Genomic DNA, 1153433 nt, shown 5'->3' on the forward strand with positions numbered 1-1153433 from the left:
ATTATGATTTTAGGCAGCCTCTCTGCTAATGGGTGGGGTTGTGTTCCTGTCTTGCCAGTCATTTGGCATAGGGTGTCCAGCACTGGAGCTTGCTGGTTGTTGAGTGGAGCCGGATCTTGGCATTGAGATGGAGATCTCTGGGAGATCTTTTGCCATTAGATATACGTGGAACCAGGAGGTCTCTGGTGAACCAATGTCCTGAACTCGGCTCTCCCACCTCAGGGGCACAGGCCTGACACCTGGCCAGAGCACCAAGACACTGTTAGCCCCACGGCCACCCTGATCAGAAGAGAAACTATAAGCTTCATTCAGAGTTTTTGGGTAGGAATCTCCATAGATCTTAGCAACAATGTCATACGATTTCTGTTTCCTTATTATGTCACCTTTTCACTTAAAGGAAGCACTTTACAACTTCTTTTTGATAATATTCGAATTACCAGGATCACTATTCTAGCATTTTGCTGCTGTTATTAAGTAAATGAGGGTCATTTGAACACAAGTGCTATGATACTGTGACAGCCAATCTGATAACCATCTTGGCTGCTGACTCTACCTATCTTCTTTATCTATTCATGCATTGATGGACACATAGGTGGCTTCCATATCTTGGCAATTGTGAATAATGCTGCAATGAACATGGAGTGCAGTTAACTTGTTTTCATTTCTTTACGATATATAGCCAGAGTGGAATTGCTGGATGGTATGGTAGTTCTATTTTTAATATTTTGAAGAATCTCCATATTATTTTCCAGATAGGCTGAACCAATTTACATTCTCACCAACAGTGTACAAGGGTTCCCTTTTCTCATCTTCACCAACACGTGTTACAGGTTTCAGTGAGGTGATATCTCATTGTGTCTTTTTTCTTTTTTTTTGTGGTACACGGGCCTCTCACTGCTGTGGCCTCTCCTGCTGCGGAGCACAGGCTCCGGACGTGCAGGCTTAGCAGCCATGGCTCATGGGCCCAGCCGCTCCATGGCATGTGGGATCTTCCCAGACCGGGGCATGAACCCGTGTCCCCTTCATCGGCAGGCGGACTCTCAACCACTGCACCACCAGGGAAGCCCTCATTGTGGTTTTGATTTGTGTTTTCCTGGTGATTAGTGATATTGGGCACATTTTCATGTACCTATTGGCCATTCATGTCTTTTTTGGAAAAAAAAATGCCTATTCAAATCATTTGCCCATTTTTTAATTGGATTGTCTGTTTTTATTTTGTTTTTCTATTGAACTGCATTAATTCTTTATATATTTTGGATATTAACCCCTTATCACTTACATGTTTGCTGACATTTTTCTCCCATTCAGTAGCCTTTTTATTTTGTTGTTTGTTTTCTTTGCTATGCAGAAGTTTTTTTTAGTTTGATATAGTCTTACTTGTTTATTTTTGTTGTCTTTGCTTTTGGTGTCAAATCAAAAACTCATTGCTAAGGCTAATGACAAGGAACTTACCCTCTATGCTTTCTTCTAGGAATTTTATGGTTTGAGGTCTTACATTCAAATCTTTAATCCATTTTGAGTTGTTTCTTGTGTGTGGTGGAAGATAGGGGTCTAGTTTCATTCTTTTGCATGTGGATTTTCAGTTTTTCCAATATTATTTATTGAAGAGATTATCTTTTCCCCATTTTATATTCTTGGTGCCTTTGTCATAAATTTATTGACAGTTTATGTGTGGGCTTATTTCTGGATTCTCTAGTCTATTACATTGATCTATGTACCTGTTTTTATACCAATACCATATTGCTTTGATTACTATAGCTTTGTAGTGTAGTTTGAAATTAAGGAGTATGATGCCTCTAGCTTTGTTCTTCTTTCTCAAGATTGTGTTTGCTATTTGGGGTCTTTTGTGGTTCCATGTAAATTTTAGAATTGTTTGTTCTATTTCTGTGAAAAATGCCATTGGAATTTTGATTGGGATTGTTATCCTCATCTATGTTTGAATCTGTAGATTGTTTTGGGTAGTGTGGATGTTTTAACAATATTAATTCTAATCCACGAGCATGCAATATCTTTACATTAATTTGAGTCTTTTTCGATTTCTTCATCAATGTCTTACAGTTTTCAGTAAACAGGTTTTTCACCACCTTCGTTAAATTTATTCCTAGGTATTTTATTCTTTTTGCTGCAATTATAAATGAGATTGTTTTCTTAATTTCTCTTTCTGATAATTTATTATTGGTGTATAGAAATACAACTGATTTTTATATATTGATCTTGTCTCCTTCAACTTTACTGAATTTGTTGATTAGTTCTACTCTTTTTTTTTTTTTTTTTGTGGAGGCTTTAGTGTTTTCTCTACATGCAGTATTATGTCATCTGCAAATAGAAACAGTTTTAGTTCTTCCTTTCCAATTTAGATTTCTTTTGTTTCTTTGTGTTGCCTAATTGCTCTGGCTCATAATTCCAGTACTATGTTGAATAAAAGTGGCAAGAATGTACATCCTTTCTTTTTCCTTATCTTGGAGGAAAAGCTTCCAGCTTTTCACCATTGAAAATGATATTAACTGCAGGCTTGTCATATGGGTTTTATTATGTTGAAGTATTCACTCTATACTCAGTTTGGTATAGAGAGGTATGTTCTACACTTTTTTTTTCTGACAGTGCAGAAATGTTTAAGAAGAATAAAAAGATCTGCTTAGAGCCAAGACTCAAAACCAACCCTTTGTCACATACCAAATACAGAAAATAATTTTCTATAAAGTTAACATTTTTAGCAAGAAGTAGTAGAAATAACATTGAAGTTCCTGAGACTAGCCCAGTGAATGATTAATGTGCTCCTCTTGGCCAGCCAGGTCTGGAATAACCTCCTGTGTTCTCTTCTCACAGAAAGATGTCACAGCTACCTCCTTTTAGGTGGGAAGTGTCTTCAACAGTCAAACCTATATCAGAGGACAATCACAGCAGTGCAATGGGTTTCTCTACAAGCAGAGACAAGTGACTTAAAACGTCACAATGGTAGTGTCACCCCCAAAGATTTCTTAGTAGAACCCATGAGGGCAGCCCAGGCCTTCAAGATAATACTTACCTGTGAAGGAGAGTTATGGCCATATGGAAATTGCCCATTGTTTTTCTTCATCAAACATGAGGTTATGTTACTTTCTTTCTTTTTGTGCATTTGGTGCAGCCCCTGCCAAACTAGCTCCCTAGAATGGGGGCTGAGTCAGATGGGGGGCCCTTTCCCCAGGCAGAGCCTCCTCTCTGCTTCTGTATGACTTCTTCTTCATCCAAATACAGGGAAGTTGCCTGGCAAAAGATGGAGTTTTGCCACCTGCTGTAGAAGGAGATCTCCAGGCTCAGCTTGTCCAAGAGAGCTGCATGATGTCATCACATTTCCCATGGAGATTCAGGGCAGCCCAGTCATCCTTCAGGGTCCACTGAAAGTTCACAATATAGAGCAATGACCTCCAGCTAGGAGGCTTAGTCATACCCTAGAGGCAAGGATATATTTTTAGAATCTTTAAGCTGGAACCTAAGCACAGGATTGTGTCTGCCTTGCTGCAGTGTTGGTTGCCAACACCAAGTTTGGAGTCTTCCCCAGGGCCCCCTATTCCCAAAGTGCACAGTTGTGTCCCAGAGCTGGGAATCACACTTGTGGCAGACCCAGACTGTCTGGTATCAATGGAGGGCAGTGACAAACTGGGTGTAGAGGGAATGTACCTCAACATAATACAAGAAGAAATCTACTTCCAGACTATGACATAGAAATCCTGCATGACTTTCTGTCCATAGCAGTCTTTCTCAAACTCTTTCAGAAATAGAAGAGGAGGGAACATTTCCAAACTCATTTAGCAAGGCCAGCATTTCCCTGATCCAAATCCAGACAAGTACATGACAAGAAAATTATAGGCTAATATCCCTGCTGAACATAGATGCTAAAATCCTCAACAAAATATTACCAAAAAATTTCAACAATACATTAAAACGATCATTCACCATGACCAAGTGAAATTTATTACAGGGATACAAGGATGGTTCAACATCTACAAATCAATCAATACGATATACCACATTAATAAAATAAAGGATAAAATGATACGATAATCTCAATAGATGCAGGAAAAGCATTTGACAGAATTCAACACTGATTCATGAAAAAACTCTCAAAAAACTGAATTCTTTTTTGATAGGCCACTCCCATGGCCTTCTGGTCTGGTGACCTTATTTGAAGTTCTGAGGAAAACAGTTAATACTTAAAATGGAAAGCAATTAAACAGGCTGTAGATTTTACTAAATATGGTTATGAAGTTACAGTATCAAGCAAGTTGGAGGCTAGTGATTATTCCTATCATCCTGTTTTTTTTTTAACTTTTTATTTTATATTGGAGTATAATTGATTAACAATATTGTGATAGTTTCACGTGTACAGCAAAGTGATTTAGTTATACATTTAGTATAAATTTAGTTATACATATACATGTATCTATTCTTTCTCAAATTATTTTCCCATTTAGGTTGTTACGTAATATTGAGCAGAATTCCCTGTGCTATATGGTAGGTCCTTGTTGGTTATTCATTTTAAATATAGCAGTATGTACATGTCAATCCCAAACTCCCAATCTGTCCCTCCCTGCCCTTCCCCTCCTATCATCCTGCTTTAAGGAAATCTTGCCATTTGCTCAGCAAAATTATATTTACTTGAGAAATTGAATGAATGCATTTATATTTGTATTTTTCACACAATTACTCTAGGCTTTTACTCATATCAGTTGTTAGAAAGATATAAACATTTTCAAATTATGCAGGTCCCATGTCAGTGCTTTGGGATAATATGAGAGGGCTTTGCACTATTCCAGTATCTTTCATCTGTTCCTGTAAACATGTAAAATCGACTTTTAAAACTGCTCTCTTATGATCGTACAACTCATTAGAATTCCTGTTGAATTTCTACTCATTTCTGAGACAACAGTTCACCATTAAGCCCTCATGCATAGAATGTGGAACTATTACTCTTTGTACCCCCATTCTCCTCCACAAGTATGTTTTATTAATTCATTCAATGAGTGAATCATGAATACTGTGTTATAAAGTGTCAACTATATGCCTGGCTCTTAGCTAATCACTAAGGACAGAGTGATCAGGAAGATACAGTCATGGTCTTTCAGAGAAGGCTGATATTAATTGCAACTGAGAATGTTAAGTATTCAGCAGCGCAAGGTGCTAGGTAAGAAATTGTCATGAGCACCTGCCTTTGAGTATGTTTGTATGCTGTGTGTGTGTGTTTGTCCTCTCCAGGGAAGGCTTCTACCAGAAGTAGTGCTTAAATGGATATTTGAGGGATGAATGGAAGTTTGGTAAAGATTAGAGGAAGAGATACTTGTAGAAGCTACAGTTAGTACAAGCAGTAACTGATGATGTCCTAGAGTGACATAAAGAAGGTGGAGTAAAGAAGTGAATGAGAAAAGGTGTAAGGCCTTCAAAGAATGTCGATTATGTCCTTATAGCCACAGTCTAAATGAGCTTTCTGAGGCAATTACTTTTTCTACGCTTACCTTCCTTCCTTTTCTATCTCTATACTCATAATCTTATGCTGGAAAACAATTTGGGTCATTCAGGTAAGAGGCATGGCAAACAGGCTGTTTGCTTGGTTTGCTGAGGGGAGAAATGTCTTCTCTTCAGTCTGGAGTATTGGGTGGGAAACAGCAAACTTATTGACCAATAAAATTCCCTTACCACCATTTAGTATCTCTAAAAGAAAACAGTGTGCATTTAGTAGGACAAACTCTTGTTATTAAAAAAAAATTATGTTGAAAACCAACTTTTAATTTTAATATGGGCTATATTGATTTCATTTAGAATCATACTCAATATTTCATTATTCATTAGGAAAGAAGATGTCCAGTACAAAATGATAAATAGATTGAGAGATTGCAATGAAGCAACCTCTGGATGCTGAAAGTGCAAGATAAATATGCCAGTATGGTTGCTTTCTGGTGAAAGTTCTCTTCCTGGCTTCTTGTAGTCTTTCTTATTGTTCTCTCCTCACATGGTGGAGAGAGAGAGAGGAAGGACTCTCTCTCTGGTGTGTTTTTTATAGAATCACTATTCTAAGGGATCTAATTCTAAGGGATCAGGGCCCCACCCTAATGACCTCATTTAATCTGTTACTTCCTTATACTGCTTATAGGCCTGTGTCCAAATACAGTCACATTAAGGGGTTAGGGCTTCAGCATATGACTACTGGGGAGGGAGAGGCCAATTTGGTCCATAGCACCAATAATAAGTGAGAAAGTCAGAGTTTCAACAAGTTGTTATAATAACAGCTGTACTCTCTGAACCTTTAGTTTCTACTGCATTCCTAAAAGTAAGTGGGAAAAAAGTACTTGCTATAGAATATTGGGGAAATATCATAAAACACTCTTTTCTCTAAGGTAGCAGGAAAAATAAAAGTTATAATACATTTTGGGAAAATATATATAGAGTAGCCATTTTCATAATGACTTTGTAACAGTTTCTTTTGATATCAAAGAAATAGCATATGCACACTAAGATGAAATATGTAATATGCATTTAAAAATGGTTATGTTTAATATCTCAACATACAGTCTGTATTGTTATTAAATAAGGAAAATTTTCATATGCAGAAAACACAGAGAATCCATCTAAGTTGAACATTTCAAGTGTCTGTGACAACAATTTTATTTTCATAGAAAAGATTATGAATCGTCATGTAAAGAAATTATGGGGTCAGAAAGTCTCCAGTATAGCACAGATGCTATTAAAGTTAAGAAGATGGAAACATCTAAAATGCTTATTGTATGTTCTGATATACATGTGGATTTAAATTTAGTCCAATAAAATACATCAGGAGAGTGTTTTTCTGAGTTAAAAATTATTTTGAAACTCTACTTCCATAGTTTCCTTAAAGTATAAAAGAATGAAAATGAATAAAGTTCCTTAAACTATATATTTAGATACTTCCTGTTCATCTAATTAAGAAATTATGATACAGAAAAATACATATATATATATATATATATATATATATAGTTTTTTCCCTTTAGATAAGCAGTTATCAGCATGTAATGCCAGAAGTGTTGCTCAGAGTGATGCAACTGTTACTGGCATATTTTGGCAGTTTCTGTTTAAGATGTCTATCTCCTTCCCTGATAAACTCAGTAAGCAGTAAAGCTCACCTTCTTAGTGTTTTGAATTCTCACTGCCTCCATCCATCCAATAACACTGTCAAGATCTCCATATGAAATCCATGTTTCTCATGTTGCATTTCAAGACTAATGAAGTGTCTTCCTTATCATCATTATTCCTTTCCTCTTCTTCTAAATCTCAATTGTATCCTATTCCAGTATAAGCTCTTGCCTTAGCCATTTTTATATATTTCAAAATTTGTCTCTCCTTTTCCAGGTCTCTTTTCTTCTATGAAATCTTTCTCCAAGATAATTAAGCATATTATATAATATGTTATAGTAGTATGTACCAAGGAGAAAAACCAATGAGAGAGTATCCTGGAATTTTAAATAAGGTGTTACGTGGAAGGCTTCACTGAAAAAGTGACTTTTGAATGAAAGCCTAAAGAAAGAGAAGGAATTAGCCTTGTAGATATAAGAGGGAAGCACAATCCAGGCAGAGGGAACAGTGGATGGAGATGCTAAGTCAGAAACATGCCTGGCATGTACAAGAGACTCATCTTTAACCAGTTCTTTTTTTCTGTTTTCAAGCTTTGTAAATATTCTTTAAATAAGGGGGATATAGACCGTAAGAGAAGAGATCATATAGCATAAAATAAGCAAATATTTAAATCCTTTCAGGACTTCCCTGGTGGCACAGTGGTTAAGAATCCGCCTGCCAATGCAGGGGACATGGGTTCGAACCCTGGTCCGGGAAGATCCCACATGCCGCGGAGCAACTAAGCCCGTGCACCACAACTACTAAGCCTGAGCTCTAGAGCCCACAAACCACAACTACTGAGCGCATGTGCCACAACTACTGAAGCCCGCGCGCCTAGAGCCCGTGCTCCACAAGAGAAGCCACCGCAATGAGAAGCCTGTGCACTGCAACGAAGAGTAGCTCCCACTCGCCACAACGAGACAAAGCCTGCGTGCAACAACGGAGACCCACCAAAGCCAAAAATAAATAAATAAATAAATCCTTTCATCAAGTAGCTACTTTTTTGCAATATTGTTTGCAATAATATATATTAACCTCTGCAACTCAATTTTAAAGAAGTGTATGCTTTTGATTAGTACAGTCTGATTTAATCTTTCACCTAATTGTTTAAATTTCAAAAAAAGGTAAAACTATTCATAAAGTCATATACATTCTAGAAAAGAATGGCAGGATGAAAGAAAGGAACTTACACTTCCTTATATGATACAAAGTTAGGTTCTAGTCTATACTCTTTGAGTAGATGACCTCCTCTGTTAGATAAAATTCTGTCTCCTTTAAGCAGGTAAAATTCTATTCATTTTATAGATGAGATTAGATGTAAAAAGTTCAAGTAACTTGTCCAGATCAGAAAAGTAATAAATTGCAAGACTCAATCTGTCGTATTACAAAGTCTATGCTGTTTTATAACTATGTAATTTGTTTATGACATTATATATAAGCAGTCTTATCCCAAAGAATCCCTAAAAAATGTTTCAGGTCTTAAACTTGTTCTTGTTATCCTATATTTAATATAGCATGAATAACATTAACAAACTTAGATCTGATTCCACTTCAGTTGAAATAATGTTTCATGCTTCTTTGAGTTCATAACTAATATGTTTTATAGCACATGGTTAAAGACAAATTAATTTCCCTTCTTTCATATATTATCATATGAGAACAGATGCTACTGTTTCAAGTACATAGCATTGTTCACTGGAAAACAAACAGATTATTCCATTAATTGAAAAAGTCTTTTTAATATAAATCATGATCTACTATCATTGTTCAAATTGACTCCACTGTCTTTTATCTCTTTAATGTGACTGAATCGGCTACATTTCTCTTATTCTAGCTCTTATCACAAGGATTTTTATGGCAATCTTTTATTCTTGACAAAAGTTTTATTATACCATCACTGATCATTTTAATAGGAAGAGAATGAAAGAATTTGAAGAGATTACTTTTCTAGAATATGTTTATACCCAATTCCATTTTAGAAACTCTTGCAGAATAGGCATTTATAAATATCACTGTACTTAATTGTACTTATGAAAACCTTATTAAAGAGTTTTTTTCAGTACTTGTCAGAAAAAAAAGGATGGTGAATTGCAAACCATAGTATGCATGATCATGCTACTTATGATACCTTAAAACTGTAATAAAGAACTTTCAAGAACAGAACATAGAGATAGTTCATCATGCATGTGGGTGAAAGTATGTGGCATTAGGTATAAGCCATCATCAGCTATTTGTTTCCTTTTTAATATTTAATGTATAACATAAAAAGTTCACTGCCAAATACATGTAGTGCCTCATTTAATCCCGTTCAATAATTACAAACATAAAACCATTTTATAACTGTATCTAAGTAATTTGCTTAAGGACACAGAGTCAGAAGGGCAATCCTAGCATGTGAACCCAGACACTTTGACTTTAGTGGTATCCCTCTCTTAAGCATTATTTGACTACCGCCAATTACCTTTCTCCCTGGCTTGTGTCAGATCCTGTGCTAGGTGCTGGGGTTGCAGTGGTATATACGATAGCTGTGCAATAACTGGCCAGGGTTACATTGACAGCCTGTTACCGTAAAATGGGTCTGTGGAAACAGGACCATATGAAAAATAAATGAATTTACAAATCATTAGTTCAGTGCTGTAACCAACAAACTTATGAGAAGTCAGAACCACTGATTATAAAAATATGAATAAAATTATCATGGGTATGGTAGGAACTCACAAGAGGAAATTCTCTCCCATACATTAGGAGTCTTGAAGAAGTTAGAACAGTCTTTCTTTTGGGCTTTAGGAGTAGTATTCATGAAACTCTTTAACAATGGCATTTGACATCAGATTAAAATGTTATATAACCAACTCAGTTTCAAAAAAATTCTAACCACATATTTTGATTTTAAAAAGTGGTTATTGATGTCTTATGAATAAATGTCTATTCTAACTTTTTGATTCATGTTGCTATCAAATTGGTTTTTTTTAATAAGAGAAAACAATGCCATTTGTTATTACTGACATATAATGAGGCTTATGACAAATAAAAACTATGGTATTTGATAACTGAATGGAGTTAGTCTGCAGGCATTGGTTTAAATTTCAACATTTGAGGATTTTTTTGAATTCAGAAGGTAAATGGCACAGTTTTAACTAACAAGATAAAAAATGATAATTTAAAATTAGAACTTGCTTAAAATAATTTATATTTGCATTAAAAAGTGATTTCCTGTTGTTGACTGAGAAAGAAATTTCAAAAACCTATAGTTTTTTTCTGCTTTGGCTAGAAATAAAGGTAGAAATACAAATATGGAGACCTGATTTGTGTAAAATTTTACAAATAAATGATATTCTGGGAGAGACAGAAAGTTTTAGAATTGTGTAACCATTGGTTGCTGATGTTACCTCTGGAAGCCAATCATAGATACTTATAGTCAAGGGAGACTTTGATTCACATTTCTTTACCCAAGCACAGCCAAATGGAAAAATCATATATTTGGTTTAGAAACAAAACAGTTAACATTTTGTAAAAAAAAAAAAAAAAATTAGAAAGAAAAAAATGATAGAGTCTTTTGCTTCATTTGGAGGACAATTTCTAATTATTAATGTAAAAAAGTAATTAACTTTACCAGTAATAGAATCCTTAGTAATTAGAAGGCAAAATACTCCAAAGATGAGATATCATTGTTTGTAAAATCAGTTACTAACTTATTTTGTAAAAATAGAAAAAAAATAGATCTGAATAGATTTTATAGATTGCTTAATTTATGCAAGTTTTAAAACATTAAAACTTGACGTTTTCTGTTGATAATCATTATCATTTTAGAGATTTATGTTTGGCTAACCTTTGATAAATCAGATAATATTTAACTATCCAAAAGGATGAATAATAAAACAAATAATCTTTCAATAATGTGACTGGCCTTTTGAATTTCACTGGTCATTTATTTAGAAAGAATTTCTTACTTTCCCCAAACTAGTTTTTCCATTTCCTGATAGTAGGCAGGATTGGAGATCAAGATAATGATATCTTTCTGTGACCTGAGTGACATATAAAGTTCAGAAATATCCAGCTGGTTCATGAGTGATTTATTACCTTCTTCCAAACAGTTATGAAGTGGACGGAGACTAGATTGAATTAATAACGTGTTTAGGCTATGAGATTTCAGGAAGGATTTTAATTACTAGAGTGTTGTTTTCATGGGTGCCAATGTGGTCTGTGATGTCAAAATGTGCACAATGTTTTCATATTTTCCAAAGTAACAGAGTGGTTTGTTAAAAGTTGTTTAGATCATGTCATTCCTCTTTTCAAAACTTTCCTAGTGCCTTCCATCTCATACACAAAGTCAAAATCTTTGCAAAGGTCTCCAAGTTCCTATGACACCCACACTCCATTATGTTTTTGAGTTCTCTTATTGCCTTTCCTCCTCCTTCACTCACCTTCAGCTGTAGCAGCCTAATCATTGACTTTTGAATGAACCAACCTTGTTTCTGCCTGAAGGTCTTTACTTGCTGCTCCCTTGGTGTGGATTCTGCTTCTCTCTCACACCTGTAAGAATAATTTGCCTCTTGCTTTAGGTTTTTACTCAAATGCTACTTTCCCAGTGAGGCCTTCCCTATGCCACCCTATTTAAAATTTCAACCCATATTCCTCTTCTCTCATTTTTCCTCCTTAGTATATATTACTATATCATACTGTATAATGTGTGGATTTATCTTTTATTTTCACCTATCTCCCTAGATGTAAGCTTCTTAAGATCAGGGATTTCTGACTTGCTTGTTTACTTTTGTATCCTCTGTGTCTGGCACATTGGTAGATGCTCAGTTAATAATTTATATAAAATTATTTATATAGATAATTTATATAATGAAATAAAATGAATTTCTGTGAATAATTGATATAAAATTAGTGTTTTATTGTTATTAATATAATATTATTAGTATAATTAGCTGGTATACATAAAAAGAGTTTACCAGAAATTAGTCTACATAAAACCAATAATTTTAACTGATATTTTACTTAACTGATCATTCATCTTGTTTTAAAAAATATGCCTGCTCCATGTTTAAGAATCATATTTGTGATATAGATCTAGCCTATAGTGAAATTAGCCTTATTACTATTACCTTATTACATTGATTTATATGGTATTGTTAAGATGAACTTGATTCATATATTTAAATATTTCAGTATCAAAATATATCCTCAGTGCCTAGTATGTGTTTAGTATATAGCATAGTATATAGCAGGTCCTGAATACATATTTATTGACTCAATGAATGGATGAATGTAGAAATGATACATGTGAACTTTTGATAAACCAAAGAAAATTAATACCGCCGATAAAAGCACCACCATTTTACATAAAATTACATGCTCATTTAAATGAAGAGAGGTATAATGAAGTATTTGTTTAAATGAGTTTACCACATTTCAAAGGCAATTTATAGTACAATTCTAACTTTGGAACCAAATTAATATTCATTTGACAAACATTTCTTGAGTGTTGCTATCATTGTCTAGAAAATAGGATGAATAAGGTTGAGTCTTTCCCCATGATCTTTCTCTTCTCAGTCCTCCGCTTTCTTTCTCTCATACACACACATAAACGCACATATGCAAACATACTCACACATGATAAGTGTCAACAAAACAAAAAGATAATAGGAATGTGTAATAAGGTTATATGATTGTTAACATATGGTACACATGAGAGTTTCACAGAAGAGGCAGACACTCAAATAAACCATTGCTTTCTGGACAGCAAGCCAAAATATTGGGGGGTACTGTAGGCTGTTCTAGCATAGTGTCAGTGTCATTCCCTTTAGATGAATTTTAAAATATAGAACGTGCTTCGGAAACTCTGATTTACTTTTTTAATGAAGGAAATATTTTGACATAGTTATCTTCAGAATGAAGCAATACTATTATAAAAATATTAGGAATAAAAAGCCAATTTTAGCTAGTTAAAAGTCTTACATGTTTCTCATCATTTCTGAAAATATTTATTGATTAAATCAATAATGAAAAAATCCAACCTGGATACACCTTATTACAACAATCCAGAATGCCATACAGAGAGGCACAGGCTCCACTTAACATGTTCAGTAAGCCCAAGCTGTGTTAGAATTGGGGCTAAAATAAACACTCCTAAAATGTGTTAAAATATTGTAATATATTTAGAGCAGATTTCATGTAAAGAGGAAAACAGCATGCTCCACTGATTTTTATGTGTTTTTAAAGGTAATTTAACATCGTTATGGTTTCATGCTAATATGTTCATAGGAAAGACAGAAAATAATCAACAAGTATGGGGTAATTAATCATAAGGGTAAGTTATAAAAGAAGGAAAACTTGGATAATTAAATTTTAAATGAACTTCCTCAATATCTAATTGATGAATTCTGAGAAAAGAGAAACGTATGTGTAAGCATCTGAATTTTTGTTAGTTTTCCTTCCAGCTTGAATTCAAAAGAGTTGACATTTTTGCAAATTCTTCCTGGAAATGTATTTGACAAGTGCTACTTTCAAACTCAGAAACAAATACTACCCTACTGACTGATTGATTCCTTGGTCCAGGTTTATAAAATCACTCTGGAACAGACTATATTTAACATGAATCGTAGGTTTGTGCGATGCTAATTAATTAGTCATATGATAATAATTAGTTAGCACCCCTCAATTGCTCAAGTGAACATATTTCTTTTTGGATCTTCCTGCAGAGGAAATGCACTATTCTCTTTTTGGAAGAGCATATCAGTAATTCAAAATTAATTTTGAATTTGTTTGCTTCTAACAACAAATTCTTTTTGACCTACAAGTATTGCAAAGTTGATAGCCAGTGGTCTGATTAGCGCTATTATTATATTTATTAGGCAAACACTTTTAAGCCAGACAATGTTCCAAACTCTTCTAAAGATACATTTAGAACCAAATACTAGGGAAGACTTTAGCAGTTTACATATATGACTTTTCCTATTTGTCTACATATTCCTTTTCCCTTATGTCCCTTAAAGAGATTGGTTGATTTGCCACTGAGTGTATCTGTGCAGGTTAATCTCCCCAAGATGGTATGAAATTAAATAGATCTTTTCTATTTTGTGTAGTGTAGAAGAAAGGAGGCTTTGTTAAACTAAGACCATCATCAGTGTCTGTGGTGAAATTATTGTTCTATAATTATTAGCTACCATGACCTTCTGAAGAATTTTAAACAAGGAAAGTCCAGATAACTGAGCATCTTTAATAAACTTTTTGTTTTGTTAAAAATTCTTCACTTCCAGTCTTCTATTACCTTAACATGTCTGCAAATAGTTTAACTACATGAATTACTATTTGACTCTGTCCTGATGTCAACTAATATTTTTTTTCTTATTTCACTGGACTGACTATGCTAGGGACATAGCTCAGACTGGCATTCTGTGAATTCTGACCAGTTTTTTGGCCGTCCCTAGAGTCTCTTGGACCAGAAGATCAGTAAATATTCCATATTTTTTTGGTATAAGAAAATCTGAGTTGGTTAGTGCTAATTGCTCATCCCTAATAATTTAAAAATTGGAAGTTTCTGGTTGGCACTTTCATGAGCAGCCTTGAGGAACCCTACAAGTCTGAAGTATATCTGATAATTCAGATAAAACTTGTTTTAAAAGGTAGGCCAGGCTCTCTATAATGCTTTATGGTCTTAGAACTTATCTGCATGTACTGGCAGGTAGCTTAAGAAAGCTATGTAGTCTGATTTAGGTGGTCTCTCCTCTGTGACCCTAAGAACAAGGCTTATAAGCACGAGAGAATCCAAAGTTTGTTATGTACCCATGTCAAATCTCATTAAATAATTATGTTCTTGGATTTGGGTAACTTACATAGGCCTGTCAGTATATATATTAAATCTCTAATAAGGTTCATTCATTCATTCAAATTTTAATGTAATATATACTGTGCAATATACTAGAGGTTAAAAAATAATAGAACAATGTGTAGAAAAATAAACAGAAAATTAAAATACTTATTTGTGATTAGTAATGAGTTAATAGCTGTAAGTAGTTTGGGGTCACTGGGTAAGGTAAAATTATACAAAAAAAATTTTTTTTCTAACACATGCTGGTGAGAATGTGGGGAAATTGGAACTCTTGTGAATTTCTGGTAGGAATGTAAAATGTTTTTAGCCATTGTGAAAAACAGTATGGTGATTCCTCAAAAAATTAAACATAGAATTACTGTGTGATCTATCAATTCCACTTCTGGGTATATACCCAAAGAAATTGAAATAAGGGATTTGAACAGATATTTTTACGTTAATGTTCATAGCAACGTTATTCACAATTGCCAGAAGAACATTGATGGATGAATGCATAAACAAAATGTGGTATATGGAGTCAATGGAATATTATTCAGTCTTAAAAAGGAATCAAATTCTGACACATGCTAAAACATAGATGAATCTTGAAGACATTATGCTGAGTGAAGTAAGCCAGTCACAAAATGACAAATATTACATGATTTGCTCATATGAGGTCCCTAGAATAGTCAAATTCAGAGGCAGAAAATAGAATGGTAGTTGCAGGGGACTGAGGGGCAGGAAGAATGGGGAGTTGGTTTTTAATTGATACATAGTGTCAGTTTGGGAAGTTGGAAAACTTCTGGAGATGGATGGTGGTGACAATTTCACAACAATGTAAATGTGCTTAACGCCACTTAACTGTACACCAAAAAAATGATTAAAATGCTAAGTTTTATGTTATGTATATTTTGACACAGTAAAATAACTTACCTATTAAAAAAATAGAACATTTTCGAAAAGGTAATAGTACTATCTTCAATCAGTCACGGTAGTAAAATGGGAATTTTTCCTTTTAATAAGGGATTTTTTTTCTATAAATTAAGCATTCTTTTATGAGTATTCCTTCTATAAGTTAGAACATATGTTATTATGATTTGGGTCTATTTGCTGAACTATCATAAGAGTCTTCTTACCAAATGTCTTAACCATTGAGCAACTTCATAGTTTGAGTCTTGAGAACACCTGTCTTAAATAGGTGAAAATAAAAATTAAAAAGTTTATCCATCAAATGTATATTTTCCCACTTAAAATTCTCTTATTATAGTTGCAAGTTTAATAAAAATTTTCAAGTTATAATTTAAAGAACTGAATATGAATTTTAGAGTGTGCTCACTTTTCTATAGACCCTTAGAAAACACTACTTAACTGTATAGTTTCAGAGACCAGTAAACATAAATTTCTAACAGCTTTTTATAAAGAGAAATAGTTTTAAACAAACAAAGCAATACAAAATCTGGAATAAAGACACAGTGGCATCTGTGAAATTGTCAGGTTTATTATGGGCAATTTCTCTAAGTACTTCTAGGCCCTATAGACAGAAAACTTAGGTTGAAATCAATGCTCTGTGTTTATGGTACTAGCCATACAATTTTTTTAACATCTTTATTGGAGTATAATTGCTTTACAATGGTGTGTTAATTTCTGCTGTATAACAAAGTGAATCAGCTATACATATACATACATCCCCATATCTCCTCCCTCTTGCTTCTCCCTCCCACAATCCCTATCCCACCCCCTAAGTCAGAAAGAGAAAAACAAATACCGTATACTAACACATATATGTGGAATCTAGCTATACAATTTTGGGTGAGATATTTAGCAGTGTTAAACCTCAGTTTCCTTGTATATAAAATAGTAATGACATTACTTTTCTCATAGGTGTGTGGTTACTTTTCTCATAGGTGTGTGAGATGACCAAGGTCCACGATCATTTATTCAAAATTCTGAAATCCATAAAGCTTTAAAACTAACAGTTTTTTTTCTTTTTTTAAGTTGGGTCCAAAATTAATTTAGCAGAAAACCTTACCTAAACTGACTTGAGACAATTTTTAGCCTTTATTGATCCCACTCATTGTGGCTTTTCATATTTTACTGTGAATTATTAAACTCGTTAAATATGGGGTGCTGCTCAACCCAGATGGGGCATGACATAAAATGGTACATGCACTTGAATTACCTAAAATCCTAAACATATCTGGCTCTAAGGAACTGGCGTGAGGGATTGTGCATTTCTATACAGAAAACACTAAATAAAATACTTTGCACATATTCAGCCCTTAACTTAGCTATTATGATTATTAATTTGGGCACTTGTAAGAACTTGAAGTTAGAAACCACACTATTTCATTTAAGATATGGTCAAAGGAGTCACTTGAATTGATGTAAAATTTGGCAGATCAGTAAACAAGTACTATTACCTAAGGATTAGTGCTTTTATGAGATTTCTGCGTCTTTCCTTACATACAATGTAAAATTGTATTGCATCATTTAAATTTTTCAGGCCAAATTATTACAAACTACTGTATTAAAATTGCTTATATTAAGAAGTCACCTTTTAAAAGTTGACTTCTATCAAAATAATTTTATTTTTGAATGCATATTTCTGGTTATGCATGATTGATTATCTTACAATTAAAAAAAAAAAAAAAACTTTCCATTTTCTTGCCCTACTCTTACTTCTCAGTTGTGGCATAAAAGAATGAACACTGTGACTAGAGGGAATCAGGCATATTCAATTCCTTAGTTCTGGTCAGTTTGTTTCCTGGGTTACTTACAAGATGGGATGTAAACATTTCTGAAATGAGCTCTTGAAATACACTTTTTTTTTTTTTTGGCGGTACGCGGGCGTCTCACTGTTGGGACCTCTCCCGTTGCGGAGCACAGGCTCCAGACGCGCAGGCTCAGCGGCCATGGCTCACGGGCCCAGCCGCTCCGCGTCATGTGGGATCTTCCCGATCCGGGGCACGAACCCGTGTTCCCTGCATCAGCAGGCGGACTCTCAACCACTGCGCCACCAGGGAAGCCCTGAAATACACTTTTTAAATATGATTTTTACAGGTGAGATATGGAGAATGTTAAGCATGCATTTGTTTATTTTTATTTTAGAAAGATAATGTTCATGAAAACAATAAGGAACTTATGAATTATGCTTGTATCATATCAAAAATTATGCCTTAGAGAATTTCTGTTATCTACTATAACCACTTATATTTTTTGCTAAATTAGGAAGCCTAAAATTATTTTATGAGAACCACAAGTATCTTTTTAAAAGCAATGTTTCATTTAATTAATTTAATATTAAAAATAGCCTTATTTAAAAATATGTAAGAAAAGTAGGACTTCTACTGATTTGTTATGTGGCAAACTATTAATAGCAGTCTAAGAAGTAAATATTTTTCAAGGCTTTTTTCTGAATCTGAGAATTTTTTTTGTTTTTCTTAGAATGTGGCACCTTTAGCAATGGTCAGCTGTCCAAGACAACTTACAAGTGATAACTATTGGTATTCAAAATCCTTTAAAATACTGACAAACTGGTATTTTTAAGGGATGGGAAAAAACAAACTTATATTACCAAATTTATAATATATTCCGACAAGTGAGGACTCTGGTAATACCTACAATGAAATAATACTTGTTACAGTTAACGGTGAATTTTATGCAGTCATTTTCTTACACTATATAAAATTTAAAAAATTTATTAGGATTTTACTGCAATGTAACATGCTGCAATATTTCAGCTTCTCAAAATAGTGTGTGGGCAATCTCTGAACTTTCTGTATTAAATTTTTAATGCATTTTCATAAATATGGCTTCTGTAAGTGAAATATAAACAGTTTTTATTTATTTTTTCATATTAATAATTTAGAGTCTTTATACCCCTAAAACCCTAAACATTTTCCTTTCCATATAGCTAAATAGATGGAAGTACACCATTTTGATAATTCTTTTTGAGAAGCATCACTTTTCTTTTAAAATCTGACTATGAAGGCATTAAAAGCCTTCAGATATGCCAGCAAGAATATAATTAAAATTTTTTTTTCTTTAATTATTACATTAATTTTGAACAGAGCTGTCTCAGAGGATCATCATTTTAATTTCCCAGCCGCATGTAACAATTAGATCTGTGCAATTATGACTTAAACAATGAACATTCTCAATAGGTTAATGTATTATTAAGCAACAGCTAACAGGTTGTATGATCCTAATGAGAAAGCGCCAGGTTGTATTGTCAGCACATATTTGACACAAATGGTATATTGTTGCAAACAGTGACATGTGACACATGTATTGTCCCTGGAACAGAATATCCTAGTTTAATGCTACAGTCATTTAAAGGACAGAAAATAGTTTCTTGGCTTTTGTGTTCATTAAAGATAAATCTTGGACTGCCTTGTAGGCCAAAATAAAACATTAGTTTTGAAAGGAAACAAAGTGTATATATATATATACATTATTTCTCTTCACCTCTTCCCTAAATTTTTTTTCCTCTTCCTAACACATATGTTTCATAATTTAACTTTGTTCTTTTAAATTGTTCAGAATTTAGCAATTCTGTGTTATATTCTGTTCATCTTATAGATATGTGCTGATAAATCTTCAACATTTTTTAGCTTTTATTGCTTTGCATGACTATAAAAAGTTAATAACAGATTTATATTTTGTTAGCATTTGTGCTGCAGATGCAGGAGACATCTTAAATTCTAATTTAATGCACCTTTAAAGTCCTTTTTATTAGCCTGTTAATTCCCAGCCGTACTGTTTTATTGAAATGTGCATTACATTTGTGCCATAGTCAAAACAGTGGTATAGATCTAGAATTGTAAGGAAAAAATATCTCTAGTAGTTGGATAAACTACACACTCAACAAAGTCTAAAGGGCCCACTGTAAACATTGTGGGCCCCTTGAAGTTGTAATAGTAATTACATATCTTTTAGTATTATAGACAAAGAATTACACATATCCATAGGTAAGAGATTTTATTGGTAGGTAAAAGTAAGACATTTAATATTTATGACAATTATTAAATTCCATTTTAAACATGAATTTTATTATATAGTTTCAGAAATATATATGCCTAGAAGTCTAGATTCACTAATATGTAATAACAATACTTCCTTAAGAACTACAATTGTAGTGTTCTAAGAGGTCAATGCATTTCACATGGATGAAAACTTTTCTATGTGGTTTAATGTAATAAGGAAATGTGCATTTGTTATGCTCAAAGGCCAACCTGATTTTAGTATTTCTCTCACCAGAGCTCCTGAACCATTTTATGACTCTTGTTAGTATTCTGTGTATGACCCAGCAGGTGTCAAGATAGAGAAGATTGGGGAAACAGATAGTCCACCTCTAATTAAATACCAGACATCTCCCCCACCATTTTTATTTGAGTTTCCCCAAATGGGAAAGCAGATGGCATCACTTGAGCCTATGTAGTGACAACCACCTTTTAAAATTTCTGCTGAAATGGATAAATGGTGACAATGCCAGTTCAGCCGTTACAGCTCATACTCATAATGGACAAGATGGCAGATTAGTTGGGAGGGCGTTAAAGCACCCTGGAGGTATAAATATAAGCCATCTTCGTTGCCACTGCATCAGTCCAGCCATATCCAAACCCAGGGAGAAAAACATGTGGGTCTTGCTTTATTTTGTACATAGCAGGAGCTGGCAGTAAAGTTACATGGTAAGATAGATTTCCAACATTTTCCCTGCCATTAATTGTAATTTTTCAAGGTTTCCTCGGTGACAGAGTTTACAAAAGGGAGCTTTAGTAAAACTATCATTTGTTTCATGGATCAATATGGTTTAGGGAATACAAAACAACTTTAGTTGTTTAAAAATAGAAACTATCAGAGGGTGTCCCCCTCCTCCCCATGGATATCAAATCATGCTATTGATCTGTCTACAGCGTAACTGTGAAAAATTTTCAGATATCAGGTGGACTAGCTGGGAATACAAATAAAGCCACTCTACTAACGAGGATAGTATATGGTTCCTGAGAGACCTCCTGAGTATCCCAGTATGAATCCTTCTCTAAAAGATGTGGCCTCTGTCTATGATAAGACCATGAAAGATAAGAAAAGGCTTAAGACCAAAAGTATTATTGTTCTATTTTTTTCCTATTTGTTCTCTTTTCTTATATCTTTCACCATTTGTCCAACAGATTTCATCAAGTAATTCTGAAAAAAAAATGTTAAAATGGAAAAACATATATGGAAAGCAACATAAAATAAACACAGACTGAAATATAATCTCCACATATATGCAATAGTAGTATGATTACAATATTTAGAGGAAAGAGAATTGAAATAAATAATTATGAAATCCAGGAATTATTGCCCTCAGTGCACAAATTAATTTGAAGGATTAACAAAGTTCTATTTCAATTTAGAATAATGCCTCACACAGCTAGTCTGTCTTGATTTTAAAGACTGAATGTTAGGGGTACTTAGAATTATGGCACGAAGGAAATGAAAAAGAACACATATACCTACAAGTAGGTTGTAAATTTTTCTGTTTCTCAGTATGCTTTTAATTTAAAAAAAAATATAGTCAAAACTCATTTGCAGTGCAGAAAAATAGGAAGATTCCTTAAACCAGTGGTTCTCAATGGATAAAGCATCATTTAGGGGAATAAGTTAGAAATGCAAATTATTGAACAGACCTACAGAATCAGAAAATGGGGGTAAGACTCAGCAATCTGTATTATAATAATTCTTCTGCATGATTCTTTTGTAGTCTAAAGTTTGAGAATCACTTCCTTAGACCTTTGTTAACTGGAGCTACATTTACTAGTGAAATTATATACTTACTGGTAAATTGGTAATTATACAGTGGTATATTTTAACTTAATTTTTAAAAAATGCATTTAGTCCTATACTGATCAATGTTCTGATCCTTAAGGAAGGGCAGTGAAATTTAAGGAAACTTGTAGTTAGCCAAATAAACCTAATTCAGATGTGTTTGGATATTTTGTACATTACTGAGCCTGCATATATTTTTTAATAGAATTCTGAAAATGCGTTCAGAATGAATGTAACCAGGTTTGGTTTCTTAATTTCTGAAACATTATTCAACTATGAATTAGATTATATTGATAAAAATATGATATACTTTATCCAAAATATCTTAAGATAAAATTTTTTTATCATTAAGATATGAAATTGGTTCATGAGATTCTTTTCACAGGTTTAAGTGTCTAAATTTTAATTGGTTAACATTGACCCTGTGGTTTGCAACATACATTGTAAAGGAACAGATGGCTGTGTGAATAATCTTCAAAATTTAACTTGACTTAAATACCCTTAAGTACCATAGGCCCCAGGTTTTTAAAGGGTAGAACCTATACAAGTAAGTTACACCATTTAAATGAATCTCCATTTTGTCTCTGGATAATAATAATAATCATATATTTGAAATTTAAAAATCTTTCTAGTTCAATAAATAAGACTTTTTACAATACATAGCTATAAATGGCTGAAAAAGAATAACATTCAAGAATTCCCACTTAGGAAGTAGTTATTCCTCTGAATATTTTATTATTTGTGTCTGTATAGACTTTACTCCCAAAAAAGAATGCTTTCATTAGTCTTACGAAGACATATTCCAATATGATGAATAATATTATAACTAAAATAGTTTTACTAGCAATAAAGATGATCTTACAATATAATTGGTTTACATCTTTTGGTTCTTATCAAGTAATATTTTTAACCTGACAATGTCAAATTTTAGTGTAGCAGGTATAGTATGAGGGTTAGAAATTGCATCTGATCTAATCACTTAGGGATATTGTAAACAAATCAATGTGAACTTTTGCACCATAATAGAAAATACTTGGATATTCAGGGTGAAAGACTTACAATGAGAGAAGAAACTGTTTTCTTCCAACTGGATTACAGTAAGACACACTTATTTTTCTTAATATTTTGTAGTATATATATCATGTGTCTATAACATATTTAGTGCACTACACTAGGTACTTCATGGAATATAAACTTGTTTATAAATTGGAACATTGGAGATTCTTATTATTGAGCCTGATATGCCACTCTTGAGAAGTAAACTTGCAAGTATTTCAAGAATGGAAAGAAAAAAGATAATAGCTTGAAGATATGCAGGGGGTTTGGAGAATTTTACAATTTTTATTTGCAATAATGAAGAAAAGAGATTGACAGAAATCTTGAAATAAAATGACACTAGGAATAGTTAAGAGTGTGGAGGATTAGCAAAAGCCATGACAGGAGTAGAGATCTGGATATACTGGGGAATAAAAGAGAACAATCATTACTCAACTGATTCTAGGAATTGTGAATTAGAAGTCACTAGTAATTTCAAATAAAATAATCAGGTTAAAGGGGGAAGGAAAAAATAATCAGAGAATAGCCACAATATCATGAATTGAGCAACATATATGGAAAATAATCTGTTTATATATCTTCAGCTCTCACTTAATACTTAACATGCATTAAATAACAACCCATATGTGAGGAACAGTGACAGGCATTGAATCTCTATCCTCATGTAGCTTATGTTGTAACAGGGAAGACAATGAACACATTGCAAGTATGAGCGTATGGGAGACTATCAGATAACATTCACCTAGTCAGAGAAGTCGTGAGGGAAGGTTACCTAAAAGAATAGTGCTTAAGCTGAGATCTGAAGGATCTAAGTAAAACAGAACAAAACACTTGTAGGTAAAAGAGGCAGCTAGACAAAATATGATTCAAACCTATTCAACAAGGGAAAAAGTGGCACTAGATGAAACTGAAGAGGTAGGCAGAAGGTAAATTGTCTTTGTGATAAAGGTCCTGTTCACTAAAACAATGAGAAGCCTTTGGAAAAGTTTATGTAGGAGAGTGACACCATTAGCTTTTCAAGTTACAGAAAGCATTCTGGCTTCAAAGAAGAGAAGAAAGAAAGGTAGAGGGCGAAATGTTCATGCTGATCGTTCAAGAGGGTGTTATAGTGCAGGCTAATGTAATAGTTTAGACTAGAGTTGAAACAGTGAGGAGGGGTGGAAAGTGAGAGAGAGAGAGAGAGAGAGAGAGAGAGAGAGAGAGAACATGCAAGAGAGCAGAGAGATATTTGCAAAGAAGAATTGACAGGATTGGGGTTTGACATGATGCATGGCTGCTCATCTCTGACCTGACAAACTGCTTTTATTGTGGCTCTTTTCACCAAGACAGGGACTTCTAGAACTGTGGGGGGACATGGTAAAGTCAGATTTGAAGATTTTTCTTTGTAGTGTCTCTGAGATATCACAAGGGTATATCACTAAAGAATATCATAACATTGAAATGCAATGTCTTATTTTGTGAGGTTGTTAACTGTCGATGAGCTAAAATTAGACTTTAATGAGTGTGAGAACATGTTGCCATATATCAGAACATTAGGAGCTCTCAGCCACATTATTTGTATTTGTAACATCATTTTTGTATTTCACCTCGAAGATCACTCATGCCTCTGAGAATAATTTGTATCTGCCTTTGCATTATTATTTGTTCTATTTTACAATACTGGCTACAGCCCTGAAACTCATGGTATTATCACAAGTTGGAGTCACTTAAATGTCCTTCTCCTTTGGAGTTGCATGGCATTAATTTAACAAAATAGTAAGAGATTGAGTATTGAATATTTTAACATCCTGTTTTTTAAAAAAATTAACAGGTGTAAGACTGATATTCAGGTTGTCAAATTTATTTATTTTGATATTTTTGGACATAAGCTACTTCAATGATTCCATGTTGTGGAATATTTATTGACAATACAAAGAAAGAACAACTTTTTTTTTTTTCTGGTTGGAATCTTTAATTGGAGAAATGACCATCTCATATGCTGGTTATTGTAATTCAGTATTTTAGAAACCAGCTTCAATATTATCAATAATAATCAAATGTTTTATACAGTTCTAAAACAGTACTATAGTGATTCTGCATTTATCTAGATGGTGTAATTTTAAACGATGTTCCTCTGCTTCCCTTATAAACATTTGGGTCAAGTAAACTCCAAGTATTTTATGATCTTAAGGTTTCAGGCTCTGAGTAATATCTAAAATCTGATCTTAGTCTAAAGAAGAGAGAATAATGCAAGTCTTACATGTTTAAATTATATTTTAAGGGAGATATGCTATTTAAAAAAATAGACAAATTTTAAACTTTTTTTCATTGCTTTCACAAGATGTGAAAAGGCAAAGACAAGTATGAAATTCTTATTTCTTGAAAGAACCACTAAGATGTAAAGAAGTAGCAAACATTTTGACGTGTGTTATTTAGCTGCATACCTCCATCATTCAGTATTGTTCTTTTGAATATGTGTTGATTTAGAAAAAAAAAAAATAGACCAAATCTCTCCTTGGATTTTCTCATAAATTTTTGTTGGCTTATTATTCTTTGACTCTTCGGTTTACTTTGCCTAAAGAAAGAGCAGGGAAGAAGGACACATTTAAGACCATTAGGAAAAGGAATATAGTAAAATTTGATTAAAATCAGTTCAGGAACAATTTAGTGAGATTAAGGAAGAACCTGATTTATAGGTTATCTCTTCACACCTACACTTGTTTGAGTGTTTTAATTGTCTTTACCAGTGAAATAAATAAAAAAATGAGCTAAGTCAGATAAACATATATGCAGTTTGACTGATTTGACTGAGGGATATTTTACTGAGTTAGACGGATTATCTGACAGTCTTGAGTAACTAAACCAGGCAGAATGATTAAGCCAGTTTGTAGGAACACACATTGTTAATGCGAGCAGCCAAGAGCTAGGTTGCTTAACGAGGATGGCACAAGGTAGTGAGCCGTATGTTTGAAATGATTTAGGTGACGCTTGCCAGAGGCAGAAATGGGCTAAATGACCTCTGGAGGCACTTCCCAGTCCTATGTTTCTCATTTAATCTCATTTTAATTTTTAAATCTATATGAAGGATACAAACATATTTTGTTTCAAAATGCCTTGGGTTCAGTTAGGTGACAGACAATTAAAAGGAATGAATTTTTTTCAAGCAAACAGTTGAATGCAATGCTAACGTAGCTGTTTTGATCAGACACCAATTACTTTAAGTTGTAAGATAATTAACTTTACTCTTTAAAACATTCATTAGACAACTGCCTAAGAAATTTTTATGTATTTATTTGCATGTTTAGAACATGAAACATAGTCATAAAATATTGAAATATGTCTTTATACTTTTATACTCACCAAGAGAAATAAAACTCTCTCAAAATATGCTTATAATTTAACTTCTTTCTTCCCCTCTCTGTCCTCGGCACCTATTCTATAGCTGAGAAACAGTTTACCTGATTTTCAGTTTCTCTTATATCCACTTTTAGCCAAATTTCTCCTCAATTCTGTCCCTGCTTGTTTTTCCTCCATCCACTCAGGAGTCAGATTAGTCTGATTTCCCCAGCAATTTAGACTGTGAATCCTGTTTAATGTCTTTTTTTCCAAAGCAGCCCTCCCTCCTGACTGTGGCCATTATGAGTTATTCTGCGCTGAGAAAGGTCTGAAGTACTTATGTGTTAGCAGGTTAAAAAAAAAATCATCTCTTTGAGGGGTATTTATATTTTAATGGAATATGATTTCCAAGTAGCCAAAAAATTGAAAACCTCAGTTAAGATTGTAGTCATCAAGTGATTTCAAGTGGTTGAGGCTATTTTTTGTCTGAGGCCTACCAAACACATTCTTGAAGAACAGGTAACTGTGATCTGATAGGTGTGGGTATTCACATACGTATGTGTCTGTGTTGTGAACAAACAATGCATACTATGGGTGAAGGTTGTCCTAGATTGGTCCTTGTAAATCCTCACGTGTGAAGCCAGGAGACTTGATGCTAAGAGAAAAAAAAATGACTGTTGGTGAAGTTAATCTAACCTATCTTTAAGGAAGGCAAATGAAACTGATTAGTGAGCCTGATATTGAATTAAGGAGACATTTGTGAAAATATTCTGGGTTTTGAATATCCCTTTTTAAAATTACAATGCTACAATTTTAATGTTACTTTCAAAACTATATAAAATTGTAAGAAAAAAATTCACTGCATGGGAATTCCCTGGCGGCCCAGTGGTTAGGACTCAGCACTTTTCACTGTGAGGGCCCAAGTTCAATCCCTGGCTGCTGAACTAAGATCCCTCAAGCCTTGTGGAGTGGCCAAAAAAAAAAAAAAAAAAAAAAATCACTTCAGTGAGATTGAGTGATTGGTAAAACAAACAGATTAAAAACAAACAAAAGAAATAAACAAAAACACCTGGTTCATTTGTACTCAATCTCTTAAGCTGTTAGTGAGCATTTACTGGGTGCTTCAAACTGTGACAGAATAGATGTTAAGTGTTTGAGCTTGAAGATTCAGGGAGGTGTTCAGGAGTAAGGAATTCAAAAAGATATATAAGGCATAATCCTTGCCTACTGGAATCCCCACTTTGTTAGTGAAATGACATTAATATAACTAAAACAAAATCAATCAATTCAAAACCTTATATGAGTAAGTATTATAGTATATGATATAGCTCTGAGTGTCTGAAGTCAGGGGTGCGAAAGTGGTAATTGATTATGGTTGAAGTAGTCAAAAAGATAGGATTTTCAACTGGGTCTTAGAAAGTGGTGAAGTTAAGATTTGATAGGGAAAAGAGGACCAGGTCATTTCAGGAAAGGATCAAAAGTTAAACAAAGTTCTGGAAATGGGAATTAGACCCAGGCAATAGCAGAGTACACCAAGAACCGTGCTCCTTGATCCAGTCCATTTCTTACTCTGTGATGCATAAAATGTTTTATTTCATTTTAAAATGTTCAGTCCACTAATGACGTAAGGCAGGAGAAAAGCAGTTATCAAAATTGCTAATGACGTGTATGGTCACTTCATAAATATGATTTAATGATTTTGGAAACAGAATAGAAACAGAGCATGCCGAAAGCAGTAATAAGGCATTTTTCAAAAGTGTCAGGTTCTTAAATCATAAATCCAAAATGAAAAAGAATGGACCTTTCTCCTATGGTTAATCTGTAAAAATATCTTTGGAAAAATAGAAGAGTAGCTTATTTTTTGATTGTTCTTGACCAGTAATAGTAAAATTATGCATAAATGAATTTTATGGTCACTTGGCATTGGGGATTTTCCTGTCAAAAGAATTTTAATTTCTGTGTCCTGAAAGAATGCTCTTTTATTCTTATATAATAGAATTTTAAAATCTTGTATAGTCTATTTTTATAAATTAACTAAAAATCTAACAAAATTTTTTTCTCCATAATACAGTATTTCAATGCATTTGAATAGAAAATATTTACATATTAAAAGTGATGACAGCAATTAAATTCCTTTAAAAACTTAAGATAGGTTTTGTTGAAGAGTGAAGTTCAAATCCAATATGTTTTTTTTTAAATTTTTATTGGAGTATAGTTGCTTTACAATGTTGTGTTAGTTTCTGCTGTACAGCAAAGTGAATCAGCTATATGTATACATATATCCCCTTTTTTATTGGATTTTCTTCCCATAGGTCACCACAGAGCATTGAGTAGAGTTCACTGTGCTATACAATAGGTTCTCATTAGTTACCTATTTTATATATAGTAGTGTATATATGTCAATCCCAATCTCCCAGTTCATCCCACCTCCTTTCCCCCTTGGTATCCATACGTTTGTTCTCTACGTCTGTGTCTGTATTTCTGCTTTGCAGATAAGTTCATCTATATAATTTTTCTAGATCCCACATATAAGCGATATCATATGATATTTGTTTTTCTCTTTCTGACTTACTTCACTCTGTATGACAGTCTCTAGGTCCATCCACGTCTCTGCCATTGGCACAATTTTGTTCCTTTTTATGACTGAGTTATATTCCATTGTATATATGTACCACATCTTCTTTATCCATTCTGCTGTTGATGGACATTTAGGTTGCTTCCATGTCCTGGCTATTGTAAATAGTGCTGCAGTGAACATTGGGATGGATGTATCTTTTTGAATTATGTTTTTTTCAGGTATATTGTTTTCTTGGATTTTCTCTGAGTGGGATTGCTGGGTCATATGCAAAGCAACTGACAAGGGATTAATCTCCAAAATATACAGACAGCTCATGCAGCTCAATATCAAGAAAACAAACAACCCAATCCCAAAATGGGCAGAAGACCTAAATAGACATTTCTCCATAGAAGACATACAGATGGCCAAGAAGCACATGAAAGGATGCTCAACATCACTAATTATTGGAGAAATGCAAATCCAAACTACAATGAGTTATCACCTCACACCAGTCAGAATGGCCATCATCAGAAAATCTACAAACAATGAATGCTGGAGAGGGTGTGGAGAAAAGGGAACGCTCTTACACTGTTGGTGGAAATGTAAATTGATACAGCCACTGTGGAGAACAGTATGAAGGTTCCTTAACAAACTAAAAATAGAACTACCAAATCCAATATGGTTTATGTCACCTAATTTAGTCATATCTCATCTTTGATTTTATAACCAAACTAGTTTTTGCTAGATATATACGTCTTCAAGAATATTATTCTAGTTATAAAACGAATAACTATGATGTTACCTGCTAGTTAAAAGTTACATAGCAAGTTATCCAGACTGTCAGTAACTCAATCCACTATTTCTAATATTGCAACCTTAGCATTAAGTCATAATCCTAGTGGAGTTTAAAGTGTTATGACAAAATTATAATCCTTTGCCTTTCATATCTTGAATATGAGTGTGTTTAAAGGAAGAACTAAAAAATAAATTGAGTCAAATGTTTTACTTCTTTTTTCTTATTACAACCTCAGGTGTCTATGCTATAGCAGAACTTTAGGGTTTCCTTACCACCTTCTATACTATAGTACTTCTAAAAGGCATATATTGTGCACATGCTTTTGTTATAAAACAATTTTAGTCAAGCCTAAACTATCATTTTAACATATGTCTAATAATCTATTTGAACTCTGTAGCAGATTCTAAATTGAAACTGATATTGTTTTTTACTTTACATTTTGTCTGTATCATTTTTGAACAAATGGCTAAGTTGTATGGCCAAGCTTTCAAATAATGGTCATCACTGTTAATAACAAAACTTTTTCCCCTTTTAATAATTTACTAGGTAGGAACATTCATTTTCCAAGTCAATAAGAAACGAACAAACACAGCAGACTTTTACCTAGATAAAGATTATGAATAGTCTATTCAAAACAAGAACACAAATGTCTATTATACACAGAGGTATACACGGAGGTGGGCTTTTAAGAGGCTCTCCAAAACCAAACAAACCTGGTTTCTATCACATGCTGATTTCCAAGGTGTAAACACTTTTATCCATGATCAATATCAAGCTACCACCTTGATGTCATTTAAGGTAGAGTTGGGAAGAGAAACTCAAAACCTGTGAAAGCGAGCTCTAGCACACCACTTAAATAAAATATGCCCAACCTCTCTAATACAAAATACAAATTAAAACAGCAGTAGAAAGCAGCACTTTTCACCTACAAGCCTGACAAAGATGAATGTGCATGCTCTTTCTTCCAGCATTTAAACCTTTATGAAGTTTATCCAAAGAAAATGATAGGACAAGTTCAAAAAAGTGTGGGTACCAGCATGCTCATTATAACGTTATTTGTAATAGTGCAGAATTAGAAATAAACTAAACTTTTATAAATAGAATCAATCAAAAAGTAGTCTAGAAAAGTGGCCAAGGATGAAAGCTTTGGAGTGACATCGCTTGCGTTCAGATATCGACCCCAGCAATTAGTGTATGACTTTGGACAAGTTATTTAACTTCTCTGTACTTACTTCCTCAGCATTAAAATGGGAACAATAATAGTATTCATTTCAGGGTGCTATTATGTGAATTAAATGAGATAATAAGTATTAGGGATTTAGAATATTCCTAGCATGTAGTGAGTATTTGGGGAATGTTAACCATTATCATTATTACGATATATCTGTTCATTTAAGGACTGTTTTAGTTATTAAGTGAATTTAATATTCAACATCAATCTATAATTATAGGCCAGACATTAAAATATGGTAAGGATACCACATAAATAATCGCTGATCTTGTACTGATAGTGTTTCTCACAGCATATTAGTTATCTGATAAAAAAATTTGTAACCCAATTTGTAGAGGGACAGATGCATTAACTATGATTTTGTTTGAAAGTAAATGCCTCTTTACAGGTAGAGGGAAATGTGAAGAAGAGCTGAATAGGTCTCTCCTTACCCTGAGGAGGCTTAAGACTCATGGATGTTGATTCTAATTGGAAATTGAGTCTCTTGCTTTTATAGGTCTTTTCATAAAACTCTCTCCTAGCTCATTAAATCATTAAATTAATCTAGCTGGTATTAGTTTTGATTTTTATTAATTGTGACTTGTTTTTCATTATGAGATCATTGTCAGTCATGAAACATAACTGCTTCATGTTGGAACAAAAGCAAATTTCTGCTGAATGAAGGTAGAACTGTGTAGCATAAGTTGAAATTCTGGGTGGTAACCATGTGTGTATTATTAGTAGTAACAGTACATGTTATTATTCAGAGTCAGTATGATTTCCATAAAATAAATTATTTACAGATTTTCAAGAGTAACTGATAAAGAGGTCTGCATTTTGCATAATACTGTATATTATTTAGTTTTGTGTATCATGTATTAACCTCTCAGAAATATATATATATATATAATATATGTCATATTTAATATCTATCACCAGCCTGACAGAAAAGAATATATATGTGGCAGCTATGTGATGTGGACAGAGCTAAACATTTGAAAAACAGAAAGGCAAATTTATATAAAACCAAGTTTTAAACTTTATCATAAATCATGTCATGTTATCAGGGAGCAGTCTAGAAGTATGGTCAAAAACAGATGATCTGGAGAAAAACTCCCTGGATTCCAATTCTGACTCTAGTACCTTGTGGCTGCATGACTTTGGGCAAGTTTGTTAACTACTCTGGATCTCAGTGTAATCTGTAGAATTGAAATAATAGTACTGCTTTCATAGGGCTATTGTGAGAATTAAATGATTTATTATATGTGAAGCACCTATGACAATATATATCATAAAGTTAACACACTTAATACACATTAGTAGGTAGTATAATGAAGTTATTAGAGGGAGTGCAGCTATAGTGGGGGTGATTATTCTGATGGCCATAAAAACTTGTCAGCAAACATACAGTAAATGCCCCTAGGAGTATGTACAAAAAAATCTTAGAAAATATTCAGTTGAATTTTCAAACGAGGCAGAAGATGTTGTAATTAGAAATACACATTTCTAAATGAATAATGTGCTGTTAGAAAATGATAAATCAGAATTGTGCCAATTGTGAGTTAAAGAATTGGTGAAGTTAGAGAAAATGTTCTAGGATAGGAGGATAGGAGTTCATCCTGTGTTTTAAGAATGTCCCAGTGAAAATATATACAGCATAATGTTTTGTTACTGGTTAATAGGGTTTTAGCAGAGAGTCAGAAATCTGTGATGGGATGATCTATGAATATAAACTGTCACGTGGAATATAATGGTTTTAAAAGCAAATGAGATGGTAGCTTACATCTGAGCTGAAAAGGGAGAGTGACTATTGCCCCTGCATATTCTTGAGTAGAATGTTTTCAGTCTAAGTGGACTTGTTTCTGAGATCATGTATCCACTATGATTATGATTTTGCGGCCCTGAGGTGATCCAGGTGTTTCATTCACCAGCCATCTGTCCAAGGAAAAATATGCTTATCTTGAATTGACAGGATATCACATGTATTTAGTGGAGTTTATCTTCACAGTTGGGCAAGAATAAATAAAAGAGCAGTGTAGCCCATGAGGATGTATTATATGCTTCAATTATTGGTCCATTAAATCACAGGGAGAAATTACATTTCAGTACCTAACAGGAAATTTTTGCTCAGTAAGACCAGTTCTTTTGGTGCCCTGGCAATTATGACCACCATTCCCTCTCAAAGGGAGCTACATGGCTTTATACTACAATTCTTCAGATATAATTTTTATAAGAATATACATAAAATAATTTTTATCCCAATGGGCCCATTTTCTAGGTGCCATTCACTGAGATTTATTTCTTATTACCTGTAATTTGCTTTCTCATCACATTTATGACATTAACATCACTTTAAGAAGAGTTTTCTCAATCTCATGAAAAATAAATATTTTAAGAAATGTGTGTAGATTTAGGAGCCCACTCTCTGTAATGCAACTGGATCAACCTAATGAAATATTTCATCAGAATGTTTGTTTGTAATTGGTGCATTTTCCATGGAGAGGAGTTTTCTAGCTCAAATATCTATCATCTTTGATTTATGGCAACTTGACTTGAAATAATTCACACTTACATCCATACTAGCACTTGTAAACGGCAGCTTGTGAATTAACATGTCATCATTCACTTTTGAGGAAATGAATCTAAGCACAAATGCAGCCCAAGGGCCAGCAACTTGATCCCTAATTCCCAATCCCATCAACCCATGGTAATCTTTTCCACTTCTATGTTAATATACTTCTTTGTTACTCCTTTCTCCTAGAATTTGTCTACCCTGTCCATTTAGCCTGTTCTTATTTTTTTCTCTTTTACTAATTTTAGAATATAATGTTCTTAAACATAAGAACTATAGCCTACTCTTAACTCTTTTGCTTTGTTTTTTGGACCACCCTCAATGCTTAGCATGTTGTGTAAAAAACAAAACAAAAAAGAGCTCTTAATGTTTGTTGTATTGCATTGTATATGCCACAGGGATTTTTTAAATGAGAAAATAAAATAACAAAAAATTACTCTTCAAAAAGTCAAGTAGCCCTATAACTCCTCCAAAATTTCCTCAGCAATGGTAAAGCAGGTTTTCTGCATTTCACAACTCTAAGATTTTCCTATTTTTAGATTTATTTGTTTCAAATGATGTCAGAACTTTATATACTATAGACTAATGATTCTAGGTCTTACCAAATATAATATGATTTTAGTTAACTTTTCATTAGTCTGAATGTAATTTAAGAAATACTGTACTAAAAAGGATGCATTATTACTTTTATATTTAATGAATTGTGGTATTTCTGATCATTTCTACAAAAAGGTGAGAGTCAAATCTTGGTTCAGAAACCTAATTCTCTCTTATATTAGGGTTTCTATGGAAAAATCAGGTTTAGTTTACAATACCATTATCTAGAGTATAATGTGTCCTAATTGAAAGAATTGCTTATAGGTTTCTTTAAAATTATTGACTTGTTTTGAAGAAGGGAAGAAGGGTTCCAACACAAAACAATGTAAAGCACCTGCTTTTATCTTCAAAGCTTTGATTATCAATAACTATACATAAATAGTGACCATAGTGAAAGGTTAAAGTTCAGTAGTCATTTTACCATACTAGAGTGTTAAACTATCACTAAGATGAATTTCATGGCATACATTTTGTTTTCATTCACATAATGCAGGAATATTTGAGTTCAGGGTTTTCAGTATCTACCTCTTTTATTTTCTCCAGTTTTACTACGATATAACTGAGGTATAACAGTATATTAGTGTAAGATGTAAAACATGATTAGATATACATATATGTTGTGAAATTATAAGGGCAATAAATTTAATTAACCTCCATCACCGCACAGTTACAACTTTTTTCTTGTGATGAAAACTTTTAAGGTTAATCTCTTTGCAACTTTCAAATATACAATACATTATTGTTAACTATAGTCACCATAGTGTACATCCCCAGAGTTTATTTATCTTCTAATTGGAATTTTGTACCTTTGACCACCTTCAGCCATTTTCCTCACCTCCCATTCCCCTTCTCTGGCAACCACCAATCTGTTCTGTTTCTATGAGTTTGTTTGTTTTAAGATAACACATATAAGTAAAATCGTGCAATATTTGTCTTTTTCTGTCTGAGTTATTTTCTTAAATTATAATACCTGCGATGTCCATCCATGTTGTCACAAATGGCAAGATTTCATTCTTTTTTATGGCTCAATAATATTCCATTGTATATATTCCACATTTTTTTAATTCATTCATCCATTGATAGACCCTTAGGTTGTTTCTATGTCTTGGCTATTGTAAATAATGTTACTATGAACATGGTGGTGCAGATAGTAATTTTGTTTCCTTTGGATATATACCCAGAAGTAGAACTCTGGGTCATATGATAGTTAATACCTACCTCTTATACGTACACATTTTAAGAGAGGGAAGCAAATTATAAAGGTCACTGAAACCAGAAACCTAGTAGTTTTGATTGACATCTCCCACTCTGATGCCCCTAATATTCAACCTATCACCTAGTCTTGTCCATTTTGCATTCTGTGGATCTTATGAGTCCCTCCACATCCTTCCTTTTCTGTGGCTCTCACCTTAGAACATTATCATCTTACTAATGTGATCTCTTGACTGGAATACTTACCTCTTAACTAGTTTTCCACCAAACCCAAATCCTCCTCCAATATGAGTTAGAGCGGTCTTTTCAAAATGCACATATTATTTTATCATATTCCCTACCACTGCTTCAAAACCTTCAGTGGCTTACCATTGTTTTTAAGGTAAGACCAAATCCTTACATAGTCTATAAGCACCAGGATGTCACAGTAACACACCCCAACCCCCATGTCTCCCAGCTTTATCTATCATCTTTAGTCCTTTTATCCTTCTTCTGGATTCTGTCATTCTTTTTTCAAGCCAGAGTGTTTGCATACTATTTCCTCTGTTTGGAACACTCTTCCATGTACAACCTCTGTCCCAGTACATGAATGCTCTGCCTTTTTAAATTTTTTTCATTCTTTAGATCTTAGCTTAAGCATTTTATCCTTAAGGACCCTCTCTTTTGAATTTATGGAGCAAAGTTGGTATTTTTTATATGTTGTTGTTGTTGTTAAACATATTCATAGAATAATTTTCTTATGAGACAAGCATTCTTTAGGGTGATTAATATATGTCCATCCTTCTAGATTGTAAGTCTGAGAGTACTTGATTTGCTTACCACTGTATCTCTAGTACCTAGCACAGTGTATGGCACATTTGGAATGAATAAAAGAGTGAATAAATGAACAGCTGGTGTATTGTGAAGTCCAGATGATTGATAAGCTTTGTAAACAATTTTTAAAAATCAGAGTGAAACTTTGACAACATCTTATATTAAGGTAAATGGGAGTAGAGGATGGCTGATATATCTTGATATGATTCATTACCTAAATTTGGCATTCAAATAGCATTGGGTAAATACAAAGAAACCTGCCATACACTGTGAAAGCTCAGATTATTTCAAAATCATTATCCTTGTATTAAATTTGCTAAGTGAATCTTGATTCAGCATTGCAACTTTTGATTTAATTATTTTAGTTTGATTCATAGTTCTTAGCAGAGTTACAGTGTGATAGGCAGAACCAGTAGGAAATTTGAAAGAAAGAAAGTTGGGAAAAAAGATATTATAATTTTTTTTCATGAAAACATCATAGGGATTTCTTATGGATATTATAATTAATGTTTTATTAGAGGTTCCTACTATAAAATTTTCATCTTACCAAAAAAGCCTACAGTTTTTACATGGTGGTTGCAAGTAGACTGACAATACAAATATGAAAATTTGAGCACGTTATGTGATTTTTACAAATGAACTATTAGTCATATTAACCATGATGCTTATGGATATCTTCATTAAATTTAAGGTGTTGCATCTCATCAGTGGAATAAAGTGAACTTCATTTATTCGACATTTATTGCCTACTTATCTGCCAAGCACTATCCTAACTGCTGGTGATAAATTAACATAAACATGAAAGAACATCGTTTCTAGGATTGAAATCGAGAAAGTGAATAATTCTGTCTGTGACATAAGGGGAAGGCTCTATGCACAATATGGTGATATTTACACTGGATCTTGAAGAAAGAGTAAGAGTCATCCAGAGAAAAAGGGACTAACATTGCTGGTACAGAAACAGCAAATGCAAAGTCATACAGCCAAAAAAAAAGAGAGAGAGAGAGATAACTTGTTTTTAGAAATTTTAGACAGGTTTGATTTAACTGTAATTTTGGATGATTTGAGTGGAATGGCAAGAGATGAACCTAGAAAAAGGTATATTTGTACCAAATTATGAAGGTCTTTGTATGCCATGCTAAGGATTTTGTAATTTATCCTTAGTCAACAGGAGAACTTTAAAATTATTTAAATAGGAGATGGAAATTTGGAGGGCCTGTTTATTCCTTTTTCCCACCCAAGTTTGGAAGCAACTGAAACATGTACTCAGGATAAAGATAAAAATTATTACTAGATTTAATGTGTGGACAAAATGACTTCCTAACACTTTACCCCAGAATTAGTCTCATTTCTCCATCAAAAGATCAGGCCTCTTCTTTCAGAATTAAAATTCAAATACTGCGTGGAAAAACTTAAAATGCTGAAGAAAGGCCCTTTCCAGAAAAATAGAAGAGGCCGAGCTGAGTTTTCTTACTTTTTTCCTTCCAAACTCCTCATCAATAAATAATCCCACCCTTGCTAGGTAGGGGACAACAATTTAACTGTTGCCCAGAGCCCTCCATGTGGAAAAACAGGGCCAGAGAATTAGGTGCCCCCTCCTAACAAATATAGAATGGATACCAGAAACAGACAAAATGGGAAAGAAATTGGTGGTTAACAATATCTTGTTGTAGAAAGTGCAAGGAGGCTGAATTCTGTAAAACATCTGGGCTGTCAGTTTAGCTTATCCATGAGAGTGAGTAACTTAAGTATTAAAGAAAAACAAAATACACACACATTGCCTTCTATCCAGGAAGAGAAATAAGTAGATGATAATATGGATTTATGAGAAAGCTTATTATAGGAATCAAACAGTATATTTTTATTCATATGATGAGCTTTTTAGGAAATCAAAATCTGTATTTGAAAACAAAAGATATTTAACTAAAAGTGTGATAAAAAAAGTCTTATTCAAGTCATCCTTTTTATTTTTTTTAATGATTTTACTGTGATATTTTGGTAACCTAGAACAACAACAAAAAAGATTGTAATCCTCATGAAATAAGTTCTTTTAATACTTTATTGCATATATATGAAATATATGAGCACATATATTTTACATTATCATATATATGTTTTTGAAAGAAAATGTTGTTAATGGAAGAACTGTAGATATATAGATGCTAAAAATGTAAAGTATAAAATAAATGAAAAAAAAGATGTTCTTACTGAATAACTTTGATTTAAAGTTATTAAGCAAGTAACATAATTCAATTAAGCAGAAATTATATATTAATATCCTTATTCCTATGACACACAGGCATCTTTACCTTTTTTTCCACTGGGAATGGGATGCCTAATCCCTGAGGACACTTCCCAACTGGTGCTGCTTGTGAAGAAAAGTATATTCAGGAGAGTATTTGGAAAGGACTCAGGGGAAAACATTGCTTTAGAAGACAGAATAGTCCCTTTGCAAAGAGTTTCTGCTGAAAGATCAGCTGTTAACCTTATGGGGATTCCCTTGTATGTTATTTGTTGCTTTTCCTTTGTTGCTTTTAATATTTTTTCTTTGTATGTAATTTTTGTTAGTTTGATTAATATGGGTCTTGGCATGTTTCTCTTTGGATTTATCCTGTATGGGACTCTGCACTTCCTGGACTTGATTGACTCTTTCCTGTCCCATATTAGGGAAGTTTTCAACTATAACTAGCAGAAATGTGCCCTGTTTCATATACAGTTGGTCCTTGGAAGTTTGACCCTGTTCTAAAATATTTATATCTATCTATCTATCTATCATCTATCTATCTATCTATCTATCTATCTTAATTTGTATGTGTTAGTCCTCATGACTATTGTTTGTAAGAGAATTTGAGAAAAGTTCTCAAAACACTGATCAGATATATTATAGAAATTAGAGACTGTATACACTTAACAACAAAAATCTTCCATAATTGACTAAAGACATGGCTACTTCATTAAACAGCAAAATATTGAGTAGACAGTATGAAAATCCAAAAGTGTCAAGTTTTAAAGTAGTCAAATCGTATAACTCCTCTTCCTCCTTTCCTCTGAAAAATTTCTCGTGAGTGTTCTTGACACACGTGTCTCCCTCTAATTTTTATCTGTACCTGCAGTTTTCTGTTAGTTCAGCTACAGCAGGAATCTGTCTAATGGCAGACCTTTACTGAGACAGACAGTTAATGGGAACAGTAGCAGCCCTGAGGTGTGTTTATACAGTCAGACTCACTGCCTCTACTCCTGTGATATATGAACTACTTCGGAAGTTTCCCAGCTGTTTCAGTGGATAAATCATGGCAGTAGGAGCTCGTATTTAACCTTCACTGTACTGGCTCAATACTTTGTAGTCCTTTTCTTTTATCTCTTTGGGTATCTGGAAGAGATTTCAAACGGGCTTGTCTGTGCGCAAAGGGCATTGTTTTCTCTCTCGGGCCACCTCCCACCTCCTTTCAACCAGACCAGGAAAACTCTGAAACTCTGCTTATGATTTGCCTTCATGCCAGTCAAAAAAATCAACTCTACTAGAGGTCAAGTGGTTTATAGATTCATTTCATGACGATAAAGCAAGATACTTCTGTGTATGTGCATTCAATGGAAGCCTCCGTTACACAGCAGCCATTGTTACATACACGATATTTTCTATTGTTTTAGGCAACTATAGCCACAATCGGTATACATTTTTGGAACTAAGGGACTGTGATTTTCTACCACCTTTGCCCTGGTTTACAGTCCCTTCACACTAACCTTCTCTTTGTTCCTGGATAGTGACTCAGAGCCTTTGCCATGGCTGTTGGCTGGGTTTGGGATAATCTACCCAAGATATTCTCCTAGCTCCAGGTTTACTTCATTCTAGTCTCAGTTAAATGTTACTTTTTCAGAGTAACCTATCTGTACACCTTATTTAACATATTACTCATTTTCTTCCTATCTTAGTCTCTGTCATCATGATTGATTCTAAATTGTAATTATCTAGTTTATTTGCTTTCTTGTCTAGAATACAAATTGTATGAACAGGGATTGGTCTGTTTTGTTTTCTGTAGTTTCACTAGCATACAGAATATTTGACATATAATAAGAGCTTAAGTGTCTTTTAAGGAAATAAATATTAATATGCATATATATATACTTATACATGTATAGAGAGAAGTATTTTGTGTTTCTTTTTACATTTTTGACAAGTGGGTCCATACAATTCTGCAACTGGCCTTTTCCATATAATAATATACCTTGACCTTGTGTATTACTAATTAAGACCTATTTTTAAAGTGTCTTAATATTATTTTATGGATGTACCAAAATTTATTAATTGGATTTATTAGTTGAATTATCTATTGATGAGTAGGCAAGATTTCCCTTCTTTTTGCTAATTACATCTTTGTCAAAATAATTTTTTTGCATATAACGTTATATATCCATGTCAGTACTTCTATAGAATAAATTCCAAAAATTGGAAATGTTGAGTAAAAGGATATACGAATTTAAAATCTTATAGTTACTGATCAATTTCCCTTCAAAATAGGTGGAGTGAATTACATATTCTCTAAGCCTTAATAAGTGTACCTGTTCCCTCACATCTTTATCATGTGAGTATTACCAAGTTTTCAATCTTTTACCTATCTTATAATAGATGCAATTATATATATATTTTTCACGAATATGACTGAATTTGACATCTAAAACCTTTAGTTACTTCCATTTGACTAAAATACAAAATCTAGTTTGACGTTTGAGTTGCCTTACAGTAAGTCTAGCCTCAACTCTATCATTCTTCACAAAAATTCTCTACTTTGGCTGTATGCCTCATTAACAGAATGGGTTCACTTTATCATTTTTATGCTTTGCAGTTTTCTTTTACTGGAAGGTAATATCTTCTTCACTCTCTGTTTCTTGAAATTCTAGCCATCCTTTCAAACCTGGCTCACGTGATTGTAGTATAAGCCTTCTCTGATAAGCCCAGTAGAAGTTAGTTTCTCTGCTTTCCTTCCGGTATTGAATTTATTATCCCTCCATATGTTACTTGTATCCTAATTTGCCTACACACCTAATTTTTCCTACCGTATTTTAAGACCATAAAGAATCTGAAATTATGACATGTCTTTCTCTCCCACAGTTCTTAGCATGGTGCCTTCCATTAGAAACTGTCTGTTTAAAGGGTGAATGCATGCATGCGTGTCCAACACTGCCTAGTGCATGCGTAAGAATCATTGAGGAAAAAGAGATGCAGTGCCAGAAGAACAATCCTAATAAAAACAAATTGATATGCATTTCATATGACATACTACATACTAAACTTATTTAAATCTATGAAAAGAAAGAATATTTTTCCTTTATTCTTGAAAGAGTCAAGCCTAAAATGATTCCAGTGCATTCCTCAGGATTTTGAGAGTGGAGAATTTCATTTATAGAAAACGAAACACACTAAGTGGCTGCTGCTTAGGGAGAATTAATCTTAAAGATTTGATTTTCACCAAGTTGTTCCAACAGTGGATATTTCAAAGAAAAATGAGACAATCTTTGTGGAAGTGTTTTGCAAATGTAAAGTATCAAACAAATAGAATATCATTGTATTCTTTTTACCAACAGTCAACCAGCCACATTTCCAAACACATTAGTTTGATATACTCCCATCTACTTCTGTAGTGATAAGAAGAATGTCCTCAAGAATTTTCAGAATGCTAAAGTAAGATTCCTTATAACATAGCTTTGAGCTTAATATCAAGGAGTGAATGATCTGATTTGATCTATAAGATGCCAAAGGGCAGAGACTGAGACTATGTTCTTTAACATGGTTAATTTAGTGCCTAACAGAGTGGCTCAGTCAATATTGAACCAAATTAAATTGTGCGCTCCACTGAACAGATTCTGAAGCTAAGAAGGTGAGAGAGTGATCTTATCAGAGAGCAACTTCCCAAAGTATAAATAAGAACTATGTAGACAAGTATGGAAATAACAGATTTATGTTAAAAAAATATATATATATATATAGTTGTAAAATAATTCTGATTTTGCAAACATTGTTCATACTTGAAGCAGAAATTAAAGTGTTATCAACAAAAATTGGGTCAAAATAATTGAGGATTTAATTTGTCCCTGTGTGTTGGTTGGGATTGTATTTGGCTTTCAGTGATAGTGAGATGGTAGGAGGGGTGCAATCACAATAAAATCAATTCCATAACTGCTGGGTGGGTGATTCACAAACTGGAGAACACTTATACCACTGAAGTCTACCCACTGGAGTGAAGGTCCTGAGCCTCACATTAGGCTTCCTAACCTGGGGGTCTGGCAACGGGAGGAGGAATTCCCAGAGAATCAGAATTTGAAGGCTAGTGGGATTTGACTGCAGGATTTCAACAGGATGGGGGAAACAGAGACTCCACTCTTGGAGGGCACACACAAAGTAGTGTGCATCAGGACCCAAGGGAAGGAGCCATGACCCCATAGGAGACTGAACCAGACCTACCTGCTAGTGTCTCCTGCAGAGCTGGTGGTGGCTGTGGAATACCATGGGGACAAGGGAATGGGCAGCAGAAGTTCTGGGAAATACTCCTTGGCACGAACCCTCCCAGAGTCCACCATTAGCTCCACTAAAGAGCCGGGTAGTCTCCAGGGCTAGGTTGCCTCAGGCCAAACAACCAACAGGGAGGGGACCCAGCCCCACCCATCAGCAGACAAGCAGATTAAAGTTTTACTGAGCTCTGCCCACCAGAGCAACACCCAGCTCTACCCACCACCAGCCCCTCCTATCTGGAAGCTTGCACAAGCTCCTTACATAGCCTCATCCACCAGAGGGCAGACAGCAGAAGCAAGAACTACAATTCTGCAGCCTGTGGAAAGAAAACCACATTAATACAAAGATAGACAAAATGAAAAGGCAGAAGGCTATATACCAGATGAAGGAACAAGATAAAACCTCAGAAAAACAACTAAATGAAGTGGAGATAGGCACCTTCCAGCAAAAGTATTCAGAATAATGATAGTGAAGATGATCCAACACCTCAGAAAAAGAATGGAGGCAAAGATCGAGAAGATGCAAGAAATGTTTAACAAAGACCTAGAAGAATTAAAGAACACCTAGAAGAATTAAAGAACAAACAAACAGAGATGAACAATACAATAACTGAAATGAAAAATACACTAGAAGGAATCAATAGCAGAATAACTGAATCAGAACGGATAAGTGACCTGGAAGACAGAATGGTGGAATTCACTGCCATTGAACAGAATAAAGAAAAAAGAATGAAAAGAAATGAAGACAGCCTAATGACCTCTGGTTCAACATTAAACGCAACAACAGTTGCATTGTAGGGGTTCCAGAAGGAGAAGAGAGGGAGAAAGGACACGAGAAAATATTTGAGGAGATTATAGGTGAAAACTTCCTTAACATGGGAAAGGAAATAGCCACCCAAGTCCAGGAAGCACAGAGAGTCCCAGGCAGGATAAACCCAAGAAGAAACATGCCAAGACACATAGTAATCAAACTGACAAAAACTAAAGACAAAGAAAAATTATTGAAAGCAACAAGGGAAAAATGACAAATGACATACAAGGGAACTCCCATAAGATTAATGGCTGATTTCTCAGCACAAACTCTACAAGCCAGAAGGGAGTGGCATGATATACTTAAAGTGATGAAAGGGAAGAAGCTACAACCAAGATTACTCTACCCAGCAAGGATCTCATTCAGACTCGATGGAGAAATCAAAAGCTTTACAGACAAGCAAAAGCTAAGAGAATTCAGCACCACCAAACCAGCTCTACAACAAATGCTAAAGGAAATTCTCTAAGTGGGAAATACAAGAGGAGAAAAGGACCTACAAAAACAAACCCAAAACAATTGAGAAAATGGTAATAAGAACATACATGTTGATAATTACCTTAAATGTGAATGGATTAAGTGCTCTGACCAAAAGACAGAGGCTCGCTAAATGGATACAAAAACAAGACCCATTTATATGCTGTCTACAAGAGACATACCTCAGACCTAGGGACACATACAGACTGAAAGTGAGGGGATGGCAAAAGATATTCCATGCAAATGGAAATCAAAAGAAAGCTGGAGTAGCTGTACTCATATCAGATAAAATAGACTTTAAAATAAAGAATGTTACAAGAGACAAGGAAGGACACTACATAATGAGCAAGGGATCAATCCAAGAAGAAGATATAACAATTATAAATATATATGTACCCAACATAGGCACACCTCAATAATAAAGCAAAGGTTAACAACTATAAAAGAGGAAATCCACAGTAACACAATAATAGCGGGGGACTTTAACATCTCACTTACACCAATGGACAGATCATCCAGACAGAAAATTAATAAGGAAAGACAAGCTTTAAATGACACAATAGACCAGACAGATTTAACTGATATTTATAGGACATTCTATCTGAAAGTAGCGGATTACACTTTCTTCTCAAGTGCGCACAGAACATTCTCCAGGTTAGATCACATTTTGGGTCACAAATCAAACCTTGGTAAGTTTAAGAAAACTGAAATTATATCTAGTATCTTTTCTGACCACAACGTTATGAGGTTAGAAGTTAATTACAGGGGAGAAATACGAAAAAACACAAACACATGGAGGCTAAACAATTTGTTACTAAATAACCAAGAGATCACTGAAGAAATAAAAGAGAAAATCAAAAGATACCTAGAGACAAATGACAATGAAAACACGACAATCCTAAACCTATGGGATGCAGCAAAACCAGTTCTAAGAGGGAAGTCTATAGCAATACAATCCTACTTCAAGAAACAAGAACAATCTCAACCAATCTAACCTTACACCTAAAGGAACTAGAGAAAAGAATAAGCAAAACCCAAAATTAATAGAAGGAAAGAAATAATAAACATCAGAGTGGAAATAAATGAAATAGAAACAAAGAAAACAATAGCAAAGATAAGTAAAATTAGAAGCTGGTTCTTTGAGAAGATAAACAAAATTGATAAACTATTAGCCAGACTCCTGAAGAAAAAGAGGGAGAGGACTCAAGTCAATAAAATTAGAAATGAAAAAGGAGAAGTTACAACAGACACTGCAGAAATACAAAACATCCTAAGAGACTACCAGAAGCAACTCTATGCCAATAAAATGGAAGAAATGGATAAATTCTTAGAAAGGTATGGCCTTCCAAGACTGAACCAGGAAGAAATAGAAAATATGAACAGACCTATCACAAGTACTGAAATTGAAATTGAAAATCTTCCAACAAACAAAAGTCCAAGACCAGATGCCTTCACAGGTGAATTTTATCAAATATTTAGAGGAGAGGTAACACTCATCCTTCTCAAACTCTTACAAAAAATTGCAGAGGAAGGAACAGTCCCCAACTCATTTTACAAGGCCACCATCACCCTGATACCAAAAGCAAACAAAGATACTACAAGAAAAGAAACTTACAGACCAATATCACTGATGAATATAGATGAAAAAATCCTCAACAAAATGCTAGCAAACAGAATCCAACAACACATTAAAAGCATCATACACCATGATCAAGTGGGATTTATCCCAGGGATGCAAGGATTTTTCAATATACACAAATTAATCAATGTGATATACCATATTAACAAATTGAAGAATAAAAACCATATGATCATCTCAATAGATGCAGAAAAAACTTCTGACAAAAGTCAACATGCATTAATGATAAAAAGTCTCCAGAAAGTGGGCATAAAGAGAACCTACCTCAACATAATAAAGGCCATATATGACAAACCCACAGCAAACATCATTCTCAATGGTGAATACTGAAAGCATTTCCTCTCAGGTCAGGACCAAGACAAGGATGTCGATCTCACCGCTGTTATTCAACATAGCTTTGTAAATCCTAGCCATGGCAATCAGAGAAGAAAAATAAACAAAAGGAATCCAAATCAGAAAAGAAGAAGTAAAGCTGTCATTGTTTTCAGATGACATGATACTATACATAGAGAATCCTAAAGATGCTACCAGAAAACTACTAGAGCTAATCAATGAATTTGGTAAAGTTGCAGGATACGAAATTTATGCACAGCAATCTCTTGCATTTCTATACACTAACAACAAAAGATCAGAAGGAGAAATGAAGGAAACAATCCCATTCACTACTGCAACAAAAAGAATAAAATACCTAGGAATAAACCTACCTAATGAGGTTAAAGACCTGTACTCAGAAAACTATAAGACAGCAATGAAAGAAATCAAAGATGACGCAAACAGATGGAGAGATATACCATGTTCTTGGATCGGAAGAATCAACATTGTGAAAATGAGTATACTACCCAAAGCAATCTACAAATTCAATGCAATCCGTATCAAACTACCAATGGCATTTTTCACAGAACTAGAACAAAAAATCTTCAAATTTGTATGCAGACACAGAAGACCCCGAAGAGCCAAAGCAATCTTGAGGGAAAAAAACGGAGCTGGAGGAATCAGACTCCCTGACTTCAGACTATACTACAAAACTACAGTAATCAAGACAATATGGTACTGGCACAAAAACAGAAATATAGATCAATATAGATCAATGGGTCAGTGGCTGGAATAGAAATCCCAGAGGTAAACCCACGGACTATGGTCAACTAAACTATGACAAAGGAGGCAAGGATAGTCAATGGAGAAAAGATTGTCTCTGAAATATGTGGTGCTGGGAAAAATGGACAGATACACATAAAAGAATGACACTAGAACACTCCCTAACACCATACACAAACATAAACTCAAAATGGATTAAAGACCTAAATATAAGACTGGACACTATAAAACTCTTAGAGGAAAACATAGGAAGAACACCCTTTGACATAAATCACAGCAAGATCTCTTTTGACCCACCTCCTAGAAAAATGGAAATAAAACCAAAAATAAACAAGTGAGACCTAATGAAACTTAAAAGCTTTTGCACAGCAAAGGAAACCATAAATAAGATGAAAAGACAACCCTTAGAATGGGGGAAAATATTTGCACATGAATCAAAGGAGAAAGGATTAATCTCCAAAATATATAAACAGCTCATGCTGCTCAATATTAAAAAACAAACAATGCAATCAAAAAATGGGCAGAAGACCTAAATAGATATTTCTCCAAAGAAGACATACAGATGGCCAAGAGGCATGTGAAAAGCTGCTCAGCATCACTAATTATTAGAGAAATGCAAATCAAAACTACAATGAGGTATCACCTCACACCAGTTAGAATGGGCATCATCAGAAAATCTACAAACAACAAATGCTGGACAGGGTGTGAAGAAAAGGGAACCCTCTTGCCCTGTTGGTGGGAATGTAAATTGATACAGCCACTATAGGACAGTATGGAGGTTCCTTAAAAAAGTAAAAATAGAATTACCATATGACCCAGCAATCCCACTACTGGGCATATACACAGAGAAAACTATAATTCAAAATGACACATGCACCCCAATGTTCATTGCAGCACTATTTACAATAACCAGGTCATGGAAGCAACCTGAATGCCCATTGACAGACGAATGGATAAAGAAGATGTGCTACATATATACAATGGAATATTACTCAGCCATAAAAAGGAATGAAATTGGGTCATTTGTAGAGACGTGGATGGACCTAGAGACTGTCATACAGAGTGAAGTAAGTCAGAAAGAGAAAAACAAATGTCGTATATTAATGCATATATGTGAAATCTAGAAAAATAATACCAATGAACTAGTCTGCAAGGCAGAAATAGAGACACAGATGTAGAGAACAAACGTATGGACAGCACAGGTGAGAAAGTGCCCAGGAGGTGGTGGTGGGATGAATTGGGTGAGTAGGATTGACATATACACAACAATATGTATAAAATAAAAATTAATAAGAACCTGCTGTATAAAAAAATAAATAAAATTAAATTTAAAAATAAAATAAAATTGAAGTTAAAATCTGTAAGTTTTATTCTTCTTTAAAGTAATTAGAAGAGATCAGCAATAGACATAAAACCGTTGTAATCATTCCTCCAATTGGTCAGGATAATGGAAGAATTATTTAACTAAAAAACAAAAACAGGAAGAATAATTGTATCAGACCCGTCTGATGGATGGATAAAAGCTTTAAATAAGGCAATTGATAGGATTGATTGATTTTGACTGTTTTTTCTCTAAGAGAAAAACTCTTATTTTCTAAGAATTAGGAAACCAGGCTCAAAACTACATATAAAATTAAATATTGATAAATATGGGTCCAGGACAATATTTTTGGTGCTTCAGTGACTCATGTTGCATCACATCTTATTTCTCTCCCCTCTTTTTTTCCTTTTACACTATTTCAATATCAAGATATTGCCTCATACCTAAATATAAAATTATTTCTGCCAAGTGCCACACCTCTACATCAGCATTTTCATGAGAAATCTTAGTCACAAATAATTTCAAATTTTACAGTAGGCATATTAAAAAAAAATAATACAGAGGTGAAAATAATTCAATAACCTACTTTATTTAATTAATATACCCCAAATAGTATCACTTCAATATACAGTCAAAGTAATTAATGAGATTTTTTTGTTTGTTTTACATATTATAGCTTCAAAATTCAGTGTGTATTTTACACTTAACAATGCATATCAAGTCAGACAAACCATGTGCCAAATACTCAGTAGTTACATGTGGCTAGTGTCTGCTGTATTGGGCAGTGCATCTCTATGTACATCCAGCTTTTACCCTTGGTGCATGTCTAATGTTAGTCTATTTGATATAAAAATTGTTCAGTTTATCATATACAAAATATTTTTCCTAAAAATATGGCATTAATACTAAGCCACATGTTCTATAAAAGCACAATGTATCTTTTTATGACTGTCTTTTAATGGTAGAAATCCAGTCAAAAAATAGGCAAGACGTTGATTCTGTGGATTTTTTTTATGAACCACGTCAAATTATATTAGCCCATATAACTCAGTTGAAACTATTATTCGTTGGGCCATCATCAGTTTATTGTAGACTGATCAGAAAAATTCTGAGTGAAAATTTTCATCGCTTGTTTTAAGATTTTTAAAAATAATATTCAGTATCTTATCCATGTAGTAGATCGAGTTGAATTCCAGACTTCTTTAGAAACACCAGCAAAAGACTCTAGGCTTTGCAGCAATTACCAAGTAAATTAGTGGAAAACGATGTCTTGTTTAGCTTTTCTCTTTTTTAATGAATAGTGCCTTTATATCATTTATCCTTTTTTCTTTGATTGTCATATAAACTGAAAAACATAGTTATGGGGTGGTGGAGTAACTAAGAGAGAAAGAGAATTAACATGAAATATTAGTATATGTACAGCATATACTAGTATATATGAAGCCTAAATTTATTTCTCAGCATGCTGATGTTAAATTTGTAGGAAAAGAGGAAGTAAAGCAGAAAACATTCCATAAAATTGGTTTTAGTTCTTTCTCGCAGATGAGAGATTCTTGTTCTGAGATTCCAGCAGAAGGAGATAAACTGAATTATAGCCTGTTTTGCAAATTGTTTACAGAAGAATGCTGATGTCAGTAAAAAGTTTTGGCATCCCTGCCCTCAAATGCTATGGCAAGGAAACACATATTTGGAGAAACCAAGGGAAATACCAAAGAGAGTTATTGTGTTGTTGTTACCATAAAAATGTTTTAACTGTAGTTTAAAAAAGTATCATTTCCTTAATGTGTTATATGATTAGAAGAGAAGTGACATTGCTATTTTTCCTAACATTTTATTATGAACATTATCAAACAGAGCAAGTTTGAAATACAGCCCCAACCTAGATTTTAGCATTAACATTTTAGTATACTTGTGTTATCATGTTTCTGTCCATTACATTTCAAAATGAATTGCAGAAATCAAGACACCTCTATCTAAACACATTAGAATATATACTTTTAATGTAGCTTAGTATTTGTTTACATTATTTTTAAAATTTTCAGTAAAATTTATATGCAATGAATTGTATAAATCTTAAGTATACACTCATTGTATTTTATCAGACACATACAGCTGTGAAATGCAAACCTCTTTCAAGATACAAACATTACCATTATTCTGAAACATTCCCTCGTGACCCTTTCCAGTGTATCCCACCTCCTACCTCCAGAGATAAGCACTGTCCTTATTTCCTTCCACCACAAATTAGTTTTGCATCTTCTAGAATTTCATTTGAATTCAAATAATGCACTATATTCTCTTGTGTAAGGCTTCTGTTCAGGATAATGTTTTTAAAAATTATTCATGTTGCTGCATGTATGAGTTAATTGCTCTTTTTCATTGCAGAGTAGTATTCTATTATATGAATACACTACTTCATTTATTGATTTTTCCTTTTGATGAAAAGCTGTGTTATTTTGAGTAAACTGCTATAAGTATACTTTATAGTCTTTTTATGAACATAGGTTTTCATTTTCTTGGTAGATACCTAGGAGTAGAATTGTTGGGTCATAGAGTAGATGTAATGTTTGAATTTTATATGAAATCGCTAGACTTTTATCTTCCAAACTGATTGTACCATATCACATTCCCACAAACAAAACTAGCAGCTCTGTATTTTCACCAACATTTAGTATTGTTATTTATGCAATGATGGAAAATGGAAGCATAAACTAATGAGAAAATCTTAAGTCATATATTAGTTACTGTGAGAACTAGGTCTAATTCATAATAGAATATTTTTACCACTAGATTGCACTGGTTATTCAGTGTTAAGGTTTAGTGGTGATTTTATTCATCTGTTATGCATTTCTAAATCATTTATGGCCATATAAATGGCCATAGAGCACTATGGCTGGATTAAAAATAAGCACTTCTTTTGTTTTTTCATTCAAAATTTACTTTAAATATATAAGGTTTTTCCTTCTTATCTAAAGATGTGTATGTTTTTCCTTTATCCGTAGATAAAACAAAAAGATTAAGAAGGTGATCCTCTAAGAACTGTAGATTTTTACCAATATGAAACCATAGAGGTAGAAATGCTCAATTACAGACACAACTCCTCATAAAAAATAGTTTAGAATTTGGCAGAACATTTTCCTAGTTTTAATTCTTTTATCATTCATATTTACATCAAACTGTGGGAGAAAAGGAGGCATTATGGTTATAGAGGAATTATCCTGATGGTATTTCACAAGGTGGCTACTCCTATTTAGAAGCAAAGATAACTGAAAATTCAGGCAGATAAGTGTGGTAGTAATTTCCGGTAAAGTTAATTATTTTAGTACAAAGATTTTTCATGGAGAAGTATTAATAAATAAAATATCATCAAAACTATCCTTTTATACTCAGTGAATAATAAATATAAAGATAGGTGAATGAAGGAGATTCTAAAGATATATTTCAATGTGATCTTGATTATATAGCAGATGAAGATTAAAGACGTTTTTAGTTATTATTTTGGTTTTTATTTTAAGCAGTATTCAATCTTTTAATGCTAAAACTCTGGTGTTACAATCTTCTGGATGTGACATATATATGAATAATTATAGGACATTAAATATTACTTTTTCTGTAATGCCTGTTTTTCCTCTTTTCAATTTTATTTCACTCTCGGCTTTGTAAGCATTTTCAGTGCCTCTTTGGAATTTTGTTACCTGTCTTTTGAGTTTGTATTTTCAAATATACACCTAGTGGCAATTGTTTTTCAAATCAAGTGCTTCTTCCTCCCCAACCGAATCCAAGTTAGAGCTAAGTTTGTGGTGATGTCTCATCAAGGTCGAGGTATCAGTTAAGAAGAGGTCAGCAGGATGTCAGAAGGTCTTAGGCTTCAGTAGAAAATACTTGAGTCACTTTTTTTTTTTTTTTTTTTGCGGTACACGGGCCTCTCACGGTTGTGGCCTCTGCCGTTGCGGAGCACAGGCTCCGGACGCACAGGCTCAGCGACCATGGCTCACGGGCCCAGCCGCGCCGCGGCATGTGGGATCTTCCCGGACCAGGGCACGAACCCGTGTCCCTGCATCGGCAGGCGGACTCTCAACCACTGCACCACCGGGGAAGCCCTTGAGTAACTTTCGATTAAGAAAATCCATGAAAAGTCTCTCTAATTCTCTGAAGAAAGAAAAATTCTTAGGCCTAGACCCATGAATTTCCAGTAGAATTTGGGATTTGATGCACATCTCTTTTCCCTTAAGAGGAAGATACAGAATGACAACGTGTAACCACACCATGATTATAATGTAACAAAATTGTGAACTTTAACACTAAAGTGGCACAGAAAAATTATTTTATCTTTCAGTTTTTTGTTCACATCCCTATACATTTATAATACTTTTTGTGTGTGATAAATACAGATTTAAAAAAATGTTTCATTTGACTGTAGGGGACTCATGTGGATAAAAAGTCTCACTTCTTTACTAGGGAATAAAAAGAGGGCACAATTATGAGCCACTTGATTATAAATCAATTTTTTTGATTATTATTAATTTTGAATAAGAGTTGGCCACCTCCATCTTCCCCAGTGCCCCCCTCCCTGGGCTTATAGCTATCACACAGGTTTGTGAAAGTATGCAGATGAGCCTTAAGCTACCAGCCTAGTGCTCATTATGCTTGGCGTGACACTAACTGGTCCTTGGCTCATTTGAATAAGTTGAACCCAAAGTGTATAAGAATTATCCACCCTGCTGAGGAAAGGGAGGTGCTAAAATCAAGAGTAGAGGTTCAGCTAGATAAAAGGATGATTACTGAAAAGAGGAGAAATGGAGAACTATGAAGACAATGCAGTTGGACCTAACATGGATTTGTTATTGGAAGCCTGTGTTAAAGGAAAGAATCTGAGTTAAAGCTTTGGACATAGAGTAACCCTAAAAATAATGCCTTTCCATTATTTAGTAAATTTTCAGTTTGCCAGTTTGATAGAATAATTTAAATTATATTAGCTAACTGTTTCTTGATTGATTGATTGATGGGCACGTTCTGTGGGATCTTAGTTCCCGGACTAGGAATCGAACCCGTGTCTCCTGCAGTAGAAGCACGGCATCCTAACCACTGGACCACCAGGGAAGACCTCTGTTCCATTTTCAATGATAAGTTTGGAAATTTGGCTCTGAGTATGTTCCATATTGAATATGGATGTACACAGCATTTCAGAGTAGTTCCAGCAATTACTGGATTGGAAAATAGTGCTAGTAAAATGATTTTAATTCCATCTACTTGTTTAAACTGGTTGCCCTGCCTTCCTTATGTAGTGATCTTTTCTTTAATTGTGCAACCTTTCATTAAAGCACCGGTGAGGATGATAGAAAGCAATTCATTGATGTAATTGTAACTAGCCTGTCATACACAACTTGGGAAAGCAGCAAATCCCACAGCATGGGGTCCACATTATGCAACTCGGCTGGCATTTAGATGAGTTCCTTTTCATTGAAAATATATTAACTCTAATCCTTTTAAAAGTATAAGTAATGCATGTGTAAATCTACGTTGTGCAAATATACATGTGTTTTCTAACCTCAGTAATTTTAGTTAAGAAGTAAATCTACGGTAGCAATCAGTTTGCCATTTTAGATATTGAGAAGAGTGTAAGGCTCAAGAATAAGGAAGTACTTGAAAGATAATGTTATAGAATTACATAATATATGGGATTCAGATCTGTGTGATTTATGTATTTTGCATAAAAAGTTACCCTAAGATTTAGCACTTTAAAAAAGCAAACACGTGTTATCTCACAGATTGAGAGATTAGGAGAGTGGTTTAGCAGTCAGTCTAACTCAGTGTCTCTGTGGAGGTGGCAGTCAAGCTCCTGGCTGGGGCTGTGGTCACCTCCAAGCTCACTCACATTGTTCACAGGCATCAGTTTCTTGTCAGCTGTTGGCTGGAGATCTATTTTTCTCATTATTTGGACATCTCCATAGGCTACCTGAGAAAAAAAAAAGCATGAGAGAGAGACAGAGAGTGCAAGAGCATCCAAAATGGGAGCCTGATGCCTCAAACCTTTTGCATTCTAACCACAGAGGTAACATATCATCATTTCTACCATATTCTGTTCATTTAAAATGAGTCACTAAGTCCAACCCACATTTAAATGGAGGGAAATCGAGCTATACCTCTTAAAGGCAGAAATGTTAAATAACTTGTGGATATATTGTTTAAACTACAACATGGACTTTGAATTTTAAAGATAGATATGCATTTCCTCCATGTATTTCACATATGAGAAACTCAAGGCCCAGTGAAAAATGATTTGTGCAAAGACGCAGAGACATTTGAGATAGAGCTAACATCCCCCAACTGCCTGCTCTTTGAAAAGTGTTTCTCTATGTGCATGTTTGCAAACAGATCTCATCTATATAAAAGTCACCAGATAATACTTAATTTTCTGGATAATTGATACTCTTAAATGACAATATTGGGTCTAATCATGTTAGAAAGGTGCATTCTTCCTTCCTGCCTCTTCAAAAATACTATATTGACCACAATTCACCAAGATTCATTGATCATGCAACGTCATCATTAGGAGCATCATTTATATCATATGAGCAAACAGTGATATAGTCCTGGTCTGTTGTTTTCTCCTACACTGATGTTCCAAGACAGTAGTATCAGGGGTGAGTATTAAGACTACAAATGTAAGCCTGGGACCAGATCATGAAGGACCTGATGTGCCATGATAAGAAGTATGACATGTTCCCTGAGATCAGTGAGATTTCATGGGTGTGTTTTTGCAGGGAAATGACATCAAGACTTGCATTTTAACACTGTTATTCTGGTGAACATATGAAGAAAAGATTAGCAACAAGAAGGGTTAAAGCCAAGGAGATCAGTTAGGAGTCGACTGTAATTGTAGTTAAAATAATGATGGTCTGGGGCTTCCCTGGTGGCACAGTGGTTGAGAGTCCGCCTGCTGATGCAGGGGACACGGGTTCGTGCCCCAGTCCGGGAAGATCCCACATGCCACGGAGTGGCTGGGCCCGTGAGCCATGGCCGCTGAGCCTGCGCGTCCGGAGCCTGTGCTCCGCAAGGGGAGAGGCCACAACCGTGAGAGGCCCGCATACCAAAAAAAAAAAAAAAAATGATCGTCTGAACTAATAACCTAGTAACAATGGGCCTAACAAAAGTGGATTAGTTTCAGAGATATTAGGGAGATAGTGGTCCACTTGGTGAAGGAAGGAAAGGATTCCTTCAAGTCTTTGTCTTGGACAATTGATTGGAGGGAGGTATCATTCATTAAGCTAAGGAATTAGAAGAGAGGCATATTTTTAGACAAAATTATCCTACTAGTGAAAAGTGATAAAATACAAAAAAACTTATTTGCTTACTTTACCAAGGAGACAATGAAAAATAAACAAATGCTGTTTTCACAATTAGATAAGCTGTACAATCAACATTGATTTTTCTTTGGTCTTATGTTGAAAATAATATTCTGTAGTTTGAACTATTTGAATACTGAATACAATAATAGGCTTGGTTGGGCATGTGTGCATTCCCTCCCTCGTGCTGACAGTTCTTGATGTCTGTGCTGACTGAGACAATTTAGAGGGATGGACTGGATTATTTTCCTATCCACCACTTCTGTTTATACAGAATTTACACTTGACTGTAGTGACGCTAATCATGGCAGAACTGATCAAATTCAGCTCCCCTGCTGGTGAACTCAGCCAATAAGCCATTCATGACTGACAGGCGTTCCTGCTTTCCTTTGCTTTTTTTTCCCCCCACTCTTAAACACATTGGAATTTATGAGACACCTTCCTTTATGCTCCCACATCTATGTCCGTTAAGAGGAAATGCCAGGGAGGGTTTGTTTGGGCTAGAGCAACAGCTTGCATTTAGCTCTCTCCACACTTTCCTCCTCCCTCTGCATAAATACGGGGCCGAGGAGAGCTAGGACCGAGCTTCTTGACTTTGTGTGTATCATGGACACTTGTGCTAGTCTTATGAAGCCTGGGCACTCTGTTCAGAAAAATGATTTTAAATACATCACGTAAAATATATAGGATTATAAAGCATACCAGTTATATTGAACTGGTTATCAAAATAGTATTTAAAATTTTACTGATATAGTAATATGTATATATATACTCATTTCATAATTCATTAAATTAAGGGTTCTAGCAGTGAGTCTAATAACTAATATAATTTCAAAGTAGTAATGTCAATAGTATTTTGAGAAATCTATAACAACTGCAATATAATAGGGCAATATCCCTGACTTTTATTGATGACAACTGACAGACACTTTAAACTATTCAATACTGTGATTTGTTGACTGCATCTGTAATTGAAGGAAATGTTAAATTTCAGTTAGAGTTCAGTGAAAATTAAGAAGCATTTTTTCTTTCCCACCACAAGTTCATGGACCCCTGAATTCTGTGGCCGACAGTTTAAAAACCTCTGGTGTAGGACAGTGTTACTCAAGTTTTAATGTGTGTGAGAATTATCTGGAGAGCTTGTTAAAACACAGATTTATGGGTCCCTTCCCAGGAGATGCTGACTTAGAATGTCTGGGGTGGGGACGAAGAACATATATTTTAAACATCTATTCAATGTGATTTTCATGTATCAGGTTCCAGAATTATCCTTCAAGAAATAAAAGCTTAAGATATAGAATAATATTTATAAAGACATTGGGATGGCATATAGCTATTGGTAGGTCATTACCCTGTGTCAACATTCCAGCTTTTGTATCTTCTCTATAATAATAATTATTATTTGCTGTTATTATAAAATTGTTATATAGAGAAACTACATATAGGATATTTTGGATATGTATAAATATATATATAAATTATTATAGAAATAATAATGATTATTATTTGTTGCATCATAATTCTGTGAACAATATGATTTTTTAAAAGACAATCTTTAGGATATCTAACAAAATAAAGCATAGCGAGGGGTAATAATCATAAATGCAATGCAGTGAAGTCCTGTGACATTGAAATCATTTCAGTAATTTTACAGTACATTTGAACTGCAGCACCATTCATCTGCTGAGTTTCCATTAACTTTGCTTAAAATCCTCTGTCCACAAAGAAGCACAAGTGTCAAGTTTCTCCTTCATGCTCAGAGACCTGGCTTGAATCACAATGCTGCAGAAGATAATTGCTATTAATTAAAACATTCCTATCAGGATGTGTTTTGTTTTAATGCATACTGAACATGTTCATAACCTCTGCCATCTCCATTATTGGAAAAGAAAAATAAGAGAGTACTGTTCTTTGACTCTCCCCATCTCTCCTGGGGTTTCCCTAGTGTCATTGAACAGCCTTTTTGATTGGCTGGTACCTTAAAAAAAAAAAAAAAGCAGTAGGGGAACAATATTACAACACGTTGCAGAATAGCCTCATTATTGTCAAATTAGATTCACTGACCTTCACTGCCATTTACCAGGAAGAAACAGGCAGCATATCAAGGATGGTTTGCAGTGAGTAAATCCACACTAAGTGTCACTCAGCTGTAACTAGCTCCCTTATGCTATTTTAACTTGTAGGCTTTTAAACAGATAGCCTATTAATACATAGGCTTATGTGAGTAATATATACAGAACTCTATGCATGTACTTTTTTTTTTTTTTTTTAAATGTTGACGCTTCTTTTGTAATTTTTATTTTTGGCTGAGTTGGGTCTTTGTTTCTGTGCAAGGGCTTTCTCTAGTTGTGGCAAGCGGGGGCCACCCTTCATCGCCGTGCGCGGGCCTCTCACTGTTGTGGCCTCTCTTGTTGCGGAGCACAAGCTCCAGACGCGCAGGCTCAGTGGTTGTGGCTCACGGGCCTAGTTGCTCCACGGCATGTGGGATCTTCCCAGACCAGGGCTCGAACCCGTGTCCCCTGCATTAGCACGCAGATTCTCAACCACTGCACCACCAGGGAAGCCCCCATTTTTATATTTGAAGTAACTTGTATTCCAAGAGACACCCCCCCACACACACACACAATCAGTACTTGTAGGTGAAATCTACAGCAGAAAGAAACCTCAAATCAAAAATTCCCAGTTTTAGGGATTTCTTTGACCAATCTCTCTACTTCTATATTGTGTGACTAATATAAGATCACTCATATTTTCTTTTGCAAAATTAAAAAAATGGCTCTATGAAAAATTAACTACATTGTCTTTTTTTTTTTTTTTACTTCCCAGTGCTTTTAGGGAATATACATTTGGGAGCCACTGTGGTCTCAGTCAACTGCATCCATCCGAATAACTTAGAGGCTACTAAATACACAAATCCCCAGATTTCTTCAAGATCCAATGAATCATTGTCTTTTCAATACACATTTGAGGTGATACTTTTGTGTACTGGTTTTGAGAACCACTTTGGAGGTAACAAAAAAGTCTCAGCTTCCTTTACTGGTAGCACAGTTTGGTTGTAAAAGTCTGGGCTTTGGATTTCACTACTTGTCATATTATAAGGACTTATTAAATATTTATCGCATAAATGTATGTGAATATATGAATGACACAAAACTTGCCTACAACACTTACTGGTAATGTGATCTATGCAAGTTACTTGAGCTCAGTTTCCTCATCTGAAAATTGGGAATAATAATAGTACTTTTCTACTTTGGGTTGTAATGATTAAATGGAATAATTTCTGTAAGGTGCTCAACAAAGAGCTGGACAACTCTAAGAACTCAACAAATGTTACCTACTGTTACCACTTAAAAAGTATGTTGACTTTTATTTTCTTTATCAGTAAACTGTTAATAGATTAATATCTGTTTATCCTACCTTTAGGAAAACTGCAAGGTTTCATATACAGCAATGGGAATGATAATGCTTTATGAACTGAAATGTACCACAAAAATATATGGTATTAGTAAAAAGGAGATGGGAGCTCTGTGTGATATAATTTAATATGAATATGTGCATAAATTATGATAGTTGAATTTAAAAGGAATAAAAATATAGCATGCTGTTGGCCATAGCACATTGTATTTTCCTTTTCATAGGATTTACGGTACTCTAAATCAGGAATTGTTTGTGTCCTACTTCTTCATAGATTCTATGCCTATCAAAGAACATGGATTTTATTGAAGGTCAGTAAGTAGCCACTGAAGGATGTTTCTGGGGTTTCTGTTCGGCAAGCTTGTGGGAGGCCTTTGTCCTACTGGCAGCCTCTATTCTTCTCTTATTTTGGGAAGCAGGTGCCTCCAACTTTTGGCAGAGGGGGTTTTGACTCTGAAAATCTAATATGGGCTTAATGTACGGAGAACCGAAGAAAGAAAAAAAATGAACTTTTGCCGAGATTTATTTTTAGAAAAGAGGCAAATGAACTTTAATAATTTCAGTAGCCTACTCAGTTAGTTAATATTTTCCACAGTAATGCTGTATAACAAACAATCTCAAAACTTAGTGGCTTAAAATAACAAAACTTTCATTCCCAATCATACGTCTGTGGATTAGCTGATCTAGTCGGAGCCTGCTTTCAAGTTGCACATTTCCCCCAAGTGTCTCTCATCCACCTTGAGAGCTGTTCTTCCCATAAGGACGATAGAAGTAAAATATGGGGCCATGGAACATGCAATGCCTCTTAATGCCCGAGCTTAGAATTAGCACACTCTTTTTTCTGCACATAGTCTGTTGGCCAGATTCTGTCACAAGGCCAAACCCAGTTTTAGTTGGGCGGGGAAGTGCACTCTACCTATATACAGTGAGAGACAGTGCAAAGTCAGTTAACAAAGGGGCATGAATCGCCCCCCACCCTGACCCCCAGGAAGGGACAGGAGACAGCTGGGTGTCAGGAGGGAGGAGTTGAGAACAAAAGTGCAATCCACAACTGCCAATAGCCTAATTTACCAAGACAAGGGGAGTCAGGAATCTGGAAGTGGGAAGTGTGGAATGTGGCTGGCTGAACTGCGCTTTCTTCACTCTCCTGGAGAGCAAAGTGCGTGACCATAAAAACCCGCAAGATCACGTGCAGGAAGGTTAGAGACTACAAATACAACATTTGTTCTAAGATTTTGGGGGCCCAAAAAGCTAAAGAAAAGAAGATGAGTTTCTTAATATCAGTGTTAGAATGTTGAAATCTCCCTTTTAATGCTTACTTTTAAGAAAAATAAACTTGGTAATAATCTACGTATTTATTATCACTGGTAGGAATGAAATTGTCACATAGAGCATATTTATACAGTTAAGATATTCCAGGGGTAGAGAAAAAATCATTTAAATTATTCATGGTTTGGGAGAAATGATAATTAAGAAGGTACCAGATGTTAGATGGAAACTTAGTTACTAGGGACAGCTCCCTAAAATATTTATCTGTTGAAGAGATAGCTGTTTTTTGTAGTTCTTACTATGATGGAGACTAAAAAATAGGCCAATGCCTGTTTTCACAAAGTGGTGTTATGTGTTGAAACATGTCATCATGCATCTCCTTTTTCAAATCAATATGTGCTTTTTTCACACCTGGTACTTTCTTCTACAAACTCTAACTTGCCAGGTAACTCTGACTTTGAAAAGATATTTATATACACACATACACATACATATATAATTCATGTGGAATGTGGACAGTGGAGCTCATTCATTCTATTGAGTTTAAAATATATCATTGTTCTTCAAAACATTTTTTCTGTGCAGCTAATTATAATGTGGCATTTAGTGTGCTCAGTGGAAGTCAGGAACTATAACAATGGATTTGCTTTTTTAAAATAATTTGATCATTAACTGAGACTTGAAGATTGAGTAAGAAGTTAGTTTAGTGAGGAAAGGTTGGAAATAATAGTGCCCCTGCAGTGAGAAGAGTGTAAAGACCTGAAGGTGAGAGAAACTGGGAGAAATTCAGGATGGCAGGAGTGAAGAGTTGGTAGGATTTGGGGGTAGGTGATGCTGAGTTGTAAGGCTGGACAGGTAGAGCGGCTAGATGATGCATGGCCTTTAAAGTCTTTCATCATCAAAGCTCAGGGAAACTATTGACAGATTTTAAGTAGAAGGTGCTGTATGATAAGATTTATGTTTTTGTTTTTAATCATGTTTTTAAAAGAAGTCTTATGGCAGTATGCAAAATGCTTTGGATGAATTCTGTTTAGATGGATGCCACAGCACAATCTGGACAATAGATGACAGGGGTATAGTCTGGGGTAGTACTATTCGAGTTGCAGAGGAATGAGGACAAGAAAAGCTATTTTAGATATGGAATCACAGTGACTTGTTAACGCATGTGCTGTGAGGCAAGGGAGAATGCTGAGGGGAAAATAACTCAGCATTCAGCCTAGAGTAGCAAAGGGCTATTAGTGGTCACTCACTGAATGAGGAATCATAAGAAGGAGAGAAGCTCATTTTGACAAAATGACACTTTTAGTTTGGGACCTTTAGGTTTTGAAGTGTCTTTAGACGTTTGAATGGAAGTGTGCATGAAGCAGTTAGATGTATGGGTAAAAGCTCAAAAGAGTGATGTGGGCTAAAGATAGAAATATGGGCACCACTAGTATATGGATAATAATGAAGGCCACAGGCATAGACGAGATTGTTCAGGGAGAGAATAGAGAGAATATAGAATAAGAGAAGAGGGTCTAAGTTCCACAGGAAACTATTTAAATGGCAGATGAAGGAAGAGTCACTTGCAAGGAAGACTGAAAGGAAAGTCCAGAGAGAAATAAGAAAACAAGGATAGTAAACAGATGAGGGCAGGAGAAAGCAATATATTCTGTAAACCTGATTAATGACAGCTACCAATTATCTGAGTCCTAGGATGTGCTAAACACTATTTATGCCAACTGTGTGGATTCTTTTATTTAATCATCATAGAAACTCTAGAGTATATTAACTCCCTTTTAGAGAGGAAACTATGCTTTATACTCTGAAACCATGTATCTTGTCATTCTGGAAAACAGATGCAAATTAGAAAGCTTAAAAATGTTGAATACAATATTTCATTTTCTTTCATATGTGATAGGTGAACTGTTTATTTTATTTAATCCAGACTTGGTTGTGCTAACCTTCCACAAGGTGGGTACCAACTTATGGAACTGATATTTCAGTTGGAGAAAGTTAGGGTTATGGTCAATATTACTGCCATTATTTTTAAGTGGCAGAGACAACCATTCTTCCTGAACAACCTGCTATGAAGGCCAAGCATGCATGAACAGAGTTTAGTGCCATAATCAAATAAAACTTACATTGAAGGTTATCTCACATGAATTTAATGATATGCATAATTGTTATTCTACTGCATGATAATTATGCATGAATGTAAGCAGCTCTTGTAAATGATGGTGATTTGTATGAGTTTAGCACAGCCAAGCACAAGCAGAATGAATCTAGCAAAATAATGGGTACTCTCAGGAGGTGAGAAGTGTGAGGGGAGTCTGTGTTCTTCAGTAGAGTCTCAAAATGAGCTCTTCTTAGAGGAAAAAGGTAGACAAAGGAGGACTGAGGAAGAAAAAGTGAAAGTGTGGAAGAGGAGAAAATTACTGTTACTAGTTGTCATGGGTAGAATTGTGTCCCCCTAAAGAGATATATTAAAGTCCTAATTCCTAATACCTCTGAATGTGACCTTATTTGAAAGTAGGTCATTACAAATGTAATAAGTTAAAATGAGGTCCTATTGGACAAATAGACAACTAAGCCAATATGAGTAGTGTCCTTATAAAAATACAGTCATGTAAAGACAGCGACACAGAAAGACCATGTGAAGATGGAGGTGGAAAGTAGAGTCATGCTGCCACAAGCCAAGGAATGCCTGGGGCAGGAAGCGGGAAGAATCAAGGAAGGATCCTTTCATAGAATCTTTCATAGGGTCTGGCCCTGCCGACACCTTGATTTTGAAATTCTAGCTTTCAGACCTGAGACGATCAGTTTCTGTTTTTCTAAGCCACTCAGTTTGAGGTACTTTATTACGGTAGCACTAGGAAACTAATTCACTAGTTTTGCAAGTTCCATCCTCACCTCTGATTATGGGCAAATTTGGGTATTTTATACATGAACACATATTAGTTGCTTTCTGCTTGGATAGTATTTCTTTAGCTACCAAAGGAAATATGGCTGAACAAGATAAACACAGTCTCTGCCATGCAAGAGTTTATTGTGTACGACTTTGATGTTCCTATTTCCATGGTACTTCATGTTATACTGGAACAGCTGTTAAATTGTATTGGAATGATTTGTTGCCATGTCTGTCTCCCCAAAACAATAGTGAAATCTTAAGGGCAGGGGCCTAATAAGTGCTAAAAAAATAAATTCTTACTGAATGAAAAAAAAAAAAGAAAGAATGAATGAATGAATGAATTCCTTTTGGGGGTAAAAGAAAATAGACATTTTATTGTTTAATGATGAAGCAGGGATAATGGAAGGGTGTGTGTGTGTGTGTGTGTGTGTGTGTGTGTGTGTGTGTACATGTTTTCTTTCTTTAAATATAAGAACATCTTGGTATCTCTGACCATTAAGAATAGGACACGTGAAATATCTTCAATGGTATATACTACTGTGCTGATGTTTCTATCTTCCTGTAAGTTAGCAAAACGTTTTTCCTCCTCTTGTAGACTTTGTTGTCTTCGAATATTATTGGATTTTATAAGTTGTTTATTGTCTCGTAAAATTTACAGCACCTTTTAACTTTTTATGACCCATTTCATTTTATGAATCCATAAAAACAATAAATATTTTTAAAAGAAAAAGAATTCATATAATGATCCTGATGGTTTGAAAGTTCTGTGTGAAGGTATGTGAAGATGATACTTCAAGCAGCTGTTAGAGGTTTTACCAACAGGTAAGGCATGAAAAGATAAATTACCCTCTCCATGTATCATTTGCATGAATTTGGCAAATCAAAAGTAAAGGTAAAATATAATAGGTTAATTGTTATTTATCAATTTGTGGTGTGTTTGATCTATAAATTCTGTTAAAAAAGCAAGTATGTTTTCTTTATCTTTGATGTCTCCTCTTTTCTTCACCTGTCCAGCCCTCCTTCATCTCCAGGACTTTGCAAAGTACATAGTAGATTATATTTCTTATGATTCCTTCTCCTGTTATCAAGAGAAAATGATACCATTTCATATGTTTTTCTCTCACATTTATTTTCAAACTGTGAGGGAATTCTGAAAATGATAATAACTTGATTGTTCTTGTACCTCACAAAGATGATACACAAATACACACACCTCTATTGAAACTTCCTCCCCTTTTGGGTTATACTAGGTGTGCTGGAGGCTCATATGCATACTCCTCTTTGTAGGTATAATTCCCTGAATCCAGCTAGGTTTAGTCTACATTCATTGCAGGGAAAAAAATGGAATAAAGCTGTGTATGCCTAAAGCTGCGACAGAGTTTGGGACCAATTATGCCACTGTAACTTTTCTTTAAGTCAAAGGAATGTTCTTTGGGAATTGTGCTGCCCCCTGGTGATGCACAGAGTAATAGAATAGAACCTTTAAATGCGTTTAATAATATGTATTCTTCATTAATAAAAGCAAATTCTGACACTGAGTCTGCAAAAAACAATGTAATTCAATAAACAAGAATAAAGACAATTGGCCTGAGATGATTAAGGATGCCACCTCCTCACCACTGCAAATGTGAAGAAACTTTGTGTCACTGCAGTTTCTCCAATTGAGGGTTACTAGTGAGCTCCAAGCAGAAGATGAGAGCAAACTTTACAACATTTTTCAAAGTAACAGGATTTTATTTTAGTGGATGTGATTTTTCTTCTGAGAAGTCTTATATCCTGAAGGAGACTTTCAGTACATAATCCCCAATTTATTTAATTCTGCTTGAGAAGATGCTTCTTTTCTTTCTTTCTCCAATGTTTACAGAGAGATTTTTAGAGTTCTGTACTTTGGAAGTTAGAGAGTAGTTTGTGGATTCTTCATTTATTTTAATCTCTGAACTGCATTCTTTGAGTTTTATCCTATGTGCTTTAGGAATATTAATTCTCATTTGATGTCCCACGGCTGAGTGCTATTTAGAGGCTCTCTAGGTGATTTTGAACATAGAATTTTAGAACTGGCAGTGACCTTAGAGATCATCTTATCTCTAACTCAAATGACTCTAGGTTGTCTAATTCCACATATTGTATTATGGAGAAAGCCAATTATTTCATAATTATAATTATTGTTTTAAAAGTGTGCAAACAACAACAAACAGGGCTCTTCTGTACCGACTAATTTTTTTTCCTAGATATCCCTTCCCTTTATCATGTGCCTGTATTAGTTTTATCCTATTTTAACCAATGTCCTCTTGACTAGGGATCCTCGGGTTTTGAGGGAGAGTTGGGGTGGAGAAGGGAAGTCTGGCACTATTCTGCAGCTGCAATTCCGAATCTATTCAGAAAGCAAATCTGGGGAAGTTCACAGACTTCACTGCACACACAGAATTGGTGTTTGTGTGTTGTTAATTAAGAAACATTAAATAGAGTGAATGCCTGCAGTAGTTAGGGACCTCTCTGCAAAAAGCCCCCTAGCTGTTCAGAGATAAATAACATAGGGGTCCTTGAGAAGTTTAAGTGTTGCTGGCATTGCTGTGGAATTTCACTGCTTCAGAGCCAACACAGTGCTTTATGCAAGTTAAAGTCCCCAGGCGACACTTGGCCCTCAAGTGTGCTGACTTTTCAAAAAGAAGAAGGAATAGTGCATATTTTCAAATGAAGAATCATTACTTAGCTAAGAATTGCTTTTTGTACTTAGTACCATATGCTTCTAGAGTTCTCTTGTCAACAATTTTTGGCACTCGTGTGTTGGCTATTTATTTAATGTTGAGGTTGAAAACAGGGAGCAACAGAAGGCAGAGAATTGAATAAAAAAGAGCAAAGCAGTTCCCAGTCCGTGACTGTTCAGGATAACTAACAGACATGGTGTGCATTAATGGTCATTAAGGAGCCCAGTCTAAAAATATAACTGGCACTAGAATGAATAATTATTTCTTTACCTCAGCTAAATTTTTAGGCTGAAAGCTGGAGATATTGGCCAGAGCTAACTCAAGCAATAATATCAAGATGCCAGGATGATGTGAAGCTACCTGAAACTGCAGGCTTCCATCAGACCTCCTTTATGAGAAAGGCAGCAGGAACGTGGCCCCCTAGTGGGGACACACTAGGAAGCACATATGGGCTACGCCTGTGGGCCATTGGAGAAACGGGGAGAACCAGACTCTCAAAAAAGCAGATTTTCTTTTTAAGTAGCTACATTTAACTCCATTTAACCAGAACTTGAAAAAAAAATAAGATATTGCTCAGGATCTACTGTCCAATTATATAATCGACTGTTTAGCCAAATGTTCTTAAGTACCTATGCCAAGTTTCACGCTATAGTTTTCTTACTGGCCACAGAGTATTATGCTTGGGAATCCTTTCCATAAAGCTAGACAGTTTCATGAAGGCTTCTATGTAACATGAGGCACTGTGCCATTTGCATATAGCCTGCGAATGGAGAGTCCTATTCTATTTCTGCTCCCGATTAGCTGTTTGATCTCTGTTGAGCACTTTGACTTACGAGTCTGTTTTCTCATCTATATGTATAAACTGGACTTGGTGATCTCTAATTATCTTTGTGGTTCTTACATTCTGGTCATTAAAAATAACATGTAGGTTACATGTAAGCTGGGAATTCGGGACAAATTTTAACACTTCAACAACCACTTATCCATTCATCTATTCATCCAATCATTAAATATTTATTGGGTGCCTACTATGGGTCAAACACTTGTAAATGCTATAAATATAGCAGTGAACAAAATACAGCCCTTGCCCTCACAGAGCTTACATTCTAGGTAAAGATACAACATGGCGGGTGGTGATAAGTGATATGAAGTGCAATGATTTAGATCAGTGCTACTCAAAGTGCCATATGTAGACCAATGCCAGTCTGTTGCTGCACCACAGGATAAATTAATAAATTGATAACAACTATTTAGAACATTTTATAGAAATGTTCAAAGACAAGTAAGATAGTCCTGGTCAGATCTTAGTGAGGAAGTGAAACATCATGAAAGACAATATCAGAAAAATGGCAGGGGTTCAAATTACATCAGGGCCTTGTAGGTCAGGATAAGGACCTTTATTCTGATTGACATGAGAAACTATTGGAGATATTTGAACACAGGAGATAAATGATCTGATTTAAAGGTTAAAAATATAAAAATCTTTTATATATGATATACAATAAACTAGATCTAAGGAGACAAGGAGAAAGGCAGGGGCATCAAATGAGAGCCTATTGCAATATTCAGATGGAGACCGCCTTTCATGAAATAGGGACAGTCAGTCAGGTGGGGCTGATAGAGTGTCAGGTGGAGCCCACAGACATTCTGCAGGTAGAGCTGACCTGAAGATGTGTGTGTATGTGTGTGTGTGTGTGTGTGTGTGTGTGTGTGTGTGTGTGTGTGTGTGTATGTGTGACTTCCTTAGTGGTTTAAGACAAGAAAGGGGTCAGCTGACTAGATTTTTACCCCAGTAACTGGGTGAAAGGAGAACCATTTATTAAGATAAGTAGATGGAGTTGAAGGAAGTTAGAGGGTGGAAGTGGATAAGCCTTCGAACCCTTTCTAGTTAAAAGAAAATAAAAGATTTGGTATTAAAAGTAAAAGTGTTAGAGTAGACTTTCAAGTAAGTGCATGTAGGCTATCACCTATAGCACCTACCATGGACTTCTAGTATAATGCATAACTAGTAATAGTAAAACTGTCATTCTAAATTTATAGAAGATAATGTGTCCTCAGCATATAAACATTTCAGCTTATTTATTGTACATTTTTGTTTGATTATAACATACTAATGCTAAATACAAATAATTTGAAACAAGTATTTATAGACATCAACTAACTAGTACTATGTTTCTGAATGATAACTACTTATGAAATTGGAACTGATTTTGACTCCTAGTTCTTCCACTAGTTAATTTTCTGTGTATATTATTTAACTTTCTGGGTCTTAGTTTCCTCTTCTGTAAAAAAAGAGATGATGATTATGACGATGATAATAATAGGTATTTAATGTGATTGTATGTGGAGTAAATGATAATGTTATATAAAGCACTTTAAATAATTTCTGGTACTACTAATATGCAGATGGAACAGACTATTAATAGTAATAATAATGTATTTCATATTAATAATTTCATAGTAATATACTTTAAAAATAATATTAGAAGAGATAAATTATCAGAAGCAATATTACAAAATTATGTATAATATCTAATTGTATGAACTAGAAAACCTAGAGCATATGTAGAAACTAGAATGAATATATATGTGTGTGTATATATATATATATAATGTACATAAATACACATGTAGATATAGCTATATACACATACATACACATGCACACTCATACACACATACACACACACACAATCATATTTCCTATTCAACTCAGGTGGAAAATTGGTTTACTATTGGACTTTCCTTTATAGATCACTAGGTAATTCTTTTTTTAAAATTAATTTTTATTCGCGTAAAGTTGATTTACAATGTTATGTTAGTTTCTGCTGTACATCAAAGTGAATCAGTTATACGCATACATATATTCACTCTTTTTTAGATTCTTTTCCCATATAGGTCATTACACAGTAATGAGTAGAGTTCCCTGTGCTATACAGTAAGTTCTTATTAGTTACCTATTTTATATATAGTAGTGTGTCTATGTCAATCCCAATCTCCCAATTTATCCCTCCTCCCCTCCCTTCCCCCTTGGCAATCATAAGTTTGATTTCTTTCTTTTTTTTAAAAATTTTTATTGGGGTATAATTGATTAAAAATGTTGTATTAGTTTCAGGTGTACAGCAAAGTGAATCTGTTATACATATACATATATCCACTCTTTTTTAGATTGTTTTCCCATATAGGCCATTACAGAGTATTAAGTAGATTTTCCTGTGCTATACAGTAGGTCCTTATTAGTTATCTATATTATATATAGTAGTGTGTATGAGTCAATCCGACTCTTCCAATTTATCCCTCCCTCCCTGCCTTGCCCTTGATAACCATAAGTTTATTTTCTACATCTGTAACTCTATTTCAGTTTTGTAGATAAGTTCATTTGTAGCCTTTTTTTAGATCCTACATATAAGCAATATGATATTTGTCTTTCTCTGTCTGACTTACTTCACTCAGTATGAGAATCTCTAGGTCCATCCATGCTGATGCAAATGGCATTATTTCATTCTTTTTTATGGCTGAATAATATTCTATTGTATATATGTACCACATCTTCTTTATCCATTCCTCTGTTGATGGACAGGTTACTTCCATGTGCTGGCTGTTGTAAACAGTGCTGCAATGAACATTGGGGTGCATGTATCTTTTCAAATTATGGTTTTCTCTGGATATATGCCCAGGAGTGGGATTGCTGGATCACATGGTAGCTCTATTTTTAGTTTTTCCAGGTAACTCTTATATTCTATCTTTAGAATAATATATTTTTCTACTTTTCTTTCAGATGATTTAAAATATAATTTCTCAAGAGTTTATATTAAAATCAAGATAATGTTTTTATATAAAATGCTAATGTTTTATAAAATTCCAAGATTATCAAAAGTGTTAATAGTAACTGGAATTAGTATACACATTCCCATAAAAAAAATGGCAAAGCATAGAGTAAATATCTTATCTTTTTAAAAATTAAATATGTATATATCCTTCCTGAAATAAAATTTGCCTTTTACATACAAAAATTCTTTATAGAATTTAGAAATTTAGAAATTACAGGTAAACAAAAAAGGAAAATAGGTGTCATCTGGGAATCTAATCAGAGAGAAAACATTTTTACCATATTTTATTTCCTTCCCAATGAATATGTTTATACACATAAGCATATACATGCTCCCATATATTCTTTTTTTTTTTTTTTTTTTTTTTTTTGCGGTAGGCGGGCCTCTCACTGTTGTGGCCTCTCCGGTTGCGGAGCACAGGCTCCGGACGCGCAGGCTCAGCGGCCATGGCTCACGGGCCCAGCCGCTCCGCGGCATGTGGGATCTTCCCGGATCGGGGCACGAACCCGTGTCTCCTGCATCGGCAGGCGGACTCTCAACCACTGCGCCACCAGGGAAGCCCACTCCCATATATTCTTAAAAAGTATCTTTGAAAGATAATTGATTTTATTGAGGGATTTTATTTTATCTTTTTGAAATCATAACAATAAAAATTATACAATTACATGAGACTGTCCGTCAAAAAAGTAATGCATTTTAAAATCAGATTCTATAGTTATTATTTGATTTGCATTGTTTTCCTTACAAGATCTAGTCAGGTGGCAAATATATTTGAAAACTGAACATTTGCAAAGAATGTAACAGAGAATCTATTCTATTTTATCCTGGCAGAAAGTGTCAGTAGAAATCTGAAGTCTGTAATAAAAGATACTTGTTTCTAAAACTTACCCTAAAATACATATTATTTTTGTGTCGGGAATTAAAAATGAATCATGTTCAGAAAAGGCATTCTTCAAATTTTAAAAATTTATCAAATTTGTGCTGTGCTGTGATAGGATTAAAAATAGTAGTATTTATTCCCATTCCACCTGTATCTCTAAGTAAACAGTAATTTAGTTTAAATTTTTAAGTTATCTTCTAGATAATTTTTTTGTACATATGAACCTTGCCAGATACGAATATAAATACTTCTATTTTTATAATATAGAGCAATTATGTTTATTTGCACAGGCTCTCAAAAATTCACATTGAACTAAAATGACAATGCAAGTATTAAATGATTTTAAACCTTTAATTCAAGTCTTTTTTTCTTGTTACCAGCCTATTTTATATTATCAAAGGAAATCATAGATTATTCTTTACTTTTAAAATTGAACCTGATGTTATAGAACTCCTATGGCTTAGTGTTGAATGTTTTGTTTTTGATACCTGTATTACTGAATTGTCTTAGGTAAAGTAAACTAAGGAACTTGTAACACATTTTGGCATTTATTCCTTCGTTATCATTACCTAAAACTTTTGACAAAACCATAACAAGGAAAAGTTCAAATATGTTACCACTATGTAGTAAATATTGTATCCTTATATATATGTATATTAAATAAATTTATTTATTTTATTTATTTAATTTTTGGCTGTGTTGGGCCTTCGTTGCTGTGCGCGGGCTTTCTCTAGTTGCGGCGAGCAGGGACTACTCTGTTGTGGTGCGCGGGCTTCTCATTGCAGTGGCTTCTCTTGTTGCGGAGCACAGGCTCTAGGTGCACAAGCTTCAGTAGTTGTGGCAGGCGGTCTCTAGAGTGCAGGCCCAGTAATTGGGGCACATGGGCTTAGTTGCTCCTCAGCATGTGGGATCTTCTCGGACCAGGGCTCGAATCTGTGTCCCCTGCGTTGACAGGTGGATTCTTAACTACTGCGCCACCAGGGAAGCCCCCTTATATGTATTTTTAAGTATTTCTCTTAAATGTAAAAGATGTTTCTAAAGTCATGTCCTTTAATAATAAAAAAGTTGTTAAACATTACCTTGGTTTTTAGATGTTATATTGAATGATGCATATTCCATTAGAAAGTTGAACTTTTACATTCAATTTCTTATTAAAGATTTTAACTGCTGCTTCATTATAATAAAGCCTCCAAATAGGATATCAGATCTTTTTAAAAACTTTTATTTTTCCAACTCTATTGAGATATAATGGCATATAATATTGGATAAATTTAAGGTGTACAATGTGTGACTTTTATACACTTATATATTGCAAAGTGATTACCACTATAATGTTAGCTAGCACCACCATCACATCACATGATTATAATTTCTTTTTGGTGGTGAGAACATTGAAGGTCTATTCTGTTAAGAACTGTCAAGTATGTAATAGAGTAGTGTTACTTATAATCATCATGCGTACATTAGATCCCCAGAATTTATTCATTTTATAACTGGAGATTTGTATCATTTTATCAACATCTCCCCATTTCTCTCACCCCTGAGACCCTGGTAACCCAGACTGTTTCAGAAAACAATATGGAAATTTCTCAAAAACTTAAAAATAGAACTACCGTGTGATCCAGCAATCCTACTTTGGGGTAAATATCCAAAGGAAATGAAAATAGGATCTCAAAGAATATCAGATCTTTAAATCCAAAGATTAGTGAAACTTTCATGGGAAAACATTCCAAATTAAATGACTGTCTACGTAGTATCTGATGCCCTGTTAACTAACCCATGAGATCATGGAATGAGTAGGGAAGTTGCTAGTAATATTAGTAGTGTAATGTCTTGGTAATATCTCAAAACTATGGTAACAAATACCTTAAATAAATAAAATGAAAGAAAAAAATTAAAAACTCACATGTTCAGTAATAGAGTAATTAAGTCATCAGGCTTAAATGGAATATATTTTAGTTATCAAAAATATGTCTATCTTGTCTGTGTCAGAACAATTACTCTTTGCCCTCTTTGACAAGTGAATGAGGACCTAGGCAGAGATATGCAGAAACCTGGCTCACTGAATAAAATATTTGTAAGGTGTGGTGTTTCTTCAGGTGTAGTTGCTACTGGGTATATTAGTAATATCATTTACTACTGTTACAGCCCTCCCAGGAAATTGTTTCTCACAAGTGATGTCCATCTTTTTTAAAATATTTCTAAGTGGAAAAAAAATCCCACGGACTGCCTCTTTAATTACAGTGAATGGTAAATGTCTCACAGTGATAAGCCATTACAAACAGACTGGTCTTTATTACATGCAAAGTGGTGGTTGAAAGCATGATAATCTAGGGAAGAAAGATGGTCGCTAATGTTTACGTACTTAGCTCCCACTGGCATTTTACCAGGTTGGAGGTTGGCACTGTCCCTCTTAATCTGAGCGAGTGCATCCAGATTCACAGCAAGACCTCAAGGAGAACCAGATGATGGGGCAGATGGCAGATGACTAATTTGGCAAGTCTTGATGAGTGGAAATTGTTTGCTTTAATTGCTTGTCAAGTCCAGTACCTACATTAAAGTTAAGGACCTAGCACTTCCACAGAAAAGGAAATACTACAAAGTAAATAAGAAGGACTCTTTGTGTGGGGAAAGGGAAGAGGGTGTGAAGAATGACAAAAAGGGCAGGGAGGGAATTATGACAAGATAGTGGTAAGGGGAATATTATTTCATCTAAGAATAGATGACAGAAATGTAATTTCTAAATCTGTAAAGTCTTTCTATTATGTTTTTCAGCTTTCAACATAGGAATTTTTTGAGATATAATTTAAGAAAATATAAAATATGTAAAGGCAGAAAAACAATAAAGAACAGGAACTAAAATTTATATTCAAGCAGTTACAAGTCAGTTTTTGATGACCCATATAATGCATTTAAAATAATTTTTAATTATTTTAATTTTACTAAGCTTATCTTTGAAATACTAAATAAACAATACAAGTATAACCTATTATATTGGGAAGACTAGATTAGAATAGACCACTCACAAAACATATCATAGATGAACAGGAGATAATCCTGTGCGATATTTACATCTATCATTTTTTGGTAGTCTACAATGATGAGCTTTTTTCCCTTTGCAATATAATTTAGCATTTAAGCATCTTTGAGGGCATTTAGGGACTGTTGTAAGTAAACAACAGAGGTAAAATACAGCTCAATTAAATTTTAGATGGAACAGCACATAGCAGTATATATATTCTATGGACTTGCCTTTCATCAGCCTGTATTATAGAATGCCTATGTCTTCCCTAGCTACAACTCTATTAGTGAAGGTCTATGATGCCAAATGCCCTTTTCATTTGGCTCAAGAATCCTTTAGAAAGTGATTTAGTTGATTTCAGCAGATTCCTGTTTTGTCACTTTGGGAGTCAATAAAAGAGTGGTAGAAGATAAAGATTCAGAGAATATACTATAGTGTCACGTATTTTTTTAAAAAAGATACTGATTTTTAGATTGAAAATATTTTATCTACAGTTTTATGTAAAGTAAATTATAAACCAAATTTCCTACTTGATGTTAAATTTTTTCTTTACTACTTTTAGAGTTAATTATATAGAGTGCAAATTTTATAAAATATAAACCCACTTCCATTATTTCTCACTTTGTGTGTGATGACATCTGGTACAAATATTTCTAAATCATTGATAGATTTTTTTTTAATATTAAAATAACAGTACAAATAAAAACAATAAATCTAGAAGTATATTAATGTTATAATGCATGATTACTAAGTGTGGTTCATTCCAGGAATATAAGAATGGTTCAGTATTTGGAACTCATTAATAATTTCAAAATTAGTGCACATTTAATTAGCATTAATTGATAGCAAAAAATAGCAACATTCAACATTCGAATCTAAAATAAAACCCTGGTAAAGCCAGACCCTGGAACATATAACATAACAAAATATATGCCGAGCCAAGGAAAACATTTCTGTAAAGATCGGAACAGAGATAGAATTGACAACTATGCTTATTAATTGAAAAAAATTATCTAGAAAGTCTAAGTAGTACCAGCCAAAAAAACAAAATAAAATAACATGATTGAAGACTAGATAAATCAAGAACCTCAATGAAGAAAACTAATTAGAAATTACAAGGATTTAGCAATGTAGCCAAGTTTTGAGGGGGAAAAAAAAATACCAGAGTCATCAAGAGTTTTAAAAATATGTAATAATAATAAGCAGTTCAAAAATGTAACTAAAATTATTCAAAGATGACAAGTATAAAATGCCTAAGAACAAATATATTAAGAATGTTTTATGATTTATATAAAGGGGCATTTTTAACTCTGTTAAACATACAAGCCAACTTGAGTGTGTGTGTGTTTTAATTTACATACAGTAAAACTGACTTTTTTTGGTGTACAGTTCTCTGAGTTTTAACCCATGTATACTATGTAATCACCACCACAGTCAGTATGCAGAAGAATTCTGCCATCTCCTAAATTCCCCTCATGATCTTTCAGTCAAACCCTCTCTCTCAGATACCCATCTTCTGGCAACCACTGATTTGTTCTCCATCCTTTGTAGTTTTGTCTTTCTCCAAAATGTCATACCAATGGAATCGTATAGTATGTAGCCTTTTGAGCCTGCTTCTTTCAGTCAGCATAATGCCTTTGGGAATTTTCCATGTTGCTATCGCAATCATCTGTCCATTTTTATTGCTGACTAGATATTCATGAAATAGATATACCATAGTTTGTTAGCATTCAGCCATTGAAGGACATTTGTGTTGTTTCCAATTTTTGGTGAATTTGAGTGGAGTTCCGTTAAACTCTCATGTACACATTTTTATGTGAACATAATTTTCATTTATCTAGGGATGTACTTATAAATGGGATTGCTGGATAATTTGATAAGTGTTTAACTTTATAACTTTATATGATGTTGCCACAGTGTGACCTCCTTAAAAGCACCCACTGAATGCAACTCATTACTTAGTGTAGAGTAGGTTTTATTTTATTTTTTATCATTTTAAAAAATTTTTATTTTATATTGGAGCACAGTTGATTAGCAATGTTGTGTTAGCTTCAGGTGTACAGCAAAATGATTCAGTTATACATATACATGTATCTATTCTTTTTCAAATTCTTTTCCCATTTAGGTTATTATAGAATATTGAGCAGCGTTCCCTGTGCTATACAGTAGGTCCTTGTTGTTTATCTATTTTAAATATAGCGATGTGTACATGTCAGTCCCAAACTCCCAATCTATCCCTCGTCCCCCACCCTTCCCCCTGATAACTATGTTTGTTTTCTAAGTCTGTGAGTCTGTTTCTGTTTTGTAAATAAGTTCATTTGCATCATTTTTTTCCTTAGATTCCACATATAAGTGATGTCATATGATATTTGTCTTTCTCTGTCTGACTTCATTTAGTATGATAATCTCCAGGTCCATCCATGTTACTGCAAATGGCATTATTTCATTTTTAATGGTTGAGTAATATTCCATTGTATATATGTACCACATCTTCTTTATCCAGTCATTCTGTCAATGGACATTTAGGTTACTTCCATGTCTTGACTATTGAAAACAGCACTGCAATGGACATTGGGGTGCCTGTATCCTTTCAGACCATGTTTTTCTCTGGCTGTATGCCCAGGACTGGGATTGCTAGTTCATATGTTAGCTCTGTTTTTAGTTTCTTAAGGAACCTCCATACTGTTCTCCATAGTGGCTGTACCAATTTACATTCCCAACAGTGTAGAGTAGGTTTTAAATAAGTATTTTAGAAATAAATTCAATCACAGAATTTTCGAGCTGGAAGGAAACATAAAAGAGAAAATTGGACCCAATGAGAAGAAAATAATTGTCCCAATTTACACAGCTAGGAAATGTTGGAGCAATGGCATCCTGACCTTCACTGCCCTTGCCCAGTGCTCATTCCACATAACTCCAAGTAACAAAGTGACTTGCTCAAGTTCATTCAGCTCTTAAAAATAGAAGGACCAGCATTTGATACTGGCTTAATTATTTCTCCAAGGTCCATTTTATTTATTCAACAGGTATTGACTGAGAGTCTGCTATGTGTCTTCTCTTTAGGTGTTGAGCAGAGAAAGGGCCTCTGACGACGGAGCTTGCATTCTAAAGTAGAGACATATAATAAACAAGTAAACAAGCAAGTGTATAATATAATTTCAGATAGCAGTAAAACAAAAATAAAGAAGGCAAAGAAGACAGAGCATGATGAATGGGAACCTGGTATCTATTTTAGATAAGATTGTCGGAGAAGGCTTTTCTGAAAGAGTGACATTTGAGCAAAGATCTGTATATACGTTCTACAGGCTATGGTAAGAAGTTTGGATTTTATAAGAAATGTGATTAGAAGCCAAGGGTTGTTTTCAGTGATGGAGTGATGTGAATGATTCATGTTTTTAAAAAGATCACTCTGGCCTCTATGCAAAGAATTAACAGGGGCAAGTAGGGAAAGTAAGAAGTTAGTTAAGAGGCTGCTTTCAAAGTCCAGGGTAGATAGCCTTGATGGCTTGGATTAAATGGCTATAGTAGAGGAAGTAGCAAATTTGGCCCCATTTCAGTATATATGTTGAACATAGAGCTGCAAAACTTCTTTGTGTAACTATAATAGCACTCAATAGTCACTGAAAATGTATGCTACTTCTGATATTCTCTTTAACTATTTTATATTTTTTAATGATTTTTAAATGCCCAACAATGTACATTAAACTAAAGCGTATTTATTATGGTAACATTTCTGAAAGAGAAAGTACTTAGTGTTAAATCAGATAAAAAAAATTAGAGAACTTTTATCAGGTTACCAAATATTTTTTATGCAGACAGTCCCTGAATGGTGCATACACAATATATACATAACTTACATACACTGCTTGCTGCTTTCCTTACTAGGTGCCATGTACAACTTCATGAGCCCTTACAAAAGACCTTGGGCATTTTAATCAATATACATTTTTTTCATGATACTAGGTCAACAGTAGATGCTAAATAAATAATTATTCATTTCTTAATATCTCACATAGGCATTTGATTCGAAAGTCAGGCAATATTTTTTTTTTTTTTTTTTTTTTTTTTGCGGTACGCGGGCCTCTCACTGTTGTGGCCCCTCCCGTTGCGGAGCACAGGCTCCAGACGCACAGGCTCAGCGGCCATGGCTCACAGGCCCAGCCACTCCGCGGCATGTGGGATCCTCCCGGACCGGGGCACGAACCCGTGTCCCCTGCATCGGCAGGCGGACTCTCAACCACTGCGCCACCAGGGAAGCCCCCAGGCAATATTTTGATTTAATTTTTTTTCCCTCTTTTCATCTTGAGTAAGCAAATGGAGTGCTGGTTTCCACAGCCGTAAGTGTGGAGGCAATAATTGATTTTTAGTATTAATATGGATATTGCTAATGTTTCTTCTTTGTGCTTCTAATATATTTGCCCCATGAATAAATGAATAATTTTGTTAACCAACCTTTTTATATTGCTACAAACTCCTAATTATAGTCTTATTTTTTTACTGAATGAGGATCATGTAGTTCACTCACTGTTGGATGTAAATCTTAAGACTAAAAAGCCCATGTTTGCAACTATAGCTGCATTTGTGATGGAATCAATACCAAATAGAATAATTGGTGATTTTATTAAGGCCTCACATATAGCTTTACTCCTGGAGTCACTGTTGAAATGAAAACTCTAGGGAGTACATGTAAATTCGGGATTTCTGAAGCTTGATTATTGTAAGCTTTTAGTTTAAGGACTTGATAATAGTGTTGGCAAAGGGGGCTGAATTTTGTTAAACTTGTTTTGGCTGGTGAAAAAGATTTTTCAATTCTGTCTGATAAACAGCTTTGTGAAATCAATGAAACTTGATGGTTTAAGCATTGTCTTGTATACATTGCCTGATTGTACAATCGATTGACAAATGGAAGTTGCGAGGCATTCAGTGAAGGCTTCATGAAGAGAAATACAAATGATTTTTATGCATCTATCAAAACTAGTTCTTTTAAAATCAAGTCCGTCTTTCAAGATGAAAGTTATGAGGAGTATTATACTCGTTATAGATAGCTTGACTCAAACATAAATATAAAGGAAAGTCTCACTGAGACAAAAATATTTCCTAACTGGAACCATGTATAGTAAAAACTCCAAAAATCAGAATGTTTGGAGAATAGAGTATTCTGATTATTTAGAATTTATTTACTGTATGATTTTTTGTTTTTACTGAAAGATATTTTTAAATATACTTATTCCAATTTTCTCTTTTCATATGGTATATAAAAATACAGCTGATCATTTATTGAACATGGGTACTTTTCTGAATTGAGGGTTATTTTCTGAATACAAATTATAATTGTTTTTATGGCAATTAACATCATTAAATAACTCATTTGGTTCTTACTACCCTTCGAGGGTAGTATTGTTACCCCACTTGAAAGATGAAGTAGCTAAGGGTTAGAGAGGGAGAGTCATCTGTCCCTGAGTACACGGTTAACCAAAAGGTGGAGACCAGATTAGAATCCGGGTCAGTCCTAATTCATAACAACTCAGCTAAGTTCCTGTGCGCACAGAACCAGTGGGAAATGCAGATACTTGCTCAAAGGTTCTGCAATGTGGAACCTCCCGGACAGGGGTCCTCTTACCCCTCTCTGGGATCTCAGGGGTCCCTATTCTTTGCCAGTTCCTGCAAACACTCAGTGTCTTCCAGAGGCGTGGCTAATCAGTTAACTCAGTCACACCCATTCACTTTATGGGGCACCTACTATACACCAGACTTTAGAGAGAAAGTCATGGTCTCTGCCCTTTAGGAGCTGCAGGCCACCTCACCACGTGACTGGAAACCACGCCCCCTCCTTGGCTACCAGCAAATGAGTACAGATGGGCCACTTACTGAGAGAACATCACTGAGTCCCATCAGTTGAAAAATTGCAGAATTCAGCGAGAAGTCCTCTGTGAAATGGGCAGTCACCTATGGGTAAAAGTTAAATTATTCACTTTGTTCAAATTTTCTTTAAGCTTTCCACATAAAAATTGAATTACCCCAAAAATGTGAAACTAAATGCATGCAATAAAATATATTTATAAATGTAAAAAAAAAAAGAAAACTTTCTTGCAAAGCACTATGCTATACAGCTCAGCAGATACAAAATAATGATTAATATATTGCATCTGTCTTCAAAGAGTTTATAGCCTTTGTAGGTCTCTTATATAACAGATTATTGTAATAATAATTAATACGAACAATTTAATATTATATATTCTTTTCATATATGCAGAATGAGAAGCATGAAAAAATGCATAGGCATTACAGTTATATTGATAGATTTTCTCCCAAAATTTGTTTAAGCTTTTATAGAAAAGGTCAGAATACACTAAATATTTTAGAAATCTTTTCATTTAGATGTTTAGATATTGATTTTTACATATTGATATTAAAGTGTGGGTTTTATTTCCGACTGAAAGAAACTTGTACAACATAAATGATACATAAATTGCAATGTGGCATTATATACATTTTAGAAATGGTGAGCAAGTTTCTTAATTGATGCTTAATTACCCCCATCAGTAGTTGCATTAAAATATAAGCTTGTCCTCCTTGGAATTTAAAATAATTGAAATCTATATTTCATAAACCCATATAATTATACCTTTTCTCAGGAGACATTTTACAAGTTATAAAGCTGCTGTGAGCAATAAAAATAAAGATTGTGGCTCAGGAGTGTTTTTTAGAGTCTCTACAGTTTATTGAAAAAAAAAAAGTGGGACTTTGATCTTGATGGAGAAGGATCATATACCAGAATCAATTGCTTCTTGTTCTCCTGCTTATGTTGAATATTACTGTACTTATCAATAGAAGTTTATTTTTTTCATAATGTTTGTTAGTTTTAGTAATAAGGGAAACTTCCACAGAACCAGTAAAATTTTCAGATGATCAAGAATGATTTGGTAGTTTTATTACGATTGGAATAAATTCAGTTAAACAACAAGACAGAATAGTTAAAATTACTTAAGGTCAGAAGCATATAACTTAATTTGAATTTAATCCTTCCTACGTATAATATTTTAGGAGCCAGGACCAATATTCACTATTATCTTTTTTTTTCACTATTATCTTGATATTAATGATAATAAACATGATTAATAAACATGTAAACAGGTTTGTTTGAAAATCCTGGTTCCTTTAGCTCATTTCTCAGCCAGTCTCTCGTGTGTGCCTCATTCTTATGCTCCAAGATGGCGGTTCAAGTTTTAACCATCACATCTCCATTCCAGGCAGCAGATTGGAGGAAGGTGTGGGAAAGAAAGGAGTCAAAGTTAGGCTCCAACCATGTTTTAAATAAAGTTCTGGGAAAGTGTCATACAATATGTTAGAACTTAGTCCCCTGCAAAGTTTACCTCCAAGAGGAGCAGAGAAATGTAATCTTTATTTGGGGTGGCCACAAGCCCAGCTAAAACTGTGCAGTCTGTTACTGTAAAGGAAGAAGAGGATGGATATTGAGGATTCTAGAAGTCTTTGTATCCATCCTTATCACTACAAAAAGTATATTCTCAAGGGCAACAAATGAGTTCCAGCATGGTGTATGAGGACTCTGACATTCAGAAGGGAGAATGGGGAGAGTAACTTCAAAGTGATAAACTAATCGAACCCTGGAGTATGGAAGTGATTTTTAATGTTTCTTTAAATGTGAGATTTCAGGTAGAAAGAGCCTGAAGATTGTATATCCTAGGGCGTCTTTAACAAAGTACCACAGTCTAGATGGCTTAAAACAATAATAATTTATTCTTTCAGAGTTCTGGAGGCCAAAAGTCTAGTATCAAGGTGTCAGTAAGGTCAAGCTCCCTCTGAGACCCATTGTAGAATCTTCCTTTGCCTCTTCCTGGCTTCTGGTGTTGGCCATCAGTTGCTAGCATCCCTTGTTTTGCAGCTGCATCACTCCCATCTTTGCCTCTGTGGTCACGTGGCTTTCCCCCTGTGCGTCTTGATGTTCACAGGGTGTTTTCCTCTTAGAAGGACATTGAATATATTGGGTTAGAGCCTATTCTAACATACTCATCCTACCTTAATTTCATAAACCATATTTCCAAACAAGGTCACATTCACAGGTGCCAGGGGTTAGGACTTCAGTATATCTCTTAGAGGGACACAATTCCACTTATAAAAGAGTATTTCTAGAAAATATACTGTTTGATGAGGTTTAGAAATCCAGACAAGAAACGTTTGTGTTTTATTTTGGTTTTTATAATGAACTTCCACTATGATTAGAGGTCTATGTTATTCTTCAAGACTTTTAGATCCAGATTTTTGTTATTTTTGATGTGTCAATAGGCAAAAACAGGCTTTATGGTGACCCTAATTATTTAGAATATACCAATCTAGATTTTTTTTTTCCTTTCTGTATTGAAACTTATCCCCTTGAGCACCACATCAAGCCTCATGTCTTCTTTGTCATTCCTGTGGAGATGACACACAAATGTATATTTGACATCATTACTAAGCTCTTTTTCTAGTGTCTTCAGTGTTTACTGCATGTATCTTGTCCTAAGTTTGGTGTATACCATGTAATGTACTCAAAGATGTTTCATTCACAATTCATTTTTTTAACTTTACACACTTATCATAATAGAGTTTTTTCAGTCTATTGAAGATTAGAATTGGTGCATTAAATGGTAGAGTTGGTGCATTAAATTGTTCAGGTAGCTATGCAAACCATGAGAAGTAATAACTAAAACTCTGACTTCTGGAGGAGAGGAAAGATACATACACACACAACCTAAAAAACACAGATGTGTGTATACTCTTGAGCTTATATATAAACATTCAAAATCCACCCCCCAAAGATGGCAGATTGAGAACATTTATTAACAAACAGTCTATTTTACCTCAGAACACTAATGAATACACAACGACACAGTTGATATGATAAAAGTTTATAATTCAGTACATATTGTTTGTAGTGTATGTTTATAAATGTTTCAGTCTAAGTTGTTTAATATTTTTATTTTAAAAGGTAGCATTTTTGAGGGCTTAAAGCATAAGTTTTAATTCTGTAGAAAATTTACTAAGATCAGATTACTTTGCAATACAAAAATATTTTTTAAATAAAATTGTTACTTTTATCATCTTTTGATTTTGATTTACTTCCATAGGTAGAAAATAGAGTAATTATAAATTTGAAAGAAAATCTTGTTTGAGTGAAATTAAATGTATTTACATGCTTTATATGCCCACAGCAAATATGATTATTTTAAGTTTATCTCCTTGCTATATGTTTCTGTGGAACCCATGCTTTCTTACTCTCTGTGGTTAGTACATACATTTTATGAATGTAAATGTATGATGTCACTTATATGTGGAATCTAAAGAAGCTGAACTCATAGAAATAAAGAGAAGAATGGTGGTTACCAGGGACTTGGGCGTGAGGAAATGAGGAGATTTTTGTCAAAAAGTACTAACGTCCAGTTATAAGATGAATAAGTTTGGATGTAACACGGTGATTATAGTTAACAATACTGTATTATATACTTGAAAGTTGCTGGGAGAGTAAATCTTAAATGTTCTCACCACACACACACACACACACACACACACACACACACACACACAACAACAACAACAATGGTAATCAGGTGACATGATGGTGATGTTCGCTAATGCTATGGTGGTAATCATTTTGCAATATATAACTGTATCAATACCGCATGTGTGCCCCTTAAACTTACATAATGTTATATGTCAATTATAATGCAGTAAAGCTGGAAAAAATAAAAGTGAAGATATTTATCAGTGTTTGGGTTATGGGTCTTAATAACATTCAAAATATTTTAATTCAGGGAATTGGAGTAGATTGTTGTGGAAGAGAGTTGAGGGAAATATTGTCATGGTGCATGTCATATAAAGTTTACATAACTTCCCATGTTTTTTCTTGTCTTGGCAGTGTGCGCAGGAACAGAGAATAAGCTGAGCTCTCTCTCTGACCTGGAACAGCAGTACCGAGCCTTGCGCAAATACTATGAGAACTGTGAGGTAGTCATGGGCAACCTGGAGATAACCAGCATCGAGCACAACCGGGACCTCTCTTTCCTGCGGGTAAAGCTGTCTCTTTCTCTTCTTTCTTTGTAAATGCACAGTGGTGTCACAATGCAAAAGACAGACCAGCTTCTTGTACCTGATGGTTATGTTCGTCTGCCCTGCCTGGCAGTGTTCATGACTGTAGACATGTAGAAGAGAAGAGATGCCAAGGCACACCCAGGAAAAGAAAAAGAGTACCAATGGCATCATGATTGACACCCTAGTTTAGAACAGTTACTGTTGCCCTAAGATTGATAGAAGATTCTGTCAGGGTGTAGGACATGACTTCTAGCAAGCGTGTCTTTTTCTGAATGGCGGGCAAGAGGAAAACTTTAGACTGTGGGCTAGGAGCATCAGAGGACCAATCAGATAAGAATTGGTAACTTTAGCTAGTAATCTCCTTTTCTGCCCCATTCTGTCACTTTGGAAATTTTAAACTATTTCATATTACCGTAATGAGAGTAATACTGTTAACTTTAGAAGAAAAATGACATCAGTTTTTGAAAACCAACAAATTATTGAGAGTCATAGGAAATCACAAGTACTTATATAAGTTGATATATGCATGCATATAAACGCACACGTGCATATATGAAGTTACCCAGAGACGAGTCCTTTTACAGACTTGTTTTTGGGGCTCTCATTTATCCTTATTCTGTTAAACCTGTTATTAGTACTTAATGCCTACAGTTTCTTAAGTTTTGCTTCATCCGGAACAGGTATAGGAAAATCTGAACTTCAAAGAGATTTTGACGAAGTGAGATGAGGATGCAGTGTTTTGTATAACTAATAATTTATTCTTCATAAAAGAATTAATAAGATTATTTTAAATAATAGCATCCCTAGAATATATTGAATCTTATTTTCAATATTATTTACAGACTTCTCAGGAGCACTGTCTTATATAAATAAAGATGTAAATAATGTTTTGAATAATGATACAGTAAACTATTTAGTAGATAGTAAATTAGAGAACTATGATACTTTTAATCATTCCATACTTAGATAAGAAGTAAGAAACAGTCATTTTTGAAATACTTTGAATGTAATAAAAACGTCTAGAAGTTATAACAACCTCAGAAAATGTACCACCTCAAAACTTAAATAACACTATGAGACATGATATCTGCTTTTAAAATGACTATCATACTAGTATTGATATAGGGAATTTCCATATCAAGGTGTTTCCATATAGTATTGTTTGGTTGATAGAACTCTAATTCTACAGGTTATGTAGCTTGTATTAGCTATGGTGTTTAATTATGACATCTTTGTTTATCAAGAGTAGATAGTAAAAATTTATCTGAAGCCTTGAGTGAGAAGACCTAAAAAGAACTTAGCACTTAGTTTTTTCTATTTTGGACTACCGTTTCAAGAAATGAACACATACAAGCTATCCTAGAACAACCTCTTCATAGCAGTGCATCTGAGTATTAGTTATTAAAATTTGTTTGCAAGATTCTAACATGTCTTGATTATTTTCAGATAGAATTTATTCTTCAAAATCAAAATAAAAACTTGATGGTATATGAGCTGATTTGTAGATTTAGTTAGAAATGCCAAGAAACTCAATGATGTTGTAGAAAAGGAAAAGTAAGAGCTGAATTCTAAAACAGAGGAAATGGGTTAAATGGTCTATTAGAACAGAATAATATGAGAAAATTTTAAAAGGCAATCTAAGATGTTAGTTTTTCTTCTTATTCTTTCCTTGCTTTGTTTGCTCTAGATTTCACTGGCTTAACAAAAAATAACATGAGTACTATGACAGTCTTTAAAATAAATAACATAAAATTGTCTTATTACATATTTTATTATTTTATCATTCTTAATCTCTTATAAGGTAACAGAATGATCAAAAATTGACTTTAGTCAATTTTAATCTTAGAAATATGAAAGTAGCATATAAATCTTTGGGCATCATGGTCTATACCATTGGATATTCTACATTTTTAGGAACTATACTGAAGTAAAAAAAAAAAATAAGTTAATAGAATGAACAGATTTGGGAAAGAATAAAATAAGGAGGACCAAGATTTGTACTTGGAGCAAGAAATAAGTTATTTCTTTAAAAAAGTAATTATTGGCTCCTAAGAAGCATCTCTAAAAATTCATATAAACTTTGTACTAACTCATGCACATATCTCAATTTTAATGTTTGTTTAATGATAACTATAATAGGTTTTGTTTTTGACTTACTAATAAGAGCTTATACTTTGTTCCTTTGGAAAATAATCATTTCTAATAGTGACATGTATTCATTTACTCAGCAAATGGTCTTAGCCCAAGGATACAATAGCAAGTAATCTATTGTTCTTGGTTTCAACAATCTTGCAGTCTTGTAGAGGGTTACAGATGTGTAATAGATAATTACTGCATGTATGAGTGTGTGTGCATGTATACATATATATGCACATACAAAATTTTTTAGTTGCCAAGACTGAAATAAGAAGCCAGAATCAGAATGAAAGCATGGTCTTGTGTTAATGGTAAGTGTGGGTGTTGGGCAAAGAAAGGAATGGGTAATTCTGAAGGATTCAGGAAAGATTTCATCAGAAACATGCTTAGATTGAGTCATGAGAAAATGAATAGAGGCTCACAAAGTGGGTGGGTGGGAGGGCATTCCAATGGGAGTAATATAAGTTAAGGCTTAGAAAGAAGGCCCTAAGTCAGAGTTAATAAATGTGTACCTAGTGTTATTGCTTTAGATACTGTACACATGCGTTCAAATGAATCAAACAGGGTTCTTCCTCTCATGGAACTTATAGTATAGTGTGGATGAAGATAAATTGGGGGATGGAATAAAATATTAAATTGGAGAGATAGAGACCCTTATAATATAGATAAATATCTAGGAAACATCAGCACCCAAATGACAAATTAGCATTTGGGGATAAGATGAAATAGCCAAGGGAGATTGACAAGTGTTAGTCCAACAAGTGGTCCTAGGACAGAACTCTCTGGATTCCCATTCTCTGTTTTTTGGTGAGTCCCTGAAAGTTAGGACTATTAGCTGAAATCTTCATTCTACTGCACTGGATGAGCCATTATTTCTAACTATACCTTAGAATATGCTAAAAGCTCTCTGTTTAATATAAAATTTAATTCCTTCTCATAACTACATTATGGTTCATTTGTGTTTTTAGTAGCTTCCTTCCAAAGTACATAATCTGTTCGATATTGACACATTGCAATAAATAGAGCCCGTATAAAGGAAATCTAGTTATGTTGCATTATGCTATCATTTATGATAAATTTTGAATTGTATGAGTGAATAGTAAACTTCCATTAACTTATCCTATGGATTACATAGCCCTCACATATATTTATAGAACTGTAATTCATTGAGCTGCTTTTTATAGAGATGTGTAATTTCCCTTCCTCTAAGAATGACCCATATCTATAAGGTGTTTAGAAAGACATCATAGATAGGGATTTTAAATTTCATTTTGGAATTTATTTCTGTCTTTAAGAAATTAAGAAAGTATTTTTGTTTTAAAAATATTTTCCATCCTTATTTTCGTCTCTACTAGCAAGGTCGTAGTGTTTTTTTGTTGTTCACTTTGTAAGAAACCACTCTAGTTTCTGTGATTCACGAGAGCAGTTTAACCATATACTCTATTTACTTTTACTATCTGAATATTCAATGTCTAGAATGGTGCCTAAAATGTAGTAGGTTTTCATTAAGTCTTTGTTTAATGGACAAATGTGTTATTCTTAATATTTAATAATAATTATAAATTGCTGTTTTATATGTGGTATGTTCCCTAGATAAATATGTGGGACCCTCCTCATGTTATTTCAGTGTGACAGCTCCACAGGTCACATGTGTGGGCATAAGACACAGGCTGGGTCAATCAGAATCCATTCCCATGAGGATTTGGAATTTTGACTAAGACCATTCAGTTTGTATATTAGTTAACTTCTTGACCACTTGGGTACCAGACACAGCTGTTTTTTCCTCATTGTTTGAGTGTCAGAGAGAGCTGTGAAAACAGCAGAATGGAGCCAACACACTGAAAATGACATAGATAGAGACCAGAGAAAGAGATCGTTCACCCCAAATTAATAATGAGGAAGCCATTCATTTCCAGGTTCCAATCTGCTTCTGAAGATTGGTTGCATTACAGCCATTGGGTCAATAGGATACTCTTGGAACTTGATAGTAGCCTTGAAGTGATTTCCCTTTTTTTTCTTAAACTAGATAGGTTTGTTTTCTTTCACTGTTACTAAAATATCTTATCTAGTATATCTCCCAAGATCTCAAGAACACAGCAGAAGTGGGCCTTTGAAATTGGATTGAAGATGTGCTTATATATAATCAAAAACACCCAACAACCCTGTAATGTTTTGTAGATACTTTCTCAATCTTTGTTAGATATAGGTTATTAAAATACTTTGAAATGCCTTCTTTCAAGATGGTTTTATTATATCAAACTTGATGCTTATCTCTGTATACACCTTTTAACCCAGCTTTGTTGTAACCTCAAGTTTTTATATTTCTTTTTTGGGAAAAAAAAAAAATCTAGTTAATGGTACTTAAATTTAGACCCCTGAGACACTGTATAGTTGGCTAGAAAAAGGCCCTAAAACTTACTTACTATGTACTTTATCACCATCACAAGGTTAAGGCTTATAATAGAAAACAGCAAGGCATAAAAATCACAGATTTTGCACTATTGTCTTACACTTTGTGAACTCTCTAAAACAAGATGAAATATAGCAAGTAATGGGAATGAACCATTGGACCTTTTACCCTCATTAAAATTCTTGAGGGTTTCTCTCCTTTGTCATCCCATTGGTCTTCATTGCTACTACTGGCATTCAGTAACTCAGAGCTTCTAACAAGGTGCCTGACCTGCTAGCTTTTGTACTTTAAATTTATTTTCTCTGTTTTATATATTCACTTTAAGCAAATAATTTTTAAGTGGCAAATAAGTATAAAGCAGTGTGATGTATAATGTAGAGTATATATAAGGAATGTTAATACCTATCTTCAACCATTGTTCTAATAGGTAATCACTTTTAATCTGTGGCTTGAATTTAGTTGTTTGCAAATTGTTTTTGAAAAAGTGTATGTTAAGAAGAGATGAAGAGATACATTTATTTAACAGTTGATCCATTGACCTGGAATACTACAATGCCAGTAATTCATTGGACTTCTGTGTGCTGCAGTCTAGAAACCTTAAATCTTAATGATTAAACATGTCTTTTATTACTGAAAAATAAATAAAATAAATTGATACATTAAGATATCTTTTCAAAGAGCAGCATTAATATTCTGTTATTGGTAGCAAAAGGCAATGACTTTGAAAGAGTCAGAAAGTATAGTTTTTTAAAGCAAAAATCTTTTAAAAGTATCTACTCTCAGGTAATGAATAACACATGTTGCAATGGGAATGCAACAAATTTTGAAAAAAACAAGTCTTCTTTTATTGTATATTTGACAGAGCTATAGGGAGTTTTTTGAGTATATGAGAAACAGTGCCATCTAACACTGTCTATTTTTGAAAAATAAAACGTGTTATTTCTTTATAGAAATCATATAAATAGTTCATTTTTTCTTTACTAAAGAAAAGTCCTATTCTTAAATTCAAATATTATCTTTGTCTTTTAGTTAATAATATTTTATAATGCTATGGACTTATAATCCTCTTTTATTTTATATATATTATATATATGTGTATATATATATATATATTTTTTTTTTTCATGTATGAGGATGTTGCTTTTTCAACCACTCTCCATAGGACATGAAATTTGCATCATTTTCCCCGTGCTGGTAATGGACCTATTATACATTACTTCATTTTCATACTTACGCATAGTTACTCTTCTAAGGACAAATATTTGCAGAAAGGCAGATAAATCTGCAAATAAGAGACTGCAAGATGCAGACTGGCTCACTGGAACCTAAGACCTTGGCTTCATCAGCATGGTTTTGTTACAGTAAATCAAGGATGATGCTTGGCAATAATGAGTTTCAGGTTGCAACAAGCAACCCTGCTTTTGCCTATTTCATAGCTGTTTCCAGTAAGAATGAACAACTAGTCATGCTCAATATAAAATCCTGAAATATTTACATTTCAGCCCACTTCTAGCTTCAAGACCTACCTTTTATTCTTCTCTGGCAGTTCAAAGCAGATGACTAAAATTAAATCCAACAGTGTATGGTGGAGGTTTGTATTTGTTTTGTGTTGTTTCAATATCCTACTCACTCACATTGAACTCTGCCTGCGCTAAACTTTCTGCTGTGTAGTATGATTTAGCAAAACCCTACACTGAAAAATTCATTCTTAAAATAGATAATTTACAAAATACTTTATTTCTTTGGGTTAGAAAATGCTTTATTGAATAGTTTGCTTAAATAGTAGCTATTGGGAATTCCCTGGTGGTCCAGTGGTTAGGACTCTGTGTTTTCACTGCCGAGGGCACAGATTCTTTTTTATAGGGTGTGGCTATAAAAAAAAGAAAAAATAGTAGCTATCACTGCCTATTCATGTTTGTTTTTAGATCATTACATACCAGATAGAATGACTTGTGTGAGATTGTGTTGGAAAGATTGATTGGAATCAAGATGAGAAAAGTAGTGATATTCTAGAATCATTAAAAATTGAAGAGGAAAACACCATTTAAGTTAAACATCTATGGCATAGTAAAGGTGGGTCCACATGTATTATATTCACATTTACCTAAAATATGAGGGCAACATTTTCTAAATCAGCATATCTATTTCAATTGTACACATATTTTAATTGGATTATATAGAAAGGGAGAACAAGCCTGAATTTAAGTTTTCCTGAATAGCTTTTTAAGATAAATAAGTGATATATTTGTAACTCCATTAAATGGTGGACAAATAAGTAAGATTCCTATATCAAGTATTTGTATCCTATAACTATTTTCTCATTTAACAAAATATTGTTTTGTTTGTTTTGTTTTGTTTTCTGTGTCCCTACTTGGGACAGAGGGCAAGAAAAAACTATGAAGCACAACATTCAGAATACTTAGAACTAACTATCATGAGGTTCAAAGAAATTGCACCTTCAAGAAATACATGTCAGCTAAACAAGCAGTGAAGTAAGATACGGTGTTATAACTTCTTAATTTCTCCTTCTGTTTGAATTTTGTGTAAAACTACATTTGTGGTAAAATATAACATATTTGCTGTCTTTAGCTGATGAAATCTTAGCTGGGTGAGATAGAGAATACTAAAAATGAAGTTGAGAGAATAGTATTTTAAGATGTTTGTTGGGCCAAAGCAGACATTCTGGGTTAAATGAAATTTTCAAATCTTTGATAGTTTCTGAAAGCTATTTCTAGGACTGTTAAACATACTACATATGCAATTTTATACGCATATATTTACAGCTGGCTCTTAAATTGAAACTTGATTTTGTACTAAATCTAATCATAGAACTTGTATTGCAATTGAAAAAGCTGTGCAATTTACACTTGGCCTGGAAAAATATATCTTTTTTCTCAGAGGTTAAATACTATTTAATCTGATTCAAAATCCTGATGCATTTCAGCAGTTCTACATGAAAAATCAAAAGATGAAATGTGTCTATATTCTCACTTTGGCAGTTATATAAGCATATTTTTGAAACTTTCTTAATCATTTAAGTGTAATATTAAATAATATATATATTTGACAGTTTTCTCTATATCTTAAAAATATTAAAAACAAAATAAATTCCATAGTATCTATAAAAAAATGTACATTTAGTAGAAACTGAATATTTGAAGGAGTATGGGAAAATAGAAATAAGAGATAGAACAGTATAATTTATAAGTTATAATTTCTGTTACATATACAAGCATATATATTATAAATATAAATTAGTGACAATTCATACATATATATAAATATTAATGAGCCATTATTTTCTAGGACTGAGTCAAATTAGTGTAAAATGCTAGCCCTATATAATGTTTCTAAGAGAATATTATTAAAAATGAAACTGCTTAATAAAAGTTTTTTTTAAAGTCCCTACATTGTAATGCATTTTCCAGGGAAAAAAATGCCCTTCTTGCAAATATACTTAAATTAAAAATGAATTTATTAAGATTCTGAGCAGATGCAGAGGTTTTTTAAATATTTTTGGAGGTTGTGGTATTTAAATTTGGCTTAAATGGTGAGTATAATTAATTTACAGGCTTGTCTCAACCTTAATTAGAGAAAAATGCAAATAACAAACCCATCTCACTCTATGATTCTTAGATACTCTTTGCTCAGGGGAATTGAGTGTATAAAGGTTATTTCTTCACCTTTTTTAATTTATAAGTAGCAAATGTCTTGGTTCAAAGAGAGAGAACAAAGGATATTTATATGAGTTTTTAAAACTAACTAGGAGCGTTTTGGCAGTGGGCTACCTTTTAATTCTAATTTCCAAACACTGGAATATAATCAAATAAAACCTTTTTAAAAGAAATTCATAATTATGTACATTTTCATTAGCTTTATTTTTCTCCAATTCTTTTTTTTTTTTTTTTTTTTTGTGGTACGCGGGCCTCTCACTGTTGTGGCTCTCCCATTGCGGAGCACAGGCTCCGGACGTGCTGGCTCAGTGGCCATGGCTCACGGGCCCAGCCTCTCCGTGGACATGTGGGATCTTCCCTGGACCGGGGCACGAACCCGTGTCCCCTGAATCGGCAGGCAGGCGGACTCTCAACCACTGCACCACGAGGAAAGCCCTTTCTCCTTTTGTAAGTGATGAAATGTAGTGACTTTTTCAGGACCGCACAGCTAAGCGAGAATTTTGACCCAGTTCTTTCACCTCAGAGTTCAGACATTTGCACCTTGTCTTGCTACTGCCCACTATTTACCAAAGCTTTTACTTAGAGAGAACAGGTTTTTAGAAAACTTGAAACAAGGGAAATAGATTTTTATAGAAAAAAAAGTTTTGTTTTAAATTTCAGAACTAGATTGATTGTGGCAGAAGGTGGGCCTTGGGAGAGCCACTGTGGTTGGGGACCCTGAACAGACCCAGTCTTACTTGGTGCAGGTAGCTGATGGAATGAGGAAAGCCCTACAAAAATGTTTTGAGACAAATTTATCTACTTCACTATTTAGATTTTATAATAAAAAAAATACTCACTTAGCACATCTTTATTGACTGCCAATTCTTACTAAGTTGTTGTACTGTGTTTTACAAAGAAGTATAGAACTATAAGTTAACAGTTCCTAGCCCAAACCTTATAAATGCTGAAAAAGTAGTACAGGTAGTAAATGTCACAGACATTCCCAGAATGGACTCTAGCCCCCATAAGATCAAGGACTACATTTTGTCCTTCTTTATGTTCCCAGCACCTAGCACCCTGCCTGGCACACACACAAAAATGCATAAGATAAATAATGGATGATTGAATATTATGTATTTAGATGTGTTTGGGGCAGGTGTCACAAAAAGATTCATAGAATTGGTTTCCTGTTCCACATGTAAGGAGCTTGGAAGTCACCACTCTGTCCTAACAATAAATAAAAATGCTGAAGAGACTGAAAAATCAACAACTCTTCAGGGGCACCCAGTCATAAGGGAGCCTCCATAATACTGTGGGATTTACCTCCAGAAGTTCAATGAATTTCCACAGTAAATGTGGGAGAAAAATCCCCTTAGGCTTCTGGCAGAGAGAGGGGAAAAGGAACTATTTTGAAATGCATGTCATTCTTCTTAAAAGGCCTGCCCTCAGGGGAAATTAGTTAACTAGAGCCTAACCTGCTAGGTATTATCAGAGCCTTACTGACCCCGGGAAGGGAAATACCCAACTCCACCCCACTCTAGCCATCCTGTCCCACGGAAAGGGGGAGATAAAAAAACTGAGAAACACTTGTGGAGTTCACAGTTCAGAGGCATAGGCTCACTAAAAGACTGAGATCTAATCATAGGACTATAGAACACTTCCTGTCTCCTCACCACATTACTAAAGGCCTACTTACACCACCTCCTTTTATATATCTAACACACCATGCCTGACTGTCAAGAAAAAATTCCAAGGCATACCAAAAGGCAAAAAACACATTTTGAAGATGCAGAACAAGCATCAGAACCAGACATGGGAAGTATTATCAGACCAGGAGTTGAAAACAACTGTGATTAATACGCTATGTGCTCTAGTAGATAAAGTAGACAGAATACAAGAACAGATGGTCACAGTAAGCAGAGAGATGGAAATATTAAGAAAGAACCAGGGACTTCCCTGGTGGTCCAGTGGATAAGACTCTGCGTTCCCAATGCAGGGGGCCTGGGTTTGATCCCTGGTCAGGGAACTAGATCCCACGTGCATGCTGCAACTAAGAGTTTGTATACCACAACTAAGAGTCCGCATGCCGCAACTGAGTACGCACGCTGCAACTAAAGATCCTGCGGGCCGCAACTAAAACCTGGCATGGCCAAAATAAATCAATATTTAAAAAAGTGAAAGAAGCAAAAAGAGATGCTAGAGATCAACAAACAGACAAACAAAAAACAATGTGACTGAACTGAAGATTGCCTTTGATGGGCTTATTAGTAGACTGGGCATGGCTGAGGAAACAATCTCTGAGTTAGAGGATATGTCAGCAGAATCCTCAAAGACTGAAAAGCAAGGAGGACAAAGACTGAAAATACAGAGCAAACTATCCAGGGACTGTGAGATGGCTATATGATTCCAACTACATGACATTTTGGAAAAGGCAAAACTGTGGAGATAATAAATAAATCAGTGGTTGCTAGTGCAACCAGGAGAGGTAGGGAGAGACGAATAGGCAGATCACAGGGGATTTTGAGGACAGTGAAAACACTCTGTATGATACTATAATGATGAGTATTGTACTTTTGTATACTTTTATAATTATGTCATTATATCTTTGTCCAAACACATGGAATATGAAACACCAACAGTCAACCCTAAGGTAAATTATGAACTTTGGAAGATTATGTAGGATGATGTAGGTTCATCCTTGGTTTAAAAAAAAAGAAAAAAAAGCATTCTGTGAGTAATATTGATAGTGGAGGAAGTTATGCATGTGTGGAGGCAAGGGATATATAAGAAATCTCTGTCTCCTGCTCATTTTTGTTGTAAACCTAAACTTCAGACAGAAAATAGTACATAGAGTCTTTTAAAAAATTCGTAGAGGAAATAAAACTTGTTAGTTGTGAAAAAATAATAAGAGTTATAAAGAGTTATAAAAGAATAGAGGAAATGGAGAAGGAATTCTAGATGTACTTTTACTTGGAAAATTTCCTCCATTTTTTAATTCAGTATACAAATGTGGAGGCTAAAAAAGACAAAAAGAAGAATTATTATGTGCATAGGGGAAGGAGTTGAGATGCAACAGAAATATGGAGGTGGTAGGACGTTAAGGTAGGAAAGGGAGACAGGACCAAATTGTGGTGAGCCTTTAAGACAAGACCAGTTGGGGCTTTCCTGGTGGCACAGTGATTGAGAGTCCGCCTAACGATTCAGGGGACATGGGTTCGTGCCCCGGTCCGGGAAGATCCCACATGCCGCGGAGCGGCTGGGCCCGTGAGCCATGGCCACTGAGTCTGTGCGTCCGGAGCCTGTGCTCCGCAACGGGAGAGGCCACAACAGTGAGAGGCCCGAAAAAAAGACAAGACAAGTTATTAACATGAAAGTATTATTTGGGGAACTCAATCTTGTGGCAGTATGGAGTTATTTCGATATCTGAAGTTTTGATTATTAGGTTGATGAGAGCCTGGAACCAGTTGGTTGCTGTGACAGTTGGAAGCATGAGATACATTCAATAATCATTGTGAAGATAGATTTCATAGGACTTAATGACTAACTGAATATAGAGGTTGTGGGTGAGAAGTATATAAAAAGACTCTGAGATCTCAAATTTAGGTACTTAGGCAAATGTATTGTCCTGGATGTAACAGGGACAAAGGAAGGAGAGCCAGTTGTTGCCAAAGATATCTGGTGGCAGCTTTCTTGAATTTCTATCAGTTTTTCAGGAAGACTTTCTCAATGGAAATGTGCTTTGCATCCCAACTAAGGTACACTGTCAGGACTCAGTCAGATGTTGACTAGGAGAATAGCCAGAGAATGGAAGTGTTAGTAAAGCATTTATCAAGAAAACTTTCATTTGCAAAGACTAGGTGACTGCTGCCTTTATTTCAAACTCTGAAATTAGGTTCAGCAAATAAGGAGTTAAGCTCACCAAATGATTAGTTGCACTTAAGCCTTTGGGGACAATAACCTAGTTGTTAAGTGCTTGGCTTAACCTTGTGTTTGTTGACTGTAATTATAACACATTTAGAATCAAGATGGGAAGCTGCATTTTTATTTCAGGAACTAATTTGAAAGCATTCCTGGTGACAAATTTCACAGATAAATCTGCTTTGGAAAAGTCCCATTTTGATTTTCCTTCTTATCAGTCAAAGGACAATCAGATGTCAATGGAGTGTGACTTAGTTGGGCATTTTGTCCTCAGTTCTTATTATGTTTCAGTGAGACAGTTGCAACAGCATCTGCTTTATTATTCCCCATGAAGCAGGATGTAGGGAAGGTGTGAGCACTCATGGGGTCAGCAATCAAATGTCCTTCCTAAGGAAGCAGAGGGAACAAGTTAACTAACGTGTGATGCAAATAGAGAGGAATATGGTAAAAGGAAAGAAGTTGTGTTCTTTACAAAGGGATAGACCATATTAAAAAGCTTAGAAGAAAAGAGGAGTAAGCAATAAATAAAAGTCTGGGGACAGGGTGGATTTTGGTGAGCTGAGAGGAAGCCAGAAGTACAGGAATATACTAATAAGCAAAGCATGTGTTAAATGGACTCCACTGTGCTTTCCAAATTGCTTAGATTTTTAATATTTTGAGTGGGAGAGCTTCACCTTAAAAAACATTGACTCCTCTATTCAAGATTTATAAGGCACTTTTTGCCTTGGTATCTTTGTGTTTATGCACAATGTGTCTTTTTAATTGAGTGATTCTCACTGCCCCTGTGAAATAGCAGGACACTTCCGCTTTACTGATGAGGGCACTGAGACACAGAAAGGTTAACTGACTTGTTCAGGTCATGCATCAGTAGCTGACAGACCTTAAACTCAGAACATTCTGAAGAGAATCACTTAAGAACTCATAAAAAAGTTTACCTTTATAGATAATTAAGCCCCATTAATGTCTTCTACATTTTCATCATAGAACTCATACTATATCTGTGGCTAACTGAAAAGGAAACTTCGAAACGAATTGTCACAATATGTTCTCCAACAAAAATAGATCTAGTCTTTATGATATTTAATTGTTTAACCATGTCATGTGTTTTAGTGCCCTCCCTCAGTATACCTGTGAGGAAAAAAAAAAGTATGTATCCTGCTAGCATAAATACTGCTAAAAGGATAGTCTAATTCATTGGTCAGTAAGCTGCTCAGCACAGATTCAACAACCTTTTTTTAAACTGCATTTGGACTATTATGTTCAGATAAAGGCCCTAAGTTTAAGGATATAATTGACTGGCTTAGATCGTGTCTATAATAGGCATTTGGGACAGTATGTTTCCAGAAAGCCATGCCTCAAAAGTAACAGTTGAAAGAAGTGGGTGTGTTGACCCTGGTGAGGAAAGGACGAAAGAAAAACATGGTAATTGTTTTCAGATATTTGAAGGGCTCTCATAGAAAAGGGAGTGGCTTAGTTTTGAGTTGTTCCAGAAGACAGAATTAGGCAGAAGTTAAAAGGAGACAGATTTTAGCTTAAAATAAAAATTTTGCTAACAATTAGAGCATTCTAACAATATAATGGGGTGCTTTGTTAGATGGGGAAAATAGACGGAACTCTTAATTGAACACCTTGTATATTCTAGGCACTGGGCCATTGGTAGCATACAGCAGCAAAAAAGAGAAGATGAATTTAAAGAGCCTGGCATATTGTAGGCACCCAGTGAATGTTATTTAATTCTCTTACCTTCCCTGAGTGTTTCTTACTTTATATTCATGATAATACAATGACATTGCCATTATTATCAACATTTTGCAGAGAAGGACAGAGTCTATCAAAGTCAAACACAGCAAAAAGGGGGATGTAGCCAAGACATGAATCCAGATCTCTGTCTCCAAATCTCACATCCATTCAACTGTAAAACACTGTCTCCATCATAAAATTCTGCCTTTTCCGTGGAGGATACTCAGTCAAGATTGTTCAGGAAAGGAGGGACAGGGTTTTGTGCATTGGGTAGGAAGTTGGTAGAAAACACGTTGTAGGCTTTCTTTTTTTTTTGAATCTTCCATTTTCTTGGAGAGTGATGCTACTTCCCCAGAAGATACTCTGTGCTGTTCAATTATACTTTGACTTCTCAAAAGGCAGATAGTAACATTTCTAACCTTCCAGTGATAGATTTAGCGCAAGGTGTTTGTGCATAGCTGATGCGATTCTAGAATCATAGCTTTATCCGAAATCGTCTTCTGATTTTCCTTTATAATTTATTTATTTTTACTTAGGTTCCAGCCAACAGGGATTTGAAGAGTGTTATAGTATGGTGTAGAAAATACTAGCATGGCCCCTGAACACACTACTTATCTTTCTCTAAAATTTCATTCCTTTGGTTTTAAATGCTTTTCACTTCTCAGAGCCTTTATTAAAATGCTAAGATGCTTGGCTTGGGTGGTTTGTCTTGGGAGGGTTAAAACTCATTAGCTACCATCTCAGCTATAGATTTCATCTTGACTAGAGTTGGTTCACATTTCATGGATCATTCTTGACTAGCAGTTTTCCTGGTTGAATGATGACTCAGAAAGCATCTAGATCTACCCCCGGAGCTGCTTTTGGATACCCTCCATGTAAGTCTCATGTCACTCTTGCTCTTGCTGGGCCTTTATTCTTTCCTGCTTAAAACTTACATATTCATGATTCACTTCTGCCACAGTGCTTATTTCAAACAGTTAATGGACAAACAGAAAACCTAGGTTCTAAACTCTCTAATGATGTAATCCAGTGCAAATTATTTAACTCTCTGAGTTTCCTATTTCTCTTTTGTAAAATGAAAATATTAGATTAAGACAGTATTTTACAGCTTTAGTCATATTAAAATGTCTTCATAATTTTTGTCCTACCCACCTGAAACTGTACTTACTTTCTTTTAATTTTTTATTGAATCATTTTTCTACATAAATATATTTTAAAATTAAGTTAAATATTACTACTAAAAATGATTCCCAGAGCTCTGGGATCATTACAATATTGTTTCCCTAGTTATAGATTGGTTATTTGTTGTGGTATGCATATTTCATTGATCATTTCATACAGCCTAATATTTTGTCCCTCAAGAAACTTGGAAATCTTTGACCCAAAAAGAAAAGAGTGGAAGATTGACAGAGACAGCTTTACTATAAAGTTGTTACTCAACATTATAGTAAAGAACGTTTTGTCTTTTCTATCTTAAAAGTAATTTGAATATAAAATTATGTTTTTATCTTGATCCAAAAGCATAATACATTTCATAGTAACATGTAAGTTTATTCTTAAATTGTTTCATTCAGTAATTGTATTTTGAGTGCCTACTATGTGTCACACACTGGGATGTACTTTTAAAAAAAGTATTTTGTGCATTGCATATCTGTTTATTAATGCCATTAGTGCGAGCTTATCAGTTAGCTCTCCGTATTTAAGTTTCGTATGTGGAAAAATGCTGATTTCCTCTACAGACTCACCAAGCAAGCCTGGTCCCTTGGCTCTACCCAAATCTAGATAAACAAATAGTCATTAAAATCTGACTAACTCATACATCTCATACACAACAACACTAAAATGTCAGCAGGTTTTGAAATAAGATGATTAGCAATGCAAATTTATCTACTTACCTGTGGCTTGCAATAAGCAGAATAAACAAAAACATAAATCTCAGGAGAACAGCAGCCCTCCAGAATTTTGCTTTAATGATGCTAAAGGACTCAGGACCTAGTTATTTAAATTCTTAAAGGTTCTTTGCATTTATCAAGACTTTTTTTTTTTTTTCCGGAAAAACCGTCCCCACACCAACTCAAGCAGAATGATTGCTTCCTCCTTTCCTTCCCACTGGTCCCAGTATCCCCTTCTTTTGTTTCATTTATCATACCATATTGCAATTGTGTATTTACTTGGCCATTCCCTTGAGGTTCAGGATGGTGATATGTGACGTATCTATTTGTGTATCCTGCGCCTAAGCATCAGGCATAGCGCATAGTGGGCATTTGTGGTTTGTAAAATTGATTTATTCTAATTGTATAAAAGGAGCACTCCTATAAAAATTTATACAGGCACACCTGTAAGAACGTAAACTATCAGTGAGAATGACAGAATTAAGGCTGAATCATCCCACCAGTTTATAACACCAATGACAAATAATATTTTCCCATAGCAGATACAGTGATAAGGGAGAATAATTTGGCTTCAAAAATTATAGCGACATCTTGGGCTCAGTACTAGGGATGTAAAACTTTTTAGCTCTCTTTCCCCTCACCCACTCTTACCTTACCCTCCACTTTTAGATGCTGTTTTCTTTTGCAGTAAATGCTGATATCTATAATTGAGGTCAAGATAAGGTCCATTGATATAACAAACCATTAGCTGAAAACAGCCATCCTGCCAATTGATCTATTGCAGGCTTTCTTTTTATCCTGGGACTGAAAAAAAAAAAAAGAGAGGAAAAAAAAAAAACAAAAGAAAACACCACCAACAACAGTATTCTAACACTTAATACTTAGTAATGACTGTAAGACTATTGATGTACAATCCCTTGCCAGCAGTTCACTTTAATATGGAAATAATCATCCAATCTCAACTGAACAGCTGTTTTAAAGCTATAGCATATCCAGCATTCAACTTCTCACCTGCATGCATAAATTTGATAGAGGTGGTTATCTGTGTAGTCAATGTTATCTTTAAAATAGAATTAGCAGGCTTCAGATATCTCAATAACTGTAGATAGCCCTTCTAATCCTCACTAGCCCCTATAGCTATGAGAAAAATAAATAAATAAATAAATAAAGGAGGAGGGGATTTAAAGAATGTAATTAGATAAAGTCATCTTGGGAGAAAAAGAAATCCCTAAATAAAGCTAAATAGAGCTGACTTCCGAAATGAACCAGTAGAACTATAAGTTGGCATTGTCCTATAGCCAAGTTAAAGCTTTCAGCTGAGGTAATGCTAGTAAGAAAGCAAAGCCAATTTGTGTTTGTTTTTTTTTTTTAAATAATACTGCTTTGTGTTGAACTTAGATTTTTTTTTAAATTTTATTTTATTTTTGGCTGCGTTGGGTCTTTGTTACTGCACGTGGGCTTTCTCTAGTTGTGGTGAGTGGTGGCTTCTCTTGTTGCGGAGCACAGGCTCTAGGTGCAAGGGCTTCAGTAGTTGTAGCATACGGGCTCAGTAGTTGTGGTATGCGGGCTCTAGTGCGCAGGCTCGGTAGTTGTGGCGTACGGGCTTAGTTGCTCCACGGCATGTGGGATCTTCCTGGACCAGAGATGGATCCCGTGTCCCCTGCATTGACAGGCAGATTCTTAACCACTGTGCCACCAGGGTAGTCGCAAGGCCAATGTGTTTTTATACCTCAAGAGAAATGATCATTTCTATCTGTGCCTGTTACATGTGGATTAGAGGTGTGTCATTAATTGTGTCTTGTTACCAAGGCCATCAAAGTAAAGCTATAGCTAGGCATGTATGGACTGTTGTAGTTCAAAAGACACATTGATCACAATGCACTGTGGCTATCATAAACAGAGGATGGTTTACTTTACTACTTAAGAGAAGGTCTTGATAGATACTTTTATTCTTAGAAATTTTCTTGTAACTAGAGAACACGTGACACTATTTAAAGTATACATTATATTCTTATATAATATAAGAATATAAGAATTCCTCAAGAGGAATTTCATGACTCAGAATTTCTTTGAGCAGTAACCCCTTCACATACATAGCCGAATGCTTCTAAGTATGTGCAGGCAGTTAAATGGGTAGCATAGTACCTAGTAGAAAATGGTTTCTCATCCCACCCCCAGTTTTTCTGCTATTTTATGTATCATTTATGCATAAACCTAAGAGTCATTAATTTGAACCATTTGTAGAGTATAAAACTTACAAGACTGTGCTTTATTTAAACTCAAAGACAAATTTTCTTATATAAATACTAACATTCAGCCTATTTTTTTGAACATCTTCTAAATGTATCTGCACATCACATTATAAAACAACATTTTACAATATTCCTAAGAGTATGGAAGGGAAAATAAAGTTTTATTTTTTCAAAGCACTGACAGTTCTTTAAAAACCAATGTCCCACTTCCAATTACCTGTTAAACAATCCACTCTCATCAAAGTGGAGGTTTCCTTTCATGTCTGTCAAAGACTGAACTGCCAGAGTCTAAGCCTGAACTGCATACTTTTATCATCCAACACATTGACCAACGCTACTTAAACATTGAGCTTCCCATTGGTGTTTCTTAAAGAAACTAGAAGGCAAAAGGCAGATTTCCTCTCAGATCTGGCCTCACTGCCTTTCCCCCTATAAATCGTTCGTATGCAAAATCTTTCTTTTCAAACAGGAAGCAGAGTCATTGCAACAGACCTGAAGTCAGTGATTCAGCTCAAGGGTCACCTCCTCATAGAGATAGTGCACGCCTTCTTAAATTGAAGTAACATCCTTTTCCTCTTTCCGTTGTGCAGCATTCTGTGTCTTCTATTAAAACAGTAATCAAATTATGACTGTTGATCCTTCTCCTTGTTTTTATACCCCAACTCCAGTCTCTAAACTGTGATTTTCTTGTGGGAACATTTGTCTTTCACCCCTGTATTTCCAGTGCTCAGCACATGCCTTAACAGTAGGCGCTAAATAAACTTTTTAAATTACTTCATCAAGCTGTGTCTAAATGGGATGCAGTTGCCCAAAACTCAACCATAATAACGTCTTGTATATTGGCTTATATTTTTCCCTTAATCATTAACTTAATAGAGGAGCAAGTAGGTATTAGACATAATATTAATGGAGAATTGGGAATAGGATCAATGTAGGAGAGAGGTTGGCAAAATGATAGATTATTTTGAATAGCAAAGTATTCAAGATTCCAGTTAAATAGAATCCTGCAAATGCCCACTGCTTGACTCTCCAATTTATCTAAGCATCTTTATCCCACATTTTCTCATCATTCTGTGGCCTATTAGTTGCCCTAGTTTTCCAAGGGCAAAGCAGATTATTCAAGCCAGAGATTCATTTTAAGTAATGCTGAAATTATGAGCAGGCAACTAAGCAATAATAAAATGTTTAATGTGAAAAGGTCACTGTATTTTAGAAACAAATGAAATGTGTACTATGTAAGTTTCAATGGCTTGCTCATACAAATAAACTTTAAGAAATCTGAAACCTAGAGTAATCCACCAGTTTTGCTTTACTTTGAAGAACAAAATAGTCCTTTAAGCTTTGTTTTCATCACTGAAATAACAACACATGCTTCCTAATAAATAACATACAAAATATTTAACATTTTCACCAAATTCTCTGAGGCTGTCCTATAGTTACTATGGCATTTTCTTTTCTTTCTTTTCTTTTCCTCTTTTTTTTTTCTTTTTTTTGGTTGTTTTTCTTGTATGTTTGTTTCCTATCTCAACTTAAGCTTATAACTTGACTTGCATAAACGTTACACTGTTACCAGTTTACTAAAGTTTTAAAATCTAGGATTTTCCTATCATTATTGTCTCAGATTTTCCCTCCTCTATACTAATTTGTTAACTGACCTCTTAAACCTCCTTTTGTCAATTCATGCCTAAACCTAAAGTTCTCTCTCTGAAGCACAATCCTCATTTTCCTTTTCTAAATTTTTTTTTTCAAAATTACAACATCATTTGCAGCTGGAGTCATCTTTTTTCTTTCTCCTTGTGTATTTCCAATTTTGTCAAAATATTAAGACATGTAGAAAATAGCTCTGCGTTCTCATGAAATTCTACCCATTGTATATCAACCTTACTTCCTTTTGAGAAATTTAGTCATAATTTCTCTGCATTCTAACTCATCGATTCAAATTAAAACTGCATTAATAATTGAGTCACAAGCCTTTTTCTCCTTTCTTTGATTTGTATCACAAAACAATTAATATTCTGTTACTTTTTATATCTTTCTAGCACTTAATTCCAAAACATTTATACAACTTGGATATTTTCTCTAGGGTTTTATGCAAACTTTGGGGATTTTATTAGAATCTAAGAACTTTCTGAAATGTACCCATGAAAAGTTATCACCTCCATTATGAATTCTTTAGAAATGGATCCCAAGAGAAAGCTTGGCATATAACAAATCATCCAGGAACAAATTTAATAAAATCAATTTTATAAGTAGGGGAGTAACACACTAGAGTTGTTTTGATAACTGCATGTCTCTGGGGCATAGAGTAACACAAAGCCAAATGCCAATTGTTTTCAGTATCTTAAAAAATAGCTCAAATTAGAACTCAGGAAATGCCACACAATTGTTTTTTCTCAGACCAATTCTTTTTTTTATAAATTTATTTATTTTTATTTATTTATTTTTGGCTGTGTTGGGCCTTTGTTGGTGCGCGTGGGCTTTTTCTAGTTGCGGCGAGCAGGGGCTACTCTTCGTTGCCGCGCGCGGGCTTCTCATTGCAGTGGCTTCTCTCATTGGGGAGCATGGGCTCTAGGCACGTGGGCTTCAGTAGTTGTGGCACGTGGGCTCAGTAGTTGTGGCTCATGGGCCCTAGAGCACAGGCTCAATAGTTGTGGCACACGGGCTTAGTTGCTCCGTGGCATGTGGGATCTTCCCGGACCTGGGATCGAACCTGTGTGCCCTGCATTGGCAAGCGGATTCTCAACCACTGCACCACCAGGGAAGCCCCAGACCAATTCTTATAATGCAGCAATCAAGGCAACGTATTCAGTGAGGTGTTGGGAGTGCTCCTGGGCAAAGGTAGTGTTTCTTCCCCAATAATATTACTTTTGATGTTTACATGCAAAAGAAACAAGATGCTTTTCAGAATCTTAGAAATTGTGCTGGAGAATTTCATATATACCTTTAACCCCTGTTTTATGACTTGTTTAATGAAAGTAAACTACATACCATGCATTCTTTCATAACCACTTAAATTTAATGATTAGTCTTTGTGATATATATGACTATAATCTCACTATTATAGAGAGTTTTATTTATGGACTAAGGTGTCTTATTTTTAAAATACTAATTTGTAATTGGACCAAGTTTTCTCACTATTATGTAACAGTGCAATAACTTACATAGTTTCTTTCTCTGGAAATACATATACTACATTTTTTTTCTGATGTATCAGTTAATTAAAGTATCTATTTTTTCTCCAGTAATCACTAATAACCACTCATTTCTTACATAAAAGTAATCAAATGACATAACAAGAGCAAACACTTATATATTTCTAATGCTATACTGACTTCTAAACGTATGACACACTTCTAAGCTCTTTACATATATTAATTCACATAATCATGACACTAACACTACATGGTAAGAATTAGCAATTTCCCCATTTTACAGAGGAGAGACTGAAAAGGTTTTGTGACTTGACTGAGATTTCATAGCTTATTAATGGCAGAGCCAAGAGTCAAACCCAGGCAGAGTGGCTTCATTGTCTTTACTTTTAACTTTTTTGCTGTTATCCTCTCCAATATAAAATTTTTGTGGAGATATACTTCTCTCACACCACTGGGTTATAGATGCAAGATGCCCATGGATTTGGTTAGGATATTCTGAGTTCCATTTCTAGGTTCTTTTCCCCACAAACTTGATGAACATTTATTCTCTCATTTTTCCCATGTATAATCAAAGGACAGTAATAATATCCATCTCATAGGTTTTCATGAAGTTTCAATGACTTTCTATATATCAAAGTACTTAGTGCAGTGATAAGTACTTAATAAGTGAAATCCAAAGTGTTATGTCTTTATTTTATTATTACATGCGACCTTTCTTGGACAGTTTCCTGTTGGGTCGCACCTTCCTCTGAGACGATCTGTTCTAAAATTATGGTGCCTACTTTCTGGAACAAAATGAAGTATGGTGGGATTTTTCATGTGGAAGAAGATAGGAGAAAGCCTACCTAACTCCATAGTTGCTCAAACTGAGCTGAACAAACACGTTAAGTAAACTAGAATTTGTCTTAATAGAGTTTACTTTTGTTTCTCAAATGAATAATTTTATTGTACACCAATATCTTAAAAATCATATCCACTAAAAAGAAAACTTCATTCAACATATATAACCTATTTGATTATGCAGTAAACATGTGTAACTTACAATGTTAGTCATGGAGGGATGCAGTAGTAAGCACATCAGATTGATATTAGTTAAATCTCTATACACTTAAATGTATTTTAAAATTCTCTTCCTGTAAACAATATAGTTTCTCTTAGCCTCATGAATTGTTACTTCCTGATCTATTAAGAGGCACATAGGTCAGAAAAATTGGAATGGCTCTTACCTCTTCAATTCCTTGCCTCACCTGCTTTTGTTAACGTGAACTTGATTGTTAACACGAGAAAGTTATAAACACTGGTATAATTCCAGTCTCCAGGGGGCAGAAAGTCTTTCTTTTTTAAGTTTCTAAAGTTTAATTTCTGAGTACTGAGCAAGAGCAGTATTAAATAAGTCAATGCAATAGCTAATATATAAATAAGACTTTAATTTTATGTGAAATGTCTCTCTGTCCTTGTTCTACAACTCAGCTATGAAGAATTCTCTAACAATGTTAAAATTGAAATATTTAACATATTTTTCACAAAATATGTAAAAATTATGTACACACAGTGATATAATCAGACAGTTTTAGGAAAAAAGAGTTGTTTCCCATTGGACATCACTAATAACTCTCCACTTGTGATCTAGAGTTGTCATCATTTTTCCAAGGTTACAGAGGTTCCTTTAACGAAATGGAACTGAAGAGGACATCACGTGTGGGACCTTCATATAGTTAGAAAAAAGAACACAGAGAAGAATGAGCCTTTGCTTGCCAATGTGCTTTTATTAAAGAGTGAGACCAATGTCCTGAGTGCCCAGTTAATCATTTAGTCAGTTTTACTTCACTTCATTAACTTTTAGAATACGCTTTAATTTTTTTCTTATTATAAAATAAATCAAGTTTATTTTAAAAACATAAGCAAACAAAAAGACAAAAATCATTTAAAAATCATGTAATCTCTGGATCTAAAATTAGCCACTGCTAACATGTTTTTTCTTTTTCTATGCATATACAAATAGACAAGGTAGTATTTTGGAATTTTAACCAATTTTTGGTGCAATATTTTCCTAAACTCCTTGTCCATTCCACCTTTCAGCTAATCTAATGGTTCACAACCTGGAACAATATCTCACCCTACAAGGGGCATGTAAAAACGTGTAGAAGCATTTAGTGGTGGTCGAAGGACAGTTGCTACAACACAGCAAGTAAATCCATCACCCATAAATTCCTGTTAGTTCCTTTAAATTCCATTAGATGAATCTCTAAGAAAAAGTCAGTGAAGTGGGGATGTGGGTAACTGCCTAACCATCTGAGATTTTAGTGTTTCTTCCTGGTAGAATAAGGGCTCAAAATGAAACTTAAGTTTAGGTTAATGTATCGATAACTACAGTTTATTGCAAAAAATGAAGTTATATGTCTTCCGTAATTGAGTTTTGGGAAGAGACTTGTACCTGTCACATCAGACTTAATCTCTCTCTCTCTACATCTTCTTTACCTCTTTCCAACTCTACTGCTTCCTCCTCCTTCTTTCTCACCCCCAAAAGAAAGGCAATTATTCTTTATATTCTGTTTTCCCTTCTTTTAGACATTTAATATTTTGGACACAGATGTCTTTGTTAGTTTTGGGGAAAGTGTTAGTTATGAACTCACACTGGGAACTGAGTAGCTGCTTTTAAAGTTAGCTTAAATAATCATATCAAGAGGGTGGGTGTGACCAAGACTATATAAGATAGACATAGAATTGATTTGGGGTGGGTGGTCAGAGAAAAGAAACATTGCACATACAGTAACATTAGTTTAATTTTAACAGCTGGAGAAAATCATCAACAATTGTGGAGAGAAGGAACAGAGGAAACAAACAAAATCCCAAGAGGCTGTGTTCCCTTATAATAAACCATTGTTTTATTATCAATCATTTGAGATTCTGGAAAAGACATTGTGCTTTCATGGGAACATTTTTGCAAAACATGTGGGGGGAACAGATATCTAAGGTTTTAAATCAGAATCTCTGGGGGGAATGGCCTGTGTATCAGTATTTTGTTTTGTGTTTAAGATACAAATATTATTACAGTGTACATCCAATATTGGGAACCAGGGAGCAAACATGTCTGGGTGAGCACTCAGGTAAAGTCCTTCAAGGACAGAGCAAGAAAGTCAGTTTTCAGGAGTCTAGGGAATGTGGACCAGCTTCCAGATTGGATGCTTCTATAGGCTAGTCCAGCTTGAACTAACTGCCACTAAAGCTCCATGTTACTACAGAGGCTGTTTAACACTGGAAACCTAGGAAAAATTAGAGCAGTGGAAGTTTCTAGCTTAGGTGTAAGGAATAAAAATATTATTAAAATTGTTGCAAGTGAAAAAGGTTTCAAGAAATATAGTACAAGTAAATAACTGATGTAATGGCAGTGATTACAAATAATGGGCTTAATATTTTCATGATATTTCTTTTAAATTACATCATATTTTGTTTAAGTTTCTTGATGGGTAGTATCTTTAATACCCTTAGAGAAGATTTCATAGTTTATTTTCAGAGGAGTAAATTAGGGTGCCACCACTTCTGGATTGAGCATGTTTTGACCAGCCATGTGTTCTAATGATGTCATTCATCTGATGCACGTTTCCAAGAGACTGACAGGTGCAAATAGAGCTAACACATCTGACCAGGACGGGCAGAGGCTCAGGGATCACACTTTATTGTGGGGATAGTTAAGGCCTTATAGAAGTTTTATAAGCAGACATCCAACTAGGTTGATCTAAGTGACTTTTCTTCTCAAGGAAACAGATTTCAGAACAATTAAAATACTAAGTAGGCACAAGCTACACAGGATTCAACTCTTATGTAATGTGGATGAAACAAACAGACAAAAACTAAAGAAGATATTCCCCAAACTTTAAAAAGTTCAATTCATCCAGGAAGACTAAAATCTAATACTAACCACCAGTGTAAAAGTTGTTTAAACATTTGTTGGAACCTTTTCTTCCCCAAAGTGTAAAGTGACATCCCCAGACATCCATTTCATTAGTATAATTTAACTTCATAATTTCAAATTCATATAATTTACATTTTATGAGGTCACTCAGAAAAGTAGGGCTACTTTAATAACATAAATGTGAAATCAAGTTGACATTCTTATACCCTCTTTTTTTCATATTTATTGAGGTATAATTGACAAGTCATTTGTATTAGTTTCTAATTTATTTTTCTATTCATTTTTCTTTGCCAACAGTTGGCAAAATTAATATTCATGTGCATTGGTAGTAGCAAATGGTAACCAGTTTTATTATTATTATTATTATATAATCCTATTTTCAATTAAAGGGTTTCAGGACTTGAAAGAATAGTTGAATTTTGTTCTTTGGCTTTTGCTTCATTTTCCTTAACTGAATCACTAGTAGTATGTAAAATAGTATGTAAACAATTGCTCTGATTGCTCATGATTATTATAAAAGTCAGATAAAAGCATCCAAACTTAAACAATACTATTATCAGAGCATTGCATCTTACATGTTTAGAACCGAATTGATTAGACCATGTACCAATCCTATGCAGTCCCTTGCATTTAAGTGAATAGTGGCAATAAACAGTTTTACTACTTTTGATTTTTTTAATATAATGAAGACCTGCAAAAGCTTTCTAATCAACCACACATCTACATTTAAAATTAAGTTACAGATTTATTAGGAAATGCTTTATTCTTTGTTTTCTTAAAAATCAGTTAACTTGGTACCACAAATACTGTTGGCATCTTGTTATTTAACATAATATTTGGTATACAACTCATTATTTTCTTTCTATTTTAAACCCAGATGTGTACTATATATATATATATATATATATATATATATATATATATAAATGAATACTATTTATTCATTGGTCTAAGCACCAGATGTTTGTTAATTAAGTACTTACTATCTATAAAGTGTGAGGTATGCTATTAGACATTGAGTTACAGCAGTGACCAAAAATGGCCAAATGTCTGCTCACAGGAAGCTCAAAGTCTAGGATATGATGAGGGGAGCCAGAAAATACAGAAACAAATACGAATACGTGAACAGGAAACATTTTTGGAACCAGAATTGCTATGCAAAGAATTAAAACGGAAGTGATAGGGGTTTAATGGGTCTAGATAATGAGATTATGGGGTCGGTAAAGGGCTCTGGGAAAAGGTGACATTTAAGATGCAACCTGAATGACTAGAAGAAGCCAGCTGTTTGAAGATCAGAAGAACATTCCGTGAAGAGAGGTGTTACCTAACGTAACAGCTCTTATGAAAGCCCCAAACCAGGTGAAGCTTGGCTGTAGAACTGTAGAGGCAGGCAAGGACAAAATTGATTTGTGTGTGGATTTTATGACACGAATGATAGAAAACCTTAGGATATTATAACAGGAAAGAAAAATAATTGGAGTTTTGCTGTAAAAAGGATAATTCTGGCTGCTATGAGTGGACCAAAGAGGGGCAGGAGGGGAGCCAGGAGATCACTGCAATAGTTGAGGAGAAGGATGGTGGTGACTCAGATGCATGAAATTATAATTATGAAAGAAATCTGTTCAAACATGTGTGGGACAACAGAAACACATTTGTAGAATGTTCTGTGAAATCCTCCTCTACTACTTTATTGTCACTGACCTTATTTGTTATATTCCCTCATATCTAGAGCTTTGGGTCAAATGAATAATTTAATAAATGTATACATAGAAGCATAGTTTTAAAAAAGCCTTGAGAAGTTTAAGCAATTAAAACATATAGTCATTTCAGTTTTCTCATATGTAAAATGAGGGTCTTATATTATTAGATGACCTTCAAGGTTATCTTCTGCTCTATTTACAGGCAAGGGCAATAAAAGTTTAAAAACAAGACAGAGAAAGATCTGTGAAGCATGGAGAAATCAGAGAAGGCTTTCTGAAAATGTGAGATTATTTGAACTTTGAAATGCTTGGATGAACCAGAATTTTTTTGTTTATGAAATAAAATACAGAAAATAAGCCTCTTCATCAACCTTCCCTGTTACCTCTTTCTAACCAAACCCATCAGAAAAAAAAAAAAAGAACAGTTTTATTATCTTGACCTTCTGATCTGATAAATTGTTTTATTAGATGGTTTGTTAAAGTCATTTACATTTGAGTTATTCATTTTGTCTAGAGAAAGGATGCACTCATTAATTTTAAGAAAACGAAGACCTCATTTGAAAACAGCATACTGTATACCTCATGATTACTACAAAAGAGAAAATCTTTTAAAGCCAAATCCATGTTCTGGTGTGGCTGACAGCTAAAGAAACTAGTTTTTAAGTGTGGAACAGTTTGCTTGCTCAGAAATTCTTCGAGGGGGTTGCTCAACTACTCTAAAAAGTTCTTTGGATATCAGACACATGAACTGACTGCACCACTGCAAAACTGTTAGGGAGCCCACAAAATACCATCTTCCTAAAAGATAATCTACAAATTTTTAAAAAGTTGAATAATTTTATTTTTGCAATATTAATTGCATTATTTTCAAACTTAGAATTCAAAAAGTTCTAAGATGTTTTTTTCTCTACCACACTGTATTTTCTAGACCTAGACATTTTCATTGGCTCTACAACCACCGAACTATTTTCTTATCATTAATTCTTAATCAGTATGTGCTAGCAATGACTGAATTTCTTGTATTGCTTTATTCAATGTATACCCTTCAGTGAAAGCTTGTAATTTGTAGAAATTAAATATTTGTTTCTGTACTTTGTTGAACATAATAGCAATGACATATTTGTTATTCTTCCAGTAATAAGTTTAAACTGGAAGTTTCATTTTAGACTTTTTACATAGCAAGTATCACACAAAATAGACATATTTGAATGATATTCAAAGTGTGTGGTATAAATTCACTAAACTCAGTGGGAAAATATTTTTAAATTATTCTTAACAATTTTCAAGGACTTTGTATTTTAAAAATCATGTTTAAATATTCTTAGATAGATGTATTTCCCTGAAAGGAGATTCCACAGGAAAGACAGGAGCTATAAAAAAGAGGATAGCCATAGATTATTTCCCCCAGAAGCTTTTTTGACAATTTTAGTTCTTTTCTGGAAGTTGTTCTAAGACTATGAGAAAAGAAAAGTCAATATGTTTTCAAATAAATATGATTGCTTAAAAATAAAGGAATGCAATGAGCTATTTTGTAATCAATCTGCTAATAATTCAGTTATTCAAAGATATTTCTGCTAGTTGTTTAGGTAATTCCTATGAACTGTGTACCTCTCATACTTTAGAAGTCAAAGTTCTTGATCATAACCACCATGTGTGTTGCTTCCTTGCTGGCAGTGGTGTTTCTTGAAGTGGAACTGTGCTAGCCAGAGAGAAGCAGGTAATTGAACCTTGAGACTCTTAGCCGTCCCTCAGGGAATTGCCAGCCAGGGTTTGCATCTCATTTCTGCCATTCATTCGTTCTGTGACATTTGCAAGTTTGCTGCACGCCCAAGTCCCGGTTCCTTCATGCAGTGATTTTGTATGATTATCAGGATTCTTGCGATAGTTAGTACCTAGGATGGGATGTAGATGAATATATCCTTTATACAATTCAACCCTCCCTCCACAATAGTTTGTTTAGTACTACTAGTTAATCTTTAAAATCCATACCTTCCTTTGATAAACATAATCATTCCAGTCCTCCTTTAATGTTATTTATTTATTTTTAGTTTAGTTTTTTTTTTTTTAATTTTTATTTATTTATTTATTGGCCGTGCCATGTGGCATGTGGGAACTTTGTTCCCTGACCAGGGATCAAACCCATGCCCTCTGCATTGGAAGTGTGGAGTCTTAACCACTGGACCGCCAGGGAAGTCCCTTCTTTAATGTGATTTATCATTTCATTTATGTCCTACTATAAAATAAGATGACACCTATAATAGAAAGCTTCTGTTTATTAAAGAGTTCAAAGACTACACAGTTCAATAACCTTTTGATGTTGTTACTTGATTTGTCCTTTATATATTAAAGCTACAGGGTTTAGTCTCCTTGATGCCCTTTTCCCACCACCTTCTAACTAGATGAAGAAATCTCCACTTCTTTCTGACTCAGAGAAGAGAGAGCAGATGTGTAGCAAAAGAAGAATAAATAAAGAGTATTAGTAAGAACAATAATCCCAAATAATGATTTTTGAGCTCTTCATGCCATGCACTGTACCTAGCACTTTATACACATTATTTCAATTGACCCTCATAACAGCTCCATGAAGTGAGTATTATTACTGTTCCTATTTAACAGAAGAAGAAACTGAAGTTTAGAGAGGTTAAATAAATTGCCCAAGGTCACTAGTAAATGGTAAAGCTAGGATTCTAACCATTTTCTGCTTTTAAAATGCATCTATAACATCTTCCTTAAAAAATGTAGACTCTTGTTAGAATTTAGCTCTTAGAAATATTTAGTGCATCAAACATGTTTTATAGATGAGGAAAGTTAATGCAAGTGTCTAGACAGATCTAAGACTAGGAACCTTGCCTCCTGGCCTCCTGTTTAGAGCTCTTTTCAGTAGAGTGCAAATTTTCACCTCTCAAGCTGTTTGGACTGTGTAGAGTGCTGAGCTGCTGGAAGTGTCACAGAGAAACCCAGCAGGGTGAGGACTGTGAATAGATTTTATTAATTCACCAAACATTTGTTAAGCACTTACTACGTGCCAGGAACCATGATGGTGTGGTATGGAAACAAAGACTGATGACAAAATTATAGCTATAAAATGTAGTTTAGAAATTGGTGACATTAGAAATGTTATTATAAGTTATATTCATTAGTGTGCATAAATTTATATATACAGTCTACTCATAGCAGTAAATTTATTTGTATTTCTGGATTTATTTGCTTTCTTTGTAGAACTGTTCTTTAGTTTCTAAGCAACATAGGAAAAATGTTGCAGACATTATTTTATGAAGTGTATTTCAATGATGGCTTTTAGAGGTTTTTGTGTATGCCTTAAAACCATAAGCAATCTTGCTTATAGACATGTTTTGCATGGAGAAGGCTCATAGCAATTGACAGATGAGCTCTTTAAGGTACCGTTGCTCAGTATCACTGATGAACGTTCCCTGGTAGATAATGTCTTTCCTGGAGGATACACATTGATGCAATTAGTTGAGACAAATGTTAGGGGTTAGGGGTAATGTCTCTGGTAGGCTATATTTGAGACTGTTGGAAACCTCCCAGTAGTCTTATCTAGAATGTTGAACAGTTTGTTTGTCTCTTGGAGTCCAGGAGTTTTATCTTTGGAAAAGGTATTCTTCTACCCATGTATGTTGCCTCAGGTTTAAAGAACCTCCTCAAATGATTTCCATGTATCATCTGGCCATGATATCTCTTATCAACATTTCTGGATTTGGAAGAGAAGGGCGAGTGGTTGCTTTAACTTTTTAGCATTGTCCCCGCTTTCTTTCCCTACCTGTCTGAAGGCAATGCAATAATGCTAATAACAGCTGTATTTATTGGCATAGTATTATATCTTAGACACTGTTCTAAATACTTTACATGTATAAGCACCCTTGGTTATCACAAGTTTATAAGGAAGGTACAACTATTATTTTCCACATAATAAGTGCTCAATAAGTATTAGACAATGATATTGGGGCTTTGGGGAATTTAAACTCATTTTTATTACTGTAGGTGTAAAATATATATGGCCATGGATATACATATATATCATACAGTGTACATATATTAATATATACTTATTATAATGATCTACTTGTCTGTTTGCGGAGAGAGAAAGGAACAAGACTGGAATGAAAAAAAGAATGAAACTATTAATACTGGTTATGTACTTTTTTCCCCTTATCTTTTCTTTATTTGCCAGATTTTGTGCCCTGAAGATGTATGCTTTTATTACTAGAGAACTAAAATCTGTTGCATTTTGTAAAGCACAATAGCATCATTCAGTTTAGCCTTTTTTGGGCTATCTTAGTAACCACTGAAACAGCAAGGTGACAAACTAAAAGATGTTAAAAATTCTTGCACACAAACACATGGCCTTGCATTATGAATAGGTTAGAAATAAGAGAGCCCTCTCTATGTCTCTATTGGGTTAAGTGCCACCTCCTTATGCTGCCATAGCCCCAAAGGCCTATCTGCCTCACTACACTGATCACATCATGTTACAATCACCTCTACAGTTTTTTCCTCCCTCAGTAGGTCAGGATATTCTGAAGGACAGGAAGTGTCTTTGGTTATCTCTGTATTTGGTATAATACCGGGAACATAGTAGGTGCTCAATAATTGTTTTCAATTCAGAAATGTTCAAGAAATACAGAGGAGGTCGCTCTTTTTCCTTCCAAAGTTCCTAGTGGTGGAAAACTCTTTGGAATTGATTCACTCTCACCCAGAACAGCCTTCCTTCCTCAACATTCATTCAGTCCTTTCAACAACATGGCTTGCATACTCCTGGGGTTGAAAACCACTGCCCTGAGAGAATCCATTCTATTATTGACCACCTATATTTATTGGAAAGGTTGTCTTTCCAGGGAGTTGAAATGTTTTCTAGTTCGAAACAGAACAGTGAGGAAAAGATTGAGTTTGGGGGGAGGGGGAGAGATGCATCTTCCTATTGTGAAGGAAGAACTTGCTGAAGAAATGGTGAAGGTATGATGGTATTTTTAAAGGACGTTAACATAATAAATTTCCTGAGAAGAGGGAATCTCAGCTCTTAAAGTTCCCAGTTTATTTTTAATATATTTATATTACTTTATAGTTTTTCCTATGAAGATGACCTACAACTGTCAAAAGTAAATATGTAAAAAAGATGACCTACGCCCAGTTGTCTATTTCTCTGCTCTTCAGTCAGATGTCAGCCTCCAGACACTAGTGCCAACATGAAAGGGTCAGAAGTGAGCAGAAAGAGGTTGAGTATATGCTTGATTGTCATCTATTATCAAAAAGCTTTTATTTATCACCCATTTATATTCAGTGCTGAACAGAATGAGCTGTATAAATACAGCTAATATTTTATTTCTGAGATTTCACAAAGCAAGACAACACACATGTAGGAATACTTAAGGTAAAAATATACAACCTTTCATTAATGTAACATCCTGACCTATGTAATTTCAAATATATTTTATTTGATAATTATTAAACTTCTAGAAGGTAGAAAAGAAAATATAGGCAGGGTGTACCCAATATTTTGTTTAGATGTTGAGACTGATGATATCACATATGCACCAAGAGGTGCATTTTATTAAGGAAAATGAAACAAACAGGTGGTAAAGGGTAGGTATTATATTTATATTATTATATACATAATATAATATATTATTATAATATAATATAATATATAATTATAATATATATTGTATAATATAATTATATAATATATAATAATATAAATATAATATAATATATTATTATATTTCTATTATATTTATCAAAAAAGATAAAGATGGGGTAAAGGAAGATAAATGTTTATTCTGTATACACTACATGCTCATTCCTATGTCTTATAATCTACTGAATTGCACAGCATTTCTGCAGCTTCAAAAATGAGGAGCATGAAACTCAGATTTTAAATAAATTACCCAAATCATATGATTTGTAAGTGGGGAAGCAGTAGTCACACTTAAGACTTCCTGAGTTCAGATATCTCTTTCTACCATCTTTCCACCCAATTAGAGAGGATAGTTTAAAAAAAAAAAAAGAAAGTTTACATTTGCAATATGGAAAATATACACATTTTTTAACATATTTCAAAACCAAATGTGACTTTTTTCATTATTTATTATTTTTACTTTCTGTGGGTCCCTACTTTCTCATTTAACACATTTGTGAATTAAGTTAGATTTATTATCTCCATTTATCAAATGAGGATATTTGACCACACCCATATATATTGTGTAAGTGGCAGAGCCAAAATTTAAACCTAGGTATATCTAATTTCAAAATCACTGTGGTTTTCACTACTATTTTCTAACTCTTAATGTATTTACCCATGGACAATCAAGAGTTGGTTCTTCATTCCTTCAGAAGTATTTCTTCAGTAAAAGTCTAAATCAAATTTGTTCACAATAATATAGGCAATAGTGTTTTCTCTAGCTTGTAATTTTCTTTATTTGAGAATCTGGATAAGAGGGAAATTGCCCTTATCCCATGAAAGTAATTTTTTTCCTCTTGCAGATTTTCAGCCTATAGCTACATGTTACCCACTGTAGCTTTCTCATGGCTCTCAGATGCATTCTATGGGTTAGCTCATTTAATTCATTCTTATAAGTGGATAACTTTATTGCCTTTTTGTTTCAGTGCTCTGAATTCCCTCTAATCTGTTGAGTTGTCCGATAGAAGGGGATAAAGTGGAGTAAAGTAATAATCTTCTCATGGAAGTCATTTGTCTTCCTATTTATCTTTCCTTATGTGTGTACAATCGACTCTCAATTATTTGCATGGATGAAGTGGGAGCATCGTAACATGGATAATCCAAAAGTCATTTACAGAAGATTTACCTTCATGATTATCTTTTGTGTAGGTGATATTCCCTACATACACTTCAACTACACTCATGAGGGAAATGAAGACCTATAAGTGTGCTCAGTGTCAAAGAACAGCCAAGTTATAGTGGAATTTTTTTCCTGCAAATGATTCATATAGAGAAAAATAGAGAATTCAATATATAAAGTCACCCTATAAAAGTACATATTATCCTATTTGGAGTACCATCTTGAAAATCAGAATTTGGATTAAACTGTAATCTCTTGACTCCTTTCTAAGTATAGATCTGTCAGTACTGAGACATGAATGAAAATCTCTATATATTTGTTTAAAGGAATTTCCCTAATGCCTCACTTATGGGATTGTAATTTATTTTGTCAGCCTGTTTTGCCAGTTTGTCTGGCTATGTTTGCTTGTAATAAATCCAAAATTCCTTTTAGTGTGGGCAGTATTTTGCGTAGTCTCTTTTACATCCCAGCTTACATCTTGACTATTTTACTGTTTCTGTGTTGATGGTGCCTTCCAATTTAATGTCATTTTCAAATTTCACTTGTGTGTTGTTTATGCCACTTTGCATGTCAGTAATGAAAATACTGAAACTCAGGACCTAAATCAACCTTAGTGGCAGCTCACTCCTCCCCCCAACTCTGTCTCTGACCATTTATCATTACCCCCTGTTTACAGCTCTTTAAATAGTTTTCAAATCATCTGAGAATAATCATCTCCAAGACAATTTGAATTAATATTACAAGTCAGAGCTTATGAAACATTGAATTAAATACTTTATGAAAATCCAAATATATTACTTGTACTGCATTCCCTTTACCCATTAATTTTCTAATTCTATCAGAAAAAACAATCAAGTTTGTCTGTCATGATTTGTTCTCTATATATCCATACTGCTCATTTATTACTCATGGCCCTTCCCTTATCTTTTTCCATGTACAGATGCTTTATCTTAATGGCTTCTATTAGTAAAAGCAAATGATACTATGTTACTTCTTGTATGGTCAATCATAGAAGTGTTAGACTTGTTCATTTGTTCATCAGTAGATGTTGAGGACTTACTCATATATGTGTTCCCAATGTAAACCTTCATGTGACAAACGAGCACACTTAAAGCTGACTGACACGTATTTGGTTGGTCAAGAACAGAGAAGTCTTCTCCATTTTTCTACTATATGACACTAATTCTGATATATATTTATAACTACATGCATATATATATATATATATATATATATATATATATATATAAAATTTAACTGGGGTTTTCACTCTTTTATTATGTTACTACTTTTCCGTAGGATACTGCTTCTTATATATTTCCCTAACATTTTAGTGACACCAACATTATTCAGAATCTTCCAAAAAGCACTGCCAAGAAAGTGGTCCCTTTCAGATTTTTAAGACTGAATGTAGTATGAATCCAGTTTATGAAAAATAGCTATTCTTATAGAAAGTCAGAAATACTTTGAAAAACTGCAGCTATTTTCTTTCATAATGATTGCCTTTAATAAAAAAGAGCCTTGTTCTAATAGCCACATACGCCATTTTACTATGCCAAAATATGCAAATGCTCTCATAAAGTATTATTTTATAGTCATTTTTATTTCTCAATTTCTTTGCTCAGAATCTGCTTTTATTACTTTAATTTTAACATCATTTTAACAATATTGCCACATTTAACAAGCAAATAAATATCTCCTTGAATGTTCTCCTTCTTTCTTAAAAATTAAACATGTAAGATATTTTAGGGGAAGTACATATTTTATACAAATGTGAGTTTATAAATACTTAACAATTTATAATTAAATGAATTAATTGCTACATATATAATTTAAGTGTAGAGGCAAAAATTGTAAACATCTGCTTTTCTACATAAATGTGAAGATGGTCTTATTACACGATAGAATTCTCCCTTTCAGATCACTGGATTTACAGCGGTTCATCCAATAGAATGTCACTTACTGAAAAATTATTTCATAAATGTGAAAAATCACTTTACTTTTTATCTTCTAGGTATTCATTCTTTAATATTATAATTGTTCTTTGGAACCTTTGCAATGCAGTTACCCAGCCAATTCTTGGCTATTGTTGAAGTCTCATAAGTAAATGACAAAATATCTTTTTAAGCCTAATGAGGGCTGAAATTTGCCAGGTGAAATGCTTCGTAATTGTTTGATGGTTGCTGCCGGTAGGAATTAATGTCACACGGAATCTCAGAGCTGACAACCCCTTAAATACATACATATATTCTTAATTTTTCACTGGTAATATAATGTTGCATTCAGCTTCGATCACACAAGGAATGCATATGTTTATAGATTCAGCTGCAGTCAATGACCATTTGAAAAGAATTATCCAAAATGATACATCCTGTTTCATTAGAAGCAGAAGAAGTAGGAAAAGTGTATGGCTTTTGGAAGAGCCTCTCCGTAAGGAATAGCATCATTTTAATCAGAAAATTAGTTCGGGCTCAAGCACAGGAGGAGCTCTCATTGGCATGCTTACCATAACACCAGTCAGAAGGTAAAAGGAGTATTGTGATTCCGCTGGACCTCCTCTGATTTGTGCCCTTGAGATAATGTGATGCTGTTACATGATCAGTCCCATTCTGTCATCCAGAAAAAGCTTTTTTATTTTTGTTGGGTTTTGTTTCATTTTTTTAAATTAATGCCCAATGGTTCATACTCTTTCTCCTTTCTGAATGGCATGCAAGCATTATAGAAGTTTCCAGAGCAGTCTAAAAAAGCATTACCCAGTAATTCATCTCTAAGATACATACCTAACAAGACATATGCATCACAAGACATATATATACTAACTTATACAAATGGAGTCATAATATACATATTGCTTTATAATTTATTTTTTTCACATCTACTCTACTCCTTTTCACTATTTCATTTTCCCTTACATGAAAAGCATAACTTATTTTAACCATATATTATTGATTGAGTTTTGTGTTCTTTCCTTTTTACGATTAAATATAATGCTATAATAAACATTCATGTATGTATATGAATATACTAAATGCATACACACAAACATAATTTTCTAGAAGCAGAAATATTAAGTCAAGAATTTGAAAATCTCATTATTAAGAGACACTGCCAAATTCCACCTTCCAAAAATTATATCTATTTTCATACCCTTTATGTTTGCCAGCAATAGCCATTATTATTTTTATTCTTAACCGCTTTCTATATATATTTTAAAGAGCCAATGGCCTCACTAATACGATTAGCATATCTAATGAATTAACTAGAGCAGCCGAAAGAACCAAGATGCATCCTACCAAAATTGTCAGTTAGGTTCCTAGGAAAGCAACTGAGGTGTTTCTGCCTTTAATAATTGAGTTTGTGCTGTATAGAATTTGCTGAATGACCAACTCTATTTTATTTCTCTTTATAACAATTCCCATAGTCTCTTAACAACCTCCATTACAGAAAGTTAATTGTAAGAATATGAACGAACTTATATGGTACCATTATTAAACATAAAACAAATAAACATCATCACAGAGACTTCAGGTTAGGCAATGTGTCTTTTTACTTGCTGAATACCTTATTACAAAGTATTATATATGTCAGAGCAAGAGTTTACAATATGACCATAACATTTTTCCTCCCCTCTCACAACTAGGTTCAGATTTCCTGAATCTTGTTTCCTTGTTAATACAAAATAAAAATAATGTAATCTAACCTAATCTAAATTAATCTATGTATCTATGTATATGTAATGTAAGCAAAAGCTAGTTTCTGTGTGTGTGTGTATATGTATATATGTACAGTTTTTTGGATAATGGAAGCTAATTCCAGACCAATAGATATGAATCTTAAGATTATATAGCAGACTTATTCTAAATCCTGTAGACTTACAAAACTATAATCACTTTCTATTCAACTCATCAGTCATAAAGAGTGCCAGCTCCTCACATAATGGCAATTTAACACAGAGCTGGTATCCTTCAACTTAAAGAAAATAGGCAAGAAAGAATAATACATTTTAGGAGGTGGCTTAATAAATCTTTTAAGGTTAAGGTCTATAATATAATTGTTTTTCAACTATATAATGGTTATTCAGTCTTAGTTTTGCCATGAATTATGAATGTGTTTCTAGTGAAGATCATGATTTTTATTTTAATTTACATGTTTTGCCTCTTAAAACCACCATAGCCTCAGAGTTCACCTAACTGAAGATCTGTTACTAAAAGGTCATTCTTTACATTCAAAAGTTATCTGAAGGTTTACATTGCAAGTTCTTACGAATTTTTTTTAACATTTCTATTTAATTTGTGAAATTATTCATAGCCTCTCCACTGGTTCCCTCCCTATCACCTCTAAAATGACAAAATGATGAAATATACTGTTTGGGAAACATCTCATCCAACATGTTTTGAAGCATCCTCTTAAATTGATTATTATTTCTAAATGTTTGTAAATGTTATTTTGCTGAAGCAAATAAAAAGGGAGGTGGTGAGGAAGGCAGGAGTCTGTTGTCAGAATGATCAACAAACTGCATTCAACATGCCGGTTATGGGAGATGGAACACAACTGAGTATCTTGTGAGTAATGCTTTTTTAGACTGCTCTGGAAACTTCTATAATGTATACATAAGTTAAATTTTAGTAGACAATGACAATTTTTCCCCAAACTTCTTGTACTAATATGCATTTACCAACATAATCATTCCCATTTTTCCATATCTTTGGTAACTTGATTTTGCAGGTCACTTCAATTTTAGACAATATAATAGGTGTGTAGTGGTATCTCATTGTGGTTTTAGTTTGCATTTCTCTGGTTTTAATTAGGTTGTACATGTTTTCATATGTTTAAGGACCATTTTTATCTCTTGCACATTTTTTATTGGATGGGGCCTCTTTTCCTTATTGAACTATAAAATTAATTTAAATAATTTGACTACAAGCCCTTTATAGGTTACATGTGTTGAAAGTATATTTCCTTTCAGTGGCTTGCATTTTTACTCCCTTAAACTGTCTTCTGATGAACAAACATTTTGAAAGTGTGCATGTTAATCTTATTTCTTAAAAACAAACAATTTTTCCACAAGCCGTTCTTCAATGGCAATTTGGCTTCTGTGCCCTTTGTACATAGGGGTTTCTTTGTCCAAAAATAACCTGGTTCTTGACCTCACTTTTCCCTTAAACTCCATCAACCTTTGAACTATCTTTATTCTCTCCAAAATCTTAGTTTTTCCTTCCATTTACTTCATTATTTTTTTTTAACATCTTTATTGGAGTATAATTGCTTTACAATGGTATGTTAGTTTCAGCTTCACAACAAAATGAATCAGTTATATATATACATATATTCCCATATCTCTTCCCGCTTGCGTCTCCCTCCCTCCCACCCTCCCTATCCCACCCCTCCAGGCGGTCACAAAGCACCGAGCTGATCTCCCTGTGCTATGCGGCTGCTTCCCACTAGCTATCTACCTTACGTTTGGTAGTGTATATATGTCCATGCCTCTTTATCGCTTTGTCACCGTTTACCCTTCCCCCTCCCCATAGCCTCAAGTCCATTCTCTAGTAAGTCTGTGTCTTTATTCCTGTTTCACCCTTAGGTTTTTCATGACTTTTTTTTTTTTCTTAAATTCCATATATATGTGTTAGCATACGGTATTTGTCTCTCTCTTTCTGACTTACTTCACACTGTATGACAGACTCTAGGTCTATCCACCGCATTACAAATAGCTCAATTTTGTCTCTTTTTATGGCTGAGTAATATTCCATTGTATATATGTGCCACATCTTCTTTATCCATTCATCCAATGATGGACACTTAGGTTGTTTCCATCTCTGGGCTATTGTAAATAGAGCTGCAATGAACATTTTGGTACATGACTCTTTTTGAATTATGGTTTTCTCAGGGTATATGCCCAGTAGTGGGATTGCTATATTTCAACTAGATCACTTATATTATATTCTAATTATTTGTTTACTTTTCTGCCTCCCTAACTAAACCACAAAGTAACTTGTGGGCAAGAAATATCACCTCATTCATTTTCTGATATGTAGCCTAGTGTAGTTATTAGTTAATGCTTAAAAACAGGCACTTAATGAACACTGTTGGATCAAATTACATCAAATTTATCTTCTTTATCATATGGTAAAATCAAATAGGGTTAAGCGTCTGTCTTATTCATTTTTATCTCTTTTATAATCTACTACTGTACTTTTTACATGAAAGATACTTGTCAAATATGTAATGAACTGTCTAAAAATTTGAAGTGATTAAAAGTCTGAAATACAGCAGATATTTTAAAGTAACTAATGTTTTGTTAATTCCAAATGTAAACTATGACTTGAGTTAGGTTAATATGGACTAATTAGATATAGCCCTTCAGAAATAGTTTTAAATATTTTAAGTAGATTAGATACCAGATTCATCATTAATAAACCAATTTCTATATGTATGTATAAAATTTTCATTCTTTCTGTGTTTGTTTTCTTTTTTTAGTCATTCTAAATTATGATTTTGCTTAAATATATTAATAGAATAAGTTTAAAACTCTGTAGTTAAAATTATGAGCAAATTAAGACATGCGCCTTGCTGCCAGATTCTAACTTGATATTATCATAAATGTGACATTCGAAGAAATCAAAATGTCTGAAACTTTAGTTTTTAGCCAAAACAGATTTATTTGTGCCCTTTTCCACTTTGAAGTGAAGTTTTCATACATAATCTTGGTAGTAAACTTCAAATATAAATGAGATCACATTGAAAATATCTTCTTACTGAACCCCATGACTGCTACATCATTATTTTGCCCTTGAATTCAGTTAACTCTGATAGACAATATATAAAACCAAATAAATAATGTATTTCTCTACATAAAGAAATTTATAAACTATATAATTGTTTAAAAATAGACAACTCAATTTCTTCTGTTATTTTTGTTCATACCTAAAATTATATGATTAATTTCTATGATTTTTTTTTCTGAATTATTGGCTCTGAGATATACCATCCAAGTTGAGATATACTACTCATAGAGATGAAGTCTAATATACAGTTCACTTCAGGTGACCCTGCCAATTCTGAGAAATGCTTAAGACTATTTAATAAAAATGTCTAACATAATTAATTCAATGGTTGTATAATTTTATTCTATTTTTAATCCAAGTTATACTGTGCCGTTAGAATACATGCATTCAGTATTATATTCCAATGTCCTAAGACAGTTACTGTATGAAGTCCTTAATAGCCTATACCAGTTAAAGCATTCTTACAAAATAAATATGGTTTGTCTTGTGAATGAAAATTGGATTAACAAAAGCCACTAATTAGTATTTCTTTTTAAAAACGCCTATCAGAGAATTTTCTAAGACATAGAACTTTAATACTTTAAGTGCTTTAATTTTAATAAAAAATCTTAACTTTTTTAATGTTTTTTTTATTATATGTGAAGAGAGTAATAGATGTATTATGGTGAAAAGAGCCCTTCAATTAAAACTAAGGCTTGGGTTTGAATCTTAGTTCTACTACAATTTAGCTATGAACTTGACCAAGTTAACATGGTCCTAAGATATGGTGGGATACCTCTAGAAATGTGCCAGTGAATTTCAAACAAGGTTTAGAGGATTATTTGATGAAAAGAAGGGAAACTAAAGAATTAGGAGGGTGGTCAGGCTAAATCCAGAATTCTGACAGTCCTCTGGAATCACCTATGAGCTGCTTAAAAAATACAAATTCCTCCACAGAACCACTAAATCAGTGTCTGAGAGAGAATGTGAACTTGAGAAACATTAACACCAAATGGATCCTAAAATATCCCTTCCAAGTCTAATGCCCTTGGATTCTATGAATACTAATCACCTTGTAAAATGGAGGTTAATTTTTACCTCCCCAGGTTGTTGGTATTTTGACAAAGTATCTAGTAACTCATTAATAGCTATGTAGATGTACGTCTTTTTAGAGTTAACTCAACTTCTAAATATATACCCGTTAACTTAATTATGTGATTAAATTCTATTTCCCCTAATAAACTCATGCTCCATGAAATTAAGTGCTTTCTTTTTCCTCATCTTTGGATCTTGGATCTCTTGTGCCTAGCCCAAGATTGGCCCTTAGAGGCACTTATTAAATATCTCTTCTCTTGTGTGGCTGAATGAATAAATCAGGCAGGGCATCAAAAGCTTAGGAATGGGGACTAAAACTGCATAGCAGTGGGAGTTTATGAAAAGCTCTGCAGTTTATTATAATGAATTTTGACTAGCAGATCTAAAACAATTCTGCAATATTCTAATAGTGTGAACAAATTCTTAGTGCCAAGCACTTTTGCTTGCTTTGGCAAGCATACATCCTTCTTCAGGGAACTCATTCCAGAAGAACTGTCCCTTCTACACTCAGAGTTCTACACTTTGCCATAGTAGATGGAGCAGTCAGCAAGAGAATACAGTACAGATTCAGAATGATTAAATTTTGAGAATTTGTGAATTTACAGTTTGGATATGAAGAATTATCATCATTCTAATGAAGTTCCTATCACCTGGCTTGCCACTGTGATATCTAGAGCAGGATACCTTGGACTGTTTCAATAAATTAATACAAAATTCACCTAAGGCAAGCATCATAAAAGTAGAAATAACAGTATCCTCTTAATCCCAGGTGAGGATGATGTTATCCATCTAATTTAGCAGAGTTAGACTGGAGTTGCCACTCTGTACTCATTCACTCATTATACTTAAGTCTAAATGCAAACATTTAGAAGTTACTATGTAGAAAAATACTACAGACAGCACAAAATTTGGAGGCAGAACAAATTTGTATTCAAGCCTTGTTATTCTGCTAGCTGTGTGACATAGGCAGGCTATTTAATTTTGTTGCACCTCAGTTCCGTCTTCTGTAAAATTGGAATAACAATACTGACTTCATGAATTGGAATAACAATACTGACTTCATGATGTTGTTGGGAGGCTTAAATATAGCAATGGACAAAGAGCCACTGTCATGGATGGCACGTAGTAAGCACCCAGTAGGTGCCTATTGTCTTCATTAACACAATGCAACCAAGTGAAATGACTTACCAAGACTAGAAAAGTGGATGTTCCTTTCCAACTATGAATCATTTAGGAAAAGACTATTTAGCCAATGTCGTAATTATTTGAAATGTCATATGTTTCATCATAATAACCTTAGAACAACAGCAAATTGCTTTCATGATAAAAGCCAAAAAAGAGCAAATTGCTTTCATGATAAAAACCAAAAAAGACAAATGACACACTTTGTGAGTCTATTGTTAAAGTATTCTTTCTCATGAATAAATATTTTGATTGAACATTATCTAAAACTACACTAATGCAGTAGTTTATAGCTTTTAATGATTTCAACAGTGATGGAAGATTATTGTCTTTTGTACTCAAAAGCTGCATTCCTGAAGCTTCTACCACCTGATTATGCAAATGTTCCTGAAAAACTTGAGACTCCATTATCTTGTAAATGTATTATCTCTTTGATTAGTGTCTATGGCCACTTCTTTTAGAATCCGCTGCTGTTTATTGCTCTTTGAATGTAGTATCCCAGAAATCAATGAATACTGATTTAAACTGTGTTTCAGACTTTTTAATTTTTTTAGTTCTTCTGTTTGCTTTGATTGGAGCTTTGATTGTTTCACGTCCATACAAAGGTCACCAGTAGCTTAGAAATACAGGTATGGATTAATTCATAGAGATTTGCCTTCAACAAATATTTTTTTTTTATCCAGTGCTTTTATATGGGCCAAAAAGTGATCAACATGATAGACAAAGTTACAGACTACCCAGGAAACTATATCTTGTTCCACATCTCTTCAGTGGTATACAGATAAGTTGAGGTAAAAGACATGCCCAAGATACACAGTTTATTAGTGTCAGAGTCAATCATCATACTGAATTCTTGTCACTTTTACTTTGTCTATCATCTCATCAAAACCAGAAATAAATGTAATTTTGTGAGGAAATTTTTAAAAACAATAATAATGAAAATAATTTGAATATAACAGTTGGAAAATTTCAACTATTCTTACATTATTAAAAATAAGAGTGAAATAGCAATCTTATTCTTAAATCTGAGAAAAGAATTATGCTTTATTACAGAGTAGACTACCAAATATAAGACTCTTGACATGATTGAATTACAAGGGAAAAAACCCCTCAAATTCAATTTAAAAATTAAGGATATTTAAAGAAAGAAACCATAGACAAACCAAAGATCATGACGATTTCCTCCTATGTTTTCTTCTAAATGTTTTATAGCTTGAATTCTTACATTTATGTCTTTGATCCATTTTGAGTTACTTTTTTTCTGTATATTCTGAGGTAGGGGTCTAGCTTCATTCTTTCAAATGTAGATATACAGTTGTCCTTTTGTCCTTTATTAGAAAGACTTTTTTTTTCCCTATTGAACTGTCTTGGCACCCTGGTCAAAAAATCAATTAACCATAAGTATATGGGTTTATTTCTGGATTCAACTCCCTTCCATTGATCCATATGTCTATTATTTTATGCCAGTACCACACTGTAGCTTCTTGTCACGTTGTGAAACCTAGAAGTATGAGTCTTCCAACTTTGTGATTTTTTTTAAAGATTGTTCTGACTATTCTGGGTCCCTTGAATTTCTATATGAATTTTAGCATCAGCTTGTCAATTTCTGCAAGAAAGCCATTTGAGATTTTGATAAGATTTGAAAAGTCTATAGATCAATTTGAGAAGTATTTCTATCTTAACAATATTAAATCTTCCCATTCAAGAACATGAGATATCTTTTTATTTATTTAGATCTTCAGTTTTTTTCAACAGTAAATTATAGTTTAATTTTCAGTGTAGAAGTCTTAAACTTCCCTTAAAAAATTTACTCCTAAGTAATTATTTTTGATGCTATTGTAAATGCAATTGTTTTCGTAATTGCATTTTTTTATTTTTTATTGCTCGTGAAAGAAATACAGTTTATTTTGGTATATTTTCTTGTGTCCTTCAATCTTGCTGAACTTATTTATTAGTTCCAATAGTTGTGTGTGTGTGTGTATGTGTGCATATTACTTAGGGTTCTCTATATGCAAAATCATATCACCTGCAAATAGAGATAGTTTTCTTTTTCATTTCAAGTCTGAATGTCTTTTTTTAAAATTATTATTGGAGTATAGTTGCTTTACAATGTGCTAGTTTCTGCTGTACAGCAAAGTGAATCAGTTATACATATACAGTACATATTTCCACTCTTTTTTAGATTTCCTTCCCTTTTAGGTCACTACAGAGCATTGAGTAGAGTTCCTTGTACTATACAGTAGGCTCTCATTAGTTATCTATTTTATATATAGCAGTGTATATATATTAATCCCAATCTTCCAATTCATCCCACCCCCTCTTCCCCCCTTGGTAACCATACGTTTGTTTTCTAATCTGTGACTTTATTTCTGCTTTGCAAATAAGTTCATCTGAACCATTTTTCTAGATTTCACATATAAGCAATATTATATGACATTTGTCTTTCTCTTTCTGACTTACTTCACTCTGTATGACAATCTCTAGGTCCATCCATGTCGCTGCAAATGACATTATTTCATTCCTTTCTATGGGTGAGTAATATTCCATTGTATATATATATACCACATCTTCTTTATCCATTCCTCTGTTGATGGACATTTCCATGCCCTGACTATTGTAAATAGTACTTCGATGAACATCGGGGTGCATGCATCCTTTTGACTTATGGTTTTCTCCAGATATATACCCAGGAGTGGGATTGCTGGGTCATATGGTAGCTCTATTTTTAGTTTTTTAAGGAACCTCTATCCTCTTCTCCATAGTGGCTGTACCAGTTTACATTCCCACCAACAGTGTAGGAGGGTTCCCTTTTCTCCACACCCTCTCTAGCATTTATCGTTTGTAGATTTTTTGATGATGGCCATTCTGACCAGTGTAAGGTGATACCTCATTGTAGTTTTGATTTGCATTTCTCTAATAATTAGTGATGTTGAACATCTTTTCATGTGCCTTTTGCCCATCTGTATGTCTTCTTTGGAGAAATGTCTATTTAGGTCTTCTGCCCATTTTTTGATTGAGTTGTTTGTTTTTTTGATATTGAGCTGCATGAGCTGTTTATATATTTTGGAGATTAATCACTTTTCAGTTGCTTCATTTGAAAATAGTTCTTCCATTCTGAGGGTTGTCTTTTCATTTTGTTTGTGGTTGCCTTTTGCTAAAGCTGAAGGAATCAAGCTCCCTGACTTCAGACTATACTACAAAGCTACAGCAATCAAAGCAGTATGGTACTGGCACAAAAACAGAAATATAGATCAATGGAACAGGATAGAGAGTCCAGAGACAAACCCACGCACCTATGGCCACCAAATCTATGACAAAGGAGACAAGAATATACAATGGAGAAAAGACAGTCTCTTCAGTAAGTGGTGCTGGGAAAATTGGACAGCTACATATAAAAGAATGAAATTAGAACACTCCTTTAACACCATAAACAAACAAACAAACAAAAAAAACCTCAAAATGGATTAAAGAAAGACCTAAATATAAGGCTGGATACTATAAAATTATTAGGGGAAAACATAGGCACAACACTCCTTGACATAAATCAAAGCTAGATCTTTTTTGGTCGACTGCCTAGAGTAATGAAAATAAAAGCAAAAATAAACAAATAGGACCCAATTAAACTGAATATCTTTGTAAAAAACCTCATTTGTCTGACTAGAATATCTTGTACAGTATTTAATAGAAGTGGCAAGAGTGGACCTATTTGACTTATTCCTGATTGTAGAGTGAAACCATTCACATTTTCATCATTAAGTATGATGTTTGCTGTGGGTTTTTCATAGAAGGCCTTTTCAGGTTGAGTTAGTTCTATTGTAATCCTAGTTTATTTAGCATTTTTATCATAACAGGATGTTGGATTTTGTCAAATACTTTTTCTGCATCAATTGAGTTGATCATATGGTTTTTGTCTTTTTTTCTATTAATATGATGTATTATGTTCATTGATTTTTGAATATTAAACTGACCTTGTATTTCTGGGATCAATTACACTTGGTTATGATTTATAATCCTATTTATAGGTTGCTGGATTTGGCTTGCTAATATTTTGTTAAGTATTTTTGTATCTATATTCAAGGGGTATTGGGCTGTAGTTTTTCTTGTGATATCTCATTTGGTTAATATTGGCCTCAAAAATAGCTGGGAAGTGTTCTCTCCTGGTTTATATTTTGGAAACGTTTGTGAATAATTATCATTAATTCTTCTGTGATAGTTGGTAGAATTACCAATGAAGCCAGCTGGGTCTGAACTTTCCTTTGTGGGAACATTTTAAATTACTTAATCAATCTTTTGTTATAGGTCTATTCAGAGTTTTTAATTTCTTCATAAGTCAGTTTCAGTAATTAGAATCTTTCTAAGACTTTGTCATTTCCATCTAAGTTATATAACTGTGAGCATATAGATCATTGTTGATAGAATTCCCTTACATTAATTTTTATTTCTGTAAGATTGGTACTAATACCTACTCTTTTTTTTTTTTTTATTTCTAGATTTTAGTAGTTTGAGTCTTCTTTGTTTATCTTGGTCAGTTTAGCTAAAGATTTGTCAATTTTATTGATCTTATCAAAGAACCAACTTTTGGTTTTGTTGATTTTCTCTATTGTTTTTCTATTCTCTGTTTTATTTATTTCCATTTTTATTGTTTCCTTCTTCCTGCTTGCTGTGGGTTTAGTTTGGTTTTATTTTTCTAGTTTCTTAAGGTGGAAAGTTAGGTCATTGACTTGATACCTTTCTTTTTTACTATAGGTGTTCACAGCTATAAATTTCTCTGAGCACTGCTTCAGTTGAACCTCTAGTTTCGGTATTTTGTGTTTTTGTTTTTACTCATCTCAAGGTATCTTCTAAATTCCTTTGTAATTTCTTCTTCTTTGAAGAACTGGTTATTTAAGAGTGTGTTATTAATGCACACATATTTGTGAATTTCCCAAATGTCCTTTTATTATTGATTGCTGATTTCATTCCATTGTGGTCAGGAAGCATACTTTGTATGATTTCAATCTTATTAAATTTATTGAGGCTTGTGTGTGGTCTATCTTGTAAAATGTACCATTTGCACTTAAAAGGAAGCTGTATTCTGCTGCTCTTGTGTGAAATGTTTTGTAGATGTATAAGTCTAGTTTTTATTTGTTTTTTTTCATGTTGTTCTATTTCTTTGTTGATCTTCTGCTAGGTCTATCTATCATTGAAAGTGGAGTATTAATATTTCCAACTATTATTGTTGAATTTTGTTTTTTTTCTCTCTGACCTTCAGAGGACTCTTCTTGGCTGTATCAGCCCGGCCCCTCTTTCAGTCTTCTAAGCTTCTGGATGTTCTGCTGTTTTGCTTGTATCAGAGCTACCAGCCTCCTTTTCATTGCACTCTACAAAGATTACCATTGTTTTCAATGATGGCCTTAGGCATGGAGTCAGTTCTCCATTCTTTTTCCAAAGGTAGAACTACAGAGCTCTTTATACTAAAGACCTGCCTTTTCTCCATGCAGAAACTCTGTGTCACCGCATAGGTGCTGGGTACAGGAATCCTCTTTTCCAGGAGGTAACTCTGCCCTCTGAGAGGGCAATGAGGGTAGGCTGCCAGATCCTAGTCTCAACTTGCCCTTCCTGTCATGGAACCTTGGCCCTAGGGGCGAGGGCAGTCTGGGTCCCAGTATTCTCAGCCTACTGCACATGGGGAGAATTTGTGTCCTATCATTGGGGGCTGGGTGGGACAAAGAGAGACTTGGTCATTTTGGCTAAGGCTGCCTGAAGCAGAGCCTCTGCAACTTGGAACAGGGTTTGTGGGATTGGAGGATGAGAATGCCAGTAGTCTGCTCCTCTGAGGATACAACTGTAACCCCAGACTGGGAGCTGGGAGGAAGGGGACCTGAACATACTTCCAGTAGAGCTTCCAAAACAAAGAGCTGGCACACAGGCAGTGAAGCCACTCAAATTCCATTAGAGATTAGGTAGATTTTCTTGAATGAATTGTTCTCCATTGTCTCTATGTCCTTAGGACAGTACCCAGACATTTTAAATGATTGTGTGTGTGTATGTTTTAATGATTTTCATCAGTTGTATTATATTGTTGTTTTGCTGGGGGAGAAGGTCTGCAGAGCTCCTTACTCCATCACTCTTGAAGTCCCACCCCCTAGAGGATTGTAGAATAATTTTTTAATATTTTGTTTTTCACTCAAAAATCGGTTTCTTTGCCAGTGCATGCAAAATAAATGAACAGTCTTTGTTTTAACATATAACTGCAGTACAATTAATTTTAGTGAAGAATTATATACTTATATAATAGTGAAGAATTATATACTTATATAATTATATATTATATATATATTATATATTATATATATGTATTATATATTACTTATATAATATAGATTATATGGGACAGATGTTAATTATCCCATAAGCAGGCAGTATCTCAGAACTCTAAGTCTTATTGTTGATATTTCAAGATTTGGAGAACTTAGAAAATAATTTAATTCATGAAACTTTAACTCTACTACAATTACCGATCTTTTTTCTTTTTCTCTTTGTAATTATCCATTATGATGTAGTGGTAAGAATATCTGATTAGAATTAGGGAACCTGAGATTGATCCCAGTTCTTCCTCTCATGAGCTTTTGACCTTTGGACAGTTGTTTTGCCTGGCTTTATTTTCTTTCTGTAAAATTCAGTAGCTCACCTAAATGATCCTAAAGCTCCATTTGGTTCTGTACTGATTCTAAGATCATGGTTCTATTTTTTCATTTCCTACATCCTTAAGTCCATACAGTTGGACTTCATTCTTAGTTACCCTCATACTGCTAATTTCTCCAATGTGAATTCACAATGCAAAAAAAAAAGGTTTCTTGGGCCTCATTTTTCCTTGGCATTTCTGTAGCTTGATAATATTGATCTACCCTAATTTAAAAATTTTTTTATTTATTTATTTATTTATTTTGGCTGCGTTGGGTCTGCATTGTTGCGCACTGGCTTTCTCTAGTTGTGGCGCGTGGGGGCTACTCTTTGTTGCAGTGTGTGGCCTTCTCATTGCACTGACTTCTCTTGTTGCAGAGCACAGGCTCTAGGCATGAGGGCTTCAGTAGTTGTGGCATACGGGCTCAGTAGTTGTGGCTTGCAAGCTCTAGAGCGCAGGCTCAGTAATTGTAGCACACGGGCTTTGTTGCTCCACAGCATGTGGGATCTTCCCAGACCAGGGATTGAACCTGTGTCCCTTGCATTGGCAGGCAGATTCTTAACCACTGTGCCACCAGGGAGGTCCTACTCTAATTTTTGAAACTGTGTCATAGAGAGTTTCAATAACTTTTCAGTGATCATGGAAAAAGTCACAGAAATGAAATTATGACATGAGTTTCTGAATACTAGACTTTTTCTATTGAAACAAAATGCCTAAGGCAAATTGACACTTTGCTGTATTTCACCTGGGTACCCTCTTGGAAATGATGAAGCTAAATATAGTGGAATCCAGTAATGCTAGAGCAGATGAAATATGTTTCTCAAAATTTTTTTGACCCATCTGTGTATTCACTTGTTCAGATTTTTGCTCAATGGTTACTGTAACCACAGAGAGAGAATTGTGATCAGAATCAGAAAATATTAAAAGGACTTTTTTCTTCATCGGAATAATTCCCTTCCTGGATAACTCTCAAGGGCATTAGATTCTTCCGAGTGCATATATTAAGATTGACAGACTGTACATTAAGGGTGTATCACATCGCTGAGGTTATGATATTTTTAGCTGGAAATCTGAGATCCACATATGTGATATTCCAAATCCACACATTCATGCTTAATCTCCTAGAGAATGACACATGCATACTTTTCCCCTTTGTATATCAAGCCAAAACTGTTTTTGTTTTTCCTGGGTAAGGCTGTTGAGGCCGAGGTTTGTTGAGTGTCTATGAAAAGCCACTAAGTCACCCTACTTCCTAGAAAACCCTCTTCATTTATATATTCTTTTTTTAAATTTTTATTGGAGTATAGTTGCTTTCCGATGTTGTATTAGCTTCTACTGCACAGCAAAATGAATCAGCCATACCTATACATATATCCCCCTCACTTTTGGATTTCCCTCCCGTTTAGGATGCCACAGTGCATTAAGTGTAGTTCCCTGTGCTATATAGCATGTTCCTATCAGTTGTCTATTTTTTTTTTTTTTTTTTTTTGCGGTACGCGGGCCTCTCACTGTTGTGGCCTCTCCCGTTGCGGAGCACAGGCTCTGGACGCGCAGGCTCAGCGGCCATGTCTCACGGGCCTAGCCGCTCCACGACATGTGGGATCTTCCCAGACCGGGGCACGAACCCGTGTCCCCTGCATCGGCAGGCGGACTCTCAACCACTGCGCCACCAGGGAAGCCCAAGTTGTCTATTTTATACATAGCATTAATATTGTATAAGTGTCAATCCCAGTCTCCCAATTCCTCCCACCCCCCCCCCCTTCCCCCTTGGTATCCATACGTTTGTTCTCTATGTTGTGTCTCTATTTCTGCTTTGCAAATAAGGTCATCTATACCATTTTTCTAGATTCCACATATATATTCTTTTGGAGGAGTTTAGGGCCCAAGTCAGAGCCAACCAAAGGTATTCAAATTTACTCTCAGTGCTCCACATCCAGAGTAAGAGTCTTTTAAGACCTAATCAAATGAGTAATAGTGGCTACTTTCATCTCGAATATATTTTTCTGGCTTTTGTTAAGGGAGAGAGAAATCTGTTCAGCAGTCACAAAGTGACTAGTCATTAGAGTTCTTTTTCTGGCATAATGTTTAACTCAAATTGAGGGAAAATTGCCTAACATTCCTTGGAGACAAATTGCTTCCAACCAGACTGGTTATTAAATAATTCCAGTTCAGACTTATGATTGTTACATGCACCTTCATACTCAATTCTCTGAGACCAAGCATGTTTTTATCTCAACTAAGCATTAAATTCTGTAAGTTAGTCTGGCTCTATAGGGTTGGGTAATAGTTCTTATAAAGTGCCCACATTCTGCTCCCTGACTTACACTGATGAGCAGTGAATACTTTCACTCATTTTGACCTTGACATCCCAGAGGGATCTTAGTGATACATAATCTGTTTAAGTCATTATAGACATTTTCACACAGTTTCCACTTTCTCACATCTTGCCAGATATTTCCAGTTGCCCTTTAAGCACAAATTTGACACTGAATTAGAGAATTATATAGAAATGAAAACAGTAATCTGTCTTTGAAAAGTAAAGTAATCTGGATATTAATCTATATAAACCTGCTTGATTAATTTATGGGAATATGCCATAACAAATATATTAGATCATTGTAAATAATATCGATTACACTAAGTATGAATAAATAAAATCATTTTCATTTCTATTAGGTTTAACCAATGAAATTGCTCTTTTTGTAGGCAGTTTTATAAGGTTCACTCTAATATCTTGAAAGATTTAGACATACAAACTGAAATTCCTTAGCTTACAAAGGAAAACATTGTTAATGAAATTAACCCCTAACGCTCACACACTGGGTATTTAAAATATTCATTCACCAAATTTACATAATTTTCTATCCATCGTAGTCATTAGTGGCAAAGTAATTTCCAGAGAGAGTCTGTCTTAGCACATCTCTTTAAATATACTCAGCAAATAGATACTTTTATCTGAAGTCTTGGTAAGGAACCACCTTCTATTGTTTGTCTAAAAGGGGGGATTAGTAAAACCATCAAGGTGATTGAGTGAACTGTCTTCTCACATGTCAAATAGAAAAAAGTAGAACAAATTAAAAGAAAAAAAGAGGTACTAGGTAGAGGGAACCTATAGTTTAAAAAAGAGTCAGACACGTTATTCAACCACAATGTTTATGTAACTTCTTTGGATCTGGATTAAAACAAACTGTTAATAACAATCACAAAAAAAAAATCAGGGAAATTTCAGTACTAACAGAATATTTGTTAAGAAATTATAGCTCCTTTTTTCTTTTTTTAAATCTCAACTCCTCTGCTTGTTCTAGTACTTCTCTCTTGCCTTTACCAAATCACTTTGTGTTCAAATCCTGCCTGTGTGTCAAGGCCTATTTCAAATGACAACTTCTTTACAGAGTGTTCTTTTGTTTTCAAGTTTGTAGAAGTAAATACATATATATAACACACTTTCATACTTTTATACTGTCTTAGAATAACTGTTTATATGCTGTATTTTACAAACAAGAAGCTCACTGGAATAGGATGTGGGCCTTATTCCTTTTTGAAACCCACAGAACCTAGACTCATGCATTATTTTAATGAACATTTTAATACTGGTTGTGTGGAAGTTTATTGTTTTGTTTTGGTTGAAAAGGTTGCTGGAGAATCTCATTTTAGTTAGGGAGCTAAAAATGCATATATGTCAGTATAGTCAATGCATAAAAAATAGAACCTACACGAAGTGCAAAGAGGGAAAGAAGGAAGTCTCGTTCTGCCAATGTAGAACCCAGAAGCTCTAGTGGAATATTTCAGCAGGATTTTGTAGAAGAGATGGGCTTTTTTAAATCTTCAAACTTTCTCTTCTTATCCATCCTTAAGCATCCACCAAGGTCCCTTTTTTATTACACCAACCTCGTGATGTTAGTCCCTCATTGTAGGATCTCCCATCGACTATAGGACAGCATCAAAATTATTTAACATGGCACACACATATTTAGCACATGGCCCATATTTTAAACTTAATTTAACACCATTAATACCCAATATAATTCAGTTATATCTAATGGCTTACAATGTGCTAGACTTCTTTCTGTGCTGTGCCTCATGGCATTGTATATATTTTATGTTGTTTCGTTTAGCCTCAGCACCCCTGTCCTTCAGGGGAATTATTGCTTATCCTTCTAATTCTTTTTTAAACTTTTCATCATCCAGCTTCCATCAGAAATACACAGCTCAGCACAGATGTAGTAGCCTGACCCCACCTGCCTCTGTATTTAGGGACACTCCCTGCCATGGCCCTCTCTTAAGCCAAGATTTCTTTGACCTTCTTGTTCTTCAGGCAGGGAGGTTTTGTTGTTGTTGTTGTTGTTCTTACTGCATCTTGTACATATCTCTTATTATAGTTAGTGATTTAACTTTGCCAAATTTTAGTTATCTTGTCTGTAAAATGCAGAGAGTAAACCAGAATAATCTCTAAAGCCACCTCCAGCTTTAATGTTCTTTAATAGCCACTGCTCCTGAGAAAGGCCATTGAAGTGCCATTCAAAGCAGTGGTACCTAATAGATGGGATTCTCTGGCAAATCATAATCGTGCCACAACTGACACTAATCTCTGAATTAATCCTTAGCTCCTATGATTATGCAAGAGTAATATATATAAATTCTCCAAGTTGGTTTCTACCTTTAACCTATTTATGGCTTTTTTTTTTTTTTGGTTTAGTTGGTTGACTTTATTAGGATTTGTTTTAATTTTGTTTGTTTTGCCATCTATGAATTTTTAATTATTATATTCTCAATTCTGTAATTTTTCCTCCTATGGTTGCTGAGTTTAATACTGTGCTTTAGGTGGTGATAAAATCTCAGGACTGTAAAAATATGCATTTACATTTTTTTCTAGTAGTTAAATGCTTTCTTTTTTTATATACCACATTATAACATCTGAAATGTATTTATGTTTAACTAGTGAAGTAGTAATCATGACTTTTCCCCAAAGGGCTAGCCAGTTATCCCAAAGTTATTTATCAAATATCCCATTTGTTCCTCAAATATTTAAAATAACATATTTTGTGGGCCTATTTAGCCTTTTATTAATAGTAATTCTTTAAAAATTTTATTGTTATTCTAAATCATATATTTTGATTCTGATGGAAAACATCGTTCTTACACTAATTTTTTACTCTTTTTGAAGGTAAATGGGAATAAATTATTATGCTTGATATCAAGCTTCCTGATTTGGATGGGAAAAAAATTCCATTTTTGCCTAGAATAGTGTATCAAAGGCGTATTATTCATCTTCTGCTATTAAATAGGTCTCCTGTATGTGCATGTGAGTACTTCCATTGTATTAGACAATTTGCTAAACAATTTATAAACTTTTATCTCATTTAATCTTCACAATAGCTCTGCAGGTGGGTACTATACTCCTGTGTTTTACGTATGAGGACACTGATGCTTATGACAGTTAACTAAGTTGACTATGTAGCGAGTAAATGGAAACCACATCATACACAGGCTGGTTTGGTTCCAAAGCCAATGTCCACTTAAACATTTCCATTATATCTTTTTTATCAACGTGATCTAGGATTCTTACAATTATACTGGACAGTTGATTCCATCTGAAACACTGAATTTCCTTACTTAAAGAATTGAGAAGACCAACAGAAAGGAAGGGAAAGCTAGAGGGAGACTATAGTCAGCAGAGTGAAGACTTCATTTACTCTAGTATATTTGGTCTCACTTTCAAATTTATTAACATATAAATATAGATCTGTAGAAAAACAGTCATTTCTACACCCTATTCAACTAATGAACACATAAGCTTTTAAGGAAAGACAGATTATGTTTTTATACTCTTCATATAAGAACAAAATCAAAATTTGTAATGTGGGGGGCTTCCCTGGTGGCACAGTGGTTGGGAGTCCGCCTGCCGATGCAGGGGACACGGGTTCGTGCCCCGGTCCGGGAAGATCCCATATGCCGCAGAGCGGCTGGGCCCGTGAGCCATGGCCACTGAGCCTGCGCATCCGGAGCCTGTGTTCTGCAACGGGAGAGGCCACAACAGTGAGAGGCCCGCGTACCGCAAAAAAAAAAAAAAAATTTGTAATGTGAAATCAGAATGGATTCTGTTTCTCATAATGAGCATATCTAAAATGAAGAAAACTAATTCACAACTTTGATAGATGGTATTCTCTTTAACAGTGTAAAGGGAACTTAATGTTCAGGGCTCATTTTTCAGGTCCACTTAATAATTTCCAGCCATACCTACTCCCAAAGCTCCCAAATTTCTTCCACGATGACTAATTTTAGGGACTGTTGTGATGGATATTGAAATGGGTGTTGAAGCGTAATGAATATTGAAAAGCACAAATCATGGCCTATAAAAAAAACAATTTTTGTTTCCCACTGTCTGTTCAACATTTATTTGGTGGCATTGTCTCCTGGCTCTGGATGGGAATTTGGTCAGAATACCCATGACTTTTCTGCTCACTCTGAGATACTTAGCAATTCTGCAGTCACCTTTAAGTGACTGTCTCCGTTAAGAGTGTCTATTCCAAGATATTCATCAATACTTTAATATTCATTCAAAGGTAAAACTTCCCCTCCCTCTCTGCCAGTTAAGACCACTGTTTGACAGCCACTGTCTTCCAGAAAGGGAATGTGGTGGCTTCTTTCTCTTTTTGCTCGCTCTGCCTCCACAGCTTGCTTACTACGGCTTTTGACCCTCTAGGACTGGCACTTGAGAGGGAAGAAGGGAAAGTGAAACATGATAGTTTCTTCCTTGGGGATGGCGTGAGCCCTGCCAGCAGATGCATCTCTATGCTGTGCTCTTAGATATTCATATCACTAGGTTCCCCTCCATTAGGAACTCTCTTGATGCTAGGGATGCTTCCCAGTCGATGGGCTGTCCAATCCTTCCAACCTTTGTTTTGGTGGCCCACTCCACCCAATCCCCTGCTCATGAGAATCATTCTCCCTCCCAAGTTGTCCTCTGGAACAGGACTTGGAATGGCTTCAGGCCTCTTCTTTATGTCCTATATGGTCAATGTCTGGTCCAGGGAAAGCATTCCCATAAAAGCAGAATGTAGAATGGTAGTTGCCAGGGGCTGGAGGGAGGGGGAAATGGGGAGATGTTGGTCATGGGATACAAGTTTCAGTTATGCAAGACGAATATGTTCTGGAGATATACAACAACCTGAATATAGTTAACAATACTGTATTATGTACTTTAAATCTGCTAAGAGAGTAAATATTAACTGTTCTCAGCACACATACACACACACACACACAAGAAAACTATGAGGTGATGGATATATTAATTAGCTTGATTGTGGTGATTATTTCACAATGTATATCAAATCATCAGTTGTAAGCCTTAAACAATATATAATTTCTAATTGTCAATTAGACTTCAGTAAAGCTGGAATAAAAGGGGTACATGAGATTTGGGATCTCTGTTTTCCAATCTGAACCTAATTCCTTGCCCAAATTATTATTATTATTTTATCTATGTATTGTTTTATAGTACTCTGATATCATGGTATTTGAATAATTATTAAACATATAATACAAGAAGGGCATCATGATTATAATAATAATAGATAATAATATTTAAAACACTAATAAAATTTAGATCAGTGTAAAACTTAACCTTGCACATAAAGAGGAAATGGTGAGTGAAAGAAAATAAAAGTCCATAGGAGAAGGAATAGGGTAGAAGTGGGGAAAGGTGACCACAGTATAGTTTAAGATAAGGTTGTTTTTGTGTTCAGATTTTCTTTAAGTTCAGTGTAATATCTTACTAAATCCTGGGCTTCTGTGATTACTGAAGGAAGGTATTTTTGTTGCCAATGCAGGAATTCAGTAGCTTTCCATTGGAGCTACTGTGAGAAATGATATTGTGTAGATAGTAAAAGCAACATCAGTTTTAAGTATTTTATAAAAATTGTTGAAAATATTATTTAAATGTATTTTTAGGAGACTTAAAAAATAAAAGCTTTAGTGAATACTATGTGACTTCATGCTATTTAAATAAAGCCTCTAGTTTGATAACAGTTTGCTCACATGCTTCACTTTTAATCCTTACATCTACAGCTCTTTTATACATTTAGTACTGAGAGCACTTAAAGGAATTACTTAAAGAACAATTTAAAGAAATTACTTTAAAATTCTTAAAGACATTAAATGATTTGTATGTCAATATGGAATCAGAAGCAGAACAAAGAAATAAAATACTAGCCTCTGACACAACCCAAATGTTGCCTTTCAAAGCTTAGAAGACCTCCCTTTTAATTCTGAGTAGGAGGTATAGGCATTCTTTCTATAAACATGTCTGTAGATTTGGGGGATGGCAAAGAGCAAACATAGACTCCTTATGGCAGTGTCTTTGTTCTCTGGGAGGCAGGTTTCTACTCCAGTTACAGTATTGATTTGCTACAGAAAGGCTGCTCTTTTACATTTCCTGGCTGTCTATCATGGAAGCTTGCAGATGTACCTTCTCTTGTTGTTATTAAGTCAAAAATACCCACTATATGGAGGTGGGTGGTAGTGGTAGTAATGGTTATTTTTGCCTGAATTATTTAAGGTTCTCATGTTTAAAGCAATAGAAAACAAATATGGGGTTCTTAGTTATCAGAGTGAAAAAAAAAATAGGCCAAAAGTGAATGAGAAAGATACAGTATTCCTAATCACCCTTATCATAATTGCAGTACATTTATTTTCCATACTAGCTCAGATAATTAAGACAGTAATAATTTTACAGTGAAACTCGGTGAAACTAGTTCCCACTCAATTGTTTACTCCAGAAGTAATATCAACAGAGCAGTATTAATGTTATTTTAAATATCCTACCTTTTTAAAAAAAATTTTAATATGATAGTATATCTAATGCTGTACCAAAAAAGATCATTTAAGTTCTAAAGAGGGAAAAATGTCAAATCAGGAGGACTATTGTGTGTGGGCAGCGGTGTTAACAAAGCATTCCATCGCTTTTGTCACTGTGCATGTCTGCAAACATGGGGGTGTGTGTGAAATTTTTCTTATTCACAAAGAAAGCTAAAATAAAGTGATTATATTAGACACATTCAGATGTGTGCATTGCAGAAAGTGGTTATGTATATAGAAATTTCCCTAGATGCCCTCAATCTAAACTTTGTGCCAGGAAGTGAGATGTGAGAGCTAGAGTTATTCAGGTAAAGGAACTTTACATTTACCTTGGTTCAGAAAGCAAATAGAGCACACACTACAAAATGCAGAGGGGGTGGGGGGTGGGGAAAGACAGCATAAAAAACATGAGGAAAAAAATTTTAAGATTTAAATACTTGAAACCTGTTACCTTATAGTAATCTATTGTCAAAAGCCTTCCTATTTTTCTCAAAAGGTGACCCTAGCTTATTTTTCTCCCCTGTTCCCTTCTAGTATTGTATTTTTCACTGTTCTTAACTGTAAGTTTTTTCAACCTTTTACCTAAATTACCACTAGTGGAAATATAAAACACATATTCTCTATTAACCAGTCAGTAAGTGATATGTGTAGATTCAGAAAGTAGTAAATAACATATCCCACAGTTCTAATTTGCAAATTGATGGACTAGTTCTGTATGAAGCCTGCACATGTTTCCCTGACTCACTAGAGTCACCTGAGGGCAAAGATGATTTGAGAACAGATAATACCTTCTATCTAGCCATTTTGCCTTATAAAGAGCTTCCAATGAAGGTAACAATTACAATTTTAAAAAATAATCTAAAATTCCAACAATCAATTGGTATTCTTATAATATTATCTCATCACATAAACATATGTCATTTTTTTTCTGGCAATTTTAAATCCTGAGAGGTAGACAGAAAAAAATGACAATTTAAGTTCAGATGTTGTTTTATCCTTGCTTATAGCTTAGTTATTCTCACTGTAGAAACAATACAAGTAAGCATGATCCTTTGGTCTTCCAACTCATAACAGACTAGAACATACAAATATACAATTGACTACCAGAGTCAGGCGTGCATACATGTAGCAACAATAACAACAAATAACAGGGGAAACAAAGCTACAAAAAATCAAGCTGAAAAAAGAAATCAAAAGTAACTCTGTAGAGGTGCAATTATTTTTGTAGGAGTAAAAAGTTTAACAAACATCAATAGCCCTTAAATATATTACATATTGTGTGTTTGATGTTCCCAAAGATGAATTTAATAGAGATGACCTAATTATGGTTTGTAGTTTGTACTTAAGAAATACTGGCAATAAAGAAAGGTTTCTAACCCAAATTCAAAACCAAGGGTATTAGTTCTCTACTGTTACATAACAAATTACCATAAACTTAGCAATTTAAAACATCTTATGGTTTCTTTTTGGACATGAGTCTGGGTACAGTTTAGCCTGGTCTTCTGCTCAGGTCCTCAAGATGTCTGCTTGGATCTCAGTCTCAAATCAGGCTCTGGGTTCTCTTCCAAGCCTCACTGATTGTTGGCAGAATTTAGTTCCTTGTGGTTGTAGGACTGAAGTCCTCATTTTCTTGCATGCTACTGCCTAGGGACTGCACTCAGGTCTTAGAGGTCACCCATAGATTCTTGTCACATAGCCCCCTCCATAGGCCATTCACAACGTGGTCATTTGCTTCTCAAGGAATGTAGAACATTTCTCTTTGACTTTAAATCTCTCTATCCTCCCTTAAGGGCTCATCTGATTAGGTTGTGCCCACCCATCCTAATCTCTATTTTGATTAATTCAGAATCAACTGATTAAGGACTTTACTTACATTTGCAAAATTTCTTCTGTTTTATGAAGTAACATAATTATGGAGTTATATCTCATCATATTCAAGTCCTGTTCATAGTCAATGAGAGGGGCTTATGCGGAGTGTGTACACAAAGAGGTGAAAATCTTAGGGCCATCTTAGAATTTTGCCTACCATAGTAGTTTTACATCTTAAAAAAATGGGCTTCACATAGCAGCATTACTCACAATAATCAAAATGTGGCAGCAACTCATGTATCCATTGATAGATGAGCAGATAAAGAAAATATATATATGTTCAATGAAATATTATTCAGCCTTTAAAAGGAAGGAAATTCTGACTTATGCAACAACATGGATAAAACTTGAGTACATTAAGCTAAATGAAATAAGCCAGTCACAAAAAGACAAATATTGTCATTCCACTTGTATGATATAACTAGAGGAGTCCAATTCACAGAGACAGAAAGTACAATGATGGTTGTCAGGGGCTGGGGTGAGAGAGGGATGGGAAGTTGTCATTTAACAGGTATAGAGTTTCAATTTTGCAAGATGAAAAGAGTTCTGCAGATTTTTTGTATAGAGATGTGAATATACTTAACACTACTGTCCTATATGCTTGAAAATGGTTAAGATGGTAAATTAGGTGTTATGTGTATTAATTAAAAAGAAAAAAGAAGCAGCAGCTTCAGTATCTAGAGAATTCAGAGATACAGCACTTCTCTCTCTTTTTGTTCTACGTTATCTGCCAAACACACACACACACACACACACACACACACACACACACACACACAAAAGCAATAAAAGAAGTCATCTGTAGTCATCCAGGGAGCCATTGTGAAGACTGTAGTTCTTGACTTACTTCTTAAAACAGTTTGTGGACACTTAGAAAAAAAGAACGAACAAGACAAACTTGCTAAGAAATGGTATTGTGCAGGAGAGTTAGTTGCTGGCCAGAGGAGTTATATGAAAGAAGGTGGATGTTTTCAAAGAAAGTTAAGGTAAACATGTAAAAGCATTAAATTTAGCAATTTTCAAATCCTAAGTTGAAGAAAATGAATTTTAGTCTATAGTTTGTGAAGAAATATTGAAAACAATATAATGTATTTTGTGATACTGTTGTCTAGGAGTCATTGCCACATGCTGTAGGTTATACATTTGTTGAGGAAGTGGAATGTGGCTGCAGAATGTGTAGTTAATAAGTTCATAATTATCATCTGTTTTCCTTATAAAAAGTTGTTTTACTGTCACCTACAGCATGCAAAACAGTTATTTTTATTCAAGGAATCTGTTGCACTAAAGAATCAATTATTGATATTGAATCATTTGTATGATTGAAACTAAAGCAAGGGATGAGTCTTAATTTATCTTTGCATTGTTCTCTGTCTTAGCCCAGTGCCTTGTACATAGTGATTGCTCACTAAAGTGTTGTGCTGCTGAATGTAAATGTCCTCCCTTGAAATTTGTGTCTCTAAACTTTGTATCTTTAATTCAGGTAAACAGCAGCAGATGAAGCTCAATTCTTGCTAGAGAGTGTAATCTCTCACAATTCTCTCCAAGGAATTTCTGCTGATAGTGACATTCAATATAGAATAATTTTAATGAAATTGACACTTTACAAAAAATAAAATAGAATTTTTATTAAAAGAGCATACATATTATTTGGAAAAAGAAAACTTAAATCTCCAAGATTTTAGGGAGAATCTTCCCAGGCATTTAAAGATACCTCAACTTTTTTGTACCATTTTTTACTCATCCACTGAGAATCAACTCAATTTTGGGTTGCTCAACAGCAGTTGAGCCTTCTCTTTTTAACTAGAGTCCAAGAATTTTCCATTTGAGGGCCCAATCGTGGTTATATTTTACTGGCTGACCTGCAAGTGTCTGCTCTATTGAAACTTTACAATATCTGGTTATGTTTTCCAGTCCCTCCCTTAGTACAAGTAAATTATATGTTGAGTTATTTCCCTAGTAAACACATATTCATACCTGGAAAAGGTGAAGGCCATCATATATCTACATTCTGCTTAAACCCAGTGGCAATTAAACTTAAATGCAGATATGGCAGTTCTTTCTCCCATTGGTTTTCAGGGAGATCTAGGTTTTGAGAGGCTTGACATTTGTACGTTATGAGTGTGTGTGTGTGTGTGTGTAGGGTACTTAATTAAAAAGAATATAAAATTATAACATAAAATTAGGTTCAGGGCCTTGCAAGGGGTCTGTGCAAATGAGAGCCCTGAAGCTTATCCTTTATTTTGCTTTATGATAAATCCACCTCTGCTTGTTTCTATGGCCCGATAGTGACTCCTGACGTTTGATTGTGATAGAAGTGTAAGGTCTTTTCCTCTTCAGGATACACCTTGTTCTTGTCTAAATCCTCTTCTCAACTAGATTTTTCCCTCTCTACCTCACTTGCCTAGTTGTGGTATTCAGTTTAATATAATACAGAATTGGAATAATTTAATTTCCCCTCTGCTTTTGCTATAACTTTCTGGCAAATACATTGACAGACAAGTTGATTCACATCTGAGTTTCAAACAGGCTAATTTCCAAAGAATTATTTTAAATTTAACACAAACTTTCATATATTGGAATGTCATTCATATATATTCTATCTACATACATGTATAAAATGAGGAAATATCGTTGATAATCATATACCTAAATATTTTACTTATTTCTTATATTATCTTTAAAAATCAAGAAAAAGATCTCATAAATTCTGAGTGTACTATTTTCCTTATTTAATAAAGGATATAACATATAACCATTCAGCATGAGATCAATAAAGTGTTTTAAGTATCAGAATAATTTATAAATATTTAATATATTGACATTTGTAATAAATTTATCCAAGGATTCACAGTCTGGTCACTTCATTCTATACCAAGAAAGTAATACTTTTGTCCAATACTTTCAATTCATTTAATCTGTTCCTCTATGAGAACTTCTCATGCTCTGATGTCTCCTGCTTCCCATCACACTGAACCCTTACCCACATTTTGGAAGCAAGTGAGATAAAAGCTTGTTTCTTATATTAAAAAAAAAAACAACATAATTATAAGCATACACATATTTGGTTTACTTCATTTTTAATTAATAGCAAAAGCTAATGTATTTGGGTCAGAAAAGCTAGGAATAATGTCATTTATTTATAAATGTTTTGTGGCTAGAATAGAATATCTTGATTTGTCAACAAGACCAATTTGGAGTCAAGGATCTTAACAGGATGTAGTGAAGTTCCTCAAATATAGATTGTTTATAGATAGAAGCTGTTTGTTCAATAAATTCTGAGAATAATCTACCCAAACAACCGTGTGTTAATATATTATTGTATTTCATGTGGAGTCTCATGTCATTTTCATATTTTTCACAATTGCTATATTCTATGTAATTACTTTGTGTCGGGGCATTTTTCCAATATTTTATTTTTCTATGTGTATTTATTTTTCCTTAAGTAATCTAACAAATGTGAAACAATATTTTTCTATAACCTCCTTTTAATATATTAAAAGTGATCAAAGATTATATGTAGGAATGGAAGTTTTACCTAGACTATAATATTTTGAATTTTCCTTTTAGTTAAGGTGGTATTTTCTTTAAAAAATATCTTCTTTAAATATGCATCCAATAGCTGCTGCTTTAAGAAAAAGAAGGAATATGTACTGAAAATTGCTGCAGCTATTTTTTAATCATATAATTCAGAGTCAAAGGTAGAGAGAGGTTTGATGATGAGGGAATACATAGAGCTGTTAAGGCCAAGTCGTCTGTATAAAGCTTACAGGTGGGCAGAACCTATTGGATGAAAGGTAATTTTGCTGGGTCATTCTTCCTGAATCTCCTTGGTAGGAAATATGAATGTGAGAGAATTTTTGAGGAAAACCCTGTAAAATGTTATGTTTCTTGAGGACAGATCCCATACTTGATTGAGTGACCTGTGTAGTAATGGCCCTTAAAAGAGTGACTTCCTTGTCCTGTATCCACATTGCTCTTCATAACCAAAGTGCATAAAAGGCCCATCCCTACTGACCTCCTCCCCCTTTCATCGCTCTGCATTTACCCTCCAACTCTATAAACTATAACTTCTGCTTTAATCACATCAATAAAATGTCCTTTTCTTTCTTGTAGCCATTTCCTTTCCTGTTGCAAAGCTATTGGGCATTTTTTTGGGCATTATCTTCCTTGACCTCCCTTGTGGAAATTTACATTGTTTTTAAAATTTTCTGTTTAGTCTGTTATTTTTCTCACTATATAATATATACTTCTTGAATTAAAATTCTAAAATATGCAAAAATCAATAAAGAAATTTATATAATACATTTGCAATTTTACTACCTAGAAAAAATTAATTGATGTAGCTCTGTTTCACACGTGTGTGCATACACACACACACACACACACACACACACACACAGACACACACACAGAAACACACACACAAAATTGAGTCAAAAGATATATTTGAAGAAGCTTGCTGATTTTCTAAATTAAGCTTTACACTACAAACATTTTCTCATGTCATTAAAACACTGAAATAGAACACCGACAATGATTGCATAATATTCCAGTCTATGGATGTAGCCTTGTTTAACATTTTACCTTTTTTTAGATTAAGAATATTTCAAAATTTCACAATTACCAATCATGTTGGGGAAATGTCCTTGGGTATAAAACTGTACCCAATGTTGAATATTTCCTAGGAGAGATTTGACAGAGTGTAATTACGAAAGCAAAAGATATCACCTTTTAAAAATTTCTTGAGACCTAAAGCTAATTTGTTTTCCAGGGAGTTGCTGAAATTTATGCTAGGACTGTGGTAATGTCCATTTTATTGCTCACTTGATAATTTTTTTTTCCAATTCAATAAAAATCTGATACTGGTTTTATTTTGCATTTGTTTAGGGTATTTGATATAGAGTGAAATCTACCTAATTACCTCAAAAACATTTTTTTAACATTTTCTTTCCAATGGATTATTTTTTCTTTAATCATTCATGATTTTTCTTAATATCTATGGAATTGCAAAGTTCTCTCCTAGATTATGGTAACTCCTGGGCGTCTTATGTTTATAGTCTAACTCCTTTATTCCCTTTAATTAGTTAATTTTACTGTATTGTCTCATCATCTCACATGGGGTTTTCTTACTCTGTATCTTGCAAACCACGTAGAAATATTCCATCAAAAGTACCAACACAAAAGATTATATGTGCAGCACACTTGATGTACACACCCCATTAAGAGATTTACATTGTTTTTACCTGACTTGGGAAAATGCAGGTCCATTGAGAATCCTGTATTATTATGCTGTTTACTTTTTATTCAGAGGACTTAGGAGGTTAGGAAGATAGGTATCTGTATGTATTTTAACGAAGTTATTTAAGAGCTATGGTTAATAATAATTTTTCTTAAAACTATTTTCATTTTTCTTCTCACACTTAAATCTTACAAAGTTGAGGAAATAATGCATATTTTATCATAAAAAAGTTAATAGAACATAATATAACAATGATTTAGTCTAACAAAAATGTATTTAATTCAGGGTAATTGGAAAAGGAGAGTTACTCTTTCAAACTTTTCCAAGTCTTAAAAGATGAAGCAAAATCATTGGTGCCATCAGTGTTCGCATTTAAATAATCAGAATGGAGTACCTGAACGTTACTGTATTACCAGATTGACAGAAATTCTAGCTGCTGGAAAATCATAATTCTCCAGGTAATTACTTTCCTGTTGGACTATCCGAAAGCTCCTTCGAATGCACAATAAAAGGCTCTGACCCAACTGTACTAGGTAAACCTACAGTGAATTGACATACTTTTCATCCTCTAACACCTAGACAAGTGGTCTAATAAAATAAAGGGCCTTCATCCCTTTAAGCACACTGATGCATTTGGTCACCCACAAGTGGGCATGGGGATGAATTTGATTACTATGTTTAGAGAGCTGAGTGAGAAGAATATAATCTTCAAGAGATGGAGAGATGTGGGTTGGATGGAGAGGATAAAGCAGAAAGATGGCAGGGATGGAGACAAAGAAAGGAGCTGGCGAGAAGGCTGGAGATCTGCTCAGATGGAAGTGGGCAGGGAAAAAATTCTCTGATGGAGAGGTTGACAGACAACCTCAAAGAACACGATTGTTTGTAGTCAGCATCGAATGATGTGTCCTTTGCCTATAAGTGTTTTACCTCTGTGTGTGGATTTAAAATAATTAATTAATTAATTTTTATGTGAATACTTGTGATACATAGCTTTACACACACATTTTTACAAATAGTCATTGAGACCTTGTATGCATAAGTATATATATGATATATTTAAATATGCATAGGATAGAGGTTTATTGCTTGTTCTATTTTTAACTGTATCATTTAAAATATATATTTATAGGGAATTCCCAGGTGGTCCAGTGGTTAGGACTCCATTCTTTCAGGGCCAAGGGTGCAGGTTCAATCCCTGGTCCAGGAACTAAGATCCCACGAACTGCTCAGAGCGGCCAACAACAACAAAAAATAAAATATATATTTATTTTCAAGTCAATATACTCACTAAATAGTCTCAGTCTTATTTACTGGACCCTTTCCCTTATTTTCTACATATTGAAGTATTTTAGAGGTATTTTTTTTCCTATCAATACACAGTATCAACCTAGGTAATCTCTTCCAGTCCCATGGTTTTAAGTACATATCAGCACCATGGTCCAAACCACAGGTGCTAATCTGTTTCCAGCTGCAACCCTTAAGTCTTTACTTTATACAACCATCTATATGGTTAAAACAGTTGAAATAAGTTACATAGTGTCATCACTCCACTACTTAATACTCCAATGTTCCCATTGACTTATAGTAAAATCAAATTTTGTACCCTTTTGTAAAATAATGAAATCCTACAGAATTTCATTCTGCACATCTTTCTGACACCATCTCTCTCACCTTCCTTAAACATGTTGCTCCAGCTACGTGACACTCTTTCTATTCCTGCCCTAGGGACTTTGTAACAGCTATTTAGTTTTTCTGAAATGTTTCTTCAATTTTACATGCATGGTTTTTCTTGTCAATTTAGGCTCACCTTAAATATCATCTCTCAAAGAGTCCTCTCATGAGCATCCGATAAAATACAATTCTCTCCACGCATCAATCTCATATCACTTTCTTTTAATTCTCTGTAGAGAACCCATGACCATTTGCTTTTTATTTCTTTATGGATATTTACTATCTGATCACTCTGAACTCTGTAAAGACAGGGACAATGTCTGTCTTAGAATCATCTCATATCAAGCATTCTATAAATGTTTGTTTCAAGAATTACTGTTGTGGAGAGTCTTTAAGCATGGGTAGATGGCAGGATGAGAAAAAGATTCATGCCTTTTCCATTCTTTTTTTTTTTTTTTTAAATAAATTTATTTATTTATTTTTGGCTGCGTTGGGTCTTCGTTGCCGCACACGGGCTTTCTCTAGTTGTGAGCGGGGACTACTCTTCCTTGTGGTGCGCAGGCTTCTCTTTGTGGAGCACGGACTCTGGGTGCACCGACTTCAGTAGTTGTGGTGCATGGGCTTAGATGCTCCCCAACATGTGGGATCTTCCTGGACGAGGGATTGAACCCATGTCCCCTGCATTGGCAGGCAGATTCTTAACCACTGTGCCACCAGGGCAGTCCTCCTTTTCCATTCTTGAAAAATCCTATTAGTTTTATGAAAATACGTCCTGTACTTTATCCTGTTCAAATCCACTTTAGATGAGTCACTGTGACTAAAGGGAATAATTTGGAACTTTTGGTTTGATTAATCAATTTATACTTATTTATTATTCAAAGTAAATAAATATTTGAGTTACTGCTGGAAAAGTATAGGTGGATTTTGATTAGAGGTAGGGAATTAAAAAGTATTTTTTTATTTTACTTCAAGACAACACTATGAAATATGTAGTTAAATTTCAATGTAAATTTTCTCTTTCCTTTAATTCATGTTCCTTTCTGGAGAAAAATTGCTGTTATATGAAACAGAGGAACAGAAAAATATCATTTTTGTATGAATTTTTTTTGTGCTCAGTTCTTTGTGCTTATAGTAGGCTTCCAAACTGGGAAAGGTAAATAGCTTATAATCGGTATATACTAAAGTATATGATCTCTTGAGAATATGCAGAATTCGGCAAGGTTAGACAAAGCAAACCTTGTACATCTTTGGAGCATTACTTTACCTTGAACTTTTGTGGGGAAAACAGTATTTTCCCATGAAAACAGGCAAATAGAAAATGTTACATGATTCTTTTAAGACAAAATATCACTCTCTGAAGAAATTTCTCCATTAGATCTTACATATTTGTGTTATGATCTGCACACCTGTGGCTGTGGAATTTGCATCTCCTTTACAGTGGCAAATAGACAATTTGGTAGAAAAATATAAAAATCACTGGCCTGTGATACAAAATTATTTTTATCCTAGAATTTCATATTAATTGATGAATATGAAGATAAATGATAAATAAATTGATACTGTTGCCAGGTATTACTAAATGCATGAAAGGGAATTTATGTAGGAGTGGGAAGTCTCAGATCTAGACCAACTTACACTATTTATTTATTTCAAAACTGCACACATTTAAATTATAAAAAGCAAAATGCTCCCTCACCACTCTTGTTATTGTAGCGGCTTTAGGATCAGAAAACTGAACTCCCAGCATCCTACCATTTACTATGTAGCAAACTTGATTAACGGCATTCACCTCTTTGGGCCTCAGTTCCCTCATCTTTAAAGGGAAAAGTTAGTTTGTATTCATAGGTCTCTTGCAGCACTGACCTGCTGTGATTCTGTTTCCTTTTGCTTTTCCATTATGTCTAATTAAAAGTACGTTTCTCCATTTTTAGATTTTCCATATCTCTATTCAAAACCATCTGTCTCAGGTTCTCGTCTCTATTTCATGCCTGAAAAATGTTAATGTGGGTTGGGTATCCTACCTTTATTCATATATCCAAATTATCTTCTTCTGAGGCAAACTATAGATGGTAAGAATTGTGATAGCTGGGATCAGAGAATCCCAGGATACCACCGAATCCACGATTATTCATTCCATAGAATATACTGATGAACAGAATAGAAGAGCTTGATATCTCAATTCTTGTGGTTAGTAACATAGCCACAAAGACTCATCTCTTCCAGAGATACACGACTCCTCATTTGTAAATGACAGAGGCAATGTGAAGTTCCTTTGGAAGCTAAGAGCTGATTGTCACTCTTGGTTATTTTCAGCAGACTACTTTGATTGTAAAAGCTATCCTTGGACACAGTAGTGGCTCATCTCTAGGGACAGGGGAGAGAAGGCTTTTTGTGTTCATCTATCAGCCCTAACTCTTACTGACCGAAAGGTTAAGTCACATTTCCAGAGATTATCTACTCTTACTTAACCCTGAGGCCAAAACATCAGTTGTAGCTGGGATCTTCTGAAGATGCTTTTTGGGGAATGGGATTTGAAAAGTGAATGAGAGTCATATTACCACACTATATTAAAAGATCAATTTGATTGTTATATAGTATATGTAACCATCAAATGGGAATCCAAGTCCCAGAGGTTAAGCTGAGGAAACATAATTAATTATAAATAATTTTATGTGAGATTCACCTAACATAATTAATTAAAGAAACATTATAGAAAGAATAAAGCATTTCAAGCTTTAGATGGCTATTATATTACTATTATCGCATGATTGGTAACAAAGTGAGGAAGGCTTATTATTAGGTCTTTGACCCCATTCCTGCCAGATACTCATGGTTCTGAATTCCTATCTGTTTTGGGATGTCCTGTCAATCTTTGTAGCTTCCCACCAAAACAGCAGGTAACAATTGGTATTGAGAAGAAAGAAAAAATAAAAAAAAGGAAAACTTTCCTCAGATTCAATTGGGGTCATCTATGTTTTCTTTTTCTATTATTAGGAGCTGGGGATATGAATTTCCCTCGACCACAAGGGTATCAGTTTTGTGGAATGTGGGAATAAAATACTCCTGATGGCATTAACAAACAACAAATATTGCATTCTTTTGAAGTATTGAATACTACCATCAAAAGTTATATGATTAGGGGTTCAAAATTTATATAGTCTTCAAGAATATGTGGGAGAGAATTTCCAAAAGCCAGTTGATGTTAAAATTCATTGTGATTGGGCTTCCCTGGTGGCGCAGTGGTTGAGAATCTGCCTGCTAATGCAGGGGTTACGGGTTCGAGCCCTGGTCTAGGAGGATCCCACATGCCACAGAGCAACTAGGCCTGTGAGCCACAGCTACTGAGCCTGCGCATCTGGAGCCTGTGCTCCGCAACAACAGAGGCCGCGATAGTGAGAGGCCCGCGCACCGCGATGAAGAGTGGCCCCCGCTTGCCACAACTAGAGAAAGCCCTCACACAGAAATGAAGACCCAACACAGCCATAAATAAATAAATTTTAAAAATTAAAAAAAAAAAAAAGGACTACTTAAAAAAAAATTCATTGTGATATAGCAGCGCTCCTGGAAGAAATGGAAGAACACTTTTGAGAAGCCGTTAGATATAATAATTCATTGTGAAAGAAATATAGTAATTCTGGTACTGTTTAAAAGAGGAAGTATTAAGTAGACTAGTAAAAACTCAATACTTCAACTGAAAGGAGGCAGAAAAATCAATATTGAAAATAGGGATTTGGTTTTCTATAGGTATATTCTATATAGAGAATAAAATAAACATGTTGGTTTTATACCTTGAATAATGCCAAGAGTTCAAACGGGCTACAGGTGATTATACAATTTAAATTTTATTTTCATGTGGTAATTTGTATATATGATTAAAATTTCATATATTTTAAAAGACTGTAGTCCAGTTATATGTATTTTACAGATCTCTTAAATAAAAAGGTATAATAGAAAGACATACTATTGGGAGTGAGCACTGCCATGTAGTGCTAACTTGGGCACTAATTAAACTTATATTCCTAGAAAATACATATGAAGTACTTAGACTAAAAAAAATAAAATAAAATAAAATCTTTTCCAGATCAAATATTTTATGAGAAATTATAGCACCTGATAATTATGAATTTTGCATGACGTGTTTTCCAGAGAACAGAAAAAAAAATTACCTTTAAGCTGATAATAGGGAATAATGAAACTATTTAATAATTAATGAGTGATCACATTATGCTAGGCACTGTGCTAAGTGCTTTATGTTAAATTTTTCCCTTTATCCTTCCAGTAACTTTACAAGATAGGTACTGCTGTTATTTTATAGCTGCAAAATAGGTTTAGGAAGATTAAATGACTTGTTCAAGGTCACACAGTAAATGTCGGAGCAGGGTTTGACTCAAGGTTCAGGCTCTTAATCTCTACACTCCTGCTTTTAACATGTGTACTAGGAACCCTATTTACAAGAGATGAAAACTGTAGGCATTTTAACTGCATATAAATAATTAAAATCAGTATAAGATTCTTATCTACAATGTATTAATAATTTGGAGTGAGAGTCTCAAGTTATTCCAGCTAACATTCTATTTAAAATCCTGATGTATTAATCTTGATTGCATTTTGATGCCTTTTGAACTTTAATATCTGTCAGCAGACCAAGTTTTATTTGAGATAAAGTATAGCCTACTTCTGTGATTCTCATTCATTAATGGTTAAACTGTTTTTTCCATAACAATTGAAAAACAAATGGCAGTGCATACAGTTTGTCAGAGGTTGAGAGATTATATTTGACCTGAGGCAAAATAAACAATGTACCCCTGTGAAAGCATGAGTCTTTTTTCAGTTTAAAAATATCAAATTATGGTTAAGGACTTTGAAAGTCACAGGATTGTAGCCAAAGTAATTGTTACTTAAGCAAGGACTTAATCATTTTCCAGTCTATCTCAAGTCAGAGGTAACTTGTTTGCCATTACTTTCCAAATATATTGTTACTAATAATCTGAAATGGCTTTTGGAAGTTGGCAGGGCCCATATTGGCTTTTCTAAAGAGGTAAGTTTCTGCATATGGGACCATCATACTCAATAGATTTTCCTCTGCCCTATAGCAAAGGAAACTAAGCTGAGACAAGTCATTTTACTGAAATAGGCCCTGCTTGTAAAGTGAATTCCACTTTTCTTTCATAGCTCATAATGTTACTCCAAAGTTATCTAAGAAAGATTAAGTTCTCATAAAATATGGACTTAACAGCAACTGGGTTAGGTTGCCACATACGTGCAGAAAGTGATTACAGTGATAAGTCATGTGGACGCCAAGTGTTTTGGAGTCATTAAAACTGTGTTTCAATTAGTTCTAAAGTTTATTTGGGCTAAAATAAGTCTTTAACCAAGGAGAGGGATCCATTTTCACACAGGAACCTTCTTAAGGGACTAAAATCTCGAAGAATGATAATGGGCACTTAAAAGAAAACATATTTAATGGTAGCTGGACAAGTCAAAAGGATAGATTGCACATTGCCATAGTTATATAGTCAGTATGTGATTTTATTTTATGTTCACAATCCTCAAAGCTTCAGAGTTTCTGTGAAAGTTTAGTTTGAATTATTTATAAAATAATCCATGAGGGCTGTATTTCAAATAGTATCTAATATAGTTTAAATAATTTTACTGTAAATTATGGAAAATTTTAATTTTTGAAACAAAAAATCAGTATTTAAAAAGAATGATCCTGCAAAGTTTTATCGTGTTATGTAGATTTGCAGTTCTTTATCATTGAAGCAAAATGAAAATCATTTAAAACTTGTCTATAGAGCCAATTTATTTCTTCGACCAACACCAACTTGAGCACTTATCCATTCTGAATTTGAAATCAAAATGCTTTGAATACAGCTTATGAGCCTCTTTGTTTTGGGGGGGAAAGAACCACTAAAGCAAACTGAAGAGAAAGAGGAGATAATAGAGCTTGGAAGCAACCTTTTGGCAAAGAGGAACAAGAGCAGTGGAATAATTTAATTGCTCATCAGCTAATTATACGGTATTATAATGTTAATGTGTCTTCATCATGACAATGTAATAGGTATAGATTGAAGCATATGAAAAAGAAAGTGTTGATGCAGTAATTATAAGTAAGAGTGGAGCTATTAGCGTAATTATAACACTTCATCGGGTAATTAACATATTGTTCAATTTGAAATGAGGAACAGTGAAAAAGTTAAATATTGAAGGACATGCCTTTGACACTCCAGAGATGTCTTTGAGCCTTTGCAGAGAAGAGGGTATTCCATGTTGATACGGTTATTTCCTGATTCCCTTTCCCATGATTTATTATTTTTCATCATCTATGCTACTAAAGAACACAGTAATTTGAGTATGAGATGCTACTGGTGGTTAATTTTTTTATGTAATATGATCCATTTTGCTGCTATTTCTTTTTCAGTTTTGTCTCATTTTGTATTCCCCTGGTCATTAAATAAGCTAAAAACTTTAAAAATTAAACTAGCCCAAAATGAAATAATGTATGTGGGCAATTCTATAAACTGAAGATGGCGATAATTATTCTTTGACATACCTGAGCAGTTTCTTCTGAGAGGTTTGGGAATTTTCCTTGTATTTTAATACCAATGGGTAACCTGAGTTTTTTTTCAAAACTGAATAGCTCAGAAATATCCATTTACTGTAAAGCCCTTTGAATGGATTATAAAGAAAAACAGCAACAAGTAAACACTGGCGACGAGTGGTAGGCAGCTACATTTATGTGACCTGTCTGCTAATTTTCTTTTAATAATAATAGCTCAGTGACCATCTATATGCAACACTGTTCTGAATATATTATGTATATTAACACATTCAATGTCTACCTTATTTCTTTTTTTATCCATACATTTTACAGAAGTGATAGCTACCAGAGCAGAGGTTAAGGAACTTGGCTGAGATCACTTATCTCTTAGTAGTAGAACTGGGATTTGAACCCAAGTGACTGGTATCAGACTTTGTCGACCCTACAGTACTACTCCCAGATCTCAATTCAGGGGCTTGTTAGAAGACTTATGTAAAGTTTCCATATTCAGATTAGAACAGGGTAGTTAAGCAAGATTTAAAGGGCTGATACTGAAGGATAAATAGAGTCTGTGTAGGTAGAGGAGAAGGAGGCAATTAAATATGCAAAAGTTGGGCTTCCCTGGTGGCGCAGTGGTTGAGCGTCCGCCTGCCGATGCAGGGACACGGGTTTGTGCCCCGGTCCGGGAAGATCCCACATGCCATGGAGCGGCTGGGCCCGTGAGCCATGGCCGCTGAGCCTGCGCGTCCGGAGCCTGTGCTCCACAATGGGAGAGGCCACAACAGTGAGAGGCCCGCGCGCGTACCGCAAAAAAACAAAACAAAACAAAAAATATGCAAAAGTTGAAGATGACAAAGAGAGATCAATTTGGTTGCAGTGGAAGGTCATGAAGAGGAGCCCCAGGAGAAACAAACAAACAAAACAAACAGAAACTACAAACTTAGATTAGAGCCTAATCATAAACAGCCTAAAGGTCAAAGTGAGAAGTCACAGAGAAGCTCATTAACTTATCCTACTCAATGTGTATGGATTTCCCAAATGCCTATGATCAACACATATACGTTACCATTGCTAGGTATGGAGATGGATGTAGGACAGTTAGTAGAGGAATTAGAAGTAGTGATGCCCTAATACTTTGTTTTCAAAATAACAAAAAAGGGCTAAATTTCTGAGACCATAATTCCTGCTGAAATTTTATTTTGTTATTTTGAGATAGCAGGCTGCAATGTCATCAATATTAACACTTTCACATATTCTTTACAAAAAGCTGTATTTTTGAATTCCGTTCTTACAAATGTTCACATCAGATTGGGTTAAGGGGTAAATACACCATGTAATTGAGAAAAATAGACAAGCAATTTCTATTTCTACTAAAATGTATTTATAAAACTGGCATGGACTTTGGCGTCTACTTTCTTATTTTAATGTTCTATTTACCGTCTTAAAATTTAGAAGAAAAGGTGAACAATAAGACAAATTAGTTAACTTAAATCTGGTAGACTGTGTACTAACAGTTTCCACAGAATAATTCTATCAGAGGTGTAAAATGGTTGGGCATGTTTTGTTGTTTAGGATGCAGCTAAAAACACAATCCGGAGGCTATGCTTGGAATGACATGGATTCTTTCTTTTAGGGGATTTGTGGGTTGGCATCTCTGTAGTAGAAGGAGGACAGGCCCTGGAGTCAGAATGATCCCAGGAACTGACTCAGTTAACCTCTCTGAACCTTATTTTCCCTATTAGGAGAGAGGTACTAATACTTTCTATCTTGCAAGGTTCTTGAGAAATTAAAAATACATATAAAATGGTTATCACAGAAGCTGGCACATGTTCATTGTTCAGTTAAAACTGGCTAAGATTATTGTTATTCAGTCTGAGAGAGTTACTGAACAATGCTTAGTACTATTTAATAAGAAGTTCTGAAAAGTTTAAAACAAATCCATGAAATTATGTTGTGACTTTCTTTTAAAGTATTAATTATAGTTCTCAATCTGTAGTGAAAGAAGTACTAAGCATTAAAAAAGCAAAATGTAGTCATGGAAAGCATCCTCTGTTCAAGACCCTTCACGAAGAGTGGAGAATTATAGTTGTCAGAGGTTAGCTACGAATGGAACTAATGCTAGTTCTAACTCTTCAAAAAAGATTTTATTTGTAATAATTCCAAGTTAATGAGTATAAGTTAGTATCCTTCACAGCAAAGTTACAGTCCACATAAAACACACACACACAGACACACACACACATGACTTATAGAACACATCACATCACAATTACTCATGTATTATCCCACAAACATATACTGAACACTCACTAATTTCCTGTGCTAGGTGTTTCCTTTGCTCGACTGTGAATATCATGAAAGCAGGTGTTATTTCTCTCATTTTTATGCCTTACAAAATCTAGCATAGCATACTTGAAGTATAATAAGTACATAATGCATATTTACCAAATAAATAAGCAAATAAATGAACTTTTACTTTGGAGATAAAGTCGGTGTTAAGAAAGATGTTGATCATTTAAATTCATTGTGATTTACAAAACACCAATTTGCCAGAAGCTTTGTTACTTTCTCTAAACAAAATTTGTATCACGATGGTAACAATGAACACAGTCATACATACATTTATATTTTGCCTAATTTTACTTTCCCCCACTTCCTCTGACCATTTCCTAGAAGAAATGTACATGGACAGTGAAATAAGGAAAAAGATTGAGAAAGAACATTTGGTCATTTTTTTTTTTTTTTGAATAACTGAGAACACAGCATATTCTTCTGTGGCTCTCATTTTTTATTTCAGTTCAGCACTTAGCTGAGCAGTATTACCCACAAATATAAAAAAAATTGACCTTTTTCTCTATAAGTTTAACATCATGGTCTCTTGATATGGTGAAACTGGCAGGAACCTTAACAATCCAATTGTTCTCTTAGTTAGAGAGGAAGAAAAATAGCCAGAAAAGTATTTCTTCTTTTCCTTATGGAGGAAGAAAAAAAAGGGGAGGGACTGCATGAGGAACTCATAATAGTTTTGAGAACTGGAACATTCAAACTGGAAGAAAAAGGAAAGTCGCAGGTAGAGGTATTTTTGAGCCTTATTCTCTTGGTTTTAGTCACATGCTTTGCTGACAGCTCTGGGGACCTGAACCCTGGGAACCTGTTAAAGGTAGGGCTCATCTGTAAAAAGCCTAAATTTAAAGAATTGTTAGACTTTTTATCACTTACTCTAATTAATCACCAAATAACTAATCAATAAGATTTACTTATAGTTTTTCTCTTGTTATATTTTTTATGAAGAAAAATAATTCCTACCAAACCAGTAATTCAAATATAATAGATCATAATCTAGGATAATGAATTTTATGTTGTGCTCATAAAAGGAAATATAAAAATTTTCTCAACATTTTTTAAGAAAGGTGTCATGAATTTCTGCATATATGAAGGAAAAGTTATCCCCAAATATTGTTAACCCCAATAGTATATTTCTTCACTATTTTGAAAATCATATATTGAATATGATGAGTACTTTAAATATATACATGAATAAAGAACAGTAATTTCCTATAAAATAATGAAATGCAAAGAAATGCAACAGCTTAAGGTTTCCAAAATCCCTGAGATTTTGAGTCATTCTCCTATTGTGGTGACCTTTGAGCCAGTGTTTTGGGAAAGATTTGATCTCATTTCCTGGTGCCCATCTGAACTTTGTCGTTTGGACTAGATGTTTTTATCCAGGTCAGAATTTCAAGGGGTTGTATCAGTTCTATGAGATTTACCATGTTCCATGGAGAAGTTTACAATTTCCACAGAATCAATCTGCATGTAAGAAGTTTATGTCAAAATATGAAGACCTAGTTGTCACAGCGAGAATGCTAATTGTTATCCAGATATTAAGCCTGTGACATTTTTCTGTATTCTTCTGCCAAGGAAAACCCAATTTGTCTCCTTTCATTCTGGTGGGACCTAAACGGACATACAAACTCTGAATATAATTAGCAGTGGAATTAGTTAATCGTTATTTGGCATTAATTAAGTACTTTTGTATATTATATAAATATTATATAAATATTATATATTTATAATACATTTACACAAGTCATGTTAAAAAAAAGTTTTGGTGGTGTTTTTGAGAGGCTATAATTACCTTTTCTTGCTAATTTTCATCCTTTTGCTGCCTTCATTAGGCCAAGGCCTCCTTTTACATCTATAGTCTCTCAGGTAAGTTCATTCTCATCTCCCATACATGTTCATTCTCTGATGTGGCAGGACTCCATGTTGTTCATAGGACTTGGAAACTTGAAGACAGAAAAGTTCCAAATTTCGTACCAACCTTTACCTCTGCATTTTGCTAATCTTTCCCCAAATGAAACAGAACCTTCTATTTAAAACAACATGAAATCTAAAACAATAACAGCAAAAAACAAACACAAAAGACATACAAGAAAAACTCTCAATATTGATACTGATCAATGGCTGATTGAAACGACTGTGAGTGAAAGTGAAAAGGAAAGGCGTGATAGCTGAATAAGTTTCTCTACTGTATCCTGTTTCCTCTGCCTGGAAATAGCCCCCAAAATTATCTTGATCATTTCTACCATGTGGCTATAAATATAACTGCATCCCTAGTGTTTATTTTTTAGTTCAGGGTAGTTTAGATGCACAATAGGAGTTGCTTTATCCCTTATCCCCAGACTTTTAGAGAATTGTAACCTTCAATCAAGGGGTAGTAGCTCATATTTTTAAAGGGATCTAAACTTGTATGTTATATAAGCATAACATAAGAAAATGTATTTTTCCATGACCTGTACTATTTCTCTAGTGTCTTTCGGGGTCTGGTTTAATGCTGTGTATATAAGGTTTGCTAACATATGCTTCCAAAACAAAGTGAGGTTAAAAAAATGTAATCTCCTTCCTCACTAGGGAAAACTATAGCTTCCATATTATCTCTAACTAGACAAGGAATTGAACTAAGATTTGGATTTAGTAGGGCTTTTTTGGTTTTTTTTCTTTTCTTTTTTTTTTTTTTTTTACATCTTTATTGGAGTATAATTGCTTTACAATGGTGTGTTAGTTTCTACTTTATAACAAAGTGAATCAGTTATACATATACATATGTTCCCATATCTCTTCCCTCTTGCGTCTCCCTCTCTCCTACCCTCCCTATCCCACCCCTCCAGGTGGTCACAAAGCACCGACCTGATCTCCTTGTGCTATGCGGCTGCTTCCCACTAGCTATCTACCTTACGTTTGGTAGTGTATATATGTCCATGCCTCTCTCTCGTTTTGTCACAGCTTACCCTTCCCCCTCCCCATATCCTCAAGTCCATTCTCTAGTAGGTCTGTGTCTTTATTCCTGTCTTACCACTAAGTTCTTCATGACATTTTTTTTCTTAAATTCCATATATATGTGTTAGCATACGGTATTTGTCTTTCTCTTTCTGACTTACTTCACTCTGTATGACAGACTCTAGGTCTATCCACCTCATTACAAATAGCTCAATTTCGTTTCTTTTTATGGCTGAGTAATATTCCATTGTATATATGTGCCACATCTTCTTTATCCATTCATCCAATGATGGACACTTAGGTTGTTTCCATCTCCGGGCTATTGTAAATAGAGCTGCAATGAACATTGTGGTACATGACTCTTTTTGAATTATGGTTTTCTCAGGGTATATGCCCAGTGGTGGGATTGCTGGGTCATATGGTAGTTCTATTTGTAGTTTTTTAAGGAAGCTCCATACTGTTCTCCATAGTGGCTGTACCAATTCACATTCCCACCAGCAGTGCAAGAGTGTTCCCTTTTCCCCACACCCTCTCCAGCGTTTATTGTTTCTAGATTTTTTGATGATGGCCATTCTGACTGGTGTGAGATGATATCTCATTGTAGTTTTGATTTGCATTTCTCTAATGATTAGTGATGTTGAGCATTCTTTCATGTGTTTGTTGGCAGTCTGTATATCTTCTTTGGAGTAATGTCTATTTAGGTCTTCTGCCCATTTTTGGATTGGGTTGTTTGTTTTTTTGTTATTGAGCTGCATGAGCTGCTTTTTTTTTGAATCAAGTTGTGACTGGGGACATTCTCACAGTTTAGGAGAAGGCTTTGAAAAGGAATTATTGGAAACTGTAGGCTAACTTTCTTCTCAACATGTACTTGAAGTAGATAGTGATGAGTTTAATATAGGGGCCTCATCCTGTATAAGTTTTGTTTGATTTTTGACTGATATGAAGATTTAGCATATTAATTCATCATTGATATATAATATATGCAAATTTTACTTAAGTAATAAATGAGGAATTGGGAATACATCCATAAAATGTTTACCCCTATGTGCCCTAGTTAGGGTACATATGTACAATCACTAAGAAATCGAAAACATACTAATAATCAAACTTCTTTTTAGATTAGTTCAATTTGTCAGCTTTTTATTATATGCCTGTTTGGGTCAGGTACTCTCCTAGGAAATGGGGATAAGGTGAACTCTTTCATTTACTCATCCAGTGAAGCATTTATTCTATTTACTGAGCATATACTTACATGTCAGGTACTACTAGTTTCTGAAGAGACAGTGGTCAGCAAAACAATGTTTTTGCCCTCAAACAGCTTATATTCTAATGAGGGGAAAGTACAATGACACATACCTGCTCTCAAAGAGTTTATGGTCTCGTAGTGAAGACTGTCAAATATACAAACAGAGACAATACAATGTGATATGGGCAATGAGTGAAATGCATTCATATCATTACAAGGCAGGAAGAAAGGTTGGTCTTATCTGGAGACATCAGAAAAGGATTTGTAAGGTGATGAACCTTAAATGGGTCCTAAAGATTGGGTATTCTTCAGGTGTAGGGGGTTAGCTGTGAGGAGGTATCTTAGACAGAAGGACGGATAGATGCAAAGCCATGGCCTTGTAATGCAACATAGTATGTGCAAGCAACACAAGCCATTTGACATTAATGCACATTAAGTGGGGGGTCAGGTGGGACAGCGGAACCAGGTAAGAACTTTTACATAGGAAGAATCAAATTATCCTAAGAAGTATGGACTTTATTCTGTAGTTACAGGGAAGCCATTCATGGTTTTAAAAAAAAGATGAACGTGGTCAGGTTTGAATTTTAGAAAAATCACTTCTTAGCAGTGTATCTCAAAGACGAGAATTGATCTAATTTATATCCTCTGTTATTAAAACTAGTAGCATCTGAATTAACATTTAGATAATGCCTTTACCTAAACTAGATATTTTTCTACTACTTTTCAGTGGGAAGTTATAAGATAGGAAAAATTTCAAGCAACCTAGTTTTTAAGGCATTATTTCTTAAAAACTTAAGCACAGAACTGAATTTTGAAAAAGTAGAAATTCACTTTGTTCAAGTAAAATTGTCCTTTTGGCTGAGCTTTTTTTTTTTTATCAGATTCCTATCTATTTCTTGGTGTCAAATGAGGGAAAAATCAATGGGTCTTTCCCAAGTTATTTATGTTCATATAAGTTCAGTCTTGATTGTGAAATAAGAGAAAAAGAGTCTCTAACATCTTGACTATGTTAATAAAAATGTTAGCATTTGATGAACTAAAACGTTTTCCCAAAATATTTTCATCTATTAGTCTCAATACCTAATTTAACTTTATTTACTTTTAAATTTATATACTCCCATTATATACTCCTCCAAATAAACATTTGCCTATACTCTTACTCGCTTAACTTCTTTCTGAAGTAAGATATAAGTAAATGAAACATTTTAGTTTCATTTCCCCATCAATCATTATCTCTAAAAAAACAGCTTTCACTTATTTAGCTGAGAATCTTAGCCATTTACTCCTTTCTTATCCCTTGTAGGATAAGAATATAGAGAAAACTATCAAAATGTCAGTTAATGAAGCCATATTTACTTACTAAATACTTTTTTCTTTATATTTTGTTCCTAAGAAAAGCCTAATAGTCAAAAGCAGACCTAATTGTCTGCCTTACTCCTGAGCCATCATAAAGTAGAAAAAACAGAATAAAAGCAAATACAGATAAAGGTAGATAAAATGCATAATGGATATTTCCTACAGAGAAGTCTCTCTGGAGGTGTATGTAAAAGTGAGAAGAAAGATTAGTAGCCTGACACAAATAGCTTCTTTAATATGTGGGTAATTATCTTTATTATGTGTACAACAAGTGGGAATCATATTATCCTCAAAGTAGGGAAATAACATGTTTGCTCATAACAACTACTGATTTTGAGACAAGACATAAGACTTTTTTTTTTTTTTTTTTTTTACATTTCATTAAATCTACAATTGTTTAAAGGGCTTTGTCTTCTTCTATAGATAAATGATGGCAAACAATGATTCATAATTGATTATGATTTACTGAGATTTCTTTTTATAATTTTTGTGGCTTTGAGTACTCTCCTTATGTTATTTCATTGCAGAATCTTCACAACCTCATTTGTTATTAATATCCCCATTTTACATGTGAGTAAACTCAGGCTCAGAGATGTTAAATAATTTACCAAAGATCAAATAGCTAATAAGTGGCAGAGATGGTATTAAACCAAACTAAAGTCTCTATGACCTTAGAAACTTTATTTTTAACTACAACCTAATATGGCTTCCATGTTACTGTTTTAGGTTATCACTGCTGATAATACTCATACTGTAAATATTATGATACAAGTTATTTTTTAAATAGGTAATTTATAAATGCTAAGAGCCATATTGTGAAGATCGCGTAACGTTCTTGTGTTTGAATATAAATCTTAGATAAAGTTTATGCTTTTAATATTTTAACATGTAGGCTCTTTGAAAAATGAATAAGGCATTTTGTTCTTGTTTGTCATCAATTTTAATACTCTGACGTGATATTGTTTTGGTTGCCTTGAGTTGCATTACTAAATTTAATAAAATATTATTTAATAATGCAAATGATTGGCTACATACCTAGCTTCTCTGAGATCCCAAGGGTCCTCCACTACCTTCATTAGAGAAGTAATCTTGATATCACTAATTTATTTCTTTTTAATTACCCATCTAAAAATGTACAAAGAATAAGTAAAAGATTTGAGAATAGAAACAGGCCCCTAACATTATCATACATTTCCAACTGGACTAAAATGAAACATTTTTATACTTTTATGAGCACCATTTCTCCCTACCATTTGTTTGGTGTTTAAACTGTTATAAATAGAGTCACCAAATGACCAGACTCAAAGTTCATCCCTCAGTATCCTTTCCCATTTTCTTATCATCTCTCAAATGGATGAAATTATTCACTCTTTCTCTGAGGGTTGTGGTTGTTTTTACGTCAGCTGTCCTTCCTCCATTTCTTCTTTGTTACTCCTTTATTTTTCAGAAAAATAAAACACACTGAACTTTCCTTCTCTCTTATTACACTTTCCATCCCATACATATATTTCTCCCTGGCATTCTTATTACAAAAACCACTTTCTAGCACATCTACTTCCTTACCTCTAAACTCATCTAGAATCAGCTCCATATAGAAATCTGTGGGAAGAGTGATAGCAACAATGTCCCCACCCCACATCATATGCTACTAAAGTACTTTGTTTCCTATCCATTTTTCATTTAAATAAATAATATGATTCTATTTTCTAAGAATCATGTCTACATCTAAAATATTCCATCTGGTAGAAAACTGATGTTTAAACACATCCTTATGAAAAGTGGCAAAGGTACTGTAATAAACTGCTCTCTGTTCATGTTTGTTTGAATATAAAGCTCTGAAGGTATGCATTTTGTAGTATCTAATGCTGATTTCAAACATATATTGGTTTATTGTCAATTTTTATTAAACTAGCTTGCTAAAATGTTCTCTTAAAGTTATGCCACTACTGAATTTGCATATTTTCATTTCTAGTTTTTAAAATAATCTATCAAAATAAACAGTCTCAGTGCTAAAGTTAGAAAAAAAAATCACTGCCTTACAATTTTCAGTTATCTCTTCTTTTCAAACTTTCAGTAAATGTGGGATAAAATAAGTTTTGTACATTAACAAGTTGTTCAAAGAGCCTGGAATTGTATAATCATAATCAGCAGAATCCATATATGGCATTTCCATATTGCTTTCTAACATCTTGAGTTTATTAGTGGGAAATTTAATTTGTGCTAATCAGCCTGAGGCACAAGGAGTGAAAAATTAACTTGATGCATATATTTGATGTTTTTTAGTAGTTCTCAGTTTTTCACTATAACGACAACATGGCAACCCAGAATAAACACATAGATCTACAGTGTCACTTCTGATTACCACATTACTGTAAATAGCTATAACTTGCTGAAAACCCAGCCACAATTCATTATCTTCCTGGTTTTATCTGAGAAGACATGCATCAACACTGCATAAGAAATGGCATGTTTGAAAATTCCAGACTTTCATTAATGGCCTGAATCTTGGTTTAGAGTCTCTTTTCTAAAATGATGTTTAGCAATATTAATATACTTAAGAATGTTCTTGTTCAGGCTCAAAGGAGGCACCAAAAGACAGCAAAGCTCCTTTCTCTTCAGTCTCTCTCTTAATTCCTACTCTATATTCACTAGGGATTGCTGCAACAGGAAACAGGTTAGTGACTTGGGAAATTGCCATAATAATCTTCATCACCACTTCTGTTTCCTTCTTTGAGTCTTCTCTGCCATATGATTTAAAATAAAGTGTCAGAGAATAACCTTTGTGATACGTACACTTAACCATCATCTTTTCTAAAGAACAGGGATCTCAAAATATGGTCCATAAATATGGTGACCTTTTAACATTTTTTTTTCCAAACTGAGACACTTCTGAAAGTAAAAGGAGTCGCTCAATAATTACAGCATGACAACAGGTGTAAATTAAGGTTCTTTCATCATACCCAGAGATCTCGTCATCTTGCCATGGACTGCCCTCCAAGAGAATCATTTAGTGTGATTCCTCACAAATCTGGATTCTTGGAGCTCAACTACTGAATCAGAATCTCTGGGTTTATAGCCTGGGGATATGTATTTTTTTAAGCTTTCCAGATGGTTCTTAAAGGTACTAAAATAATAGTAGTCACATATAATGATTGCCACGTACCAGGCACTCTTCTAATATTTCATATATACTACTGCTTTAATCCTCATGACCACTACCATAGAATGATGTATGAATCATTCAACTATAAAAAGTCACATTCCTCAGAAATGTGGCTACTTGGACATATTTGGATGATTAATTCAAAGATTTACCTTTTACCTAGACTTTTGACACCTTGAATGATACAGCTATAATTTAATAATCTGTAATCTTGGAAAGGAATTAAAAACTTGAGATAAAAGGCTTTAATGAAAAAGCAACATTTTAGCTTGTTCTTAAAATCAGAGAGTTTGGTGGGCAAAGAATGAGGCTAAAAGAATAAGATGGACATGATCACGCAATCATTAAAAAAATATCGTGTCTGAGAAAAGTGGGACAGTTCATGTGACAGGAGCTGGTGGCTGGTAAGAGCACCATTTGTATAAAGGTAGCCTTTGGTTTTAAATATGAAAGGATTACAATGCTGTTATATATGTCTTCCCATTTTTTTTCTCCCATATCTTCTCAGTGCTTAAAATTTTGTGGCTGCTGGCCAGATTTCAAACTGCCTCCTCCTGTAACTCTTTCCTAATGGTTTTGCCCCCTGGAGCCTGCTTTGCTTACAGTTGTAATCAGAAATACAGGAGAACTAATATCCCTAAGGAACAGCCCTCAACCAAATTTGGTAGATTAATACCCCAGTTCCCTCACCCACTGTGCTAAGTAACTCATATTCTAAATATGAAAATGCTAAATAACTCAATAACTCATAGGCCCCCAGAAAGTCCCAGCAGGCTTCAACAAAAGTAACTTGATTGATAAATCCCACTTGGTCACTGCTTTCTTATCCCTCTTTTGTTTTCCCATTCCCCTACCCTTCTTTCCTGAGATGACTTCACCAAAAAATTGTGCTTGAATCCTTGATTTAGAGTCAGCTTCTGGAAGAACCCAAACAAAGACAACATTGTCTCCTGAAAAAAATAATTTGGATTTGATCTAGTTACTTACTAAAAAAGACAACTAGTCACTAAAGAAATTTTTAGACAGAAGATTGATAAACTTTATATTGCAGCAAGAACACCAGCACCTAGAAGATGGAGAGACTGGAGAGCAGAGAGAATAGTAGTGAATTGACAAGCTAGTTAAAAGGCAGTTGAAGGATTATGTTACAAGGGGCTTGGACAAAGGTAGTAAAATAAGAAAGGGAGAAACAGGAAACTGCTTTAGAAGTAGGCTTGATAGGATTAAATGATTTAATGTATATGGGGTGAAGAGGGAAATCATTTATATCAAATAATGAACAAATCAAAGCTCTGAGTTTGGTGATCTGGGTATGTAGTATCCAGGGATACTACTACAACCACAATGCAAGTTGTTCTCTGTACAAGCCCAATAAGTACTATTTACATGAAATATTCACAGCTTAGTATACATGAATGCATCACTTGATAGCACAATATACAACCTGCAAAATAATATAGGACAGAGAAATGCAGATTAAGGTAGGGAATATAAGAAGCAAATGACAATGCTTGTTGGAGAAGGAATTGTAGAATTTAATCTAAAAATTTTGTCCCATCATTTCAGATATGATACAGATTAAACACTATATTATCCTGAGCATTAAATACATAGGTGAGCTTAAGAAAATGTTTAGACACATCGATATGAAGCCTCAGAAGTATGAGTACAAATAAAATACAAGATTAGAAGTAAACTTTTGGAAGACTCTACGAGAGGTGAATGCATCTGAATCAAGCCAGCATTCTTGTCTTTTAAAATCTATAACCTAGATTTGCAAACTGTAGAAAGCATGATATCATGAATATTTAGAAATCGTGTCTTTGTACGTACTGACTGCCATAGGAAGGTAAGCCTCCAAAATAATCTTGAATTATTTTTTTAAAATGTGACTCCTAGAAAATCTTATACAGATATCAATACATTTGTAATTTAAACAGTAGACATTAGTTATGTTTGGGTGTTATTCAAAACTGCTACTAAATGTGAATGTGGAAAGCTGCCAGTAAGATCCTATTCTAGAATGTCCCTCTCCCACTTACTTACTTTTTGCAATAAAATTTCACATTTAGACATAAATTCCTTTTGGCTAAGTCTGCTTGGCCTTGTATAAAAATGAATGCTCTTGGGGACTTCCCTGGCAGTCCAGTGGTTAAGACTTCACCTTCCAATGCAGGAGGTGTGAGTTTCATCCCTGGTTGGGGATCTAAGATCTCACATGCCTCAAGGACAAAAAACCAAAACAATAAAACAGAAGCAATATTGTAACAAATTCAATAAAGACTTTAAAAATGCTCCACATCAAAAAAATCTTTTAAAAAAGGTGAATGCTCTTAAAAGCGGTCACTTCCTTAAATCAAGTGTTGAAAAGAAAGTGTATAGAATTTGAGTGTGTTGTGATATTAAAGGGGAGAAAAGGGGAGAAAGGGCACAAATTGGCAAGATTGATGAAACTAAAAGGAACCATTTCCCAGTTTTGCCGATGCCATCCCTGCATGTTGCCTTTTAACTTTACGATGCAGTAGCTCTTAAAAGTAGTGGTGACCGCCCTTGAAACAAGCTGGATTCCCCTGCCTAGAATGGAAAACAAAACAAAAATAGTTTCCATAGTTTATTAAAACCAACTGAGTAGGCTTTTTGTCCAATTTCCATTGCATCATTTATGAGACAATTTGTCTTTCTGAAATTTAAAAGTCAGGGTTCTTTTCACAAAATATAGAAGGATGAAATCATAATTATCTTTCTGCCCTTTAACCATTGCCAAGCAGGGATATTTACAAAAAGGTAAAGCTGAGTATGACAATTTAACTTCCTTTAACATAGCGAGTTGGTTAGGTTGTGGACATATTTGTGAAGAGTTTGGCTTAGCCATTTCCTTAGTTCAAGGGGCTTGGAGAATTACAGAAATCAGAGGGACTAATTTGTCAGTCCCCTGGTGTGTCACAAGATTGTACTTGTCTTACTGATCTGACAGAGCATCACAGAACCCACAGAACTTGAAACTAAAAAAGAAATCAGGGACACTGCTGATTAGTTGAAGGAATTATTGGTATTCACAGAGCAATTCCAGAGTTGCTGTCTGCTAGTTGCTAGAGAGCGAGTAGCAATTGCCCTCATTTCCTATTGCTGAACTTTCCTGAGCTCCATGCAATCACAAGTTTTGAAGAAATGCAGAGATTTCCTAGATTTTGATGGCTGCAGGTTGTGCATTGAGTCCCTGTCCCTGTGTCCCTTCAAGGACAATATTCAGGATACTCCACAGTTGTGGAAGTTTCTGCTCAAACCACATGACTCAGATGCAAGAAAAATTAAAAATGAAGTGAGAGAGAGAAAGGAAATAAGAAAGACAGAGCTGCAAAGTGACTTATGTTCAGAAAGAAACAGAATCATTGCAATCCTAAGGACAATTATGCAAATCCCAGATCTATCCAGATTTTTTCTGGTTAAGGGAGCGAACTCCGGACGTTTATAATGTTATAACTATCACCACGCAAGTATATTCTCTATTCAGGCAACTGATTAAATGGAAACTGAGTGATCAAGCATGATGGAAACCAAAGCCAAAGAGTTAGAATTTATATACCAAACTCACTCCTTGTTCTCAAAAATTCTCCAGACCTCTAAGTATCCATAATCTCACTGATTTGCAAAATTGATCAATGATGAACGACATGTTTGTATCTGTTAACTTTGCCTAAAAAATATATTTATCTGTTTTTTGGATCTCTCTTGTATGTGTGAAAGTATATAATTAAATAGATAAAGGAATCAACTCTCCCACTTCCATAAAATTAAAAACAAAACCCAAAACCTAATAAGACTTCTGAATTTTTGATCATGTGACATACCACTAAAAAGCCTGAAGACTGTTATTGTATCAGTGGGTATATGCATTAATATATAACAACAGAAATTATATATAATCTTACCAACATTGTGCTTTCCATGGCTAAATTTAATGAGTTCTTAAAATGTTTGTTTACAATTAACCTCAACTTACACATGAAAAAACCAGAGGTTCAGAATATCAACTAGTGCAGATATTACCTCCCATTTTAGATGAATGAACTAGACATAATACCTGCACTGCATACCTAATGTTGGTGTGCCTTAAATGGGATGTTGCTACATGGCACAACAATTTGTAAAAACAAATATTAGGGATTATAGTTAGTATCAATTAATTTTTGTTAGTATCAATTAAATATTCTAATATTACTAACCATGTTTTTTTTATGAAAATGTAATTTTGCTTCATCATTTTAATGAACATACCTTTCTTTACCTTGTTGAAAAATTAGTTTAGAAAATGCTAGGAAGACTTGCTTATGGTTTTATTTGTGTTGAAACACAGGTTATGCTTAAAAATCATGCTTCAAGATACTACCTGAGACTGTGCAATTGAACTGAATTTCAGCCATTGGCATATGTTTCTTCTAGGAAGGGTTAATGCAAACATATAATTCAAACAACAATATTGAAAAATATATGATTCAATAATCTGAGAAGAGGATAATATTCAGTTTGGAAAGAACATATCCATCATTTAGGACCATGTACACAGTGTCACTGATTTTTAGTAATTATCACTGAGAAAGTTTTTGATACAACTTAAATGGTGTGTCTACAATAATTTAATATTAATGTGACCACTAACAAAAGAATAGGCTTAAAATTTGTTTTTCCATGTTAAGAATTTGTTCATCAGCTCATTAAATATGCTTTCCAGAAATTTTTATAAGGGGTGTGATATCTATGTATCAAAGGTCAAAGATGAATATTCTGTTTATTATTTTAAATAAAAATATCAAGACAACTTTCAATATGTAAACTTCACTATCAGAACCCATTAAGATGACTGGAAACTTATGTTTGTGACATCTTCATTCAGATATGTTTTATGCTGATTCATTTACTCACATTCATTCATTCTTTTATTCAATAAACATTTATTGAGCAGGTATTATGGCTATTTTTAAAGGCCTATTTTTTTGCATGTTCCTAATTTTTTTATCACCACATTTTACCTTAAGACTATTGATTATTCTAGTTTACATATCCACTTAGCATTAATAATAATAGTATTTGTATAGTGTTATATAGTTTTCAAAGCCTTTATACATCCACTATTTATTTTGATTCCAGTTGAATTGGTATTAAGATTGAGAAAGGTACAAATGTTTGCCCCAAGTTACACAGAAAGTGGCAAATTATTTTCTAGGGTGGCATTTCAAAATAGTATAGCTGTATATGTGTTTTGACTAAAAGAAGAGTTTCTGTGAATTTTGGCACATGAACTTAACTTAGGGATTTTTCTGTAGATGACCCATGATCTGCCCTAAAAATAGAGAGGAATATTAATATATTCACTAGTTATCAACTGGAATATTTTTCTCATGTAAGCTTTGATTGCCTAAGTTGAGACGTTCTTGATAAACTAATACTTTGACATACGATGTAATTAATGCAAAAGGAATAAAGTTGAATGAATTTGCATCAATGAGAAAAAAATCTTACATGTTCAAATGAACTGTTCACATTTTCTAGTGATAAAGTGGACAAAGGAAGTTATCTGCCTTTATCAGGAGTGTACTTGGAGGATCAGCATTTTTAAAAACAATTTCTCTTTGGACAAGATTTTCTCTACTTCTCTTTTAAATGCAGACACACACAAAGCAATATGACTGAAACCATTTTTCTGGCATTATTTCTTGGCTGTTGAGCAAAAAACAATACTTTAAAATATGCTATGCTGATACTCAGGTAGTATTCTGTAAATTAAGTTACTATCTGAACACCTTTCAGGTGCCTTTTCCTAATTGGTGTAGTATTAAAATTGAGTGATATAATTTAAGTGCACCAATTAATCTAAATGCCCATATTTTACTCTATAAATACTATTCATTCTTCAAGAATTTTATCATGCATTACTTTGTGCCAGTATGTCTATTGTAACAGCTTTAATATGGATAAATTAGATGCCATTTATTAGGTATCTATTATATCCTTACATTAATGTTACATGTTGGCCTTAGAATAACGCTTTAAAGAAAATATCAATAGTCCTTTATTATAATGAAGACAACTCAGGGAATCTTAACAATTAGTTTAATATCACATAGCAATTTAAACCTACATTGTCCTGGATCCAACAAGGTCTTAGGTTACTGTCACACCTTGATCTTTCCGCACATATTGATATTCATATTACACTGGATTCCAACTAAAATCTTGTTCTCTAGAGGGCAGATCTTAGGGCTGGTGTTAGGCCAGTAAATCCTTTTTGTCTGAATGCTTGACTCTTTTCCCTTTTTATGTGGTTGAATGTGTCACTTGATTTATCCACAGATATGAAGGCCAACTCATAAAGAGAGTTAGAGGTGAGTAGGAAGTGATAGGTGTTGTTGGAATGTCAGTAAAAGTAAAAGAAAAAAAATGATTTTGGAAACAGAAACAGAACCTTTTTGATCTAGATCCTTTTGAATGTCAAAATGACTTACAAGAAATTTGGCAAGGGATTCTAAAAAATAAGAAGATCTAAGGAACAACTTGAGCCCCCTTTCTGTCTTAGAACTTGTATGTGAACATAAGTCATGGTTAAATAAAGGATTTTCTTTGAGTTCATTGGTTATTATGATTGATTTTCTGGGAGTCCCATAAATAAGGGAGATGATATTACTGGAAATAATGTTAAATATAAAGTTAAAGTTCTCTTTGCTTTTAGGATACTTTGCAAAAAGTTATTTTGAAGAAACATAACCTATTTTGTAAATGAAAATAGTTAAATCAGAAAAGGAGAAAGAGTGTAGAAGGAAAGAGCCAGGTATACAACCAGAGAATATTCTGTTTAGAATCTCTTTGCAGGTGTTTCATTTAGGTTAAAACAATATGTTCTTGATAAAAGACTGAAATATTCTGTGTCCAGCTATGCCTGATTATGCAGTTTGAAATACAGAGTTAAATTGGCTCACACCCAAAAGATGTGTATATGTGAGAGACAAAGGGAGAAAAGATGGGGAAAAAAGACAAGGGAAAACTATCTAATTAGAATTTTAGGCATGAAAGACAAGTGACCGCTATTTGTGCTATAAGGGGAGTCACTTGTTTTATTTGATTACTTTCCAGAAATTATAATTGATGTGCTTCACCTAAAAAAAAAAAAAAACAGAATTTTCGGGTCTGGTTTTGTTGTATATTTTATATTTCTGCCCTAAAAATCATCACAAACACATCTTCATTCTCTAGGCATTGTTAAGAACCTATATGCTTCTGTCCTAATACAGGTGTCACTGCTATTCAGATACCTGTGGTGTGATTTGACTTAATTGACTTCTTATCAAAGTAATAGTATTTTTTTTTCTTTCTTTCAAAAGAAAAGTTGGAATTTGCAGAAATTTTACAATGATATTATACATTCAGTAAATTTTGTGTGCTTGTTTATTTTACTATGTTTAATAAACAGAGACTGAACGATTAATTGCATTATTTTTATTATTTTAGAGACTTTTATTGATTTGTTTATTAATTTTTGAATTAATTCTTATAAACTCTTTTATTAAACTGATCTTTAACAGATTGTTTTCTGTACTTGAGCCATCCCCATCTGTCATTTAAAGGTTCTTGGCTAGTGCATTTTTAAGAGATTAATGTCTGGAAATATTGTCTCATCCATGTGTATGTGAGAAAGAAAGAGGGGAAAAAAAAAAAGAATAATCCATCCAAGAAGATGATGGATCATAGAATTTTGGAACTGGGAAAGATATTAGTTATTAAATTTCAAAATGAAATACAATGGACTAAAATATTAAGTAGTAAAAGAATTTCGAGGTTTAGAACTTATGCTGAGATATGAATATAACTCATCTGATGGGCATAAAAGCTTGAGTTATATGATGGCCCGTATCCAGACTAGAGATCTCCAGAGTAAACAGTTCTTCCATAATTTTACATTTTCCTCTGCCCTGCCTAGGCAGATATTCCATGACAGAGATTTTCTTGTGAAAATCCCTAAGCTCTAAGTTATGTGTGAATGAGAAAATAAGTAAATAAATAGTAAAATAATAATGTAAAAAATTAAAAGGCCTCAAACTTCTATATCTCTGTATTGTTACCCCTTCATCAAGATGGCCCCACTAATATCCATATCAAGTAATTTTTAAGAACTCTCATCTAATTGTATAAATTTACACAAAGGTGAGAATATGTTAGCACAGGCAGAATTTGGCTTTCAAAAGAATGTGTTGTTAATCTGGAGAAATGAATTATTTCTTAGGTGACCATTTCAGTCATATAATAAATTTTGAGACGGGATAATACAAAATAAACAAAACACCCATTTGATCTTCCCTCAAATAAAACCATTTAGAAGGTCATTTTTGAATGCCATTGGAATTATCTATTGAGGCCTAGGCATCATTCAAATAACTATACACATACCTATGAGACAATATTTTCAGATATTTATGTCTTAAAAATATACTAGCCAAGAAACTTCAAATGATAAGCAGGGATTGTTCAAGTATAGAAAACAGTCTGTTAAAGATCAGTTTAATGAAAGGCTTTATAAAAAAAGTTAATTCAAAATTTAGTAGTCAACTCTACTCAATGTTCTGTGGTGACCTAAATGGGAAGGAAATCTAAAAAAAAAGAGGGGATATATGTATATGTATAACTGATTGACTTTTCTGTATAGCAGAAACTAACACAAAATTGTTAAGCAACTATACTTCAATAAAGATTAATAAAAAAATTAAAGTCAAGTCAATAAACACCTCTACAATGTTAAAAACCAATAAAAATGTTATTTTATTCTTTTTGTTAATTAAATATATGCACAAAATAAACACATGCAAAAATTTACTAAAATATATACTATTAATGTTAAGTTTCTGCTATTTCCAACTTTTCTTCTTCTGAAGGACTAAATAAAAACTTTATTACTCTTGTAAGGAGATTCAGTTAAGTCAAATCACTATTAAGTAAGAACTCCAAAGGTATAGTGATATTTTTCATCATATTTCTGGGTTAAAATTATAAAAAGGTGAAATTAGAAAAGTAAGCATCTCTCAGGAATGAGAGATTTCTAAAACATTTTAGAAAATGCTATATAATTATGGTGACCATATTCTAAAACTAGACCCATAGACTGGGAATCAAAATATGTGGAATCTGTGTGATCCAGGGTACCCATGAATACATTATGATTTCAGAAAAACAAAAAAATCTAATAGTATGAAATGTGAATTAAAACAGATATCTAAGTTTTCAGTCATAAGTCATAGAATAATTCTTGATTAGACAATAAAATCGCACCAAAATGGAAACTTGAAAAAAGACATTGCTTCTGTGACACAAATTGCATGTTGAATGAATGTAAATAAATAACAAGTGGAAGACAAAGATCAACAAAATAACAACAGAGACAGTAGGTAGAAAGTTGTGTTGAAAGAAATTGGTGGCACTTAAAAATGTTGTTAGTTTTAGTTACTTAAATTATAAGAAGCTATTTGAATTATAAGAACCTTGAGGATCTTGGGGTTACAGATAGAGACAACATTTTGGTAAAGTCTTCTGGTTTTGATTTGCATGAATATAAGTAATGGGAAGAGTAAAGCTATATACTTATAGGTGTATAAATTAACCTGGCTTAATTATGAAAACTGTGTTGAAAATCTCAATGAAACATTAGAAAAATTTAATAGACATATTTTCCTTATAAAATGACCTAAGATTTACTGAGTCTGGGAATTCAAACAAGTAAGAAGGCTGGTAATTCCTAGGAGTCACTCTCTCAAGTAATAAACAAATATTTATGAACCTCTACTGCATGATAGGTTTTAAGATAGTCTCAGGATATTGAAGTTAGTATTTTTCTTAGAGGGAAAAGACAGACAAAATGTAGGATTATTGACTAGTTCAAACTTCTACTGAACTTTGAAAAAAATCTTACTCCCAAAATAAGCAGAACTCCTTTGCTTTAATACAAAACAAAACAAAACAAAACAAAACAAAGCACTTTATCTTAAACCCCAAGCAACAAGCATGCATCTCATGCTCTGTGGGTATATCTGTACGATAAGGATACTGTGGATGACAATATTCATTTATTAGATAACATAGAGTTTTCTTCATGAGGACATGTGAGAATCACTTTTCTGTTGTCAGAAATTATGCTTTCCTGAACAAAGAGATGATTCTTTATAGTTTAAATTTACCTTATGAATTATATATGTGATTAAGTTACCTTTTTGCGTTGATGGCTAGAACACTTAGCATTAAACATGGGCTGTATGTCTAGCTTATTTTTAACTTCAGAATAAGAGATTCATCCATGACCCCATATCATATTATTCTTAGGAAGAAAGGTAAGAATAGAACTGATGAATATGGACCCAGAAGGTCTGGAATTAACATCTCTAGTCATGCTCAAGGAGTTCCATGAATCTTCTGAAACTACATGTAAATTTCACTGAGTACAAGAATTTCTCTGTGTCTCATATATACATGTATGTAGATTTTAATAGCTTTTCAAAGAGATCTATGAATTCAACAAAAATTAGGAAACAATGAAATAGACTTTAAGACCTAGGTCCCTAACATATACCTTAAGGTCTTCATATACTAGGTTACTATTAATACAATAAGATAGAATATTTTCTCAGTATAGAATCCTTAGGTCATATTTGGTGTGTGACCCAATGTTTTGATGTCATTAAGTTGTCTCAAAGCCAAAGATAATTGGAAAATGGAGCACTCCAGAAGATCTGCAAGGGGAATAGGATAGCTAATTAGACCCATGTATACTTTATCTCAGAGTAAAGCCAAAAATGAGAGAGTTATTCAATGTGTAAAATCCCATGTTTGGGACTAGAGACTCTGGGTCTTTAGTCACCATATTCCTTAAGTATTTAATGAAACATCTTTCATATCACTTGTTGTTCTTCCTGGGTTAGTGGTAAATCCTTCACAGCAACTTGTAGGTTAGCCATGTTTCTTTTAACCATAAATTCTATTTTCCATTCAAGGTTCTTGACTCAAGCTAAATACAATGTTAGTTAGTCTCTCATATTATTGTCCTCTTTAGTGAACCATGCAGAAGAATGCCACTAACCTTCTTCTACATTGAAAAATCCTCTTCTTCAGTCTAAATGAGATATCAAAAGTAAAAGTCTCTAATATTCATTAGCAACCAGTAGTAATAGTTATTACTAAAACTCCAGAGGAAATATTTATACTTGGACAAATTCTTTTGTTTTTAAATTAATTAATTAATTAATTTTTGGCTGCTTTGGGTCTTCGTTGCTGTGCACAGTCTTTCTCTAGTTGCGGCAAGCGGGAGCTACTCTTCGTTGTGGTGCATGGGCTTCTCCTTGCAGTAGCTACTCTTGTTACAGAGCACAGGCTCTAGGCACTGGGCTTCAGTAGTTGTGGCACGTGGGCTCAGTAGTTGTGACTCACAGGCTCTAGAGCACAGGCTCAGTAGTTGTGGTGCACGGGCTTAGTTGCTCTGCAGCATGTGGGATCCTCCCGCACCAGGGCTCAGACCCATGTCCCCTGCATTGGCAGGCGGATTCTTATCCACTGTGCCACCAGGGAAGTCTGGACAAATTCTTTTGAGATAGATTCACTGTGGGCCAGAGTGGAGGCACCATCATGCAGATTTTTATTTGGGATTTATTATTTAATATGTAATAGTCATTTCCAGGTGCTAAGAGTCTTGGCTGATGTGTAAAACTTCATGAAAGTCTTCTTGAAAATACCTGATACACAGTAGATATAGGGTAAATATTAATTTACATGTTTGTCAACATTGTTTGCTGGAAAATCCATGACCTTCACATTCAGAACTGAATTAAAATTCATCTTGCTTTGCATAGTGTCTCTAAATGAGGTATTTAACTTCTCTAAGCCTTTTCTCATTTATCAAATGGGCATAATATCTATCTTTGAGCTTGTTTTATGGATTACTATAGACAGATATGTAGCACTGGCTCAGAGCTGTCATTCTTATTACTATTATAAGGTTTGAGATGCATGGAAAACATCAATGAGGAGTGATCATCCTCTTTACATTTTTTAATGTTAATAAAGTCCCTAAAATTATTAAATATGCAGTTTATCTGAAATTTGGTTTATTTTGGGGAAAGAAAGAACCCAAACAAGTTTAAAAGCAGTCTTTCAATATTATGTAAGGAACTTAACATGTGTGGTCTTACGGGTACTATGCAGGTAATAAAATGTATTTTCTTGGACTGTACATCATTCTTAAATAATTCCTTGGGGAAATATATATTATTTCTATTCTTAACAAATAAGTGGTATGGAGCATAGTAAAATATTATTTATAAAACATATAACTACCCATTTTGCATGAGCTTCTTTGAGCCACACACACAGGCACCATCCCAGTATAACTGGGATCTTTCCACAGGCCACCAAAGATGCTAGAATGGAAAAGATTGAGAACTACTGTGGAATAAAATACAGTAAAACAAATTTTCCATGAAAAATAAGCCAAATCATTATTTTCTTGTAAATAAGAATATGTGGGTTACACTGCTGTGTAAAAATCTTATTAGCTGAAAATATAAATCATAGGCCATATTTTTCTAGGAGTCTTTCATCATGCATATGAAAGACAGACTTTCCTACCCCATCTCTAATCTTCAAATCAGACAAAAACCTATTTACTTAAAATAATTTTAAATCTGATTTAGAGGACAAAAATTAAACCATGTTAACTCATATTTGATACTAGATTTTTTAAAATTTGTGTGATATGCTATTAGATTACTCTTCATAAATTTAACAAAAACAAAACATGTGAATATGTTCCAGAATAATCAAATCTAAGAGTTTTTAATGTGAACTTATTTCCCTGTAATTAACAGTGATTATTTCGAATTGTTTCCTGTTTCCTCCTATTTTATTCTTTTAAAATTTTTGATAGTTTATTTACTTTGATTTGAGTCAGATTTTCATTGGTTATTATGGATTTGGGTCTGCTTCCCGCTGGTTATTGAGCTTTTCCTATGCTAGACCTGTTTCTATCTGATTATCCGAGGGTTCCCCTGATGTGAACTTGATGAAAACCAAGTGGGGGGTCATATAAATTGAAAAAAAAAAAAACAGTTTAAAAACATCTCAGGCCATTGTTGAAAGAACTGTTTAGCAACCACAGACATTTACATTGTATTTTCTCTAATACATTATTCATTCCTGGCAGCCAATGTATCTGGTAGCGATGCATTTTATTTATTTATTTACTTACTTCTTACTTACTTATAAGATGAAAAACTAAATCAGAAGTTCTAGGTCTTAAAAATCTAAACATAGATATTCACCTTTATTTAGGAAATACTCTATTTTGGTTAAAAAAAATTTAGAGGCAGTCGACTGCTTAAAAATGTGTTGTGTTGTCATTAGATATGTGGAATTTAGAAAGATTATCTCACATCCTTGTGACCTTGCATTCCAGAACTATTCAAGGCCAGGGAAACCAAGGTCAAAGAGCCTCAAGTAATGGCACTTGAAAGGTTATCTAGAGAGCAGGGGAATCATCCTCCCGTTGGAAATGTTAGGTACTGGAGTGGAGATAGGGAGAGAGCTGGAACGAGTTTAAGATTGATGGTTATGGGCACTACCCTCATTTGAGTTGTTGCATTGAGAGATATTCAGGGAGCTTCAAATTATGTGGGGAAGACAGATGCAGATAATTACAAAGAACTTTGAACAGTATTACTATCATGTGCCAAATGATAAATGAGGGAACTCTTGGGTATGAACTCTAGGAAAGGGATAGACCTAAGGGCAATTCAGGCACAAAGTTGTGAGTGGAAGATCTGTGTGAGAGTTGGTCATTGATCTGATTTTATAAGACCTTTCTTGCTTACCTTTAAATCCCTGGCATGGGTTCAGACTGTATCACAAGGGCAGTGGACAGTCATTGGAGACATAAAGCAAGAAACAGATTTGCATTTCAGAAAAATATCTCTCTTAGCTGTGGACTGGAAGAGGAAGGAAAATATTTAAAAGGGGAGAACAAGTTATAAGGTACAAGCTAGATATCAATAGAGAGTGAAGAATAAAATATTGTGTTTGTTTATTTACTCAACTTTTATTCATGATTTATTAACAGCCAGTCACATGTTTAAGAATTAAATTCCATGTTGATTGTGTATTTAAGAATTGAGTTTGCTATTGATTATGTATTTCAAAGCAAAAAGAATAGTTGTAGAGTATGGGATTTATTTAGTGAGGCAAAACACTATGTCTCCATGTTGAAATGAGATGTGGGTGTGAGAGGCAGTAGAAAATGATGGTAGGAGTATGAACTCTAGAGCTGTACTGCTTGTGTTCTAATCTTGGGTTTGCCACTAACTAGTAGTGTGTCCTTGGATAAATTACTTACCTCTTCTGTGACTTAGTTTCTCATTAGCCAAATGATGATAATAATAGTACTTACTGGAGTTGTTTAAAAAATTAAATGAACTAATACACATTGAATGCTCAAACTTTTTAAGACCCATATCAATTGATTTGTAAAAATATTATCCATTATTATTAATCAAGCAAGAAGTTTCCTTTAACAATATCATTCACATCTGGCGCATATTATAAGAAATGAAGGATTAGTTTTGAAAATGGATAACTCTTTTTAGATTAATCAAGAAATATTAAGGATTAAGTCCCTTATATACTGAGAACATTTTATAAATTTCTGAAGTGATTGGAAAAAGTACCATACTCATATGTCATTTAATTAGACATGTTCTCTAATCTTAACAAAGCAAAGTAAATAATAATAAATACTTATTTTATGAAGAATTTTAAAAGGTAATATATTTAAAGTCTAAAATACGTCAAGAAATACTCTCAGGGCTTCCCTGGTGACGCAGTGGTTGACAGTCCGCCTGCCTATGCAGAGGACACGGGTTCGTGCCCCAGTCCGGGAAGATCCCACATGCCGCGGAGCGGCTGGGCCCATAAGACATGGCCGCTGAGCCTGCACGTCCGGAGCCTGTGCTCCGCAGCGGGAGAGGCCACAACAGTGAGAGGCCCGTGTACCGAAAAAAAAAAAACAAAAAAAAAAAAAAAAAAAGAAATACTCTCAGTTAATTTTTCAAAATGATATAGGTTCCCATTGTTCATTTATAGAAAATGTATTATTTAACTGACGTCTGTTGAGAACCTACCAGGGATTAGAAAGACTAAGACGCTTTCTCAGACTTCTGGGAATTGACAGTTTTATGAGAGAGGAAAATATGGAAATCAATACTTGCAAGATGTGTGGCTTTAAGTAAATTACTTAACTTTCAAAATCTGATTAAATTATATATATAATTTAGATGAAATCTATTATACATAAAATTTATATTGTGCCTGTGTAGGTGTTCTATAAATTATAACATTTTTACATTAAATATTACTAATAATATAATTAGTAGAGAATGTATAATTGAATTTTTATTAGTAACACATAGTAAAAGTACGTCAACAGTATTGAAAGAGACACAAGGAATGTACACTAGTGGAAAAAAAGGTTTTGAGTATTGTCTAGAAGTGTCAGTGGATGAGAGTAAGTTCATCAGGTAAAGAAGAGAGGGAGGGGATTACCACTAAGGAACTAGAATGTGCAAAGGTATGGAAAGAAAAAGGTCAATATAATTTGTGCCTGAGTTTGAGAGATAAAATAATTTTCAATATTTATTATTAGGAAAATATATATCTTCATATCTGTCTCCTTTGTAATTTTTACGATTATGGATTATATTTTAATCAGGAAAAATAATAAAAAATAAAGATAGAAAATCTTTTCTATGACCCTTGAGCTGAGTGTTATATTTCCTCAAGTAATTTCTGTCACCTTTGAATTGTTCTGAACTGCACACACCACAATTTTCATACTCTTTTATTCTCTGGGGTGGAGGAAAGCTTCTAGTTCAGAGCTTCTAATTCAGTGAGACCAAATACTTTTCAAGAAACAATGCCCATATTTAATCAATGTAATCATACTCTAAAGATAATATATGTCTAAATATTTGTCATTGACCCTCTGTTTACAATAGCATAAAATATACATTCTCTTATTTTTTATGGCCTCTATATACAGATCTCTGCACTGCATCTTAAATAATATAAATTTAATTGTCCAATTTCAAGTCATTTTTTACATAGCCTGTTTCTATTTGAAGATGGGTATCTACACAAATACTTTTATTTTAAAGCAAGTTGTTTTGAACTTCATTCCAAGCAGGTAGGAGTAGATTCTGCAATGGATTTGTACTTAAAACTTGAGCAGCACTAGCGGGTGCCACCATAATAATAGTTTTATGATGTGTTACGTGAAAACCCAAGCTCGTTAAAATCAGTGTAGCAGGAATGGCTGCGTGCATATTCAGTGTTTTGCTGTAAGGGACCATTCTGAGGGTTTTAAACATTTCCTTGGTGTTATAGTTTGCCTGTGGGAGATGATGAAAACCTAGTTTCACAAAAGGAGCTTTTACATGGGTGAAAACTTCAAAAAGAATAGTATTTTGTATAAAAGCAAGTCTACTTATTCAGTTTCTAAATGCCCTTTGCTATTATTGAATTCATTTGTTTCTGAAAAGATTTATTTGCCTTCCGTCACTTGATGCTTCCTCTCTCACAAAAGCCATATCACATTTACTATTTAAACATATATAATATATATACAAATATATTCTTAAAAATAAAACATATCTACACTTGCCTTGATCTAGAGGGGTAGAAAAGCTTCAGAATTAGAGCCATGAATTCTATCTATTGTAATATTGTCCTTAACTAAGGATTGGAATTGCATCTTTTTTATTTTCCTAGTGAATTCTCAGTAAAGAATTCAGCAGTCTGTTTATAGGGAGAGTCATTTCTCAAGATTGAATTATGTGGTTGATGACCCAATGTTAATGTTTCCTTGTCCTTTTAGATTTCTTTCTAGAAATTGGGGATAATGAATTTAGTGAAGAACCAAATGAAATAATGCCTCCTCCATAAAGCCTCCTTGATTCTTCAATTTTTAAATACTCATTTTATTCCTAACAACTGTCCCTTTTGATTGACTAAAGTTACTTAGAGACTAATTCACCTCCTTTGAGAGAAATATATCAGGATCTTTAGATTCAGCAATTCTTATCCTCAGGATCAAGATTCTTTCTTGCTATTGCCTGAACCACGTTTTTCATCTTCATTCCTAGAGCTAGGCCCTTGACCTAGCTGTCTTACCCCCATTGATATGACCTCTCCTAGGTCCTCAATCATTTGTTGTATTCAACTGCCTACCTAAGTTTTCAGTAAAGTTTATACTATTTTGAGAGATGCAAACATGGACAAGCAAGCTTTTGCAGATTTTCTGTTCACTTTTTTTAGAGAGGTCCTGTATCAGAGACATAACATATTAGTTCTCATACCCATAATTTTAAACTAAACCTGCCTGATGTTTTCCACTCAGAATTTAGAAGGGACAGTAGGTGAGAAAGGACTATAGATCCATTAATACATATAATTTTTGTTACAGGGAAATTTGGAATGATGAAAATATTTCAATTATGAATAAGGGGCAAATAACTTTACTTAGTCTTTAACATTTTTGCCTTGATAAAATGAAATAGTATTTTAAATTTCTCTCTGCCTTTAATCCAACCTCTCACACATACTTCTGTTGAGATGACTCAAGACAGTGGAAATTCAAGGATAGCATAGATATTTTACATTCTGCATCTCTCTTTCATGAGCCCTAAACCTTAATACCACCAAAATAATGTAATATGCCATGGTTTCTCATATTTCTAGGTCATGGCGAATTCTCTTCTCATGGAAAACTCCTACATACAAAACTTTCATAAAGCAATTTACATATCACCTCTGAGAAGTTTTCCTTAGTAGTTACAGATTGTCTTTTTGACTTCCAAAGTACTTAGTGTATATCTCTAAGCAAATATGATTAACATTATTTGCTTTTGTGTCTGACTCACCAACTAGACAGTGAACCATCTGGCAAAAGAACATATTTGCTTTCTTTTTGTATTTCATAATTTCTTCCTCTTCCTCCAACACGTATTGTGAAGTAGGTTCTCACAACATATTTGTTGAATTAATCAATAGCATTCTTATCATAAAATGAAAATTTTCCTTTCAAAATAATTTCTTCCTTATGTATTAGCAACTCTCTCTTGTTATTTTTCATCATGTGAATGATGAAATAAATATTTCAACAAACACTTATTTAATGTCAGCAATGTACCAAACCAGACTTTTACTAGACTAAGAATATTAATATAGTGCCATTTCCAAAGGTGAACTATTGGTTCTTACCATGATCTGTTTAATTAGGACATACAGCTCTCCTCAAAAATATTGTCTACTTATTTTGGGAAGATCCCAGAGATGTGTCACATAGGCTATATATGATAACAGTATTCTGTAATCTTCCCCTCTGACCTTCCCTTGTTAACGTTGGCTGTTCTTAAAGCCACTTACAAATGGCATCTCACACCTGCTATTTTGGCCAGCATTCACAGTGACAATGCTGAGTCTGGATCAGAAGAATTTTTTTCTCCAGTGTTCCTAAAGGTAGAAACTCTGAAGTTCACTGGCATGAAGTCCAAGTTGTTCTTCATGTAGAAATAAGGAAAATGCTCTTCCCCGCCCTCAGTATCTTGTTTAGTTATTATATTCATTTCCTAGGGCCGCTGTAACAAAGCAACACAAACTGAGTGGGTTAAAAATAACATAAATTTATTTTCTCATGGCTCTGGAGGCCAGAAGTCTGAAATCAAGGTGTTGGCAGACCGTAGTCCTATGAAAGGCTCTAGGGAAGACTCCTTCCTTGCCTCTTCTGGCTTCTGGTGTTTGTAGGAATCCTTGGAGTTCCTTGGCTTATAGAGGCATCACTCCAATCTCTGCCTCCATCTTTACAGGGTCTTCTCTGTGTGGCTGTGTCTCTGTGTCCAAATTTCCCTCTTCTTATAAGGATGCCAGTCATACTGAATTTAGGGCCCATTCTAATCCAGTGTGACCTCGTCTTAACTTTATTATATCTGTAAAAATTCTGTTACCAAATGTCACATTGGCAGGCTCATGTGGGAATGAATTTGGAGGGGGTGGGGAAACTATTTAAGCCCCAGTACACTTACCAGGCTCTAAAATTACAACCAGTGTACTTGCCCAGGCCCAAGTATTAGAGTGGCTTATGATACATCCTTCCACTTTGTTCCTCAAACTCTTTTCCAGTTCTATATGCCTGGGCCTGGCCTAATCATCACTGTATTCCTTAGCCATTCTCAAAGATATACAGTCTTCTCCTGGAAAGTTAAAATAATAATAATTAGTAATAATACTTTTCTTTTCCTGCAAATGGACATACCTACTGAGTATTCTCAGACCCATGGAATCCTAGTTAGATTTGAGATGCCTACTGTAGTACTGGTTTCTGAGGATTAAAAGGTAAATAATACCTAATCCCTGTCCTCAAGGGAGACATAGTCTGGTAGGGGAGGCGGAGAGTTATAAGCAATGTGATAAATGCTGTAACAGAGAAGTCTCAGGATACTCCAGGAGCCCACAGGGAGGCATTTAAGCCTGCCCAGGTCAGTTCTGTTCTGACTTGGTCAGAAAAGAGGCCAGAGAGATATCTGGGACTTCACCTTTAAGAGCATTCTAGGGCAGGTAAAATTTAGCCAGTAGGCAAGGAAAATTTAGTAAGGATTTTGAAAAGGGAGTGAATGGATACAATGGAATGATTATTCTGGTGTCTGAGGGACAGGGGAATTACAATGTGAATATGACCAGAGGAAGGAGGGGGATATTCCATAGACAAAAAAGGTGTTATACTGTTTAAAGAAGTCTAATGGGGGCAGAAGTGGATGGAAGGAGCAACAGAATGTCCAAAACATGGAGATAAGAAAATATCTCAGTAAAACTCTCAAATTTCAGCTTCAGGCTGTTATTTACATGATGAAACCACTCACTGGGATGGAAAATAAAGGTGGGAGCATAAATTGGGGAGAATGATGAGTTCAACTCATTGCTACATCTTCAGGTTTAATTCTAACCCTAAACATAACCCAGTAATCTTATTTAAGTAATACTCTACCAACTTTCAACACCCTAATGTCAGTGAAAATAGACTGTTTTGAAAATGGTTTTAATTTGGCAGCTCTATTAGTTTCCTGTTGGCTGTTAAAACAGAGAACCACAACTTGGTGGCTTAAAAACAACAAACATTCTCCCATAATTCTGGATGCCAGAAGATGCAAATCAAGGTATCACTCCCTCTGGAGGAGAATCCTTTCTTGTGACTTCCAGCATCCTGTACCCCAGGTGTCCCTTGGTTTATGGCTGCATAACTCCAACCTCTGCCTCTATCTTTGCATGACTCTCTCCTCTATGTGTTTCAAATATCTCTCTGATTTTCTCTTATAGAGACTCTTGTCTTTGGATTTAGGGCCTGCCTGGATTATCCAGGATGACCTCATCTTGACATCCTTAATTTAATTACATCTGCAAAGATCCTTTCCAAATAAGGTTACATTTACAGGTTCTGGGTGGACATATCTTTTGGGAGAGCCACTGTTCAACACACTACAGTAGCTACAATAAAAAAGTTTTAATCGTTTTTTATTTTGATGAACATGTAACTACAATTTCTACTCAGGAAAACTTTTAAGTTTTTTGTTTCATAGATGCTCTCTTCCAAATCTCTAAGAAGAACCATGGTCAGTATAGACCTACTCATGTGAGCTCTGTCCCCAAGGACTAAGACAAATGTCATGCCAAGCATGGATCTTATTCTCTGAGTAAGTGGGAACAGCTGCTGATTTACGTGGTTGTGTCTGAATGACTGAATAGATGCATTCTTAGGGACCAATACAGATCTTTGAATGCCGCCAGTTTCCTAATTTTCTCATTGGAAATGATTCTTTTCACCCTCTTGACAACTTTAAAGTAATGTTCACCCCCTATGAAAGTTCTAATATTATAGATGGCACTAAATATACTCCTATGAAATTAATCGAATTTAGCCAGCAGAATCTAAGAGACTGTCTGTCATTTTAAAGTATGTGATTTCATGAATAGAGTACAGTGTCATGAACTGTTAGAATGAATGTAGTCACTGCCTTTTCACTTTTGGGTCTTGTAAATACAGTGACTGCATGTGCAGGGCTTTCTAAATATTCATATTCATTTATTCAGTCATTCAACAAACCTGTATTAAACACCTACCATGAGCTCCTCAAAAATACATTTTATTCATCTTCATATCCTCAGGCCTGCTCTAATGGAAATCAGAACACATTGAACAATGAATAATTGCTTCAGTGAATAAATAAATCTTGCCTATGTAATGGGGGAATACCAAAATAAATGACACTCTTAAACTCAAGGTGCTCCTTTTAGCATAACTTTTAATATATCATAATTTGCATTGTATAACTTTTAAAGAACTTTTTAGAAACTGGCAGAACAAAACAATGCTGATTAAAGAATAAATTAATACAATTAAATTTAGTACTATTCTTGTTTATGTAGTTGTAAAAATGAAGTTCAAGAACTCAAATATATTTCAAACATAATAATATTAACTTGATAAGTTTTTGAAAATAAGATAGATGAATGTTTATGTTTATCATTCATTTATTCATTCATCTATCTATTCATTAATCAAATATTTTTTGACTATCCCATGTATATAAGGTCCTTTTCCAGTAGTGCTAGTTATTATTGTGTTGTGAAATAGTTTGTGTTTTAGGAATAATGCCATTTTTCTTGATTAAGAAAGGCTTTTGGCTTAGTTTAATAATGGCATTTAAATTAAAAAGAAAACTTGGAAATGTTGTCTAACTATTCTTAATATCAGATAACTATAAAATTGGTCAAGTGGCTATTTTTAGTAATTATGTTCTCTATTGACATCTTTATCTGCGTGACTTCAAATTATCACAGATGTAAACATAAAAGTAATTTGTTTACAATTGTGTAGTGCTTAGAGATTAATAAGTATAAATTACGACTATGAAGAATGTTGATTTTAACAAGACTTCTATTTGTGTCCAATAATGTAAATTAATAAGCAAATTAGGAAAATATTTCTAGAAGAAAGGAATATGGGATGACTAGAACTAAATATTTTTTCTAATGCAGCATATTTTTCTCTCTATGGATTAAAAAAAGAGTTTAAAATTGATATTGGAGTATTTCCTTTGATATGTAATTATATTCAGTTATGAATTTTAAGAAGGTGGTTTACCATAAGAGCTGAGAGGATATAGTCAGTTTATGATATAGTAATGAACAATAGAGTAAGAGTTAAAGAACACATATAGATTAATATTACTTTGATGTTTTGGATAGTTTTAAGGTAGAGTACCATATTGTACAAATATCTTCCTGATTGAATTTTAAAAGACTTTTTTTTCTTTTGCAGTCAGAAAAAGGGATCTGAATTCCAGCAGGAGTAATCAAACAGATTTATTGCCAGTTCAACCACATTTTTATTAACTTCTCTCTTCATATCAAGTTTTTAAGGATTAAATTATTTAATACAAATAATATAATCAAACAGGGTCTAGTACATTAAAAGCAATCAAAAATAAATGTTAGTTGCTTACTACTTATTACCATTACCATTATTACTATTAGCAGTATTACTATTAGTAGTATAACCATATTTCAGCAAATTCGATACAGGGCTTTCTTATCATCAGTTTTAGCATGCGTCCCATTCTCCGTGAGGTTACTATGTGGAGGAATGTACAGATTAGAATTGATTAAATACAGCATTACTTCAATGAATACATTTGTAATGGAATTCTACTTTTCTCCTCTAAACTGACAAGATACATAAGACTGGAGACTTACTAGCATAAGATAGTTTTTACTTTGCCAATCAATCCGGAGAAATAGGATACACTGAACATAAGAAACCTGGCATGTTGATGTCACAAACTACATGTCAGAGACCAACCAGTGCTCTATAAATGCATTTATTGGACTAACTTTTGAGTTTTGGGATTTTTTTTCTTTTAATTTTCAGGTTAAATGTGATGTTCTTTGGCAGTATCAAGTCAAAATTTTCAAAATAATGTATGAAGATCACAAATCTCCCTAATAATTTTTGGGGGATTTGGATTGTTTTTCTAAGTGTATTTATAATAGAAGTCATGCTATTTGGAATTTTCAGTGCTGTTAAGGTTGACTATAACTAAAAAAGTAATTATCTACATGAACGTTATTTCATATTTTAGGACTTTGAGGTGAACCTTAATTTGAGATTAATAAATTTAGAATCTTTTTACTATTTGGCATTATATGGAGAAGAGGCATTTTGTAAAAAGCTTTATAGGTATAATTTAGTGATACAGATAAAACTTCTTAAATCTATTTATATTCAAAATGTTCAATTCTCTGTTTCCTAGGATGGGGTATAGTTAGAAAGATTCTGGGATTTACAACCTTCTAAATACCTCCAAGGACGAGTTTATCACAACACATTCAGGTACTATTCGCTGTGGTATCATTGGTTAGGTGATAATTTTTGATCATTTATTTTACAACTTGAATCAGTTTATAAGGCCTGTACAGGTTTAAAATAGGTTGATATTTTTCTTTCTTTTTTTTTTAGAGGCAGTTCATAGTTTTATAGGAACACTTCTTTTCTATCTTAACATGTAATTTTTAGGTTATCTTTAACATATGACAACAAATAAAAAATATATAAAATAAAATTTAGATCAGTAATCTGTAAAACTTTCATGCTTAAGAGCTACTTTTACATAATTTACTACTTAAATTCATCAGGTATTATTGCTATCCAATAAGGAGCTTTTCTGAACTTCATATGGTATTCCTACAGTAACTTCCACTTGTAGGCTTACGTATCTGCTGCTATCATGGTTTGGAACATTCTCTCAAAATTCCTTCTCTGACTAATTAGGACTCAACTTAGTTGTCATCTCCTCTAGGAAGACTTCCTTGATTCTCCAAGGCACCTCTATGTATTTCCCCATACTCAACCACTATTACAGACATTATATCACATTCTAATTTCCTTTGACAGACCTTGATCATACAGATTCTGTCTTATAACTTATGCCTAGAACTTTGCAGTAATGTCCAATAAACATGTATATGAGTGTTGAAATGAATGGTTTTAGTGCCCAGTTCTCTGTTGCTGTGGTCTAAAAGATGGTACTTTAGATGTTCCAGGTCTGCCCTCTGGAGGTCATGGCTACAGCTTTCAAATTCTGCTTTATAACTAACTCCAGGTACCCAGGATGACTTTGACTCAGATGTTCAAAAGAATTTCATGCCTTGCAAATCTTTTTCTTTTTTTTTTAATGTTAAATTAAAAGAATGATATATGTTTATGCCTCCGGTGTGGTGTATTTTTGGAGTCGAAAGCAATAGATTCTTCTGTAGTTGATAATTTAATACGTACCTATGGAAGTTAATTCAATCATAGAGCCAATTTTGAGATAGAGTATATTAGAGAAACAAAAACAAGGCAATATGCAAATGAAACACTAAGCAAGAATCTATGAGAAGTAGGGAAAAGGATAATTAGTGAAAAGATATTCCACACTTCTACTTTGCTGAAATAAGTAAATGTGAATTGGGTTAAATAATTCAATCTTAAGGGGGAAAAGTATATGTGAGGGATATCAATCAAGCTCAAAAGGGAATGGTCTTAGAATACAAGTCAAATTTTAATACAGATTTCGGAGGGTGTAGTAGCATTTAAGAAAATGTTAAATGATTAACACCTTTCTGGAGAGTGATATATAAAAGGTCTTTCTCCAGCCCATGGCTCATTTGGTCTGGTTATGGCAGGTGTTAGGAATTTACCTCAAGAGTTTCATGTTGCTTTCCTTTTAATCAAGTGCCAGATAATGGAAATCTCAAAGTCTTGGGATAAATCAGTCAAATATTAAAAATAAAAAAAAATGTAGAAGGCTGACTTGGAAATAGTTCCATAGAAATGAGTTGGTAGGATTGTTGAAAACCCAATTGGCAGGAATAGAGAATCATTTAGAGATGAGAGAGAATTTTATGGATCAAGATTTAAAGAACTTCAAATGTCAGTAGGAGTCATGATGCATAGGATGTGTAGTGTGGTTCAAGCTAATATATTTACTCACTTCAGGAGAGGCAAAAATGAGATTTATTTCTAGAATTTTATGGGTATCTTATTTGTGATGGATGGTGTATTTCTATAAGTATGATCACAGTTTGAGGGATAAGGAGTCAATTTGGTAACCCCAAATACTGCCCAAAAGGTGAAGATTCAAAATCTGCTGTCTATGAATGTATAGAAAATGTGAATAGTTTCCCCTTAGTATCCTTTTTTAGCTCTACAAATGTCTCTTTGTTATATAGTTTCCATTTTCCAAAGTGTATTTACTGTAATAACAGTACTACTACAGTTTATTTGTATCTGGATTACTAAGCAATACAATGAATAATTTTACCCCTAGTGGTCATACCACTAGTATAAGTTACCATTTATCAAAAGCACTTATAAAAGACCTACAGTGCATCACTACCTGCTCCTGCTTTACATAGATTATCTCATTTAATTTTTGCAATGACCCTAAGATGTAGACTTTCATTTACACTGGGGGAACTGAAGCTCAGAGAGTGTGTACAACCTACCAGTTACCTCGCCAGTGAGTAGAGGACTTGGAATAAGAATCCTAGTCTTTTTTTGGCTCTGAACCCTGTATATTGGACCTGTCTGCCCTATTGTGAGAGCTTTCTGGGTTGGGCTGTGCAAGAGGAAAATTAATCTTCTGGTCTTTCACATTCAGTGCTTTGAATGTATAAAACTAAATTATCAATCTTCGTAATTTATGACTGTTTGTGGTTAAGTTATTTTGAGGCTAATTTGACTTGATTTGTTAAGAATTGACCTAGATGTAGCAAGGGATCCCCCCCTCTTCCTTGTCTCCATCTTCCTTCAGCTCCTCTGATAAGATAATAAACCTAGAAACAAAGTGAGGGGAATAAGAAATCAAGTATCATAAATCTGCTAAGCATTATGGTTCATTGATTCTAATGTTCTTACTCATCACGAATTATACCTGAATTAAAAATAGAAAGACAATAAAAATACCAGTCACTGTTCACCAATGAACCAAGAATTTAAGTATCTGTTTGCTGAGATTTAAGCAATTTGATAGAAGTAAGATATGGATTTAGTCATTACTGGTTTTCACAGAATAATGGTAAAGATGCATGCTTGGATTGAATTTTAAAGTGAAAAAAATACAATGTTAATGGTACCTTGAATTTTTCATCTTTTAGTTTTTTGGATCACTTCAATTAAGTTTCATTGGATTCCTTGAATATTGTATGTAACATGTTTTGGAATTCTTTGATCCACGCTTCTAATTTCTCTCTCCTTTTATGGGATTACCATTCTCCTAGCTAATCAACATAGAAATGATATCTTTATTTATTTGATGATATCTTTATTTATTCTTCCTTGCCTTTTCACTGTCCCTCTACTCCACATCCAATTAATTACCTTCAAAAAAAATCTCACCTTTTGAGGCCTTCCCCCTCCTTCTCATTCTTGCTCTTACTGTTCTTTTCATGAATCTTTATGCTTCATGCCTGGATTCCTGTTTTGGTTTGTAAACTGTCTCTATTTTTCTGAAAATATATTCTGCAAATCCTGAATTCATTGTTCCTAAAATTATTGTTTTTGATGTCACTCCTTTTCTCGTATCCCTACACTGATTTGTCATGAATAGCATGATGATAAGGCCCAACTTTATTTAGGGCTATGTTTATTCAAAGTCCTCCACAATCTACCTCAGACCTACTTTTCCAGCTCTATGTTCTGCCAATATTTTATGGCTGAATTCCATTACTTACATTTTTTTTTTAATTAAAATTTTTCTAGACTTGTTTCAGTGCTTAACCACTGGTGGTTATCAATAACAATCATGATTATTGTTATTTTTTAAATAACAATGACTTATGAATGTATATGAGAAAAATATTTATTAATTTTATAAATTTAATACATTTTTATACAAATATTTTTATTTCCTCCCTAGCCCTTCATTTTCTTTCTTTTTATAATTTTTTCTTGTTTCTAAAGGCAGCATTATTTTTTTGAAGGAAGAATTGAATTTAAGTGGTAAATAAGGTTTATGTCGAGTATACATTTAGTTTCTCAATTAAAACAATGTATTTAATTGTCTTTCTCACATAGTGATTTATTTATTGCAAAGCATGGTTTTATTTATGGACTATCAGTTTTTGTTACTGCTTCAGTGATATGTCATTCTCCCTTAAATTTTTTTAAATTAGTTAAATCAATTCATTTTTTATTAGCTTTAAATTTTTTATCACAAAAATCCATGATAGTGGTAAAAAATATATACGTAAGAAAATAGAGGAAAAGGTGACCGTTTACTTTTCCTTTCTTATCAATCCCATTCCTCCCCCCACTTAGGACTTTAATTTTAGATTTTAACATTTGCATTAGTACTCATTTTGATAATCAAAAGTTTTGTTTCTTCTTTTTCAAAATTATATATGTGTATTTTTTCTGGAAGATGGACTTTATTACCTAACTAAAAGAGAATTGTCTAACAATGTCCTTTTTTGTTATCCATTTTGTATATTATTTTGTCTAGATTTAGGATTTGGAGTTCAAAATCATTTCTGGGTTTTGATAATATTGTTCATTTATCTTTTAGCATCTGATATGGCACTGAGAAATTTGATAGCAATCATAAACGTATTCCTTTAACAGTAACAGTACAATAGTGCTCAAGATATGGGCTTTAGAGTTAGTCTGCTTTTGTTCAAATTCCATTTTCACACCTTTTTTCTTACGACTTTGCTCAAATCAATTAGTTTCCTTGTTTTCAGTTTCTTCATCTGTAAAATAGAGTGATATGATGATACTGTAATCATTACATTAGATTAAGTATTGTACTACTTAGTACAATGCAATATACACAGTAATCTCTATAAATATTAGGTGACATGTTATTTTTTATTGTAGTTATGATTGTTTTCTTTAAGCCTTTAATTATTTCCTTACATTTAGTGTTCTGTAACTTAATTTTGTTAAATCTAACTGTAGCTCCTTTTTCTTGCATTCCATACAAGGTGAGTTGTGGCAATAAGAATCAAACACACAAACAAAACTCATGTTTTTCAGATTCTTTTGGGAGGTCTGCTAGTAATTAGGGGTCTATTCTCTGTGTCTCTTTTGTTCATATTGTTCTATTTCCTTGTTCTAGCATATTGAGTTATGGGGGAATACTTCAGCTCAGTCTTTCCAGTCACTATTTGCTTTGCAGTCACACCTTTATTATTTATTTACTTATTTGTTTGGCATTCAGCTAGTCAACTTAGATTTTTGTTTTGACAATATTTTTTTTTTAATTTCCAAGGCTTCTATTTTTTCCTTCATAACAAAATTTATTGCTTTATATAAATGTAACATTCTCTTGCCTCTCCCCAAGCTATTTACTATGTTTATTTTAAACTTTCTCTTATTTGTATTATTATCTCTATTTCTCTTATTGTCAGTTCTGTTTCTAGGTTGTCTGTCCTATAAAGGTTGCTGTTTTCAAATATTTGCCATGCTGTCTGTTGGTTTTATTTTTAGAATGTATTTTTGTTATGATTTGCCATGGGGTTTCAGCTTATCCTGGGACAAGCTTGGCTTTTGTCTTCTGCTCATCACAAGTATATAAGCCTGGGAACAGAGTGATAATAGTGAGGCTATCTGTCACTGGCTTTAAATAGAGTATAGTTAATCCCTCTGAAGAAACCTCTTGTATTAACCTCTGTTCCTTGTATAAACTGCTTCATGCTGTAGCAACCTTAAACCTATGCTCTCTTATGTATGCAGTTTAGGTTCTGGCTTCCTTTGGTCTCTTACTAGAGTTGATTCCAACTGTTTTCTAGCTTCTAGAAATTTTGGTATTTTTGTTTTGTCAATAGTAGTCTTATATTTATGTATTTATCTTATATTTATGTATTTATCTTAGCATCTGTTTTTTTGGTCATATAATGGGAGCTGGGAGTGGAACAAAGGAGACCATCGTGCCCTTCTAACTATCTTGATACAGCATTATTCTTGATCACATTTATTTTCTTTCACTAGCATCAATATAACAGTCAAATCTGTGCATTGCCTTAGAAATGATCTATAAATGACACCAAAATTATGTGTTAAATTTCAAGGTACTACCAAGTATGCATTATTTAATGCGAACACTGCAAACATGAGGCTAAATTCCCCTTACTTACTTCTTTATTGGAGCTTTTAAGTTCATTTCTTTCTGAGCCTGGATATGGAGAGTCTGTTGCCTCCTAACATATTGATAATTCTTAGATGAAGCAATTTGTACATGTTAGTTTGAATACTTCATAAAGTTTCTTTCATAACAAAAGAAAAGATGCTATTTAATCTTGTCATAGTTTTTCTTCTTGCCATTTATTCTGCTGGGCTGAGATCTGTCAGGGCAGGATAAACAAATCAATTTTATTTTTTTTTAAAATGTGGTTCTCATTTAAGTCACACTGTACATAACACATCTTCCTGTGGTAATGAGCTGTTAAGGATTGCACTAATAGCAGTTTAGTAGCTGCAGCCAAGGATTTCTCTACCAATAAATATAGTTTTCTTGGCTATTAGGCAGAAATTCTTTCATAGCTTCTTAGCACAAGTGGCACTGATTAATGGCCATGAAAAAGAAATCTTGTTCTCAGGGAATTAACATAACAACCTATGAGACAAGTCAAATCTAAGGCAGAAAATATAGCATTCTAATATATTTGGGAAAAATATAGTAATCTCAGGACATATGAGCAATAAAAAGAAATAATTGAACATGAAGAAATTAAAAAGTTTAGGGGTACATCCTATTTCTATGAAGTGAAGCAATGATACTTTCCTTCAACAACTACTACCCATATCTAGAATTTAAAATAATAGCCTAAAACAACTGTTGCTAACAGAAATAAGTTAACAACTCTTTAAATCTGGTAGATATAAATTTTTAAATTGATATTCAGAAACCTAAATTTTAAAAAGAATCAAATATTATAGAGCACACTTAAAATAAATGTTGTAAAATGTATTTAATGTAAAAAAAAAAAATAACCTAACAAGCCATCTTCAAAGTTTATATATTTGAAATAGTGTTTATTTTCTACCAGAACAAAATATAAAAATGAGAGATGCCAAAATATTCTCTCTGCCTTCAATGTGAATTGTTGCTCATTGTTGGATATATATATATATTTTTTCTTTACATTTAGGGCAGACATACATTTTTGTTTTTTGTCTAGGGTTAATACTGCATGTTTATCTCCTTGTAGTTTTACATAGTAAGTGCATGTTATAAAATATATATGTATATGTAATTCTATTTATTTATAAATTTTGGTAGATTTCTTTTTCTGATCTTGTTAACCATATTGTCATGATTGTATGAACTATTCTTAACTTAGAATTTAAGTCAATTTAAAATTCAGCTTTAGAAGGATTCTCAATGTCCCTATTTTAAATGGTAACATTCACTCTCTCTTGCTCATGGGCTCTTAATTCAGAAGTAGTTTTGCTTCTGACCGTGTTATCTGCCATGGTGTGGTTACTAAAGAGGGAAAATATAATTTCTCCCTCTTCCTTCTCTCAAGCCCACACCTGGCCTTCATTGTTTTTACTACCAGACCCGCTTCCTTGACTATCAGTAGCAGAAATCTGCTGAAGTAGCAGCCAATTAATATTGCAAAAATATTTCTGAGCTTGGAGAATATTCATCTGGCACAGGAAAAATTGTGTGATTTTTAACTCCTCATTTCTCTAAGGTCAATATTTTGGAGCTGGATGTTTAAATTAACATTAGTATAATAACTCCTGATCACTGTGCTATGCAGATCAGTCTTAGCATTCAAACATTGTCAAAGATAACATTGACAGATACCAAATAATGTCTATCTGATACTTTCCTTCTTTCTTCTGAAATGAAAGATAAATGATAGGTTAATTTTATTTATTTTAAAAAATGAGGTTTTGAAGTATTCTTTTTTAGAAAAGTAGTGTCAAGATTAGAAACTGTAACAATCTCTTTTAGAAAGGAATTATGAAATCCCTCAAATGTTCTATTAGTTGCTTATAATATAACTAGAGGTAACATATAACAAATTTATTTTTCATAGGGTCATAGTAAATACTGGTCTAATATTAAAAGAGATACATTTTTTAAAAAATGAGACAGAAATGAATCATTGATTGACCTGTTCCTGACCATCAAACTAAACGTACTAAAGCAAGATTCTATGTGGCTAGAAAAATGGTACAGATGATTTTCAAAACAGAAATAGAGACACAGATGTAGAGAACAAACGTATGGACACCAAAGCGGGAAAGAGAGGGGGTGGGATGAATTGGGAGATTGGGATTGACATATATACACTATTGATGCTATGTATAAACTAGATAACTAATGAGAGCCTGCTGTATAGCTCAGGGAACTCAGTGTTCTGTGGTAACCTAAATGGGAAGGAAATCTAAAAAAGAGGGGATATATGTATATGTATAGCGATTCACTTTGCTGTACAGTAGAAACTAACACAACATTGTAAGCAACTATACACCAAAAAAAATTAGTTATAAAAAAAGCATGTATACATATGTATAATTGAATCATTTTGCTGTACAGCAGAAACTAACACAACATTGTAAATCAACTATACTTCAATGAAATAAATTTTTAAAAAAGAAAGATTCTATAGTAAGATACACATGTAAGATGGTTCTAGCTCTAAAATATTAGCACATTAAAAAAAGGAATTTCAAACACAAAAAGAAACTATAGGTAGTTGCAGAATAAATTTATTTGAAGCAAAATAATCCACTTATAGTCACAATTATTTTAGTGTGTAAATCAACATGATTACTTCACAAAGCAGCAGTAAATCAACATGATTACTTCACAAAGCAGCAAACATTGGGAGTTTCTGTGCATATGCTGTTTTATAGGGATTTAATCCCATTCTCTTGATTCTTCTTCTGTATTCAGTTGTTTAACTTCACGATAATGAATTAACGTTACTCTTAGTTTGAGGCATCTTTAGCTAATTGAAATTAAATATAGCTCAGGAGTCTTAACTATCCCGGGACATTCTAGACTGATTCAGGAGACCACTGCTGAGTTTTAAAAACATAGGGAAAAAGAGGATATTTTGTGTAACCATCTGACCAAAAGAGAATGCATTACTGTGTTTTACATACCATGACCAAAGAGCATGAATTCTAAAAAAAGCAAAAATGAGAACTGGTAGAAAATTGATTTATGTTAAAGATCTTAAAGTTAATTAATTACACTTACTTATTTTATCATGAGATCAATTGCTAATATATTCTGTCATTTAATTAAGGCAGTCGATAAAATCAGGTAAACGGGAGGCATAGAGTTATATGGGAAAACTAATTTTCCTATGTAGTAAAGTCTGCTGTAGGTCAGAAAAGAATAAACTATCAGTTATTAAATACACAAAAAATCTAATTGTTTCTTTTGAAAGATTTATGCTAGTTTAATTAAAATAAAAATACACTAAGAAATAAAAATAATTAAAAAGGGATATGACTAAACATTTCCCCTGTAAAATATTTTTGTTAAATGCTTAAATATTAACTTGAAGAATTTTTTTTTGTTATTTTTGTCCCTCATCAAGAGAAGAAAAATAGGCATAAATGCAATCACAGTAGTGACTTATACTGCTTTCTTTGTTAATAACTAGAAAGATTACACACTACATCACAATATTATAGGTAATATAATTATATCTTGTTTAATCCTCACAACAACCTGCAGGGTATGGTCGTGCAATTATTTTCAAAAAAATTTTGCAGTTTAACTTCTAATTGTTTATAAATGGAGAGGTATTAAAGAAACCATTAACATCTGTTACAGAGAACTCACTTCAAAGGACTAGTGTCATTTCATATCCTAAGCAAGAAAACAGTCTTCTGTTACATTAAAAATGTAATTATTTATTTAACAAAGGCTATACTGATTTCAGATCATAAGTGATCTCTGATGGAAACCATATTTTCAATTTTTAGGTATATTTGGACTTCACACATTTCATTCTACTTAAGTCAGGCATTTGTGTGTGTGTATGTGTGTGTGTGTGTGTGCACATGTGTATAATAATCTCAAGGTTAGTATGATGTATGAGAGCAATCAATAATGTTTAGATTTTTAAGGTGGAAGTGGAAGGATGAATATATTTAATATTATCAATTTTATGTTATATTGAGCATCAAACAAAATAATGCAGGTAGAGCAGCAACATGGTTTTTCCTGACACTCAACAAATATATTCACTTACATTTGGTCTTCAACAGGAGAAAGTGAGAGATTGAGAGAGAGAAAGAGGAGTGGGAGGAGAGAAGGAATGGATAACTAATCTATGACAAATCATTTATGTGTGTACATGAAGAGAGTGAGATTGAGAAAACTACTGATGAATTAAGATTAAATCAACATATAATGTAATTTTGACTAAAGTTATCACTCTACCAATGGCATAGAATCTTTTAAGAAGTGTTTGATATTAATGTTCATAAATATTTCTGATAGAATTTATCATTTAATACAGATATATAGATGCCACTTAATTTGTGTCTACAACATCAACATATTTTACTATAGTATTTGTCATTAAAATTATATTTTATGTTAATTAAACTGTTGAATTATAATGTTACTATGAATTATACTGTCAGTTATTAAGATTATTTTGCTTATTTTAGAGATTATGTTTATATAAACATGTATTAGATATTTGTACTAAATATAATTATTTCTCCAGCATGAAGTCTTCTAAAAGTGACTTAACATACACAGGAATATGTTCATATGCATGTGAGTACACACTCAACACCACTACCACCACCACCATCACACATGTGGATGTTATGGACCCCCAAGAAATTATAAAATGCTTACTTGACTTATTGTATGAATGGTTCCTGACATATCTCACTTTTAATTGATCTTCTTTCTGTAATACATTGACCTGAATATTTGAAAAGGGAAAGTTTGGGACAATCCAATGGGATATGTTAGTCTAGGTTCTTCACATTGGGTCCAATATATGCATATTGTTTTATTCCATCAAGAAATATGCCAGATTTTCATGTCAAGACATAAATGTAAGCATGCTTTTATATAGCCAACTAATCAAAAAATAATTTCCAGACAGAAATAATTCTGCCAAACCTTAGAGAACAAATTCTCACTAGAACTTACATATTTGCAAATTGGTTGAAGACTGCTCACCGATGTTCAACTAGCTCACTTTGATTTTAAAATTTAGCAGTTTGCCATATATTTACCAAGGTATGTGTATCTCCTTTTGTAAACTTTTGAAGACATTGTTAATTTCAATACATTTGATTGTTTGGATTTTTTTTTTTTTTTTGAGAAGTCAGAGTATTAGATTTTGGATAGGTTCCTTGCTTCTTTATGATCCATCACATCTTTGATAGATTGAAGGACAAAGGCACTCATCTAAATTTGCAGTTAATGAAGCAAATAGGGGATTCACATGCAATAATCTAGACATATTGGCCCATACTCCTTCCCCTTGTCTCTTCAGTTGGTCAGACTGCAAGTTGCAGACCTTCCATTTCTGTTTCTGCCATCTTCTCTTGCTTCATGGCAAAAGGCAGTCCAGGGAGGTATCCAAACTTTTAGCTCTCATAAGTGTTTGGTTCTTAACTGAGAGTGATTGTCTATGTCACAAATACAGTGAAAACATCCATTTGATCTTTTCTAATATCTGGAATTCATCTTTGTTTTATCAAGGCGTTTATGTTTTATATAGTAATTGACTAAAATTGAACATGTATGATCATATAGGTGGCTTCAGAGAGACCATTCTCTTATTCATTGGCACATAAATAGAAATTATTAATGAGTGAACCAACCATGTGAAGCTCCTTTTGCTATACAAACAACTTGTACTGCAAAATGAGGAGATGAACCAAAGGCCTAAATATTCAGGAATCGTGCATAAAAGATTGTTGTCTAGGAAGTATTTTTTTCAAAACCCACAGTCTTAAACAAATATTTTTAATGTTTCCTTTTTACTGAGCAAGTATGCTCATAGCTTGGGGAAAACCTTAATTAGACTTTAGAGTGGGTGCCTTCAATTTCTAATGGGATTCCACTGGTTAAATATGTTATGGTAATCTCTCTCCTATAGGCATAACCAGAAAAAATAGGTAACTTGTTATAAATAATCTACCATCTTTCACTCTTAAATCAGGGAAGGAGAATCTATTTTTTTCATTAAATTTTGAATACTACCCAATACAGGAATGTATTCTGTTATCAGTAGTTACTAGAGGCTGATGAATAACAAAACAAGTATAATATCTAAACTTAATTGGAGGTTTTTGCCACATGAAAAAAATAAGAATAAACCAAATTTTAACTTTTTACAAAGATAATGGAATCTTACATAGAAATGACAAAAATGATAAAATTCTACCAAAAGGACCTATGCGGTAAGATTATTTAAAATTATTTTCAGAATATTAGGCAGAAATCATGATACTAACTAATGTCTACCTTGACAGTCCCCCAAGTTAAAAATGAATGTTTCTGTAAAGATAACATATCTATTAGGACAAGAAGGCAAATATCATATTGAATCTGGTGTACACTGTGTAATATAATAGACTCAAGTAAGAACTCCTTAAGATGCTATTCTCCTAGGCACCTGTTGACTTAAGTGGACCACTCTAGATATCAAATGTCTTTTTCTCTTCCTTCATTACTAATTTATTCTACAATATTTACTGAATCCCTGCTGTATATATGTGTCATCATGGATAGGATATAGGAGTACACAGTACAAAGACATTTCTCTTAGCCTGGTTTTGGCAGCTGGGAAGACTTGCTGGGTGAAGTCACATTGCAACTGAGACCTGAAGGAATTACACTTTACATAGAGGGGCTTAAGATTGTTTGGAAAAATCAGGGGGATTAGGTGTGGTATCTGAGACACAGGCAGTAATGTGCAGGGCCTAGGGAAAGTCCAACGTGTTTAGTAACTATCAGGAATTCAGTATTTCTGCATAATTGTAAGGTATTTTTTTTTCAGTTTATTAACTTTGTTTATTTCAAATTTTGTAATTGACAGAATAATAATGTCCAATCATAATTATTGAAATCTAAGTAGTTTAATGATTCATATTTGTCATAAGGGTACTGTTCTTTGCAATTATCTATAGTCTATTAGCAAAACAGAAGCAAATCCAACCAATGTCATCTATCTTTCAGAGGACTGAAATTGGGAATAGTAGTTAGAATTTTCTGTTCACTTTCTGCACCCATTTTCCTATTAGCAAACACAATTTATCTATTCCCACAATACTTCACTCTATGCCATGTAGATCAATCCATCAGCCACTCCCATTAATCTCTCATCAACCTTGGAAAGATCATTAGCACTAGGTAAGAGATGGTTTTTAATATAGTCTTATTTGGAGCATATCTATGATAAGATATTTTTCTCTCGGAATTACCTGGTTAGACGGTTACCCAAATCCTCTCATTTGCAGCTTGCTTCCAAATAAATATAATGCAAAAAATGAACAAAAACTTTGCGTCCTTCCCAGATTTCAGACTTGAAATATTTCTGAGTGTATCAATAACTCTTTTCTCAAGAGGCATACAGTTTTTAGAAATGAGGATAAAAAGGCAAAAGCCTTAAAAGCAATGTTGAGGAGCCTGAATTTTAATTGTATAGACAATAGGAAGCCACTGAGAGATTTTAGGGAAATTTGCACTTAAATGTTATTGTAATTATCACAGTTCATTCAGATTTAGATATATATTTTAAAATATCTGAGACAGTTAACTCAGGATTTCCTATAGAGAGCAGACAATTTGAATGAGAAATCAAACAATGGAGAAAATTGTATTTTACTTAAACATTATTAAACAAAGCTAATTACAAAGCATTTTTATTCTAGTCTGACAATAAATGCCTAGAAAATAACAAGAAGTTAATGAATTGCTTTAATAGGGAGTCTAAGGGAGATGACTCTGAATCCTCTTCTCAGAATTTCTGTTCTGTGTTCCATGTTGCACACTGTTCTCTGTTGGAATGATGGCTCTGGTCCATGAGAGTCTTTAATACCCACATCAGAAAACTGTCAGAATGTCAAGGCCTTGATAGCTTGAAGTTCAGTCATATTAAACTCTACTGTTTTGGGTATCTGTGTTCCTGTTTTTGTTCACAGCTTCATGAAATATTAGGAATTGAGTGTATTCTTTGCAAAATGACTCCCATCTGTTTCCTAGGAATGCCTTCTCTGTTAATTATGCTGTATTTTTGCTGTTGCTCACTCTGGTTGAATTCTATTCCTCTCTTCAGTGTGATGTCTAAGACTTTCTTTGGACTGTGCTTTGAGTTAAACAGTTTTATAGATGCAATTCATGTCTAAAAGATGATCGCTTCTAAACTGACAAGTTATACATACTTGTTCAGAATCCTTGTTTGGGGAAAAATAACTATTATTTGGTGAAAGAATGTAAGCAAAAATGAATTCCAAAGATACTAAGGAGTTAAATATACAAATCAAATCCTATACATACTACTAGAAGAAAATATAAATAAATATTTAAGGGTTTTCAGATAGGGCTTTCTAAATATGAAAATAGTGTATGGTATAAGAACATTTATATGCGTGACTATATAAAATTTTATAGTGATGTGCCTGAGACATAAGTACTATGATAACATAATGTATTGGAAAAAACCTCTAACAATGATAAAAAACAAAGTTTCATATTCTTAATTACACAGCACACTGAATCTAATTTTTTTTTCAAAGAAACACTGGTATGCAAATAGATCTATTTCTCAATGGGACCTGCCTTTTTTTTTTTTTTACAGAAACGATCTTAAACACCTTAATTAATCAAATCTGACTGTCCCTGTATAATATATGGCTAATTGTGGATAATGGAAATTATTTACTATTTTAATAATCATGTTTTATATTTCATTTAATTTATTAGGAAAAGAAATCTTATCTAAGAAGCAATACATAATGGTAATCTTAGGAAGCCTTGTGTAGTCATGGGTGATGACTTTGTTCTCCTCCCTCTCTTCCTTCTGTCCTTTCTTCTTTATAAATCAGATTATTGGATGTTTTGGGCTTCATCCAAAACTTGCTTTCTGGAGTGAGTACTCATCTGCACTCACAATTATTTCAGGGTTAATTGTGTTTATTCACTGACACACAGCTGAGCAGAGAAAATTATTATTTGGTCTATTACTGATCCTATCTTCCTTTCGAGCACCTGCCTATTGGGTTTCGGGTAAAGATTGTTGATTATTAGCTTAGGTTAAAGGTTTTGATTGCCTTCTTGTTTGGTTTGGTTTGGTCTGTTAATTAAACTGGAAGAAAGCAAAACATCCACATTAGATAATGCTTACTTTGGGCCCCATAATGTCTTCATCTCTCTCCTCTACCACAGCTTGTGGTGTCTGCTACATTGCGTGAAGGAAATTTGAATGACTTCACGGAGGCAGAGTGAAGGGTGTATGCAGTGTCCACAATATCCTCCACTCCTCCCGCCTTATAAAGTGAGGAATGGTGGGTCTAAGTCCATGGGAATGTTTGGTCAGATCCTGGTCTTGAGCTGTCTGAGGATGTTTTTCATTGATTTGTGCCTCTGATGATTTCATGGGTTTCTCTTTCTTTCCATGCATCAGATGGATAGATACATACATACACACACACACACATACATACATACATGCTATTTTTTTTTTCTGGTTAGGCATCCCAGGCCCTGTCCTTCTTTCTTGGCCTTTCACCTGTCACTGACTGTATACACTACTGGGATTTTGCAACATTCTACCTAGTCCCCTGACTCAGGTGTGCCACTGAAAACCTCTGAAGGTATGTATGCATGTGGAGGGGAGAAAGAGGTGGTCACACTGTGGCTTGCTGAGTCTCTCTTCAATTTGTGATCAGTGTAGGAAAACACTGTAATGCAAACTAGACCCCCTCTCCATTCAGCTAGTCTGGCTGTACCCCTTCTGTCTTCCGAACCTGCTAAGATTCTGCACATTGTCATGCCTCGTCACTCCCCCCACACAAACAGAGTCTCCTTTTAGAGCCTCAATGCAGCCTGTCAAGCTAATTCTCTGTCAAGTCAAGCCTGTCAACTTAATTTTCACTTTGCCGCCCATTCTACTCCTCCCCAGCACAGACACTCGCTCAGCTCATCACCTAGAGAAGACATCTAGGCACCACCAGGAATACGTGTTCATGCTTCTCTTCAGTGCCTCTGATTTTCCCCTTTTATCCAACTTCCTTTCCATTCATTTTGCTCTGTTCTCTTTCCTATTCAGGCTATGGGATAAACCTTAATGGCCAATTAAATGATCTTTTCTGTATCATGTGGTTCAAGAGTAATTAAAGGTTGATAGAACAGCCTTTCTTTCTCAAGTTTGTTTCTAAGTCTGTTATCTTGCAAAAAAATATCAGTACATATCTCTGAGACAATACGTCTGTTCATTTCAGAAGCAACAAAACATTTAAGGAGGGTATTTAAACACAGTGTTGTAATATTTAGGGTTATACTATTCCTATTACTTTGCAATCCAAATGCACACCTTTAATATTGCTGAACGACCAGATTTATTTTGTTGTTGTTCTGTTTTATTTGTATTTTAGGCCCCTCATCACATTTCTGTTTTAAAATGGTAAAGCCTTGGTTGTTGGTCAAATACAGTAAAAAAGAGGTTTTTTTAAAATAATTTTAATTGTTTAAGTTTTATCCACAGCATTCATTGCCATCTGCAGTTGTGTATTTTAATTGTTTATGGTGTATAATATGAGTTTATTAGTATTCTATCTACAGTTCTGAAACATTTTCTGGAACAGTCACAACAAAAACGTTCAATAGATATTGGTTGAGGAAATGGGGATATGAAATCAACAGCAAAATTCCTACTATGTCAGCTATAGCCATCACTAGAATTGAATTTTAATGACCTATTTAAAAATACTATTGAGTATTAACAATGCATTTGTTATATACTGAATTTTTAAAAACAATTAAAATTTCTATATGCTAGAATTTGCATGGCAAATGAATTGTGCCCATTGAAGGTTAACTATATAATCAAAATAATATTTCTATTTAAAGTATTTTTAGTATAATGTTAAGAACAATTTTTAGTTACCTAGGTTTACTAACTTCTAACCTGGCATTCCTATGGAGTCACTACCTTATTCTCATTAGTTACTTATGTTTCTATCTTCCAAATTTTGCAACATCTGACATTCTCAAGAGAGGCTGGTCCAAGTTACCACTGCATGTCCCAGGATGAACTTTTCACTTGAGCACCCAAGAAACAGAAAGAGTGACAGTGTTCTAAATATATTTGTAAGTGTCCTGCCCACTTCAAATAACATGGGTGTAACAAGCTGAGTATGTTAAATTTAACAAATTGCTAGAAGTTGAATTGTTCTAAATTGGGAACTGCCTAAATAGTGGGGCTTTTTAAATGTATTATTATTGTTGTTGTTGTTATTGTCTTCACAATCTGGTACAATGCTACACACATAGTAAGCACTCAGAAAAATCTTGTGGTATCTTGTAGAAAATGCAGTTATTTTAATATAGTCTGAAGGTTAAGGTAACCTTCTAGGAACATTTATAGTGCTTTGTTAAAAAGAGGTAGGATGACTGCAGTATGCACAAATACATTGAAGTTGCAGGAACTCCTACAGCCCTAACTATGTTAATCCCACAGACATTTTTATGGCTTTTTATTATAATAATGCAATATAAATTTCTAAAGTGTTATACAATTCACTGCCCACACAAAAGTCCACTTTCACATTTCCTGAGTAGACATCTATTCAAATGCCTAAAAATTGTTTACTGCCTGGCAGATTCATGATTGGAAATGGTCTGATAAATCCTTTCTCTTATTTTGTAAATAATTTTTTAGAGGGTTTAATGAGTATTAATACAATATGGTATCTATTTTTCTCTAAATTAATTATACTTATTTTCAGGGATTATCTTTACTTTGGGTATTACTTTTATTGATGTTACTAATTTGTATTTTAAATATGGTAGTAAATACAAGCTAAGAGATGAATGATTCTATTTTGCCCTAATTTCATACACCAAATTCCTACAAATAAAATGAATAGGAACTCTGTTTCTGAAGAAGACATTCAAATAAAACATGGGTGGAGTTAGAAAAGTGAATGCAGTGCTCTTTTAATATCATATTATTAACTGTATTTACTGAAGACTCATTTTCATGCATAAAGTAGGGAATGTCATCAAACTGCTCCTCTACCAGGATAATCAATATGCTTCATGGCATAACAAATCACCTACTGGGTAATCCCAACTTTTGGCCCCTGCTAACAGCTCAAAGGTGGATGTTTACTATAAGATGGTAGTCTTAGTAGAGGAATTTCAATGCATGGCATAATTGAATGAGGGGATAAGAAAAGTTTTTGTTTTTCTTACTATTTTAAATTGAATAAAAAGAAAATTGTACATGTATAAGAATATATTTTAGGAATATTATGAATGAACAAATAGAATTGGCACATTGGATGAATCTAATGAAACATGACAGTATTTGGTAAAATTGAGGATTTTGTTGGTTCTTACAAGAAAAAATGTAATAAAGGCTTAGAGAGACTTTAACCATGTAAACTTCTTCCTGTAGACCCATTCTAATTAAAATAGGTCATCTGGTAAATATTTGTCTTGCCTAGCTGTGGTTTTCATCATTCAAAAAGCAGAAAAGGGACCTTTAGAGATTTTTCTTATGGATATAGTTCTATTCATAAAAGAAGATATGAATGAAGATACAGTGTAAAAAGGAGCATTGGAAAATATGGCCATCTTACAATTTGTATTAATGAAAGAACACTGGCTGAATTCATGCATGGATTTTTATTTTAGAAAAGTAGATTTCAAACAGGGCAGATGAGCTTTATACATGATCATAGTGACATGGTTTTGTATGATGCACTTTGAGGTAGCTAGGATTTTTATCCCTATTTTCTAGATGAGGAGAGTGAGGCTTGGAGAGAAACCAGCTTGCTCAAGATTAGAAAACTAGTGAGTGGTGTGAACCAGAATTTAAATAGTGATAGTTTGAACTCACACTTAAACCCTATACCTTTATTTATTTACTTTTATTGAAGTATAGTTGACATACAATATTATATTCATTTCAGGCGTACAACGTAGTGATTCAACATTTATACACATTAAGAATTGATCACCAAAATAAATGTAATAACCAATTGTCAACATACAAATTTATTACAATATTATTGACTATATCTCCTGTGTTGTACTTTACATTCCATGACATGTATTTTATAACTGAAAGCTTGTACCCCTTAATCTTCTTCATCCCTTTTGCTCACGCTTCCTCCCTCTCTGTCCACCATCAGTCTCTGTTCTGTATCTATGGTTCTGTTTCAGTTTTGTTTTGTTTGTTCATTTGTTTTGTTTTTTAGATTTCACATCTAAAATCATATAGTTTCATCTTTCTCTAACTTACTTCACTTAGCATAATACCAAGTCCATCCATGTTGTAGTAAATGACAAGATGTTTTTTTCTTTCATATTGCTGAGTAATATTCCATTGTATATATATGCATATACATATATAATGTGTATATAAGTATACATATCATACATGTATAATGTATATATATATATATGTATCATATATGATGTGGTATATAAACTACATCTTCTTTATTCATTCATCAATGAATAGGTTGCTTCTATGTCTTGGTTATTGTAAATAATACTGCAGTGAACATAAGGGTGCGTATATCCTTTTGAATTAGTGTCTTTTTTTTCTTCAGATAAATACCCAGAAGCGGAATTGCCTGATTATATGGTAGTTCTATAATTTTTTGAGGAATCTTTATACTGTTTTCCATAGTGCCTACCCCACTTTATATTCCCACCAACAGTGGATGAGGGTTCCCTTTTCTCTACATCCTCACCAACACTTGTTATTTGTTGTCTTTTTGATAATAGCCATTCTGACAGGTGTGAAGTGATAGCTCATTGTGGTTTTGATTTGCATTTCCATGATGATTAGTGATGCTGAGAATCTTTTCATGTGCCTGTTGGCCGTCTGTATATCTTCCTTGGAAAAATGTCTGTTCAGGTCCTCTACCCATTTTTTAGCTGAGTTGTTTGTGGTTTGTTTGTTGATATTGAGCTGTGTGAGTTTTTATATAGTTTAAATATTAACCCCTGATCAGAATATTGTTTGAAAATATATTTTCCCATTCCGTAGGTTGCTTTTTCATTTTGTTGATGGTTTCCTTTGCTGTGCAAAAGCTTTTTAGTTTGATATAGTTCCATTTGTTTATTTGTGCTTTTGTTACCCTTGCCTTAGGAGACAGATCCAAAAAATTATTGCTAAGACCAATATCAAAGAGTGTACTACCTATGTTTTCTTCTAGGAGTTTTATGATTTCAGGTCTTACCTTTAAGTCTTTAATCCATTTTGAGTTTATTTTTTGTATATGGTATAAGAAAGTGGTCCAGTTTCTTTTCTTTTTTTTTTTTTTTTTTTTTGCATGTAGCTGTCCAGTTTTCCCAACATTATTTATTGAAGAGACTGTCTTTTTTTCTATTGTAAATTCTTGGCCCCTTTGTCATAAATTAATTGACCATATAATTGTGGATTTATTTCTGGGCTCTCGATTCTGTTCTATTCATCTATGTGTCTGTTAAAACCTGTGCCTTTAATAACAACGGCTCTGAATACTAGTTTATTGTAAGCTCATAGGTAACTAGTATTAATTAATAGTGAAAATGTTTGTACTCTAAAAAATCTTTTTCTTCTGCCTGATGAATTCTTTTTCTTTAATCATGTCTGATGATAAAAAGTCCTGATTAATATTTGCAAAGAAAATTAAAATAGTTACATTGTTATTTTTCATATCAAAAAGATTTTGAAGGTTATGAATGCCAGAAATGTGTAATTTCACTAATAATACTCCATTGAAAAAATGAAAGTATGGCCCTCAAAATTCTGAACTTACGTGGATTCTAACCTGGTTAAGTTATTTTAAGTAAAATCTCCTTTTTTTTTTGCGGTATGCGGGCCTCTCACTGTTGTGACCTCTCCCGTTGCGGAGCACAGGCTCCGGACGTGCAGGGTTAGCGGCCATGGCTCACGGGCCCAGCTGCTCCGCGGCATGTGGGATTCTCCCAGACCGGGACATGAACCCGTGTCCCCTCCATCGGCAGGCGGACTCTCAACCACTGCGCCACCAGGGAAGCCCAGTAAAATCTCCTTTTTAAATGCCCAATATATATTAAACACTTCACTTGTTTTTACTCTTTTCTCAAACCTTAAAGTTTAGTTTTGGTTGAATGCGTTATAAATCATTTGGGATTTTAAGATGTTTAAGTGATTGGCAGTATACTTTGTAACTGACAATTGTGAGGTATTAGAAATGAGAAATGAGTTTTTTTATAAATAAATGTTTTTTTTATAAATAAATGTTTTTTACCTCTCCCGATCTCATCCTCTGTACCCTAGTGATATAAAAATATGTAAGAAAAATTAGGTAATAAAAATGTGTAAAAACACGAGAAAGACGGCCTTCATCTAAATTGACCTTTTGGTGATATGAAAAACGAGGAGCAATTCAGTTCATCTGAATCTAGTTGTTATTACTACAGTTGACCCTTGAACAATGTGGAGTTAGGACACCGATCCTCCAGGAAGTTGCAAATCCTAGTATAACTTAGCCCTTTGTACTCGTGTTCCTCTGTATCCACAGTTCTGCATCCTCAGATTCAACCAACTGAGGAACATGTAGTACTACAGTATTTACTATTGAAAAAAAAAATCCACATATAAATGGACCCATACAGTATAAACTTCCGTTGTTTAAGGGACAATTGTATATGTTTTTTCAAAGATCTCACTTTACCTACTAAAGCATTTAGCCATGTAATCCCTTGATAATTAGGACAAAATAGTCATGAGTGATAGATTTATTCATATGTATGGCTGGAACTAGTATCTTGCATTCATATTTATATATAGTTTTTATATTTCAGAAAATATTGACATTGTCTTTTCTTAGTTAAAATACCTGTTTAAATGTAAAGTATCCTTTGCTTTTTATTTCACCATCATCTGTGTGATTATTATGTAAGGTTTACTTGATCCAGAATCAGTTATTTTAAATGTTTAGCTGTAGTTAGTGAATATTTTCAGAGATAAAACAGCCAACAGTAACATAACCTTAATGTGTGCCAGGCAGTATTCTAGGTGCTCTCAAATGTTATATCATTTAATCCTAACAACAACCCTATGCTTTAAATATTCTTGTTATTCCTATTTTGCTAATAGAAAATTGAGCTGGAGAGTGTCAAACTCAGGAAATCTGGTCCTAGAGTCGATGTTCTCGACCAACAGGCTATACCACCTCTCAAGCATGAAATTAAAATTATTTAACTTGAATGTGAAAGCAGTTTTGTTGTAATGCTTCCTGTAACATTGTACTTTTTTTTTTTTTTTTGCGGTACGCAGGCCTCTCACTGTTGTGGCCTCTCCCGTTGCGGAGCACAGGCTCCGGACGCGCAGGCTCAGCGGCCATGGCTCACGGGCCTAGCCGCTCCACGGCATGTGGTATCTTCCCGGACCGGGGCACGAACCCGTGTCCCCTGCAGCGGCAGGTGGACTCTCAACCACTGCGCCACCAGGGAAGCCCTAACATTGTACTTTTAGTTCAACATAATCTCGGTTGCAGTGAGTGTAATAAATCATAAATTTAGTAAAAACTGCTTGGTAGATAATGACGTCTAATTTTGATTCTAACAATAATTAGCTATATGATCTTGAATAAATAACTTATCCTCTCCAGATCCAATGTATTCATGCACACAATAAAGGCTTTTGTCAGTGTCTTTGTTTCCTAGGGCTGCTGTAACAAAGTATCACAAACTGAGTGGCTTTAAGCAACAGAAATGTAGTCTCTCACAGATCTGGAAGCTAGAAGTCCAAAATCAAGGAATCAGTAGGGTTGGTTCCTTCCGGGTGCTCTGAGGAAGAAACTGTCCCATGCCTCTCTCCCGGCTTCTGGTGGTTGCTGGCATCCTTGGTGTTTCTTGGCTGGTAGACCATTCACTCCAATCTCTGCCTTTATCTTCATATGGAGTTCTCCCAGTGTGTCTGTCTCTGTGTCTCTTTTTTCCCTTTTTATAAGGACTCAAGTCATTGGATTAGGAACTCTTCTGACCTAATTACATCTGCAAAGACCCTATTTCTAAATAAGTTCACATTTTGAGGTTCTGGTGGGACATGAATTTTGGGAGGAACCTATTCAACAAGATGATTTCAAAGATCCCTCAGTTACAACATTTTAAGGTACGATGATTTTAGAGCTTGGTTGTTAAGACTGGACTTAAGATTTAGGATTACTTCATTATTTTTAGGAGATTTTAGTTTAGATTTGGATGTCTTGGAAAAGAAGTGATAAGTTCTTAGGCAATATTTACTTCTATTTGAGATTTTTTAAACTTCAAGTATGATATTTTGTAAAATATACTGATGTAATAAATTATTATTATTTAAATTAATTATATTTTCCCCTTTCCTCCTTCTAATACACAAGAGGCACTAGTTTCATGGGACTATAGCTGTTATTTTACTGATAGCATTTAGAAAATTTAGTACTTAATAATTTATTCCATTCACATCCACTGTGGACTTTTTGTCCCCTGTGAACCCTGTTACTGCTGGCTGATTTGTTCAGTGAGGCAGTCTGTGAAGTTGTTCTGCTGGAGCTGCTCTAGAAAGTAATTTTAGACATATTCCCATGTTTATGCTTGAGTTCACTGTACTCACCAGACAGTATTACAAATACTGAAAATCTAGTGATTTAACAGTGAAATAAGAGTAAAGAAATAAATCATTTTGCTATGAATTTCTTTTCTTTCCTTTCTTCCTTTTCTCCCTCCTTCCCTTCCTCATTCTTTCTTTCCTTTTTTCCTCTCCCTCTACCCTCCCTCTGTCTCTTTCCTCCTTCCTTTCACATTCAGACAATTATCACTATCATTGTCAGTACACAAATCTAGGATTTGTAAAAAAATACATATTTTGGATTAACATTATAAATTTTTTTCTCACAATTGCTGAGAGTCTTTTTTGCCAAAATTAAAATATTATCAGTAAGCATATTAGTATGCTTGGATTATGATACAATTTTTTCGGTTTTCTGAAATATAACTATGTTACATTTTTAATGAGAACAATAATACCTTAAGGATTACATGATAAATTTTGAATATGGCTTGAGGTTGTTTTGTCCAATAATACAGAAATAGCTGTACATTATTCTTTATTTTTTTTGACTAACATTCATTGAGTGCCTTCTTTTTCCTATTGAAGTGCTCAGCATTGAGGACATAGTGTTGAATTCAAATAATACTTTCTGCCTTCAATAATCATATTCTGGTTAAAGACACTGGCACCTAAACACATGACAGCCTCAGGCATAAGGGTCATACTACTTCTGTTACTCACCAAGAGGGAATCTTAAATTTTTTACTGAACATTTGAAAATGGCTCACTATAACATCATGAATTATGACTTTTGGACAGCACATATGCTATTTTAAGGGTACTTTCTTTCATTTGTAATGATTTTTTATTATAACAATTTGAATTATAGATCAGTAACATATCGCTGTTCCTCATAATAGGAGATAGGATATTAAACATTTTATATATTATCATTAACATAAAGAATGCTATTGATAACTTCTACAGTATTCATTTTTCTAACAGATCTTGTTCTTGATTCCTTGAAATACTTTTAAATAAATGAAGCAATTAGTTGACTATGCATGACTATATTCTCTAGTGCTTGGACTTACAAGTTTAAGTAACCTACAATTCTAATACTTGAATCAATGTCAATATTTTATTTTCTTAGTCATTATTTCTAAACATAACATGTGCACTCAGTAACTTTATAGATTGGTATATAGTACAAAATAATCTAATTTTGTTTATCTTCAGTATATGCCTTTATTCTCAGTGCTGTGTGCTGGGTATATCATGGGGCTATTTTTTAAATGCATGACAAAATAAGCCAACAATAAAGAAATCTCCATTGGACACTGATTGAATAAACTCTATAGCTATGCAAAGATTCTACTAAAAATGCAGTTTTACTTTTCACCCAAGCCTGCCTTCCTCTCAGTAACTAGAACTACCATCTACTCAATTTATTGTTTCAGAAATATCAGGGTCATACCTTCCTTCACTCTTCCCTCTCCTTTATCTACCATCATCACCATAGTCTTCCTCCTAAACGTCTCTCAGACCACCCCATTTCTCTCTATTCCCACTGCTTCTGCCTTCATCTTGTACCTCTGCCATCTCATTTAGATTCCCAACAGAATTTTCTATCTTCAAAAGAGAATCTGATCTTTAAACATAGATAATAAAGAATGCTGAAATGGGGCTTCTCTGGTGGCGCAGTGGTTGAGAGTCCGCCTGCCGATGCAAAGGACACGGGTTCGTGACCCGGTCTGAAAGGATCCCACATGCCGCGGAGTAGCTAGGCCTGTGAGCCATGGCCGCTGGACCTGCGCGTCCAGAGCCTGTGCTCCGCAGCAGGAGTAGGCCACAACAGTGAGAGGCCCGCATACCAAAAAAAAAAAAAAAAGGAATGCTGAAGTGATTCTTTTAATAGATACAAAAACTGTATCCTCTAATAAAACCATAATGTTTGGAATCATCTTTTTTTATAGGGCAGAAATCAACGATGTCTTTACTGGACAAAACTATTTCCAGGGATTCCCTGGTGGCGCAGTGGTTGAGAGTCCGCCTGCCGATGCAGGGGACTCGGGTTCGTGCCCCGGCCCGGGAAGATCCCATATGCCGCGGAGCGACAGGGCCCGTGAGCCATGGCCGCTGATCCTGCGAGTCCGGAGCCTGTGTTCCGCAACGGGAGAGGCCACAACAGTGAGAGGCCCAAGTACCGCAAAAACAAACAAACAAATAAAAAAAATACTATTTGCATTTCTGTGGACAGGAATCATTTGCACTTACATTAGCTCTCCAAAAGTTAACTTAGGTCTCTACAAAGTGGCAAAATAGCCCAGCCAAGCATAAAGGCACAGAGCCTTATAGAATCAGATAACCTGGAAGGCTTCTCTAGGAATGTCCTGCATTTGACTGAACGATCTCTCAGTATTCGTTTTGTCCAAAGTTCATCACAGTTTTTGCTGACAGTGGCTTGCAGGGCACTCTTTCCTGGCCCCATGTCTCCATCTTCCCCATTTGGCAGATCCTTTTTTTCTGTACTCCAGACATCCTGCCTGGAGTTTGACTCCCAAACAGTCTTGCTCCCCATCATCTCAGGGATCTCAAATTTAGTTTCCCTTTTTCTTGGAACTTTCTTTCCTTTACTACTACTACCATTTATTATTTGTTTGTTTATTTATTTTTTACCTTTTCCTGTAGGTCTCTGTTTAAAAGGCAACTTCCTCATGGCAGCTTTATGAAACTCTGGCTTACTTAGATCTTCTTTGGTATGTTCTTATAATATCCAGGACACCCCCTTAATAACACTAATTGTTACTAACTTGTACCACCCATTAGTCTGAAAGTTATAGAAGAGCAGGGACTGTCTTTTTTTTTTTGCGGTACTTGGGCCTCTCACTGTTGTGGCCTCTCCCGTTGCGGAGCACAGGCTCCCGATGTGCAGGCTCAGCGGCCGTGGCTCACGGGCCTAGCCACTCCGCGGCATGTGGGATCTTCCCGGACCGGGGCACGAATCCGTGTCCGCTGCATCGGCAGGCGGACTCTCAACCACTGCGCCACAAGGGAAGCCCAGGGGCTGTCTCTTTTTATCCCGAATCTCTATCTAGGCATATACAAGGCACTCAATATGCATTTATTTAGTGAACTCGTATAAGAAATATTTATTTTATATATTTTTCATCTTTAAAGGTTTGCATTTCTTCGTTGTTTCCCCAACATTGTTTTAGCATTTTCAAAATTAATAATGATAAGCAGTAGTCTTTTGCCCCCGATTATATCATCAATAGTAACCATGTATTATGGTTTATTTTATACATTAATTTATTGCTATGTACAGTACAAATCTAGCTAACTAGCTTAATTTATAAAGTTTGGAAGAGAGAATGATTAGTTCTGCTCTGGTGTGTCACTAAAGTGTCATGGAAGTGACATGAGTGTTTCAAGGACAACAGGATGTACAGGAGGCTGTTCCACACTGAAGGGAGAGCGAGAACAAGAGCAAACCATGGAGGCACGCTATGTTGGGGAAGACAAAATAGTTTGTGTCATTGCAGCACAGCGTGCATTTAAGATAGAGGCCAGAGGCCTTGAAATGCATGCAAAGAGTTTGGACTTAAAACTGTAAACAAAGGCAAGACACTAAAGAGTTTTAAGTAGGGTTGGATTTTAGAAATTCACTCTGTTAGAATGTAGGACAGCAGTTTCCAAGGTGTGCTTCACTGCAAGTTCATCTGTTGGAATCTGGCTCTTTATATATCTTTTTATCTAATAAAATGTAAAAAAGCAAAGTAAGCTTTCCTAATGTGTGATTGACACTGGTGTGCTTCCTTAGTCTGTATGCTGGTCCAATGTTCCATATAAAGCACTAATGCCATGAACTCTTAGAGAAGAATGGGGGTCCCTTCATGCAGAGGGGTGGGCAGTGGTGCCCTCCCTCAGGCATTACTTTGCTTTCAGTGTATGGCTGGGGATTGCAGATTGTGTTCCTGGTTAAGTGGTTTTACAGATAATATTATTGAGTTTTAACTAAACTAACACTTCACAAATTAAAAAGTTCTTTCAAGAGGCTTGAGATGAAGAGAAATGATAATATAAGTACAAATGGGGTAAAAAAAAAAAGCAGTGCTGACACACATATACTCCTAGGTGTTCTTCAACTGCACTGCAAGGTTAAAAAAACACTGATGAGCTAATCAAGTCTGACAAGAAAGCAGCAAGAAATTCATATGATTAAGAAGACTGTATGAAATATGGATCTCCATATACTATCTTTAATGATGAACTTTGACCTACTTAAAATGAGTCTTGAGACATGAGCTAATAATAGTATGTGGCCTTCAACATTTGCATGGCATTTTTACCATACATATTTTAAAGATTTTATTTATTTATTTAGTTTTGTTTGCGTTGGGTCTTGGTTGCCGTGCGCGGGCTTTCTCTAGTTGTGGAGAGCGGGGACTACTCTTCATTGTGGTGCGCAGGCTTCTCATTGCGGCAGCTTCTCTTGTTGCGAGGCACGGGCTCTAGGCCCACCGGCTTCAGTAGTTGTGGCACGTGGGCTCAGTACTTGTGGCCCATGGGCTTAGTTGCTCTGCGGCATGTGGGATCCAACCGGACCATGGCTCGAACCCGTGTCCCCTGCATTGGCAGGAGGATTCTTAACCACTGTGCCACCAGGGAAGTCCTGCTTGGCATTTTTAAACAAAGCATCTATAATAAGACAAAACAGAATTTTTTTTTCCTGGAAATGTTTAAAGTTTTGCAATATCAAATTTAATGTTTCAGAAATGGCACTAAAATTAGTGGTGGATGTTTACAAGTTTTTCTGAGATTTCTTATTATATTAGTAAAGTAGCAATAAATGTATATAATGTATAAATAACAACATATGCACATATTAGGGAGGCATGCTCAAAAACCTCTTCGCTATAATAGATATGTGTGATTTTTAGACAGTTGAACATTGTTTACTAAATGGACCAAGGGGACAATTACAAAGGGAAGGAATCTCATTGTAATATTTTTTCTTAAGTGTTTGAGAGCACTTTGTATCTTTTGATCTATTTATGTGTCAATATATTCAGCTATGAAATTCATAAAAAATTTTCTTCACTGAAAGCAAACTTAATAAATAAGTGAAATAGCAAAAAGGTATGAACCACATATTTTATATCCAAGCTTTTATTTATTAGGAGATGAATTGATTTAGTCACATGTAGTGAGCGGTTGATGAAAAATTGCTGTTGTTTTCTCAGGCTATTTCAATGACTCAGGTTTTCTCTGCTGATATATTCATCTAAGAGGAACTTAATTATGATTGCCAAGTTAAACAAGTCTACTAGCACATGGGAAAGCATGAACTTAAATGGTATTGGAAGAGGGAATTCCCTGGTGGTCCAGTGGTTAGGACTCCAGGCTTCCACAGCAGAGGCACGGATTCAATTCCTGGTCAGGGAACTAAGATCCTGCATGCCCCGTGGTGTGGACAATACATACATACATACATACTTACATACATAAAATGTATTGGAAGAGACAGTCCTATTTAAGTTAGCATTTGTTAATGAAGGAATGAATTAGCTCCTAAAAAGTGACCATCCATCTAAATTCAATCAAGATGAGACAAGTTCTAAACTAGAGAAAGTAAAATTTATGATATAAAACTGAAGATCATCAAGTTTTGTTTTGTTTTTTTTACTAGTTCACTATTGCATTTCTTCACAGCCTTCATTCATACCACTCTCAGTCAACCTTAACTGGAAAAAAAACTCTCTCTCCAGGTTCCCACAAACCTGACCACATTGCATTTATTGTATCTATTGTCATTCATGTTTTATCTCATTTACTAGAAAGTAAATTTCCTTGAGGGCGAGGGTCACATATGCTTTCTTATGTTTTAGCTTCCAAGTAGGCTAAGATTTTATACCATAGGTGCTCAACAGAGGTATTGTGAATAAGAAATAAAATGGCTTGTTGCTAAAATATTGGACTCTCTATAGTAGAGATCTTGTAGGAATATTATGAGTTATTATAACTATTATTTATATTTATGCTACTGCACTATGAACTCTATACAAATTTTTTTTAAGAGAACGTGAAATATAATTTGTTTTGATACTCATAATTTTCTATATACTTCCAAACATATGTATATGTGTATGTTTGGAAGTATATAGAAAATATATATATTTATATTTATATTATACATATATATATATTTCTACGTGCCTCCAAAGGACAAGAATTTTGGAATTTCCAGTGGTCCACTGCATTCACCACCAAAGGGGAGTGATCAAACTATTAAGTCAGAACAGTGTGGCAGCACATCTGCTTTCAAAAGTCTTTGTATATTGTTCTTTTGTTGAGTGTAGACAAAGTTATTTTGCAAAATCAATTGAAAAGAAAAAGTGTATTGAAATAACTAGATCTTTTGGATATTGAAAACTCATACTGAGATATAGTAATGTCGAAAAAATAATTGCAAGAGTACATTTTTTGACTTAGCACAAATTCCATTTACCGATACCTCTGAATGAATTATTTGATATTTGTTAAAGAAAAGCCATTTCATTTTATTGGTATAGATACTCAAATGCAGGTATTTAAACTAGCAGCTTCTTGTTGAATTGGAAAGAAAATGTGGAATTTACTATTTCTTCTTTATGGAATGCTGTTACCCCACTCCATCTCTGTCAACAAAATCCAGAAAGAGAACACTAATTACTGCTTGGAACACTAAGAATGATCAGTTTTCATGCTGTTCTAATTTAAATGACTTGTTATTTGTGTAAATGAATTGATTAAGTAGAGAGATTTGTGATGGTAGCACTTTATTTTCCCACTTAGGAAACAGTCCCTTATACAATTATATTATTTAAAACAAATACACAAACAAACAAAAAGCCTCTTGAATAGAAGTTAGTATCTTCCCTAGGTCTTTAAGTAAATCCATATGTTAATGGAAGTGGTGCTGATTAACTGAAATACTTTGAGAAGAAAAGGTTCAATCAGACCATGAGGCACAGAAAAAATTTCAACCACTTACATCATCATCACTTCAGTCAACTCAACTGTTTCTATAGATGCACTGTAAGTCAGGCTTTGAAGAGCCTCTCAATAATTCTTAATAATTTTCTAGAATGATAATTCTAAATTTGACAGACATTTCTATTGCAAGACTTTATATCTTAATACATTTCACTAATTCTTTTGATCAGCATACAAGTAAATGATACATTAATTTTCCCCCAAGCATAGGTCTCAACTCTTTTTATTCCAGGGACAAAGTACTTGCCCAGACCTATAAGAAGTCTAATGACCTATAAGATTTCATTTAAGTTTTAAAATAACTACTGTATCCCTTAGTGTCCAGGAATCTTCAAAATAAAGTTGCCACTAAATGTCATGTTGCAGAATCCTCACTGCCAGCGTATTGACAAGTCTCCTACATCACGGTGTTTGTGGTTTTACCTAATTGGAAATATCATTAAAACATGTATTAAAGGAAACTGTAATACAGAATTGATTTGAGAGCTGTGATTAGGAAAGAAAATGGAGGATCAGTAATTACATGGTGAATTTGCTGTACACAAAGATGTCTAAATCATTTGATATTCCAGTTAATAAATATTATTGAGACAGACATAGTTGTGAGAATTGGGGGTGAACAGGTAAACAAAGTCCATTCTTTCATAGAGCGTGTATTCTTGTGAGGGGAGACATCAACTTAAAAGTAAATAAGTAATTGTATATTTCCTTGAATATAATAAAATAACATGATGTAAATTATAGCAGGGGAAGCTGGACTTTTATCAGATAACTAACTTCTACTTTTCCCCTCTTGGCTACCTAAGCCTGAGAAAGTGACCTAAAAGAAAGAAGATGGGAAAAATATGTTTTATAATAAAAAACTTTCCTTTAAAATTAACATAATCTAAAATAATTTTCAGAATTACCAAAAGAATAATTTTTTGTCAAAAGTAGGAGAACCAAAGTCTAGAATAATCCAGGAAAGAAAAGTGACAAATCATGCTTTTCAGTGCAGTTATAAAAACTTTTGAACTTATATTACACCTCAAGTAATAATGTGGGTAAAAAAGAGGTGAAACTATATAAACTTGATATACAAACTGTTTATAGGCAATTTGTTTATTTTAGCCAGAGCAAATCTGATAATTCCTTGTCATTTTTTCAGATAACCATTTTACATCTCCGTTCAGTTTTCTAAAGCCTATCTTGAATGCATATCTAATAATTTCAAAAATTCCATTATTTATAGACATTCCAGGAGAGATGTTAGATGATTTTCTGATGTTAGAAGTTGAAGTAGAGAAAAAAGTACTATTCAAAGACTAAATTGATAAGGAACATGATGTATTATTCAACCACCTTAGACCAGGTTTCCACAAAATGATGAAATGACTCCTCCGTGAAGTTAGAAAACACCTTGATCTTCAGCTTGGGAGGCTGAAGTGTCCTGAGGTCACCAGAGGTGTAGCTGGTTAGAATAGACAGTACTAAGGACAAGCAACATGAAGTGCTCTAGCAGGTCAATATTAAAATTTCAGTGATTTAGCACAAGTGTTTCTCATCCAATTCAAGTCTAAAGCAAAGTAGTTAAAGTGGTACAAATCACTTTCACTCATATTCATTCTGTTGCCCTGCATTCACCCTACAGCAAGGAAGGCTGAGAAATGCCCTGGAAGTGATTCTGCAGTCCTTATCATAGTGAGGCAAACAAGTGTTCCAGTGCCCAGGGGACATAAAGACTAAATCCCATTGCCCAAAATGCCTACTAAATTTAGTAATTTAGAACTATTGAGTAAAACGGATGAAAGAATTTTTACACAATCTGGAAGGCAGCTAGGTGCATTTATAATTGTTTTTAGAAATGTGTATATTGTAGCAATGAATGATGGATAGAAGTGTTTGGAGTAGCTTAAATTATTTAAATATGATGGTATTTTTGTCTTTGCTCTTGTCAACCTCTAACTGGATGTTCTTTCCAAGTTACCTTTTTTTTAAGGCAATACCTTAATAGAGTGAGGCCTGGGAGATAAAGTGCAAAGAGGTAAAGAAGATACTCTAAGAAGTTAGGCCAAAAGAATAGGGAAAGTTATCAAACAAACAATAGATTTGTTTTGGCAACTGGCTTGGCTACAAGTCACAAACCTAATACCTGTATGTACAAGATTACGTTGGGATCTTCTTTCTGTTATTTTCTCATTCTCTCTTACAAGAGAAAAAAAAAAAAGACATTTTGTTCTCATAACTGGAAACTTAAGGGAAAAGACTTCTCATTTGGCTCGTCTTGGTGACACAGATGATGTTATGAAGTCTCAAGTTCTCTATCCATCTCAGAAACATTGTTTCCCTATGTCAGGCAGGATGACCAGTGGCAGTTATCAGTTTTCTAACCCTAGGGGAAGCGGAGTGCTTCACTCATTTCCACCTCAGCTGAATGCTGTAGAGGGACACACATTCGAGGACCCTCCACATCCACCCACTGTACTACGCCACTTATATTTATATAAGAACTTGAGCATCTGTGGATTTTGGTAAGTGTGAGGCCTCCTGGAATCAATCCTTGCTAAATACCTGGATATCGAAGGGACAACTGCACTCCTTCCTGCATTTCCCTCTTTTTTATTGATTATACTCTTAGAGTCTAAATCATCTTTACATAAAGACATCATTAAAATTTGTAATGGGGCTTTTCTGGTGGCGCAGTGGTTGAGAGTCCGCCTGCCGATGCAGGTGACACGGGTTCGTGCCCCGGTCCGGGAAGATCCCACATGCCACTGAGCCTGCGCGTCCGGAGCCTGTGCTCCGCAACGGGAGAGGCCACAACAGTGAGAGGCCCGCGTACCGCAAAAAAAAAAAAAAAAAAAAAAAAAAAAAATTGCAATGGCATTCATGTAATCTTTAGTCACCCTAGAGTGTACAGGCATGTTTAAAAATCTTTGTGTCACAGTGGGATCGAATAAGTTGCCCAAGATCACACAGAAAGAAATTGGTATTTTTTTTACTATTTCAGTCTGTTTATTTTCTTTTTTGGAATATACAAGCCACAGATACATAACAGTTGATTTTGAGACAGTTAACTTGGTTTTATTTTGGATTTTTTTTTACAACTTAAATTTAAAATGCAAATGGTACTTGATATCATCTACCAGATGGATACCGAATAGATATAATTTTCAAATTCAAAAAAGAACAAATGCTGGATATGATCATGGATATCATTAAAGCAGATTTAATTTGATTCCCTTCTGATAAAATTTCTACAGTGAAGCTATGAATGGATCACTCAGCTCTGAATAACTGCTAGAGATCTGGATTCACCTTCCATCCCCAGTGGTGGGAACTCTGTTTCTATGATATCCTGAAGCTTCAAAACAACTAACTCACTAACTAACTAACTAAATAAATAAATAATGGCTTTTCAGCTAAGAGAATGGATGTAAAATATTTTCAATTCTGTGAATGAATAAGAAATTAGGCTAATTAATTAAAACTGCCAGGAATTCCTTTGAAGAAGTCTGTGATTAAACCCAAGGCTTTATGGTGGAACAATTAAGTAAATTTGTCCTCAGGTATCTTTGCACGTTCTCCAGGGAATGAGTGATGAAATTCTGGTTTAGAGTTAAACTTTATTAGAGTTTTATCTATTTTAATTGATTCAGCTTTGGTTATAAAACTCCAATGGAATAGCTGATGTAAATGACATATTATGTTAATATATAAACCTCCCATGAGTTATCTTTAATTTCACCAAAGATGGAAACATAACCTGTCTGACTATTCTGTACAAGTGAATGCAAAATAGTAGTGAACTATAATAGTTTATATTATCGAGAACATTTAATTATGCTACATGATTCTTAATAAAATATTCTTAAACATCCATAAGTAGGCACAGAAAAGATTTGCAGTGTAAAATTTATGTTCAATAATATTAGTAAAGAATAATTAGCCAATTGGAAGGAGACTGCTTTTCTTAATGCTTCTTTTTTTTGAGAGAATGTTTTGGTAGAAAATAAAGTATTTTAGAATGCATAAATCCCAAACATTGACTGTTTTTGAGACTAACTTGGTCACTGATAATAAATGCATTGGCATTTACAAGATGATTCTTCCTGTGAATCCTGTTACTAATGACATATTGAAAAATTGTGTACAAGAAGTAAGTGAAATGGAGGTAAATGAGGCACACATTTGAGTAAGGCATCCTAATATTCATAAATAGTCAAAGGATATCCTCTTTAGTACCAAATTAGTTTATTCTTCAAAAAATGTAACCTGAAACAAATAATATGAACTTGGTAAGCTGAGTACAAATGTGTAATTTATTTATAAGTTACCTTTCTGATAGAATTGGTACCAACTCTTCCTTTGACCGTGTGTCTTTTTCAAATGTGATTGTTCTATGAAAAGAGCAAGGTGAAGCTCCAAAATTCAGACCATGGGGCAATGAGTATTCAAAGTGTGGCTGGGTCTCTGTTTCTACCTTATGAACAGATTATTTAGTATTCTCTATAACTAAATTTAACACATTGGAATCAATGAATTCAGGGTTGATTGGACAAAATTGGAATAGGTTTTAATGGTATAATAATTTTCCCCTACTGCCAGTTATTTAAGAGTGGGTATTATCTATGTTTCTTGATATGAAACGAAGAATATGTAAGAATTTGAAATCATTGGTTATATTAGTTTCTTACGGGGAATCCCATGAATATATGCATTTCAACATAGTGATTAAATATTTATATTCTTCATGATGAAAATATTTAGAAGAATAAACATTAAATTGCTAAAGTTATTTTTCTATTATGAGAAAATGTTCTTATACTTGAGTTAAAGCTGGAAGGAATCTTGGAGATCATATAGTAGACTTCCTTCAAATTAGAGATTAAAGAAGAAGATTTAGGTAATTTACCCAAAGTTATATATCTAAATGGCACAATTTGGACCACACCTGAGAGTTCTTAGCTTAGGGCTGTTTCACCATGTTCTTTTCTTTTATTATTCCGTTTTTTCCCCCTTTCTCCTGCTTCTTTTTCTTCCCACATTCTTGGAATTTTTACTATGAGCTATATTGGGTATTGATGTTACAAAGATCAAGAGATTGGTCTGGTTGTAGCCACTGATAATAAAATGCAAGTGTGATTTGAAGGTCATTTAGACAGTAGTCTAGTTCAACAATGCTCTGTAAGACCACCCTTACAGCCACTCTGGGCAATAGGATAAGAATTGCCTTACTATTCAGTTCACATCTCCATCTTCAGCCACACAGAGAGGGCTTCCATAACTCTTAACTGAATTAATACATTAAAGCATAAATTGTATTGAGAAAGATCTAATATATACTTTGAAGAAAATAGTATATAGAGTTTAGTATATAATTAGCATAAATATCCTTACTTACAATAAACCATAAATGATATGCAGTGGTTTCAGGCTCTTGTCATTAAAGGACTTATAGATTTTTTGGTAAAGAAATATTTGTTCTAACCTAAATAGATTTCTATTTTTTCTAACATATTGCTCAAACTTCTGTATGCATCCAACTCTGCATGTAAGGGGATATCTTTAAAATTTTTTTTTGTACTGGATTTATTAGTATCCTTGGCAGTGTAGTTTTAATCACTCCCTTGCTAAAGAAGGCATGTTTTAACACACTTTTGAAATGCTTGATGTTTATTTTACTTTCTATCTGCAGTATGGCTAGACAATATAAAGCTTCTCTGCATCTCTGTTTTGGCTCAAGAATTTTGTGAGGCAGAGTGGGAAAAAGATAAGGAAGTTTGTGTCCTGCATCTGTTTCAGTGCTGCTTTTCCACTTGTGATATATACTCTACAGTGACTTAAAAAAAAAAAGGAGGCTTTAAACTCTTGTTTGGCAGAAAATGTACATTAGTAATTCGGGTTTTGCTTTTTTTTTTTCCTTTTTTATTTTATTTTTTTTAATTGAAGTATAGTTGATTTACAATATTGTATTAGTTTCAGGTGTACATAAAATGATTCAGCTACATATATATGTGTGTGTGTGTATTCTTTTTCAGATTCTTTTCCAATATAGGTTATTACAAGATATTGAATATAGTTCTCTGTGCTATAGAGTAAATCCTTGTTGTTCATCTGTTTTATATGTAATAATGTGTATCTGTTAATCCAATACTCCTAATTTATCCCTCCCACCAGCTTTCTCCTTTGATAGCCATATTTTTTTTTCTATGTCTGTAAGTCTGTTTCTGTTTTGCAAATAAGTTCATTTGTATTATTTTTTAGATTCCACATTTAAGTGATATCATATACTTGTCTTTCTCTGACTTACTTCACTTAGTATGTTAATCTCTAGGTCCATCCGTGTTGTTGTAAATGGCAATATTTCAGTCCGTTTTATGGCTGAGTAATATTCCATATATATATTTTTATGCGTATATATATTTTTTATACATAATATATATATATACACCACATCTTCTTTGTCCATTCATCTGTTGATGGACACTTAGGTTGCTTTCATGTCTTGGCTATTGTAAATAGTGCTGCTATGAGCATTGGATGTGCATGTATCTTTTTGAATTAGAATTTTCTTTGGACTATACCAAGGAGTGGGATTGCAGGATCATATGGTAGCTCTATTTTTAGTTTTTTAAGGAACCTCCATACTGTTCTCCATAGTGGCTGTATCAATTTACATTCCCACCAATAGTGTAGGAGGGTTCCCTTTTCTCCACACCCTCTCCTGCATTTATTATTTGTAGACTTTTTGATGAGGGCCATTCTGACCGGTGTGAGGTGATATCTCATTGTAGTTATTTTTGTTGTTTGTTTGTTTGCGGTACGCAGGCCTCTCACTGTTGTGGCCTCTCCCGTTGCGGAGCACAGGCTCCGGACGCGCAAGCTCAGCGGCCATGGCTCACGGGCCCAGCCGCTCCGCGGCATGTGGGATCTTCCCGGACCGGGGCACGAACCCGTGTCCCCTGCATCAGCAGGCGGACTCTCAACCACTGCGCCACCAGGGAAGCCCTCATTATAGTTTTGATTTGCAATTTTTGATAATTAGTGGTGTTGAGCATCTTTCCATGTACCTGTTGGCCATCTATATGTCTTCTTTGGAGTAATGTCTATGTAGGTCTCCTGCCCATTTTTTGATTAGGTTTGTATATTTTTCAAATTATGCCCTTGTGGGTCACATCATTTGCAAATATTTTCTCCCAGTCAGTAGGTTGTCTTTTCATTTTGTTTATGGTTTCCTGATTTGGCTTCAATTTGACTGGGTCCTCCACTGGGTAGAAATGGCATTTCTTTTTGAATTGGAGAGAGCTAGATAGGGATGAAGGGTGGAAAATAAAAAAGAAAATAGTCACTGAGTCATTGGGCAACTACTTATGTGATAAATAAGTGTAATCCCTTGCCCCCTAAAATAAAAAATCTTGAAGAAAAAAGAAGCAAATGCATAACTTAAGAAGTCCTGGTTTTCTGTACTCTCATTGGTATTGTGATCTGGAAACTTGGAAATCCCCTATGACTTTATTACTTTATCCAATCCAATGGTTATTTTCAGTTTATGATTTGAAAATATTCAACACATATGGACGGCTGACAATAGTATATTAGAACAATAAATAAAATATATCTATAACATTTTGATTAAAGAATAGTTAAAGCAATAAGAAACTTGTCAGGTGAAGAATTCTGAGACAATCTCTATTCTGTATATTTCATATTCCACTCTAATTCATTAAAAAAAAAGTCCTCATCTTAATCATGGCCTTTTTGGCCCTGACTAAAATCTGAATTAAAGCTTATGTTCTTAATATTTTTCATTGTAAACTTTTGGGGAACTGGCAAGGCGATTCTTGAAATCATGCTCCATTTGCTTCACTATCAAGGACTAGAAAAACTATTTTCATGAACTGTGCCCCCAAACCATTCACGGTAAATATTTGAGGGTGTTTTCATTGAAGCTTGTTCTGTACATCTGAAAAACCAGTGATGCCTAAAGGAGTTTAGAATCACAAGTTTGTGAGATCAAAGAAAAAGTGAAAGAATATTCAGTTTGAAGGAGAAAGGACAAGAAAATGACTTTTTAAAAGAGTTTGACTTTTTTTATTACATTACTTTAGTATGTAAGTATATATGCTATCCCTCATAGATTAGAAGAATTTTAAAATGTGTAATTACCATAGGTTAATGTGATCACTAATTATCCTATACGCAGTTACCATAAAAATTGTTTGATGCTTTATCAGACTGTAGCTTGTTTTACATAGTTAGGGTCACTACAGAAAAAATTAAAAAAAAGGAAAAAAGCGTATTTGTATTCCAGATGATTAAGCAACTGTAGCATATTATCGAATCAAGGATATAAAATGCTAAATGCTATGTGTAATGATAACCTGCAAAATTTTAACTAATGAATAAATTACCAAGATAAAAATATTCTAATTCCATGAGAAAAAATATAACTGAATTTCAGATGATGCTAGTTTGGTGTCCTCTTGACTCTTTGCTTTGATGCATTGTCTGGTTTTTATCTGCAGAACATATTCCCTTTATCTCTGTTTATCAATGAAATCTACTTTCGATCCTTTCATAGGGTGTTGTTCTCTGTTGGTTTCTTAGTAAAGCTAATTAGGCCATCATCCCATCATCCGAGAGCCTTGCTCATAAATTTTTAAGGTGTTGCTATTTCTTTGGTAATTCTCCATTTTATCTGCCATGTTTATAAATGATAATTAAAAGATTGGAAGCTGGAAATACTTGATTTTTTTCTCTGCATGATATCATAATTTGCTAATATATGTCACCTCAAAATTCTCAGAATTCATGATCTTTATCACTGTCTATCACATTTACATAACACTTTCTACATTAAGTGCAGCTATTTATGTACTTATTGCAGTTCCCTGTTACATGCCAAGCTTTTAAGGAGATTTTTGGTTTGTTTCATCTAGATAGTCCCAAACAAAGCCTAGACCTGGCATTTAGCAAGCATTCATTAAATACTTACTGAATGAAGGAATTTGGAATAAATAAGTGAATGGTCTATTCTGAACACATTCAACAAAGTTGAGATTTTGAACAATGGTCTTTCTATAGATTTAAAATACATTCAGAGAAACCATTCATGCATTTGTCCTTTTAGAACCCTAAGTGTCAGAAAGTTGAGGGCTATAAATTGAAACTTCAGCCCATTTAACTCAGTGAAATAAATATTGAATAATTACCATATTATATAAAGTATAATGCTAGGCACTGTACAGGAGATTGCTGTTTAAAAAAAAATACATATTATGCTACCTAAAGCTCATGACCTTGTTTCGAGAGGCAAACAAAATTATACAAAACTTCAGTACTAATGACCTTAAAATTCATTTTATCTCTATGAGCCTTCATTTGCTCTGTCTTTTCTATAATGGTGTGATAAAATTCAGATGAAATTGAGCAAAATGTGTTCTGAAGCCTTAATGCCCTTAGAAAGAAATAGAGGGTATTGGTTTTTCAAGTAGCATTTTCAAAATTTTAATATAATACTTAGAAAGGAATAGACTTAAAAAAACACCCAATGTTATTTAAGCACTTATGTAAAATATATTTTCTAATATTTTAAGAAACCCATCTGCCTTGTGTCATTGAGTGGTTTTATCTTTTCCATTTTAGTGTTTAAAAATAAGTTAAATATTGAAATATTTTTTATTGAAATAATTTATAAAATGTGATGAGAAATATGTTTTGCCCTTTCTTCCTTAAACATGACTTTATGTTTTTTATACATGAATAAAAGTAAATGCATTTATATAACTTTAAGTTTATAGACACGTATGAAAACCAATAGCTTTTTAAATTTTATGATATTATACTTTGTGAGAGGGATTTTCCTTTCAAGTTTCAATGTTACTTCAATTACTCAGAACCTCAATTCGGGTTTTATTTTAATCTTCTCTGAAAATAGTATCGTCTTTGATTTTCTGCTTTGAATTACCTAATCACTTATAAAAACTCATGTATATAACAATTTGGTTGATTTTAGCTGTTTTATTTTTACTTCAGTCTCTGAAGTAAAACAAAAAAGTAGAGCTGTTACTTTAGGAAATGCCTTTTAACACCAGAGCATTTATTCAAATGTGATTATTTCAGACAAATATTTTTTGAAGATAACATACTCATATCTTGATGGTAGTTTAAAAAAACTAAGAGCAATACAGATTATATTGATGATTTATGTCTATGAGTTATTAAAATTATTGTCAATTTAAACTATTTTTTCCTTTTTCAAGTGAGATATATACTTTTATAGGACTAATATAATTTTATAGGAATAATAACATCTTTATCAGACTTTTTTGGTAAAATACTGAGAATATTGGTCTAATGTCAGAACACATAACAATATTTGCAATAGAACTCTTGATGCACGAAATGTTTTCATACACTGTCCCCATTGTCTTTTCCCTTTTCATGGCATGTCAGTGTCAATAAATTATTTTGTGGTAATGCAGGAGCAATTAATTATAAAAATTAGGTAATCAGCAGTGGCCTGTGTTTGTGCAGTATAGCTGACAGTCTATGTGGTGGAATTGTGGTATAACTGAACACATCAAACTAGACATGTCTTTAAAAGAAAGGTAAGACAGGGATAATAATAATTAAAATTGATATTCTATGTAAAAGCATCAAGCACAGTGCCAGTTATATAGTAGGTGCTCATAAATGTAATCAATTATAAGAGTGGTAGTAATGGTAGTAGTTGTAGTGTTGTGAATAATAGCTGCAGAAGTGAATTTGAGCAGTAGGAAAATGTCCTTCTGTAGAAACTTAATCCCCAGGACCTAATTTGTTATATCCATCTTTTTGTACATTGACACTTTCTTCAAGGGATTTGAGGTAACTGTGTCAGCTAAACAGACCTTAGCATGAATATTTTATAAGTTTTATATCCATGTGTTAGCTAGTAGAGATTGCATCAGATATTAGGATTGGGGACTGCTTTAGGAAATTAGTGTAGGATTAAAAGATCAAGTTTTAGGAAAGGGAGGTGAAATGTTTTCCAGTGGTGTCATTTAAAAGTGTTAAATGTCACCTATGATGTAATTTTATTAATATCAGTTCCTTTCTAAGATTCTTATAGTTCATGAACTTAAAGCCTCAACACATTTTAGAGTTTAAAATAATTCTAAAAATATTTTTTGAAATTTAGTGATTTGTTTCAGAGGTTGCCGATTGAAGGTTCAATGTGATATTTATGTTGAAGGGCTTTATAAGTTCTAATGTGCATATGAAATATTAGTGCTGTGATAACGCTGGTGTATGGATAAAGAAGACAGTGATTGGAATGAGGAGTCAGTATCCACGTTCATTCTCTAAGAGATGAAAAAGATATTGACGGCTCTAGTGTTAATGAGCATATCATGCACTGGTAGCCGCACTTGCGAGTGTAATCCAGTGTTGGCCACCACTGCTCAAACCTAGTGTGATTAACAAATCTTTCCCCAAGTGGAAGGTGATGAAGTTAACTCAGAAGAGAAAAACACCATATATATTTATTTATTGGCTTAAAGGGAATAAAATAAATGAGAATAACTAAAACGATGATAATAAATATTTTGTCTGCCACACATGTAAGAAGTTAGCAGGAGACTGTTCATTTTTCATGTTTTCCTAACAAGATGACATTACTTTGTGTATATATATATATATATATATATATATATATATATATATATATATATATATGTTAGTTACTGAGTAACTGAGGGTACTGAGTATAGCCTGGAGACTACAAAATATAATTTTTGTAGCAAAAGATACCTTCTCAGAGAGAAAGGAGAATTATGTCTATTAAGAAAATAGCTGAGGGCTTCCCTGGTGGTGCAGTGGTTAGGAATCTGCCTGCCAATGCAGGGAACACGGGTTCGAGCCCTGGTCTGGGAGGATCCCACATGCCGCAGAGCACCTAAGCCCGTGAGCCACAACTACTGAGCCTGCGTGTCTGGAGCCTGTGCTCCGGAACAGGAGAGGCCGTGACAGTAAGAGGCCCACGCACTGCGAGGAAGAGTGGCCCCCGCTCGCCGCAACTGGAGAAAGCCCTCACACAGAAACGAAGACCCAACACAGCAAAAATAAATAAATAATACTTAAAAAAAAAAATAGCTGACTTTGTTTATAAATTTGCTTCTAAATATAACATCTTAGCCTTAATGTCCCTGAGTTGCATTAGGCAAGCTTTTTTAACAGTGAATTAAAAAAAATTAATATAGAAAGCTTTGCTACTGATAAATTAGGTTATGAGGTGAAAAAAGAAAGACATTTATTTTTGTACACTTTACCCATATGAATAGATATTTATTTATCCATCCATCCATCATCCATGCAGCCACCTCTGTCAGTATATCTGTAGAGCTATTATGTATCTATTTTTCTACCTGCTTGTATTTTTAGATATGTATAAAGGTAACTTTAGGTTAAGAAGATAGACATTATTATAAGAATATCCATGTAAATCTTCTTCATAATGTATATGCATTTTATGGATTAGGTTAACAGTACACTAGTGAACACTATTAATTTTCACTACTTTTAGAAAACCTACAAGCAATAAAATTAAACAGTTGCCCCAGATTAATAAATCAGTAGCAGGGTTTTTCAGTCTTAGTACTATTGACAGTTTGGATCTGAAGTTTCTTTCTTGGGAGTGGACAAGGGTTGTCCTGTGCATATATGATATTTATTAGCAACCCAGATCTCTCCCCATAGAATGCCAGCCCACTCCAAGTGTGACCTCTATTAATGTCTCCAGACATTGCCAAATGTCCCATGGGGAGCAAAAAGCTTGAGAATCACTGTTTTATATTTATACAGGAATAATAAAAACTGACAACCATAAATATATATTAAATCACAGCTGCTAACATTATTTATTTATTTATTTATTTATTTATTGCGGTAAGCGGGCCTCTCACTGTTGTGGCCTTTCCCATTGCAGAGCACAGGCTCCGGACGCGCAGGCTCAGCGGCCATGGCTCACGGGCCCAGCCGCTCTGCGGCATGTGGGATCCTCCCGGACCGCGGCATGAACCCGTGTCCCCTGCATCGGCAGACGGACTTTCAACCACTGCGCCTCCAGGGAAGCCCCCATAATTTATTTTTAAGTTAAAAAACAAACAGAAAAATATATCATATTTAATAGATATGCAAATGATAATATCATTTAAAAGAATTTTCAAAGAATATGTTTAATTTAGCTTCAGAAAACCAAACGTTCACATATTCACAAATTTGTTCTTTAACCCAGTTAATGATCACTCCATCTACTAAATCACCCAAGCTAAAAAGAACTGAAGTCATTTCCTGTTTTATTTTCTTCCTTAATCCCCATATCCAGTAAGTCACTGAAGTATTTGTTATTCCACCTCAGAAAGATGGCTGGAATCTCATCCCCAGCTATTCTGTATTCACTGCCACCATCATCTCTTGCTTGGCAAGAAGTTCCTTACTTTTCTGTCTCTACCAGCTTCTCATCATCCTGCCCCATTTTTACACTGAAACCAGGTAGATAATTCTACAAAACGAATCACAGCCTCATTCCTGTAGACAGTGCCATTAAATCCCTGCTGCCTGGAAGATAAAATTTGGAATTCCTACATTAGCTTTTTTCCAGTTGTATCTCCTGTCCTCCTGGCCTCATTTTCAGTTTGGGACTTTTAGACCTGTGAACACACCAGACGCTCTCAAGGCGCTTTGCCATAAGACATGTTATTCTTTCTGCCTAGATTGCACAACCGTGCCTTATTAACATATTTATTTCCTGAGTCTGAATAGAGAGGATTTGACAGCAGGGAATATCATGCAATCTGAAATTGCTTGATTCGTAAATTTCAGATATCAAGTGGTAAAATATGTAGACATAAAGAGACACCTTTGTGTGCTTCCTTGTGTTTACCATCAAATAACATCTTTTTATAACCGTTATGTTACAAATACAATGCAAATACTGAAAACTTCACAAAACAAAAACTAGTTTCAGGAATTTATAAAGGCATACAGTCTTGTAACTGTTAGTCTACACCAAGAAATAGAACTTTGCTAGCCACCCCCAGGAACTCAACAATGTGCCTCCTCCTAGTCTCAAACCCATTTCTCTACAAAAGTAACCACCATCCTTACTTTTATAAAATTGCTTTTTTGTGTTTCTTTATATTCACCGAAGTATGCAACCCTAGACATTTTGTTTAATTTTGTAATTTTTTTTTTTTTATTTTAAGACTTTTAAATAGAGGTTCCTCTTCCCGTCCCCATCCCTTATAATTTATCCATTCAAGCCTGGATGATTTTTTTCTGTAGAATTTTCTAGAACCTGGGTTTTCTTGTTGCTTATTCATAATAGAGTTCAACATGTTCTTCTGCCCTCTTTAGTTCCTCCAAATCAGCAGCTGGATCCAGAGACTTCATCACATTCATGTTCAATGCCTTTGGTGAAACCATAGGTGGTGGTGTGTTCAGCTAGAGGCCCAGAATGACTGGTTGTTATGAGAACTGTCAAGGGTTTTGAGGTTTTAACCTGCTTGCAAGCTAACGATTTAGCCTGGCACTCGTGTTGGCAAAGGACTTGAGACTATATGGCACAGCAGTCAGCATCAGTTCTTGTTTACATTGTTTCCCCTCTCTGCTGGGGCAGTTCCCATAGGTGTGATTGGGAAGTGGGCACAGGTAGGTATTGTACACAAAATGGGTTTGTGTCACAGTGGAGGAATGCTGACCATAGGAAATTTCAATCTGTATATACTACCACGTGTAAAATAGATAGCTAGTGGGAACCTGCTGTATAACACAGGGAGCTCAGCTCAGTGCTGTGTGGTGACTTAGATGGGTGGGATGGGGGTGGGGGAGGGAGGGAGATCAAAGAGGGAGGGCGGATATATGTATACATATAGTTGATTCACTTCATTGTACAGCAGAAACTAACACAACATTGTAAAGCAACTATACCCCAATTAAAAAATAGTAAAGAGGGCTGCTAACAAATTTGCCTTCTGCCCTGGAGGGGAAAACTATCATTATATTCCATTGCTGTTTGCTACACACATCCCTGAAAAGGTAGTCTGGAACAAAAGCTGATATACATGCAGAAGAACCATGCAGAATTGCCTCCTATTAATTTTCTCTATTACTGTGATATCATTTGCAGTGACCAGCCACTGATGTTAAATACCTAGAAACATTAATTCACGCCCCGCGCAAAAAAAAAAAAAAAAAAAAAAAAAAAAAAATCAGAGCAATAATGCTTTAATTTTTTAAATAAATTTTATTTTTAGCAGTTTTAGATGCGTAGGTAAGTTGTAAAGAAAGTACAAAGAGTTTCCATATAGATTACACTCAGTTTCCAGTATTGTTAACATCTTATATTAGTATGGTATATTTGTTACAATTAATAAACCAATACTGATTAATACTCATTTTGACTTTTTTCTTATTCATTAGTTGGAATACTTTATAAATACATGCCTTAAATCTAGTATTTGGTTACCCAGTGTTACAACTCATATATTACTGTCCAAAGGTGACTAATTAATTTAATTTAATATTATTATGATCTCATAGATTTAAATGTGTTTCATGGAACTCAATCATTTGCTATTATTATTATCATTTTTGGAATTCAAATTCCCCAGTCAGTAGCTGGGAAGGATCTCTTTCAATTGGTTCTTAAACCCTTTTGACCTGGTCATAGTAATTTGTGATAACATCCTCACTACCTGATATAATGTGATGTTTCGAGTCATCTTATAAAGTTCTTGCTCCAGATCCAGAATCTGAAATTGCTCCAAAAAATTTGAAAAGAAGGTGTATTTTTTAAAGGCTATATCTAAAATGACTGGAATTTTAGAGCTCTGGAATAAGACAAATCTTTGTTGTTGTTGTTGTTTTTAATATTTCCTTATTCACTTTTTTTGTCTATGTTCCTTTGGGCATATCATTTAACTCTAGTTTCTTCATCTGTAAAATGGAGATAATAGTACTTAAAGAGTTGATGTGACCAGGAAATGGTATAAGGCCTATAAAAATGTTTCACATACAGAAAACACTGAATAAATATGAATTAATATAATTATCAGGAATAGTTAATACCCACTTAGAAAGTTTTGACTTGCAAAAGGATACTAAACAAGAAAAACATTTTAGTACCTAGTCTCAAGACCCCTGATCTCAGTTCATATCATGTCTGTAGTCCTTACTGTACCTACAGATATCTATAGAATACCTGCTGTGTTTGTTTGAAGTGAATATTAAGAACATTGTACGTAACATAAGACCTTGTTGTCTTTGGAAGAGATGACTCCAGCAAGTATTTATTCTTTATAAATTAAGCCTTTTCTTTTCCAGCAAATATTTACACAGTTAGTAAAGTGTATATTGGCAGTCTTGTCAAATTCAAGCCTGATACTTTGGCTCTACTATTTCTGAAATTGCTAACCCTTTTCATTTAAAAATAACAACAGACCAGTCACAAAAGCAGTCACCTCTAACTTCTAAATCCTCAAAGGCTATTTCCCAGATGCTTTTCGAGAGAGCCAACTATTTTCATGTCATTTCATGAAGGCCCATATTCCTTCTTTACATTTTGAGAGGGGAAAAATCGCATTTAAAAAAGACCTCAAATGTAAAACTGTATTGTAACTCAATTGTAGATTGAAATGGTATCAAGAATTTCTCTCATCTAAACTTTGGTAATACATAGTTATTCCTTTAGAAATAGAGAAGCAGAGTTTAATATATGCTGTGCAACAGAGGCAGCATGTTAAAGAAGACAAAAGATTCTGTATTCAGAAGAAACAATGGCAGCTAATACTGAGAGCCTGCAGTAAGCCAGGCCTTTTCTTAAGCAATTTACAGGGATTTACTTCTCAAAATAATCTGGGAATTTGGGAACTTCATATCACTAGTTTACAGATAAAGAAAATGAGGCACAGAAGGATAAATCATTTACACAGTATAACACTGCTAAATGCTAGAATGTGAATTTAGGAAGTGTGTTAGTTTGCTAGAGCTGCCATAACAAAATACCACAGACAGGGTGGCTAGAACAGAAATTTATTTTTTCACTGTTCTGGGGGCTAGAAATCTGTGATCAAGTTGCCAGCCGGGCTGTTTTTTACTGGTTTTCTCGTTGGCTTATAGATGACTGTCTTCTCTTTATGTCATTTCCCATATTGTTACCTACATGTGTGTCTGTGTCCTAAATTTCTCCTCATGTAAGGATACCAGTGATTGGATTAGTGCTACCCTAATGACATCACTTTAATTTAATTACCTTTTTAAAGACCATACTCCAAGTACGATCACATTCTAATATACTGGGAGTTAGGTATTCAACATATAGAATTGAGGGGTCTTAATTCAGACCGTAACAGGCAGTCTGGCTGGAGCCCACAACTTTATGCACTGTGTAGCACCAGTTGTTTAATTAATCAACTTTAATATCAGACATATATTTGCTTGCATATTATTTGTGCACATTCCTAAACTACACAAAATATTTGTAACTTTTGTATAATTGAACTAACAATAACATGATGAGGACATTGATCATCTTTTGAAGATCTTCAACTTTGAAGCATTTAGCCGAAATTTGTCCTGTATTTCAGAAGAGAAATTAAGATTAGCTAACTTGTACAAGGTCAATAATTAATGGAGACAAGAGTCAAACTAAAATCTGTCAGACTGCAGCACCCAAATTTAAACATTGGGCTGCATGGACCTAACCAGTTTGGTTCTCTGTGGAGGAACATACACATCACACATACAATATAAATAAATATTACAGCGCTTTGATTCATGTGTAGTCTCAGATGTATGAAAGTGCTGATAAACAGTACTTTTTTAATTGAAGTATAGTTAATTTACTAATATTATATTAGTTTCATGTGTACAACATAGTGACTCAATATTTTTAATAGATTATACTCCATTTAAAGTTATTAGAAAATATTGGCTATATTCCCTGTGCTGTATTCTTGTAACGTTTATTTTATACATAGCAGCTTGTGCCTCTTAATCCTTTATTCTTATCTTTCCCCTCCCCATTTCCCACTCCCCACTGGTAACCGCTAGTTTGTTCTCTATCTGTGAGTCTGCTTCTGTCTTGTTATATTCATTCATTTGTGTTTTTTTTTTTTAGATTCTATGTATAACTGATAACATACAGTATTTGTTTTACTCTGTCTGACGTATTTCATTTAGCATAATACCCCCTAGGTCCATCCATGTTTTTGCAAATAGCAAATTGTATTCCTTTTTATGAATGAGTAATATTCCATATATACCACATGCTCTTTATCCATTCATCTGTTGATGGACACTTAGGTTGCTTCCATATCTTGGCTATTGTAAATAGTCCTGCTATGAACGTTGGGGTGCCTGTATCTTTTCAAATTAGTGTTTGTGTTTTCTTCAGGTATATACCTGGAAGTGGAACTGCTTGATCTTATGATAATTCTATTTTTACTTTTTTGAGGAACCTCCATACTGTTTTCCATAGCAGCTGTACCAATTTACATACCTACCAACAGTGTTCAAGGGTTCCCTTTTCTCCACATCCTGCCAGCATTTGTTATTTGTAGACTTTTTGATTAGAGTCATTCTGATGGTGTGAGATGATATCTCACTGTTGTTTTGATTTGCATTTCTCTGATGATTAGCAATGTTGAACATATTTTCATGTGCCTTTTGGCCATTTATATCTCTTTGGAAAAATGTCTGTTCAGGTCTTCTACCATATTGTTTTATTTTAATCGAGCTGTTTGTTTTTTAGATATTGAGTTGTATGAACTGATTAAATATTTTGGATATTAACTTCTTATCGATCATACCATTTGCAAAATTTTCTCCCATTCAACCTACATTGTCTTTTTGTTTTGTTTATGGTGTCCTTTTATTTGCAAAAGATTTTAAGTTTAATTAGGTCCCATTTGTTTATTTTTGCTTTGGTTTACTTTGCCTTAAGAGACAGACCCAAAAAATTATTGCTATAATTTATGTCAGAGATTTATATTCTGCCTATGATTTCTTCTAGGAGTTTTATGGTTTCCGGTCTTATATTTAGGTCTTTAATCCATTTTGAGTTCATTTTTGTATATGGTGTAAGAAAATTTTCTAATTTCATTATTTTACATGTAGTTCAGTTTTACAACCACCACTTATTGAAGAGGCTGTCTTTTTTCCATTTTATATTCTTGCCTCCTTTGTCATAAATTAATTGACCATAGATGTATGGGTTTATTTCTGGGCTCTCTAGTCTGTACCATAGATCTATATGTCTGTTTTTGTGCCAGAACAATATTGTTTTAATGACTGTAGATTTGTAGTATAGTCTGAAGTCAGGGACCATGATACCTTCAGCTTTGTTCTTTTTTTTTTATTATTTATTTTATTTATTTATTTATTTATTGCGGTACGCGGGCCTCTCACTGTTGTGGCCTCTCGCGTTGCGGAGCACAGGCTCCGGACGCGCAGGCTCAGCGGCCATGGCTCACGGGCCCAGCTGCTCCACGGCATGTGGGATCTTCCCGGACCAGGGCATGAACCCGCGTCCCCTGCATCGGCAGGCGGACTCTCAACCACTGCGCCACCAGGGAAGCCCAAGCCTTTTATCATTTTGTAATGCCCTTCCTCGTCTCTTGTTACAGTCTTTGTTTTAAGTTGTATTTTGTCTAATATAAATATTGTTATTCTAGCTTTATTTCTGTTTTCCTTTGCATGGAATATCTTTTTTCCATCCTTTCACTTTTAGTCTGTGTGTATGTATATTTAGATCTGAAGTGAATTTTGTATAGGCAGCACATATATGGGTACTGTTTTATTTGTTGGGGGGGGGTTGTTTGTTAGTTTTGTTCTTTTCTTCAGTCAGCCACCTATGTCTTTTGATTGGGGCATTTAGTCTGTTTGTACTTAACATAATTATTGATAAGTATACTTCTTGCCATTTTGTTAATTGTTTTCTGATTGTTTTAGTAGTTCTTCTCTGTTCCGTTCTTCTTCTCTTGTCCTATTCCTTTGTGATTTGTGGACTCTCTTTAGTGCTGTATTTGCATTTCTTTTAATTTATTTTTTGTGTATGTGTTGTAGGATTTTGGTTTTAGTTTGCCATGGTGTGTGTGTGCAATCCCTTCAAGAGTAGAGTCTCAGTTTCCCACAGCCCTCCTGCTCTTTCAGATATAAGCTCTGCTGGGTTTTAGAGCCAGATGTTATGGTGTCTTCCCAGTGCAAGCTCCACAGCCTGGGGAGCCTTATGGGCTCAGCCTCCTTGCTCCTCAGGGGGACCTTCATGGTTTTGATATCCCACTACTTGTGTGTGGCCACACCAACAGTGAGAGTTCTAATCAGACCGCATCTCTGCCCCTCATACCCATCTCAGTGTGTCCTTTTCTTTGTATCTTTAGTTGTAGAAAACCTGTTCTGCTAGCCTTCAGGTATTTTTGAGAGATAATTTTTGTGTATATATTTGTAGCTTTGGTGTGTCCATGGAAGGAGGTGAACTCAGGATTTTCCTACTTCACCATCTTGATCCAGAAACACTAAATCTTAATACTATATTTTAGATAATTATAAAGGAGTATTAAAATGCCAATTTGGAATTGAGGTTTAAAAATATAATCCAACCTGTATAAACACATGGGAAAAATATTTTTAAATTAGAGATGATGGAAATTTTAACAGTACAGATTTTCTTTTTGAAATATAGACACTTAAAATTGAGATTTGTGTGTGATTATGTAAATGGATTTACAAAAGCTCCCAATTTAATTTGTACAATCTAATTCTAGTGTAAAATGTCTATGATATGACAGTATAGCCGAGATAAGGTCAGGAGATGAAGGACCAATTGGGAATGTAGATCTGAAGGGGGATTATTAAAAACCCTCTGGCCAGCTAAGAAAGATATAGAGGACAAAAAAAAAGATGATTACTTTGAGAGAGGTGAGATAAGTAGTTCTCTTTTCAATGGAACTATGGTATTCAATGCAAGGAAGTCATGAGTTGAAAGCTGGCTAGGTGGCCAGTGATGAATGAATAGCCTGTAGATTTCTTAGAGAGTAGGGTTGGTAGCAGTACTACCACATAAGAGACTGGCTGGTAATAGCTGAAAGATTGCAGTTTTGCTGGGAAGAACTGGATTAGATTCTCTGTCCCTTGAGTGTTGTTTCATGCTGTGTAAAATGATGAATTTAAATCTACCACAGTCAGGTACCTGACATTTTGCGTTACTCTATTTTCCCAAATCTAATTAGATCAGACTTTGAGCTCCTGCTTGCCAGTGTGGTCTAATCATTGGATTTTTAAGGAAAGTGGGAAAACTGAAAGCAAGATTCTAAAGCCAAATACTCTATAATGTTTGGAGGTTTCACATGTGAGTTAGATATTTGACAGTCAATTTCTATCTCTATGCAACTGGAATATGTAATGGTTGCTATATGCTTACTAATTTTTTGTGGTAAATTTCTTAATATCTTATCATAGTTAAGAATATTCTCTGCTTTAGAAATTCCCAGGTTTGCTGTAAGGGCAGAGACAGAAATTAATTGCCTAGGGAAACTTAATGGAAAGCCCTACTGTCAGAGAGGCTACAATTTGCTACTACGTTTGTCACCGTCAGAGAACACATAAATTCTGCAGTCATTACAAGCAGAGGGGGTTTTTCTCCCAATCCCCCATTCCCATAGTTCTCTGCTCCCCACTATTCTCTGTGATACTACAGATTTATTTAATTCAAGTCTACTGATCATAAGTAATCACTATTATATTTGTGTACATCTTGACTAATGTAATATGTTAGTATTACTTGTGGATAATACCTAATTGGGTATGAGTGCATAAGGCACTGGAGTAGAAGATAGGAATTCAGAACTATTTTGACTTGCTACAGAAAGTCTTGACAAAAGTGAATAGGTATATTTTCAAAGGTGCCTATACTAAAGAAAAATAACAAGGAATTGATGTATAATTTGAGTAGGAAAAAATCTAGAAAACAGTGTTTTACACATTTAGCCAAGAATGTATTGTTGATTTTAATATGTGTAAAATTTTCCCTAAACACTGATTAAATATTCAGAAATTGTGAGGTACTGCAATCAGTTGAATCTTAAGGTACATGAAGGAACATTTAAGGAACTATTCGCTATTCCCACTAAGTACAAAATTAGAGAAAATCAACTGTAATTAAAGAATAAGAGAATTGTTTCAAATACAAAAAAAATGAACAGTGGTTATAAGAGTTGTGAAACGCAATAGAGATTTAGAAATAATAAAGACTGATTTTTCTGGAATGATCTGAAGGTAAATGGAAAGCCCAGTGCAGCAGTACAATCTCTTCAATCTTTGGTTGAACGACACCCACTGAAAATACTGGGAAGTTTATAACTGCAGATTTAACATTTTTTTCTTAAAATATTATGTGGGAAAAATGGTTATGAATTTCTGTCCTTCAGAACAAACCAGGCATTTTTTTCTAAGCTTATTGCTAATATGGTATGAGAAGTTGGTCAGATTTCTTTCATTTTTCCATTTCTTTTGATTTCCATCATCAAATGCCATGGACAACAAATTGTCCCTTGGATTAGAAGAGTTTTGAAGCATTTAAAAGTTTAATGATCGTCAATGGTATTCACTCCTTGAACAAAGTAGCTGTGGAAGCGTACATTGACAATGGCAATCAATCAGTCTTAGTCAGCAGCAGCTTGCACCACAAAGAGAAATATGTCTGTAGGTGGGTATTCAGTTTTCATTTGACAAAATAGGCAGTTTCCTGGGACTAGCCATACTGAACCAGAACCAGAGCCAGGGTTTTCTCTTTTCTGGTGTATTCTGATGATTTCTACTTACCACTGTGGTCCTTGGACACAAGTCATGATTGTGTTGTTCAAAGAATTTTTTTTTTATTATCAGAACGTTCATAAAATCATTTTCGATGGAAAACAATATCTAAGAAGAACTTAAACATTGCATTCTCCTTTTTAATTCAACAGTCATTATTGAATCTCTTTTCAGTGCCAGGGTCTGTACTAAGGGCTATAACATACACAGAAACAATATAAGGAACAAATTCAATAATTTAGGAATAAATTGCAAGTTGAAGAGGCAAAATGTAAACATACTGAAGATCACACAACAAAGAGGTTAAAAGCAATGGTTCTTATAAATATTTTTGTCTTCAACTCCGATTGTCCACAGATAGTTTGTCTGCCTTGGCTATTAACAGAGATAACAGTGTTTGTAATAGCTAGCAGTTGCTGCACTCTTACAGACATTTGTCTTATATCTTCTAATCCTTATAACACCTTTATAAGAGAGGTATTGCTATTTATTTTTTAAAGATGAAGAAACTGAGGCTCAGAGAGGATAAACATTTTGATCAACACCACAAAGTTAGAAAGCATAGCCCGGCTTTGCCTAGTAGTTGAGCCCATATTTCTTACCATTATACTTTCCACAGATAAGTCCATATGCTTAAAACTTGTTTTTATTTTTATAAAAAATTTTGAGACATTTAAAAGTCTTGTGCTGCTCACATTCTTTCTAATGGCTGAAAAGAAAGGAACAATGGATAACTAACATGATTATGTGACCTAATCAGACATTGTAAGCTTAATTGACCGTTAGGTATCTCTTGACTTTTTACCCAGATTTCTTAGTGACCTGCCGATATTAACTCATAAGCATGTTACTGACCCTTTTTCATTATTAAGAAATCCTGCCATTACTAAGTTGCTTCCTGTAATTTTATTTGCAATCAGTATGCCTGGTAGCTCATGTTATCTGCAGTGGAGTTTCCCATTGAGATGTTTCAAGATATTTGTTCCCAGAAAGGTTTTAAGAGTACCTACAAGAATGTGGCTCTGAATTCCGGAAAACAGAAAACTTAGGAGGACAAAACAAGGCATATTTGTGGCTTTTGAATATAAGAATTTTATATTCATCTCCCATAATTCTTTCAAAATTCTTTGATTCCATGAGCCCCTCCAGATATAAATCTTGGGTTGAGGGATTTGCTATAATCTTTTTCTTCTTAATATTTACATTATTTGCTGTGTAGGAGTTAGTGGTATGTGGGATGAGTGAATAGGATCTTCACCATCATTATTAGCAAATAATTCATCATGAATGAATTACATATCACCTACTCATGGGCGGCTTTGTTCAAAATGGTTTGAACATATGCTTTCTCAGCATTAACACATCATGATGCCCAGAGTTCCCACTGCAAAAGGATTATTTGTTAAGGTAATGGTTAAGTTACATGCATTATTTTGCAAGACCAGAGGGTAATAAATAAGCAGAATAGGTAATGAAAGAAACTCATTTTAGACACAAGAATCTCAATTAAAACAGTAAATCCCTCCTGTCCCAGAATCTGGACAAGGGAGTAGCTGTTGCTATTAACCTGACCTTTTATGAAGATAACAAAAATGTTTCTAAGAATACTTTAATGCACACTCTGGAATGAGGAGTACATACATTTTACAATGCAATTAATTCAAATATTTATACATTAAATACTATGTGAAAACAAAGATGCTCTTAGTTATATTTTACTTTCTCATGTAGCTAAAGGCACTTGGAGCATCCTCTTCTATGATTAGTTGATTTTTCTCTATATTTTCACCATTGTTCTTGGCTTATATCCATAACACTTTTTATACTAAAGGCTTTATTATTTGCAGGTTATTTGTAGCCTCTGCTAATGTGTGGTCCAAAAACCATGCCAAATGGTGCATCTGTATCAATTAATAGCTAAAAAGAATTTATCCCTCTAATAAACACTGCAGAATTGCCTACTGACATTGTGTCTTTGCTCATAAACCTCTTCATTTTCCTGAGTGCGCTTCACCTGTGTTTTCTCTGATAATCCCATCAATGTGACCTTCTATCCTAAGATAAGCCAATAGATTTTTACAGTTTTTGTTAAAAAGATCCACTTCTTAGGTGAAGTTAGAGCTAATGGTGAGTTTGTTAGGAAGAATGATGGATATTATAATATGTTTTTAGACAAAGGATTGATAATATATCCTCTGCCCCAACATTTATTATAGTGCTATTATTGTAACCTAGAGCAGCTGATAATAATTATATATAAGCCAAAAAAATAAATTATTTTTATAATGAATGAAATAATTTTACTTTTTAGACCAAATGATGTTAGAAATTGTTTATGATCTCTCTTTTAAGAACTCAAAGGGATAACAGCACAATCATTGGAACAGTGGTTGAAGGAGAACTTGTAGGGATCTAGGGCTCCAGGGCTCCACTATTCCAGGCAAGTGTGATTTTAAAACAAATTGTAGCATGCAAACAATGCATGCCACTGCTGATCTTTAACCCCTCTTCCCATTCCCCAGAGCATTCATCTCTTCAATCCAAAATGCTCAGTGTCTCAGGAATTCCCGTTGTGACATAGAGTTCCCAATTTGATGCCAGACATGAGTAGTTTCATGTGTCCCTTGCCTCTTTGTTGCCACCTTTGCTCTATTAGCATTCTACTCATCACGATGATGAGTGGTAGCATGTTTATCCTTAAGAATTGTGGACCTGGGGCCTTCCCTGGTGGCGCAGCAGTTAAGAATCTGCCTGCCAATGCAGGGGACATGGGTTCGAGCCCTGGTCCGGGAAGATCCCACATGCCGCGGAGCAACTAACCCCGTGCACCACAACTACTGAGCCTGCGCCCTAGAGCCCGTGAGCCAAAACTACTGAAGCCTGCGCACCTAGAGCCCATGCTCTGCAACAAGAGAAGCCACCACAATGAGAAGCCCGCGCACCGCAGTGAAGAGTAGCCCCTGCTCGCTGCAACTAGAGAAAGCCCACGTGCAGTCAAAAATATAAATAAATAAATTAATTTTAAAAAAAAAAGAATTGTGGACCTGGGACAATATACATGGAGGCCTACATACTGTGGGGCTTATTGTTTATTATAAATCAAGCAAATATTATTCAATAAAATAAGTTCTATCCTCCCATTTTGATGGATGTATCTTTATAACAACCTGGAAAGCCAAGTGAAATGTTAGAATTTTTGGACTCCTCAGGAATATGGTGGCATAGAAAGAGATGGCCTCCAGCTTCCAGCCCCTCCTTCACCTAGTTCTATCCAGTTTTGTGAGAGGTCTTGCACACAAGTGAATGGACACTCTAGTCCACACATCCAGGATCCATACACTCTCCCCTTAAACATCTGCACCTGGACCATCCATCTTTCTTAACTGTATGCAAATTGGTGGCACAGTCTGTGGTCTGGGGGACAGAACAGAACTGGGAAAGATGATATTACAGGCCCTGTACTCGGGTGTGGGGGGTGGCTTTTGAGGAATGGAATTCTGGGTTCACAGGGGTTTGGAGCATGATCTGTCTAGAAGAGGGCATTGCAGGCTGCGGGTGGGTACTCCTCTGGACTCCGTAGACTACCTAGTGGTGAAGGTATGGCCAGAGAAGAGCCAGAGTGTTCAGCAAACATTTGTTGGTTTCTTACTAAGTACTAGCACTGTTCTGGTCCCCTGGGAAACATGAGTGAACAAATTAAAATGTTTGCCCTTATAGTGCTTATATTCTGGGAAATAGAGAAAAAGACTATAAATACTAAATGTAGTAAATATATAAGCTATATATTTTGTTAGCGTGTGAGAAGTACTGTAGAAACAATAAAAATTAGAGCAAGGAAAGATGGGAGGGTTGCCATGTTAAATAGATCAGTCAGGCTTGGCCTCAACTGAGAAGGTAGATTTGAGCAAAAACTTGAAGGCAGTGAGGAAATCAGCCAAGAAGATAATAAGAGGGAGAGATGCTCAGGCCCTTAAAAGTACAGTGAGCACCTCGAGGTAGGACAATTCTCAGCATGTTGAAAGAACAACAAAGAGACCAGCAAATCTGGAAAGAGCGAGCAAGGTGTAGAGTTAAAAAGAGAAGTCAGAAAAAGAATGATGACCAGATCATACAGTGTAGCACCATCCAGTAGGAATACAATGAGAGCCATAAAAATGTAATTTAAAATTTTCATGTAGCCACAAAAAAAGATACAAAGAAACAGGTAAAAATCAACTTTAATAATGCATCTAGTAAAAATCAGTTTATCTAAAATGTTTTCATTTCAACATGCAATCTTTGAAATCCAGAGTGTATTTTACACGGACAACACATCTCAGTTCGTACGAGCTACATTTCAGTTGTTTAGTAGCCACGTATGATTAGTGGTTGCTCTACTGGACAACACAGATATAGGTTTTGACTCATCCTTGAAAGAACTTTGACTGTTACCCTGAGTGATTTGGGAGGCATTTCAGTTTTAAGAATTGAAGTGTCATGATTTGATCTATGTTTTAAAAACATCAGGGCTAGCCTTAACTGAGAATACACCAAAAGGGATCAAGCGTAGAAACATGGAGACCCGTTACAGTAATCTTGATGAAGAATGACGGTGGCTCAGAGGGTACCAGTGGATGCCCTAAGTGGTTGAATTGCTAATCCTTTTAAAGATAGAACAAATAGGATGAATTGCATTTGGTGTGGGAAAGGGAAGTAAAGAATGATCCCAAGACTTTGGCCTGAATAACAGGAAGGATGGATTGACATCAACTAAGATGACCAAGACTGTTAGGAGGATGGGGAAAGAAGATAGATGTTCAGTCTTGGGAAGGTGTATCTGAGAAGCCTATGAGGCATCCAAGTGAAGATGCAGAGTAGGCTTGGTTATGAGTCTGGAGCTTAGGAGAGAGTTTGGATGTAAAAGTTTGGAGATCATCAACCTTAAAATTGGGTAAGACAAGGGGGGGAAGAGTAGATAGAAGAGAGGACCAAGGACTGAGCATTGGGACATCTGAAATTAAGAGATCTAAAATAGCATGAAATTGACATTAAATAATATCAAATATTTGAGCACTTTTGAATTACGTTTAATTAAAAAAATAAGATGTATATCCACTGCTGTCATTATTTGCATTTTACTAAAATCTATAGCTTTAGATGAAGGCTAAAGCCTTTTTTGTGATTTTTTTTTGCTTTAAAATGTCTCACAAACCTTTAAGTAATTAACTTATATCATAGACAACTACATTTAAACAATAAACAGTCAAAATAAAAATTGTGGTTGTAATCAAATTAGAAACCATAATCAGTATCTAATGCATATTTTTATATATAAATATATGCATATATTCGCCAGAGATGTATAAGGCAATTGTTCTTTGATAACTATAGATTTAAACACTAATATAGCAGCTTGAAATCTGTCCCACAGTCTACAGTCTACAAACTAAGGCATCTTTGTTTTATTTGTGATAAGCTTACCAATTTGTTTTTATTAAATATAAAGTTTGATTGATGGTTATGTGTTCTTACCTCATTTTAGTCTGTCGGAGAATGAGATCTTTACTCCTTTCATTATATTCAGATCTCAAATATGAGGAATGCTTCATACAATAAAATTCATTCTTTTTACTATAAACACATTCATGACTTTTAAAAAAATACAACCAATTCTTCAAATGAGATTCTAACCCTTGTGTTCTTGTGTGTCAAGGCAATTATTTATAGTATAATATGGAAATTAGTGTATTCAATTAAAAGCTGAAAATTGGAATTAAATAACTCATTTTTATCTAAATGACTACATAAACATACTGAAAAACAGTTTTTAATTATTTAACACAGGCAATTGTTTGTGTCTTTTCAGTCTATAAGAGAAGTCACAGGCTACGTGTTGGTGGCTCTTAATCAGTTTCGCTATCTGCCTCTGGAGAATTTACGCATTATTCGTGGGACAAAACTTTATGAAGATCGATATGCCTTGGCAATATTTTTAAACTACAGAAAAGATGGAAACTTTGGACTTCAAGAACTTGGATTGAAGAACTTGACTGGTAAGGAAAATATATAAAATAGCAAATGTACTCTTATTATCAATATAATAGACACACACATATGGGTGTATGGTTTCTCCAGTGTATATTACATTGAGGAACATTATAAAGGCATTGAAATATATACTATTTATTCATTTTATGAGAAATGATGCCCTGCGATTCCCTTGTTTTATGTACAGATATTGTAAATGCAGTCTGACTATATCTCAGCTGAACAGAAGTACGCTCGAAGGAAATGCTCAGTGACTGAAAACTGAGATATGAAGCAGGTTTAAGAATGCTATGTTTTGTGGTCTTAGGTGAACAGTGGACCATATCATCAAATCTCTGCAATAATACCCTAACTTTCACTTTCGTTACAGCTCAGTAAATACACAAACCATTATATCTAGTTCCACTAATCTAGCTTTTTGTATAATCCCTTATTTTCGAAAAACGTATCTAATGTATTGATCCAGTTTTGATTTCTTTTATTGAGTAACTCACTAAATTCCATTAGTAATTCGTTCTCATAATGCTTTAAAAACATCAGTGATTTTTTCCCCCTAAGGTTGGAAATAGGTAATTGCTAACAACTTAAATTATCATCTTGCTACAAAAAACACTTTGAGGGAATTTGTTTTGTAAACTGGTCCTTGCAATCCCACTGATATCTTTTCAATTCATATAGTTCAGAGTTTTGGTACAGGGATTCTAATTGTGAATTTTGCCATATGTGCCTGTAACCAAAATGCACGAATTAGTAATTATATCACAGTGAGAGAAAGGAGTTTGAACTATTAATTTAATGTAAATTAATATGATCTATATATTTTGCATCAAAATATCTATTGACTTTGTGTGCGTTTGAGTCCACACAGTGTTGATGTTTCTTGATATTGGAATCTGAAATATTTTAGAAGTATTCCCTTAAAATATTAAGAAACAGATAAGATTAATATTGTCAGGTTATTAAAATTATATGCTTCTTTTATTTACAGTGGACATAAAATATATAATTTTAAGTTAGAAGTAGCTTCATAGTTATCTAGACATGAGCTAAAATTGGGATATTTTGGATGAAGAAAGGAGTGTTGATTATGTTATTTATTTTGAACATGATTGCTATAGAATTGATGACATAATGGTAAATGCAAATTGCTCAGAATTTATAGATTCCTTCATCAACATTTTTACCTTTTTTTCTTTCAAAGATAGTCTTCTTATTGAAGGGCAGGATATTTGACTAAATTGCTACTTGCATGGAAATAATGATAGGAGGAAGATTTTTGGAAATGGAACAGATAGAGAAAAATTGAATGATTGAAATTAGGAATCTAAAAATAACATGATCTAGTTAAAACTTGCCTAGGAAGCATTGTGTTTTCTTCGTGATTTTTCTCTGATTATATTAAAGAAAAATTGAATAAATTTATCTTCAAATTTTTATGATACTTAAATTATGTTATTCCAAAATATGTGCTATTTGAAGAATCTTTTCACACATAAAATTAGTCTTTAAAGAGTTCTCTTATTTATTTCCACATTAACATCAATACTATTAAAAAATTAAAAAGGAGTTATTTTGTCAAACTATGCCACATTTAAACATACCTTGTCTATTGAGTGAGCTTACACCACATCTTACTTATGATAGTGACAGTTGTTTGACTTGTTTCAATCAAAATATAACACTATTATTTAAAAAATATTACTATTCCCTAAGCTGCCAAAAAGCCTTATATTTTCCTGTGCAGCAGTAGAGATGGGTAATTAATAAATGAATAAAAGAATGATTTGAGTATTTAGAAAAAAATATGTATTTGTTCAAGAGTTATTATTAATTCATTTTTTGAATATGAGTTAATGAAAAGTACAGTAAAATAACCGGTGGAAAATTTAGACAATTTGGGAAATTTCCAGATATTTTAATATATTTATTACATAGTTGACAATTACATGCCAACGTTATTCCTAGAGATAATCTAGAATCGTTGTTCGTATTTTAGGTAATAAGATCAGGAGTGTAACTCCAATTTTGAAAATCAGAAGTTATACAGTAAGCACGACTGTGTTTGTGTGTAAGAATGTATGAGGAAGGACAGGAGACATATAACTGTTCAGCTCTTCATCAAAGAGGAATTGAAGATAAAGTTTGCTCTACAGTAATATCTTAAAGAGTTCAGTGTTCTAGGTAACCTGATTAAAGTAGCAAGCAAGCATTGGAGTTCACTTTAGGTGAGATTGTTTTCGTGTTTTGAAAAGATTTTTGTTTTATTTTGTTTGTTGATGGGCTATCCAAAGAAAATTGGTAAACTTTTTTTCCTTTTTTAATTTAATGTTATTGAAATATTAAGAGTAGGGCTACCAGGTCTGGCCTTAAGTTTAGACTTACCTTGTGGAATATGAGGGGAAATAGAAAACCTGCTGAGTAGTCACATGTCTCACCACCTAACTACAGTAGTGAATTAAATTTTTAACTCAGTTCTTTCTTTCTTTCTTTATGTTTGGCTGTGTTTGGGTCTTGTTTCTGTGCGAGGGCTTTCTCTAGTTGCGGCAAGCGGGGGCAGCTCTTCATCGAGGTGTGCTGGCTTCTCACTATCGCGGCCTCTCTTGTTGCGGAGCACAAGCTCCAGACGCACAGGCTCAGTAGTTGTGGCTCACGGGCCTAGTTGCTCCGCAGCGTGTGGGATCTTCCCAGACCAGGGCTCGAACCCGTGTCCCCTGCATTGGCAGGCAGATTCTCAACCACTTTGCCACCAGGGAAGCCCTTTAACTCAGTTCTTAAGGGGCCAGCAACATCAGCATCACCTGGGAACTTGTTCTAGATATGCAGATTCGTGGGCTTCACTTGAGCACTAATGGATGAGAAATTCTGGGGATGTGACCCACCAAATTTAAGGATCCCTCCAATGATTCTGATGACTATTAAAGTTTGAGAAACAATGTTCTAATTAATTAAAGATACCAAGAAATTGTAGCAAAATATCTAGTTAATCTCTTCACACTTACTCGATCCAAATAATTTTCATTCATTTATTATCTCCTGGAAGGAAGAGAAGGAATGGTACAGAGAACAGATAAGTTTTTGATTGAATGACAAGAAATATACTCTCGACTGGTGTGAGAATGCAAATAATACACTAGCAGCCTGGATGGAAATGTGGGTATAAAAGAATTTGGAAATAAAAAAGATGCCAGGAATAGAATTTCTTCCATATTACCGTTTTGTCTAACACCAACTTTACATAATAGTAAACCATTACAAGGACAATAATAATTTATTGAGAACTTTCCTTTTAAGCAAAATTTTCCTTTTGAGCACTTTCAGCAAGATAAATAACAAATACTAGTGTTGTAAAAAATAATTTTGAGATTGAGATTTTAAAGCTTTTTGATGTATCCATATTATGTTTCTCCTGAAATCTTTTTTTGCTGTGTTGACTTTAGACTAGTATTCCTTTATAATAGTATGTATGCCTCCTGCAAACTCTATCTTTGTGTAAAAGGGATGTTCGGTTAACATGAAGATTGTCATATATAACGGTTAATGGTTGGTTACCACTTATACATATATAAATTAACTCACCACTTTACCCATTCTAACTAACTTAACTTGATGCTCACCAAAAGCTATTCCTTGGACTATAAACATTACTACAGATCTCACTTAGATACTTTTATTTTGGATATGCCCAAAGACAAGAAACATACTTAAACATATTTTCCAGAAAGACTTGTCTTACTGCTGCCACTCACATTTCCCTGGTTCATTATGGGTGAGGTGGGGCAGAGTGGAGAAGAGGCAGGTCCCTAGACTAAGGATATGCCACACAATCCAAAAGGGAATAAGGAACTTGTCATGGCAAGCTCTAGGTGCCCTGTTAACACTGGGTCATCCTTTTCTGGTCAAGAGAGAGAACATACTTCCATCAGTGTGTCTCTTCAGGCATATAATCACCTCGAGGCCACTGGGAATGACACTGCTGCATCAGAGGACAGAGCTGGACAGAGTTCATTATTACTTCCTCTTTTAAGGTCACTTGCATGTGGCTGTTGTTCTTATTAATCATTCCCAGTGATGATGTTCTGATAATTTTTTTACCAGCTCCTTCTTAGCCAAATATTCCTCTTTGAAATTCAAGCCAACGTTTAATATAATATACTTACAACCTTAAGCTGATGAGCTCCTACTTGTTTAGTCACGTTTCTGGCCAAAATATAAAGGTTATTTCATTATATGGGACATAAAAACCACTGTTATTTTTCCCTTTTATAATTTATAAAATTACCTCATCTGTTAGTAATGGTGGACAGTATTATACAATTTCATCAATATATTGTAGATATGAAGGAACCTTTGAGAAGTATCTGTGTACTTATATATATTCTAGTATACATGTCCTATTTATAATGATGATAAGCCAGGTACAAATATTTTTATTTATTATTTATTTATTTATTTATCGCTGTGTTGGGTCTTTGTTGCTGCGCACGGGCTTTCTCTAGTTGCAGCAAGTGGAGGCTACTCTTCGTTGCAGTGCGCGGGTTTCTCATTGCAGTGGCTTCTCTTGTTGCGGAGCCAGGCTCTAGTCATGCGGGCTTCAGTAGTTGCAGCACGTGGGCTCAGTAGTTGTGGCGCACAGGCTTAGCTGCTCTGCGACATGTGGGATCTTCCCGGACCAGGGATCGAACCCATGTCCCCTGATGTTAGCAGGTGGATCTTAACCACTGCACCACCAGGGAAGTCCAGTACAAATTTAATACAGGAATATGTTCATTTTTCTTAACAAATTTCACATTGAAGAATATTTGAATTTTCACCTTATGAATTATGAGAATATATCTTTTGAATGGGTGAAATTTAGGATGATACAAATACACAGTTTATATTTGCCAAGTGTTAACCAAATGTGCTGCATATTTTTAGACCTACAGATTCATATATTAATGCCTTTAGTATATTATGGCTATTCTAATTGTTTGGTTAACTGTGTCACCTCAGATTATTATTTGAGATGTGGACACAAAAAAAGTAACCAAAATATAAAATGCTTAAGTTATTTTGAGAGCCCACAATAATAAGGGTGTATTAAATTTACTGAATTCTGACAGACTCAAAGTAAAGTTAAATGCTTAGTCTAGGAGATACAACATCTGAACTGATGTAACACTTGAACAGTGTCACATCTGAGCATTACATCTGAATGTCTGCCTTCAAGTATGCAAAGGCTATTAAGTAAAATAGTTCACCAGAGTAATGCAGCACCTTTTAATGTTTAAATTTCTTAACCCCCTTTGGCATTATTTGTAATGGTCAAATAATCTAATTTTGAAATAGACAGGCCACCTGTAACTGACTCAGTGTATATCAAAGAACATGGATGTGGAATCAGAAAAATCTCTGTTTAAATGTCATATAATCACATAAGAGTCCACGTCTCACTGAGATTTAGATTCTTCATTGTTAAAACTGAGAGGAAAATTCCACCTCACAGTGTTAGTTATAGGCACTAACAAAATAAAGCAGGGAACTTGTCAACCACAGTACCTTTCACATAGAGGATGCTTAGGAAATCTTAGTTCTCTTATTGTTTTGTTTTTAGCTTTCCTTTGTGTCAATACACTGACAAAACAATTGTACCTGTTTCTGCATATTCAAATAGGTTCCTGTTGCTTCACTGGGGCTTTGACAAGTGATTTGTTTAGACAAAAAGATGCTCCAAATTTCAGCGTTTCTTCTGATACCACTTAGAAATTACTTTAAGTATAAACTCTCTTCCTCGGTGGTGAGAAGCCTGAGGCTTTTCTCTGTCTACTTTCAGTATGATTGCTGCCTTCAGTACTTCACAGCTCTTCTCTAGTCTTTCAGTGTCTCACCCCAAGCACCTGTTGCCCTAGCCCTTCATTTCAAATTCCCATCATCATGTTTCACCCTTCATTGGCCCTGACATTTGTCTTGACCAAGACAAGAGACATATTCATTCTAAGTTCTTTTACTGACACTAGAGTCTCTAAGCATTCTTCAGCAGCTCTGTGAAAGGTCTTAGTAATGTATGAGTGGCTTCAACCAGCCTAGTTCAGGGATTGCTGTTAAATACGATGTTTGACAAAAGTACTACCAATATTTACATAAGAAGAAGCACTCAGCATATTGTGATATCTGTAGGAAAAAAAAAATGATTCCGAGAATACTCCTAGCTTAAAGTAAATTAGTTGGAAAATGATTTGATCAAAACTAACCTATAGTGAGAATGCTGTGAGTCGGATGAAATCAGCAAACAGTGGCGCATTCTTATGAAGGTGTCAATTTTTAGATCAGGTCCGCAATTTCTAAAATTGATACTCTAATCAGTATTTTTCAAAGAAGAATTGTTTGCTTGTCATATCAAACAGTGTATATTAACTAGAAAAGGAAAACGATAACAATATGTTTATGTGTATAAGTAAAACAGAAATATAGTTGAAAGAAAATGTTATAAAAATAGGATCAGATAGTGTGACCATTTCAGCAAATTTCTAGGACTCATTCTCAGCTTTAGAGAACTGATGAGTGAATTTATGAAATTGAATGAAGGTAAAATGGGAATATCTCCTGCTATACGACTGATCAGAGGGGAGATTGTTATTGGAGAAATGAGACATGGGAAGAGGGATTTTCAAGGAACAGAACCATTTTTTCTCCACTAGTCATCATGTTTTCAATCACTAGTACTAAGAAAATCTACTCAGCCCATAAAAAGCACCCCCCTTGATTTACATCCCATTCAGTTTTCCTAAAAGGTCCCATTCTGTGAGCTACATTCTTTTTCATCGCTATAGAATCCTTAGGAAAAATTTTGGGAAAAACTAGCATTATGAGAGTCTCTCAGAAAAAGTTCCTGCTTGAGTCTTTAAACCCCTGTCATTATTCTTTCTTGTCTCTAAGATACACCAAGATCTGTATATTCCCCTCCCTAAGAGAAAGCATATATATTCTAAGAAAATATGTAAGGTCAACAAATTCCCTTATTAAAGTTCATTTGTTGAGACACCATGCTTGTTTGCTTATGACATTTAGAGATGGAGGAAAATCTTTGCTCCTCGGGGTCTTAAATGTAGTAAGAGAAATTGATTTGTTATCACCATAAGTCCATGATTTCACTCTGAGAAAAAAAGCAAAGATATCAGAATAGCTACCTCATCTTTACCCCAGGACATTAGCTTTGCCAGGCGTGCAGATACTCAACTGAATAGAGTTGGCAAATTCTCTGCATCACTCCCAGTCACCAAACAACATTGGGACCAGAAGCATTGCTTCATGGCACATCAGAACTCGAGAAGCAGTGTAAGTGGTATTTGGGGATAGCCTGCAACTGTATTTGAGCGGGAATAAAGAACGTGTGGAGTCTTTGACAAGTTTAGTTAGAGGAGGCAGCCCCAAGCTTGGCAGACCCTAAAACTCTCAGCCAGAGATAAGAAATGAGGCTACATGTTGTTCTCTTCCCATGTTTACCAAAGGCATGATACTGATAATTTCCCATGTTGTCATGGAGTTTCAACTTTACAAAATGCTTTCAGGGTTCCTTTTCTTTGTTTCACACACAGCTGGAAAGTATCTTTATTGTAATTTTACATCTAGGAAACGAGGCTTAAAGTGTTGTGGCTAATAAGGGCACCTTATTCTAGAATCTAGACCTATTTTTCATCTCTTCATATTGTGCCATTGCTAAGAAATGTTTAGGACAATTTCTCTAGGTGAGGCCATAGTCAGCGAAATATTAAAATGGCTGTAAACATAAACAATCCAAACTTTAAACAGCAGACATGAAGGTTGTGTTTTAGAAAGAACTTCCTGATTTTAATTGTTGTATAATACTTTAATACATCATGAATGTATGTATGGGAAATGGTGGTAAGTTGAGAATAAAATACAAGCAAACACATAAAATGATAATACGATAAATACTGAATATGACTTTAAAGTATCAGATCTATTAACTAATTTCATAGCTACTGCCATTCTACTACAGCTTTTTTTTTTTTTTTTTTTTTTGCGGTACGCGGGCCTCTCATTGTTGTGGCGTCTCCCGTTGTGGAGCACAGGCTCCGGATGCGCAGGCTCCGGACGCGCAGGCTCAGCGGCCGTGGCTCACGGGCCCAGCTGCTCCACGGCATGTGGGATCTTCCCGGACCGGGGCACGAACCCGTGTCCCCTACATCGGCAGGCGGACTCTCAACCACTGCGCCACCAGGGAAGCCCCTCTACTACAGTTTTTTAAAACTCGAAGTTACTGAATTCAGCCATAACTCAAATGTTTATTAATAGACTCCGTTTTACTGGTAAAGTTAAGGATTCTTTTGGAAAATGATGTCAATTCAAATATTTGTTAGCTTTGTTTTCTTCCACTTTTATATTCAAGACATTGTACTGAGGCATGAACTATTCCAAATTATCTCTACCTGTCTTCTCTCAGTAAATATTATATTTCTGACAAATATTTACCCACCAACTGCAATGTGAATGTATTTTCCCCAATTATTATATTATTATTTTTTACTCAAGCATCTCTGTGGAGTTAAGTGCCTTCATTTTAATCTGTTTTACCTTCTAAAGCAGCACTGTCCAATAGAACTTTCTGTGATGATAGAAACATTCAGTCTGTGCTCCATAATTGAGTAGCCATTAGCCAAATGTAACTACTGAGAACTTGAAAGGTGGCTAGTGCGATGAAGGAAATTAATTTTTAATTTTATCTAATGTAGTTTATTTAAATTTAAATAGCCAGATGTGGTTAGTGGCAATCATATTAGATAGTGAAGCATTAAAGGACAGCATATTTTACTGAACCCAACGCAGGAGGCAATTAAATTTACAAGCCTGGAGAATCAGAGCACAGGCTCTGAATCCGGACCTCCTCCGTTGAAATCCTTTTTTGAGGCAAGTGATTCAATGTTTTAAGCCTTGATTTCCTCTTCAACTGAGTGTAATGAGAACACTTAGTTCATAAGACAGTTGTGAAAGTTGAATTATAAACTACATATAGCATTAAATGCAGTTCCTGAAATAAACGTCATTCATTATCACTTGAGAAGAAGAATGCTTTTGGTCCAAATAATAGAAACAGTCTATTTTTACAACCATTGAAAGAATGTTTGACTTATATAATCAAATTATAAATTATAAAAGGTGTCATTTGTGATTTAGGACCTAACCATATTATATTTGAGTAAGCTGGGTTCTGGATGTCGTGCTTTGCTTCTTAATATGCTTTAAACTGCTAATTATTATGACTTTAGATTTCTGTTTGTCAGAAATCTGACTTTTTATAAATGAGATTTTTATTCTCCCTTTTCAGTTCCCACAGTGTAAGCATCTAGTTATAAGTAGGTCCCTATGTCTATTTCTTAAATAAGTTCATTGAAAAAGTTAAGGACTAGGAGATTTTAATGACTTTTACAGCTAAGAAACTATATTGAAAAGTCTGCTGAGAATTATTTCTGGCACAGACAATGCCCATATCTTTAGGATGTTCCAGTTTATGTTGAAAGTTTTTCTTTGTTACATAATATTTATTTAATAACAGATAACAAAAGAAACTCTTCTATGAAACATTTTATCAAATAGGTAACTACGATATTTCATCAAATTTAAGTCATCATTAATTTTGAAAAAATAGTTTTGGCCATTGTTTGCACGCCACACTAAAAAAGAGACAAAGTAAAATCCCAGCATAAATGTAAATGATTGTATGAAAAATCGAGATCTTAGCAATATTAAATATGAAAATTGTATGCATTTTAGAATTGATAAATTAATAATATATAAAGAAAATAGAGATACAACAAACCTCTTATTATTTTCTGTATCATAGCACAATAGCTGTTCTTGTAATGGTAAAGCTACTGTGGAAGTATTTGAACCAAGTTGCAATAGAAATGGCCAATATTTCATAAATAATGAATGGTATTTTCCATTTATCTGTATCTATCAGAGAATAGGTAAAAGTGAATTTGCATGGCTTAACACCTTTTGATGTAATAAACATTACTAAACAGGAAATTTGAATTATTGGTTTTTTTGTTCCTGGATTTAATTGGCTTATTGACGGTACTGGCAAAAGAGAAGGAAATAATTTCAAAGGTAAAAAAAAAAAATCATTTATTCTAGGACTGTCCCTTAAACATTCCTCTCTTAGTAATGCATATCAGTTAGATTATTATAAGACATAAGAGAGAAAAGAAGATCTTTTCACTTGTATGTTTTTGACCAGTCTACTTGGAAGTTCAGTGCAATGCTTTTCTCTGTTATTCTACCTCTCATAGTATTTTACCCTTCTCCTACTCTTCATACTTTATGGCCCATTTTGTGAAATATATTTTATACTTTCTAACTATAATTCTATTGTAAGCTAAGTCAGATTGTTTTGGTTATTAAATCATAATAACCATAACAATTTTGAGGAATACCTGCAGGGAAAAGTGAAGAAAAATGATAACCTTTTTCTTCCTTCTAAGACCATTCAATTCACACAATTTCATTTGTGCTGTGATGCAAATTAGAGGTTTGATTTTTGTGGTATCAGTAATGTGGAAAAAAGCTGATATCAGAAAGAGCATTTTTGATTTTTCAATCTGCTATGAAATAAAGGGACTTCAAACTTTAATTAGATATTTTAACAGCATTTAATGAGCATATTCTGGCAACTATTGAGAAAATATCTATTTCAATTTTAATGGTGCCCAAATCCTCTAAACACTCTGCTTTAATATTTGGTGGGTTGGTTCTATATTATGTAGAATTATACATCTGGTGATGTCTCATCAAGAATCCTACTATAAATTCTGCTAGCTTCTAAACTATAATTTCACTAAAATTCTTTTAGTCTTTGTGTCTTTGTTTTTAACTATATCTGCCCCTTTTAGCATAATAAATCTAGGAAACAAAATATCTATATAGCATAAGAAATCCAAGGATGTATGTACTACTATTACTATTATTATTAACAATAATAATAACGATGACATCCATAATTAATAAGCATTTACTATATACGTTACTGGTTTATAAATATTGTCGCTCTTCATCCTTATGATAAAACTCCAATTAGTAGGTTACTGTGGTTATTAACATTTTGAAGATGAAGAAACTGCAGTTTTCAAATATTAAGCAACATGCCACAGAGCTCACAATAATCTATGGGGTTCAGATTTGAAGCCAGGTGGTATAATTCCAGATTTTCCTTTATCACCATGCTATAGAGATTCTGAGAAGGAAGGAGGTCATGTGACACTGAACTTTTATCATCTCCTGCTATGTGTGAATGAATGGAGAATCTGTGAAGTTACTTATATGGTCCAGGTCATACTCCTCATTCAATCTTTCTTTCTTCTATTTCCTAATGAAGCTTTGCTTAGTGTAGATACCTTACTTAAGTTAAATTATTGTAAAAAAGATGCAGACTGCATAAGTAGATTGAATTATTTCTCACAATATTGAAAAACATTTCTGCAGGCTATTTAGGTTTATTCCTACAGATGTTAGGAACGAAAATGATGGAGTGTACTAACAGAATTAAGTGAAGTGCCCTAATTGGGAAATGGCCTGATAACCTTTTCTAAAATTAACACTAGAATTAAAAACAAAAACAAAAACAGATAAACAAGTGTATTTGGTGTGTGTTTTATTTTGTTTTGATTTAGCTCTAGAAGTTGTACATTTGGTCAAGGTATGTTTTTTGATCCTTGTCTTAGTCTAGTGCTCTTTCAACTATATTATTCCAAAAATGATTTTATTTAAGGTATTAGAGAGAGGGAGTTAACAATTTTAAAGTTTTTTTAAAAATATATTTCAATCTATATGTGCTTAGGTATGAATTCTCATTCACTAAAGGGAAGAAAATTAAACAAAAGTAATTCTAGAGTTCGTTTATGACTCAGTTGTAATCCAAATTCACCACCTATCTACAAAATACTATGAAATTTGACATGTGCTTTATAGTGTCATTCAAAGAACACTGTTTAGTATGTTTTGCAAGGAAAAGATGGAAGAGATAATGAAGTAGTTAGTACTTGGCATACCTATAAATATATCTTTTACCTAACATAAGTAGAAAAGTGAAATGAAGCAGAGAAGCAGCCTATGTCACAGCTATCACTTTTCACATAGTGAATGTGTGGCTGAATTTCACACCTATGCATTACATTGTCATTTCATGTATTTAGAAATTACATATCATAATGATAAATCTTTGCAATTAAAATTGTATCATGCTTCAAATGCAGGCCTATGGTGTTCACAGAAAGGGGTGGGTCAAGAATTAGTGTCTTGGCTCAAATGCCTCTTAAAAATTAAGAAAATCTGACTATCACTTGCATAAAATAAATATATCAGAGGTCACAAAATAGGTTAGCAACTCCTTTTCATTGAAGATTATCTGCATAATTTAAGTAGCTATTCAACTGTTTTATGTATTTAATATACATATTACTATGGCAGTGACTTATATTACATTTGGTTATTATTAAATATAAAATATTTTTTTAAATGTTTAAAACTGAATAGAATTTGTTGAGCCAGTTCATTCAATTTTGATGTCTGATTTAAATTTAAATCAGGGGGAGATTTAGTGTATCTTTTCAGTTCATTTACATTTAATTCATTAAAATATGACTTAGTAAGTTATTCAATACCAGAGAATACTTTGAAACATTTTCCTTCTGAATCACAAAATCTTAGATTTTTAAAGAAGAGGTAAAGAGGAATATATAATTGTCAAATTAATAGAAATCAAAGGTTCAAAAATAGTGTATTTCTAAATTTCACATATATAGATAAACATAAAATGATGGCCCCCAAAGTGGTTTTTGTTCTGCAAAACATTTCTAATTAAAATTGCAACTAATTATTTAAGTCAACTAGTTTGTAAAGTTGAAAATGTCCTGTGAACAAGATGCAATAAAATCAGTGAAATACAGAGAACATACAAAGTTGAAAATCCATACATATCTATGATGTGTTTTATAAGAGCCAACTCTGATTGTTGCAGTTTATAGTTCTCTGATTAGCACTTCACCCATGAAAAAATGAAAAACAATCACAGAGAATTAAGTAGCTTTTGTTGTACCCAAGACATACTCTGAGATTTGGGCGTAAAGTCAGGAATAGTTTTGGGGAGGGCAAAGTATTAAAAATAGAGTTCAGAAGTAAAATGATTGAAAAATTCTTGATCCAGAAATGAAACTTTTTCCTGATAATGTTGATTTATGATCAAAATTAAAATCTAGTTTATGTCATTTAGATGAGAAGGTATGTTTCTAGATTATGAAAATGATATTTCCAACACACTCTCCTCTAGTCCCGGCAGCTTGAAATAGTAAAACAAACCTGATTTTTAAAAACTGATAAATGTGAAATTTCATACTAGCACCACAACTAACAAGGGAAACGTCAAAATCATTTAAGTCCTGTGCCTCGGTTTCCTCATCTGAAAATGAGAACTGAATGAAAGAATGCATCCAAACTGCCTAGCATAGTGATTAGCACAAAATATATGTTAGTTCCCTTCCTGTTTCCTCCTTCTTTATATAATCCTCAGTAGAGTGGTAGTATTTAAGAGTATTAACTTTTTAGTTAATCCTTTCCACATCTCTATGATGTATTCTGTATTGGTTCTTTATTGACAGATGTATTTGATTTTAGTAAAGCCTAACCTCCCTAGCAAACAGAAGATTCATATTTTCTTCCCACTTGTACCTTAGATATATCACGTAATACCTCTTGCACTGAGTTTTTAATTATGAAATAGAAGAAGAAATTTTTGGTTTGTTTTTAGTTTTCTTTCTTTTCTTTTTTTTTTTTTTTTTTTAATCACATGATGATATCTTCCTGCTGCCTACCATCCTGGAAATGTTCTAAGGCAAAGTGTGAGTCACATTTTCTTAGTGCTCAATTTCCTTTCTTAGAACAAGTGAGGGCATGACATTAACCCTCCCAAATCAGCAGAGAATGATATTGTATTTTTATTTTCTGAACACTTGGGAACTGAAGTTCAAGCTTTTAATTAAAAATGCAACTCCATGTGGGTATCTAGGGACTTTATTAGGATTTAATTGTTCATTGTCTATTTATTTCCTAGCATAGTCATAACAATGTGCTGTAGCAATAGTATCCACATGCATTTACATTTAGCTATATGTCATTAAAGGTTGACCCACTATTCTTTTAATAAATTGTTTTACTTCTCTGCTAAGTCTGTGAAACCTCAGAAAAACAACAATGACAACAACAAAATAAAAATTGTGAATGCCTTTTTGAGAGAAAAAGAAAAGAACATAAGCTGAGCAACTAAACCAATTTAGTTGATTTTTAAATACTGAGTTTAAGCCAAGGTTTCCCAGTGGTGCCAAGCAAATCCTATTCATTTTTGTTCATTTCTTAATTTCTTAGTTCCTCTCAAAGTATTCAAATGTCTCTGCTGGGTAGAGCTACCCATTCAGCTAAGAATTCTTTTCCCCAGAGATTGCTTTTATACTGTACCTGAAACACATTAATCATTGCTTCCTTTTAAATCCCATTACACAAGAAAGAATGGGATTTGAATGCCTAGATATCTCATGCTTTGTTCTAAATAAGCAGAAACAATACAAAGTATATTTTTCACTTCTCCCTACTTACTGAACTTGCAGTAAGGATATTTTGATGACTTATTTTAAAAAGCTAAGATTGATTTTAAAAGATATTTTTTGAGTTTTTAAAAAATAATTAAAACACCTACTTATTGTTTGCTTGAGAACTTGAAGGTCTAGAGAAGAGACAGGCTGGTGCTGATAGTGTTTTGGGAGCTCAATTGTTATAGCACGCCTGGGGCTCTCTGTCAGTGTGTGAAACAGAAATGAACCATGTGCTGTCAAAACAGTGGAGATGTGACAAAACTGCAGAGAGGCAGCTTGGTTTCTAGACTCAGTGACCACATGAAGCTCAAGGATTACGCTCTAAATTAGAGTCTTTACTCCAAAGATAAAGGCTTAGGAAAGCCTTCTTAAAGAGTTTCACGCGTTTGTAGATTTATATCATGTTTGTAGGTACCTTTTACCCCATAAGTAAGGCAGAGTTTCTGAGACTTAAAATTGAAAAGTGGTAGTATATAAAATATTACTCATTATGTTAGATTACAGAATCAGCTTTCTGTAAAACAATTGTAATAATACATTCATACAAGTGAACAGGTTGTATCTATGTCAAAGTCTTAAAAAGAAAAATAAACAGACACGTACCCGAAATAAGCAAAAGATAAATTAGAAGAGCAAAGAGAGGAACAGAAAAATAGGCTTATAACTAGATAACAGAAAAAGAGGATATCTATCTATCTATGTAAATAGATAGATAGATAGATAGATATAGATCACATATATCTCTCTCCAAGTAAATATAAAATACATATATGTATATGTGTATACACATTAATATGCACACATACACAGATACAGATATTCATGCATTTGTGCATGTATATTTTCTAACTATGATGCATAACCATGCATATTGTGGTGGTGTTGACACATATCCAAGGAATAGCATAATCAACTTGTTATAATCCTAGTTTTCTAATCATAGTCTGGAATAATATTTGTCTTCCAAGAACTCATTTTCATATAAAATCAATCTAATAGAAAGTAGTATGGAACTCAGTACACTGAATGGCAAATGAGTAATTCATATATGTTTATATCTATCAACATGGCACTGAAACCTTTTGTGTGTCTTGGGAAATGTGCCCACAGGCTGAAATGAATGTACAAAGGCATCACATGGGGAGAAGATGCTGGAGGGGTTTTATTTGATGTTTTCAAACTGCTCTAGGGTCTGTCTTGCAAGAACCCTTTTGGTTTTCTTTTTTGTGTTTTAAAACACATGGCTTTCTTTTGAAATATTCTGCCAAAAGAAAAAGAGTAAATTACAAATGGACTACGCAATCATATTCTCCACTCTTTCTTTCTCTCCCCTCTCTCCCTATCTCTGTCACACACACCTCTCTCTGTGTCTCTCACACCCACCCCCCCCACACACACTCATTCTGAAGATAAACATTCCACTTCTGTATGTGTATCTACAGAGATAGATGCCACAGTCAACAGTCAGGATTTGAGAAATCACATACCTAGAATCTGAGATCACAGACTGTATTAACTGAGGGCAAAGTACAGAAAGATGACACTGAGTTGAGTACCTATTACATGCACCTAAGTTTTCTTTTTGTCTGTTTATTAGTTTGTGTATTTATTTATTTAAAGCTATTAGAAGATTGACTCTTTTCTCCCACTAAAGGGGACAGTTAAAAGTGCTTTCACTCTTGTTCTCTTAAATAAAGTTTGAAACTAGGCTTCCTATAGTTTTAGGAACTATAGATTAGGAAGAAGTGTTCTGCTAAATGTATTTTCAATATGCCACGTAAAGATATTTTTTTATTTAAAAAATAAAAACTTAACCAAAAATTCAAACTTTCTCTAAGTGATTCAAGTAATTACTTCCTTGAAAGGCAACAAAACATAGGTTTGATGTCATATTAATATCATTTTCTTATCATGAGCCCTTCATTATTAACTCTTAAACTAAAGCTGACCAGTCATGGGAAGCCTCATATAACTATTCAGAATACTGAGCTTGCAAAGGATGAGTACATCTTGAAGCCTTCATGGTAAGAGGCATGCTCTTTTTCCTCCCAGGAAGAAAACATGCTACTAAACCTCTGTTTGCACAGAAAAGTTTTTTTTAAAGAAGAGTTTATGTTGCTCTGTGGTTTAGACGTCAGAGCTCTTTAACCAGGGGGAGCCCCCAGGCTGGCATTTGATAACGGTGAACAAACAGGCACAGTCCTCTGGTTTTCACATTGCGGGCTTCTCCACGTGACAATGACGGTTGTGTTCCCAGGGGTGGGTGGTAGAGGGGTTGGCTTTGCTGAGAACAAACCCACTCTTTATAAAAGGTTACAGTTATTATTCTCAGGGAAAATTCAAGAATATAATTCTACATACAGATGAAGTTCAGGGCATGAAATTTAACAAGATTTTTTTCACTCTTGAGGCCAAGGTCTCAGTGAAATTTAACAAATCATCAGCGCCCTGCCTCTGTCCTTAGTGAATCATTCTTGCTGCTATTGGGATTGTGTGAATATTCTAGGTGTGTGACCCATGTAAAATGGTGTTGTTTCTGAGCAGACCTGTTCCTGAATTTCAGGAGGATAGAAGACTTCAGTTTTCCCTTCTTCTTTGAGTGCCTTAGAATTATATGATAAACGAGTGTCACTGATGTACTACTGTATGCATTATAAAAGAAGATTGAATTATTTTTTAATAAAAGAGATTACATAGTAAATGCTAGAAATAGTAAATACTGTAAGAGAATACATGGTAAACACTGTTTTTAGTATACGTGTAAATGCTAAAGATTACAGAAGAAAATACTATTGTATTTTTCCAACAGTTATGCTGATTAAGTAGTATTTACATTCCTTATACAGATAATTAATTTACTTAATTTACAGATAAGGAAAACTAATCAACCAATCAATAAACTGAGGCACAGAGAGGAAAAATGACTTTTCAAAGGGCACAGGGTTAGAGCCATATGTGGAATCTGATTGTTTTGAACTTTGCCTAGTGGTTTTATTTTCCTCACTCTACACTGGTATTTTCCAGAATCTAAAGCTAATATGGTTGTCATGCTTTTTTGCTTGAAGGCATTTTGTTGATGTGCAGTCAGATAATTGTCTCTGTTTACTTTAGAATCTCATTATTTACATAAACGGGGCAGTAGATAAGCCATTCTCATTATTTCAGAAGCCAGAAGTAAAAACAAATGTCCTTTCCATTGCTTTGGTGGTAGTATTGTACCTCTATGTTCTGAAAAAGTGTAGTGCCTATTTCTTCTAAGTAATGAAATGAGGCTAAATATAGATAGATAGATACATAGATAGATAGTTTAATGGACAGAACATATCCACATTATATTTAAATTTTCACAGTAACAAGTCATTTGTTTTAGCTTATTAAAAACTTTGTATCTATGGCCAGGAATTTATTTTCAAAACTCTGCACAATGTGCTTTAACCAATAAGTCGCTGTTTCTACTTTGCCCACCACCATTCTGTCTTCTAGAACCTAAACCTATCAATAATTGTAGCACTTATGTTAAGAGATATAACTTAATCAAGTCCTGCTTGTAGTCATTACAATTGTATAATGAATCCCAAAATCACCACTATTAAAATTTTGTATCCCATTTAGCTTGAAGTCCATGTTCTCGTAAAGAAAGTAGCTTGACTTTCTCATGTGTGGCTTATGAAATTTTGCTCATTACATTAGAGTAACAGCCAGTATTTGTAGGTCTCATATATTAGTATACAATGTCATAGATTAATATCACATTGAACCAGTATATCTTAGGATAGAACAGCTCTTATTTTATGCATGAAACTAATAAGCAGTAACTAAAAGAGTGGGTTAGGAAATGTCTGGGACTCTGGTCAAAGAAGGCACAGCTGTGTGGATAATGATATAAGGGGCACCCATGGAACAAAAAAAGGGTATCAGTTACCTGGGCATGAATCTGGATTGAATTTAGAGAACATGTACCAAAATAAAAAAAGTATAGGTAGGGATGATATAAACACAAAAGTCAATTTTTTCCCAGTTCTTAGTTTTGTGGGTTGGGTGAGTTGAATGGTATGTGAAAGACTTGTAGTAGCAGTTGTGTAATCATACTCTTCTGTTTAGCAAGTCTTTAGGCAGTATGTATGAATCATTAGAAAAGGGAATTTTATGAAAGAACAATGGATTAAATTCATTACTGAGATGAAAGGGGTTAATGTCTGTAAAATTCCATTCATGGTACCTGGAACTCAACTGCCTGAATTCCAGATGACTCTATGAAGTAGCAGCCCCTATCTGCTATCACAAGTCTTTGCCCACCAATCAGGAATAGCCCTTACATACCCTTGACATAAGTAGTACATAAATACTTCTTAGATTTATATGAGCAAGACATTTCTAACTCTATGCGTTTGGGCCATTATGCATTTTGAGTCTTCTTATGACAGTAGCTAATGTTACCCTAACTGATTCTGAGGCTATATAAGAAAGAAAAAACTTATGTAGTAAAACTTCTGACACTAGAGCAGTGGTGTACCAAGGGTGGACTTGTGACAATTCTCCACCTTGGATACAGCATAAGGGGTACATTGTTGAGAATGTGAAACAATAATAAAAGCCAATCTTTTAAATTATTACCATAGACCGTGAATTATAACTATGTTAGTTATAAAATACACCTTAGTAAAAAAAATTCTTTTATCATTCTAAATTCTAAAAAAAAAAATGCTATGGTTACTCTTGAGTTTTTAAAATACATGTGCAAGCTTCAAATCAACACATTTTAATTGTATATCCTTTAACAAACTTTGGTTTACATGGAAGTTAATTTGGAAAATCCTAATTCTACAATTGACCCTCTCCATACAGAGACTCAGCTACACACTTTAGTTTGGAGAATAAGTTTGTTCAAAATGATTTAAAATTGTTCTGCACAGTTCATGTGACCAACTCATCTGTCATTACATATCATTGTGTTTAATCCCTGTGCATATGTGTGTATTACTTACACCTATAGTTTCAAAAAAATTACAGTAATAGCAATGGTACATGATTATAAAGGTGAAGCAATAGAACTTGAGTTATTTCAAGTCTATTATTATATGTGATTGCTTCAGGTCCTTTGTGTTTAAATTTTAAACTAGTAAAGCATTGCAAGCTATAAGATTAATACTTTGTTTAGTAACTAGCAAATTTTAGTTCACATGTGAAATAATTTTTACTGATTTTGAATAATATCTTACAAATTAAATTTTATTTTTCAATATGTATGAATTATTTTAAACCAAATAACAAATCATGAGCATAATGATTACTACATGAATATTAATGAACATAATTTTGTCATATAAAGAAGGTATTTGCTCAAGGTATGGAATACATTAGGTATGCCACTGCAATAAAATATATTCTTCCCACTTGGATGCATTCTTTAAGTTCTACTACAAAATAAATAATGACAAATAAGTAAAACACCTAAAATCAAATGCATATTACAGTAAAGTACATGCTAGTAATAGTCCACATTTGTGTCATTTGTTTCTATGGGGGACTGGATGAGAGCATGTGAGTGTAGCTTTATAACCATTGTTTTGTTGGGAAAATACATCTAAAAGCATGTTCAATTAAACACTGGCTAGTATTACCATTTTAAAATGTAAAAGCAGTAATATAAGATGTAGTTAAACAATCGTGGCTTAACATCCAGCTTGGCCGTACTTTCAGCATCATTAAATTCTAGAGCTTGACTTCCACTTTCCACAATAACCATGTTTATAGATAAGGTAGCAGTGGCTCAGAGTTAAAACTGTTTGCTGAGTCACTTAGCTTGCTCTCAAAATAATTAAATTGGTATTCCAGATTTTCTGCCTTCGAAGTACATAACCTAGCACTGCATGACTCATAATAAATTTCATAAACGTCACCTTTAAAGCATAGCTTACTTGCTTCTTCCACTCCACCTCAGGTAATCTGGGCTATTAGGCAGATCGCTTGCAATGAAACAGGTGCCCAGTAAATATTTGTTGAAAATTTATAAATTGTGATCTAAAAGAGCTAGATAAATTGGCCTGCATATTGCTCCTTTGCCATCTAGAAAAGACTATAATCCATTTCTATTGATTCTTCGCTGAGAACATTCCACAAAATCATTTGCCTTTGAAGAGAACATATTTAAGAGACAGAAGTAGGTACCTTGACATGCCCAATATTCTATTACCATATGTACATACTATTTTTTTTTTCAATTTAGGCTATTTCCCTAATACATTTTGAAGTTCCTAAACCTTCCATGATTAAGGAGAAAAGACTACAGGCCAGGGGCAGCCTAGCCATGCAGGTTTCATCAGCTTTGGTAACCAAACTGCAAAGTGTTCTCTACCCACAGGATCAGCTCGTTTTCACTTTTTGAAAATGCATTTTATTTTGTATAACAGGTTCATTCAAAACATGCTCCAAGGACTTATTTTTTTTAATTAATTTATTTTTTTTACAGCAGGTTCTTAGTTATCTATTTTATCCATATTGTATATGGATAAAATATAACGTATATACGTCAATCCCAGTCTCCCAATTCATTCCACCACCATCACGCTCCCTGCCGCCACTTCCCCCCCTTGGTGTCCATACGTTTGTTCTCTACATCTGTGTCTCTATTTCTGCCTTGCAAACCAGTTCATCTGTACCATTTTTCTAGATTCCACATATATATGCATTAATATACAAGATTTGTCTTTCTTTCTGACTTACTTCAATCTGTATGACAGTCTCTAGGTCCATCCATGTCTCTACAAATGACCCAATTTTATTCCTTTTGTTCCTGAGTAATATTCCATTGTATATATGTACCACATCTTCTTCATGCATTCGTCTGTCGATGGGCATTTAGGTTGCTTCTGTGAAGCAGAAATTGTAAATAGTGGCTATTGTAAATAGTGTTGCAATGAATATTGGGGTGCATGTGTCTTTTTGAATTATAGTTTTCTGTGGGTATATGCCCAGTAGTGAGATTGCTGGGTCATATGGTAATTCTATTTTTAGTTTTTTAAGGAACCTCCATACTGTTCTCCATAGTGGCTGTGTCAATTTACATTCCCACCAACAGTGCAAGAGGGTTCCCTTTTCTCCACACCCTCTCCAGCATTTGTTGTTTGTAGATTTTCTGATGATGCCCATTCTAACTGGTGTGAGGTGATACCTCATTGTAATTTTGATTTTCATTTCTCTAATAATTAGTGATGTTGAGCAGCATTTCATGTGCCTCTTAGCCATCTGTATGTCTTCTTTGGAGAAATGTCTATTTAGGTCTTCTGCCCATTTTTTAATTGGGTTCTTTTTTTTATTTAATATTGAGCTTCATGAGGTGTTTATATATTTTGGAGATTAATCCTTTGTCCCTTGATTCGTTTGCAAATATTTTCTCTCATTCTGAGGGTTGTCTTTTCATCTTGTTTATAGTTTCCTTTGCAGTGCAAAAGCTTTTACGTTTTAATAGGTCCCATTTTTTTATTTTTGTTTTTATTTTCATTGCTCTAGGAGGTGGGTCAAAAAAGATCTTACTGTGATTTATGTCAAAGGGTGTTCTTCCTATGTTTTCCTTTGAGAGTTTTATAGTGCCTGGTCTTACATTTAGGTCTTTAATCCATTTTGAGTTTATTTTTGTGTGTGGTGTTAAGGAGTGTTCTAATTTCATTCTTTTACATGTAGCTGCCCAGTTTTCCCAGCACAACTTATTGAAGAGACTGTCTTTTCTCCATTGTATATCCTTGCCTCCTTTGTCATAGATTGGTTGACCATAGGTGCGTGGTTTTATCTCTGGGCTTTCTATCTTGTTCCATTGATCTATATTTCTGTTTTTGTGCCAGTACCATATTGTCTTGATTACTGTAGCTTTGTAGTATAGTCTGAAGTCAGGGACTCTGATTGCTCTGATTGATCCGTTTTTTTCCTTCAAGATTACTTTGGCTATTCGGGGTCTTTTTTGTCTCCATACAAATTTTAAGATTTTTTAGTTCTGGCTCTGTAAGAAATGCCATTGGTAATTTGAAAGGGATTGCACTGAATCTGTAGATTGCTTTGGGTAATATAGTCATTTTCACAATATTGATTCTTCCAAGCCAAGAACACGGTATATCTCTCTATCTGTCTGTGTCGTCTTTGATTTCTTTCATCAGTGTCTTATAGTTTTCTGATACAGGTCTTTTACCTCCTTAGATAGGTTTATTCCAATGTATTTTATTCTTTTTGTTGCAATAGTGAATGGGATTGTTTCCTTAATTCCTCTTTCTGATCTTTTGTTGTTAGTGTATAGGAATGGAAGAGATTTCTGTGCATCAATTTTGTATCCTGCAACTTTACCAAATTCATTGATTAGCTCTAGTAGTTTTCTGGTAGCATCTTTAGAATTATCTTTGTATAGTATCATGTCATCTGCAAGAATGACAGTTTTACTTCTTCTTTTCCAATTTGAATTCCTTTTATTTCTTTTTCTTCTCTGATTGCCGCAGCAAGGACTTCCAAAACTATGTTGAATAATAGTGGCAAGAGTGGACATCCTTGTCATGTTCCTGATCTTAAGGAAATGCTTTCAGTTTTTCACCATTGAGAATGATGTTTGTTGTGGGTTTGTCATATATGGCCTTTATTATGTTGAGGTAGGTTCCCTCTATGCCCACTTTCTGGAGAGTTTTTGTCATAAATGGGTGTTGAATTTTGTCAAAATCCTTTTCTGCATCTATTGAGATGATCATATGGTTTTTATTCTTCAATTTGTTAATATGGTGTATCACAGGGATTGATTTCCGATATTGAAGAATCCTTGCATCCCTGGGATAAATCCCACTTGATCATGGTGTATGATCCTTTTAATGTGTTGTTGGATTCTGTTTGCTAGTATTTTGTTGAGGATTTTTGCATATATATTCATCAGTGATATTGGTCTGTAATTTTATTATTTTGTAGTATCTTTGTCTGGCTTTGGTATCAGGGTGATGGTGGCCTCATAGAATGAGTTTGGAAGTGTTCCTTCCTCCGCAATTTTTTGGAAGAGTTTGAGAAGAACGGGTGTTAGCTTTTCTCTAAATGTTTGATGGAATTCACCTGTGAAGCCATCTGGTCCTGGACTTTTGTTTGTTGGAAGATTTTTAATCACAGTTTCAATTTCATTACTTGTGATTAGTCTGTTCATATTGCCTATTTCTTCCTGGTTCAGTCTTTGAAGGTTATACCTTTCTAAGAATTTGTCCTTTTCTTCCAGGTTGTCCATTTTCTTGGCATAGAGTTGCTTCTAGTAGTCTCTTATGATGCTTTGTATTTCTGCAGTGTCCTTCATAACTTCTCCTTTTTCATTTCTAATTGCATTGATTTGAGTCCCCTCCCTCTTTTTCTTGATGAGTCTGGCAAAAGGTTTATCAATTTTGTTTATTTTCTCAAAGAACCTGCTTTTAGTTTTATTGATCTTTGCTATTGTTTTCTCTGTTTTGATTTCATTTATTTCTGCTCTGATTTATATGATTTCTTTCCTTCTACTAACTTTCTGTTTTGTTTGTTCTTCTTTCTCTACTTCCTTTAGGTATAAGGTTAGATTGTTTATTTGAGATTTTTCTTGTTTCTTGAGGTGGGATTGTATTGCTATAACTTCCCTCTTAGAATTGCTTTTGCTGCATCCTATAGGTTTAGGATTGTCATGTTTTCATTGTCATTTGTCTCTAGGTATTTTCTGATTTCCTCTTTGATTTCTTCAGTGATCTCTTGGTTATTTAGTAATGTATTGTTTAACCTCCACGTGTTGGTGTTTTTTACGTTTTTTTCCCTGTAATTGATTTCTACTCTTATGGCGTTGTGGTTGGAATATATGCTTGATATGATTTCAATTTTCTTAAATACCAAGGCTTGATTTGTGACACAAGATGTGACCTATCCTGGAGAATGTTCCGTGTGCACTTGAGAAGAAAGTGTAATCTGTTTTTGGATAGAATGTCCTATAAATATCAATGAAATCTATCTGGTTTATTGTGTCATTTAAAGCTTATGTTTCCTTATTAATTTTCTGTCTGGATGATTTGTCCATTGGTGTAAGTGAGGTGTTTAAGTCTCCCACTATTATTGTGTTACTTTCGACTTCCTGTTTTATAGCTGCTAGCTTTTGCCTTATGTATTGAGGTGCTCTTATGTTGGGTGCATATATATTTATAATTGTTATATCGTGTTCTTGGATTGAAACCCTGATTGTTATGTAGTGTCCTTCCTTGTCTCTTGTAACATTCTTTATTTTAAAGTCTATTTTATCTGATATGAGTTTTGCTAATCCAGCTGTCTTTTGATTTCCATTTGCATGGAATATTGTTTTCCATCCCCTCACTTTCAGTCTGTATGTGTCCCTAGGTCTGAAGTGGATCTCCTGTAGACAGCATATAAATAGGTCTTGTTTTTGTAGCCATTCATCAAGCCTGTGAGTTTTGGTTGGAGCATTTAATCCATTCACATTTAAGGTAATTATCTATATGTTCCTATTACCATTTTCTTAATTGTTTTAGGTTTGTTTATGTAGGTCCTCTTCTTCTCTTGTGTTTCCCACTTAGAGAAGTTCCTTTAGCATTTGTTGTAGAGCTGGTTTGGTGGTGCTGAATTCTCTTAGCTTTTGCTTGTCTGTAAAGCTTTTGATTTCTCCATCGAATCTCAGTGAGATCCTTGCTGGGTAGAGTAATCTTGGTTGTAGGTTCTTCCCTTTCATCACTTTAAATATATCATGCCACTCCCTTTTGGCTTGTAGAGTTTCTGCAGAGAAATCAGCTGTTAACCTTATGAGAGTTCCCTTGTATGTTATTTGTCGTTTTCTCCTTGTTGCTTTCAATAATTTTTCTTTGTCTTTAATTTTTGTCAATTTGGTTACTATGTGTCTCAGCATGTTTCTCCTTGGGTTTATCCTGCCTGGGACTCTCTGTACTTCCTGGACTTGGATGGTATTTCCTTTCCCATGTTAGGGAAGTTTTCAACTATAATCTCTTCAAATATTTTCTCTGGTCCTTTCTCTCTCTTCTTCTTCTTGGACCACTATAATGCGAATGTTATTGCGTTTAATGTTGTCCCAGAGGTCTCTTAGGCTGTCTTCAATTCTTTTCATTCTTTTTTCTTTATTCTCTTCCACAGCAGTGAATTCTACCATTTTATCTTCCAGGTCACTTATCCATTCTTCTGCCTCAGTTATTCTGCTACTGATTCCTTCTAGTGTATTTTTCATTTCAGTTATTGTATTGTTCGTCTCTGTTTGTTCTTTAATTCTTCTAGGTCTTTGTTAAACGTTTCTTGCATCTTCTCGATCTTTGCCTCCATTCTTTTTCTGAGGTTCTGGATTGTCTTCACTTTCATTATTCCAAATTCTTTTTCTGGAAGGTTGCCTATCTCCCCTTCATTTATTTGTTTTTCTGGGGTTTTACCTAGTTCCTTCAACTGGATCATAGTCCTCTGCCTTTTCATTTTGTCTACCTTTCTGTGAATGTGGTTTTCATTCCACAGCCTGCAGGCTTGTAGTTCTTCTTGCTTCTGCTGTCTGCCCTCTGGTAGGTGAGGCTATCTAAGAGGCTTGTTCAAGCTTCCTGTTGGGAGGGACTGGTGGTGGGTAGAGCTGAATATTGCTCTGGTGGACAGAGCTCAGTAAAACTTTAATATGCTTGTCTGCTGGTGGGGCGTGGGGTGAGTTTCCTCCCTGTTGGTTGTTTGACCTGAGGTGAGCCAGCACAAGAGCCCACAGGCTCCTTGCTGGTTCTAGTGGTGGACTCTGGGTGGGCTCATGAAAAGGAGTATTTCCCAGAGCTTCTGCTGCCAGTGTCCTTGTCCTCATGGTGAGCCACAGCCACCCCCCACCTCTGCAGCAGACCCTCCAACACTAACAGGTAGGTCTGTTTCAGTCTCCTCTGGGGTCACTGCTCCTTCCCCCTTTGTCCTGATGTGCACACTACTTTGTGTGTGCCCTCCAAGAGTGGAGTCTCTGTTTCCCCCATTCCTGTAGAAGTCCTGCAGTCAAATCCCACTAGCCTATAAAGTCTGATTCTCTGGGAATTCCTCCTCCCATTGCTGGACCCCCCGGTTGGCAAGTCTGACATAGGGCTCAGAACCTTCACTCCAGTGGGTGGACTTCTGTGGTATAATTGTTCTCCAGTTTGTGAGTCACCCACGCAGTGGTTATGGGATTTGTTTTTTGTGTGTGTGATTGTGCCCCTCCTGCAATTTCATTGCGGCTTCTCCTTTGTCTCTGGTTGCTGGATATCTTTTTTGGTGAGTTCCAGTGTCTTCCTATCAATGATTTTTCAGCAGTTAGTTGTGATTCTGATGCTCTCACAAGAGGGAGTGAGTGCACATCCTTCTACTCTGCCATCTTGAACCAATCTCTCCAAGGACTTATTTTTGAAGAAAAAAAAATTAAGAAACAGTTGCAAAAGAATTAGTAATCAATGTGTTAAGTTAAAAACATTAATTTCGTAATGTATGTTTGAATTAGTGGGATTTTTTAAGATCATTCAAGGAAAAAGAACAAGAACTTTTATATACAAAAAAATTTGGTGTTCATTGAAGCAAAAATTATTTCCTAATCTATATTTCAGTGATTCTAAATTCAAACTGTAGTATTTTTTTCCTTGTATATATTTATGTGCTGTGTGTGAAAATGGGTCCTTTTTAGAGGTACTTATTATGACAGACACTGCACTCTCTAGTTATGTTTAGCAGCTTATGACCATTCTTAATGTGGAATATATATATATATATATATATATATATATATATATATATAGGCATGGAGAAAGAAAAAATGTATATGTGTGTGTGTTTGTGTGTGTCCGTGTGTGTCTTTGTGTCCTGCTGACTACACAGCTATGATGTTGGCCTTGTCAAGGCTGGTACTTATGTGGCTTTCAGACATTCCTCGTCATAGCCGATTCACTTAACCACTTCCCTTAAGCAATTCTTTGTCTTTCTCGCCACAGTAGATAACAGTTTTCTTTGGCCTTTGCCTTTTCAGCTGGCTGTAGAGCTTGAAATTCCTTAGTGCTGCATTTCAGTTTTATCTGTTCCTACTTAATTGAGGCGAGGAATAGAGTTTAAGGTTAAATGCAGAATATTATAAGATCAATTCCTCCAATTAAAAATAATTTTATTATACTCTACCTTCAAAACAGTACAAGAGATAAAGAGGAAAAAAAGTATGACATGGGGCTTCCCTGGTGGTGCAGTGGTTGATTGTCTGCCTGCCAATGCAGGGGACACAGGTTCATGCCCCAGTCCGGGAAGATCCCACATGCTGCAGAGCGGCTGGGCCCGTGAGCCATGGCCGCTGAGCCTGCGCATCCAGAGCCTGTGCTCCGCAATGGGAGAGACCACAACAGTGAGAGACCCGCGTAACTCAAAAAAAAAAAAAAAGTATGACATGGAACTATCTTCCTACTTCACCCTTCTCTATTTATTGTTAAAGATTATGCATATTGCTGAGTTAAAACAAGAGTAGTATAGTCTTGGTTAATAAATATCGCTGTGTATTTATTTGTGTTATTTTAAAAAGAAGCCTTATTTTGGTTCCAATTTGACTTTATTCCATCTTTCAACAATGATAGTAGCAGAAGTAAATTGGTGATGGTTACATCTTTGACATTATAAATGACAAAACATTTATTATTTTTATAGTAAATTTTCTCTTTTTAAGGTTTCTCTGTTGACAAAATCTCACTAACATTAGTGCCATTTTAGCAAGGAAGTTTCTACAAAGAAGGAGCATTTTTCTACCAACTGGTGGCTGTTACTAGTCAGTATTTTCTTCCTGTGTGTATAGCAAATTATCTCCAACTACCCGTGAATTTCAAAGCTTTATTATTGCCTTTGACTGTAGACTCGCTGATTATGTGATGAAAAGGAAACTTTTCACAATATTTATATTTATGTCATAGAGCAGTTATCATATTTCAATTTTCTTTAACCACTCTCTCAAGCTCTTCTATTGCCAGAATAAAAAGAGTACTTCCACACAAAGATTTAGATATAATGGTATCTTGGAAAGGGAAATATATGGATAAGGATGAAGATAAGTCCTTCATCTTGGTTCTTTTTCTGTCTTTGTTAAAATCACTTTTGTCTTACTTTATTTTTCGCTTAAATATAGTTTACATGGGCTTCCCTGGTGGCACAGTGGTTGAGAGTCTGCCTTCCGATGCAGGGGACACGGGTTCATGCCCCGGTCTGGGAAGATCCCACATGCCGTGGAGCGGCTGGGCCCGTGAGCCATGCCCGCTGAGCCTGTGCGTCCGGAGCCTGTGCTCCACAACGGGAGAGGCCACAACAGTGAGAGGCCCATGTACTGCAAAAGTAACACATAAGATTATATTAGTTTCAGGTGTAAGACATAATGATTTGGTATTTGTTTATATTGCAAAATGACCATCACAATAATTCTAGTTAACATCCATTACCATATGGTTACATTTTTTTTCTTGTAATAAAAACTTTTAAGACCTACTCTCTTAGCAACTTTCAAATATGCAGTACAGTGTTATTGACTATAGTCACCATGCTATATATTATATCACCATGACATTGATTTTATAACTGGAGGTTTGTACTTTTTAACCCCCTTCACCTGTATCAATTCCTATACATTAAAAGAGATGTTTATTAGTTATTTCATTTTTTACACTACATATGTGACTCTTAGCTCTATGATTATGACCAAAGAGATATTACCAACTTATTCCTGCTCTTCTCCCTCACTGTTGTCCACAATGTTATTTTTGTTTTTCTTTTTCTCTCTCTATACCATGAGGTGTGTTATCTTTGTTTCACTTCTCTAAATGTAATCTATAGCCAATCACTATATTCATTTGATTTATTTAATATGTATGTAGCACTCATGATGAAATAAATATTAAATAGACTATTCAAGCATAACTTTTAAATTTATCTGCTTTTCTATTTTTTAGTATCTAAATTTTACTGGATAACAAATGAAAGTAGTATAACCATTTCTGGTGAAAATTCATAGTGTTCCCTGTTATCTCTATGGCTAGCCCCTGGGAAATTATCTGGTTTCATTTCATCTTTGCAAAAGCATCATTCTTCAAGTTTGGTATAAATTATAGTCCCACTACCAGCAGCCTCAAGATGCCCATAGTTCCTGGATTGTAGAGAATTCATATGAGCAAGTATTTCCAAAATATTTTAATATGAGTACAGACACAGGAACCTAGTGTGGGGTTTCCATGAGGATGGCAAACATGATATAACCTCTCCTAACTAGAAAAATACTCACTTTAAAACTCAGTTATGAGCAACCTCTTAAAAATCAGATCTAAATGGAAACTCAGGTGAGGGTATATCTCTGTACACCACTATTAACTTCACTTGAACCATTTCATTTTCTGACACTCAGCCAGGCAGTGCAAGGCATACTCTCCCCTCTCATCTCGTTAAAACCCATTGTTCTAAGTCTTGCCCAGTGTTTGCAATTTATACCTCCTTACTTTGAATGTCCCTATGGCTGTCCACTCTTACAGCCAAACTTCTTCATAGTTATCTGCACATTTTGTTACCATTTTCTCACATTTATTCAAATTTCATTTTACACCATTCAATTAAACTCTTTTATTTCAAAAATGCCAGTGACCTCTGTGTTGCCAAATCCAATGATAATGTCATATCCCATCATCTGTCAAGTTATCCATTCTTTGTTGGATGGACATCCTCTCAGGCTGTTTTATTTTCAGTCCCTTTTACAGGCTCCTCCTCCTCTACTAGACCTACAAATATTGTGGTGACTTATTTATATGTAAAACATTTCCAGTATTATATCAGAGAGTTTCTTCTGAATTCCAGACTCATAAATACAAATGTACATATAGAATTTACATAGCATGACTAATATATATTCTAGCTTAACATCTCCAAATGTAAATTCTTGAAACTTAGTTCTCACCTCCCAACCATTTTATCCATGTCTTACCATTTCAGGAATTGGTATTGTTATACATTTGAATGCTTAAATTAGAAACCCCAAGGGCATTCTTATTTCTCCTCAATCTCCATCTGATCCATCAATAAGTCCTATGACAGTCTAAACTGTATCTAGAATCCATTTCTCTCTATCTCCACTGCCACTATCCTGGTCTAAACCAGCGTTAGCTCTCACTTGTACTATTGTAGTTGCCTTCTACTGGCTCTTGAGGTTTCCATTGCCCACCTAAAATTCAGTCCTTTCAAGGCATCTATAATGATCTTTTAAAAACATAATTCTGGTGATGTCATTGCCTCTCAGCACCTTCCGTTTGCACATGGAATGAAATACAAATCCTTTAATGATGCTTGTAATGCCCTACATGTTCTCCCTAACATGCAGTTCACTCAGGTCCCAACCTTTTCATGCCAATTCTCCCTTCTTTTCTTCACTATTCACACTCTGCAAGATGTTTCTGTTTCTAGAATATACCACTTTACTTTGCATACACTTTTTCTTTTCCTTGGAGTACTTTCCTACTGTCCTTTATATGACCGACTCTTCCTTCAAGTCTTAGTTTTATATTTACATCTTCTGACAGGCTTTCTCTAACAATCCACTCCTCCTCATAATCTAAATTAGATTCACCAACCCACCCCATTCCCCCTAGACACATTTGTGTGCACTGTGCATAATTATTTTTACTGGTGTCTTTGTACTAATTATCACAACTTGTAATTACCAATTTATTTAATTTACAGTTACATTATTTCTGTTCCCCACTAGGGTGAAACCCTGTAAATGTTGGAATCATATCTGCCTCATTCACCAGTACATAGCAGAGTTTTGTGAAGAGCAGTGATCTCAGTATTTAAGACATCGTCAATTTTAAGATAAACTCTTATTTTATGTATTGTTAAGTAGAAAAAAATGTTGATGATGAAATTCTAATACAGTTCTTTTGTATCACTTAATACTTTTGCAACATATTCAAAGAGGCTTTTAATATTAAAATTTTTAGACAGGAATTTTAGCATGTCATCTTATGCATGCATAAAAGTACAAAAAAAAAGAGCAAAATAAATTGGTTATGGTATTCTTAAACTTCTTTCCATTGATAGAGTAACGCATAGCACTTTTCAACTCTTCATTTTCATTGTCTACGGGATCCATAGCATGGGTGATTTAATGGTGCAATCTAGTTCCTGGGATATTCTTCCAAACTGTTGACAATCACTCTACAAGGTTAATGCTAGTGATTATTTTTATCTTACCAGATGGTGTTAGTGTAAATTTTTTATACATATTTCTGTTAACTCCTATTTCTTCCTCAAATTGTTCATAAATGGTTTGTTAGCTTATGAAGTTTGTGCCATCATGCCATCAGAAATAACAAGTGAGTTCACAGTGTGTAGAGAGTCATTACGAAGTCACAACTGTCATCTGGCTAATCGCAATTTTAACACCCCAATTTCAGAGATGCTAATATATGAAAAATGTGCACCTTAGAAGAGATGAAATAAGATAGCAGATAGTCAATGACTGCTTTTTCTTGCCACAGTTCTCTCTATGGCTGGTTCCTTCTCATTCAGTTTTCAGTTCAAAAGTCATGACCTCAGAAGGGCCTTCCTTGACAATCCTATTTAAAGTAACTCAGCACCCCATCCCTTGCCCTGCACCAGTCACTCCCTGTAAAATTATCTGTTTAATTTCACTTATAACCCGTATCTTTAGCTGATATTTTATTGTTTGTGTATTTATGCACTTATTTTAAATTAGGAAATAACTTATTTATTTATTTATATTTGTTTAAAGAGAATAGGACCTTTTCTCTCTCATTGGAGATGTGAAGAAAATTTGTTAAATGGATAGATGGATGGATAGATGGGTGCTTTTTCTAACTTGATTTTTATACTTAAATATCAGTTGGGCAGTCTACTTGGTTTTGTTTTCACTTTTGATCCTTTCTAATTATCTTGTATTTCAAGAACAGTCTCATCCTATCTCTGCACTCAGCTCATATTCTTCAAATACCTGATCCAGCTCATGTCTTGCACCACAAGCTGTTACTCTCAGGGGATGAGGGTATCATAGTAACCAGCAAGAGAAGTTATTTTCCCAGATATAGTATGATGGTTGATGACAAGAAAGAGAGGGAAAAAGAAAGCTCTGAATAAAAAGAATTTTCGATACAACTGAATTTTCCTTTTATGATGGAAGCAAAGGAACTGATTTGGGAAATGTATATGAGAAGTGACAGTATTTATTAGGGAATTGGCTATGAGAAAATATATATCAATATGATTTTTTTAAAGTTTGGCACCAAGTTTTACTTATTTCTCATACAGGCAAAAAATATTGGTTATCTTAAAAGCATATTTATATTTGAATGTCTTATTCATTTGTCCTTAAAAATGTACATTTGTGTTGATTGTAGTGTGTCATGTAAAAAACACTTCAATATTAGAAAACACAATTCAAAATATGTATTTTCAGTAACTCCATACTCTGTGCTGTATCATACTCTGTTGTTGAAAAGGATCTGTACATGAGGTGGTAAACAAGACTCTAATTACATATCACCCAGCAAGTAGAAAAGAAAACAGAATTTTCCAGGCATATAAGAGATCCTAGGCTTGAGTCAGTTCAAAATTATAACCAGAACACTGTAAAAGAAGTCATGGCTCTCCAAGAAATGTCAAGAGCTTGCTAATAGCAGCTACTGGCTTTTTGTTTTCCAAGTGATTTAAAAGTGCTTGCCATGTACAGATGAAGGGTTTTAAGTAGTTTATTGGCAAACTCATCTTGCAATGTTCTGGTCAAGGTTTAAATGTGCCATACTCATGTATTCATGTTGAAGTTGGAGGTTCTTAAGTTCTTTGACTACAAAAAATAATTGACTCTATGTTGGGGGTAATAAACAGCTCAGAATGAATTGTACACCCTTCAGCATTTCGCCACATGAGTAGATACTCTTGTTAATACCCATGAGCTCTATCATGTCGCATAGGAAGAAGGATGATACACATTGGTTCAATTGGGGAATGAAAATGAAAATATTAAGTAAAGATAAGCCTTGACTTGCACATCTATTAAAGGTGAAAGCTATAGTATAATGTAAGAGTTTAGTAACAAATCCATTGTGCTTCCTGATGTGCAATAAACCTAAAGGGCTGGCTGCTTTGGAGCTGAACATATTTGACTACATTATTATGTAATTGCCTGTAAATTAAATTAAATGACATTTTCATGTCAATGCTCACATCAGTTACATTTTTAAAACAATAGTAATTTTTACCAGATTTGTGTCTTTAACCACAGTGGGTTAATTTAGAACTGAGCTTAAGACAAAGTTATGATTTATTACACACCCATACCCACACCCACGTGGAGAGAACTCCTTAAGAAAAATGAAATAGTGCTGAGCAATCCAAAAATATTAGTGGTTATTTACAATATTCTGTATTTTATAAGAAGATTTTGCAGAATGGATATCATTTTCTGGGATTGTGATCAATGGATTTGGCAGCGGTCATGGAAATTTTCTTTGCAGTATATGAAAGTATGTCTACATATTGAATTGCGTACCCTGGCCCTATTCCAGCTATTCTCTGGGATCTGTTTATCACCGGCCATGCATGGAAATGGAACCATAAACAACTTCTCACTTCTGAGGAGTTAGAACACTAATCACTTTTGTAGTATGCCTGCAAAAAATTGAACACTAAATGTTGTGGATTAAAAAGATTAAAAAATACTAACCCTTATTGTGGTCAGTGACAATTTTAAACTGTTCCATTCCACGAGCCCCAAAGGACAAATACCCTGAGAACTGATGGGATTAGGTAAGAACTCTTCATGTTCCTGCACGTTAACTAGTTATTTTCTATTTCTTACACTCACTCTTTTATTGTATTTAACTTTTATTTAGTGACTACTATGCCTTCCAATAACATAGACATCTATTTTCCTGGCTTTATTTTCAATTTCTCCCTCTGTAATATCATGTAGCTCTATAACTTGGGGGGATACTACTCATGTTGAATATTATATGATGTTTATGAAGCCTTATAAAATAATGTCTTCATTTAAAGTGCAAATGGTTTTAAAACTTATTTAGAAAACAAAAATAGTGAGGCATTGGGCCAAGCATATTACAAATTTTATTTCATTTAAAACTGATTTAAAAAAACCAAAAACATTAGGACATTTCAAGAAGTCACATTTTACAGTTGAGGACACTGAGATGGACAGATGATAAGTAGCATGCCCAACACTGCTACAAGTGGTAGATTCAGATTTGAAACCCATGCAGTCTGGCTCCAGAGGGGGTAACCACTTAACTTCCTATTTAAGAGAATCTGAATAATAAAATTTTTGTAAGTAATTAGATTTTGTCTTTATATTCTATGTATTGGATTTATGCAATGCAAGAGTGGGAATGGAAGATTAGTTACATGGGCAAATGGATATGAGAGGGTTTTCTTATACTTCCTCTCTTCCTTCGCAGAGGGAGGTGGTTTTAGGTAGAAGGTCAGCTGAATGTCTTAGTGTGGATAATCACATTAGCCACTTGCTCCCAAATTTAACCTTTTTCCTCAGTCGGAAGGAACTTGGAAATCTTCAGGGAGGATTTATTGCTCTCTATTGTTGACAAACTGTTAAACATGTTAATTACTTTGGAAATTGCCATATGAAAAACTGAATCTTCAAAGAAATAATTCACAGAACCAGCTGGAGTTCTTCATACTTGTTGATTCATGATTGGAAAAGGAAGAGCTTTGGGAAGAATTAAGGAATAAGATGACCTTCCATGGGAAGGGGAAAAGGATAATAACCACATTCAGATAAATCTGTAAAATCTAAGGCTTATCTAAGGAGATAAACCAATCACTAGCACCAAACCCTCTGAGAACATTTCAGCTCAATTTTATTGTTCTTATATCCTGATCTGTCCCCAAAGGGGACAGTTTTGAAGAGGGTCTTGCTTTAGGATCCTCACACCATCCTTGACAACCCCTCACCCAATCCCACCCCACCCCGCCCCACCTTAATGGTAATCTCTGGTATCAGTTTGGTAGGTTTCTTTCTATAAGTTCTACGTTTTCATTTTCATAAAAAAGTTCCTGGCAATCCTTAAATGTTAACACATATAGATCTACCTGGGTCCTTTTAGCAGTCTATATTTTGTATTTATGTATGAGTATGAGTATGAGTACATCATCAGTATTCTCATCAACAGAGTATTATATCTGAAGTCTTTCCCTAAACATTCTTAAACATGTTCCTTATACATATGTATAGACATTTCTCCAGAATAGCTGATAAAAATCATCTCATAGTCATTTTAATTTTTAGCAGATATTTTCAAACTGTCCTGCAAAATGGTTGAACAAATTCACATATATACAAGGAATAGATGAGATAACATATTTCCACTTTGACATAATTTTTTTTCTTATTATTCCAAAGCCCTTTATATCATTCACTTATCAACTTTTGTTAATATTTAATTTAGATTAGACCCTAACATTTTTAACCATTTTGTTGGATTAAGAATGACATCCTGTTTTTGTTTTTATTTTTCAGGTCTTAATTACAATTTTATATAATATATTCTAACACTTTTTAGGCATTTATTTTTCTTCTGCTTATATAAAATCTATAGATTAATATGAAATATTCACATAAACCTCACTATTTAAAAGTAATTTTACCCAATGGATAAATCTATTGGCCTAAACTTTGTTTATTTTCACTACTTGAGATGCTAGCATCCTAGATATTTTTAATTTAATGTATATTATATAAAATAATACTTAAATTTGATTATATTTGAATAGTAGAAATTATAGAAGCAAATACAGTATATATTTAGTTTACTACTAAATATATTATATATAATTTGTTTAGGGTCTTGGTTAAAAAAACCTTCAAAGCATTCAAGAATTAATAAGTTAATAATTTAAAAGTAATTAGCACAGATCCTGGAATTAAGAAGATTTCAAACACATAGTAGCAGATTGATTTTTAATGTTACTTGTTAGTTATTATCATTTTCATGATTATTACTTAAGCTAGAATTAGAATTATTAGTCAGTTTATACTATTTTAGACATATACAACTAAATTAAATTTTAGTGGTATGAATTTCATGAAAAAGAGTTGTTCTAAAAATAATGAGTGTTGGTTTAGAATATATACTTTGGCCTCTGTCGGTTTAGCTGGTATGTGCTATTTAAAAACAAAATATTTAATAATGTAGTAATGTCTATAATAAAATGTTAGTTGAATTAAAATTAAAAAAAATTAAAACAAAATATTTAAATCAGGATAAAATGTTGATGTGACATTTTAAGTAAGATCATTATTGAAGGGAGTGAATGATTACTGTGAGAAAATGGTGTAATCTGAGTTGGAAAAAAAAAATATTAGCCACCAAAAAATGCTAGGGCAGCACCACCTTCATCTAAGTACCAAAAGCCATGAATTTAGGGCTTGATAATAATATTAGAACATAAAGTATTTATATGAATAGACTTAATATATATGGCTAAGTACAGAGTACTGAAACAAATTAAGACTGGCATATTTAGACAGATACCTAGATCACAGAGGAAGCCAATGTTATTCCGTCTTCTGCTCTGAAGTCTGTTTCTACTACTACTCCACCAAAATTCTCAGAAATATTAGATATAAAGATAGATGATATCCAAGGAAACATGATTTAGATTTTAAATATTGATAGAATGTATATACCATCATGTTCTGCAGACCAGAAAAAACGCTTCCTCCTTTGTCTTGTTTTTCTTTCTATAATACATGAATAGCAATATTATCAGTCAATTATATTAGTGAGAAAAGATATTTAAAACAGTGAAACATATAAACTATAAGAAATTAAATTTGTGTTTCAAATAATCATTTTATTTGGATTATATTATGAAAAAGTATGTTACTCATAAGTATATTTGTGCAGTTTGCTTGTGAGTATTTTTCTAATTTTATAAACATTTAACTCTATACATATATTTTTCATTTCACCTATAATACTTAATTTTCCACATCTCTCTCTACTTAATTAAAACCTCCTCAAAGACAGGTCTGATTTATCTCTATCTCTGAATATTATTTCTGTGTTGTAGTTATTTTTATAAAAGTTTAAAGAATTAATAAAATTCCAAAGAGAAATTTTAAGTAAAAATAAAAGAAAAAAAATAGATGACCTGACTAATCAGGGGTCTTTCCTAGCACTATTATACAAGAATCATATATTAAAGTTTATAACTCATAGCATGATAGTAGCATTGAATCCAGGCTTTCATTTACTTCAGTTACAAAAGGACTTATATAACCCAAAGAGAAGCTGTCCTTTGTTTAAAACAGAAAAATCTTTCTATTGACATATAGAAAAATACGTCACATAATGTAATCTCTTGCTTTCCTTGTATTTCTATAATTTTTGTTTCTTATTATGCCAAGGCCTTTCGTATCATTCTTCTATCAGATTATATCTCTTGACCTTGAATATTTAACTACGTTTCCTCATTTTCTCCATTTATTATTTGATTTTAATTTTCCTTTTTGATGTCTTATTTAAATTATTTATCTTCTATTGTTTTGCTTAAGTTATTCTTTACTTATTAAAACTTTTTTCTAATTTTATATGTTTAATCTCATCTCAAAGAAAATTTGTGATATGGTTTATTTTCTAATTTATACAGTGATTTAGAAATGATCATATTCAATTTCCTCATTTTGCAAGTGAGAAAAAAGGCCCATTTGTGACAGACACTATAGCAAAAGCTAGCTGGAGTGGGAAATGAGTAGTTCCCATTCTGGTTTCACTTTTGTTATGCCATGCAATATTTTATTGCTCTTAAATATTTTTTAAAGCATGTGGTGATTATCCCCAAAAGGCCCCACATCCTATATTTAACATTTATGTAAATTCCTTATTTATTCCTCACTACAGCCTCATGAGATCATGTTGTATCTCAATTTCATAGATACCAAACTGAGAGTTAGAGCCAGAGAATGAAACAACGTCTCAAAATCTTTTCCTAGTTTCTGTATTTTTGTTTGTTTTTTTACTTTAACCATTTACGTCCATTTTCTCTTCCATGTTATTTTTTTTTTAATTTTGATTTTACATTGGATTTTGCAAGTCATTTGCACAGATATTGACATTAAAAATAGTTAATAAAATACTGATATGCTAAATTGTGAGGAGTGGCCAAATGAAGATGTTCATCCTTTCATCAGAGAAATTAAAATAACTTAAAAAAATGTCTTTGGGGTGCTTCAAATTGACATTCATTTTCAGCTAATACACACTGTAGAATATTTCTGAAATACAGACAGCAAGCTGCACATATTCCTTACTTACATAAATTATAGAGTCATTTTCTAGTGAATACAGATAGTTGGAAATCTGTAACAAAAATAAATGCATTTTGTTCTCATAAGCATTGATGCTGCAGGCCATGATATTCCCAAACAAGGATGATGGTTATTACTAAGAAATGGTTCAATTTGGTTGGCACTACGCTGTTTTGTCAAGTATAAATAAAATAAAATAACAGAATATAGTCACATTATTTTGAGTAAAAGAATTCTTTGAGAAGGATAAGAGATGTGATAATATAGACCTATTGTCCCCTTATGAGATAATTTTTAAAACATTTTAGTTACATGGGTCTAATGCTGTTACCATCTAGATAATGGGAAATGAGTTTAAACAGAATAACAACAATCCCAATATAACATTTTGTGGCAAAGCAAGAAGGGTAGAACGGTTATTAAAAAGTTCAAAAAAGCAGAATCAAACTAGAAGACAATCATTTACAAGATATAACCATTTAAATTTATTAAAGTTAATTTATATGGAGGGGTTGTCCAGACTTTGGAAAGTATATTAATTGAGAATTAAATTAAGATGTTCTTGTTAGTTTACCTTAGTTATCTTTTCTTCACATCTAGTATTTAAATTGAAAAGTCATGCGCACACATAGACACATAGACCCCATGCAGATATTTATGACCTTATGACAATCATGGAAAAACAAAAATTTTAAAGGAATTGGACACATAAATCAAATCTACACTGTTATACTTCCTCACTGCCAGGAGATATTTGTCAAAAAGAGAAGTGGAAAATGTATGATTTTCAAATAGCTTGTGGATATTTATTGCAGGGAGTATTCCTCCACTATTAATGCACTGAATACTATCACAACAAAAATGAGCATATGTGAGCATCAGTATTCAGGATAAATTGCTTGTGTACTCACAGCATTCTAATAATTTACCTAGGGTATCAACTTACATTTTAGCTAATATTTTACATGTTTGCTCAGTTTTTAAGTTACAAACAAAATAGTGAAAACAGACAATTAGAAAAATTATTAGCTTATAAATGTGTTTTTATCTAGCTTGTAAAATATATGAATTCTTTATCTGTGATATAATTATTTCAAGATATATGAGCTAAATAAAGAGGCCAGGTCTATGTTGTTCATACACTTCTGGACACTCTTACCACACAAAAAAGGAAATAGATGTCTTCATATTTGTACTGCAGTTGCCTCTGTATTTTTATCACTTATTGGTGAGAACAATTTGCTACAAAGCAATAATAAAATGGAATGTAATCAAATGTCACTATGGTCTGTTATACTGCAGTAACGTCAAATAAGAATAATAGGTTTCATAAAACGCTGAGTGAATCTGGGAACAACCTGATTCAGTTGGTGCTCAGATTCATGGCTCAATAAAATTTATTCATATACACTTGGTATACGCACATTGATACACAATAAGCTATGCTTGTGATTTTATTTAATAATACAGATTTTTTCCCACAGTGGATTATTGAAGGACTTTATTAAGTAAGATTTTGTGAGTCAATATTCCTCAATAGATTTGAAATCACAAGTATAGCAAAAATAAGGAGAAAATATACTTAATGGTTCTTAATTCCAGGGTCCCTTACTAGAGGAGAAAAAGTAACCAAGGCTACACTCTGTTCGTAGACCCAAGATATAAGGTTTTCAAAAGCTACATTAATGTCAGGGAACATGAGCTAATTATATAACATGAATTCAAAGACAAAAGTGTCACTATGACTGTGGTATCCTGAAATGCTTACGCCTACTTGGGTCCTCAACACCCAAGCCTCCCTTAACCTTTTGTGGTCCATTGAGACTTTCCCAGCTCAAGTCCTAGCTTCCAGTCTGATGAAACTCTGATCCCTTCCCTCTCTTGTACTATCTGTAGAAAGAAATATGTCATGTATGTGACGGAGATACCTAGCTATGTTTTCTCCAGGGCTTCAGTGAACGAAAGATGCATGGATTTAGGCTATAAAGTTTCACTGTGAAGTTTCAGTGGCTGAAGTAATCAGACAAAGTTTCAAGGTAAAACATGCTGTGTAACTTTTGTGTAAGGGTTCATTTCTGCCAAGAAGAATGATTTTTAGCTCAAACTTCCAGATTTGGATACCTGTCAGTACCAATTCAATTGTATCCATGTGTGGATGAGCAACGCCAGGGAGCATTGTGGGGTTTGATGGTTTCCAGAAAGATAAAACTTTACCTAAGCCACTCAAATTTAATTTAAAAATATAGATTTGTCTGATCAAACAGAACACTTCTGCCTTTTGAATTCTTCAGTATGTGACCTCTGGTAGAGAGAAGCCCATAGTATTTAGCATCAAAACAATAATCTTAAATATCCAAGTAGAAAGTTAAAAAAAAAAAAATCTGGCCTCTGTATAAAACAGTAAAATAATGAATAATAAAATAAGATGATTTGTTCTTCTTCCAAGGCCAAAGATCCCTTTTCTCCTCTGGGCTTGATGGATATATATGTCTTCTGGTATAGTATTACGAATCTGTGGAGTGGCAAAGGAAAAAATCAAGGCAAAGCCGTCCTATTCAGTGCCCATTTCATCATAGTGGAGTGGACCTATGAATGTGGAGAAAATTGATTTTTTTCTGAAGGAAATACTAGACATCAGCAGTTTGTCTCGACCCCTGGCTTCAAATACCACCTAGATACTAAAGACTCCCCTTTGCATTTCTGTATCTTTGAACTGTCCCCTGAACACAGACTCATATATAGTGGTCAGCTGCCTAGTCAATATCTTTGCTTAGATATTATATTTAATTAAGCACTAACTAAGCTGCTATAAAAAAAAAATACTAAGTCACAAAATCGTGCCAAGCTTCAAATGTGTCTAAAAATTATGCCCGGCTAAAACTTAGGAGATCTATAATTAAAGAAGAGAGAATGAATATTGATGGGTAACCAGTAGCATCTGACTGCAGATATCCCATAGGTGTCTATAAGCATAATGTGTCCAAAAATGGAGCTCTTGAATTTTCCTTCTAAACATGCTTCCCCTATAGTTTGTCCTATTTCTGTAAATGTAAGCTATATTCTTCTAGTTGCTCAGGATAAAAATCTTGGTGCTGTCTAGGATTCGTTCTTTTTTTTTTTTTTTTCCCCTTTCTGACTTAAAATTCTTTCCACTGGTAAATTTTGCCACCTTTTCCTTCTAAAAGATCCAGAATCTTACATGTTTCTTTACCTGTTCTGCTTACACCACAATCTGAGCCACTGTTATTTCTCACCTGGGTTGTTATTATAACCTCCAAACTCATCTACATGTTCCCTACCTTGCCTTACAGCAGTGGATTCTGCACACAGCAACCATGATGCTCCTTTCCCAATCATGAGACTCCTCTGTTGGAGTATGCCTCACTCCTAGGTAAATAAGTGACAAGACTCTGTGTGTTCTACCTTTCTTCACTCACACTTCAGCCCCTACCCCTCTCCCCTCTCTCACTCCATTCCAGCCAGACTGTCCTTTCCTCTTAGCTATTCCTCAAGCACACAGAATACCTTCCCTCTTCAGGACCTTTGAAGCTACTGTTCTCTCTGCTTGAAACTGTCTCTCTAATTTCTGTGTTCAATTTTTCACGTCCTTCAAGTCACTTTTCAAATACCACCTTTTCAGAGAGGTCTTTCAGATCAGGTCTGACTCTGACAATGTATAAACAATAACATACATGTCAGTCACTCTCTTTTACCTTTCCTTACTTTACTACTCTTCAAAAAATATATATGTACAGTTTTTAAGCATATATGTACATATTCAAAACATATTCAAGTATTAAGGTGTACTGAACATCGAAGTTGCTCCAAAATGATCAGTTGAGGGGTGAGTGATAGAATAATGGCCCCTCAAAGATGTCCACATTCTAATCACTGGAACCTGTTATACCATAAAGGGGAATTAAAGTTGCAGATGGAATTGTTTGCAAATCATTTGATCTTAAAATAGGAAAAATATTTTGGATTATCTCAATGGGCCCAGTGTAATCACAAGGGTGCTTAAAAGTGTAAGAGGAAGACAAAGGGAGAGAATCTGAGCAATGGCAGGATGAGAAGGACTTAGTCCATTGTGCTGGCTTTAAAGATGGATGGAGGGGCCATGAGCCAAGGAATGCAGACAACCTCTAGACTGAAAAGAGCAAGTAACCAGATTCTCCTCCAAGACTTACAGAAGAATATAGCCCAGCGAGACCGATTTCACACATGTAACCTCATTGTGGTAATTGTCACAGCAGCAATAGGAAACTAATACAAAGAGCAAGAGTTTTAAAGTTTAGTATAATTTGGATATTCTCTTAACAAAGGTAAGGTATTTGCCTGAGTTGGTGATTCTTACATCTGTGAGGATCCTTTTGTTTACAAACTTACCTTGCTTCATTCCTGTCTAACCTAAAATAGCACCTGTCTTTGCATGAATGCTGTGTATTTGTGTAAGACTGTTTTGTTTTTGGTTGGTCAGTGACTACCAGGTCTTTTAGTCTGATGTAAAAAATTAGGTTTGGGAAGTATTCTTCTTTTATTGATTCTACAGTGAAATTAATAACCACTCTGCTTAGACTTATTTAAAACTCTGTTAGTGCATATTATCTGGAATATTTGGAATGGCATTTGCTTGCTTTTGACATTAATGGTTGACCCTAATGTTCCTTTTCTCTAAACAGCCAATCTTCTTTTCAGAATTTTCTTCCTTTAGCACTATATTTAGCTAATAATTTGATGTGTTGTCATTTTGCTCTCCAACTAGTTTTAAGTTTCAGCAATTCAAAATGTGTTTGATATAATGGAACAAGTCTCTAGGATATACTAGCAGTTGTGTTTCTTTTCTTTTCTTGTTAAACCTGGACATTCATACAACCAAGAAAATGAGCTTTAAGTAAAAGTGGTATTTTCTTTTTTTCATTTTGTAAAATCAACTCTACAGAGCAAACCATAGGCATTTAGCACAAACTTTTCTTTTTTATCCTGATCAATATATTGTTTAGGAGAAACTTAAATTAGTGCCACAAAGGGATTAAATATCATGGTCCCTTGTTGAGTTCTTCTTTTGAGATGTTATTAATACAATAATCTGCTTTTCAGCAATTGATCTGTAGCAAATATTTAAAAAATATATGCAGGACAGAATTAAAGAAGAAATCAAACTCTTTCTAGAAAATTGATGTTTTCAAAAACTATTTTTTCTCTTATGTATGTATAGAACTGATAATTTAGTTTAAAATAGAATATTTAAATAATTTTTCTAATTATTATATTTCAGCTTAGATATCAATAAATACTTGTGCAGTATTATCTTGTGTGAAATAGGGACAGAAATCTCCTATCATTGTACATTACCAACAGTTAGAAATGTTTGTTATTTGTTTAAATATTTAGTGTTAGGTTAAAGACAAAATAAAACCAAACTCCTCTTAAAATGTCATTAGGTCTTTTCATTCGAAACAATTTCTACTTATTTTTTTATTTTATTATTTATTTATTTATTTATTTTGCGGTACGCGGGCCTCTCACTGTTGTGGCCTCTCCCGTTGTGGAGCACAGGCTCCGGACGCCCAGGCTCAGCGGCCGTGGCTTACGGGCCCAGCCGCTCCACGGTATGTGGGATCTTCCCGGACCGGGGCATGAACCCGTGTCCCCTGCATCGGCAGGCGGACTCTCAACTACTGGGCCACCGGGGAAGCCCTCTACTTATTTTTAATTTCATAAAAGTTTCATTGACTGCTTTTTGCAAGTTAAGGGATAAATCACTGTGGGGCTCGTGGATGAACACATTGTAATCTCTGCCCTCAAAGAAGCATATATTGTCCAATGAAGAGATCAGACATTTAAACCAATGCTACAAATGAGCAAAACAATACTGCAGCAGAGTGAGGGAGTTACTTGTATATAAATTGAGAAGATTATAAAGCTTTCTAATTAAAAACAAATCTATTTTGTAAATCCCCAAACCTAACAAAAGTTATAACAAAAAATCAAACAGAAAAGTGGGACATAATTTCTAACAAAGCCACACAATATTCTGTGCCTATGCATCCATGTCCAAAGAGTTGCATTTCTGCAAAGAGAGAAAACATTATGAATTAAGTACTCTCACTATCATGTTTATGTAAATACAAAATTTCCTTTTTTTTTTACAAATGATGCCCGTGGATATGGCATCCTTTATTTAACTTTACAAGTGCCAACGTCAACTGGCGTTTACTATTAAGGACAGTAAAATATAGAAAGAAGTTATTAGGCTACAGGAGCTGTCAGTTTCTTTGACAATTCCAAAAATGCCAGATGCGTTCATAATAATAAATACTCTAGTTATGCGTGATGCCTGCAACCTCTGAGATAACGATGCTGGAAATCACCGCAGATGGCATCTTGAAATGGGATAAACATTGTGCAAGTGGTGAGAAGGCCAGGGTGAAAAGCAGTCATATTTCCACAGGCATTGGGTGAGAAATTTCCCCAGGTGCGTAATGCTGGCAGAAGGACATTTGGAGCAGAGCACTCCTTCAGGTTGCCTCCGAGGGCTCTGATAGCACGCCACTCACTGCTCCTGCCAGGATCCATGCCCACACACAGTGTAACGCCATGTACCTGTCACGCTCTCAGAGGGAATCTGATGTGTCTACTTGCTGGATGATTTTTTCTCTATCGTAGAAAAATGCCCATTGCTGAATGTAATCTCTATAAAAAGGGAGACCACAAATCACTAGAAGTGAAGTAAATGAATTTCAGAATAGCTAAGTGACTTACCCAAGGTCATAAGGCCAACAGAGAAAAGAGCTAAAGCACATACTCTGGGCTTTTGGCATCAAGAACATGCTCCTTCCACTCTGTTAGAGTAGCCTATTATATGTTCACTATCACCACCCATTTGCTTCTCCAAATGAAAGAAAAATAGGAAAGAAATCCAAATGTATTTCAAAATAAAAAATATTTTGTAGTATATAATATGTATAAAACCAAACAGCTGTTTGATTTTTTAATAGCCAAGTTTTTTCTCACTGTATTCACAGTGGAAGGGGTAAATATGATCACATTAAACAAAAAACTTGAATATTCGTTTTTTAGCCATTCCAATTCAGATTTTAAATATTTGCTAGGAAGATAGTTTTGAATCCTAGTAATATAAAATGGCATAGTATTTGCAAATAACCTAAGCACATCCTCCCATATACTTTAAATCATCTCTAGATTACTTATTAGATTACCTAATACATGTAAATAGTTGCTGGTGCAGTGGCAAATTTAAGTTTTACTTTTTGGAATTTTTTTTCAGAATATTTTCAATTCGCTGTTGGTTAAGTCTGGTGATGCAGAACCCCAGGATACGGAGGGGCAACTGTATATAATTTTGAGATGGAGAAATCATTAGGTCTGTAAATATTGCTTAGGAAAATAGAAGAAGCCACTATATCTAGGGCAGTCTTACTGATTAAACTGCAGTAATGTGTATTTATAATGCTAGGAAGAGACATTGACAGTATCTAGTAAATATACTAGGTTACTTGTAAACAGTGGACATGTGACAAATCTTGGGGAGACACAGTTATTCTAAGTGCCCCAAGAGTTCATGTCCTCTATAGAGCCTTAGTAAGTTGCTAAATATAACATCAGGATTAGAAAATAAAATTGTCCCTCATCATGAATAATCAAGAGGTACCAAATCTTTTACTAAAGGGCAATTCCTTTAAAATAGAGTTATTGTGAAGGGCCAATGTTTTAACAGAAAATTTGAGTTTGACTAGTTGACATTATTTGTTTAAATTCCTGAAAATACCTTTTTCTCTAATTTCCTACTTTTAAAGATGAATGAGTTTGCTTTACTTCCATCTATGTTCTATTTCATTATGAGAAATGCAAAATGGAAATTGTGTGTGTGTGTGTGTGTGTGTGTGTGTGTGTGTGTGTGTGTGTGTTTAAACATAAAATAGTAATTAGACACTGACTGGGCAGCAGAAAGGTTAGATGTTCAATCTGTGCTATTTTAAGATGTGGGAACAACTGCTTTCTCTGTGTTGATGTCCTCTGAAATCCCAGCTAGTATGAGGAGAATTTCCAATTGAACATGCGAGAGCTACTAACTTTTTTGAAGCTCTCCTTCTTAAACGGGCCTTGTGTTTAGGAATCAGTTTACAGTTTCAGGATGCTCCTGGGCATTTATATTTGGAATACTGCCTTTGATGGAAAGGTGAGGCCTCCTGTTAGTGTGCACAGAGCAGCCCCTTCTGTAAGAATAGACATAGAACAGCTTGTCTGCGGATGAGAGTGGTGTTAAAATTATACTCTGGTTGTAACAGGAGGGCCCAAGAAGTTTACTTGAGGTTGACAATATAAGTTTATAAGTTGGGTAAGTTCACATTTCTGTTTACCTAATTCTAAAGAGTAATTTTTCACCAGGATTAGAGTATTTGATTGTCAATCAAGCCAAATATATTAGACTTGCCAACGACCACTTTCATTATATCATATTACTGTATTTAGGGATATAGAGATCTATAATTAACAAAAATAAATGATGATTTGAGGTAAACTCAAGTTATCAGATATATTGCCTTTTTTGTTAAGAAATCTGGTAGGTAAACTACCATTCTATTCTTGAACCTTTCTTAGAAATGTATTCTATAACATGTAAATTATGACAGCTCATGTCAGTGGAGATACAGACAATTTTTAATTCAAATTTAAATACTGTAGAACACTATTCTGTGTAATTGTACAAGTCTTTTGGGCAAGGATGTATCATTTAAAACATTCTATAAACCGCTTCTTGGTTGATTTCATAATTTCTGTTTAAGAGTCACAATCTGTTAACTTAGACAAAATATAATAAATGTCATACAAAATGTTACTGATGGATGTATTGTCTGAATTTAAATATAATTTTAGAACTGAAATAAATACGAGCTTAAGAAGGCAGGTAGATCACTAATACCATCAAGGAAATAGGTGGATGAAGTGAATGTAGCTTCAAAAATGTCAAACCATAAATTCTATAGTAATTTTAACAAGGACAGCAGGTCAAATGTGAAAGGAACTAATTGCTTATGTGGTTATATGTCATCCTAGGAAGAAAATAAAACTTCAAGTTGTAATTGCTGATCATTATGACTTCCATGAATCTCATGATTTTTGAATGAAAGTCTTGACTGTGAAAGCTTTTGCCTTCTTTTTTTTCAAATGCGTAAATTGATTCACACATTAATTTAGTAAATATTTATTGTGTTACAATATGTAAGGTACTGGGCCAACCGTGGTTACAGTTTATAAAAAGTAAAAACATAAATGCAGCACAGGAAAAGAAAATTTGAGAATAAAAGTTTGGATGGTTAAGCATGAAGATTCTATTTCACTTGTATTAATACTGTTCTATAAACGCAACTGTGAGATTTTGTAATTTAAGGTCAGGAGGCCCCGTACCTTGAACGATAAGCATATGATTCAGACACAAGTGACTGACTACAGGATGTTTCACCAGCAAAAGTAATTACTAATTCTATTCCCATTAGAAGAGAAATATAAATTAGTTAATGATTTTCTTTCCTTATCATTTTTAATTTAATGATCCTGAAAATGTTAGATAGCTGTTTGCTCTTGGAATTACAGAAAAGTCAAGGAGTGCATTTTTTCAAAAACTTTAATGGATTTTTAAGTCACTGTGTCATGAAAGGTTAGCAAATTTCTCTGGTCATTCTAATTAAAGTGCAGAAAATGCTTTTTGAATAGATGTCAGATAAATAGTTTTAGAAATACTCTTTTACAAATTACTTTTGTCAGATACATAGTAACTTAAATTTATAATGTATAGACACTTGAAGAAAATCTATTATGCCTCTGTAATATCATTTGTGACAGTGAACTCCAGGTAATTTTCCTAATTCTTCTGTGCTAAGGGCACAAATTAAATATAAAAGAAATGCCAATGAGATAGCACATTTAACCCAGTCATTAGGCATTCTCTTTATACCTTGTTTTTATCAAAATGATTAAACAACCTTAGATAAAACCTTTCATCCAGAAGACTTGGGTCAGATGATGATCAACAATATCATATTAGAAAGATAATGACATAATTTAGTTTAAAAGAAAACAGAAATAAAGTTTATAATGTTATTTTTTTAACCTTGAAAGTGACTGTATATTAAAAGACATTAATATGGCCTCTCCATTTTAAAGTTCATTATGCTTATTAGAAGAAATTCATAGATAAGAGGTATTCTTAAGGAACAAGGATGGGTCAGACAAGTAAAAGATGATTCTCCCCTCTATTTATCTTCAAGTTGAGGCAGGCACAAGGATGGAAGTCCCTCTGCATCTAAATCAGAGGAGCAGGCACAGGAAAAATAAATGGATACGAGCCAAATTTTGCAGATCTGCTTTCATATTCTTGCTTTTGATTTTTCAATTTGTGAGGACTACTTTAGTTATGGATTTTTTAAAAATTATGCTTCGTGATCTTACAGCCAGATGAAAATAGCTCTTCATATGCATCATTATAAAGATAAAATCCTATTGCCTAATTTATTTATATTCTTACTAAGCTAAATATCTATGAACCTCTAGCAGCATCTAGGAATCATTCATTTTTGGAATGGTTTTACATAAGGTAAGTATGGGCATACTTTCATTTAATTAAGTCCACATTTGATTACACAATTGTACATGGGTATGTGAATACAGGACTGGTAAAGCATACTGTTTATAGTGTATACTTAATATAATTTTTTTCTTTAAATTTTTCTTCCATTTTATTAATACAATCTTACTTATATTCATCATAATATTTGAAAGCTTTAAACTTAGATAATGTTTGTATAATATCAAGTATATTTTGTATATATATTATAATTTATGAATATTAAGTATATATAATTACGGGGTATGTAATATATATTGCTGATGATATATCAGCATGATAATTATTTAAATTATTGCTGAATCCCCAAGGTAAGTATTCTAGTAGCTTGATAGATTTGGCTAAGCAAATTACTTCTATATGTTTTGTTAACAAGGCCAAATGAATAAAACTGTAAATTATGAAGAAATTTTAACTTCAAAGAACGAATACCACTGGCATGTTGATTCATGTTAAAAAATAGCTTCTTGAAATTATTATAAGAAATAACTCAATCCATAGTTCTTTTGACCTAATGTAACATGTTAAACAGTCTTTTTCACATTTTTCAAAAGTTGATTGAATGACATATCTATGAAGTTCAGAAAAGTGATATGATCTGATTGTCATTTTAAAAGGATCATTCTGTATATTATTATTATACCATTCTTCTGAAAACTATAAATTCTTAAGTGGATTACCCAAGCTTGTGTGTAGATGACAGACTTTGGGTAAAAAAGGTAGAAATAAGGAAACCAGTTAGAAACTTACTGTAATAATAAGAGATGAGACATGAGGACAACTTGGACCAGGATGAGAGCAGTGAAAATACTAGTGAAAGTTGTTGATTTGGGGCTACATTTTGAAGGGAAGGGATTTGCTGATGAACTAGGTGTGGAGTATGGAAGATGGTAGTCCAGGATGCTCTCAAGTTTGTTTGCTTACACCTGGAAGAATAAATTTATCAATTACCAAATAGAGAAAATTGGTGCAGCTCAGATTTGGAAAGGAGAATCAGGAATTCAATTTCGGACTTGTTAAGTCTGAGATCCTATTAGACAAAATTACTTAGGGGGCAGTTGGATGCATAGATCTAATGTTCAAGTGAAAGGTGTGGGATAGACATATATTTTGTCAGTCATCTGTGTGTAGTGATTTTAAGGCATGAAACTTGGTGAGAACGTCTTAGTGAGTGCAGGCAAAGAAGGAGTCTAATGACTGACCTTAGGCATGGCAGCAGTAGGGAGGGGAGGTAAGAACACTAAAGGAGAGTAAATAAGTGACTAGTGAGGTAGTTATGAGAAGAACAAGATACAATAGTAGTGCTTTTTTTTCCTTCCAGTTTTGTTGAGATATAATTGACATATAGCACTATATAAGTTTATAGTGTATGGCATAATGACTTGACTTACATACATGGTGAACTGATTATCAAAATAAGTTTAGTGAACATTCATCAACTCACATATCTACAAAATTAAGGAAATATAAAAAGAAAGATAGTAGTATTTTTAAAACCAAAAGAATACTGAAGAAATGTGTCAATTACTTATGAGAAATCAAATAGGGTGAGCTGGAGAGAAAACATAGACAAACAAAACAATAGGCTTAGCAATGTGAAGGTCATTGTTGACCCTGACAAGAGTTGTTTTATGGCAAGGGTAAAAAGCTTGTTATATATACACAAAGACTTTTTCGTAAAATATATATTCTTGTATATATGTATATATATGTGCTTATATATGGAATATGTGTTTGTATATGTAAACAGCAGGCAATGTAATGTATTGCTACAGTGATGTTAAGTAAAAAAGGTTTGAAAATCATTGTTTGAGAGGGCTTTTATGTTCTTTTACTATCTTTTCCCGTGTTTTACTAATATTGAGCTTCCATTAGTTCTTATGAAAGCTCATTAGCCTGTGCTCTGTGCTTAGAAATATATAAAAAGGTTCATTCTCTGTGGTAGAGTGGCCAAGAGAAAAGTGTTCTGGTTGTGGAGTGACAGTAGAAGAAACTGGAAGAGTAGACTTATGCAAGTCTACAAAACACAGTTTCTTAGAAATTACCTGATTTCTAAGAGAAAAATGACCCGATCAGATTTTTGTTTCAGAAGACATTGCTAAGGAGAGGATTCATAGGCTTGGGGAAATATTAGGAATGAAATTTAGAAGACTCTTACAGTGGTCCAAGGAAATGTTAATGAGAGCCTAATTTAAAGGAGGCACTTTGAGAATGGAGAGGAAGCAATTGACTCAGGGCCATTATGAAAATATAAAATATTTGAAAATTATTTATTCATCAGTAATGTTCCAGTGCTTGTGACATATAGTGAACAAAACAGAATCAAACCTGTGCCCTCTTGGATATTATATTATATTATAGTAAATGCAGACAGACAATAAACAGTAAAGTAAATTAAGCACCATTTAAAGACCAGCTTTGCTGTATCAACATATTTGTGTAATAACTAACAGATGATTAAACAGGAAAACAACATCGGATGTATATTATAAAGTTACTGAATACCAGGCTATGAACTATTTGGGAGGAAAAGTATAAGGCATTTGAAGAGACATGCTTAAGGTAGATCTGTTTAGAAAGCAGTATTAGGAAAAATAATTGAGTAGGTGAGTTAAAATTATATCAGAGAGGACTATGAATGACACACACTTTTTATTTCTTGAGATGATTAGGGTCCTATTGGATTTTTGATTAGATGAATTAAATGATCAGTATGGCATTTGAGAGAGATAATTAAGTACTGAACAGCATAACTCAATAAAACGGTGATTCCAACATGTTAACAATACAGTCATTCAATGTCGTTATCTAGGGTTAAAAGAAGTCATTCAGTAAGTCATTCAGTAAACACTACTTGTTTTTCTTCCCATTGTTTCTCTCAGCTGTCTTGTGTGTGTGTACATAATTACCTCCCCTCCCCCGCTCCCGTTATCTTCCATCTCTAATATTCACTAATTCTAAACCAGGATTCTGCACACTGTCTCTTAATTGTCAATGCAGTAGACTTCTAAGGGTACACGGAGCTTGACTTAGGGGAGTGGTCCTATTACAAAGCAGAAGAAAATGATGCAAGCTGGGGTGCATTATGTCAGAGTCTTTTAAGGAATATTGACTTTTTTTTTTTTTTTTTCGGTACACGGGCCTCTCACTGTTGTGGCCTCTCCCGTTGCGGAGCACAGGCTCCGGATGCGCAGGCTCAGCGGCCATGGCTCACGGGCCCAGCCGCTCTGTGGCCTGTGGGATCTTCCCGGACCGGGGCACGAATCTGTGTCCCCTGCATCGGCAGGCGGACTCTCAACCACTGCGCCACCAGGGAAGCCCGACTTTTTTTTTTTTTTTAACATCTTTATTGGAGTATAATTGCTTTACCATGGTGTGTCAGTTTCGGCTTTATAACAAAGTGAATCAGCTATACATATACATATATCCCCATATCCCCTCTCTCTTGCCTCTTCCTCTCACCCTCCCTATCCCACCCCTCTAGGTGGTCACAAAGCACCGAGCTGATCTCCCTGTGCTATGCGGCTGCTTCCCACTAGCTATCTATTTTACACTTGGTAGTATATATTAGTCCACGCCACTCTCTCACTTCGTCCCATTTTACCCTTCCCCCTCGCCGTGTCCTCAAGTCCATTCTCTACATCTGCAAGGAATATTGACATTTTAAAACCAAGAAAACATGTTCAAAAAATAAGTTGAAGACTCAAAGCAAAGAATTCAGAGTTTAAAGATGCACAAAGATGGTAATGGAATTGGAAATGGTATGGAACAAGTGAAAAAGGTGTAGAGTAATTATGTAGAACACCCATAGTGCATCTCCGTTTCAAGTATGTCAGATGTAAATGAGCGACAAGCCCATCTGTCTTCTATGTACAGAGATTGGGTAGGTTTAAGCTTAAGATTCTGGCAGCATGTTGAGCCCCTAAAAGTAATGGGACAGTCTTACTGAGTAGCTGTTATGGGATTAAAATAAGAATGTGGGTTAAGACTTTTTTAATTTAATATTACAGCCCTTCTTTTGCTTATATACTATGATAAAATTTAATTACAGCAGGACCTTCTCCAAGATGCCATAACTAAACTTGTAAGATTCTTACTAACTTTTTATTTCTATTTGTTTGACTTCTATTTTTATTCTCATGCCTTTTGTATTTCTTTTAGTCTCTTTAAAAAATCGATGAGTACATGTTTATTGTTTCTTCTGAACTTGAATTTCTAGTTCGAAATATAGGCTTAACATGATTATTTTCTAGGTTTCCTTCCTCATTTGCTTTTATTTCAACAAATGCCTATGGAACGCCTTCCATGTCTACATATTATTCTTGCTGTTGAAATTATAGTAATAAACAAAAATGGAAAAAAAATACCCTGCTCTTGTGGAGCGTCTTAGTGAGAAGATAGTATAGGAGCTAAGGAAAATGTCAAGAAAAGGATGGGAACTGGTTGGGTGGGGTTTGCAATTTTAGAAACAATGAATAAGGAAAGTCAGATTAAAAGGGTATATTTGAATTAAGACCTGAAAAAGCAAGAGAGAGGGCATACAGATATCTGCAAAGAATAGGTTCCAGGCTGAGGGAACGGAAAGTATGAATGCCCACTAAGACATAATCTCAAAAGAATTCATGACCCTATGCAGAAAAATTAGAAGCATGTTTGTCTTCTATGTTTTATATAATTTGAACTAGTAAACATATTCAATTTACAGAAAAATTATTAATAGGATTTAATTCTCCCATCCTTAGATTCTTTTAACTGACACATAATTTGTTCTGTATAATTTAGATTTCTTTGTTTTTCTTCAAATTTTATTGAAATATAATTGACATACATCACTGTAAAAGTTTAAGGTGTACAGCATAATGATTTGACTTATATACATCATGAAATGATTATTACAGTAAGTTTAGTGAACATCCATCACCAAATATAGATACAAAATATAGATACTAATTCTATTTAAAGAAATTTAAAAAAAATTATTGTGATGAAACCTCTTAGGATTTATTCTCTTAACTTTCATGTACAACATATAGCAGTGTTAATTATATTTATCATGTTGTACATTACATCTGCTGTAGTACTTATTTATCTTATAATTGAAAGCCTGTACCTTTTGACTGCCTTTATCCAATTCCCCTCTCCTCATCCCTGCCTCTGGTAACCACAAATCTATTCTCCTTTTCTGTGAGTTTGTTCGTTGGTTTTTGAAGTATAATTGACCTACAATGCTATTGTATGTTAGTTCCTGTTATACAACATAGTGATTTGGTATCTCCATACATTTCAAAATGATCAGCACAATAAGTCTAGTTATGAAATGCACCATACAAAGATACTACATAGTACTGACTGTACTCCCCATGCTCTCCATTTCTTACCCGTGACATTTATTTTGCAGCTGGAAGTTTCTACCTCTTAATCTCCATTACCTATTTTTTCTTTCCTCCATCATCCTCCCCTCTTACAACCACCTCTTTGTTCTCTGTAGCTATAACTGTTTCCCTTTTGTTATGTTTGTTCATTTGTTTTTATTTTGTTTAGATTCTACATATAAGTGAAACATACAACATTTGTCTTTCTCTGTCTGACTTATTTATCTTAGAATAATACCTCCTATATTCATCTATGTTTATCACAAATGGCAAGATTTCATTTTGTTTTTAAGGCTGAGTAATATTACATTATATATATGTTATATATGTTGATATATATGTATTTATGTATATATAAATATATATAAACATCTTTATCAATTCATTTGTTGATGGGCACTTAAGTTGCTTCCGTATCTTAGCAACTGTAAATAATGCTGCAATAAACATTGGGGTGCATATATCTTTCCTAATTAGTGTTTTTGTATTCTTCGGATAAATACCTAAGAGTGGAATTGCTGGATCTTATGGTAGTTCTATTTTTAATTTTTTGAGGAATCTCCATACTGTTTTTCACATTGGCTGTATCAATTTCCATTCCCACCAACAGCGCACAAGGGGTTATTTTTTTCCACATTCTCGCCAGCATTTATTATTTTTTGTCTTTTTGATAATAGCCATCCTCACAGGTGTGCAATGATATCTCATTGTGGTTTTGATTTGCATTCTCCTGATGATTAGTGATGTTGAGCACCTTTTCATGTGCGTGTTGGGCATCTGTGTATCTTCTTTGGAAAAATGTATATTCAGATCCTCTGCCCTTTTAACAGAGTTGTTTATTTTTTGATATTGAGTTGTATGAGTTCTTTGTATATTTTGGTTATTAACCCCTTATGGATATATCATTTGCAAATATCTTCTCCCATTCCATAGGTGACCTTTCCGTTTTGCTCATAGTTTCCTTCTCTGTGCAAAAGCTTTTTAGTTTGATGTAGTTCCATTTGTTTATTTTTGCTTTTGTTTCCCTTGCCTGAGGAGACATACCCCCCAAATTATTACAAAGACCCATGTCAAAGAGCTTACTGCCTATGTTTTCTCCTAGAACTTTTATAGCTTCAGAACTTATATTTCTGGATTAAGTGTTTAATCCATTTAAATTTTTTTTTTTACATAGTGTGAGAGAGTAGTCCAGTTTAATTCTTTTGTATGTGCCTGTTTTCTTTTACAGAATTTTTTATAGAAAAAAGTATTAATACTATTTAATTCTCCCCATTATTAGATTCTTCTAACTCGCAATAGTTTGTTCTCTATAATTTACCTTTCTTAAAGACCTGAAAGATAAATTTCAATGTCAAAGTACCAACATGAACCTTAAAGACTTATTTCATCAAGAACCATTTTTGAAATAATGTTATTTCCTGTGTAAGGTTTACTGAAGATGATGAAATTCACTCTGGACATAAAAAAAAAATCATAGCAATTTATACTTTCTCTAAAGATCTTCCAAAAAAAAAATCATAGCAGTTTATTTTCTCTAAAGATCTTCCATTATTCTTTGTTCTATTTGTCTTTGTGTGTGTGTGTGTGTGTGTGTGTGTGTGTGTGTTACGTGGGCCTCTCACTGTTGTAGCCTCTCCCGTTGCGGAGCACAGGCTCCGGACGCGCAGGCTCAGTGGCCATGGCTCACGGGCCCAGCCGCTCCATGGCATGTGGGATCTTCCCGGACTGGAGTACGAACCCGTGTCCCCTGCATTGGCAGGCAGACTCTCAACCACTGCGCCACCAGGGAAGCCCTATCTGTCCTCTTTAATAGGTATAATTTCAGAATAGATTTTCTTCACTATCACTAAAGATCCAGCTTTTCTGGTGAAAGCTTCAGAGATTCTTTTATTGACTTTCAGGCCTGGGAGAGGAAATGTTAACCTTTTGGCCTCTCTCTGGTAAAATACATGAGTTTCATTTTTCTTTTATTTGTCGTAACAAATTATAATCTGTGGTATGGCTCCCCTGGAAGATTACATCCAGATTGAAATGAAGAGTTGTTTAAGGCCTCATTACCTTTGAAGGAGTTTTAATTTTAAATATCTCTTTAATAAGGAAGGTATACATGCAGTAATAGTTTTTTTAAAAGATTAATTAAAAAGAATAAAATATATGAAAATATATATTCAACTCATTATCTAAATTGATATTGATAAAGTAGAATTAATCCATTCACTTTATTCATTTTGTTTTTAGAAATAAAATAAATGTACTTTTTATTCTTTAAGAAAGGGAAATAGGATAGCACTATTGTTGTTATTATAATTTTATTATAATTTTGTTTACTTTTTCTCAGAGTTTGTCCTCCATAGTAGAAAAATAAGTAAGATATAGTGTTATGGTTATTTTTTTCAGCTTAATCCAATTGGAAAAATAAAGTCTTCACTATAACATGTATAAATATTAACTATTGGTTGTAAGACTGGGTTGATGAAATTGCACAGATCAATCATAGAGGTTGTTAATGCAAATGAAACATAGATATGAGACTAGTAAAACTCCATGCTCTTGAAAAGCAGGTATTATAGGCAGAAGCGTAGTGAAGTCCTGAAAATATTATGCATACATGGACACATTTAGAAAATTTTGGTGAGACAGACATTATAAATAGCTGGAAGTTCCTCTTGGGTGAGATGGCCATTTTGGAGAAGGTTTACAATCTTGATTTAGGGTTCAGGAACTTAGATTGGACAAAAGAGCGAAAAGGAGGAAATTCACATATGATGACAGAGTAAATGTAGAAAATAGATTCTCAGGGCACACTTTCATAGTCAGGGTTTTGAGGAAAGTTAGATGGGAATGCTAGATGTTGGAGAAACAACTAGACATGCCCAGTTTCAGAGTGTAAGTAGCTATTACAATATTAAAACTAGAGAGAAAAAGAAGAGAATTGATTAAATAAGGAAATTAACACTGGCCTCGAGTCTTAGGAATAAAGCTAAAACAGGAAGAATGTGAGAGCAGAAGAGATGAATGGGAAGGTTACATGGATCAGGTATCCAGAGTATACTGCTATTGGATGCAAGTGCTTAATAATAATAATAGAGTGAAGGGGAACTGAGAAACTTTGAATAGACTAGGCTCTAATATTGAAAAACAATTATGTTTATAGTTTGCTGTTCCCGAAAGCAGAATTTAGGGCCAATGAGTATTGATTTTAAAAAGACATAATTTAGTTCCAATTTTGAACTAATTTCCTCTATTTAAGGCTATATAAAATTTGAATTAGAACTTACCAGGGAGTGAGTCCCTCATCACTAGAGTTATGTAAATAGGTTGAATTATCACTTAAGTGATAGTATATTGAGATTTTCTATAATGTGTAGAAGTCACCAAGAAATTATATTGCAAAAACTTCTAACTTTTTAAAGAATAGTGGGCTTTTGTGGGGCAGGATGGGGAAGGGATTAGAACTCAACACAAAGATAAGATTGTGGGTAATAAATGTGGTTTAAGTGAAATTAATATAAATTGCGTATGAATTCAGTTGATTCAGCATTTTCTGTCAGTCTCTTCAGTTGTTGGAATTGGTACCTGAGTGTAGCAGTTATAAGCCCTGACCTGGAGTCAGGTTGGCTACATTTGAACAGTTTTAAGAACTTCAGATTCTCAATCTTGTTACCTTGACAAGAATTTTAGTTATGATACACTTTAAATAAAATGATTACACTACTACATTAACACTGGATACATTCCTCTAGGGCATCGTTTATCTTACAATTTTTAAATATTAAGAGCATTGCCGTACCTCTTTTTTATGTGAATAACTTTAATATCCATTTTCTCAAAGAAATGAGAATAAACCTCACTGTAGATAAATCACGTTTCAGTAATTGACAAAACAATCAGATTCATTATCATTTTATTTGAGTTATCAATTGAGCTATCTCTATAGTTAATTAACCAATTCAGTGAATATTTTGGGGGTATCAACTGTATACATGCTTGAGGGCTAGACATAGCAGAAGGATAAAAAGATATAGAAGACACTGCCAGTGAGCAGCCCAGAGGTTAATAGAGAAGACAGGCATATATATAGATTATATGCATACCATATGTGGCAAGGTTTCTAATAGTTTCTTTTTTCTTTTGAATGGAAAACAGAAGAGAAAAAGAATGTTCCACAATTTAAGTAGCATTTTGCGAATTACCTACTATTAAGGAATTTTTGATAGGTAGAATTGGAAAGAGAAACATTCCAGGAAGAGAAGAAAGCAGTCACTGTCTTGGGTATGAGTGAGGTCTTGATCCTGAAATTTGAGTGGTCTGGTGGATCTTCCTAAGAATCAGACTTAGCTACTGAGTGTAATGAATGGCAAGAGGACAGTAGAAAGATTATTATGAAATGCAAAGATTTTTAGTTGTTTTTTGAAGGTGAAAATATGTTTAGTGTTTTTTTATAATGTAAGTAATTATGCTTGCGTGAAAGCAGAACAGTATGGTCATCTGTAGGTAGAAATATAGCTCTCCTCTCTAATGTTTCTTTCCACTCTCATCCCCATCCCTTTCGTCCTACCAGACTCTGAGTCAGTCAGTGATAACACTTTCTTGTAAAATCCTCCTGACTTAAAAAAATAAACAGATAATAAACATGTATATTAACACAAATAGAATCATTCAATCCGTAATACTGTGTCACAATTTTTTTGTTTAATTAGTATACCATGGACATTTCACATATTAGTACTTATGTCTATATGTTCTCCTTTTATGTGATTGTCTGATATTCCATTGTGTAAATATACTATAATTTGATTTGACCAATCCTTAATAGATATGCATTTAACTAGTTTCCAGTTTTTCACTGTTACAAATATGACTACCACGAAGTCCCATTGTTAACTACATTTTATTTAATTAGGTTAAATTCTTAAAAGGGCAGTCTCATCATGAAGGGGTTATACACATTTTAAACCTGGATATGTATTGTATATTGCCTTTCAAAAAGTTTTATAAATCTGTGCTTCTAACACAATACATGAGAGTGCCTGTGTTGCCACACCCTGGCCAAAATCACAATAACAACCATTTCAGCACTTACCAACATAATAAATAAAAAATAGTGTATCTTAAATTTATGAATATTTGATTATCAGTGAGGTTAAACATTGTTTTATTTGGTTATTGCGTTCATTGAAAACTGCTTATTTATGTCTTTGGGGCATTTATTGTTCTATAGGGTATTCATTGTTCATCTTAGAGTTCCTTAAGATTATCAATGCCCTATATATTCTATCATATGTGTTGCAAATATATTTTTCTTGCTTCGAATATAACTTTGTTATGCTGTCTTTTATTCATACAGAAATTTGTGATATTAAGTAGTAATTTTTGTCAGTCATTTTGCATGTGGCTACAGAGGGTAAACAAAGTAGATAAGAATACAGAAACTTGAACCAGAAAGCTTGGGTTAAGATATTAGCCCTACCATGATTTAATATCCCTGTGCCTTAGGTCTGTACCGCTCATTAATAGTTCCTTTCTCATAGAGGAGTAATGGGTACACATAAATCAACAGAGGTAAAAGTACTTAAGAGAGTGCCTGTTAAAATTAAGTACTCAATGAATCTTAGTTCTTCTTGTTATTATAGTTCACATAAATATTTCTTTCCCTTAGTTTATTGGTTAAAGCATCCAGAACAGGGGAAATGGTTAGAATGAGAGTGGCAATTTTTTTTTTTTTTTTTTTACTGTCACTAATGGAAACTGTCTTTAAGTTCTAAATGTTAAGAAAAATGTGAATTTTCTGAAACCATGGATGATTTTACTTTTGTTTTTGAAAGAGTCATTTGTTTCTGTTACTACAGTGATGCATACTTTTGTCATAAATTTAGTAAATTCAGAAAATTATGATGCAAATATAAATATCACCTGTTATCATAACCCCAAATAATGAACATTTAAATTTTGGTGGTTATCTTCACGTCTTCAGTTCCTGCACAAATTAGTATTTTATTTAAAAATACAAAATCAGATTTTGCATTCTTTTTTATAACTGATTATTTAATAATAGCAATATTATTGTACCTGGAATCATAGCAATATTTCTGAATAAGAATAAGAAATTTCAATGGAGGAGGGATCATGATCAGATATATTCTTAGAAAAATTTCAGTAGTATGTTTGAATGATGGATTATAGTGAGAAGGAGTTGATAGGAAAAAAGCTTATATAGAAAGTGTATCAACTTATATTAGGCTTCTGCTAGTCATTGAAAAAGAAAAAAAAAACACCATAAATTAACTGTGGTTTAAAGAAGATAAAAATATATTTCTTCCTCAAGTAAAAGAAATCTGCAGGTTAGTCATTTTATAGCTGAGATGGCTCCCTGAGCATTATGATCCCACAGTTCTTCTATCTATAATAGTTCCTCCTCCATCCTGAGCATTTGAATTCTGCCATAGTCCAATGTGGCTGCTTGAGCTCCAGCTACCACATCCTAATTCTAGCCAACAGGAGAGAGGAACAGGAAAAAAAAAAAAATATATATATATATATATATATATATATATATATATATATATATATACTCTTCCTTAAATGTACTCTTCCTAAAAGTTGTACACACTACATCCACCTATATCCTATTGTCCAAAGTTATTCACTATGAACACATTTAGCTAAAGGGAGGTTAATAAATTTATAATCAGTGACTCCATAATTAAGAAAGAATGGGAGAACAAATTATGACTCTTGGACTAAGTAGGCTTTTCAGTGGTTAAGATTTGGAATAAATAGGACTTGAACTGGAACAGTAAAAGCAGAAAGAAGGGAATGGATACAAATTTATCAAAATTTCTTTTTCACTTAAACTCCAATATTTTTTCTTGGCACCATAGAAAAACATTTAAAAAACTGAGTTATAACTTACATAGAGGAAAGTGCATCAGTGTTCCATCTAATGCTTAATGTTGTTTATATATGTATATATGTGAAGATGTGAAATATTTCCATCACTTCCAGAAGGTTCCCTCATGCCTCTTCCCATTCAATAACTGCTTCCATACAATCCACTATTTAATTTCTATTAATATAGACATATTTTGCCTGTTATTGAACTTCATCTAAATACAATAACAATATGCACACTTTTGTGATGGGTTTCTTTCTCTGAGCACACAGATTCTGAAATTAATCCAGAAAAACAACATATTGATGAGGGAAAATATCTATTACCTGAAAAGAATAAACTTTAACTGTTTTATGTTATCTGGTAAAATTTCCAAATGAACAGGACTTCAGCATGCATGCACACATATCTGAAAAAAAAATGGTGAAAGTGTGCTTCATTTTTCTTCTCTGCCTTGCCATTCTTTCAGTGAATGTGGTATGCTAGGTGCATGACCGTATGTGAGAGAGGGTTAGAGTAAAATAAAGAATTGCTTTAACACCTAAATCTAAAATGCCTACTTGTGTACGCGAGGAATTACACAGAATCAGGAAAATTGGTATTCTTAGGGTGGGTAGAGGATTGGGCAGGTGTGAAAATTGGAATATTTTTGGCAGAATTTAACGCTATTAATTTGTTGACTACATTCCTTAGTCAAAAATGTTATGTCATTGGGGAAACTGAGCAGAAAAAGGCTAATATTGTGAATGTTAAGTGCTTGCATATTTGTCCATTCTTAAATTTATTTTAGAAGTATTTATGTACTCATTTATGTTTCCTCAAAAGTTGCTCATTATTATTCTAACAGGGCAACCAAAGGAATGCATCTAAATGGGAAATGTATAAGAAATAATTAAAATTACCAACAAAACAGAGAAAGCTAAACACCCTTTGTTATCATCAAAGCATCAGATTGTTCAGTTCTTTAGATTAAAGCAAGTGCTCAGCACTCTTAAAATTTCTAAGTAATTAAATGGGTTCCGTAGTTTGGCTACTGTGACTATAATCTTGCTGATATGGATGGTATTTTATTAATGATATCTCAAGGGGAATTAGCAGTAGGTTGAAAATTAATGAAATATTAATAACCAACAACCAAAGAAACGCAGATATGTCTGCTTTGGAAAAGACGTGACCTACATGCTCCTTACGTTAAAAGCTTTTTATTTTTTTTTATTTGTATTTGCATTTTAACCATGACAATGTATGCTATAACTTAATGAGTGGGTATTTCATTGGAAATATAGTGTGCATATTATGTGGTCTTTGAAAAACCTTTGTGCAAAACATTATTTGGGTAATTTGACATGTTTGGGTGTTAACAAAATAATTTTTTGCAGTAAAAGAAGTGGTTTGTATTTTCATATATGTAATATGTGACATACTTCTGTGATCAGAGGAAATAAGCTGAACTGCTTTGAATTCAAGTGAAAAACAGATGTTTCATCTGCAGAAGGAGGATGGCTAACCTGCTGAAGAGGATTCTCTGTGATATTATATGGCAGGGCATGAAATTACTGAGTAGTGAGAAGTCAAATTTTCACTCATAAAAGGGAAGAACTCTACCTACCCTAAGGCATCACTCTATTGTAGAGAAGATCCCTGTCCCTGAAGGGATTATACAGGTATAATGTGTTGAGAGTAGCAATACAGAGGTGATACATGGTCAAATGCTAAATTTCACCTAGTTTATTGGAGGAAATATCACCTTCACCAAGTCATTTAAAATTCTTATTTGAAGACATAGTTTTAAGCAATTACATAAGCATTAAAAATGGGCAGAAGAACTGAATAGACATTTTTCCAAAGAGGAAATGCAGATGGCCAACAGGCACATGAAAAGATGCTCAACATTGCTAATCATCAGGGAAATGTATATCAAAACCATAATGAGATATCACCTCACACCTGTCAGAATGGCTATTATCAAAAAGAACACAAATAACAAATGTCCGTGAGGATATGGAGAAAAGGGAACACTTGTACACTGTTGGTGGGAATGTAAATTGGTGCAGCCACTGTGGAAAACAGTATGGAAGTTCCTCAAAACTACCATATGACCCAGCAATTCAACTCCAGGGTATATATTCAAAACAACCGAAAGCACTAATTCAAAAAGATACATGCTGTTCTCCATCGAAGCGGCCGCATAGCACAGGGAGATCAACTCAGTGCTTTGTGACCACCTAGTGGGGTAGGATAGGGAGGGTGGGAGGGAGGGAGAGGCAAGAGGGAAGAGATATGGGGATATATGTATATGTATAGCTGATTCATTTTGTTATAAAGCAGAAACTAACACACCATTGTAAAGCAACTATACTCCAATAAAGATGTTAAAAAAAAAAGCTTGGATCAAAACAAACAAAAACAAAACAAAAACGAAAACAAAAAGATACATGCACCCCAATGTCCATAGCATGTTATTTACAATTTTCAAGATATGGATGCAACCTATGTGTCCATCAACAAATGAATGGATAAAAGAAGATGTGGTATGAATATGCAATGTAATACTATTCAGCCATAAAAAAGAACAAAGTTTTGCCATTTGCAGCAATGTAGATGGACAATGGAGGGCATTATGCTAAGTGAAATAAGTCAAAAAAGGACAAATACTGTATGATACACTTACATGCAGAATCTAAAAAATACAACAAACTAATGAATATAACAAAAAAGAAGCAGACTTACAGATATAGAGAAGAAACTAGTGGTTACTAGTGGCGGAGGTAGAGGGGCAGTATAGGAGTGGGAAAGTAGGAGGTACAAACTATTGTGTGTAAGATAGGCTCAAGGATGTATTGTACAACACGAGGAATATAGTCAATATTTCGTACTAACCATAAATGGAAAGTAACCTTTAAAAATTGTATAAAAATTTTTTATAAAATAGGGAAACTATACAAAGTAAATTATGTCTAACTTGTCTTAGGTAATTGTTGTGTGTATGTGTGTGGGGCAATTACCATAAAGTATTAACCTTTATATTGACCTGCTATTTAACATATATGACTTAGCATGACTGAATTTATTTTTCACTAAGAACGGAGAAAAATAGCTTTTTTTTTTTTTTTTTTGGCGGTACGCGGGCCTCTCACTGTTGTGGCCTCTCCCGTTGCGGAGCACAGGCTCCGGACGCGCAGGTTCAGCGGCCATGGCTCACGGGCCCAGCCACTCCACGGCATGTGGGATCTTCCCGGACCGGGGCACGAACCCGTGTCCCCTGCATCGGCAGGCAGACTCTCAACCACTGCGCCACCAGGGAAGCCCGAAAAACAGCTTTTGTGATCATTTGAGAATCTATTCTTTTTCTACAAGCTGGTGGGAATTTTTATACTCCTAACTCAGAACATCTTTACACAGGCCCAGATTTTTAGAACAATTAGTGTTCTCAAGAAAGAACAGAAGGAGAAAACCTTTTTTCTTTTTTTTAAACTGACATTTGCATAGTCTTCTATGCAAAGCCATAAATTGGTACACATATAATTCTATTATTAGGTTCACTGCAAAATAATTCATTTTCCCTGTATACATTATATCCATCCGTGAACTTGAATGTTGTAATTTGTGATGTGGAAATGTCCTAACAAACCGAGCATTAATTATAGCAAGATCAAATACAAAGACTTTACAGAAGTACTAATGATGAGAAAGGTTTTATCCTTTTCATATATAATTGTTTTTTCATTTGAGGAAATGTTATTTAGCAAACATGGAATGATATTTTTAGTCTAGAGAGTTAATTTATAATTCATTCATGAATAATCATTAAAAGCAATTATTAAAATGTATGTCTAACTTCACAAAGCACAACATTAAAATGTGTGTGCTTATTTAATCTGGTGATTTTTATTTACAGGCCTGCTTCTTGTACCCTCTGCATCTCTTAGTACCATCCTTACTTAGTAGCCTTATTAGTACCTTATCAGTACCCTTTGGACATTTTTTCTCTCCTTCTCTCTTTCTCTCCGTATATTTCTATACAGTGAACACATATAGTCTTATGAATCTGTGTTTACTAGGTTAGTGTTGCCTATAAGAAGAAAAAGTAATAGCCACAGTTGTTAATTAAATTTATGTTCACCATAATGTATTTAGACAGAATTTTAAAAGTTATTTATAACAGAAATGTATATCCTTTGCTTATAAATGTAAACACATTAGAGAGCTTTTGCTTAATTTAGATTTCCTTAATTCATTTTTGAAATAAGATTTGAAGTGTTGTCCTATACTTACTGCTCAAAATGCCATTTAATATAGATGTAGTACATGAGAATATGTATGGCTCTGTGCTCTAATATTTGCACACAATAGAGTCTGAATGACCTATTATTAAAGTTTTTCCTTGTTGTCAAGGTATTGCTTTTGTAAAAGGCCCTTTAAAAAGGATATCGTAAAGGAGTAGTGTCAAATTGATTAATCCACTGGCACAGATCAAATTATTTGATTATTTACCGGAAAACATGGGCCCAGTGAATAGGAGTTAACTCAAATATCTTTTGATATCTTAAAGTATTCTGAACTGACACCTTTTACCTCCTATGTTGTGTTTTTCTTCTCTCTCCCGATTTTATGCTCCTTGGTAGCCTGACTTTCTACAATGTTTTCAGTAGAAGTTATTTACTTCCTGTGCGATGCTACTAAAATATGCAGCCATGATGATAGCCATGATGATCGCCATGATGATGTGATATTAGACTTATGTTTCCACACTAAGCTGTGAATTCTTAAAAATTAGTTCAGGTCTTAAATAAATTTGTGTCAGGACCCAGCAACATGCAAATAAATTTGTGTCAGTACCCAGCACCATGCTTGCTACATGACAGAAACTAATGGTTGCTTGTTTTCGAATGAACGAGTAATTGAACTCCCTTCTAACTGATCCAGATAATGAGAAATCAACCTAGAGCAGGTGCTCTTCATCAAAACCTAATATTCTGTATTTCACAAGTTATAGACTCAAAGAGTCTCATTGATATCTCTGAAATTCACAGAAGTAGGGACTGAAAATATGTTTTTATCTTGTTTTGTTTTGATAAAGCAGCATTGCTTGTAATAAAAATTTACCTGTAAGTTTTAAGGTGCCCCTTTGCACCTTGTGTATTCTGATTTGGAATACCCTATTTTAGTTCCATTATTTATGTGCTTCATATATATTGTAATGTTTTATTTATGTGAAGGTTATTACAGTACCATAATAGGTGCTAGTGATTTCTAATTGGTCTATTAGTAATATCACTTGATAGATATTAGAATACTAATCTAATAGTAATTTATTTTCTAAGTCTTTAGAAATCTTCCCTTTAATTCAGCAGTATATTTTCTAATCCTATTTTTAAAATAATATGAATACCACAATAAGGGACCTAGTTTCAAAATAATAGGCCATATCAGTAGCAAAATATCACTTAAGTAGAATGTGAGTGGTTGGGACAGTGTATTTCAATATAATGTCAAAATTACGTAAAAAAAAAAAAACTTAAAAGGCATTTTATAATCTTGACATAACTTCAGGAAAGAATTGCATTTTTTATGGTCACTGGTGCTCGAGAAGTAAAAAGAAAAAAAATATTTTGTAGTTAATTGGCAGGAACAATGAAATGCATTGAGATAGTCTTTATTGAGTTTTATTTCCCAATCTATAGAACGCTAAATGGAATAATTTTTTAATTAAAATTTTAGAAATCTTATTAGAATTGTATACGTAACAATAAAATGAGTGATAGACAGGAAGAAGAAGGAAACAAGTTGGAGAAAGAAACACAAAATGATGGAATGCTACAAAAATCAGATCTCAAGAAGGACAGTGGGCTCTTATTAGTTCTCAAGAAAATTAAAACCAGCAAGCCACCCAGATAAGTCAGTTGGCATCTATAGAAATTTAAGGGTAAAATTAAACAGGATTTTGTGGGGCTACTCTTAGAAGAAACTCCTGTAGAAAGCTTCAAATCATGAAAGAAAGAGGAATACTAAATGTATTCATATAATTTATATATTAACAATATTCTAACAGAAAAATTTAATAAGTGTACTCTAACAGGATATAGAAATGTTCCTTAAATGGAGCTGAGTTTCTTTTTGTTCAATGTTGTATTTTAAGCAATGTAATTTAATTTATACATTATTTTACCTTAGTTTAACAAACATTTATTGAAAATTCTCCTATGTGCCAGGCATAATGCTAGGTACTAGTGTTACTAAAATAACAAATTGGCCTCCACAATCTAATGAATCAAGTTTGCAGTGGTAGGGAAAAAATATAAACAGACCAGAATGCTACTAGGTGATAAAATGTTGTGTAATTAAATGCAATTAATATGTAAAATGTAATTATTATATAAGATGTAATTATTATAGGATAACAACTGGAAAGATGGATGATACCATACCACGTTACATGAAGTTACATTTGAGCTAAATTTTGCCAGGATGAGGAGGCATGTGGAGAAAGGATTAATTGTACACTGGAGTAGTTATCATATCACTCTATAGTCAACCTTGTGCCAGCTATTGTTGTAAGCTTACCATATGTCTGACATACATCAGGCAAGCTGGCTTCAAGGTCTGGGCTCTTAACCACAGTGCTATACTGTGTTTCATGATAATATAGTGTGTTCTGGCAGGATTGAAGCTATTCAGTGCGACTGGATCAAAGGGTTCATGTAATGGAATGGTTACAAATCAAATGACAAATTGTTAAGACTAGATTCTAAAGTGGCTTATATACTATGACAGGGATACTTATATTTTATCTTAGAGGAAATGGTAAGTCATTGAATATTTTTATGCAGGGAGCAACATAATGTTTTTATTTTAGAAAAAAAATCAAGACAAGGATCCTGTTTAGGAGTTTATGCAATAGACTCTCTGAGAAATGAGGAAAATTGGGATTTAGACATGGTCAATGTAATGAACTTGAGACATTGTTTCAGAAACTGGTGGAAAATTGAGTCAGAAAAAAATTGAGAGGTATAGTGGAAAAGGCATGGACCATGACACCAAATAATTTTTTTAAGTATTTATTAATTCAGTCATTCAATATAATTTACATTATGAACTTCTTTCAATGTTTTACAATATTTTACAATATAGGGTTACAATTAGGGTTTCTTTCACCAAAGAACAGCCCAATAGCTGATCTAGAGAACATATAGGATCAATGAAAAGATAAAAATGATCACTTATGAATATCAGATTTTAAAGATAATTCTGTATTATTTATTCACACAACATATTCAACATCATTTGTTTCCACGGTGCCATCTAGTCTAAAATGTTCATATGAACCATTTATGCTTCATTTAAAAGGCCTAGACATATTAGAAAAGTCCTGAGAGCTAACTATAAAACCATGTTTAGCAATATCCACCCATGGGAACAAGAATGATTTGAGTTCTAAAACCTGAAGAGACACTACCAAATGTAAAATGGATGGCTAGTGGGAAGCTGCTGCATAGCACAGGGAGATCAACTCGATGCTTTGTGATGACCTAGAGGGGTGGATACGGAGGGTGGGAGGGAGACGCAAGAGGGAGGAGGTATGGGGATATATGTATACGTATAGCTGATTCACTTTGTTGTACAGCAGAAACTAACACAACATTGTAAAGTAATTATACTCCAATAAAGATATTAAAAACAAAAAACAGTGAGACACCACTTCACACCACTAGAATGTTTATAATAAAAAAGACAGATAATACCCCCCAAAAAAAACAATTAAAAAAGTAAACCCTGAAGAGAGAAGCATAGTTAGAAATCAGCAGTTTCATTAATTTTCTAATTCTTATTGCTTCAAGTCTAAATTTTCTGTGAGATTAAGAGCTACCTATTTTCTAGATACCCTTTATCTTCCTCTCTAGCTTAACCTGCCAACACTTTCCTTGACAGACCGTCCACGCTATAAGCATGTTTCACCTTCTGCTAAAACATACCAGATTCTTTTCTATCTAAAAAAGCCTGGCCTAAAATCTGCAAAGATAGTTGTTAAACAGAGGAAGAGCTGCTATCCAAGAAAACCCCTCATATATTCATATAATCCTGGATATCATAGTAGGGTCTGATAACTTTAAAGAGTAATATGGATCTTGCTCCATTCCTAAACAGAGGTCATGATTGTAAATAATGCCTTTCTTTGAAAAGCAAAGAGTGCTAGTAATTTCCAGAGCAAAGCAGTGGAATTCCTCAATCATAGAGATTGATTATTATGGGATGGAATGAGCACATATAGTACGCAGACTGGAAAACATAATTTTTATGTGAACATTTGTTATGTATAACAATAAACATATTGTTTGTTTTATATATTTTATTTATTGAATTGCACAAAGATTCAATTTACTAGCTGATTTGAAAAAAGTAAACTGCTTTATAAGAATAGGCCATATATATAATGGCATTCCATGTGGTTTTTAATATTATATTTAAAATCTTACCATTTCTGGTATGCCACTATTACAAGTTTATAAACTTTCATTTTAAAACTGTATTTTACCATTTTTAAAATTTATTTTATCTTTATCACTGGATGGTGTGTATTTATATAATTTTAAATTTTGCCCTTTGAAGATCTGTGTATTTGCAGAAATGTTCAATTCTTACAAATGATTATAAGATGATTTCACTGGAGAAAATATGAGTTTCAGGTCCATTTGCCAATTTTCTGCCTGGATTGTTGTTTTTATATAGCTGAATCAAAACCCTTAAAGAATATAGTGAAGAGCAGAGATAATAACTTATTAACTACACTGTCTCGTTCTTTATCTACATGGGACAAAATTAACAAGTTTCTGAAAAAAATATATAGACTCAATTGCCATTTTATACAAGTTATGCTCTGTGGCAGTTCAGATTAGTTGTGTTATTCAAATCACATTGGAATTTAAGAACACTAGAACAGAAAAGTAAAAGCCATAGATACTTTTAGGTCAATGTGTTTGTTGTCATAAGTCTGTTGGTATATTTTCAAATTTATATTTGCTTTTATTTGCAAGTTACTGAGGATTTTTATAAGAAGACAAGCTTAGATAATGCTGTTTAAAAACTGTGATTAACATTAGTCACAGAATCAACTAATGCTATTTTGCTGGCGCACTTTTATAATATCTATAAAAGTCTGTGCATTTGCTCCTTCACTTATGTAATTCACACTTGATTATGGAACTGAAAAGAATTTATAGTCTTTAAGTTTCGAATTCTGATCAGAACAATATCTGTATTATCACGGGACTTTATCACGGATTGTCCTACTCTCACAATCTCTCTGAAGGCCTGTGCTTATACTTTGACAGTAATATGATATTATAGAGCTCTGTCAATAGACAGGAATAAGCTAGTTATGTTCATGAAAAAGAAAGAAGTTTAAAGGAGAATAGTAAACAATAGGAATGATAGGAGATAAGGTCAGAAAAGAGTCCAGGGGAAGATCATAAAGTACCTTTTATGGGTCACGGTAAAAGTTTGCATGTAATTCTAATTACAAGAGGAATCAATAGAAGGGTTTGGGAAATAATGTAGCCATTTCATAATCTATTTTGGAGATAGATTAGTAAGACTTGTGGTTAGATTGGGTTACAAATAGAAATGACTTCTTGCTCTTTGTTCTGAATATGTGGGTGTATGATAGTGCCATTAACTGATAAAATATTAACTAATATGGGAAAGACTGATGGAGAAGTATGTTGGGAGTGGTAATTAGTTGTGCCTAATAGGCATCCAAATAGTCAGGAACAGGGTGTTCTGTGTTCTTTGAGATACCTTGTAAACTAAATCACAAAACCTAATTTTGTGGTTTGGTTTAGCATAACGCTTTCTGGTCCCAACATTGCATTTCAGTTATGCCTTATCAAAAAAATGTGTTTTCTTATGAAGTAAAGTTATTACAAACTTATTTTGCCTATGCAAAGGCTCATCATCTGAGTATTTTAAGTAGAATACATCCTTTCTTGTCAAGATACTCCACAAAAGTTGTTGGACACTAAGTAGTAAGGAGATGCCAATCCAAGATGTTAGGAACCCCCCCAAAAGTTGTGCATTCTTTAGAACCGTTTTATCTTATGGTCAAGACAGATTTTCCAAAGTCTCCTGTTGAGGAGCACAGGCTCCGGACGCACAGGCTCAGTGGCCATGGCTCACGGGCCCAGCCGCTCCACGGCATGTGGGATCTTCCCAGACTGGGGCACGAACCCGTGTCCCCTGCATCGGCAGGCGGACTCTCAACTACCGTGCCACCAGGGAAGCCCGAGAAATATTTTTGACATTTATACTTTACTTAGGTTTATTTGCAAAAATATTGAAAGGTCTTAAGACATTTTAGTAGACATCATAGCAGGAACAAAAAGGAATACCCATAATAGAGCTTTTAAATGTTGTCTACAATGGACAGTCACTAGTATAATTCTCATCAATCTTTATCACTTTAGGTAGAGATACAAAAGGATTTGCCACATGTGTAATTTTGTCCTTACTAATTCTCCTGATATATAAATGTAAAACATTTAGAATGTCTGTTCTATATTCAAAATAATAACTCCCCAATGACTGCTTATTGGGAAGCTAATCCAGTTAAATACATTCACTGTGTGCTCAAAATTAGTAGTTAGGTGCTCAATCATCACCTCCAACAAAACAACCTAAACAAAATTCAGGTTTTTAAAATCAGAAATAAGATTATTTTCTTACCTTGCACTTTCTGTTAATGTTACCACATTTTCCTATTCAGAATCAAACTGTGAGTAAAATTAGAGTCCTTTTCAATTATCTGTCATATTTGGTAACATTTCACATTTGTCCTTTTCTGTCTGTCGTATTTATTATTATAGGTTAAGCCATTGAAGTATAAATACAGGAGTACTGAATTTGTTTTCTAATTGGTTACTTTTTTTTTTTTCAAAGGAGATGTTGGGGATAGGAGTTTATTAATTAATTTATTTATTTTTGCTGTGTTGGGTCTTTGTTTCTGTGCGAGGGCTTTCTCTAGTTGTGGTAAGTGGGGGCCAGTCTTCATCGCGGTGCATGGGCCTCTCACTATCACAGCCTCTCTTGTTGCAGAGCACAGGCTCCAGACGCACAGGCTCAGTAGTTGTGGCTCACGGGCCTAGTTGCTCCAAGGCATGTGGGATCCTCCCAGACCAGGGCTCGAACCCGTGTCCCCTGCATTAGCAGGCAGATTCTCAACCACTGCGCCACCAGGGAAGCCCCTAATTGGTTACTTTGATTCTAGTATTGTTCCTCTTTAATTCAAAAGGAACATATCACTGACTCCCCATTTCTCTGTATCTGTCTCTTGGTATCTCTCTGCCTCTCTTTTTCTCTTGCCCCTCTTTGTCTTCTAGCTTGTCTCTCTTCCAACCTATACTTTATAAGTTTTTTAGTTTGGATATTTGGTTTGGATATTTGGTCAATCATGACTTAACACTATGACATAGCGTTGAGAGTGAAGAAGAAACATTGAAAGTATAATGATTATAAGACTTAAAATAAGAAAAAGAGAAGTACAGGGTAGAGAGAGATTAAAATAATGCCAATGTGTTTAAAGTGAAATTGTTGGATAAATGCAATCATCTGATTGTGAAGACAGAGAAAAATTAGTTACCTAGTCCAGGTTGGATTCTCTGTGATACCAATCTTAATGTTTTGCTTTGTGATACTGATCTCAGCACTCTGATTTGATTCACTATGTTTAAACAGTTCAATTTAGGTATTTTAATTGTGGATCTTTCATTAGCTCTTGCCCCGAAGTCTGAAATTACAATTCCTGGAAATTGAAACTTTTCATAACAAAATAAAATTCCATTAGAAATATAAATATAATATAGAAAATAATTTTAAAATTTCCCATTTATATTATCTCCCATAAAATTCTAAGCAAAGACAGGCTGTATCTAAATGTGTATGTGTTTGGTAATGAGGGGTTGGGAGGTTGAGTGAAAAAGAATTTTGATTAAATCAACATATCTAAACTTTATTTAGTGACTTACAAATGTATAGCATTCTGCATAGTTTTCAGGTAATCAAAAGACTACTTAAATTATTAGGGTTATTTAGTTTAAAAGGTGAAGTGGTAACAGAGGGACTCTGGCTCCCTGCCATGGGCCACAGGAGCAAAGCTGGGTGGGGTGGGTGGGGGCAGAAGGTGTCTTTTCTGGGAGTCCTGGGGCCGCTGTTGGGGTCCAGCTTCAAGTGTCTATGGAAACATTGGTAGCTGGGATGAGGGCAACCAGGGACCAGTGGGGGCTCTCTTGCTGGCCCTGTGGGAGCTGGTCTACTGTGACTACTTAAATTATTAGGGTTATTTAGTTTAAAAGGTGAAGTGGTAACAGAGGGACTCTGGCTCCCTGCCATGGGCCACAGGAGCAAAGCTGTGTGGCAGGGGGAGACAGAAGGTGTCTTTTCTGGGAGTCCTGGGGCCGCTGTTGGGGTCCAGCTTCAAGTGTCTATGGAAACATTGGTAGCTGAGATGAGGGCAACCAGGGACCAGTGGGGGCTCTCTTGCTGGCCCTGTGGGAGCTGGTCTACTGTGACCCTCCACCCAGCATCAGCCACAAGCTGACACGCCTGGACTTGGTGCACTGCCTGGGCCTGGGCCATGGGTCCGGTCATCTTGTGCTCAGCCCTCTGGGTGCCCAGCATATGTCCTGGCAGATAGGCAGCTGGTGACACAATCAGGTGTTCCCATCCTAGACGGTTCCTGTGTCAGACTGGAGGAGATGACATTTGGGAAGATGCTGGAGAGCCTCCTGTGGCTACTGACCCACTGAGTGGCTGCCAGCGCTGTGAACTATGGCTGACCTGCAAACTGTCTTCAGTGGAGGTTTTTGTTGCCACCTTCTGCATCCAGAGCTTTTCAGAACTTGCTGTCCTTTGGCTGCAGAAGTTTAAGTGGGGCAAGGACTTGCTGGATGTGAACCAACAGCTTCTGGGCAAGTACTTGGCTTGCAGCAGCCTGGAGTGGGTGCCCCAGGCAGGGAAGGAGCTCCTGAGTAGTGCTAAGGGGAGCCCCAGGAGGAGGAAATTGATCCCTTTGATGTGAATTCAGGGCAGGTGTTTGCAAATCCCAACAAGCCCTTGGTGACACCTGGCTGCTCAGAGACAGTGTTGACAGTGGGGATGAGTCTGAGAATCAAGGCTCTGATGCCATGGGCCAAGGACACAGCAGCAGCAGAGGAGAAGGAAAGGCAAGGGAAAGGTGCCTAAGCCAGTGCACCAACAGATGTTTAGAAAGGAATCAAGAAACAGCAAAGATATACTTTCTAGACCTAATGATTGTCCTATGTGCCATGCCATCAGAATCTTGAATGAGGTTTTGAAGAGAGATAAAGTTCTTCCTTTTACTGGTGTCTTTGAATATGTCAGTAATATTGAGGTCGATTACAATTTTATTGGGTGGCTATATGTTATATTGACTTAGATGCAACTTAAATAATTTACAACATTAAAGGTAGAATTAGAAAAGGAATTGCCTTTTTTTTAAATCACATGACATTATGCTTAAAATTGAAAAAAAATATTTTTTGTCTTCAAGAATAGTCAAAAATTTAATATGCTAATTTTATTACCCCATTAGTCAGCATTACAGATCCTCTGTTCTATTTTATTTGTTTCCTTACTGTTTATTAATTACATACACCTATTTCTTCATTTTTTATAACTATTTTAATTCTTAAAGACAACCCAAGACCTATTTTTTATTTTTCTATTCTCTTGTTTCTTTTCAAAACTTAGATCACCTTTGTCTCATTAGGGCCTCAGTGAAATAGCAGTGAGACCTACTAGCTACATCACATTGATACACTGCTGTCAATGAGATAGAGTGATCGATCCCTGCATATAACAGGTTGACAGATAATTAATTTACATCTTCTACAGAACCCAGCATAAAGCTAAACATCTAAGTGCTCCATAAATGTTTGAATTTGATATAAATAGCTTATTATATGTCTAAGGATGCTTCCTTCTAAGTATTTTGATTATATATAACTATTGTCCCCAGTATTCAAAATATAAAATATTATGTGTATTCACACACATGGCAGTATGTATATGTGTGTGTATATAGTGCAACTATCACCTGTGATAGATGAGAAAATTATAAAAACAATTTATTGTTAGTCTCTAATATTAATCTTTTTAAAAAAAATATATAGTGTTGTTAATGGTGATATTCAAATTGTTTTTTGCGTTACGTCTATATTGCCTTTACATTTGCCCTAATTCTTTTAATAATGTATTTCCTTTTATTTCAAAAATAAAGAGAATTAAGAAATAATTTATTTTATATCAAATTATTTTAGTGGTTATTTATTATAAAACCTAACCCCATGATAGTTTTAAAGTAGTCATGAATAATCCTATTTTTAATATTTAAATAATACATTGCTTGAGATTCCTACCATTTGGAAAGTCATCTCTCTGTCAGTTCCATAGCACCAAGTATTTCTATGGAAAAAAAATAGAAATTTACAATATTTACTGTCAATAAACTTTAACTGTGCCAGCAAGGGGGCAGAAATGCAGAAAATTATAGACTTTTAAATGTGTGAATTGCTTGCAAGTTAGAAGGCCTGGGTAATTATGTATCTTAGATGGGTAGTGCACAATAAAACCCAGAGACAATGATAATTGAGGTGACTTCCTCTTGCTTCAGCTCTGTTATCACATAAAAGGAGCAATCTGTTTTTAATCTAAAATTTGACATGAATAAACTTGTTTTATGAGTTTTTCGGTGCTTGCTAAAACAAAGAAAGTAGCAATTTAAGAGAGTTAGGTTTATAACAATCTTTTGAAGACCCTGTAGCTAGAAATTAATCAGAATAATGTTGAACTATTAGAAAATAACTGGAGTAATTAAAAAGCACAAATCGAGTCAAATTACAAAGAGTGAAAGGCAATATCCTTTTTTTTTTTCCTATCATACAACCATGCTAAACTTCCCTTATTATTCATGAAAGAGCTTTTTAGAGTTTATGACTTATGGGGCTTCCCTGGTGGCGCTGTGGTTGAGAGTCTGCCTGCTGATGCAGGGGACACGGGTTCGAGCCCTGGTCTGGAAAGATCCCACATGCTGCAGAGCAACTAAGCCCGTGCGCCACAACTACTGAGCCTGCGTGTCTGGAGCCTGTGCTCCGCAACAAGAGAGGCTGCGATAATGAGAGGCCCGTGCACCGCGATGAAGAGTGGCCCCCACTTGCCGCAACTAGAGAAAGCCCTCGCACAGAAACAAAGACCCAACACAGCTGTAAATTAATTAATTAATTAATTTAAAAAAAAAGAGTTTATGACTTACAATGGCAATTGATCTTTGGCTTTTCCAACACTGCCTTCCAGAATCAAACTGACTTTTGACAAATACTTAGGATGAATGCCAAGAGACTTTTTGGCATAAATAACAACCATTTATGTTTTTACACAATTATTGCAAATTGTGAGAGAAGTTTAATGATTACATCAAAAACTTTATTTTGTTTTACCATTGATACCATAAGTTTGAAATGAATTATTAATCTGTGATTTATCTACCACAAATGAAACAAGAGGTTAATAGAAATGCTTTTCATTTCTTATACTTTAGAGTTAACCGTTTCTACTTATTGCACATTGTGGAGGTGAGTCTTACAGAATTGATCACTTCCGGGTGTATAACCTACTAATTGCATGTTCCATGTTCATCATTCTGTTTTTTTTAATTTTGAAAAAAATTATTTATTTATTTATTTTTGGCTGCGTTGGGTCTTTGTTGCTGCGTGCGGGCTTTCTCTAGTTGCAGCGAGCGGGGGCTACTCTTTGTTGTGGTTGGTGCATGGTCTTCTCATTGTGGTGGTTTATCTCGTTGGGGAGTACGGGCTCTAGGCACACAGGCTCAGTCACTGTAGCTCGCAGGCTCTAGAGCGTAGTCTCAGTAGCTGTGGCGCACGGGCTTAGCTGCTCCGCAGCAAGTGGGATCTTCCCAGACCAGGACTCAAACCTGTGTCCCCTGCATTGGCAGGCGGACTCTTAACCACTGTGCCACCAGGGAAGTCCCATGTTCATCATTCTTGTCTTCAGCTTTCACATCCAATGTGAGGTCATAAGCAATTTAATTCACAAATTGAGTTACCACCCACAAAGTATTTTTATGATAAAACAAGGAAATATTTCCCTAGGAAGTCAGGGTTAATTGTGCGTGTGTGGTTGTTTTGGTGTTTTTTTGTTTTGTTTTCTTTCTTTTTTTTTTCCCCAGGAAGACATAGCTCTGTAACTGTAAATTTAAATTCACTTTGGGGAGTTTTAATATTAAATTTAAATTTTAAATTTTAAATTTAAATTCACTTTGGGGAGTTTTAATATTAAATTTAAATTTTAATATTAAATTTAAATTCACTTTGGGGAGTTTTAATATTAAAATTAATCACACACAGAGTGATTTTTTTAAAATAGACATTTACCTGAATAATTTTGTCACGTAAGTTTATAAAATAAATATGTATATGAAACTATTCATGAAATTTAGCCTACATAAAATGAATCCAAATATATTTGTAATTTGACAAAACTTAGATAATACAGGTGAACCAGACAGGGAGGTGATGATCAAGTTACAGCTCATAAATTATGGTCACTGTATATGTGTGAACTGCACCTATCAAAAGACCTTGTCTAGAGCAAGAGAGTTCAAGGGAATGTATGAGGAAACTGGATAACAACATTGCTTGTTCATTTAGATGTCATTGTTTGCTGAATAACTCAATTCATTACAGCTTTGAAGATTAAAATTGAATTAATTTTAACAATACATCTGTGAGGGAGACAGAGGGTAGGATTATCACATTGAGTTGAAGGATACATTGTCTATTTGGAATGGGAAAATCATACAACATACCAGATTGTAATAGAAAGTATATTTCTATATTCTATCTAACATCTATCTCAGAGTTTTATATCTTATATACAACTAGGTTTTTGTGAATAGCTAAGAGAGAAAATGCTAGCCAAGATTCTTATGGCTGGTAGGAAAAGTATGGCCGTTTATGAACTATAGTTTTGTTAACCTCCATTCCTTGTGTTGGTTGGTTGTGTTCCTTATTTAACTTGGTGGCGAATCTTGGTAAGCTAGCACAAAATGATCTAAATCAAATTCTATTAAGGACTTTATTTTGATTAGTCCCTAAACGTTTGTTTTGACTTTTAATTTCATAAATTCTGAATTTCACATTTAGGAAAGTAGATTTACTGAATATACTTTTATATTCTTAACAGTTCTGGAGAATCAAAGCAGATAACCTTGGTTATGCAAGTAGTCATGACATCGGAAGGGTGACGGGCAATACTCAGTCTCCTAAATTGGTTTACTGCTTTTCCTCGCTGTGTACATCAGCCAGCTCATTGCCATTGCTCATTCCTCTACCTGTTGGTCTCTGTATTACTGTGAATTCTGTCTCCTTTGCTCTCTCCATGTCTCTTTCCCACTCCCTCTGGCCCCTTCAGTCTTATTCCCCTAATGACAACACATATACATATAAACATAAATGCAGTTATGTCTATAAGTGGGTGTATGTGGGTGTTACCTTGAGAAACAGACACATGCCTTCAAATTAGAGAAATAACAGCATACTTACATTGATCATGCCTTCGTTAATTGCATCCTCTCAGATCCTAGAGGCACTCAACGTTTTCCTCAGGCAGGTGACAGAAGATTTATTGTCATTAGATTCTTACCTATGTACATTAATCCTACAGTAATAAATGCATGCATTCCCCCAAACTGGAGAGTTCAGTGGCTTCAAAATCCCTCTCTTTAGATAATCGTTTTGCCTCGTAAGCTACTTATCATAATGTGTAAAACATTAACCTTTAATCTCATATTTACCTTTGTAATAGACTTTACACTAATGAAAAAGTTTCAGGTAGATTAATTGTATTAAAATATGGTAAGTAATATGTTTGAAAATGTGCTTTTAACTTATTTCTCAGAATATGCTGAGGCTTATGAAATTGTCATTGGTTTTTATTCCAAGTTGGATTTTCTATTATTCCTTTTATTCTCTTTTTTAAAATTTGTATGTTTTGATTACAATTCAGAAGCCAAGCTAAAGAAAAACTAGACAGAAGAAAAAAGTAAATTTCAAGTTGTTCTAGGAAGATTCTATCTTATATAAAATGTAGTATAGTACAGCTGATCTTCTACTTGCTATGAGGATGTTTTAGGGTAAAGGATTTTTAGGAGCAGAAATTCAGGATATATACACAGATTAAAATGGTTCTTTATATCGAGGCTTCCCAGACTTTTAGGCTTTATGAATTAGCAATTTTTTTTTCATTTGTTTGGAGGGACTGGTGTATGGTTGCCAGCTCTCTTTTGCCAAGGAAGAAAGTTAAAAATATCAGCTAGCAATTACTATTAGAGAAGGAATATGTCACATACACACACACACAATGAAGAGAACTTAAACTCAGAATAAAATATATGGGCCTTTACGAGTAATGATACCTGGCAACCATATGCAGGATATTTTTAATATAGATGTTTTTAACATCTGAATGCTGACATGTTATAGCATAAAGTTACATTACATGTAATATCTTCATTAAACAATTTTGACAAGTCTGAGCTCTAAATTTGTTGGTAGTGCAACACCAGCTGGTGCTCTCTCATTGTTTACTCCTTTACTTTGTTTTCCATCACATTGCTGAAAATCAAGTTTCACAAGTTAATGAAAATAGAAACAATTCTATTAATAAGAGTTATATTAAATTTAAATATTCTGAGAAAAATGAGATAAGCCATAGAAATATGGCCTTCATATCTCCAGGAGTTTACTTCCTTTCCTTTGGACAAGAAAGAAATCATAACATTAGCTAAGGCTGAGAAAAGTGACTCAGTGAAGAGCCTTTCCCCAAACTACCCAGCTTTGGGTTCTAATGGTGGAAAACATTAACTGAGGATAAAGTAACCCATTCAGACTTCTTAAACTGATACCAAACTGCCAACAATTGGGAATGATGTTCCCATAGTACTTTTTGAAACAAGGTTAAAAATTCAGTAACATGGATGGACCTAGAGATTATCATACTGAGTGAAGTAAGTCAGACAAAGACAAATATTACTTATATGTGGAATGTAAAGTAATAAAAATGCAAATGAACTTATTTTCAAAAAAGAAATAGACCCACAGGCGTAGAAAACAAACTTATGGTTACCAAAGGAAAAAGGGGTGAGGAAGGGATAAGTTAGGAGGTTGGGATTAATATATACGCATTACTATATATAAAATAGATAACTGACAAGGATCTACTGTATAGCACAGGTAACTATACTCAATATTTTTAATAGCCTATAAGGGAAAATAATCTATATACTAAACTGAACTACTTTGCTTCTGTACACCTGAAACATTGTAAATCATCTATACTTCAATTAAAAAAAATTTTTTAATGTTTATTGCAATGTTACTTGGTAACAACCTAAACTTCAATCAATAGAAGTATGGAGTAATTAATTTTGTTATAGGTATACAATGGAATAATATATAGCAAATTAAAGTAAATGAATGACTGTTTTCAATATAACATGGTTGAAAGATAATGTTGAATGAAAGAGAAGAGGCACAAGAGTGTATAGTCTCTATAATTCACTTGTGTCATTTTATTGATACACAGGTAAAACTAATCTGTGCTTCTAGATGTCAGGTTGCAATTTGAAAGGTGAGAGTGTAGTGACTGTGAAGAGACACAAAGGGAACTCCTGGGCATTGACAGTGCTTTATATCTTCACCTAGGTGGTGATTACACAAGTGATTCACGTTGTGAAACTTTATTGAAGTGTATATTTATGATTAGTTCACCCTTCTATGTATATTTCAAAAATATATTTATTTAAGAATTAAGTATCCAAATACAGGGAATGTAGTATTAAAACTAGCTAAAGTGTTCTTTTTTCCTGCCCAGCAAATTGGGACTTCCAACTCAGGACTCCATGATTTTTTAGATAATAAAACTACTCTGATAATCATCTCTGTATTTTCTCACTGAGAATAGATTTGTAGTTTCATAAAATCTAGGTCTAGATTTGTTGTTGTTCTTGTTGTTAATAATTTATATTCTCAAGCTACGAATTGAGAAAATTCAGAATACCATAACATTATTCCTTTGGTTGATATGATCTACCTTTACCCCCAGGGCTATATTTTGAATTGTAGGTTGTTAAGAATAAGAACATATCTATTAAACAAGAAACTAAAGCTCCCCTTCCCAAACACACACAACCATACTCATAGAGGAATCTTGCAATGACTCCTTTTTGAGTCATTGTAACTAAAAATTCATTTATTATTGAGTCTTTGTCATATATTTACACAAATTGTGGTAAACATAACAGGATTGTTGTCTCTCATTGAGCATAAACAGTGAAAAGTCCTAAGCAGAGGAAAAAAAAACCATATTTCTGATACTTGTAAGGGAGGTTTTGGTGTGTGTGCTTGGGAATGAAGTAAGAAGAATAAATTGGGGATATTTGCTTCTGCCTGGGAGTCAATAACTATTTTTATATAAAGGCAGCAGTTCAGGGTGTTGCCTCCATGTAACTGGGGAGTCTGTACTTCTTTTTGCTAAGAAAGAAGCTAATGACCTCCAGACCTGGGCCATCAAGGAGTAATGAGTTTGCCTAGTAGAGTACTGGTCTGAATCTGCCAGGGGTCACCAGTAGATTATAAACACCCATGAGGGTTGTCTTTTTTTTTTTTTTTTAACATCTTTATTAGAGTATAATTGCTTTACAATGGTGTGTTAGTTTCTGCTTTATAACAAAGTGAATCAGCTATACATATACATATATCCCCATATCTCTTTCCCTCTTGCGTCTCCCTCCCTCTCACCCTCCCTATCCCACCGCCCTAGGTGGTCACAAAGCACCAGCTGATCACCCTGTGCTATGCGGCTGCTTCCCACTAGCTATCGGTTTTACATTTGGTAATGTCATTTTTAATGTAAGTCATACAAGTAGACTTAAGTGGTTTTCCAGAGTCATACGACTGAAGTTATCACCTTAGAATAAAGGGCTTGACCTAAAATGGATAAAGAATAGATTCCCAATTAAAAGAAAAGCAGCATAAACTGCTCACTCTGAACCTATCAACTCATTGACAGAGTACAAGTAAGTGAAGGAAAGAAAGAGCAAGATTTGTGGTTGATTCAGTCTCTTTCTCACCAATAAATCATGTAAGGATCTGGTCTGCATTTCCAGCTCAGAGCCACATATGCATTAAGAAGCTCTGTGGAGTCTCAGAGGCTGGTCTACTCAATGATATTCTTTATATCACTCTCAGAAATAAGACCTGTGTCTCCTCAAGCAGAGAAAAGGATGATAGTGGAAGAGAAGCACAAACTGACAGGACTAGACCCAATAATAAGTTGTGGTGATAAGTCTATCAGGCCAACCACAATTTCATTAAAAATTTTTGAAGTGAAGATAGTATGCCACTGGTGGTATCTTTATTTTTTATTTAATTTTATTTTATGGGGAAGATTTCTAAATTCTAGCCACCAGTAAAAGCAGCAGAGAAGGGATCATGCAACTCACTCACTTTCTTTTTAGACAGTATTCAGCTAAGAAAAGCCTAATCTCTTGGAGTGAACAGTAGGATTCCAAAGGAGAAAGAGTGAAACATCTTTTTTTTTTTTCATTTATTTAGACAAACTACTATTGCAGTAAACTAAGATAACCTCCCCCAGATAAAATATCGAAGCTTTTATGTAGGGTAGTGTTTTCTAGTTTAAGGCCAGTGTCGGTATAGACTTAGCATAATATCTATCATCTTTTCTATACAAGTCTTTCTCAACTTACAGTGGGGTTACATAACCATCATGGGTTGAAAATACCTTAATTTGAAAATGCATTCAATATACCTAACCAACTGAACATCATTAAACCTAACTTAAATGCACTAAGAATATTAGCCTACAGTTGGGCGATATCATCCAACTCAGAACCTAGTTTATAATAAAGTGTTGAATATCTCACGTAATTTATTGAATACTGCACTGAAAGTGTAAAACAGAATGATTGTGTGAGTACAGAATGGTAGTAAGTGCATCCGACGTTTAACCCCCGTGATTAGAGTGTCTGACGGGGAGCTGCGGGTTGCTGCTGCTGCCCAGCATTAGAAGAGGGTATTTTGTACCACATATGGCTAGCCCAGGAAAAGATCAAAAAACTAGGAAGTACAGTTCTTACTGAATGCATATTGCTTTTGCATCATAAAGCAGAAAAATCCATCGATCCATTATAAGTCAGGGACTGCCTGTATTAAAACATATGATACTGACCCTGAGTCATTAAAAGAAAATGTAAGTATAGTCCTCATTTACTGTTCTTTTATTGCAAGTCAGAGGGCTTTTCCATGGCTTGAGCATGGAGCGATGTGTGGAAAATACTGGTTTTGGATGATTAGTCTGCTAATGATAGATGGATTAAAATTTGAAGATATTGGAAGTGTTCAAGACCCAAAACAGACTGACATTGAATTGAATGATGAGGGCCTAGACTAGACTATAAGCAGTGGAAACTGAATGGAAGTTATAGATAATGACAGCAATAATACAATGTATGTTGAGGCTTATTAATAATTTTAATTGTTTTATGTGGCTATTTCACCAAATGTCCTTATAGCAGAGAATATCAACACAGACCTTATCGAGATTAATAAAAGCACCTAACAAGGTGGATATTATTCCGAGTGCTTCATAAAAGTAAAATGTAGAATGCTTAGCCTCTGGTCATATCTCTTCTGCTTTTGAAAAAACAAAAATTCTTAAGAAACTATTCTCAAAAAATTGGTATTGAAATTGCTGTATTCTAAACATTCAGCACATGTATTTCTTGTGTGCTTTTTCACTTACCCTCTCATCACAGTGAGACAAAAACATCTTGAAGACAAGGACCATTTTATGCCCTCTTTAATTCCTAAGGGTAATTGAAAATTTCAGTTTTTTCCTTCCTATGTTGGGGGGAAAAAAAGAACCAACAAAACAACAGTTTTCTTCTACTGTTTTTCTTTCCCCCCTGAGTCTGGTGTGAGTCTCACACAAAATACTCACATTTCTGACAATTCTGGCCACCAACTGAATGCAGGTTTTTCCCCCACACCAAGTAATTCTGTGACACCGGCTGGGTGTCCTACAATTTAATTTGTTCTAACATTATCTCCTTGAAGATAGCATCAGATTCCAAAGGTTAAGGAACAGTCCCACAGTTCTGCCTCCCCCTCCATTTCAGATTCCAGTTGTACACCCAGGTTATCACCTGTGCTTCTTACCAACCAGCTATAGATCTAATGTTCCAAAGACTTTCCTCCGTGGACTCTTATTAGTTTGCTATAGCAGCTCACAGAACTCAGAACACTCATGTTTATCAGTTTATTAAAGGATCTGATAAAGGATACCGATGAACATCTAGATGGAAAAGGTGCATTGGGCAAGGTATGCGGAGATGGGTGTGGAGCTTCCATGCCCTCTCTGCTCCCAGAACTTCCACGTGTTCACCAACCTGGAAGCTCTCTGAACGACAATTACTGGAATATTATAGAGGCTTCCTCATATGGGCATGATCGATTATTAACTGCATCTCCAACCCTTTTCCCCTCTCTGGAGGGTGAGGGGTGAGGCTGAAAATACCCAGCTTCTAACCATGGCTTAGTCTTTCTGGTGACCAGCTCACCTCTGAGGAGCCCACCCAGAGTTGCCTCATTACAACAAAAGATGCTTCTAGTCTTTTATCACTTAGGAATTTACGAGGGTTTTAGGTGCCCTGTGTCAGGGACAGGGTCAAAACCAAATATTAGAACAAGAGATGCCACTTAGTCTTCTCATCACTTAGAAAATTAACAAGGGTTTTTGGATCTCTGTGCCAGGAACTGGGGACAGATATATATATATATATAAAATAGTACTCATTGCAAGATATACCATGTGATTCTGATAAATAAGGTTCAGTTTTACAGTAACCATGTTATTCAACTCACACGTATTTCTTGTTTATCATATTTTAAAACTTTTGACAAATCATTTTTTAATATAAACATGAAAGAGAAGTAAGGGCTACTAGTCTAGCAAAGGAGGAAACTATACTGGATTCAAAATAATTGAATCCACTAGATGCTTTGCTTCTGCTGTTTTGACCTAGTGCAGATTTTAAAATTATTTTCTGGATTGAAATGTATTAAGGAAATTTAATTTCTGAACATATTTTTTGGATGTAATTTTCCATTCTGCCTTTTTTCCCTACCAAATTTATTTTCATTGGATACATTATTTTCCTTGTAGATCTTAAAATGATGATTTGCTTCATTAGTACATATTATCTGCTGGGTTTTCTCATTTGTGAATTTTCTTTTATAAAGCTTTCATTTTTTAACTGAGTCCCATTTTCTCAGGTCAGATTTTGTGCATTTTCTGTCAATTTTTATTCAAAACAAAATTTGTTGTATGCCGTTTTATCTGTTATTAGTTTTATTGCAGGTTGATTAGTTCTAAAAGTATAATTCATTTCAAATATGAGTCTCTCAAACAATTTAGATCAGCTGCAGTTCCGTAATTGTGTTGACTGTCAGGCAGAGCAGGGTCAAAACAACCTTTGAGTCAGATGGCAAGGTCCCAATGTCCCACCTTAAACTTAATACATATAATTGTGAGTACATCAGAATCTAAACTCCTCAAAATATGAAGATAATTGCTACTATTACTTAGTTTTAGATATCCTGCAGTTCTAAGAAAAAGAAAAAATAATTTTAGCTAGCACTGTCCTGTTTGTGGTGAGTATTGCAGTCTTGATTAATGAACCATGATCTAGTCCATTCATTAATTAATGTGAATTAATATGCATATTAATTCATATTTTCCAGACATATGAATTAATATCATTCTTCAAGCACATTATTCTTTGTACACTTCATCCATGACAACTCCACCATCTGAAATGACCTTTTTCACCATCTCTGCCAATTGTTAACTCATTGATAAGTCTTATCTGATTACCCCAACCTAAAAGCCTTTCTGTTTTCTGAGTACCTGTAGAAAGCTGTTCTTTCATATACTATTTAATATCTGAAGTTATCTCTAATTATCTTTCTCCTCTGCTTGATTTTATGTTTATTGAGAGTAAGAATAAGACTTATTAATAATAGTTCTTTCTGTAATCCTTGGTGCAATTTCTCACCTTTGTTGAATAAATAAATATGTGTCAGGTAAATAGATTTTTGATTGCTGCTTACATAGAGGATAAGTGAACATAAACTTGCAATGGAGGAACTCAAAACCCAACCTCAACATGTAACAGAATTTCTGCCCAGATTTAGACAAAGCATTCACAGAACTCCCAGAGGATAATTGCTAATAAAACAAGTTGCTGCTTACCACTGTAGCTTAAATGGGAAGGAGGGGTAATTAAAAATTGGCAGCTCTCAGCAAACAAGTACACAATTCTATGAGAACTGTAATGGAAGCTTAGAAACTTAAATGGAAAATAGAAATGGTAGTAGCATGAATGTCTCAGTTTCAGGCAAGGCCTCTGAGACTGTTTGGTCAACTCTAGATATATTAATGGATAACATAGCAAGAAGTTAATGAGTAACCTGAGATCCCATAGAGAAACTCTTATTAGACTAGTCTATGGCTCTCCCCTGCAGTCATTATTAAAGCCAACACATGCTATTTGTGCATAGAATATGCTGCTATTCTCCACCTTCTTTATATTTGTACTTTGCTATGTCATAGGATATTATATGTTCTTTGGTTATATGCTTTGCAGTGCCAGTGTAGAAAGTGACCTTAATAAAAATATCATTTGGAGACTATGAATGTTTTTATCTTTATAAATAAGATCTCAGTAACTCTGCATATTGAGAATATAAAAGTAAAATAAAATCTTTTTTTAAAGAATATAAAAATAATAATTATGTTGCTGCATACTTTTAAAACAATACTGAGTGGCTTTAAGTATGTTTACGAAGGGATATTTAGAAGATCTAAGAGCTAGTACCATATGTCTATCTTGAATCTTACTCAAGAAATATATCAATTTTGATAATTTAACATTGGAAAGGAAAATATACTTATTCTGTGTTATTACTATAATAATTCAGTACTTTCATTGTTTCATTGGAATTGCTTGAATCCATTGTAATGAAGTAGGAAATATATTTCAAACTTTGACTTACATACAAAAATCGTGCAAATTCTGTAGTACTTTATAAATATGATGATCATATGCCCCAGTTTGTCCAAATTACTCGCATCTGTTTCTCCAGTCTTAGCTATTATTATGTACTTTCACTATCAAAATTGTCCTGGATTAGATAATAAATAATATATACATACTATTTATAAAGCAGAAATATCTAGTCCCAGAATTTTTTCATGCTGTTATTTATGGGGAAAGTATATCAATATGTTTTCTATATTCCTGCAGAGAAAAAAATATATATTTATTGTTTACATACTACCAATTCCAATTTTTCATAGTCTAAAAATTAGCAGGGATATATAAAAATAGATAAATGTGAGAATTATTAGGCTATACAGAATATTTGAACCATTATGTGCTGAGACAAATTTTATATGTGGTTTGCTCAATGTCATACCAGTCATTTGGAAATACATTTATGTACTAAAAAACTAAAGTGTGACAAATGTCAAGCTTAGCTGAGCATCTGTTAGTAGCAATCCAGCTGATAAACTACTGATTTACTTTGATACATTTCTATTTGTTGCATATGTATTACCGTTGACTGTTCCTCATATTTGGAATCTCTAGATTTCAGAGGATATTCTATGGGGTGACTTCAGGTGCCTAACCCTGGTCCACTGGATTCTTCCAGGCAAACTTTTACGTGCCAGGATTGACCACAAAGACCAATGCATGTTCACAGTATTGCAAAACTTACATCTTTGACCAGGTTTATGATTGCTCTCCCTTCAGTTTACCTCTGAGCCAACCTAGAAGCAGAGCAATAATATACACGGATAAAAATTAATAGATATTGCTCTCCAAATGCTTATCAGTCCCTGAAGAGGCACTTCCTAAGTCAGGTAGTCAATGCAGCCGGCGGAGACTTGAGAAACTTACAAGGTCAGAAAGCACTGGTTTTGTAGCATCTTAATCCCTTAGGCTAGATTAGGATCCATATTCTGATTCAAGGTTCAGTTTCAGTCTCCATACAAGGGAGAATTCTTGTAGTACCCTACTACTTGCAAACATTTTTGTTCTATTTTTTCCTGTGTTATCCAGGCTACACCATGCCTGGCCATGGTTTATCCTGCACATGACACAAGGGGGCACATTCTCTACATAAAGAAATAGATCCACTTTAGCCAGGGTCAACGTTTCTAGATATTTTACTTCTTGAGACTAATATCAGGGAGATAACATTTCAAGCTCTATGTTTCAAAAAAATATCTTGTGACAAATAGATCCAGAAACAGAATCAATTCCAGGGTATAGGGGGATATTGGAAGGCAGCATTAGTCTAGAAAATACGAGCATGGGCGCAAGTCAGACAGCCTGGCTTTGAAGCCCAGCTCTGTCTCTTACTTGCTGTGTGTCCTTGTTCAAGGTATATAACCTTTCTAGTTCTTAGATTTCTCATCTGTAACATGAGTAATTATAATAACCATGTATATGAAAGTTAGACAAAGTGGACTAGGTGAGATGTTTATAGTACACACCGAACAACATCATGAAGCTATTACGAAGACTTAATAAGATAATGCATATTGAGCCTGGCACATAGAAAGGCTTCAAAAGTTAAGACCTATCGCTACAAGTAATAGCAGCAATCGTAGTGTAGTATCTTTGCCTGTGGCAGTTTCCTAGCCTTTAGAGAATGCACAGCCAGTTGTACATTGAGCCACTTGAAACTTTTGATTTACTTGCTGGTCTTTGTGGTGTTGTCATGTGGACTCAGTTGGAAGTATAATAAGGGGCAACTGAATTATTTATACATAATAGATTTTAATGTTATTGTAATAATCACTTGATTACTGATTAAAGGATTATGATAATGCATTGATCAATTGTTTCTATTTTTACCTAATGTGGAAAAAGTGGAATTAAAAAAGCTATTTTCTTTAATTTGCAGAATTTCACTTTGGGAAGAAAGATAGATAAATTGGATTAATGCATAATTGGGCCACTTACAAATTTTATGAACAATTCATTAAATATTAAGTGAAGCTTCAGGTCTAAGTGCCTCTGCATCTTTGAGTAAGTTTCCCTTACTCCAAGGATGGCATTTGTCAGGGGAAATCCCTGAACTCCTTCCACTGCTTCACTTAACTTCCATATGTCTTACAAAACTCAAACCACCATGTTATAGCTAGGGTGTAGACTTAGAAGAAGCACCCAGCTGTTTCAAATCATGCTGTGCTGGACAGCTCTTTATTTCAAAGCTATTGTTACAGTTGAATGCTATTAGATGTGAAATAGAGAATTGGAGAAATATAAACAAGATGGATTTTCTTTTTTTTTTTTAACTTATGAGGCTACTCTGCTTGCATAAAGAAGCCAACATTCCTTTAAACCTTGCACATACTGAATTTGGAACAATAGACTATTATTTTCAAATTTAAATTGTTGACATTTTTTATTCAATTGAGGGGTTGTGTAGGAGGATATACATTTGACATTTAAAGTAGGATGACAATCCTGTAGCTACTGTTTGAAAGCATAACTTTAGAATTCCAGATGGTCAAATTATCTGGTCATTTATCAGACAAGATTTCAGAAAAAGTCTGATTTGAACTTTTTTCATTGAAATAAGTGGAATATTTCTCCAGCTCATTTTTCATAGTGTTCTCTCTTTTTAATATTTTGCAGAGAGGACATTAGCCTAGGGATCAGATGGTTTACAGAGTGGAAAAATATTGCTTTATAATAAAAGGAGGATATTGAATAAAGCCCAGATTTAATACTCAGCCTAACAGAACACCCTGATGAATGTAATTGCATTTTAAGCATTCTGATTAAATTTTTTGATCCATATTGCATTTGTTTTGCTTGTGAATCTTTTATGAAAAAAAAAAAGTGTCTGGAGATTAAAGGATTAGTGAGTTCTTACGAAGCCGGGCAGCTGCTAAAGCATCTGAATATCCTTGCTTAAAGATGGTCGAAAAGCTGCATAAATCTCAGCTGTTACAGTGAGTGATATGGCTAAAACTAGAATGGTGAGAGGGAAATGCTCTAGGGAAAACTTATTTCTATAGTGGACAACATGAATGATATTCACTGTAAATTGAAAAAAAAAATCTATACAGTAGTGTAGTTGAAAAAGCATTTATCAGCTATACTGATTTGTTAGGAATAATGCTTTTCCTCCCTTCTCACTTCTTAGGCTAATTGACAATTCAGGGAATATATAAAGATTAAGAAATAATTTGCATGTTCTCAGATCCTAAGTGTCATTCATGTCTTTTGATAACCAGACAACAAAAGGGCTAACAAATTAGCATAGCCATTTTACCTTGGAAGAGGACAGGTTTTTGTCATTCTGACAAAATATCAGGTAAGATAGAACAAGTTTGCAATACATCAGTATGTTTGTACAATATTCAAGTTTTTAAACAAGTGATCCAACATAAAATATAGGTAGTTCCCTTTTGTGTTCAGGAAAGTGTTTCTAAATCCTTCCAAAGATACACGTGCTAAAGACAAATTGAGGTTCCCATTCACAAAGAGCTAAAAATTATATATATTTCTTAAATCTCTAATTATGGTCCCCACAGGCCTTCAACCTAGGGTCAGGGCAATCTGGTGAACTAATGAGAGCTTTATAGATCCCCTGAAAGAGATGAGGCTTTGGTAGCTGTGTTAGCTGGATGTTGGCACCCAAAACAGTGATGAAGAAACAAAAGATCTCGAAAACAAACTTATGGTTACCAAAGGGGAAAAACGTGGGGGGAAGTGATAGATTGGGACATTGGGATTAACATATACACACTACTATATATATAAGATAGGTAACTAACAGGGACCTACTGTATAGCACATGGAAATCTACTCAATGCTCTGTAGTAACCTATATGGGAAAAGAATCTGAAAAAGGATGTATATATATATATATATATGTGTGTGTGTGTGTGTGTGTGTGTGTGTGTGTGTGTATATATATGTGTGTATAACTGTATACCCAGAACTAACACAACATTGTAAATCAACTATACTCCAATAAAATTTTAAAAAAAAGGAAAAGAAGAAACTAAACTTAGAAATTCCTATTTGGGAATGATACTCTGCCAGTTCTCTATATGTGTTAATGACCTCTCATGGGCTTTTACTCACCTAAGATGGCTTTTACTGAACAGAGAAGCTCTAGACCAATGGTTCTTAACCTTGGTTGCCAATTAAAATAATCTGGGGAAGATCTGAACAAATTCTGATGAAGGACTTTTTTTTAAGAGGTAGTGGGATTAAGGGAAAAGAAGAGGGGGATGGAATTTGATTTAATTTGTCTGAAACACTGGTATCTTTGAGAACAAATATTCTAGCTTGCTGAGGAGCTGGAGTGCAGCAGAAGCTTTGGAAAGAATTTCCCCTTGACACTCACAAGGAGAGAATGGACTGGAAATGAAAAGAGAGCCCATTCTCAGTGAGGAGGGTACTGACTCTGTTTCCTTCAGTTCAGGGCAGAGCACCAACCACTGCCAATAATAAGAATTGCCTAAGAACATCATCATCACCTTTGTAGAGTCCCACCCCTTCCTCCAGTGCAGTGCCCTTTACCTGTCCCCACCATGCCTAATATGGCATTTCTGGAGGATCCTAAGAATAAACTCACTGTATGAAACATGTGTTTGTGCCCATTATTTTAGTAATATCAGGCATTGAATAGCCATGGTTCATCATTGCTCAATTTAGTCTTGAGATTCCAATAAATTGTATATGAAATCCAGTGTCTTTCCAGAATACTGAAGAAATACCTCAGTAACATACCATCCATTATTGTGAATGAACCAAACTAATCAAACAACAATTGAAAATATGTTAAACTATCATATTATTTTTATAAAAGAGTCAACTGTGATTCTTTAAGAGTTTTGAATTATAAAGTTTATTGAGAGTTTATGGAAAGTTATGAGGCCAATACATTGGCAGTATACACACAGAGTTATCTACACAATTACAGGGATTTTTAGACTCCTGGGTTAAGAATTCCTAAATCGATGTGGCAGAAATAAAGCTCTTTATCAAGAGATAAAGCTCTGATACTTATTATATTGGGGGTATTTAGCAAATAGCTTAATATCCTTAGAATTAATTTATTCATTTATTATTTTTAAATGAGATATATATTTAAATGATTATTAAAATAAATGAGAAAAAATATGTAGTGCTATGTAAATACTATGCAAATAGAAAGTAGTGTTGCTAATAGTTTAAGTGATCTAAATGTTCACTCACTTTTCAGAAGCAGCTCTTTCCTTTTGAAGACCTCTTTGCCCTTAGTATGATTTTTAGAATTCTATTGCGATTAATAAATATTATTTTACACATACCATTCATTAATACTATTGTGATTAATAAATATTATTTTACATATGCCCATTCATCTAGTAAAACATTAGTGTTTTCATGTGTCATATTAACATGGGAGTTGACATAGAGCTATTTCCAGAGTTTTATTTGACAAAATATATTACTATGTGTGAGGCACTGTAGTTTGAATACAAAACATTGGCATTGGTGATAAACTGGATTCAAATCCCACTTCAGACTCTTGCTCTCTGGGGAAAGTTGGCAATTCATTTTAAGCTTTCTGAATCTCATTTCCTCATTTATGAAATCATCATCATTATTTTAAAAGTTACTATTATTAATACATTTAATTTAATGAATGCATTAAATTTATGTGTTTCCTTAGAAATGCTGCCAATCCTGCTTAGGTTTTTATGTGTACTACATTTATCAAGTACAGTGAAATACACTATTGAATTATGGAAGGGATGTGTTCATTTGCAATATTTATACATAACAAATAGCCTTTTCTTAGTATGTAAAAAAAGTAAATCACATTAAGAATAATTTTTATGCTAGTCAAGACCTCACACATCAATGAAAGTGAAAGTAGAACAAAACTAAACTAAATAACATAAGCATAAAACTAGCTTAGAGATGTCTAAAAACAATTTTAAAAATTTCTTTTATGGCCATTGAATAACTTATTTAGAAGCATAACATATTTTAATATTTTTTCTTCAAAGTTCTATAAGGCAATAATTTAAAAAAATTAAATACTAAGTTTTTCTCATTTGGTGGTATTTGATTACCCTTGGAGCTGTTATGCAAAACTATCTTGCAGACTTTTTTGGAACATCATTTTTCTCAGCCCAAAGAAGTTGAAATTTTTAATGGATTTAGGGATACATCTGAAAATTCTAAGGGAAGATAGTGAGAATCAGAAAGGAAATATGAAAACAGAAGCATATCATTCATATTCAAAATGGCATAGATAAGAGTAATGCTATCTATTCCATGCTCTTTAAATTTTGCATAGTTCTTTCACATATATGAATTCTTATTACAACTTTTAAACATTTTACATATTTAAGGATAGGTGAAACAAGAAAAGTATGAGTTGTCCAAGATTTTGTAATTGTTAGATTTGTTTAAAAAAATAGGTTCATTCAGTCCACAAATATTTATTGAGTGCCAACTACTAGCCAAGCACCATTAGAGTCACAAGGGATATAACAATGAAAAAGACAGATATGACCCCTGTTTTTTTGAAAGAATCCAAATGTATTTTCTTTGATTTAGGCATCTTTTACATTTAGGTTATTCAAAGTGGGAAATTAGATCTTGGATATAAATAAACCTACTGTAGGGGAAAATGTATTCCTAGTTTAAAAAAGTATCCTTGAATAACTTAATAAATTAATATGTTTAGACAATGTTTATCTGTGGTTCCTTTGAATTTAAATATTATAATGTGGCATTGAAAAGACAGAGAAGATGTTCTGTGTTGTACCCATTATATCTGTAATATCACATCCATATAGATATTTTAACTGTGTAAAGCTATGCTAATTGAAACTACCTGTAATCACATACAGGAATAATTTATTTTTTAAAAAGACTTTTCTCAGAAAAGATTTTGGTGAATACATTCATCTCAACTCTCGAATGAATTTTCATATGTGTTTACCTATTTAAATCAGAAAAAAATAGAAAACTTATTTATCTGAGATGCCTAACTCACCATATTAATAAGAAAAAATGTTTGTTAATATAAACTTCATTACTTCTTGCCAGAAATGATCACAAGAAAATATTGACGATCTTGTTCCCTTTTGTGACTTATACAATATGTCAAAACTTTAAGTTATTTGTGCAGCAAACAACAATATTTGAAATAATTCAAAACACCTTGTTTAAATGATTTACCGTAAGAGCAATCTGAAGGCAGGAACCTAATACAGGAATTGATGAAGTGCTATTTTCTGCCACTACTTTTTTAATAGAGATACATTTAAGAATTTGGGGCAGGATTTTAAATAATACGTGTTTCCTTAAGGATGATAATTCTGGGACATATTTGAAATAATCATGGAAACATAAACTGTCAGATAAAAATGATCACATATAATTTTAACTGCTGACTTAGCCATGACTAACTTTTTAATATTTGTACAGATTCACTAGGCTGAATTCTCACTGTTCAACTGTTGGATACCGAGCAGGTGAAAACAAATTTTAATTCTAATCAAGTCAAACACAATTGGTAATTCTGCTTTAAAAATCACATGTAAATATATTATTGGTATTTGAGAAGTAGATGAAAGTCATGTTTCATTCAAGGAAAACATTTTTAAGGGTCTCATATAATTAAATATTTTTATAACTGTCTAATAGAATAATGAAATTAATGAAATTAATACTCAAATAATGTATAAAATAGAGTATAAATTAAAATATGAAGAACATATTTTCAAAATACCTAAATATATAACCATTGTGGTATACTTTGCCTTAATGACACATTTTATTTTCTCAGCCTTAACTTTAATATTTCAAATGATATATCTAATAATACTGTGTGTTATGGCACTAATTTTGCTTTCTTCAAAGAATTTTATCACAGTTAATCAAAGTAATTGACCATCAGGCATAATTTTTTTTTTTTTTTTTTTTGCGATACGCGGGCCTCTCACTGTTGTGGCCTCTCCCTTTGCGGAGCACAGGCTCCAGACACGCAGGCTCAGCGGCCATGGCTCACGGGCCCATGTGGGATCTTCCCGGACCAGGGCATGAACCCGTGTCCCCTGCATCGGCAGACGGACTCTCAACCACTGCACCACCAGGGAAGCCCAGGCATAATTTTTTAGAAGCATGATCAGAACCATCATGTGATGAATTTTGGTTGACATTGTTATAGTTGCAAAAGTAAATTTTGATTAATAATAACCGTTAACGTTGAAATAGCCCGATAGTCATGAAAATCACTCAGAGAAGTCCCTGCGTCTATAAACGAAAGTGAGGTGCACTAGAAACTAGTAAAAGTTGGCATTTGTCTAAACACAGTAGCAACTCATTTAGTTTGCCAGCTTTGAAAGTATTTATTGATTTGATTTTAATTTTTATTTATTACTTATTATTTTGGAGGAAATTATCTGAAATTTTCCACATAAAGTAATGTGTTGTATTATTTCAAATTCTCAATGCTCAAATTTGTATAAAACTGGCCATGAATATTTGAATTATATTATTCATTATAAAGCAATAGACCAATCCAAGCAAATACTGGTATATGCCATTAGTTTAGGGAATGTAGGAAAAATAAATTTTATTATTTAACTTTGTTAAAATGTCTAATTTAGTCTAAGGCATTTGTTCAGTTGCTCACTGGAGCAATGATTTTTAAACTTTAAACTGGATTTCCCATTGTTTTAAAAAAACAAAACAAAACCTATCTATGTGTAAATTGCATTAAAGTACAGTTCTATTATTAGCAAAAATTTCAAGCATAAAACCTTGCTGAGGCAAGATTTGTCATTAATGATAGTGGACATAAATCTATATTGCATAGTTTACTTGATATTGTTGTATTTTTTTTGCCAACTTCTTGTCAGATTTGATTAGATCATCACAGTTCCTACTGCATAATAAGGGTGAAGAGCTTGTACTAGGGGACTTACTGGCTCAGCCATTCTCTTGCTGTTTTCCTGTGCTTGCCTCATTAGTATTTTCCTCAATAGTTTTGAAGAACCTTTTTAAAGTCATATTGCTTTTCATAAGGGTTAGTTTAAATAAAAGTAGGTAATGTAATTTATAAACTCTCTTAACCATACCCATCCTTATAGACTGCAGCAAGTTAGAATGTACTAAAAGCAAAAATGTCAAGTGAGAGCAAGGTAGGACTTCATTGCCAGCCTCTACTCTCTGCCACTTCAACTCTTCCCTTGAGATTCCTCCAACTTTTGTAGAAACAGAATTTTGACATACTCACCAAATAAGGGCCCAGCACAGCAACATGGATAGAATTGGAGATTATCATACTAAATAAAATAAGTCAGACAGAGAAAGACAAATATCAGATGATATGGTTTGTATGTGGAATCTTTAAAAAAAAATGATACAATTTACAAAACAGAAACAGACTCACAGACCTAGAGAATGAAGTTATGGTTTGCGGGGGTATGGAACAGGGGGAGGGATAGATTGGGAGTTTGGGGTTGACATGTACACACTGCTATGTTTAGAATAGGTGACCAACAAGGACTGACATATAACACAGGGAACTCTGCTCAATATTCTGTAATAACCTAAATGGGAAAAGAATTTGAAGAAGAATAGATGCATGTATATGTATAACTGAATCACTTTGCTGTACACCTGAAACTAACACAATATTGTTAACCAACTATATTCCAATATAAAATAAAAAATTTTTAAAAGCTTAGCTTTATTTCTTCTTACTTTTAAGTTAAAGCAATGAATAGAAGGAGACGTTCTAACATCATATTTCTATAACCCAGTGGATCCTTTTGTGCACACTTAGGAAAGCATTGCCCCATTTTGGGGGGACTGTTGCTCTAGAGATATACAGAGAATAGGAATGTAAACCATTAGTGTTCAGTAACACTTAAATCAAGATATGTTTTTAATTTACATTAGTGTTTTAAGCATTTTATCTCTTTGTATCAATGCATAGAAATGTCTCAGTATATTTAGAGAGAGATTTGGATTGTAGAAACTCTATATCTATGATTTTGCTGCAGAAAAAGTAAAATCAAAGACATGCAGTATTATTTTTATTGTTATGCTGATAGTGATGATGAATGATGACCCATGACTATTATTGTGTGGTTTGGCTGCACTGTACTATGGAAAATATAAGCATCTGGAAAAATCTAGTCAAGAGTTGTTTGGGGACACAGCCAGAATATATTTCGAATCTTTTACCTTAATGCTTACAATATTTTCTGTTTATTCATCACATAAGTGCTATGTATCCTCTAAAGGTCAAGTTTTATTTCTTATTACACTTTGCATATCTATTCTCCACGAAAAGCTACTTTTTAAGTGAACTGCAGCTCAAGGCACAGAAAAGATAATATGAGAGTAAAAAGTGACAATTAGATTTTCCTTCCCATATTTTACTTCTGTTTGTGGGAAAGCATTATGTAAAAGCCATCTTTTACTTCAATCCAAAAGGCGGTCCATTGTTGTATTAAGCGTGAAGAATGCACACACAGTAAAACTGCCTTGGCTTATTCCATTGGTAAATCATTTTTGCTTTTCTTTTCCCTTGCTGTAGGCAAATTTCACAGTAGAATGTTTAGAAAATAACTTTTACTCTAGTGAAAAATCAGAGTTCACTAGCTTCAGTTCTGTCCAACTTATTTGAAGGTAATCCAGTTTACACCATACTAACAAGAACTATAACCTCCAATTCAGTTATAATCCAAATCGCAGACTCATTGATATGTTTCTGGGACTATCTGTCTATTTCAGTTGTGTTTTCAAACAATAAAAAGTTTATCATTAAGAAAATTTTAATAATATTATTTAATATTGTCTATACCTGATGCAGTGTTACATACTGACATTTTTAGATATTTTCACATAACCAAAAGTGCCTAGATATGGATTTTATTCATTTTTGAGGGTTGAAACAGGAAGACCAATGGGAAAAATATCTTAAATATTTCATTTTTAATGTCTCATAACAGACATTTATAACAGCTACTTTCTACAATGTACTTGTCCCTAGTAATTAGTTATAAATTATTATTAATATATGTTAAGAAGTGAAAAACTTTTCTGCATTTAAGGACAAAACTGTATTATATGTAATATTTAACACTTGTTTTCAAGTTACCACTTAAGTTAAACACTGAGAGCGAGTGGCTGAAGCAGAGGCTATGTAGAGGTGGTGATCATCAGTAGGTCTTAGATAGTTTTTAGATAGGATCAATGCCACCCTACGCACACACACGCACACACACACACACACACACACGCCTGGGAATTACCCACGTGACCAAACTTTTATAAACTCACTCAAATAGGTTGATGTAACCTATAGCAAGTTGCAGTATGCTGAAAGCAATCCCATTAAATGGGGGTGAAGCAGGTTCCACTGTTGACTTCCTCTCACTCTATCCCCACATTATCACTTACAATTCCATACCCAGTGTACATGAAACATCATGGTCTAATTCACCATCTGAATGGTGGCATCTGTCCCCTTTCAGACTGTCAGTGCTCAGGACCAGCTCCCAGATATGATTTATAGATAAGTCTGTGACTGCCTTCTGTACTAGTTCATATGTTTCTTTGTGATTCATCTCTATAACTTTGTTGCTCCACTGTCCCTCATCATTCACCACCCATATAACACATGGGCACATAGTATGTTAGCCACAGAAGGTGGCAATATTAGCTAATGGGCATCTAGCGCCTGTAGAGATGGCAGGGCCTATGCTAGTGCTTTAACATGTGTTTTCCATTCACAACAATGTGATTACTATCTCATTTTTATGGATGAGGAAACTGAGGCACAAAGAAGTTAAACACTGTGTTCAGGGTTACACACTTCATAGGAGGTAGATTCAGATGTAGGCAGTTTGGATTGATTTTAAACTCTTTGCTACATAAGCCCTCCAGTCTTAATGTTTCCAAAAGAGAATCTATGGTACATATCTGTGTTAAACTACTCTGACTGTCCATAATTTCTTCCTTTTATCTAATATAATCCTCCATGCTTCAGATCAAGCCTCTGGTGCTTTCTTTGGTGCAGAGTATATAAGTGCCCTTTATATACTTAAAGAGAGTTTTGAGTCATTCACTTGTCTACTCATTCAATAACTCAAGTACTTTTAACCTTTCCCTTTAGATCTTATGTCTGAATTTATAAGCATTTTGGGGGCACTTTGGTGAAAACTCTTCATGTTTTCTCCATTTTTCTTAGCTGTGAATTGAGCAGACTCAATGCCAAATGTATTGGGTTTAAGACTAACTATCAACAGTTTAGCGTGTGCAATATATGATATGGAATCATAGAATTTTTAACATATTTTATAGATGATCTTACAACACTTGAGGTTTAACCACCAAAAATTATTATAATTAAATGCTTTTGGAACCATAGAAGTCATAAAGGTAAATGGTATTTTTCCAGTGTTGTTTAATGGTGTTTTTCCTATGTTGCCTAAAATTGGCTTCCTTTTTAGTGAGGGGAAATTATTTTATCTTTCTCTTACTTATGTTATGTTTAACTATTTGATTCCTTTTCTTTTTTTTTTTTTTTTTTTTTGCTGTACGCGGGCCTCTTACTGATGTGGCCTCTCCTGTTGCGGAGCACAGGCTCCGGACGCGCAGGCCCAGCGGCCATGGCTCACGGGCCCGCCCGCTCCGCGGCATGTGGGATCTTCCCGGACCGGGGCAGGAACCCGCGTCCCCTGAATCGGCAGGTGGACTCTCAACCACTGCGCCACCAGGGAAGCCCCTATTTGATTCCTTTTTTGCCTTTGTTTCTTACACATTATTCCTTACTAAAACTCAAACTTTCTTATTATTTAGTGATATTTTACATAGCCTTTATTAATTTATGTTATTCCTATTTATTGTCACTTACTATTTTTATTATTTATTAATTTATATTATGAAATAATATGTGACATGCTATTTTACAACTGCTATCATACAGAAAAGAGTTAGCATAACAAGCCTAAAAGTTAGAAAGTCCTGCTCGCTAGTTTGGTCCTTGACTTCTGTTTGGAAACTTGTGTTTCTGGAGTGTTCCCACAGTTCCCCAACTGATAAGAATGGTTTTGCATACCTGCATTGTTTGTGCAAACACTGTGGCTTATGGTGCATACCTGCTTTCCTTCTGTGAGTCTGGAAGTCCTAGGCAGCAGGTACCTGCTATACAGCCAGCTTCATATAAAAACTTTGGGTACCAGACTCAAACGGGCTTCCCTTGATGAAACATTGTACACCTGTTGTTGCATGTTTATTGCTGGAAGGAGAATGCTATCTGTGTTACCCCTCATGGAAGGGAGAAAGCATAAGGAATTCTGCACATGGATTCTTCCATACTTTGCCTGTGTCTTTTTAACCTTATGATCTGGCTATATATGCTTACTATGGTTATCTCCAGTGAATCTCCAAATGTGGGGTAGTCATGGGAACCCCCAGCACAGCCATCATTTACAAAATATTTTCACATAATGAACTCACTTAATCCTTCCAGTTACTTCATAAAGCTCCATGAAGAAAGTGGAATATATATTACACAATGTATATTTTAAATAAAGAAATAGGCATAAAGATCTTCCATAATTTTGTTGACCTTATTCCATCTGTACTTAACATTTTTTTTTTGTGCTTTTAAGCAGGGCTAGACATATGCGATATTGTCAATTCTCTCTCATTTGTCTTCTGTAGTCTTCCCAATTCCAGTTCTAGGTACCTCCTTCACCAAACCTGCCAACCCCAAGGTACTTAGTGCTGTTCGTCAGATACACACTCCCACCTTCCTTGCAGGTCAAGCTTCCAAAGGCTTTGTACCTTTACTGTTGCCTCACTTAGTATTAATATTTGTTTTTTTTCTCTTTTGATATATCATGACCCACTCCATGGTACTGGATCTTCCTTAAACTGTATCTTAGCCAAGATATCCATAGACAAGTAATTTATCTTTATCAGAACATACCAAAAAATGTAAGTTCAAAGTCATACGTAAAATATGGGAACTTGAAAAAGTGAACAGGTGTGTAGGAATGATGACTTAGATTAAATGTTTTGGGATCTGCCTCAAATTAGGGATGACTCCACTCACTAAATATGAGTTCGCTTTGATCTTAAGATGAAATTTTAGGGCCATCCAAAATAGAAATGTCTTTGAAGGTCTAACATGCTCTCTTTTTCCCAGTCATCTAAAATTCTAAACTAATGTTTAAATATTCCGTGCATGACTCTTTAGTCCTCTTCCTAAACACTGAAACTTAAATACCAGAGGTTTTAGGTGAGTGACTCATGCTGGGGGCAGAAAATATCATGGCAGGGGCCTAGAGAAGCACACTGGAGCCCAGTATTTCTAGAAATTCATCTGGATGATTTATTCCATCAATCATAAAATACATATTTTGTTTAAGTCTCATAACCTTTTGAAGAGTTGAATTGTTGGAGGATGAGTGGAGACGGTTAACCTGGGGCAAACTAGGGTATTGACTAAATCCACTAAGATCCCCCTGCCATGATATAATATTCCATTGGTCTATTTTTGAAGGTTAAATGGGCTTAAAGATCTTTCCCTAAAAAGATTAAAGAGACATATTCCATATGAGGAGATTGTAGGATCTCTCAGTAAAGGGTTGGGGTTAGCATGTTTATGCATTATAGCTCAATGCTAAACTTTGGCCTATGTCAGCTTAAGGAAAAGATTTTAAAGTATATTAATAAATAAGAAAAACACCTATATGATATTACAGTTGGAGATTCAGTACCCCCCTGGAGAACTTCAGATTCTCCCTAACAGGCCAGCGTCCTTCACGATTTCAGATGTCACTTCAAGTAAGCAACTGCCTATTAGTCTATCTTTGAGATTCACCCTTCCTCTGAGCAATTGACCCTAAGATCCACTGTTTTGTGAGATTCAGGTTCATTAACAAATTTGATAAATATCTACTGAGGTTTACTATTTCCCAGGCCTTGCATGCAGCTTTTGTATTTATGACATCAAATTAGACAATATTTTGATGTTTTGAGAAAATTTTTGTTGGTCAGCTAGTTTTTTGAACAAGGTAATACATTTTTCCTGTTCTCCTAATATGGTTTCATTAAAGAATATCTATTTTTTTTCTTAAAATTACCTGTTTTCTTTTAAAAACTGACCCACTTATTGATAAAACCAAAATTCATACAGAAATTGCTTAAAAAAATACTTTGGTCCAGGTTAACCAACCGTTCAGGACCTACCCCTTACCTGTGATTAGCAGCTGCAGCTTTAATCAACTTCACTACTTTGAGAACTGCCATTAGAGTCTGTGAATTGTGGAGCAGTCTTGGTAACTTTGACACCTGCCTTTCTAGAGGATCAGAGTTCTGCACTGTCTCCCGTGTTGCTTCAGGGCAAACTTACAATGTTTTCTTTTTGTTGTTTTGGTTTCGTTTGGATTTTTCATTTTCCTTAAAACTAGCCTATTTCAATTTTGTTATATGGTCCTTTGTCTGATATCTTTGTACCAGCCCTTTGTCCTATCATAAACGTATCCGGCCCAGCAAGGACATCATGGAACAAACTGATGTGATAGCAAATTGCTGCAGGATGACGTACTGACAATTTCATAGACAAAAGTTGAAAGGCTAGAAGGAACTCTAAAGGTCTACTATAATGGTGTTCGTAATAAATGTTCTGAATAGGTGGCTCGAGGTGGCATATAGTGAGCTGGCGCACAAGAATATGCCATGCTTCATTTCAACCAGGGAAGACCTACTTTTATCTCTTAAATACACAGGTTCCTCTAGAAAATTTTACTTCAAAAATTGGTTCTTTAAAGTAATACACTGTAAAAACTACTAAGTCTAGGCTAATCCATTCATTTAGTTTGATACTAGAATGTCTCATGGTGGAAATCTGAGTACTGTCAGCCAAGAATTCTTCTTCTACTTGAATATTCTTGCTAAGAATAAAACTACTGGAAGGAAAAATTAGTGTATTTAAAGAACCCAATGTGGGTATAGCCAACTGGTTGACAAACAAAACCCATTACCTTTTCTCTCTGCTTAGCTATACAGGGTTTTTTTTTCTATCCATCCCTCAGGGAAGATGATCCTGTCTGTGGTTCAGAGCTCAATCTAGGTCTAAACAAATCACGATAGTCCATTCTCCTTGTTAGATCTTGAATAGAGCATGAAGATATACATGGAGATTGCATTGGAATTATGTCTAAGAGTTTTGAAGTGAAGTCTGCTTAGGGACTTCTAGGAAGATTTTTCCTCTACTGTAAGATGAGACCAAATGGAAAGGGATCTACTTTTTCAATTGGTCGTTGAGAATGTCAGAGCAGAAAAGTGAAGAAAACGTAAGATCTAAGACATGGTTAAGCCATTGAAGAAACCAATCATGCAAATGCCTCATTCCTGGACTACTCAATATACGAAATAATAAATTTCGTTTTTAGAAGCCATTTGGGACTTTTTTATTGCGCTTGACCCAAAGTCATCCTAACTGATAGGTTGAGATTGCCAGAGTGAAGGTAAAAGGATTCTAAGGTATACAGAGTATCTGCTGTTTGTCAGACATTGTACTAGGCACTTTTTAATATGTATTTTCATATTCTATTTTCCATATACTTGTGAGAGAAGTGTTATTTTCCTCACTTCACAAACCAAGTATCTGAGCCTCAAAAAATATTTGATACATTTCTAAAGATTTCATGACCGTTCATATGGGAAATTTGAATCCAGGGTTTTTTTTATTTCAGAAGTCAATATATGACCCATAAATATATATTCTTTAGCCAATTCAATGCATAAAATCACTTTATTTTTATTGAGATATAACTGATATATAACACTGCATAATTTTAAAGTGTATATGTTGATTTGATACACTTATATTTTTCAATATGATTGCGAACATAGTATTAGCTAAAATATCTATCATGTCACATAATTCTCATTTATTTTTTGTGGTGAGAACAATTAAGATCTAGTCTCTTAGAAACTTTTAAGTTTATAATACAGTATTATTGACTGTAATCACTATCTTGCAATCTACACTAGATCTCCAGAACTTATGTATCTACTACTTGCAAGTTGGTAGCCTTAAACAGTATCTCCCTGACTCCACCACTCCCAGCACCTGGTAACCACCATTCTACTCAATGTTTCTATGAGTTTGCTTGTTTAGATTCCACATATAAGTGATATCATAAAATATTTATCCTTCCCTATCTGATTTGACTCACTTAGTGTAATATCCTCTAGGTTAATCCATGCTGTCACAAGTGGCAGAATTTCCGTCTTTGTCATGGCTGAATAATATTTCATAGTGTGTGTGTATATGTGTATATATATGGATGTATATATATATGTGTGTATATGTATGTGTGTGTGTGTGTGTGTGTGCACATTTTCTTTCTTCATTCATCTGTTGACAGACACTTTTTCTATATCTTGGCTATTGTGAATAATGCTGTAATGAACATGGGAGTGCAGATATCTTTTTGATATTCTGTTTTCATTTCCTTTAGACATATGCCCAGAAGTGGGATTGCTGAATCATTTGGTAGTTCTAATTTAAGGTATTTTTAATTTTTTGAGGAACTTAGATGTTATCTTTCATAGTGGCTGCTCCAATTTACATTCCCACCAATAGTGCACAAGGGTTCCCTTTTCTCTACATCCTTGCCAATACTTATTTCTTATCTTTTTGATAATAGCCATTCAAAAAGGTGTGAGATGATATCTCCTTGTGTTTTGTTTTGCATTTCTCTGATGAATAGTTAAGTTGAGCATCTTCTCAAGTACCTGTTGGCCATTTGGATGTCTTCATTGGAAGAATGTCTGTCTTGTTTCTCTGCTCTTTTCTTTTGTGTGTGCGGTACGCAGGCCTCTCACTGTTGTGGTGCCTCCCGTTGCGGAGCACAGGCTCCAGACGCGCAGGCTCAGCGGCCATGGCTCACAGGCCCAGCCGCTCCACAGAATGTGGGAATCTTCCCGGACTGGGGCACGAACCCACGTCCCCTGCATCGGCAGGCGGACTCTCAACCACTACGCCACCAGGGAAACCCCCTCTGCTCATTTTTTAATCGGATTTTTTTGTTGTTATTGAGTACTGTAGGTTCTTTACATGTTTTAGGTATGAACTCCTTAACAGATATCTGGTTTGCATATATTTTCTCCCATTTTGCAGGTTGCCTTCTCATTTTTTTTTAAATTGTTTCTTTTACTGTGTGGAAAGCTTTTAGTTTGATGTAGCCCAACTTATTTATTTTTGCTTTTGTTGCTTGTGTTTTTGTGTCATCTCAAAAAAAGAAATTGCTAAGACCAATGACAAGGAGCTACTTCCCTGGTTTTTTTTGTTTTTTTTTTTGTTTTTTCCCTAGGATTTTTACAGTATCAGGTCTTATGTCTAAGTCTTTAATCCATTCTGTGTTAATTTTGTGGGTGGTGTAACATAGGGGTCCAATTCTATTTTCTGTCTGTGGTTATCCAATTTTCACAGCACTATTTGTTGAAGAGGCTGTCCTTTACTCATTGAGTATTATTGGCTCTCTTATCAAATATTAATTGACTGTATATGTGGGGGTGTCTTTCTAGACTCCCTATTCAGTATCATCAGTCTATGTGTCTGAAACTATTTTAATGTTAACACATTTAGACAGGGCATTTGTTCTTTAGCTCTTTTCAGATCTCCCCATTCCCTATTTTATCTAGGATGACTCACACATTTACTTTACACTCCCAACACCGTTTTGAAATTGCAGTCACCGGAATCTAACCCTAATACCCAAAGATGCTGGCTATTTTAAAATTATTATTATTTTTAAGAAATGAGGTTGTCTCATTTGATAAGAGAGGGTTTTTGTCATTAAGAAATACTTTATAGGGCTTCCCTGGTGGCACAGTTGTTGAGAGTCCGCCTGCCGATGCAGGGGACACGGGTTCGTGCCCTGGTCCGGGAGGATCCCCCATGCGGCGGAGCAGCTGGACCCATGATCCATGCCTGCTAAGCCTGCGTGTCCGGAGCCTGTGCTCCGCAACGGGAGAGGCCACAACAGTGAGGGGCCTGCGTACCGCACCAAAAAAAAAAAAAATTTATAAGCTAAATCTGATTATTAGAGACTAAAAGGATATTGTGAAGTAGAATCATATTATATTTAAAGAGAAATATATTTAAATTATTTATATATATATATAAAATATATTTAAATATTTTCTCTTAAAGAGAAAAATGCCTTTTTTTCATTTCAATAATGTGTTTTTGGGAAGAGTGCTATGTTACAAATATTTCTTATTAATTTGTACTATATAAATGACTATTCTCAGTATTGAAAGAATACTCAGCCATATGCATCACTTAGAATAATCAACACTCTTTTCAGATCTATGACCTATATTTCCAATCTGTGGAAATGCTTTAGTAGTGTGAGACATAATAGTTAATATTTACTGAAAACTAATTTCAGGGCTGGGACATGATAGGTATAAAAGCTACAGTAGCTACATGAATTTTTATATTCGCATATTTATTTACCTTTTGTCATTTTCAAGCACAGACAACTGAAGATGTTCTTGGGAAGAGCAAAAACGAGCATGTCACCTTAGTGTGATGCCACATTTGTCCTGTGATTGCAGAATTTCTGGTCCAGTTTCTTGTTAAAAAGAAATAGAACTGGGTGTTTTGTTTTGTTTAATACAGTGAAGACGTTACTATTACTTTAAGTAATTGTCATATTTAATTCTTTCATTAGGAAAAATGAAATTCTAATTTCTCTTAGCCTTTTTTTAGATACTGGTCCTATTGATAGAGACAATAAGAAAAGATAGTTGCTAGGATATTTGATTCTTAGACTACTCATCAGAGAAAAGTCTGTTTTATGGTATTAAATGATTGGGGAGGGGCTTCCCTGGTGGCGCAGTTGTTGAGAGTCCGCCGGCCGATGCAGGGGTCACGGGTTCGTGTCCCAGTCCGGGAAGATCCCACATGCCGCGCAGCGGCTGGGCCCGTGAGCCATGACCGCTGAGCCTGCGCGTCCGGAGCCTGTGCTCCTCAACGGGAGAGGCCACAACAGTGAGAGGCCCGCGTACCGGAAAAAAAAAAAAAAAAAAAATCTCACCTTCTAACAGTGAGAGGCAGATGGTGAACAAGTAAACGATCAATAAATTCAGATACTGGTATGTCCTATGAAGAAGTGACAAATGATAGATGAATAAATCACGCAATGGGACACTCATTAGTAACCAAAATAAATGAACTAAAGTAGCATTTGACTATATGGATGAATCTCAACAATCTAATATTAAATAAAAACAATAAGTCCTAAAAGATTGCATGCAGCCTGATACCTATTTAATAAAGTTAAAAACAACCAAAATAATGTATAGTTTGTGTGTGTATGTGTATTTGTGTATATATGTATATTTTTCTTCTTATAAATACATGTAGATGCAATGAAAGGACATAAGATGAAAGCAAAGGAATGATGAACACAGATTTCAGGTTAGGGGGGCAGAGGAGTGGCTTGGTGGAAATTATATATTGTGGATTATTGTCAAGGTTCTAGTTTTTGTTTTGTGTGGTGGGTTGACCGGCAATTAGTACATTATTTAAAATAACTAGTGAAAATAAAAAGTCAGTGCCAAGACGAGAATGTTTCAGGACCCAAAGATTAAGGTTAATCCAATTCTATGAACCTGAGTTTCTCTCAATAAAAAGGCAGAGAGTGATTGGTGGGAACAAATTTCCTGAGGAGGTGTCATGCTCCTGAAAGCTCAACAAGGTGTCATCTCCAGGCTGAGGCAACAGCCCTCCCAGCAGAGGGAATGACATATGGTGCTGGAGTATGCTTGGCAGGTGTGAACAGGTGAGACCTGGGAAAAGCAAGTGTGGGCAAGAGTGGCAAGAAATGAGTCTCATTCTAGATGTAGATCATATTAAGCATTCTGAGTCTGGCTTCCTTTTCAGTCTCTGCAAAATAGTGAAACTGAATAAGACATTTCTGTAAAACCCACCACTTCGTCTAGAAAAGCTTCCTTTTATGTATTAGTTTCTGTGTGAATTTGATGAATTTGTGATTTGTGTCTCAAAAATCTTAGAGTCCATTTCTTAAGAAAAAACAACAACAATGACTGTCTTGGATGTGTGCTAAGTATCTTGTCATCCATTTGATTAACTTACTTCTGATTTGAGCCTGTCTCTGCAAGATTACAATGACCCCTTAGAACAGGGGTCCCCAACCCTCGGGCGGCCATGGACCGGTACTGGTCCGTTGCCTGTTAGGAACTGGGCCTAGCAGGAGGTGAGCCGCAGGCAAGTGAGCAAAGCTTCATCTGTATTTACAGCTGCTCCCCATTGCTCGCATTACCACCTGAGCACCGCCTCCTGTCAGCATTATGGTGAGTAGTATAATTATTTCACCATATATTACAATGTAATAATAATAGAAATAAAGTGCATAATAAATGTAATGCGCTTGAATCATCCCAAAACCAACCCCCCAACCCCGGTCTTTGGAAAAATTGTCTTCTATGAAACCGTTCCCTGGTGCCAAAAAGGTTGAGGATCGCTGCCTTAGAAGACTTTTAAGGCCCAGACACAGATCATACTGCAGATTCTAACCTTCCTGGCAATTGCTTCCCATAGAAGCACTTACCCCCAGATAGTGTACCCCAGATTGTGGAGGTATGCCTGGGCCCTGGAAGAAAGTTTGATAGTAGTGGAAGAGTCTGTGTACCTTCGTTATTTGAGAATTGAGTTTGTTTTCTGGTGAGAAAGTGATAACTACAAAACCAACCTAGTTAATACTTAACTACAAAATCCCTAAGAAATAGTGGAGTGTTTCACAAATTCTATGAAAATACTCTGCCATGAATATAATGTTGAGGAAATGCTGATGTCCTAGATCAACTGCACATCAGTCCACTTTATATAAAATTACCAAGATTCAATATCAGTATCATTCGTGTCACTCACATTTCTTGAGAGTTTTCCAGTCTTAAACTCATTTATTTTCCGACAGAGTGGAGTTAGTATAGAATCCTGGAATGAACACAGCACAGACCAAATGTCAAAAGATGAGAATTCTAGCTTAGCACTGCGGGACAAGACTTGCTTCTTCTTTGGCCTTGCTCCCTCACCTGTAGAATGAAGGGGCTGGCTTAGAATGGTCATGAAGATATCTTATAGCTGTTAATGTATAATTAATTCTATGAAGAGACTTTTAAAGAATGAAAATGCTTCATTTTATAGTGAAAATAAAATGATTGCAAAGTGTGTAAATATCATGTGTAAAGGAATAAAATTGACACATCTAGATTTATTCTTGAGTAAGGACAGATACATTTAAGGTATTTTTAATCTTCCCAACTAAATTGAGCAAATCTAGCATATAATATTATTTTATTACCAAGTTTATGATTTTTTTTAATTAAAAAATTGTATGTCAGCAAAATAAAAAGGTATTTTTTCCTACTGGATCAATTTTTAAAAATAAAACCTCCAGGGCTTCCCTGGTGGCGCAGTGGTTGAGCGTCCGCCTGCCGATGCAGGGGACGTGGGTTCGTGCCCCGATCCGGGAGGATCCCACATGCCGCGGAGGGGCTGGGCCTTTGAGCCACGGCTGCTGGGCCTGTGCGTCTGGAGCCTCTGCTCCGTAACGGGAGAGGCCACAACGGTGAGAGGCCCGCGTACCGCAAAAAAAATAATAAAATAATAAAGTAAAATAAAATAAAACCTCAGCATGTATACTGTCAGTTCTAATAAACTAAAAACAAAGAACTTTAATTTCCCCAGAACATGTCAAATTAAATATATAAATATATTCACAAATTAATTAAGGTATGGATTACAATAATAATGAATAACAATAAAACAAAACAAACAAAAAGCCCTTCAGAAAAGAATATCTCTGATAATAACGGTTGGGCCACGGATTTAATATATTCCTTAAACTATCAGGATTGCCTTAAGTAAAATATGTTATTACTTTTTTTTTAATGAATGAAGAAACACTTGGACAGCCTAAGCATGTGCATTATTTGTGTTCTGGTATAGAATTAATCAACTTATGTTATTTTATATTGGCTTATCCTTTTATGGCTCTCAGAGTAGTGCCTGTTTGCTAAATTTGTTTCTAGTTCTCATTCTGCATAACATTGTTATTAAGCAAAGTCAGGTCCATGTATTAATTCAACAAATATTTGTTGAGTGGCAGACACTGTTCTAGGTGCTTGGGAGGCACCATGGAATAAAACAGATGGAGATCTATGTCTTTGTGAAGCTGATATGTTAGCAAAGGGAGACACACAATCATCAATAAACATAGTAAGTAAATGCTATAGTACATGAGAAGTTCTTAAGGGCTATGGATTTAAGAAATAAGGATAACAGGGATTGGTGACACAAGATTCTTTCCATAACTCATTATTAAGCAAAACTTTTGATCATCTACTATTTGAATGGTAGGTTCCATGAAGGCAGGAGCAATGTATGTGTTTGCTTATGATTATAGCCCCAGTCTATGGCACAGTGCCTGAACTACAAGAGGTGTCCATCATATGTGTTGGGAAAAAAATAATGAGGGGATATTATGCATTTTATGATTCTTGATCATAATACTGTTCTGTGCAAATCTCATTATATAAAATTAGTTCATTTCAAAATATCTCTGGAATATTAAAGTTCAGAGTTTATGTTGAATATATTTTAGTTCATTTTCTTAGATCTCAGTGGAAGCCCAAAAGCTCATCCTAAGTTGATCTTCATGTTTTCTTTGGAATAAGTTGATTCTAAGGAAATTATATATAGACAGTTAATAGCCACAATATTAGTCTGAATTGGGAGTTCTGATCTAAGAATGACCTTAGGGATCTTACATTAAATATATTTATGATGCATAACTATAAATATATTATGACAAATATATTACATTTCTACCTGGACTGTTTTAAATAATATATTTAATTCAGCCTTGTTTTATAGAAATTTTTAGAAATCTACTTTCCCTAACAGATTATAAACTCCTGGAGGTCAGGGACTGACTGTCATTAATCTCTGCATCTTCAGAGATTGCAGCACATAGCAGGTATTTAATAAAGTTGCATGAATTGCTAAATGCTCAGAATAATTAGATCATGAGCTAGAGACTAGAAGCCATTTTGTTAAATAGAAAATTTCATAATAGTGTTACAGAGAATCAAGATTTAATATGTAATTTGTTGTTGCTAAGTTATAGAAGCCAGAAGAGACAAAAAAATAAAAGATAGGATTCATTTTGCTATTTATACAATGTCATCTTTTGCTCTTTTCATTGAGCCTGTTCAGAGTTGCTCCATTAAGGAAATAATGTCTCATAAGTATGTGCTCTCAATTGTGTAGTCTCATAAAAGCTTTGGAAGTAAGTATAAGTATGTTCATTATAGTTAACTACTTACTGTCATTATGATGATGATAATAAATCTACATGTTTTAATTTTATTCAAACTATTCAGTGAAATTAATATTTTAAAACATAATTTGTTTTTCTACTAAAGTAAAAACATACAGTGATTTGTGATATGGAAAGCCCTGTCCCTTTTCTCCCTTGTGGAAAAAAAAATTATATCTGCTCTGTCATCCTGCAATAGTTTTGTTCCTCTCTTTTGATTTGCTAACTTTATTTAAATCAGTTATTCATAATGCAATTGTTATAAGCCTTAAAACAGCATTACTACATGGTAAATAAGATACAGAAGTTTTGCTATACAGTAATGTAGAATATAGAGAAATTAACAAAGGTGAAGTCAATTACATGTCTTGTAAAGAAATTTACCATTACAGAAAATTTTGGAAGTAGGAAAAATAATGTATAATTATAGTTTGGGGTTATGTGCACTCCATTTTCCTTCTTTCCTTAGGTCTTACTTAATTTTACTCATCAAATAATCATTGTCAAATTTTTATTTATTTTCCACTATAAACATATATTTTAAAATCAAATCTTTCTGGTATAATGAATTTAAAGAGCATCTGTATTCTATTTAGGAAACCAAAGTTTGTGAAAATACAAACTTTGAGTGGTTGTTTTAGGTAGTATTTTTTCTTTTCAAGGAAAATAAATTAATATTATGGATTAAATTTAACTTAAAAGGGAAGTAATTTGGCAGATCATGTGTAAATGAAATAGTTGTCTGAATGGTACAATTTGAAGCACACTACAAAGCTCTTCTTGCCTATATTGTTTCCTACCTTGGCTTTCCATACTGCCAGAGATAGCCAACAGCAGACTTTTATTCATTAGTAATGCAGCATATGCAGGTACTCTTCGCCAAATAAGAAGTATTACTGGACTAGGTATAACATGAAGTACTCTAGTCCCTGAAAGGGACTTAGTTTACTAGATGCTGTTCTTCTACAGCAATTAGCAGAAAAGAAGTGAGAATCAGGGCAGCTTAAACTTTAAAAAGGATTAAAGAAACCTATGAAGTAGAAAATATTTTTTAGCAGTAATTCTAAAATGCTTCAGTGAAGTGTTCTTGGTAGCTAGAGGGCAACATGAAAACATTGGTCATCTGAAGTAAAGTACCCGGATGGGGTGGGAGTACTCCAAACAGGAGCTTGGAGAGTCAGCAGGGCTTAAATCACCGTTCTGCAAAAAGTGGTCTTTGTCATAATAACTCTCAGCCATGTTACTCATTCTGTTGCAGACATTTTCTTTTATATCCAAGTTTACATTTTGTTTATTCCATCTCCCTTTTCTACTTTTCTATGAATGTAAATATTGAGTAACAATGACTTGGTCCTCAAATTGGGCCCTCAAAACTTAAGTGAAAAACATGGTGAAAAGTGTAGCATTAACTAGTTATTACAAAAGTGTAAAGTTATCAGAGTATGTAAATTGCATACACAAATAGAAGCCCTATCTTTGATCATTGATATTCTTAAGTTGTGAAACTATTTGGAGTTAACATACTCTGTAAAGCCTTAGAAATATGGACTTAAATTGCCACTGAGTTCACTGCAATAGTATATGAGGAAGATGTTTTAAGTTAGATAAGATTGTTTAAGGTTCCATAGATTCTTCATTTTGGACTGAAGGTAGTAAAGCTAATTCTGCTAGGAATTATTTCATATGATATAGAATTTTTAAAAGAAACAATCTACGGCAAAATAATATACCTTTATTTTTAAATGTAGATGCTCATAAAATGAGTGACTTCTTTCATATGAAAAATTAACTTTCAAGATGTTCTTATCCCTTACATTGGTTGCAGCTCAGTTACATAAAAATATCTGATTAAGCTTTCCATAAGCCTGGCATCTCACAATCCCAAAACCTAAAAACATCAACAATTTTGTAATTTCTGGTTATTTCCTTTCTGTCATTCTCTGTATGAATATCTTCACATAGTTGTTTTAGTTAACTATTGCCCCCAAAATGATGCATCAAAAGCCACCCTAATAAAAGCCAGTAACTTAAAATCATTATTTATTCTTATGAATTTATGGTTAGCTAAAGATCTGGTCTGGTGATCTATACAAGGCTTGATTGGGAAGCTCTGCTTTAAGTGTCAGGCCTAGCTGGGATGGCCTGAGGCAGTTTTGCTTCATGCAATTTTTATTCTAGGGTCCAGGTGAAGGGATCACAGCTGTAATAGTATTGGAAGCTCTTACCATGGCTATGGTACAGCCCAGAGGGAAACAAAAACCTCATGCTGCCTGTTAAGGCCTAGGCTTAGAAATGGCACATTGTCACTTCTGCCATCTCACTGGCCAAAACAAGCCATATGACGAAGCCTAAAGGCAAGTGATAGGGAAATACACTTTTCCTACTGAGAGGCCACAACAAGAGTCCGGATGTACAAAGGTATAAATAATTTGGGCTAACAATTCAATTTACTACAATTGTAGTTATGCATTATTATATTATGAATAGCTATAAAATATTCCATCAAATACTCATGCCATATTTTCTGTATTTTCTAACTACTTAGACATTTATGTGAATTTCGGTTTGTTGTGTCATTTGCATAACATATCAATGAACACCTTTTTGGATATAGTTTTCTTTGTATGTTACATTCTTTCACTAGGATAGCTCCCCAGAAAATATATTATTTGATAAAAGATGAAAGTCATTGCAACACTACCAGCTGTGAGTAACAGACACTATTTCATTCCGCTTGCGCCAGCATGGGAAGTTTCTAATTCCTGGTTGTCATTGCTGATGTTAAGTAGGAATAAACTAGCACCTCATTTTCTTTGCTATTTCATTGATTATTAAAATGTTGAGGGCTTCCCTGGTGGCGCAGTGGTTGAGAGTCCGCCTGCCGATGCAGGGGACATGGGTTTGTGCCCCGGTCTGGGAGGATCCCACATGCCGCGGAGCGGCTGGGCCCGTGAGCCATGGCCACTGAGCCTGCGCGTCCGGAGCCTGTGCTCCTCAACGGGAGAGGCCACAACAGTGAGAGGCTCGTGTACCGAAAAAAAAAAAAAAAAAAAAAAAAAGTTGAGCACTTTTTCAAATATATTTATGAATTGTAAATATCTGCTTTTGAATTGTCTGTTTATATCCCTTACTCAATTAATTATTAGAATGATGCTTAATGATTTGAATGTAAGATATTTCCCACAAGCATCCCAAACTAAACTCCATCCAACAGTCAGCTCATCATGGTCAACCCTTACCAAACTGGTTGGGCTCATCTATTCCAATGTTCAGTATTTACTCATTTATTAAAGTCAGAAATGTGGACTTTATTATTGTCTGCTTTATCACCCACATCTAAAAACAACGAAAACCTTTTTTGATTCTATTTCATATCTACTCACTATTCCCAGTGCATTAGCCTAGTTCAGACTTTCCCCCACCCCGGGCTGTTGCGATACTTTCATTACTGCTATTTTGGCCTCTAGTTTTTCCCAATCTATTCTCAGAATTGCTTCCAAAATCATTTACTAACTTAAAAAATTAGAACACGCTACTTACCTTCTCAGAATTATTTGATGTACTTCATACCTAAACTTCCCATTATACTATGCAAACAATTGAAAGCTTTGTGAAAGTTCCCCTGCCAGTCTGCTCCATTTTCTGTCCATCTGCCCTTGCCTCATTCCTGCTACACATACTCTAGAGACACAGAATTACTTTTAGTGGTTACTAGTTAGTACCACCTTTCATACCTCCATTTCCTGCAAATGCTGGGCACCTTCCCAGAATGCTCACTCCCTAGCAGTCCCTGTGCCAAATGCCTGTTTATTCTACAAACTTCAAACCAAAGCTTTCCCTAATTCCCCCTAGCAGATTTCATAGTCTTTTTTTCTCCATGCACTTTGTATATCTCCATTATAGCATGTGTCTTTACCTGTGGTAACATATTTTTGTCTTTTTCTTTATTTGAAGAAAGTTTTCCTCGTGATGAGAGACCATGTTATTTCATTTTCATATCTCTAGCTCTTAGGACAAGTTCTGTCACACAGTAGACATCATTAAATCTTTCCCCAATTTGCCAATAAATTAATAATAATTGAATTAATAAATGAAAAAATGATTTTATCTAAATAATCATTCTGGGCCACAGGTAAATAATAACAAGGGAAACTTTTAGGTAAGGCTTGAATCATATTATTTGGGTCTTATAGCATCTAGAAATAACACTTAAAATTGGGCTTTCAAAACCTAATATTATTCTTCACTTTCAAACTTGATGAAAAAGTGAGAAGAAAATAAATTTTAAATAGAAATTTTAGAAATTTAGAAATAAATTTTAGAAATTTGAAACTATATGTTATTTTAGAGCAGATATTTTATAAACACATGTGGGAAAATGTTCAACTAGAGATAAGAATTATATTCTCCACTTTTTGTTCTTAGTGGCCCTACTTACCCTCCCACCTACAAGAGAACTGAGCACATCATTTCTCACATAATTTGTCTTCATTATGGGCCTATGGAATACGTTTAAAAAATTCAGTGTTTCTTTTCATAAATCATTAGTTATTCAAGTTAATGTAAATATGTAGTTTTAGCTTTAGTGTACTTAATCCAAGAACTAATATCTGAATTCTCATTTTTTCAAAAGTCACATATATTACCTTGAATGAAAAGAAAGATTGTCTTTATTTCATGCTTATTTCAGAGTATTTAAAAAAACAGATAGTTTTTTCATCAGAGACTATTTCTAATTAGTATTTTATTGGAATATACTTCTGCCCCAATCACCAAACTTCTCTAAGTAGCAAATACTAGTAATTCAAAACTCAGCTGAGACATCTCCTGGTGTATGAAGACTGCCAGACTACAGATGGCTCTCCTCTGTGTTCTCAGACTGCCCTATTTTAGCTCTTACCGTATTGTATCTGACTTTGCCATTAGGCAGATGGTGTTTATCATATCTGTATGCATTACAACTTCTCTGCTGATAGGCCACAGATATGATTTGTCTTGCACAGTGTCTCCTAATCATCTAAAAAATTTTCCTAATAATTAGATATAGGAATTTCCCGTTTCTTGGAAGAAAAACAATTTTGAGGTTTATTCAACCTTGTGTCTACATTCCAGTAAACGTGGCTGGAACCATGAAGCAACTTCAACTTTGAAATAAAGTGTCTGGTCTCCAGTTTGTCATGGTCCCCATGCATACATTTTTCTCGTTTGCATTACCTGCCTCCCCACTGTTGTCATGTGGATTTAAGGCTCCTATAGACAGACTGTGTGAGCCTGTATCTCAGATCTGTCATTTAAGAACGTGTGGCCTTGGCCAACTTTATCTATTTATTCATCCATGAAATGGGGGTAATTATAATATCCTGCTAATGGAACAGTTGTGTGAATTAAATGAACTAATGTAAATAAAGTACTGAAACAGAGTACTGGGCATATCCTTCAAACAGTATATATTTATCCTAAGATATCAATTTTTGTTTGCTTGTGATATGAAGAACTTTGTAAAGTGAGGAAGCTAGCTATTATAAAACATTCTTTAATGGAAAAGATAGGAAGAGAAAAGATAGGAAGAGATATATAATGTGTAATGTTCTTTATTAGTTAAGATACAGATTCAACTAAGAAATAATGAACCACATTAACAATAGTAGCTGTAACAAGATAGATGTTTTTAACCCTCTCCTAAAGCAACCAAAAACGTTCATCCTACAAGAGTCTACAGCTGATATATTGTTTCCACGATGTCGGGGGAACCCAGATTCTTTCCATCTTGTGCCACCACTATCCCATTGTATGTTGTTCTCATATGTATAATTGAAAACGGCTATTAACCATGTACCCTTGGGGAAGAACAGAAGAGGAAAGATACAGGCTCATACCTTAACTTTAAAAGCAAAATCCAGAAGCGGTACACCTTACTTCTGCCCACTTCACCCCACTGATCAGGACTTTGTCATGTGGCCACACTTAGCTGCAGGGAACACTGGGAAATACAGTCTTTAGTTTGGTGAATACATGGCCAGCAAATCTCTATTACTATGGAAGAAAGGGAGGGAAGGAATTTAGGGAGACAGATAGAAATCTCTACTACAGCATCAGAAGGTGAAGTATAAATCTACAATACCTGTCCAAACTTTTGTCCTGGAAAATAAAAACTATCTATTTTTGCATGGTTAGTATATATGTATATATTGAGTAGAGTAATAATCAGATATATCACTATTATGCCTAAGGGAGGTTGACTAAATGTTTTAGAACTGCTCCCCTGAGCCCCTCACCATTGACAATGCTCTGTTGAGGTTCCAAATTAGAGAGGTTCCCCGTGTCTTCCCTGTGGTCCTGCCTAAATCTATTGATATATACAAAACTCAGTATCAGTTTAGTTCCAGGACTCTAATTATTTGAAGTCTTGAGATAGATACTAGGCAGACCCTGGGTCTTCATGTATGTTTAAAAGAAATGATCAGCCTTAAGAATTCCCCCTGTAACTTTGTGAGATGGACTTTTCAAAGAAAGACCCAACCATTACGATCAAACAAGGAAACTGCATTCTCACATTAAAACAATGTACAATTATCCAGGCAGGCTGAGTGTAATTAGTTAGTTGGAATCAAGCCAGGACATTGAGGCAAACACTGCTACTTTCCCTGAAAGGTGCCTTGGGATTTTTAATGCCACTTATGGTCAAGCTTGGAGTTTTGCATCTCATGTAGAAAATAGTACCTCTGGGAACATAGCATTTCCAGCTCCATTACTTGCTAACTACTGACCATGTTTCCACAAATAGGGGAAGTAAATGTTAAATACTGATCGCAATTATTTTTTCTGTGAAATCACAGCTTGTTTATTTTTTCAGGACAGTTCTGTGTGTTTTATGAGTGGTGGTGCTTCTTGTTGGTGATGATCGATTAGTTTTATATCATTATGTTATTCAAAACTAGTTGAGATGTGCAACTTTATTTTCCAATGTCACAAACATGTTAGATAAATTTTTTAAAGTACTATTAATTTTTTTTTAATTTTAGAAACAATGTTTCTTTATAAATGATACACATTAAGATACCTTTATATAGTAACAGTATTTTATTAAGACCAATAGGATTTTTACATTTTTATCAGCTTTATACACCATAAACAAAAATACAGAAATTTAGTAGTTTGCTACTTGCAATGAATTAAACATTTTCTGGTAGAACTTGTCACAGTAATGGAGTTTTTTGAAAATGGAATATTAGAAGAGTTGAAATTCCTGAAGGGAAAAATTCTCCTTATGTTCTGTTATTATTTCTTAACATTTTTTGACAATCTCTAGAAATTTGATTGATTGCTTTTTTACTTTACTCTCTTGAGAAGAAGCAAACTGCTGAATTTTTTTTGCAAAACAAGGAAACATAACACCTGAGGAAAGTCAAATGCTTTTCTTTCTAAGTTATTTTATGAAAAATTATATTTGGTATTATAAAATATTTTAATAATTATAGCACTTTATATTTTTCTTTACCAGAAACTTGCAGTTTTGAAATTTAAAATGTATTTAAACTTTGACTTTAACTTTACCATTTGTAAAGACCATTCATATAGAGAATGTCTTATCTTTTTTAAAATAATAAGATCACCATACAGTTTATTGTGAGGGTAAAATGAGGCACTATTTACAATTACTCTGGGACAAACAGATATTAACTGACTGTGGATATCAGATCACAGTTTATATATTCCATGTGTGTGAATATGTAATTGATAAAAGTCACATGGCGTAATGACTATGTGCACAGGTTCTAGAAACTACTATCACTGTGCTCTGACACAATAATACTGGAGCATTATTTAGAAACTTTCAGATTGATTTAGTTGTTTGTTAAATCAGACATTATAAAAGTCCAACTCAAAGACTATGATTCACCAGCTGAGTGAGCTTCTACCTGTTTTGAGGCTTTCATGTTAATGCCTCTATATTATTATACCTATTTTCTGTGTAATTACCTAGAATTTTGAAGATTTAATTTTAATGTCTTCACCTCAATATTCTGCATATGTTATATAATGATGTAATTTTAAGCTGTATATCATTATGCTTACAGTAATTTTATACACAAACACCCCTTACTCTTTAGCAGTAATTATGATATATTCATATCCATCAAACTCATTTATCCTTATATAACACTACAAAGTAGTATTATACATTTTTTCTGATGAATAAAGTGAAGCTCAAAGTTTTACTAACATCATCTAGATGATAAGTAGGGTATTTTGTTCCACTGTTGTATGTATTGTATATGTATGCATTATGAATATATATGCCTAAGGTATATTTCAAGCAAATTGCATTTAACTTGTATTCAGATTTCTGCTATTTTTAATTAATGAAATCATTCTCATATTTTAAAACTATTTTAAAACATGTTTACAATAGCTGCATAGTACTTAGCATATATACATGCACCACAGTTTATTAGTCCAGTAGTGCTAAATATTTTGCAAATCTCCAATATTTTGCATTTATGTATAATACTCTCAGAAATATTGGTTTATTATGCTTTTGGCAAATTCTCTAATTAAAAGAGAATTACTGATTTAAGATTCTTGATGCATATTGATGAATTAATTTTGAGAGTAGTTACAGCATTAGTATTATTAAATATGTCAGATTTATAAAAATAGGAGACAAATGAAAATGTTTCTCAAAGGAATTGAGACATATTTCACCATCCTTTTTTTTATTATAAATTTATTTATTTTATTTTTTTTTTAATTTTTGGCTGCATTGGGTCTTGGTTGCTTCACGCGGGCTTTCTCTAGTTGTGGCGAGTGGGGGCTACTTTTTGTTGCGGTGCGTGGGCTTCTCATTGCGGTGGCTTCTCTTGTTGTGGGGCACAAGCTCTAGGCTCGTGGACTTCAGTAGTTGTGGCACATGGGCTCAGTAGTTGTGGCTCACGAGCTCTAGAGCACAAGCTCAGTAGCTGTGGTGCTCAGTAGTGGTGGCGCTCAGTGGTTGTGGCGCACGGGCTTAGTTGCTCCACGGCATGTGGGATCTTCCCAGACCCCAGGGCTCGACCCATGTCCCCTTGCAATGGCAGGCAGATTCTTAACCACTGCACTACCAGGGAAGCCCTCACCATACTTTCTTGAAGAACTAAGTCAATTAACTTCCACATGCCTTGAATTTCACAATTTTAGTATAGGGATAGCAATATAGAGTCAATGGGAAAATGTCCCTGAAAAAAATTTTTATTTAAATATTGATGTTATTAAATCTTCACTGAATGCAAGAGTAAATGGGAAGCACACAGAATTCCTTTGAAGAAAGGCAATATGTGAAATAGGAAGAACATTAAATATTTCCTGTAACAATGATGTAAATGCACAATGTGTCGTGGAACTGATCCCTGTTGGATTTCTTTCTATTTTTTATCTTTCAAGATTCAGTATTTCAGAGGTTTCAAAGGAACGCAGTATTACAGCTCAAGAGCCACCTGCCACTATGATCTTAACAGCATATTACCCTGGCCTCAGGGATCTTCATTATATGTGGCCATTACTGAATTGTTTCAGCTTGTTTTTTCTCTATGTATTTTTCTAAAAAATAATACCTTCACACGGTTAAAATCAACAACACTCTGCTTTGCCTACTCTACCTTATTTAGCTGTCTCTTCTGATGGTTATCAATATATGTTTGAATGTCTTGAATATGATTATTTTTGTTTTGTCAGTTTTAGACATTATCCGTTGAACAGAATATGTTAACAACCTTAACAATTTTGTTCTTTAACTATTAAAAAGATACTATATTTCTTTGCTAAAAATTGAAAATATACAGTATTTACATTATTATAAAAATTATTAAAGATTTTTTTGATGTGAACCATTTATTTTTAAAGTCTTTCTTGGGGCTTCCCTGGTGGCGCAGTGGTTGAGAGTCCACCTGCCGATGCAGGGGACACGGGTTCGTGCCCCGGTCCGGGAAGATCCCACATGCCGCGGAGCGGCTGGGCCCGTCAGCCATGGCCGCTGAGCCTGCGCGTCCAGAGCTTGTGCTCCACAACGGGAAAGGCCACAACGGTGAGAGACCTGCGTACCGCAAAAAAAAAAAAAGTCTTTCTTGAATTTGTTACAATATTGCTTCTGTTTTCTGTTTTTGGCTTTTTTTGGCTGCTTAGCTCCCAGGGATTGAATCCATACCCCCTGCATTAGAAGACGAAGTCTTAAACACTGGACCGCCAGGGAAGTCCCACATTATTATAATTTTTTTAAAGATAATTTGTGGCAGAGACAAAAAATATAATTATATTCATTTTCTTGTGTAGTTTTTTTTTCTTTGTTTTTCCTCATGTTTCTATTTGGTTTCCATTATCTTGCAGTACTTGTTTTCATTATAGTCCAGTTGTTGCTAAACTCTTTATAATATCATGCATTCTATCAGTCCCCTTTTTCCTGGAGTTCACTCTTATTGAACTCTCAGTTTTACTTCACCAGAAGTATTCATTTCTCTAAGTCAGCTGCATCCTCATACTTCTCTTTACAGATTTCCTGGGCTGGGTCCTGCATCGCACATTTTCCACTACTTTCCTTTGTTCCCTTGTTTTCCTGAAGAATACCTTCATATGTGTTCCTTAGAAAAATCATAAGGAGAATTTTGCTAGGTCCTTGAATATCTAAAAATGTCTTCCTTCTATACTTATTCATTGATGGTTTCAATTGATGGTTATTTGGGTTCAAAATGCTACGCGAAAAGCAATTTCACACGGTATTTGAAGTATACCTTTTAACATATAGTCTCCCTGTTGAGAAGTCTGATGTTATTTTGCCTTTATACCTTTGATATTTTATTCTTCTATGTGTTCTTTGTTCTTTCTTTCTGGAACCCTTAATTTTGATCTGCCTAGGTATATCCTTTATTTCTTTAATTTTTTTCTCTTATTTTTCTTTCTCTGCTTTTTCTACTCTCTGGGAGAGTTCTTCAATTTTATGTTCCAATACTTCTATTAAACCTTTGTAGGAAATGATATTTGTCATTTTCAAGAACATTTGTTTCTTCCTTGGTTGTTTCTTCTTATAGGATTCTAAGTGTGTTCATTTTTTACACATTTTCCCCAAATTATCTGAGGATACTAACTATATATAATTTTGAAATTTCTACTACTTTCTGAATTATGTTTATTTGACGTCAGTTTCACCATTTTTCAAAGTCTTGGTCTTTAATATTATTAGGATTATTTTGAATGATTACATTAGCAGACTATGGTAAATTAATTGGTTAGAAGCAAGAGAATAAGGTACAAAACAATACAGTTATATAGCCAAGAGGTGATATAGTTTGGAGAAGGGGCCAGCCATCTCTTGAAACACCTAGAACAAATCAGTGTAAATAATATGTGTTGGCAAAATATTTTAAATAAACACTTACCTCCTTTCTCTATATTTGTCTACACTCATACTCTCTCATACATGTTTTCTCCTTTGACCTTGAATACTCTGTATTTTCTCCATTAAACTCCTTTCCAGAAACTATTATTGCCCTCAGGTATTTTGTTAGACAAATCTTTGTTCTTCTCCAACTCTTCTGAATAGAGTCAAGAAACAAACAAACAAACAAACATGGGTTTCAGGATCACAGACCAACTTCCAGCCTATGGCAGGTAGAGGCTGCATAGAGTCCTGTTGAAATGGCTCTAACTACTGCTCAGAGATAGAAGTAACACTCACTATTAGGGATGAAGGTTTGATGCAGAAGGACTCAATATAACCACATCCCTCCAAAATGGACAAGAGAGGGAGGCTACAGCACTGAAAAAAAAAAAAAAAAAGTAAAAAGAAAAATAATCCCTGAGATATGGAATGAGGGGAAAGAGCCCAAGTCTCTTAAGATTCTTGTGTCCTAAGTATAGAGGAGAGATCAACTTTTGGTTCACAATTTGATTCCCAGAAGTCTTCTATTACCTGGTGTTTTTTAGAGCAGAATAGAAAACAATGGGCAGCTAAAATTTCACGTATACCCTACCCCTGGCTGAAAGCATCCTAGTTTGTCTAATGTCAGTTCTTAGAATTTCTTTCTTTTGAAAGTCTAACTAATGGAATGGCTTCCTTGGAATTTTTTTTGGCCTGTTGATTTCAGTGCTAGTGGGATCTCAACGTCACCCAATTCATTTATTTCCGAAGAAGAAATTCTATATATTGCACAGGAATCATTTTTTTTTAGCAAAATCCCATTCAGAATTATGAAAAATACAGATTAAACCTTTCTTTCTCCTTTTCTACCTCTGCTCTCCAAGTATCAGGTATATATCCCCACCGGGCTGATTAATTTAGGGCCAATAAAGTCTGGGAGTATATTCCTGACTGCACCTTTTTTCTACTTTTGTCCCCTTTATCTAAATTGCAATTTAACTTTCCAGTGTCCTTTAGTCTAGTTTTCTTTGTGCTATTAAGTTACTCTTGTAAACATGACCATGCTAATAATATGACAGCCGGTTACTGGATTTAATCTTTCAGGTGACCTATAAGTCTTCACCTGTATAAAATCCACATGACTTCAGTAGTCAGAGTATGATGTGCCATGGTGATATTTCAGCAGCACACATGCCAAACCTTACTCTATAGCCAGAGGCTTATTTCACCTCTATTACAACAAATGAGGATCACAAAACGAATGAAGAGGTGGTATAGAATTCATTGCCTGCTCAACTCCATTCTTCATGAAACTGTAGGGGCTTTTTTACTTCTTTGCTCTCTCATAAATTATAGAACTGCCTCATCTTCCTTTTCCATTCTCTGTCACTAGGTAGAGGAGCTGATAAGACTTGATCAATGAGATACAATCTCAATATGGTTATTGGTATAAAGGCTTGATAATTATTGAGGAACTCTAAACTAGATGTGGTAAACTGCTAGTCAAAGAGCATAACTGGACCACCGCTGTGCTTGGCTTGTACAGCAAATGTTTAAAAATTTGGATATTTACCATTAAATTCTGGATTTCTGGCCTCCATGAAGAAAACTAAGCTCTGGCAATCCTGAGCTCCCGTTGTCTCTTGGTGACACTCTTTGAAGCTAGGTGGCCATTGCGCCCTGTAGTTGCAGGAGTGTCCTCATTTCCACCAGTCCAACCCACTCCTGTTTCTTGAGCCCTCCTCCCCTTATCCACTGAAGGCCAAGCCCAAGGAGACATTTGAGTTTAAGACAGAATTCTGCTTTTTGCAAATTAGAGCATTTACAAGAGGATGCATTGTAGAATTCATTAGCGTTTAGAGACCCTTTAATAAAAACTTAACGTAAGCTGTTTAGAAAAATTCATAGGAAATTTATTTAGGTACATTTTTAGGAAATTTGTGATTTGGGTTTTTATAATATTTTTGCTCATTTTTTTTTCTTAGAATGTAGTCTTTTTTTAATTTATTACATGAGTAATGATGCACTACTTTGGACTGACTTCTCTTTGACTACTTCTGAAAAGAAATTTTGGTTTGGATAAAAAAAAATTTAACTTGATACATTTTCCTATTATAAATATGCATTTGCCACCTGTCAGCCAAATAGACTCAAAACTGCTTATTAGCAAAGTTGAGTGAATAAATGGATAAAATGTATAAGTAAATGAACTTCTACACTTTAGGATGTCTACATTGTGTGGAAGGATTTTCCTTAAAAAGTGCCAACTTTTTTTTCAACTTGGATCCCATCTTATTATCCTAGCTGTAATTAGAAATCTTGTGAAATTAAGAACCATTCAATTCAATGAGTTTTCAGCATCGGAAATTTGCCCAGAGGCACCCAGCCGATTGGTCTGCCCAGAATTGGTTTTTCATAGACTTAGCCCTCCTCTCCTCCTGTTCACTCTAAAAGGGAGTGTCTCTTCCACTTAGCTAATTAATTACACCTGCCAACAAGCAGATGGTTCTCTAGGCTTTGAAGCAGGGAAATAGCTAGGTGCACATCAGCTAGCTTAAGCTTCCTTCAGTTGCAATTTGGATTATAACTCTTGAAGCTCCAGAGAAAAGAAAATATTAAATGATTACAAAGGGAACAACATTTAATTTTTTTTAATTTCAAAAATGTATTTTAATTATAAAGGTAATATTCTTTTTTTTATTTCTGATCTCAGCACAAACACACTTTTAAAATAATTATGTTTAGCATCTAGTTTGGAGCAATATTTGCCAGATGTTGCCATCTAATTGTTCTAAGCTCTAAAGTAAAATGAGAATAGAGGACCAGGGCCACTTAGAAAACTGTTAGGAACAGTTCTCAAAATGTGATAGCTTTTGAGTAAATAATACGTTTGTGTTGTTGTTTAATTATAAGGAAAAATGTATATGTAACAATGGTAAAAGCAGAACTGAAGGCACTAGTGGTACTCTTGCTAACATTCCCAATGGTAGTCCAGATTTTTATGCTGATCAAGTTGGTCTTCCTTTTTTTTGTCTTTCTTTTTCCCCTTGTGTCCGAGGCTAGGTAGCTTAAAATAGAGATTATCACAGGAGATTAATTTTCTATGTAATTCTATGTTATATGTGAGAAAATTTTAGTGAAGGACTTTATATTTGGAAAATAATGAAGTCTTTGAAATTAAACATATCCTTTTGTTAGAGGTAGAATAAAAATTCATCTACATATAATATATCATATTCTTATCTCTTTTCTCAGTACATTTATGAAATTAATGTAAATAATATTAATAAAATGTCCCAAACTCCCAAGTAAAATCACCTCCCTCCTTTTCCACTATTAAAATTAAAAATGTTACCTGATAGACATATCTAAAGATGAATATATTAAATCATATCGAAGAAAGGAGGATAATTTGGTTTTTTTTTTGGCGGTATGCGGGCCTCTCACTGTTGTGGCCTCTCCCTTTCCGGAGCACAGGCTCCGGACGCGCAGGCTCAGCGGCCATGGCTCACGGGCCCAGCCGCTCCGCGGCATGTGGGATCTTCCCGGACCGGGGCACGAACTCGTGTCCCCTGCATCGGCAGGCGGACTCCCAACCACTGCGCCACCAGGGAAGCCCAGGAGGATAATTTTTAAAAATTTATGCCCCAAGAAAATATTTCGGTCATCTTATAATATCGAGTGGTGTACAATTCAATTCAACAATGTTACCTGCAAAGAAGATACCTTGATAAAGCTACATTTTACCATTTGTTTTAATTTTGAATTCCTTTTCATTTCATCATGTGAGCTTTACCTCACTTGCCATTAAAATGATTAGGATTTAAACTTAGTGTTAAAATAAATTTTCATTGATTTGATTTAATTCATTTGAATACTTTGCTCTTTTGCTCTCTTTGTATTAATTGCTCAACAACAATTAATAGGAAAAAACATTATATGGAAAATGCAGATTTGTTTAGGAGAACCAGATGCCCTACACATTTAAACTACCCATTTTCATATGTTTAGAAATGCAGTTGCAAAGCACATAGAGGCAGATTCTACTCTGGCTATGATTTTGGATAAGGTAATTAAAAATCATTTTACCCTATTTATTAAAGTGGAGCTTCCAAAAACTAAGCACAGGTAGAGTTCCCACAGTACTTGAACATAATAAAATTGCCTTTCTTTTCTTTAATTCAGTCTTTTTATTGAATTGAAGGGCTTTTCCTTAAGTAGGCTGAATTCTTGAAGTTTTATTGTGCCGCATTTTCCTATTGTCTACTTTCAACAGAGGCAAAAGGAAATCACCTCCAATGACGAGGTTGGGATGTAGTCCAAACATCTAACAGAGCCAGGATGTTTTTTTTTAAATACACAGCTTTTCATGCAGAAAAGATACCTTAAAAGCATAATTTTACCTTTCAACTCATTAAAGTATTTTCAAAAAGACTTTAGGGAAATTACTGTGACTTCTTAATTATACTTAGAAGTAGATTACGTAAGCTAGAGTCGTGCTCCATCTCTACTTAAACTTTTTATTTTCCTTTAAATTTCTGTCTTTTCTTCCTATTATGGAGGGAGGATAGAATAAAAAGTTTAAAAGCAGGATCCCAACTCAGCAGTTAGAATGAGTTGGAATCATATTTCTCTAGAACACTTACCAGTTACTTACCTCTCTAAACTTGTATTCTCATCTGTAAAATTAGACTAGTAATTATGAACTCAGAGAACTTCTGTAAGAGATACAGAGATACATTGAGAGATACATTGGATTATAAATATATTCAAACAATGGCAGTATTACCAAGAGGTATTAGAGTGAGGTGATTGACAGCGGGCTTTGGAACCTGATAGGCCCTTGAATCCTTGTTTGATCCCTGTCTGTGTGTGAGGCATTTGGCACCTTGCTTTATTATTGTGTCTCCTTTGTTATGCCTTTGGGGTATATGAATCCCACCCAAAAAAAGAAAATTCTGAATTTAGAATCTTAAGTAATTTTATGAGTTTCTAGAACCTATAATATGCTCCTAAAAGGGCATCTGAAACTTATATAAGTTGAAAATAATTGTTAAAAATGAGCAAATGCAAACCCGCATATTCTAACTTGGCCTAATAATCCTGCCCCAGTTTAGCTCTCTCAAAAGTGTATTTACAAGAGGGAGCAGAGATAATTATCAAGCAGGATAGAAGAAATCAGTTTACCAGAGAACTTTTCTTATCTTCCCCTTAATAGTAATAATAGCAATAATAATAATAATACATCAGTTGAATGCTTGCCACATAACAGACACTGTGGTGAGCATTTATATGTATTAACTCATTGTCTCCTTACAATTTCCCTGTGAGGAAGGTAATATTAATATCCATATCCTCATTTTATAGATAAGGGAACTGAGACTTGGGGAGGATAACTAATGTTATCTCACAGGTGATCTATGGGGGTGTCATGGTTACCCAGTCTGACCCCATAGCCTGTGCAGATATTTACATCCCAGTAGTTTTTCCTTCTTGAATGTCAGCTTCTCAAGTTGACTGAACCATCTGACATTGTTAGGCATCTTGGCACTTGGGTCATTTCTTCATGTCCATCCTCAAAGAGCAGCCAGATACCCCAGGTAATTTTTAAATCATGCTTATTAACCCTGAAAAAATGGAAGCATCCTAGGATAAAAGTGTATCAATTTAGAAGACATGACAATACAGGTTACAGAGCTATACCATTGAATAGTGGAGCCATCTGTTATGACATCAGATGTCACAATATGAAAATAATGTGAGTGGTGTTTCTAGGAGCCATAGGATATAATGGTTCATTAAAAATGATGCAAGTTTCTGAAGAAATTTTAATGAACTTTTTTCTTCAAATATTTTAAATATATAGCTTTAATTCTTAAAATCTCTGAGCAAATATAATATTTGATTATATCTTTTCTTCATTCAAGAGTAAAGAACTTTCTTGCCCTATATCAACTAGCAGTCTTATTACAGCAGTACTTGTTACACAGCTAGTTTTTAATATACAATTTATTAGTTATTTTTTTAAAAAATTTAATAAATTTAAACAAAAGTTTGGAGGAATCCCACCTCCCTGACCAACCCGGAGCTACACAGATATGTTTAATAATGCTCTGTGTTTCCTAATGAATCCATTCTGCTTCAGCAAAAATGCCTGACTCTTGAAATGGAAGAGGACAGCTCAGTTTACTTGTCGCTGTCCTTTGGATTTTACCCTGATTTCTATGAAGCACAGTGGTGGTGGCAGCCGAGGTGAAGGTCACCTGGAAATTACCAGCAGAGACTTGATGACCTGTGAACTATGTACCAACCTGAACTGAACAGAAGGAAATCTACCAGTTCTAAGCACTGTCATGGAATATAGTTACAGAGATGACAAGAAATGACTCAAAGGATTAATCCAACTAGATATTCAGGATTACTCATTATAGGGGAAAGAGTGAGTTACAGAATTTATGATCTTGTCCTCAGGAACAGTTTATCTTATGAAATACAGATAACCCCAATTTTTATTAGTCAACTTTGGAAGTACATTTTAAAATATTTTAGCTTAATATATCTAGGTCTAAAATTATTATGCCAAGCACCAAACTTAACTTATGAAAATTTTGTATGATTCTCAGAAGTTTTTATTTGGTATTCTTTCCCCCCAAAAGATCTAATACTTTATTCAATGTGCACATATGTTTAAATACTTTGAACAAAGGAGGCTCCTGAACTACATTCAAAACATATTTTGAAATAGCTACCATTTTGTGAGGACCTAGTATGTGCCAGGTGCTTTATATACATAATTGTCATTCTCAGTGTAAACCAACAAATTAAATATTATTATTCCTATTTTCTAGATAATAGAATAGAACCTTAAACTAACTTGCCTGAAATCACACAGGTAAAAATAGCAAAGATATGCTTAAAAAATACGAACTAATCTACAAATTGTGTCATATTCATATATAGGAATAGGACACAATAAAAATGAACAAATTACTAACATAGGCAACAGCATAAATAAATGTCAAAAATACTATTTTAAGTAAAAGAAGGCAAGAGAAAAGAATACATACTGTGTTATTCCATTTGTATAAACTTATATACTGGCAAAACTAATCTGTGATGATAGAATAGTGGATTTGGGAACACATTATTAGGAAGGAACAAGGAGGAATTCCTGGAGTGATAGAGATATTCTGTGTCTTTGTCTGGGTGGTGGCAGCATGGAGACAGAGGCACAAACACCATATACATGTAAATTTAAAAAACATAGAGTTTAAGGTTTGTGCATTTTCCTGCATGTAAGGTATACTAATTTAAAACTTTATACAAACCAATCTAACTCCAAAGCTATTTCTCTTTCTATTTTGCCATGATATCTAATATTTCAGGTTTTGAAATCTGTGCTTTACAAAATGATGGCTACTCCTATTCAATCATTCTTTTTCTAATTGTCTCCAGATTAAAACTCTACTTAAAAGAAGTCAACGTAGACCTACTTGTGGGTTTTATAAATGTTCTAGAATCTGCTTCTTTGCTCTTATTTTATGACTTCTTTATTTTGTAAAAGTTTGTCTTTATTTATTATCTTCGGCATTACTTTAACATCTAGACATTTTAGCAGAGACACCCAGGCCCCCAAACCATGTATTTGTTATTTTTAAATAGCCTCTTAAAAATCTTGATGCTTAAAATCATATTATAATCATTTTACAAGATTAAATCATTCTGCTTTCTCTTGCCTTATTTTTTATTTGCAAGTCTTAGCTTGCCAGCAACAAACACATACAGCAATATTATTTGTCACTGTCATCAAGAGAAATAATACTTTTCTGAAATACTCTAAAGAAGTCGCGAAGAAATCACACATTGTGAGAAGAGTTATTAAAACTATATAAACTAATATCGTAGGTGAGATATTTGAAAGTGACCTTGTAGTTTATCCCAGGCTTATTGTATTAAAGCCTGTAAGTAAAACGGACAGATCATTTCTGGGCACTAATATGACTTTCCCCCTTATTGGTAATGAAAACATTGAACTCTATGGATTTGTTCTACTGAAGCAATTACATTTTCTGGGAAGTTAAAGCAGTTATTTAAGAGGATTGTTGTCTGTAATGAAGGCTTTCTGGTGGATAGGGGAATAAAAATATTTGATCTTTATGTAAAGGAGTGTTCTATTTTAATAAGAAAATAGTGAATTTTTCATTCTTTTTTATATACTTTTGATTGTGTTCATCTCTTTTATTGGAGAGATATTCACTTAATGTGAATTTTTTCATCCAACTTCTAGAAGCCATACTTTGCTCTTTATTTTTATAATTATTGATATAGTTTTAATGTATTTTTCTAATATATTGTAAAATATCGTTTTCAAAACATTGAGTCAGATTCCCTCCCCCCCCCCCCCCAAAATTAAAAAGTTAGGAGGGTAACATCTGGTACATTAATTACTCAATTGTTTCCTAATAACCTCAAATAGAGATCAGGTTTACCTCAGTGCTTTGTAAATGTTTCACACATAGGAAGATCCATTTTCAAGTAAATGGAAAGAAACCTCTTGACTTAAAAAATTACACTTCAAAAATAGTATGCAAGAGGCTAAACTCTTGGGAATATAAATCGGCAAAAAGCACTTTGGAAAACTGTCACTGTGGTCCAGCAATTTCACTTCTACTTATGTCTACAGCATAAATGTGCACATATGGTCACTAAAGGCATATTCTAGGATGTTCCTAGCAGCACTATTTGTGATAGCCCAAATGGAAAATACCCAAATGCCCATCAGTATAATAGACAAAACATGCAATACCATACAACAATGAAAATGAACAATATGGGTGAATTTCACAAACGTAATGTTGAGCAAAAGGGAGTCAGACAAGAAGAATGCAGACACTATTATCCCATTTATGTATAAAGTACAAAACTATGTGAAAGCAATCTAGCTCAAAGCCAGGATAAAGGTTTCAATAGGGAGTGAAATATGAGGAAGGCTTCTGTCGTGCTGGAGTGTTCTCTGTCTTGATTGAGTGCATAAGTGTATTCAGTTTGTAAAAACACATTGCATATGATATATGCACATCTGTGTATGTATATTGTACTTCAATGCAAATTTTGCAAAAAATCTTTATGCCTGTTCAATTCACAAGATTTATGTTTTATAAGCATATATAAGATGCCAAGAGATTTCTTTTGAGTCAGTATGGCAGAGACTGCTTGTTGTCTCCCAATTCCATTACACCTGTCTAAGTTTTAAATAGTATATAAAGTTTAGCTAGTCATATAACACTCAGTACAAAGACTGTGATTCCCTGCCTTTCGTGCCCAGCTGTGGCTCCATGACTGAATTCAGACCAATGAGACATAAGTATTGTATAATTGTCTTGTGGCTGTTTGCAGGGACCCTCTTTAAGAGACAACATAATCAGTGAACAGCTATTTGAGTAATTACTAAATATAAAGTGTAATATAATCAACAACTGTGTGACAGATCGTATGATTACAATATTCCCATTATAGAGTTGAACAAACTGAGTCTCAGAAATGTATACAAGGTCACACATCTGGCAAGTGAAAAACTAGATTTTGAACCTAGTTTTACCCAGTTAACTACATTTAATATTATTGTTTTCATACTCAAAGCCCTAATAGAGAAATATTAATCTATCTCTCTACCCACCCACCTACCTATAGTATAGCTATCTACATCTCTATCTTTCTTTCTATCTTTCTATATATCTAGCTATGGTATACAATATATTATGACTTTAATATGTAAGATGGATTTGTGGAGATGGTAGGTTAGAAGCAAAACGTTGAGTCTGTTATGAGATAATAGAACCTAAATTAATAAGGAGCAGGTAATATAAAAAAGAATGGGATAAATTAAAACAAACATTATGAGGATTTTATTTAGGGTGTCGTGACTGACTAAATATTGAGCTGGAAGTATTAATTACAAATCTCAAGTTTTGAGTCTAATTGACTTTTACAGCATTTTATTTTGGTTGTAATGGAAATAAGGAAATACAGGGGGAGTACAAGTTTGGGAGAAATTATTAGAAGAAAAATATCAAACATGTTGACACACACATAGAATTATATAATGAGGTAAGAGAACAATTTGAGAAGGAAATTCTGTATTTGTAATTTAAAGCCAGTTACAAGACAAAATTTATTTTTCCAGAGAATATGAATGTTTAAGTGGATTACTACTTTCCTAATGGATAGAAAGAATTGATACATTAAGATCACACAAATTGTATTCAATATTTTATGTGGTTTATAATGTAAACATCATCTAGTGCATAAGGAGAAGATATCACTATTATGTTATTAAGCAACTAAGAACTTTTTACAAATGTTAGTCATGTTCTGAAGATGTCAGTATCATTATAATCATCAAAACCATTTGAATTTCTACTATGTGCTTGACACTTTCTTTAGTACCAGGGCCGCAGAAAGATGTATGTCATGGTTCTTATCCTCTAGAGACCTACATTATGATAGGGGAGACAATATACAAAAGAATAAAGAAGATAAGGTGGCATTTGTTCTGTTAGATGAATGGTTCAGATAATCAGTGTCATAAAAGTTAGAGGCAATTCACCTCTGAAAACTAGACGGTCATAGTAGACTTCTCAGCAGAGCTAGGACTCAAGCTACAACATATTGAAAGCTGAGACTTGTTTTGGATGCTGAAGTATTAGTACATTGGAACATTATGGAGAGAATTACTAAGCTCCATTCAATTGAAATCAAGATATTTTTGCCACTATTTTCTATCTTAAGCTAACTTTCAGTCAATGAATCTAATAATTTCTTCTTGAAATTGCCTTGCTCTGTTTGAAAAACTGTCCACTGTTATTTCCTAACATTCGGTATCCAGTATCCGCAACCATGAGCTTTTGACTCTGATCATCGAGCTGAAATACAGAAGGTTACATCACTCATTTACATTATCACCCTCTCCCCACTCCCAATACAAATGTGACATTTCAATTTTGCACACTTCAACTCTCCTTAAATCATCTGTATAAAAACTTCAAAGCTTGATTGATGATGAATGAGCCATTGTCTCCTCAAGCACCCGGTTCTCATTAGCCTTTAGAGTCTCAGCTTATTAATAATGAACCTTGAGGGCTGACCCAGTGGGGTAGCAGCAATTCATTGTGCTCCCAGCTGAAAGGTCTGGGTTTGGGAAAGATACAGGAATCTCTGGCCCAAGTCCATTCCAGAGATGACGTATTAAGTATCACAGGTGGATGATGTGAGCTGTATTACTTTTGTATCATTATCTGCCAACAGACTTTCGTGGCTTAAGGTGACGACAGTGAGAAAGATACATTGCTTGATGTCTGAGAAAATCCAGTAACTGCTTCCTGCAGCTTCATCTTGAAAATGGGCTTTTGCCACTTTGGACTTTGACTTCTTGATTGTGACCTTTGGCTTGGATAAGCAATAGAATTCTGATGTATGCATTATTCAGACGTTCCCAATTAGACAAGTGCAATATTTCTAATCTTTATTTACTTTTATTATCATTTTAATTCTAAGGTTGACCTGTAAATGCACCCATGCAAAACAAGACATTTAAATAAGCAGTCAGGGATTGAGGTTAAGTATTTCATCCTTGCTTATTAGATATTTCTTATATCATTGTGCTTGTTAGCTTTGTGAGTAGAGGTAAAAAGTTTACTATTGATACTGATCACGTAAACTAAAGTGAAATATGGCTAACTGCATTTAAAATTATAATCTTTATTTTGTAAAAAGAGAAAGACATTCAGTCTTATTTATGAATTGTGCTTGGGAGTCAAAGCAATTTTGTTGACTCCTTAAACCTAGTAAGAAGATCATATTAATCTGTATTTTCAGCAGGGATGCTACATTACAATCAGGCTATTTCTTACAGGGCAGGGGCAAAAAACAGCCAAGATTTAGTATTTTATCACATTTTCTGTTGCGAGAATATATTTGCAAAATGCCAATGATTCTCTTAATGGTAACTCATCCCCCAAATTCACTATAATAACTAGCATTTGAAAAGAAATGAAAAGCACAAAATAACTATTTAAATAGCACAAACATTTCCTTCTTTATTAGACTCATGCAAATGAGAATCGAGGGAAGAAATGGTTAAATGTACAAACTTTGTGGATTGGATCTCTGAGACACAAGTACTTTACACCTACTTTAAAATGTCATATTGACACTTTACAGCTTTCTAAAAAGTAATTTAAGGAACAATGTGAGGTAGATTTATGGTTCAACATAAAAACACGCATTTAGACTTTTGTGTAGCACATGCTAGGTAATTGGTACAGGTTTGGGGGAATTTTATCTGTCTGGGATACCTCATAATCATCATTATTCACCTGATAAATGATAACTGAATTTGGTACACAAAATAGGTTTAGGGATACCGATGAATATATCTAAATGTACCTTATAAATATTTAATGTACTGCCTGCAGTAATTTTGCACATTATCAATTATCAGCATTTTATGTAATAAAAACTATTTCTCTTTCAACTTATAAAAACTCTAACCTCAAAATGTATTTCATTTTTTTATACTCCAGATATTATATTTTCTTTTATGAAGCAAACATTTATTGTGTATCTGGCTTGTGCCTTTCATGATAGACACTGGGGATACAGTTTTGAACAAAACAAAAATGACCCCTGGCTTAATGAAATGTAGGACCAATAAAAATCAACTGTAGAGCGTTTATGGAAAAAAGATAACTTTCATTCTTACTTTGATTTTGTCAGAATGTAATTTAAAATTAGGAACTATAACAGAAGTTAGTTGATCAATGTTGGTGACAAATATCAGGGTACAATTTTTTTCAGTTCAATTTAACAAATATTCATTGACTAAATATTGCTCCAAGTTTGATTATATAGATACAGCGCTGAAAAATAGCCCTTGCCTTCATGGAGTTTAGTCTAATTACTTCAGCTACAAATCATGTGCTGTATATGTTAAATTTAACACATTGGAGAGTAGTGTGAACTACAGTTTACTTACTCTGAATACAAAAAAAAGTCATGCTTTTTTTTTTCTCCTTTTTTACTTGACTTGCATGTATTAATCTAGTAGGAAGTGTTTGAGACACAAACATACTTAAGTGTTTAGTGGAGTTTTTTAAGAAATGAAATTATACTTTTTTTCATAGAAAGTTGTATTTAATATATCTTATTATATTTAATGGTGGCATTTTTAAAGGAGACATAGTTTTGTGAACTTGCTGGAAATATTTTTATATAATATGATAAGAAAATTCATAACAGATTTTTTTCTACCAATTATTTCAATGATTAAGAATCTATTTGTGTCTCTCTCTATTTACTGTGATATATTTCCTACAGGGAAAGTGAAATTCAATGTAATGAGATTACCTTGAACTTCTTAGTTATTCAACATTTTTTGAGTCCTTCCACACTTCCAGGCATCTTTGTTTGAATATCAATGAAGTCTGGGTCTCATTTGCCTATCTTCCTTAGAAATTGTCTTTTTGTCATGGTCTTAAAATATAATTATTAATCACTTTATTTCATGCTAATGGGATAGAAGCTCTTGGTGTAACAAAGGTGGTACCTTCTAATAAATCTTTAGTAAAACTGATAGAAACTAATCTGTTAGCAAAGGTAGATTTAAAGTACAGCCGGACACTTTTCTGGTATCGTCCTGGATAAATCTTACCAAGCTTTTCTCTTTCCAATCTTTGTCCCTTTTTCTAATCTAAACATATAATTTTAAAAAAGCCTTTATAGTCAGCGAAGGCAGACACATTAGCTATCCCTTTTGTCCAGCAAATAATCTGTGTCTTTTAACAACTTTCTTGCAGGTCAATACATTTCCCTAGAATTTGCTTAGTCCAGCAATAAATCTAACTGAATATTTCCCCACAGAAACATATTAAATTAATATTTTAACACTGTATAAACTTATAAAATAATGTAAACCATATAAATGAATAAGTGCAATTTTGACATTATTTTCTGACACGTTTAAGTAATCAGGTTGATCAAAAGAAAATGTAAGATGAAATGTACATAAAAACTTCTATAAATATCAATAAAATATACACTTTCTGATTGTGAGGTTATGACATTCAACTACAGATTATGGTCTAAGCCAAACATAACAGAAAAAAAGACTATTTTCAGGGAAAATATACATATACATTATTAAATGCTAAAACTTTACAAATCCCCCTTGATCCAGAATTGCTAGCAGATGCTGGGTTTTGAATTCAGAATAAAAGTCTCATCCAGATTGATCATGATTGTAGTCTTAATTTAAAATTTTAACATGTAAGATTATACTTGAATTATTATTGCCTCTTTTCTAAATCATTTTCCAAGTATAAGCCAAGCTCTTGAACAGAGTATTTCTAAGAAACAGATGTCAACATTGGTAATAGATTAATTTTTATCGAAGAACAGGATTTGATGAGATTATTATTCAGTATAATATAATCTGATTCTATTCAAATATTTTTAGATAGGAAGTTGTAGATGGATACTGTGATCCGTCAGTATGAACTATTTGAATTAAAATGTAACTCCTGAAAAATATACTCTTTCTACAATGTTTGAGCTATTACCTTTTCTCTTCACATTTTTTTTTAAGTAGAACTTTTCCAAATGTAGACTGAAAAATAACTTTCATTTCCTGGATAGGAAAAATCTCCTTTCTTTGTCACCTAATGAAGAATTATTCCTAGAGCAGAAGAGCATCACCTAATGTCTCATGAGAAAGCTATTAGTATGAGATCGTCACATTTCTTAGATAGAGACTTAATGCGAAACATTAGTGTAGAAATCCATTTTCACAATCTTTATTACATCTTACATCTCCCCTCTGCTTTGATGAAGGTTGTATTGTTAGGTCATGAAAAGGAATGAACTGGGTTTTAGAAGTAGAAACATTATCTAATTTCTTTTTGTTTCTTTTTTTTTTTTTTTCCCCTCACTTGAGGAAATGGATCCAATAGTCAGTGAAAGGATTAATGATGGAAATGGGATTGATTTTAAATGTGGAAACCCCTGAAATGTCAAAATTAATCTGAAGGATTTTATATATGCAAAGTACTAAGGCATTTTATATGTGACCACCAATCTTACTTCCACAAATACCTTTTTTATGTGTTTTTTTTTTTTTTTTTTTTTTTTTCTGCGGTACGCGGGCCTCTCACTGTTGTGGCCTCTCCTGTTGCGGAGCACAGGCTCCGGACGTGCAGGCCCAGCGGCCATGGCTCACGGGCCCAGCCGCTCCGCGGCATGTGGCATCTTCCCGGACCGGGGCATGAACACGTGTGCCCTGCATCGACAGGCGGACTCTCAACCACTGCGCCACCAGGGAAGCCCCCATTCATTCTTTTATGCCCCTTTTTGGTTTAAGGGGACTCTTAAAGGTTTAGCTTGGGATACTGCACAGGAGAGGTGATTTTCTTAAGGCCAGCACAAGATACGGAGTTAGTTGCCTTCCCAGTATCACGGACCTCTTCTTCCTCACTAACACCCCTGCACATTTGGCTTTTGTTTGAATAACAATATGTTCACCTACATACTTGCTCACTCAGCCTCTCTTGCAGTAGGAATGGCCATGGGATATTGTTCTGGCCATTGTAATGCAGACATAATCCTTGGGGAAAGCATGTCTTTCCAAATCGAAAGTCGAAGCTTCACCAGGAGGAAGTCTCCTGCTTGCTCTTCTGTCTTTACCTTGCCTTGAATTCAAACAAACACCTTTAGATGCAGCAGCCATCTTATGCCTTGAATGAATAAAGCCAACATACATAGCAGGTTGTGGGTACTGCAGAACAGCTAAACTAATATCCACACTGCCTCCGATAGGTTTCATATTATGTGAGAAAAATCATCCCTTATCTATATAAATTACTGTTAATTGGACTTTTGTTATTTGTATCTGGATGCTTTATGGACTGATATATGATTTCTCTTACCTTGTTCTTGTATTGGACAAGAAGAAAAAATGTGGTAGATATTGGGTAGGAAGATGCTATGTGTATTTCTTGCCAATTTCTTAAAATGATAAGAATAGTATTTTCAGAGGGAATATCTACATTTTTTCTGGATAATCTAAAGCTATCTGAATGAGAATCTATGTATATGATCAGCCATTGTTCAGAGAGGACAAGTTAGTTGATTAAGGCTAGAGTAGTGAAATAGAGAATCAAGTAAATCTTGGCTCTGATGCACATAATCCCACAATCTTGCCCTTATTCCAATGAACCAGAGAGTTTTTATGATATCTTGCTGTGTGTTGTTCTTAACGAATAATTGGCAATTCTGTTGACTACCTTTGGGATGAACAAAGAACACTTTTGTGATTGAAGCATTAATTTTGGCTTCCACTTTGCACTACTTACTTACCTAACTGATTCCTGTCAATGTCACATTGACTGAAACAATATTTTTAAGGGAAATTTGACAATTTGTAGCAAAAGTCTTAAAAACATTAACAATCTGTCTTAAAAATATTCACAATCTGTGAATGTTATTTATAGAAAGAATTTTAAAGAACTAATCAGAGATAAACAAGTTAAATTACCAATAAGAAGGGATTGGTTAAGTAAGTACTGTTTAAGTTATACCCTGACATATTATATGCTCCTTGGAAATAACATAGAATAATATTTAATTACCATTGAATACTCACCAGTTAGTATTAACAAAACTAGCAGATTATGAATATTATACGCAATATTATTCCAATTTCAGAGGAAATTAAAAAAGACTGATAGCATCTGTACCAAAAAGTGAAGAGTGTTTCTCTCTGAGTGCTTCAATTATGAGTGGTTGTTTTTCTTTGTATTGTTCAATGTTTTCAAATTTCTGCAACCTATATGGCTCAGGAAAAAGATATTTTTAAAGATATCTTGGCTATTAACAAAGTAACTGTAATTTAACACTGAAAATAGCTTAACAGTAAATCATTTTTATTGACTACCTTTTATCATCAAAAAGTTTGACAACAAATCTATGTTTGTTTGTTTATTTTAATACAGAAATCCTAAACGGTGGAGTCTATGTAGACCAGAACAAGTTTCTTTGTTATACAGACACAATTCATTGGCAAGATATTGTTCGGAATCCATGGCCTTCCAACCTGACTCTGGTGTCAACAAATGGTAGCTCAGGATGTGAGTAGCTTTATCCTTTTTAATGTCTCAAAAGATTCTTCTACCTCTTGTTTTCACAAGAATGGCTTATGTTTATCATGTCATTAATAGTATTTTGAATTTTGACTGCATCCATTGAAATGTTTATTTATGTATGACAGGACATTCTTTTTGCTTCTAATTAACTCTCTTTTTAGAATGATACTCCCCCTTTACAAATTCTCATTGTCTTAACCTGATCCCTTTTGCTAAATCTAAATTATTTTACCATATTTCTAATGTCTAAGCATGTGGCCCATTGTCCATAAACTTAAGGCTGGTGTGTAACTGCTACTTCAACTCTTTGTGACTCATATACCACTGAGAAAAAGGTAGTAGAACAAAAATGTACTTTCCTATTCACTGAATTTTTTAGATAAGAAATAAAAACCAGTGAAAATTTTAGAATTCCTAAGCCTTCATTTACCCCTAAAACCTTCATGGTAGTACCTTATAACAATTCTAAACACTATAAATAGAATGGAGAAATATATATTTCATACAGAAGAAATATATATTACATTCTGGTTTTAGTCATTAGCCTAATAAACTAGCCAATTTCCCATTCTTAAAGTGTATAGTATTTCTACAACAGAGGATTTATTAGATTCAAACTGTTTAATATGATTAAATGATAAGCAAGTAATATTTGAACTCTCATTAAAGCCTTTGGAAATTATTCTGCTGGGAATCTGTTTCACTTTTATACAGCAGGCTATGTTGTCCCCACATTTATTATTACTGACATATGTATGAGAACAGAATCTTTATCAAGAATTACCCTGGGTTTTATATTTCTCATCTATTATTATATGTTTCCCATCTGAAATCATAACTATCTTCATACAGTTCAATGATTATTTGCAATAGTACTGATTGTGTTATAGCACTTTTGTAGGAAATCAAATTCCAAGGGACAATTATTAAACTTCTTGATGGTCCTAATAACAAAGAAATATGAATATACTTGACAAAACTGACAACTGTGTTTCTAATAAGTGGCTAAAACTTTCTTTAAAAAGTAAAGTAACATAATTTGCTTGTCACCTTTAAGCAGAAATTTGTATGAGATATCATCTCTGTTCAACAGTGTTCAAGTTGCATACCTTGTAAAATTACATGTGAATGAAAAATTGAATCTGTCCACACTAACAAAGCAAATGATGTGCTTCAGACATGGCTTCCATTTTTCAGTCTGCCCATACCGCAGTACACTTTATATGAGGGGGGAAAGTCATAATGTTTGGATAAGAGGAAAGGCCTACTGACTTTCAGATTATTAGTTATTAGCCTATAATGCATGAATGAGATCAGGCAAGAATAAAGCCCAAGATAGAAGCCAAAGGGAATGTGTCCACCAGCCTTACAGGATGTGGAGCAGGAAAGGTGTGAGGGATTTACTGCACTTTCACAGATGGTATCTCTTTGTGTTATTCTTTTGAGGGCAAATTTGGATGTTTGTGGCTATAATTAGGCACCAGTAGCTGTATTTTTTTTGCATGCAAATAATTGCAGGTACAAAAACTATAAATGCAGAGTAGAATCATAACAAATGATTCTTTACAGATTAACCACCAATTGCTTGTTGAAGTTTTATTCTTTACATATGAGTTTTATTTGCTGACACATTATATACAGTGCATGATACCATATCTGATAATAATAAATTGGATGGCCTTGAATATTGGTTTTCCATGGCTTTATCCTGAGTCAGTTTCTTCACTTGCCTTCTCCCCATGGGTGATTACTGGCTGTTCTCATGGTTTAAAATTCAGCTTCCCCACTAAGTACCAGAACTACCCACCACCAACCAATCAAATCACCCAAGTTAAGACGTTGGTAGGCATCACTGAGTTCACCTTATCTTTGGTTCTTGACATTTATTTAATTGCTAAATCATGCTGAATTTGCCTATTTCTTCATTGTACATATTTTTTAATACCATTGCTCTAGTTCAAGACTTCGTCTGTTGCCTGAATTCTTGGAACAGTCTCTGAATTCTTAATATTTTTTGAGGACATGACCCTTGTAGCAGTCTGGTGAACCCATAGCCCCCTTCTCATAATATTTAAAATAAATAAATAGGCTCAAAATGAATATTTTATATCATCAATTAATATGTATAAAATCAATAAATTTATAAAATAAATTATAAAGGATTACAACAAAATAAATTAAATTGAAATACACCTATCAGCATACTTTATGTGATATAGTAATACACTTCTTTATTATTATATTACATAAAGTATTCTAACAGTGGGATTAATATGTAATACAGTTTGAAATAGTAATTGGCATAAATATTATTTTAAAAAGGGAAGTCACTTTAACAAATGGTGTTGGGAAAACTGGATAGCCACAGACACAAAAATGAAGTTAGATTTTTATCTTATGCTATATATAAAATTAACTCAACATGGTTTAAAGACTTAAATGTGAGACTCAAAACTAATGTAACATTTCCCCCATCAAGTTCAAGAACCTCATAAATTCTATCCACAGCCCCTTTAGGGGCCCAAGAACCCTTGGTTAAGAGCCCCTGTGTTTAACTACTCCCCTTGCCTTCAGTCCTGACAACTCCACCTGACAAAATGCCAGCAAGAGCTGTATTTAATGGAAATCTAACCATGACCTTGTCTAAAAACACTGTCACTGCAACTGACTAATGTAGGGTCAAAACCAACAACTTGGAGTTTTCAGCAGATTCCTACTTATTTTCCCCCTCTATAGAATGAGTTTTTAAAATTCCTTTGTCTTCACTGCCCTTCCTCTTTTGTTTGCTGGGCAAATTTTATTCATACTTTAAGATACTCATCAGTTGTTATCTCTTCTAAGAAGTGTTCTCTTCTATAAGCGAGATTAGGTAACTTTTCCTGTGTAACCCTATAATAAGCAGTGCTGAACCCTAGCATTGTCTCACTCTAAAATGAAAAGTCCTTGTGCACAAGGTCCAATTCATCATCCTGTCCTCTGTTCTAGCACATGATAGATGGATAACAGATATATACTGAATAAATAGATAAATAAATGAAATAGATCAGGTCATAAATAGGAAAATCAGATGAATTCAAGTTATATTTTATTCCATCCATCACTTATATTTAAGAGAATGGATGTGAAGAATAAATTATAATCCACAGACAGGTATTTTATCCATTTCAAGTCTATTTCAGGTAAAGATGGCAATACACATGTATATGCTTAATTTAATTTATACTTATATAATTATGTTACACTATTTCTATTAATTATATTTATGTTCTATTTATATTTTATTATATTTATAATAATTATAAGATAAAATATGTGTCTACTTTTCCTTTAGTGTTTGGAGACACTGATTTGTTTAATAATTGTAAATATGTTCAAATCACATAATTTTGACAAAGAATTTAAGGATAATTCATTCTTAAGTGATATTTTGCAAAGTATTTCTTAACGTATGCTTTTGGGTTTTGGTACAATACTAATTCTTTTTTTTTTTTTTTCACATCTTTATTGGAGTATAATTGCTTTACAATGTTGTGTTAGTTTCTGCTGTATAACAAAGTGAATCAGCTCTATGTATACATATATCCCCATATCCCCACCCCACCCCTCTAGGTGGTCACAAAGCACCGAGCTGATCTCCCTGAATCTAAAAAAAAAAAAAAATTCTGATGAACCTAGGGGTGGGGCAGGAATAAGGACACAGATGTAGAGAATGGACTGAGTACTAATTCTTAAAGCAGAAAAGTGCAATGTTTTCAAGAGCAACCTGGCTTTTTATTGACATACTTTTTGGCTATAATTGAAACAATGAGGAAAAGGTTTGAAGTGTGTGTAAAAACAATTTTTAAATGATACTACTTCTTTCAAAATATGTTATTTTGGAATAATTTTAACCAAATTGTATTTTTCAAAATATTTGAGATACTTCAGTCTAAACTTTAGCAGGATAAAGTAGAGACGAGTGTCTTTTTTCTTGTACAGATCCCTAGCAAGACTTCTCTAACATTCTAACATCCTTGAATAGCTATGTCAATAGGGCCTGTGCAACAAGCTGCCCTTCAGAGTGAAAAAAAATCATATAGTGAGTTATGTTTCACTTACCTGGAGCTCTATAATAACGCTCATCAACATGAGAATATCAAAATGATGGAAATTACTTGCCCTCTAATAATTAAGCAAATGGAAGTAGATCAGAACCTGAACATGGAAAAATAGACAACGATATTTTCCAAGAAGAAGATGTATAGTTAAGAGAATGGATTTAGGAGGCTAACAGGCTTGTTTGAAATCTAACATTGCCTCTTACTAGTTATGTGACCTTGGGCAAGTCACTTATGCTCTCAGCATCTCCATTTCCACGACTATAAAAGGAGAGCGTCAAGAGCTGAGCTGAGCCGCTAGATTTCATGGTGGTCAGTTAAGACAAAGAACCAAAAAGAAGGTAACACTCAAGCTTTTAATCACTTAAGGCAATAGTATAAGCAAGAAGCTGCAGTGGAAAAAGGACCAAGTCCTCCACCGTGCCATTTTTCACCATGGAACAGCTCCAGGAGAGAGTCAGATGGATCAGACTGATCAACACAAACACAGGAAATTGTCTCACTGCTGAGGGAGCCCCCAAGCAAAGGCTCCTGCCTGAAGTTTTATGGATCTGGGGGCCAGAAGGGAGAGGGGAGGGAGGGAGAGGGGAAAGGGCTGAGAGTGGGAAAGTACTGAGTAATGAGCCAGAGTGGGTTCCCCCCACCCCTCTAAGGACATTTCAGCAAAGGCACCCAAGGCAGGCACTTGAAAAAGAGGCCTCCTACTGGAAGCACCTGGGCTAGGAATGTCAACATGCTTAAAAGCATGGCTTGTCAGGGAGCCCTGAGTCCTCCTTGAAAGCAGCTCCCTTCAGGCTTCCCTGGTGGCGCAGTGGTTGAGAGCCCGCCTGCCGATGCACGGGACACAGCTTCGTGTCCCGGTCCGGGAAGATCCCACATGCCGCGGAGCGGCTGGGCCCGTGAGCCATGGCCGCTGAGCCTGCGCGTCCGGAGCCTGTGCTCCGCAACGGGAGAGGCCACAACAGTGAGAGGCCCGCGTACCGCAAAAAAAAAAAAAAAAAAAAAAAAAAATTAGTAAAACTTAAAACTATATTTTTCTTTTAATGACTCTTACATATCTTAATAATTGTCTGCTCCTAACTAATACTGCATGTTGTGTCCTATCTAGATAATTTTGTTGAACTAGAAAATAATCGGATGTCAAAATACAGTTAAACTTGATTTTCTTAGTTTATCACCTGTTGCTACTCCTTCAGTGTTAAAATAGTTACGTAAAATACATGCACTCTTCAAAGTTTAGAATTTTGTAGTAGAATAAAAAACAAAATTTGCCCACAGTGCATTTCAATACAGCTTCAGTTCCTGTGTATTATATACACACATATCCACTTCTACATAAATGCATATATAGAATCAAATTATGCATATTGTTTTTAAAAGTTTTAAGATAAAAGTTTTAATTAGGGAAATAGAAAAATGTGAAAACGCATTAGAAAGCCTAAATGAATCTGCATGAACCCAGAAGATAGTTCTTTGAAAAGATGTATAAAATAAATTCTTCATGAATCTCATCTGACAAAACAAAAGAACTAAAAATCACTTATTGAATTCAGATGCAATTTTTCTAAACAAAATATTAGCAAACAGAATAGAATCCAGGAATATATTTTAAGAAAATAAGAGCAAGTGGCAGTTCTGCCATGTTTTTTATCTGTTGGTGAGAGAGTAGGGACTTGAATCTTACCCTTATCTGAGAGGGCCTTTATCATTATATTTATAGGAAGAGGTTTTCCAGGTTGACTGAAATTCACTCCAGGATAAACTGTTACGTAAGAATGTTACAAGATACAAGCACAAAGTATCTGCTAGCTTGGTTTTCTTATTGTTTAGTTTCCTGGAATAAGAGTGCATTGTATCACTTTTTGAATAAATTTTTTATGACAAATCTTTATTTTCATCAAATGCAATAGTTTTCTTTCAATTAACTTTTTCATCAAATAGTATATGTACATAAAATTAAAGAAGTATGATCTTTGCTTTCTAGAAAGTGATAGAATATTCCTCAGGGGTACTTTACCTCAACCCCGGGTGGCAGAATGGAAGAATTCTCCCACAATAGACCTTTCCTAGCTCAGCTCAGTTCTCATATTTGTCATGCATATCATGGGGTACTTTATTTTATTGCAAATCATATATATATATGCATTTACATATAATATATACTTATAAAGTAACCATATTGTATAAATGTGTGTACACACACACATACACTTACATATACACACATTGGCCTCAATAGTTTATGATTATAAATTAGTTTTCACTTTCCTTTTACATATAAACCACCTAAAATCTGGAATAAGTTCCATAGTCTCTCCACTCTGGCTGTGTTCTCTTACTGCCAACCCCAGCTTCTGCCACAAATGACTACAGTAAACCTCACAGCTATACTGTGTCCCTCAACTGCTGTGAAGACCCACTATACCCCCAATTTCCTCAAAGCATAAATGACATTAGTTATTAACAAGATTTTGCTAATAATAATAATGTTTATTGAGGGACAGAGAGGCCCAAACTTGATTTTTGTGTTCCTGCTCTTGTGTTGTAGGTGAGGATATCCCTAACTATTGGGACCCTCTGACCATTTGTAAACCTTAAGAACCGACTCTTTTATTGTCTGCTAGGCTTTTTGCCCCTTCTCCAGATGAAGGCTCATTTCATTTTCTATTTCTGAATTAGTAGAAACATCAATTCATTGCATAAGATAATGCCCACTCCAGGCATCGAATATAATGTGGCTTCCTTAGAAAGGTTTTAGTAGTACATGTCCCCAAGCATCATTTCTTCAGTCTAAAATTATATCATGTCAGTAGCGTGCCGGTAAATGTTTAATAACCTCTCTTCACAAAATAAAGAAGAAAACACGCCAATTTGTAGAGTTTGCTGATTTTCATGGTGTAAACATTCCTGATGTTATCCCTTTTTAGCAACCAATGTGGATTTTGGAAGAGATGCCCACTTAGCATACATTTAGGTAGTATTTCCAGCATAGAGAGTCAATAGATGTGAACTAATCAGGAAATAATGAATTTTAAGTATATATTGCCTTTTTTAAATAAAATTTAAATTGTGGGTTTATATATTTTAATATTTAGTAATGGCTGCATTTAAGAACCAGCTCTCACAATTATAGAAAATCTGACAGTCAGCTAGTCGGCTAAGTACACTACTACCATGTGTGAACATCGTAGCCCTGTGTAGGTAATGCTGGGCTAAGCCCAGTACAGTGCTTATCATTTCTCCCTGTAAGGATGCAAAAGGAAAATTAAGCATACACGTCATACATGGTATGAACTGATCATGGACCCTAGTCTCCTCTGGGGCAAATGGTGAATAAACATACACACACACACACACACACTCACACACACACATGCACACATACACACAACTCAGGAAAGAATAACCTCTTTAGAGACAAGCCAGTTTAACTCAAAATTTATAGAGGAAAATATCTTCAGGGTCATATTCTGCTAACATTTTTCATTTAAATTATTGAACAGTATACTTAGCTTCTGCATTCATGTTAACTTCTTACACTCAAGATTTCCTCAAGAATAACAGATAGAAGTTACCTATCTGTTTAGCCTTTCACTAAAAGCCTTGCTTACAGAGTAAGCCTCTTTTACCCTCTCAAAGTAAACTGAGTTTCTGCCCAAAGATTGATTCCTCTGTACCCCACAAGCATACTGCTCTAGCTCTTAAAATGTTCAAATTTCTACCTTCAAATAAATCTTCATGACCATAGCTTGTTGGAAGGAAATAGCAGAGATGTTGTGTATCATGGTCTAGCATTACAAAAGGCAAGGGTTTTTATGTCCAATGATAAGTAGATTAATGTTTTCCAAACTTGGACATTTGTCAGAATCTACTCCCAGAGATTCTCACTGGGTAAGTTTGGTTTAAGGATGGGAGGCTACCTATCATCAAAGTTCTTTAATTGATTCTAGCGACAGGTTTAAGTAGCACTGATCTGGTGTAGAATTTCTATGCTAGTAAAATGATTAGCAAAGCCTATTATGATTAAGACATCTCAGACCTATGCTGATTCAAAATTGATGTAGAATATATAGGCTTGCTGCAAATGAGCGACCACCAAATACATGAGTCCCCTCTTAGAGAATATGTAGCGCTCTGTTGTCATGTGAAACTTCCTTCACTAATTTCATTGATAACTATAGCAATGCTTTAAGGGCCTGTGACCTTTTGGGCCTGATATATGACATGCATTGAAAGAACTGTATTTCTAATTCTTATAGAAAGTCTGTAAGGTAGATATTAAGAGTCCCATTTGGGGTGGCTGAGATAAATTTTTAGCAATAAGGACTCGCTTTCTTCCAGTGAATGGTGTGAAAAGATCAAAATTTTATGAAATAGCAGGTCTCTAGGTTCAAATTGTCAAGTTAAGGGCAGCCATCAAGATTTTATTGTTTGTCTGAGATTACTTTAGATTTTAACAAGTCTTTTCACTTATGGAAATTTTCATTGAAAAAATATATCATTACTTAACTAAAAGTTGCTGATATTATGAAAATGGTTTTCACACTGTTCAGAGTGGAAAAAGGCCATGCAATCAGAATAATCAGCTTTTCTTTGAAGTCTCCTAACATTTTTAGAAATGGAAAGTTTTTGGAATTAGAGATCTTTAGCAATGAATAATGTCTTTTTTATTGGAAAAAAAAAGTAATAAGAGCTACACACTTTGAATTGGGTAACAATCACAGAAAATCTAATAAAAGTAATATAATCAAAAATAAATCTTTCCCAAGTATCTTATAGATGGGTGAATGGATAGGCAAAAGGTGGTATATACATACAATGGAATGTTATTCTGCCTTGAAAAGCAGGAAATTCTGACATACACTACAACCGGGCTGAACCTTGAGGAAATTATGCTAAGTGAAATAAACCAGTCACAAGAAGACACATACCATATGATCCTTACTTATATGCAATACTTAGAGTAGTCAAAATCATAAAGACAGAAAATATAGTGGTGGTTGCAGGGGCTGGAGGTGCAGGGAGAATGGGGAGCTATTGTTTAATGAGTATATTTCAGTTTTATGAGATGGAAAGAGTTATGGGGTAGATGGTGGTAATTGTTATACAACAATGTGAGTGTATTAGTACCCCAACCTGTACACTTAAAAACAGTTAAGATGTAAAATTTATGTTATGCATATTTTTCCACAATAAAAAAAAATATTTGAAATGTAAAGCTAGGAACATTAACGTAAGTGACTGTCAGTAAGAGACCTCTGGTGATCTTCCACATTTTTTATTCTATTTTTTCTACAATTTAAAAAAATGTCCCCCTATGTAATGTTTTGAGTCATCCTGCTATAAGAGGATTTGCAAATAATTCTAAGCTTGGAAGAATTAGATGTAGGGGTTGAAATGCTAAGTTGATCAAAATTGACTTAAATTTTCAGAAAGTTTGAAACTTATCCAAACCAAATAAAATTCTATGTGGACTCAAATAACAAGTACTTGATTAATATGAAAGAGATTACAGAGCATTCCATGGTTGATTTTTTTTTAAACCTAAAGCCCTGTTTGTATACTGATGTTTAAAGCAACTATGTAGAATTGAATGAAAATTGTGCTGAATCCACTCTACTATTTTTCTCTGATTTGTTTACTCTGTAATGGGTTAAAAGTGATTATGTTTATGTCTGTGTCCTGTTCTACAACCATCATTCATGGATTTCCTTACATGCTTATTCCTGCTTACTAATGTAACTTTTTCCCTGAAACTCAATTGCACAATTAAGTAGAATTTAAAGAGCTTACATTTTCCTTTTCTTCTCTAATTTCTCATCACTTAGAGAAAGCTAGGAACTGAAAGAAAAAAGTAACTGAAAATGGTGTATTCAGGTTTTCCCTTTCATACCATTTGCAAAGAAGTTTCAGACGTCTTCCCTCTCCTATCGGTTCCACTCACTACGCCACTTTTATTTTGCAGGTTGGAGCAGAGGTGGGCGAAAGACTACTAGTTACGCTGGAGGGTTGGAGCAGGGGAGCCAGCATCCCTACAATGAGCTGGGGAAAGATGAATAAGGAGATCAAGCTGCTAACCCACTTAGCAATCTTTCAAGCCTAGATTGTTGCAAGCAACCCTATGCAACTTTTATTTAATTCTTTGCTGCCTGGCACGAACAAATTATGTTCTATTTAGAGGTGATTCTTTCGGCAATTGTAGGTGCTCTTTCTAAGCAGGGAAGAGAAAATGGAAAGGAAATTACGCAGTGACATTTCTCTTAAAGTTCTCCTTTAAGTATATGTAAGAGAAATATATAAAAGAAAAAAACCCCACCTTGATTAAAAAAATGTACAAAGGAAAAGTCATCTCAAAATTAGGTGTCCTGATAAGCCACTTTTATTCTCCTCCCTCCTCACACTTTATTAAACTAAGATTTTGATCTAAGTAGCCTTTTAAAAAATATTTTCTATAGAATCAGTTCAAACTCTGTACTCTGGAAGTAGAATACAGTGTCAGAAGAGCTATCTATACGCCCAAGTTGCTAGTTACTTTGTTGATAATTAACTATTACGAGTTAATAGTTTTATCAAAATGTGTTTTTCAGAATAAAGAAATTTGCTTTGCTAGAAATAAATACAATGATAAAACTAAAATATATTTTTTTTACATCTTTATTGGAGTATAATTGCTTTACAGTGGTGTGTTAGTTTCTGCTTTATAACAAAGTGAATCAGTTATACATATACATATGTTCCCATATCTCTTCCCTCTTGCGTCTCCCTCCCTCCCACCCTCCCTATCCCACGCCTCCAAGCGGTCACAAAGCACCGAGCTGATCTCCCTGTGCTATGCGGCTGCTTCCCACTAGCTATCTACCTTATGTTTGGTAGCGTATATATGTCTATGCCTCTCTCTCGCTTTGTTACAGCTTACCCTTCGCCCTCCCCATATCCTCAAGTCCATTCTCTAGTAGGTCTGTGTCTTTATTCCTGTCTTACCACTACGTTCTTCATGACATTTTTTTTTCTTAAATTCCATATATATGTGTTAGCATACGGTATTTGTCTTTCTGTTTCTGACTTACTTCACTCTGTATGACAGACTCTAGGTATATCCACCTCATTACAAATAGCTCAATTTCGTTTCTTTTTATGGCTGAGTAATATTCCATTGTATATATGTGCCACATCTTCTTTATCCATTCATCCAGTGATGGACACTTAGGTTGTTTCCATCTCCGGGCTATTGTAAATAGAGCTGCAATGAACATTTTGGTACATGACTCTTTTTGAATTATGGTTTTCTGAGGGTATATGTCCAGTAGTGGGATTGCTGGGTCATATGGTAGTTCTATTTGTAGTTTTATAAGGAACCTCCACACTGTTCTCCACAGTGGCTGTATCAATTTACATTCCCACCAACAGTGCAAGAGGGTTCCCTTTTCTCCACACCCTCTCCAACATTTATTGTTTCTAGATTTTTTGATGATGGCCATTCTGATTGGTGTGAGATGATATCTCATTGTAGTTCTGATTTGCATTTCTCTAATGATTAATGAAGTTGAGCATTCTTTCATGTGTTTGTTGGCAGTCTGTATATCTTCTTTGGAGAAATGTCTATTTAGGTCTTCTGCCCATTTTTGGATTGGGTTGTTTGTTTTTTTGTTATTGAGCTGCATGAGCTGCTTATAAACTTTGGAGATTAATCCTTTGTCAGTTGCTTCATTTGCAAATATTTTCTCCCATTCTGAGGGTTGTCTTTGGTCTTATTTATGGTTTCCTTTGCTGTTCAAAATCTTTGAAGTTTCATTAGGTCCCATTTGTTAATTTTTGTTTTTATTTCCATTTCTCTAGGAGGTGGGGCAAAAAGGATCTTGCTGTGATTTATGTCATAGAGTGTTCTGTCTATGTTTTCCTCTAAGAGTTTGATAGTTTCTGGCCTTACATTTAGGTCTTTAATCTATTTTGAGCTTATTTTTGTGTATGGTGTTAGGGAGTGATCTAATCTCATACTTTTACATGTACCTGTCCAGTTTTCCCAGCACCACTTATTGAAGAGGCTGTCCTTTCTCCACTGTATATTCCTGCCTCCTTTATCAAAGATAAGGTGACCATATGTGCATGGGTTTATCCCTCCATGTGTTTAGCCTCCATGTGTTTGTATTTTTTACAGATCTTTTCCCTGTAATTGATATCTAGTCTTATAACATTGTGGTCGGAAAAGATACTTGGAACAATTTCAATTTTCTTAAATTAACCAAGGCTTGACTTGTGACCCAAGATATGATCTATCCTGGAGAATGTTCCATGAGCACTTGAGAAGAATGTGTATTCTGCTGTTTTTGGATGGAATGTCCTATAAATATCAATTAAGTCCATCTTGTTTAATGTATTATTTAAAGCTTGTGTTTCCTTATTTATTTTCATTTTGGATGATCTGTCCATTGGTGAAAGTGGGGTGTTAAAGTCCCCTACTATGAATGTGTTACTGTCGATTTCCCCTTTTATGGCTGTTACCATTTGCCTTATGTATTGAGGTGCTCCTATATTGGGTGCCTAAATATTTAAAATTGTTATATCTTCTTCTTGGATCGATCCCTTGATCATTATGTAGTGTCCTTCTTTGTCTCTTCTAATAGTCTTTATTTTAAAGTCTATTTTTTCTGATATGAGAATTGCTACTCCAGCTTCTTTTGGTTTCCATTTGCATGAAATATCTTTTTCCATCCCCTTACTTTCAGTCTGTACATGTCTCTAGGTCTGAAGTGGGTCTCTTGTAGACAGCAAATATATGGGTCTTGTTTTTGTATCCATTCAGCCAATCTGTGTCTTTTGGTGGGAGCATTTAATCCATTTACATTTAAGGTAATTATCGATATGTATGTTCCTATTCCCATTTTCTTAATTGTTTTGGGTTCGTTATTGTAGGTCTTTTCCTTCTCTTGTGTTTCTTGCCTAGAGAAGTTCCTTTAGCAGTTGCTGTAAAGCTGGTTTGGTGGTGCTGAACTCTCTCAGCTTTTGCTCATCTGTGAAGGTTTTAACTTCTCCATCGAATCTGAATGAGATCCTTGCTGGGTAGTGTAATATTGGTTGCAGGTTTTTCTCCTTCATCACTTTAAATATGTCCTGCCAGTCCCTTCTGGCTTGCAGAGTTTCTGCTGAAAAATCAGCTGTTAACCTTATGGGGATTCCCTTGTGTGTTATTTGTTGTTTTTCCCTTACTGCTTTTAATATGTTTTCTTTGTATTTAATTTTTGACAGTTTGATTAATATGTGTCTTGGTGTATTTCTCCTTGCACTTATCCTGTATGGGACTCTCTGTGCTTCCTGGACTTGATTAACTATTTCCTTTCCCATATTAGGGAAGTTTTCAACTTTAATCTCTTCAAATATTTTCTCAGTCCCTTTCTTTTTCTCTTGTTATTCTGGAACTCCTATAATTTGAATGTTGGTGCGTTTAATGTTGTCCCAGAGGTCTCTGAGACTGTCCTCAGTTCTTTTCATTCTTTTTTCTTTATTCTGCTCTGCAGTAGTTATTTCCACTATTTTATCTTCCAGGTCACTTATCCGTTCTTCTGCCTCAGTTATTCTGTTATTGATCCCATCTAGAGTAGTTTTCATTTCATTTATTGTGTTGTTCATCATTGCTTGTTTCATCTTTAGTTCTTCTAGGTCCTTGTTAAATGTTTCTTGCATTTTGTCCATTCTATTTCCAAGATTTTGGATCATCTTTGCTATCATTATTCTGAATTCTTTTTCGGGTAAACTGCCTATTTCCTCTTCATTTGTTAGGTCTGGTGGGTTTTTATCTTGCTCCTTCATCTGCTGTATGTTTTTCTGTCTTCTCATTTTGCTCATCTTACTGTGTTTGGGATCTCCTTTTTTCAGGCTGCAGGTTCGTAGTTCCCATTGTTTTTGGTGTCTGTCCCCAGTGGCTAAGGTTAGTTCAGTGGGTTGTGTAGGCTTCCTGGTGGAGGGGACTAGTGCCTGTGTTCTGGTGGATGAGGCTGGATCTTGTCTTTCTGGTGGGCAGGTCCACGTCTGGTGGTGTGTTTTGGGGTATCTGTGGACTTATTATGATTTTAGGCAGCCTCTCTGCTAATGGGTGAGGTTGTGTTCCTGTCTTGCTAGTTGTTTGGCATAGGATGTCCAGCACTGTAGCTTGCTGGTCGTTGAGTGAAGCTGAGTGTTGGTGTTGAGATGGAGATCTCTGGGAGATTTTCGCCATTTGATATTATGTGGAGCTGGGAGGTCCCTTGTGGACCAGTGTCCTGAAGTTGGCTCTCCCACCTCAGAGGCACAGCACTGACTCCTGACTGCAGCACCAAGAGACTTTCATCCATACGGCTCAGAATAAAAGGGAGAAAAAGTAGAAAGAAAGAATTAGTAGAAGAAGAAAGAAAGAATGAATGAATGAAAGGAGGGAGGGAGGGAGAGAGGAAGGAAGGAAGGAGGGAAGAAAGAATAAAAAGAAAGAAGATAAAGTAAAATAAAATAAAGTCAGATAAAATATAATAAAGTTATTAAAATAAAAAAATAATTATTAAGAAAGAAAAAAATAAATAAAACGGACGGATAGAACCCTAGGAGAAATGGTGGAAGCAAAGCTATACAGACATAATCTCTCACAGAAGCATACTCTTACACACTCACAAAAAGAGGAGAAGGGGAAAAAATCATAAATCTTGCTCTCAAAGTCCACCTTCTTAATTTGGGATGATTGGTTGTCTATTCACGTATTCCACAGATGCAGGGTACATCAAGTTGATTGTGGAGCTTTAATCTGCTGCTTCTGAGGCTGCTGGGAGAGATTTCCCTTTCTCTTCTTTGTTCTCACAGCTCCCAGGGGCTCAGCTTTGGATTTGGCCCTGCCTCTGCGTGTAGGTCTCCGGACGGCGTCTGTTCTTTGCTCAGACAGGATGGGGTTAAAGGAGCCGCTGATTCGTGGGCTCTGGCTCACCCAGGCCCGGGGGGAGGGAGGGGCACGGAGTGCGGGGGCGGGCCTGCGGCGGCAGAGGCTGGCGTGACGTTGCACCAGCCTGAGGTGCGCCGTGCGTTCTCCTAGGGGAGTTGTCCCTGGATCCCGGGACCCTGGCAGTGGTGGGCTGCACAGGCTCCCCGGAAGGGGGGTGTGGATAGTGACCTGTGCTCACACACAGGCTTCTTGGTGGCGGCAGCAGCAGCCTTAGCGTCTCATGCCCGTCTCTGGGGTCGGCGCTTTTAGCCGCGGCTCGCGCCCGTCTCTGGAGCTCCTTTAAGCAGCGCTCTTAATCCCCTCTCTTCGCACACCAGGAAACAAAGAGGTAAGAAAAAGTCTCTTGCCTCTTCAGCAGGTCCAGACTTTTCCCCGGACTCCCTCCCGGCTAGCCATGGCGCACTAATCCTCTGCAGGCTGTGTTCACGCCGCCAACCCCAGGCCTCTCCCGGCGCTCCGACCGAAGCCCGAGCCTTAACTCCCAGCCCTGCCCGCCCCGGCGGGTGAGCAAACAAGCCTCTCGGGCTGGTGAGTGCCGGTTGGCCCTGATCCTCTGTGCGGGAATCTCTCCTCTTTGCCCTCCGCACCCCTGTTGCTGTTCTCTCCGCCGCGGCACCGAAGCTTTCCCCCTCCACCACCTGCAGTCTCCGCCTGCGAAGGGGCTTCCTAGTGTTTGGAAACCTTTCCTCCTTCACGGATCCCTCCCACTGGTGCAGGTCCCGTCCCTATCCTTTTGTCTCTGTTTATTCTTTTTTCTTTTGCCCTACCCAGGTTCGTGGGGGGGGGGGGGGGGTTCTTGCCTTTTGGGAGGTCTGAGGTCTTCTGCCAGCGTTCAGTAGGTGTTCTGTAGGAGTTGTTCCACGTGTAGATGTATTTCTGGTGTATCTGTGGGGAGGAAGGTGATCTCCGCGTCTTACTCTTCCGCCATCTTCCCGGAAGCCCCCTAAAAGATTTTTAAAAGCAATAAAATGTTGGATATCCAACACTTCTTCATTTCTAAATTTTATTTAGTTGCATAATTTTAAATATCAAATATTTTATTGACAAAATTTGCAGTGTATTTTTAGTGGAATAAATACACGTGTGAAGTTCCTTATGGTTGTGTAACTGACAGGGATCTTCCTGTTTGAATCCGTAGAGAAAGATAAATTAATATCATGCAGTTTTGTAACGTTCTTATGAAATAATAAATTATTTCTACTAATCCACACAGTGGACCCAGACATTTTATCTGAGGGAGAAAAAAAAAAAACACGAAACATTGTTTCATCGATAGTAACTTAATTTAGAGTAAGAATATATGTTACTTTAAAAATATTTGAATGGGGCTTCCCTGGTGGTGCAGTGGTTGAGTCCGCCTGCCGATGCAGGGGACACGGGTTTGTGCCCCGGTCTGGGAAGATCCCACATGCCGCGGAATGGCTAGGCCCATGAGCCATGGCCACTGAGCCTGTGCGTCCGCAGCCTGTGCTCCACAATGGGAGAGGCCACAACAGTGAGAGGCCCGCCGCAAAAAATATTTGAATGGATAATCGTAGAGAAAAATTAGATATTATTGTTCTTTCTCTCCCTTCTTTTCCTACCTTTTAAAAGCTTTTACCTAACCCTACTCCAGAGCAAAGCCCCCTGCATCTTCATTCTCTTTGCACAATTATTCTTCTGCTTCTTTGCCTCAGATGGTAGCCTAGTGACTGAGCTCAAGCTCTGGGTTTCTACATGAGTTTGAATCTTGACTCCAAGAGTTTCTTCTAACTGTAATTTCTTAACTGTCATTGCTTAGCTCCTTTATCCTGCATTTTTCTCACGTGATAATTAACTGAGATAATAAATGAAAATTTTTAAAGCAATGCCTGCCACATAGTAAGTGCTCAATAAATGTTAGTTGTTGTTAACATTTTTAGTGTTTATAACTGAGATTTGCTCCTCCTGTGAAGCACTGCTTATTCTGTATCCTATCCTAATGCTGGGGACTGTGAAAAGCCTTCTCTTAGCTCCCCATCACCATTTATAAGTAAATATGCCTCTGACTCTGTGGGGATGCAAAGTGGGTTGGGGAAGGACACCATTTTTAATGCTCTTCACATCCACTTGTAGTACCCCCTCCACCCTGCTCATTGAAGTCATCTGCTAAATACTGCTTGTTCCTCAGGTACCTCAAAGATTTTAGCAAGTGACCCCAAATCATCGTTTAACTCCGTGCAAGCCATTCCCTAGGTGACTTTGAATCAATATGCATTTTTTTGCACCTTTAATAGCTCTTTATTGGAGTATAATTGCTTCACAATACTGTGTTAGTCTCTGTTGTACACCAAAGTGAATCAGCCATATGCATACACATGTCCCCATATCCCCTCCCTCTTGAGCCTCCTTCCCATCCTCCCTGTCCCACCCCTCTAGGTCATCGCAAAGCACTGAGCTGATCTCCCTGTGCTATGCTGCTGCTTCCCAGTAGCTATCTGTTTTACATTCCGTCGTGTGTATATGTCAGTGCTACTCTCACTTCGCCCCATCTTAGGAAAAGACAAAAGGACAACCCTCAGAATGGGAGAAAATATTTGCAAAGGAAACAACAGACAAAAGTTTAATCTCCAAAATATACAAACAGCTAATGGAGCTCAATATCAAAAAAACAAACAATCCAATTAAAAAATGGGTGGAAGACTTAAATAGACATTTCACCAAGGAAGACATACAGATGGGCAAGAGGCACATGAAAAGATGCTCAACATCACTCATTATTAGAGAAATGCAAATCAAAACTATAAGAGATATCACCTCACACCAGTCAGAATGGCCATTATCAAAAAATCTAGAAACAGTAAATGCTGGAAAGGGTGTGATGAAAAGGGAGCCCTCCTGCACTGTTGGTGGGAATGTAAACTGATACGACCACTACACAAAACAATATGGAGTTTCCTTAAAAAACTAAAAATAGAACTACTCTATGACCCAGCAATCCCACTACTGGGCATATTCCCTGAGAAAACCATAATTCAATAAGTATGTGTTAATGATCTCATTCAACATCCTTGCCTACTGGTTTCTTGACCTCCTAAAATCCATTGAACTTACTCAGTATTTGCTCTAATCCTATCAAAACCAGGCCTTATTGGGACAAAGTTAAAGTTTGTCTTCCTATGTGTGTTTTAATCTATTTTGTGTGCTCTGTCCTCCTTTGTCCAACATGACTATTCTATTCTTGTATCTGTTAACAGAAATAAGAAACTTAATTATATTGGTTAAGGGTGTGTAATCTGGAACCTGTATTTCTGGGCTCTAATCCCAGGTCTATCACTTACTGTATGATCTTGGGCAAGTTATTAAGCTTCTCAGGACTCAGCTTCCTCATCTGTAGTAATATTTTCCTTCTAAGGTTGTCATGAGAAATAAGTAGCTTAGAATGATGCCTGCTACATGATAAAGTTGCATTATATCTAAACTATGACTAACTCTTTAATAGGCCAGCTGATGAGGACGTTGCAAAGGAAAACAATAGATATATATGCAGTAGTTTACAAATCATTTATATTTTTTTCTATAAATAATGGATCAGTTTCCAGATCTATCTAGTAGTACATCAACAAGAGACTCCACTGAAATATCTTGTTGATGGAATACTATTTTAAAAGTATATTATAAATCCATTAATCTTGAGTTGTAGTTTTTGTGTGTGAACTTCAAAGGCAACTTAATGAAAACATTTTATGCCAAGACATTTTAGGCTTATTACTTACTGTAATGCCTTTTGGGTCACTTTCTTATAACCTTCATCAATTTTCAAATCACATTTTCATTCCGTAGGCTTACAGTGGCATTTTAGAAATGTGCCTCTTTGTTAATGCGATTGTTTTGATTTTAAGTGTGAGGACTTGGGGGAGGAAAAAATATATGTGTATAAAAACAGCTAAGTCCTTTTGGCAGATGAAAGAATGGTAGGAACATAAGCTGAGACTTCTGGCTGTTATACCTCAAAGAGTTTGTTTAATATAGTGCCATGAATCTACCTAATCTTTTCCAATTTGTTACCTAGTTTTCTTTGTTATCTGTCTCAGTGATGTCTCATTTCCCCAACTGACTGCTGCAGGCTAGCAATCTGTAACAAAAACTCAGTCTCAATCTCAGATATAATAAAAAAAAAGGAGGCCACAAGATTAATGGCCCCAGCCATAATTATAAAGTCTCAAACCACAGACATTATAAGACCTTTCAAATTTTACTCAGGGTGGAAGAAGCTGGGTTATCACTATAGTGTGAAGATATTGGTCTCGTAGTAAAGAAAATGTTGGGTTATTTGATATGGGAAGCCTACTCTGTTTTGAGTACTGTTAGGAACTGTGGACACAAAATGGTTTCTTCCCTTAAGGAGCTTGTAATAATTTCATCCATTTCAGTTTTCCCTTGATAATGCCTATTTCTTGTTAATTCATAGAGGAGACAGGTCTATTCTTGGAGCTGTCAAGTAGAAGCCAGATGAAAACAGGCTGCTCTTGGAGACCATGCCACACACAGATATTGGGAATTTTGTAATGTTCATGGTGCTGTAGAACCAGTACATCGCTTCTCAAGTAATGACTACTCTGACAGGATATAAATGACAAATGTGGGAATATTTGAGGCCTTGCTTTCCCACCTGCTCAAACATTCCGTGTCTGCCAGCCTGATATTTCCAGCACACTGGACCAAACTGTCCCTCACACCTCCAGACACACACACACACACACACACACACACACACACACACACACACACACACACAAAGTCCTCCTAGAATGTTGCATTGCACACTTAGGATATAAGTGCATTAAAAAATGGGCAGAAAATCATTTAACCAGAGAGCTGGATGGGATAAAAACTATTTAGGGAGAATGGCTAAGTCAATCAATGCCATAATAATGATACAATGGCGGAGAGTAGGAAGATGAAAGTTTTGTGATGGGAAAAGGCATGGAGAGAGAGAGAGAGAGAGAACTTGAAAGATGGGGTTGTGGTGAATGAGACACTTCAGAGAGTGAGAGTTGAGAAAATATTTAGAATCGTGGCCATGGGCAATGCTTTGGATCCCATTTAAAATACCCTTTGAGAGGAGTAAAGTTCTTTTATGTGAATTTTGGCTGTTGAACCATGCTTCTCAAATGTGAGACCACTCACAAACTGAACATGTGCATGTTTATGGTTCCTCAGGGATCCATTAGAACCTCTGGCTAGAGAACTCACAGATGAGGGTTAAGGGATACAGTAATCCAAAGTATTTTGCCACCATGGGTTTCTCTTTCTGTCACATACCTTGAAATAGTCTCTGTTCTCTTTCCCTTCCTTTATGCAACTAAACGAAATATTCAAGAGTGAAATATTCAGTAGCAGAGTGAAATTTCACTGCATTTGGATTATTAGTAACATTCCTGCTGAGACTATGGCTTCTCAAACTTTGCTGAAGCATGCAGAGACCTCTGAAACCCACTGTCCCTGTCTGCCGAGCCTGTCAAAGTTCCTAAGATTTCACATCCTCCCTCTTTCCTATAGCTTGACTGTGGTACCTTAGTGATCATTTCAACTCTGCATAAATGCTTCTGTCTCCAGGTTACTTCATTTGTCTACCGTGTCACCTCTGCTGACTGTCTCCATCTCTTTGTCTCACTTTGTTTTTCTTTATGTTTTTATATACAGCGTTGTGAGGGAGGGAAAACGGAACTAACATTGATTGAAGCTTATGATGTGCCAGGCACTTTGCATATGCCATTCCACTTAATCACTCCTAACATATATAGTAAGTATTATCATCTATATTTTATAAATGAGGAAAGTCAGCTTTTAGGTACAGTTTGTTGCCTAAGGTCCCACTAATTGTAAATAACTAAAACTGAATGCAGATAAAAGTGATATCAAAGCTCATGTTTTCTGCATTTACCAGCATATATATGACTCTTAGAGCAGTAAATGACAAAATTGTAAATTGGTTGTGTATGAAAGAGCATTTTTAAATAACAGTATTTTTAAATATTTTATCTTCTCTCAACCAGGGGTATAATTTCCTATTACAATTATAACTGCCAATTGCTAAAATGTGTTTATATTTAATTGACACTTATTTTAGCCCCATTTCTAGTTGAACCTTAATTAAAAAAAATAATAGAAGCAAAGTAAATGTCAGTTAGAAATTTAAAAATGGGCAGGAACAAAGACTCTTGACAAGCAAATATGCTAAGTATAAAAAGTTCTGACATGCTGTAAAGGGAGTAGTCTCTTTTTCCATTTAAAGGCTGCTTTCTCTTTTCTTACCTATAAAATGGAACAAATAATAGTATTTATAATGTTATTGTGTAAATTAAATGAGATACTATGTGGAAAGCCCTTAGTCTACTAGTTAGAACATAGAAAGTGCTCAATAAATGGTAGATGATGTGGTAAGTTTGATGATGTTGCTGATGATGATGTCTAGATTGGATTATGCAACATAGTGTAAGCCTCCATGTATAAGATGAACACTTAAAAAAAAAAATAGAGAAGTTAACTAACCTGACTAAGGAATGACACAGTAACAGAGTGAGAATTGAAATTCTTACCTGTCCCATGCCAGATAGACTCCGTGTTATGTGTATATCTGTCTGTTGATATTCACATGAAATACTGATTTAAAACCATAAATGCAGGAATTTTACACTGATTCTTTTAAATTTCTTGCTGTTACTTTTGACTCATTTTGCCTACCAAGTGCTTTTAAAATCTGAACCGTTATCCTGTGTATGAGCAAGCACTGCTTCGTCCAGATTTGTGTCATTTTCAAAAATGGTAAGCATATTTCATTGTTTTATCCAACTCAGTGATTAAAAGGTCAAATATGATAGATATGTACAGAGGCCTTTGACACACCACTAGAACCAGTAGATCAATCTAAGCCTTCCAGGACATCAGTCTTTTTTTTTTTTTTTGCGGTACGCGGGCCTCTCACCGTTGTGGCCTCTCCCGTTGTGGAGCACAGGCTCCGGACGCGCAGGCTCAGCGGCCATGGCTCACGGGCCCAGCCGCTCCGCAGCAGGCAGGCAGACTCCCAACCGCTGCTCCACCAGGGAAGCCCCATCAATCCTTTTATCAAATGTTCTGATACATGTGCCAGTCATCTACAGATCCAAACGTCTGTTCCAGATTCCATCAATGTTTTCCAGAAGTATATAAAGAAAGACATAGTCAAGTTCCTTCTGATATCCAAATTGTCCCTCCATGACCTTTAAATCTTTAAAATATGACATGAAATTAGTGATATTTTCTTAATGTGTATTTTCATTTAAAAATATATATATTCATCTCCTGCACCTCCTAAGTATTCCATAAAGCAAAAAAGTTAATTGAATTTTAGTTTGTCTGTATGATGGGAGGTAAATCCACCCAAAAAATAATGACATTTATTTAACATCACTTGAAACTGTATAGGATAAAATATAGAGTGAAAATAGAATGTTACAAAACTATATAGATTATTATATTAACTTCAAAACAATTATATATACTTCAAAAAAATGAAAAACACCAAAGTGCAAAGTTTATGCATGATATTTATTTTCTTCTTTTACACTTTTCATTTTATAGCACTTTAATTTGAACATGTGTTAGAAATAAAATCTAGCAAATCCATCTGAAATATTTAATGCAAATAGTGTGGGTAAGAGAAGACCTCACTGAGAAGTGGCATCTAAGAAAAGCAAGAAAGCAGGTGAACCATCTGACTGCAAGCTATCAGAGAAAGAGAGGTCCAGGGAAGTAAAACAGAAGGGACCCTAAGTGGGTCATGCACCTAGTTTATGTCCTAGAAACAGCAGGAGTGAGAGTGAGAGGAGTGAGCCAGGAGGTAAGGTTATGGAGGCAAGAAGGAGAGAACCAAGTATTCTAGTGTCTTGAAGACCATTGTAATGGACTTTGACTATTAGTCTGAGAGAGACAGGAAGTTATTGGGATTTGAGCTAGTCTAAGAACATCACACTGGCTAATATATTGAGAGGAGACTGTAAAGGATCCAGAGGGGAAACTAGGACACAAGTTAGGAGGTTATTTCATTAATCCAAGCAAGAGATGACAGTGGCTTAGTGGTGGAGGTGGTGGGAAATTACTGGACACCAGATATATTTTGAAGTTAGGGTCAACTGGATATGCTAATGAATTTGGATCTGGGATGTGAGAGAAAAAGGGTTGCTGAGAATGACTTCAAACTGTCTAACATGAGCCTCTGGAAGGGTTGTGCTGCCATTGACTGAGACGGAGAAGGCTTTACAGTGATAATTTTTTTGGTGGGGTGGGAAGATCAGGGATTAATTTTTGGACATGTAAATATTTAAAGGCCTGCTAATCATACAGATATTGATATTTCATAGACAGTTCGAAGTATGAACCTGTTTGCACATGGTCTGGGCTGGACATATAAATTTTGGAGAGTATCAGCCTATTAGGGTATTTGAGTTAATATACATAAAGTTCTTAGAATGTTCCTGAAAGGGCTACCACCACATAAGGCTGAACAGGCTGTACACTGCAGACCTTCAAGGGAGTATCATCTAGATAGACTACACTCTGAAGTATGCTCTTGGCTGTTTTTGGTGGCCCTGGCTGGTTCATCATAAGTGCTCATAAATCTACCTATTCTTATCACTGTAGTTGGTTGCAGACAGCAGACAGGTCTTAATATATTAAGTCTGCTGGTAAGGTTCCCCAGTCTGTTCATACCTCTTATTCATATGTTTTAGAAATACATTTGACATTGATCGGAGATAATTATGTTCCTCAGTGGGTGGAATTCCTATATTCTACTCTGTGCTCACAGCTATGAACAGTGATAATTAATGCTTTCTAATTGCTTGATTTGAAAGAAATGTTTGACGGTATCAAATATGAAATCTTCCAGTTTTTCAGGAAAAAAATTTAATTTTTTTCTTATAATTTGAGTCAAATTGTTTTGCTGATAGTATGACTTTTACAAAAGTATTTGGCCCCTTTGTTATTCTCTTTGAAGTTTGTCTCTGTTAGCTTTCAGGAGTTTGAAGGTATGCTGGGAGAAGTATAGAAGGTATGGAATAGTAATATAGACAGCATTATATCAGATCTTTATATTCAATGAGAAATACAATTCCTTTAGTATGTTAATGTCATTTCTGTCAGTCACTCTTATGATCACATGAGGCTGTAGATGTAAGCGATAAGTAACAATTTTAAGTTTTAAATTGGTTATCATCAAATTTCTTTTTGACACTGAAATTTGTATAGATCTCGCCGTTCTCCTTGAATCTATAGGTAGAAACATCGAAACTCAGCATGTTAATAGAGTACCTGTTTACCCTTATATATGATTTAAGAGGTTTTGAAAATGGCATTCTTTTATTTAATTAATTTATTATTTTATTTTATTTTATTTTTTGTTGCGTTGAGTCTTCAGTGCTGTGCGTGGACTTTCTCTAGTTGCGGCGAGCGGGGGCTACTCTTCGTTGCAGTGCATGGGCTTCTCATTGCAGTGGCTTCTCTTGCTGCGGAGCATGGCTCTAGGCACGCGGACTTCAGTAGTCGTGGCACGCGAGCTCAGTAGCTGTGGCTTGTGGGCTCTAGAGCACAGGCTCAGTAGTTGTGGCACATGGGCTTAGTTGCTCTGCGGCATGTGGAATCTTCCTGGACCAGGGATCGAACCCGTGTCCCTACATTGGCAGGTGGATTTTTAATCACTGCACCACCAGGGAAGTCCGAAAAATGGCACTCTTATAGGTTTTGTACCTGGGGTTTCTGCTATTACCATATCTACTCTAGATTGATTTGTGTTTACAGAAGGCCTCAGAAGAAATGAAAATTTACTCAGTAGGCTCAGTACTTTCAAACTTTTGCACAATTCTGTGTGCCACATTAACTGTTAGTCTATCAGCTATTTCTCTGTAGTCCTATCTGAAGTGGTACTGGGCTTGGAGCTACTGTGTGCTCTGGCAGTCACAGATTAGTCCTAGGTTGCTGAGCCTTTGAGGAAAGGGTGGATAGAAGTGCTGCAGACTAAACTTGATATATTTGATCAAAATTAATCTTGATCACATGATCATATATGCTCCTCTCAATCCTTTGGCTTTAGATTTCTTGAAATGAATAACAATGAGGTTGATATTACTTATTTCTTTTTCAATACAGTGATTAGTAAAACATTTTAAACAACTAATTCTTGATTTAATTTACTGCTAGATGAAAAATTCCACATATATATATATATTTAATTTTTAAATTCGTCTTTCTAGTTAGTGAAAATACCTGCCCATCTTTTTTCTGAACAGCAAAATGTATTGTTAGACCTTCGCGGTCTCCTAGGAGTTTCGACTCGCCCAGGAAACAACAAGAGTCGGAAGCCGATGCAAAACGCAAGAGGTTTATTGAAGGCCGGTGCACCGGGGTTCCTTGGTCCTCACGCAGGAGGCCGAAGAAAGAACCCCCCCAGGGCGTGAACATGTATTTTTATAGGTCTCAATTTCCTGTTATGCAAAGTGTGGATTCAATTGTGATTTTTAATGATAGGTTCTTAGCCTCTGTTCGGACCAGAGAGGAAACCTGCCCCAGGCTTCCTGATTGGTTCTTTGACAGATACCTTTTTTACATTTTGTTTATCTCCCTCCTTCTCAGAAGGGGGCCGGACATCCTGGAAATTCACCCATTGTCTAAGAAGCCCCTGTTGTCTGGAGAGTTCTTAATCATTAGCTGGAACAATGTCCCTCGAGTCCCACAGTATAACAGTAAAGTTTCCATTCAATAATTCACTTTCAAATCATAGATAATATAGGAAGATTGATTAAGACTAGAAGAAAATGTAAGCTCAATTTACAGGACAAAAGTGTGAGGATGAATAAACACATAACAATGAGAACTGTCGGGTAAGAATAAGGGAAGTTTAACATCTGATAAAAAAAAACAATTCCACCTTACATTAATATTATTAACCCTACTAATATATCATTTGCTGGAATCATGTTGCGACTTTACTATCATATGGGTGATTCATAATAATTTAAAATTGAAAATAAAAACTATGTATTTTCTAGGACTCCTGGGGGAAAAGAAAATGCAAATTGATGGAAATATATTCACAAGTCAGAGTAAACACTGAGAAATGAGAGACTGCTAGATTTTTACACTGTTTAATTCTGTACGTTTGGTCAACAAGCATCTGATCAGATCTAATTGTCACAAAATATGGCCATAATGTTAATAGAGTTTGGAATTATATGCCAAACCATTATTTTTTTTAATATATGCTTTGTTGTCTTGGAAACATTATCATTAGAATCCCTGGGATTGCTTTTTATAAATATGGATTCCTATACCTCATTGCAGACTATAAAATCAGCATTTTGCACAAGGTACTCAAGTGTCAACACTAACTTTTAGGAAGCATACCCTGACACCCTCTTCTACCTTGCAGGTCAAACCACATCAATTCAAAGCTCAAAAACCTTGACCTACACCATAATACCTGTACAGAGTAAACACCAACCAAGACTTTCAAGACACTTTGTAAGCTCATACTTCAACAGCTGTTTCTGTGCAAACTGCTCAAGGAACCATAAAGTATTCATTATGGTCCCAAAGAGTTGTGCTCATCCGTGCCTCTGTGTTGTTGCTTCGGTTAATCTTTCAGCCTGGAACTTTTCTTCCCTCCCCTTCTCTACGGGGCAAACAAGATATCCAAGCCCATTTGAAATGCCCATCCCCTCTGGAGAGTGTTTTTTTTTTTTTTAATCTTTTTTCTCTACTTTACGCATACCTATGTTTTGATTATTATAATTATTTGCCTATATTTCTGCCTATTTCCTGGTCCTTGAAAGCTCCTCGAGGGCAGGACACTGACTTATTCATCTTTTTATTGTCTGGCCAAGAACAGGAGCTGGTTTAGTGTAGACTTTCAAAAATGTTCCACTTCCCTTTTTTAAAATTCGTGGTCATAAAAAAGATACTGTTCTCTCACTCTTCCCCAGTAAATGTAGTGTTAAGAGGTCAAGAATGCCAGCTTTTAAAAGAATTGAAAGAAGAATCCAGGGATGTAACTTCATCACCTTTAACTAGAGGCAGTTTGAGGATATAATCATTTATGGTTGTCAGTGACTTTATATTTTGTAACTCTTCAACTGTCCTGGCATATTACTTGCAGAAAGCAGTACAGAGGTACATATTAAATCCCATCTCTGCTGTCAGGCAGTTCCAAATAAAAGCAAAACTTCCAGCATGATTTTATGACTCTTAAAATTATCAAAGTGGCTCAGGGACTCTAGCTCCTTAAAAAAAAATACAAGAGCTACATTTTTAGTAATATCTGCTGGACAAGCATAAAAGATGAACTTAGCTATGTTTGCTAACTTCTATGATGAATAATGCATTGTCAGAGGCGATTGCCTGTGAATTGAAATAATGCAATATAATGCATATAATGCAATAATCAGCGCTTATTTTTTAAAATTAGCTGTTAAGGTGACAAATATTTGTTTAAATTTTTGTTTTATTCTATAGTTAAGATCTTCAATTGGGTCAGATTGACAGGAGGTAGAAATATTAATTTAAATAACTATGCTATCACTAAGCTGAATGGAAATGTCAGATTCTTATTTTTAAGTGGTGTATTTTCTCAAATAGTTTTAAAAGAATTATCACAATAAATAATGAAAAAAAATGATGTAGTAGATTGAAACATGGAAATAAGCAGATTTGGACAGCATTGGCAAAGTCTCAGTGCCCCAAAATGTTTCTCCCATTTACATAGGCTAGTATCTGACTAATTCCTCTTTTTCCTGTCCTCATTTTAAAAAACACTCTACTAGAGAAGTAGGTTATAAAGCTAAGTGACACTAAAAATTATTTACATATACAGTCTCTTTTCCCCGTGAAATCAGGCCTCCTGAGGTACTGCATACCCGAGAACCGAGGACCGGAAGAAAGTTCCCAGTAAGGTATCTATTGAGCCACAGTTAAAATATTTCCCTTCCTGTTAGGAGACGCACAAGGGACCCTTCAGAGGCCATGTTTATCCTCTCCACTGAAATGCTCTGGGTAGATCTCATTTTAGATGTCACATAGATAAATCACATATAAGGAATACAGTAGACTTTGGAGCTACCAGGCATTAAATTGGAAACGGTCCAGCTCAACGTGGCTTTGTCCAACTCTTCCTTCCTGAGCTAGGGGACTGTTGAAAATTCAGATTTATCACCTTCTTTCATTAAACACATGGAGGGTGAACATTATATATAGAGTAGTCAAAACCTTTTCCTTTCAGAATAATGCTGAATTAATTCTGAATTCTCTTAGAATAGTAACCATGTCTGTTTCAGCTTACCTCCGATATGTAACATAGTTCCTGATACACAGATACAGATGGTACTCAAGAAATACTTATGGATAGATGGATGGAAGGAAGGTAAGAAAGAAAGTTTGTAGAATTTTTTTTTCCAATTCGAGATTAATAATTACTAAGGAAACGCTTTTGTGCAGCAGAAATGTTGGGAACAAAACGCTAAAACCAGATTTTTAAAAATATTAAACATTGTAGCCCATTAAAACTACACTATTCAGGGCTTCCCTGGTGGCACGGTTGTTGAGAGTCTGCCTGCCGATGCAGGGGACATGGGTTCGTGCCCCGGTCCGGGAAGATCCCACGTGCCGCGGAGCGGCTGGGCCCGTGAGCCATGGCCGCTGAGTCTGCTCGTCCGGAGCCTGTGCTCCACAACGGGAGAGGCCACAACAGTGAGAGTCCCGTGTACCGCCAAAAAAACAAAAAGCAAAAAAAACTACACTATTCAATTGTCTGCAAGAATCAAACCAAGGTTGCAGGTGTGAAAGTGTGAAAAATGCATTAATTCAGAAATACATCATTGTAGGCAGAGATCTTGGTCAGATACTTTGACATTTAGTTAATTGCAACAATTCAGTGAAAATAGTGTTAGCCCAAGTGCCGTGTATCACACAGTTTTGAAGACCAAAACTGAACTGAGTGCCTGAGCAGATTCCAAAACCCTCAAAGCCCTAGAGACAGTGAAATGAAGGGCAGGCCAGAAGGAGCAGCCATTAACTGAGGCACATTCAATTCACGGTCCTCCAGCACACTTGTCATGACAGAACTCTGAAGTGTGTGGGCCAAGCAATCACCTCCTTTTGGTTTTCAAAAGGGGTGGAGGGAATATAAGTCTGAGTAAAATCCCAGAGAAGAAACAGTTGTCGGCTTCCTGTTATAGACGTAATTGATATTTCTACTTTTATATAAATGAAAAATGGAAACTAACAAATGAAATCTCTTCACAGCATTTAGACAAGGTTAAATTATTTAAGCGTTCTGTGTTTGTGCGGACACTATTTAACTTGTGCCCAACTAGGTGGGTCTCGCTATGATACTTTGGCAAGAATTGTAAACAAAATTTCTAGTAATATTTCTTTTTCTATTAGATATGAGAGTAGGTCTTGAGATGGTAAATTGAAACTGCAAGAATAAGAAGGTAAAAAAATATGTAATCCAATTAAAGGGAATCATTGAAGTTTTAAAATGTCTAATGTTACTCAGCATTTTTTTATTAACAGCTACAGATAGTTGTTTGGCAACCATAAATAAAGCTAAATATTTTATTAGGCCCAAACCCAATTAGAGAAGTCATAGATTAAATGGTAGATCGTCCTCTGCTTCAGATATCTTCAATTAACAGACTACTTAATGGGTCGATTTAAAGGATTTTAACACACCTAAAGAAACACATTAACATTAGCTACTTTCTCATAAAAAGTTTGTATTCAGAAAAAGTTTGCACTGCTTTCCATTTTGTCTCACAGTCCTTTCTAATTTCCTCTGGTATAAATCAGTTTAGATTTATTAGCTTTATACAAAAGAACTCCGGTAGGTTTTTAATAATAATTATCATTATCACTGATTAAAGTTATATTGTTCAAGCCAGATGGAGTCCTTTTCCTGTCAGCTAGAATGAGCTTGCATTATGTAGTTATAATGTGTTTGGATCTAAATAAACAGATGGCAGAGTGACAGGATATTATACGCTTGTGATGTCAGCCTCAGTGCTTCACAAACAGAATTGCTTTAAATAAACCCCATTGAGGCCAGGATCTAGATGCTTTTAAGAAGGTGGCTGGGACTGAGCTTAAGTGTTATATTAACTTGGAAATAGTACTGTTCACTTGCAGAAGAGTAGACCGGTAGGATGGTCTGAGGTTTAGCCTGAGAAAGGGTGTCTGCTGAATCTGTCCCTTAACTGTGAAAGCGTTTAACATACTAGGTTCATTCAGTCAGTCTCAGAAGGAGAGACTAAGACAAACAACAGAAAAAAGCTGCCCAAGTTGTAAGAACTTCCAAGAGGAAGAGTTAAAAACTGGGTCAAGGGGGGCTTCCCTGGTGGCGCAGTGGTTGGGGGTCCGCCTGCCGATGCAGGGGACATGGGTTCGTGCCCCAGTCCGGGAAGATCCCACATGCCGCAGAGCGGCTGGGCCCGTGAGCCATGGTCGCTGAGCCTGCGCGTCCGGAGCCCGTGCTCCACAACGGGAGAGGCCACAACAGTACCGAAAAAAAAAAAAAAAAAAAAAACTGGGTCAAGGAAAGATGGAAACTTTTGATATAACCTTATTCCATAATTTTTACAGTGAAGTTAACTATTTTAAAATAAACAACTTGAATAGGCATGTACTCGTTCACAATTTATATTAGAAAATTAACAGACAAGGTTTAATAAGAACTTTGTTATAGAAAACTTTAGTCTTTGATAGATTTTCATGTCCACTTGTCCCTAAAAATGAGCCCATTCCATATCCTTGTACTCACAAAAATTTGGAGTAAGCCTATGAAATTCAGCTGCAAACTTCAAAGAAAGTCATTAAACATTATTTCTTCTAGCTAATATTCTTTTGTTGAGATTGTAGGGAATTTCTCTGTGGGACAACTGTATTTGCTGAGGCAAATACCCATAGTAGCATCATCGTTAAAAGGAAAATGAGACTATAGGAAATAAAGGCTGATATTTGATAATGAAGGTAGTATCAGTAAAATTTTTAGAAGAGGATATAAAATAATTGAAATTAAGATTCCTAAAAAATTAGCTGTTTTAAATGCTTGAAATACTTATATAAAGATGTTGGTTTGCAAATTGGCCCCTGTACCTAAAGGACAAGGAGAGACAGAAGAAAGAGGCAGCCCACTCCAGATTAGTAGGCGACAGGTTTAATAAGCAAGGGAACTTATTTATGAGATTTGTCTTGGGCAACAGCAACGTGAGTAGATCTCAGCATCCACCTGCCAGAGTCTTAAAAGTTTGTGTAGGGGTCCTAACTAAATTCAGTCACTTATTCAGTCCAGATGGTCTCAGCAACACCTTACTCTCTCCAGGCTATGTCCTTGAAACAGCTGCTAGCATGGGATTAGTTGGAGGGACATATATTTCAAGGACAAGGGAGGGGGTGAGAAGCCTCTGATTGCCTGGGTTCAGCTCACAGGTCAACTGGCAGTCACAACCTCTTAATGACCTCCTCCTCAGGAATATAGCTAATATTATGTCATAACTATAAATGGAATATAACCTTTAAAAATTGTGAATCATTGTGATGTACACCTGAAACTTATTAATATTGTACATCAAGTATACTTCAATAAAGAAATTTTTAAAAAGACAGTGCAAACTTACGGTTACCCAAGGGGAAAGAGGGGGAGGGATAAATTAGGAGTTTGGGATTAAAATATACATACTACTGTATATAAAATAGATATCCAACAAGGACCTACTGTATAGTGCAGGGAACTATACTCAATATCTTGTAACAACCTATAATGGAAGAGAATGTAAAAAAAGAATATATATATATATATATATGTATATATATATATATACACACAGACACATACATACATATGTATATATATACATATATTTGTATAACTGAATCTCTTTGCTGTACACCTGAAACTAACATTGTCAATCAACTATATTTCAATAAAAAATTTTAAAAAGACACAATAGACCTTTGACAAAAAAAAGATAATCTAAATTATATATAAAACCTTTTTTTTCTGACGGTTTATCATGTTTGTAATATATTCTTGTTTTCATAGACTTCAATTTCTTTTTAACTATTGATTTAATCCTTAACATCTGTTGGTATCAGTAAGCCCTGAACTTTTGAAATTATATCAAGTAGGATATAGATCAATAGAATAAAAGTATTCAATAGTTGAAGTGAAACTCATTTCATGTAAATATTTACTTCTGACTATGTAGGAACATTTACAGATTCTGTATTTCCTTTTCTTATAAAATGAGATGAGAGGATTTTGAATATCAAGAGATTGTATTTCTGCTTCACATGTATTTGACATTCAGATTTTGCTACTTAAATGGGCATTTTATGAGCTATGTTTCAACTCTAGTGTGAATTAAAACTCCTCATAAAGGGGCAAGAATGTTTCCTTTGAGGTCTTAACTCCTAGTCAGAGTGAAAGATTATAATACACATGTGCTTTCTGCTGTTCTACAGGTGGACGTTGCCATAAGTCCTGCACTGGCCGATGCTGGGGACCCACAGAAAATCATTGCCAGACTTGTAAGTGTTCAACAGTGAAAAGACATAGCCTTGAAATTGTCAAGTAATTTTAATAACTGATGCTTTTCACACTTCTGGTTATCAGAAACATGAAAATGAGCTTTTGCCTCCTTGTGGTAGATTGATTCTATCTAAGTAAACTGCCTAATCTCAAAGCTTTCAAATTAAATGTAATATGTAGTTGTTTCCTATATTTCTTTGTGGATTCTGGATTAATGATAGCAACACAAATGTGTTGCTATTAACCATGACTTCAGAGTCTGTACATCAGAGGAAGTAGGAAAACCAAATGTATACAAAATGATAATTAACTGAATTTCAGGTTAACTGAATATCTCAGTACTTTTCCCAAATACTTACATCACTATTCATTCACTGAAGAAAGAAAAAAGAAAGGAAGAGTGTACTCTGTACCCACTGTGTTCCAGGTACAGAGATATAAACTATGTGAATTATAAATATAGATTCACTATTAAATCACAAAATGTATCTCACCCTTAGTGTATATTGTTTCTTGTATTAGTCATTAAAATAAGTATGAGGGATAATCACTGCTAAGACATTTAAAAACAAAGTATACTGAACATAAAGACAAATATCTAATGTTTTCAGCATTCTTAAAGTCATCTGATACTTAAATCAGCACTGAACTTTCACTAATCTTAAGGATAAATGTTTTCTTTAAAAAGGAAATACAAAATGGTCTATATAAATGGTAAAGACTTTTCTTCCTGCTATAATAACAGCTGAAATAATAAGTGGAAAACAATGTGGAGGCTATTTGAAATGTATTTCTTTTTTTAGCATAGAAGACATAGAAAATATTAAAAATTTGAACATACAAATATTAGATATTGTGGACATCTGTTATACTGTTGGATTAAAGTATAGACTTAAATTAACTTATTTAATAGAAACAATGTTTTATGGCAACAATGTTTTGACAAGAATTTTAAGCAGGATTCTAAAGTAAGATTAGATTACTGTGTGAAGCGCATTCACTATGGTATTGGAGAAAATGTGTATTAATGAGAAGCAGAAATAACCAGTCCTTCATGACACAGAAGGATAAATCAGCCATGCAGAGGCAAAGGAGAATTGGAGAGAGAGAGTAACAGTTTTTGACAGTTTTTACTTTCTGGTTCTCTGGTCTTCCTGAGAAGAAGTTCGCTGGTTCTCTTGTCTTCCTGAGGTCCCTGGTTCTTCCTGAGCTCCCTTGTCCCTGATTCTCTGGTCTTCCTGAGGTCCAAATGCATTTTTTTTTGTTAGGAACCTTAAGAAACACAATGTTTTAGTACATTGAAATTACTTTTGCTACTTGCCACCAAGTGGGGGTGGGAGGAAGTCTTGACTAAGAAAGTCATCAAGCCATAGCTCATGCTATCAAATCATCAGCCATGCAGTCATTAAATTCACCTAATTTTCCAGTGTAGAAATTAAACTTACTATAATAACATAAAATTGGCTTAATGGTTACCATGCCTATTCCACAGAGTCTAAATTCAGTAAACATTTACTTGTATCTGCTATGTGCAAATCCAAATTTTAGAGTAGTATTCATTTGCATGGATCTTTATGGTTTATAAAACATTTCCATTTTAAAATTTATTTTCACAATATTCCTGTTAGTTTACGAGGACAGTTTTCATTAGCCTCATTTCACAATTGGGGAAATGTAAGCTGAGGAAATGATTGTGGGAGCTGTTAAATTTACACAGCTGATACCTGGGATTTTAACTTAAGTGTCCTGAATCTAAGGATAGTACTGTTTCCTGTATACAATATTGCACAGCAGTTTAGTGGGCAAGGCCACTGGATTTATAATCAGCCAGATGATACAAATCTCAGCTGTTTCCACTTTCTATCATGAGAAAGTGATTTAATTTTTCTAAACCTCAGTTACCATATCTATAAAATGGAGATATTACACTTACCTCAAGGGCTGCTATTTTGTAATCAAATTCAATACAATAATGTGGTTGAAATGCTTAAAAATGTTTTGGCATATACTAAGGGCCTAATAAATAATAGCTAATGTTATAATAAGATAAAGTAGATACTCCTAGAAAACTTAATCCTACTTAAAACAATGAATGAATGTGGAAGCAAAACTCCTGCAGGCCAGTTCCACCTGTGAAGGCTAGTGACATAGATGGCTGGGGAATAAAAAAGCAAAAACCCTGGAGTGAAGTGGAGGCTGCTTGCCCTTGACATTTGCTCCTGTTCTCTCTCTCCTTGTTTGAGATACTTGAAAGGTAAATTACATATCCATATTTAAAAAGTCCAACATCCAGGGGCACATTGTATTTTGGAAGTACTCAAAGATGTACTTATTGTAAGACCTGAATTTTAGAAATATGATCAGAAATTTTGAGAATTAGACCTCATGAGAGATTCCATAGAGATATTAGACCTCCAGAGAGTCCATGGAGATGTAACATCCATGATTGAACATTTTTCCAAAGAAATGTAAAATTTCCAGGCTTCCTTTACATTGCTGATAGCCCTTCTGTTAGTTAAAATATATTACCCTTAGGCCCACTTCAGATGCACTTATCTCTGAACCCTGATTGAACTTTTTAAAAATCAGAAAACAGTCTGGGCAAGTTTTTGAAAATATTCTGCTTTTTTTGTTGACTGACCATACAAAAGTACATCTTAGGATCTGAAAGACGTGATCTTATATCATTACTTACAAATGATGTCTTTCCTTATGACTGAAATAAGTTCACTTCACTGAGGGCTTCTCTGGAGGTATTCAACTTCATGATTTGCCAAGTATTTCCTTATTTTTATGGATAATTACTCTTGAAATTTTGCATCTATTAGGGAAGAAAGGTAAAATATTTAGAAGCGCCACACCTTAGCTAAGGAAACTGACATTAAGAATACATTTCATTCACCACATTATATCAATGCTGACATCCTCCCACAGGTGTTTCCTCCTAAAAAAGCAAGTATGCCAGGAATGACCCTCTGTGTCACTAAACGGTGAGGAGTCACCATAAAGACAAATGCTTCAGGTTCTAGGAGAACAAGTCCATGATAATGAATGACTTGCTAGGGTAAAATGAAGCAAAGAGTGATGATCAGAATGAAAACATCTCTGAACAGAGATATGGGAAAGGAAAAATGCTGGTGACAACGATGGTAAGCTTGAGAGCAGGTCTGTAGGGGTCAGAAGTTTTAAAAAGAAGAAATGAGGAAGAAGTTTTGTGTTTTGTTTTTAATAGATTTCATGAAATGGAAAGAGAGCATGAATAAACTGACAGCTTACTATTGCAGGGGAACAAAATTTGACACCCTAATATGTGTCTCTTTGGCATGAGGATTAATTTAAGTTGATTATTTTTAAGGCCTGAAAGACTCAGAAGGAACCTTCCCCCTAACTGCCTAAAAGAGTGTAGTTAGAGGACCTGTTCCAGGGAGGGAACTATCACCATGGGTAACTATAGTGTGAACTAGATGTGGTAGATGAGGGGGAACTTAGCAAAGGCTGTTTGTTAATATTCCTCTCTGAGTCCCAGTGTCTTCGCATAGCCCCGCAAACATTTGTGTACCAAACCTTTGCTTTTCTCTCTCCATGTCAGTTGGCTTCCTCCCCTTTGAAGTCCCAAACACCTTTGCCCAACATCCTCTTTTGTCTTTAGCTGAAGATGGTAGTTAAGGTGAGAGTTTCAGCCATTTTGGAGAGTTATTCAGTTTTGTTGGATTTCTCCAGTGTATACAGGTTATTCAACTTTTGTTTGATTTTCTCCTTTTAATCTGATTCATGTCAATATCATTCGTAGGCCAGCCAGAAGAATCTAGAAGGGTAGAGGAAAATTTTTCTTCCCATTGCTATGGTCAACAGTTCACCATGCATAACTATAAAAACTTTATAAATTTTTAGTAAAATTTGGTAACATGTTGCAGCTTCTTCTGTGTACTGGTTGCTACAGTTAGCTTTGATTGCATGTTGAATAATGTAAGTGTATCATTTTCCTCTATAGCATTTCATAATGTTCAGACTGTAAACTCTGGAGCCAGCAGCTATTTTTAAAAAGTTTTTTTCTAAAATGATCCAAAAATTAAAATGTTTTTCTAAACAAACTCCTAAAAAAAGAAAAAAAAAAACAAACTTAGACAACCTAAAGAATTTTATAAATATTAAAGCAAGTTCATTGTGCTGGTAGAATCTAGCCAGCTGTTCCCTTCTTACTGTTTTACTCATGAGTCTGATTTTCTAAAATAACTTAAATTCATTCTTTTTAAATCCTTTTTGATGTTAGATCATCATGACCCTATAAACCTAACAGAAATATTTCTCACATAGTTGCAAAAGGTCATAATAGAACTTATGAAGGAATACTGTGGGCCTGCATTATACATGGAGCCGTGACTCAAACTTGAAAGTGCTTTTAAGCTCAGTTAAATCGTGTCCGCATTGCTCCACAGCACAGCTTAAGTAAATTGATTCAGTGGATTAATGTACTCATGTCAGGGGAGACAAACCTATCTGCTGTGTGAAGTCTGAAGCTTATAGTAGTATTATTTAGCAGGCTTACTGGTAAGAATGACAACTCTCTCTATGCATAAGAACTGAGTCCTAAGGTTTGAGCTCGTAGGTTTAGGTGTGAGAGAGACTAAGCTTTAAGAAATAAATAATAATGATTAAAGGAAAGAAGTTATCTCTGTCCCTGCAAGATATATGAAGCACACATCTCATATAAAATAGATGCTGCATATCCTTTTTTATCTTTAAGCACAATATCAGGCCAGCTTTCTCCAGCTTCCTATTATCAGCCTGGGTAGTTGTTTCATTTTACACGTTCCTTTTGTCATCTCAGTTAGGAACTGCGTTTTAGAGGATGAGGGGAGCTTGTATCAAAATATTACAGTTTGATTCCCCCAACCTTGCACATTGTGTATTAAAGTAGTTATAATTGTCTTTAACTGCTGGTTGTATAACTAAAATTTTCTCAGCTGATTACCACTCAATCTATTCTTCAGTCTTCTAGTTGCTTTATAAGTAACATTTCTTGCTTAGAAACTAATTGAAAAATAAAGTGCACTTGACAATAGGTTAAAAAATTGTTTGTCTCTTAAATCAAAGTGTCACACCAAAAAAGATAAATTAATGAGGAAATGCATGTTTCAATTACTGGAGTAAACAGATGTCTTCTGACCACTGAAATGTTCATTAAATTGATTGAAGCTAAGGCATTATTTTAACAAAAAGAAAACTTCTGGGGAATTTACCCTTTACTTCTAAAGTATTCTTCCTAGCTAGGTTATCTCAAAATCTTTTTTTTTAATTAAAAATAAAGTAGCATTGAAATTAATACAAGCAGCGTATTTGTTCTGTTGTAGATAATTGTGAATGGAGGGTACTACTATATTGGCAAAGTAAAAACTTGTTCCAAACAACGCTTTATGTTATTTACTGTTTCTATACAAACATTATAGAACATGCTAGGAAAAAAATAGAAATTATTTAGCATTTTTCTCATTAATTTATTATGCTTGTGCACACAGAAAATAACTTTCAGTAGTTGCAATATATTAAAAATTTCAGTTTCATAAAAGGAAAAAACTTGCTCTGGCTTATGGATTCTATTCAGTTCTAGAGCAAAGTTTAGAAATATCTATATATCTATATCTACTTTTATTCATTCTAAAATATATCTGGAACTTCTTTGAAGTGAATATTAAAACCTAAGAAAATAATTATATATTTTTGTTCCTCAAAATTTCAGCAAGAAAATGTAGCAACTTGAAACTAAATTATACTTTTTTCCATGAAATTTCCAAAAGTTTCCTATAGATTGCAAAACCAAAATGACAAATTATGAAAATAATATACTAATTATACTTACATACATGCTTACAGATACAGTTTGCTAAAGTGTAGTCGTATTTACAATCTTTGTGGAACAAACCCTGTTTAAAAAGAAGGTGCCAATGTAGTAAATATCCAATTAGAGCAGAGAAAAGCAAGTGGGAGCTAATGGGGAAAAGAGAAAGCGCTGAGCCAGCAGGCTCGATCAATCAGGATAACAGCAAGCCTTTGTTAAAAGCCAACATCTTTAATTAAAACCTTTGTATTTTACTAATAACTTTACATGTCCATAAGCTTTCTTATTGATTTCAATTATTTCCTTTTTTTTTTTTCCTTTTTTTGGATTTGTAGTTTCTGGAGATATTGTAAAATTAAGGGAAACACGACGATAGACTCTTTATTTGCATACATTTCTAAAATTATGCCCATCTAAAACATTTCCAAAAGTGACTCAAAAATATCCTTGTGGAAAATGAGAGAAAAATCTCTCCTAATATGCTGTTCATTTTGATATAAGTTGATAATATTTGTTGTAATTTGATGATCTTTCTCAGATTTAAAGAAAGGGATGTTCATTTTAACTATAAGAGATACAGTTATTTGAAATGCTCTGTAAAATACTGTTTAATGTGATTCAGGAAATATCATCTAATGCTATGCTAAAGGCTCAAGGGGTATAAAGAAAGTATATAAAATTGTGCCTGTTCTCTGGAAATGCTCTGGTACAAGACAAAGCCGAGGGATGTTTGAAAAGGTCAAAAAGAGTACTGAACTGAGGGCATCAAGAGAGATGTAGTCCTAGCTTTAAACTAAGTCAGTTTCAAGGACTTCAGTTTCCCTAAGTTCCCTCATCTACAAAATGAAAAGTTTGAAAAAAGATGATTTTTGTTCATGCTTTTTTGCATGGTTCGGATATTTGTGTGTGTATGCATGTGCGTGTTTATTAGCCGTAAATATAGATGATACAGGCATAGTCATAGACACAGATTTATGTACAGATAGTTTGGGAGAATTGTTTTGTGGCAGTTTTAGCCTATTGATAGTGATGCTATCTACTAGGAATGCCTGAGGCACTCACCTGGCCCCCTACTACTTGAGGGGAGTACCCACAGACATTTTCTGGACCAGAGTCAACACTGTGGCTGGATGAGTCCTTGTGGTTCTTATGATTTCAAGACACACCTCAGCAATGACCATCAGGGAACTTCGAAAAAGCAAGGGTTGTCACTCACAGGTCTTGGAGGTATGGCAGGCTCAATGGCTACACGGCGAGGTCACGGGTAGAGAGAAAGACAAAGTATGAACCTGGGGCTCTTCCTGTATTACAGTTGAGAGTGGGGTACCTAGGGTTTCACAGATTCACTCTTTATTGGCAAATTTAAAATATAAGAGCAGGAATTCAGGTGTGGGAATGGAAAAAGCGGGGTCACTTAAAACATTAGTTATCTAGGTTACTTAGAGCTTTCTGAAAGGGGAACTTCATGAGTGGGGGCAGTCTGGCTTCTTTTCTAGGTGTTATACTGGCAGCTGTGTCATACAGCTGGCAATATGTTCATCTGAGATGGATGTCTTTGAAATGGATGCCTTGACAATCAAAAGCCTAATGTCAGGCACTTACACCGCAGGAGTGCAAACTGTGGGTTGGGTAGAAGTAGGTAACCTAGCAGTGAGATCAGAGAGTGAGTACTACACATTTGAAGGATTATTGAGAGTACATTGAGAAGAAAAGTCAGAAATATCTGAAAATATTACGATTAGAAGAATTTTGTTATTATGGTAGTAATGATCATTTATTCTGAATGTTTTGCAGCAAAAGAGTTGACTGTCATTATAATACTATCTTTGACTATAGACGAGTTCAAAATTATCTACATGTGATATGAGAGTGTCATTTGATGAACAGAACACTCACTGTTTGCTACAGGAGTGGAAAAAAGAAGTGTGAGATGTCATTCTCAGAAAAGCAAGCACTTGCATACCACTCTCATGGTTAGGGAGTTGCACAAGCCTGGAGAAAAATATCCTCCTTAGAGTTCTGCTTTGCATTAATCTGAGATGTATCATCTATTTATTGACGTAATTGGTTCAGCTGGAGGAAGAATTAAGTAACTGGCATGGGGATGAGGAAGAAAAGAAGGGGATACTGGATACTCGTCAATTGTGCTTATGTCAAGTAACATTTGTACTCATTATATTAGAATAAATGTGAATTTCCTAAATATCAGACATACTCCATTTCTCAAGCCAATAGCAATTTATGCATTAAATTTAACAGTTTATAATGGTATCATGGATGCTTCTGTACATTAACATAGATATTTCCAAGAGAAATAGTCCCTATATTAATTCATCATGAAGTTATAAAAGATAAACTGGAAACATAATTTTCACATGTTACTACCTCACTGATAATGGTTATTTTTGGTTTATCCAAAGTCCTTTTGCCCATGAAGTTTTTTTTTTTTTTTTTTTTTTTTTTTTTTTTGCGGTACGTGGGCCTCTCACTGTTGTGGCCTCTCCCTTTGCGGAGCACAGGCTCTGGACACGCAGGCCCAGCGGCCATGGTTCATCGGCCCAGCCGCTCCGCGGCATGTGGGATCTTCCCGGACCGGGGCACGAACCTGTGTCCCCTGCATCGGCAGGCTGACCCTCAACCACTGTGCCACCAGGGAAGCCCTGAAGTTTGTTTTAATGGAGATGATAGAGCATTATGACTCTAAGAATAACTCAGGTTTTGTTCTGATTTGAATACTTCTTGAACTGAAATAACTGTTACCCAGGGAGATTATTTTTCTATACAGTGAGGATGTTGCATGTGTTTAAGGTGTATTTAATTTCATTGACTGGGGGGGGGGGGTGGAGGTGAGAGACAGAAAGACAGACTCTGACACTTACAGGTAATTACAGATAATTTAAAATAAAAATCAAACCACAGTATTTTACCAAGACATAACAGAAAACTTAAATGAATGAAGAATTACCACACTGCAAGATGAGAAGACTCAAATGATGAAAATGTCAGTTGTTCTAAGATTAAGCTATGCATTTAACCATCTTCAGTCAGTTCCCAATGTTTCCTTTTGTTTTTAATTGAACAAAAATAATCTAAAGTATTCCTGGAAAATACATTTAATAAAATAGCCAGACATTTAAAAGGAATAGCTATGTGGAAGGACACTCCCCAAGTCTTAAAATGTTAAAAAGTAATAAGTATTAAAGCAGTATGGTATTAGTTCAGAATGGAATTGGCTCAATGGAATGTAATAGAAAGTTTGGATAGGGTCTAAAGTCTATACGGTAATTTGGTTTTTATAAAGTTAACATTTTTTAATGCAAATGTATAGATTATTCAATAAATAGTGTTAGAACAAATGGTTCACAGTATGGAAAAAATAAAGTTAGATCCCCACCATAAAACAAAACATGAGATGAATTGTACATTAAAAGTTTAAAAGGCATCAGAAAGACTATAGATTATAGATGGATTGTAGACTAAAAGTTTAAAAAGCATGAAATAGATTGTAGACGAAAAGTTACAAAAGCATGAAATAGATTGTAGATGAAAAGTTAAAAAAGCATGAAATAACTGAAAGTACTAGAAAAATGTAGGTAAAAGCTATGACATGATGACTTTTTTTTCCCCCTTTTATCACCATTAAAGCTTGACTTGTCATTTTATTTTTTATTTTTTAAACATCTTTATTGGAGTATAATTGCTTTACAATGTTGTGTTAGTTTCTGCTGTATAACAGAGTGAATCAGCTATACATATACATATATCCCCATATCCCCTCCCTCTTGCTTCTCCCTCCCACCCTCCCTATCCCACCCCTCTAGGTGGTCACAAAGCCCAGAGCTGATCTCCCTGTGCTATGTGGCTGCTTCCCACTAGCTATCTATTTTACATTTGGTAGTGTATATATGTCAGTGCCACTCTCTCACTTCGTCCCAGCTTACCCTTCCCCCTCCCCGTATCCTCAAGTCTATTCTCTACATCTGCGTCTTTTTTTTTAAACATGACATAAAAGGTAGAAATTTTAAAAGAAGAAAAAGATTATTTTAATTATATTAGAGTGTTTTATATTTTTAAAATAAAGTATTTTAATAAAATTTAAGAGAATTAAAATTTTTCACAAGAAATTTGTAAAAAATGTTTTCTTCACTTATAAACAATTACATAATTTTTTTAAAAAACTAATTATTTTCATAATTAGATTGTCAAAGTTAAAAAGAATGATAATTCCTTGTGAAGATTAAAAATATACAGAGAGAAGCAATCGCAGTTACTGTCTTGAATTATTATTTTTTTTTGTATTTATCGCATTTTGTTTATTCGTTCATCTGCTGATGGACCTTTGGGTTGCTTCCACCTCTTGGCTATAGTGAATAGTGCTTCTGTGAACATGAATATACAAATCTCTTCTAGACCCTGCTTTCAGTTCTTTTGGATAGACACCCAGTGAATTACTTATGGATGTGTATTTTATGCTCTTTTAACTGTCACACTACCATGGAGCTATAACAGGGAGGTCAGCATATAGACACCCCAAAATTGACATTGGTTATTGATGTGGTAAGAAAATATTTTTAAAATTTTGCATATTTATAGTGACATATTTCTCTAAAAACATGTATTGCTTATGTAATTTCAGAATTTTAAAAAAGGAAGGAACAACAAAAAATTATACTCTTTTTATTATGACTCTTTTTGTAATTTTCGGAGATGTCCAAAGTTTTGTCTATATCAGAGAGATGATAATTTTTAGTGATATATTAATAATACATAAAAGCTTTAAATATCTATAGATATATCATTTTCTATAAAAATTTTACTCAAAGAGAATCCCAAATGTGTTTTATACTGGCCCACAGTTTAACACACTGCCATGTAGGACAAAATCAGACTTAACCACCCCAAATTTTCATTGTGATGATGGGAGTATAAAACACAAACTTCTGGGAATCACCAGTCTCAGTGATGCAACTCTGGAGGGAAAGCACTGTGGCAGGCACTGTTGTGCAATGATTTCCATAGCCTCTGGGATCATAAAACCTCAGAAAAAGAAAATTCATGTCCAGTGGCTTTACGTTCCTGAATTCGTTAGAAGGCCAATTTGCTGCACATATATAAAAGAAGCACTAAGATTAGTTCCCTAATTTTCTATTTTGACCTTTGTCCATACAATTGAATAGTACTCTCCAATCACTGGTTGCAACTCGTTAGTGGATTGTAAAGTCATTTCTGTGGACCCTGACAAACATTAAATTTTTATTGAAATAGAATAGATTAGTATAAAATAAACCAGATTACAATAGAATAGAAAAGACAGTATCTAAATGCTTTGCACATAATTAGGGTCAATATAATGCCTTAAAACTTTTCATCATGGATATGTGTACTGAGCCATGATGTAAAATTGTACTATAAATTGTGATGAAAAAAGAAAAAAGTTAGAAAAACACCGAAAAGGAACATCATTTAACTTTTAGGCAGGCGTGATTATCCTTTAAAAAAAAATAAACTCAAACATACATTCTATGAGAATAAAAGTAATATTTTGAAAACATTCTTCTGTATATGCTTGAAGCATGTGTTTTTGGTGTACTAAGGTAGTTCCACTTTAAAATTCTGTTATTACTGAGACATGGACTTGAATGTTGGCCCTATCTGGGCCTCAGTTTTCTCCTCTTTAAAACCAGTAGGTTAAATTCAATCATATATAAGGGTCTATAAAGTGCTAAATATAAAATAATCCTATTTCTATGGCTTTTGCTATAAATTTGAAAAATATCTTAGTCTTCATTACTCATCATTTGTAATTGTGTTGTTACTTAAAATGACTATAGAACTAATTATTTTTCAAGAGTGTAAAGCAGTTATGTGTAGATCATTTTAGTTATTCCATGTTGTATTTTTTTTTTTAGAATTTAATTTTTTTCCCAGTTGTACTGAGATATAAATGACATACAGTACTGTATAAGTTTAGGTGTCCAGCATAGTGATTGGACTTATATACATCATGAAATGATGATCATGATAAGTTTAGTGAGCATCCATCATCCCATATCAATACAAAATTAAAGAAATAAGGAAAAAAAACATTTTTTCCTTATGATGAGAACTCTTAGGATTACTCTCTTAACAATTTTCATATGTATAGTACAGAAGTGTTAATTATCTTTCTCATGTTGTACATTACATCTCTAGTACTTATTTATCTTATGGCTGAAACCTTTTTTTAAATTTATTTTTTATTTATTTTCACACACACACACACACACACACACACACACACACACATACACACAGTATTTTACTTGTACAAGAGATAACTGAACTGACACCAAGCATTGTAAATGGATGACCACAACAAAAGCAACAGTGATTGCAATTACCAAACACGAAACACACTCATACTGTGTCATAATATTGACATTCAGTCCAGGAATCCTCCACTGTAACAGCTCCTTTACTTTGCAGTGAAAATTGATTTGTATATTTTTTGCCTCTGAGTCCTTGTGGGATTTTTTTTTATTATTATTCAAACAGGAAGTCACAAAAATTATAATCATCCTCATCAGTTCACTCAGTCCCATGGAATTAATTTTTTTTATCTTGATCTTTAGTTAGCACTTTTATGAATTCATCAGTTTTCCATTAGAGTTCTGAAAATGGTTATTCATTCAGTTCAGCAGTATAGTCAGTTACCAGAAACCTGTACTTGTCAAAGTCTTTTCCATGAATTCCTTGAAGATGAAACCCTTTTATAGGAACATTTTTGCAAAAGCATCAGAGTACACCCAGAACTGTCTGTAAATGACAAAAGACTTAAAAATGACCACGGTTAAAGATTTGATGAAAGTACATAATAATGCAATTGATAAGAAAATTAAGTTATTTCTGAGATATACATTTTAAAGTAATAACTAGAATTATGACTTAAAACATTATACCAGAACATATAAGATTTTTAGAAATTTCATGTAATGTCTGAAACATTTATATTAACATATTTCATACAAATAACCCAAAGAAAGTTTAGTATTAGTTGGTTTTTCTTGTTTGTTTGTTTATACTGCACGTTTTTATTAGTTATCAATTTTATACACATCAGTGTATACATGTCAATCCCAATCGCCCAATTCAGCACACCACCATCCCCACCCCACCACGGTTTTCCCCCCTTGGTGTCCATACATTTGTTCTCTACATCTGTGTCTCAACTTCTGCCCTGCAAACTGGTTCATCTGTACGATTTTTCTAGGTTCCACATACATACGTTAATATATGATATTTGTTTTTCTCTTTCTGATTTACTTCACTCTGTATGACAGTCTCTAGATCCATCCATGTCTCAACACATGACTCAGTTTCGTTCCTTTATATGGCTGAGTAATATTCCATTGTATATATGTACCACTTCTTTATCCATTTGTCTGTCGATGGGCATTTACGTTGCTTCCATGATCTGGCTATTGTAAATAGTGCTGCAATGAACGTTGGGGTGCGTGTGTCTTTTTCAATTATGGTTTTCTCTGGGTATATGCCCAGTAGTGGGATTGCTAGATCATATGGTAATTCTATTTTTAGTTTTTTAAGGAACCTCCATACTGTTCTCCATAGTGGATACATCAGTTTACATTCCCACCAAGAGTGCAAGAGGGTTCCCTTTTCTCCACACCATCTCCAGCATTTGTTGTTTGTAGATTTTCTGATGATGCCCCTTCTAACTGGTGTGAGGTGATACCTCATTGTAGTTTTGATTTGCATTTCTCTAATAATTAGTGATGTTGAGCAGCTTTTCATGTGCTTCCTGGCCATCTGTATGTCTTCTTTGGAGAAATGTCTATTTAGGTCTTCTGCCCATTTTTTGGCTTGAGTTGTTTGTTTCTTTAATATTGAGCTACATGAGCTGTTTGTATATTTTGGAGATTAATCCTTTGTCCGTTGATTCATTTGCAAATATTTTCTCCCATTCTGAGGGTTGTCTTTTCGTCTTGTTTATGGTTTCCTTTGTTGTACAAAAGCTTTTAAGTTTCATTAGGTCCCATTTGTTTGTTTATTTATTTTTATTTCCATTACTCTAGGAGGTGGATCAAAAAAAGATCTTGCTATGATTTATGTCAAAGAGTGTTCTTCCTATGTTTTCCTCTAAGAGTTTTGTAGTGTCCGGTCTTACATATAGGTCTCTAATCCATTTTGAGTTTATTTTTGTGTATGGTGTTAGGGAGTGTTCTAATTTCATTCTTTTACATGTAGCTGTCCAGTTTTCCCAGCACCACTTATTAAAGAGACTATCTTTTCTCCATTGTATATCCTTGCCTCCTTTGTCATAGATTAGTTGACCATAGGTGTGTGGGTTTATCTCTGGGCTTTCTATCTTGTTCCATCGATCTATATTTCTGTTTTTGTGCCAGGACCATATTGTCTTGATTACTGTAGCTTTGTAGTATAGTCTGAAGTCAGGGAGTCTGATTCCTCCAGCTCTGTTTCTTTCCCTCAAGACTGCTTTGGCTATTTGGGGTCTTTTGTGTCTCCATACAAATTTTAAGATGATTTGTTCTAGATCCGTAAAAATTTCCATTGGTAATTTGATAGGGATTGCATTGAATCTGTAGATTGCTTTGGTTAGTATAGTCATTTTCACAATATTGATTCTTCCAATCCAAGAACATGGTATATCTCTCCATCTGTTGGTACCATCTTTAATTTCTTTCATCAATGTCATAGTTTTCTGCATACAGGTCTTTTGTCTCCCTAGGTAGGTTTATTCCTAGGTATTTTATTCTTTTTGTTGCAGTGGTAAATGGGAGTGTTTCCTTAATTTCTCTTTCAGATTTTTCATCATTAGTGAATAGGAATGCAAGAGATTTCTGTGCATTACTTTTGTATCCTGCAACTTTACCAAATTAATTGATTAGTTCTAGGAGTTTCCTGGTGGCATTTTTAGGATTCTCTTTGTATAGTATCATGTCATCTGCAAACAGTGACAGTTTTACTTCTTCTTTTCCAATTTGTATTCCTTTTATTTCTTTTTCTTCTCTGATTGCCATGGCTAGGACTTCCAAAACTATGTTGAATAATAGGGGTGAGAGTGGACATCCTTGTCTCCTTTTTGATCTTAGAGGAAATGCTTTCAGTTTTTCACCATTGAGAATGATGTTTGCTGTGGGTTTGTTGTATATGGCCTTTATTGTGTTGAGGTAAGTTCCCTCTATGCCCACTTTCTGGAGAGTTTTTATCATAAATGGGTGTTGAATTTTGTCAAAAGCTTTTTCTGCATCTATTGAGATGATCATATGGTTTGTATTCTTCAATTTGTTGATATGGTGTATCACATTGATTGATTTGCGTATATTGAAGAATCCTTGCATTCCTGGGATAAATCGCACTTGATCATGGTGTATGATCCTTTTAATGTGTTGTTGGATTCTGTTTGCTAGCATTTTGTTGAGGATTTTTGTATCTATATTCATCAGTGATATTAGTCTGTATATTTCTTTTTTTGAGTATCTTTGGTTTTGGTATCAGGGTGATGGTGGCCTCATAGAATGAGTTTGGGAGTGTTCCTTCCTGTGCAATTTTTTGGAAGAGTTTGAGAAGGATGGGTGTTAGCTCTTCTCTAAATGTTTGATAGAATTCACCTGTGAAGCCATCTGGTCCTGGACTTTTGTTTGTTGGAAGATTTTTAATCACAGTTTCAATTTCATTACTTGTGATTGGTCTGTTCAAATTTTCTGTTTCTTCCTGGTTCAGTCTGGAAGGTTATACCTTTCTAAGAATTTGTCCTTTTCTTCCAGGTTGTCCATTTTATTGGCATAGAGTTGCTTGTAGTAGTCTCTTAGGATGCTTTGTATTTCTGTGGTGTCTGTTGTAACTTCTCCTTTTTCATTTCTAATTTTATTGATTTGAGTGTTCTCCCTGTTTTTCTTGATGAGTCTGGCTAATGATTTATCAATTTTGTTTATCTTCTCAAATAACCAGCTTTTAGTTTTATTGATCTTTGCTATTGATTTCTTTGTTTCTATTTCTTTTATTTCTGCTCTGATATTTATGATTTCTTTCCTTCTGCTAACTTTGGTTTTTTTTTTGTTCTTCTTCTCTAGTTCCTTTAGGTGTAAGGTTAGATGGTTTACTTGAGATTTTTCTTGTTTCTTGAGGTAGGCTTGTATAGCTGTAAACTTCCCTCTTAGAACTGCTTTTTCTGAGTCCCATAGGTTTTGGATCGTCGTGTTTTCATTGTCTTTTTTGTCTAGGTATTTTTTGATTTCCTCTTTGATTTCTTCAGTGATTTCTTGGTTATTTTGTAACATATTCTTTAGCCTCCATGTGTGTGTGTTATTTACGTTTTTTATCCCTGTACTTCTTTTCTAATCTCATAGTGTTGTGGTCAGAAAAGATACTTGATTTGATTTCAGTTTTCTTAAATTTACTGAGGCTTGATTTGTGACCCAAGATGTGATCTATCCTGGAGAATGTTCCATGCGCACTTGAGAAGAAAGTCTAATCTGCTGTTTTTGGATGGAATGTCCTATAAATATCAATTAAGTCTATCTGCTGTATTGTGTCATTTAAAGCTTCTGTTTCCTTATTTATTTTCATTTTGGATGATCTGCCCATTGGTGTAAGTGAGGTGTTAAAGTCCCCCACTATTATTGTGTTACTTTCGATTTCCTCTTTTATAGCTGTTAGCAGTTGACTTATGTATTGAGGTGCTCCTATGTTGGGTGCATATATATTTAGAATTTTTATGTCTTCTTCTTGCATTGGTCCCTTGATCATTATGTACTGTCCTTCCTTGGCTCTTGTAACATTCTTTATTTTAAAGTCTATTTTATCTGATATGAGTATTGCTACTCCAGCTTTCTTTTGATTTCCATGGAATATCTTTTTCCATCCCCTCACTTTTGTATGTGTCCCTAGGCCTGAAGTGGGTCTCTTATAGACAGCATACATATGGGTCTTGTTTTTGTATCCATTCAGCAAGCCTGTGTCTTTTGTTTGGAGCATTTAATCCATTCACGCTTAAGGTAATTATCGATATGTATGTTCCTATGACCATTTTCTTAATTGTTTTGGGTTTGTTTTTGTAGGTCCTTTTCTTCTCCTGTGTTTCCCACTTAGAGAAGTTCCTTTAGCATTTGTCATAGAGCTGGTTTGGTGGTGCTGAATTCTCTGAGCTTTTGCTTGTCTGTAAAGCTTTTGATTTCTCCATCGAATCTGAATGAGATCCTTGATGGGTAGAGTAATCTTGGTTGTAGGTTCTTCCCTTTCATCACTTTAAGTATATCATGCCACTCCCTTCTGGCTTGTAGAGTTTGTGCTGAGAAATTAGCTGTTAACCATATGAGATTTCCCTTGTATGTTATTTTTCGTTTTGCCCTTGCTGCTTTCAGTAATTTTTCTTTGCCTTTAATTTTTTGCCAATTTAATTACTATGTGTCTCGGCGTGTTTCTCCTTGGGTTTTTCCTGTGTGGGACTCACTGCGCTTCCCGGATTTGGGTGGCTATTTCCTTTCCCATGTTAGGGAAGTTTTCGACTATAATCTCTTCAAATATTTTCTCGGGTCCTTTTTCTCTGTCTTCTCCCTCTGGGACCCCTATAATGCGAATGTTGTTGTGTTTAATGTTATCCCAGAAGTCTCTTAGACTGTCTTCATTTCTTTTCATTCTTCTTTCTTTATTCTGTTCCACAACAGTGAATTCCACCATTCTGTCTTCCAGGTCACTTATCTGTTCTTCTGCCTCAGTTATTCTGCTATTGATTCATTCTAGTGTAGTTTTCATTTCAGTTATTGTATTGTGCATCTCTGTTTGTTTGTTCTTTAATTATTCTAGGTGTTTGTTCTTTAATTCTTCTAGGTCTTTGTTAAACATTTCTTGCATCTTCTTGATCTTTGTCTCCATTCTTTTTCCAAGGTCCTGGATCATCTTCACTGTCATTATTCTGAATTTTTTTTCTGAAAGGTTGCCTATTTCCACTTCATTTAGTTGTGTTTCTGGGTTTTATCTTGTTTCTTCATCTGGTACATAGCCCTCTGCTTTTTCATCTTGTGTGTCTTTCTTTGAATGTGGTTTTTGTTCCACAGGCTGCAGGATTGTAGTCTTGCTTCTGCTGTCTGCCCTCTGGTGGATGAGGCTATCTAAGAGGCTTGATGGGAGTGACTGGTGGTGGGTAGAGCTGACTGTTGCTCTGGTGGGCAGAGCTCAGTAAAACTTTAGTCCACTTGACTGTTGATGAGTGGGGCTGGGTTCCCTCCCTGTTGGTTGTTTGGCCTGAGGCAACCCAACACTGGAGCCTACCTGGGCTCTTTGGCGGGGCTAATGACCGACTCTGGGAGGGCTCATGCCAAGGAGTACTTCCCAAAACTTCCGCTGCCAGTGTCCTTGTCCCCACGGTGAGCCACAGCCCCCCACCCCCCTGCCTCTACAGGAGACTCTCCAACACTAGCAGGTAGGTCTGGTTCAGTCTCCCCTGGGGTCACTGCTCCTTCCCCTGGGTCCCAATGCACCACTACTTTGTGTGTGCCCTCCAAGAGTGGAGTCTCTGTTTCCCCCAGTCCTGTCGAAGTCTTGCAATCAATTCCCACAAGCCTTCAAAATCTGATTCTCTAGGAATTCCTTCTCCCGTTTCTAGACCCCCAGGTTGGTAAGCCTGACTTGGGGCTCAGAACCTTCACTCCAGTGGGTGGACTTCTGTGTATAAGTGTTCTTCAGTCTGTGAGTCACCGACCCACCAGTTATGGGATTTGATTTTACTGTCATTGCACCCCTCCTACCATCTCACTGTGGCTTCTCTTTTGTCTTTGGTTGTGGGTTATCTTTTTTGGTGAGTTCCAGTGTCTTCCTGTTAATGATTGTCCAGCAGCTAGATGTGATTCTGGTGTTCTTGCAAGAGGGAGTGAGAGCACGTCCTTCTACTCCACCATCTTAGTTCCTTCTCCCATGTTGTATTTTAAACAGTTTTTGGAACTATGTTCCTCCCACCCTCACCCCCTTTGGTCTTTAGACACCTATTGTTTGTGGCTCTTTAATGTAAACATATTAAGGAAGATATATACAATTCTGGAAATTAATTTAAAACCCTACTTTATAATGAATCATGTGACCTAGGATAAGCTAGTTATTTTTTTGTTTGTTTTTTTTTTGTGGTACGCGGGCCTCTCACTGTTGTGGCCTCTCTCCGCTGCAGAGCACAGGCTCTGGACGCACAGGCTCAGCGACCATGGCTCACGGGCCCAGCCACTCCGTGGCATGTGGGATCTTCCTGGACTGGGGCACGAACCCATGTCCCCTGCATTGGCAGGCGGACTCTCAACCACTGTGCCACCAGGGAAGCCCTAGTTAAATATTTTTTAAATGTTAATTTCTTCATCTGTAACACTCGGATAATTAACTTGCTCTGCCAAATGCATAGATTATTTCATATTATAGTTTTCTTTAGAAAAATTTTTGTCATACTCAAATGTATAGAATTAAAAGTGAAAATGTATGCCCATCAATGAGCACCATTCCCCCCAACCTACATTTTTCCATAAAGTGATTACTTTATGGTAATGTTTGGTATATATGTGTACATTCATGTGTATATTTATTCACATAAGTGTATATAAATTCTGGGATTTTGTTTTACAAAAATGAGTACACTATATTTACTCTTCTATCACTTTCATTTCATTGTACATTATATTTTCAAAATCCTTTCATTTCAGCCGATTGAGATTAACTTCATTCTTTATTTAGTCCTGCAGGAGTTTCCCAAGTTCTGGGTGACCTGTAATTTACTTAACAAATTCCTTCTTAGTGGACATTAGATTACATTCTATTAGTCTCAATTACAACCAGTGAGCATTTTAAATACATATCTGTCCATATGTACACATTTTTCTGTGTCAGATTGCTAGAAATAAAACTGCTTGGTCACATGTGAATTTACATACACAAATTTGTTAGCAGCAAATTACTCTTCAAAACTCTTGTATCAATTTTGATACACACAAAATAGTTTGCTATTTTGATACACACAAAATAGTTTGCTCAATTTTTAACCTGCATGAAAACTAGATTTTTTTTTTCATTTAAGAATTATGTACACAACAACATTTCCCTGATTTAATTTATAGTTCCTGGATTATAGCTGAAGTCAAATGTCTTTTTTACATAATTATTGAGCATTTCTATTTTTTTCTTAAACTTTCTATTCATAGTCTTTGCTCAGTTTTTCTGTTTTAATATTTTCTTTTCCATTTTAATATTTTCTGATTATTTTCATTACAAAATTGGCATTTTTTGGGGCCAATTTCAGAAGGAAACTCATCCAGATATATACTGGGTAGGAGAGATTGTTTTTATTTCAGTCTATTGATATTCTGGATGGGGAACTAGGATAAGCAAAACAGATTGTGTGTGTGTGTGTGTGTGTGTGTGTGTGTGTGTGCACGTGTGCGTGTGTGTGTGTGTGTGTTCATTTTCATCAAGTCTGTATATAGAGACGTTTGGTCTGCTATAATGCAAGGTGATTTGGAAAAGTTGAATGTCAACCTTTCCTCATTTTTTGGTTTGTAACACATCCATGATAAGATAATTCCATTTTTTAATCACTTTATTTCTAGTATATCATTTATTTGTGTATGTAAGGTGTAGCCATCAATTCTAATGTAAAAATATATTTTTAAATACTATTTATGGTTTCATTATGCCAATTCATACACTTCCCTTATTATCTTGGAATCTATATATATAGTCTTGGAAAGATTATGCAAAAACTCACACTCACCCTCAAGAATACTTTTATAGTTCATGTAATAGGGCAATATTATTTTTGTTTTTGTTTTTTTTAATCCTGACTCATAAACTTTGCTGATGTTAATAGCCTGTTAATAAGGGAGAATTTCCCTGGTGGCCAGGAGGGTAGTTTAAAATCAGCTTTAAGGTCCCTTAATGAACCACTGAGCATGTCTTTTAAAAATAGGTTGAATAAAAATTCATTAAATAAATGAATAAAGCAGCTGTTGATGAAGAATAGATTAGACAAGATTCCTTTCCTATATGACATAACTAGCAATATTATCATGTCATAGCCCATGGGTCACCAGGGAATTAACTGGGACAAGGGTCAAACCTGATTAGTAGCTGCCAAATTTAGGCATACTTTTACTAACTGACTCTGAATGTCAGTTTCAGTAAGGGCTTTGCAGGTATCTGCCATGTTTTTCAGGTGAACTGTAGCAGTTATTGCATATAAGATTAAACCATTATAATACTTGTAGGGGTGTTCACCTTATGGTATGAATGGTCAGTTCCTTTGGAGTAGCTATCACCAGACTAATTAGAAATAAAAGATGATGTTATATTTTCTTCTGTGATGTGAAAATGGGTATAACTGTGGTAGTTTAGAAAGCCCAGATATGTTTTTATAATTCTACTTAGCCTTTTTTTCAATGCATTAGGCCTTATGCTACTGGTTAAAATAATTAATAAAATATTAAATTATTAAAATTCAAAATTCCTTCCCTGTCCAGATCAGGATATAGTCTTTATGTATCCTGAGGCTTGACTCTGTGAGGCAACAATTATTGTCAATTATTCTGTGATCTAATGTGAGATAGGAAGCAGCAGTACAGTTTAAGACCTATCTCCATCTCTGCCTTCCCGTCTAAATAAATGCTTTACCCTTCCTGCAGTAGCCACACAATAAGCAGGAGAGAGTATCTTAGAGGAGAGGTATTAAAATATTGGTTTATAAAGGCTGAAAACCTTGGGGCTCCCAATAAAAAAATGAATTTTCTGGCCCCTTCCCTAGACTTATTGAATCAGAAAGTAGGAAGAGGACCAGGTATCTTTCTATGTAATTCTTACAGTCTATCAGGCACTGGACACACAGATGTGTCCAATTATTCTCCCCTGGGAAAATTAATAGTGGTATATAGTTTAGTGTTAGTGTCATTAAACCTGATTTTCTACACATTTCAGCATGCTCTGGAAGTAATATTCTTGAATGGTCTATGAGCTTTATTTGCTTCATTTAAAGTCGATTCTGATGATAGTAGCTTTCTAGAAGCATGTTACAAAACCCAAAACGTTCATTTTGCAGGGGCGGGGGGCGGTCACAATTTCACGACTCATAGGAGTAAATATTAGATTGTAGAACTAGAGGGTACCTCTAGAGAGCATTTCATCAAGCCCGCTGTCTTTAATTTAGTGGAGGTCTAAAGCATTCAGAAGAAATTTCCCTTAAATACTGACAAATAAAGACTCAAGAAGCCCACTCAGTGGCTCATTACAGTGTTTTTATCACTCTAATAGTCAATAAATTCTTCACATCCAACCCAAATCACCTTTGCTTTAACCCAAGCATTTTTCTTCTTGCTCAAACCTCCAAGTTTGTAACTGAAAACAGCCTAACACTAAAATCATTCCACTGAAGTACCATCTATTTAATGGACACAATGTGTTTCACGGACACAGTTTGTCGAAATTTGGTCAATAAACAAATAATCTAGGCATCATAGAGGTGCAGGTCATTGAATACTAACTGAAATAGAATGAAATAAAAATAAGCATGCTTTAAAATATGCTTAGCAATGTAATTGGGGGCTGCTCAGGATACTTGTCACATAAACAGCTGCTGGGTAAGAGAAAGGAAGAGTTCTGACTGTCTCTTACTTATCTGAAAGTTTTGCCTTCAGAATTAGCCAAGCAATATTTCTGTTCCCACTTTAGGTCTTTTTCTTCCCACATTTTCCTACCTGCTTGCACATCAGTTGTGTTTGCTTAATCTCCCTATTAGTGATAGAGGGCTTAACAACACCAATAGGAAATTAAAGGAAGAGGACAGTCAGTGTGATTAAATCTCAGACAAAGAATAATTAGTTAGTCAATCAATCAAATGCTGGAAATAACCTAGAGTTTTTCCCATTTTCACTAGATAGAATAATAGTTTTCAGCTCTAGACTGCATATTGGAAATCACCTGGGGAGCTTATTAAAAGTATCAAATCCTAGAACATGGCAGGTAATTTTGATTTAATAGGAATTAGGTGATTACCAGGCATTTTTTTTTTTAAAGTACTCTATATCCTGCTACTCCAAATGAGGTCTGTGGACTAGTAGGCAGTGACATAACCTGGGAGTTCATTAGAATGGAAAATCTTGGGCACCACTGATTATCAACTGAATCAAAATTTTCACTGATGCAAGAATCCTGTTCAGTGATCTAATAGAAAGCCTGGTTCAGAGCCACTGGGTAGAGGAAGTGAAGAGAAGCAGAAGGCACTGAGGATGCGAAGATGGAGGAGATGATGAAGGAGGAATGGATGGGAAGGAGGAAAAAAGGGGCCGGGTGTAAAATGTAGGAAGAAAACGCAAAGACCTTGCCTAAATTTACGTCATTTGTTTTTTAATGGGCAGAGATCCTTTTGTTTAGTCACCGTGATGTCAATGCTCTGTTTTGCATCATTTATGAATGTTCATTTTCCTTTTGTAACTCATAAGAAGTAACAGTAAATATTTGATTAGTAAATTGCTAAAGTTCTTCAAATAAAATTAATTTCTTCTAAGGGAGTAACTTTAAGGGTAGTTACTATTATATTTTAAGAAGTAATTAAGCCCTTGTTTTTATTAGTGAAATGTTGATGTAATAAACCTACTTATAGATAATTTAGTTTTTTTGAGATGATAGATATTCTCTCAGCAGCATCCTCTTACTACTACAGAATGCTTGGTTCCTTAAATGTTAAGGACCCAATATCCATCTGATTCTCATGGATATTTTGAATGAATCCCCGTTTCCAATTTCAAATTTACTGACCCTAATATAATAAGCATTTTAATTTCCCAGGTTTTATCTTTTATGTTAAGCAATCAGAGTTAGTGATGTACCACTAAAGAACAAGCTAGTAAAAGTTCAACCCAAATATTGTAATGTACCCAATGAAGCAATTTAGAAAAGATAATAAATATAGGGAAAAAAAATTCTAATGAAATAATAGTCAAGCAAGGATGGAAATTAAAATAACCAAAGCAATTATAAGTTAATGTTCCCATGGAGGCTAAGTGAATTATCTGATTGATTTCAGGACCTGTTTTTTGTTTTGTGTTTTCATCATAATAAAATATGACTATAGTTTGATGTGTTTAATTCATATTAAGTAATGCTTATTAATCAGCAAGTGCCATTAAACAGACTGTACAAAGGGAAAGTTTTCTTTCTGGAAACAAAACTCATAACAATGTGAAGAAATGTTTCTTAACAGTATCTCATCATTATTTAGAGATTAAGCTTATTGCTTTGTCCTTTTGCTTACTTATTATCTGTCAAGCAAAGATTTCTAAATACGTTTCATGCTTACTGAACTTTAGGTGTGTGAAAACTATGATAACAAATAGTGCTTTTTTAGTGTTAAATGTATCTTACCTTTTGAAAAAAAATAATTGTAGACTGCTTTTGAAACAAATCCCAGAATTCCCTTTTAATATCGTAAATCAAAATTTTAAAAAATAATGACTTAGAAGGATGTTTCTTTGCATGTTTCTGAAATGGAATGGCATCTCTAACATCAAAATGTCCTGAGAAAATGTGAGATAGGTGAGCACTGTATGGAAGAAATTGCTATTTTGAAAAATTTATAGTTGACAACACATATGATTGAATAATTTGAATACATGTTTTAAAAGTTCACAGTATAACAATTATTGAACCTAAGGTTGTACTACGTTAGATTCTTTTTCTAACATATTGTTTTTATATTTAAATAGTGTACTCAATGAGAGAGATTATCTTATGAACATTTAATAAATAATTTATAAAAATAAAATCATGGTTATTTCTTTAAATACTATATACATTAATTTCCTCATTTGGTAGGAAAGACCAAAGTATATAAATAAAGAGAAATGGAAACATTTTGTATAGTTACCTTAAATCACCATAGAGTTAAAAAGAGAAATTAACACTTAGACATATATGTCTAGGATTAAAACATGATATGATTTATAGGATATGATTGCTCTCTCACTTCATGCTATTTTCCAGCTGAGCAAAGTCTGTCAACTAAAAGCAAATTAGTAGACTGTCCTGTGGTAACACTGATTTCAAACCTAGTAATTTGATTACTTAACATATGTCTGCCATTTCAATGAGCAACTCTTAATACATCAAAAGAGCCTCGTTGAATCTGGAAGAGAGGAATTATATTTGAATCTGTTCTTTCCAAAAGTGTCTTTAAAAGTGTTTCCTTTATATGGTATTAATTACTAATTAGGACATCTAAGTAAATATAACAATTGGTTAAAAGATAGGAACGTTAATGTAAAGCACATGTATGAATATGAAGAGTTAATGAGTAGATTTAATTCATCTGCTTACTTGCTCAGAAGCAAGTGTGTCAGATTAACTCAGGGTGGAGATGTGTCTGAAAAGGTTTCAGAGCAAATGGCACCTTAAGTGGATCTTATGAATGAGTATTTGCTAGACAGAGAAGGCAGATAGGGTTCTTTTCGTCATGAAGGAATGCATTGTGAAAAGGCAGTGAAAATTACAGTTGAGTACCATGAAAGGAACTGGGGACCACAAGTGGTATTTCTCTGTCTGGATGTGAAGATCACGATGAAAGTAGTGAGAGATGCCGGTAGAAATGATGGTCAATTGATAGAGGACTTCTATTCCTTGCTAAGGGTTTACTCCTCTAGTGCAGAGATGGGAAGTAAGCTTCATACTGTGAAACAACACTGATTTATATGCAGTTGCCCATATTTTCCAATCATTACTTTTAGAGTGGCATAGAGGATTGTGATCTGAGAAATCTTTTAGAAGGCTATGTAATAATTTAGAGCTAAGTCTCAGAACAAAGTTGGAGTAGAGAGGAGAGACAGTAATGAAAAATATCTATTGCTAGTAATTGGGATTTTTATTAGGTATGGGAAGTGAGGGTGAGGGGAAAGGAGAAATAGAAAACATGTCCCCAAATTTTAGTTGAGCTACTGGATAGATAGTACTATCATTAATTGAGGTAAGGGAACAAATAAGAGAGATATACTCGATGGTGGAGGTGGGGAAATGATACATTCCATTTTGTACATCTAAATGAGAACTTTTGTAGACACCTAGAAATACATATTGCATCTCAATAGAGAATTCAGATCTGGATCTGATGTTATCTACCTATAGGCAGTATGCAAAGCAGAGATGAATGGTTTCATCCAGGTATATGAGCCCTTAGACCAAAGATAATTGTGAAGACCAGCTCTGAGGAACACTAGAGTGTGGTGTCTTGCTATGATAGCAGTGAAGGAAGCTATGAAGAACTCAAAGAGGTGGGAAGAAACAAGGCTGAAGTGGAAATACAGAAGCAAAGAAATGATGTGCTACACATATGCTGTAAAATTCATTTCTCTAAATACTTTAAAAATATATCTTTGGAATAAGTGTGATAAGCAGAAATGTGTCCCTCAATGCTATAATTTTGATGTCCAGTGTATACCTTGACATACTGCTGTCAGCTTGGATTGAAGGATGTTATAAGAAAAAACTAATAGAAGTTTTTGTTGTGTTTGTTATGAATATATCTCCCTCCCTCTCTCTCTTCCTTTCCTCCTTCCTTCTTTCCCTCCTCCATCCTTTCCTTCCTCCTGTTGTGTTGCACTCTTCCTTACACAAGTCCCTCCTTTTTCAGAACTCTTAGAAGAAATTTCACTTAAATCTCAGGAATAGAAACAGTTGTGCTACTACAGATCCATTATCTATCTCTCTTTGTCTGCCTGCCTACCTACCTATTTATTTGTCAGTCACATATCCATTTTATCACCTATCTAGCATCGATGTATCTGATAGGAATGATATAATGTGAATCATGTAAAAGTTTCTGTTCCCCTTTCTGCATTGACTGCCAAAAATGTTGCACTCACTCCTGGGGACACCTCCCGCTGCAGGCCCTCACTGTGCACACTGTAAGTTGACTTCGCTGCTGACTCCATCCTTCACAACCTGCCAAAATGTCGCATTCAGTTGTTCTAAATTTGATTCTTTCTTGCTAAGTTGTGTGAGTTTTGTAAAGCCTTTAAGTATTTGCTGGAACAAGAAAGAATATAGAAAACAAATTCGTGTATTAATTTTGAAGCATTTTAATTTTGCAGTAATTTTGGGTTTTACAGTAATTTTGATCAATTGCAGACTTCCTTCAGTAAATGTTTGCTGAGCTGAGTCAATGACAGTTGAGTACATTGTTTCTCCAGGGCTCAACTTTTCTCAGCTACTCCAAATCCCCTTAGAAGTTTCTCTTGGTGGCTGACTTTGATGAGGACCTATCTCTGTCTTCTGCAGTGACAAGGACTGTCTGTGCAGAACAGTGTGATGGCAGGTGCTACGGACCCTACGTTAGTGACTGCTGTCACCGAGAATGTGCTGGAGGCTGCTCGGGACCTAAGGATACCGACTGCTTTGTAAGTCTGGCAGCTGTCCCTTTCACTCTCTGGTCCCCCCCTCCATCCTGGTTTGACTCAGGCACCTTGAGTCTTTAATATCTTATTAAGATAAGATCAAATTTTGCCATTTTAGGATTAAGAAAGATACTCTGACTTCCTAGAAGTCATTCCTTCACTGGGTGGCTATTAATTAACTAGGATTGTTTTGTTCTACTAAACGAATTATGTCTTTCTGATTACAATTTATATTATGAGTGAGGTTTATTGGACAACATGAAGGAGAACATATTGAGATATCTTTTAAAAAGCTAACAGCATCCTTCCAGAATTTACGGTGATTACCTATGTGTGTTGTTGCATCGTTGAGTCGAGTCTTCTGAGTGGGGGCACTTGCATTTTATTTCTCAAATATAAATTTCAAGATTAAATCACACAAATTTATGAATTTAACTGTTTTACAGTTTATATTGTTTACAAGCTAAATTATTCAAGATTTATAAGATTTACAAATGCACGTTTAAAGCAATTTATATGCTAATCTGTATGATTTTTATTTTAGAAGAGGACACTTTTATGTCCTCAAAATTAATATTTATAGCTTGTAGGGGTCACTTTTTAATTACATTTTGATATCCTTGATAAAGGTCTTTCTATTCTTTTGAATACATGCAGACGATTCTGTGAGCTATAGTTAATGAAATTTTATACACACAGAGAATTAGTTTCATTTTAAGCTAAAAATCATAAAATAATAAACTATTTTTGTTGCTAAAATTGCACACAGGAATTTATTTTTTTTTCCCCTCTCAAATATCCAGAGAATACACAGATATATTTAGAACTGAGTCTTTTTTTCAATTTGGCACTTAATTCTGGAAATAAGCAAATTATAGATTATAGCTCTTATGATGTAGATACACAGTAATTTCTTTTCTTAATGTCACAAGAAACTTAATTTGTCTATCCTAATTTTATAGTGAAACAAAAGTGTGTATTGCAGAAATGAGTAGGGAGGAAGAAGGAAAGAGAAGAAAAATGTTAAAAGTATACAGAAGATGCTCAGCAGATCTTGAACTGAGACCCTTTCCCTTGCCTATCACCAGACACGGGATTGAAGCTTGATCTGGAAGTTGCTGAACAAGTGTTTCAAAACAGTAATTTCAAAACAGTAGCAACAATAAACACCAACAATTGATGTTAACTTTCACTTAGAAGCTTCACTGCATTTTTTTCATGGTTCCATTGTCACAATAAGCAGAGTGCTGAGGGAGCTTCAGAATTCTCATTTCATTACTTTTAGGGAATAGTCCAGTGATTCCACTTTGGCATTTAGTACAGAATGTTCAAGAATGCCAGACCAAGACTTTGGTGTAAGTTATGTTGTATTGTATGCTGTCTGGAAGGTAAACTTGTTTGATTTCTCTGGCTTATGTCCCTTTGTTGCCAAGCAATCTGTGCACAACACTGTATAAAATATGTTAGTAAAGCAATTATGAGGACACATGAAGCTTTATACCCATAAATTAAAACTTACTGAGTTTCCTAGATTGGTTTTTAATAGATTCTTCCTGGAGAGTGTCATCTTAGTGAATAATGTATTATCAGTGAATCTCGTTCTGATTATGCATCTCATAGACCATCATCAGGGAATTGTCATGTTTGTAATAAAGTGCTTGCTAAAACAACAATTGATTAAGAAAATGTTTTGAGGAAACAGAATAAATTAGTGCTTATTAATAAGCATACGTACAATATATGATGATATGTAAAATATAGCTTGAGTTCACATTAGCTTGCCTTCCAAGGCCTAAATTATTCCTATGAATGTTTAAATTGTTAAATTAAGATAATTAGTTCATCCCCTATTTTGCTAATCACATGTTTTTATGTACTTATACATATGTTCTCTTTTCATATCAAATACCTAACTCTTAGGTGGTACAATTGTTTTTAATCATTCTCAAATGCATTTGAACATATTAACAAATTGAGGTCTCAATACAAATATATGTCAGCAGAAACAAATTCACTTGAACTGGTGACTTTTAGTAAATGGTATAACATTATGAAAAAGACTATATAGGAAATGGTATCATATTATTTAATTATGGGCTAAGTATAGCTACTTCTTTACATTTTGGCATTGTACCCCCTACATTTACACTTGACTAGTCACCTGCCAGAGACTTTTCTTTAAGTCCAGTTTGAATGACCATCACATTTTCTCACTATACGATGGTGATGAATGGACTTACCATATCACTTAAGGCACTGAACTCTCCAAACCAGCTTTAAGGAAATTCTAGCCTGTACAAATGGAGATTTAGTTGTCACTGCCAGACTCTAAGAATCAACATAAACCCTTTGGATAAGGGTAAGCTTAAATAAGTTTTCACTATTATCTAACTTTAATAATTTAAACCAATTCTCAGTTTAGAAATCAATGGATAGATACCAAGCAATTAGAACATCAATAACTGTAGATGGTATATTTACTGATATTAGAAAAACAGTTTTGTAAAATTGAGAAGTACAAAATAAATGCAAAGTTAAAAAATAAGCCCTTACAACTAGGAAGTTATCAGATTTTCCAGTTTTTATGAAATTGATGTACGCTGAGTAAACAATACAACCTATCACAGAACTGTTGTAGCAGTGTCCCTTTAACAAGTATTATGAAGGTTATTTTTAAAACAAAATTAATCTTTGCTGTGTTGCAGGCCTGCATGAACTTCAATGATAGTGGAGCATGTGTTACTCAGTGTCCGCAAACTTTTGTCTACAATCCAACAACCTTTCAACTGGAGCATAACTTCAATGCAAAATACACCTATGGAGCATTTTGTGTCAAGAAGTGCCCACGTAAGTAACAGGATAAGAAGAGCCAAATCAATTAGCTCATCATTTAAAAGCAGAGGAATTTCATGTAAGTTTATTGAATTTCAAAATTGTGACAATATTGTGAATTACTTGAGAATTGGTACTATTATTATCATTTCACAAATAAGAAAATTAAAATTCAAAAAATTGAAGTGATTGGTTCATAGTCTCAGCAAAGTAGTGGCATGTTTGAAGTTATAGTACAGTGTCATTCATTGACTTCTAAACTCAATATTTTCACTATATGTCAATGGTTTTGCACACGATTTTGTTCCTCAGAAAAGTGATTAGTTAAGTAGCAGCAAGCTATGTAATGAAAGAGATCTGCTCTAATAACAATGCATTTTCACCTAAAATTATTTCTTATTATTTATTTGTTATAGAATGTATAGCATTGTAGTCTTAACATCAAATCCAATGTTAAACAATAACAGTGGATATAAAGGGCATGTTAAGGGGCCTTTACCAAATTGACAATTCATCCTGGGGATACACAATGACCGATTTAGCTTTCATCAAGAATAGTATATGTCTCAATACCTGTTCAAGTCAGTTTCTTTGCTTAAAAAGACCAATGAGACAGTTCTTCAATATTTTACTTACTGGAAGGCTAAAAAAAACCACTACTTTTATCCACATACTCAATTAAAAGAAGACTTTACATTCTACAGCACACAGATACTGTGTTTTTGTTCTTGTTTTGCTTTGTCCACGTGATGAAGTATGAAGTGTAAGGGACGTGGTATTAGAGTGGCTTCGGTTATAGCTTTGCCCACTTATTAGTCGTGTGATTTTAGATAAACTATTTAGTTTTCTATTTCCTCCTCTTTAAAATGTGGATAATCATATGTACCCTCTCTCTTTCCCAGATACATTATAAAGATCAAAGGGATAGGGGATAGGGTTCAGAGCAATAGTATGTAAAAACAAGTCTTTGAAAGCAATGATGATTCCAGCCTTTATTATTAAATATTTTATATTGATTAAAAGAATAATTATGAGTGTGTGTATATATATATATATATATATATATATATATATATTTAACATGGCTCTAACTTACCATTTTAAAATCACAGACACACTAACTCTAGGATAGAAGAGATTTTTCCATCTTAAACAATTTTATATCCAAAGTTATGTTTTTGATCTAACAGCTTCTCATCTGAAGTTACCCTATATTTCCCCGTCTACTGTCTTGCAAAATAGGGGGCTTGAGAGTATTGTAGAATGTGGCTAGATGATGAATTTCTTCGGTTTCTTAGACAAATGTCCTCCTGCTCTACTACTTCATATTATGGTGGTTTGCCCCAAAGATAGTCAAAACCATGCTTTTTTGAAATTTTTGGTGCTTTCCTTTTTATTCAAGCCCTGAGGTTGAGGCCCAAGGCTTGGTCTGGAGTGCAAGACCAGAAAAACCTGAGCTAGGGAATTTTCCTTTTCTTTATTACATCCTTTGTAGTGTCTCATCTGAAGTCTCTCAACTCCTAAGTTATGACAAGGGGCTAAATACTTAGGACTGTTTTTTGAAATTAAATGCCCAGTTACCATAGATATGGTAACTCATAAACTTCCTTTCATGGATTAGTTTAGGTCTATCCAATTACAGATTAATTTAAAGAACTTCATTATTTATCTATGTAAAATTCAAATCTTTGAGGGACCTTGATTTGCTAAACTGTAGCTGTCTTAGAAAAACAAAGATGTTCAGTTTCTAAATACTGGTCTACAGTTCCTAATTCAGAATTCTGAAATTCAAAAACCCTAAACAACAAATATTTTTTGAAACTAATTTGACTGCAAAATCTGAACCTAACCGATAATGAAGATATTTGTAACCTTTTTTAAAAATTTCACTTGGCATAAATTGCTGCAAAAATGTGGAAGTTTTTAAATACGAGGTATCCCTAAAGACCTTGCAGAAAGGATGTTTACACCTGTTGCAGGTTGGGTTCCCCTGAGACAGAGACTATGGTTGTTTAAGAAGTGTTCTCAGAATCAAGACCCATGAGGGAAGGAAATGAAGCGAGATCAGGCTGTGACGGAGTCTCAGCAAAGTGTCTCTTTTGTGGTGGATGCCCTCTAGTGGATATTAACTTGGAATACAAAGATCTTCACACTTTATACCCACTCTCATGGATTCATATATATGCCTCTACCCCAGACTCCCTTCAATCCCAATTCCAGATTTTCCAGTACTTCTTCTCCTAGGGCAAGCCACTGCTCATGAGTTCATATTTATTCTAAACTCCTATTTATTCCCTACAAAGTAAAGGATCGTTTGCACTACCCAGAACTATGCCCATTGGTGGGATTTTTCCTTGCCACTATATTTCAAGTCCACTCCTGACTGAGGCTGCAGGGCAGCTGCCATCCATTTTCAGCTGCTTGCACCCACACCCCAAGCTTAGTTTTTGTCTTCCTCTGTCAGCTTGTCATACGTGCTCTCTCTTGGTCCCCATGCAGCCATGGGTATGAGCTTAGTGAAAGGTGCCAGCACAGCGGTGGATGACGTGGGGATTTGGACCACCTGCTTATGCAGTTTACTCGTGCGTCTACCCCTGCTCACATCAATCCCAAATGTACTGCTTCCATCTTACAATGGATTGCTGTTGGACCTGCTCAACATTATGATGGTTTTTAACAAAACCTTGTGTGTGATGGGCAATTCTGGCTACAAGATCAATCCGTGACTCATGGTTAGGTAGTCTATCTCTGCCAGGACCCAGAAGTATGTCAGGAGTTGTTTATTAAATGGTGTATAATTCCTAGAGGTCTCAGCTGGGATTTCCCGGTCGGGACTTGCCATAACTCCACGTGGCATATCTTCCCGCCAGAGATACTTCTAATGTCATAGAGCCTCTTGGGTTTTGTGATCCAAGTAGCAGAATTGCTTGTACCCCAGCCTGGACCTGCATCATGTGCCTTTCCTGCTCTGGGCCCCCTTCAAGGTCAGAAGCCTTCTAGACTACTGAATGTTGGGCCAGAAGCAGTTTTTCCAAACATGGAAGGATGCTGCCTTCAAAACCCAAAGCAGCCTAGCAGGTATTGTGTTTTCCCTTTATCGTGGGAGGCCCTAGATGCAAAAATTTGTCCTTATTTTTGGGAGGGAATGTTCTGGCATATTCCAGACCACTGGATTCCTAAACATTTCGCCATGTCAGGTAATTAGATGTTCCTGGTTTAGTTAATATACCTTTCCTAAAGTACTGCCCTTTCAAATTTCATTTTGTTTCTTCGTGTAAAACTATGGGACAGTTTCTACGGCACTCCAATGAAAGATGAACACATTTTAAACATTTCTTCTTGGATATGAAGTGCACTCCCTTCATCCAAGGCAGTTTAACTTCAGCTTCATTTGTGCTTCATGTAACTTGAAGTATTTTTAGACTTCAAACTTGCATGATGACGTGAAATGAAGTGGAACTACTGAAAAACACAAACTAAATGTCATGCAGTTTCCTAAGTCTATAAAAGAAATTCACTATCTTGGGGGCAATTCAGAATGTGGAGCAGTAGTCAAGCAAGTACCAGTTGTTGTTAACACACACTGCCCTTGGATTTGAATGTGGGTGTTCGTAGATGCTATTTCAGGTGGAGATATTTAGACAGAGTTGTTTTAGGGAAAGAAACATACGTACTATCATTTTCAAATGAAAATAATTTTCAAACCCTAAAATATCTTGTTTTAAAATCTTTTGCTGAACCTCAACGTTATTGTTAATTTTACCTTTTTTTTTATCAGATAACTTCGTGGTCGATTCCAGTTCCTGTGTGCGTGCCTGCCCTAGTTCCAAGATGGAAGTAGAAGAAAATGGGATTAAAATGTGTAAACCTTGTACTGACATTTGCCCAAAAGGTGATGATATTTTTTTTCATTTTATAATGAAAAAATACTGTTATTTTATAATAAAAATGCAATAATTTATTGACTAAAGAAAAATTTTCTCAGCTCTCTAATTGTGCATCTTGTTTCTACAGCTTGTGATGGCATTGGCACAGGATCATTGATGTCAGCTCAGACCGTGGATTCTAGTAACATTGACAAATTCATAAACTGCACCAAAATCAATGGGAATTTGATCTTCCTAGTCACTGGTATTCATGGGTCAGTATTACATTTTTGTGGAAAATTGTTTTACGAAGTGCAGACAAAGCTTAAGAGATTCTGTAGTTTTGTCTGTTTGATTCCTTTTGACACAGAGTTCCACTACACATTAATGCTTTCCTCCAACAAAGTCAAATGCCAGATTTCACCAGCAGTGATAGTAAAACAAATTTTGGGGGTACATCCAGATTATGAATTTGGTGACAACTTAGATTTAAAAATATCGATTTATATATAAGCTAAGATGTATTTACAGGACATTTTCCTCAAATCCATAGATTTCAGTAAGCTTGGCACATTTGTGGATATGTTTAGGGAAACAGTATCAGTGGACAAAGTGGGGAATTTCATTCAAATTCCTAACCAATTAGTTCAAAACAACATAAATTAATGCATCTCACAGAAAACAAATCAGTAAGTTGAAATTCTGAGCTTTCAGGTATTTTCTTTGCCTTGCTGCATCTTTTTCTGTTTTAGACTTGGGAAGTCAGTGATAAATCTATTAAATGTATTTCATTTTAGCAATAAAAATTGTAACATTTTCTGGGCCCCTTCATTACAGAACCACCTGCTGTTTTTAACTGGGAAAATGACCAAGTTTGCATCCTTTCAACTGTAATGAAAATATCAATATTTTTACTTTATATTTTATCTATTTGTATATATCACTACTTAATTCCTAAATATTAGTGCTATGGGCTACAGATAAAAAATATCACTCACATATTTCAATTCAAAAGATTACTCTAAACATATATCATTTCTAGAAGCAAAACAATTTAACACATTATGAATAAATACGTCAAATAGGAACAATAAGAGAAATAGAACAAAGCGTTTCTTTCCATTCACATAAATTACCGTAGGTCTTAGTACATAAAGCATTTCTTTACTTTAAAATATAGCTTTAATATGGATCTGTGCCAGAAACTGTAATAGTATGTATTCACTTTCTGTTATATTTGGTCTAAGAGGTGTTTCTTGTTGTTTTGTTTTTTAAAATAAGATCCAGATTTTTAACGTCTCTTTAAAAAAAATGTGCATGTGATTACTCTTAGTTTACATGGCAACAATCTATTGGAGATGGGTGGTACTACCATTTTGAGATGGGACACATTCAGTCGGCTCCACCATGGACAATCTGTATTGAGCTGTGTGGCTTCCATGTCAAACAACTCCAATGTAAAGTTGAGAACTGGGTTAATAATAAATACCTACATCTTCTGGTTGTTGTGGAGATTCAAAATAAAACAAAATATACATTTTTTTAAGTGTTCAGCCCAGTGCCTGGCATACAGTAAACCTTAATAAATGGTATAAAAAAGAAAGAAAAAGGTGGGGGAAGGGAAGGAGTAAAGGAGGGAAAGGGGAGAGAGAGAGAGGTAAAGAGAGAGATTGAAAAGTAACAAAAATAGAAGTTAAAAATTGCTAAACCTCCGAAACAAAAGAAAGTTAAAAAAAAGGAGAAAAAGGCACTTCAAGAGGAAAATCTCAGTGACTATATCTAGTATATAGCACAGCATACAGTGCAACAGATAATATCTCATAGACTACTGGAAACCAAATAAAGACAAAGTTATTTTCATGGCAATCCTTACTTTACGATGTCATACTTCCTAGTTCAGACGATTATTATTTGTCCTTAATTATAACACTTAAATTTAACATTATAATTAATATTATTGTGTCTTAAGCATAATATATAAGGCATTTTCCAGGACAAATATATATGTGAAATAAGATATGTTCCTCACTCCTAGTCTCATGCCAACATGAAACATATTCTGAAGCCTTTCCCTTTCATTTTAGGAAAGTATTAATATAAAGTTAATTGAGTAGGTCTCAGACACTTATGTGTAGGCATATGTGTATTCATGTCTGTAATATGTGTGTGCATATGGACAAAGAGAGAGATTTTAAAGATGAATAACATGAGGTATTATTAACAAAGCTTTCAGTAAATTAACAAAATTTTTTACTTCACTTAATTTCCATTACCCTATATCTTCTACTATCTAGTTTTTAATAGGATGTATGGTTTGATTAAAATAGCTAGAGTATTTCTTTAAACTAATAGAAGTGAAAAACCCATAATTAAGTAAGAGTGTACTTTTCAAAAACAAATTTCTGCAAAAAATAAATTTACTGTGAAGTTGTCAACTAAAATGTTAACATATAAAAGAGCTCAATGTTCAGTTTATAGCACGATACCACCATTGCTAGAAATAAACTAGGCATTCTTATTTCCTTATTTAGAATGGGAACTGCAGACAAAATTCAGCGTTCAGGGTTATCATAGGATCCCCTTTCGTGTCTTGTCATGTCTAATAATGTCCCTGTGAATATGCTTAGAGCAATAAAATGCTCACCAAATAAGCATGTTCATGCTGTGTCACAGTGTGACACAAACAAGAAAGTACTTAGATGATCGACTGTAATGATGATAGACAATGGGAAACAGATAATGAGCTTGGTGAAAAAAATAACGTGATTTCTATGGAATTGTGAAAATATGTTTCTCTCTCTTTATCCTGAGCTTTATTTTGGATCACCCAACACAATAACAGGGTGGACATAATGTTTTTTTTCATGGTCCTGAATTTAGCTAGGAAACTTCTCAATTTTAAAATCTATGGATTTCAAGTGGCTGTAGGGTGGAACGCCCTAGGGGTACTTTTAAGTTGGTAAGTGGGATTCTGTCAATTTATTTTATGAGAGTCCTGAATCTCTAAAATTAAGTATATAAAATTTCTGTGGTCCGCTGGGCTTCATGTGAACAGTCCAGAATTCATTTCATTCCTGGCAACCTGGAAGTGTTCTCAGTAAAGGTTTGGACTGACCCCATTATTGTGTGCTTGACCTGAACTTTGAGTGTTTCTCAGTAAAGCAGGAATATTTGATTATATGGCTAGAGCTATTCTAGACACTGCTTTTCATCAAAGAACAAATGTTGAAAGTTCATTCTACTACTGCAGAGCTGATATTTCATGTGCATGCAGACATCTTTGCACATTAGAAAATGATAGCAACCAGAATTTTCCCGCATGATGAACCTAATTTTGTGGCTCCATTTTCACTGAAAGCATAGATATTCATTCTATATATCTTCAGTTACAAATAGAGCAAGTTTGCTAGAATATTAATTTAGACTTTAAGCTTTTGAAAGATATTCATGTCACATTAAGGAAAATCTTAATTGTTTATGTGTGAATTATTGGGACACTCATTTATAGTGTTTCCAAGCCTTCTATAACACACCATGTTAAACTAGTAGCACAATGTATTGATTAAACATCTTAGTTTTTCTCAGTTTGAAGCAGTAATTTCATTAAGCAAGATTTTTTTTTTTCTTTTAAAAGATATGGGATGGTTCACAGTATAGAAAATATGCAGATGAATCAAGCAGAGAGAGCCAGTAAAAGGTGGTTCCAGAGATCAAGTTTGCTGAACTAATAGAGAATGTTTTCAAGGCTCTAATGCCAGGATGAATAAATGCTGGTAGATTCAGAATCAGATTCTTAGAAGAAAGGCCATATGCTTATCTGTTTGTCAGGGGACTGTGGAGCACATTGACTGATAGCCTCCAATGGATCATGTATCCTAGTGTTTATTCCCCATGTGAAAAAGAAGGTTCTCAGAGACTGGTAAAACAACAGATATCCAGTACAAGGATAAAATTCAGTTGATTGCTAAAGGTGGATACAAACTGCTAAAAGAGCCTAATTCCTTGTTTTTAGAACGTTTGATCTCTCTTGGAGAAATGACCAGTGAATGGAATTTAATTTTTCTCTGAAGAGTATATATTAATATAAGGTTTCTACTTGCCCAGAATAGCACAGAGCACCTTTTAAAGTAATAAAACCTAGAAAAACTACTAAATATTACTTAAGAAAATCTGAAAATATTGCTTGAATTACTGAGAAATGTTTAATATTATGTTTATATTTGGCTTAATATTCAAGAATGTAATTATTTTGTATGGGCAGGTTGTTATAAATGAAAAATATTTTCCTAAGATGAAAACTTCTGAAAAATTCCATTAAATATTTAATTTTAAAGGTATTTTATATTAATTTATGTAAAGACAGGGCATTTATGTATCAATAACATTAATTACAAAAAATATATTTATGCATTAGGAGATTGTATTTTTAAAAATCCCCAAAATTTACAACACATTTTGAGTATTGTTAAATTTGTGGTAAATTTTATTTTCAAATGTTAGTATGATTCATATAGAGGGAAGCAAATAGTTTCTGTCATATGAAAGTGAACATAAATAAACAGATAGGAACAAGACTGCCCTGATAGATAAATATGAAAATACAGAAAAATGAAAAAGTTTACTTCCTGTATTTGTTTTCACCTTTCTTATGAAATTACAGGTTCTGTTAGCAATTTAGTATGCTTTGAGGAACCCAAAAGGCAATTATTCTCACCATAACATAATTTATTTGCAGTGTATATTTTTCCAATTGAGAATAAACTTTTAAAGGCAAAATAAAGTGGTTAATGAATGGAATTGCTATATTTGGAGGTTTATTCAGGATAGTCAAATTGAACCGTTCCTCTGGATCTAGAATAGCCTTCAATGAAGAACTCATAATCTGTGTCATCAAAATTTCCTGAAAGTACCTTTTAATCCCCTTCCACATCTAGCATAGAAAATCTGGATAAAACACTGCTAACCTTCCTATTGCTAATTAAAATTCAATTGGAATGAAATAATTTTTGTCACATTTCTCATATTTTCACCCCTTTATCTAATTTTAAGTTCGGCTTCATTTTTTTTTTTTTTTTTCCCTAGGGACCCTTACAATGCAATTGAAGCCATAGACCCAGAGAAACTGAACGTGTTTCGGACAGTCCGAGAGATAACAGGTAATTTTTAAAGTGAGTTTGTTGTGCTATGAACTATGTGAATTTTAGTCTTTTGTTAAAAATATTACATAGTATTGGAATTTTCAAAGCAAATTCTAGTTTTGAAAACACGTATTATTTTAAATGATGGGTGTCTTAGTTACTTAGCATCTGTGCACATTTTGAAATCTGTGGAATTAAAAAAAAATCCTTGAAATTTTGATGTTACTGTTTTTGCAAATGTCAGTGGATCTTTGAATCAATGTGTTTCTATTTACTTTTCACAAGTACTATTGAGGATGGGTAGCAGGTAGGATTCATTTAGCACATGTTTATTGAGGACCTGATATGTTCAGAGCTGTCATAGTAGATGATAATGGGGCCCATAGACATGAATCAGACATGGGTTTGCTATCAAAGAATGTAAAATCAAATAAGGAGGCTTAGTTATATACATAAATGTCTTAAAATGCAAGACAGCTGATGTTGTAAATGTACAGATAAGGTGGCAAAAGATTTCAGAGAAATTAAACTCTTTGTCTAGTTAGACTAAATAATTTTTCCATTTAGAAGAATAAATCAAATTAAGAATCATTTAAATCTTTTTTTTTTCATTTAAATCTTTAAACCATACACTTATATGATTCTGTATGTATATATTCTTGGTGTTCATTATTTTGACATTCATCATCTATTGAGTATTGTAGCCCAGAAACTTTGGGTAAGACACTGAATATTGGAAGAAGAAATATGATACAGAATGGTTCAAAAATAGGAATATTTGCTGCCTTTTCCTTACCTCCCATTTTCATCATATTTTAAGAATAATTGGTATTAAACACTGTTGCTGAGACAATGATATTCTGAATTATTTTACTGCCCTTATCTTTTGTAGGTTTCTTGAACATACAATCATGGCCCCCAAACATGACTGACTTCAGTGTTTTTTCTAACCTGGTGACCATTGGTGGAAGAGTACTCTATAGGTAGGTGTATATATTCAAAGTTATAGGTCTCTGAATCATGTGTACATTATGTCATAGCCATCAGACTCATTGATTTACTGATTCTAGAAATATTGGTTTTCCACTTTAAATTTTAAAGGAAAACTCAATGAAATGATTGTGCTTTAAAGTATACAACTTGATTTATCAACTGCCTGTCACTTAAAGTAATTTTAGTGTTTGGCAGTTGTGGAGTACATGATGTGAACCATAAAACTGAACCTTCATTTTGATCATATGTTATCATAATTAAAAGATAGACTTGAATGACTTTGTAATGACTTCGGTGTATGAGATACAAATGCTGTTTTTCCAGGAGGTTCTCATTTTGTCTCTGGAGCTATCATTTGAACAAACCATCACGGCGCTGATAATTTAGAATTTGGTCCACTATGCTACATGCAGTGCTGGTTAATAATGGACAGATAATCAGGGCTCAGAAGGATACTGTTCTAAAGTTCTAAAGTCAATATTTTTATTCACATAAGAAAAATATATGTTTTAATATTTATTAAGCCACTGTTTTTATTTTACTTCAGATTTCATCTGCACAAAATTATTGTTTATGAACTGTTAAAAGTCTATTTATATAAGGAGACCTTGATAATTTTTCTACTTAAATCCGAAAGATGCCTAAAGTCAATACTGTCATTAAATATTCTATAATAATGGTTCACAGGAAGTCCATTGAATTTTGCTATTAAAACAGGTATATCTGTAAGAACTTCTAAAATGTAAAGGGGAAAAGTGCTTAATAAAAAAGGATAGTTGAGAGATATAATCTATTCAAGTGCTATATGGAACCAATTGAATAAAGTGTTATAAATCTAAGTCAAGGCATTATTATGCTCACGTTGTAATCAACAACTAAGGATGGTTATGATGGGAACAAAGATTTGAGAGAGCGAATTACATCCCACTTGGTTACACACACACGTTATATATCTGTATATTAGAGTTCTCCATGCATGTGTATATATAAAACATGAAAAAGAATCTGAGTACTAAAAGCAAAGCAAATTTAGAGGACAGCTTTGATTTCCAAAATATAAAATAATGTTCATAAGTTGATTGAAATGTGGGAAACACATTTAGTCTTTAGAAAATGGACAAAGAATTTAATTACAAAGTGGACTATGTTGAGAAAACAACATCCTTGAAATGATAATTTGTTTCTACAGTGTAGTTGTTATTTAACTTTTAGAGATGCTTTCTCACTTGTCCAAGCCTTCTGAGTATTTTTTTTTTAGTTTAATTTTATTATTCTCTTTAATTTTTAACATCTCCTATCCTTATACATTTTTCAAGTATTACAATTAATGCTTTGGTTTCTGAGGTATAAATTAAAGCTAAATACCTATGGTCATTCTCTGAGATATTTACCTTCTGAAAGTGTGTCTAAATCTATTAAGTAGTTAGAGTTGAATTAATGTCTTACTTTGGGTAGATGAACAGTCACCCCATAAACATTTATTTAATTATTTAGTCTTAATACAGGATTTAATTCTTGAGGAACTTAAGATTCAGGGGTTAGGAGGGAAGGCAGTGAGCAGATACGTCAGTGGTACATATATAGACAGAAACAGAGATATCATTGATATTCATAATTATAAAAGATGGGCTTTTTGGGGGTGTTCAAGTGATTACTTTTAAAACAGTCAGCATATAGCATGTAAAGAAATAGTATTTGTGGGCTTCCCTGGTGGCACAGTGGTTGAGAGTCCGCCTGCTAATGCAGGGGACACGGGTTCGTGACCCGGTCCGGGAGGATCCCACATGCCGCGGAGCGGCTGGGCCCGTGAGCCATGGCCGCTGGGCCTGCGCTTCCGGAGCCTGTGCTCTGCGACGGGAGAGGCCACAGCAGTGAGAGGCCCGTGTACCGAAAAAAAAAAAAAGTAGTATTTGTATCTCAGGTTTATTAATTCAATCTTTTTTGCACTCTATTAACATTCTTTTTGGAGTAAGATATGACATCCTTATTTTACTTCAAGAATGCATGTCATGGCCAGAAAACAATTAGTACTGTTCCATTTTTTTCCTCTCCCCTCTCTTTAGTGGCCTTTCCTTGCTTATCCTCAAGCAACAGGGCATCACTTCTCTGCAATTCCAATCCCTGAAGGAAATCAGTGCAGGAAACATCTATATCACTGACAACAGCAACCTGTGTTATTATCATACCATTAACTGGACAACGCTCTTCAGCACAATCAACCAGAGAATAGTGATCCGGGACAACAGGAAAGCTGAAAACTGTAGTAAGTACATTACCCAAACCTTAAAAATCTAGAAACTTTAAACATTTTTTTTCTCATTCTACATTGGACCAAACAGTTAAACATAGTGGTGGGTCAGAATTGTTGTCGTCTTTTTCTCAACCCTTAAAAAAGGTTGGTATAAAATAATCAAATGGGTAACTTTTTATAATACATTGCATGTTTTTATAATGTATTTCATGTTCTCAAATCTCGCCTAATCATAAGAACCCTCCTGTGGAGATTTAGATTCAATAGGTGTAAGTGGAGCCTGGGAATCTAAATGTTTAATAAGCATCCTGGGTAATTCCTTGGATCCAATCAATTTATGGAAATCCACTCTATTAAATTTTCTGTTTATTTTTTGCTTCAGAGAATTTGATAACATAGAATAACAAAGTATTTGCCATTTAGGAGTGGTGAAAAAAAAAAAAAGACATGTTCTTCTGAAATGTGTAAAAATGCTGTTCCAGTAGTTTGCTAAACTTCATTTTATAAATGTGTTTTTGTAGGCATGGAGTGATCTCTTTTTTCATGTATTTTACTACTTTTTAATCCATTCCATCACTTCTTTGTTACACAGAAGCAAATACTGTTTTCATGAGTATATAACTAAGTCATTCCCATCTTATACTTTGATACTCCAATGATTAATACCTAATTCTTCCCTGTTTTTCTCCTGGGTATTACTTTATTCTGCATCCTATAAGTGCTACTACTATGCATATAGTAGTGACTTACTTTTAATAAATACAAAATAAAATGACTTAGAATTCAAAGAATCTGTTTACAAATGTATATTCTTGTTGTGGTCATGATAAGTCAGTCCTTTTAAAAGTCACATTTCTTAAGAAACATTTTGCTCTTAGGAAGTCTTCTTGCTTCTTTAATCTCACCATTGGAACAATCACAAGGGTATACATACATAATGATTAAGTTCATTAAGTATGTGAATGAATAGTATAGGACTTCTTAAAAAATGTAAACTCTTAAGAGGCCAACATGATTTAAATTTACCAAGTAGTCCATGAACTAATTAATTTATACCCCACCTTGTACCAGAAAGGGTTTAAGGCAGCTCAGGCTAGCAATTTTTATAAAATATAACTTATAATTTGTGAGGAATTCACATTTTAGCTCTTTTGGATCCTGAAAAGTATTTTCCAGAGAAAAGAGACCTATTGCAACATGAGATTCGTGTTTTGAGTGAACTTAAGTTCTTATATATTCTTCTGTTCCTCATAGAATCAAGAAATATAAAATATTGTTATATATCAAAATATGCATGTCCACATTGAATGAGATTTATCCTTTCATTGAGCCTAGATTGTTTCCTTGGTTTTATACATTTCTGAAACCTGGCAGAAAGCTTGCTTTTTTTTTTTTTTCTACTTAAGCTTCTTATCCCACAATACTATATTTGTGTTTGTACATGCCCCAGACAAAGTAGATTATTCATGGAAGTAAAATAGAAACTTTCTCAACACTAACTTATAAATATTTCCCTAAGTTAGGGTTATACTCTCCTCTTCTTTCACTTCAAAAAATGAAACAAAATGAAAATAAAACAATAGTACCTCTACCTTTTAAAGGTAAGATTTAGGTATGAAGACAAAAAAAAAACAAAAAAAAAAAACTAAGAAACAATAAAAGAATGAGAGAAAAACATTCTTTTTCTTTAACTCATTTAATCATTTCACAAATCCCTTCTTTTACCTTTTGTAAACCTGAATAAAAAGCAAATGGGAAAAGAAAATGTGGAAAGAAATTAAATGTGAAAAAGCAAGATAGGAAAAATTTATGTAATTATTCCATATCTCTTTAAGACTTCTAAAATTTTGAAAAAAACAAAAGACGATAAATAATATTAATAAATTAAAAATCTAACATTTTCTTCAACTTTCAGTGTTAGGTCTCTTGGAGGTTTATCCACTTTTCAAACCATGAACATATTTTATAGTTGACTTTACAGTTTCAGGAAGAAATGAAGCAATTAGAAGAAAGCAGTTTTGTGGTGCTATAATTTAATATTAAGCATATAATTTTTCATTTTTAACATCTTAGAGTAAACAATTTTTGCATGAAATCCATTTATCAAAATTTGGGTTTTGGTCTCATAGTACATTGGATCCTGCATTTTCAGAAATGTAATTATCCTATAAACTTGACTTCAGATGTGCTGCTGATGTTTACACTGAACCTACAATGGCCGCCCACATGTGATTAAGGCCATTTTATCATCTATAGTATTATCTGCAAAGAGGAAAACAAATATTTGCTTCATTTTAAATGTACTTAAATATTGCATTTTTAGACATTCTTTCTTAATATACCACACACAAGACATATATGAGCACACACACATATTCATTATAAGACATATGGATACACAGACGTACAGCATAAGGTGTGTATTCATATGCTCACACAACACATACACATGTACACAACCCTCAGACACTTACACATGCATTCACACACATAAACGCAAACACACAGTCACCATAAAATACTCTCATCTAAATCTGTATATTGGCTTGGTAGCTTAAAAGAAAAATCAACCTTGATTTTTAAATGTTTTTTGGAGTTCAACATGATTTAAAATAGCAATGACAATAAAAGAAAAACCTCACCTCATCTATAAAGTGTGACCATAGCTTGAGCAATCTTACTCTTTTAAGTCAAAATTTTCAAAGCAGACATACAGATGTCTTTATGGTTTGAAGAGATTGAGATTGAGAGAAACTCTAGGACATGAAAAGCTGGAACATTTTCTACCCCCTTTATTTGTATGGTTGTGGTAGGGACAAAACAGTGCTGGTTGGAAGGAGTTTTATAGTAGGTTTATAAAAGTATTTGAAGTTTCTTTAAATAGTTAAGCATAAATTTTTAACACCAGAATATAAACAGTGAAGAGATAAATACAACAAACCTTCGTAATCTGAATTACATTTGAACTCAGACATCTTTATTTTTTAAGTATTTGCACATATACACTTAAAACCACATAAAAATGAGAGAAACTATATTCATAATTACCTTTCAAATTGAAATAATTTTATTTTTTAATTATAATAGTGCTTTTATCATTGTTAGAAAACAAAACAATGGACGAATTGTAAAATTTTTTGTTCTAATTCTGTGAAGAATGCCATTGGTAGTTTGATAGGGATTGCATTGAATCTGTAGATTGCTTTGGATAATATTGTCATTTTCACAATATTGATTCTTCCAATCCAAGAACATGGTATATTTCTCCATCTGTTTTTGTCATCTTTAATTTCTTTCATCAGTGTTTTATAGTTTACTGAGTACAAGTCTTTCGCCTCCTTAGGCAGGTTTATTCCTAGGTATTTTATTCTTTTTGTTGCAGTGGTAAATGGGAGTGTTTCCTTAATTTCTCTTTCTGATTTTTCACTGTTGGTGGAGGAATGCAACAGATTTCTGTGCATTAATTTTGTATCATGCAACCTTACCAAATTCATTGATTAGTTCTAGTAGTTTTCTGGTGGCATCTTTAGGATTCCCTATGTATAGTATCATGTCATATGCAAAGAGTGACTGTTTTACTTCTTCTTTTCCAATTTGTATTCCTTTAATTCTTTTTTCTTCCCTGATTGCCATGGCTAGGACTTCCAAAACTGTGTTGAATAAGAGTGGCGAGAGTGGACATCCTTGTCTTGTTCCTGATCTTAGAGGGAGTGCTTTCAGTTTTGCATCATTGAGTATGATGCTTGCTGTGGGTTTGTCATATATGGCCTTTATTTATTTTTTATTTATTTATTTTTAAATTTAATTAATTAATTTATTTTTTTGGCTGCGTTGGGTCTTTGTTGCTGCACCCGGGCTTTCTCTAGTTGTGGTGAGCAGGGGCTACTCTTCATTTTGTTGCACGGGCTCCTCATTGCAGTGGCTTCTCTTGTTGCGGGGCATGAGCTCTAGGCGCACAGGCTTCAGTAGCTGTGGCTCGCGGGCTCTAGAGCGCCGGCTCAGTAGTTGTGGCTCATGGGCTTAGTTGCTCCACAGCATGTGGGATCTTCACGGGCCAGAGCTTGAACCTGTGTCCCCTGCATTGGCAGATGGATTCTTAACCACTGTGCCACCAGGGAAGCCCTATGGCCTTTATTATGTTGAGGTAGGTTCCCTCTCTGCCCATTTTCTGGAGCGTTTTTATCATAAATGTGTGTTGAATTTTGTTGAAAGCTTTTTTTGCATCTATTGAGATGATCATATGGGTTTTATTCCTTAATTTGTTAATGTGGTGAATCACATTGATTGATTTACATATACTGAAGAATCCTTGCATCCCTGGGATAAATCCCACTTGATCATGATGTATGATCCTTTCAATGTGCTGCTGGATTCTGTTTGCTAGTATTTTGTTCGGGATTTTTGCATCTATGTTCATCAGTGATATTGGTCTCTAATTTTCTTTTTTTGTGGTATCCTTTTTCTGGTTTTGGTATCAGGGTGATGGTGGCTTCATGGAATGAATTCGGGAGTGTTTCTCCCTCTGCAATTTTTTGAAGAATTTGAGAAGAATGGGTGTTAGCTGTTTTCTAAATGTTTGATAGAATTTGCCTGTGAAGCCATCTGGTCCTAGACTTTTGATTGTTGGAAGATTTTTATTTATGGTTTCAATTTCATTGCTTGTGATAAGTCTGTTTATTTTTTCTAATTCTTTCTGGTTCAGCCTTGGAAAATTTTACCTTTCCAAGAATTTTTCCATTTCTTCGGGGTTGTCCATTTTATTGGCATATACTGGTTTGCAGTAGTCACTTATAATCCTTTGTATTCCTGCAATGTCAGTTGTGATTTCCCCTTTTTCATTTCTAATTTTATTGATTTGTGTCCTCTCCCTCTTTTTCTTGATGAGTCTGGCTAAGGATTTATCAATTTTGTTTATCTTCTCAAAGAACCAGCTTTTAGTTTTATTGATCTTTGCTATTGTTTTCCTCATTTCTATTTCAATTATTTCTGCTCTGATCTTTATGATTTCTTTGCTTTGACTGACTTTGGGTTTTCTTGTTCTTCTTTCTCTAGTGGTTTTAAGTGTAGGGTTAAAGTGTTTATTTGAGATTTTTCTTGTTTCTTGAGGTGACATTGAATTGCTATAAATTTCCCTCTTAGAACTGCCTTTTCTGTGTCCCATACGTATTGGGCGGTTGTGTTTTCATTGTCATTTTTTTCTATGTATTTTTTAAATTTCTTCTTTGATTTACTTAGTTATCTGTTGGTTATTTAGTAGTGCACTGTTTAGCCTCAATGTATTTGTGTTTTTTTACAGTTTTTTTTTCTTGTAATTGATTTTCATTCTCATAGCATTTTGGTCCTAAAAGATGCTTGATATAATTTCAAGTAAGCTGTGTATAAAAATATTTATTGAATAAGTGCCATAGTAATGGTAATTTCATTTATTTTCTGTTTTTCATATCAGTACTGCCATAATGTGAATCTTAGTTCATAAAAAATTTTGTACTATGCAATCATTTCCTTGGGCTAAACACTTAAAAGTGGAATTTCTGTGAAATTAGGTTATATATAATAAATTTTGGTATATATTGCTATGTCATCTTTCAAAAATACTAGATTAGTTTACACTTGTCCTAAACAATGTTTGATAAGGAATATTTTCCACTACTCTTTACAACACTTGATATTATCCATGGATTTAAATTTTGGTGATCAGAAATATGAAAAAGAAGTCTTTAAAATTTGTATTTTTTAGTTGATACTGAGCCTCTTTTTATGTGTTGATTGATCCTTTCTATTTATTTTTTGTATATTACATAGTTATAAGCTTTATCCATTTTTTAATTTTGGATTTGAAAACGCTCATCATAAATTAAATCCATTAAATTTTTGTGTCTTAAATATGTTGTGTATAAGTTTCCTTCTATATGCAATTTTTTAAAATTTTGTCTTTTGATAGACAAACATTTTATGTTTTTATCTAGTTAAATGGATACATCATTCTCTTTTTTATGTTTATGATCTTGGCATAGTCTATCTTTTTTATTCTAGTACTTTAAAACTATATTGAAATTTTTAATCCATCTAGAAGTTTTGGTACAGCATAATTTAAAAAAATCTTAATTTGGCTAGGATATTGACATAATTTACTGAATAATCCATTTCTTCTCACTGATTTTAGGTGTCTGCAATATTTAGCTAAGTAGAGACTCAACCTGAATAGTTTAATTTAATCATCACCACCACCCTGTAAAGTATAATTATCACCATTTTGCAGATGAATATATAGATGTCCAGAAAATTGAATAATATCCCCAATGTTTGGAAGCCATAGTAATTAAAACAGTATGGTACTGGCGTAAAAACAGGCACATAGGCCAGTGGAGCAGAATGAAGAACCCAGAAATAAATGCACAAATAAGTTCAACTAATATTTGATAAGGGAGACAAGAATATTCAATGGGGCAAGGATAGTTCTTGAAAATGATGTTGGGAAAACATGGCTATTCACATGCAAAAGAAAGAAAGTGGACCCCTGTCCTATGCCACTCATAAAATGAATGCAAAGGGATAGGGAGGGTGGGAGGGAGATGCAAGAGGGAGGAGATATGGGGATATATGTATCTGTATAGTTGATTCTGTTACAAAGCAGAAAGTAACACACCATTGTAAAACAATTATACTCCAATAAAGATGTTAAAAAAAAAAAAGAATTAAGGACTTAAACATAAGACCAAAACCACAATATTCTTAGAAGAAACATTGAAGGTGAGTTCCTTGACATTGGTCTTGGTAATGACTTTATGGATATGACACCAAAAGCAGAAGCAACAAAAATAAAAACAAGTGGGACTACATTAAGTAAAAACTTTCTGCATAGCAAAAACAACAAAAGGAAAAGCCAACCCACGGAATGGGAGAAAATATTTTCAAATCATATATCTAATAAGGCATTAATACCCAAGTTATATAAGAAACTCATGCAACTCAGTAACAAAACAAACAAACAAGCAATCTGGTTAAAAAATGGGCAGAGGATGTGAAGAGACATTTCTCTAAAGAAGAAATACAAATGCCATCAAGTACATGAAAAGGTGCTCAACATCACTAACCATCAGGGAAATACAAAATGAAACCACAATGAGATGTCACCTCACATCTGTTAGAATGGCTATTATCAAAAAGAGAAGAGATAGCAAGCGCTGGTGAGGGTATAGAGAAAAGGGACCTCTGGTGCGCTGTTGGTGGGAATGTAAATTGAAGCAGCCATGATAGAAAACAGTATGGAGGTTCCTCAAAAAATTAAAAATAGAATTACCATATGATCTAGCAATCCCACTTCTCTGCATCCTGATGTTCACTGCAGCATTATTCACAATAACCAATATATGGAAACAATGTGTCTGTCAACAGATGAATGGATAAAGAATATGTGTCATATATACACATGTGCGTCGTGTGCATGCATACACACACACTAGAATATTATTCAGCCATAAAAAAGAAGAAAATCCTGCCATATGCGGCAACATAGGTGGACCTTCAAGACATTATGCTAAGTGAGTTAAGTTAGACAGAGAATGACACATACCATATGATATCACTTTCAAGTGGAATCTAAACACATCGAACTCGTAGAAAGAGAGAGTAGAATGGTGGTTTTCAGGGTCTGAGAAGTGGGGGAAATGGGGTGATGCAGATCAGAGTGTACAAACTTTAAGTTATAGGATGAATAAGTTCTGGGCATCTAAGGTACAGCATAGCAAATATAGTTAACAAAACTCTATCTTACACTTGAACGTTGCTATGAGCGTAGAGGTTTAATGTTTTCACCACCACCACAATAACAAAATGGTAATTACATGAGGTGAAGGAGGTATTAACTGAACTTATTGTGATAAACACTTTATAATATATATGTGTTTCAAATCACATTGTATACCTTAAATTTAAACAATGTTAGAAGTAACTTTGTCTCAATAAAGTTGGAAAAAATAAAACTTGGCCATAACTGTATAAGCTTTAAGTCTTTTCATATAACAAAGAAAATAATAAGCATAATTAAAAGGCAAAAAAGAAATAGAAAATAAAAGCAAACAAGAGAGCATATCAGCTCACAGAACTGAGAATTGCAAGGGATATTCCTTCAGGCACAGATGGATCTAGGGGTTAAACAACATCACCTGGACTCAGTCCTTCGACATTGCCCGATTCTGCTTTCTTCTTAGGCCAGCTCTCTTTCTTCATTAAAAATGTTTGGCCTTGGAGAATTCACAAAGTTTATAAGTACAGGTAAAATAGCTCTACTTTCTCTCTCCCAGCATCTGTATTGTGGAAAGTTGACCCTGCTTGGGTCATATGCCTATCTCTGAACAGTTCACTATTTTCTCTCTGCCACCAACTGTTCAAACATGTTTTTAAGTCAGTCCCTTCAAAGCAATTGGAGTGATATTTTAAGAATAAGATCCTAACTCTCCTGCTTAAAATCCTTCATCAGTTTCCCACAACTCTTTGGACAAAGCAGAAAACCCTTTAAATGGTCACTAGGTCCTACATAATCTGGCCATTTTTCACCTCGCTAGTTCATCAGATATTACTTTCCCACTCAATGCTCATGTGCAGTCGGTTCTGTGAAAGCACTGATCTTATTCACTGGTCAGACTCTCTTGATTAGACTTGTAATCCCCAATTTCCCCTAGCCCTCTTTGCTTAATAATTCCTATTTATCCTTCTCATCTCACATTGTTGTCCCTCTTTCTGTGGACTGACCTAATGCTACCTACCTATTAGGTTAGGACAACTGTTATATTTTCTCTCAAAAAAATATATATTATACAATATAAATGATTATTTATCTAATGCTGTCTTCCTAACTGGACTGTAATCCCTACATAGAGACAATATGTATTTTATTTCATATTTCCATCATATCCCCATTTCTTAGCAATGTCCAGTATAAACTAAGTAGTTTCTCAACAAGTACTTCTAAAAGTAAACACATGGATATACTTGTATGTTTCCACATTTCTCTTAAGTATGTTTATTGAGGGCTTAGTTAGATGAATAACCCTGCATTGTATACTATTAATATGATGTCTAATCTTCATCATAACCCAGAAAGGTAGATTATTTACTTTACAGATAAGTAATATGTAAATAATTGCCCAAGGCTGCATGGCTAGTCATAGCGTAAGGATTTGAACCTATGTTGACCTGATCAGAAAAACTGAACTGTTACAACTAAATCATATTTTTCAGGCTTTATAGAAAAAGATTAATGGTATCTGTCCAAATACATTTCAAGTCAAACCCATGCCTCTACATATGGTAACTAATGCAAACAGCATACGTAGGTAGTCTTGTACAATGAAAGAGAAGATATTTTTTCTGCCTTTGTGCTTGTAGACAGGTACTTCATTTCAATATTTTGAGCTAATCCATTTACTTTCACACATGCAGCACAAGTAGCAAGATCCATTATTTAAGCTTGCCTCTATTTTAACGAAAGCAAGTTCAATATTCTCTGTAAAGGTCAAAATACTAAGCACATTATCACCTCTCCAAAATTTTAATAGACATAATTTAATAGGTATAATTCAGATGAGATAAAGAAAAAACAATTTTACAGCTTCCAGAAAAAAAGGGAAGTTAAAGGTTGCCTAACAACTACATTGCTAAAGTTTGTTTAGAGAGCTTTATAATGGTGTTTCAAACTGTAAGCCATTGAATAGGCCCTTCTACTCCTTCCTATGGAACTATCACTCTGGGAGGTCAGAGAGCAGTTGAATTCTTGGTACTGATTGAAAACTTCTTTTCTCTCAAGAACTTCAAAGAAGTATTTTCCTTGGCCTTTTGTGGAGACACTTCCCATGTTTTCACTCTGCAGAAAATGATCAACCAGCCTTGAATACCATCATCTAGTCATTTGGAAAGAGTGAGAAGAAAGTAATTATTATGGTTTCCTGTTTGTATTATTGCTTTCCTCCAATAGGTACTGTTTCCCTGATGCAAAACTGCTCTGAAATTGAGCATCTGAATACAGACTAAGGAAGGTAGTAGGCAGCAGAAAAGAAGGTAGGAGTTTGCGTGAAGCCAATACTCTCTTTTTCAACTAATGTCAAAGCAGATAACAGAAAATTAAGGGAGAAGGGACAAGAGTGAGAGGCTTTCACACCTGAAAAAATTAATGTGAGGTGGTGAAATAAATAGATCAAGAAGTTGATGGACTATCATGAAATGGGCAGTACAAGGGTGTACTGACGGCTTGTCAACATCCTAAAGGAAGAAACTGAAAACAAATGTGAGGGTCTTAGACAGAAGTTGATATACAAAGAATTTGAGGCATTGATTATATTTTCTACAAGGACAGGAAAGTGATGAATACAAACAGTCAGAGATTCATGATACTGTGCAGTATGATTTTGAATATACTCTACTTGCCTTTACAAGTTGCTTTTAATAATATAACTTTTGATTTTTTTCCCTCTTCAAGCTTTCTTCTGATAATTGTTTATCACATAAACAAGTATATATAAAAATTGTATATAAATGTACTAAATGTACATATGAAAATTTGATTTTACACATTATATTCAATCAGCTTGATTGAACTCTCTTTCTTACTCCTTACATCTTTATAAATTAATGGCAAGTCATTTATACATCTAGGAATCAGTGATATGAGACCTATGTTAAGATTTCATTTCTACTGACATTGATTTTGTACAGTGAGAGAACCCTCTTTCTCTGCATTATGAATGAATCAGAGGAAAGAACTCTTGCTATTAGTTCAAAATCGGTGTAACAGATAAACTGTCAGCCTTTCCCAAGTAGAACATCAAATCATTCAACTTTTGAAGAGTTTCCGCAAAAGAAGAGAAAAATAGTTATGATATATGGTATTTCAATTTAATGATTATTTAAGACATGGAGAGAATCATAATTAAGCAAAGTCCACAAACTTTATGAGTTACCTAGAATAATTAATAACATGAGAACAACAATCCTTTATACAGGAAAATGTATAGTCTGTATAGTATATGTAATGTAATGTATAGTCACTATTCCCTCAGATTCTTTTAAAATTACATTTATCTGTTATTTAGGATGATAACTATAAAGTAAATAAGCTAAAACAGAATAAAAGGAACTATAATTTTCAATGAAGTTTTGTGGGGTTCTTGGAGGCTATTTGGGGTCATTTTTGAGAAATCTTATATGAAAACATTTGTCTATAAACAAGAAACAGCAAGTAATTCCACTTTGAATTTTAAAAGTAAATATGGATGGAATAATAAGGAGTGTGTAGTTGTCATAAAAAATTTGGTTTTCCAAAATATGTCATGAAAAGAGGAAAATGGGAAGAGGACAGATTGGACAAACAGTAAGATCAATGATTTTAACCAAAATTGTCATAATAAATGTAAGTGGTTAAATACCCTAATTAAAGGCAGAGATTGTCAGATTAGATTAAAAAAGCAATACCCAACTATATGCTGCCTACAAGACACAAACTTCAACTATAAAAACACATATAGATTAAAGGTGAGAAAATATACCCGGAGAGATAAATAGATCAACACAAGAGTGGAGAACTATGAATAAACCTACAAGTATGTGGACAACTGATTTTAAACAAATATGCAAAGGAAATTTACTGGCAAAAGGATTTTTTTTTTTTTTTTTTTTTTTTTGCGGTACGCGGGCCTCTCACTGTTGTGGCCTCTCCCGTTGCAGAGCACAGGCTCTGGACGCGCAGGCTCAGTGGCCATAGCTCACAGGCCCAGCCGCTCCGCCACATGTGGGATCTTCCTGGACTGGGGCACGAACCCGTGTCCCCTGCATCAGCAGGCGGACTCTCAACCGCTGTGCCACCAGGGAAGCCCAAGGATTGTATTTTCAACAAATGGTCCTGGAAAAATTGGATATCTACATGCAAAAAAAGAAAAGAAAAAAAGGAATAGATCCTTACCTAGTACCTGTGTTGGTGAATTTTATGTGTCAACTTTACTGGGTCATGGGGAGCCCAGGTATTTGGTTAAACATTACTTGTGAATATGTCTGCAGGGTATTTCTGGATGAGATTAGCATTGGAATTGGTAGACTGAGTGAAGCAAAGTGGATAGGCATCATCTAATTCATTGAAGGCCTGAATAGAACATATTCACTCTCTCTGCCTGACTCCTGAACTGGTACATCAGTCTACTTCTGCCCTTGGACTGGGACTTAAACCATCTGTGCTCTTGGTCCTTAGGCCTTTGGACTCAGATTAAACTGTACCATGGACTTCCCTGGGTCTTCAGTTTGTAGATGGCAGACAAGGGAATTCCCAGCCTCTATAATTGTGAGCCAATTCTTTATAACAAATTATATAAAATATGTAGATATAGATACAGATAAAAATATCCTATTTATTCTGTTTTTCTGGAGAACCCTAACTAATACAGTATAATATACAAGCTAACTTAAAATAGACCATAGACCATACTCATAATACTCATAATAGACTCATACTCAAAACTCATAATGCTTCTAAAAGATAACAGCAGACAAAACTTTTGTTACCTTGGGGTTAGACAAAAGTTTCTTAGATATGATGCCCAAAGCACGATTTATAAAAGATGAAATTGATAAATTGGACTTCACCAAAATTAAAAACTTCTACTTTTCAAAAGACAGTGTTAAAGGAACAAAAAGGCAAGGCTAAGACAAGGAAACAGTACTTGCAGAATCTGTAAAGAACTCTCAATGCTTAATAGTAAGAAAACAATCAATCCAATATAAAATGGGCAGAAGATTTGGTGGCACTTCACCAAACAAGATATATGGATAGCAAATAAACACATTAAAAAATGTTCAACATCTTTAATCATTTAAATGCAAATCAAATCCACAATGAGATACCGCTACATAATATTAGGAAGGTTAAAATTAAACAGGCTGACCGTACCAAATATTGATAAAGATATGAGGAAACTTCAGCTCCTGAGTTGAGTTCATTGCTGTTGGGAATGTAAAATGGTACAACTACTTTGAAAAACAATTTGACAGTTTCTTAAAATGTTGACCCTGTACTTATCATATTATCCAGCCATTTCTTCCAAAGGAAATGAAAGTGTATGTCCATACAAAGACTTGTAAATGGATGTTCACTGTAACTTAATTTTTTTTTGTAACTTAATTTTTAATAGCCCCAAATGGGAAACAGTCTGAATGTCTAGCAATAGGTGATTGGTTTAAAAAATGTGGCATATCCATGCAATGGAATATTCTCAGTAAGAAAAATGCATGAATATTGATACAGCAACATGTATAAATCTCAAAATAATTATGCAGAGTTAAAGAAACTACATAAAAAGAAAGCACATACTGTATATTTCTACTTACATAAAATTCTAGGGAATGTAAACTAATGGGTATTGAGTAACAGAAAGCCGGCCAATGGCTGTCTGAGGGGAAGGGGCGGGGGAAGGGATTACATAGGTCATGAGGAATCATTTGGAGGTAATGGATACATTCATTGCCTGGATTGAATACATGTAACTCATGATTTCAGGCATCTGTCAAAACATCAAATTGTATACTTTACATATGAGCAGTATATGTCATGTATACTTCAATAAAACTATTAAGCATACACACACACACATACACACAAGGTTTCTCTCTTAAACTATACTGGAAGACATTATTCAATTAAGTAGTCATAAATTAAAAAGATATCTTGATAGGTCTGTGTCTGCCTTGAGAAAGAATTTTATACAGTTTAACATAGGGTCCTCCTTAAGGCTCCAGAATATAGGAGAAAGAATACACGAATTGGGAGATTTTGTTTCCTTGTTTTAAAACTAATCAGCCTCACGGATGCTGGTAATTCACTTTCTCAGGCATTTGTTAGAGAAGGTAACTTTCACAGATATGATCCCTCTTTAAATTACAATTGCATAGTTAATGCTATTCCATCCCATCTCACAAATGCTCTTACCATAACAATTTGCATCCCTTAATAAATACAGTTGGTAACTAATGGGAAGATAAACAGGATTTTGATGTTTTCATCTTCTGAGAACTTATTAATATTTTATGAAAACCACATATAATTGGGTTTCAGACATCTCAAATCACTTTTCAGACCCAGAATAACATTTGAAGTCTTTATAGGCCCTTCTTATTCAATAGCTATCTGTTCACTAAAATTATGTTTTTCAGTATAAATAATAATACACTGAATAAGTATTATTTGATATAAAAGGGAACAGAAATGGTAAACCTTAAGTGGCAGTTTTAAAACATGGCCTTAAATTCTTTGGCACTTCTCCCATCAACAAAAAATATAGAGATAAGACTAAAGACCTTTGTTACTCCTGTAATCTCTATACCTCCTCATAAATAACCACCACACTTTGTTTAAAATTATTTCAAAACTTTTTTCTTACTTGTGCCAATTTGACTCAAATATCAAGGTAATCTTAGTTGCAGTGTACCAGAGGTCTGTAAGAAACTTGTATTTTATTTCCATTTCTTTTCCCCCTTCTTACATTTCATATATTCTTCTTTTTTCTTTCTTTTCCCCTTTTGATGTTTTTTGTTTTATGACAAATATCACTTGTTCTGTTTCTGCATGAAGTTCTCACATGGAATTGACGTCAAAATGTGTGGTGTGTTAGTGGAGCGAAGGGTTGGCTTTAGAAAGGTGTGTTTTGTTCCTTACCTTAATTGGAAAGTTAATTTCTGTCACTACTTCTCCCTAGAGTTTTGATATAGGCAATTGATATTTGTTCACTTTTATGAAAAATGCAATGGTACTACACATACAGTGACTGGGGCTCTGCAATATGAAAGAAGTGGAAGGTAAAGTGGGCCATAGTGACTAAGTAGGCAAGCAAAGTCATCTGCCACAGATCTCTCTCACTCCTTCAGAAATAGCTTTACTTAGGAAGATTCATATTAAAATGGTAAGTTTGGACACAGGCTTCTGTTTTATTTCCCCTTGATTTTGGTGTGTTTTTCAGCTGCTGAAGGAATGGTGTGCAATCATCTCTGTTCAAACGATGGGTGTTGGGGACCTGGGCCAGACCAGTGCCTGTCGTGCCGTCGCTTCAGTAGGGGAAGGACCTGCATAGAGTCTTGTAACCTCTATGATGGGTAAGGCATCTTATAATGTCTCTATCTCATGAGCTTTGAGGTACTGATTGGTTCAGATATTAAAATGATAATAAAAGGGTAAAATTTCAGAATGTTTATGCTGGCCAAGATTTTTAAGGAGAGTTTTTGTTGCATAAAGGAGAAAACATATAAAAGAATTCTTTTAAGGGGAAATCATTTTATTTGAATGAACAAGATAAGTCAAAATGCATATTGACTATTATGTACATATTTAAAAATGTGTACCAAAATAGATAATTCTTAATAAATTATAGCAATTTATGCTTATGCAAAATTGAAAAATGTATTTCTGTTTTCTTTATAAAGGACATTGTGATAAGTAATATTTCCTCCTCAGTGTCTCAACCATCTTGTTTTTTGTCTCATGCTTTCCTATTAATCTTCACCTGGAATGACTGCGTAACTTTTGATTTTTTTTTTCCATTTAGGTTGCGTGTCTATTTGATTGTGTATTAGGAACAACACACATTTCTATGTCTCAGACAACTGCTTAGCCCTATAGAGAAATTACCTTTGTAGTTGCTAGTTGAAAAGGTTTTCGAAAGTGTTCTGTCACTTTCTAAAAATAACCTAAGCTATATTTTACATCAAGTATTTTAAATTTTATCTACAGTACTACAATAATCAAATTGACAACAATAAAACTTAGTATATACCTTGTTGCATGGCATTTCATATACTCCTAAAATCACTTTATCCTAACATACCATTTCATGCATCACAGTTGTTCATTAGTGTGATAATGCAGTTTTTAGTACTGTCCCTGAGTCAAATTTTCCTATATTGCTCACTGAAAGGATTTTCAACATTTTTGTAAAAGGGTAGTTTTGAAGTTCTTTCTTCTTCTGCCTCATGAATTGTCCCATTTTAATAACCGTTTCTATGATCCCAGATAACATTTTATTTTTGTATTTTACACTAAAGGATAAAAATCTATGGATCTTAATAATATAGATATGTGTCTTCTTTGAAAGATGACAAAACCAATTCCCTCCATGAATTTAGGGGGAAAAAAGATTGAAATTAAAATTAGAAGTTTAAGTATAAAAACAATATTAAATCGGAATTTAATAGTTTGAAATGGTGATGACATTTGCACAACTGTGAATATACTAAAATATGCATTAAATTGTGCACTTTCAATAGGTGAATGTCATGGTATATGAATTATCTCTAAAAGCATTACTGGAAAAAGGGTTTAATAGTTTTATCAGGAAAATTTCAACTTGAAAATTTATAAAACACATCAACTCATACATTTGATAATGAATAGCAAATTATTTGCTACTTGTCTCATTGAATTGAACTGTAGTAATGCTTGTTCACATTATTATGAAAGATATTTCCTGTACATAAAATACATCAGATCAGATATGATTCTCTGTGTGTCTGGCAATTGATGCCACTAAAATGGAACTAATAGACCTTAATTCCACTGTGTTACATTAAAAGTTTATTGAATATGTATGTGCGTTTCTAAGGAAGGAATAGATTATAGAAATCATTTTATCAAACAGAAGCATCTTATGAAGAGTGAGAAGTGGGAAAATTAAGTGTTGACCAAAGTCATAACATTGTAAAAGCACCAAACCAACGCTAGAACTCAGGATGTCTGATTTTCATCCTGTTTCTTTACAGATGCCATTGTTTTTCTTTAACATTTCAGTTTTAAACTTGTCAGAAATATGAAATTGATGTATATGTGGATGTATACACTACCCTCTGTCTCATTTTTGTGAAACAATGAAAGCTAAGCAAAGGAAAAATACTGGTCCCCTAAATAAACAACACTGATTATCCTGTTGTTTTTGAAAGCTTAATATTTTCCAAATCATTAAATCAAACATATTAAAGAAATATAAAGTTTTTAATATAGTTTTGCAGCAGTAATGCGGTCCTAGGAAATCATGCACAAGGTTTAGTTTAAAAGATAATAAATGAAAGTATCTTATAAATATCTGATGTAATTCTTGCCTACCCAATGATAGATGTCCCCACCTGCAATCTTGTGGTATTGCCAAATTACTTCCAACTTTGCCTGGCAGGTAAGACAGTCTTTGAGGAAACATGAATTCAAATTCTAACTTAATCACTTCCTACTTGAAATGTCCATCCACCGGTAAATAACCTAATTGTCCTAAACTCTGTTTTCTTACATGGAAAATGGGAATAATAATGATGTGATTATTATTATATCATATTATAGTATAATAATAATAATGATTGTGATTATCAAATGAGAAAATTCTTATTCGAATTCCTACTGTTAAAACAATTATCATCATTTCCTTTTTGTGTCTATTAATCTGAGCTCATTAAATAGTTAGGTAGAACAGTCACTTTATACACTGCTGAAAATAAATACAAATATGACATTTACCAAAATCAGGGAACTTATTTATATATAAAAATAGTTTGACTATCATTAAAGAATAAATCCTAAAAAGAGGATTTTTTGAAGGGGGAAAAAAAATCAGTTAATCCTGGCTGTTAGCACTCAAATCCAGATCATATAAGTCACTATATTTTTGCAACTCCTAACTACAATGCCCAAGTATTCAAAATGAACAAGAAAACTAATTGCAATGCAATCTTAATTTTTTTTTTCTTATCTGGCAACATGGTTAAATGCTTCTGAAACTTCAATAACAACAGAGAAACATCAGAAAGAGTGCCAGTCTAAGATCTTTGGAGGCATTTTTATGTTTAATATTCACAAGCTCTCATCGAAACACCCTTCTTTTCCTTTTTCAGAGGATATTTAGGGAATGAGGTCTAGAGAAGTTAAGGGATGTAAGACAGCAATATTCATCTTGGTGCTGGGAACACGAACCAAATCCAAAGTATTTGCTCTAGATCACAGGATTGGCTAAGGTAGCACACACACAACAAAACTGTGAGAAGTATACAGCAGCAAAAACGCAAAGCTCAGTAAGCAAAGCTCATGCTCACTAGAACGTGAATTTTTGTATCAGATTCAAGTGAAAGGGGATCTCTGGCAAAGTCACAGCAGAATCACTAGGGGACAGGGAAGAAAAAAGGCAATGATGGAGACAGTGACAATAAATAAGTTGCAAGGAGGATCTGTTCTGAGAGCAGAAAGGAAGAGAGCCAGAAACCACACAGATAGAAGTCTACTCTATAAAAGAGAAGGCAGCTAGGTTGCCTCCATGATTTTTTTTTTTTTTTTTTTTTTTTTTTTTTTTTTTTGCGGTACGCGGTCCTCTCACTGTCGCGGCCTCTCCCGTTGTGGAGCACAGGCTCCGGACGTACAGGCTCAGCGGCCATGGCTCACGGGCCCAGCCGCTCCGCGGCATGTGGGATCTTCCCGGACCGGGGCACGAACCCGTGTCCCCTGCATCGGCAGGTGGACTCTGAACCACTGCGCCACCAGGGGAGCCCGCCTCCATGACTTTTTATGACATATTCATTTTACTCCTCAACTCTGTGTATGGGGAAGGGAGTTTTGGAGAAGAGAAAGGAAAGCATGACCCATGTTTTAGTACCATAAAAATTATTACCTTCATTTAGTATCCTAACTCTTTAGTCACCCAAGAAGCTGTTTTCAGAAACAGTGCTTTGCTGATGATTGCAGGGTGTGCTGTAAATATCATATAATTTCACTTACACATAATGCTTTTTATGCTCTTTACAATTTAGCTACCACCCCATTGCCAACCCCCACCCCAATACCAGGTCATTTTGACTTTCATATTCTGAAGATTTCCTCTATTGAATACTTTATATCACTTGATGAAACACGCAAAATAAAAACTTTTTTATGTAACTAAGATGTTAAACTCAAGAAAATTCATAAAAAGTTAATCCATTGCAAACCAACACTTCACTTTGAGTGCAAAATCCATGTAACTAAATATGTACATTCATACATAAATAAACCATAGATTTATGCTATTTATTTTGAAAACCAAACCGTTATTTTACCTTGAAATATATGTAATCTTAATCTAACCAACAGAAAATATAGCCCACCCTTTGGATTTCAATCATCTGTTAAGGCTTTATAATAACCAAATAAGATAGTTCACTATGAAAAAAGAGTGATTATTTCACTCCAGGGAAAAATAAATTTGAATTTATCACCTAGTTAATCCATAATTGCCATATTTGCAATGCTCTTAGTTTGGAATGGTCACTCATGATACAAAGGCACAAAATAATGAAGTAGCTATAAATATTTAGTCATTTTGTTAATGACTCATAACTGAAATTCTAAATTGTTTATACCCAGTACCTCATCCTCTCACACGTTAGTGGAAATAGTGTGTTTTAAACATATTGTACATGACTGATACCCAATTATTGAAATGAAAACTTTTAGGTTAGATATTAATTGGAAAACTTATATACTGGTAAATTTAATATTCAAATAGCCACAAAATGTAAGGTTTGGGGAAGTGATGACCATCCTCCCACATTTTAATTAGAAAGTTTTAGAATGTTACCATTCAACTATTTTTTATTTTATATCATATAGAATTCTTCAAAAAGAATTTAAACTGAAAAAGATGTTATATTAGATCAATAATCTAAGAAAATAAAATCTACCATAAAAAAGATATTTTTTCTAATTCTCCAAGAAAGATATTTTAAAAAAAAGAAAAGAAATCAAAGTGTTTTTGAAGTTTCACTAAAAATAAATGGAAGAATCTTGGGATTTGAAGGACAAGGATGGGGAACATTCATGTAACTTAGCAACAAGAAAAATACAATAGTTCTGTCAAAGTTTAAAAACTAAGCCTTCAGCCAAGAGTAAAATTTTATATAGAGACAAACAGGCACAGACTTACTTAAAATAGCAGAAATGGTTCTGCTGTGTCATCAAAAGAGTCATCCTCTTTTTTCTTTTCCTTTTTTTTTTTTGAGACTGCTGGAATCTCTCTCACAAGAGAGAGGTTTCCTGAATGAGTCTGTCATTGAACCCAATGGAGGGCCAGGAGAGCCATCTGACTGCAGTTTATCTTTTCTCCTAATGGAGAACTTACTCATTAATGTACAGGGAAATGATTCTGATGCTCCCGGCACTTAGAGAAACAAACTCTAGAATTTACTTTGCCAACAGGACTTTTAGCAGATGTTACTTCATTTGTTAAGTTGACAGCTTGTTTGCTTACACTGCCTCATACTGCTGATGTTTTCACAGTGAATTTCGGGAGTTTGAGAATGGCTCCATCTGTGTGGAGTGTGACCCCCAGTGTGAGAAGATGGAAGATGGCATCCTCACATGCCATGGACCGGTAAGCCTGAAGACACGTACAGTTATGTTGGCTTATTTAGCTTCATGTATGAATGTCTGTCAAGTCATCGCTTTATCACTTATCCATCCATTGAATAGGTATTTACAGCATGCTATGGGGAATCACATTCAACATTCTCCCCTCAAGAGGCTTACAGCTTAGTAGTAGAGATAAAGTATTTAAAACTTCAGTTTCTTAAATATTTATGTCCCAGATAATGTATTTAAAAAGAAATATGGAGTTGTCCTTGAAGACTGCACAGGGCTGAAAAGAGGGATACACAAATAATTATTGAAGCAAAATAATTGATTAAATATGTATAAATTGTTATATGAATACATTTGAGGGAGAAACTAAATCTTTGAGATGGAAATTGAGACACCAAGGAAAGCCAAAGAAAAGTGATGTTTCAGCTATGCTTTGAAGAAGAATCTGAAATGAGGAAACATGTAAAGATACGTAAATGTGAAAGTTTATGTTGTGTTTGAGGTAAACTGTAACACGTTCGTACCTGTGTTTAATCATTTAACTATAATGGCATTATGAAGGAAAATTGAAAAAAAGGAGGAAAACAGGCACTCATAAACTAAAATCTAAAGCTGTGTGATAAGTACCATGGCCGAGAGAAAAACTGAACTATGATGATTGAAGGAGGGGCTATGGGATCAGGAAAGTCTTTATGGATAAGTTGACATTTATATAGTTTGAAGTTAGTCTTGTGGAGAAAATGATAATTATTTTCTAGACCTTCCTTTGGTTCCCATCATTCTTAATAATGAGGCTTTTTCTTAATAATGAGGTCAGTATGAGTTTGTCATTCCAAAGTGTCATATTCATCCTTCTTTAGACAAATTTCCAGTTTATTTGTGTATTGAGTCATCATTCAGTAAATAACTTGGGGACCAACATTTGGGTGTAGCCAAGAGCTCAACACTGCTCCATAAGAATTCATTTCAAATTTAAATAGTATTAATTTTTCTACCAGAGTGCTTATTCAGCACTTAATTAGCTTAGAAAAAAATTATCATTGAGCCCTCCAAACTTCCATTAGGCCCCAATGAGCTGTTCTGGAACTTCTTGTAAAGAAGGATGTGGAAAACTTGGACAGTTCAGAGGACTACCACAAAGGATGATTAAGCTTGGAAAACCAGACCTCTGAGAAAAAGAAGTGGTATGATTTGGCCTGAAGAACCAAAGTCTAAAAGACAATTTAATATGTAATGATCTCCAAGTAAGTATGCTAAGGGCATATGCAGCTATTTTCTTTTTCCACTAAGGATAGTCATTTAAAATACAATTAATCTGCAGCATGAGAAATGTGGACTCTGTAAAGAATGTCAGGAAACACAGGGAAGTAAAATTCCATAATGGGTTTGTTAAAGTAAGTTGAGCTGTCTCTCTCTATGAGACTTCTCTAAAAACCAGCATATTTAGGAACCATACATCATAGAATGAAAAACAAAAAATCTCTTTCCGAGAAAGAGACTTTGAAAATGTACAATTACAATAACCAAGAATTTGGCCATCTCCTTTGAACAAGGCAAACCACAAGAGTAGTCCCGTCTTTTTCAGTTCCTTATGCTGCCTCCTATGGTATAAAAGTATGCTAGTAAATAACTAGCTTATTGATTTCTTTGTTTTTACAGTCTATTTGATCATTCCTTTGTTCCTTAAAAGAATTGAGACAGTTTATAAAAATACACATTAAAAAGCCCTAAAAATTAATATTCTTGCAATTTTCAAAATTACTTGATAACCAAGAAAGAATGAAAAAACAGGTTTTTAGTGAAGACATTTTAATTCTGTAAGGACAACATTGTTGGGCCATATGCTTAAAATCACTATTCAGTGCTAAAATTGTAAATGAGTATGTCTAGAGATTAGAGAAGGCAATAAGTCAAAAGTAGAAAAAACTCCGCAAAGTTGAATCACTCATTTGTGGAAGATCAGAGCATGAAATCAGGAAAACTGACTTGATCAGTAAGCCTTAAAATGCTAAGCAGGTAAGAGCACAGTGTCTTTTAGGTTATGGTATCTGAAAAAACTGCCAGGATTGAGCTCAAGCAATAGCCCAAACTTTGCTCTCTCTAGGGGGTTGCTTGTTTTCAGCCTTTACAATTTATATTAGGTATATGCCTGTTTCTGGGTCTACATGTTGTTTATCAAAACTAAAGACGGAAGTGGTTTTGTGTGCCAAGTAACCGGCATATATCACTTAGGATACACAGGAGGTTCAGGAAACTTCTTCATGAGACTGATACAGTGATGAGATAGATGAAGAAGTCATAAAGCTAACTGGAATTTCCACACCTGGTCTTATGATTTATTCTGCTGAAATCTCATTTTCTTGAACTGTTAATGTTTCCCTAATGATAAGAATTGATAAATATTTATATTTGTCAAACACTATTACCTCTGAAGCATACTATCACATTCTCCATTTAAAATATAAAGAAATTGAACCCATGGTAATGATTAGAAAGTTACTCCAAAAGTCAGCAAGTCAGTAAGATGCGGAGCTGGGACTCAACTATAGAAGTTCTGACTCCAAATTTCACACTCTTTTCATTTCACTATTTTTCCCTAGGCAACAATGTCCGTAAAGTAATAAGGATAGAATGCTTTCTGGGAATATACATATGTAAAATGGATGGTATTATCCTATTTAAATGTGACAGACATTCAGGATAATCTTGAGAGGGGTGGATTTGAAATAAAGCAAGCCTCTGCTTTTATATTCTCATCTGTCTGCACTTGGTCTTCTTTACTTTATTCTTTTTTTTTCTTTTCTTTTCTATCTTTTCTGACTCACTTTCACTATTACTGTATAGTCCTATCAAGAAAGATAAGGGAGGGAATGTAAGAACAAAAGAAAAGGACATCAGACAAAGTCAAAGGAGACCAAAATACAAGCCACAGAGACAGCAAGAGAAGGGAGGGGATAGGAGAAGGGAACTGATTTTGAGGGAGCGAGGGAAACTGATTTTTGAAACACAATTTTTGTTAAAGCTAAAATAGCTGTTAAATCCAGGTTAATAGAGCTTGTGTTGCCACAACAAATAACCCCCATATTGCAGTAGCTTACAGAAAAATGTTTAAACCTTTTTCATGTAAAGTGCACTGCAGGTCTGGGGAACTTTCCAAGGCAGGACCCCCTCCCTGTGGTGGTCTGGCATTCCAGGATGCTTTGAAGTTATGGCATCTCTACATCTGCATGGGATCCCCACATCATGGCAGCTGGGAAAGAGAAGGCTGGAGAGTTTAGCACTGGCAGTCTCATAAATTGCTTTTACTTAATTTCATTGTCCAAAGCGAGACACACACCTCCCCTCTAGTGGGAGGGAATTTCCATATTCTGTGAGGCTGGAAGTGGAAGAGAATTGGATACTGGTGAATAGTGGCTTTCTCTCTTACAGCGGCTACCAGAGAAAAATACCAATTGTCACTGAGAAAAAAAAAAATGAAATGTTTCCCTCAGGATTTAGCCTATCCTTTAGTTTTCTGTCTAGATTACTGGGTCCAAGGGTAGCTTAAAATCAGAGATAAGGAAGAATGTTGCCTTCATCTCTCTTTTCTGTTGTTGCATTTATCAGTTCATTCGCTGTACCTAGCTTCTTAAAAGCTTTGGGAATATAATGATAAAAGAGTAAGTATTAGACAACATGTATTTCTTTAAATCTCTTTATTATGGAAATGAGATAGAGGATCAGACATTTCATTTCTTTTGAGATTTGTCAGGACACCTTTTAGTTGTGTCAGCTCAGGACATTTGATTTCATATCATGATAATACAATTAAATAGTTAAGAGATGCTTAAAAACAAAGAAGCACAAAAAAAATTATCCTATTAAAGTCTGCCTAAAGATTAAATGTGAATTTAATTTTAGTTTCATAAATTTTTTACATCTTCTTATTTTACCTGGACATTATTTTACATTAGAAGTATTTTATAGAAAAATAATTCCTAATTCTGACTACCACTGCCTAATTTACTCACAGTAAGTTTTATTCTTGTGTTCTGCAAGAAGACATCAGCTTGTCTCTTGTCTTGTACAATGTCATACCACTGAGCATACTTGCACAGTAAATGATTTTGTATAATAGACAGTATTATGTGCTTAAGTACCCATGAGCAGGTGTTAAAATTGGAAACATGTGAAGTATTCTTTTTTGGTAGGAAATAAGTTGCCAGCAGCAAACTCTTCAGGTTGAATAGGGATTCTCTTTCACAGAATAAATAAGTATATATATACACACATATATATGTACATACATATATATATATACACATATGTTTATATACATAAACATATATATATGAGATTTAGAAGTATGAGATTTAGATATACCTATAACTGTTTAGATAGATAGATAGATAGGTAGATAGATAGATAATAGATAGATACTCTAAATCTCACTTCAAAATAGTAAGATAGGTGTTTGATTGAACCTCACCAGTCTCAGGATTTCCAGAAATCTCTTCCTGATTACCCTTTCTTCTTTGTACTACTATTCTTCCTTAGCTGCCTTTATCTTTAAATTTTAAAGTATTATATTTCTTGATTTCCTGATGCCTTATATCACCACTTGCAATGTCTGGCTACTTTTGGATTAGCATCCGTAGAGAGATGTAACACACTCCCGTGAATAGACTGATCGCCACACGCCCTGTCTAATAAATAGCTCTGTAAAATGTTTGCTTGCTCGTCTCCCAAATACACATTGTTTATAATTATAAACTTAATAATATTAAATATTTCCCTCTATACTTAGTATATCTTATTTATCTAAATTATCTTCAATGTGACCTGTCCTAATTGTTAACCTATGTGGATATAAGCAGATTTTGGGGAGAAAAGAGTCAAGGTAAGAAGTTCCAAGAAGTAGTCAAAGAGAAGAGGAATCCTAAGACAATTTGATGTTCACAAAGGAGAACTAAAAGTAAATTTTGAGTAGGTAATATCATTATTTAAAACACCTGAATGTGTAAATATATGGGCATCTTTTAAGGAAATAGTATTTTTCACCAAAATGTTCTCAATTTGATTTGAGAATGTACTACTTATCATTTCTTGTATGCTTACTATCCCCAGCACCAAGTCCAAATCATTTTTTTGGTACAATTTTTAGATATTTAATATGAATTTAAGATTTTTACTTTTGTTATGGCATTTAAATATATTTACATGTTACTGCTTACTATAATTATACATATTAGATATTATAAACATAAATATATGAAGTGAGCTAGTTTTATGTAGATTTATCATGCTCATATTTATATCACCTTCATTCTTGAGTAAGTTTCTCCATATAATTTTCTTTTGTATGTACAAGTTTTTGCTCATCAGATTGTGCCTTTATTGTGCGCTCAGTATTGTACTGTTATTTGCTAAAATTCCTATTAATAGACATGATATGATTTTTAGCATTATCATAAGATGATATGAGTTGGAGAGTAACTTAGAAATTAACATTTATTTGCCTAAACTACCTAATTCCTGATAACTCAACTACAGAAAAAATTTAAATTCATTGTTCAAATAGTCATGGTACTACCAAAGGAAAGTTTACATCTCACTTGTATATGAAATTCAGTGTTACCTAGTTCCTATCATTTCCTTATTTTCATTAACTACTTAGTAAGAATTTTCACATATTCCCAGTGATTGTGATAAAATATTTCCAGGAATAATGTGTTGTTATCAAATATCATTGCACTGTAATCTCACTAGGAATAAATGACAGAAAGAAAATGCTGATGTCCTTCTGGAAAAATCACTGGACAGTTTTGCTGATCAGAAAGCTACAATAGCAGCATCCCCATTTGTACTTCTGAAAATGCTCTTCAGTTCGCTAGAGGAAGATTGGCCACCCACTGAAGTCTCAGTAACTAAACCAGATGAATACATTCCAGAGGAAATGGCACCCAGTTTTCTTCCTCTATTTTTTTTTTTTCACACTTCAGGGACCTGACAACTGTACAAAGTGCTCCCATTTTAAGGATGGCCCGAACTGTGTGGAAAAATGTCCAGATGGCTTACAGGGGGCAAACAGTTTCATTTTCAAGTATGCAGATCAGGATCGGGAGTGCCACCCATGCCATCCAAACTGCACCCAAGGGTAAGCAACTTTACTGGTCCAAAGCTTAATCATGTGCGTATTACTAATCAAGAGGTGCATACATGCATTTTATCCCTGACACAGTCTACTGGATACATAATATGCTCACGCAAAATTCTATTCATGTTTATATAATGTGTTGATTTTAAGAGAACTCCTTTCTATAAGAATGCTTTATGGAATCGAATTTATACCCTCTAAAATAGTTCTGTTGAACATTTTCCTGTAACTTCTATTGACACCTTCGTGAAGCTGGTATCAGGTATACCTTGTATGGAGTGTAGAAATTCTTCCAAATTTTACTGAGGATTAAAGATATCAGAAAAGACAAGTAATTGTACTTTTGAGATTCACGCTTAATAAATCTTTAACAGAGATTTTCTGTTTCTGTTTCTTTGTTGTTACAATCACTTTAAAGTGAAGGTCTCTTTTTGATAAATGCTGCCTTGTATTACTCCTTCAGCAAAATATAAGCAAAAGCAGAAAAAAGGAACCTAGTGATATGTATTTTAATAAAAATACAAGTACATTTTGTGAAAGTGATTCTATTATAGGTTAACCTACAACCTAGTGTTTCTTCAACCGATATAGGACAATTCAAAGATGGGTACACATTTTTCTACTTTTCAAAAGGATGCATTGTAAAATGAATAATAATTAGACTACTTTTGATACTGATAACAGTTGAGTAACAAAGACATATTACAGAAAGAAGAAAAGCACTGAACTATAAAAGAAATAATGTCACTTCATCGAACAAATCCCAACAACTATTTCTTTAAAAGACAGCAAATCTCTTTTAATAAGGACTTTTCCTTCTCTTTCCTGTAGAAGGGGAATAAATTTAGAATCAAGGGCAGTTTCACATGCTCTGTCCTCCTTCTGTCCAAAATACCTCTTCTCCATTGTGAGTGCCCACACACATGTGCACACACACATACAAACACACAGAGACACTTGTGGAGAATCATCTTGGGTGCTTTAGATCTGGCAGGAAAGTATGAGATTCCATAAAGAGATTTTCTGCCAGAGTAAGGGCTGGCTGTTAGGGGATATTGAAGAAGTTAATCAAGCAACATCATTTTCTGCCAAGAGGACATCAATTTGCAGAGGCTGCTACAATTTCCTGCAGGTCAAGAAATCAGCTTAATTCACTCTGTGAAGTGGCAGATCCTCAAAAGGTAAAGTAATATGCTGCCATTCAAATTCAGCTTGGAAGAGCTAATGCCACCTCACTGGTTTGAGGATACTGAAATAGTCACATAGACACTCTGCTTCAAGGAAATTAGAAAGAATAAGCTGCTCCCCTGGCGAGTTTTGGGCACACTTCAGTTAAGGGTATTTCATGAAGATACTGGTATTGCTGGAGCAGAAGGGTCAGCAACAGAAAGGGAAAACGTTGCCTGCTAAAATAATCATCCACAAGAGGGTTTTATTGTTTTGCATCTAAAATTAAACAAACATTATTCAATGTAATGTTGATGTCAACAGCTGTTGCCATTCAAAATGAGACCTTTTGCTGTTTTTGCAAATCTAATTACAACAAAGCCATTAGGGAAATGAAAGTGAGATCACAGAGCCGTACATAGTCTGGATGTGTGGCTGGTGTGTCTTCCTCTCAGTCCTTTTAAATCATGATTATATAATAAAAGAAAAGATATATAGTGGGGGGAAAGTAGAAGGAGGGACAACGAATAGATCAATTTACCACAGTAACAAAAGTTGGATGTCAACCAAAAGGGAGGATGAAGGTGTAACAGGAAACAAACCTGACCAGATCACTTGGGAACCCTAGTAAATAAAATGATGACTTTAAATTCACTGGTGCAGAATGATGGTGAGACAGAATTTGACTAGTGTACTCCCTGGCATCTTCTAAGGTAAATGGATTCTGTAATGACTGACTTAATCCCGTCAGTTTCTTGTCTTTGTTTTCATTTATCTTCCTGCCATCCTTTTTCTAACAGCATCTGCATTGTCCAGGTTCACTCACTTCCTAAGAGTTCTGTGGTCTCAGCCTCAGAATGGAATTTAGGATTTGGGCATTTCTAAATGCTTAAGCCCTCCTCTGTACACTACTGCAGTGCAACACTGTGCTTTGAGATCCTTTTAATGAAGCAATGAGGTGCTCTATGCATTCAGTCCCTTCCTTTCAAATTGAGCATGTAGAGATAGAATCTTTCCCTAGGAAGATCATAGGGGCAGTAGGGATGATGGGACAAGTGACTATTTTTATTCCTAAACATACATAATAAATGACCTATCAGTAAGCGTGAGCTCACCATGCCAACTCCACTTTGGAAAACAGCTTTTCTTTTATATGCCAATATTATGTCAGCTGGATAATTCAGGAACCAAGTTAATGGAAATAGTCTTTCAAATCATTTTTCAGAAGGAAGTTCTTACTTTGAATACTGTTTAATGATCATCTGAAAGTAAAATTATCATGTAATACCTTAAAAGCCCTTTTACCACTCTAAAAGCACATTAAATGTATTGACTCTAATAAGTTCTTTAGATGTTTTTAAAATAGGTGATCCATTTAGCTAGTACCTATCAGGAGAGTCTCACTAATATTCCTAGAGGAAAAAAAATAACATTGTCTCCTCTTGCCTTGACTAGAGAACTTTTATTTTATCAGCCTTTCTCATTTCATTCATTCTTCAAGTTTGTTATATTGAACACCTGTTGTGTATCAGATACAGTGATAGCTAAGTTCAGAAATAAGCAAGACACAGCTCTTGATCACTAGGAAGTCACAGTCCAGTGAATTTTTATTCTTACAATTTATATCCTTTCATCAGAGATCCCTCTGTATTTTGAAATGATTAGCAAGAATTTAAAACTTAGAAATGATATTCATATTTGAAATTAGCAAGGTAGAAATTTTAAAAGAGGACATGTAAACTAAATTTAGTGTGCAGTTGAGTAGTCGTAAGGGCAAAGATTATAGTTTCTTTACTAATATCACTTGCGTCCATGATGAATGTCAATTTAATTTTTGTTTGGAGACGTGAACTGGGATTTTTTTTTTTTTTTTTCTTTGCGGTAAGCGGGCCTCTCACTGCTGTGGCCTCTCCCGTTGCGGAGCACAGGCTCCGGACGCGCAGGCCCAGTGGCCATGGCTCACACGCCCAGCCGCTCCGTGGCATGTGGGATACTCCCGGACCGGGGCACGAACCCGTGTCCCCTGCATCGGCCGGCAGACTCTCAACCACTGTGTCACCAGGGAAGCCCCGGGATATTTATTTTTACTAGGGCATCTTTAAAAAGTTCATTAAAAGTTTTTAGTAATATTAGAATCATGATTTGATACTATTAAATTTTCTATATGCCTTAATATTTTTCTCATCAATTCTTTTTATATTTTTAAATGTATGTAATGAAAGAATTTCCATTGCTGGAGAGAACAAAAGAAGGGCTGCTTGTGGAATTATTGTCGATAACTTCTGTAATGAAATTTTAAAATATTTTTCCATTTTAATTTCAAAATTCAGAGAAGATTTTGTCAAAATATCTCAACTATGTTACTTGTATGGGTATATCAAGGTGTTCATAAATCAGTAAGTACAAGCAAATGTTAAACACAGCTCAATATTTGGAATTCCAGTTTTTTTAATATATTAACATGTTACAGTTTCTCTTTCCGAACTTTCTGTAAAGTTTCTACTTTAGAACACTAATTATCTAGAGAATTGTATTATTTCACATCTTTATTCAGTCTCTTATTTGGGATTTTGACTCTTCAAAAGTTTAATGTTTCCATTATTCTTTGATTTTCCTGAATCTATATAAATTGCATGTGCTAATTATTGGCTTATGTCAAGTACAAAGAGTTGAAATAGAATATACATCTTTAAATACACAGTGATTTGTATTTAGAAAAAATGGGACCACACTCTTATTCTGTCTTCCATTCTTGTTTTATCCTCTACTTATAAATACCTTTAAATCTCAAATACCCTACAAAATCTCCTAGACAAACTTTCTTGACCTCACACCCCACCCCCTCAGTAGCTCTTCCCTTTTCCCTTGCTTCTATTCTCTTATTTGCAATTTGCTTCTCAACTCACAGCAACCTAAATTCTAGTGACCTTGACTATGACAACTAACATACTCTTAGTAGTTCTTTTACTAGACCTCTCTTGCACTTGACAACGATCGATGATCATCCATTTCCTGAAGTTTTTTCATGATTTGGCTTCCATGACACTGCAATTAATTGATTTTACTCAAACATATTTTCCTATGTTTCTGGCTTATGAGCTCATCTTATGTCATTTACTAATTATTGGAGTTCCTTGAGTTTCAGTCTCAGTCTCTGCTTTTCTCACTTTATAGATCCTTCTTCAGCCATCACATCCACTTACATGATTTCAGCCTTCTCCTGTATGATGTTTCAAAACTGGATCATTGTACCTGTGCCTCCTGCTTCCCTCTCCTCCCCCCACACCGTCCCCTCCACCAGACTCATCTTTCCAGATGCTGAGGAACATTTCTACCTGGATGTAGGAAAACCACACTAAACTTTAGATACCTAAGACTGAAACTATCAACCCTGCTTCCGGAACACACACACACAGAGGAAGGTATTCCTCCTCTTGCATTCTCTCACTGATGGTACCACTATTCTCAAAGTTAGAAGTATGAGTCATCTTTAACTCCTTTGATCTTTCCTCTTCCATCATCAAATCAGCCACCAACTACTGTTTTTTTTTTTTTTTTTCCGCATACCTTTCAAGGTATTCCTTAAATCCAACTCTGCCTCTATCCTAGTTACTGTTTCCCTAGTTTAATCCTTCATCATCTCTTACAGAGACTAAAACAGTCTCTGTGCCAAAGGAATCTGTCTGGCTCCCAGCTGATTAGCCTTCAGTGGGCAAAGAGATCAATGTATAACACACATCTAGCAATTTCACAACTTCTTTAAAACCCTGCGGTGGTTTCCCATTGTTTGTTCCTAAGCAGACAGTCTTCAGTTCTGGTTCCTTTCTAGTGATCTAGCTTCTTTTTTTCCTTCTCCCTGTTGCCTCATAATGTTGTTCTCTAACTATTCAGAATTATTTGTAGCTGTTCGTATACTCTCTACCCTTCCTCAGATCGATGCTTTTGCTCCTGCTGTTTCTTACCCCTTAGAAATTATTGCCACCCCAATCCTGGTTATCAGGACTCTGAACTCTGAACTTCAGTTTTCTAACTTCTCCGAGGGTGTGACCCCAACCTTCTGAAACTCTGTGTCCCTCCTCCACACTCTCCTAAGTCACTGGTTCGTATTCCTCATTATATTTATCGTATTGTACAATACACATATGTTTATGCATCTGTCTCCTTCATTAAAGTTTGAGCTCATTAAAAATAGGAAAATGTCTAATTCATCTTTTTTCTCCCCCCAGCTCCTAGAATAGTAGGAACACTTAGTAGGCATGTGACGGAGTTTTTTTTTTTTTAATGGATGAATGAAAATCTTTCATTATTCACTCTTTAACTTTCCCCTCAAGTTAAAGCTTACTTTCAAATACATTTATCTTTCAAAGGTTATAATAAATACATATTACAAACTAACCATAGCTTTCAGATTATCATTTGGAAGTAAGAAGTAGACTATTAATTTTACAAAAATGGCACTACTGTATTTTAAGAAAGCATTTTGAAGAAGGTATAACTGGAAACTAGAAAAAAATAAGTCCTTTGGAATAGAAGAAAACCATATAAGACAATTTGCAAACTTTTATACTAATTGTTTTTTATTTTTAGAAATGGTTTTGATTATGAATTTTGGAACCAATTCAATGCTATGTGCTCTATATTTTTATTTAAATTTCTTATTTGCTTTTTTTAAAAGCTTTTTTCACAGTGTATTTCATGTATTTCTGTACATTAATATTTTTCTAAGCCACTCAAAGCCAATCCTCAAAAGAAAAATAATTTTCCACCTAGTAGGAATATTATAACTTATACTGATGAAGGAGGAAAATAGTGACTTAATTATTATTATACATAGTTATATTTATTTACGTGTTACAGAGTTTTCTAAAGATATAATGGACAGTCTGGCCTTATACAAGAGCACCTTATTACCTCATTACATAATGATTTTAACTTCAACTTCTTTTTCAGTTTTAGAAATTAGAATTTGGAAAAAATATTACCAGAAGAATTAGACAGTTCAATAAATCATAGCTGTACAAGGAATCTTGATACTGCACTGCAGCTATATGTGTTTAATGAGAGAAAAGGGAAAGAAATACAATTCAAATTTATTGGTAGATGGAAGAAATATCAAAATCAGAATTCTGTGTACTTATATAATTTTACTTAAATGTTAACCTCTGTGGATTCTTTACTTACCTGAGTCTCAAGTTATTCATTTCCTTGGGGAGTATTTACTTATTTTTTATTGTTTGAGTTAGATATTATGGCAGTTTAAAAACCTGTTTTCACTTGACTGTTATGGCACTGATTTTTTAAAAGCAAGTATCAAGATAAACTGCAGTATGGTGAAGCCAGTTATTTTGCTTGTTAAATGAATTCATGTTTAAACATAAGTATGTTTTAAAGACAGTCACAACCAAGGAATAGAATAACGTGATTGTGTAAAGTATCCATGAGAATAACGTTAAAGCACATTAACTCATTTTCTGCTAAAATCAATCTTTAATAATAAGTATTAAGTGTCAGGTTATTATATTATATTGAATAGCTCATGTTTTCTTTTTTATTGATTCTGTTTTTTACTTCAGCTTAAAGCCTTTTAGAAGAAACTGTATACCTGAAACCAATTATAGCCATTGAAATATCAAGTTATTCATCAAGACATAATATCACCAATGATTCAAATGAATGTAAAGTATTAGAAATGAGCAATATGTGCTTGGAAATTATCCACAGAAACAGAGTACAGTTTCCTTTACTGTGGACTTGTTTCTTTGTATTCCATTTGTGTAGTATTTACAATTTATTTCTGGGTATCCATCAAGTACAGTAACCTTCTCACTAGCTTTAAATCCATGATATTCAAAAATTGTCTATTAACAATAATTAAGAGTTTGACACCATCGGTATTTGTCTTATATCTTCTTTTTAAAAATGACTAATTTTTCTTTCCTTGTATTTTTAAAATTTGGATCTTCTGCAGGTGCATAGGCTCAAGTATTGAAGACTGCATCGGCCTGATGGATAGGTACTTGGTGTGCTTGCTTCCCATGTTCTTCCTCCAAGGCTCCATGTGTGAGCACTGGTGCATGTGTGTGCATGCCACTGTGAATGGAGAATGATGTTTTCTGTTCTGTAATTGCCTGCAGGTGTAGCGGTCCTACTAGTCATGACTGCATTTACTACCTTTGGACGGGCCATTCCACTTTACCACAACATGCTAGGTAACATCTACCATGTTTCCATTTTGTCACTCAAATCCTTTCCCCGTTATCATGGATAAAAAAGTACTAACCAGTTGGGTGAAATTTATAATACGTTAAATCAGGGAGTTGTGAAAGAGGCATGTAACCCTTTACTTTTCAAGCCACATTTCTTACCTCTTCTTCCTTTTTTCATTATGACTGTAGAATCCAAATTAGTAATATCATTGATTTTTAATTTTGTAAAATTTAAACAATATTTTAAATATTAATCTAGAGCTTTAATAGTATTTATATTCTTAATTATGTAGATGCTTGCAAAAAATATTTTTAAGAGTGTAATTTGCAGAATTTGCAGGTGTTTGTTACTTGATTCAATTTCTGATTTTATGTTATTTTGAACTGGTTGGTATATTCCCTAGGCATAAGCATTACTATAGACTAAAGGCAGTGTAGAAAATATTTTGTGCAGGTGAAATTACAAGTTAGAATTAAAAAACAGAATATTTCACTAATGTTTATACAAAAACCTATACATAAATGTTTGTAGTGGTTTTATTCAAAATCACCAGAACCTGGAAATTACTCAAATGTTTTTTAACTGTGGTATATCTGTACATTGTAACATTACTCAGCAACAGAAAGGAACAAACTGCTGACTTACACAAAACATGGATGGATCTCAAAAACATTAAGCTAAGTGTAGTGTTAGATTGTTTATTTGAGATTTTTCTTGTTTCTTGATGTAAGATTGTATTGCTATAAATGTCCCTCTTAGAAATGCTTTTGCTGTGTCCCATAGGTTTTGGGCCATCGTATTTTCATTGTCATTTGTTTCTGTGTATTTTTTAATTTCTTCTTTGATTTCTTCAGTGATCTCTTGGTTATTTAGTAGCACACTGTTTAGCTTCCATGTATTTGTGTTTTTTACAGTTTTTTTCCTGTAATTGGTTTCCAATCTCATAGCGTTGTGGGCAGAAAAGATGCTTGATACAATATCAATTTTCTTAAATTTTCGGAGGCTTAATTTGTGACCCAAGATGTGATCTATCCTGGAGAATGTTCCATGTGCACTTGAGAAGAAAGTGAATTCTGCCACTTTTGGGTGGAATGTTCTATAAATATCAATTAGATCTGGTCTATTGTGTCATTTAAAGCTTGTGTTTCCTTATTAATTTTCTGTTTGGATCATCTGTCCATTTGTGTAAGTGGTGTGTTAAAGTCCCCTACTATTATTGTGTTGCTGTCGATTTCTCCTTTCATGGTTGTTAGCATTTGCCTTATGTATTGAGATGCTCCTATGTTGGGTGCATAAGCATTTATAATTGTTGTATCTTCTTCTTGGATTGATCCTTTGATCATTATGTAGTGTCCCTCCTTATCTCTTGTAACAGTCTTTATTTTAAAGTCCATTTTACCTGATACAAGTATTGCTACTCCAGCTTTCTTCTGATTTCCATTTGCATGGAATATCTTTTTTCCATCCCCTCACTTTCAGTCTGTATGTGTCCCTAGGTGCGAAGTGGGTCTCTTGTAGACAGCATATATATGGGTCTTGTTTTTGTATCCATTCAGCCGGTCTGTGTCTTTTGGTTGGGGCATTTAATCCATTTATATTTAAGGTTATTATTGATATGCATGTCCCTCTTACCATTTTCTTAATTGTTCTGGGTTTGTTTTTGTGGGTCTTTTTCTTCTCTTGTGTTTCCTACCTAGAGAAGTTTCTTTAGCATTTGTTGTAAAGCTGGTTTGGTGGTGCTGAATTCTCTTAGCTTTTGCTTGTCTGATGACTTCTTCATCGAATCTGAATGAGATCCTTGCTGGTTAGAGTAATCTTGGTTGTAGGTTTTTCCCTTTCATCACTTTAATTATATCCTGCCACTCACTTCTGGCTTGCAGAGTTTCTGCTGAAAAATCAGCTGATAACCTTATGGGGATTCCTTTGTATGTTATATTTTGTTTTTCCCTCGCTGCTTTTAATATTTTTTCTTTGAATTTAATTTTTGTTAGTTTGATTAATATGTGTCTTGGTGTGTTTTTCCTAGAGTTTATCTGTATGGGACTCTCTGTGCTTCCTGGACTTGGGTGACTATTTCCTTTCCCATGTTAGGGAAATTTTCCACTATAATCTCTTCAACTATTTTCTCAGACCCTTTCTTTTTCTCTTCTTCTTCTGGGACCCCTATAATTCGAATGTTGGTGCATTTAGTGTTGTCCCAGAGGTCTCTGAGAATGTCCTCGGTTCTTTTCATTCCTTTTTCTTTATTCTGCTCCTCGGCAGTTATTTCCACCATTTTGTCTTCCAGCTCACTTATTAGTTCTTCTGCCTCAGTTATTCTGTTATTGATTCCTTCTAGTGTATTTTTCATTTCCGTTATTGTGTTGTTCATCTCTGTTTATTTATTCTGTAGTTCATCTAGATTTTTGTTAAACATTTCTTGTATTTTCTCAGTCCATGCCTCCATTCCATTTCCAAGATTCTGGGTCTTCTTTACTATCATTACTCTGAATTCTTTTTCAGGTAGACTGCCTATTTCCTCTTCATTTATTTGGTCTTGTAGGTTTTTACCTTGCTCCTTCATCTGTGACATATTTTTTTGCCATCTCATTTTTTTTTTTTTTTAATGAGTGAGATTGTGTTCCTGTCTTACTGGTTGTTTGGCCTGAGGCTTCCAACACTGGGGTTTATAGGCTGTTGGGTAGAGCTGGGTCTTGGTGCTGAGATGAGTAAATCCATGAGACCTCACTCCGATGAATATTCCCTGGGGTCTGAGGTTCTCTGTGAGGCCAGTTGTTCAGACTCGGAGCTTCCAGTGCAGGAACTTCGGCCTGACCCCGGGCTCGTGAACCAATATCCCACAAGCTGCCTGAGGCAGCAAAAGAAAAAAAAAAAAAAAGCAGTAACAAAGTAAAAAATAAAATTAGACTAGGAAACTAATAGATAGGTTAGGAAGAATATAAAAATAAGTGGGAATGTAAATTGATACAACCACTATGGGAAAAAGTATGGAGGTCCTTAAAAAACTAAAAATAGAACTACCATATGACCCAGCAATCCCACTACTGGACATATACCCTAAGAAAACCATAATTCAAAAAGAGACATGTACCACAATGTTCATTGCAGCACTATTTACAATAGCCAGGACATGGTACCAACCTAAATGTCCATCAACAGATGAATGGATAAAGAAGATGTGGCACATATATACAATGGAATATTACTGAGCCATAAAAAGAAATGAAATTGAGTTATTTGTAGTGAGGTGGATGGACTTAGAGTCTGTCATACAGAGTGAAGTAAGTCAGAAAGAGAAAAACAAGTACTGTATGCTAACACATATGTATGGAATCTAAAAAAAAAAAAAATGGTACTGATGAACCTAGTTGCAGGGCAGGAATAAAGAGGTAGACATAGAAAATGGACTTGAGGACATGGGGTGGGGTGGGAGGGCAAAGCTGGGGCGAAGTGAGAGTAGCAGTGACATATATACACTACCATGTAAAATATTTAGCTAGTGGGAAGCAGCAGCATGGCACAGGAGATCAGCTTGGTGCTTTGCCACAACCTAGAGGGGTGGGATAGGGAGGGTGGGAGGGAGGCTCAAGAGGGAAGCAATATGGGGACATGTGTATGCATATGGCTGATTCACTTTGTTATGCAACATTAACTAACACAGTGTTATGAAGCAATTATACTCCAATAAAGATCTATTAAAAAATAAAAACATTAAGCTAAATGAAAGAAGCTAGACTTAAAAGAATACATAGTATAGGATTCCATTTATAAGGCATTCTTGGAAAGGAAGAACTATGGAGACAGAAGTCGATCCGTATTGCCAGGAACTGGGAGGTGGGAGATGAGTTGGACAACAAAAGGTCATAAGGAAATTTGAGGAGATGAAGGAACTGTTCTGTATCTTGATAGTGGTGATGGTTGCACAAATGTATGGGCTTGTCAAAAATGGTCATTCAGTTTAAAAAAATGAATTGTACTGTATATAAATTATACCTCAATAAATTTGACTTTTAAAACATCTCATATTTAGGAAAATAGTAACTTTACAATGTTATGTGGAAATATTGTTAGCTTTCTTTATGAAACAAGTTAATTGTATCTTTTGGAAGAGAGAAAGTGTGCTAAATTACAATTAGCAAAGCAACTGTTTTGGATAAAGCACTGCCTTTTCATGTAAAGTTTTGATTGAAATATAACATATATAGTGTAAAAATACATAAAACATAAGTGTAAAGCTCAGTGAATTTCTCCAAATGAAACATTTATGTAATCATCAGCCAGATCAAGAAAGAGAATAGTATCAGAACGAGAAACACTTCTTGTGCTCCATTCTGAGGGTAACAACTGCCTTGAATGCTAACAACATAGGTCAGTTTGCCTGTTTTTGTACTTTGTATAAATTGAATCATACACTATGTCCTCTTTACATCTGGCTTCTTTTGCTAAATATTATATTTATGAGACTCATCTGTCATGTAATTTAGTTGTAGTTTTTGTTTCAGTTATATGGTATTTTGCCTTTAAATGTTTTTAAAACAGTCAAATGAGTGATATGTCTTATTAACAAATTATTTTAATAAAGTAGATAGAGAATTAAACTCTAAAAAAAAAAAAGGAATGTGATAGAGTTAATTGACTTATACAACAGTGGCACTTTGGCATTTGGGCATAATCAAGACCAGTTAGTACAGTCGTTCAGAGCAAGGTCAAATTATGGGAAAAAAAATCAATAAGAGAGAGACAGAGAGAGAAAGAGGGAGGGTAAGAGAACCTAAGGCCCAAACTGCAGTTTTATAAGCTAGTGTCTATTTTAGATTGTTCCTATATACATGAAATATTTTTTCCTCCTTGAGCCTTTGGTTGAGTCACTGTACTATCACTTTGAAGCATGTTTTCACATTTGTTTTGATGATTTTTTAATAATTATCACAGCCAATTAACGAGAGGCGATGTAGTATGGTGGTGAAGTGTGCTGTCTTTGGAATTCAATTTTCTGAGTTCAAAGTCAGGTTCTACCATTTTTTAGATGTGTGACCTTAGGGAAGTTCCTTATATTATCTGAGCTTCACTTTCTTCATTATACAATAGGAATATTAATATCATTCATAAATTGGCTATGAAGATTGAATGAGTCTATAAAACAGTGCCTGGTTTAAATTAATCACTCATTAAATGCTATTACTTATTATTTCTCTAGATATCAAATATTTTAAACGTTGAGGATGGAGGAACATATCCCTCTAGGGGGAGGGAAGTCTCTCAGAGTCACCCAGGGAGCTTTGATGTGTCCCTCTACCTCTTTGATAGTCCTTTGAAGGAAGGGAGGACATTTCTTTCTTCATCTTGAGAATCACTGTCATAGCGAGGGCCACTGGTACCAATGGCAGTAGGTCATAGGCAGAGGCATATGCAGACACAGAGAAAGAGTTAAAACCATAGTGATGGGTGACTTGTGGTTTTCAATGATAGTAATTGAGGTTATATAACTCAGAATCATAGTGTATCTTATAGATCTAATATTTGCAACATTTAAAAAAAGAGGTTTGGGAATTTTCAGTCCTCTTGCTTGCATAGATTCCCAGGCCATTCCATATAGTCTCAGACTAATACACGTAATTCAGATGAGTTTTGTCATAAATAGGTACCATAAAGAGCAGAGGTTCTTGAATGTAAAAGCCTGAGTTCAAGTGTTGACTCTACAATATTTTTTATCTGTAAAATGGGGACAATAATGGTAATATTTAAAATGAGAATCCTTATACCTCATAACATTGGTGTGAAGATTAAATGAGATAACGCAAAGGAGCCATTATCTAGTATATGTTCACTGGTGATATTTATTACTCTAGTTGAAATATTAGCAAAACAGTCTTTTTAAAAATCTCATGATGTTGTGTTCTATTAGTATTTTATATCAGGGCATTAATCCAATAGTTCAATGGCTATGGAATTAACATATCAAATTTTCTCAGGCTTTAAGTACTTAAACTTTATATCACACTTCTAAGTATAATGATCTCAAAGAATTGGTAGTAGGTAACTAATTGTTCCTTTCAGAAAACTCTAGATATCTTTAATTAATACCTGTTTTGAACTTAAATTTAAAGCAATGTGACTCTGTTCTTCAATTGTATTGACTTGTTAGATTTGATTGACTTGCCAGAGGCTGTTTATAAGGCAATTTGGAATTTACATGAAAGATTTAGCTTGGACACTTTGGAAAAGTATTTATGACCATAGAGCATTTTGACATGGATTGGGTGAGAAGTAAAAGTAACAGGTACCTCCTTTTTCAGGTCCTTACTATTGCAGTAAATGCTTACCTCTCTGAAATGGGGTGGGTATATATTTAATTGAAAGCAGGTGACTAGTCTAGTAATATTCAGATCATTTTCCATTTTTAAATTCCATCACAGTTTTCTTTAAGCTTCTGTCTGAATTGATTAAAATAAATGTTACATAATAGGAGGACAAAACTTTATATAAAATAATGTTTTAAGTTTCATAAACCATGCTTTAACTGGGAGATAATCCAAAGCCTAGTTTTTTTTTTAGTTACAGAAAATTACATTGAGCGTGTCAATGTGGCCATTTCAAGATATTTAGAGTTCATACTCCCTACTGCCCCATTATGCTATATTCTATTTCCTAAACCAGCAGGAAAAGAAATTGAAGATTTAAATGAAAACAGGTGAAATGTTTCCAATCTTGATCGACTTTCATTTTCTAAGCAGTGTTATTCTTTCCCGAGCCTGCAATTTGTGAATTGGTTTTCCACACTCGATTTACCTTACAGGCTGCTGCTGGAATTTCTTCTAGGAAGATTGGATAGGACAGTATAGAATTTTTTTTTTACCTGTAGCCTCCTAGAATATGCTACTTATAGTGAAAATAATACTTGATATTTTGAAACGTCTCCATTCTTTCCTTATCTGAAATAAATGCCTTAAAAATAGAATTTAGCTTTGATGCTCTTCCTTCCCAATCAAGGATCTTATGAAGAAATATGTTCAAAAAGTTTATTATTAATATTATTTTTTGTATGCGATTTATTTTAGCTTGCATATATGCTGTTTTCATATAGATTCTGATAAACAATGTATTAGATTCTATTCTATTTTAGTTTCTTTGTCAAACATATCTCCAAAGCTTTTTTAAAATCCTTACTCCATTAGAGACTAAACTTGTTCATCTCAGCAAGCAAAGTCTCTATTTGGCAAAGCATTTTTTTGTTAGCTAGCAATTCAGACTGTAAACTAATAATTTTTATTGAATTTGTGACAGAAATTATAACAACTACTAGATATATGTTCAAGCATTTTAATCTGGCTGTTTGTTTCAACTCAATTATCCTGAATGCTTCACAATATGAAATAAGGTAATTGAACTTAGTTTAACTCCCTAAATCTCATATAGCCAGATATTTGAAACGTTTTATATTCCTGTCGCATTTTAATGCCTGTGTCACACTTTTACTTTACGATATAGCGGTTATTACCTAAGAGGTCACATAACGGCTTATTCTTTAGCAGTGTGACCCATGTGTGATATATGAGAGAGATGATGTGATATTGTTGGCACCACTTTCACAAATGGCACAATCCTTTTTCTTTGTTTTGCCCCCAAGGAACTTAATTCTTATGTCCAAATCGAACGGTCAAAGCTGCCTGTAGATAGTTACCTTATTTGAGTGACAGTTGTGATATGATCCCTAAATACAATAAATAAAAGCACACAGGCTTTTTATTATAAGTCTATCCTTAGTTCACCATGTTCTAGACACTAAATTTACTTTTGAATTAAAGAGCATTCGAAGAGGTGAAGGAGAGTGTGTGAATTTCTTCTTTTCCAGCTGATTTGGGTCCCACACTTCCCAGTACGCATAAAATACCAAAATTGTCAAAGAAGCATAAGGCAAGAGTAAAACATCTCAGATCAGTTGTTGTTAATTCCTGTTCATACAGTTCAAGTGGTTATTTTAAACAAAAGTATTTAGTGGCACAAGGTTGCATGAGCGGCTTTTATAATGATACCAAAATGCCCACACATTGTTACAAAGCTTTTACAGATCCTGGAAACATTAATATTAAACTCAAAACCACTGACTGTAAAAATGTGACCAGAAGTCATAGTTAAGGTTGAAAGTCAAAAGAGATTTTAAGAGCATTGACTTTAGAACTGTAATAGAAAATCTAAAGATAGCATTATTGAACTGGGGAGATGTTTATTATACTAGTTAAGTGTCAGAGCAAAAATTCAGTGGATCGAGGGAACCATTATGAATCCTTTTTCACTCTTTCGCATAAGCATCTTGCTACAGCATAGAAATTATGGTGTTTGTAATTATTAATTTCTGAACTGGAATGATGTCAGGACTGCCTTCAGTCAGTTATCTCAAAATATCTCAAGCTTCACTGAAATTCGTTACTGACAATCCAATGTGTTTTATTAAAAATGGAAGCAATTAAATGAAAGATATTCCTGAAGCCTCGGCTCCTTTCTTTAGACAGATATTTACAGTTTTAAAAGTACTTTGCATGTGTTTTTCCAATATTCAACCCCTGGCATTGTTTTCTTATAGAGTACAATTTAGAGGTATAAGTATGTCATCGATATCACTCAGGATTTTTATTCGGGATTTTAGTAGACTAGAATATTAAATTTTATTTCATAATATTTTATTTCTAATATCTTTCAGACTAAGAGCTGTCTAAATTGCAACCAACTAAAAGTATAAACCCATTACAAACATTTCTGTAGCTGGTATATATAGAGATACATTGACAAGGTACAAAGGAAGTGAAAAAGTAAGAGATATGGCAAAATGAACAAGTAATTCCTAATAAAGAAAAATTATTTCATGTTTTCAAATGACTAAGATGTAAATATGTTAAACAACTAGTTTTATTTATACATATATATATATATATATATATATATATATATATATATATATGTTTGTATATATTGTAAAAAATGGCATTTGACCTGGCCCCTTACTAACATCTGACACAAAAGTTATCAGTAAATTTTTGGAAGTCCTAAGGTAATGCCTTCTCATCTAGTCAGCACCCAAATACTATTGTTTGAATATCTTGGAATTTAATATGCTATAGAATGATGAGAGTTACCACATATAGCATATATCTTTGATCATTTACCTACTCCTGGTATTTAATCCTTAAAATCATGCTTAGTATGTGTGAAATTATTTCAGTGTTTTATAGAAAAAACATCAGAATAATTATAGAACAGTGAATGTATTAAACTTCTCCAGTGTGAAAGTATTAGTGAATTTAGCATCTAAAACTATCAGAGTTTGCCCTCAAAACCTATTTTGAAATTCAAAATATCGTAAATGTGGATTATATATTTGATAACTAAAATGGTAAGGATTAGAAAAAAAACTTTGTGGTTAGGTAAAGTGAATGAATTGTTCAACTGCTATATAAGTTTTTTTATTACCATATAAAAAATTACCATAAACTTAGCAGCTTAAAAACAGAAATACAAACAAAAACACAGTTCTATAGGTAAAAGTACAGGCATGTCTATTTAGGTCTTCTGTCCGTTTTTGGATTGGGTTGTTTGTTTTTTTGATATTGAGCTGCATGAGCTGCTTGTATATTTTGGAGATTAATCCTTTGTCAGTTGCTTCGTTTGCAAATATTTTCTCCCATTCTGAGGGTAGTGAGGTGGATGGACCTAGAGACTGTTATACAGAGTGAAGTAAGTCAGAAAGAGGAAAACAAATACTGTATGCTAACACATATATATGGAATCCAAAAAAAAAAAAGGTTCTGAAGAACCTAGGGGTAAGACAGAAATAAAGACCCAGATGTAGAGAATGGACTTGAGGACACGGAGAGGGGGAAGGGTAAGCTGGGATGAAGTGAGAGAGTGGTATGGACATATATTCACTACCAAATATAATATAGATAGCTAGTGGGAAGCAGCTGCATAGCACAGGGAGATCAGCTCGGTGCTCTGTGACCATTTAGAGGGGTGGGATAGGGAGGGTGGGATAGGGAGGGTGGGAGGGAGACACAAGAGGGAGGAGATATGGGGATATATGTATATGTATAGCTGGTTCACTGTTATAAAGCAGAAACTAACACACCACTGTAAAGCAATTATACTCCAATAAAGATGTTAAAAAAAAAAGTATAGACATGGCTGGGTTCTCTCCTTAGGATGTCACCAGGCTGAAATAAAGGTGCTGTCTAGGCTATGTTCTCACCCAGAGGTTGGAGTCCTTTTCCAGGTTTACTCAGGTGGTTGGCAGAATCTGGGTCCTTGCAGTTATAGGACTGTGGCTCTTGTTTCATTGCTTATTCTTTGCCTTGGGCATTCCTTGTCATGCAGCCTGTTCCATCTTCAAAGATAGCAACAGTGTGCCAGTTTTCTCATTATTGAATCTTTTAATTTTTACCTCGCTGACCTCTAGACCCAAATTCAAAGGCACCTTGATTAGATCAGGCCCACCTGATTGTCTCCCAGCCTTAAGGTCAAGTAATTCGGGACCTTAATTACATCTGCAAAATCCTTTTATAGCACACCCAGAATAGTATTTGATTGAATAACTGAGTGAATGTATGTTTATACACTACAGGCTGGAATCCTGTGGGCCATCTTTGAATTCTGCCTACTTTACTACCATAGCACTTTCAGTGCTCCCTTTCTTATTTCTTCTTGTCCTGCAAGAAAAGAATTTTATTTTCTGTGTCCTATGCAACTTTGCCATATAAGAACACCTTTAAGTCTGGGAGAAATTTGTCTTGCTACTTTCAAATAATTTATTGCTTGCTTGTCTGAAAAAGAGCCAAAAGCAAGCAATTAAAGTATTGTCTTAGAACTAAAACCAGCGTTCTTTTGTACATTTAAAACCAGGGTTCTTTTGTATAATTATTTTCTATACGGTAAGGTCTCAATGTACACATTGGCTCCAGGTGTTCAATAATCCATTTGTGAACAGTAACTCATAGTATAATTAGGATCAAACTGCCCTGATGTTAACTCCAAGTTTATTGACTTTCCATTTATTTGTCAGACGGGTGAGTCTTCCCCAAGAGTGCTCTAGACCTGCCCCGTTCAATATGGTAACCATAAGCCACATGTGCTCATTGAGCACTTTAAATATGGTTAAAACAAATTGAGATGTGCTGTAATTGTAAAATGTACACCAGATTTTAAAGACATTGTATGAAGAAAGGAATGTAAAATATCTCATTAAAATTTTGCATTGATTACATGTTGAAATGCTAATAATTTTGGACATATGGGTTAAATAAAATTTTATCATAATTAATTTTATCTCTTAAGAATACGTCTACTAGAATATTTTAAATAACCATTTGCTTGCATTAGATATCTGTTGCACAACGCTACTCTAGAGCTGTTATCATAAAACTTGGGATACTCTTACCAATGAAAACCTTTCATCACACACTCATCTATGCAGTTATATAAATAGAATTTATGATAGATATTTAAAGGGATAGAATAAAAATTTAATATAAACAGAAACTAATTTTTTTTCTTACCTCCTCACCTTGGAGGTCACAGAATTTGATTCTAGAATGTGATATCTAGATGGAGAGATAGTAGGCCTTTTTTCTATGAATATTTTGGTAACAGTTTTGAGCACAATAAGAATGATGGAGGGAACGGTTTTTCATGTTCACGAAAGGGTATTTATTTTACCATCTTTGATAGGTTGCAGATGGGATGAGTCAGACAGAGCCAAGGAGAAACATCTGTTTTCCTGTACCCATTGCATATGTCTGTAGATTTATATTTGCCCACAGATCTTATAAACTTCTACAAGAGAAGACTAAAATATGATCATCTGGGTCTGCATTCAGAATTCTGAGTATTGTCTACTTTTTAAATTGAAAATCACTCCGAGACATGGAATTATATTGCAAAGACTCTCTTAACATTGCATTTTGTAGCCAATATTTCTATTAAAATATTGTTTCAATTTTTATGTCATAAATGAACAATACTTAAGCAGAAACATTTCTTAGGTATAGGTCAAAGTTTCTATTTTTATGCCTGACATATGTATATATATATATATATATATATATATATATATGTCTATTCAGAAAAGAGTCAAAATTATTCTCCCATATAACTCAGGCATACATTGGATTTAAACCCTAAGTATCTTTTCTTTTTTTACATTTCCTATTCAATTAAAGGAATCTAATTAACTGGGACCCCCTTCTGTGATGTGGTTACATAAAATGATATGTAGATATTAACTTAAATTGCTCTCTTCATGATTTTTTCTTATTAACCTCAGCACATTCCCTAATTATTCTTTCGTAAACATACAGTTATTTTTTATACTATGTATGTAGGTGGGAGCTAATTAACAGCAGTTTGATTTACCAACGAAATTCCTCACAGTGATTTCATTCTTTGCTACCATCGCCCCTCAAACCAAAAATGATATAATTTCATTTTAGTAATTTCACAGTAACTCATAACCAACGAAAGAATGATCAGGAAAGGGAAACCCACCTCTAATAAACACCAAATGCCTGTAGCCATTGCAGTTTTCATAGCATTCTGTTCCTCTGCCCAGAGTAAAGCATTCCATATGCTTGAGTCATTTATGGAATAATTATAGTTACTTTTAGGAGAATTAAAAATAAAACAGCAATAACAAAACCCCTTACCATAAAAAGTTTACTTGTTGAAGGGAAAAAAACAACACCGATTTTTTTAATGAAAAAAGCAAAATCTATTTCCAAAGTTGTTTGTTTCTTGAACCTCTGGATCCCAAATCCTAGTGTTCAAATCCCAAGTTCAAATCCCAGAGTAAATGCCACCATTGTTCTATGCAATAAGAAAGAAAGGAACAACGGACAAATCAAAACAACAGTTCTTATTTCTTTCTTAGAATAGCGTTGCTTTTTCCAAAATCTCAGACTTAGAGCTTGTTTTTTGCCATCCTTTTAAAAAAAAAAATTCTAATATATGTCTATCAGGTGCACTACACTATCACATTTAGCTTTCATGATATAAAATAGTTATCACCATTATCATTTAACAAATGAAACAGGTTCAGAGTAATTAAGCAATTTACAAAAAATCACTTGGCTGGTAAGTGGAAGCGCAAAGATTTGAGCTCAACTGTGTGTGATTGATTCTAAAAACCACATTTCCTTCTTTCTACTAGATTGGTTCCCAAGTGGTCTTTCCCTTAGTCCTGACTTTTACCTATTGAGCCTTCCTCCGATGTATAGCATTTTATGATGCTTGTCCTCACACAGCATATTTTAGTCTAACAATATACCTGGCACTGCTTGGTGAGAATATATCAATATTTCCCATGTTCTAAGCATATACTCATGTAGGATGGTAACATAATATAAATATATTTTTACTTTTTTATATATTAATACATTAGTGACAAATCTAAGACATTTATGAATAAACATAGGTGAATTTTTTTTTAATCCTTTCTATAGTGGCAGTTATTTATAAATTCTGTATGGATTTGGTAAAAGTTCTGTGGTTCCATATGAGAACTGCTTCCATCAGACCTGACACTAATTCCATTAATGCTGCCACCCCCAGACTCACTTACCAAAGGTGGAAATAAGAATCCAAGCTTTATGGACACTCAGCAATAAAATAACAGACAATATAGTGCTGGGCTTTGGCAGGCTTTTTCTTTAGATTTTCCTCTCTAGTTTATACTGTAAGATTTGTGGGATGGGGCAAAGTTGATTGAAAGTCGTAATGAGTACAAAATGTAGAGCATGAATCCCCAGATTGTGTATCATTTGATTCTGTTTGATAAGGTAAAACGTGATTTCTGCTAAGAAAAAGTCTTCCCACTGGTGATACAATCAAACATACCATATTTTATTTGTTTTTTGAAATGATAAAACAAGAAAAAAACCCACTCTTCTATATATGCTACTTAACAATAACCAGCCAGTAAATATTCATTATAATTACTACACATCAAGCACTGAGGAGAGAATGAAAAAAAAATTAACACAATCCATAATATAAAATTTACAGTGCAGTAAAAGATATAAAATATTTAATATCATTTTATAATTATTTGCATTTTTATTTACTATGAGGAAAATTGTAAATGGATTGGATGATGTTGGAATGGTAAAATAGAAAAATATTACAGATGACAGCTGGGTTTTTTATCTGAGTTAACTGGGTGAGAGGTGATGTCATAAACTGAGACAAAGACTCAAGAAGAAGTGGAACAAATTTTATGGGGAAAATAAAAAATTCTGTTTGGGGTGTGATAAGCTTGAGATGCTTACTTGAAATCTGAGTGAAGATTTTGAATGGGCAGATAGTTGTAACACTCTGGAGCTCAAGAGAGGGGTCTGAATCATCAGTAATATTTAAATCCATAACATTGGATGAGATTGCACAGGCAGACTGTGCGGATGGAAATGAAAACTTAGCAATGAGCCTTAGGATATTCCATCATTTAAGGGACAGAAGAGTGGAGAAGGATATAATATAACAAAGGAGATTAAGAGAGAGAAATTGAGGGTAGGAGGAAAACCAGGAAAAAAATGAATTCTGGAAGCCAAGTGAAGAAAGTTACTAGGTGAAGGGCAGTGAGACTAAGACTAATACTGATAGAGAAGAAGTATTGGCCATCTTATCTGACAAGATGGAGGTTATGGGTGAAACTTGAAAAGATTAAAGCAGTTTCCATTGGAGTGGTGGCAACAAAATGGATTGACTTGAAATGGCTCAAGAAGAGGCTGGGAGACAGAAATAGAGACAACTTGTACAGAGAAAGCTTTCAAAAGGTGTTTGCTGCAAATAGAGAATATGAAATCAAGATAAAGTTTTTTTTTGTTTATTTTTCTTAAGTTGGGAAACATTATAACATTTGTAAGATGATGGGAATGATTCAAAAAAATATTTCAGGAGATAATGAACAACTGCAGGCAAAATTTTCTTTAGTTATCAGAAGGGATGGAATTCAGTATGCAAGTGGAGAAGTTGGCCATAGAAAGGAGCAGGAACTGTGCATCCAGTGTAACTGGAAGGAATTTAGAGATTATAGGCAAATAGGCAGGTAGACAGTGGATTTGCTGGTAAGAAGATGGGGCAGTTCACAACCTATCATCTTTTTAAATGAAATGTAAGATGAGGCCATCATTTTAGATTAGCGTAGGGGAGGCAATATTGGAATTTTTAAGAAAGAGAAGATTTGATAGTCCACCAAAGATAGAAGGAGCTCATACTAGATGTACAGTATAAATTAGAATGATCCCTTTGCCGTGTTTTATTCAGCCATGTTATGATTGTTTACATCATGTAGGCATGGGTACTTGGAAATTTGTGTTTACCCAGGATTGGAGTTTTGCCAGGTATCTACTAGAGCCAGGAGGTAGAGACCAATGAATTAAGGCTATATGAAAAAGAAATGATAATAGCAAAGGTCATAAAAATTAAGTTGAGTAATGAGGGAAGTCGGCACATAAGGGACGCTGAATGTACAATGAAAACACATTAGGGTCAATGGCCTGAAGTTCCCAATATTATCAAATATTGTTGAAGTAGAGATAACAGCCTAGGTGAACTAAAAACAAGGGAAGCTGCTAGCCTGAAAATAGTGTACTTGAAATAAAAGTTCTGGAGGTAGTGCCATAAATATTACAATGAATGGGAGTGGGAGGTTGAAGCTATGGGATGTGAATAAGCAGGGAATTGGAAGTCAGGAAGTTGGATAAAGATGGAAAGAAGTGAGACGACTCAGCAAATATTTAGAATTTAAAATTTTTTACAGGGCTTGATAACTACCTAGATATGAAGTAATTAAGTGAAGAAACTTCATAATTATTACTAGGTTTCTGACTTGGAAAGTTGGATGGATGTTGGTAACATTAACTTATATGTTAATGGCACAGTGTGGCGGCAATAAACTGATGAATGTATTTTTGGATGGGTTGAATTTGGGGTGATTTTGGTAGATCCAAGTGATGTTAAGTAGGAAATTTAATGTGCAGCTATGGAATATACAGGTGGAATAAAAATGAATAGGAAGTGTGAAATACAGAGAACTAGTGTTGATGTATTTTGAGAAATTTACACTTGAAGAAAAGGAGAGTTAGGGAAATAGTTGGAGAGGGAATAATATCAAGAGAAGGATATATTGAAGATAGATGAAATTTGAGTCTGTTTTGGAAGGCCTTATAGAGAATGAAAGGGTAGAGACACAGGAGAGAGAGATCATCAATTATAGGAATTTCATGAAAAATCTAGAAGAATTAGGGAGCAAAGGAAATGTGAAAGGATTAGACTTGCAGACAAAAAGACACCTGTCATCATTTTATCAGGAGAGAGAAATAGAGGGTAGAGAAGATTCAGATAGATGAATAGATAAAGGCTGAGGGAGTTTCTGTTTAATGTTCTGTATTTTCTCTGAAGTTTTAGATGAAGCCATCTTACCAAGAAGGAGGAAGGGTATGTTTTAGTATGTGTGAAGGGAGTAATGGTCTGAGATTTTAAAATTCAAATATAAACTGTGCTAATTTTTGCATTTAAAATATTCTGGTGCTAAGTCACAGATCATCAATAATTTGCAATGTGTTACTCTATGTGTATCCAACTGAAGGTCACCCTTTTTTATTTTTGTATGGAAAATAACAGGTTGTGGTTTGCTATCAATGACTCCGGACTCGTTAAATTAGAAGACTGTTAAATATTTAATCAGAATCTAACAGCACCCTGTGTGTGTTCTGAAATTAACAGATTTCAATACCTGTAGTGATAATTGCAAAATGCTGATATATAACAATTACTCCAAATTACACCATTATCACAAACATCAGCAATTTTTTGTGTGCAATGGTGCAGGTAGAGAACATTTGTATATCAGGAAATCAGGAATATTTTTTCCTATTTCAGTGTCCTTGAAATGCTCTTAAGAAAGGAATTATGTTGTAAGGAACAATCCCTTACAAATAAAATATATTTGCATCTGATTGTATTGATGTAACTAAATTTATCCTCAAACCATGGTTCTTGTCTTGGCAATTTGTGCCACGTGCCTCTCTTAAATCTAAAGCCAGTAAAGGTAGAATTCACCATCCTGATGGTTAGAGCAAACTAGCTGGGATTTAGGTATTTCTTTTTCTTTTCTTCTTCCTGTTTTTTAAAGATTAATTATTATCTTCAATATATTTAAAAATGATATTTAAAATTACAAAAGTAAAACATGCTCAGTGTATTAAATATAGAGATATGTGTGTATATATGTATGTTTATCCTTCTACACTTTTACTCATATACTAATACATACATATAATAACAAAGGGTTTCATTTATTTACAGATATGGGAACACCACACGTTATTCAGCAACTTACCTTACTAACTTAATAGTACATTATGAACAGCCTTCCAGATCAATAGCTTCTTTTTACGGTTGCATTGTTTTCCCTACCATTAATGTACCACCAATCCTATATTGAAAGATAGATTGTTCCAAATTTGTGTCTTTCACAAATTATAAAATAACATATATGTGTATATCTGGCATTATAAAAAATATGTTTAGCTAGGCATAAATTAAAATACATGGAAAATACTCAATTTATCATTCATTTTGCTAATCATTATTCAAAAAATCAAATAAACAATATACTAAAAATTATAAAACTACAAATATTTGAGTTAGAAAACATTTGAGTTACAGTCTCATTTATATTTATATATAATTTAATATCATAATTTTTTATACCTATCTAAAATTAGATGAGTCCCATCAAAATATGGCTGAAAGATTTCACCAAAAGTTGCCAAGGACTGCCTGATTTAAAAATTTCTCCTAATGAATGTATTGCTTTCTTTATGGTGTCATCAATCATGTTATAGAGAGGACTTGATGGATAAATAAGCTTAATTAACCTTCTTTCAAAGTTTGTTGATTTTTTAAAAATTGGTTTTAAGTAATCCTAGATGGACAGATATACATAAATGGATCTTTAATGGTTTAAAAATTCATAAGATGACTCTGATCCTATATAGTTTTGAAATAATTTAGTAAAACTTAAAAATTAACTTAGTTCTAGCAATGCCTAAACCTTTTAAAAAAAATACTAACTCTAGATTTCTTCAAAGGGCCTCTCCCTTTATTTTCCCTCCCTCTCTCTCTCTCTACCTCTTGCTCTCTTTTAATTACTAAGACATCATTACCTGATAAAAAAGAATAACTAGAATGAATGTTACAGGTTGGTGACTGTTGCATATCATCCTAAATTTACTGTTGTAAATTTTTAAAAATAGATTGTAAATTAGATTGTTTTGTTTGTTTTTGACTATTTTGCCAAAAAACTAAAGTACTAATATATCAGTGGTCCCAAAGAGATAATGTTTTCCAGTCACCAACTCACTGCTGGGTAGTGAAGTTAAGGCCTATTAACTGCTATCTCTTGTTCTTCTATTTGCCCTAAGAAAAACTGAAATTTTGCATTAACTCAGGTGGCATGATTATAAGTAAAGGTGATCCATTTGCTTAGATAATTTCCCACATGGAAAAATAAAGATATGTAATCTGAAAAATTAAAAGACTGAGAAGAAGAAATTTTGTAGATATGCGTCAGTCAAGACATTTAAAAGGAATTAATAGTCAACTTCGTACTGCTTTTAGATTTCCTTCATGATCATTTACAAGAGAAAGAGATTTTAAAATATTCATCCCTGGATGCCTAAAACAGTATATACTATCAAATATAGCCTAATGTTAATAGTGTACATAATTTCAATAATAAAAAAATAATAGACAACATATTGAAAAATTAATATTCTAGCTGGGAAGGAAGAGAATCTGGTTCATGTAGATGTGGATTTTTTTTTCCTTAGTAGGAATGATTTCTTTTGCATGTAAATGAAATGGTTTCAGGTAAAGTGTAAAGTTGTCTTGCTATTATATTATTTCAATGTTATTTGAATTGACTTAGGTTTGATTTTTTTTTTTCTTTGTTTATGTTATCTGGTGGCTCTAAATCTGTATTCAGAACATCTGCAGAATTATAACATCTTCTAAGCAATTGCTTGAGAAAAAAATGGGTTTCCCCATAATTAGAAATGTGTTCTAATTAGGGATTGGGCATTTATATAAGTTCAAAAGGAGTTATATTGTTAAACATTGTTAGATGCTCTAAAATGTGTTCTTGTGATTTTGGTCACAATAGACCTCCCCTTAGGATATAAAAGCTATCCACTCTATGCTAAAAACATTAGTTAAAGTGGAGCGCCGTCACCAAGAGTCTCTGCAAGGAGGGTTTGTTTGTCTTTTCTCTGAGTCCTCTGCAGAGTATTTTAAAAGAGATAGACAGAAACAGCTTCACCCTATCATTTTTTTTTCCTTTGGGTTACTTCCAATCTGCTATGGGCCCAGGAATTAGAAAAATTGGATATTCATGTTTTGCCAAGTTAAATGCTAATGAAGAGCTCTGTTTTCTTCATGTTCTCTTTATTGATTTTCCAGTACAGTATTTGCTTGAGGTTCGTAAATTATGAAAACATTTTAGTACTTTTGAATTTTATCACTATTTGAAAATGGATGGCAATGAATAGGCTGTCCATTACAACATATTTAAATTCCACAACTCAGAAACTACATTCTTGAAGAAGCTTTACAAGCTTCTACTTAGTGTTACTTGTAGATGTGTAGGGCACCTCCCCACCCCACCCCTAATAAGAGTGTTCAGTCAAGGCTGATGTAGGTAAAGCCTGGTAAATAACCAAGAGACTGTGATAATTAAGCAAACATAATAGAAGCACCAGGGCTATTAACTGTTACCTGAAAAAGGGAAGAGCCATCTGTTTCATCTTTTGTTTTTAAAAATCTGATTGTCTAGAGATAATGCATTTGATAGTTCAATGCAAGAAAAGAAGTTAAACTTGGAAAATCTGGACATAGTTCCTTTTTCGGTTAGGACTTTACTTGGGCTACAAGTGAAATTAAGCCTGATGTTAGTGGCTTCAACAAATAGTTTTATGTGTTATTCTTTAAAATACAGAAGTCTAGAAGTGAGGGAGCTGTTATTGCCTTTGGTTCTATGGATCAGTAACATCGGGGTCAGAATCCATGTCATTTTCTTATCTTTCTGTTTTGGTAGTAAGATGGCTGCTGCAGCTCTAAGCATTACATCTGAGGACACAAGAGGAGGGACAAATTTCATCAGCTGTACCTTTCCTTTCCCAGAATTCCTCTAGCTGAAATTTGCTTTTCTCTCATTGGCTAGAAATTTGTTGTATATTCACATCAAGATGTAGAGAGACTGGGGAAGTTGTTGAGCTTTTTAAAAATCCCTAGATTAGGAGTTTTTAGGGAGCAGGGGATTCGGAATGACAGTTGGGTTAGTCAAGTGGAAATTTTGACACAGTATATGGTGAGGGTGAGAGATAGACTAAACTAATACAAGCAAACAAAAATAACAACTGGTCCAAGGATTATTTTCATTGCTTTTATGAGAAAATATTATTTTACTTATTACTTAAAAATCAGAAATAAGCAAATATTAAACACATATTAGCTTCAGTTCAAGAAACATGAAATAACTTTTCCCATTTTTTTTCACTAGAAATTCTTTACAATTACACTTTTGTTAAGGTTAAAAATATATAGGAAACTCTGAAATTGCTGAAATATTTATGTGCTTTTAAGGGTTGATTTAAGATGAAAAGTATCTAAATATAGAAGTAAAGTATGCATTCAGTTATTTATTTGTTTAATAATTATTTAATGATTCTTTTCATGAGACAAACTAGCCTCCAAAAAACATGAGGACATCTGTGACACAATTCCAGCACTTAAAGGGCTTATATTTGTACTTTTAAAAATAGAAATTCCATTATTTTACCTTTAAGCTCTGAATATGTACATGTCCCTAATTTTATTTTGAAATTTACATATTGGTCATGAAAATAAGACCCTTAAAATTGCAACGCTATTGTAGAATTCCTAGATGAGCTAAATTAAACCGTAAGTCAGTAGATAGCATGGGATATATTAGAACTAAATGTTATAGATTAGAAATAAAAGAATATTTGCCCCCAAAGGGATAGACTATACTTAGGTAGAGAAGAAAGGAACAGTAATGAGCAAGGATCTAATTATGTGTTTGTAAGCTTTTTCTTAGCTTAAATAGGTGTGGAATGTGAAAGAACACAGAAAGATAAAATTGCCATTTGCCAAAATAAGAGACTTAGGGAGGAGCAGGAAATACCTTTTGGGAGGAGAAGGTTGTTGGAATCAAAGTTTATTTTGGAATTTCTAAGACTGAGATATTAGCTATCTAAGTGGAGACATCAATTGAAATTGAAATTAAAATATAAATTTAGAGGAGAGGAGGTCTGGATTAAAGATATAGATTTGCTTATCACTACATAGATAAAGAGATGGAGGATATCATATCTAGGGAGTAAATGTAAGTAGAGAAGAGAAGAAATCCAATGGTTAAGTCCTGGGACCCTTCTACCTCTAGAGGTCAGGGAGATAAGGAGGAAGCAAATAACAGGACTGAAAATGACTGACCAGGTAGAGGAGAAACTCAAGGAAAGACAGTGTTTTAAGAAAGGGAAAGTGATCACTCACATGATGTGTTACTAAGTGATTGGTTAAGATTAGATCTAAGAAATGACTATTTAATTTGACAATAAGGAAACCATTAGTGACCTTGACAAGTACTGATTTCGTGGAGAAACTAAATTGTAATGGGAATTAGTTCAATAATTAATAGAGCACAAGTGAATTGAGCAATTCACAATTGTTCCAAATACTATAAAAAATCTTAAGTGAAATAATTGCATTTTTTCTTAAATATATTATCACCTAAAGTATCCTATTTGCTGTTTGATTTATTTAATGATAATTGTTGAGAATCTTCTTAGAGAATATTACTGGAGGTATAGGGCAATATAAAAATAGAAAGAATAGTCCCTAACCTTACAGGGCTTATAATTTACCTAGAAATAGAAAAGAATCTGAGAGAGAATAATTATAAACAACTAAATTAAGTTTAGTTTGGGAGTGTATAAAAGAGACACATAGTGCTAAGGGGAGATACTCTTGTAAATATGATAGCAAAATGGAATGAATTGGATCACAGAGATGGCAATAAAATTGAGGCCATTTATTAGCACTTAGCCCTTTATATATGAACATAAGGTTGTTCCTATGAAAATTACCAAATCAAAAAATAAAAAGTATGAAATGGCCTCTTTCAGAATCATTATGTTTAGCTATCTTTTTCAATTACAGAACTTTCTTTAAGTTTAATATTTAATGCCAAACTTTAAATTCTCCATAAAGGGGATGTCATTAGGACTCAAAATTAACAAAGATCTATATAGACTTAAAAAGGCACAGGGTTTCAGCATGTTACCCAATGTGAAGAGCAGCTCCATGTACCATAGTACAAATAAGATTTCTAAGTATATTAACTATTTTAGAGTTTTGTTACACTTAAAAATGAATGGTCTCAAAAGGTCAGAACAAAAATAGATTGATACAGCAGACTTCAACTTAATGAAAGAAATCAAACTGAAAAATAACAGTTCCTTAAGAAAACAAAGGGAAAGGGGGCGGAAAGAAAACAGAAATGAAAAAAAGCCCTTGAACCAAGCTTTTTCTTCTTTTGCATTTCTAGCATTCCCAGAGAAAAAAGAAAGTATTGGAAAAATTTAAAGGAAATGACATTATGTTATCCATGGCTCTCATCAATTAAAAATGAGAAGCTATTAAAATCAACACAGGTGTAAGTCTTGATATTAGAGGAGGAACAAGGAGACACAGAAATTTGAAGGCATAGTGAAAAGATAACAATATACCTGTATATTGTTCTGCACCTCAAATCCATAGACCCCAAAGAATCAGCGCTTCTCCTTCCGAATATCTTTCTCCTGATTTCTCAAGTCCATGAATGGAGTCATCAGCCTTCCACTCACGCAGGCACGGGAGCCTAGCCATCTTTGACTCTTCCTTTGTCTGTCTTCACCATAAGGTTTATACACTGAATCATTTCTGCTGTTGGAAATACTTTTCTGCCTCAGCCTCTATGCTTCCCTACTATGTCCCTCACTGCCACCAATAAGCACTATTAAAATAGCTAACCAGTCTTGAAAATATCTTCATTTCATGGCCTATTTATCTAGTATATTAGGAGAGTAATCACTCTTTTTTTTTTTTTTTTGGCCGTACGCGGGCCTCTCACTGTTGTGGCCTCTCCCGTTGCGGAGCCCAGGCTCCGGACGCACAGGCTCAGCAGCCATGGCTCACGGGCCCAGCCGCTCCGCGGCATGTGGGATCTTCCCAGACCAGGGCACGAACCCGTGTCCCCTGCATCGGCAGGCGGACTCTCAACCACTGTGCCACTAGGGAAGCCCCCCTAATATACTCTTATAGTCATATGTTAATGGAAGCAAATAAGATTTTAGAGGAAACCATGCCAAGATTCAAATCTTGACTCTCCACTTAGAATGCTTATGACCTGGGGCAAGTTATATAACCTACCTCAGATTCATCATCCATAAATAATCATGTCAGAAGAATTATTTGACATAAGACATATAAAACACCTGGTAAAAGTCACTTTTGTTTTTTAATCCTGGAAGAAATGTTCAGTGACCCCACATGGATGTCCAAAATCCTGGCATTTTCCCTGCAGCTGTACCTCTTCTCAAAGTCTCCTCCCTTCTCATTTCATCCAACTCCCCATTAACACTTGGAAGTGCCCTCAGAGGGAAATAAGGGTACCAGCAGGGCAAAATAAATAGAAAACATATCATCTGAATGAAAAGGAGTTTTTTTTTTTTTTCTTTCTTTCAAGAAGGACACTTTCTTACTGCCTTTGTGTAAGCATTTCATAAAAAAAAAAAGTTTTTAGTCTAAGGCAAGGATTGGAGTGCCTTAAAAGCATACTAAAAGAAATCAAAGATGCTTTATATACGTATTTGTATGTAAAATAAAAAAACTATTACTTAAAAAATTAGTTTGTGAATCCTCTCAAAATGGGACTGCTTGAATCTGTATTATGTAAATGTACCCAGTAAACATGACACAAATGTGTGATGTAATGACTTGATAGATAAAGGTAAATGCAATTTGCCATAGTCTATAATACCTGTTAGTAACATAGATATGTGAGATTACAGTGATTAGAATGAATGGAGATTTTGAGGTGAAGAAAATTTTTAACATAGGAGAGCAGAGAATAGTGCCTGTAATGATTTATTCCTCCCCCACTTTACTTCATAGAGAAGTATTTATGTAATATTTTCTGCTCTATTGTGAAACTAATTAATTCTTAGCATGCTGAACAATTTTGGTAGGTCACAACTGAAATTTTCAGATTTTTATCTTCAATTTTTTAATCCTTTGGCATATTGCTTCAGATTACCATCTGTGTAATGAATGGGTAATAGAATGGAGTAGTACTTAGTGGATTATATATTTTGTAATTAAATATTTACAATTTTCTGTTTCATTAAACATACTTATATATTCAATCTATAAAGATGATGTTAAAAGTGTTCTACTAATATAAACATTAATGATGTTGTATAATAGGTATAAACCACACACACACACACACACACACAAGTCTGAGGACTAAAAATTCATCTGAGCTCTTACAAAGATCTGTTAACAGAGAATTTCTTCCTTATCTAATTCCCTTTCAATATTTCATTTGTAGAAATTCATAGGTATTTGTCAATTATACCTCAGTAAAGCAGAAAAAAATTCATAAGTGTAAAATTCATAGGTGGATTATTTGTATCTTCAGGATGGTGTATTTAATCATGAGAATAGTTGCCTCAAAAATCAAATGTACAGGTTTGTATGCTTTCCCTAAAATTGTGGCAAACAAACAAAAACCCGTAGATAGGTGTAAATATTACTTATAAATAGAAGGAAGGAATTACCATGAAACTATTAGAAATTTTTCTCAGAGCTAATTCTAGACATAAAATAATCCAAATGATATTTACATATTCGTTTAATGGTAATATCTCTTCTGAAATACTTCGTAACACTGTGTTATTGAATAATATGTAACATTTTCATATTGAAAAAATATTGGGGAAAAAATATTTATTTAAACACATGAAGACAAGTCAAGAAATATTTAAATTTAGTTAGGAAGAGGGGCAGTATGTTTTGATTCATTTGCTTCAGCACTCAACACTTCTGGTCATAGTTAAGGTATAATAGAGAAATTGTGAATCCTAATCAAAGGAGAGAGACATACTGTAATACTCTAGGTCTCATCAGATAAAACCTGTAACTGTCAACTGATGTCTACCTCAGAGTCTGACCCACATCACTTTCATTTGCTCAAAAAGAAAAGATGTGTCATATTTATAGAGCAGGTGGAATTCTGGGTCAGAATAAGCAGTTTTCACGAGGGAAAAAAAAAAACATGAATGTGGCTCTCCTTGCCCTAGTCAGTAACCCTTAAAATGTCTTCTGGGGAATTTCAATATTTCCTAGTGTTTCAGGGTCTCTTGTTTCAAATCTGAGCCGCTTTGGGGAAGACTGAACAGAGTAACAATGCAGTAGGGACTATCACTAGAATGACAGATACTGCTTAATTTTGCTTTTCTTAAAGGAAATCCAGTGTTTTTTTAAGCCCCCCAAATCCTCTTAACTGTTTTCTCACTGAAAAAATAAAATGAAACTCAGTGAAGTATAAGATCACTTATAAACTTCAATAAGAGCATAAAAGATTTAATAGACTTAAATCACAGTGAACATAACAATTCAGCTAAAATGATAGTCTGATGAGAATTACAATATTAAGATATAACTAAATACAAAATCAAAGAGTTTATGAGAACCCCTGAATAAATTTATTTTGTATTCTCTACTATAGGTTTTAGGTATTAAAGAAAAATCTAATGAATTGTATTTATCTACCCTAAAAAAATTGTAATGAATCATCTTTAGAAAGACAACATATATAGCTGAAAAACTGATGGACTTGAGATTACAAGATGTAAAATGTTAGCATTACTATTTATGTTTGACCTTGTCTAAGTATCTTAACTTTTCTGAGTCTATTTCTTTATTTTTAAAACGGAGGTTATAAGCTCAACATTGCATAGTTATTGTGAAAATATGCAGTATATGTAAAAAGAAAATTTTAATTAAAATTATACAAGTATTATTAGAATCAAAAGTCCATAGTCAATCTATTTAAATTATTTGAACTTAAGTGTAGTATATAAGACCAAATAAATCTCTGGTTTACCTCTATGAAAGGGGATATTTCTATATCAGGATAGAAAGTCTTTGACATTTTCATTTCAATTAGATTATTTCCCATTGAAAATGAAGTGAATTTTTTTGTGACACTGTATGTGCCATAAAACTCATGAGTACCTAATGGCAGTCAAACCTTGTTTTCCTCTTATTTGGACAGCACTTTTGCTATGTTTAAACTGCTTACTTACATAATTAATATAATATTGAAAATGTCCCTGTTTGCAAAGTTGCATTATTTATCTCAGTTGGCAACTGATTCTAAGAATTTTTTCACTAAAGTGTCAAAATGTTTTTGATCAACTACATTTTTCTTATAGCAAGAGCAAATTAGGAAACGTGAAGTATATTACTGAGGATACATTTAACCTCTGGTTCATGATATAGTCATGCTTTTGTCTGATGGTCAGTGTAACATTTTCAGAGGGAAGATAGGGTACAAGATTATAGCCAATGTTATCTAGTTATATTTTTAAAAGAAAATATAAGATTACAGAGAATCATCACATCTGACTCTAATTTAGGAAACATCCATTTATGTTATATATAGGTTTATTACAGGCAGTAATTAATTTACCTTGCCAGGAAGTGAAACTTGTTAATACTTAGGTAGTCCTGTATGAATGTGTATGTATTTGTTTGTTTATTTATACATATATATGTAAAGACTTGTTATCTTAAGGTATCCTAGATTCTCTAACTTGGGCTAAGTGTTTATTTAAGGATAAACATTTGATTTATTGCTCACAGGGCACTTTTGAGAGTGAATTGGGTTCTACTGGTACTTAACAGTGGTACAAACTGAGACTGTCCTGGCCTACAGGAGGCATATGATTTGCCAGTGCTTAAAGGTATTTGATTTAAAAATACTACTAGGCAGGATCTAGAGGCAAGTGTATCAGATCTCAGGAATCCAAGAAAGATTAGCTGGCTCCTGCTATACTTATTTTTCATTGCCTTACATGAAGCGTGTACTTATGTGTATCTCAGCTGAGTCATCTGATAGAGGCACTGCTCACAACCAGTGGAGGCACAACATAATTGAAGCTCTGACTGGTCTGATGTGAAAACATCTTTCCAGCATGATACAGCACTATAAGGAAAAAGCATGCAGATTTGAAGGTAAACACAAAATAATAATGTTAGAGGCACTATTTTATAATTTTATTTAAACTTTCTTATACAAAAATGTCTGGTTAAAATTATCTGACTAGCCTGCAGCTTTTCTTGTTTGTTTTTACTTCTGTGTAAATTTTTAAAAAATCAGCTTAACCTTTAGTGCCCATAGATAAGCAGTGAAGCAGCCCTAAGTCTGATCCAGCAACTTCTGATGACCCATCTTCAAACTATTTACTTTAGAAGCTTCTAAAAATGGAGGTCTCTGATTTAAAGTCAATACCGTGAGTTACAAACTATGCTGTCAGTGTGTTATAGGGCTGCTGATTGATTCCTTTATCTGTAACCGAAAATTATTCTGTATTTAAGAAATGAAGAAAAATATACCTATATTACAAATTTAAAATCATTTTATTTGGTGAAATTCATATAAAGGAATCCTATAGATTTAGATTTGGTGACTATATTAGTCAAACTACCAGTTTTACCATTTACAATTTTAAAGAAAATACCACTGCATATTTTTTGTAGAATAGCCTGCCCTTGACATTAAATGAAAACTGGTATAATGGAATTGTTTTAAAACCATTTGAGTTTTAATCATAAATTATATTGACTTTACTATATTTTATTTGTCATCTGTTATCTGGAAGGGAACAGATCAATGAAAGAAAATATTTGGATGTTTGTAAAATCAGCTTCCATGATTCTCTCACATTTTATATTCTCCAGTGAGGAAAAGCATGGGTCAACAGAGTAATGAATAATAAGAATACATCTTATTATATGAGTAGTATGGTTTGGGAAGACACTACTCTTCTATATATAACTGTTTAAAATAGGTAACTGCATTCAAGGCAGTAGAGTATAATGCACTGTGTTGTCTCTGAACTTCTGAATGAAATTGTGAAAACCAAGTTACATGCTTTTATATAAATTAGTCAAGCTCATTTGTGATTCAGAACCCTTATTATATCAGTTTCTATGAGTAGACAATATCAGTTTCATTATACTATTTCTAAATCACAGAATAAGATAAAATATCACTTGATAGCATCCTTTTAGAAAAAGCTTGCACTTATCACTTGTCATGTCCTATCTTGTATACTTTAGGGGATCCCAGCGATTTTTAATGGACAGGTAAAAGATAGGAAACAAATAATAATCCTGTTACAGATAAGGGATTACAGAGTACTCGAGGTCTCTTGGTTTTGATTTCATTAATAGTGTCACATTTCAGCCTCTTGGAGGCTACTCTGACTAACATATAAGAGGAACACACTCTTTCAGGAATATAGCCTAGTTGGAAATAGTCAGCATGAGACCTAGGAGGGATATACAGTAATTTAAAAAAGCAACTTAAGTAGCTATATCCCTTTTATCCAAAGGATCCTCATAAAGAGTGAAACATTAACTCTCAGGAAAAAAAAAAAAAATGGACATCTATCCTACACCTACAAATATCTAGGAATCATCAAAACTGCAGGGGGCGTAGGAAATGTGTAAGTAGTGTAACTTCAGATTAGAGTGGTCTTATAAAACATAATGTTAATTATAAGAAACATAGTGGTAATTAAATGTCTCAGACACATTAACCTATAATGAATAGAAAATATCTGCAGAAGCACTTAGATCATAAAAGTGGACAGGGAATAGCAAAATGAATTCTTAATTGAAAAGATGCAAAGTAAACATTCAAAAAGAAAATAAAGAAAGAAAACAAGGCCATTATTGTAAAACTAAGCTTTTAGACAATGATTTATTTTTTCTGTATTTTTCTTAAATTTAATTAACTTTTATTTCAAAGGGAAAATAAATATATTGTAGAATATTAGAGAATGCCCAAAAGTAAAAATACAAAAATAAGAACACTAGAGTCATAGTGTCTTATTGTACATTCTTCCAGATCTTTTTACACACATATATGTGTATGTGTATATGAACTTTTTTCTGATTAAATCCTACTGTTTTGTAACTCAGTCTTTTCAATTTCTGGTCCACGTCTTTACATGCCAACACATTTTTATTTCGTCTACTATCTAATCCATATTCTAATTTCTCAAGTTATCTAAAAAATTTCTGTACAGTTGGCTTGTCCATGCTAGAGTCCAGGCCAGGGTTTCATTTCATGTCTGGTTTTGTGAATATTAAGTCTTCTTAATCAAGATCAGTACCTTTTATCATGATATTCACTCATTAAAGAGAGCAAGCAAGTTTTCTTATAGAACATTGTCCCTTTTCAATTTAATTGGTTGCTTCCTTGTGGTTGATGTTCTTTTTCAAGAGTAACTTTCTCTGGAATAAGAAGAGTTTGGCCTCTTAAAATGTCCAAAAAATCATTTATTTATTAGTTTTAGGTGCAGAAACTCTAGTTCTTTATTTCTTCAGGTTGGTTGTACCTTTATCATTCCTGTAGAGTGGTAAAAGAAGAAAGAAGCTAGAGGAATGCAAGTCAACCAAGGAACTGCTGAGGGAAACTATCAAAACTAAAAGCTAACTAGAAAAATCATAGAAATTACTGTCTATTGAGTTTTTGAATGTTTTATTTTCATTGCCATGACTAAACTAAGTAGTAATGATATGATAACTGATATCCATCCGAATTAGATGAAAAAAAAATAGAGTCAGGGATCTTGTTTTGTTCTATTGGAAGTGATCATTCTTAAAATGAAAAAAAAAAAGAATTTTCTTTTAATTTACAGTGACATTGACAAATATTGTCATAAATACATACCATTTATTCTTTTGAAAAATAGATAAGCAGAGGAAGTTTAGAGTTTAGTTCAAATCCACAATTAAAAAAATACTGGGGACTATTCTCAATCATACATAAATCCTTTGCAATAAAAAATTGGGCTCAGGAAACAAAAATACAGTTCTTTTCATAGTAGTGGCTTTTCAGGGATGTGTTAGGCAGTTGAGCTGAAAATTATGCCTTGGGTTGAAAACTAAAATATTTTCTGAAATACATATAACTGGCATACCAAAAATGTGATCTTACACACACCAAAACACATCACAATTATGAGTTTCTTTCCGTACTTTAGTTAAATTTTCTCAGCATAGATTTTTAAGTCTTTAGAAAATTCCATTTAGGAAAATCTAGTTGAATTATAGCAACATTTCAGTATGCTGTAGGACTTTGAGCTGTCAGGAAACAACCTTTAGGATGAACTACATTTTAAGGTTTCTTTGCAGTTTTATATGACAATAATATAACAGTTATAATGTTTAAAAGACATGACTTAATTTATAGAAGAAGTTACCCAGATTTTTTCCCAGAGCTCTTTAAAATTTAAAAATTCTATTTAGGATCATCTGCTTTCGTTATTTCCAATCTGTCTTTGAGCAAAAGTTTACCTTTCAAGAACAAGTAATTTTTTTTTTTTTCTGAAGGAGGGTAGCTGTATAGAGTAGGTTCTTCTATAAATAGGAATATAAAATATAAAACACTTTACTATGGAAAGCATGAGCATTCAGGGAGTTATTTTTTAGTTTTGATATCTATCATGACTTCATAGTCAACACCTATGTGTTTTACTCTGAACGACTTGCTATGGCATATGAAATTAATATATTTCAGGGCTCTGACTACAGAAAGCTCATAGATACTACTCTACTCTAGAACAAGAAGTTAAGACCATAAACATTACTTTTCAAGCAAGCAAAAATTTATCTTAGAAAACAAAAAGTGATCAGTTTCAAAATTATACATTAGCTAACAATATATTAGAGAAACATTTTAAGAATAAAAATCTCCAATTTCTTCCTAATCCCTTTTTAATACTATTTACATATTTTTTTTAATACTTAGTGTGTAGACATCTTTCATGGGTATATGATGCTTATTCCTGCTTTTAATAATAATGCTTACTCCAGTCATCATAACTCTGAAAACCCATCTGACCCAGTCTTCATCTTTCTCGTACCCTTTGTCCCAGCAAAGTTGCCCTTGCCAGAGTTTGAAATAGCACTTTTGTCAATGCATCTCTCTGTTGATATCTCTATATACCAGAGGTGTGGGGTTCATAGGTCCTCAGACCACTCATTTTTGGTTTAGAACAGTAGTTCTCAACTGGCAGTGATTTTGAAAGACGTTTGACAATGTCTGGAGACAGTCATGACTAGAGGATGGAGGTGTTACTGGCTTGTAGTGGATGGAGACCAAGGATGCTGCTAAACATCCTAAAATGCAAAAGACAGTCCCCAGAATGAACAAGTATCCAGCCCCAAATGTCAATAGTGCCACTGTTGAGAAAGCCTGCTTCAGAGAAAACGTTGAAAATAATATTATAAACCACAACAATACTATTTAAATGCATTTCTACTTCTTTATAGATAAAAGTAAAATTAAAATGATTTAAAATTATCCTATATCAAAAATTTGGCATACATTCTTCATCTTGTTATCAAATTTTACATTTTTTCATCAAATGGCATGTTGTGGCTGCTCATCCCCAAAGATTAGTTGTCTGTGCATGGTTTATTACTAAAAAACAAAGCAAAACAAAAAACAGGTACAGTTTTTACCATGAGAAAAGTTTTGTGAAAGCTTTAATGCATTTTTAATTTGCATTTCTTCTAATTGACTAGACTTGTGATATGTGGATAATGGCTTGTCCAACTGCTTTTTCCTCTTCCTCTGTCTTTTCTCTCTTCATACTTTTGTTTTTACTTTTCCATTCTGGTTGGCAGGACTCCTCTAATTGCAGCTGGAGTCATTGGCGGGCTCTTCATCATGGTCATCGTGGGTCTAACATTTGCAGTTTATGTTAGAAGGAAGAGCATCAAAAAGAAAAGAGCCTTAAGAAGATTCCTGGAAACAGAGGTGAGGTGTTCATTTCTTCTCTTCAAGTGTTTAGGGATTTTCATTAGGTTTAGAAGGTTTATATACTTAGTTTTTTAATCCAAGAGAAAATTCTATTCAATTTCCTGCTGAGGGTTTATATTTTATAGTATCGTATACAAAGTTGATGGAAAATCAGAGTATATAATAAGTGTAGTCAAGGCAGGCTCATGGCTTGAAGAGGGCAAATAGCAGGGGTCGAGGAAATTATCATATTGGGCCAGATCTGTTTCTTTTGGAGACAGGGGTCCATTAACAAGCTCTAGGATATACAAGTAGCAGAACTAGAAAATATCTGAGTCAGAGAATATCTCAGTAGCAGAACTAGAAAAATGTTAGAAAACAATAGAATTTTTTTGGTTTAAAATAAAGCCAGATTGGCAAGCAATTTATGCTTTAATTAGGGCCATTAAATTGCTGGCCACTGATCTCATTATAGCAGCAGTGAAAAGATGAGCTTCAGGATAAAGCTTAGTTTTGTAATCACATAGGCCTTATCACACTATTTATGAGGTACATTTAATATTATGCATGTTAGTTATTGTGAATATGTAAATTATCCATAAAATACTATAATTTCTTTTGTATTGCCACACTGAATTCTCTAGCATGCAAGTTGATCGTTTTCACCATAAAGGTTATAGAGGAAAAACAATTGCAGAAGACCATGTGTTACCATATCCTTCTCAACTCGAATCCTACCTCTTTCTCCTGATACACGTATCCATGCCTATCTGAACATTTCAGAGCAAATCTGTACTGAGACAGTCTGCCTTCTTTGCATTTGTTTTCTGTCTCACTGTCAGTGTGACATTTTGACTTTTCCTCTTAACACTGAAAGGAATGGGAATATTCATTCATTCATATGTTTCTCACACTGGTAATGAATTAAATTTTAGCTCTCTTCCCCCAAAAGTTAAATCTGGATAGAATTATTTGAAAGTTTCAGAAAGCTACTATACAGTTACATATAAGAAGATACTTCTAATGATTGAAGTTATCTGAAATTAAATGGGCTGTCTTATCAGTAGACACGTTCAAGCATAAAAATGGTAGTTATATACACAGAGTGAACATAGTAATGATTCCAACTTGAACTGGATGTTACAAAAGATCAACTTGATCACTTTCAGCCTTGTACATGTGAACATGAATAACAGTTTGGGCACAGCCCATGTGCTGTGCATATTTTCAGGTTAGCTAGGATGATGGAGACAGGTAGAATTCTCCCTTATGGACAGCTTGGAGCAGTCACTGAAAGAATTCTGAAAAGTGAAGTAAATAAACTAGAGTTGGAAAGGAATTAAAGGTTTGGAATAGCAGTGGATATTTAGGTGATTGAATAAATAGAAGACAAATTCTGTCTCTTAACTATGTGTAGGAAAAGCTCATTGCTATGAAAATAGTTGTTTTGTTTTGTGCTGTTAATATGGTGCTTTCTAATAATGCCCTCCAAATTGACATTTCATTACTAAATAAACACATACTGATTGGTTTTATAAGCATATTCTATTTTTTATAGAAAGTTATAGCTTAGGACTAAATTAGCTAATTGTTGAATTCTCATCTTTCTCTCGGTAAGAGTAAATAACCGTGATTTCCTACCATCTAAATAGAAGAGGAATTTTTAACAGGTTCAACTTAAATTCTTAAATACTGAAGCTAGAAATCTGCCTCAGATGTGAAAACTTTGTCAAAACATGATATGTTGTTGGAAGATTTTTAAAATTGATACGCTTCACAAAATCATGTTGACCCAGATTGTCTTTTTTTCTGTTGCATGCATAAAAGTAGAAAATCTTTTTTTCAATATACGCTTATTGAGGTGCACTATAAGCTTGATACTTTGATAGATGCTGTGATTTAGAAATGTATTAATGAGATATAATCCTATCCCTTGAAGAGTGACAGATTTGGTGCCTATATTATGGCAGGTAATATTCCAGAGTTTTCCACCTACGTATATACCATTTCATCCTTTAACAATCTTCTAAGATAATTATTGGTATACCAATTTCACAGATGTGAAATGAAGGGCCAGGAAAGGCAAATTGCGTTCTAAGCCTGTAAGTGGCAACAATGATATACAAACCCACAAATTTAAACTCAATTGTCTTTCTACCATACTGGGTCATAAAATAAAACTGTGCTCTTTTAATGGTATAATACTCAAATTCCTGGGGAAAAAATGTGTTTGTAGAAATAAATTGAATGATACTTAATAAAATTGCGGGTAGAATTGTAAAGTTTTCAAAATATGAAATTATTGCACAGTATATGCCTATATATAATACATGTATATACATTTTTAAGTCTATCTAGCCTAAACTGCTAAAATCCAGTCCCCAATCTTGCATATGATTTTTGTATGACTTTTATATATGATTGTAAAGTTTTATAACTTTTAAACTTTTATAAAAGTTTCTTACTGTATACATAGTATGTGTATCAAAATCTATGAAAGAAATTCTGCACAGCAGGATTCAAATGAATGCGATCCTCTGCAGGAGATTTTTTTCAGATTTGTTAAAGAATTGTGTGACTCTTTCTGAGATTTATGGGACTTGAATGCAGTTATATGCATTATTACAAGATAAATTTGAAATTGAAATAAAAGTGTATTAGTTGCCAGACTGTTAAAAAATAGCTTAAGAATATTATAATTCTTATCACCTTTCCCAAATTCTTGCTAACATCCCTAAACTTTACCTACATTCAAGATTCTGTTTAGCTAATTAAGTAGACCATGATGTTCACAGAAGCATGATAATAATAACCAAGCTGAGGACCGCAGTGCAGTTAGCCTTATAAACAGACATTTTGAAATACTGTGGTGGTTTTCAAGACAATGTGAGTAGGAGGAGTAGGCCTTAATTATTTCCTTATGCTGAGGGAGAACAAGCTATTTGTCTGTGTTTAAAGTTTAGTTCTTTTATTTAACTTAAAAATAAATTTTAAAAAAGCTCTTGTTTCTCTGACTTGCCTTTTTCCTCAAGCATAGATAAAACTCTAAAATTTTAACATACAGTATAAACTTTGTGGTACCCAGAGTCTCTCTTCTGTCTACATTTTTGTATTCACATAGTCAAGAAATTGGCACACAGTTACATATCTTTCTCCTGCTTACCCATCCTCTCTGGAAATGGCATCTAAACTATGACATCTAAAATTATCAGCCTGATTTTACCCCTTTTGGCTACCCAGCCCACTTTAGGAACTGGTATTTCCCACTCTAATCTCACCCTTCAGACCTGTCCTTCTCCCTGATACTGTGTCCAAACTGTTCTTCCTGGTGGCAGTGTCCTCCCCCATGTCCATCCATTTTTATTATCTCAAGACCAATTTTAAAGTTTTCCTCCTTTTAGGAGCCACAAAAAGCAAACCTCACTCCCCAGTGGTTATTTTATTCCTCTGCATTTCATAGAATTCATTTATGATCTAGAATCAATTCATAGCATTTTAGAATTTTTAACCTAGAAGGTGCTCTAGGGCCTTGCTACTTAAATGTGTTCAAGGACCATCATCATAAAGAGGAATCTCCTGGAGTTCTGTAAAAATGCAGATTTCAGCCTCAAATCCATATCTACTGAACCAGAATCTGCATTTTAACAAAAAACTCTGGTAATTCATATGTACATGAAAGATTTAGAAACACTGTCTTGGTATAGTGACATTGTGCTAACTTGTTTTCTTCTCTTCTGACATGTCTGTCCTGACTTCCCTGCTAGGTATTAAATGATAAGAAGGTAGTTTTTTAATTTTAAAAATTGTATTTATTTAATTTTTATGTATCGAATTTCCTGAAATGAAAAAAAACTTTGATAGAGTACACTGGCATAAGTAAAATCTCTAAGTCTTAGATGAAGTTTTCCAAAAAGAAGGAGCATGAAAAAGTAGAATTAAGAGCCCCTAATTAGTCTCTAAATTTCTATAAAAAGTGGGAAAAAAATCCCCTAGACTAGTATGCCTCAAGGTAGGTATACATTTGTTACTTGTGTTCACCCAGGTGAATAGCATGAGAAGAGAAAGGGTAGGGTCAGAAGGAATTGTGAGTGATCCATTTGACAAACATATTGTTTGTCAAGGAAAAGTGGTCTTGTGTGTGTTTTCTATGTGTGAGAAAGTGAACCAGAGAGAAAAAGAGAGGAACACTGATTGTTGGATCGAAAGTTGTGTAACCTGTACTCTTTTTGCTTTGTAGCTGGTAGAACCCTTAACACCCAGTGGTACGGCGCCTAATCAAGCTCAACTACGTATTTTGAAAGAAACTGAGCTCAAAAGAGTAAAAGTACTTGGTTCAGGTGCTTTTGGAACTGTTTATAAAGTAAGTAGAAAATAACACATACCATCAGTTATTTTCAGTTTTGTTTCAGACTTGTTTTAAATAATAGTCAAAGTTATTGTTCTAGCCAACCTAACTCCTCTTTAATATTCAGAGAGGAGAAATCTTTATAGTATTGAGAAGTTGCTGAACAAATGAATTCATTAATTTTTATTGACTAAACTGGGTTGGATACAGTTATGAGAAAGCAGGAAACAAGGATGCAAAGCCAAAATATTGTTCATTTTCTGAATGCCTTCTGAGGTCCTTTTGATATCATCTCCCTTTGGCAAATTTGTTCTTTTCCAAAATACCCAGATCCAACCCATTTACCTTTACCCCTACACAGGAGGAGATCCCCGAGAGACCTGGGCAATGTGCTTTTCTTTCTTTTCTCTAAGTTCAGGTTAGCTAGAAGGAGAGGGTGACAACATGGGTTTTTAATAAGAGAGATATTTCTGGAAAGGGAGAGCTTGAATGATGGCATTTGCATGTTTACTTATTTAACTTAATTACAAAACCAATTCAAAGGCCAGGCCCAAGGTTAATTGTGGTGAAATTTATTTTTAATGGTAAACAACAAGAATAAGAAGCTCTGTTGGGATAGTACTAAATCCTTCTTGTAATGTCCATTACTTCAATTCCCAAAATTTGCTTTAACAAGTTTCTCAAAGCTATATGCAAGCCTACATTTTTACAAATATGTTGGCTAAAATATGTAAGATCTTAAGAACTTTACATCTTAAAATGTTATTTTCTTATATTTAAGACAGATTTATTTAATGGAAATTATTAACAATTGGAATATAAACCTTAATTTTCTCTCTTGAATTTTCCAAAAATAATGTAATCTCTTTAAAATAAAACTTTTATTCTATGGTCAAAATGCAAAAGTTTCTTAATCTTTTGTTCTGCATATTTTGTTCAATTAAATTCAGAATTATTAGCTGATATTTTTTGACCCACCTCCTAGAGTAATGAGAATAAAAACAAAAATAAATGGGACCTCATTAAACTTAAAAGCTTTTGCACAGCAAAAGAAACCATAAACAAGATGAAAAAGGCAACCCTCAGAATGGGAGAAAATATTTGCAAATGAAGCAACTGACAAAGGATTAATCTCCAAAATATACAAACATCTCATGCAGCTCAATAACAAAAAAGCAAACAACCCAATCCAAAAATGGGCAGAAAACCTAAATAGACATTTCTCCAAAGAAGACATACAGATGTCCAACTAACACATGAAAAAATGCTCAACATCACTAATTATTAGAGGAATGCAAATCAAAACTACAATGTGATATCACCTCACACAGGTCAGAATGGCCATCATCAAAAAATCTACAAACAACAAATGCTGGAGAGGGTGTGGAGAAAAGGGAACCCTCATGCCCTGTTGTTGGGAATGTAAATTGATACAGCCACTGTGGAGAACAGTGTGAGGTTCCTTTAAAAACTAAAAATAGAACTGTCATGTGACCCAGCAATCCCACTACTGGGCATATACACAGAGAAAACTATAATTCAAAAAGACACATGCACCCCAATGTTCATTGCAGCACTATTTACAGTAGCCAGGACATGGAAATAACCTAAATGTCCGTCAACAGAGAAATGGATAAGGAAGATGTGGTACATATACAATGGAGAATTACTCAGCCATAAAAAGGAATGAAATTGGGTCATTTGTAGAGACGTAGATGGACCTAGAGACTGTCATACAGAATGAAGTAAGTCAGAAAGAGGAAAACATATTGTATATTAATGCATATATATGGAATCTAAAAATATTGGTGTAGACAATCTTATTTACAAAGCAGAGATAGAGACACAGACAAGACACAGATGTAGAGAATAAACGTATGAATACCAAGGGGGAAAGGAGAGTGGGATGTACTGGGAGATTGGAATTGACATATATACACTATTGATATTATGTGTAAAACAGATAACTAATGAGAACCTACTGTATAGCACAGGGAACACTACTCAGTGCTCTGTGGTGACCTAAATGGGAAGAAAGTCCAAAAAAGAGAGGATATATGTATATGTATAGCTGATTAACTTTGCTGTATGGTAGAAACTAACACAACATTGTAAAACAACTATACTCCAATAAAAATTAAAAAAAAATATATTAGCTGAGTACCTAATTTGAATATAAACTATTCTAGGCTGACTTGATACCTTCTAGTCTTCAAATCCTTTTTCTGTTTAAAGAGACACAATGTATCCTATCTGTTTCTCTATTTATATTGTGCTAGGAAAAAAATGGACTTCCATTTTAAAAATAACTCAATCTTGGCATGTACCTTGCATATAGTCATGGTTGTATTTTTCAAGATGGTACGGTCTGGAAATTGAATTTTATTTTAAATCATGAATACCATATAACTCAAGACTAAATATTATCTAGTGACCTCAGAAGGTAAAATATTAATAATATTTTATTATTATTTAATAATAAAGCTTTATTAATATTTTTAACAACACTTATTTGCCCACTGTCCAAGAGTGTTGCACATGTATTGAAATTACCTCTATTAAAAGCTTATTGAAAGTTCCATAAGTATGTTTAAATTTATGCCTACAGTGTATATTGTTGACCCTAAGTTTTAATTAATATATTAGTTCTTACAAGGACATACTGTCTTTAAAGAACTATTCTTGACCACAGAAATTCAAGTTGGCTTAGCCAATTACTTGGTTAATGCTTCCTTCTGGTTGAAGATACACTGTGTTTAAACATAAAAGATTTGAACCAATATCATGGTATCAGCATAGTTGAACTGTGGTCTGATGGAGCCTGGAAAATAATGACTATACTAATTTAAAAAGCAGTGCAAATTAATTCACACTGAATGTATATTCTTATTTCAGAAGTATACTTTAGGAATATTTTAATATTGATGCTATATCTTTATAAGGTAACCCCCTCTGTTGTTACTTTTTTAAATAACGGTAAGCCTGTTCTCCACCCTAGTACCATCAAAAAGAAAATGGGTCTTGGGCTTTTTTTTTCTCATTTTTACGTTAATAATTTACAAAAAAAAAATATACTGCAGGGAACTTGGCTTATTATTGTGCATTTGACATATAGCTTTCCCTATTCACTCTAAGAACATAACCCTTAAATTCACCTTCTAAAGGTTAAAGTCTTTTTTCTTTATTATTTTGACTTTTTAATAATTCTTGTGTTTAGGTCTTCTATTATTACTACTTTGGATAACACAAATACATATGTCTTAGCATAGAAGTACTAAGTGAAAAACTTTTAAAAATATTTTCCTTATAACTACAACCAGCTGATATTAAGAAAAACAGGAAGTGGAGGTGTTCTGCTCAGGAATAGTAGACTTTTTTTTTCTTCCTTTCATTTTAATGTTAAAACTGTCCTTAGAAGACATTTTTGATGTCAAGGCTAATAAATTAAAATTTGAGATTTTTTTTTTACATGTAACCTCATATCTGCTTCTGTGTTCCTTTGGGACGATACACTTAAAAAAATATATTCTTGTATATTCTATGCATCCCTGTATTACCAGTATCATTATCCTCATTCAGATGATTGAATTATTTACTCAGAAATGCTGTTATTTAGCTAAAGTTGTACTTTACCCAAACCCTGCCAACTTTATACTTTCCCACAATGCACAGGTCCTGTTTGAATATAATTATGTCTCTAGAGGAAGAGAGAACTTTCAGTGACTAATATAAATATTTTGTATTACTTCAGAAATAATAAAAATCCTTGAATATTAAATAATATAGACAAATTAATATGTGCTCAATACTCCCTAGTACTTGCCTTTGAAAACTATTAATTCTTTTTTTTTTTTTGTGGTACGTGGGCCTCTCACTGTTGTGGCCTCTCCCGTTGCGGAGCACAGGCTCCGGACACGCAGGCTCAGCGGCCATGGCTCACGGGCCCAGCCGCTCTGCGGCATGTGGGATCTTCCCGGACCGGGACACGAACCCGTGTTCCCTGCATCGGCAGGCGGACTCAACCACTGCGCCCCCAGGGAAGCCCTGAAAACTAATTCTTATACAATCAACCTTAGAAAATTAATTCTTAAATCAATCTGAATTTTGATACATAAGAATATGCTTTTTTATTTCATTTTATTTTTAGTTGCAGAATAATTAGATAATATTAAAGCTGAAAAGAACCTCCAACATTAATTACCCCAGTCTTCTAAACTACAAATAAGACAATTGAAGTTCAAAAATCAAAACAGCTTTCTCAAAGTTGTGAGAAGTTGATGATATCATCCAAGTCAAATATTATTATTATTTCAATGTTTTTTCTTTTTCTTCTTCTTTTTTTTTTTTTTTTTACTATTCAAAGCCTTTTTCATGTACACAAATTGAACTTGATAATAGCGTAAACACCTTGAAAGCAGAATACATATATGATCCACCTTCAGGTAATGAAAGCAGAAAACAAAGTTGCTGAGTAATTTGTAACATATAACAGGTGCTTGAAAAACATTTGTTGATTGAATGACAAAATATGGAACTTCTAAATTATTTTTTAAGGTATTAATAGGTCAAGTGTTTAATCAAATTTTGTTTCTGGTCTAAATGTTGTATGTCTTAATATAGATTTAATGTGACTTTTTTCCTCCCAAGGGTATTTGGGTCCCTGAAGGAGAAACAGTGAAGATTCCTGTGGCTATTAAGATTCTTAATGAAACAACTGGTCCCAAAGCCAATGTGGAGTTTATGGATGTAAGTACAGACAGCAGGCAATCACGTTTTTATCCATTATTAATAGACTGCTTTTAGAATTCAAAAAAAAAAAAAGACTCCAACTTCAAAGTGTCTTCTCTGGAAATGGTATAATCTTATAATTAAAGGCTTGAGCAAGGGTCAGCAAACTTTTGCTTAAAAGACCAGAGAATAAATATTCAGGCTTTTCCTGCAATGTGGTTTTTGTGACAACTACTCAACTCTCTCCTTTTAGTAGATAAGCAGCCATAGACAATTAAAAAAAAAAAAAAAAAACACAGGAATGGGCGAATGGGTATGAATGTGTTCCAGTAAAACTTTATTTACACAAGCAAGCTAAAAGCCAGATTTGGCTTGCTGACCAAATCCTGCCCTCAACGGCCATGTGTTTAACTACTATGCCAGACTGCATTTGAGAGTAGTGACGATGATTTGGAAAATCAGACTGCTTTATTTTATTGTTGTTATGATATATTACTTGAAAACATCAATCAAGATTAGTTTTGATAGTGAGTTAGTTGCTGTTAAATTTAAATTAGGAACCCACTAACTCAGATAATTACACATTGAAACTTGTTTTTTTCAATTCATATTCATAAGACAAGACCTTATAGGTAAAATACTCCAGAGTTCTGAAGAATGAAAGTACTTTATAAGGTCAACCAGAACTTTAAGATTTCCCCTAGCAATAATTGTAGATTGAGCTGCTCAGCAAATTTCAGAAGGTACAACAAGTGAAACTATGTATGTAGCATGCTGTTATTTTTTCACATTCAACACAAGATATCTTGCCAGAGGTGCTGTCAAAGACCCATATGTATTCTTTCTCTATCTTTTAGCATAATGTCTTCAGTAATAAGAATGATTTTGATTTTCAAATGACCTTCATATAAAAGAATATGCACTTTGATTTTTAAAAAGACAAATTGCTATGTTTTTCTATCCTTTTCTCTTGTACGCTCTTTTGTAAGTTTTATAGGAGCTCAGTTTGTGGCGCTGGATAATTTATTTGGGTCTAACGCTATACTCATCTTATATAGGGCTACTTTTAGTTTAACAACTTATTGGTCGTTATACAATAGGGCTGATAATTTAAGTGGGACCAACCTGTTGCTCTGATTGGTTGGTGCAGATGCCGAAAGCTCTGTCTCTGTGTACCAGTGCCGAATCGAACCTCGGAGACAGAGTTTGGGTGAAGAATAGCTTTATTGCTGTGCCTGGCAGAGGGACACAGAGCAGGCTCTTGCCCTCAAAACTGTGTGTCCCAACCCCGAGGGTTTAGTGAGTTTAGTGAGGAGTTCTATAGCAGTGGTTCAAGGGTGGGATTGCTGATAAGATTAGGGTGTGTGCAGGGCCTCCTTTCCTTTAATCTGGCCTCAGTTGGTGTCTTGAAGAGCTTTTCTGGTTCCTTTAATCTGGAATGAAGAATGCTAACAATTTCCATTTGTTGGGGGTTTTCTTTCTGTAAAGAGCACAAAGATATTGTTATTTGTATCCCAGGACCCTATTGTTTCTTGCCTGCTCCTTCCTTGTCTCTGAATCCCCTCCCTTCCCTGATTAACAACTGTTTGAACCTGCCCTTTGGAACTCAGGGAAGGTCACTGAGGCTGAACAGAAAGGCTCCAGATCCCAGGAGCCCACAGTGTCCCCCTTGGTTTCAGTGCTGTGTCTTAACAGTTACTAAATATTTTAAATATGATTCTTGCTGCATATCTATCAACACCTATCTAACAGACATTGAGTCCAATAACTAAATAATGTTCCTTCTGCCGGTCTCTAAAATTTCTGACGCTCTCTACAGCCGGTTCAAATATTAAAATGTAAAACAAGCTTTTTTCAGTGATGTCACGATCAATTTGATCTTGATCATAAGTATAAATTTGTGAAGGGAACTTTCAAAGAAGTAAAAATGATAAAGAAAAAAGACAATGAGTAGAAACAGTGTAGTTAATATGTAAAACTGATAGTAAAAGATCTTGCCCAGTCTAGACAGCAGCCAAAGCTGAAATTCACAAGAATGCTAATAATCTCTGCTGGAGGCTTGGACAGCCATTTTTGTCATATTTCCATGGAAACAGACTGGCAAAAAGGGGTTAAGAGGCTACAAAATAATCACCTAGGAGAGAAGCTTTGAAAACCTCATCATGATTTTGAATGACTATTTGAAAGCTCCTAACCCCGTCCATTTTTTCTTTTCCCTCATCTGAAGTCTATTCCCATGGAAACAGGAGTGGGGATGGCAGCTTGAAGTTACAGATTTCTGCTGAAATTTAGATGAAGCTCTGATTGAGCCATGAAGGCATCATTTTCCTAGATGGTTGATAGATCTGGTGACCAACAGACTCTAAAGAGTCTGATCTTCTTAAAAATGAAAAAAAAAATTAGGGAAAATATTTTGACTGCACCTTTCCTACCTGGTGAATAACTGCTAGAAGATTAACAGATTGATGAACTGCTGTTGGCAGAGTTTCAATAAATATCAAGCAGAAACACTTCTTACTATTTTCTCAACTTTTAAAACATTAGGATAGCTTCACAACAATTAAAATACTGCTGAACTGGAAAAATTAATGGTGAATTCAGTATTTTAAGTAGGCTGGTATAACTTTAATACAAACATATACCTACTTTTCATACCTACATTTTTACCTCATCTATTATGTGTGAAGATCATTATAAGTGCTTAAATAACATATCAAACCACAAAAGGTCTATGTTAGCAAAATTATTTGCAATTTGGACCTAAGAATTGAGTTGAAATTGCAAATATTCTCAGGGTTATTAAGTTAAAAGTCATGTTTGACATATGTCTTAGTTTGGGCTCTTCCAGAAGCAGAAGCTGACCCTGAGACAAGGATTTGAGTGAAAGTATTGATAGTTTCTTTTGGAGGTGAGGGACTCATCAGTAAGGGAATATGGAAATGAGACAGGAGAATCAGTAAAGTCATCTGCCTTCATGAGTGACTGGAGCTTCTTTCCATTGGAGAGACTCTGGCAGCCAGTGTAGGACGTACACCTCCGAGTTACTCTCCTTAAAATGTAAGGGAGATGATGAAAGGACTCCAGCTGTCAGTCATTGGTTGAGAGCAACTGGGAGAGAAAGACATTTATTCTCCTGCATATGCTACCTGCAGAGTGTGGCAAAACAGGCTTCAGTAGCAAGAGAAAGCCATTAGGCAAAGAAAGGCAGGAGGAAATCAACTAAGGTACAGCACTATGGTAGAGTGTTCCAAGGATAACTTTCAAACTAAAATAACTGCAACCATGCCACATGTCTCCTTTGCAGACTGGTTATGTGTGTATTAGTATTAATATGCATGTATGTGCCTGTGTTTCATATCATTGTATAGGAGGAAAATACAGCTTCCAAAGACAATGGAAACTGCATACTTTTATTAAGCGTTAGACCTTTTTGCTGCCCTCCCTCCCTGCAGCTTTACTCTTAGGGTAGAATATTCCAGATTTAATAACTACTACTACTAGGTTTATCAGATATAGCTGTGACTCACTTGTTACAATAATGACAAACATGCAACAACTTAATACTCAAAACTCACTACATCTACTACTTCTATTGATATCCAAGGGCAAAGGAGAGGACTTTTATATTTCCTTAGAATTTTTACCATAGGCAAAAATAAATAAGGAGCAATTTGTGTTCTATTAAATGCTACACTAAAAGCAAGAGACGGAGGATTTGGTCACAAGGCTGTTACTCAGCTCACCTAAGTATGTCTAATGGATTCATAATGATGATAATAACACACTGCTAGTGAGTGGCCAGTACATTCTTCATTCACATAAAGGAAGATCACATTGAACATTAAGAAAATGACTCTAAAGGTCCACCTTCTTAAGAAGAATGCCTACATTTATGCACTCTCCTAGTTCTTGCTTCAAATAGCACCATTTCATTGGGAAAACACGGGTGTTTTTTGTCTCTTCTTTGTTTTTAAATTCATCAAATGATGCACAACAGATACTTAAAAAATGATGCTATTGAGCAAGATCCCTGGAATTGGGGACCCTGGTCTGGTCAAATCAGACAGGCTCTTGAGTTTATCTGAGCTTCCACTACTCTGTTTTTTGTTTGTTTGTTTGTTTCCCCTGATATTTAAGCCCACTACCATTTGACATTATTTTATTTGCCAAGGAAGTGCATATATCTTTAAATGTTTTACTTAATTTATGTTTTCTTAGAAAGAACTAATCTAGGATAAAAGAAATGCCATAATTATCCTAAGTTCCAGTGACTGATCAATAATACTTCAGGTTAGAGAGAACTTGAATCTTCTTGGCTTCAGTTTCAGCTTTGCCACCAAATCAACCACATAGTTCATGAAAAGGTGCTGCAAGGAAAGGTGTTTCAGATCAGCCAACCTTATTGTGTAAATGGTAATTTTCTTATTAAAAGAAAAATAACTAGTTTCCTTCTTCCTATACAATAGGAACTTTTATCTTACACAACAGTCGTTTTATTGTTTTCTGAAGATGTGTCCATTGTTTCTGTTACTCTTCTCTGTATTGTCTTTATGATACTCAGTGTCTTAGTGAGAGCTGTTTCAACTCTTGTTGCTGCCATATTAGTGGGGTGAGACAAACAATTTTTTGGTAAGATTTACATTTTCTCCTAGATTATAGCAGATTTACAGAACGATTGGAAAAGATATTTTGTTCTATAACATTATTTTCACATTACAATATTTTCATACATATGGCTTCCCATAGTTAACAATAACTCTTAGCTAGATCCTGTATTATACTAATAGTGGATTTTTTAAAATGCATATAATTTAATTATATTATATCTTTAGGCCTAATAGATTTTGCTAATTTGCATATATGAATACAATTCATTCATTTCAGAGGTGAAAAACATAAAATTCCTTTTTATTAAAAGCCCACTACTTACATGTCACAGGATTCTATACTGCTTGCATGATTTTTTTTTTTTTTGCGGTACGCGGGCCTCTCACTGTTGTGGCCTCTCCCGTTGTGGAGTACAGGCTCTGGACGCGCAGGCTCAGCGGCCATGGCTCAGGGGCCCAGCCGCTCCGCAGCCTGTGGGATCTTCCCGGACCGGGACACGAACCCGTGCCCCCTGCATCGACAGGCGGACTCTCAACCACTGCACCACCAGGGAAGCCCTGCTTGCATGATTTTGAAAAATTGGTTAACCAATCCTTTTTACGTTAAGAAAAATTATTGCTAAAGTAATTAAGAAAAGTTTTGGATAGTTGTTTTGCTTTTAAAAATAAAGCAATAACTTCAGAAAGAGATTCCAAACTCCATTAGAAACAGAATTTAGTCTTCCAAAACTCTACTAAAAAGAAAAGAAAAAAAGTACCAGTAACTAGAGTAAATCACTTCTGTTATAGTTATTTCATTGGCCCTGGTTCATGTCCTGTTAGTTGTAGAGAACTCGGTCTGAAATGGCATCACATCTGAAATCACTCAATCAAACACCTAATTCTCCAACTATATTCTCCTTTCCCTCCAGTTCTTTTCCTATAGTAACTACTTGAGAAACATTTAACCCTTTTTGATGTCTCCCATTCATTGACTCTTCGCTGTTTCTCACTATCCCTCAGCTGCCACCTGTCCTCGCATCCCTTCATAATAATCTTGAATTTGTGGACCATCTTATAATCACATTATTTTTTTAAAATTTTTTATTGGAGTATAGTTGGTTTACAATGTTGTGTTAGCTTCAGGTGTACAGCAAAGTGAATCATTTATACATATACATATATCCAGTCTTTTTTTTCTTTTCTTTTAGATTCTTTTCCCATATAGGCCATTACAGAGCATTGAGTAATGTTCCCTGTGCTACACAGCAGGTTCTTATTAGTTATCTATTTTATAAATAGTAGTGTATATATGTCAGTCCCAATCTCCCAATTTATCCCCCGACCTTATCCCATAATCACATTCTTAAAAATCTTCAACTTTTTTGCTTCTCAGAATCATGCTGGCAAACAATCCTAGAAATACTAAAATTTCCCAGTGCTACGTTCTAGACCCCTTTTTAATATACATGTTTTGTAGAACATCTCACTAGATTCTCAAATTTCATCTCTAAGTCTATTTTATGAATCTGACCTCATCTCCATCCTTGATATCACCACACTGAAATCTCAGGGGAATCTCAAGTTTAACACACTCAGAATTTACCTTTTCATCTTCTTTTCTTAATCTCTTCTACACTTAATCTTACCCATTTAAAGAATGTGTATATTTATTTACTTTATTGTACCCATCAGAAATTTGGGATTCATCCTTAAATGTCACAACCCCTCAAACTACTCATTACAAATTCAAGAGAAAATGCTTTGATTCTATGCCAAAAACACATTTAGAGAGCATCATCTTCTTTTTATATCCCATTGCCACCCCCTGAATCCAAGCCATCAACTTCTCCAGCTTGAATTATAAAAAGAGCTTCCAGTTTGATCTCCCTGTTTTCTAATACAGTGTTTTCACTAAAGCAAAATAAAACCTTCCAGTGTTTTCATGAAAGCAAAATAAAATATTAGACCCTTGGCTTCCAGGGCTCCTAACTCTTCTCCCAGTCTTCTTTCTCTTCACTGCCTTTCTTTCCACTCCTCTTACAAGCCAAGCAAACCAGTCAGTGCTTTTCCCCAGTTTCCTTCTCCTGGTTACACCTAATGAACTTTTGGGTATCATTATTTTCTCAGCTTAAGTAGACTTCCTCAAAGATACCTTTCCTGACCCCTTAATCTAAATTATAACCTACTAATAACATTCAGAAAAAAATTATGCATTTATTGTGATTATTATAGATTTATTTGTCCTAGTAATCATTGTAGAATCCCACTCTCCATCACTAGACTACAGGATCTTTGATGACAGGGACTGTCTGTTGACCCCACGTCTCGTCTGCATCTCTAATGGCAAGTGCAATACAAGCATCTGGTTAGAAAGCAATAAGTACGTGGTTAATTGACTGAATGATTTTTCTATTTTTAAAGGTTGTTAATATTCCTCCCTGAAGCCTCTCTACTCCAGACTAATTGACTTAATATTCCCCTCCAACAGTCCTGTGTCTATTTACTTTAAATCATACTTAAATTATACTTTAATTTTCCTTACATATTTATATTGTTCATCTCTGATTTATTTCTACAAAATAAGTTTATTAAACGTTTTGAAACCAGAGCATCAACATGTCGCTGGGGAATAGTCCTTTATATTGACTCTGAAGTAGGTCTCAGTGTACCCTCTGAAAGCCCTTTGAGAAAGAAAACCCCTTATAGACTTTCTATGTGTGCAAGAGGCCAGTAACCACCCCTAATGGGGATCTTCTGAACGCTTCCCTGTGAATGTTTCCATTATATATGGGAGGCACATTGTCTACTGTACCAATATTTAAATTCAGTGAATGGAAATCAGTAGTCTGTTAAAGGCTTTGCTTTCCGTACTGTAGGCGTTTTCCAGCTCTCTAAACTCCACAATTTGGGGAGTTTCATACATGATTAGAGGATGTATTGCTGTGCCACCATACAGCTGGGAGAGAATGACGCTGATCACGTGCAGTTTCTGACTCCAATCCAAGCGGTATTTGCTAATTATGATGGTTTAGGAAGAATCCCCACTCGTTTTGACTGCATCAGTAGGAAGAGCTGTTTACAATATGAAGATTGCTCATAAAATTCAGGTAGAAAGCTTTTGCCCACAGGGCAAACATAGACCAGGAAATAGAACTTCCAGAAAATCAGCAAATTTGAAATATATCAAACCTTGACATAGATGATTTTGTTAATGCTTAATTCTCTGTTTGTAGATTCACAGATATAAAATATTGTTTCTGTAAGAGGAAAGGACCATCTGAATAAAATCCTGGTTTATATTATGTGGCATAAAGTGATTTTATTTATTCATACAACAGTGATTTTGTTCAGGAAATGAAGGCTTAATATGCTGTGATATTTGCAATAGCATACACACACATATATGTGTATCTGCATAGTGGAGTAAATAAATATAAATGTTAACTTATATATTAATATTATATATTATTATATATTATAGATATATATTACAATTATATTAATATAATATAAATATTATTATAAATTTTATATACTTATATATATTCACTCCACTGTGGTATATGGATAAATGGTAAATATACTCCATCATATTTTTTCAATGTGCTTTTGTAAATTTATTACAACACTGGGTAATCATCTATGAATGACCACATGCTTGGTATTGCTAAAATGGTTATACAGAAATTACTACTCACAAGGATATCTTGAACTCTTTTATGATCGTTTTCTCACCATGATCAAAAGAATTCCTCATTCTACCTCCCACCACTGCTGTATTAGTCACGTGTTTGTGTCACAGGTTTGTCTGCAAAGCATAGACTATCAGAAACTAAACAGATTGACAGTATGTCTGGTTGCACCCAAAGAATTTGTAATAGAAACTCTGTTGGCCTTACCTCCATCATCATCCTAGTTAATGGTTATTGTAATGGTCATAGTAAAAGTAGAAGTAGACAGAGAGCATCCCCAGATTGCTTGAGATCTTCAAGTTTCAAGATTAACCCTACATTCAGCAACAGGTTTCGGTAATCCTGGGTCACATATGGGTGATTCCCATCCAGATTAAATGAAGATATTATATTAACAAGGACAAGTTTGGGTACTGTTTTATTTGTACTAAACTGCAAGAGTTAATCTGTACAATGGAGTATGGTGGATTTGTACAAAAACTTTAACTCAATGACAGCAAAGCCAGAGTGAAAAGGGATTGGTCTAGCAAGAAGACTTAATCATGTTCCACCATGGAGCAACTATTAATAGTGGACATATTTTTAAAACGTATATTCTAGAACCTAATGTATAAAATTAAGACCAAAATTATAAATTATGAAGTAAAGAAAGAATGATTCTTTGCACCTAGATTGAGCCAAAGGAAAGCCTACAGATGGGTATTAATATGCCTATTTGTGAGGAGAATTAAGCTTTCAGATAGGATTTAAATCATTTCTCTTATTCTGAATCCAATAAGGGAAGGCAGAGCCTGGATTTGAACTGACAGCTCTCTGGTTTCAAAGTCTACTGACTTCTCATACCATTACTCTGCCTCCACCAAAAGATCACCCTATCTTAGAGAGAGATGGTGGCCATAAGCAGTAAAACAAGTGGCAGTTCCTTCACAGAGTTTTATTTCTTCTGAGTTTTTTCTTCTGAGCTCCTGAGGTGGCCCATTGCATTCATTGAATCCAAGCTTTGCTCAAGAGGTATTCTTGCTCCTCAAAGCTCTGTTGATGACCTCATCATTTTCTTTTTATTTAATATTCCTCCATATGACATTTTATGTCACTCATTCTTACCCTCAAATTAGAAAATCAAACTGAGTGTTATGAATTTCTACAAAAACTGTAGACAAATCCTCTGAATTATACAAATTAAAAAATTCTGATGTATTGCCTAAGCATTTTAACCTCATCATGACCACTTCGCATAAAATTATTACCATAGAGTCTATACTCCTTTGACCCCGTTAAAACAATAAGTTGTACTATACTTACTACATAAATAGCTCGATCTTTTTTTTTTTTCCCAGTAAAGAAAATGATATCCATATATTCTTTTGAACTTTCTAAATGCTGCTGCAGTTCCTAAGAAGCCATGTTTTTGGCACTCACAGCTTATAGTTTACATAGAGCTTGGCACCGTGTGATTAGAAATAAGAATGAATACCTCTGAGGTAGTATAACATTGTGAGACCAGTTTGTCCCAGAAAACAAGCAATCAGCGAGGGCTCTTTATCTCAAAACTAAAAAGCTTAGGGTTTTCTACAGTGATCTTTGCCACTGGAATTTTATCTAGGGTTTTGATCCACTTAACAAATTTAATCTAACCTGTCTGGACTTAAATGTTCCATTATCTGTTAGAAAATAATTAGAAGCTGTAAGCAGAAGTCTGCATACGTGGAATTCCTCAGGAGTCCCTAAGCTCATTGAAGCAAGGAGTTTGACAGATACTGGTCAGCTGATATTGGGCCGGCAGCTAATAATGGCAGGAAATGCTGCTTAGCTAGGTGAGAAAGTTAACTTGGGGAAAATGAAAATGAAACATTTGGGATTTACAGTTGGAAATAAATTTCCCTTTTTCATTTGTTTCCTGGTAAGAAAATAGCCAAGGGAGCTAGTTCTTTTTTTCTTTTCTTTTCTTTTTTTTTGGATAACTTATAATTAAGATCTAAGGGCCCACTTGATCTCAACCATATTCACTATAATTTCCTTGTATTCCCACAAAGAAATTTTAGTGAATCGGGAATATGTTTGGTATAATGCATACAAATAATAGGTGAATCTGACCAGTAAATTAAAAATTGTCAGCTCTAGCAGCATGTGGTAAATTAACGGTAGGAAGCACGTGTAAACTTTTTGGGAAGGCTGCAAACACAAGAGGTTTGAGTATAAAGGCAGAAAAGGTTTTTTCTCCGATGTTTAAAGCAATAAGCCAAGTTCCTTTAAAATGAAAAATTAATTTCAAAATGGAACACTCATTCACTTAATGAGTGTGTTACTATATTCTAACAAAAAAGTATTTTTTTCTTTTGCAGCTAGATGCTTCAAAATACAATATTTTCTATTTTTCATATAACATTGATTTAAAAAAGAGTAAATCTCAACCTACATTACTCTCTGTTCTCTTATTTTCTACTAAGTTTATAATGCATGTACTAAGGTATAACACCTGAAGCTATGTGTTATTTTTGTATCCTCAGCAAAATTGTTAATGTCTTTGGTTAAAAGCTACTTTAAACTTTGTAACTCCCACAATAGCCATTTACTGAGTAGTAAGTTTTCAGTAGATTTTTATTATTAGTTTGGAAGGATGGGTAAAATATATTTACTTCATTTGTTTTTTAATAGACTTTTGTGGAATGCCTACCATGTGCAATGTCCCGTACTATCTATGTACTCCAAAGACTGTAAAGATAACTAGCATGGCATAACCTTAACCTTAGTGAGATTTGTCTAGTAATACAGTAACTCGATAAAGCGGAATGTTTCATCAGGTTGAAACAAAGAAAGTATGATAGGAGATTAGTATAAGAAAATATTATCATTAATGGTGTGTTTAGGGATCTTTTAAACTTTTCACCAGTATAGGAATACCAAAGTTTTTTGGCATTACAATTTATTTACTTGCATTTGTCTAAAATGCATGCATTTTCTGAAATAAACTAATACTGTTTCAACTTATTTTTTCTATCCTTATATATTATATACTATATATATTTATTTTGATATATTTTATGCCATATAAAAATATATATATATATGTGTGTGTGTGGGTTTCCTTTAACCATATTGAGTATGTGTGGTTTTGTTTGTTTTTTGAATTCTGTTTTAAGTAAGGAGAGGATAAATTAATGTACAAATATTTTCTTATAATTTATTTAACACTAACTCCCTCATAGTATGATATTAGAGTTTAATATAGTTCTCAGATATAGGTGCATGATTCCTTATTTTAAACCCTGAAATTTCTCATTTCAAATATGTTTATTTTTAAAATATATATATTATATATATATATATATAATATATTATATATATTATATATATATTTTTTACTTAAAAACAAGATTTTTTCAGTTTCCTTCTTAATGGAATTATTACTTGTGGGAGTTAATTTATTAAGAATGTCTGGCTATAAATGCTCACCCAAAAGAATGCCACAAATTATCCCCTATTTTATTGAGTTATTGGTATGAACATATTTTGAAAAGACTATTCTTTTTTTCACTTTTATTCACAGTAAACTCTCAATGTTCATGCCAGTATTTTCTAGTTTGCTTTTGATAGCTATGAGTAATATCAACAGGCTCATTAAAAACAAACCAACTCTACTACTTGATAATCTAATTGTCATTGAACATAACCACCTATAGAAAAAAAAAATAGTGCTATTTCAAAACAAAATTCTCTTTTTCTCCTCAATCAGGTTATATTCTTATAATATCTCCATATCTCTTTAGTAATCTTTTTTTTTGGTACAGTAAATTTGTATTTATGTACTTCTCAGACATTTGTAACTGTTAAAGAAATGTTACTGTTTACAACTGTGTGTTAAGATGTTTATAAACAGTACGAATATAATTGTGCTGGCAGAGTTTTCTAATGGAAAATGAGTAAAGGACTTTCCTAATAAGGCATAAAGTCTTTGCAGTGCTCCTGAAGTAAACAGATTTGTTACTAACAGACTGTCATCCCTTTAATGCTTCATCAGCTGTCCAGAGGAAATTAACCACCACCATCTGCATCTAAAAGTATCCAATTTAAACTGATAGGTTAGAACTGCAGCAGGGCAGATGTTGCAGTGAGATGGGTAGTGGGTGAGAATTCTTATATTTCCCAATTTCAGATGTTCTATCTAAAATTACTATTCAGTCTGAAAAGACCCATAAGCTCAAGGTATCCTTCCAAAGTCGTCCCTCTGTATGTAGAACAACATACCATGTTCTAGTATGAACAAAGATGCAGTACAGACTGTTCCTCCAGTAAATTTAATACTTATCTTCTTATTGGGCTTATGTGTCATTGCCCATTTTTGTTTTAAATTTATTTATTTATTCATTTATTTTTGGCTGTGTTGGGTCTTTGTTGCTGCACGTGGGTTTTCTCTGGTTGTGTCAGCGGGGCTACTCTTTGTTGCAGTGCACAGGCTCTAGGCGTGCGGGCTTTAGTAGTTGCAGCACGCGGGCTCAGTAGTTGTGGCTAGCAAGCTCTAGAGCACAGGCTCAGTCGTCGTGGCGCATGGGCTTAGTTGCTCCATGGCATGTGGATCTTCCCAGACCAGGTCTCGAACCTGTGTCTCCTGCATTGGCAAGCAGATTCTTAACCACTGCACCACCAGAGAAGTCCATTATTGCCCATTTTTAATCAATAAATTATTTTATCCCTTTTAGATTTAGACTTTGATTAGCTTGAACTTCTTAAAACAATGTCAGAAAAACAAAAAAGAAACAATTTATGTAAAATCTGTTAAGTGTGATCCAGGTGTGTGGAATAAGTTTTCTTTCATTCATCATAGTAATAAAGCAACAAAGACCACCAGACTTTAAAATGTACTTTAGCACAGAGACTTGCATAATTAATGCCAACTTTTCACAGTAAGAAAGTGAAAGCCTATGTTTAGGAACTTACTATTATTTAGGGATTTTCTTAGCATGGCTCTTCTTATTCCCATTAGCAATTCAAATAGATACAGTGATGTTTCAGTTTCTGAAGAGTAATGTATATGCCAGATTGTTATTATGTGGATAGTAAATGAAGGTTTTCAGGAGTCTCTGTTAGTAATGCAAGATATTATTTTCATCACCTTAAATGAAATGCATTCCAAGCAAGTCACTGTTGGTTCAAGGTTAACAGTGAGCTAATCAAGACTTGTTGAAAGACAGTTCTGATACTTAAGTCAACCAAGCGGTCTGTTTAAAATATGTATTTGCCAGCTAAGCCATTTTTGAAGCATGATCCTATGTTATCTAACTGTCCTTTTGGTGATGAGATATTACATTATAAGGTCTCTTTGTGCCATGAGGTTGATAAGGCTGAATGTGAACACTGGCATACACCTAAACTATTTAACTTACAAATCATCATTAGAGCATAAAGTATTCAGGGACAAGGGGTCTTGGTGAATTACTAAGTGATATTTATCATTTGGATTTCTCCTTCTCAAGTGCTTAAATTTAGGAACATTTCGGCATTTGATAGGGAAGAGTGACATAATTTCAAGGTAAAATTTACCTGTAAGTAAGAACAAAATCAGTCTCATATGAAACAAAAAAGAAACGTATGAAACAAACAAAAATAGGTAGAAGCTCAATTAAGATTTGGAGAAATTCTGTGACCCACTATATTTATATAAGCTGACTCTCAAATCATGTTTCTGTCTCTCAGGGTGTTGATTACTATATAACACTTTACAGAGAGTAATTATTATTATATTTTTATATATATGAAATATATATATTATTGAAATATTATTATATTTCATTTCATCTCTGATAACTGGCATTTTTAATTTGCCATTGCACCATCAAATGACCTATGTATTAGACTATGAGGCTCCATCTGCAGTTTGTCAAGGAGAAAACAAAAATGTTATAAACTAATGGATAACTGGAGAAAGCAGAAATTGTTTCTTTTTAAATATGATATTCTGTAGTAGTTAGTTCAATCAAAAAAGTAAACTAAATCAACCCACTTGAAAAATAATGGCAGTCTGGTGGAACCCAAATGGCAGGAATACAGGTGTGCCTCAGGAATGAGCTGGAACTAGGAAATTAAAGGAAACTACAATCCCTAAGGATCCACAGAGAATTCTCTCACCTCAGTTTCTACCCAGCTTGTGGAAAGTGTCCCACTAACCTCTAGTCTAGAGAGCAGGGTTTAGGGAAAAGATTCTCACTGGCCTGTGTTGGGAGTATGCCTATGCAGGGATCAAATGAGAGGGTGGAGTGCCCTTGTTAAAGATGGCTGCTGATGGCCCAGCCGTTTTACCATATATGCTGCATAAACACTAAGACTCCTAACAGGGAGAAGAGGTCCCGGAGAGGCAACCCAACAGGTGACTGCTAAAAGCGGTTAACGCTTTTGGTTCAATCAAGGAAACCAGAAGAAATTTTTATTTTTTATTTGTTGTTTTTTTTTAATTTTATTTATTTTTTTATACAGCAGGTTCTTATTAGTTATCCGTTTTATACATATTAGTATATGTATGTCAATCCCAATCGCCCAATTCATCCCACCACCCCCACCTGGTGCTGCTTTCCGCCCTGGGTGTCCATACGTTTGTCCTCTACATCTGTTTCTCTATTTCTGCCCTGCAAATGGGTTCATCTGTACCATTTTTCTAGGTTCCACATATATGCATTAATATACGATATTTGTTTTTCTCTTTCTGACTTACTTCACTCTGTATGACAGTCTCTAGATCCACCCACGTCTCTACAAATGACCCAATTTCATTCCTTTTTATGGCTGAGTAATATTCCATTGTATATATGTACCTCATCTTCTTTATCCATTCATCTGTTGATGGGCATTTAGGTTGCTTCCATGACCTGGCTATTGTAAATAGTGCTGCAATGAACACTGGGGTGCATGTGTCTTTTTCAATTATGGGTTTCTCTTGGTATATGCCCAGTAGTGGGATTGCTGGGTCATATGGTAATTCTATTTTTAGTTTTTTAAGGAACCTCCACACTATTCTCCATAGTGGCTGTATCAATTTACATTCCCACGAACAGTGCAAGAGGGTTCCCTTTTCTCCACACCCTCTCCAGCATTTATTGTTTGTAGATTTTCTGATGATGCCCATTCTAACTGGTGTGAGGTGATACCTCATTGTGGTTTCGATTTCCATTTCTCTAATAATTAGTGATGCTGAGCACCTTTTCATGTGCTTCTTGGTCATCTGAATGTCTTCTTTGGAGAAATGTCTATTTAGATCTTCTGCCCATTTTAGGATTGGGTTGTTTGTTTTTTTACTATTGAGCTGCATGAGCTGTTTATATATTTTGGAGATTAATCTTTGTCAGTTGCTTCGTTTGCAAATATTTTCTCCCATTCTGAGGGTTGTCTTTTCAACTTGTTTGCAGTTTCCTTTGCTTTGAAAAAGCTTTTAAGTTTCATTAGGTCCCATTTGTTTATTTTTGTTTCCATTTCCATTACTCTAGGAGGTGGATCAAAAAATATCTTGCTGTGATTTATGTCAAAGCATGTTCTTCCTCTGTTTTCCTCTAAGAATTTTATAATATCAGGTGTAGTATCCGAGCCCTTACATTTAGGGCTCTAACCCATTTTGAGTTTATTGTTGTGTATGGTGTTAGGGAGTATTCTAATTTCATTTTACATGTAGCTCCAGTTTTCCCAGCACCACTTATTGAAGAGACTGTCTTTTCTCCATTGTATATCCTTGCCCCCTTTGTCATAGATTAGTTGATCATAGGTGTGTGGCTTTATCTCTGGGCTTTCTATCCTGTTTCATTGATCTATATTTCTGTTTTTGTGCCAGTACCATATTGTCTTGATTACTGTAGTTTTGTAGTATAGTCTGAAGTCAGGGAGTCTGATTCTTCCAGCTCCGTTTATTTCCCCAAGATTGCTTTGGCTATTCAGGGTCTTTTGTGTCTCCATACAAATTTTAAGATTTTTTTGATCTAGTTCTGTAAAAAATGACTTTGGTATTTTGACAGGGCTTGCATTGGATCTGTAGATTGCTTTGGGTAGTACAGTCATTTTCACAATATTGATTCCTCCAATCCAAGAACATGGTATATCTCTCCATCAGTTTGTATCGTCATTAGTATATAGGAATGCAAGAGATTTCTGTGCATTAATTTTGTAACCTGAAACTTTACCAAATTCATTGATTAGCTCTAGTAGTTTTCTGGTGGCATCTTTAGGATTCTCAATGTATAGTATCATGTCATCTGCAAACAGTGAACAGTTTTACTCCTTTTCCAATTTGTATTCCTTTTTTTCTTTTACTTCTTTGATTGCTGTGGCTAAAACTTCCAAATCTATGTTGAATAATAAGGGTGAGAGTGGACATCTTTGTCTTGTTCCTGATATTAGAGGAAATGCTTTCAATTTTCCACCATTGAGAATAATGTTTACTGTGGTTTTTCGTATATGCCCTTTATTATGTTGAGGTAGGTTCCCTCTATGCCCACTTTCTGGAGAGTTTTTATGATAAATGTGTGTTGAATTTTGTTGAAAGCTTTATCTGCATCTATTGAGATGATCATATGGATTTTATTCTTTAATTTGTTAATATGGTGTATCACATTGATTGATTTGCATATGTTGAAGAATCCTTGCATCCCAGGGATAAATCCCACTTGATCATGGTGTATGATCCTTTTAATGCGTTATTGGATTCTGTTTGCTAGTATTTTGCTGAGGATTTTTGCATCTATATTCATCAGTGATATTGGGCAGTAATTTTATATTTTGTAGTATCTGTGTCTGGTTTTGGTATCTGTGTGATGGTAGCCTCATAGAATGAGTTTGGGGGTGTTCCTTCCTCTGCAATTTTTTGGAAGAGTTTGAGAAGAATGGGTGTTAGCTCTTCTCTAAATGTTTGATAGAATTCATCTGTGAAGCCATCTGGTCCTGGACTTTTGTTTGTTGGAAGATTTTTTTTCTTTAATTTATTTATTTTATTTATTTTTATTTTTGGCTGTGTTGGGTCTTCATTGCTGAGCATGGGCTTTCTCTAGTTGTGGCAAGCACGGGTTACTCTTCGATTCAGTGTGTGGGCTTCTCATTGCGGGGCCTTCTCTTGTTGCAGAGCATGGGCTCTAGGTACGTGGACTTCAATAAATGGGGCACGTGGGCTCAGTGGTTGTGGCTCGTGGGTTCTAGAGCACAGGCTCAGTTGTTGTGGCGCACAGGCTTAGTTGCTCCGTGGCATGTGGGATCTTCCTGGATCAGGGATTGAACCCATGTCCCCTTCATTGGCAGGTGGATTGTTGACCACTGTACCACCAGGGAAGCCATGTTGGAAGATTTTTAATCACAGTTTCAATTTCCTTACTTGTGATTGGTGTGTTCATATTTTCTATTTCTTCCTGGTTCAGTCTTGGAAGATTATACCTTTCTAAGAATTTGTCCATTTCTTACAGGTTGTCCATTTTTTGACATAGAGTTTCTTTTAGTAGTCTCTTAGGATGCTTTGTATTTCTGCGGTGTCTGTTGTACCTTCTCCTCTTTCATTTCTACTTTTACTGAGTCCTCTCCCTCTTTTTCTTAATGAGTCTGGCAAATGGTTTATCAATTTTATCTTCTCAAAGAACCAGCTGTTAGTTTTATTGATCTTTGCTACTGTTTTCTTTGTTTCTATTTCATTTATTTCTGCTCTGATCTTTATGATTTCTTTCCTTCTACTAACTTTTGGTGTTGTTTGTTCTTCTTTCTCTAGTTCCTTTAGGTGTAAGGTTAGATTGTTTATTTGAGATTTTTCTTGTTTCCTGAGGTAGGCTTGTATTGCTATAAACTTCCCTCTTAGAACTGCTTTTTCTGCATCCCATCAGTTTTGGTCATCGTGTTTTCATTGTAATTTGTCTCTAGGTATTTTCCAATTTCCTCTTTGATTTCTTCAGTGATGTCTTGGTTATTTAGTACGTACGGTTTAGCTTCCATGTGTTTGTGTTTTTTACGTTAGTTTCCCTGTAATTGACTTCTAATCTCATAGCGTTGTGCTCAGAAAAGATACGTGATATGATTTCAATTTTCTTAAATTTTCTGAGGCTTGATTTGTGACCCAAGATGTGACCTGTCCTGGAGAATGTTCTGCGTTCACTTGAGATGAAAGTGTAATCTGCTGTTTTTGGATGGCATGTCCTATACATATCAATTAAATCTGTCTGGTCTATTGTGTCATTTAAAGCTTGTGTTTCCTTATTAATTTTTGTCTGGATGATCTGTCCATTGGTGTAAGTAAGGTGTTAAAGTCCCCCACTATTATTGAGTTACTGTCAATTTCCTCTTTTATAGCTGTTAGCAGTTGCCTTATGTATTGAGGTTCTCCTATGTTGGGTGCCTATATATTTATAATTGTTATATCTTCTTGGATTGATCCCTTGATCATTATGTAGTGTCCTTCCTTGTTTCTTGTAACATTGTTTATTTTAAACATCTATTTTATCTGATATGAGTATTGCTACTCCAGCTTTCTTTTAATTTCCATTTGCATGGAATATCTTCTTCCCTCCCCTCACTTTCAGTCTGTATGTGTTCCTAGGTTTGAAGTGGGTCTCTTGTAGACAGCACATATGTGGGTCTTGTTTTTGTATCCATTCAGTGAGCCTATGTCTTTTGGTTGGAGCATTTAATCCATTCACGTTTAAGGTAATTATCAATATGTATGTTCCTATGACCATTTTCTTAGTTGTTAGGGGTTTGTTTTTGTACGTCCTTTTCTTCTCTTGTATTTCCCACTTAGAGAAGTTCCTTTAGCATTTGTTGTAGAGTTCGTTTGGTGGTGCTGAATATTCTTAGCTTTAGCTTGTCTGTAAAGCTTTTGATTTCTTCATCAAATGTGAATGAGATCCTTGCTGTGTAGCATAAACCTGGTTGTAGGTTCTTCTCTTTCATCACTTCAATTTTATCATGCCACTCCCTTCTGGCTTGTAGAGTTTGTGCTGAGAAATCAGCTGTTAACCTTATGGGAGTTCCCTTGTATGTTATTTGTCATTTTTCCCTTGTTGCTTTCAATAATTTTTCTTTGTCTTTAATTTTTGTCAATTTGATTACTATGTGTCTCAGCATGTTTCTCCTTGGGTTTATCCTGCCTGGGAATCTCTGTGCTTCCTGGACTTGGGTGGCTATTTCCTTTCCCATGTTAGGGAATTTTTTGACTATAATTTCTTCAAATATTTTCTCTGGTCCTTTCTCTTTCTCTTCTCCTTCTGGGACCCCTATAATTCGAATGTTGTTTCATTTAATGCTCTCCCAGAGGTCTCTTCAACCTCTTGCCAGAGGTTGTCTTCATTTCTTTTCATTGTTTTTTCTTTATTCTGTTCCTTGGCAGTGAATTCCACCATTCTGTCTTCCGGGTCACTTATCTGTTCTTATGCCTCAGTTATTCTGCTATTGATTCCTTCTAGTGTATTTTTCATTTCAGTTATTGTATTTTTCATCTCTGTTTGTTTGTTCTTTAAATCTTCTAGACATTTGTTTTTTAATTCTTCTAGGTCTTTGTTAAACATTTCTTGCATCCTCTCAATCTTTGCCTCCATTCTTTTTCCAAGGTCTTGGATCATCTTCACTACCATTATTCTGAATTCTTTTTCTGGAAGGTTGCCTATCTCCACTTCGTTTAGTTGTTTTTCTGGGTTTTTATCTTGTTCCTTTATCTGGTACATAGTCCTCTGCCTTTTATGTTGTCTATCTTTCTGTGAATGTGGTTTTCATTCCACAGGCTGCAGAATTGTAGTTCTTCTTGCCTCTGCTGTCTGCCCTTTGGTGGATGAGGCTCCAGAAGAAATTGTTATTTCAAACTATATAGCCTATATTTTCTTTTTGCTTCCCCCCCTTTTTTTTTTTTTGGAATTCACTTTTCTCTCTGTAATAGAAATTTTTTTTCAGTTTCTTAGTTAAGGAAGGTGGATATAGACAGAGAGAAATAGATATAGATATATAATATCTATATTATAGATATTACAAATACTATTATATTATTATATAATATTATATATATATAATATTATAATATAATATAGATATTATAGATATTACAAATACTGTTCTCTGTTTAGTATTTGTGTCATAATTTCAAATTATATTGATAATTTAGTTTTTTCAGAATTATTGCTATAAAGATGTTGCTCACTGCTGATAAGCATTTCACTAAGAAATACTTTCTCCTAAGCATTTTATATCCCAATATCTAATATGTCTCAAACTTATGGACAGAATTCTCTGTTCCACAAGGTTATATGCTCCAGGAAATCTATGTTACTTTTTTCTCTTTTTTCTTTTCTCTTTTCCTGAGAGAAATTCTTCCTTAAGAATTCCACTCTCATGTTCCAATCATGACTGGCATTATCTAGGTTTAAGACCCAGCTGCAATTCTCGGCCCTTCCTCATCATCTATAATCTCCCTTTTCTTTGCAGCTCAGTAAGATGCTTTAATTCCTTGATACCATACCTTCCTCCTTCTCGATTTAGTATTTCATCTTATGAATTATTAACTATGATAAAAAAGAGTAAATATAAGATATGAGGAAACTCTATATGGTACCCTAGAGGGAGGAAGTGTACCCAATGAAGGATAAACTTGAAGGGGTTCAACTTTGTTCAGCAGATGTGGTTGGACCACCAGAGAGCAGAGAAGTCCCTGGTTTATCCAGGCTGAAGCTGATCTAGATTTGTTGCGCCATCAATAGGCAACAGGAATCCTCTGGAGTGCAGGCTGAGGAGCAGGTGACCAACAAGTGGTGGTATGGGTGGACTTGAAGTGGGAGTCTGGGTGTGGACAGAGGTCGAGGAAAGACTTTCAGTAGGAATGACTTCTCGGTGTGTGATGTAGGCATCTGTGTGCTGAGAAAACAGATTGATGGTTTCATGCACACTGAGTGGGGGGCTTGAAATGGAGTCCAAGCAGGCCAATGAGTGCAAGCTCTATGGGAACTTGCTGGGTGAGTATAGACACCTGAGCAAACAGGAGATCTACAGAGCAGGCAGGCAATTCAGGACTCTGGTTTTCATGTCAGGGGGGCTATGGAAAAATTATTACCACACCCAAGGATTTAAAGTCATGGAGAACCAACTATGTCCTGGGCCCAAGGCTTGGGAAGGCTCTATCAAATGTCCTCATACCTACATGACTGACTCACATATCAATACCCCAACATTTGCACACCCCACGCCTCCTAACCTGTGCCAGAAATTGCAGGAAGCCTCCTCCTCTTTCAACGTTCCTCCAGAGCCCTCAACTTAAAAGTTTAACATTATGTTCACTTTGAAGGAGAAATACTTAAAGAAATTCAGTTCTTTATCACATTTGTAGCTGAGAGGCAATAAACTGATAATTGACACAACATCCTCATACTAATAGCTTCCTGAAAAAGGGTGCGTTGTAGGGATAAGTGGTTTTTTTTTTTTCTTTCTTTTTTTGATAATTGGTACATTGGAAAACCTTTTTCTACCTCTCTACTTGATTGATACTTTTCCTGGGTATAACATTCTGTTGATAATCCTTTTCCCTCAGCATTTTGCAAACGTTTTTCTAATTTTTGTTTAACTTCCTATTTTGCTGTTGTAAAATCTAATGCATTCTGATCCCTAATTCCTGTTTTCCTCTTGTCAATATTTGACTCTTTTTTCTGCTAATTCCAAAGTTTTCAAATGATGAACCTTGAAACTTTTTTTTTTTTTTTTTTAATTCATTGTGCTGAGCTCTTGAAGGACTCTTTGAACCTAGAAACTTATATCTGTCAGTTTGGCATATTTTTCCTCCATGGCCTCTTTGATAATATTATCTTTTTTTTTTTCTGCACTTTCTTCTGGAATTCTTTTTAGTCAGTTGCTGGACCTTCTGGATTGATTGTTTAATTTTAAAATCCTTTTTCTCAGATTTTCCAAATGATAAATACAATATATGTTCTCATGTGTCTTAGGGTGTTAGTTTTTGAAATGTTTTTGTCTGTTCCCTGAATTATCTCTTCCTGTGAGTTCTTTCTTTCTGTTTCTTTGTTTTCTGGTGTAATGGAATACCATAGACTAGGAGTCTTATAAGCAACAGAATTTTTTTCCTCAGGCTGAAAAGTGCAAGATCAGGGCACAGACTGATTTGGTATTTGACAAGATCCCACTGCCTGATTTATAAACAGCTATTCTCTTCTTCTTGTGTCTTCATAGACAGAAAGGATGAGGGAGCTCTCCAAAGTCTCTTCTACAAGGGCATTAATCTCATTCATGAGAGTTCTGCCTTCATGACATAATCACCTACCAAAAGCCCCACCTCCTAATATGTTGCATTCGGGTTAAGAGTTCAAGATAGGAATATTGAGGGACACAAACATTCAGTCTGTAGCATCTGGTGATTTGAGTTCTCCTGTGAGCAAGAATATGACCATTTGTTTAAATTACCCACTAAAGGGCGATTTATTTTTGCAGAGAAAATCTACCAATTGTTTCTAGCAAAATTATACACCTGGCTGCACATTTTTGGAGATGATTACAAGTAGTTTTGTTCACTACATAGTTGTAACACAAACAGGAAAAAAGAGACCTTCCATTAGTAAGGCTCTTTTCCAGTCTCCACTGTGCCTGATGTACCTAAAGGTAATGTGTTTGGTTCAGTTTCTCCATTTAAAAACGTCTAGTTTCTTGCCAGAATGGAGAGAAGCAATAACCTGCTACTCCAAATAAGGAGATCAGAGAGTCTAATTGTTCTTTATAAAAATTTTAAATATTACTTCTGTTTTCATTACCATCTTCCACCTTCACCATCTAGATGTCTCCAGTTTTTATACTCCCCCCCCAATCCCTGCCAGTTTCTGCTGAATGAATTGGCTTTTATATCCCTGGCATCCCCCTTTGTAGGTATTTGCCATTTTGCTGTCTTAGTTTTACTACCTCCATTTCCCTGAAATTCATTAAGTTTTTTTTTTCATTTGTTGTTATTCCCTCTCCCATTCTCCTGGTCTTTTGGATTTGTATCTTTTTACTGCCTTCAGTGTAATTTTAGTGGAATTTTGGGAAGGAGCAGAGAAAATGCATGCACTTAATCTATCTATTAAACTGGAAGTCCTGTAAGGAATTTAAATCTAGAAATCCTAGAAGAGCTCCCTCTAACCTTGCTTTTTTTCAATAGTTTTTATTAAAGTAAAACTAAAAAATATGTACCCTTTAATTTAATCCATGTAATAATCTCATGCTATTGGAGAATGTTTCCCTCATAAGGAACAGCATTAGATATGCTTTTTGGGAAATAAATGATTGCTTACTGCGAACTAGTGGGCTCCTTAAGCATATGACATTGTCTTCCACCCATGGAAACAAGAAGGGCCAGAAGCATCTATATTGAGAAATGGTAGTTTATTACAACTCTACATAAGCTAGTCACTGTGGAAAGAAATATCTAAGAAAATATCTAGCCCCTGAATTTCAGTTAAAAGTGAAATTCGTTTTTGACTTTACCCATAGGTTAAATTTTTTAAATATAGGAAATAGTTAGCTAAGAGTTTTTTTTTGTTTTTTGTGTTTTTTTTTTTTTTGCGGTACGTGGGCCTCTCACTGCTGTGGCCCCTCCCACCGCGGAGCACAGGCTCCGGACGCGCAGGCTCAGCAGCCATGGCTCAGGGGCCCAGCTGCTCTGCGGCATGTGGGATCCTCCTGGGCCGGGGCGCGAACCCGTGTCCCCTGCATCGGCAGGCAGACTCTCAACCACTGCACCACCAGGGAAGCCCTGACCTCCTTTGATAGCTCTGGAGCTAAAATGAACCATTAAAGTTGCCCTAAGTTGGCATGTAGCAGTCATTAGAAGTGGGTGGCCTTGGGAAGGGGTGTAGACTTGGGTGAAGTGGCTTTCTGCAGGTAAGGAAATCTTTGAAAGATGGGTTGGCAGAAGGTATTCTCCCAGCGGCACTCTCAGATGCTAAGACAATAAGTTCTTCCTTGAAGGGGGATCTGGACAGTGGTCCTTTTATATCACCTTATATCAACAAATCAGCCTATTTCTTGGCAACATCAACTGCGTAACCAAGAATGTTAACTGTCAGATTATCTTTGTACGACACAAGACACAAATCTGACTTAACATGGCTAACTAACTCTGTATGTGATGGGGAAAGTTAATATACTTTGAAGAATGCAATATAGAATAATATAAAATGCTATATTTTGTGCTTCAGAGAATAAACTTCATACTTTAGAGAGCTGTAAAAAAGATAAGATTCAAGCTCATTCTTTTGATATGGATTTGGTTTGGATAGGTTTAGGGGACAGTGAATTCCTTGCATTTTTCATGTCCTTAGGTAAAGTAGATTGTATCTGTTTTACCTTGTATCATCAGCGTGGTGAAATAGAAAAGCCTGGCATGTTTAAGGTAGCATCAGAATGGCTGTCTGGAAACGTAGCTAATTGGGTGAAGTGATAAAACCAGAACAATAAACCAGGAAAAACTTTTAAAGAACCTTACATATTCAACGAATGTGTCCTCCCTTCCCTATCCTACTTCCCCTCTTTGGCAGATAAATGGATGTTCATAATGCATACTTTGGAAACTAAAATAGTGACTTTTCATGTAATTCTGATCAAAATCAAGGAGCTTATTTAAATAATTAAATAATAATGCTCCAAGTACCCCAAGGGTTGTAATTATGTACAGGAAGAATCAATATCTGTATTCATCTGCTGAATAGCCTCTAGAGTTTTTTGTAGTTTTATCATTTTGGTGCTAATACCATGATAACAGACCCCATGAGTGATTTTTATAGGGAAAGTGTAGTCATTTACTCTGTTTAAGTATTTTAGGATCATGTTTGGTGAAAAGAATTATATTGTTTAGGATTATTATCATGATTATAGAGAAAGTTTCAAAAAGTGCTTAAGTTGCTTCTCCTCCTTCCCCATGACAAGACAGCAAGTTTTCACTTTAGATGAGTAACCTCTCCCTATGGATATTTTTAATGTAAATTACTTGGAAAATGTGTTTATCCTTAGCATAAGAACTCTTCTTTGTTCTGAGTACACTATTTTGATTATATATTCATCCCATTTTTCTACTAAAATTTCTATGCTAGAAACAGAATATATGTGTGTATTAAAAAATGGATAACATCATTAACATCTCATAATTGTAGCTCAAAAATTTGGAATTATACGTATTGACTCAATTATTAGTTTTTACAATGATAATTCAGAAATGAATGCTAACCACTGTGGTCACAAATTGATCAGATGCTCTGTTCTGATGATTGAACTTTGGTAACTTTAATAGGGCTAAACTTAAAACTGACATTTTGAACATAACTATACAATAGTAATCAGCTTTATGATGGGTATTTCACTTAGTGATCAATTTGGAATTCAGTTTGGACAATAGATTTTTTAAAATTTTTGACTGACATAATTAAACGTCTACCTAGTCATTTTGATATATAGTCTCAGTTACAAATCATTCTGTACTATCAATACTTAATTAGATCATTGCTCCTGGGGCTTAAAAGTTGGATCTGAGGGAACATATTTTTGTGTAGAAGTGTACAGTATGAATAGGGAAGAATACATGGATAGTTAAGTCATAAGAGCTACTCAGAAGGACTACAAATTTGTTTTGAATGAGATCTAAGTTGATTTAAGAAAATATGTGGGCGTTCACTTTTAAGTCCTAGAAATGTTAACTAGATTTATGGTTTTAGACTTGCTGTCATTCTTATATTTTTTTTCAAATTGACCCTAGAAAATTATCTTCAGACTGAGACATTTTTTTGGATCTAGATATTGCATTTTAATTAAAAAGTAAACCTAAAGAAATAAAGATCACTTCCTCAGAACATATAGAACTTTCAAATTCTTTGTAACATCTGCAGATCATTACACTCTGAGGCTATACAACAGTTTGTTTAACTTGTCCTTATCGCTAGAGGGTGATTTCCAGATTTTTGCTACCACAAACAATGCCACAATGAAGAACCTGTGTTATATATGTGTGAATGTATATCTGCAGGATGAATTTCCAAGAGTGCAATTCCCAGTTCAAAAGGTAAATACGTCTGTCATTTTATAGTTAAAATCAAATGATCCTCCATACAGGTTGTTCCATTTGGCATTTCCACCAGTGATGTATGCCAGCATTTGTTGGCTCTAACACTATGTGTCCCATGGCCTATGTAATAGAGGACAGAGTTTTATCAAATCTTTGGATGTTTTTCCAAATTGAAAAGTAGCAAATGATATTGCATGATGCTTTCTTTTGTTTGTTTGTATAAAACAACAAAAATTTATCCTCTCACAATTCTTGAAGCTGGAAGTCCAAAATCAAGGTATTGGCAAGGGCCATGCTCCCTTGGAAGTCTCTAGGGGTGGATCTTTCCTACCTCTCCCAGCTTCTGGTAACCCAGGCAATTCTTGGCCTGTAGATGGATCACTCTAGTCCTTGTCTTCACATGGCATTCTTCCTGTATCTCTGTCTTCACATGGCCATCTTCTTACAAAGACACAGGTCACGTTGAATTAGAGGCACACCCTACTCCAGTATGACCTCATCTTAACCAGTTATATCTCCAACAACTCTATTATCAAATAAAGTCACACTCTGAGATACTGGGGTTTAGGACTTCAATATATCTTTTTTTGGGGGGGTAAGGGGGGTGAGAAACAATTCAGCTCCTAACAGCATCCAATAAGTATTAGCTGAATGGATAAAAAAGATGAATCTTGAACTGATGATTTTCATCAGTATAAGTGGGACTGACTATGGTGTATTCTATATGAGAGATGAAAAGCTAAAGTCAAGACAAAATGTATATCTGTACATCCTTAAGTTTTGCTATAGTTTTGAATTGATAGAGATCCTTGACTCAGCAATTAAAAAGAAACTAAAATAGACTCAAACACAATCCTCTAGGAATTATGTGTTGTCTGGGGAATGTATGTAGAAGGAGTAGAGCTCATACATGGATTCTCTAGGACCAAATATGAGGAGAAATAAAAAGAAATATTCTGGAAGGAACAGTAAATTTTTTCTCACTACAAAATATGGTGAGAACAACAACAAAAAAATAAATAAATAAATGCTGTCCAGAACAATATCAGTATTTTTTAGTACTTCCAGTGTACATTTAACCTGCATTTCTTTTACTGTGAATTAGCACAATTCTATATTTCTTTTTCTATGAATTATCTTTTCATGACTTTGCTTTTTCTTAATTCAGTCGGTTGTCTTTTGCTTCTTAATTTCTATAAACTCTTCATATATTAGAGAGATTAGCACCTATGATAAGTGTTGCAAATATTTTTCCTCTTTGCTGTTTGGCTTTTAATGCCTTTATGATATATCATAATGTACATAATTATTTTAAAGTCACATTTATTAATATATTCTTTTTTGTCTGCTGAATGTTGTGTGTTGACTAGAAAGCAATTCCCAACATTTTAATTTTGCATAGGTTTATTGCTTTCAAAATTTCACTCATGAAATTCTGCTTCACCACATTTGATGGGGTTAAGAGATATTAGAAGCAAGGTGGGGCATTTTTTTTTTTTTTTTTGCGGTATGCAGGCCTCTCACTGTTGCGGCCTCTCCCATTGCGGAGCACAGGCTCCGGACGCGCAGGCCCAGCGGCCATGGCTCACGGGCCTAGCCACTCCGCATGTGGGATCCTCCTGGACCGGGGCACAAACCCGAGTCCCCTGCATCGGCAGGCGGACTCCCAACCACTGCGCCACCAGGGAGGTGGGACATATTTTGATGTAAATTTCTTGAACTTTGACTAATTATGACAAAGATAAACTACAGAAACTTAAGTATTTTGATGCTTAAAATAATACTAGCCCCAGTAAACTGAAAATCCACAACTTTGATTATTTTCATCAAGGATAACTTTTCATTGATACAGAAGCTGAGAGTTGACTTTAATAATCTTCTCTTTATTTTGGAATTATTTTTCTATAATATTTATAAGCACAAATATTTATATTTATTAAGCATTTGAGAATAGAGTCTGAGCCTGAATAATGACAGTTAGGCACATGCTTTTCCTTTACTTTATTCTAATGTACTATATATTTTTAGAAAACATTTTCTCAAAAACATATTTCTTCAAATGTTTAATTTCTCAGTTTACCTGTTCATGTCATTATATACATTCAGGCTCTTTGTGAATAATTGTAAATTGCATTGAAAAATTTTAAAATCATAGTGAAATGAATAAAATAATTTAATACTTAAACATATCTAATTTAATACTTAAATACTCTGATTTTTAAAAGTTGTAAATCCTCAAAGGCATTTTTTCCTTGTTTTTGCTGTCAATTGTGAATAAATTAATATTGGTTTAATTTTTTAATTAATTTTATTTAATTATGAGAACAGTACACATAGCCTTAGAAATAACACATTTTCATGAAATTGAATGTCTTTCTACACCTACATCCTTTTATTTTTTTCCTATTTCATAAGTAAGTTTATAGGCTTGGCTTACTGCCTCATCATTACAATTTTTTTAGAGATGCATTATATTAATGTGAAATATAATGATGAAAGAATTTCATTTCATTTAGTAAAACAAGCTCTAAATACCACAAATAATTAAAGTACAGCTAAAATATTTAGGAAAAAAACATAAATGGATCTGTGTATGTATAATGTTAGGAGGAAGAGAGTGAAATAAGTGGATTTAATTTATATATTATATATATACACATATATAAAATATACATATGCTTTATATATAATTATATATGTATGTGTGTGTATATATATATATATATATATATATATATACATTTAACATCAGGATACATGTATCCACATTTTTCTTTATGAGTACTTAAACATGAAGTATGATTTTGTGTTTCTTATTCACATATATTATGTAATTTTAATCTTTATATGCCAAATTTCTGGGCAAAAGTTTAAAATTCAGTAGTACAGAAAACTAGTCCAGTGTTTCATTTTGACCTATGATTTTAATCAAAATATATCACACCCTTTCCAGGGATCTAGAAGGGAGTGCTAGACTTACACATTTGGATTGATAAATATTAAACAGATTAGTCCTATCATTTAGAACATATGTTATTCTATTAGCCATATTGGTACTCCACTCTCATGTTCTTAATGAACATTTTATTTTTAAAAGTACAAATGACCATTTACTCAGTGAGTTGCTCATCTTTAACATCAAGTATTTTACATGTGCACCTAGGAATTACAAGCAAAAAAGCACCAAATGCCAAGAAATAATACAAATATATTTGAAAATTACCGGCTCAGCTGAAACCTGTTGTGCATTTAACAAAACCAAAGAGATGTTTCCTTTTGGAGGTACATCTGAATTAAGTATGCAAGCTATGTGTGTTGAAACATATCAGTTTGTAATTGAATTTTCCTTGAGGTCATTCAGACACACACAATAGGCATGGCTTTTGCTCTTGCAATTACTTTTAAATTAATGGGGAAAGGAAAATATCTAGTATAGTATCTTTCTTTTCATAATACATTTTTTTACTCTTCTCAAGAAAACGCATAGTCAAATGAAAAATAGAAGTTCAAATTGCCTTTTAAATTGTTTGAATTCCACTGTTAAAGAAAACCTGGGGAGCAAATTCAAAAGAATAATTTCTTTCTTGTTTCTAGTGAACATTTTTAGAATTCAGAAACAAATAGAAAATATTTTTAATTAGTATAGTTGATGAAAAATTACCACTGTGACCCCTCTCTAATCTTTCTGCTCATCAGTTACATTGTTTATATTACCATGTCATATCTACAGAAATATTTTTTAAGATTTTATTTCTCTTATATTTTTTAAAGTTTAAGAGATAGAATATAGTTCTACAGATATTCATTTGTTGCAAATAATCACTATATTCTAACTTTTTATGATGGATACATTGTTGAATACAGTTTATTTTTATTTTAGAAAATATAACTATTAAAAATACAGAAACATAATTTATCTCAAAATATAATTTATTATACTCTCCTCTCAAAATCTTGGGAATATAAATAATTCCTAAATGATATTTCAATAAATACTTGTGATTTCTTTTTTTATGTGTTTGGCTCTGGCTTCTATTTACCAGAGCTTGTTATAAAATTAAAAAAATAAAAATAAATTACTGAAATTCATTCCTCTCAATCATTCCATCTCCCAATGGTACGGTTTGAAAAATACTTGTCACATTGTAAGGAATAATAACAATTTTTTTTAAATCTGCAATGTCACTGAAAACATGAAACTTTATGAAATGAAACTATTTATGCATGTCATGTTATATGCAGTTCATTCTTATTTTTAGAATTTGACTTGGATACATATTGAGTGCTAAGTAAATCTTTGCTTGTTGATCAAATTTTTTCCATTATTTGACGTTTTTCTTCTGAGAAGCACACTGTACCATTAAAAACTCTTAGCTCATAACCACAATATCTGTATTTATTTTCAAAGACATCTAAAGTCATCTGATGACTACTAAATGAAGTATTTAAATATTTCCATCACATTTTCAAAGAAAATATATTAGACGTGCAAAAATGCTTTAATGCTATAAAGCACCATAACTCTGTACTGATATTGCAGATATCCTCAAGTGTATTGCTTCTTTAATCACACTTAACATTTAATTGCATAGTTTGCACTTAAAAATCACTGAAATTGGTTTAGAAGAACCTTATAAAACTTGCTTTCTCTGTACTATGATTTTAAAAATTGAAATAAATATCAGGTTATGATGTTCCAGTACATGTTTTAACACATCTGTGAATTTTAATTTATATAAATTTCAATTAAAATACCTAAAAAATGAAGAATTTATTTTTTGAGTGGGTTTTACATACCATTTGAAGATTTGATGAATAATTACTCTGCATATATCAATTCTTTTACTTTTAATCTAAGTAACCTATGTAAGTATTATCATAAATAATAATTTTCTGGTTCCTCTGATGAAACAGACTGAAGCAAATAATTCTTGAGAGTTTAAGTGCCACAGAGGCATTTTCTAATAATACAAAATTTTCGTAATCATGACTGGTGACTTTAAATTTTGATTTTTTAACTCTCAAAAATGATATTTAGCTCCTAGTACCAGTTCCATCTCAGTTCAGTCTGGTTCTTAGTGGAAGGACTGATGTCATGGCCATCAGACCTTTAAAATTTAGATAATATTTACACAGGGGCTTCAGAAATTCTGGAAGCTATAATAATGTAAAGGATCAAGAGGAGAAAAGATTAGTAGAATAGCCTCAGAGTTTGTTACATCCCCACGTAGGGGATAGGAATACAACATAGCAACAATTAATAGAGACTACAGACAAAAGTCACTGCACCTTCCCTCAAAAAAGCTGTCCCCATATATATCTATAAAGAACTGAGAGATTGTTAGACATTCCACTGACTATTGAATACTGTAATTTCTTTTGTCCTTTTCAGAATTGTTTGGTAGAAAGTCAAAGAGTAATTGTTAATGCCTGTATTAGGCAGAGAAATTGTGTGACCATGGCAATGAACCAGACTGACCAATACTGTCATGAAATTTGGTGGAAAAAAAATGATGCCATGGGGTAAAGTGGATTATGAGGAAAGTACAATGAGTTGTGGGAATGAAAAGAAGAAACAGAGATGCTGAGAAGCAAAATTGTATTCATATTGGATGAAAATCCTTTCCTACTGCAGGGAAGAAGTAAAAGAGAATCTCTCCTTCCAGAAAGAAGCGGGGGAAGGTTTTTTATCTTGACTTGTATATCAGGTTTTTATCATCCACAGGACAAACTCCTCAGTATTCTCTGTAACTTACTGAAGGATGTTTTTTTTTAATGTGAAGTAGGAAACCCCAGCCCAGATCACAAAATACAAAACCTGAAGAGCCTTTTTAAAAAGGTGTTTGGCAAGCTAGGCATTTATTTCAGATTCCTAAGGATGCAGTGTGCTAAAATCTCATTACCTTATTCATGGACAGCAGCTTCCTCACCTCTTGGCTTTCAGACCATTTCCCTATGATTTATCCTGGGGACAGTGCTGCCAGAATATGTGAGTTTCTTGATCAAGGATTTTGACAGAATAAAATCCAAACGTCAGCCTATCATTTAAACTCCTACAAGCCCTAGTACCAGCCTCCCTTTCCAGTTTTATTCCTTACTGTTTTGTCATGTGCCAGATGCTCCCTATAAGCAGATCTAGTTGTATTCCCCATGCATATGACACTTTCCCACTTTCTTAATTTTAGAAGGAAAGGAAATAGTTATATTGGATAACTGATATGTACCAGATCCTGTGCTAGATTCTTTCCTATATATTATGTGAAACTGTTGTTACACAAGATGAGTATTATTGATCCTCAGCTGTATACAGCAGAGGAAACTGAGGTTTTGACAGGGTGAATGACTTGCTTCTTATCATGTTAACTAGTAAAAGAGCACACTCTGGAAAGAAGTTTTGCATGAATCAGTGTTCATACCTCTTTCTCCTCAAAACACCATCCAACCCATGTTATTTATTCTTCTATAACATGTTCTTCCCGCATTGTGATATCCACACTCAGGTTTTTCTTCTCAGCAAAGCTTTTATTTTTTTTTTCCTGCATTCAGTTAGAAGATAATCTCTGTCTTCCATACATTGTTATAGGAATCTTAGATCATAAATATTCATCATAACTGTTATTAATGTTCATAACCTATTTTTACTAAAATTTAAAGACTTCTAGGATATCCTCTATTTATGAGTAGAATATATGTCTTTTTAATTTTTGCATCCTAGTGGAATGTATAGAGTAAACTTCAATCAATATTGGGCATGAGTTAATGAATGAATGAAAGAACAGCTAGCTATTTCCTATGAATGCTCCTAAACTCCATACCGTTATTAATAAGGTAATATTTAACAAAATAACCCTTATAGTGCTCTCCACTACTGTTTGAGTTTTCTGATGATGAATATAATGGCCATGAATTGACTTTTCCGAGGGCAGTCATTATAGAAATCTCAGTTACCATTCCATTTCTAAAATATTGGTTAATTTTCAGTGGCTGGTTTCAAATGCCAGGTCAGGATTGGAGGCCTTCTCGCAGAGATTCTTTATGAGGTATTCCTTTTTCCAATGCCACTTTCTAACCCTTACACAGTGTGTGTCTTGCCACAAAACCACACATTCCTCTGACTCAGAGCCTCCTGAAGCAAAGACATTAACAATAGGGGTCTTTTGTAACACCATATATTTTCTTTCAGGGTTTATTATAACTCCTTTTGTGTCAGGTGGTAATATTATTTACTGCTACTATATTAAAAACATAGAAACATCAATAACATTAATGCAGATTTTTACTAGTGATTGCCTCTAACTGAATACTCTTGACATCAGGATCAGTGTAGAATATTAAAATAACATTGACATGAATATTTAATATAAGAACTTGCATATAAATCATGGTTTCAAAATTTAATATATCTGATGGCAATAATTAAGTTCATTATAAAAAGTAGAGGAGATAAGAAAGAAATAAATGATAGGACAAATGATTTCTATGTGTGAATTATCCTATATGAGCATGAGACTAGTAACTGAAAAATGGAGACTTAATTAAAGTCACTCAGTATTTTATCTGGAATGAATCATAAAGAACACAATTCAGCCTGCTCTTTTACCAGAAGTATATTTAAGATATTTTATTAGTTTTTAAGGGAGGGTTTTCCTAATTTTATTTGGTTGTTTGTTGTTATATGCCTTTAATATAATTGGGATTAATTAACAGATTCTTTTTGTAAATTAGAAACACAATAGATGTCTTCCTTTGGAGAATGTGCAGTATCTATAGGAAAACAGAATTAATTCCCCAAATTATACAAAATAGCAAATCATGAAGTCCTAAGCAATTAAATAAGAGCTATTACCAAAATTACTAGATTCTGATCTATTTTAAGTCAAATTTAATTTTTAAATATATTGATTGAGACTCCTAGAATCAAGTTCTCCTGTGCAGAAATGAGAATAAAGATGTGAGTTAGTCTTTGTCTCTTCCTGCAAAGGTTATTCAGCATTTTACAATAGGAGGATTAATTTTAAGTAGTTGAGGATAAATTGTGCTCAGGTGATTTATCAAAAAAAAAAAAGTACCTGTTAGAATGTCACTTCATAAAGTTTCCATTAATAGGTTGATCTTATCAATGATAGTTCCTGCTAGGATACTAAGATAATGACTACAAAATCAGCTGAGTCCTCCTGGTTACCTGACGTCAACAACTCATGAGGAGACATCATGGTAGAGACAGTCTTGGCTGCGGATACAACGGGAACCAGGTTCAAATCTCAACTTGGCTACTTACTAACTTTAGGATCTTGGCCAATTGCTTCTCCTTTTCAAACTACTCTCCTTATCAGTTAATTGATATAATAATACCTGTTGGACAAGTTTGTCCTGAGAACTAATTCTGTTCATATGGAAAATCAATAGCATTGTGCCAGGTACAATTCAACAACAAGCAGCAGTTATGATCTGATGAAATTCTTGAATAGGTGACTTTAGAGGGACTATGTTTACTAAAAACTAGAAAGCTATAGGGGAACTAAAGACAGGGCTTACCCAACAGGTCAAATAACCTTATAAAAATTGATTTTCATTTATAGAGAGAAAAAAATGAAAGCAGTAGACACTATTTGGGAGCTAATAATTATTCCTTCCTCCCTAGCTGTAGACTCTATAGCCTCAGATGATTTATTCTGATTCTAGGAAGTTGATGTTTTCATTCTTTACAGAAGATTGCAGTGTCCTCTCAGAAGATCCATGTTGGACCTTGCTGAGCTTGTTCTTCTATATCAGTCCTGAATGGTTAATTGCAGACACCTTTGTGCATCTCTTTCTGTAACTTTGCTAAGATTAATCAGTAAGTGATTGTCTCTGCCCTAGACACAAGCATGCACCAGTACCTCTTAGTCTTTATCATCTACTTTAACCCAAATTGCTATTTACTGTTATTACTGTTATTGTGGTTACTATTTGTTACAGAACAAATTTGTGCTGTCCTTGAAGTTCTCTTGCAACTCCATAAGCTACCTTTGGCCTTCTCCTAATGTTTCATGATTACCTTTATGTTGAAAGTAGGAAGAGATGTTTCCAGCTCTCCATGGGCTTAAATAGGAAAAGAATAGCTTATAAAGGGCTGACAGAAAAAATATTTTTTGGTCGATTTACCTACCTTTTATTCCAAATAGCCCTACTAGACTTGAAAAAAGATCAAAGTGCCCCTTTACCCTGGGGCTGCAGTTTTTTTCCAGACTCCTGGCTATGCCTTTACTACTCAATGATTTCACTCCCTTCAAATGTAATTAGTTTAATACAAATGTAAATGTAACTAACATTTTTAAGAGTCTACTAGGCACTGCTAAGCTCTTTGCCTATACTATATCATTTGGCTATTACATATATATGTGTTAATTTTTAAATGAATTAAAATATCTGCATCATTTAGATTAGACCAATATAGTACATCCAAACTAAAAGAAGGTTTGGCAGCAACATTAATTGTAAAACTATGTATAAAATCAAGGCAACAATGTTTAAATCTCACCTTTACTTTCCAATAAGTTGGTTTTTGTTGCCTAAAGCATTGGATGGAGAAGGATTTTGAGTCCTCATCCAGTCCTTGCAGGAATACAGTAGTTGTATTAGTTTTCCTTGGCTGCTGTAACAAACTACCACAGACACGTTGACTTCACAGAAACATTATAGCACATTTCTGGAAGCCAGACTTCTGAAGTCAAGGCGTTGGTAGGGCTGCATGCTTCTGCATTTTCAGAAGCTCTAAAGGAAAATCTGTTTCTTGCCCATCCAGTGTCTGGTGGCTGCATATGTTCTGTAGCTTGTGGAAGCATCACTCTCACCTCTGACTCCTCTGGTATCTGTATCTAATCTCCTTATGCCTTTCTCTTATAAGGATAGTTGTGAGGGCATTGAGGGCCCACCCAGATAATCCAAGATGATCTCCTCATCTTGAAATCCCTAACTTAATCATATCTGTACAGACCCTTTTTCCAAATACAGGAAGATTCACAGGTTCCTGGGATTAAGATGTGGGCATATTTGGGGATTTTCCTTTAGAGCTTCTGAAAATGCAGAAGCATGCAAGATTAAGGGTATCTATGTAGGATTCCAAAAAATGCCAAGGATTTTTTTTTTGTAAGTTATAGCAAAAACACACTGGAATTAGTGGAAAAATCAGCATTCTTTTTACAGCAGCAATGTGAGTCTGAACGTAACTAGGAGTCAGGTTAAAAATACATGGAAGGGACAGGCTCTTTGGTGGGGCTAATGGCGGAGTGGAGGGCTCACGCCAAGGAGTACTTCCCAGAACTTCTGCTGCCAGTGTCCTTGTTCCCACAGTGAGCCACAGCCACCCTCTGCCTCTGCAGGAGACCCCCCCAACACTAGCAGAGGGCAGACAGCAGAAGCAAGAAGAATTACAATCCTGCAGCCTGTGGAACAGAAACGACATTCACAGAAATATAGACAAGATGAAAAGGCAGAGGGCTATGTACCAGATGAAGGAACAAGATAAAATCCCAGAAAAACAACTAAATGAAGTGGAGATAGGCAACCTTCCAGAAAAAGAATACAGAATAATGATAGTGAAGATGATCCAGGACCTCGGAAAAAGAATGGAGGCAACGATTGAGAAGATGCAAGAAATGTTTAACAAAGAACTAGAAGAATTAAAGAACAAACAAACAGAGATGAACAATACAATAACTGAAATGAAAACTACACTAGAAGGAACCAAGAGCAGAATAACTGAGACAGAAGAATGGGTAAATATCCTGGAAGACAGAATGGTGGAATAAACTGCTGCGGAACAGAATAAAGAAAAAAGAATGAAAAGAATTGAAAGACAGCCTAAGAGACCTCTGAGACAACATTAAATGCAACAACATTCACATTATAGGGGTCCCAGAAGGAGAAGAGAGAGGGAAAGGACCCGAGAAAATATTTGAAGAGATTATAGTTGAAAATTTCCCTAACATGGCAAAGGAATTAGCCACCCAAGTGCAGGAAGCACAGACAGTCCCATGCAGGATAAACCCAAGAGAAACATGCTGAGACACATAGTAATCAAACTGGCAAAAATTAAAGACAAAGAAAAATTATTGAAAACAGCAAGGGAAAAATGACAAATGACATACAAGGGAACTCCCATAAGGTTAACAGCTGATTTCTCAGCACAAACTCTACAAGCCAGAAGGGAGTGGCATGATATACTTAAAATAATGAAAAGGAAGAACCTACAACCAAGATTACTCTACCCAGCAAGGATCTCATTCAGGTTCAATGGAGAAATCAAAAGCTTTACAGACAAGCAAAAGCTAAGAGAATTCAGCACCACCAAACCAGCTCTACACCAAATGCTAAAGGAACTTCTCTAAGTGGGAAACACAAGAGAAGAGAAGGACCTACAAAAACAAACCCAAAAGAATTAAGAAAATGGTCATAGGAACATACATATCGATAATTACCTTAAAAGTGAATGGATTAAATGCTCCAAACAAAAGACACAGGCTTGCTAAATAGATAGAAAACAAGACTCATATATATGCTGTCCACAAGAGACCCACTTCAGACCTAGGGACACATACAGACTGAAAGTGAGGGGATGGAAAAAGATATTCCATGCAAATAGAAATCAAAAGAAAGCTGGAGTAGCAATACTCATATTAGATAAAATAGACTTTAAAATAAATAATGTTGCAAGAGACAAGGAAGGACACTACATAATAATCAAGGGATCAATCCAAGAAGAAGATAAAACAATTCTAAATATATATGGACCCAGCATAGGAGCACCTCAATACATAAGGCAACTGCTAACAGCTATAAGAGGAAATCGACAGTAGTATAATAATAGTGGGGGACTTTAAGACCTCACTTACACCAATGGACAGATCATCCAAAATGAAAATAAATAAGGAAACAGAAACTTTAAATTACACAATAGACCAGATAGAGTTAATTGATATTTATAGGACATTCCATTCAAAACCAGCAGATTACACTTTCTTTTCAAGTGCACATGGAACATTCACCAGTATAGATCACATCTTGGGTCACAAATCAAGCCTCAGTAAATTTAAGAAGATTGAAATCATAACAAGCATCTCTTCTGACAACAACGCTATGAGATTAGAAATGAATTACAGGGGGAAAAAAATGTAAGAAACACAAACACATAGAGGCTAAACAATATGTTATGAAATAACCAAGATCACTGAAGAAATCAAAGAGGATATCAAAAAATACCTTGAGAGAAATGGCAAGGAAAACACAATGATCCAAAATGTATGGGATGCAGCAAAAGCAGTTCTAAGAGGGAAGTTTATAGCTATACAAGCATACATCAAGAAACAAGAAAAATCTCACATAAACAATGTAACCTTACACCTAAAGGAACTTGAGAAAGAAGAACAAACAAAACCCAAAGTTAGCAGAAGGAAAGAAATCATAAAAGATCAGAGCAGAAATAAATGAAATAGAAACAAAGAAAACAATAGCAAAGATCAATAAAACTCAAAGCTGGTTCTTTGAGAAGGTAAACAAAATTGATAAACCATTAGCCAGACTCATCAAGAAAAAGAGGGAGAGGACTCAAATCAATAAAATTAGAAATGAAAGAGGAGAAGTTACAGCAGACACTGCAGAAATACAAAGCATCCTAAGAGACTACTACAAGCAATTCTATGCCAATAAAATGGACAACCTGGAAGAAAAGGACAAGTTCGTAGAAAGGTATAACCTTCCAAGACTGAACAGGAAGAAAGAGAAAATATGAACAGACCAATCACAAATAATGAAATTGAAACTGTGATTAAAAATCTTCCAACAGAGCTTCCCTGGTGGTGCAGTGGTTGAGAGTCCACCTACCGATGCAGGGGACGCGGGTTCGAGCCCTGGTCCGGGAAGATCCCACATGCCGCGGAGCGGCTAGGCCTGTGAGCCATGGCCGCTGAGCCTGCACGTCAGGGGCCTGTGCTCCACAACGGGAGAGGCCACAACAATGAGAGGCCCACGTACCACAAAAAAAAAAAAAAAAAAAAATCTTCCAACAAACGAAATTCCAGGACCGGATGGCTTCACAGGTGAATTCTATCAAACATTTAGAGAAGACCTAACACCCATGCTTCTCAAATTCTTCCAAAAAATTGCACAGGAAGGAACACTACCAAACTCATTCTATGAGGCCACCATCACCCTGATACCAAAACCAGGCAAAGATACTACAAAAAAAGAAAACTACAGACCAATATCACTGATGAACATAGATGCAAAAATCCTTAACAAAATACTAGCAGACGGAATCCAACAAGACATTAAAAGGATCATACACTATGATCAAGTGGGATTTATCCCAGGGATGTAAGGATTCTTCAAAATACACATATCAATCAATATGATACACCATATTAACAAATTGAAGAACAAAAACCATACGATCATCTCAATAGATGCAGAAAAAGCTTTTGACAAAATTCAACACCCATTTATGATAAAAACTCTCCAGAAAGTGGGCATAGAGTGAACCTACCTCAACATAATAAAGGCCACTTACAACAAACCCACAGCAAACATCATTCTCAATGGAGAAAAACTGAAAGCATTTCCTCTAAGATCAGGAACAATACAAGGATGTCCACTCTCACTACTGTTATTCAACATAGTTTTGGAAGTCCTAACCATGGCAATCAGAGAAGAAAAAGAAATAAAAGGAATACAAATTGGAAAATAAGAAGTAAAACTGTCACTGTTTGCAGATGACATGATACTATACATAGAGAATCCTAAAGATGCCACCAGAAAACTACTGGAGCTAATCAATGATTTTGGTAAAGTTGCAGGATACAAAATTAATGCCCAGAAATCTCTTGCATTCCTATACACTAACAACGAAAGATCAGAAAGAGAAATTAAGGAAACACTCCCATTTACCATTGCAACAAAAAGAATAAAATACCTAGGAATAAACCTATCTAGGGAGACAAAAGACCTATATGCAGAAAACTATAAGACACTGATGAAAGTAATTAAAGCTGATACCAACAGATGGAGAGATATACCATGTTCTTGGATTGGAAGAATCAATATTGTGAAAATGAATGTACTATCCAAAGCAATCTACAGATTCAATGCAATCCCTATCAAATTACCAATGGCATTTTTTATGGAACTGGAACCAAACATCTTAAAATTTGCATGGAGACAAAAAAGACCCTGAATAGCCAAAGCAGTCTTGAGGGAAAAAAACGGAGCTGGAGGAATCAGACTCCCTGACTTCAGACTATACTACAAAGCTACAGTAATCAAGACAATATGGTACTGGCACAAAAACAGAAATATAGATCAATGGAACAAGATAGAAAGCCCAGAGATAAACCCACGCACCTATGGTCAACTAATCTATGACAAAGGAGGCAAGCATATACAATGGAGAAAAGACAGTCTCTTCAATAAGTGGTGCTGGGAAAACTGGACAGCTATATGTAAAATGAAATTAGAATACTCCCTAACACCATACACAAAAATAAACTCAAAATGGATTAGAGACCTAAATGTAAGACTGGACACTATAAAAGTCTTAGAGGAAAACATAGGTAGAACACTCTGTGACATAAACCACAGCAAGATCTTTTTTGATCCACCTCCTAGAGTAATGGAAATAAAAACAAAAATAAACAAATGGGACCTAATGAAACTTCAAAGCTTTTGCACAGCAAAGGAAACCATAAAGAAGACGAAAAGACAACCCTCAGAATGGGAGAAAATATTTGTAATGAATCAACGGACAAAGGAGTAATCTCCAAAGTATATAAACAGCTCATGCAGCTCAATATTAAAATACCAAACAACCCAATCCAGGGCAGAAGACCTAAATAGACATTTCTCCAAAGAAGATATACAGATGGCCAAGAGGCACATGGAAAGATGCTCAACATCACTAATTATTAGAGAAATGCAAATCAAAACTGCAATGAGGTATCACCTCAGACCTGCTTGAATGGGCATCATTGGAAAATCTACAAACAACAAATGCTGGAGAGGGTGTGAAGAAAAGGGAACCCTCTTGCACTGTTGGTGTTAATGTAAATTGGTACAGCCACTATGGAGAACAGTACGGAGGGTCGTTAAAAAACTGAAAATAGAATTACCATATGATGCAGCAATCCCACTCCTGGCATATACCCAGAGAAAACCATAATTCAAAAAGACACCTGCACCCCAATGTTCATTGCAGCACTATTTACAATAGCCAGGTCATAGAAGCAGCCTAAATGCCCATCAACAGACGAATGGATAAAGAAGTGGTACATATACACAATGGAATATTACTCAGCCATAAAAAAGAATGAAATTGGGTCATTTGTTGAGATGTGGATGGATCTAGAGACTGTCATACAGAGTGAAGTAAGTCAGAAAGAGAAAACCAAATATCGTATATTAATGCATATGTGGAACCTAGAAAAATGGTACAGATGAACTGGTTTGCAGGGCAGAAATTGAGACACAGATGTAGAAAAGAAACGTATGGACACCAAAGGGAGAAAGCCTTGGGGTGGGTGGTGCTGGTGGTGTGATGAATTGGGTGATTGAGATTGACATGCATACACTGATGTGTGTAAAATTGATGACTAATAAGAACCTGCTGTATAAAAAAGAAACAAATACATGGAAGGATACAGATTTGAGCTACAGTGGAATAAATAATAAATGGGACGTGGCACAATGTTAGATATGGAGTGGAATGCAAAACATTAGAAAAGACAATGCCAAATATGAATCCAAGGTTTAAAACCCAAATTAGAAAATGTTTCTGACATCTACAAAATTGGCAAAGTTAGCAGACAAGCTTTTATCGAGAAATTTACTTTGTGTCTTAAATTTGATATCCAGTAGTTTTATCTGTATCAGGATGACCAGAAGGCACTTGAAATATGAGTTGATTCCTGAGATGAGGTAGGATGGGAGGGGGGAATATGATACAGATTCTGTTTATTTATTAATAAAACTGCATTGCCCCCTTACTAAGAGCCATACACTCTACAAGAGTTTGATAACATTATCAGCTAATATTACTACTCTCAGAGAAATCATTAGAGATGGTGGTGGAAATTTAACAAATAAGTCAAATAAAAATGGAATAGATACCACGATAGGGGAGCTATACCTATATAAAGACCTATTAGTTTCTGCTCAGAGATGACGGTTGAAATTGCAGGAGTTGAAAAGAGTGGTTGGAATATGGGCACAGCATAATTCTCATGTCTGGATATTTTGACAGGTATTTTGCACAGATATTTTGGATACGGTCATGATGGATTTTGCTTTCCATCTTTTAAATAGCCATGTTATTAAACCTGAGAAACCACAGAATTCTGCAGTTGACTCCATGTGTTTCTGATAACTCTGTCATATTTCTTAGTTATAAGATATAAGGATGCAAGAGGTTACAGATGAAAGCAAAGAATATTAGGGACAAAGCTCTGATGGCATTTCCACATTTAAGGTATGGGAGGGAAAAGCAGTGCCAATACCTGTAATAAGAATACTCAGAGAGACCGAAGATTCAGGATAGAATAAAATGCTATCATCAATCACAGAGAGATTTTCAAAAGAGGATGGTGGTCAGTGAGGTATCAGCATGCAGAATCTCAGGAAAATGTTAAGAATGAGGGAATAACTCATTGACTAGTGATAAGGAGGTTACTGGTGACTTTTTCAAGAGTACTTTGAATAGTTAGAATGTAGGAAAGTTGCAGAAAAACTAGACCCCTAAGGAGCGAAGGACTATAAAATGAAGAAATAGCCAATGAGAATAGCAAATATTCTCAAAGTAGAGAAGTGGAGAAATTGAAGGAACTTTCATTTTTAGAATATAGGACATCTAAATATATTTGTGGGTACAGTGAATGTGCCAATATGGAGTGAAAATAAAGTCATACTAGAGATAAACAAAGGTAAAATTATCCAAAGGAACACAATGGAAAGATGTCAAGAGCACATTTTACAGAGTAAATATTGTGAAAGGTAGAAAGTGTTGTTTTGTTTTGTTTTTGTTTTTATTTTTCCTGCTCAGAGATACAGGTCATAATAAATGTAATAAAGAGTCAATAAGAAATTAAAAACTAAAACCAAGGGCTATTTTTGGAGGATCAAGTCAGGAGATTTGACAAACCTCCATGCATCTATGCTTTTCTCTAACAACACTGGAAAGTTTGAGAATTCAAATGGTGGGAGTTGTCTTTGGCCAAGGGGTGTCAAAATGGGAATATCGGGGGGAAAAATTATAGGATGTGGTAAATGCTTTATTATAATAGTTAACATTGGCGTTTAGGCTAAGAGAGAGATAAGTGAAGCAGAACAGAAACAGGCATTAAAAAGTTAAATTATTAAAAATAAATCCAGTCTTCTTTCCATAACTTAAAGGCCTTTCATGGTCTGACCCCTACTTACATTTCCAATCTTATCTCATGCCATTGCAGCCCTTTCTAAATTCCAGACATGGGTATTCTCAGAGCTTCCAGAATTTGCCAAGCTCTCAGTCTCTTTCTTCATATTTGTCTATCTGACTTCTCATAATTCTGATATCAGGGCACATTTTTTGACTACCCTTATCTAAAATAGCTCTGCCACCACCGTTTTATTATCTATTGCAATACTCTATTTTCTTCATAACCCTTAATGCAATTTATACTTATTTATACATCTGTTTTATATTTATTTGGTTTTCCTGTATATTGTGTTGCCTCTCCCAGGAGAATGAAAGCTTCATGAGGATAGAGAAGCTTCAATCACAGTGCTAGGCACATAGCATGTCCTCAATAAATATTTTAAGTGAATACATGTATACCATAGGATAGGAAAATATAATAAGGATAGAGAGAAATTCAGTATAACTAGGGGTAGAGGGAAGATAGAAAACACAGTCAGAAAGTAAAATTCTACCTTGTATAAAATTATTCACAAAGGTCTTAATTGTGTAGCATTGTTAAGTAATATGTAGATCTAAAATTCAGCCAGCAAATGGGTGAATGATGGAGAACAGAGATGGAAAACTGCTGACTCCAAAAGTTAGAAAGATCCTAATTTGATTGTTCAAGTTCACAAAAATGATACCAGGGATTGGAAAGGAGTGCCACTGAGCAATGTAGACACACTTAAACTGATGGCATATTAATTCAGTCTAATTACTGTTCACCTACTTGCACTAGTGAATTATTATTTATTCTAGACATGAGGGAACAGATGCAGCTTTCATTTATTTTATTATCTGGGTACCATCTGCAGCAAAACACATTTGTAAAACATTATTATGGACCAATAATTTTATCTCATTTTTCATCACTGCCATCACTAATATCTTCTTTGTTCTCTTCATCATCATCACCCCCACTATCTTTAGGAGAGGCATTTGTTTTAAGCATTCACAAGTCTGCTGACAGTTTCATTAAGCACAATTTTATATGCCTGTGTTAATCGTTTATCCTTTCTTTTTCTCTATCCCCCTTTTTTTATCTTCCTTATCCCTGAGGCAATGAGATTTTCCCCATTTTCAGCTGGAGGGTATTGAATTAATGGTCCATAGACATAATGAAACAGTGAAAGTTGGGCTGAAGTTAACATTTTTCAAAAACAGAATAGCCCATAAGTTTTCAATGACCATATGTTTTTTGTTTTTTGTTTTCTTTTTGTGAAATTCTAACAGCATGAGTGAGAAAACAAGCTTAAGTGGCAAGGTTTAACATCTGAAGGCTGGGCAAAATGATGCCTTAGTGTGACAAATGGTATTGCTCACTTTTATTATTGTACAGAAATGTCTTTCCTTCAGAATGAAATAGAGGTACAAATAGCATAGGCTAGAGAATAATGGCACACATGCTTCAGAGCTTTTTATCTATGCCCTGGTCATCCCTTGATAGTTAAAAAAAAATGTCCTTATTGAAACCAGAACTCATTGTAAAGAAAAATGTTTCTGCTTTAGAGTTTTCAGTGTAGCACCTGTTACAGCCTTCCTCTCTGTCCAATGAGAAAACTATTTAATTCACCTACAAGAAAAATTTTGTAAAGCAAAAGGGAAAACAAAGACAGAAAATAATTTCATTTCTGGAAAACTAGATAATATACCTGTCAACTTGTATGTATTCCAGTGGCCTTTGGTGACATTTTCTAGTGACAGCAGCAAAGATTCCAAAATTGCTTCCATAGGCCCCACACAGAGATAGGTAACAAAGGACGTTATTAATTTTAACATAGAGTAATTTATTGAAACCTAACACTCCATTATTAAAATATTGAGTTTTTTTCCCTTTCCATCCTACTCATCACTCTAAATGAATCCACATTCTCTTCTCTTTATTTCTTCCCCTATCCCCCAAAAAAGCCATCTGCTATTTCCTTTATGAAAAAATAAAACCTACAATTAGTATCGTCGTGTTCATCTTTTCTTTCTCAAAAAACGAGAACTGTTATGCAAATACTCTGCAATTTGGTTTCAAATACTCTTTGTAGTGTGATGAGCAATTTTCCTTAATACAACCCCAGCTTTTTTGCCAGGACTTACAAATAGATTTTTTAAAAGAGAACTTTCATGGGACTTTTTTACACTCTTCTGATGTAAACTTTTCACATGCATATTTAGAATGGAAATATCATTACTCCTTGAGTTGTAAAAGAAAAAAATTTGTTTATGTATTTCGTCCTGAAAAAGAAGGCCTGAAATAACCTTAAAATCTTTCTTTTACCTTAAATTTCACCGTGTTCTATATCATAGGAAATGGCCTGTACCAAATAATACTCACAGGAAATCAGAGAAATATATTTTCTTCGGCCTTTTCTGAAAGCATATTGTAAGTGATGGCAGTTTACCTGTAGGTGCAAATCTGTTGCTTGAGTTGCTCCTCAGGAGCTAAAGTATCAATATAATTTGACCCAATTCACTCAGGTATGGCTAAAGTCAGGTGTTTGGTGCTGTCTTCTTGTTAATAAGATAAGCATCTACAGTTCGAAGTGCTGATAGAATGGAAATTTTAAAATTACAGTATGTTTACTGTCCTAAGAAATAGCACTGTACTAAGAATCAGAAAACCCGAGTCTTAACACTGATCCTGCTGCCTACACATCATATGACCTGGGGCGGTAATTCTGCTCAGCCTTGGTTTCTTTATGTTACAGCTGAGAATGGCTGCCTCCTTTGCTTCCTAGAGTTACAATGATGATCAAACAACTGTTGCATGTTACTTCCTTTGCAATGGATGATAGAGACATACATTTGATGGAGATGTTCCAGGGGTTCTCAAAGTTCTATGTTTCCTACAGTAATTTCTCCTAGGGATCTTGCTACAAATGTAGATTCTGATTTACTTCTAGACCTGATTATCTGGGAGTGGGGTTTGGAAAGCTACCCTTATAGTGATAAACCTAGGTCGATTTGATGGACATGAAAAACTAGAGCCACCAGAAGAGAAATAGAATGCAATTAGCATACATTTAATTTAATCAGATATCTAATATTTAATATCTAATTAAATATCTAATTTGATACTTGATTGAGTTAGATATTTAATTTAATTATGTTTTGCTTATTTGTTGGTGTCTATGTGTGTGCATGTCATAATTCAGTGAAGGAATCCTCTGGTTTATGCTTTTAATATTAATGTTAATTACTATTTAATTAGTTAATAAAAATACTACATTAAATAATAGATAATGCAACTTGGCTAACATTTCTATTTGTACTCTCCTTATAATTACATTAGTTTGCTTTATTTCAAATGTTGACTGAAATATACAGGAAGCAAAACCAAAATGTTTCCACCTCCTGGATCCAAATAGAGCCATATTAGTAGCAATAACTCAAATTTCTGGCTTTGCTAGTTGTGCAGAAACTCCCAACTTCAGTGGAAGCCTTTCCAAATAGTTTGGGAAGGGCTGCGCGTCTCCTATGGTCTTACACAACAGTCTCCCAGCTGCAGTCACCCTGTAGTATCTACAGTGTTTTTTCTCACCAGCTCTGGTCTCCATGTGGAGCTTCTCTTTTCTCTGAGCCACTGAGAAGTCCTACCTCGGGACCATTTGATTGGTACCACCTGAGGATAACACCTGAAAAACAACAGTTTCAGCTTCTGCCCACAAAAGCCTCAAAAATAATGTGCCTTGAGTTAGGCTGAAACCCCCTTACCAACTTATTTCTTCTGTTTAGCCTTATATCTATCCCTTCTCTGGACACATATTCATACTGCCCCACCCTTCCTTCTTCAAGAAATAAAATGTTATATTTCACGTAAGACCCTGGCTGTATCCAGTAAAATCTATATACTCTGTCAGACTTACCCCATAATTATGAATAATCTTTAGACTCAGCTGAACTCAACACTACTCAAATAGTAGTGGAGGTTAAAAGTGAATAATGTCCTACAAGGCTAATAATGGTGAAAGACAGCAGTGACTAGTGACCCTCTTTTCCTTCCCTGCCCCCATTTTACACTGCCCAAGTAATCACTTTCAATTTTCAGCAATTTCCTCTTTTACTTAACTCTCTATCTAAATAATATGCTTATACTGTCAACTCTTGATTTTTCAGTTTTATGCATCATATACTAACTTTTCATTGTGAACAACAGGAATGTACTTCACTTCCTTCCCATCACCACCTTGCAGAAATAAATCTTCCTTTTCTTCATTTTCCAATATAGTCATATGATATTTGCTTATATTGTTTCATGTTTATGTTGTTATGCTTATATAACGACTCCCAGCTGCAGCTGTGCTTTATAGCAGATTTCCCCAACCCCCAGGCCACAGACCTGTAGTGGTCCGTGGCCTGTTAGGAACCAGGCCACACAGCACGAGGTGAGCGGCGGGTGAGCGAGTGAAGCTTCATCTGTATTTACAGCTGCTCCCCATCGCTCGCATAACTGCCTGAGCTCCGCCTCCTGACAGGTCAGTGGCTGCATTAGATTCTCACAGGAGTGTAAACCCTACTGTGAACTGCACATGTGAGTGATCTGGGTTGCACGCTCCTTATGAGAATCTAATGCCTGATGATCTGAGGTGGGGCTGAGGCAGTGATGCTAGCACTGGGGAGCGGCTGCAAATACAGATTATCATTAGCAGAGAGGTTTGACTGCACAGAGACTATAGTTAATCAATGGCCTGCAGACTCATATCAAAACCCTATCAGTGAGTGGCAAGTGAAAACACGCTCAGGGCTCCCACTGATTCTGCATTATGGTGAGTTGTATAATTATTTCATTATATATTACAATGTAATAATAATAAAGCGCACAATAAATGTAATGCACTTCAATCATTGTGAGCCATCCCCCTGCCCACCCCTGGTCCATGGAAAAATTGTCTTCCATGAAAACGATCCCTGGTGCTAAAAATGTTAGGGACCACTGCTTTATAGTAATTATGATGACTTTCTTTTCTTGTGTGTATCTTGTGTTTTACCTCAAATTCATTTCTTTGTTTTACTTTTGCTTAGTTTTCTGTGTATCTATCACTAATTTGATGGTCAGATTCAGCTAGGAAAATATGTATACTCTTAATGCATTTTAAACTCATTAGGTTTTCTATCAATTCCATCTTCTTGCATCATCTTTTCCAGAGCAATATGTCCTACTGCAGTCTGGACTGGCTACTATCTCAGGCTTCTGTATAGCTTTTATTCTGGAGTATCCCTTCTGTCATTTCCTTGTTTCCTCAATTTAATGTACTTTTTTAACTGCCTTCCACCTTTTATTAAATGAGCACATCTAACAGAGAAAGGAAATGTGAGATAATCATTTTTTTTTAATTTATTTTTATTTTTTTTTTGCGGTACGCAGGCCTCTCACTGTTGTGGCCTCTCCCGTTGCGGAGCACAGGCTCTGGATGCGCAGGCTCAGCGGTCACGGCTCACGGGCCCAGCCGCTCCACGGCATGTGGGATCTTCCTGGACCGGGGCACGAACCCGTGTCCCCTGCATCGGCAGGCAGACTCTCAACCACTGCGCCACCAGGGAAACCCCAATAATCATTTTTAAGAACAGATATGTCTGTATATTTACTCACTTGGTTCAAATTTTGCTGGATGTAGAATTTGAGGTTTAAACAAAACTTCCAGAAGTTTGAAGTCACAGCTCCATTTGGGAGAAGAAACTGGAGCGTGGCCCCATCTTTCACCATATATAAATTTACATGATCCTACTATTCACCAGAGTATTTCTCTTTCCATTGCCTGATATTCAGTCCACAATCCCTTTGGTTTAGCCTCTCCTAAGGATGAAGGGGAGAAGGAGATCTGTAGTCTAAGTGCATCCTAAATGGACTTTGAAAAAATCCTGATGAAGTCAGTCCCTCCTGCTCCATTTATGTATAGTGGTTCGTGGTGTAACACTACTGAGCCTTTGGTGTGTAAACAAGTGGGGTAAATTGGATTTCTTTTCAGTTTTCCCCCTACTAAGTTAGGCTTCAGATTTCTTACGTTTGCTAAGTCAGTTACTACTAGTAAGCCACTTGCTACTTTTAGCATTCCATCCTCATTTCTTCTTGTGATTATTGGTTTCTGGCTTTTTATTAATTACTCTGTTGTTAAAATGGTAGAATTGAGAGGAAATGGAGGTAAATGTGTATATCAATCTGCCATGCTGTCTTAAAGAGAAGCTCAATATAGCTTTCTGTCTTCAAATATTTGTTTGAAACTTTTCAAAGCTACAAAAAATATTCAAGAATAGTACAATGAACAATCTCATACCTGCATATAGGTAACTGTATGATAATAAATTGCCATGGATGTGTCACCCACTCTGTGTGTGTATAAGGTCATATCAATTTCAAATTGGACTGAAGTTACTTAAAATAACTGTTGATTGAAGGCTAACTTTAGGATGTGCTAAATAACCATAATATGTCCACACTCTATCTCCATTAAGCAAAGCTGCCTTTATGATTATGAAAAAGAATTTAGAACTGTTTTCTCACTTCATGAAACGAGAAAATTGGAGTATACAAATTTGTACAATCTCGCCTCTAGCTCTCAAATTTTATGGTTCTATGAATAAACATCACTTATAATTTTGAAAATGAAATAAATTTGAGTGAAAGCAAAGTTATGGAGCAAAATGTCTTATTAAAATGTTTATTTTTCTGCATAAATTCACAATAGGCATATTGTTTGTAATTGTTTATAATGATATTTATAATTTATAAATTACACCTGTGTATGCTGTCTGAATCCACGCCAATAATGAATGAGTTAACTTTGAATCGCCTTATTTGTAACTGAGCCACCTTATACAAGTAAGTGCATTTGTACAGATTATTGGACTCTAGAACCAAAGATCAAAGGTTAAAAATCTACAGTATAAATTAGGATTCAATTTCAACTTACTTGGCAGTAAATAAAATCTATTATTATTCATATCACAAAAGAGAAAATACTGCTATTAATTTTATATGCAGTTATTCTATAATATTTCCCATTTTGTATAGTCTATTTTTCATTTAATTTCACTTGAATTAAACCACTTTAGAAATATAATAGCTACAATAATGTCTTTTCACTTTTAATTGATTCCACTGAGTGAGAGTACATTTTCAAAATTATTATCAACACTATTAGTACAGGGCAAATAACTATAATGGTAAAGAACTTTGAGTTTAAACAATGGTGTTATATTTTTTTCTCTTAGGAAGCTCTGATCATGGCAAGTATGGACCATCCACACTTAGTCCGGTTATTGGGTGTGTGTCTAAGCCCAACCATTCAGCTGGTTACACAGCTTATGCCCCATGGCTGCCTGTTGGATTATGTCCATGAACACAAGGATAACATTGGATCCCAGCTATTGCTTAATTGGTGTGTCCAGATAGCTAAGGTAAGTGCCCATCACTTCTGCCTTTATATTTCCTAATCTAGAACAGTTTGGGTATTCAGTCTATTTAAATAAAATAAATTATATTTGCTATATTGAAAGATATAGGGAGGTATTTTCATTCAAACCACAGATCAATCTCATAATCTATTTATATATTTTGGGATTATTGTACTGTGATGTTTGTGTTATATTGACCAGATACCAAAACAAATAACTTATTGGTCAGGAGGAAAAATTGTTATACTGGATTTGTTTGGCTTTGTTGTTTTTGTTGTTGTTTAGGAATAGTTTAGTTAACAAAATTCAAGAAGGAAAAGATTGAAGGTTTGAGTTGTTCCATTTTTAGATGATTTTGTTAGCATAGCATGTACGTTCAATTCTCAGAATTACAAATGATCAAATTCTAAACATTTTTCTAGACATTTTGATAACTCTCGATTGGTCTTTAATAGTTGTCTTTTTGTTGTGGTTCCTGGTTTTGTTTTTGTTTTTTTGTCTGGCACAAGGTCTCAGTCATATAACGTATGTTAAGAGAGTGATGTGGATTTCAGTACCTGGGGTGATGGAAGGAGATGGTTCTATGTGAAGTAGAAAACATGTACTTGCTTCTTGGGGACTATGTTTTTTTTTCCACCAGAGTTAACGGATCTTCAAAACTTTCAGGAAGGGCCAGAATTCTGGATTTTTCTCTAAATTTAAACCTTGGCTCAAACTTTTGAAACACCCTGGGAGCCAAGCAAAGCTTTCACATCCTGTAGTCCACCAGTGTGCAACTTTGGAGTGCATATTTTAAGTTCAAAGAAGCCATTACAATTTTCTATACCAAGATAAATAGGTCTGGGATGAGTTTTAATTCACTATTCCCACTCTTATTTACACCAAAATATGACCTGATGTTCTATAAATTCTACAGATCTGATCATTTTAGCATTTGTATCATATAAATGCCAAAATGTCAATCCAGTAGTTTTAGCCTATTTCTTTTTACAATCTGAGAGTGAATAAAAATACATCACCCAAAGAAGAAATTGGAGAAAATTCTTAAAATGCAAACCCAAAAAATTATTTGAGGGAAAAGCCCAGTTGAGTTTTCTGTACCGTAAATCTAGATATAGTCTCCTTATGGACCGTGTATTACAATTTTGTGAATATCACATGACAGACTCACAACGGAGAGGATCCTTTACAGTAATGAAGTTTGAAATATCACTCTTCAAAAAGTGATTTAATTATCTAAGAACTTCTATAATTTATAAGGTGAGCTAAATGTAAATGTGCGATAGACATTCTCAAATCATCCTAGCACTATAAATGAAAACAAAACTAAGTTTTGAATTTCTTAGTTCTTCTCTATATTTCCTGCAGTCTTCTCCATAATTTAGGGTTTGTCCTTAGGGATTCATGGCATTAATATATCATTTATGCAAGACTGTACACTCTAATAATAGAAGCTACTTTGAGTTCCCTGAATAATCACACTGTTTTAAAATCTTTTTGCCTTTGTAAATGACATTCCTTCTGCTTAGAAATCTTTTCTCATAGCTTCTTGATTCACGTAGCATGATGTTTTTGATCCATCAACACTGATTGGGCTTCCTCCCCTTGTGAAGTCAAACTCTTCTCTCTCTAAAGAGAAGTAACTTCCTTCTCTTCTGTGTTAGTTTGTATTGTATTATTTAAATGTTATACTGCGTGTTTATATAACTCTCTGACTATATGGCATATTTGTTTAGTCATTAATCTTTTAATAAATATGTGTGGACACCTACCATGTGCCAGGTACTATGTAGACTGCGGTGTCTAATGGTAAGAATAAACATTCAACAAATAAAACAACTAGATACAGGATTAAACACTTTGGTTTAGATTTTGAAGAAAAATAATTACAGGGGAGACTTAAGGACAGACCCCACTGAGTCCCGAGAGAGATTTTGGCTATGGGAAGAAATTTAGGCAGAGGAAAGATAACACAGAGCCCTATATATATGGTGACCATGTACTTTGTCATCCAAATGAACAAGTTTAAGAGTGAAAGGAGGCTCTATTACTAGTTATGCCGGGACAACAGGCACACAAATGTCCTAAACAGAGCAAGGTATTTGGTAACACTGTGTAGCATGGAAAATTTGGATTTTATTATAAATGCAGTGGATATTGAAGTATTTTGCCCTGGACATGATATAATCTAATTTATTTTCTAAAGAGAGCATGCCAATTTATGTATGGAAATTAGATTGAGGCAATGCAAGAATGGAAATGAGGATACCAGTTAGAAGTCTGGGGGTAATGAAAATAAGAAGTTAATGAAATTATGAAACATTTTTGAGACAGTTTAGGTATTTGATTATCGATTAGAGGATGCTGAGGGAGGGAAATATGGTGGTGCTGTTGCCTGAGGTGGAGAAGGCTAGTTCAGTTCCAGACATGGCAAATGGACAGGGTTTATTGAACATAAAAATGGAGCTATCAATTAGGTGGTTGAATTTGGTCAGGATTGTAGATATAGATTTAAGAGTTATAAGTATTCAAATATATGGGAAGATATGAGATTACCTAGTAGTTACTGATTTGGTCTGATTCATATTTTTTCCCAGCACTTAAAATTGGGTCTTACATGTAGGTAGCTATTCAATATATATTTAATAAATATATTTAACTCATAAAGAAAATGAAAAAAAAAATTTACCCTTAAGGAGGGAGTCCTTCCTTTATCTTGTTTTCCTACTTTGGGGGCAGAATTGTGTAGTGGAAACAGCTGTAGGGTCAAAAGGACCTACATTAGTATGCCAGTGCCCACGTTTTGGTTTTGTGAATTTGAGTAAATTATTCAACCTCTTTGAATTTTTGTTTCTCAGTGTATTAATGGAGTTAATAATTATTACATTTTTCTTCATTCACAAAATGAGTATAATACTATCTACCTGCAGTAGGCTGAAAAATAATCCCCTGCCTTCAAAATGTTATGTCCTATCCCCATCTTCTGTGAACATGTTAATTTACATGTTAAAAGGCATCGTGAGGATGTGATTAAATTAAAGATCTTGAGGTGGGGAGATGATATTATCCTGGATCATCCAAGTGGGCCAGTGTAATCCGAGGATCCACATAAGTGGGAAGCAGAAGAATCAAAGTAAGAGAGAGAAGATATAAAAACGGAAGCAGAGTTGGAGTGATAGGCCTTGAAGATGGAGAAAGGGGGACACAAGCTGAAGAATACAGTCGACCTCTAGAAGCTAGAAAAGGCAGGGAAACAAGTTCTCCCCTAGAATCTCCAGAAGGAAAGCAGGCCTGCCAACACCTTGATTTTAGTCCAGTTTAGAAACTGATTTTTGACTTCTGATGTCCGGACCTGCAAGAAAATTAATTTGTATTGTTTTAAGCCACTGCATTTGTGGTAAGGAGTTATAGCAATAGAAAACTAATAAACTGCCTCATAGTGATTTGCGAAGATTAAATAAAATAGCTCATGTAAAATCCCTGGCTCAGCTCCTAGATCATGGAGTATTTAAAAACAATCTTCTTTTATTAGCTATAGGTCAAAAGCCTCAAAGTAGAGAATTGTTTCAGAAATGTCTGTAGAATATGAGTAATTTGGTCTGAGTCAACACAAGTATTTTGCAAATAATTATTTCAGTAAGTTGGAGGCTTCTTTTTCTTTACTTCCAGTTCTCACTGAGAGAATTTATGAAAGTGAGATATCACCATCACAATTACTCCAATACCCACTTTCATTTTGGCTGCATCCCTTTTATTTATTGACAAAACCGGTAGAAGGGGAGATATGATGCTATAAAATAACCAGCTTATACTTGCGTTATAAAATACCTGTGGAAAGTGTAACGTAAGTAGAAGAAATAATATTTATGGCTAACATCAAGCACTTACTCTGTGTAAGCCACTACTCTGTATATTTTATTCATTAGTTAATTTTTCTCATCACAAACCTATAAAGTAAGTATCATTAGTGTGTCCATTTCACAGATAAAGTCAGTCACAGAGAATCTGTTACATGATTAAATTCACACAGCGAGTAAATAAATATTATAACCACTAATCTATGTTTTTATATATAAAGAAGAAAGTATTTTTTTTTAATTTCATCCATATTCCAAGTTTTCCTTACATTCTTCCATTGGTACATCTTTCTACAACATTTTATGTAACAGAAACACAAATTTCAACACCAAAATTTCTTCTTATCAGCAGCCATTTTCACTCTGCATGTGCTGCATTTAGAACTTGATTTAATTTGGTAAGCAGAGCAGAACGTATTATTTATTATTTAATGTTTGTATAATACCATATGCCTTCCTGGGGCTTTATGAATCCAGGATAGAAGATAGTTGTGAGAATTCCTTCTTTCAGAGTTGTTGCTAACAAGTTGGGCAAGCAGTTTTGAAAAGACAACTTGGCAGATTCTGAAAAGTGTATGTGAGTTTAGTGAAGGAATTTCATGGTGAGTCCATGTAGGTAAAGCGTGTCTTACACAACAGGCATCTGCTTGGTGCTTTATATATTTTGTATTATGTAATCTTTACTGAAACTCTAGCAGGTATGACCCATTATTCTCCCAGTTTATAGATCAGGAAAATGGAGGAACTTAAGTCCTAAAGGACACAGCAGTAGGTTGAAATGCCTGGATTCTGTATCAGTAACTCTGATGCCTCCTGAGCCAGGTCTTTAAACCATTCTTCACCCTTTCCTCTCCAAATATATGCACCATTGCAGCTTATAGTCACTTGCACTCCTCCTGAATTTGAGGAGTGGAGGAGTGTGACATTTTATCTGTAATTGTGTCTCATCATCATGCCCACAAAAGAGAAGATTCCATCATGAATAATACTTTTTATTGTCTTCATGGAAATTTTTTATTGCTTTATCGTGAAGGTCTATGTCACATTTTCAGGATCAAGTGCTAGATATTCATTTAATTATGGGAGAATTTTTTAATTGATGTTTTACATATAAAATATTATGATAAAGCAAGCTAAAAACTATTCTGTGAGCTACCATGCAGTATTGATACTGTTCACAAGTGACACTATAAATTAAGAATTTAAAATGTATAGTTTGGTGCTAGTTTGTGTTAAGCATACAGATTCTAGAACCAGACTGAATGGGTCCAAATCCCAGCTGCCTCAGTTATCAGCTGTGTGGCCCTTGACAAGTTATTTAATCTCTCTGTGCCCCCTGAAAATGAGCATAATAATAGTACTCACTTCATAGAGAAGTTATGAGAATAAGGTAATACTTGTGCTGAAAATGCTGCTTAGCATAGAGTAAGAGTGTCCACCACGTGTTATAATTTTGGATAATATCTGAGGTGAAAACAATAAGGAAAGACACATACATTCATAGTTAGAACACCCTCATGATGTCATTTCAAAACTACTCAATTTTAAAATCTCAAGTATGAAAGATTTAACATTTGTTCTTACACCACACTGAGGGTAGGAGGAGGTCATCCCATGTTTCATATTTCTACTTTTTGGAAGAAGGAACTTGTCTCCTATCTTCACGTGCTTTCCTACACAGGTTCCTAAGCTGCTGTTCTACATGTGCTATTATTGTGACCTCTAATTTTCATGTTAGGAAATCGAATTGTTTGTAATGTTGAGCATGTGAAACCAGCCGTGAATTGGCAAAGAGCTGAGGTCAGGGTAATTTTTGAATAGATAGTCTGTTACCGGGGAGGAGCAAAGAGAAAATTCTAACTTCTCAATCTCAAGGTTGAAAGGTTAAAGTGGGTTTAACTTCCTTTTACTGCATAGATTTTATCTTCTGACTTCTTTCTAAGGAGATTATTTGAGACCTTGTTGTTGTTGTTACTGAATTTTTAAAGCCTGAGTACTGAGTATCTGCCACCATTATTTTTCAAAATCTTGAAACCTTCCTCGGAGCTTTGCTGGCCTATTTTTCTTTACTGTCAGATTTTCTTCTGGAGCTCTAATGATTTGCAGTTTAATTCAGATGTAATGTTACCAGGGCTTTCTTTTTTAGTGGTTTACAATTGGAACTAGTTAAAGAGATGATTCTAAAAACATTTTTCAGTGGTCCATTGTACACTTCAAGATGATTCATTGTCTGACTAAGTTATAAATTGATCCATCCTTAAAATTCCTCTGAAAAGAAATGGAAATAAAGATAATTTGATATTTCAAAGAGCAAAAAAGACCTAATATGTTTAACCAAAATAATTTAGACCTGCCTATATATAAAGACTCTTTCAGTTATATTTTTGCAAATAGATTGATTCCAACATTTATGATTTCTAATAAAACTTGTATTGCTCAAAGGTCAACATGAATTTTAGCCCAGTTTAATAGATTCTCTCAATTAAACTTTTTAAAAAAATTTTACACTCTTAAGTTGTCTGTCCTCCAGATTACTTTTCTTGCCCACATAATATTCCCAGTTGGAGCTAATGGGAATTCTATTGTGAAATCTAATTTTTGTAGCTATTGGGAGGTGTCTGTGGATCTTAATTTTCTTTTTTCTTGATGGCAGAGTGGCAGTTAGTGTGAGGGGCAAAGAGGAGAAAAGAATTTCTCTTTTTCTCAGTTCAGAAACATAGTTCACCATGATTGGAAGGAGAGCAGATTTCTGTGTTAAATAAACTTTTCTTCTGTACACAGATATGAAGTCTTCCTTAAGGTTTAAATGTATAACATGAGCAGAACCTTCATTTACTTTCTTTCTTTCCTCTTTTCCATTGTTCTCTAGCAGTAGCGACACAGAGTGACAGGAAATAGTAATTTCCCATTTGACTCAGCCATTTCCTTCTACATGAATAAAATTGGACTCAAATCTGAATGTCTGATGTCAGTTAAATGCATGAACTGGGTGCTGAAACTTCTGGTTTGTTTGTGGTCAAGACCAAATTCTATATTTAAATACGACCTCAGTCTTATGCACATATATATAATTTAAAAATAATAAATACATATTCTACAGAAGAGACAGAATACTTCTAACATTCTAGAAAATATAAAATTGTCATTTATTAAATACATTTAATAATATGATAATGACTTTGTGAATACTAATTGAATGGGTTTGGGGGGTATGTTGTGATACAGAAAAATTATTATATTTTATAACAGTGGAATAGAAGAGATATATTGGAATTAGAAGCCATAGTGTTAGTGGCATAGACAGACTCCAATTAATGACATTTCACAATTTAAATTAAAATAGAGAGTTTTTTTTTTTTTTTTTAGTCACAGCCACTGTTTGGAAGAGACAAGGATGAAAGTTAGCTTATTATCATTTTTACTGCTACTATTTATCTTTGAAAGCATTATATATTCTAATGAATTGTCATTAGATCTTTAGAGAAATTCAGTAGCATGAATATGACTCAATGGTAAAATTTTATTCAGAATAAATGCATTCAGTGACTTTCCCAAGATCCTGCTATTAAATAGTAGATGGATGAAGAACTGCACTCAGAATCACGGACAAGTCGTTGATTATTTCATGAAGATACAATGTTCAATTTTTTTTTACCCTAAAGAAGCAGCCAAATGAGTGAATTTTTGCAGGGTCTCTGTCCATTATTAGACCTATTTCTAAATTAGACTTTTGAATCACAAAGGAGAATATCTACAGTCTTTGCTTAACCAGGAAAAATCATTTATTTATTCATTTTAAAAAATATTAAGTTATGATGTAGCAGGTACCATCCCAAGATCTGGGATTTTAAGAAAGAACAAGTTCCTCTATCACAGTTTTTATATTCCACTGGGGAAGAGAGACACAAAAACTAAGTAAACAAAAAACATTACCTCATGGAGTGAGTGATGAGGTATGGTATCACACAGCAGTATTTTGGGGCAGAATTTAGGAGGAAGCAGCACTGTGTTCCAGTTTTAGCTCTATCACTTATCATCTGTATGACTTAGGCAAATTCCTTACTGTCTCTAAATTTGTTTTCTCATCTATACAATGGGCAACAGCCTCCATTTGTCCACCTCCTGTGATGGTTAAATGAGATCATGCATCAGCTTTACACATTTGCTACCAAAACTTCAGTGCTTAGTATATGTTATTATAATAGCAAGTAAAATTACAACATATTGTTTAATCTTTATTATCATCAAAATTAATTTAAACGTGACTTTTACAGAAAGATAGTGTAGTGTAGCAGAAAAAGTATGAACCACAGAGAAATACAACCTGGGTTTGAATTTTGAATCATAGTTAATAAGAGCTTTGAGAGTCATTTTCCCTTTTGCCAAATGAAAATACTTGGGCCTGCATAAAAGGAATCAAAGCTATGTTTATCAAATTTGAATTAATAAATAAATAAAAACAACTGATATTAATCTGAAAATTTAGATAATAGTTTCTACAGAACACAGATACATATATTTCTTTATTAATTTGCACTCATTTATTATATTCCTTTTTTCTTTTGTTTTTATTCATGTACTCATTTATTATTGTACTCATGAATACAGCAAACTTCCATTGAGAACCTACTATAATTATAATGATGAAAACAAATGGATTTTGCAATTAGATCTGGCTTTGAATCCCAACACTACCAGTCATTAGCTGTGAAATTTTGCACAAGTTCCGTAAACTCTGTGAACTTCCTTATCTAAACATCAGGATAATAATATTTACCAAATAGGGTTATTGTAACAGCTAAATAAAACAAAATGTGTCAATATCTTAACATGTTGTCTAACACATAGTATTGCTCAGGAAATATTGACCTTTTTTTGTAATCACATAGAACAGTGCTCTCAAGGCCATCCATTTCAGAAGAGGATCTCTATATGTTTGCATAATAGAGGGTTCACTTGAAATTTTTTTTTCCAGGACAAAACACAAATCTGTCCAAGGGAAGTCTTTTCATCATTTCCTCATATTAAACAGAAATAAATTTGGTCTGAAATACTAGATTGGAGGAGCATCACATTAGTTTTTATTTTTTTCTAAATTAAAATGATTCCAGCTTGGTACTCACCTATCAGAGTTGGCCAGAAATTCCATTTTAATCGTGTATTGGGAGATCCCTATAAGGATTTTTCTAGAGATATCAAAGAATCTGATGAGGAATATCAGATGCTTGGTAAACAGGAGCAGAGTCTCCATTTTTCCAGCCTTCATAATTCATACATGAAGGTGCTCTTGTTCGCCTCTACAGAAGCAGAGTTCTCCAATCTTTCTGTCAGGTATGCACAATCCTTATAGTTCCCAAATAATTTTTCATCTTTCTTTTTTATTTTGGCATATGACATGAGTATTTATTGCTCATGAGTTTGGGTGTGCTGGGTGGCTCTGGGATCTCGACTGAGCTCATTCACATGTTGCGGGGTTGGCTGGATGTCAGCTGATCTAGACTGGACTGACTGGGGTGACTGGAGGATTGGGCTGTACTTCACATGACTCTTCTCTCCATCAAGCTAGCTGGGACATGTTCCTATAAATCCTTGTCTCATGGTGTTCAGTCCTCCAGGACCTGGGCATCCATGTACACACCATCCTGGGAGAGGCTTAGCACTTCTGTGGGGACAGAGTGAGAGTAGGAGGCTAGATTCCCCCTACCCCACCCCATTCCCAGTCCCTTTCTGGAACTGCCACCAGTGATTCCCTCTTCCCTCTTTGGTCTTAGAGAACCTAATCTTTTTTCTCTAGGTTGTTGGGTTCAGCCTCTTTTATGTTCCACCCTCACCTCTAGGGCTAGATAGAAATAAGTCAATTTCTCAAACCACAAAACCTATGAGAGGCTTATCGCCTGGGTGCTGTTGCCTTGGAATTATAATTTTAGGTACTACAGTGTAAAATCCCTTTCAAGATGAAGCGCCCAAACTAGAAACATACTGCTTTTCCTATTTATTCTAAAGAAGCAAGCACAAAACACAAATCAAAGCAATATCTTAAAGTAATTTGCTGTGTACAAAAAGAAAGAAAAATAACAGAAAAATCACACAGAAGGGACCAGCCCAAAGTTCCTTTATGGAGATGGTAAATCTTTAAAACAATGAATACCAGAATTTATTGAAACTTTGGCACAGCAAGGAGCTCCAGAAGATTATCTATTTCACTGATTTAAAAATTTTAAAACGTGAAATTGTTTTGTCAAGTGAAATTTTACTTGAAAATCTAAACAAATAAAACTGAGCCATACCTATAGCAATAGAAGGCGTTGAAAGGGCTTCATGGTACCCTGAGGGATCCCTAGGTCCTCACAGAGACCAGCTTTAAGACCATAGATGTGCCTGTATTGAAGATGGGGAAAATGAAGACTAAACAGGTAACAGAATCCATTTAAGACCACAGGTCATAGTGACAAAGCCACAATCTGAATTAATTTATCACCCAGTCACCCCAGCCTAGACCAACTGACAGCCAGTACCCCTTACCCTGACTCCATAAGATTTGTGGACTTCTCATTTGTAATTTAGGTGAAATAACTCCTACAGTATTACAGAGATTTAGTCTAAAAGATCATCTACTTTTACTTATCTCATGATAATTTTTAAGGGTCTAATGAACTTTTTCCCCTTCTGGAATAGAAGCAGCTGGTTTACTTTTACTTTGAAGTACTTTTGTGTTTCCGGTTTACCTTCCAAGGACTTTTTATTTTTTATCTCTCTTCGCTACCAATAGTTTTTCCTCTCCATCTTTATATCAGAGTGTCTAATAACATTGCAACCTCCCAAATTGGTAATAAAGCACCTGACTGAATTTGAATCATGTTTATCCCCTCCTTGAATCAACCTCCTGCTTTTTATTTATGTGCTAAATTCTCATTGCCTTAAAGGAGGATGACATAAAAGAGGTAGTAAGGGATAAGAGAGCATCTCGATTTTACCAGATTGAAAATGAAGTTTACTGAGTCAGTTTCTAGAGCACAGGTCCCAGAATTGCACTGAAGCCTTAATTATTTCCTGGGGTTTGCATGAAATATGAAGGTCTCTCCCTTAGAGGAGTCATTTAGGTTGTTTCTTGTCTAACCTATAAAATAGCAAGCTTCCCTTTTGCTTTGCTTTGCCTGTGGCTTTGTTTGACATGCTGAGCAACTCCAATTCAGCCAGGAAGTTACTCCATTCTATAATGGCAAAGGTTTTCATTCAGCTACCATACAAATCCAGGAAGGAAAGAACTTAATTTCTTTACTGTAAATGTATAGCTAGTACTTTTAATGTACTTCTTATTTTGACACAAATCTGAAAGCTTTACAATCTGGATGGATTAAATTGTACTTTATGTGTGTAAAGTGTTCACAATTACATCTATTAGTCATGATTATGTGAATGAAGTTTGGTATTGTAGCAGGTTTTAGGAGCACAGTGATTTTCTTAAATGCAGAATCAAAGTAGCAGGACCTGCATGTCTAGTTTATGGCTCCCCTGCGGCTTTTGTTTCTAAAACTGTGTAGGTAGATGGGTGTTATAATATTGCTGTCAAGAAGTTGTGATATATAATCATGATCCTTCAGATGTATGCATACAATGTCATTCTTCCTACTGATTTCAAGATGTTTATAGTAATGCAGAGAGTTAGGACTTGTATTTTGCTGCACGTAGGAGAAACAAAGGATGAGGAGATCAAGCAATTTGACTGGAAACAGAAAAACCATGTTGGGAATGAAGGCAAGACACAGATTTGCTTCCTCTACACCTGCCCAAATTCTTTTCCAGATAGTTTTTTTTTTTCTAACTCTTATTTTGAAACAATTTTAGATTCATAGGCAGTTACAAAAAATTGTAAGAGTGTTTCCATTCGTTCCTCGCCAATTTCCCCACTGATAACATTTTGTGTAACTATAGTACAAATATTGCAACCAGGAATTTGACATTGGTGCAATCCACAGAGCTTATTCTGATTTCACCAGTTTTACATAAACTTTTGTGTGTGTCTGTGTGTGTATAGTTCTATGCAATTTTATCACGTGTTGATTTATATAACTATCACCACATCAAGATATAGAAGTATTTCATGACCTCATATCATCACTTTATAACTACACAAAACCTCCTAGTTCTTTGTTTTTAATTGTACTCAAATCTTGCCATGATCTATATTTGTAACAATGACTTATTTTTTTAAATATTTTTAAAAATTTATTGTTTCCCACATTACAGTAGATATATAATACTCTGATATATATATATACTGTTTGATTCTAGCATTAATAATTTAGAAGAGTCTTACTTCAAAAGATATCCTCTATAGATTCGCACAAAAATATTCTAAAACAGTGACTATGAAGAAGACAAACTTGGTTCTGTGTAGCTATGTGACCTAGGAGGGATGCAGCAGTCAAAATGTAGTATTAGATCCTCTTACAATTACTTAGTGGGAACATCTACCCTCCTACTTCTGCACCTTCTAATTACCATAGCAAAGTGGTTTAGCAGGTCACTGGCTGCAGAAGAGAGATAGCCCCATCAAACCCAGAAGGGCATGGAGCCAGAAGGGAGGAAAATAAGGTTAATAATGAAGACAGGCTGAAGGTGAATGAGAGAAAGCAGTTAAGGCTTTATGCCAATCTTCTACATTCTGAGAATGTTAAAAAATTTAGAATAATTAGGGCTTCCCTGGTGGCACAGTGGTTGAGGGTCCGCCTGCTGATGCAGGGGACACGGATTCATGCCCTGGTCCGGGAAGATCCCACATGCTGCGGAGCGGCTAGGCCCGTGAGCCATGGCCGCTGAGCCTGTGCATCCGGAGCCTGTGCTCTGCAACGGGAGAGGCCACAACAGGGAGAGGCCCGTGTACCGCCAAAAAAAAAAAAAAAAAAAAAAAAATTTAGAATAATTATATTTAGTACCATATGTGATAAAATAAAATGTACACAGCTTGTATGATACATATGTATGTGTATGTGCCTACAAACATAAATATACACATATACATACATATGTGCTTTTTTCTATATCTTGAATATAAATATATTAGTAAGATGAATTTATGTTTTAAATATAAAATAGTTCTATGTAGCCAAAATTCGACAATATTCAATTAAATATGGAAAGGAGCACAGGATGGGAAGAGTCATTTATCGTCATGATTAGAAATATTAGGCTAAACAGTGTGCAAAATTTGACTTTTCATTATCTAAATTTGATTGATTAAAAGGAGGTTGTTGGCAGATGTTTATTATTTTTCATTGGCGAAGGTGAGAGATGAACAGAATATATGTGTAGTTGTGGAAAGGAAGGGGAGCGGCTGTGAGCATATAGAGTGGCTATGGGTCAAAGATTTTATCCTTCATGTGAAAAAAAAAAGAGCTTAATGACAGTCATCTATCAGCTAGCCTCATTTTCAGCTTCAGGGTTCTGCTATTCCCAATGCCCTATGCCTTGACAAGGCTGATTGTATAATTACGATACTACATCACCCACTCCTAGTGCACTTTCACTGGCAAGGACTAGAACTAGGGACTTTGATGATTATTGCCCCAAGCAAGCACATTAGCATGAATATAGTTTACTAATGGGGCTGCTTTATTAGAAATTGTAGTATAAGATTTAAACCAAGGATTTTTTTAATGAAGACCCCTGTAGATTAAATGTCAGATTGAGTTAGAGCTTTAAAATTTTAAATATTGTATTTTTTAAGACAAAATGAATGATTCCCCTGTATTTTCAAATTCTTTCTAGTATGTATTAAGAATTACCAGTTATTCTGCTAGAATGAAATAGAATTTATAAAGCTTTCTCAAGAATGCATAAGTGCTAAATAAAAGAATATCCTTAAGTTAATTTCTATACAAGGTTAAAGAATTCCATAAAAATATAGCTAATATGGGTTAGAGTGGCTTGCGGTACGCAGGCCTCTCTCTGTTGTGGCCTCTCCCGTTGCGGAGCACAGGCTCCGGACACGCAGGCTCAGCGGCCATGGTTCACGGGCCCAGCCGCTCCGCGGCATGTGGGCTCTTCCCAGACTGGGGCACGAACCCGTGTCCCCTGCATTGGCAGGCGGACTCTCAACCACTGCGCCACCAGGAAAGCCCGAGATACTGTTCTTAATCTGGGTGCTAGTACTCCGTTTGTGAAATATATATATCTTGAAAAAAATTTTTGAGTCTAGTTGTTTACATTTTGCTTTAAAAATTTTAGATGGTTATTTCTTTAAAGCTTTGGCACATCAAGTCAGAACACCAAACTGAAATGACTTCATTTCTACTATTGATTGGAAAAATGTCTGGCAATGCCTAAACCAAGAGCGTACAGGTAAAGATCTTTCACGGTAGGGTTGAGACAATTTCATGAATTCTTCCCAGTCCCTGGTATACAATCAATCAGTCCTGACTGGTGCTGATCAGAGCTTTTGTGGAACAGGTTGTCTTATAATAGTTTGGTTTCATGTAGACCAGCGATGACAGTGCATGGCAGTAACAATACTGGAAAGTAATGACCCCTATGTCTTTAACCTAAGTGTTCATGAAGCAGGATCAATCCTGTAGCCAAATCAGCTAATTGGGCAAAGGACTTTATATGGAATACCTCTTTTTCAAAGTTTATTTTATTGAAGTACCGTTGACTTACAATGTTGTGTTAATTTCTACTGTACAGCAAAGTGATTCAGTTATACATATATATACATTATTTTTCATGTTCTTTTCCATTATAGTTTATCACAGGATATTGAATATAGTTTCCCTGTGCTATACAGTAGGACATTGTTGTTTATCCAGCCTACAATTCTTACAAAGAACTATAGGATAGACACAATTATATGTTTAAATGAGTTAATATGTGTAAACTATCTTGCACAATGCCTGATACATACTAACATTCAATAACGTTAGATATTATTACTCCTGTTGTTATTGCTTATATTATTCCCATTTTACATGAAAACACTGAGACTCAGAGAGGTTACGTAGCTTGTCCAAAGTCACATAACTAATAAGCATGAACACGTGATACTTGCACAAACAGATTTAAGCATTTCCACATGTTGCCTCTCTCAGGACCACTACATTATATGATCTAAGGACAGGGCAAGACAGTGACCTCAAATTGATAGTACTCCTGCCTAACTAGTTCTGCATCTTAATTAGATAATTGAAGGAGCTATTTCTTATTTCCTGTCATAATCTGTAAAATTTAAAGTATAAAACTGATCCAAGCCAGGTAACTTGTACCATAATTTTGTGGAGAATATGGGAGAGCACGCACTCTATATATAAATACATAGACTTGATTTCTTCTAGGATCACAGTCTTAGTCACAACTACTCTTGTTATTATCTTCCTATTTTTTTTTATTAAAACATAAGTAAGTGGGGTGACAGTTTATTTCACTACTACCTTTATCTGAGAACATACCAGTATAATCCATATGGCACCTATGGACTATCATTTTATCGAAAAGTCTCTATGCAGTGAGACTTTAATAGGTGGCTTCTCACAGGACAGTCATCTCTCCATGCTTTTGATCTTATTCACAGGTACTCCAAGGTATCTGGCCACAAATTCCTCACATTTTCATCAATCATCGAGGTAGTGGAAAACTTTTTTTTTTTTTTTTAACGTGCATTCCCCAAAAGACTGGCTTGGAAAAACATTCTTGAAAACTTCTTTTAAATCAGATTCAAGATATTACAGTAGCACCTGCTAGAGTCTGTCAACATTTCCACGATAAACCCTTATTTTCCAGGTTTATTACTTAGCTGTAAAATTTTCCTGTGGACTCTGATACAAAATAAAGAATTTCAGCCCAAAGCAATTTTTACTCTCATCACTCAAATATTGAGATTTTTCAAGTCATGATTGTTTCTAAAAATGCCACAAAAGTCAAACACTTTGGGGGACACACACATATTTTAAGCCCTTTATAAAATGCAACATTAAAAGTAATTTATTTCTCATAAAAAACAAAGAACTAGATAAGTAGAATCTCAAGGCCTGAAGGGGAAATTCTGTGAGCCCACACAGACTTATTTCCTTATGATTCGGGGGCTAATTTGCTATTTAGATTGAGATTTTTAATATTACTACAATAAGCTTTCAAGAAATTGGCACCATATGGGTCTAAAAGAAATTGGATGGTAGGCAAAGGAGAATTACAATAAAGACTGAACATGCAACCCACAGAAATAATATTCTCAAAGCTACTGATGTTGCTGCCATCTGAGATAATGTCGTGTATTTTGTTTTGTTTTGTTCTCCCTACTGGTAAGCCTAAGAAAGGCTGATAAACAGTTTATAAAGTGCTAAAACATCAGATGGACTACTAAAATCAGGGATTTTATCAGGAAAACAACCCCCGCTGCAACTTAATTGAACTTCTTGTCAACAGAAATGACTACATTGGAAGTTCTAAATTTTTCTATCCCCAAAACCCATATAACACAGACAGGAAAAATATGGATTCTTTATTCTCCAGCTAACTCTTACACCTCTCTAAATAATAGGTATTTAACAGGAAAATACTACCTGGGTGTGCTCTTCCCTGTTAGGTCTGAATGAATTTTAAAACCTCTACTTTGGTTCAGATAAGGAGGGTAAATTGGTTACACTTTATATCCTCGTAATATTGTGATTTCAGGACTTAAAAGGAGTCACTCCTGAGGGAGTTCTGATCATTAATAATTCTAAAGCACTCGGCAGTGCGTTCTTGGGTATGTAAAGGGGAATCTGTATTTCAGCATAATGGAGGGAAAAAACTAGATGGAAGAAATTTTTCTACCTTGGCCATGCTTAATCAAATCTATCAAATAACATTCCCAATTCCCTAAAGTGGATGGAATATAATTTAAAATACAAATTTTCAGCACAACCTCTGACTTGCCTCCTATTTTCACTAAGTTATATATGTAGCAGATGGTATTCTATTAAGGTTTATATGTAGCTTAGCATGAACATGACCTGGAGGATAGGGGAGATAGGTATGGATCATAAGACTGCTTATACTGGTCATAACAAAGTGAATTTGCGTGTACATCACTGACAGGCCTAAAAGCTGAGTGTAAGTTCTTCATAAATTAAAATTATGAATGCAGATTAAAGATGTTAGTCAAAATACACACAGAAGTCAGAAGGGAGTTGCCCATGAGATATGGACACTTAAGATTTTTTACTGGCTTCTTTCTAGCCAGGAGCCCAAACTGTAAACATCTGAGTACAGGGAGGTATGCGGAACTCATAGGAGGCTATTAACATTTTGAATGAGAGATAAATGGTGATCTCAACAAAAGCAATATATATGGGCATTAAGAGCAGGAAGACAAGGGGGCTCTTATAATTACTGGATGATGGATGAATCATTATGTTTGGTAAAATGTTTTATAAATTACCAAACCTAAAATAAATGGCAGATATGCTAGCTTACATCTAATTTTCAGAGTTTAGTAGACTTCCGAAATAGAAAGCTCTGACAAAATTTATTTGGTCTTTCCTTACTATATAAACAGTTTTTGACTTGGTCCTCTTTGGCGAACTATTTTCCTTAGCATAATAATGCCTCTAGTTCTCTCTGTCTACCTCTGCCTCTGCCTCTCTCTCTTCATTTGAGGCTTCCAATTCAGAGCTTATTTATCTGATAGTCTTTGACCTTGGCTCACATATCATATTGAATATTTAGAAGTATAGTCACCCAAATAGCACAAAACTTCTAGCTAGTATTTGTCCCTAAAGACATAGAAGTATGACAGTGCCATAGAAAAGAGTTTCCACAAGTCCTGTGAATCACGGTTACAGGGGATGCCGTCAGATTAACAGGGAAATGAGAGGAGAATGCAAAGATTAGGGTGAAGTTAGGATTCAATAAGTACCTTCTCGCTTCTTTTCCATTTTACAGTGTCAACAGCCAGCAAACCAGAGCAGAGAGGTAGTTTTCCTGGACGGTTTTAGAGTAGTTTCCAAGACTGTTTAGGGGAAGCCACAAAAGACTGCTTCAATCTGATGCCCAAACAGTCTGGCACTGAGGGAACTCTTCTAGCAACCTGCAGGCCATGCGCTATGTTTGTCTTTCTGCCTAAGGCACTCACCAATTATGTACGCTATAAATGTAAGCTGATCTCCCTTCCAGAGGTGAGAGTAAAGGACTTGAGGAATGCTTTCTATGCTTCAGTTTATTAAAGAGGATGAAGAGTTCCTAGGTAGAAGGAAAGTGATAAATCCAAGAAGAAATCCAGAAAGTCCAAAGCATCTAGGTAATGGGATCAGTATCAATATAAAAAAATCCCTCCACCATGTATCACATCTTTGGCTTTGGTTCAATTAATCCTTCAAAACTCAGACTCCTCCTATGCAAAATGGTGATAACAGAAGTACTTACCTGGTAGAGTTGTGAGCATTAACATAACACAGACCAGTTAATGTATGTCAAGAACTTGATTTAGTACAAACCTGCTGGATTGTAAGAGTTTAATAATGCCTCATACTTAGTGAGAACTTGTTGAACTTCACAATGATAATACTGATAAAAATGATATATTAAACAATTAGAACATACGAGTGTCAAAAAGAAAAAGAGGAAAATATGTATCAATGAAAATTACAACATCTGTAAGCATCTGCACTTATTCCATTGGATAAAGGCCTGATGAAGAAGAACATCTGTGCCATAGAGAAATAAAAGGATTCACAGAACCAATTACAAAGATGTCTCCCCTGAGATTGAGCTTTGCGGCTTAGTTAACCCTTGCTAAGGAAAAGGGAGGCAGCTACATGATCTGACAAGAATGTTCAGTGACAGGCTCTTTGTCTGGGTGTATAAGACAAGGCTAGTCAAACCAACCAAATTTAGTTACACATCATGGTGAAACAAATAATACTATTATAATAAGCAAGCTGTATCTCCAGGATTTGGACTTTGAGGTCTTGAATAAGAAATTAAAATACAGTCTATGGAGACACAAGGGACAGGTTGATTTCTTCTTATTACTTTGAAAATAAAGGACATTGGGAGTGAACAATTAACTGTATAGATGGAATCTAAGAGCAGAATTTTATTTCATTTTTTTAAATTTCATGGCTCATCAAAACTCTGGGCTGTTGATAAGGAAATAGCATGCATCTCCTGAGATTTGAGCAAAATATATTTGACCAGAGATTCCTATATTTGATCAAAGAGGCTTTAAAGAAATAGAGAAGTATCACATTGCACCCAATATTCCCCCCAAAAGAGGGAAGTGCAAGAGCAATAGTTTCTTATACATAATCACAAAGAAAAAGACGGAGAAAATTGACTTCTCCATCCAGAAACAAATAGTGTGTGTGTGTGTGTGTGTGTGTGTGTGTGTGTGTGTGTGTGTGTGTGTAAAATTTACCATGTATGAATTTAAAAGAATAACCATGAAAGGGTTGCTTATCTTTTGGGAGGAAAAAATAATAATCATTCTCTGGTGACCCTACCCAGGATTCAAAATTAACTACACTATCTCACCACATTATAACACTAGTAACGTTGTGTACTATAACACTAACTATATCCAATTTCTCATGTCCCAGTAACTCATCAGTGAGAAAACAAAACAAACAAACAAAAGCAAATTTTTTTAATGTCCTTTTTTATTTATCTACCCAGACAGTGAAACTGCTCTTTTAGAAATAATCAGTGACCAAGCCAAAGATAATTTTCCAGTTCTTGTCTTAACCTCTCTGAAACATTATCAGTCTGACATTTTGCAATTCACTTTGCTTAATATCTTTTGGGGAAAAAAAATAATTGTCTAGTGTCCCTATTCAGGATTCAAAACTCAAATGCCATCTTCTTAAACACTATCCAGCTTTTTCTCCGCTCCACCAGGTGTTTGCCCCCTCCTGGATGCAGTCCTAGGACTTAAAACATCTCTTTAATATATTACACTGAATTGTAATTATTTGTCCAGATTTCTCTCCCCTACTGGACTGTGAGTCTTGAATACTACGTATTCTTTGTGTTTGTGATTCTACCAGTCAGCACAATGTTTACTGCAGAGTGGGTGCTCAAAATAAATATATGTTAGAAAATCAAATATAAATATATATGTATATTTGTAACACAAGCTCAGCAGGTGGGTCATGGACAATATCAGCAGGTGGGTCATGGACAATATGAGTGCAGATATCTTTATAATAATACTTAGAGAATGAATAATAAGCAAAACAGGCTTGAATTGTTTTCTCAAGGCAATAAATTTGGTATCAGCAATATCACCAAGACTTACTAGACTGGGACTTAGTAGGCATTTTGCATGACTTATGGATATATCAAAGACGTACACAAGAAAACAGCATATAAAATCAAGGACATGTGATGAAGTCTGGTACAAACTTGAAAATAACATTATCATGAAGGCTACAGTACAGAGTGAGTGAGGCTATGTAAAGTACAACTAGCAATGGAAAGGATTTCAAAAATTTAAGTTTTCAACATAAGAAAGAATTGTTCCACTGCTTGGGGAACATTAAGTCATAATAAAGAGAACATTAAAACCAAACCAAAACAAAACAAACAAATTTTTTAAAAAAACTCTTATTTCTGCCTTCTGTCTTAGGGAGAATCATCTTGACACTGGCAGGGTTAGAGGAGGCATATTAGTATGGTACTAAAACATCAGACAGATGAAGAGAGAAACTGACTCTGTCCTTTAAATGACTTGAAATGAATTATATTCCAATGATGTGTAGCTAGCTCCTGGGACCCTAACTAGAATTCCTGAAGCATTATGGAAACCAGGGAGAGGACCAGAAAGCTTTAAGTGTATGAAAGATGTTATTTATTTATTTAAAAGTGCAGACTATGGAAAACTGTATCTGAGTCACTAGTTATTATACAGATGATTCTGAATTCTTAGGTAAGGGAGGATGCCACAGAGATTGAGGTATACTCACTTAAAACAAATGAAATCCACAGGTTTATTAGATGGATGGGTCAGAAAAATTCTGCAGACAAGGTATCTCATTTTGGCAAGGTATTTGTAAATTTTTCCATTGATGAGGACATGAAACATTAAGGGACAACTAAGATTTTTCGGGCTTCCCTGGTGGCGCAGTGGTTGACAGTCCGCCTGCCGATGCAGGGGACACGGGTTCGTGCCCCGGTCCTGGAAGATCCCACATGCTGCGGAGTGGCTGGGCCCGTGAGCCATGGCCGCTGAGCTTGCGTGTCCAGAGCCTGTGCTCCGCAATGCGAGAGGCCACAACAGTGAGAGGCCCACGTACCGCAAAAAAAAAAAAAAAAAGATTTTTCAGTGCTGATTTGGTAGAAATAATCTTACCAAATAGCTTTGATTAATATACCAACAGCAACCTTGGTGATTCTAGTAGTATATTAGAGACTTTTTTTCCTATCCCTGTTAGGTCGTATGTTTTATTGATTGCATGGATGAAGGTATGCTTTGCTTTAACTTAGATAAAGCTGGCAGGAATTGATAACATTTTTAAAATGAAAAAATCAAATATTTCATGTATCTGGAGTTAATACTGTGATAAAGATGAGTAAAATTCAGATTCCTATACTACTTTGTTTTATATAGTCAGTGCACACAGTTAAGACAGGGAAAACTGGTTAAACGGTACTGCATATTAAAGGGACTGTGGTTCTGAACTGCAAGAAGTCATTAAATAATGAAATGAACTCATTAAATAATCCAATGAAGTTATATGCTTTCTACCCTACAACATACACATGTTCATATTCACATCAAACACATGGGGCTCTCAGATTCCCTGGATATCACATATATGCACGCCATAAGTTCTAAGAATCCAGACAAGAAACCTTAGATAGGAGTGCTTTGTTGTGGTACTCTAACACATTATTTCACCTTGACCTTCCTTAGCAAATATACAATGTCCAGAATAAGAAGGTTTGCTGATCCTGTACAGATTATATAGAGAATATTATGCTGCTTTCTGGGTCAATTTTAGGTATAATGAAATTAAGACAAGAGAAACTAGACTAGTGAATGGTCAGAGAATCACACGGTATGAGAAACATCTGGAGAATTTTATGTCTAGGAAAGAGACCTTAGTAAGAAATCCAATAATTGTCTTTAAATTTTCAGAGTTATAACTTGGAAAAAGAGTAAAATTATTTTGTTATCTAAAATTTGGTAGAAAAGACACCAAGTGTGGAGATTATAGGAAGGTAGATTTGACTCTTTACTATACAAGGAAGATACACTTAACATCTGGATTTATATAAAAATAGAATGGGATGTTTCATAAAGTTATTATCTCTCTGTCAATGGAAGTATTCAGGTAAATTATAGATTTTCTCATGCCTGAGGTCTTGTGAAAGGAATGCCTATAGTGGGAGAAGGGAGTACTAGATTATGCTCAAGTCTTCAAGTTGAAGATTCTATGATCCGCTTATATGTTTTAAAGAATACTAAATGAAAAAATGTTTGTACTTATTTTTGTTATAGTGAACATTAAGGAAGAAACCAGTATGGACACCTATTATTGGGTGTTTCTGAGTTTGCCTTAATTTATATCTGTTACACAGAGTTAATTTATTTTCATTTAATTTCTTTTTCAGTGCTACTGTTCACTTTACTTTTTTTATTAGTTATCCATTTTATACATATTAGTGTATATATGTCAATCCCAACCTCCCAATTCATCGGCACCCACCCCATTTTCCCCCCCTTGGTGTCCATACGTATGTTCTCTACATCTGTGTCTCTATTTCTGCCTTGCAAACCGGTTCATCTGTACCATTTTTCTAGATTCCACATATATGCGTTAATATACAATATCTGTTTTTCTCTTTCTGACTTACTTCACTCTGTATGACAGTCTCTAGGTCCATCCATGTCTCTACAGATGACCCAATTTCATACCTTTTTTATGGCTGAGTAATATTCCATTGAATATATGTACCACTTCTTCTTTATCCATTCATCTGTTGATGGGCATTTAGATTGCTTTCATGACCTGGCTATTGTATATGTATACAATACAATATGTAGGTATATGTATATTACAATATGTATATTGTAAATAGGCACTCATTAATATTGAATCTCTCTGGGTATATGCCCAGTAGTGGGATTGTTGGGTCATATGGTAATTCTATTTTTAGTTTTTTAAGGAACCTCTGTACTGTTCTCCATAGTGGCTGTATCAATTTACATTCCCACCAACAGTGCAAGATGGTACTCTTTTCTACACACCCTCTTCAGCATTTGTTGTTTGTAGATTTTCTCATGATGCCCATTGTAAATGCTGTGAAGTGATACCTCATTGTAGTTTTGATTTTAATTTCTCAATAATTAGTGATGTTGAGCATTTTTCCATGTGCCTCTTGGCCATCTGTATGTCTTCTTTGGAGAAATTTCTATTTAGGTCTTCTGCCCATTTTTGGATTCGGTTGTTTGTTTTTTTTAATATTGAGTTGCGTGAGCTGTTTATATATTTTGGAGATTAATCCATTGTCTGTTGATTCGTTTGCAAATATTTTCTCTCGTTTTGAGTGTTGTCTTTTTGTCTTCTTTATACTTTGCTGCACAAAAGCTTTAAAGTTTCATTAGATCCCATTTGTTTACTTTTATTTTTATTTCCATTACTCTAGGAGGTGGGTCAGAAAAGATCTTGCTGTGATTTATGTCAAAGAGTGTTCTTCCTGTTTTCCTCTAAGAGGTTTATAGTGTCCGGGCTTACACTTATGTCTCTAATCCATTTTGAGTTTATTTTTGTGTATGGTGTCAGGGAGAGTTCTAATTTCATTCTTTAACATGTAGCTGCCCAGTTTTCCCAGCACCACTTATTAAAGAGACTATCTTTTCTCCATTGTATATCCTTGCCTCCTTTGTCATAGATTAGTTGACCATAGGTGCGTGGGTTTATCTCTGGGCTTTCTACCTTGTTCCATTGATCTATATTTCTGTTTTTGTGCCAGTACCATACTGTCTTGATTACTGTAGCTTAGTAGCATAGTCTGAAGTCAGGGAGTCTTATTCTTCCAGCTCTGTTTTTTTCCCTCAAGATTGCTTTGACTATTCGGGGTCTTTTGTGTCTCCATACAAGTTTTAAGATTTTTGGTTCTAGTTCCATAAAAAATGCCATTGGTAATTTGATAGGGATTGCATTGAATCTATAGATTGCTTTAGGTAGTATAGTCATTTTCACAATATTGATTCTTCCAATCCAAGAACATGGTATATCTCTCCATCTGTTTGTGTCATTTTGATTTCTTTCATCAGTGTCTTATAGTTTTCTGAGTACAGGTCTTTTACCTCCTTAGGTAGGTTTATTCCTAGGTATTTTCTTCTTTTTGTTGCAATGATGAATGGGATTGTTTCCTTAATTTCTCTTTCTGATCTTTCGTTATTAGTGTATAGTAATGCAAGAGATTTCTGTGCATTAATATTGTATCCTGTGACTTTACCAAATGCATTGATTAGCTCTAGGAGTTTTCTGGTGGCATCTTTAGGATTATCTATGTATAGTATCATGGCATCTACAAACAGTTAATGTTTTACTTCTTCTCTTCCAATTTCTATTCCTTTTATTTCTTTTTCTTCTCTGATTGCTATGGCTAGGACTTCCAAAACTATGTTGAATAAGAGTGTCGAGAGTGGACATCCTTATCTTGTTCCTGATCTTAGAGAAAATTCTTTCAGTTTTTCACCATTGAGAATGATGTTTCCTGTGGGTTTGTCATATATGGCCTTTATTGTATGGAGGTAGGTTCCCTCTATGCCCACTTTCTGGAGAGTTTTTATCATAAATATGTGTTGAATTTTGTCAAAAGCTTTTTCTATATCGAGATGATCATATGATTTTTATTCTTCAATTTGTTAATATGGTGTATCACATTGATTGATTTGCATATGTTGAAGAATCCTTACATCCCTGGGATAAATCCCACTTGATCATGGTGTATGATCCTTTTAATGTGTTGGTGGATTCTGTTTGCTAGTATTTTGTTGAGGATATTTGCATCTATATTCATCAGTGATATTGGTCTGTAGTTTTCTTTTTTTGTAGTATCTTTGTCTAGTTTTGGTATCTGTGTGATGGTGGCCTCATAGAATGAGTTTGGGAGTGTTCCTTCCTCTTCAATTTCTTGGAAGAGTTTGAGAAGGATGGGTGTTATCTCTTCTCAAATTGTTTGATAGAATTCACCTGTGAAGCCATCTGGTCCTGGGCTTTTGCTTCTTGGCAGATTTTTAATCACAGTTTCAATTTCATTACTTGTGATTGGTCTGTTCATATTTTCTATTTCTTCCTGGTTCTGTCTTGGAAGATTATACCTTTCTAAGAATTTGTCCATTACTTCCAGGTTGTCCATTTTATTGGCATAGTGTTGCTTGTAGTAGTCTTAGGATGTTTTGTATTTCTGCGGTGTCTGTTGTAACTTCTCCTTTTTCATTTCTAATTTTATTGATTTGAGTCCTCTCCCTCTTTTTCCTGATGAATCTGGCTAAGGGTTTATCAATTTTGTTTATCTTCTCAAAGAACCAGCTTTTAATTTTATTGACCTTTGCTCTCATTTTCTTTGTTTCTATTTATTTATTTCTGCTCTGGAATTTATGATTTCTTTCCTTCTACTAACTTTGGATTTTGTTTGTTCTTCTTTCTCTAGTGTGTTTAGGTGTAAGGTTAGATTGTTTATTTGAGATGTTTCTTATTTATTGAGGTAGGATTGTATTGCTATAAATTTCCATCTTAGAACTGCTTTTGCTGCATCCCATAAGTTTGGATCATCATGTTTTCGTTGTCATTTGTCTCTAGTAGGTAATTTTGATTTCCTCTTTGATTTCTTCAGTGATCTCTTGGATATTTAGTAATGTATTGTTTAGCCTACATGTGTTTGTGTTTTTACATTATTTTCCCTGTAATTGATTTCTAATCTCATAGTATTGTGGTTGGAAAAGATACTTGATATGATTTCAGTTTTCTTAAATTTACCAAGGCTTGATTTGTGACGCAAGATGTGATCTATCCTGGAGAATGTTCTGTGTGCACTTGAGAAGAAAGTGTAATCTGCTGTTTTTGGATGGAATGTCCTATAAATATCAATTAAATCTATGTGCTCTATTGTGTCATTTAAAGCTTGTGTTTCCTTATTAATTCTCTGTTTGGGTCATCTGTCCATTGATGTAAGTGAAATGTTAAAGTCCCACACTATTACTCTGTTAATGTCGATTTCCTCTTTTATAGCTGTTAGCAGTTGCCTTATGTACTGAGGTTCTCCTATGTTGGGTGCATATATATTTATAATTGTTATATCATCTTCTTAGATTGCTCCCTTCATCATTATGTAGTCTGCTTTCTTGTCTCTTGCAACATTCTTTATTTTAAAGTCTATTTTATCTGATATGAGTATTGCTACTCCAGCTTTCTTTTGATTTCCATTTGCATGGAATATCTTTTTCCATCTCCTCACTTTCAGTCTGTATGTGTCCCTAGGTCTGAAGTGGGTCTCTTGTAGACAGCATATATTTGGGTCTTGTTTTTGTATCCATTCAGTGAGCCTGTGTCTTTTTAGTTGGAGCATTTAATCCATTCACATTTAAGGTAATTATCAATATGTATTTTCCGATTACCGTTTTCTTAATTATTTTGGGTTTGTTTTTGTAGGTCCTTTTCTTCTCTTGTGTTTCTCACTTAGAGAAGTCCCTTTAGCATTTGTTGTAGAGCTGGTTTGGTGGTGCTGAATTCTCTTAGCTTTTGCTTGTCTGTAAAGCTTTTGATTTCTTCATCAAATCTGAATGAGATCCTTGCCGAGTAGAGTAATCCTGGTTGTAAGTTTTTCCCTTTAAATCACTTTAAATATATTTAAAGTGATTTAAATATATCACTTTAAATATATCACTTTAAATATATTGTGCCACTCCCTTCTGGCTTGTAGAGTTTCTGCTGAGAAATCAGCTGTTAACCTTATGGGAGTTCCCTTGTATGTTATTTGTCGTTTTACCCTTGTTGCTTTCAGTAATTTTTCTTTGCCTTTAATTTTTGTCAGTTTGATTACTATGTGTCTCGGCGTGTTTCTCCTTGGGTTCATCCTGCCTGGGACTCTCTCTGCTTCCTGGACTTGGGTGGCTATTTACTTTCCCATGTTAGGGAATTTTTGACTATAATCTTGTCAAATATTTTCTCAGTTCTTTTCTCTCTCTCTTCTCCTTCTGGGACCCCTATAATGTGAATATTGGTGCATTTAATTTTGTACGGAGGTGTCTTAGGCTGCCTTCATTTCTTTTCATTCTTTTTTCTTTATTCTGTTCCAGTGGTGGCAGTGAGCTCCACCATTCAGTCTTCCAGGTCACCTATCCGTTCTTCTGCCTCAGTTATTCTGCTATTGATTCCTTCTATTGTAGTTTTCATTTCAGTTATTGTATTGTTCATCTCTGTTTGTTTGTTCTTTAATTCTTCTAGGTGTTTGTCTTTAATTCTTCTATGTCTTTGTTAAACATTTCTTGCATCTTCTTGATCTTTGCCTCCATTCTTTTTCTGAGGTCCTGGATCATCTTCAGTATTATTATTCTGAATTCTTGTTTCTGGAAGTTTGCCTATCTCCATTATCATTTAGTTGTTTTTCTTGTTCCTTCATCTGGTACATAGTCCTCTGCCTTTTCATTTTGTCTATCTGTCTGTGAACGTGGTTTTCATTCCACAGGCTGCAGAATTGTAGTTCTTCTTGCTTCTGCTGTCTGCCCTGTGGTGGATGAGGCTATATCAGAGGCTTGTTCAAGCTTCCTGATGGGAGGGACTGGTGGTTCGTAGAGCTGGGTATTGCTCTGGTGGGCAGAGCTTAGTAAAACTTTAATCTGCTTGTCTGCTGATGGACGGGGCTGAGTTCTCTCCCTGTTGGTTGTTTGGCCTGATGTGACCCAACACTGGAGCCTACAGGCTCTTTGGTGGGGCTCATGGTGGTCTCTGGGAGGTCTCTTGTCAAAGAGTACTTCCCAGAAGTTCTGCTGCCAGTGTCCTTGTCCCCACAGTGAGCCACAGCCACCTCCGCTCTGCAGGAGACCCTCCAGCACTAGCAGGTAGGCCTGGTTCAGTTTCCTATGGGGTCACTGCTTCTTCCCCCTGGGTCCTGGTGTGTAAACTACTTTGTGTGTGCCCTCCAAGGGTGGAGTCTCTGTTTTCCCCCCATCCTGCTGAGGTCTTGCAATCAAATCCTGCTAGCCTTCAAAGTCTGATTCTCCTGGAATTCCTCTTCCTGTTTCCACGCCCCCAGGTTGGAAGCCTAACATGGGGCTCAGGACCTTCACTCCAGTGGGTGGAGTTCTTTGGTATAATTGTTCTTCAGTTTGTGCATCTCCCACCCAGCAATTATGGGATTTGATTTTATTGTGATTGTGCCCCTCCTTCTGTCTCACTGTGGCTTCTCCTTTGTCTTTGGATGTGGGGTATCTTTTTTGGTGGGTTCCAGTGTCTTCCTCTTGATGATTGTTCAGCAATTAGCTGTGATTCTGGTGCTCTTGCAGAGGGAGTCTATTTTCATTTAAATTTCTCAAATTGTATTTTGAAAGATGATGGTAATTTCCTAATGTAAGTGCACATATAACACCTCACATTTTAAAGAAGATTTTTAAAAAACTGTCCTTGACAATGATTAGAGAAAAAGGAAGTTAGGGAAAGTTACAGAGAAGTTGCCTTTGTATTATAACATTACACATTGATAAAATACTAAATGAACTTCAATTTTGACTTCTGTTTCATTACTTTTATTAAGGCTGTAACTCAATTCTGCCTGTATTTATGTGGTACAGGTATAAATTTTAAATTCACTAAAGTATTTTTAATGTTGAGTTGGACTCTAATGTTATATTTGGAAGCTATATTTATCTTGATAACAAAGAATGCACTTTAAGGAAACATACTTTCTTTAACCATCTCTTTTTTCCTGAATAGAAGTTATAGTAACATAAAAGCACTTGTAAATCTAAAGTTTTCCTTTTGAAAGAAAATGTTTTTTTGTTTGTTTGTTTTTTGGCTGCATGGAGTGGCTTGAGGGATCTTAATTCCTCAACCTGGGATCGAACCCAGGCCCCTGCAGTGAAAGCGCCAAGTCCTAACCACTGGACCACCAGGGAATTCCCAGAAAAATGTTTTTAAAAATGAGGTATTGACTTACGAAAGTGGACAATTTAAAATTTTGTACCTCTGATAAATACTTTCCAAATTGTCTTATGTTCCTACCTCTCTCATTGCAAAATTACATGGTTTTAAGATACTCTTCTTAGTATTTCTTAAAAGTGTTTTTTTAGTCTTTTGAGATTTTTCAACTAGTTAAATATATTTGCAAACAAATTGAGCCTGATATGTTAAAGAATTATATATTCTTTGTTCTGTTTATAAACATCATCATAAACCATTGGAGTAGATGGAAAAATATACAGTATCTTTACTATTAGACTAATTGAGAAAATGGTAAGACCCTTGAGAATGTCAGGCTCACCTACAGAGGTGGGTGAAAACCATTAGGAAAATTGATATATCTTTAATTTTAATGTTTACACTAATTTTCAGTGTAATTAAAAAAAAAACTAAAGAAAAAGTTCCAGTCTTACTTTACGTGTATACATTTTACAGTATTTTATCTTTATAATTTAATTAAATTAGCATTACTACAACTAAGCAATAAAGAAAAGCTTTGTCCTTAATAATAAAACTATTATAACAAGAGATCTTTCTGCTCTACCTTGGTTGGGAGAAGGGTGGAAAGAGAGAGGGTGATTGATATTATGTTGCTTTGTGAGCCAAAGCACCCTAATTAGAGTTCATTGGCTCTCCAGAAACCTATCTTGAGTCCTAAGAATTCAGTGAGTTGCAGTCATATTATGAGGGCACATGTCTCAGCGATTTAGTTCTTTATTTCTACCATTCTTTGATGGCTTACTTCTCTTTGATTTCCTTCTCCCTTGCTTCTTCCTTAAATTTAAGAATTCTACAACCATCTTCATTGATCATATATTTTTCTCCCTTTTGTTCCGGATGGCTGTCCCTGGTACTTACCCTCTTCCCACACTACCCAAACATTCTCTCATCTGTCTCTAAACTCCAGGGCCTAGAGATTGCGACTTTTCCAAGGCTTACCTTCCAAGTTATGTTTGTTATGGCTGAGGACTTGCCTCTTCCCCAACTACTAGCATATGAAATATCCACTGCCTGATTCCAGGGGACCTCAGCTCTCACAATCTAGGGTTTGTAGTTTGTTTGTTTCCATACCCAATTGCCCTTATTCATCAGTTTAACTAAATAAATTGTAATAAACTTAGAGTCCATTTTAGATTCAAACATGGGAAATGATGGGGGTATGAAAGAGGGAGTAATTTCATTATCAAGTTGAACAGATTGGTTCCTAAAAATTTTGTTTCAGCTTGAAATTTTTAAAATTCTAGAATGCAGGTCATCTTCCCCTTGGTATTCATTTCAATCTCTTCTCCAAGGTACTAGGGGCAGAAGAGGGTAAGGGAGGAGAATCACTTTTCAAATGGCAATAGTAATGATCATTTCACATTATATAGTTTAGAAATATGAAGTATGGCCTAGACCTCAGTCTGTATTCCCAGTTCACACTTCCAAAATAATCTTACTGTTCCTTAAAGACAAAAAAGTGAGGGATAATGTTCTTCAAGAACATGTACAGGTTTTTAAAGATCCATAAATTCTGCTTATACATGCATGTGATAATTACTATCAGCATTCTAAGGCTTCTTGGCTAATATAGAAAGATTTTAAAGTGTTTTTATTAATTTTTTAATTGGCTAAGAACTTTTGCACTATCCATATAAGCTTAGTAATCTAGATTTTATACTTTTTATACACACACATATTTTTTCTCATTATTTTTTCTCATTATTGTTCATAGCAGCACTAGAAAGAATATATTATTCCCTTTTTAGATATAGGAAAACTTAAACACAGGGACACCAAGTTAGTTTTTAGATTACTTAGCCAGTTTGTAGTAATAGCCAATAGGGGCACCTAACATTCTTGATTCCAAGCCCAGGCTGTATTTCAATATACATCCATGAACATTAATTTTGTAGTTGAAAAGAGATTAAAAGTTAAAAGTGAGTGAGAGAATAGGAGATAGGTAGGAGTCCATTATATAAGTGTTAGAAACTCCTCACTCATCAGAATCAAAGATATTTTACCATGAGAAAAGTATCAAATAATATAGTCATATTCTCAGAATAATTTCTTCTTTTTCACCACAGCTCTTATTAAGCCACAGACAGTGCCACATACTATAAGTTTACAAAAGAGCCTCTTAAAAGGACAAATATATCAAATTTTCCCTGTTGGAAACAAAGTTATGACAATAAACTCCTTAAGAGTTTGGTAACACATAGCTTCTAAAAGAAGAGAGCCCAGTTAGAATGTGTATTTCCTGGATCATGATTTGATACTGTATAAGTTTCCCTAGTGATGATAACAATAGAAAGACCAAGGTTAGCCTGTTAAATGAAATGTGAGAACTGGGCAGTTCCAAGTGGCTGCTGGCAGGGCTTTAGGTGTCCTGCCAGCATTCAAACCCACAGGGTCATTTGGCAGTCAGGTGTCATTAGTCAACTCTCTCCCTCTCTCCCTCATCCCATCTGTTTTTGTCTAGCTGATTTGTGTGAATTACCTCTCAGTATGCAGCAGGACTCAAAGTAGTCATGTATTTTCCTCCTACTCCTTTGTCCTTTTCATCCCTGACTGCTCATTTAGACTTATACCAATCATTTGACCCAAAATTTAGCATGAGAGGCAAGATAATGGTCACAATTAATATCACTACTGTTACAAATCCCTTATGACTATGGTAAAAAGACCACTAAAGATAATATAATAAATGTCAAAGACATAGTTGCCACTGGCCTTTTCAAATTATGATGATTATCATCAGAGGGCAAAATGTAATGATGCCCTGTAAGAGGATGGAGAGTTTCTGAAGTTAATTTCCATAGGAGATCTTAAAGAGAGTGCTGTTCCTACTGAAGGAATAGAAAGACCTTTTAGAGAGGATGGGAAAATAAAATCCGCTGTCTTCTGAGCTGAACCTGCCATTTACTAGCATGCTGATTCATACTTCTCTGTTGTCCCAAGTCCTAAGTATACCTTTGAGTTATGTCACAGTGCTAGGAGGAAAGGTAGGAGGCTCAGCCTGCATGACTCAACCAGTACACTTACTGCACAAAAGTACTTAAGGGTAAATAATTATCTGTATGATGGCAAGGAATCCCTGCTTTGAGAAGAATACAAAACTGAAAGGATCATTTGCTAAGGGCAGATAGGAATAAGTCGTAGTAAATATTTCTGCAGCAGCATTTTCAAGAATCATGAATAATTAGTCATGTTGCAGCAATAGTTATGAGAGTGCACTATTGATATCTAGTTACAGTTTACATGAAATCATACAAAGTCAATCTTTGGGGAAATTTTTACTCTTTACTAATTATGAGTACAAAGATATTAGGCAGACTTACTACATTTGTCAAGTTAAGTAGTTTTTATTGCATATTTGACCAAGGATTTCAGTCCATGTTTTTTTTTTTAGCCCAGTGTTATTTTATATATATGGATTAATTTAAATAAAATGCAAGTGGTCGTGTGCTGCATATAATTAGTCCTAACTTTTTTTTTAAAGTATCTCAAGGTTAGGATCTAGACGTACCACTCACTGAGTTCTTTAATCTCTTCTGAAATGACCCTGTAATAGGTTGTCCAGTCCATATTTAGATATTTCTAATTACAAGGAGCTCACCATTTTCTGAGGCAGAAGGTCACATATTTGGATAATTCTGGATCTTTATCTATCAATACCCATACCTATATTCAAACAGATCACTCAATATTTGCCAAATGGTTCTTTCTTTCAAAAATCCAACTTTAAAATAATGTAAGAATTATGGTTATCCAATTATTTAAAGAAATAAGAGCCCTTTTAGGAAGAGTGCTTAAGAATAGTAAGGAAATATCTATGCAAAAAGGAATTTGAAAGTGACAGCTGAGCCTGAGGTACACAAAGAGGAAGTAAAAAAGGTACAAAAGACATGAGCAAAATGTTGTACATTATTCATAATATCAAAATAGAGAACTATCTATATGTATAAAAGAGGAATTATCTAAAAGAGAGGAAATTAATTCTGTTACATACCCATATGTATGTATTCAATAATTTGTGACGTAATTGTAAATAATGAAGTACTCCTATATGATACTAACATGGAAAGATCTGTAAGACCTTGGAATCATTTAACATACAAAATTTTAAAAGGAAGGTACTAAGAAATCCATATGATATATTTCCATTTGTGTAAAATAAACAAATAGAAGCCAATGTTATATGTATATTTGCATAAATAAATAAATGCATAGAAAAATACATGGAAGGCTGTATAACCTAAAAACTATTAGCGGTGCTACTTCTAAAGAGTGGCATATATTTGGGAAGGAACTTTCTTCTCTATGCACTGTTTTATGTGTATAATTTCTTATTTTAAAATGTAAGATTAAATACTCTAAAGGATTTTGAGTAACGGACACGGCAGTCATTGAAACTTTTGGAGCTTAGATATCTTTTCTCTTCCCATTTTTTTTAAATTGCAATTTCCTGATCTCTTTGTTCAGTTTGGTACATAAAACTGTCTCACTTGCAATCTGTGGAAATCACCATTTGATTGTGGGTATCACATTTTGTCTTTGAATATCACCATTAATATAATGTAGTAATGACAGTGGAATGTTCAGCATGGCTCCTTTTTCCTCCTAGATTATCTCTAAATGCTGTATTCATTACAGTTTCCTTTTAACCAAAACCATGAATTATAACGTCCAGTGTTGTTTATTATTCTCTTGCTTTTCTTACACATATCCACAATTTCTCACTTTACTACTAAGATAATTAATACATCTTACCACCAAAATCCATTCCTTATCACTATATCCTTTTAGACCGAGAGTTGGCAAACTTTTGCTAAAGGGCCAGGTATTTAAATATCTTGGGCTTTGTAGTCCGTATATGGTCTCTAGTCTCTGTCACATCTTATTCTTTTTTTAACATCCTTTTAAAAAGGTAAAAAATAAAATTTATATATATATATATATATATATATATACATACATATATAATTAGCTTGTAGGCACTATGAAAACAGGCCACAGGCTAGATTTGACCTAAGGATCATATTTTGCCAACATATTTAGTAGATAATCTTTTATTTATTCAATATCCCTTTTCCCTTCTCCTTCTTATAGACATTCTGCATAACAGTATGCAAAAATATTTTTATATATTTAAATATATAAATATTCCTTAAAGTATTGTTTCTTGGACTTAAGGCAATTTTCAGGGGAATTACTCTCTACCGTTAAAAATGGTACCTTTGGATAAAGCCCTGAAAAACAAATACTATTGAAATAAAACCAAAATTCATTTCTTTTGAATTCTAAGGATGGGCTTTACCAACCAATGTATCACTGAAGCACATTTCATAACCTTTCAAAATAAAATTTCTAAAGCTAACTGCTTACCTTTCTGGTTGATTCTCACATATTCTCTAAACATAATTCAATTGGAAATTAATTCAAACAAATAAAAGAGTAGATATGACCTGAGGCAGCAGTGTATTAAACACTTCATTTACCTTTGAGTGGAAGATGTATGGCTGATCCATCAGGGCCTTAGGAGAATCACTTTCATTTCCTTTTATCAGCACAAGACTGTGATATACACAGGCCTGGAGCAAGTAAGTGTTCTTCAGTGCTCAGGTGGTCGATACAGCTCTCTTGGATAAGAGTATTTGTGTATTTCTGGTACAACTAAACCAGGATTTAAAAGATAGTTGATAAACATAAAATATTTATGTAAAGGATTCCTACTTGTCTTTTCGAGATACAGTTAGAAATGTAGTGCAAATGCAAGCATAAGTGGCTTGTATTGCCTTTATTTTCCTAATCCTTAGCATCATTTTAATTGGTCAACTTTTTTGTTTAGGTGAATTTGTAACTTCTAGATTTAGTGACTCTTTTCTATACTTCTTTTAGTCCTATTTGTCTGAAATTTGGAATATAACATTTTTTCAGGTTTAATTTATGAGAAAATTTAAACTATTATTCAGAAACTTTTCTGGATCCATAGTGCAATAGCAGCAGTGTAACTTCAGTAGTCATATGCTCCAAAATGGAAAGTCTTTGGTACCCATGGCAGTGGAGGAGATGGGAAAGGGCAATTGGATCTACAGTTTTACACAAAAAAGAGAAACCCAAAGCCAATTGTCTGTATTAACTGAATGTAGCCAATCAACTAGCTCAAGTATTTGATATTCTGAATTATGAATATGGATAGTAGAGTGGTTAGACGCAGATGTGTTTAGTTGAGGAAAAGAGAGGTGGGTTTTCGTTTGATAACATTCCAACTTTGATCTCATCTTTTCCCAATGACTGTCTGATTTTTGCACATGAGTATCATTCTTTATCTAATGTTTTATTCATTTTCCAATGATTTCCTTATTTATTGAACTTCCCATAACTTACCTTGAACAGGGCTTCATTTCTCTTAAGTTGAATTATTATGATATGCAAGGAGAGAATTTCAAATAAGACAACTTGAAATTGACCCTTTCTTAATTCAGAATATGTTTTCCTGGCACCCTTCTTAGATGTGGTAATATTCAGGAAGACAAAAGGTTGTGTGGTCAGTTTTGGTTGGAAACCATACCCCCTGTATTTATTTTAATCTTCTTTTGAAAGAAGAAAAAAGATTGTTTTAAAGGGAAAGAAATGCCTTGTTTCAAAGTTTGCTTTCGAGAAATAATTTTGTTTATTAGATTTCATTTCTGGCCAAATTTTTGTTCTCTTACATTTTTCATGAGGCTGTACTGCATTACTCTTGTGCTTTCTATGTTCAGTGTATATGGCTTCTAAATTCCTTTTTTGTAGTGTTGATTGATAAAGTGTTCTCATTCAGCTTGATAACAATGGTCAGATTTGACTCTTGTCTTTCATGTTATGTTCCTTTTGTGAGGTATCCTCCTTGTTTTGAAAAGGTATTGTAAAGCATCCAACCAGATTAAAAAGGAAGATTGGAAACTTGCTTAATTTAATATTAATTAAATTAGTGCACACTAAATAAGTCATATAATCTAAGCCATACAACTAACAAGGAAGATGATTATTTATGATGAAAATAGGCCCACATTTCCAAGGTGATGTATTAAAATTACATAAAAGTAATGCAAAAATATTTATGTACTAAACAAAGATTATCAGCATATTAAAACTTTCTAAATCTGCACTCATATAATTGGCATACTTTTCTGCATTCCAGGGTCTAGAGTGTACAGCATTCTTCCACATAACTTGGCATTCTTCACCAACAAAATGTTTAGACAGAGCCCCTGAGATATAACGTCACTAATTCAAAGAAGTTCAGTTCCACTCAGTGAGACAGTTTAGGGAAGTGAGAAGATGCCTGCCAAGGTCCTTACCTATTTCCAAATCCCTACTGATATCATTAGGACTGGAAGTTGGATAGGAGAAAAGCAAAACCTTCTTTTAAAGTGGAGGAAAGGAGAGCTTGCTAAAGACTAACCATATAGGGATAATGAGAGTCTCCCAAGGGTAAATTAATAACAAAATAAGCAACCAGATTAAGTAATATTTAGTGAACCGATGATAAACACTCTACTTGTATTAAAAAAATATAAGCCTGATAAAAACTTTAAAACATTAATTCCATTATTTTAGCCATTTTATATCTTTCAGAGTTGCTCTTATATCAATGAACTCAAACAAAGAATTCACTTGAAAACCCTCTGTGACCTAAGATAGGTAGGCAAGTTAGCTGGTAAACTAAACCTCTTAACATAGAGTCACAATAGCTCTTCCCTAAATTCCTTGACATGGTGGTGTTTTCAAGGGGACACAAATTCAATTAAAAACTTAATGTATTGGTCTTATCTCTATTGTAGAATAATAGCTAACACTTATTGAGCTCTTATTGAGTATAAGACTTTCTGTGGACAAATTTATATTAATTCTTCTACCAGTCTTGTGAGGTAGGTAGAATTTTTATGCCTTTTTTATAGGTGGGGAAAATTGGCACCTAGAAATTATGTAATTTCATTGTAAACCTTATGCCATTAGCCCATATTAAAATATATACTATGCAATAAGTCATATGAGAAACACATGAATTTCAAGAATTACAGAGAATAAAAATAGATACCATTCATGGTATAATTATTAGCGAAGGCAAATAATTGGACTTGTACAACCAGACCAAACAAAAATGAAGGAAGGGGTGGTGGCAAAATTGTGAGTATCTAAAGGAAAACTATTTAGAGAAGGTAGGCTTTGAGAGGCTGCCTGAATATAAAAGGAAACTGTCATCTCACATTTCTCTGTGATTATCAATAGAGGAAACATTAAAAATAAAATCCACCTCCTCTATTTTGTATCATTATTTACCTTGGTGGAATGGCAATTAATTTTCTAGATTTCAAAAGTATAAACAGCTTGCAAATGTCTCTATAATGCATGTCTTGGATTTTTATGTAATTTATGTAAGCACAGTAATTTGCTTTCTTGTCATTTACACCAATTTACTGTTTTACTATCCAGGAAATAACATAAATGTCTGAGACAAAGCTCTCTTCATTTAGGCAAGATGTGCCCACATTTTGCAAGGACCAAGGACCACGGGGGAAAAATGAAAAAAAAAAATAATAAAAAAATTAAAAAAGGCTATCTAGCCATCAGCAATCATCCATAAAATGTTCTATCCAGTTTATAACATTATGGAATGTTAGATATAGAAAAAATACAAGAAGCTATCTTGGAAACTTGGAAAACCCTTTTCTTTTCAGATGATAAAATGATAACCCAAAGTAGCCAAGTGACTAACTCAATATAATCAGGTCATTGAACTGGAAAACTGAAAGATATCCCTTATCATTTCATGAGAAATACAAAAATCATCTGAGCAGGTATCATTATACCTATTTCACAGATACAAATATTTAGTCTTATTTTTATGATTAGAAAATATAAATTTGATACTAGAACCCAAGCTTATTGCCTCCCAGTACAATATGCTTTCGTTCTAATGCATTGTCTCTTCAATAAGTTATAGAAAATTTCAACAGAGTTTTAAATGAGAAATGCAAAGAAATTCTGATTTATTTGGTGCTTTCCTATTCATAAGTGAATGGCTTTTTCCAACATAGGAGCATCAGTTTAAAGTGCTTTTCCTCAGAAGCACAGTAAGGAAAGTGATGAGATCTGGAACTTGATGATGGAAGAGTTGGCTACATTGAAAGAGCAAATTCAATCTCTCCACCTGTACTTGAGAAGTAATAAACGAAATAGGAAAGAATGATCAGAGCTGACCACTCTCCTGTTACTTTAGGATTCCCTACTCAGTTCGCTTTGGAGCCAATAGTTCTTGCTTCTACTGTTAGATCTGTCCCCTAGAGATGCAGTAATCCTTCTATACACTCTGACTACAATGCAGGAAAGTCTCGTGTCTCCTTTTTTAGTTTAATTTCCTCTTAGTAAGTTTTGCTAATTAAATAAGCAGGAAATAAAGTTGAAGACAAAAACACAAAAGAAATTTGAAGAGCAGAGCTGAAAATTAATGTGTTACACGCAGATATGGTTGTATATTTCATACCAGTTAGTAAATGGTTACTACCTCAAAGACATCAAATATCTTCACTTCTGTCCTGCCCTAGCTGCCTGGCCTCTACTTCTGTGTATTCCCCAATCTACCAATTAAAGGGAAATGAGTGGGACGGTAGCGGGCAGCCAGGATCACATTCTAGTGCAGTGCCCAGCATCAATTCCTATCCTTCTTTGCCCTGCCATACTGGATTAATTTGCTCAATATTGCCCTTGCACAATTGTAGAGAAATGGATGTCTTCACAGAGTGTGTTTGCAACCCAGTCTTTTTTTTTGGCCCTGCTGCACAGCTTGCAGGATCTTAGTTCCTGACCAGGGATTGAACCCGGGCCCTCATCAGTGAAAGTGCTGAGTTCTAACCACTGAGTCCTAACTGCTGAGTCCAGCCAAGGAATTCCCAACCCAGTCTTCTTCAATTCTAAATACCTAACAGTCTCCAAGCACTTCTATGCATTGTGTCTAAACTGAGCTCACTGACTGCTCTTTCTAATCTTTTAGTCTCATTACTGATGTCCAATCTAATCTAATTCATATGTTCTCCTACTCAACAGATAGCACCCTCATCCACCCAGACATGCAAATCAGAAATCTTGGGTTTATTATAGACTTCCCCTTCATCCTGTGTTTGGGAAGTTTTAATGTCCTGTAGCTTCTTTTCTTTAGCATTTCTAAACCAACAACCTCTCACTAGAACTTACATGATTGGGTCCCGACATTTCAGGCTCACACCCTTTAATAAAAAGCCCAAAATCCCTAGCGTGATAGGCAAAGCCCCTCACAAACTTCCTGACTCTCAGTTCAGCTTTGTGACCCAGCTTCTGCCAAATCCTCCAAATTGCAGTTCTTGAGAAATGTCAAGGTGTTTCTTGTTTCTATGTTGAGTATTGCTCTCTTTGCCTGAAATCCCCACAGACTTTTGCCTCCATGGTAGAGCAGGCTTTCCAATTGCTTAAGAATCAGTTAAAGCTCACCTGTCATATGAAGCCTTTCCTTCTCCCTACCAGCCAGTAATCTTTCCCTCTTCAGTCCCTGGTAGATCTTGTGCATATTTCCGTCGCAGCTCAAAGCATCTGTAAACACTTTATTGCACTAATTCCTATGCTTGTCTTTTGTCACTAGACTGTAAGCTCATTGGAGTCAAAAATGCTCTAGGCCCCTTACAGCAAGGCTTAGAACATATGAGATGTGTAATAAATGTTTGCCGAATGAGTAAATAAGTGATTGAATTACTCAATATGGAGCCTCCAAGTAGTAGATTTCTGTAAGTCATTGATTTATCTGGGAATTAGCAACTTTTTAAAACTTTTATGTTTCTGAATAGACTCAGACTTTTTTTTCCTATTATATGCTCATTATAGAAAAGTTAGAAAATGCTGAAAAGCATAAAACACTAATCATTCATTAAACCCCATAAAGCCATGGCTTTAGGCAGTATTAGAGGTGAGTCACTCTGCTCAGCTGACCACACTTTTATTCTTTCCACTGTAATGAGTCATGACTTCTGTTTCGGACTCCAAGAAACTGAGATAGGCTTCATATTTAGATGCAACACTCAACTAAACTCAGCTCTTAGCCTCATCACTTGTTTCATTGGTCTTGAGCCTGAGCCTGTATTGTACCGCTCACTCCTGTTAGGGGCTAGCAAGGCAAAGATGGGGATGGAAGGAACTGCCAGGGACCTATTGCTCTAGTGACTGAAAGGGCTGCCAAGTTTCTTTTCCTGGGGTTTGAAATGGGAAGTTTTGATAAAAAAATATTTTCCCATTCTCTTCCTCTTATCCAAGCTAAATGCTGTTAGACGTTGTGAGGAAGAATTCTCCTCAGGGATTCTTAAGAGACCTGAATCATAGGGATTTAATAAACAGAAGGGGAAAAGATCCCTAAACAAAATGTCTGGGGATGGAATTTACAACTATTTCCCCTAAAAAAAATGTATAGTTAACCTGTAGTTAATCTCTTTCAGGAATAGTGCTATAACATTGATATTCTTTAATTTCATGAACAGAAAATTTCGCATAATTGGTTTCCTGGGAATTCAAGATGCCTGAGAGGAAATTTCTAAGAAACTTCTATAAGACTCACAACCTGTCTTGATATAAAATAAGAATAGTCTTAGATAGGCATTCAGTTATATCATAAAAGTTTATATATACATATATGTGTACATATATACACATCATATACATATTCATGCTTTTTCACTAAATATTGTAATTCTCAGTTTAAATTATTTTACATAATTTTAACATTCCACATGTGGATATGGCATAATTTACTTATCTATCAAAACCTAATTTTTTACTATCATGAATAATGCTGCGACAAGCATAATTCTTTATACAAATTTCTGGTTATTTCCTTGGGAAAGATTTTTCTAAATTGGATTATTGGATCAAAAGATTTTAAGATTTGAAAGTTTTTGATAACATACCACAAAATTATTTAACAGAAAGTTGCATCATTTTGCATTCCTGCCAGGCATGTGTGAGAAGACCTATCTCTGCACACTCTACAGGACTAAGACTTTACTTATTCATTTCTTTCACAAAACATGTAAAGCTAGTCCTGTTGCCTGTTCTTCTCTGAGGTCTCCTTCTCACTGGATAGTTCTGAATTTTGCTCTCCCTGTTCTTGATTTTTTCCTAATATTAAGGTTCATAGCTTGAACGCCTCTCGTCTCCAAATAAATATTCCAAAGTCCTGCATTTATTAGTTGGCTTTGTGAAGGGATGGTGGATGGTCCATCACTACAGACTTTAGGCCAGTCATTTGTTCCCATGAGACCAGCCCCTTGTTTGATGTTTTTACTGCGCTCGTTGGCAGGGTTGACCATTCTAAAGGGAATGGTTGAAAATTTTTCTTTTACAGGGCTTGAGAGAATAAATGCATAAAGCAACTGTTCCTGCACATTCAAGTATGTCAGTGTTTTGTGTGAGACACTAAGAGCCAGATCTCCAACCAGAGGCAATCAGTTCTGCTCAAATCAGAATACTGTCTAATTTTTCAGTCTGACCCAGAAACAAAAGCCTGACCTCATCATGAAAACTTATTTTCCAGTCAATGATTAATTTCTACCCCAGTGCTTTTGACTTCCTTTATTTAAGCATATTTTCAGGAACTTATGAAGTAACTATGGCAATGGACACCTAGAAGGCAGAGAGGTCTTTGTTATTAATTTCTACATGCAGAGATGTGTCAGGTGTTTAGTTGTGTTATTATGCAAATCTCCAAACATGGCAGTGGGTGACCTGCTGGGAATGTTCTTGCCCAGAACAAAATTCACTTTTAAAGAAATGTACTTTGAGGTTAAGTGTTTTTGTTAAAATTTAAAGGCATAACATTCTTTGGAAATAAGCAGTAAACCTGTTTTGCCCACTATTAAGAAAATGACAAATTTTTATTGATTAGAAGGGAAACATTCATGTATGTTTGGAGGTCATTCTAAAAGTAGGAACTACCTTTTAAATTTTTGTTTGTTTTTTTCGCTTCTCAGAGGCAATAGTGACTTCTAATATACTTGTAAATGTCTGAATGTTGTTATCAAGTTTTCTTCTTCTGTAGAAAAATGTTTGTTCAGGAATAATTTTGGGGGGAGGATAAACCAGGCGAACCCTTCAGCTCTGAAGTTAGTGCTGTGTTGAAAGGACCAAACCTTTGAAATTTGTTCTGATTACAACAGATCTCCAAGAATGATGGAATAAGATTTAAGATGGCATGAACAGTGGAAGGAAGAACCATAAGTTTAGGATTTACAAATAGGACAGGTGACATTGAGTTCATACTCAGAGAGTTTCTAAACTTCTATTTTAAAATAGAAGAGAAATGAGTACATTCTTGTACCTGGGCTTATAGAACACAAGACCCAGTCAACATTCCAAATGGGATGCTTCAATATTTTGCAAAGAATATCACTGAATTTTATATTTCAAGTCAATAATATGTTTTATAATAAAATAATAACTTTCTGCAGTAATTTAAAAATTAAACAAGTGCTTTATGAAGCTTCTCCATGTCTACTCAATAGTTTTGAGTCCCCTCTGGCATGCTGTCTCCATAATTTATTTTCAGAAGCATAGGAAAAAGATCTTATTGTTCCATGTAAGTCTTGTAGTCTGCCTTTCAAATGACACCATTTTAAAGGATTATGGTTCCATGAGCTGGTAATCAACTAACCAGTTCCTCACAAAACAATGGTGTAGAGGGAAGAAAAATTCTCTGAATATTTTAGTTTCAAAGTTACCATGGTAACAAGGTACGTTTGCTTTATTAACATAATCTTTTCTTTTTTTTTTCATGCTTTTGCTCTCTAGAAAGGATTCTTCTTTGATATGATCGCAATTAAACAGTGGATTCTGAAATTGAACTAGCATTTATAGAAGTTGGTAACAATGTAAAACAATTTTGCTTATCTGAAAAGCATACTGCTTTAAAGAAATTTTATAGATAGTTTTTCAAGGTTTGTCATTTCTTATTAGGGTCAATATGGCTCAGGTTTTGCTTTCTCAGGGTATAACATCACAGGAATTTTCCATCAAATTATTCTCTTTCAGTAATACCCATGGTCCATTTTCATTTTTGTATCATTTCTTAGAATATCAGTATTGATTTTGTGTAATATTTCTATCTGTATTTATTCAAGAACATATATATAATTATGCTATATAACACGATCATAATAAGTAAAGACTTTGACATTGCTATTAGATCACATCACCTATAATTAGCTTACATATTTTTTTCAGGCTCTTACCATGTACAAAATACAATGCTAGACAATGCCCAGTACTTAAGAGTTTTTTTAAATGTCTCATTTAAATTTTAGTGTATTCTATTTTGGCATGGCCTCAACTAGGCAGTTTTAATCTAATAATACATTGATCTGATAATTAACTTGGAGCTTATTAAATTGGTGGTAACTAGTCCAATAAGCATTTTGATCCTTCTGTTTGTTTTGGTTTGGTTTTTTTTCATAATGTCTTGGTACTTTAAAATTAAGGTTTAAAATTTAAAGCATGGATTTTAAAAATATTTTACAATATGTTACCTTAAGATAATTCTTGAATATTGGTTCAAGATGTAAGTGTAGTGTAGCAATAAATACACTATATCAGGACAAAAGGGTAAATAAACTAGATTATCATTTTCTCTTAAGGAATGAGAAGATGTTATTAGTATTTCTGATCTTGGAAATTTCTCATAAAAAATAACAAGCCACTGAAACAATGGACATTTACCAAAGCAATAACATAATACTGAAATAATGAAATGAGTAGAAAACTATGAAATGACCTTTATTAGCCACAGAGATTGGCAGAGATATAACTAAAAACATTTTCCAATTTCAAGATAACATTACATATGAAAGAAATCCATGAATTCTAGGTATTTTGAATAATTTCAAGAGAAGTAATTATAGAATCAGAGTTCATTCTAATGCAGCATTTTAGTATAAACTATCCAAGGAGTCAATGACCAATGGGACTATAGATACAGCTGTACAGCTCTAATGTAGTAAGAATCTCAGAAATATGCCTGGGAAATGCAAGAAGTTCTAGGTAAGGCACTATTAGGCATGTTATAAGGCTTAAGATTCTGTAGATTACAGATTCTTCAGTGAGCCATCAAACATTTCTCCCATCAATATCACAACATCATATCCTACCCTTTCAAGTTTTCATGAATATCTAATTGTGGGTTCTAGTTATAAGCTCTCTTAGAAAATACAGTAGAACTCTGTTTTATGTCTGTAAGATTTCAACTTTCTATGTTATAGTTAGAGATAGGAGCTCTATAGTGTGCTCATGCTCATGGAGGTCTTGCTTGGTTCCATTGGAATGCATCCTTGTGAATTGCCTTATACTATGATTTTATTAATTAGGTGGGCTTATAACAAACTGATCTATTTCTACTCTAGGTGAAGTTAATGATACTCATTATGTAATAAATAATTTGGAGGCAGTTACAGAAACTATTTTCCACTCAGCACATCAGTTTTCTGTTACATCACCCTAATTTAAGTATACAGAATGTCAAACAGTTTTCCTTTGCACTGTTGAATGGTATCATCTTCACAAGCAAATTTTTTTGTCAGAAGTCATCAAAGTATGTCATGAGCATATGCAAATTCTCAAGACTCTTGGCCTTACAGGCCTCAGACACAGGTCAATTTGAAGCTATGAAAGCTGGTGTAAAGAACACAGAAATTACTCCACTGTCCCCCCAAATCATTAAAATCAGCTTGTCCCAATACCACAAAGTTTCACTACTGAAGCTCACTTATTTGGCTTTAATCAGGGAGCCAAAACAAATTTTACAAATAACTTATCTAGCTATTGTCAGTAGTAACAATAGTTTGATTCGTTTTACAAATAATTTTTGGGTGCCTATTAAGAGCCAGATACTTTTCCTTAGTCACTAATGATACAGCTGTGATGAAAACAATGTTTCTGCCTTACTGCAGCTAAATTTTCATTGGGAGGAAGGAAAAAATGTATTGTTTAACCATATTCTGCAAAGGGGTTAATCATAGATCCAGACAAATAGCTTGTCAAGGCAGTTTCTTCACAAAATTCTGAAAAATGATACTGTCTTTCTTTACATGAGAAAAAGAGCATTAAATTGTTCTAACCAAGGAAGGAAAATTAGTATATATCAACTTTCCAATTCCTTTCACAACCTGGTTTTCTTAAAAAAAAAAAATCTATATATATATATAGAGAAAGAGAGAGAGACAGAGACAGAGACAGAGACAGAGACAGAGAGAGTAAAAGCCTTATAGAATATTATTCTTTTTCACATTGAAATATAATATTCATTTCAAAATAAAACATAAGTATATAACCTTATAGCTATAGTTTTAGAATGTATATGTATACACATTCCATATGTTTGCACAAAATTACATGACTATTGTTTGAAATGAACCTTATTACTCATTTTATCAGTCTTCCAATTCTCACCCTATGCCATATAGACTTATATTTTGTCCCTTTGATGAGCACAGATAGTTTAGTTGACAGAGTATGGCCAAATAGTGGTTTACACTTCCAATTCCTAAACATTTCTATGGATAAATTAAATTGTAGCGAAAAAAAACACCTTACTTTGAATAGAAATTAATTATCTCATAAATATGTACCTAAACATGTATATACTGTATATATATGCCATTTGAGAGAATGAAAACGTACATTTATTAGACTTATAAAGCTACTTTTCTCTTTCTTTTCTATCTAAATAGAATATTATCCACAAAGACTCATGGTTATATGCTCTAGTCAATTCACCTGGGTTATGATCCAGCCCAGTTCTGACAAATGCATGTGTGTCAATGGCTGGAAACCAGAAAATCTTAGAGAGGAAATGATGATTTAAATGAACATGTTCTTTAACACATTTTTATTTTGCACAGCTTCAGTTCTTTGAACAAAAGTTATCTTTTCAGGAAAAATCACGTATTCTCTACTATTAAGATATGTTTACTCAATCTTATGTAAGATACAAGTTATTCCTTTCCTCAATAAAGAACATTTTAAAATCCGTAAATGAAAGAAATGTGATGGTAGTTGTGTGGCCCTTCAGAAAACTCTTACCCTTATACCAATAAAATAATTATATTTAAGAGTTTTATACATCATGATGATTTCAACTAATTTTACAATGTAACATTATATTTGTTAAACTGAGCAATTTTAAAATAATTATTTTCAGCCATTATATGATACATCTGTCTGCAAGGAATACCTTCAACCACTCATTTTCTGTAATATGTAAGAGCAGTTGAAGGCTCATCTGTAATTCACTTTTTTATCTACCCCAGTTTCAATTATGGTACCTCAAAAGAATTGAAGTTTAATAGATATTTGTTGGTTAATTGGATGAATGAAAAATTCATTCACAGAACAAAGATCTATATAATTAAAGACAGGTCTGGGGCTTCCCTGGTGGTACAAGTGGTTGAGAGTCCGCCTGCTGATGCAGGGGACACGGGTTCATGCCCTGGTCCGGGAAGATCCCACAGGCCACGGAGCGGCTGGGCCTGTGAGCCATGGCCGCTGAGCCTGCGCGTCCGGAGCCTGTGCTCCACAACAGGAGAGGCCACAACATTGAGAGCCCCGCGTACCACAAAAAAAAAAGACAGGTCTGAGATGTGGATCCATTTTTAATATAGCTCCACCTTGAGTCTGTGTCCATCTTCTCAAAACAGGGACTGCCAGACATGGACTAGATGCTGCTGCAGGATAGAGCCTGCTCTTTTGGCTTGATCGAGCCTACTATTAAATAAAGATAAAATTGTATAAACATTCTTTTATATTTCATTTAAGTAGCAGTGTCTTACTCTAAACTTAGAAATTAAAATGTTGGCAGCAGTGAAGAAAAAGTCTGTACAAGCTCATGCATGTTATTTCATATTTGAGAGCTGACTCATCTAGATATTTGCAGATAAAATAATGTAGAAAGGCAGTTGTACTGAAAAATGATAATTTCAGGTAAAGGGAAATTATGGAAGAACAAGAATTGAAGGCAAATAGTTAATGAATGCTCCAAGACATTAAATGTGGCCCCATGCTACTTATACTCCTAGAGGCATTACTTTATTACAGCAGAGTAGAGAAACTGATGACCATTAAGGTGGCCCTGAGTTAGCAACATACAATGTTGTCATATATTGTATATCCTATTTAATAATCAAAGAAGTAGAATACATTTTAGAGAAATTTTAGTAACATGATTAAAATAAAACCAAGCTAAATGATGCTTTTTAAGAAAACTATAGTTATATGAATTGTATCATGGCTCGATATCATTAGACAAATATAGTATTGCTATATATGTACATATGTACTTAAACACCTCTGTATATATGCACAGAAATAGAAGTAGAAAGAGAATTATAAAACACTAATATGTTTTCTAAAAAGCAAAACAAGTCAAGTGTCTTGACCTATGCTGTTTATTTAATAAATCTTTCAGGAAATTTTTTTTTAATAAACTCATTTTCAGATGAGATATATGTGTTTCCTTACCTTCTACGCTCTATTGAATGCTTATCCTTTTATTTATTTTTTATAGGTGGCCTCCTATAAATTAACTAGGTAATGTCCTAATGTAATTTCATATTAAGAACAGATAATGGTCTTTCAGTGAAATATGCATGTCAAATCTTAGCTAAAGTAATGAGAGAAAATAAAATTGGAGACAAAAGATAAATGTTTACTTTTCAAATGTTAGACCATTATAGCTATTCAGTCACAGCCTTTCATTTCACTAATGCCATACCTATTATACTGAAGGAGTCACTCTTTCAAAAATGAAATAATTAGAATGACCCAGCAAATGTGTTCAGAGTGAGAGATATGTACAAACACTGTTCCCAAAATTTAGCTTTCAAAAACTCTAGAAAAAGCACTAACCCACAAGAAGCTAATTTAGAAATGTTAACCATAATATGCTTAGAGAATATTAAAACAGAAAAGATTCTTATCTTTTATTATTCCCACAAATATGACTCTGGATGTTTAGTTCCATTTCTTTAAAGTGACCTAAGAGAAGCATGGACTCAATAATTCAATGATAAACCAATAGTAGTGAAGAAGCAGTTTGGTTATTTGGCTGGAATTAAAAGCGACTTGAGGTTATATTTTTAATGAACAGGATACATATTTTTATGGAATCATGCCTATTAATAAATGAAAATTTAATTATCTTTACTGTGGTAAATAAGTCAGTTTTCAATCAAGTGATCTATTTTTTAAAAAATATATTTATTTACTTATTTATTTTTGGTTGTGTTGGGTCCCCGTCTCTGTGCGCGAGCCCCCTGCAGTTGCGGCGAGCGGTGTCCACTCCTCATCGCGGTGTGTGGGCCTCCCACTGTCGTGGCCTCTCCCGTTGCGGAGCACAGGCTCCAGACGTGCAGGCTCAGTAGTTGTGCCTCACGGGCTTAGTTGCTCCGCGGCATGTGGGATCCTCCCAGACCAGGGCTCAAACCCGTGTCCCCTGCACTAGCAGGCAGACTCCCAACCACTGCGCCACCAGGGAAGCCCCAAGTGATCTATTTTTTAAATTTCCTTTTTAAGTTTAAGTGCAGCAAAATGGTTTGATTTACATATATTATAAAATGATTACCACAATAGCTAACATCTGTCATCTCATATAGACACAGTAAAAAGAAGAGAAAAAATTATGAAAGAAGAAAAAAAATTCTCCTTGTGATGAGAACGCTTAGAATTTATACTCTTAACAATGTCTCTATGTATCACATAGCAATGTTAACTATGGTCATCATATTGTACATTACATCCTAATGATCTATTTTTAAAGTTTTTTTTTGGTAAATAAGCTTCAGACTATTATCTAGAGTTCTGCTAAATTTCTATTCTAGGTATAAAGCAGTGAGAGTTATAAAAATATCTGTTGCTATTCATATATCAGAGGAAATATTGTGTCAAATATTTGAATAAGTAACATGACTTAAATTATACCCTTTTAAATGTCTATAAATGAAAAAGATACTATGAATAAAATTATGATTCTGTCATTACAGAACTTATAAAAGGCCAGGGCAGACTGTACCATGAGCAGATACAGAGAAATAAACCCTAAATATCTTCAGAGACTCAATTCACTTCCATCAGTCTCACTTTACACTTTCATATGTTGAGCTGTTCCATGGAGTGAAGATGCTACTGTCTAAAGAAGGTAGAAATTAAACACCACTTTCTTGTAGGATATATCATTATGCATTATTTTAGTGTTCCCTTGTCTTCCAAGTGCTTACATTTCAGAAATATCACCTACTCCTACAACATTTCTTGAGATGAGATATTGAAGTTGAAACCAACAAAGGTTTTCTCAAAACCAAATTTCTGATTGCCTTAGAAGTTTGGGAAAGCTTATACAGAGTCTCAGAACTAGAACTTATTTTTGACGTGTTTATATACAAAGAGCAAATAAAAATACCTTGAAAGTACTGGGAAAATATTAATCTTCGTAGGTGTGTTCCCTCCCGTATTTACATATTTTGGTGATTCCAGAACCCTGATACATCCTTTCCATTCATGAAATAACCAATTCATCCAACTCTGCTGTTTAATATATGCGCACATTATTTAAGTTCTCTGAGTCACAATTTCCTCATCTCTAAAGTGGTACCACATCCATAAAAAGGGGAGTTCAAGTATATAAGGTCCAGATCCTGGCACATAATAGATGCTTAATAAATGCAGGGGGTGGGGGGCAGATGATGAAAAGGTGGAGGGAACTGTTTGTTCATTCCTCAACTCAGCAAACATCCGTTGCATACTCACTCAGTGCTAGGCTCTGTGCTGGTGCTGGAGGTACAAAGGAGAATGTAACAGATGAAGCAGCCACTGTCCTCATGGAGCCTACATATGGCAGACCTGCATTATAACCCATTGCTGGTCAATTCCATTGGGTTTCAGCATCTGTGTTCCTGATGGAGGCATCAGCAGTTATGCTGTGTCACCAGTTGCATTCTTACTTAGTATTTTGACACTAACAATGTTCTGTGTTTATATTTCTAATGGAGATGGAACTTTTGCTCATCTTACAGAGCTTTCTAACTTGTAAATGTCTCAGGACCAGTTTCTTTCAAAACTGCCCTATATGCAAGGCCTCTTTATCAAGTGTGATGTTAATATGACTAAATGAAAATTATGGCCAGGAAGATTACTTTTTCAGTTTCCTGCTGAGAAATTTGGAGAATATGATAATTGCCATTTGATAAAGCATTTGAAATTTCTATTATGGCATCAAACTGATACTCTTTATGATTCTTAAAAAGAACAGTCCATTAGGAAAGCATGTATATAACATCGTGCACATTTAAGAACAGCTTAGAATTTTGGTGAATGTGGAATATGCATAATATGCTGGTAGTGACAGTATTTAGAAATAACTATAAGCAAACTGCTCTGATAATAATGTTTATTAATATCATATTTGTACATTAATATTATATACATATACATTAATATTAATGTATAAAACTCAAATGAACTAAGAAGTAGTCTTATGGCAGAGAAATAAACAAGCGATTCTTTGTGTAATATTTCCAATCCCATGTCAGGGTAGTTGAATACCAAGAATGGGTTACAATTTCTACATGATGAAGAGGCATGCTGAAGACCGTACCACCAGTCAGAGCACAAAGAGCTAAGGAAGTTCCTGGGTTGCCAGAGCCAACCACTGTATTGTTAGGGACCACTGTAGACTTGGAAAACTATGGAAACCGATAAGATACACACAAGTCTCCCACTAACAGAATAAGAAGCGTTTTGTGTGGTGCTCTACAGTGGGTACCAACATTGTCTTTTGTTAAAGTATGCAGGTGTCTCAGTGGTACACGATGCAGCCACCCATGGGTGAACCACTGACAGAACGTTCCCCCAAGATTTCTTGCATCATGTGTATTTCAGCCTGCTGATGCACATTTTGAACATATTGGCTTTTGAAGTTTCTTCCTGCCTCCCTTTTGGGGGTAGGCAAAACTAGATGTCATGTGAAAAATTGAGCAACTTTACACTGTTCTGCTTTCAGGCCCAGACATTTGTATAGTGTAGGTAGCATGGCAAGTTTTATTTACTTTTTCAAGTATATGGACTTTCCATGAAATAAATATCTCTCATAAGAGCCTTATCCCTTCTTTAAATAGGCTATTTATTTTTCATCCTTTTATTCCTCATATTGTATTCAATGACTTACAGCAAGTTCTATCTTTCCTTAAGTTAAATATATGACCCTCCTTCCTTGATATGGTAGTGATAGAAAACTTTTCCATAATGTACTTCACTCCTCTGGGTGTTCCTATTGAAACAGGGGATGCCCTCACTTCTTCTCACATATCTCATTTTCTTATCAGTGGCTTTTATATGGGTTGCTAGTATGAATATATATATACTGGCATATATGTAATTCAACAAATCTTAAATGCCTATCATGTCAGGAACTGTCTGAGGCACTGAGACCATAGTGTTCATTCTGCTTTCTTGAAAGTACATAGAAATATAAAGAAAGAGACTGTAAAAGCAAATATAAGCAAAATATTGCACTTCACCACTGTCTCATGCTCATCTTCAATATTTTAAAAATCAGGATTGCATCTTCCTCTTTTCTAAAACTTTTCTGCATTCCTTAAGAGTTACTGAAATATAAAGTTAAGCTTTTAGAATATGTCATGCTAGTTAATTGGTCAGTATATATTTCATTATAACTTTGATTTTGCCATTTTTTGAAACAAAATGTTCATTATGTAAATGAATCTAATTCTGCTCATGTATGCATTCAGTAAATATTGTTAAGTACCTATTGTGTACCGGGAAGATTCTTGGTGCTAGGGACATATTAGGGTACACAATAGCCAAATGAATACTGTCTTTGTGCATCTGATGTTCCAGGGAGTGGGGCAAACCATAAGCAAGTAAAGAGGATAATAGAATATGAAATGTCAGGGATCTGTGTATGTATGTGTGTAGTTTTAGATTGATTAGACCATGATGACCTCACTGAGAAGAACATTTGAGAAAAGACATGAAGGAAATAAGGAAGTTAGACATAAAATTTTCTGGAAGATAACCCAGGCAAAGGGAACAAGTGCTAACAAATTTCCTGAGGTAGAAACATTCCTGGCAGATTGGAGTAACACCAGAGTCCTATGAGACAGGTACAGAATGATGAGGAACAGAGTAGCAAGAGATGAAATCAGAAAGTAAGAGAAGCCTGTTCATCTAGGGCTTTCTAGGTATTAGTGAGGACTTCGGATTTTACTCTGACTTAAAAGAACAGCCATTGCAGTGTGATATACAGAGAAATTAAATGAGACGGCCGCCATCTTGATAGGATTTCTCTGGCTTCTATGTTGACATTGGACTACAGATGAAGAGGGTAGGACTAAAGTAGGGACACCATTAATCAAATAATCTAGGTGAGAGATGACATGATAGCTTAGATCAGGGTGGTAGTAATAGAGGGTTTGATAAGTAGTTATCACTTAGATTATTTTTTGAAGGTGAGTTCAACAAAAGGATATGCTGTGTTAGAGAAAGACAGTTTTCAAGTATGATACAAATGATTATGACCTGAGAAACCAGAAGAATGGTGTTACTATTAACACGTGCAAAGAATTGGTGCATCACCAGTTTGGAGGAGGTCATCAGGAGTCCAGATTTGGGCACGTAACATTTGAGAGACCCATTAGACTTACAAGTAGAAATGTTAGGTAGGGAGTTGGATAAAGGGATCTAGATTCATGGGAGTGGTCCAAACTGGGGCTACAAATTTGGGGATCATTAGTTGTGGTGTTTAAAACCATGAGACAGAATAAAATAACCTTAGGGAATGAATATAAGCAAAAAGAAAAAAGTCCAAATTCTCAGCACCAGGTAATTCCAAATTAGGAGGTTGGAGAGAGAAGGAAGAACCAGCAAAACAGACTAAGCAGGAGCTGTCTGAAAGGTAAAAGGAAAACTGTTCTAGTTAAAATTTTCAAGAGGGAGAGAACAATAAACTTTGTCAGTGCTGCTGATGGGACAAATACGATGAGAACTAAGAAGCAACCAATAGATGTATCAGTATGGAAATTATTTTGGCCATGGGAATGGAAGATGACAAGCCCATATCTTTAGCATGATATATAGGTTTCCCTTTAAGATATAAATGATGTTTGTGAATATAATTTTGTAAACTGTAAGGTTCTGTTCAAATTTATTATTATTATTATTATTACAGTATATTAATTAAAATCTGTTCCAGCTTAGATTATTCACAAACTAGTTTTTTCTGATTATTTTTAGAACTTAGTGCATTTTAATAAAAATGATTTCAAATGTTAATGTCCATCTCCATGTGATACTTTATTTTCATTGGCTCCTGGAACGCACTATCCTGTGCCTAATTGAAAGGACAATGTATTTTGTTTCTAGTTTATATTAGAGAGATTCAAATATCAGACAAAGTGTAACAGTGAAATTCAGAGGTTATGGGAAGGTTAATGCTATTTAGGCAGGTGGTGAATTGAAAATTCAACCTCTTGTCACAATAGTGAATATGTGAAGAAACTTTGGTGATGCAAATAGGAGAAAAATGAAATAGAGCTCTCTTTCACATATATATCCACAAATTGGTTATTAACAGCTCTCTCATAGTAGAAGTAGTTATTCTTCACAAAAGACTGATTTTTACATTCTCATTCATCAGTCATTACACGGACCAATATTTTAGTTATATTCAGCATATCTTTAACAATTATTTTGATATATTTTTTCAAGGCATCAATGGCGTAAGCATTGAATCTAAAGAAAAATTGTTGTGTTAAGTATAATTTATAATTTATTTTTACATACATCCTTTTGTCAAGAATAGATTCCATAGTGCTTATTAATCCTAGGCCAATAAATATTGTTTCTGTCAAGAAATTAAATCATATTCTCTTTGATTACCATTTCCTTCCCATTTTTGCTGATATATTTCATAGCCTAAGTCTCTCAAATCAAGTACTCGGGTATTCTAACTTGTTCAAGATTGTATTCTAACCAATATGATTATTCAATTGCTTAAAGAAAGATGATATTTAAAATTTCTGTAAAACCAGGTATATCCCAATGCTTTGAGATTTTTTTCTCTTGTTTTAAAGAATGCCATAAATTTTCGCCATGTGCCCTATTAGAAAACAAGGTTTGTTTTCTAAAGCAGTTTCCAGTGATATGCGTAGTGAATCCTGGTGTACGTGAGATGACTGTCAGATGAACAGTTGCCCTCTGAAAGCAGCCAATTAAATAACACACAGGTTTGGAGCTGTTACTTGAAAATATCGCTTGCTTATCTAAACTAGTAAATGATTGAAGACATAACAAACACCTTTCAAATGGAAGTCATGCAAGTGTCTTTCAAAATTTCAGAAAATCAATAAGTGGCGAGTAGATAATTATTCTGAAAAGTCTTCTTCCTAATGTAGATTCCTCAAAACACATTTTAAAGAGAAGGGCAGCTGCCTACGGAACTGAGGTTATGGGCTGGGTATGTACTATCAAAAGAGTGTCAAGTCAAGGGGAAATGATGATGCTATATTTTTTAATCTTGCAAATTAAAAAAATAGTGAAACTTTATTTGGTAGGCTTGTTCACTGCTCCAACATTTTGTAGTCTTAGAAATTCATTCTGACTTGTTTCAGAACCAAGCAAACACCTTCTAGTGATTTTGTTAGCAGCATTTCTAGTAGTACTCAAAACAGGGTTGTCACAAATGCAGCATGAAATTTATTATTGTTTTCCTACTTTCCCAATAATAACATGTGTATATATGTCTGCATATACATAAATACCTTTTTGTATATACATATACAAATATGCATGCATTTATATATGCATGCTGTATACATACACATAAACAGATGCACAAACACACGTACATACACACACATATATGCAAATTACCTTTCTTGTTACTCAGTAATAAAGTCATTAAATACTATGAATTACATAAATTATTTTTTTGACATTAAGGTATATCAAAATATTTTACCCAGCTAGGCACATGAATAAATAAATTTGAATGCAAATTGAATTAATTTCATTTATGTTCTATAAATTTGTGAGTTTTCTTTAACACAAATTGACTTTTTAATATTCCAAAGAGTATATGTATAATACATTTCTATCTAAAGTGGCCTAAAAAAATATGCAAAGTGAGGTTATGTTCATTCTAAACACATGCCTTCTTGAAATTGAACCAAAATATTCCCAAATTGCTTTAGAATGTATTAAAACAATTATGTTAAATGTAAACAGAATAACTGTGGCTCTGTGCTTAGTATATTACATATTACAATATACAATGTATAGCATTTTCTAATATCAATTTTTGTATAATTAAGATTTTGCTATGCTAAACATGATGTTGAACAAATATTTATTGAGCCCCTATTATATACTGGGCATATGTGTAGTTTCAGGTAAAATGGAACAGCTAGGGAACAGAACAGTGGTGGGAAATACATTAACCAAGTTTTTCCACAAATAATTAATTACCACTAAGAAAGTGCTGCATTGGAAATATATAGGATACTGTGGGCTATCTAGGGAACTCTACTCGTCTGGGACAACTGATTTCATTGTAGAAATGACACTTAATTGGTGAGAAGTAAAGGAAGCTCTTCCTCATGCCAGGACTTCCTACAAACAACCTCCTCCCTTCTGGGGGACACAGCACCATAACCTCCTGCCCCATCTTCTGCTGCATCTTAACTACCACCCTCCACCCAAGCATACACACATTCCAACCACTGGTTATTTTTCAGAGGTACTTAATAGCTGAACCATAATGAGCAATTTCATAGAAATTGCTTTTTTGTTGGAAGACAAGTTAGAAAAGCTTTCAGTGCTCCTCGCCAAAAGTTATGGTGGCTTGGATGAAGGTGGGTATGGAGGTGGAGAGAAGTTGATAGGTTTAGGCAGTATTTAGAAACAGAACTGAGATGATAAAATTAAACTTTAATAAAAGAGGTAATGAACTTGTCGAAGTCACACATTAAGAAGCTTCTATACACTTGAGTTCTTGGAGACTGAATGACTTTTAGGGGTAAAGAGAGGGGCATGTAAAGGATGAGTTCCAGGTTCTGGCATAAGCAGCTAGATGAATGATGACGCCATTTACCAATACAGAGACAATAGAGCAGCAACAGGTTTATGGGGGATCACAGGGGGTTCCACATTCGACATGTGATGTTTGAGGTGTCAATGGGACATCAAAGTGAAGGAGGATATATCCTTCTGGGCTAGAGATTAAAAATTATGGGTCTTTGGTATATAGATGGAAAATAAAGCTTTATGAGTAAACACGATCATCTGGGGAGTGAATGTTGAAAAAAATAGTGAATATGGATTAAGGCAGTGGTTCTCAAACTTTAGCATACATTGGAATCATCTAGAGCACTTGTGTTGGGTTTGGTCTCATCTCCAGAGTTTCTGATTCAGTATGTCTGGGGCACTTGTGTGTTGAAGCCAGCTCCTTATGAGCTTTCAAACTCTGATTATGCATTCCCTTCCCAACACCATGTTGGAAGAAGTAGGGTTGTTAGGTTGAAATGGACCATGTTGGGAATGTTTACATTATGGAAATCAGCAAATGCTCTAAATTAGGCCTTTATTTTCAGAAAGCTGGTTTACCAACACATCACAGGTCAGAGTGAGGCCTGAGAACTTACATTTTTAGCAAATTCCCAGAAAATACTAATGCCATTGGAGACCACATTTTAAAAACCATCAGATTAGGGGAACATTTTATATAGCTTGAAACACTTCTGATTTCTTAAGCCAGTTAACAATCTTAAGCTTTTGAACAGTAGAGCTTCTCCAAAATGTGATTATGTCTTAAGATTTAACTGTAATGTTGAGAGGTATATAAAATGCATATCTCATAGGACTATCACCCATAGAATATTGACTTTCCATGATTATATAGCTTAAATTGAATAAGATGATATAATCATAAGCTGCTATACAAAGTTATGTTTTTAACTTGATATTTCATTTTGTTTTAGTTGCTCAGAATTACAAATGACTTTTTTTATTTTATGCTATGGAAAAGTTATTTCTTAAGAAATTTTTAATAAGATTTTTCTCCTGATACATGAGTAGTAAATTTAACCAGGCCAAATGTTAAATGTAACATTTCAAGTTTAAGCAAAGGAATGGGGTGGTGGAAAAAATATATTTTATTATTGTGTCCATTCAATATATTAAATTGGACGTTCTGTTGCCCTCAATTAGCTTTCTATCTAAAAGAGAAAATAAATTAAGCATTTGCTTTAAAGATGTTGGGAGTATAAAGATATGAAAAATATGTTATGAATAATTGAGGGAGGAATTTAGATTACTGTAGAAATTTGAAGAAAAGTATTCAAAGTGAACCCTAGGGAGAGCTGGTTGATAAACTCTCAAATGACCTTGTGGTTTGGCTACGATTACTCAGAATCTAGCCTGTGACTCCACCTCTCTGGGCAGACTTAAATTAACCAAAGTCATTAATGATATATAAAGCTTGAGTGCCAATTATTAATTTACAAAACCTCGCATCAGGTAGCTTGGAGAGCTAGTGTCTGAATGATTAGTAATTCTCTTGCCGGAGAGAGATTATTTGGAAAGTCAGATCTTAGTCATTAAATCATCTTTATCAAACAGGTATCAGAACCAAAGAAACCAGTTGGATGTGTAGAATAAGTAGTGTATTTGATTAGAACAGCTTGTTTTTCTTTTTTTATTTCTAACATCATGATTATTATTAGTTACTAGTTATTGAATATGATCCATGTGTCAGTTACTGTGACTCAAGATACAGGTAGCAGTATGAACACACATTAAGAGAGTGGGCTCTGATGTCCAATAATCTGGTTTTGTGTGTGTGTGTGTTTTGCTACTTAGAGGAGCAGGCTGCAAAGTTGTTGAACACCATTTTTTTTTAACCTACTTTAGTAGAATCCATCTCATAGGGTTTTATTTTTTTTTCCTCATAGGGTTTTTATAGTGATTAAATGACAGTACACATGTAAAGTGCTTAGAATAGTGCCAGGAACATAATAAATCCTTAGTAGTAGGTAGACTATTATTGTATTATCTCATTTAATCCTCACAACAAACTTTATTACTATAGCAATTATTAGCTCAATTTTACAGGTAAGAGGATGAAACTCATGAATACAGTATTGTACAAGGTTTTAGTGGAAGTGGTAGAGCCAGCATTTGAATTTTGCTCTGTATAAATCTGAAGCCTGAGCATTACCAATAGAGTCAAAATAACTGAATTTATTAGCTAAGACATCTTCCCTCAAAGGTGCTTACATGGATATTGTCAATGTTTCATTGGAACTCTACTTTTTCTAGGCTCCCAAGCCAATCCAACCCTCTGAATGACACTCTCTTTAACTATTATTGTATATCTTATTCACTTACAAACAAGTCTTATTTTCTTCCTTAAGACGAATTTACACATCTTTGCTGTGATCCTGAATTAGCCACTGAATGACAGTCTTCTTCATGCTCTTGATGAAATACATATTGGAGGATCCTCAGTACCAACACAACAATAACAATGTATTTGTACAAATACTCTGCAATTCTCCCTGCCTCAAGGGCTGAATCCTCAGGCTTTAATATTATCATTATCATTAAATATTTATCAAGTTCCTACTGTGTACATGATCCAAATGAGGCATTACTAAAAGAGTTAGAAATGATGCAGGGGAATGAAAACAAAACAAAACAAAAAAGATGTTTCTACAACCAATTAACATTTAAAATGTATTCATTGATCTCATTTATGATTTATTTTAAAAACTCAAAATAATTTGAAAGCCTATTTTACTTTCTAAAGATTTATTTTTAGTTTACAGTATAATCACCATTCCTAGGACCCTTATAATTTATTTATAATGTGATATAATTACTAAACCTTGCACAATTTCTTAAGCATAGTAGGTGTTTAATAAATATTTAATGATATATATTTTTATAATTAGAGTGGAGTTCTAAAACATAATAAATTGATAGCCTACATGTTTTTTAAATGCATTAACCTCTCATGAGCAGTTTCAAGGAATGTTGATTTTATTGAAATGAATTGTGGTGATGTCCTTTTTGTCATACTATTACAATTGAACAATCTTCAATTTCAGGCAGGAAATATTGGTTCCTATCCTGATTCTGCCCTGATTCTTCTAGTTTGTCTCTCCAGACCTCCTTTCTTCATCCATAAAATAAAAGAATCAAATTTAATCCTCTTCAAGACTTGGTCTAGTTCTAAACTTTGGTTTTATTTTCAAAGATTTGAAAGAAAAAATTCTCCGGCGCAAATTACCACTAAACCGTTAATATCACTTCTGCAGAATCAGTCTTTGATAACTTTTCTCTTTCATGTGAACACTTTATGTCCGAGAAGTATAAACATTATTACCTGATGATTTAAGAGACTTCACAGATTCTACAGGAGATCCTAAAATAGACAGCATCACATTAGAATACCAGCAGAGACTGGTGAATATGGATTTAACAATGTGGAGCCTCATCCTTCCAATAGCACACATTAAATGAACAATTCCTGAACTACTGTACAGGTTTTTATTCTTAAATCTATACACAACTGTGGCAAATATATGTTCTCATATGTGATTATATAATTGCTTTCTAGAGGACAAACAACTAACATAAAAAATGTTTCTTTCTTGCCTTGTGTTTTGCAGAGCTGAGTGTCAATTGGGGTAAAACAGGAAGGGGGTGGGGGTAAGAGAAAGTGCAGATTGCCTTCAGCACACTTTTCTGTCTCCTTTCAGTTCTATACACTGTCATGTCACAAACCATAGTCACCACGGCTTATTCACTTCCTTGCGTTGGTGTACATCCTCCAACCTGGGCCCACCTCTTCATCCCTTCATACCTCCTGAAGGTCTTTCTCTAGGCTGCCCGTGATTTACAGCAGGTCAATTAGATAAACTAATTACCAGTTTACTTTTAACTCAATCATTCATTCATTAAGCATTCATTTTTCTGAGTTTCTACTAGAGGTGAAATGCCTTAATAGGTACTGGGTTTCAACAAGAAACAACCACCCCTGTCTTCATGGAACTCATGATCTAGTGGAGGAGACAGGCTATCAAGGAACTGAAGGACTAAACTTAAACCTTGTTGGAATGGTTTCAAGTACAGACTTAAGCTAATTAAACTCACATTTTTAAAAAGTGGCTGCTCTAGTAACTCTATGGAGAATGGATTAAAAGGAGTAAGAACTCCATAAAAGGGATGAGAGTAGCTTAGACTGAACTGGTGGCAAGGGGAGCTGGATTGGAGTAAAGGGATTCAGAATATGGAAACAGGTTGTTGAGTTAAAATTGACAAATTTGATGTGAGCAATAATGGAAAAGGAGGAATCAAGGATAAATGCCCTATTTCTGACATGACACGGAAGGTATCATATTGCTGACATGATTGGATAGAGTTGCTATTTATTTAATATTCTATGGAGGGCATTTTATTAAGTGTCATTGAGATTCTGACAATATTTAAGGATTTAAAAACTTTTAGTTTATAAGCTCTCCAGAGTTGTGTAACTAAAGAAAAGATTTGTACATAAAAGAAACAATAATGGTTTTCCAGGATTTTAAAACAGAAATGACATGAAAGACCAGACAAAATTTAATTTCTTTAAGGTGTGGGAAGAAAGTATGCCAGATAACCTCTGTGTTCTCAATGGCACTTATTACATGGTTTTACCAGTCACAGTTCTTTAAAAGTCAAAACCTTATATATCTTAATCACTATTTGTATATCCTGGATGTGACATATAGCTGGTATTTAAAATATATTTGCTAAAAAAAATAAAAAAATAAAAATATTTGCCGAACAAAGTAATGAATAGATGAATAAATTAGTACTGTATAGTTTTCTTTCATATGCCATTTGTCATACTGTATTTGTGTATTTTGTGTATATATTTTTAAATTGTAATTGCCTAGCCAGTATGTTCCATGAGTCCTGGGCTGCTTTTGTTTTCCAGTGTACCTTCAGTGACCAGCACAGCTCCTGATATTGTGAATACATGTGTTGAAATATAAATCAATAATTATGTGTATTCATGTTTCTCTTCAATTTTACAAGTAACGAGGATTTTGTAAAATAATATCGGTAATAGCCAGTATTGAGTATTGTTCAAGGTGCTCTACATGTTTAATTAATATAATCCTCTCAGCAGTGCTTTGAGGTTGTATTATTATTATCCCAAATTTGCAGTTGAAGAAGCTGAGCCACAAAGAGTTTAAATCAACTGCCCAGAGTCATGTAACTTAACAGAGCTAGGGTTCAAACCCAGACACTCTGGCTCCCCAAATTCAGCTCGTTACCACCATATTAAACTCTTTTATGGTAGACATAATGAGATGTTGCAGTTAGAAAACATTTTTATTATCCACTTATTCTTGTTATAGAATTAATGAAACAATAAGCAGGCAGCTGTGATGGAAAGAATCGTATTCAGAAATCATTATCAATTCTGGTTTCAGCTAAAGCTCGCTCAAATTGATGAAATATCTTGTTCATTCTTGGGGCTCAACTTATTTCCTTCCTGAACCAAAATATGTTCTACCTGGAAAATGCAAAACATTAGTTTTTGTTTCTTTCCAACCATAAAGTCTACTACTTTGGGGAGATAAATATTTACCTCTAAAGCAATCTGATTAAAAAGCAAATTGCAGAATCAAAGCTACAATTAGTCATATAGACAGAACTGCTTAATTCAAAGAGCAGAGTGAATAAGATGGAATGGAATAAAAGAGTGTTTGATTTGATTAGCCTCATTAGTACAGGTTTAGTGCTCTCACCTTTTCACTCTGCAGTATCTGTGGTTTCATTTCCCTAATAATCTACTTCTGTAAGGAAAATTGCTGATATTTCATCATTTGCAAGATAAAGACAGACTTTTTTTTGATAGAAATTTTGAATCATTTACATAAATTTACTTCTTTTTAGCAGTAACTTTCAAGTAAGTTCTTTTTTTAACCTTAAATTCAGTTGGCTAAAAACAAGGAAAAAACAAAAAAAAAGTTTGTAATTTTTTGTAGTACTTCATTGTGTTGCTTAGCCTGACAATTTTTATTTTTCCATAAAACTGGTTGTTTTAACTGACAGTTTGACCTCTTAAAGCACATGTGAGTTTTCGTGTTATACTTCCCCTAAACACAATGTTATTCTTCAATTATTTTAATTTAAGAAATATTTATTCATAATTTATTACTGCCAGGTACCCTTTCAGTCATTGGCAATGACTCTACCCTCATGGAGCTTAAAATCTAATGAAGTGATACATACATGAATATATAAATAAAGAGAATTTCCAATAGTGATAAGTGTCATGACAAAAATAAAATAGGGTGATGTGACGTAGAGTAACTTAGGGGCTTGGGGAATGTGGGAGACTGAATACAGTGCTCAGAATAGTTACTATCTAGCTCAGGTATGGCCAGTGATACCTCTGAGTGTGGGAGGTGGGTGTGCAGGGGGAGGGAACAATTACATTGTTGGGTTTGTTTAGTCATTCATAGCTCACTGTTTTGAACTGCATGGAGTACAAATTCTGCTCTGTTAATATTTTAGAACAACAAGGAAACACTGTCCTTCTTCCAGGAAAACACTCTGTGTGGTATGAGAACAAATTTTTTTCCAGAGAAGCACTGACATTTCTTAATTACTCTCTTCATGAGTAGTCATGTATAGCAATTACTGAAGGCTCAGCAAAGCATTGTTCTTCCAAAGCCTTGGAGAACAATAATGCTGACAGGACAGGGTTTCAATGTCCAACACGCTTCTCTCTCTTCATTACTCCAGCTAATTACTCTGGCCAGTGGTTATTGTGTAACTCCTTTTCCTTTCTATAACCCCCACTGCCTTCTACTGTCAGTGTAATTTACTGTAATAGCATAATATTCTCTTGTTGCCATGCTTTTTTACTATTTAAAGGCACAGCCTCATTTTATCATATTCAGCATATGAAGTACTTTACCAATAGGTGATATTCAAGCTCTAGACTAATGGAAACATTTGAATGACACTCATTCTGGAAAAAAGAAAGGCGGTGGGGCACCTGGTTTCCCAAGAATTCTGACCTTTATAATGAAATAGAAAATAATTTTTAATGTAAAGTTCCTATGCTGAAGGAGATATTTTGAGTGTATGTTTACATAATGCCAAAGTATTTAGTCAATTCAGTTTAAAAAAAATTAGCCAAAACAGTTTGGTACCATGGAAGGAAAGCAATGATACAGTGATTAAATTCATTTTTATTTAGAAATTTTAGTTTCAGTTATGTTAACACAGTATATAAGCCATCTCAAAGTTGAATAACATAAACTGTACTTTTTGAACATAGAGAAAAATAATTTCTTTAAATATATTTTAGATACAAATAATTTGATTGTTTTGGAAATATATTCTTTGATGAAGCTGTTATATTCCATATAAAGACTGAACTAAATCTGCTCATCAATCAGTAAAATAAAACTGTTACTTTTTCTTGCAGACACATCAATCTAAAGATTATTGAGCAATTACCATGTAGTGGGCAAGTTACTTATTTTAATTTAATTAACCTTCATCTGTGATTTGGGCACTAACATCATCCTCACTTTTCATAGGAGGAAAACTGAGGTTCAGAGATATTGTGTGACTTGCACAGGGTCACACAGGGTTATAGTAAATGACAGAGATGGGATTTGACCCCAAATCTGTTAAAAATCAAAGCTGGAGCTTCTAACCTACACACATCACCTCTTACATGTTAGAAGTGAGGTAACTCTGGGATGGTTAGACTCATTTCCATATTTTTAATGCAAAACTGTCTATCTTAGTCACTTTGCGACTGCCATTTCCCTTCTGTTTGAGATTACCTCTGGGCTGAGTTTACTCTAGAACTGAGGATATTTACAATGGCTTTTTACGTTTTAAGTGTGTTAAAGAGTCAAGTTACAATGAAGTCAGTACAAGGAATGGCTTAGGGAAAGTCCTCTATGCTTTTGAGGACAAAAAGTGGTAAAATTAATATTTAATATTTTCTCATTTATTAATAGCATTCATTAACTGTCTTTTTTTGCATCTGGGAATGAAAAGGCATCAAGCAGCATTAATTAAGGTGGAAAAAAAGCAAGGTATTCTTTTTCTTTGAATATACAGTTTTCAGCAGATACAAAGTTTCAACAAAAATGAACTAATTTTTGCTAATAGCTATAAACTTTTAATAATTAATGTGCCTAGTTATTATAACTTGTTATGGATAAAACCATAAATACAAGTTTCTTATGTGTGAATATACTTACATATTGGTGCAGAAGAATACCCATGTAAGAATGAATTGAGTTGCAATTGATGATTTATAAACCAGTTTGAAATCAGAATAAATTCTGTCATAAAACATGGAATTATAAGCTGATTCTCAGGTCCCTAAACCAACCCACCAATCACTGATGATTATCATCATTAAAGAATAATTATGTAATATCTATTATTTGCAGGACTTTTCTGAGCTTGAGGACGGGGGCGGTGTCCCAAGATACTTGAGACAAAGCCCAATCACCTTATAGAGTTAATAGCCTAAATTAGGGGACAAGGCATACATATAAGACGGTATATAACAAAAAAGGGAAAATTGGCTGTCAAAATTGTGGTAAAGACAATATGGCTTATAGAACTTAAGAAAAGAAAATTATCCCTGAGAGTTGGTTTGATCTGGGAAATCTTTTTTGAAGAGATAGAATTTGAAATGATCCAGAAACAGGAAGTAGAAAAAACTGAGATGTGTATTCCAAGTAGGGTGACTTTTGAGAGTAATATTATCTGCTGGGTCTGCAATTTTCATAAGAAGGAAGAGTGAGTGGGAAAGAACAATGATAGGTAAGCAGGACAGGCCTGCAAACCAGGCCAATAAATTTGGATTTTATGTTTGTATTGTGTATGTCTTTCCGTGTTGCTCTGGGATCTTGAAGCAGAAGCGGGTTCTGGGATATTTCACATAGTCAATTGAGAGTTGAAAAACTAAAACACAAAAAGAAGAGAGATGCAGGTATGTATCAGAAGAAGAATCAGCACCTAGAGTATTAAAGAGCATCTATTCAGTCACTTATCTCTCCTTATTTATCTCTTTTCATAATGCCCCCATTTCCCCAATACTCTGGTCTGTGGCAAAAAGATGAGTGCTGACTGCTCCTGAGTTTTATGTTTTCAATCAGTCAGTCATGAGAGAGACTGTGTTTTTTCTCAGTAAAAATTTCAAAATACTTGAAAACTCTGATTATGTCATTTTGAGCAAGATACAGTACGCACTACTGGACTGATCGACTTGTCCAGATGGTAAGGATATATGCACTAATAAGGAGGCTCTTCCTAGGTATTAGGTCAAGTTGATTGATAATGTTTGTCTTCTGTATTCTTATTGATTTTCTTTTTACTTATTCTATCAATTATTAAGAGATATATTTTGAAATCCCCAGCTATACTTGTAGATTTGTTTTTCAGTTCTTATATTTTTATTAGTTTTTGCTTTAAATATTTTGAAGCTCTGTAATTCATTATATAAATATTTCTGATTGTTATATCTTCTTGAAGAATTGACCTGTTTATAGTTATAAAACGATACTATTTATCCATAATAATATTCTTTGCTCTAAAATCTACTCTGTCTCATATTAATGTAGACATTGTATCCATGTTGTTAGCAAGTTACAACTTTTTCCATCCTTTTACTACCTGACAATCTCTGCCTTTTTATCAGGGTGTTTAGACCATTTAATGTGATCATTGGTGTGATTGAATTTAGAATATCATCTTGCTATTTGTCTTCTATTTGCCCCATATAGTCTTTGTTTCTTTTTGTTCTTTTTCTCTTTTTTTTTTGATTAACTGAATGTTTTTTATGACTCTACTTGTCTTCTTTGTTGGCTCATTAAGTATAACTCTTTGTTGTTTTATTTTAGTGGTATCTCTAGGGTTTTTAGCATATATCATCAATTTATAATAATTTACCTTCAAGTGATATTGTTACTACTTCACATGCAGTATGAGAACCTTAGAATAATATACTTCCTTTCCCCAACCAGCTGTTTGTGCTATTGTTATTTATTTTACTTCTGTGTAAACTCCACAATACAGTTATTATATTTTTCTTTAAATATTACCTTTTTAAAGAGTTATTAATAATAAGCAAAAAAAAGCATGTGTACTACTTAATGTAGTTATATTCCCAGTTTTATTAATTCCTTTGTATAAATCCATATTTTCATCTGGTGTCATTTTCTTTATGCTTGAAGGACATCCTTTAACATTTCTTGTAGGGCAGATCTATTGGTTTTAAATTCTTTCAGCTTTCGTATTTTTTAAAAAAATCTTTGCTTCACCTTTGTTTTTGAGAGTTTTATTTCTGAGTAAAGAATTCTACATCAACAGATTTTTTTTTCTTTCATCACTTTAAAGATGTTGCCTTCTGCCTTCTCACTTACATTGTTATCCTTGTCTCCATTTATCTATCTATGTATATGTATATGTGCATGTATATGTATATGTATGTGTAATGTATCTTTTTTCTGGCTGTTATTATTTTCTCCTTAATATTTTTTAAGCACTTTAGTATGATTGTGAACTTGGAATAGTTTAGTTTGTGTTTCTTGGTCTTGGGGTTCATTGCAAGTCTTAGATTTGTGGGTTTAAAGTTTTCTTCAAATTTGGAGAATTTTGGCCATTATTTCTTTAAAATGTTTCAGCTACCCCTTTTTCTTTCCCTTCCTTCAGGGACTCGAACAGAACATGCTTTGGCTACTTCAGTTTGTCCATCGATTCACTGTGCTCTGTTAATTTTTTTTCAGTCTTCATTTTTCATAGTTTCTATTTCTATGTCTTCAAGTCCATTATTTTTTCTTCTTCAATATTAATCTGCTTTTAATTTCATCCAGTAGATTTTTATCCCAGATGCTTTATTTTTCTCTCTAAAAGTCAATTTGTATTTTTTTTAATATCTTCTATGTCTCTTGCTTCTTAAACGTATGGAATACAGTCAGAATAACTGTTTAAATATCAATATCTATAAATAAAATCATTTGAATTATTTCTGGGTTAGTTTTGATTGATTTATTTTTTCCTCAGTATGAATTTTATTTGTCTGCTTCCTTTGTGTATGTGTGACCTTTGACTGAATGACAAAATAGGAATTTTAACTTGTTAAGAACTAAATTATTTTTATTCCCATACATATATTCTGGAGCTAAATTACTTGGAAACAGTTTAATCTTTTCAGGTCTTGCTTTCAGCTTTGTTAGACCTGACCAGAGCTACTTTTAATCTAGGATTAATTTTTCCCCCATTACTAAGGCATGATCCTTCTTAGTTCTTTAATCCTTCCTGAATTGTCAAGTTTTCTGCTCTTGCTGTTGGGAACAGGAACTATTCAGGGCTAATGTGAAATTCAGTCACTATTCCTTATAGTTGTTTTGGATGGTTCTTTACCTGACTTTCTGTAGTTTCTTCACATCCATGAGCTGATCAGTATGCCAATGAATTTTCAAAGAGGAGCACTCTGCAGTTCTCAGGATTATCTCTATGCATCTCTCTTCTCTCTGTCTACACTGCCCTGGGAACGCTTGCTGCCTTGTCATCCCACGGCTCCCAGCTTCATCTTCTCAACCCGTGGAGACTGCTTATCTCTACCTGGCTTTTCTCTCCCTGCACCATGGCCTGGAAACTTACTCCAAACAGTAGGCTGGAACAGTCTTAAGGCTCACTTCATTTGTTACTCATCTCTTAGGGATCATTCTCCTTCATTGTCTGATATTCAATATCCTGAGTACTACTGCTTGATATATTTTGTTCAATTTATTAGTTGTTTCAAGTGGGAGGATAAATCTTGTCACTGTTCCTCCATCTTGACCATACATTTTAAACTGAGGTGAATTTCAATAATTAATAATATCCAAGTTTCACAACTTGATAGGAGGCCATCAACAACGATATGACGATTAAGTAAATGAAATCCTGAAGTAATGTTTATTCAACAAATTTTCCCTAAATATATTGTGAAAGGTGCTATAATAAAGATTGTGGGAGACACAAAGTTACTTAATAAACATCTCTTCTCATGGAATATGTAGCCATGATTATATATCTCCTTGGCTCACAAGCATCCCAACACGTTAAGGAAGTAGGTGTTGGTTTATAAGGGAAAAAATGATTTCCAGCCCCTGCTCTGTCACCTCATAAATAACCTTAAACAAGTTCTTCAGCATTTCTGAACTTCAGTTTCCTCATCTAGAAATATTTGAAGCACTAGGATAGTATTAACTCTATCCTACCTACAGAATGCTGTAAAAGATTAGGAAATGAATGCAACAGAGTGGGGGAATGTATGGAAGTCTCAATTAGACGTTGAAACTAGTAGAATAATATTGCTCTTTTATCATCCCTACATGTATGTTCATGATGTGGCTTTTTTCCATCTTGTAGTTTCATCATTTCATATCAGTTCTCTCTTTATTACTTTAGCATTACATTTGAAATATGCTATTAAGCTTTGTTCTAAGTTCGAAGTGGTGGTCAATCACTTTTCACCCATGTTCCTATGACCTCTTAATGGAATACTGACAACAAAAAGTAATGCTATTTAGAATAAAAGAGGTGTAATTTCTGTAGGTGCGTAATTGGTGAACCAATTGACTGGAATTTGTGAATCCCACTTAACTGCATTGAGCAGTTAATGTCATGCTGGTAGACAGAGCTGACTGAAAAACAGAAATGGCAGTTTATGAACTAAATATATTAAGTCATAGTGTAAATAATGAACATGCTATTCCCCACTCAAATAAAAACTAGTTTTCAAAGGCTTCAGTAAACCTTTCAGGACAATGATATGCTACCTTATAGTATCATAGAGATACTTCTCTATGATATGCTACTTCTCTCACGAGAAAAGGAATAGATTTATGAAGTTCCAGAAATAAGTGGAATATATCCTTCCCTGTCATTTGATAGATAAGGACTGCAAAGCCTAATGAGATAAAATATTTCATCAGCTATATAGGGGCAGCAGCAAAACTTGAACATGGGACTCCTCATTCTGAGACCAGTCTTCTAGGATAACATGCCACTTCCCTAAAGACAGCAAGAAGAAAAACATGAAGATAGAATGCCTTGCATAGTGGTTGAGTGTGACTTAAAAAAAAAAGAAGAAGAAATAAAGAAAGGATTAAGTCAGTTCCACTGATGGCAGATGGATCAGCTATCTGTTCAAGTGTTCTTTGGCAGAGACAGCCAGTTATGTCACACTTCAGCATGCCCATCACCTGCCACCTTGTTCTGCATTTCCCCTGAGACCATGAGACTTCTTATTCAAGATCACTTTGCTCAGAAATTTACCCTGCCTCTGAAGCAAACAGAATGAAATATGTGATATTTGAAAAGCAAATGCTGCCTTCTTTTATTTTGTCATCAGGTGATAAAGTATTTTAATTGAAGTGCTTAAATATTTTGCCCCAGTATTTTGCCCCAAAATATTGTGATTTGTTCCAATGGATGGAAATACAGCAGGAGTCCCATATCATTGGCAAGGTATAGACACATGCAAAGTGAAAACCAAGCTTTGCACCAACAGGCGACTTTATGTCACCTTTGCCAGTTTATCTGCCAGTAGATATTTATGGTTGCATCATATGTCCTCTTTCAGATGTATTTATTTACTAATCAGAAAACATTTATTTTCTGCGTCATATATAAGACATCATTCTTTGCATCGTGGAACTGTGATGTAGAAATTGTAAATATGGATACTGCCCTCAAAAAGTGTGCAGTCTACAGGGAAAATTGAATTCTAACACAGGACTATATGAAAAATTGGCTATCTTAAGTGTTATAAGAAAGATAGAAATTTGACACTAAGGACACTCAAAGAAAAGACAAGTGTCCTGATGTCTTTGGATTGGGGACAATTGTCCAGAGATAGGAGGAAATGATAATAAATGAAGCCTTAAGTGATAGGTTTATTGCAGAAATAAAGATAGAGGGAAACATATTTAGTTCAGTGATTCTCGAAGTGTGATTCACAAACCAGCAGCATCCACACCCCCTGGAAAAGTGTTAGAAAAGTAAATTTTTAGACCCCACCCCAGACCTACTGAATCAGAAACTCTGAGGCTGGCACCTAGCAATCCATATTTTAACAGTGATTCTGATGCATGCTCAAGTTTGAGAAGCACTGAGTTAGAGGAGGCAACTAGAGCAAAGGACCAAGGTGATATAATATGGAATATACCCAGGAGGAAGCACAAGTGCCTGATTGAAGGGTATGGAAAGGAGGTCAGACAGACAAAAACAGACATGTAGGTAGGGAAGCATGAAGGAGGCTTGAATTACTAGCTTAAGGAGTTTTAACATTATGCTGTGGATAATGCACATATGAAGGTGTTTTTCCTTTGTTTTAGTTTTGTTTGTGAAGGAGAGAGATGCTATCATTAGTACACATGAGAAAAATATAATGCCATTTTATACACAAAGGAAATAAAATAGTGTTGAGAAGAGTTAGTCCACACAAGAAGTATATGAGCTTGAATTAGGAGGTTGAAAGCAAGAGTAAAGGGAAGTGAAAAAGATTCAAGTGGTGTTTTCTTCACTTAAGTGAAAAGACGCAAGAGGTATTTCACAGGCTACAGAATCAAATGTAGTTGGCCACTGATTGGAGACAAAGGGTGAGGAGGAAGAAAGATGACTTTGTTTCTGAAAATTCACATGGAGATTGTGCCATGAATAGAGATAGGGATGTTAGAAAGAGATACTGTTTTTGAGCAGGAATATGAGATTCCTTTTGAGCCTATATATTTTAGGTGCCCATGACACATTTTTCTTAAAAGCTTTCTTAAAAGCTTGCAATGCACAGCACAAAGCCTTCCCGTCCAGAATTATCTTCTGTTATTTCAGCCCTCGTATTCTACTCATCAGTGTGCCATTCTTGCATGTAGTTCAACTGTTGTATCTGTTGTCCTTCTTACCTGATTCCTCTTCCGCTCTAAAGTTCACCTCTCTGACTTCTCCCTCAAGACTGAGTTTAGGTATCTTCTCATGTAGGAAGCTTCTTATAACGTATCATTCTCAGGTAGATTCTCTACTTATATGCTTTCCTTGGAATTAGCCACTTTTGGCTTCATATCCCACCTCTTACTAACTGTGAGATCATGGACAAGTCATTGAAAATCTCTAATCCTCTATACCTTATCTGAAAAATGTGTTAATTATAGTATCTACCTCACAAGATGTTTTAAGGATAGAAGGAGATAGTGTAGGTAAAGCATTTGGTAGAATATATGACATAATATAATACATGACCCTATCTATCTATCTATCTATCTATCATCTATTATAACATTTCTCAACTGTTATGGTTTTATAAAAATAAGAACTCTTCCTTTCATTACTACAGTTCTAGGGCCTGCTATATATAGTGTCTGGTACATAGTAGGAATTCATTAAATTTGTTAAATGAATGAATAAAATGACAATTTCCCCAATAAATTATGATCAAGAGAAGAAAACCATGATATTTACTTCTCTTTGTTGCAATGAAGAGAAAATGTATATTAAGTAGAAAAATATCAAATTTTACCACTTAATTTATACAAGTAAATGGTATTTTTAAAACTAAGAGTATTGATTATCATTACTGTTTTAGAGAATGCTACTGAAAATTTGCATAAATGCAACTATAATTTTTTTCAGTTAAATGTTGATGCAATATCCGTTTTTTCCAGGAGTGGGAAAGAAGATAGTTCATTCCAAGATTTTTTTTGGTAAATGTTTAACTAGCACATTTATTGAATATAAATAGCTTTAAAATGCTGGCCTTCATTTTTAAGCCTGTTTAATACTTGCCTTGCTTATAAATTTTGATATATTTATTCCTGAGTAGCAATATACTGCACAATTTAGGTTCTTAAACGACCATTTAATTTTTGCTCAGAGTTGTGTCTTGCGAATTCATGAAAGTCTCAAACACTGGGTCTTCTCATCCATGTGGTATCAGCTGGAGCTGAAAGATCCACTTTTAATATGGTTCCTTCACTTTCATGACTGATGCCTCCATGCTCTTTGATCCTTCTCTCAATCTCCCTCATTCTTTTTTTCTCTCTCTTTTTCTCTCCCTCTCCCTCTTTCTCCTTCCTACATGGCAGTCCCATCTTCTCAAGCCTCCCAACATTGCTTGAGCTTCTCACGGTGTATTTTGACTTAAGGTAGTCATACTCCTTCATGGCATCTGGTTTCTAAAGCCTGGAAGTTGAAGCTCCTAAGCCAGTTAAGGGCTATACCCACAAATGTCACACATTACTTTCACTGTAGTCTATTTGTCCAAGTGGTCATAGGACCCCCTCTGATTAAAGGAGATAGAGAAATAAAGTTTCTTTACTTTACTTCCTGATGCAGTAATGGCACATTTACATGCCCATAGATCACGTGGCATGGGACATTTTTGTTGTCGTAATGCTTGGAAATTACTATTGGGCAATGTGTTTTTTTAGCCCTGCTACTCCAAGGGGGATGCATAGATCAGCACAACATTGGCATTACCTAGAAATACAGAATACTGGGCCTCATCTCAGACCTGCTAAATCATATTCTGCATTGTAACAGTATTCACTTGTGATTCACATATACATCAAAGTTTGAGAAGCACTTTTCCAGGTGCTTAAACCTTGCAAATCTGCAGTGTTATAGAGATCATGCATAAATTTTCAATTCATTTTAAAGCGTCCCTGTAAAAAATGTTGATGTTCATTTTACTGATTAGGAAACTGAAGCATCAAAAAATTAAATAAGTAAATGAAAGTAGAAAAGCAACCAATTGCTAATTCATAGTTTTTTCTACCTTAAGCCAACTTGTGAGACTAGTCATTTTCTTCCCTTGAGAAGATATCTGCTTTCAGATTTTATAAGAGGACAACCGTTCTGTAATATTGTCCAGTTTTGTATCTTAGGGTCTAATGTGTACGGAGTCAGAGAGCTGAAGAGGGGCCAATATGGACACAATCAAGGTCCTGGAGAGCTAGTGCCACTAACACTGTCCTCTTTTTCCCCTCAAGAATTTAGCAGGTCTCTTAAAAATAGCAATGTTGATTAAGAGCTCAATTTTCAAATTCCATTTACATTAGTGGAATAAGTACTTCTTTCCATTTGAATATGAACTTTTTGATTGCTGCAGCAAACCACAATGAAGATTTTTCTTTTTTAAGAAACAGCTAAGTGCCTTTAGGAGGGATTAATTGTTAATTATAAATGTGTTATATTTTAAATAAGAGGAGGGAAAGTATTGTGCTTTGTTCCTTGTCTTTTCAAGTATATGGTTATAGCTAGAACTCCCCGGTTCCTCAGGTGTCTCTCTTAATAAAATTATATGATTTAACACTTGAGCCTCCCTCCCAAGCCTACTTAAACACACTTAAGGTTGACTGTTTCCCACTGGGAAGCTGCCAGAGCAATCAATGTCTTTGTTCTACTAAACCTTTTCCTGTTTTTAAAAAGAAGGGAGTAGATATGCAATTATACTTCTCCAGAATGCAAAGCTAGGTACCCCAGTTATATTTGCATGAGAAAGATCTATATATGACTAAGATGTGATTTAGATATGACAACACTCCAATTAACACCTAGTTAGTCAAACTAATTTTTATTCCCTTTTAATTTAAAAAGATTTTAGTTCCTAACCAATCTTATGCATATGGTTCAAATCTTTCCCTCTTCCTCAATCTTTAAAGATAAAGAAACTAGTAAAGATACATATTTTTAATTGAACAGTTTTATGTTTGCATTGAAATGTTTGCAGAAAGAGATTTTAGCTGGCTTGAAAAGTACATGCGTAACTCATGTATACATGGCGGTTGGTACATATACATCTCCACTTCCCCTGGCAAGCTATGAAAGTTCCCTAGTGGAGAGTGTGTTCTATTTTTCCCTGCATCCCAAACACTGCACAGCACCAGACACATGGCAAGCTTTTGATAAATGTTGAATAAATGGATAAATGAAGGAATATATTTACACCGTGACCTACACGGCCGCTGACCTAACTGTAAGATACTGCAGCCTTCTCATGCCCTGACTATGGCAGAAAAAGGAGGCCTCTGAAGAGGAAGGTAAAGCACGACAGGCAGGCAGCTGGCTGCTTGATTCTTTGTCTGAGGGGGCTTGCCAGCAGTTTCTTTCCCAGCTCTGTTTGGTCTCATTACATGCAGGATCAGGTCTCTGCCGTTCCAGACTTCTGCACACAGCCTCAGCTCAAGCCCTCCAGAGGGCTGTCAGCTTTCTTATCTCTGCCAGATGAGTTGACAACGCTGTACATGAAACACTGGACTCACCATCTTGAAGGTTTTATTTTTTCTTTTTAACAGAAGAAAATATACATATGTATTTTGTAAAAGAGTATGCTGGATTTTTGTTGTTGTTTTGTTGTTATTCTTGTACAGGAGCCAAATTACCCAGAGGCAGATATTTTCCCAGGCTAATAATAAAAGCACCACTGTGTTATTCTTATTTTATAGTGGAGGGGGGTGAATATTAATCCCACTTTAATTTTTCCCTATTTATAATTTTTTCTTCCTAAACATCAAACACGGATGCTCTTCTTTGTCACCCGTATTTGCTCAAAGTCCAGAGACTTAATGATCTCACTGGAGATTATATGTGTAGATTTGTGTGTGGGGGGGGGCATGTCTCCCACACCCTTATGTCACAAGAAGTATACTTTCCGGAAACCAGACTCATCTGTATCTATAACTTCCAGGTTTTCATATAGGTTTCCTACAAGCACAGTGCTGTTCTCTGTCAAACTGCCCCCGCCCTTCGAACAGGGCTTGTCTGTTTCACACACCCGCCGATAAACTCCACATGGCCCCTTACACTCAGCCACCTCGCTGTGCTGTCTGCCCTTCGTGAAGGCGAACAATTGATCTGATCTTCTCTGAGAAGAATCTATTCCCCGGCCGTGCTGTCTTTCCCTTCCCTTCCCTTTCTCCGCAGAAGTCTTATGGTTTGTGCAGGTTCACAGAGGTGTGTTAGCAATCCTTGCCTATATACAGTTTTTCATTACTAGACATTTGCTCTTTCTTTTTGTCTCTTTTGACTCTTCCTCCTTCCTCTTTAGTATCCCCAAAATGGTTTACACGAAGACTAAAGATGATATTGCTGTAGATGTACAAAAATCTACTTGCAAAAAATACACACCTTGGGCTTCCCTGGTGGCGCAGTGGTTGAGAGTCTGCCTGCCGATGCAGGGGACACAGGTTCGTGCCCCGGTCTGGGAAGATCCCACATGCTGCAGAGCGGCTGGGCCCGTGAGTCATGGCCACTGAGCCTGCACGTCCGGAGCCTGTGCTCCGCAACGGGAGAGGCCACAACAGTGAGAGGCCCACGTACCACCAAAAAAAAAAAAAAAAAATACACATCTTTTCCAGGCTATGATCCATCCACTTAAGGCTGTGTTCTTTACCCCATTCTGGGCCTTTGTCAGCAGCTGCTTAAAATTTGAGTGTAGAAGTGGCCTTAGATTATTCCTTCAGGTTTCCTCTAAAGGAAATAATTTATGACTTTTCACACAAGCTAAGAGCCAGATTAGAGCAGCGTTCACGGGTATATGGGGAATCACTATACCTCCTGATTGGGACAGAGGGTTAAAGTTATTTGTTTTATCTAGAGATCAACCTTTAGTATCTTGAAGGTGAAAGAGGGTGGGCTTATAGATTCCACAGGAATTTAGCCTCTCTCCCCCAGTATGGCCTTGCCTTTCCTCTGCTGCTTTTAGTCATGTGAGCTATGAGAATATTTAGTGTGATAATGAGGGTCCCTCCACTACCTCCAGGTACTCTCTATTAGATATGAAATTCATTCTGTTTAGAATGCTTTCTTTTTGGTTTATACTTTCCTGGGAAGGTTTTTCCATAGGGTCTCCCCAAAGATAAAGTTCACTTCATGGACAGGTAGAGGCATTATGAGCATGTAGACAAGTGGACATGGCTTAAGATAGAAAACAAAAATAATTAGATTGACTCTTCCTAAAAACAACACTTCTAATAGTAAGCCTGCACATTTGTATGTTACTTTGTACTTTTGCAAATCATGTCTGTAAACATCATCTAACGTAAGCCTCACAGGAAACCCACTGAAGTAGATAGAATAGATACCAACACTCTCATTTTTTAGATGAGGAAACTGGAGAGTGGAGGTTCGGTCAAGATGAAGTGAGAACAAAAAAGCAGTTCTGTAGATTCCCAATCCAATACTCATTCTGCTATAGAAAATTTTAGTCTTCCCAGAATTGTTTTCACTTGCTTTGGAAGAGGTATGCTGCTGTAAAATTAAAACTAGGTCCTTCTAATGAATTCTTCAAGTAAGCACATAGGAAATATTTAGGGGTTCTGTCACTCTAAAGGAAGGATTTTTAGGATGATTACTAACATGGACATCAGAGTCCAGTGAGTGGCATATCCACAGATCCCAGTCATATATATTGTATCATACGTTATGAAAAAGCACTATTTTTAATTCAAAAAAGAAGTCCTGAGGTATGTTATAATATTGACACTTATTACATATTTCATAAAGGAAAACAATCTATATGTAATTAAATGCTGCTGAGAGAGAGAGTGAGAAAGGGGAAAAGTGATATATCACCATTTATAATGAGGAAGTTGTACTTCAGTATAACACAGCACTTATATTTGAGCATTATCATTTGGAGGTGCCCATAGATTTCAGATAATTGACGTTCTTTTATTCGGTAACTTTGTGTAGAATGAGTTTGCAGAGGAGAAAGAAATAATTTTTCTCCCTTTCTGAGATATTATCTGAGACCCCTGTAATAAAAAGACAAATTAACAACAGAAAATCAAATAGAGGTTAACCCACATGTATATAACTCATGTATACATGGGAGATACCCAGGAAAAAGATAAGTAGCTGCCCAAGGTGGCTTAGCATTCAAGAGTAAATACCATTTTAAAAGGGATAGGGAAGGGGGCATAGGCCTCTTAGGGGAGAGTAAATGATTTTTAGGAAGGATGAGTGGGCCCTATGGGAGAATAGATGGGAAATATGATTGTGACAAAGTTTGTCTGTGTGTGGTATTGATGTGTAGCCTCCTTTCCTGTGACAATAGTCAATCTTCCCTGGTTGATGAAACTCCTGAGGGGCTTGATGACAATTGAGTTTCTTTTGAGGGATTTGTCTTTAGGTAGATAAAGGGGAGTTGAGAGAAAACCTCTCCCTGCATTTGCTGTCTTTCAAGTGCTTACAGTTCAAACTAAGCAAATGCCAAAGTGACATATTTGGGGGCGTCTCATTCTGCTACCCTTCAGTTAACCACCAAAGCCTTTAAACCCTAGTATTTTTCTGTCACTTTTTTCTTCTATTCACTGAATCACTAAGATTCCATAAGAAATTAAAAGTACTAGATAGTCACAGGAATGCTTTCCTTTTTCCCGAACCAAGGAATATTTTAGAAATAGAGCATGCGGTTTTCTGATACGTTTGAAATTTTGTTGGAGAGCAGATCTGTCACATATAAGCCAGTACCAAAGGAACTAGTCTAGCAAACTGTCCTAGATTCAACAAAAATGTAGTCCTCTGAGTCCTGAGTTCCTTGACAATAACAAGAATGTTAACCACAAATTTGGAAAAGCAAACTCATTCATATTTCACTCCATCATCGAATGTGTTCCTTGGTTTAAAAAAAGATACCAAAAAATGAAAACATGTTACTTCCTTGTAGTAGGAAGACACCTTTTACCTCGCATTGAAAAGCTTCTGAACCTTGGTGCTTGGAAAGTGAAAGTTATTGTGCTGAACAACAGTGCCGACTCTTAGGACACAGATTTTAAGTGAAGGGTTAGCAAGATCTCTTTTAAAAATGCCAGAGCTCTTTCTGAGTGAAGAACATTTCTCACAGAATGATAATAAAATGCCCTGTGACTGCCTGTACTCTCATCGCGACTTCGCTGCCTCGCTTCCACCCTTTTGCCAATCGCTAGACAAAAGTGCCTCTAAACGGGACCCTACTAACACAAAGTAAGAATCACAGCAAAAAGGGTCTGACCTTTGATTATCTGAACTTAGCTTCAGAAGCGATTAAGACCCCAGTTGACATTGCAGCAATGTGGCTTATTCACCAGGGTGCAGATCCCCACTGGTAAACTGGGAGTTGCTGGGGGATTTGCTCCCTTTGAGAAGTGCTAATCATTAACAATAGACTCCTGCCAAGAAGTAATCACTCTAGGTTACAGAAGAAAAATTCAAAATTGCTCTGGTAGTGGGTTGGCTACTCTCGATCGGCAAGTCTTAGAAAAATCAGGAAGTTTCTATGTACTATATATTATTGTTGTTGGTTCAACGTAGATTCCAATTTATAGTGACTTATATAAATGGCTCCATTTAGGGCTCTTTTCTCATAGGAATAAATAATAACTTACATGCTAGCTAGCTGTCATTTTGGCTTCAAAAGTAAGTGAAATAGGGGCTTCCCTGGTGGCGCAGTGGTTGAGGGTCCGCCTGCCGATGCAGGGGACGCGGGTTCGTGCCCCGGTGCGGGAGGATCCCACGTGCCGCGGAGCGGCTGGGCCCGTGAGCCGTGGCCGCTGAGCCTGCGCGTCCGCAGCCTGTGCTCCGCAACGGGAGAGGCCACAACAGCGAGAGGCCCGCGTACCGCAAAAAAAAAAAAAAAAAAAAAAAAAAAAAGTAAGTGAAATAGGTAAATGTCTGATTTGATTTTCAGGATATTTTGAAGGCCTCTCCATTCCTCTTCCCCAATAGCTTCATAGAGTGTCTAGAATTCCTGCCATTGAAATCAATTTGGGGGCCATGATGTTATTTTCAAAAACCTAACCGCGATGAAGAGTGGCTCCCGCTTGCCACAACTAGAGAAAGCCCTCGCACAGAAACGAAGACCCAACACAGCAAAAATAAATAAATTAAAAAAAAAAAAAAAACCCTCAGGATTTCAATATCTGTTACTACATTATAACTCATCCCAAAACTTAATAGCTTAAAACAGCAGGTCATTATTTTTATTGATTCATTGATTTCCTGGGCTCAGCTGGGAAGTGCCTCCACTCCACGTGGTGTATCTAAGGCCCCTCATGCATTCAACTGGGAACTCAGTTGGGTCCTGAATATCCAAGAGAGCCTCTCACCCACCAGTGTATCCTCCCAGTGTACCCTGGGTTTCTCCTGATTGGGGAGTCTAGCTCGAGCTTCTCTATAGCATGATATCTGGCTTTCAAGAGTGTAAGCTCCAAGGTACAAGTGCTTGTCATGCCTGTGCTTGCATCATGCTTGCTAATATCCCGTTGGCTAAAGCACATCTCCTGCCAAGCCCAGAGTCAATGTGGGACTACATGGATATAGTGAGTTCATGGAGAGCTCCTACCGTAACAATAGGTCACATCGGGTTAAAATGTTAAATGTGAAAGACAAGTATAAACCCCCTTATACTTTTTATTGTATAAAAAATGATTTTCTTATGTTAATTCTCATGATTCTGTAGAGTGGGAGGATCATTTGCTATTGTTGCCTTTTTATAGATGAAGAGAATATGAGACAGTGAGGTTGGTAATATACTAGTTAAATGGAGTCCTTAAATGATTTGACCAAGACAACACAGATAATAAATGACAGAGCTGTGACTTGAACCTTACTTTTCTGACTTTAAGGATGGTTTCGGTGCTGCTATTCTGCATTAAACACAATATGTTTAGCCCTCAGAACAGATTGGCAAAATATCGGCCTACCATACCTAACCAGTTCTCTAAAATGCATAGTGTCATTTGTATACTGTCTTTTGAGCTTTTGATTAGGTACTGTTGAGATCGTGGAAATTTAAGAACTCTAGTTAGACCGGTAAAAATCTTTTTCGGACAAAAGAGCTTATGTGGATATTCCCCAGTTGCTTGTAAGGCCACAGTAGTGCATGACCCCATGCAGTGTCTCATCATTAATTCATATGCTCAATAAATATTTGGTGAGTGCCTGTTGTATACGTTCCCCCCGGCACTGGCTTGGGTGCTGGAGTTATAGATGTGAACTAAACAAACCAAACTTTTCCTGCTTTTGTGGAGCTTATCTTTTGTTAGAGAAATCAGAAAATAACATGATAGCTGCTCAGGAGAAAATAAAGCAAAGAAAGAGGGGAAGGAGTGTGGAGGGGGGTTTGCAATTTAAAGTTGGGCGGGCAGGGTAGCTCTCACTGAGAAAGTGACATATGCAATAAGACTTAAAGGAAACAAGGAAGATAGACATGCAGATATCTGGGGAAAGAGCACTATAAACAGAAAGAAGAAAAACTGCAAAATCCCTGAGTTGGGGGCATGCCTGGTATGTTTGGGGAACATCAAAGAGTCCAGTGTGGCTGGAGCACAGAGAGTGATGGGGGATCATGGAGATGAGGTCAGAGAGGTACTGAGGACTAGATCAGGTAGGATGTCACTGGATGACTTTTCACTTTTGCTTTGAATGAGAGGGGAAGCCACCATTTGAGAGAGGGGCCATCTAACCTATTCAACTTCCAGAAAAGGCTGACAGGGGAGGTGGGAGGATGCTTGTTAAAAATGCTGATTCTAACCCAGATCTGGAGAGTGAAAATCTTTGGGAGTGGGGTCATGTAATATGCATTTTAAATTGCTCCCAGCTGCATCCTAGGTCCACTAAACTTTGTGAAGTACTGCCTGACCCATTAGCACAATTCAGCTTTCAAAAGCAGATAATCAACCTCAATTTTACCATCTGGGTAATGCTAAATGAGGCCTACTTCCAGTTGGGTTAATAAAGCTATGAAGAGACTTCATGCTTATGCAAACTAAGGCTGATCTAGCATCTTAGAAGCTCCCCATGAGACCCCAGAAAGAAGTATGTGCAAAATCTCTGAGGTGCACATTTGGAACCAACACAGCAGCATTAAATTAGCCTTCTTAATCAAATGAGTAGCTTTGCAATTTGTACATGAACAACCTCTGCTGAAATTTCAGCCAGGAATCCTTGGCTCAAAAAACAAAAACAAAAACAAAACACGCCCCACCCCCCCAAAAAAAAAACAAAAACAACTGTACTTCGGCTTTTTGTAGATGAAGGAGAATTACCAATGATACAGAGAAGCACTCGGCTTCCTAGTTCCTTCCTTGTTTCTTTCTCAGGTCTGGAATCATTTTCAATCAAGGGTATCACCGCATGTAGCTGAGGAGCAGATTCCATCTGAGCCCTTGAGCCCCCAGAAGCTCTTTTTCCTAGGATAATTTTAGAATGGGTAAATTACTCCTAAAACTAGCCATGTAGTAGCAGAATAATTCTACGGTAGTTTATCCCCAAGGAGCAACAAATTGTTTTCTACCAGATTTAATTTTGGTGAGATCTTAGATGCATTATCTTTTTCTTGTTAAATAGAAAAAGGAAACTAGAAAATATAATTTGGGGTTGGGTTGAAGAGAAAAAGAAATTATTGGTTTTGAAGTTTTAAATTGTAATTTCAAGTTAAAAATCCAATAATTATAGACTAAAATTAAATGCTTGGAAATTTGATAAAATATTTTTCCCTCAAATTAATAGCTTATTCCAAAATCTTGACTTTTAGAAGAGGACACTAAGGCAATTGCATACTCTGGGAATGCCGATTATTTTTAAGAATGCTGAGAAGCCATTACAAAGTAAGAGCTGGAACAAGCTAGATTAAACAATAAGCTGTCTCTTCTGGGTCTTCATGCACCAATCATTTCCTTTAAAAAATCCTTTCCTTCTTCCACTTTCTGGACCCCATGAAACATGCTTTCTGTGACCTGCTATTTGCTGGTCTTTCCTACTGATTGTCATAGATAACCCCCCACTCCCTTATTAAAATGTACCTCCAGTTGCTTTATATTTTCATTGTATTTCCATTTTCAAGTCCAGAAATAATATAAAATCATTTGTAAAATGGTTGTCTCAGAATACCTTAAAACTCACTCTGTATGACAGTCTCTGGGTCCATCCACATCTCTACAAATGACCCAATTGCATTCCTTTTTATGGCTGAGTAATATTCCACTGTGTATATGTACCACATCTTTATCCATTCCTCTGTTGATGGACATTTAGGTTGCTTCCATGTCCCGGCTATTGTAAATAGTGCTGCAGTGAACATTGGGGTGCATGTGTCTTTTTGAATTATGGTTTTCTCAGGGTGTATGCCCAGTAGTGGGATTGCTGGGTCATATGTTAGTTCTATTTTTAGTTTTTTAAGGAACCTCCATACTGTTCTCCATAGTGGCTGTATCAATTTACATTCCCACCAACAGTGCAAGAGGGTTTTCTTTTCTCTAGAGTCTGTCATACAGAGCGAAGTCAGAAAGAGAAAAACAAGTATCATATATTAAAGCATATATATGGAATCTAGGAAAATGGTACAGATGAACCTATTTTCAGGGCAGGAATAGAGATGCAGGCATAGAGAATGGATGTGTGGACACAGCTTGAGGGAAGGGGGGTGGGATGAATTGGGAGATTGTGAAAAACAGATAGCTAGTGGGAACCTCCTGTATAGCACAGGGAGCTCAGCTCAGTGCTGTGTGGTGACCTAGATGTGTGGGATGGGTAGGAGGGAGGTCCAAGAGGGAGGGGATATACGTATACGTATAACTGATTCACTTCATTGTACAGCAGAAACTAACACAACACTGTAAAGCAACTATACCCTAATTTAAAAAAAAATAGCATTTCCCGTTTTCTCATCTTCAAAATTCTCCATTTAATTAATCTTTTCATTTTTAATAAACTCTCCCCCTAAATAACCTCTGCTTAGTCGGTTTCTTTATTTTTCATCCTGCCTGCCCACAATTTTGTACTGCATGTCTTTCTCTTAATCTAGAATTTCATGTTCATTGTTACTTTTTCTTGTCCCTTTCCCCATTCCCAACCATAAACACAGTTTCCCAAATCAAATATAAATGGTGGTTTATTTGATCAGTACCTGTGTCTTTATTCTCAATTAAAAGTAGTTAGGAAAAAATATTTTCCTACAGGCCAGATATTGAAAAGATGGAATACTATGGAAAAGGAAAAGCAAAGGGAAAAAGAAATTACCTCAATGAGTTCCTCTGACATCTCTCTCTGATTTCATTCATCTCATTAGTATTGATAATATAAAAACTCACTAATGGAAGCATTTCCTTATTTTTCTGTTTTTTTTTTTAAAGTGACTTATTTTGTCTTAAAGTGATCTTCAAAACATATAATAATAAAATTTTCATCTCTTAAAATAATGCAGATAGGTTGTCAAATATCTTTTTAAATTAACCCTGAAGCAAAATGACATAATCAAGAGCAGGGACATCCTACAACCTCTAAAAGTAGTACAAGGACACAAAATGAGTACTAACTCTCTAATATAAACCATATTATTGGATCAGAGTTTTCCTGTACTTCATTTTTTTACTTTCTAAGATGGAATAGAGAAGAGCAGGAGTTAAGGAAGAGATGAGCAATATACCTGATCAAGGACATCAGTAGAGAGTTTCAATAACATAAATTAAGAAACAATGTTTCCTTTTTTTTTTTTTTAAAGAAAGTTTTACAGTCTTCAAATTGGGTCTAGACTACACAGCCTCTAAAATGCATTCTAGGTATAACATTTTTATTTTATACTAAAACTTTGTAAGAATTCAAGTAACATTGAAATGAAAAAGAAATGCAAGAAAATGTAAAAAGAAAAGGCAGAATTATTCCCTTGAATCTGTAATTGTATCAGTTATATAGAAAGCCTGGCCCTCATAGTACTTTTCAACATGGCAACTTGAAATATAAGAAATCATTTACAACACATAATACAGGCAAATGACTAGAATTTGTTTTATCAGATATTTACCAGAACAAAGATTCCACTGACAAATTATGCATATTTGGAAAATGTATTAACCTGGTTTTTAAACAGCAATTATGCTTAAATTTTGCATGGTCTATTCCCAGTTGTTTTATAGTGAATATATTATGGAGATGTTCAATTTTGAGTTAATAATGGTATTAACCCTCTCTAAGAAATTAATGTTTTAACAATGCAGAGGCTGTTTAAGATTCAACAAAAATGCATTCATTTATCCAGAAAATATTTATGGACCTCTTTTATGGAAGAGACTAAGTGGAATACTTAAAATTTTACAAAGATAAATCTATTAGACAGTTCTTTTGAGTTAATTACAGTTCAGTAGAAATTAGATCATTATCAGCAATAGAAAAAGCATTTGACTTAGAAGATGTATAGCCTGAGGAAGGAGATGGTGAGGCTTACACTATTTTGATTGCTAATAATAAAAAATAATTTAAAATTGCAAAAATTATTTATAATAGTGGAGTTGGAATTTTCAAGCATTCCTAGAAGTCTGATAGGAATTGGATGAAGAGGTCATGAAAAATATACTTATTATGGAGATTTCAGGAGCTGGGGACTTCTAGAAAAAGTGGAGCACTTTGTATTTTTTTTTTTTCAGTTTCCACTATGGCTGTAATTAAACTTTATATTTCTTTTGTTCGTCTCTTCCAACCTTAGTTACCTGACATTGACTATTAACTATATACCAAAAGTGTATACGTGTGTATATATTAAAGAGTGTAAATGCAGAGGGTAATAAATGGAAATTCAAAAGTTGGCTAATTCATAGTGGTTCAACTCAATGTTCATTCTATAGATAGGAACAACCATGAGATAAGCTAAATATTATAAAGTTTTTCTTCCCAGAGATAAATGTACCTGGTTTATTTCTTTTGACATTTTTTCCATTTTCTTAGAAGGAAAGTAGTGTGTGATTACCATTCTTGATAGAAAAATATTAACAAAAACATAGGCTGTTTAAATAGAGGAAGTGCAAGGAGGCAGTTCGTTGACCACAATTGCAGTTTCCTACGTAGTTGTCCTAAATCTTTTCTTGGAATAATTTGGGCTGTAAATTACTAAAGAAATAAATATCTCTTATTTCAACATTTTCTGAATGCTGGCACATGCTCGTTTAGGACATACATGTTAATAATCAATTATTTGGGAAGATGTGAAACTTCAGTAAGAGGCAAACCATTTTAGTAATATTTGGAAAAATATGATTTAGTTGTTTCTTTTCTAAATTATAGTTTGTTTTTTATGAAAAATGCTAAGTAAAATCAAATCCTCAATTAAATTCAGAAGATTATAATTTTATTACTATGTAGGAGAAAAAGAGAGAAAACCCTAATATTTCAGAACATTTGATTGAATCAATAACACCTCTTTATGCCTTTCTTAGAGCGGTAGAAAACCATGACTTTGCTCATTTCAGTGTTTGCAGGATATTATGCAAGTATTGGTGATGGTTGAGGGATTTCACTGTGTGTTTGGTTTGGATTTTCTATTTTGTTAGTACTGTGTATTTTAGCCTGGGTTCTTCTGAGAGCAAATTTTGAAGTAGAAGCTTATGTCCTTTTTAGGGAGTACGATCTCAGGAAAGCTGAAGTCAAGGAAATATTTTGCTTATCTCTGGTGTAATCTTTCTGCCATCTGAGTGATTGTATCTCAGGAAAGACCCTCTGAGGCGGAAAGGGCAGAGGAGTTTATTCACAGTATCCTGTCTCTCATTGGTCAAAGCCTCCCTTCAGTGGGCTAGCTACCCTGCTCTTTGATTGTATAAGCTGGGTAGCTAAGCAAGACTTACAGCCTGTGTCAACAGGGAATTCCCTGGGTGGGAGGTGACTAGTGAGAGGTACATAGAGTGAGAATGAAGCAAAGCACTTTCTGGTTGTTTCACATGAAATTGACTAGAGTCTACACGGAGCAGGTCACTTAGTGGGAGCCAGAATCAAAACGTGCCAAAGGCCCAGAAGACAAAGAGGCAAAAGGATCTGAAGTAGCACATTAGTGGTGTGAGATTTAGTTGGTTAACATGAGACCCACACTGAACCAGTGGCTCCTCTAACTGGTGATTTGATCTCTAGCAATGGCAGGAAAGGCTGTGATAGTGGTTGCTATAATCTTGATTTAAAAACGTTAGGAGAATGCACCCCAATGTTCATAGCAGTACTATTTACAATAGCCAAGACACTGAAGCAACCCAAGTGCCCTTTAACAGATGAATGGATAAAGAAGATATTATGTAGATGCGTATGTATATGTATGGAATATTAGCCATAAAAATAACAAAATTCTGCTATTTATGGTAACATGGATGGGCCTAGAGGATATTATGCTTAGTGAAATAAGTCAGACATAAAAAGACAAATACTGTATGACATCACTTATATGTGGAATCTAAAAAATAATACAAATGAATGTCTATGCAAAACAGAAACAGACTCACAGATATGGAAAACAAACTTATGATAACCAAAGGAGAGAGGGAATGAGGGAGGAACAAACAAAGGGTATGAGATTAACAGATGTAAACTACTATGTATAAAATAAGTGAGCGACAGGTATGTATTGTATAGCACAGAAAATTATAGCCATTATCTTGTAATAACTTAGAATGGAGTATAATATGTAAAAATATTTAATCACTGTGCTATATGCCTGAAACTAATATAATATTGTAAATCAACTATACTTCAATAAGGAAGACAAAAGAAGGTTAAGAGTAAAACCCAAATCATAAAAATCCAATCATCCTTGAATGTATCTAACTCTTGAAATCTATAGTTGAGTATTGTGAGCAAGAAAAAGCTATATTACGTTCCTTGTGAGTTTAACCTTTACTTAATGTTGTGGATTAGGTCTGTATAATTCAAGTGTTTTTCCATCACCTCCATCTTCCTGTGAAGAATTCAAGACCAACTGTTGACACAGTGACAACAATCAGCCCATTAGCTCATATTCAAGGTTCAGCTCTAACCTGGAATGTTTGATGTTTCATATTCCTACCTCTCCAGATAAGTGGCAGTTAGAGTTATTCTATTGTTCCTCAGTGAGAGTCTTAATGAGAATGATAGCAACTATGACTGCTTCCTCTGCCTGTCACTACAATGATTAACACATACGATACTCAGTCAAATATAGAAGGCAAGGTAGGTAGAGATATTCAGTCTATGAAATACAATTGTATCTATAGCATCAAGGGAAAACTAATAAGGAATTCTCTTTAAATGGACAATTTCAAACAGTTTAATCTAAGTATATTGTATAGGACAAATGTATAGGCTTAATATAAGAATAATGTATTGGCCAACTGGTACAAGAACTGATTGCTTCTATGGGATCTTTTCACATGATGTAGTATGAAGAAATGATGATTTAGAACAATGCCTGGCTCTATTAAGCCTCTTAAATTCCCTAAATCTCAGGTTCCTCAGTATTAAATATTTCTAACTCAGTAGTTATCACAAAGATTAAATGAGAAAATGTGTATGTTTGTAAGAACTCCATAAACAATAAACTATCATGCGTAAATCATCACCTTTGTGAGATTATATGAATATTTTACATATCTACCAAACTACTGGAAAATGTTTATATAAATCTTATATACATGTATTTAGTATACCCGCCTTACATGCTAGAATTTGAGCTCAGTCATGAGGACCTTACTGAACGTTGAATGAATGAATGGATATTTGGATTTACTTTAATAGATTGACCAGCTTTATTTACATTATAAACTCAATTGCTCATTGATGCAAATATATATTTACTGAATGCCTAAAGTGTGTATGGCACTATGCAAAGTGCTGGGAATACAAAATCAGATCATTTATCCTTATATTGTTTGACTAAGTTACTGCCTAGTGAAAAGACAAGAATAAACTAATAAAATGAGAGAGTTATTCTGATGACAGAATGCTTTATATACTGTACTTCATTTTAGTTCTCATATCAAACCTTTGGGGTAGCTATTGGTATCACTCACTTAAATAAAAAAAACTATTAGACTATTAGACTTAAAAGAGTCTTACCTCAAATTTCTCAGTAATCACAGGTGGTTTCACAAATACATACTCCTTATGAAGTTACCACAGTAAGTTTGTACATTTGAATTGCACATGCATCAGAGTGTGTGGTGTGTGGTCTGGTGTGTGTGTGTGTGTGCGATGCTGAGTAAAACAAACAAGCAAATCACCATTTGTTTAAATGGCTGAAATTTCAAGAAACTGAATTTTTTTCCTGAGAACTGGCTGACGCTTTCAGCTACTCTTTAAAAAGTCACTCATAGTGGGAAGCAGCCGCACAGCACAGGGAGATCAGCTCGGTGCTTTGTGACCACCTAGAGGGGTGGGATAGGGAGGGTGGGAGGGAGGAAGACGCAAGAGGGAGGGGATATGGTGATATATGTGTATGTATAGCTGATTCACTTTATAAAGCAGAAACTAACACACCATTGTAAAGCAATTATACTCCAATAAAGATGTTAAAAAAAAAAATGTTCTCAGTACAGTCCCCCAAAGCATGAAAATGGCTTTAAGAATTCTTTTATGAGATGATTATCTAAAGGAATTATAATTTGTTTAAAAAACTAGTCCAAAAGTTTTGAAACTCCAAACAAGTACTGGGAAGAGCAGGGGAAGGTTCAGAGAAGTAAAGTTGTGCTGAAGAGACTCATCCTGCCTAGTGGGGGAAGTCAATAAAGAATTATAGATTCAAAAAAAAAAAAAAGTCACTCAAAGCCAGTTCATTACTAGTGGAATTGGTAAAACTAGTTGTGAAGATTTGAGAAGACACAAAAAACTGTTGAAACTGGCAATAACTAAATATATAGAACCACTAATTTCACTTGTAGACATATTTCACTTTTGTCATATTTTACTTCAAATAGTAAAATTAAAAAAGGAAAAATGAAAAGTAAGTGATCACATATAAGCAATCTAAGAAAAAAAGCATGATGATATGAATTGGTTTTGTGATTTTGATTCTGAGGTAATCATTTTAACTTGTATTCCCAAATTATTAGAAATCTATATGGGCTCTATATGTAAACGTATGGACATTTGAAGCTTTATTTATTTATTTTTTTCTGATGGTGAAGAAACTGATTTCAGTTGGCAAAAAACCCAAATCAAACCAAACCAAACCAAACCAAAACCAAAATCAAGACAGTTGAACAGTGCCGCCATCTACTGCTCAGAGAGCTGTCAAGCACTCCTATGAATACATTGTCCCCCGCAATGCATGAAATATGAATAGTTAAGTGTTGATGGCATCCAAATAACAAGTCTATTGGATTACCTACAGTAATAGCTTCTCAAATTACCTGGTTGGAAATTATCATTATAAGTCCATCAGAGAATTGCAGCTTACAGTCAATAGTGAATAGTAGCAGATTAGGCAATGCTGAATTTTGTTTCACACACTCAAAAAATGAAATCTGTGTGTATAAGAGTATTTTCTATTGAAATAGATGACCATACCAAACAGAGTAATTTCTGTTCCATTGTACTAATGAGGTTTTTTGGAGACAGAAATAAAATGGACACTGAAGGAGCCTCATTGAGGATAAAGCACATTGTTTGCTGTAAGTAGCAAAGACTGATACATTCAGCAGAAGAAAGGCTCACAGAACTGTAAAGAGGGTTTTATTTAGGCATCTGTTTTAAAACTCACCAGGCAATATTGACAGCACATCCTGTGTGCTAGCTAGTGAGCCAGGTCCTTGAACAAGTGAGGAGGCAGAAACATCCTGGCGGGAAGGCTCACAGACAAGCCAAATGAGAGTTGGCCACGGTCTTTGCTTGATTAACAGGAAAAGTTATTACCTTTGCTTGTTATCCCAAGAAGGCTAATGGAGCTCTCATGGGTCTCTCTTTCCAGACACTAAATAACATCAATTACAAAGATCCCAATTAAAACAGGGAGTAGGAAATGTGAAGTTCAAAATTAAACCATAAACCCCTTGACTGACATCCTTTGTAGCTTTCTCTTGTCACATGTACTCTTTAAAATCCTGGTGTCTTGTATTAACTCACTTCACCTTAAAAATACTTAAATTGAAAAAAAAAAGGATAGAAATGCATCTGCTCTAGTTTTTTGGTAATCAATGTTGAGATCTTCTAGCATCAGTGGAATTGGGTACATGCTTTTCTAAATACTATATCCAAACTATGATCCAAGAGGTGCGAAGCATGAAGCGAACAAATACATGGATTTAGAATAACCTGAATTTTCAACCTTGTAATGTCAAATATAACTAAAATATTCTACTTTGATGCCTTCTGAGGTTTTAGTCATACACTCTTAAGTGTTAATAGGTCATAATTATATTCTCTACATAAGTATTCCAGGTTCCAAATATGCTTAAAGGAAGGTATTGCATATATGTAGTCAATACATAATTTTTAATAAAAATACATCAGTGCAACAAGAAAAAGCTAGGTTTATTCTAATACTATACTATTCTATAGTACTAACCCCATTTTTAAAAAGCTGATAGCATGTATTTTACTAGTTGAAAATGGTGGGAAATCTATACAGTATAATTAAAGATACATGTATGGAGATTTACCTACAATCTTTTAAAAAAGATATTTGGAGATTTGTACTCTAAATAAAATTAGAATTTATATAGTTGACTACTGGACTTTTTCCACTTATGAGAATATGTACAGTTTCTGTATTTTCACTGTTCCTACAACTACTATTGAAATTCAGTGGTTTACTATTTTTTTCCTAGACAGTTGTGAAATGGGACATACAGGTACATTAAAGCAGATAAACAACTCTACAAAATAGCAAGTGAACAAATGGTTTAGTTGCCACAGACACATTTCCAATATTAGTTAGCCTGATGCAACACAAAATACAGGTACTGTCCTGGGACCCATGTCTGCTTCTCTGCTATTTCCTGGTGACTGAGATAATAGTATTGATTTATAACACACATCTATGAAGTTAAGATCCGAAACTCTCTATTGCCATGAAATGAATTTAGGAAAACCTTGGAACTTTCCATTTGAAAATATGTCTAGTGGATGCAGTCAAAACACATTGTTCACTATCAATTTTCACATGCCTTTCGATTTTCCTAGTTTTCTTCTCTCTTTTAAATGATAATTAATTAGTGAAGATATCGAAGAGTGCTAGAGTATAAGAAGAGGAACGTCAGGGAAGTTTAAAGAGGAGGTACAAATATGGTGAAATTAAATAAACCAAACATTTTCATGTGAATAGTACTCTCTGGAATTGTGCTATGTAGTGGCCCTATGTAATATCTACTATTTTGGTATATTTAACATTCTTTTAAGATGAGCTCAGGACTTCAGAAACCTTAAACTTTAAAGATATGAATTTAATTATATTTCTACTAAATGAGAGCTGTATAATTTTTTAAATTTAATCAAATGTTCATTTGCGCCTTTTTGGAAGTGTTACCATTTCATTGTTGAAACCATTACCTGGCACTTTGAATTAAAAGGCATATATGATAATTAATAAAGAAATACCAAATCATTGGGAAGCTAGGTCACAAATTTTCTCTTGCAATATGGTATTAGGGAAAAGAAATTAAAGGTGGTGTACATGAATTTAACGTACTATTCATAAAAGGGAAGGAGAAAGTCCTGTGAATTCAATTTTCAATGTCTTCCTTCTAACTAAATTAAATCATTCTGAGAGACATATTTAATCATTTATTTTTGAGATGAAATCATACTGTACAATACAAATTTATGTCAATTCAATTATTTTTTATTCATAAATTATTATTAGAAATATCAAATTATTTAACATTACTGCTAACATCATTTTAGGTAAAACTCAATGAAGTTCTGTATCAGTGTGATGTCTTTGAAATGTAATTAAGGTTTTATATGATGAAATATACAGTACATGAAGGAAATTTTCAAAAGAAGTATCTGGTAATATTTACCTACCGTGACTTAATTTGGCCAATATATTAAATATAGATAAAAATAAATTATATATAATAAAAATAATTATGCGTGCTTGAGTTCTGAGTATATAGGAGTAAAGCTGTTTCTTGGGATAAATGTCACTTAAAAGGAAGTAAAAATGAAAAATAAATTCCTAAGATTCTTACTTCCAATGAAATATGATGGCTATAGTATGATAGAACAAGCCGAGTCTACTGGTGATAGAAGTTTTCTCCTGATAACTTGACTTTTCCAATATCTAATACCTTTCGAGTACTCACTATATGCCCGGCACTTAAGTTAGGCTCTAACTACTGTTTGAAACTATTGAAAAATAGTTTTTTCCAAATTTTGTTTTGTGACAGGATACTGTTACCTAGCCTTAAGTAGTGTGTGTGAATCTAGAACACATTCTTTCAATTAGCTGAAGGGAATGAACGATTTTGCTGACTGGGAAGCTTTGCAGGATGTTGCATTTAGTTTGATCTTATTGTTTAAACTAGCTTCGTATATGCTAGGTTCTGTATGTCCCTCTACCTTGCTAGGTTCTTGACCAAATTCTTGTTGACCGTCATCATCAAGAAACATCTCTGAGTTCTGCATCAACTCCTATATAACATTTCTTTTCACAATCCTTCTCTCTTCATCCCTCACCAGTGCCCTCTGTCCACTCATTATTTCATAGTCATACCTCTTGAAAAATTAGTCTGAACTTGAGGTCTCCCTGTTTTTGTCTGTAATTCTTTCTCCTAACCACTACAGTATGTCTTCTGTCCCTAACACTTAAGCAAAACTTTTATCAATAGGACTTCTAATGACCTCCGAAATGCCAATTTTAATAGTGTCTTTCTGTCCTCTTCCTATAGTGACATTCTAACTTTTGACATCAATCATTCAATTTTTAAAATGATATATTTTTTTGGATTTTCACTGCATTGCTCTTTGTTGGACTTTCTCCTTTCCCCCTAACTTTGTCATCTCAGTTTTCTTTCCCTGCATTTCTTCGTTTTGCTTATCGCTTACATATGTGTTCTCTCGTTGGTCTCTGTGGAGGAATCTAACCCATATCCACAACTTCAACCATTCCGCATCTTCTGGTGACTCACATTCATTCATTTATTCATTCAATAGGTATTGATTGTGCATCTGTGATATGCATGTGTTCTAAAGGATAGAGATTACAACATAAGTATAAATGACAAATTGCCCTCGTGGTGCTTTCAGTATAGTTGATGAAGCAGACAACAAATAAGGGGAATAAGCGACGTGCTTCTATGTCAGGTAGTCATAAGTGCTATGAAGAAAAATAAAGCAAGATAAGGATTTAGAGGCTTACAGAGGGGAGAATGATATTTTAGTTCAAACATTTGGAGAAGACTTCTCTGAGGGGATGTTTAAGCAGAAACCAGAATAATGTAAAAGCTAGTCCTGCATATATCATCGTCCAGTAAGTAGCGCTAACTAAAAATTTGAAGTTGTCCTTGACACTTTGTCTTTCTTGTGCTCCATTTCTATCTGATATTAAGTACTGTTGATATTAGCTCTTATCTTACAAGTCAATCTACTTCTATTCATCTCTACCACCATTACTACCACCACCCTAGTGCGGTCTGCCATCATCTCTCACTTGAACTATAAAATAACCTCTTAGCTCTAATTTTCACTTTATCTTCCCTCTCTGATCAGTCTTGCACACTGTAGCCAGTAGAATTTTCTCAAAATGTATTCCAGTTATGTTTCTTCCCAGCCTTCTCTGTTAAAACATCCCAGTGACTTTCATTGCCCATAGGATGAAAGTCAAAGTCCTGAACATGGATCCAAGTGTTAACCCCTATATACCCTTCTAGCCTTATCTCACACCAAGTTCCCATCTCATTATTTCTGCCCAGGCACATTGGCTTTCTTATAGACTTGTCAAATTCCATAGACCTGAAGTCAAATTGTCGACAACTCTGTTGTTCACTGTGTGTTTTTAGGAAAGTCACTTAATATTACCATGCCTCAGTTTATCTGTAAAATGAAAATAATAACAATAATTAATTAGTATAATTAATATTATTAATAATTATTAATTAATAATTATTACTATTATTCATGGGGTTGTTGTGTAAAGTGCTTACAACCATGCTTATCACTTAACAAGTGCTATATGAGAGTTTACCACTATATAAATCCTTCCTGTTATATCACAGTGCCTAGAATATAGTAGATTCTCAATAAATACTTGTTGAATGATAATCTATTCCTTAGTCAGCCACTAGAGGCTCCTTCCTATCTTCTTCTAAGTACACTAACAAGCCGGTCTCTGACTTACATGAGAATAAGTTATCCTTCCCTAGCCATAGAATATTGTAGCCAACATCTACAATATCCCTATAGGTAATTCCTCATTTCCATTAAATTAACTTTCTTTTATTAAATCCAACTTTATATTTTATAACTTGTCTATAGTAATGAAATGGGCAATAATACATGATACATATTAATTAGGGATGAGGATATTTCTTCACAGATGGTGTGTGTGCTATTTCCTTCTCAGATTTAATCTAAATTGCATATGAACTATGTCTATTCAGTTTAAAAAGTGGATATAAGCTCCTGTCCTCAACAGAAAAGAACAATTAACACATACATGAGTCAGGGCTCAATTTATGGTTATATTATAATGAATAATCATTTGCTAATTTAATAAACTCAATGCCTTAACTCAAATGTTAATAAATGAAAATAGTAGCTGAACTTTGGACTGACTGTAAAATATAAAATGTTAGATTTTTTAAAACATTTAAACCCATGAGGAAACATCTTATTTTCATAGCAGTTTCAATATTCTGCTAGTAATATTATACCATCCAAAGCATTTCAGGACAGTACTGTAGTAACATATAAATGCAGCTTGTTTTCAAGTTAAATTCTGTCTAGTTCTGCCTAATAATTCTGATAGAAATTCAGAAATGTTATCACCAATAAATTTAATTAAACATGATTTATCAAATTATATTATGAAGTACACTATTAAGTACTCATGTGTATTAATAGCTAGATATAAATAATTTTAGTTCATAAAGATGATTAAAGTTTATGCTAAATAGAATAGTGGTTAATAAATTTATTGACTGCTCTTTTTATTTGGGAGCGCTGAAATATATTGAATAAATTTATTTGAATATAGCTTGCCCAAAGAGATTTTAAATATCGTGAGAGTAGGAAGGTGCCTTTAATTTTTTTTAACCTCTAGCAGTTCTTAGTTCTGCACATATTTTAGTAAACTATCCTCTCTCTCATACTCAGAAGAAGATATATGATACATGACCTCAATGCTAACAGAAATCTAACACAGATCTACATACATATTTTAAACATTTTATTAAAGTAATTCCTTGTTACAGAAAATATTTTACCTATTCTTGTGTTTAATCTTAAAAGAGTAAATGGGTACTTTTTATTTAAATAGAGTGGAGCTTTACTAAAATAATTCCAAACATTATAGGTCCTTTAAAATATAACTAGTCTTATTTTTGTTAGTAAACATTGTTAATTTCTCCATTCAGAATTCCTCTTTAACCCCCATGTGTGATAGGTCTTTGTACTTCCATTATAGCATTTATCACAGTCTGCATTGCATTATATGTGTGTGTGTTGTTTTTGTTATTGGGTGGAAATGCACATATACAGTTGCCTGTCACTTCTGGAAGATTGTGAGTGGTTGCTAAAGTTTTTTGCCCAAGTTCCTTATCCTCCAACAGTGTTTGAATTTAAACTCACCTTCTTTGGGGTGGAAAATTCAGAAGCATGTCCCTCAGTGATATACTTTGATTTATGTTAAAAATAATAATAATAAAAATTAAAGCTAAAAAATATACACTATGAGGTTTCTCCTCACTCTACAACCCCAGCCATGTTCCTCGTAACATACATTCTAAAGGAAGTAGTCAGTTTTGTAAAGACTGATTTAAACATTTTACTAATTACTTTTCTCAAAAGTTGGATTTTGTTTCTGCGTAAATCTTATGTAGCACTTAATTTTAAGATTTGAGTAACTTGAATCTCCTGATACTGACGATCATTTACATGTAATCACAATATATAGGAGCAGAAACTAAGTTTGGTTGGAGGGCAGTAAAAAAAAAATCTGTTAAATCCTAGTGGATATAGAGCTGTTTTATAAAAATGTTGGTCTTGAATGTAGCCTTAGTGTTTCCAAATAGTCAAAATTAATATGTAGTTCTAAGCAGCCTCTTTGTGACTAAATTCAAAGAAAGCTCCATGATGTTTTAGGACTTTAAATTTTTGGCCCAAAACATGCTATTTCTACTAGAATATTGATGTAGAAAAAACAACTCCATTTTATTTTCATATCTTTACACAGGATTGTGTTTACAGTGGCATTATCCACAAAAGCTTTCCATAAAGTATTTTTTTCTTGTAATTAAAACAGTAGGAATTAATGACAGGCTGGGGAAGCTTGCTGTTTTTGTAATAATGAATTGGACTATTTGGATGAGTAAAAAATGTTAATACAGTGATTATTTCAGACTGAGCTAAGTCTTGTCGTAAAAAGTAAAAGTATTAAATTTGCATTAGATGGTTTAAAAATGAAATTGAATACTGTGAACCCATATAAAGGTAGTTCAACTTTGCCAAACATTATTGCAATTGAAAAGGAATATAGAAGTTATGATTCAAATAAATTCACTCTGACAGCAAAATAAACCCACTGATTTTTAAACCTAAGGTCACTGGTTTCATTAAATCTATATAGTCACTTCCTTAGCTTGTCTGTGTTGCTTCATCGTACTACTCTTTCAGTGGTTTATAGAGGGTCTGTAGTTTTCCTAATGTAGGGCCTTTTAGCTAAATGTTGTATATTGTGACATGTGAAAAAAATCCTCACTTATTTAAAAATATGTGGTGATTAAAAATTAAATTCTGTAGGAGACATGGATCATTTGTAACTACAAATGTAGAGGGAATTATTGGAAGCCAATTGTTAAAATAAGTCAAATAGTGAAAAATGCCTTGTAATATGATTAAAAAGTTACTCGTCTTGTCTCATTGTTTTAGAATATACATCTTTACCGGCTGCTCTACAATCGTTGTCTGATACTTCCAAGTTTTGATATTAAGCTTAAAATAAAGTTTTTTAAATAGAATTCTGGGAAAAAGTGATTTTATTTTTTAAATATTTAGATGGGAAGACATATTTTGTGACCTCTGTGTGTGTGTAGTAAGAAAGCCCTTGAAGAATAAACCAACTTCAAGATTCACGCTAATGTCTACAATCATTCTGAGTTTCAAAGATTTGTGTATTTTTTCTAACATTTGTGTATTTTTACAAAATTGTTTTTGTTTGTTCTGTTCTCTGTCTTCCTATCTTGCTTAGCTGCTAATACTTTTCCCTGGATGAACCCAAATATCCAGTTACTCTGTTTCTGTGCCTCTGAGGACAATAAAATACTCACACCATTTGATGCAATTACAAGCTTATGATTTCTGTCTTATACTGGCCTTCAGTATTCTCTGACTATCTTTACCTTGTGAAGAGGCTCCTGTGAGCTTCCTTTCCCCTCTCCATGGACACCTGTTTGTGCACACAGTGAAACCTGAACAATGTCCCTCCTTTGAGCCACTTTGAACCTCTTCTCTCTGTCTCATATTTTCTCTCATTCTGAGAATGTGTTACTGTTTCCTAATTTACCAAGCAAAATAATGATAGAAGGGCATGAATTTCTGCACTGTTGCTCTTTTCCAGCGGCCAGCTTTTCTTTCACTGTTGATTCAGAGAAAGCATTGTCTTTCTTCCTTTACATAGCTTACCTTTTTTACCTTCACTCTTGCTCTCATCCCAGCTGCAGCATTTCTCCATGATTTCTTCTCATTCCTGTATCATCAGTCTCTTCTGACTCACTGGCTCCTCTCATGCATCCTTTATATCAGTTCTCTAGGACTGGTGAATGAACAACCCCAAACTTATCTCTTCTTCCTAAAGTGACTGCCTATTTATTTATTTACTTTTTAAAAGGAACACAATTTTTTGTTGACCATCCATTCTCAAATCTTTGCTTTCCCCCGAGTCCACTGCAATCTAGTGGCTTTCAACAAGGTCACTAGACCTTGTTGTTATGGACTGAATTGTGTTCCCCCCACCAAATTCATTTGTTGAAGCCCTAACTCCCAATTCGATGGTATTTAGAGGTGGGAAGGAATCAGGTTTAGATAAGGTCGTGAGGGTGGGTTTAATGCCCCTACAAGAAGTGAGGAGACATGAGAAAGTGGCCACCTACCAGCCGGGAAGAGACCCCTCCCCACGGAACTGAATTGGCTGGCACCTTGATCTTGGACTCAACCAGCCTCGAGAACTGTGAGAAATAAGTTGCTGTCCTTTAATCCACTCAGTCTGTGGTATTTTGTTACGGCAGCCTGCGATAACTAATATACACTTTGGGGTGCTGTTGTAGTAAATACCTAAACATAGGAAAGCAGCTTTGGAACTGTGAAGTGGGTAGAGTTTGGAAGAGTTTTGAGGTGAATGCCAGAAATATCAATGTTAAAGGTGATTCTGGTGAAGTCTCAGATGGAAATGAGGAAACATATGGAAAACTGGAAGGAAGGTGATTCTTGTTATAAAGTGGCAACGAACTTGGCTGAATCGTGTTTGCATTCTAGTGTTTTGTGGAAGTTAGAACTTGAGAACAATAAAATTGGATATTTCACCGAGAAGGTTTCTAAGCAAAGTGTTGAAGGAGGGCCTTGGTTCCTCCTGACTGCTTATAATAAAATGTAAAAGGAGAGAAATGAATTGAAGAAGGAATTGTTAAGTGAAAAGGAACCAAAACTTAAGGATTTGAAAAATTATCAGCCTATCCATATTGCAAAAATTTAGAAAGCATGTTCTAAAGAGAACACCAAGGGTATGGCTGGAATATCAATCAATAAAGAGTTTATGAGATTATATAAGCAGAAACACTGCCAGTTTGAACTGAAGTGGATGGAGACAGGACAAAATGAAGGAAGGCTGTTAAATTCCTTGAGTAGCTCTTCAAACAATGGAGCTATTTGGCTGTGAATGCACACTCTTCTTTAAGAAGAGGGAAAAATGTCTCAAAGGCAATTCAGAAATGAATAAGGGGGCTTCCCTGGTGGCGCAGTGGTTGGGAGTCCACCTGCCGATGCAGGGGACACGGGTTCGTGCCCCGGTCCGAGAAGATTCCACATGCCGCGGAGCGGCTGGGCCCGTGAGCCCTGGCCGCTGAGCCTGCGCGTCCGGAGCCTGTGCTACGCAACGGGAGAGGCCACAACAGTGAGAGGCCCGCGTACCGCAAAGAAAAAAAAAAAGAAATGAATAAGGCCAGTGCCTTGGTTTACACAGGCCAGACAGCCTCTACCCAAACCCATGGAGCTAGGACTGCCCTATGGAGTGATGGAGGATGGGATGGGACCCCTGCCCAGCTCTTCTGCAGAGGCAGGGCTGCTACCCCAGTAGGTCCTGAAGACAGAACATTGAACCAAAAATGATTATTCTTGAGCCTTAAGATCTGATGGAATTTACCTTGTTAGGTTTTGGATATGCTTGGGACACATCACCCTTTCTTCTTTCCTGTTTCTCCATTTTGGAATGGGACTATCTATCCTATGCTTATCCCCCATTGTATTTTGGTAGCACATAACTTGTCTGGTTTCACAGGTTAACAGATGGAGAGGAATTTTGCCTCAGGATGAATCACACCTCAAGTCTCATCCATATCTGATTTAAATGATATTTAGATGAGACTTTAGAGTTGATGCCGGAACAAGTTAAGACTTTGGGGCTCTTAGAATAGAATATATATATATGTTGCATGTCAGAAGAACATGAACTTTGAGGGGCTACAGACAGAATGGCATTTTTGTGGTAGTCTGAGATGACTAACACACCAGTGTTCCCATTTACAAACTCAAGAGTCTCCATTGAATTATCTTTTTTATTTTAATCTCTCTATTGCACCTAACACCGCCATTAGTTTCACCTTACTGAAATTCTCTCGTGTTTTCTCTCCAATTCCACAATACCACTCCATCATGTTCTTCTATGAATCTGACCACTAGTACGTTCAGTCACTTTTGTTAGTTTCCTTTTCTGTTACCCACTCACTTAGCAATAATACTTTTCCCTGAGTTTTCCCTGGAAGTATTTACATTCTCTTACCTCTCTTTTGACTTTATTATCACTGATGAGCTTCCGTCTTTATCTGCTGTTCTCAACCTAGAATTAATTCTCCAAGTTACTGCATTAGTCAAGTGCTAAACCATTGCTATCTGAGCTAGTATTATACATCTTAATCAATCTCCTTGATTCGTTCTAATCTCTTTTGTCTTTGTCTACTCTTTGCACAATTACCAAGTATGATCATGTCAATTCGTTTATCAAACTTCCAGTGACTCCTTTGCATGTCTTAGTAGATAGTAACAATTAAGTTAGACACTTACTTGTGGCACTTCTAGCCCTTGTCAACTTCTGTCCCATCCTCAAAGAACTTCTTGAATTTTTTTTCCAAACATACTATTACCTTTTAGGACTGTATGGTTTTTTACATGCTTTTTATCCTGTCTAGAATACTCTTACTGTATTATAGCAAAAAATTTAAATATCTATGTTTCATTCAATCTTAAGCTTAAATTTCACCTTTTCTGAGAGACCTTCTGTAATCAACACAAGAAGTGTTACATTCCCCTTTTTCTGTACTTTCAGAACACTTCCTTTACATTTTCTATTGTGCCCATGTATATCTCTCGCACCAGGCAATGAATAACTTGAAGGAAACACTATATTATCTTTATATGTAAGACCATTTGCAGAGTGCCCAGCAGCACATAATAGCTACTCAATAGATAACTGTTGAAACAAGAAAACTTTATCTTTTTCAACTATATGTAGAATGAATTTTATACACAATGACTATTATATATATAATAAGCTAGAAATAGATCAAGAGGAGATAATGTCTTACTTCCAGTTCTTTTTAATAGCTGATAGCCCAGTGGAATATGTATACATATATACAAATATGAGATGGCCCCAATTTTTATATATAATGTATTCATAAAAGAAGCAAGAGTAAAAATCTTAAATGTGAACAATAGATCTACATGTTATAAGTGAGATTAATAGATAAGAGTATCATAAAATCTCTAATTTTCCATTACCCTTACTCCTCATCTACAGTGATGGATGTAGAGCTTTTCCTTCGTGCTTCAGTTTTGCTCTTTTAAAACTTCATATACAGTCAATTAGCTTAAGTTCAATGAGTACACAGCAGAGGCTAAAGATATGCTAATTTCAGCATCTTTAATGATTTCTCTATATGTCTTAATTTTATTAATTTCATGAGAAAATTTTTAATTTTTTTACCCTATTTTATTTTGAACATCAAGATGAAGTGTCATTCAGATAATTGTACGAAGAAACAAAAGTGTATAAACACAAAATAAAATTTTGCTGAAATTAAACTACTCTATGAAAGACAGCAATACCAAGACATGTGGTTGTTGGGTGATAGATGATCTTTGAGATTCTAAGAATAAAAGGATGCTTGAAAACATCTGAAAAAATTGCTAGTTGATTGAAAGGTGAAATTCTGAAAAATAAGAATCATCTATAATGCAAGGTGCTGGACAAAGGGGACAATAATAATAACCAACAACGTTGAGTGTTTTGATGAGGCACCATTCTAAGAGTTTTATAAGGACTAGATCATTTAATTCTCATAACAACCTAATGAAAAAGGTGCTATTATTATCCCCATTTTTTTAACATCTTTATTGGGGTATAATTGCTTTACAATGGTGTGTTAGTTTCTGCTTTATAACAAAGTGAATCAGTTATACATATACATATGTTCCCATATCTCTTCCCTCTTGCATCTCCCTCCCCATTCAATAGACGAAGAGACTGGCAAACTGAGAAGCTCACTAACATGGTTAAGGTCACACAGCTGCATTTAGTCAGTGATTGAGCTAATATTGAAGCCTGGGGATTTTTGTTCTAGACCTAACACTCATCATTATATTCCACTCTCTAATTGTCAAAGATGAACAGGAATGGGCTGTGGATGATGTTTTAGAACATGGTTTGTGGGATGTATGTTTCAACTTTCTTCCATGTGAGGTATTAACTGCATAACTCTGTGAAGTAGAAAGAAACACAGATAAAGAGGGCAGCATTCAAATTCCATTTTGACAGTGGGCATGAACAACACCCTGATTTCCCTACCTTCGTAGAAAAACAGATAGTTTTTAGCACAAAACCCCCAAGATTCCTGGAAGTAAAAATATTCACTAATCAATTTGCAGCACATCCAAGTAAGCTGGAAAAGTTGCAGATATGTAACATCTAAAAATAAAAAAGAAAGAAAGCAAGGGACAATATAATAAAAATCATCCTTAACAATACAAATTTACTTCCAGTAATATTAAACATTTATTATCCTTTTTCTTCTTCTTTTACTTTTAATTGTTATGAAACTGTATGTATATGAGTATATTTATTATTGTTTTGAGTTCCTTCTCTGCTAACCTGGTGATTCAGAGGCAATAGAAGGAGTATGGATAAATAGATGCAGAAGGGAGAAGAGGAAATCAATCAATTGACTACTATTTACTGACTGCCTAAAATGTGATGGAATTGGTAAATGTGAGGAGGGTCAAATTGATTTATGTCATCTCAGCAGGAGCACACCATCACAACTCCAAGCAGTTCACAATCCATAAGGGTTTGCAGCAAAAGAATGAAAGGTGATCAGATTAAATCTTTAAGATTTGAACAAGGCAGAACATAGCTCTCTACTTCCATTCCTCTCTGTGGTGCTTAATTATCTTAAAAATAGTTTTACAAACTAATCATGTCAGTAGATGAGTGTTTAATTGGGAATCAGACATATTTGAGGTTTTTTTCTACCTTTCACATGAAATTGATAACACTGTGTAATATGCTGTGTAGTATTTCTAAAGCTTTAGCATAGAAGTTGCAGACTAACATAAATATATGTGCATGTTCTTTCTGCGTTATAAAAGGACTTTGATTTAGCCGTGCATAGAAAGTTATTTTATCAAGATTGACGATCTCAGGGTTTAGTTTAAGATAAACAGATAGACAGATTGAGGTCGATAGGGAAAATTGGACCTTCTGAGGTCATATCATTGAAGGACACAATCTACTTGGGAGTGAGGGAAGGCTTTGTGGAGGAAATAACATCTAATTTGTGATCTAACAGAGTGTTAAGGTTTAACCAAGTCTGTGTCTGAAGCATGATAGGAAGAGTGTATCAGTGTGTGGTGAAGGGGTGTTACAGGTAAAGGGAACAGTGAGTGCAAAGACAAAAGAGCCAAGAGAATTTTCAGGTTGGCTTGGACTATAGATTTCCAGGTGAGGAATTCCAAGAAAAGCAAGAGTGACATGCTGAGTCAAGTTACTTGAGGACTTTTTTCAGCTGTAAGAGAGAGAGATGGTTCAGGACATGCACATGACAGCTTGTGCATATGTGTGCATGTGTTGAAGAGTAATGGAAGATGACGAAATTATGGAAAGTGCATGAGGTCAAAGAGAGGAGAGTTAAGCAAAGAGGGATGTAACCATTTTCCATGCCTACCTCTTGGACTAGGTCTGACTCTTTAAGGAGTATGGAGCTGAAGTTACTGAAGAAGTTCTGAAGGGGACTTTGAGGCTAGGGTCTCAACAATATCTACTGGTAGAGCTGGGGGCAAAATATGGTGCAGAGTTCAGAAGCAGGTAGAGCACTTCGCCAAGGCTGTGCACAAGACAGTGGTGCTCTGACATGGTGAGGAGGAGAGGATGGAAAGGCATCATTCACTTCTTTGAATTATCATAAGCTGCAACTTCTGAAGAACCAAGAGATAGCAGCCTCAGCAAAGATAGCATTTCCACAGCGGCTCCAGCTTAAAGTTTAATGACTGAATATATCATTGAAGAGCCCTGAGAAAAAGAAGCAAGACAGTATTTATGAACATCTGCAGGCTCCCTTGGGAACCCCAGAAATATCTGGAAAAGGCTTCAAAGGGGCAAGTAGCAATAAGTGCTCTGCCAGCAGGTTGGTCCAAGAAACAGTGAAATTTGTGTCATTACTGTGACACCATATGTATCCCCAAGCCTATGAAGACAGCAGAAACTCAGAATACAACTTATCAGTTTAAGTAGAGCTAAATCATCCTCATGTTATAGGTATGCGATGATATCTGCTCCTTCTATGGTAATGTTGGGATAGAAAATGAGCCAAGGTATAAAGCAGGTATTTCTTTTTTTTTAGTTTTTGTTTTTATTGTTCTATTTTTATTTTTTTAACATCTTTATTAGAGTATAATTGCTTTACAGTGGTGTGTTAGTTTTGCTTTGTAACAAAGTGAATCAGTTGTACATATATGTATGTCCCCATGTCTCCTCCCTCTTGTGTCTCCCTCCCACCCTCCCTATCCCACCTCTCTAGGTGGTCACAAAGCACCGAGCTGATCTCTCTGTGCTATGCAGCGGCTTCCCATTAGCTATCTATTTTACGTTTGGTAGTGTATATAGGTCCATGCCACTCTCTCACTTTGTCCCAGCTTACCCTTCCCCCTCCCCATATCCTCAAGTCCATTCTCTAGTAGGTCTGCATCTTTATTCCTGTCTTGCCCCTAGGTTCTTCTGACTTTTTTTTTTTTTAGATTCCATATATATGTGTTAGCATATGGTATTTGTTTCTCTCTTTCTGACTTACTTCACTCTGTATGACAGTCTCTAGGTCCATCCACCTCACGACAAATAACTCAGTTTTGTTCCTTTTTATGGCTGAGTAATATTCCATTGTATATATGTGCCACATCTTCTTTATCCATTCATCTGTTGATGGACACTTAGGTTGCTTCCATGTCCTGGCTATTGTAAATAGAGCTGCAATGAACATTTTGGTACATGACTCTTTTTGAATTATGGTTTTCTCAGGGTATATGCTTTCTCTTATGTCCTTATGCTAGGACTAGAGATAAATTCCTAGCATTCTGTCAGAGGGAGAGTACAAAGGTCGAAACAAGGATATGGGCTTCCAAATCAACAATGGATTGAGATGTAAACTGGAAGCTGTGGTTCAGATCCTTCTGAAGATTTTGAGAAGGAAGGCCCCTGAGTAAGAGGAGCAGGGGTCAGAGGAAGTGTTGGGAAGTAGCTGGGTGACTTTCAGAGGGAACGTATGGTACACCATTTCAAGTTTTACATGTGCTGGGTAAGCATTTGCATAGATGGACCAAGTCCATTGACATCCAAATAAAATAGAGGCAGAACTGGATTGAATGACACATATTACATGTAGACAGTAAATTGGCTCAAATCACATGAGAGCTTTTAGTGTTCTAGGAATTTTACATTTTTTTCCATGGGAAGATACTTATTTAAAAATGTTCAGTAGTTATCAATAAACTCAACTGCCAAGGCTCATATGTGAATATACCACACAGGAAAATAGTTATTGAGATTCTTTAGTTTTGTATTATGGCAAAAGTTTTGCTTTGTAAAGAGAATACCTCATAAAAATTGATATAATTGTCCTAAGAAGGAAACTATGGCATACGTATTCCCACCCACTGAACTTTATGGTTTCCAGCCAGTAGCATGCAATTCTGTGAAATTAGAGAATATTAGAAATGATCTGTTTCTGTTTGGTTATAACTAAGGCCTCCCTATAGTGTTTGAATGTATTTGCATAATATGTATGCTCAGAGAAAGGCTCAGTTTCTATCTGTTGATCTAGAGGTAGCTGTATTAATAGGTTGCACACTTCATTTATTTTTAATTAATTTCTAAAGAGACACAGAGGATAACTACTACAACCCACAGACATATCTGTTCTCATTACAGTCCACATCTTTATTGATCAGCTGCCTAAGGAGCAGAAGTAATCCATTTTAGGTTTACTTCTCTAAGAGAGTATGGACACTATACGATTCACTCCTCCCATCTGTAATCATATTGACAAGAGGTCAGTGAGAGGGGAGAACAGTAGCATGTTTAGTATTCTCTTGATCTAGGCAGATGAGCTTTTCACCTTATTTATTTATTTATTTATTTAGGAAATAAATATTTATTTAGTAGGAAAGCAGTGGCTTCTCACATATACTTTTTAACTTACTCTTTTTGTTTATTAATTTTATTGGTTTCATTTTGTTGTTTCTTTAAGAGAAATTTTGAGTCTCAAGGAGGCTGTTCTGCAAATTCTTCCAATGGAAATTTTCAAAAGCTTGCGAAAGGTGGTAAATAAAATTTCTGAAGAAATATTTGAAGAAATTGTAGGAAACAAGAAGAAAAAAATTATGTTACCCCTGCCAACCTCAGGAATCTTTAAATAGTGTCCTCATTCACATTCCTTGGTACTCTAATATTACCATCTGGGGTTTGGCCTAACTGTTGCAGGGTTTGTTTTCCTCCTTCCTATCATAAATATCACAGATTTTACATTTGTTCTATTTACATTGCAAAGAAAAAGCTACTGTCTGGACAGCCTTTCAAACTTTTGGTCTTATTGTTTATTTAACCCAACCACAAACATGTACTGAGTGCCAGGTAAATGCCAGGGAATCTTCAAATTGTTGAAAGTGCATAGTTGAATTCACAAATGTTGGTTTGTAAAGTGCTTCCAGAGGTACTGTCCTAGGAAACCCAGAAAAACTAAAGTTTGTTTATAAGTTTTAAATGAGTATTATGTACAAGAGTTTTCTCTTGGTTGAACTCTTAGAGCATTTATTGTCTATATAACAACAATTCACTTGTATATACAGTCTTTTTTTAGTTTTATATAGTCTATTGATACCTACGGTCATATAGAGTAATGGTTAAGATTGTTGGCTTTGGAGTTAAGCTGCATGCACTCAAATCTTGGTCCTTCTGGGCTTTGCCATGCACTAGCTATCACTTTTGGGCAAGTTATTTTACTTCTCTGTGTGTCAGCGTCCTCATCTTAAAATGGGAATAATAGTAGCAGAGATCTCATTGAGTTCTTGTAAATTCCTGTATATATAGCACTTAAAACAGTCCCCTGGCACCGAGTGTGTAAATAAAGGTCAACTATTTAATAGATACAAACATATATAATGATAATATACACAGTTATGTTTTGTCTTTCCCATGTGGTTTCAGTATTCTCAGTTAACAAGAAATTGCTCCATGTTGTATCTTCCACAGTGACTATTACTATTATTGTTTGTTTAGATTCTCCTACACTGAAATTAGTACTACATAGCAGATAATTTATGTTGTGAAGCCAATTTATAGCATTTTACAAATAGTATTAATGTTCAATTCAGTCTTGTTTGCAGTGTCAAAGAGATGGAGTTAAGTTTGGTACCCTTCCATAGGGGAATAGACAACTGACAGTGCATGTCTGTGTTATACAAGTGTATATGTCTGTGAATTCATATGTATAATCCAGTGCAGCTATGAGAACTGGATTACGTATAGCAACAGGTTTGAATCTAAAAAAAGCCTAATGAGTAAAACATGATCCTATTTAATACACGATACTATTTATATATTAGAAATAGCACAAAGCACTTGTTAGAAAATATAGATAAAAAGAAATAAACATGCAGATGATAGATTGAAAGGATATGTATTAAAAACATTATTGTTAATATTTATGATGGATAAAGAATGGGGTTGATGTAGAGGATAGAGGGAAACAATGATCATAGTGTGCATGAATTATAGAGTGTGGTTAGCTTAAAATTCTGAGTACTTGAGATCCTAAAAGAAAACAAGTCACACACATTGCCTTAGGTTGGCTCCTAGAAAACAATCTCTGAGAAAAGTTTGCACGTAGGAAGTTTTTCTTAAGTGTTCTCAAGAACAACACCTATCAGACAGTGAAAAAGCAGTATTAGGTAGAAGGAAAAGTTCAGCTATGATAAAACTGCAACAAAGGAATCATTCAATCCCATGGGGTGTCCCAGAATTAGAAGAGCTCTTCATAGTTGTCAAGAGAGGTATGGCCTTTGTAACTCAACATCAACAAATTATTGGATGTGGGCTGCCTCCGGTGAGAGGATGAACCCCTGGCAAAGCAGCTCCCCTTGTAGTTGGGTTGGCGGGTGTCACTGCCTCAAAACAAAAGCAGCCAAGATGAGAGCCCTCAGCAGTCAACACTCCCGGAAGCTGAGATTAGGAGGACTTGGGCCTGAAGAGGTTTCTGGGTGGCACACCATAGTATCTACTACATGCATGTATAGATACACACACACGCATACACACACACACAAATATATTATTGGAACTAAATTTGAATAGCAACCAATAATGTTTTCACTACACACTATTAAAATAGTATTTTGTTGTTTCTTTAAGAGAAACACTTGGATGGAAATTCAGTTGTCCTCAATATTGCAAAATCTGCTTAAGAACTGCAACCTGACCAAGTCTGTTGAAGATCATAGGTGCAGTTGGAAAATGTGAGAATTAAACTGTAGTATTAATGCCAAGCCAGTCTGGGACAACCATGTGAATCTGCTTTTCTTCCTGAGCAGCATAAGAGGAAGAACATTCAGGGACAAATAGAATGAGAAACAGAAGTCACCACACCCAACAGTGCTGAGTAATCAGTAGGTGTTTTAGTTGGCTGCCTTTTCTTTCTCTTATAGTGGTTGAATTGTATTTTTCATCAGAAGGATGAATTTGAGATCATTTTTTTAACACATGGTATCTTAGAATATTGAATGTTCTAGGTGTTTTACAAACATTAAGGCATTGAATCCTCAAGACAATCCTCAGGGTAGATACTATTATTATCCCCATTTAACGAATAAAGTAAAGGAAACACAAATAAATTGACCACGATCACACAGATAGTAAGTAGCCAGGGTTTAAACATCAGATGCACTAAACTGACTTTTAGTAAAACGTGTTCACTGTTCTCCCTAAACATTTGAAGGGAGACATCTACTCTACCTCTTTCTTTACTGTTATCTGTGTTTATTATTGGCCACCACTTAATATTTTAGATAGATATATTTTCCAGTTCCATCATGGAATAAAGATTTAAAGCTAGAGAACACCTCAGAGATCATTTAGGCCAATTTGTGACTTTTATAGAAGAGGCGAATTGAGTACCTGTGGTCATAAATCTTGTGAGCAGCATGTCTGGGACGACTTCTCTCTTGCAACACTAAGTTCTGTGTTCTTTCTACTGTGCCATGAACCAGCTTTGGCTGGTTGAAAAGACTTCTCAGTTGATTCAATTACAGAGCCCCTTTAGTTTCTCTCCATGTACTATTTGGATAAAGTCAGTCACTTCATCCAAAAAGGTCTTTTTCTTCCCTTGAACATGCTCATATCTTCAGCCCTAATAGTAGAGAGCATTAGAGTTAGATTTTTTTTTTCCCCTCACAGGTACAATTGCTTTCAGAAGGAAAGGTAGAAAAGAGGAGCGATTTTCATCTGAAGGTAGTTTTCCTGAAGCTTCCTGTTATTCAGAAAGCTTCAGGTTATTAGAATGAAAACAGAAAAAAAATGTACTCTTGCTAATTCCAGAGATTAATGCCTATGAGAACTGACTACAACTTGAAATTTTTAGCTCCACACACGTGTTTGATGAAAATGTCGCCTGGCCTATATATGGGAAGCAAATATTTATTGTCAGAAATAGTCTGGTCTCTCTTGACTTCCGTTAGCTTCCTGCAGCTGGGCAGAATGCATTTTAACGTTGGATTAAAGCATAATCATGAAGCATTTTTGCTAGACAGCTGTGAGTCAATATCATAAGATTGAAAAGAAGGTCATTGCTAGGTGTTCATCGATACCAATATTTTAAAATTGTCAGTCACTGATTTTTTTTCCATAGAGCAGTTTATATGAGTCAATTCTAACCAGAGATTAAAACTTTAAATTCAGTTGTAATAAAATTATCCTTGGATTTTGTATTAAAGTGCATTCCTGAAGGTCAAGAGTAAAATTTGACTTTCCCTAGCGAGTTTGTGTTTATTGATGCATATTGTAAGAGGTATGAGCAAAACAGTAAGTAAGCAGTCTTGAAAACTCATTAAGGCATTTAGAGCAAGTATGAAAATGGTAAAGTTCTGAGTGGTGTGGTGATAGTAAATTCTGAGTAGTTTGAGTAAAATCAGAATTGCCGCACTTGGATCAAGAAGTAGACAAAATGCCCCGAAAACACCTCCACCCAGAATGCCCCTCAGCGCTGAGTGATAAAAGGCAGATTCTTTGGTACAGAAAATCTACTATTTTATTCACCCATGGAAAACATCCTGCAGCATTGAAAATTTTTTGACCTATCTTGTTTATGACCTTTATCTTCACTAAATTCCTGAATATGTGATATGTTTATGGAAAGCACCAAATCTTTTATTAGATTCTTTAATTTTTCCTTCTCCTTATATGACAGCACCCTCAGGTGCCTTGTTATTAAAATAATATTTCGAACAGTAATTATTCTGAAATTTGTAGCCACACATTAATAATGATGGGCAGGTTATGGGTATATGTATCACCATTTGCAAACATTTATTGAACACCCACTGTGATATATTAGTTGAGGTTCACAGATTTTCTGAAACAGGCAATTCAAGTTAATGAGGGTAAGTGATTCTTAAGCACTAGGACTGTTGATATATATCCATCGAACAACATTGCATGTTCTGTGCTTATTACATGCCACTTACTCCTTAAGTGCTTTACATACTATTTAATCATCAAAACAACCTTTGTGATAAGTGCTATTATGGCTGTTTTAGAGAGGAAGAAGATGAGTGACAGAGAGGTTTATTAACTTGCTAGAGTCACACAGCAAGAGCATGGCAGAGCTGGGCTTCTAGCCAAGCAATCAACTCCAGAGTCTATTCTCAAACCCACTCCACCATCCTGCATACCCTGTGGTCAAAGCAAGAACTGAGTTTCCAATTTACACAATTTAAACTCCTGCTAAATTATAAAAGATTATATAAGTTAGCTGAGTTTTAAATATAAATACAAACATGTCAGTCACCTTCATTATGCCCTGAGTTCATAGAAACATTTGATAATATTTAATTTTTTTCTGCAAAAGTACTAGGATCTTTTGAAGCTATATGACTTCACTGTGTACATTCATTTCTATATACCCAGGCTACCCGGTGACACATCAAGAGGTAAGATAGGCTTAAATATGCAGACTTTAAGTCCCACACCAAGGGACCAAATCCCAGTTCTATCACTCATTAAATAGATGACTTGGAGCAAGTAACTTGACCTCTCTTAGCCTTGGTTTTCTCATATTTAAAATGAGATGAAAGTAGTATGCGTCTATAGGATTAAGTTAACCTACCAATGTAGACATGTTTAGTTAGTGCCCGCCGCATTCTAAGAATCAGTCAATGTTAGCTGAGGTTGTTGTCAGTGTTCGTATTTCCATCATGTACTCCACCTGAGCTGGTATGGCAAGGACATGGGAATTGCTACAGGGCAGAGTAAGAGGATCCTTTTCAACCAATGCAGTATCCCTCTATCATCCTCAAACTTCACGGGACTTCATCCAGTTTATTTTTGTTCTAATAACTGTCTTCCTCCTTAATCTCATCACACTCTGATTTAAGGAGTGATTTTATTTTGAAGGAATTTACCAGAGAATGTGATTCTAATGAGATCTTCTGGTAAAAAAATCCTATTTCAATGACTGTGATGTGGAGAAACCTATTGTGAGCAATACATAGAATTCAACACTCTAATTCAGGGTGTGAGAGTAGGACTAAGATGACAGTCATAATTAATGATTTGAAAGTGTGCATTTGTACGATGATGTTTCATAGTTACAAGGCAACCATACAAATGTATTTTGATGGTTTGGGAAGGAGGTGGATGCTTCTGTTTTTATTTCTTTAGATCATGGTCTGGTGGCTAGGAGAAACAATAGAGCTGATCATCTGGTTTCCTGAATTTATTTCTCATTATTTTGAAGAAAATATTTTTTACGGACAAATAGTATTGAGGTTCAGGATAGTCTATCACCTCCTGAGGCTTTGTGTATAGACTATCAAAGATCTTTTGGAGTTTTTGAGGCTTTGCTTATACTGTAGAATGTGACTTTAGAGTCTTAAGTTCCTTGGTGAATATTAGTTCCCTACTGGTAGAGTATATATTTCTTAAATATATTTACATTAGGATAATATCTAGTTAAGGGAATCATTATCCAAATGATTATCTAAATTACATCATCTAAATTACAAAAGTCAAAAGCATAGACTTATTCTCAGTTTACTCTCTTCTTCATTGTTCAGTCATTTACCAAGGATGGTTATTTTATTTTATAAATGTACCTTGAAATTGTTCTCTCCCTAGTTCCTTCTGGCCTAGTTTAGTTGAAGATTCAGACATTCATGCATGTAGGAGCTGGATGATTACCATAAATAATAAAAGCAGAATTCCTGAAAAGTGATAGTAAGTGGTAGGACCCTGGCAAACTGGGGACCAGATGCCTTTAATGCAATAGCCAGCAACCAACTAAAGAGGATGTTTGAAACTTTCTCAGTGTGGGAACAAAAAAAAAGGGAAAAATGGATACAACTCATGGATGGTCAATTTACAACCTTATTTCACTCTTATCACTTTTCTTCTGTAATGTGGCAAACTCCTGACTTTAGCTATATTTGTGTGCAATCCATCCTCTCTACTGGCACCTGGTGATGTTTTCAAGGCTCCAATGATAATTGTGTCACTCTCCATTTTAAAAAGAACTCCCGCATCACCGCATTGAATGCTGCATAAAATGTGAAGTTCAAGTTCTCTATCATGACATATAAGGGGCCCCTCTTGGATCTAGCCTCTTCTTACCTTTTCAGGCTCACCACTCACCATATACATAATGCTTCAGAAATACAGAATTATATACCTTTGTCCAAGTACACTATGCTATTGATGACCCTGTGCTTGTCCTGTCTAACTGCAATTTTTCCCTCATCTTGTCCAACTGGTGGACATCCATCCTTCAAACCATACTTAGGCCTTAGTACCTCTCTGAAGCCTCCCCTCTCATGCATACTTGCTAAGCTATACTACAGATGGTCCTCCTTAAATGCCTTACATGCATCACTGATCCATTCAAGTTTATACTCCATATGTGCCCACTTTACTAATGAGCTTCTGTCCTCCTTTAATGCACAGACCTTCTCTCACTCTATTCTGTCTTTCTGATGTCTAGCACAGTGATTGGCATACAGTATGTGTTCTGTAAGTATGTGTGGATCTGAATATTAATTTGTTGCCAATACTCTTTACATATTCTGTTATGAAGATGGTAAGAAAGAGAATGATGACTGTTCCTTGTGGACACTTCCTACAGGGACAAAATTATTGAACATACTTTACCTCCAAGGCAATAAGTCTATTTTTTAATCTTTTAAAGCATGCAAGGGCTATTTGTTTTCACTTTATTCTAAAAACTTCCAATTTGGCGTAATCAAAGACAAAGCACTGTTTAGGAAAGAGGGAAAGAACCCCATAAATCCCAGTTGTGGGTTGATATCAGAAAACACTAATACATATGATGTCACCCAACTGCTGACTGATTGCACCATATCAGGCAGTATCTCCACTGGTTGTGTTTAATGGGCATTTATATAGTGCTTGGCTCATGATGCTCTTTGAAGCAATATTCTCTTTCCACTACACCTGGTAGACAGTTCATAATTTTTTGACCTCTGTGATTTATGTCTCTGTTTACCACAGCTTTTGTTTTGATATCAGAAACCGTTAATCCTTCAAAGTCCTGCAGTTGTAATGTTAACTGCCAGCATCACTGATTTGCAATGGGCATGAGAGCATACTTCAACCATTTTATAACACTTCTGACTTGTTTTTACCACTGAAATCCTCAAATATAGAATTTTCCCTAACTCTTCAACAAAACATATGTTCACTCAAACAAAGGATGTTCATTCTAATCTGGGCCTCTGGGTTCATTTCCTTGGTTTTACATCAACCTCTTAGTTACGGCTAGTGGTTCATGACTCTTGGTTTCTCTATTGATGAAATACAATTAATAATTATTGTTTCTATGGATGATTTTTTATATATATTTTAATATATATGTTGTGTACACATATAACACATATATATACATGTGTATATGTACATATACATGTAGATGTGTGTGTGTATGTTGAGGGAAGAGCCAGTTTATCTCTTGTTGGTGATCAGCAGTGTTTTATTTTTAATTACAGTATATGTTTTATGAAGAAAACATATTAAAGGCTAACTTAAGGGTCATTATAAATAATGTAATTTTACTTGTGGATTTTCATAATGACTACTAATGTCATCAAAGCTATTTATTAAATTATAGGCTTTTAATGCCCCTAGGGCAAACTTCATTTTTTTGCATAATTAATAAGAATAATATGATTCTTCAGACTTGATAGAACCTATAAAGGTGAATTTGCCTCCATTAAACCTTCTTATGAAATACTTCTGAAAAGTATGGAGAGCTGCATTTGTTTGGAGCGGGTGTATGGGGGAAAATGACATGAAGCAGAAGTTATTGAGGAGAAAACAATTAAGAATATGTGGGTCAGTCCAGGTACCTGTTAGCTTATCTACTAAGACACGTGCATACCTCACTAATGAAAGTGTTTGCAAAAGAATATAAGGTATCTGGGAAAAAATGATCAAACATTTAGCTCATATGCAGGTAATTCATTCTGCTTTACAGAGCTTTAGTGGGAAGAAGGCCAAAAGCTATTTGTGGTTTGCTTTTTTAATTCCACATTTTCCATAATTTTGAAAATATTCTCAGATTCTGCCATTACTTAGAGAAATCAAGCACTTGCAACTGAACGCTAGGAAACACCTTTTTTGACAATACAAAAGCACAGGCATTAACTGACTCTCTGGGGAATTTGGTGTTTTTCAGGGAATGATGTACCTGGAAGAAAGACGGCTTGTTCATCGGGATTTGGCAGCCCGTAATGTCTTAGTGAAATCTCCAAACCATGTAAAAATCACGGATTTTGGACTAGCCAGGCTCTTGGAAGGTGATGAAAAAGAGTATAATGCTGATGGAGGAAAGGTGGGTGTCTTTTTGAGAGCAATATTACTTGAAAATATAGTATAATACCCTTTTATCTCCTTATATGTTATAGGAAGAAATCAATAAACCTGAGGTTTAAGAGATTATAAAATCCCAATTCCACCATTTGCCTTCTCTCCCACCCAGGGTTTATATATATATATATATATATATATATATATATATATATATATATATACACACATACATACATACATATATATACACATATATATATACATATGGAAACATACACATACATATATATACAATATATAATATATAGGATGTATTACCTACTTCCATTTCTCAAAAGCAGCTAAAATAAGACAATGTGTGTCTGGACCCAAGTGATCTTTATGTCAATTCCAGTGTTAGAGAGTTGATGGCTCCCTAGGAACTCTAGAGATTGCACTTTAATCCAGGGCCATAGAAATTGTTTCATTAATCCTAATAATTTAAGACTATTACAGAGAGATCAGAGAGATACAACTTCTTTCTCATAGACTAGAGAGAAGTTTCAATGTGACCAAGAACCATAACTATTGGAAAGTTGGTCATCCTATTCAACGTCCAATCCTCCTACACCAGAAGCAACAGATTCCTCTTATCTGGCTCTATTTTTTCTTTTTTTTTTTTTAGTTTTCATTGTAGCATATGACTTACCAATTTCTTTATTTATTTTAACATCTTTATTGGAGTATAATTGCTTTACAATGGTGTGTTAATTTCTGCTGTATAACAAAGTGAATTAGCTATACGTATACATATATCCCCATATCGCCTCCCTCTTGCATCTCCTTTCCACCCTCCCTATCCCACCCCTCTAGGTGGACACAGAGCCCTGAGCTGATCTCCCTGTGCTATGTGGCTGCTTCTCACTAGCTATCTATTTTACATTTGGTACTGTATATATGTCCATGCCACTCTATCACTTCAACCCAGGTTGCCCTTCCCCCCCTCCCCCGTGTCCTCAAATCCACTCTCTACTTCTGCATCTTTATTCCTGTTATGCCCCTGGGTTCTTCAGAACCAATTTTTTTTTGTTTGTTTTTAGATTCCAAATATGTGTCAGCATATGGTATTTGTTTTTCTTTTTCTGACTTACTTCACTCTGTATGACAGTCACTAGGTCCATCCCCCTCATGACAAATAACTCAATTTCATTTCTTTTTATGGCTCAGTAATATTCCATCGTATATATGTGCCACATCTTCTTTATCCATTCATCTGTCTATGGACACTTAGGGTGCTTCCATGTCCTGGCTATTGTAAATAGAGCTGCAATGAACATTGGGGTACATGACTTTTTCAATTATGGTTTTCTCAGGCTATATGCCCAGTACTGGGATTCCTGGGTTGTATGGTAGTTCTATTTTTAGTTTTTTAAGGAACCTCACTAGTGTTCTCTATAGTGGCTGTATCAATTTATATTGCCACCAACAGTGGAAGAGGGTTCCCTTTACTCCACAGCCTCTCCAGCATTTCTTGTTTGCAGACTTTTTGATGATGGCCATTCTGACCAGCGTGAGGTGACATCTTATTGTAGTTTTGATTGGCATTTCTCTAATGATTAGTGATGTTGAGCATCCTTTCATGTGTTTGTTGGCAATCTGTATATCTTCTTTGGAGAAATGTCTATTTAGGTCTTCTGCCCATGTTTTGATTGGGTTTTTTGTTTTTTTTGTTATTGAGCTGCATAAGCTGCTTGTATATTTTGGAGATTAATCCTTTGTCAGTTGCTTCATTTGCAAATATTTTCTCCCATTCTGAGGGTTGTCTTTTCATCTTGGTTATAGTTTCCTTTGCTGTGCAAGAGCTTTTAAGTTTCATTAGGTCCAATTTGTTTATTTTTGTTTTTATTTCTGCTTCTCTAGGAGGTGGGTCAAAAGGATCTTGCTGTGATTTCTGTCATAGAGTGTTCTGTCTATATTTTCCTCTAAGAGTTTTATAGTGTCTGGCCTTACATTTAGGTCTTTAATCCATTTTGAGTTTATTTTTGTGTATGGTGGTAGGGAGTATTCTAATTTCATTCTTTTTCATGTAGCTGTCCAGTTTTCCCAGCACCACTTATTGAAGAGGCTATCTTTTCTCCATTGTATATTTCTTCGTCCTTTATCAAAGATAATATGACCATATGTGTGTGGGTTTATCTCTGGGCTTTCTGTCCTGTTCCACTGATCTCTATTTCTGTTTTTGCCCAAGTACCATACTGTCTTGATTAATGTAGCTTTGTAGTATAGTCTGAAGTAAGGGAGCTTGATTCCTCCAGTTCCGTTTTTCTTTCTCAAGTTTGCTTTGGCTATTCGGGATCTTTGTGTTTCCATACAAATTGTGAAATTTTTTGTTCTAGTTCTGTGAAAAATGCCATTGGTAGTTTGATAGGGATCACATTGAATGTGTAGATTGCTTTAGGTAGTATAGTCATTTTCATAGTGTTGATTCTTCCAATTCAAGAACATGGTATATCTCTCCATCAGTTTGTATCATCTTTAATTTCTTTCATCAGTGTCTTATAGCTTTCTGTATACAGGTATTTTGTCTCCTTAGGTAGGTTTATTCCTAGGTATTTTATTCTTTTGGTTGCAATGGAAAATGAGAGTCTTTCCTTAATTTCTCTTCCAGATTTTTCATCATTAGTGTAGAGGAGTGAAAGAGACTTCTCTGCATTAATTTTGTAGCCTGCTACTTTACCAAATTCATTGATTAGCTCTAGTAGTCTTTTGGTAGCATCTTTAGGCTTCTCTATGTATAGTATCATGTATAGTATCATCTGAAAACAGTGACAGTTTTACTTCTTCTTTTCCATTTTGGATTCCTCTTATTTCTTTTTCTTCTCTGCTGTGCCTAAAACTTCTAAAGCTATGTGAATGATAATGGTGAGAGTGGGGAACCTTGTCTTGCTCCTGATCTTAGTGGAAATGGTTTCAGTTTTTCACCATTGAGAATGGTGTTGGCTGTGAGTTGGTCATATATGGCCTTTATTATGTTGAGGTAATTTCCCTCTATCCCTGCTTTCTGTAGGGTTTTTATCATAAATGAGTGTTGCATTTGTTGAAAGCTTTTTCTGCATCTATTCAGAGGATCATATGGTTTTTCTCCTTCAATTTGTTAATATTGTGTATCACATTGATTGATTTGCCTGTATTGAAGAATCCTTGCATTCCTGGGATAAACCCCACTTGATGATGGTGTGTAATCCTTTAATGTGCTGCTGGATTCTGTTTGCCTGTATTTTGTTGAGGATTTTTGCATCTATGTTCATTAGTGATATTGGTCTGTAGTTTCCTTTTTTTGTGACAACTTTGTCTGATTTGGTAGCAGGGTGACAGTAACCTTGTAGAATGAGTTTTGGATTGTTCCTCCCTTTGCTATATTTTGGAAGAGTTTGAGAAGGATAGGTGTTAGCTCTTCTCTAAATGTTTCATAGAATTCACCTGTGAAGCCATCTGGTCCTGGGCTTTTCTTGTTTGATGAATTTTTTTTTTTTTTTTTTTTGCGGTACGCAGGCTTCTCACTGTTGTGGCCTCTCTCGTTGCAGAGCACAGGCTCCGGACGCGCAGGCTCAGTGGCCATGGCTCACGGGCCCAGCTGCTCCGCAGCATGTGGGATCTTCCCAGACCTGGGCACGAAGCTATGTCCCCTGCATCAGCAGGCGGACTCTCAACCACTGCGCCACCAGGGAAGCCCTGTTCAATGATTTTTAATCACAGTTTTAATTTCAGTGCTTCTGAATGGTCTGTTTATATTTTCTATTTCTTCCTGGTTCTGTCTCAGAAAGTTGTGCTTTTCTCAGAATTTGTCCATTTCTTCCAGGTCCTCCATTTTATTGGCATATGGTTGCTTGTCGTAATCTCTCATGACCCTTTATATTTCTGCAGTGTCAGTTGTTACTTCTTATTTTTCATTTCTAACTCTGTTGATTTGTGTCTTCTCTCTTTTTTTCTTGATGAGTCTGGCTAATGGTTTATCAACTTTATTTATCTTCTCAAAGAATCAGCTTTTAGTTTTATTGATCTTTGCTATCATTTCCTTTTCATTTATTTCTGATCTGATCTTTCTGATTTCTTTCCTTCGGCTAACATTGGATTTTGTTTATTCTTCTTTCTCTAATTGCTTTAGGTGTAAGGTTAGGTTGTTTATTTGAGATGTTTCTTGTTTCTTAAGGTAGGATTGTATTGCTATAAACTTTCCGCTTAGAACTGCTTTTGCTGCATCCCATAGGTTTTGGGTCATCATGTTTTCATTGTCATTTGTTTCTAAGTATTTTTTGATTTCCTCTTTGATTTCTTCAGTGATCTCTTGATTATTTTGTAGTGTATTGGTTAGCCTCCATGTGTTTGTATTTTTTACATATTTTTTCCTGTAATTGATATCTGGTCTCATAGCATTGTGGTCAGAAAAGATACTAGATAAAATTTCAATTTTCTTAAATTTACCAAGGCTTGACTTGTGACACAAGATATGATCTATCCTGAAGAATGTTCCATGAGCACTTGAGAAGAAAGTATATTCTGTTGTGTTTGGATGGAATGTCCTATAAATATCAATTAAGTCCATCTTATTTAATTTATCATTTAAAGCTTGTGTCTCCTTATTTATTTTCATTTTGGATGATCAGTCCATTGGTGAAAATGGGGTGTTAAATTCCCCTTCTATGACTGTGTTACTGTTGATTTCCCCTTTTATGGCTGTTAGCATTTACCTTATGTATTGAGGTGCTCCTATGTTGGGTGCATAAATATTTACAACTGTTATATCTTCTTCTTGGTTTGGTCCCATGATCATTATGTAATGTCCTTCTTTGTCTCTTGTAATAGTCTTTATTTTAAAGTCTATTCTGTTTTATATGAGAATTGCTACTCCAGCTTTCTTATGATTTCTGTTTATATGGAATATCTTTTTCTATCCCCTCACTTTCAACTGTATGTATGCCTAGGTCTGAAGTGGTTCTCTTGTAGACAGCATATATATGGGTCTTGTTTTTGTATCCATTCAGCCAGTCTATTTCTTTTGGTTGGAGCATTTAATCCATTCACACTTAAGATAGTTATCGATATGTATGTTCCTACTACCATTTTCTTAATTGTTTTGGGTTTGTTATTGTACGTCTTTTCCTTCTCTTGTGTTTCCTGCCTAGAGAAGTTCCTTTAGCATTTGTTGTAAAGCTGGTTTGATGGTGCTGTATTCTCTTAGCTTTTGCTTGTCTGTTAAGGTTTTAATTTCTTCATCGAATCTGAATTAGATTTGTGCTGGGTAGAGTAATCTTTGTTGTAGTTTTTTCCCTTTCATCACTTTAAATATGTCCTGCCACTCCCTTCTGGCTTGCAGAGTTTCTGCTGAAAGATCAGCTGTTAACCTTATGGGGAATTCCCTTGTATGTTATTTGTTGCTTTTCCCTTGCTGCTTTTAATATTTTTTCTTTGTATTTAATTTTTGATAGTTTGATTAATATGTGTCTTGGCTTGTTTCTCCTTGGATTTATCCTGTATGGGACTGTCTGTGCTTCCTGTACTTGACTGACTATTTCCTTTCCTACATTAAGGAAGTTTTCAACTGTAATCTCTTCAAAATTTTCTCATTTCCATATTTTTTTTCTCTTCTTCTTCTGGGACCCCTATAATTCAAATGTTGGTGCATTTAGTATTGTCCCAGAGGTCTCTGAGACTGTCCTCAATTCTTTTCATTCTTTTCTCTTTATTCTGCTCTGTGGTAGTTATTTTCATTATTTTATCTTGCAAGTCACTTATCCCTTCTTCTGCCTCAATTATTCTGCTATTGATTCCTTCTAGAGAATTTTTAATTTCATTTATTGTGCTATTCATCATTGTTTGTTTGCTCTTTAGTTCTTCTAGGTCCTTGTTAAATGTTTCTTGTATTTTCTCTATTCTATTTCCAAGATTTTTGTTCATCTTTACAATCATTACTCTGAATTCTTTTTCTGGTAGACTGCCTATTTCCTCTTCATTTGTTTGGTCTGGCTGGTTTTAACCTTGCTCCTTCATCTGCTGCGTATTTCTCTGTCTTCTCATTTTGCTTAACTTACTGAATTTGGAGTCTCCTTTTCACAGGCTGCATCTTCGTAGTTCCCATTGTTTTTGCTGTCTGCCCCACGTTGGTAATGTTGGTTCAGTGGGTTGTGTGAGCTTCCTGGTGGAGATGACTGGTGCCTATGTTCTGGTGGATGAGGCTGGATCTTTTCTTTCCGTGGGGCAGGACCGTGTTTGGTTGTGTGTTTTGGGGTGTCTGTGAACTTAGTATGATTTTAGGGAGCCTCTCTGCTAATGGGTGGGGTTGTGTTCCTGTCTTGCTAGTTGTTTGGCATGGGTGTCCAGCACTGCAGCTTGCTGGTTGTTGAGTTGAGCTGGGTGTTAGCATTGAGATGGAGATCTCTGGGAGAGCTTTTGCCATTTGACATTACGTGGGGCCAGGAGATCTCTGGTGGACCAATGTCCTGAACTCGGCTCTCCCACCTAAGAGGCTCAGGTCTTGCACCTGGCTGGAGCACCAAGACCCTGTCAGCCACACTGCTCAGAAGAAAAGAGAGACAAAAAAGAAAGAAAAGAAAAAAAAAATGAAATAAACTTATTAAAATAAAAATTAAAAAGTAATAAAAAAAGGAAAGACAGAAGAGAGCAACCAAACCAATAAACAAATCTATTAATGATAACAAGCACTAAAAACTATGCAAAAAAAAATTATCAGACAGAATCCTGGATAAATGGTAAAAGCAAAGCTGTATAGACAAAATCACACATAGAAGCATACACATACACACTCACAAAAAGAGAAATAGGAAAAAATATATATATATACAATAGAAAAAGAAAGGGAAAGAGCAACCAAATCAATAAACAAATCTACCAGTGATAATAAGCTCTAAATACTAAACCAAGATAAACATAAAACAAGAAACAAATTATATGCAAAAAGCTAATCCCAAGTCTACAGTTGCTCCCAAAATCCACTGCCTAAATTTTGGTGTGACCATTGTCTATTCAGGCATTCCACAGATGCAGGGTACATCAAGGTGATTGTGGAGATTTAATCTGCTGCTCCTGAGGCTGCTGGGAGAGATTTCCCTTTCTCTTCTTTGTTCACACAGCTCCCAGGGTTCAGCTTTGGATTTGGCTCCGCCTCTGCATGTAGGTCGCCTGAGGGCATCAGTTCCCCACCCAGGCAGGAGGGGGTTAAAGGAGCAGCTGATAAGGGGGCTCTGGCTCACTCAGGCCTGGGGGGGGCGGGACGGGTATGGAATGTGGGGTGAGCCTAAGGTGGCAGAGGCCTGCATGATGTTACCCCAGCCTGAGGTATGCCATGTGTTCTCTGTTCTCCCAGGCAAGTTGTCTCTGGATCGCGGGACCCTGGCAGTGGCGTGCTGCACAGGCTCCCGGGAGGGGAGGTGTGGATAGTGACCTGTGCTTGCACACACAGGCTCCTTGGTGGCTGCACCAGCAGCCCAAGCATCTCATGCCCGTCTCTGGTGTCTGAACTGATAACCGCGGTTCATGCCCCTCTCTGGAGCTTGTTTAGGCGGTGCTCTGAATTCCCTCTCCTCGTGCACCCCGAAACAATGGTCTCTTGCCTCTTAGGCAGTTCCAGACTTTTTTCCTGGCTAGCTGTGGTGCACTAGCCCCCTTCAGGCTGTGTTCATGCAGCCAACCCCAGTCCTCTCCCAGGGATCTGACCTCCGAAGCCCATGCCTCAGCTCCCAGCCCTCACCCGCCCCAGCAGGTGAGCAGATAAGCCTCTCAGGCTGTCACCAGCACTCATGTGCTGGTCAGCACTGATCCTGTGTGCAGGAATCTCTCTGCTTTGCCCTCTGCACTCCTGTTGCTGTGCTCTCCTCTGTGGCTCTGAAGCTTCCCCCCACCAACCCCTGTCTCTGCCAGTCAAGGGGCTGCCTAGTGTGTGGAAACTTTTCCTCCTTCACAGCTCCCTCCCCGAGGTGCAGGTCCCATCCCTATTCTTTTGTCTCTGTGTTTTCTTTTTTCTTTTGCCCTACCCAGGTACGTGAGGAGTTTCTTGCCTTTTGGGAAGTCTGAGATCTTCTTTCAGCGTTCAGTAGGTGTTCTGTAGGAGTTGTTCCATATGTAGTTGTATTTCTGATGTATTTGTGGGGAGGAAGGTGATCTCCATGTCTTACTCCTCTGCCATCTTGAAGGTCCCCCACCAATTTATTTATTATCTGACTCCCTCCACTAGAATGTAAGCTGCTATATCCCAGGGATCTGTGCAGTGCCACTGCCTCTTCTAACTTTTCTGACTCTCCGTCCTCAGGCCCTGCCTGACAACTGTGTTCCTGCCTCCCTCACCCACCATGTGGTCCCAATCCATGCCTTAGTTCCAGCTCTTGTCTTTCTTCATTAACCCGCTGTTAACTTGCTGTTTTTGGTAACCGTCGAGGATATCTCCTCTTCATGTGGAGGTCCTTCTAGCCTGGTCTGGAGAAATTTCAATCAGGAGAGGCCAAATGAAATAAGCAAATGCAGCCTTAACCTCTAGTGACCTATAAGCTTATGCTAACAAAAAAAAATTAATTCATATATCGTATCAATATATTTATTATGCGCCTTATTCATCAAGGGCCATCCAAATACACATTATGAATATTTTTCAATGATAGTGTTCCAAATGTTTCACATTGATTTTTATACTAAACTCTTATATAACTATATATATTCAAGTCTTATCACAAAACAAAAGAACACAAAATTTATTTTTTAAAAAACTTCGGTTTTGTAGTATTCTATGGCTTTTCCTTGATTTTATTAGCCTATTTTGCTTGTTTACTACAAATTGCAGCAGTTTGAGACCATGGCTTTGAAATTCACTACAGGATTGCGCAGAAGTAGAAGTCTATAAATCACATGACTTCACTTGTCTTGAGAACATACAGCTGTAAGATTTGTCTAAAGCAAGAATCATTAGAGCTTTAAATGTCTAGTAACAATTAAGTCTTTATTGAGCCACCTGTGATTTAAACTTACTTCTTTAACAGTGTCCGTAGTCCATAAAGTGTGCTAACTCCTTGCCCGTAGGGAAATTACTTTCAATGTGTCTTCTGTTCCCTTTCACTGAATACCGTGATTCTGTCAGAGTTACCTTGGTGTCACCTTGGTGAGCAGCCAACCTCATGATTTCAAAGGCCTATTTAGTTTTAATGTTTCAGCTGCTAAGTAGAAATGTTTATCTTTATTCCATAGAATCTAATTATATTCCCAGCTATATAATGCTGCCCTTCTTAGTTGAAAATCGTTCTGCTAAACCATCAGCAGCAGGGTGAGTTGAGTTGCTTTTCTTGCAGAGATGATGGATTTGTACTGATCTTCTCATATCCTTTTATGTAATTCCTATTATGAAAATGGTACATATTTTCAATACTGTCTAACCAAGACAAGGAAGATCATCTGTGGCTGGGGAACAAAGCAAGGCTAACTTTGGAATTCATTATTTTAGGTGTTTTAGTGACCAAATTATCTGAGAGGAGAAGGGAGGGGCCAAGTGTAGAAAGAATCCTTTTTACCAGTGGCTGGAAATTTGTCTGAGGGTGAATAAGCATTTACTGAAAATGTAGAGAATCTCATTTTAGGGGAAAAAACATAATATGACCACATTTTTAGAAGTACATGTATTAGATGTTTAGAATTGATATTGTAAGTCATAATATTAAATAGTTACTTAATTACTGAATGTTAATTAAAACTATAGAAAGTGGGGCTTCCCTGGTGACGCAGTGGTTGAGAGTCTGCCTGCCCATGCAGGGGACACGGGTTCGTGCCCCGGTCCGGGAAGATCCTACCTGCCACGGAGTGGCTGGGCCTGTGAGCCATGGCCGCTGAGCCTGCGCGTCCGGAGCCTGTGCTCCACAATGCGAGAGGCCACAACAGTGAGAGGCCCGCGTACTGCAAAAAAAAAAAAAAAACACTATATAAAGTGATACTTATTATTTTACTTTTCATTGTTTATGAAACTTTAAAAAATAAATATATCTTCATGTTAATTCATTTGAAGCTTAAATTTCATTTCATTTGTTCCCTGTATTGAAAATAACAATTTCTATTTTCTAGGCATACAATCAAAATATACAATTGAGACTCATATTGAGGAAATATAGAAATGACTTTTTATATGACTATAAACCTTTCATTTCTTACTTCTCTATAGATGCCAATTAAATGGATGGCTTTGGAGTGTATACACTATAGAAAATTCACCCATCAGAGTGACGTTTGGAGCTATGGTAAATAATTCTTCCTTGTGACATAAGGCTTTTAAAACAAAAATAAGCATATTATGTTTCTTGGGTCTCTAAAATGTAATACATTAACGTCTTGGTTGAGTTTTATACCATAACCTTTTATTTTGGTAGCAACTTGTCTGATCATTTTGACAAAAAACAAAAAACACCCCAGCAGTTTTAGATTAGGGACATTTTCATAGAATCTCATGGCCTTCATTTCAACAACTCTTTTAAAACATAACTCTAGGGCTAGGGTGGCGCAGTGGTTGAGAGTCCACCTGCCGATGCAGGGGACACTGGTTCAATCCCTGGTCCGGGAAGATCCCACATGCTGCGGAGCTGCTAGGCCCGTTAGCCATGGCCACTGAGCCTGCGCGTCTGGAGCCTGTGCTCCGCAACGGGAGAGGCCACAACAGTGAGAGGCGCACATACCGCAAAACAAACAAACAAACAATAAAACATAACTCTAAATGCATTGAATGTTTAAAAAATTTTTTTTCTTATGGGAATCTATGTTCTATAGTAAAAAAAAAAATAGAGATTATTGTTAGAACAAAGAACAGTTATTGAAATCAGTAGGATGAGAGTAGTAAATGTGAGGGGAGAGGTAAGAGAGATGATTTCTAATTACAGCTTTAATTTTAATTTACAAACTACTTTTGGAGTAAATAGATATATTAGAGAATTATAATATGAACTGGAAATAGAGATTTGAAAATTTAGAAAATTTATTTAATTGCATTTAACTCAGTTTTTGAGATGAGCTTCTTAGCCTCTGTCTGGCTATTTACAACTTATGTCCATCTAAGTATTAGTAAGAATAAATCAACACCTTTTCTAAGTTTAAATATACCATATAAAACTAGCACTCTTACAAATAAAAAGCACTATGCTTCTTTAAATAATATGGTGGTGGTGAGACTTGAAAGCATGATACGATTTATTTTGCTCAAATTTAAGTTTAGTTTATTTACTTTTTTTTTAGAAAGAAAATTAAATCATTAAGTCACTAAAGAACTTATACTTCTTATCTAGAACAGTATAAATTATCTTTAAAATAATAAGACATTTCTATAGGATAGTTTTTCCTTCCACACATGTAAACCATAGGAGGTGTTCAAATTTCCACAAAGGCCTCATGTATTCTGCTCAGTTTAGCAGTAGAGTGTTGTGTGTTTGAGATTTAGACACGTATAGAGGAATACTTGACAAAGCATAGTTCAACTGTCAGGACTAAATAAAAAACAAATATATCATATATATTATTTTTTTATTATATATATCATATACATTATAAATATGAGATAGATGTTTATAGAATATGATATACATTAGCATGTACATAATCATTTATATATTATATGGTATAGATTAGCTTATATATTATATGATATAGATAGATTTACATATTTTATAAGATAGATTTAAATAATATCATATATATCTTTTTCTTTTCTTTCCCTTTTTTTTCCTACTTATATTTCCCTGAACTAAACATGACAATCTGAAAATTTTAAATGACCTCTAGAATAAGTAACTATATATACACATTAAAGTAAACGTTGGCAGGGCAATCACATTTTTAATAGTAAAATTTATCTTTTAGAGAAAATCCTGTTTTAAGGCTATAATGTTCATGTTGAATTGCAACATCTCAGAAGCAGTTCAGTAAAAATAGATAGATAGATGGATAGATAGATAGATAAATAGATGATAGATAGACAGAATGATAGAGTGAACTCTGTTTTGAAACATAGCCCAGTTAATCAACCCATATCCATAAGGCATTTTAAGATTTTTATGATATATCATAGTTGGTTGCAAAGGCATAAAAGGCAGAGAAAGATATATAATCTTGTTTACAGTGAATCTTTATGGAACATTGCCACTGGGTGCATCTTTATTTTTATAAAAATAAATATGCATTGAATATGGTTTATATCTTCAAATGATAGAATTGTAAGTTTTGAAGATGTTTCTAATTTAGCTTTCTTGAGATTGTTCTTCTATATGAAGCCATCTCTGTTTGACTCTACTTATCATCACCTCTGCCAAGATATAATTGGAATATTATTGGCAGAAGTGGGGGGGTTGATTTTTCTGCTTCAGTTTTTGTATATATGTATTTCTGTTTATTGTATTTTCTATTAATTTGTAGTTGCTTTGTATCTTGCTTATATTAGAAGTTCTGATAGAGATGTGAGAGCATCTATTCTTTTATAACTGCAAACATGAGTTAATAAAATGTTCTCATTAAATATATATTCTATAAATATGACTGACTGAACATAAATAGACAGTAATCTACTTCTTAACTTGTTCCAGCCTGCCTCATGGACACTGAGTTTTAATCATCAGTTCTATGAATCATTCTTTAGTATGCAACATCAAGTAGGGTTTTATAAAGATCAAACAGTGAAATTGTGTCACTAGTTACACGTTTATATTATACCTAAGAATCATAAGATGTAAATATTAACTAAAAAAATCAGATAATCATTAACGATACTATTATGAAGAATAATTTGAAGTTTACATATACTTTTATAGTTTAAGCTTTGCATTTTTATTATGTCAATGATAACTCTTATGAGCTAAAAATTACTTCAGTTTGAATAAATAATTCATTACAGATGGCAGTGGAAAAGAAAACATAGCCATAATTAGATTTTATATAAAAGATACTTGTATATGCATCAATCAAAATTCACTTGCTAATACTATTGTGCCCACATAGCTATTTCTGAACTAACAACCTTTATCCTTAAGAAAACTATAACTTTTAAATTATATAATTATTAGATTATAAAGAAGAGATCTGTATTGTGTATGTTATTGCTCAGATCAGAGTCATTATTCTTGTCAAAGGTGGCTACTTACATGCTAGTATTTAGAGTATTTGCTTTTACTGAGGAAATCAGTGTTCTAGTGATTCAAGAAACCGTTCTTATTGTCTAAGGAATACACTATTATTGATTCACTTCAATTTTGGAAAGCTCACTTTACATGTATTTTATCTTACATATGGATCATTCTTCAGTCAGTCTCTCATATGTGTTAAAGAAATGAATCTCTTTTATTCCACTTGTTCTCCTTGTGTTAGTTAAAAAGAAAAGCACAATTATTTACTATAACATAAGTAATCATTCTGGAACCCCAGTTTGGCCTTTTGGGCTTCTAATAGTAAAGATGCTGATCTCAAAATTAGTCAGTATCAGATTTTACCTAATCATATTTATTTGGTACTGAGTACACATGTGTATAGTAAATAAATTGTTTTATAGGCTCTAATGTGGTGAAACAAATTGGGTCAACAATCATTAGCATTACTTATAAGTAGAAATGGGGAACAGATTCTGTCCACTCTGAAATTGTCTGCGCTACCCATTAAAAATTTCAAGACAATGATAAGAAAATCAAATTTCCCACAAAGATTTTGTCATTGGGCTTCTCATGTGGACATAGGAATCTGAAGAGCCTTTCTTTAGACTATTTCTAATTGCCCTCTAAGAAGCATTCTTTTGCCACAGGCATATTGCTGGTTTCTTCAAAGTATATTGTTAACATCCTTATGTAAGAATTTGATCTCCCTTTTAGGAGTCACTATATGGGAACTGATGACCTTTGGAGGAAAACCCTATGATGGAATTCCAACCAGAGAAATCCCCGATTTGTTAGAGAAAGGAGAACGTTTGCCCCAGCCTCCCATCTGCACTATTGATGTTTATATGGTCATGGTCAAATGTAAGATTGCAAAATTATGTTATCATCCTCATCATCATTCTTAGTAATTAATCAACCTGCACAATTTTTCTGTATATTGAAAAATATAAAAGTTTACAGATAATTGTGAAAAGGAGCATGTAAACCCGTGTTTGTTGTGATTCTTGTTAATATGAAGCAATATCATGCTTTCATGCTATGAAGTCAACATTGTATGTTTCTTACACTTCTTATTTATTTCACTTTGATTCTTATCATTTCCATGACAATGAAACTGTTTCTCATAAAGAGATGTAATTAATCACAATAATGTTAATACTCTTTAAAGGAAAAAAGCAGACTAAATAAATGATCTGCACATAAAGAAAAAAGCTTGAAACTAATAGTTTAAAAAAATGAATTAAATGGAAATAGATTTACCAGTTTCAGTCAACAGAAAATTAGCAAGGCAAAATGGGAAGTGGAAAGACATGAATCTACATTGAACTACTAAGATTATGAATGTTTACTTTCTTTCAATTTGATCATTTGTTTACATCTAACTATCTTACTTTTCTTTCTCCCTTCTATGCCCCAGACACATATGTGTTATAAATGTATTTTGGAAGCCTAGACTCTTAATTTAAATAGAATTAGGGAAGTCTCTGGAGTTTCTGACTTAATTTAAATGAGATTAGCATTCAGCAATCTTTCTTGTGTAATGAGAGGTTTTCCCCTTTTGATTTACACAGGGTTAGCAAAGAAACAAACTGGTGAAGGTGAATAAGCATCTTATTAATAAGAGACTTTGGACAGGTCTACTCAGATTTATACTCATGACATGTGTGATACATTCTGACAGTGAGGGAAGAAATAAAAAATGTGCTTTTCACTTCAGGTCAGCATGCCCTTTTCTCTAAGTGTAGTTCTGTTTACTCAATATTTAGCTGGAAAGAAACTGATACCTCACTGAGAATTTAACCTTTTCTGGTTCCAATAGAGTTCCAGAAACATTGATTTTCTCATTAACATCTTGGTATCAACAGCATTTTTTTTTTAGTGGTTACATATAAAATATAGAGCATTTGAGCTTTGTTAGGAGAGAAAAAAATCAAATAATTTTAATGATACATAAAATGACACCCAAACACTTCCCATAACAAGAATAAAAAGTGAACTTGCAGAAAAGGGGAAACAAGTTTTATAGCTTTATTGGGTCAAACATTTTTCGGTAGTCAGCTATGGAAGAAAGTTTAAAAACATACATGTATTACATAATTTGATCCCATAACTAGCATGAGATGATTTATATACTTCATTTAGATACTCTGATGAATAATAAAAAATCAGGAAAACATCTTGCCTAATAGTGACTTTTACCTCACTTTTAGGAGTTTTAATATCTAAGAAAAGGGTCATTTGGCAATAAAATCAAGGAAAGCTTGGTGCCTTTATTCTTGTCATTTCATCAGTTAAACAGAGCCTGGGGAGTTAAGGCTCTTAATACATAACTTGGTAAATTGCTGATAGTATTTTATGCTGGAAAGGCTAGTACTAAGATAAGCTAATGACTATTTCTGAACAAACATTACCAATCACTTTGCATTAATTTTTTTCCCGCCAGGAAAAAAGTAGCATAAGAAAGTTGCTCTCAATTCCTTTTTCACCTTTTTGCCAGTATACAGCATTGCAACCACAGTTTTTATTCCATGTCACTCCTGATATAAAATGATAAATTATATTCCAATCACCTTTTCTATACCCATCAAAGAAAAATATTTTTTTTATTTTTAAATTCTCTTCACACCTACGGAAAAAAGATCTGAGATTCTGTAAATTCCCATGGTTAGCCTAGGTTATATTTTCTATGATGAAAAATTAATTTTAAATTATATCAACAAAATAAAAAGCTTGTATTGTTCTATAATATGTTATATTTAGTTATGAATGTCAGCAAACTGATTGCGATAGAATCTCACCTATTGGATTGTTTCTTTCATTAGCTTTCTTTGTCAGATCATTTTTATTTAAATGATATGTTTCAAACTTAGTCTTTATTTTCATAAAATTATGGATATAGTGACTCTTTTATTGCATGTGAATTTCTAGGTTGGATGATTGATGCTGACAGTAGACCTAAATTTAAGGAACTGGCTGCTGAATTTTCGAGGATGGCTCGAGACCCTCAAAGATACCTAGTTATTCAGGTTTGTACATTTGACTTAGATTTTTGAGAATATCCCAATGACAAACCCACTACAAAACAGTAGTAATATCTGGACTTTGGAACTATGGATGTCATCATTCACAAATTAATTAATTAGCTAAGCAAAATACCGTGTGAAATGACTTTTACTTGATGTCAGAACCACTTCTAAGCATCTTCCCTTAGTACTCAAGTGCCTCTACTGTTGAACTGCCAGATAATTAAGATTATTCATGTACATAAAAAGGCCTTTATCCTCAGACAAGCCTTGTAGTACTCTGCTAGTCATGTTCATTGTTATAATCATCTCTTCTTGGAATAAAAGGAAGATGGATTTTTGTTTTAATCGTGTCCATGTTTGAAGGCAATGAACTAAAAGTTTCAATAAATTGACATTTAATTTCCTAGAAAAATATTTTAAAATATGTTTTTTTTTTCTTTTGGGAGGTATGCAATATTCAAGTAATAACTCAGATTCAGATGAATTAATGTACAAAAATAAAATAATAGACCAAAAGAACATTTTATATGTAACACTAGAAAAAATGGATTTAATAATTTAAAAGTTGTAATATATTTCTTTATGATTATTCTACCTAAACCATAAACAAGTGGACCTTGGATAACACTGAGTTAAGATTCCTCAATAAAACAAGGTAGTGTTTATCTTCATATCAATAGTCTGACATGAAGATAAAAGTCAGATTTTAGCAAATAATGATTTCTAGCTAACTTTTTCCCTAATTAATTTTAAAAAGTTTACAAAAATATCACAAAACAAATTTTAAAATTCTACTTAAGAAATAGATGAGGTAGGAGTGTAACTATTGTTTTGGTGTTTCTCCCACCCCCTTTATGTTATTTGCCACCAGTGCTGTGATTTTGAATGTTATCACTTTAACAATATTATGCTATAGAGCAAACCATGGATTCAATGTATCATGATAGCTCTACACTATCAAACCAACCAAGTATAATGAAGATTGATAAGTCAATTGCTCGCTCTTTATTATATACTCTTAAAGTCACAGCTCAAACGCCATCTTGACAATGAAACCCACCATTATTCTCAGATCTGAAATGGTTTATGCCTCTCTCAAAATAGCCATAGCATTCTGCTTTATTTATCTCTAATGGCATTTATCACATTCTTCTTGTATTAAATGTTTTTATCTTACCGTGTCATATCTAAGTATGTTATAGGCTTCTATATGGCTGGTATTTGTGCTAAATAATTATTTTGTTTAATGAGTGCATGAATTTGCAACCATTTTGATATTACATAAATTTGCTACAAAGTTCACATATTTAAAATGAAGGAAAGAATCATTTCTGTGTGTATATCTGATGGAAAATTTTTTAGGGTGATGATCGTATGAAGCTTCCCAGTCCAAACGACAGCAAGTTCTTTCAGAATCTCTTGGATGAAGAGGATTTAGAAGATATGATGGATGCTGAGGAATATCTGGTCCCTCAGGCTTTCAACATCCCACCTCCCATCTATACTTCCAGAGCAAGAATCGACTCAAATAGGGTAAGAAGTAATTATATACTACCTCTCATATTATTTCTGAGAAACAAAGTCCTGGAAATACATTGTAAGTACTAAAATTACCAAATAAATTATGTAGCTCAAATAAGTGTGATTCCTAAATTAAAAAGCAAGTTATACCAACAAAAGATATGCCAAGCTTGCCATATATAGTTAATTTTGGAAGGTAAGCATGCGCAATACAACATGCACTCTGAAATATCTTCAAGATTTCAAAAGGAGAAACTTTTCTTCATCTTAAGTCAGTTAAGAAAAAAAACCTTAATTTTTGAAAATCTACAACCAATTCAAACTAATAAATCTGTATGTGTTTGTATATAAATGAAAATTCTTCCCAAGATAGGCTCTCTACGTTTTTCTCAATAAAATGATATGACTTATTAGTCAAGAGACAATACAAGTACAACTCTTTATTACTCATTTAGGAGACATTAAAAATCTTCTGTCAAGTTGAAGTAGTAACAGAACAGTGTGCAATCCTTTGGACTAAATCAATCATATTGGGAGGGCTTCTGAATCATTTCTAAGATGCAGATTTAACTTTTGAAAGAAGCTTCTGAAAGGAGTTTCCATTTCATTTTAAATATTAAGCCCACTCTATATGAATACCATTCTTTCTCTGAAAACTGTCAATCCATGTATTCATTCACGTGTTTATTTTTGAAAATTCATTCATCATTCATTCAACATTTATTTATTTATTTATTTACTTTTTGATAGAGTCAGCATTTATTAAGTGCCTAACATATGCCAGGCCTTTCCTTTTTTTTTTAAATAGATCCTTATTGGAATATAATTGCTTCACAATACCGTGTTAGTATCTGTTGTACAGCAAAGTGAATCAGCCATATGCATACATATATCCACATATCCCCTCCCTCTTGAGCCTCCCTCCCACCCTCCCTATCAAACCTCTCTAGGTCATCGCAAAGCACCAAGCTGATCTCCCTGTGCTATGGGGCTGCTTCCCACTAGGTAACTATTTTATATTTGGTAGTGTATATGTGTTGATACTACTCTCACTTTGCCCTAGCTTTGCCCTCCCCTACCACGTCCTCAAGTCCACACTCTAGGTCTATGTCTTTATTCCTGCCCTGCAACTAGGTTCATCAGTACCACTTTTTTTTTTTTTTTTAGATTTTTTAGATTTTTTTAGATTTTTAGATTTTTTAGATTTTAGATTTAGATTTTTTTAGATTTTTTAGATTTTGTATATGTGTTAGCATATGGTATTTGTTTTTCTCTTTCTGACTTACTTCACTCTGTATGACAGACTCTAGGTCCATCCATCTCACTACAAATAACTCAATTTCGTTTCTTTTTAATGGCTGAGTAATATTCCATTGTATATATGTGCCACATCTTCTTTATCCATTCATCATCTGTCGATGGACATTTAGGTTGGTTCCATGTCCTGGCTAATGTAAATAGTGCTTCAGTGAACATTGGGGTGCATGTCTCTTTTTGAATTATGGTTTTCTCAGGCTATATGCCCAGTAGTGGGATTGCTGGGTCATATGGTAGTTCTATTTTTAGTTTTTTAAGGAACCTCCATACTGTTCTCCATAGTGGTTGTATCAATTTACATTCCCACCAACAGTGCAGGAGGGTTCCTTTTTCACCACACCTTTTCCAGCATTTATTGTTTCTAGATTTTTTGGTAATGGCCATTCTGACCAGTGTGAGGTGATACCTCACTGTAGTTTTGATTTGCATTTCTCTAATGACTAGTGATGTTGAGCATCTTTTCATGTGCCTCTTGGCCATGTATATGTCTTCTTTGGTGAAATGTCTATTTAGGTCTTCTGACCATTTTTTAATTGAATTGTTTGTTTTTTTAATATTGAGCTTCATGAGCTGTTTGTATATTTTGGAGATTAATCCTTTGTCCGTTGTTTCATTTGTAACAATAAGTTGTTTCACTTATTCCCAGCCTCTTCAATAAGTGGTGCTGGGAAAACTGGACAGGTACATGTAAAAGAATGAAATTAGAGCACTACCTAACACCATACACAAAAATAACCTCCAAATGGATTAAAGACCTAAATGTAAGACCAGACACTATAAAACTCTTAGAGGAACATAGGAAAAACACTCTTTGACATAAACCCCAGCAAGATCTTTTTTGACCCACCTCCTAGAATAATGAAAATAAAAGTAAACAAATGAGACCTAATTAAACTTAAAACCTTTTGCACAGCAAAGGAAACCATAAACATTCAACATGTATTGAGTACCTCTGCATGTAAACCATTATTAGACATGAGATTCAAATATTTTGACATAACTACTACTTTCAAGACGTACCAAGTTTAACAAAAGACTCACACGCAGATACAAAGACAGAGTGTAGCATGATAGTGTTATAATCAAGTATTCATTAGCCATTATGGAGCATAGAGAAGCCTGTAATCAATTTCTTCAATTGAAAAGACATAAACGTGATGCTTAATTTTTTCTAGAAAGCAATTCTTTTCTCTTGGTCTCTTCCTCCCTCTAAGAACATTGTCGTAGCTCATGGAACAAACAGCATCCTTTTTGTCTTGACCATCGGCATAAGAAAACTTTCAATTTGCTGCTCATTCTCTAAAACAAAGTAATTTGCTTTGTTTCAAACTAACAGCAATGATAAACCTAGTGTTTACTATGTGTCAACACATATATATTGTCTCTTAATACTTACAACAATCCCATGAGGTTCTATTATCATTATTTCCATTTTACAAATGAAGAAACTTTTCACAAAGTTAAGTGACTTGAATGGCCAAAGGTGACTCACATGGCCAATGGAAGAGCCGGATCAGTCTGCCTGTACTACACATACTATTGCTTCACAGTGATTAGAACATGTTATTTTCAATATGGTTGTTTTTCTTGGCATCAACCTCAACCTCTGAGATACATGATGTTTGGGAAACTCCCTAGGTTTTTTCTTGTTAAATGCATCTCCCAACCTGCCCTATACTTCTTGCCCACCTTCCCCCATTTAGAAAGTCTGGTATAGAAAGAGGCAAAGATAGAGACCTCAAGTAATTTCTCATTCATATGAAAAATTTGTCTTGTAGCTCAGTGGAGAGGAGATAGGGAGATAGAACTAAAAATTTAAAAAATTATATCAACTGATATTGAACATCAATGTTTTTTTCTTTTTTTTTTTTTTTTTTTTGTGGTACGCGGGCCTCTCACTGTTGTGGCCTCTCCCGTTGCGGAGCACAGGCTCCGGACACGCAGGCTCAGCGGCCATGGCTCACGGGCCCAGCCGCTCCGCAACATGTGGGATCTTCCTGGACCGGGGCACAAACCCATGTCCCCTGCATCAGCAGGCGGACTCTCAACCACTGCGCCACCAGGGAAGCCCCAGTGTTTTGTTTATGGCAAGGCAAAACACCTTTAAGGTGTGTAAAAGAGGCACCGTTTTCTTCTCTGTACACTTAGGAAAATGGTCAAATCATGACTTTGATATTTATAATTTTATGTGACAAATTCATTACCTTTATTAAAACAGGGAAATTTCAAGACAATAGTTTCCTTCCTTAACATGAAATGTTATAAAGGCCAAGGGCTTGAATCTTTTCCTTTTCATAAGGATTCTCAAATGCTAACTTTTCTGTTCATCTTAATTTATGCTCAGTGCAAGGAATTCATAGTGAAAGTTTGAGTTAACTGAAGGGAATTAGTAAGAAAGTAGAAACCGCATGAGGAATTATTTGGCCTTTAGTCATGATTTCTTATTCCAGTTATTATTTAAACAATGTTATCTGTATATTTCCTTTTACTTTTTCAGGTCTTTGTTAAAGGAATTTTTCTTAAATATCATTTTATTTTCAGGCATTAAAAAGCCTTATTATTCATCTATATTTTTCTATTTTTTCTGTCTGGCTTTATGTAACTTGTATGGTAATTTCTAATACGTACAAATGCTGTTTTCCCCCCTTCTTTCCTATAAAGCTAATTTGTATTATTTTATAGTTAGAAAATGTTACTTCAATTTTAGGTTCTGTGACCAACTTATGTGGTAAGGGAACATTTTAAAGTGAATTTTAATCAAAGGAGTTTTGAGCATGTTTGTTGGACTTTGAAACCAAAAAGTAATTCAGTTTTTATATATAGACTCCCCTGCTCACTAGCTGAAAGTCTTAAAGTTCTGAATATCTTTACAACTTTGCTTCTTCATTTGTAAAATAAACACAATAGTACATATATGATTGTTAGGCAATTAACTTAAAAAATTGCAGAGTATCTGAAATGCTAGGCAAATCAATACTTATTCCCTTCTTTTAGAATCACCCTTAAAGTGATTCTAAATAACCTTAAAGCAGTGAGTCAACTAAAAATACAATGTGGACTTTTATCCAGTAAGTTGCCAGATACAAAAGCAAGTAATGCTAGAAAACATTCATCTAATTTATATCTATTGTTGTTATTATTGTTAGATATCCTTTTAATATTATCTCAAAAACTTTACCAAAGTAATATACCAAAAGCACTTACTGTAACATGATGTAGAATAGGAAAATGTGAGAAGCTATCTAAACTTCTGCAAACTTCAGTTTTCTGTATCTGTAAAAGGGGGACGAAAAAATTCCTCACAGAATATTGTGATGGTTGACTTTCTAATATATCTAAGCATGTTGTCCATTGATGGATGTACAGTGGGTGTTTGATTGTGTTGAAATAAATAGACCATCTATTTATTCAGAGCTATTTATTCAGGGCTATTTATTCAGAGCTTACTATAACAAGGGAGTCAACCACTGTCACTTGTGTTTTGGGAGAGACTCAAGGGCAGACGGAGGAATGGGAAACATTTACAGTGGAGAAAAAGGAAGGCTTCAGGAATGGCCTGATTGGAGGCTATTGGCATAGGGAATCTAAAAGAGGGCTAACTAGAAGCAGAGCATCCTATGGGTTAGGTGTACATATTTGGCTTTCTCTGGTTGGCTCTAAGTTGAAAGTAGTGACAAAAATTAGGGAAGCTGCTAGTTATTAATCAAATCCTGGTCATTTAGGGCCAATTGTTAACAGAAGTTATTGTTTAGCTTCCTGAATTGCTACTAAAGGTAACAATCAGGCTTCCTGCAAGTCCGATTTATAAGTCAACTGCATTCCTGGGCTGTTTATTTTGGCTATGGTTTTCTGGGCAGGTTGCTGTTAAGTGTGAATTAGGCTACTGATTTCATATATGATCCAGCCATTGTCTGTTTGTATATTCAGTCTATCAAGAGGTTTTAGGTTCCCTGCTGCCTTTCTTTTCTCTTGACATATTTATTTAAATGCATACTGCCTTACATTTTCAACTAAGTGTTCAGTTGGAATTTTGGAATTTCTGCACGGATTATTTTTCTGTTAATATGGATACGTTTTGTCTCTTTCTTTTGAGTTACCCAGATTTATGTTTGTTTAGTATAATGAGCTGTATATTGAACGCAACAGCAATGAATAAGAATGGCTAATACATTGATGCAGCTAAAGATATTTTAGCTTTAATGATATTAGAAAGTTGAATTTAATGTAAAAGCTTCAGTGCATTTTTATAGAGGAGGACATGATTCAATTGTTGCAGGATCATTCAGTCATTTGTGGTGAGTAGTTTTAAAGATTAAGTGTCCTACCTCTTTCAGAAAACATCAACAAACACATGAAGTAGCCAGGCCAGGGGAAGACAGAGGAACTGTCTTCCTCTGTAGCTGCTCCACATTGGTAGAGCGGGTGATCCACAATGGATCTATCATTACAATTTAAAGTTTTCTCCACTTCTTTCCAATCTGCTAAGAAATAACTCTATTTACAGATTTGCATTTTTCCTCCTCTTTGTCCTTTCTCTTCTAGGATGGGTATATAAATGAACTGAAAAACTGGACAAAGTATAGGCAGGAAAAGTGAAGGGTGAAGAAAGAAAAAGGGGTTTGGTATTTCACAAATTTGGTCAGCTTCTAAATAATTGAATATAAGCTGAATATTTGACTGCTCAGAAAATATAATTCTATATACTTTATTTTATACCTCTATTACTTTGCCATCAGTTAAGAATTTCATAACTTTGATGAAGATATTTTAGCAAGGGTTTTAACATATATTGTAATGATCTTTGAGATTTTTACTAATCTATAGGAAAAAGAGAAAGGGAGAAAGAAAGAAAAGAAAGAAAGAAAGAAAGAAAGAAAGAAAGAAAGAAAGAAAGAAAGAAAGGAAGGAAGGAAGGAAGGAAGGAAGGAAGAGAGGGAGGGAGGGAGGGAGGGAGGAAGGAAGGAAGGAAATAAGGAAGGAAGGAAGGAAGGAAGGAAGATGGAAAGAGAAATATAAGACACTTGGCCTCCCCTGTAGGATTTATGATCTTGTGCTATGTATGCTTCCTAATGATGCCTAAACTAGTAGAAATTCAAGCAAAATGAGAATGCAGAAACAATGATGTCACTCTCAATAATGACATTTAAAGCTATGAAAGTTTCAATTGGGTTTGTCTTTACAATTTAGTAAATCAAAACCTTGACTTATTTTATGAAATTTAAAAAAATAGTAATAGTAATATCAGCTGAAACTTGAGTTCTTGCTATAACCTAAGTACTGTACTAAGTGTTTTAAATTAACTATTTCACTTTAATTTCACAAAGCTCTATGAGGTAGGTAATAATATATGTCCCATTTTAAGAGTTAAGGAAATTAATATATGGAGAGGTTAGATAATTTACAAATGATAAGAGGCAGAGCTATTAATTAATAAAGTCTAGCTTTCAGTAGTCCCACATGGGAGCCATATTCCTAAAATAACAGAGAGGCTGCGGGAAGGAAGTTCCTTATTTCAAGTTGCTATTAAACTTCTTACAACTTATGGAACTAACACTTTTCATTTCCTTAATGATAATTGGATAAAAGAAACTAAGTTGGATGTCAGGAATCTCACGTTTTAGAACTAACTCTTTGACACTTCAGCCTTGGTCATATTACTTAATCAGATTCAGTTTCTTTACTTCAATGTTGAGAAGATTGAACTAGATCACTTAAGAGCTCCTTGTAATTTTAACTATCTTTTCATAGGATGACTTTTCAAAATAATCATTTATTTTATGCATTCATATTAGATTTTCTTCTAGAAAATATTTAATTGAAAAATGCCCCAAAACATTTTGGGTTACCTCTATACACAACTTTTTTTTCCTTTTGTGATTGATTATAGAAGAGAAAAACCTAAGGACACATGTTAAGGAAGCATCTCATAGCTAAATGATGTAGTGGGAAGATTTTGTGATGATATAACAAGGTTACTCTGGTTGCAATTTACCAAGGATCAATATCAATTCTAACAACAGCTGCTACTTGATGATAAATGATTGTAGTCTCAGGTTATTGGTTTTACATTTCTTCCAAAATATGTCAAGGATTCCTGAACAGTATCCTTGATATGATACTTGGGTATTGTTTTTTTAAATTTTATCGATCAAGACAGGAGAAGGAGCTCTTCTTACTAAGACACTCCATATCACTAGGTAGTTTTTGCCCCAAAGTGTTACCTATCTAAGTAGTAATCTTTTAACTTGTTAGTTTACTATGGTGAAAGAGTAAATGAATTAATACATTGAATGTTTATCTTGGGCCAGGCACTGTGTTGGGCAATGAGGGTACAGAGCTGAAAGACAAATCTTCTTCCCTCAAAGACTTCACATTCCGTTTGAGGAGATAATATTCTGAGAGCAATATGCCAGGTATTGTAGGAAAAAGACCAAATCAGTTAAAGAGGCTATAGAGTGTCATTTGTGACTCTATCATTATTGGATTTAGCTTGGAATAGAAGTAGAATTTTGGTAGAGTGAGACTGAAATGGATCAAAAGGAAAGCAAAAATCAAAACCAAACAAAAACCCCAGCATGAACAAAGACAAGGAGATGTGTTTTTAACTATACTTTAAAAAAATCCTTGTTTTTTGTAATATTTCTATACTACGCATGTTTGAGAACTCTTTTATGTTATGAAGAGATATGATGGATCCTCTCCCAATTTTCCTATTTTTTGTCAGTGTTATGAAGGCTTGAAATGTGGTTTTAAAATCTTTTGCTTTTCATTAAAATCATCCAATTAAAAGCAAAATCCTTTTTGGTCTTCCTATAAAACAGCTCTCAAATTCCTGTCTTCTGTTTCTCCTGCCATGACTCTAATTCAGGGCCTCATCACTTCACAGGAATTACTACAAAATCATTCTAACTGACAGCTACATTTTTAAAAATTTCTTCAGACAGGCTCAATTTCTACATATAAGGTTTACCAAATAAAAGACAATACTGAATATTTCAAGCACCTGATCACTTATTAGCACTAACTCCTGTATTTTGTCCTCATCTATTGAGAGTACTCCTTTCATTTTCATCAGTGGGATAAACTTGAATGATATATATTATATTAGATTTTGCTTTATATGATATATAGTCTTATTGTCACTAACAGTTGAAGGGATTTTGAACATTTATCCTAGGAAATGCCTTGGCCATTCCAGTTGACCAGTCACTGCAATTTATTTTCCACTGCTGTCAACTCACACACATAAAATTGCCTAGAGCTTCAAGCTTTATCCCTACTTTGATCTCTTTCAAAATACAGATCATGTTCGTGCTTTCTGTTTTAGTTTGGAGGCATGGGTGGGTAGTTTATATATTTTAACAAAGAACTATTGCTCCTTATGCATGGTAGATTTGTTTATTTTCTTTTTTCCCCTAAATAAGAACATAACATCAGATTGCATTTGTTTAGTCTCCCAAGTTCTTGGACATTATTGGGATATCAAAAATAACTCTGATCTCTCTGATTTGCCACTAATTTGGGGGTATCCCTCATTCTCTCAAATGATTAATTTATCAGCAAAATGTCTATGCCTTTTTGTGCAGTGTCTTCTCCACCAGTGACTTTCTTAAAGTCTGGTTATATTGTTTTAGTTATACTACTCTTTGTAAGCTTTACTTTTCTTTAACAAAGTACTTTTTTCCATTGTTATTATTCTTTTATTTCTCCCTGACTCCTCAGGGATTTAGATAGAGTTCAGGACATGACATCATGTTAAATCTTTTATAGTAACCCTATGTTTAGGAATTACACACAAAATTAAATTATTTTTCAATTTCTTAAGAAAGATATCATTTTTGGACTTCTTTCTCAAATTGTATCTCCAGGTTTCATAGAAATCACTTCTAGCAGATTTGGACTTGGGGTAGCACCTCCTTGCTATAGTACATTGTGATTTCCTCTACAGTTGTTTATTCTTTAGAAAATCTGTTCTTTCTGTTGGAAAATGAAAGATTAAAACTAAATACCAATGCCTATAAATGCATGCTTGCAGATACAATAGAGGTGGTATGTTTCCTAGAGCATGGTGAATCAGAGTGATCCGCTGACCCTGGCTGAAGTGGCGACAAGATATTTACAACTTCCCATCTTCAAAGCTAAGGAAGGAGAGGAGGTTGGCAGTAAATACAAAATAATAATAATATGTTATTTCCTGTACATAAAGTTCCATGCTTCCATTTACACACAGACACCTGACTCTTCTTACCATACCAACAACATAATCTTCTTCCCTCTTATTTTCCATTTTCTTTTCCTTCCTTTCCCTTGGTATTTATGTCCTTCTCTAGTCACTCATTTCAACTAGATTTTCCCCAAATACAAATATAACCAGTGTGGTTTGCCCTTGATCCAAGTATATAGATCAACTCTTAGTAATTTGCACCACTGAGCTGCCCCATTGTAGTATGAGGTGACATGTAAGTAGTTATATATTCATAGAGTGCCAGAGCTGGGGTCTTAAAGACCTTCTAGTACAAACACTCTCATCTTACAGTTTGTAAACTGATACTAGGAAAGGTAAAAGCCAGAGCTCCGTGTCCTTTACTTTGAAGGGAGAGGTGGGAAGCCATGCTCTGATCTCTCACATCTAACATTTAACACTCTATTGGTTCTATCTGCTTTTTTACTGGTCCGAACGCTGGACATCTTGATTTTTGACTTCAAGTCTAAAGAGATTTAGCATCAATTGGTTTAAAAGTCTCCTGCTGGGAGTGCAATGAGAGGCCTGCTGCTGTTTTGCCTCCTCTGTTTATTCTCCTGTGAGACTCCCTGTAATCAAGAGTTAATGGTTTAGGAGGATCAAATGGAACTGATAGAGCCAAAATCGAAACGAAAAACAGGGAGAACAACGTCCGTGTTGGGACTCAGTAATTACATGCTTGAAGATAAAAGGATCCTTACAAGTTTTACAAATTACAAGTTTTCAAAGTTTTCAAACACAAACTTAAATATAACTACCACTTATTGATCACATATTTGTGTGTTGGGTTCTGCTCTGAGCTCTTGCATTTATTACCCTTAATCTTCACAACAAGGGTAAGCTGAATTTACTGTTTACATTTTACAGAGACAGAAACAAACATAGAGAGGCAAAGCCTTTTTGCTGAGACTTCCAGCTTGTATGGTAAAAAGGGAGATTTGAACACAGACCTGTCTCGTCTACAGTCTAAACTTTTAACACCCACCCTTCATTTGGTAAAAGAACATGGAAAATCAATATATCATCTCTGAAAAATAATAAACAACATATAAATAAAAGCCTATAAAGCCATTAAGAACAATGCTATTGAAGTTATTTATTGACACGGAAAGATGTCAATAATATATAGTTTTAATGAAAATGCTTCAAGGTAGTATATACAATATGATCTAACATCAAATATTATGCATCTAAATACTAACAGTGGTTATTTATGACTGCATGGCTTTTATTTCCTACTTTCTGTTAATATGTATTCTATGATTTTTCTAAAATATGAATGTAGTACTTGTAAAAAATAAATTGTTAAAAGAAACAATTAAATTTTGTAAATTGACCATTCAAAAAAAAAGCCTAATAATTACTCAACCTATTAAAACACAGTTAGTACAGATTTCTTATTTCCTTAATTTTAAAAAAAAATATTTGGGACAATATTTATGAAACCTTTTTTTACTTTAGCCTACTATTTTGAAAATTACCCTCACCCCTTCTTACCCTCTGAGGATTCAAAGTCCACTACAAGCAATACATTATAAAAACAGAATCACTTTCATTCCTGGAATATTCACAAAAATAAGAGATAGCAGAATAATGCTTTAAAGTTTACAAAGAACTTTGACATAGGAGGCATTTTATTTTCACAGCAGAATCCCAAGGACACAGTAATTGAAATCCCTGACCTGGTAACTTGGTTGAGAACTTGGTAACTCAAGAACCAAACCAGTATCAGGCCCTCTGACTCCAAAATGAGTGACTCATCTATTAAATAATGATTCATCTGAAAGAGCTTGTTGACATCATTGTTTGCTGCTTCTTCATGGGTACTAGAATTGGACGCTGCCAAACAGGCCGTGCAACACAGAGACAACAGGGACCACAGAAATATGGCTTGTTTAAGGAGAGTCTAGTGTTAAAGAACATTTCAGTGATCTTTATGAAGTTATTTTACACTTGAGCAATTGTCAGCTAGCTTAAGAAGCCTTTTTAAACAATCAAAAGAGGCTTCTTCCCTTCTTTGTTCAAAAGTGCTAAAGAAGAAAATCAGAGCCAGGGAAGGAAACAAAGAGGAGGGAGGGGCCACTTAGAGACTTAGATCTGGAATGTTAATGAATGTTTTATCTAAATCATTTAGATGGTTATTTTTTAGTATTATTGCCACAAGATTCCCAGCTCTGCTGTACATTATGGGAAACATCTCATCAAGAAGCCTATTCTTTACTGTATTAGACCTGGAGAGCACAACTGTGAGTTTCTTTACCCTTTACACAATAGAATTGGGAGATTATCATCAACTTTCTATTCATATTTTGTGAAGGTTATTTAACTTATGTATGTCTGTATTTATTTATTTATTTTGACAAATCCATCTTTGTCTGCCAAAGCTCCCTGTTCAGGCCAGCTTGCTCTGATGATTACTCCTGCAAAGGCTTAAGAGAGAGATGTTCTATTTCCTTCTCAATAAGGATTGATGGCATTTGGGGAGGTTCAGAATATCCTTTGATTGCTCCGTGAAACGGATTGGAGAAGATGGTCGTGGGTAGCGGGGAGTGGGCTCGCTCATCAGCTTTCCTTTGTGCACTTTCTGCCATTGACACACCCTCATCACAAGCATCTTGTGTTTCGGCCCCTTTTGCCATTCACCTGCCCAGATGAAAAGTTCCATTTTTCCCTTTGGAATTCTGACACATCGGAGTGTTCTCAAGAGAGGGTAATGTGTGCTCTGTAGTTTTCACTCAGACACTGTAAATGAATGACTATGGACCAGCCTCTCATTACACTTGAGGAAAGGCTGAATTGAGAGAGGAGTAGACCACTGTGGAGAAAATTGCAAATACTGTGACGGTATCTCTTGCTGTAAAATATTTTCTGTGTTGTGATGAAAGAAGTACTGTAAATCAGAGAGGGGAAGAAATTAGAAGTTTAATTCACAAGCAATTTCATTTGCTTTGTCCAACGAGAATTATAGACATAGTTTAGTAACATCCATACTTTTGTTGTTGTTGTATCAATACTTCATTTTTTTTTAACATCTTTATTGGGGTACAATTGTTTTACAATGGTGTGTTAATTTCTGCTGTATAACAAAGTGAATCAGCTATACATATATCCCCACATCTCCTCCCTCTTGGGTCTCCCTCCCTCCCACCCTCCCTATCCCACCCCTCTAGGTGGTCACAGAGCACGGAGCTGATCTCCCTGTGCTATGTGGCTGCTTCCCACTAGCTATCTATGTTACATTCGGTAGTGTATATATGTCCATGCCACTCTCTCACTTTGTCCCAGCTTACCCTTCCCCCTCCCTGTGTCCTCAAGTCCCTTCTCTACGTCTCCATCTTTATTCCTGTCCTGCCCCTACGTTCTTCAGAACCTTTTTTTTTTTTTTTTTTAGATTCCACATATATGTGCTAGCATATGGTATTTATTTTTCTCTTTCTGACTTACTTCACTCTGTATGACAGACTCTAGGTCCATCCAACTCACTACAGATAACTCAATTTCATTTCTTTTTATGGCTGAATAATATTCCATTGTATATATGTGCCACATCTTCTTTACCCATTCATCTGTCGATGGACACTTAGATTGCTTCCATGCCCTGGCTATTGTAAATAGAGCTGCAATGAAAATTGTGGTACGTGACTCTTTTTGAATTATGATTTTGTCAGGGTATATGCCCAGTAGTGGGATTCCTGGGTTGTAGTAACATCCATACTTAATTGTTTTCCCTCTCTGGAAGACAATAATAATGTTTAAAATTCTTTGCATATTGGAGACATTGAAATGTACATTATTCAGATTCATTTGGAGTTTGGTATAATTTCTTCTTATTTAAAGCCAGGTACTGTAGTTCTGTGTTACAGAGACCAAGCTATTGGTTACTCCTGAGTTTAAATGACTAAACTCATTCTTTTACTCCTAATGATCACATATATTTTTAAGAATATGAGATGACTCACAGAATACATAATAATAAGTGACAACTATTATCACTTATTATGTGCCAGGTAACATATTAACCGTATAATATTTATTAGTTTATTTAATCTCATGAAAACCCTATGAGATATTTACTATTATTATCACGTTTTGTACATGGTGAAATTGAGCCATGGATATTAAATGACAGAACAGGTAACCTGGCTCTGTATTCCTAGAGGCCATACTCTTCACCACAGTGATTCATTGCTTCTCATTCTGCTGCTGACCACTTTTTTTTGTTTGTTTTTGCTGTTTTATCATTGCCATAAGTTCAGTACTCAGTTCTTTAAAAATGAGATGAATAGGGCTTCCCTGGTGGTGCAGTGGTTGAGAGTCCGCCTGCCGATGCAGGGGACACGGGTTCGTGCCCCGGTCCGGGAAGATCCCACATGCCGCGGAGCGGCTGGGCCCGTGAGCCATGGCCGCTGAACCTGTGCGTCCGGAGCCTGTGCTCTGCAATGGGAGAGGCCACAACAGTGAGAGGCCCGCGTAACGCAAAAAAAAAAAAAGAGATGAATACAATAGTAAATAATTTTAACTTTTTAATTTATCATTAAATTCCTCATAACTGTTAATTTCGATCTTTAAGGAACTATCTGAATAGTCTTACTAGTAGCTGCTTATTCACTAATTCAGACTCAAAAATTTTCACTTACCTCACTCAAATAGCTGATTATTTCAGGCACGTATCGAAGAGCATCTATTTATTCAATCATTTATTCATTGATCAAACACTTATTAAGGTGTCTACTATGTATCTAATCCCATGGTTGCCCATTAGAGGCACATCCAGTCCTGCCCTCAAGAAATTTGCAGATAAGTAGCTAGGCAATAAAATGCAATGAGAAAAGTGTTACAATAGGGGCAAACAGAATGCATCTGGGGTCATCTGAACAAGTTGGTTTTTTTAAGAGGGAAGTAACAAGGCCAGCTTTGCTTCTAGTGAGAAAATTATGACTGCTTTTTAAAATCTGAACTAAAACAAAGACTGATTCTCTCCTGAGTCAAAGGAGACTGCATGAGAAGTTTGACGTAAGTGATGGTTCAAACATGTCTTGCATTACTATGTGCTTCTCTTAATGTGCCAGCTTTCCCTGAAAACATCAGCGATAGTAAAGTAGTGTTTGAACTCTCCTACCCTGTTTGGTGGAGAAAGAATTCCTATGTCTGTGTTCCTAGTTCCAAATAGCACTTTAGTGAAAACTTCCTTTGGGGCTTCTGGTATTTAGAAACTCAAGTTGGATGGGGTGGACCCCGGAAATTTAATATAATAACAAACAACCCTTTATTTATTGTGCTTCCTTCCTCCCTTCTGGAGGCGGATGATGTAGCATTTTTAAAAATTTTATTTGTGGGCTGCTAAATATTTTATGAATGTTCACCTGACCATATGCTTAGGATGAGCTTGCTACTTGTTTTTGCTCTTCTCTTGACCAGAATTTCCAAGCAGGAAAATATGAAGGCATTTCAAAACAAATAATTCACAACCTGGGGTTACATCAAGCTCTCTTGGAAATATCTTCTCCTCCTGCATAATTGACATTCAGTATGCTTCTGTATGGCAACAGACTGGATTAAAATCCTAAAAGTGCTGTCAGTGTGCTGATTTTATTCCTAATTGCTCTCACCTGAGCTTTTGGTTACCTATCTTTCAATAAGAATTTAAGAGATCAGTCATAAGAATGATCCAAACATCCTCTTCTCATGCATTGTTTTTGGCAAAATCTGAGCTACTAGGTATATTTTTAATATTTAGATAAGTAAATTTGGGAGAAAGAAGAGAGATACTAATACAACTAGTTGGTTATGTATTTAAGGAGCTTGCATCCTAAAGGATAACACATATGAAATAGATACAGTTTGTAAAACTCTTGGATATATACTTACAAATAAAAAGAATAAAGGTTCCTATGAGAGCCTGGGATGTTTAAGACTTATGGCATGAAAGACAACCAACCACAGTCTCCTTTTTGATTATGTTCATAAGATCAAGTATTAATATTTTATTTTGTCAGAACATAGCTGCACCTTGGCTTAATATCTTCTTTAGAAATGATAAATAATAATTGTGCTAGTACATAATAAAGGACAAAGTGGCCTGGGAAATAAACTAGGGGCTTTTCTTGTCTGTCTAGTACTTTTTTTGTTGTTTGTTTGGTAGACCTTGGGAAAAAGCCTGGAGTATACAATATGTGGAAAAATCTAATCTATTTTATTTTTCTCAACTCCAAGTCATTTATCAAATTATTTCAGATTGCAAAGCTAAGCACTTTTCTGTAACTTAGCTACTTTCTTTCCAAGACATGTCTTTCTTAAGAGTGTTTAGCATACATTTAACATCTATAAAATGCTTCAAATCTTAACTTATTAAAGAGGTAACACATAGGAATTCTCTCTCCACCAAACAGGGTAGGAGAGTTCAAACATTTCTTATATTACTATGTGCTTCTCTTAATGTGCCAGCTTTCCCTGAAAACATCAGTGATAGCAGGGAAGAAAAAATTTAATCTAAGTGCACATTCCGGACTGAGGACTTCTTGGCCTGTTGACAATGCCTCAGCATGAATTCCGAGACATTTATTATGAGGAGTCTGTCTGGATGTGTAGAAATGGTTCAAGAAAATCAAGGCCAACCCATGTTCTCTAGAGATGGGAATTTCTAATGTTTGACTTCCCTTGACTCTAGCACCCTCATCATCTAAAGAAAACAAAAGTAATGCAGATTTTATTTCAATTCATCATAATCTCTACTGTTAGGTCATTCAGTGAATTCATTTTAGCAGCTTAAGGAATTTATTATTGAACATTTAATATGCACCTTTCTGTGTCTAAGTGCTGAAAGATCTCTGAAGGGTCTTGCTTTGATTTACTGCTGTACTAAGAAAAGCATATCATTATTTTTTATTTTCAAAGAAATGTTCTACGATTACTTTAAATGATGTACTAATCTCTCTCTCTCTCTCTCTCTCTCTCTCTCTCTCTCTCTCTATATATATATATATATATACATATATATATATTCAACTGAAACTTGTAAATTATTTTTTATTTGTATCAGTAACACCAATTCCTTTTGACAGTTGTTTCAAATGACATGTGATACTAAATTTGCGAAATGAACTCTATCATCACACAGATAAAAAATAGGTAGCTGTTTGCATACTTTTATTCTAGTATACAAGAAACATATGCTTGCTTGGTTTGCAGCATTTAGTATGGTGTTGTATGAGTGTTACTTGGACAAGTCAGCATTCAGCTGTATTTTCTTTTTGATTACTAGAAAAAAATATCATGTTGCACTTTATATAACACATTTTTTTCAAAGATATTTACCGTGAACATGAACTTATAAAACTCATAAAGCGGGCAGACAGACATTATTATTTCCATTTTACAAATGTGGACACTAATCTTTGAGGAAAATTTATCTACAGCGGCAGAGCTGTTGGGTGGCAGTTCTCTTCCCTAATCAAGTGCTCTTCTCATGTAGCTTCTTCCTTTCCTAGACATTTAGAATTTAATCTGTTTATAACTTTGATCTTCTATACTATTTAGCCATCATTATTCTAAAAAGCCTTTTTGAAACATTTAAAATGACTCTTCCCTATAGGTGTCTGTGATATGCACAGAAATATAGGTGGGTGGTATGTACCACTTAAAATGGATACTTGTAGTGATTTGTGTTTGATCTTATGGGTCAAAACTACATTCTCCATCCGCCTACAGGCAATTTATCCTCAGGGTTTGTCTTTCCTGTTGTTCTTACTTAACAATTTATATTCTTCAGGATAAAGCAGCAGGCTGAGCTTCCTAGACCTAAAAAGCATTAGGAAATACATAGATGTCTCAACATAGATGTCTCAAGTGAGTGTTGTCATACTAGTGATAGAATGCTGAAGCTTTATAACTAGATGTGAAATATCCATTTCATCTGTAACCATTCATTATTTGTAAAAATACCTTTTTTTTGTCATTAGAATTAAGATTTTGAACAATGCCTCCAGAAATAGTACCTAATTGACAGGAAGAATGAGTGTACTAGATAAGATATAATATTCAGATAATTGTATTGGGATTCAATTTCAATTTAGGACTCACCCTGAGTATCTGCAGAATAAGATGTGTGTAATATATAATTTAAGGAATGCTAAAATCCTTTATTCTGTAAAAGATATCCCACTTCCTGGCTGAAGGCCCTGAGATTCTCATTAATAAAGCCAAACTTTGGGTTTAAATATCTTTTCCATCTAACCATCCTTTGATTCAGTATACTTTTACTAAACATTCACCATGTCCATGTCCCTGGCTGTGCTAGGTATCAAGGATATAATGGTAAATTTAAGTAAGTCGTCTTCTGAATAGGCTCACAGTCTAAGAAAGAAGACATACCAATGAAGTAAATAAACAATTATAATACGGTTGCTAACTTATTCATATGGGGCACAGAATAGGTTCTGGATGATATTTTTGAATCAAAAACTAAATGTAATCAGGGCAATGATAACATTCCATGGAATTAATATGTAATCAAGGCAAAAAAGCTAGAAAGAGCATTGAGGAAACAGCTGGAGCCTGGGCAGAGACTGGAGGTGACAAAGGTAATGGACCATGGGAGGAACTGCCAGCACTTTGTTTGACTGGAGGCATAGGAGGAGAGAGCAGAGAGGTGAAGCTGGAGAAATTGGCAGGAACCATAGCTACCAAAAGCTTTCAGTGCCACAAGAAATTGAGACTTGTTTTAACTTGAGGCAAGAAGGGGTCTTGTAGGTTTTTAAGCAGGGGGATGAAACGTGAATATTAGATTGGAGTAAAAGGAAAGACAAAGATCAAGGAGATCAACTAGAAAACTATTACAGTAGTCTAGTCAAGAAATTAGGTCATCATTAAGTGTATCACGTGTGCTGTGCCTGTTTTCCCTAGAGAGTCCTGGTATACGTCTATTATCCTGGCTTAATTATTAATAGCACTTTCTTTTACCCTCAAAATCTCCATTTAGAATGATAAATTATATGGCACCTTAAAACCACAACTAAAATAGTATCAATGAGGATGGAGAAAATGGTTGGATTCTTGAGGTATTAAGATGTTTAAATGGGTAGACTTTGGATGCTTATGAAGAGTGAGATAGAGGTGAAGTCAAAGATGACACTGAGATATTTAACTTACACAAGTAGATAACTTGTTGACACCATTCACCAAACAAAAAATATAAGAGAATTCCATTTAGTGTCAGGAGAGGAGATGTTCATTTCAATTTTGAAAATGTGACTTTTGAAAAACCATGGAACATTCCAGTAGAGATGTCAGGTCAGCAGTTAATTATGTGAGTACACATTGGTACTCAATAGTTCAGTGTTACTTGAGGTGGGGCTATTATGGTCTACTACCACCAATTTGAGAACATTTCCCCAAATTAATCAGACTACATGGATGCCCTCTGGCCTAACTACAGCCCAGTCCCTGAGAAGAGGATAAGGCTGTAGATAAGAGAGGAGGTTTGGGCGTGTAAGTTACTGACTCAGAATGTTACATCTTCTATAGGAGGATGTTATGGTCCCATTTCCTATAGAACCAGGACAAGAATCAGTGGGCTCTGGAGTCTGTCAGGGAGGAGTAAAAAATCATGGGCTTGAAATTGAAAAGGAAATGTAGAAATCAGACTTCATTGCTCTAGAGTTTCACCTGGCTTGCCCCTGACTAAGCTATGCAGACATAATCTAAGGATACCAAGCAGATTGATCTTTGTTTCATAGTAAACCATAAAAATATTTTTCTAATTGGGCCCATTGATTTTTGCTTGTTAGTAACTAGCTGCGTGACCTTGAGGAAAGTCGCTTTCCATCTCTATTACCATAGCTGAAAATAGGGAGAAAGCAATTGGGTGATCTCTGGCATCCATGTCAGATGTAAATTAGACTGTCCAGTTTCTGGTTTATTATATTTATTTGCCTTCTTCATATTTTTTATTAAACTGTTAGCCATTTTAGAACTTGAAAGGAAACTATTATGACCATGGTTCTGGCTAATCTAGGTTGACTTTGACAGCAAACGGTTTAAATAGGAAACTAAGAAGTATTGGTCATTTTTTATTTTAGGAAATTCCAAAGTGGTTCACAAATAGATGCAGGAATTCTTTATATATTTTTCTTCTTCCTTTTTATATGCAGGAAAATCAAATTTGGGGGATTTTTGAAAATGGTAAAAACTCCTTAGACTATGGGCAACAAGTAGCTCTCGGGGAGAGGTTTTTTCTCTTGGGGTACTGCCTTTAATCTGATATTCATTTTGGCTCAGAACAATTGTAAATAGCAGCCAGCTTCTGTGAAATGTAACTGGTGTTTGCTCTGGGCTGATGGGAGAGCCATGTGCTGTTTGCTCTGTTAGTAGCTGTACCCAAGTATGCACAGTACATTATTCAGATCAGCTCGCACAAACCAGATGTCCTAATTCCAGGTGGACTGTTAGAAATCTTTTTATGTACAGCAACAGCTGTGCCACCTGCTAGCTTAAAGAGCAGTAGTTGGACAAATCAACCATTGTAACCAATTCACTTTTTATCTGGTGAACAGTTTGCATAAACTAGCATAACAAGATATATCCAACCTAATCCACACTGAAATGATAGGAACACTGAAAGTGTTATCTGTATTTTGGTAAATTGTTTGCTTGTTACCAACACCTATCATTTAAGACACTGAATAAAATCTACGTACCAAAATTAGATTTATAAAATTTGCAATTCTGTTTTCTATATTATTTGTTTTCCATCTCCTAACACACAAACTATGCCCTTCATATTTTTTACATTCTCACACACAGATTGCTCTAAATACTGTCATTGTTATTTTGAATGTATAATAAAACTTCCAGAGCTTGGATTATTGCTAAAGAGGAGGTTGAAATATAAAGTATTTCACTGTTGCTTATTATTTGCAAGTAAATAGAATAACTCCGAATAACCACTAAACAAACATTTCCAAGTAGAACTTTTGTAAATGGTATTTCAGTGAACACGATTCATTTGCTGATAAATAATATCCACATGTGAAGAACAGTGGAAACAAAGCAAAAACAAGCCCACAAATGGGCTAACAACCTGTAAAAGAAAATGTGTTAGTTTGAATGAGTTAAGTAAAACTTTATTATCTTGTTTTAAGCAATTAATTTTCTTAATGTGTATATGAATACATATATACACATGTGCACATGTGTGCAGACACACACAAACACACAAATTGTGATTTAAGTAAGTCTTTACTAATAGTATAAAAGGAAACCTATTATACCCAGGCCAAGACTTAGCATTTCAAATTCTAAAGTAATGGCATTCATGACATTCAGAGTGTCTATAATTTTTTTTGTTTGTTTGTTTTCATTTTGCCCTATAGATCAGCAGTCCCCAACCTTTTCAGCACCAGGGACCGGTTTTGTGGAAGATAATTCTTCCACGGACCGGGTACGGGGGCGATGGTTTAGGCGGTAATTCGAGCCACGGGGAACCATGGGCAGACAGATGAAGCTTCACTCACTCGTCCGCCGCTCATCTCCTGCTGTGCGGCCTGATTTCTAACAGGCCACAGACCGGTACCGGTCCGCGGCCCGGGGGGTTGAGGACCCCGGCTATAGATTACTTAATTTTTAAACTATTTCTGTATTTCCCATACATTATCTAATTACACAGATAGAGATAAATACTATGAAAGTGAAAATATGTCAACTGACAATAAGCATATGTATAATTACTGGCTTTTATAGCTAGAATGTTTAAATAATATTTTCTCTCTACATGGAGGCTAATCTGTTTGTAAGTAAAGTATCATTTTAATCAACACTGCTTTTAATCAAATGATATAAGGACAGCTTTTATTTATAGTACTTAATATTAGGGTATCCCTTTTGTCTAATAAACATATAGCCTATTCAATAGGAAAAAAATGATGTATATATTTGTCTTATAACCAAAGCTGCATTAAATTCACTTTAAGACTATATCAGTATATGTTTCAACTGTAAATAAATGCCATCATGGTTTAAGGCAAATGCTTTTGGCTCTATTGAGGAAAATATTTTTTTCTGAAAAACATCAAATTTACCTCCAAAACTCTAAAACTGACTTTTTATCATTTATTAATGCCAATTTGAGGCTGTAAGTATAATGGGATGTACATTAAAGGGAGACTCAGGGAATCTTGTTTCTAGTACTGTTGCTAACTAGTTGTGTGATTTGAAAAATTAACCTAACGTCTTAGAGCATCAGTGTATCCATCAGTAAAATGGAAAATTTAAATTATAAAACTTCAATTCAAAATTTTATCTTCATTAGTCACATCCAAATGTGGTCTTGCCTCCCAAGAGCATAATCATATTTTGCATATAGTCTAAGGTATTTCATAGATACTCCATTTAGAGAAAAGGGAAAAAAGAAAAAAATTAATATACTTTAAAAAAGTTTATGTGAGAAAAGTTTATAAGATGCCTTTGCTTTAATGCTAATCACATTTTACAATATTTAGCAATCAATGGTATGGGCTTCATGCAGAATATTCATTTTACATACATATAATTTGATAGTTGGAAGGGATCTTTCCCATTACCTGTTTTATAGCCCCATTCTTCTTTTCAGAACTAAATAAACTGAGGGTTCAAGAGATTAAGGAATTTGTTAAAAGTCACGTGGTTTAATGACAAAAAGTTCAAGAATGTAACCCTAGAGGTAGAAGGACCTCATGTGGCTGCTTGCTCCATGTCTATGGTATTTTCGTCTTCAAAACTTGCCTGATCTCAATGCATTTTTCATGTAGTAAGAAGTCTTCACTAAATAATCCTCATGATATTGGGATAAAAAACAATCAAGCACAGAGACAGATAACTTTTGGATGTACTTGAAGAATTAGAGTACCTAAGAATTTGGACATAGTAAAGGCTTAATGATTTCATTTAGACTCAAACAGAGATAGTGCAATTGAACTAGATGTTCTCAAGGATGAGTTTAAAAATTAGGAAAAATAGCTGTGTACTCTGTAACTGAAAAGAACTGTCGCAATATGTTTAAGGAACCCCCTGGAAGTTCTCCTTTTTAGATTTCTAGCTACATATGTCAACTAGTAGCTAAGTGATAATTAGGAAAAGGTTCAGATATTACAACATGCTTGTGAAAAGAAATGTAAACAAAATAAAGAGGCAAAAGAAATGCAAAAGAAAGTTGCCAGAACTAAAAACAAAAATACATTTAGAACTTGCACCCAGGATGAAGAGATATAAATTCTACATGATTACTAATCAAGAAAGGTGACAGAATTCTTATTGCTTATCTTGAATGAAGCTAAGGAATGTTGGCACTAATGTAAAATCACATTTCTTTATATCCTCTCTTTTTTGACTGTGCTAATAATGTTCTTCAACTTCATCATGTAATACGAACACACTTAAAACCGAAAGGTATGAAGTGAGGAGTTTTCAGCTCCCATTTTGTTGACTCATCTAGCCATGAATATTTTAAGAAGGAATATCTTCTTGTTCTACTAATATTTGGAAAGGCTATAGGAACTGCTGCCTGGGGTTACAATAGCTTACTTACCCTTAGTGGAGCAAGAAGAGGAATTTATTGACTAAGTCCTGGACTAGGAACAATAAATTCATAAGCAAGAGTGCTGTCATGGAAGATCTTTGTGCTCTCCCATTATGTCAAACCATCTCCTCCTGCTTCAGGGTTGGGTTTTGCTCTTGTCCAGGTAAGAGATACATATGTGTGTGTGTGTGTGTGTGTGTGTGTGTGTGTGTGTGTGTGTATTCTTCCCTAACAGTCGTTTTTTGTTGATCTAAAACCATAATGTGTGTATGTATATATATATCTTCTATTAGCACTTAACATTCTACTTTTAGTTCCTTTTCTGTTTAAGTCCTTGTAGTAAATTAAAATGCAAGTAAGATGGGAGGGGCAACATTGTAAGGCATTTTCAGTATTTTATAACTAAGGCTAGTTAATTTCTCAAATTTCTCCTTCAGATTCGTTTTTCATAAGAAAGGGAAACCATGAAATCTTATTTGAGAGAAGAGTTGAGGCATTATGCAGGGGCAGAGGGAGGGCAAACAGAAAATAGAAATGCTAAAGTCAAAATCTACATGTGGCATAATAAAAAGATGTAGGATTCAGAGAGCCGCCAGTGGCTGCGTGTGTGCGTGGGAAAGACTTTTATCTTCCTTGAGGCTCAGTTTTCTCATCTTCAAAATGGGAGTCATAATTTTTAATAATCATATTTACCTTGAAAGGTCATATGAATAAATAAAACCTAAAATATTCTAGTCTGTGGTATATGGTAGGTATACAATGCATGTTGGTTTCCCTTGCTATTTCTCAATTTTCCTAAGAGAAGTAATATATTCATCTGTGAAAGAGTAGACTTTATAATTAAGTTCTAGGGTTAGTGAAAAGTGAACAGAGAATGAAAGCACAAGTTAATACTCCTTCAGGTGGGGCATAGGGTCATTATTATTAATTTATTTATTTATTATAATTTTATATCATTATAATATATTTTTATTTATTATTATATTATCATTATTAACTTTTTTGTGTGTGTAAAAACAAAGTTTTTTTTAAAGTAGCATCTCACGTAATCAAACTAAATAAATAAATGAGTACATTAATAAATAAACACGTATCTAAAGAGACAAAAGGCGTTTTGTGTAACATATGTGTTCACACGTATGCATGTGTGTGTGTGAGCCAGCTGCCTAGATGCAATAGGCTTCCCCAGTTCTTACTGGTTTGGGGAATATGAACACATTTTGCTTGTTTTCTTCTGGTTGCCTTATGGAAAATGAAGATTCAAAATCCAGATGTCTCAAACGCTGGTATATTGAACTTAGTTGTAAAAAAGATATAGAGGTATAACCATACATCAGGAATTGTACATAACGAAAGAAAACGAAAAAAGAAAATTTATCTATCTGCCACCTGACCTGTGAAATGTGAAAGTGCCCATCAGAGTGTTAAGGATATATTCCAAGGAGGATAAAAAATTGAGAACCCTTAATAATTACTATGTGGAAGTGTCTAGGTAATATATCGGTGCTGGTGGATCAGCACCGTCTTATAGAGACACGTGCCATTTTAGTTAAAAGGATTTAGAGTGATTCTTGGCCCTAGAAACTTTAATCCTATAGTTAATATTACAAGTAACAATTATCTGAAGATTAAAAACAACTCTCTCTCATTAAGCACATGTTTAATTTAGGTAGAAGTTAGGCATTAAGCATGTATTTTTGTTTGTCTCCTAAGAAGATACATTTGTATAATATTTAGAAAAATATCACAGGACACAGTTCATCTAGTTAACAATTAAACATTTCCCAGGAATAATATAAAATAAATACGTTTTAATTAATACGATAAATATGAGAAATGCAATACATGTAGTAAGACAAAGGTTCAAATCTTTATCATTCAACTGAAAAGTAAATTTTAGGACATGATGTATCTAAAAGTGCACTTAATACTGTATTTGATGTATTTGTTGACATTTGCCTTCTCTATAACCCCTGGCATTTGGGTCCGAGTTAATCATACAGTGTCCCAGTGATTGTGGCCACAAATTAAACTTGACTCTCTTCACATCACCCTTACATATTTCCCCACCAGGAGCAAGCTCCAGATCACCTGCCAGTTCATAGCCCACCTCTTTCTATCTTTGTCCTGCTGACTGTAAATCCCCTCACCAGTTAATTGAACAGATGTACCCAGTGCTGCTTCCTGAAGATCGTCAAAGCTGGGCTTTGACAGACAGCAGAAAGTGGCACAATAAAAAAAAAAAAAAATGAAAGCCTTTTAACTGAGAGCACTGCTTTGTTCTGCTTAGAACGTTAAGGTCACTGCAGCTCATTCTGATTGTGGGGATCTTAATTTTTACTCAACCAATTTACTTGCAGCTGTCATTCTTTCCAATATTAAAAGTTCAGCTTTTCAAGCGTGGGGAACTGGGGGATGGTTGTGTGGGGAAAGAGAAGAGCTTGTTACAAACTAAAAACAGCAAAAACAAGTAAAATCTGGCTTGGCTCTCAAGTACAAAAAGTTATTTTCAAAGCCTATAAATTATGACATAGTGATTAACATGTAATTTAAATATATTTAAACAACAATTATATCACATTTCCAGCCCAGCTAATTGGTCTCACAGATGTTCCCTTGTAGCTGCATTGCCCTTCCAGGGAGATATGAATGAGGTGCTTTTTATCATGGAAAAGGGAAAAAAGGCAAATGGAAAAAATGGAAACAGAAACATAAAAAGCAGCCAGTAACCCTAAAAACAATGAATGCTAAGGGAATTTTGTTTAGCTTTTTTTCCATTTTAATGCTGAAAACTAGAAAAAGCATGAAGACACTCCTATTACTGTGATGGTCTCTGGCAGTGTGTCTAGATACAGAGTTGGCAGGTTGCTGACTGAAAGACTTGTCAAAGCAAGGACAGCGGATCCATTCTAATAAAGCGTGGCTGCACTTTGTGTCTTGGAACAGACTAACTGCAAGAGATCTAGTTATTTTTAATACAACACCTTTACAATTGAAGGCGGTCTAGCCCAGATAATGAATATAGATAATAAACTATTTCCTGATGAAGAATGACTTGTGAGTTATTCTTTTGATCATTTATCTCTCAAGTTTTATAAAATGTTAAATGTGCGGCAGGCAGTGCTGTTTCCTCAGCCGTGATTCTAATCGAACATTACCCAGTATAGCAACTCTTGCAAAAGAAGAGGTCAAAGGAACACTGGTGATTATGAATATTTTGGAATACGTTGCCTTTTAATATCTAATCATGAAATTGAAATAAATTCACTCCAGCCTCACCTTACTCTTACCTTTTCTTCTAATAATCTCAGGTAATGTTTGATAGTACAATGTAAATTACAAAAGGCCACTGAACATGCCTCTCCTAGTGTATCATGGTATCTCCAGCATCTACCGTAATTCCTGTGCTTTCACTGTAGCAATTTAATAAATATTTGCTAAATGCTTGCCAAATAATCCAGGTTTAATGATAGGGTAAGGCCAAGGTTGTAATATGATAAAGGTCCAGCAGGCAGGTGTCATATTTTTGTACCAGCCCTCTATTTTACATATCACTGGACTATATGGAAAATTTACTTCTCAAATTTTATGAACAAATGAATTTTATTTTATGACACTCTAAAAGGTAGCAAAATGTACCTATATTTAAGGTGCTATGGAAGACAAGTAGGCATTTTAAAATGCTTCTTTGATGAGAAGCCTTGGCAATTTGATTGCTTGACTTTAAACATTTGACTTAGCAGGTGTGAACATTTAAATTTCACATATTCTCTACATTTGTATAATAGTGCAGAGCTTAAAAAGTTCATCTATATATAATATTGTGCTTTATCTTCATTAAGAATAAAAGAGGCCAAGGATGAAAATGAGGGTCCGAGATATTTCACAATTGACCATATCACTTGTAATTGGGACTGGAGCTTGGAGCTTCTAACATACCATACAACAATCTGTCTATTGTACAAAAGCACCTCCTATGCAGTGCATATTAAATATATCTAACTTTCCATGTCATAGTCTTCAGTGTGTTGTTAGTTATGTTATTAGAGAAGAAAAGAGATAAATATTTTCTATGCCATCATGTAAGTGACTCAGTTATGGGCAGAGTTTAAATGTAAATTCAGTGTAGGGGTTCAGAGTTTGTCCCTTGATTTGTCCAGCAGGCTAAGTTAATTAAAGGAAAACTCTATTATCTAGTTGTTATTAATTTGTATTAAACGGTTAATCTCCATGGGACCATGTTCTTAGATTAGTCTGTGAATCTCTAAATTATAAAAACGTTGATCTGGAATAAGATTTAGCCCTGTTTCACAGATGTTTCAAGATGTTGTCTTTCAGGTTTATTTTAGTCATCTCTGTTCAGTTAAATCCAGAAGGTAGAGAATGCAAAGTTCATAAAATCAACTGTTTTTATTTGCATTATTCATTATTTCCAGTGCTAAGAAAAGTGCCTGGTGCATACATAGACCATGGTTTCTCAAGAAATGTGTTTAATAAATGATTGATTTTATATATATATATATATATAAAATTTTTAGCTGGGAAACAGAGGTTGTGTTCATACATCCCCTGTACTTACCATAAGGAACGTTGTCCTTAATATTTTATCATATTTTTATATTGAATTTTATTTAACCCATAGGCTAGAGTTTTAAGCCATAAGACTGTCTTTTTTTATTAATTGCAATCTAATTTCAACTGATTCTAAATACATAAAATTAATGTATGCAAAGCATGTTTCCAGTAAAGAAACGATTTTCCAAGATTTTCTGCTTTTTCTTCACTTAAAAAGAAAAAAAGACTGATGAGAAAATATTATGTACCTTTTTATAAAAGAGGCTAAGAAGTTGACCCTTTGCTGAAATGGGGAAAAATAAATGTAACTTGATAGCAAAAATTATTCCAGGCAAGTTGAAGTCCACCTCTGTCTCCTTTTAGATAAGTTTCTTCCTATGAGAGGAAAGTTAATGCTGTGGTATGTGGCCATTCCAGTTATTTAACGTGTAACAAAGGAAAGGGTTCCTCATTTACAACTCAAGTTAATTTACTGCTTTTCCCTTTCTTCCAGGGTTAATCAGAAGAACATTTATTGTCAACTTTATTTTTAATCCATTTAAAATTTTACTTTTTCTATATAATTCTTCTTTACAGGGATTGAATTAAAATATTCAACATCCTCAGAAAATATAAATAAACTTGCTTGTCGTCAGAGTGCATAAAATTTTACTGTTTAGCAAACGTCACTGTTGTGCATGTTTTCCCCTTTGGTTCATACAACTCATGTGGCTTTTCTTTTTTTTTTTTTTCTGTTCTTTTTTGTTTTTTTTCATTCATGTTACCTCTTATTACATCCATCATTCCATTTTTCTTTCCTATTAGAGTGAAATTGGACACAGCCCTCCTCCTGCCTACACCCCCATGTCAGGAGTAAGTATTTCACAATCAACCTTCATCTTTTAGGATTTTTGGTCTTTGCTTATCATGTTTCCTCTCTTGCCTCACCATAATTTCCTCATTTTGCCTTTGCCAACAGTGAGTTAAGAATTTACTGTAGCTTGTGTACCTGCCTATGTAGATATGTTTTATCTCAGTAGATAATCCAGAGTTGAGATATCATGCATCAACAGTAGCTTTTGATTTTTATCTGAAGAATTTACCTGGGCTCATACATCATGCTTCTGGGTAAAGAGGTTATCTTTACTTCCACGATTATAGGTCTTGGGCTAAAAAGTCAGAATCTCAGTGGTGATTCTCTAGTTAGATACTAGAGACTCAGAGTCACAGTAACCACAGACTAGAAGGCAATAAGGAAACATCACCATTCAAACTGCATCACTGTACTTCTGTTCTTAATGGCAACTGCCTATAGTTAATGACATTGCCATATGTCTTGAAGATTCACTTTGAATTTTTACATTAAAAATAAGCAGTTGTGGGATAGGAACATGAAATACTTTTTATTAGATCATGTGTTAGGTGGTTAATAAAATTAAAATATATATTTCCAAAATGTTTTCCCACAATTGATTTATTTTATAAGAAAAATTGGAATTTTAGGTGTTTCTAGTCTAATTCAAACTCATTGACTATTAGGGGGAAAAACTCAATTAAGAAACTCTGACTTCGCTCTGAAAGACAAACTTCCATATTCTTTTGGTTATTAACATCCATATTTTTGACAGCTATTCCTAACAATACCTTTGGTCTAAATGTGTTTCTACTATTGACAGAACCAGTTTGTGTACCGAGATGGGGGTTTTGCTGCAGAACAAGGAGTGCCCATGCCTTATAGGGCCACCACCAGCACAATCCCAGAAGCCCCAGTTGCTCAGGGGGCTACCGCCGAGATTTTTGATGACTCCTGCTGTAACGGCACCTTACGCAAGTCCGTGGCACCCCACGTCCAAGAGGACAGCAGCACGCAGAGGTACAGCGCTGACCCCACAGTGTTCGCCCCAGAACGGAGCCCACGAGGAGAGCTGGATGAAGAAGGTTACATGACCCCTATGCGAGACAAACCCAAACAAGGTACAAGCAGAATGTTCAGAAATAATTGCCACTCGACATTTGTCTCTATCAAAATAAGCAAAGTATGGAAGGGAAATTGCCAAACTATCTGCCTATGTAAAATGTGTGATCCACGAAAGGCTTAGGCTGCTGCTATTCCTAGTAAGCTTTCTGAATCAAAAGCGTCCACATCATCTAGGGGCTTTTTTAGAAACCAGAATCGCAGGCCCCACTTGAATAGGAATCTGCATTTTAACAAGATCCCCAGGTGATTTTTATGCATAATCAAGCTTGAGAAGCACTGAGCTAAACATATCTTTATTGGAATATTTGAATGAGGTAGCATATCACAAGATTTCAGAACCCTTACTCCATTGGACTTATTGTGGAGATCATAAAGACTGATGTTGTTGGTAAAAATGTCCAAAGCTTTCAATGGCACCAATAAAAGACTTGATTGATGCATTAAAATGGTGTCATTTAATGACCTAGTTTATTATAAGAAATTATGACTTCTTGTATGATACATTTCAAAAATTAAAGTTCTGACCCTGCATATACTTATATGTATACCGTCACATCTTGAAAATACTCATAGCTTGTGCCTTTACAAAGAACAGAAGTAACTTTACAAAGTTAGTAGTAGAAATGTTAAACACCCAAATCAGATAACATTTCAATTTGAGAAAGCCTCTTTCCTTTTATGTTAACAGCATCAGAAAAAGAAGAGGGATGATTGTTATTAAAAACCGGTGACTGTTTCTTAGAGTCTTCTAAGTGTCACAGTAAACTGTATTTTAAGACTCTGAATAAAGGCCCATTGTCTCACTTAACATGCAGTTATATTCACTTTTATAGTATGCAATTAAGGGATGCCTAAATACATATTGTCAGTAATCTATTAAAATATATCCACCTCTATATGTATGAAAGTATTACTGTAACGAAGAATTGGATGTTGACAGTAGCCCAATAGTGACACAAATGTAGGTTTTGAGAAGCTTTGACAGATGCCTAAAAGTGAAATGCTCTCTGGGAAGATTCTCAACTCAACCATAAAATTATTCCTATCTACAGAACTACATGGCTATACAAATTTGCCTCAGGACAATAGATAAGCAGATTGCTTTGAGAAAAGGTAACTTGAACCTTCTAAGAGAAAGGCAAGTCAGTCTGTGTAGACTCACTGTAGACCATCCCCAGATTTTATTTCTGAGTACTAAACTAAGAGACCCACATTTATGTAGAACTCTAGCCCAGTTCTCAGAGAGTAGAGAATTTTAGTATAGACATTCCTATACTTTCCATTAAGAAGTTTCAGGACTCTGATAAGAAAACTCCAATTCTGACTCCCTTATAGGTATTTTTCATATATTTTTCTTAAAATGACAGTAGCTTTGAGAACCATTCAAATTAAAACTTACGATGAAGTGTGAAGTTCAGCCTCCTCCTGTAGGGGCAATAGTGAAAACAGTGCAGTAGAACAAGATTATTCAACAGGAGTTAGGGAATTTGAATTCTAGTTCAACACAAATTATATCCTTCATACATCATTTAATCTCAATTTTCTGTCTATAATGCTGGAAGAATACACCTTGCACTTCGTTTTTCACAGGATTGTAAAAAGGGATGAAATAATAGTGCCTTGTAAATTATTGAACTGTAATCTGTGTATATGATGGTGGGATATTCATTACTGTCTTTTAACTTGCACATGACACTAAATAGTTAACTATATCCAGTAGGCCTATATCCAGGAAAAAATAACCCTGGGTTGATGAGATTTTTCTCTCTACATGTCGGGTTTATTATAGGGGATAGAAAGTTTGCTTCAGAATGGTAGCATCTCAACAAACAGTTATGCCCTCTCCCTACCCCAACACCAAAGTAGGAATAGCTAAAGTGTCATTTTTGTGCATATATTTAAAAAGAGGGTCTACTATATATGTGTATATATGTCTATGTATATTCTATACTATAAACATAGGAATAGAATTAAACATGAGGAGAGCAGCATTAATTAGCAGTATTTTTGAAAATTCTAGCCCAGTATCTATTCTAGCCCAATACCTATTTATTAGACTGAATCATGCAAAATAGCTGCTATATGACTAGCTTCAACCTACAAAATAGCAATTTCATATGATTCAAACTAATAATTTGCTATTTTATGATTATGATTAGCTATTGGAAATAAATGTTACAGTTATATTTATTGTTAAGCATATATTTTGTCAAGCAAGTCAATATAGAGGCATGTTAGATGTCTATATTATTTGATTAGTTGAGTCTTTTCCTTAGATGTTTTCTTTCCTGTGTGTAAATCTTTCTGAGGGAATATCTGTAATCAAATCCTTGTTACCTATGCAGACATTCTAAGCAAATTATGTAGACTAAAAACTACTTTTATTTCACTTCATCCATTTATCTTGACATGGAGTTAATCTGTAGACATTTTGATCTTCCAGTATTCTTTAAAAATCTCCATATTTAAAATCTATTTAACTTTGATAGTTTGTCTTATCTTCCAACATAAATTACCAACTTTTAGAAAATAGAAGCATTTAAACAACTGGCCCCATAAGTAGGAGAGACAAATGCAAGCAGAAAGAAAGAAGAACAATCTAGGGAACAGGGACTCTGACCCTGGCCTTGTTGGTGCCTTGTTTTGTCACTAACCTTTTTTGCCCACTTACTCCTCTTTCATATGATAGTAGTAATCAACAAAAAATTTTTGTGAAAATTCCTGAAATATGTGGCTTTATTGTCCTGGAAAAAGAAGCTAACCATTCTATATAACCATGGTCTGATTAACATTTTCCAGAAAGTAGATGTTAACTGATACTTTTGTATTACATCAGAATACCTGAACCCTGTGGAGGAGAACCCTTTTGTCTCTCGGAGGAAAAATGGAGACCTTCAAGCTTTGGATAATCCTGAATATCACAGTGCTTCCCATGGTCCACCCAAGGCAGAGGATGAGTATGTGAATGAGCCACTGTACCTCAACACCTTTGCCAACACCTTGGGGAACTCTGAATACCTGAAGAACAATGTACTGTCTGTGCCAGAGAAGGCCAAGAAAGCATTCGACAACCCTGACTACTGGAACCACAGCCTGCCACCTCGGAGCACCCTTCAGCACCCAGACTACCTGCAGGAGTACAGCACAAAATATTTTTATAAACAAAATGGAAGGATCCGGCCTATTGTGGCAGAGAATCCTGAATACCTCTCTGAGTTCTCACTGAAGCCAGGCACTGTGCTGCCTCCTCCACCCTACAGACACCGGAATACTGTGGTGTAAGCTCAGCAGTGGTTTTCAGGTGGAGAGAGACGCCCGCTCCAATTTCCCCGCTGCCTCTCTTTCTCTTGTGGTCTTCCCTCTACTCTCAAGGCCAGTAGTTCTGACACTTCCCAGTGGAGATATCAAGATGCAATGATAGTTATGTGCTTATCTAACTTGAACATTAGAAGGAAGGACTGAAAGAGAAAGACAGGAGGAACCACACTGTTTCTTCATTTCTCTGCATGGGTTGGTCAGGATACTGGAACAGCTAGAGAAGGACCAGCAAATATGAGACAATACTGCCTGCTGTCAAACTAGTTCCCAACTTTTTTTTTTACATTGTTTTCTTTGCCTTCCTTCCTTCCTTCCTTCCTGTATTTCAATGCACATGCTTGAAAGACCCAAGCTGCAGGAACCGATGTGTATATTTTCAGCATCCCTGGAAATCCTAATGATGTTTCCAGAAGAACAAAATGATAACCTTTTTTATAATGTATGATAGTAACTAAGATTGAAAATCCAATCTCTTTCTCAGACAGTTTCAATCTTGACAAGCAAGAATGGCCAACTCAGCTTTCATAAGTTTTGAATCTTCATCAAAGTTATAACTAGTAATTATGTTTGGAGAGCTCTTTTGTTTTTTTAATTTTGTTTTGCTTTGATCTGTCTCTTCATATTACTTTCTCCCCTCTTTTCAGCTTTAATTTATAATTGCAAACATTTTTCCATCAAACCTTCTTAGGTGTTGCTATAAATTGAAAGAATTGTAAAAAAATATTTTAATATGGTGAAATGGCCACTATTTTAAATATGCAGTCTTTAGAATTAGAAAGGGAAGCCAAGATATTAGTCAAATGTAACATCAAATCTTACTTTTGTGTTTTACACTATTGAATATGTATCCCCCCCCAATCCTTTACATTCTTCAACATTTTCTTCCCCTCTATAAATGACAGTACTTGATAGGCAGTTGGTAATGTTAAGAATAGAAGGGAAACTAAGAGACAGTTCTGTGTGGTTCATGAAAACTACTGACACTTTCAGGGGTGGTCCAATGGGGAATCCATTGAACTGGAAGAAACACACTGGATTGGGTATGTCTACTTGGCAGATACTCAGAAATGTAGTTTGCACTTAAGCTATAATTTTATTTGTTCTCTTTCTGAACTCCATTTTGGATTTTGAATGAAGCAATATGGAAGCAACCAGCAAAATAATTCATTTAAGTACTTTTTTTTTTAAAAAAAGAGCTAAGATAAAGAAAGACTGTGGAAATGCCAAACCAAGCAAATTAGGACTTCAGAACACTTTGGGATTATAGTGAGAGGGTCAGCACATGATCAACATGTGATATCACATTTCCTAAACAAGGAAATTTATCCAGTTTGTATACTCCACTTGAAGGAATGCAAGTAAGGATTGGCTTGAATTCCATGGAATTTCTAGTATAAGACTCTATATTAAGTGGAAGGTAACTCTTTGCACATAAATTGGTATAATAAAAAGAAATACAAACATTCACTGCTGATAGATAGGTCCTTGGGTCAAAAGTTGTAAATAAATGTGAAAAAACTTCTCATGTAATTATTTTAATATCCAACATACTACTCTTTTGATACTTTATATAATAACTCTTTTTCTTCAAACACAGCATCCTAGTTCTAGAGCCACCTTTCTTGTGTATCACTTTAAAGAATACCTACTGAGTTAAGATGAGCAATGGGAATAAATGGTAGGAATGAGTTTTCAGGAAAAGGGGGCCTCAGGTCAGTAATTAGAAAAATTGGATAGAAATCTCTCTCTTTAGGAAAATCTGGCCCAATTCATTTGGAATTTTTAAAAAATATTTCTTTCCAATGTTAAAGTATTGGGATCAAATATTAGTGGCACAGGTTAGGATGAAAGTTTTTCTCGGGCAATATTCTTGAAATGGAATGAAAAACAATGCAAAACTCAAATCAGATTAAAATGTATCAACTAAAAATTTGAGATTGTTTTCTTAGTAGATCAGGAAGAATGACAATATTTGTAGCTGGAGAGGAGAAACAGTGTTCTTCTAAGTGTATATAATGTATGTGTTAATACCTTGTAAAATCAAGACTTGGCATGAAGATCATGTATATTTCCAATGCCTAGGACAAACCAGTAGGACTGTGAGATGCTGCCCCTACATGAAGTTGAAAGGGTTATCAACATGCTTTTTGAAGTGTCAAAAATTAAAAAAAAAAAAAAAAAAAAAAAGGAAATTGGTTAAGCCCAACAGGGAAGGATGTAAATACATGTTTTTCTAGAGCTATCTAAACTTTATTTCAAAACTTGAATTATTCATCCATCTATAAATGTTGGTTATTTAACTAGTATATGTAGTTCATAAGGTAATAGAAAAGGTGATTATGAAAGCATGTATATATCTGGACAGAACCATGATAATGCTGTAAGATGTAGATTTAGTTAGGTTAACAGATGTTAAATGATTTTAATACTAGTAAATAAATCACACTAGAAAACTAACCACAAAATATAATGTAGCAAAATAAAATGCAGGATATGAAAATGTAGGATGGATTTTGCATAGTAAAAAATGTTTGCCATTTAAAATTGTTATTTGTTAGGTTGAGCTGAAAGTGGGCATATAAAAAGCAGGTTCCACTTAAGAAAACTTGCTTTAAAACATTACAATTATTTTTTTCTCATTCTCTTATTCCTTTACCATTTGTAAAATGTATTACGTGTAAAGAGGAATTTTTCAAATTTGTTTTGCAAATACCACCTTGTAGAGTTTAACAGGCAAATATGTTACAGATGACTTTAAGTAAGAGGTTTCAAAATGAAGTGAAGGAAATATAAATGTTCTATTACCTTATGCAGAGACAAAAAAATGAGTGGTGTCATTTAGTAAACAAACAAAATGCATTTAATTTGTGACATATTCTTTCTTTTTTCTATGATACCCTCCCATCTCCAAAAAGAACCCAAGGAATTAATTAACAATATTCTGAGAAATAAATGCTAAAGCAAGCATTTCAAACTGCCGTATTTCCATTGTTTTGGACAATAGTTGATAGCCAGATGATTTTTAATAGGGTAAATGAGAAATCCAGGTGGATAAGCTTCTAGTTATTGAAAAGCCAGAAAACTAAATCTACTGTATATCCTATGGGCAGAGAATTATGCTGGGCCTCTCTTTATGCATATGGTTTTGAAGGACAGCCTGGTACCCATGCAGACACCTAAAGGCAGACTTATATCTGCTGATTGCCATTTGCTTAAGAACGAATAAGAGTATACAGATGTAGACTGGGCATCATTTTAAAATAACACTATCAGTAGAGACCTTGATATTACTGATATTACAAAGGGGCCAGCTTTTATACTTCTGGGTAGAATTAATACAATTTTTCTAATACCAGAGAGCCTTTGCAAAAGTAGTTCTTTCCACAATTGCAAACATTAAGCCGTTATGGGCACAGGGTTGGATCAGGAGTCCTTCAGTTTATATGGACACTTGGCTTTAGCACCATGGGCTACTTTGTTCTTTTCATTAAACAAAAGTCTCTATGAAATAAAATTTTCAGACACTCGGTTCAAGCCCCACTGATTTTGTAAAGGTGAAAAAATGTAGGATGTGTCACTTTTGCAGACCCCTGCCTCACCTCTTCACAGCCAGGTGATCTTTTGGGCAGAAGAAATGCTTCTCTAGTCATGAGCTGAAAAGACTCCAAGCCCCAGTTTCATGGAGGTTTTCACATGCTTCCCCTGGAAAATACTCCCTGACAGTCAGCTTTGCAAGTAAGTGATTATCTTGTTAGGAATCACAGAAACAATTCATTTCTCTCTGGACCTTAAGGAAAATGCTGCCCTTACTTCTTTTACCATTGGCACAACTACCCATTTTCCTTACTTTTCTGCCACCCTAGTTCAAAGCGGCCCTCTTGATGCTGTGCCTGTCTTAAGCCATAGTGGAACTCTGAGGTCCCACACACTGCTTTGTAAAACATTGATTTAGCCTCTGCCCTCAAATGTCTGACTTTTCCATAAAAGATAGTAGCAATTTGGACATTGTTTAAATTATTTCTCAAATAAATGACTGCACAGAGCATACTTTATGATGTTAAAATTATGCTTTTCCATGAAGATCGATTCTCTTACTATGTCCTTCTCTGTAGGAATTTGAGTCGAGTCAGCCCTGTGATGAATCTTGAAACTCACGTATGTGCACATACCCGTGGTAGGTTTTAGATTTAATCTTTTCATGAAGACTTTACATTATAATAAGTTATTTTTGCCAGCAAATTAACTTATTTACTTTATTTATCTTACTTTGCTCCTGATTGCAAATATTTTACAGCTGCTGTATATATTTTTTTTTTCCGATAAATGAAGAGTCTTATTATCATAAAGGTAAAGGCTATTCAGCTCTGAGAACCACCTGTAGCTCTTTACTGGATCATTCATCCCTCTGACAAATACATAATGAGTGCAGTTTCACTGAAAGGAAAATCCATGTTGTCTAATAGGTTGCCATTTTTTCTCTACTTTTGCTTTTTAAGGATATTTTTCTTTCAATACTCTAAGTGTTTTACCCATATCACAATAAGTGGTTACATTTGTACAAATATAAAAAAACCAAGTTCCATACCTGTAGGCAATAGTCTAACTTGTCCAAACCACTTTGCCTTTACTGCTATTTTTATCCCTGATATGTAGCTGTTTCCCCCGGGCCTGTAGCTGTTATGAAGGAAAGCAAATCATACCTCCTAAGTATTGACATAACCTGATTCTTGAGTACCATTTGCAGATTTTTCAATTAGTGGGGGGGGTGTACCTTTTCCCTAATGTGAGAGTCATTTTCCTGTATATTTCTGGATCTCTCAGGGGCTGGGAGGGGGGCGTGAGGGGGCTACACCATAGCACTCCAAGAATCCTTTGGGATTACTCCAGTAATCAACTATGGAAGTTATTTTCTAAGTGTAGATATGTAAGCTGTTCTTTTAAAGTAAGGTACTTTGGAATATTGTAGCATAAATTGGTACTGCTGTTAAATGGGTCGATTATTAAACTGAGCAGCTGTGCAAGGGCAGCTAACTTTGAATGCACACCTCACTGGCTGGTGTGTCTACATCTCCTGTCGTGAGCACCAGGGACTTGCATTGCTGCAGGTCAAAACTGCATTTTCACACAACTTGACTAGGTGTTCATCTTTCCTGAGCACCATTATAACAAGATCAAATGAAAATGAGATCGATCTGCAAGACAATTCAGAGCACAAAATGTCATGTGAAATCTTCTCTTAAACACTCATCTCATACATGCATCAAAGTAGTTGACTAGTTGACGAAGATCAGTTCAGGTGACAAAGGGAGACACTTTACCAAAAAGGCAGAGGCTTAAGGTATTATATACATTTGTATTCATTTCCTCATGTTCTTAACTTGTAAAGAGAAAACAAGCCCTCTCTCTTCTGAAGTATCTTCAAAGGACAGGGGTGCAAAAATAACTAGCTGGTTAGCCATTGATGTTTCATTTAAATCCCAGTGTTCAAAGTTAGCTGCCTTTTTGAAATAAACAAACAAAAAATACTACTGTATGTTTGAAAATGTGAATAGTATTTTTATAGCTTGTTAAAGACATGGCTAGTTGCATTTGTAAATAGGGATAATGTTGCTCTGAGTTTCTTCTGTGGACATCTTTATTTGGAACATAATTGTCTTTAGGGTTAATTTGTATATAAGTAATTGGCTTGTGATTGTTTCTTTTGGGTTGGAAGTTATCATTTTGACATTACTTGTGATTCTGTGTTCAGCACTATGGTGATGTGTTCAACCTCTGCACTCGCTTACACAATAGGATATGCCAATTGTGTGTGGTGTAATGTTACTTTGATTTTTTTCTATTTTATCTATGAAGGATTATGCACTTAACACATACTAACTTTTTTAATGTTAGGTATATTTTTAGTATAATTTCCCTTATTCTTTCTTCCCCTCCAACCCTTCACTCCATTCTCCTCCCTTCTCCCATTTTCTGTTGTCATTTGAGAATGAGGGACAAACAGTATTTTAAATTTCTGTAATTAGGCTTTTCTGTTAGTTCTCAAGGATCCTCTCTTGGCTCTTGGGAAAGAATTGTACCTGTACAAGGCAATTATAGAATGCGACCTGCTTTGCCTCATTCCACACTGATCATCCCAGCTGAACAATTTGAAAACTGTTCTGCCTTTTTGTTACATGAATCTGTCAGAAATATATTTTTAATTTAATATAAATGAAATTCAATAAAATATGAAACAAATATTCTCTTCTGTGTCAGAAATTTGTAATAAGAAAAACCATTTGGGGAAGAAGATTTGTTCTAGATTTAATAATCTGAAGATGTGAAAATGGGCTTATTTTTGTCCATGTTTATGAATCTCATTCATTATTCTTCAGAACCCTTTGATTGTTTGGATGTAATACATTCCATATGTTTTTAGCATCTAGCACAAAAGCCTATTGATGTGTTCAGACTTACTCATCTGTGCAGACTATGCTTAATTCACTGTGGTTGGTTTGTTACTTTGGGATTTAAAAAGTTTTTGAAATATTTGGTAAGTTGTATCCAAATAACATTAATATTTTTATACTATTTTTTCTTTCTGCCCTCATTTCAGTTTACAAAAATGGTGCTGGCAAATCTTTTGTTATAAAGAATTTCAAATGCTAGTACCCTGCTTGAAGTAAGGGAGAGAGAATAGGACCATAAACAGTCAATCAACTCACGTGACTTGGGACAAGCCCACGGTAAGGTGGGAGAGTGTTACAGACACATTGGTGACATGAGCAAGATCCTCTCCCAACATGTTTTTTATTCTAATTTTTCTATTTTAAATATTGTTTCTTACTCCTTCATACTTCCAAAGTGTAAGAACTTTAAGATTCCAGTAACTTCTCATTCAACATCCTATTACTCTTTCAAGCTACTTTAGTCATTTTAATACATATGATGTCAACTAAATCGGTGCACAAAAAAATATATATTTTCAATATAATATATTGGAGTAAGTTCTCTTAAATTCGTTCAGTTATAGGTCTTTAAAGATCCCGTTGGGGCTTCCCTGGTGGCGCAGTGGTTGAGAGTCCGCCTGCTGATGCAGGGGGCACGGGTTCGTGCCCCAGTCCGGGAGGATCCCGCATGCCGCGGAGCAGCTGGGCCCGTGAGCCATGGCCACTGAGCCGGCGCGTCTGGAACCTGTGCTCCGCAGCTGGAGAGACCACACAGTGAGAGGCCCGCGTACCGCAAAAAAAAAAAAAAAAAAAAAAAAGATCCTGTTGATTGGACCTCCTGCTATTTGCATGAAAATGCACACATTCTCTCCCTTGAATATTTTGACCTATTTATTTGAGATCATTGTCATTTTATTGTGTTCAGGGTGAGGTACATCAAGGCTGCATGCGTTTAACCCACTGATAGGCTGAGGAAGAGGGAGAAACAACTTGTGTTTCTATTGCTTTACTACCTTAAAAGATACAGTTGACATTTCCAGTGGCACCATGTGAGCTCATTCATAGTAGTTGTAATACCTACTAATTGTATAGTGCTTGACCATGTATAAACTTATTCTGTGTATGTTGGTTTTTGGCTCACTACACTATTTTGAGATAAGTATTATTGAAATAGCCCCAGTCATGCAGATAAGGAAGATAAGACTAAAATAACAAATCTAGCATCATGCAACAAGTACCAAATGGTGGTACTCACCCTCAAAGCTACGTCTTCTGATTTAAGTATCTTTCTTTACTACACTTAGGTAAACACTACTCTTTCTCCTCCTGCTGCAGAGGAATCTCATTCTGACTGGAAAATAATTTATGTTGACAAATTGTCTCTATTCAAGACCACCAGTGGCCTTCATTAGTCCTTTGATAACTGCCCTGAAAACTTCACTCAGCCTCCTCAGACTACCCGGTAGCAAGTCATCTATGGTGGAGAATCAGGTTCCTTTCACTCAAGAGAGATAAACGCAACATAATCACAAGTAAAAGGATTTTTAAAAATGACCACATGGGGAGCCTACTTGTAGTGTCCCCTTTTTCAGGGTCTTATAAATCTGCTCGGTAAAGGCACCACTAGTCCCCCCACATATATCAGAGAATATGGCATATAACTATCCCTAGCTTTAGCAATGTTATTACATGCAATAATGTTTCTAGAAATAAAACCTCACATGAAACACCTAATTTATAAATAAGTTGATAAATTTTCTAGGGTTTACTACATGCTAAATGGCCCCTGGAAACAACTTCTGTAATACAGCATAGAATCTGATCCTGAACCAATGTCAAAACTTCAATTAGGGAATTCCCTGGTGGTCCAGTGGTTAGGACGCAGCGCTTCCACTGCCGGAGCCCCGGGTTCCATCCCTGGTCGGGGACCTAAGATCCTGCAAGCCACGCAATGTGGAAAAAAAAATTCAATTAAAATGACGATGGTAAGACGAAAAATACCATGGAGAAGCTGTGATGTATTTAAGGGAGTAATAGGTTAGAAGCTAAAATAAATGTCAAAATTCAGACCAGCTATTTTCTATGGCTTTACACTCCAAGCTTCCTCAATTCGCAATTGTTTAGCTTTATAAGCCCTGTAGGAAGATATCTATCTATATTTATCTATTTATTGATATCTATATATATATTTATATAGATGTACGTATACATATGGAGAGAGAACATATTAAACAAAATGTTTAAAGATATATTTATACATTGCAAAATTTCACACAGAACCTCTATTTTCAAGCAGTTTCATCACAAGCTCCAAAATGTATATCATAGAACAAGTTACACTCATAAAACTGTAAACTGAGCAGGTGCATACTTAGCTAATTGTATTTCCCTCCACAGTATTATCAAGCTGCAATATGAACCCTAGGGAACAAAGCCACTAGACAACAATCTTAAGATTAGAAACAGAAGACTGTCACCCAGATAGCAATTTTAAAGCTATAAACAGAACAATTCACCACAGGATAGCAGTCAGGAGACTGTAAACCAAATAGTACACATGGGACATGTGAATATTGAAATACCTGCTCTTGCAAGTTACCCATAGATTCTTAAAAGAGAAATACCCATCTCGCGAACCTGTTTCTACTTACTTATGTTTCGAAGATAAGTAGAATGTTCTACAAAATGATATAAATCCAAGGTTTTCTGCCTCTTTTAGAAACAAAGAAAAACAAAAATTCCTAGCTTTAAAAACACATTGTATCAGCTGCCCACCAATTCCTATTGCAAGAGGCGTTATCTTAAACGTCCTCTTATATCGTCTTCTTCCATGTATTATGGGGACTTATTCAATCATCTTGCCTTTACTCTGTAAAGTTATTATATTTGTGTGGATTTCCAGCCATACAACAACAACATTAAAATAATAAAAAGCTTTGATTGAAGGCCTCCCATGTGCCTGGCCCTCTGTTAAGACCTCTGTGCTCATTGTCTCATTTAACGTTCACTACAAACTTACAAATTATTATTATTTTCCCCTTTTCATAAATGAGGAAAGTAAAATTTTAGTACGGTTAAAAAGCTTTTCCAAGGCTGCACAAAAAGTGGCCGTTGCTGGGACATAAACCCACATGACATCAAAATACCTTATCCCTCATATTAAATTGTATTTATCTTATAATATTCATAATGCTGTAGGAAGTGTTGTTTTTCCTCAAACATTTAAACTCAGATGTGTGACAAATGCATATTTTTTCTGTAACAAAACTTATTGCCTTTCCCAAATCTCCAGTTTATTTAGAGGCAGAAAACATAAACTGACCACTTAAAATTTTTTTCAGAATTAATTTGAAAAATAGTCAACCAATTTAAGGTTTTTCCCCATTGCTTGCTCTCAGGTGTGACATCTAAATTCTGGGGCCTATATTATTAAGAATTTGCCAGATTCTCTATCACCCATGATAAATAACACAAATATCATTGACTTATCATATAAATGCTTATTTCTGCTGTGGGTCTGACAGCTTTCTTTTGTTTTCTTTTTTTTTTTTTTTTTTTTTTTTGGCTTGTGGTATTTTAATTCCCCAACCAGGGATTGAATCTGCAAGGCAGTGAAAGCGCAGAGTCCTAACCACCGGACCACCAGGGAATTCCCCTGACAGTTTTCTTCTAAATGATGCCTTGAAAGACCAGACTGGCTTCATCTTGTGGCTCATCTATCTCAACATTCTACCTCCGTGATCTCCATAATAGAGAAGAGACTGTTGCACAGTCAAACAGGAACCTTACACTGCCACAGCCCAGGGGTGACAGATCATAGTCAATTGCTTAAAACTAGTCATCTGGTCCCACTCAGGGTCAAGAGAGCTGTGGGAATATATAGATATTGAGTGAACATAATTTTTTCTGCTACATGGCTGATGTAGCTTTATGACGATGGTGGGTAATGTCTAGCCCTTGGCCAATATCTGATGATGGCATCTGTTAGAATATACACTATAGCTCTGATTGTTGTTAATAATCATTTTTTTACTCTGTCCTCCACTGTGATGTCTACATTTCCATCTGGTATCTGGCCATTTGGTCTAATGCATAGTCCACAGTCATATGCCTTTAATGTGACCATGGTCCTTGGATTCTCTTACAAATTCCTGGACCTTTGTAGAGAAAACAGTAAAAGTGTGTTTGTTTACACTACTTGGAAGCTCTGGAAAGTTGGTTCTGCTACCTGAGGCTCCCCATGCTGACACATCTACCCTGTGACTCCCAATCCAAGGGCGAGTGAAATCCTGTAAGACCCCTTTCTCAAGGTTCCGGGCAATCATTTGCATTTCCAAACTTGACCTAAGGGAAGGTACAAAACAAAATCATATTTCTATGAATAGAATCAGATTCTATTGATGGGCATTTACCAGAATCTGTTATTTTCCTCTTCATCTTAATTCTTCCTTTCCAGGTCAGAAAAGTTTTATAGATTGAAAAGTGGAATAAATAGGGAATTTAAAAGCCAAAATTCTATTGATTTTCTGAATCTGCTCTCCATGGTACCATGGAGGTCTCCTATCTTGTGGCCTGAAACAGAGTTCCTTATTGGGTCAAAGAAATTGTAGAAGGAAGGGGAAAAAACAACAATTATATGCTAGGTAGTGTGCTAAGCAAATCACATGCATTATCTCAGTCTTTACAAATGATAAGGTAAGAGCTGTATTTTAACATTGTTGTGTTCTGATGATGGTCTGACATGACAAATGACCTCCAGATAGATGAAAGGCAAAGATCTTTATTACTTACAGAAGACTGCCAATGCAGGGCAACACAGGAGATTGCACCTGGGGAAAGGGTAACAGCAACTGGAACTGTAGGAGGCAGCTAATACGTGGAAAGCCAGGTGGAATTAGCTAGGCGTCGAGGGCTCCTTATAGATTATTTTGAATAATTCTACAGGCCTAAGGAAGAAGAGGATGTCCTGGGTATTTGGTATCTGGGGCCTCTGGAAGCTGGCTCTGTGTGCTATAACCCAGAGTGTTAGAGCCCAACAGGGAAGGGGGTGGAGTGTAGGCTTAGCAAACACCCCATCATGGGAAATTGAGAGTTTTTAGCCATGATCTCAAAATTGGGTCAAGACAGCACTTGTGAAATATTATATTACAAGCCATCATGGTTCCTCCTTTACAGTTAAAGTAGCTGAAATGTAGAAGTGTTAAGTTATTTAACCAAAGTCCCACAGTTAGGAGATCACGAGGCTGGGATTCCAATCAAGGTCCACCTAGATCTTGGCTATACCGCCTCCCTAAATGGACCTGTTCTCTTATCTACTTTTCTTTAGTAGGGCTTTATTACGTTTTCTATTCACTCTTCAGTTTAGATCTTTTCTCTCTCCTGTCTTGCACACTGTGTGGTGCATATGACCGCTAGGAGCTACCACGTGTGGAGCTTCTGTGCATTCACCTCTCCAGACCCACATCTACTTTATCTTGGCTCGTTCTGCTTTTCAATCTCTCAGTGTTTGGTACCCACTTGTCTCCTGGAGTTTCAAGGATGAGGAAGAAAAAAAACTGGGGAGGAAGGAGAAAAACTGTCCTTAATGTTATTTTAAAAACAAATTTGGAACTTAAAAAAAAAAACCCTCTTTATATTGACAATAGAAGCATTGTGTTTGACACTGTAACTCTGGCAAAAGAACATTTCAGCATCCAACGAGTTACATATACTGCGCTACTTTGTAGGGAAATTTAAAAAACATTTTACTGTTGACAATAGGAATATAATTGCTTAACATTCTAGAAAAAAATGATTGGCCTCTCTCCTGTTACATGCTAGATTCTTACTAACTCTCAATGAATGACAGATCAAGCAGTGATTATCCTGAAGGCTTAAACATAATACTCCAGTAGTCAGATGGGTCAACTTTATTATTGTGTGACAAATATAAATTTCTCTTCCAGTGTTATATAATTGTATGAGTTAATTCAAAGATTGTATAGATTGAAGAATTATATAGTGAAAAATATTGATATCTTCCTTTCAGAATAGAAGGGACATTGCAGAAAAGATTTTAACATTGATCTGGATTGAATTGGAATTCTCACTAAATTTATTAACAGTCCAGCCATTGTTGTTGAAGAACAGATAAAGTATTAATCAGAAGCTGTGCTGTTTCCTTTCTAGTCAGATGCTCAGCTTGTGTTTTAAAGTGAAAGAAGAAGAGAAAATATTGGAAGATAGGTCTGGCAGTATCAACAAGAGGAATAAGATGTAGACAATTTAAAATTTCTTGGAAGAAGAATGATAGGTCATCTGAAAATGTTGAAATAAATTAAAATAGTTCCAAATGAACTCATATGCTTGAAGATAGTCTTTTTCAATCATCTGCTTTTGTTTTTTTAAAAAATGTTCTCCTCCTGAAAAAATGTTAACTTTATTTAAGGATGATTACTAATCAAAGTAAGCACTTCTGTGCATGTATATGCTCTTGCCCATTTCTATAATCTGACTCATAGATTTTAAATTTCAAGTGACTAAAAAGCAAAACTACCACTGTGCAGTCACCCACCCCCATTATCCCATTTCAGGAAACTCTCAGAAACCCAAATACTTGGGAAAATGTGTCAATTCTCTCAACTATAGGTATACTCCTAGTTAGGGGACATGAGAGTGGCCTTTATTGCAAAAGAGAAGCATATATAGATGGAAGTTATTGATTTTCCAGTAGACAGATGCATAGCAAGAGCTAAAATGTTATGTTACCAATGGAACTTTACACCTGATGCATAGTACATAAAATTTCAAAACATCTTAGAGACGCTCAGCAAGTGATTAATGATTTAAAATTGTTTCCTAGGAGAAAAAGCTGAAGGAACAAAGTATATAGTGTCAGAAACAAAGACTGAGCAGGGAATTAATAACCCTTCAGATTGGAGAAGTCATCAGATAAATGACAGTGAGCATCAGTGACTATGTCTCCTGAATAATTGCCTCAAATCAATAGACACCAAAGAACTAAAAGAATGGAAGTGGCCGCTAGGAGCCTAGGCACTTTGGCTTCTTTTCTGTCGGTTTTCTCTGCAGCCATCATGTTCACAGTCTCCTGCCTGGGCCCCTCTCTGGCATTGTTTTCTTTAGTCAGAAAGGCAATCTCACCACTGTTTATACTGCCCTCTAGCTCAAAATAGTGGTGTCTTGCTTCACGAGAGTCTTGGTAAGTTCCTCAACTGTGGGTGTAGAATTGCAAAAAGAGAAATCCATTGAAGAGAGCCTCTTAGATTCAGATACTCAGAAAGATTGTTACATAGATGAATTCCGATAAATATGAAATATCATCTTCATCGGGAATAGAAATGGCAAAGCAGAATGTGTAGCTTGGGGAGTTGCAGGTGGAATGGAGAGGTTATGTTTCAGGGGTCTGATCACCACCCTGAACTTTTCTGATTTGCTAGAAGGACTCACAAAACCCAATAGAAGGTTATATGCACAGCTAAGGTTTATTAGTAAACCTCAGTAAAAGTAGCACAAGCAAGAGAAAAAAGATACTCATTGAAAGGAGTCCAGAGATGTCAGGCACAGGATTCTGAGTCTTTCCCCTTCTTTGATCACACAAAATGAACTTTCCTCTCTAGCTGGGAACTGTTGAAATGCATTCAAAGTGTTTTTGCCCAGAGAAGCCTGCTCAAGGCTCAGGAACAAAGTTTTAAGGACTGACCATGTAGGCACATCTTGCTATGCAACCAACCTGAAATGTAACTGAAATTCAGAATCCCAGCAGTGAAACCAGGAACATCATCAATCTTGATGTTTGCATAAATCAATCTTGACAAGTCCCGATGAGCTGATACAGCGTGCCCCATGGCTCCAGACATCCATGACAACATCATCAATTAGTAACATAAAAAGCATCCTGAGGGCTACATTCCCAAGGGTCATCACCAAGGGTCAATCAAAGTTCCAGACTCCTCTGGAAACATACAAGGATTGAGTAACCAGACCTGATGGGCTCTTCCTTTACATCTCTGTTGACATGTCTGGAAGGAGGATGGGAATGCAGCACAATGATTGCCTCCCCTGCTTGCTCTTCACCCCAACCCAAGGACTGAAAGAGAGGGCAGCGAGCATTAGCCTTTGATGTTCTAAAACATGACAGGTCTGACACCTAAGAAATCTTTCTCCTGCTGTTTGGAGACAGTAAACTGGAGGAAGGTGCTATGGAGAGAGGCTTTGTCTTTTTCTCAGTGAGTGGTTGAACCGAAGGCCAAGCTTATCTTGAAGTCCTTAAGCAAGGAGGACCCAGCCAGGTTGTTCCTTCCAGGCACCTTGGGGATGCCCAGAAAGTATATCAGCAGGGATGGCAGGAACTTAATACTTTACCTATCTTAGACAAATTATTTTTAATTGTTTTTATTGTTTGTTTGTTTGTTTGTTTGCGGTACGCAGGCCTCTCACTGCTGTGGCCTCTCCCGTTGCGGAGCACATGCTCCAGATGCGCAGGCTCAGCGACCATGGCTCACGAGCCCAGCTGCTCCGCGGCATGTGGGATCTTCCCAGACCGGGGCACGAACCCATGTCCCCTGCATCGGCAGGCGGACTCTCAACCACTGAGCCACCAGGGAAGCCCTAAGTGTTTTAATTTTAATTGCACAAATAATACATATTTATTGGAGAAAATGAGAAGCTACAGAAGCAGAGAATAAAAATTAAAAATAATCACATAACATCATATAAACATATCCTGAAATCCACAGATTATTTTCTAAATATGTGACTATATGCTATAAATATTTTATCAACTCCCTTTCACTGTTTAAAATGTATCACAATCATTTTCCACATCCATAAATATTCTTTAAAAGTTTGTAATTGTGCATTCTTCTATCGTCTGGAAATACTATATCTTTAACCAAATTCTTTATTATTGACATCTACTGATACATTGCTCTGATCTTTCATATATATCATACATTATTTTCTTAGGACAAATTCCTAGAAGTAGAATTTTGGAGTGAATCTGGGGGCACATTTTTAAGGGACTATGAAAGAATGTTTTAATTTGCCATGATTTACATGTCTGGCTTTGGGGAATCTTTATGGACAAACTCAGAACATTTAAGATAAAATGAAAACCCATAGGGAACCAGTTTTGCCAGTTCAGTTCTTAGATCTCTGTGTGCAGGTGTTGCTAAGGATGTTGACTTTGAGCTCCCTACTCACAAAGACAATGTCTTTCTTTTTTATTTTTTAACATCTTTATTGGAGTGTAATTGCTTTACATTGTTGGGTTAGTTGCTGCTGTATAACAAAGTGCATCAGCTATATGTATACCTATATCACCTTATCCCTCCCTTTTGCATCTCCCTATCAGTTCCCATCCCACCCCTCTAGGTGATCACAAAGCACCGAGCTGACCTCCCTGTGCTATACGGCTGCTTCCAACTAGCTATCTATTTTATATTTGGTAGTGTATATATGTCAATGCCACTCTGGCAATTCGACTCAATTTACCCTGTCCTCTCCCCGTGTCCTCAAGACCATTCTCTACATCTACGTCTTCATTCCCCTCCTGCCCCTAGGTTCTTCAGAAACTTTTTTTTTTTTAGGTTCCATATATATGTGTTAGCATACAGTATTTGTTTTTCTCTTTCTGACTTACTTCACTCTGTATGACAGACCCTAGGTACATCCACCTCACTACAAATAACTCAATTTCATTTCTTTATATGGCTGAGTAATATTCCGTTGTATATATGTGCCACATCTTCTTTATCCATTCGTCTGTCTATGGACACTTAGGTTGCTTCCATGACCTGGCTATTATAAAGAGAGCTGCACTGAACATTGTGGTACATGACTCTTTTTGAATTATGGTTTTCTCTAGGTATATGCTCAGTAGTAGGATTGCTGGGTCATATGGTAGTTCTATTCTTAGTTTTTTAAGGAACCTCTATACAGTTCTTCATAGTGGTGTATCAATTTGCATTCCCACCAACAGTGCAAGAGGGTATCTTTTTCTCCACACCCTCTCCAGCATTTCTTGCTTGTAGATTTTTTGATCATGGCCATTCTGAATGGTGTGAGGTGATATCTCATTGTAGTTTTGATTTGCATTTCTCTAATGATTAGTGATGTTGAGCATCCTTTGATGTATTGTTGGCAATCTGTATATCTTCTTTGGAGAAATGTCTATTTAGGTGTTCTGCCCATTTATGGAATTTGTTCTTTGTTTTTTTGATATTGAGCTTCATGAGATGCTTGTATAATTTGGAGATTAATCCTTTGTCTGTTGCTTCATTTGCAAATATTGTCTCCCATTCTGAGGGCTGTCTTTTTGTCTTGTTTATGGTTTCCTTTGCAGTGCAAAAGCTAATAAGTTCTATTAGGTCCCATTTGTTTATTTTTGTTTTTATTTCCATTTCTCTAGGAGGTGGGTCAAAAAAGATCTTGCTGTGATTTATGTCACAGAGTGTTCTGCCTATGTTTTCCTCTAAGAGTTTTATAGTGTTTGACCTTACATTTAGCTCTTTAATCCATTTTGAGTTGCTTTTTGGTATGGTGTTAGGGAGTGTTCTAATTTCATTCTTTTACATGTAGCTGTCCAGTTTTCCCAGCACTGCTTATTGAAGAGGCTGTCTTCTCCACTGTGTATTCTTGCCTCCTTTATCAAAGATAAGGTGGGGTTTCCCTGGTGGCGCAGTGGTTGAGAGTCCGCCTGCCGATGCAGGGGACATGGGTTCATGCTCCGGTCTGGGCAGATCCCACATGCCACAGAGCGGCTAGACCCATGAGCCATGGCCACCGAGCCTGCACAGCCGGAGCCTGTGCTCCGCAACGGGAGAGGCCACAACAGTGAGAGGCCCATGTACTGCAAAAAAAAAAAAAAAAAAAAGATAAGGTGGCCATAAGTGTGTGGGTTTATCTCGGGGCTTTCTATCCTGTTCCATTGATCTATATATCTGTTTTTGTGCCAGTACCATACTGTCTTGATTACTGTAGTTTTGTAGTATAGTTTGAAGTCTGGGAGCCTGATTCCTCCAGCTTTGTTTTTCTTTCTCAAGATTGCTTTGGCTATTCGGGGTCTTTTGTGTTTCTATACAAATTGTGAAATTTTTTGTTCTAGTTCTGGGAAAAATGCCAGTGGTAGTTTGATAAGCATTGCATTGAATCTGTAGATTGCTTTGGATAGTATAGTCATTTTCACAATGTTGATTCCAATCCAATAACATGGTATACCTCTCCAACTCTTTGTATCATCTTTAATTTCTTTCATCAGTGTCTTATAGTTTTCTGCCTACAGGTCTTTTGTCCCCTTAGGTAGGCTTATTCCTAGGTATTTTATTCTTTTTGTTGCAATGGTAAATGGGAGTGTTTCCTTAATTTCTCTTTCAGATATTTCATCATTAGTGTATAGGAATGCAAGAGGTTTCTGTGCATTAAATTTGTATCTTGCTACTTTACCAAATTCATTGATTAGCTCTAGTAGTTTTCTGGTAGCATCTTTAGGATTCTCTATGTATAGTATCATGTCATCTGCAAACAGTGACAGTTTTACTTCTTCTTTTCCAATTTGGATTCCTTTTATTTCTTTTTCATCTCTGATTATTGTGACTAAAATTTCCTAAAACATGTTGAATAATAGAGGTGAGAGTGGGCAACCATGTCTTTTTCCTGGTCTTAGTGGAAAAGGTTTCAGTTTTTCACCATTGAGAACGATGTTGGCTGTGGGTTTCTCATATATGACCTTTATCATGCTGAGGTAAGTTCCCTCTGTGCTTACTTTCTGGAGGATTTTTATCTTAAATGGGTGTTGAATTTTGTCAAAAGGTTTTCTCTGCATCTATTGAGATGATCATATGGTTTTTCTCCCTCTGTTTGTTAATATGGTGTATCACATTGATTGATTTGCCTATATTGAAGAATCCTTGCATTTTTGGGTAAAGCTCACTTGATCATGGTGTATGATCCTTTTAATGTGCTGTTGGATTCTGTTTGCTAGTATTTTGTTGAGGATTTTTGCATCTATGTTCATCAGTGTTATTGGCCTGTAGTTTTCTTGTTTTGTAACATCATTGTCTGGTTTTGGTATTAGGGTGATGGTGGCCTCATAGAATTAGTTTGAGAGTGTTCCTCCCTCTGCCATATTTTGGAAGAGTTTGAGAAGAATAGGTTTTAACTCGTCTCTAAATGTTTGATAGAATTCACTTGTGAATCCATCTGGTCCTGGGCTTTTGTTTGTTGGAAGATTTTTAAGCACAGTTTCAATTTTAGTGCTTTTGTTTGTTCTGTTTATATTTTCTCTTTCTTCCTGGTTCAGTCTCAGAAGGTTGTGCTTTTCTAAGAATTTGTCCATTTTTTCAAGGTTGTCCATTTCATTGGCATATAGTTGCTTGCAATGTTCTCTCATTATCCTTTGTATTTCAGCAGTGTTAGTTGTTACTTCTTTTTCATTTATAATTCTGTAGATCTTAGCCTTCTCCCTTTTTTTCTTGATGAGTCTGAATAATGGTTTATCAATTTTGTTTATCTTCTCAAAGAACCAGCTTTTAGTTTTTTTTGATCTTTGCTATGGTTTCCTTCATTTTTTTCATTTATTTCTGATCTGATCTTTATGATTTCTTTCCTTCTCCTATCTTTGGGGTTTTTGTTCTTCTTTCTCTAATTGCTTTAGGTATAAGGTTAGGTTGTTTATTTGAGATTTTTCTTGTTTCTTCTGGTAGGATAAATTGCTATAAACATCCATCTTAAAACTGCCTTTGTTACATCCCATAGGTTTTGGACCATCATGCTTTCATTGTCATTTGTTTCTAGATATTTTTTGATTTCTTCAGTGATCACTTGGTTATTTAGTAATGTATTCTTTAGCCTCCCTGTGTTTGTATTTTTTACAGTTTTTTTTTTCCTGTAATTGGTATCTAGTCTCATAGCGTTGTGGTTGGAAAAGATACTTGAATTGCAATATTCTTAATTTTACCAAGGCTTGTTTTGTGACCCAAGATATGACCTATCTTGGAGAATGTTCCATGAGCATTTGAGAAGAAAGTGTATTCTCTTGTTTTTGGATGGAATGTTGTCCTATAAATATCAATTAAGTCCATCATGTTTAATGTATCATTTAGAGCTTGTGTTTCTTTATTTATTTTCATTTTGGATGATCTGTCCATTGATGAAAGTGGGTTGTTCAAGTCCCCTACTATTTTTGTGTTACTTTCGATTTCCCCTTTTATGGCTGTTAGCATTATATATTGAGGTGCTCCTATGTTGGGTGCCTTAATATTTACAATTGTTATATCTTCTTCTTGGATTGATCCCTTGATCATTAGGTAGTGTCCTTCTTTGTCTCTTGTAATAGTCTTTATTTTAAAGTCTATTGTTTCTGATATGAGTATTGCTACTCCAGCTTTCTTTTGATTTCCATTTGCATGGAATATCTTTCTCCATCACCTCACTTTTAGTCTGTATGTGCCCTAGGTCTGAATTGGGTCTCTTGTAGACAGCATATGTATGGGTCTTGTTTTTGTATTAATTCAGCCATCTATGTATTTTGGTTGCAGCATTTAATCCATTTACATTTAAGGTAATTATCAATATGTATGTTCATATTACCATTTTCTTCATTGTTTGGGGTTTGTTATTGTAGGTCTTTTCCTTCTCTTGTGTTTCCTGCCTAGAGAAGTTCCTTTAGCCTTTGTTGTAAAGCTGGTTTGGTGGTGCTGAATTCTCTTAGTTTTTGTTTGTCTGTAAAGGTTTTAATTTCTCCATCGAATCTGAATGAGATCCTTGCTAGATAGAGTCATCTTTGTTGTCGGTTTTTCCTTTCATAACTTTAAATATGTCCTCCCACTCCCTTCTGGCTTTCAACGTTTCTGCTGAAAGAACAGAGCTTAACCTTATGGGGATTCCCTTGTATGTTATTTGTTGCTTTTCCCTTGCTGCTTTTAATATTTTTTCTTTGTATTTAATTTTTGATACTTTGATTAATATATGTCTTGGTGTGTTTCTACTTGGATTTATCCTGTATGGGACTCTCTGCGCTTCCTGGAATTGATTGACTATTTCATTTCCCTTATTAGGGAAGTTTTCAACTATAATCTCTTCAAATATTTTCTCAGTCCCTTTCTTTTTCTCTTCTTCTTCTGGGACTCCTATAATTCGAATGTTGGTGTGCTTAATGTTGTCCCAGATGTCTCTGAGACTGTCTTTTCATACTTTTTTCTTTATTCTGCTCTGCAGTAGTTATTTCCACTATTTTGTCTTCCAGGTCACTTATCCATTTCTCTGCCTCAGTTATTCTGCTATTGATTCCTTCTGGAGAATTTTTAATTTCGTTTATTGTGTTGTTCATCATTGTTTATTTGCTCATTAGCTCTTCGAGGTTCTTGTTAAATGTTTCTTTTATTTTCTCTGTCTATTCCCAAGATTTTGGATCATCTTTACTATCATTACTCTGAATTCTTTTTCAGGTAGACTGCCTATTTCTTGTTCATTTGTTTGGTCTGTTGGGTTCTTTCCTTGCTCCTTCATCTGCTGAGTATTTCTCTGTCTTCTCATTTTGCTTAACTTACTGTGTTTGGGGTCTCCTTTTTTGCAGACTGCAGGTTTGTAGTTTGCATTGTTTTTGGTGTCTTCCCTCAGCGGTAAGGTTGGTTCAGTGGGTTGTGTAGGCTTCCTGGTGGAGGGGACTCCTGCTTGTGTTCTGATGGATGAAACTGGATATTTTTTCTGGTGGTCAGGACCGCATCTGGTGGTGTGTTTTGGGGTGTCTGTGAACTTAGTTTCATTTTCAGCAGCCTCTATGCTAGTGGGTGGGGTTGTGTTCCTGTCTTGCTAGTTGTTTGGCATGGGGTGTCCAGCACTGAAGCTTGCTGATCTTTGAGTGGAGTTGGGTCTTAGCATTGAAATGGAGATCTCTGGGAGAGCTCTCGCCAATTGATATTATGTGGGGTCAGGAGGTCTCTGGTCATCCAATGTCCTGAACTTGGCTTTCCCACCTCAGAGGCTCAGGCCTGACACCCAGCTTGAACACCAAGACCCTGTCAGCCACACGGCCAGGTATGTGGGTTTTTTTTTTTTTTTTTTTTTTTTTTGCCTTTTGGGAAGTCTGAGGTCTTCTGCCAGTGCTCAGTAGGTTTTGTGTAGGAGTTTTTCCACATGTAGATGTATTTTTGATGTATTTGTGGGGAGGAAGCTGATTTCCACGTCTTACTCCTTGGCCATCTTGAACATCCTCCCTTAAATACAATCCTTTAATACTGTATATTTGTTTATTATTGCAGAACAGCAGGCTTTCAGAAGACACTCTTAGTGATGACAACTTCTTTCCAGGTGTCTTTGCTCTGTTCTCTTGGTAACTGCAGCCACCTTTCTCAATAGCTAAGCCCCAGCGCTCTGCTCCCGCCTTAGAAAAAATGGTCAAGCTCCTCAAAGACAACGTCTTGACATAAAATGGGACCTGGAGGATTTCTCTGTGACAGGAAACTTCCTCATCCTCACTGGCAACATTTTATCCTAGTGACACTGATTTTATTTTATTTTATTTTATTGTTTAATAATAGAGAAATGAGCAAAGGATGGATTATTAGGCAAGAGAAAATTGATCTGAGATCCGGGGCCAAGATGCTCTTCCACATAATGTTGTCTTTAACACAGGAGCTCATTGAGGAGAGAGACAGATTATGAAGATATTGAAATGTTTTTTCTTCATTTGTATTATTTCACCCTCAACCACAAATTGTACTGCCAGAATTGCATTAGTTTTTTGTTAGGACATTGTGATTTTTCCTTGGGGGATTTGAAACACATTCCCTTCAGCATTCTCCTGATATGTCTTAAGTAAGCCAGCTGCCATTGGTGCTACTTTGTACTGGGATCTATTCCTTTATTTTCAATTTTTCCCCCGGGAGGATAACACTGTTGCTGTGAGAAGTCAGAAAACATAACAGACTATACCTAGCTTTCTATTTTTAAAAGCATGAGGATTTAATAGCTGCACTTTGAAGGCCAGGTCCTTACATTTACTTAATATATTTTTTAAATGAAACTGTACAGATTATACAAATATCTTCATTTTCCCTCCAATAGTTTTAGTTGCTTAGAGTTCTCTGAGAAGTAACATCACTCATTCCCAACAGAAGATCAAGCCCACATGAAAAATTATAACTTATATTCAAAATACCAATAAGACCCTAATATTCATATGAAAGGAGCTGGAATTGAACTTGCCAGCCTTTCAAGCTATCACTGACTGCTTCCACTCCATTACCTACCATTTTCCCATAGTAGCCAATGTTGCTATTTCTGATATTTATTTTTTCACATTGATAACCATGCTCTGAATGCAATAAAGGAAGCATCAGTTGAAGAAGATAAGAAACCTCCAAATTATCTAAATAATATGGTCATTTCCATTAATGGTCTGTACCAAAAGGGCTTTGAAATGAAACCTGAGGGGAAACAAGACCCTGTGTAATAGGATAGCTACTCAAAATCTATTGGGACCCTTTTCCCATAGGGAAAGAGAGAAATCTTGTTTTTATAATGATTTAATTTTTAAAAATTTTCTTTATAGTTACTAAGTAGGCATTATTTAGTTTTAGCATTGAAATGAGGAATAATAATTTTATGACACTGGAGAGGAAATGCTTGAAAAACAATCTGCAACCCACAGATGGAAGAACTAGAGAAGTGCCTCTAATTACCTGCTTATCAAAATATGATGATAATAAGACAGAAAGACCACAGTAGCTCCTAAGCCTGATACAACCCCCTAATCCCCCGGCCAAATTAGAGAAAACGGGAAACTACATCCTTTAACTGCAAGCTTTGCAAGTGAAGGTGGCCGTTGCTCTGTGTTTTAGCTAAGTGTATTAGGTCACAGTGAATTTCCATTTGTTTTTCTCCTAGGGCATTAGCTGTATAGATAAAAATCTTCCCAGGCAAACTCCCCTTCATTTCAATGCTATGAATTTTGGCAAGTCAAATGCCCTAAGTCTAAATGCTTAAACATCTCAAATCAAACTCTCTATAAATGTGTAATCTGGACGCAGGTGAGCATTTTATATTAGTGAGAAAAAGTAAAGGTCATTTAGCTCTTCAAGGCATGTTTTTAAATATTCCAGTTTCCCTAGGTGCCAACTATTTGTTTCTTGAACGACATCGGTATTTTACATTCACTAGCCTGGAAAGGTCATTTCCTAGAAATTTAATTCTTTTAAACTGAAAATGTCCATGTTTCTCATTGTTTATTTGGAATATGAGATATGTTAACTTACCTGTAACATGCCAGAATTAGATGTGTGTGCTAACTTACACAAAGTTCACAGCCTTGAGCTGTATGTTGGATGAAATTCATACCTGCTTTTCCATGTCTTTATGCTTCACTCCTGTCAAACACTGGTTTTCCAACTTCGTTTCTTTCATTACTGAACACTGAAATGTTACATAGACACACAAGACAAAAGCTCCATTAATTTCATATCCCAATATTTTTTGGATGCACACACACAAAAACACATCAACACAAGATTTCACTTATTAAAGCATCTACACTGTTTTTTAAAATATGTTTTTAAAAAATGAGATGAAATTAACCCTTCCTTAAAATGCCTTTCTATAGCGATTAAAAACATGTATTTACAAAACAGTTGATAAAAATTTTCCTTTGGAATGCACAGGAAGAGAGGTAGAGGCAGCAAGGTGTGAATCAGATGTGGCTTCTTTCCCTCTTGCTTCACGAGAGACTGGTTTCTCCTTAGGTTTAGTGACTATTTTCTTGCTAGCCCATCTTATTAAGGTTCTTGGTTAGCCACTGCTGCCTCTTTTTCTTTTGCACCCTCTTTCCTTAGTTTGCACTTTGCAGTCTGAAGATTTATTGTTTTCCCTGCTGCCTTTCTGACCCATCTCCCCTGGGGTCCTCCCTTTACTGCCCCTTAGGCTAACCTGACTTTCGTCTTGGGCCCTTTGGTAATGGTTGTCAAGGTTGCAGTACAGCCAGAGCATTTGAGAATCTGGGCTGCCTGGGGCATTGCCACTGCCCTTGTTTTTTCAGTAGTACCACTTTCTGCTTCACAGTTCCAGATAGAAAACTTCTTTTCTAATAGGCAGTCATTAATATTGAATCTCTTTAGTTTATAGGAGAAAGAGAGCCTCTGCAATCCATACTGTAACCTGCAATTTTGGAGTATGATTCATCTCAAGACAGTCTTAGCCTACTGAATGATTTTTCTCTTCCAAACAATAATGATGTTTATTCAGGTGGAGGATCCTTTTTTGTAGGAAAATTCTTAAATATAAATTTTTTATTCGTTTCTTGTCTGCCTGAAGGCCTATGGAGAATTTATTTTCTAATAAATTCTATAAATCCTAAGTCATTCCCATCCATCCCTCCTTTCCATTCCTAATTCTGTCCTTCTTAGTAACTCTGATCTAAAGAGTTGACCTGTAGTGATACAGCCTGCAAAATTGTTTCCCTGACTTTGATGTAGAAAGGCAATGAGACTTACTAACTAGATCACTACTTTTCATCCTATTTCCCACACTAGTCCCAACACTAGTCCCAGCTGAGCTGTCAGTCTGGACAAGATCAGTTCTTCTCAAGCATCAATGTGTGTGTGCATGGCTCAGGTATCTTGCTGGAATGCAGATTCTTGTTCATGAAGGTCAGGGTGAGACCTGGGATTCTGCATTTCTAGCAAGCATCCTGCCATTGCTCTAGTGCACAGACTGCACTTAAACTCTAGACGATCTACTTGTTTATTGCCAAACATGCTTGCTCAGGGCTGCTCCTCCTTTCTGGAAGACCTTCTACTGTCTATCAAGATCCTCCCTAGGCTTCAAGTCCCAGATCAATGTCACCTTCTTCATTAGGTCTTTCCTGCTCACTTTCTCGATTATCTAAACAGCGCATCTAATTCCTTCATAGTGAACTCTAATGAAGTCATAAGAAATCACTTCCATGGCAACTTTCCTGCTTTCACTTTGATTTTTTTGTGTGTATGTTTGAGCTTGTCTCACCTCTCTGTTTAATTTTAAACTCCTTGGAGATTGTTATCCATCCAACCCACTGTTATTCATTCTACTTCATTGTGTTTAGAGCAATGGTTCTCAGGCTTCAGAAGCATCAGAGTCATCTAAGGTTAAGTAAAACACAGATTGCTAGGCCTTACCCCAGAGGTTCTGATTCTGTTGGTCAGGTGGGGCCAATGAATTTGCATTTCTACAATCTAGCCTTTCTGAGAATGCTATTGGTTAAAGGATTGCCCTTTGTGAAGCACTACTGTGAGGTAAACTTTTGGATTTAGGTTCAGAAAAGCCTGGATGGGAATCTCCAGTTTCTTATGTTATATCAGGATACCCTTGGAACAATTACTTCTTCTTTCCATTCTTACTTCTTCACCCGTAAAATTAGGATTTGGGAAAGAAATAAATGAAAATGTACATAAAGCTCCTGTTTGTTATTCATTAGCTTCTTTCTCTTATTCTTAATCAAACTTCAATGTCACTTCCACTGGGTTGTTTTCTGATCACCCCTAGGTGACAGTAGGTCTCTTGCAGCCGGCTCCATGGTTCCCAGTGAGTCCCTCATTTCAGTATTTTTTACACACTTTATTGTAATTACTTCTTTAATTGTCCATCTTTTTATCTTCTTTGATAGATAAACTGTAAGATCTCTGAGGGCAGGGGCCGTATAAATGCTAGGACCTAACAGTATTTTGTCTGTGACTCAGAGATGCTTAATACAGAGAAGGAACACAATAAATATGATTGAATACAAAGAAAATGAAAGATGAGACAAAATATTGCATCCAATGAAATGGGAATAACAGTACCTACCATACAACATTATTTCCAAGAAAAAATCTAACATAGTTTTGGGCATGTTAAAGGCATCCAACAAGCACTAGTTATATTTCTACAGTAATAATGTATGAATATGATACCCATACTCCCAAGAATTTCCAGAACTAGATTTTAAAGTAGTTTTGTTCTTTTAAACAAAATCAATGTATTAACATGTGATACAAATTTTCTACTTTACTTATTATTATACTTATTAATTGTTATTATAATGTTATAATAAATTCATGCATTATAATATTTGTTGTGGACATTGATGTCACAGGACACAGTCCAGTGAGTAGTTGAAAAACACTCTTCAGAGCCGCACTACTGATTCCAATCCTGGCCTAGTGACTCACATAGGAAAGTTACTGAAATTCTCTAAACTTCAGTTTGCTCTTCTCGAAGATGCAGTCATTTATAATAACGACCTCATAAGTGTGTTATGAGAATCAAATAAGAAATGCAGGTAAAGTACTTCAGATAGTGCTTGGTACATACTATATACTCAATAAACACTGATTCCTTATAATAATGATCATAGTTGGTATTAAATAAATGTTTGTTGGATAAATTAAGAAAAACAAAATATATGATATTTGATCAGAAATCCGGCCAAATGGTTCTGAGAAGTAGGGAAAGGGAAACACCATATTTATTGGGGAATATCTGTTATTGTGGCAACTTGTATTTTCTCTAATTAGCCAGGATAGCTCCTATCTTATGTGTTCTGACGACTTGACTTTGGTACTCTTTCCATGGCGAGATGGGTCCTAGGCATCTGGATGGGTTTGTGACTCGAGCAGAATGTGACTTCCTAGGTGGGGCATAAATGGTGACAAATGCTTCTATCTGGTTCTCTTGGGACACTCATCTTTGGAGCCCTGAGCCACCAGGGAAGATGTCTGAGGCCACTATGCTATAAGAAAACCCAGCCACATGGAGGGGCCACCAGAGTCTTCTGGCTGACAGTCCCAGCTAAGGTTCCTGCCAACTGTCAGATCAACTGTTAAACATGAGTCTGACTTATGTGACTTACATGAAGATGCTTCCTGATGATCCCTGCCTATAGCTGCAAGTCACCCCCCATCTTTAAGTTCTCCCATCTGAGGTTGTAGACGGTGGAGCACCTACAAGCCATCTCCACTGACCACTTCCAAACCCCTGACCCACAGCGTCCAGGAGCATGAGTGTTGTTTTAAGCCACTAAAGTTTGGGATTATTTATTACACAGTTATGGATAACCACAACAGTTACTATATACTTAATTCACTTATTACATGTCCATCACAATATTTTGAGGCTTTTATTACAATACTCAATTTACCAGTGGGGATACTAAGTGTTAAGGTAGTCAAATACATTTTACAAGGGAATCAACAAGTCAATGGTGAAGCTGGGATTTTTTTTTTTCTTTTTGCAGTACGCGGGCCTCTCACTGTTGTGGCCTCTCCCATTGCGGAGCACAGGCTCTGGACACGCAGGCTCAGCGGCCATGGCTCACGGGCCCAGCTGCTCCGCGGCATGTGGGATCCTCCCGGACCGGGGCACGAACCCGTGTCCCCTGCATCAGCAGGCGGACTCTCAACCACTGCGCCACCAGGGAGGCCCAAAGCTGGGATTTTAACCCAGATTATTTTGACTTTAAGGTTTATGTATTTTTTTACTATCCAGGGGAAAAAATTATAATCTTCTCGAAAATTCATTTTTAAAAGTAAAAATCTTCCTAAAGGCCTTGCTCATTTTGTTAGGCTATGCCTGATTTCACTTAGGTCCTCAGAAGATGGTAATTTTCACAATCAACCAGAACTATTGATGACAAATGTCTTTCTAAATTCAAAGCTGCTAAAATTATCAAGTCCAAGGCTGTCATCTTATTTTCTGGATACACCCACGTGCCTGGTTTAGGGAGGGCGGATCTCAGCGTTTACCTAGGATGAGCTGAAGACATCACATTTTAAATCACATGGATAATAAACTTCCCAACTAATTCTTAGACCTCACGCTGGGGAATATTTGCAGTATGTTCAATGAACATTCATGGTACATGGTGTGTGTATGTGTGTGTGTGTGTGTGTATGTGTGAATGAGAAAGAGAGAGAGAAAACGTTCAATTATGATTAATAACACCAGGTAGCCAGACATAGGAGTCCATAGCATTTATGGCCTTAAAGAGGTTTCAAAGAAAGGATGAGACCGCAAGGTACTCTACTTGTTTTTCTGCTCAGTGCTAGCCATTGCCTACAGAATAAGATCTAAACTCCTCTGTATGAGCTAAACCTACATCATTGGCCTTAGTTCCCAGGATTCCTTTTCCACATCCTACTTAACACTTGGAACAAGTACTCCTTCCTCTGGAATTATTTATTTACATTTCTACCTCTTTGTACTGTGATATATTACTTAAGACCAAGGACTATCTATTCTGTTCATCTTTAAAGTCTCAACATCTAACTCAATGCCTAATAAAGAAATTAACAAGAACTTGTTGTTGAATTAACAAGTCAATCAAGAGTCAACACCATTTGTAAAGTGGTAAAGGGGGTCCAAAGCAAAGAAAAGAAAATGTAGCAAAACTTCTCAAAATAAGAGTCAATATAATTTGTGATAAATAAAAGACTTTCCCTTTCCTTCTTTTCTCTCCCCCTTAGGTGAAAAACAGCACTGTGGATAGAAGGTATGAAGAGGTTATAAAATACTTGAGTTGGAGGACAGGGTCATGGCTGGGGATCTTTTCTAGATGGAGGACGGCAGTTAATTTGAGATTCTTTTTGGAGTGGTCTTCCTTTACTTTGAGGAAAGTGAGTACATAGTGGAGTTGCCTTTTTTGGGGGGGATGACAGGTGTACTTTGCAAAACGAGTAGGACCGGGGAAGATTTCAGAAAAGAGGAAGCAGGAATCTGGCTTCTTGGAACAGCTTTTATCAATAAGATAATAATTAATAATAATTTCCTGAGGACATAGTATGTGTCAGACACTAAGATAAGTGGTTTACATGTATTGCAGAGTTGAAGCTCCCCCAAATTGAATAATATGGGTCCTATTATTACATCTTCTTTACTAATAAGATTATATTCATTCTACAGAAAGATTATGAAAGATGCTAAAACTCAAAACTGTTAATCAATTAGTATTGCGGTATGTGGTAGGCTTTCTGTTGAATGAGTTGTCTATAGCAGCTTTTTACCCTAATCCACAAGGCCTTACCCATAATTCCAAAATTCCCCATATTCCCAAACCTCCAGAACTCTAAAAGTCAGACACTTTTTGTAAGTTTTTAGGAAATCACTAGGCAGGAAAACTTGGCCTGAACTGATAACAGATTATTATTATGCTTGCTTTTTAAACTTTTATTTGGCGTAAAAAGCCATATATTTGTTACAGAGATACTATTTGATTAGAGAGTTATTTGTCCTGATCCTGCTGGGGTGTCATCTGTCTGGTACTATCTTACTAAGATCCAAAAATGTGTGATTTCCAAAATACATCTCTTAGGGGAACCACTGACTGAAACCGCCCACCCTGGCCAGGCAACATAGTAACCATTGCATGAGTTATCTTGCAACAGGAGGTCCTGGTAAGGAATCCGGAACTAACAAGCCACCACCAACCCGAAGAACTCGGGAAAGGTCAAAAGGAGAGAGGAGACACCAGTTCATATGTCCTACCAACCTCCCAGAATCCTCTTCGCTGGAATCCATCTTGGCTGACTGATGTAATGCATGCACCAGCAGGCAGGACCCTGAGTCAGAATGATTGGCCAGAGACAACCCAGAAACTAATCCCATCACCATAAAACCCGAGACTGAGCCACGTGGCAGAGCCGTCCTCCTGGGTTCCCTTACCCTCCTGCTCTCCATCCGGGTGCCCCTTCCCAATTACGTCTCTTGCTTTGTCAGCACATGTGTCTCCTAGGACAATTCATTTCCGAGGGTTAGACAAGAGCCCACTCTCGGGCCCTGGAAGGGGTCCCCCTTCCTGCAACACATCTGGCAGCAAGGATTTCAGATGAGGAATTGTGGATGTTATTCCTCACCTTTTTTGTTCTTTTTTCTCTGCGGATGGTACCTGGTGGATGTAGACAAATCTTGCCCTCTTTATCTAACAGCCCTCCCTCACTCTCCTTGTCCTTCTGTGTTATTTCCACACAATAACTCCCTCTATTTATATGCAAAAATTGTCTCCTCCTTCAAGATTCATGCATTCTAACCAAAACACACTCTACCCATCTTTGTAACTTCTGTGTCACTTTGCTTTGAAGATTCTAGCGCTGTTTCACAGTTTTTTTCTCTGTTTCTATGTCTGCCCTCATATTAGCTTAATTTTATGTTTGTGTGGTATACCCAACAACGACCCAGTCTTAGTGTTTTTCTCTCAGTTTTTCAACCTCAATTTCTCACTGCTACAAACCAGATCCCAAACCTTGGCTTCACCTGGAACTGACTCCACATTTGAAAATGTCCACTTCAATATTGCTCATCCAGTCCCAACCCTCCAGCTCGCCTATTCCATTTTGCCCTATAACTTTCTTCCCTGATATCAACCAGCATCACTGCATCTCCATACCCCCATTTTCTCCCAATCTATTAGTTCTTTTTCCTTATTTCCTTCCCTGTTCGTTTCAAAGTTTATAGTCTTTATTTTTCTCTTGACAACACTCAGCAGCCTTATTCCTACTCTCCCTTTTCACCTTTCCAGAGCTTTCTGGTCTATTGTGATCTTGCTATCACTGTCCACAAACTCTTCATACTAGATATTCTGAATTATTTCGTGTTCTCCAAAGGTGCTTTGCTTTCTTTTGCCTCCCTGATGATGTATGTACTTTCTCTGCTTAGAAAGCTCCTGTCCTCTTCCTTATTTTATATGTCAGGGTGCAGTTTAGTTGTCACTTTCTGTGGGAAGCCTCTTCTAACCTCTCCCTGCTCCCAGCTCTGGCCCCAGGAGATACCCCTACCAAGTATTCCCACAGTATTGTGGGCACAGAATGTCGCCTGCCTTACCAGTAAACAAAGGATGTTGCAGCCATCAAACCATCAGCCACTGCAGCTGCCCCCAGCTATGCACCCTGAAGGGAGTCAGGATGGAGAAAAGCAGGATATTGGTCCTAGATAGTTAAGATGCATATCAGAGGAGTGATTTCAGTGAGTCCAGACTCTTGCATCTTCCCATAGAAAAGCACTCAATTCATTAAATTGAGATATCTGGTTTTCTTTAATTAACAGTAATCTTTTGATATTCCAATGATCTGGCTTTGTTTGTTTGTTTTTCAAAACCTTCTATATATCCTGGTTCCTCCCTTGCCTCTTTGGAACAATCCCTGAGAGCTATTTGAGAGTCTGTCTCCCAGGCTTTAGTCCTAAGTATGTCTACAGAATAAAACATAATTTTCAACTTTTAGGCTGTGCATTTCCTTTTTAAGTCGAAGGTTTCTAGAGTACATCTTTGTCTTACGTATTATCCTTGTTTATTTTCTCATCTGACTCCCTCAGGCACTTTTAGGATAAGGACTAAGTCCCTTTTATCTTTGAATCCTCTTCTTTCAATACTAAAAAATGAACTCTTTGTATATACATATATAAATGAAAAGAGATACTATCAGAAAAGATTCTGTTAAAGTAATAAAAACTGTGAATCTGTGTGAAACTTTATATTTTATCTCTCAACCTAATGAATCTGGTTAAGAGAAGTCTAATTTGAATGCAAAGAAGGTGGGTTTTGTGCAACTCCACCTTCCCAGGTCTCATCAAATTCTCAACAAGTGTTTATTTTAAAGAACGAATAAATGGCTTTATGTAGGGCTTCCCTGATGGCGCAGTGATTGAGAGTCTGCCTGCCGATGCAGGGGACACAGGTTGGTGCCCTGGTCTGGGAAGATCCCACGTGCCACGGAGCGGCTGGGCTCGTGAGCCGTGGCCGCTGGGCCTGTGCATCCGGAGCCTGTGCTCCGTGACAGGAAAGACCACAACAGTGAGAGGCCCGTGTACCGCAAAAAAAAAAAAAGGCTTTATGTAGCCAAAGTAATCATGAGTAAGTCTTTGTAGTTTATAGAATTGAAATATTGCAATTATGCTGCACATGGCTCTCTGAGCCCCATCACCCCATAACCCACTTTATGCCCTATCACGATTCTGCACCCTTGCCAGAGTTGGCTGAATAAGAGTTGGCACCTGGCTAGGATGCAGCCATTTAGAAGCTGGCCACCAGCCGTGATGCTACCTGGCATGGCAGCTCTGCCCAATAGGGCCCACTGAGTGTTACACAGTGACAGGTGATCTAGTCAGATACTCTCCTGGGAATTTGGAGAATCACCCAGAGACTGAGTAAGTAAATCAGAAAGGGGAATATGTTGAATCCTCAAAATTGCAGACCACTAGTTTAGGGGATACCACATCAGATTGCTAGAATCCGTGAGGATTCCAGAGCTGTTGCTGTGACCTACACACTCAGGAAGTGTGGTTGCACAACAGGGGACCTGCTTCCAGTGTTTCTTACCTTCCACTTTTCTTTTGATTAAACCTCCTATCAAATGAGATAACTAAACATGGTACTTTATGTGCCTGTGTTCCTTGCACTCTAAAAACACCTAACAAATATTTGAATACAAAATCCACAAGGTTGAAGCTTTTATTCCTCTCATTGACAAGCTACCTCCAGTGCCTAGATCACTGCCTGGTACATAGAACACTTAACTCTTTGACTTAAGTATTTGCCAAATGAATAAATAACACATTAATTTAGCCAATATTCGATAATCTCAGAATGGAGTCCTATTAAGTTGAGCTCTGGTGTCTGACTGCCTATGTTTAAATAGGAGATCCGCCACTTACTAGACTTATGACCTGATTCCTTCTCTCTGAGGTTTATTTCAGTTTAGTTTAACATGTAAACTCAGAACACTAATGTTACCTTATGAAGTAAAGTAAGACTGTTTCAGAAATGCGATTAAAAAATCCATGCAGAACTGTGCCTGGCATATTGTAAAAACTCAATAAATGTTGGTTATTATGATACTTTATCATTCAATGCTAGTTTTTCTTCAGCTATAATTACCCTGGGTAAGATAATCTTAATAGAGATAGGGAACAAAAGTTTGCAATGTAAAAGAAAGAATAAAGGCCACAAATCAGAAACCGTAGCTTCTAATCCTTCTCCTGTCACTAATTAGCTTTGTGATTTTAGACAGGTTAGTTAAGTTTCTGGTCCAGTTTTCATATTTGTAAATTAGGAGATTTGGAGGGGGAGTCAGAGTTAGATACTATCGAAGGTCACTTTCAGCTTTAAAATTCCATGATTTTACATCGAAAGAGCAGATTTTTAAAATTCGTACTGTTATGTATTAACAAATACAATTAACATTTGCTTGGGGAATAATGATTGATTCAGGCACGATTTCGAGCTTTGATTTATTTGGGCACTTAATTGCCAAGGAGGGAGGGATGCACACAGACCAAGAACTATTTATATTATAAAATTAATTCAATTCCCATGTAATAACTAAATTATTCCCATTCTCAGTGCTATATTAATGGAGGGTATTCAATAAATATTAACTGAATGACTGGTGTGATGTCTTAAGTAGATTTGGTTGCTCAATGAGTAACAGTTAAATCTGTTAAAACAGTCAGATTGGGTGTAGCTTAGTTTTGGCAAGGAAGAAAATGTGTATTTTTCAATTCAATTGACTTCCCTTTTTTTTTTTTTTTTTTTTGCGGTACGCGGGCCTGTCACAGCCGTGGCCTCTCCCGTTGTGGAGCACAGGCTCCAGACGTGCAGGCTCAGCGGCCATGGCTCACAGGCCCAACGGCTCTGCGGCACGTGAGATCCTCCTGGACCCGGGCACGAACCCGTGTCCCCTGAATCGGCAGGCGGACTCTCAACCACTGTGCCACCAGGGAAGCCTCTCCTTTTTTTCTTTCACTTAGTTATTAAGACACCTTGTAACTGAGGTGGCAGAATGAACACTTTTTGTAAAGTCTATCTAATTTTGACAATAATTACTAACTATGCTGGTCAAGAAGATAAATGAGACCAGTGGGGCTGCCCTTACTTGAAGGAATGGACAGACAGATCTCAGGGGCTTGGACCTCAGAGAGACCCCTTTGGCTGTTAATCAACAGCCCACACCTTATCGATGGGCATTTATTGGTCTAGTTCATATGATGACCTCAGGTCCCTGGCTCTACAACTTTTGCACATGCTTGAGGAAGAGGGATCTTTGCAAAGCTGGGGAACCAGGCAGCCATTTCCCTCCATTCTTGCCACTTCTCAATGGATGTCATAATCAAAGCGTCAGTCTTCTGCTTTTCCAACCCACAGACCCCTGGCTCTCCAGGAATCCCTTAGAACTAATACTAATGATTCCCTCAGAGGACTAGCTCTTCAGATAATTTCACATAATCCTTTCAGTGAGTTTAGGTTCTGAAAAACAAAAACCAGGAAGTAAAATTGGAAGTTACTCCTACTTTTCACATTTCTACAACCCTCCCCTGAGGCAAGGGGGGCACCTAGAATCTTGTCTGCCTAAAGAGGAGAAGGAAAATACTGGGAGACAAAAGTAAATTAAAATATCAAAAAAATAAGTATATTACAGGAGGTGCATACTCAGTAAGTCACTTCCCCCGAAATCTGCAGTAATGAAACGGAGCAGGACCCAGTGGTCCTTGTCCCCCGTGTCCTCAGCCTGCCTTTGTCTGTGGAAAAACTTTAGCCAAAGAATAAGTTTAATCAGAGAAATGAGAAAATACAGAAACAGAGGAAAACCGTCAAAAGAGAGCAAATAATAATAGTTTAGTCATCAAGCATAGTCAAGGACCTTTAGTTCCTCCTTAAGGGCAGTAGATAATATTCTGAGCCACATCCTCTGAGCTGTCTTGTAGATACTGAAGCCCTCACCAGGTGGAAGAAGTTAACTACATGATGACCAGGCTGTAGCCATGACATAGGCTACCACAACTCCGAGAATTGACCACAAAGAAATGGAAACAAACTGACCCTGGAACTGAAGATTAACTGTACCTAAAACAATCAAGATGATGCTGGTCAGACCACCGATGACCAATTTCAAGATGACTGTCAGAGCTGACTGTATTGTTTCTGCATGTAGCCCCCTCCCTCTGTCTATAAAAGCTCTTGCCCCCTGATTGTCAGGGGAGGGGGGAGTCGGCCTTTGGACAGGTGTCCTCCCTCCCCACCACTGGTTGCCGGAATCCAAAATAAAGCAAACTTTCCTTTCCACCAACCTGGACTCTTCATTGGCTTTTGAGTGGCGAGCAGCTGGACCCCACTTTCGGTTATGGTAACATTTGTTTAAAGTTCGCCTCAGAATTGCCTGTCCTAGCTTTATCTTTTCAGGATCATTTTGGCTGGGAACTTTGCAAATGCATGGGGCTATTAACCAAAATGAACCTAGCCAGATGTGTCTCATTTTAATATTATAGTTTTTTCATTTACATATTCCTTTACAAGCACAATAGGTCACGGTGAACACCCTGTAATACATGGAATGCAAATATTAGTAATAGCATTACTAACACTATTTATAATAAGATAGACGTATAATGAAAAGATTTTAAATGACTGCCCAAACTCAAAGTTACTAAGGTGCAGAAACGGGAATGGGGTCTTCAGAGCCTAGTGCAACCCCTCCACCTCTGTGACTCATCTTGCTATAAGTGGCCATCGGCTCACCTGCAGGAGAAATGGAATGAGCTAAGCTGTCAGGACACTAGCAATTAAATTTTGCTTGACTGAAGACAAAGAGGAAACACCATTTATTAGACACTGAGAGACACAAAGGCTACAAGAACTAAATAATGGTAATCAGCTGATAGATTAGGATGTCAAGTGCCTCTTCCAAATGTCCTTCTTTGTCATCTTCACATTCCCCACAGGAATTAGCCTGGTATAAGCCATTTTTTCCTGACACTTTGAAGGTTCAACCTATGAAAGAAAGACATACAGAAAGCTTCATAAACAAGTGAGCTGGCCTTTAACTTAAAGCTTAAAGCGTAAACACCAAAATCTTAAACTCATATGGTTGCATCCCCAAGGTTAAAGTATTGTGTACACATTTGTGGACTCTAGATTCATACCTGAAGCCTCCCACAGGAAATATATCACCTTTGTCTTATCTCTGTAAGAAAATTCTTATCTGCCTTCTGAAAGGAACTGAAAGTTTTAAGACTCTAATATTTTTCTGTTGCGGAGCACAGGCTCCGGACGCGCAGGCTCAGCGGCCACGGCTCATTGGCCCAGCCGCTCCGCAGCATGTGGGATCTTCCCGGACCAGGGCACAAACCCGTGTCCCCTGCATCAGCAGGCGGACTCTCAACCACTGCGCCACCAGGGAAGCGCTAAGACTCTAATATTAAATGTACTTCCCAACATAAAGCATATCTTCAAGACATTAAGAAATATGAAATTATACCGTATTTTATGCAATGCTTTCATTCCTTAAAATACGATATTTAACATTTGATTGGATTATATTCTAACACCAAGCCAGATACTTGTTTAACCCTATGGACGAGTTTACTCTTCCTCAGCACTCACTCCAGTCCTGCTGCCATGTTCCACTCAGCCTACCTTGGAATCTCCATGACACTGAGGTGGTATATCCTGCTCTTTTCTATATTTCCTGGAGATAACTCTAATCAAGTTTAAAAAATACCCACACCCATATACATATGAGGAAACCTGGAGTACAGACATAACATTAAGTGATACATAAATCTATACATATATACATAACATTGTCAGTGGCCCAACTGGGAATTCAATTACATGATTCTTTCCCCTCATTCATCTGCCTCCCTCAGAGTGGATGAAGAAAGAGCATGATAATGATTTCTACACTGAATCTCCTCTGGGGCCTTATTCAGGTGATCCCCTTTCAACATTCGAGTACCCAAGGTGGCAGAAAGATGTATTCAGATGGTAGTCTATATTTTGTGTTCTTTGCCATAGAAGAATGAGAGAGAATACGAGCTATTTTTAGTTTGTTTTCTGTATTCTCTCCTCTGCCATTCCAGAGGTAGAGCCTTTGTTTTCTTGTCTCAAGGGCTTTTGTACAGAACCACCTTCTTAGCTTTTGTGAAAGTCTAAAAAAATGGAAGTTTTCTGGTAAGGAGACAGAGGGATTGCTCTTTTAATTAGAGCGAGACAGTTGGGGTGAACATTTGAGGCTAGGAAAGGCGCAGTGTTTGGAGACCACAAGATCCTCACAGGGGCTTGGGACAGTGGCTAATTTCTAAGAAAAATGGATGCACAAGTCACTTAGGGAGGCTGGACTGAGGCTTCTGCTCTTGACAATGTTCCCCTCATCCAATAACAGCAGAGAAGTAAGAGAGCCACTGAGCATCACAGAATCGGGTGGGTCTCAGTAATGAGCCTATGAGGGTCATCAGCGTGGATTGAAGCTGGAGTGGTCATTCATGAATATTTTGCTCTGCATAAGCCAGCTAGTCATTTGGAATCTTCCAGTAAGACTGATGTAAAATTTACCTTCAGGGCAGCATGAAGCAGACATGGAGTCAGATTCAGTTTAAGTGAAAGGAATAAAGCACCATAGACTTTCTCACATCCCTGTACGTGTAGCTGCAAATTCATAAGCACCGTATTATGTTACTGCCTCCAAGGCTGGCAAGGAACTCAGCTTTCTATTCCCTCCAAAGTGTGTGCCTGGCACCCTGTATTCTGAATGCTTTGTTCATAAAGTCTCTGAAACTGGTGCTGATATATCTTTATTACGTCTGGAGAAGAAAAAAGATTTCATGATACGTACATTAAAAAAAATGTTTCTCCACACCAAATATTTTCTTCTCTGTCTTCCATCTCCATAAAGGACAGAGAAAAAGACTGGGAGAGTGGACAACAAAACAAACCAAAACTCCACTATACCTAACAAATTAAATCACCATTTAGAAACCTTCACATGGGGGCTCTTTAATCCAAAAATGCAACTACCACTACTGCAATTATTCTAAATTACAATTGCACAAGGTAAAATCATTTTTGAATGAGGTGGTCTATGAAAAAGCCAACCCCAGCGAGCGCTGCAGGGATCCTCTCCAGCTGCAACCACACCTACTGTTTCAAGTGTATATAGAATATTATAGTAAACCCTCATAAAAAATAAACCCCTCTAATACTGGAGGGGGGAAATCACTATGTGTATACAGCAGTTTTTAAAGAAATTGTACCATTGTATAATAAAACTTTGGATTATCATACGCAATAAAAAAGCAATACTAATGATGTCTTTATTAGAATGATAAAATTCAAGGTGAACCTGGGCCCATCAGTTTCTCGATATTACTTCTCATAAAGAGTAGCTGTACCCCAGGGAAGAGCAGCATGTGTTGTCCTAGAAGGTGGAGAAAAGGCAGTGAGTGCTTTTCAGGCTTTTCTTTGACCTTCTTCTCTTTACTCAGACCAAAGCTCACACCAGTAGGGGGTGGAAGGCACTAAAGCAGGGTCCTTTAGCCACTGAGGCTTAAAAAGTGATTGCAAGGACAGTAGGGAAGTCAAAACAGGCTTTCATTAATAAAACCTCAGGTCTCCTTTGAAAATCTTTCCATCTCCTGTTTACAGTACAGTGAACCTGATATGATCCATATCCAATCTTTTTCCTACAGCACTAGCCTAGATTCATTTGTCAAGCAAATAAATGAATGAACAAATTCATACTCAAATGATCTAATGTTTTCTCATTAGTAGCTGAGACTATAAAAGAAAAAAGAGAAAAATAAGAAATTTCCAACATACACAGTCAGATTGACCACTTATGGGGAATTTATTTTTTTGTAGTTCTGAACAATGCATCAAGTTAATTTCTTGAATGAAGAAGACAGCATCTTCACTTTTTTTTTTAACATCTTTATTGGGGTATAATTGCTTTACAATCGTGTGTTAGTTTCTGCTTTATAACAAAGTGAATCAGCTATACATATACATATGTTCCCATATCTCTTCCCTCTTGCGTCTCCCTCCCTCCCACCCTCCCTATCCCACCCCTTCAGGCGGTCACAAAGCACCAAGTCGATATCCCTGTGCCATGCGGCTGCTTCCCACTAGCTATCTACCTTACGTTTGTTAGTGTGTGTATATCCATGACTCTCTCTCGCCCTGTCACAGCTCACCCTTCCTCCTCCCCATATCCTCAAGTCCGTTCTCCAGTAGGTCTGTGTCTTTATTCCTGTCTTACCCCTAGGTTCTTCATGACATTTTTTTTTCTTCTTAAATTCCATATATATGTGTTAGCATACGGTATTTGTCTTTTTCTTTCTGACTTACTTCACTCTGTATGACAGACTCTAGGTCTATCCACCTCATTACAAATAGCTCAATTTCGTTTCTTTTTATGGCTGAGTAATATTCCATTGTATATATGTGCCACATCTTCTTTATCCATTCATCCGATGATGGGCACTTAGATTGTTTCCATCTCCGGGCTATTGTAAATAGAGCTGCAATGAACATTTTGCTACATGACTCTTTTTGAATTTTGATTTTCTCAGGGTATATGCCCAGTAGTGGAATTGCTGGGTCATATTGTAGTTTTATTTGTAGTTTTTTAAGGAACCTCCATACTGTTCTCCGTAGTGGCTGAACCAATTCACATTCCCACCAGCAGTGCATCTTGCAGCAGTGTTCCCTTTTCTCCACACCCTCTCCAGCATTTATTGTTTCTAGATTTTTTTGATGATGGCCATTCTGACTGGTGTGAGATGATATCTCATTGTAGTTTTGATTTGCATTTCTCTAATGATTAATGATGTTGAGCATTCTTTCATGTGTTTGTTGGCAGTCTGTATATCTTCTTTGGAGAAATGTCTATTTAGGTCTTCTGCCCATTTTTGGATTGGGTTGTTTGTTTTTTGTTATTGAGCTGCATGAGCTGCTTGTAAATTTTGGAGATTAATCCTTTGTCAGTGGCTTCATTTGCAAATATTATCTCCCATTCTCAGGGTTGTCTTTTGGTCTTGTTTATGGTTTCCTTTGCTGTGCAAAAGCTTTGAAGTTTCATTAGGTCCCATTTGTTTATTTTTGTTTTTATTTCCATTACTCTAGGAGGTGGGTCAGAAAGGATCTTTCTGTGATTTATGTCATAGAGTGTTCTGCCTATGTTTTCCTCTAAGAGTTTGATAGTTTCTGGCCTTACATTTAGGTCTTTAATCCATTTTGAGCTTATTTTTGTGTATGGTGTTAGGGAGTGATCTAATCTCATACTTTTACATATACCTGTCCAGTTTTCCCAGCACCACTTATTGAAGAGGCTGTCCTTTCTCCACTGTACATTCCTGACACCTTTATCAAAGATAAGGTGTCCATATGTGCATGGGTTTATATCTGGGCTTTCTATCCTGTTCCATTGATCTATCTTTCTGTTTTTGTGCCAGTACCATACTGTCTTGATTACCGTAGCTTTGTAGTATAGTCTGAAGTCAGGGAGCCTGATTCCTCCAGCTCCTTTTTTCATTTTCAAGATTGCTTTGGCTATTCGGGGTCTTCTGTGTTTCCATACAAATTGCGAAATTTTTTGTTCTAGTTCTGTGAAAAACAGCATCTTCATTTTGCAAATCTTGAGTGGGCCCTGACAATGCTGAACTTTACCTGAGCATCACCCTCCTAGAAAAGTGATAGTTAAGAAATCCTCCAACATTTTGTGTTCTGGTAAATGGCTCATTGCTAAGAACACCCTTCTCTATCTGACTTAGATAAGATGCAGGGAGGACCCCTTGTTGCCTATGACAAGATCAGACCCTGCATATTCCCATTATTTGTCTCACGAGTGCTGAACTTCACTGTACCTACTGTGTAGCCTTGACAAAATGCCCTCTCACTTAACCAAACTTTAAAGAGGCATCTCTCCTCACTTGAGGCCTCTGAACTTTGACCCAATCTTAAGCTTAAGCAAGCACTGTGGGATGATCCATTAAGGAATGGCCCCTTCTGAAAAGAAAACCTTTTCTGTTCAATTGTCTGTTCATGCCACCTGCTCATCTTATTCCTCCACACCTGGTTCTTTCTAGCCTGGTTTACTGCCCCACCTAGAAAAGAAAAGCCCTTTCTACCTGATCTTTGAGGCAATTCTAGATTTTAGGACTGGAGTGTTCTCCCACTGTAATAGTCTTTCTCCATTAATTGAAATAGTTCTCCTTCCTGTACTGAAATATCCCCTTTCCCCTATTTCAGTAGTCCCCTTTCCTTTGTTATAATAATCCCCCTCCCGTGTTGCAATAGTCTTTTTGAATCAAGCCTCTCTTTAACTAAATCCAGATTAGTTTTTTATTTGACAGCCCTCATGGGTCAGCTAAAACTCAAGCTTAATCGTTTGAGTGAAACTTTTGGCGAGTTAAATTTAAACCACGTATAGTAATTCTATGAACTTTAGCAAACATTTAGGAAAATTGAATTTACATTGATTGTTATTTTCCCTCAAGCACTCAAAGGGACAAAGTAAAAAAATCTGCTGGGATTGCATTGAATCTAGAAAGAAAATTGTGGAGAATGAACACCTTTAAAATACTGGGTCTTTCCATCCTTGAATACAATATAGCTGTTTCTTTATTTAGATCTATGTTGACTGCCTTCACTGGTGTGCAGTGTTCATCAGATAGATAATGCTCTGATTTTGTTAAATATATATCTAAGTACTTTATTTTTGCTGCTATAGCAAATTTTCTTTTTAACTTCAAATTCCAATTTTCTATTACTGGTGTATAGGAATATGACTGGCTTGGATAGTGACCTTGTATCCTATAATCTGTAAAATATACATTATATAATGCAAACTCATGTGTTAAAAAAATCTGCACTATTTAAGGGTGCTATAGAAATCTTTCTTTTATTGGGGTACAGTTGCTTTACAATGTTGTGTTAGTTTCTGCTGTACAATGAAGTGAAACAGCTATAGGTATACATATATCCGCCCTCCCTCTTGGACCTCCTTCCCTTGGACCTAGGTCACCACAGAGTACTGAGCTGAGCTCCTTGTGCTATACAGCAGGTTCCCACTAGCTGTCTATTTTATACATGGTAGTGTATATATGTCAATTCCAGTCCCTCAACTCATCCCACCCTCCCCTTTCCTCCCACCCTGTGTCCACACGTCCATTCTCTACGTCTGCGTCTCCCTGCCCTGCAAATAAGTTCATCTGTGCTATAGAAATCTAACCAAACTATCTGCCTCCACCTGGATGTTGAATTATTACAGGGATAAGGAATAAGCAATATATTTTAAAACCTGATTTAATTACCATTTCCTCTCCCACCTTATTCTTGGTCTCTCATTAATTGGTTTTATCTTTTATCTGTAAAAATAAATAATAAATATTGAGGCCTTTAGGGTCTCAAGGTTTCCTAAGAACAGGTAATGGTTGTTAGTAAAAGGTATTTGCATCCAACACAACACCATTATTGACAATTTTTGCCTCTATGATTTGAAATTGTTGATACTAAGAAAGGAGGTGTCAATATTTTATTTGAAGACGCTTGCTTGATTTTGGTAGCCATTATTATTATTTTAAAATTAATTGATGAAAAGAAAGTCTGAAGTAAACTGGCTCTAGAAATTTTTTGACGTGTCCATGAATTCATTGAAGAAAAGTTTCTAGTGGTGGCAAAAGCGTTTTTTTTTTTGTTGAAATTCCTCATCAGTTATGAGGAAGAGAGGGAGGAAAGAAAATCATATGGGCATAAGTATAGAATAGAAGATTAAAGGACCTGAAAGTATAAAAATGGAGAAAGTCTGATGTGTGTGTGTTCATATATTTGTGTATGTGCTTATATGTACATATATATATTTCAAATATATTTTTCTTTTAGCTTAAAGATATAAACTTTCTTCATTTCCAGACAATTGTCCCAGTATACACCTAAATATATTTTTAAATAAACTAAGTAAAATGACCATTTTCTCTATTACTTAGTAAAACACAAAAGCAAATTCTAGAAGCAGACTTAGCCGTTTGACTTACTTTTGTAAAGAAAATATTTATCAAGCCATCTGCTTTCTTTAGTAATTATATGCAGAATGACTCTATTAGATTTGATGATAAAGAACATTAACAAAATATTTAAGAAACAACTTCCTTTTAACCTCATCCTCAATATTTTTTCATTTATATTTCAAATATTATATAAGAAGGTGAACTGAGGGAATATAGGACATTTCAACTCTGCTTATAAAACATAAAAATGGTATAACTTTTATGTAAATGTCCACTATGGCAGAAGACCTCCAGAAGATTGGGAAGTCTGTGATTGAGAGGATTATGAGAAGTGAAAATTGGAGGCCAAGTTGCCCTCCAAAGTCACTTTCTTTATTTTTAATGTACTCTTTACAAATTTCTGATTTCACTGAGAATTAGGAACAGAAATCTCTATGCCCTCACCCAGAAGCATCACATAGACAAAGACACCCTAAGAGATGGTAGCCTAAAAGACAGTACACTCGATCTCAAGGATAAAGATGCTGGGAAAAGAAACTTGGCCCCAACTAGTAAAACAAAATTTAGATTACAGAGGGATAAGGCAGTTGCATAGGCTCTGAACCACAGGCAAGGTAGATGTCTGATCGAATCAGAGGATGACACCTACTGGTACAGGCACCTGCGTCCAAACAGAAGGTGACCTTCAGAGATCAGCCACTGTGCCTACCACTCACATGGAAGCAGGTATTACCCTCTTACCAAGGTGATACCTTTCTGGTCCCACAGAGAAGCAATGAGAAAAAGAAAAGAGTCTTTCTTCACACATGAAATGAAAAAATAAATCGGACGACTTTATCTGGTGCTTTCTCTGTACAGCATTAACATTCCAGTCTGATCGGCCAACTCTTTGAACAACGGAAAGGACATCTACTCATCTTAGAGGATGCCCCTTGTTTGAGGCTTGAAATTTTGATTCTAAAAATGTGAAAGTGTTAACTAAATCAGCCACATACATGAGTCCACAGCTTTAATATTTGTTTTTACCACTTCACTTCCCCCTCGCTGTATTGAGATATAATTTACATGCAATAAAAGATACTTAGTTAAGTGTAAACTTTAATAAATTTTGATAATTGAATACAGTCTTGGAATAACCACCAAAATCAAGATACAGAAAAGTTGTCAGTGTCCTAAACATTTTTTTTCTTGTTACTCATCATAGTAGACCCCCTCTCCCAGTCCTTAGCCATAAGTAACCACTTTCCTACTGAATTTTTCACTTAGTATGATTTTTTTTGAAATGCATCTCTGTTGTTATATGTATTAATATTTTACACCTTTTCACTGTTGATGTTATATGGATAGTCACATCATCCACCAGTTGATGGATATTGAGTTATTTCTAGATTTTTGTTATTATAACTATTGAACATTTGTTTGCAAGTAATTGTGTTTTCATTTTTATTGGGCAAATAACTAGGAGTGAGATTGCTAGGTTGTATCATTAGCATCTGCTTCATTTTGTAAAAATTAAAACAAAAAACCCAAAAGACACAAAAAAATCTGCTTTACTATTTCCTAAAGTTGTTGTACCATTTTGCATTCCCACCAGCAATGTATGAGGGCTCCATGCAAATATCTGCTATTGTCAGTCTTTTAAACTTAGTCATTCCCATTGATCTAAAGGGTATCTCAATTGTGGGTTTTTCTTTTTTTTTATGTTGGGGGTAGGAGTTTAGTAATTTATTTATTTATTTTTGCTGTGTTACATCTTCGTTTCTGTGTGAGGGCTTTCTCTAGTTGTGGCAAGCGGGGGCCACTCTTCATCGCGGCGCGCGGGCCTCTCACTGTCGTGGCCTCTCTTGTTGTGGAGCACAGGCTCCAGACGCGCAGGCTCAGTAGTTGTGGCTCATGGGCCTAGTTGCTCTGTGGCATGTGGGATCCTCCCAGACCAGGGCTCGAACCCGCGTCCCCTGCATTAGCAGGCAGATTCTCAACCACTGCGCCACCAGGGAAGCCCCTCAATTGTGGTTTTAATTTCCAGTTCCCTGATAAGTAATTTTCTGGATTGGATTATGTCTCCCCAATGATATATTGAAGTCCCAAGACCCAGAACCTCAGAATGTGACTATTTGGAAATAAGGTTATTAAACATGTACATAGTTAAGAAGATTTTATACCAGATTAGAGTGGCCCTTTAATGCAATATAGCAGGTGTCCTTATAAGAAGAAGGCCATGTGAAGACAGAGACACACAGAGAGAATGCAATATGACAATGAAGACAGAGATTGGAATTATGCAGCAAGCCAAGGGACACCAAAAACTGGCAGCCAACCACCAGAAGCTAAGAGACAAGGAAAGAGTCCCGTACAAGTTTCAGAAGGAACAGGCCCACAGGGCTGTACCAACACCTTGACTTTGGACTTCAAGCCTCGAGAACTGAGAGACAATAAATTTCTATTTTAAGCCATCCAGTTTGTGGTAATTTGCTACAATAATTCAAGAAATTTATACAACTAATGGTGTTGAATATCTCTCCATGTGCTTACTGGACACTTGCATATCTTATTTTGTGAAATATCTGTTCAAATATGTGGCCCATATTTTAATTGGGTTCTTTTTCTTATGATTAAGTTGAAAGAGGTCATTATAGGTTCTGGATCAAGTCTTTTGTGAAACATATGCTTTATCAATATTTTCTTCTAATTTATGGCTTGACTTTTGGTTTCTTAGCTGTCTTATGAAAAACAAAATTAAAAAAAATTGAAGTCCATGTTAACATTTTTCCTTCTATAGTTTGTGCCTTATTTTAGAAACCTTTTCCTTTCTCAGTATCATAACGATTTCTCCTATCTATTCTTCCAGAAGCTTAGTAGTTTTAGCTCTTACATTACTATCATGCATTTCAAGTTGATTATTTTGGGCATGGGTGAGATAAAGGTCAAGGTTTTTTTCTTTTTTTTTTTTTATTTTAAATTGATAGCAAGTTGTCCTAGTACAGTGTGTTGAAATACTACCTTCTCCTTATTGTATTGCCTTGGAAACTTTGTTAGAGTCAATTGACCATACAAATATGGGTGAGTTTCTGGACTTTTCTATTCTGTTCTATGTCATTTGAATATTGAGGAAAGTTCTCTCATGATCAAATGATATGATATTAGCATGTTTCAATCACGTGGCAGATTTAGCTATACTGTCATCTTTACAGGGTAGTAATAACTGGAATCTGGAAAATATTTCAAGGATGCTTAAACATATTTGTCAACAGCCAAATCTGTTGGGATTGGAAGATCTCACCCTAAGAACTCAAGCAGTCTTCCAGTGTTAAAATGTCACTTTGAAACTTTTTTTTCCCATGTTCAAATGCACTATTTTGTAACATTTTCCCTCTTTTTATTTTAAAAATAGGCTCAAATACATTCTAAAAGAGTTAAAATATTTTCCCCTATTGCCTTGTGCTATTTAGTATGAAAGATTACCTCAAAGCGAAGGTGCAGAAACTTAATTATCTGAGGGATGTGTTCCTTGGGAAAGCCGAGTAGAGCTCAGGTCATGAAACCTGTTGGCTGAAAGTGGCCAGCAGCAGAGCACTATCTAGGAGGGTTGAGGGGGCACTTGGGAAGGTATATGTTAATATCGGTGAATTCCTGGGGAGGCAATAAGCCAAATATTTTTCCTGTTAAACACAATGAACAAGAGTTCGGTTGGAGAAAGTTTCGAAGAAGGTACATGAGCCTAATCAGCAGTCAGTATAAGCCAGAGCATTCTGGTTGAGCCTTGCTATACATCTTATATAACGTGGATTTGGAGTTAGAAGAGCTGAGTCCTTAGTTTGGACGCAGGCTTTGTGACTTTGGTTAAGTCAGTGAGCCTCAGTACCCCGATCTGAAAAAAATGGAGCTAATAATATCTCATAGAGTTGTCATGAAGTTCAAATAAGATCATGGAAATCCTGGTTAATAATGAATCAAATGGCTCAAATCTGCTTCTAGTACATTTAAAATGATTAAGTGATATGAAAGTGGTGTTTAGTATTTTTATATGAAAGGAACTATTCAGAAGAAAGGAAGTGAAGACTTTTTTTTTTTACCAGTTAGATGACATTTGCTTTATGCTCTTCAGGTTTAAAATGTTTATGAGAGGGCTTCCCTGGTGGCGCAGTGGTTGAGAGTCCGCCTGCCGATGCAGGGGACGCAGGTTTGTGCCCCGGTCCGGGAGGAGCCCACATGCCGCGGAGCGGCTGGGCCCGTGAGCCATGGCCGCTGAGCCTGCGCGTCCAGAGCCTGTGCTCTGCAACGGGAGAGGCCACAGCAGTGAGAGACCCCCGTACCGCAAAAAAAAAAAAAAAAATGTTTATGAGATAAAAAACATTTTTTTTCAGTTTTTATTTTACAAGTAAACAAACATAGACAGTTTATATTTTGCTATTCATTTGGAGGAAACATGACTAAGGTTGCAGGAGAAGTCAGAGATGAGCTTGTTCTCATCATCTTATAGGTAAGAAATGGGTGTCCTCTGCCAAACCACCCAGCTGCTGAAGGACAGAGATGGTTTCTAGAGTCTCACATTTTTGTTACTGATCTAGGATTATGAACAGAATACACAGGAATATAATTTATTTCCTTTACTCTATCTTTCAAATTTACTCAATAGTAATTATGTCATCTAAGATGTAAATCACAGAAAAAATATTAAAAATTATTAAAACACACTGTGAACCAAAAGATGATATTAAATATTGACACACTGAAATGCAGAAACGTTAAGTATAAGGTACAGAGTCACAGAATAATTGAAAATCATTGCTGTACCTGGAACGTTTTGGGGCTGTTGATACATCCTTGGTCATCTTTACAGATATCCTTCTGTAGACCAGAGGAGGCACCATTCACCTAGTATGACATAAATTGCACCCCAGGAACTCCTCTCCAAATCAGACCCCCATCACCACTACCACTTCAGTAAACAATGTCTTCTTAGCTGATTTTATGTTGACTTTGTTGCCTGACATTGTTCCAATATGAACTTTATTGAGATATCTTTAATTCTGTTCAATATTCATTGAAATGCTGTTTGCTATGTACCAGGTGCTAAACTAGACTAAAGGGTGCTCAGTGCTGTCGAACAGGCTCATTGCCCTTAAAGAATTTCCGACACAATTGAATTGAGCAGATTATACCTAAATAAGAATAGATGCATAGTTCAATATAAGACAGAGTAAAATAAGCTCTGGGGAAGGAAGATATATAAGTTATAGTGTTGGGGAAATACTTTCTCCATGAAAGCGTTCATGGAAATACTTTCATGGAGAAAGTATTTGAGGTCAGTTTTGTAAGATGAGCTGAATTTCAGGAGGTCTTGAGGCTGAGAGGAAGGAATGCCGACTGCACATCTCCATCTGGAGGCACATCTTAATGCCTATGGAACAGAACATGTGCAAATCTGAACTCAGATTCTTCCCCCTCTGGTGTTTCGTATTGTGGTTAATGACATCTTTGTGAGGGTCTAAGGTTACAAACTTGAGATTTATGTTTAACTCTACTCTTTTTTTGTGTGTGTGGTACGCGGGCCTCTCACTGTTGTGGCCTCTCCCGCCGTGGAGCACAGGCTCCGGACGCGCAGGCTCAGCGGCCATGGCTCACGGGCGGGATCTTCCCAGACCGGGGCACAAACCCGCGTCCCCTGCATCGGCAGGCAGACTCTCAACCACTGTGCCACCAGGGAAGCCCTAACTCTACTATTTTTCATCCTTCTGAATTCAAAGTCTTCTGTGGATTCGACTCAGAAACGGCTCTCATCATTTTATACCTAAAAGATTTCAATAACTTGGCCTCCTGTACTCCAGTCTCCCCCTTTAAATGGCCCCCAGTGATCACCATCTCCTCTCATTGATACTGTTGTTTAGTGCCCTCCTACACTATAACAGGATTGGCAGACATCACAATAAATTACTTTTGAGATTAGTTTACAAAAGGCCACACAACTTCTGTCTCTTATTCTTTCTTTCTCTTCCTTATATTACTCACTCTGGGGTAAGCCAGTGGTTATGTCATAAGGACACTCTATGAGAGGGGCAAGTGGTAAGTAACTGAGATCTCTTGTCAATAGCCATGTGAGTGCACCATCTTGGAGGTGGATCCTCCAGCTTTAATCAAGCCTTTGGATGACTATATCCTTAGCCAACGTCTTGACTGAAACCTCATGGAAGACCCTGAGCCAGAACTATCCAGCTAAGGCACTCTTGCTTTCCATGTCTCTCAGAAACTGTGTGAGATAATCCAAATTTATTGTTTTAAGCTGCACGTTTTGGGAAAAGTTGCTATGTGGCAATAGATAACTAATACACCCCTTGCAGAACTTAATTTTCCATACTGATACTAAAGTTATCTTTTTATTAAAAAAAGGATCAACCCATTCTCCATCATTCTATGATGTAATACTTCTTATATTGCTTTGTCGTCATGTCATTAAGATATGTGTGTATTTAGTACAGAACTTGATAAATAATAATCATTCTAAGGATTTGGGATACAGAGCAGAAAGCATGGAAGTAGGGATGAATGGATTACATTTGAAAAGTATTTTGACTGGATCATAGGGAAGTAATTGGAGATGACCTGGATAAATCAATTTGGAGATACATTGTAAAGTTATTGAATATGATAAAGGAGGAATTCGCAACAAATTTAATTGAGGTCAGGAATTTGTACTATCCATGAGAATAGTAATTCAGTAGGGAGGGAACCTGAGGGAATATATCAAAGCTCTAGTAACTTGAAAGGAAAATTCAAGCTAGGGAAGGAAAGGTTATGCACACAGATCATGATCCAAAGGCTGTGTGTGTATGTGTGGATATATCTGTGTATGTGTGTGTGTTTGTGTTGTGACTTTGTGATGGGAATAGAAGTGTAAAGGAAAGATGACCTAAGGTTCTTATACTAGGTAGAGAAGAGGAAACTGCAGAAGAATGCTTTAAAAAATAGAAGAATGCCAGAGATTGTCTTTCTTTTCAATTCTGGCAAATTGAACAAGGGCAGCATGAGAGAAAAGGCAAGGGCTTTGGAATTCAACAAACCTGGTTTGAATTCCAGTTTTGCCACTCAGTGGCTGTGTGGTATTAGAGAAGTTAATACTTGTAAATTACAGTCGTGTATTTAAAACACAGAGAATAACACTTTCCCTCAAAGATAAATGTAATAAAATAAGCACATGGAAAGAGGCTTGCATCGTGCTGGCACAACAACACTCATACCAGGGGAAGGTCCATGAATGCTTCCCAGTACTTGCCATGAAGGCCTACTGTGATTGTGGAGTTCTGATTTATATTCTAGAGCTACAAAATAAATGGGCAGAATTGTTTAATGTACTAACTTCTGCACATAAACTATTTGCAACAAAGACCTCTCTCCAGAGGAATTTGGCAGGGCTCATTCTGAAATCTTATGGTCCCTGTATATTGACTAGCAAGTAGTCATTATTAGTGTCTCATTTTCTAAATCATACAGCTGGTAATTCCATGATCCCTTGTGTTCATGGTGCTTTTCAATCTTTTATCCTTGGGTTGCTTTCCACTTGATTCCTGTTCCCATAAGGTCAGAAAGAGCATCTCTGAGAACTTTAGTGTGCTGACAGAAAGAAGGCTAGAAGACCTCCCCCTCCAATCATAAATTGAGCCTGGGGCAGTGTTTCTTGTTCTTAAGACCTTATTCCTCTAATGGCACCCACCCAAGATTTTGAATTAAATGAGGATGCTATTTATTTAGTAGAGAATATTTTTAGAAGTTAACACTTCCACTGAAGCATAAAATCTATCCATTGTTTAATGTATGTATATAGAGAATTTGATTTCTCCCTACCTGCATACTTTTCAGGAAACCATTTGTCAAACTGGAATTTGAGGGGACTAAAACTATATATTAAAATTGACCTAGATAACCAATGAGCCATAATAAAACAACACATGATCTGTAATTCGTTGTGGAGGAGCAGCAATTCAACACCTCACATTCCAGCTGCTTGCAATGATGGAATACAACAAATTGTGAAATTTGATGCTTTATAATGGGCTGGGTATATGAAAGCAAAATCACTAGTTCATTCTTTTTAGAGGCTGATGACTGAAATTCATTACTGATCATCAGGTACATCTTTTGGCAAGAAAAAGGTTAATGCTCTCTCTCACTTGCCTCTGTCTCCAGGAGAAATGGAGGCTTTCTCTTTTATCATACAGAGTCCTTATATCTTGGAATTTCTTCATGGCTTTCTGTGACACAAATTGGATTTTTATATACTACATTTTTTTCAAATTCTGTTTATAGATTTATAGAAAGAAAGAAAAAAAAACTAATGGGGTTAGTGTGGGGTGGGGGTGGCTTTTTCTCTTGGCTTTCTCTTTTATTATCTATCATAGTTTTTCTTTTTTTAATCCACAATTCATAACCAAGAGCAATAACATAAAAATCGATAAGCAAGAAGTTAGGGTCTCGCCAGCCATCTCAAAGAATTTAAACCTTTTTTTCAACATCCAGTTTAGAAGATGCCAGTTGAAGGCTAAATCAATGCTCAGATATGTGACTTTTTTGCACTAGATGCTGAGGTAAAAGACAGACTTGTACTTCATTTTGCTGGTACCTCCTGCCAGGAGAAGTCTAGAAAATTTGAAAATAGGCAAATGTCCTCTTCAAACTTCCTAAAAGGATTTACCTAATTATTCTTCAGTTAGGTGTTTATATAATTTTGATAAAGCATTAGGTGATAACTAATTTAGATATAGTCCTTCCCAAGGATGTTCATAAAGTCTTCCAGGTCCCAAGGAATTGGGGTGGTATCGGGCCAGTGCTACAAAATCGTGAGCAGTTAAAAGACAGGCTCTGATGTCAAATGACTCATGTCACTCCACCACTACCTAGTGCGATAAGCTCCTAGTTATTCAGATTTTTCACCTACAAATAAAGGTTGTTTTCATTTCTGCCTCACAGGATCGTTGTGAAAACTAAACAAGATTATACAATAAAAATACTCCAAACTCAGCCATGAAAAAGTATGAAATAATGCTATTTGCAGCAACATGAATGCACCTAGAGATGATCATACTAAGTGAAGTAAGTCAGACAGAGAAAGACAAATGCCTTGTGATATCCCTTATATGTGGAATCTAAAAAAATGATACAAATGAACTTATTTACAAAACACAAACAGACTCACAGACATAGAGAACAAATTTATGGTTACCAAAGGGGATAGTGAGTATGGGGGTGGGGGGAGAGAGATAAATTCGGAGTTTAGGATTAACCTATAAACACTACTATATATATAAAATAAACAGCAAGGACCTACTGTAGAGCACAGGGAACTATACTCAATATTTTGTAATAACCTATATAGAAAAAGAATCTGAAAAAGAATACCTACACATATATATACACATATATATATATGTATGTGTATATATATATGTATAATTGAATCATTTTGCTGCACACTTGAAACTAATACAACATTGTAAATTAACTATACTTCAGTAAAAAAAAGAATAAGGACTGTAGCTATTTAAAAAAATACCCCAAATTCAGTATCATTAGGGAACCACTTTGTCCCTGCCAAAGGCCACCCTTAGTGGATGTGTTCTTCTTTTCCTCTCATTCTTCTCAAACTAGTCTAGTTGTATTTCTACCACTTGGAACCAAAAATGACCTTCCTAATACACATTTCAAGAAAACACACACACACACAGACACACACACACACAGACACACACACACACACACACACAAAGGGAGCCCCTAAAGTATGTGAAGATTCTAAAAGTGGCACACAAAGAATTTTAACTATAAAATATATTAGAGTATATTGTCAGGCAAAGAGAAACTTTTGATTAAATTTAAATAGAATTAAAGTTTTTAATTTACTGAGTTGTTTTAACTGTTGTTTATGTCCACTGTGCTATTGTATTGTTACATGACTCTTCTATTTTTTTGCAGAAAATAATACATTCTTTTCCTTTTATCCCCCCATAAAGAAACTGTAATGTTTGTATACATAGTCATTTTGAATATGAATATAATATTTCCTGGGTAATCTTTTGTGAACTAAACCTCAGAAGAAGAGCTGGTAATGGAGGAAACTGAAAAAATTTTTTTTTTTTGCTTTTATTCCCTCCCATTTTTCTTTTCTGTTTCTCACTGACTTTCTAATTCCTGTTTCTCACCTCCTGGCAAGCAAATGTTTCAGCTGTGATATTCCATTTAAATCTGCCCTAGGCTTGTAATTCTCCATGCATTTTCCTCCTCGCTATTTCTCCTTTATTATAGACACTATTATTTTATTTATAAGATTTTAGCAAGCTTGTAGGAGAAAAGACTCTCTCTGAAGTAAGTAATTTTACGTTATAAATGACAATGCAAACATTCTCAGGTAGATGTTATTGTTTTGAGATAATATTTTCAGAGATTATTTAATAGGACACATGGGATGGGAAGCTAGTTTTTTCTGAAACCTTTTGGAAGTTCAGAGCTAATTAAGTTGATTGGGCTGAAAGATATTTAATGACCTTTGCCATTCCCGCATTTATGATCCTTCCTTTACTTCTAGTTCTTGAGTTCTTACAAACAAGTTACTACATAATTGCAAAAGTCCAGATCAATATAGAGTGAAGGGGAAAAATTAATCATCAGTGTTTTTAAAATAATGCAAAATGTTAAGTGTTTTATTAGCATCAGACTCTTTCCTGCTTACTTTAAACTAGAGCTCTAAGAGCTTGTATACTTTTTATATGGCATCTTAGAGAATATATTTGGCAGCTCTCACAGTTTACTATGTATAAGAGTCACGTTAAGAGCTTGATAAAAATTTACATTCCTCCCGTCTCCTCCAGTGTTTGTTTTCTTTCTTTTATCTATTTTTTATGTTTTCCCCACTGCTTCCTTCTGCTCCATTTCTTTGCCCTGCCTCTCTTTTCCTCTCTCTCTTCATCTCACTCAGTAGATTTCTGTTGGACCAGGAAACTGCATTTCTAACCAGCATCTCAGGTGTAGAAGCTGATGATCCTGAAACCAGCAGAATGCGTCTTGGTACTTAGTGGAGCACAGATTCTTCTATCTCGGCACAGAAAGAATTCAGAGAGAGGCAGTGACAGGTAAGGAAAGAGTTTATTAGTATAGGACGCTTGTAAGAGAAACAAGGGGGCAGGCAAGAGAGTGTCACCCTGAGAACTTAGTGGGCTACTGTTTTATAGACAAAGGAAAAGTGGGGAGGGGGAGAAGACCACCTTCTTCCTCATTCTTGAGTAGATGTCAAGCTTCCATCACTAGTCCCTCCTTCACATCAGGTGGGGGAGTTTCCTTGTCCCTACATGATCAAATGGGGACTGATGTGATGCAGTGGAAATGAGCAAAAAGGCGGTAACATATACTAAAATATGGTAAATCATCTCAGTTTTCATTATAATGTCACCTTTTACTGAATATTTTTGCTTCTAGTGTGCTCAGAGGAGCATGTCCTAGGAATCATTAACTTACTGACTTTACTGGGCAGGATGTGGGTCTTGGTCCACCATTGTTTTATTGTTTTGGGACATGTCTCATGCTTCTGTTGCATGGCTTTGTTGCTAAGCAAGCCTGCTTGGTTTTGTGGTTAATCAAACTTGCTTTCTTGATTAATCATTAACTTACAGGGGTCTCCCATACTTTTTTCTCTACTTAAAACCACGTAGTGTGATTAACTATTTAACCACCTACTTTGTCTCTTTACTCTGTTCCTATCAACCCTTAAATCCTTCTTTGAGAAAACTGGAGCATTCAATCTCTTGTTTAGCAGGAAAAAAGCCCAGAGAAGTTGCTACCTATTGAAGTAATAACTGATCTTGAAAGAGGAAATAAGAAGAAATGTATACATATAGGTAGAAGTCTACAGTTTTTAGGAAAAAAATAAGATGCTACTAGCCGTTTTTCTCTCATACTTATTTGTTCTCGTTTAGATTTCCATCTTATGGCTCCTGATTTAAGCTTTAACACAATTAACACCAAGTGCAGTTCAGTGTACTTCTCCAGACCTCAGAGTAATTTCCTGAAAATGAGCCTTCATCTTCCAGGTGTCACGCTCATCACTGAGACCTCACCCAGCCCATCCTTACTTATAAGGCTAGACCCAACATTGTTGTTTCTCACCCAAGTTCACGCCAGCCCGTCCCCTTCTTTACATTTGCCCCTCCTGTGAACCCAAAGCCTTTCCCCTTAAAAAACATAATTTTGGTTGTAAAATTCCAGAAATTCAACCAAAAATGGAGGGGCCGAACATCTCTTTCCAGCTACTTGACATTCTCTTTGTAAGAAAGTTTCTAAGAAAATGTGAATGTATTGGTTTTGTTTTATGTAATTTATTTATTTTTCTGAATGTGAGATGTGACCAAGATGTCCTTACTGTTTCCCTCAGCTGGAGCAAACTCTAGACAGGATTATTCCTGCCTTTAGGCCTCTGCTTTCCCTTTCTTTACAGCATTTACTTTAGAAACTTGTCATTATAAATTCTTTCTTTGTCCTTTTGAGATGTAAACCTTTTTTTTTTTCTTTTCTTTCTTTCTTTTTTTTTTTTTTTGCCACACCGCCCGTCATGAGAGATCCTAGTTCCCCAAACAGGGATTGAACCTGTGTCCACTGCAGTGGAAGCGCAGAGTCTTAACCACTGGACCGCCAGGGAAGTCCCGAGATGTAAATCTTTATTAAAGCCTCTTACCAGTTTTACATCTCAGGACTATCTTTCTCAAGGATCTGGCTACCATCCTGTTGAATTGTAATCATTAGGGTAAATAGTACTCCTGCCTCCCAGCCTCTAACTCGTAGTCTTTGTGGGAGGGGAGGACCCCAACTTTAGTGGACACCCTTACTCTAAATTGTAAAGTTACCTCTTGTCCTGAAGATAAGAGGTTTACTTTTCCTTTAGGTGGGACCCGTTAGCAAATACAGATGGTCTTCTATCTCTCAACTTCCCTGTCCACACCGGCTCTTAAAAGCTCTCCAGCCCTTTGTTTCAGTGGAGTTGAGGTCAGACTGAGTTCCGGCCTCTCTTCCCAATTGCAATAGTCTTGAATAAATAAAGTCTTCCTTCTCTGTTTAACTTTGGTGCAATTTCTCCTTTGACAGCGGCTAAATAAACTTTGTGAAGCATCTCTCCATTCTATACAGGAATGGTACATGAAACCGTTATGCCTGCCAAGTGAATCTTTTAAGGTGAGACTATTTCTTTATTTGAGAGGGCTCAAATATATTTATGTCACAGTGAAAAAAAAGATAGAAGTATACTTCTCTAGCGATTATCATCCTATCCACAATAGCATACTTTTAGAAAAGGAGAAATAATGACTTTAATATCTATTTTGGATCCCTGAAAGGAAAGGATCTAGCTTTTAAAACTTAAACTCAGATGCTCTAATTCCTTTTGGAGATGTCCCTAACAGGTAAAATCTTTATAATTTGTGGCTCAAGAGGCAACAACCCATTTTAAGGGATAATTTCAAGGGATTATCATGATCAGCCTTTGACTCCAACCTCTAAAATGGTAAATTCCATTAACTTTAATGATATTTTTTCTCATCATCCGAAATCTACAGATTGTACTTGTAGACTTTGTTAGCCCTATTGAGAAGATAATCGTGTTTATGTTTTGTAAGACTGAAAGTTCAGAAGTTTGAATTTTTGCTGCTGTTGTTTTTGACTCTTGTTACTGACTCATAATTGGATTTTGAACAAATCAACTGATGATTTTATTGTTGCTGACTTTTCTCCCAAGATGCACTCTGAAGTCATAGACTACCTGGAAACTGCTCTCTGTCAGTAATAATCAAGGGTTATGCTCCCAACTAACATATTTAATAGAGAAAGAGAAATGTGTGTTAGGTTTCAGTGCACAAAGTAAAAGAATACTGCTTGGTTAACACTCAGCATACATTCACATCAGATCCTTGGAAACTATTTCGTATGCCTGGTGAATGCTAGTGTTTACACTGTTATTAAACTAGGTTAAATGCAAATTAATAAACACATAATTTAATATGTTTGTGTGTGTGTAAATACACAGAAAGACAGAAAGACACACACTATATATATGTGCATGTGTGTGTGTATATATATATATATATACACACACAGCCAGTAATTATTGTTAGATTATGTTTCTTTTGTGTGATAATTGTTGTTAGATTATGTTTCTTTTGTGTGATATATCATTGCAAAATTTTGACACCATCTTTACTCTGTTACTTAAATGTAAGGAAACCAACAATCCTAGATTTGGATTTTGTTGGTGTTGTCTTTGCAGGGATAGATATCCCCAAAGTCCCAGATGTAGCTGTAGAAAACAAAAGAAACAAGCAAATCATCAATATATAACAGAAACAATGGTAGGCTTGAGTTACCTTGCAAAATATCATATCGAGGCTTAACTAATGATAGTACTTTATGACTAATTAATACTCAGCCTGACGATTAAAAAAGTAATTACACCTGACAATTCAAATGTAAGTACTAGAGCTTAGCAGATTGTAATAATTTGGGTTGGCAAATTGCTTCCTTAGGAAAAGAAAACCCTTTTACCTATGTCTGTAATGTAAGATCATAATTTGCTTAGAAAGAAGACAAAACAAAAAAATTAAAAGTTTATCCTGAAAGCACTGTATAACATACTTTTTTTCCTTCTTGGGGAATCAGTAGCTGAGGTGTTATGCACCTTCAGTAGAAGCCAATATATGGTATATTTTGTACAAGGATCTCCAATAGTCTATTGTGCATGGATTCTATATACATTTTTAATAGTGTATGCATTTCTTTGTGAAAACTAATTTTCCCTATGACTTCTGGTGAACTCAACTCCAGCGTGCTTTTGCCACAGCCAGTCCTGTCACAGGTGACAGGGGCAAAGAGTTTGCTCATTAATACTCCAGGTCCCTTTTTATTTTGCTGTTCTGATGTTTAGAGGGGAAGTTTTAGTATGAATATGGAAATGATGAAGTATTTCTTCTTGTGCTTAGAAGAATTTCAAGTAATGTCTTATTAACATGATTCTCTGAAAAACAAATCACATTTCCCAAAGGCCAGCATATTTTAAGTGGGAGTTCAAAGTTCAGGTAATATGCAATGAATTCTTAGCATACATTTGTAAATTCTGGAATTGTGGGTAAATAAAATACGTATTAGTTGTTCTGATCAGGAATGGAGAAACTGTGTTGGTTCTTTGGAAATACAATGATATTCTAAAAGACAAAGAGAAGTGATGATGTGAAAGAAAAGCAGTTTGCAACAGATCAGCGAAAGTAGAGTACTGTACACAGACCCACTTTGGATGTTTCTTTTCCTATGAATTTTCCTTGATAAATGTCATCATACAGAAACAATGATACAAGTACAATTCATTATTGGGTTTTCTTTCCTTACATCCATTAATCTCCAAATGTATTTTTAAAATCATAGGTGATTCTAAATACAGAGTAAACTACATATTTTGGGGATTGCCAATAAATAGCTTCTGAAGTCACCAATTTGTTGAAAAATGGGATTCAGATTGCATCTTCAGTCACTATAAGAGTGAGAGCTAGAAGTCAGTTAACATTAATGCTGGACCCAAATTAATAAAGATAAGGTGGTGGGGTTGCCCCAGGAGGAGGGGTGATGAGTACTCAGATGAAGGCAGAAAAGAAAATAGACTGACTGGCTTGAAGTGAAGTTATTCTGTTATCAATTTAATAAGCATACTCTCTTAGCGAGAAACATAGAATTGTTAACTCTTACAGGAAGACTGATCTTTACTTGTTCACCAGAAAACAGGCTGTGGGTTTACAACTTGTAAGAATGATGGATACTCTGCTTCTCGGAGGCTCTTCTGTAAATTTACACAACATACTCTGGTAGAAAAAAAAATTCAGGCTTAGTGTCTAATGATAAAATGTGTAAGTAATCAAGCAAATGAACAGTTTTTTATGTTAGTTAAATCAAGTCCACTTCCGTGAGCATGGCTGCATATAGTTGAGTCTGAATTTTGGGACATTAATTGGCTTGTTTAAAAACTTATGTCCACTAAAATTTATATCAAGATTAGAGGATAACTCTGCCCTCAAAATATTATTTTCTTTCAAAAAATAAGAGAAGAAAACTGAAACTAAAGGGGAAAAAGGAAAAACATTTATGAAAATCGTGAGCATAGACACATCCAAGCCTTCCGTATCTACCCCCGCCGATGGATTCCTAAATTTACAGCCTTTTTAAATAGATGGGAAAATGTAGAAATTCATGGCATTTAACATTAAAAAAAAAAAAGAAAAATATACCAGTTCAAGCCTAAAATTCTAGTCACAGTGAATTGAGAATGTAGAGGAAAAACAATATTTTTCTCAACGACACCTGATTTCTTTTGAATGATCTTTAGTTACCTGACAAATCGGGAGACGTGTTACTTTAAGAACACCTGCTCCTAAAGAAACTGCGCTTTAGATGCTAAAAAGCAAAAGTCTATAAAAGGTAATTTTCCTAATGTTATGTAATTAAAGTACACATGGGTGGAATTAGGAGCCCTTGCCTCTGTGGAAGAAGTACATTGTGCACAGAGAGAAGCTCTCTCCTGAGGCTTCTTAAATTTCAACTGCCTTTTTTTTTTTTTTTTTGCGGTACGCGGGCCTCTCACTGCTGTGGCCTCTCCCCTTGCGGAGCACAGGCTCCGGACACGCAGGCTCAGTGGCCATTGCTCACGGGCCCAGCCACTCCACGGCATGTGGGTTCTTCCCGGACCGGGGCACGAACCCGTGTCCCCTGCATCGGCAGGCGGACTCTCAACCACCGCGCCACCAGGGAAGCCCCTCAACTGCCATTTTTGATCATCCTGACGAAGGCTCTTCTAGACCCTCAGAGTTCTATGTGATTTACTAGTTCAAGTTGAGTTGGGCAATTTGTAAACTCTATGTATGTAACATGTATGTGTGTATGTATGTATCAAACTATCTATCCATCTACCCATTTCTCTATCCATCCAATATTCTGCACTCAATTCCAATGTATGGGTTTTTTTTTTTTTTTTTTTTCCATACCACCAAGCAATTCTTGGACTGGTGTCCTACAATTTAACTCAATTCTGACACTATCTAACTGGACATAGTGTCAAATCCCACAGGTTAAGACCTCAGTCCCATAAGACTGTGCCCCAAACCGCTTCAGATGCCAGTTACTAGTCCAGTGCTTCTCTGGTTCTGACTGACCTCCTATAGAGGGGAGAGTCCAATGACCCCCTCCTTGGGTTCGATTAATTTGCTAGAATGGCTTACAGAACTCAGAGAAATATTTTACTTACTGGATGACCAACTTATTAGAAAAGGATAGTATTCAGGAACAGCCAGATGGAAGAAATGCATAGGGCGAGGTAATGTGGGAAGGGCACGGAGCTTCCATGCTCTCTGAATGCATCACTCTACCAGAATCTCTACGTGTTTAGCAGCCCTGAAATTCTCTGAGCCCCATCATTTACGTGTCAATGGAGGCTTCATTACCTATGCATGATTGATTAAATCATTGGCCATCGGCAATAAATTCAACTCCCAGCCCCTTTTCCTTCCCAGAATGTTGGGGGTGGGGAGATGGGACTCAAAGTTCCAACTCTCTAATCACATGGTTGGTTCCCTTAGCAAACAAACCCAATCCTTAGGTGTTTTCCAAAAGTCATCTCATTAACATAAACTTAGGTGTGGTTGAAAGGTGTTTGTTATATCAAGACACTTTTTACAACTTTTATCATTGGAAAACTCCAAGGGTTTTAAAAGTTTTGTGACAGAAACAGGGATGTGAATACCAAATAATATTTCTTGTTATAAATCACAATATCTCACCTTCATTCCCCTATCTATACAATATACATACTTTAAAAAAATGTTAATGCAATGAATTGAAAGCTAGCATTTCTTGTGCTTTATTTGAGATTTCAAGCATCAGAGAGTCAATAATTGGCTTATATTTATGGTAAGCTGAATAATGGCCCCCAAAGATGTCCATGTCTTAATTCCCAGAATCTGTGAATATGTTACCTTGCAGGGTTACTTTACAGGGTAAAAGGGACTTTGCAGTGGTGATTAAGCTAAGGATTTTTGAGATTATTCTGGATCATCTAGATGGATCCACTAGACATTTTGTAAATGTCCTTATAAAACAGAAGCAGGAGGGTATAGAGTTAGAGAAGATGTGATGATGGAAGCGGAGGTCAAAGTAATATCGTTGCTGGAAGGGGACCACAAGCCAATGTAGGCGGCCTCTAGAAGCTGGAGAAGGCAAGGAACAGATTCTCTCTGGGAGCCCCAGAACAAACACAGCCCTCCTGACACCTTGATTTTAGCTCCATAAGACCTATTTTTCAACTTCTCCAAAACTCTAAGATAATAAATATGTGCTATTCTAAGCCATTATGATCACGGTCATTCACTATAGCAACAATTAGAAAATTAGCTATTGGAAAACTAATGTGCTATTCATGGTGTATCACTCTCAAGAACTTTAAGAGAATGGAATTTTGTATTTTCATGTTGTATTGGAACACACTACTTAGAGAGGAACAGGTCTCAATAAGAAGGATGGACTCTGGTAAAGAGACACGGACAGCTGGATCAGATGCTGCAGAAGATTATTTAAAGTTGGAATTACAAGGCTAATACGTGTAAGTTAACCTTCGAGTTTTAAAAGGACATTGTTTAAAGAGAGAATGCACCTTTAGATGTGATCTCTAGAATAATTTCAAACTTGGGAAATAGAGTATATTAATAAAAATCTTTGTATTATTATTAGTTCAATCTCTGATTTGAAGTGCAGTAACCTTAATTGAGAAGTATCACAGGAATACATTAAATAGTGGGAAACAAATATCCCAGACTCTGGGACAGAAGGGTCCTCAGTTGCCTCTAGGCCCCACTCTCTCATCTCCACATAATTTCATGGCAATATACTGATTCACGACCCAGGAACACACCGACATGTCCACATGGCAGTCTCATGTTATAGATGCCAACTCTCAGGGCTGGTAGAATACTTTCAAATATCCAGTCCCCCAAACTTGCTATCTTTAAAGTCATTGGAGGAACTTTATAAAAACATGATACCTGAGCTGTATCACATTCTGATTCAATAGCAATTTTCTGACAGTTGAGCCCAAGAATATGGATTCTTTAAGAATCATTATTTTTCGATACTCAACTTCAGTTTAATAAGTAAGGATGTTTGTACAATGCTTTTACATTGTTGATTATCTGTGATTTTAAATCACTCTTCTAGGCACTCTTTGGGGGATACGGAGAGGAGCAAGACTTGGGAACTGTTTCAAAGAGGAAAGTAAATCATAAACCACTAACTATATTAAAAGTGAGAAATAAGTGCTCTACAAAAGTACTAGCTTGTGGTATCAATATGATTAAACACACACTAATTCTCACGGGTAAAACTAGAGACAGTTTCTAGAGAAGGTGAAAGTTAAGTTAGGCCTGTGAGATCGGGTGGCAATATGATCTTGGGCCCAGCAATCAGGCAACTTTTGATGTGAATTTACCACCCCATGGTGATGCCTTTTGCTTGAGGAGATTCAGTTTCCCCTAAGAAAAATGGAGCAAGTGAGATAATGCATTTATTAATGCATACAAAATCCTTAGGTTAATGGCTGGCACATGGCAAGCATTCGGCAAATATTGGTGATGATGATGATGATGATGTGATGATAATGATAAGGAAGAAGGAGAGGAGAATTTAAGAAGGTTTTAAACCATAAAGACATGTTCTTATTCCATCTCTGACTTCAGCTTCAACAATCTCTTTACTACACACACACACACACACACACACACACACACACACACACACACATACAACTTTCAGACATGTTAACTAAAAACTATGTTAGAGTCTTGGGATAAAAATCAATTCTAGGGCTTCCCTGGTGACGCAGTGGTTGAGAGTGTGCCTGCCGACGCAGGGGACATGGGTTCGTGCCCCGATGCGGGAAGATCCCACATGCTGCGGAGGGGCTGGGCCCGTGAGCCATGGCCGCTGAGCCTGCGCGTCCGGAACCTGTGCTCCACAACGGGAGAGGCCACAACAGTGAGAGGCCCGTGTACCGCAAAAAAAAGAAAAAAAAATCAATTCTACAGCAAAAACAGACATACCTCATGCTGTTTGGAGCATATAGTCTAATGGAGAGACACACAAAGTCAATTGGCAAAATTATTAAGTGTGATAAAAAGAGTCATCTGGTACTACGAAAACTTGTAATGGGGAATTGGAACTAGTCAGGGTGGCCAGGGAAACATCTCAAGGAATTGACACCTGAGCTATAATATAGAGAGATAAGTTGTAATAATTTGAAGAAAGAAGGAAGGAGAGGGCATACCAGTGAGAGAGAACAGAATATATAAAGGGCCAGGCCAAGGGCCTGGCAGAGAAAGGATAGGTTTTTGGACAATGGGAAGAAAGCAGAGGGAATTTTGAGATGATACTGGAAGGTAAATAAAGCTCAGACCACATGGACTATTAGAGAGCATGTTAGGGATATTGCTCTTTCTCTTAAGAACACTGGGAAGCTATTGAAGGGTTTAGGTAGATAAATTAAATGATCAGGTTGGTACTTGGAATCTATTATTCTACACGCATGCAGTGAAAAAAAAAGAGTTTAAAGGGTGCCAGTGTAGAGGCTGGGACCAGTTAAGAGACTATTTGCAACGGTCCAGCTAAGAGATGATGGCAGTTTAGATTAGGAGTGGGAATGGGGATTTAAGGAAGTGAAGATAACATAGATAGATAGATGATAGATAGATAGATGATAGATAGATGATAGATAGATATGGATATGGATACGGATATGGATATAGATATGGATATTCTTGTAACTGAATTTGTTGATGAAAAAAAGAGGTGTTAAGGATGATTGCTGAATTTATGGTAATCATAACTAGATGGATGGTGTTGCCTTTGTCTGAAATTTTAAAAAAATGAAGCACTTTATTGCTTGGGAGAGATAACCATGAGTTCAGTTTTATACAGAATGCTTTGGAGACACCCTTGAGACACTGTCTTAGGCAGCTCACTATGCCGGATCAGTGCTTGGGGGATAAGTCTAAGAAAAAGATGTAAGTGTAAGGACCATCTATTTATAGGTGGCAGTTGAAGTGATAGGCAGGGATGGGATCAACTGTTGAGAAGTTAAGAACGAGGGGGTGTCACGTGCCACGGAGCAAAAAAGCCCATGCGCCACAACTACTGAACCTGCACTCTATAGCCCGCGAGCCACAACTACTGAGCCCGTGTGCTGCAACTACTGAAGCCTGTGTGCCTAGAGCCCGCACTCAGCCACAAGAGAAGCCACCGCAATGAGAAGCCAGCACACAGCAATGAAGAGTAGCCCCCACTCACTGCAACTAGAGAAAGCCCACACTCAGCAACGAAGACCCAATGCAGCCAAAAATAAGTAAATAAATAAAGAAATTTATATTAAAAAAAAAGAATGAGGGGGGTGGGGAACCTAGGAATGAGCCTTGTAGAAATCCCAGGACAAGTGGGGGAATGATGAATTTAGAGTGAAATCACTTTGACCTGGCTCAGGTCTTGATGGCTATTCACATGTAAGTATGGAGAAAAAGGACCATTTGTCCACTCAAATATGTGCTTTTTCCAGATAAGTTGAAACAATCAAACAAACAAACAAAAACCCACAAAATAATGAGAGGTTACAATAATGTCAAAAAGTATTATAAAAACGATGACCATGAAATCTAAGGTAGATGAGAAACATATGAGGAAAGGGGACACTCTGGAGAGGAAAAGTATGTGCCAATGAGGACATGACTATTCTCTAGTCCATACTCAGGGTGGAATACATTATACATATTCCAAAGCACATTGCTTGACTGCATAGTAGCTCCATGTATGATTAAAGAATAAGTCAGTAAAGGAAAAGAATTTGAATGTTCAATTTGGCTGGAATCAAAAAGGATTTTGATATAACTCTTGTAAATGTTTTTTTTATATCTTAACTCTGAGGCATGAAAACATTGAGTACCTAGCACATAAAAAACAGTCTGAGCAGCTGCATGGCATAGGGAGATCATCTAGGTGGTTTGTGACCACCTAGAGGGGTGGGATAGGGAGGGTGGGAGGGAGGGAGACGCAAGAGGGAAGAGATGTGGGAACATATGTATATGTATAACTGATTCACTTTGTTGTAAAGCAGAAACTAACACACCATTATAAAGCAATTATACTCCAATAAAGATGTTAAAAAAAACCAGTCTGTATCTTCAGTGTCATTTCTAAAGAAAAATTCTGTATACTTTTCTTCTTAGCTTTTCAGAAAAGTTTGGGTAACATCAAGGCTAGACACTCATGACTAGAGCAATTTTTTTTTTATGCAACAACTTCAATTTACTGAAGTAAGCTGTCTGAGAGTAATAAATGTATATAGAAAATGTGAACAGCCCATGGCAGCAAATGAAACATTCAGAAATAATGTAATGGAGATGGTCCCTGTGAACACTGCAAAAATGGTTTTAAAGTGCAGTCATGAATTTATTTTTTAGATTTAAAAAACATTACTCAGAAATAGTAACATGTCAGATTTTGGTTTAAAGACATCTTTTGCATCTGGTGGGTATGTATATATAATATAAGAGATCAAGAAGGGTTTTTAAAAATTTATTTTCCTTTTTAAACTTAAGCTGTAAGATTTTTATTAAAAATTTAACCCATTTTAACAATATTAACCAAAGAAATATGAAACTGTAAATTGCAGGATATGTTAGTATAATACAGTCAAGGAGTATAAAAAGAATCAAAGAGCTTTCATATGGAATTAGCATAATACAGTCAAGGAGTATGAAAAGAATCAAAGAGCTTTCATATGGAATTAAACAAGCCAACCAGTCTTACCAAGTTCAAACTCTCAAATAATGTCAGTGCATCCTACTGGGTAATTTTATTCTGTCTTTGGAAATTTTATTCTATGTACTAATGAGCTATTAGGACAGATTCAATACCAGATTATACTTTTCCCTTTCGTGGCTCTACTTGACCAATGGACAATTACTTTCCCTCTGAAATTACTTAGTGTTTTGCTTGTTTGTTGTTTATTTTGGGGTATGGATTCATATTATGCCTCTGCACTTGTTTTTGTTTGTTTGTTTGTTTAAAGCAACATTAGCGCTAAGATATATGAAAGCCATGATTATCCCTCTGGTTTATTTATTTTAAAAAAGTGTAACTTCTCACTGATTCACATGGTAGATCAAAAACTTGTTTCCTTGTACTAGGATACGCTGTTTGCAACAATTATTCAGAGATAATCAACCCTTATTGGACTAAAATTGTAAGTTATTTTCACATAGTAGTGTTTTATAGGCACGGAATCCAACAGGAAAAAGCCCAATAGTGTTAAAGAGCCTAAAAGTGAACAATAAGAAGAAAGGATGAAAACAGTTGACAAAGGCACTACAAACTGATAGTAAGAAATAAACTGATTCAAGTGGTTTCATCACATGTCTTTGAGCATAAATTACTGTTTATACAACTATAATAATAATAAAGATAAATAATTCAAATAAAAGTAAATCCTAAGACACTATTAAAGTATGTTGGCTTATTGTAAATGGATATTGAAATCACTTAAAATTACCAGTTCATACTAGATTTTGAGTTTTTCATTCTCCCCGATGCATACCATTTACTGGGTTCTACCACCTTTTTATTAACCCATATTTTTCCTTTTTTCTCCTTCCTTTCTATCCCACTCTTTTTCTCCTCCATCCATACCCCTGTATAATTATTTCTTTCTTTTGTTTATCAAGGATTATAGTTATTATCTAAATCAGAACTATTATTATTCCACTTTTTTTCCTGTGGGAGCTGAGTTCTAGAATTCTCTATCTTTACATACTAAGCTCTTTTCAGTATCTAAAGTCATTTTGTTTTACTATAATCATATATTTCCCATACTAGTTACTGAGAGTAATGCATTTTGTTTTCATTCCCACTTCGTGGAGAGATATTCATGAGGTTTGTCTCAATTTCCGTATCATCATTCCTGAAATGTTTTTTTTTAGCTTTGGTAGTGAGAATATTAAAACTGTTATAACATCTGTTCAGAGTCTTTTGTTTTTTTGTATCCTTTTTATCCAATAGCTATGAGAATTAAACTCAGACTTGAATGAGAGGTAATTAGTCAACCATATTTGAGTGATATGTCTCTAAAATGAATCTCTGTTGTGGGATTCTAGCCTAGTACCCCCAGTACCCAAAGCTCCTCTGGAAAATATGCTCACAGGTTTTAAGCAGCTGGAATTTCTCCCAATAAGCATGGTACTGCAGCCCCCTTGGCTGGATGATGTGTTTGCAGTTTTCATCATAGTCCCATGTGTTTACTCATTTAACAAGTGGTTATTGAGCACTTTTTATATACCAGACGCAGTGCTAGGGCCTGGGACTACATGTCCTGGTCAAGAGTTGATAGTCAATAAGAGAGACAGGTCGTGTACAAATTAGTATCTCCTTGACTGCAAGACCCAGAAATCTAATTTGATTTAATTTACATACAAGTAGTATGTGTTTACATTGATGCTGGAGAGTTTCAAAGAATCTAAGTTTAGAAACATGGGCAGGTCTCCTGGACAAATCCAAGGACAGGCACCAAACCAATAGCACACCAAGGATGTTCCCTTCACTTCTATTGTCAACAAATCTCTGTGATATGTGTTTTATCTATCATCTATCTATCTATCATCTATCTATCAATCATCTATACAGGCATACTTCAGAGATATTTTGGGTTCAGTTCCAGACCACTGCAATAAAGTGAATGTTGCAAAGAAGCAAGTCACACAGTTTTTTTGGTTTCCCAGTGCATATAAAAGTTAGGTTTACACTATACTGTGGTCGGTTAAATATGCAATAGTACTGTGTCTAAAAAATATACATACCTTAATTAAAAAACACTTTGTTGCTAAAAATGCTAAACATCATTTGAGTTTTTGGTAAGCCATAATCTTTTTGCTGGTGGAAGTTTTGAATCTTGCCAGAATTACTAAAATGTGACACAAAGGCAGGAAGTGAGCAAATGCTGTTGGAAAAATGGTGCCGATATACTTGGTTGACTCAGGATTTCCAGAAACCTTCAATTTGCTAAAAAGGCAATATCTGCAAAGTACAATAAAGCAAAGTGCAATAAAGTGTGTGTGTGTGTGTGTGTGTGTGTATATATATATATATACAGTTGACCCTTGATCAACATGGGTTTGAACTGCATGGGTCCACTTATACTCAGATTTTTTTCACTAAATATGTGCTACAGCACTACACAATCCACCATTGGTTGAATCTGCAGATGCGAAACTGCTGATATGGAGGGCAGAGTATAAAGTTATGCGTGGATTTTTGACTGAGCAAAGGTCAACAGAGGAGAGAGAGAGCGGTAGCTACAAAGAGAGTTAGTTACAAAGAGAGAGAGAAAAAGAGAGAAGAACCTTTATACTGTAGAAAATCTTAACATTTCTTAAAATTTTCCAGTACATTTCCTTTTAATAGTGAATGCTACATTTGCATTGGGCAAAAATATATTGAGTCAAAAACTAACAAAAGAAACTGTAAATGTTTACATTCCAGCTTGGAGGACAGAAATGATATATATTTAGATAAATTGATATGTCATGCTAGTAGTATTTTCTATCTCATAAATCAAAATGCACTCCTCTTCTTGAAAGGAATAATAGAAATGTAGTTGTCACAGTGGAAACAAGAGCTCCCCCATAATCTCCTAATTCTCTTTTTGATAAAGTTCTTATCTTGGATTATTTTCTTTTTCTTTCTCTGCTGGGCACAACATCTTATAAAAAAATTGAACTGTTTTCATGTCAAGAATTGGCTTAGTATTATTATTCCTCTCTTAAATTCAGGCAATGGGTGATGTAAAGGTCATTAAACAAAACCCAATATGGAAACAAATCTGAGTCAAGGGAAATTTTAATTTCATCAACATTCCATGAAATTGCTTAAAAAAAACTTTCTAAAAAATAAAAATTTATAAAATGCTTAAAATGTGTAGATATTGTCAGTTGGGAATATATACAAAATTCAGTTTTAGACAATTAAGTATATATGTGTCACACCTTGCTCCCCTGGTTGCTACTCAGTGCCCAGGATTCCATGGAGGATTTCTGGCAAGGAAGGGGAGGATAGCAAGGGTGCTGGAAACCAAATTCATGGATCTCAAGCTCCATGTAGTGACCATCCATTCTTCTCATTCTGGTCCTCTACAGGATATCCCACCTCAGTCAGTCAACTCTATCATTTCAGTTGTAAAAGCCAGAAAACTGGGTAGCAATCTTGATATTTCCTTCCTTCATCCAATCACATCCAAACATTCTCAGCTTGCCTTCATAAATTTATCCTTACTTCATAATCAATTCCTATCACTACCACCATTTTAGATTAATAGACCATCATGTTCTTCCTGAATTTCTGAACTCGGGAATAAATTATCTTTCTTCATCTACTCTTATCCTCCAATTCCTTCCCTGTACAGTGCTAGAGTAAATGTTTCCAAACTTAAAGCTAATTGTGCCATTTCCTTCCTTAAAATACCCTATGGTTGCTGTTTGTTCTGGATAAAGAACTGTCTGCTTCTCCAGGCTTCTGGCTCCAGCACCCCTTTGTCTTCTTCACCCCAGTGGCATTACTGTAGGAGTCTATGGACTTTGCACATGCTGTTCCCTGCACCTGAAAAACTCCCTCCACACTCATTGCTTCAGTGCCTATTGTTCCTTTAGGGATGCCTTCCCTGAATTCCAGACTATGTCAGGTCTTAAAGGAGAGGACTTCTTTTTACAACATGCTTTTTCCTTTAAAACATTAAGCACTGTTTAAAATTGGATCTCTATTAGTGTTATTATTTGATTAGCATATACCATGTCTTTATTTTATTTTAAATTTTACTCATTAATATATCTCCAGAGCCTAGCACAGTGCCATCATATATTAAATAAACTAACTTACTTAACTAAGTTAAATAAAATAAATGATGAAGAAGTGGCTAAATGGAAGCATGCAAAGTGCGGTTAATGAAGTACAAAAAAATCAATTGTGCTTGTGTTGATAAAAAGCAATAGAGAGGAAAAGGTTAGATATAAGAAAAAGCAAAGCTCCTGATAAGAGCATAGATTGAAGGATTGGGTTGACATTGGAACGGCAACACATTTTCTATTAAAAACAGGAGAGAGGGGCTTCCCTGGTGGCGCAGTGGTTGAGAGTCCGCCTGCCAATGCAGGGGACACAGGTTCGTGCCTCGGTCTGGGAAGATCCCACGTGCCACGGAGCGGCTAGGCCCGTGAGCCATGGTCTCTGAGCCTGCATGTCCGGAGCCTGTGCTCTGAAGTGGGAGAGGCCACAACAGTGAGAGGCCCGTGTACCTCAAAAACAAACAAACAAACAATAAAACAGGAGAGAAAAAGGAAAGTTAGATTGCATATGCAAGAATTTTGTAGTGTTGTGGCAAGAATTTGCAAGAGTACATAACTAGTGAATTCTATGTAGTTTTTTGGGGTTTTTTGTTCTTTTTCACAAAGGAGGAGGAAGAGAGGAAGAGATGAAAGCTCAAGTCTGGCAGAGTCTGAAGAAGGCTTGATGTAGCCATGGTGGATATTGGGATAGAACTCTGGCTGCAGAAATTAGAATGAATGCTGGATAGCATCCAGGACTCAGTTGAAGAGGAGACTGTGAACTGGTAGTGGAAGACCTCTCTACTTGGTGGTGTGACATTCTCCAGTAGCTCTCAGCAGCTCAAGTGTAAGAATGGAGACAAACTATTGCTTTAGCCCAAGGTTGGAGTTTCGATACATCGGTATGATGGAAGGACAGGGAATTTCAGTTGCTGGCAAACAGAAGAACTGTCGTTCACTAAAGCAATATCTTTTCAAAATGGTTATATTTGCTTACTTTCTTACTTCATTGAAATCTTTTCTCAAATATCATTTTATCAGAGCTCTTCCCTGATGATTTTATTCAAAATATTTCTCTTTTGATTTTTTATCTCCTTAAAACAATTTATTTTCCTCTTAGTTCTTGCCATTACATGATTTAGTCCTTCCTTCCTTCCTTCCTCCCTCCCTCCCTCCCTTCCTTCCTTTCTTCCTTATATCTATCAGTCTCTTTTAAAATTATACTATATGAGAATAGGGACTTTTTAAAAAATTGTTAAACCACAGCATTAACTGTTCCTAGAACATAATAGGAGCTCAATCAATACATAAGTCCATTAATTATTTAAATAATTATTGCAAAGACCCTGAGTACAAAGAACTTTATAGAGAAAAATTTTTGGGGGGTGGTTAGGGACATACAAAGTGATAAGGTATATTTTAAGACTGATCAGTGCTCATTTCACATATAATTGTGTTTACTTTGTCCTAATTTAAGTTTTAAAAATTTTAAAGCATTGGCATAAATGTTGGCTCATTTTAGGTTATTTAACAATAACGTTTAGAATTCCCTCTTCTCTGTTTTGCAAATTCACAATCTGAATTTAAGACTGAACTTTTCTATGACTTCTGTGAAATTTTTCCATCTCACTTTTCATAGATTGGCTCCATATTCATACACCATTTTTTCCTCATATATTGATTGCCCTCATTTTACTGAATTATGTACTTATAGAATTTGTTTCTTATTATATAGTGAGTTTTTAAATTAGACTTTATTTGTATATTTGTCTTTATCAACTTCAACACAGAATCTGGTCCTATTAAATTTGAATAAATATGTGTTGAATGAGTAAATAAAATGAATGAATAACTGAATCCATTTCACAGATAAGAAAACTGAGCCTTGGAGTAGTTAACTGATTTACTCAAGGCCACGGAGATGATAAGGAAAGGAGCACAGGCCTTCTAACACCTAGATAAAACTCATTGTCATAGGTACTATAATTTAGTCATGGATTTACATTCCTAGAACTGCCATGTGATTTAATATTTTTCAAAGAATATGAACATGAAGCACTTAAAGTTCCCAACTTAAAGAAAGAGTCCATTAAGCCCTCTATTTTGTTTTGCACATTTTATATCCTGTGCAAATGTTTTTCACACTAGCAGCTCTAAAGCAAAGCAGCATGGTTATATAAACAGCAGTATGGAGCAGTGCCATGCAGCTAAATGGGATGACTCCTTGTACCACAAAAATCCTTGAGGTCTGCAGAATTCAAAATAAAATAAGGAGATTCTCTGGCTAATATTTAAAAAATTATTTTTCACAAGAAAATTTTCGGCCATGAATACTGATTTGAAAAGAATTTACACAGTAATAGAGGCATCTTGGAACTGTTTTTAGTTATTGGTTCATTACATTACATTTTTTTGCTAATAAGATAATTTTAACTCAGGAGAGAATACTATTCCTTTTTTGGGGAATTAGTCTAAGAGAGCTTTGGCGAATGTTAGGGACAGGTAAAATTCACGGATCATATAGTGAAAAAGTGTAGGCAAATTTCAGGAATTTAGGTATTTACTCTCCATAAAAGCAAATCAGGACTGGGACCTTCAAGATGGTGGAGGAGTAACACATGGACATCACCTTCCTCTTCACAAATACATCAGAAATACATCTACATGTGGAACAACTCCTACAGAACACCTACTGAATGCTGGTAGAAGCCCTCAGACTTCCCAAAAGGCAAGAAACTTCCCACGTACCTGGGAACGGCAAAAGAAAAAAGAATAAACAGAGACAAAGAATAGGGACAGGACCTGCACCAGTGGGAGGGAGCTGTGAAGGAGGAAAAGTTTCCACACACTAGGAAGCCCCTTCACGGGCAGAGATGGGGGCTGGACGGGGGGAAGCTTCAGAGCCACGGAGGAAAACGCAGCAACAGGGGTGCAGAGAGCAAAGCAGAGAGATTCCCACACAGACTATCATTGCCGATCAGCACTCACCAGCCTGATAAGCTTATCTGCTCAACTGCCAGAGTTGGTGGAGGCTAGGAGCTGAGGCTTCAGCTTCAGAGGTCAGATCCCAGGGACAGGACTGGGGTTCACTGCCTGAACACAACCTGAAGCGGGCTAGTCCGCCACAGCTAGCCGGGAGGGAGTCTGGGAAAAAGCCTGGAACTGCCTAAGAGGAAAGAGATCATAGTTTCCTGATGCGCTAGGAGAGGGGATTCAGAGCACCACCCAAACGAGCTTCAGAGAGGGGCGCAAGATGCAGCTATCAGCGTGTACAACAGAGATGGGCATGAAACGCTAAGGCTGCTACTGCAACCACCAAGAATCATGTGAGCAAACATAGGTCACTATCTATCACCGCCCCTCCCGGGAGCCTGTGCAGCCTGCCACTGCCAGGGTCCTGTGATCCAGGGACAACTTCCCCAGGAGAATGCACCACACGCCTCAGGCTGGTGCAACGTCACGCCGTCACGCTCTGCCACTGCAGGCTAACTCCACATCCCATACCCCTCCCTCCCCCCAGCCTCACTGAGCCAGAGCCCCCGAATCAGCTGCTCCTTTAACCCTGTCCTGTCTGAGTGAAGAACAGACACCCTCAGGCGACCTACATGCAGAGGCAGGGCCAAATCCAAAGCTGAACCCTGGGAGCTGTGTGAACAAAGAAGAGAAAGGGAAATTTCTCCCAGCAGCCTCAGGAGCTGTGGATTAAATCTCCACAATCAAGTTGATGTACCCTGCATCTGTGGAATAGCTGAATAGACAACGATCACCCTAAAATTGAGGCGGTGGATTTTTGGAGCAAATATAGACTTGGAGTTTGCTTTCTGCATCTAATTTGTTTCTGGTTTTAAGTTTATCTTAGTTTAGTATTTAGAACATATTGTCATTCATAGATTTGTTTATTGATTTGGTTGCACTTTTCATTTGTTTTGTATATATATATTTTCCTTTAACTCTTTTTGTGACTGTGTATGTGTATGCTTCTTTGTGTGATTTTCTCTGTATATTTTTGCTTTTATCGTTGGTACTAGGGTTCTCTCTGTCCTTTTTTTTTTTTTTTTTTTAGTATAGTTTTTAGTGCTGTTATCATTGGTAAATTTGTTTTTTGGTTCAGTTGCTCTCCTCTTTCTTTCTTTTTTAAATTACTATATTATATTTAATAAATTTTTTTATTTTATTTTAATTATTTTATTTTATTTTTTTCTTTCCTTTTTTTCCCCTCCCTTTTCCTCTGAGCCATGTGGCTGACAGGGTCTTGGTGCTCCTGCCAGGTGTCAGGTGTCAGGCCTGAGCCTCTTAGGTGGGAGAGCCAAGTTCAGGATATTGGTCTACCAGAGAACTCCTGGCTCCACAAAATATCAAATGGTGAAAAGTCTCCCAGAGATCTCCATCTCAACACTAAGACCCAGCTCCACTCAATGATCAGCAAGCTACATTACTGGACACCCCATGCCAAACAACTAGCAACACAGAAACACAACCACACCCATTAGCAGAGAGGCTGCCTAAAATCATAATAAGTTCACAAACACCCCCAAACACACCACCAGACACTGTACTGTCCACCAGAAAGACAAGATCCAGCCTCATTCACAGGAACACAGGCACCAGTCCCCTGCACCAGAAAGCCTACACAACACACTGAACCAACCTTATCCACTGGGACAGACACAAAAACAATGGGAATTATGAACATGCAGCTCGCGAAAAGGAGACCACAAGGCAGTAAGTTAAGGAAAATGAGATGACAGAGAAATACACAGCAGATGAAGGAGCAAGGTAAAAACCCACGAGACCAAACAAATGAACAGGAAATAGGCAGTCTCCCTGAAAAAGAATTCAGAGTAATGATAGTAAGGATGTCCCAAACCTTGGAAATAGAAGGGAGAATATGCAAGAAACATTTAACAAGGAACTAGAAGAACTAAAGAGCAAACTAACAATGATGAACAGCACAATAAATGAAATTAAAAAATTATCTACAAGGAATCAATAGCAGAATAACTGAGGCAGAAGAATGGATGAATGACCTGGAAGATAAAATAGTGGAAATAACTACCACAGAGCAGAAAAAAGAATAAAGAATGAAAAGAATTGAGGACAGTCTCAGAGACATCTGGGACTACATTAAGCATACCAACATTCGAATTATAGGAGTCCCAGAAGAAGAGAAAAACAAAGGGACTGAGAAAATATTTGAAAAGATTATATTTAAAAACTTCCCTAATATGGGAAAGTGAAGAGTCCCATACAGGATAAATTCAGGGAGAAATACACCAAGACACATATTATTCAAACTGTCAAAGATTAAATACAAAGAAAAAATATTAAAAGCAGCAAGAGAAAAACAACAAAGAATATACAAGGGAATCCCCATAAGGTTAACAGCTGATCTTTCAGCAGAAACTCTGCAAGCCAGAAGGGAGTGGCAGGATATATTTAAAGTGATGAAAGGGAAAAACCTACAACAAAGATTACTCTATCCAACAAGGATCTCTTTCAGATTCGATGGAGAAATTAAAATCTTTACAAACAAGCAAAAGCTAAGAAAATTTAGCACCACCAAACCAGCTTTACAACAAATGCTAAAGGAACTTTTCTAGGCAGGAAACACAAGAGAAGGAAAAGACCTACAATAACAAACCCCAAACAATTAAGAACATGGTAATAGGAACATACATATTGATAACTACCTTAAATGTAAATGGATTAAATGCTCAAACCAAAATACATAGATGGCTGAATGTATACAAAGACAAGACCCGTATATATGCTGTCTACAACAGACCCACTTCAAACTAAGGGACACATACAGACTGAAAGTGAGGGGATGGAAAAATATACTCTATGAAAATTGAAATCAAAAGAAAGCAGGAGTAGCAATTCTTCTATCAGACAAATTAGACTTTAAAATAAAGACTATTATAAGAGACAAAGAGGACACCACATAATCATCAAGGGATCAATCCAAGAAGAATATATAACAGTTGTAAACATCTATGCACCCAACATAAGAACACCTCAATACATAAGCCAAATGCTAACCATTCATAAAAGGGGAAAGTGACAGTAACACAATAGAAGTGGACTTTAACACCCCACTTTCACCAATGGACAGATCATCCAAAATGAAAATAAATAAGGAAACACAAGCTTTAAATGATACATAAACAACATGGACTTAATTGATATTTGTAGGACATTCCATCCAAAAACAACAGAATACACTTTCTTAAATGGTCACAGAACATTCTCCAGGATAGATCATATCTTGGGTCACAAGTCAAGCCTTAGCAAATTTAAGAAAATTGAAATCATATCAAGTAACTTTTCTGACCACAAGGCTATGAGATTAAATATAAATTACAGGAAAAAAATCTGTAAAAAATACAAACACATGGATGCTAAACAATACACTACTAAATAACCAAGACATCACTGAAGAAATTAAAGAGGAAATCAAAAAATACCTACAAACAAATGACAATGAAAACGCGATAACCCAAAACCTATGGGATGCAGTAAAAGCAGTTCTAAAAGGGAAGTTTATAGCAATGAAATCCTACCTCAAGAAACAAGAAACATCTCCAATAAACAACCTATCCTTACACCTAAAGTAATTAGAGAAAGAAGAACAAAAAACCCCAAAGTTAGCAGAAGGTAAGAAATCATAAAGATCAGAGCAGAAATAAATGAAAAAGAAATGAAGGAAAAGATAGCAACATCGATAAAACCAAAAGCTGGTTCTGTGAGAAGATAAACAAAATTGATAAAACATTAGCCAGACTCATCAAGAAAAAGAGGGAGAAGACTCAAATCAATAAAATTAGAAATGAAAAAGAAGAAGTAACAAGTGACACCACAGACATAAAAAGGATCATGAGAGATCATTACAAGCAACTCTATGCCAATAAAATGGAAAACCTGGAAGAAATGGACACATTTTTAGAAAAGCATAACCTTCTGAGTCTGAACCAGGAATAAATAGAAAATGTAAACAGAGCAATCACAAGCACTGAAATTGAAACTGTGATTAGAAATCTTCCAACAAAAAAAAATCCCAGGACCAGATGGCTTCACTGGTGAATTCTATCAAAGTTTTTAGAGAAGAGCCACACCTATCCTTCTCAAACTCTTCCAAAATGTAGCAGAGGGAGGAACACTCCCAAACTCATTCTATGAGGCCAGCATCGCCCTGACACCAAAACCAGACAAAGATGTCACAAAAGAGGAAAACTACAGGCCAATATCCCTGATGAACATAGATGCAAAAACTAGAAAACAGAATCCAACAGCACATTAAAAGGATCATACACCATGATTAAGTGGGGTTTATCCCAGGAACGCAAGGATTCTTCAATATACAGAAATCAACCAATGTGATACACCATATTAACAAACTGAAGGAGAAAAAACCATATGGTCATCTCAATAGGTGCAGAAAAAGCTTTTGACAAAATTCAACATCCATTTATAATAAAAACCCTCCAGAAAGTAGGCATAGAGGGAACTTTCCTCAACATAATAAAGGTCATATATGAGCAACCCACAGCCAACATCGTTCTCAATGGTGAAAAACTGTAACCATTTCCACTAAGATCAGGAACAAGACAAGGTTGTCCACTCTCACCATTATTATTCAACATAGTTTTGGAAGTTTTAGCCACAGCAATCAGAGAAGAAAAAGAAATAAAAGAATCCAAATCAGAAAAGAAGAAGTAAAACTGTCATTTTTTGCAGATGACAAATACTATACATAGAGAATCCTAAAGATGCTACCAGAGAACTACTAAAGCTAATCAATGAATTTGATAAAGTAGCAAGATACAAATTTAATGCACAGAAATGTCTTGCATTCCTATACAGGTATGATGAAAATTCTGAAAGAGAAATTAAGGAAACACTCCCATTTATCATCACAACAAAAAGAATAAAATACCTAGGAATAAACTATCTAAGGGGACAAAAGACCTGTATGCAGAAAACTATAAAACACTGATGAAAGAAATTAAAGATGATACAAACAGTTGGGGAGATATACTATGTTACTGGACTGCAATCAACATTGTGAAAATGAATATACTATCCAAAGCAATCTACAGATTCAATGCAATCCCTATCAAACTACCAATGGCATTTTTCCTAGAAGTAGAACAAAAAATTTCACAATTTGTATGGAAACACAAAAGACCCCAAAGAGCCAAAGCAATCTTGAGAAAGAAAAATGAAGCTGGAGGAATCAGGCTCTCAGACTTCAAACTATACTACAAAGCTAGAGTAATCAAGACAGTATGGTACTGGCACAAAAACAGAAATATAGATCAACGGAACAGGATAGAAAGCCCAGAGATCAACCCACACACATATGGTCACCTTATCTTTGATAAAGGAGGCAAGAATACACAATGGAGAAGACAGCCTCTTCCATAAGCTGTGCTGGGAGAACTGGACAACTACATGTAAAAGAATGAAATTTGAACACTTCCTAACACCATACACAAAAATAAACTCAAGACCTAAATATAAGGCCAGATAGTATAAAACTCTTAGAGGAAAACATAGGCAGAAAACTATGACATAAATCACAGCAGAACCTTTATGACCTGCCTCCTAGAAAAATGGAAATAAAACAAAAATAAACAAATGGGACCTAATGAAACTTAAAAGCTTTTGCACAGCAAAGGAAACCATAAACAAGACGAAAAGACAACTCTCAGAATGGGAGAATATATTTGCAAATGAAGACAGTGACAAAGGATTAATCTCCAAAATTTACAAGCAGCTCATGCTGTTCAATATCAAAAAACAAACAAACCAATCCGAAAATGGGCAGAAGACCTAAATAGACATTTCTCCAAAGAAGATATACACATTGCCAACAAACACGTGAAAGGATGCTCAACATCACTAATCATTAGAGAAATATAAATGAAAAGTACAATGAGGTATCACCTCATACCCGTCAGAAAGGCCATCATCAAAGCATCTAAAAACAATAAATGCTGGAGAGGGTGTGAAGAAAAGGGAACACTCTTGCCCTGTTGGTGAGAATGTAAATTGATACAGCCACTATGGGTTACAGTATGGAGGTTCCTTACAAACTAAAATAGAACTACCATATGACCCAGCAATCCCACTACTGGGCATATACCCTGAGAAAGCCATAATGCAAAAAGAGTCGTGTACCACAATTAAGGTGGGAAGAAGTGAGAGAGTGGTATGGACATATATACACTACCAAATATAAAATCGATAGCTAGTGGGAAGCAGCCGCATAACACAGGGAGATCAGCTCGGTGCTTTGTGTCCACCTAGAGGGGTGGGATAGGGAGGGTGGGAGGGAGATGCAAGAAGGAGGATATATGGGGATATATGTATATTTATAGCTGATTCACTTTGTTATAAAGCAGAAACTAGTACACCATTGTAAAGCAATTATACTCCAATAACGATGTTGAAAATTAAGAAAAATTTAATCAACTAAAATCTCGAGATTCCATGAGGTGAAAACTAATAAACACAGAGATTAAATGGGAAAACCAGGAGTCCAGAGATATAATCAATATCAAATGAAGATAATCTGAGTATGCTTAGTCCTAGGGTGGTGATTTTGTCCTCTGAATTATTTTATAACCTCTATTTAGTGAAAGGTAGTCTCTAGGGACAGGTTACTGGGTCCTATTCTTTTTGAGACTCTTGACAATTTCTAATTAAGAAATACATGAAGAAATAGTAGTTATAGGTGTGATCCAGTTAGTTTTGTGATCTAAGGCAAGTGGCCTGACTTCTCTAGTCCTCAGTTTTCTGTCTTAAAGGGTTGTGATGTTCCAGTGAAAATTGATATGAAATAGTTAATACTTCCAACCCCAGAGAGTATGGCAAGGAGTAAACTTGCCACAATTGCCACAATTTGCTATAAGCACTGAATGTGGACAAGAGACTTACCAGTTCAGAACAAGATTACTTCAGCAATGCAAATCGCATGATCATCAGCAGAACTGTAGCAGTTTCCCTAACCCCAAGTCCATGGGACAACACACTGGCCCTAGACGTATGCTGCACATGCAATGGATTTATGCTGCAGTTGAGAAATCTGGAGCTTAAGGAACCTCCTGCTTTTATAGCAAGTAGTAAGCAAGCCAGCAACATAACCAATCCTGAGAAATGGCTGAACCAAAAGAGAAGTTGAGACCTTATAGCTTTGATACAATCAGTACAAATTTTAGGAACACAGAAGTCTCATGGAGGACTGCCTCACAACAGAAAGTATTCAATACTTTGAATAATATGAAGCCTCATTACCCAAAAGAAATAAAAATATACATCCACACAAAAATGTGTAAGTGTATGTTCATAGCAGCATTTTTCGTAATAGTCAAAAAGTGGAAACAACTCAAATATCTACCAAGTGACGGATGAATACACAAAATGTGGTATATCTGTAAAATGGAATATTATTTAGCAGTAAAAATAATAAAGTACAGATACATGCTACATGTGGATGATACAAGTCACACATGGATGAAACTTGAGAACATTATGCTAAGGAAAAGATCAGATATTGTAATGATTTTATTTATATGAACTGTCCAGAGTAAGTGAATATATAGAGACAGGAAGTAGATTAGTGGTTATCCAGTTCTTGGTGGTGGGAAAGAGTGGAAATGGGGAATGACTGCTAATAGATATAGATTTCTTTTTTGGGATGATGAAAATGTTTGAAATTAGATTGGGTAATGATTGGATAATGTGCGTGTGTATGTGTATATATATATATATATATATATATATATATATATATATATCACTGAATTGTAGTCTTTAAATGGGTAAATTTTATGCTGTATGAATAACATCTCAATGAATCTTTTTTTTTTTTTTTGCAGTACGCGGGCCTCTCACTGTTGTGGCCTCTCCCGTTGCGGAACACAGGCTCCGGACGCGCAGGCTCAGCGGCTATGGCTCTCGGGCCCAGCCGCTCCGCGGCATGTGGGATCCTCCCAGACTGGGACACGAACCCGTGTCCCCTGCATCGGCAGGCGGACTCTCAACCACTGTGCCACCAGGGAAGCCCTGAACTTTTTTTTTTAAACAAACCATTAAACATATTGAGTGTGTTGGATTATCTGTATCAACACAGTATCACCACTGCTCCATTATAGGGTATTGCAAAGGAGAAACTAAGAACTACATTTCCCAGAATCTTTCCCACTTTGATTCCTGGTTAGAATTGGGTAACAAGAAGCTCCAAGGTGAGGTTTGGAAGGTGGAAGAGAAGAAGGGGTCATTATTTTCCAGAGGTAGTTTCCACTAGAGAGCAGGCAAATGTGGGAAGCATAGAGCCCTTGATAATGACAAGTTTTAGTGCTATGGGTTGAGAGGGTATATGGCAGCTTCCCTGATTTTCACCCATGGCCTTCCCACAGTAGTAAAAGCCTCTACTCCTATATTAAAACTCCTCATTCTTGGAATACATAGAATGGATTCTGTTCTCCTGACTGAACCATGGCTGAACTACTTTTGAGTCCAGGCAAACAAATATTCAAAGATGGGAATCTCTGGTTTTATCAAATTTGCAAGCATTTCTCTATTACTTTGGTCAAAATGATGAAACAATTTGTACACAGTGACCTCTGTGTTTTCCTGCTTTCTCCATGGCATATAAGTCAAGAATTTTTGTTGGGATCGGAGGTTCTGACTCCATAGAGCCTTCCTGTTAGTCCCATTTTCCTTGCCTTGGTGATAGACTTAGGTCACATGCTCATCCTGAACCAAAACCAGTGAGTGCCTGGCATTCTTTTGGCCACAGTCGTTGGTTCAGGGAACCACATTTCATCCCTGTTGGTTCATCAGAGAGGAGCCCAGAAGTTCTGTTTGATGGTTGGGGGAGCACAGATAAAGGCTGGATGCAGATGTAGGGGTCAAGGACTGGGAATTATGGCCATTTGCGTCCATATGGGAAGCCATTCTGAGCTCAAAGCCACATAGAGAGGGGTGTGGAGATCAGAGAATTACAGTAAATAAAACCAGAGTCCTGATATAAACATGTTTGAACCTCATCTACTTTAGGACTTTTCAGTTACACAATCACAGTCCTCTTCATGTGTTATTGCTAAGGACTATTGAACTACTTTTACTATTCCTTGCAACTAGATACAATCCCATACATGCCTAAAAGAAGTCTAGGAAAGCAATACCACGTAAAGAGGAAACTATGAGCGCATTTCTGTTTTTCATTATATCATAAAGCTTTGAACAAAAAAAGGCAAAAAGTAATAGAGATTAAATTCATATTCAAAATCACTCCAGCAGAGTAATGAGTGATAATCAATAATCAAGTTCTCCCACTGTGTTTATCCAACTTATAGCAACTTGCTAATTGGGAGGGAATGATCTCTGTTAAGAATGTTTGCGTCTTGATATTCAGTTAGACCTAAGAATCTTCTCACTACAGGAAAAAAAATTAGGTAATGGAAACTCTGGGGCAGATTGGGAAGCAAAAGGAAGCTCTTAAGTTCATAATTTTATGCAGAAAAGAAATCAAATCACCAGAAGAGAAAGAATAAAAAAAGGGTAAGACCTTCAGGAAGTGCCAACCTGTATTACATACCAAATACAACTTTTTTACTTAATCACCAAAGTAAACAGTAAGTACTAGGATGGCTATACATGAGCTGAACATGGTAGAAAATATCGCTAAGGGAGAAAAGAGAGAACTTGCTGATAATACAGTACTTGCTAAACAAGCTTTTGCTATTTCCCTCCTGACATGGCGTCTGTTGTCTACCAGGGCAATCACATCCAACAGTAATTGTCTAACAATTGTTCCGTACTGAGAAAATACTTCTGATTACAGACATTAACACGTTTAGGCATTAAACCTCCTCACTGTAATTACCCTTGAGCTTATTCTCACAAATGAATTAATATGCTGATCACTTGGACTAATACAACCAGGAAAAGGGTGATGGATTGCTTCCAAATCAAATAAAATGGAGCATGACATCATTTAATTAATTTCACAGAAGTGGGGGGCTGAGGCAGAAAGAAAACATTTCCACTGGGGCTATCTTCCTAGAATGAGGTGTGAAGCGGGGGCAGAAAGTAAGAAAGTGAAGATGAAACCCAGTGCTACTGAAAGCTTCTTTGTTTTTGAGCACGTGGATTTGCATACTCCAAGGTACCATTTGAGACAGACATACATTTGTAGCCAATTTCCCAGAGCATGGGCAATCGTGTGCCCCAGTGGAAGGTCTTAGAAGGCAAAATGTGCTTGTTTTTCCATGCTAATGCTGAGAATAATTTGCCTTGTTAAATGACTAAGTTGAACTAAAAGGATTCAAATATCAAAATCTTGACTCTGAAACAGAAAATCAAATAAGTAAACAAAAAGCAAGGACATGTGGAATGAAAGATGTGATAGCAGGGTGTGATTAGGACGCAAAATGAGTTCTCCTTTCTCACTCACATCCAACAAGATTGGGAGACTTGGGTGTCCCTGGTGGCGCAGTGGTTGAGAGTCCACCTGCCGATGCAAGGGACGTGGGTTCGTGCCCCGGTCCGGGAAGATCCCACATGCCACGGAGCGGCTAGGCCCGTGAACCATGGCCGCTGAGCCTGCGCGTCCAGAGCCTGTGCTCCGCAGCAGGAGAGGCCACAGCAGTGAGAGGCCTGCATACCGCAAAAAAAAAAAAAAATAGATCGGGAGCCTTGGTGAAGAACAAAAAGGCTGGGTACACAGGAAAAGAATGCTCCTGGTTCAGATCGAAAGGTGACTTGCTTGCATAACCATGAGGATAGTAATCCATCCTCCTGACTAGTGCCCGTGTTGTTTAGTCATCCAACAAAAAGAGCTTTAGCAAAGCTACTAACAAATCAATAGCACTTTATTTAGATTGTGGCTTGATTTCCTCCCCTATCTTCTACTCTTTTCCACCTTTGAAGAAGATGGAGTCACTTAGCTAGGGATTTTTTAAAGGAGATACATGCTTGATTTAGCATGGCTTCCTTCATTAACTTTATGTGGAACTTTACGTAGAATTTTAAAGCTATCGTTGATATATAGAAGTATACCTATTAGAAATCCAATTGCTAATAACAAACACCTGAAATATTTGAGTTATAATTTAATATTATTGTTTTCTTTACAGAAAAAATGTTTTATTACAGTAAACAAAGACTTGAGATTCTTTTCAGTCTTCATTTGCTTTCCTTTTACTGAGTAAGAGTGCATAACTTTGCAAACAACAGGCTCTCAGCAGTGCTTGGTAATTAATTGAATGTATATATGTGATAGTGCAAGCACAGTAATCCTACCGTTTAGTTTGGGTCTCATCTACTTGCTATGTGACTTCAGGCAACCTGTGTGAGTCTGCATTTTCTTTACCATAAAATGAGCTTAATAACATACTCATAGACTTGTGTAAGGATTCGATGTTGGAAACATACAAAGTAGCTCACACTCAATAAATATTGATTTTTCTTCTTATCAATTGTTGAAATTGACAGCACTTATTTTTAGCTTGATTCCACTAATTTAACGTGTTGACCTCACATCCATTCAATTCACACACTCACTCCTGCACCCCCCACACACCTCCCTCCCTAACGTTCCTTTGCTCCCATTGCTACCCATCTTCAAATATTTTGTTTTGCATAAGAGTGAAAATAGTTATCTTAAAATATAAATAGGATTTGTCACATTTCCTACTTAACACCTTTCAATAATCTGACTTTACACTTAAAATGAAATCCAAACTTCTTTCCATGCCTATGTTCTTTGACTCATACCTGCCCAATTTATCTATATTGCTTTCTACCTAACTCCTTCTTATTCAAATATTAAAGAAAAAAAAAAAGACTAAGAGATCAAAGAACGAGCAAAGAATGGAGAAGTTTTACTGCCCAGCAAGAAGCCCAACTTAGCATAGAGTCTCTGCTCTGGATGAGCAAGCTGGATAAGGGGAGAAGCGGTAGGTTTTTTAAAGCCAAAAAAGAAAAAGGGAATATTTTGAGCCTTCTAATGAAAGCAAAATCTTTAGTTAGTACTTACGGTACTAACCATAAGTTGGTTAGTACCTCTAGGCTTGTTGGTTTAGGTAAATGCTGGAGGTTGAGTGGTTGCTGCTAAGCATGCGGAAAGCCCACCTGGGATGGTGGGGTCCAGTTGCCTTTGTTGCAAAGGTGCCATGCCAAAATCAGAATGATGGTGCCCAGTCATGTCTGCTCCATGACCTACAGGCTGGGTGATGAGGTCAAGGCTTGTCATGGCCATACTGGCCTTTTAGATCTAGAAATAAGCATTCATGCTTCAAGGCTTTTGTACGTGCTCTGCCTCCTGCTTGGAACATTCTTCTGCTCTTCACATAGCTCTCTATTTCTCTATCTTCACACCTCACCTCAAATTTTAGGACATCAAGAAGTCTATCTGCATCTAGATGTAGCCCTTGTTCTGATATCAGATGCCCTAAATATCAAACATGGGTATCGGCAAACTGCAATTTTTCTTTGACCATCTTATGTTCCTTTAATGCTAAAAGCTTTAGCAAGAGGATGCTGTCTTTCTGTGAGGGGGCTTGAGAAGGAGAGCAAAGAAGCAATTATCCACAAATTGCAATATTGCAACAGAGCAGAACCTCTAGGGAACTTTATGTCATCCAGATCAGCCTTCAGGATTTTTGAGAAATAAGAAGTTCTCTCAGTATTACTGTCCAGGTGAATTGTTTTTCCACGCAAGTGAAGACAAAAAGGTATTGGCTGTCTTCATCAACTGGAATACTAAGAATGTACTGCATAAATCAATTACTGTAAAGAATTTACTCCCAGTGGGAATGGATTTTAGTAACGAAGTTTAGAAACAACATTGTCAATGTTGTTTATTACTCGGAGGTCCTGGACAAGCCTCTATCCTTGGCCCTTAGATATTCTCACTGGTACAATGGGAATGTTACAGGGACTAGTACAAGGGGTAATGAGGCCTCGAGACTTGTGTTCTTCTATTATGGGCTTTATACCTTGAAGGGCTTCTTTATTTACATGGTATTGATTAATTCTTGGAAGAGGTTTTCAGGGATCTATTTAATCTTGATGGGAGATGTGCTGTGAATTTTGCCAACATTAGTTGGAGATTTTGTCCGTAGGAAAGTGGTAGCTGATTCAATAGGGACAAATGATCAGCATTTCCAGGATCAGCTGTAGTATCATCAGAGATGGAACAAATAAAAGTTGTCAAAGAGTTATTTAATTAACCTGGTGTGTTTGATATTACTGTCAAACACAAATAATCTAGAATTATTTCCCTCTTTTGGGAGAAAGAAATTCTGGCATGATACTAAGAAGTGTCAGTCTAATAAATGGTTAGGGACAGAGGAATTAAGGAGAAAAGGGTGTGTATCTCTCAAAGGACCTAAACAAAATGGAACAGGTTAGAGATCGCCACTATTTGAACTGTTTTAGTATGCAGAGGCAGGGTCTGTTCTATGGTAGTGGGGTTGAGCACTGAGAATGTGGCTCTGGTGTCAGTTAAGACTGGCAAAGATTCATCCCCAATCTGGAGAAATGTTTCTTCAGGCTGATTAAGAAGGAAGATTGGGAAGAGCCCCTGTAGTTGATTGGAGCCCCATCATAGTGAACTGGGAGGACTTTGGAAAGGCTGAAGCTGCCTAAAGTGTTTACATTTGTAACAGTCTCTTTTCCAGTGTCCTGGCTCTTTGCAATAAGAGCAGAAACTAGGAGAGTTCTGATTTCATTTAGGAACCTTCATTTACTGGAATTCAAAATTAAGAATTTTGGTGATCTTTCTTTCTTTCTTTCTTTTTTAAAGGTTGCACTGCATGGCTTGTGAGATTTTAGTTCCCCAACCAGAGACTGAACCCGGGCCTTTGGCATTGAGAGCGCGGCATCCTAACCACTGGACCACCAGGAATTCCCTGGTGACCTTTCTTGAAAGTAACTCATCTAGAGTATGAGAGAGGTAGTTTGCCAGATTAACTAAATCTGGAGTGGACATAATTTCCCATTCCATCCTGGTCTTTTTTACTAGAAGGAAAAGGTCCCAGTTTAGTTCATTAATAAGTATAGAGTTAAAAGTTATCCTGAGTGGAATCAACATCTAAAGAAAGGTCAAAATTTTCTTTAAAAACAATCTTAAATCAACTGCAATATGTATGAACAAGTTTGTCAGATTTTTGTGTGCAAGCCTGAATTTTGTTCCAATCAACAGGCTTAGAAACAGCTCTAGAAATTGCTCAATAAAGTTGCCTAGCAATTGCTGAAGGCTATTCATATAATGTTAGCGGGCTGGTCTCCAAACTGTAAATCTAGAGACCCTTCAGGATTTTCACAATTAGGATTTTCATCTAATGCTGGGCCTGGCCTTCACTGACAAGCATATGAACTAGCTGATATAAGTCAGAGAAACCAGGTTGATAATTTGAATGACCATATTAAATTTCTCAGTAAATCTGGGAGGCTCTTTGGTTACTTGGGGAAAATCTTTGATGATGGTTCACAGTTCAGCTTTAGTCCAGGGAGTATAAGAAATTAACGGTTTAGCTGCTAGACCCTCAGAAGGCTTAATTTTAAAGGAACAGGTTCTGACAAATTCAGAGGAAAAGGACTAGTTTGGTTGGAGAATTAGTATGAGGAAATTGAGGCTATAGTGGAGGCATAAGCAGTATAAAAGGAAAGAAGGAAGATGGCAGATTCTAGCCACAAGAAGCCAAAGGAGAGAGACAAGTTGGTGCCCAAAGCCGAGCCTGAGACAAAGAAGCCAAGGAAAAAGAGCCCGAGGCTTTGGAAGTCATTTTATCTTTCTTTAATTATGTGTATGCCTCAGTTAATCTTAAATTCTTATTTTGCAGAGAGGCAATTTTAGACTCCTGATAACTTTGGAAATCCTCAAAATACTAATTCTGGAAATTTTTGAGCTACTGTAGTCCAATTTAGTTTTAAGAAAATTAAGTTTGGGAATTTCACAAATTCCCCATAATGGCCACCAATATTCTAAATTGCCTTTAGTGAGGTTGATTCATTTAGTTATAAATGTGCATGAGGAAGTATCAAGGTTTTTTAAACATAAAGTCAGAGTCCCTGTGGTGGAGGGCACCCTCAGAATACTTAGATAACTAAGATCCTATTTCCTACAGGTTTTTCCTCTAGGGTAAAGAACAATTTTCAAACAGTGTAACCAGCTTACAGCACAAATGGCTCAATTCAAACAATTTGCAAGCCAATCCAAGTCAATTCAAAGGAAACAGCTTGGTCCCAGAGGAGCCACACCAGAGAAGGTTATGGCTTTTTCAGCCATTTTCCAGAGAATAGCCCAAAGGCTGAAAAAGTCAGTACCTTTTCAGAGAAACAACCCCTGTTCCTGAAGGAATGTGTCATAAGCTAAGCCAATTTCAGGAGAAGCAGCCCCTTTTCTGAAGGGAATAGGCTGAAGGCCAGCCAGTTTCAGTCAAAGAGTCTGATCTCAAATAAGACCAAAGTGCCAAACAAGTACTTGAATGCAGAACAAAGCCTTAAGTAGAAAGATAAAACACTTAAATAGATCCTGAATGAAGCCTGGAGAGCTTCAAACCCAAAGAGGGCATGATGTCAGATCTAGAACGTCCAAGGTCAATGAGAAAAGCAGTGAGTAACAATGGGCTCAATTGTGGGTACTATATCTATTTGCTCACCAGCCCTAGAGCCTTTGGGAGTCTTCTCTGGTCCCCTTACAGGCCACCAAAATGTTGGCCTGAAACAAATAGAATGCAGATATTTCTCCAGCAAAGTTGGGTTTACTTGGATTCAGCAGAAAATTGCAGGTCTGGGTCTGCAACCATGGTAAGCCACATGCAAATCCCCTCCCAGCAAGCGAAGGAGAACCCTTTTATAGATAGAAAAGGAAGTTGGGAGGGTTATAGTAAACAAAGAGTCTATGGCTTTTCATTGGCTAAGTCCTTGCCAGGAAAGAAAAGGAGTCTTTCTTTTTCCTGTTGGGCTCTGTTATCATCTCAGAGCATGGGAGCTCCCCCTCCTGGTCTCCTAATTCTATTTCATTGTGGTTTCTGTTCATTTTTTACAACTGAAGCTACACTGGGGAGCAAGCTATAGTAGAAGATGAGTAAGATCATTTTTTCACCTCTTTTCTTTAATTCAACAGGCAAAGGTAAAGCCATGATGCCTGAATGTGTGCCAAACAATCTAGTTACATATATATATATATATATATATATTTTTTTTTTTTTTTGCGGTACGCAGGCCTTTCACTGCTGTGGCCTCTCCCGTTGCGGAGCACAGGCTCCGGATGCGCAAGGCTCAGCGGCCATGGCTCACGGGCCCAGCCACTCCACGGCATGTGGGATCTTCCCGGACCGGGGCACGAGCCCGTGTCCCCTGCATCGGCAGGTGGACTCTCAACCACTGCGCCACCAGGGAAGCCCCTAATCTAGTTATATTTAATTCATAGGTATTACACAAAGATGCCACTCACATTTTTAGGGGTATTAACAGTGAATCAAAATAAATATTCCTTTGGTAAAAATCCTAAAACTTCATTTTTGTATGCATGTGTTAATATTCATATATTTGTATGCAGGCAACCTTTGGAGGAAGCAAATGTCCTCTAACTGCAATTTCAGACTGGTCAAGGTAACAGTCCCTTTCATTAAGTACTTCCAAATTTCAAATCTATCCATGAACGTGAAAAATATGTGCTAATTAAAGCCTGTCACATAGGCCAATAGTGCAGAGAGGACCTGGGAGTTTCTTAGGATTTAAAGGAGCAGACTCTGCATTAAATATAACTTAGGATTTTCTATACCACGATGAAGATGTTGCTTCGTTCTGGTTTTGTTACCCAATTTATGAGCAGCTGTTAAAATGTTCAGTGGAATTTTACCTTATAAAATGTTGATCAATTTATGTAGCTAGAAAAAGGGAAAGTACCCAATATAGAGAACATTTGATAGAACAAATTTAGTGGATAAAATACTTACGTCTTTTATATCATCCTGTCATATGCCTCAAGGATTTCAAACAGGAATGTCTTCAGAGGTCTGGTAGAGTGATTTTATTTTTTATTGTCAGTTAGGTTGTGCAAAATGAAGATCTCTGACCAGCTAAATGGGACTAGTGACGCAGCCACTGTCAGTTTCAGCAGATATTTTCCATGCAAAAATGAATCCATGAATGCACTTTTCTAATTTTTCAAAAGAAGCCAGATATCAATATTTTTCAAAAATTATAATATAAAATATAAATATATATATTTATTATATATAAAAAATTCTTGCCACTAATTAAAATTTTTTTAAGCATTGAATGGACAAGTGACAGAAGTTTGTGTACTAAGTGTTCTCTACCAGTTTTTGGTTTCTGAACTAAGTCATCCTTTTACCCTCTAGTGCAACACTGTTCATTGGAAGTATAATGTGAGCCACATATGTAATTATAAATTTTCTAGTAGCCACATTAATAGAAGGAAAAATAAACAGGTGAAATTAATATAAATAATGTATTTTACTTAAACCAATGTACCTAAAATATTATACTTTCACCATATCATAAATACAAAAATTATTGATGGAATATTTTACATTATTTTTGTTATACTACATCCTCAAAATTTGGAATGTATTTTACATTTGTAATACATCTCAATTTGTATACAATACTAACTTTTATCTGGAAAGATTTAATTTGTGTTTACATTTTATAAAATAAACAATTGAAAAGGTTGATTCACATATCCAATTTTTCTCAAATATTCCTAAACGTACTGAATTGAGTACCAGATTGAAAATTAAATTAATTAATTTAAAGATGTGGGTAAAAGATGTGGAGATGTGCATTGTTGGTAGAAATAAATAGGTGCAACAACCATGGAAAACACTATGGAGGTTCCTGAAAAAAAAAAAATCGAACTACCATATGATACAGCAATTCCACTCCTGTGTACTTATCTGAAGAATATAAAAACCTTAATTTGAAAAGATATTTGTGTCTTCATTATATTCATTAGAATAGCCAAGATATGAAAACAAACCAAGGGTCCATCGATGGATATATGAATAAAGAAATTTTGGTATATATACAAATTGGAATATTATTCAGCCATACAAATGAATGAAATCTTCCATTTGTGACAACAGAGATTGACCTTGAGGGACTATACTAAGTGAAATAAGTCAAACAGGGGAAGATAAACACTGTATTATTTCTCTTACATGTAGAATCTGAAAATTTAAAAAAAAAAACAAAAAGCAACTAAGCTCATAGATATTATACAAAGAACATATTGGCGGTTGCCAGAGGTGGGGGTTGGAAGAGTAGGGAGAAATGGCTAAACTGTGGGGGGTATTTTTAGTTTAAATAAATTAAAAAATTTTAAAAGTGTAAATAAAAAAGTAAATGCTTATTAAATAAACAGAAAAACAAGTTGACAGATAAGCCTTTGGAAGACAACAGGGACAGGTTCAAATTACAATATTTCCATTTCCACTCTTTGCATTGGAAGACCACTTAATCTATCTTAACTTCAATTTCTTTTTTTTTTTTTTGAATTTTAGTTACCTATTTTTTTTATACAGCAGGTTCTTATTAATTATCCATTTTATACATATTAGTGTATATATGTCAATCCCAATCTCACAAATCATCCCACCACCACCACCACCCACCACATTACCCCCTTGGTGGCCATACGTTTGTTCTCTACATTTATGTCTCTATTTCTGCCCTGCAAACCGGTTCATCTGTACCATTTTTCTAGGTTCCACATATATGCATTAATATACGATATTTGTTTTTCTCCTTCTGACTTACTTCACTCTGTATGACAGTCTCCATATCCATCCACATCTCTACAAATGACCCAATTTCGTTCCTTTTTATGGCTGAGTAATATTCCATTGTATATATGCACCACATCTTCTTTATCCATTCCTCTGTCGATGGGCATTTAGGTTGCTTCCATGACCTGGCTATTATAAATAGTGCTGCAATGAACATTGGGGTGCATGTGTCTTTTTGAGTTATGGTTTTCTCTGGGTATATGCCCAGTAGTGGGATGGCTGGGTTATATGGTAATTCTATTTTTAGTTTTTTAAGGAACCTCCATACTGTTCTCCATAGCGGCTGTATCAATTTACATTCCCAACAACAGTGCAAGAGGGTTCCCTTTTCTCCACACCTTCTCCAGCATTTGTTGTTTGTAGATTTTCTGATGATGCCCATTCTAACTAGTGTGAGGTAATACCTCATTGTAGTTTTGATTTGCATTTCTCTAATAATTAGTGATGTTGAGAAGGTTTTCATGTGCTTCTTGACCATCTGTATGTCTTCTTTGGAGAAATGTCTATTTAGATTTTCTGCCCATTTTTGGATTGGGTTGTATGTATTTTTAATATTGAGCTGCATGAGCTGTTTATATATTTTGGAGATTGAGTCTTTGTCCATTGATTTGTTTGCAAACATTTTCTCCTATTCTGAGGGTTGTCTTTTCATCTTGTTTGTAGTTTCCTTTGCTTTACAAGAGATTTTAAGTTTCATTAGGTCCCATCTGTTTATTTTTGTTTTTATTTCCATTACGCTAGGAGGTGGATCAAAAAAGTTCTTGCTGTGATTTATGTCAGATAAGGTTGTTCCTATATGTTCCTGTAAGAGTTTTATAGTGTCTGGTTTTACATTTAGGTCTATAATCCATTTTGAGTTTATTGTTGTGTATGGTGTTAGGGAGTGTTCTAATTTCATTCTTTTACATGTGGCTGTCCAATTTTACCAGCACCACTTTTGAAGAGACTGACTTTTCTCCACTGTATATTCTTGCCTCCTTTATCAAAAATAAGGTGACCATAGGTACATGGGTTTATCTCTGGGCATTCTATCCTGTTCCATTGATCTATATTTCTGTTTTTGTAACAGTACCATATTGTCTTGATTACTGTAGCTTTGTATTATAGTCTGAAGTCAGAGACCCTAATTCCTCCAGCTCTGTTTTTCTTTCTCAAGACTGCTGTGGCTATTCAGGGTCTTTTCTGTTTCCATAGAAATTGTGAAATTTTTTATTCTATTTCTGTGAAAAATGCCATTGGTAGTTTGATAGGGATTACATTGAATCTGTAGATTGCTTTGCGTAGTAGAGTCATTTTCACAATGTTGATTCTACCAATCCAAGAACATGGTATATCTCTCCATCTGTTTGTATCATCTTTAATTTCTTTCATCAGTATCTTATAGTTTTCTCAATAGAGGTCTTTTGTCTCCTTAGGTAGGTTTATTCCTAGATATTTTATTCTTTTTGTTGAAATGGTAAATGAGGGTGTTTTTTGAATTTCACTTTCACATTTTTCATCATTAATGTATAGGAATGCAGGAGATTTCTGTGTATTAATTTTGTATCCTGCTACTTTATCAAATTCATTTATTAGGTCTAGTAGTTTTCTGGTAACATCTTTAGGATTCTCTATGTATTCTATCATGTCATCTGCAAAGAGTGAGAGCTTTACTTCCTCTTTTCTGATTTGGATTCCTTTTATTGCTTTTTCTCCTCAGATTGCTGTAGCTAAAACTTCCAAAACTATGTTGAATAATATTGGTGAGAGTGGGCAACCTTGTCTTCTTCCTGATCTTAGTGGAAATGGTTTCAGTTTTCCATCCTTGAGGACAATGTTTGCTGTGGGTTTGTCATATATGGCCTTTATTATGTTGAGGAAAGTTCCCTTTATGCCTACTTTCTCCAGGGTTTTTATCATAAATGGGTGTTGAATTTTGTTGAAAGCTTTTTCTGCATCTATTGAGATGATCATATGGTTTTTCTCCTTCAATTTGTTAATATGGTGTATCACATTGATTGATTTGCATATATTCAAGAATCCTTGAATTCCTTGGATAAACTCCACTTGATCATGGTGTATGATCCTTTTAATGTGTTGTTGGATTCTGTTGCTAGTATTTTGTTGAGAAATTTTGCATCTATGTTCATCAGTGATATTGGCCTGTAGTTTTCGTGTTTTGTAACATCATTGTCTAGTTTTGGTATCAGGGTGACGGTGGCCTTGAAGAATGAGTTTGGGAGTGTACCTCCCTCTGCTATATTTTGGAAGCTTTTCAGAAGGATAGATGTTAGCTCTTCTCTAAATGTTTGATAGAATTCACCTGTGAAGCCATCTGGTCCTGGGCTTTTGTTTGTTGGAAGATTTTTAATCACAGTTTCAATTTCAGTGCTTGTGATTGGTGTGTTCATATTTTCTACTTCTTCCTGGGTCAGCCTCGGAAGGTTGTGCATTTCTAAGAGTTTGTGCATTTCTTCCAGGTTGTCCATTTTATTGGCATACAGTTGCTTGTATTAGTTGCTTGTTTCTCTATCTGCTTTAGGTGTAAGGTTATGTGTTTATTTGAGATGTTTCTTGTTTCTTAAGGTAGAATTGTATTGCTATAAACTTCCCTCTTAAAACTGCTTTTGCTGCATTCCAAAGGTTTTGGGTGGCTGTGTTTTCATTATCATTTGTTTCTAGGAGTTTCTTCATTTCCTCTTTCATTTTTTCAGTGATCTCTTTTTATTAGGTAGTGTATTGTTTAGCCTCCATGTGTTTGCATTTTTTTACAGATTTTTTCTTGTAATTGATATCTAGTCTCATAGTGTTATGGTTGGAAGAGATAGTTGATACGATTTCAATTTTCTTAAATTTACCAAGGCTTGATTTGTGACCCAGGATATGATCTATCCTGGAGAATGTTCCATGAGCACTTGAGAAGAATGTGTATTTTGTTGTTTTTGGATGGAATGTCCTATAAATATCAATTAAGTCCATCATGTTTAGTGTATCATTTAAAGCTTGTGTTTCCTTATTCATTTTCCTTTTGGATGATATGTCCATTGGTGAAAGTTTGGTGTTAAAGTCCCCTACTATGATTGTATTACTATCGATTTCCCCTTTTATGGCTGTTAATATTTGCCTTGTGCATTGAGGTTCTACTATGTTGGGTGCATAAATATTTACAATTGTTATATCTTCTTCTTGGATTGATCCCTTAATCATTATGTAGTGTCCTTCTTTGTCTCTTGTAATAGTCTGTGCTTTAAAGTCTATTTTGTCTGATAGGAAAATTGCTAATCCAGCTTCTTTTTGATTTCCATTTGCATGGATTATCTTTTTCCATCCCCTCACTTTCAGTCTGTATGTGTCCCTAGGTCTGAAGTGGGTCTCTTGTAGACAGAATATATACGGGTCTTGTTTTTGTATCTAGTCAGCCAGTCTATGTCTTTTGGTTACAGCATTTAATCCACTTACATTTAAGGTAATTATCAATATGTATGTTCCTTTTACAATTTTCTTAATTGTTTTGGGTTTGTTTTTGTAGGTCCTTTTCTTCTTTTGTGTTTCTTGCCTAGAGAAGTTCCTTTAGCATTTGTTGTAAAGCTGGTTTGGGGGTGCTGAATTCTCTTAGCTTTTGCTTCTCTGTAAAGGTTTTAATTTCTCCCTTGAATCTGAATGAAATCCTTGCAGGGGACTAATCTTGGTTTTAGGTTTTTCCCTTTCCTCACTTTCAATGTGTCCTGCCATTCCCTTCTGGCTTGCAGAATTTCTGTGAGAAATAAGCTGTTAACATTATGGATATTCCCTTGTGTTATTTGTTGCTTTTCCCTTGCTGCTTTTAATATTTTTTCTTTGTATTTAATTTTTGATTGTTTGATTAATATGTGTCTTGGTGAGTTCTTCCTTGGATTTTTCCTGTAATGGACTCTGCGCTTTCTGCACTTGGTTGACTATTTCTTTTCCCATATTAGTGAAGTTTTCAACTATAATCTCTTCAGATATTATCTCAGTTCCTTTGTTTTTCTTTTCTTCTTCTGGGACCCCTATAATTTGAATGTTGTTGCCTTTAATGTCCCTGACGTCTCTGAGACTGTCCTCAATTCTTTACATTCTGTTTCCTTTATTCTGCTCTGTGGTAGTTCTTTCCACTCTTTTTTATTCCAGGTCACTTATCCATTCCTCTGCCTCAGTTATTCTGCTATTGATTCCTTCTAGAGAATTTTAAAATTCATTTATTGTGTTGTTCATCATGGTTTGTTTGCTCTGTAGTTCTTCTAGGTCCTTGTTAAATGTTTCTTGTATTTTCTCCATTCTATATCCAAGATTTTGGACCATCTTTAGGATCATTACTCTGAATTGTTTTTCAGGTAGACTGCCAATTTCCTCTTCATTTGTTTGGTCTGGTAGGCTTTTATTTACTCCTTCATCTGCTGTTTATTTCTCTGTCTTCTCATTTTGCTTAACTTACTGTGCTTGGGGTCTCATTTTCACAGGCTGCTGGTTCACAGTTCCCTTTTTTTTTGGTGTCTGTCCCCAGGGTAAGGTTGGTTCAGTGGGTTGTGTTGGCTTCCTGGTGTAGGGGACTCACGCCCGTGTTCTGTTGCATGAGGCTGCATCTTGTCTTTCTGCCAGGCAGGAACTCATCTGGCGGTGTGTTTGGGGGTGTTTGTGAACTTATTATGATTTTAGGCAGCCTCTCTGCTAATGGGTGGGGTTGTGTTCCTGTCTTGATAGTTGTTTGGCTTGGGGTGTCCAGCACTGTAGCTTTCTGGTCTTTGAGTGAATCTGGGTCTTAGCATTGAGATGGAGATCTCTGGGAAATCTTTTGCCATTTGATATTATGTGGGGCTCGGAGGAATCTGGTGGACCAATGTCCTGAACTTGTCTCTCCCACCTTAGAGCTTAGGCCTGACACCAGGCTAGAGCACCAAGATCCTGTCATCCACATGGCTCAGAAGAAAGGAGAGAATAAAAAAAGAAAGAAAAATAAAATAAAATAAAGTTATTCAAAAAATCATTAATAATAAAAAAGAAAGAAAGAAAGAAGAGAGCTGCAAAACCAATAAACAAATCCACCAATGATTACAAGTTCTAAAACTATACTAAAAAAAACCAAACCAACAAATGGACAGACATAACCCTAGGACATATGGTAAAAGCAAAGCTATACAGACAAAATCGCAGAAAGAAGCATATGCATACACACCCATAAAAAGAGAAAAAGAAAAAAAAAAAATATATATATATATATATAGAGAGAGAGAGAGAGAGAGAAAGGAATAAATATATATTTATTAAAAAAACGGAAGAGAACAACCACATCAATAAACAAATCTACCAAGGATAATAAGCTCTAAATACTAAACTAGATAAACATAAAACCAGAAACAAATTAGATGCAGAAAGCAAACCCCAAGTCTACAGTTGTTCCCAAAGTCCACCACCTTAATTTTGGGATCATTTGTTGTCTATTCAGGTATTCCACAGATGCAGGGCACATCAAGCTGTTTGTGGCAATTTAATCTGCTGCTCCTTAGGCTGCTGGGATAGATTTCCCTTTCTCTTCTTTGTTCGCACAGCTCCTGGGGTTCAGCTTTGGATTTGGCCCCGCCTCTGCATGTAGGATGCCTGAGAGCATCTGTTCCCCACCCAGACAGGAGAGGGTTAAAAGAGAGGCTGATTAGGGGGCTCTGGCTCACTCAGGCTGCGGAGAGGGAGGGGTGAGGAATGCAGGGCAAGCCTGCGGTGGCAGAGGCCAGCGTGAAGTTGCAACAGCTTGAGTCACGCTGTGTGTTCTCCCGGGAAAATTGTCCTTGGATAACAGGACCCTGGCAGTGGCGGGTTGCACAGGCTCCCGGGAGGGGAGGTGTGGATAGTGACCTGTGCTTGCACACAGGCTTCTTGTTGGCTGCAGCAGCAGCCTTAAGAGTTTCATGATGGTCTCTGGTGTCTGCGCTGATAGCCATGGCTTGCGCCTGTCTCTGAAGCTTGTTTTGGCGGTGTTCTGAGTCCCGTCTCCTGGCACACCCTGAAACAATGGTCTCTTGCCTCTTAGCCAGTTCCAGACTTTTTCTCAGACTCCCTCCTGGCTAGCTGTGGTGCACTAGCCCCCTTCAGGCTGTGTTCACACAGCCAAACCCAGTCCTCTCCCTGGGATCTGACCTCCGAAGCCCGAGCCTCAGCTCCCAGCCCCCACCCACCCTGGCAGTGTGCAGACAAGCCTCTCAGGCTGGTGAGTGCTGGTTGGCACTGATCCTCTGTGCAGGAATCCCTCCACTTTGTCCTCTGCACCCCTGTTGCTGCGCTCTCCTCCGTGGCTCCGAAGCTTCCCACACACCCCCATCTCTGCGAATGAAGGGGCTTCCTAGTGTGTGGAAACCTCTCCTCCTTCACAGCTCTCTCCCAGAGGTGCAGGTCCCGTCCCTATTTTTTTCTCTGTTTCTTCTTTTGCCCTACCCAGGTACGTGGGGAGTTTCTTGCCTTTGGGAAGTCTGAGGTCTTCTGTCAGCATTCACTAGCTGTTCTGTAAGAGTTGTCCCACATGTAGATGTATTTTTTATGTATCTGTGGGGAAGAAGTTGATGTCCACGTCTTACTCCTCTGCCATCTTAAAGGTCCCCCATATACCATTTTATGTTTCCTAAAATAATGCTTTGTTCTTATGCTTATTACATTTTGAATTCAGTTTATCAAAGTAAATGGCAAAGCAAGAGATGATATCTTTCATGTAGCAGTTTCTAAACATTCCTCAATTCTGATCTGTCAAGATGTTGACAGCACAAGTTCTCAACTAGTAAAATATTTGTATCATTCAAATCATACACATTGTTAAAATTAATTGTCTTACTAAGATACTGTATTCACCTGAAAATAAAATTAAAGCTCATTTTTACATCATTTTGACTATAAATCATTTTTACTGTACACCAAAGTTTTCTGAGCTTTTTCTTAAACTCATTAGGCATTACTTAAATGGAATACATCTATTTGAATTGAAATATAATAGTTTATTATCACTAAGAAAGAAAGAGCTACAAATGCAAAAGAAACACAGATTCAAGTGAGCTCTTAAGGTCATTTAGTTGCATTCTAGAAAATAATTCAAGCATATATATATACCCCCATCATGTGCTGATCCCTACTGAAAGAGGTTAGGAACTGTTGAAGTTGAATTTTAACTGTGTAGAAATAGAATCTGTATCAGAGGAAAGCACGCTCAGCAGAAATGCTGGTCCAAACAAAGGAAGAAAGAAGCCCATTATCTTGTTTTAAAAATGATAAAAACATTTCCAAAGGATTTTCTTTCTTAGTTATGCCTTAAGTATACTTGAGGTCATTTTTCTGGGCAGGGGAGTGACTGATAATATTTGAAACTTATGTGTCTTTAGGTCAGAATGTTTTTGTGAGTATTTTTCATAGTTGATGAGCAATTTGATTTATTTTATTTGAAGAGAGTCATCTTCACTAGAGAACAAAAACAGCTTATGCTGGGAAATTAATTTACTTTTCTAAAAATGCAATCCTATTCTGTAAAAAGTAGGAAGAAATTACTGTGACTCCTCTGAGAAATAAAAAGCCCTCAATCTTGAGCATAATATACCCATGCCTCTCCCAAGATTTAGCTATTTTCAATGCCAATCAAGGTTATAAAACTTCATGTCTTCATTACTTAGAAAATTCATGAAATGAAAACAAGATGTTTTTCTTTTCCTCTACCTGGAGGCATTTATTCGTGCAGCTTCAGCTTCAAGTTAGCTACTTTCTAGCATAGAAGGAACTTTATTCTCCCTATACTCTCAAAGTCTTTCTTGAATAGAATATGTGCAAACTTTTTTGGGGAGGTGGAGGAGCATCATTTCAGCTCTAAGAGATGAAAGAAAAAAGAGACAATTGTTGTCCATATCACCCTTTTCAATCCTTGAGCAGCTGATTCATTACATGGATCCATTTCATATTTAAAGTTTACAAATTACTGCTGAGGAATATGCAAATTACACATATTTTCAGGGAAATTGCCTATTCTATTTTCTCCTAAAATTAGGGGAAAATATTTCCAAAATTTTATTGGTACCATCCACAACTTTTGTGCATTGTTTGGATAAAACTGACTTTTCTTTAACAAGTCAAATGCTAGTTCCTTTACAGAGACTCTTTTGTAGTTATCATTAAAACAAACATTAGAGGACGCAACCACACATACACACATACACACATTTACAAACATGAAAATTGCTTTCATTTGAATTACGCAAAGATAAATAGCAACTTAATTCTTAAAATCAGATGATGCCCACAGCCTCACCAGACTCACCTCTCCCTACAAAATAGAATTAGTACCTTAAAAAAAGATTTTCAAAATCTAGAAGACACGTTTTTGTTGTTTCAGTAGGTCAAGATTTCCCTTACGCTTATATTTAAAAATTACAACTCAGATATGATCTGTAAAATATTCTGTTTTTCTGATTATTGTTGTGCTTTTATAAAATACTTTTGACATGAGATCTGTGTTTATTTTTCCCTCCCTCCCTCCTTCCCTCTCTCTTTCACTCTTTCTTTTTACAGGTCTTAACTGCAAGGGGATTCAGAGGATTCTCCCTATTTGTCATTAGGTTAATTCATGACTCAAAAATTGTTAGACCCCCCAAATATCAATCTGACCTCCTTTTTAAAAGTCTAAACCCCACTGAGATGAAAGAGGGATTTTTCTCACTGAGTCATTGTTACTTCTACAAAATGGTCAGTGATGCTTTTCACTTCGATAAGGAAAAACAGAGGATGTAAGAGGGTAGAGGGTAAAGTGATCCTCTCAACCATGATGATCAAAAAATGCCTAGTGAAGAATAATTGACATTTTTCATCATACAATCTAAATTTTCATTAACTCTGCTTATCCACAAAATATGGTAACTTTCCATGGATAGTCTCCTTGCTGGGATAAATCATAATTTCTCCTAGGTTTTGAATTTAATGTCAGGTCCCTTTATATATCTATTGTTGCAAAGATAGAGTTTAAATTCCTATTTAAAAATATAGTGAACAAACTGTGTATTTGTTATTTTTCCTTTTTAAAAAATTTGAAATTGAGGTGCAGAAAGTAGAGATAATCACATTCTCTTGTTTAGTTGTTTTTGATCCCCTTTTACCCCATTTTCTCCTTACTTCCATTTCTGTCCTCTCCACAAAAGCAATCCCATTGATGTTTTAGGTATGCAAAAAACAGTACTGTTTTGTAATATACATTAAGCTATCGGCTTGTTTCTTTCATATTCTAAGACTCACTTGACACTGTGTTTATATAAGATATACCCATGGCTCTCTGCTTACATATAGTCTCTTGCTTCTAAAAGCTGCAAAGTATTCCATAGTATCATAGATTATAAAAAAATAACACTGATTTTAAAAGATGCTGGTATTAGTATCTATTTCTGCTGTAAGACACAGCTATAAACTTAGTGGCTTAAAACAGCACAGGTAGATTATCTTACAGTTCTGGAGTTCAGAAGTCCAAAATGATTTGGCAGGGATCCATTCCTTTTGGAGTCTGTAAGAAAATGTTTCTCTGTTTTGCTAGCTTTTAGAGGTCCACAGATTTCCTTGACTTGTGGTTCTTTCTATCTTCAAAGCCAGCAGTATTTCATTTTTAGATCTCTCTCTGACCTCTGCTTCTGTTCTCATATCACCTTCTCTAACTGTTACACTCCTGTCTCCCTCTTTGAATGACCCTTGTGATTATGTTGGGCCCACCTAAATAATACAAGATAATCTCATCTCAAAATCCTTACCATAATCACATCTTCAAAGTCCCTTTTGCCACATAAAGTAACATTCACAGAATCTGGGGGTTAGGACGTGGGCATCTTTGGAGAACCATGATTCTACCTACCACAAGGCCAGAAAAAATGAGAATGGGCCTAGTTGGGGTCCTTGACCTACTGTTATTCCTTAAGGCAGGTTATGGTACACCCAGATGGCACAGATTCCTCACAAGGCTGCCCATCCCACCTACTGCAAACTACTCTGAAGTAGTACTGTCAAGGACTCAACTTGTGTTCAGCAAGCACCCTTCCTGTTATCATTCCCAAACCAATGATGCTGCATACAAGTAAGTCACAAGTTCCTGACACTTAAATTCCTCAAACTTCATCATCTCCCCATTTCAGCAGGCTAACAAAGTTCGTCCAATCTAGGCAATCTTGGGTTTTCCAAGCCTTCATTTCCTTCCTGCTCACAGGTTACCCAGCTCCATTTCTTAAATGAGTCTGATCTTTCCTGAACCAAAGACCTTCTGGTATTGCCTGGAAAATTCTACTCTGGGCACTATTTTTTAAAAGAAGCATGGAAACTCCTTATATTTAGGTACATAAGGATTTAGTTACCTTCTTAACATGAGCAAGCACACTCCTACATCAGCGAGGAAAAAAGAATCACACAAATTACTAACTTAAATTTGCTTACCAAATTAGCTAATATACGTATCGCTTAGGAGTTTTGTTCATTGTCTCGGTTGTACTAGCTTTTTGAGATCATGGACAGCAGCCTTTGAGGATGCCGAAATCATGGCTGGGCACAGAAAAATCCTGCCAATTCAGACGGGTGTGTATAATCTTTATTGACATGCTTAGATGTATAGATTGATTATCAGCTTTACTGCACCTAGTATGGGTTGACTTTTTCTTCTTTTCCCTGCTTGGTGAAACGCAACTGATTCTAACACATTTCCTTTCAAACAAATTTTTTATTTCACCTCTGATTGGCTTGTGGCTCCTACTGATTGACAGGTAACTCTACAGCTGTGGGTTCTCTTTTGAAGCTATTTTATCTTTTCTCTTTGACTCTCTTTTAATTTGATTGGATTCACTCTTGGAGCACTCTGTGGAAAGAACCCTGATTACTCTCTACTCCGCTGTGACTTGGTAGATGGCAGAGCGCACTCAGAGGTCTTATCCCTTCTTTGCTAGGACTGGCTGCCCGTGGAAGCCCTGAGAGTGCTTATCTCAGCTGGCAGATAACTGCTCCCAGGTTTAAACTTCAAAGGCAAAACCCAGGCAGCCTCAGAGAAAGAAACTTCAGTCAGCTTCAAGGGGTGAGTGAGCTGGCTGTGGCGGCTTTTGGAAATGTGAAAGGCTCACTGAGAAATCATGCTGCCTCAAGATCTCCAGGTCAATGTTTCACATTTGGATAGTAATTGCACGGTCCAGGGAAAGTGCCAACTTACTTCTATGGGCAAGGACAGTGAGACTCTCAGCGGGAGGGCTGTCATTGGGAGCATGCACTGACATCATAGCCAAAGGCTCCTCAGAGAGTTGCCAGGTGCAGTAAGAAGGTGGCTCCTCCCAGGGATGCAGGGATGCTCATTAGCTGTTGCAGCCCAACGGGGGGTTTTGTGCCAGGACTAGAGTGATTCATGTCTGAAATTGACAAGTCACGTGCATTCAGTAATTGTGGATCAAGGTTCCATGGGGAATACTCACAATCGTGTGTGTGTTTGTGTGTGTGTGTGTGTGTGTGTATGTGTGTATTTCCTCAAACACATATATCTATTAATGTCTACAGCATATTTTTGTAATCCTGAAGTTAGGATAGCTAGAATATCAAAGAAAAAGAATATTCTCATTTTTCCCCAATGATGGTGTCATAATGAAAATCTGTTCTCTGTTCTCTCTTCCTTTCCTTTATTGTTTCATGTATCTGCACACAAACACAACAAACACACACAATTTTTAATTGGAATCCCTCATGGAACATACAGTAGAAAAGCCCTGATTATTCCATTGCTACTGTCTATCTATGAAAGAAAGAGAAAAAATATTAGTAATCACCTCCTTCTCAATGCTCTGAGCCTCTGCTTACTCTGTGGTAGGTTTTATCTTCAGTCAGCTCCTTAACCTCTCTACGCATTATTTGTTTAAAAAATGAGCCTCATTGTAGAATCAACCATATATGATTTTTGTGAGGAGTTAATGAGATAATATCAAGTATTCAATGGATGTAATTGGTTATTTTTATTATTGTTGTCCCCTCCCTAATTATTCCCTTTAGAAGTCTCTGGCGCAATGTGTGTTTGTGTGTGTGGCAGTCAAGTTTGGAAAAGAAAGGGAAAGAGGTTAATCAGATTCCCACACTCACAGTTGCTGCCCATGGCTCTGACCACTCTCCCCTGTTGTCCTTTCCTGTCACTTTTTTTTAGATTCCTCGAGTTTTGGCATCCTACTTGGTTGCTTTCCACTCCATTGTCAACTTCCAGACCACAGATATCCTTGGAAACTGGGGGTGGCTGTGGCTGTCAGCACTGGTGCTGACCCTGCCCAACTTCAGTCTCCGGGGCTTTTCTTGCTTGACCAGCAGGGAAGTGCCTTTTGTGACCAGCTCTTTCATAGGGGGTTCCAGTACCAGAAACTTTAGGCCCCAATAAATGTTCTCTTCATCTGAAAGTAGAATGGAGGACCAGGTTGGTGGATGGTAAAGTAGAAACAGCTTCATAGATACCTGGAATAATTGTTCACTTTGATATATGGGCTGCTCTTGCTCAGTCTGCTCACTCTACTGGTCTTCTAAATGTACAGTGAACTTCTCTAAAGGGCCTATTTTATGTCCTACTAGTCCTGCTCAATTGTTGACAAGTCAATCTCAATTGTTGTAAAAGTTCTCACTTTCCCACAGGGTTCCTGACACTATTATTATCAAAATATCTTCAGGGGTAATGTTGCCAGACTTCCCTGAAGAACCCAACTATTTTTGATGGTTTACCAGAAGAGATGCTAATACTTACATAAGGGCATTGCAGTCCTAATGCGGTGCCTGGTATGCAGGAGGTACTCAATAAATGTTGATTTGCATATTATGAGCAGAATGTTCTGCAATATGGTTTATAATTCCTACTTGAGAAATGATGATAGGTATTTAGAAATGATGTGAAATGACTGGAGACTTCTACAAATTTAATTCTGTATATTCAGGGTCCAATAAAATAAAACATTAGAAAATAGAAGTCAGTTATTCCTCTCATGACATGGCCACTGCTGCCACATTGAAGCTTATCCAGAGATTTTATTTATGAGTGAGTTTATTCAGTTTTCTCTTAGAATTATCTCTTCTTCTTTATCCCATTATTCAAATGTCTCCTCAATTTCCCTGTCCAGACATACACATGTACCCATTTTCAGAGCTTAGTTACCGCTCTGAGTTACATTCAGACCAAATATTGGGACCATATTTGCATATAAGTGGGTTGAAGTTTTACCCAACCATGGTGTCTTTCTTAACCCTTGACAGTGACTTCACCTTTTTGACCAGGGGCTACTGAGGGATGTCAATTGTCTATAAACTATCTGCATTCTTACTGCTTCCATTATAGAATAATCATTGTGGATCTCAAGGAAAAGTACTGGACACCACTCAACAACCAAGGTAAAATTTTAACATCTACAAACAGTTAACATACATTTCTTATGTTTGGAGGAGATGTAGAGGGTTTCAGTTTGAAAGGCTGAGCCATGGTCATGGTGAAAGGAGCAGGAATGACTCTATTTATCCTAGATTATCATCAATCAAAACATGGCTACTCAGTGCCTATTACAGGAGAGGAAGTGGTCCAGGGAGTGGAGATGCAATCAACCTTGAATAAGATGAACAAAGTCCCTGTCTTGGTAAAGTTTATCATAAAGTCAGGAATGTAGCCATATAAAAAGATGTTACTTTTACAATATACTAGAGTGTGTTAAGTGTTTTGATGTGAAAAGTACAGGGTTCTAAAGGATCATGTATGAGGAATGCCTAAACTTCCATGGGTATTTGTGTGTTTGGGAAATTGTCAGGGAAAAATATTTGGAGGAAGTACCATTTAAGGTGCGATCTGAAAGATGAGAAGATATAAAAAAAAAAGACAGTGTGTTTCAGGCAAAGGAAACAATATGTGAAGACAAGAAAGAGTGTGGCTCATATGGGTAGCTGAAAGTCATTCTGTAAGGATAGAGTGGAAGACCCAAGGGCAGGAGGAGGAATCAGAGAGGAAATGGAACTTGAATAAGCACAGATATGCACAACCTTGGAATCCATGTTAAAGAATTTGAATTTTATTTTAAAGGTTTAGGGAGTAAGGGGAATAACATGGTTATTCTAGCTCCAGTGTCCTAAAGAGGAGTAGAATGAGAGCATGGAGACCAGTTAAGAGACTTGCAGAAATTCAAGTCAGGGATGATAGCAACCAGAATCGTCACTGTAGGTAGTATGGTAGGCAGAATAATGGTTCCCCAGAGATGACCATATCCTATTCCCCAGAACCTGAGACATGCTATGTTACATGGCAAAGTGAATTACAGTTGCAGATGGAATTAAAGTTGCTAATCAGCTGACTTTAAAATAAGGAGATTATCCTGGATTATTTGTGTGGGCCCAATGTAATGGCAAGGGTCTTTTAAAGTAGAAGGGAGGTGGAACAGGAAGTTGGAGTAAGAGATTTGAAAATGCTACATTGCTGGTTTTGAAAATGGAGGAAAGCAGCCATGAACTGAGGAATATAGGAAGCCTCAAGAAGCTGAATAGTGCAAGGAAATAAATTCTTCCCTAGAGGTCCCAGAAGGAATTCAGCCATGTTGACACCTTGATTTTGATCCAGAGAAACCTATTTTAGATTTCTGACCTCCAGAACTATAAAATGATAATTGTATATTGTTCTAAGGCACTAAGTGTATGGTAGTTTGTTACAGCAGCAATAGGAAACCTCCAGGTAGAGATGGAAAGAAGTTGAGAAGATTGAGAGTTATTTCAGTGGTAGGAATGAGATGTAGTGTTCAATTTTACATGAAAGAAGAAAGTGGGCTAACAAAAGTAATTTTTGCCAAAAAAAGGTTTTCCAGTGCTTTATCAATTACAATTGGAGAAGTACTCATACTAATATGACCTATAACAATAAATTTGACTAGTGTATTCGACTCAAAATAACAGTGAATAATATTAAAGACATTAAAGACAAAGATGGATACATTTTATACAAATGACTAATGACTTATTTCTCTGGTTATTTTAACATCAATGCTTCTCCATTAGATTGACGACAGATTCACATAGTTCAGATGTTGATATTCAGCCAAGTGCACATATAAATAAATGAAATTAAATGTTAGAGTTAGGACATATAAATAACAGCTACCATCAAGTAGAAAGTAAGAAAAGCCCTGTGGCTCTCAGAAGTGACAGACATTGTTTAGATAAGAAAAGAAAAGAAGACTATTTGGGAAACTTGGCGAGATTGAATTTTTAAGTTGGAAAGAAAATAAATACAGAACATGTAATTCAAAAAAAAAATAATTAATATTATTTTAGAATTAAATAAGCATGTCTGGCAGCTATTCAACACCAGTCTACTCACTGGATCAAAGGTCACCTCTTTTTTTAAATCTTTCATACTCATCCTTTCTCTCTCTCCTTCCAGAACTATTCTTTTTCTTCTCATTCAATGACATGTCAACTCTACTATATTATGTTTCATACTCTTCACTAGATTACAGCTATTTCTACATATGTCTTTCCTTTTCATTATATTTTTAATCACTTGAAGGCAGGAAATATATCCAGTTTATCTTTTGTATTTGTCACAGAATCTAGCACAATGCCTTCTATAAAGAACCTAGTGAGTGATGGAAAGGAACAGAAGACCTGAGTCAAGGGACTCAGTTCCAGCTTCACTAGTTATTTGATGTAAATTTTGGGAAAGTCATTTCATGTCTTTGTGCCTAATTTTCTATTTGAAAACCTCATGACTCAGGACAAGGTGTTACACTTAAAGGAAGCAAGTGTGTTTGGATGAACTGAGACCTGTTATAAGTATGCTTAACCTATCACAGGTAGTCACTATTCAGCTAATGAGGATGTTGGTGTGCAAGGTTGGGCATATAATTGAATTGTTGAGGGATTTTTATAGTTTGTGGGAAAAAATGAAAGGAAGAAAAAAGAAAGATGAGAAGACCAGAAGGAAGAGAACATTTAGGTGAAAATTGAGATGTCTAATAGAAATCTGATTAAATTTCTTGCAGTTGTTATGCTATGTCAGTTCCTTCTCTGTCTCCCCATGCAGTTTTCAGTTAAATATTTTTCTCTTAACACTTTATGGAGTCGGATCTATTTTTAGAATACCTAAAAGCTCTGAGTATGGCCTAGATGTGGGCACTGGGCAAGAGTAAAGGGCAGAGTAGGAAACCAAGGTACACAATTTAAAGATGTAATAAATATTTGAAGAAATTGACCTGCTCATTACCCTTGCCCTTTCTGAGAATAAAATTTTATATCACCCTTCATTTTTCTTTGGATGTTAGTCAAGACAAAAGACTTCTGAGCATTATTTCAGGTAAACTGGAAATATCAAGGTTATTTTTATTGCCAGCTAGCTCTTATGGTGTTTTGTCCCATGGACTTTGTATCTGGTGTTGGCAGTGAGACTAATGGGGATTCTGCTACTATTTTTGGCCTATATTTGGTTGATTGAGAGTGAAACTGAAAACTAAGATATTATGCTAAGTAAAAGAGAGAATGAAAGTTATGTTGGAGAAATAAAACAGAGAAGAGATTTTTCCCTTCCTAAGCCAGTCTCACAAAATTTCTTGCACACCTACCTTTCTTCTGAGGTTGCAGTAGAGACCAGAAAATGTCACTGTGAACTTATTTCTGTTTTGTTTTTTTAAGTCGCTGGTATCTCTAGTTTCCTATAGTAGAAAGTCATAGATATCTGTACTAAATCAATGACAACTAAGAGAAATATTGACATACAGACATTATGATCTGTATTCTATTTCAACAAGTACTGTATATTGACATTTACCATGGACACCAATTATCTTCTTGCTAAATCTGATCCCCACTTTATATTGAAGAAAACCATCTTTTACAATGTGAATATTCATATGCCAAAACCACCCAGATCTAGATAAGACATTAACAGCACCTCAGAAAACTTACTAGTGGCCCCCCTCAGGCATTACTCCTCTTTCTCAAAGGTAACCACTAGTCAGACATCTATCACCACAAATAAGTTGCTTGTTTTTGAGCTTTGTGTGAAAGAACGCATACCTATGAGTGCTGGAGCTTGGCACATTACGTCAGTGAGCCTTATCCATGTTTTTCATGTAACAGTAAGCCATTCACATTTATTGTACAGTGTCATCTGTTGTATAAAAACACCACAATTTATGTATTCATTCTACTCTGAATGGAAGTTTAGGTTGTTTATAATTTTTAGTGTATTTCAAATAATGGCACTATGAACATTTCTTTATTTGTTATTTGGTGAACACATGTATGCATGTTCTATTGGGTATATACCCAAGAGTGGAGTTGATGGTTCATAGAATATGTATATGCTCAAATGTACCCAGATACAACCACAGTTTCCCAAGATGGTTGTACTTGGGCCAGGACTAATGTCAGTAGAGCGAAACACTGAGGACACAAAATTTAAGGAGGTTCTCATACTCAGGGTTGACCTTCCACTTGCATGACCTTGAGGAGACACTCACTCTCAAGATCATGCAAGTGAGGATGAGCCCTGAGAGAAAATGAGTGCTTACATTTTGTACCCTAGGTACCACACTTACCTCACCCTAGTCCTGGCCCTGGGTTCCATCAATTTACAATCCTATAAGAAATTTATTAAAATGAAAGTTTTTTCCTAATTCATTAATACCCATTATTTTTATTTTATTTTTTCCATCCTTTCTTTGGGAGGATTTAATATGCTCTTCTTCTTCTAACTTTTTAAGATAGATATTTTTAATCATAATTTTTAGACTTTTTTTCTTATATATGCATTTAAGGCTATACATTTCTTGAAATTTTGGCTTTATTCACATCCCACAATGTAATACTCTTTCCATTATTCATGGTGAATTCTCATTTGGTTAATGGGCTATTTGGAAATGTATATTAATACATTTCCAAACTTTGAGACAGTTTTCTAGTCATCCTTTTGTTCTTCACTTGTAGTTTAATTTCTCTCTGGTCAAAGAACAAGATTTTATGATTTTAATTCTTTGATCTTTGTTAAGACTTGCTGGAAGACCCAAGATGTGGTAAATTTTGGTAAATTTCCCATAAAAAATATTGTATATTTTGCTCTGTTGGGTTGTAATGTTCTATAATCATCTATTAGGTTAATTTGTCATATTTTTCAGATCTTCTGTGTGCTTACAGATTATTTTTGTCTAATCATTCTTTCACATATTTAAAAATCTAAAATAATAGTGGATTTATCTATTTCTTCTCTTAATTCTGTTTTGCTTTATATATTTTAAAACTATGTTGTTAGGTATATATAAATTTAAAATTGTTACATTATTATTAAATTGCCTTTAAAGTTTTGAAAAATTCCCTTATATCTTTAATATGCTTCTTGCTTTCAATTGTATTTATCTGTAAGTAGAATAGTTTTTTCTGGTATACCTTTTTTGATTCTCTTCCTTTCAGACTTTATGTTTATTTGTTTCAAATTCTGTTTTGTAAAAAGCTTATAGATGGATATTGCTTTATTATCCAATCTTTTAATTTAGGTCCACTTAATGTAATTATTGATTTATTTAACTATAAAATCTTGTTACTGTATTTATTTTCTATTTGTTCCATATTCATTTTATTCTTCCACTTTTCTGCTTTCTTTTGACTTGACCAAAAGTATTCCTTTTTTAAAATTAATTAATTTTATTTATTTATTTATTTATGGCTGTTTTGGGTCTTCGTTGCTGTGTGTGGGCTTTCTCCAGTTGCGGCGAGCGGGGGCCACTCTTCATTGCGGTGTGGGACTTCTCATTGCGGTGGCCTCTCCTGTTGCGGAGCATGGTCTCCAGGTGCACAGGACTCAGCAGTTGTGGCTCGCAAGCTCCAGAGCACAGGCTCAGCAGCTGTGATGCACGGGCTTCATTTCTCCGTGGCATGTGGGATCCTCCCAGACCAGGGCTCAAACCTATGTCCCCTGCCTTGGCAGGCAGACTTTTAACCACTGTAACACCCAGGAAGCCCCAAAAGTATTCTTTTATTATTAATTTGGATATAGTATTCCTCTTCTTTTCCTAAGAATCTTTCTCAGTCTCATTGTGTCTTTAACATAACATCACAATTTCTTTATTCATCTCAACTTTAAAATCATACAAACAAAAATAAAGGCAACTCCTCCTTCTAGCCTTCTAACTGAAATCACTCCTGAAGTAAGATACTAGAAAAGACCTGGTTATTTCTGATGGAGCAGGACCAGGAAATAAAGGAAAAAGAACAAATTTATTATCTCAAAAGATGAAAATATCATAAGTTTGTGAATATGGATGTTTGAAGTATCATAAAAAGTAGCTTGAAAATTTCTCTGTGAATTAAGAGGCAAGTTATCTGATTGAGATTGAAGAAAATAGCTGTGGAATAAGAAGTATAAATTTATTAGTTTTGTTTAGGAATGGCATTTTCGGGAAATTGGGGAGAGGACAGAACCAGGGACTAGAAAAAGTGTTGCTGAGCCTGCTGAAAACCCATCTGGAAACCAAATAATTAGCAGCAATTCATATAATTGGATTATTTTGTCTAACTATTCAGAAGTCTGTGAACAGCAAAAGACAGATAATCTGAAAATTTTCATGATCATGAAGGAATGAAAATGTTAGGATACTAGCAAAAAGGTTATTGAAAAAAAAACTATCAAGGTGTCAAGCAAAGAGAGAAAATGACATAAAACTGTGAAGGGTGGGTGACAGCCTGTGAGTAAGTGAAGGGGAAAAGAATGCATTGTTCTTCATGAATAAAAAGAACAGAACTGAGAGACCAAAATGGGCAGGAGATTTGGTAGGATGATGATGCTTTGGATTTTATGATTTCATACAAGCATTTGAGAGGCAATGTACATAGTATTGGTGTGGCAGTGGTTTAGAGGGAGTGGAGTTGGGGTAAGGATGTTGATATTGAAGTCAGGCATCTTTGATGATATTTGTTGGAAAGATTATCTACAGGTAGAAATTACCCAATTGATGATGGTTGATTTTAGTATGGGAGTAAAGAAGTCTGGGAACTAGGTTTCAAAGTCCACAGTGAATGAATAGGAGTAGTCAAGACTACAGAGGATGACATGAATCAAAATGGTAAATGATGGCATAATCAGTTATCATGAACCTTAAAGAAAAAGTGATTTTTGTGTAGGATAAAAAAAATTTGAAATGTAGGAAATTATTAACAGTGGGTATTATGATCTTTGGGTGTGAAAGTACAAAAAGCTTTCACTCTACTGGGAAGAAGGGAAGAGACATTTTCAAGGGAGATACAGGTTTCAAATCAATAACCACGTAGCAGAATTTTCTGTGAAAAGATTAAGGATGCAGAACAGAATGTAAGATCATGAGGGTTCAAGCAGCTACTGTTGAAAAGGAGAAGCCAACTGTGAAAGAAGGAATTGAACTGGAAAAGATAATTATGCAACATGATACTAAGTGAGGGGATCTTTAAAAAAAGGGCCTTGAATATGGGTTGGTGGCTAACCATGAGAGGGAAGAGAGGTATAATTGAAGTAATTATCCTCATGTTACTGCTCTTATAAAATAGTAGGCAGCAGTCTTTGGTGAGTATTCAAGTGGATTGACACTGGGCATTTATGTTTCAAGAGAATTCTCTCTGGATACTCAGGAAGGAAGAACTATAGCAACAATTTAATCCAGAAGTATTCCTTAAGAGACATCGTCAGGCTAATGGAATGGCTCTTTAACAAACTTTAAGATCTTTGGGAAGAATATAGATTAGATCCTCAGAAGCTCATACTCTAATTGAGTTTGGACCTTTTATTTCTAATTAGTTCACTTTTACTGGATTCACTTGGAACATGATGGTAGAGGATGGGAGGTACCCTTTGAGTGTAGTAATTAATTAGCAATATGGAGGATTATATGTGATAAAATCTTTACATCAATACTCATCTCTTAATGAAATTATAGGGCTCAAGGTGAATAGAAGGCCTATGGGGTCATCGCAAAGGGTCGAGGACCTTATAAATACCCACCTAACCCTTACTGGAAGGGGAGAAACCTAGGAAATTCTCTTTACCCTGCTCAAAGTGTCCATCACCCTGCATTGTCATGACCAGGATGTCATTTTCTGGGGAAAAAGGAATGACGTTTTATATCATTTTACTAATGTTTATAATGTGGCCTGATATCATGTTAAAATTTGGAAGCAAAGCCAAAATTCTTCCCCTCCAAACCTTTTCTATTAGCATGCCTGTCCAATCAAATTCCCCAAAGCAATAAAAGGACAGCACATAGAATAAATTTTCCCCACTATAACTTTGCCTTTAAACCCAGAATCAAGTTAAATCAATAAAGAACACAATGGACTTTAGACATAAATGAATCCTTCCTAATTTTTTAATAATCAGAGAATTTCTCCAAAATTTAGGCATGTAATATAGTACAGAAGCATTTTCTTAGGTATAAATGAAAATAAAAGTAGTTTTCAGATTTGCACTATACTGATAAATATGAAGCCCATATCTGATACTACATTAAAAGTCAAGAAAGAACAAATCCTTGAAGACTAGTTTTGGATTATTATTTAAGTCCTGGCAGATTAAGAAGATCGTTATTTTCCTTTACACACTGCTTATACATTTTCACCAATCTGCATCTTTAATTATTTGCCCTACTTTCTTTTTTTACCCACTTTATTGAGAAATAATTGACACACATCACTGTATATGTTTAAGGCATATTGCTCTACTTTCTTAAAACAATAACTATATTTATTATTTTAGACTAAAAAATTATTTTAAAAATTTTAAATAGTCTTAGAAAAATGCAAATACAATCTGTTTAGCAATAGTATTTGAGCAAGGGGGCGGGGCTGTTATTAAATAGACCATGGGTTGTTTAAACCATATCTTGTGTGAAACACTTATACTGATTTTTACTTCATTTAAGAGGGAGAAAAATATAAAGTACAGTTTTTATTTAAATAAAACCAAATAAACCCTCCTTTTCTCTTCTGTTGACAAAACAAAGAATTGTATATATCTCAAAGCCTTTCTTAGACTTTAAAGAACACAAGACGTAAAGAACACAAGAGGAGTCACATGCATTGTGCTCAACCAATAATCTAATCACTAAGGGAGGAATCAAAACAGGTTAAGAAGAAGAGACTCCAAAATAAAAATGAACATCAGAAGTAGATCTTGAGTTGTAACTAATTTAGTTTTTAGTTACATGTAGTGCTATGGTAGTCCACAGAATTTCCAATAATTATTAGGAAATACTGTTAGCATATGGAAATTACTATCTATGTATTATAACTACAACTATGAAGACATATCATAAAGAATAAAAAACAGCACTTCTTGTTTAGAGATTTTTCTTTTTTGGTACACATTTAGATAAGAGTAGGAAAAACAAAATTGAAGGAGTAATATAATGTAAAATTTGCAAGTAGGTACTGAGTAAAGCAAATGGCTTTAAATGGGATATGTATGAATTGAAGCTTAACAATGCATGGCTTTAAGAAATCATTTCCTTTCTATTTAATTGAGTTTCTAGATTATTAACTATTTCTCTGCTAAAGCATAGGTAGTTTTTCTTAACTTTTTTTTTTTTTGCATTAACTTACTATACAGACCAATGGGAAAAAGAAGAATGCCTCATACTACCTACAATTTGAGAAATAAAAATAAGACGTGGTATTGAGGAAGATTACAGGAAGAAGACTTCAGAAACAATTCATCTCTAACAGTTTTTTTCATCTTTCCAAGTCGCATGTACTTATGAAGTGGGGAGAATAATGCAGACTTTACAGGGTGAAATGGGATAACATAGGCCAATCACCTTACTCGAGGCCTCCATGTGTATTTGAGTCAGGCACAGAGCTAACTCTTAATACTAAACCTTGCCCTTGCTATGACCTAATCCCTCCCTTACCTTAGGAAAGTAAGGTAGAAGAGAGAGGTCTTCTTTCCAAGAAAGCACCACTTGAAGACCATCCATAAATTCACTGAAGTGAGAAAGAGACAGAAGACATTAGCCAGGAAGCAGATCAGTCAGGGGGTAAGACAAATCAGTTTAAGAGTCACCTTGGAGTCTCCAACCAAGGACAAACAGAGAACTTGCTGAAAGATCAGCATAAGTAGGCAACTATATGGGACTATCTAGCATTCCTGAAAGAGGGGGTCACTTTAGAGAATCCAAACCTAAATGAATGTTCCTTTACTGCAACAAAGGTGGATCTCACCAGGCTTAAAGAAGACCCTTAAAGGATATAAATTGTGCCAAAGAAAATACCATGGACCCTCTAATCTAGGATGAGTATGGAATATTAAAGGACTCTACCTGGGGTAAAGGGTCACTCAGTGCTGTCACCAGCGGACAGAGGTATGACTTCCTTAGGGAATCCATGACCCAGGAAGCCCTGTTTGTGGTCACATCTCATGAGAGATCACAATGATTCTAGATTCCAGCTTTGACATTTCATGCAGTTCACTTTCAACAATGTTCAAGTACCATTAAAAATCTTTTTATTTTTTTTAAGACTGTGGAAATTTTCAGTAAAATGGAAACAAATTGCTATAAGTAAACCATTTGTCACAGTCTGATTACTTTGCAGCCACTCTGGGAACACTAATTTGTCATGCTAGATCAAGATAACTACAGCCTGACTAGAGGAAATGGGTTTTTGCCTACTAGTTGTGATTTTTTTTTAAATGTTCACCCAGAGAGACGTGCTACACGGAGCCTTCACGTTCCACTCCAGCTGTGTGACCAAAGAGGAAAGCTAAGGCATTAAGAACAAATTGCACCATCTAAAAAGCATTTAAAGGCAAAATGATTAACTATGGTTAAATGTAAAACTCAGGATTGGAAGCAAATATACATGTAGAGAACAATATTTCATTGTATATGTTTGTTATTTAAATGAAAAAAGTTAAAGTACTATTATTCAGTTGGAAAAAGAAGGATGGGAAATAATCAAATAAATGTTTTTGGCTACATTAATTTCTTAGCAAAAAGTAGAAACTTAAGAAATGCTTGGTAATTTGTTACTTGCTTGATATGAAAGAAATCAACTTTCCAACTTGTCCTCCTATTTTTACAGGATTTTAAAATTGAGAAGGTTTTGAAAATTTGTTTAATCACTGATGTGAGACAGTGTATGTATAATTTGGGCTCAAAGAGAAGGCAATTATTCAACATGCTTCCTGTTTTCTTTGTTTGTTTACATAACCAATCAAATTATAATAAAAATGACATTAGGTAAGCAAGAACTACAATTTGCTGAAGTTAGATAGCACAGGTCAGAAGCTCTCATTAAATCATGTCCTTAAAAAGAGTTTTATAAACTAAGAATGCTGCTAGATTCCCTTTTGCATCTCAAATAATCTCACCATGACAACAATCACTTTTTTCTAAGAACACTGCTAGTTCACCAACCATGTAATTATTGATCACAGTTAAGTTTGGAATAGTAAATACACTCATTGCTTTGTTAATTTCATAAAAGATGAAACTGTTAGCAAAGACAGTCAAGTCTTTTTGCAGTAGGCCATTTGTCCAGTGATTTTTTTTAAAAAAAAATATTTATTTATTTTTGGCTCTTTGGGTCTTCGTTGCTGCGCTCAGGCTTTCTCTAGTTGTGTCAAACGGGGACTACTCCTCGCTGCAGTGCACAGGCTTCTCATTGCAGTGGCCTCTCCTGTTGCAGAACACAAGCTCTAGGCACACGGGCTTCAGTAGCTGTGGCACGTGGGTTCAGTAGTTGTGGCTCACTGGCTCTAGAGTGCAGGCTCAGTGGTTGTGTCACACGGGATTAGTTGCTCTGCAGCATGTGGGATCTTCCCGGACCAGGGATTGAACCTGTGTCCCCTGCATTGGCAGGCGGATTCTTAACCGCTGCACCACCAGGGAAGACTCTCCAGTGATGTTTTGCCATGGATATCCAATTGTCTATCTCTACTGCATTTTGCCCTGAGTGCACCTTTCAATGTATATTTTGAAAGCATTTTTCAAAGTCACACCTGAATGGGTGGTCTGTAAAATAAATGTCAATATTTTTAATCCATTTATTCTCACTCAAATTTTCTTCATAAAGCTTTCCTTTCACTTTATTTTATTTATTTATTTATTTATTTGCAGTACACGGGCCTCTTACTGTCGTGGCCTCTCCCGTTGCGGAGCACAGGCTCCGGACGTGCAGGCTCAGCGGCCATGGCTTATGGGCCCAGTCGCTCCGTGGCATGTGGGATCCTCCCAGACCGGGATACGAACCCGTGTCCCCTGCATCGGCAGGCAGACTCTCAACCACTGCGCCACCAGGGAAGCCCTCCTTTCATTTTAATGGAGGCACAGGCCTTCCTGACACACGGCACTACTTTTGACTTGTTTGATCTTGTACTATTAAAATAAACTCAGATGTTATCATATTCTAAGCAAATACACATGTTATTTCATCAGGTCTTAGTGATAAATCTTTCTGAGAATCATTACAGGAGTTAATTTTGAAATTCAAATGTCCTCTAAGCCTCATAAGTTTATTTACCTCTTGGTCTTGGGTCTTGAGACTCCAAAGGAGTTTAGTGGATGAAGGTTGTAATGGAAGGAGAGAGAGGAATTGTTTCACATAAAAGTCACTGATATTAGTTTTGCAAATCCCCTCCTTGTGTCCACTGCATCACTCTACATATCGTGAAAACACTGTTTCTTGTAGAAACATTGTCTATAATCAGAGGCTCTTTGTTATTATGGTTAATAGCCTTAAAAAAAGATCTATCATGTAACATAACTTACAAAGTTGTTTACTTTCAATAATTCTTTATCTAACATCTACCTATATATTTATTGATCTATCACTCTACCATTTATGTTTTTAATTGCAAATATTTTCAAGAATACCATCTGCACATTGGAGATGTAAAAGAACTTAACTCACAGTGGGTTTTTTTTCAAGACTTTTTTTTTCATTTTTTGAAAAGCAGTTTGCAATATAACTGAGAGGAAGGTCCAGATATTTTCCCATATACCCCCTGCAACTACATATGCATAGCCTCCTCTATTATCAATATCACTCACCAGAATGGCACATTCTTTATGAAGTTGAGAACCTCATAAAGGTTTTATAAGTATTAAAAAAGGTAATGAATAGAATGCTTAGGACTGTGCTTTGTACGTAGCAAATCCTCAATAAATGTGAGACATGATGATGATGATGATGGTGATAAAACTGACACTTTGGACATTAATTATTGCAATTTATTAAACCTACAATAACGAACTTTCATGTAACAGCAGAAATAGATTTTAGATTTATTCTTAAATTTGCTCCTTCCAGTAATAAATCAGTAATCAGTAGGTTTCCATAAGTTTTTGAAAATTCTCCATAAGGTTTTGGATATATTTTCTCTGTATATAGCGCATCTTTCCAGCAAATGTGTTAAAACTGCTTGCTGTCAATTCTTTTTACCTTGACAGGGAGTAGCCAAGGAAAACTAAATTTGTCTTTCTTCTGGAAACTTCTCCAACATACGTATACTTGTTGAGACTCACTGATCTGTGGAGCCTTATATACCTAGAGCAGAGGCTTGGGAGATTAGCGAAAGGTTTAGGTATAAATTTTAGGAGAAGCCCTTTCAGATCCCAGTTCAATAGGACCTGATTTGTATTCAGGGGACTCTTTATGTAAACTCTTTAAGCACAACCTTTTCTCCTTCCCCCAATCCCCAATAAAAAATAACAAAACACACAAAAAAATCTGTGTCTTATGCACACACCACAGAAGGAAACTAAGATCAACTCTTCACTATATTCGGCACTGGAGTATATACCAGAGGACTTGTTAACAAAGATACTTGATTTTTAGCAGTGAAAGAAGGGAATACATGGAAATTGCTGCCAGCCAGAATATGTGGAATAATAATGATAGTAATAATAGCTACTAGGATGTTAATGACTTTAGAAAACATTTTTGAAGAACAGTCGTGATTCACTTAGAATGCTGTGGATATTTTAAAGTACACCTGTGAATTTTTAGTTTGACATTTGGAAAAACAAACTCCAGATTCTTTGATGCCTTCCTCAGTATGAATGTTAAGCTGGATGGAAAATGACACTTACATAGAATGGCATTTTGTCTATTCTTATGTTTTTAAAAAATATTTTCAGTTTTCTTAAATATCCTATCCTAACATTCTTGATTTTTTTAGCAATCTAGAAAATTTTCATATAATTTCCAACAGAATATTAAGTTAATGGTGATGCCACTGAGATAAGGCACCTACCTAAAAGCAAAGCAAAAAAATAAATAAATCTACCTATTTGTATAAAATAATATTATTTCAGTCCTCCAGAATTAAATCATGCCTATTTCCCTTGAGGGAGAAAACATATTGAATCTCCCAAATTAAAGAAACTCCTAAATGGGTAGGATCATCCAAGGAGAAAAGAGCTATATCAAAAAGTTATAAGAAATTCTGACTGAATATTTCTACCTGACATTAGCCATTCAAGTGAAAAATATCTCTGCCATAGATTTTCAGTCTCTCAAAATTACTGGCATTCATTCAATGTTTTGAAGGTCTTTTTTTTTTTTTTCAACTAAATATCAACTTAAAAAAATTCTGTCCAAAGTAAGATAGAATGTCATCACAGAGAAAAAGAAGTTAATGGTGAGACAAGTATAATTAGAATTATATTATAATGCAAAAGAGGTGAATTGTACCCTAGACAATATATGCTGGCATTTATTGGTTTTTGGTTTTTGTCTTTTTTTTGAACTTTATTTTATTCATTTTTTATACAGCAGGTTCTTATTAGTTATCTAGTTTATACATATTAGTGTATATATGCCAATCCCAATCTCCCAATTCATCCCACCACTACCATGCCTCCCACCATTTCCCCCCATTGGTGTCCATACGTTTGTTATCTACATCTGTGTCTCTATTTCTGCCCTGCAAACAGGTCCATCTATACCATTTTACTAGGTTCCACATATACGCGTTAATATATGATATTTATTTTACTCTTTCTGACTTACTTCACTCTGTATGACAGTCTCTAGATCCATCCACGTCTCTACAAATGACCCAATTTCGTTCCTTTTTATGGCTGAGTAATATTCCATTGTATATATGCACCACATCTTTTTTACCCATTCCTCTGTCGATGGGCATTTAGGTTGCTTTCATGACCTGGCTATTATAAATAGTGCTGCAATGAACATTGGGGTGCATGTGTCTTTTTGAATTATGGTTTTCTTTGAGTATATGCCCAGTAGTGTGATGGCTGGGTTAAATGGTAATTCTATTTTTAGTTTTTTAAGGAACCTCCATACTGTTCTCCATAGTGGCTGTATCAATTTACATTCCCAACAACAGTGCAAGAGGGTTCCCTTTTCTCCACACCTTCTCCAGCATTTGTTGTTTGTAGATTTTCTGATGATGCCCATTCTAACTGGTGTGAGGTGATACCTCATTGTAGTTTTGATTTGCATTTCTCTAATAATTAGTGATGTTGAGAAGGTTTTCATGTGCTTCTTGGCCATCTGTATATCTTCTTTGGAGAAATGTCTATTTAGGTCTTCTGCCCATTTTTGGATTGGGTTGTATGTATTTTTAATATTGAGCTGCATGAGCTGTTTATATATTTTGGAGATTAAGCCTTTGTCCATTGATTTGTTTGCAAACATTTTCTCCTATTCTGAGGGTTATCTTTTCGTCTTGTTTGTAGTTTCCTTTGCTTTACAAAAGCTTTTAAGTTTCATTAGGTCCCATTTGTTTATTTTTGTTTTTATTTTCATTACTCTAGGAGATGGATCAAAAAATATCTTGCTGTGATTTATGTCGAAGAGTGTTCCTCCTATGTTTTCCTCTAAGAGTTTAGTGTCCAGTCTTACATTTAGGTCTCTAATCCATTTTGAGTTTATGTTTGTGTATGGTGTTAGGGAGTGTTCTAATTTCATTCTTTTACATGTAGTTTTCCAGTTTTCCCAGCACCTCTTATTGAGGAGACTGTCTTTTTTTCCATTGCATATCTTTGCCTCCTTTGTCATAGATTAGTTGACCATAGGTGCATAGGTTTATCTCTGGGCTTTCTTTCCTGTTCCATTAACCCATATTTCTGTTTTTGTGCCAGTACTGTATTGTCTTGATTACTGTAGCTTTGTAGTAACGTCTGAAGTTTGGAAGTCCTTGCCATGCCAATAACAGAAGAAAAAGAAATGAAAGGAATACAAATTGGAAAAGAAGAAGTAAAAACTGTCACTGTTTGCAGATGACATGATACTATACATAGAGAATCCTAAAGATGCTACCAGAAAACTACTAGAGTTAATCAATGAATTTGGTAAAGTTGCAGGATACAAAATTAATGCACAGGAATCTCTTGCATTCCTATACACTAACAACGAAAGATCAGAAAGAGAAATTAAGGAAACAATCCCATTCACCATTGCAACAAAAAGAATAAAATACCTCAGAATAAACCTACCTAAGACCTGTACTCAGAAAACTATAAGACCCTGATGAAAGAAATCAAAGATGACACAAACAGATGGGGAGATATATCATTTTCTTGGATTGAAAGAATCAATATTGTGAAAAAGACTATACTACCCAAAGCAATGTACAGAGTCAATGCAATCCTTATCAAATTATCAGTGACATTTTTTCACAGAACTAGAACAAAAAATATTAAAATTTGTGTGGAGACACAAAATACCCCAAATAGTCAAAGCAGTCTTGAGGGAAAAAAATGGAGCTGGAGGAATCAGACTCCCTGACTTCAGACTATACTACAAAGCTACAGTAATCATGACAACATGGTACTGGCATTTATTGTTGTGATAAAATACACAGAATGAGAAAGGTCTGTGCTCTTCATCTTAAGAATAGATTTATTTGGTCACTGGCATGACGCATTTTGACTACCGATGGCTTAACAAGTGTAGTTAAAGTACTATGTTAGAAATGCCTGTGATTAATCTACTACAAAGATTACTAAAACAAGAGTTTTATTCGGGGCTCTTTTAATACATGATTGTGTGCAATCATTCCTTTAAAACCAGTAAAAGCATAAAATTATTTAAACACTGGTTAATTTCTACTTTATTGAGAATCACGGAAATAGATATAGAAGAAAAAGTAGATAACTACTCTTGTCTTTAATGATCCCATATTTGGGATGACTTTCCCAGACTTTCACATTTCCCAGAATTCTCAGTTATACTCAAAACTGAAGAAGAACTTTGTTATATCTGAGATCATATGAGATATTTCCCATTTTGAGCACTGTACAAGGCTGGCAAAAATGATGAAGTATTCTGAAATGGCATTTGACTTAGAGTCTACTACATTTGCTTCTGTACCATATTGATCAACATATTTGCTGGGTTAGTGACAAAGCTTAGCATCATTGATTGGCACAATTTAAATGTAGTCAAAGGAATTCATTTTATTTCTTTTCCTGGTTTTTCTTTTCTCCCCTGATGAATTGCACTGGGTCATTTTTAAATTAGACAGGATAGCAGGTGGGACATTGGGGTACATCCATCTGCATGTTGAAACTACATCTCTTGGATCACATGTGCCTTATGGAAAAAAAATGAACAGTGTAGTTCTTTTACTGTACCTGTTAAAAGTTGAATTTGCAAAATAAAACTGTAAGAGTTTATCTTCATAGTTACAGAATTCTCTTTCACTCCTAACACTACTGATAATAATTTGATAGATTCAGCTTCTAAATGCTATTGGTTCAAGATAAAATCTACTCTATTTGTCTGGAGTCTAATTGCCAGCTATGCAAGAAATTATTAATAATAAACCTATTCAGATATTTCCTGTAAATGCTATCTTCTATAATATTTATCTTAATTAATGTAATACTACTGTTACTCTCTGCTCTTTCCAAAGTAAAAATCACTGCCATTTAAGAATATGTCTCCAACCAAACGTGATTTGCTGCGAATCTCTTTTGCAGAGACTATTTTAGACTAAACAAGATTTAAAATGTTCCACCTGAAGGTAAATGTCTTTTTCATATTAAAAATTTGAAGATACTTATTGACATTTGGCTTTTGACCAAAATCAATAATCACACTTTTATAACTTACAATTGACCTATAAATTTGATTTTTAAAATTCCTCATTTCCCCTCAGTCCACCTCTTACTCCTGCCGCTGCTGTGGCAAAGCTGCTTGGTGTAGGTGTAACTAGAGAACTCTTTATTTCAGTCATACAAGGCATCTCAAGCTTTTCATCCGGGTCTTCTCTTGTACATGACACTCTTGCAAGAATCTTCCCAGACCTCATGCATGCACTACCTGGCAGTGGGATGAAGCTAACAACCCTTCACTCATGGAGGATGAGCCCATCAGTTGATCTCTTCTGTGGACCATCAAATAATGGACCTGGGATGTCTTGGCAGAACTGAGTTGGTGTCCAGCTTGATAGTGCACATTTGTTTTGACCTTTCCTCCTTCTCTTTACCATTCTCTCCATTCCTTCCTTCCTGTTCCTTGAAACCACCTCCTAAATAAACCACTAGCATGAAAGCCATTCCTCAGATTCTGCTTTTATAGAGGATCCAAACTAACAGAACATCCTCATTGCATTTTAGAAGATACAAGTCTTAAATTGGGAATTATGAGATCGTGCTCCTTATTGCCACTAAAATGTTAACAAAGGGTTATCTATTCAGCATAAGGGAAATTGCTACGGGTATCTTCTTGGACCTATCAGTTATACTGAGCTTCAAAGCAAAGCTTTATTTTTCAAAGAACTTTAATATGAGACAAGAAAGTTGCTAAGTTTAAAGAAGTGCCCATCAAAAGTTAGAGGAATACACCTTGCTTTTGAGAGTTGGAGGTGATTTCTTGGGTCCCTCCAGCCTGAAGCCTTTAAATCAAGGAGCATGGACCAAAGTAATGGCATTAAAACAACAGCCACTTAGGCACAAATCAGTGGACACACTGGACCCTCGTGCTTCTCTAGGCATCATCCACTCTGATCATGGTCTTGAAGTGGCTCAGGAAGAGGCTGGGCTTGGACTTCCCTGGTGGTTCAGTGGTTAAGACTCCGTGCTTCCACTGCAGGGGGCTCGGGTTCAATCCCTGGTGGGAGAACTAAGATCCTACATGCCACGCAGAACAGCCAAAGGAAAAAAAAAAAAAAAAGAAGAAGAAGAGGCTGGGCAGTTGTCCATGTCTGTTAACCTGGACCCCTGACCTGAACTGGTAGGGACTTCTATCACGACCATGGGGCTTATTTACTTCCTCTCTGTTATTTCTACCTCTTGTAGTGGCCAGTATCACTATGGTCGTTATGCTAAGTCCCTCTAAGGCCAAGGCTAAACTCTGAGTGCTGCCCCTTCCACTCACAAAGGTCTCTAGCTCTCAGATACCCTGTAATGCCTGCTGTCCCCAGGCTTCACATTGAGGCTCCACCCAGCAAAGACAGACCAGCTCAGGGCTAAGCAGCTGCTCAGAGCCACACGCAAGCTGCTGTTATGTGTGGGGCTCCTCCCCAGCAGCTTTTCCATGTGTTTCTTTTGCACAGCTGGCTAGACCACTGGAAAGGCTCTCCAGGCCTCTTCTCCCATAAGAGAGTCTGGCTTTTTTGCCCACCCTGGTACTATGGCCTTCTGACTGCTATTTCTTTTTATATTCTAGGAAGCTAATATTGTCTTTTCTCCTGGACAAAAAAAAGAAGCAGAATATTTCCCTATGTTTCAGTCCTTCTTCCTGTATATGTCATGGTCATGGGCAGATCAAATATTTTCAACTCTAGAATTGTTGTCTAGCTGCCAAATTTAATCTTGTCTAGCTGCCAAATTTAATAAATAAGTGAACTAAACATCCCTGCACATTTTCCTTATTTTGTCTGAAGCTGTGCTATTTATATAAACTAGCTCATTCATTTTAATTGCTTTCTCAGTATTTCCTTGTACCTACATTGTACCTACAAATAACTATACATGCCAACATGAATAAATCTTGCAAACATTAAAATGAATGAAAAATAAAATAAAAAGATTTACACAGAGATGTTATTTATGTAAAAACATACAAAAATACCAAGAACTCAACACCATATGCTGCCATGGGTAAAAATATACATAGTTAAAGTATAAAATTAAAACACACCCAGAAAGAATATCTATCATCTTCAGGTTATTGGTTACCTACCCCTGAACAAGAAGGGACCATATGATAATGGAGCAAGAGGACCCTGTAGATGTAATTACAACACCATAAAGTAAAAAACAACAACAAAAGAAAACCCCAAGAAATATATTTGAAGCAAATATGACCAAATGTTATTGGCTCTGAATGGGTGATACATATATATTACATGTTTTCTTATTGAGTATACTTTTGAATAATTTAATATTTAATAACTTTATAAAATATTAAGCTAAATAAAATAATTAATAAAATATTATTGGTATAATGCCACAATTGAAAAAATTCTCCTTCGCTATTGGGCAATATTTCAACCTCAGAATTATACTTACTATAGATACCTATTAGAAATCTAACAATTGAGTTTCTTTGTACATCTCCCAAAGATCTCCTTTTCCAATTTGTAAAATATTTTGCTTCTCATTTGTGTTTTGGCGGAATGGAAAACAAGTTAAGAGTATCTTCTATATAAGAATTAATTATAATCTACAGTCTCTCCTTCACCTCCAGCCTAAACTAATGACTGTAGTTACTTTAATCCAGTGGTCCTCAGTTGGGAGTGATTTTTGTCCCCTCAGACATGTTCATCAATGTCTTAAGACATCTTTCATCATCATAACTGGTGACATGTGGTGCTATGAGCAGCTAGAGTGTAGAAGCCAGGAATGCTGGGAAACATCCTACAAGTCACAGCTCCCATGACAAAGAGTTATCTGGTCTAAAATGTCAGTAGTGCTGAGGTTGAGAATCCCTGTCCTAAACACTTTTCTCTTGCAAATATTTAGGCATTTGATTCTTTTCTTCTTAATCGTGTTCAAGCTCTCCATATCTCAAAAAAATGATCATGGTATTCTAACAAGAAGCTGGCTTGCCTTTTGAAAGGAAATTCTTTTTATCTCACCTCCTTTTTTTTTTATCTCCCAATGCTGGCTGCATTTTCAAAGTTGCCTCAGTAGTTTGTTTGTCGTGTCCTTCTGGACACCAGCGTGATCTTGACTTTAAGGCCATTTATCTTCTCTCCACTGTTATCTACTTGTCCACTTTCACCATCCTATCAAATAATAACATTCCCTCGTTAACTTCTCCTTTTTGAATTTTTTTTAGCAAAGTAACAAAGTCATAATATTAAGTGTCCATTTTCTTTCTTTTATTTTTCAACATTACCAAAGGTTAAGAAGAAAAGGCATTCTAAATGCTATAAACTGAAACTTTGTTTTTAGCCTCTCCTTAATATATTGGTCATTTGTACCAACTAACAAATATTGTGTTTTGTTGTAATAAGGAAGAAATAAAGAAGTAAATGTTTCCACAGAAGTGTTTGCTATCAACTGTGGTGCTTTAGCTACTTTCATTGAGATGCAGAGGACAGCTACTAAGTTTTTGAAGTAGAGCATCTGACTCAGCAAGAGGCTTACCCAGTAGATATTTACTTTCCATAGCATCTCAGGAAAAAGTTGGAGGCTACACAAAATATCCTCACTAAGGAAAGGATCACGGAGCTATACTTGTAAAGAAATAATTTGTGTGTATATGTATGTGTGTGTGGTGTGTAGTGTGTACAGTTGTGTACATGCAAGTCCATTTTCTGTTATATGAAAGATTAAGAGTGGAATCATTTAAAAAAAAACATTTTAGAGGAATTATAACTGTATTCAGGGAGGTATAACCAAATTTTTTTTTTTTGGCTGCGCTGCATGGCTTATGAAATCTTAGTTCCCCAACCAGGGATTGAACCTGCGCCCTCCATAGTGAAAGCCCAGGGTCCTAGACACTGGACTGCCAGGGAATTCCCTCACCAAATTTTATATACAATCTTTGATGCAAAAAGGTATTTAACCACATAATATATATTGGGTTAGAGCAAAGTTTGCTCACAGAGCAAAGGTTGAAGGAAGCACATCCCCATGTGAAACAAACACAACAAGCTTTGGTCTAATCAATTTGGGGAATAGGAAATTCAACTCGATAGGAACTAATAAAAAATGGAGATTATCCCTTTGAACCTTGGCATAAGGCAATGCTTGAAGCAACAATGCCAAAAATGATATCAAGTCTGAACTTTCATGTACTAGTATCAAATGTACCTGGTACACATTTACCTGTACAATGATATCTGCTCTACCAAAGAGGTATCTAACTTTTTTTCACTTTTAACAATACCACAGAATTTGAAAACATATAATTTGTACTGAAAACTCTAAAATTTAGTGTGTGTGTGTGCGTGTGTGTTGTGTGTGTGCGCGTGCGTGTGTGTGCGCGTGTGTGCACGCGCGCATTGGGTGTTAGTCCTCAAGGCAAGAAATGGGTGTGGCAGACACAGAAAGCCAATAGCTTGACAACAATTGTCAGTACCTTAAAACAGTTTTTAGATATTAAAAAAAAAACAAGCCATTCAAAAAGTGGGCAGGGGCCTCCCTGGTGGCGCAGTGGTTGGGAGTCCGCCTGCTGATGCAGGGGTTGTGGGTTCATGCCCTGGTCCGGGAGGATCCCACGTGCCACGGAGCGGCTGGGCCCGTGAGCCATGGCCGCTGAGCCTGCGCGTCCGGAGCCTGTGCTCCACAACGGGACAGACCACAACAGTGAGAGGCCCACGTACCGTAAAAAAAAAAAAAGGGGGGGGGGGTGGGGCGCAGAAGACCTAAATAGACATTTCTCCAAAGAAGACATACAGATGGCCAAGAAGCACATGAAAACCTTCTCAACATCACTAATTATTAGAGAAATGCAAATCAAAAGTACAATGGGGTATCACCTCACACCAGTTAGAATGGGCATCATCAGAAAATCTACAAACAAGAAATGCTGGAGAGGGTGTGGAGAAAAAGGAAACCTCTTGCACTGTTGGTGGGAACGTAAAACAATTTTTTAAATTGAAAAGCACATAAATTTGACTAGTTGTGTGATGTTGGTTAGATGACTTAGGGTCTCTGCACTTCAGTTTTCTCTTCTATAAAATAAGAAGAGTAATGGTATTTATTTCACAAGGTTGTTGGGAAGTTTAATACCTATTGTACATAACATGGTGTCCATTACTTGGAAAGACAAGCAATTAAATGTTAACTACTATTATTAAAAATGGTGCTAAACCATTGGATCTTGACGGGATGATATTTTGCAAACTATATCTTAAAAGTAAAAATTAAAGTAAACTGAAGTTTCCTAATTTTTTTTTTTTTTTTTTTGTAAAATAGAGTGGATTGAGGGTGTTCACTGAAAGAATGTCAGTTCTACCCATTAGCATTCTAATAAGATTTCCTGTGTGGGAGGCAAAGAGGTGGAGTTGTGACTGGTGTCTGATAAATCACGTTCCCTGTATCTATGCCAGTGATTGTGCTCGTGGAAATATGCCATGCCCATGAATGTCAACTGTTGGAGAAAGGTAAGTTGAGATTCTCTGACGTATATTATAAAAAAGGAGGAAAAGTGAACAGTGAGAGATGAGATAGTTTCACAACCAGTTGAAAAAGACCTTGAAGGTCACGGTAACAAACTTGAATTTTATTCTATAAAATATGTAAAGCCACTGATTTTTTAAAACTTTTTATTTTATATTGGAGTATAGCTGATTAACAATGTTGTGGTAGTTTCAGGTGCACAGCAAATCAACTGAGCCATACATATTCATACTCCCCTGAACACTGCTCCCAGCCAGGCTACCACATAACATTGAGCAGAGCTCCCTAAAGCAGTAAAGAACAATTTTTATCCATCCATTCATTCAACAAACACTCTCTGAGTACCCATGCAGGCTCACCTTGCGCCAGCTGCTGTTTGCAAGACAGACGTGGCCATTGTCAACCTGATCAGTGGACGCCTTGGGAAGAGGAATAAGTAATAGTACTGTCCTTGGGGTAGGTTAGAGAAGGGAAAAGCTAAGTCAAAAAAATCTACTCCGAGGGTAATAAAATGGAGGAATAAATAAGCTAAATGCAAAGAACCATACTACAATCTCCAAAACACTGGAATCTGATCCTGAGAATCACAGTAAAAGAAGCAAAGAATTTTACTGATCTTCATTTTTTTGTTCTTACATAAATACATATTTTTCTCTCATCAGGTAACATTTAGCTTTCAGGTGTCATCTAGTTTTAGAGATGACTGATATATGGTTTTCCTTCACCACTTCCTAGTTATACGAATTTGGGCAAGTTATGTCAACTCTCTGTGCCACTGTTTCCCTTTCTCAAAGATAACTGTAATAATAAAATCCTACTGCACAGGGGCAAATGAAATAATTAATGTAAAGTTCTTTGCATGGTGCCTGCCACTTCATAAGTACTCAGCAAATATTAGCTACAATTATTACCTTTCTACCTTGACAATACAAAGATGCGATTCCCAAAATCTCTCCATTCACCCTGACCTGGGATCTTCTCTCTTAGTTATTAGCTAAGCAATAGACATTTCTCAGATTGGTATGGAATTAACTCTAGATTCCATAAATAGCAGGAAAATCTTGTTTCATTGAAAAGAATTAATGGTGGAATTTCAAATTGTTAAGTGGATAATTAGAAATAATTCACCAGACATACGCTTGAGGTCCTATGGTAACAACCCAACCAATTACACCATACTGGAAAACTCTTAGGGTGTCTGCTCAACAGAAAATATCCACCTTATCTTCCTCACCTCATTCACACAGATGGGCCTCTCCTGGCAACATTTTACACTGTGATCACTGCGCTTAGCCACAAGCGATCGGATAGAGGCCACCTGGCCACTCTGGGACTAGGAAATACTCTCTTCTAGAAATTTGAAATTAAAAAATAAGGTCTGTGGTTTTTTTTTTTCTTTTTCATTTCAGAAACCACCAGCCTCCTTATCATAAATTTCCTCTTTCTGCTTAAGCTGGTCTGTGTTAATTTCTGTAACTTCCATTCAAAATATTCTAACATCAATACATACCATACAGTCATTTCAAACTCAATCCAAAGCTAAGATTATGTCAACAAACAGATGGATGATCAACAGATGGATGGGTAATAGTATGTTGAAAATCTCAACATTTACACTATAATATATGTATTTAAACATAAAACAGTAACAGATTAACAGTAATTATCCTTATTGTTAAGATAGGGAAATAAAAACATCAAATTGCCTTGAAACCAGGTATATGATTTTTCCACTAGACTTTGTTACTCATAATGTCTGGCAGCTATAGATATAATTGCTGCTTCACATTCTTGGAGGTTCTAAGGCATTCTTTTTTATTGCTGATCACACATATATATTCCACAAATGTATTATAGGACAAAGCTTGTGAAAATAGGTGAGAATAAAGGAATCTGATAGACATGCCTAGCAAAATGAGAATGACATTTATAAAAACCTAAGTTCAACGTCTTGGACAGAATAAATACATAATTTCAAGATATCTAATGCTTTTCTCGGACTTGACCTTTTGTTAAGATAGAGAACTACTAACTGTTAGGATTGCTTAAGGGGCTTACATTTAGCTGGGAAGTGTTGCTAAAATATTACATCTTACAAATTGCATACAGAGAAAGAAAAGGAAGCAAACCATGGACGGTGCTTCACTAGCTCTAGTAGTTTTGATATGAACCTGCTGGGAAAAAAAATAAAGAACAAAAGAAACAACATAGGAAATGAAATCAACCCTGTCACTTATCGGAAATGGAGAACTGCCTCCAAAGAGGTCCATTCTGATTCAAATCTTTCAACATGTAAGACTAATAGGAATAACTCTCCTTACTTGATTTTACAGATTTGGTTTTCTCATGATGAAAGTATTTTTTATTTGTAAATTAATAAAAACAACTTTCATTGTAGATCACTATCAACTAAACACTTTTAGAACTTACACCCAAATCTTGTCCATTTATTTCAACATCTTTTTTCTTCCACATTTGGTTGAAGTTATTGCAATTCATTTTACTACCCCAGAGGAAAACAATATTAATATTACTTTTCATTCTGAACACTGTATAAAAAGAGATTTTTCCCATTATTAAAAAAGAAAAAAACTGTTTAGCATGTCTAAATAAAGAATATACAGTTTATAACAGAGTACAATAGCAATCATGAAAAGCTACAAAATGGTATTATTCTCTTAAGACTTCCATCAGACCAGCCATAGAAAGTGAAATATGAAATCTAAGCAAAACTGTTCAGACAGCATGCATAGATGCATATTGTAAATACTTCTATTCAGCTTATTAAAGGTTCCCATATTGTGTCTCTGTAATTTGTGGCTGTTTCATCAGCAGAGAGCATTGTCTTTAAGCTATAGTGCACATCACTTTTAAGAGTTAAAGGAAATGAAGAGAGTGAAAAAGCTATGAAAGCAAGCTGACTAATTTGTGGTAATATCAAACTGAATAAAGAGCTGATTTCATCAAAGGCAGATGGAAGGATATTTCTGTTTTTTCAAATGTTAATGAATAAATAGCATTTAATTTCATAAATGTTCAAAGTTATTCTGAAGATAATTATTTCATAAAAATTTCTCATTTCTACCACATGCAAGCAGCTGCACTAAAGACAAGACAATGGGAGATGTGTGCATGCAATTCAGGGTGCACGCTAATGCCTCATTATCATAATTCAGAGGTGGCTTCTACATACTATGAAAGTTATCAGAGAAGAAGGCTTACTGATGAGAGCAATCCTTTTAAATGCATGTCCAGGGATACTGAACAAGATGAGCATTTAGGCCAGAGAAACTTGAGAAACTATTTTGCCAAAGGAATCTGTAACTCTGAAGCAATGCCCCTAACTTTTCCTGTTCTAGAATTAACCAATTCACATTATCTAATTTTGGATTATGCATCCTGAGTCAAGGACATTCTTCACATATGGCATGCTGGTTCTTACATCTAGAAACAACTTGAGGAAAAGAGTATCAGAGAAGCAAAAACACGTGATAGTTAATTATACACCAATAAAGATGTTAAAAAAATTCAAAAAAAATGCGTGATAGCTCAGGTTTATAAGAAGCTGCAAAATGCAGTTACATTAATTGTTCAGGATGCTGTATTTAACCTTAGCTGTTGAATAAGGAAAAGTTTATATCCCGCTTTTATTTCTTCTTTCTTATTTACTTACCAATTCTCTCCTGGGTCCTGCATTAGTTTTATTCTATGTTAATCTGCAATGCTTTTCTTTTGCATTCAATATATGTTGGATGATTAGATGCACATTCATAGAATAAACAGAAAAGGAATGGACACTGAAAAATCAATCAGATGTGAAACTGAGACCCAAACAAGACCAATGACGTGGCTGATTTTTCACACAGCCAATGTCACGTGGCTGATTTTTATGGAAGCCAGATGAAAAACACATATCTCTGAATTCCTTAGACTGCATCTGTGCTTCTTAGAGAGATCCAAGGCTGTGTGAATTAGAGTAAGCTGGGGTGATGCTTCCAATACAAAGACCTTTTTATAACTAGTGAATTGGAATCTCTGGGGTACAGCCTATCAGTTTGTTCTATTACCAAGATCCCAGGTGATTCTTAGGAATGTTAAAATCTTTAAACAACTGTCGTGTACCATAGCAACCCTCTGAGATTCCATGGGATATCATTAAATTTTTCTTTGGGGTCTTAGAATGTCCTGGTTCTAGTTTCTGTCCTTAGTCTGGCTTGGTATGAACAGATCTAATGTTATTAAAAATAGGACAGGTAAATCCAAGGAACAGATATTTGAATAATACTGAGTGAAGTAAGTCAGTCAGAGAAAGACAAATATCATATGATATCGCTTATATGTGGAATCTAAAAAAATGGTACAAATGAACTTATTTACAAAACAGAAGTAGAGTCACGGATATAGAAAACAAATTTATGGTTACCAGGGGGAAAAGCGGGGTGGGGGGAGGAATAAATTGGGAGATTAGGATTGACAAATACACACTACTATATATAAAATAGATAACTAATGAGGACCTACTGTATAGCACAGGGAACTCTTCTCAATACTCTGTAAGGACCTATATGGGAAAAGAATCTAAAAAAGAGTGGATATATGTATATGTATAAGTGATTCATGTTGCTGTACAGCAGAAACTAACACAAAATTGTAAATCAACTTTAATAGAAGTTTTAAAAAAGAAAATGGCAAATCTAGAAAATATAAAACATGATAATGATAACACCTCTTTGGTAGGGCATCAGAAGCACACATTTCAGAGGAGAAATGAGCTGCCTTCTTTATCAGAAGTATGGAGTTTCAGTAAATGGAATAGAAGAAGTCACATGCAGGCAGAGCTGGTATTAATGATGTTTTGATAATGATGTTGATTTTGATATTGTCTATCTTGACCCTGAACTGAAGAAATCAAGGAGATAGGAAGAAGGAGCTAGTACAGGACCTGAGAAAAAGGTTATATTGGTTGACACTGAGACAAGTGGAGTCTAATTGGGAGGCAGAGAGTTGGGTGTGATAGTGTTGGGCCCCTGTTGGCCGTGGAGGACATTGCTGATTGAAGCGCTTTGCAGTTGAGAAGAAGGAAACCTCTACAGCCTTTCTTGTTTTCAGAGACATGGATAGAGGATGACCTAAATCTTTGCTACTCAATGTCTGCACACCAGCAGTGGGATCTTCAGCATTTACTGTGAGCTTATTAAAAATGCAAAATCTCAACTCTCACCCCCAACCTTACTGACTCAAATATCTGTATTTTTAACAATATTCCCAGGTGATTCATAGGTACTTAAAATTTGAGAAGCTATTAATTAGAGTAGATGAAAATGGACCTTGACTCCAGTCTTTTCATTTTCAGTTTATACTATTCAAGAGTCCCAGATTAATTTTCTTAACTTAAGACACTTTACATTTCATATCTTTAATTAAACAAAAAAAAACTTCAAAAGTCTTTTATTAAATTAAAACAAGCTTTAAGGCATTCTAAGTACTCCAAAATCTGATTCTCTCCTACTGTCTCTATATTCTCCCACCCATCTTCCCTTTACCAAAGCTTCAGTGAAATTACGCAGATTGTTGCTCTATGAATATACTGGCACTTTCTGACCTCCTTTGTCCTACTCCTGCTGCTTGTATTCCTACTCTACCCATACTAATGTAACTTGCAATGCCCAACTTTCTATTCTGTCTTGCATGAAGTCTTCTGTAATATCTCCAGCTGCATCTTTTGGTAATTCCATATCATCTTGTTTATACCTCTCTCATGATTTTTTTTTTTTTTTTTTTGCGGTTCACGGGCCTCTCACTGTTGTGGTCTCTCCCGCTGCGGAGCACAGGCTCCAGACGCGCAGGCTCAGCGGCCATGGCTCACGGGCCCAGCCGCTCCGCGGCATGTGGGATCTTCCCGGACCAGGGCACGAACCCGTGTCCCCTGCATCGGCAGGCGGACTCTCAACCACTGCGCCAGCAGGAAAGCCCCTCTCATGATCTTTTTTGTGTGCTCTTTAATGCATTCATTGACAACTGTTAATTTAGATGAGCCATGTCACTAAATGACTAATTCAGATGAGCCATGTCACTAAATGACTAATTCAGTTTAGTCATCTGTCAGAGAGACCATCACATACCTATTTAGCAGGCTTAATGTGAAATAATTTATGAAAAATCTCCAAAAAATATGAATTGTCATGCAAGTGTAAGCTGCTCATAATTTTTAGCCTCTTCTCTGAAAGGTAAAGCCCTTGAGGGTAGAGATCATGTTTGTGCACTTCTGTACTTTCCACAGATTATGTATAATAAGAGCACTCAATAAATTTTAAACAAATGTATACTTAAATATATTTTCATTTTTGCTAAGTTCTATATATGTGAAATATATATACACAGCTATATCACTATTTTTTTTTGCAAAGAAATATGTGTTTATGTACCTCCTCGAAAGCTTCAGTTTTTGTCTTGATTTCTTTCATTTCTTTAAGCATTGTCTTTGCAAATACAATTCCAACAAACTATATTAGTTAGCTTCATGTTATGGTTATAATTCCTATTCCACTTTTATAAGATTCCCTCAGTGTTAGAAGGTCTTTTTGGTTCCATCATTACCAGCTTCTCAGTTGAAATGATGGACAAACATGCAGGCTCTAGAGTGAGACTGCCTCAGTTGCAATCTCAGCTACACCTCTTAGTAACCAAATCACCTTAGAAAATTAGTTTACTTGTTCTATGCCTCGGGTTTCTTATCTTTAGAAGAGGGACAGTAATAGAACTCAACTTATAACATTGCTGAGAGATTAAATATATTAACTCATGTAAACTGCTTAAAGCAATGCTTGTCACAAAGAAAGTTCAATTAATGTTCGCTATGACTATGAAGATTAATGAAGATGATGATAATATGTGCTATTGCCTGTAAAAAGATCTTTGTAATCTAAAAAGAACTGCACCAATTTTAGGATTTTTTAAATTATTACTTAACTCAGAATAGGTACCTCTTATAGGTAAATAGATTCCTCTTGATTTATTTAAGTCGAACTTTAAAGAAATCTGAAACTCCTTTCAACTAATAATCATTATATATCTTTTATTCATTTTACATGATATCAAAAAATAGAGTGAATCATTCTAATTTCAGGAAAGAGAAAACGTTCTCATGGGAACTGAAAGTCAATTTGTCATTCAATATTAATTGGGCGATGTTGTTGTCAATGTAGATGCTGCTGGTGACTTTTATTGATGAAAATAGAGAAAATATAGAACTGGTCATGATTCTGGTTGAGGAGACCAATGGAGAAAACATAAGATGAATCATTTTTCTGTACAATGTACATTAATATTTCCAAATAAATGTGTTTATTAGTAGAAAATCATATTTAGTCTTTATAAAAAACTAACATGGAAACATTAGAATTAGCTAAATTTATCAAGAACTTGGAGTTTATTTCAAAATCAAAACATTATATTATATATAGCCCTATACTTCTGGGCTATGCAGGTACTATCACGTTCCTACTTTAACCTATTATGAGAAAGAATTTGAGATAAAATGAAAAAAAAAAACCAAAAAAAACTAAAGCAGAGATGTGACCTCTAAGATTCAGGCAGATCAAGATATATAACAAGGAGTTTTCATCAGACTATTTACAAATGTATGTAAAAAATATTCTGGCAGAAAAAGGCAGCCACTGCTTGAAACAAGATTTGTGCATCCTGAGAGGAGACTCTTGAGAACAGTGTGACTGTTTAGAAACAATGTAATGGAATCTATAAGAAAAAAAGTACAGAAAGCAGTCCCCAAGCATAACTTTGTTCTGGGACAACTGGACCAACGGCAGTGAGTAGGCTTCTAGCTCCACCACCCTTCCTCCAGCATCTGAAAACTTTGCTGCCTTAGCAAAGTGGTGGTGTTTTTGTTCTTTGCTTTTTTGTGTTTTTATTTCCTCCACTTATTCTACTCACCTGCTGCTTTTCAAAGGGAACTTATAATTGAACTACTACCCTCTGTGGAAGTGGAAGCTTACAGTATAATAGGTGAGAAGTCAAGAATAATTAAGGAAAGGAATACTTTTGTACACCTCCCAGAAGTCAAGGTAGATCTTTTTTATAAATAACTCTCCACAGACTTACCAGAAATACTACATTGGCAGCATTGTGTGATAGCATTCAACTTTCAATTTTTAGTGACAAAAATTTGAAGTAATTATCTTGGCTTGATTTCTTCGTAAAATATAGAGGCTTTCAGGGAAGTCAGAGTACTAGAATTGCTTCTTTCTTCCCCTCTTCAGGAATGTTATTGAAATTCAAGAACAAACTTCCACTTAAGAGAGAAATAAATAAAAAGCATTCACTGTAGTCAACACAAAGCAAAGACTAATAATTTTAGGGCTCAATTTCCTTAAAAGATGAAATAATTTTAGGTTAATGTACAAAAGTTCTCCTGTAATGATTTCACTTGCAATTTCTCTATGGGGAAGCATTCACCAGCTCCAACTGGTTTCTCAACAGAACAATGCACTAGAAAAACAGCAAAGTGACATAAGATGGCAAAGCAGGAGATGGCTTTAACAATAGAGGAAGGTAATTCATATCCTAGACACAACCTATTTACTATTATAATCTTTTTAGTTTGAGTTTCTCAGAAGACAGAGTGCATGTGAATACTGGCCCTTATAATACAATGGCATATACCATTTTAATATACTATGCCATATAAATTCAAATATTTAAATTTTAATCTTTTATATAAAAATCAATATGGATATTTTAAGATAGCTGCTTCTTCCTGAGTACATATAACTCCTATTTATAAATACACTTATTTTTTATACTTTTCTTACAGAGATAATTGCCAATATTATTTACAATATTTATAATGGCGTTTAAGTCTTAAGATTGCTTTATGTGTTGCAACTAAGGATTGAACTAAAGGGATCAGCATTTTAAGAAAAATTTCTTAGGCTTTTGACTTTCAATATGCAAAATCTTTTTAGTGGGCTCCAAATGAAATATTACCTCTCCAATTTTAGGAAAGCGTACCATTAGCATGCAGCTCCAGGTTACATGGCTTTTGGTTGTTCTCCATGTGTTTGGAAGTGAGATTGAGAAGAATTACTTATGTACAACACCCTTTTTTCCTGTTTGCTCTGTCTCTCCTTTTTCTCATCCCCCGACAGATCCTAAGCAAACTATCTTAAAGTTCTGAACTATAGGACATTCCAAATTGTTCTAATGGAAGTTTACAATATACCTTTGTCCTACACCTTGTCTGGAAATGTGCCTGCACCTACTCAGAAGACACATTCAGCTTATATTCCTTACCTATGGGGAGAGCTTTCAACTTACCTAGTATATACATGAGAATAAAGAAAGAGGATGTGAAGACAGCAATCTTTTTGGGAAAGAGAGAAAAAAAATTCAGGATTGAACAAGGACATTTCAAACTTTTAAAAAGAAAGAGGGAATAGGAAGCTAAATAAAGAGAGTATAGGGGCTTGAGGGAGAACAAAAAGTCCAGTATTTCTTAGTTTTGTAAAATTGAGTCTGAAAGAGTGTTCCTAATGAGTTCAAAATGTCTGTTTATCCAGCAAGCAGTCGGAGGACAGGAAGCAGGTTTTACTCCATTTGTTGAACGAAACAGTATATAAGGAGATTAATGAATATATTATTTTAGTCTGGATGGAACAGGTGAGAAATATTCTTAAATGCCAATTTAGGTAAATATCACTACTATTATTATTACTAATTAAAACAATAATAATGATGTACTAGCATCCTAACTTTATAGGTGAGGAAGCTGAGTCTGATAATACCTAAATAACATGCTCAACCTTACTCTGGTCTGCAGTAAGGCCTCAGTCAAATTAAAATGGTCTTTAAGCCCATTGTGGTCTAACATAAGCCCATCAGCTGCCACCATGTTTTAATAAAAGCAGTTGCCGTTACCCATCATAGTAGCAGTAGATATTCAGTCACTACTTTAACTTTAATTATGGGTAATCCCTTGTCTCTGTTTTCCGTCTCTACAGTGTTGGATCTAAGGTTGAGAATCACATCCCAGTTTTGTTCCACCTTAGTTGCCAAAGCAAACACATTATTCCTCCGTTCAACATTGCATACCTACATTGTGCTAGATACCAGGCTGAGGTACGAAGCAGAGTGAGCAAAGCAGACATGAGCCCCACCCCCATGGAGCTTATAGCTTAGTTGGAAAATAAATAATGATTAAATAAAGATACAAGCATATTCTTAAACACTGTTAAATGAGATAGGAAAAGTAAATGCAGAAAAGAGATCATCCTTGGGTCATGAGCTAGCCTGTTAGTGTCAGGAAAATTTGAGCAGACATTTGAAGGGTAAAGAGTTAACCAAGTGAAGGGGGATTGGGTTAGATGGAATGGCAAGTGCAAAGGCCCTAAGGCAGGGAGAACATGCTAGTAAAACTGAAAAAAACAATGTGGTTGGAACACAAGGCTCAAGAAGGAAAGCAACATGAAATAAGGCTGACATGGAAAAGGCAGGGACCAGATCACACAGTACATTATAGATGATTCTGTTTGCCAGGGCAGTCCTGGGTTACATTTGTCCTGGTATAAGTATTAACAGTGACCCCTTTCACTCATAAAGCATCCTGGTTTGAATGATAAATTATATGATCACCTACTTAGAGACCATGTTATGATTTGGGTTATTATTATGAGAATAAAATCACTGCCATTAAAGCATTTAACAAAAAGAGTAATATGATCAGATTGGGGTTTTGTAAAGATTCCTCTAACTGCAATGGGGAGAACAGATTGGGAAGTAAAAATTACAACAGAAGACTTCACCTCAGTCTCTGGAGCGCCCAACCTCCTTGGGACCTGATCTAGTCTTTGAGGGTCAGGGAAACTTGAAGGGTAAGGAGTTAACCAAGTGAAGAGAAATTGGGTTAGATGGAAAAATGGTATGTGCTCCAGAGAGATGGGATGGGGCTGCTCATCTCTCTCTGTGGTCTGGCAAAGGAAGCTAGATTCAGGCCATGTCCTATGAAATAATTCCACCTTCCTCTTATGTAGGCTTTTCCCAGAGGGACACAGCCTTCTTCCCAACCATGGTTGACTTGGTTAGCCTATATAATAACAATAGCTGATATTTGATGTACAAATAAGAGTTTTAAGAACTTTACACATAATCTCTTACTTAATCAGCACACTATCCCTGTGAGATAAGTACTATTATTATTCATGTCTTACAAGTGAGAAAATTAACTTTACTGAAGTTAATCAGCTAGTAAGTGACTCCGTAAGAATTTGAACCTATGAAATCTGACCCCCAAAGACTGGACATTTAACCACTATCCTATAATATATCTGGTTCCTCCTTTTAACCACTAAGCAGGCATCATACCCTGAACTCCAACCATCTCATCTGCAACTCAATACGCTGCTAGCTTTTGTCTCTGATCCTCGTATGTCCCAATCATTTCAAAAGCCTTATTAAGAATGAAAAATGTAAAATCACAGCTCACCCCTAACTTCGTGATCTCAGCCTGTCTCCTGAGACCCAGGGGAATAACTTGAAGTAAAACCAAGAAATGCCATTGGACTAAGATTTCTCTATGTCTATGATGCCTTGGTGAACCACAGTAAAGCCTGATTTACCCTTGCAATATTCCACTATGGACTATCCAGCTACCTTTAACACCTGCCATTCATCAGGAGCCAGTTTAATCCATTAATTCCATGCATAAGCTTTCCTTTTTCCCCGAAATCCACTATTCACAATTTTATAATCCTATATGTCCCCAGCAAACCTGGGCCTGGATCATTTCTAAGGAAATTGAAAACAGGTTTCTTTAATTGAGAGATATTAAGAATCTTACTCTAGGAGCTATATTAACAGAAAGTTAGTTGGGTGTCATCAAGGTCTCCAGTTTTCCCCTATATCCATTTTCCTAGCAGGTTGACAATCCCTTTTGCTCCCCTCACCTGCAACTGTTATAAGGTGTCTTCCTGTTCACTCTTGGGAATTTATCTTTCTGGGTTGGCTTGTCCTGCCTATTTTCTCCAAATGTTAATAAATACTTATTGACCTTCTCACACTAACTGGGGTTTCAGTTTGAATTAGCGTTGCTTTTTTGGGTTTCCTAACTATAGAGAAGAGGGCCCGATTAGTTCTTCTTTAGGCTTATCTACCTCTGGCATTTTCCTAATAGTTAACTAGGGTCAACTTGTGGTAATTTTTTTTTTTTTTTTTTTTTACAGCTCACTTTGTCGTAATATATTCTGTCTACTCTCTTGAACACCTCCTCACCTCCAATGCCACAAATGAGATATGGTGTTATGTGATTTTGGCATTTGTCTGATCTATTGCAGTGAACATGGGAGAAATAACGAATGTTATTGTCACGTTTGGTATGTGGATCATATTCTCTATGGTGCTCATGGGCAGGTGTTGATGACACACAAAAAATAAAATGGCTTTCCAGGACAATTCTCTAAATTGTGAAGGATCAAATAGCACATGGACAGTGCTCTGGACTGGTTTCTCCTGCTCATGCCCGCTGCTGTTTGTCAGGGGATGCTGGTTGTTATACTGATGTGAGAAGACACATACGATACTGGTTGTTAAACTGATGTGTTATACTGATGTGAGAATTGGAACAGGGCTGTGACTTGGTTCAGTCTTGTAAAATAGCTGAGAGTTCAGACTCTGGAGGCAGAGTGCCTTGGTTCAAGTCCTGGTTCCACTTCTCATTAACTATATGACCTTGAGCAACTTACTTAAGTTCTCAAGCCTAAATTTCTTCATCTATAACTGAGAACAATAGTGCCTACCTTATGGGGAAAGTTGTTAGTTTATATAAAATATTTTGTCATAGAAAAGACAATAAGCATTAACTATATAGTTATTCCAACTGGTTAAGGTTTTTTAACTTATGTAAGCTTTGCTTTAAATGTATCCATCTGAACTAGGTTTGAGATTTCCACGACCTGTTGCAATGAGGCTGAGGGTTACATGAGGTCAGTAAAATCTCTTAAGATTCCACAACAAATCACACTGATCTGTCTTCTCTGGGTTAGCCATAATGCCTAGGGCTTTAGCCTTTAAGGGATGGTAGGAAAGTTGTTATCAGAAGTTTTAATTAGAGATAGCTTTAAATTTCATTCTACTTGCACTTTGGTTGCTCTGCAAATTTTTAACAATCCTACACACCAGAATCAATAAAAATTGGCCAATATCCACTAGAGTTTCGTTTATTTTTCCCTATGAACTCTCCAATATTTATTGACACGTAAGGATTCTATGCTGGGCTGTTTCTGTTTTAAGTTGTAACTATATTTTATGTTTGGTTCTGTAATGTCTTAAATAGCCAGCTAAGTTCTAAGTCAAACACCATAGGTACTCTTAACCAGATGTGCTTAAATAATTTTCTCTGTGAAATTTTAGTGAGGGTTACCCAAAGTCAAAAACTGATGTGTGTGTAGGTGTGTTTTTCAAGTAAATAATAAAAAATAAAATAAAAATGGAGATGTGGTCTATCACACTAAACTGCCTTCGGTTAATCTGTGTTACTTCAACTCTCTGAGCGTTCTGTGTAAAATAAAGTTTGTTGAACTGTACAATTTCTGTTCTTTGAAAGTTTAAATTTTAGACTTTAAACATGTCATATCACAATACTACAGTGTTTAAACCAAATATTTTACTATATAGCCCTAAAAAGTATGAGTCTTTTAGACATTTACTGGATGCCTGCTATGTGTTAGACACTATTCGAAACAATTTTACTAACTCAGTGAGGTATATGTGTATCACTTGTATCTTATAAATGAAAAACTAAGGCTCAAATACATCAAATCCTTCATCAGGGTCACAAGCCTAAAGGCAGCATACATCAGTCGGTCTGACTCCAAAGCCAATGCTGTAGCATTCAGTTCCTTGATACACCGAATCTAAGTCAAGTAAAAGAGGGTAAACTGGCATTCTTATCAATTAGAAAAGTCCCCATCTCCATTCAGTGATTTTATCCACTTTTGGAATAGGCTAGGATATCTTTCTGAAGCCCTATCTCAGAAAAAAATATTCACACATAAGTAGAATATTAGTGCAAAGAATGCTCCAGTGAAATTTCCTTTAATACAATTTTATCTCTTAATTCCCTCAAGCAAAGCAATCTCCTAGGATTGTGATTTCTTTGGCTGCACCCCATAATATTCTAGACATAAGGTGTCTCTAACAAAACTGAATTCCATGAAAAGGATAACCAACAAGTGCTTATTCAACAATACTTCTATTCAGCCCTTCAACAAATATTGATTGGGCCCTTGCTGTGTATAGACTCTGTATGCATAACCAATTCAGCAAGTCCTCACTCTGCAGGATGGACAGGTTTGTATGAACTGGGAATGGGAGAGCAACTCAAGTGGTGCTATAATGTGAAGGCAGCTTTAAGTAGCAAAAAGTTAAGCCACAATCGCCAACAAAATGCTGTATGCTAGGAGGAATAGGTCAAAATCAAACATCGATTTTCATCAGATTATAGACGAGCCTTGAATGTCAGCCTAAGGAGTCTGACTGATTTCCCAAAGATGACGAATGTGCAAATTACTCTTAGTGTTATTTCTAAATCCAATTCAAAACAAGAAAAATCAGCGATGATTAGCATAATCGAGCATCAGTCCTCTAGTGCTATTTTTGAAAGAAGTTAGATAATTCTTCTACTTGTCAATTTCTACTTTCAAAAATGAAATTTGCTGTCCTCTTTCTCTCACATATTCAGCATGATTATAGACAGCCACTCAGTTGATTTACCTTAGATAATTTGATACAACATCGATAGAAAAATCAAGTCAGAGCATCCTAATATCAATACTTTCTGTGGCATTGTCCCCTACTGCTTTTTTGCAACTGCTCCAGCTTCCTGGTGTCATCTCTACATCATGACACTGGTGGTATGGGAGAGCTAGTGTTGTTATTCATATAGAAAGCTTTTTATTGGAGATGGAGGGATTTGAGCTTCTTATTAGACAGAATCCATAGTTGATTTGGGGGCTCTATATTTTCAAAGAATGCAGGATACTAAGCAATACCTAGCAGAGTTGATATGCCCCCAAAATTATAATAAAAAAATGAAACCCTAGCAACATACTCTTTCTCAAACTTAAAGTCGTTTTTGAACTATGGAGATACTTCCATAGATATGATATTTTTACAGTTAATTTATAGGTTCAGAACTATAAATTATAGACTCTCAATCTGGAGAACAGTAAAGGGGGCAGGTTAGAATGAACACATTCTTAGCAGCTTTTCTCATTACAGTTAGTAACTGAAATTCATTAGGTTTTTAGCTTTTTTTCCTATGTAAGTTTACTTTTGATAAACTCTAAAACCATCTAAATTTCTACTAGAAAGAAGAAATTCTTTCTGTTCCTATCTCCACCTGGCAAAACACTAGGACTCCTTTGGAGAGCAATGTGTCTTATACAAGTGTGAATGGACAATTTAGAATAATTTTTAAAATTTTGGAAGCTAGTCTATAAATACGTTATTTGTATTGTACTCTATGAGAGCAAGTCAGTCCATCTTACCTATTTCAGTATAGTTTAATTTTCATTCATTTGTTCATTCATTCATTCACGAAGTATCATAAAGTGGTGAAAAGACAATGGGCCTTTGGATTAGATGGGCTCATGCTGAAATTATAGCTTGCCACTTAGAGAAAGTGAAATTATTTGTTTGATCAATGCAGCAATGACAAGAGATATGCTTGAGAAATGTCCAGTAGTCTATCTTTCAAGTTCTTCTAAATTTTGTGCAATGGAGAGACAAAGTTATTTTAAAAGTGAAATTATAATACAATGAGGTAAGTAGTTTAACAGGAGTGTTCAAGATGGTCCTCTAAACAAACTGGAGGAAAAAGGCATCCTGGGCTATAAGTTCTAACATGAGTACTTAAAGTACTTAAAGAAGAAATTGACCAAGTGAAGGGGACAAAGGGATGAGGATATTAAAAGGAGAAAGTGTATCCCATCTAAGCAAAGACAGCAGAAGTGTTATGGCTCAGAGTAGAGGGAAGAAAAATGTCATATAAGGCAATGAAATAGCTGAATCTGGCAGAAACTTAGAATGCAAGGGAGTATGCCATGGTCATCCAAGCAACTGTTTTCAGCACAACACTGAGGCTTTTAGTTTTCTTAAAAGAATAAATAAAGACAGAACACTGTCACAGAGAGGTCATGCATATAATTGTTCAATGTAGCCTCTTATGACCCCATGTATTTCTTTTGTAATCTTTTCTTTTTTATTTATAGTTTCATTTTTTTGAGTCCTCACTTTTATTTCTTGGTTAGTGTAGCTGAAGGTTTGTTAATTCTGTTCATGTTTTCAAAAAACTCTTAGTTTTATTGATTCTTTTCTATTGTCTTTCTAGTCTCAATTTTAAAAATTTTTGCTCTAATCTTTATTATTTTCTTCTTTCTGCTAACCTTAGGCTTAATTTATTTTTCTAATTCCTTGAGTGTAAAGTTAGGTTGTATATTTGAGATATTTTTTTCTTATGTGGGTATTTATCTCCATAAATTTCCCTCTTAGAAAATGTTTGTTGCATCCCATAAGTTTTGTATATGTGTATTCATTTTCATTTGTCTCAAGATACTTTCTGATTCACCTTTTGGTTTCTTCTTCAACCTTTTGATTGTTCAGGAGTGTGTTGTATAATTTCTAAGTATTAGTGAATTTTTAAATTTTCCTCCTGTAATTTGATTTCTAGTTTTGTACCATTGTGATTGGAAGAGATACTTGATAGGATTTCAATCTTCTTAAGTGTGTTAAGACTTGGTTTGTGGCTCAACATATGATTTATCCTGGAGAATGTTCCATGTATGCTTAAGAAGAATGTGTATTCTGGTACTGTTGGATGGAATGCCCTCTATATGTCTGTTAGGTCAAAGAGGCTAGTATGAACAATCATACACCAACAAGTTGGACAACAAAGAAAATAGATAAATTCCTAGAAACACACAACCTATCAAGACTGGGTCTGAAGAAAAAGAAAATCTGAACAGACCACAAATCATGAAGGAGATTGAAGCAGTAATCAAAAATTTCCCAACAAAGAAAAGCTCAGGATCAGTGGGCTACCAAACATTCAAAGAATAACGAATGCCAATTCGTCTCAAACTCTTCCAAAAAGCTGAAGAGGAAAGAACACTCCCAAACTTATTTTACCAGGCCAGCATTATCCTATACCAAAACTAGATGAGCACACTATAAGAAAAGAAAACTACAGGCAAATATATCTGAAAAATGTATATGCAAAAATTCTAACAAACTAAAATCAACAGCACAATAAAAATATCATATACTATGATCAAGTGAGGTTTATACCTGTGATGCAAGGGTGATTTGACATAAGCAAATTAATAAATGTGATACACCACAATGATAGAATTAAGGGTAAACTCCTCTGATCATCTCAATAAATAAAGGAAAAGTGTTTTGACATAATTCAACACTCTTTCAAGATATAAACTCTCAATAGACTGGGTATAGAAGGAATATACTGCCACATAATTATCGCTGTATATGTCTAAACCACAGGCAACATTATACTCAATGGCGAAAGTTTGAAAGCTTTTTCTCTAAGATATGGAAAAAGACAAAACTGCTTCCTCACTGCTCTTATTTGACATAGTACTGGAAAGTCCTAGCCAAAGCAAATAAGCTCAAAAAAGAAATAACAGGCATCTGAATTGGAAAGGAAGAAGTAAAGTTGTCTCTATTTGCACATCACATGATTTTATATGTAGAAAACCCTAAAGACTTACCATTTTAACTATTTTAAATGTATAATTCAGAGGCATTAATTACAATCACAACATTGTAAAGTCATCATCATCATCTATTTCCAAAACTTTCATCACTCCAAACAGTAGCTCTTTAACCATTCATCAATAACATCTCATATACCCTCTCCTCAGTTCCTGTTAACCTCTAATTACTTTCTTTCTCTATAAATTTGCCTATACTAGATATTTGATAAAGTAAAAGCAAGAAAAGAAAAAAAACAGATAAACTGAACTTCATCAAAATTAAAAACTTTTGTACATCAAAGGACACTGTCAATAGAGTAAAAAGACAACTTATAGTATAAGAGAAAATATTTGGAAATCATATTTCTGATGAGTTTAATATCCAAAATATATAAACAATTCCTACAGCTCAACAACAAAAAAACAAAAAACTCAGTTAAAAAAATAAAGAACTTGAATAGACTTTTCTCCAAAGAAGATATAAAAGTGGTCAAAAACAAATGAAAAGATACTCAATAGCTTTAGTCATTAGGGAAATGTAAATTGAAACTACAATGAGATACCACTTCACACTTACTAGGGTAGCTATAATCAAGAAAAATTTAAAATAACAAGTGTTGGTGAGGATGTGGAGAAATTGGGACCCTAGTACATTTCTGGTGGAAAGGAAAAATGGTATATCCACTGTGGTAAACAGTTTGGTGTTTCCTCAAAAAGTTAAACAAAAGTACCACATGACCCAGAAATCCCACCCACGTATATACCCCAAAGAATTGAAAACAGGGACTCAAACCCATGCTTGTATACCAATGTTCATTAGAATATTATTCACAATAGCCAAAAGGTGGAAACAACTCAAGTACCCAACAACAGATGAATGGATAATCAAAATGCAGTGTAATGTACAATGAAATATTCATTCATAAAAAGGAATAAATCTCTGATAGATGCTACCACATGGATGAACGTTGGAAATATTATGCTAAGTGAACTAAGCTAGACACAAAAGGACAAATATTCTATAATTCTTGCATTATTTTTCTTCATCTTCAGCACCATTGAAATTGTTTCAGCAAGTCAGTCTTTAAACACAGTTGTCTCTGAGATCCTGGCATTCTTAGTTTTTATCTTGTAAATCTGTTGGGATTTTGCAAGGATCAGCTTTATACTATTTCCACTGTAACATCATTATAAAAAACTGTTCCTTACAGAGAATAGTAGATGTTGAGTGATAATGTGTATTAAAACCCACAAGAGTTAAAACAAAACACAAAAACATACACTTGTCTTAGTCTATCAGGGCTGCTATTATGAAAATACCATAACCTGGCAGCTTAAATAACAAATATTTATTTCTCATAGTTCTGGAGACAGAAAGTCCACAATTAAGGTGCAGGCAGATTCTCTGTTAGGTAACGGTCCACTTACTGATTCATAGAGGGCTGTCTTCTTCCTGTGTCCTTACATGGCAGAGGAGTGAGAGAGCTCTCTGATGTCTCTTTTATAAGGGCACTAATTTCATTTATGAGGGCTCCAGTCTTATGACCTAATCACCTCCCAAAGGCCCGTCCTCCTAACACTATCACATTGAGGGGTAGGATTTTGACATATGAATTTTGTGGGAACACAAACAGTCTATTGCGACATATATACTGAAGTACTCCATATATAAAACTTTAATGAAATAGAGTTTCTTTGAAGATATTTAATTCCAAGGAGAAGGCAGGGCCCACTCTTGATGATGTTATTTTACAATATGGGGATTAATCTGTATATAACTTATAGTCGATCCTCCAAGTCTGCAGTTCCTCTGCATCCGAGGATTCAACCAACCAGGAACTGTGTAGTACTGTAGTATTTACTAATAAAAAATATCCATGCATAAGTAAACCCATGCAGTTCAAACTGGAGTTGCTCAAGTGTCAACTGTACTTCAAGTGGAACTAGTCAAATTATTAAAGAAAGAGAGAAATATGACCCTAGTGTAAATATACATTTTAGTTGTTTATTTTCATATGTTTTGCTTGATAAAATGTGATATTAAAATATTGCCCAGAAAAAAAAAACCATTTAGATTTAAAATTTTTCCTTAAGTTCCTTTTACTAAACAAAAATTAAGTATTAGTTATTAAGAAATAATGGAAAATAAAATAGATTTTTTAAAATATTAAATAGCTTTTAAAAAAATTATTCTTAATAGGATTTTTACATTTAACACAAACATTAAAAGTCAAGCTTAAAATTAAATCATAATTATATTAAAATTATTTAAAATTAGGTCATCTGTGTATAATAAAAACCATATTACATTGCATTTTACCAACTAGAAAATTTTAGAATCTAGTACTTCTTTTTTTTTTTGAACTAAAAATTTCCAATCACAGAGCCACAGCTGATGCCAAAGATAAATAGAATTGATTCAATAGCAGCCCAATAGGCAACGTAAAAACGATTCCTGCTGAACACGTTTTATTCTACTTTGAGACTCAAAAGGCTAATCTTGTTACATTTGAATGTGTAACCCTTGTCCTATCACATTCTGATAAGCATCTTTTAGTGCTGGAAGTGCAATTTTCTCTTTAGCTTTAAAAACTTCTTCCTTTACTATAAATAGCAAGTGATTTATTGTCAACCTGCAAATTCTTTTTTCAGTGCTTACCAATTTGATTCAACATTTAATAGTGAAAAAGTGCCTAGTCAAGGCTTTAGGATGAACAAAAAATAATAAATTTTGAAAAGAAAAACTAAAAGAGTGATTATTTACAAACTATTGAATACATGTTTGTGTACTTAAAAAATTCAATACTCTGTGGATGATATATTAGATATAATAAGTGAATTTAGCAAGAATTCCTAATGACAAGGTCGATATACAAAAACCAATTGTATTAATAAACACCAGAAACAAAACCAAAATCATTTTCCAAAAAACTATTTATCAGAATATCATCCAAAAAAGTCTATTACCAAGAAATATATCTAAGAACAATGTACAAGACTTTTGTAGTTAAAAACTATTAATGAGAAAAAATATTTTCAAGAACAAAAAGATGGAACAAAAGAAAAAAATGAAAAACAGATGGAAAGAAAAGTCATGTTTAAAAATGCAAAATTCAATGATTTAAAGTTATCAATTTTCCCTAAATTGATCTGTAGATCTTATGCAATTCCAATAAAAATTTCAAGGGTGTTTGTGCGTGCAAATTGATGTCAATACTAACATTTTATAGCGATACAAAGAATAGTCCAAACTTTGTTTTGAATATCAAAGCTGTGCACTTACACTACTAGACATCAAAACTTAAAAATGAAATTACAACAATTTAGACTGTTGGATATTGGCACAAGGAAAGACTAAAAGACCAAAGAAAGATTTTTTTTTTAAGTCCAGAAGTGAAATTGCAATAAAATGAGAAAAAGATAGCCTTTATAATAATTGATGCTGGGCCAATTGAAAATGCAAATTGAAAAATTGGCCTCATACTTCACGCCATACACAAAAATAAATTTTATATGAATTGTAGCTCTAAAAGTGAATAACAAAACAGTATGCTCCTAGAAAACAAATAAGAAAATATCTTCATGACCTTGGAGTAAGTAAAAATATTGCAAGTGGAATGCAAAATTGCTAATCATAAAAGTCATTTCTGCCTATCATAACAGTTTGGACCCAAAGTGTCACACCAACTGGCTTCTATAATGCCTGCCAACAGAGATTTAAAAAAGCAACCCAGAAGTTTGGACACATTAACTCCCAATAAGACAAACGTTGACCAATGAGAGACAGAAGATGGAAGAGAAGAAAGAACCAGGAGACAAATTCTCTTATCTTTTATCCCTCCAAGGTGAGCAATCAACTATGTCTGCTGTGACTTATTATAAAGCAGTAACCTATTTCCTTTGAATGCCTCTCAACTCTCGCTGACAAATTTTCTCTTTTTTAAAAAAATCTTTATTGGAGTAAAATTGCTTTACAATGGTATGTTAGTTTCTGCTTTATAACAAAGTGAATCAGCTATACATATACATATATCCCCAAATCTCCTCCCTCTTGCGCCTCCCTCCCACCCTCCCTATCCCATCCCTCTAGGTGGACACAAAGCACCGAGCTGATCTCCCTGTGCTATGTGGCTGCTTCCCACTAGCTAACTATTTTACATTTGGTAGTGTATATATGTCCATGCTACTCTCTCACTTCATCCCAGATTACCCTTCCTCCTCCCCATGTCCTCAGGTCCATTCTCAGCATCTGTGTCTTTATTCCTGTCCTGCCCTTAGGTTCTTCAAAATATTTTTTTTTTGGTTGATTCCATATATATGTGTTAGAATATGGTATTTGTTTTTCTCTTTCTGACTTACTTCACTCTGTATGACAGACTCTAGGTCCATCCACCTCACAACAAATAACTCAATTTTGTTTCTTTTCATGGCTGAGTAATATTCCATTGTATATATGTGTCACATCTATTTTACCCATTCACCTGTCGATGGACAGCTAGGTTGCTTCCATGTCCTGGCTACTGTAAATAGAGTTACAATGAACATTATGGTATATAGCACTTTTTGAATTATGGTTTTCTCAGGGCATATGCCCAGTAGTGGGATTGCTGGGTCGTATGGTAGTTCTATAATTTAGTTTGTAAGGAAACTCCATACTGTTCTCCATAGTGGCTGTATCAATTTACATTCCCACCAACAGGGCAGGAGAGTTCCCTTTTCTCCATACCCACTCCAACATTTATTGTTTGTAGATTTTTTGATGATGGTCATTCTGACTGGTATGAGGTGACATCTCATTGTAGTTTTGACTTGCTTTTCTCTAATGATTAGTGATGTTGAGCATCCTTTCATGTGTTAGTTGGCAATCTGTATATCTTCTTTGGAGAAAAGTCTATTTAGGACTTCTGCCCATTTTTGGATTGGGTTGTTTTGTTTTTGATATTGAGCTGCATGAGCTGCCTGTATATTTTGGAGAGTAATGCTTTTTCAGTTACTTCGTTTGCAAATATTTTCTCCCATCTTGTACAAACTACAGTGTTGTATTTTCATCTTGTTTTTGGTTTCCTTTGCTGTGCAAAAGATTTTAAGTTTCCTTAGGTCCCATTTGTTTACTTATTTATTTCTTTCCATTTCTCTAGGAGGTGGGTCAAAAAGTATCTTGCTGTGATTTATGTCATAGGGTGTTCTGCCTATGTTTTCCTCTAAGAGTTTTATAGTGTCTGGCCTTACATTTATGTCTTTAATCCATTTTGAGTTTACTTTTGTGTATGGTGTTACAGAGTGTTCTAATTTCATTCTTTTACACGTAGCTGTACAGTTTTCCCAGCACCACTTATTGAAGAAGCTGTCTTTTTTCCATTGTATATTCTTGCCTCCTTTATCAAAGATAAGGTGACCATATGTGTGTGGGTTGATCTCTGGGTTTTTAATCCTGTTCCTTTGATCTATATTTCTGTTTTTGTGCCAGTACCATACTGTCTTGATTACTGTAGCTTTATAGTATAGTCTGAAGCCAGGGAGCCTGATTCCTCCAGCTCCGTTTCTCTTTCTCAAGATTGCTTTGGCCATTTGGGGTCTTGTTTGTATCCATACAAATTGCGAAATTTCTTCTTCTAGTTCTGTGAAGAATGCCATTGGTATTTTGATAGGGATTTCATTGAATCTGTAGATTGCTTTGGGTAATATAGTCATTTTCACAATGTTGATTTTTCTAATCCAAGAACATGGTATATCTCTCCATCTCTTTGTATCATCTTTAATTTCTTTCATCAGTGTCTTATAGTTTTCTGCATATGGATTTTGTATCCTGCTACTTTACCAAATTCATTGATTAGCTCTAGTAGTTTTCTGGTAGCATCTTTAGGATTCTCTATGTATACTATCATGTCATCTGCAAACAGTGACAATTTTATTTCTTCTTTTCTGATTTGGATTCCTTTTATTTCATTTTCTTCTCTGATTGCTGTGGCTAAAACTTCCAAAACTTTGTTGAATAATAGTGGTGAGAGTGGGCAGCCTTGTCTTGTTCCTGATCTTAATGGAAATGCTTTCAGTTTTTCACCATTGAGGACAATGTTGGCTGTGGCCTGGTCATATATGGCTTTTATTATGTTGAGGTAAGTTCCCTCTATGCCTTTCTGGAGGGTTTTCATCATAAATGGGGGTTGAATTTTGTCAAAAAGTTTATCTGCATCAATTGAGATGATCATATGGTTTTTCTCCTTCAATTTATTAATATGGTGTATCATATTGATTGATTGGCGTATATTGAATAATCATTACATTCCTGGGATAAACCCCACTTGATCATGGTGTACGATCCTTGTAATGTACTGTTGGATTCTGTTGGCTAGTATTTGGTTGAGGATTTTTGCATTGATGTTCATCAGTGATATTGGCTTGTAGTTTTCTTTGTTTATGACATCTTTGTCTGGTTTTGGTATCAGGGTGATGGTGGCCTCGTAGAATGAATTGAGGAGCATTCCTCCCTCTGCTATATTTTGGAAGAGTTTGAGAAGGATGGGTGTTAGCTCTTCTCTAAATGTTTTATAGAATTCATCTGTGAAGCCATCTGGTCTTGGGCTTTTGTTTGTTGGAAGATTTCTGATCACAGTTTCAACTTGAGTGCTTGTGATGGCTCTGTTTATATTTTCTATTTCTTCCTGGTTCAGTCTTAGAAGGTTGTGCTTTTCTAAGAATGTGTCCATTTCTTCCAGGTTGTCCATTTTATTGGCATAGAGTTGCTTGTAGTAACCTCTCATGATCCTTTTTATTTCTGCAGTGTCAGTTGTTACTTCTCCTTTTTCATTGCTAATTCTGTTGATTTGAGTCTGCTTCCTTTTTGCTTGATGAGTCTGGCTAATGGTTTATCAATTTTGCTTATCTTCTCAAATAACCAGCTTTTAGTTTTATTGACCTTTGCTATCATTTCCTTCATTTTTTTTTCATTTATTTCTGCTCTGATCTTTATGATTTCTTTCCTTCTGCTAACTTTGGGGTTTTTTTGTTCTTCTTTCTCTATTTGCTTTAGGTGTAAGTTTATGTTGTTTATTTTAGATGTTTCTTGTTTCTTGAGGTAGGATTTCATTGCTATAAACTTCCCTCTTAGAACTGCTTTTGCTGCATCTCATAGGTTTTGGGTCATTGTATTTTCATTGTCATTTGATTTTAGGTATTTTTTGATTTCCTCTCTGATTTCTTCAGTTACCTCTTGGTTATTTAGTATTGTTAAGCCTCCATGCTTTTGTATTTTTTACAGTTTTTTTCCCTGTAATTGATATCTAGTCTCATAGTGTTGTGGTTGGAAAAGATACTTGATACAATTTCAATTTTCTTAAATTTACCAAGGTTTGATTTGTGCTCCAAGATATAATCTATCCTGGAGAATGTTCCATGAGCACTTGAGAAGAAAATGTATTGTGTTGTTTTTGGATGGAATGTCCTATAAACATCAATTAAGTCCTTCTTGTTTAATGTATCATTTAAAGCTTGTGTTTCCTTATTTATTTTCATTTTGGATCATCTGTCCGTTGGGGAAATTGTGGTTTTAAAGTCCCCTACTATGATTGTGTTACTGTCGATTTCCCCTTTTATGGCTGTTAGCATTTGCCTTTTGTATTGTGGTGCTCCTATGTTGGGTGCATAAATAATTATAATTGTTAAATATTCTTATTGGATTTGTCCCTTGATCATTATGTAGTGTCCTTCTTTGTCTCTTGTAATAGTCTTTATTTTAAAGTCTGATATGAGAATTGCTACTCCAGCTTTCTTTTGATTTCCGTTTGCATGGAATTTCTTTTAGATCCCCTCACTTTCAGTCTGTATGTGTCTCTAGGTCTGAAGTGGGTCTCTTGTAGACAGCATATATACAGGTCTTCTTTTTGTATCCATTCAGCCAGTCTATGTCTTTTAGTTGGAGCATTTAATGCATTTACACTTAAGGTAGTTATGGATATGTATGTTCCTATTACTATTTTCTTAATTGTTATGGGTTTGTTATTGTAGGTCTTTTCCTTCTCTTGTGTTTTCTGCCTAGAGAAGTTCCTCTAGCATTTGTTGTATAGCTGGTTTGGTGGTGCTGAATTCTCTTAGCTTTTGCTTGTCTGTAATGGTTTTAATTTCTCCACTTAGTCTGAATGAGATCCTGGATAGATTAATCTTGGTTGTAAGTTTTTCTATTTCATCACTTTAAATATGTCCTGCCACTCCCTTCTGGCTCACAGAGTTTCTGCTGAAAGTTAAGCTGTTAACCTTATGGGGATTCCCTTGTATGTTATTTGTCGCTTTTCCCTTGTTGTTTTTAATATTTTTTATTTGTATTTAATTTTTGATAGTTTGATTAATATGTGTCTTGGCATGTTTCTCCTTGGATTTATCCTGTATGGGACTCTCTGTGCTTCCTGGGCTTGACTGACTATTTCCTTTCGCATACTAGGGAAGTTTTCAAGTATAATCTCTTCAAATATTTTCTCAGTCCCTTTTTTTTTTCTCCTTCTGGGACCCCTATAATTTGAATGTTGGTGCATTTAATGTTGTCCCTGAGGTCTCTGAGGCTGTCCTCAATTCTTTACATTCTCTTTTTTTATTCTGCTCTGTGGAAGTTATTTCCACTATTTTAACTTCCAGGTTACTTATCCATTCTTCTGCCTCAGTTATTCTGCTATTGATTCCTTCTAGAGAATTTTTAATTTCATTTATTGTGTTGTTCATCATTGTTTGCTCTTTTGTTCTTCTAGGTCCTTGTTAAATGTTTCTTGTATTTTCTCCATTCTACTTCCAAGATGTTGGATCATCTTTATGATCATTTTTCTTAATTTTTTTCATGTAGACTGCCTTTTTCCTCTTCATTTATTTGGTCTGGTGGGTTTTTACCTTGCTCCTTCATCTGCTGTGTTTTTCTTTGTCTTCTCATTTCGCTTAGCTTACTGTGTTTGGGGTCTCCTTTTCGCAGTCTGCAGGTTCATATTTCCCATTGTTTTCAGTGTCTGTGCCCAGTGGGCAAAGTTGGTTTAGTGTGTGTGTAGGCTTCCTGGTGGAGGGGACTGGTGCCTGTGGTCTGGTGGATGAGGCCAGATATTTTCTTTCTGGTGAGCAGAACTGTGTCCAGTGGTGTGTTTTCATGTGTCTATGCACTTATTATGATTTTAGGCAGCCTCTCTGCTAATATTTTAGGATGTGTTCCTGTCTTGCTAGTTGTTTGGTATGGGGAATCCAGCACTAGCTTGCTGGTCATTGAGTGGAGCTGGGTCTTTGTGTTGAGAGGGAGATCTCTGGGTGTGCTTTCGTCATTTGATATTACATGGGGCCAGGACATCTCTGGTGGACCAATGTCTTTCACTCAGCTCTCCCACTTAAGAGGCTCAGACGTTACACCCAGCAGGAGCACTAAGACCCTGTCAGCCACATGGCTCAGAAGAAAAGGGAGAAAAAGAAAGAAAGAAAGAAGGAAAAAAATAAAACAAAGTTAAATTAAAAAGTTATTAAAATAAAAAATTGGTAAAAATAGTAAAATTAAAAAAAGAAGGAAAGAAGGAAGAGAGCAAGCAAACCAAAAAACAAATCCACCAATGGTAACAAATGCTAAAAACTATACTTAAAAAAAAAAAATCAGACAGACAGAAAAATGGTAAAAGCAAAACTATACAGACAAAATCACACAGAGAAGCATACACATACACACTCACAAAAAGAGAAAAAGAAAAAAAATATATTTTTTAAAAAAAGGGAAAAGAGCAACCAAATCAATAAACAAATCTATCAATCATAATAAGCTCTAAATACTAAACTAAGATAAACATAAAACCAGAAACAAATTAGATGCACAAAGTAAAACCCAAGTCTACAGTTGCTCCCAAAATCCATTGCTTCATTTTTGGGATGATTTGTTGTCTATTCAGGTATTTCATAGTGCAGGGTACATCACTTTGATTGTGGCGATTTAATCTGCTGCTCCTGAAGCTGCTGGGAGAAATTTCCCTTTCTCTTCTTTGTTTGCACAGCTTCTGGGGTTCAGCTTTGGATTTGGCCCTGCCTCTGCGTGTAGGTCACCTGAGGGTGTCTGTTCTCCACCCAGACAGGACGGGGTTAAAGTAGCAGCTGATTAAGGGGCTCTGGCTCACTCAGGTGGGAGGGAGGGTGGGGTATGGAATGTGGGGCAACCCTGCAGTGGCAGAGGCTGGCATGATGTTGCAACCACCTGAGGCATGCCATGTGTTCTCCTGGAGAAGTTGTTCCTGGATCACAGGACACTGGCAGTTGTGCGCTGCACAGGCTCCCGGAAGAGGAGGTGTAAATAGTGAGCTGTGCTTGCCCACAGGCTGCTTGGTGGTGGCAGCAGCAGCCTTAGCATTTAATGCCCGTCTCTGGTATCCATGCTGATCACTGCAGCTCGCTCCCGTCTCTGGAGCTCCTTTAGGTAGTGCTCTGAATCCCCTCTCCTCGCGCACCCTGAAACAATGGTCTCTTACCTCTTAGGTGGTTCCAGACTTTTTCCCGGACTCCCTCCTGGCTAGCTGTGGTACACTAGCCCCCTTCAGGCTGTGTTCACGCAGCCAATCCCAGCCCTCTCCCTGGAATCTGACCTCCAAAGCTTGGCCTCAGCTCCCAGCCCCGATCCATCCTGGCAGGTGAGCAGACAAGCCTCTCGGGCTGGTGAGTGCTGGTCAGCACAGATCCTCTGTGCGGGAATCTCTGCTTTGCCCTCTGCACCCCTGTAACGGAGCTCTCCTCTGTGGCTCCAAATCTTCCCCCCACCCACCCCACCCTCCCGCGTCTCCACCAGTGAAGGGGCTTCCTAGTGCGTGGAACCTTTTCCTCCTTCACAGCTCCCTCCCTGAGGTGTAGGTCCCATCCCTATTCTTTTGTGTCTGTTTTTTCTTTTTTCTTTTGCCCTACCCAGGTACGTGGGGAGTTTCTTGCCTTTTGGGAAGTCTGAGGTCTTCTGCCAGCGTTCAGTACGTGCTCCGTAGGAGTTGTTCCACATGTAGATGTATTTTTGATGGATTTGTGGGGCAGAAGTTGATCTCCACCTTACTCCTCTGCCATCTTGAAGGCCCCCCCATTTTTGAATTAACATTTATTTTCATCTGCATGGAAATTTTTTTGGTTTTGGAAGCATATTGAAATTTGAAGTGGTTGCAATTTTTACATGTAGTCCTGCTCCTCTTATTTACCTCACTCTCCCTCTAACAATAACTCTTTTTATTTTTATGTTGTCCTTCAAAGAATCCTGATTTGGACTTCTTTTTTTTTTTTTTTTGCAATACGCGGGCTTCTCACAGTTGTGGCCTCTCCCGTTGTGGAGCACAGGCTCCGGACACGCAGGCTTAGCGGCCATGGCTCACGGGCCCAGCCCAGTGGGATCTTCCCAGACCGGGGCATGAACCCGTGTCCCCTGCATTGGCAGGTGGACTCTCAACCACTGTGCCACCAGGGAAGCCCTGGACTTCTGGATAGATTTGGTCTTAAAAGTTCAAATAAAAAACCAATATAGGGTAGATCATTCAGATATAATATGAATTTGTTCTTTAGTAATGAGATATTTTAATTAACTTTTGATACACTCTGTAAAGCAAGACTAAAGAAAGAATAAAATCTGGATATTAGCCCACATAAAAATAAAACATTAATTAACAGGTGATTTTTTGGTGCCAAACCACACTTTTTAGATCAAAAATATGTAAGTTTAACTGTTTGTGCCTTTTTAAATAAAGAACATATAGCTGCTTGAATGAATAGCATGTTCCACCCAATCTTGAACTAGATTAACTACTTAAACAAATTCATACCTCATCATAAAACAAGATTTTCTGCCTTTTTTTCATGATGATAGAGAAAAAAAGCAACTATTTTCAGTATGTATTAAATTAAGAACTGTGAAATATTAAGAAAAGCATATTCTTAAAGCTTATTCATAGTTTTTATACTGCCAAAGAGTACAAGCTTTCTGAATGAATGGAAAAGATTGTGTGGACTATGATATTTTTCTCTATTTGAAAATTTCAGTGATCCTTATTCTCAGGACCTTGAGGGTCTCTTATCACTCAAATCACAACTTAAGGAAATAGACCCTGAAATGTAGCATGTACTCTCTTTTTGGAAAATCATTGCAAAATGCTCTGGTTTGACTTTATCACAGTCCAGATTTATACTGTACAGGGCACAAGTGGTCAACAGAGATAAACTTCTTTTAGATGAGACCCAAGAGGCATGAAAGCCTTTTTCCTCCATGGACAGAATTCTGTGGAAGGAAGTTTTCTGGTCCTGGCACATGTTCCTCTACATTTTTGAGGTCCCATCACTTCTGTATTGCAACTTTTATGCAATTTTCAAATTAAAAATATAAAAAGATGTCCTTTCATTTTCGTAGGTCTCCTGTGATGAAAAACAACATTAAATTTGTATTCTTACCCTTTCTGACCAAGGCCTTATTTTATTCAGGGAGATTCAAAAAGTCTTTTCCTCTTTGCCCTTATAGTTCTCAATGAAAGTTCCTTCAAACTTAGTTTAAAGCCCTTTTCCTTAGTGAGCTCCCAAGGACTACTTCATTTAAATATTAGGTCTTACAGAGATGATCCCTTTGAGCTCTTTTGGCCTTAATTAAATGGAGCCACATCCTTTACCATCTTCCAGAAAAATGCTTTCTCATGGGAATGATGCCTGAGAAATGTAAACTAATGAAAATATTCTAAGCTAAACAAAGCTACTAATAAAGAACAGCCTGCTTTGCACATACTACCTCAGGCTAAGACCTTAGGAAAATTATCTTAGTGGTAAGAGGTTACAAGTATGTGTAGTAATCGGGATCAATAATGCTAATTGTCCCAAGCTGGATGTGGTCTCTCTAAGCTATAAACAATCACAACACTCACCTTGAACCACCTCTTTGTAATTATATCACTTTGGGTTAACTACATAACCTTTGCAACCTATAAAATGGGGCTAAAAATAGTCATAAATGACTGGTGTGAGGATTAGGTGAGATAATCAATATAAGTACTACTTAGTACAATACCTGGATCATACATTGAATGTATGACTCCTTTGCATGTATATACATACTCTAAAAATACTCTAAAAATAAATATATTGTAATAGTAATAATAGGAACTGCTAACATGCTATCATTTTAAATGAGTTACATGAATTAGTGTATTCAATCCTCACAACAATCCTGTGAGGGAGAACCTGTCATTATCTCCTGTTTACAGTTGAAGAAACAGATGCACAGAGAAGTAACTCACCAAAGGTCAACCAAGAAAATTGTGAAGCTTTGATTCTACCTAGGTAAACTAGGTAAACTGTTCTCTTAGCCCCTTTGCTCAGCTACTTTGATTGCACTGAATCATTGTCATCACATGTCTTGCAATGACCTCAAAAATTGTTTTGGTTGCTGATCATTTTAGTGTTAACCTAGAAAGTGAGTGTGAGATTTATCTTTAAGTGTGTCACACTTATTCTGCTGAATATGGAGGCCCATTCATTTTTTATTCCAAGAATGTATTGGATTTGCTAATTTGTACACAGCTTAAAAATAAGCAGAATATTATAAGACAGAGAATTTATTCACAGGGGCTTCAGAATGACAATCAGATATTCTCAAACCATCTAGGACTCTTTCTCAAACCATCTAGGACTCTTTCTCAAACCATCTAGGACTCTTTCTACCAGTTACTGATATTTTGAAATCTTTCTGAGTATAAAGAATCATGAATCATTCTTATTTAAAATAAGATTCTCAGGTCCCTTCCTTAAAGATTCTGATTCAGGAGAGCACTACAATCTATATTTTAATTTTAATTTTATTTATTTATTTATTATTATTTTGTGTGCGTGTGTGTGTGTGTGTGATCTTAGTTCCCCAACCAGGGATTGAACCCAGACCCTCAGCAGTGAAAGTGCAGAGTCCTAACCACTGGACTTCCAGGGAATTCCCTGCATTCTGTATTTTTAACAATCAGTCCAGATAATTCTTATGATCTGGAAAGTTTAGGGAAAGCTAACCTAATTTATTAAAATATAACAACAAAACAATCATATAATAATTTTAAGAGGTAAATATTAATCTGAAGTTTACAGAGAAAATGAGCTTTGAGTATATGCCAAAACTGTCCTCATTGTTTCAAAGCAATTGTTCATACTATTCAAATTACTGGAGGAGTCATATATCCAAAATATGACAGGTAAAAGCTAATCTTCAGAACTAAGTAATGACCTAATATAGAAGGAAATTTCTCAAGAACTTTGTAGACTGAACTTTCCAAAGGGATCTGTTTACACTGCAAATTTCAGTACTCAATACTTGATCCATTCAAGTTTTAGTTTTTATTGTTCCCAAATGAGAAATTATCATAGCATAACTAGTTATTTGAGTTACGTTTGCATGTTAAATAGGGGGAAATAGTCATTTCCATGTTTTTTGGTGCATATATTTCTTTCTGCTCTTGGGGCAGGCACAAGGTAGACCTTGGGGTGATAGTTCACTTTCCATGATAATAACCATATTCAGTCATATCTCAGGATGAGTGACAGGATTTACACTCTAAGACAGGGTGCTTGTCATGGGGGAAAGGGGAAGTGTCAGATCTTGAGGGAAAAAAGTAAAATTGAGACAAAGTAATGTTGGTAGCCTTCTTCCAGGCCTCAGAGAAGAATAGCTGGACTATGAGGTAACACAATCTGGGATTCAATAATGTGGAGTTGAGATGTGTCTGGCTTCCATACCTTAAGGAAATATATACGAAGAATGTATTTTTATAAAAAGTGATAGCACAAAGTAGTTGCTACTAAAAAGGTGAGCTCACCAGTAGAGTGTTACGAGTTTGCTACTAGGGGTGTTGCAGAGTGAGGAGCATTTGTCCTAGTTTTCTTGCTAAAAGTAACAGCAGCTAACACTTATAACAATATATATATGTGTGTGTGTGTGTGTATATATATATATATTTCATTGTTCCTTGCAAAAACACTGTTAGGTACTTCTATCAGTCTTATTTTATAAAGAAGGAAACTGAGTCTGAGGGGTGAAATATTTTGCCCAAGATCACACATGGCTAGTGGTAGAAACGGTGGTGAGATATAGACCAAATATATGTGACTCCAGAAATTTTTAATTTTTAAAACAATAAAATGCTCCTAGCACTGTTCTTGCTGCATTGTGTGCTCAGCCCTTACCTTAATCAGACCAAAATCGTGTGCATAGGAAGAACTTAAAGATGTCTTTTTTTTATACCATAGAAATTTCTCTCCTGGCCATTGTGACTCTGACTCCATCACTGATTTTTCATCTCATTTCTAATCACTAAGCCTCCTGAGACCAAATCTCCAACTTTGAAACCCTAACTAGAGTTACCAGTTCTCCTAACTAGAGATACCCATTCATAACTGCCTAAGTCTCTAAGTGATTTGATTGCTTTTGTTCCAGTTTCTGAAAGAAGTTGAAACTTTTGCTGATTTATTTTAACCTTCCTTGTTTTATGATAAAAGTATTTAAATCTCTAAATTTTCTTCTAACTACAGCATTAGCTGTGTCTCACAAGTTTAACATATAGTGTTCTCATTATTCAGCTTTAAATATTTCTTAATTTACCTTTAAATACAAGGATTCTTCACTGCGATATTGTTTAGTTTCAATATATTGGATTTTTGTTATTAATCTGTTTTAATGTCTAACTTTTTTTTTTTTTTTTTTTTTGCAGTACGCGGGCCTCTCACTGCTGTGGCCTCTCCTGTTGCGGAGCACAGGCTCCGGACGCGCAGGCTCAGCGGCCATGGCTCACGGGCCCAGCTGCTCCACGGCACGCGGGATCTTCCCGGACCAGGGAACTAACCCGTGTCCCCTGCATCGGCAGGTGGACTCTCAACCACTGCGCCACCAGGGAAGCCCAATGTCTAATTTTATTTCATCATGAGCAAGAACATGGTACAGTTGACCCTTGAACAGAGAGTGGATTGGACAGGAGACGAATATTCATTCATGACTTTGTAGTCAGACCTCTGTGTCTCCTATTTCTCATCTGCTGATTCAACCAACCTGGGATCATGTAGTACCTTAGTATATATATATATTGAAAAAATAATCGACCTATAAGGGAACCAGCACAGTTCAAACCCATGTTTTTCAAGGGTCAACTATATACGTGATTTTGGTATTTTAGATTTTATTGTGCTTTTAATGACTGTTAATTGGTGAAATAACCCGTTTATATATTGTAGTTGCCATGATTTATTTTTGTCATCTTATTTCATATTTCCATATACTGTACATTTTGTTTCCTTCCCCTGACTTCTGGAGACAGAGTTTTCTTCTTTGGTTTAAGTTATACATTATTTTTGTTCTTATTATGAGTAAGTATTAGTTAAGACCCCTACTCATGATTTTAATCCTTATGGATTTCTTGAATATATAGACTACTTTTACATTTATCCTGTAATGATTTTACCTTTTCTTTTATATTTTCTCTTTTTACTCTCTTCTGCTGCTTCCTAGGAGAATATATATCTTTCCCCTAACATACTCTGAGTATTATAATAGGCTCTTATATCCTTTACATCTCAATATGTTGATACTGTCTTAAATCTTAGTAGCAGTTTACTAAGGATATACTTTATCCTCCTTTTTTTTTTTGTCTTAGTTTTCTTCCCCTAAAATAACATTAAGCTGACTGAGTCTTTGATCATTTTATTTCTTATAATCTCCTGTAGCAACTCTTAAATTGTTAAAGTTATTTCTCCAAAGTGTGTTCATGTGGATCTTCGTACACTGAAACTTCTGAAGCTGTTACTTCTACTTATATTGTATTCTGATTTTTTATCTTTTTAATTACATTTTCTATCTTTTCTTATTTTCTACTGCTTTCTGGGAGAATTCTTATATCCGATATCTATTTATTCTACAGTTATTGTAAATCTTCCTATTTATCTTCGTATTTATTTATTTTCTAGGATGGAGAGTCCCAGGAATGACAGAACCACTGTTTATTATGCTTATTTACTCCCACTTCCCAAGGTAATTACTTTCCTCAAGTTTTCATCTTTAATTTTTTCTCCTTTCAAAACACCAGCATTGGGATAAGGCCTTCCCCTTAGATTTGTAATTCATTAAGCCTAGAGGTAAGGGGAGGGAGTGGAAATGAATGCTGGAAGCTGGCATCTCAGTCTGCATGTATTTTCTTTACCTCTTCCTATTTCCCTGATATTCTTCTACTTTCCTGATATTATGCAGAGGCCCTAGTAGTCTGGACCATCACATCCCATTTCTGAGGTACAGGAGAAGGCACTGTTTGTTAAAAGGCAATGGTGGAGGTAAGGGACGGATACTGGACACAAATTAGAACTCTTTTCTTTCACATCTGCCTGTGGCTTTCTTTCATCTTGGGCCTTAGCCTTTGCCTCTTGCAAACATGGCAGATGGAGACAGCCTTTGTTCTTTACATGGTTCTCTTATAATTTTTATTTTATTTTGTTTTGCTAGTGGAATCCAAGTTTCTTTTTATTGCTGTAGTTTAGGGTAGATGTTTCTGGATGAAGTCAGCCGTTGGGTTATTTTGTGATTTTAAGAATCCTTAAGTTTTTAAAATGATAGTAACTGCCTTGGTTTCCCAAGCTCTTTAGCTCTTTAGATAAACTGGGTCTAGCCTTTTTCTTACTCTCCAGGTCCTGCATATACAGATACACTCTCATATATACACAGTGTGGTACTAGAGTTCCACGTTTAAACCCCAGACCTGTGTTTAGGTTTCCATTATTGACTACTGGCCTAGTGCATCTGCTTGTTTGGATATTTGAATATAACTGTTGTATTAGTTTCAATCCAGTCCAGGAAAATGTCATTTAATATAAAGAATTGAGTTTATAGTTACTGGAGGACAGTTAAGGCAAGAAGGATGAACAAAGTAACACTGAGCTAGCAACTGCAGGAAGCAGTTACCACTGCTGGAGCTGGGGGAACAAAAGAACAAGGTAGGGGTTGTCAGAACACAGAATCTTGGAGTAGGGATGCTCGAGCTCATACTAAAACTTCTGAAAAGGTGCATCCGCCACCTGGCTGATAGCTCTGAGGGGTACGATGAGGCTGGTACTGCGAATACAGAAAAAATTGGAAACAGGGCCAGGTACTGCAGCCTGGGTGATACTAATAGAAAGGGAAAGCAAACAGGAAAGAACAACTTCTTTTTCTTTCATCCACCCTTCCAGGCTTCCTGTAAGCCCCCTATTAGGAGAGCTTAACCAGGAGTCAGCTGGAAAGGAGAAGTGTGGTTTGCACAGTCCCAATCCTGGTATCACAAAGCAGAGTATAGGAAGGTGGGTTTGGAGCAGAACAACGATAGTTTTATTACTAACTACTCCCAGATTTTCTGCCTACATGGCGTGCAACATTTACATTTACCTATATGAATCTCTTCCAGTTACCTGCTGACTTGCCTAGTATGAGGTATGGTGAGCACCAGTAATACCCCAGATTGGACAGCCAGTAGAAAAGGAATTGACACTGGGACCCTTCTGAAAAGACGTAGAACTGCCAGAGGCTTCCAAAGCCAGAAGCTGTCTTCAACTATTTTCTCCACTTATAAGAGCAGCTGCCAGAAGACCATGACTTTTAGACTCTTATTAAAGCTGGCAGGAGCAGGTATTTTTGCATGAATAAGGGAAGTTTGTTTCTACTCATCTCTGAGGGAAAATGGGAACAGAGCTCATTGCTCATTTTGTATCTAGGTGGATGGCTAAAAAAAAATTATACTTAGACTAGAAGACGTGATGCCCAAAGAGATCAGATAACTTGCTTCAGGTCACATAGCTCATGCTCATTAATGCCAGAGCCATATCAAACTCTTGACTTACTCCTGTGGTTTTTTTCAAATACATTAGAGGATCAATTCAGTTTCACTTTAATTACAAATACAGAAGATATATACGGTTATATATGCAACTCTAATTTCCAGAAATTTGGCTGAGTGTATCAGGAGATATAAGGTTGAGAAGGGCACATTCCTTTTCTGCAGTTTGTAATCTAAAAGGAAGGATAAGACATGTACGTACACAGCTATAACCTAAGATAGAAAGTGACATTTTCTCCCGAAGCAAGGTAAGTGGAAGTAGAGATTACTAATACTTGGGAAAAAATTAAATCCATCAAACCCCCTCAAAACGGCCACTCCAGACAGTCAAGGAATGCCAAATATCACTTAATGCAGGAACTTTCTGTAATTTAATTAAAAGTATTAGAAATTATAATTGTGAAAAAAATCAATCCTTTTACTTCAGGTGTAAGTGACCTGAATTTTTAAATTTAAAATGATTTTTTTAATGATTTTTTTAAAATAAATTTATTTATTTATTGGGTCTGTTGGGTCTTTGCTACTGCATGCGGGCTTTCTCTAGTTGCGGAGAGTGGAGGCTACTCTTCGTTGCGGTGCACGGGTTTCTCATTGCGGTGGTTTCTCTTGTTGCAAAGCATGGGCTCTAGGCACACTGGCTTCAGCAGCTGGAGCACACGGGCTCAGTAGTTGTGGCTCATGGGCTCTAGAGCTCAGCCTCAATACTTGCAGCTCACAGACTTAGTTGCTCCGCGGCATGTGGGATCTTCCCAGATTAGGGCTCGAACCCGTGTCCCCTGCATTGGCAGGCGGATTCCTATTTTTTTTTATTTTTTTTGTAGTATGCGGGCCTCTCACTGTTGTGGCCTCTCCCGTTGTGGAGCACAGGCTCCGGACGCACAGGCCCAGTGGCCATGATCGATGGGCCCAGCTGCTCCGAGGCATGTGGGATCCTCCCAGACCGGGGCATGAACCCGTGTCCCCTACATCAGCAGGCGGACTCTCAAGCACTGTGCCACCAGGGAAGCCTGGCAGGCAGATTCTTAACCACTGCGCCACCAGGGAAGTCCTACAATGGTTTCCAAATTTCATCTTTAGTAAAAACAAGCTAAGACAACACGATGGATAGAACAACTATATAGTCACTAGGATGAACCATTACAAAATTGCATTCCTGTGTATTTTGCGTTAAGATAGCTATCAACTAAAAGGACAATTTATTGCTCAAATGTTGAAGAGCACAAATCAACTCCAAACAGTTGAGTACAAATGAACTCCAGATAGTACAGCAATTGCAGCTATTTACCATAGAGGTGACACAAATATGGATCTTGAGAAAATGAACCAAGATTTTTGATGTCAATCATTAGGCTATTTTGCTGGTAATAGCAACTATTATAACCATCATTGATGAGACTGACAATATAATATTGATATATAAAGAAGATAATTTCATAATCAACAATAGTAGAAGAAAATCAGGAAAAATCCCAGAGCAGTGAATGACATGCCTTTTGGGTTTTGTTTGTTTATTTGGTGAACTGGTATTTGTTGTTCCCAGAATGCTAATAATGTTGTAAAAATCCTGAAATGTGCTCATATTTTCTCCACTGCCTTTAGGCAGGAATATACTTGAAACAATTCAAGAAAAATGCTCACATGCTCTGGACTTTTGCTAAAACAATTAAGAATCAGAAAGTTTTTTTTTTTTTTTTTTTAACTAAAGGATCTGTTTCAGAAATGTAAGGTTATTTTCTTTTTAATAAAAATACAGATTGTTAATTCACCTGTGTCTTTAGCAATCATCCATACCAAAAAGTAGTTTTAAGTCTCCTTATTTTATCTCGAGATTTCTCAACCTCGCCACTACTGACATTTTGGGCTAGGGGGAAGGCTGTCCTGTGCATTGTAATACGTTCAACAGCATCCCTGCCTTCCACCCACTAGATGTCAGTAGCATCCACTCCTCCAGCTGAGACAACCAAATATGCCTCCAGACATTAGCAAGTGTGCCCTGGTGGGAAAATCCCTGTAGTTGAGAACAACTGGTTTATCTTTTCCAAGCTTGTCTCTAACTCAATACATCTATTAGATGGGTACCTCATTATACTAATTGAATCTAAGATTAACATGGGACATTAAATTTGGAGAATTTATGGGGTAACAGAGATGTGGAATTGGAAAGATGCCAGTGGTTTGAGGAATATAGGACAATAAAGTATTTTATCATCAGTAGCCTCCAGTCATGCACTGAGTAGACATTTAATATATATTTGTCAAGGAAACTAACCATTAAAGAGGAACAAGGCTTGGGAGTTTCTGGGATGTGGAGATAAAAGCACTGGAAGAAATGTGGAAGTGTAGTTAAAGAGAATATAAGCCAGCATAAAACTCTGTTAACAGACATTGCAGGGTCAAAATTTGGGGGCCCAGCAAAATTTTGCTAGTATTCAAATATTTCAGAATCGGTGCTCTTAATGGCAGTTTGACCCATCAGCAGAGAAAAAAGAGCTGTACAAGTGATCCAAGTGGGGCTTCTTGGGACTCTAGAGTCCTGAGTATGACAGAGGCCTTGAGCACTACTGGCGTTTGACAAGGAATTATATGTAAGATACAAAGCAAGGTACATAATCATAAAGAAGAGAACTGGAGAGACAAGTTGGGGTCGGAAGAGACTGAACATTGAGAGTGTACACACAGATTGGGAAAAGTGGCTGGGCAAGCCTGAAGAACCTTCTCTAGTGTTAAGGATCTCACTGAGCACAGGGTCATGGTCATGGATCCAGGACACACTCCTGGGCTTACTCTTCACAGGACAGTGTTCTAGAAAGAGCTTCATGCACAATTGTTTTGAGTAGCTACATGTGATGAGTTCTGTGTTGTTCTATTCATCTTGTAGCACATTGCCAAGCACAAAAACTTTCTCAGTCTTTTCAGTAACTAGATAATTTATTATATTTTTTCTTACTACAGCAGAAATATTTCTCTCTGCTTTTTTCTTTCTTTTTTAAAGGTTTGCAACCATAGTTATTTTAATTAGTTTTACTATCTCTCTGCATGGAAAAAAATCTTTATGAAAATAAATAACTATTATTTCAACCACAATTACAGGTCTCAATATTTTTTTTTAAAGGAAATATGAGACACAACACCCAATTGAATGGGAAAATATGGGCTTCAAAAGTATTGAAAGCACAGGATTTAACATCTGGAAACAACTGTGCATGGAAGGCTAATTGCAGTTTAAGTATTTTGTCTGTTATCTCTAAGAAAACCCTTTCTAAAAATAAGGATTAAAATATTTATTACATTTTCAAGTATTTTTCTAAATATTCCAATGAAGTGATGAGGTGGTGAAATCTCTCTTCTGACAAACATTTTCTACTGACTTATTCTAACTACACAATATGATATACATGTGATATATGTTTTAAACACTTTGAACAACTTAATTCCCAAGGAGGAAAATGTAATCCACCTTAGACATCTTTAGATATTATTTGTATTGTTCAACAAATTTACTAAATTGTATACTTCAATTAAAAACCTGGCTACTGGAAAAATGTTACGCGTGTATTGTATTGCTCTAGAGAGACTGTGCTTACATCATGATATACAGCTGCATTTTTCTTGATAGTATAGTACTTTGTTTGAATCTCTATTGTTATATAAATCACAGTTGGCCATATATTACTAACATTTTTGTTTATCTATTATTAGGTTAGGAATAGTAAATACTAAAAGTGGCTGTTCCCTCACCCCTTGCCTTTGGCAGATATTACCAAGTAATCTTACTGCTGAGGCTAGACACAATCTTAGAATCCCTCTGAAGATGGCACTCCAGGCAACTATTAATAATTTTTAGAGTGGGAATGAGTCTCTGTGATGGTCAATTTTATGTGTCAACTTGGTGAGGTTACAGTACCCAGTTACTCAATCTACCACTGATTTTGGTGGTGCCGTGAAGGTATTTTATAGGTGTGATTCACATTGATAATCAGTTGATTTTATGTAAGGAGATTATTTTGCATAATCTGGATGGGTGTGATTGAATCTTTTGAAAGACATTTTGAACAGAATTGAGATTTCCCCGAGGAAGAAGAAATTCTGCTTATCCACTATAACATCTGCTCCTGCTGAAGTTTCCAGTCTGCCTTTCTTGATGGACTGTCCTATGGATTTCAAACTTGCCTGGCTACACCCCACAATTACTTAACCCAATTCCTTGCAACAAATCTCCCAGTCTGTCTATCTATCTATCTATCCATACATCTATCTATGCACCTATCATCTATCTATCAATCTATGTATCTATCTCAATCATCTCTCTCCTAAATATTGCATTTCTCTCTCACATACATTTTCATTATCATGAACACAGGACATTTTTGGGCAAGCATCAGAGAGAACCATGAGTTCACTGTGAAGTATCTGCTTTAAAAAAAAATAAAAGAAAAGTAACTAATAAACATTAAGAAATATAATTTCCAGGAAAAATCATATTTTGTCTCTATTGTCATATTTTCAAATTCGGGGACCTTTTTTTTTTTTGCGGTACGCGGGCCTCTCAACCACTGCGCCACCAGGGAAGCCTTCGGGGACCATTTTTAAAAGAATTATGGTCAAAGTGGATCTTGTTTGGAGAAGAGCAAGCTGGCTGATAAAAATAAACTAAACCATTTAAAGGAACTACTGGAACCACTTGGATTGTCATCCATGGTGACCAGGCAACTAGTATGATAAAAATATACATGATTCAAGACTAGTGTTTGTACAATGCATATTCCAGCTTTCCACTCCCTCTCAAAAGAAAGGCTCCCATCTTACAGTCCTCTGCTTGAATATCGAGCTCTTACCTGAGGCATGGGACTTGCAGGTACCAACAGGAGAATGTGTCTGGACTTCTGCAGCCAGAGGCATGGCAATCCACACTACTGCAGATAGTCAGAGGTCCTTGTCTTGCACAAATAGCTTTATAATATTAACTTTGCTAATTCTAAGCAGCAATGATAACAATAGTAGAGCATATTTAACAAACATTTACTATCTGTTAGACATTGACCTAACATTTTGCCTACACTAACTCATTACACCTCATCACAACTCTGTGAAGTTAAGTACTATTGTTATAGTCCTTTTGTCCAAGAGGAAAGTAAGTCATAAAGTATTTAAGTAACTTCCTCAGAGTCAGAGTTCATAAGCCTGTAAATTTGGTTATCGTTACAGGTTAAATTCATATGTTGAAATCCTAACCCTCCAGTACCTCAGAATGTAACTCTATTTAGAAACAAGATTTCTGTAGATGATCAAGTTAAGATGAGGTTATTATGCTGGGCCTTAATCAAATATGACTGATGTCCTTATAAAAAGGGGAAATTTGAACATATAACAGACACACAGAAAGAATATCATGTAAACAAGAAGATAGAGATTCAGGTGATGTGTTTACAATTCAAGGAACATCAAAGATTGCCAGCAAACCACCAGAACCTAGGAGAGAAACTTGGAACAGGTTTCTGCTCACAGCAGTTATGGCAGACTAATAAAGGTATCCCACTCGGGTTATATTTCAGTCAGTCCCAACTATAAACAATAGTATAAACAATGAATCAGGCACTTCCTTAACATATCTTTGTTAAATAACAAGGCAAAGCAACATAGGCTGTGTATGTAACGTGATTTCAGCCCTTACAAGCTACTCTATCCCACTTAGGGTCCAATGGGACTCCAGGATTTGCTGGCTCTCTTGGACTATCACGTGGAAACAAGATTAGATGTATTTCTGGTTGGACACAGGAAGCAAAACGGGAACCAGTGAATAAGAGTTTCACAAAAGCAAATTTTGGCACAATGAAGGGAAAGTCTTCCCACCAACAAAGGCTGCCCAAAATTGGAATGAGAATTCTGGTGAAGCTGTGGAGTCCCCATCATAACAGATATTTGTGCTCTCAAGAGGGATCCGGAATTTGGTAGATAATTGATCCCTCTAATCATTGTGAAGCCACACCTATACTGTCTTGCTGTCTAGGAAAAAGCAGATAAAAGATGAAAATTAGTTTCTGATATGAACAGAGCTGACTAGAGTAGATCTACTTCTAAGGAAATTATGAAGGAGGACCTGAGCCTGGAAGAAATGCAACAGGGTAGATTATTGTTATAAGTGCAGATGAAGTTCAAAGAAAACTATTTTAGCAACAAGCTCTGAGACAGACATGTAAGGAAGGGTTTAACGATTACCCGATACTCAGTAATAAAGAGCTGACAAGAAATATATAATGGTGAGTATTTCATCGACTGGTAATGAGAGGAATACATAGAAAAGAATATCACAATTGTGGAGATCTGATAAAAACAGAGGTAAAAACTTCTCAAGTCATAAAGAGAAGGTGCATTGTTACCCAGGACTATAGATACTTTATCCCCCCCAAACATTCAGACACCAAGAGTTGCTGATGCAGTTACATGTCTAAAGAACATAGATATGACATAACTGCTATTTAAGATCAGTTTTCTTCCCCCACCCCCAAAAAAAAGGCATAGGAAAATGCAGCTGTGGGGCTTAAATGGCTAAAAGTAGATATGAAATCATATGCTCTGATTATTTTTACACTAGAACTGTATTGGATGTGCTCTCTGAAGAGCTTGTTTATATGCATATATAAAAAGGAAATGGAAACTCAAAATATGGTGCCCAAAGCAAAACAGGTTTTTAGTTTTTGGTTTTGGAACCCACCTAAGACCTCCAATGCTTTTCTTATGTCTCCTTTGTAATTCTGACCACAGAACAGACATTTTGACATTACAATTTTATGATGTTTTATAAAGTAGTGCCTCCTCTTATGCCATATTAATAGCAAAGAAAGGACTCCTAGGTCTCCTGACTTCTAATCAAGGCTCATTTCTACTCTGAATTGTTGACAGTGAATTACCAAGAAAACATGGACATGTAAAATTTCATTCACAAATTGAGGGAGACAAATGTTTGGAAATGTTTTTGTTTGGAGAGATTATTTTCATCGCTCATTATTCTATTATTTAGTTAAGTTCACATTTTTTAACAAAAATTGATCAGCTTCCCTTGTGTTAAAAGACAGTACCAGAATTGTCTACCTTGTAGCTAAGCTGGAAAGAATATTATTGGGAGAAATAATTTTTATTTATTAATTAGAACAAGAGAATAAATAATATTAATGATAATAAAAACAGATATTCAGGTATTTAATTCACAGATTCTAAGGGTTACCTTCAAAATGAATCAACCCGAAGGACTTCCCAGGTGGCGCAGTGGTTAAGAATCCGCCTGCCAATGCAGGGGACAGGGGTTCGAGCCCTGGTCTGAGAAGATCCCACATATACCGGAGCAACTAAGCCTGTGCGCCACAACTACTGAGTCTGCGTTCTAGAGCCCGTGAGCCACAACTACCAAAGCCCGCGTGCCTAGAACCTGTGCTCCACAACAAGAAAAGCCACCGCAATGAGAAGTCCGAGCACCACAACAAAGAGTAGCCCCCGCTCGCCGCAACTAGAGAAAGCCCGCGTGCAGCAACAAAGACCCAGCGCAGCCAAAATAAATAAATAAATAAATCAACCCAAGATCCTGAAGCTTGCCTAATTCTTGACAACATCATTTCCCTGGTCCTTTATAAAAATATTTTTGAGGTATTAGATCTAAAAACAGTTAAATAATTTACCTTCCCCCTTTCATCCATACAGGACTTTTTCTTCTTTCTTAATTTTTTCTTCTACTCTAAAGCTGAATTGGAGACTTTAAACTCTGGTTCTGTTTTGATACTTTTATCAGTAAATACACATACGTATGCAGTACCATGTGTTTATTCCATAATCAGTCACTTATAAGCAGGAGCACAGTAAAACATGTTTTGTTTTGTTTTGTTTTTTGCCTATTACTATTTCTAAAATTGATTCAAAAGTAAAGACACTCAAAATGAAATACTCCCTGTAGGTTTTCAGTTCTAAATGACTATTCTGAGGATTTTTTCAAACAGAAAAATTAAATTGTCTTATATTTTTTTTTCCTTTTTCAATCTGGATTCAGCTAAACCAGGGGAAGCAAATTGAGTTCTTTGAATAATTTAAGGATAAGAATAGAAATGTTTCATTGTACCTAAAACTCAACCTTGAGTCTCTGTTTAAGAATCCTTGGTAACCAATGAGCAGTTACACTTTTCTTTTTCTTTGTAACCATACATTTTGAAAAAAACAAGGGTGAACAGACGACGGTAACAGCACTACTCCAAGATCTGACGAATTCTATGTTTTCCTTATCCTTTCAAAAAAATGATTTTTTGTTTCCCTAAAAAGTTGTTTCTTTCATATTTGTCTCCTTTTAACTTTTAACACTTGCCTTTTCTCTATTCTCTGAAATATGTTAACATTTCATAAACTTCGACAAATTGGGGCAGGTGACAGTTATTAGTATCATTTGACTCATGTAATATCCTGACAAATTTTCCCCCAAGAAAATGAAATATGAATCCAAAATTTTAAATATAATTATTGAATTAAATTATAAGTTTTAAAGGGCAGAAGTGAAGGTTTTACTCTTGTTTTATTGCATTATCATGTGCTAAAATATAAAGAAAATTCATAATTAATCAGAATTAATCTCTTTATCACTTAGTTTCAGCCTTCTTTAGCAAGAAACCTAAAATAATCTATACATAATTACCAAAGATCTCAATTGTAAGCATTTTTGTGTTTATTTTAGCTTGAATTAACTTTGTAATTAAATCAACAACTTTCCTCTTGAATCAAATACATATTGAAATATATGTTGACTTACTAGTCAATATCCTGCATAGTTAATTTCACATAAAAATGATAGCTACCATTTACTTAGTGTTTAATTTGTACAGTTTCTGCGATAAGCACTTTAAAATAATTGTTCTGATTTAAAATAATTGTTCTAATTTTACTGATGAGGAAATGGATTTTCTATTAGAGAGCTTAACTAAATTTTCCAGAGTCTCACACTATTTGGTTGAGGATCAAAAATTTGAACTCATGCCTGAAATTCCCGCCTTTGTGTTCTTTAATATTATGCTACAAAATTTGAAGAATTCTAATTTGATTGAGAAATAAAAACACAGACACATTTACAATAGCCATTTTTCTTCAGAGATAATAAGTATTCTAAGCTATATTTGGTTTACTTCAGTGAATCTTTATTGTTTTCTATTGGGAACCACATAGTTGGGAAGCCTAGGTAACACGGAGATTAGAATGACATGGCCTAATTTCTAAGGCAACTTTTATGACAGTGAGTTCATATTATGTTTAGTAGCAAGATTATTTGTGATGACTTACTTCTCTCTAACTTAAAAGAAGCAAACGGTAATGGATTCATGTTGTATGTACATTGACAGTTCTCAATCTTCCTTGTGCCCTAATACACCTGTGAATAAGATGTATTCAGCTTGGTAACACTGGATCATGACAGTGGTATTTCTTGGAGAGGAGGGATTTCCTTTTTCTCCCCCACTCTCCATTTGCCTATTACATTTCTGGGCAAAAAACTCAAGGTAGAAGCATGTAAAAATATGCACAATAGAAAATAATAATGAGAGGGAATGTACAGAAATAATTACAGAATTTGTATTTGTGTGGTGAAATTATGGATTTTTCCAAATCTCATGAAATGTTCTAAATTCTACTAATAAGTTTTGAAAATTAACTTCTATTTTTAAAGAACTATAATATTCTGGGATATATTCATTATATGAAGTAGTTAATTTTCTATCATTTTTGACTTAATAAAAATTGCAATATTTGGTTCAAAAAATAATCAAGGTAGGCAAGGTCCCTGTTTACTTGTTGCTTATAGCAAAATGGGCATCAGAACCTTTAAGGGAGATTTTCCATGTAATTAGGAAATACTGTCATGTGATTCAACACATCTTTTTCTCCACAGCCTGTTGAAAATCAATATTTTAGACTATGTGTTTCTTGTTTATGACTAGAGTCACAATAAGCAATATTGACAGGTTTAAAGAAAACACAAACACATTCACTTGTTCCCACACAGAACAAATAGAGGGATGAAAAAGGAAAACAAACAAACAAACATGTAAAATTGGAAATACTGCTATATTGCTCATCAAAATGAGTTTAACTATAAAAAAGGGAAGAGTTAAACAGTAGATAGGAAAAAATAACTTCTCAGAAGAATTTAGGATAAAATAAACCAGAGCTGATCACCCTGGTAGAATCCTTATTCTATTGCCTAGAAAAATGTATCTCAGACAGTCTATGTTGCCTGGTCTTTTATTATTATTATTACTTCTTATCTCCCTAATTGTTTGGAGTCTTTGAACATCCTTATGCAGGCAGATAATTTTTTTTTATTTTATTTTACTGTCAGGGTCCAGAAAAATGAAAACAAACTCTATATAAACTCTTATTTTCTGTATACCGACTGAATCCTAAGAACAAAAGATTTACAGGATGATGAGGTAATGCACAAAAGTTTTCCTTTATATTCAGCTCTATAGAGTTTAAGGAATTGAGCCAGGAAACTGTAACTAGCAAACTTTCACTTTTCTGTGTATGTGTGTGTGTGAGAGAGAGAGAGACAGAGGTAGAGACAGAGACAGAGAGACAGAGAGATAGAGAGACAGAGAGAGAGGTTAGGGGAAGAGGGTTGGGAAGAAGGACAAGTTAGTAAGAAAATGAGGGACAACGCTGAAAATATTTGCTATGGTCACACTACCTAACTTTACAAATTAACCAGAATAACCTTAAATATCATCGTTTATGAATTATTTTTTCAGATAAAACATTCCTTAAGTGATAATCCTGAAATGATTTGATTTGCACAGCTTAGAGAAGTCAGTCTTGAATGACTTTTTTCAGAATAATCCACTCTGCTTCCTATAATACCAAACTTATCAGACACTCTTACTCTTACTTGTGAAGCTTAATATACAGTGTTGTACAAGCCTCTATTACCCAGAAAATTCTATTGGAAGAAGATACATAGTACTGTCAAATAACGGCACACAGAAAAGCAATAATTTATTTCTACAATGCATGTTTCTTCTAGTGAACTCAGACTATAGATAATGCATATTATTAATCCCATGTTATACAGAAAACCTTAAAGAACTCAGATTTATTTTAGGGCCATAGAGAGATTTTGGCAGAGCTAGGAAATAGCTGAGAATTTATGCTTCTATATTTTCTCTCTATGCTTTTCAGAATCCCAAAAGACAAAAATGTCTTTGTAAAAGTCCAAGAAAAGAAACCATTCACCAGAAATCAGAAAACATACACTGTGTCTGGCATATGGATAAAACTCCATTATTCAGAGGTCTCTAATCTTTTAGCTTTAGTATAACTGCAGGTTTGTTATGACTTAGTTTGTGGAATAACACTGATCAGAATCTTTCAGCTTATGTTGCATTATATGATAGCAATGATTTCTGTTCACTGTGTAAATATGTTTCAGGGTCCAATGAGAGTGACAATTATTTCTCAAATGTGTTCTGAGGAATATTTTGAGGAATACCAAAGCTGCAGCCAACTTTCACTCAACTTCTTAAAAGTCCAATTATTAAACTGAAGGTAGGGTGGATGGGGAGCTAAGAGAGAAGAATTCTTGTGGATCAGTCATCACTTCTGCAAAGGATAATTCATGTGCAGAATTGTGTTCCAATTAACTCAGCAGTCTCCCATCTGCAAAACTGTCATTTTTTTCTCCTTCAACAAATACATGAGGATCTAGCAAAATACCATAGTAGGGTAATAAGTCACTTTTTGGAATCATATTAAAGATACAACTTTTTAGCATATAGAGTCTGTACATTTTTTTAAGAATATATATCAAAGTATTTTATTTTCTTTGGAGTGATTGTATAGAAGACAAATTATTCTGACACTTGTTAAAATGATAGGGAAGACTCGATTTAAGACTTGTAATAAGGGTCAATTCTATTGCAGCTGGGGAGAAAGACTGGGCTCAACTCCAAATACAGGAATAAGTGGGGATTTATAGCCAATGAGCAGAGTGAGGGAGACAGTGGATGGAAAATTATTAAGAGGAGGCATCAAGGGTAGGGGGATTCTTGCTAAACTGGCTTAACAAGATTTTTACTAAAGTCAGAAAAAAGGGCATACACATCAAGAGTGAGGGATGATGAACCTGATAAGATATTAAGCGTCCTCAGATATCAAGGGTAGGAGGATTCTTGTTAAACTGACTAAGCAGGATTCTTTGCTGAAAACAGACTAAGGTTGAGATATAATAGAGAAGAGGCCTCAGAGGAGCCTAACTAAAGTTTGGTCAAAGAGTAAACCTTTTCAATTGTAATAGTATTGGTTTTTTCACTTATTTTTTTACATGCTCATTGCTAGCATATAGAAATGTTATTGATTTCCATGTGTTGAACTTGTATCCTGCAACTTGGCTGAACTCATCTATTTGTTCCAGCAACTTTTTTGCATGCGTATAGATTTCATGGGACTTTTTTTTTTTTTTTAGTGTAGACAATTATGTCATTTCCAAATCAGAAAAGTTTATGGTTCCTTTCCAATCTTTATGCCTTTAATTCTTTTTCTTGCCTTATTTCAGTGGCTAGAACTTTCAGTACTATGTTGAATAACAGTGATGAGAGTGACCACCTTGCCTTACTAACAATCTTAGGGAGAAAACAGTTTTCACAAAAACATATAATGATAGCAGTAGAATTTTGGTAGATGCTCTTTATCAAGTTGAGATAATTCTTCTCTATCCTTAACATATTGAGAGCCTTTGTCATAAATGGCCATTGGATTTTGTCAAATGCTTTTTCTGGACCAACTGATATAATTATACAATTTTTTTCTTTATAGCCTATTGATATGGTCAGTTACAACATTTGATTTTTGAATGTTGAACCAGCCTTGCATAACTGGATTAAATCTCAGACATGGTTATGGTATATAATTATTTTTGTATATTGCTGGATTCAACTTGCTAATATTTTGTTGTGAATTTTTATGTCTCAGATCATGAGAAATATTCCTCTAGTTTTCTTTCTCTTTCTCTTTCTTTCTCTCTCTCTCTCTCTCTCTCTTTCTCTCTCTCTCTCTCTCTCTCTCTTTTTCTGTATTGTCTTTATCTGGTTTTGGTATCAGCATAATTCTGATTTCATAAAATGAGGTCGGAAATATTTCCTCCTCTTCTATCTTTTTTAAGATTTTTGTGAAAAATTGGTGTTAATTCTTCTTTAAGTATTTGTAAATTTCCCCAGTAAAAATATCTGGGCCCGGGCTTCCCTGGTGGCACAGTGGTTGGGAGTCTGCCTGCTGATGCAGGGGTTGCGGGTTCATGCCCCGGTCCGGGAGGATCCCACGTGCTGCGAAGTGACTGGACCCGTGGGCCGTGGCTGCTGGGTCTGTGCGTCCGGAGCCTGTGCTCCACGGCGGGAGAGGCCACGGCAGTGAGAGGCCCGCATACCACCAAAAAAAAAAAAAAAAAAAAAAAAAAAAAAAAAAAAAAATCTGGGCCTGAGGACTTCTTTCTTGGGAGTTTTAAATTTCTTTAACTATTATTGGGCTATTTAGGCTATCTATTTCATTTTGGTTGAGATTTAGGAGTCAGTTGTTTTCAAGAAATTTGTCCATTTCTTCTACATTTTTAAATATAAGAATATAAATTTGTTTACTCTATTTTCTTATTATCATTTTACTGGCTGCAAGATCCTATAGTGATATCTCCTGTTTCATTCCTACTATTGGTTATTTACGTCCTTTTATTTTTGTCACTCTTGCTAGAGGTTTACCATCTTTACTGATTTTTTTCTGAAGAGCCAGCTTTTTGGTTTCATTGATTTTTCTGTATTGTCTTCATATTTTGAATGTTATTGATTTCTGCTCCTATTTTTATTATATCCTTCCTTCTTCATGCCTTGGGCTTACTTTTCTTTTTCTAGGTTTTTAAGGTGGAATTTACTTTATCGATCTGAGGATTTTTCTCTTTTCTAATGTATGCATCCTAGCATTGCTTTAGCTGCACCCCGCATATATTGGTATGCCTTTATTTTCATTTTCATTTACATATATAGATATTTTATTGCATTTGAGACATCTTCTTTGACCCCTGGACTATTTAGAAGTATATTTTAAAATTTCATAGTGTTTAGAAGTTTTTGTCTTGTCTTCCTGTTAACGTTTTCTGCTCTGATTTCATTATGGTCAGAGAACATAGTTTGTATGATTTTGATTCTTTTAAATTTTGAGGGGTGTGTGTATGGCCAGGATATGATATATTTTGGTAAATATTCCACGGACACTTGAAAAAAATGTGTATTCTGCTGTTATCGGCTAAAATAGTCTATATATGTCAATCAGATCCTATTGTGTCATTCAGATCTTTTTCTTGATATTTTTATATAGAAGTTCTGAGTTGCTAAAAGGGGAGGTGTTAAAGTTCACAATTAAAGTTGTGAATTTGTTCATTTCTCCTTTCCTCTCTATCAATATTTACTTCACATATTTTGAGACTCTCCTTGTTGGTGCATACATATTTAGGATCATTATATCTTCCTTTTTTTTATTACCTCAGAGGTGCCTGTGGCTGTCTTCCCCCGTTTTTTAAAATTTTTTTCTCTCTGTTGTTTAGATTGGGTAACTCCTATTGATTTGCCCTCAAGTTCACTGATTCTGTATTGGTGATTTTCACTTTACTGTTGAGTCCATCCAGAAAGATTTTTGTTTATGTCATTACATTTTTCATTTCAATAATTTCCATTTAGTTTTTTCATATAACTTTTTTTCTTTGTTGATATTTTTCTTTTTTACAAAGAGAATTCATAATTTCTTGTTGAGGAATTTTTATGACAACTGTTTTAAAATCCTTGTCAGATAATCCCAACATCTGATTCACATTTGTGTTAGAATCAGTTGATTGTCTTTCCTCTTCATTTGTGATTTTCTTAGTTCTTGCTATGATAGGTTATTTTCTATCGTATAGTGGACATTTTGCCTATCATGCTAGGAGTCTGAGGATTATTTAAATCTTTCCTTTTTTTTTTTTTTTTTTTTTCTTTTAGAAGGAAATCACCCTGATTAGGTTTAGCATTTAGGTCCTGGTCTAATTTTATAGTCTGTGGTTCTAATGAAAATTTAATTTTCCAAGACTTTGCACTTTTGGTCTACTTGGTTTATTGGGTCTTCTTTAAGTTCCCATTCATCCCTGCTATTGTTGCCTGAGGTGTCAGCAGTAGCTTCCCTAAACCAGTGCACCTGGTGTTTCTTGTTCAGAGAAAGGAGTGTCTGGCCAAGAGGGACAAAGTGCGTTTACATGCTGGACTGGTTTTTATGGCTGAATCTCCTTGCTGGTGCTGCCTAGTTGCCCAGTGTCTCTAGGTGAGGAAGGGAGTCTCAAGCCCTATTAAGAAAGCACGAGAGCACCTCCCTGATCATTAACTATTAGTGTGACTCCTGATTGATTCCCCTTTTTGGTGATGCCAGGCTAACTTGGTGCTGTTGGAGAGACTCCTGTTTGATATGAGGGTGAAATGATTCTATCTGGGCTGCCTATACTTTCTAGGTTGGGGGTTGAGAAATGCTGGGGGTGGGCCACTGTCCTCTGATGGGTGGGGGGAATGTAAAATGTTCTGCTGCTATGTGTCTCAGGTCTTGGCATCCCAAACCAGTCTGCCTTCCTCTTTACACTTTCAGAAGCCTTCTTTTAGTACTTCATGTTTTATTCCAGGGTTTATAATTGTACTTGGTAAGGAAAAACAGAGAAAAATAATCTACACAATCTTGCTCAGACCAGAAGTCTATACCATAACATTTTAAATACCTTTTAGAGTATAAGAAGAATCATCTATTTTCACAATAATTTTAGCTGAATATAATCTATAAGTGAGAATATAGACAAAATATCAAAACATGGAAAAAATACTGTGGCATGAGGAAATTAAAAAATAAATATTATATATATTTATTTTGCTAATATATTTTTATCATAATGGTACTCAAAATTAACCAAATTGGGAGGAAACCTTCAAGATGATGGAGGAGTAACATGTGAAGTTCACCTTCCTTCCCACAAATACATCAGAAATACATCTACAGATGGAACAACGCCTACAGAACACCTACTGAATGCTGGCAGAAGACCTCAGACTTCCCAAAAGGCAAGAAGCTACCCACATACCTGGGCAGGGAAAAAAAAAAAAAAGTAAAAACAGAGACAAAACAATAGGGATGGGACCTGTACCTCTGGGAGGGAGCTGTGAAGGAAGAAAAGTTTCCACACACTAGGAAACCCCTTCACTGGCAGAGATGGTGGGTGGCAGGAGAGAAGCTTCGGAGCCACAGAGGAGAGCGCAGCAACAGGGGTGCAGAGGGCAAATCGGAGAGATTCCCACATAGAGGATCGGTGCTGACCAGCACTCACCAGCCTGAGAAGCTTGTCTGCTCACCTGCTGGGGCAGGTGGGGGCCAGGACCTGAGGCTCCAGATTCAGAGGTCAGATCCCTGGGAGAGGACTGGTGTTGGCTGCATGAACACACCTGAAGGAGGCGAGTGCTCAACAGCTAGCTGGGAGGTAGTCCAGGAAAAAGTCTGGAACTGTATAAGAGACAAGAGACCATTGTTTCAGGGTGCATGAGGAGAGGGGATTCAGAGCATCACCTAAATGAGCTCCAGAGAAGGGCATGAGCCATGGCTATCAGCGCAGACAGCAGAGACGGGCATGAAATGCTGAGGCTGCTGCTGCAGCAACCAAGAAGCCTGTGTGCAAGCACAGGTCACTATCCACAACTCCCCTTCCGGGAGCCTGTGCAGCCGCCACTGCCAGGGTGCCGTGATTCAGGGACAACTTCCCCGGGAGAACACATGGCGCGCCTCAGGCTGTTGCAACGTCACGCTGGCCTCCGCTGCTACAGGCTCGTCCCACATTCCATACCCCACCCTCCCCCCGGCCTGAGTGAGCCAGAGCCCCCTAATCAGCTGGTACTTTAACCCCATCCTCTCTGAGCAGGGAACAGATGCCACCAGGTGACTTACATGCAGAGGCGGAGCCAAATCCAAAGCTGAACCCCAGGAGCTGTGCGAACAAAGAAGAGAAAGGGAAATCTCTCCCAACAGCCTCAGGAGCAGTGGATTAAATCACGACAATCAACTTTATGTACCTTGCATCTGTGGAATACCTGAATAGACAATGAATCATCCCAAAATTGAGGTGGTGGACTTTGGCAGCAACTATAGACTTGGGTTTGCTTTCTGCATCTAATTTGTTTCTGATCTTACGTTTATTTAGTTTAGTATCTAGAGTTTATTATCATTGGTGGCTTTGTTTACTGATTTGGTTGCTCTCTTCCTTATATATATATATATTTCCTTTATCTCTTTTAGTGAGTGTGTATGTGTATGCTTCTGTGTGTGATTTTGTCTGTATAGCTTTGCTTTACCATTTGTCCTAGGGTTCTGTTTGTCTGGTTATTTTTTTGGGTTTTTTGGTTTTTCTTATTACTTTTGAAAATCATTTATTTATAATAATTTTTTAAATTTTTATTTTAATAACATTATTTTATTTTTTTATTCTTTTTTTCTCCATTTTCTTCCAAGCTGTGTGGCTGACAGGGTCTTCATGCTCCAGCCAGGTGTCAGGCCTGTGCCTCTGAGAGGGGAGAGCTGAGTTCAGGACATTGGTCCACCAGAGACCTCCTGGCTCCACATAATATCAAATGGTGAAAGCTCTCCCAGAGACCTCCATCTCAACAGTACAACCCAGCTCCATTCAACGACCAGCAAGATGCAGTGCTCAACTCTATGCCAAACAATTAGCAAGAAAGGAACATAGCCCCACCCATTAGAAGAGAGGCTGCCTAAAATCATAATAAGGTCACAGACACCCCAAAACATACCACTGGACACGGTCTTGCCCACCAGAAAGACAAGATCCAGCCTCATCCACCAGAACAGAGGCACCAGTACCCTACATCACAAAGCCTATACAACATACTGAACTATACAACATACTGAACCTTACCCACTGGGGGCAGACACCAAAAACAATGGGAACTACAAACCTGCAGCCTGTGAAAAGGAGAACCCAAACACAATAAGTTAAGCAAAATAAGAAGACAGAGAATAACACAGCAGATGAAGGAACAAGGGGAAAACCCACCAGACCTAATAAATGAAGAGGAAATAGGCAGTCTACCTGAAAAAGAATTCAGAGTAATGATAGTAAAGATGATTCAAAATCATGGAAATACAATGGAGAAAATACAGGAAACATTTAAGAAGGAGCTAGAAGAACTAAAGAGCAAACAAACAATGATGAACAACACAATAAATGAAATTAAAAATACTCTAGAAGGAACAGTAGCAGAATAAATAAGGCAGAAGAATGGATAAGTGACCTGGAAGATAAAATAGTGGAAATAACTACCACAGAACAAAATAAAGAATAAAGAATGAAAAGAATTGAGGAAAGTCTCAGAGACCTCTGGGACAACATTAAACGCACCAACATTCAAATTATAGGGGTCGCAGAAGAAGAAGAGAAAAAGAAAGGGACTGAAAAAATATTTGAAGAGGTTATAGTTGAAAACTTCGCTAATATGAGAAAGGAAATAGTCAATCTAGTCCAGGAAGTTCAGAGAGTCCCATACAGTATAAATCCAAGGAGAAACATTACAAGACACATACTAATCAAACTATCAAAAATTAAATAAAAGGAAAAAAAATTAAAACAGCAAGGGAAAAACAACAAATAACATTCAAGGGAATCCTCAAAAGGTTAACAGCTGATCTTTCAGCAGAAACTCTGCAAGCCAGAAGGGAGTGGCAGGACATATTTAAAGTGATGAAAGGGAAAAACCTACAATCAAGATTACTCTATCCAGCAAGGATCTCATTCAGATTCAGTTGAAAAATTAAAACCTTTACAGACAAGCAAAAGCTAAGAGAATTCAGCACCACCAAACCAGCTATACAACAAATGCTAAAGGAACTTCTCAAGGCAGGAAACACAAGAGAAGGAAAAGACCTACAATAACAAACCCAAAACAATTAAGAAAATGGTAAAATGAACATACATATCGATAACTACCTTAAATGTAAATGGATTAAATGCTCCAACCAAAAGACATAGACTGGCTGAATGGATATATAAACAAGACCTGTGTATATGCTATCTACTAGAGACCCACCTCAGACCTAGGGACACATACAGACTTAAAATGAGGGGATCTAAAAGATACTCTATGCAAATGGAATTCAAAAGAAAGCTGGAGTAGGAATTCTCCTATCAGACAAAATGACTTTAAAATAATAACTATTTTAAGAGACAAAGAAGGACACTACATAATGGTTAATGGATCAATCCAAGAAGAAGATATAACAATTGTAAATATTTATGCACCTAACATAGGAGCACATCAATACATAAGGTAAATTCTAACAGCCATAAAAGGGAAATCGGCAGTAACACAATCATATTAGGGGACTTTAACACCCCACTTTCACCAGTGGGTAGATCATCCAAAATGAAAATAAATAAGGAAACACAAGCTTTAAATGATATATTAAACAAGATGGACTTAATTGATATTTATAGGACATTCCACCAAAAAACAACAGAATACAATTTCTTTTCAAGTGCTCATGGAACATTCTCCAGGATAGATCATATCTTGGGTCATAAATCAAGCCTTGGAAAATTTAAGAAAATTGAAATTGTATCAAGTATCTTTTCCAACCACAATGCTATGAGACTAGATATCAATTAGAGGAAAAAATCTGTAAAAATACAAATACATGTAGGCTAAACAATACACTGCTAAATAACCAAGAGACCACTGAAGAAACCAAAGAGGAAATCAAAACATACCTAGAAGCAAATGACAAATGAAAACATGATGACTCAAAGCCTATGGGATGCAGCAAAAGCAGTTCTAAGAAGGAAGCTTATAGCAATATAATCCTACCTAAAGAAATAAGAAACATCTCAAATAAACAATTTAACTTTACACCTAAACAATAATAGAAAAAAGAACCAAAAAACCTCAGTTAGCAGAAGGAAAGAAATCATAAAGACCAGATCAGAAATAAATGAAAAGGAAATGAGGAAAAAATAGCAAAGAAAAATAAAACTAAAAGCTGGTTCTTTGAGCTGTTTGTTTGTTTTTTGTGGTACGTGGGCCTCTCACTGTTGTGGCCTCTCCCGTTGTGGAGCACAGGCTCTGGACGTGCAGCGTCCATGGCTCACGGGCCCAGCCACTCCACAGCACATGGGATCTTCCCGGGCTGAGGCACGAAACCGTGTCCCCTGCATTGGCAGGTGGACTCCCAACCACTGCGCCACCAGGGAAGCCCTGAGCTGTTCTTTTTATAAACAAAATTGATAAACCATTAGCCATACTCAACAAGAAAAAAAAGGGTGAAGACTCAAATCAATAGAATTACAAATGAAAAAGAAGTAACATCTGACACTACAGCAATACAAAGGATCATGAGAGATGACTACAAGCAACTATATGGCAATAAAATGGACAACCTGGAAGAAATGGACAAATTCTTAGAAAAGAACAACATTCCGAAACTGAAACAGGAAGAAATAGAAAATATGAACAGACCAATCGTAAGCACTGAAATTGAGACTGTGATTAAAAATCTTCCAACAGACCAAAGCCCAGGACCAGATGGATTCACAGGCGGATTCTACCAAACATTTAGAGAAGAGCTAACACCAATCCTTCTCAAACTCTTCCAAAATATAACAGAGGGAGGAATTCTCTGAAACTCATTCTATAAGGCCACAATCACCATGATACCAAAACCAGACAAATATTACACACACAATAGAAAAACCTTCAGACCAATAGCACTGATGAACATAGATGCAAATATCCTCAACAAAATACTAGCAAACAGCACATTAAAAGAATCATACACCATTATCAAGTGGGGTTTATCCCAAAAATGCAAGGATTCTTCAATATGCGGATCAATCAATGTGATACACCATATTAACAAACAGAAGGAGACAAACCATATGATCATCTCAATAGATGTAGAAAAAGCTTTTGACAAAATTCAACACCCATTTATGATTAAAAAAAAACAAAACCCAGAAAGTAGGCATAGAGGGAACCTACCTCAACATAATAAAGGCCATATATGACAAACCCACAGCCAACATTGTTCTCAATGGTGAAAAACTGAAACCATTTCCACTAAGACCAGGAACATGACAAGGTTGCCCACTCTCACCACTATTATTCAACATAGTTTTGGAGGTTTTAGCCACAGCAATCAGAAAAGAAAAAGAAATAAAAGGAATCCAAATCAGAAAAGAAGAAGTAAAGCTGTCACTCTTTGCAGATGACCTGATACTATAATTAGGGAATCCTAAAGATGCTACCAGAAAACTACTAGAGCTAATCAATGAATTTGGTAAGGTAGCAAGATACATATTTAATGCACAGAAATTTCTTGCATTCCTATACACTAATGAGGAAAAATCTGAAAGAGAATTTAAGGAAACACTCCGATTTACCATTGCAACAAAAAGAATAAAATACCTAGGATAAACCTACCTAAGGAGACAAAAGACCTGTATACAGAAATCTATAAGACACTGATGAAAGGAATTAAAGATGGTACAAACAGATGGAGAGATATAGCATGTTCTTGGATTGGAGGAATCAACATTGTGGAAATGACTATACTACCCAAAGCAATCTACAGATTCAATGCAATCCCTATCAAACTACTAATGGCATTTTTCACAGAACTAGAACAAAAAGTTTCACAATTTGTATGGAAACACAAAAGACCCCATATAGCCAAGCAATCTTGAGAAAGAAAAACGGAGCTGGAGGAATCAGGCTCCCGGACTTCAGACTATACTACAAAGCTACAGTAATCAAGACACTATAGTCCTTGTACAAAAACAGAAATATAGATCAATGGAACAGGATAGAAAGCCCAGAGATAACCCCATGCACATATGGTCACCTTATTTTTGATAAAGGATGTAAGAATATACAATGGAGAAAAGACAGCCTCTTCAATATGTGGTGCTTGGAAAACTAGAGAGCTACATGTAAAAGAATGAAATTAGAACACTCCCTAATGCCATAAACAAAAATAAACTCAAAATGGATTAAAGACCTAAATGTAAGGCCAGACACTATAAAACTCTTAAAGCAAAACATAGGCAGAACTCCCTATGACATAAAGCACAGCAAAATCCTTTTTGACCCACCTCTTAGAGAAATGGAAATAAAAACAGAAATAAACAAATGGGACCTAAAGCAACTTAAAAGGTTTTGCACAGCAACGGAAACCATAAGCAAGACGAAAAGACAACCCTCAGAATGGGAGAAAATATTTGCAGATGAAACAACTGACAAAGGATTAGTCTCCAAATTTTACAAGCAGCTCATGAAGCTCAATAAGAAAAAAACAAACAACCCAATCCAAAAATGGGCAAATGACCTAATAGACATTTCTATAAAGAAGATATACAGATTGCCAACAAACACATGAAAGGATGCTCAACATCACTAATCATAAATGCAAATCAAAACTACAATGAAGTATCAACTCACACCACTCAGATTGGCCATCATCAAAGGATCTGCAAACAATAATGCTGGAGTCGGTGTGGAGGAAACGGAACCCTCTTGCACTGTTGGTGAGAATGTAAACTGATACAGCTACTATGGATAACAGTATGCAGGTTCATTAAAAACTAAAAATAGAACTACCATATGACCTAGCAATCCCACTACTGGACATATACGTTGAGAAAACCATAATTCTAAAAGAGTCATGTACCACAGTGTTCATTGCAGCTCTATTTACAATAGCCAAGACATTGAAGCAACCTAAGTGTCCATCGACCGATGAATGAATAAAGAAGATGTGGCACATATATACAATGGAATATTTCTCAGCCATAAAAAGAAATGATATTGAGTTATTTGTAGTGAAGTAGATGGACCTAGAGACTGTCATACAGAGAGAAGTAAGTCAGAAAGAGAAAAGCAAATACAATATGCTAACATATATGGAATCTAAAAAAAAAAAAGTTTCTGAAGAAGCTAGGGACAGGAGAGAAATAAAGACGCAGACGTAGAGAATGGACTTGAGGATATGGGGAGGGAGAAGGGTAAGCTGGGACAAAGTGAGAGAGTGGCATGGACATATATACACTACCAAATGTAAAATAGATAGCTAGTGGGAAGCAGCCACATAGCACAGGGAGATCAGCTCAGTGCTTTGTGACCACCTAGAGGGGTGGGATAGGGAGGATGGGAGGGAGATGCAAGAGGGAAGAGATATGGGGATATATGTATATGTATAGCTGATTCACTTTGTTATAAGGCAGAAACTAACACACAATTGTAAAGCAATTATACTCCAATAAAGTTGTTAAAAAAATAACCAAATTGTGTCACATGTTATAAAGTATTAGGTTCACCTACTGTGCTAAGCTACAAAAAGAGAACTTATAAAAACAATAAATTGTACCTTTAGTTCAAAAAAAAAACCTTCTAAAGAAAATATAGGTAGGACTGATTATTTACTTAAAACAAATTCATGGGATTCTCTAAAATAGCTCCTTCTGAGTTGATTTCATTTACGATTCAACATTTTCATTTACAAATTATTTTTTTAGGCATGCATACTTGTACCCACAATTTTGATTACCGGTTTCACAGTTGCATACGGAAGGTATACTCCAAGAAGGCTAGGTTTGACCAGTTGGAGCCCTCATCGTTGACCAAGGCTTTGGATTCTTCTGGTCAGGGTCTCAAGGCTTACCAGACTCAGAAGGCTGACTGACCTGATAAAAACCATAAATCTGAAAGGGTAGCATGAGACAATGTTCTGTGGTTATACAACAGTTCTGTTTCTTAATCGCTGTGGTGTTAACACAAATTTAAACGTGATAAAATGACAAAATCGAATGCACACACTGTACCAGTGCCAGTTTCTTTGTTTTGATAGTGATTATGATTAAGATGTGACAATTGGGGTAAACAGGGAGAAAAGTACATGGAAACTCTCTATTCTTTTTTTCAAATTACTGTGAATCTATAATTATTTCAAAATAAAAAAGTTAAAAAATACTATAGCCTATTTTAATTTATTTAGGGCAAGTACCCAATCATTATTGCTATTAAAAAAAAAACTCTCTTAGGTAATGTATGTATTCTTTGAAATGAATATTAGAATTATTTTATGAAGTCCTAAAAATGAAAAAAAATTAATTAGCATCATATTACATTGACAGGTTATTTGAGGGGAAGAACTGGAAACCTTATAATATTGTTCTCCTATCCTTGTACTTACCAGCTGGAATGGACAGTACGCCTGACTACTTGGCCATTGTAGCTTCAATGTCATAGGCACAGAAGTCTAGCAGAGGAAATGTGTGCAACTCTAACCACTATGGAAAATGATGTTTCCTTTCATTAGAAAAGGAGTCCGTGGAATCAGATAAGTCCAGAAGGTGTTAATAACAAACTGTAATTAATGTGTCAAGAAAGGTAAAGCTTCTTTATGGAATTGATATTTGTCAAGATGAGATATCCTGCTTCTCCACTAGGGATTTAATAAAATTATCTTTATTAATAACAATGTTTTTGCAAATCATAAAATATTTTATATGAAGAAATAGATGGGATTTGTAATCTTAAAATTCTTAGCTCATGGTTATGTCTTTTCTCTAGTTCCATAATTTTCCATGCTTTAATTTTTAGAATAGTGTTTGTGCCTTCTATAAATATTAAGTGTGGATCTGAAAAGTATGAGAACACACATTGAGTATAACTTTAAGCACTGATCCAGTCACCTCTGATTAAAACTGCCTAGTGGTTAGAGACAATTAAATTCACTCTCTACCATGGTCTGGAACATCCTATGTAATCTGGTCACTGCCTACCTCACAGATCTCACCTCACTCTGTCCTACCTTTTATTCTATAAATATTTATTGATACCGCTTGTATACTAGTTACTCTTCTAGGTGCTGGGCATCTAAGAGTGAAAAGACAGGCACTATGGTGTACTTGCTTTCATAGAGTGAACCTTCTAGTAGGGAGAGTTAGATTTGCAAGTCAATGAATGCTTTCTTTTCCATGCATTTATTCCTGTAAAATGTTATGGAAGGGGAAAAAAAACCCACTTACTTTATTCCCAACTAATTGCCAGTTTTTACCTGTAGCCTTTTGAATAATAATCACAGGACTGCTGTTAGAAAGAGCCAAGCAAACATTTTTAGACCTTAAGTCACTACGTTCAAGATTCAAGGGAGTGTCCTATCAGTGTGACATTTTGTCATGTGCCCACCACTTGGCCAGGGAATATTGGAGCATCTTGGCTGACCATACCACCAAGATCATTTCACAGGTGGGAAGGATGTTTTCCCACAGGAAGATCAGGAACTTTCAGGTGTGGTGGCTGCCATGACAATTAAAATTCTAGGCATATTCCTACCTTTATACTCCTGTGAAGAAGGTAAGACACACATTATGGTGTCGGTTTTGCAAGTGAAGAACCTGAAAACTTCAAAGCTCAAATTGCACAAAGCTAAAGAGGTAGTAAGTGACATGGCTAAGGCTGGAACTTATTTTATCTTCAGGATTGGTGCATTTATCACTATCAGAAATTATTAAACTGAGGCTCAGAAAGGAGCTTCAAGGCATTTATGAATCTCTTGGAATAGTAGGCAAAATGTTGTTTTTAGGTTTGGATGGGAGCAAGTGGTCTGAGTGTTTAATTAGATTCTTTTTTTTTTTCAATATCATTTTTATTGAAGAATAGTTGATTTACAATGTTGTGTTAATTTCTGCTGTACAGCAAACTGATTCAGTTATACATATATACACATTTTTCTTTAAATATTATTTTCCATTATGGTTTATCATAGGATATTGAATATCCTATTGAATATAGTTCTCTGTGCTTATTAGATTCTTAAAAGGCTTATGACCAAAAAAAATAAAGTAATAATCATAAAGTTAAGAACTATGCATGCATATGGCATCTATTGAAAGGAAGTAAGCAAATATGAGTCCTCTACCACTATGCAGCTCACATCTTTCTCTTTCGTGTTTGAAAAGACATGAGAAATTAAAATTAAGCTGGGAATGGAGTAACACATTCCACCATTTACAGCTACTTTGAAATTAGCGACACACTTTCTGGGAAGCATCCCACAGGAGCCTATCTATAAGAGAAGGGCTGCTTTGTTTGAGAGGTAATGACAAGCATCCACTCACTTCTACAATTCTTTGAATCATCTCCACATGAAATGGGATTCATGCTTAGCCTCTACTCTTTTTAGTATTTGCTCAAGTAGGAGAAGAAGGTTGCTGATTTGTTCATAACTGCGTAGTGAAGGAATTTGGACCATCTTGTTTCCTAGCTTCTGTAGGTGCCTCTAGGGAGAGCTAAGTGCTAGAGGAGATTAACCTTGAAGTGTGTACTTAAATAATTAGATCGAAGACGGACTGGAGACTTAACCCTCAATAAACTTGCACTACTTTTAGGAAATACAGTAAGTCAAGGATTCCCCAAGAAACCAAAACAAAGTATTTCTTCTCGGCTCTGAAAGTAAAACTATAGGTATAACAGATGTGAAAGTGCTTTGGAAAAGTAGTGAAAACACTAGAAAAACATGATGGCTTATGATGGAAGCAATCCCCCTGCCTCCTCCCCCAAATGCTACATTGTAGTTTTATGTGCAGAAAACTGGTAGCCACAAAATACATTATTGAAAAAGAGCACCGAAGTAGGAAATGATTTAAGAGTGATAAGTGTTACTATTAAGAATTAGCATACTTTGGTAGGATTGCTTACATTTATTATTTCAGTGATTTTTATTTTGGGTACTTAAGGATGATATATTCCCCCTTGGAGCACAGAGATGAATATAGGTTAATTCTACTTGCATCTGGCTGAATGTTCCAAGACTGTTCCTGTGGGTTTGGGAATCAAGCAGAGATCAATTCACACAAAGCCCTTCTTTGCTGATTCTATACTCATTTCTGACTTCTTACCCTTAGATAATAGTTAAAACTTAATTCTTGGGGGAAAAAAAGGCTACTGTTTCAGCTTCAAAATTCTATGTTCTTTACTTTCATCATCCGTTGGATGATTCAGGAAGACAGCACTTCTCCATGTACTTGTCTTTTCCCAAGTGAGGAATCTACATGAGGAGTCAAAATTAACAAACACATTCACTTATCTGGCATGTTTTAAATTACATATATATATATATATATATATATATATATATATATATATATATATTTGTAACATCTTTATTGGAGTATAATTGCTTTACAATGGTGTGTTAGTTTCTGCTTTATAACAAAGTGAATCAGTTATACATATACATATGTTCCCATATCTCTTCCCTCTTGCATCTCCCTCCCTCCCACCCTCCCTATCCCACCCCTCTAGGTGGTCACAAAGCACCAAGCTGATCTCCCTGTGCTATGCGGCTGCTTCCCACTAGCTATCTATTTTACATCTGTAGTGTATATATGCCCATACCACTCTCTTACTTCGTCCCAGCTTACCCTTACCCCTCTCCGTGTCCTCAAGTCCATTCTCTAGTAGGTCTGTGTCTTTATTCCCGTCTTAACCCTAGGTTCTTCATGACCATTTTTGTTTGTTTGTTTGTTTTCTTAGATTCCATATATATGTGTTAGCAGACAGTATTTGTTTTTCTCTTTCTGACTTACTTCACTCTGTATGAAAGACTCTAGGTCCGTCCACCTCACTACAAATAACTCAGTTTTGTGTCTTTTATGGCTGAGTAATATTCCATTGTACATATGTGTCACATCTTCTTTATGCATTTATCTGTCGATGGACACTTAGGTTGCTTCCATGTCCTGGCTATTGTAAATAGAGCTGCAATGAACATTGTGGTACATGACTCTTTTTGAGTTATGGTTTTCTCAGGGTATATGCCCAGTAGTGGGATTGCTGGGTTGTATGGTAGTTCTATTTGTAGTTTTTTAAGGAACCTCCATACTATTCTCCATAGTGGCTGTATCAATTTACATTTCCACCAGCAGTACAAGAGTGTTCCCTTTTCTCCACACACTCTCCAGCATTTATTGTTTCTAGATTTTTTTGATGATCACCATTCTGACCGTTGTGAGATGATATCTCATTGTAGTTTTGATTTGCATTTCTCTAATGATTTATATATATATATATATATAAAACCAACTATTACTTTTCTATGGTCTTTCCCCAGAGTCACGTTTTACAATGTAGATTAACTGGATCTCTTTTTATTTATCAGGCAAGAATTATTTTCCCTTAGGAGATAGCAAGGGATTAAAAGGAGTGAGCAAATATGGGGCAAGGGAGGAGGAAGTAAGGCTTTGATTATTGCATTTTAAGAATGTTTGTCATATCCCAAGCATCTTTGTTAAACATCTATTAAAAGTAAGCCCTGCTACAAGGGATGCTTCAGTCAATCTAGCACAGCAAGTGAAGTATCCTTTAGCGGTGTTTGTCAAAGCGTGGGTCCCAGACAATGGCAGCAGCATCACCCGGGAACCTATAAGAAATGCACATTCTTCGGTCACACCCCAGGACTACTGAGGCTGATATCCAGTAATTCCCATTTTAACAGACCCTCTGGATGAGTCTGATCCCCACTAATGTTTGAGAACATCTGTCCTAGTGAACAGCCATCTTGCTTTAAGATACTTGAATTATGTATATATATGTTTTAAATATATATATATTATTGAAGTATAATAGCTTTACACTGCTGTGTCAGTTTCTGCTGTACAGCAAAGTGAATCAGCTATAAGTATACATATATCCCCTTGTTTGGATTTCCTTCCCATTTAGGTCAGCACAGAGTACCAAGTAGAGTTCCTTGAGTTATACAGTAGGTTCTCATTAGTTATCTATTTTACACATAGTAGTGTAATATGTCAATCCCAATCTCTCAATTCATCCTACCCACCCCACCCCTTTTCCCCTTTGGTGTCCATATGTTTGTTCTCTACATCTGTGTCTCTATTTCTGCCCTGCAAACTGGTTCATCTGTACCATTTTTCTAGCTTCCACATATATCTGTTAATATATAATATTTGTTTTTCTCTCTCTGACTTAATTCACTCTGTATTACAGTCTCTAGGTCCATCCACGTCTCTGCAAATGACACAATTTCATTCCTTTTTATGGCTGAGTAATAATCCTTTGAAGATACCTGTATAAATATTTTTAATGAGGTTAATATACTTTCATGAATCTTTTAATTTTTAATATCACAATTTTTTGTTAAATCAATATTCCACTTTTATCTTATTGTGATTATATTCACATAGTTCTCTTCTAGGCTATGTTTTATGATAATATTTCCTTTTAAAAAAAATAATCCTAGAGCTAATTATTGTCATTTCCTGAATTCCATCAGGTATTCTTATTCTTCCCAAACCATCTAAGAGAACTGTATAAATACTCTAAACTCTATTTTTTGTTTGGTCATGTACATCAACCTCTGTTCTTATCTTTACCCAGTGAGGGTTCCTTCCAGGAGCTCTTTGTGCCCCTAGTGGGATTATTGTTCTCTGAGTCTTAGGCAGAGCTCTCCATCTGGGTGTTCCCTTGTCTCTCCTGTGGGTCTCATTTCTCCTGTATCCACTGTTTTTTTCTCTTTATTTACTCCTTTCCCCCTTCTCTGTCCTCCCTGATAAAAGATGAATGCAAGTTAAACATCTTGAACCTAGCTTATGGAAAAATGTTTTTATTCTATTCTTACACTTAGGAGTTGACAATTTTTTGGCTGTTCATTCCTTTTTAAAACAAACCATAAAAAAATGACATGGAAGCCTTGAGGTCATGGCGGGAGTTGTCCATTGATAGGCTTTGCTGGAAGATCTGATCCAGCAGGAACTCAGTTGTGTTATTAGGGTGCCCTCCAAAATCACTGTCTACATATTTTTTCTTATGGGTTGCTCAGTTTCACCTCGTTAGATTTTTTTCAATTTCTTATCTTAAGGAAGAGGAAAAAGTGTTAATTTTATTCCTGACTCCCAACCAGAGTTATTGAAGCCAAGCAGTAGTCAGGAAAAGGGATCTTGCCTTTCAAGGTACAGAATTTTGCTTCACAGAACAGCACCCCTCCTCCATTCTGCTGCATTCAGATTTCGCCTGATTCTGTGTTGCCTGTAGGTCTTTCAAATGAAGATACCTAATGTGTAATAGTTTCCAGTTGCCCAGAAAGTGATTTGTGCCTAAGATAAATATTTGGCACCTATTAATAAATGGATACTATGTTGTATATAAGGAAGTAATTAAAGTGAGTTATGGTATGAAGTAAAAAGAGTGGAGGATGGAACCATGGGAAACTTTAACATTTAAGGGGCAATTGAAAAAAAACTATAAAAAAAGAAAATGTTAGTTTAGGTTTTCCAAGAAGCAGACTGAATTAGATGTGCAAGAGATTTAGTGGGGAAATCACCTGCAAAGGATAAATGGAAGAGGGTAAAGGAGAAGGAGGGGAGGAATTATACAATTAGATGTGGATCTGATACCTGTGAAAGAGATGGAAGGATTGGGTAGGAAAAACATCACATGCAATTCACTTCTCAAAAAATTTTGACCAAACCAATGGGAAGTCCCTGAACAAAGGTATCTTTTGGATGAGTCCTGAGCAGGCAGGAAAGGGTGGGGACTAACACCCATGCCATGCTCATCATTAACTGGGAACAGCAAAGAGGGAGTGTGAACTGCGTGCAAATGCAGTGATGAATCGCAAGGTGAGGCAGCTAGGGCTTCACCTATGCTTCCTGAAGCATGGTTTCTTAGAGAAAATCTGAAAGGCAGATCTTAGAAATGAGAGAAACTAGAAAGAATGGCAGTACCAAAGCCACAGAGAGGAAGTTGTGTGCATTTATTCTCATAACTCTGCTATAAAAAGAAATGATGGATAAATTATCTTAAAACTGCACATTTGAGCCTGAGACTTTTCCCTGTGAAACCTGTAGTTAACAGTCATGTGCAAAAATGTGCATAATTGGAGACAACGTTAATACTGGGGAAAACATAGTTCTGGAGAAGATGATGGATTGGCTTAAAAGTTTAAGACCATTTATAATTTTCAAATATGCACTTTGAGTTCATTTGAAATATTTCATACTTGAATTTCCTAATGGAGTTAATTAATCACAGCTGATCTGATTGCAAACACAGCACCAACCAGAAACAAGCAGTCACAGCACAAGTGAAAATCAAGGCATATCACTCCTACGTATTTAGCAATGAGGAAGGTATTTCTTTCCTAAACTTTTATCTGTACCTTATTAATATGTAGTATTCCAACATAGTTCGAAACTCAGTTATGGCTACAGCCTTCTTATAACCACAACTGCTCAATTTCCATGTTATCATTCTTTGGGAATTTTAAAGTTATCAAATTTTTCTATTATCCCTATAGACTTATTCCTGAAAAAAGCAGGTTCACATCTCATAATTCCTACCTGTATGCACATAACTGTCAACCAATGGTCCAGCAGCAGGGATCCACTTTCAGAAGTATGTTGGGATTTGTCTGTCGTATATACACGACACAGATGAGGAGTTTAGAGAAAAGAGAGAATGAGGAAAATCCCTATTTATTGTAGGTCACTTCTGTGCCTGCAAAGCTGAGTGAGGACTTCCATGATGACTGCCACCCAGGACTTTAGAGTGATTGCTCTGCATAAGAAGGGGGACAGATTGGGGGTTGTGGGGAGAGTCCAGGAGGGAAACCACAGGAGTTAGGATGGCTAAGCTCTGGAGTGGAGAAACAGAGGCAATGAGGGAGAATAAGACTAACAATTCCATGAGGGTAGAGACACCATGTCCATTTTTGCTCTTTGTTTTATAACCAGCACAGCAATGGCCTATAGGCAGAAATCAACAATTTGCAATTCTAATACTCAAAATTAAATGATTTTTGTTCTCTAGTTGATTCATGTTTTAACAAATTTCTGCAACTAGCTCAGATTTTAAAGTACAGAAGAGCACTGCTTCCTTTAGTCAACCCTGTAGTTTAGCCCTGTTCTGGACACAGTATACGTTTTCAAGAACTATTTGATGGGATTGAACTGTCACATAGTTTTAGTTATTTAACCTCTGAGATGTTTAGTTTCTATAATGTGATCATATCCCCTTTTGTTTCCAGATGAGCAAAATCCAGTGTGGACTCTTGAGGAGAAAGTCTTTCTTCTGCATCTCCCAGGTCTAATACCTGTGACACATTTCTTTACAACTCTAAGTGAAAGGGGGATGGGTAGGTGGTTTGGGATCATCTGTTAAAATCCAAACTCCCTCGTTATATACCTGGTGACATCCCAGCTAACCAGGCCTAACAGATTCTTCTGTATGAAGTGGCTATATGTTTAAAGATTCAATAACAGGACAAAAGTTGGTCCCCACACCCACCACCATCAGACCTCTGGTTGGCATCTACTCCTCAGGCTTTACACAGACCTGCTCTGAAAATCACTAATTTAACAAACTACATTTAATTTTTAAAATTTCCAGAATGTGTTGATTTTTTATAAATCAAAGGATTGTATGATTATATCTAAAAAGACGATACTTAAAAAGATAATTTGAGGCTCTAAAAAAAAAGTCAACTCAGCTCTCCAGTGACCTTCATTTCCATTTTTCCAAGAACCAGAAAGTGTGTGTGTGTGTGTGTAAATGTTATATGGAATATAAATATATGTATAATATACTCATACATATATATGACTATATACACATGACATAAAGTTATAATGAACTTCTAAATACAAACCAGAATTTCAAATCTTTGAAAATATAGTTAAGCATGTAGATTGTGTTTAGCTCGCTCTTATTTTCGACACTGGTAAAGCTTCAAAATCTTGAAGTAAAAATAATTATTTTTGTTTCTATGGTGAAACATATGTAATTAGAGTGGTTTTAGGGACATATGTGGTGATGAAAACAATTGAAGTCATTAAGCTTCAGTGAGTTTATTAAAGTGTTTACAGATCAGGGTGCCTTTGTTTTGAGCTGAATTCAGGTATCTCTCTAGAGGTAGCATCAGTAATCCATATGAATTTTCCATTACTGTTAACACTGAAACAAAGTAAGAAAAATGTAATTAAAATTATAATTAAACCAACACTGAGAAATAACTTGAGACAGAAGAAGTTTATAAGTTTTTGCAAAAGTTTTCTTTTTAGAGCCGCTTTCAGATTTTTCAAAGATAAAATAATATTGGTTGGATATTGTGCATTTCTTCATGATGGTCAAGTATTCCCTATTTACTCCCTGTAGACATTTCCATAGTTACCAAGTTGAACATGCAAGTTTGAGTTATTGCTACACTTTCACATTATATTAAATGAAAAAAGAAGTTGCAAAGCAGAGTTAGTAGTACAATTCCTTTTATTTAGCAAAACAGTTCTGTATTCATGAATATATGAGGAACAAAATATTAACATTTAATTAATAGTAGTTAATCTTGGGGCAGAGGTTTATGGGAGTGATGGAAAACTTCCCAATTTCATGTTCTAACTTTCAGTTCTATGAATTTTTTGACCACATATTTCATTGTTTTTATTTAAAAAAGTCAACAAGAACTCTAGGCCCTTTTAAGTTTTCATCTTTACAGGATTTCTTTTAAGATAGAAAAGAATGGTTTCTAGCACTGTTTAAAAAGATTCCTCTTTTTTAAAAATTCTAATTCCCTTCCTAAATCTTTGGAAATTTTTACTATTTCTCCCTTAAACTGGTTGTAACAGGGAGCTGTATGTGGAAAGTTTGAAAGACCTCTCGCAAGGTGGAATATGAGAATGATTTGTGAAGGAGAGCTCTGAAAAGAGAGGGCATTGACAGATCTAGGGAGGTGGAATGGAGGTACAAGGAGAAAAGGATGCTTCTAGAATAACATGGAATGTTCTTCCTCCCCACAACACTAGAAATGACTAAAGATGTGAACAGGTGAGTTGGCCTCTCTGAGAAATATGAGGATTGAAGGCGCAGCATACAATTTTCTTAGATGGGTAGCAATAGCGCTCTCTAGTGGAGGCTGGGGAGCTGGCAAATCAGGGAAAGCAGGACATGTAGCAATGTCCCTCCAAAGATAATGAGAAATTCAAAGAGACACCTAGAAGGGGAAATGTGTCCGGTTAAACACGGTGGATTCAATACTTAGGTCTCTTCTCTTTCTCAAGACACCATGAAAATGCTAGTAAATCGGGAAAAAGGTAGAAATCCTTCAAAATGAGTCAATAAGATAAGAGATGGGAATTAATTTTTGAATGCAAGAAAGTGGATGGAAGTTTGCAGAGGTGGAAGCTGGCTGCAAGAAGGACTCCAGTAAGAGACAAGTCTATTTTGGATGCAGAATCCCAAAATGTGTCACGAATTGGAGGTGCCATTTAACACTGACATCTCATGTGAGGCGTGGAGTGGAAAACAGGGAGTTGCTGGTCTGTCTGGATAAAGAGAGCGTGAGGTCCTGCTGATCCGGGCAACTGCAGGAGCCTGGGGAGCACTGCATCACACCAGTACCCGGGCCTCAGGCCCAGAATCTCTGAGTTACGTTAGTCTGGATGGCACCCAGGTATGTAGATTTTTGAAAATCTCCTAAGATGACTCTGACTTGCAGCCAGGAGTGAGCACCATGGCTCACATACAAATTGACCATTGTTCCAAAAGGAAACAGGCTACTTTTTTAGCGACTTTACCCAAGGTTTCCCATCCAATAGGAATGAGTTAGAATGAGAAGCAGTTCACTCTTTCCAGGTTTTCTTTCCATTAGCCATCCAGCCTTGAATTCTGCCTGTTGGAGGCAGTGTGACTCACCCTCAGCTCGTTGTGACACTGTGTCTCTAAATAGTGCAACCAGGGGGCTTCCCTGGTGGCACAGTGGTTAAGAATCCTCCTGCCAATGCAGGGAACATGGGTTCGAGCCCTGGTCCGGGAAGATTCCACATGTGGTGGAGCAACTAAGCCCGTGCGCCACAACTACTGAGCCTGTGAGCCACAACTACTAAAGTCCAGGCACCTAGAGACTGTGCTCTGCAACAAGAGAAGCCACAGCAATGAGAAGCCCACACACCACGATGAAGAGTAGCCCCTGTTCGTCGTGACTAGAGAAAGCCTATGCACAGCAACAAAGACCCAATGCAGCCAAAAATAAAATAAATCAATCAAAAAAATAAAAAAGTGCAACCAGAACCCCAGCAGGAGAAAACTTTGTAGGTCAGAAATCGTTTATAGATTAAGAAAAAAAGCATCATCTTCATGCACCATTGAATTACAATCTTGACTGTATCTTTTCTCTTGTTTACACATGCCTCTGTGCCCCATGAGAAAAACAGATAGTGCAAAAGAAAGAAACAGTGCTGGTGATCAAGGAATTTGATGCCCTTTGGTGTTGATTTTTACTCCCAGATCACTGCATTTAAAATTGAGAATGCAGGGTTTTCATGCCACGCTTTCCCATGGCATTATGTTTTCATACCATGAGAGCAATTTTGATATAAAGCAATATTGCTTTGAAAATAAGAGTGCCGTCCCTCAGAATGAAGGCAAATGAGGATTTAGAACCCTTGCAGGTTGTACTGTCAGTACTAATTTGAGTGCTAAATTTCCATTTTCAAACCTAAGTAAACAGGAACGTAGACAGCTTGAACAAGATGAAATTGTGATATCGCCCAAAGGAACATGCTGATCAGGGAGAGCTCAGCATGAATTTGAATCAAAAGCATCTGCAACAACTTTAACTCTGCTTCATGCCATCAGGGCTGGACCAACACAGGGAAGTTGAACCCGTAACACCTGGGATAGAGGGCAGAGAGCCATACCCTAGCCATTCTGAAAGGCTCTCCAGATTTTTGTAACACGTGGGGGCCGATGCTAGACAATGACCACATCTGATTCTTGTGCAGCTGTCGATCATAGCAGGCACTGGCAAATTCCGGTTCCTGAACTCATCAGCAGCAATAAATATTTATTGCGTGCTTCATGAGCACATTGGTAGCAAGACTGAATTTTGCACTAAATTTGAGTATAAAATGTCATTTGATTTAGACAATACACATAAAGGCACATGAGAAAATTCTTTCTGAATGAAATAACAAATAGCTGCTTATATAATAAAAAGCCTCAGAGCCACAGGGGTCTTCTGTGTTTGAAGGAAACCTACTGAAGGCACAGAAAGAAAGACTTCCTCTTGACAGGAGGATTTTGGCTCTGTGTAAGTCCAGTAGAATTCTCACAGCCAGCCGGGGCTCTCTGCTTGAGTAGACAGCCTAACTAAGGTGTCAAAAGTGGTATTGTTTGGACTCATAAAGTTTCAGTTTTTCTAGAAGCCACCAGAGGATGGTTGCTGGGTAAGGCAGAGAGTCAGAGAGAATAGATGTGCTTTCCTGCATGGGCAAGGTTTGACATCAGGGGATGTCGAAAGTGTTTCAACAAGCGCTGATCCAGGAGAGCTAGTAAGTTGAAAAGTGAGATTCACGCTAAGTATACAAACTCCCTGTGGGCGATGGAAACAAAGCTGTCATACACATATAGGTAAGAGTTAAATAAAATTCACTTCTCGGGCTTCCCTGGTGGCGCAGTGGTTGGGAGTCCACCTGCCGATGCAGGGGACGCGGGTTCGTGCCCCGGTCCGGGAGGATCCCGCGTGCCGCTGAGCGGCTGGGCCCGTGAGCCATGGCTGCTGAGCCTGCGCGTCCGGAGCCTGTGCTCCGCAACGGGAGAGGTCGCAGCGATAAGAGGCCTGCGTACCGCAAAAAAAAAAAAAAAAAAAAAAAAAAAAAAAAAAAAATTCCACTTCTCTCCGAAGGGATCTCAAGTCTCTTTTCTCTTATAGTCTGTGTCCAGAGCTGCGTAGAATACATAATACTTTTTCCTACTAACTTAAAAACGACCTCTCACTGTTAGACCATACTTGCTAGGAAGAAAGAGAATCTACGTTGGTGAATATTTTTTCATCGTATCTAGATCATCAATGGCAAGTTGAAAACATGAACAAAGAAAGAATCATCTTCCTAAAAGCAGAAATGAGATTAAAAGGAATGAATGAAAACTAGACTGAGAATAATAAGATTTTAACTTTTAGTTTTTAAAATCTCTCGATTTGGTGTGGAGGTGTGCACGTGTTTGTATGTGCACTCCTTTGTAGACACACAAGTTTTCCTTATGCTCATTGTACAGAATAGTCAAATTAGAGTTCCTGGAAAGCAGGGCAGCAGCTAACACAAACAATAGAAAAGGCACCCTTCTGGGCAAATTAGCGAAAATGTGCTGCTTCTCCAATCTGACTACAGCCCAGCTACCAGGCTCGTGAATTGATCATTTCAACCCTCACCCCATCTCCACCCCCACTGACATATACCTCTGTATCGGGCATAACCTGCGTAATCCTACTGGTTTACCATCCTCCAGAGCAAAATACACCATTGCCATTTCTACCTTCTTTAAATTGTCTTAGTAAAACAAAAAAATTAAATAAAAAACACTACTTGTTAAATTGTCCTACTCCAAAGGGGTGACGTAGTTAAATGAGGGTGTAAGCCAGAGATTCTAAACCTAAGACTCCAAGTGCCCCCTGGAAATACAATGTCTTTTGCACGTGTACATCTGCATTTTTCTAAGGACAGAGGGTTTGCAAACGTGTCAGTGACCCCAAAAATTTAAGCCTTAAGCTAAAGTATAGTGGAATTAATAATTTAGAAACATTCACAAAAGAATAATTTAACTTTTAAAAAGTGCCCCTGGATTATCCAAATGAACTTTTACATTAAGGTCTGAATTTACCAAACTTGCTTGAAACAAAATTCTTATAATTTTAGGGGATGATTTCAAATGAAGGATTTTAATAAGTTGTTCATAGTCTAAAATTCTTATCTCAAAAGCCAAATGAAGATATCTGAGTCTTGTAATTAGACATGTCTTTTTCTTTCATTTATTTTTCATGGGATGTTTCATTATTCCAAGACTCTCATTTCTCTTTAGCATAGTGATTTTCACTTTGAAAAAATGTCTAGTGATTGAAAAGTTCAGTTCATTTAAGTGACGTTGTGTATTTTTCCTCCTGTCATATGAGAATCACAGAATGGAAGGAACCCAGAATCCTTTGCTAGTTTTCTCCTTTATGCAAGATTATATTCCACTTGGTTGGATTTTCTTCTTTCCCTTTAAAGATAAATCACTTAAAGAATTTCTTTCTGTTTATATGACATATAAGCCTAAGAAGTATATTCCATAAAATAATATATTATTAATAAATTAACTATTTGTTCATGTGATATTCGCTATGTTGACCTTATTGTTTTAAAGCTCTTTGGTTCCCCTAAATATTGTTAAGTCTTTATTGCCATAAAACATCATTACTTTCAGTTCCACTGTTTCACTTTTATGATTTTTCTAAAAGGGTTAGTGCTGAAATTAACCTTATGCCTTTACAATACCATCTTTTTTCTTAATTTGCTTAACATGCTCTTCTTCACAAATGAGGCAATCAATTTCATAAATATCCCTATACAAAACAGAAAATAACATTTTATTGAATTCGATAAAACTGATAGGATACATATTTCCCTGGTCTCCTTTGACTAGTGAGCAAAAATGAGCTTTATTCTTTAGCCTCAAAATGACAAGCAATTTGCTTTACATAAATATTACTTTCTATTCATATACATACATTTTCCAGAAAGAATTAACAAATATACTTTGTAGATTTTCTAGAATTCATTGTCTCGAGATGTTAAAAAAAAAGGAAGGGGTAACAGAGAGCACCCAACAATACCTGCAACACTCACTGTCTCACTGTATGTCTTAAAATTGCTTTCAGGTTTCTGGACCCAATTCTAATACATGTGTGTGTGCATGTGCGTGTGCGTGTGCATGTGTGTGTGTGTGTGTGTGTGTGTGTGTGTGTGTGTGTATGGAAGCTTCTCCACACCAACAAGCAATGCTTGCAGCCAGCAGGCTGTCTGAGAATTCAATTCAATTCTGATACTATCTACCTGGGGATGGTATCAGATTCCACAGGTAAAGGGCTCATTCCTACAAGACCACCCTTCACTTTAGACGTCAATCACAAACCCAGGTTATTACCTGTGCGTCTGACAAACTGTAGGTTCTAATGACTCTCCAACTCAGGATGCTAATCACAAGATCAGATTGTCGCCTGTGTTTCTGACTGACTGGATTAAATTAGAGGTTCCTACAACCCCCTTTGTGTTTGATTGATTTGCCAAAATGGCTCACAGAACTCAGGAAACCCATTTACTCACTAGAATATCATTTTTTTAATAAAAGAATATAACTCAAGAACAGTCATATGCCACAGAAGTAGAGAACAAACCTACAGATACCAAGGGGGAAAAGCAGTGGAGGGGCGATGAACTGGGAGATTGGGATTGACATATATACACTATTGATACTATGTATAAAATAGATAACTAATGAGAACCAACTGTATAGCACAGTGAACTCTACTCAATGCTCTGTGGTGACCTAAATGGGTAGGAAACTCAAATAAGAGGGAATATAATTATACGTATAGATGATTCACTTTACAGCAGAAACTAAAACAACATTGTAAAGCAACTATATTCTAATAAAAATTAATTTAAAAAAAGAGCAGTCATATGGATGAGATGCATAAGGCAAGGTATATGGGAAGGAGCATGGAGCTTCCAAGTCCTCTCCAGAGGCATCATTCTCCCTGCATCTCCACATGTTCACCACCCTGGCAGCTCTCCAAACCCTATTCTTTTGCGTTTTTATGGAGGCTTTGTTACATAAGTATAATTCATTAAATCATTGGCCATTGGTCATTAATGACTGATTCAACTTCCAGCCCCTCTCTTCTCCCTGGAGGTCAGGGGTTGAGACTGAAATTTCCAAACTTCTAATCACATGGTTGGTTCCTCTGGTTACCAGCCCCCATCCTTACTTGATCTAAGTGTAGCCCAAAAGTCACTTCACTGACATAACAAAAGACAACTTTAAGCACTCTCACACTTAAGAAATTCCAAGGGTTTTAGGAGCTCTGTGCCAGAAATTGGGATGAAGGACAAATATATATTTCTTATTATAAATCACAATATCACAGAAATGTTCTAATGAAGATCTCTCTTTTCCCCAGTTCTGCTGAAGACTAGAATTCTGATTTTCTGAAGAATCTCTCCTTTCTCCCTTTCACTCAGTTCATTTATTTGTTTTCTAATATAAGCATTACATAATTAATGTGTGTCTATTTCAAAATGTATCATTTAAGCAATGTGGTTATTTATAATTGCTAGAAACCTTTAGTGATAGATTGGGTATTGCCATTTTTATAAAATTGAGCTTTGTTTTGCTTATTAAATTTCCTTCATTTTTTTCTTTGTTTAAAAGTTATTAACATTCCCTTAGAAATTATGAGCCTGAACCCTCTCACCAGTGCTTGGGCTGGAATTCTAAACAGAGGGCAACATATTTGGGTGAGGAAGCTAGGAGTATGGCAGCTGTGTTGAAAGTGAGAAAACAAGGGAGGTATCCAGTATGACACAGAGAAAATATCTTGGATTTGGAGTAACTGGATTTAGGACTTGAATTCAAAATTTTTTGGTCTCTGCTGCATGCATTTTGGCAGGGTATTTTTTGACTTTCACCATCAGTATTTTTCTCAAATAAAGTAATCCTCAGGGATAAACTCAAGAATAGCATCATTTTGAGATTTCAATATTTGTTTCTTTTGGAATTCACAGTGGAAGGAAGTCATATTGTTACCTATTTCTTTTGATTGGCCATTGTGAGCAGTGCCAGAGCATTTAAGAATAGGTAATTTTTGATGAATATAATTCATATGAGTTGCTCCAAAATTCAAGACACTTGTTACTTAATCGCTGTCATTTTATTGTTTCTTATTCATTTTTCTTAAATTCAGACATTTAAATTCAGACATTATCTTAAATTCAGACATTATTTTCAAAACAATGTTTTTGTCCTTAGGAAAATCAGACAGCTTCTAAACACTTTATGAGGATGGAATGTAAGCAGAACTTGTTAATAATAAAAATCACTGGATTGATTTATATTTCAGTTGGTGTAGTGACTTCATGTCACCTACACAATAATGGTTCTACAATTGGTTTTTAAGAAAGAAAAAATTCATTTTTATTTTATAATTTTCAGCTGAAAGACAAAGCACATAAAGACCATGAAACTTAGATAACAGAATCAAGAATGAAAGAATTAATAACTTTTCTGGTAAGTTTGATAAATCAAGGGGTCTCGACAATTTAAAATGAACACATATACAATTTTAAATTATTTTTAAAGAAAAATTCCTTTTATTTGAAAAAAATTATATCTGCTATGATAGAATCTTTACACTGATAATTTTAGCCATTTCTTTTTTTATTAGGAAAAGTAATTTGTTATATGTAAGCAGTTACTTAGGAGAGCACACTCCAACTTTTCTCTCAGGTAACGTGTTTTTGATAGCATTCTGTACTGGACAATTATAGAACAAATCATCCTCACACACTTTATTAAAAACACATTTTTGATGTTCTAGATAGTTGGCCACTGGATTGCTCCTAAGAGCTCTATTTTCTCAATATTACTTCCTTTTTTTGCATTAACATGGGTGTCTCTTACACTTCTAGGAAATATTGATCATCCTAAGTAAAATAAGTTTCCTGTGGTTACAAATGACTTGTGGATGTGGTGAAAGGAAGATCATTGATCTCAAATCCAATAATCCCATATGTGCAGACAGGAGTCTTTATGAATCCTGTTTATTTATAGGTTTCTATTAAGTGGCTCAGCTTGCAGGACTGGAGGTACTGGTTTATTATCACAACAATGCTTTTGAAGCCAATAACAAAAACACCAATAGCAGATTATGAAAAAAATCAGTTTTACCTAGGCCTGTATTTATATCAGAACACTATCCTATTAAAATAATTGGTTCCTTCAAATTTCAGTGAAGCCTTGCTTCTGTGACGTTTTCATCCAGGTGGTAAGTAATTTTTCCTAGAGCTTTGTTTTACCACACTCTTATTTAAATTACAGTCTTTTCTTACTCAATATTCATTTTTCATTAAAAACAAAACAAAACTATAAAAGATGTTCTTAGAAACTGTAACATCAACTGTAACCATCTAAAGAGTGATATTGGTTAACGATAATGTCCTAATAGCATTTAAATTGATTAATTGAGAGAAGTAGTTTCTGTTCTAATAAATTTAATATATAGTCTCTTCATAATCTAACATTTTGGTGTTTGTCATGGGTATATTTAGGTAACAAAAAACTGTTTCCTTAGAACTTCCCTGGTGGCACAGTAGTTAAGAATCCGCCTGACAATGCAGGGGACACGGGTTCAAGCCCTAGTCTGGGAAGATCCCACATGCTGCAGAGCAACTAAGCCCGTGCGTCACAACTACTGAGCTTGTGTTCTAGAGCCCGTGAGCCACAACTACCGAAGCCTGCTCACCTAGAGCAAGAGTAGCCCCCGCTCGCCCCAACTAGAGAAAACCCACATGCAGCAACGGAGACCTAACACAGCCAAAAATTAATTAATTAATTAATTAATTAAAGAAACTGTTACCAAAAACGTATAATTACCAAAAAGACTGACTAAACAGTGAGTTATTCGTCTAAGGATACAAGTGAATGACAAATTAGAGATATGGTCAGAAAATAAATGATACCCGTTGTGCCCTAATTGTCTATTAGTCATCTTGCCAGTGAAATCCAGCTGTAGTGTTCTTGAGGTGATTGAACATGACCCCTGGGGTATGTCTGCCATTATAAGGCAAAGGATAATTTCTACCCCAATAATTGATAGTCTGGGATCTCTGCCCACATCTTTTCCTTCTTTTCTGCCCCTGATCCTTTCAGATTTAACATCCAGGTTGAATGCTTTGTCTTAAAATTGATACTTTCCTTATTTCTCCATTGCCTTTCTTTTGCTGCTGTAATTCTTCACCTATGGGGAAGTAAAGCTCACACATTCAGACCCCTGTGCAGCGCTGACTCTGAGGTGGATGTAGTTCAAGCAAGGTCTGTTCACATGCAAATCTCAACTGAACCACAGAGAGGGACAACCTTGGAGCAAAATGTATCTTGTTGCAATCAGCTGTTTTTCAGAGAAGAAGTGTATTTGTTTGAGTAATAAACATTTGTATGCCAATATTGAAAAGTTACTAGAACTATTGCATGTGAAATGTCTCAACCACTGTGTAAATGTAAATATACAGAATTTTTAAAAACATAATTATAAATCCAGACAGCTCTGTCAAAATATGAGCAGGTAATACCATTAGATTAAAAAAGAGATAGGTCATATATTATAAATATATAACATATCATATTGGCATAAATAAGATTTGAGGCATAAAAATTATTTATATCAAAATTATTTTGACTTGACTATCAACTAACTAGTCCTTTAAGAAGATGCTATAGCCAAGTGAAGTTTCCAGCCTGGTGTCAGCAAGTATTTGGCAGGATCGGTCCCTAGTTCTGAGCTAATGGCAGACATGGCTAATCAATCATGTGCTCTTTCTTGCTGAGTCCAGATTTAGCCTCAGATACCATCACAACTGCCAAATCCATTATTTTTTATAATAGCTGCCTGAAAAATTGTGTTGCATATTCCAAGTACCTACTTGTCATTCCTACTTGGTTCACAAGTATGCCAAACTAACTAAATCAAAACTAAATGCTCCATCTTCCTTATAGAACTCTTGCTGTTTCTTCAGTGTATCCTATTTCAACAAATGGCCCTGCTCTCCTTCCTGTGGCTCAGGCCAGAAATGGGAAACTCTCTTGACTTGTTTTTTCTCCTCACCTGTCACCATCCTTTTTATCTGTTGTGCCCCTTGTACTCTATTAGTGTTTTTCAAATTAGTCCATTTCTCTCAATTCTCATGACTACTAGTTGAATTAGTCTTCCTATTTCTACTCTTGTCCATCTGAACCATTCTTCATAGTGCTGCCAAAGTGTTGCAAAACTCTTAGTCTACATCATTATTTAAAACCTTATGATAGGGCTTCCCTGGTGGCGCAGTGGTTGGGAGTCTGCCTGCTGATGCAGGGGACACGGGTTTGTGCCCTGGTCTGGGAAGATCCCACATGCTACGGAGCGGCTGGGCCCATGAGCCATGGCCGCTGAGCCTGTGCATCTGGAGCCTGTGCTCCGCAATGGGAGAGGCCACAACAGTGAGAGGCCCGCGTACCGCAAAAAAAAGAAAAAAAACAAAGAAAAAAACCTTATGATAATTTTCCTTATCATTTACATCAAATCCAAAATCCTCACAGGATTCTCCCTGGTGTGGCTCCTCTCTAGGTCTTCAACTGTATTGTTCACTCCATTTCTTTCCTTCATCTCTATCATGCTTGTCTCTTTTCAGTAAAGGGACTTCATTGTCTTGCCTGAGGACTTTCAAGCTCATTTTATTTTTTTATCCTGGTATACCCTTCACCCCTCCATTATTTAGGCAACTCTTACTCATCTTTCAGGATTCATATTATACGTTTATTTCTCTCTGAATACCCAGGTTGAATTAGTTACTCCTGCTGTATGTTTCTACAGTGCTCTCTGCCTGCCCTTTTAAAACAATTGCCACACATGTCCTTTTTCTTAACTTCAAAAAGGCAGATTTCATATTTGTCTAGTTTGTGGCTATATTTTCAGCATAGTTACCTCTGAAATATTTTGGACATATTGGTATTCTGGAAATCTTAGAGAGAAAATGAAAAACTATATTTTGCCTTCTTTAAGAACACCGTTTTTGCTTTGGAGGAATTCTTTTCAATGAGATGCAATCTAGTGGGACTATAAGTCAGGGACCTTGCCTTCCCCCAGGCTAAGGTTAGGGATGAGACCAAATTTTCATGATGTGATGATCCCTCCCTGGAAGTTGAATCTTGAGCAGAGTGGGCAAAATAAGCAGAACATGAGAGTCAGTTTCTTTCCTGTGGAGGTACTGTAAGTGCTCTTGACATTCCTGTGTCTCCCCCGTTTCCAAGACTGCTATCCCCACCCTGATATTACTTCTCAGGACTCTGTATTTGTAATAAATTTCCTTTTTAAAAAATCTATCCAAAGTTGTTTTATATCATTTACAATAGAAGAACCCTAATTGGCAGATTTTACTTTTTTTCTTTTTTTTTTTTTTGCGTTACACGGGCCTCTCACTGTTGTGGCCTCTCCCGTTGCGGAGCACAAGCTCCGGACACGCAGGCTCAGTGGCCATGGCTCACGGGCCCAGCCGCTCCGCGGCATGTGAGATCTTCCCGGACCGGGGTACGAACCCGTGTCCCCTGCATCGGCAGGCGGACTCTCAACCACTGCGCCACCAGGGAAGCCCCTATTTTTGTTATTTTTAACATGTCAAAAATATATCATGATTTGCTTAGGATTCTGGATTGGGATCCTGTGATATTCTGTAGTTGGTATTTAAAACTGATGACTCTCAACTTATTGTCTTAATCCCTCTTTGCCTAGATATCATGTGTTTTTTAAGCATCTTTATTTCAGTCAATCCTGTATTCATTCATTCATTTATACATTTCCTCCACAAATACTTATTAGTACGGTTTCACTACTGTAAAAATTAATAAATAGAAACCTCAATTAAAATAGAGTTGGGAGGCTAGAAGGAGAAGCTCCAATGATAGCAGAGCTCAACAGGATGAAGGAAGACTTCCTTTTCTTACCTTGCAAGATCTCAGACCCTGAGAGACTCACAACTCAGCCAATGAAAAACCACTATACCTTGAACTCTCAATTCCTCCAATGGACTCTTTGTTTACTACAGCCCTCCCAACTTCCTTTTCCCTTCTATATGAGCCCTCCTCTCCTTGTTGCGGGGGGCTTGCACGTGGCTCATCATGGTTGCAGACCCCATACTGCAATATTTTGCTGATCCCAAATAAACCCATTTTTGCTGGAGAAACAACCGGCAATCTATTCGTTTAAGGTCAACACTATGTATCATATATTGGCAAGACACTGGAAATCCAAACATAAAACACATCATTTTGGTTCAAAATACTAGTGATGAAATACACTGATAACTGGCTTCAGTATCTTGAGATATGATAAACGTTATGAAAAAGATTACATACGAAGTAATATTCTATCATGGGCAATGGAAGACTAAGGTTCTGTGACAACTCAGTGGTATAATGAAAGCCTTGGGGAGGTGGGCAGTGGGCAACTAAGCTTTAATAAGAATGGGTTGACATACCTTTGTGAGGACGTATCATAGAGTAGTTAGGAGCACAGACTCTGGATCCAGAGTGGGCTTAAACCTTGGCTTTGCACCTATGGCATAGTTTTTCAAACCAAACCATACCAAACCAAACAACACACACACACACACACACACACACACACACACACACACACACACACAGTATCATATTAAGCCTCTAGATGTAACTACCAGTTTACAAGTAATACAGGGGAAGGAACATATTAAATAACACCAGAAGGATGCAACCAGCAAAATCTAGAATTTAGAAAACTCCACAGAGCAAAGTCTGCTTTTTATATTAAATAAAGAGCCAATGAAAATCAGAGGCAAAGGGAATCTATAGATTAAAAGAAACTTAAGAGACATAATTATATGGAATATTTGGACTTTGGATACTGATTTAAACAATCCAATAGAAAACTACATTTATGAGACAACCACAGAAGTCTAAATACTGACTAGACTGTGATAATAGTTGTTAATTTGTAGCTTTGAATATGGTATTTTTATGTTTAGGACAGGTCCCTTATATTTTAGAGATGCATGAAGAAATATTTACAAGTAAATAATATGTCTGAGATTTGCCTCAAAATAATCCACTTGGGAAGGGAAGTGAAATGGACTTATATAAAAACCAAGAGTGGACATGAGCTGTTGATGAATGAATATTGGATAGTTAAATAGGACTAAACTTATAACGAAACTTTAAAAAAGAAAAGTAAGTAAAAATTCTGGATCTGCCATTTACCCATAGACCAGCTGTGTGGTCTTGAACAAATTATATAACATCTCTGTTTTAACCTAAATTTTCTTTACTTGTAAAGTAGGGACAACAGTAAATTACCCTTGTAGGATTGTTGTGAGGATAAAATAAACTAGTTTATGTTTATGTTTAGTGTCATGCCTGACCCAGAATTATGCTTTGTGTTTGCTCTTATTATTATTAATTGGTATAGCAAGAGGATAAACAACACGAGAAAGAAAGGCTAGAGAGGAAACTGAATAGATGAGAAATCTACAACAGAGATGAAAGTTAATAAAATGGGAAATAGGTTTTAAAAATATATAATGATGTTCCTAAGGGACATTAAATGCATTTGACCAATTCCTATATAATATGCCTATGATTCCAGGGTTTGAACTCAGTGTTTAAGAGTAGAGGGAACAGAGAAAGAAATAATTTCATCCTCTTTGTTTTTTATTTGTGCTAAACTATAAGACCTCTAGAAACACACAGTTGATATTTGTACTTTACAATTAACATGGTTTGTTCACTAAAAAATCTTATAGAGCATTTTCAAAGAGAGTCAGCTTCACTTTGATAAAGTTTTCCAATGCTATTGTCTTCATGAGGACTGCATTTCATAGCTCACTACCCATGATGTTTTTAGGCTTCCAAGTTAGTGGCTTTACCTAAATTTAGCAAACCTGTATAAATCATGAAAAACATATATTCTTCTATGTGAAGTATGATTATTTTATTAATATTATGATGATGATAATTACCTCAGTGCATTCAGAGTCCATTTTCATTTTGGAACCTTTTTGCCTGTTTGTTGTGTTGTAAGTGACGACTTCAATAACCACCTTAGTTACTATATCACTGATGATCTTGTGTGTCATTGAAATGATTTTCCAGAGGTAATGTGTTTCTGACCTAGATTGTTTCATTGTTTTATTGAATATATGAAAAATGTTAGAAATAGCAGCACTTTAAATTAACAAAATGATCATTTATGGTCATGTGGGAATATTGAAGATGAAAAGCAACAAAATATGGTCACGTGGCTAGCATAATTGTATGGACTTTTTTTGCATGCAATATTGACTAATTTAGTGTTTATTAATTTAGTGTTTATTATTCTAATGGAGACTGTGGAAGTGATTTATAATTGTTTTTAAAGCACTATTAGTTTTATTTTTAAGTTGACTCAGCATATATTTTTGCTGTTGTTTTAAAATAAACTATATATGATTTTTGCTTTCCACGCTGAAAGTTACTAAAAGTTGTTGTCTCATATATTTAGGTGTATCACATAATATAAATTTAAGTCAAATTAAAATTAAATAAAGTCATCTATTTTATGTTATGAACATCTCATAAACATTATAAATATTAACAATGTGGAAATAAAAAAGAGAAGTACACTAGATGTAATAATTAATATTAATAATTACTGCTATAATTTACAGAGTATTTATTATTTGGCAGCACTGTGCTAACTGCTTTATGTGCATTATCTCATTATTCATCACTGCAATTCTATTAGCAGTTGTGACATCTATTCCCTTAAACAACAGTAAATAAAAAGAGTCTATGTAAAAAGTGTGCTTGCTTTAGAGCTTTAAGAAAATCCTCCATCCCCTTCTCCACTTATTAGGATGCCATGCAAACCCCTCTGATGTAGAACGTCCCAAGCCAACACTGCCTATAGGAGATCCTATTATCATACCCATTTTGCAGAGTGGAAGGCCAATTCTGAGAAGATTAACTTGTCCAAAGGCATGCATTCAATGCATGTCAGAGATGATGCCCTGCAGTCATTTTCTCCACCTAGTCTTTCATATTGATGCTCCTCTTCTTCCTTCTTACCTGCTGCAGAAGTTAATTACTGGCAAATTTTAGTTTTAGGTAATTAAATCTTTAGTTCTTCCAGCTCTCCCCATCCTACAAAAGAGCTGCTCCTGTCGGTGAAATATTTACCACCTAGGCTTCTCCTCCTCCTTAGAAGCTATCAAAGTAGCCTGATCCATTCTAGCCCCTTGAATGCTTTCAAACTGGTATTTTTCAAGCATTTGTTTGTCCTGTTCCTGGAAGCAAGTGACCAGAGACAGGTGAAAGGTAACTGCTGAGGCCCTGGAGCAGCTCCCAGCAAACGTAGTAAGGTGCAGTGTAGTGATCTGAGACAAACCCACTTTTAAAATTTTACTCTGTGCACGTGTGGGTATGTGTGTGTGTGATTGCAGGTGAGCTATTTGTGTCCTTTTCCTATATTTCATTTAAATGGACTGTGAAATTAGACTTACCAGATTCCTGTGAATTATAAATGCTTTAAAAACAAACCCACTTTTTTGTTTTGTTTTGTTTTTTGGCTGAACAGCGCGGCATGCGGGATCTTAGGTCCCTGACCAGGGATGGAACCCGTGCCCCCTGCACTGGAAGTGCGGATTCTTAACCACTAGACCTCCAGGGAAATCCCAAAACCCACTTTTTTGGATGAGAGGTTATTTGTAGCGAATATTATGTAATGCTTTATAGATCTAAAGCATAATGAGTTTAAATATTCTTCCAGAATTATGAGATTATTCTAATTCGTTTAGGGAATGTAATCCTTTTATTCTTTATCAATAATTGTTACAGAACAATATTAGCCCTTCATTTTGAACAGTGATTCATTTTTGCATGAACTGGTTATCTAAAAATAATAATAAATAAAATAAAAGTGAAGCATACTTAAAGATTGACCTTTTACACTGCTCCAAAAATAATTACTATGATCTTTATATATAAGAAAATAATAAAGCAACATCTGTTGTATCAAAATCATTGTGTCAAGATTCCACTAGAGAAATAGAACCAGTAGAATATACGTGTGTGTGTGTGTGTGTGTGTGTGTGTGTGTATACACATAATGAACATATATATGATTTATTACAAAGAATTGGCTTAGATGATTATGGAGGTTGGCTAAATAAGTCCAGATATGTAGGACAGGCAGCCAAGAAGGGAAGACAATGAACAGAATGGAACTCTATCTCCCAGGAAACCTCAACCCTGATTTAAGGCCTTCCAATAGATTCAGCTGGGTCTACCCAGATCACCCAAAGTCATTTCCCTTACTTAAACTTAAATTATCATGGGATTAAAATACATCTGCAAAATGCCTCCTCAGCAGCACCTACATTAGTGTTTGATTGAGTAACTGGGGACTATAACCTAGCCAAGTTGCCATCTCAATAAAGCCATCACATCTGTAAATTCCCTACCCTCCTCAAGAGCTATCACACTGTCAGATCTGAAGCTCTCTCTACTCCTGCCTGCTCACATCCTGCTTTCCCTTAGAGAACTATCATATTGAACCACCATATTGGATTTTTAAAAATAATATATGGCTTTTTTATTGCCTTTGAAATTTATTAAAAATGGTGACACTGTGTCTTTTCCAGGTATGCTGTTTTCACTTAACATGTTTCTAAGATGTATTCATTTCTTAGTAGCTGTTTTCATTGATTTTTAATGCCTTACATTATTGGATTATTTGAATGCACCAACAATTATTTATCCATGCTTCTATTTATGATTATTTCATTTTATAGTTATTAACTATTAAAACAATAAATTTTGAAACTTTTTGTACATATCTGTTTATTCACATCTTAAAGGGTTTCTCTGGGTAAGTACTTAGGATTGGAATTTCTAGGTTTTATGTAGTAAATGCAGATTGAACTTAACCAGATATTTTTACAGTGATAATATCGATTTACTTTGCTTCCCTCAGTATAAAAATGTAGATTTTTATCTACACATGGTTTCATCAGACTATATTAGTTTCCTATTACTGCTATAACAAATTACCACAGTTTAATGGTTTAAACAACACAAATTTATTCTCTTAGGATTCTGGAGGCCGTAATTACAAAATAAGTTTCTCTGGGCTAAAGTTCAGGTGTCGGCAGGGCTGATTCTTTCTGTAGGCTCTCAGGAGAAAATCCAATTCCTTGACTTTTCAGATTCTACAGGCTGCCTGTATTCCCTGGATTGTGGCCTCTTCCTTCATCTTCACAGGGCATTTCTAAACCTCTGCTTCTGTCATCACATCATCTTCTCTTCTTTTGTAGTCAAATCTCCCTCTGCCTCACTCTTATAAGGACATTTGTGATTACATTTAGGGCCCACCTGGATAATCCAGGATAATCTATCTATTTCAAAATCTTTAACTGAGTCACATCTGCAAAGCCTCTTTTGCTATATAAGGTAACATTCATAGGTTCTGGGGATTAAGTGGTGTTCATCTTTGGGGGCAGAGAGCATTATTTAACCTACCTTTCAAGTTTTTGTGCCAAAGTTGTAGATATAAAATGCAATCTTATTGTGGTTTTAATTGGTATTTCCCTTAATACTAATCAGTTTGAGCATTTTCTTATATGCAATGGGCACTTGGGTTTCCTTTTCTGTGAAATAAATGTTTATATATTTGATCTTTGATTTTGATTGAAATGTCAAATACATATGCTGAATAAACATTCTTTATTGATTATGCATATGACAAATTTCTTTTCCAAGTTTTTAATTTATCTTTCATTTTAATGCTTTTTATGAATATGTTATTATTTTAATATAACCAAATCGATTTATTCCTTTATGCTTAGAAATTTTTGTCTCACCTAAGAAATATTTTTCTAGCCTAAACTATAAATATATACTCTTTTATTTTCTCCTAAAATATTTAAATATTTGTTTACATATTTGTATGTAATCCACCTTGAATTAATTTTTGTTTATGATATAAGTAGAATCCAACTTTTTCTTTCCTATGGCTAACCAACTGTCCCAGCATCACTTATTGAATGCTGCCACTTACACCCTACTTTAAAATTCTACTTCCTTGTGAATCAAGTGTCTACATATGCTTGAATCTGTTTCTAGGTTTGGTATTACGTTCTATTGTGCTATTTGTTTGCCCCTATACCAGCACTCCATGATGTTAGTATAGATTTATGATAGGTCTTAAGCTCTACCAGAGCAAATACACCACTTGGGTCCTTTTAGGATTATCTTGTCATTTCTCATTCAAATAATTTTAGAAAAACTTTTGTCCAGTTCTGGAAAACCCTGTTGACTTTTGCTTGGAATTGCATGGAATCTATAGATCAATCTGGGGGAATTGACATCTTTATGATATATAATCTCACTTAACCATGAGTATCTTTGTTTCTGCAGATATTCTTTAACTTATCTTTTAACAGGGTTGCACAATTTTCTTCATAAATATTTTACACATCTTTTGTTATATTTATTGTTATGTGCTTTATATTTTTGTTACATGGCATTTTACAATTATTATCTCACTATTTTTTGCTGTTATAGAGAGATACAATTGAGTTTTACACATTGATCTTACATCCAGGTCTTTGCTAAACCCTTGTAAATTCCAAAAATTTAACTGTGGATTATTTTGGATTTAACATGTAGACAATAATATTATTCCTGAGCAATTAGAATTTTACTTTTCTAAATCCTTGTAATTCCATTCCATAGGTTGCCTTTTTCTTCTGTTGATGGTTTCCTTTGCTGTCAAAGAGAACTCACACAAATGACTGATTAAATATTATGTGATTATATCTATATGTATAATATATATATAGTATTATTCTATTTATATGAAATTCTAAAAGAGATAAAGCTAACCTGTGGTAAAAAAAAATATATATCAGAAAAAGAGTTGTCTCTGAATAGTGGGAGGTGAATGTTTACTGAGAAGAAATGTGAAATAAATTCTTGGATGATGGTAATGTTCAGTATTTTTTTAGAGTTTTGGGTTGCACAAGCTTATGTATTTGTCAGAACGTACTGAATGATACACTTAAGATTTGTATATTTCATTGTGTGTAAATTTTGCCTCGAAAGAAAAAAAAGAGAAAAAGAATTATAAACAAATATTGAACTTTAGTTAATGATAATTAATGGTGTATGCAGAGACCAAGTATTTGGGAGGAAGTGTAATGACATCTACAGCTTACACTGAATTGTATAAAAAAATAAGATCTGATAGATAAATAGAGGAAGAGACAGAGGAATGGACAGATAAAATATTATATTATGGAGCAAGTAAGGTTAAAGATTGATTATAGAATCTGGGTGATGTGTATAAAGGTATGTGTTCATTGAAATTGTTTCAACTTTTCTATACCTTTGCAAACTTTATAATAAAATATTAGCAAATATAAAAAAAATTAGCAAATATAGAATTAGTATATTTCCATATAAAATACCTCCATAGAATCATTGACAGTTTTTCAGAACTTTCTAAGTGTTATTTGAAACTCAGTACTATGGCATTACTGAAGGCACGGAAATTTTTAGTTTACTTTGATAAATTTTATAAATAAATAATTTTACCTTTATGAATTGCCTTCATTTGATTACTTTCATTTAGGCAAATTTGAATTTCAAAAATAAATATATTTTATCATGATTCCATGAAATATCTTAAAGTTATTCGACATATTTTTATTAAATGAAGGTAAAATATGGTTAATGACATTGTTGCGTAGATATAAATCTCCACCTATTTTTAGTTAGTTAATTCATTTCTAGCATGTTGAGTGTATTATTATAACTATAAGGTTAACAATTAAACAAACAAACAAACAAAGAAGAAGAAACTAAAGCTTAGTGATTGCAGATATTGCTCAAGAGAAGAGCATTTGATCACAACTCAAAGGAGCTCTGTTTCAAATCCAGAGGTCCACTAATAACTTTTGCAAATGGATAGCGCCATTGGGAAAGCCGTGAAGCTTATGTGCTTGACCCCTTCTTGCTTTTTGTTTTTTCAGGTATTGTCATTTGGAGACTGTGCAGAGCTGTTCATGTGTTGTTAGCTCATGAAATAATTTTTATAATGCTTTTACATAATATCTGTTATAGTAAAGATTTCAGAATTTTTGCAATATGTAGACATAGAGGTTAATCTCATTTCTATCATTTATTACATTTTGAAAGAAATTTTGAACAATAAGTCTTATTTTGCTTATGATTGAGGAAGGATAAATGTTTCTCCTAGAGTCAGTGTATTCATGGTGTTCATATTATATTAAGCCATAGTAAAAATAGTGAAAAATCAAGAAGAATGTTAATATAGTTTGTGGGTTAATTATTTGGCTGTATTTAAACTCTGATTGTTGAAAACTAACTTTGAATAGTTTTAACACAAGAATTGAAGGAAGAGAAAACAAAGCAATACAAACCAATGATCAATCAATAAACACAGAAGCCTGAACTCAAAATGAATATACCACCTACTGGATCTAAAACATTTGTAAATTATGTGAGGAAATTTAAAACAAGTTCCCCTTAAATTTTGAGGGTGAAAGTGGATTTTGATTTTGAAAGCATATCTAGTTTATATCTGTTGTTTTCATTCATTTTAGGACCTAAACAAGTTCTTGTGCTTTCCTTTTTAAAGGTCAACTTGTTACAGAGAAATCACACCTTTCCTTTAGTCACACACATCATCTCTAATTGTGCCCCAGAAAACAGACCCACTATTGTCAGGGTCAGAAATAATTAGTAGATTGTTACATGTCTTTTCCCAAATTCCACAGAAAGAATATCTTAAAATCATTATAGAGAAGCAGACCTGGAACTACATAACACCTTTAGCTTATTATAACAGTTGGGTGTTTGGAAAATTAGTTTTTATCCCTAATGCAAATATAAATGTTAGATTAAACTTGTAGGTCTATGATCATTCCCTATTTCTTTCAATTAGAATCCTAGGTATCAAAATGTTTTGAAAAGCAAAATAGACCATAACTAAATCAGCATATGTATTTTGTTCAGTAAAATGCAGAGAACTTAAATTGTTTTACTGCATTTTCTTACAGAAACCCTAAAGGGCTACTCATTATTTCTTTCTTTCTTTATTTATTTTCATTTATTTTTTAAATCAGGCCATTTCAGCTAGCCAGGTGAAAATATAGAGTTTAAATGTAGCAACCAGAAACAAAACAAAACAAAACTCACCTTTGCTCTCCGAGGATAACACAACCCAAATAGTTTTAAGATCTAGAGAATCAGGCAAGATTATTGCTTACTGATTGAACCAAGTAGCTAGTACCTATTCAAATTAGCTTTCTAGCCGTGTTATGACATATATACACTACCGAATGTAAAATAGTTAGCTAGTGGGAAGCAGCAGCATAGCACAGGGAGATCAGCTCGGTGCTTTGCGATGACTTAGAGGGGTGGGATAAGGAGGGTGGGAGGGAGGCTCAAGAGGGAGGGGATATGGGGACATACGTATGCATATGGCTCATTCACTTTGGTGTACAACAGAAACTAACACAGTATTGTGAAGCAATTATATTCCAATAAAGATTTATTAAAAAATAAAGAAAATAAAATTTAATAGCAAACCTAACACCTGTTTTTCAGTGGTCAGAATAGGACTTCTATTGTTCCTTTATATGTTTTTTAAAATTCATACAAAGCTACTCAATGAACTCAAACTAGTACAGCCTTTGTGAAGGGCAATTTGACAGCTTCTATCAAGAACATTACACACACAAAAAAATTACATATACTTAGACTCAACTTCTAAGTTTTTTTTTCTAAAGAAACAATTAAGAATTCATTAATTTAGGGTTTTGATTATTATAATAGTCTAGATAGAAGTAATCTAAATATATGGGATTAGGAGATTTATGAAATATAATTTTTTCATACAATGCAACACTATGAAGTATATATCTAAAGATTATTTAAGGTCATGGGCATACACACCCAATGTATTAGTGATAAAAATTTTTTTTTCAAAAGTTATATACACTAGTTATAAAATCACTCACTTTCAGACATATACACAAAAACATAAGAAAAGACTGGAAGAAAATTCAACTTAATCTCCAAAATACTTATGTCTAAGTGGGAAAATTATAGATAACAGTTTTTTAAATCTTTTTGCATCTTCCAAATATTCTATGACAAATATGTGTGATAAATTTTATTAACAGATAAAAATATTAAATTAAAGTTTGTAAGTATAACAAAAACAGTTTCTCCAAGCATCAATTTTGGAAATCCCTCCACATCATGCTGCATAAATATAATGAAGGACACAGACAGGACTAAGTGGACTTAAGTAAGCAATTTAAGCTTTCTGTGACTTAAGTTTGTTAATTCATTAAACATACCTCATATTGATCTTTCAGCAGAAAAGGAATAAATCTTGGTCTACAAACTTGGATGGGCACTATACAACTTTTATCTTTTATATTTGAACACTATGTCTGGCTAAACATTAAAGTGTTAGAAAGTATAACATTAGTAATACCCTGACCCAAGTTATGAAGACTTCTGAAACAGTAGAAATGTGGCATTTTTATTAAAATTTAAAATATGCCTGCTCAACACCAAATAAATCAGTGATGGATTACTATAGCTCTCATAGCCTGAAGGCCAATGTTACCAACTATACAGAATGTGTTTTGATAGAGCAATAGAGTAGGAATTCAAATTACATCAAACTCCCCAATTAGTCAGTAAGATTTAGATACAGGCTGCTCTGGTTATAGTGATTCCACTATAGACTAAAACTCCGAATAAGGGAAACCTTCAGAATTATGTTACAAAACTGAAAAAAAATCATCCTCTGATATAAAAGTTAGTAAGTATGAAAGATGGCATCCCTCATTTCAACAAACAGGTTTACTTAAAAGGTTTAGAATTGGGGTGCTACTAATATTGAGGTATTTCTAAATTCCAATCAAGAAAGCTAAGTTTTCTCAGAAATCAGGAATCTGTTCCTGTGCACATTATCTTATCTACTACCTAAAGTACATTTATTTTTATAGTCGATCTGCAAATGCCTACTCCCTCTTCAGGTCAGCTCAGATACTTTACCCTCTAGAAATCCTTTTCTAAGTCTGAGATGTTTTTTGTTTTTACTTTTTTCTCTTGTGATTCTACTGTACCTGATGTTTTAATAACAATAGCAAGTATCACTGGAAACTAGAAATCCAAATTTGTGTGATTACTCTTTTTTCCTTGAACTGCTCACTTTTTGAAAGCCAGAACTGGCTATTTTTGTCTCTGCCAATGGCTAATATGGCAGGCAATATAAGTTTGCTGAAGGAATCTTGAATGGGTGTATAAACTGATCTCAAGCAGAGCCAAGTTGACAAAAGTTAATCCTGAGATCAGGTGTACACCAACAAAAAAAAAAAGCTGGATATTTTCAAATATATCAAAACATATTCAAAGTAAATTTAAGCAGTAACACAAGAAGGGAAGTTGTCTATATGGTTATGTGACTATTTTCATTTTTAAAGAGAACCAAATAGTAGAATATGCACATATTTCTATAGTTCACAAAAGGAAAAGGGTGTCAAATCTTAAGGACTATCATCAGTTATTTGAGCGAAAACATCTTTCAAGCAAAAAAAAAGAAATTCATCAAGATATGAGTCATATCTTGAAAGAGCCCTAAAATTTATGACTTTTTGTTTAGTCCAGGACACACAGATCAGCCTGATGATCTATAATGTGGCTACCCTGGGTTGATTTACCCATCAGGAAGGAGAAGCCAGGGAAATGACAGGTGCTGGCTATCCCGCCAGATATCTCTGTCATCGTGAATGTATAAATTGCCATTCTGGTTTATCTGTACCCTTCTTTGTGAAATTAGCCACTGTGAATCAATTTCTCAGAACATAATCACTTCTGGAAAGACATATCACAGAGTTCTCAGGGTGCATACCTAAAGGCTGGGTATTAGATTGTGGAAACATTACAGGTAAAGTCTTACCTGAAGCAATAGGCCAGTCAGCCAGCCTCCATTTATAGTAGCTCTTGGAAGCAGCTGTTGGTAACTGAATGTTCTAGCTTCCAATTAAAATGTACGTAATATAATTGCTCCTGTCAAAATCTTCCCTTCTTCTTATGCCTACAGAGGATTGTAAAGTGTCCTTAATTGCAATTTTGAACATTATAAAAAATTACTGCAATGAACATCCTTTTACATGTTCTTAAGTTAGTTAGAGCATACACAAAGAAGAAGTTTTTTTTAATCATAAGGGTGATATCTAAAAATTAATAGCCTGCATGACAGAGGTACTGTCAATCAGAGCAGCTGCCAGCCAAGCAGCTATAGAAAGTATACTCTTTCAGTACTAGCCCAGGAAATGTGTTGTACTTTCATTATAGAATATCAAATTATCCAAGGAAGTTTATACCAATTTACTCTTCTCCTGAAGTGGGAACTTTAGGGGTTTAACTCTCCTTTGAAGTTTGCACATGCTCTCAGTTTATCCCATCACATTAGATGATCTTTATTTAAGAGAGGTACTTAACTTGTATTTCCCAAAAACCTCTTCTTTATAATATTAAAATAAGACCTTTAACCAGTGACCTTTTAAGCAAAACTAAAATTTAGTTGAAAAGATTAAACTTATATGTAATGATTATTATGTATAATTTATTAAAATATTGTAAAATATAAATGCACCAGTATATTTTTAAAATGTATACATATAACTAGAGTATACTTTTGGAATTAAGTACCTTCTTAGTATTTTGATGTAGAAATGGAAATTGCAATGAGTATCTATTTTAATGTTTTTATTTTAGTCTTGGTATGGAGTGTTGTTCTTTTATTGCATGTATTGTTTTTAAAACTTTAACCTGCATTCCCGATGAGTCAACCCAGGGCTTGTTGTTTCTTAATATCAAAGCAGCACATATGAATTTTCATAATAATTACATTATTATTTCAGGCTACATTTTGTGGTTTTTTTCATGATTTTATGATATATATATTTATTAAAATTCTTTCAAATTCTGATTTTTCAATTACAGATGCTCGAGACAAGTTTGTACACAGAACTGGGTAAGAGTTATTTACAAGATTAGTACAGAAGTCCTGGAGTCATTCCAAACAAGGGCATTGCTACCAATGAATTCATGGTATAGGACTTGGAAAAGATCAGAAGTCAAGAAACAGAGGCTGACTTTAAAATCTAGAAGGTAGACTTTAAAGGTAGCCAATGGGTAAATTAGGTTAGTGGTATTAGACATCAAAGTAACCAAAGAATGAGAAAGTTCAACCATAAGGAAACAAAGTTAAAGAGTGAAGTACATATCGATGAAATAGACTTTTTTAGAGCAAATATCTAGCATCCATTGTGACTTTCAGTTGGGCATGGAAGATAGAGTTAGACATACTACTCAGAGATGTGGAGAAAGGTATTTAGAGACCCAGACTAAGAGGGATAAGTGTTTCCAGAATAATCAATGGTATATGAGGACAGTGAGATTATTTGAAGTTGAAGTCATCTTTGCATACTTCCAGACATATGGTTATTATAAATATAATAAACAAAATAGTTTCCCACACAGATAATCAAGGTATAATTTTCAAGTTGCATCACTAGATTCACAATAATATTAACATAATATAATAATAATTTTTCATAGTTAACATCTTTCAAACCCCCAGCTTCTATGAAAGACAGAAACTTAAAGTTAGTTTACATTATTTAGGTGGCAAAATTATTATTTATTTCCTAGTAATCACATATAAAGACAATGATCATAAATGTCCTAAATGAGGTATGTTGCAGCATTCTGTGTTAAAATTCACTGGTCCAATTCTAGAATCAAATACAAGCTTGTTTACCTAAAAACATTATTTCTGAAGGCATAATGGGTTTAGCTGTTCTTAAAATAATCTAGGAACTGAGTAACACAGCTGAATTTTCATTAAGTTTATTAATTATTAATTGTTATTAATTAGTGCTACAGGTATTCAAAAATGAGATTTTGATATAATCAGAAACTAGAAACTATTGCTTCTATAAAAAAAAAAACACAGAATACCATTAGTACTGCATTCTGGTGAATGATCTCAACTTAAAAGTTGAAAGGCAATAAAAATTACTGAGTGAAATGTGGAATCACATATTGAGATGAATATTGATTGAAATACTTCTTTTGGGTAGAGGAAGACAAAATGGGTAAAATATCATAACTTATGTTGTTTTTCTAGATTTCTGAAAAACACAAATATCATACTTTGGACTCTTAACATAGGTGAAAAGAAAATAAATTTCCCACTCGGGAAAACACTTCTTTTTCTCTTTCTAGGAAATGGGTTATCAGTATGAGTTAATTAGTAGAAGTAATTGCATGGATAGGATTAGCCAGAAAAACAAAATAAAACAAAAACTAGTTTTTAACTCCTGGCTATCTTCACTTACTGATGTTGAAACTAACCAGTATCAGGTCTAAAATTACCTAATCATATCAATTCTTTATTTCTTTGATGGAAACGCTATTCCTGGTCTTACTTTTGTTGAGTTCAATGAAACCAATGAACTATATTAGCACATTGATATATGCATAAAATTAAGCTCAAATTTCAATATTATCAAATGAACATATCATTACATATCATTTTCAATAAACTAAAATGAGCCCAAATTCTTATAGTAACTTAAAACTGAATTTTAAGTGTTTACTAAACAACAATTACATATGGAAAATATCACCTCAAGGTAGCTTACCCTAAACATACAAAAGCTCTCATGATTCCTACTTAAGTAGAAGATAATCTGAAGCTCAAAATATTTATGTTTCTGTTTTAGGCCATACAAGAATTAATGAGAGAATCTAAGATGGATTCAAAAATTTGAGGTGCTGTTATATCAACTATTCTTTAGTATTTGAAGAAATAAAATGTATGCAAACCTTGTCTATGGTGCAAGGATTCACAGTTACCAAGTATGTAGGTTCCATTCCAATCCTTGGAGATTAAGTTCAGTGTGTAGCAAGATTTCTTTCCATAAGTTTATTGTCAGTTTTTCTGAAAGTTTTCAGAATGAGCTGGAGGGTCATTAATTGCTTTCCCTAATAAACAAGTTATTTAAAAATATATGTTGTTTTGGAGTGAGTACACTAAATACAGTTTTTCAAGTGGGACTCATATTTGAATGTGTCTCAAAACATTTATTTAGCCTTTAAAAGCATTGAGATGCTTCTGAAGTAATTTATATTTATAATATATAATAATATTAATTGACTAACAAAACACCTTTAAGTGAATAACTTACATTTTACAGATAGAGAACATAATACCTGTAACACAAAATTAATCTTTCTCGCTATTAATATATTCTACAGAATAACTTGTAGTTTAATTCCTTAAGTGCTTGATATTGTCTTTGGAAATGCTAGCTAACATGCTTCCCATCTATTCTCCATGGGAATTTGCACTCTTACTCAAAGTATTTTATGACTTCTAAAACTCTAACTTTTTAAGAGTTATTTCAACATTTCTGAATTTGAAATTGACCTTAGCCCTGTAAATGTGTTGTAGTAGAAATGTGTATTAGAAATGTGTTGTATAGAAAAGTACTTCTATACTTATAAAGTTCAGAAATTATTTTAATTTAAACTTAATTACTTAGTTCAGGAAAGAATATCAGAAACAACTATTTTTGATAAAGTGTGGGAATAGGATTCAAGATATTATAATATGCCAAAAACATTTGTAGAGCTAGAAATAGAACTAAGCAATCACATTCTAAACATTTTCCTTTCTTTAAAATTTAAGTTGCCTCAGGAAGTTGAAAGTAGTCAGGAACGTTTAAAGAAGGAGAACAATGGTAATGCCTCATTGTACTTTTGCTCCCCAATGAATATATGTACACACACACACACATACGCACACACACATCTTTCTTCTTCATTAAAATTATTGTATTACACACTATGAAGTCTAATTTTATGCCTACGAATAATATAATTAACTCCACTAATGTTTAGTGAACACTTATGCTAGGCATAATTCTAGGCAATGAGGATATATCACAGAATATGTATGATCAGAAATGAAATTTCCAATATAGTCAATGTTCAAAAATATTCAAATAATGATTTTATATGTATTATGGCTCTTTCCATTGAAAGTAATATAAAACCTAACTTATAATAAGTTTCAAAAGGAGAGGCATTTAGCTCATGCATTTGAAGAGTCCAAAGATGGATTTGGATTAGGACCTAGCTGGATGTAGGTTTTTAAATGTTGTTTTGGGGGGTCTTTTTCCATTTCCATAATGGATGCTTTCTTCTCTATGTAAGTTTCCTTTCAGAGAAGGTATTTTCTACATAGCAGGAAAGATGGTAACTGACAGCCAGGCTCAAGCCTAAATATCAATTTCTTTGTGAGCCAAAGAATGAGAGATATTTTCTCTTTTAGCATCATAAATCTTAGGGAAAGTTCTGATTGGTCTTGCTGTGAACCATCCTTCAACCATTCGCTTTGGAAAGAAGTATCTAAATGGCTGTGCCTGGATTACATATCTACTGTTTCTGGGAGAGTGGAGAGGAAGAAGGAGGCTGTGAGACAGTCCCTTCAAATTGTACAACATAGATTTGCCATAGGAAAACTTATTCAGAAATTAGAATAAGTAAGGAATATTGCTGGGCATAAAACGATAGCCATTCTGTATAGTAATTTTCAATACAGTTGAGATATGATCATTTGCTTCTCTGTTATTCACTTAATGTGCATATCTAATTGTCTTTCATCAGATGATATGTAAGTGCTATTATAATTACACACTTCCCAGGTTTAGCTATTGACTGGAGTTCTTCAGAAGACCTAATTCAAATTGCTAATAAAGGCTATGTAATTTAATAGCTGTCAAATATATATTCTTTATCAAAACTAGCATAGGAATAACTGTAAACATAAAATAACCCTGGACATGAAAAATAGAAGCAAAATGAGAAAAAAGTAGGGAAAATCTAATAGTATAAGATAAACTATTAATATTATGTATCAGGTCCTATTCTAGGCAAATGTTTGACATTATCTCACCAATTTGTGACAATTACCCCACAAGAGATACACAATCACTTTGTTTTCAAATGAAAAAATAGACTTGGACAAAGGCGGATATCTAATGGCAGATCAATCTGACTCTGGATTCCATGGTTTTTCTCTATACAAGAGAGTAAGTTTAAGAACACAAATATATTTGAGTTTGTGTGTGTGGGGGGGGGGTAGGTGAGAGAGAGAGAGAGAATGAGAGAGAAATATCTCAGCTTCAGAGCTTTCAGTGTGTTCAGTCGAGTTCTCTGTTGACACTGTTTAACAGAGTTCAATTTATTCTTCTGCCTAATCCTGCTTCCCTCACTTCCTTACAAGTGTTATTCCTAAAAAGCACTCTTCAGTAAACCACTTGTGTGCAAATCTCTGTTTCAGACTCTGTTTCCTGGGAAACCTAACATAATAGTTGGTGCTAGGAGTAATCCTAGAATGAAGAATCTAAGAAGGATTTTGAAGTTGAATCACACCTGCTGTCTGGCTGACAGTCAGGACCCATTACTAGTGGTAGGTAGATCATGGAAAGCCCCTTGCACAAGGCACAACTCTCACATCTTTCACTTGTGGTTAACTGGTATAATATAGCCATGAAAGGAAAGGTATTGGAAGGTGCACTATCTCAGGCGTTTGAGAGATCTAAGGGAAGTAATAATTACAAGAACTATGAAATTAGTTGTCCCTTATCTGAGCAATAGATGCACTAGATAAAGACAAAGGAAGTCTGAGGTTGATTAATCATCATTTCAATCATCATTTCAAGGATAAATATAAAAACCGAGAAAGAATAATTGTGGTGGCATACAAATAGATTATCACGTATGGCATCCAGAAGAGAAAAAAAAAGCTCAGCATCAGGCCTAGAACAGACATAAATAATAGCAGAGCTCCAGAGAAAATAAAATTCTCAACCCTGCCAAGTCTGCAATGCCAGGATTATATCTTGAAGGGATGGGAGCCAGAGACACGAAATGGGGGCATCTGGGTTGATGCACTAAAAATTTTTGAAATCCCAGATTCCTTTGAACACCTGGACCTGTGAAAGTGTTCCTCTCTTCCGGATTAACAGCTTAAGAGGCCTCCCTCTTGCTTGGAGATAATGTAGAGGACCTCGCTTTGCTAGACAAAATGAGCCCCCTTGGGATCTTTCTCCTCTTCTGCACACCATACCAAAAGCTAACATTAAACTTAAACATAACCTAGTCGGGTAAGTGCTTGTCTTCTAAGAGATGAAATGAACCCTACCATGAAGAATCTATAAGACCTTAGCCAAAATAAATATTTCTGAAAAAAAATTTAACAAAAATCATTTTCTTTATTTAATGAAATTAACTTCTAAATTCACAAAGTTAACTCTATTTTGCTCTTACTTTCCTGGAAAAAGGAATGCATTCCAATAATGTCTCAAAGGGGACTGATTTGGAGAGACCTACTAAAAGAGATAATCATCACAGAACATGTGGGAAAAGACTATCCTAGGTTGCTCTATCTTTTCCCCCTTCCCATGCAAGTCACAGAGCTCATGAGTATTAATCATTTCAACTTGGTCTTGAACTAAGTTCAAAGTGATGGCTTTTAGGACAAATGATTATCAAATGAGCTGTTTGTTCTCTGGCTATCAGGCTTTGGATGGAAAGTTGGTTTTACTCAGGTAAGCCGTGCAAAAAATGCACATACATGAATAAAAACTTTAGTTTTAAAGGCCACACTTGATAAAAATTTATAATACTTAAAGTACTCATAAATTTTAGACCTTCTAAGTAGTTTCAGATTTATAGACATAAAAGGTATTCAGTCGTGTTCATAGTTTTAGAGCTGCTTATGTGCCATGTGCTGCTTATTGTTGACTACATGATGACTTTAATATTGTCTTGGCTAGGAGGAGATATCTGAAAGACCATAATCATTTATAAATAATTGTATTCAATTTTACAGACATGAAAATGAACACATTGGTTCTGTGAGTTCCAGTAAGTACAGTATTATAAACCTTTCAGATCTTCCATAGTAATCATATTTTAATTGTAATACAAGGTGAATAGCTTTTATTCTAATAGGAAAAAGCACTAGATGTTAATGAGCATCATATAAGTATACTTAATGAACTCACATTTTCTGAACACAATTAAGTGTTTGGTTAATTCTTTCAATAACGTTTCTCTCTTGAAAGTTTGGCCAAGTTACAGAAATAAGGAAAGAGCCAAAATTCATGATGAGAGGGAAGAAGTAGTGATTTAAACTGATGCCCCTACGTGATGGTCTTCTTCCTACTTAAAATGAATAAGGGGAAAAGCATCTCTATAGGCAAATTTAATTAATGAATTCTCATAGAATGTAGGAAGATGCTGGTCAGTTGGGCTTATTTATAAAATAGTACACAAAAACCATAAGGAAAATATGAAAAGTAATATGTATCATCTCTTCAAGTAGATTAACACTGCCATGACTCATTAGACTTTTTCCAAAGGTGAAAGGTAACAGTGGTTATATTCATATTGAAATCATGATTAGGCTTGTTTCTTTTCTTCTTCACAAAAGGTTCTGCAGTCTTAAGCTTGCTTAAGAAAGCTTAAGTGAAATGCTTAATAGCCAAAATAAATCAGGCTTTATTACTCTGAAATTCCCTGCTTGAACCATCAAGCAGGTTTATGATTCTGAAATTCCCTGCTTGAACCATCCTCATAGTGAATAATACTCAAGAAAAGTTGTATTTTCACCTTTAGTCACTGGATAGAGTGTAAGAGTATTTTATCAGCATCTCCAGAGACCAGTGACCTTATCATTTTGGACTTTATCACTTTTCTCAGCCTCTCTGAAAAGAATTTTGGTTTCCAAGTTACCTCACTAAAGTTTCAGGAACTTTTACTACACTTGGGTTTCAAGCAAAAAATTTATAAAAGGAACTACAATATGAAGATAGAAGCAGTACAATTCAATATCTTATGTCATTTTTTTTCTAGAAATCAAAAAAGTAAAACAGAGAACAAGAATTACAAAACATCACCAAGACTTCTACTAACCTAAAAACACTATTTTCCATGAAACTACATTGTTGATAAGAGTGTAAACCAATACATTTGTAGGGGCATTTGTCAATATCCATCCCTCCACCAATATATATATATCCTTTCAAATAAAACACCACTTCTGGGAATTTGTCTTGCTATTATATGTACACATATGAAATTATGAATGTATAAATTTGTTCATTTTAAGACTTACAATAAAAACTATAAGCAATTCAAATGCTTGTCAAAAAATTAAATTTATGACAATTTCCCAAATATTTAAGGTACAAAAACAAGCATGAGAACTATGTGTTTTCATGTAAAATAAGGTGTTTACATGAAGAACTTCTAGAAGGACACTCAGAGAATTAATTAAGGTAATTTCCTGGGACGATAGTAGATTGGTAGGGAGGAGGAGCCTGGTCAAACTACAGCAGTGCTTCTCAACCAGGGACAATGTTCCCCTAGACATTTCACAGATTTCTCATTTTGGACTTGTTTAGGGAACCATCAAAAACGAACTATGAACATATCTTTTCAAAGAATTATGAGCAAAATGTGTTTTTCAAAATTGGTCTTTAATATGTTCATTACTTTGTATTATATATGAGACTGGTTTTATCCTAGATAAAGTTTGGCCTCACTTTTATTCTAAACTAGCATGAAAATCTACCCTTAACCAAATTCTACATGGCCTTAATAGCAAGAATCTGGTGTTTGATATACATCTTGTCTAGCATTTTGTCCTTTTAACAGCACTTCGCCTTTTCTGGGATGAAAGAAAATAGTAAGAATGCTCATATTCTTTAGCAGACAGCTCAATGCATGTCAGCATATTCTCATGGATGCCAAGGCTGAATATATCACTGCTAGATCCTTACATAGAGTGTAGTATTTTGAACCAGCTCTTTTGATATAATGTTTTGATATAATGTTACACACAAAGCATTATTTTATAAACAAGCTTTTTGTGCAATAATAGATGTTTGTCATCAGGGATGAGCTGGAAATCATTACCTGTTATACGTGTAATTCAACATAGTCTGCCCTTAAGAGAATCTGAGTAAATATGAAGACTCTTATACCTTAATATCCAAATTACCATCATTCCTAGGCCCCAAATGCATAATAGCTTCTTAACCCTCATTCATTGTCAAGGTTTGTCAAGGTTACAGGAAGGGATATCTTATTTGTATTCAGAAATCAACATAAGCTTCCATCTGTCAGTGACCTAACTCAGAAACACCATCACCACTTCCACTGAGGTTTCAAAAAAGAGATTAAGAAAAATGGGAGAGATGTAATATTTGAAGATTTTATGTTGGAAATCTTTAAAGAGATAAAAGACATAAATATCCAGATTTATGAAGCACATAAACATATTTTTTTAAATTACCTATAGATATATTTTAGTGGAATTGCAGAACACAAAAGACAAAGATATAATCTTAAATTCAGCCAAAGAAAATAGAAAGATGCCTACAAAAGAAAGATTATTATCAAGTAGCAATTTTCTAAAGGGCATTGATGAAAGCCAAAAAGTAACGGAGGAATATTTTCAAAAGCATAAGATAATTATCAAACTAAAGTAGCATTATCTTCTAAATATATACTGAACTAAGCATTAAAGAATAAAAAGGAAATAACATTAAAAAAACACTAGGAACTTCTCATTAAGTAAAGGAACTGATCAGGGGTATACATCAAAAGGAAATAAAATAAATCTAGCATTTAGGTATGAGATGCAAAAGAGATGGGTAGCAAAAAATTAGTAAAAATTTAGAAACTAAATAGAACAAATATAAGCATGTTATTGTCTAACTTTTACAAAAAATACAAATTGGACTAAAATTTTGAAACAAATGTATGTAAGATATAAAGAATGTAATTAGAATTACAGTACTTTGAGATCCTTTCATTGATTTGAAGAAAGATTGTGCTATCACCTAATACTATGCTTTCCTAGTTGTGTGACCAATAGTAATTGTGACAAATAAAAACAGAAATAGAGTTTATAACTTTCAATTTATTAGAAAAGAGAAAATAAAACAATTTTTAATCATAAAGAAAATGGGTAAAATTGTTATAAGGGCAAATTAGATTAAAAAACACAAAATCCAAATATATTAGCAATTAACATAAATATAAATTCACTAATCCTTAGGTCAGTTAACTTTTTCTCTCAAGGGATGCATAGTAAGTATCATAAGCTTTGCTGGCCATATGGTCTCATGATTATTCAATTATGTCATTGTGGCAGCAATAGATAGTATATAAATAAGTGGGTGTGGCTCTGTTGCAATATAACTATATTTACAAAAATAGACAGCCTGCCTTATTTGGCTTAAAGTTCATAGTTTGCCAGTGTACTCAAACATCCACAAGTTAAAAGGAAAATATGATAGAATTAGTCTTTTATCTTTAAATTCCAGCTATATGATGATTATAAGAGAAAACTAAAAAACATAAGGCAGAGAAAATTTGAAAATAAAAGAATAGAAAAAGGTATGCCAAGCCAATGCTTTTAAAATAAATAATTTGCTATATTAATGTCAAGCAAAGGAGACTTTAATGCAAAAAATATTTACAGAATAGGTTAAAAGGCTACACCAGAATTCTGTATAATTTTAAATATATATACAGCTAATGACATATTCTCAAATATATGCATGTGCATGTGTACAAAAAAGAAATAGACCATCATAATGGAAGATTTTAATATATTTCTTTCAGTAACTGATAGATGAGGCAGACATAAACTTAATAAGGATATAGAATGTTTGAAAAACACAACTAAAAGAATCTAGAGGACATATCTGGTATCCTGCAGCCAACAATCAGAAAATGAATCTCTTCACAAGCAAATGTGGAATATATTTGAAGACGGTCACATACTATGTCATAAAACAACTTCAACAAATTTCAAAGCTTAATATCTTAAAGATAAATTATTTATCTTTAAAATAGATGTGATATGATAAATTTGAAAACAATAGACAGTAAAAAAAAATTTAAATACAAAGCATATATTTGGTAATATCAAAACATACTTCTTAGTAACATGAATAAGTATTCAGAGTAGAAATCAGAAAATATTTCAGATTTAACAATGAAATACAGTATACCAAAACTTGTGGAATATGAGTAAGTGGTAATAAAGAAGAAAATTTATAGCAATAAACACCTAAGTTAGAAAATAAGAAAGTCTGAAACTAACAAATTATTCAATTTTAAAAGTTTGAATAAAAACAAGAGAATAAAATCACAAGAATATTGAAAGAAGAAAATTACAAATATAAAAGCCAAAAATTATTAAAAGTACAATGAAGAGGCTTGACAAATCCAGAAGCTGGTTCTTTGAAAAGACTGTTTGGTCTACCTTGAAAGCAGGGCCTAAGACAGTGGCTAAATGTGCTTATTTTTTACTAGGGAATGTGATCCCAGGGAACAGGAGTGAGGGACAAGGGTATTGAAGCAGCCAAAGAGGAGACACAGGTGAGGTTGTATTATTGAATTGTTTGATCCCATAGATCATTTCTCAGAAGTCTTATAAACTGCATCTCACGATAGTCCTTCCTAAAAGGGAGAGGTAAAAATAGAGAGCTATATCTACTGGCTGAAAAAGGAAGATAAAGGGGCTAAACTTAAACCTAAAACCTACTAGATGTTAGGTTTAAGTTTAGCCCCTTTATCGTCCTTTTTCAGCTATCTATTCATAGGTCCCAGTTATAGATCTATAAATTCCCACAACTCAGCACAAACGGTAACCTAGAGCAAGAGGCAGGAAGTACTGAGACAAAGCACTGGAAATTTGAACCTGCATGAAGTTGGTCAACTCCCATGTAGAGTTGGTCACTGCAGCAGCTAGACAAAAGTGGTCCAAGGCACCAGAGATATTTGAGGCCAAGAGTGTCTGAACTGGTATATAGGAATTATCTGACATAATGAAAAAAAAATAACTTAACTGTAATAAGTTTTATTAAAAAAAAAAAGATAAAAGCAAAAGTAAAAAAATCAAAGAATAACATTGTTCAAATAAATTTGAAAACTAGACAAAATGCATAATTTCTTTAAAAAATATAACTTTTTGATCACAAGGAATTAGTAATGCCAAATAAACTGAAAACCATGTAAAGATATTACATCCACAGTTTAAAATCTACCCCCCAAAATTAGCTTTAACAAAGAGTAAGGGAAAAGATAATTCCAGTTTTATATAAACTCTTCCAGAGAAGAAAGAAAAATTAAATAAACAATTCCAAACCAAATCCACCAAAGAAAAAAAAGAAAAAGTATATATTCAAGTTTGGTTTAATTCAGGAACACAAGAACATATTAATATTATAATTGAGTAATGTAATTTACCAACTTAAAAATATATAAAACTATATGGTTATCTCAATAGATACATGAAAAGCACTAAAAAAAATTGACATCTAGGATTTAGGTCATGACTATGACATTGTAATTAATGCCTTTATCTAAAATAACTAGAAAAGTTAGAGAGCTTCTGAGGCAGCTGGGACTTCAAAGATCAATATCTCACAGGGAAGTGAAGCTTATTCAAGGGGACCAAATATTTACTTAGACTTAAGAAGCCTAGAGTAAAAGGCAGAAAAACTGGCATAGATTTCACAAATCTCAGAGTTTGAGGGATAAAAATTGAACCTGGGACTGCCAAGATAACTAGCTAGGACTTGGGGACTGGAGACCTTAGAGAGAAGGGAAGGGCAGAGAATTGAGCCTGACTCTCTGGGCTGGTTTTCTCAATGAAACATGGGCTTATTCTTAAATTGTAGAAAGGCAAGAGAAGAAAGACTGGAAAACACAGCAGAACTTTTATCAAGCTTGTACTTTTGGGGAAACAAATTGAAGCTCAGGACCATACAAGTAAGGAGGAGCACATATAAACACCGAGGAATTCAACTGAGACCCCAGGAGAGCAACAACATTCTAGAAGTGAGGGTGAATGAGATTTAAGCCTAGGCTTATAAAATCTGAAACCAGATGAAGACAACTAATCCCCTAGTTATTAAAGTGAATTATCCCTACAATAGTTGTCCATCTCAGGCTTTCTCTCCGGAGAAAGTAAAACTATCTAGATCCTTTATGAGTTTTCTTACACTATGTCTGGGATGCGATTAAAAAAAAATTACCAAGCACACACATGCACAAACACACAAAGACTACACCAAAAATAAACAATTGAAACAGTTCCACACGTGGTTCAGATTTTGGAGTTACCACCAGTGAATTTTTACAATAACTGTGATTAAAACATTCAAAAACATAAATAACAAGGTTAAGAATTTCACTAGAGAACAAGAATCTATTTAAAAATTCAAATTCAAATTCTGAAATTGAAAACTACAAAAACTGAAGTAAGAATTAAATAGATGGGTTCAACATTAGAATTGACAATACAAAGAGAGAGAGAGTGAACTAGAAGACAGGTCAGTAGAAAGCATCCAACAGAAGCATGGAGGAAAAAAAAATGGCAAAATAGAGTTCAAAATGCAAAAGAAAACAGGCAAAAAGATCTAACATACATGTAATAGAAGTCCCAGAATGTGAGATGGAAGAGAGAATGGAATAAAAATATTTGATAGATAAAAGTTGAAAATAGTCCAAAACTGTTGAATGACATAAGATTACTGATTCAAAATGTCTAAGAACCCCAAGGGAAAAAAAGGAAAGAAAAGAAATGAGTTATAATTAGGCAGATGAAAATAAATTACTAAGGATATCATATTAAAACTGTTGAAACTGAAAGATAGAAAATCTTGAAAGCAGAGAAAAAACTTTATCTTTAAATGAACAATAACACTAATAGCAAATTTCTCAATGTAAACAACGGTTGCCAGAGACTATAAAATATCTTCTGTTTTGGAGGGTTAACACATATACACACACACACATACACACACACACACACACACACAAAACCTCTAATCTAGATGTCTGTATTCAGTTAAATTATTCTTCAAAACTAAGGGAAAATGTAGATATTTCTAGAACCGAGATAATTTATTGCAGCAGACCCAAAGTAAATGCAATACCAAAACAATTTAATTCCTTTAGAAGAAAAACAGATCTATACAGAAAAATAGAAGTATAGGAAAGAATAAAGATCATAAAAAGAGTACATATGTGGATAAATTTAAAGAAATATTGACCATAAAAACAAAATAACACTGTTTTGTGAGATTCAATTATAGGTAGAATTAAATGCATGACAAAAATTACATCAATGGAAGAAGGATGAAAAAATATGAAGTCTTCTAAGGGTCTAGCTTATCTGGAAAATGGTAGATGTGCGGCTATGTTATATGTCAAAATATATGTTGTGATTTCTAGATTAATAACTAAAGAAAGAGTGAAAAATATAAATCCAACAAGCTAATAGAGGAAACAATAGGGATGATCGAAAATAATTGATTAAACCAAATGAAGGCTCAAAAGGAAAGAAAAAGGAAGCTAGAACAAGTGGAACAAATAGAGAATAAATAGTAAGATGGTAGATATAAACCTATATGTCCATAATTATAATGGATATAAATAATATAAATATTCTAATTAAGACATTAAGAATTTTAGGCTGAATTAAAAAAAAAAGAAAACAGCTATACATCTGTTGCCTCCAAGAGACACCCCTCACTATAAGGACAAAGATCTTAAATGTAAAAGAATAGAAAAATATGAACCTTGCAAACGCAAACCAAAATAAACCTGTTTTTGCTGTACTAATATAAGAACACGTTAATTTTAAGGCAAGAGATGCTTCTAAAAATCAAATTTGTATGTTCCATTTAATATAGCCTTAAAATATAAAAGGAAAAATGACAGAACTAAAATGAGAAATTAGCAAATATACAACTTAATCCATAATTTTAATACATATCTTCCTGCAACTGATGACACAAGCAGACAACATAATCAGTAATGATATATAAAGCAACATAATTAACTTGACCTAATTGAAGTATCTAAGATGTTACACCCAATAATGAAGGAATACCCATTCTTTTCAAGTGTACATGGAATATTTACCAAAATTGTCCATAAAAATATCTGAACAAATTTTTCTTTTTCTTTTTCTTTTTTTTTTTTTTTTTTTTTTTGCGGTATGCGGGCCTCTCACTGTTGTGGCCTCTCCCTTGCGGAGCACAGTCTCCGGACGCACAGGCTCAGTGGCCATGGCTCATGGGCCCAGGCACTCCGCGGCATGTGGGATCTTCCCGGACCGGGGCACGAACCCGTGTCCCCTGCATCGACAGGTGGACTCTCAGCCACTGCGCCACCAGGGAAGCCCCTGAACAAATTTTTGATGACTGAAATTATTCAGAATAATTATCTGACCCCAGGGGAATTAACCTAGAAATCAATTCTAAAAGAAAACTGAAAAGTCTCAAATATTTATGAATTAAGCAATATATTTCCAAACTTCTACATAACTCTTGTATCAAAAAGTAAAGAAAAACAGAAGATTGAAAATATTTTTATTGGAAGATAATGCAAATTCAACATATGGCAATTTGTGTTACGTTGTTAAAGCTATGTTTAAAAGGAAATTTAGAGCCTTAAATCCTTATTTTATTCAAGAATACTTAACTAAATACTGTTCAAAAGACAGTGGCAGCATTGAGGAAAAAACAATCAATTCTGTCCATGGAGTACAGTTTGGGAAATATTTTGTGGAGAAATAATTCTTTGTCAAAGTTACACTTTCTAATGTGACTAGTGTAGGATAAGTGGAAAAAGTCATAGGGAATGAGTCTGGAAATGTATGGTGAGGTAGTTTGAACATGCTAAGGAGTTTGGAATTTTTCCTATTGGTCAGGGATTTAATTAGAATTAAAAGAACTGACAGATTTAGAATGTTCTTGCAATAATATAGTCAGAAATAATGAGGGAGAAAATTAATTTAGTGGTTGGAATGTAGAATGGAATATGGATTCACGATATATTTATTGGGTTGAATAGACAGTACTTGATGACTTATTGGATCCCGGGGAAAGGAGTAGATAAGGAAAAGAAGGAGAAATTTTCTATGTGATTTACTAGTTGAGTATTGATCCCACTAGCATGAAAGAAAATAAAGGAAGAGAATTTCAGAATAAGATAATGGAGCCTGCTTTCGTGCATGAGTATAGGATACCTGTGATAGAATCAGTTGAAAGCAGCTAATAAATAATTTACATGATTAGATCAAAACACGAAAGAGAGGGTTGTGATATACACCTGGGTGTTATCAGTTGAGGTAAGAGGAGTAGATAAGACTGCCTAGAAAGAATGTAACTTGAAAAAAAGAGGAGGACCATGGAGAGAATTTCATTGCACATTGAAATTAAAGGTGTAGGCTGATTGAGGACATAGCCCAGACACCACAGAGAACTGTCAGAAAATCCAGGGAGATATGGGATTATATACCAGCAGAATATTAAAAAGGAAGGTTAGTCTACTTTATCAATGCAACAAGATTATTGTCCTTCCCTTCCACTCTCTTCTTTAATACTAAACAAATGTAATACTCAGGAACCATGAATACTTTCATCTTTTATTTATTTTTTTTCACAGAATAAGATTTTGGAACACAGACATCAATTATATGAAATTCTCATTGATAATTGTTTAACTAGGCCAGACTGATCAATATTTAAATGAAACTGCTAATACAGTTGTTAATACAGCTAATTAATGTAAAACAGTTGTCAGGAATATAAATCAAAAATAATCATTTGATGTTAACATTATTCAACTTTAGTCAATCAGTTAATAATCAATGTCAAATCACCAAGTATGTAAAATCGTATCCTCTTTTTATCATACATGTCCAGTTTAGACGTTACCTTTAGGCATGGAGGCATAGATAAGTTTAAAAGCTGAGTGAGTCGATTGAATGTAAAAGTCCCAAGTGTAAATTGTTTTCCTCCTCTTTTGAATTTGCTCTGATAGGGAAGATTTACCTACTGGAATATTGTCAAAAGCATTTCCATGGAAACCAGCTACAATGATACCTATCTCGATATATTATGCCAGATGCTCTTATAGAAATTATACAAATGGGGAGATAATAATACTAAAAATATTCTTAATTCACTTACACACCAGTTTGCTCTAGAAAACAAATAAAGCTTAAGTGAAAACGTCTGCAAATTTTCTTTACTACAAATGTTCAGGAAAAATTTTGTTTATCACTCCCTCCCCTCCTCCAATAAAAAAGGACTCTTTAAAGAACAATAGTTCAGAGACAAAGAAATATAATTAGAAATTAAAGTACTATATTTGAAGGCTTGACAATACCTCTTTGTGGCAAACAATTTGATCTCTTGGCATTGAGCGCTTCAGTAACGAACAATTAAAATACTGATTGTAATATACAATTGGTTTATTAAAAATCTACTTCAGGGATTTATTGTTCCCCACAGGATTTGAAGTGAACTTTCCACTCTTCATTGTTATTCAGACTACCATGTTTTGGGGAATAATCAGTTCATCAGCTGGGCTTAGGAAATGACCCTCATGTCACCTTCTTTGTTTGGTTTTGCAAAGGTCACCATGCAAATGTGCATGCTTTACACCCAAATAAGCTCAGAGAAATGGCCTGAAATCTGACATGTCTTGTGGCTCTGTGACAAGTTCTGACCCTTCTTTTCCAAAAAAGACCTGAACTTAGAGAGGTACATACTTTGAGGGTACAAAAACTGTAAACAGAGCAATCAGGTTTCACCTAAGAAACAAACACAGGTGGAAATGAAAAGCCCTTTTCTTTTCATATGCATAACAAGACATTGTAAATCACAACTTAATACAAGAAAATACACTTAAAATATCACTATCTGCAGTTTTTTCATAAATATTCAAAACATGACCCATTTATTTTAGTCCACAGGACAAATTTAACTGAAGTAATCTGTCATCGGAAGACATAACCTATTATATGGCTTTTCAGCTGATGAGAGCAGATGAACAGATGAAAACAGTGAAATGAAAATAGAAATGACATACTCTTTCTGAACAAGTGATATCGCTGTTTTGATCTAAAATGGCAAAGGAAAATAAAGTTATTGCAGTTAATTCAGGCTCTTAAACCTCAAATCACTACTTTCTTCCAAAAGTATCTATATAGAGTTAGAATGTACACTTTTGTTTACATTATTATTATAATTCCACAATATGGCTTTTAATTTCACTTTATCAAAGCAATTTTCCTGATATTTTGATAATAGCAACAACAAAATAATAGCATGTTTACATCAAAATTGATCAAATGTGTTCAGAAGTAGCTGAAAACATGAGGAAACAAATGAATTCAAAGTAAAAAAAAAAAAGATTGGAGCAAATTTTTTTAAGTGATTTACTATCTCCATGTTTTTTTTTCTTTTTAACTTCTAAAACATTTGGAAAATAAAATAGGGAAAGGGGGATAGGGAGAATGTGAGATTATGTTTTTAATTATAAGAAACACTTCAGACACTCAAAGTGGTATAAAGAATATTACTACAAAACCAAGTATCAATCCTCCATCCAGCTTGAGAAATAAAACTTTAAAATAATTGAAACCCCTTCTCCTTAATCACATCCTAAATCAACTATGCTGAATTTTGCATATATTAATCCATTGTCAGACTTTATAGTTCATCCTACTCTACTCTTTAATTGTATTAACCATGAATATTTTAAATGAATAACAACAATAATAAACATATATATCTCTGTTTTTGTAAATCAAATGTTCCTCCACCAAACTGACTGGACCATTTATGTGTTTAAATTTAGAATATTATGTAAATAAACCTAATATGAAATAAAAGATAAGTTTTCATTTATGCAATTCTATACATGTTTGCAGATTGTTGTAATATGAGACTTCTCTGTGGGTAGTTTTTGCAGGGTGACAGTGATTGTTTGAAAGATACCAACAGATACTAACAAATGGCACAAGTACTTTTAACATAAGTGAAGTTGACAATCATTTAACTCTCTGAAAACTGACTATAAAGATAGAGCTGAATTTTCTCTGTTAGGAGGTCAAATATCCATTGATTTTAAGTCCCAATAGAGCACCACAAGACACACCTGGACCTAGTGAAGTCCCCTTCAGGTCCCCTTTAGCATTCTGTCTGCTCTTTTATTCTAACACTCTCCTAACCCCTCCTAAGTGATTTTGAGACTCACTTTGCCTTTTGTTCCAGACATTCCATTTGTTCCATTGTTTCTTTTTCCTTGTGTTTCTGTCTGCCATTTTAGTTTGGTGGTTTTCTATGATGTTTTCCTCAGTTTCCTCATTTTTAATGTTTTGTTTCTCTGCTCTATATTTATTTTTTGTGGTTACCATGTATGAAACATTTCATAGATAAAATAGTCCTTTTTTCTGCTGATTGCATCTTATCTTCATTTGCCTAGACTGGTTCTGTCCTTTTCCTCTTCCCCTTTTACATTTTTATTGTCTCAAATTATCTCTTTTTATGCTGTGAGTTTATTAACAAATCGAAGTAGCTATAGTAACTATTTTTTCCCTTTAATCTTTATCCTATAATTAAGTATTTAGCAACCTATTCCGATATAGAGTTGTAATTTTCTGATTCTATTACCTTACTCAAAGTTTTGTGTACTTTTGTCTTTTTGTTTCAGGCAGAAGAGCTCCTTTCAACATTTCTTGTAAGGCAGGTCTAGTTTCGATTAATTCCCTCAGCTTTGTTTGTTTGTTTAGGAAAATCTTTATTTCTCTTTCATATCTGAATGATAACTTTGTTGGGCAGAGGATTCTTAGCTGACAGTTTTTTATCCTTCAGTATTTTGAGTATATCATTCCACTCTCTCCTGGCCTATAGAGATTCTGCAGAGCTTTCTCCTGATAGAGTAATGGGGGGTTCTTTTGTAGGCTACCATCCTTTTTCCCTGGCTGCCTTTAAAATTCTTTGTCATTGACTTTTGACAGTTTTAATATAATGTGTCCTGGAGAAGGTCTTTTTGTGTCAAGGTAATTACATGTTCTCTTAGCTTCATAGACTTGCAAATTCAGTTCCTTCCCCAGGTTTGGGAAGTTCTCAGATATTGTCTTTAAATACAATCTCCACTCTCTTCTCCATCTCTTCTCCTGGGATGCCCATTATCCTAATGTTGCCCTTCCTAAAAGAGCTGGATAATTGTCATAGAATTTCTTCATTTTTTAAAGATCTTAATTTCTTCTCCTCTTCTACCTGTATCATTTCTAGATTTCTATCTTTGAGCTCACTAATTCTCTCTTCCAAATGCTCTGCTCTATTTCCAATGTTTTCTCATGTGATCTTCCTGTCATTTATTGAGTTCTTCAGCTCCAGAATTTCTTTTGGTTCTTTTTTAAAGTTTCAATTTCTTTGGTAAAGTACGCCTTCTGTTCATTAATTTTATTCCTGAGGTCTTTGACGGCCTTTCTGAGTTTTTTTTTTTTTTTTGTAACTCACTGAGTTTCTTCAGAACAGCTGTTTTGAATTCTCTATCAGTTAGATCACAATATTTTGTGACTTTAAGTTTGGTTCCTGGAGAACTGTCATTTTCTTTTTGTGATATTTTGTTACCATGGTTCTTCACGGAGCTTGATGAGTTTTTTCCTGCCAGCATATTTGAAGTAGTGAATACCTTTCTTCTTCAGATAAAACTTGTTTTTCTTACCTGATTCTAATGATTCAACTGGTTAGTAATTAGAAATCTGTATTTGGTTTTCCATTAGGTGGAGATAGAGCACAAGCTTTTGGTTTTTCTTACCTGAGCTACCTCTGGTTATATTTGAGGGTCATCACTTTCTGTCCTTCACCCCTTCTGTCAGAGGTGTCACAATATGCCCTCATAGTTGGTGCTTGTGTCTCCAGGGTCACTGGTGACTTGCTACTGCCAGTGTTGCTGGTGTCACTACCTGAGAAACCAGGACGGCAAGTGACTCTGCCATGTCTGGGGTCTTCTGGGTTACAGTGTCGACTTAAAAAAATGCACTAGGTGAGAGTTGTGAGTTAAGTTTTATTTGGGGCAAAATGAGGACTCTAGCCCGGGAGACAGCATTTCAGTTAGCTGTGAGAAACTGCTCCAAAGAGGTAGGGGGAAAGGTCAGTATATACGTGATTTTGGTGAAGGGGAAGTACATGCAATCAAGCACATATTTTTCTATACAAGGTTTCTGCTAGTCATGGGGAGCAGTCGTCACCATGAAGGATTTTAGTGCTTTTCTAGATATGAGGAGATACAAGAATTGGACTCATAAAATCAGCTCCTGGAAATATCTAACTATCTGAAGATCTGTTCTGCCAGCTCTTCCCAGAGCACAGAGTGCCTCATCTCCACTCTCCACCCTGAAATCCTTTCAGGGGCTGTTGAAAGTCAGAAGCACATGATTTAATCCTTGTAAAGGTAGATATAGCAAGTGCCAATGGCAAGTGCCAATTTGTAGTTGACAACAGGATCTGCCCCAGCAGGGGGAAGGGAGGGTTGGGAGGTTGCTGGGGCCATGAGTATCTCTGTCATGACCATGAGTACCTCTGACATGTCATGAGACATGTCTCATGTCATGAGTATCTCTGTCTTTGTCTGGTTTGTGGTTGCTGCTGCTGGAGGGGGTATGGCGGGGGTAGTTGCAGATGCCTCCACAACTAGATGGACTGGGTTGCAGGCCCCACTGCCTTTGCTGTCTGTTTCCCTGTGGCCACAGGTGCCACTGAGGCTGGGAAGCCGGTATCCTGCCTCCTCTCATGCTACTGGGTTCTGTGGGGCTGCAGGCTCAGCTGCTGATGCCGGGGGTCTGGGATCACAGGCACCACCTTTGCTGTTCTCCCAGTTCTTCCTCCTTCATGTATTCCATCCCCCCCCCCCCTTTAGACGTACAGGTTTGTGGAATTCTCTGGCATCCTGGTGTGTTAGGCAGAGGTACCTTTGTTGAGCTATGGATGTTTTACAGGTTGTATATTGAAGGGGAGAGCCAAAGGGAGCATCCCATGTCTCCATGATTCTGACATCACTTATAGTGTTTTGAGTGAATGTCATGTATTTTGCCTTCTGATTGGATGAATAAAAAAAATGTTACGCTATTTTCTTTTAAAGAGAATAACTCAAAATCTACCAGTCTAAAATGAACCCTGGGACTTCCCTGGTGGTGCAGTGGTTAAGAATCGCCTGCCAATGCAAGGGCATGGGTTCGATCCCTGGTCTGGGAAGGTCTCACATGCCGCAGAGCAACTAAGCCTGTGAGCTGCAAGTATTGAGCCTGTGCCCTAGAGCCCAAGAGCCACAACTACTAAGCCTGCATTCTAGAGCCCAAGAGCCACAACTATTGAGCCCATAAGCCACAACTACTGAACCCGTGTGCCACAACCACCGAAGCCCGCGAGCCTAGAGCCTGTGCTCCGCAACAAGAGAAGCCACTGCAATGAGAAGCCCACGCACTGCAACGAAGAGTAGCCCCTGCTTACTGCAACTAGAGAAAGCCTGTGCATAGCAATGAAGACCCAGCACAGTGAAAAATAAATAAAATAAAATTATATTAAAAAATAAATTAAAAAAATAAAATGAACCCCAATGACTTGTATAAAGAAAAATAAATCATTGGGTTTAGCTAATAAAAACATTCACTATCTAAATATAAATAAGAATTTATTTTATTGAGGAAATCCAAAACTTTCTTTCTGCCCTTAATCATACATCACCACTATAACCTCGTCATTGGACAAAAGAGTATGAAAGACGGAGCATGTGAGAGGAATGGATAGCAGGATTACTTGATCATTAAATGAATTGGCTAGATTAGGTTGTGTTATGTTTCTTAACAAACAACCCACACATTTCTGTGTCTTAAAGCAGAAAAAAATTATTTCTCTGGGGAGCATGCTTCAGATGTGGGCAATTATCCAGGATCGCTGACCTGCAGATGATAGCTTAGCTCTGTAACTCCATATCAAGCTGTGCGTTCACAGCCACTGCAGCAGGGCAAGAGCGAGATGGAGAATCGTGGACCAGCTTATAAATGCATCCACTTGGAAGTAATAACTTCTCAGTTCTGTTCACATATCTTGGCCAAAGCAAGTCACGTGGCCACTTCTAAATTTGAGGGTATAAGTACAATACTAATTCATGCCTGGAAGTAGAAAAACTGGAAATAATGGGGAGCAGTACTAGTGTCTACAGTGCCAGTCTTCAGTACCCTAGCTATCGATAAGTTCTTTAGATCAAATCAGAGCTCAACCAAGCAAAGGGAATAAACAGGGCTGAGCATTAGATAGCAACTCTTATTCCATTTTGAAGATCAAATTCAAGTGTCACCTATTGGTGATGTTTTCCTGACCCACCTAGGAAGTTTTAGTTCTCTGTCTCTACAGCATATTGCTAAAATAATACCATATTGTCCTAAACTATTGCTTCCCCCTATATGACTATTGAGAGAGAAAATACCTTTTGAACTTTAGTACATAAGATGATAGTTGGCATATAGAAGTTGATAAAATAATGAAGGACAAGAGGAGATGAGTTAGAGGAAAAGAGAAGGGAAAGGAAGAACTTGGTTAAGATAGCCCTATTCTGCAATGATATAACTTTCATAGGCATGATACTATGTCTTTAGATTTCCTCCACATTGCAATTTTCAAAGCCCTCCAAAGTAATTTTAGAGTATATGGCAGAGGCTGTTGATTGGGTACCAATATCTTTTCTCCTCTTCTTCCTTTTGTAAGAGAAATTTTAATGGTAGAAGGGCTTATGCTAAAGACTATATTTCTTAGTCTCTCTTGCAGCTCGGTGTGGTCATATGATTAAGGTCTTATTAATGGTAGAGGAGAGGAAGTGATATAAGAAACTTCTTGTTCATGCTTTTTAAATGAAATCTTGTGCCCTCCACTGTCCCTCTCTCCTTCCTCATGATATTGCTAGAAGAGTCATTTAAACTACAAAATGGAACTTGCATGGTAAGGATGCCAGAACAAGAGAGAAAGAACCTAGATCACCAAAACTGCAGCTACAAAACCTGTCACACACTGCTTAAGTTTGGACAGTTACTGAGTGGGAAATTCATTTCTGTGTTATATACAGTTGTTATTTGGTCTTTACCTTAGCAGCCAACTAATTCTGCATCCTTACTAATAGAGAGTTTAACATAAGTTTAAAACACACACACACACACACACGTGCACTATCTTTTTTATTCTAGTGCTAGGCATCAACAGTGCAATAGCAATACAGTCAGAGGTAAGTTTAGGTGAAACTGCTAAAATACAGATAGCTGTTTCAGAAAATGCAATAGAACAGAGAAATCAATATTGATTTCATCTTTAATACCACAAAAACTATAGAAATATAGAAGGGTTTGTTAATTAAATCAGAGCCTCAGAGATAAGCATTTTAAAACCTTTCTGAAACACATTTAAAATTGGAGTTATCTGATTATAAGTATTCATAATTAATTCCACATACAAATTAACAAAATGTTGTGGGTTTGTTTTTATCAACCTCTCCTCTGTGATACTGAATCAGTCCTATGGGAGCATTCCAATCACTGACTTGGCCAGTAGACCATTAAGAGGCATCATATTGTTCACAATTTTGCCCTTTCAGTAGCAGCTGTACGGTTTCATTGAGGGCATTGCCACATTAATACTCCCATGCGTGTCAAAATTTGCATAAAATAAGCAGTCATCAGTAATTATGATTTGTCAGGAAAAGATTCTTTAAACCCTTCTCAAAGCCAATGACAGATGTATGTCTACTGATTTTAGGATCTAATTTACTCCAGTGCTGGGCAGCAACATAAGGAAATCATCGCATATCTTAAAAATCAGTTCACCTAAGCATCCTAAAGAGGCGGCTTACCAAGAGAATAAATGCAAAAAAACAAATCCAATATTCTTATTCAGCAAATGTGAAAATGATAAACCTCTGTGTGTGTGTGTGTGTATATATATATATATACATCTCACCTAAATGTTTGAGTACTTTATTCAATAAATAGAAAGACCCAGATGGCAACCTACAAAACTTAAATCATAAAGTATACCTGCCTTGTAACACCACCTACAAAATATTCCATATTTATCATAGGTAACATGTCCAAACCGTATTCATTTTCAGATAAACGTGAGCTCAGGGAGAGAAATGACTTTGAAAGGCTAAGATCTAAATCGTTATTTTTCTTCAGCAGGATTGAGAATGTCTTTGGGGACTGCTAAGCAGTGTTTGTTTGCTTTCATGGTTAAAAAAGTCCAAGTAATACTTTCTGATTATGTGTCAGGAGTTAAAGTAGTACAATCAGATAGTACAGTTAAAAAAATTTTTTTAACAGGGAGACATGGTTAAATAAAAAAGGAAAAAATGATTCACAAGTCTTAGAGCAGAACATTAGCAGGCTAGTTAACACAGTATATTGTTGATGCTGATTCTGCATGCACTGTGATTGGCAAATTCTTAATTTTTTTATTCCTCTACCACATTATCTGGCAAGTGAAGATAATATAGAGAGCATGGATATTACTCCCCGCATTATTGAGAGGCTTAGAAAGAAGGAATAATTTTCTGGTATGTATTGTAACTTATTGGCATGGATTTTACTTGGAAGCAATCTGCATAGCAAATTTCAATTAGGGGATATTTTCAATAAACCCTATTCAATGACCAACATGCTTTGACCCCAATCTTTCACTTGTCTAATGTACATCACTGAAGACTGCTCGTATAAAATGTATTCTGACACAGCAACCCATGTTTACCTTGTAGATGGGCAAAGGAGGTTGAAATGTTTTATAGTAGCAAAAATAGCCTCTTTCTTCTATTTATGTGAAATCAGTGAATGAGCCTATCATACGGCTAAAGAAGGACAGAACAAAACACTAACAGGATCTCAGTCTGGTTCATGTCAACAAAGACATGGAATTTAGTCTTATTTCATAGCTATGGTGGGGGGTCTCAATGATTCACAGATATCAGTGTGGTAGTCAGAGTAATGGCCGTCCAAAGATTTCCACACCTTAAACCTTGGAACCTGTGAATATGTTACCTTACATGGCAACAGAGACTTTGAGGTAATTTGTTATAGCAGCAATATGAAACTAATATAGTCTACAAGAGAAAAGAGGGAAAACCTCACTGGCTTTTTTCTTAAGAAGAAAATGTGTTTTTGCTCTCCTAAAGGCCAAGAATCATATACAACTTGCATGTTTTACAGACAATGCCTGGTTCTCTCCTACTGTCCTAATGTAACCTGTTACTCTGACGTGACCAACAATGTAGGAGGCCCAGAGCTTGCCTGATGCATGCCAGACCTCCTCAAACACTGCCTCCACTGCTACGTTCAGAGAGCGAGCATGATCCTATTACTTCTCTCCTTAAAATCCCTTGATATCACCTGCATAGCATTCAGGATGGAATGCACATAGCTTAATACATAAGATCCCTCCTGAAAATCCTCTCTAGCTTCTTCCACTCCCCTCCTCGCCAGCTCTCAACACACACACACACACACACACACACACACACACTTTTCTCACTCTCGCTTTGTGTGTGCATGTGTATTATCTCTGACACAGAATATAGAATTAATTACTTGTAGAGTTATGTTCCTTTCTTGGGTTTATTTTGTTATCTAGCTTACTTCTAATTCTTCAAAATTAAGGAAAGGATCATTTTCTCAAGGAAGCTTCCTTTCCTGTTGTCTTGATATTACTATTATAATATAAATCCCCATTTTTCTCTCCCTACTGAACACTTTACATCATTATTTATAAGATTTGTCAGTTGGGGCTGCAACAATGTATAATGTTTCTTTCCCACTAGACAATTAACTTTTTGATAATGATGATTGAGTCTTTTTTCAATTTTCAATTTTTTATTGGACATCCCACATAGAGTTAATATTCTAGGTGGTCAATAAATGTTGAAAACAATGAATGAATGTGGTTGTGATGATGGACAGGATACTGCTCTTTGAAAGCAATAGTTATTCTTAAAAAATTTTTTTTGGAACAATTATGGTCACAACAACAATCCTTAATCTCTCCTTCAAGCTTCCCCATGATAAAAAGCCCAATTTCCAAGACACTTTTCTGGGGAAAAGTTTAGATCATGGCCACCCTTCAGATATTTTGTGTCTATACATAAACTACACCACCTTAACATGGCATTCTTCACTCTTTCAGTATTAGTATTATTCATTCATTTATAAGAAAGCAACATAAAACTCTTAGGAAGAGCCCACCAAAAATATAAATGATCACATTTATTACTGCAAATGTTAAGGACTAGAAAATATGGAGCAATGACAAACCATTAAACGGACTGATGCTAATCAGAAACAATTTTGAAAGAGGTTAGTTGTCAGCGAATCATTAAAAATCTGTTGAACTAGTTTTATGAAAAAAGTGGAAAAAATATTGGGGAGTTGTATAATCATACATTCTTGAGTTGCAAGGATCCTGGAAGCTTATTAGCCACATTTATGAAGAATGTAGAACTTTGTTGGGAGAAAGTAAGAATGATTAGGTCTGGCTAGAATGCACGACTTGAGTAGAGAATCTGAAATAAATGGGCCAATTTCTTGCTTATTATTATACATTAAAAACAAAACTATACTTTATGACTTAATTTTGTCCTATATAAGAATAAAATGATCTTCTTCACTTAGTAATAAAAGATACATTTGTCTCTTTCTTAAAAGACTACAAACAGTAATACCATAAAATACTTCCATACGATATCACTCCCACATTCTTTATGTTATAAACAAAGATCCTCTTTCTTGTTTATATAAATAGGCTATGGAAAGTAGCATAATTAAAATCTTAGTTTTACTCTTTATGGGTAATTGCTGCTTCTCTATTTGGAGGTTGCAATTCCTTTTATTCAAATGTACATTCATTCCGTTTCAAATTTGTTGCAATACAAAGGAGACTGAGAAAATTCCCTTAATGTCTATAGTTGGATCATTCCCATCAACCTGCAAACATGGTGAAATATCTCCCATCTGAATAAAAATTCACCCTCAATCACCATCCTCCTCCAGTTTCCTACCACACTTATCTGTTCCACAAAAAGCAAAAGTTCTCAAAGAAAAGTTTACTCTGATTGGCTCTACTTTCTTTTTCCTTCTTCTCCCATTGAGTCACTTTATTTGAGTTTCCATTTCAATGACTCCTCGGAAAGTTGAACGACCAGGTTGGCAACAACTTCCATCTTTCCTAATCCAATGTCCGTGTATTAATCTCCAGCCAATAAAACCGCCTTCCCTTTAGCAATACTTTTCTTGGCATCTAGAACATCATACACCCCTGGTTTTCCTCCAGCCACACTGGCAGCCTTTTCCAAGTCTCACTTGCTAACTCCTTTTCTTCTTCCCAAACTTGAAATCTCGGAATAATATAACAGGGCTGTCTTTGGCTCTCTTCTTCCCTTACGTGCACTCCCATTTTATGTGGTCTTTTCTGTTCCTATGGCTTTAAATCCTATCTATAGCTGAATTTCTGACTTCCTCTTGAGTTCCAAACTCATAACCATTGTCTGCATTTCTATTTGGATGATAATAATAATAAATTTCTACACTATGCGGGAAACTATTCCTAGATTTTTATATGGATAACTAATTTAATTCTCACAACAACTTTAGGAGGCAAGTCCTTTTGTTATAATTACATTTTGCAGACGTAGAGAATGGACTTGAGGACACGGGGAGGGGGAAGGGTAAGCTGGGACAAAGTGAGAGAGTGGCATGGACGTACATACACTACCAAATGTAAAATAGATAGCTATTGGGAAGCAGCCACATAGCACAGGGAAATCAGCTCAGTGCTTTGTGACCACCTAGATAGATGGGATAGGGAGGGTGGGAGGGAGACTCAAGAGGGAGGAGATATGTGGATATATGTATGTATAGCTGATTCACTTCATTATAAAGCAGAAACTAACACAACATTGTAAAGCAATATACTCCAATAAAGATGTTAAAAATAATAATAATTACATTTAGTAGAAGATATAAATAAGACAAAAAATGTTAAGCCACTTGCCCAGCTAGTAAGTAGTGGAGCAGTAAAATTCTAGAGTCTCAATCTTAAACAACACTCATGGGAGTCTCACATTTAATTTGTTCAAAATTAAACCATTGAGATTTTTCTCCAGACCGCTTCTCTCCTGTTCTGTCCATGTCTTCAAAAATAAATTCTAGTTGATCATCATTGGCTCATCTCTTTCTCTCACATCAACATTCAATCCATCAGTCAAGACTAGTCCATTCAACTTAAAAATAAATTCCCTTATTGCCTATTTAAAATCACCTACACTGCTACCACTCCATTTTAAGTCATCAACATCTCCTTCTTGGACAATGTTTTCCCCCGCCCTTAACTTATCTCTTTATTCTATTCCCCCTTCCTTTTATTTTTCACCCACTGTCAGAATATCACAGAGTGGCATGGACCAGATTATGTCACTCTTTTTATCAAAAACTCCAATAGCTTATTAGACAATTTCATAGTCTACAAAGGGCTACCTAGTCTAGATGCTGCTTATCTTGCTAAATCCCTTTTGTTCCACTATACTAACTTTCTTGATGCTCCTCAAACATCCTTTTCAGGTTACTATTGACTGTCTTTCTATTTGCTGATTCCTTCAACTGGAAAGCTAATATGATTAGTCCATGGTGGAGGAGGCAGTTTTTTGTAGACTTAAATTCCCTAAGAAAATATAGTTGGTAAAAGTTAGTTGATTCATTCATTCTTTCAACAAAGAATTAAAATCTATCTGCCAGGAATTGTAAAAGTTATGTAAGGGCTACAGAGATAAAGTAGACACAGGCCTGCTTTTAAGGACTATACCTTCTATGAATGACAATTATTTACAACTCACCTTTACATAACACAATTCCTCAATCATAGGTGATGATTTTTTCTGAATAACTAACAGACATTGATTTTGTACTTTTTGGTCAACGTGGGGAAAATATTAGAACAGCATCCAAAATAATACCAGGGAACAATTTCAGAGATCCAAGTGGCAACCATGAAAATGGAAAGGATGTCAATGCATTCCTGTAGACTAGTGGAGAGAAGTCCACTTACAGCTATCAATTGAAACTACAGGTTGAAAAAGTATAGGCATAAGAGAATACAATAGGAGAAGCTTCCCCCAAAGCACCAGTAAGTAGAAGACAGTAGTTTCTTTTTTACAGTATTTTTAAATTATTATTCAATGACTTCACTCCATCTCCCAATACACAACATAAAAATGTGACTGTAAGTTTCATGTTTTAGGCACATTTTTATTTTTGTTCTTTTTTTGTAAAAAAAGATGACAGTGGTAAAGAATAACTGCATAGTAGAATATTTTGATTTCAACAAATGCTATGTTATCCATATGATAACTTATAATCTTCCACATTTAGCCTATGAATTTAGTAAGCAGGATCCTTCTTGAGGGAAGAAACAATAAATCATGATTCACATTCCCCAGAATTTTTTCAAAGCCCTTGAGTTCAGCACTCCTTTCTCATCTCAGTCATCTATATCTATATCTATACTTATGTCTATATCTAATCTATGTTGGGTGAAAATAAATAGCATATGGGAGACCTGGTAAAATGTGAGCTCAGATGATAGTAAAGAATGGTTGGGAATGTGGAATATAGAAAGATAATTTTTTATTTGTAAAAAAGATGCTTAGACATCTAAAACATTGATCCCCGGGGTACACTTAGACAGTTCCAGAGCTCCCCTGGGGATCCAACACACAGCTAAAGAGATACTGATATGATTAACATGTGGTCTTTAAGGTCAAGAGCAACAGCAGAGGCAGCAGCAGTCACAGTAAGCATTTACGGACTGTTTCTATGCACTAGACATTGTGTTAGACTCTGAGGAGATACAAATAAATATAAGATACAGTCAATGATATTCTAATATATCCACAGATCGTACAATTTATTATGATACTTATAGCAATGGAGAGCCATTATTTGTAGTGTTACTGTGAGTATATATAGATTGGGTGATGCTATGGAAAAGTATATATGAAGAGAGATGGACTCAAAGAAAGAAAGAGAAATGACTTTCCTCATTTGGAAAACATATGTAATTTGTGACGATAATAATAAGTTTCAGTTCCTGCTATGGATTAGGTACTGCAATATATTTCCATTAAAGTAGTGAGGCCGCTGACTGAGATGCAAGACCAAGACCAGAGGGTCAGCTTACCACCAACCTGCAGACTCATGAAATTTTGGAAAGGTTTGCTGTGCAATAACAGCTAGTTGACACACAAAGTAGAGCTCGGAAGACATTTGTGAGCCTTCCATACCCAGATGATAGAGTCAAGAGTGCCACTGAGATACCACAGAAAGAAAAGAAGGTGAAGATACAAGATAAAATCTTGGGATATACCCATATCTAAAAAAGTGAAAAGAAGAAGGAAAACTGGCAATACACAGCATCTTCAAATATATTCTGATTTTATTAGCATGTTATATGCAATGGTTCAAATTGATTATTCCTCTTCTGATAAACCTGCCACAACATTTACTTGAGAAACCATCCTTCCACTACTGTAATCCCACTTGCCTCACGTTCCTAGAGTTGTAAGCATGCCTAGCCAGCTGAGAATAACATTCCCCTGGGCATTGTGATTGACTAAGGAATAATCAACTGGACCAATCATAGTCAATGAGATGTACTCTTTTTTTTTTTGCACTTGAACCTGACAAAGAGTAGGTCTAGTGTTGCTAGCAGCTACCTTGTGGAACCTGAGAATGAGGACAGCATGGAGATGAACATAGCTAAGAACCAATAAAAGAACAGGGCTGGGTGACATTATGTATTTAAACCTCTGCCACTGCTCATAACTGAAGCCAGTTCTTACATTAAACTTTTCAGTTTGATGTCATAAAGGTAATAAAGTCCTCTTTTACTTAAGCCATTTGAGTAGGATTCTTCTGTATTTTGCAATAAAAAAAAACTAATACTTTAAGATTTAAAAAACAATTTCTTTTTAACTTTCCCTTTACAGTTTTACACAAATAAGAAAAAAAAACACTAGATTTAAAGAACATTTGAACCATTTGTTTTCTGCATCTCTGGTAAATACAAAAATAAATTTTAATCAGATTTTTCTTAATATTTTCTACAGTCATTATCAGTGGTATCAGTAATAACTACAACAACCACCTCCATGCACCTGGTACTCTGATATGCACTTTAGGTATATAGATATATAAAAATTTCATATAATGTTTAAAACTGACCTATAAATTAGCTGTTATTATATCAATTTTAAAGATGAGGAAAATGAGATATAGACATGGAAGTCCAGTTGCTATTAAAAAGTCAAATTTAATAACTGATTTTTCTGTATAAAGTCTAATTAATTGAGAGAAAAAGTGTCAGAATTTAGGAAACTGTATTTTAAATAGAAATCCTATTTATCCTTCAATGATGAAAATACAGGAAACATATTATGAAGTTAAAGTATCACAGTAGCATTCCGAATATAATCAGACTTTTGAAGTCTCAGGACTGAGAAATAAAAGTATCATATACTCAAAATCAGCTGAATTAACTGAAGTTATGATATCTCATACGATGAGCATGGACATTGCTAGCAATTTCCCAGGTGAAAATATGGATGAGGTTCACTCACTCACATGATGTTACATTTTAGTCAATAAAGCATGTTCTTGCTGAATCAGTAATCATCTAAATGTAAGCTCTCTAATCTTATCCCTGTTGAAAATGGTTAAGATGTTTTGATAATTAGAAAATCAAGGATGATGATTACCTGTTTCTGTCTATAGCACTGTTAGATCCTTATTGACCAGCCATGGTTTATCACAGAACATTCATCTGATATATACCTCAGGAGTACAACATTTGTACTGGAAGCATTTCTTAATTGGTATACCATTTAGAAGTAGATTGGAGTGTTCAAAAACTTAGTAAAATTTTGCAGAATATTACACTAAATCAACTATGTTATAAATACATGTATAGTTAAGACTCAATTACCAGGAAAAGGATTATTTTTTGGAATCCTTGGAAAATTAAAGTGGGACATAATTTTTATTTTATTACAGTCAAGGCAATTTCTTATGAATTCCTTTTTCCTAAATCAATGTTCTTCTCCTCCTACACAAAGGAATTTAAAAACCTGAATGTATGTCATCCTTTTAGTTAACTGTTATTTTCAAAGAACACATTTTGGGAACTTGAAAGGAGACCATATGTAATTGGGGGAGGCAGTGAATCAAAAATGTGCAGCCCTGTGTGATAAAATTATCCATAATCACCAGATGACCCAAGGTCAGTAAAATATGAACCACTCAAAATCTTTTCCCCAGCTGCATCTCAAGCGCTCTTCAAATACAAAGATTGCGCTTTGTTTTATTTTATTATTCTTTCCCTTATTTTAACAAATGATGGATCATTTTCCGGCTTTAAGTTTACAATTCTTTGTTACAAAATTCCTTTTGGGGAATCAACATTTCACAGACTTTTGATTTGTAAGTGCATATTTCTGTCATCACAGTGAAGTATTCACCATGTACCTTCTCTGGGTGCACATGCGCTCTTGTGAGGCTGATTTGGTTGTGAAGAATAAGCAGAAGCCTGTGTCTCACACAAACCTTGTAATAGGAGCTGCCAGCCTACTGCTGCTGGCCTCAGGTTAATGCTTTCAGGACATAAACTTTCATTTTTATAAAATACAGTGTTATATATTACTTTTCCTAAGGCAGGGAGTAATCTTCAATTTGTCCAATCTACTCACATTGCTACATACGGCTGTTAAAAGAAATCTAGTCACAAACTTGTTATCCAGAATAGGAATATTCTTTTGGTAATGAAGACCCAACCTAAATGTGATTTATAATCAGGAGACTGCCCTTTTAAAAATGTTGACAGTTTTCAAGGCTTTTTCCCAATATATACACATTATCTCCAGGGATTTATACCCCAGGGAATTTAAATCTCCATTCCACTGCCCCCACCTTAAAAGGTAATTGAAAAATAAAGTGTATTAGAAGAATGTGGAATCTTAACACTCATCTAATAGAGTAGCTTCCACAGACCAAATCCTTCAAATTGTAGATACAAACAAGACAAGTTCATGTTTAAGGCAACCAAGGATAATCAAAAAGGGATCAAGAATAAGTGAGGCAAAAATAATACTATTTTTGCTTCCCAGCTGGCAAGAACTGAAGGGAAGAAAGCCATAATATTCTAATAATAGAGAAAGAAAACGGAGAAGCCAAATCGTTCAGGAAGAATTGCCATATGGCTGGAGCTGAGAACAAATGTGGGTGTGACTTACACATGATACAGTTATGCAGGAGGGGGTGCCATCAATAACTGTGGTCACTACAATTGAGATCTGTGGATTCCTCTCCAAATTCTTCCACTTTTGAGCTTATTCTTTCAAGAAGTATTTATTAGTGTCTCAGAATAGAGTTAATGATAGTCAAAAGAAGTTATTTATATATAAACAAAGTTGGCATCACAGACTTTTATTTTGTATGCAGCCAAGTACACATTTTTAACAGCTGTATTTTACCATTTTTGAATCAATCCATACTCTTCAAATAACACAAGTATTCTAGAAGTACAAAAACTGATTCACTTTGACAAAGCATAAGCAAATTCAAATATAACCAATAGCTCTATAATTAATTATATCAGTTAACTTTTAAAATAAATTCATCTTTCTTGAATTAGTTACCTGGGATTTGAAATCCAAACCTTGGTAATTCATAAATAGAGATATTTTGATTATAGTTTCTCTGATGAAATATTTCATTTTATACATAGTTATAAATATATGTCTAAAACTGGTTTTGCCCCAAACTGAAAGAATATGATACAAGGAAATGAGTTTCTAATTTAATAAAATTCATAAACCTTCCCATTTTTCTTTTAAAATACTTGTTTAACTTTTTAAAGAATATTTTTATTTATTAATGAAAGGTGTTATAAGAAAAAAATATAGAGAGAGAAAGTAAGACATGATTTTTGTTGCTTATTAGGGTAATTACATTTTTTTTTAATCATGAAGGAAATGTTAGTTTTGCTTTGTTGGGAAGGCTCCCAGACAGAATAAACACTTATCTCTAGAGGTTCCTGCCATCTCTAATAGAATATTTTTGACACATTTTCCCTAAAACAACTGTTGCCCAAGAAGGAAGAATACACATTTTATAGTGTAATGGATCAAAAGAAAATGACTGCATAATAATAATTATAATGACAATGCTTGTAGCAGTGGCTAACATTTATTGAGTACTTATGTGCCAGGGACTCTTCTAAACATACTTCATGAAAAACTCATCTAGCCCTCACAAAAATCCTATGAGATGGATACTATTATTATGATGATGCTACATACGAGGAAACTGAGGCATAAAGAAGTTAAATAAACTTGAAAAGGTGATATGGCTAGTAAGCTTGAAAACCTGGAATCCATGCCTATGTTCTTAAGCACTAACACTGCTTTCTCCATGGTAGTATCAGAAACTTGCTGATTAAACAACACTAGGATAGTCTTTCCAGTCTGAACATAGCTTGAGTCTATAGTAAAATAAACATGTTTGGCACTTATCATGTAGTCAGTTTTTAAAATCATTTTTACTTTGTTTCAACACAATTATGACTCAGATTTAGAAAATAAAAAGAAATATAAAAAAGGGGTAAATTTATAGTTCCAACTACCAATTTTCATTGCTCTTAAAGAGAGCAAATAGGCACCAGTGCTGCATCCCTGTGAAATCCACACTTGGGTTTTCAAAATCTTCCTGTATTTTGGGGAAAGAATGTAAACCAAGAAAATCATAGCCAAGTCTACTGGGCAAAGTATGTTTTCTTTATTGGTGCTGCACACAGAACCAATTTTCACCCCCAAAAAAGTGACTCTGGAAAATCCTCCAAAAAGCCATTGAACTTCTGCCAATAAATATCCCTTAACACTGTGGAATAAACAAGAGCATCTGGCACTACTCTGTGTGAGCTGTCACCTTTACTCTGCCTGTTCATAGACTTTCTGGAAAAGAAGGTGATGCTTCCATCTGGTCACAGCAGCAAAGAAAGCAGAAAGCATTGAAGCGCTTCCACTGAAAATCTGAGATTAAATCATGCAAGACTTTGCAACCTGAGGGGGAAAAATAGAGCACTGGCTTCTCATAATGAATAGTTCCTAACGTAATACCTAGACAGAGTACTGGAGGAATAAAGAGGGTCATTAACAATTTGCTCACTTTTATATAGGTTTAACTTATACAAGTTCACAAGTTTTTAACCATTTGTGATTTTCTTTTTAATAGTAACATGAAGACTTTTGAAGGTCTGCCAGGTAAACAGCAGTTTTATTGGCTTTATTTGGGTGACTGAAACTTCTGGAGTTTTGTTCTAAAACAAAATGCATTAAAATAAATTATAAACAAATAACTGACCAAATAAACAAATTAACTAGACAAGAAGGAGAAAGGAATGTTGGTAGAGAATATGATTAAGGCTATTAGAGAATAAAGTGGGTTTTTTTCTCTTTTCTTTTTTTCTTTTCTTTTCTTTTTTTTAACATCTTTGTTGGAGTATAATTGCCTTATGATTGTGTGTTAGTTTCTGCTGTATAACAAAGTGAATCAGCTATACCTATACATATATCCCCATATCCCCTCCTTCTTGTGTCTCCCTCCCACCCTCCCTGTCCCTTATCTAAGACAATTTTAGCTCACTTTTAGTTTCCTAACTCTATTGGGGGGATGCCAAGGTCAGTACCACAACCTGCTACTGATATTAGTATTTGTCTCCATGTAACTGTGCATTTGAAGTATGCTTATAATTGACTAATTTTTTTGTTGTTGTTAATAGGGTAAAAGATTCAGAGACCTCCCTTTCTTTACTGTCTTTGAGCCTAGAAATGCCTAAGGCTCAAAGTATATAGTTCTAAAATTGACTTGATTTGTAGCAGGAGATGCCTTAGAATATATATCATTCCATAATACTGGAATGCAAAAATCTAGACTCCCTGTGACTATCTTACAGGTTCTGGATTGTTGCTTATCTTGTCTCATATACCTAGAATTCTGTGAGTGAAGTCAAACTTGGGCAGGTAATATTAGTTTCTATTTGACTAAACTTAACTCCCAGGGAATCCAAAAACACACATCTAAGACACAGTGAATACATTTACCCTACTAGCTTGACCTTGAAGGAATATATTGATGACAAATGTCAAAACTTGTACTAAAAGAAAAGAAGGTTATAGCTTCATAATATTGAAATTCATCAAATAAGAGAATTCAGTCAATGGATATGAGTGAATGGGGAAAACCGTGTTTACCCCAAACTCTTTATTTTCAATTACATGTATTTTTTTCAAAAGTACATAGTTATCCGACATATGTGCAGAGATTTTGTGGAAGGTCACAAAAAAGAATCCTTGAGAAACATAGCTTCTTATTTATGGTATGGCCTTTCACACAGTCTGGTCATGACGGGATCATGACTTTTCAAGTCAGATGGTTAGGTTCAGGAATGGCATTAATTTATATAAAATGAAGTATAGCCTTGAAGAATTTCAAAGATTAAAATCACATTATTGTCTTTTAAAAATTAAAGCAACAATTTTCTAAGTAGTGATGTAATAACCCAAAGTGGTTATATATGTTACAAAAATACTATCTCACCTCCAGAAGGAGGTTTGGCACTAGGGTAATCAACTTAAGACTACTGTTATTGTAGCAGGCTCTTTTTTATTTAGGTATATTTGGTATTTACAACATAATGTTGAATTTTTGCTGCATATTAATTTCTCTATTAAACACAGAAAAGACAATTTAATATGTTAAGCAAAAATCACATTGATTTTTAAGAAAATATCTTAAATAAAAATTGCAGATTGTTTTCCTCTGAAACTTAGAGAAAATCAATATGTTGACTTAGGCACTTTGATTGAATACTAAACTCATTCTAGAAAAGTCTTTTAGAACCAAACTCTGTTCAACCTTATATTTTAAAAACTTTTAACTTTTTATTTTAAAATAATGTCTAATTTCTATACATGTGTGTATATATATATATATATATATATATATATATATATATTTGTTTCTAACCATTTTTAACCACAGGAGAGTTTATGAATATATATATATATATTCTAATTTTTATATATATGTATATATGTGTATGTGTGTGTCTGTGTGTGTATTTCTAACGATTTTTAACCACAAGAGAGGTTTTTCTGTACATCATTCCCCTTAACACTTTAGTGTGTATTTCCTAAGAAAATTGTGTTCTATTACACAAACACAGTACAGTTACCAAATTCAAAAACTTTTACTGTGACATAATACTTTTCACTAAACTACCATCTTTTCCCAATTGTCTATTGATTCACACATATTATTTGTAACATACAGAGATTTGGGATCTCATGTTGCATTTCTCTCCAGTTTCCTTTAATATGGAACAGATTCTCAGTCTTTGTCTCTTAAGATTGGCATTTTTTTATTAACACAAGCCAATTTATTTTTTGTAGAATACCTCTCAATTTAGGATATTCCCTCATGATTAGATTCAGTTATGCATCCTGATTTGGAATACTATAGAATTAATAGTGTGTTCTTTTCAAGGTATCATTTCCAAAAACCCCTCAGTATATGCACCTGATCAGTGATGTTATTGTTTTGTCTTATTATTTTATTAAGGTATAACTTTCATATAATAACACTAACACCTGTGTTAGAGTACTGATTAGTTATGAAAAGCATATATGTAGAAATAAATATATGTATGCATATATAAATAAATATAAATACATAAACACATACATGTATGATGTGTAATTGAGACTGAGCAGGGCTTTCCCAGGACAGACTCTGCCCTCCTCACCACCCTGCATCCCTCACCTCTTCTTTGTAAAAAAAGCTTTAGCCTCCTAGGCCTTCTCCCACTTCCAAAGAACAAATTTAATCAGAAAAGTGAGAAAATATAGAAACAAAGGAAAATAGTCAAGCAAGACAAAATAATAATATTTTAGCTATAAAAACAAAGTTAAAGCCCTCTAGTTCCTTCTCAAGGGCTATAGATAATATCCTGAGCCATATCCTTGAGTTCTTTTACAAATACTTAAACCCCCACCAGGTGAAAGAGGTTAACTGCTGACCCCCAGACGTAGAGCCCAGACTCATTGGCACCAGAAGGTTGATGATGTTGGTTCCCCAAATATCACATGGTTACCTCACCACCAATGAATCAAAAGAATGTCCACAAACAGGTCACACACCCTGTGACCCTCTCCCTCACCCTGTCTTCAAAAACCTTTCCCTGAAATCTCCAGGAATTTGGGTCTTTTGAGCAAGAGCTGCCTGTTCTCTTTGCGTAGCCTCACATTGGGCACCTTGCAATAAATGCTCTACTTTCCTTAATCACAGTATCAGTAAATTGGCTTTACTGTGTGTCAGGCAAGTGGATGCAAGTTTAATTAAGCAACATAATCATATCAGAGTCAAGGAGTAGAACATTTCTATCACTTCAAATAGTTTATTTGTGCCTCTTCCCTGTCAACTTCTCCCCTTTCCAGGACCCTTGGCAACTACTGATCTGCTTTCTGTCACTATAGGTTAGTATTGTCTATTTTAGAATTTTTCAAAAATGGAATTATACTGTATGTTATGTTTTGTATCTACCTTCCTTCACATGACATGATGGTATTGAGATTCATTCATGTTGTTGTATTATCAGTATTTCATTGGTTTTTAATGCAGAGTAGTATTACATTGTATGGAATAATTTGTTTATTCTTTCATCTGTAGATGGACACTTGGCTTGTTTTTAATTTGGGATTTATAAATAAAGTTTCCAGCTTCTATAAACAGCATGTACAAGTCTTTATATGGACATGTATCTCTTTTTATTTCAAGTGTATACTTAAGAGTAGAATGACTGGATCATATGGTAGTATAAATTTAACTTTTTAAGAAATTGCCAAGCTGTTTTTCAAAGTGGTTGTAAAATTTTACATTCCCACCATCAATGGATGAAAATTTCATTCACTCCATAACCTTGCCAACACTTTGCATTATTATTATTAATATTTTTTGATTGGCCATTCAAATTTATGTCTGTTAGTAGTTTTTTTGTGGTTTTAATTTACATTTCCTTGATGACCAACAATGTTGAGCATCGTTTCATGTGCTTATTGGCCATTCATATATCTACTTCTGTGAAGTGTCTGATCAAATATTTGTTCATTTCTTAATGGGGCTTTTTTTATTATTGAGTTTAGGAGTTTTATGTATATATTGATATATGTTGTATACAACTGCTTTGTCAGCTATATAATTTGCAAATATATTCTCCCAATTTCTTTTTACATATTACTTTCTTTGAAGTTTATTTTGAAGGTTTTTAATTTTCAAGAAGCTTTATTAATTAGACTTTTCCTTTTTTGGATTCTATTTGTGTCTTGTTTAAAAATCTTTGCCCAAAGTCACAAGTATTTTCTCCTACTTTTTTCTTTTAGTTGGTTTCCCTGGAAATATATCCAAGAAATTTCTTTGTCTATTTACTCATTAGTACCACATGGTTTTAATTACAGGGATTTTTATAGTATATTTTAACACCTGAGAAGTGGTATCCCTCTTATATTTCTTTATTTGCAGTTTTCCTTTCTATTTTTGCACGTTTATTTTTCCATACAAATTTTATTATAAGCTTGCTTAGTTCCATAGATATTTTTATTGGAATTGCACTAAATTTATAAATTGACTTAGAGAAAACTGACATCTTGATGATCTTGGCATATTCTAACCAAGAACAAGGGAGGTCTTTTCATTTGTTCAAGTCAGCTTTTTATGTCTTTCAGAACTATTTTATAGCCTTTTATGTGTAAATTTTGAATATTTCTTTGTAGGTTTATTCTTAAATTTTTATTTATTATTTGTTTGTTTATTGATATTTTGAATGGGGTTTTTGCCATCTTTATATATTCCAAGTGGTTATTATTTGAGTATAGTATGCTATTGGTTTTTGCATGTTAATTTTAAATCCTGTTATTTTACTGAATACTTTACTGTTTGAATTAATTTCATCCCTGGTTCTCTAGCATTTTCCAGGTATACAATCATGTTACCTGAAAACAGATAGTTTTATTTCTTCATTTCCAATTCTTTTTTTTTAAGAAATATATATATTTTTAATTTTATTTATTTACTTTTGGCTGTGTTGAGTCTTCGTTGCTGCATGTGGGCTTTCTCTAGTTGCAGCGAGCAAGAGCTACTCTTCGTTGTGGTGCATGGGCTTCTAACTTCAGTGGCTTCTCTTGTTGCGCAGCACGGGCTCTAGGCACATGGGCTTCAGTAGTTGTGGTATGTGGGCTCAGTAGTTGTGGCTCGCAGGCTCTAGAGCGCAGGCTCAGTATTTGTGGCTCATGGGCTTAGTTGCTCCGTGGCATGTGGGATATTCCCAGACCAGGGCACGAACCTGTGTCCCCTGCATTGGCAGGCAGATTCTTAACCACTGCACCACCAGGGAAGCCCTCCAATTCTTAAGTCTCACTTTTTCCTCTTTTAAAATTATGTTGGCTATTATTTCTATAAAAAGTTTAGTAAGAGTGGATATAATTGACATCCTTGACTTGAAAAAGATTTTTAATAAAAATGAATGTTGATTTTTGTTATTGGCTTTTTCAACATCTATAATAATCATATAATTTTTCTTCTTAGATCTATTAATATGGTAAATTTATGTTAATAGATTTTTCTAATATTGAGTTGTCCTTGCATTATCAGTATAAAACCCTACTAAATCATGGTTTATTATTTCCTTTCTATGGCTTGGTAGACTATTTGCTAACATTTTATTTAGAATGTTTGCACCAATATCCATAAGTGATATTATTTTGTAATTTTTGTTCTATCTTTATCAAGATTATGTATGCGTTATATCATACTGATTGAAGTAAGTCAGACAGAGGAAGAGAAATATATGATATCGCTTATATGGGGAATCTAAAAAAAATGATACAAATTAACTTTTTTTCGAAACAGGAACAGACTCACTGACTTAGAGAATGAACTTACGGTTACCAGGGGTGAAGGGTGGGGGAAGAGGGATAGTTGGGGAGTTGGGGATTGACATGTACACACTGCTATATATGGAATGGATGGCCAGAAAGGACCTACTGTATAGCACAGGGAACTCTGCTCAACATTCTGTAACAACCTAACTGGGAAAAGAATTTGAAAAAGGATAGATACATGTATATGTATAACTGAATCACTTTGTCGTACACCTGAAACTAACACAACATTGTTAATCAACTGTACACCAATATAAAATAAAAAGTTAAAAATAAAGAAACATAATAATTTATTTGATTAAAAAAAAGATTACCTACGTATTATACTTGCTTCACAAAAAGAATTTTGAAGTTTTCCTTTATTCTTAATACTCTGAAATGATTTCTGTAGCTGTGAGACTATTTACCAAGGCTTAGTCCTGAGTTCAGGAATTTAATACTTAGAGTCTGATGTTCTCAGGGGTTGATTTTGTCTTGGCATCATCTAAGTCATCCACTTCCCTCTCTCACCCTTTTTGCATGGAGTATCTAAGTCTCATCATTCTTGCTCCCTCTTCCCATAGTCCTGTATCATAGCCAAAGCTTTCAGGGGTACCTATGCTGGAATTTGTAGTTTATTCTCTGCTTGCAAGTAATTTGACATGCTCAATGTTCTCTGGTTCCTAGTAACAATGAAAGGTCAGGTGTGGTTTTATTTGCATTTCTGTCAACTCAAGATTTTTTATTTTGCTGGATGTGGAGAGATTCAAATTCAGATAGCCACCATTATCCTCCGGATATATATTTTTTAATTTAAATAACTTCATACAGACATTCAAAGGGACAGTATTTTTAATAATAATAAAATCTTCCTGGAATTTAGTATACACTCACTATAACTTGTTTAATATGTTGTTTAAAGTTCCCCATCTATGATAAATCTAATGAAAAAAGAAGGAAAATCTGAGGTAAATCTTTTACGTTTACCTCCCCAAAAAGAAAAAAATGTTATTCTGTATTCCATTTTTTTATTTGAGATACTCATGTCATTTTCAGATTTCAGTTTGACTATCATATTCATAAATTTTAAAATAACTTGCCTATGTCAATAGTCTTTCATCACTATAACTAAATACTTTGAAAAAAAAACCTGTTGTTTTCAAGTTCGATTTTAATAGAAGATCCTGAATATTTAGTCTGACAGTTATATATTTAAGAATTGATCAGGCGGGATTTCCCTGGTGGTCCAATGGTTAAAAAAAAAACCTTTGCCTTCCAGTGATTGGGGTGTGGGTTCGACCCCTGGTTGGAGACCTAAAATCCCACATGCCTTGTGGCCAAAAAACCAAAAAACATAAAAACAGAAGCAATATTGTAACAAATTCATAAAGACTTAAAAAAATGGTCCACATTAAAAAAAAAAAGAATTGATCAGACATTTTTCAAGCCAATTAAAATATGAATAACTATCTTGAGGGTTTGGGATTTAACTTTCAGCAATAAAAATATTGATGTTAACTTCTGCCTTTGGAGAAAATAGTTTTTATAAACATACTTTTATTAATCTTCAACTGAATTTCTAATATTATATTACATATGACAGCTGATACTGTGATAAAATAAAAATGGCCACAATTTACTGAAATCTCCTCTATCAAGCCATGGAATATATTTCCCTACCCCTGAATTTGGACTGCTTGAACAATACGATAAGACAAAAGTGAAGTTATGTGATTTATGAGCAAGACCTCAAGAAGCCCTGCACTTAAAAATTTTTCCCTCTAGGATGCTGCTATCCTCACGTGAAGAGTCATTCCAGCTGTTTCCAGCCATCTCTGCTGATGTTTAGACATATGGATGAGGCCATTCAGAATACTTCAGCACTCAACTGTCTTGTCTCCTAATTCCAACTGTATGTCCCATGAGAGTTCTGCCTAAGGACCACCCAGCTAAGCCTAAACTAATTTTTTTTTAATGTGCAAATAAAAAGTTGTTTTTAAACGTTAAGTTTTGGAGTGATTGTTTATGCAGTAATAGAAAACTCATCATTTATACATCTTTGACAATATATCATTATTTTGTTGGTTTTTATTTAGAAGTGGGTTTTTAGTAATTCTCTAAAACATATCTGAAAAAGACCAATGGGAAATTTCTGCATATACCAGAAAAAGAAAATTGGGGTTGAAGATGATTTTTGTATTAACATGGGATTTTGAAAATGTCTATTAGTACTATTTGCAAGGCAAATAAAAAATAATGAGTTTAAAATTAGAAAACAGAAGCCTTTTTCAATTAAAGAATAAAATTATATAACTGCATAGTAATCTTTTGATGTATTTAAACACTCTAAACCTTGTGATAGATGAAGGTACAGGTATTTTAATTTGGGTATCACATTCTGATATGCTTGTGTGAACTGGAAATAGGCTTGACAAACACTTCCAGAAATTGAATCAGTATCTAGAGGTAAAACTCTAAGTTATTTATTCCAAATAAAAATGGTACACATCAAAGATAAGAAGGCCACCACAATTCTATAAGAAAAAAATTATACTGATTCATGCTGCTGATATAGAGACAGTTGCTAGACTATTGGTAGCCCACTCACCAAACTGTGTGGTTTAATTTCCTTAATCCACAAAATGGCAAATTGATGACACAATCAGACATTATAGCACCAAGTCACAGTGGATAACCTTGTCCATATGCATTTTTAAATTAAAAGAATGAAAGAAAGAAAGGAAGCAAAAGAAAAGATGTACTCATTTTACTTCTAAATATAATGTTAAGAGTGGGACCCACTCAATTGCAGTTTGTCTCCTTTCCTGAAGCCTCATTTCATGTTACCTGAGATTCAATCTGCCATTGCTCTGTTTTCTCATTAAAGAAGACCAAGAACTTCTAGTCGATAAAAAGAAGAACTTCAAATGCACTTCTGTTTGGGAGACAAATGAAGTTCACTGGGTTTAAAAACATACTGTAATGCTGAGTGGATGCATTATTGGTTACCGAGGTGGCAGGATTCCAAGGACAGGAAGACCACCTCTGAAGAGTTATGGCTTGGTGTTCAAGGACAATTTCAACAGAGGGACAAGGGTGATAACTTTCTTTTCTAATTGAACAAGACAGATAATTGGTCATCAGAGTTGTTAGAGATGCACTTACAATGAAAATGCATATCTATATCTGGAAGGGAAGTTTACGCTCAATAGCAGCACTTCAGGAGACAGTGTATTATATCCACCCTGACCACTATATACATCAAAATAAACAAAGAGGTATTTGCCTGTTTTCAACTTCATGATAGTAACATATTGGTGAGGTTCCTTGCAGTTTTAACCATTCAAGTTCATACTCAATGAAGGATTATCTGCCAAGTAAATATCCTAGTTACAGACCATGAGATTTGCATGTATGTAGAAGTTTTTCTTTTCTTTTTTTGTTTTAATGTTTTTATTGGAGTATAATTATTTACAATCGTGTGTTAGTTTCTGCTTTATAAGAAAGTGAATCTGTTATACATATACATATATCCCCACATCACTTCCCTCTTGCGACTCCCTCCGTCTTATCCTCTCTATCCCACCCTTCAAGCAGGTCACAAAACACCGAGTTGATCTTGCTGTGCTATGCGACTGCTTCCCACTAGCTCTCTATTTTACATTTGGTAGTGTTTATATGTCCATATATACACTAACACTATCACATTTTGTCCCAGCTTACCCTTCCCCTTCCCTGTGTCCTCAAGTCCATTCTCTAGTAGGTCTGCGTCCTTATTCCTGTCTTGCCCCTAGGTTCTTCATGACCTGTTTTTTAGATTCCATGTATATGTGTTAGCATACGGTTTTTGTTTTTCTCTTTCTGACTTACTTCACTCTGTATGACAGACTCTAGGTCCATCCACCTCACTACAAATAACTCAATTTCATTTCTTTTTATGGCTGAATAATATTCCATTGTATATACGTACCACATCTTCTTTATCCATTCATCTGAAGATGAACACTAATGTTTCTTCCATGTACTGGCTATTGTAAATAGAGCTGCAATGAACATTCTGGTACATGACTCTTTTTGAATTATGGTTTTCTCAGGGTATATGACCAGTAGTGGGATTGCTAGGTCGTACGGTAATTCTATTTTTATTTTTTTAAGGAACCTCCATACTGTTCTCCATAGTGGCTGTATCAATTTACATTCCCACCAACAGTTTATGAGGGTTCCCTTTTCTCCACACCCTTTCCAGCATTTATTGTCTGCAGATTTTCTGATGATGGCCATTCTGAAAGGTATGAGATATCGCATTGTGGTTTTGATTTCCATTTCTCTATTGATTAATGATGTTGAGCATTCTTTCATGTGTTTGTTGGCAATCTGCATATCATCTTTGGAGAAAAGTCTATTAAGGTCTTCTGCCTATTATTGGATTGCGTTGTTTGTTTTTTTTGGTATTGAGCTGCATGAGCTGCTTGTAAATTTTGGAGATTAATCATTCGTCAGTTGCTTCATTAGCAAATATTTTCTCCCATTCTGAGGGTTGTGTTTTCATCTTGTTTATGGTTTCCTTTGCTGTGCAAAAGCTTTTAAATTTCATTAGGTCCCATTTGTCTATTTTTGTTTTTATTGCCATTTCTCTAGGAGGTGGGTCAAAGAGGATCTTGCTGTGAATTATGTCATAGAGTGTTCTGCCTATCCTTTCCTCTAAGAGTTTGATAGTGTCTGGCCTTACATTTAGGTCTTTAATCCATTTTGAGTTTATTTTTGTGTATGGTGTTAGGGAGTGTTCTAATTTCATTCTTTTACATGTAGCTGTCCAGTTTTCCCAGCACCACTGATTGAAGAGGCTGTCTTTTCTCCACTGTATATTCTTGCCTCCTTTATCAAAGAAAAGGTGACCATATGTGCGTGGGTTTATCTCTGGGCTTTCTATCCTGTTCCACTGATCTATATTTCTGTTTTTGTGCCAGTACCATACTATCTTGATTACTGCAGCTTTGTAGTATAGTCTGAAGTCCGGGAGCCTGATTCCTCCAGCTCCGTTTCTCTTTCTCAAGATTGCTGTGGCTATTTGGGGTCTTTTGTGTTTCCATACAAATGGTGAAATTTTTTGTTCTAGTTCTGTGAAAAATACCAGTGGTAGTTTGATAGGGATTTCATTGATTCTGTAGATTGCTTTGGGTAGTAGAGTCATTTCCACAATATTGATTGTTCCAATCCAAGAACATGGTATATCTCTCCATCTATTTGTATCATCTTTAATTTCTTTCACTAGTGTTTTATAAATTTCTGCATACAGGTCTTTTGTCTCCTTAGGTAGGTTTATTCCTAGGTATTTTATTCTTTTGGTGCAGTGGTAAATGGGAGTGTTTTGTGAATTTCACTTTCACATTTTCCATCATTAGTGTATAGGAATGAAAGAGATTTCTGTGCATTAATTTTGTATCCTGCTACTTTACCAAATTCATTGATTAGCTCCAGTAGTTTTCTGGTAGCATCTTTAGGATTCTCTGTGTATAGTATCATATACTGCAAACAGTGACAGCTTTAGTTCTTCTTTTCTGATTTGAATTCCTTTTATTTTTTTTTCTTCTCTGACTGCTGTGGCTAAAACATACAAAATTATGTTTAATAATAGTGGATGAGAGTGGGCAACCTTGTCTTGTTCCTGATCTTAGTGGAAATGCTTTCAGTTTTTCACCATTGAGGACGATGTTGGCTGTGGGTTTGTCATATATGGCCTTTACTATGTTGAGGTAAGTTCCTTCTATGCCTACTTTCTGGAGGGCTTTTATCATAAATGTGTTTTGAATTTTGTCAAAAGCTTTCTCTGCATCTATTGAGATGATCATATGGTTTTTCTCCTTCCATTTGTTAATATGGTGTATCACATTGATTGATTTGCATATATTGAAGAATCCTTGCATTCCTGGGATAAACCCCACTTGATCTTGGTGTATGATACTTTTAATGTGCTGTTGGATTCTGTTTGCAAGTATTTTTGCATGTAAGTTCATCAGTGATATTGGTCTCTAGTTTTCTTTTTTTGTGACATCTTTGTTGGTTTTGGTATCAGGGGGATGGTGGCCTGTAGAATGAGTTTGGGAGTGTTCCTCTCTCTGTTATATTTTGGAAGAGGTTGAGAAGGATAGGTGTTAGCTCCTCTCTAAATGTTTGATAGAATTTCGCCTGTGAACCCATCTGGTCCTGGGCTTTTGTTTGTTGGAAGATTTTTAACCACAGTTTCAAATTCAGTGCTTGTGATTGGTCTGTTCATATTTTCTATTTCTTCCTGATTCAGTCTTGGCAGGTTGTGCATTTCTAAGAATTTGCCCATTTCTTCCAGGCTGTCCATTTTATTGGCATAGAATTGCTTGTAGTAATCTCTCATGATCCTTTGTATTTCTGCAGTGTCAGTTGTTACTTCCCCTTTTTCATTTCTAATTCTATTGATTTGAGTCTTCTCCCTTTTTTTCTTCATGAATCTGGCTAATGGTTTATCAATTTTGTTTATCTTCTCACAGTACCAGTTTTTAGTTTTATTGATGTTTGCTATCCTTTGCTTCATTTCTTTTTCATTTATTTCTGATCTGATCTTTATGATTTCTTTCCTTCTGCTAGTTTTGGAGTATTTTTGTTCTCCTTTTTCTAATTGCTTTAGGTGTAAGGTTAGGTTGTTTATTTGACATGTTTCTTGTCTCTTGAGGTAGGATTGCATTGCTATAAACTTCCTTCTTAGAACTGCTTTTGCTGCATCCCATAGGTTTTGGATCATCGTGTTTTCATTGTCATTTATTTCTAGGTATTTTTTAATTTCCTCTTTGATTTCTTCAGTGGTCTCTTGGTTAAGTAGTGTATTGTTTAGCCTCCATGTGCTTGTATTTTTTACAGATTGTTTCCTGTACTTGATATCTAGTCCCATAGCGTTGTGGTCAGAAAAGATACTTGATTCAATTTCAATTTTCGTAAATTTACCAAGACTTGACTTGTGACCCAGGATATGATCTATCCTGGAGAATGTTCCATGAGCACTTGAGAAGAAAGTGTATTCTGTTGTTTTTGGATGGAATGTCCTATAAATATCTGTTAAGTCCATCTAGTTTAAATAAATACATTTATTTAAAACTTGTGTTTCCTTATTTATTTTCATTTTGGATGATCTCTCCATTGGTGAAAGTGCGGTGTTAAAGTCCCCTACTATGATTGTGTTACTGTCGATTTCCCCTTTTATGGCTGCTAGTATTTGTCTTATGTATTGAGGTGCTCCTATGTTGGGTGCATAAATATTTACAATTGTTATATCTTCTTCTTGGATCAATCCCTTGATCATTATGTAGTGTCCTTCTTTGTCTCTTGTAGTAGTCTTTGTTTTAAAGTCTATTTTGTCTGATATGAGAATTACTACTTCAGTTTTCTTTTGATTTGCATTTGCATGGAATATCTTTTTCCATCCCCTCCCTTTCAGTCTGTATGTGTCACTAGGTCTGAAGTGGTCTGTTGTGGACAGCATATATATAGGTCTTGTTTTTGTATCCATTCAGCCAGTCTATATCTTTTGGTTGGAGCAGTTAATCCATTTACATTTAAGGTAAATATCGATATGTATGTTCCTATTACCATTTTCTTAATTGTTTTGGGTTCGTTATTGTAGGTCTTTTCCTTCTTTTGTGTTTCCTGCCTAGAGAAGTCCTTTAGCATTTGTTGTAAAGCTGGTTTCGTTGTGCTGAATTCTCTTAGCTTTTGCTTGTCTGTCAAGGTTTTAATTTCTCCATCAAATTGGAATGAGATCCTTGCTGGAGAGAGTAATCTTGGTTGTAGGCTTTTCCCTTTCACCACTTTAAATATGTCCTGCCACTCCCTTCTGGCTTGCAGAGTTTCTGCTGAAAGATCAGCTGTTAACCTTATGGGGATTCCCTTGTATGTTATTTGTTGTTTTTCCCTTGCTGCTTTTAATATTTTTTCTTTGTATTTAATTGTTGATAGTTTGATTAATATGTGTCTTGGAGTGTTTCTCCTTGGATTTATCGTGTATGGGACTCTCTGTGCTTCCTGGACTTGATTAACTATTTCCTTACCCATATTAGGGAAGTTTTCAACTCTAAGTCTCTTCAAATATTTTCTCAGTCCCTTTCTTTTCCTCTTCTTCTTCTGGGACCCATATAATTCGAATGTTGGTGCATTTAATATTGTTGCAGAGGTCTCTGAGACTGTCCTCAATTCTTTTCATTCTTCTTTCTTTATTCTGCTCTGCAGTAGTTATTTCCCCTATTTTATTTTCCAGGTCAGTTATGCATTCTTCTGCCTCAGTTATTCTGCTATTGATCCCTTCTAGAGAATTTTTAATTTCATTTATTGTGTGTTCATGATTGTTTGTTTGCTCTTTAGCTCTTCTAGTTCTTTGTTAATCGTTTCTTGTATTTTCTCCATTCTACTTGCAAGATTTTGGATCATCTTTACTATCATTATTCTGAGTTGTTTTTCAGGTAGACTGCCTATTTCCTCTTCATTTGTTAGGTCTGGGTTTTTTGTTTGTTTGGGGTATTTTTTGCAGTACGCAGGCCTCTCACTGTTGTGGCCTCTCCCGTTGTGGAGCACAGGTTCCGGACACGCAGGTTCAGTGGCCATGGCTCACAGGCCTAGGTGTTCCACGGCATGTGGGATCTTCCCGGACCGGGGCACAAACCCATGTCCCCTGCATCGGCAGGCGGACTCTCTACCATTACACCACCAGGGAAGCCCAGTCTGGTGGGTTTTTACCTTGCTCCTTCATCTGCTGTGTGTTTCTTTGTCTTCTCATTTTGTTTAACTTATTGTGCTTGGGGTCTACTTTTCATAGGATGCAGGTTCGTAGTTCCCATTGTTTTTGTTGTCTTCCCCCAGTGGCTAAGGTTCTCTCAGTTGGTTGTATAGGCTTCCTGATGGAGGGGACTTGTGCCTGTGTTCTGGTGGATGAGGCTGGATCTTGTCTTTCTGGTGGGCATGTCTATGTCTGGTGGTGTGTTTTGGGGTATCTATGACCTTATTATGATTTTAGGCAGCCTCTCTGCTAATGGGTGGTGTTGTGTTCCTGTCTTGCTAGTTGTTTGGCATATGGTGTCCAGCACTGTAGCTGACTGGTCATTGAGTGGAGCTGAGTCTTGGCTTGAGATGGAGATCTCTGTGAGATTTTTGCCGTTTGATAGTACATGGGGCTGGGAGATCTCGGGTGGACCAGTGTCCTAAACTTGGCTCTCCCACCTCAGAGACACAGCCCTGATGCCTGGCTGGAGCACCAACAGCCTGTCATCCACACAGCTCAGAAACAAAGGGAGAAAAAAGAAAAAAAGAAAGAAGAAGATAAAATAAAATAAAATAAATAATTATTAAAATTTTTTAAAGTAATTTAAAAAAAAGAAATTAAGAAAGAAGAGAACAACCAAACCAAAGAACAAATCCAGCAATGATAACAAGCACTGAAAACTATACTAAAAAAAAAAAAAAAAAAAAGGACAGACAGAACCCTAGGACAAATGGTAAAAGCAAAGCTATACAGAGAAAATCACACACAGAAGCATACCGTATACCTTCACAAAAAGAGAAAAAGGGAAAAATATATACATATCGTTGCCCCCAAAGTCCACCTCCTCAATTTGGGGATCATTCATTGCCTATTCAGGTATGCCACAGATGCAGGGTACATCAGGTTGATTGTGGAGATTTAATCCGTTGCTCCTGAGGCTGCTAGGAGAGATTTCCCTTTCTCTTCTTTGTTCGCACAGCTCCCGGGGTTCAGCTTTGGATCGGTCCCGCCTCTGCATGTAGGTCGCCTGAGGGCATCTGTTCTTCGTCCAGACAGGACAGGGTTAAAGGAGCAGCTGATTCAAGGGCTCTGGCTCACTCACGCCGGGGGGTGGGAGGGGTACGGGTGCAGGGCGAGCCTGCAGCGGCAGAGGCCAGCATGACGTTGCACCAGCCTGAGGCACACCGTGTGTTCTCCCGGGGAAGTTGTCCCTGGATCACGGGACCCTGGCAGTGGCGGGCTGCACAGGCTCCCGGGAGGGGCGGTGTGGAGAGTGAGCTGTGCTTGCACTCTGGCTTCTTGGTGGCTGCAGCAGCAGCCTTAGCGTCTCATGCCTGTCTCTGAGGTCCACGCTGATAGCCGCGGCTCGAGCCGGTCTCTGGAGCTCCTTTAAGCAGCGCTCTTAATCCCCTCTCCTCGTGCACCAGGAAACAGAGATGCAAGAAAATGTCTCTTGCCTCTTCGGCAGCTCCAGACTTTTTCCCGGACTCGCTCCCGGCTAGCTGTGCTGCACTAGCCCCCTTAAGGCTGTGTTCACGCCGCCAACCCCAGTCCTCTCCCTGCGCTCCGACTGAAGACCGAGCCTCAGCGCCCGGCCCCGCGCGCCCCAGCGGGTGAGCAGAGAAGCCTCTCGGGCTGGTGAGTGCTGGTTGGCACCGATCCTCTGTGCGGGAATCTCTCTGCTTTGCCCTCCGCACCCCTGTTGCTGCACTCTCTTCCGTGGCTCTGAAGCTTCCCCTCCTCCGCCACCCGCAGTCTCCAGCAGCGAAGGGGATTCCTAGTGTGTGGAAACCTTTCCTCCTTCACAGCTCGCTCCCACTGGTGCAGGTCCCGTCCCTATTCTGTTGTCTCTGCTTTTTTGTTTTTTCTTTTGCCCTACCCAGGTACGTGGAGTTTCTTGCCTTTTGGGAGGTCTGAGGTCTTCCGCCAGCATTCAGTAGGTGTTCTTTAGGAGTTGTTCCACATGTAGATGTATTTCTGATGTATTTGTGGGGAGGAAGGTGACCTCCACGTCTTACTCTTCCGCCATTTTGAAGCTCCTAGCCTAGAAGCTTTTTCTTAAATCTGCTCTTTCTGTTACTTCTTTTCCACGTAACTCTGATAAAAGAAGACAATGTACACAACGTATCTTTGCCACTTATTCCTCAACTCTCTGCTTGCCTGACTTCCAAGATGGTGCATATTCCAGCTCAGGTAATAGGACATATCACTGCTGAACTTTACATAATTTTATTTATTTATCTTACTTTTCCTAGACATATTTCATTCATCACTTTTAGATGATACAACTTGACTATATTGTAATATTTCTCACTGAGAAAAGTAGGATCCATATGAGATGAATAAACAGTGATTAACACTTAAATTTTTCCCTGTACAAACATATCTTGGTGGCTTCTTTCAACTATCCATTTCCTCAAAAGAGTATCAAAACAACTTGAAGATAAAGCTAGACAAAGTAACTAACTTGTAGAGATTATTGCTTGCCATACTAAGGGAGATCATTTCATTGGTAGACTCTTAATAGTGTCTGAAGTTGGGAGGGAACAAAGAGAAATATTTATGAGGTTTTTGGTGTCTGATATAAAGTAGGTCTTTTACAACATATACACACTACTATATATAAAATAGATAAACAACAAGGACCTACTGTATAGCACAGGGAACTGTACTCAATATCTTGTAATAATCTACAAGGGAAAAGAATCTGAAAAGGGATATATATATATATATATATATATATATACACATATATATGAATATATATGTATACCTGAATCACTTTGATGTACTCCTGAAACCAACACAACATTATAAATCCACTATACTTTAATTTTAAAAAAAGAGGGGGAAAATAAAGTATCAATAGATCTTTTACTGCGAAGGTCTGTTTGGGATTGGGCAAAATTCATGATATAATAATATAGGATTGTGGACACAGTGAGCCCAAGTTTCCAAATTAAGTCTTGAGAAGTGAACAGTCATTTGATGAGCCTGGTTGAGCTACTTATTGTCTGATTCCTTTCATGAGGGCTGGCTGAGTCTTCTAATGCTCAGATCAATGGATTTTCAAAAACGTCTTGAAGCAACAAATAAAGTTATTTGTATTTTCATCTTCCTACGCAAGAGAATTCTGGAATAGTCAAGTCATGTTATTGTAGATAGTATCTGAAAGAATCCAGATGATTTCTGTCTTACTTTCAGAGATCAGAAGGCATCAGTTTCCAGATATTAGAGAGAAGGTGAAAATAGGTAAAAGCCTGTCTGAGAGTTATACTAATGTTTATTCCCTCTGAAACTTTTGGACAAGCTCAGGAAAGGGCTTAAGTTTAACCTGGTACAAACAAAACAAAACAGAACAAAATAAACACAGTATCAAGAGTGAAAGGGAAAGAAACGATTAAGCTATGAAAACTCTTCAAAGGCCTGTATCATTTGTTCACTGAGCGCTCAAGGCTATGTAGCATTATTCATTCCTTACTCTGCAGACAAGGAAAATACAACAAAATGTTTTCTGAGGAGGCAGCTTGTTCCAAGGTAGACTGAGTTTAATAACCAACATTGTTCTTGGCCCAAATGTCAAAAGCTTTGTGTTCCTCTTCACTGTAATTGAACTGGTACTGAGACACATTAAAATGGGATAAAAAGAGACTTTGGAAACAAACACACATTTTTGCTTGAATAAAATTTAACTTAAAAAAAAAAGAAAACTCTTGAAAATCACAATTCATTGCTGGGAAGTCTCACTATAAGTATGACCAATGGTAACACAGAATTCATTTGAACACAGCTTCCCTTTCCTAAAAGATTTAATTGTTGAGAATATTGTAAGTATTTTATAGTAATGGAGTCAATTGCAATGGAGTCATGAAATAATTAATCTTAAGTATAATGTTATAGTAAGTTTTACGTGGTTCCATTTATACTACTAACACTTCTCAAGGGGCATATTTAAGAAGTAAGCAGTGTCCATATTCTGCTAAACAAATATGTTTTTCTTTTGTTAAATGGGTGTTTTAACTGAGGAGAAATGTTGCAATGAAAACTAGAATTTTAGACTGCCTAGGAAGAAGAGAAGAAGGAAAGAGATACTCTGGCTAAGACTATGAACTTTGGGGGGCAAGGATGGCAGGGGTAGAAAAGTGAAATGTGAAGTAGGTTGTTGTAGATGGCCCGTAAGGTAGCCCCCAATGACCTCAATCTCCTAATATTCATACCCTTTTGTAATCTCCTCTCCATGAGCATGGGCTGTTTTAGGAGACTCATTTCTAACAGACAGGCTAGAGTAGAGCAATAGGATGTCAGTTTCAAGATTAGATTATGAAAAATGTGGCTTCCATTTCTCTCTCTCTCATCCCTTGGTCTGAGGGAGCCAGCTAAAGAGAGAGCCCTAAGAGCACTAAAGAGAGACCTACGTGGAGCAGAACTAATGACTCTGGACATAGTCAGTGAGAACCTGCCAACAACCATATGAGTCACTTGGAAGTGGATCCCTTCCCCAGTTCAGCATTGAGATGGCTATAATCCTAGCCAACACCTTGACTGTAGCCTTGTGAGAGACCTTGGAACAGACATACCCAACTAAGCCGTGTCCAGATTCTTGGCCCACAGAAACTATGAGAAAACGACGTTAATCTTTTAAGCTAATAGGGTTTTGGAGTAATTTGTTACATCGCAATAGATAACTAATTCATAGGCATTTGATTAAGTTTTTGCTATGTAATATTTGATGTGAATCCCCTTTTCCACTTCTCACAATTCCCAATTTTTAAATAAAAGATCCATCTCTCATGAATTGATTTTGGGGGCGTGCAATGAACAAAGTAATTCCTCCAGATGACTGTGACTTTTAAAAGAGGCTAATTGTATCTAGGATATACATTTCTAATTGGTTGTTATAAATCCCAAAGAGAGCTTTTAGGGATACAAAGAAGGACAAGGTAAGTAGCAATGTCATTTTTGAATGAGTTGGCAGTAAGGTGTGGTCTTATCTTGCATAAATCTACTTCTGACCTTTATGTTCTAAAGTTTAATCAATGCTTTATAGAGGAGGAATTACACTTACTAAATAAAATAAGTCACTGGAGCAGCAGTGACTTTTTTCTTTCTTTGAAGCTTGTAAGCAATGGTTCTAGAATGTCACAAATCAAAGGGGAAAGATGACAAGCACCTTGCGTTTTCAAAATACAGTAACTGAATTGTTATCTCAGTTAAAGAAATTAAAAGTACAGATGTGAAGAGAAATAGAATAAGTTTTGCTCTTGTTCTGAAAATGATTTACAAACTTAGACATAAAATTTGTGGGTTTTGTTAGAAAAAACCCACAGTATAAAATTATGTGGAAGGAAAAGGTAAAAAGCCAGCCACCCACTTCCAAGAAGTAACCAGGGGGGATGAAGACTGTATCCTTGTAGACACATCCTATGCCAAGACCAGTGAGTAACACAAAGAAGGTATTCCATAAATATTTGTTAAATGAGCACAAAATTCATTTGCTGGATTTTAATTGACAGTTTGTATTTGAATGTGAATATTATCTGAAGCCCAAAACCCATAGCACAAGTAATTCACATTCTTAAGAGAGGTTCTGGATGACCTTCAGGACATGAGATATAGGGATGCTGCATGATTTATGTCCAGAGGGTTTGGGTTCCTCAGGAACAAGAGAACCCACTGACTTTTTTAGGAAGGACTGTGCCATTGCCCCCTCTCATCACCTGGGGAGAGGATGGAGCTGCTTTCTCCCACCCACCACCTCAACTTCTATAGCCCCAATCCTCAACCTCAACTCAAGCCCAGTGAGGGCTTCAAGAAAACCACTAATAGACACTGGAGTTTTCTGCCAAAGGAGAAACTTGTACTTGCTGAACCTTGTGGCTAGATGCCTGCTAAGTGCCAGGCCATGGGCCCAGAGCTGGAGGAGTTTTGGTCAAGTTTGAACTGTTTACCATGCAGTTTGGGGGACCCCAAAGGGGGACCTCCCATGACTCTCACCTCACATGACTCTCTAAAGGAAAGTGCCTGATTGGAACTGCTTTAATAGCAAGAAGAAACCAAGAAGGTTGCTGCTGTAGTGGCCCAGGTGTTCAGATCATGGTCAACAACATGGGACAGAGTCAGGTTGAAGCCATCTTAAAGCATTCCCCTGTTGTGACGTCTGTGTGACATGTTTACATTCGTTAGTTTAAGCTCTCAGTTTAGGGCCATTTTTTCCTGTCCAGGATGTGGGGAAGGAAGGGCCACTTCATGCAGGCTGTTCGGAACTGGTGTGTCCAGAGGAACCTAGTGATGCAGGAGCATGCAGCTCAAGCAGAAGGTCAAGTCCCCGAGGTCGTTGATCAGGCAGCCAGGGGAGGCCTTGTAGAGGTTGGAAAAAGGCACGAGTCACTGTGAGAAGTAGGTGGAGTTGTAGAAGGTGTTGGAAGACATTCCCAAACTGAGCGTTGGACATGGCCTTGATGACGCACCTCAGCTCCTGCAACTCCTTCCTCCAGGCACCCTGTACCTGCCAGGCTCAGGTGAGCTCCTGCTGCCACATGCAGGTGCTGCTCAGGTTGTTGTTGCAGATGTCACCCTGTATGAGCTCCCTGTGCCAGCCTACTGCAGCAGGAGATCTGATCTGCCGGGTCCCAGTAGAGGAGTCTCCCCTAGAGAGTGCACGGGCCCTCATCATTCCATCAGGAGCAAGTCAAACAGGTTTCACAGCATAGCAATCATGCCCTTCTCCAGGTGGGTGTTGTCCCACCAGTATGAGCTCTTCTCACCGAGTTTTCTGACAGCTTGTGCCAGTTGGTGAAAAAACTGGGCATGGGGACCTGGATGATGTCCACATTGAAGAATTGTGGCAGTCGAGGCCCACTGTGTGGTAACCCTTGTCCACAAAGCAGAAAAGACTGCTGGTGTTGAGGGACGGCTGTTTCCCGTAGGCCACTGGCCCAGGAAGGTGAAGGTTTTGTGTCCTTCCAGAATGTACTCCATGTGCTAGTCTATCTACTTCAGGGCACAAATCCACACTCTAGAGGTGTCTAATACACCCCGTGGGCTGTGCCCATCTCAACACCAGACACTTTGATAACTAGCATAAGGAAGGGCAGAAATGGTTTTTCATTGGCAAAATTAACAGCATCTTAGGTAGCAGGAGAATGTTTAAGTGGATTTTCATAGATGAAATCAGTGCTAACCAAGCTATGTTGATTGGCTAAAATATTTTAGAAACATACTTAATAGTCAGATAATCAATGAGATACCTTTTGTTCTAGGGATGGCTCTTAAGGCTTCATTCCCAACTAGTGCTATGTCCAGCCATTAGTTTAGGTAGATTTTTGGTTGTCTCATGTCCACTGCAAGGTAAAGAAAAACTGACTTCTTGAATGCTGTCTGGTCTGCCATGAATAAACCTTTCAAGAAAGGTGCCTTGGGGAACACTTAAAAGTTCAGAGAGCTGGACCATCATCCAGCTTTCAGAGAACCTTGTAAGAACTGTCTGTGTTCCTTCTGAATATTTCCGTAATAAATATCTGTGTGTAGCAGAGTTTGTCTAAGACTTATTTTCAATAAAATCTAGTGGAAGGGCATAGCAAAGTAGCTAATTCTCAGATTTCTTCAAGAGGCTTCTTTACCAAAAGACTCTTGTTGTTAACCAAAAACAAGTTAAATATTGAGCCATTGGCTTGACTCCATTCTCAATGGTCCCTAAGATGATTTCCTGTCAGACAGAGGCCCCATAGAAGAGAGAAGCTGTATGGGGTGCTCTCTCAGAGCAGCGGCTGAAGAGCAGGTTGCAGAGGCCAGCTAATGAGTGTGCCCTCATACCAGAGGACAGTGATATTCAACATCCACAATGGAGAAGTCTTCAAAGAAGCCACAAAAGCATTTCTGGAGGAAAAGACCCAATATTGGGACATCAGCCAGCATACGGAACACTGAAACCAAATTACAACAGGATCAGCCAGGGGGATTTTGTTAACTATTTTCCATCTCACGCCCACTCTGAAGGAACAAAAGCAGCAACTAGCTGTAGGGCAGAGACGGGAGAAAAATAGAAAAGGCAAACCATGCCTCCTTGAGCAGCTGGGCACTAAGGAAGAAGAGATATTTTTAATGAGATGTGAGATGAAAGCTCTGACTTGGATCACACTGAATATTTTAACCCTTGAAACCAAGACTATTCTAATACCTCAATGGCTTAGCAGTATTGACCAACATAATTTTTCACAATTGCACCCTGTCAAGTTCACCTAACTAAACCACATGTAGACACACAGTAAAGAAATTGCATTATAAATGCTATACTGCTGTGAGCTTTGTTCACCAAAAAATACCTTGGAGATCTTTCAATAACAAAACATATAGGATATGCCTCTTCTCTCAGCTCTGTAATATTCCATAGTATAAATGTACCATACTCTGCAAATCATATGCTATTTTTTTCATATGCTATTTAAATAATCCTTAACTGATAGTTGCTTTATTATTGTAAATAATGTTGCAATGAAATTTGTGTGATTAATTCAACAAAGTATTGAATTCCATCACAGGAAATATAAGGAAAGTTCAATTTCTTGCAAACTTGACTTTGTCACCTGATATTCATATCATGGGTATACACATTCATTTCATTATCCTGGATTGATTTATATAAACTTGCTGTCTCCAATTTCTTTCTCTCATTCTTTTTGAAACCACTCCAATCAGGTTTTTACCCAAACTACTCCCACTAAAATGTTCTTATAATGATTATCTTTCATATTGCTAAATCTAACACCCAGTTCCTCATCTTTCTTGGCTTATCAGACGCATTTGACACACTTAATCATTCTCTCTTCCTTGAAACATTTTCTTCTGGGATGCCACACTTACTTGAATTTCTTCATATCCTTCTGGCCTTTCCTTATCAATCCTGCTTTATGTCTCCAACCTCTTGGTGTTTTATTCTCCAGGGCTCAGTACTTGGACCTTCTCACTTTTCTACCTATACTTAACCACTGAGTAACGTCATCCTGTCTCATAGCTCTAGGTACTTTCTCTATGGTCATCACTTCTAAATTTATAACTCCAGCATAGACCTTTCCCCTTGAAACTTGAACTTTGCTCTTCCCATATTTGTCCCTCTCTTCCCAATAACATTGTCCATTCAACTTCTTATATAGCTTTTAGTTTCCTCAAGCTTATTATATCCAAATTGAACATCTGATCGTCATCCACAACCATATTCCTCCTACAGTTGTCCCCCAAACATATTAACTTTTACATAAATGTTACCTGTTAATTGCTATATTTATTATTTTTTTCTAGTTTAAAGAGAGAAGGACATTTGTCTGTGTTGGTCACTGTTGCATTTCAATGTTTAATATAATGTCCAGTATGTTAATTCAAATATTTTTGGAATAAATGAAAGTTATTAATTTGCTTCTTGCATATGCAAGGTACAAAGTTAATTTGTGGTAGATTAACCGAAGTGGTTATGACTTAAGGTAACGTTAATATTTTTTGTTTTCTTTCTTTGAGAATAATTTTAGTCGTGATCACAAATTGTGTGCTGGTGCATGTGTGAGATACTTTGAGCTGAAAAAAAAATGTATATTCCGCCTTGGCAGCTTGACTGTTTATATTAAAGAGATAGACGTTACAAAAAGTCTAAGAAGAAGAAAAAGAAAACATGACAACCTGAGGCCTGAAACAAAAAGAAATTTAACTTCGGGGAAGAAAACTTTGCAAAAGATATTTGTAGGATGAAGTACAGGGGGAGAACTGCAACTACATTGATGGCAATTCTTTTATATATCAAATGTCTAATACACTTATTCAAAGTTCATTCCATCTTGCATTTCATCACAGTGATGATAGGTGGGTCCAGTATTTTCACTGTAAACATCTTTGCCATAGACATCTTTGCCTCTAACATCATCACCACATAACTAATAGGCTGTAGGGCAATTTTGTCATAAAGATAAAATAACTGGTTGACACTTTGATTTGACAATTTGCTTTCAACTAGTTGACAGTTTTGTTTCATTTCCACATTGACACAGTACACTCATTTTTAAATTACTTAAATCATAGCCCTCATGATGGTCTATACAGTGAAGAGTAGACATGACCTTAAAATAGTGGATGATAACAACTACGTATATCAACTTGATAGAAAATATGGTGACAAAACTTACTGGAAGTGTGAAATAAGAATGTAAAGCCAGATTGCAAACTATTCTAGAAAATTATAAAGTATCAGTTACAAATCCTTCACTGATTTGAAGGCACATTGGTTAACCCACATTTCCCACAGAACTTCTGAATTTCTATCAATAGATATGAGTTAGTATGCCAAGAATAAACAAGAGTGTATAAGTCTCTTACAATGCACCGCAAAGCTCAGTTTACAGATATGCATTCCAGTATTCTAGTATTTGGAAGCTGATACCTCTCTTAATGAGGGAAGAAATTTTACCAAAAAAGAAAAAGTGGGGTGCTGAATGAAGAGACAAATCAACAAGCAAAAAAAAAAAAAGTATAAAATACTATGAACTAGAAGCTTGGAAGACAAGAGCTTAGGTACAACCCACAAAGTAAAATCAGTTATTTGTGTAGTATTGCCATGAATCTACATGCATTTTAAATATATTCAAATTTTTGTATTTTGCAATAAAATGTTTTTAATTCTGTTATGCATTTCTCATGTTTCATTATGTCCTTTTTAATATCTCCCTTTTATTTTATTTTGTACTATTATTTTGTGCTATTCTTTTTTTTTTTTGGCAACATTGTTTTATGTCCAATTAGTCATGCCATGAAAATGTTTGTGGCAAAAATGCTTGTGGCAAAGATGTCTACCTCAAAGGTGCTTATGATAAAAGTTCCTAGAACTGATGGTAGGATGTTAGTGTGTATTACCAGTGACTGACTTTATTTGTATGAATTTTATTTGGGATTATCCTGAATAATATTTTTCAATTTGGGCCAATTATGTCCCTGTTGTGTCAAGAAATTTCTGACCTTTAGAATGTTGATACTACAAAAAGTCGAGGTTCATACTGCCTCACAATGGTTGGGATTGATAGTCTGCCTCTCACACTTGAAAATTTCTCAGAGGACAGGGAGGTAGTTGAGACTGAACTGCTCCAATTATTTTCCTACCTCTTCATATTACCCAGAAAGAAGAATATGCATTTTGGGGAATTTTTTTTGCCCTAAAGGATAACTTAAAAAACCATCAGAGTATAAAACAAACTTATGGTTTCCAGGGGATAAGAGTTGGGAGGGGGATAAATTGGGAGATTGGGATTGACATATACACACTACTATATATAAAATAGGTAACTAACAAGAACCTGCTGTATAGCACAGGGAACTCTGCTCAATACTCTGTAATGGTCTATATGGGAAAATAATCTTAAAAAAAGGAGTGGATATATGTATATGTATAACTGATTCACTTTGCTGTACACCTGAAACTAACACAACATTGTAAATCAACTATAAATATTAAAAAAAAAAACACATCAAAGTCTAGACTTGGACACTATCCAAAATGGTAGCCCATAGCCATTAAAAACTACTTAAATTTAAATAATCTAAAAATAAACAAAGTTAAAAATTCAGGTATTCAGTTGTCTTAGCAATATTTCAAGTGCTCAGTAGCTACATATGGCTAGTGGCTACTGTATTAAGCAATGTAGACATAGAACATTTTCATCATCACAGAAAGTTCTATTGGACATTGCTGGTCTAGAGTATAATCACACAATGTCTGATTTTTGAAGAGCATAGACTGTAATGTTGAAAAATAGAGACTTGGGAGCCATAGCTTGAACTCTTCAGTTTTAGTTCCAAATTCACTGCTTTATCAGCTTTGTGACCATAGGCAAGTAACAATTTTTCTGTGCCTTACATTTCCTATCTTTAAGATGGGCTTGGTAACAATAATCTACTTCATAAGGTAGTTTTGAAGATTAAATATGTTTTACATATAAAGTGTTTAGAACTGTGCCTAGCATATAGCAGTCACTTTAAAAAAGAAAAATTGAGGTGAACAGCCACATTTCAAGTACTCAGACATGTGGCTAGTAACTACCATATTGGACCGTGTAGCGCTAGAAGGAACAGCTATTATAATTTGGTGCGGAACCTTCTTGACCTTTTCTCTATGTACATCTATATATAAATGTATAATTAAACAAATATATGTATGTTACAAAAAAATTGAGGTAAAATTCACACAAAATAAAATTAATTATTTTAAAGTATACAATTTAGTGGCATTTAGTGCATTCACATTGTTGTGCAAACAAACACCACCTCCATCTCATTTCAAAACAGTTTCGTCACCCTAAAATAAAACCCTATATCCATTAAGCAATCACTCTCTATTCTTCCTTTCCCCCAGCCCCTGAAAATCATCAATCTTTCTGTCTCTATAAATTTATCTATTCTAGATATTTCATATAAATGGAGTCATACAGTATGTGGCCTATTGTGCCTGACTTCTTTCTCCTAGCACAATGTTTCTAAGGTTTATCCACATTGTAAGCTGTATCAGTACTTAATTCCTTTTTATGCCTGAATAATATTCCATTGTCTGTATATAGCACTTCTTGTTTATCTGTTCACCCATTGATTGACATTTGAGTTGTTTCCACTTTTGACTATTGTGAACAGTGCTTCTATGAACATTTATGTACAAGAATCTGTTTGCGTCTCTGTTTTCAATTCTCTTGGGTGTATATCTAAGAGTCAAAAGTGTTAGAACATATGGTAATTCTGTGTTTAACTTTTTGAAGAGCCAGCAAATTGTTTTCCAAAACTATACTTTTAAACTGTGATTATTTTCTCTTACTACAATCTTAGTTTTAAATACTTTTTAGGTTCCTTTGTTGAAGTAAATCACAGGAGACTACTCTTCCCTAAATGGGGTCTGCCCCATTATTATACAGCCCAGCTAATTATATCCTTCTCCCAACCATGAGAAGAACCTGGCCATGAGGTTGTCTTCATTTGTTCACATCAAAGCTTTGCTCTTGTTTTGAGAATCTCGCTTATTGATATTTGTTTAGGCGAGCAACCAGTAAGATCCGTTACAGTATGAATGACGAGGACCAATGTTTGCAGTCTCTCAGATTTCTAAAAACTGAATAGAATAGAATTTACTTTTTGCATCTATTACAAAGCCACTTCATCTAGAGCCCTGGTTTCATAAAATCAGAGGTAGCTGGATTAATATCCCAGCTCTTATTTGACAAAGAGTTTGACATTACACAATTTACTTAACCACACGAAGCACCAATTTTCTCATAGATAAAAGAAGCTATCCTTTAGAAATTTTTGTTTCAATCAACAGCAATTGACTCTATGAAATTTTAAGCAGAAAATCATTTTGTGGGTTGGATATTGAGTAGCTTAGAGAATCAAAGGAAATGCTGGTGATTAAGTTTCAAAATAGGCAGGAATTAGTATGGATCTACTAGTCTAATAAATATTAAAATCTTGTCAGAATGTTGTTGCTATTGAATCACTCTAATCAAGATTCAAAGTTCTAGGAGAAGGAGTTCAGTTGACTTAGTTTGGGTCATGTGCCCATCGTGTAGTTCTCTGAGGACAAAATCCCTTAATTAACATCTCCTTCAAGCTTGAACTCTCCTATAGAAAGAGAAATCCTCAAAAAGCAAATCAAGGAACTGCATCTAATGAAAGTAAGAATGGTTTCTGGTCTTTAATGAAAATTTAAAGAGATTATACACTTAAAGCATGTAGAATTATAGGTACAAAATAAGTACTCATGTACAGCAGTCATTACTACTACTACTAGCACTACTATTCACATTAAGTGGATCGTTTATTGATTGGTAGATGTCCTGGAGTAGGCTCCTTCAATTTCTAAGATTTCAGTCCTCGAATATGATGAAGGATTGTAATAATCAGATTCTGGTGGGAACTTTGGATAGATTTTAATGTTTACTTCCTATAAAATATATGAAATTTAGAACACACTACTCATATATGCCTGATCTTAAGTCTCGTATCTGTCGGTTGTCAAGGAAAGGAATTTGGCCAAATATAAGGCAGGAACTTTCTCTTAAGATACTTCACTTCTTTCAAGTGTTGCTCTCTTCTCTAGTAAATCTGAACATGATTATCTTAACCCTTACCTTCTCCTGGAAAAATACATTCTTTCTGCTTGGACATTTGATATATTAACTTTAGCTTGTTCATTTAGGTCCTTCTGGGGACCTGAATGCTGGGATTGGTTACAGGTATGTTGGGATCCTATCTGCAGCTGTTATATAATGATCAATTAAGTTGCTGTTGGCCCGAGGACAATTGTAATAACCTAACAGGAAAGATTCCTACCAAACTTACCTATAAACAGAAACGAGTAGTGAGGAATTCTAGCAAGTATACAAAATCTGAGTCCACGTTGACATTTCCATTCTGGATAATAACATCACAGATTAGTAGTTAGTCCCACTGGTGTTTATTGTTACCTCTAGGAAAGATACTTTGGATGTTGTAGAAGGCAATCACTTCTGCTTACTTTTATTCCTGCATTAACTGCCCTGGAATCCATTAATACTCATTACTGGACTGGGAAGGTTAGTTGCTGAGAAGGTAATGTGGCCTGAGGGTTTTAAAAATTCAATTAGATAATTTATACTCGAAAAGAATATCTCCAAATTTCATGTAGTTGCCTCAAGAGTGACATTTCTTCTGAGTTATGGGCTCTATATTATTCAAGGCCCAGCCTAGAAAGCAGAAAACATCAGGTATTTGTAAAAGAGATGATTTGATACAAGGAATTGGTTATACAAGATGCTTAAAAATTGAAAGAGTGAAAAGGATGCTGAGGTAACCTTAATATTATTAATGGCAGGAAGCAGCTCCTACTCCTGTGATTGGAAGAACAAGAGGGAAGAGATGGAAATACAAAAATCCTGGAGCTTAAAGGAGGGGCCCTTACGGACCTGGGGTTGGAAATTCTGAGGAGGGCAACACACAGCTACTGCTTATGTCCAAAGAATCTGGAGACCATAGCAGTCCTTCACTGTCAGAGGGAAGCTGATAGGACTTGGAAACAGAAATAGAGTCCCTTTGCCCTTTATCCAGGTTTCCAGTATCATGTGATTGCCTCTCATTGGCAGAACCTAAAAGAAATCCAACCAGCAAGAAAGGCTAGTAAATATATTTTGGAGACTCTAAATCTTAGCATCTCAGAAGAGTATAGAATGACAAACTTGGGTCTAAGAAATGATAGCTATATAACTAGCACTGATTCTTAGCAATTTGATTTACAGGTATGGTCGTAATTGGTTGAATTGAGGGGATAGCCTATACTTTTTTTTAGACAACAAATTTGTTATTATTCTCAAATTATCATGCTCTTGCTTTATTAAAATTTTAACTTATGTATTTTCCTATTAACTTGTGCTAGTGTTTTTTGTTGTAAATCAAGAGGCTGTATATGTGTAGGTCCTTTTGTGGACTGTCTTCTGTTTTTTTCAAATATTTGTCTACCCTTATTCAAATATGACCCTGTTTCCATTACTTTAGCTTTAGGATTGGTCTTGACCTCTCCATTTCTTTAAATTTTCGTTTAAATCTTGGAATTGGCTTGTGTATGTCTACAGAAATTCTGCTGGGATTTTGATTGGGATTTCATCAATTCTATTTAGGTATAATTTAGCTTTAGCAGTTTAGAGACTTTCAATCCATAAACATGGAATATTTTTCTATTTATTTATATCTTTGAATATTTAAACAATGCTTCATCTATAATTTTCAGAAAAGTCTTGCATATAGTTTATTAATATTATTCCTAGATATTGGTTTTTATACAATTATAAATGCTATTTAAAATTTTTATTGTCCAGTTATTGCTAGTTTATAAAAAGATAATTGACCACGTATCCCATGAACTTGCTAAATTCACTTATTAGCTCTTGTAGTTAGTAGATGTATTTGTTTTTGCTAAATTCACAATCATGTTATCTGTGTATAATGACAGTTATGCTTCGTACTTTTCACCTCATTTTTCTCTCTCCCAGACTCTCTCTCTCTCCTTTTTCTCTTTCTTTCTTTACATTATTCCATGAGCTAGGACTTCTAATACAATGTCAAGTAAAAATGGTGATCATGTACATCTTTGGTTTTTTTCCTTCACCTTAGGGGAAAAATGTTCAATATTTCAGAGTTAAGTCTGATGTTACCCATAGGCTTTTTGTAAATACTATCAAATTGAAGAAGTTTCCTTCTATTTCTAGTTTGCTGAGAGATTTTTTATGAAAGTTATTAAACTTTATTAATACTCTTTACACAATGAAGAAAATCAATATTTTCTTCCTTTATTATGTCACTGAGTTGAATTAATTATTTTTCTAATGTTAAATCAACCTTGTAATTCTGAAATACACTCTATTTGGTCATGAAAATGTATGCATTTAATACAGCATTAAATTCTAATTGCCAGTACTTTGATAATATTTGGCACATGTTCATATGGGGCGTGGACCTGTAATTTTCTTTTCATGTAATATCTTTGCAGGTATCAGTATTAATAATCTACTTGACATAAAAAAGGGGTTGAGGGGCTTCCCTGGTGGCGCGGTGGTTGAGAGTCCACCTGCAGATGCAGGGGACATGGGTTCGTGCCCTGGTCCGGGAAGATCCCACATGCCGCGGAGCGGCTGGGCCCATGAGCCATGGCCACTGAGCCTGCACATCCTGAGCCTGTGCTCCGCAATGGGAGAGGCGGCAACAGTGAGAGGCCCGCGTACTGCAAAAAAAAAAAAAAAAAAAAGGGTTGGGAAATATTTTCCCTTTCTATTTATTCTGAGTTTGTGATAAAGTGTTTTTCCTTTTTGTTGTTGTTAAATATTTGGTAGAATTCACCAGTGAATTCATCTAGGTATAGAGTTTTGTTTGTTTTGAGAGGGGAAGTTTTGAACTACTGATGATATATATAAATAAATGCAACATATATAAAATATTTACGTTTTTCTTGGGTGAATTTTAGTGTGTTGCATTTTTCAAGGAATTCGCACATTTCAAATTTGTTGTCAAATTTATTGACATAATTTACTCATGGTATTGTCTTATTATCATTTTATGCCTGTAGGATCTATGGTGAGATTTTTCTTATCATTTCTGAAATTGTTATTTTTCACCCTTTTATCTTGATGCCTTCTAATAAGATTTTATTATTTTTTATAAGTCTTTACAAAGAAAGAATTTTAGCTTGGATGATGTTCTCTATTAAATGTCTCTTTTCTTTTTCATTCATTTCTGTTCTTATCTTTATTATTTCTTCCTTTGGTTTATTTGTGTATCTTTGCTGTTATTTTTTAGTTTCTTGATATTAACGCTTACATAATTAATTTTAAAAACCACTTTTCTTCTTCTAATGTATGTATTTAAAGCTAAAAAAGAATCCCCTCTAAATATGGCACTGCTTTAGTTACATCCTACAAACATTGGTACGTGTGTTTTTCTTATCATTTCATTCAAAACATTTTCTCTTTCCATTGTGATTCTATCTTTGCAAAATAGATTATCTAGACATCTATTGCCTAATTTTCAAACATATTGGTATTTTTCTAATCATCTTGTTTGTGATTTCTCCTTTAATTCTTGGTATTTGGAGAACATACTCCATGTAACGTCAATCCTTTAAAATTTATTGAGATTTGTATTGTAACCCAGCATACTGTTTATTTTGGTGAATGTTTTATAAGTACTTAAAAGCAATTCACACATTGTAGTTGCTTTATATATTATAAATATGAATTTGGTCAACCTGGTTAATAGGGTTTTTCATATATTCTGTAACTTCCTGATATTTTTGCCTGTTCATTCATTTAATTTCTGAGAAAGATGTGTTAAAATTCCCAACTATGATTTCAGATGTGTCTGTTTATCCCTTCATTTCTATCATGTTGCCCTATATAATTTAAAGCTATGTTATCAGCTATACACACATTTAAGATTACGTTTTTGTTTTTTTTTAACTGACCCTTTTATCTCAATATAATGCTACTTTCTGTAATTGGTAATTAAATTGAACTACCTTGAATTAAAGTAAACTTTGTCTGGTATTAATATAGCCACACCAGCTTTCTTTTTTTGCATGGTGCATCTCTTTCTGTATTTTCCTTAATCAGTATTCTTATATTTATATAAGAATCTTTATTCTAAACAACACATTGTTTTTTTGTTTTGTTTTGTTTTGTTTTTTCAGTACGCGGGCCTCTCACTGTTGTGGCCTCTCCCGTTGCAGAGCACAGGCTCTGGACGCACAGGCTCAGTGGCCATGGCTCACGGGCCTAGCCGCTCCGCGGCATGTGGGTTCTTCCCGGACCGGGGCACGAACCCGTGTCGCCTGCATCGGCAGGCAGACTCGCAACCACTGCACCACCAGGGAAGCCCAACACATTGTTTTTAACACAAACTGAACATTTCTACCTTGTACTTGGGATATGTATGTGTTTTCTATTGCTACTGTAACAAACTGCCACTGGGTTAGAGGCTTAAACAACACAAATTTACTATTCTATGGTTCTGTGGGTTAGAAGTCCTATACAGGTCTTACTGAGCTAAACTCAATATGTCAGCACTCTTGTGTTCTTTTCAAGAGACTCCAAGGGAGAGCGGTTCCTTGTCTTTTCCATATTCTAGAATCCACCTACAATCCTTGCATCGTAGTCTTATTTCTCCATTCTTAGAGTTAGCAATATAACACCTCTCTGACCCCAATTCCAGCAACACATCTTTTTTTCCAGCTCCAGCTAAAACAGGTTCTCCACTTTTAAAGGCTCATGTGATTATATTGGTCCCATTCAGATAATCCAAAATAATTTTCACAACTCAAAGTGCATAATCTTAACCACATCTACAAAATCCCTTCCACTAAGTAAGGTAACATATACACAAGTTCCAGAGATTAGACATAGACATCTTTGGGACTCTAATTCTGTCTACCATAGAGTACTGATTTACCTTTTAGGTAATTATTGATATGATTGAGTTTAAGTCAATTATTTTGATAAGTTTCACTATTCAGTTTCTGTCTTATTTAGTTTGTGCTGCTGTATCAAATAAACCAGAAACTGGGTGGCTTAACCAACACACTTATTTCTCACAGTTCTAGAGGCTGGGAAGTCCAAGATCAGAGTGCCAGCACAGTTGTGTTCTGGTGAGAACCCATTTCCTGGTGTGCAGATGGCTATCTTCTCACCATATTCTCACATGGCAGAGAGCAGAGAAAGCAAGATTATCTTTCTAGTACCTCTTTTTATAAGGTCACTAATCTTATTCATGAGGGGTCCATTCTCATGACCTAATTACCTGCTAAAGGCACCACCTGCAAGTACCATCACATTGGGGATTTAGGCTTTGGCATATGAATTTTGAGGGGACACAAACATTCAGGCCATAGCAATTTTCTAGTAACTGTTCTGTTTATATTTCCCTATGGTCAGATTTTTAAAAGTTATGTTGAATATTTTTAGAAAATAATGATTTTAATCAAGATTTTCATAATTCAAATTTTATATAGATGGGCCATATAGACTCTTAAATGTCCTTTACTTTTCTCTGTATCTTAAATGTATATTTGTCCATTTTGTTAGAATTAAGTAATTAATTTGTTTGTTTGAGGTTTCTTATAACTTTCTTGCTTTGATTAGATAATGGGTTGTATAACTAAGCGTGTATTCATTCCAAAGAGGAAGCTATTTCCCTGACTTCTCACTGTTACCACCATTTTCCCCCTAAGGCATTACTTTTAGTACTGTCTTTATTCCTTCATTTAAAATCATCTGATACTTTCTTAAGCATAAGAAAGTATGTCTCTTCCCAGTGTGTGCTTCTCCCTTACTCCAAGCAGAAATTTTCTTTCTGTTTATGCTTCTGTCTTCAGTTCCTCCAATTTAACAATGGCCACATTAACCCTCTGCTCCACCACCAACATAGAATAGCTGCCCAGCAGTTAGTTACTAGACAGTGTAACCTTAAACTCATTTCTCAGCAATACTTTAGGGAAACAATAGTTTTGGAGGAATTCTTGAATGTCAGTCACCTATCCATGCGTCTAAATACTGTAAGATCTCTCTGTGGATGAAACAACAGATCTACAGAGAGTTACACACCTGGGTCATACCGTTTTTGTCCCCCACAGAACTACTTTCACTGAATTTCAGTTTGGCATGATGCTATTGACTTAATATTGAGCAAAATTTTTTAAAAACAGTCTGTGAACCACACCGTAGTGTTTCCTCTAGAGGTGTGTTTGCAGATACTATTTACTGTACTTTGTACAGTTTCCACATGAGAACAAAAGACACCAGATTGTTTTTTTCTCTGGACTCAGTGTGATGTGTAATTTTCCTTCTGAGCAAGTGACCGGGTTTTATCGAAGGAATTTTCAGACATACGCAACTGACAATGTTTTCTTCTTGCTTAGACTTCCGGAAAGCTCTTAGTCAATGTCGAGGCACACTTTCAGTGAATTTATGGCATAAATGTTGGACAGTAACTGTTCCTATCTCCATCTTATCTTTTTTATTCCCAGTTTTTCTTTCATTTTCCTCCAAGATTTTCAAACACAATGGGATTTTTTTCTTCTACTTGCAACTGAACCCACTCCTGATTACTATGCATACTATACATTAAATACAAGACAATCACCTAATACAAAGTGATTTACTTTCCAGTTTTCTCATTTATTTTTAATACTCATGGTTTACATTTTTTGAATGAGTTGAGGTAAGTGAATTAATTAATAGAGAGATTATTATATTAATTTGGATTCTTTTTTTTTTTTTTTTTTTTGCGATACGCGGGCCTCTCAGTGTTGTGGCCTCTCCCGTTGCGGAGCACAGGCTCCGGACATGCAGGCTCAGCGGCCACGGCTCACAGGCTCAGCCGCTCCGCGGCATGTGGGATCTTCCCGGACCGGGGCACGAACCCGTGTCCCCTGCATCGGCAGGCGGACTCCCAACCACTGCGCCACCAGGGAAGCCCAATTTGGATTCTTTACTTGCATAGAAATTGAATCTGGCTAACTTCAATAGTAAAAAGTTAAGCATAGTAGCAGTTTACATTCACACAATCTAAGGGAAGTTTGTTGTTTGGAAACTGACAGAAACTAAAGCTGCAATGAAACAGGGACTACAGAAATAAGTTTTATAGCAGAAACAGTCTGTCACTGAATTACATCATCTCCAAATTAAACCTGTGACTTCATCCCTTGCTCAAAATTCAAAGCTCTAGAGGAAAGCATTTGATTAGCCAATTGTGAATCACATGTCCTCAGCTGTACTAGGTTGGGGAGTGGAAGTATTCTGCCACTTCCACTTCCCTAGCAGGGGGCAAACACCTGGTTTCAACATCCTGATAAGACTACACACAGAAAGAAAGAGGAAATCTTCTGAAAAGAAATTGGTGTGTTGGTAGAAAGAAGGAATAGATGCTGGAGGACTGAAACAAACAAACAAAAATGTCATTCACAATAAAGTAAGATACAATATGATTTGCAACTTTGGCCTATTATCACTAGTGACAAAAAATGAGAAGAGATGCCCCAGAGAGAAAAGGTAGAGGCCTTGTTTATGAAGCATTTCCTCCTTTCCAATTTGAGAATCAGCCCTGGAGGCTGAAAGGACATGTGTGAGACAGAAAACAGTGCTATATACTCCTTTCTGAAAAACATAGAGAACTTTATTTGCTGGAAAATTCTATGACAGAGACAGAGAGATAAAGTAGGAGAAGCATAGAGTTTGAAGTTAGAAGCTATAGATTTAAATTCTGGCTCTTTTACAAACTGTATGACTTTGTGTTAATTTTTCACCATCTCTGTCCTTCAACTACAGTAGGTACAGAATGGGAATAATACTCATCTGACTGGCTTGTTGTGAGCACTTCATAAATTATGTAATCAAAATAACAAAGTGCACAATCAGAAAACAAGGTGCAAAGCTTACCAAAGTTTCAGGAGAAAACTTTAAACATATAATGTGAAAGATAGAAACTGGCTCAGGCCCTTGTGAAAACCAAATGGTTGATACCTGTAGAGTATGAGAGGAATGTCACCTTAATCTTTACCTGGTTTAATTTTCAAAACTTAAGTGTAAATAATATTTAGATAATACTGATAGTCTAGCTTTCTACCTAACGCTGGATGGTTTTTTCCTTACAATTTTAGATGTCAGATTTACTGTCATTACCTCAGGGATTGGATATATGTGGTCAGCTTGACCTCATCACCAGCTCCATATGTCTGCATCACAGAGGAAAAGCCAGGAAGTACATTTAACAGAATCCCCTTTTCCATCTTGTTTCAATTTAAGAGTCAGGTAATGAGACATTTGCATGAATTCTGGAGTGGAAGACAGGGATAGACCTCTGTCTCCAAGGACAATTATGGACAGACATGTGGGCTGGTGTCGGAGGTAACATTTGAAGCAAACTTCAAGTTAGCTTTTTAATACTTAGTTGCTTAGATGCTGGTGACAACTTCTCTAACCTTTGTTCCCTTAGCACATAGTAGTTGGGCAATTTTTCATGTTTTTCTAATTTTACATCCAAATATAAACCTATATAACAGGAGTACATAGAGTGGTTTCTTTTTCTTGATGGGTCCATGACTGCAAACCAAACTTTTTTTTCAATGAAATGAAGGACCTGACTGCTGATCCGACTTTGTTTTATAATCTCAGCAGTGGAAAACAACACTAAACAAAAAACAAACAAACAAAAATTGCAGTACGATGTAATTGTATTTACTTCTGCTCAGATTCTGTTCCTGATGTAGTAAGTCTGGGTGGGACCTAGCAACACACATTTTAGTCATTTCTCCAGGATGTTCTGATGCAAGTGACCTAACATTACAATTTAAGAAAAAAACAATGTAAGGCTTTGGGGCTCTATTAAAATTCAACTCCTTCCATAATACATTCTTATTCATTTATTCCTTCATGTGAATGAAGTGAGTCAAGGATCTTAGAGCAAGTTGACAGAAAACCGTAATAAGAGGGCATATTTTCCCTGGGAACTTGGTGGGAAAATAAATATAAAAGAAGTTCAGAACTCCAAACATAGACTTGATTTTTAACTATTTTTCCCTCCGGTAAAGTAAAGAAAAAGACGTTGGACAACCAGTAGCAAGAAAAGTGGAAAAAATGTACAGCTTATTTCCCTTGGGAACTTCTAGAAATTTTGAACTAGTTTCAAGGAAGGAAGTAGATACCTCAACCTACTGCCACTTGTCAGTACCCATTGGTTCACTGGAGTTGAAAAAGGAAGAAAAGTTCTAATTTAGAAACACCCCTATCTAAGTTATATTTTTTCCGTGATAAGCCACCACAAAACCTTAGTGGCATACAGCAATAAACATTTATTTTAGCTCATGGGTGTATGGATTGGCTGAGAGGTCTTGCTGATTTAATCTGGCTCAACTGATTTTGAGCAATCAAGTTTATTATAAAACCGAGTTAGCTGGTGGGTTGCTCAGGGCCGTTAAGACTAGGATAATCTCAGCTCCTTGGGTTCTGCTTTACATGATTTCTCATCCTCCACTAGGCGAGCTGGGGTTTATTTTCTTGATTGAGGTAACTGAGAGAGTGAGAGTTCACAAGGCCCTTTGCGGTCTGTGTTCAGAAGTGGAACACCTTCACTTCTGTCATGTTGTTTTGGCCAAATCAAGCTAAAAGGCCATCTCAAATTAAGGGGCAAAGAAATAGTGCTTTAGATGAGAGAGGCCGTAAAGATGTCATAAAAGACACAAATACAGGGAAAAAGAATTGGGACCAGATAGGAGTTTTATTCTAGCAGGAGAAAGAATATTCTGTCAATGTTACAGTCTTTCTCTGCTCTTTATGTTACAATTCACTCCCAGTAATCCAGAAAAATGATTTCTGCCATCTGTGTGGCCATAATTCAGTAAAATTAGTTTCTTGTTCAGCTAATAAAGAGATGAGAGAGAATAACAGTACTCCAACTCCTCTGAATATCTAGGAAAAGGAAAAGTATCACACTTCACACATAGGCTTCAGTGTCAAGTTGAAAATAGCTACAAATACCATTCTCTGCCAATAATTCATGTTGGGGTCTTGATATCCACAGAGTTCCTTATCAGTAGCTAAGAGAGAAGAGAATGAGTTTTGTTTTGATTTCTTCCCCCTACGTTTCAAGTTAAAAGAAGGGGCAAACCTTATTGTCCTACATAAAATACAAAGGTTGAAAAGTGAGAGGAGAAAAAGGCAAAACGAGAGTAAGAGTGGACACTTCTCCATAGTAATGGAAGGAGAAACCTGTGATTCTGCCCAAGACTGTGATTTTTTCATTTACCTAGCAGGTTGACCTTTAATATCATTTGCAAGTTGTTATAAGCCAGGTCAATAAAAGGAAAGTAAGTAATTTGGTGAAGATAGTTGAACAATGCCATTTTAATCCACTAAATTAAACATATTAAGGAAGACATTGATGAGCATGTAATGAAGCAGGTAATGGAAATTATGTCTCCAGATCTCTTTTTGCACCACTTTATTCTGTCTCTAGACTCCACCACTTCACCCCAAAGTTCTCAGTCTATTCTTCATCCTCCCATTATGTCATGATTCCTAACTGCCAGATGATAGACCCCTGAGCTATGTTACATTTTACAAACAAGTTTAGTAAAACATCTTTGTCTTCTAAGGAATCAAGGACATTTTCAGAGGAACTGGTTTACATAATACAGCAAAGAGTCACTAAACCATTGTAGCCTGTAGCTCTATTAGCTTTAGTTTAGTGGGGTTTTTTTACGATATAAATTCAGTCTATATTTATTTTCTCTAAGGAATTTTCTAGAGTGAAATTCCCTCTCTTGAACTTCAACATCGATCTGGCAGTACAATTCATGCTAAACTAACACAGGTCTAATTTTTAAAACGTGATAATATTTATTGCTAGATTGTGTATATCCAATGTTCATAGCAGCAGAATATTTTAAAATATTAGTCTCTGCTACCATCAGTGGCAAATCCTTCCATTTGTGTATTTTTCTTCTTTGTTCTAGTTTTTATTATGTCCTCCTATGTATGGTATTGATAACTTGTTCTTTTAACTTGCTAAATTAAACATATTAAGGAAGCAATTGACAAGCATGTAATGAAGCAGGTAATGGAGATTACGTTACCAGTTCTCCTGTTTGCCCCACTTCATTCTGTCTCCAGATTCTCCCAGCCCACCTGAAAGTTCTCAGTCTATTCTTCATCCTGCCATTATTGCTTTCCAGAAGATCTAAAAAGAAGAAGAAGAAGAAATAGCTTTCACACAAAGTGGCATGCAATGGATAAGATTTAATAAACGACACCTACGCTAGTGTTTGTGTGCCAAGAGTGCCGAAAGTCTTAATAGAAAATGCTGTCATCCCCAGAGGCTTCACTAGGCTGTTAGCCATCTTCAAATGATGCTATTTTAAAAAATATGGAACCTGGGCTTCCCTGGTGGCACAGTGGTTGGGAGTCCGCCTGCCGATGCAGGGGACACAAGTTCGTGCCCCGGTCTGGGAAGATCCCACATGCCGCGGAGCGGCTGGGCCCGTGAGCCATGGCCGCTGAGCCTGCGCGTCCGGAGCCTGCGCGTCCAGAGCCTGTGCTCCGCAACAGGAGAGGCCGCAGCAGTGAGAGGCCCGCGTACCGCAAAAAAAAACCAAACATATGGAACCTATTTATGTTGACTCTCACCCCACATCTCCAGTCACTGTCAACACTTGCTTTGAGTATTTGGCATAAGTAACGTGACTATAGAGAGGTATAGTCACCTTGTGTTCTGGCTCCTGTCCTCAGCCACGCCTACACTCAGAACAGAATAACAAGAGAGGAAATGGTCTGGTTCAGCTTCTGTTTAGTGTCCTAATATGTCAAACTAAAAAATACCATAATTCATCTATCCACAGTGGTCCATAAAATAAAGGTGTATTTTGTAACTAATGGCATGCTAGATTCAATAAAATATAGTACTAAATCTATAATTTCTTGTTCTTCTTTCTCTCCACCAGTATTCTTCCAGTGACATTAACTGTGAGGCAAGATTGCCTCACATCAGACCGCAGAGCTGTGTAAGGGAGCTGTGTGCTAATTTAAGGAAAATGCGTGATGGAAAAAATACACAGTGCTATTTAAATTATATGCTGTAAATAAATGTCAGCTTTTATTTAAATAGTAAATATGATTGGAATCTAAGCTGTACTTCTTTATAAAGACTGAATTTGGTTAAGACACAGTTTTGGAATGTTTCTCCAGGTTATATATTTTAAAGGGTTTCTGGAATATTCTTTCATCCCCTTCCTCCTGTACAGTGGCACTGCCTTTATATTTAGAGAACTTGAGGGTAAAAGATGAGTTATTCTAGATAGTTCCATAAACACAACTGGGAAAGATGCACATCAGCTATGAGTAACTGCATTTTGGATCAATATAAGATGGAACTTTCTAGCTATCTACACTCCGCAGTATAGCGTGCTCTTGTGAAATTGTGAGATCCTTATCTCTGCAGGCTTTTGAAGCAGAAGCTGTCTGTGATTCTGTCAGGGATGATGACGAGCTGATTCCTCCTTGGGTGATAAACGTAGGACTAGAGGAACTTTCCCCTCCAACCTCAGATTCAAAGATTCTATGGCATGACAATGTATAAAAAGTCACACATTCTATATTTAGAAAGCAACGCCTTACTATGAAAGCTATATGTTTGCCATTTCTTGAAGGAAAACAAGAAAATACAATCAATGTTTCTTTTTTTACTATGATATCGCTCTGCTTTATATCCATATGTGGCCTCATTTTTTCCCCTCCTTTAAAGCATGCTTAGTGCTAAAGTGTTAAAAAGTACACCATTGATGATGGGTCTTTAAAAATAGCTTCAGGCTACTCTGTAGAAACTGCTGACTTCACTAAAATAAAAATAAAAGAAAAAAACTATAACTCCTGATATAGTAGCAACTATTGTTCAGAATACTGCCTTGATGTGGTTGGGAAAAAATTTTAAAGTGTGTATTACTCTGAAAACGATGTAGAAATATCAAAATATAGAAGAGTCTAACTCTGGCGGGAATAAAATTCTTCCAAATCCTGGCATGCATTTACAGCTTCATTCACAGTTTTCCTATTTCATTTCACACAATATAGCACATGAACTGAGCTGTTTTAAGTCCTACCTTTCTGGCTTCTGTCCTGTTTTATATTTTTAGGTACTCTTTCCCCACCTCTATGTCGTTAGTTCCTAGTTTCCTCTGTTTACCAATTACAGCCATGCAAAGGTCTGCCATCAGATTCACTCTCAGAAACTGTCTTATTGAACACTGATTGCTACACATTCAGATTTTAACCTGACGTACTCAAGTGGAAACTTGATCCTGTTCCGTGTGGGGAGATCCTGTTCGGTCCTGCTCAGTCCACCTGACTGAAGACAGCTGACCGCGCCCACAAGTGGGAGTGCTTGCCCCAGAAAATCATGTTGTCAGGATACGCCAATCTGAATAGTGGAACTGAGTCACACTGACTGACTTTGGGCAAGGTCAGCACACACACTCTAACGTGACTGTATTTACAACGTCATGCATAGTTGTAACTTAAAACCCTGCTAACAGATTAGAACCTTCTATTCTGTTCCCTGTAGAATCCCCAAAGGGAAAAAATAACTACCATGAGGGGTTTTTGCTTGTTTACTTGTTGATTTTTCTTGATAGAATCTATTAAAAATATCTATAATATACCTATAACAAATTTGTAATGAGTGTAATCAGCCCATTTTATAGATCTCTAGATCGATTGTTCTTTTCCTTTTTTCTCCAGACGTTTTACTGCTTTCCCAACATCCTGTATTGAATCTGACTGATTACAGGGCTCTTTCTAGGATATCAAAGTCCAAACTTCTCTGATTTTGCTGAAAGAACCAGCATAGGCAAACCACAAACTGATGCAAATAGCTGAATTCAACTAAATCCCTTCCACCCTACCCCAACCACTGGTTCATCCAAAACCTGGCTTCTCCATCTCAAACAAGTCCTCTAGAACCGGAATGATTTGCTTTCAAATTAGGATTACAAATATGTATGGGATGATTTACAAATTTATCTTGAAAATAAAGTATAGAATACCAGTTGCTTCTAATCCCTTTAGGGAAGTTGCCAGAGGGTTATAAAACCAAATAAAGTATAGCAGGCATCCCAGATGGGCTTAAACTGTGACTTAGGCCGGATAGAGGGAATTAAGAGTTGTTCCCTTCTCTCAGGTCTGTTTATGTTCACTGATTCACATGTGGATTGAAACAAAACAAAAAACAAAGCAATGATCTCTCCCAACAAAAGAGTAACCTGGGCTTTCTACCAGCTTGGGGCTCTGGCAATAGAACTCTGTTTGGTGTACTAGTCAGGGAAGTCCTCGAGAAAGAGTTTGCTCCAGAAAGAAAGGATCACACAGCACAAGGAACCACACTCAGCAGCAAGGCCTACTGGCTGGAGAGCAGTGTGATTTGTTGAGTCAGGAGTAGAATACAAAATTATTCCCCACCTGGCCATCCTTTGTCTTGTGTGGCGTTCCTAGCCTTTGATAGAGTCTGTTGTTGGAACAATGAGGGTATTTTTGGTGACCATGATGGTCTAAAGATTAGAGGCATTTATCTCACTTTCTCTGCACTGTATACTTTCATATTTTCTTTGAATGTACAAGCAAGCTGGTAGTCCCTAAAATGACTAACATTGAAGCCCCTGTCAATCTGTTGACATGACCCAAATTCTGTGACATTTATTGAAATAGTAAGGTTGAAAAATAAGATTATGCCTGTTATGTTTCTAATAATTTGAAGTCAAGAAATGCTTCCTATAAAACTCTTAACCATGTGCCGTAGTGGAAGGAAATGTTACACTCTTGATTTTGCACTGAAATATCCTGAGCACTGAAAAAGTAGTGGTGACAGTAATTTTAGAAAAAAGGTCAGCAGACTACGGCCTTCAGGCCAAAGCCAGCCCACCATCTTGTTATGATTTAGTCAAATTAACATATGCTAAGTAGAGCACAGATGCCAGATGGTTAGGCTCCATTCAACAGAATACCACCAGAGAAAGTGAAATAGAGTTTATTACCCACAGGTCCTGGAGGAAGTACACGGCATGCCTCAAGGGACCACATGGGGAGGTCAAGGCAGGGTGCAGACAGTGAGAGAGCCAGGACCTGAAGCACATCCCTTTACTAGGATCTGTGGGTGAGTATTTGGCATAAGTAACGTGACTATAGAGAGGTATAGTCACCTTGTGTTCTTGCTCCTGTCCTCCGCCACGCCTACACTCAGAACAGAATAAGAAGAGAGGAAATGGTCTGGTTCAGCTTCTGTTTAGTGTCGTAATATGTCAAACTAATAAATACCATAATTCACTTTGGGATTCCTGGCCTATGACTGAACTGGTCAATTCGAGCCAAAAATAGCAGGGTTTCTGCAAACCCCATGGGGGTCTTATTTGTTACAGGAGGGGAAGAACCAAAGAGATGGGGGAGACTGTTGATCACAAGTACTGCTGGGGGAGTCATATCAGGCACTCACATTTGCTTGAGACTCTGTGGGCTGTTATCTAGTACATGTGCTTACTTCAGGGGGCTTGTGTCAATTTAAGGCCCCACAGACTTCTTGGCCAAACAAAATGGATTCCGAGGCAATAATACCATGGAATAGCTTAAATTCTTGAAACATCTGTTTCTGTAAATAAAGTTTTATTGTAACACAGTTGTTTACATATTGCCTATGGATGGTTTTGTGCTACCAAGCAGAGTCATTCGAGTAGTTGTGATAGTATGGTATGGCCTACTGAGTCCACGATTATTTGCTATGAAGCTTTTTCCAAAAAATGGTTACCAACTCTTGTTCTAAAGTAGGGCATATCACTCGATCCAGTTAGTGTCAAAATCCAGCCACAGCAGCCAATCTTGTGCAGAGCCGGTACCTAGTTGTCCTCCTGTCTATTTTTTACTCTTGATCTGCTGTGCTCTGTGTTACAGCATTGTATGTCTCCTTCTGCCAGCTTCTATGTTGGCTAGCTTCTACCTGAATTAGGACAATAAAAGGTACTATGGGGAGATTAGGAAGAGAGAAAGAAGCCTGGTTATCGGTCTACTGCCGCTCGGCTTCTGGCAGCTTCTTGAGTGAGGATTGTACCTCTTCTATGAATTCCATTCATGACAGATTCTCCTTCTGTGGTTGTAGCTTCCACTTCTTGGCTTCTGGTCACATCACTTCTTCCTTGTTCCTTCAGATTAGGGATAAACTGGCTTCCTGTTGTTGGTAATCTTAGGGTTGCACTTGATCCCCTGTTTGGATTCTCAGCCCTAATATCACTTAAGTAACTACTTCCCTGCCTTCAGTTCTCTCTGCTGTAAATAACTGAAGTGATTTCTACATTTCTAGTAGACAAGGGTCAGAAGAGAAGAAGCAAAGCAGCTCTGATTAGGGGTCTACTTTGTGGAGCTATGTGGGATGCTGGCAGCTCCAGAGATCCAACTCAGCTACCAGGGATGATGAGAAATAACCAGGCTTAATGTAGGATACATTTAAGTCATCTCAAGGATTCTCAGAAATATTTGTGGAGTAATTACATTCCTCTGAGCCGGTGGGAGCTTGGTATCAGTGAGACTCAGGCACAAATATGAATGTGACTTCAAGTTTACTCATAGAGTGGTGAAAGTGGGACATGTAGGTTACCAAAAGGATTCCATTTTGAACTGTAGTACTGTTGATTTGTCATTATTTGTCATTACACTAATGCCATTCAACATTTCTCCGGAAAAACTACTTAAAAGAGTTATCATTTCTTCTATGGGAAACAAAAGATATAATTGAAGAGATTTCAATCTGTTCATATTTCCATTATTGTCATTAAATATACACAACTTTCAGACTTCAATGCCCATTGCCAGTTCTAGTCTGCTAAGGTCTGGGGGAGTTACAGAGGCCACTACAATTTAAACTCATAGTTTGATAGGAACAGTCAGCCCTAGTTAAATCCATCAATAGCTAATGCAGTTTGGACAGTTTAATTATGTACTTGTCTGAACACTTGTCACACTTCTGGTGACTTCAAAGCTGTGTAGTTGTCTTTGGCACTAAAATTTGCAAAGTGTTTTATAATCATTTTTATTAGTGCTTCTTCATATTAGATCAGACAAAAAATGTGACATGAAGAGGTTAAGTAACTTGACCAAGGCTAGACTGAACTGACAAGAAAAAAATGAGGCTGATACAATTAGCTAAATTGTTCAAGTAAAGTTAAAAGCACATCTCTTAGTTTGGGGAGGGAGGGATGGGAGGAGTTTAAATTACTAAGCTAATTATCTGATAATCACTTAACTCTCTGATCTAAGATTAAAACCTATGGTCCGCAAGTCAGTGTCAAAATACTTAGTGTATTGCTTAATGCTATATTTTTATTGAAATGATGAACCTATGTATTTAAAGATTCTGATGCCTTGTTTTTGAAGTTACATATTGATATCGCCACCTAGTGGACTGATTTGTAATGAAGGCAGGCATAGGGCTTGAGGGAGGAAAAGATGAGACCAGATGCTCTTAGAGCCATTCATCCCTTATGCACACCTTCTCTCTCAGTTGCTTCACCTCTAATGTTGAACATGAAAATTTTGTTCTGAATAACAACTGTCAGAGAAAGAAATTCAGCATCATGTTATTAACAGACATATCTTGCCTCCTCAAGGAGAAACAGATGAATGAAGTTCCCAGTGGCCAGGAAAACATGAACATATGTTAAAGTCATTAATGGCTGCGTTGCTTCTGTTTAGCAGCAAGGTATAATGACACAACTGATCTGCCTTTTCCTCATTATAGAGTGTTAACAAGGAGAGTAGTTATGACAGAAAAGATGAGGATAGCAGCATTCTTTAAATTAGAAGAAAAGGGTAAATCTAATACACAATGCATTTCGTCTGCTAAAAACAATACATTTTATAGAAAATCTATTTGGTATTTCCATTGTGAGATATATCTATCATGTTATGGGGATCAATTGGGACTCTGTTTTTGTTTAGTCTTTCTCATTTGTCCACTTTAGGACAGAACTGTCTTGCTTAAACAACTGGCTTATATTGGTAGGTTTCCATGTTAGACAATTTTTCACGGTCATTTTTGTAGGAATTTTTTTTTTGAAATGTAATATTTTTCACATGTCCAAGGTACTAAAAGTTTATGTCTTTCCCTTTAGAGACAATGGTGTGCATGTCATTGATGAGCATCTTTCAAAGAAACAAACTTCTTTCTGTTGAATCAATCCTATATCTGTACCACTTCTTTAGGTTTGTGACAAGAAAGACTAGCAGAAATAGTAATTGCAGACATTCTCCATAGCACTTAAACTTTTCTAGCTATTGTGAGATCCAATAAAGGAGCTAAATCCTCAACATTCACTTTGTAATAGTAGCAATCTTCTGCTTATTACACAATTATGTCTTAAAAATGAGATATTTTGCTCCATTAAATTACCATCTTGCATTAAAATGTCCTCATACATTTTCCATCCCTTTTCTAATTATTATTAGTTGGTTAAGTATGTTAAAAAGTCCAAGCAAGAGGCACCTGATGATTATATTATATAAAATATTGAAAATTTTAAAAAAGTTTAGACATCAGGCAAACATTTCACGACAAGCATTTTTCTTCAGTTTGTTAGCATGAAATAAATACAAAAAGTGTGCATTTGGAACTACTGGGTAGGTGAGTGACTTTTATTTTTTTTTAACGTTTTTAACATCTTTATTGGAGGATAATTGCTTTACAATGTCATGTTAGTTTCTGCTTTATAACAAAGTGAATGAGCTATGTGTATACATATATCGCCATATCCCCTCCCTCTTGCGTCTCCCTCCCACTCTCCCTATCCCACCCCTCTAGGTGGTCACAAAGCACCGAGCTGATCTCCCTGTGCTATGTGGCTGCTTCCCACTAGCTATCTATTTTACATTTGGTAGTGTATATATGTAAGTGCTACACTCTCACTTCGTCCCGGCTTACCCTTCTCCCTCCTGGTGTCCTCAAGTCCATTCTCTACATCTGAGTCTTTATTCCTGTCCTGCCCCTAGGTTCTTTGGAACCTTTTTTTTTTTTTTTTTTAGATTCCACATATATATGTTAGCATAAGGTATTTGTTTCTCTCTTTCTGACTTACTTGACTCTGTATGACAGACTCTAGGTTTATTCACCTCACTACAAATAACTCAATTTTGTTTCCTTTTATGGCTGAGTAATATTCAATTGTATATATGTGTCACATTGTCTTTATCCATTCATCTGTCAATGAACACTTAGGTTGCTTCTATGTCCTGGTTATTGTAAATAGAGCTGCAATGAACATTGTGGTACATGACTCTTTTTGAAATCATGGTTTTCTAAGGGTATACGCCCAGTAGTGGGATTGCTGGGTCATATGGTAATTCTATTTTTAGTTTTTTAAGGAACCTCCATACTGTTCTCCATAGTGGCTGTATCAATTTACATTCCCACCAACAGTGTAAGAGGGTTCCCTTTTCTCCACACACTCTCCAGCATTTATTGTTTGTAGATGTTTTGATGATGGCTATTCTGAGTGCTGTGAGGTGATGCCTCATTGCACTTTCAATTTGCATTTCTCTAATGATTAGTGATGTTGAACATCCTTTCATGTGTTTGTTGGCAATCTGTGTAACTTCTTTGGAGAAATGTCTATTTAGGTCTTCTGCCCATTTATGGATTGGGTTGTTTGGTTTTTTGATATTGAACTCCATTAGCTGCTTGTAAATTTTAGAGATTAATCCTTTGTCAGTTGCTGCATTTGCAAATATTTTCTCCCATTCTGAGAGTTGTCTTCTTGTCTTGTTTATATTCTCCTTTGCTGTCCAAAAGTTTTTTAGGTCCCATTTGTTCATTTTTGTTTTTATTTCCATTTCTCTAGGAGATGGGTCAAAAAGGATCTTGCTGTGGCTTATGTCACAGAGTGTTCTACCTATGTTTTCCTCTAAGAGTTTTATAGCATCTGGCCTTACATTTAGGTCTTTAATCCATTTTCAGGAGAATTTTGTATATGGTGTTAGGGAGTATTCTGATTTCATTCTTTTACATGTAGCTGTCCAGTTTTCCCAGCACCACTTGTTGAAGAGGCTGTCTTTTCTCCATTGTATATTCTTGCCTCCTTTATCCAAGATAAAGTGATCATATGTGCATGGGTTTCTCTCTGCACCTTCTATCATGTTCCATTTATCTATATTTCTAGTTTTGTGCCAGTACCATACTGTCTTGATTACTGTAGCTTTGTAGTATAGTCCAAAGACCAGGAGCCTGATTCCTCCAGCTTCGTTTTTCTTTCTCAAGATTGTTGTGGCTATTTGGGGTCTTTTGTGTTTCTATACAAATTGTGAAATTTTTTGTTCTATTTCTGTGAAAAATTCCAGTGGTAGTTTGATAGGGATTGCACTAACTCTGTAGACTGCTTTGGATAGTATAGCCATTTTCATAATGTTGATTCCTCCAAACCAAGAACATGGTATATTTCTCCATCTATTTGTATCATCTTTAATTTCTTTCATCAGTGTCTTACAGTTTTCTGCATACAGGTCTTCTGTCACCTTAGGTAGGCTTTTTCCTAGGTATTTTATTCTTTTTGTTGCAGTGGTAAATGGAAGTGTTTCCTTAATTTCTCTTTCAGATTTTTCATCATTAGTGTATAGGAATGCAAGAGATTTCTGTGCATTAATTTTGTATCCTGCTACTTTACCAGATTCATTGATTAGCTCTAGTAGTTTTCTGGTAACATATTTAGGATTCTCTGTGTATAGTATCATGTCATCTGCAAACTGTGACTTGTTTTACTTTTTCTTTTCCAATCTGTATTCCTTTTATTTCTTTTTCTCCTCTGATTGCTGTGGCTAAAACTTCCAAAACCATTTTGAATAATAGTGGTGAGAGTGGGAAACCTTGTCTTGTTCCTGATCTTAAAGGAAATGTTTTCAGTTTTTCACCATTGAGAACTATGTTAGCTGCAGGTTTATCATATATGACCTTTATTATGTTGAGGTAGGATCCCTGTATGCCTACTTTCTGGAGGTTTTTTATTTTGATTTTTTGCTGTACGCGGGCCTCTCACTGTTGTGGCCTCTCCCGTTGCGGAGCACAGGCTCCAGACGCGCAGGCTAAGTGGCCATGGCTCACGGCCCAGCCGCTCCGCGGCATGTGGGATCTTCCTGGACCGGGGCACGAACCCATGTCCCCTGCATTGACAAGCAGACTCTCAACCACTGCGCCACCAGGGAAGTCCTTCTGGAGAGTTTTTATCATAAATGGGAGTTGAATTTTTTCAAAAGCTTTTTTCTGCATCTATTGAGATGATCATATGGTTTTTCTCCTTCAATTTTTAATAAGATGTATCACATTGATTGATTTGTGTATATTGAAGAATCCTTGCATTCCTGAGATAAACCCCACTTGATCACAGTGTATGATCCTTTTAATGTGTTGTTGGATTCTGTATGCAAGTATTTTGTGGAGGATTTTTGCATCCATGTTCATCAGTGATATTGGCCTGTAGTTTTCTTTCTTTGTGACATCCTTGTCTGGTTTCGGTATCAGGGTGATAGTGACCTCATAGAATGAGTTCGGGAGTGTTCCTCCCTCTGCTTTATTTTGGAAGAGTTTAAGAAGGATAGGTGTTAGTTCTTCTCTAAATGTTTGATAGAATTTGTCTCTGAAGCCATTTGGTCCTGGGCTTTTGTTTGCTGGAAGATTTTTAATCACAGTTTTAATTTCAGTGTTTGTGATTTGTCTGTTGCTATTTTCTATTTCTTCCTGGTTCAGTCTTGGAATGTTGTGTTTTTCTAAGAATTTGACCATTTCTTCCAGGTTGTCCATTTTATTGGTATATAGTTGCTTGTAGTAATCTCTCATATCCTTTGTATTCTGCAGTGTCAGTTGTTACTTCCTGTTTTTCATTTTTAATTCTGGTGATTTGAGTCTTCCCCCATTTTTTCTTGATGAGTCTGGCTAATGGTTTATCAACTTTGTTTAACTTCTCAAGGAACAAGCTTTTAGTTTTATTGATCTTTGCTATTGTTTCCTTCATTTCTTTTTCCTTTATTTCTCTTCTGAGCTTTATGATTTCTTTCCTTCTGCTAACTTTGTTTTTGTTTTTTTTTTTTGTTCTTCTTTCTCTAATTGCTTTAGGTGTAAGGTTAGGTTGTTTATTTGAGATGTTTCTCATTTCTTGAGGTAGGAGTGTATTGCTATACACTTCCCTCTTAGAACTGCTTTTGCTGCATTTTATAGGCCCTGGGTCGTCCTGTTTTCATTGTCATTTGTTGCTAGGTATTTTTTTACTTCCTCTTTGATTTCTTCAGTGATATCTTGGTTATTTAGTAGTGTATTATATAGCCTCCATGTGTTTGTATTTTTTCCAGTTTTTTTCCTGAAATTGATATCTAGTCTCATAGCATTGTTGTTGGAAAAGATACTTGATACAATTTCAATTTTCTTAAATTTACCCAGGCTTGATTTGTGACCCAAGATATGATCTATCCTGTAGAATCTTCCATGAGCACTTTAGAAGAAAGTGTATTCTGTTGTTTTTGGATGGAATGTCCTATAAGTATCAATTAAGTCCATCTTGTTTAAAGTATCATTTAAAGCTTGTGTTTCCTTATTTATTTTCATTTTTGTTGATCTGTCCATTGGTGAAAGTGGGGTGTTAAAAGTCCCCTACTATTATTGTGTTACTGTTGATTTCCCCTTTTATGGCTGTTAGCACTTGCCTTATGTATTGAGGTGCTCCTATGTTGGGTGCACAAATATTTACAATTGTTATATCTTCTTCTTTGACTGATCCCTTGATCATTATATTGTCCTTGTTTGTCTCTTGTAATAGTCTTCAATTTAAAGCCTATTTTGTTTGATATGAGAATTGCTATTCCAGCTTTCTTTTGATTTCCATTTGCATGGAATATCTTTTACCATCCCCTCACTTTCAGTCTGTATGTTTTCCTAGGTCTGAAGTGGGTCTCTTGTAGACAGCATACATACAGGTCTTGTTTTTGTATCCATTCATCCAGTCTATGTCTTTTGGTTGGAGCATTTGATCCATTTACATTTAAGGTAATTATCAATATGTATGTTTCTATTACCATTTTCTTAATTGTTTTGGATTTGTTTTTGTAGGTCTTTTCCTTCTTTTGTGTTTCCTGCCTATAGAAATTCCTTTAGCATTTATTGTAAAGTTGCTTTGGTGTTGCTAAATTCTCTTAACTTTTGCTTGTCTGTAAAGGTTTTAATTTCTCCTTCAAATCTTAGTGAGATCCTTGCTAGTTAGAGTAATTGCTGTTGTAGGTTTTTTTCCCCTTTCATCACTTAAATATGTCCTGCCACTCCCTTCTGGCTTGCAGAGTTTCTGCTGAACGATCAGCTGTTAACCTTATGGGGATTCCCTTTTTGTTTTTCCCTTGCTGCTTTTAATATTTTTTCTTTGTATTTAATTTTTGATAGTTTGATTAATATGTGTCTTGGCATGTTTCTCCTTGGATTTATCCTGTATGGGACTCTCTGCCCTTCCTGGACTTGGGTTGCTATTTCCTTTCCCATGTTAGGGAAGTTTTCAACTATAATCTCTTCAAATATTTTCTCAGTCCCTTTCTTTTTCTCTTCATCTTCTGGGACCCCTATAATTTGAATGTTGGTGCATTTAGTGTTGTCCAGAGTCTTTTAGACTGTCCCCAATTATTTTCATTCTTTTTTCTTTATTCTGTTCTGCAGAAGTTATTTCTACTATTTTATCTTCCATGTCACTTATCCATTCTTCTGCCTCAGTTATTCTGTTATTGATTCCTTCTAGAGAATTCTTAATTTCATTTATTGTGTTATTCATCATTGTTTGTTTGCTCTTTAGTTCTTCTAGGTCCTTTTTAAATGTTTCTTGTACTTTCTTCATTCTATTTCCAAGATTTTGGATCATCTTTACTATCATTACTCCGAATTCTTTTTCAGGTAGACTACCTATTTTGTCTTCATTTGTTTGGTCTGGTGGGTTTTTACCTTGCTCCTTCATCTGCTGTGTATTTCTCTGTCTTCTCATTTTGTTTAACCTACTGTGTTTGGGGTCCTTTTCACAGGCTGCACGTTCATTGTTCCCATTGTTTTTGGTGTCTGTCCCCAGTGGTGAGGTTGGTTCAGTGGGTAGTGTAGGCTTCCTGGTGGAGGGGACTGTGACTGTGTTCTGGTGGGTGGGGTTGGATCTTGTCTTTCTGGTGGGCAGTGCTGCATCCAGTGGTGTGTTTTGGGAAGTCTGAGAACTTAGTTTGATTTTAGGCAGCCTCTCTGTTAATGGGTGGGGTTGTGTTCCTGTCTTGCTAGTTGTTTGGCCTGGGGTGTCCAGCACTGGAGCTTGCTGCTTGTTGGGTGGACCTCGGTCTTTGTATTCAGATGTAGATCTCTGGGAGAGCTCTTGCTGATTGATGTTACATGGGTCCAGGAGGTCTCTGGGGGTCCAATGTCCTGAACTCGACTCTCCCATCTCAGAGGCTCAGGCCTGCCACCAGGCTGGAGCGCCAACATTCTGTCAGCCACACGGCTGAAGGCTCCACCGGGGGAGGATCTGTTTGCAAGTTCCTATATGGTTGCAAGCAGGATTCAGTTCTTTGAGGGCTGTGGGACTGAAGGCCTCAGTTCCTCAAGGAATGTGGGTAAGAGGTCCCCTTCATTTCTTTGCCATGTGGACCTCTCTATAAGGCAGCTCACATATGACAGCTCAGGTGTTTCAGGGGACTCAGCACAGGTCCAGCTATGAGGGACTGGTAAGCCCTGAGTGTCTGGAGCAGCTTAGAGAATGGCTGAATCAGACCTGTTCTTTTAAATAAATTTATTTATTTTTGGCTGCATTGGGTCATCATTGCTGTGTGCAGGCTTCTCATTGCCATGGCTTCTCTTGTTGTGGAGCATGGGCTCTAGGTACACAAGCTTCAGTAGTTGTGGCTCACAGGCTCTAGAGCGCAGGCTCAGTAGTTGTGGCACACGAGCTTAGTTGCTCTGAGACATGTGAGATCTTCCTGGACCAGAGTTCAATCCCATGTCCCCAGCATTGGCAGGTGGATTCTTAACCACTGCACCACAAGGGAAGTCCATGAGTGACTTTTTTAAACTCTTGAGATCTAACAATGCATCTACTTATAAACACCAAATGAGATACATATATTATTAATTTTGGTCTCATCCATAAAGACACATCTTAGATAATCTCATATTTACTATTCATAATGAAAGCAGTCATTTGGGCAATATATTAAAAAATATATATACTTTTTACAAAGAATTCTACAGGATATGGGACATTTAAAAGAATCTTGTAATACATAAAAATTCATTAATCCCTTTGGGCTTTCCAAGAGGCTTTAGAATACATATGCACGCTTGTGCGCGTGCACGCGTGCGTGTGTGTGTGTGAATATATATATTCAGTGATTAAGGAGTTCTGGACATAATAAATATGTATTTTAGCTCAGTGTCTGATACTATTATTTGGCATCTTATTAAGTGCACTCTGGTGATATGACTCATTTCCTCTTTCTATTTCTTCACCTAAAAATTTCAATTTTAGCTTTAATTTTTTTTTAGAAAAGTATAGATGTGCACAATTTAAAAGGTCAAAGGTTTTTTTTTTTTTTTAAATAACAGTTCCTACTTGCTCTTATTCACCATTCCTCAGCAAGCAACCACTTTGATTTCTTGTAGATGATAATTTTGGTAATTACATCAATGTCTTCAAATAATGTGGAATTGATATACATTATGGAAGTGAGAAATCTGTTCTTTCCTTCCCTCACTTAACCCCAGAGCCTGAACTTCCTTTCCATACTCCCTACTCATATTCATAATATCCTAACATTGTCACCTTGTGTGGATCATTTTCTGAGTTTACATTATGCTATGGTAATTATAATTACCACTGAGCAATGTGGTAAGATATGATTACTTTTTCTTCCCTAAACAATTTTTTGCTCTCTCTCTAGAGATAGACTAGTGATTATATTATTTTTTATTAGCTTAGCTATTTTTTTTAAAAATTCCACTTCAAAGCCTTTGGCCACTTGCCATATTCTTTCAAAACATCCAAATGTGTCAGGTATTTATCTTCCTGAAGACTTCTCTCCCAGAACCTTCTGAACTGCCTCAATCTGAACTGGTTGTCCCCTGTGCCTGGTGTGCAGTTAGCAACATGTAATTTCCCTTCAGCAGCTTCTTGGGTTTTGATCACATGCTTTCTCTAACTCTCGACTGTTTTTTCTTGAATTATTCCACTATTAAGTGAAGCACATCTTGAGAAAGAATACAAGGAAGGTAAAATTTCGAGACTGAAACCCAGCAGGACCCTGTGGGACCTTCACAAGGACAGACCTTTGTGTCCCCTATCTCTTGTTTGTAGAAAAGCTTTAGCCTACTAGGGCTTTCTGACTTCCAAAGAGGAAATTTAATCAGAGAAGTAATAAAATACAGAAACAGAGGAAAACAAACAAGACAAAGTAAAAATAGTTTAGCCATAAAACAAAGTCAAGGACATTTAGTTCCTCCTCAAGAGCTATAGATAATCTCCTGAGCCATATCCTTGAGTTGTTTTGCTAAAACAAAATACTAAATACTAAAACCCCCACCAGATAGATGACATTAGCTGCTGACCACCAGCACATAGACCCTAGGCCTGCTGGAACCAGAAGGTTAATGATGTTGATTCCTCTAAACACTACAGTTACCTCATCACCAACCAATCAAAAGAATGTCCATGAGCAGATCACACATCCTGTGACACTCTCCCTCACCCTGTCTTTTGAAAGCTTTCTCTGAAAGCCTTTGGGGAATTACAGTCTTTTGAGTATGAGCTGCTCATTCTCCTTGCTTGGCCCCCATTGGGCACCTTGCAATAAACAATGCAGTTTTCTTCATCACAACCTGGTGTCAGTAGATTGACCTTGCTCAATAGTTTTCTGATGTTTATCACTCTGGTCATTGAATTTACATTTTTAGCCAAAGTGTTTATTTCATGTCTATAACATTGAATGTGAAGAGCACTACCACACACTTACCCTGTTACACAAATTAAATATAAGCTTTTCTCAGAAAAATCCCTTTGTGAGATTGATATCTAGTTAATGGATGGTATAAATTTTTTCTATCAATACTTAACAAAAAAGAATTCGACTTTGCATTTTATTCCCCCATAATTAACACCCACATCGATATTGTAGATGAAAGAATTTTGTATTAATTTTGTTGACAGAATGATTTGAGACCAAGGAGGAAATGCCATTTGACAACCTCTGCATATTCTTCATTCTGGGGAGAAATGCATTCTGCTGGCTGTCTAATCAATTAGGTAGACAAAATGAATTTCATCATAATTCTGTCAACAAAATGCTAACTTGGTTAAATTATTCTCTCCACAAAATGAATTAACTGAAAAATCCTTTTGTCCACAAAATAGATTTAAGCATTTAGTGAAGCCTTGTAAATACTATCGTCTGTTAGTTTAGTATGTGTATTGTAAATATGTGGATGGCTATGTCAGCATTTCTAGTTCTTTAGAGGTTATGGACCTATCTGTTGTAGTTTTCCTTCCCATTTCAGGTCAAGTGGAGAAGGAAGTCAATTATCCAGAGAATAGCATATGGTAGATAAATGTAGCACTGTCCAAAACTACTGTAAGTTAGTTCCATTTGAGCATTATGCATTTTTACAAAGTATAATTTAACAAGCTTGCCAACTAATTGTCTTTAATTAGGGCTTCAAATGCAGCAAGTCATTTCAGGGATAATTCTTCATAAAGAAAAGAGACCGATGGTTCAACTTCTTGACAAGGTGCTCTAAAGGAAATAAATCTTTTAAACATACTACAATACATCATTTAAAAAATTATCCAGTATCACCTTCTATGATATTGTTCTCCCCTTTGATCATACAAGCATTTTAAAATGAATGCTTTGGAAAATTCATGAGTTGCAGATGGTGTAATATTTTTAATTAAAAAAAATTTTAGTTGGACCCAGCTTACATTATTTGATAGAGAGTTTTTTAAAGAATTGTTCATCAATGTGATGTCCAGGAACATATAATTTGATGCACGTTTATTTTAAAGTATTAACTTTACTTGTTTATGAAAATATGGAATAGCTGTTTAACAATAAGTTTTTCTTTTAATTGCTATATTTAATCAATTGTATAAATTGACATTTCTCACCAAACCTAAATCCAGTAGGAATAGAGAATTGTTAGACTATTAAATAATGTTTTTATTTCTATGAATATTTCATTGGCTTTGGAGAGACACTATTATCTTCTATTATTACAGTAGTTGTCAAATTATTTAATTTGAAAAACGATTATGTTTTATATCAAATCTTTACATGATCATTCTTTTGTTTGAATGGAATAGAATAGACTAGGAAGAATAAGAGAGTTAATAGGAAAATTAATAAGATAGTTCTCTGCACAAAATACGCTCATGATTGAGAAGCATAGGTTTAGGGGAGTTTTAACTGGTGACAATATGGAAAGGAGGTGACTTTCCCAATCAATTCTTACCTAAAAATGAAGTCATGCTATTTTTAAAAACAAAATATGATGTGACAATTCTATACCCCTTAAAAAAATAATTTCTTCAATGTTATCACTTTCAGTAAAATAAATTTATCACTAATACATGTTGTAAGGACCAGCAAATCGTTTTTTCTTACTAACTAAAATAGGTGATAGACCATTTAAGCAGAAATATGAACTAAATTTTCCCACTGAGTTTAGAGCAGGAAAAAAATGAAAATCAATAAGGGAGATGTTGCTGTGTCCCCAACATGAAAACAGTGACTGACACTTAGTAGATGCTCAGCAAATATTTGTTGAATAATTGAACAAACTATCATAAATTTCCCTTCTCACAAAGTATGCCAGATTTTATATAACTTAATCAACATGTACAATATTTTGCTTTCCTCCTAAAATTATTAATCCTTTGTCATACATAGCAGTAGTGTGTGAAGAAAAATTAGCAAGGAAAAAACATGTTGCTGGACTTGTCTATTTTTGACAGAATTAGAAAAATCTTCATTTGCAGAAATAAGAGGACAGAGTTCTGGTGTGATTTGTTCCTGTTTGGAACAAACACGTGTATAGGAATCGGGTTCTCATTCTTTTTTAGTGAGATCATTTTGTAATCTGTTTTGTCTTTCTCTTTGAAATTATTGAATTTAGAGAATTCCAGAGGATTACATAATCCAAGCCATACTACTAATGATAAGAAGGTTAAAGGACATTGATGGAGAAAAATATGCAAGTGGTTTGTCATGCACAGACTGTGAAATGGGCTAATTAATTTCCATAACACGGTTCATAATTTCTAGCAAGAAATAATGACCAGCTGGAAGGTTATGGGCAAGATCTAAATGCACATGGAATAGTATAATCTTCGAACTTGAATACTTTGAAACATTGTTATTGAAAACTATTACCATGATTCTCCAAATCTCTGCTAGAGAGACCATATTCTCTTTTATGATTCTATAGTTACAAGTTAAGAATTAATAAATTATATAATATGTATAAATATAATATAAATTAATATATAATTTAAACTTCAGTAATTAACACATAATGTGCAATATAATCAGTGGTAATATAATATATATTAATTAATCTATAACATAATATTTTATTATGTATATTCTGCATATAATTTTATGTATACTCTGAAACTAGGCAAGGCATAAGCAAGGCACAGATATATAATTACACAAATATATTTATAGGTATATTACTAAAGGAAGCCCATGAACTACTAATGATGAAATGTTAGTCACATAGGCTGATTCAAAACACATCACATACAAATGCATAGTATTTTATGTGAATTTTATACTATAGATGACTAACAAAGTGAGAATGATTTTATGATAATGTAGTTATCCTTGTTTCCTTTTTGTTTTATTTTGCTTATTTATATTTTGTGTTTCTTTACAGTAGAATTGCTTTGCTTTTTAATTGAAAAGCAAGCAATTAAAATAAGATTATATATTTTAATAAACATAGTAATATATATACATAATATAATGATACATATTGTGATAAACTACATTTGTGATAAATTACTTTTCCAGACTAATATAACACATATGAGATCATATATTTTTGTGGATGTGTTGCAGCACATGGGATCAGGAGACATTCTCATACTTCCATATTCCACAGAATACAAAACATTGATAACCACTTTACGTAGGAATAATATTGAAATGCTTGTAAATTTTAAGGGCCAAGTATGTTTAATTCACTCCTCTATTATCAGCCCCTAGCACAGGGTCTGGAATATAGTAGAATGAATGATCACAGAAGTTTCAGCCTCTTTTCCTCTCCACATATACAGAGAGTATCTGCCCCTCTACCCCTGATTCACCTACCTGGCTGTTGCTTCTCCTGGTCACGTGCTTTGCTCCCCACCATCCCACCCCTTCCAATTTCACTCTAGGCCAAGCTCTTAATTTGCTTTTGATCAACACCTGAAACTCAGGGACTAAGTCCCCTTTGGTGTGACGCATTACTACTCTGATGGTGTTCAGCATATATGTGAAATTTTAAAAGTTACACTTATACCATCCTAGTCTCTTACTTCTCAAATCACCTTCTGTAGCTGCTTGGGTAAAACAGAATTTACCAAGCCATGGGGTTCTGAAGATAACCATAATATAGGAAAAAATATGCACAAGGGTAAGCTAAATATGACCATGACAATAGTCCAAGGAAATTGAACAAAAGACAAAGTTAGATTATCCCCAAGTCTTGTTCTTCTGTTTTGAGGACAATATTTTCTTTAAATTTCAATAGAGAAAGAAAAGAAAAGTCTTTGTTACAAAGCCCCTACCCTTCCTCAGGAATTCTTTCTAATCACATGGCTTGGTCTTCATAAAGGATTGTTATGGGTTAGTTTCTGGGAAATCAGACTCAGAGGTGGAATTTTACACACAGGATGCTTATGAAGAGGTGCTCTAGAGAGAGGGAAGGAAGCAGGAGTGGGCAGAGGGAGAAGTCAATCTGCGAAGCCGGCCTGAAGCCTTTACCATTTCTACAGGAAGCTATGGAGCCAGAGTGGCGCATCGGTGTAGTGTCCAGGAAAAACTCCTCTGTAATCCTCCATCATACTTAGACCCTGCATCAATTAGTCATTGGAGATGAGTCTCCCAGGGTAGGAACATTAGCATGAGCAAGGTGGCTGTCTTAACCTGAAGTGATCCCTGAGCGATTGCCTGCTGACAGAACTCCCAGCAGCTGAGGAAACAAGATTGGGAAACATCATTGATTGGGGAAACAATTTCGATTGGGGACCTGGAAAGAGCATCACAACATCCACAATGGACCAACTCCAACCAATTTAATCTTGCAGCTCCAACAACATAGAGAAATACATTTTCTAAGAATTGAGTGACTTAGACTAAAATGACATATGAAGTTGTGTGTTTGTGTGCATATGAGAAACTGTGAAGAGCAAGAGGTAGGAGGTTGAGGTCTTTCGACGTGCATTCTTGAACAGGCTTGAGCACTCCCAGACCCCTTAGTGTCTGAAGTCTCCCACTAAGTCTGAGGTGGAAAAGTTTCTCTTCATTTTTCCTAGGCTTCTGAGTTGTAATTATTGGATCAATGACGCATTCACAAACAATTCCCCAACACAATAATTCATAGAGATGGTAAAGTCTAAGTCCATACTGAGGAAAGGAAATATTTTTCCTAATTGTAATATTAGCTACACCAAAATCCACCAAAACTAATAAAGATTTATATTACAGTACTCAGCAGTGTTGGTCCCTTTTACTCACTCTTCTCCTTTCAGGCTACCTTTTACCTGATGCATAATAAATTATGTCTTCCCACCCTCATTTGCCTGGAAAAATATTTCTTTTCCAGGACCTAGCCAAGGTGCTATGCTCTCCAGTGAGTTTCCCCTAATTATCAGCATGAATTTAAACTTTCTCCTTTGTGTTCATACGATATTCAATAAATAACACAAATAATTTACCTTACCATGCTAAAATTACCTGTTTGGATTTTTTATACACTGAAATGAAAGAAAAGCCCTTGAATATAGGGGCTGTATTTTATGTTTGTGGGTTTTTTTTACTTTTTATTGGAGTATAGTTGATTTATAATGTTGTGTTGGTTTCAGGTGTACAGCCAAATGAATGTTTTTGACTGAGTGACCAGACCACTAGTTGTCACAAAATAGGCAATAGATATTTGTTATCGAAGGGGAGGATGGCAACTGCGGCACTACCTCATTCTTGGATAAAGAATATGCTCCTGAATAGATGATTTGGGGGGAAAATGAATTGATTAATATCCAGTTTCCATTAGTTGAAAGCCTACTACCATATGCTGGGTTGGGAAATAGACAGTGTTATGTTATCACTTCACATCCACGGGGAAACTGAGGTTTAAAGAGGTTAATAAAAATACAAATCTCTTGAAAGTAATACTGCTAATGAAGGGCTGATATCAGAGCCAGATCATCTGACATTCTTTTCATTACACAAGGCAAGACCTCAAAGGAGCTGCCGGTACTCTAGGTTGGTGAAATGCAGTGTTGATTTTTTAGCCAATCTGAGGGTCAAATGAACTATTGTATGTAAAACTGGTCGACAAGTGAAAATTTAGAGTTCTAAAACTCCTAGTTGTCATAATTATTTTTGCTGTTACTATTATTCTGTAAAGCTTTGCACGTAAGCCTTTTACTATTAAAATCGCTTACATAACTAATGTCCTGTTCTGTAGGAAGGCGAATCTTGATTAGAAAGCCTATTTCTATTATACTTTCTGTCTTCACTAGAAAAAGAAGCAAAAAAGTGTTTCTATACTGATGTTTCCTATTTTGTATTATAATTACATCCATTCCAGCAATTGTATCTTTGAAAGAAATAGTAGAAAAGAATCATGCTATGGTAAGCAAAGAAGCGTATTGATGATAACTTCATGTGGATAGTGTCAGTTTTCTCAGTTGCCAGCATTACACAATAAACAGTGTTTTGGAGCTAAAGTGATAACTTGGGATTGGCTATATTGTAACACTGAACACCATTTCCCATCTACATCTTTTCTTGTATAAGCTGAGAAGTTAATGTTTAGCAGAAGTGAAAGCGAACAATAACAGGAGCAAAATGTTGCATTAATACTTAATGTAATGCTTTTTGAGAGTATAAAGGAATAAAATAATTCAAATGCAAACGTTATCTGCCAGGATACTTTCAATTTAAATGTTTTGCTAGGAATACCTTTATTTTGCTGGAGTTTTGCTTGTGAGAAATAAGAACACTATAAATAACTGTATGCTTGCCTTCTAACATTTCAAATGAATCCATGATGATCCTCTCACTTTTTCCTATGGTTCTCTAAAATAGTAGTTCCTAGACTTTCAGATGTCACATATCAATTGGAGGTTTGCAAACATTTTATTTTAACAAATAAAAACATTTGCTCAAAAGCTACTGTGTGAATGCTAACCATAATTTTATTAAGTAAAAGATTTAACCCAATAACTATAAAAATGTTAAATAAATTTTATTTTATGAAACACTATGGAAATAATCCTCTTTCTTCCCTTGTTATGAAAGAAGGACACAATATATAGGCTTGGCATATAGAATAGCTCTCATTTTTATCTCAGTTGAAAAAAAGATGCACAGATTGACCTTGTATTTGAAATGGTATGTTTCTATTATCTAATTAATTTCTAGTAATACTTAATATTATTAGATTTTATTTAAAAAATTGAATGCTTGAGAAAATTCACTCTGCTTGGTGTTTCCCAGGCTTTATTAAATCAGAATATATTCTATGCCCCAACTTTCTTGATTGCATATTTCAAAAAGTAGATTCTTATTGAAATGCTAAATTTCAATAAGAAACCAATGCTCTGTAAAAGAAATCAATTGAACAATTTATTCAATTGAACTCAGGAAAATGAACTATTCTTTTAAGAATTTTGGACCACAGGGTGCTTTTTAATGATAAAATCATTTTATCTTTTTCTTGTTATTTACAGAACTGAAGAAAAAAGCCTGCCTAATTCCCCAAGCTCTTATATCACAACGTCTGAATTTATGCATATGTTCAAAATGGCTTCGCAAGCTTTCAGAGAAGGACATTAATGTCAGTGGGGGGTATGATTCACTACTTTAATATGTTCTCTTTATTGATTTCAAGACAAATAAAACATACATGATTTCCAGTAAGCAACTGGGTAAATAACGGTTGAAATAAATGGGCTAAGAGAGAATTTTGTCCTATTCTCCATGACTCTGATAAACTCATTGCTGGAAACTATGTTCATTCTGAGGATAACAAGAAACAAATGAGAAAAAAAATTGAGAGATAAGCACAAATAATAATTAAGGGTTTCTCTGAGAAAAATAAATAAATGAAGTAAAACTAAAACACTTGGCCAAACAATAACCAAGCAAATGTATACATTAACAACTATGATTTCTTGATAGGCACAAAAACCAAAGGGGCAAACATATTATTTAGCAGACTGCATGGAATCATAAATGGAAACAGCTGAATACCAAATGGTTTTCTAAAGAAATATTGAAAGATTAATTCTCCCTGAGACTTTAGAATTAGATGGTGTTGGACACTAAATCTAGCATTTCTAAGTTCCAGGAAACTATGATTTCTCATTATTCACATAACTCCAGCCAGGAGTCAAAGAACAAGGGCTTGAACTTTTCCTATGCAGAGCTCTGAACTTCAGTGTTCAAACATTTACTTGTAGGTTGCATACAAGGCAACTGTGGTGAGGAGTTAGGTGTATAGAAACTCCTCAGGGGAGCACTGAGCCCTGCCATATTTTGGGAATAACTTCAGGACCAGGTCATGTTCATTAAGTGTGGTCAATAGCAGAGCTAACCTTTCCAGGAATGGCTGAGATCCAGAGAGCAGACAACTGAAGGAAGAGGTCAGAAGTAATATATTTAGGAGGGTATCAGGATGTCAAGTTATAAGGAAAGGAAATCGTATAGTCAAGGTGGAGATCATTCATATTTAAGATGAGCAGTAAATAATGGCAGAAAAAGTGTGAATTGTGCAGAGTATAGGATTATGAGTTTTTAGTCCAAGTAGAAGTAGACCTGGTGTCAGTAAAAATGAGATTCCTATAAGGACACCTGATCTTGTAAGAGTGTAAGAAAGACCCAGGAACCAGAGGAGCTGAGACATTTATTAAGGAATCAAAGCATTGAACTGAGTACATAATTATAGATTAGAACCCCATTGCTGCGGAAATAGGAAGGAAAAATCTGGCTTAGTCATAGGAGAATAATGCAAAAATAAGAGAACTAAAGTCACAGCAGATGCAATAGCAGCTACAAGAGATGAGGCTGATCACTAAACTATTAGCATATTATTCTGAGTTTTCTTACTTGATACCCTTCCTCTAATCTGAACCAAGCCCTGATCTGTGGCAAAGATGAACCACAAAATGGAACTTAATTGGCACAGTCTTTGAAGATCTAACCTTTATATGAGGAGCCCATACAATTTGCAATATTCCCCTCAAATTCAGAAAGGGTCTTTCTCTAAGCTTTCAAGTTATCTCAAAACAAAGTAACTTAGACATTACATAATTATTCCCAAAGATCTATTGAGGAAGGGGAAGCTAGACATAGGTATCATCGGTAGTAACACAGAATGTACAAGGATATGGTATATTAGTTTCTAAAGCTTCTCTACTAGCATGAATTGGTATACTGCCACAATTTACCTGACAAGTGTACTATTTATATTAGAAGTTTTCTTACCTCCAAAGAAAGTGTTAAAGAGAGTTGAAATCAATTTATCTCATTTTATTCAATTCAATTTATTTATTCAAATTATTTATTGAATAAATTCAATTTATTTATTTGGTTAAATTAGTATGTGGCAGGCATTGTACTAGAGCTTGGAAATAGAGATGAATAAAACAAAATCATAATTCTCAAAAAGCTTGAGTCTAATAAAGAAATATATAGTAACATACATTCCAAAGCAAATATTTATGATTCAGTTATAACTATGCATACAGTAAAAACTCACCAACAAAGAAACATAAAGGTGCATAATGGAAGTGATTAACTCTACCTGACTGTCGAAGGGTCAACCATACACTTCATTATTTGACATTAAAATTTTCCTAATTTCTTCAAAAGGCAAAATTGAGCAGAGTCAAAATATCATGAGTTGTGTTAATAATTTTTTAATGGGGGCTGGTTGAGAAGAGCAGGATGAGTTATTTTGTTAAATTTTAAAAGTTAAAAATAATTCACTGGCATTTCCAGTTGCTTTCTTGTTCTCTTTTCCCATCTACTTTGGTGCCATAAATCATAATACCATTTCATTCAGAGCAAATGCACAAAAATCTCATAGTTCATTTGTAGTGTCTGTTCATAGCCCTCAGCTGTAGGATAGGAAGTTTCTAGAACTAAGAGAGATATTTCACGGACAGAGAAGGCAAGGTAGGAGGAGGAATCCTGAAATCCCTCAATTCTTGAGCCAAAAAGAACTGGTTTAAAAACTGTTAACCAAAATTCTGTTTTTCCTTTTTTTAATAAGTGCAATTAAGAACTGTATAAATAAATTTGAATTTATAAAAATTGTAAAATTAAAGATATATAAATCTGACTAGAGCCAAGTATAGTATTTGGTATATAATATCTTTTAATAAATATTCATTGAATACATTAATGAAAGCATGAGTTGGAGAAAGAATTATTATGGATAACAGGAAAATTTGAGATCAAAAGAATTCTTTAAATATTCCTAATCCATTCTAATGGGATTATTTTTGACCTTAGGAAGGCCATCAAAGTGGTATGTGACTGCAGCATTTTTAATGCAACAGAGATAACCTTATCTAATTCAGCTAGGTAGTAGAACTGATTATGCTGGTCAAACTAAACAAATGAAGAGTGCTGAATTATACTCTCTGACATGCTGCTACATTGTTTTTCCGAACTAGTGCAAATCACTTAATCCTGGCTTCTTCTCTAGGGAAAGTGCATGGAATTGATAAGCAGTTTAACATTTGGGTAGTTTTACACTTTATATCTTATGCCAATAGAAAAAACTAGTTTTTAGGACTCAGGGAACCTTTGATGGAAAGGTATTATGGCTAGCTATTTTTAATTCATTATCATTTTTTAGTTGCAAATATAGACTTTGTTTATAATTTCAGTATGAATGTGAAGTACTCCCAAACAACAGAACTGGCATTACCATTTTGAAATTTTCCCCACAGAGTGAGGAGGGTCTGTCATTTTAAGTTTTTGCAGAAGTGGTCTATTTCAACTCAAGAATGAATACTGACCTTTTGGGGATGCTGATTCAACTCTGGAGTGAAAAAGAAGCAAAATTAAGTCACTGATTACACACTGACATTAAAAGGTTATTTGCAGTTTCTGCAAATGGACAGTCATAAGGCAAAGCATGTGCTCCACTGAAGCTGCAGTGTTTGGTGATCAGGCACAGCAATTCTAATCTCATCTTGCACTCTGCTGTTGATTGCTGTTCTTTGTGTTATGGCTACAAAATCCCAGAATAGCAGTTACAGGATGAAGATGCCATTAGAGATTAGAAAAATGAATTTGACTTTATATAACATCCTTCATCTGCCCTGTGTTTTAAAAATGGAAAAGAGAGCTCATGAAAAAGATTTTGAATGACAGAAACAGAAAAGAGCAACACTATTTGCAGAACAAATATAGTCCAGACCAGTGGCAATGGAAACTTTTCCAACCAGGATGAGTGAAATACAGTCTACTCTAGAGGCACTTTATAGGCATTGAAGGATGACCTCTGTCTCTATAAAGAGGCTTTGGCTACATTCTGAAACCACTAATAAGAATGTCGAGACCACTTCTGTTTTATTTTTATGTGGGCATGGTTTCATAGAACTGTTTATAAAACACTGTCTTATTGACTTCCTCATTTTTAATCAGTAGATGAAAATAATATCAAAGCTGTTTTTTCTAGGACTCACAACATGAAAACAGGGAAAATAAGACAGTACTCAATCTAACTAATTCCAATGACATTCTTTTGGAGTTAAAGTTTAATTGCTTCTCATTGAGCCAATTATATTAATACTTTGTAATTCTCAACCATAACATTTAATTCTTCAGCAAGCTAAAGAGGGGATTGGAGAGTTCCAGTGTAAAGTGGTTTTGCTTGTCATTGTCTTATAACTAAGCACTTATTATTTAACCTATTCTAGAAGGTATTTTGAGAACAAAGAGAAACATAATTAGATGACAAAATGCCTTATGTTAAAAACAGTGAGATAATATTGATTTATATGTGTATTCTTCAGGAAAGCCTTCCCTAACAACCACCACTCTTCCAATGAGATCAGGATGCCTGCTGTATACTCTCATAATACTGTACTTTTCCTTCTCCTTGAAGTGATTCTAATACTACATATGATTAAAGTCTGTCTTTACTACTAGACCATAACCTCCTGGTTTTGCTTGCTATTGTGTCAGCAGTAATTACTACAGAGTACATTTAGTTAATATTTATTGAAATGATGAATACTTTATTTCAGAAACAAGCAGGCTTATCTCCTAAAAGCCACAACTGTCATCTGGCTCCTATTCTTATAAATATATCCATTTCAACAAGAAATTATCTTCATTTTAGATTCTTGAGTTTAACCATGTTAATTGGAACAAACTCACTGGACAAAGGTATCTAAGGCTTTAAAAACAGAATTCTTTTAAGATCTTTATTGTCAATTTCTTCATACCCAACTCAAGAAAGGTCAAGTGCCCCTAATCCAGCTTCTCCCCAAAGGAAGACACAGTGTTTCACTGAGAGACCATATTCAGCTCATTTAAAACACTTCTAGACAGAAGGAGAAGAAGCAGTGTAGCCAGGGGTATTCACCTACAAAAAGATTTACCTGTAAGTAACAAAAATTTTAGGACAGAACTGTGGTAATAATATTTAAAGATGTAATTATATGATGCTTTTCTGCCTAGGGGTTCAAGACATTACTACATTTGTCCTTCCAGGTAGCTTTTTTAAAATTACAAATGGCTCATTACACAAAAGACAAAGACAAAAAGAACAGTATTAACACTCAGGCCATTTTCTTGATTCATGCAGATTATTTATCTTCCCATTAAAGTTTCATCATCCAAAAGATACCAATTGAAAAACCACAATTATCCCTACTGTTTCTTAAATAAAAGTAATCAGAATCCATAGCTCATTTATCCCAGTAGTGATTTTCCATCATTTTCTTTATTCTTAACCTCAGATTCTCTGCAAATACGACACTGACAAAAATCATCTAGGAATTTAAGTATATACATATTTTTTTCACCAATATATATGGATAGGTTGAGAGAGAGGAAGAGACTGACAATAGATAGATAGATAAATAAATAGACAGATAGATCTTTTAGGATTCAATTTTAAGAAAGCTCCATCCATAATAGGGCTTAGTCAGAGCAGTGTGAAAAGGATCTCATTTTAGTATGGTCCTCCATGGCATGGATATTGAGGAAAGATTATAGAGAGATCAGAATGTTTCCATTTGCAAATAAAAAAATTAAGAGTTTAAACTCCTCTTGGATTATTCACAAACAGCCCTTTTACCTAGATAAGACTTCACAGTCTAGTTTATTTATTACTTAGGTCCTGAATCTCCGTAACTAAAGTCATCAGTGTGCTCTGTATCACAGTAGTTCTCAAGGGACCTTCTATTTCTGCATATTGTCTTATTGTTCCACTCTTCCATTTCTGCAGCCCTTACATACTTTATTCAAAAAGTCAAAATGTTTCAGAAAATTCTACTCACATGTTCTTGGAATAGAAATAGGAGGGTCATTTGCTAGGCCACACTTAGGAACATTTTGACTTACTACTCTCCAGTCGAAAATATTCAGTTCATTGCTGCCATTATAATGAATGCCCTTTGCCAAGATTTGAAAATTAATATGTTGGCTTCTGATGTCATTTTTCCTCCATGAACTTCATACCCATTTAGCTTTTCTATTACCATAATCATCAATGCACAAAGAGTCTTGCTCTTCCACAAATGAAGGAGTAAGCAAATGTAACCAAAATTGAAAAGTAGACAATGTTACTTTGTTTCTACTGTATGCTTATTCAGCTGCCTTTCTGTATTTTGGGGGATCCCCACCAAATATCCCTAATTATATCCTACTTGTGATCCTAACATTTTCTCCACTATCAAAATAGAGAAGTATACAAAACCCACCATCTCCCTTTAATTAAAATGCTGTCAAACATACTTGAAAGATTAATATTTGATTGTGTGATGAAAGCAAGAGATAATCAAGAATGAGATAAAACAAATAGGATCTTTGATTTAACGTCGATGAAAAAGAGTAGTACTGTTTTAAGTGACAGCCACTGTGTCATGACTTGACATTCGTGATTATATTGCGTACTTACTACAACCATGATTATCTGTATTTTGCAGATGAGAAACTGAACTCCAGTGAGGGTAAGTGAATTTCCTAGGATTACAAAGCTAGAAAATGGTGGTAAATGGTAGAGTTTGACAGAAACCTAGTGTTGTAATTTCAAAATTTGTCATTTTAGTCACTGCTTTATAATAGATGACCCAGAGAAAGCAGGACTCTTTGTTAACTATTTAGCTGCTACATTTTTAGTTAAAAAGAAAGCTCTTCAGGATATAAATCTCAAAACTACCTTTCAACAGGAGACCTGAAGCCTAGGATCAGAGGGTGGATCCTAAGAAGAGTGGGTTGCCTGAAACTGGCTTGTCTTTTAGGTCCAGACTATTTATGTTGTTAGGATACCACTAAACTTCAATCAAGATCACTGAATTAGTTTTTATAATAGTGGGTAATTTAGGATCCTGAGAGAGGATAAAAAGGTTTGGAGATAGAAAACAGCTTTTGTATTTCAGAAAAGGCATTTTCACAAACTATAACTTAGTGAACTTGATTTTCATACTAGGCAAGATTATCTCACCTAATAAAAGGATTATTGTGAACAGCAATGTGAGTAATCAGTAATTAGCAGAATGCAACAGAGGTCAAATTAATGTCTACTTTTTAAAAATTGGAGTATAATTGTTTTACAATGTTGTGTTAGTTTCTGTCATACAATGAAGTGAATCAGCTATACATATACATACATCCCCTCCCTCTTGGACCTCCCTCCCACCATCCCCATCCCACCCATCTAGGTTCACAGTTCCCAACCTTTCTGGCACCAGGGACTAGTTTTGTGAAATACAATTTTTCCATGGACTGGGGCAGGGGGATGGTTTTGAAATGATTCAAGCGTATTCCATTTATTATGCACTTTATTTCTATTATTATTACTTTGTAATATATGATGAAATAATTGTACAGCTCACCATAACAGAGAATCAGTGGGAGCCCTGAGCTTGTGATTAAGCAATTGATTAACTATGGTCTCTGTGCAGTCAAACCTCTCTGCTAATGATAATCTGTATTTGCAGCCACTCCCCGGCGCTAGCATCACCACCTCAGCCCCACCTCAGATCATCAGGCATTAGATTCTCATAAGGAAGCTGCAACCTAGATCCCTCACATGTGCCGTTCACAGTAGGGTTCCCACTCCTATGAGAATCTAATGCCCCCACTGATCTGACAGGAGGCGGAGCTCAGGTGGTAATGCGAGTGATGGGGAGCAGCTGTAAATACAGATGAAGCTTTTCTCTCTCACCCGCCCCTCACCTTCTGCTGTGCGGCCCGGTTCCTAACGGGCCACAGACCGGTACCGGTCCGTGGCCTGGGGATTTGGGACCCCTGATCTATGTCTTCAAAGAACACCCAGCTGAGCTCCCTGTACAATACAGCAGCTTCTCACTAGCTATAGATTTCACACATAGTGGTGTGTATACGTCAATCCTAATATCCCAATTCATCCCACCCTCCCCTTCGCCCCTGCCCGTGTGCATTCATCTGTTCTCTACATCTGCATCTCTATTCCAGCCCTGCAAATATGTTCATCTGTACCATTTTTCTAGTTGCCACATATATGCGTTAATATATGATATTTGTTTTTCCTTTTCTGACTTACTTCACTTTGTATGACAGACTCTATGTCAATCCACATCTCTACAAATGATGCAATTTCGTTCCTTTTTATGGCTGAGTAATATTCCATGCTATATATGTACCACATCTTCTTTATCCATTCATCTGCTGATGGACACTTAGGTTGCTTCCATGTCCTCGCTATTGTAAATAGAGCTGCAGTGAACATTGGGGTACATGTGTCATTTTGAATTATGGTTTTCTCAGGGTATATGCTCAGTAGTGGGATTGCTGGGGCATATGGTAGTTCTATTTTTAGTTTTTTAAAGAACCCCCATACTTTTCTCCATAATGGCTGTATCAATTTACATTCCCACCAACAGTGCAAGAGGGTACCCTTTCCTCCACACCCTCTCCAGCATTTATTGTTTGTAGATTTTTTGGTGATGGCCATTCTGACCAGTGTGAGGTGGTACCTCATTGTAGTTTTGATTTGTATTTTTTCTAATAATTAGTGATGTTGAACATCTTTACACATCTTGGCCATCTGTATGTCTTCCTTGGAAAAATGTCTATTTAGGTCTTCCACCCATTTTAAGATTGGGTTTGTTTTTTTTTTGACATTGAGCTGCCTGAGCTGTTTCTATATTTTGGAGATTAATTATTTGTCAGTTGCTTCATTTGCAAATATTTTCTCCCATTCCATGGGTTGTCTTTTCATCTTGTTTATGGTTTCCTTTGCTGTTCAAAAGCTTTTAAGTTTAATTAGGTCCCATTTGTTTATTTTTGTTTTTATTTTCATTACTCTAGGAGGTGGGTCAAAAAAGATCTTGCTGTGATTTATGTCAGAGAGTGTTCTTCCTATGTTTTCCTCTAAGAGTTTTATGGGTGTCCAGTCTTACATTTAGGTCTTTAATACATTCTGAGTTTATTTTTATGTATGGTGTTAGGTAGTGTTCTAATTTCAGAGGGAAGAACACTCCCAAACTCATTCTATGAGGCCACCATCACCCTGATACCAAAACCAGACAAAGATACCACTAAAAAAAGAAAATTACAGACAAATATCACTGCTGAACATAGACAGAAAAATCCTCAACAAAATACTAGCAAACAGAATCCAACAACACACTAAAAGGATCATACACCATGATCAAGTGGGTTTTACCTCAGGGATGCAGGGATTCTTCAATATACGTAAATCAATCAATGTGATACACCATATTGAGAAATTGAAGGAGAAAAACCATATGATCATCTCAATAGATGCAGAGAAAGCTTTTGAAAAAATTTAACACCCATTTATGATTTAAAAAAACCTCCAGAAAGTAGACATAGAGGGAACTTACCTCAACATAATAAAGCCCATATATGACAAACCCACAGCCAACATCGTCCTCAATGGTGAAAAACTGAAACCATTTCCACTAAGATCAGGAACAAGACAAGTTTGCCCACTCTCACCACTATTATTCAATATAGTTTTGGAAGTTTTAGTCACAGCAATCAGAGAAGAAAAAGAAATAAAAGGAATCCAAATCAGAAAAGAAGAATTAAAACTGTCACTGTTTGCAGATGACATGATACTATACATAGAGAATCCTGAAGATGCCACCAGAAAACAACTAGAGCTAATCAATGAATTTGGTAAAGTTGCAGGATACAAAAATTAATGCACAGAAATCTCTTGTATTCCTTTACACTGACAACAAAAGATCAGAAAGAGAAATTAAGGGAACAATCTCATTTACCATTGCAACAAAAAGAATAAAATACCTAGGAATAAACCTACCTAAGGAGGCAAAAGACCTGTACTTAGAAAACTATAAAACACTGATGAAAGAAATCAAAGATGACACAAACAGATGGAGAGATATACCATGTTCTTGGATTGGAAGAATCAATACTGTGAAAATGACTATACTACTCAACATAATCTATAGATTCAATGCAGTCCCAATCAAGTTACCAATAGCATTTTTCACAGAATTAGAACAAAAAGTTTTACAATTTGTATGGAAAAACAGAAGACCCCAAATAGCCAAAGCCATCTTGAGAAAGAAAAGTGGAGCTGGAGGAATCAGGCTCCCCGACTTCAGACTGTACTACAAAGCCACAGTAATCAAGACAGTATGGTACTGTCACAAAAACAGAAATATAGATCAATGGAAAAGGATAGAAAGCCCAGAGATAAACTCACATATCTCTGATCACCTAATCTACGACAAAGGAGGTAAGAATATACAATGGAGAAAAGAAAGTCTCTTCAATAAGTGCTGCTGGGAACACTGGACAGCTACATGTAAAAGAATGAAATCAGAACACTACCTAACACTATACACAAAAATAAATGCAAAATGTCTACTCTTTTTTAAAATAGTTAAATTGTTAGACCTGGAGAAATATGGTGGGAAAGGTATATTGGGAACCCTGCTGAATACTTGATAAAGTATATAATATCTTTGTAGCCAAGATGGACTAATATGAGTCTTTGAAGGGAAAATTCATTAGAGAAATGCGTGGATGAAATAGTAATTGTTTGTCTGTTGAAAGAGTCCTATGGCTTTTCATATGGCTCTGACTGGGCACTGCCATAATAAAAATTATCTGGCTTTTCAATGAAAAGACTGAAGGTATATACATCAAATTCAGAGATGAAATAATGTTGAAATAGCTTGAAAATAGACTGAATGAGAGAAAATTATTACAGACTGGACTAATGAAAGAAATCCAATAAAATGAGAATTACAAGAATAAAACTGGGTCCAGAAACCAAAATCTACAAGCATAGAATTGTGGAGATATGGCTTAGCAATAGGACATCTATGAGTAAAGAATAAAGGAGGGCTGCAAAAATTGATAAAGTGATTACAAGATGTATTAAAAGAACTCCAGGGCTTCCCTGGTGGCACAGTGGTTGGGAGTCCGCCTGCCGATGCAGGGGACGTGGGTTCGTGCCCCGGTCCGGGAGGATCCCACATGCCGCGGAGCGGCTGGGCCCGTGAGCCATGGCCGCTGAGCCTGCATGTCCGGAGCCTGTGCTCCACAACGGGAGAGGCCACAGCAGTGAGAGGCCCGCGTACAGCAAAACAAAAATAAATAAATAAAAAATAAAAGAACTCAAATACCTATAATTATCCAGGTGATATAGAATGATCTGGAATATATGATTCTAGCTTTGCCTGGAATATTTGGGTTAATTCAGAGCCCTACACTTTAAGTGCAATTTAGATAAACTAGAGAGTTTTAAGAAAAGACAAAAGCAGAATGATCAGAATAGAATAAAATGATTAAAAATAGAAAGAATGGATTGCTTAGTTAGGAATAAAGAAGATTTAGATAAAAATATATAGCTATCTTTGAGTGACTTGATAATCTAAGTGGAAAAGAAAGATGGTGGAGCTTTTTAAACACAGGTCCATTTGACTCTACACTTTCTACTCTGTGCTTGTACCTCATTCTAATAATCAGAGCTCTCAAAGGAAGTAACAAGCTTGGTTTTGGTCAAGCATGGTCTCCAACAGGAGAAGTGTTTATGCCTAGGTGTATAAGATAGAAGACCACTTGACAGTGTTACTGTAGAAAGGATTTAAGTATAAAATTGGGATGGGGTTACTCAAGTATTTCTCAAGGGGAATGCTATCAGATTTTTGGAAGGACAAGCCTTTGTTGTTCAGGACTATCCCACGCATTGTGACATGTTGTGTATCTTTATTCTCTGGGGCATCAAATGCCAGTAGTATCCTCCAGTCATTGTTCCATCCAAAAAAGGCAACAACCATTTTCAAATGTGCCCCTGGGTGAGTGTTTCTCTCATGCTTGAGAACTACTGTACTACTAACCTTTGAAGATCTTTTCAATTTTGATTGTAACCAGATTATCTACTGAGTTATTAAATTTGTTATAAATACTTAAAAATACTGCCCTTTGTGTTTTTTGAGTTTTGCCCATACTTCCTTTCTTCCTTCAGTCTTTCTCTTCCTTCCTCCCTCCCTTCCTTTGGATATTAATCAAGAGCTGTCTTTGGTGCTGGAGACACAATACTGGACAAAACAGGGAAAATAAAAGCTGCCTAACGGAATATGTATTCTAGCTGGCTGTGGGATAATACTTCCCCTCATACCTCCATACCACCAACACTGAAAATTTTGCTTTGAAAGGTTAAACCTATCGAATTATTAATCTGATTACCCTGGCGAAGAAAAGTTGTTGGTTTGGGAGAATGTGATTGGATCCAGGAGACTGAGAGTCAGTGGCAGGGATTGGAGTGTGATTCAATTCTGAATCTCTGAAGAAGATGTGGGCATGGAAATAAGTGTATGGAGATAGCATGCTAACTGCTGGGGCTTCTAGAACTGAAAATCTCTCTTGAGTTTAGCATGGAGCTGGCTGGTGCAGTCAGGAAAATACTTGTTTTCAAATGGAATGTGCAAGTCTGAACCAAGTGAAGGAGTCTAAAGAAGTTGCTTAATACCTGAAGACCAGAAGACCTGCTCACATTCTTGAACTATGTAAGCCCTGTGTTTCTTTATTTCCCCAAGAAAGCAAGAAGAGGCATGCCAAATGAATGATATTGGACTTCCCACTAATCATCATCGGTGGAAATTAAGCCACATTTTATCTTGATTAAAAAATATAATACTCTAGCATCTGATTATCTTGAAGAAATCGACTATCATTTTAAAATATGATTTTAAGCATGTGTTGTTTCCCATTAAATAAATTTCAGGTATCAGGTAAAACAAGCTGAAGAGGTATAGATGGAATAAAAGAATATTTTCCTTGCCTTTGAATCTTATAATGCTTAAGACTAGACCTGAAAGTTAATGTTCCTTAACTAATTTGGAGACCTTAACCAATTTTGGAGCTGATGGGGGCATAAAAGAGTGAATGACTTATAAAATGTCCCTATTTTCTAGCAGCATGCGTGTGGGGGGGGGGAGGTAAAGATTCACTCTATAATTTGATTATTTTCCTTAAAGATTTTAAATAAAAACATATATATATATATATATATGTAATCAAGATAGTTCTTATGTAAGTAAAAAGAAGATCAAATTCATATAAATATGCAGAGACAATGATATCAGAAATTCTGAACTAAATGATCACTATGGTTAAACACTAAATTTAGCTCTGAGCTCCTTGACAGTGAAGGGAAGAAGACAAGAGAAACAAAGATGCCAGTTCAATGAATAAAGATTTTTGGTGTTGTTCCTCCCTGAAATTATTGATTGGAACCAAATTATCTATTGAGATAAATAGTTTTGTACCTTAAATTTGAAGGTGATTATGTAAAGAAGAGAGGGCAATATAATAAATATATACCCTAAAGCAGTTAAATATATGGACATGTTTTATAGTTTCCTAAATCAACCTTCAAATAAATTATCCTAGATAAAATATCAAAGTAGTATAGTCATATTTAGATATTATTTTTACATAGCATCTTTCCCTTGAAAAGCCTACAGTGATGTTTTTATTATTCATTTAAACTTCTTAGATTAGAACTTAAAAGTGTCTCCCATACTGGGTTCCCAATTCTGACAGTACACATCTTTATTCTTCTTTAGTTTAATGTCTGCACTACAGTGGATATGTCTCATTTACTTACTATTATTGTTATTATTAGATAGCACTCACTGTTAAGTACTTTATGAATAGCTAGTTCTCAATTCTTTTTCCTTTTATCCCTAAAAATAATTTTATATTTCCCCTCCCTTTGCCATGTTTAATATGAATAGCAACATCCCCCTTATGAATCTACTCCACTGCTTTTAAGACTGGATTCAAAGTAGCCTCTTCATGTAAGCTTCCTTGATTTGCCACAAATCCTTTAAATTCACAATTGTTTAGCCCTATATACGTATTCTCCTTACAAATTGTTTTGCATGTTTGATAAACACATAAGTGTGTTTGTGCACAAACTGGCCCCCTGCATTAGGGCAAGAGGAGACCAAATAAAGAGGCAGACAATTCCAGATTGGGAGGTGGCAGCTCTAATAAGCAAGGGAACTTACACATGAGGTTTGCCTTGGGCAGCCTCAACACTGAGTAGATATCTGCACCTTTCCACCAGAATCTTAGAAGTTTACATAGAGACCTTAGCTAGGTTCAGTCACATATACTACTCATATGATCTCAACAGCACATTGTTCTATCAAAGCTCTGTCCTTAAAAAAGGCTATGACCATGGGAACAGTGAATGGAACATACATTCCAAGGATGGGAGGAGGTAAAAAGCCTCAGAACGCCTGAATCTAACTGGAGGGTCAACACTCTCAATGACCTCCTCCAACAAAGGTCCTAATAGTAAAAACCACATGTGCATTTCTTGTGAATCCTGTTTCCCAGGTCTTTTCAAAACAGAAGACATCCAACATATGTTTGTTGATTAAAATTTACATCAAGGAATTTTAACATATGCAGTGCAGTGCTGGACCTGACTCTTATGAGCTGGCCAAAGTGCATTAATTGCGAGCCTCCATTCGCAGCTCACGTTCGGTGACAGTATGGTGGTAGGTTAAAATCAGTTGCAGTGGGAGGATTTACAGCACAGATATGGGCAAACTCAACAAATCAGGGTTTCTTTATTTGGAAATCTGGTTGGTAGACATTTGTCATCGTAACGCTGTTTCTTAGGTACTTTTCCCTTGGACTAGGCAGGGGAAAAGGCATATTTAGTGGATAAAGGTAAAACCATTCCCTCGCATATAGTAATTCTGTCATTTTCCTTAGCATCCTATAATATTTGATAATCACCAAACAAGATGGAGGCTGTGTTGTAAATATGAATGAGGAAAAGGGCAATGGAGATGAAGCCTGTGATAACCGATATTAAAGGAATGACGAAAAGTGTTCTTGTAGCATATTCATTCTGGTATATCATCCGTGTGCCTCAATGCTGGCATGATTAAATAAACCCTTAGGCAAGCAACAGACAGTCCTCTCCTCATATGCCTCTTCTCCCACCAGCTGTCAGTGTCTGCTCTTTGCTTCAGGGTACAGAAGGAAAGAGAGCACACATGGAAAAGAAATACATCTTTCTGCTCTTCTGAGCACTTGGTCATGAAAACCGAGGCAGTCATTACTGCTGTTCACTCACTATTTCTGGCTTCTCACCATTCCACTTCATGTTAGGATTGCATTTCCCTGTCCCTTTGTGATTAGGAGTAAGCAAGGCAACCCCCATGTGACAAGTTCTGGTCAGTGAGTTAGGAAAAGAAGCATATTTTACTTCCTTGTTAGCACACATAATTATGAATATGGTACTCTCTAAAGACTTCTATCCCTCTGACAAAGTTCAAGATGGTGGACCTTCCATTACCCTGGATCCCTGAGGGGTTTGATGGGTGCAGTCCCTCTGCTGACTTGAGTGAGAATACAACTTTGTTATGTTTGTTACTGATATTTCATGATAGTTTGTTACTGTCCCATAATCTAGCTTATTCTGATCTGTACTCTTGGCTAAAGATCTACTGTATACACAAAGATGCCAAGTTCAAGCACTGCTCTCTCTCAGTAGTTCTGTTCAAGAGGAAAATGCTCAGTCCATGAAGAAACAAGCAATTAGTGAAGATAACCTTGTGATAGATAAAATTATGACTCCCACTCACTCATGCATGAAACTTTAAAATTACCTATTGTAGGAATTTGGTATTCTATTGTGAAAAGCCTCTCCTCCTAGTATTTACAGAGTTACAAAAAAGTCCAATATTTTTTACAGATAAAATGTAATACATTATTTGACTTCAGAAAATTAAATATACAGAAATAGCTTTGATATAAATAACTAGGGGGGTAGCTCTCCACCGCCAGGCTGGGGAGATGCTGCGTCCAGGGTGGCGGTGGCTTTGCCTCAGACTGTGCAGCCTCTTGCTGGGACGGGTGGAGTCGCCGCACCCCGTGGAGCCGCCGGAGCGGAGCCGACAGTACGCGGTGCTGCGTCTGCAGAACCTGGTGTTGATGGGAACCATTTTCAGCATCCTGCTGGTGACCGTGATCCTTACGGCATTTTGAGTCTACAAGCCCGTTTGATGCCAGTGACGGCCAAGCAAGCCCTCCCATGAGCATTTGGGAACAGAATAAGTCGTGTTGCACGTGGGTCAGTGGAGAAGTTGGAATCAGAACTTTACTACTTGGAAGTGATCTTTGGTCTGGACAGTTGGTAAATGCTGAACGATTTAGAAAAGACATCTAGCCATTATCTTATCCTAACACTGTAATGCAAGTATTTGGCCACTTGAGCCTGCTTCTCAGTGTTCTTTTTATATCTGGCTGTACTTGTTGAAAGTAAGACCTGAAGCTCCAAGGTTCAGTGTAAAGATGGAGTGTTCACGAGAAATAAAACATGACTTTGTGAGTGATGCAAAAGCCACACTGGAAAGGAATAATCATTAATGCTTGAAAATATTAAGAAGAGTAAGACAACATGTAGACATTCCCTACTTAAGAACCATTTGGTCACAACGGGTTAAGAATCACAAATGTTTTTATCCTGAGTTGGCCTAGATGCTCCGTTTGCAAAGCATTGTCAGCTGTGGGGAACACAGACTGCCACTCCTCCTCTTCAAGGAGCTCTGCACTCAGATGCCCGCGCTGAAGTCAGTGTCACACCAGCTAGGCCTGTGACCACGGGCACCCTTGGGCTGGGAGGCACTGGGGGTGGCTGGAAGTGTTAGCACTTGGCTCATCTGAAGAAGAATTGGTCCCATTCAAACATGTTGATCTCCTTGTCCTGCACTTGTCTTCCCAGCCCTTGGCCTGGAAGTCAGGGCAGCTTTTCTGATTCGGAATCTGAAAGAGACTCAGCAGGAGCTCTTTTCTGCCCTGGGTGGGGAGGGCGCAACAGAAGTGCATGTTCACTGTGGCAGGTGGGTGTGTGTTTACACAATTTAATTTCAACTTTGAAAATGCTGCTATTCATTTGCACTGTTGGTGAACTGGAGTTTTCCCCCATTAAAAAAATTCCTTATTACATACAGTATTTATTTTATTATAAGGGTGCTAGGTTTAACTTTGGTATTAAAGTAAAATACTTATCTTGGGCTTCCCTGGTGGCGCAGTGGTTGAGAGTTTGCCTGCCGATGCAGGAGACACGGGTTCGTGCCCCGGTCTGGGAAGATACCACATGCCGCAGAGCGGCTGGGCCCGTGAGCCATGGCCGCTGAGCCTGCGCGTCCGGATCCTGTGTTCCGCAACGGGAGAGGTCACAGCAGTGAGAGGCCCGCGTATCGCAAAAAAAAAAACACAAAAAAAAAGAAGAAAAATGCTTATCTTGTTTGTGCTCCATTCAAGCACAGCACTGATTTTTTTTCTTTTCTTTTTTTTTTAACAACCCGCACTTAATGTGAAATACTGATGTGGGATATGGTAACAGACTTAAGGATTTTTGTTTGTAACCCTAACACTGAGCCACTAAAACGTGCTTTTGAGCAAAATGTCCATTAAAACTAAAGTCTTAAAAATAAAATAAAATAAAATAAAATAACTAGAACAAACAGTATCCCCCATCTCTCAAATAAAACTGTAGAGTGAAATTTTGGTTTCAGTTTCACTTCCAGTGACTTGACCATTTCATTTCATAAAGGTAAATATGAGATAATATAAACTAAGTGGAAATGTGTGAGGAAATTAACAATTACATTCATAATAAAAAAGGAGTGAAGGGAAATCTTTATTCACTTTTGTAGACGAAGCATCTTTATATACTAATTTATTTTATGGTAACATATATTTTCTCTGTTGATTTGGTAATAGATAGGCTCCAAATTTGGGAAGTATCTTGATAAAACACGGATTTTTTTTTTTTTTTAAATATAACCCCAGTAGGTAAATGACAATTTCAGTTCTGTATGAAAGTATCTAGACCTGGCAAATTTTCCAAAAGTCCAAATATTTGGTCTTCTGCAGCTCTGTTGTAAACACAAATGAACAAGACTGTTCTGATTGCATTTAATGGATATGAGGGCTTAGAGATTTCAGCAAGCAGAGTACATTTTTAAAAAGGGAATTATTTTCCAAGTGCTTTATAAAAACTCAAACCGGTTAAATTGTCTTAAATTATGCAGTTTATAACTGATTTTGAGACATCACGTAAGCTTTTATTCTCAAAAACTCTAGTGTCAGCCTCTAAAAACATAGCTTAAAAAAATTCACAAGTTAATAGCTAACAGCCCCCTAGAGTAAAAAAAGGATACAAAGTATATACACGGGTAAAACAGTTTAAGGACCCTTGGCTACAACTCTTAGGTTTGAGAAAAACTTAATTAAGAAAATGACAAAATTGTTAAATAATAATAGTTTCTGCTTCTTCTAGGCCCCTGACTACAGGGAGTTCCCAGAATTTGACAGATTTTTTTAGTTAAAAAACTACTGAGCATTGTAAAGCAACTACACTCCAATAAGAATTAAAAAAAAAAAAAAAAACTACTGTGAATTATATCAAGGGCAACAATTATTTAGTTTAGTTTAAATAAACCTATGTACTTGATAGAACCGTGTGTGTGTGTGCGTATGTATGTGTGTATGTGCATATGTATGTGTGTCTATACATAAATTTATTTTATAGTTACAAATGTATGTAGATGATAGATAAGTTGATCTGCCCACGAAGACTTGATTGTCTATACATAGAAGACTTTTTTAAGGGTAGATACTTTTATTCTCATTTTATATGAAAGAAAACAGAGACAAAGAAATAATATTCACCTAAGATTAAGCAATGAAGTAAATGGCAGTACCTGGGGTTGAATTAAAATCTTCTGTCTGCAAAGTAGAATGGGGGCTGTCAGGAGCTGGGGGGGTGGGCGGTGGTTAATTAGGAGTTATTGGTTAACAGGTGCAGAATTTTGGTTTTGCAAGATGAAAAGAATCCTGGAGGAGTATAGTGACGATGGTTGCACAACAATGTGGATGCACTTAATGCCATTGAACTGTAGACTTAAAAATGATTAAAATGGTAATGTTATGTTCTGTATATTTCAAGACAATTTAAATAAATACAAAAATAGACACACAACACACAGGTCTTCTTTCTCAGTTCCAATGATTCACTGTATTCTACAGAGAACCACTAACAGTTTTATTTTGCATATGATTCCAAGGCATCTAAATAGAAAAGTAAGTGATTGTCTTGCCCATGTGCCCCCCATGCATGGGGACAGCACTTTGCTCTTGTATTTGGTGGTCATAACCAGATCCGGGTACACACACAGCTTGATGGGCTAGGCAGCCTTAGGGAGCACTGAGTTCCTATCTGCATGCTATCTCTACATTTCCTTTTTTTACCGAGATATGGAATGGAAATACATGTACTTTGTGTTGACATTATTGTCAGGTTAATAAAGATGACAAGTGAAGGGGTAGAAGGAGAAAGGCATGCATCCCTAATTTAACATGATGACATACCAGTCCCCCCTCCTTGATGCATAGACCATGACAGCTGAAGGGAGATGTTGATATCATTTAGTCCATTCCAAAGGAAACCTCTGAGTTCTGTAATTAAATGTATTTGGAGAAATACCTGCATAATTTACCCACCTCTCATCTCTTGAAGATTCATATTAAAAAAGAGATTATCAAGGGCTTCCCTGGTGGTGCAGTGGTTAAGAATCCACCTGGTGGGCTTCCCTGGTGGCGCAGTGGTTGAGAGTCCGCCTGCCGATGCAGGGGATGCGGGTTCGTGCCCCGGTCCGGGAAGATCCCACATGCCGCGGAGCGGCTGGGCCCGTGAGCCATGGCCGCTGAGCCTGCGCGTCCGGAGCCTGTGCTCTGCAACGGGAGAGGCCACAACAGTGAGAGGCCCGAGTACCACAAAAAATAAAAAATAAAAAAATAATAATAACAAATGTATATAGTGTAAAAAGTGCAAGCCTCCCTTGAATTATATAGCCCACTGCCACTAAGGTAGAAAGTTCTGTTAGCAGCTTGGTGTGAAATTTTTCATTCTGTTTTCTTGCTTTTAAAAATGTACATTAAAAAAAAAAATGTACATTAAGACATACGCTTTTTGTTTTTAATACGTTTTTATATTTTAATGTATTTTATACATATTATACATATTTTATGTTTTCTGCAACTTATTTCTTATTTTGAAATAATTACAGATTCACAGGAAGTTGTAAACAACCTACTTTTTACACTCAATAATATGATCAGAGATTTTTCCATAAAATATATAAAATTCTACCTTATCCTTATAACTGCTGAATACTGGTTAATAGTGTGAATTGGCTACGATGTACTTAATTGTTCTGATGGTTATTTAGATGGTTTTCAATCCTTCATATGAGAAAGGCCTGAGGAATACCCCTCCAGGTAGAATGAACCTTTAGGTAATTGGATACCTTGAGTTGGTGAAGGGTATGGAACAGCCTAGGAACTAAGAGAAGAGACTGGAGAGTGAAATGTTGCAAGGGGCAGAGTGGCAAGAAGAGAAGGGAAGTTTAGGCAGGGGACAGATCACTCAGAGCCTTGAAGATCATGGTCACAAATTAAATCTTATTCTAAGGGCAATGGGAAACCATTAAAGAGTTTTAAGCAGTAGCATAACACAACCTCCCATAAATATTTTTAAAACATATAGTTTGAGTGTAGAAAATGGATAGGGGGAGGCAAGAGTAAAGGAGGAAATAGTTATTAAGAAACTATTCTCGTGGACCAAACAATAGATAATGGTTTGGACTCAAGTGGTAGCAGTGGAGACATGGAAAAATTGGACATATATGTTTTGAAGGCACAGCTGGTATAAGTAAATGAAATATGAAGGGCCAGGAAAGGGAAAGGTTAAGAATTATTTACAAATTTCTAACATTAGTAATGGGTGGCAATGGTGACATTTATTTGAATATGGAAACGGTGGGGATAATTAGATTGGGTAGAGTGCGAATGAAATGGATGTGTCTTGTTTTCAGTGTGCAAATTTGGAATTTCCTCTGACATTCAAATAGGCAAGTTAGAGATATAAATTTAGAGCTCAGAAAAAAGTCTGGATAAGAAATATAAATCTGTGAGTCACCAGCCTATAAGTGATTTTGAAAGTCATAGAAATGAATGAGATCACCTAGCCAGAAGTGTAGTAGGAAAAGAAAAAGCAGCTGAGGACAAAGCTTAGAGGAACTTTATCCTGAATAGTCAAGTAGAGAAAACTGAAGAAAAAGCAAGGTGGCAGGAAAGGAAAAATAAGAGAGCATGTTATTCCTAAAGCAGAGAGAAGTGTTTCAAGGAGGAAATAGTCATCTGTGTGGATCATTGCTGAAAATCTAGCAAGGTGATATCAGAAAAGCATCCTTTGGATTCGTATGCCAGTTATCTCAACAGTAATGTTAGTTGAGATATGGTTTTGGAAGCCAGTATTAAAGTAGGGTAAGAGAAAATTAGAGATAAAGAAGTGGAAATTGTGCGTGTGTGTGTGAGAGAGAGAGATTTTAAAAAAGAGTCTAGAAATGGCATTGTACTGGAGGGGCTGAAGGGGCATGTTTTTTTGTTTCTGTTTTTGTTTTTTTTAAACAAGGAAATGTATCAGAGCATGCATTGATGATGATAGGAATAGTATAGAGTGAGAAGCGGTAGGGATTAATGTTGCAGGAAAGTGGGACGATATCTGGAGAAGTAAAGTCAATTAGTAAGTGACTAAGTAGGATGCTCGTATATCTTGGTTTCCCAGGAATTGTTCTAGTTTCCATTTGCTGAACTGGAGTTATTACTGATAACCCCTCCCCACTCCCACAACACAACTGGAGAAATCAGGCTCCTCTGTTATGCAGGAGAAATGGGTGCAGAAGCGGGTCAGACCACAGATGAGGGAAGGTGGGAAGATGAGAATATCCCAATCATAAGACATAAAAAATCTGAATTTGCAGTCTGATGGCTAAGGATCTTCCCTTCACAACTTCCCACCCTGTGGAAACCTGTGGACTCTATGTATTCACAATTTGAAAGCCAGTGGAAGCAAACAAAACGCCGGCCACTAAATTCATTGATTATGGTGACCAGAGAAAACTTATTACTGTCTGTACTCTCTGGCCCTGGTGATATTTCCAAACATTGTGGTAGAAAAAGTCAAACACTTCTAGAGAAATAAGTACTCCAATGATTCTGTTGCTTTGTAGTCTCCCAGGAGTAATCTTTTATTTTTTATTTTTTATTTTTTTTGCAGTACGCGGGCCTCTCACTGTTGTGGCCTGCCCCGTTGTGGAGCACAGGCTCCGGACGTGCAGGCCCAGTGGCCATGGCTCACGGGCCCAGCCGCTCCGCGGCATGTGGGATCTTCCCGGACCAGGCCACGAACCCGTGTCCCCTGCATCAGCAGGCGGACTCTCAACCACTGCACCACCAGGGAAGCCCAGGAGTAATCTTCAGTGCTGATCAGATCTATATTCTGGAGTTCGAATATGTTTTCCCACATACTATGTCACAGTAGTTATTCTGAGTGAGTCATCATATGTCCTTGAATCTATAGTCAGAGCAAACGTGACTCATTTGAGCTTTTGTCAGTATGTTGCTGTTAATGTATAGTTAGTGTAGAGGGTACTCTTCCTGTATTAGCTTATCCCCCTTGGCAAGACTTCCTTACATATGATATAGAGATACAACTCTATTAATTGCTGCTACTTTAATTTTTGTAATATGCAGTGATATTGGTACACTAAGTAGAGCCTTTTCCAATCCATTATAAATAATAAAGGTGCTTCATGAGATATATTACTGGGCCACTTCATGAGGAATTCTGTCCACAAAGCATTCTCTCAACATGTCATCCAAAAGATCTTCAAATTACAATGTTGAGACATTATGGTTCAGTTCTATAGTGCAAGCAGATTTATCTTTTCCAGGCTGTTGTTCCCATTAATGAAAGGTAAATCTCTAAACCACAGCTGAGGACTTGAAAAAGCAGAATTTCAAAATTCTATAAGTTGTTTCAAGGTGGAAAGCTAAAGCAAAGGAAAGCTAAAACAAGTTATCAGGACACCTTGATAAGATATGTTCCAGTTATCTATTGCTGTGTAATAAAAACACCCCATAATATAGTGGGTTATAGTGACAATTGATTATTATCTCTCATAGTTCTTGGTGTTGACTCAGGTGGTTCTTGGTGTTGACTCAGGTGGTTCTCATGTTTGGCTTCTGATGCAGTAACTCTCACATAGCCAGATCTGGAGGTGACTGAAGTCTTGACTGGGCAGCTTATCCAAGACACTCTCATGATGTACCAATTTATTGACTCAGTTCCAAATTCTCCCTTTTTGTCTGCTCTGTGAAATTGGATCTGGGTCCTTTCAATATATACATATTTTTTGTATGCCAGGTGGAATGAAAGCTTAGTCAGCAGAAGTCACCGGAGAGACATTGAAGGAGGAAAGGATTTTGCTTCCAGGTCCTGTGTGCTTATTTACTGGGCTCCTGCAGCGCATGGAGGTCCGCAGCACCCAGCAGAATCAGCTTCATCCAGCACACATCTTGGGTAATTTTATAGTAGAAGTATTTTCAGCAGGACATCTCCCTGTGATCACTTTTCCCTGATTCCCTAGAGGACAGACTTCTGGCAATTTCCAGAAATTCTCTGTTATTCAACTGTGTGCCTTCTCTAATGAGGTCTGTATCTCAGCCCAGGCCAGGGACAGGGCTGGGGAAGGGGAAGCCAGCTCTATTTTGGGCACACCATCCCAACCCTAGTGGCAACGATTATTACATATCACATTATATAATACATCTGCTACTGTATCATGTGTTGTAACTGTTGTAGTCCTATATTCTTTGTATTTTCTTTGTTTTGTACTATAAGTCCATCCCTTATTACTCCAATTTGTTATAGTTACTAACTCTTTATATTAAACTTTCCCTGTTCAAATAATTGTATGGTTTGTCTCTTTTGATTGAATCCATCCTGATACACATGACCACAATTGATGCTGGTTTGTTTTCTTTTTCTTTTTTAAAGCTGAGGGTTCAGCTGGGGCTTCCAAAGACACCCAGCACATGTATCTCCATGTGATTTGGGCTTCTCATGACATGGTGACTGGGCTCCAATAGAGAGTGTTCTGGGAGATCCAGGCGGTATATGCACACCTTCTTAGGACTCAGCCTGAGAAGTTCAGGATTATCACTCAGGAATCCTAGTAGTCAAGCCAATCAGTAAGATGAGTTTCATCACATTATCATAGTTTCAAAGGTAGGAAAGCAGCAAAGAATTTGTAGTCACTTTATTTGTATCTACCATTCCATATGAGATTACATATGGTAGATATCTTTACACAGAGACATCAAGTTAATAAAATAGTTCATTTGTTATTTTTCTTTCATTCATTTTTATTCTGATTCATTCATTTTTTCAATAATTTTTATCAAGTATCTTCTCCAGGCTCAGATCTGGAGAGATCTTTCCTGATGTATTAATGCATTATGAGACCTGATGCACCCTCAGTGAGCTTTCAAGATTGTTGGGTGGGTAAAAGTCTTGCCTAATTAGATCTAAAAATAATAAAGCGTACCAGAAAGTGTTAAATTGAATGCAATAAAGTGACAGATGCATAAACTTGCAGTGAGATGAAGAACAGATCCCAGAAATCCTGACTTGCAACCCAGCGCTTGATTTACCAAAACAAAACAAAACAAAAAATACAGTGTCTAATTGAAAAGAAAAGGTCTGGTCACTGAAATATTTCAGGATGGACATCCATCATTTCTGCATGTCACAACCATGTCAAGAAGTCCCAAGAGAAATTATTTCTATGGAAACATTGATTTTCTTTCCTTCATTAAAAAATCGTGTTATCTCAATCAACAAATAAAAGAACTCTTGTGATTAGAAGATTCTCTTGTATACAACTGGCACCCAAACCATGTCCATTTTTGTCAGCCATATTTTATTGACTTTATCATTTTCAACTCAAAAGCCTGAAGGGAGTAAGAATCACTATACTGGAGCTCAGCAATTTTAGAAACGTAGGAAAAGCTAGCTGCAAACGATACCAAAGACAGACTTCCAAGCATCAACAGGCATATTTTTAAGTAACAAAGCTGGAACTAAAACTGACAAAGAAGCTATTTAGCTTTGCAAAAGCCATTATTTTCTATACATATATTCTAGAGAGTAATTAAATTCTAAGCAGCATTAGAGCTCTTTCTCACATCAATGATAAAATGACTGGGAAAAAAAAAAATCCTATCGTCTGATTTGTTTCTAAGTGAGGAGATAAAAGTAAACTGAAAAGTAAACTGAGAGCCTCACCTGAGACTCCTGCTAGAAATAAGACTTCTCTGAATGAAGATCAAGAAATCATCTTTTACTAAGGAAGTAACCTGAATTCCACTCCGGGAATTTGCTCTAGGAAACAGTTGTAAGAAAGACACATTAGCATTTAAAGAAGTCCTTTTGAGTCAGAATGCAGAATGTCACCAAAGAAAGATTAAATTCTGCTACATGCTCCTGTGAGCCTGAGTGATAAAGAAAAGAATTTCCCAATAAACTAGGGTAACATAGTGAGCTCCCCAAATGTATCCTGAAACATCGGCCAACCTCACAATGCTACAAAGACTTGCTGTTCTTTCCATCTCTCTTCTTTCATCGCTATCTACTCCCTACCTCCTGAATGTCTTAAAATACCAAATTCATTTTAAAACATCACAACAGTCATTCATTATGTATTTTCCTTCATCATAAAGGATGGCACTATTTTCAGAAATAAAATCTGAATGTTGGCTTCAAATAAGCATTAATTCAAATTCTAATTAAATTACTTTGCTGAAACATATTTGAAACAATTAGTTATTGGAGCCAGTCATAATCAGAGATTACATACACTGAATTTTCAGTGTAGCCCAGAATTTTGAATAGGTTGTACAATACAATAAAGAGGACTACTTAGGAGGCATTACAAAAAAGAGATTTGTTTCTCCTTTAAAGTGGTATTAATAATGAATGTAACTTCAAATGTGTCCAAATCTGATGTATGTGGGAAGGGAATGTATAGGTGGAAGAGGTTTACGTGGGCAGAAAATAAATAGAACCAATAGATAAGCTATGCGATATGCTTAAGAAAGAATGGAAGTAGCATGATACATTGAAAGTAAGAATATGATTGTGATATAATGAGATTTGTCAAGAGGCAGTGCCTGGAGCAGGGAAATATTTCCATGCTCCCATCACAATTTAACCAGGAGGCTCCCTCAGGCTCACTTGGGGTCTTCCACATTCTCAGTCATAATGGTTGCAAAACTGAATTGATGATTCAACTTTATTTTGATGACGAGGTGGAAAGTCATCCATTCTTCCCTTCCTTCATCCTCCATACTTGTCCAGCCCAGTGTTTTTAGTCACATCAGTTAATATAGGACAAATGGCTATATAAATATTGAGGGAATGAGAAGCCATTCTCTTATTAAGAATTTAAATATGCAGTTCTTCCTAGCCAGAATGAGTTTTAAACTAGATAGTTGAATGAGTTGAGGAACATAGATAAAAATTTTAGAGGACGTTTTCAGGAAGGACATTAAAAATGAGTGAAGATGAAAAACACAGGCCTTTTGCCAAACTATTACGATGTAATTAGCTCTTTCATTAAATATTTTTATTTTAAAATGTCTCCTCTTCTAAATCTAAGCTTCTCATTAGTAGAATATCCATAACAGAGTCAGCTTACATCTCTAATGGCAGGAATGCTTAATAACTACATTTGCAAATAGTCCATCTTCTTGTTCTTGCTTATAGCCTCTGTACTTTTCTCCCATTGGATCATGACCTACAGCACCGTAAGCCTCTGAAGTTATCCAGAAGGATGTAAATTTAATTGGGAAAAATTGAGGGTCACTTATTATGGTTTTAATGATATCCTATAATGATCAGGTGTCATAATATGAAATTTTATCATGAATTTTCCTCTGTCACATTTTTATAAAAATCCTATATGTTAGCTAGCTACTTCGCTGTGTTATCTATATCCTTCTCTCAAGATAGATGAAGAAAGAGAAGGAGGGAGGGAGGATAAAAGAGAGAGAGAACCACTCTCTTACAGATACATTTATTCTTGAGATACATTTTATGCATTTCTATACATCCTCCATCATGCTTGTTGTTACCTGTGTGATATTCTGAGTATCTTACCAAGTGGTCAAGTACCTCTTTGCTCTAAGTTATTTCCTTAAGTAAACTCCACTAACATTTTGATTACAAATACAGCTCCCTGCACTGCATTTTGAGATTTTTTTTTCTACCTCATTTCTCTGAATTATTCTTTAGTTGCAGACACCTTTGGCCTTTCTGAGAACTGCACTTCCTGAAATGGGCAACTATACACTAAAGGCTCCAGTCGAAGCTTCTGCCAACAATGTGAATAGAATACAAACTAAATATCATGAAGAGGTCAGAGGTGGTGAAAAATTACTACTCCAAAATTCACAGAGATTTTTCAGTTCGAGAACCCCTCCATAAGCAAAGGTTTGAAGTCCATAAAATGATGGAGACAGTGATTGGGGGGATACTGAGACCTCCAAGATACATATTTTCACTCATAACCATATGAATGAGCTTCACCATTCTGTCTCCTCATTCACTGGTTATGTCTTTTCCTTCTTTTAGGCTCACAAGCTGGAAGGGAAAGCCAACTCAAAAGGCAGACAGTTTGAGCCTCAGTATCCCGAAAATGCACTGAGTAAGCAATTAGTAAACAGATTATGTAAATAAAACTCCTGAACCAAGTGCTGACATTCAAGTACTAAAGCTTACCCTAGCCTCAGGCTCTTCAATTAATTGTATCCAACTGAAAGGTAGAGTGCTGAATCATTCAACTTCAGAGTGTATCATGGGGTTATCCAGAGAATATATTAATTTGCCCATGAAAACATTTGTGTTTTCAATGTCATGCAGACAGGCAGGAAAAAAAAAAGAGAGAGAAAGAGGAAAAAAGGAAAAGCCTTTCATTCAAACACTAAAATCAGAGGCTCCCTGTAGACATAGCATAAAAGCAGTACGCTTTTATTTTATTTTATTTTTTTATGCGGTACGCGGGCCTCTCACTGTTGTGGCCTCTCCCATTGCGGAGCACAGGTTCCAGACGTACAGGCTCAGCGGCCATGGCTCACGGACCTAGCAGCTCCGCGGCATGTGGGATCTTCGCGGACCGGGGCACGAACCCGTGTTTCCTGCATCAGGCCAGCAGACTCTCAACCACTGCGCCACCAGGGAAGCCCCAGCGATATGCTTTTTAAAGGCAATTTAAAGGTGACCTATCCTTAAAACACTTTCTTTGCATATTTCACATAGATTTCAACTTCTTCCACCTCAGGAGTTACTTTTTCTGGGGTTATAGTATTCAGCTGTGACTACGTGTCATCTGGAGCATGCAAATCTCTTTCCTTAAAACTATTTTGGGGCCATGAATAATTATAAATCATCCACCAGGAGTCTGCATCGCAGAGGAAAAAAAGGCATTGTTTTACACCGTGAAGAGTCCCCTCTTTGTCTTTTTGAAACCCTAGAACAGTCTATATTAAGATGGAAAACATATTCCTTAGCTACAGAGGGAAGACCTATTTCTTAACAAATGATGATTTATCATTTTAGAACAGAAAGCTGCATTAGCAAACCAATGAAAATGGCTAAAAGTGTAACCACTTTGCCTAGCAATTATATATATGACAGATTCATTTATCTACCTGTATAGAACCTTAATTTATACCAGCACTTAATAGTTAATTGTTGAAGTGGAGTTTTCTGCAATAGGAATGGGATTATTTTTTAAGCATCCTGAAACAGAAAACACTTTTAAATAAACACCTATGCCATTAATTATCCGATCAAGACAACACTGAAAAATGCCAGAGAAAAGAGATAACAAAAAAAAAGGTAAAATACCATTTGTGTAAAGAAATTAAAACATCAATTATTGAATGATTAAATGATATCGTCATGTTTTTTCTGGACCAATGAAGGATGAAGTTTACAAACAGTCCTTATAAGAAACTTCTTAAAAATATCTCCATAACAGTGGTATTATATTATTTTCACTTGCTTATACTAATTTAGAATTAAAACATTACTAAAAATCTTTAAATACAACCAAAACCTACCAACCAAATATCTCCAAGTATTTGCAGTATTCTATAGTTTTCTCTTCTTCAGTTTTCTGTCATATGTACATTTATTGTCATCCTTTTCTACATATTTTGTGTTTTCTTTAAACTGTTGCTTAATGGAACTCTTTTATATAAATGGATTAGTGACACGAAGGGTATTCCATCAATACTAGCAGTTTCCATTCTGCTTGCCTAGTGAACATAAAATGTGGCACACGAATTTTGCACATTCTAAAATTGTTTATATATCAAGTCAGTAAATATCATAATCAGAAGAATTTGAATAAGACGAATATTTAGAAGTTCCTCATCATATTTAGAAGTTTCATTATGCATTTTCAATGGCACGTTTCCTGGGTGTTTAGTGAGTACCTTGGAGGAAGAAAAGGGACATTCAAGGCAATAATGGGATGGTCTGGTAAATCTGGGGCCAGCCAACCTTGAACATGAATACTTATTTCAACTTACTTTTTGAGTAGCTGTAGGTAAATAACTTAAACCCTTCAAGCTTCAATTTCCTCAACTTTAAAAAGAAGATAATAATGCTTTTCTTACAGGTTGTATGTGTCCATGTGTGTGTGTGTGTGTGACAGAGAAAAGGAGAAAGAGATAACAAATGAGCTGTGATACTACAAACCACCAATTACAGTCCCTGATCTCCAGCTACCCCTTGGTACAGGCAATTATCATGGCTTCCCTCTACACTTATGCACCTCCCTCAGATTTCCTTCCTTAAAGATTATCATGAATTTAACCAACAGACAGAGAGTGGCTCTTATGAGCCAGGAGTCTATTAAGTCCTACAAAGATTAATAAACCATGATCTCTGTAAACAAGAGACCCTCAAATTGTCTGTCCTTCTGTCTGTCTACATTCTTTCCCACCTTCCTAACTACCACTTCAGATCTTTCCTAGATCTTTCCAAGAACTGCCAATTATCACTTACGGTTTTGCCTGTCAGTGAGTGAGAAGCAGCCTCACTGCTTCCTCAAATAATCCAGGTCCTCTTCTCTTCATCCAGCACTTTACAAGCACAGTCTCAACTCTCCCATTCAGTTGTTGCCCTTTGTGAGTCATGCTTAACGCTGATCCCTCCTCCACTAAGGGCAGGTGGATGTACCAGGTGCCTCAAGGATCCTAGGTGCATTTTTTCTTGCCCAGAGCCATTATATCAAAAAGCAGAATCCAAAACCATAGTTAAGGAAGAGAGAGGCAGGCTGTGAATGGGCCACTCAAGGATTTAAAAGAGCACTAAATTTTCCTGCTATTGAATGTACCTCTTTTCCTAAAGTAAGCTTTTAATATGGGTCCTAAGAAAGCAATAGATTTGTATGTCCACAAAGATCAAGCTCTCTCATTGATTTTATTCTACCACGTCTTGATCTATAATATGTATATTGATTAAATTGTGCTGTCTTTTTAAAATCAGGATATTCAAACTGGATAAAACTTTGTAATGTCATCTGGAATAAATTCTCGCTTTACAGTTTTAATTTTACTGTGAAGAAATTGAGCCAAAACAGACAAGCAAGAAAGAAACTAGTATTTCTTAAATATCTAATTTGTACAAGGCATTAAAAGTCTGGCCTATAGAAATCTTCATTTTACAGATGAGGAAACAGGGTCATAGTGCTTCTGAGACATCTCTAAGGTCATACAACTTTACAAGCTAGTAAGTAGAAGAACTGAAATTTGAACAATATTGTGCTATCATACTTTTGACATATTGACGTAGGAGAAATCTGCTACTTAGAGAAGTCATATGACTTGTCCTCAAATATTCTAACTAGTTAGGATAGAGGTAAATTTTTGAAGTTTAGTCTGCTGTTTTCATTCTAGTGCTTATTCCACCATGCCAAAGTGCCTGAAACTTTTAATTCTGAGATAATTCAAAAACCATGATCACCATATAATAAACTTTAATAAATCTCTTGATTTTTTTTTCTTTGGGGGATTTTCTTTACTTGACTTCTTTGATACAAGTTGTAGAGGGCATAATTTTTCAATGTTAATTTGTTGTTAGGATTTGTGAAGTGAATTGGTTTAAAAATGCAGTTATAATTACTTTTTATTAGAACTTAAGTTTTTGACATGGAGAAAGCTACACAGTATGCCAGCATTAGGAATGCATGGTTATTATGTATTCTTTGTTGAGGCTAGAGACATGTTACAATTGTATAAACAAAAATCTCTATTATAAAATATTCACATGCATTCCACTATCTTACATGTTTTAATTTAAATAGCTATAAGTAGCATAAGTCTTTTAAAAATTCTTTCTACTGCAATGGAGAATTCTGAGGATTTTTAGCTCTGGCTTTCTACTCTTATTAGTACTTCATAGATTTATTTGAGGAATAAATGAGAATGTGTAAAGCTTTTAGAACAGTAGCATGTGTATGTGCTCAAATAAATTTTAGATTCATTCACTGGCATACATAATATATTTCCAGGATATTTAAGTTGCTAATTATAATAGCACATATAGATTATTGTTGCTAATTTATTGTTGCTAAGTTGTTAATTATAATAGCACATAAAAATTTATTGAAACTGAAACAAACGTCAAAAATCAAACCATATACAAAAGAAAGAAGCTACACCATCACCACACACTATATACAAAAATTAAGAAGTAAAAATGGATTAAATACCTAAATATAAGAGCGAAAACTATAAAGCTCTTAGAATAAAAGTTTTAGGCTCTTCATGATCTTGGATTTGGTAATGTCACCATTAAACACAAACAACAAATAGATACATGGGACTTCATCAAACTTAAAAACTGTGCATCAAAAGAGTAAAAAAAACAAAACACACACACTGAGTGAAAATCATTTGCAAATCATATATCTGAGAAAAAGATTTATAAATTATATACATGATAAAACTGTAGTATCCAGAATATATAAAGAACTCTTATAACTCAACAATAAAATATAAAAGGAAGCTAATTTTAAAATGAGCATAGGACTTGAATACATATTTCTCCAAAAAAGATATACAAATGTCCAACAAGCACTTGAAAAGATACTCAGTCATTAGGAAAATGAAAGTCAAAATCACAATGAGATCACACCCACTAGGACGATTGTACTCATGCTTCCTATCACTCAATAATAGAACAGGTAGGTTTTCCACAGTGTAAAGAATAGTATGCATCTGGGTTTGACTCCTGGTTCTGTTATTTGCTAGCTGAATAGACTTGGAAATAATGATAACTCCTTAGAACTTAGTTTACTGAACTATAAATGAGGATGATAATGTCACTTTGCCAGGCTGTTGAGTGTATTAAATGAAACAATAAGCATAAGTGCCTACTATTGTTCCTGAAACGTATACCATACTCTTAACGTATAGTACACACTGATATTATGTTCATTTGCTTATTTTCCATAGCATAGATATCATATTATAACTTTGGACATAGAATTCCAGAACTAATCTCCAGAAAATATGTTAAACCATTCTACTATCACAATAAAAAATATATGCATATAATGTGTATATGGTATAAGCAAAAATGTGAACCTTTAGTAAGTATAACTTTGAGTCAAAATTTTGCAAATTTCTAAAGAAGACTTTAAACTCTCAAGTTTTACAAAGATTTAAACATTTTAAATTCAATATCTAGTATCAAAGAATAAAACTTATTTACTTGCATAACTGATGATATTGGTATTGTACCAAATTTCACAGAAAAGAAGCAAAATATATATGTATTTTTTATTTTGATGGCAGAGTATAGACTTGCCAGAAAGTGGTATTGATTTGGAAACAGCTTGAGATACTAAATTGAAAAATTTAGCTTCAAATAAAAAGGTACAGGTTAGAACATATATATGGAAACCAAAAGCAAAAACGGTTATGAAGAACTTAGGGGCAGGACAGGAATAAAGAGGCAGACGTAGAGAATGGACTTGAGGACATGGGGCGGGGGAAGGGTAAGCTGGGACAAAGTGAGAGAGTGGTATGGACTTATATACACCACCAAATGTAAAATAGATAGCTAGTGGGAAGCAGCCACATAGCACAGGGAGATCAGCTCGGTGCTTTGTGACCTTTGGAGGGGTGGGATAGGGAGGGTGGGAGGGAGACGCAAGAGGGAGGAGATATGGGGACATATGTATATGTATAGCTGATTTACTTTGTTATAAAGCAGAAACTAAGACACCATTGTAAAGCAATTATACTCCAATAAAGATGTTAAAAAAAATGTACAGGTTAGAAAATTTGGAGCAACTGAATCTTTCAGAGATTCAAAAAAGTACACTTAAATGATTTACTTTTCATCATATAAAATGACTCTCTTAAGAATTTAAGGAGAGGAAATCTGGGACTTCTTATCAAATATATGTATATACGTGATTAAATAGTTATTCCAATTCTATTGTGATATTGAATAGAGAATACACACTGAAGAGGTTATAATATTAAAAACAAGTTTACAGAAACTAAATCAAGTACCTATGAAGAGTCTGCAATATTTCTTAAGAAGAAAACAACATTGGTGATACATGCAGACAATGGAATCCTATTCAGTGCTAAAAAAAAACACAAGATCTATCAAACAACAAAAAGACATGGAGAAAACAAATGCATATTGCTAAGTGAAAGAAGCAATCTGAAAAGGATACATAATGCATGATTCTAACTATAAGACATTCTGGAAAAAGCACAACAATGGAGGCAATGAAAAGATCAGTGGTTGCCAGGAGTCGGAGGGATGGGAGATGAATTAGGCAGAACATAGAGGAATTCTAGGGCAGTGAAAATACTCTATGATATTAAAATAATGAGTACATGTCATTATACATTTGATCAAACCCATAGAATGCATGATACCAAGAATGAACCCTAAGGTAAACTATGGACTCTGGGTGATTATGATGTATCAATGTAGGTTCATCTTTGGTAACAAATGTACCATTCTGGTGAGAGATGTTGACAGTGGGGAAAGCTATGCGTATGCGGGGGCAGGGGTTATATGGGAAAGCTCTGTAGCTTCTCTCAATTTCATTACAAACCTAAAACTGCTCTAAAAAAATAAAGTATTAAAACACAAACTTTGGAAAAGTGCTATAGGAGTGGGAGGGAAAGGGAAAAAATCACATTCATTTCTTAAATAAATCAGTGACAGTTTTTTGTATGCGGGAGGTACAAACAACTTGGGTTTTCAGATTTTCACAGAAAAATATAAAATATCCACAAACAAAAGGACCTTGCGAGATAAGCATCAAAGCTACTTTTTTCTTTTAGATATGGCATAATATAAATAATTAGTGTATTCTGAGGAAATGGGATTTTGTTTCTTCCTGTTTTGTCTTGTTCAATTTCCTTAGTTGAACAAAAAGCCTTGAAAAATCTTTTCATTTTAACTACCTACAAATATAATAATCACCTATAATTTTTGTCCCTGTTCTTCTCCACAGTAAGGCTAAGTTCAGTTCAAACTGCTTATACAAGCAAAGCTGTTATTTCTTTGTCCAGCTTTTGCCCAGAAAATTGACCTGTATAAGGCCCTTTCGTAATGCATGTCAGAAGAAAAACACTAACATTCTGTTGATACCATGACCAAGTTTGTACTTTCAATGAGCAAAATTTTTAACAAACATCTTCATTTTGCTTTGCAAAATCTGATATTTAGAAGAATAATCCTATTGACATTTTATTATTTGATCCTAAAACACCCTTGAATATTCTCCATCTCTCCTCTCTTCATGGCTTTGTTTTATTAGAGGCTTGCATTAGCCATTTTTCAAACTGTGCAACGAACACTAACAAGGGCTTATCAGGCACACCTAAGATAGTGCCTGTTCCTTTCTCTTTCCATCTTCCCTCCCATTGCTGCCAGGTGATCTCAATACTGAGTTCAAACGTTCTCACTGGTGTGAAACAAAAACTTTTGATTCCTTTTCCTCCCCTAGTGATACACACACACACACACACACACACACACACACACACACACAGTCTAAAATATGGAGTCAACAATTCTTAGGATGGCAGAAAATGCACTTGCAGCCACATCTCCTATAACTGCCTCAGAGGCAAATCTGTGCTCCAATCAAGTTGATTTGCTCATTTTTCCCCAAACACAGCTGGTATTTTCATAGCACTGTGCCTTTCTACTTGTCGTTCCTATTTCCTTGAAGTTTCCTTTTTCCTTATGAATATCACTTTTTCTATGAAAATATTACATTCTCTAGCAGGCAGTATAGTGTGTCCTTTCCTATCTTCTCTAACTGCATTTGCTGACTGTTATTGTATTTATCATACACCATCGATGGTTTTATATCAAACGTACCTCTCCCTGACGAGATGGTTCCTGAGGGACTCTCTATTTCAGCGTTGACAGATTTGGCCACTAGATGTGCTTTATCCAGTGGTATGAAAGGGGCATAGCACTTACCACTTCTAAAGCAGAGCTTTGACAGAAGGCAGTAACTTTCTGTAGTTCTCAATTTCCCCATCAATTATATGGGACAAATAATGAAAGATAATATAGTTAAACTGCTTAACATAGTTCTCAGAACATAGTAGTTGCTTAACAGCTCTTAAAATATTTCAGTAATTGTATAATAATAATTGTTTTCCAAGTGTTCTAGAATAAAAAAGCACAAAAGCAGTATATTCAGCCAATAATAGAATAATAATTATCTGTGACCATTCATCATTTTGAATGCAAACGTTGTGCTTCTAATAGTTTTTAGTTAGGATATCTCATCGACCTTTATAGGAATGATGGAAGCCCTAACTGGGCAGAAGGGTTAGTGGATTGTGCCTCCAGTGATTCTGTAAAATAACAGCATAAAAAAAATCAACCAAAGGGTCCTACTGTATAGCACGGGGAGCTGTATTTAATATCCTGGGATAAACCATAATGGTAAAGAATATGAAAAAGAATATATATGTGAATAACTGAGTCACTTTGCTGTATAGCAGAAAGTAACACAACATTGTAAATCAACTATACTTCAATAATTTTTTTTTTAAAAAATCAGGTATCCTCCAGTACTGTACTCTAGTATTGAGTATATGATGATATATGGAACAAGCCATCCCTAGGTAACAATACAATCTAGTATATACCTTTAACATTAATGACATTCGTTCACTGAGGCCAACATTTAGATAAGGTAGAAAACTGAAACCAATCCCAATTGATCAGCTCTCAAATCTACTGTTCAAAATAATTTTCAGCTTTAAGATGTGACAGGACATTCACACCATGACATGTTATTCAACGTTTCCCGTAGAGCATGCATTGTCTACTCTTCTTTGAGCAAAAGAAGGAAGAGAAGGTTAAAAACAGACTTGTTTTGGTTCTCTAATAGAATCCATCTTCTGAGCCAAGGTCATGCTTGGCAAGAACAATCATTGTCCAGAAAACAATAAAGCCAATTTAAGAAAAATGTTCTTGAGTTCCAGCATACACAGAACTGTAAATCACTATTTATGAAGTAACCAATTTCCACTGGTATTCTGTATGATCATCAGAGTCAATAACAAATAAAATAGTTTAAGAAACTAATTTCACTTTTTAGCACTAAGAGATGCAGTTCCTATTTTTTAATGGAAGAGTCACTAACAGAGTTTATGTACGTAATTAAGCTACAAGATGGAGATACATATTTTTGCGTTGTCATGGATAGATTGAAATTTATTTCATGCCTTCAAACAGGTGTTCAGAACTGAGTGGAATATGGAATGAAAGATTAGCTTTAGTTAAATTAGCTTTGCTTTCCTCCGAATTGAAAGGGAGTGTACATTGGTTATAATAATGCATTTATTGAAAAATCTATTAATCTATACTCTAAATTACACAGGGCATAGTGAAATCAAAAAATATTCTTTTTATTCTTCCTTCATGGGAATCAATAAACAGCATTTTATTTGTTTACATTTTTATCTTAACAGTATCTTATTGTATGTATTTGCTGGATCTTAGTCTTCCAAGGGTATGAATAGTCTAAGGAATCTAGAAAAACTGGCTTTCTCTCTCTCTCTTTGTCCCTTTCTCTCTCTCTCCTCTGCTCTCATTTTAGAGACATTAGTGGGAAAATTAGGCTATCTGAGCAGAATAATTTAGGAAGACATGAGGCTCGTGGTAGTTGTGACTGTGATAAGAGAACCCTGTTAATGATATTACTCTGAATTTGGGTCTGAGAATGCCACTAGAATAAGATTATCCTGGACAAGATAATTCTCATTAAATTATTAGCATTCACTCTCTGCCCTCTCGTGGTAGGTATTGCCACTTGACTAGCATGGGATGAAGGTTATGAATCAATGAGCAATATTGATAATATATAATGTTCCTAAACCAGTGCTTGTTAAAATAAATGTGCATTTGTATTAAAAATTTTTTTTCATTTTCTTTCAGTGATACTTTAATACAATTTTAAGTATAACTACTTTAATTTTGCAATTGTACTTTTCAAACCACTCACACAAAAGTGCCTGATTGGAAATAAACCAGGAGAGCTAATTACAAGCCCCAGATGCTGAAACGGTCTTCCACTTTTCTGTTCTTTGTAATCAGATGGCTTTGTTGTGCTTATCCAGAAATACAAAGAATTTGAGAAAATCAGTGTGTTACATAATTGCTGCATTTATCTACATTTATTGGTTGTATTTTGGACTACTTTAAAGCTGGACAATTCTGCTCTGAGGGATAGATTTATTTTTTTGGACATTGCATTTGTTCTAACATTAATTGAATGTCTACACTTTTTTATATACCACACATATAATTAGTAGCACTTTGCCACCCTCCCTTAAGGAAGGCCCCCTGTGAGAGCTTTATGATGCTGCTTATGTGATATGATAGTAAGATAAATAAGAACTATATTTTATAAGCTTCTGTCATAAAACATCTTTCTTACTTGCTTGTTGATAAGTGAAATGTCACCACTGTAGACTAATTTTTCTGATGTCCCTCCATCATTTAAGTGCCTGTATTTTGGGGAGTGGCTGGGCAAGAATGTGGGTGAAATCATACATGCTCTCTTTTGCCCTCCCTCTTGTTCTCACTTTCTCTCATGCTCTTTTGCTCTCATTCTCCTTTTGCTTTTCTCCCCCTGAACAATGTAGGACTTGATTTGTACATGCAATCTGTGTATGAAATGACTCCTCTTTACAATAGACAGGACAGGCTGAGGGCTGTAAATATTATTGTCTGTGGCCTTTCCAGCAGCAAAGGGAGTAAAGAAGCTTTCCTTCTTCATATGGCAAAGAATGGATAACACTGCTTGCAATTTATCAAACATGGATAAATTAAAATCAGACTTAGCAGTTTATGATAAAGTTTGCTAACTTAAATCAAGCCAGAAACTTAGGTCATTTCTTCTTTTTTGTCCTTTGTATTGGCCATCCCATGTTGTTTCTATTCACTTGGTTTCATTCAGGAGAAACCAGGATACAATGGGTTATGCTGTGCTGACGAACATCTCCAAAATCTCGGCTGAAAACAGCAATGATTGATCTCTCTCTCACAGCACATGCCCATTGGGTGTCTGCTAATCACAGTTACCCAGGCTGATGGAGCGGCCCCTTTCCCTCTCATTGCTAATGTCAGAATGAGAGAGTAGTGGAGGCTCACATTCTTGCAATTAATTGCTCTGGCCTGAAAGTTACATATATAACTTCTGTTCACAACTCAGTGGCCAAAACCACAAGGGCCCTAGGAAATACAATCTTATCACATGCCTGCGAGGGGAGCAACCTAGAAGTATTTAGTGAATAATAGTAATAACTACCTCATATGCTTTCTCCAGAAGGATCTCGTGTTCTGGAAGACAACTGCTATAGCTTGCGGCATTTATTAGAGTCTCTTAGCACACGATGTTTCTCTGCCTTCTACTGTTCTTTTCATTCTTTTTACTTTCCTAATTTACCAATGAGTTCATGTTCTTTCTTCTATTTCCTTGTGCTTCTATTACTCCCTGCTTTCCTGGAGCTAGCATTCTGGAGGAAGATGTGGACATGTAAGTGAGAAATAGCAGAGATTTAAGTGCAATGACTATACAAATGGAGGGTGTTCATGTCAGTGTGGTGAAGTTAAGAAAACTTCCAAAAAGATAATATTTGAGTTGAAGGGCTGAGGTGAGAGATTATTCCACTAAGAGTCAAAACATGTTCAAGGAGATATGATGAATGTGGGGACAGTCTGCTTAGCATAATCATCTGAAATTCAAATTTTCAGAAAGAGTTTGTTTAGGTCTATCTTGGGTCATGTGGCCATTATTTGGCTAAAGGAGAGCAGAACATCTTGATTGAAAATAATATCAATACTATTTGATGAAGAGAGTAGGCTGTTATCAAAGAAAGAGAGAGAGGGGTGGGGGAGAAAATGAGAATTAATGTTGGTCAGGGAAAAAAGATATATGTATACACTTGTCCACTATAGGAAAGCAATAACAACAATGACTAAGGTGTTTTTTTTTTAATTGAAGTATAGTTGATTTACAATGTTGTGTTAGTTTCTGGTGTACAGCAAAAGTGATTCAGTCATACATATATATATTCTTTTTTATATTCTTTTCCATTGTGGTTCATCACAGGATATTGAATATAGTTTCCTGTGTTATACAGTAGGACCTTGTTTTTTATCCATTCTATATATGCTAGTTTGCATCTGCTAATCCTGAACTCCCAATCCATCCTTCCCCCACACCCCTCCACTTGACAGCCACAAGACTATGCTCTATGAAAAATGACTAAGGTTTTGTATATCACATCAAAATGTCTGGATTTCATTCTCAAGGTGATGTAGGGCCAGCTAAAGTAATCTAAGAAGTGAGTGACATGTTCAGACTGCAGTTTAGAAAGATCTCTCTTTCTCCCACAACATTGCAGAGGATGAATTCAGTAGGACTTGAAGTAGAAAGTCCTATTAGGGGGTATTGTTATAATTTAGTTGAAATATGAAGAAGCCATAAAGGAAATAAGTAATAGAAGTAAAGGCAAGGAGGGCAAGATGTGTAGAGAATGTGTAGTTACCTGCATTTAAGGATCAGTAGTACAATGGGTGTCAGTAAGAAGGAGAAATGCAAGATGACTCATTTTCTGCCTTTGGAACATGGGTGGTACCAGTGACTACAGTGGGCAGAGCAAAGGCGAGCGGGTTTCCATGAGATGGCGGGGCTGGCAGTGAGCTCAGTCCCTTACAGCCAGCCCTCTCTCAGCTATCTTGGCATCTTGAAGGGAAATATCTCAAACAGCAAAATTAGTAGTAGCATCTGACAAACGGGACACCAACCAGGACCACGTCATTCTTAGGGATGAGTTCATTATTGCATGTTCAACTTGTGTTGATTAGTTTTTTAAGAATATACAGTTTAGGAAATTCCCTGGTGGTCCAGTGGTTAAGACTCCACACTTCCACTGCAGGGGGCACGGGTTCCATCCCTGGTGGGTAATGAAGACCCTGCATGCAGTGTGGTGCAGCCAAAAAAAAAAAAAAAAGAAAAAAGATCCTATAAAATGTAGAGAAGTATTTTCAAAGAAATAACCTTTGGAAACTGCTTAAAAATCACCAAATTACTAAGTGCTTATATATAAAACAGCAATTGATAAGTAAAAAAAGTGTAATTTTCAAAAGGAAAAGAAAAAATCCTTTCATCTGCATCCCTGCCTTGAAAGGTAGAACAACGTTTCAACCTTCACAGTGTTCACTAAGAGTACCTGCAGGCATCTCTGGTTTTAAACATCTTTGTTCTTTCCCTTAGCTAATTTCATAAATTAACATAAATCCCAAGTTAAGTGGGCTTCCTAAATTTCATAACTAATTTTCACCTTTCTCTTTTATAGTCATGTTTGGCCACATTATAAAACTGGATTTAACTCTCTGACTGTGCTGGGAGACACTGAATGGGTTTCCTAAATTTTTCTATAAGCCATGGCCATATACCTAATCCTCACAGCCACTTTAGATCCATTTAAAGCACTATAAGGTATTCAGAAATAATCATCTTAACAAATTCAAACATAACGTAATTAAACTTCATCTTGGATGTGACTGTTCATTGTGATGTTTGAGCTGAAGTTAGAAAATTATTCATCATTCATTCTTTTATTCATGCATGCATTCTTTCAGAAAATATTAAGACCTTTATATGTGCAAGACACTGGGCAATGAAAACATGAATCAGAAAGTGAAAGACAAGGTATATACTTGAATAATAAACATATGACATAAAATGTATACTGAGTAACAACAATTTGAGATAAAAATACATAGTAAATTCCATTACTCCCAACAAAGAGCAAGTCACTCTTTCAACTTCCTTACTAAGAGACGTGCTGTGATAAAATTTGGTTTCGTTTTTAGAGAAAAATTAAAGTGACGAGAGAAACAAGAAACTGATATAATTGTGGTGAGGCTGTGGAGAACAATAAATGTAAAAAAACATGGTTTACATGAAGATGGGTATTGCTAGATTTTTAGTTTTTAATTAATTAACCTTGAATTTTAATAACAATTTTGCATGTAGAAGAATGCTTTACATTGAATTCTAAGATTAAAACTTTCAGAAAATATCAAATGATTCCTGTCACTAGAACCAGCTCTTCATTATTTCACTCTCAGCAATATTCCTTCTAGGTGATTCTACTTAATAGACCACAAGCACACTTTCACCAGTACCTTATTTCAGTTAGAAAGTAATCAAGTTATCTTAGCTCAGGAGCTATAAAAATATATCATAGGCTGGGTGACACATTTCTCATAGATCTGAAAGCTGGGAAGTCCAAGATCAAGGTGCAAGCAGATTCGCTTCTTGGTAAGGATTCTCTTCCTGCAGTTACGGACAGCCCGGCCTTCTCACTCTGTGCTCACACAGTTTTTCCTAAGTGTGTGCACATGGAGAGAAAAAGGGCTCTGGACTCCTCTTTTTCTTATAAGAGCACTAATCCCATCCTGGAGGCTCAATCCTCATTACCTCATCTGCATCTTATTACTTCCCAAAAGTCCTACTTCCAAATACCATCACGCTGGAGATTAGGACTTCAATGTATGAATTGAGGGTAGACAAACATTCAGGCCATAGTACAAGTCAACATAAATCATAAATCATCAAGAGAAAAGAATAAAAATTCAAAAGTGATTTAAGCATTTCCATAAGTCTTAATATCGAATATGCAAAAGTTTATTTTAGGATTCAAGGGAGCTTTGGTTAGGTGAGGTATAATTTATCATGTAACTCCATCTGTACGCCACAAAACATTTTTAATACATTCTTATTTTGATGTAATTTCAAACTTACAGAAAACTTTGCAAGAATAATACAAGGACTCCCATATACACTCCACCCAGATTCCCTATTGTTTTGATGTTACCCAATTTGCTATGTGCCTCTTCTCTCTCTCGTCTTTGAATCTTTCTATATATCTATACACAAATACACACTCACCTATATATGTATATATTCATTTTTTTCTAATCCATTTAGAAAAGTTGGAAATATTGTACCCTTTTATTCCTAAGTACTTGGGTATGTATTTCTTAAAACTATACATTTTTTTACCTAACCAGAATATAATTATAAAAATCAGAATATTTAAGATTGATACAATAATATCTAACCCACTGTCCATATTTCTTTTTAAATTACTCTAGTAACGTTTTATGCTATTTTATTTTCCAGTCAATACTCCAATTCAGATTGATACACTGCATTTATTTGTCAAGTTTCTTTAGTTTTCTTTAATCTGAAACATAGCCTCAGTCTTTTCTTGTCTATCTTGACCTTGGCATTTTTGAAGTGTACAGTGCAGTTATTTTGGAGATGAGCAAGTGTGCCACAGAAGTGATGTTGTGTCCGTCTCAGTCCATCATATGACTACATAATATTAATTTGTCTGAATATTGATGATAACTCTGATCACTTGGTTAAAGAGGTATCTGCCAGATTTCCTCCCAATATATTTTTATACATCATTTTTAATATTCACTAAAGTGATTTCCAATAATAAGTTATAGAAGATGGTTTCTTATTCTCAATTATTTAAGGATACATTAAACAAAAAACTAAACACATTCTACTCTGTGACCCTAACCTACATCCTAATAATTAGACAAAGCAGTCAAAGATAGACCACTTTGTGGTGGTTCAATTCAATTAGACAAATATTTACTGAGTGCCACTCTGAGAGAGACATTACAGTACTTAAAAGATACCTTAAGCAGGTATTAATTTTAGTGGAGCAAAACAGTTTTATGAATATCTACTCTGCCTGATGTGAGTACAAAGTGTATCAGGAGGTAAACAAGTAATATGGGATGCAAAAGGAAAGCATTTCCAATGGAGTAAAACCCAAAGCAAGAAAAAGTAGACAGATAGATATAGATAGATAGATAGATAGATACAAAATAAACAGGTAAAACAAATTCTTGAAAATATTTAAGAAAGATATAATGCTGTTGGAGAAGCATATATGTGATGTGTTTCATAGTAAATCTGAAAAGGTAGGCTGAGTGAGGTAGGTAGAGAAACTTGGCTAATCAACACAGGAATCGACACTTTTTCATTAAGTAATGGAGAATCATTGAAAGCTTTTGATTAGAACACAGCTGTTATGGGTGTTGTGTTTAGAAACAGAAATGGGTTTAAAAGAAATCAATTAGTGGAGTATGACACAGCTTAGGTGATATGTGATCATTAGTGTGGTGGCAACAGTGTATATGATAAATATCATATCCATCTACCCATTGCAGAGCTAGACAGTTGAGAAACAATGTATGTGTAGGTGCAGTAGACACTGTGGTGCTCACCCACATCCTGCGTACATGGCCAGTACACCCATCCAATAGCTGCTATGTGTATTATCTCCTAAAGGCTCCAAGCTGCCTCATGTCTCAGGAGGCTTGTCTTCCACTAAATGAGAGTGAACTTGCATGGGAAGTTACCCACCGCATCTCTGGATATGCTTGTAGTCGGCTACTGATTGATATTGGGATACAAAAGCCAGCTCTTTTGCTCAAGGGAAAATAATTCTATAGTTTGGTTTATGCCTTGCCCCTGCTCACCCCCCACTCCCTTACCTAAGACCACACTTTTCTTACACTCCGTTCCATTCTCTATCCTGCTTCTCTCACTGCTTTACAGGTATTTCCTGAAGAGCTCTCCCTCAATAAATCACAGTATCAAATCCCTGTCTCAGTCTCTGCTTCTCAAGAGCCCGTCTCATGCAGTGGATGTGTCTTGTCTTTAGGCATAGAGAAACTGAAATGTTGAGCATGTGACACCAGAATAATATTGATGCTTTTAACAGAAGTAGAAATATAAGGAAGAGAACCTGGCTTTAAAGGAAAAATAATTTTGTAGAGGGCTTTTGCTTCTGAAGCACCAATTTTGTGATTTAAAAAAAATACCTGGAAAATGAAGACCTAGATCTTGCCTTAGTTTTGATACAGAGGGATGGTAAAAATATATAAACTAATGAATAAAAGAAGAAAGGACCTCCAGAGAGAGAGATTACTGAGAAAACAGAGAGAAGTAGTCCATGGGCAGAGTCTTAGGGAGAAACTACACTTTGGAGATGTCAAGGAGAAAAGGAACCCATGGAATTCAGAAGAATCAGTCTCCAAAGGAAATGGGATTTTCAGAGAAGAACAGCATAATATATCTTAAAGAAGAGTCAAAAGAATAAAACCTGACAAAAGGTGAATCCCTTGGGCAATGAAGAGTACGCTGAGGTTGTCGCAGTTACTTCTGTATGTTGGCGGAGAAAGAAACCAAGGCTGCATGGGATCACATTCATTTGAAAGATGTAAGACAACCATGGTGATTCTTTTTGTCAGGAATTTACTGGGTTGCACAGTTCGGAAAACTCTGCTGTGTCTTTCTAGCACTCTCAGCAAAAGGTAACTTGAAATTAAGCAGCAAATGGGCTGTTGATAGAGGTATTATAAGGCTCATACTGATTTATTCTCTTGGGCTTCAGAGAGAACATTTCAAAAAGTCTTTTAGTCCTGAGGGTTTACCATTCTGATTTGTTTGTGCCATCTTGACTTCCATTATCCACTCTTAATTTTTCCTTGTCTTTGGACAGAATCAACAGAAGAAACCATAGAATTTTGCCCTGATAGACTCATTTGTTATATCCTTCATATGTAAGAAATTCAAATACTCTCATTTTTAATTCAAACTCCCTATAATACACTGTAATTTAAGAATGAGTGAAAAAAAAAAGGTTCATTTAGAGCAACCTATAACATGAACTTGAAACATTAAAATATAAACATTTTAAAGCATTAGTTCACCTTTTAACCAGCATAATTTCAAAAAGGTCAATGCAGTGAATGTCAACTGTTAAATTTTGCCAGCAACACAGAGGCTTTTTCAGATGAATCCTTATTAAAAGTATCCAAAACATCTGTATATAGTACAGAACTAAATTATTCTGCCTAAGTTTTTAAATTTTTCAGTTCACACTATCCTCAGTCTCTTCTGTAATATTAATAGCTCTACAGTTTCTGTCATCCAGAACTTCCATAGCACTAGTATTTTCTTTAAACAACTGGTAAATATTTCAAACTACCCAAAACTTCAGCAAAACCTTTTTTTTTAGTTTTAAGAGTTGTAGTAGCAGTATGACTAAAATCCCATTCTCATTTTTTGAGAATAAATGGTGAAAGAGCAGAGTGCCCTGGAGTGGCAGGTCTCATCATAGAACCTTACCTAGACCAACGTTTCACTCAGCATTTCCACCGAGAAGGCCCGGTAGAGAAAAAGTACAACATTGAGTCTGAAACCATAGATTTGTTCATCTTTAAAAACTGATAGCTACAGATTAAAAAAAAATAAATTTCTCTTTCACTCTGCAAACAAGAGTACTGTTAGTTTTATTCCCCCAGGATCAATACTAATCATGCTATATAACCAACTGAGTGCACTTGGTAACAAACTGGAGATGGTGAATTCAATTCCATTTTTGTGAGAGGGCTGCAAGTCAATATGTTCTGAAGACAAATTAAAAAATCTAATTTTTAAGCAGGGCTATCATAAGGAACACATTCATAATACATCACTTTCAATATACAAAGACATTGAATGGGTCTAGTTAATGTTAAAATATTATACTCATCACTGTCAAGTGCAACTTATCTCTCACTCGAGAGTCATCGCTCCATCTGGCACATTATTTGAAAACACGTTTCCATTGCCTTCGTATGTGTGGAAGAATATTTGAGTTTAGAAAGGTTGAAGGGCTGAAAGATCTCTGAGTAAAACAGCAAGGTCACATGTAGTTTGGAAAATGCAATAGAGAGAACAATAGTAGAGGGGGAAAGAAATAAAATGCAACTTAGTAAGACAAACCCAGTGGAGGAGTGCAGCAGGTGAAAGCCAAATTGATTTTACAAAGAAGCATAGGTCTGCCCCCAATGCACACTTGCAGTATCAATGGATTCAGTGTTCATGGCTTTCCTTTCCATGTGGAATGTAGGAAGACACGCTCATTAAACTGTATGAGCTTTTAGGAGAATTTCAGTCACTCCAGCCAGCAAAAAGCACTGTATGACTTGATGCAGAATTAATGTCCATTCTGTTTGTTGTTAAGTTGGTGCATTTAAAATATTTTTTGTCACTCCTCTTAAATACAAACTGTACTTAAACTTATCCTGTTGACCAAATGAGTCTCTCTTCTCCAAGACCGTAAAAAAAAAAATCTAAGAATAAATCATCTCCTGGTTCCACTGTGCTCAGAGGAAGCAATAAATCACAAATCTTTCAGTTTTTCTTCTAGACCATAACAGTCCACGTCCTGTCTTAGTTCCAATCTCCTGTGCTATCACCACTTACTCATTTAAAAGTTCTTACCTTTTACTTTGCTTCAGTAGGTTTAACTGGTTTCAACTCTGTTCTAAGTATCACCTCTTAAAGTAATTGAAACTGACTTTTGGTTTGTTTTGAATTCAAAGACATTAGTGGATGGTTGAAAAAAAAGAAAATACCATCCATTTTACTATTTCCTGGTTTGTTTCAGACACTGATTCTGGATTTTCTTTAGGAGGTGATCATTTGCCCAGTATACGAGTGTGGGGGGATGAGGAAAGGGTTCAATCTGTCTCCAGAGACTGATTGATGAGTTGGAAGTAATCATGCAAAGGGTTCTTTATGGCATTCAGATCAGACCGCAACAGTCATCGCCAGCCACACCACCTTTAAGGTTTGCCCAAAGGTGAGCCCCTGTAACTTGTCTGGAAATAGCAGTATCATAAAATTTAGAACCAGAGTGAATATAAAGACAACATATAAACAGAAACTTCCCTTAGGTTCATAAAAAATGAAAGAGAACAGAAAAGAAATTGCCTGTGAAAAGAAAGATATCGCTTAGTCTTCTTTAAAGGTTGGCATCGTTTGCGAATATTATGAAATATATGCCAATCTGATTTGCTTTAGATAATAATGTCATATTGTTTTGTGTGTATTAAGAACTCTTTTCTTCTGTGATCCAGGGCTTTAAAGAAATAGAAAATTATCTTCAATGTACATTGCATAAAACAAGTAATAGAGCGCAACACAGCAGATCCATTTTCTGAAACTTTAACCTTACTGTTTTTCTAAATGACCTCCAAAAATTAAAGTTATCAGATCTATTCAATCTGAATGATGATCTAAGTGGAATTCACATCCCACTCAGATTTCTACCTCACACGTGTACGTTATTATATCAAATGGAAAGTAAAGATAAATTATGTTCATTCTCTTCCATTCACAAGAAAATAAATATGCAGTTTATGAAGATTGCTAACAATAAGGAATGAAATAAAAAAGACTTCTGATTTAACCAGAAAGTAAACTTAATCACAGCACTTGTTTCATATGCAGTCTAGTTAATTGATGTTGTTACCTGAGATTTCAGGAGCTGCTTAGTAGATATCAGAACTACTGAAAACAAGCACTTCTAAAAGCAAAGCTTACAGATTATGTACTTGTTTTCAGAAAGAAGTATAAAAATAAATTAGTTCATCTTTGAATTTTTCAATATTGTGATTTTGTTAGACAATAAAGCTTTTGTAAACCTGTACTAAGTTCACATAAATAGACTGAAACGTCGTCTTTGCAAAGATCACTAGTGACCAATAATCACACCTGATCGGTGTCTCCTCATATATTTCTGTTTTCTGAGTGATGCCACTGACTATCCTCTTCTTAAAACTGTATTCTATGAAAATACATCAACCTAACACTTCCTGAGTAAGTGTACCTGGCTCAGTATTTTGGTTCATCCATACAGGGACTAATTTTCTCATTTCCCCTCTTACCATCTTAATTCAAGGCTTAATTGTTCATTCTTGGATTACCAAAAAGTCTTCTGTTTATTCTTTATTTTTATTCTCTCTCCAACTCCAGTTCATCCTGTAGTAGGTTTGCATTGTGAGTTTCTATGGCCAAATGAATGTTGACAGAAGTGATGGTGTACTAGTTCTTAGGACTTAGATGTCATGTATTTCTGCTGGTTCCTTGAGGAGCTTCCGTCCACTATAAGAAGGAAATACCTTGACTAATTGATGCCGCTCAAGACTGCATCCCAGAACGAGAAACAGAGCAGCCCTGAGCATAATCCATAGCTGAAAAAGAACTGCCCCAGGTGCCCTGCAGACTTAGAAGTGAGAAAAGTATGCTTATCGTCGTAGGTCACTGAGATGTTTGGATTATTTCTTAAATCGCATTATTGCAATAAAGGCCTTGCTAATACAGTGTTACTCTTATTGTGCACATGAAGAAAGTCAGACTCACAGAAAGTAAGTCACTTTTTCAAGGTAAGCCCAGAGATGCAGACTCAGGTCTCTGACTCAAAATTCTGTGGTCATTTCACAGTCTAACATGGCCTCTCAATATTTGTCTGTTGAAAGTTCAAGCTAAAATGTGTAATCATATACTTTTTCCTGCTTTTATTTATTAAACATTTATTGATTTATTACCATGTTCTATACACAGTGATGGGAGCTACTTGTATACAATTTCATTGTATATAAACTATCTCCAGGCTCCTACATAGTTTCTCTGGATAAGTCATAGCAGAAGAAGCACTGCGGATAGCAGAAATTACCTTACAAACATTCAGTGTCGGGCTTCCCTGGTGGCGCAGTGGTTGAGAGTCCGCCTGCCGATGCAGGGGACACGGGTTCGTGCCCCGGTCTGGGAGGATTCCACATGCCGCGGAGCGGCTGGGTCCGTGAGCCGTGGCCATTGAGCCTGCGCGTCCGGAGCCTGTGCTCCGCAACGGGAGAGGCCACAACAGTGAGAGGCCCGCGTACCGCAAAAAAAAAAAAAAAAAAAAAAACATTCAGTGTCTCCCAGTTTCACCAGAATAAGTTCTGTTCAGTGACCTATAAAGCCTTATGTGATTCAGCCCTTGGTCATATTTCCTGTTTTTCCCCCTCTCACTCTGCTTCAGCCACTCTAGTCTTCAGTTCTTTGCATGTACCAGAGATGCTCCTGTCTTAGGACCTTTGTCTTTGTTGTTAGAGGTTTGTCAACATTATTTGTATTTTCAAAAAAAAAAAATTTAATTTGATAATCCTCTTTATTAATTTTTGTATATTAATGTATCCACTTTTATTTGTCTTATTTTGTTTGATTCTACACAATTACTACTTTTCTAACTTCTTGTATTGGGTGCTTAGCTTACTTCCTTTTTTTTTCTAACTTATGGATTTAAGGTTATAAATTCCTCCTAAGAACTATAGACATTCCCTGACTCACAATGTTTTGACTTATGATTTTTTGACTTTATGGTGGTGCAAAAGCATTCAGTAGACATCGTACTTTGAATTTTTAGTTTTGATCTTTTCCCAGGCTAGCAATGTGCAGCATGGAACTCTCTCGAGGTGCTGTGCAGAGGCAGCAATCATGAGGGTAAACCACTGACAAACATCATTCTGTACCCGTACAACCATTCTGTTTTTCACTTTCAGTACAGTATTCAATAAATTACATGAATAGACAACACTTTGTTATAGAATAGATTTTGTGTTAGATGATTTTGCCCAAATGTAGGCTAACGTAAATGTTCTGAGCATGTTTAAGGTAGGCTAGGCTAAATTTAAGTGTACTAAATGCATTTTTGACTTAAAATACTTTCCATTTAGGATGGGTTTATCAGGACATAACCCCATCATAAGTAGAGGAAAATCTGTACTTTTTGCATTTTATGTTAGCTAAGAAGTCTTCTTCTTTCATTTAATTCTAAGTATGATTTCCATTGAGATTTTTTCTCTTCAATCTGTTATATATTTAGATGTATTTTTAATATAAAAATATTATATTTTTATTATTTATATATTCTTTTGGTTTCTAACTTAATGTCATTGTGCTCAGAGAATGTGGCTTGCATTATCTGCATCTTGGAATTTTTATTTTTTTGAAATTTGATTTATGCCTAAAATGTGATCAAATTTTATGAATATTCCATAAGTGCTTGAAAAGTTTTGGGATGCAGTGTTCCTTAGATGTCCTATTCTACTAAGCTTGTTAATTGCATTGTTCAAATGTATATTCTCATTAATTTTTTTTGTCTTCTTGATCAATCAGTAAAAGAGGCATGTTAAAAATCAATTTTTCTCAGTTTCTTTTAATTCATTCAATTTCACTTGACATGTTTTAAATCTATATTATTAGGTCCAAAGAACATTAGGATTGGAACATCATCCTGAAAAACTGAATATTTATCAAAACAGAGTGGACCTCTTTATCTAAATTAATTCTAGTTTGCCTAGAAAATCTATTTAGTCTGGTATTAAAATAGAAGCACTGGATTTCTTTTAGTTCTTATTTACCTCTCACGTATGTTTGCCTATATACATTTGCCTATCATATATAGTTATTGGTTTATTTCAAACATTCTATGTCCTTACACTTCTTTATGCCTCTCCTAAGGAACACATGGCTAATTTTTTAAAAACCCTATCATTTTTCTTTTCAATAGGATACTTTTTATCTTTTAAGTACAGTATTTATTTCATTTACATTATTCCACTAGACCATAAGCTTCATTGAATCATGAAGTTTTGTTGCTTTATTTATTCAGGTCCCCCCAGCACCTAGAGTAATAGTACCTTGCACGCAGTAAGGGCTCAATACATATTTGTTGAGTGAATGAGTGAATGAATGGTTATGGTACACTTGGATTTATTTCTACCCTGCAGCATTTTTATAGAGAGACAATGTTCTGATGATTAAGAACATGCTCAAATTCAATCATTGGTACCTACCAATTCCACAACTTTGAGTGTGTCTCTGCCTCAGTTACTTCATCTGATTGTGGGAATGACAACAGCTTCCTCTTCCTAATGATGTGCTTAGGATTAAATAATTTAAACCATGTAAATCATTTAGAACAGTATTTTGCACGTAGTAAGTGTCATATAAGTGCTAGCTATTATCCCCCCCTTCACTAAATTGGAAATTATACAATTTGCAGACTTTAAAAAATTTTAACTTCCCTATTTAACCATACATGGTCTAAAGTTAATTAATGTAAAAGGATTATGAAACACTTGAACTCTGATTACCATCTTCCAATATATCTGAAGTTTTAGTTCAAGAGTATAATTCTACCTTAATTTTTAATATTTTCATTGGACATAATTGGTAGTAATTTATACTGACACAGCTTATTTATATATGAACTTATTTTATTAATTTTAAAAGTAATCATTCTTTCTTCTCTTCCCTCTCTCTTCCTGACTTCTTTGAAAATCTTCTCAATTATTCCGTGCTTTGAATTTTTATTTCATCATCTATGTATGAATTTGATTTTAATTTTTTATGCTTGGCTTTCACTGTGCTTCTTAAAAGTGAAGATTCATGTATTTGTTTTGTTCTGGAAAACTCTAAGTCATTTTCTCTTTGAATATTGCCCCTCCTCCCCCCTCTTTATTCTTTTCTTCCAGGACTCCAATTAAATGTATGTTTTATATTCTCACTCAATTTTTCAACTTCCTTTACCCCACCTTTAATATGTACCTCTTAACAGTCTGTGCAACTTCCTTAGATTTTTTTTCTCAAGTTCACTAGCTATGTTCGACACGTTCATGAATTTAATTTTGATTTATATATTTTTTATTCCTAGGAATTGTGTTTTGTTTTTAAATGTATGTACTTGTTTAGTTTTACAGCTGTCTCCGATTGCTTCTTAACACTTTTTGTATTATTTTTTACTTCTGTAATAAAATAAAGTGTCCTCATATCTCCCACTGCAGGGTAAAATTCCCCCACCTCCCCTAGTTTACTCAATAACCATATTACCTTCTAGTATTTGAAATGCGTCTGATTCAGCTCCTCAGTAGCTCCCAAGGTTTCTTTCCTGTCTCCTCTGCATAAATCCATTCAAATCTAGGCTCTATGTATTGGCAGATGTCCTCAAAGAAATGCCAGTTTCACAGCTTGCTTACCGCTCTGAATCTGGCTTGGCTTACAAAAAGAATTTTAACATATGTTTATTTATTATTTTTGTATTGGAGTATAGTTGCTTTACAGTGGTGTGTTAGTTTCTGTTGTACAATGAAGTGAATCAGCTATATGTATACATATATCCTCTCCCTCTTGGACCTCTCTCTCATCCCCGCCCCCGTTCCCCCCCACCTAGGTCATCACAGAGCACTGAGCTGAGCTCCCTGTGCTACCCAGCAGGTTCCCACTAGTTATCTATTTTACACATTCTGTATACTGGAAATAGTCTCCCTAGACATTTGTTCACTTGTCTCCAGAAATAGACATTATATCCAGTGTGTCCTCTATGGCTCTTGATTTCACACTCTGTGCCCTTAATTCTGTTGCCCTTCATAGTGCTTGTGACAGGAGCAATCCCACTATCCTCTGGCCTATGCAATGCCAGCCTCCACTTCTGAATCCATGGTTCAAGCCTCTGCCTCTAGGCTCATGGCCCTGACCTCTGCACCCAAGGCACTGCTTCAGAGTTCTTTCTTTTTTTTTCCCTTGCAGGATAACAAATACTGGCAGCTGAGAAACTCTATCAGTCTGTTTCCTGCCTGTAGAATTCTGGCAGTATGACAACCTTCTTACATTTCATCCAGACTCTCACTTTTAGTTCAAGCTGGCAATGTTTCTGCTGGTATAACATTCTTAAAACTTTGCGAGCCTCCCGTGTATGTCATGGGAATCTACATGGTTAAACAAAAGGCTCTACACAGATTCCTCCTGGATAACCCTATCTCTATTCCTGGCTTCCACTCAGAAGCATAATTGGCTTCATTAGCCACATATCTCATCTCTTCAGCAAAAGCTTATCCAGCCACAACCTTGGTTCTCTCTCTAGAGTACACTTTTCCAACAGTGAATTTCCTAATTTTAGCATCCTTTGCAATCTGGATAGGCTGAGAATCTTCCAAATCACCAAATGTTGGTTCATCTTTGCTTAAAAATTTCGCCTTCAATTTATCTCATTTTACTACAAGCAGCAACCTCTTTCTGCATCTTCAATACTTTGCTTGGAAATGTCCTCAGCTAAATATCCAAATTTATTATTTATAAGATCTGCTTTCTCTCCAATAGTAGAATACAATTCAGCCAAATCTTCTGCCGCTGTGTAACAAGGTTTGCCTTTCCTCCGGTTTCCAGTAACACGTTCTTCATTTCATTCTGAGACCTCACCGTAAGCACCTTTAATGTACATATTTCTAACAACATTTTTTAATGAATATTATCTAAGATGACAGAAGTTTTCTGCCAGCCCTTCACATCCTTCTGAGGTCATACCAGAATACTCTTTTATAAATTAATTTATGTTTTTAAATTTTTTTTTATTGGAGTAAAATTGCTTTACAATGTTGTGTTAGTTTCTGCTGTACAATGAAGTGAGTCAGCTATATGTATACCTATATCCCCTCCCTCCTGGACCTACCTCCCCCTTTCCCCCCATCTAGATCATCACAGAGCACTGAGCTGAGCTCCCTGTGCTATCCAGCAGGTTCCCACTAGCTATCTGTTTTACATATGGTAGTGTATTTATGTCAAACCTAATCTCCCAATTTGTCCCACCCTGTGTGCACACGTCCATTCTCTATGTCTGCTTCTCTATTCCTGCTCACATTTCTACCAACAGTCACTTCAAGACAATCTAGACTTTATTGCATGCCTCAAATTCTTCCATTACCCAATTCCAAGCCATTTTCACATTTTTAGGTATTATTACAGCATCATCCCACGTCCAGTAACAAAATCTGTGTTAGTTTCATAGGGATGACAAAACAAATAACCACAATGTGATGGCTGAAAACAACAGAAATTTATTCTTTCAAAGTTCTGGAGCCAAAGGTCTGAAATCAAGGTGTTGGCAGGCTCCCCTTCCGTCTGAAACCTCTACAGTAGAATCTTCCCTGCCTCTTCCAGCTTTTGGTGTCTCAAAAAGTTGTTTGGCTGTGACAGCATAGCTCCAGTCTCTGTCTCCATCTTCACCAACCTTCTCTTGGTGCTTCCATATTCTCTCTTTTCGGCATTCTCTTTTTTTGGCCTTTTATAAAAACACTTGTCATTGGATTTAGAACCCACTCTAATCCAAGATGATCTCATCTTGAGATTCTTACCTTAATTATATCTGCAAAGGCCTTTATTCCAAATAAGATCACATACTGAGGTTCTGGATATATGTCTATATCTTTGGGGGAATACCATTTAATCTACTACAGATATTTTCAAATAATTATTCATAAAAATATGTGTTAAGTAGACATCAGCTTACTATTATTGAAAGTATGTAAGCCAGACCTATCTACAACATTTATTTCTACTTTTTCCCTCTAACATTACAACAGAAAGATCAAGGATTAAAATTTAATAACAACCAACATATGATACTTCGGACCTAAAAATTGAAGGCATATAAAATAAAAGGTGAGGGGACTTTACGATTTTTGTTTTCTTTCTTACATTGCAATAACATTTTTAATTACATTCCTAGAGTCACAAGTAGAAAAATATTCTAACAATATGACAAGGCATGGTAAACACAAATGATTAAGCTCTAATAGTGTGACTGCTTGAGGACACTGAAAACAGCAAACCCCATGTCACTTATTCACACTGAGTACAACCTTCTTGAAAATAACATTTTTTTTTAACATGCTGCTACTGCTTCAAGGTACTCTAAAGGATTTCACAGTCAGGATAAAAAGGATGTTTTGGTTATCTTTTCCTCGAGATTATGAAAAGTAAAATGGAACTCCTTTTTACTCTCACTTCTGTGCCTATTAGGTGAATGTAAAATGGCTCTCATAATGGCCTTCAATATTATGAACTCTTAAAGCTTTACCTGGCAGGTGTCTATTAAATTCTTGCATTGTTGATAGACAGGGAACCCCTAATGGGAATTAACAATGTTGTTGATTCGTGCAGAGCACAAAAAGTTAAGAGGGCAAAAGAACTTGTCCATAAATTGACTGTTTTCTTCCTCATTAGTAGCTCTAAAACACAGCCAGTGAATCACATGGAAAATAGATTATGACATGTTTCTCAACGGTAATAACTGTCAGTTATAATGAGCAAACGGCACACACCTGATTTTGACCACAACAATGTAGAGAATGTTACAGAGCCAGTCCTAGGAAAATGAGGGGTTTGTCTGATACCCTATATTTGGTGATGGTCTCCTTTCCCCAACTCATGTCTATTTTACAGAAACTATAATCCTAACCCAGTCTTTTCATGTTATTACTCAGCACTCCATAGCTACTAGTACAATATATATTCAAATAAATATTCTTTATATTTGATTCCTATCATTATTCTTGCCTCCCACTATAGATTTCTCTTATTTCTCTTTGAACTAGAGAAACCTTATGTCAATTCTCAATGCCAATGACTAATTGAATTTTAAATAAGTAAATCCTTGCTAATTTAACAATTTTATAGTCAAAGCAGTGGTTTTTCTATCCTGGAGAAGGACAGGAGAAAAGGATTGCCATGGTCACAAGGATACTTTGAGGGATGGTGAATATATCCATTATCTTGGTTATGGCAACTGTTTCACTTATGTAGACGTGCACCCAAACTTATCAAATTGCACACATTAAGTATGCAAATTTTATTATGTATCAATTATACCCCAATAAAAGGAAAAATAAATGTATATTAATTCAAATTATCAGAAGACAGTCAAATTAAAAATTTGATTCCTTAGTCACCCCAGCAATATTTCAAACGTTCAGATGTATGACTAGGATCAACTATGTTGTGCAACACAAAGAACCCATTATTGTCATCAGAGAAAGTGCTATTGGACCACACTGCTTTAAGCAGGACATAAGCCCCCAGATGATATATCAGCTTAGAAGGTGACTATCAGCCAAAAAATATAGACTATAATCTATGAATGTAACATAAGGAGGTGAACGAGGATGGGGGATGGACCGAAGACTGAGTTGGAAGAGAAGTCTAAAGGGAGACAGGTAAAGAAAGGAGAGGATGACATTACAAACAGAACTCTAACCATAGTTAGTTTCATTTTCTTTCCTTTGAATGCTCTGGGATATGAGTATACTTAGCTGTAGTAAATACTGAAAAACTGCTTTTCCAAAGGTGGTTCTTATTTCTAATTTACGTCACTATGAGCACTGCTTGAGTTTCTAGTTGATCCACATGCCCATCAACACTTACTTGCTTTGTGAATTTACCTTTTTCGGTAGATGTATTGTAGTAAAATTGGCATTTCATTTTGTATTTACCAGATGACAAATCACATTAAACCTATTTTTATATGATTTTTGGTCATTTGCATGTGCTTTTTTTGTGAAGTTCCTTTCAAGTATTTTACTCATTTTTTTAAAATGGGTTTTCTGTCATTTTGTTATTGATTAACAAATTATCTACGTTTGTAACATGAGTCTTTTTTTTAACATTTTTATTGGAGTATAATTGCTTTACAATGGTGTGTCAGTTTCTGTTTTTATAACAAAGTGAATCAGTTATACATACACATATGTCCCCATATCTCTTCCCTCTTGCATCTCCATCTACCTCACCCTCCCTATCCCACCCCTCTAGGTGGTCACAAAGCACCAAGCTGATCTCCCTGTGCTATGTGGCTGCTTCCCACTAGCTATCTATTTTATGTTTGGTAGTGTACATATGTCCATGCCACTCTCTCACTTTGTCCCAGCTTACCCTTCACCCTCCCTGTATCCTCAAGTCCATTCTCTAGTAGGTCTGCATATTTATTCCCGTCTTGCCCCTAGGTTCTTCTGACCATGTTCTTTTTCTTTCTTCTTTTTTTTTTTTTAGATTCCATATATATGTGTTAGCATACAGTATTTGTTTTTCTCTTTCTAACTTACTTCACTCTGTATGACAGTCTTTAGGTCCACCCACCTTACTACAAATAACTCAATTTCCTTTATTTTATGGCTGAGTAATATTCCATTGTATATGTGTGCCACATCTTCTTTATCCATTCATCTGTTGATGGACACTTATGTTGCTTCCATGTCCTGGCTATTGTAAATAGAGCTGCAATGAACATTGTGGTACTTGACTCTTTTTGAATTACAGTTTTCTCAGGGTATATGCCCAGTAGTGAGATTGCTGGATTGTATGGTAGTCCTATTTTTAGTTTTTTAAGGAACCTCCATACTGTTCTCCATAATGGCTGTATCAATTTATATTCCCACCAACAGTGAAAGAGGGTTCCCTTTTCTCCACACCCTATCCAGCATTTATTGTCTGTAGATTTTTTGATGATGGCCATTCTGACTGGTGTGAGATGTTATCTCATTGCAGTTTTGATTTTCATTTCTCTAATAATTAATGATATTGAGCATTCTTTCATGTGTTTGTTGGCAAACTGTATATCTTCTTCAGAGAAACATCTATTTAAGTCTTCTGCCCATTTTTGGATGGGGTTGTTTGTTTTTCTGATATTGAGCTGCATGAGCTGCTTGTAAACTTCAGAGATTAATCCTTTGTCAGTTGCTTCATTTGCAAATATTTTCTCCCATTCTGAGGGTTGTCTTTTCATCTTGTTTATGGTTTCCTTTGCTGTACAAAAGCTTTTAAGTTTCATTAGGTCCCATTTGTTGTAAAGATGCTACCGGAAAACTACTAGAGCTAATCAATGAATTTCATAAAGTAGCAGGATACAAAATTAATGCACAGAAATCTCCTGCATTCCTATACACTAGTGACGAAAAATCTGAAAGTGAAATTAAGAAAACACTCCCATTTACCACTGCAACAAAAGAATAAAATACCTAGGAATAAACCTACATAAGGAGACAAAAGAACTGTATCCAGAAAATTATAAGACACTGATGAAAGAAATTACAGATGATACAAATAGATGGAGAGATATACCATGTTCTTGGATTGGAAGAATCAACATTGTGAAAATGACTCTACTACCCAAAGCAATCTACAGATTCAATGCAATCCATATCAAACTTCGACTGGCATTTTTCACAGAACTAGAACAAAAAATTTCATAATTTGTATGGAAACACAAAAGACCCGGAATAGCCAAAGCAATCTTGAGAACAAAAAGTGGAGCTGGAGGAATCTGGCTCCCTGATTTCAGACTGTACTACAAAGCTACAGTAATCAAGACAGTATGGTACTGGCACAAAAACAGAAATATAGATCAAGGGAACAGGATAGAAAGCCCAGAGATAAACCCACACACATATGGTCACCTTATCTTTGATAAAGGAGGCAGGAATGTACAGTGGAGAAAAGACAGCCTCTTCAATAAGTGATGCTGGGAAAACTGGACAGCTACATGCAAAAGAATGAAATTAGAACACTCCCTAACACCATACACAAAAATAAACTCAAAATGGATTAAAGACCTAAATGTAAGGCCAGACACTATCAAACTCTTAGAGGAAAACATAGGCAGAACACTCTATGACATAACTCACAGCAAGATCCTTTTTGACCCACCTCCTAGAGAAATGGAAATAAAAACAAAAATGTAACATGAGTCTTTTGTTGGCTATATGTATTGCTAATATCTTCTCCCATGGTAAGGATTTCACTGTTGATAAAGACTTTTGAGGAACAGAAGTTTTAAATTTTAATATAGTCTAATTTATTATGTTTTCCTTTATGGTATTATTTTTTGCATTGTATTTAAAAATCTTTGTCTATTTCAGGTCTCCTGAAAACTTTGTTGTTTCTAATTAAAACTTTCACATTTAGATACATTGGCATTAATTGTTGCGGGTTTTGTGAAGAAGAGGTCAGAGTTCATTTATTTTTCTGTATAAATATACAATTAACCAAGAACCATTCATTTAGAGGAACATTATTTACACCCTGCTCATCAGCATCACTTTTTCCTAAATTAGGTGTGTGTATAAGTGTAGATTTATTTGTGAACTATTTTTTTCATGAGGCCTCTTGTCTGTACCTACAACAATACAACTCTAACTAAAAAAACTCTGTAATATGTTTTGATATATGATGGTGTGTGTGTTCCAGTTTTGTTTTTCTCCAAGTTTATCTTAGTTATTCTTGGATATTTTCATTTCCATAAACATTTTAGAGTAATCTTGAATTTTTGTAAAACTTCTGATATGTTTATTGAGATTGCTTGTGTCTATAAATCAATTTGGAGAGAATTATTTTTTCAAAGTTGAAATTTTCCATCTATGGATATATTATATCCCTCTACTTAATTAGGTATCCTCTAATTTTTGTCAATAATGTCTTATAGCTTTCAATCTAGCAGTCTTAGACATTTTTTTGGATTTATTCCCAGGTACTTTTTGCTTTATGATGCTATTTAAGCTATATCATTTCATTTAAGTTATATTTTCTATATTTATATGGAAATACAATTAATTTTCATATTAATTTTGTATCCAGAGATCTTTCTAAATTTATTTATTAATTATAACAGTTTTCTGCATATTCTTTTGGGATTTCTCTAGCTTTCTTTAGGCTAGTTTTTGTGCAGTATATATTTTTCCATCCTTTTCATTTATACTACTTTATTTTTAAAGTGGATCTCTCACAAGTTACATCTATATATTTGATTTAATGATGATTATTCAACTGGACAATACTTTTCACATCGCAGTCCATAGTTCTAATGTTCACAGGAATGATACCAGAATGAGGTATGGTAAAGGGAAGAAATTATTCCAATAACATTTTTTGAAACTAGTTTCCTGAAAACGTCTCATGACGGCATTGATATACTTGTTCTTTAAAATTCACAATTTTAAGAAATACGTTCTTTAAAATATTTTAGTATAACATATTAAAAGTATTTTTAAAATCCCTTTCAAGAGATATTCTTTGATACCAAGAGTATTTCCATCTTAGTGTCAAATCAGAAGAATTTCTCTAATGGCTGATACTTTCAATTAAGAATGAATGATGACAAACTAGTTGCTAACATATTTTGGTTCGTTGTGATTTCCCCTAAAATTCTTAGTCACACATGTAACCATGTAATGAAGTCAGATATCCACATCAACACAGGGATTCAGCTTCTGTCATATTTCAGAGTAGTGTCTATAGTCATATTTACAATTCAATGATCACTTTTTGAAGGAGAATCACAAGTGAATTAAAGTGTAAATGAAAGCAAATGTACCACAACAGCCCAACTTACTTGTCTCTCCCTTTGATAGCTAATTGGGAATGAAGAAAGGAACAACATGGCTTTTTTAAAAGTAGAGAGGTTTTTGTTTGTTTGTTTTACTGGGTTTATATACCCATCCTAGAAGAAACTTTCACATTTCAAATTTTTAATAAATTCTGTATTTGAAACTTGCTGCCTGTCTTCATAATCATTTTACACAAAATTTTTCCAAACTTCCAGCAATCTTCCTGAAAAAAAGAGCTTAAAAGATAGGTTGGGTAATGCTGAAAGCTCAAATAACAGAGTTTTTAGTAGGAATGTAACATGACTTGAACTATACTTTATGGAAAATTGGCTTGGCAGTATTTTGTAGAATGAATAGAAATAAGTCTAGCCCAATGATAGAAAACCAGCTGAGAAGTTATCACAAATATCCAGATGAGATGTAATGATGTGTGAACTATAATGACAGGTATATCAATGGGACAGAAGGGACAGAAAAAAGACACATTGTGGAAATAAAACTTGTGTGACAAGATTTGGCAACAGACAAATTGGGGAAAAAGAAAAAGTCAAAAGGGATGTTTCAATCTGGGGAGTTTGGAGATACGATTGTACAATTAATGATAATAGGGAAATCGGAAGGAAGTTACCATCTGGAGAGGAAAATAATGACTTTTTTCCCACATATATTAAGTACAGTATTTTAGTATGTCATCCAGTGGTATAGGTTCAACTGCAGTTGGAGTTGTGGGACAGGAAAAGAGGTAGGGCCATGGTTATTGGAATGAGTTTTGAATTCATGAAAGCCTAATTGAGATACAGAGGAGAAAGAGAATGAAAACAAACATAAATTTTTGGAACTTCCATCTTTAGGGTTAGAAGAAAGGAAGAAGAACCAGCAAAGTTCATAGAAACAAATAAGCATGATGAACTCCATTTAGAGTAAAAACTGTACAGAGTAATTTAATGGCAAAACCAGTGATAAAGAGAAAATGTAATCAGAAAAATAAATTACATTACATAGGGCCATGATGATACAAATGATAACAGACGTCCCATAGGAAACAATGCAAGATAGAATACAATGGAGTAACATCTCTAAAATTCTAAAAGAGAAAAACAGTCAGCACAGAATTCTATTCCCAACAAAAATATCTTTAAAAAACAGACGTGAATTAAAGATTTTCCCAGACATTTAAAAGTACTAGAAATTTTCGGTACTAGCAGACCAGAACTACATGAAATGTTAAAGGAAATTATTGAGGGAGAAGGAATATTATATGAGGGGGAAATATGGGTTCAATCAAAGAAATAAAAATAATTGAGAAAATCATGAAACTAAAAACTGGCTTTTTGAGAAGATCAATATACTGATTAACCTCTAGTCAGGTTAATCAGGAAAAAAAGGAGAGAAAATACAAATTATCAATATCAGGAATGAGAGAAGAGATATTACTATAAACTTTAAAAATAAAAAGAGTATATTATGAACAGCTTTATGTCAGTACACTTGAAAACATTTGGAATTTACAAATGTTTTAAAGCTCACCTAAGAAAGAAATAAGTAACTTAAATGGCCCTATATCTTTTAAAGAAAATAAATTTGTAGTTAAAAACCTTCCCAGACAGTTAATGCTAAGAGAAAATAGCTTCATTAGTGATTTCTACTGAACATTTAAAGAATAAATAACCGTTTAATACAAAGTCTCTCAGAAAATAAAGGAGGAATGAAAACTTTCCAATTACTTCTAGAGGCTAGCATTACTCTGATATAAAAGTAGACAAAGACATTACAAAAAAAGAAAACTATAGACCAATATAATTCATGAACACACTAAAAATTCTTGATGGAATTTTAGCAAATTGAATTCAACAATGTGTAAAAAGGACAATACATCATGCATTTGTGGGTCCATAGTCTCTTAGCCTAAAAAACTGACCTTGGGGAAAAAGAAACATACTGGCCACTATAGTGTACTTGCTGAGAATTTTTTCTATAAAAATATTTTATGTTTTTTGTATATATTTAAGACCTCAATGTGTGAACTGTTAATTTTTTTCATTATTCAATTAGGAAAACAAATATGTGAAAGTGTGTCAAAAACCTGGATTTTGTGTGTGAGGAGTAAGAGTTGACATAATCTGAACACTTTTAAATTGTTGGAACTGTCCATGTTATTTTTCTCAAGTATACAAAATTATTCTATCAAGAATATCATCATATAAATCTGTTTTTGTAATTTAGGGTCAACTTTTGGCCAGAAAGTAAAATTTGGGAGAGAAAAAAAGATGGCAGAAAAAAAAAAAAAAAAGATGGCAAGTGGGTCTTGTGTCTGTGACGAGGCAAAAGAAGGCAGCCAAATATTTTTCTTTTCTTTCTTCTTCTCTTCCATTTTTTCCAGCTCTTTTGAAATATTATTGGCTTGTAACATATGTAAGTTTAAGGTATACAATGTGAAGATTTTATGTACATATATATTGTGAAATGAATACCACTACTGGATTACTTCTCTTCTATGTTTAAATAACAGCAATGAATTGTGACAAAGAGTTGCTGACAGGAAGGAAGTTTGTTTTTCTGACTCACTGCCTTTTCTATAATCCTACTCACTGTTAAACATTTGAACAGAGTGAACCAGAACATCTTATATCAGCTAACACTTCCTCATGGATCCAGCCCTGCGTGGGCTCCAATACCAGACTAGACCAATTCCTGTTAGTGCCAATAACCACTGCCAACAACTTCAAAAAGATACTATCCTTGCATGTTCTGGACTGAACTGCCTCACATTTTGTCACTTCAGAAAGGATCTCTGTTTCCAGATAGTGACAAATGCACGTAAGGCTCAGGACCCCAGTTAACTGACATTTTGGCATTATAGGATTTCTTTTTAATCTGAGATGCAGCAAAAATATTTTTCTGTCCTTAGCAAATATCAAACTCAAATAAATTTTTATTTTTTTTAAATATATTCTTCTAAATGTTGAAAAATATTTTAAGTTATTGAGTCTCTACAGCATATGTTAAATGTTGAAATTTTCTAAAGTAAAATTTGTACAAGAGAGTAAAAAGTAATGGAATCAAAAGAAGCATGGCAAAAATTTAAGTGATTCCAAATTTTTTCTTTGGATCCCAAATATCAGAAGAGCCCATGTTTGTAAAGTATTTACTATATTTCAGGCACTGGGCTAAACACATTATATGTTGTATTTTTCTTGATCCTTAGACTGTAACCCACTGAAGAAGTTAATATTCTCATTTTGCTTATAAGAAATCTGAGCTTCAGTGAGCTTAAGTTCCTTGCCCACGGTTGCACGGCAGATAAGTGATAGAGCTGGGATGCAGATCCTGTCTGTCTGGCTTTGAAGGCATGAACTTTAACCACTAGACTGTACTGCCTCATGAGAAGAAACTTAACCCAAGTACATCAAGCATTAAAAGTACAAATACAAAAGCAGATTGCCATGCCTGAAGATACACAATATGATGGCAACTGAAATGGTCTCCAACAATGAATAATTTTTTTTCCTGTCACATGCAGATTAATCATTAATCAGCTTTCCAATTAAGTTGTATATAATTAATTTATAAAATGACGAGTATTGTAAAAACAGTGGTGTTCTGTTTTTCATTACTTTTGCATCATTTACTATTCACTATTTGATTTCTTCTCTACAGACATTTCTATTACATTTTCTAAAATATTAATTTATTCACCTAAAAGTTTAATATCACTGCAGATTTTATCAAACTTTGCACAAAATTTAAATAAAAATTCTGTTTGAGCATCACCCTACACTTCTCTGCAACAAAATTTAACCATCTGGTTTCCCAGATTTTTTGTGGCCTTGATTCTCATTTTTAAGTATTGTATGTATGTGTTTGTGTGTGTGTTTTAGAGATTCTATTTTTAATACAAACAACTTAGCAATGAACAATTTTTAAAACCCTATTCCATTCTGAAAATATGTACAAATGATTTATTTTACTTTGACCTATTGGATAAGTATTATTTTTGTATCTAACAGGATTTCTGTTTGGCTGCAACTAACAGAGCTCTGACTAAGGGATGCAAGCAAATAGGTATTCATTTATCTCATGAAGGAAGAAGTCCATGGGTTCAGGCAATTATACTCAACAATGCCACTGAGAAAGCAGGCTCCTTCTAGCTTCCTGCTCTGGCATCCTTAGCAATGGATTCTGCATCTCAAAGTATTGCATTTGTTCTAAGCAAAAGGAAGTAAGCTGAAGAAACAGCACCAGATGCTTCCATCTCATTGGCCAAGATTAAGTAATATAGACATGGCCACACCCAGCTGCAATAAGGCTGAAATATACAGTTTAGATTTTGTCTTACTTAGCTTGCAGAAGTTTAAGTAGAGGAAAGCAGAAGAGAAGAAATGGATATTGAATGAACAAATCTACACCATTTGCTTGTTTTTAATAGCACTACAGTTGCAGACATCCCAGCTTGATAAGAAGCCCTGCCTATTCAAGTTTATCTGACAGTAGCTGCTATGCTTGGAATTCCAGTTTCTGTCAAAGTGTCTTCATAAAATAAGTTAAAATGTAAACATAAATTACAAATAAGTTACTTTTGGTGCTATTCTGTACTCATTAACTTAAGACAAAAATGTCAATTATTTTATCATTCGATTTCACACCTTAATTCTATGCATGTATGTAGCTATCTATATTATTTTTATTGCGTGCTTTTATGGTATATTTTAAACCATTCTTAGATAATTCCAAGATCCACTCTAGACTGCACACATTTTCCAAAGGAATATCTTTTAAAATATTTAAAATGTGATTACTCATTTGTGATCCTTTTAACAAAACTAAAATTCTGTCTATGTTTATTTTGCATACAACATATCCATAAAATCTTACACAGTATATATAACATGACTTATATATCTTAATTTATATCTGGAATATAATGAGTTGTAAACATATCTTAATTTAACAATTAAAGTACAGCATTTAATATCTTCCATGAGCTCTTTCTTATCTCATTATTTTCCTCAAATGCCCATGTTAGTTTTGATTATAGGTCATGAACAAAAGAAGCGGTCTGAAGACTGAGTCTTGGGGCATTTCAGTTTTAGAGATCTTAAAATAAGGAAACATAAAAGGAAAATGTAAAGAAACGACCAGAAGAATACCACAGGAATTAGTTGTCAGGAAGCCAAGTGACAAAAGTGTTCCAACAGGAAGAGTGATCAAACAGCATCAAATGCAACTGACAGATGAATTAAGATGATGACTGAAAATTGACGATTGGATTTAGCCACATAGTCATTGTTGATGACTTTGATAATAAGAGCATTTCCAGTAAAGTAGTTGGGATGAAAGCCTGTGTGCAGCAAAAAATAAATGGAAAAGAATTAGAGTGTGTGAATATGAAAAACTCAATGAGTTTTTCTGTAACAAGGAGTAGAGATGGTGCCTAGAGAGAAATGTGGTCTCAAGTAGAGTCACCAACCATCCTGTTTAGATAGGTCAGAAGGGTTTCCTGGGACATGGGAATTTCAATGTGGTTGATAGTGCATCACACTGAGTGGTACTGTTTAATAGTTTTGTTTTATGAGATTGAATAAATTACAGATTTTTTGCATTTTGATGGGAAATAGGCAATAGAGAGGGGAAAACTGTTGTTGCTTGAGTGATAACCCTGAGAAAGGGAAAGGAGGCGAAATTTGGCACAGAGTGATTATCAAGAAGAGTTAAAACAGGAAGGAAGGCAATATAATCATGGCTACAGATGCTGACATGCTGGTGCAAATGTGGAAACTCCTTTCTGATGGATTTAATATTCACAATGACCTGGGCAGCACAGCATCAGAGTAAGGAAAGGATAATGTTGAAGACTGAGAGGAGAAAAAATGATATAGTGGTTTAAGAGAATGGGAAAGTAAATTGTAAAGGCAAATGTAGCATGGCTGTGGCTCAGCATTAAAAGCCTCTTAAGAGAGGTTATGATTTTAAAGTGAGACTACTTCATTTTGTTCATTTGGTTATTGCCCATTTCCTCCCCTCAAATGTAGATATGAGCAGAGAAGAGACATTTTTTCTTGAATTTTATTTTATTTTATTTTTATACTGAAGGTTCTTATTAGTTACGCATTTTATACATATTATTGTAAACATATCAATCCCAATCTCCCAATTCATCACACCACCACCACCCCACTACCATGCCACTTTACCCCCTTGGTGTCCATACATTTGTCCTCTACATCTGTATCTCTATTTCTGCCTTGCAACCTGGTTCCTTTGTACCATTTTTCTAGATTCCACATATATGCGTTAATATACAATATTTGTTTTTCTCTTTCTGACTTACTTCACTCTGTATGGCAGTCTCTAGATTCATCCACATCTCTACAAATGACCCAATTTCATTCCTTTTTATGGCTAATATTCCATTTTATATATGTATCACATCTTCTTTATCCACTCATCTGTCGATGGGCATTTAGGTTGCTTCCATGACCTGGCTATTGTAAATAGTGCTGCAATGAACACTGGGGTGCATGTGTCTTTTTGAACTATGGTTTTCTCTGGGTATATGCCCAGTAGTGGGATTGCCAGGTCATATGGTAATTCTATTTTTAGTTTTTTAAGGGACCTCCATACTGTTCTCCATAGTGGCTGTATCAATTTACATTCCCACCAACAGTGCAAGAGGGTACCCTTTTCTCCCCACCCTCTCCAGCATTTGTTGTTCGTAGATTTTCTGATAATGGCCATTCTGACCGGTGTGAGGTGATACCTCATTGTAGTTTTGATTTGCATTCCTCTAATAATTACTAATGTTGAGCAGCTTTTCACGTGCTTCTTGGCAATCTGAATGTCTTCTATGGAGAAATGTCTATTTAGGTCTACAGACCATTTTTTGATTGGGTTGTTTGTTTTTTTTTTAATATTGAAATGCATGGGCTGTTCATATATTTTGGAGATTAATCCTTTGTCTGTTGATTCGTTTGCAAATATTTTCTCCCATTCTGAAGGTCGTATTTTCATCTTGTGTGTACAAAAGCCTTTGCTTTACAAAAGCTTTTAAGTTACATTAGGTCCCATTTGTTTATTTTTGTTTTGATTCCCATTACTCTAGGAGGTGGATCAAAAAAGATCTCGCTGTGACTTATGTCAAAGTGTGATCTCCCTATGTTTTCCTTTACGAGTTTTATAGTTTACAGTCTTACATTTAGGTCTGTAATCCATTTTGAGTTTATTTTTTGTATGGTGTTAGGGAGTGTTCTAATTTCATTCTTTTATGTGTAGCTGTCCAGGTTTCCCAGCACTACTTATTGAAGAGATTGTCTTTTCTCCATTGTATATCCTTGCCTCCTTTGTCATAGATTAGTTGACCATAAGTCTATGGGTTTATTTCTGGGCTTTCTATCCTCTTCATTGATCTATATTTCTGTTTTTGTGCCAGTACCATATTGTCTTGATTACTGTAGCTTTGTAGTATAGTCTGATGTCAGGGAGCCTGATTCCTCCAGCTCCGTTTTTTTTCCTCAAGACTGCTTTGGCTATTCGGGGTCTTTTGTGTCTCCATACAAATTTTGAGAAATTTTGTTCTAGTTCTGTAAAAAATGCCATTGATAATTTGATATGGATTGTACTGAATCCGTAGATTGCTTTGGGTAATATAGTCATTTTCACAATACTGATTCTTCCAGTCCAAGAACATGGTATATCTCTCCATCTGTTGGTATCATCTTTAATTTCTTTCATCAGTGTTTTACAGTTTTCTGCATACAGGTCTTCTGTCTCTCTAGGTAGGTTTATTCCTGGGTATTTTATTCTTTTTGTTGCAATGGTAAATGGGAGTGTTTCCTTAATATCTCTTTCAGAATTTTCATCATTAGTGTATAGGAATGCAGGAGCTTTCTGTGCATTAATTTTGTATCCTGAAACTTTACCAAATTCATTGATTAGCTCTACTAGTTTTCTGGTGGCAGTTTTAGGATTCTCTACATATAGTATCATGTCATCTGCAAACAGTGACAGCTTTACTTCCCTTTTAACAATTGGTATTCCTTTTATTTCTTTTTCTTCTCTGATTGTTGTGTCTAGGACTTCCAAAACTATGTTGAATAATAATGGCGAGAGTAGACATCCTTGTCTTGTACCTGATCTTGGAGGAAATGCTTTCAGTTTTTCACTATTGAGAATGATGTTTGCTGTGGGTTTGTCATATATGGCCTTTATTATGTTGAGGTAGGTTCCCTCTATGAAACTTTCTGGAGAGTTTTTATGATAAATGGCTGTTGAATTGTGTCAAAAGCTTTTTCTCCATCTATTGAGATGATCATATGGTTTTTATTCTTCAATTTGTTAACATGGTGTATTACATTGATTGATATGCGTATACTGAAGAATCCTTGCATCCCTGGGAAAAATCCCACTTGATCATGGTGTAGGATCTTTTTAACATGTTGTTGGATTCTGTTTGCTAGTATTTTCTTGATGATTTTTGCATCTATGTTCATCAGTGATATTCGTCTATAATTTTCTTTTCTTGTAGTGTATTTGTCTGGTTTTGGTATCAGGGTGATGGTGGCCTCATAGAATGAGTGTGGGAGTGTTCATTCCAATGCAATTTTTTGGAAGAGTTTGAGAAGGATCAGTGTTAGCTCTTCTCTAAATGTTTGATAGAATTCGCCTGTGAAGCCATCTGGTCCTGGACTTTTGTTTGTTGGAAGATTTTTCATCACAGTTTCAATTTCATTACTTGTGATTGGTCTGTTTATATTTTCTATTTCTTCCTGGTTCAGTCTTGGATGGTTACACCTTTCTAAGAATTTGTCCATTTTTTCCAGGTTGTCCATTTTATTGGCATAGAGTTGCTTGTAGTAGTCTCTTAGGATGCTTTGTATTTCTGTGGTGTCTATTGTAATTTCTCCTTTTTCATTTCTGATTTTATAGATTTGAGTCCTCCCCCTCTTTTTCTTAATGAGTCTGGCTAGTGGTTTATCAATTTTATCTTCTCAAAGAACCAGCTTTTAATTTTATTGATCTTTGCTGTTTTCTTTGTTTCTATTTCATGTATTTCTTCTCTGATCTTTATGATTTCTTTCCTTCTACTAACTTTGTGTTTTGTTTCTTCTGATTCTCTAGTTCCTTTGGGTGTAAGGTTAGATTGTTTGAGATTTTTCTTGTTTCTTGAGGTAGGCTTGTATTGCTATAAACTTCCCTCTTAGAACTGCTTTTGCTGCATCCCATAGGTTTCTGATGGTCGTGTTTTCATTGTCATTTGTCTCTAGGTGTTTTTGGATTTCCTCTTTGACTTCTTCAGTGATCTCTTGGTTATTTAGTAACATATTGTTTAGCCTCCATGTGTTTGTGTTTTTTACGTTTTTTTTCCCTGTAATTGATATCTAATCTCATAGCATTGTGGTCAGAAAAGATGGTTGATATGATTTCAATTTTCTTAAATTTACTGAGGATTGATTTGTGACCCAAGATGTGATCTCTCCTGGAGAATGTTCCATGTGCACTTGAGAAGAAAGTGTAATCTGCTGTTTTTGGATGGAATGTCCTATATATATCAATTAAATCTATCCGGTCTATTGTGTCATTTAATGCTTGTGTTTCCTTATTAATTTTCTGTTTGGATGATCTGCCCACTCATGTAAATGAGGTGTTAAAGTCCCCCACTATTATTGCGCTGCTGTCGATCTCCTTCTTTATAGCTGTTAGCAGTTGCCTTATGTATTGAGGTGCTCCTATGTTGGGTGCAGATATATTTATAATTGCTATATCTTCTGCTTGGATTGATCCCTTGATCATTATGTAGTATCCTTGCTTTCCTCTTATAACATTCTTTATTTTAAAGTCTATTTTATCTGAAATGGGTATTGCTACTCCAGCTTTCTTTTAATTTCCACTTGCATGGAATATCTTTTTCCATCCCCTCACTTTCAGTCTGTATGTGTCCCTAGGTCTGAAGTGGGTCTCTTGGAGACAGCATATATATGTGACTTTTTTTGTATCCATTCTGGAAACCTGTGTCTTTTGGTTGGAGCATTTAATTCATTCAAATTTAAGGTAATTATTGATATGTATGTTCCTATTACCCTGTTCTTAATTGTTATGGGTTTGTTTTTGTAGGTCCTTTTCTTCCCTTGTGTTTCCCACTTACAGAAGTTCCATTAGCATTTCTTGTAGAGCGGGTTTGGTGGTGCTGAATTCTCTTAGTTTTTGCTTGTCTGTAAAGCCTTTGATTTCTCCATCGAATCTGAATGAGATTTTTGCCGGGTAGAGTAATCTTGGTTGTAGGTTCTTCCGTTTCATCACTTTAAATATATCATGCCACTCTCTTCTGCCTTGTAGAGTTTCCGCTGAGACATCAGCTGTTAACCTTATGGGAGCTCCCTTGTATGTTATTTGTCATTTTTCCCTTGTTGCTTTCAATAATTTTTCTTTGTATTTAATTTTTGTCAATTTGATTACTATGTTTCTCAGTGTGTTTCTCCTTAGGTTTATCCTGCCTGGGACTCTCTGCTTCCTGGACTTGGGTGGCTATTTCTTTTCCCATGTTAGGGAAGTTTTCAACTATAATCTCTTCAAATATGTTCTTGGGTCCTTTTCTCTCTCTACTCTTTTTGGGGTCCCTGTAATGCGAATGTTGTTGCCTTTAATGTTGTCCCAGAAGTCTCTTAGGCTTTCTGCATTTCTTTTCATTCTTTTTTCTTTATTCTGTTCTGCAGCAGTGAATTACACCATTCTGTGTTCCAGGTCACTTATCCATTCTTCTCCTCAGTTATTCTGCTATTGATTCCTTCCAGTGTATTTTTCATTTCAGTTATTGTATTGTTCATCTCTCTTTGTTTGTTCTTTAATTCTTCTAGGTCTCTGTTAAATATTTCTTGCGTCTCTCAATCTTTGCCTCCATTCTTTTTCCGAGGTCCTGGATCATCTTCACTATCATTATTCTGAATTCTTTTTCTGGAATGTTGCCTATCTCCACTTCATTTAGTTGTTTTCCTGGGGTTTCATCTTGTTCCTTCATCTGGTACATAGCCCTCTGTCTTTTCATCTTGTCTATCTTTCTGTGAATGTGGTTTTGGTTACACAGGCTTCAGGATTGTAGTTCTTGCTTCTGCTGTCTGCCCTCTGTTGGATGAGTCTATCTAAGAGGCTTGTGCAAGTTTCCTGATGGGAGGGACTGGTGGTGGGTTGAGCTGAGTGTTGCTCTGGTGGGCAGAGCTCAGTACAACTTTACTCCTCTTGTCTGCTGGTGTGTGGGGCTGGTTTCCTTCCCTGTTAGTTGTTTGGCCTGAGGTGACCCAACACTGGAGCTCTTTGTTGGGGCTAATGGCAGACTCTGGGAGGACTCACACCAAGGAGTTCTTCCCAGAACTTCTGCTTCCAGTGACCTTGTCCTCATAGTGAGCCACAGCCACCCCCCACCTCTGCAGGAGACCCTCCAACACTAGCATGTATGTCTGGTTCTGTCTCCTATGGGGCCCTGCTCCTTCTCCTCGGTCCCGATGCACACACTACTTTGTGTGTGCCCTCCAAGAGTGGAGTCTCTGTTTCCTCCAGTCCTGTCAAAGTCCTGCAATCAAATCCTGCTAGCCTGTAAAGTCTGATTCTCTAGGAATTCATCCTCCCATTGCTGAACCCTCAGGTTGGGAAGCCTGACAAGTGGCTCAGAACATTTACTCCAGTGGGTGGACTTCTGTGGTATAAGTGTTCTCCAGTTTGTGAGTCACCCACCCAGCAGTTATGGGATTTGATTTTATTGTGATTGTGCTCCTCCTACCATCTCATTGTGGCTTCTCCTTTGTCTTTGAATGTGGGGTATCTTTTTTGGTGAGTTCCAGTGTCTTCCTGTCGATTATTGTTGAGTAGTTAGTTGTGATTCCAGTGCTCTCGCAAGAGGGAGTCGAGAAGATAATTTTATTTGTATGTTTTTCTTATTAATTTAAGCTTGTTGCCTAAAAGAGTGTGTAGCAAAGTAGGAACTCAATAAATATTTGTGATATATTTTATGATATAAGTAATTTTTCATTATATAATTTTAACTTAAAAATAATCCATCTGGGCTTCCCTGGTGGCACAGTGGTTGAGAGTCCGCTTGCCGATGCAGGGGACACAGGTTCATGTCCCAGTCTGGAAAGATCCCACATGCCACAGAGCGGCTAGGCCCGTGAGCCATGGCCACTGAGCCTGCATGTCCAGAGCCTGTGCTCCGCAACGGGAGAGGCCACAGCAGTGAGAGGCCCGTGAACCCCCCCCCCCCAAAAAAAATCCATCTTTTTGTATAATTTTCTCACAATGTATGGGAATAAAAATTCCATCTTTTTGTATAATTTTCTCACAATGTATTGATATTTATTAAAAATTATAAAACTTAAAGTATAAGAGTCTGATAAAATAAAAATTTTACATACCATTACATTATCTCGTATGT

The 1153433-nt window shown here is 35.2% G+C and overlaps 1 protein-coding gene and 2 pseudogenes across 1 annotated transcript; 2 read left to right on the top strand and 1 right to left on the bottom strand.

The window, feature by feature from the left end:
- Positions 1 to 3087: 3087 nt before the first annotated feature.
- LOC141279223 (NAD-dependent protein deacetylase sirtuin-7 pseudogene) lies at positions 3088 to 14406 on the bottom strand (annotated as a pseudogene).
- A 68561-nt stretch (positions 14407 to 82967) lies between these two features.
- On the top strand, positions 82968 to 758461 carry ERBB4 (erb-b2 receptor tyrosine kinase 4). Its single transcript, XM_033859813.2, has 27 exons — positions 82968 to 83141; positions 250306 to 250492; positions 391447 to 391581; positions 424159 to 424224; positions 451365 to 451483; positions 454186 to 454327; positions 458091 to 458204; positions 458327 to 458453; positions 463261 to 463334; positions 464209 to 464299; positions 466373 to 466572; positions 481554 to 481686; positions 486872 to 486965; positions 492934 to 493088; positions 500390 to 500464; positions 532557 to 532689; positions 536909 to 537031; positions 541664 to 541762; positions 592703 to 592888; positions 707711 to 707866; positions 718034 to 718109; positions 721707 to 721853; positions 723921 to 724018; positions 725381 to 725551; positions 754027 to 754074; positions 754878 to 755175; positions 758016 to 758461. Exons 1-27 carry the CDS (start codon positions 82968 to 82970, stop codon positions 758459 to 758461), a joined length of 3867 nt encoding a protein of 1288 aa, XP_033715704.2.
- On the top strand, positions 293569 to 325653 carry LOC141279218 (18S rRNA aminocarboxypropyltransferase pseudogene; annotated as a pseudogene).
- Positions 758462 to 1153433: the final 394972 nt, after the last annotated feature.

The sequence above is a fragment of the Tursiops truncatus genome, chromosome 7 (genome assembly GCF_011762595.2).
Source record: "Tursiops truncatus isolate mTurTru1 chromosome 7, mTurTru1.mat.Y, whole genome shotgun sequence".
Taxonomy (NCBI): domain Eukaryota; kingdom Metazoa; phylum Chordata; class Mammalia; order Artiodactyla; family Delphinidae; genus Tursiops; species Tursiops truncatus.

Excerpts from the sequence above, each read along its gene's own strand:
- ERBB4 (XM_033859813.2), top strand. The coding sequence starts at position 82,968 with ATGTTTTTTCTTGTCTTGGCAGTGTGCGCAGGAACAGAGAATAAGCTG. Across the intron at positions 391,582-424,158 it reads AACAAATGGTAGCTCAGGAT|GTGGACGTTGCCATAAGTCC; the intron begins GTGAGTAGCTTT and ends GCTGTTCTACAG. Across the intron at positions 721,854-723,920 it reads TTATATGGTCATGGTCAAAT|GTTGGATGATTGATGCTGAC; the intron begins GTAAGATTGCAA and ends GTGAATTTCTAG.